Genomic DNA, 1,130,385 nt, shown 5'->3' with positions numbered 1-1,130,385 from the left:
AAATTCTTAGGATACACTGTATCTGCGGCCGGCATCAGACCACTTGATCTCAAGGTCCAAGCAATAAAGGATTACCCATCACCCAGGAACATCAAGGAGCTTCGTCGATTCTTGGGTATGATGAACTTTTATCGACGTTTCATCAAAGAAGCAGCAGCCATACAGGGTCCACTCAATTCACTCCTAGCAGGGCCCAACACAAAAGGATCACAGCCCATCACCATGACACCTGAGCTGCAAACGGCATTTGACGAATGCAAGGTGAGCCTATCCCAAGCTGCACTTCTAGCTCACCCGGACATGAAAGCCGAGCTGGCCATACAGACCGACGCCTCCGACGTGGCGATAGGAGCGGTCCTCCAACAACGCAACGAGAGCGGGTGGCAACCACTCGCTTTCTTCTCACGAAAGCTGAGCCCGGCACAGAAGAAGTACAGCCCGTATGACCGCGAACTGCTGGCAATCTACGAGGCTATCCGATACTTCAGGTACAGGGTAGAAGCCAGAACCTTCACAATATATACAGATCACAAACCGCTCACATTTGCGTTCAGCACACGCCGTGACAAGTGCTCGCCACGCCAATTCAGATACCTGGATTTCATCGGCCAGTTCAGCACGGACATCAAATACATAGCTGGTAAAGAAAACGTGGTAGCCGACTCACTCTCTCGTATAGAGGAACTATCATCAACTTCCATAGATTACCAGTCCTTGGCTCAAAGCCAAGAAGGCGACGCTGAGCTACAAGACCTGCTGCAGAAAGGTTCGTCCCTAAAACTAGTCAAAGTTACAACTCCACACGCAGATCTACCTGTCTACTGCGACACTTCAACGGATGATCATCACCAGCGGCCGTACCTCACACCATCTTTCCGGCGCATCGCATTTGACACCCTCCACAACCTCAGTCATCCTGGTGTCAAAGCAACTGTCAAGCTGGTCACACAACGATTCGTATGGCCAGGCATAAGAAAAGACTGCCGACAGTGGACCAAAGAATGTCAGCAATGCCAGCGTAGCAAAATTCAAAGACATACTTCAGCACCTCTGTCTCCATTCAAACTGCCTTCTGCACGATTCCAGCATATCCACATGGATATTGTTGGCCCCTTAACTCTTTCGAATGGTTACAGGTACTGCCTCACGATAGTCGACCGCTTTACTCGTTGGCCTGAGGCGTACCCCCTCGCTAACATCACTGCAGACACCTGCGCAGATGCCTTCGTCTCTGGGTGGATCGCGCGCTTTGGTGTTCCTGAGCGCATCACCACCGACAGAGGGCGCCAGTTCGAGTCCCGGCTCTTCAAGGAAATCGCAGCCTTGGTGGGCGCTACCCATCTCACCACCACAGCATACCATCCTGCAGCCAACGGCCTCGTCGAGAGGCTACACCGCCAGATGAAAGCTGCAATCGTCTGCCACGACAACCCAAGCTGGACAGAAGTTCTTCCTCTCGTTCTCCTCGGCATCCGCAGCGCATGGAAGGAGGACATCCAGTCTTCAGCAGCCGAGCTGGTCTACGGGGAACCACTCCGACTACCTGGCCAGTTCTTCTCCACATCAGACGACGCGCCCTGTGACGTCCCGGACTTCGCATGCAGACTCCGCAGACATATGAACAAGCTCGCACCTCAACCTACAGCCTGGCACTCCAACAAAAGACCCTTCTACATCCCGAAGGATCTCAACACAGCATCCCATGTGTTCCTGCGTCAGGGTCCAGAGCGACGACCACTTGAAGCTGCATACCAGGGACCATACCGAGTACTGAAGAGGAGTCCCAAACAATACACGCTCGACGTGAAGGGAAGAGAGCTCACCGTCACCATAGACCGTCTGAAGCCAGCATACATCATGAAAGAAGATGTCAAGACGTCTCAGACCACACTCCATCAGAGCAAACCTCCACTCCAACCGACGCAACCTCCACTCCAACCAACGCAACCTCCACTCCAACCAACGAAGCCTCCACTCCAATCAACGAAGTTTCCACTCCAACCAAAGAAGCCTCCACTCCAACCAACGAAGCCTGCAATCCAGCCAACCAAGCCTGCAATCCAGCCAACCAAGCCGGCACTCAAGCCAGCCACAGCAACGATGCCAGAGAAGAGGACCAGGAGTGGACGAGTAGTACGATTCCCGTCGCGGCTACACACCATCGACCGTAGTCACGGTCTCGGCGGGGGAGTATATGTAGTGGCACAACCCGCTACACTGTGATTCCGCTCCGCGGTACTAATATTGGTGAATCACACGAAGTCGTCGCAGGAAGAAACACGAACTTCCGGCGGGCGCTCGAACTTCCGGCGGGCGCTCGGGAACTGGCTCCTTGAACATAGCCATAGACACTCGCCGGCCTCTTGTTTTTCCCGCTAAGATTTTTCTTCTCAATTGTAAAATTGCCAATTTTGTAAATATTTGTAATTTGTTTCGGTCCACAATATAACAAAGTAAATTGATTATCAGTCCTTCATTTCATACGCTCCCGCTTCTAGATTACAGGCGGACTGACAAACCCACAATTCCATAGCAGCGCTATGCCGCGAACAAAAAAACATAACATGACCGAACCGATTAAAAACTTTTTTCCTAACCTTTATGGTAATTCCACGCATGCCGTAACAATTTTGGCGCCAAAAGTTGAAAGGTCGCATGCCAGAGTAAAATATGCGGAAACGATGATCCCGCGGGGTAGCCGTCAAATAATAACCTTTTTTCAATGCGCCTGTTTTAACTGATCACTAATCAGTATAATAATAATAATAATATGTGGGGACATCTCACACACGGCCATCCAACCCCAAGCTAGGTAGAACCTGTGTTATGGGTGTCGGACAGCTGATATATCTACACAAATACATAGATAGATAGATACTAAATATAAATATCAACACCCAAGACCCGAGAACAAATATCTGTGTTTAAACAAATATCTGCCCCAGCCGGGAATCGAACCCGGGACCTTCGGCTCAGTAGTCAGGGTCACTAACCACTACGCCATTCGGTCGTCCGTGCAAGCGTTTCCTGGTTGATATTCGGAACTTGGGGTTATAGTTACTTTGGAGTACTTAGGTAATTTCAACAGTAAAATGTATACCTATAATAGTTCTAATACTACGTTTACCTAAAATAAGTCTAATACTGTTGCTACATTATCATTTTGGTAAGTATACTTAACGACCTACCCAAGTATGTCTCAAGGGTATCAATAATTATGTAGAATGTCATTATTTATACCTATTTAGGTAAGTATAGTTACAATAATTTCACTAGAACCAGGTATTGAAATGCACGTGATCGGTTAGGAATATTTTTTATGACTCCAGAAAAAATTAAGCGCCACTAAAACTGGCTTAATTATGACAAAATATGTCGGTTATTTGAAAGGGCAACACGAGGTTTCTTTAATTTATTGCTGTTTTGATGTTAAACATTCGTTTCTGTTGCTTTAGTTATGTATGATATTTGTAATTGACACCGACAGAAATAGAATCTGGGACCATTGCATATTTTTTCCATCATGCCTATGCAGCAACTTGGAAGTTTAAATTGGGTAGGTTACAATAATTAATATCGAAAACTGGAATTCTAACTAGGCAAGTATAGGTACTTTCCTTGGTATCAATGTTATGCTACCTGCGTACCTACCTATTGATAATTTTTATGAATCCCCTACCTAATGCAATGCGTTAGAAAATTAATTAATTTGTTAAGTAATTCCTAAATATGTCAGCAACAGCATCACTCGTGATAAATATTTGCAGATTAAATTCTATTCTACAAATCAATATAAACTAAATAGGTACCTAAAAAGTTATTTTAAAGTAATTAACGACAGTACAATCACTTAAATCTGACTCCTACTCGTTTCTTATTCCCGGCTAGTGAGCTCACGACGCATCCAATTACACGAACAAACTAAATAATTATCACAATTAATGAACTCGCCCATATCTCATTGGTCTCCCTAAATAAATCCCAATTTGATGTACAAAAAGCAGCGCGCGCGCATCCGCTCAGTGACGCGCCACGCCCCCCGCCTCCTGATTGGCTTAACTCTAATTATATCTTCAAAAGCTATTTGCATCGTTTAACTGCCTACACACGAATTTCAACCTGATTTACCAACATTAGAGATCAAATCTGAACTCTTAAGAGTAAAATGAAGCATACTGAATTGTCAAGACGAGCGACGCCCATTAGTTGCGACTCTCCATCTCAATTCCAATTATTCTCTTCTGAAAACACATAAAACTTAAAGTAAAACATGCTGTAGAGTCAGAGGGATAAAGCTCGTTTTGAGTATAGCGAGCGTTTAAACTGCAAATATGTTTTTCAGAAGAGGCAGTTAACATTCTCCTCTCAGTCGTTTCAGCGGTCCAATTTGACAAAAACGCCTCGTTAGAGATGCGTACATTAGTTTAAATTATTGTCCCGTGTGAGATAGTTGACACTAATTTTTTATGTCTTGAAGATCTCGGGCTTCAAAAGTTTTTCAGTGGCTTTGTAGTGCGGACGTGTTGTGAAAAATATTATCGTTTCAAATTAAACATCTACTGTACAATCGTTTAAGTAAAATACCTAAAGTGTAAAACATTAAAAATATTGTTTTTTATAAAAACTCCCAACTCAACTATCGGTGATATAAACATGGACTCAACAAGCAGCAACGAAACAATGGAATTAGATGAGACAAGAACAGACACACCAAAACCCGATAAAATAGAAAACAAATTGCCATTCTCAATCGAAAACCTCTTAGCTGACAAGTTTGTCAGAAGCGAAAGCATATCCGACAATGCTGCTTCAGAAACAAGTGGATCGAATGATTATTTAGCTGAAGATCCAGTCCAGAACATTGCAGGTCAAACTGAAGGTTCAGATAGTGATGATGATGATGCTGTTAGTACACAGAGCTCGGAACACGTTGATGTGGAAAGTGGGGCGATGGGAGACACGCAGGACTCGGCGGAACATAGCTACCAACAGTCTGGTAGGTAACATTTTATTTCACAGTGGAACCCAGCTTCATAGTGGGTAAATTTTAAATTCTGTTTAAAAATGTGTGAATTTTAAATAGATTTTCCTAAATAAGCTACAGACAAAAAATAGTGTAGCCTTTGTTTGTTGTCGGTGAACTATACCTAAATGAAATCGATTGCATTATTTAATTACTATTGAACGTTGTCATAGCTTCAAGAAGCTTTCATCCGATCACATCGCAATACGACCAATCACGTCCCCACTGCTGGGGCACGGGTCTCCTTCCAATGAAGGAAGGGTTTTAGGCCTAGTCCACCACGCTGGCCTAGTGTGGGTTGGTGGACCCAAACCCCAACACAAGCAAGCTTGTGCTGAGAGAGGTGTCCGATAAGTGGGCAACCCGACTGTAAGATGTTTTCAAGCCGCCCGAAGGCCTCTGACCAGGCTTAACGACTGCTGCCGAAGCAGTAACTGCGGGACCAACGGCTTAACGTCCAGTAAAGAACCACTTGAAATCGGTCACCCATCCAATGGCTGACCGTGCCAGTTTTTGTTCCGTGTTGTTTTGTACTACGGATGTCTCCAGTTGCACCAATAAGCTGTAATACGTTGGAAATAAGCATATTGTTGTCTTTCCTTATCGTATTTAAAAAAACCGGCCAAGTGCGAGTCGGGCTCGCGCACAAAGGGTTCCGTAGCAGCAAAATTACAGTTAAATCAACCTATCTCAAAAACTATAAGAGATACTTTGATCAAACCAAAAATCGTTGAAAGAGTTAATTAGCATGCATCACCTCTATTTTTTTTAGAATTTTATACCCCGTAGTTATAAAAATAGAGGGGGGGGGACATACTTTTTACGACTTTGAGAGCTGATATCTCAAAAACCGTTCACTTTAAGAAAAATGTTTTTTAGAAAACTTTATATCATTTTAAAAGACCTTTCCATTGATACCCCACACGGGTATGTACATCGAAAAAAAAAATTTCATCCCTCAGTTACATGTATGGGGGGCCCCACCCCCAATTCTTTTTTTTACTATTTAGTGTCATATTTTTGTAGCGGTTCATACAACACATATTCCCATCAAATTTCATCACTGTAGTACTTATAGTTTCCGAGTAAATCGGCTGTGACAGACGGACATGACGAAACTATAAGGGTTCCGTTTTTGCCATTTTGGCTACGGAACCCTAAAAACGTTTCTACACTAACTTTCCAAGCTGTATCGTGGTGTAACTACATTATTACTATTCTACACTCAAGAGCAATGAAATATTTCCATTCATAATGAAATAGCACCAAATTACTCTTAAACAGAAAAAACTAGCTATGATGTTCCATTCCAGATGTGCAGGTTTCCACACGCTGTTTCTTTCACCAAAAGTACTAGTTATTATCCTGTGCCATAAGAGCACCCGTACTCGACTCGTACAATTTTTTTTTTTTTTTTTTTAATTATTTATTTGTGCACAATAATATGAAACAATTAACTTTATAACTAATTTGCATTTGTTTATTTTGACAAAAATGCAACAACAAAGATACATATATTATTATGTACTAGCAGTTCCCGCGAGCTTCGCTTGGCCTTAAAAAGTTTTCCCGTGGGACTTCCGGGATAGCCTATGTTGTTTCTCAGGGTCTAGACCATATCTATACCAAATTTCATTCAAATCCGTTCAGTAGTTTTGTCGTGAAAGAGTAACAGACAGACACAGTTACTTTTGCATTAATAATACACTCACGGGCAATGAAAAGGTCCCACTGAGAAAAAATACTCCTAAACGGAAAAGGCTCTACCTTAATGACGCCTTCTACAACAATGTAGTACATTTAATAGAGCATCAGGATATTACCAACGAAAAACAATGATAATTTGTTATTTTTTAAATGAAATGTTTGAAAAAATTAGGGTTGTTTGGCGGCATTTTCGGCGGTGAGTGGAACTTTTTCATTGCCCGTGAGTGTATTAGTTAGGATTAGGTATCTTATTTCATACTTTTATTAATTTTCTGTAAGTATGAAAGTAATATTGCATATTTTATTAATACGGCTATAAAGGTTTTCTCATACAAGCTTTACCTTCTATTTAAGTACGTATTTTCGGAAGCTGGTACTGGATATGGATGGCTGGTATGAGGAAGGCCGAAGCACACAAAGTGTTGTAATGTTACGCTTCTTGGGAAAGGCCTACTCCATGAGTGAACGATTACGGGTTATTGAATTGTTAATACGGTCTACGTGACTAAAACATTCAACCGATCATGGGTTTTAATTAGTTGGTATAATATATAAAAGGCTAACCATAATTTATAAGAGACTCAATTTAGTTTTACTTTTATTTATTTAATACTTTATTGCACAAATATGCTTTTCGCTTAAGTTGTGCGTTATTTTTTTCATTTTTGAAGTGCAAATTAAAAGTATGAAGAACAATAGTATCTACGTGCATCACTCATGCTCTGAAAGTAGGTGAAAATTTCCTGAAAATAGCTATTTTCATGCCGGGAGAAAGTTTCTTTCTTGCGATTTTCCCCAAAACATATTTTCATGTCTGTTATCGGAAAATACTAAACAAACTTACATGAGAAAAGAGTTATTGTGATTTAATTTTGTCATAAAATCATTGCACGATATGGTAGCGACGGCCGTTTTCATTGCAAAACTTAAAAATATATTGGTTAACATGCCTATTTATAAATTCACTGACTTCCCTGCCTCGTTGTCCTCTGTAACCCCAACCTTGCCTACCAACTAAATTGCAATAACAACCTATACCTACCTACCTATCTGTAAAATGACTGTATTTTTAACTACATTATTATATATTAACATTAAAATTAAATTGTAATAAATGAATAATAATATTACATACCTACTTAATTAGCTAATGTATCTATAAAATGTAATAAGTATAATTATGATTTGTGACGTATAAATAAATATTTTATGAATAAATTATTTGAATTTGAATTTGTTCGGTGAAATGAAATGAAATATTTTTTCAAATAGTTTCAGACCGGGATATAGGTATGATAAGTGTAGATAGATATAGGTATCATAATTATCATGAAATTCCCAACCGATCATCAAAATACAAAAGTCAAATGAGCAAATGACTGAATAACCGGATCAGTTAAAATCGAATAAGAGCAAGTATCCTTACAATAAATAAAGTAATAAAGAGGGTAATTAAGTAAGTACCTACATAGCTATTTTAGTAGTTTTATGGTTATAATTGCAATAGTAACTACGTAGAAATACTTACCTACATCGGTAAGCTTCAAAAATAAGGAGGTAGGTAATTAAAATTAAAAACTTTCTCGACATTAGCGGATACAGTTGTAGGTAGTCCTCATTTTACATTTTAATTAATCTAGGAAACCGGAGAGGCGCGAGTAACACGAAACAAGATAATTAATCATTTCTAAAAAAAGTTAAAAACTTCAAAACTGTAGCGCAAGTTCGCGCCTTTCCGCGCCATTTAAATTTAAAGTCTGTGTTACACTCTCATGTTTTCAACGTTTCTTGTTGGTTTCATTTTAAATCTTTGATGAACAATAAATAAGCTCGATAGAGTGCCGGTGCAAGAAACCTGTCGATAAAATAAATATAACACCTTACTTTCCAAGTGAGCTTCTACTATTTTGAGCTTTGAATTAGTTCATTATACAACTACATTCTATTCATTGGTAGAATGATTATTAGTTATTAGGTTGAACTTAAACTTTAAGTACTTACTTAACTGCTTTTATATTACTTATAATGATTTATCTGGTCTTGGTCTAAAACCGGCTTTAAACCCTAAACAATCTTTTTATTAATAAGACTGAAAACGATTATCTCGGTCTAGATCTAGGAGTTTAGAACATTTAAAAATGTGCAAATTTAATACAGAGTACGGAAGCCAAAGACTACAATAATATTGGGCGGAAGTGGTCAGTCAGGGCGGAAGCTATGGAAAAGTGTTGCCTACTGTAGATTGAATTCTCCCAGTCCAGGGAAGTTTTATTATTACTTACATTAAAAAATTCAATTCACCTTCAACGGTTGACTGGATGATTTTACATTAAGTGGATAAGTCTCCCTTTACAGAATGAAAATTAAAAAAAAATGTTTTTGCATGGGTAATTTGATTTAAAATTAAACGACCTCAGCTTCCATAACCTAGACTAGATGCATTTCTCGTATAATTATTCTTCCCAAATTCCAAACCACTTTAAGTTATGAATAGTAAAAGCCCTCTAAGACTGTCAATACAACGACCGCTATACACGACAGGCGACAATATTTACAAGCCCATTTTTCAGCGCCACAAAACAACGTTACAGAGTTTCCAAGTTAATTGATGGGGCATCCGTAGAGTGGATGTTATGAAAAATTATAGGTAAGTACTTAGCGATAAAATATGTTCGGTATGAATTTGACAGTCATTGTGAATGTGGTGCAAAGGGAGATGCAGTTCGAGTTCTAAGTAAAATGAAATGAAAATGCAAATTATTTACCTAGTTAAGTATTGTGAGATTCAAGAGCATACATTTTTACTAGGCGCTAGTTAAGCCACGTTATGCGTTAAGTTTATAGGATAACTAGGCACCTCGTTAATTGATTTTGGCAACTACAGTGCACCAGAACAAATAAATCCACAATTTTATTAAGTACCTAACTATGTTGATAACAATACTAACTACCTGGGTACGTATCTACCAACATATTAGTTGGCATCTGAGTACGTTTGGAATTTAAATAATCATTGAAATTAATCGTTTGTTTTTGTTTGGCGCACCATTCCACAATCTACATCAGCTACCTCTAACTACATCTCCACAGATTTTTATGTTCGGGCCATCGGGACTCAAATTAGCCGTTTGTGACATTTCTCACGCACACACACAAACACATCCCCAACGCATCCACTGCACACACACACAACAAACGTCCGTTTAAACGCTCACTGATGTCTCATTTTCTAAATTTGTTACGAAAAGATAAATCTCTTTACGTCTCGAATCTCGTTAGCTAAATCTCTCTCCCCGATAATTATTCACCGTGTGGAAAAAAACAGATGAAACGACACTGCTCTGAAGTGAGATTTAGTAAGTACTTCAGGCTCATTAAAAAGCTGTAAAATTCTATTACGGGACAACGGATGGGTTAACATTTATTGTTTAAATGTGTGCGTAGAATACGATTTGGTGGTTGTTCTTTGTTGTTTTATGTGTATGGAACGGGAAATTAAATTTGACAGAGTGGGTATCACTTTTCCATAGATAATTTTTTCAAAATCTGAAATCTCAGAATAATGTGCCAGTCAACTTAAGTATACAATTTTGTACTTTAACCTTATCTCATGCCTCATTTATTACTTGATTGGACAAGTTAAGATATGAATAGTGTTACTCAATCAAGCACTTTTACCATGTCAAGTTCCAGTCCTCTCAATACCTACTTACTCCACTGAGTGCAATCCGAAACTAAAATATCACTATCATTTTATCTTTTCCAACTTTTTTGGCGGGAAACCACACTCATTAGGGCGCGCTCCGAACGACGTTCAAATCGTCTGAAATCCAAGATGGCGTCACGAGAGTGATTTATTACCGCTAATTACTCACGAGCTGAAGGTGTTTATTGAAAATAGCTATGCAGTGACGACGTTCTGTGTCCGCTTAAACTGTCTTAATTGGGCTGAGCATTCTTTGGCAGGAACAAACGTGAGGCGACTTCCGCACTGTTGGAATAACGTGGCTCGTTTAGCTGGTCGCTTTTAAACCTATTGACAGATTGAATAAATTGGTATCGGTAGGCATCCATACCTTTGGGAGGAGTGAGGTGTACGGGTAGTTACTCGGGTTTTTGTATCTTAATAAATGTGGTGGTTCGTTAGTATAGTACCTACTCTACCTACTATAGTTACTAAACGAGTTAAGGTAACCTCCATTATGGTACATTGCTCCATACTTTTTGGACCACTGGACATAGGTATCTGCCGAAGAACGTAGGTAGGTACTTGTAGTTAAGTACCTAACATTTAGCGTGTAGACTTGGAGACGTTTTCGAAAACAATGTACTGCTGGTAGTTTCCGTTTCCGTAAACTATTGAAGTTTCCGTTTCCCCCCATATACCTAATGTGGCGCCTCTATCGGTAGCTTTCATGAAGCCTTGAAGCAACCTGCCCTGCTTTAAATGCTAGGACCACACTTGGCTATTCGTTTTGTTATTGGATGTTTGCTGTATTTGCCAAAGGGGAATTATAAAACGAGCGAACAAAAAAAAACTTTGCGACTGATGATGACATACAGTTTTAATAACTTGAGCGGTATGAATTTGAGTAAGCGAAAAATTAACTAAGCTGACGACGAATATTGTTTTATAATAAAATCCAGTACGAGCTTACAAAAAGTGGACTGTGACAAATCCATTTCAGATATAAAAAAAATATCCGAGCAACTTAATTACTAAGTGAGCGACTGGAAATACAGAGAGGGCAACTTCAATATTAAGATATATTCGATTTTTCTAAGTGAGGTTATACTTAGCGAACTACTAAAAAGTTCACTTTGAGCAAAGTTTTGTATGCTGCTTTATTAATGATTATTGGTTACTGATATTCTATTTGAGGGCTTATGTTTTTTTTATTTTGATACGCTTTTTAATGAAAACTACAGATTTTTAAATGCACTGGCAAAAAGGATCGTGCGACTGTCCCGAATTTTTCAATAGATATTGTATGCAATCACGTTTTGGGGCTAGCAATTCGGCTCAAACTAACAACACCACCACTGGAAGCAAAAATGATACCCATTGGACAAAAAAGAAAACGAGGCCGGCCCAATAAGTCCAAGCCCGCACTTATTTACCAGTGTCGATGAGTAGTAGGGCTCCTCATACCTATCAATGTTTCTTAGTATTTATAAGAAGTTTTTTTTTTAGTTGACTGAAGCGTCTTATTTTAATTTTTGTTCATTTTATTGAAATAAATGCATGCATATTACTTTATTTTTATGGAGTACATTGTTTTATTTAATTACCCTTATATTTCAATAATAAAATTTCTCAACTAATAGAATAGTGTTTCTTCAAATAGTTATTTCATATTATTTTTATTTTTTAAATGTGAGCTCATTATACTCTGCTCATTAGTGTATTTTTCAAAGTGGTTATTGTATTCGAAACACTTCATTTAAGATAAAATGCCGCTCAGTATAAAAAATACATTTGCCAAATATTGAAAAAAATGCAGGACGTAACGTTGACACTCAAACAAATATTAGGTCGCTCAAATATTATGAAGCTGCTCATTTTGTATTTTAAGTAACTCAAATTAATGTTTGTAAGTTGCTGTCCTGTTGATTTCTCGTCACTCGCAGTCAGTCGCTCACTTAGTAATTCTATAACCCAAATTAATTAATTTTGACACTTAGAACTGTAATTTACAGTCACTCGTTTTATTGCTACCCTTTGCCAAATACCAAAAATGTAGGCAAATTCTGATATAATTTTGGCCACAATTTACCTAATTGACCACACATGGCAGTTTTGGCAAATGCAAACAGACTAGTGGGGTGGCAGCATTACGTTGGTGTTGCGAAATATCTGCCGCTTTATAACTTTTTGTAAACCCTGAAGTAAGTAATTAGTAGTAGTGGGGTGGTAATAATACTATAGGTATACTATCTAATCTAATATTCCTAAGTTAGCATCTTGTGTTTTTCTTACTTTACGTTTTCGCTTGTAAGTTTTGAGTAGGCTCATTGATAACAATAAACAGTGTACTTAGACGTGGCACTTGCTGCTATTATTATGTAATAATTATAGTTTATTTTTATTTTTGGTTATTAACTACAGTCATTACTTTTTGTCACTATAGGTGGGAACCTATTAATGGCATTTCCGTGTTCTGTAGAATTTTATAATTTTGTTACCGTATAAGTTGACGCAAATGCTGTTGGTTCTCCATGAACAATATAAATAAATAAATAAATAAATAAATAGGTACCAAATCACTACAACCCCAACCCTCCACCCCCCAGGCTCATCCCGCAGCAAGCGAGCTCGCACGGCGTTCAGCGCGCAGCAGATCAAGAGCCTCGAGGCCGAGTTCGAGAAGAACCGGTACCTGTCCGTGGCGGCGCGGGGGCGCCTGGCGCGGCAGTTGCGGCTTACGGAGACACAGGTTAGTGGTCGGATACTGTATCCCTTAATTAAATAATGCCTGCGACATTTATAATAATATGTTGAATATAGTGGACTCAGGTAAATAGGGAGTTGTCTTTAGAGTGGCGGGAGCGATCTATATTTAGTGCATAAGTACCTAAGTTGTGTGCCTTTCTATTCACCACGAAGATTATAATGAACTTATTTTAAATCATCATCATCAGACGATAAATGTTTACTAAACAGGACCGATATAACACCGTCCTTAGCATTCTTCTACTCGTCCCTACCTATCCAAACAAGTGGACTCACCTTCTCACCTAAGTATTTACTAACTAACCGTAACATTAACTTTCCAGATAAAAATATGGTTCCAAAACCGTCGCACAAAATGGAAGAGGAAATACACAAACGACGTTGAACTACTCGCCCAGCAATACTACAGCAGTTTGGGCATTGTCACACCGCGGCCTATGTTCGTGGGCGACCGCCTCTGGATCTTCAACTGTCCTAGCCGAATACCACCAGCGCAACAGCAACAGTGGATGAAATCTATCAGCAACATCGCAAACGTAAACACGCCCGCGCAAATCATCGACCGGAGTGTGTACAGGACCTTACCAAAACCTATTCCGCCTTATGGTATCGGAACGCACCCTATGATGGCGGGAAACCCTAATGTCAAACTTCCCGCGCAAAACAGAATGTTTCCGCGCGAGGTTTTCAACATGGCGGCGCAAGGGAGTGTGGATGGTTACAGAAATAATATTCTGAGCCACAGCAGTCCACCGCAGGAGGCTAATGTGGATCACCTTAGGAGATTAGAAGAGAATTTCAGTATTTGAGTTAGTATGATAAGACTTTAAGCTAAATCTTTCTTGGACGAATGTCTAATAGTAGATGTTAGTGCCCGTCTCACAATGTCTGAATTATTTTCCATTTTACAATCAAATATTTTTTTCTTTATCAGGACATTATGGAACAGGCTGGTACTTAATAACTTGTAAATACCTAGGTAAGTTCATAAAAATACATAAATTTAATGTATGAAAGTGCAATGGATTTTGAAATAAATGTAAATGCCAAAAGAAGTTTAAATATATCGACGGTGGAAAGGCAAAATGTATTATCCGCCACTTTTGGCGAATATGAGTTATATATACCGTTGGAATCGCCTGATTTTTCTCTTTCGAATGGTGCGGGTCTCGTTTCGATCTGAGCACTTTTTGGCGCTTAAGACAACGGTGATTTTGGAAATCTTAATACTTTTTTCTTGTATTAAGAGCCACTTTTTTAGTCATTTGTATGTTCAAACATACTTGATCAAAACTAAAGTTATATAAAACATTGTACCCTCACTAAAACAGTAAAACATTGTGACTTAATTCATTTTGAACTAATGTGAATTTGTATCATTAGTTACTTAAGCGACCTACCTGATTGCGTAATTGATATAAAACAAAATGCCTTCTGGTCAAAAATAACATAAAATCACTTAATACATTTTACAATTTTGTAATTTGAAGCCATACTGGCACTTAAACCATTTTACCAGTCAGCCTTACTCGCGGCGTTTGGCGGTTAATACAACTTTACCTAAATCTGTTTAGTGGTACAATTGGCACTTAAGCAGCTTTTTGCGATTTGTAGATAATTGATATAAGTGATATAAAACAATTCAAAAGAATCGCAATGAAGCGGTCTATGGTGTTTAAGCTGTTATATCCAGAAGGATATTGTGTGAAAACGCCAATAATATAAATAGGACCGGTTGGAAAGGTGTCGCTTCAGCACCCCGCCGGGACGTTCATTGGGAGAGGACGTGCGTCTATGCGACAGTTGGCGCCGCGTGCGCAGCGTAATTACGTAGGTACAAACTCAGATTCGTTCGCCAGTATAAAACTGTAAACATTTTTTGATTATATCACCGATAACTACATTAAATTATGATATCTATTATATTACTCTTTACACAGGTTCTAAATAATAGTGTTGCTATAATTAATATTTATTGAGTTATAAATATGCACTTGGATCCTTTCGCCTAAATTGCTGTTTCTATGCAAGTAGGGAATTTTAACGTTTCTCTAAAAGGATCCAACCAAATATTTATTTTTTATAAAATATTTTTTCTATGACAATATGGTTCTTAATGTAAAATATTTGTATTGTATTAACATGACATTACTTTTTATACAAAATAATAATTATATGTCATAAATAAACTTATTCATAAATAATTTATATCGAAATCTAGTCAGAAACAGGATTTCTTATCTATATAAAAATCTAACCGAAAATGTGTTCCCAAGCGCAAATCTCTGGATCAACTTAACCGATTTTGATAATTGTTAGGTAATTATACGAAATAGAAGACCAGTGACCACGAGTACTACGACCTGTTTGTATCCCATAATTTTCAGAATAAAGTATTTCAACGAAAAGCAAACCTTATAGGAAAAAGTTGGACATGAATTAAATTAACTTTTCTCTAACTTCACTTCATCATCCTCCATCGCTGAAGAGTGCAATATCTGGTATATTCCATCTATCCTGCTTTTTATGCCACCGTAGGAAATCCATCGTTCCCTGGTACTTTGCCACTCTTCAGCGATCGTATGGTCCGTATCAATTCGTCTTATTCGGGGGTTGGATATTTAAATTTCTGTCAAGATGCAGGATAGTCATAAATCTCATCACGAACCATTACGTCCCCACTCCTGGGGCACGGGTCTCCTTCCAATGAAGGAATGGTTTAGGCCTAGTCTACCACGTTGGCCTAGCGCGGGTTATTGGGCCCCAACACAAGCAATCTTGTGCTGAGAGAGTTTTCGGGTAAGTGGGCTACCCAACTGTCAGACGTTTTCAAGCCACCCGAAGGCCTCTGACTAGCCTGTAAGACCTGCCGATTTTATTAATCATAATGATTACGATTATGCATCAAGATACAAGATGCTCCTGGTATATTTGCATCTGCATCCAACTCCCCAGGTGGTGGTTAGGATCATTAAAAACTTCGGCAATGTGGCCATACCATCTTGAAAGTCAATCTTTCATAGTAACAAGGAGATATCCTGGGTTTTGTTGCAATGTTCTTCAAGATGCTTTGTATAGATCCTTCATGTTTCCTATGGCAGCCGATGAGACCATCGCTGGATATAGGGTTACCCCTAGCAGCGTTTGTCCTTTTATAAATTTCGTTTGATATTAAGTTCACAAAGAAAATACTCGTACGCAAGTGCTTCTTTAGAATGGTCGTCTAGTTCGACGTTAAGTCTTCCTTGATGGTTGATCATATCCCATGTTTCTTTAGACATCCATTCATTCTTTAAGTGTTCCTTGTGCCTTATTATTTCTTCGCAAATTTTTAACAACACGTCTTTGATGCCAGTTGTTGCCGATCTGGATACTAAGTTTTCTTCTAACTTGTGGGTCCTGCAGCTTATTTACACGACACCTTTGGCAGATCTTGTGGCCTGCTCCTAAACTCCCGCTATCTTCAAGCACATTTTTCCATCGACTAAGTGGTGATCACTATTGACATCAGCAACCCTCTTATTCCTAACATCCAGAAGTGTCTCCATTTTCGACTAATCGTCGGTCGATTTGGTTCTCGGTCCGGCTGTCGGGTGAGACCCAACTCACATTGTGATAGTCCTTTGGGGTTACCACCACTAAAACTTAGCCATTAACAATCCTAAAGCATCGTCGCTTGCTTATCAAATCTAGCGTATCTTGTATGAATCTGACAGATAGTTTAAAGCGAGCGACGCTGCTTATGGATTGATAATTGCTTATGTGTCTTGCCCACACTAACATACGGTGCCGATACATGGACGCTGACCAAGGAAACTGTGCACCGAATCAGAGTTGCACAGAGAGCTATGGAGCGATCCATGTTAAGAATTTCGCTTACAGACCGTATTCCCAGCGTGGTAAATCACCAAAAGACAAAAGTCTTCGACGTCGGTATGCAGGTCACGGAACTGAAATGGGAGTCGGCAGGAAACTTGGCTCGAAGGCAGGACGGAAGGTGGACAAAGGCGGTGACAGAATGGTGGCATATAGACGGACGAAGAAATGTCGGTTGGATTATGATTATTAATTAATGAATAAGTAAACCTGCTGATCACTTGGATCTCAATCTCAAAGTGATTTCGCGGTGAACAATATGTTAATAAAGTTTATAATAAAATAATGCTTCGAGAAAAGGTACGGCCATGCCGCTTCTTTGCTCGACTTGGTGAGATATTATGAATTTTTTGTTTTCAATCTAGCTGGCCCGCAGGTACCGCTTCTTACCCTACCCTACCCTATCCTACCCTACCCTACCCTACCCTACCCTACCCTACCCTACCCTACCCTACCCTACCCTACCCTACCCTACCCTACCCTACCCTACCCTACCCTACCCTTCTTACCTTTTATACCTTCCCTGGACTTCCACAAATGTTTCTAGACCAAAATCGGTTCAACCGTTCTCGAGTTCTGAGGTCCAATTATAAGTTCATTTATTCTTTAAGTCATTCATCTTAGATATAAATTGCCTTAGTCTGGCGGTTAATTCATTCTTATGGAATGTTTAAAGTAACATAAATTATTATAAAACATTATCCTGGTGTGATGGTTAAATCTCCTTGGTGTTTAAATTGTTTTTACTTGTATTTAATTAAAATGTTAATGTCGTTTAAGCCAATTTTACCTGACTGAGATTTCAGATGCCTATGTCTTATGTCCCTTATTTCAGTAAATAGAATATGTACATTCATTTTATATACAGAATAACATAGAAAACTATTTCAATTTAACGTATTTTAATTTTCAAAGCCATAGCTATAATAATTACAGAGATATGATTTTTTTTCGAAAATTTCAAACTTTAAATCGCTCTGGTGAACATTTTATGTCATGGCGCTTAAACCATTTTGCCTTTCCACCGTCGATATAATTTATTCCTATGGTACATACAACATATTTTTGAATGATTTCCTGTTACCAAACTTTATACATCGCTAAGCTCTGCTCAATTGTACAATACCCAAAACAAAATCAATTATTTTTCCATTTTTAAATGCGATCCACGCTCATTCATTATGAAACTTAACACATGATTTTTACAATATAAGTATTTTCTTGTTTAAATTCGTAATTTTGAAGTTAACAGTTATTTTTCCTTTTTTTGTCAGTTGAATGAACCAGTCATCAGTATTTTTTGCGTTATATAAACATAAAAACATAACAGCAATACAAATAAGTTTCACACTTTCATTTTCAACATTTACAATCATTTTTGAAGATAGTTGCCGTATTATCTGTAATATTTCTCCGCTAATAAACATAAACATTGTTTAAATGTTAACTAACCAAAGAAAATCTAAATCAGTTCAGATAAGCTAGGTACTTATTAATATTTGAATTACTATAACAATAATTTTATTTGATACAAAATTTAATAAGCATTTTTTATAGTCCTACGGCAACTTAGTTCTTTTAATTTTATCGAGCACACAAAATAGGTATACGGAATAATATTTATAAATAGTATTGGTAATTTCATCTGGCAACATTTTGCAGGCATTTCTTGCCAGTTTAAAAAATACAGACGTTTTGAAGTCGAAATACGCTTGCCACTGCCACTAGATAAGTCTATTTTAAAAAATACGGTTTATAGGACTGAAATCAGATGCGTTTTTATACAAAAATCTATTTATTTTGGGGTCAGAACATAGGTATATATAATTTCAATATTGACTACATAAACTTGAAACAGTCCCTCAGAAAAAATATCCTTGCCTGCATAAAATACAATTAAAAAATCTTTAAACAAAATGGCGGTTGTTTTATAACCTACAATTTAGAGCACATACTCGCATTTTGTTCACTTTTCACAATAAATTATTGATTCTGGCGATGTCAAAACAAACAGATTTTTGTACAATAAATGCTCGGTCTATTTCACTTGCTGTATATAGAGTTATGCACCGGTTGTATGTATGTTAACACTGTTGGTAGATATATGCTTCGTGCCTTGCTTTGCTTACAAGTCCATAGTTACACTTCACTTCACAATTCGCCGCGTCGCTGCCTGTTTCTAGTTCCTGTTGTGCAGACAGGTTCGTATTAGTGTTTATACTTAGTAATTCAGAAAACCTAAGTATGTATTAAAGCAATAATTCACGTAAACGGAGATGTTTTCGTTTGTTTACTAAATAATTCATACCGTGAATGTATCGGACACTTATCATGGAACTTGTACGAGCGACAGTTTTTACAAGGGAAATGTTGCTCACAGTAACCACTAGATGGCATTTAGTATTTAACGTCCAGAGGCAAGGTGCAAGCCGCCCTCAGTTTTTCAAATGACAAATAATATTTTAATATGGCGGCCATCATATTCAGCTATCATAATCCCACATATCTAACGGTCGCCATTGTCAGACAATTCCTTTATCTGAGGGTGTCATACTCCCTCCTACTCCCACCCAATGGCGGCCGTTACATATAACCTAAAGCATGTGTCATACCTGGCTAGCTGTCGTCGGTGAGCGTGTTGAAGCGGTTCCCGAGCGCGAGCGGCGCGGGCGGCGCGGACGCGCGCGGCGCCGAGCCCTGAAAGATATAGATGTGGGTTTAGTTTTAGATTTCTGTTAATAATCATAATCAACATCCTTCATAGGGATTCTATTCTATTATCTATAGGGGTGTAGGTAGTTTCCATTCGAGAAAGCAAAGCCTAAATAGCCATAGTGTTTGTCACCGACATACTCAGATGAATAAATCTATTGCACTGACTAATACGATAGTCTTTTTTTTTACAAACAAGTACTGACTATTTCTTTCGCACATTTCAGATATTGACTTAGTGTGATGGGTTTGACTTAGTGTGATAGGTCATTGTTAGGACCAATAGCAACGAAGTATAAACTACGTGGACCAATAGCAACGCAGTAAAAAATCAAACAATATTGTTCTTTGACAGAGAGGGACACAACAGTTCAATAGCTAAAACGTTCTATAACTTTTCTATGAATAAGTAGGACAACACCAAAGGTTGACTGGAAGAGATCGCTACACCCACCTGTCCGCCGGCGGTGCTCCAGCCGCCGCGCTTGCCGCCGGGCGCGGCGCCCAGCACCGGGAAGAAGTCGTCGTTGTGGATGTCAGGCGCGTGTTTCTGGAGGCAGAAGAGTAGTATGGATAAGTTGTAGCATGGGGGGGTCGTCAAAAGATGGTGGTGGTTGGTGGTTGTTTTTGTGGACGTCCGGAGCGTGTTTAGATATAGACATTTGTTTAACACATGATTGTGTAGACATTAGTTTGCTCCTGTAATACCAAAGATTTACATAGATAACTTAAGTTACATGATTTGTTTTGAAACCAATTAACATCTATTCCTTCTCTCTCAACTCAATATGTACAATATATTTATGTGGCCACGAAGCACAAGCACTTCATCCATGGTGTATGTAGCTGTGCAAAATAACAAGTACACACACTGAAAAAAGTAGTCAAAAGATGCTTTCTAGCATGGGGATTTTACACGGGTGAATAGACGCACAGTGAAAATTAACCGACCTTAGGCTGTTTTTAACAGCATGCGGATTTCATCATGCGGGATGGCGCCATTTTCCCGCGTCTCGCTTGCATATTTGCATATTCCACGCGTTACAATGAATACTTGTATGAACGCGTGCGGGGCAATCCCGCCTGCGTGATCAAATCCGCATGCTGTCAAAAACAGCCTCAGCTAAACACGGCTAAACAAAAACCACCCTCAACCCCCTCAACCCCCTCAACTCACCGACTGGTTCCGTTTGGCCATGGGCTCGGCGGTGGGCCGGTTCCGCGCCACAGGGGGGACATAGGCCGTGGACTTGGGCGCTTCTTTGGGCGGCTTTGGCTCCTCCACCGGCGGCGGCGGCGGCGCCTGCTCCTGGGACTCCGCCTGGAAGCGGTAGAAAGAGTTGATGAAAATTTATAAGTTGTGTGAGTGAATCTTCATAAAGTGACATTTATATGGCGAAATTCATGACATTATAAATAATAAACAAGTATATAGTTGGTATATAAGTGTATAACACCTACTATCTTTTCAATTGTAGCTTTAAAAGTGGCCCAGTCTAAACAATAATATTATTTTACCATTGTTAAACACAGCTATCAGAATAGTCAAACAAAAACATTTATTCATAAAAATTTAGAGACATAGGTATTACTTGAAATGCACTGAAAATAATTATGACAGCATCAGATAATCAGGCCATTAAAATGATGAACTTTTTGATGATGATGATGATGAAATCCTCTTATCCCTCATCAGGGACATAGGGCTCGAAGAAAGGATTTCCACCTCTCCCGATCCTGCGCAGCCGCTTCCAGGTCATGATGAACTTTTTAGGGCATTATATTAACACCTTAAACAAAATAGCCTAGAAATACATAACATGTACTAAAATTCTGCTATTCTCTGGTACTGTTCAAAAACTCAGCCACAAAAGAAAGGCAATTTCACAAAACTATACTTACAGGTTTATTCCACGGCCCCTTCCCTTTGACTCCCTCATTCGGACCGCACTCCTCGCCGGCCGAGTCCCGACCGGAGTCCTGCTGGCCGTTGCCACCCTGAAGCACCTGGATCTTCAGGCCCGTGTAGTCTTTCACCGGCTCCTCGTATTCTTTCCATTCTTCCTCCTCCTGGAATTTGAGATGTGTGATGTTATGAGAGGATATGCTGACTACTCAGTATCTTCAAATCAGCTCTACTGTGCTCAGTGTGACAGGGTGTACAAGACGAAGTTCGGACTTGCTAGCCACTAGGGCATGCAATACCGGAACAATTTTCAATACCGGTATTGAGTTCCGGTATTACAACTCAATACCGGGATCCCGGTATTAATACCGGTATTAGACTTCCTTGTAATAAATGGCATATACTGTGTTTAAAGGTCGTATACATCAAAATAAAACAAGAAAATGCAATCATATTCTGTATTTTGTTGTAGATTTTTACGAGAAATCAGTTTTAGAGTTTAAATTTTAGAATAAACTATTTTTTTACATCCGGTGCCGGTTTACGCATGGTCAACAGTAGATTTCTAGCAGCCGAAAACTGCATTAAACGGTTGGGAACAAGTGCGCTTTCACAGTATATACACACACAAGGCTAACTAAATCTTAATCGCTTTATTTATAGCCTAAAAAAGTCCGATTCCGGTATTACTTCAATACTGGTATTAACTTTCAATACCGGTATTGAAAAAAGCGGGAATTTTGTACGGGATCCCGGTATTACGAATACCGGTATTGCGGTATTGCATGCCCTACTAGCCACATAAGAGCACATAACAGAGTGTAGCAAGAGTCGCTGTTGTTGGATATGACGAAGAGGACATCATCATCATCTTCAAATGATGTCCATGACCGTGACAAAACATTATAGTAGGGTTACAACAAAAACTAGTGTTTGTCACCATTGTGATAGGATTAAATCTAGTATGACAAGCTAATGACTTGGTCTAAGCTAGGCTTTTTTTTAATACCTAGGTTCGAAACTTAAATAAAGTAGAAACTCTAAGAAATGTGAGTGTAAATTGTAAATACAAAGCCTTTCAGTTCCAGTAATTTTACAAAAAAGATAATACCTACATGGTTTTTTCAGTAAGTATGTTATAACCTGTTAGTTAAAATTCAATTCAAAGCTATCTGGAATCCAGATGTCATGGTTACTAAAATTAAGTCAAAAAAGATGTAAAAAATCAACCTCAGTAAAGAGGCAACAAGAAAAAGGATAGAAAGTGTGATAGAGTATTGATACTTTGATAATGATAGTCAAATTACAATTCCATCCTATATTATTAAAGCAAGGTGCAATAGGATAAGAATTCACAAACTACAGTTTGTTACCAACTCATTTTAACAATGCACAAAGAGCTATGTTTTGCAACATAATTCTTGTATCAATAAGATAATGTAATGTCATTACTATGCATTGTTTGTATGAACAACAAAAACGACGAGTTTAATACACCCATCCACGCCCTAACCTTTATTTTATTACACAAAAAGAGTGTCGTTTTTCATCCTCACTTCACGACAGCTTAATAGCCTTTCAGCATGAAATAACTAGGTCCAAATGTACTATACGTGAGCGAAAGGCATTCAACTCTCTAATTAGGAGTAAAATACCATTAGCATTACTGCTATCTTAAGTGGCACAAGCAAATTAGAAATATACAATTTTGACAGATCGGCCGAGATGACTCGATCATTTTATTACGGATTTTAGACCAATTATAAGGAAACTCACCCCGGCGCGGCCGCCCTCCTCGCCTTCTTGCACTGGCCGTTCTTTCTTCGGCCGAACATCTGATTTCTGCTTGGGATCATCTAGTTTTTTTGCAACTTCATCGGTAGTGGCGAACTTCTTGACCGACTTGGACTTTTTGCGGTCTTTCTTTGCGAAGAAATCATCTAAATCTGCCATGGTTAGTATGTGGTTTTCACTTGTAAGTTTTGAGTGGTTACGTGGTAAATACAGCAATATTAGAACGAAATAAATGGGACAAAAGCCCAAAAAACGATTTTAGTGGCAAGCGTGGCCGTCTGTTTTTTTTAAAGGCAGACAGTTTCGGAGTTGCCAGCGTAAATAACAAAAATCTACCAATACACCAGGAAATAAAATCATTTTACAAAAATGCAAAAAAAAGTTTACAAAAGAACAAAAAAAAACATTGAAGTTTTTTTTGTTTGATAGAATAAATATTTATTAAATAAGCAATAAATATTACATGATCTTTATATGCAATACAAGTATACATGATATAAATGCGGTAAAACGTGGCTCGAATGAAAAATAAATATAGTCGTTAATAAAAAAACTATTATTTACTTACATAAATATTTTTGCGCTGCTCGCAAATATGCGCCATGCAAATTTGCAAATACAAAGTACCTACAGGGATGAAAGTAGGTACTTAACTCTTAAATTCCTTAAATTAAGTTAAACAAAACAGGTGATATATTTATTTTAGAAATACTGACTGTAACCTACCATGGTTGTAAATACTGTTATTTGCGCACAGTCATCGCATATCGCACACCTAAGTTTATTTTCTCTATGCGCACACCTTTCTTATCATCCAACGCACATGCACGTATCGGTCGTATCGAAGGGTGCCGATCGATTCCTTATCTTATCAACAATATACCTGCGATATTTCTTACTGACCACACGTTTCTGAGGTTTTAGTGGAAGTTATTATTCAATCAAAATGTTGGGTCCTTTGTCAAGAATTTCGAATCAAGTTGGCAGAAATGTGATGATGAAGAGCATCAGACACCATGGATCGAATGGAGGGATTCCTGGGGAGGTATGTATAGGTTTAGCTTTAGTTACGTAATTTTTCACTGTTCGGTTTGGTTTTTCTATTATGTAGGTAACCTAAAGTTTTGTTTATTAAAGACGTGGCAAATAGGTTTAGAAGTACCTACTTAAGTAACTATCTGGGTAGGTACCAACGTTGGTTCTCATATTTTAACTATTTGATTTAACTACTACCCTCTTAATATTACAAAAAAAAAAACACGCACTCACGCCTTGTACATACTAATGTACTCCCTTGCGGGGTAGGCAAGGTGCGAGGTGCATTGCTGCATTATTATTATTTTTCAAATATGTACCTAAAGAAAATCGAAGATGATGTGGTCACTCATGTTTCACCAACATCTGTATTTGCCATGAAAAATTTATACTTTTTTGGAGATTGTAGGTAAGTATAGTTATTTAAGTGCAGAGACATTTATTTTTGTTAAATAATATACTTACATAGAAAGATGTTGATGATACACGCACACGCCACACCTATAATAATACAAGAGGATCATAAAATAGTTACACACCTCGTTGTTAATATAGGTATACCTACCTGCCTGCAAACTACAGTGCGCTGTTAACTTATGAATGTAAACATAGTGCATAACTGCATAAGTGCCTACACAAACAATCGTAGTCTTATACAGGTAGGTACCCTGGTACCTACCATCCCTTATTTGGTAGGCAGATGTGCAGTAAATACTACTGATTAAAAAAAACGCTGTTTTTATGTGTGGGGGGCTGTTACAATCTACCAAAGAACAAAGTTAAATATCTGCTTCAAATAGAAATCCATGTCTCTTACCAAATTACCTACTTATTCATTTTCCCGTCTCCCTTTTCCTTGTTGTTGGCATAGGTATTATTACTATGTCAACCACCCGGTTTAGCCAGACCAATTTCATATCCATTCCATTAGGGAAATAGCTCCCACAATAACGGTTTAGTACCTACTACACTTTAACTGTTTATTGCTTTTGACTGTGTCGATGTGTGAAACATAAATATACCTACCTTCCTGAGGTGATACTTACTTTTAGTAGAGTAGGTATTGATTAACTATGGAATTATTAGGTATTTTTAAATGGTTTAAAAAATAAAACCAAGTACCTAGGTACTTAAACGATCACTTTGTTGTGTGACTCAAGTCTCTGTATATCGACTTCATCTATATACCTCGGGTTCCGCTCATCTCGCATAATCTTTATTGACCAAAACTCATTTCGCATAACTCGTATGGTCTAAACTTTTTTGGCCGAACCATCACTTTGCCAAGACTTATGTGGCATAAGGCTCGTTTCGTCTAAAACTCTTTAGGCACAATCTTTAAACACCTAAGTTTCGTTTGCTCAAATTTATGTTCCTCTATACCTATGTATAATCTTGTTTCTCCTAATGTTATCTTAATAAATAATATATTAAGTATGTAGTAAATGTACAAATTGTGGTATTTTTCTCCTACATCCCGAAAATCACGATATTGTATGATCAAAAAATCGAAAGTTAACGACCAATATAATTATTACAAACCCCATGAGATCGAAACCTAAAAATAGGTGCGACGACGAGCAAAGCGAGGAGGAGCGTGTTAGGTGCACATGTTCATCTTAACCAAAGCGGAGCGCAGCGAAGCGGAGCGGAGCGGAGCGGAGCGTTTTCCAAACAGCGGAAACAATACAAGGCACCAGTTCGCGCAATGTAGGGAGACGCTCCGTCAAAGTTAAAGCCAAACGAATATTATTACTTTGTATAAACCTATGCCATAGCATTATTAGGCTATTCAAGATTTGGCCATACCATTATTAGGCTAAACAATTTTATGCGAAATAACTTTTTACTAAACGAGATTTATGCCATACGATTTTCGGCGTAACGAGACTTTGACCAAACGTTACTATGCAATACGAGATTAGGCAAATAAATCTTATGCCAAAAAAGGTAGAACCATATACCTCATCAGGTTCTACCTTTTTTGGCATAAGATTTTTTTGCCTAATCTCGTATTGCATAGTAACGTTTGGTCAAAGTCTCGTTACGCCGAAAATCGTATGGCATAAATCTCGTTTAGTAAAAAGTTATTTCGCATAACATTGTTTAGCCTAATAATGGTATGGTCAAATCTTGAATAGCCTAATAATGCTATGGCATAGGTTTATACAAAGTAATAATATAATATTCGTTTGGCTTTAACTTTGACGGAGCGTCTCCCTACATAGCGCAAACTGGTGCCTTGTATTGTTTCCGCTGTTTGGAAAACGCTCCGCTCCGCTTCGCTGCGCTCCGCTTTGGTTTTGATGAACATGTGCACCTAACACGCTCCTCCTCGCTTTGCTCGTCGTCGCACCTATTTTTAGGTTTCGATCACATGGGGTTTGTAATAGTGATGGGCCGAATGTGGTTTGAACCGAAGTTCGGCTTCGGCCGAACATTCGGTAAAAATAAAAAGTTCGGCCGAAGTTCGGCCGAACATTCGGTTCAATTTGTTGCTTTTGTAATTCTATTACACATGGTGGAATTTCCTCAGAAAAGCTCCTGAAGAGAAATGTACACCAAATAGACTAAATACTGAAAAACTTAATAAATTGTTGATGTAGCTTTTCTATAATTTTTATTTTATTTATCACGTACCTAAGTAGGTATTTAACATTACTATTCTATTTTTATTTAATTAAAACCCGGCTTTAGAAGTGGAGTTGGATTGGCCATACACTTATGAGATCCAAAGACCATCGACTCAAAATCGCCCTGACAAAGTGAGCCCGATCTGGCAAGCGAAAGTTGGACAGCCAATAACCACGTGGCGTCGCACTGTCGTGTTAGAGTCATCCTCCCTCGGCATGAGCTGGCACAAAGTCAAAGACGTGGCACAGCACCCCGTGGCACAATATATGTCCCTGATTAGGGATCCCAGGGCCTTATGATTCCATACTATTCTATTATCTGTGTGGGTGTCGGTATCTACACTTGGCTCTCTCGAATGGAACTTTTGTGCATATCCCCAAGGTCTAAACTGCCTTCCTAAGCTTGGACCATTAACCACCATGCTGGTCCACTGCGCGTTCACATATCTAGATGTGCTAGATCTAGATATGCAGGTTTCCTCGCGATGTTTTCCTTCGCCGTAAGAGCGATGTTGGAACTCATTGGTACATGTCAGCGCCGGGATTCGAACCCGTATCTCTGGCGTGAAAAGCGGGCGCTTATCCGACTGAACTACCACCACTCTTTTGAAACATTACTATGAAACAGCTGTTTTTTTTCGCCATTTCAGAGCGTTTAAAAAAGAGACCAAGTATTACAGGTAGACTCACCTGGTAGCAAAGTATGTCGCTGTCAAAATTTCACTCTGTATTTCAATCAAAATTATATAAATAGGAGTGCCGAATGTTCGGAATTTAAACCGAATTTCGGCCGAATACCGAAGTTCGGTTCAACCTGCCGAAGTTCGGTTAAACCGAATGTCTACCGAATTTCGGCCCATCCCTAGTTTGTAATAATTATATTGGTCGTTAACTTTCGATTTTTTGATCATACAATATCGTGATTTTCGGGATGTAGGAGAAAAATACCACAATTTGTACATTTACTACATACTTAATATATTATTTATTAAGATAACATTAGGAGAAACAAGATTATACATAGGTATAGACGAACATAAATTTGAGCAAACGAAACTTAGGTGTTTAAAGATTGTGCCTAAAGAGTTTTAGACGAAACGAGCCTTATGCCACATAAGTCTTGGCAAAGTGATGGTTCGGCCAAAAAAGTTTAGACCATACGAGTTATGCGAAATGAGTTTTGGTCAATAAAGATTATGCCAGATGAGCGGAACCCACCTCATCATTATCATTACAATCTGGCTACTAATCATCATATCACAAGGAGAGCCACAACACTCTGTCCTCGGCATTCCTCATTCCACCACTACCAATTACCTACATCTGATACTTACTGGCTTATCATTCCACTCTAGAATTCCAATGGCTGTTGTTTCTTCTGTATCTACAACTGGCCCTGACTTTTGACTGCAGATTTTAACACCAAGTTTCTTTACCACATTCCAGAACCTTCCGTTCAACATCCACAACAAGGCGCGGCTGACCTTCAACCTCTTCTGGTACGTGGGCACCGGCATCGCCGCGCCCTTCCTCATCGTGCTGCACCAGCTCAAGAAGAACAGCAACTAAGACTAGGAGCCGGTGAGTCTTTTGTTCTGCTTTACAGCTGTTGTCATTATCATTGGCCAAGAATCATCCGCTAGTTTAGTAACTATGAAACTCATTAAGGAACTCCATCGCACTCGGTCTTCCACCTCCAGATTCTCGTCCCTAATGCCCCTACCGGTTACTTGATTTGACTGAAATGAAAAAAAATAACTAAGTAAATGAGTCTGTAGATTCGCTTTGTTTCAAAGGTGTGTTTTTTTATCAGATCCAAAATATTTACAGTTTTATTTAATTAATAGGTACAGTGAAACTATAAAGTCCTGAAATTAAATGAGGGCACTGCTATCTTTCATGTAGCAACCCTATATAGCGAAACATAACTGACTTTGATACTTGAAATTATGCCTGTTAACTTCCTACCTATTTATGTATTTTAAAAACAACTTACCATCCACAAAAAAGCTCTTATACAAGCTAGAAGGTGTTAATATGAAGGCTAATAGTGAAACCAATAAAAATTTATTTAGATAACGTTATTACAACTGTATAAAAAAACTGGATCTGTTGACGAAGGGCACACATAGTAAAGACATCAATTTCTCTTTTTGGACGGCCAGTTCTGTTTCTTCCAGGAGTTAGAAATATTCCATATTTTGCCCTCTTTGGCACGCTGGTCCGATATAACTATAAAATAAAATAAAAAAATATTTTTGAGTCACACAATGCCCCCCAAATTCACACAATGTGAATTTAGTAAGTAAACAAAAAATATATCTTCAAGTATCAAAATGTTAAGGTTTGACTCAACTGAAACCAGATGAAACCTACAATCAGTGATATGTAAACAATGTTCGACTTGGGCTCTAAACCTAGGTTTATCGATAAATGAAGCGTTGGTACTAATAAAAAATGAGTTATTACAATTTGTACAATGCTACATACCCGTCATAGACGCTGTACGAGCGTAAACATCCTCCAAATTCGACTAAATGTGTCCAGCTTGATGTTCCGCTAAACATTGTATTAAAACTCGATAAATAACTTCACTAGCTTGACTACGAATATTTTTCTTCATCTTCCTAATTGCAACCAAGCGTAAATTGTTGCTTTTATCTAGATTATCCTTATAATTAATAAGAAAATTCAAAAAAACAGCCAACCGTCTATTGACATAAACAATTGTTATGACTTTTATGTTTCTTTTCTAATGGTGCCAGGCTCCTGAAAATTTTAGTTCCTCAAACATTAATTTCAGGACTTTATAGTTTTCACTGTAATTACATTGAGTTATGGTCTCGCTCAATTTTTTTTTTACCATTTAACAAAGAAGTAACTATTTTAGCTGTGATGCACTTCTGAAAGTGATATACTGTATTTAATAACTAAATTATAACTACTTATCTTATCAAAATTGGTTCAGGCTTTTCATGGTTTCATGGCAGCTAAATATTATAAATACTATTTACGCTCAGAGAACACAAGTGCATAAAACATCTGTGTTAATTATTTGCAAAATGTCGCATACTCTTGCTAAAATGACTCGTAAGTAACTAACTACATAATATAATTATGTAGCTATCCATAGAACTGCAGTACGGAAAGTTTGTTTTCGTAAGCAATCATATACCAACATAACTATACATTTTACCAAGGTAGGTACTACGAGTATGAAATCAACTATATTGTAATTTGCTTTTGTAGGTAGAAAGATTTCAAATATCCTCAATTATGTAAGTAATACCTATATGATAAAAAAACCTGCAAGTAATAATTAATTAGTTAGTAAATGTAGAATTCATGCTTAAAATGTCTTGGTAGTCAGCTAGTCAGATACCTAGACCATTAGACATAATGATTAGGTACTGATTACTTTCCTAATTTTAGTTGAAATTAACATAGTTAGATGTTTTGTTGATGTAACGTAGGTAGGTATGTGTGTTTTGTGCAAACGTACATACAACTACGAATTTTCATAGTCCATTGTTAGTAGAGTGACTATAAACACAATGCTATAGGATATGTTTGTTAACAAACAGATATACCGGTATGTGCTGGAGCGGGTAACACAACACGCAATGGCATATTCAAACGAATAATAAAATACCTACCTACCTAGGTAGCTAAGTATTCACTTCGGCGATTTCTTTACTAGGTACCTAGGTTCATAGTAAAGAAATTGCCCATAACTTTCCAGATTTATTTGTGTAAACGGCCTACTGTAGACTGTGTAGACTTCAATTAAAACTTTTTTTAGTATTTTTTATATCAAGTCCAATAGAACGGCAAACGCGTTTGAGTAACAATCATCATTCATCATCAGCCACGTTCGTAAGTCTCGGTAGAGAGTTTTATGTTCCTTGGTACGTTCTGACTCTGACGATCCATTCCATTGGCACATTATACTTTACATTGTATCTGATTTCTAATTACAATATTTTTTTAAAATATAAGCCATCACATTTTTTTATGCATCTCTCCAGTTAGTTCCAAGGACTTTGTATATTTATTTTAGCTCATGCCCTTTGAACCGGCCCAAGCTGATTTTATAATTTGCTTTTTTTCAGGTAATCAACACGAGCTTTGAGTTTAGTTCAAGCCAGTTTTTTTTTGTATGTATTAATGTAACTGTAGATAATTTAATCTTTTTATTTCAATAAAGCTAGCTTTAAAAAACAGGAAATTTTATTTTAAAGATGCGTTCAGTTAATTTGTAACAAAATCTACCAAAAATTAGACAAATATGAATGAATGTGGTAGATTGCTTGAAAAAAAAAACTATCACTAGGTGTGGGTCGTTACGTGATTTTCACGAAACGTAACGTAACCGGTGACATCGAAGTCGTCACTAGCTTTTATAACTAGCTATTTTTGTAACTAGCTATTTCTTCAACCGGTGATTTTAGATACAAGTTATTTTACCGAAGTAGGTATTACTATAATGATACGAAAATATTGCATTGACTACGTTACTTATTCCAAACTGGTGTTCGTCAAAGTAGTTTTGTAACTATACAGTTAGGTACATACAAAATATTTTGGTGGATAAATGGAAATTTAAATCTGTAAATATCTCGGCAATCGTAAGGTGTTTTGGGGAGTTGTTTAGGGGGAGTTGTTTTAGGTATGTTTTCGTATGAGAGCAGAAGTATATTTTTGTGGAAATTTAAATCTGTAAATATCTCGGCAATCGTAAGGTGTTTTGGGGAGTGGTTTAGGGGGAGTTGTTTTAGGTATGTTTTTGTATGAGGGCACAGGTATATTTTTGTGAAGAATAAAATTCTGTTAGGTAGTTAAATTATAACTAGTTTACAAAAGTCACTAGGTTGTCGTATTGTAAATAGTGACGTGAAATAAAGCCAATACCTAGTTTACAAAAATCACTTGATTACATAAGTCACTGGTAGTTTGTCGTATAACGTATTGTTAATAGTGACAGTGAAATAACGCCCATGTCCAGTTTACAAAAATCACTTGGTCACAAAAATCACTATAGGTTACAAAAATCACTAGGTTACAAAAATCACTAGCTTGCCGTATATCTAGAAACTGGTTATTCGGTTACATGTCCCGTAGCCAGTTATTGTAAATAGTGACGTGAAATAACGCCCATACCTAACTATCACTTCACTTGAAATTTTTTGAGGATTGATCCAATAATTTTGTGAAAAAACCAAAAATGCACGCCCCACTCGCTCGTATTTCCACCAAATTGGGCAGGAATGTGATGACCAACTTTGTGAGGAACCACGGCCATGGAGGTATTCCCGGGGAGGTAAGTGTTTTTCCAAAAAACTTTTCACATTACATAACCATTCCCTTTTCCGCAATCTGTTTTGATTCTATATCCTCCTGTTTTCATTTGTTTCCCTGTAACATTTTTTAATCATATTATTATTAAAATTTGTTAAGTACGTAACTTAGGTACCGTTGCCATTATTATTATTTCGTCATAATTTTTTATAACTTAATCAATGGCGGTTTGAGCTAAACTCAAAATCTTAACTCTTAAGACTATAGATGACTTACTGAATAAAGTACCTACACAAAGACTTTCAGAGAATACAATATGTAGAGCACCTCCTAGTTTTTAATAACAAACACTTAACATCATCTAAACACATTCATAATTTCTATTTCTAATGAAATTCCTATTGGTATCTTACAGAACCTGCCGTTCGACATCAACAACCGCTACAAGCTGACGGCCATGTTCATCCTGTACGCCGGCTCGGGGCTCTCCGCCCCCTACCTCATCACTCGCCACCAGCTCCTCAAGAAGTAAACGGTAATTTTTGGTTAGTTCTTTATAGTTTTGTCACCCCTGCTGAGCAATCAAAAGTTGGGTAAAAGTAGAAAAAAAAACTTTTCAAAGGTAGGGTACTTGATAGAATGTCTCCACTCCACATAGTGTAATCAAATCAAGGTACCTAGTATCGCAACTAAGCATCATTGTAGCATTTAGGGTAAAATATTGAAATGGTATGTGTTTTACATGTCTCTTAAATTAAAGCAAGACTCCTAAGAATAGTATCCTCAGGACAAATTTTAAGTAAGGTGTCAGGTTCAACTTGTGTGTAACACAGTATAAATTTGATAAATTCATTATATTATTCTATGCAATTTTATGGTAAAAGGATCAGACTCATTATACCAACAAATAACCCACTCTGGGAAGGCATACAACATGCTGATGTTTTTAATGTGTAATTTTTTCTCTAGCGGTCAACTTTGTCAATACTAGCCTTTTCCAAAAGTCATATTCAAAAGATAAAAAAATATATTCAATGATCCTCAATGGATAAATTGGGGTTTTATAAGTTTAATATGTCTGTGTGAATTTGTCTGGTTATTGTTTTGTATGGCAAAGTGTAATGCTACCCAAAGTGTTCTTAGTCATATTTTATCAAATTTGGCTTAGCCATTCAGTGTTGAATATCAGGCCTTTTTAAAGTTCATTAGCTTATCTAAAATTATCTATTGACATTAGAGGTACCCACTATAACCATTATAGTTACTGTTCAAAACATAATATTGCATACAGTATAAATAAATCATGATCCTTTCTGTTTCAGGTAATCTTCAGTGATAGTTATTCTGCAGGTGTAATTAATCTTAAGTTTAGCAAATATGTAATTATGAATCAGTAAATAAACTTTATGTTGTATTTTTTTGTTTCTTTTGTAGTACCTAATAATAATAAGTGATTAAAATAATTCATATCTAATGTAAAGGGAAATTAAGAATAAAAGCCATGTGATGGAAGCTTGAGGCATAAGCCAGTGGCCACTACCAACTAGTTAATTTAGAGAAGTATGCCAGATGTAAGTACTTAGTTGGAAAATATTGTTGTGTGTACAGCCAATGTAAGTATGAATTCCTGAAGATAAATGAGGGTACTCCCAACTTATGTGTAGCAACTCTATATAGTGAGACAAAACCTTATAAACATTAAAATTATTTAATAATTAAAAGGCCTATTTACAGGCTCTTCATACTACCCTTCGGTGAAAAAGCAGAATGTTTAGTTCCTTAGAAGAATGTCTTAATAAAATATAAAAAAGTAAGAGATTTAATAGTAATGGCAACATTATCCCTAACTTCTTTCTTTTCAAGTTTTTCAAAGTGCACAGATCACAAGTAATAAAGGGTTTTTCAATTGGCGCGGGTAGATTTTGGCGGCCCGTGGCGGCCATTTTGTTTTGGTGACAATTGTCAAATCTTTTGCTTATTATTCAGTTGCTTATGCCAAATCACCATGGCAGGTTACACGATTGAACAGCGCGTACAAATGATAAAACTTTATTCTCAAAATAAGTGTTAGTGCAAACGTTGCGTGCATTGCGCCCATTTTACGGTAGACGTGGTGGCCCTTCACAGTCGACTCTTCAGCGTTTGGTGGCCAAATTTGAAACAACCGGTTCGTTAATCGATCAACCCACACCTGTACGTTCAAGAAACACAAGATCAGCCGAGAACATCGCGGCGATCCGTCAAAGTGTACAGCAGAACCCGAGGCAGTCGATCTATGCGGAAAAGTCATTGAAAATTGGACCACTCGGATCCGTGCCACTGTGAGAAGCCGAGGTGGGCATTTGAATGATGTCATCTTCCATACTTAATGGCATATATAGGCCTTTTAAATAAATAAAAAAAATTGTTGATACCTCATACGCAGCTTGTTTAATTTCGTTTCAAAATCTACCCGCCCTTATTGAAAAACCCTTTAGAATAGAATAGAATAGAATAAATCTTTATTCAAAGAAAACAACTTATGATATTACATACAGATTAAAAGATCATCGATTGTAAGGATTTTTGCTCGAGTAAAGTGAAAATTCAACGCAAAGATTTAATTTAAAAAAAAAAAACAATTTAACCTTTATTTTTTGTTGTGTAATAGTGTGGTATGGAATGCTAACATTTATTTTTTATTTTCTGAAAGTGACAAGTAAATTACACCGTTATGAAAAACCTACTTATGAACTGTCAATGTCAGTGTCATTTCTTAAAAAAAACAAAATAGTCATTTGTTTTGCGAATGGCTATTTTTCTAATTTTATTTTGAATCGAATTCCATCTTAGACCAGTGAATTGATTTTGCAGTGAAAAATGGCCATGTTCCCTGGATCAGTGGCCTTTGATGAGTATGGGAGACCATTTATAATTTTACGTGACCAAGAGAGGCAAAAACGGCTGACCGGTATCGATGCCTTGAAGGTAGTATTTTCATAAATTATCCCGACTATTTTCAGTAAATCTTACATGTAGACTGATAATTAAACTGTAAACATCCAAGGATATAGCTCAGTAATAAAATGTAAACAAATTATGGTCTAATAAAAGACAGAACAAAGACAATTTTGTAACCTGAAATTTAACCAGTACAATTTTACCTCATAATATAGTTTTCTTTGCATATCCTGTAAGGAAATTACACTTTAAGTATCGTTTTTACACAGACAATTCGTTTCCCATTGATAAATGGGAATATTTGCTTGTATTTATCATGTTTTGATGAGTTTTGTGAGCAGATGTTTTTGTCTATGAGTCACATGACGATTTACTATAGTAAAAATAACGAAAAATTAAAGGTCCTGAATACTTATGATGATGCTAATAAGTTTATCTTACTGTAAGATATTGATTCATAATGATATCTTCCTTGGCTGTGTCTGAAGTATTCTTTACAAAACAACCTATTTTAGTCTTGAGTCTTCCTATAGTTTAATCAAAAAACATTTATAAATTAATTTAATAATATTCATTCAACTAAAAAAATGTAATAGTGAAGTTTAGATTAGTATTATTATTCATAAATTCTCTAATGAACAGTCAGAGTATAAATCTACAATTTGAGCCCTATGTCCCTGAGTAGGGATCCCAGGACCTGATGACAATGATGATTCTCAAACAAAAACTTTTCCCATTCCAGTCACACATCTCGGCTGCCCGCCAGATTGCGGGCATCCTCCGCACATCGCTTGGCCCCCGTGGTCTGGACAAGATGATGGTGTCCCCAGATGGCGACGTGACAGTCACCAACGACGGAGCCACCATCCTGAAGCTCATGGATGTAGAGCACCAGATCGGCAAGCTCATGGTGCAGCTCGCACAGTCTCAGGATGATGAGATCGGTGATGGGACCACCGGAGTTGTTGTGTTGGCTGGTAAGTTAAACAAAGTAAACAGTTGTGTACATCATGTTGAATTTGATGTCCACTTGGATCTACCAAGTGGACCTCAAAGACATCAAATTACTGGCTAGTCTAATAATTAGAGGAAACAAATCTGAGCAATATATTGCCAATGCAACATTGGTAATGGTAGCAACTAAACTGAAATGGTTGCCATTTATTTCATTTATTTATGAACAAAGGATTCAGCACTCCAATGGAATTGTTTGGTTTGCCTGACCCCCCACCTATAAATGAAGCCATTACAACTGTCTACATTGGCCACATAGTTCCCTCAGCAGTATCTTCCACCCCAGTTTTCATAACAGGTGTTACAAAAGTGGTACTGTTATTATTACACCTAACAATATCCTACATTAACCAAAACTCCTCTCCATCAGGTGCCCTCCTCGAGCAAGCCTCCAACCTGCTAGACAAAGGCATCCACCCGATCCGCATCGCCGATGGCTTCGAGATGGCCGCCGCAGCCGCCCTCGCCCACCTGGACTCTGTCTCCGAGGCCTTCCCTGTCAACAAGGACACCCGGGATAATCTGATCAAGGTTGCCATGACGACCCTGGGGTCAAAGGTTGTGGTCAAATGCCACAAGCTGATGGCTGAGATCGCTGTTGATGTGAGTGTTTTGGAAGATTATTATTGAAATGTGTGATAGAATGAAGCAGAATAATTCGAGGCATGAATTTGCCATAAATTAATAATAATATTTGCCTATACTAGTGATACTCCTTATCAGGCAACAATATTTCATTGATGGATTTAGGACTTTTCCCAAAAATCATGTCAACTCTTCTACCCTAACATATCATCTAGATCAAGATAAAAAAGCTACAGTTATTTAGGGGCCGTCCATTAATCACGTGAGGCTCAAAGGGGGGGGGGGGGGGGTACTGAAAACCTCACGAAACATCACGAGGGGGAGGGGGGGGTTCTCGTTAGACATCACGTGTATTAATTTTTTGTCAAAAATTAGGTATTTCTGAACCGATATTTTGGACGGCACAAAAATTTTAACGATTTGTAGTATGACCTATATTTTTTCTAGTCAAAAATTGCCTTTACCTAGACTTCCAAAAAAATACACGTGATCCAAGGGGGGGGGAGGGAGGGTTGGTCCCAAACCTCACCAAATATCACCAGGGGGGAGGGGGGGGTCAAAAAATGAGAAAAACGACCTCACGTGATTAATGGACGGCCCCTTAACCAAAATTGTAGTTTTCCCCTTTTACACTCATGGAATAATACTAAAGAGAGAATACCATTCAGAGTCTTCAAATGCCCCAACACAGCCCTTAAATGCTCCGCCAGCCACCACATCCCTTAAATGCCCCACCACAACGTAAAATCCCCCACCAACAACTCACCAAACCTATCCTCCAAACCCCCAGGCGGTACTCTCCGTAGCCGACCTCGAGAAGCGCGACGTGAACTTCGAGCTGATCAAGGTGGAGGGCAAGGTGGGCGGGCGCATGGAGGACTCGACGCTGGTGCGAGGAGTCGTCATAGACAAGACCATGAGCCACCCGCAGATGCCTAAAGTGCTTAAGGTAATGGAAATGAGTAGCTGTTGCCAGAGTTAAAAAGTTTTACCGTGGAAAGTCGGGGTAAAAAGTTGTGTATGTGGTAATGCAGGGTATCAGCTGTATGCAGTATCTGTATACCATATTTCATGAAAATTCCTTCAGTAGTTTTAAAGTTTTCATAGGACCAAGCATAGTCTTATTGTGTAAAGCCGAAGTTTTTTTTATTTGTATGTATCCCATGTTTCAAGGGCTCTAACACTTGTAGATTTAGGCCGAACCTTTACGGTACTTAAATGAGTCTCTGCCTGACTTACTTTTACTTACATAGGTATCTGTAATGAACACTAATGATGATTCAAAATTAATGCTATTTTGATTTACCGTGATATTCTCCTTGGCTGTGTCTGAAGTGTTCAGTACTTACCTTCCGTTCCCACTATGTCGTCCGTCAGTTGGGCGCATTTTTTATCAGATGTGCATTTTATATGTAAATCGGTGTCAGACCAGTTTCATATAAAATGTTCTGCTACTACGACACACAATCAAAATTCCTCCCGAAACACGACATAATGGGAAGGAGCTTTTACAAAACATACTTCTCTCTTCCTTTTTTATATTTTTTCTACATAAACTAACACCCAATTCCCTTCCCCAGGACGTGAAGCTAGCGATCCTGACGTGCCCGTTCGAGCCGCCGAAGCCGAAGACCAAGCACAAGCTGGCGGTGGGCTCGGCCGCCGAGTACCGCGAGCTCAGACAGTACGAGCACGACAAGTTCCTCGAGATGGTCAAGAGAGTCAAGGTATGATGTTCACCCATCCGTGGTGGGGATGGGGCGTGTGTTGCTGAACCTAGATATGTGTGGATGGCAGTGGGTATGTGAGGTGAGGCAGTACGAGCACGACAAGTTCCTCGAGATGGTCAAGAGAGTCAAGGTATGTGGTGGTCACCCATCCTTGTTGGTGCTGGGGTGGGTGTTGCTGAACCTAGATATAGGTGCAAGTCAGTGTCCTGAGGTGAGACAGTACGAGCACGGCAAGTTCCTCGAGATGGTCAAGAGAGTCAAGGTATGATGTTCACCCATCCATGTTGGGACTGGGGTGGGTGTTGCTGAACCTAGATATAGGTTGCAGTGGGTATGTGAGTTGACTGAGGAATGAGTCACTCACATTGTCTCAATATCCATGTGAAAAGGTTGTTAATTTTTTTTTAAATGCCTGATATGGTGCTATATCTTTACCAACTATATTAATAAGAATAAAACCTTCCTTCCAGGACGCCGGAGCGACCCTGGCCATCTGCCAATGGGGCTTCGACGACGAGGCGAACCACCTGCTACTCTCGCAGGGGCTGCCGGCCGTGCGCTGGGTGGGCGGGCCCGAGATGGAGCTCATCGCCATCGCCACGGGCGGCCGCATCGTGCCGCGCTTCGAGGAGCTCACGCCGGACAAGCTGGGCTCTTGCGGACTTGTTAGGGAGCTTAGTAAGTAGTTATGACGCTCTTAGGGCGATTTAAGGAGAAAAATAGGCCAATCGCGCGTTTTTGCGATTTTAAAATCGCAGTCTGCCACAACCGCAGTGCACGCTGGCCTAGACAAAGTCGCGATAGACAGAATATATAGGTTTCCCGTTCCCGTTAGCTCTTTGTAATAGAACAGGAACAATAATGATGACAAAAATAAATCTTGATTTACCATGATTAATATTATGGAGTGCACATGGAGCCTCCTTGAGTTACATAATTATCACTATTTCCTGACGCACAGTCAGCGACTGACGCTAATCTGACTGGCTAATCCTTTCGCCACGGTGACAAACCCTACACACAAAGAAGACCACAATTTTGCGGAGAACTTGGCTGTATGATCTGAATTGTTCCTGTCCACCATCATCTATCACATGAACTCCAATATGTTAATCTCTATTAACTTCATTTCCCCCTAATTCCTGCTATCAAACAGTACTTCACTATATCTAAGGACCTCTCAAATAAACTAACTTCAAAATTTCTCCTCATTCCAGCATTCGGCACATCCAAAGACGAGATGTTAGTGATCGAGCAGTGCTGCAACTCGCGCGCGGTGACAGTTCTGATGCGCGGCGGCAACCGCATGATCGTGGAGGAGGCGAAACGCAGTGTGCACGACGCTCTGTGCATCGTCAGATCGCTTGTGCAGGTGTGTTTACCTTATTTACTTACTTTATTTACCTAGTAAACAAAAAAACCATCGTCTATCCTCACGGGTGCGTTTTCGACGTAGATAAAAGTTAGTATGTCGCTATTTGCCTTAAATACGGGGCTGTGATTGGTGGAACGCGCATTCAACGAGTTTATCGACGTAAATAAAAGTGACTTAATCAAGATTACCGATAAATTTGTTAGGTGGTTTGCGAAAAGTATACTTACGTCTGATAGGTGGTATATGAGACGAGTTTATAGACGGCGATAACACTAAATCAAGATTCGCGATACATAGGTACATCTGATAAGTTGAACGCGCACTAAACTAGTAAGTATACCGACGTGGTTAATAACCCCTTTCGGCACATCCAAAGACGAGATGCTGGTGATCGAGCAGTGCTGCAACTCGCGCGCGGTGACTGTTCTTAACCAACCATCAACCGCATGATCGTGGAGGAGGCGAAACGCAGTGTGCACGACGCTCTGTGCATCGTCAGGTCGCTTGTGCAGGTGTGTTTACGTTATGTACCTTGTAAGAAACACGGGTTCTTTATAAACGGAGATAAACGTCGCTGTGATTATGGAAATCGAGACGAGTTTATCGACGGCGATAACGGACCCGTGTCGCAAGGACTGGTAAGCGCGGTGACCAGCTGTGCTGTCGTCAGTCCGCGTTGCACGGGTCCTTTATCGACGTAGATCACTAAATCAAGATTCGCTATAAATTTGATAAATAGTAGATCGTAATAGACGTAGATAAAAGTCTGTATGTCGCTATTTGCGATAAATATGTCGCTGTGATTGGTGTAACGCGCATGAAACAAGTTTATCGACGTCGATAACAAGCCCGTGCCGCGAGGACGGTAAGCGTGGTGACCCCGCTGTGCCGTCGTCAGTCCGCGCTGCACGGGTCTGTTATCAAGATTCGTGATAAATGTTATAATGTATAATCTAACCACTATCCTCTTCCACAGGACTCCCGCGTGGTATACGGCGGCGGCGCGGCCGAGATCTCGTGCTCGCTCGCCGTGGCGCGCCAGGCGGAGAAGCTGTCTTCACTGGAACAGTATCCGTTCCGGGCCTTCTCCGACGCGCTGGAGGCCATCCCGCTCGCTCTCGCCGAGAACAGGTAGCTGTCTCACTCACACATGTGTTTAGGAACAAATTATGGACCTGGTAACCCTATAAGGAAGTCCGACAGTCTGTCTCACCCACACATGTGTTTAGGCTGCGTTCAACCAAACAAAAGTTCAGTCAAACTATAGGTGATTACTACGCCAGTTATGCTGAGTTTGTAATTATCTATTGCGTAGAGTGTTCGCAAAAGTAGTAAACTGTGAGCACTAGGCGTAATAAACCTAAATACGTCGCTAAATTAGTCGGTGACGAACAGTTAACGTACTGGGGACGCTGCGTGGTTGCCCCGCACGCGTTCATACAAGTATTCATTGTAACGAGTGGAATATGCACGCAAGACGTGGGAGAATGGCGTGCCATCCCGCGTGCGTGATGAAATCTGCATGCTGTTAAAAACAGCCTAACCGCAGAATGGAGCCTCTTATCCCACTCCGTTCCGTTGGCATCTTGTTGAGCACAACTAAATAACCAATTATTTATTATTCCAGTGGTCTCTCCCCCATCGACGCGTTGTCTGAAGTGAAGGCGCGCCAGGTCACCGAGAACAACTCCAACCTCGGTATCGACTGCATGGACAAGGGTATGTATTTGAAGAATACATTACGTATATCTGTTAACTTATATATCATCATCATCAGTCACTCTGAGACACTCTGTGTGAAGGTAAAAGCTATACAACAAAAGTTGTTCAGGATGACCCGCTGAGTAACCCTCTTTCCGCTTACTATACCACTTTTGATACAGCCTGCGTGCACTGTGCAGGTTTCCTTAGAACGTTATCCTTACCGCCAGAGTACACACATAGTGGTATAATTTTAGCTAAATTTCATATCATAATTTATTTGATTTTCATTTCAAAAAGTACAGTAAGTACAGTATAATAATATAAAATCTAAGTAGTAGTCTTGTATATAACAAATTGTATGTGTTCTGTCATAGAATAACAAGTACAGTAGTATACTAATACAGCTAATACTACTAGTACTCGTTATTCTATGGTTCTGTAGGTAAAGGTATACATCATTTTCTCTTTTGTTCCCTACACTAGGTAATCCTGTATTGTAGGGTCTACTGTGACCCTACAATTGCAAATTGCTCCTCGTATTTATAATATTTATCTAATCCCCCCTCCCCTCCACCAGGCTCCAACGACATGAAAGCGCAGAACGTGATCGAGTCGCTCCACTCGAAGAAGCAGCAGATCGCGCTCGCGACGCAGCTCGTGAAGATGATCCTCAAGATCGACGACGTGCGCTCCCCGGCCGACTCCATCGACTAGGCTTGGGAGGGTTATGGGATGCACGGCTGATTGAAGCGGGGTTTACACGATAAGAGTACTAGGCCGCTCGTATGAAAGTAGACATGAGTGACTCTATACTGACGAAACACGAACGAACGAGAGCTGTCGTGCACTGCTGTTAATACACAGGGTGTTGCAAAAAGGGTATACTAAGCCGAAACCTACATGTGCAGCATGGTATATCTAAGCCCGAAAATGAAATCAGAATTTCAAAATTGGCGAAAAAAAAATTTTATTCTCCATAGTAAAAAATCACGTGACCAACTAAGTTTAAAAAAGGGTTTTTTGCAACACCCTGTACAAAGAATAATGGGAAAATAGAGCTTCATCGGTTTTCTGTAGCATCCGAGCAGTAACTCAGTTCGTGAGGTTATCTGCAACTCTTGTCGTGTAAAAGCATCTCTGGAATGATTGGCACTTGTATCTCGTTAATAGGTAGGCTTTGGAATAAACCATTTTAATTCTCAAATAATATGTATGTTATGTTTCTCATCATGAAATTGGTTTAAACAAATGGATATTCTATTTGTTCAGTCTTTCCTTCTACATGGCTTTATAAGCTATAAGTATTATACACAATATTTTCAGATTAATGTTAGTCAGATCTGTGCAGTAACCTGAAGAAAAGGCATGGTTGTCCAAAATTTTGATCACAAATAATTCATCAATGCTTAGGTTATTTTAAATTCAGTATAATTTTATTATTATTAGTTTTTAAGTTATTAATATAACTAAATATGCATTTGTCTAGCAAGTTGTTGATTCGCGGGCGAGTACTGAGTACGGGACTTGTGATGTATGCCTTATTGCACTAATAAATTAAAATTATCCGCTACTATTTTGTTTTTTTTGTACCCTAATTATTTAATTTAGGAGAGGATAGATAGATCATTATTATACCATCATCATCACGACCCCACTGCTGGGGCACGGGTCTCCTACCAATGAAGTATGTATTTGAAAGTGTCCTCCTACTTTCAAATACACGGTAGCGGAATCAGCTGCATACATAAGTTTCTAAATAAAACGATCAAGGCGAAATAATATTTCAATGTTTTCGAAAGAGCTAAAACCACACTATAAAGGCGACAGTTTACTATGTGCGCTTGAGCTCAAAAACGTACATAGTACTTGCACATTAGAACATAAAATATGTAATAGTAAGTACTTTAGCAATGATTGCAGGGAATTCAAAGGTAAAAAAATGGAAGGAAAAGAAAATTTGTACTATAAATTATGTATTACACTTATTTACTTCTTGCACATAGCTCTAGCAATAGTTATTACTTATATTATTATCAGTCCAGTCCATTTATCTGCTATCAAGATCCAATAAATTCTTCAACTCAACAGCCTAACACACAGCAAACTAAAAATGGCAGTCACGAACAACCCATTAACATCTTAATCCCAGCAGTTTTATCGAGCAAGGAGACACTACTCAGTAGATCTCGGTGCTCGATTTCGCCGTTAAATATCGAATCTTTCAAACGTCAGAGCTTTTCCTTCCTCTTCATACTCCTCCTTGGTCACACAGAAAGAGTAGAAGTCAGGGTTTCTGAACAGTAACTTCCCGCCTTCCCAAGCATATGTTAGGGGGTTTTCGGCTGCTGTCACACTTACATCAAAGTGGTCTAGAGCCAATGATCGGACGTCATTGTAGACTCTGTCACGAAAACCGGAGAAGAGTACATTGCCACCATACAAAACTATGTTATCCAGTAGAGACTCCATGTTTTCTTCAGGGCAACTGTTGATTGAGTGCATGATAGCCTCTGGTATTCCCATCTGCGGTATGCCAACATCAGATGGGTGGAATAGTAGTTCGGGAATGGTGAATCTCTCATTGTTTAATCTTAATGTTTGCTGCTCCAATTCTTCATCAGGCTTGACAACGTCTCTGAGGAATCCTCTTCTGATTGTGGTGTAGTCTGGCAGGACATAGTCTTTTACTATGGTGTTTTCTTCACCTGAAAATAACAAGTGAATATGTGTATATGAGACATATCAGGAAACAGTGAGACAGAAAATCTTGACTTAAATTGAAAAATACAAAAGAAACAGTATAGATTGAGTCATAGAAATTTACCTCTTTTCCGAGCTATATCCATGTCAGCTTTGAAGTCTTGAGACACAAAACAGGAGTCTTCTTTCGCTTGGTTAATCACATAGGTTTCATCCATAACATTCAGCTGTCTATATGACAAGATCTCCTTCAGATGATTTGTCAGCACCTTGCCACCAACATCTATTCTTCTTATTCCTTCTCTATACTTTTTACCATTAATATACGGCACTATGTATGTGAAACTATAGCCTGAATCAACCACTAGAGTGCATTCATTATCATTATGAGTCTTTCTATAATGATAATCAGCTAAATCTGTAGCGTTTATCCTCAGCAAGGACTGGCATTCGTATTCCTCAAAGAATATCTCAGTCATAGCTTCTTGAATTGATGCAAAGTTGTACAAAGGTTCGGTGACAATGAGTGGCGTCTCATTAAAATTTACGGGGCAGCATTCTTTACTAAACATGTAGTCCCATACGGTTTTCTGCGTGTCCCAGTTGATGAGGAAGCCTTTTTGGAATGGTAATATGTAGAAGAGACCTGAGGCGTCTCGGCACTCGTCGATCTGTGAGCCGATGAAGGGGCGGCGGCGCTCCGACTTCGCCTTCATGATGCAGTTGGGCACGACTTTCGGCTCCGCGGATGAGAAGCCGACTTTAGCCGTGTATGCTCCATTGTCGAGGATATAGCAAGCCGTTTCGGTCATTTTTGAGGTTATGTTTATAACACTAATATTTTGAGACAACTACACTAGAGAACGATTGAATACACAGCGATATACCATTGGTTTTAAATTAGAATTACATACTTTATTGCATATTAAATCATTTTCAACAAAATACGAAAATACGGTGAATCACAAAACAAAGCCGCTAAAATGCAAATCGTTCACAGAGTATTGAGTAATACACTGAATACGCATTTTGACAAGTAAACTATATTTTTTTAATCTGTGTGTGACTTGCAATTATTCTTCTGAGCATTTCCCAGCTAACATAAAAAGATTTCGAGACCACGAACAAGCAAGCGCAGCGTGGGCTCACATGCGGCCCTCTGACTAGTAGCAGTGTCTGTAAGGCGAAGAACATTGTTGTGACACTCCTTGGACGAGGGCTATGTCTGGTAGATGATTACGACACCATGAAAAGTGTCAGCCTTCATCATGCAACCACTAACTGTAGTCTCCTCCCAAGTACAATGAGACTCGTTTACCCAAACAGTTCTTCAGCTAGGACTTTACAGTTGATTATGGATATGTCCAGCCCAATGCCACCTGGAGCTTTCCTTTCATCACTGACTGGACACCTGGTTGAAGACTTTTGCCTGGTGGTCAAGCTTATGGCATGGGAGAGTTACGAAATGATATAACGTGCTATATTTACTCTATGATACAAAGCTAGACATATCCATATCACTTCTCTAAGTTCTACTAGTCTTGGCAAGGAATAGAATAATAACACCAAAGGAATTTATCAATATTTAATTGTTACATCAAGTAAAATATGCCTATATACACCCCGGGTATGTCCGTTCTTAAACCATCACACTGAACCTTCGCGAAGAAGGCTCTACTTTGGATCTATGAGAAATGCTGAGGGAACTGGCTCCTTCGTTCTACTGGAGGCCGGTCCCTTGTTGTTGCAGACTTAAAGCTAAGTAAAGTTAAGTTGTGACTATCTGGTGATTACATAGTCAGCTCCTGTAAAGAAAGAAAGAAATATTTGGTTAGTAAAATATTAATTGAAGTAATAATATGAAATTAAATCTGCGTGTTGTTTCAGCACCACACGTCGCATATCAAATCAGCCCACATGTGTTCGATAATAGATTACTATCTATGGACATGCTTCTGGACTGGGACTGACCAAAAATGGAAATGAAAGGATTGGCCAGTCCTCAGACTACTCAGGGTGCGCCGGACATAGGTGATACGTCGCACGAGAAGGCTCGCTTCTTGCTTCCATTCACTGTCGTCATTGCTTTCTGGCAATAAGTCCGCCTTTGTAAACGCAAACGTTACTTTGAAACTATGTATGTTTTCCAAAATGAAAACTTGAAAACTATGATTTTGATGGTTTGACTTTTGTGTTAAAAAGTGTGTACAATAAATAAATCCTCAATCAAACTCACCATAATAGCATTAACGATATCCGACTGGTTGTTCCGAAGCGCGCGCACGGCCCGCGCCCGCGACACGTTGGCCTGCGACATCACGATCTCGACGTCCTTCTCGTCGACTCCGGTCTCGTCCACGCCCTCCTCGTCCTCTTCTTCGGCTATGGGGGCTACGGTCTGTTGAGGGTAAAAGAATAGAGGTTAGCAAAAGTGGCTTCTGGAGAAGGTGATGCTGATTAGTGATTTGAAAATAAAATTACCTAACCAACATTAAAAACCCCCAATACCCTACACTAAAAATCGCGTAACTTTTGAACGGCTAAGCCGATTTTTATAAAATATAGCTTATAACACTTGGGGTAACATTACCTATGACCGAAAAACAATTAGCGCCATCTTTGCCAAAGATTATATCAAACCTTTGCAGAAGCGAACAGTAACTTATTAGCATCAGAAAAGAATGCATTATATTAACCTGGAGAACAGAGAATACCTATTGTCGTGTCGTCGACGTTCAACAAGAATAATATATTCAGCAGATATTTCCGATAATAAAGTTTATGAATAATGCAAAGGACCAAGCTCCATACAATAACAATCTCAAAATACTTTGTTATTGTAAGATTTAATCATCTTCACCTGGATTTAACATGGATAGCAGAGTAACTATTACTTCAAATCAACTAATTTATTTATGTCTAAACACATTTGTACAAGACAAGGGTAATGCACATGCTGACATTAGTAATTCAGTGTACGACCATATTGTCTGACTGTGGGTTGATATCGGCCGCACTATGACTGGTGCAACATATCGATTATGTTGCTCAGCTTCGATAGGGCCGGTCACAAAACAAAAACCTAATCCAAGGGCTGAATCTAGAGCAATGAGCCATAAATCTTCATACATCTATTCAATAAAATAGCTGCAATGGGCATAATGATATCGTAAAGTGATTCATAAAGAATATAATATGACCACAGGTTAATTTCTTCAAAACCTTGTCAGAAGTGTGGCTAATACCTTGCTTAGTTTGTACAAACCTAAGTATACCAAACTCTGTTCCTAGTTAACACACCAAAAATTCAATCTCAAACTTACAGTGCCAGTGCTAGCGGAGTCGTTGCCAGCCACATTGGTCTCCGGAGCCTTGAACCTCTCGGCAGCGGCCATGGTGGCCTGCTGAGACAGGTCCTCAATCTTGGCCTCTCCAAACACGATGTAGGTGTCCGACTGGGGGTTCTTGTAGACGTCCGGGGAGTTGATCACGAAGAGAATGTTCTTGGACTTGCGGATGGTCACTCGGTTCACTCCTGATACCTGGAAGGTGAAGGAGGGGTTTGTTATTGTTTGTATGTTTACTTTATATTACAGTGTGTATAAAATATTCATTGGTAATATGTTTTACTTTCTGAGCAAGTCTTCAAGAACTCGTTTTTATTTACATTTCGTACATGAATTGAAAATCAGAAATGGCAATTTTTCTCTTTAACCCACAATTTTTCGTTGATGGTGGTGGGTTTGGTTCCCGTCCTGGGTAGATCATCAGGGATCATAACTTTGTTCCTTTGTCATCAGAAAAACGAATACGCCTAGTTGTAGGCTATTTACAGAACTCTGTCCCTAGCATTTCCCGTCAAACCCCCACACTATGATAGAATATACTCACAGGCTTAAGCCCGAGTTTGCTCATGATCTTGCGGGCCTTCTTCTCGCCTCGCGACTGCTTCGCCTTGGAGACTAGGTCGATGCCCGCGATGGGGTTGGTGATGCCGCCGGCGCCGGGGGCTCCTGGGGAAGGACGAAATAGGTATGGAAGATTTAAACCAAATGGTCGTCTTTTTTAACAATTTAATTCTCAATCTGTTTGATAGACATGCCCCAGTAAAAAAAATCCGTATTGCACACAAACAACTCCCTTGGATTACTGATGTAATAAAAATAATGATGAACCATAGGGACGAAGCACTGGTTAAGGCGCAGTCTACTGGTTTTGAACAACACTGGCAATTTTATAAAGACTTAAAAAACCTAGTTAATAACTCAATTAAAAGAGAAAAGGCTGCATATTACAGATTTTATGTAAATAACAATATGGATAATCCCAAAAAAATGTGGAATCATTTAAAGAACTCGTCTAATATAGGTAAAACAGGTTTATCTTCTATCCCTAAAAACCTAAATAACCCTAACGAAATTAACAATTTTTTTTTAAACATACCTGGAAACCATAACACAGACCAAAATTTTATTGATTTTTTTAAACGCAACCGTTTAGTCGATTCTGTTTTTAACATTAAAACCACAACGGAAGAAAACATTGCGATAATAATAAAATCAATTGAAACGAATGCATCTGGATATGACACCTTAACCGCGGAAATGATACGTATGACACTATCAGTAACTCTTCCAATAATAACATATATAATTAATAAGTCGATTGAATGTAATACATTTCCGGAATTATGGAAGGTTGCTAGAGTTAAGCCTTTGCCAAAAACTGTCACTGTCGAGGAATATAAAGACCTGCGCCCTATAAGTATTTTACCAGTACTGTCAAAAGTCATTGAAAGGGTCGTTCATCAGCAACTTTCATCTTATCTGGAGAGACAAAAAATTCTACCCTGTGTGCAGTCTGGATTTCGTCAAAACCATGGAACGGACACAGCTTTGCTACAGGTTACAGATGACATACTGTCTGAATCCGACGTTGGTAAAGGAAGTATTCTTATTCTTCTTGATTTCTCCCGTGCTTTTGATTGTCTGAATACTGAGTTACTTCTTTCGAAAATGAGTTACTATGGTCTGTCCCCATCAACCTGTACATGGTTCCGTTCGTACTTGACAAAACGAAAACAGTATGTTGAAACAACAGATGAGGAAGGCAATACTCAGACATCACCAATGAGAGAAGTGCCTCGTGGCTGTCCTCAAGGCTCAATCCTGAGTCCGCTTCTTTTCGTATTGTACACTGCAGACCTTATAAAACATATTCATCACTGTAAAATTCACCTGTACGCAGATGATACACAACTGTATTTTTCATTTAATCCCAGTGACACCATTGAAGCTTGTGAAAGGATTAACGAGGATCTTGACTCCTTATCAAAATGGTCAAGTAGAAATAATTTAGTACTCAATCCGCGAAAATCTAAGTTTATTATTAATGGAACTAAGAATCAGGTGAACACTATTACGAATAATAATCCCCAGATAACTATTGATGGCATAAATATAGATAGGGTTGATAAAGTAAGAAATTTAGGGTTAATTATGGACAATGAGTTGCGTTTTGTGGAACACGTTAATTCTAAAATAAGGAATGCATTTTATCGTTTAAAGGTCCTTTATAATATACGACAGTACCTTTCAGAGGAGTTAAGGATACTGCTCACTGAGTCGTTGGTTCTGTCCTTGTTTAATTTCGGCGATGTGGTGTATGGTCCAAGGTTATTTCAAAAAACTGCACGAGCTATACAAAGAGTACAGAATGCTTGTATGCGCTATTGTTTTAAAATACCGAAAAGGGCGCACATCACACCGTATTTGGTTGAAAAGGGCATACTGAACATGGCAACCCGAAGACAGCTACATCTGGCAAATCTGGTGCATAAAGTGGTCCATACGCATAGTCCAGAATACCTATTTTCAAAGTTATATTGGAAAAATAATACTCGCAATTATAACACTCGTAGTAGGGCACTAAATCAAATAAATTTACCAATACACAAGACACAAGGGTTTAGAGGTAGTTTCAGATTTGCAGCCGCAAAAATCTGGAACGATTTACCACCTCCTTTTCAGATGAAAACTAGTCGACGAGTTTTTAAACATAATTTTAAAATATTTTTACGTCAAAACCAAACAAAAGAATTTGCCTTACTATTTAAATTACAAAAATGATAATCTATTAAATTTTTACTATCATTTATACCATGCCATCAAATCAGTTATCTAGTTTATTAACTATGTGTTTACATATATATTTTATTTATTATTTAACCACACTTGCATGTATTAATACCTATTTATCTATGCAACACTATACACATATACATACAATAAAACCTTATGTGTGTACCTTGTGACCTTTAGTTTTAGTTTTAGTTTTTAAGTTAGTATTAAGAACTGGGCAGTCTGAAAACCAGCGCAGTGTGTTGCCGCATGCAATACGCAGCATTAGCTGAGGCTGTCCTTTTGCCACCTTTGTATTTATAAGTAAGCTTTCAAAAGTATTTTCTGTTTGTGGCAATAAACTATTTTTCTTTCTTTCTTTCTTTCTTTCTTTCAAATAAATTATTGTCAAAACAGTTGCAATAATACGAAAAGAACACTAAAACTAAACTTATCATTATTTATATAAATGGATGGTTATGGGATTCTTGTCTTTATTAGGTTTATAATAGAGAGGATATTATGCAGATTTGGATATTCAATTTGTTGACTGTAGAATACTTTATCAATGGAATTGCTCTATCTGTGGCTGCAACCAAGTTTGTCAGGATAATTTATGACCACAAAAGCATTTCCTTGAATTCTTTTGTCAATGCAGTAGTATTCAAATAAATATAAAGTAGGGCGGGGCGCCCTACTATTAGTAAAGAATTATTCAAGAAGAAGACTTTGTAAAAATAAGGTAGATATTTGTCTCATTTTGAAAGTCATGGAAAAACTATGATCCACATAATTCAAATCTTACAATACAACACTCTATCTTTAACAAACACCAAGCCCACTCACCAGCATCCTCCAGCTCAGGGATGGTGTCGTCAGAGTCGCTGTCCGAGGAAGCGGTCTCCTCCTTCCTCTTCTCAGTCATAGAGGCAGTGGCCTTGTCCAGCTCCGTGAGTTCCGGCATTGTCGAGCTGTGTGGTGCGGTGATGCTGATGGTATTTCCTGTAATGTCATGGATGATGGGTTTAGGTGAGATTTGGAATAGTATCTGTTCTTCATTAATATTTACAATAAAAATTAGTGTTTCAATTGGTTTTTTAGGAGATTTTGAATGGCTACAATTTTTATATGCATGTCAAAGGCAGTTCGTGGAATAGCCCTATGTATAGTAATATGTAATTGTTGGCTGATGATGTTTCCACAGTGATTTAGAAGTAGCTAAGCTAATATGATTTTTGTCTAAATAGCTGGCCAAAATTACATGAATTTTCACAAATGTGGTTTAGACACTGACTGAATAAGTTGATCAAAAAAGTTGAGTTGTTTATAGACCAACAAATTTCCACAAAAGAACATAAACTTTTAGGGCTAAGTCAAGTTCCAATCATGCAGGCAAGTACACCAATAAATCTAAGCTTTTTACATTTCTGATGCTAGAAAGAAGTAAAACCGAGTCAAATTATTACTATTTATCTAGGTAACAAGGTTTTAAACTCCTAACAAGGTTAGGTAGGTACTACTACAAAGGGATATTATAACAATTTTGATCAAAGAGAAACCAACAGGTTACTAAAAGATGTGATAAAAGAGCTCACAGCAAGTAATACGGTTATTCGATGTTTAAAAATAAGTTACACGTGCTGGAGAAATATGCAAAGAGATCATAGTTCCTTGATCGGTGTCTGTTGGGGCCATAGGCATAGGGTCAAGGAACTTCGTGGGTACACACACAAACAGCTGACAGACAGGTACACAGATGTTTGTAACTCCTTCCCACCTTCCCTATCCTAACGGAAACTGCAGGTAGATGAACACTAGCTGTCATCTGCCACCTCAACGACCGACCCTCGTCCACTTCTACCACCGCCGCGATTCGAGTCGGTCGACGCACCTTACGCTCCCGTCACTCAATCCGCGATAGAAGCACAATCCGCCGCGTACTACAACGTCTACAACACACGTAGCTCTACGCCGCGCACCGGTACATCAGCACATCAACCTGGAGAAGAACGGGTGGAAAAATCGAAGAGGTCAAACGCATTTGCTCAGCCGGACAACCGTTCCTGCCAGGTCAGTTTCTTTCCTTTAAACTTCCCCCTTGCTCCTCCATTTCATGGTCCTTCGTAAACCAGATATTCCCTATTCCAGTCCATCCCGGTTTATTATTTACAAACATTTGTCTAAACTTCAGCACGTAACTGAAGTCTTCTAGTCAGCTGTTTTGTGTGTGTCATCGTGACGTCACCTAGTTTTTTCCCTTTGTCTATGGTCAATCGGTAAGAATCGGTTAGTCGAGTAGTGTCCATCACTACTCAACTTCAATCAGTATTCCGAGGATAGCACAGAGTAGAAGTTTGACGTCTGACACATTACTTTTTTAATTCAACTGGGACACTGGGACTGTTTAGGTTATATTTTTATTGTCGTAAATCAAATTAGATATAATGATGAAATCGGAAAGTAAGTACGTTAAGGGTGCCTCAGCCGACCCTATTAAAATATGTATGGTCCAGCTGGACACTGCGGAGCAGTACTTGAGTGGGGTCTACGAGTTGGCGTGTAGCCTTCAGGCAAAATCGGATGCGCCTGGTCTATCTATGTTCAGGGTTCGTTTCGAGGATCTGGAGCGGATGCGCGACCAATACCAGGACGCTTACTTGAACCTGAAGGGTCTGCCCGTCGACGAGACCGTGCTGCAGCAGGCTGACAAACGCTTCAACAAATTTTATGAAATCTTTTATTCCGTTAAAGTGATAGCCGAGGGATTAGTGTCGACAAATAGCGTCGCGGATGTGGAGCCAGTGAGATCAACTGCTCACTTCAAGTTGCCTGAGATCAGTCTGAGCAGTTTCTCTGGGGTCTACACTGACTGGCCAAATTTCATTGGATTGTTCGACAGTCTGATTCACACTAATGGGGACTTGTCCAGTGTGCAAAAGATGCACTACCTTCTGAGTGTTCTGGACAAGGAACCTCTTAGTTTAGTTAAGCATCTGGAGCTGGCCGATGGGAACTATGAGATAGCTTACCAGCTCCTTAAGGAAAGATATGACAACAAGAGACTCATTGCCGACACACACTTGGAGTCCATACTTGCTGTGACACTCGGTCAACAAGGGTTGACTGGCAACCTTCGGAAGCTAGTCAACACCTTAAAGGAGAACACTATGGCTCTGAGTGTGCTTGGTTTTGAGGTCAAGGCATGGAGTTTCTTGTTGCTCCATATCATTTTAAGAAAGCTTCCCTTTGACCTTCGTAGTAGGTTCGAGCTCGGTTTAGGGGGTTCGCCTAGCACCATCCCAACATTCCAAGACTTGCTTGGCTTTCTGGAAACAGAGTTGAGAGTCTTGGAGACTGTTGGTGGCTCGGGTTCCAGGGGGTCAAGCAACTCTAACAATGTGAAAACGGGGACTTCACACACTACAGTGACTCTCACTGCAGTGGCTGTGTCTTGTGCCCTTTGTCGGGGTAACCACACCATTTATAGGTGCGACAGGTTCAATTCCCTGACACCTGTTCAGCGTAGGGAGCTTGTCGCACAACAGGGCTTATGTTGTAACTGCTTGCGTGCACACTCTGTAAGTAGGTGCACGTCCAAGTGCAGGTGTCTAGTGTGTGGTGGACATCATCACACAAAACTACACCTGCCACCATCATCATCATCATCATCTACAGCACCTAAGGATGGTCGACCCGCAGACTCATCACCCGGCTCCACGGTCTGCCATGGTTCAATTCACAACACCATGTTGTTAGGAACTGCCATGGTGGGGGTGTATGACCACAATGGTCACATACACCAGGTGAGAGCCTTGATAGACAGCGGCTCGCAGGTGTCTGTCATCACTGAGGAACTGGCGCAGCGGTTGCGGCTTCCCCGCACTAGCTCTAGGCTTCTTTACGGCTTGGGAGGTAAGCAGCGCTCCAATGGCAGCGTAGAGTGCAGGATCGCATCCCCTCAGAGTGCATCCCAGCCTGCCTTGGTAGCCACAGCCGTCGTGCTGAAGCACATCACGGGGGATCTCCCTAGTGCGCCTTTGTGTCCGAGCGTGTTAGAGCGGTGCAAAAGCATCAAGCTCGCTGATGATAGACTGTCTGTTCCGGGTCCCATTGATTTCCTGATAGGCGTGGACCTCTACAGTCGAATCCTGGATGGGACGTCGTACCAGCTGGGTGAAGGACTACCTACGGCACATAGGTCTATCTTCGGATGGATCTTGATGGGTCAAGCACCAATAGATCGAGATAAGGTGGCGCTTCCCAACAAGTCCATCCAAGTGTCCGTTGGTGATCCCCACCCACAGCGGCCGCGTCGCAGACCAGCGAGGAGACGCCCCACGCAGCGCATGCATGGCCAACCAGCGCCATATGCGGCCTGCAACTGTATCCACGCCTGCTGATGAACAGATACTACACACCTCATCACGGAAGCCCCACCGTGGTGAGGTCCAAACGGCAACTGGGGGCTAGCGATATGGTTTCAGTGGGACTCTGATCCAGACAGTCATCTATCAGGTCTCACCGTTCGGCACTACTAGGGAGATTTGCCGAATGTTTGTTTTGTACGGCTCCCTGTGGCCACTTGGGCCAGCATCTTTGGTGCATCAATGCATCCTGCGACGGCCTCTGTTCGAGGAACTTTCCAGTATTGAAGTTCTTCGCAGAGGTCCCGTCTTACTCTACGCCTGCCGGAGCTGCTCTTCGCTGCTCTACCTTCCAGTCGTTAGGCCGGTTCCGACTGACACCTGCGCATCTTCTCGGCTCTCACCACCGTCGTGATGGGCTTTGATTGTGTGGGTCGACATTCTCGGTGCTGGGTGCCCTCTTACTGAGGTACGGGCAGTGCAACATGAGCTCTGCTCTAGGTGCATGTGGTGCGAAGCGCACACGACACAGCAGTGAATTCTTCGAAGGGATCGTGTTGGGTAGAGCCCCTGGGAAGTTTTCTCACTTGGGGAGCCGCGCGTCGTCTCCTGGTCCTGTGGGTCGGGTCGATGCTTGACGTCGGGCTGTCGAGTGATCGAATGGATTTTGGACGGGCTCACCCCTGGGAACTTATCTTTCAGGCAACTGTTGATCGAATTGGTTTCTGCATCCGGGTCCTGCTGTCGGCTCTTTCCCCGACGCTACACTTGTGGTGTTGGCGGCTTGCTCAGCAGGTCTCCTGTCTTGCATCTCGCCTCCGTCTTTGGGACGAGCTCTGCACATTAGCTTAAGGTTTTAGGCTGGCTTGTGGATTCCACTCAAGCCATGCCACATATTTAGGTTTCGGAAAATCATCTTCTAATTATTATTTTTATTTTTCGTGCTAAAGAGCTTAGTGGCTCTTTGGGGGGCGGTTTATGTTGGGGCCATAGGCATAGGGTCAAGGAACTTCGTGGGTACACACACAAACAGCTGACAGACAGGTACACAGATGTTTGTAACTCCTTCCCACCTTCCCTATCCTAACGGAAACTGCAGGTAGATGAACACTAGCTGTCATCTGCCACCTCAACGACCGACCCTCGTCCACTTCTACCACCGCCGCGATTCGAGTCGGTCGACGCACCTTACGCTCCCGTCACTCAATCCGCGATAGAAGCACAATCCGCCGCGTACTACAACGTCTACAACACACGTAGCTCTACGCCGCGCACCGGTACATCAGCACATCAACCTGGAGAAGAACGGGTGGAAAAATCGAAGAGGTCAAACGCATTTGCTCAGCCGGACAACCGTTCCTGCCAGGTCAGTTTCTTTCCTTTAAACTTCCCCCTTGCTCCTCCAGTGTCGGAAATGGAAGTAACTTAGGTGACCTTTCGCACTGCTTTAAAATGAAAATTCTTAAAAATATTGAACTGGATAGCTGCGCTTACGCTCGGACAACCGTTCTATGTACACAAATAAATCACAAGACACGGAAATATCGATCTATGCCCTAAAATACTTGTATCAAATGCCGCAATTTTATCCCAGAAACACCGATATTCATACACAAATATATAAAAATATATGCACAGCCACTCCACAATTTTCACAAATATTGCACTAATATCAGATTTCTATCATTTTAACAGTGGATTTACCAAGAAAATCCCGATATTTACCTTACAAAAAGGAAATTTATAATCGCAAATGTAGAAACCCGGACTTTTTGACAGTTCGAAAAATGAGATAGGGAAGGGAAGGGATAATCGAATGAAAAATGAATCAGTCAAGTCAGACATAACAATGTATTCGATTTTTCTATCTAAGGTCTCGAGTTGTAAAAAAACATTGCAAAACTACCAATATCTGTCGATCATAAAATAAACCGCTAGAAGTATAGTAACACTACCACTACTTCTCGTGATTCTTTTAATCTTATTATGACACTTGGTCGATACTCAATACGTTATTCGATAAACGATTCACCGGAAGCATATATCACATCACTAAATATATTTTTTTAAATTTATACGATGCGTTCGTAATTTTATTTTATTTACAAGAAAGAAGAACAAGAAAGAAAAAGACAGTTTGGGACTTGGGGAGGCTACAAAGTGGTCTTGAGTGCTGAGGACACTTTGTTTTATAAAATTACGAAGTCTTTGTATTGAGCTTATTATAAACTCTTTAAAATAATTATTTGTACTTGCAATATTGGAAACTAGTGACGTACATTATACGTGTTGAGTTATGTGCTATCGATAATATTATGTTGTTTGTTGCTATGGCTACAATATTATAGCCATTTGTAGTGTTTGTGTATTACTTCGTTATTTTTTAACCATCAACTTAAAAATTAAAAAAAACGGTGCTTGTACAACGTTACTTCTATTGCATCTTATCCAAAACTGTTTTTTTTTTCAAGCATATAAAGCTGTAATTTACAGCCTGTAAATCCACTTAAAACCAAACATTATTTTTCTTGAAGCGTTGGTGCAGGTCATTCATGAAGTTACACAGTTACCATCGATATCTATATGGCATATATTATCTAAGTACATCACTGATCTGACAGCTGACATGGTTCTGTCACCTGTCATTAATTTTCTGTTTCTTTCTGTCACTCCTTCATTTTGGTCTTGCTGTGAATGCACGGTGTTTTTTTTGTAATTCTTTCCAATTTCGTCAATCGTTATCGCCACGACTCTCGTTTATTTATTGTGAATATTCATAGTGTCGTGCTGGTTCTAAATATATGCGTTTATTGACGGTGACTATTACGAATTGGTGATATGTAGTGAGTGCCGTTTAGGTCCAAAGTGCGAAGCGAAGTGATAATATATTTTTTATTTTGAATAACATCAAGTTTGTTTCCAAATTTGTGGCCAAAATGTCTCTGGAAGAGAAATTCAATGCTGCCGTCAATGTAATAAGGAGTTTGCCGAAAAGCGGTGAGTATTAAACGAATATTCCGCATGTATTTACATACATTTATGAATGAGTTTCGTTATTTCGATAGCTGCCTTATAAAAGCAAGGTCAAACGATACTGATGTTTATTTAGCGTCTGATGCCTAGACCTTTCATTATTTTTTCTTAATTTTTGAATGCAAGGTTGTACCTACATAAGTAAGTAAATCCTTGTGAGGAAATTTTCCATTGCCACTCTAACTATTATTGTTAATTTAAATGAATACCTCCCTCATTTTGTATTAAATATGATACCATACCATTTGTTTTGTCTCAGAGCTAATAAAATCTAGTATATAGTTTGTAAACGAGTAATGGATGACTTGCCCTATGATTGCAACCCAGAAAAACAAAGACTGATGCGTAAACACACTGATAAAATAATATCAAAGTTCAACATTTATCTTAGTTACTTCCAGTCAGGACAATTTCATACATTTAATGATTGAAATTGAGATAAATACATACATACATCCATCCTGACGTCCCTCAGCAGGGACAAAGGGCTTTGAGAAGATTTCTCCATCTGACTCAATCTTGGGCAGTGGCTGCAAGATCTTCCCACTCCATCCCCACAACCTTTGCCTTACTCTTCACTGAATGTCGCCAGGTTGTTTTAATAATCTCTTAAATGTAAATTGATGGCACTCTCCTTTGCATTCATCAAATTGGGGGTACAATAAAGGGAAAAGTATTCATTAAGTTCTGTACAGTCAACAGAGTAAGTAAGTATCCACCCCCAGTTGAAATAAAATAAATCATTAGATGAAAGTATGAAAAAATACAAAAATACGTCCAGCAGTGGACTGCTACAGGCTGATGATGATGATGATGATGAAAAAATACACACAACATACTACATTATGTACATTCATCAGTACATACTAAAAACAACACATCATCTCCCCTTTAACAGGTAGAAAAGTTTAAATATTTAATTGGTTTTGGACCTTAAGTTAAAACTAGTTATGAGGTCTAAATATGGTGGCTGTAATAAAATAAATCATTAGATGAAAGTATGAAAAAATACAAAAATACGTCCAGCAGTGGACTGCTACAGGCTGATGATGATGATGATGATGATGAAAAAATACACACCACATACTAAATTATGTACGGTGGCCTGCGCCTAAAAGTATACAGGCGGAGTTTTTAAAATAGCGATCCCTGATGATGAAGGGACCAGCTACATCTGTTATAAATCCGGGGACGTGTTGTGTGTGATGTGTGTAGCAGTGGTGTTTATGTGGATGTGCTTGAGAAGCATGTGAGCTTGAGATCGCTTTTTTAAAAACTCCGCCTGTATACTTTTAGGCGCAGGCCACCGTACATTCATCAGTACATACTAAAAACAACACATCATCTCCCCTTTAACAGGTAGAAAAGTTTAAATATTTAATTGGTTTTGGACCTTAAGTTAAAACTAGTTATGAGGTCTAAATATGGTGGCTGTATTTCCACTACTGCGGGTAAAAGAGTTTTGATATAAGGTGTGCAAGTACAGCACTCAGAAATAATCTACCATTGTACTGTTAGTTCATTTGTGAGATTTTCTTAAATGGACAACACTTAAACACTTATTTACAAACTAACATTAGCTTCATACACATTAATTTATATATATTTATAATAATAGTAATTACTTAGTATTAACAATGTATGAAACTATTGTGGTAGTCTTATATGCAGTGTAAAACTGGCTTAAGTTTTTATATAGCTAAAGTCAGTGAACAATGTAAAGTGAATAATTTATGAAGTTATTTTTACGTTCTTATTTAAAAACAAAGAACATCTGAATTACAAATTTCATAACACTTTTACTTTTGTAAGGAAAATGTCTATAAAGTTTATGTGCACAACCATTATTGTATGTTTATGTAATAATATATATATTTGTATACATAGGCATTAATTAGCCATAGGCTTTCTTAGTTCAGACATGTAATGAGAAGAAAATAACACTATACTACTAGGAAAATCTTAAAAATGAGACCTGAATGAAGCCATAATAGATGAAGAAGGTTAAAATATGTCAATGTGGGGTGATTGAGGGTATTATGAAAGCTATCAAAGAAGAATGTTAAAAAACGACTACATAGTGATATTTGTTGCTTAGTTATTTGGTTTTTTGATAAAATAGTTTTTTTGCACTCCCATACAATTTGCTCCCTGTACCTCCTGCAGGTTGACTGGTAGAAAACGCTTTTAGCATTAAGTCCACCTGATTGTACATAATTACTTCTGTATATTGTGCAATAAAAGAATAAATATCATGCAATGGCATTTCAAAGCCTGAAAATGCGAGATCAACTACACCTCTGACAAACAATAGCTCTAGGGCGTCTTCTTATCATACAATATTTTTCGGTTCCACACCGGGAAAGGAAATATCTAGTCTGTTTGATAGGCCTTACAACCATGTACTGTACCTAGGGCCTACATGTTGCAGAGGCAATTTCTTTATTTAATAAACTGTAAGGCTACCAGCTGTTCTTTTAACTTAAGTACAATGTAATGTATACCATCGCTCTTACGGAAAACATCGTGAGGAAACCTGCATATCTAGATTTAGCACATCTAGATATGTGAACCCACCAACCAGCAGTGGACCAGCGTGGTGGGAAATGGTCCAAGCTTAGTAAGGCAGTTTAGACCTTGGGGATATGCACAAAGGTCGAGAGAGCCAGGTGCAGGTACTTACACCCCAACAGAGAATAGAATAGAATAGAAAAGCTACCAGCAGTTTAAAAAACGAATGGAGGCAATGGAGGGTACAGCCCATTAAGCTACTAGAAACACATCATCGAACTTCATCGAAGTACATAGTTCATTGACCCGCGTGGCAGTGGTCAACCTTGGTCCAGCTACTGCTCGCAACAAGTATACCTATACACGGCCGAACTAGTAGAATATATTATCTATAATTAACACGATCAGTAGGTCACTGTGACCTTGCATGGGATTGCAGTTGAAAGTTCTCTCAAAATCGCAGGGTTTTTACAACATAAGCTTAAGTTTAATGTGAGTATATTAATCTTATTATTCGACGAAACATTATTCACATGTATGAAAACATTCGAAGAAATTACCTAACACCCATCCAGGCATCTATTATTAGGAGCTTAGTTACCAAAGATAGTCAGATAATGAAGACATAGAATTACACCTTTGTGAAGTGATGAAAAAGTATAACATAAACTAAAATTATATACTTTTCCGTATATAGCAAAATCCTAATTTTAGATTTTCTGCACTAACTAATTTTGCGAATTTTTCTTTTGAGTTTGTTTCACTAATATCGCTCTTCAGGATATGTCCTGAATTCTAAGCTTCCTAGCCCACAGTACGAGTACACTAGTGGTCATTTCATTCCCACAAAATGACCAGCGGAGTTGCGAGCTCAAATAGAGGTCACAACTTATATCACTGCATTGCGTCCTAATGCACACTTATGCAATCACAACACGGGCCCAGACAGGCCATCTTAGCCTCTAAAGCCAAGGCGCTAAGGGTGATAGATACAAGGAACGGTAAAGCCCTATAGTCTTATTGCCTTAGATTAACGATATAGGAATAAGATGGTGTTAAATACAAAAACAAAGCAAGATACTTAACGGACGCATTTTGTTTGCTGTCAAACCGTTTTAAGTTCAACCTACTGACAACCATTGTACCAATGAATAGTGACAGTTTTTCTAACCGGCCGTCTAGTACAAGTTTAGCAATTTATGTAAACGAAAAAAGTTTTGGTTTTCTTCTGTCACCTGCATGCATTATCTGTCAAAAGTTCATGATAGTTTCCGCTAGAAGCGCCACTTTGTATTGATTGAGAAAACTGAAACTTTTATAGTTTTCGACGAACTATCAAACATGTACACACGGCAACGTTAAATGGTTGGCAGGGCACACTAACGTAGGTAGTGTATGTGTGTGTCGGCGACGTCGACGTAATTATTTAGTTCTGGGCAACCCACACATGGATATTGTAAGCATGTAGTTGTGCCAGTGACAATGATTCATTGTTTTTATGATATGAAGCAAAATTTTGCAAGGCAGTGTAATAGATTGAATGGCTCAGTTGGTATGATACAAGACTTACAATAATCGGTATGGTGGTTCAAATCCCACTGAACTTACAATATTCCTTTTTTGTTTTTTTTATAGATTTAATTTATTTTTTAAGTTGGTTAATAATAGTATTGTAGCATATACGAATAAAAGCAACACAGAAAGTAAATGAAACAAGTTATTAAGTGTTAAAATAACCAAATTTATTCTTGCCGTAACATAAACATTAAGGATGTTACGTTTTTGTTGTTTTTCGTTTTAAAACATAGTTGTAGTTTATATTAATAAGGAAAATTTTCAATTACAGTTTTAAATCATAATAAACATCAGAAAAGGATGGACTGGCTGTTTTACTAAAGTAAATAGGCAAGTCATTAGTTATATGAATCAACATGTTAATTAGCTAGAAATAAGATAACTTATTCCAACCTCAGTAACAATAACATCATTAACACATTGGCTTACCCATAATTGTAAATAATAATAAGTATTTAACCAAATAACTAAAGTCTTATACAAATGGAAAAATAAAAATTACTGAGCTAACCCCAATAACTATAATTTTCACCACTTTTTCGCCATAATATCTTACGTCCATCCTTGTCTGATTTAAAGGTCTTTTCATCACTAAATATCACCACATTGTTGCACCAATCAAAGTTTAAAATAGTCAGTCGCAAAACGCACTCTGTTTCGACGATGCTGATCGGTTAGAGCAATTTTCTTCGTCGGCCTCCGACACCGCAACCCAGCAGCACGCAAGTGAACCCGTACGGTTCGTAGGGATAGATTATGTGTTGTGGCCGTAGAACGGGTGCTGCAGAACGGATCAGCGCTATGTGCAGCTACGATTTCTCGATGGCGTGGTGATGCATCCGTATAGACGACTACTGTCTACATGTCCCGAATCTGCGTATCGGTGAACCCATAATTGAACAGTTCTCCTCTGCAAACAAAAAAAACAAATACTTAGCTTATACAAATACAAATATTCTAACAGTCAAATAAAATTATATTTGCAGTTCTATGTGACTTACCGATATCATTAAACGTCTTGCGATTTCACTAATTGTAATATTTTGTTCATATAATACAATTATCTCCGCCTTTTTGAACATGGTTAAATGACTTTCCATAGTGACTGCGAAGATAAATTAATTATAAATTCACAAATCACAAAGTGAATCACTATGCAGACGCAGAGGTGAATTGTCACTAAAAGTAAAAACTAATTTCGTTTATTCATATTGTATGAGGGTAGAATGGTTTTACTTCTCAAATGAAGAACGAATCATATATTTTTAGCGAAGAGAAATAGTCGACAGCTATGCAGCTTGTAGTCATTTGTCAATTTCAAATAAATTTATTTTATACTCAACAGCGTTTAAATTAACGCTAAATTTAAATAAAGTAAAATAAAAATACCCATTTGTGGACTCGAACTCACGACCTATGTTTCATAAGTCTAACATACTACCAATGAGCTACGAAGAGTATAGCTACAAGTTGTGAAATTTTGCTTGAAGTCTGTCTGTTTGACTTACTCGACCGGTTGATATTTTTATGTCATAGCTGGTGTAAGGGCGTTTGCCTACGCGCAAACTCGTTTGTGCTGTTGTGTGTGTGTGTGTGTGTGTGGTTTGTTACTGGTGTATTTACCGATTTCTGCTTTATTGCACACATAGACCACGTTAGTGTGTACACATACACTACGTTTGTGTGCCCTGCCAACCATTTGGAGTTGCCGTGTGTACTAGACGAGCCGAACTAAATCAAAATAAGAGCTCAGTGCGCAGTGGTAGAAATGGGAGTGTTATTTGTCGAGACGTTCTTTTGCACTGACACTCCATCTGGTCCATTGTTAATCTAAGGTCTTATTGCACTCTGAATGACACGTCCGTAATAGTAAAGGGGCAGTATTGTTTGTACGCAAATGGCTTAATTGTATTGTGAGGCAACGGACTCTTACAAAGGATGGAGAGTATTGCGATAGGCTCTTTTCAATATTGTAATTAAAAAAAAACAAAACACGCACTCACGCCTTGTACTAATGTACTCCCTTGCGGGGTAGGCAGAGGTGCATTACTGCACCCACTTTTCGCCAGAGTGTTATGTTAGTCCCAATGTAATAGGGGGCGGGCCTATTGCCATTTAACGGGCACATCCAAGACCCGAGAACAAATATCTGTGTTTAAACAAATATCTGCCCCAGCCGGGAATCGAACCCGGAACCATCGGCTCAGTAGTCAGGGTCACTAACCACTACGCCATTCGGTCGTATTGTAATTACTTACGGACCTATTTGTCAGAAAAATAATCTCCTGACTCTGCAATCTACCCACCTGCTACCCGCCTGTTTGGAGATTACAGCACAAAATCTTTCTTGATGAACTGTTGCGGCCGTTGCGGGCTACCTGTATGTATGGGAAGTGTATACCTTTACTCCTTGATAAAAATCCAAGACTTAAGTTGTAGATAGGTACATTGAATCCGACAAAGCTAACTTTGGAACGAAAACAATAAGAACAACAGAAATAAGTGCGAACAAAACTTTACTAGGGCAACAATTAGACTTTGCTGACACTGGCATGACGCGTTCTTTTTCATTGGTTTATGGGTTACAATACCATTTATAGAGAAAAATTATGTACTACCTTTTACCCGTTGCAAAGTTAGAATTGTCCTACTCTAGATCGACTTACTGAAGAGACAAAAAACTATGGGAAGCCCATCAATGTAGTGGCTAACCACGTGCCCTGTAACCTTCAACACATGTGGACACATGTTTTCAGTCACAGGAATCTCATGAATTATTTATGTGACCAGCTTACTCTGTGGGTTACGTTCTTTCATTGATTTTTATAAACGGTCAAGCTAGTACAGTTTATGTGGGGTAATTAGGCTTCTTCTTCTTCAGGTGCCATCTACTATCGTAGGTCGGCTATCATTATGGCCACTTGGGCTCGGGAAGTCGCAGCTCGGAATAGCTCTATGGTGGACATATTGAACCATTCGGCGAGGTTCTGTAGCCAGTGGGTTCTTCTACGGCCAGGTCTTCGTTTTCCCTTGCAGTATGATTGGTAATTAGGCTAACGCACTCTTTTGTCGTCACGACGATTCAATGGTGGTGTAGTGGTTAGGGGTGTGCTATGCCGAAGGTCCCGGGTTCGTACACCGGCCGGGCATTATGTTTGTTTGAAGGCAGATTTGTACTCGGGTCTTGGGTGTTAAATGTTTGCGTTGTGTGATATCTCCAACTCACCTGTCAAGCTTAGAGATTACGGCCAAAACCCCCCGGTCTTGGAGGGGGCTGGTGTCCTGTTGGGCTACCACCACCGAATATTAGAAAGCAGCGTCGCTGACATGTCAAATCTGACGTACCTTCTATGCAACTGACAGATGTTTGGCAGGCGGGCCAAACTGCTTATGGATTGTTAATTGCTAATGTGTCTGTGGTGGTACGGTAGATGCGTGGAATATTACGGTCTGTGCGTAAGCTTTTTTTTCTCAGTCGTCCGCAGAGATATTACTTGTCTAAGGTCGTCCGACATCAAAAATGATGTAGTCTTCATTAGCGAACCCACAGAAGGCCACTCAGACGTCCAAACGACTGATGTATATCAGTAATTGTGCGGAAAATCTTCGTAACGTTTCTAAATGCCATAATAACGGAAGAAAAACCCTGTAATGAGGATGCAGTGTCAGTATTCCCGAAACACCCAGCCCGGGTCAAGCAAGCCAGGGGGTCACTCTTCATGACGAAAAGCGAAGTTTCGGAGCGCTGTTGCACGAGCCACCACTCTATCTCGTTGTATTAAACGTGCCGATTGCTCGACAGCTCTTGTTCGTTCCTTTTCGTCAGTATAGAGTAACCCTTCAGGATATTAGAGGCGGGAATCCTGACGAAAAATCACTTTTCATAACAAGAAACCATAACTATTTGTTTCTTACATAAGAGCGTTTGTAGACGTCCGTGTTTTACACCGGACGACGACGGATCTTTTTTTTGACATCGGTCCGGCGAATTTATGTGGCGACTGGCCGCTTAAATAACAGACAGGAGCAGACTTAAATCTAGGTCTGTCTTTCTGTCCGTATACTGTCAAAGCAAGACAGCAATAGATTTAATGCTGACATTCGCTTAAAGTTCCTTTGTGCCACTGCTGTACAAGAGGAATTCAGAAATCGTGGTTTACGGCAAAGACTCGGGTACTATAAGTACACCGTATACACCAGACTGGGTTGCGTAATTCAGCTGCTATAATCTGGGCCTCCGCGGTGTGGAATCATGACAATAATCTCAGCGGTCTGTGGTTACCTCATTTACTCCCTTTCCTTCCTAATAACCTAACTATTCTGGTGTTGTTTTAATGAAATTATACGATTAAGATTCGTGATACACAGATATTTACCATAAAAAATCTGAGAAAACTATGCAAACGACGCAAGGATTTTATGAATGTTGAATTATTGTTTACAAAATATACGTTGGTATTGAGATTCGAAAGTGAACCGACAATCGTGTTACCGACGATTACACAAACCCTGAAATTGTAATTTTTCCCACATTCTAAAATTCGGTATAGGTTCATTATTCAACAGAATCGTCACCACACATATATCATCCTGTAATCGTCCACAGCTGGACGTAGGCCTCTCCCAAGGACCGCCACAACACTCTGTCCTCGGCCTTCCTCATCCAGCCACTAAGCTCGTAGGTCCAACAGGCTGGAGGGTGTCCCACGCTACGTTTGCCTTATCGATTAATAGTGAAGTGTAGTTCTCTACTTCTGACGACGGAATGGCGTAGTGGTTAGTGACCCTGACTACTGAGCCGAAGGACCCGGGTTCGATTCCTGGCTGGGGCAGAAATTTGTTTAAACACAGATATTTGTTCTCGGGTCTTGGATGTGCCCGTAAAATGGCAATAGGCCCGCCCCCTATTACATTGGGACTAACAATAACATAAACACTGGCGAAAAGTGGGTGCAGCAATGCACCACTGCCTACCTCGCAAGGGAGTACATTAGTACAAGGTGTGAGTGTTTATATATATTATATATGTAGTTCTCTAGTAACCAATGTGTTGCCAAATGAAGCTATAAATAAAAAGAAAGCAAAAACCAGCCTAACAAGTAGGCTATTTTGTTTTTGTAAGTTCACCGCAAGATTCAAAACCGGTTAAATTATCATTGGTGTTACAGTAAAGTATAATTATGACGTCAAATGATTTTGAATTTCATCACAACATGTAGATAATTTGTAATACAAATACATCTATAAAAACGTTCGCATATAAATTCGTCTTTTCTTATTTATTATACAGGTGTTGCAAAAAGGGTATAGTTACCAACCCGAAACCAGCATGTGCAGGATGATATATCTAAGCCCGAAACTGAAATCAGAATTTCAAAATTCGCGAAAAAAAATATTCATTCTCCATAGTAAAAAAGTCACGTGACCAACTAAGTTTCTATGGAAAATGGATATTTTTTTTCGCGAATTTTGAAATTCTGATTTCAGTTTCGGGCTTAGATATACCATGCTGCACATGCTGGTTTCGGCTTAGTATACCCTTTTTGCAACAACCTGTAGACTTGTAAACACTTTTACAAGCTATGGAAACAAGTATATTTTACAAGTCTCATTTCCATGCAAGCGTCAAAATTACTTTTAACAACTTGCGTAGTAAACTTTATAATATCAGTTACAAATACGTTCAAACAACTTTACTACCCCTCTAACAAGGTACACAGATATAGGTAGCTACATTCTTAGATACTTACCTTAGTAGTAGTACTGTAGTGCCATTACTTTGATTGTCAATAAAGTTTTACAACTCTTACTGGCCCCATGTTGTTTTTATCTTGATCTTCAATGAATGGCATAAACATGAAATACCGTTGATTTCGTATATTGCGTCTGTTGGGCAGCCATCAGCAGTTCATCAAAGTTATTGTTGGGGTTCACGATAGCAGCCCCCTTCTCAAGTTATCGGTGACAATGACAAACACTAGATATTTAGGGTTTGTCACCGTGGTGAAAGGATTGGCCAGTCAGAGTAGCGTCAGTCGCTGACTGCCCAGTGTTCACTGCACTTATACAAAGTACAGTTGTTACGTCACTAAGGGGAAGTCCTTTCGTCCATTTTTTCAATTTTGACGGTCAATGGTACATGCACTAGGAAGTCGGCGACCGACAATCTAATCCAGATGTAGTGTTTGTCACCGACACGAATGGAAAAAAGAGATATTTTTTTTAACGCTTAGAAGAGTTCAGCTAAGACTTAATGACTTTTAAATGGACAACATTTCAAAAAACTTAAGCTGCTATAAATCGAAAACCATTTCGAGATTTAGCTCTCAAGGCCACAAAAAAAATGTTTTTGTTTTTTTTGGATGTATCATTTTCGAGAAAATCATAAAATAGTAAAAAAGTGCTGATGACGTCATGCATCAGGTGCGATGCATTTTGATGATCAAAGCCTATAGATTTAAAAACAAACTAACTGTCACTTTCATTTTTGATTGGCGTTGACGTTTTATCGAGTCGTTGTTGTTTATTTGGGTCATTTTCATAAATTCTGTTCTGTCACTTTCTGACTATTTTTTTAATTTATCATATAAAATGGTTAGTACTTATTAAGAGATGACCTCTATTTAATATGTCCCAGAGCATGCCACCGCCTACACAGCTGAAAAAATGCTTCTGTTTATTTTTTTACATGATAAGTACCTACTTTGTATCATCAGAAATATCAATGTCATTTGAAAATGACCCATTTGTTGGTTGGCATGTAAACAAAGTTTAAATGTCACTTGTCAGTGTCATTTATGTTTTTTTTCGAGACTAAGGCAATAGACAAAAATAAAAATTGAGCCTAATGAAAACGTGATGTCACTTCCGGTTTTAAAATAATTAACTTTAAAGTTAAAAATAACATGCAAAAATTAATGTATATACAAAATAAAAAAATACGGGTCCTCTAATTTTTTATAACCTTTCCGAATAGCTAATAAAAATATAGGGTTAAGAAAATGAAATGTTGTCCATTCTTTAAAATTTACCAATTTAGAATATTAAAAAGGCCTACATTACTACCATAAGTGATGGTAATCAGTCGACAGTACGGCGCCCGACTCTGTTATACATAAAAACTTTCTCTTCTACACCAATAAACATTAAAAATGTGTTTTGAACGCAGGCTGTTTGGCTGACCACGGTTTTTGAAAGGGAAACGTAAGAAATATTAACCAATTAGTAACTTAGTTTTTTTTTGTAATTAAGTATTGAACATATTTTTTATGCCATCCTATTAACAAAATATTTTAGTCACACTTTAAATTTACCGGTTTGGATTACAAAACGTACAGATTTACTTTCTTTATAATATCAGTAAAAAGAGACAATTTTGAATAGATTTTTTTATAAGTCGGTCAATTGACATGAATATGTTGAGGAATGCGATTGATTCAATGGTATTTTACGAGTATTATAAAGTATTTAACTGATTATTTCTTGATATTGGTTTTATAGCCCTAGTTTTTTACGCGATTTGGATTGGCTGTTTACTACAGCACTACTCGAGTGACGTATCAACATACGACGTGTAATATTAATATTTCTGGACTGTAACACTTGCTATTTGCCCTTATCTTGTACAATGTACAAGCTGACTAAAATAGTAGTTCTCTTGATGTGATTGTGCAATAATCGCGATTGTTTTACTTATAGGTTACAATTTACCATGACTTATATTTATGTCTAGTTCGATTACTTATTGTAGCTATTTTGAGTGGATGCTAATTTAATAATTTATACATTGGCCAGTCATCAGTCAAACATTGTCTGATATTTACCTATCGTTGAAGATAGTGTTTAAATAAGATAGCCATGGTAAATCGCGATACATTTTTTGCGCTAAAATAAAGTTAATGAATCGATCAAACACTTGCTCTGTAAATAATTTTATAATTCTTGAGTTTGTATTTCCGTTTCTACTTCTATTTGGGAGATGGATCAAATTTTTGGTTAACTGTACTTACACTTGTGCAGTCAGAAAAAGATTTATGTATACAGGGTGTTAACTAGAATGCGTTTGAGCGGGAAATGGGGGTTAGTATTAGTCTAACCAAGCACGTTTCTAAGAAAAAAAACATCAGAATCACGAATATTTATGTTTAAAGTCTAAAGTAAAGTGGAAAGTTTTACCTTAATCAAAAACATGGTCACCCTACACAAACACATAACCAATGAGACATTCGATTGCAAAAGAACACACACTGTAAATTTGTTATCAACTTCACTTTTCATAATTTATTTGATGTAACTATGATTGTAATTAATTACACAGTAGGTAATAACAATTATTAAATAAAATTGAAATTATTCATGGTGATTAATGACATACTAATCAACAATTAAACAGCTGATTGTAATAAAGTTTGATAGATCGTACAGAATATAATTTATGACTTTCTAGGAGCTCAGAACAATAATTAAACCTTTTTACTCAGAATAAGGTAAGCGTTTAGTATTCACCCTTGATACTCACCACATTTTATTTTTCTTTTATTACCTAAAGATGCGTACAGACCGGCCCAACGAACGCCCACCGATGGACATTTATCATACATAATACAGGGGCAGATTGAGCAACGAAGGTCAACAAAACCCGTTCGTTGGCGTTCGTTTGGCCGGTCTGTATGCAGCTAAAGATAAAAGACCACAATGCATAACAGGATGATAACAGGGTCTACTTCAATGACGAATTGGTTTACTTACACTCGCTCATCTCGATTTGTGTTGTGTACTTGCGATTGAGACGTCTTTGATGACGAATAGTACGGAAATCCTCATAATAAGTATGGCCTCACTTTAAATACCAGTAGAATAATAACAATCTTGCGTATCATAACCATCGAGTATTTATGATAGTCATTACCTTCTCTGTGGATCTAGTCTGTCAGTCAGTCATTGTTGTTTACTTGTTTACAATCATTTTTTACAATTATTACCTAAAAGGGAAAAGGTACCTACAATTCTATCTTTTGATTACCAAGCCTTGTTCCTCATTTCGTTTTATGTTGTGCTGTGCTGTGAATACGTGTGACCTATGTTATGAAGCATAAAATGAAAATGTTCTGTATTCATAAAAGATAATTGTGTATCAATAAAGTGATACTTATGGAGTAAAATGAAATGTCTACAATGGATTGGGTACTTTGAGTACCCAAAATCTCGGTAGGTACCTTGACGATGTGGCTCCACGAGTGTGGTGCAGATGCACGCATACTTTTTTATTGACCTTGGCTTTGAATTGTTTGGCCTTGATCTTGGCTTTCAAGTTCATGGTCATTCTGTCAAACGTACCTAAACCTGAATAGGGTGACTATGAAATTTTAAAATGTACTAAATAAAACTGTTTTATGTTGGTCAGCTTAAAGCAAATAAAATACGTTTTTTAATGTCTTATCGTGTTCAGTATCATCAGCTGTATCTACCATTTCCCGCTCCAACGCAATTAAGTTAACACCCTGTATGTCGCAGGCATCTGGTTTAATCTCCTGTTTGATTGAACCGCTAGCCCGTTCATTGGATGACGCTATTCAGTTGTATGACTAGGCCGAACGTTGATTGAACAAGCGTCACAAAACGTCCAACTAGTTAGCGGACTTAAAATCAGTCAGGTGGCGAATAAAACAAATATGGCGTCTAACAGCGAACAGCTGACACAAAAAGCACTTGTATTGTTATTTTTTTCAAATAAATTAGCTTTAAAGTGCGTTATTTATGTTAAAATAGTGTGACAACATGGATTTACCTATTATTACACCGCCCCGGCGGATAGTTTCAAAGAAAAAAATGTGCTGAAACTGGATAATTATGAACAACAATATCAAGGTACGTTTATTGTTATTGTTTAGTTAATTTGTGAGATGAGAGCGTTGTAACATAGTCTTTTTGTTGACTCTTGTCTGGTCATGTTATCCTAACCAGACATTACAAAGTTGCTATACTATATCCCATTTAACGACTTCGCTGAATAACGTTCAGTCAAGATGTTGGACGTTACAGTCAACCACTTGACGAGTTGTTCTTTAGTCATTCAACTGAGTAGCGTCATCCAATGAACGGGCTAGCGGTTCAATCAAACAGGAGATTAAACCAGATGCCTGCGACATATATACCATAAGATAAAGAAATACAGATTTATGTATACCACCCCACCCCAGCGCAAACAGTTTGAACCTGAGACTCCTGGTTGGAAGGTACCTAAATGAATCAAATAATACTTCATCGATACACATAATCACAATGTATGGGTAACCCCCTTATTCATAAAAAAGTTATAGGAGGCTTTAGCTATTGAACTGCTTTGTCACTCTCTGACAGATAACAATTTGTTCTTTGACAGAGAGGGACAAACAGTTTAATAGCTAAAGCGTCCTATAACTTTTCTATGAATAAGGGGGTAAGTATTTTTCATGTCATGTATCACCCGTCAGTGGATCATAAAATTTGCGCTGGGGTAGTAGCTTTTTTGCTGACAGTACATCATATTGACTTGATTGAGTATTCATAGATTTTTGTAACGATTGATGGATCAGTGCGTTTAGTCAATTTATGATACATAATTAATGTATGTGTGTATGTATGTATCGATCGTACATCACTTTGCGCATACATTTGTGTCATAAATAAATAAAGAAAATACATAAAGTAGGAACTGTAATTATGTAAGTTTTTAGTTTTATTCATTGAGGGTACACCCAAGTCTGCGTTATTCTATGGTTTTATTACTTACGTAAACTCTACTCTGTAGTTTATTTCTTGTCACAATATTTAAGTAAAACAATAGGACGGATGATGGTGGTAATTGTTTTATAAATAGTTATGCACTTACGAGATTACAGCATCGTGTCGCTAAAATGCTATGTGATAATCTCGAAACATCAAAATTTACTTAAATACCTAAATTAAAACTAATATCAAAACTCAATGCGGCAATGCGCCCAACAGTAGTTTCAATAGAATAGAATACTCTTTATTTTGCACCATGAAATAAAATATTACAAAAACACTGAGAAAGAGAGCAATCTTTCTCTCTCTACCAAACAAACTTTGGATGGAAGTAGTATTTTTCCAACGAAGCGGAGTCCAACATATAGTAAAAATACAAAGGCCATCTTAACGCTAATGAAGAGAGAAAAAAAATACTCGTTATACTTCGTGCGCGAGTCCGACTTGCAGTTGTCCGGTACATTTTTGTGTGTGTTTATGCTTATGTTACTTATTATTATTTATCATTTAATGCTTTATTGCACAAATATAAAAATAAGTGTACGAAGGGTGGACTTAATGCTAAAAGCATTTTCTACCAGTCAACCCACAGGAGGTGCAAGAAAAGATTATTATTATAAAGTGTGCAAAAAGAAAACAACACTAGTACTACAAAGTTACAACAAGTCACTTAATAATAATTTACTACTTACTGACTGTTACTGATGTTGAACATCGAATTTAATACACTTAATAAAGTTTCTCTACCTCATCTTCCGCAGGGTCGTACCAGCCCAGTAACGAGCTGATGCTGAGGTTCTACAGCTACTTCAAGCAGGCGACGGAGGGCCCGTGCGACAAGCCCAAGCCCGGCTTCTGGGACGTCGTCAACAGGTACGGAACCTTCTATTCTATTCTCACCCACTCCTGGCTCTCTCGAATGGAACCTTTGTGCTTTTTGCACATCGGCAAGGTCTTCATATTCCAAAGAACTCATTGGTACATGTCAGCGCCGGGATTTTAACCCGCATCTCTGATGTGAGAAGCGGGCGCTTACCCGACTAATCTACCACTTCTTCTCGTATTCATTTCTCCTGATATCTTCACTATCTAAATCAAGAGGATAGCAAAGGGAGGGAAAGGGGGGAAGTTAGACACTGAAGGAGACCTAGCCCTAGCCTATCATCATATTAAGGTGATCTAGCTCTTCAAGGGCTCAAATCCTTTTAAGATTTGAATGAAATTTGGTATACATACGGTCTAGACCCTGGGAAAGAACATAGGCTACTTTTTATCCCGGAATTCCCACGGGAAAACTTTTTAAGGCGAAGAGAAGCTCGCGGGAACAGCTCGTAACAATACATATAAAAAGAGGAAGATACGGTTTTTATGTAGGTATTAAATCGTTGATTAGATTATAGATCACTGGCAAATATGACTGATTCACTGCCACTTCAGCTTGCAGATATGTCTTTGTGATGTAAAATATTTCCTATGAAATGTGTTTATAATAATAATCTGTATTAAAAGTCAAGATACGAGAATAGTCTCGGTGGCCGTCCTTGGAACTAACAATGAAAGGTCTCGGTGAACCCATTGTATGCGGTTACATTGCTTACTTGCAATAACTCTTACTTGTAAGGCAAAGTTGCTTGAGTATAGCGCTGCCACACTCTCAATGAATATATTTTCTATCATTTTGACGACAGCATGAGCAGGCGGCGGTCATCACGACCCATCACGCCCCCACTGCTAGGGCGTTCCTTCCAATGAAGGAAGGGCCTAGTCCACCACGCTGGCCTAGTGCGGGTTGGCGGACCAGCTGATAAATATTTATTAAAGAAATAACTAATAAAATACTTCTTCTTGTGGTGTCGGTAACAAATTCTAGAGCTGGATTATTTAGTTTAGACGTGGATATTTGTTAGTTATAGAAATAATTGGTTAGTTTCTTTCTTATGTTGTTATCAGCTTAAATAGTTAATAATCATTTAAATACAGTGATAATGATAACAATGAATAATCCGCATAGCAATGGATTTTCTAAGATTAAATACATAATTAAGTACCTTCCTAGTTTATTAATTTAATACTATCAAGGGCATCCGTAAATCGTGTTCGAATGGGTTGGTCTGTTGGTCTATATTTCATCGTCTAATGCCCGAACTTTCACGAACATTTGCTATCAGTACAGATTTTAGATTATTGCAAATGATCGCGAGTGTGTGTTTATGTTTGTTACTCTATTCTTGCACGTAAACACAACTGAAATGATTTGGATGATTTTTCGTATGCAGGAAGCTGACTAACTGGGTTAAGACTACTTTTTATCCCTTAATTAGAAGCTTATACATTGTAAGCTCTAACTTAACTTAAGCTTTAGCTTGTTCTCGCGTGAAAAATCTAACTCGGAATAAAATAAACAGGTCCTGTAGTCTTGTTATTAAATAGAAGACGATTATACCTTAGTACCTACAGCCGAGCTAAGTATAGTTGTGAAATAACCACAAAGTCAACTAAACAATGCTTAGCCGCGACCTTTCGTTGTCAACAGAATGACTCAGCTGCGGGTGTAGTGCGAGTTTTTACACCGCTCTTGCCAGTTTAATGATCTAATCCGCAAATTACAGACATACATAAAATAATCATTATTAATAATGTACAAGACCAAACACAAATCAATAAAATAACTAATTAACTATTAAGTGTGTTAATGGTTTTTAATAATCAGCAAACGGACGCATAGCATTCAGTACCTATTCTTTGTATAGAAATTCACACAAGTGCTTCAACTTCATCGGCATTGCCGACGCCGTTTCTTCATACATTTATGAAAATCCGTTTGGTGCGATACGTACAATACCGATAGGTGGACGCTTACCTTAAGGGTGCCTTTCCACCAGAGTGACCAATGATTATCATTGGTGGATTGGATATTAACGTAACACAATACAGTTCTGGTGGAGAAGCACCCTAAGATACTAATTTCCTTTACTTTTTATTTATTTATTTTAAGGTTGCCTGTAAGAGATTTCTTAGCGATAAGGCCGCCTATTGTTTATTGTTTCTGGTTTATAAATAATCTTTGTATGTTTTTATATTTGTGGTGACCAATTAAGATATTTTCTATTCTATTGGTGAATATCAAAGTAACACAACGCAGCTCGTGGGAAAAAATACCCTAAAGTAGTTACATGACTCAGAGACGCTAACCAATATATATTTTTTAATTCCAGAGCCAAATGGGAGTCGTGGAAGAAGCTGGGGGACATGAGCCAGGACGAGGCGATGCAGGCCTACGTCGACGAGTTACACAAGGTTGGTCCAGTCAAATTATACAAGGGGCTGCAAAAGTTTGTTCAGGATGCCTATTTAACCCTTTGCTACATCGACATCTGTCACATGGCTTAGAGTTTGTTGAAAATATTCGAGAAGTTCATTAATAGGACTGTCACGGTTTGTTAATAATATTTGTGAGTAGGTATAGGTACGCTATCAAATGACAATGGGCGTTTTGGGACCTATGTCCATGTCCAATAAAGATGAGTCATACATCGTTGGATAGCTCTTTTCAAGTGAGCAAAAAAATGTTATGACGACAAATCCGTATAAGTTATCCATTTTGAAATATATTCGTCGGAAGAAAGTATTTTTCTATAGCATTGCACTATCTCTCGTGATGACAGTTAGGGCGTAATACACGTAAACACGTATTATTAAAATGGGAGAAATTAGTTTCAACTGGTTTTACTTACTGAGATAATAAACAAATATAATATTATAGTGAATGATGATCATTTTGTTATAAAAATAAATGTGAAAAAATACAAAAACATTAAAATTACAGAAATAAAATATAAAAACTTTCAAGGTACGATTATTCTTATTGGACAGTAAATCAGGAGTAGCGCTTCCGTTATTCATATTCTGCAAAAAAATACCTTTTCAACGACGTACCACTCATTTCTATTGGTGATGGTCCCAGCTTCCATACATTTGTGCCAGTCTCTTTTGTTCCATGTTGTGTATTCTTGAAGGCGAATAAACTATTTCTTTCTTTCTTTCTTTAAAATGCTTTCGATATATTCCGTTACAACAGAATGTCTTGACAAAAACCAAATCAAAGATGCTAGCTAAGGTCAAAGGTAACTTTTTTACGTTAATACGTACGAAAAAACTTACAACTTCGATATTTATAACTTTTTATCGAAGAGAGGGCCTTATTAAAATAGGCGTTCCTCTAGGAATAATTTTTGGTCCTTTTCTATTTCAAATTTAAGTAAGTAACTGCCACTTTTCTTCTCACTTGCAATAAATGTATTTTTCTTGTTTCTTATATTATTTCTAACCCCTCCCCCCAATCCCCCTTCCAGATAGTTGAGACGATGTCCTACAGCAGCGACGTGGCGAGCTTCCTCACGGCTGGTGATGATGACGAGGGGTTCCCCTCGGACGACCTGCAGCTGGTGGCCGGCGACGTGTTGGCCAAGGTCGCTTCGGAGACCAACAGTCCTATCGGTAAGTGTCTGTCGGAGAACCGATAAAGCCTTGTATCCTCTTGAGCATGGTGAGGCGAATGAGCGGCGCATTTGGCCGAGCCGCTCAATGGGAGATACAAATCTGAGCGTGCTCAGGCGTCACCACTTGAGCGGCTCGGCCAAACGAGCCGCTCATTCGCCTGAGCATGCTCAAGTGGATAAAATGCTTATTAACTGTCGTAAGAGGAAATTATGGATGCTTATGGCTTGTGGGTATGAGGAGAGGATTAGAAACGACGGAACTCTAGCCAAATTGTTGGCTAGCGGAAATAGGCTTTAATAAAAATATATTGACTAATGTTTTATATAAATATATTGACTTGGTCATCGCACTAAATAATTTAATTAACACGTGTTTCCATGCGATGGCCGAGTCAATATATTTATATAAAACATTAAAGATTTTTAAGATTGAGATGCGTGCGTTGATAAGACTTGGTATTACATGGATCTCACAACTTTTTACCGTAGAACAACTGAGTTACGAGACTTGGTTTTTTTGACAAGTATTGTTTTTGATGGGATAAAGTTGTCCTGTTATGCAATGAATCTTACAAAAGCAATTCTTCTACTTTTCGTATCGTCTACTAAGTTTGGTCAGCCTGAAAGATTTGGCCTCTCTGACAGCTTCGAAGACCAAAATTATATAATTAACTAGCTGTACCCGCGAGCTTCGCATCGCCTTAAAAAAATCCCGCGGGAATTCCGGGATAAAAAGTAGCCTATGTTCTTTCTCAGGGTCTAGACCATGTTCTTATATCAAATTTCATTCAAATCCGTTCAGTAGTTTTGGCGTTAAAGGGTAACAGACAGACACAATAACTTTCGCATTTATAATATTAAGTTAGGAATAATTATCCTATAATAGACGGCTGAATGGCGTAGTGGTTGGTGGCCCTGACTGCTATGCCGAAGGTCCCGGGTTCGATTCCCGGCTGGGGCAGATATTTGTTTAAAGACAGATATTTGTACTCGGGTCTTGGGTGTTGGTATTTATATTTCGTATGTATCTATCTATTTATTTGTGTAGATATATCAGCTGTCCGACACCCATAACACAGGTTCTGCCTAGGTTGGGGTCGGATGGCCGTGTGTGAGATGTCCCCACATATTTATTATTTATTTATAATTTAATCTTTCCTCTTCCAGACTCCCGTTCAGTGAGCGGGTCGTCGACCCCGGCGCGGACGCGGCATGACAGCGACGACGAGTTCATCGACACCGTCGACGTGAGTACCTTCATAATTACGCACTCATTTTAATGTGGTACACTGGACATTCAAGGAAATATACCTAGAAGTCGGAGGGAGATTTTCTGCCACCTCATTAAAAATAAAACATTTAAATCATAGATGGCGCTAGTAAAACCAGTACAGTACAGTAAATCTCCTATACTCGCCTACTTTTAGAGCATGAGTGATAAAATGAATTTTTCTGCTTAGCATTATATTATTAAAGTTATATTTTTGTGCTGTGGTATGTTTTCATGAACCAAAATACTTAAATAATTAAATACAAACGTGCTTTGACGGGAAACGTTCAGTTCACGATCGCCACGCGCACTTACAAAGTTACAAAGTTGCGTTCAAATCTCGACGTTTAAAATACGTCGTATCCAATGGCTCTATCCAATGCGCCATCTGCTCATCAAGTGGGAACGGAACTATATTTGTTATGTTCATGTTCCAGAGTGACCCCGAGGTGCCGCCGGCGCCGGCGCGCGAGGAGCCCCGCTCGGCGCCGCGGCTCAGCAACGGACACGCGCACCAGATCACCTCGCAACTCACGCGTGAGTCACCCGCGTTGTATAGAGTACAGACACGACGCTCGGCAGTCAGACGCTTTGTTTACTGATTTAACGAGTGTAGATGTAGACCACGAACTGTTGTGAGGATTGAGGAATCCGAAAATAGTTCGGCGCTCCTTGGGAGAGGCCAATGTCCAGTGGAAAACTACGTTTGGATATCGGTTCTTTGGTAGATATAGATGGCCCATTTCCACTTTGGTCACCACACATAGAAGGGTAACGTAAAGGGATGGCTTCTTTTTCTTCTGTCAACCAATAGAAAGAGCTCGCGAACTCCTGGTTGTCAGAAGAAAAACAAAGCGATCCCTTTTCCAGATGCCAATAGTTGAATGAACGCAAAAAAAGTTTCAACGATGAACCCTCAGTTATGATTACGTGATCATGTTTCAGATCTGAAGGTGCTAGAACAGTTACCAGCGACTCTGGCGCGGCTGGAGGCTGACGTGGCGGCGCTCAGGAAGGCGGTAGAGGGAGACCGGCGTGCTATGCGAGTGAGTGTTATTGGTATCCCATCATCTAAGTGTGTTAATTGACATTCAGAATCAATACTGGAGAAACTCCTGATAAACGGTTCTCTGAATGACACCTCTCCTGATTACAACGGTCTGAAGGTGCTAGAGTAATAACCAGCTATGTTGGAGCATTTCGAAGCTGTCCTCCTTTCCCTAAAATTGGCATACTGACGATTTCGTTATACCATGACTACAACCCAAAAAAATACTATTTAAAGTTCAAGTAAAATATCGTAAAGGTGCCAACAACAATAACTTACAGAGTACTTTTAGCGATATCGATGTCCGTTGTGCATGTGCATGTTATCTAGAATATATACTTTTGGTATTTACTCACCCTTGCCGCCATAAAGATAATAATGATTTTATCATATTATATTTTTCAGGACCTAAACAGCTGGCGCTGGCCGTGGCAAGAGTTGAGCCCGCCCACTCTGCTGCTAGTGGTGGTGTGGCCGTTCATAGCGTACAGACTGGCGGCGCGTGCGCAGCGGAGACATACATAACGATACTGGTGAGTTGGAGTTAGGCCTCTCGGACTTCTCGGTCCTATTTCCACACAAGACGTCTGCACATTGCTGGCTGAAGTACCAGGGCAGTACGAGTTTGTAAGAGTTCCTAGGAGAGTCATTACAGTACATTGTTAGTCAAGTTTTTATGGCAAAAGTACCAGGGCAGTATGAGTTAGTAAGAGTACCTATAAGAGCAGATAAAATGGCTATAGAAGAATATTTACATTGTGAAAGTACTAGGTCAGCAGTAGTTGGAAGGAACTCAGCCCGCCCACTCTGCTGCTAGTGGTGGTGTGGCCGTTCATAGCTTACAGACTGGCGGCGCGTGCGCAGCGGAGACCTACATAACGATACTGGTGAGTTGCTGGAGTTAGGCCTCTCAGTCCTATGTCCACGCGAGACTTCTGCATGTTGTAGGCAGAAGTACCAGGGTAGTATGAGTTTGTAAGAGTTCCTACGAGAGTCGTTACAATGCATTGTTAGTCACGTTTTGCTGGCAGAATTACCAGGGCACTATAAGTTAGTAACCTGCGAGAGTTCCAATGACTTGGATAAAAAAGGCCATAGAAGTGTGCTAACATTAGGAAAGTACCAGGACAGCAGTAGTTGGCAAGAGCTCAGCCCGCCCACCCTGCTGCTAGTGGTGGTGTGGCCGTTCATAGCGTACCGACTAGCGGCGCGCGCGCACGAGGGGGGACAAGGGGGGCGGGGAAGTTACTCGCTCCCCTCTTTCCCGCGCACATATTTCTGCCGGAATACGCGACTCACAACTCACAAAATTACGCTCGTCTGGCCCTACCCTAAAAGGATACTTACATTAGGAAAGTAATAGGATAGCAGTAGTTATTTGAAGCTCGGTCAACCCAATATGTTCCAAGGTATAGAGATCCTTTTATGGATGGTAGGTATTCACATTTGCGTGATCTAAGTAAGGTTTTTCTTTTACAGGTTGACGGAGCTCGCAGATGACAACATAATAATATTAATGTTAAGCGGAAGGTCGACAGTTTCTACAGAGAGAAGTTTGTGTTTACAAACTTTATTTAACCGCTGGTTATTTGTGTATAATAACTAACTGTGTAAAATACGGGCGATTACACAATACACATTAATAAATTGTGGTGGAATATGTTTACCCACGAATTCATCCAAAACCGTCATCGTCATAAGAGGCTTACAAGCGTCATCGAGATAATTGAATTTCTACTCTTTGTGTTAGACTGGTCAAAATTCGAGTATCACGACGATGCTTGCAAGACCCAAACTGGCATTTTGTTCTAAGAATCCGGGGGTTTAGCTTTAGGTATGCAGGATGCAGTATGTTGCAAAAAATCATTTTAATTTGATTAGGGGTAAAAAATTCATTGGTCGTGCTTTTTGTTTGAAAAACGGCGCTCAATTTACAATGCTCGTTTTATGTAACCTATATTTATTTATGTCACAAATTTTATGCGTTAGTTTTATTTACCCATTCTAAAAAAAAATAGTTAGAGCATGGCCAGCGAAAGAATGAAGAGCAAATTCAATATAATATATAGCTTTTAGAGTTCTATTGAATATATCTGAAATAATATTTTTCAAACAGCAACAATGATTTGTTACGTTTGTTTAAATCTCGTCCTTAAATGTTACCATAGAACACAAAATATTGTGCTAAGATAATGCGTTTACCAAGTTCATAGTCTTTTTTAATTAATTAAGATGGTTTTGTGCTAATTTTTCTAAGATTCTGTGTAAAACTTATTCAGGGTTGCCGGTAAATGAAGGAAATATACCTACCATGCTTCTGCAAATTAAAATTACATTTTGTTTGTATATTTTCAGAAAATTGGTACGCCAACTTAATTAATGCATTTTCATATTGTTAAGAAAATAGGTTGCTACTTACTTGAAACCTAAAAAAAGAATGTCATGTTTTAATATTTTATACCATTCCTGCGTAAAAATGCGTATAGCTAATATTGGTGATGTAAAAATAGTTTAAATGGATTTAAATTATGTATTTTCAATGTTGGTTTTTTTTATTTATATTATTGTAGTTATTTACACAGACCTTTATTTTATGGATATCAAATTAATGCAGTTTTTTTTTTATGTCGTGTCGATGTTAAATTAAGTTATTTAGTCGTAAAGGTGCTTGTTATTATCGATATGGTTTAAAGTTATATTTATTTCTCAATAGTAATTGGTATAGTGCAGGGTTTGAGACAAGTTACGGTATGGATTTTGTTACTCAACAATTTATTTGGTATCTTACAAATCTTTTTATTAATAATCTTTTTAATAACTAAATGTTTTTATTAATATTTAAAAAAAAAACCGATACTAACAAGCTTGTTCACGATTTATTAAGTGGTTAAAATGTGTAATTTTATGTGATACATAGATTATTTAAGTGTTAGAATATATTGTAGTTAATTTTAACTGGCAACATTTTATTTTAATTTAATTTTTCTTGTGGTCTCGGTCAAATGAAACTTATAAAATTAATTAAATATTTATAAACTATGAATTATAAAGAATTCGTTATGTATTTAGATAAAATATATAACATAAATGTACCTATCATTTTGATTAAGGAATAAAAATAAAGGGTTTTTTTACTGAATTGGTATTTTATTATACATTTTCAAGTCTGATAGAATCGTGACTTTTATTTTGAATATGTATGATGCTTTTGTAAAATACAACTAGTACAGTCTTCGATGCGTTATTATGCAACTTTGCACACTAAAATGAATCTTTATATAATTATAAACAATAACAAACTCTAAAACCTTTTATGGCATCAACAATTTAGTTTAAACAAAACGATTCAAGCAAGGACAGAACTTAAATATTCTATTAATAAGGACTATTTTCGCGTACAAAGTTGAACATAAAAACACCTATATATAACATTGTATATAAAAAGATAGCAATATATTAGGTATATGCCGAACGAAAAATATAATAATTTATACTTTTTAATACTTTAGTTTTTAAATAAATTCCAGTAAGAACTGGTGCTACAACAGAAGGCAATTAAATCAAATTTTTTTTTGCGTTAATATACTGTTCAGTTTTTTAACAGCTCAAATAATATAATTACGCAAAAATCGGGCTGTTAAAAATCTTACAGGTAAAGTATGAAACTCAGCATGAGCTGAAAGTTGACTACATGAATATAGGCTTTTCTCGAGTGCCCAAAATTATTACAAAATGGTTTAATTCTACACTGAGCTATCTCGGTCATAGATTATGTAGACAACATTATTATTGCAAATTCAACACAAGTAAAAATAGATATGCACGAAAAAGAACTGAAATGTTCGAATGACATGTTTTTTCTGATGCACTAAGTATTATATTGTAAAGCTACAACATAAAATAATAATACAGTAGGGACGATTCTGAAGAACAAAAAGTCTATTTAGATAAAGGTTCGTTCTAAAATTAAGTTTTGTCGCTTTAGAATTAGTCCCAAATAACAGTTTGACACCATCAAATTTTGCACTTAATTTTTCTTATATTTCTATAAAGGTGGGATTTTTACTTATTTTATTACAAAGAGCTGTATGAAAGTCATATAACGAGGCATTTCTTTAATAGAGAATTTAACCTATATTTTTATTTTTCTGTTGTTTATCTACTTTACAAAACCAGTACTGTCTTAGATAATGAATTAGTACAAAATTGGATGGCATCATTTTATCGTAACAAACAGGAGCCTATGACTAAATTATATCACTTTGTCAGATAATTACTGACAAAAAATATCATGCACTTGTAATGTAACAACAAAATCTTAATTTATAATGTTTTTGTAAAAAAATACACAAGTTAGTCAAGTATGAAATACGTACAATTGTGGTTATAATAAAAAAAACTATTCTTCAGCATTATTCATTACAATGGTGTCAATTCTGAAGGCACCAAATTATGTCAAACTAAAAAAATGCCAGTGAAAAATTTTATACTCAGACTGTCGTAGCGTCAATTCGAATTTAAAACAAGGTTAAGGTTCAGACAGAACTAAAATTAGAATTTGTGCCTTCAGAAGAAAACGACATCAATGATAACGTATTTATAAATGAATGAGAGATGTTTGTAAAGAAACAAATGTAGATTTATCTAATCTAATTTCCCTGAAAATTATATCATAAAGATGAAAATTTTAAATAATAGATTTGCAAAAATCAAATGCATAAACCGCGTTTATAAAAAATTACTTATAAGTAGTTGTGATAAAATCGGTATAGAGTATCAAATGTATTTTTTTCGTTGAAGTAGTGTTTTCAATCATTTCTTTACTATAAAAGTAATACGTATGACAAAGTTAGACACTTCTATAGACAATAGTTTAATTGTGCAATCAACAATTGTAATATCAATATTTTGTAACTTTAAACTCAAACTACTGATCATCTAAAACAGTGCCCCAAAGTTACAGTTGTATTTACCCTCGGTGAAATATCATAGGTACAGTGGGGATACCGTCTAAATCGACGAATGACCGAACAAAAATTGTCACGCAATCCGCACCCTTAAAAGGACATAGAGCCGTGGCGTTAGCGCAGCGCTCCGAAGCTTCGGGGAAACAAAACTACAGTGCTCCAAAATTAATAATGCGCATAGAAATCTTTGACAGATCGGTTGTTTTCGATGTGACACATCATATTGACTCCTATTTCTTTCGAACAGGGTGCAAAATGCAAGTGTTTTTTTAAGGCTCTTACGATTTAATGATTCGGGTGTGAAGATCTGCATGTGCATTATTAATTTTGGACAAGTGTACAGCGTTAGCCACGACTCAGCATGGCTATAGCTTGACAATGGGGAAGAAAACCAAGTGAAACTTTGGCAGCACAATCGAGTGTGCCTTTCAGATTCTGACCAATTGCATTGTTGGAGATAAAAAATGGCGATTGAACCAACCAATCAGAACTAGGGAATCAGGCACACTCGCCTAAGGCGCCATCTGTGATTAGCTTTTAGTTTTTCTCCCCATTCTCATTAATGTTTTTATGACGACCGAATGGCGTAGTGGTTAGTGACCCTGACTACTGAGCCGATGGTCCCGGGTTCGATTCCCGGCTGGGGCAGATATTTGTTTAAACACAGATATTTGTTCTCGGGTCTTGGATGTGCCCGTAAAATGGCAATAGGCGAAAAACACTCTGGCGATAAGTGGGTGCAGCAATGCACCTCTGCCTACCCCGCAAGGGAGTACAGTAGTACAAGGCGTGAGTGCGTTTTTGTTTTTTTTTTCTCTTTAGTTCGTTCGTCGATTTAATGAGTCACTCTCCAGTCTCACAAACAGCAACAAACAGACACTTGGCGGACCATCAAAGTGTCCGAATTGTCATCTGCTAAATTTTGTTCTTTTGAGTTAGTCTCAAATGTTCACAAATCCTTCGCTGGACCAAAATTACACCACTTATATTTTCTAATAGACTTTCTACCAGAGATGTATTTTGCAGCTATGATATGAAAGACATCCGTGGAACGACCCAGGGAATAGATTGGTGGATATCAAACACATCCATAGCATAGCATAGCACATATCTAGTGGAAAAGCACCCTAAAAATACAATCTTGTTTCAACAGTTTTTCTGCACATACTTATGTAATCTCACTTGTTTGTAAGATCTCACGGTAATAATAATAATATAACAACTTTAATTTAAATGTACATTTACTGTGTAGGCTTCTGACAGACGAAGAACACTGAATCGTATTCGTGTTGCAGCATGGAGTTTGGGTTTTGTGCGTATTTCGTCTTCACTCCAGTCTTTTCCTTCTGTTGACGAAATAAAGTAACATTTATAACATGCAAAATATACACGTTAATGGCAGTGGACTGGCTCTATCTGCTGAAGAACCGACAACTGTTGGGGTACCGAGTTCTCGAGTGGAGACTACGAACAGGCAAACACAGCGTGGAACACCCTTCTGCCCGGCGCTCCCTGGGAGAGACTTATGTCCAGCAGAGAACAATAATCAAATGTATCATATAGGTAGGTATCTAGGTCCTCTAAGGGCTTAGGGCGGCTAGAATGAGTCCAAACTGCGCCGTTAGACGCGCTCCATATCCTATCATTTGTACATAACTAGACCATGAGCAGATACCCACAATTTATACAAGTTACTTGATTTTTAGAGTAACAATGATGAATTTGATATTGAATTGAAATGGATTATATTATTAATGTTTTACATACGCACCAATATAATAAATCCGACATCTTTGATGATGTCTAGCAGAATGTCGTATGGAGGCTCTATGCTGTCTTCCGTCGTGAGATCACTGTGAACAAACAAATATTTTAGACAGGGAATGAATCAATTATGTTGTATGTAATATCACGGGTTTCCTTCTAATGAAAAAAGGGTTTTTAGACCTAGTAATTTCTAAATCAGAACAGGCTTTGGGATGTATTTAGGTACAATCTTTCAAGAAGCGCTGATAAAATTCTTTGTTGAAATAAATATCTTGCTCACATCGCGCGGCCTCGAGAACGAGCGAGGACTTTTATCACGTCTTGTCGCGAGCGTCTTGCGTCTCGTGCTAGGTAGGCAGATCTCACCTGTAGTGGTACAGCAGAGGTCCCAGGTTGACCCACACGCCGCCCGGCCGCAGGATCTTGTAGATGTTCTCTATGAACTCTATGACATTCGGCGCGCAGTCTATGAAGACACGCGTCTCGCTCGCACTCGCTCGTGTTGCGTAAGTTAAAGCGAGATGGTAGATAATGAAGGCAGAATGTTGTGGCGCTCTTTAGGAACCCAGCAATGAAATTCAGTAAAATTTTGCGCTCTAGAGAAGAATGGCGTCGAATTAGGTCCATAGGTGACAGTTATTGAGTAATTGCATCGTCTGTTGTTGCTCTAGTGTTGCTCTAGAATCGTGCGCTTTTGCTTTCAAAAAACGGAAAATTTCACTGAATTGCATGGCTGATGTGGTAATAAAGATGTAATAGATATAATATCACCTGTAGTGGTACAACAAAGGGCCCAGGTTGACCCACACGCCGCCCGGCCGCAGGATCTTGTAGATGTTCTCTATGAACTCTATCACGTAACGCACAGTCTATGAAGACACGCGTCTCCCTCACATTCGCGCGTGTTGCGTAGGAGAGAGCGAGACGGTAGATGACGAAGGCAAAGGGTTGTGGCGCTCTTTAGGAGTTCAGTGAAATTTTGCGCCCTATCGAAAGAGGGCGTCAGATTAGGTCCATAGGAGACGGTATTCAGCGATTAGTTTGCGTCTTTCGAGCGCTATTCTATCTATTGCCAAAAATTATGAGCTTTTGCTTTTCTAAAACGATTTTTTTGCTGAATTTCATAGCTGATGTGGTAGTAAAGACGTAATAAATATAATATCACCTGTAGTGGTACAACAGAGGTCCCAGGTTGACCCACACGCCGCCCGGCCGCAGGATCTTGTAGATGTTCTCTATGAACTCTATGACATTCGGCGCGCAGTCTATGAAGAAGCAGGTAGCTACGCAGTGCCATTCGTCCGCTTCTGTGTATACCTGGGAAAGATAAAACCATAAATTAGTTAGCATGACAGAGGGCATCGTTACTTTTATAAACTGGGCAGTGATTTACTCAGTAAATCTTACCGTACATTTTAATACAGTAAATTTTACTGTATTACTTTAAAAAAGTTTAACAACGTTAATAGGTGTATTGTATGGTGCTTGCTATTGGCCGATTTATAAATAAACGGCATTGAAAGCGCAAATATAGGTATTCAGACAACGCTAACTTTGATTCAGGATATACAGGGTGTTGCAAAAAGGGTAAGCCGAAACCAATTTTTTTTCCATAGTAAAAAAGTCACGTGACCAACAAAGTTTCTATGGAAAATGATATTTTTTTTCGCGAATTTCCAAATTCTGATTTTAGTTTCGGGCTTAGATATAACATGCTGCACATGTAGGATTCGGCTTAGTATACCAATTTTGCAACACCAGTCAGTCAGTGCTAATTGAGCTGTATCTTATACCTTTAGGAAGTGTCTAGATGGCAGCACTGTAGCCTGAATTTACTAAAACCTTCCTATCTCGGTCATTTTCCAACGGATTTTCATGATTCTTTCACCCATTTCTACCATTTACCTTCAGGAAATCTCCAGCAGCCATAGACAGGTGGAGGTCATGCGTTTTTACAGCTATACCTTGAGGAAGTATGTAGATGGCAGCACAGCAGCCTAAAACACTAAAACCTTCCTATTTCGGTCATTTTTCATCCAATTTTCACATTTTTTTCACGCAAATGACCGCCATTTCTTCTAGTTTTCATCTACATACCTTGAGGAAGTCCCCGGCGGCCATAGACAAGTTATGCTCGTGCGTTAAAAATGGCAGCACTGTAGTGCAAATTCACTAAAACAGCTCTATTATCGCCATTTTCTATCCGATTTTCATGATTATTTCACCTACTTCTACCATTTACCTTCAGGAAATCCCCAGCGGCCATAGCTAAGTTGTGCTCGTGTGCGTCGGAGGCGGGCAGCACGTCGGGCACGCGCCCCCAGCACTTGGTGTTGGCCAGTGTGGTTACTAAAAACGCTCTATTTCCGCCATTTTCCATCCGATTTGCTGCAGTTTCTAACGACGTTGCTATTATCACCGCTGTCTATAGATGCAGCACTGTAACTTAAATTTCCTAACGCTCTAATTCTGCCATGTTACTTCCCATTTAATGATTCTTTTATTGAAAATACCACTATTGTTTCTAGATTCATCGTTTGGTTCTAATTTCTAACGACATACCTTGAGGATGTCAAAGCGGTGTCTAAAAGTGCCAGCACTGTAGTGCAAATTCCCTAAAACCCTCCTACCTCCGTCATTTTCCATCCGATTTTCACGATTCTTTCACCTATATCTAAAGCATACCTTCAGGAAGTCCCCGGCGGCCATAGACAAGTTGTGCTCGTGAGTTAAAAATGGCAGCACTGTAGTGCAAATTCCCTAAAACAGCCCTATATTCGCCATTTTCCATCCGATTTTCACATTTTTTTCACACAAATGACCATATTTTTTTCTAGATTCACCGTTTTGTTCTAGTTTACCTTGAGGAAGTCCCCGGCGGCCATAGACAAGTTGTGCTCGTGCGCGGCGGCGGCAGTTTTGCTGCAGTTTCTAACGACGTTGCTATTATCACCGCTGTCTATAGATGGCAGGACTATAGCAAGAAATCCTAAAAACGCTGTAACTCCGCCATTTAACGACCGATTTTCACAATTCTTTCACACAAATGACCGCCATTTCTTCTAGTTTCCACCTACATACCTTGAGGAAATCACCAGCGGCCATAGACAAGTTGTGCTCGTGTGCGTCGGAGGCGGGCAGCACGTCGGGCACGCGCGCGCCCAACACTTGGTGCGAGCACGTCAGGTTGTTCACGTACTGGTGGAGCCACGGGTGGATTGTGTATTTGTTCACCTGTAGAGGAGATAAAATACAGACTTCAGAAAAAAATGCATAAAAATCCTAAAGAGACAACCCTAATCATGCTTGACATATAAACTACGCATAGGACACCCCTAACCGTCATACGCTTCTTATAGATGTCCTTGTTTATACAAAGACGTCCAATGATCTTTTCCACTTCAACAATGCGAAATGCTATAATTTTTTGGTCTAAACTACAATCGATCCTGTATTGCATTGGAGGCATCATATCTATAAATAGCACAGCACATTGTATCACTGTCAAATTTTCCGACCGGAGACCGCTAGATGGCGTTACAAACAGCCATCGTATATCACTGAAGGCTTTGCATTCACGTAATAGCTATAAATACCGCAGCTTCTACTCCACATAAGGTCAATTCTCTCACCTCAGTGGTCCTATTCAGCACCAGATTGCTGGCAAACAGCATGAACAGTGAGAACTCGTTGCCCTGACACGTGTAGCCGCGCGCCGCCACCTCCCACGCGAGCCGGCCGAGCCCCGCGCCCGGGACTAGGACTTTGATGGATGATGGTTGGCTGTGGGAGGGAGAAACTATTAAAAGTGGTTCACATAAAGTAAAAAAAATATCCCGACGAATTGAGAACCTCCTCCTTTTTTTGAAGTCGGTTAAAAAGTTAAAAAAAGCTCCAGAATTTGGGTACTCATGATCTAGATAAAATCTAGGTATATAGAGTAAGATCATAACACCAGATAAAGGAAATAAGAGATTCATCATCCTAAATGGTCATCTGATGCAAGAAAAGAAATAAGAGCTCAGTTACTGGGTAAGCTTATAAAGAAGGAAGCAAAGGAGAGGATGAAGTACCAAAGACTACCGATAGATGGCATTGAAGCGAAAATATTTAAATCCTACATCGCATATTGAAATATTACAACTAGCTACAATACGAGCAAGTAGATAACATTTAACCATCAGGTAGTGGTCTGTAGATCCTTTTTTTTTTCAATGAAGGAGTAGCTATAATAGTCCTTCGCTCTTGCATAGCTTGAACACAAAATTACGAAATGTGTTCCACTAAGGATAAAAAGACCAACTCACCACTCACTAGGCGGGAACCGTTCAATGATCTCGTCGATGATTGGCTTGTAGCACTGCTCGCGCTCCGCCGCGCCCATGTCGCTCCAATCACGGACCAGGTTCTTGAGCACCGATTGTACCTGGCCAATCAGAGCACGGGGATTTATGAATGTGACATACAAAGCTGTCCAGACGTTTCAGGTTTTTAGATAAAGATAAAATAGAATTTCAGTTTATGTCTCTGTTTGGCTAATCCTTTCACTACACTTTAATTATTTTTTTAAACTCTTTCCTTTGGATGTGAATTCTCAGTCTAAATATTCCGTCTAGTCTACCTCTAGCGTTCATCATAGGCGCACCATGAAGATATAGGTATTATTATAAATTACTGGATATATTTTATTTCTATACAATAATGCCAACCTGATGCATTCCTTTAACTTCTGTGGTACTTGAGGATGGTGAGCAATGCTATAACAATTGAAATTACTATTGATCTCTTAGATTCAAGCTCAAAATAAAAAAGAAATGGAATGATTGCAAATATGCATGAAATTTTATATTACCGTTGGGTTTGGACTGTTTGGACCGTGTACAGTTAGTAAAAGGGATAGGTTGAAAATTTATCCCTTTTACACATAAAATGCTAGTACCTATATAAATCATGTTTGTATACTGTCACTCCTAACTAAGGATGAAACTGTTAAACAACTTACTTTTTCCACATCATGTTGCACTTTATGCTGCTTCTCAATATTGATAGGATCAAAGCTGCCATTCACATAATCAGCCTCATGGCCAGTGCCATTGCCGTTTGTCTCTGTATTACTGTGGTCTACATTCTCAAACATCGTCTCCACATCCTGTATTATCTGCTGGACGATGTGATTGTTGACTTCTACACATTTTCTGAACTTCCCCAAGTAGGTTTTGTACTTTTCCAGCCTTCTTTGGTGGTTTTCCGGGAGTTTTGCAATGATTTTCTCTGACTTGCTGATCCGTTGTAGAGAATGTGCCCTGTGGATAGGATTTGGAGGGTGTTAATATGGTTTTAAGGGTCATGATTGTGACTGTATTGGCGAGCGTCCAGGTTTGAATCCCAAGCCAGGACAGTTATTTGTTTAAAGACAGATACAAGATATGTAATGGCAATAACCCTGCAGTATACATACTAAACCAGTTTAGAATTTGCAAACTCCATACTGCATGTTTTAGATAAAAACATTTTCTATTTGCCATTCTTATAAAGTGGCTACATTATACATATCTATTCATATAAATAGCAAAAACTATTATTTTTTGGCATATAGTTGTTATACTAAACATGTTTCATGAAACTCCCAATAGGCTTTCTTTAGTGTATATTGTCTACAATTTAGGAGCATGATTGTGGTGTATGTTTTTGTCATTCAGTCTGCATTTACTTCAAAAAGTTGTTTTTACATTTTAGTAACAACCTTGAGCTTGAGTTAGCTCGCTTCCTATTTCTTAACCTTGAATCTAACTAGGTATGGTCAGTACTGTTATCCTTAGCTTATATTTATAATCCATTGTTATGGTTTGCAAACTTTAAATCTGGGATAATATTAAAATTTATAAAGTTACTTAAATTATAATTATAATTATTGTGAACTTTTTACTCACATGCACTTGTACACTATTAGTCATTATAATCTTGTCTTTATAGAAACTAGCTTTTCATCCTAGCATATGAACACCCATAAAACCAGTCAAAGCAAATAAATGTACAATAGACTAATATTCCATTAGACTCCCCAACCATCCCCAGGGTGATATCATTGCCCTATTCAGATAGCATAAATCTGATACAGTACAAAAACAGTATCCTCTGATATCAATTTATGAAATTTATTATAATCTATTCTACTGCACATAACAGGGAGTGTGTTAGTGTATTTAGAAATATAACATAACAGCTAACTAATCTGAGGGTTGTAATTTATCTGATCCAAGTTGTTTGTTTATGATAAAAAGTCCAAACACTCTGATTTTATGCCCTTTTATTGTATATTAAGAGAGCAGTAATGTCTATGAAAGAGCAACAACTATTAAGAGTGGTTACTCAGCATGAGATTCCATGTATCTAATCATCAGCTCAGCAATTCATTCTTACCATTTACAGCTAGTTTATATCAAAGGTTTTTCAATTATACCTACTTGTACCATTGGCTACATTGTAAAATCGACCTTGTATCAGGTCACGAAAAAAGCTATAAACCCTAGGAGGTTGAGGTCAGCGCTCTGCACGTGCATAGGACGTAAACAAAGCCCGACGTCGTATCTAAATAGGTTAATTAGATCAAACGATACACTGTAACAAAGGCTAGTTGCTATGCGGAAAAAACAACATTTACACAGCAGATTACCACCCAATCTTGCAGTCAGACGCTAAGGTGAGTAAATGAGTAGGTGTTTCAAACGTTTTAATACATATTTACTCACTTGTAGTTTCTAAAAGCCGCAACGACTGATCGAAAGTGGGCGCGCTCTAACACTTCGTCTATTTCGGGCTCCATGGTGATTTCTGGTTGGAAATGAAAATGTTTGTTAAACTTGATGGCAGGGGGGGCTAAAATGCAAGCTAAATAAAGGGGTAAAAATGTTAATCAATACATTTTAAGAATTTTGCGGAACAAAAAACCTGATAACGTCTGATTGGATTGAAGGCAAAAATTATAGACTGTTTGACAGTTGACACTTCTATCTGACATGATGACAGGTGCCTATTTTGACCTCGGCCATGGAAAGAGTTGCAATAATCAGTATAAGATAACTACCTAAATAATGTTTTTCAGACAGTAAAAATATATAAGTAGACTAGCTGTTCCCGCGAGCTCCTTAAAAAGTTTTCCCGTGGGAATACCGCAATAAAAAGTAGCCTTTGTTCTTTTTCAGGGTCTAAACTATTTGTATACCAAATTTCATTCAAATTCGTTCTGTAATTTTGGCGTGAAAGAGTAACAGACAGACAGACAGATGCAGTTACTTTCGCATTTATAGACAGAAGATAGATAGAATATTCTTTATTTGTACACACACATTTGTTAGGATAAAATACTATTGTAGGTACTTAACAATTTTCTTTCTTTACCTTGATGATATATTCGGCGAGCCCAGTAATAAACATAGAGCTGCATGTACCTAGGTTTTGAATTGTATAACAAATAAGATTATATTTTTTTCCCAAAAAAAAACCTTCAGTATTCAATAGAACTACCAACAACACTGTTTTTTTATCCTGGCAATTATTGGTAAACGTTCCTATACTATCGGAACTTTTTCTGAATAAGTGCATGGGTAAAAAAAGGCAAACTATTAAATTTTAACTATTAAATTTATTGAGTTTCAACTTAGTTTAGTTTAAATTACCTGACTATTGAAATGAAAATTATAATGTTCTACTGAAGCAGCATTTATAATTTATGAAAACGGAAGTACCGGGCTTACGGTAGTTACGAAAGTAACGGAACGTTTTAAATGTGCTTGCTGTTTGTCAACACGTATTGATCGAATTTTTATCAAATAAATTTCGATTGAATTAATTCTATAAATCTGTTTATTTGTCACGATAGGGAAACATTTCGGGATAACTAAACAATACAATAATGTGTTCAACTGCTAACATTAGTAAGTACCCCTACTATTCAATATATTTCGTCGGAACACTTCAAAACCTTGACTTCTAATTTACTCCCGTTTTTCATTCAAAGTTATTCAAATTGGACTTTTTGTTAAACTGAAACGCATAATTAGATTGCGGCGCTTCTATTACAACTCAAATAGGTTGCAGTTTACGTGCGAAACGTCGTAGTCATGCCCATTTCCCTGTGGCGTTGAAAAATCAATATTAACTGCAGTATCTTTAGTTGCTAAGTAGCCGACTTCGTGCACGCTAACCTTTAACCCGGCCATTTATCGCTTGTTCTAGTGCGCGACATGTAACAGAAACGCTAATAACGCGCAGAAATGGAGGAAATAATCGCTCACAGAGTGACGCCGATAATAAAATGTATGGTGTTATTCCTGCTCATATTTACCGCGAAAGTGCTGACATCGCGGCCGCATGAGGGCCAGGACGAGGCCCGCAACAGCATCCACCATCCCGGCAACAAACCTGCCCACTATGTCAGGACATTCACTAAATACCACCACAGACGAACTATCCAGTACGGGCAAGAAACAGACTGGCCACTTACACAGGACCATCCGAAAGTGATACAGAAAAGAAGTGTGGACATTCCAAATTCAAGTGACTTCCTCGGCAATGCTGGCATTCCAATTATGAATCAGTTTGCCCCGGATGTGGGCAAAGATAATATCATAGGACCCATAGACAAGAATCCGGTGATTAGTAAAGAAAGTGTGGGTAGTAAAAATGGGTTAGGTGGTGAGCCAAAAAAGTTTAAGATGAAGGCTGCAGCGGTTATGAAGGAGCCCACTACGACTGTTGGACCGAGCATCACATGCTTGTATAAGATACACAGTGTAGCATTGAGTATAACACCATCTTATGATGAGGATAGCAATGCTCAGCAAGTTGTGGAGAATGATCATTTTGGTGAGTTATATTTGACAGTATATAAGCTTTTATGGCAAGCTCTAGGTAAACTTATCAGGATTTCTCATAGTAATTCCAGGAAGAGATAAAAGTACATAGTTGCCCAAGGAATGAAACCCACAAACCAGAAATATTCCCTAGGGATGAAATCACACAGCCATGAGGACATACTCCATTTCCAGATTGTCTTTTTAGCTTAAAAGCAAACTTTACTTCCTCATCCAGCCACAACCAGCTATTTGTCTTAAATGTTAACCCTTTGACAGCCAAGCCTTTTATTCATTGCCATATTATTTGTCAGGTACATATCTACTACATGATCAGCTTTTAAAGTGTTAATTGTAAACTGTCCTCCTATTCCAGACTCCCCCGGAGTGATATCCACAGTGAGGCTGCGGTCCGGAGTGGAGGCTGCGGTGGAGCGGTGCATGCACCCGGTCACCTCGTGCTACACGCTGTGGCACCGCGGCGCGGATGGCAACATGACTGTACTGGGACAAGGTGTGTTCTCCACGGTGGACCAACCCGCAGTGGACGAGCATGGTGGGAAATGGTCCAAGCTTAGGAAGGCAGTTTAGACCTTGGGGATAAGCACAAAGGTTCCTCTTGAGAGAGGTGCAGGTACTTACACCCCACAGAGAATAGAAGAATTGACTGAAGCAATGCAATAAATATGTTGAATCTATTCATTTTAATTAATAGCAGTAAGAGCGGTACGCAATTTCGTGTTTTTCGGCGCGTACCTATAGACATCACACGCAAAAATCAGTTTTAACGCCTGGCCACCCGGGTGGCCAGCTGGCATGGATATGCCTGCTGGCTGCTTCATATAAAAGATAGTGAAACTGGAAGAGTGGACGATTATTTTGTATTCTTCCTTCCTTTACCAAACTGCAACCACAGACAACCAACACCCTCTAACCCCCTCTCTCCCCCGCAGGGTGCTGGAAGGCGTCCCAAGCGCGCCGCTGTGACAAGTGTACGCGCGTGGCGCCCATGCTGCCCGGCACCTTCTGTTGCTGCAACCACGACTACTGCAATGCTGACTTCTGTGAGTGTTCCTGTTCACATAGGAGATAAATAGGGCTAGACCGTTCCTTCATTGGAAGGAGACCCGTGCCCCAGCAGTAGGGACGTGATGGATCGTGATGATATATTATATGAAAAATAATGCTAGAACTGAAATATAGTTAGACACCTGAAGGCCTAGCACGGGGCGCAAGAGGTTCACAACAAGGCGTTACAAAAGTTTTACGTCGCGCGTTGCTCCCCGTGCTAGGCTTGCTGGTGGTGGATAAACGTCACATTCGTTATTTGAAATATTGAGCCCTTTACATTTCCTAAACTTAAGAATGTAGGTTTATCTGTGGCTCACTGGGTATCAAACCCGTGAGCCTAGATATAACAGTTATTTAGCACTATGTCGTCTAGCCGTCGAATAGATACATATAATGATAATACCTTGAATTTAACAACTTTTTTGCATCCATTGGCGAGACACGGAAAACTGAAGCATGTGGATTACCTGTAATTCAACCAGTACAGAACACTATGTTTCTAAACCCAGTAGATTACAGTGAAATCTTTAAAATAATTAAAAACCTAAATAATAAACAGAGCTATGGAATCGATGAACTCCCTCCCTCTCTATATAGACAATGCGCAGAAGAACTAACTTTACCAATTTGCTTATTAATCAACCAATCTTTCCAAGAGGGCACATTCCCTGTGATGGCGAAGGCTCGAAGTCGAAGAGGGTCGATGAGCGTGACGGTGATGATTAAGACGATGTGTAGAGATTTGCGTAATAATAGTAAGTATATTGAATAGTATTTTACAAGATATGAGATATAAGAATTATGTATTAGAATTAGTAATTAATAAAATGTGGTATGAATTTCTTCGTGTTGTTATTTTGTATGTTATTGACATAAGTATTTCTTCTTCAGCTGAAGCGCCGGGCATAGAGCCCGACGCTCGTAATAATGTCTGTCTTCAACATGGTCCCCCCCTTGGAACGGTCTGTTCCAAGAGTGGAAGAGGGCACAACCGGTTGTACGCTCTTCTGAGCGTCCCGGCCCTCGTGATCACATCTGCCACTCTCTTGACCCCGTCCGTGCCGGGGTATACTGCAGTGACTCTGCCTAGCAGCCATCGATTTGGGGGTAGTCGATCGTCCTTCACTAGCACAAGTTCCCCTGTTTGTGGCTGCTCTCCAATTGTGCGCCATTTGTTCCTCTGCTGGAGCTCGGATATGTATTCCTTGTAGAAACGGTTCCAAAAATGTGCCTTGAGTTGTTCGATCCTCTTAAATCTTGATAGTGATGAAATTGGCTTGTCTTCCACCGGGGCAGCCGGTAGCATCGTGCATGTCCGTCCGATTAAGAAGTGGGAAGGAGTGAGAGGGATGAGATCAGAGGGATCCGAAGATAAGGGGGTGATAGGCCTTGAGTTTAGGATTCCTTCTATTTGAACTAACACAGTATACATTTCCTCGAAGTCTAAGTGTGCTAGGCCAAGCACTCGTTTCAAATGATGTTTTATGGACTTTACCGAACCCTCCGCCATGCCGTTGAAATGAGGACTGTATGCTGGACTGAAGTGAAACTTTATCTCAGTTTCTGCTGAATAGGATATTACATCCTTTCTACATTGTTTCAAAAAGGCTCTTAATTCGTGATTAGCTCCTACAAAGTTCGTGCCGTTGTCGGAATATATGTTGGAAGGCTTACCTCGCCGGGCCACAAACCTGTTTAATGCTGAAATGAAACATTTAGCAGACAAATCTGTGACAAGTTCCAGATGCACTGCCTTGACTGTGAGACATACAAATACACAGATGTAAGCCTTAATGAGCTTACACCCTCTACCTTTCCTGTTTGCTATCATTATCGGTCCAGCGTAGTCTACCGCCGTGTGGCAGAATGGATGATCTGCCTCGAGTCTTGCTTTAGGAAGATTCCCCATAATGGGCTGAAATGTTTTTTCTGAGAACCTACAGCAAGTAATACACTCATGAACTGTTTTTCTTGCAAGATTTCGGCCGTTGATGATCCAATATTTATGACGCAAGGTTGACAATAACAGCTGAGGTCCTGCATGTAATAAAAGTCGATGATAATTTTTAAAGATTAATTTAGTGATGGGATGAGACGCGTCTAGCAGAATTGGATGTTTAGTGTCGTAATCATAATTCGCATTGCACAGCCTGCCTCCTACTCGAATTAGGCCAGAATCATCGAGAAATGGATTCAGATGCAACAGTTTATTCTTAGATGGCAGAGACCCTTTATTTTTTAAAACACGAAATTCCTTGAGGAAGCATGTTTTTTGTGACATTGCGCACAGTGTTTTTGTTGCCAAATCAAGCTCAGACAATTGCAGAGCTCCGATTGATTTGTTCCCTGGAAGTCGGCAATTATGGATGAATCTTTTAAGGTAGCCAACAATGCGTTGCAACTTAGGAAAATCCGAATACTTATTTGTAATTTCGTCGGTTTGCTCGGTCGTGACATTACATTGGACCTTGATTTCAGGTAGTTCTTCAAGTTTCATGCCTTGCGGTTGCATGGGCCACTGGATATCCACTTGATTTAAGAAATGCGGACCTCGCCACCATAAGGTAGAGCCCTTTAGTTGTGTAGCGTTGAGCCCACGAGAGCCTATGTCTGCTGGATTAAGTTCTGTTGGAACATGATGCCAATCGTTAGGCTCTGAGATGTTGGTAATTTCAGTGATTCTATTACACACGAATTGTTTTAAAGTTTGCTTGCATGTCTTAATCCAGCTCAAAACGATCGTTGAATCACACCAAAAATGCTGAACATCGATTTTCAAGCGAAGTGATTCCTTCGCCTTCTTTGCTAACCTTGTAGCTAGTAGGGCACCACAGAGCTCGAGCCTCGGTATGGTTAGCCGCTGTTTGAGAGGGGCGACCCTACTCTTTGCCAATAGTAGATTAACAGTGACGTCTCCATCTATTGTAACAGATCGAAGGTAAACACAGGCTGAATATGCCTTGATAGATGCATCACTGAATGCATGCATCTCTAACCTGACGTAGGAGTCACATAAGACCCTGCGCGGGATTTCAATTGAGATTAAGTCGGATATGTAATTCGTAAAATTATTCCATTGTGATTCGACTTCGGTTGGCAATTCGGCGTCCCAAGGTATGTTGTTAGCCCAAAGTGTTTGTAATATGAGTTTTGCCTTAAGTGTACACGGGTTTATCAACCCTAGGGGGTCAAAGATTTGTGCAAGCATTGATAGCACTATGCGTTTGCTTGACTTAGCTGAACGAATGTTCGTTTTCATTGTGGAAGAGAATAGCAATGTGTCCCTTCTCCAGGCCCACTGTAATCCTAAAATTTTTGCATATTCGTCCTTATCCAAAATTTGTAATTCGTCTTGACTTGTTTCACCCACAATATTTTTTAACAATTCTGGCTTGTTACATCGCCATTTTCGTAAATTCATTTGGGCACCGCGTAGCTGCTCTAAAACACCCTTACAATTGTCGATTAGCGTTTTTTCATTATCTGAGCCAGTATTTAAATCATCTACGTAAAAGTCGTGTATAATCACCTCTCTTACACCCTCATTAGTGCTTTCAAGACCCAATTGTTTCAAGCATCTAGTTGCAAGGTAAGGGGCAGATGCTGTGCCATACGTTATGGTGTTTAGTTTGTATTGCTTGAGTTCTAAACTTGGATCTGATCGCCAGAATATCTGTTGTAAACTTCTTTGTGATTCATTCACTAAGATTTGTCTGTACATTTTTTCTACGTCGGCAGTGACCACATATTTGTGCTGTCGGAATCGGATTAAAATACTCAATAAGTCATCTTGTACAGGAGGACCTATGAGTTGGATGTCATTGAATGACTTACCAGTGCTTGTTACTGCAGAGGCATCGAATACTGTTCTTAGTTTAGTTGTTATACTGTCTTCTCGCAAGACACCATGATGCGGCAAAAAATAGGATTCATTGTCATCTTGGGGTGTTTTGTTTTCCGACATATGACCTAGCTCTATGTATTCTTCCATAAAATGTATGTATTTTGTTTTAAATGCTTCATTTTTGCTGAATTTACGTTCTAATGAATTGAATCTAATCAGTGCTTGTTGCTTTGAATCGCCGAGACATTGAGGGTTCTCCTTAAGGGGTATTGTCACAACCATCCTACCATCTGGGTTACGGACTGTAGTTTTCAAGAAGAGCTTCTCACAATCAGCTTCATCCCTTGATTGGGATTGTTGAGCGGGTAAGGACTCCAATTCAAAATATTTGTTGATTTTTTCTTCTAGTTCCATTTTGTTTATCAAGTTGCAGTGGACTGTATCATATTGCCCTAGTGTGTTGTATGATGTCGGTATAGAGCCCACAACTAACCACCCTAATTTTGTTTCTACAAGGGTTGGTTTCGCCTTGCCTAGGCTGACACGATTGTTACAGAGTATGTCCCAGAAGATGTCAGCTCCCAACAGCATTTGCACCTCCGATGGGATGGCAAAGGTAGGATCAGCAAGGTAGATGTGTGGGGGTATGTTTAGATTACCGCAGTTTATTTTATTCATGGGTATTACTTGCGTTATTTGTGGCACAACAAAACAATTAACGTCTGTCGTGTAACCACTGGCAGAGAGTGATGCTATTGATACATCACACCTTTTTGATATTTTAGAAGTTTGATTATTTAATCCTTGGACTGAAACAGATGTATGATAACAAGGTGTTTGAAGTTGTGTGAGTAAATCATTTGTTAAGAAACTTGCTGTGCTGCCTTGATCTAACAGTGCACGCACTTTGTGGTGTTTACCATTTTTATCCGCTATACTGACAATTACTGTGCTTAACAATACCTGGGCTTGGCTTGGATGCGTCACTGATAAGGATATTGTGTTCGACGATTGATTAGTTGTTTGCTTTGGCTCTGTGTTGTTCGTCAGATTTTCTACATTCGGTAAGACGACACATTGGTCAATTTTTGTATTCGAATCTAAATTTGGCTGTTCATGGTTTAGATGTATCATGCTGTTGTGTCTCTTGTTGCAAATTTTGCACGAACCTCTCCAACAATGTGTTTCATCGTGACCTTTACGCAGACAATTCTGGCAAAGGTTTAATTGTTTTACCTTATCCATCCTCCCTTCTATGGTCATGGATCTGAATTTTGTGCATTCATATATGCTATGTGATTGTTTACAAATTGGGCAGAAATAGGAATTTTGTGAAGGATTAGAACCACTCGCATGCGCGGAGTTTGAATAATTTGCCACAAAGGTTTTGGCGCGAACGGGTGGAGTATCGCTATATCTACGCAGTTTTTGGTGATTTTCTTCGATGGATTCCAGCCATGCAGCGCGGTTTTTTATAAATGAATTAAATTCCGAAAATTTTGGAATTGCGTTGTTGGGTCCGCGCTGCATCTCCCAATCCTTCAGTGTTGCGAGGTCTAATTTTGTGCAGATGACGTAAATTATTATCGCATCCCAATGCTCCGTGGGTAGATGTAGTGTTTTTAGAGCTCTAATGTTTTTATTTACCGAATCGATGATATTACGAAGGCCCGTGGACGATTCCTTGAACATCGGTTCCAGATTGAAGAGAGCCTTCAAATGATTGTTGACTAATAACTTGGTGTTGTTGTAGCGCTCACATAGTAAATCCCAAGCTACATCGTAATTGTCACCTGATAGGTCTAATGATTGGATCAACAAGGCAGCATTATCCCTTAGTGATGCTCGTAAGTAATGATATTTTTGAATTTTTGGAATTGAATCATTTAGATGAATGAGACTCATGTACGTGTCGTGGAATTCTAGCCAATCTTGATAGCCACCAGCAAATGTAGGTAGGTGTATCGTAGGTAACTTAAGTGTTGGAAGAAATGCACCTGAATCATTGGCAGTGCTGGATCCTGCCACGGCCAGGTCGTGGCCCGCAGGGGCGGGGCGCTCCACACTCCGGTCCAGCAGCTCCTGCGCGGCAGCGACCGTGCTGAAGTATCCAGCCTCGAATTCCTGTCGTTCATTAAACTCGTCTTCTGGAGTGTCCGATAAAGTTTCCAAATTATTTTGAATAGAGTCAAATTCCTTATACAATTCATTAATGCGGTTGAGGCGTGCGGATAGTTCACGAAACTGCAAGGTGTTTAATTTGGTGCAAGTTGTCAGTTGTTCGAGATGACCCTTAAATATTGTCAATTTGGCCTTTACAGAACCTCTATTCTTTTTTAATGTTTTTGCATCCATGATTTGCAAATGTTTTAGAACGTTAAGATATTGTGGTAATTAAACAAATGAAATATGAGAAGGCGATAAGTACGTGAATGAATCAGTAGAAATTAATAATTTAGAAAACTTAACAAGAATCGAAACGAATTGGGAATTAGATAGATCGGAACGGACTCACTCAGCCGAAGGCGCCCTTCCTGGTTTGTATGATAGTTGAGTCTTGACACTAAGGTGCTCTTGTGCATCTACTCGGCGACCTTGATGAGGATCTTCATGCGTTAGCTTGACTCTCCAATAATGAGTGATGACCGAACTCCGATGACCTTCTTCTTCCTTGTGAATGAATGTTGACGGGTTGTTCTCAATCGCGTCCCTCGACTTGGTCTCGCCGATCTGGTTGTATAGCCAGATCCGGCTCGAAAATGATGGCGAAGGCTCGAAGTCGAAGAGGGTCGATGAGCGTGACGGTGATGATTAAGACGATGTGTAGAGATTTGCGTAATAATAGTAAGTATATTGAATAGTATTTTACAAGATATGAGATATAAGAATTATGTATTAGAATTAGTAATTAATAAAATGTGGTATGAATTTCTTCGTGTTGTTATTTTGTATGTTATTGACATAAGTATTTCTTCTTCAGCTGAAGCGCCGGGCATAGAGCCCGACGCTCGTAATAATGTCTGTCTTCAACATGGTCCCCCCCTTGGAACGGTCTGTTCCAAGAGTGGAAGAGGGCACAACCGGTTGTACGCTCTTCTGAGCGTCCCGGCCCTCGTGATCACCCTGAACTTTTAAAAATTACAGTTACAAAACCGATTCATAAAAAAACGATAAAACTGACCCAAATCAATATCGACCAATTGCTTTGCTTCCCACAGCTTCAAAAATTTTTGAAAGAGCAATGTTCAACCGCGTTTATAAGTTTTGTGAAAAATTTAACATTTTTGATGACTGTCAAAACGGTTTTCGTAAAAAAAGATCAACTATTACAGCCGTTTTTATATATATGAACGAAGTCTTAAACATACTAAATAATAAAAAATATGCCATAGGAATCCTTTTAGATATGACTAAAGCGTATGACAAAGTGCAACACGATATATTATTAAATAAATTATATAATATAGGCATCCGTGGTGATGCATATAAATGGTTCAGTTCTTACCTAAAAAAACAGAGAACAACTAGTAGAAATTGAATATTTTGATTTTAACTCAAACAAAATTTTAAATACTAGATCAGATAAAAAGATAATAAATGCATCTATCCCTCAAGGAAGTGTACTAGGATGTCTTTTATTCTTAATTTACATAAACGATCTCCCAAAAATAATGGCAGAACATTGCGTTTTATTTGCAGATGATATTTCTTTGCTTACATCTTCTAAAGACAATAATAACCTAAATAATAAATTAAACACTATGATTAAAAAAACAAAATCTTGGCTCAGCGAACATAATCTTGAAATAAACTTCTCTAAAACTAAAATTATAACTTTCCATCCTCATCAAAAACAATCTTTATCATTAAATTTTCAATTCGAAGGAATACCTCTAGAAACTGTGAATGAGTTTTCGTTACTTGGATTAATAATCGACAAACATGTGAATTGGAAACCCCATATTAATAAAATCAGACAAAAACTATCAAAATTTTCATATGCACTTCGAGAAATTAAAAAAACTACAGATATTAAAACTGCTATAGTCACCTACTATGCATATGCGTTCTCGTGGCTTTGCTATGGTGTCATCTTATGGGGAAATAGTACGGATGCACCTGACCTATTTGTAGCTCAGAAAAAACTTATGCGCATTATAGCAAATATTGTAGCTACTGATAGTTGTAGACCTTATTTCATAAAACATAAAATTCTTACATTACCATCTATTTACATACTTGAAATTTGCAAATTTGTTAAAAACAACATGATATTATTTTCAACTAGAGGAAATGTGCAATCAAATTACTCCTTAAGAAACAAAGACCGTTTAAACTGTCCCGCTTCACGGCTTAAAATGTGTTCTTCTGGTCCTATATCTATGGCTGTTAAAATATTTAATAATTTACCAGATAGAATAAAGAAAATTGAAAGTCTAAGTTCATTTATAAAAACATTAAAAGATTTTTTGTTGGATAAAGCTTATTATAGTATAGAAGAATATTATTTAGATACTAAGTAAATGTTGATTTAATTTGTAAGGTAAATACCTATTTTTGTTATAATTTATGTGTAATACCTAGTTATTAGATACTAAGAAGATTTGTAAACCCTTTATATTAGTTTTAATTTGCTGTGCCCGACAGGGTCCATATAGTTCATAATTTAATGTATTTAACACCTGTAAAACTTACTTATGGATGCAATAAAAGATTGAGTATTGAGTATTGAGTACCTAAAACTAAAATATTAAAAACATGACGAGCTGAATTAATCTTATCTACGTCTGGATCTTATCTATGAGATGTCTAGACAAACGTAATATTGATAGTTACATTAACTTGTTCTAATATTTGGCATGTAGGTATAGGTTTACTTACATGATTTATTATAATATATAAAGTAGGGACATTTCACACACATTACATTGTTTAGATCAGATGTATGGATGAAAATTCGTACAATGTCACTGACTGAAACCCATTCATTACTTTTCTCTCGTATTCCCTCCATCCAAAGATTGTCTGGCACAGATCTCTTTTAGTGATAAGACTGCCTTTTGTACCCTAATTAAGTCACAACGTTTAAATTTTGTCATATTTTTTTGGTGTACAAATAAAGTGTATTCTATTTATCTATTGTTCCTCCCCACCAGCAACATACAAAGAAGAGCCTGCCCAGTCCTACTCCCCCCCAAACAGCGTGGTCTCAGCCTCGCAGCCGCCGCTCGGCTACGCTGCGCTGGCGGCGGCGTTGGCGGCGGCCGCGGCGCTGGCGCTGGCGCTCGCGGCGTACTGCCGGCGTTGCGGGAAGCGGGGGAAGCAAGCGCAGGATCTCGAGGAGAAGGGTAAGGACTTGTCATTGTGATGTACAGTATGCGATGTAAAGCTGCAGGGTTAAGTGTATGGCCTTCGCTTGGCTCAGTTTAGATTTTATGGCCTACAAACACTATACTTATGCGAAGCGTATGAGAAAAAAATGTCTCACGCTGTATAGTATATGACAATAATGACTTCGGTCTATGCGCTACATCAGTATGCAGATCAAGAATATTGTTGACTGTAGTCGATAGTAATTCGTTAGGCGGATCACTGGAGGTTTTATGCAAACGTACTCCGCCAAACAGCGTGGTCTCGCGGCGTACTGCCGGTGTTGCGGGAAGCGGGGGAAGCAAGGGCAGGACCTTGAGGAGAAGGGTAACATCACAGAACTATATGACTAGATGCCACAAATGCACTCATATCTATGAGAACCGGGCTCGCCGAAATTTATTTTTGATAATGACAGCTGGACGAAACTAAATGTATGAACCAAAAGTTGATCATATGATCAACCTTATGACACGCGCAGTATGTACACTTGGGGAATCTGTGGGTCTGTGGGTAATATCAATATAGAACGTGGAACATCTCTCTCTCTCTCATATGTTTCGCATAAATATAGTATCCCGTGAAGAGCCGAGCGAAGCGAGGCCATATATCTCAACCCTGATTCCTTGAAGATTAGAGAGCCGAGCGAAGCGAGCCTTTGCAGCATTTTCCAAACCAAAAATAGACAAGCGAATCAGGGCCATACATCTTAACCCTAGAGAGCCGAGTGAACCGAGATATAAAAACTCTGAATCAGAATTTTCTAAACCCCAAAGAGCCGAGCGAAGCGAGGTTATACAATATTTAAACAAATTAAATGGTTTTACAGGAGAGGTGATGGGCACTGGTCCCGACGCGCTGGCCACCGGGCTGTCCTGTGTCGACAACTTGACCCTCATTGAACACATCGGTGAGTTTTATTGGTCAATAGTGGAGTAACACGGGTCGCATGACGTGCTTACCAAGACGTGGCCAAAGTCTTTTCTCGCGCTCACTGACATCGCGCGGTCTCTAGAGTCTTCAGAAAGATTGATGGTCTTTTTGAGTCACACATCCACTGTCTGATATAGGCCACACTTGATAGACAATGCGCAGTTACATTTTTTTTTTGCGTTTAAGCAAATGCACTCTACTATTCTGTACATAAACGTTTCCATTAATCAGTCTCCCAAGTAGTAATAACATGACACAATAACCTCATTCAAATCTCACCCCTAGGTCAAGGTAAATTCGGCACAGTTTGGCGCGGCAGCCTCGGCTCTACTCCGGTCGCTGTCAAACTGTACGCTAACATGAGCACGTGGCAGAAAGAGAGGGCGATATACTCGATGCCGCATCTCGCTCACCCGAATATATTGAAATATTATGGTAAGTGAAATAATAATTACTTATAATAAAATTAAGAAAGAGGCTGCGACATACGAACAGATTCCGACATAAAGACGAATCCACATAGTAAGGGTCAGTTTTGTAACACGCTGCTACGAAACCCTAAAATATCGGCCTATAATCGGGCGTATACCGTGGATATAGAGTGATAAGTCATATTATTAACACAACAGCCTACAATATAGTAAATATATTATAATCAGAAATGAATTGTTCACCAGTTAAACTTAATTGAATATCATCATCGCGACCCATCACGTCCCCACTGCTGGGGCACGAGTCTCCTTCCAATGAAGGAAGGGTTTAGGCCTAGTCCACCACGCTGGCCAAGTGCGGGTTGGTGGACCTCAACACAAGCAAGCTTGTGCTGAGAGAGTTGTCGGGTAAGTGGGCAACCCGACTGTCAGATGTTTTCAAGCCGCCCGAAGGCCTCTGACTAGGCTAGATTGAATATAAGACTCTTAAAATAAGTTTCCTCAAAACAAATAAAACAGCCGCTCGGCCCCACACTAGAATTAACGAACATCAAAAAAATCCCACAATCCCTAACTTTACTCATCTTCCCCCCTAGGCAGCGACTCCCGCCCCACGCTGCTCTGCTCGGCGGCGTACATTTTATATTAACCGCTCGGCCCCACACTAGAATTAACAATGCTCAAAACTTTCATATTTTCTAACCATATTTTCTTCCCCCTCCCAGGCAGCGACTCCCGTCCCACCCTGCTCGGCTCGGCGGCGTCCCACCTGCTAGTCCTACAACTGTGTCGCTCCACGCTGCGGTCAAGGCTTCGTGAGGCGCCGCTGTCGCTGCGACAGTTCGCGCATTATGCGCGCGGACTGGCGGCAGCGCTGGCTGCGTTGCATGCTAGCAGTGAGTAATAATGATGATATGAGGGGACATCTTACACGCGGCCATCCGACCCCAAACTAGACAGAGGCTGCATTATGGTTATCGGACAACTGACATATCTACACATAGATAGATACATATTACACTCGCGAGTAATAAAAAAGTTCCATCCACGAAATGGTCTCAAATTTTAAAACAATTTAAACGCAATATTTACGTGTTTACTTGGTAATATACTGATACGCTGTTCTGTTATATGTATTGCAGACGGTGTCATTAACTAGCCTTTTCCGTTTTTTAGTAGTTTGATGACATATCACTGGATCATTTCCATTGCTCGCGAGTGTAGTTACAACTGTGTCGCTCCACGCTGCGCTCGCGGCTTCGTGAGGCGCCGCTGTCGCTGCGACAGTTCGCGCATTATGCACGCGGGCTGGCGGCAGCGCTGGCTGCGTTGCATGCTAGCAGTAAGTGTACACACACACAGACACATACACAGACACACACACACACACACACACGCTCACACACACACACACACACACACACACACACACACACACACACGCTCACACACACACACACACACACACACACACACACACACACACACACACACGCTCACATACACACACACAGAGACACACGCACACGCACTAATCAGCTGTCCACACCAAACGTTGCTTGAGGAAAAGGGAACCGAGTTGGCAAACTTCTATCGATTAAATAAAGAGGGGTTCCCATCCCATAGGGGAACTGCTTTTAATGCCATGAGTTGTATAAGACTGTAAGCCGAAGCAGGTGAGTCGGATGACAAATTTCTATAACTCCTAGAACAAAATGACTATGAAACACCCCCTTTCAGCACACTATAAAACTTTTGCAACACCCAGTATAGCTAAATCCATTGTACAGGCAGATACAGATAGTGACAGCATTCGCACAGGTCAGTCATTATCCAAACATGCCATAAATCTTATTTATAAACACTGCGTAACTTAAACGGGTCGTCTTCTGTCAACCAGTAGAACGCGAGCTCACGAACGCCTGGTTGACACTTGACAGGCGAACAAAAGGCGATCCGTTTACGTAACGCTTATATGTGCTGAGACCCTTAACACCCCCTTTCCCCCCACAGCGCCAACAAAACCCTGCATCGTTCACCGGGACGTGAACAGCAACAACGTGTTGATATCGCTGTGCGGCCGCGCCATCTTGGCAGACCTCGGCCTCGCCGCGCCCGTGACCAGCCAGCAGAACAACCAGCTCACTGAGGTTATATACTACACTTTACTGCTGCGATCAGCATACCTAGCACGGGAAGCAAGATATCATAGAAAACTGTTAGCTACGGTGTGTCGGGACGAGGTGACGTAGTGGGGAGCGGACAAGTAAAACAACCATTAGAGTTGAATGCCTCTATTCGACTGACCAGCGGTGCTTACCCTACAATAATATAACATCCCTCCACCCTTAGCCTAAAAATACTTTTTATAGTTAACGCGTTCACGTGGTCTTTTCGAGCGTCCTTCAAGCAGAGTGGTTGGGCGGTCGTCGGTGCGGCGCGTCGCTGCCGGCCCGCCGGGCGAGGTCGCCGCCTCGCAGTCTGCCCACGGCTCGGGGTCGTGCTCCGTGTGGGCCACATCTGAGCTAGGCCCTGCGCGAGCTGCGCCTTCATCCTCTGCCTGTTCTCCAGTAGCTGACGTCATCATCTGGCTCACATCTTGTGTGGTACGCTCGGGAAGCAGCACTTGCGGCATCAGCTGCTCGTCAGTGTGTCTGCTGGTGGATACGTTCTCTGACGCATTGGAACACTTTATGTCACCGTCATACTCCTCCCCCCGAATTTTCAAAAGTTGATTAGAATGTCTCTTAATCACATTATTATCGTCTAAACTACGCACTAAATACACTAATTTGCCTAACTTGGCAACAATACGTCCTTTAATCCATGATGTTCTTTGATTGTGGTATGACTTAATTAATACAAGTTCATTAATACTAAAGTCCACTACACGCTTGCCACGATAGAATTTACACTGCAAGGACTGATTATCTCTTACAACTTTATCGAGTGTTGTGTCTGACGGTGCCGAGATTGATTGGTGTGGGGTTATTAAATCTAACCGGCACCTCAGTTTGTGCCCAAATAACACCTCAGCGGGCGAGCGATCAGTTGTACTGTGGTGGGAGTTACGATATTGCAATAAAAACTCATTTAATTTTGAACTTAAATCCCGTTGGTTGCTGCCGGATAAAACAATAGATTTTATTGCCCTCTTTATTATTTTTACGTAACTCTCAGCCTGTCCATTACTACTAGGATTGTAAGGTGGAGACGTCACGAGTAATATACCATTCTGACTACAAAACTGTTTAAACATTTCTGACACAAAAGAAGATCCATTATCGGAACATATTGTATGAAACAATCCGAACCTTGACATCACTTCACATAGCTTGTCTATAACTACACGGGAACTGTATCCCGAAGACACATCAAACAGCTCAACCCATTTAGAGTAGGCATCAACTATGATTAGGTAAGTTTTACCGTTAATGGGACCCAGAAAATCTAAATGCACACGATGCCATGCGCGTGGCGGGAACGGCCAGGGAGCGAGGGGCGCGCGGGGCGGGGAGGGCCGCAGCGCTGCGCATACGTCACAGCGCGCGACGAACAAATCGATATCAGCTGACATGCCCGGCCAATAAAACCGGTTTCGCGCATCTGATTTCATTTTATATGAACCTAGATGACCTACATGTAGTTCAGACAGTACCTTATTACGACAGACGGACGGGACAACTAACTTGTGACCTCTTAACAAGCAGCCGTTTTCCACCGAAAGTTCATACCTACATGAAAAATAAGGAATGAAAGCCTTGTCGGTAACGGCTTTTGGCCAACCATTCAAAATAAACTTACAAATAGCCGATAACACGGAGTCTTTATCAGTCTCACAGCTAATATCCTGCAAATTTAAGAAGGTACATCCATCATACACAAAATTTATATAGGTCGCGTTATCAACGTTGCTATCCAGCTGAGCATCTAACTGTATCGATGATGAATCATCCTGTGACGAAGTAGCCCGACTAAGGTAGTCCGCAGCATTATGCGCGCTAGGCACATATTCTAATTTGAAGTTATATGATGATAGGTAAATAGCATAACGCTGCAAACGGTTAGCGGTGACTTCCGGGATGCCTTTGTCGGGGTTAAAAATCGAAAGTAACGGCTTGTGATCTGTTTTGAGAATGAACGGCTCAGAACGGCCGTACAAATATTGGTGATACTTACGTACACCGAATATTATAGCCGTGGCCTCTTTCTGAATTTGGCTGTAGGCTTTCTCAGGCGAAGTAAGGGAACGCGACGCATATGCGATGGGGCGCTCCACGCCGGGAGCAGCCGCCCCGGCCGCCGCCGGCTCCACCTGGCTCAGGATAGCGGCTAGCCCTGTCGGCGACGCGTCCACTGTCAGAATGAGAGTGGCGTTTGGGTTAAAGTGGGCCAACGTTTCGTCTGACGAAAGTACACGTTTAACCGCTGCAACCGCGTCTTGTTGAGGTTTTCCCCAATGCCATGGGACGTTTTTTTGAAGCAACTCATGAAGAGGGCTCATTATGGAAGCTGCATTTCTCACAAAACTTCTGTAATAATTTACAAGCCCTAGGAAGGACTTAAGTTCAGACACGTTTGTGGGAATTTTAGCTTGTAAGATGGACTTAACCTTGCTAGGGCACTTATGAAGTCCATTCTTATCAATGATGAATCCAAGATAAGCTACAGAATTTTGAAAAAGGAAACATTTTCCCTTTTGTAACACAAACCCTGCACTTTCTAACCTTTTAAAAACTTCTTCTAAGTTAGCTAAATGCTCCGTGTCATCCGTACCTGTGATTAAAATGTCATCTTGGAACAATAGAACTTTATCTAGGCCCGATAGCAGTTTTTCAATGGTACGCTGAAAAATAGCGGCTGCACTTGACAAACCAAACACAAGACGCGTAAACTTATACAACCCTTTGTGGGTATTGATGCAGGTTAACATTTGGGATGCTGGGCTCAGGACCAGCTGATTATAAGCCCGGGAGAGATCAAGTTTGCTGAACTTCTCCCCCCCATGGAGCTTAGTGAACAACTCATCCACAAGCGGCAGAGGATATTTGTCTACAATCAACTGCTTATTCAAAGACACTGAGTAATCAGCACAAAGTCTAACTCGACCGTCTTGCCTCAGGACAGGTACTATAGGACTAGCATAGTCTGATGATGTAACAGGAACCAGTATCCCTAACTCAACTAATTTATTTAATTCATTTTCAACTTTCTCCTTTAAGGCAAAGGGAAGACGCCGTGATTTATAATAAATTGGTTTGGATCCTGGCTTTAGGTTTAGATCAACAATTAAATCCTTACAACATCCTAACGAATCGGAGAACAGAGTCGGGTATTTATCAATTAATTTGTCTGTCAAACTATTGCAAGAGTTAACGGAGGATATCTGTAAGTTGAACTTAGCTATGAAGTCTCTGCCTAATAATGATGGACCACCATCGCGAGCCACATAAACAATTATATCAGCTGTTCGTGACTTGTAAGAAAAGGACAGGTTGAGAGTTCCGACAGTTACAATGTTGCTACCATTGTAGCTCTGCAGAAATACACTGCTGTGTTGTAACGGAGTGCCAGAAAAATATTTTAAATAAACTAACTCCGAGATGATAGTCACAGCTGAGCCTGTGTCAATTTCAAAGTTTAAACTCACACCATTCACAAGTACACATTCACGCATAGGTTCACCACGACTTCTACGTATATTATAAATAACACGCTTACCATCATCGCCGTCGGCATCGTCAGAGCAACACTCAATAAAATGATTCACTCTTTTTCCAGGGCACGCCTTCCTAAGGTGACCCTTGACGCCACAACGGCCACATTTATATTTTGCAAACTTGCAATTTACACTTTCATGGCCAGCATAACCACACGCCGAACAACGCACAGGACCTCCGCACTGGTCTTGGTTACGGCTGCCGCCGTCCGTGACGCCTCGCGAGCCTCGCGCAGCTGCCAGCTTGTGCACAGGCAACGCGGCCTGCACGGGGGCTGGCGACGCCTGCGCAGCTCCTAGCCGCGCCGACTGGATGCCCTCCGCCTGAGCCAACGCCTTGCTGAGCGTCAGGTCCGACAGGTCCATGGTGAACAGCTTGTCGCGTTCTGGCCCGGACACCATGCCCAGTACGAAGCGATCCCGTAGTGTTTCATCCAGGTTGCTAGAGACGAAGCTGCAGTGGATCGCGAGTCCCCTGACTCGCGCCGCCCATTCCGCCATGCTTTCCGCCATGTGTTGAGTCGCGGCATAAAACTTGTACCGCTCCGCGAATCCACATTTTGTAGTTTGGAAATGATCGTCCAGAAGTTTTACCACTTCAGAATAATTCAGAGTCCCCACTGTTTTCGGCAATGCTAAATCGCGAACGAGTTTATAGGTATTCTCTGACAAACTAGACAAAAGGATCGCACGTCGTTTACATAACGATTTGTCCACTTCACTCCCTAAATCATTGGCAAGAAACCATTGCTCCAGTCTATCCTTGTATAGACTCCAGTCCTGCACTTCATGATTAAACACGGAGAGGGATCCGACCGAGATTTTTGCCATTTTGGTTATTATTGCCCGCACGAGGTTACACTTGAACTTTGGACCCGCCCGTCGCCAGTGTTAACTACGGTGTGTCGGGACGAGGTGACGTAGTGGGGAGCGGACAAGTAAAACAACCATTAGAGTTGAATGCCTCTATTCGACTGACCAGCGGTGCTTACCCTACAATAATATAACAAAAACCTTTCGTAACGCTCTCTTACATTCAAAAACTTTTTTTGCTACGTTTTGTCGTGCTACACAAGAAACTATGATATAGTTATGTACCCCTGAAATGCAAGTAAATAGGTACTAGCTCACTTGAGCCTCGCCGCGCCTATATCCCGAGCAAAGAACAACCATCTAACTTTACTTCAATATGCAGCACTGAAGTGGAAACTACGAATAGGCAAGCTTATCGTGGTTAGTCCTCGGGCCTTCAAATAAATAATTAAATAACTAAATATTTCTGTCCCACAGGCCGGCACACTCCGCTACCTGTCTCCCGAAGCCCTAGAAGGTGCTCTGGACCTGAGTGGAGCGCCCGCCGCTCTGTGTGCTGTGGACGTGTATGCATTGGGTATGTATTGTGTTTATGTTACTCTTTATTAACCTAACCTTCACCACTTCACGGAAGAGTACTTCAATATTGAAATGGTTTATAATTTTATAGTTGAATATGTAAATGGTCTTGACAGACATACAGACGGACAACAAAAAGATCACTCTTTTGAGGAACGGAATCCTAAAAAGTAGTTACTTAAAGATAAGTTGGCTTTTCGACAGTAATATTTATGCCAAAACAGGCATGTAATATATAGGTAAATTTAAATAGGTTCCTAATATAATTTAACAGTGGGGATAATACCTTTAGCGATAATACCGCCATTTTTGTACCTATGTGTTATAAGTTGTATAATTTCTTATCTGTTTCTGTACAAATTAAACATACTATCTATCTTCACTCTACGATCACGTGTTGAAACACAATCATATATTCTATTCTACCCCAGGGCTGACCCTATGGGAGATGCTGTGGCGCACGGTGGGGGCACACGCGGGCCCCGTGCCCCCGCACCAGCTGCCGTACCAGCAGCACCACGTCACCACGCTCAAGCAGATGCAGGTATGTACAGGGTGTCCCACTATGCAGGGTGTCACTATACAGGGTGTCCTACTGCCGAGATGTGGGAGATGCGGGGGGCTTGTACATGAACATGTTTTTGTAAAGCAAATGGTTTTACGTATATTTTTTCCTTTTTAACATAGAAGGTTTATATTTTCACAGCCTCAAGGGATCATAGACATGAATAAATGGTTTATCTCTTTTTATATGAACATGTTTTTGTCAGCTAAATGGCTGTACGTCATATTTTTTCTCTTTAACATAGAAGGTTGATATTTTCACAGCCTCAAGGGATCATATACATGAATAAATGGTTTATCTCTTTATGCATGTATGATAGGTTCCTTAGATAAAGGTTCTTGACTACTCTTGACAGACAGACGGACGGACAACACAGTGATTCTAAAAGGGTTCCATTTTTACCGTTTCGTTTGTGCCTATGTAAATCCTATCGTACTAATCTTATAAAGGCGAAAGTTTGTAAGTATGTGTGTGTGCATGTTTGTAACCTCTTCACGTTAAAACGGCTGAAGCAATTCTATTGAAATTTGGTATGGAGTTAGCTCACACCCTGGATTAACACAGCCTACTTTTTACCCCGGAACTCCCACGGGAAAACTTTTTACAGCTAGTGCTTCAATAACTAACAGCAACCTCCTCCCAACAGAACCTGGTATGCCGTAAGAAGGCACGGCCGCCGCTCCCGCGGCCCCCGCCCGAGTCGCGCGCCGTGCGCGTCGCCGCCGACACCTGCCGCGAGTGCTGGGACCACGACGCCGAGGCCAGGTACATAAAGTCAAAGTCAAAGTGAAAGTGAATGGTGCGAGTATCTATAGCGTCGGTGGGAATGGGAAATTCAGCGACATAGCGTCTCAAATACATTGCCGGATCCGGAAAAAAAACACCTTATTTCAGATATGTACGCATTTTAGATAAATTATGACATTAGCCTTATGACAGCTGTCAAATCTATACACTTTCTTAGTAATTTGTTCTGTTTCAAGGTAAATTCATCTCTATTTACCAGGCATAAGTGTATTAGTCGACGCTATGTTTCAGTTAAGTACGCATTTTAGATACATTATGTCGCTTAGTTCAGGTATCTATCTATGATGTAGTATAGTATGTGGTAAGAAGGCTCGGCCGCCGCTCCCGCGGCCCCCGCCCGAGTCGCGCGCCGTGCGCGTCGCCGCCGACACCTGCCGCGAGTGCTGGGACCACGACGCCGAGGCCAGGTACATAAAGTTAAAGTCAAAGTGGACGCTATAGTGACAATATGACCCAAGTGTCTATAGAGTCGTCGGTGGGTAGGAAGATTAGATAAAGCGACATACTGTGTTACTATTTAATAACCTTGTTTAATGGGTATTTAAGGGCGGCTTGCAGAAAAGAACCCGTAAGCATAGCTTTACTAAACGTCTCTTAACACTAAACTGATTTTTATTTAAAACGATTTTAAACTGTCTTGCGCCATGGTTTTTCTACAACGATTTAACAAAACCTAGTTTATGATATCATTCAATTTCTCATTCGGTCTATACGATTCGTTATACACTATTTGATTTAAAATTTGATAGTTTCCAATGAAGTAGGCTAATATTTTGGGTGAAATGAAATATAATTGTAGTCACATGTCAGTCCAGTCACCGAGTGTTACCAGTCTGGCGAAAGACAGTCTGGAAAAAAATAAGTATGGAACGCGTACGAAAAATAATGGCGAGCACCGCTCACAGAGTACTTTTTACGCTATCATAGACATCTTTGGCTTTTGTCATCTGTCAGTGTCAGTGAGTCAATCGTTTAGTGTGAAAAATAATTTTAAATCATAAATAAATTAAGATTTAACAGTTATTTATATATTATTATTACTGTGGAAAAGTGCAGTGTCTGTGTGGAGGTACCTAACTATTAGTGTTGCTTGATATTATTGATAATAATTATGTTTTATAAAACTTGTGAAATATGTGGTTTAAGAGCCGCTAGCCGGTCGTATAGATGGCCAAAAGAGAATTTTCATGGCCAAATTTCCACTGGATGAGGAAAGGTAAGCTACAATTAAAGGCTAAAGCATAGGATTTAGATTATTTATATGCATAAAAGTTAAAGTCTAATAAAATAACTGGAGGGTCAGCACAACCAACAATAGTGCATGAATGTTATTTTTATCGATATCGATATTTTTATTTATCATTAGTGAAAAATCCCAAGATTGTCCGGCGGTATTGAAACAACGGTGTCCCAGTTATGAATGAATAACATATTTGATTGACACAGCTTATATACATATGGTAGAAACCTGACTATTCCAAGTATAAATTACACCCTCTGTAGAGGTTTATAGCCCTAAATATGCCATAGATATGTCACTAAATACATAACACAGAGAATAGATATCAATACCAATTAGTTACGTATAAACCTAATAGAGGTCGTTGCCAGCGCCTCTGATAGCGATTGAACAATTAGTACGCACAGCTCATCAATCAGAATAATATTTAATTGTTTAATAATAATTATAAAAATGTTGTTTGCAGATGTAAACAGTGGGTTAAGATGACCGGTAAGGAGGATCTGGTTTATGTGCCTATTGAAAAGCTACATCAACTTAAACGAATTTGTGGCAATAATTTTCTACCACAACATTTTAAGAACACAATTGAAAAAAAAACAATTCCATGTGTGGGACTTACTGCAGACACTTTATTTTATAATAAATAAATATAATTATATTTTTCCACTTTTTTTTTATTTCAACATTTATATCATAGCACTTACGTCAACGGAAAATCTCGGGTTTATTTTATGGATTATATTTTTGTGTTCAAATAGGAACATAACATAACGTTGAACCGAGACTTAACGTTGGTGTCATTGTGTAACACTGAAATCCTATTGTGTAAAACTGAAATTAAAGTAATACATACACTCGCGCTTTTTTTTTTACTTGTTATCGATAAAAAATATCCATAAGAAGCACATCACTATTTCAGCGGGGCTATGTTGGCAGTTTTGTACGTCATAATTTTTGTTTTGTTGGTACCCTCTGTTAGTACGCGTGAATAAAAAAAAATACAAGTATTTTTTTCTTTTTTTTCCCTTGTACTCCCATCTCTTAAAACGTAGTTGACTTGTTCTTTTCTCTATGAGTGTTACTGTCACTTGATAAACAAACAACCGTGTGCAGTTACCGAAATATAAATACCTAATTGTTAAATTATATAAATTGAAGGTAAAAAAACACCAACGGGCACCCAATTTTACATGTGACGAAAGTATGCTTTTATGTAACCTCGTAGACAAATATAATTTCATAATTGAAAATAAAAAAACTGATGGTTAGACCGTAGCCGAAAAAGAGAAGGCTTGGAAGATGCTGAGTAAAGAATAATATAACGCCAACACCACTTATGTACCCAGAACTACTGAGAATTTACTGGTAGGTACAAAAACCTGAAAACAAAGACGAAAAAACAGCACTCAAGTGAAAAAATGCAGATCTCAAGTAAGTTCTATTATTATATCTAGCCATATGGCTACTTACAAAATAAAATTGGCAATAAATTGTATAATAGTAGGTAATAAAGTATGTAGGTAGCTAGAGTACTGTGATTTACTCTAATTTTTATGACTGGATTTTTATGTTTGCAGATATACATAGATACTCGTAGCAAAGTTTTACACGGTCTGTAGTTCAGTCAGACAGTGGAGATCCATGGACAAAACTGGGAAACGGTATCGGCTGATGTTAATCTCCCCCCAGAGGAATGCCAAACAACATTCAATAATTTAAGTAAAGAAGCGAAACAATCATCAAGCAAAATAAAACAACAAGCCATATTTTAAGATTTAGGTATATAATATACAGTGGTAATTAATAATAATAAACATGTTTTTAAATCAACTGGTGTTTGGTACTGGTGACGCTATAACCTTGCAAAATAGTTATTGATCAGCGAAGTTCTTGCATTGTTCCCAGACTGTAAGGCACGAGGAGGTTGGTCTATATAGATTGTTGTGGTATTTTTTGTAAGACGAAAGCTTTTAATAAATTCATCATCTCAATAAGCACGAAACAAATCTGTTATTTTAGTAGTTAACCCTTCTATAAAAGTAAGGGGTATTCAAATATTCAATCATTTCTTTATCGTCGTCTGAGTAATACATTTTTGATCTTCTTCTTCTCCTATCGTGTAAATGCACTAAGCTAACTTCCTCCAGTGTTTTGCTACTCTTATTGCGAGGTCATTGGCCATCATCAGGTCTCCTTGACTGCACTTTGGGGCATTAGGACACTCTATAAGGTGTGACGTAGTCTGTAGGCATCCGCAACTGCATAGAGTGCTGGCATTGGCTGGGAGCATATCCCATCGCCTCAAACATTTTTGATATTACCAAGTAAGTTAACTATAAATTCTAATTACTAACAACAAAACAACCAAAAATAATACTTCAAAGATTGCTTTTGACATTTGACAAAGAAGTTAAATCTCGATTTACGCGTAAAACCGAGATATTACCGGTTTAATTTTGACGTTTCTCTAAATCGAGATTTGACACTAAATCGAGATCGTGCAAGAGGATTTTCCTGATTTACGCTTAAACTGAGCTTAAGTTGAACAAAATCGAGTTTTAAGACGTTCTTGCAAGCCGCCCTAAGTCTAAATATGACACATTTATAAGGCGTTTGAAAGCAAAAAGACAGCATTTAGCAAGTGTCTAAGTTTAGATGGTAAGTCCCATAGCGTCTCAAAGTTGAGTGATACACATTGAACCCGGGAAAAAACTGTGTTAAATACGCATTTTAGATAAATTATGGCGCTCTGTCAGTTGTCTATCTATGTATCTTTGTATAATGTAGCATCGTTATGTATAATGTAGTATAGCGTATGGTTAGAAGGCGCGGCCGCCGCTGCCGCCCCCCCCCCATACAGTTACTTAATCCAATCAATTTCTATCCACAGACTAACAGCAGTGTGCGTGGAAGAACGCATGTCCGAGCTAACTCAGATGCTGCAAGCTCAGGGGCCGCGCATCCACGACAACAACCTGCACCCGCACACCGGTGAGATCACACACACACACACACATAGTAGTGAGGTGACCTAGGTCACTGGAGATAAAATATATGAATAAAACAAACACAGTCCTACGCATATCAGTACATGACCTAACAAAGTATTAGTACAAGTGTCTGCGAAATGTAGGTCCATTAGAATAGACTTGGATGTACTAAAAGCTAAAAATATGTTTTGAAACAAATATTTCTGTTTCAGACGCAAACCCACCACCGCCGGAAACGGAAAAGAACTCCAACCTGACCGTATCACAGAACTGTGACGTCACCACCCCGCTCCTATACACACAACCACACATCGGTCGCAACCCGTGTCTAGAACGTAACACTGATACGCACACACAGACAACCACCGTCGAACTTATACACAAGAGTCTGAAGGACATTACGGTCCCGAATGTTGAGGGGCCGAGAGTGCAAAACGTGCAGAATATAGATGAGAATTGCTTGTCTGTGGCCAGGGTTTCTAACCATAGAGTTTTGGTGAATGAAAACTCTGACCGAATGAACGAAATAAGGTCGTATCAGAGACCGTTGGATTATGTACCGAATGATGTGAGCGTTCATGATGAGAATAGGGCTTTGAAAGAGACGAATATACATGCTGATGTCAAAATCGAAAAGCCGAAATGGGGTATACGAAGGTTTTTGGAGAAAACACTCAGTAGAAACCCGAAACCTTTGGAAACTGAAGTTAAGTTGGTGCAAGAGAATTTGAGCAACGGGTCGTTGGATTCGGGACGTATTAGGACGTCTATTGTCAGTGACAAACAAACGAACTTGCCATTTAACAGACCGTCTAATATAGTTCTTAATATGGACGGAAGGAATTTCTATAATATGGAAGCGCCATGTTTGTCACCTCCTAATAGGACGCTATCGCCTACAATGATCATGGAAAGCGAAATGAATAGGGAGAATAAAGTATTCGGCTTCAAAGAAATGCCACAAAGAACAGGAGACAATGCTGACAGACCTCCGAATCAACAGTTGTTCGCAGTTATAGTGCCTAAAGGGCAACCTGGTGACTACAAAAGGACTGGCAATTTGATGGAAATGAAGAAAACTGGTGGCAGCTCAGAGAGTTTGAACAAAACGTCAGTCAGGACGTCCATGTCTGCTCAAAGCATTTTTGCGACGGCCGGCCAATCAGAGTCCGAGGATTCTACCATAAAGAAACGACTAAGTTGCGATAATAAAATCATTTCCAACGCATCAAACAGCGGACGGTCTTCTAGAGCCAGCATAAACTTAGAGCTACAGTTTCTGGACAACCAAAACGAACACTTTGATAGTCCATTCGATCTTAACTCTGATTGCTCGAGCAGCGAAGACGAGCATTTGATGCTGTTAAGCGAAAATGGCGGCTCTAAAATAACAATGCAAGCCGTCCCGAAACCACAAGATACAGACAAGAAAAAGAATAACGTGGTTCTAAAAGAAGCGACGCAAACGAAAACGGATTTCGTTTTCAACAAGTTCCAGAATAAATACACTAACTTTGACAACGAATTCAGCGATCCGAATGACAAAGAAAACTTAGCTACCACCTACAGTGGCGACAACCCTGTGTACTTAGCAGCTTTGAACGGCGAAATAGACACAAAAGAACTAAAATACTTAGCCACGCCATCAAAATCCGAACCTGAAGAGCGTAAGTCCCCGAAACCGTGTCTGAAAAACCTGGCTATAAAACGGCAGCATTCTTTGGAGCATGTGAGTGAATTGTTCAGTAGTTCTGGGGATATACATTTGCAGAATCCGGCTGGGAGGGTCAAGACCCCTGGGGATATACCAGTTGCTGTTAGAAAGGCTAGAAGGGATAGGGCTTTGCAGAAAGGCAGGGCCAGTGAGAGCAATCGGTTGAGCTTGTATGATGATAGGATGATGTTTGGTAATAGTTTGTAAGTTGGTGTTGGGTTATGCTGGGTCGGTCGTGGGTTTTTAAGAAAATTACAGACTTAATTACTTTATAAAATTAAAGAATACAAGTGTAACGTAACATATGATGAGTTGGAAAAGCTATCACTGAGTTGCAGAAAGATCTTTAAGTTAAAGTCGGCATTAAATGTATTGCTGCCTTGCTTTGACAGTATACGGACAGAAAGAGACAGACATAGATTTAATGTCGACATTAGCTTAAGGTCCCTTTCTGCAACTCGGCATATATATACTATATAAAGTATTTATACTAAATAACATAATATGCTGAATGTATTAGAATGTGGAGTAAATTAATGTTTGTTAGGCTGGATTTCAGATGATATAAGTACTATACCACTCTTGTTTATAACTTAAACTTTACAAAGTAAATAGACGCCCAGCATAATATGACACAACATATTAGATGTGTAAGATTACTTATATACCTCACATTTGACCTGTAAGCACATTCTAGGGTAAATATTTATTATCCAGACAACTTCTACAAATATTATTATATTTTGATATGGACACTAACAGGGTGACTTTATTTTTATTTTATCTGGGTGTTTTTTTTTAACTTTCTAATATGTAACACGACAAGACTTAAGGCCGTGTGAGAGATGTCTGCAGATATTATTAATATTTATTTATTAACACTTAAATTTACATGAGATATTTGAATCTAAATAATTTATCGTATAAGTGTCCCTATCAAAATATTTCTAGTAGCGTAACTGAAAAAAATAATTGTAAATTATGAATCGTTTCCTAAAACATGCCATGTTATGTTTGCATTTAATATTTATGTTATTATTTTAATGTTAACATTAAGTTTTGTTATTTTTATTTGTGATATTATTGAGCGATAAGTTTGTTTTTTGTAGTTGCGAATTAGTTTTCTATGTTTTGTGTTTTTCCATTGGAATTATTGTGATTTCTTTGTAGATTTGTAAGATAGTTGGTAAGTTATATTTTTGTATAGTATAGTATATGTATATGTATAGTATAGCATTTAACACAAATAGATGAACATTCCATAGATAAAATTAATATAATTCAGTTACTCCCAGCTTACGCTAGAAATCCAAAATCGGGTCTCATAATTTGTAATTTTGAACAACTTTCCGGCATAACATAAACTTTTTTTGCAAACGTTTTTGTTCACGAAAATTTTTCGCTCTATTCCAAAATCTGTGAGTCAAAAGTTGTTCAGATACGTTTTGTGAAGCATTTTTTATGTGCCGCTTAAAATGGGACACCCTATTACCTGTAAGTTGAATAGGGAGTGCATCTCGCATAAACTCGAATATTAAGTTTAAGTATTTGAATGTTATGACTGTATTGTCTTTATATCAATAATGATTGATCACAAGGATATAATTATTTCTAACATGATCTGCCTTTGACAACTTGTATAACATACAAACAAGCTTCAACAACTACTTACTATTAGGAGTACAATTAAAATACAAAATGTAGGTGTTTAAGGTACTTATACATTATATTTAATATTGTTAAACTGTTTTAGTGCTTGACCGATATCCATTCCATAGTCAAATGTTTTTTAGATGAACATACAAATTAGGTTTATCCATAAATAATGGATTGATTATTTTATCTGCAAGGCAATTTTATTTCCTTTATATCCCTACTATTACAAAAACACTTAAGTATTTTAGATTTTTATGTTGTTAATAATATGTTTTTTGTTGTTGAACAAATATCTATATTCCACAATTTTTTATACACATCTTGGTATATTTTATTCAATTCGGTCGAGTATAAAATAATAGTAAAAAAGAACTCATTATAACAACCTGGCATTTGATCTGTATTTTATCATAAATTACGCTGTAATGTTGTAAGTCATTAGAAGGAGGGATTTGAAAAGTTTTATATATATAAAGGCCTGTGCAGACCAGGTAGGTACTATCCCCTCGGTACGTACTTTTATTCGTCGATCTAGATCTTAGTCCTTATCGAGGGACAAAAGTAGCTTGCGACAGGACATGGTGGGCGCAGCTCTTAATTATTATGGTGACGATCGATTTTTGTATCTTAGTAACGGAACGATATGGTATCTAGGTATTATGGACAGTTCTGACGTCATAAAACACTGAATTAGATAGGAACCATCAGCAAAAAATTACTTGCATAAGGCTAGATAAAGCAAAGCTAATTAAAAAAAACAGTGATCGTTGTAGATTGTCATTGTGATTTCAGAATCGCCCTTACGTCGTTGACATTAACAAATAGCAGTTTTATCACCGCGTAGTAGAGTGTATATTCGAATGAAGAAATGTATTAAAGGAAAAGTATTAAAAATTGTTGATGAAAAATTGAAAATGATTGTTGTAATATGCATAGTTTTACTTACATTGAGCATATTATTAAGTATATTGATGGATATTTGTATTGTAGCTACAGCTTTATGTATGTACCTTTTTTTAAATATAAAATGGCAATTTATATAAAAAAAAAATATGCTGGAAGTATCATCGACTTAACAACCTAACCGAATCTGATCTAAAACGCCAACATATTACACTGTAGTCAACTATGTACCTAGCTTGTTGGTATACATTTGATTTCATTAACAAGATGTAAATGTATTTCTTAATAAATTACATTATGTTTTTATAAACTACTTTAGTTTCATTACTATATACCTACCTTAACTTTAAGGTCCTTAACACAATATCCCTGCTATACAGACTGTTGAAAAAGACGGGAAAGCTAGTAATTAAAAAGCCAAATCAAAATCTTCAATCAACCAAACTTTTATTCAAATACTGTATGTAATATCTACCAATCGTGCTGGCTGCTTCATTCGAGTGGTTCATTTTAGCATACGTCAGAAACTGTCTTCGTAACCTCAGTAAATTCTGTGGGTTGACATTCTGTGTGAACCCAGCTTCTAGCATACAGCCTGGGTAATCAGGGAATTTCACTTCTCCGTCTATTCCTAGTTTCTTTGCTTCTAGGATGTGCTGTGAGATCGCTTGCGTGGTTTTGTCGAGCTCGTAGAGGAAATTCGTTGATGATAATGGTGGCTGTAAATAATAATATGATTGTTTTAAAAAATATGGATGATGTATGATAAAAATAATGATTATGTTAAAGTTTGAAACTTGGCCAATACAAGGAAGATACTTTTTATGTTTGCTATGCTGCTTGGCTGCTATTTGTCTATTGCAAGGACACACTCCAAATCCTCGCTTATCATTCGTTCATAAAATTGCAAGAAATCACCTTGATTTTGTTCTTCATACATTATACAATGTGAAATGTGTAAAAATGAATTTAAAAATACTGCAAAAACTTACATTCTGTGTGCTCATATTAGGAGGGGGTGGTTTTTTCTCGAACAGCACCTTGTAGACGGCATCCAGATCCAACTTGTCAGTAGGTTGCACTGTGAACAGTGGGCTGTCCCACCGGTTGTTCGAATTTGGCTCTTCAAATCTGGAAAATAAGGTGTTTCATTGATTGTTCAATCATTACCAATGTTGTAAGTATTTAGAAGTCATAAAAAGTTATAATATTATTATTACTGGAATGACGTGCCCATTGACAGGGATAGGTGGAAGACCCAAGGAGAACCTTTGCCCAGCAGTGAAATAAATAAGGTTTAAAAAACAACTGGTCATGAGTCATGTCATGACTTAAGAAGTGAGATTAAACTCCATAAGGGGCATCACAATCAATCTCATAGGTCACAGTAACAAGTTTGGGAGCTGTGATGCCATTCTCTTTAAAATAAAATACAGAAAAATTTGAATATTCTTTCCATAGGAATGTAAATTCAATGCATCACATATAACACTTATGGTCATGTACACATACTTAGGCCTGGGTCTCCTATTTACGCCGAGGGGCGCGTCCAGCGTCACGCCGTAGGCCGCGTCACAATACTCACTACTATAGAAATGTACTGATGTGGTCTCCCTCACACGCCGACGTTGGCGCGTAGATGTAGTGAGCATCATGACGCGGCCTACGGCGTGGCGCTGGATGCGACCTACGGCGCGTAATAGGAGACCCGGGCCTTATATGAATATGAGTGTAATACATGATGATGAACAATATACAAAATTACAGAAATTCTTCCTGACCTTAATTTAGTCAAAGCATCAAAAACTTCCTGTGTATAAGAGACTTCAGCCACCTGTTCTCCAGTGTTCATGCTACGGTTTGTCCTCTCAAGGTTCGCCTCCCATGCCTCTTGATGGTTCCGGATGGTGTATATGGTGCATTGTGTAGACTTTGAAGCTTTTGACGCGCAGTACAGTTCATAACGGTAACCTGAAGCAGATTTTAAAGGGCTATTTATTGTGAAATCAAACTGTTTGGCTGTGTTTACTTTTAACTCGATTTTACTTTTATAATGCAAATTGTCTTTCATGTCTTTGGGATTACAGTTTTTGTGAATATAATATGATAATTTATAGTACATTTGTGAGCTTATTCACGCTCTTTATGATCAATACCAAGTGATGCTGCTTGTGAATATATAACAATTTTAGCGAATAAAAAAAGATTACCTTTAATGTAGTTACTGCCATCCAATATAACGACATTATCTTTGCCTATATGCTTTATAACTTCAGATTTCAGGTATCCCCGGATCCTTTTCTCTTTTTGTGAGTCCAAATACGCTGTGTTCTTCTCATAACCTAACTTCGCAATCGCCTCATCTTCGGATACAATTACTACGGCTTTCTTGTGTTCTGTTTCAAAGAACTTCTTCAGTTCCACAGCTCGAGAGGTTTTCCCGCTAACTGGCGTTCCACAAATTATTATAAGAGGCATTTTTGATTTAATTTACACATTCACAAACAAATACGACACGAATCACACACACCACAGGGGTATAATCGTGACAGTTCTGACATTGCGAAAAAGAGACGCTTAGCTACATTAAGCGTAAGAAAGAAACGTTAAGCTGTAAATGTTTTTTGTCCTTTTTGCTGTGGCGCCTGTTTACGTCAGTTCTCTGTGCCAAACAATGAAACAAATGAAAAATCTTTGCCAAACAAAGGCTGACAGTTACAACAAAATTTTCTAAATGCTATTTATTTTTGATTTGCAAGTGATTTGTGGGTGTTTATTAAGTTTATTAGACTATTATCATCACTTAACGAGTGTGTGACATGGGTGGGTGGATTTTGTTCGGTTGTATAGAGCATATTGAACGAAAACACGATGGAATGATGGATGAGATATATTTTCACATGTAAGTAGATACTATCAAGTTTAACAAGCTTACATTCATCATAGTACTATCTATTGGCTCGATTTTAATATAAAACGATACTAATTTTAATACTGTAAGGTCTTTTAGTATCAGTTTTAAGTAAAAATTACGAGGTACCATATCATAACAAATCACATGGTGTTGCAAGTTATTGAAAATTTATTTTACCCACAAATATTATAGTATGCAAAGAAAATACTAGAAATTGTAACGGACTTGGGTTGGGTTTACAAATGGGGCGCACGAATTCGGTTTTTGTGAAGATTGTATTTTGTAGAAGTCATTCTCCTCTTTCAAATGAGGTGCCTCTCATTGTGAGGAAACGTTCGTTTCGTTTTTTTCTTCTATGTGTGATTTCTTCTGTATAATATAAAGTTTATTGTATTGATACGAAATGCGTGTTTCCTTTAAAAAAACCCCGTCACATATTTGGCCCACGATTATAATGCTCATGCTCATCCATTTATCTCTGCTTCATAGGTTTCCGACAGAAAAAAAAATATCAAGAAAATGGATAGACATTACCGGTCGCACAAATTGGGAACCAAAGAAACATACAAAAATTGTGTTCGGCACATTTTGAAGAGGATTGTTTCGATTGGACGAAGACAATGAATCATACAATCCACTCAGTTTGTGTATATTAAATAATTATATTGAAATCAAATAAGTATGAGTAAAGTTTTTTTTCTTATATCGTCGGTTGACAGGAAAAACTCACTAAGGCTGATTTTTCAATATTCAGATAAATGTTATCTGGGTAATACAAACATTGAGAAACATTAAGACGCAACAGCATCAAAATTATTTCGCAGCAAAACTTTTATCTGGCTATTGAAAAATTAGCCTTTAGTGTCTTTTTCCTATCAACCGACGATATACTCAAGTTTTGTTTTTGTTATTATGATAAGTTAAATTCCCCATATTTAGGTTTAATTTTTTTGTCGGCAACATCTATGGTTTGAGTGAGAAAGAGAATAGTGCACACGGCGATTGCCAGTCTAGAGGTAGTAGGTCTATGACACACACGAATCAAATCAAGAAAACAGCTGGCGACTTTGACAGTTTTGACATTACTGTAATGAATGTCACAATGACATTGACAGTGACGTAAGCGGTTTATTTACTGAGTATGTTACGGTTAGCCAAAAATAAGACGAAATTGAACTTCCTCAGGACCATTATAGACGACAAATCTTACTAAAATTCGAAAAGGTTGCGAAGTCTAAAGAGAAGAAGCATACAAGAAAGCCGTAAGACTGTTTCTCATAAGTTACAGATCGCTGAATTTTTGTATGTAGGTAGCTGAATTTACTTTTGCAATATCGTGTAGATCTAGACTAGATAGAGTAGAGACATCACTTGTTTAAATTTTTAGTATGTATGCATGTAATTTAATAACCTATGATCGTAGGTAGGTGGATGAGGTCGTAGTAGGTTCCATAGTTCACATTATTACTGAATAAAATTACGTTAGTAAGTATAGGTACTTATGTCTTAGAAACATGATACACATGATACAGTTATGCTATTACTGTATTAGGACTTATAAGGCCTACCTACAAATAAGGTAGGAGATATAGTAAAGCTATGTTTAAGTTGGATCTCGTTTACCCTATTAGCTATCTGTCCAATAGACATACCAACTTATATTTTATGATCTATCCTAGCAATCTCTATTAGATACAGTTATGATGTACAAAAAAATACATAAGTATGTAGAAGAAACAGGATCTCCCTAGTTACTTATGCCATGGGCCATCACCTTCCTTATACGTTTGCCGTACTCTGGCAGTCAGCGACTTAACATTTTAACATTATCAAATTGTAACTTATTAGAGTACAAAAGGCGGCCTTAGCACTTAAAGCTACCTGTGCCAGACAACCTTTAGTTGTGAAAAGTAGTGTAGTTTAGTTAGTAGTTTAAAAAGTGATTGTCACCGACAGGATAAGAATTATACATCCAAATACCCTCCTCTGACCACGATAACCTTCTCATACATGTTTTTTTTCTTTATTATACACCCTGTATAAGCCAGGCTGTAATTTCGGCAGCTGTGACCTACAGTGTACATTCCCCAGCTGCTACCGGTACCCTGTGACCCCCGGGGCACGACTCGCTCAATGTGAACTGAACTTGCGAGTGTAGGACCACCATTGTAATCTAAATAGTTTTCGAGTAGAAAACTATTTAGATCGACGTTTACTATTGAAAACACACCCTTAAAGCAGTAAAGGGCTATGAAACGCCTAATATTTTTTTATGGAATTAAAAGTTATTATTATAGAGTTCTTAAACGTTGTGTTCCTGAACAGTCAGTTCAGTCGACTTCCCTAGCTAGTTGACCCTACGATCACGATCGATGCCCATCCCAACTTGTTTTGACAACGAATTTCGGATTCAAAATGTAACGTGTAAAATGTAAAATGTTCTCAATTTGACATGAGTTAATGTTATTTCGTATTAATGTCGCAGCCAATTTGTATGATCTCGCCGTTTACATACGGCGTCGTCAGTTTACAAACGCTCGCTGTTTTGTAATTTGCCGAAGGCATATTGATAACTCGTTCAATCGTTCTGATTTCGACGATAATTGCAGTTTTAGGGTGACCATGATAAAACACAGTTTGAACTTAGAACAAATGGAAAAATCTAACTTTATTTCAGGATTTCAAGTAAGACTTTTTACTTTTGTTTTTAAAGTAGGTACCTAAGCAGGTACTACATAACTTTAAATATTTAATAAAAAGATACACTTAAATAAAAAACGTAGTCATTTGTACAGAACAATAAAACTAGGCATTTCCAGTTAAAAACAAACACTGGTGCCCGAATGCACTAAACTTAGAAAAACGCTAAACCCTTTACTAAAACATTTATGAAGCTCTAAAATAATATCCTGCATGTGTCCTCCGTACACCGGAATCTATGGATAACGTAGTAGTTTTTGGGTGCGGGATAACCTTAAAAACTTGGTCGTTTGTTTACGGCCTTTTTACTGCTCCTGCACTGTAATAAATGACTTTAAAGTCACAAATATTTGGTGAAAATGCTTCTACACTCGTAATATTTACACTGTTTTGAGTATTTATTGAGTCACAGAGCCACTAATTGACGCCATTTTTGTTGTTGTTATCAACAGCGCCGCGCGTGGTAAAAACCAGAACTAAATTCTTCAATTTGCCGCGGCATTATGTAAACGGCGTATGGATTGTCAATGAAATGTTCTGGCATATTATAAAATGACACGGCAATATACATACAGTAGTATAAAGTAAAGTTTTATTGAGTTTAAATCGACTGCTTAGATAATAGTGGCGCACCACAACGCTCGAGGCAAGTACTAAGGTCAGGTGCAGTTGTCCTGGCCTTCGATTTGTGCGCGAAAATTGATCTATCGATCTTTGTGGACGGCTTCATGCAATGTGGTTTAAAAGTATTTTTTTTTTTCGATGACCACTAATATCCGTACTAAGTACCTTTTAAGCCATTACTTAAGCTCCATTGAAAAAGTTGGATTTTATACGGTTTATGAACATAAAACTATAAAAATAGTATTAATTAATTAGTACGTGACTTATTTTTATGGCATCAATAATCATCACCATCACCAGCCCGTAGTCATCAATTGCTGGATATAGGCTACTCCCAACGAGCGCTAAGCCACTCTATCCTCAACCTTCATTAAAATTTCTCATGCAGCCCCTACAGGCCACCTGGTCTTAGGTCTTCCATCCACCATCATCCGTAGGGCTTAACATGCTACATTTCGTTCGTGGGATCTCTCTCACTTACAATAATATCTCATAGTCCATTTTTAAATAAATCTTAAAGCAACTTACAAACTAGCCTTACGGCATAGCACCGTCCACGGATCAATACCACATTCTAATTTCAAATAGGATTACTTACTGTTACACATGTGATGTCTTTAATCTGTATCTGGAGCGCGTGGGCCACTGACCTAAGCAAAAAAATCTTTTAGATTAGGTACTCGTAAATTAAATATTTAAAAAGTTCCAATATGCTGAAACGTTTAGCTGTGTTCTTTTTGGGTAAGTGTTTTTTTTCTGATTTTTACTTTATTTAAAAAAAAGTTAGATTTTAATTATACTTAAACTTAAGCCAAGAAAATGATTTTGCTATTCTTTAGTCTTAAGTCATACTTATGGTCAGATGTTGAATAGTTTACGCAGTTATTCATTTGAATTTGAAAACGTTACTCGAAGAACTTTAAGAAAATTAAAGTAGACCTTACCTCTAAGTACATTAAATGAGCGTATTTCCCGCCAGGATGCTTAAATTTATTTTTGTCAAAACGAATTTTTTAAAATTATCCTGAATTTAAAATTCCTTCCAGCATTAGCCGCATTGACCCTATCCCAGCCCGTCGACTACTACCACTTCCTGCACCTCCCGCACCACCCCCCGCTGCACCCCGCGTACCCCCGCCCCCCGCTCACCCCCTTCGCCTGCGGGGGGCGCGCGCGGGGGTACTATGCTGATGTCGATGCGGGTTGTCAGGTTTGGAAGTTTTATGAGTATTATAGACAAGCTTTGCCTTAAAAGGTTTTTAGGAATTCCGGGATAAAAATGAAGCCTATGTGTTAATAGACGGTGTCAGCTTACTACAATGGCAACTATGGCAAGTTTTATAAAAAATGGTTCAGCCATACTTACAGATTTCATGATCCTTAAGTTACCTACTCTTTGTTCACGAAATACGAAGTTTTTTAAAGATAACTGTTATAAGTATTATAATTATGTATAGGTACGTTTAATGCATTTAAAAAAGATGGTGGTGGTATAATGTAAGCAGTTTCGAATAAGATTAAATCAATACGTGTTCCCTCATGGGAGAGCAGCTCGGAGGATCTATGGGTTAAAATAGAACTAAACATAAATAGTGAAATTGTCACTGTTGCCATTTGTGTAGTTTATTTGCCCCCACCGGTTAAGTTGGATGCACTCCGGAATTTTCTTGATAATTCGAGTAATATTATGTCAGAGGTGGATGATGTTATAATATTGGGTGACTTTAATCTAGGATTTATTGAATGGACGTTAAATTCACAAACGAATCAATTGAATCCCTCTAACTATGATAGCAATCTCGGCCATGCCTTGATTGACTTTACTGCGTTGAATAGTCTCAATCAATTTAATTATATCAGAAATTGTGACGATAGAATATTGGACTTAATTTTCAGCAACTCTTTTAATTTTAAGGTTATTAAGGCATTGGATCCTATAAGTAAAATCGATAAAAAACATCCACCACTACTACTTTCATTACAATTCCATCAAATAGACTTTTTAAAACCAAAACCTCGACTTGACCACAACTTTTATAAAGCAGACTATAATTCTATCATATCCGGCCTTAATGATAATAACTGGAATACTACATTTAATACTTGTAAGGATGTTAATGAGATGGTATCTGTTTTGTATGAGAGAATTAAATCACTCATTGAAAAACATGTACCAAAACGAAAACGAATTAAATCAAACTACCCGACATGGTTCAATAATAAACTTATAAAGTTGCTTGCAGAAAAAGAAAAGATTAGACGAAAATACTTAAAATATAACAACCCTAGAGACAAACTAGAATTCCAGTTACTACGCGACCGATGTAAAAAAATATTGAAGCAATGTTACGCCTATTATAGTAAACAAATTGAATGTAACATAGCTGAGAATCCAAAGTCATTTTGGCGGCACTTGAGAAATAAACGTGGTGGCCTTTCTACTCTACCAGCTGAACTTACACTGGGAAATTCCACGGCCAAATCTGGAACCGATTCAGCTGAATTATTTGCTGATCACTTTTCCTCAGTATTCACTAAAGATAGTGGTAGTAACATCCAATACTTACCTAAAGCTCCACACTCCTCAGATAGAGCATTTGGTCGAATGTATGTTACTGAACGAGAAGTGCTTCTAAAACTAAAAAAACTAGATATTCAGAAAGGAGCTGGGCCTGATGGTTTACCTGCCTTGTTTGTGCAGCGATGTAGTTCAGCTCTCGCATTGCCTTTAGCAATAATATTTAATGCGTCACTAAAAGATGGAGTATTTCCTGATGAGTGGAAAAAGTCCCGAGTTGTTCCAATTTATAAAAATGGAATCGAAACGGATGTAAAAAATTATAGGCCTATATCAATTCTATCTTGTTTTTCAAAAATATTTGAATCTATGGTATGTCCTATACTTAGGCATCACATCTATAATTATCTATCGGCAAATCAGCATGGATTCTGCAAGGGTCGATCAATTGAAACCAACCTAATTTCTTTCTTGACAGACGTATCCATGGAAGTAGACAAGGGCCTAGAGGTTGATTGTATATACACCGATTTTAGTAGCGCTTTTGATAAAGTTAGCCATCCTCTCTTGATTCAAAAGTTGGAATCATATGGAGTGTATGGCTCCATCTTGATGTGGTTTCAATCATACCTTAATTCCCGATCACAGTCTGTATCAGTTAGCGGTTTTTTATCCAGGGAGTATATGGCTGTTTCTGGTATACCACAGGGGTCAAATTTAGGTCCACTTTTATTTTTGATTTTTATCAATGACATTGTTCATGAAATTAAAAATTCTAAGTTCCAAATATTTGCTGACGACTTAAAACTTTATAAAACCATTAAAAGTGATGATGATACTGAATTACTACAGGATGATTTAAATAGAATTAAAGAATGGTGTGATCAAAATAAAATGTTACTTAACGCCAGAAAATGTTATCACGTTAAGTATACACGCAAAAGAAATGTGCAAGTATCTAATTATAGCATCGACGGAGCGGTCATAAAAAAGTAAGTGAAATGCGTGATCTCGGCGTAATACTGGATAGTAAACTTACCCTTACTTCGCACATCGAAACCGCTGTTAAGAAGTCAGCTAAAATGTTAGGTTTTCTGAGACGACATACTAGAGAATTCCAGCCGCGTACTAAAATAATTTTATATAACGCATTGGTGAGAAGTCACCTTGAGTTTGCCAGTGTTGTGTGGAATCCTACCTATTCAGTGCACTCCCAAAAGATTGAGAGCATACAAAGGGCATTCACTAGACACTTGGCCTTCCTCTCTCAGGGTATTTCTCATCGCCAGCCCTATGATCAGCGTCTCTCATTTTACAAAATGAACACACTGCATGATAGGAGAATGGTGAATGACATTAACTTCCTACGAAAGGTGATAGAAGGTAGAATCGATTCTGCATTTCTCCTTCAGAATGTAAGCATATCAGTCCCATACCATCTTCCTAGAAAACCTATCTCAAAAATATTATTTGTTCCGGTAACCAAAACTAACCTCGGACAGCAAACACCACTCTTCCGAATGAGCCAGGAGTATAATTTTACTACCACTAAAATACCCGATCTAGACATATTTGGTAAGAGTAACCTGAAAAACAAATTGCTCAACCACTTTTATAAGAAATAATAATATTATGTATAGAATAGATAAATAATTTATTGTACTATATTAATAGCAATATTAACAAGTAGCTACCAATTCTATTATTGTAATGATTAATATTTGTTAAAATTAAGTTTTTTTGATTGAAATTCAATTTAAGTACCTAAATAAGTTATATTCTGAAATTTGTAATTAATGTATAAATTTTTTTTCCCAATAATGAATTTAATTTATTTTAATTAAATTAATTTTGTTTTGCATTGCATGTAAGAATTACCATTATATTGATATTGTTTTTGGAATTATGTATCGTAATTGTTAGATATTAATTAAGATTTTATTTAATGAATGATGTGGGTACCTATAATTAATATGCATGTATAGACTTAAGTATATTTGTGAATGTTAATAAGATGATTTTATGTGCATGTTGTTGGTACTCCAATGTAAATAAATAAATAAATAAATAAATGCAACGAGATAGTCGTGGTTAGCGCAGTAACTTTTCCAAAACATCGTATTTCATCAAGATAGAGTCACCTCTCAGGACGGCAGAATCTACTTATTGTATGGTTTTCCCCCAACATACCTGTGCCTGAAACACCTGTCTCTTCCAGGTGTTCCACTTCTGCTGGCGCCAACAGCTGGTCAGCACCGACCTGTGTGCTAATGGGACCCTCTTCAATGAACAGTTCCAGGTGAGTAACCACGAAAAGGCAAGCGTGGGACGCCCTCTGGCCTGCTGCACTGACCTTAGGCAGGTAGCCGGTAGTGGCTGCATGAGGAAGGCCGACGACTGAGTGTCTCTCATACACTCACGGGCAATGAAAACGTTCCATTCACAAAATGCCGACCCCAAACAACCCCAATTTTTTCAAACATTTCAAAAATTTCATCAAAATATTACCGTTTTGAGTTGGTAATATCCTGATGCTCTGTTAAATGTACTTCAATGTTGCAAAAGGCGCCATTAAGCTAGCCATTTTCGATTAGGAATAATTTGGTGCTTTTCTCAGTGGAACCTTTTCATTGCTCGTGAGTGTAGTATAAGCTGTATAAGTAACAATGATGAACTGTTTATATTTAAATGAATGGTTAGATTATTAATATGATATTATTAATATTAAATTATCAATAATTTATTGAATAATGATGATGAATAGTTTTCTATACTTTTCACTTTCATTACTTACTCATTATAATTATTACTTTTCGCAAAGGTATAACAGTCACTTATTTTATTATATTTTTTCCAGGTCTGTGATCACTTTTACAACGTGCGCTGTGGATCTCCTTTAGAAGATTTGTAAATAGATATAGGTACCGAAGCTTTCCTAATGAATAATATATAAGGTGGAATTTTATGAGTGGTCGACCCAAAGGCAGCTGCTAGTGACATGCAGAATCATGTCTTGTAAAATAAATACAAAAATCAGAGATGTTGTGTCTTGCCTTGCTATCTTCAATAGCAAATGTTGGCGGTAATATCGGATATCTACATACCATAAGGTAGTTATGTACTGATAAAATTTCACACTATATACATAGCATATGCCTAATAAAAATATAATTATTAGTACTTAAATTAATTTATGAAACAAAGAACTGAACTAGTCGATAAATATTTTTAAACGAGAGTTTATGTTTGTGTGTGACCTAGGTACAACTAGATAAACCTAAAACTAGTAAGTAAATAATAGAATTGCCATACAAGCAAAGGATTAAATAAAATACACATGTGAAAAAACTAATTTATTCCTAATTTTATTTATTCAAATGTATAAAAAATATATCACAAGATAGAGTATTTTACGTTTAGACTACTTACTTATATTCTTAAGTATTTTCCTATTTTTAACGATTTATCTTACATAATATATAAAAGGCAGTGACAAGTGAACAGTGTGAAGTGACAGAGGAATAATAAATATCTATTTATATGAAACGTTGTGTGTTTGATGTAGGTGAATATATACAACAGAGTCTGAAAACTGCACAAGGAAGCTAAGAAGATTGCTGTTCCCCTTAAAGTAGCTTTCAAATAAAAAAAATGATAATAATAACAGACAAAATATGTAGTAGGTAATAAGTCTCTAATTAAAGGGCAGTGCAATGTACAACAACAATTAACTACCACTTTTAATAACTCTAGCCATCTATGAACGATAGTAGGTTGTACCAAATTTCTCACGATTTTCAAACATCAGTAATCAATTGATAGAGTTATTGAAAGCGCTAACTTTAAATTGGAACCTTGAGATAAGCTTCCACCTTTCGGCATCGACGCAACGGACGCATCCCATTCAGTTGCCGACGCCGTTTCTCCATACACTTATGAAAAACGTTTGGTCCGATACGTACGATAAATATAGGCGGATGCTTACCTTTCAGAATCACTCATAATCAAACCATCTCATCACCAATTCCTAGCCAACACAACGCAACTCATCACTACAGTCAGTGCACTCGCGCTTGTCACCACTCCAGCGCCAGGCTTCGCTCTCTCTGTCACATCTATCTCGTTCTCTTTCTCCACCTTGTGCATTTCGTCCAGGATCATCTTCTCTTCGATAGCCAATGAGGTGGCTTCGTTGATCGTCCTCATTAGAGCGTAGTTAGTTTTCTGACGCTCTGGTAGTCGCAGGTTTAGTACGCCGTTGTCGAGGACGTAGGCAGAACGGCGGTTGAGGTATTCACGGCGGGTACCTGAGGATTTTTTTGAAATTATACAAAATGGTCAGTTGAAATTGTATACTGAAGTATTATCTCATGAAGAACTTGACTGATGATTGTTGTAGGGGTAGAAGAGTATTTTAGTGCAGACCTTAAACAGGTTATCGTAGTGTTGGATACTTTCCAAATTTACCAATCTGCTAGACTAATGACCTAGATTTAGGTAGATGTTAGTGACTGGATGAAAAATATTGAGGACATAAGAGCAGCAGCCTTTGAAGTAGTCTATATACGCCAATGCATGATTTCAGGTTTATGCTGAGATCTTTCAGTATTTTCCATTATAGTAAGGGAAAACGAATATTACGACTGTCTAAATCCCACTTATACAGGTGAAAGTTTGTTAGTATGTGTGTGAGTATGTTTGTTACTTCTTCACGTCAAAACGGCAGAACCGATTTTAATGCAATTTAGTATGGAGTTAGCTAACACCTTGGATTAACACATATACTACTTTTTTTCCCGGAATTCCCACGGGAAAACTTTTTAAGGCGCAGCGAAGCTCACGGGAACTGCGAGTAGAACATAAGACCCTCACCATCAGGCAAATTAAGCCGCTCCAGCACAACCGTCATGACAGGATCCTTGTGTATCCTCTGGAAGCGCTCGGTGAAGTCCACATAGGGGTCCGACTCCGGCTGGCAGCGGCCCAGGAAGTCGTCCGTGTCGATGCTCCACACCATCAGGCCGCCGAGCTCGTAGTCCATTGCCATTCTGGGGGGTAAGGAGGGAGGTTTAGGAGGAGGATAGAGCAGAACGGGCTAGCATGGGGCGCAAGACACGCATATCAACACGTGACATAAGTCCCGTCGTGCTCGAGACGAGACCATACGATGGAGTGAGCGCAAGGTAAAACTTTTTGCCACTTCTTGGTGTGCGCGTCTTGCACCCCGTACTAGCCCATCAGGTGAGAAAGTGTGACAAAAGATGATCTCGTGCTGGCTCAAGAAGAGTGATTTGAGTCAATGGGCGGTAGGTCGCCGTATCATCTGTTGGTGTAAGCCACTAACACAGAATTGGATGCCCTCCTCCCGATGAACTTACGATGGTTAACCAGTAGTCGTTAGAAGAGTAAGGCCAAGGACAAAGTATTGTGATTGCATCGCTTTTATGGAGAAGCCTGTGCACATAAGTGGACTTAGTTTAGCTGATGATGTTTGTAGCGCTCTGCCTGATCTCACTAAACTAAAGTGTTAGGTGTTAAAAGTATGAAATATGATGTTCAAAACGTACTTGACTTTGATAGCGATGGACCTGGCGTTGTCGTAGCTGATGACGCGGCTCCCGTCGCGGAGGTACGGGGTTTGAGACCCGGCGTCCCAGTGCTGCGTCCACTTGGAGGAAGAGTTCGACATCTCCATGCAAATCTGAGGGAAAACAAGTGAATTATAGTTTAATTTTCTGCCAAAAATAACTACCTATAGGCTTTTAAGGTCGCTGATACGATGTTTATGGATGCGTTTCATATCTACCTCATATTCATTGGTCCACATAGGATGGCTCTGGTGGGAATGGATTTCTTTCACATGATAGTTGTATAGCTCTTTTCACATCATCATCATAGCTGCATATCAGATCTCTGGTATAAAAATTTAATCAAAGGACTAACAAAATAGCACTGGCTAGAAGTGAATTCAGAAATACGTCTCTATATATCAGCCTCACTACGTCATTATTAGTCAAAGACGTGATTAACTGATTATTTGAGGTAATGTTATACTTATACAATTATACTTACTTCGTTATAACCCAAGAACCCAGCCTCTCTCGTGTAAGGCCCCTTGAACCCTTGGCTCTGGGCTGGAGTCTTTCCGAAGATGATGTCCTTAGTGCTTGGGTCGGTCAGGACGAAACTCCTGCCGTACATCGGTAGACCCAGCACCATCTTGTACGGACTCACTCCGTGCGACAGCATGTACTTGATTGTGTATTCCTGGAAGAAGAATTGATATTAATGATAGGTATTGCCTTATAAATATTACTACTATAGTAATAACAAGCCCAACCACCCAAATAAATTGGACCGTCATGATGGCCTTAAAATATCATATATAATAACTGTCATCAACACGACCTATCACGTCCCCACTGCTGGGGCACGGGTCTCCTTCCAATGAAGGAAGGGTTTTGCGCGTACTTAAATAGATACCACGAACGATATTGAGAGACTGGATGGATCGCTGGACCTAGCTGCTACCTTAGACATGCATCTTCCAGAGGTTGAATGTTGTATTGTATTGTATTGTATTTATTATTCATAATATTCATTACATGTCAGGGAAAAAATAAATAAAATAATAATAATATAAAAAATAAAGTCATACCTAAATTAAAATGAAATAGTAACATAACATTTAAATGTACTTAGTAGTACAAAATTCAAATACGATAGTCAATGGTAAATTATACAATAATAAAATGTCAAAAATAAAAAAATAAAAGAATATACATGTCAGTAGTTATAAGTAAAGAATACAAAAAATCTAATATAATTTAAGTCTTCCTGCTAATGAATTCACCCACAGTGTAGAAGACGTGCTGGACAAGCCACCTTTTTAGACATTGTTTAAAAGCTGGCAGTGACGGCGCATCCTTGATCTCAGTAGGTAAAGCGTTGTAGACCTCCGGGCCACACACGTGCACGGACTGCGCGCACCTCGCCAGCCGGTGCTGGACGGCGAGCAGCTGCCCCGCGCGTCTTGCTCTTTGGCTTTGCTTGTACAACTGCAGATTTTTCCTGACAAACAAGGCTACCTGCAGTATGTACAAGGAGGGTACCGTCAGCAGATTGAGCGCGATGAAATGGTCACGTGCCGACTCATCGCATCGAACTCGGGCTATAGCACGCACTGCTCTTTTCTGCATGACGAATACCCTGTGCCAGTCAGCCGCGCGGCCCCACAGCTCGATCCCATATGTGAGGAGTGACTGGATCGTGGCAAAGTAGCACGATCTCACCACCTCACTCGGGATGGTGGCTGCGAGCCGCGACAACGCGAAGCACGCGCCCCCGAGTCGGCCGCACAGCCAGTCGATGTGCGCATCCCAGAACAGGCCGCTGTCCAGTCTGAACCCTAGAAAGCAGGTCTCATTGACTTGCGACAAGGTCTCGTTGTCAAGTGTCACCTGGAGTGGGCGACCGCGTCTACCTGCCAGGTTAAAGTGCATCAGGTGAGTTTTCTTCGGATTCAAGGCTAAGCCATTGATTCGAAACCATTTAGCTAGCTGCCCGGCAACTACACACAGCCGCTCCTCCAGGTCTTCGACTGAGCTTCCAGTGACAGTCGCTGCAACGTCATCAGCATACATCGTCACGTGAGCGTCAGGTATGGAATCAGGTAGGTCATTCATCAGTAGGGAAAATATAATGTTGGAGACCGACGAACCTTGCGGAACCCCGATCTCAGTTCCCATCTCGAGTGACCTAACCAGCCCTCTCTCTCCCACCACAACTTGTTGTCTATCTGACATGAAGTCGTTAAGGAGATTGAGGGCAGGTCCCCTGACCCCATAGTGCTCCAGTTTGGCCGTGACGATGGAGTGATCAGCCACATCGAAAGCTTTCGATAGGTCGCAGCATAGGACAGCGACATGCCGGTTGGCGTCGCGCGCGCGCAGCACCTGCCACACCACCTCGCGCGTCAGGTCCGTGGTGGACCGGCCCGCTCGGTACGCGTACTGCCGCTCGGTCAGCACGTCCGCGTCGTTGAGGAACTCCGTGAGCCGCGCGCTGATGCCGCTCTCTAGAACTTTTGCAGGAGCTGGGATAATAGCAACAGGGCGATACGCGTTCCCGTCCTCTTTTTTCCCTTTGCCCTTAAAAATTGGTGAAATTTTTACGCGCTTAAGGGACACGGGATATATCCCCTCGCGTATGCATCGGTTATAGAGAGCAGCCAGCGTGGTACAGACCGACGGTGCGATCAGTCTCATTAGGTCGCAGGACATATCATAAATATCTTTACTAGGTTTAGGTGGAATCAGCCTAGTAATGATGACATAGACTTCCCGCGGCGTAAAGAGCCTGAACCGCAGAGATCGGTCTAGTGGGCCGCGCACGGAGCCCAACATCGCGCAGGACATCAGGAGGTCTGCCTTTGGAGCGTTGCACTCCGTGGCAGCCTCAACAAAACGCTTGTTCATTGCGGTGAGGAGGTCCACTTTTGAGGCGTATTTGCACCCCTCTGGCGTCTTCACAAGGTCCGTGAAGTCGACCGAGGTCCGAGAATGGCGTCCTAGTTCCTCGTTCACTACCTGCCACATCGCCTTGCACTTATTTTCACTGTCACTAATTTTGTTAGACAAATGACTCGTCCGTTCACGTGTCAACATTATTTTGTATTTGTCAGTGTAAATATTCACCAGCCTATGAAGGTCTGGGTCGTCAAGTTTTGAGTTTAGCTCCAGCAAGTCAAAAATAGTTCTCTTTGTGTTGAGTATTTCCTCTGAAACCCATTGATCACACTGTGCTCGTATCGTCGTGGTACGTAGAGGAAAGCATATTTGAATTTTATTGTATAATGTGTTAATTATACTTTTGGCATCATCGTCCACGCTTCTGATTGGACAGGTGTAAAAGGCCTGCCAATCTACGCTTTCGTTGAGTTGAGTAATGTAGCGCTCCTTGGTAAAAACCTATGTATACCACCAGTAGACGATTATTGGCTGAATACGCTGGTTACTTATCTGAAAGAACCAAAAAGCTACTCACAATACTAAGCACGTCCTCCTCACCGAGCCCCGTCAGCGGCGCGTTGGCGCCCACCACGCCGTCCCACGTGCCGTGGTAGTCGTAGCACATCATGTGGATGAGGTCCAGGTATCTGCTCAGCTTGGACAGCTCGTAAGCCGCGTCCATCGTCTCTTTACCAGCTCCGAGAGTTCTTTACACCGCTGTATACCTTTATTGCAGCGAGTTTTCGGGTCGATATCAGAAACAGGCACAAGCTTGGGACACTCTCCGAATTGCTACCGTACCATGACAGATACAATAGCAATTAACAATCCATAAGTAGCAATCCATGATTAAGGATTGTTAATGTTCGGTGGTGGTAACCCCACTGTTCAACCGAAGATCTTACATTTGTGTCAGCAGCTGGCTAGAATGAGGAAAGCCAAGGACAGAAGATTGTGACGCTCCTTGAGACAGATCTATGTTCAGCAGCCATAGAAACACGCGGACTCGGATGTCAGCAGCAAACTAACTGAGAAAACAAAGGACTACTCACAATACTAAGCACGTCCTCCTCACTGAGCCCCGTCAGCGGCGCGTTGGCGCCCACCACGCCGTCCCACGTGCCGTGGTAGTCGTAGCACATCATGTGGATGAAGTCCAGGTATCTGCTCAGCTTGGACAGCTCATAAGAGCGCATTTACCAGATCCGAGAGCTCTATATACCTTTAAAAATGTAGCAAGTTTTCTGGTCGATGTCAGAAACAGCCAAAACACCATCGTACATTACCATCACCGAACAATCCATAAGCAGACGCTTGGCTGTCAAATATTTGTCAGGTCCCTACAAGTTACGTCAGATTTGAGAAGTTAGCGACGCTGCTAATATTCTGTGGTAGAAACCCAATGATTTCAAAAGGAAGGATACCGCATTGTTCACCCGAAGATCTTACATTTGTGTAAGAATCTGGCAGAGGTTGAATGAGGAATACCAAGGGCAGGTTGTGACGCTCCTTGAGACAGATCTATGTTCACCATAGAAACACGCGGACTCAGATGTCAGCAGCAAACTAACTAACTAGGGAAACAAAAGGCTACTCACAATGCTAAGCACGTCCTCCTCACTGAGCCCCGTCAGCGGCGCGTTGGCGCCCACCACGCCGTCCCACGTGCCGTGGTAGTCGTAGCACATCATGTGGATGAAGTCCAGGTATCTGCTGAGCTTGGACAGCTCATATGCCGCATCCATAGTCTCTTTACCAGCCCCGAGGGCCGCTGTGAGGATGTAGCCTTTGGGCTCGAACGCTTCTTTGAGCTCCTGGAATTCAGGGTTAGTTTTGTTTTAGAAGTTTGTAGCTTTTCAATGAGGGTTTTGCTGGATATGGGTTACCTATTTTCTTACTTTTAGTCTACTACTTCTGGTTACCTGTTTTTAATAAAAATAATAGTTGCAGAAAGTAACTTTAAGATGCTACCTGGCTTTGACAGTATACGGGCAGAAAGAGACACGCATGGATTTAATGTCCACATTAGCTAAAAGTTCCTTTTTGCAACTCGACATTGGTCAGTCAGCTTAGGTTGTCAGACGCTGACTGTACAGGGCTTCCTAGACGTATGCCAGGTACAAGGGGCTTCATATATAGTGCACCCTATGCGATAGGTGACTTTAAGTGGATTCAGCTCGGGAGGACCAGGAGGCATGCCTAAGATGACGAGGAATGAGAGAGAAGTTAGTGATTTATTTGAATGAACTTACTTTGACCAAGGAGACATAGTTGACTTTGTCTATGGGTCTGCCATCTCTTCTCGCCGGGTACTCCCAGTCGAGATCCAGACCGTCGAACTTGAACATACTGGAATTAAATGTGGTAAAGTTTTATTATTAACATGCGCAAGATTCAAGCCATAACTGGTAGGGCCACAAGATTAACAATTAGACGTGGTGTTATCAGAATGAATTTATGTAGTTTCTAGTGTACAGTGAGTAAATGCTGATAATATACAACTGTATTGCCTCAACGAAGTTTCCCCTAAATGCCCAAAATTAATACCGGTCTTTTGTGGATTTAACCCTTCGAAACCCAACTCCCCCTCCTCCCCACCCTCCCTTTAACCCTTCAAACTGAACTCCGTGGTGACACGAGACATAATAGATTTTTATAGTGTTTCGGTTCCACAAGAATCAACCAAAACAAAATCAACATACTTATTTTATATCAACTCACTCTAAGAACAGCATGACGCTCTTGACGAACTTGCTCCTCTTTTCTGGATCCTCGGCCATCAGGGAGTACTTGAGGGAACCCTCGTTCCACCCGCCGATGGCTATCGTTACCTGAGAACAAGGATTAGATTTAAATTTAATAAGAATTGCCTATGTCAAAAGACCTTTCTTTTGGAAAAACGGCCATTGTTGCGCTCGTTCTCTCTCAATGTTCACAATGCGTAAAACAGTTTTTTATGTCTCCTGTACAATTTTAAAAAATGGATACTTAACCTATAGCAGTCTATTGGTGGACGAAGGCCTCTCCCAAAGCACGATACTAAATGCAATCTTAAGATTTCCTAGACGGGAGGTCAGGAAAACGAAGTAGCCAGTAGTGGTTGGATGAGGAAGGACCAGGTATATGCGGTATGTGGATCAGTCAGATGTTTATGTCAGTCAAAGGTTTATCGGCCATAGTCGGTTATCTAACCGACCAGGGATGGTTAATCAATTATACGTCATCTCCATATTCTCCTCGCCTATTACAACACCCAGGCCTGCTACTCCAGTTTACTCGGGAGCTAGGCTGGCTGAGCTGAAATCAAGGGGATATGTACAAAGGTTCCACTCGAGAGAGCGACGTACAGGAACTTCACCCCCTATCAGAATAGAATAGAATAGAATACGTCATGTCCATATAAAATTCTTGACAGATGTGTCAAAAGTCAACCACTAATACCTGGTTATGCTCTAACCGACTATGGAGAAATTGGCACTTAGAAGCTGTAACTAGTTTTCTCTAACCTTCAAATGAGGGTATCTTTGCTTGAGTGCCACCAGCCGTTTGAATCCATTCTTGCCGTAATCCTTCTCCAAGTCTTGCCAGGGGTCTGAAAAATACAATTACAATGAATAAACTCAGTCCGGTCTGTCTGTTTAGAATTAATGACTCATTGAATGTAATGCCTGCATCAGTCCTGATTCACCCACAGCATGACTCATAAAGGTTTATGTTTAGATAAGTACTTACAAACATACCCTTTAACTTCACGTAAAACCATTTAATACCGGTTATGAGTTACTTTCATTTATTTATTTATTCAGAGGAAAACTTACAGCTAAACATTATACATAAGAAATTACGATTAAAAATACATAGCCAATTAAATGTTTTCACACATATGTCATGTATTTCAATACATCGATCACGAGAGTTTGGATATAGAATATAGTAGGTACATAGTGTCAATAGAATTAATTATCATCGTAATTCTATGAATACTTCCGACACATTCTGAGCAGATATTATCCATGCTCTTAACGATTATGATAATAAATATAGGTTTAGGTTTAATTGTTCATAATAAAATATTCTTCAAGAGCATATTTTTTTCAAAATCACTCTAAGAAGCAATTATGTATCTTTTCTCTTCGTAGGTACCTATATAAACTTACCAAGACTCTTAATAATATTTGCATGTTCATCCAGCCCAGCAAAAGAGTAGACCAGATGCGTGCACAGCCCCGGGTCCAGATTGTCCAGTTCGAACTTGCCCAGTTCTGGTCGGTAGGCTGCCCAGGTGGCCACGTAGCAGACTACCACCTTGCCATGGGTTGGGCCGGAGAGATCTGGGGGACAGATGTGGAAGTGAGCTATCTAGATGACATGATACACTCTCAGGCAAGGAAAAAGTTCAATTGAGAAAATCACCAAAATGCTCCTAAACGGAAAAAACTAATTTAATGACGCCTTCTGCAATATTTCAGGACATTTAGCGGCTTATCAGAATATTAGCAACTCGAAACACAAACATTTTGCTTAAATTTCCGATTAAATATAAAAAATATTAGGACCGTTTGGTGTCTGCATTTTGTAAGGCCCGGGTCTCCTATTTACGCCGTAGGTCGCGACCAGCGTCACGCCGTAGGCCGCGTCACGATGCTCACTATAGAAATGTACTGATGCGGTCTCCCTCACACGCCGACGTTGGCGCTTAGATGTAGTGAGCATCGTGACGCAGCCTACGGCGTGACGCTGGACGCGACCTAAGGCGTAAATAGGAGACCCGGGCCTAAGTGGAACTGTTTCTTTGCCCGTGAGTGTAGTACTGGTTACACACGCACTCACGCCTTGTACTAATGTACTCCCTTGCGGGGTAGGCAGAGGTGCATTGCTGCACCCACTTTTCGCCAGAGTGTTATGTTAGTCCCAATGTAATAGGGGGCGGGCCTATTGCCATTTTACGGGCACATCCAAGACCTGAGAACAAATATCTATGTTTAAACAAATATCTGCCCCAGCCAGGAATCGAACCCGGGACCATCGGCTCAGTAGTCAGGGTCACTAACCACTACGCCATTCGGTCGTCTACTGGTACTGTAGTACTGGTTTTACCAAGAATTTTAGTATGGTGTTTAAAGACACGACTAATACGACCATACTACTTTCAGAGAGCTAGGATAAAGTAAACAAAATGTGTACGTGTCCGAAAATACGTCATAGGGTATTCAACAATATTACAGCCACTGTTACTTTTTGTGTCAATTTTACCTACTACAAGGTAGTATGTAGTTACAATAGAGTACCTAAAATAAAGTCAAAGTGATTTTACGGTCGAGATGGGTTACAGACGGGTGGTTCGAGAACTCACACTGACCTCAGTGAGGCTTCGTGACAAAAATATAACATTTTACTTCATAAGTAAGTAGCCTTAAAAAACGACCGTTAGAAGATTTGTACAGACATCTAAATGAAGACAAGAAACTACTAGGTATACAGGGTGTTGCAAAGTTGGTATACTAAGCCGAAACCTACATGTGCAGCATGGTATATTTAAGCCCGAAACTGAAATCAGAATTTGGAAATTCGCGAAAAAAAAAAAATATTTTCCTGAGTAAAAAGTCACGTGACCAACAAAGTTTCTATGGAAAATGAATTTTTTTTTTCGCGAATTTTCAAATTCTGATTTCAGTTTCAGGCTTAGATATACCATGCTGCACATGTAGGTTTCGGCTTAGTATACCCTTTTTGCAACACCCTGTATACCTAGTAGTTTCTTGTCTTCATTTAGATGTCTGTACAAATCTTCTAACGGTCGTTTTTTAGGTCTGTTTTTTAATCTCAGATACTACATTCACAGATTTTGAAATCGGCTGTTTGTGAACCGTTCAGAATCTGTCAATTTAGTATCTAATTAAAGAAAACTGACTTTAGGTAAGTAGAAGAATAAACCATTTTGTGGTTGTATGATTGGAGTAACCACTACTATTTGACCCATTTTTAAGGCGTTTGACACATAGCCACATGGTATCCGTATCTTGAGTTTGCAACAGCTAAGATTGCCCTTGAGTTCGTTATTGAGATCGGTCTCGTAATGAATACCACCCTCAGTTATGATAGTAAACCATTCGTTTATAAAAAAATCTACTCGTATACCTACATATTATTAATATAATTATAAGGATTTGTTATAGGTACCTAGGGCAAAATTATACTAGCCCCTGGATGGTTAATCTTAATAATGTCCTCCTAGTCGAATTTCGACCACGACGGCCAATCTCATTTGAGATCAGCCATGTACGCAGGAGTAGATTATAGTGCCCAAGTGTGTGCGCAGTACAAAGGAGTACTCTCTATATAGGTTAATCTATTCTGACCAAAAACTAACTAACAAGGGCTGTCGTGCAATCGGCACGTTTAATACAACTATTTAGAATAGAATAGAATAGAATAGAATAGAATAAAATTTTATTTAGAGTCGTGGAGCAGCACCGCTCTGAAACATAGGTTTGCGTATTATTAACCCCTGACCCAATAACTAGAAACTACAAAACAATGGCATTACGAGCAACCAGAGCGTGCGTTCTCACCAAACGCCCAAAATAAATGGCCGACCTTAAAATGCTGTCATTGGAAGTTAAAATGTTTAGTTGTACTGTAACTACTAATATATTTTTCGAAAAACGGTAGTTAGGAGAATCTCACAGTGGAATCGATCGGCAAACGAAACCCCATATTAAATAAAGGCCCTCTTTCACAAAGTCTGCATGAAGGTTCTGTGCCATACGAATTTCAATTCAATACACTCAATCATTTATTGCATACACTCTCTGAAATTATGTGCATAATTTCAAAGCAGTCTGAAACCAGGAAAAATCATTTACAGACCTACAGGAATGGAATAAAAATAATCCGTAAAGAATATTTTACTTTAACATAGGATTACGGTGCCAAATTATTAATACTATTTTAATTAACTACTAAACAGATATGTGTATTATTGTGTATGTGTATACTGTTTTACTCGTATAATATTAATGTATTATGTAAGTACTCAATACAAAAGAATTCAACGCACACCTAAAAGTAAGTTCTACAATTTCTAAGCCATGAGTTCTTACACATATTACTGAATTTATCTCAGTTATTTTCCGATACTTTTGAATAAACGCATTTTGAAAAAAAAATGCTTAGAACGTGGTAAAAAGGAACAGGGACAAATAGTAATACGACAGCAAGCACGATTTTAACACGCTCTTGTATTTTGTGATCACAAATTTGTTTACTAACTGAATTTACTATAAAATATGATCTTTGCCAAGTCTAATACTACCATCTTCAACCCACCTGCTAAGTGTGGAGATAAGGAATTCCAAATATAATTCATATAAGAAGGAATCAATGATAAGGAAGATAAAAAAATGCATTTTGTTATTTCTTGACCTCTATCAGATGTTTGGATTGAAATAATTTAAAACACGATTTTATGTTTGTACCATGATAAAAATAATGATCTTGTTTACCTTGCCAAATATTATACGAACCGTATGATTCATTATAATGATCTAAAAAAACCCTACGTTTATAAAAAAAATACATGTGTTCCGGGCAGCGATATCTCTTCTTCCATTGGTGGTCTGGAAGAAATCCCTTTAAAACATACAAAGTCCATCTATAGCTATCAAACATGTAAGTCAATCATAGCTATGTATATGCATAATAAATATGAAATAATAAAGATTACCTGTAAGGTAGAGTCAAATAGGGAGTAATTATATGTATAAATACTTTATAAAAATTCTTATAACCACATATTTTAACCTCTTTCAAAAAATATAATACTTCTTAATTAAAAACTAATTACTTATCACAAACGTGATGATGATGATGATCACAAATCAATTAATGATTAACTGGAAATCATGAACATAGCTGCCATTATTGGCTACAAAGAGTAACCACAAAAAGAAAAAAAAATACGAGCGGTCCAGTGGTTAAGTATGTAGTTAAAATTTCGTACATTGACTGAAGCGCTTAAGTCCCAGGATTTTCGGTAATACTGTACAATATTTAATGTTGCAAACCCAGTCCCGGTTGCAAAGGTTTTTCACCGAGGTTTCACCTTGCTCATTAAAGAAAATATAATATTATTATATTGTACAAATGGACGACCGAATGGCGTAGTGGTTAGTGACCCTGACTACTGAGCCGATGGTCTCGGGTTCGATTCCCGGCTGGGGCAGATTCGTTTAAACACAGATATTTGTTCTCGGGTCTTGGATGTGCCCGTAAAATGGCAATAGGCCCGCCCCCTATCACATTGGGACTAACATAACACTCTGGCGAAAAGTGGGTGCAGCAATGCACCTCTGTTTACCCCGCAAGGGAGTACATTAGTACAAGGCGTGAGTGCGTGTTTTTTTATTTTTTGTACATATAGGTACTAACTTACTCAGCTCCCATAATATGTATAATTTATCATATTTAATAGGTAATTATTATTAGTTCTGGACGCTTCTGTGCTTCGGACGGCACGTTAAGCCGTGGGTCCCGGTTGCTGTTTCGGCAGCAGTCGTTAAGCCTAGTCAGAAACCTTCGGGCGGCTTGAAAACATCTGACAGTCGGGTTGCCACTTACCCGACAACTTCAGTGCATTGTACTCATTCAAAAACGGCGATACGGCTCGCGACCTATCACGTGAGTACAAAATATGTACAGCGAAAAGCGGGTGACTCGCAATGCGATTCACCTAAGACTACCCCTTCGGGGAGTACAGTCGTGAGCTATATATGTATGTAATTATTAGTTTCAGCATGGTGTTGACTTAATTCCAGTTTCTCATTTCAGAAGATATACTAACTTGACGTTCTCAGGTTTGAAACTGACAGTACCATTATAAAGTTGTCTAGCTATTTTAACGTAAATAATCCTATCTATGTAGAGAACATATTTAGTATCTGTGGTAGAGTGAAATGATTGCTTGAACATTAATCCATATTTTTGTACATAATATTTACAAAACATTAAATTTTTGGCAGCTATAGCTGGCAGCTCTTACACCATAGCAGCTAAGGTCTATTCAAACAACAATCATTCGTTATCTTCAAACATTTTTGCATAATTCTCAGCAGTGTATCTTATACAACACGCGAATACAAAGAGGTACAATACAACTCCTAAAGAGGTAAAAAACTCCTTTCACTTTACTCACCATCCAAGGTCTGGCCGTCAAGAATCGCTGCCATCGCGAATAGACTAAAAAAGAAAACACTTCTGCTTCCAAACATTTTGTTTCCAGCCACTTCGTCCCACTGTTCTATTGTCTTTGACACACCGAATTTAAAAAAGATAAATATTCCAATTTTAAAATAGAATACGTTGACGCTCTACCGAGACATTCTTTGACTGTGCGGTTTGACATTTAAGACACGTCCAATCAACTTACCGGCTTTTGCTGAACTCCAATTGAAAATAGTTTTCCCGTTTAAGGTGCTAAGGCTGCTTTTCGCTTGTTAATTTGCTGCTTTACAGGTTTTGTAATTTAAAGTTCAATGATGGCCAATAAGGCTCGTTCGTCTTTAGCTTTAGAGTTCGTTTTTGAATAACCTTTAACGCAAACTGGTTCAGTAAAAGCAATACCGTTTACGTTAAAATTGCTTAGCTATTGTAAAGTTTTAACGGAAAGTATTCTTTAAACCTTAGTAGTAGAGTTCATTCTATTGAGGTTTCGATGATTTGTAGATACACTATTATTTTGTTGGATAATTAATCCAACAGAGCATGATATATTTAAAAAAGAAGATAATCAGAATTTAAAAACTCATCTAGGTACTAAAAATTTTTTTAAAAATATATCTAATTGAGATTAAAACCATTTATCTTTAAATTGTTCATTATGTACATATAGGTCACCTCGACCTTAGACAGCCTATATATGATTGGGACAGAGTGTAGTGGCACTATTTTGAGAGGCCTATATCCAGTTATCCAGCAACAGCTATTTTCCTTTCATCTGTGACTCGTAAGATGAACTGTTTGTACTGGGTGTAGATTCATAATTTATCTCTTCTGTTAACTATATGGAGTAGAAAGGTTCTGAAGTAGAGACCCCGTGTCGGCAAACGGTGTGTCGGTCACCCCTCAACCCGTTGGACTGATGATCTGCGGAAGGTAGCGGGAAGCCGCTGCGGATGCAGATGGCGGGTGACCGTTTGGGGTGGCGATCGTTAGGAGAGGCATATGTCCAACAATGGACTATAGAAGGCTGAGAGAGAGAGAGAGAGTTAACTATACTTACAGTCATACAGTAATAATAATTTTGAATTTGGAACAACATAGATGGCTTCGTCTTCGCCTCATGGAGCTTCGTGTTTATAACGAATGTTTGTGTGAAAGTTTTTCAGGAAGTAAGGTAAATGAACCTCAAGTACATAGGTTAGTTAAGATATTCATGTAATACGCGTATTTTTTTATTTTTTTTGAAATAGGGACGAAAAATTATAAAGTAGTTATTTATTCAAGGTTATAATATAAATTAACATTTAACTAATGAAGCCTAGCCTAATTGTAAATAAAATTATGAAAACTGAACTAAAAGATACACTCGTATTTATTATTTATAGACTGTCAGTTTCACACGTGAGAAATGTCAAGTTGATTGAACATAACAGAATTGTTGTTGAGTACGATTTCAGTTCAGTTGCCCGAGCACAGGATTCGAAACATCCGTTTACGTTGCGTATCGTCAAATGTCACTGTCAAAATGTAAGGCAAATTTGTTAGTTCCAAAAGTGGCATTTGTTTTTTCCATGTTAGGTGGAATTTCACCAAACGCTAAACGTATTTAGTAGCCTGTCATACGTCTGTCAGTTAGTACAAAATGTATTTAAAATTTGATTTAAATACGTTTAGCGTTTGGTAAAAGCGACCCTTCGTGTAGATTCGAAAATAGTATCGAATCCTGTGCTCGCGCCTCAGAACCGGGAGCACAGCATTCGATACTATTTTCGAATCTACACAAACATATGGAAAAAATAAATGCCACTTTTGGAAATAACAAATTTGCCTTACATTTTGACAGTGTCATTTGACGATACGCAACGTAAACGGAGGTTTAGAATCCTGTGCTCGGTTCAGTTAGGTCTTTACTCTTGTGAGAAATGGGGCCTCAAGATCTCATATTGTACTTAGGTATACTGATTAAAAGTACGATGAATTACGGTACTGCTAAAATGCTATTATACTTAAATTGTTGATAAGGGTGAAACCGGTGTTCTTTCAAAAGAAAAAAAAATACTTACAATCTTTTTTGTTTGTCTCATATTTTTTTAATAGGGTACCTATAATTAGCATTCAGAAATAAAGAATATTGCAAATGTAATAGGCAGTATAATAGCCAATAAAATAGGCAGTTAAGACCTTGGGGATATGCACATGCACAAAGGTTCCACTCGAGAGCCAGCTGCAGGACTTAGGCCCGGGTCTCCTATTACGCGCCGTAGGTCGCGTCCAGCGTCACGCCGTAGGCCGCGTCACGATCCTCACTACATCTACGCGCCAACGTCGGCGTGTGAGGGAGACCGCATCAGTACATTTCTATAGTGAGCATCGTGACGCGGCCTACGGCGTGACGCTGGACGCGATCTACGGCGTAAATAGGAGACCCGGGCCTTACACCCCTACAAAGAATATAATAAAATGGATGTATATCAATAAGACATATTTTAAAATGTTTAAAATATTTTATTAAGTTATAAATAATTATACTAACAAATGAAGAATAGAGATCAAATCCTAAGAGTATAATTGTACATAAAGTCACATTTTGTACACTATTTTGTGTTTTATATTATTTATTTATAATAACTTAAGGTGGTGCCACTTAGCTAATAAATAACAATATATTATTATGTACCTTAATTATTAACATTGATATCCACCCGATAACATATATATATGGTGTTGTAAAAGTATTAAATCTGACTGGCTCATTCTATACTAACATGTATGTTCTAACACTTGTGCATGGAAATTAGTAAAAAAACTATCTGTCATACTAAAAGTTACAAGTTTTCTATGGAGACAGAAAGACATCGTAGTAGAGTAATTATTAAGTGACGTTATTAGTTCTTTCATCTTTCATGTTTTTTATTTTTTTGCACATCTTTGTACCAGTTTTCCTGTACCTCCTGTAGGTTGGCTGGTAGAAAATGCTCTTAGCATTAAGCCCACCTTTTGTACATTTATTTTATATTTGTGCAATAAAGAATTAAATAAAATAAATAAATAAAAATAGAACAGAATTTAATGTTTAGAATGACCCACTGATTCACTGCCCTTCCACTTACTACCTGACCTAATTTTGAAACACTCTGTATAATAGCTTCTGTTTCTATTAGCTCATAATCGTAATTTATCTTAGCTATATTTATCTTACGTACAAGGAAGGAAATATAAATTTTAATACTAAAGTTTAAATAGAATAACAATAATAAAGTATGATGCTTAGTGCCAATTTCTCCATAGTCGGTTAGAGCAAAACCAGGGAGTAGTGGTTGACTTTTGACACATCTGTCATGAATTTTATATGGAGATGACGGTTAATTTATAAATCAATCCCTGTCGGTTCGATAACCGACAATGGAGAAATTGGCACTTTGTAAGTGTTTTTAACAGACTCATCGTAATAATTATAAGTTATGAAGTTGATACATTATAGATTTTTACAAAGTACCTAAAGAGATTTAACAGTAATAAATATTTACACAATGTAATAATATGAAAGAAACGTATTCGATCAATTAGGATATTTCTATAACGGTATTATATTAAATTACTTAGCTAATTAAATAAAATATAAAGTGGAGAGAAATCCTATTAAAGACTGACTGTATTTTGGTTAAATAACGACATTTTCAATTAAAGTAATTGGAAATACTTACCTAATTGGAATTCCTATGTTAAAAGTGATGTTACTAAACGAACACTAATAAATGATAATTTGTTAAGATACGCGCCTTGTACGTTTCATAAAATTCGATCAATGAATCAATTTTATTCACTTTATTTGTATCTTATAATTCGTTTTAGGGGTTTATATATTTCTTGATCTTGATGTTGTTGTAACCATACGTTTGTCAACACTCTTTTAAAAACCCGTTTTACTCATTTAAAAATTGTTAATTGGTGTAGCTTGGTAGCTGATGTAACACTCGAGATGCGTTGTCCTAAAGCTTCGAACTACAAGGCGGTCGACAAATGGTCCCCGCCTATGACGGTGGTCTTGACGTTGTGGTAGATGCCCGGCTGGTGATCCACGCCGCAGCCGAAGCCGGCCGAGGTGATCCCCGCCAGGTAGTACTATTGTAGCTATACTAAAGCATAATAATGGAACTATGTATACCATGTATTGCGGCTTTTGACGGTTCCAGTTCGTATTACACAGCCAATGGCAAATGTTTTGTGGTTCCAAAGCGTTTTCATCTACATTAGTAGCTTGGAACAGATTACTTTTAGGGATAAGGCTACCTATTGCATTATTTCAATCTAGACGGACTTAGGGCGCCTTCAAATTAGTCGCTAACTGTCGCGCGGCTGCAGCGCTGCAGCCGCGCTGCTGTCAAAATCCATATAAATTTTGTAATTTAAAAGATGCGCGACTGCAGCGCTGCAGCCGCGCTGCAGCCGCGCGACAGTTAGCGACTAATTTGAAGGCGCCCTTAAAAGCGATCTCCGTCGGACTTTTTCATATTTGTGTTTTGTTTTCCATCTTGCTTTTTGCTATAGCGCGGTCGACAAATGGTCCCCGCCGATGACGGTCCGGATCCAGCGCGCGGTGGTCTTGACGTTGTGGTAGATGCCCGGCTGGTGGTCCACGCCGCAGCCGAAGCCGGCCGAGGTGATCCCCGCCAGGTAGTACTATTGTATTTACGGCATTTGACGGTTCCATGTCGTATTAAGATAATTAAGACTGACACCCACGGCCAATGGCGAATGCTGTGTGGCCCCAAAGCGTTTTCATCTACATCGATAGCTTGAAAGAGAAAGATCACTTTTAGGGATAAGGCCACCAATTGCATTATTTCAACCTAGACGGACCTAAAAGCGATCTCTGCTGGTCTTTTTTTATATCAATATTTTGTTTTCCTTCTTGCTTCTTGCTACAATGCAGTTGACAAATGGTCCCCCCCTATGACGGTCCGGATCCAGCGCGCGGTGGTCTTGACGTTGTGATAGATGCCCGGCTGGTGGTCCACGCCGCAGCCGAAGCCGGCCGAGGTGATCCCCGCCAGGTAGTAGCGGCCGCTGTCCAAGACTATGAGGGGGCCGCCTGAGTCACCTGAGGAGAGAAAACATGAAGTAAGTTGATTATACTCGTATTATTTGAATACAGTGGCGACAGTGGACACTTAAAATTTTATTAGAAGGCTATGGCTAGCCTTCTTCTGGCGAAAAGCGGTTCTCTAACATGTCGTTGTAGAATTGGATACCTACTAACAAGCTGCAGGCCTTGTCTCAATACCATACAACATTCCCACTAAATATAACAAAATGCAAACGCACAGCCAGTAATAATCAGCTGTAAAACATGAGCCTCCTCAAAGACTGGAGGTTTATTGCCATATTCTTACACAACACAATCATTTAACACCTACATATCTGCGCTGGCTGGGGATCGAACTCTTCAGCATAATTATCTATCAGTCAATGTCACTAACCACCAAACCCCCTGGTCATCAACTACTAATGTTTGTGAGCGCAAATATAAAGAGTCATATACCCAGGCAAGCGTCTTGGTGTCCGTCGGAATGTCCAGCACAGATCATCTCTGCGTGGATCTCCACAGATATCTGCTTGCTCTGGTGCCACGTGATACACTGCTCTGTGCCTGAAATAAGAAGATATTTATGTAATAATATGGTTACAGGAAGACATTTTCAAACGTATAAAATATCAGATCTGCTTACAATCATCTACTCCCAAAAAGTGCCGAAACCCTTTTCCTAGGCGTTCATAATACTACCGTTCCTGAATAAGACTAGTTTCTAATCTGTGCATGCTGCATTGCGATTCTGTAAAATCAGACATCTCACTTCGATCTTCATTCTCCCTTCACCTTTCACTGTGTATATCTCATCTCATACATTATTTGTCAAAATCTCGAAATTCGATGTGTCAATTTGAAAACTCACTCCGGATTCAGAATTGAGTTTTGACAATTAGCTTTATAGAATCGCAATGCTGGTCTCCACTTGATAACTCGTTTACTGTAGGGTTATTGGTTGCTAGATGGTATTAGCGGAACCTTTTTGAAATATATTCAATTTCAGATTAACAGCTTCATTTTGGATGCGATCTTTCAGATAAACCCATGGTATAATAATATTACTATGGGTAAATCCCATTGCTATTTCTATAGCATGCTGAGTGACTTAAAATCCGTGAAACTTTTCAAACAGCAGTGGCCACGTTTAGCTGCTCTATTTGTCATCACCGGCAAAAACACACTAGATGTATTTATCTTTAGACAGACACCAAATATAAACTCCTCTTCCTTACCAACTACTGAACAAACAACAAAACACTCACTCAAAATCGGCACGCTAGCCGACCTCAGCATATTAGTCCCCGTATGCCCACTGCTAGCATCCGTCTTGCCCCACCCAGCTATCACCCCGGTCTTTCCTCTCAACTCCAGGTCATATTCCGGCAGACATATTGGTAGGATGTGACTCATGTAGGTGACTGGACGGGAGAGTTTGAGGAGGGCTATGTCGTAGCGGTCTGGTTGAGTGAGACGAAACTGGAAGTACGGGTGCAGGATCTTCTGGGTTACCCTGAAAGTAGAGAAAGGTTTGATTTAGATACTAGTGGGTTATACACTGCCGGGCAATGAAAACGTTCCACTCACAAAATTCCGATAACAAACGACCCCATTTTTTTCAAAGATTAAATTTAAAATTGGAACAAAATATTACCGATTTTAGTTTGTTATATCGTGATGCTCTGATAAATGTACTTTAATGTTGCAGAAGACGGCATTAAGCTAGCCTTTTCAGTTTATAAGTATTTTAGTGCTTTTCTGAGTGGAACCTTTTCATTGCCCGTGAGTGTAGTTACATACTTTTATAATAGTACTGGATTATAATGCACAATAACATATTTTCATCGGATTTCAGAGAGTTGGGCTGGAATTATGCAGTAGTTTGTAACAACAATTGTAACTTATTCATTAATCGGCAGATATGGTCCTCTGCCATATCGGCGTGCCTATTTAATAGCTTCTTGTAGCTGTGTCGAAACTAAAGTGTGTCAGTGTGGCGAATGGATTAACTTTTTAGCCTAAGTTAAGTAACTTAATGATTGCCTTCACTAGACGAAAGTTTAAGTAATTTTCAGGACTTCTACTTAATTGCAGTTACCGAGGAATCTATGGCTGAATTTAGGTTCTTCCATTCTTCTTTGTCTCTGGCCTCAACTTCCCTTTCTCTTCGAACTCGAGGTATAAGGAGCACTTTCAGGTATGCTACATTTGTTGCAACGCTCTTGCGTCTTTGTAGCGCTGTTTTTAAATAGTAGAGCGCGCTTAGATGGCACTACCTACAAATGATGGGAAGGGTCACGTCCATAGTAGCAGAGTAACTAAATCCGTGGTCGTCTGCTGTGCATTACATACTTAAAATCGCGTACCGTGGAAAGCGGGTGTGGCAAAACCCTCAGAATCGTCTGTGGTCTTCCGCTCTGCGTTAGAATCCTGAGAATCTTGCACCGTAGTAAGCTATAGTAATACTGACACCAACAGGGTAAGTACTAGATGACTCACCCTACTCTCCTAGCGCCGCGCTCGCCGGCGGCGGGGTCGAGCGCGCCGAGCCACACGGCGACGTCGCGGGGCCGCGCGCGCGACACGCAGTGCGCTGCCGTCGCGACAAACCATCGGGATACTGGAATTGGGACAACATTTGTGTTGTTTTCAAGATAGAAAACGGTGGATTTAGTAAGAGCGATGCCACATGGGAGTTTCGTGTGGAATGGATATGGAATAAACAAATATCACTTTTGGAACTAACAAATTTGCCTTACATTTTGACAGTAAAAGTTGACTATACTGTTTTTTTTCGATATGTTTGTGTAGTTTCGAAAATAGCATCGAATCCTGTGATCGCTACAATGAATGGCTCTAATGTTATACACTTAAATTATTCACATAACATTGATCAGATGACACAACGCTAAAGCAACGCAGATACAACTACCACTGCATGGTATTACTTTAAACCTCGGAAAGGGTAACAAAGAAAGTTGGTCTGTATTTAATGTTACACACCAACAATACAGCAGTGGGCCGGTAATAATGATTATCTTTCCGAAAAAACTTCAACGAAGACAGTAGCCAGCAGTCTTTCCAGGAGATAGACCAATGCATAGTGTTGTATCTGCACACTCCTATATCAAGCACTGGTCATCTGTTACTCATTTTTTTTGCAGTCTTATGGCACCCCAGAGGATGCAAAGGGTCTCCACTAATGCCCCCTACTTCCGCCTATCTTCGGCTGTACTTTTGGCCTCGCTCCAGCTAAGTCCAGTGGCTTGCAGCTTGCTTTCAACGCTTCGGCACCATGTTTGGACAGGGCGTTCGCGTTTGGTGGCCTCCAGTCAAACGCTACATTTGCGGCCTTCGTAGCTCCTCTTCGTACTGTTACTCATAAAAAAACATCAAATCTTACCCAGCACCCCCCCGCACTGGAACTCCGAGATCCTCACATGCGCCTGCCACGGGAACTCCGCAAACCGCGCCGCACGGCCGCCGATGATGCGCTTCTGAAGTAGACGTGATGATGGGATGCCGCAGTCAGCCTATGGAGAGAGAGAGAGGGCTTAGTGAAATTAAAGGGCTTTTTTATTTAGTTGGATAAAACGGCAGAGGTGGAGGTTCAAGAAAGAGGAGCTTTTTTATTTGGTCAGATTATATGGTGTAACTTACACAAAAATAGTTCATACAAAAGAATTAAACGCGCGCTCACAATGTAAGTTCTTTCTCAGATTTATGAACTAGTAATAAAATCTGAATAAGCTGAGTGCCAATTTCGCCATAGTGGGTTAGAGCATAACCAGGGATTATTCATTGACTTTTGACACATCTGTCAATAATTCAATATGGAGATGACGTATAATTGATCAACCTCTCCCTATGGAGAAATTGGAGCTAAATCTGGTTGGTAATAATATTATTTAACAGTATTATGGTTTATGTTCGCAACTTTTTCAAAAGCGGGGCAAATTGCCATACAAAATGCCCAATGTCCTTTGTCCAAATACTACTCGATACATTTTGCTACTATGCAATATGAACCCTGGTTACTATTCCATGACAGCTACTACAATCTACCTGTGTATCATCGTCGTCGACACGTCGTCGCAGCACGTTGCTGGGCAGCCCGCGCGGGGGGGCGTGCGGGGGGTCTCGCGGGGGGGTGCGCGCGCGCAGCGGCGGCGACGACTGCCAGGCGGGGGGCGACAGGCTGGAACAGAGGGGAGAAGTGTTGTATTAGTATTTTATACAAAAAAAACAACAGCCGTCACTGAGCGTAGCAAGAGCTAGGGTTTGTCATCATAATGAGAGGATCAACCAGTCAGATCAATTGCCAGTGGCTAGGTGGCCAGGGTGAAATGCTCCTTTAATGCACCCCTTATCATGGTAACTAGCTCGAAGGTACCCCGAAGGTTAAAACCCTATCCACGCTCTCTGGTCTGTTATTGACTTAGATAAAAGTTACTATAGTTAGGGTTTGTCACCATAGTGTCAGGATCAGCCAATCAGAATAGCGTCAGTCGCTTACTGTACAGGTTGCGCCGGACGTATACAAAGTCTAGTAGATACGTCACTAGGGTGGGCTCCTTTCAAGCATATCATAATCATGGTAACTAGCTTGAAGGTACCCCGAAGGTTAAAACCATATCCCCGCTCTGGTCCCTTATTGACGTAGATAAGTGTAACTAAACCGCAATTCGCCATAAATACAGCCATGGGATTAGTGGAACGCGTATTAAACGAGTTTATGGATATCGTCAGTGGCACTTGTACTAACCTGTTATCCACCTCATCATACACCGCATCATACCGCTCTCGCGGCAGACAGCACGAGAACAGCCACCCGTCCCCGCACCCCCGCCCCCGTGCCCCGCCCCGCAGCCAGCAGCTGATGCTGAGCGTGCAGGGTAGAGTGGCGCCCCCGATGGTGCAGGAGCGGGGGTAGCCGAAGAGCGAGGAGATGAGGTTGTCTTGCAGGCCTGTGGGTAGATAAGGAGTCAGTGGTGGGAAAAGTGGTGCTACAGCTCAAACTTTCAGGGCGGAGAGCCAACAATATCGCGTTATATTTATTTGTTTATTTCATACTTTATTTCACAAATGTAAAATATAAGTGTAAAAAAGGTGGACTTAATGCTAAAAGGATTTTCTACCAACCAATCTACAGGCGGTACAGGAAACCAGTAGAAAAATGCAAAAAAAGATAGGGTAAATATATTAAACAACTTCTGTTGGTCACGTGAGTATTTAGAATAGCTACAGCCCATTTGTTTATGGTGCTCGCTTGCAAAATTTAACTTACTTTCGCCAGCAGCTGGTCGTGTGACGTTCAAAATGATCAAAGGAATCAGCACGCCGGGTCTCAGCCGCCATTTTGTCTTCTCCCGCCATCTTGAAATCCGCCATATTGAATTTTCACAGATAACTCTGCTTCTCCATTTCGCAGAGCAGTTTTTTCTCTTTTTGAAAACCTTGTCGTTTATTTGTGGTTTTCTATCTGTGTATTTTTCGCTGTCGATCCATTTTGGGTTGGTTTGTTCATGGTTCACCATTGACATTGCTTGGTTGGCCGCGATGGTTGGGACATAGCGTGAGTGGGTGTGACTGCGGGCCAGGAAATTCAATTATCTGGAATCAAAAGAGAAATACAAATCAAATATGTATATTTTTAGGTAGGTTTGTCAATGTCATACGTCAGCTGATAAAAAACCTATAAAAATATTATTAGGTATCCCAGTCAACGTTAAGAAACTACACAGTCGTAGATCACATTTTATTAGAATTACTGTTTTATTTAATAAAGAACAGATTTCATTTATAAACGTTTATAAATGTAACTTTCTTCAGTAATCGAAATATTAATTACGGCTAAGCAGACCAAGTCTAATTGCAGGCTGTAGTGGAGATATCAGATTTTTTATACAGTCCAGTTGTTTTGTAGTGAGAAGAGCTAAATGCCTTCGTGTATAGGTTACTATGGCCCCGTTTTTCATTTAAGTAAATCTAGGAACCTACAGTCGTCGAAATATAATAGGCCCGTTTGGACAGCTACACAAATTTGCTATTAAATCTTGATTTAATTGATGAAATACATAAAAAGACACATAATCTGGCTTATTATTTAACGGACAAAAGAAAAAAAGAACTTTTAAAGCGCCAAAATTTACTTATTGTTTACATTTTTCATGATTTACGTTTGACACCAGCTGTCATCCCATACATTTTGGAGCTGTCCAAACGGGCCTATTATATTTCGACAACTGTAAGCATGAACTTTAGTTGTCAACGATAATTCGATCAATTGTAGCGCTGCGTAAAACTCAAGTTTTGTTTCAATTGACGTTGAACTTATAGTAAATGGTAAATTAGCCTCTTTACTAATAGCTATCTACAAAAATCTATTAACCTAATATGTATATGTTCCCGTAAGATTTACTCCTTAACTTTCCTTAAAGGCTTTACGTCTTCTAAGTATGTATTTAACAAAGGCCACAACAACTTTCAAACATGAGACGAAAATCGCTTAAGCCGTTTTGGAGCTACGCTACCACAGAAAGTTACACAAACACACAGACATGTCAAACCAACACCCCTCTTTCTGTGTCGGGGGTTCAAAAGGTGTCGATTCCCTGCAGATATCAGTTTCAAGTCGGCCCAGTACTCTAGAGGGTTACTCTATACTGACACGAGAGCTGTCGTGCAATCGGCACGTTTAATACAACGAGATAAGAGTCGGGTTCCGAAACTTAGTTTTTCGTCGTATAAAGTGACCCCCCTGGCCCAGCTAGCCAGCGGTCCGGAGTCGCTTTCCACCAACACTCTTTATGAAAGTGCCAACCGTATCACATTTGCTTATAAATTACAAATGGCCTTACTTTTTAGTAGGTCAAGGTTACAAAACTAAATTTGAGAAGATGCTCGAGGAGTTTCTTTCACCATTTTTTCTCCTTAGTGAGATGGTGGTAGTATAGTATGTATAGTAGGTGGTATTTAAGTAACGACAAATAATTGTAAAATTTTACAACATTTTATTTCATTTCAATTCATCACTATAGTATTAAGAAGATGATATTTTGAGGAGTAGCATGGCACGACTCTATCTTGTTGCATTAAACCTACCGACTGCATTATAAATACATTATAGAACTGCAAAACTTCGTAATTCATCAAGAAAAAACCCTCCTAATTTAAGATTGTCGCTCGAGATTAAAAAAAAAATATTATGTGCTTTAAATTTAAACCAATTTCATCCGTAGAACATATGGGCATAGAATAACAATTATATGGGTTAAGATAAGAATAACACATTTTGACATAATCAATTTGATTGACTTATTATGTCAGAATGGGAGATTGATTGCATGTACCGATGCACCAATACTGACCAATACGCTACCAATGTGTTATAACTATACCTTGTTTCACGGGGAAAGACATCTGATACAAACAAAAACTACCCTTATTCGAATGTAATAAGGGTCCTGTCAGATGTCTTTCCCCGTGAAAAAAGGTATAGTATCTTAAGAATGTTAATAAAATTGTATTAGCCCTATGACGTTTGATTGATAGATTCTTATACCTTTAAAATAAATTTGGTTTACTCTTAAAAACTAACGAATAAAATGAATGAATTTGACAATTGTCATAGGGCTTATGCTATAATTTACAAAAGGATATATTTCGGTATTTTATAAAAGTTTTGACATTTATTAATGGTCCATTGTCAGCTAAGAGAGCGGTTTAAAGCAAGCACTTTAAGATAATTCCAAGCAAAACTTTACACATCCACGCTCCATGGTTGTTTAACAAAAGAACACTTTCAAAAAGAAAAAAACCGTTATTGTTTTTACACTTTCACGGGTCCTGAAAAGAGGTTGTTTAAAAAGAGATTTAGAACCAAAAAGGTTGCAAACTCCATGCTCTGGTCACCGTGTTAAGTATCTCAAGATTATCTTTGAAGTTGTCTGTATATGATAATTTAGTTTTTCAGCAAGTTCAGTAAATGGTGATAGGTATATGTAAGATTGAATTATAATTATGTTTTCTACGACTATGGAAATCTATTCACCGTATAATAAAAAGTCACGTGCTCAACAAAGTTATTAGAAAAGCTTTAATTTTTTAAAATTATAGATGAAAGTTCGTCCATTGTTCATTTTTGGTTAACTGTACCCTTATTTTTATAAAATTCTGTATACCTAATGTCACCTTTTTTATAAGTTATAAAGTTTGATATCGTTCAGATGAACGTTTTTAAAGAAAGCAGAGCGGATGTTTCTTGATGACATAATCCACATTTGTAAATATAAACGACATTACGATTTCAATAAGAAACTCTGGTTAAGAAAGTACCATCAATATTATCAATCCATATACGTACCTTTCGTGGCTTTATGATCCCAAATTGCACTCCACTTTAGTGCTAAAAGCAATCTCTTTAGATATGTAGAGAAAGTTTTTTTGTCCTCAACAACATAAAAACAGACGTCTATAAAATTTGTGTCCAATATAAAAATACGCCCATACAATGTATTATGTCTATTGTGTGTCTATACAATAGTCATGTTTTGTGTTGCATAGACATATAGGAAAATATCGTGAAGAAACTTAGATAGTTACTATAAGAAGAACTGAGTGAAAAATTATATTGGCTGCGGGTTAAAATTCGTTATCATAATCATCATAATACATAATCATAAAGAGAGCAAATTCGACAAAGAAGGCCTTCAAAGAAGGAGATGTGTGGAAAGAAAATTCGGGAAAACATTTTGCACCACGATACAAGGATCATCATTGTGAATGATTTTTTTCAGTAAATACTCAACAAATACCATTGACCACTTACTATATTCACCAGATATGGCTCCAGTTCACGGCTCTAGCTTCTTTCTTTTTTCTAAGCTCAAATTCAAAACAACAAATTACCACTTTATGGCACTGATTTCAATCAATAGAAAAGATACTTAAAAGAAAATTCGCCGCGAGTATTTAACTCAACCGGGAAGCAGCGTTTAAAAAAATGTTTTGATTATTGCATAATTCGTTGGCGTGTGTGTATTGTTTCTGAAGGAGCATACTATAAAGATGATAAAATAAACTTGGATGAATAACAAAGATTCTGTGTTTTACTGATCGTTTCCCGCCCGGTACTTTTTACACAGAATGTAGTAATTTTTCCTGGATATTCTGGGAAATAAGATAACCCATGTTACTCATTGTCTAAAGACCAGCATACTAAGATAAAACATATATTTACAAGATAGCTCGTCATCGTTAAATTATGGTTTAAGGGTGTGGCCCCATAAGTGCGTGGGATCTAAAGGAACTGTGACAAACATATGTGGCAGAGACGACGAAACGCACCAATGGGGCCTCGTTTCTAAGTATCCGCTACATAGATATTTGGTTTCAATAAATCTGTTCTTGATTTCTTTTACCATAATGTTCTGGACTTGGAACATGATTTCCCACGAATATTTGCACGCATGAACTCCAAATTGTAACGCTTTGGTAAAGTTTATACAGGGTGCCCAAAGTCTACCAAAATAACACAAAATGGAGTGTCAGTGTAAAAGAAATGTCTCGTCAAATAATACCCCACTTGTACAACTGAGCTCTTTTGAATTAGTTCGGTTTGAAGATTTGTGACTTTATTCATTGGTATTTGGTAGAGTGGTTAGGTTGAACTTAAAACGGTTTGAAAGTAAACAAAATGCGGACTGTTTTTTTCTTTGTTTTTGTATGTGACACTCCATCTTGTTCGTATATTGTTAATCTAAGGTCCAGTCCAATAACTATATACCACTTCTACAAGACCTGTAGATAATTTAAATCATTGATGCGCGTACGAGTATTTCCAATGAGAATAGATATGAGGAGCCATATCACACCCCAAGCTAGGCCAAGCCTGTAATATGGGTATCAGACAGCTGATCTACACAAACACATAGATATATATACATATTAACACCCAAGAATTCTGAGGGGGTGAAGCTCGTGTGTGCGGCTCTCTCGAGTGGAACCTTTGTACGTATCCCCTTAATTTCAGCTCAGCCAGATTAGCTCCTGAGTGAACTGGAGCAGCAAGTCTGAGTGTGGAAATTGAACCTTATAGGGTGACTACCATAGGGACCGGCTCAGCATAGGGCGACATAGGGAATCGGCTGTCAGAAGGCCGTCACACTAACCAATAACCTATCTTTGGAGTAATTCTCCTTCCAAACGCTATTTTATATACATATCTAAATCCGTACTACTACTTACTAAAGTTGTAACCAAACAGGCTTAGCTTAGACCGAGCTTTGCTCTATACTTACTTGACACTAGTACCCCTTTCACTTTAGTTCTAGAATCACTTTCACCCGATAACTCATTGCCGAATTAAAACCTAAAATAATTAATTTTACTTTTAATTTAATCTACAAAATATATAAATTGACACTGTTGCAAATTAGGCAGCGTGAAAAACCTTTTAAGAAAAAGCACTTCGCGCGGGAAAATTGACATTTGCGTTTGACGTTTTGTGTTTTTAAATCCTGGCCGTAATTAAAAAGTTGTTTTGTTTCTTTTGTTTGTGGCCTGAGTTTTGAACGCAGTCAGCCTCTTTGCCGTTGGAAGCGCGACTGAGGTTTCACAGAACCAGTCATGGTAAGGCTGTTTTCACACTGTCTCGATTATTACAGGCTTCTGATAAAAGTGTTGGGTGTGCGGCAGAAAGTGTGCGATCGAAGAAATGTTTAATGAATGGGATATAACTTTATTGAGTAGAGTTTCTTGGTCATTGGCTCGTATTATAGGTGTGTATAATTGTATTCCATTATAGTAATGTACGTAATGTAGGTGTTTCATATATTTTAGCCGTGATGGCGTTATTATTAAAAGGTTCAAATCCTCACATGTACCAAAAATTTAAGTACAATTACTATACATCGTGCAATCGAGCATCGTACAATGAAGGAAAACATCATAAGGAAACCTTCACATCTAGACTCTAGATAATTATGTAACCTAAATGCATTGAACTCATTCCAAAAAGGCGATACTACCTTAATACTTTAGACTATTGAAAGATAAAGGGAACTCTTTTATCTTAGATATACTTCATTATTGCCAAAATGCAAATGTCAAATCTACTAACGTTACTATACATAATATATTTACGACCAATTTACAGTTGTAGTATCCGAGATAAAATAGATTTTAGTAAACTTTGCAAAGGTGTGACTACGGCTTTACACGGACAGCCAGCGAAAGGCCGTTTGTATGAACATCTCGATACAAGTTCGTAAAAATAGAATATCTTTACAACGACATCTTTCTTTCCTTACTATTAATTAATTTTAGTGTCTATCTTACCATATTAAAGATATAAATAATCAACTGATATACAGTCAGCCAAAAAGGAGCAAAATTCAGTATACATTATTATAATTAAACATTGTAATATATTAATACAATAAAACTTTATTCATAAACACATTTTTAACTTTTGTAAGTATTTAATTTCTACATATTTATTTATTTTATTTTAAGATATCCGTATAAAAGTGGCTTAGTAGGTAAGTCGCATGCAATGAACTCTGCCTTATTTATTTATTTATTTATTTATTCTTCATTGCACAATATACAAAAGTAATTATGTACAATTAGGTGGACTTAATGCTAAAAGCATTTTCTACCAGTCAACCTACAGGAGGTACAGGGAGTAAATTGTATGGGAGTGCAAAAAAAAAAGAACTTATTTAAGAAAATTTCAGCGAAGAAAACTAAAAATGTACTACTTAAATATAATATCCTACAACAATTTATACTTATACAATATACTAATAGATAATATATAAACCTATACCTATAAAATATATACAATACATAAATACCTAATATAAATATATATACTATAATATTATTATTATATAAACACACAACAACTGAGGTGCATGAAAAAATTAACTGTCTTCTATCCTATCCTGCTGAGATAATGAGCCCGAACCAGTGATTTAAATACTGCTCGACTGGGAGCCTTCCTGATAGACTCGGGGAGATCATTCCACAGTCGGACAGCTGTAACAGAGAAGGAATTAAGCATAAAACCTGAATGATGTAGTGGTAAGGACAACAAAAGATTATGGGAGGAGCGGAGGTGTCTGCTATGAGTATCTGATAGGAAGTTGAACATAGATTTAAGGTAAGAAGGGGAATTAGGTTCAAAGAGGACCGAAAAAAGAAGGCAGAGAATGCGTACATTCCTCCTATCTCGAATAGGAAGCCACTTTAACTTGGCACGATAACTGGACACGTGATCATATTTTCGGAGACCGAAAATGAATCGTATACAGGTATTCTGCAAGCGTTCCAGTTTGTTAAGCAAAGCCTCAGTCACATCCAAATAGCACACATCAGCATAGTCAAGAATGGGCAAAAGAAGAGAGGTTGCCAGAGAAAGTTTTGTCTTGAAAGGCAGAAAGTTTGCCTATTGCCTTCGGTAATATCACTGGTAAAAATTCACCCTGTTTTCCTTCTCGTATTCCAGTAGTATGTATTGTGCATAAGATTGCATATGTCCCGGTGTCAACACGATTTAATGCCAGCAGAAGCTTTATTGAAAAAGACTCATGATAAAAATGGTGTATACTCAACTTACAATACAAAACACTTCATTTGCACCAAGAACAAAGAAAAAAACTTACAAAAAAAAACTTAAAAAACGGTACAAAGAGGCGGCCTTATTGCTTATAGCAATCTCTACCAGACAACCTTTGGATGGAAGAGAGTGAGTCTATGTATATGATTGTGAGGTAGTTGTGGTGCAAGTATATACTCAACTTATACAAAAAAAACACACACACACGCACTCACGCCTTGTTCTAATGTACTCCCTTGCGGGGTAGGCAGAGGTGCATTGCTGCACCCACTTTTCGCCAGAGTGTTATGTTAGTCCCAATGTAATAGGGGGCGGGCCTATTGCCATTTTACGGGCACATCCAAGACCCGAGAACGAATATCTGTGTTTAAACAAATATCTGCCCAGCCGGGAATCGAACCCGGGACCATCGGCTCAGTAGTCAGGATCACTAACCACTACGCCATTCGGTCGTCAACAAATTACAAAGTTCCAGTGACATCGCGCCAAATTACTGGTAAAAGGCTAGCTTAATGACACCGTCTGTAATATTGAAGAACATTTAACAGCGCATCAGAATATTAAGTAGTACTTACCTCAAAACGTAAATATGGTAGTCCAATTTTAAATCATTTTTTTAAAGAAAATAGGATCATTTGGTGTCGACATTTTGTAAAGCTGCGTACACACCGGGCCAACGAACGCGCAACGAACGCCAACGGTTATCCCAACGATGGATTTTATCATACATAATACAGGGCAGATTGCAGCAACGAAGGCCAACGAAATTCGTTCGTTGGCCTTCGTTGGGCCGGTCTGTACGGGGCTTAACTGGAACATTTTCATTGCTTGTAAGTAGGTATATTTTTTATTTTAGTAGTTTCATCGAAGTATCCTTCCACCTAAGAAATATCTAGCAAATTTTAATTATAAGACCACCTTTACACATATGTATTAGATTATATTTTATTACTGTAACGTACTTTAACGTAGGATACCCTTCTTCTTCTTCATTCCCGCAACTCCTCCAATACGGATACCATGTACACCTATGATTCAATAACATTTAAATACTCATCTATGTCATTTGTATATTTTATTATTACACCCCTACTTTTGCTTTAAACTTTGTTTGTTGTTGACTTTTGACACATCTGTCAAGAATTCAATATTGAGATCACGTATAATTGATAACATTACAATATAACAGGGGTGTTAATGATCTAACAGACTATGGTGAAACTGGGCCTTAGTGTAGTATACACCACTTTAACGGCATAGCGTGTAAACTGTGTGTGTCACTAGGTTTTTTGCGAAAAGTCGGCGAATAACGGACAACCTCTGTATTTAGCGCTGTCGGTTAATGTATGGGATATGTATTATGTATACAGAGGTGTTCGGTTACTTTATTGCATTGTCTTTAGTAAGGGAATTGTTAGAGGTTTGTGTAAGGTAGGTTTTTTATTTCTTTGTGTATTGTATGTTGTTACTTAAATTATATACTTACTACGAAGGAAAGGCAAAGATTTTCTAGTATTATTATTATTTACTTAGTTATTTTGATACATATCTATGGTGGAAAGTCAAAAAAAATATTTTTTTCTACAATTAGTACACTAAATTTCTATAATCAGCATTTTTCTGCATTCAGCAAGGTTGTAGAAAAACACTATCGTCGAAATCCTCACGAAGTAAGATCCCCGAATGGGTAGGCAGAGGTGACTCACAAGCGAGCTACCCGCTTTTTGACTTCTGATCGCCGTATCGCCGTTTTTCTGGATAATAACTTATATAAAATGCAATTTATGTCTATGTTTACTGCCTTTATTCATACTTAACAATAAAAAAGTTATCAAAGTTATTGGAATTTATTTAAAAAGTAGGTTTTAAAATAAACCATAAAAATGTATGAAACACTTACTAGCAAAAGTTATTAATATCGCCATTTATTTTAGCTGTAGTTAATAACTTTTTATTAAAAATACACACAAAGATTGTACATTTTGTGCCTAAGTATGATTGAATGCAGTACACTTGCACATGTAAAATCTAGTAATTACCATATTTTTTTGATGTGAGTATAGTTAGTTGTTCATATTCATACATAACACAACTCATCCAACACGCAAAGGGTCACCGTAAGGTCAAGTTGTTTTATATAAATGTTAGCTGTCACAAGACACGGCAGATTAAAAAATGCTATAGTTTCACCATCGCACGGGCTAAGATAATTAAATACGAACTAGATAGAGTGTCATTGCAAAACAAACATTTCGACAAATAACACCCCACTTCTACAACTGAACTTTAGTTCGAATTAGTTCAGTAAGTATTCATAGGTTCAAAATCAAAATCAAAATATATTTATTGTGACACATAGGTTTAGGCAGTTATTAACAAAGTCCTGCTAATTTTATTGCTACTATGGTCTGCCCTTGGGCGTACAAAGTTATATAATTATAAAATACCTAAATCATGTAATCTAATTAATAGTGGTTATGTCCTAAAATAAACAGACAATCTAACTTAACAGTTATAATTCTAAGTTACATTTATTTTTGTTTATGTCCATGAAAATACAAGGTACAATGGTCGTTATTCAGTTGAACTTAAAACGGTAAGAAAGCAAACAAAATGTTTTGTTTTTGTATGTGACATACCATCTTGGTTGTTTATTGTTAATCTAAGATTACACGAGCTTAAGATACAAATTTCACTTTTCATTAAGGCGCCGGCGAGCTTGGCGCCGATATGTTGAGAACATAAACAAACTTACGAACGGTTTAGGGTTCCACGGGTATTGTTGGGAACCACTGTGCAGTGAGGAGTCACCTCCTATTACCTCTTCGGGGATTACAGCCAAATATATGCATGCACCTTTTTTCACATACATACATATATGCACTCACGACTGTAATCGCCGAAGGGGTAGTCAGAGGTGGCTCGCAAGCGCCACCCACTTTTCGCAGCACATTTGTACTCACGTGATAGGTTGCAAACCATATCGCCGTTTTGGAATAAGTACAATGCACTTAGGATCTAGAATCTAGATGTGCAGGTTTCCTCACGATGTTTTCCATCACCGTAAGAGTACGTGGTGTTATTGTACTTAAAATTCTTAATTGAAAACACAATTTAATGAATTATTTAGTACAGGACAGGATTTGAACCCACGGCCTCTCGATTGAGAGGACGAGGCCGGATCCATCCATTACGCCACTACCTTTTTTCAAAGATAAGGAATAACTTATATTCTTCTGGCTGCGTCCCCAGAAGGCAAATCGTTTACACCGACTTCGTTAGTGGCATAGGTATTGGTAGACACTCACATTGTGCATTGAAAAATCCTGAGTTCAGTTATTATCGTACGATATTTCAAACGGAACCCTCAGAATACAGACTCAGAATATACTCGTACATACCTATATAAAAAGACACACACATACTCTGTGGTGAATAATTCGCGCGACGGCGCACAAGGTCGACTTCGCTTTCTACATGCAAATGCAGACACGCACAGAGTAGTCGCGCTCAGATGCGACACATGGAATTTTGAGTAAAGGTATATGTCCACAAGCCCAGTTACCAGAAGGAATTTATTTATTTCTAATACTTATATTATCTAACAGGAATCATTATGTTATAACACTGTTTATATTAACGTCGTATAGATGTTACGTTAAGCCGTGAGTCCCGGTTGCTGCTTCGGCAGCAGTCGTTAAGCCTAGTTAGATGCCTTCGGGCAGCTTGAAAACATCTGACAGTCGGGTTTTTCTCTAAACTAACTCTCTCAGCACAAGCTTGCTTGTGTTGGGGTCCACTAACCCACACTAGGCCAGCGTGGTGGACTAGGCTCAAACCCTTCCTTCATTGGAAGGAGACCCGTGCCCCAGCAGTGGGGATGTGATGGGTCGTGATGATGAATATGGTGCCGAAGCGTTGGAAGCGAGCTAAGAGCCGTTTAATTATAATTATTATGAGAGCAATAGGGATAATCTGGACATTAGTTCATTAATGTTTAACAGATAATTCCATTGCTTAGGCTAGAGACTCGGAGTGGAAGCTATTACCTATTATCTCTATTACCACCTTATCCTATCTTTTATTGAGTAATTTTAACTATAAGTTAAATATGAAATATGTTGAAAACAGTTCCTATCTGTATACATATTAAAATTAAATATTACTGTTACTAAATATTTTAGGTTTTCTCGCCACGTCACATCAAGAAAGTTTTTGTTTGCCTCGGAGAGACCAAGTATAGGAAGGTATTATAGGTATTAAATGGTACCATCTGCGAACATTACTTACTCTATGTTACATAATTATCGGCTCATTTAAGTATATGTAAATAGTTTTCTTATAAAATTTTATTTCTGTCATAATTTTGTAAATACGAGATATTTTTTTAATGGTATCTTTTAAGAATATTATTAGAAATACTTTATAAAATATAAAGTTATTTAATGTATAATTAAAGATACATTGTTAGTTTGTTTGGAAAATGTCGATAAGAAACGTGTACGAAAGTTTTTTTTTTATTGCGGATACTACTAGACGCTTGTTCCATATAAAAGACATCAACGCGCAAGAAAAATGTAAGTTCTATCTCAGATCAGTATCTATAGCTACCTCAATAATATATGTATAAAATTTATACAGGGTGATGTGCTAAATTACTGTTATTCAATTTATGGGTTTAACTTAAGATTTATGTAGGAAATAAATAAATAAACTAACTATCAGATAAAATTATTATCCGAATCTGGTCTGGACTTTGTTGTACGGGGAATAGATATTTTTCCAACAATAAAATACAACTTACTGCTCTATCACCAAAAATATGTTAAGTAGTTACTTCTGATATATATCTGAAAAATCACATTTACCAATATATTTTTAAGAAATTGTTGTTTATTTGTGCCAACGCCATCTAGCGGAAAGCATGGATCACTAAGTGAAAGGTTCTTTCCTTGAACTCTATCTGTTGAAGAAAGCTTCGTCTTCATATGCGCCAGCGCCGCTTATATTTTGGTTTACAATTCTCTTAGCTTATGTATAGATGGCTCTGTAATAGAAAATGTACTATATTTATGTTTTGGAAGAAAGGACGGAAATATAGCTATTTTAGACCAACAGAAACAACATAAATGGTTATCCCAAAATAGGCAGGAAAAATACAAATATTTATACGAACAAGGTATACAACTATGAATTAGGTATAAGTCATTCATGATAATTATCTAGGGTAGAAGAAATAAACATGGACATGGAATATAGAGAATACAAATTATAAAAATATTTATTTACCTTTTATACATATTTACTAGTTATGGCGCCCTATACTACGATATATCGAAGAACATCCTGTAATGAAAAAAATATTTAAAAAAGTATCAATTGAAAATCATCAACAATTTTCCCCAATAAATAAAATAAAAATATAAAACAAAACAAAAGCGCTCGGGAAAATACATTTAATCTGTGGAAACTTACGAGAGAAATCTCCTGTAAAAAAAACTTAAAAAAAAGTATTGGCAAAACAAATAAATTGGCTCTTCCACCCCCGCCCCAACCGCGTAGCAACGAAACTATCTCCGCGAGACGAATATTACGCAAATTATCACGTCACAAGACATATCGCTTTACATAACCACCTCCCGATAGTGGGGCCCGGGCCCGCCGCCGCCAGTCCGCGCCCGCGCACCGCTCGCCACGCGCGTCCCACCCACCAACCACAACAAAACATGAACCTTTAACCAACCAATCAGCGTTTATTTAATTCAAAAAACTAAACAGCAAAATTCGGAAACCGCGTTCTAAATTCAAACCGCCGAAATTTAAGTCTGGCGCGCGAAAAAAAATGTTATGAAAGTGAAGTTTGCAGAGCAGTGACCGACGCAAGATGGTGAGCGAAAAGTGGAAAGTGATATTGGTGTTGTGCGCGGCGGCGGCGGCGGAGCGCCCGGGCCGCGCGCTCAGCGTGCACCAGCCGCGCCGCAGTGCCCCCATGTTCGTGCCCCGCCGGCGACCGCACTCCAGGGTCCTATTCCTCGACGATGAAGAAAACCGACAGCCGTACGGCCGCGGGGAAATAGACCTAACCCAAAGCTACGGAAAGATAAAATTCGATGACTCCACAGATTACGACTTCACGTCACCCGAAGACACTACTGAGCCGACAAAACATGTGGAGTTGGATAAAGAACTGACGTCGGGTAACGAAAGGTTCTACGAGCCGTTAGGCCCGAGAATACGGAATCAATATCCACCAATCATACCGCAGTTTTACACGCAGGGAAGGTTCGCTAGACCTTATGCGCCTAATTTTGGGTTCGACCCGTATTACGTTCCCGGGAACTCTTTCGCTCCAGCTGTGAGGAATAGCTTCTACAACCCAAATCAGGGTTGGAAGGCGCGTAGTCCGAGAGTGGTCTTCCCTTTCCAAGACCCTGGAGTGAACTCGTTAGTCCAGACTAATTCCCACGGAGGGCCGGGAGGGTTCAATGATAATGTCGTGTTTCGGGATCAGAACTTTGGACTGAACGACGTGGGGACAGATGACCTGGCTCTGCAGGACATTGGAACTGGAAATGCTGAGGCGTTTGCGGAACGAGGTAAGTGACCTTTTTCTTCTTTTACCTCTTTAATTGAGAGAAAGTTTTTTTTCAGGATTACAATGACGTAGACAAAAACGTATTTAGAATACTAGAAAGGTTTCCTGGGAAGCCAGTAGGTAATATAGGGGTTATATAGATAGAGTTGGGGTCACCCCAGCAGTCCTACAGTATAACTTATTTCATAACTGTAAGTTGCTTAAGTTTATTTATAAATTTTTGGACACGATCAGCAGTCACATAACAGAACATAAAAGGATAAGCATTGGGCATCTATTATTATGAATACCGCGTTATGTCACACATTCAATTTCTATAAGCGTTTATGTCATATTTAACGGTCTTATGTGCAATACCTACACCATTTTTGGGATGCTATCGTGCAAATATGTAGTAGGTATCTAATATCCTTGCCATGGCAAACCAAAAATGTATATAGTGAAATATTTACACAAAAGAAAGATCACAAAATTGTCATAACATTTTAATTACAACGATCTTTATCGTGCATAAGATTTATTAAGTCTTCTTGTAGTATGTTGAATGTTTAAGATACAAGGCATACGGTATTAAACATTCTTCTAACTACACCATAAACCACTATACTTCGTGAGTGGCTTTTTATCAAACCAGGAAACAAACTCGCATCGATTCTATCAGTGAAAGTATGAAAGTATGTTTCGTGCTTTACTGTTTAAGAACACGACGGCTTAGGTAAATTGAAATTCGTGGAATAATAGGGGGGTGTTATACTTTTGACGCGTATATTATGTCAAGTACCTTGCCGCTGTACTGATTTTGAGGTAACATAATCTTGCTGATAGGTCACGGAACACTACAAATATGCACGTATAACCCTAAATTCAAAGTAGACGTATAACGTATATTTTGAATGACATACCAGATAGTAAAACGAAATATCTTATCAATTTACGAGCTATGTAGCTACATGATGTCCAAACCATAATGAGGTTTTAGTTTGTGACTAAAAGGCAGAATGTTCCTTTTCTATTATTAGCCAGCGATAAATAAGCTATTTGGTCCCGGGCAGAACTAACACATTGGCTGCTTTTTTTCCCGGAATCCCAGCGGGAAAAAAAAGGTGGTGTAGCAGTAAAACGTTAGTATTCGTCAAATGTATGCAACTTTTACCTGTTCCATTGTCCGATTCCACTGTCCTCAATAATTTTACACACGCTAAGGACATTCAATGTTCACATACAAATTCATGGAATAACCTTTTTGCTTTGGCGTATTCGGGTAAATGGCCACTAATGATCGGTCTATGATTGGTTGTTTGGTAGTGTTTAGTGCAAGTGTCTATTGTTCGGTTAATTAAAGTTTGTCGATAAAATTATTATCGGTAGAGTCCGCTGCTTAAATTTATCATACTTAATTATTTCTTCAACGAAAATATACACAGAAATGAATTAAAAATACAGTTTGTTACTAAGTAATAAGTTTGTAATTAAAGTGAACATTTTACATGCTATAGAAACTTTCGGTGCAAACCGTAACATGTTTCATAACAAATTAGTTTATAACCTTAAAAAGAATAACAACAATAAAACAATCGCCATTAAATTAAAACCTTACACTAATTTAGATACCAGCTAATGATCGCATTCGTAAAAATAACGCTTTAATACACAACTAATAATTTATATTTCGACGTCAACACAAGCACTTTCGTTCAAACACAATGGTTCCCAGATCGCATCTGTTCTTCTGCTACGCATCTATAATATAAGTGAAAAGTAGATTTTCACTCGAGCTGAAATCCCACGATCTTGGGATGTAGAAATTATTGTGTATTGTTGTTTTTTTGCGGGTTTTTTAGGGTGCTGATCGCTTGGGAATGCTCCGTGGCTGGTTGTATTGAAAGTTGTAGGCTGGTGACGAGTTCTGTGCAGCGCATTAAGTGGTTGTTGGCACATGGTTTCGATCTCAAAATAACACAATTCTTCGCTATAGTGACAATTATTGTGTACTTTTATATTCTTGTAATGTTCCTTCCTCGATATTTTTTTATTTATTAACACTTTATTGTATAAACAGTTAAAAAAATGTATTGCCAACAAGCAATTTCTTCCAACCAACCTTTGTTTGGTGGAAAACTAAAGTTTTTAAACTCCTTTAATACAATAAAAAGCTATAAGTATTTAATAAAATTAAACATAAAACTATGTGGTAATTACCTAAAGTAAAACATTTATCTAAGATAAAAACGAAAAAATTCAAACTAACTACCTATTTAACTTACATAAATAATAATAATACAAATAAATACACATACACCTAAATGACAAAATAGACTTAATATATATATGCGATATAATATATGTATAAAGAATGCTAAGGGTTAGTGTTATGATTTACCTCTAAAGCTACAATTGATTTATTATTTTTTCACACTTAGAAAATTTAAAAATATTACCGATACGACATATTTATTTTTACCACTGAATAGAGTGTACTTTGAAATATCAAAATCCGTAAAAAACGTTTTTCAAAAATTGGACTTGTTATTGTTTACCTCTGAGGTACAGATAGGTACATAATATAGGTTTAAATATTATATTAAGTACTCGTATGCTAGCGAAAAATAAAAGCACTGTAGAACAGAAACTGTAGAACTGTCCAAAAGAAACATACCCTTTTTTTAGATCTTCTATATTATATTTATTTGCTACACTTTACCCTTTACATCTAAATATCCTTCCACCCAAAGGTTGTCTGGAAGAAATCCCTTTTAGCGATAAGACCGCCATTTGTACATATGTGTTAGATTAAGTTTTGTATTGTCCATATTTTTGTGTGCAAATAAAGAATATCTTATCTTGTCTTATCTTATCTTATATTCTGTGGAAAATTGTCACCACCAACATACACCACGGGGACAAAACGGAAGGAAATCCAAAAGAAAAAATATAAATATCCGTGTACTTAGACTACTTAGGTATGTGTTTCTTTAGGAAATTTGTAAATTTTGACCAGAAACTCGTTTTTTGTTAACGTTATAATACATATGGTGATCTTTTCAGTGGCTCTCTATAGAAAGCCCAGTTTGCCAGCTATGATGATGATGATTATCTAAATCAGGTGGTAACTCGCGTATTGTTCTACTCTATCTCTAGATTCACATTAAGTAAGTATTGTTATGTAAGGTTCGTCGGTATTACCTTTCACAGGCATTAGCACCGTCCTTTTACAAGCTTTCTTTCCTTCATACAGAATTGAGAAAAAAAATATACACTCGCGAACAATGAAAAAGTTCCAGTGACGTAGCAACAAATTACTCCTACAGTCGTCGAAATATAATAGGCCCGTTAGGACAGCTCGAAAATGTATGGGATGACAGCTGGTGGCAAATCTAAATCATAAAAAATCTAAACAATAAGTAACTTTTGGTGCTTTAAAAGTTCTTTTTTCTTTCAGCCGTTAAAAAATAAGGCAGGTTATGTGTCTTTTTATGTATTTCATCAAGTAAATCAAGAGTAAATAGCAAAGTGTAGTACTTAGTCTAATCGGGCCTATAATAGTTCCACGACTGTAAACGGAAAAGGCTAGCTTGTAATATCGAAATAGGTACATTTATTAGTGCATCAGAACACAACCAACTGAAAATTCAAATATTGTGTCAAAAAATTTAATAAAATGGTAAGTATAAAAATTGTGGCCATTTGGGGTCGGCAATTTTTAAGTAGAACTTTTTCATTGCTTTCGTTTGTACCCATTCATATAATGTGTCCACTTTAATGTTAATATTGTCTTTTGAGACTTGAGTTCATGAGAAAGCTATAAAGAAACGATTGTCACTTCGACCTTTGCTCTTTCTGATTGTTTTAGTGTTTACTTATTGATTTTCTCACGACTTCGTGTCTGATTTTGTGTCGTTAAAGCTAGATTTATGCTCAATCTTAAGAAGGTATACCTTTATAGAGATATCATGAAAACTCTATAAAGGTAACTTTGTAAAATGACTTAGTCATATGTAAAGGTATAAGGTAGTAAAGTTAATTTTATTGGATTGTTGTTATCACTTTTTCTGAAAGTATTAGATCGAATGTTTTTTAGCTGGACTAGGGTTAGTCACCCTGGTGACAGTAAGACAGCGGTCAGATTTACGTTAGTCACTGATTGCCAGTACCTACTTATATGTACTATACATACCAACACGCAGTAAACTATAAGAAAACCAGGAAAGCTTAAAAAGAATGAAATATATTATCAAAAACTGTATACATAAATCATAAAATATGTGTTGGTAATGATAACCTAGTGGCATTTTATGTTACACAACAAACAGACCAAACAAATAAATCATCTTCAGGTAAACAATACAATCTTCTTTACATAACACGAACTCATAAAAGTCTATTCAATTCACCTTCCTGAATTACGCAGAAATGTATGCCACTATGTCAGTCTGACCCTTAAACCTTAAACGCAAAAGTTCACATTCCATTGTTGTAAAATGACCAACAACAACAATGCACCGTAAAATTTATGTCAATTACCATCTATTTTCAACCAAATAACTAATCAATTGACACACAAATTCGTCCGAATTTCTCTCTAGAAAATATTGCATCACTAGACTCTTGGATATTGCATCATAGTTCGTTTTGACAGGTAGCCATCTTGTTATGCAAGCCGAAATGGAGGCTAGAAAGTCTAGCAATAATGGGTAGTTTGGCAAATTTGTGCTCTATTGTTTGGCGTGGACTATTTTCGGTCGCACTGTATAACCTATGAATTACCTCCTTTTTTGTTTAAGTCCTGACAAACGCATATAATTCTTATTTTTGTTGTGTCGGTAATAAACACGAGAACTAAACTAACTTAGGGTTAGTAGTGAATGAAGTGGTCTGTCATAAGTTATCTTCTTCTTCTTTTGGTACCATCTCCTAGGTCGGCAATAATTTGGCTTATTCTTTCCTTCGAGACTGCTGCTCGGAACAAGGAAGTGGTGTCGGTGTTGTCTTAAGTTTACACACATGTTTTTTTGTAGGTAATTGTTAGGTCACACACATTTTCGTTTGGTGTATCGCAGTATAAATTTTTGGTGTTTTTTTAGTAAGGGTAATTCGTATCCATACTTTTGTCTTTTGTTTGTTTGTTTTTGGCATTCGTACAAGCTCCTCTTCGTATCTTTACATTTAAACTATAACACTATTAAAATGCATACAGTCTACATTATTTAGCACTAAAATCTGGTTTTTAATCTCAGAAACGTGACTGACAGATTCTGAACAGATCGATTGTGTGACGTATCGTTCTATTGGCGGGTCAATTTAGTATCTGAGATTAAAAAACAGCCTTTATATTATTTAGCACTAAAAGATCAATTTAACTATAGCAATCGGATTTTAATACAGTCATAGCAACATAGGCTCAGCGACGCATCACGCTTGGCGATTGATTTAAGGCGAAGTTTTATTTATAAACGGAGCGTCGAGCGTTTTATAGTTGTAGTTATTTTGTGGAAAATTGTTCGTCTTATAATTTCTATGAAAAAATCCACCAGGAGTACTCTTAGCTGTGACGTATTTAAGCATGGCAATACAATTTTTTTCATTGGTTTTAGCCTGTAATTCAAGGTAGTAAGAGTTCAAAATAAGGTGGTAAATATTTTCCCTTTGCCTATTCACAATCACTCGCCACTACTAGAACGGAGTAAAAACTGTTATTTCCCCTACAGGAAATTTCAGCCTATGAGTTTATGCATAAACACACTTATGCATGCATACAGCACAAACGTACAACCGTATAACATTATCTTTTAATTGTAATTAGTTATATTCACACTTCGCCGTGTGACATTAATAAAGGAGCGTTTTTCCGCGGCCGCACAGCAATAAAGTCCCGGCCTTAGCGATACACACGCGACATAGTCTCACGCGATTTCGAGACCACACGAAAATCGAGAGTAGCTTCGACCAATAATACAAAGTAGCTAGCCTAATCACGCATGGCAGTTTGACTCGTATAGTTGACACTTAAAACTCAGTTTTGCTCAAGAAATTCGAGGCGCTTAGGATGTTTGAGTTGTTGCGTAATTCGCTGTATTTATTCGCGTAGAATGACGTTGTCAATTTAATAACAACAGTTAATTGGTAATTTTTTTAAAGGCAATATTTCCTAGTTCGGAATATTTGTTTTCCACTTTTGTGTTTAGTTTGAATTTTATGACTGTTATTATTGGCTCGTTAGTTGTAATTTAGTTTATAATGATATATCGAATTACAATGTACAGTATTGTATTGTAAATGAGAATAATTACTTCTTTAACGATGTGCTTTTACTAATTAAAATTAACATTATAAAGGTGTATGTTTATAAAGGGTACAATAAAAAAGTGACAACAACAACTCATTAAAACCGATGAATCACAAAAAATAAGGGTCACCGCACACTGTGCTCTCTATCAAGGCCGAATCGTAATCTTCGATCAAACGAATTTCGAAATCACGCTCGATCTTGACAAGCGATAACTTTTGAAAAACGAATCCGGAAGGCATTGGCATCTCTAGCAAGATTGATAATTGGAATTGATGATCGGAAATATCTAGTTTTTTGGTTAGCTAGGTGTTTCTGTAAGGAAATGTCTTTAAAATGTACTTAGGTAACGTACTATTTATAATATAACACACTACTACTATGTATTACTATATTGTAATTACTTACAACCATTCGACCTCAAAAAATCAAAAATAATTGTTTTTCACAATCATTAATTAACATGGTAATATACAGTAGAGGATAGGCTATAAACTCAGCGTCACACATCGCAAAGTCATAACTGCGAATATCACATCAATCACACGTAAATACTGCACACATCGCAAAGTTATAACTGCGAATATTACATCTGTGACACGTAAATACTTATCTCATGGCTGATTGATGTGAACAGTGGGTCAACAGGTTGAGTAAATAACAGTTATACAATATGTTACCGGCACGAGGAGTAAACAACTGTTATTCAACTTATAAATAACTTCGTTATTAAAGACATCGATACATACCTGTCTACATAAAGACAGAAGGAAGAATGAAAAACATGTTTTCGGATGAGGAGAATTATTATTGTAGTTTTCATGGTATGAAAATGAAAAATCACTTAGTCCGTATTTTATAGTATGGAAAAAAACAGTTAAAAAAACAAATAACTTTAGTGGTGTGGATTGATAAGTCAGTCATACTGTTTATAAAAAGAAGACTCCAATTAGCCCCAATATTTGAAAAAAATAATTTAATCGTTCAACTTAATATCGAGCCATTATCTTTTATTTAATCCTCAAATGTATTTATTAAACTTATATTAGGTATAATCTTACTTTTAGAAAATTATGTTTTATGGTTATTATAGAATAAAAAATAATTTAATTAATTTAATTTAAGTTTTAAATTAATTTAAGTTTTTTATCATACAATATTAAATGTTCATACAAAAGACATCAACGCGTTGCTTAAACTTACAATAAAATTAATATTAGCTTTTAGTTGGTAATATTCTAATGGGCTGTTAAATGTAATTAAATATTTCAGACGGCTCATTAAGCTAGCCTTTTCTGTTTAAGAGTAATTTGGAGCTATTAATTGTCACAGGAACTTTTTCATTGCTCGAGAGGGTATAATGGTTAAGTACAAAGCAAATAAAATAAAGTCCGTCGATTCGATTCTAGCCTATAGGGAAATTGCTATGATATGAAATTACAGAATTCATTATTTTAAATTTACTACAAGGTTAAAATTGACATTGAAATACACGAATTTGGACTCTTTACATCAGTCAAAAATATGAAATTCGTATATCACAACCTCAATTTTAAACCTATTGTAAAGTTTGGGGAATAGCCTCTAAACTTATCCAGGGAAATGTTTAACTGTATCGAAATGTTTGGCCTCACTGTCAGTCCGACCTACACGCCCGAGATGGCATTATAATAGTTTTGGCACACTTATGAAGACATAACACTTCGGAAGTCTACATTTCGTAAGACTCAGTCGGCATAACTACAACACACGATAATATTTGGCTTGGTTGTTACGAAACTGACAACATAGTCAATTACCTTTTTGTTCTGGTGTCCGTTTTACCTGTAGAGCTTCCACTATGTTATTGTATTTTTGACGTTTCCTTATGTCTGGTAAGTAAAGTAGGTTTTCCTTTGCAGTCGTCAAATATGTATGGGATTTCGAATGTCTAAAAACCAATAATATAATGGACAGAGTATAGGATAAGACTGGCATTTGCTTTGTTATTTAAAAAAAGTTTTTCAGTATGTTTTTCAGTTTTGTTGTTCCGGTCTGTCTAGTTAGATAAAGGATAGAAAGTGTGGAATATCCTTGTTTGCGAAGACCTATTGTTTACTTGCTATTTGTCGGGTGTTATATTTTTTAACTTGCAAGAAAAGATACGTGTTCAGTATAAGTTTTTGTGATATCTCCAACAGGTTGTTGTGGTTGCAATAACCTTGTCTTGGAGTAGGCTATGTCCTGCAGTGGAATATTATGGATTGTATGTTGGCGGTTTTTGTTACATTTAGCCCCTGTTCCACAATGTCTAGTTAGTGGCTACCTGTAAGATAAAATACATGCTGTCACTCTCTGTTATTATTTTTGTGACAGTGACAGCATGTATTTTATCTTACAGGTAGCCACTAACTAGACATTGTGGAACAGGGCCTTAATGTGGTGTTTATAATTTTTTTATTGAGGGTTTATTAAAACATCTTCGTTGATTCTACGATGATTTATTATAGAATTAACACCTATCAGAAGCAATATTTCAAAATTAGGAATCTAATCCAAATTCTTATATTTCTTTAAAAAAAATAAGATTCGAATCCTATATAATATAATGACATAAACGCTACATCAAAGTTGTGTAATATAGAAATATTTATAGCTATCATAAACTATAGGTGTTAACCGTTAAATTCGTATGAAGCATTTTATTTTATTGACCTTTTTTGAATAAGAATTCTTTTAAATGTCTTCTACGACTTAACGGGTTAGATGCATGTTAAGGCGATGTTACTTTTTCACATTTAGGGTTTTGATTGTAAGTTATAATACCTACATAATGAAATGAAAAATATGAATAGTAAGTATATTGTGAAATATGTGCAAAAAGTTAGACCCTGACTCGGGGGCTAAATCAGCGAGTTTCATTAATGAAACCTTAGTATTTTTCATAATGTCAAAATATTTATTAATAACAAAACAATTTGTGCCTTCAGAATCGATATCATTGTATTAGTCAAAACCAGATAAGGTATTTTTAAACAGAACAACCTTAGGTTAACCCCCCACCGTGCAAAAATATTAATAACTATTAATAATTGCAATATATTAAGAATTGAAAAAATAAGTGAATTAAACCACAAACATTTATAATTACATGATATTATAAATGTACAAATTAAAAACATTTCAATTCAATTGTAGGAGAATTTAGTTGTATCTGGACAAAATTTTCAGATCTACAAAAAATGTTGCGCATAATGTCGTATTGCCGAAGGATCTTACAGATTAAACACGTGAAATTTTCGAATGTGGTGTCAGTAGATGAAATTGAAGCAACCTATATCATGTGTATCAAACAGACGCAAGAATTTTATTTCAGTGAAGAGATTCGACAGTTAAAAACAGCAAAAACTGTGCAGAAGAAGAGTCAACTGCATACTCTTAATCCATTTTTTGATAAAGATGGTATTCTAAGGGTAGATGGACGCATTCATTACGCTCATGTAGAGTATGACAAAAAGCATCCCATAATTTTGCCTAGTAAATGTCATCTTACTAAGCTTGTAGTTTTGGATGCTCATAAAAAAACGCTACATGGCGGTCCACAGGTCATGCTCAATATCTTGCGATCTAAGTTTTGGATCATTCGCGCGCGTGATCAAGTAAAGAAGGTTTACAGAGAGTGCGTAACTTTTGTTGGGGCTAATATAGAGCTTAAAGAGATGTGTAATCGTGCAAAATCAGAGCTTCCAACCGAATTTGTGCAGTTGCTTGCATTGGAACAGACCAAGTGGCATTTTATACCACCCAGTGCACCCAATTTCGGTGGCTTGTGGGAGGCTGGAGTGCGCTCTACCAAAACTCACTTGAAGAAAGTAATAGGTGATTCTACACTTACTTTCGAAGAGCTTTCCACGGTGTTAACACAAATAGAGGCTTGTCTGAACTCGCGCCCGCTTACAAAGTTAAGTGAGAATCCTGATGATCCTCTTCCATTAACCCCAGGTAATTTTTTGGTCGGAGAGCCACTAATAGCTATTCCTGACCAAGATTATTCAGAAATTCATGTAACAGGGCTACAGAGGTGGCGATTAGTCCAAAAAATGGTAACTGACTTTTGGAGACGGTGGTCCAAAGAATATTTAGTTACACTTAACCAACGTTATAAGTGGACGCACCGTCAAATAGAACCCGAAATAGATGATGTGGTGATAATTAGAGAGGATAATTTACCACCAGCTAAGTGGTTGCTAGGAAGAGTGATTGCGAGGCATAGTGGTAAGGATGGTATTACAAGAGTAGTTTCAATAAGGTGTAAAAATAATGTACTGAAACGCCCCTGTAATAAATTGTGTATTTTACCAAAAAATTGATACTGTGTTCTTTTTTTGTATAACTTGTGTATAACTTAAAGTTTGTGTTCTTTTGAGCAGCTGTTGCTTATGTTATAGGTTACTGGTTGCAATAAATTGTCATCGCATAGTTATTAAGTAGTTATTCTATGTTTTTTTCAAGGTATAGTTCCTATTCATTTAGAGTATTGTCACGGTGGGCGGTGTTATTTTCTCTTGTTTTCTTTTATTGTGTTAAAGTTCTGTCAGCAAAGAGCTTATTAAGGCTGACGCCTTGGTGGGCGGAATGTGTAATTGTATAAGTTTTTAGTTTCTAATTTATTCCCGAGATGGCGCTGTCTAACCAATTCTACATCTCGGTATGGTTTGGTTTTGGATATGTCGTAAAAGAGTTGAATGTATTTTAATTGTTACCTACTGCAAAAGTGAATAAACGTGTCAAACAAATTAAAGTGAAGTTATCAATTACTTAACCCTAACCCGCAAGAAATTAAACAAACTACTGCGATGTTCACCTATTTGGAGACACCAAAATTTACTTAATAATTTGGATGCGATGATCAGAAATATACTAACCGAAATTCTAAATTGCCAACTGGATAACCGCAGCTGGGCCCAGGCATCGCTGCCGATACGGTTCGGTGGCCTGGGCATCCGCTCGGCGTCCAGTGTGGCCCTCCCGGCGTTCCTGTCCTCGGCACACAGCACGGCTGGCCTCTACGGAAAGATAATTTACCCATCGCTTGGCGATGCAGAGGTCACCTACTTGGCCGAGGCCAGGAGCGCCTGGTCAGATATCGCTGGCCCACAACAAGATGTCCCTCGACTACCGGAATCCCAGAGGCTGTGGGACGAGCCGATCTGCAGGCAGGTTCAGGAAAATCTCTTAGAAACTGCCACCAGCCCTGCAGACCGCGCCCGCCTCATGGCTTCTGCCGAACCGGAGTCGGGACATTGGTTGAGGGCCCTTCCATCTGCGAGTGTGGGCACACTGCTGGACCGCAACACATTTAACCTTTCTGTCTGTTTGAGACTAGGCTGTAAGACCAACGAGCCACATCGCTGCCGTTGCGGGGACCCCGTCGACCAGCTAGGTCACCACGGCCTCTCCTGTCAGCGGAGTGCCGGCCGATTACCCCGCCACGCGGCCCTTAACGACGTCATACGTCGGGCCTTTGCGAGCGCCGGAATCCCCGCCATTCTGGAGCCCACCGGCCTGGCGAGAGACGACGGGAAGAGGCCCGACGGTATGACCATAATGCCCTGGAAGTACGGGAAATGCCTAGTGTGGGACGCCACCTGCACCGACACAGTGGCCCCCTCCCACATCCAGGGTAGTGCCGCGGCGGCGGGCACGGCGGCGACTGCTGCAGAAAACCTCAAACGGCGCAAATACAACGGTCTGTCTGACAGCTACATATTTGTGCCGTTTGGGGTTGAGACCCTGGGGCCGTGGGGACCCGAAGCGCGACGATTAGTAAAAGAACTTTCGTCGCGCCTGGTCGAGGTATCAAGGGACCAGAGGGCTGGCAGCTATCTCAGCCAGCGCATCAGCCTGGCTATACAGAGAGGGAACGCTGCCAGCCTCCTCGGAACCATCCCGGGCGACGGCAGCGAACTAAAAGAAATATTCTACCTTTGATAAACTCCTGTTTATTAAGGGTAGAATATTTCCAGGCCAGTTATAAGTATTTTATATTATTATCATTTTTATTTGTAAAATATATAGATAGTTTAGTTAAATAATAAGTACTTAATATTTTATTTTAATAATAACTTCATGTACCTTCTCAGAACTAATTAATATAAGAATAACATTGTATCTTGAGGTAACACAAAGAGTGCCTAGTTCATAGTGCCCACAGACTATACAATATTCAATATTGTGTAAGGAGAACTGTAATTTTACAAACGCCACGAGTGTAATAAGTGTGATTATGGATTTACAGAGCATCGCCTTAAGAAATTTCACTAGTGCACTTGGCTCTCATAGTACATGCGAGCTGCATGCAATATTCTCGTCTCTTTTCCTCACAGGCTGATGCAATTATATTTCCGTCTCTTTCTCTGGTTCTAGTGTCATTGACATTAAATGCAGTTGGTACGGGTTTTCCAAATATTATAGGAAATGTATGCACGGTACTTAATTAGCATTTAGGCTAGTCAGATGTAGAGTTTATAGTTATTTTGTGTATATTATTGTAATTGTAGAAACGAATTGATTTTGAAACACCTGTCTTGTCTAGTTTTAGTTGTTTTTGTTGGGTAGATGCTGCATTCTGGATGAAAAAAAGCGAAGCTCTATGGTCCGGTTTTTTGATCCATAGTTAACTATAACCAGTAGTAAAGTCACGTGTCAAGCATGAATTAGAGGCACCTTTCGACCCCATAGAAATATTCATTGAAAAAAAAAGAGCTAACACCTTGTACTAATATACTCCCTTGCGGGGTAGGCAGAGGTGCATTACTGCAATTGTCTACAAAAATCAGTATAAAAATTCGTAAACAAATGTTGTATTGTTATGCTAAGTTTATGCAACGGTGCGAGTCGTCACTCCGCCAGGTGTTGTGTTTGACAAAGAAACACACAGATAGATGTAATACAGCCATAATTGTATAATATTACATACGGCCGTAATGTCTGCATAATATTGGCGGCCAGGGAAAGTGGGCTGTAGCGTTGGCAAAAAAAACCTTTTATTTATTTATACATATAAATTTCCAAAATATTATGAATACTGCGAAATATTTATTATATTTTATGTAAATAACATAATGTAGAACAGTAGCATAAATCATTCTTAGTATGGAATTTGAAAATAACAAAACTTATTAAAAAAACCTTAAAACTAAAACAGTACAAAGAGGCTTATAGCAATTTCTATCAGACAACCTTTGTATGGAAGAGAGTAAGTTTAAAAATGACTTATTCATAAATAAAACTGTTTAATAATATCGTTTGTCTGTCTGTCCCTGCCATGTAGCGTTTATGTTTAATTACCTATATATACAATTCCATGCCGCATCACGCGACCGATATTAAGTAACAATTACCTCATGACAAATGAAACAACAACAAATCACCAATAATATTTTGCATTGTTACCTGGACATAGACCTTTCTCATACACGATAGTTTTAAGTAAACTATAAGCATATTATGTAAAGATTAATGTTTTTTTAAATTTTTTAGTCTTTTAAAATTTGCCGACCGAATGGCGTAGTGGTTAGTGACCCTGACTACTGAGCCGAAGGTCGCGGGTTCGATTCCCGGCTGGGGCAGATATTTGTTTAAACACAGATATTTGTTCCAAGATGTGCCCATAAAATGGCAATAGGCCCGCCCCCTATTACATTAGGACTAACATAACACTCTGGCGAAAAGTGGGTGCAGCAATGCACCTCTGCCTACCCCGCAAGGGAGTACATTAGTACAATGCGTGAGTGTGTGTGTGTGTGTTTAAAAATATATTAGAACCGCAACAAGTACATGCCTATGTACAATTGTACACCCCTACGTTACCCCTATGTTAACCCTAAATTAGTATTCATGGAAATTGTGTAACATAAACATATTTTTTTATAATTTTCCTTGTTTAAGTAAGTTGTTTTGATAATAAATTCAAAGTGCTAATAAAATTTTGAACAGCACACAAAAATAATGCTTTTTAAAATAATACGTCGTGTGTTTGGTCTGGTTTGTTTTGCTGGCGGTACCGGTTAATCGTCGGGAAAGCACGGGGCGGCTGGTTGCATAATTTCGGCGCATTTAACCGATTTATGAATAGCCTCGCCAATTTTTAAAACGTGCGTATTAAGAGATAGAGCGTCATAAGTTATCATAACTTTTATAATTATGTATCAGACATACTGAAAACTATAAATGTGATCCCCTGATCCTTTTCAGATTCCCATTACACTTTTCTTACATCCTATATAAGGAACAGGTAAAATGTCACACTCCTTTCTTGTTCCAAATAGTAATGTATCTGTATGTTTGTATGTGCGTCTATTTCTGTCGTAGATCAAAGACCTGTAATCGGAAGGCGTCGTACAGTCACGACGTCGGTGCAAAGACACTTCGTGCGACAATCTCGCTAGGCCAGTTCGCTTTTTCTTTTTAGCTAAGGGTATACAGGGTGTTGCAAAAAGGGTATACTTAGCCGAAAGGGGGTGACTCAGCCCCCTGAGTCACCCCTTTTCTATTCTGAAAAATATAATTTGTTCTACGAGTTTTGGAAATTCACGAAAATAAAAAATCCTTTTCCATAGAAATTTAGTTGGTCACGCGACTTTTTACTTAATTTTGCAATACCAAGTATTTCCTACTTCTTTTTTAATGTCCTAGTATTGTACTAAGTATACATTTGCACAAACTGATTCATAAAATATTTCTACATGGGTTTTTTGTAGCAATCTTTGCTTTTGCCATTTTAACGTGAGGTAATACGTAGGTTGATACTGCGAATCGTTAAATTAATATCACCAACGAGATGAAATATGTGTCACAATCACAATGAGTCACCGAGAGTAAAAATATAGTATATAATATATAATATCTAATATTATATATTATTAGATATTATATATATATATATATATATATATATATAATATATATATATAATATATATATAATATATATAATATAATATATATATAATATATATATATAATATATATAATATATATATATATATATATATATATATATATATATATATATATAATCATGGAGGATATTATTTAAGATGTAGGTATTACTCTTATATTTTTCTGCTTTTTTTGTATGTGTGACCCCAAGAAGACAAATTTATATTGTATTTTATTGTTTACTAGTGAAAACTTGTAATTAGCTCTCTGTTGTCTATTATTTATAAGTATTTTTGTCAAAATAGCTGTAAGTTTTCCATTTAAAATAAAATAAATAAATAATAATAAATAAATATCCTCCAAAATACAGTCGCAAACAAATCGCAAACTGAATTTTCCATTTAGATCACAAACATACGCAACGTGTTCCAGGGTCCGTTAAACAACGTTTTAATACATTCAGTACCTATTTGATGTTTGAAAGTCAACGCTTTTATTATACGCTTTTTTATTAATCTTTTTTCAATTTTAAATGTTAAACTAGTCTATCTAGACAGTATGAATTTATTTGTTATAAAATGGCGTGAGCCTAACGTTTTAAAAAAGGTTTGTGAGACCTTCGTTTGATTGCGGGAATTAGTCAAGTTTTACGATGGCTCAATGGTCGCTCAACTGTGTTTGTGACATGAAACTCTAATCTCGGGTTATTATATTGTATTGACGTTGAAACACAAATTATCATTCACCTGTGTAACACGTCACAAGGGTTGTTCTCACCCCCATATGTAATACCCCCATATTTTTATTTACCTTATCGTGGTTACGTTTTAACCCCGGATTTTTAAGCTAACACCGTAATAAAGTCGAAATGACATCACGACAGCGCGATTTAATGAACATAATGAAATGAAAGTGGACTTTAAAATGTAAACTTTCTTCTCTTTACTAAAACGTTATAATTATTTTTATATAAATTTGCAGTTTAGTTGGAAGCCCCTGGCTCCCTATCGCGAACTTGGATTCAAATTAATAATAATATAATAATAATATGTGGGGACATCTCACACACGGCCACCCGACCCCAAGCTAGGCAGAGCCCGTGTTATGGGTATCGGACAGTTGATATATCTACACAAATACATGGATAGATACAATGACATATTAAATATAAATATCAACACCCAAGACCCGAGTGCAAATATCTGTCTTTAAACAAATATCTGCCCCAGCCGGGAATCGAACCCGGGACCTTCGGCACAGCAGTCAGGGCCACTAACCACTACGCCATTCGACCGTAAAAATTGTATTGACACTAATTACTCCGTAAATGTTACTTCGTTTGGGCTTCAACTTTAAAACTAGATGAGGAAGCCGAAATAGAGTTATTCATAGGTATTTTATTTTACTACTTAACCAGTTTCAATAAAATGTCCTACTCGTTATTATAACGTAATTACCTACATACTTATTTTTATAATAAGTAAGTCATTTAATTTGATATGAGTTGTAGATAGTATAAATACCTTGTGTGTGATATCTTATTTTGTTTCTTTATTCTTCTGTCCTAAAAATTTTCATACTTAATTTGTATTATACATAGATTTTCTTCTATCTCGTTTTTGCACAGATATAAATAACACACTTTATGCTAAGCATTGTAATGAAACAATTGACTCTTAAGGCGGGTACAGACTGAGGTAACGTAACATGCAATGTAACACGCAATGAATAATACGTTACAGCAGTCTGAACCTGCCTTTATCTGATTTCTAACTTCTGTTTCATTACAATGTGAAGCCTTAACTCTTTCTGTACAAAGCCATTTCTTAATCACCAACTTTTCTCTATCATTCAGATGCCAACGTACCACATCGCGCTCGAAACGACGAAACAAAACGAATGGACCAAAGTACAAATATACAGTACAAAATATACAAATATACACATACACCGATAGACAAACGAATCCAATCCAAGCCCATGTTCATACAGACAGATGGAGCTAAAATCCTTCCACCCGACCTCAAATATAATTACTACGAATATACAAATATAAGTAAAGGCTTCGGCGGTCAAGAGGCAGTGCTGCCGAAGTTTAAGCCAATCACTGACGAGCAAATGATGAGGATCTCAGAGATTCTCAACCAACTGCCGAAGAGAAGTACAAACGAGAAACAAATTAGTTCAAAAACCGGCCGCAGAGGCAAAGTATTAGCAGACAGCGCTGGCGTCGAGAGCCAAAGCATAGAGGTCGTCACAGAAGCGATAGTGAAAAAAGACACGGATAGACAAGATGAAACCTGTGCACAAGGGGGCACGTGTGAGTTCTTTATCTACTGCTGGATGGTCGGAGGGTTGCTTGAAGGCACTTGCGGAGGATTGCTAAAAGGATGCTGTCACAGAGTAGCTAAAGCGGGCATACTCGGCGTACAGGATTCGAATAGCATAGATTACACTTCGAACGAACTGAACTTTGGACCCGTAATCAATGATCAGAGTAAGTGTTTTCAAAGAGCGAGGTGTGGCACGATTGGCAAGACATAGGTAGAGATCCGGGGTAAAATTTCGGCTGTCGCGTCTGCAGGTATTTGATCATTGGCATTTTTGTTGTGTACATTTTTTTATTTGTATAAATTGTATATTGATTTTCTTTCCTTCCTTCCGATGCTCTAATTCTAACTATGTCTTGCTTTCTCACATCTCTGGTATGAATTTATGCTTAATTTTAACTTACTAACTTAGTATTATTTTCGTACTTTTTACCTGCATTATATTTCTTACTAACAGATCTGATTTCATTGTATATTTCACATTTTCTTGTACATTTCATAGCGATATCTTCGTGGTCAAAGGTAAGTTTTTCTCTTTTACTTATTAACACTCCTCTACTTTAATTATTTATTAGGTATAGGTATTTTTCGAGAATGACACTAAAATTATGAATGTACTGAAAAATCTCACACATATACCCCCCAATTCATAGATCGAACTATCAGTTCACAGGAGGCTTGCAAGGCTTATTGTGATACTCAAAGAGTCGGACTTCGTGTATCATGATAACAATTGCAAGATTGTATATTTATTCAATCATCCATTGAATAAATATACAATCAATCATCCATTGAATAAATATACAATCAGCAAAGAAAAGCTCCTGCGTCAATAGCACCAAATTACTCTTAAACGGAAGAGAATACTTTGTTACTTTATTGAAGAAAATTTTAAAAGGGCATCAAAATAATACCGACTAAAAACGTAAATATTTCGATCAAATTCTAAATTAAATGTATTTAAAAATTGGGCCAAAGGGCTGTTGATATTCTGTAGGTGGAATCTTTTCGTGAGTGTATATTTATTCAATGGATAATTATGAATAAACTCACAAGCGGTGGCGAAAGGTTGTCGAGAGGACGCAGTGACTCAGGTCCGGTTGGTATTATATTACTCAAGCTCTACATTTCACATCTCTTACAATGTCGGCTCTGGGGGAAAATCCGTCATATTGCAATATTTAAATTGTTACATCTGATTAATATATGAGACACTGTCTAAGTGGAATACCTCTATAAGTGGGACAAAAATGTTGGTCCATTGGAATCTTACTTATCCAGGTTTCACTGTCTAAAGATTGAAGGTCCAAATTATTGGGATATTCTTCATGTAATAATAACTTTACTATTGAGCTGAACTATGGTTTGCCACTTGTATTTACAATGTTTTTTGTAAATAAATGTTTACAACAAAGCATTACCAAAAAAACACGAGGTTGAAAGTAACATTTTCGAAATTACATACAAAATGAAACTGGCCAAGAACGTAAATGTCCGCCTACTGAATCGAAAGTTATACATTCCTAAAATGGCGCCCACAGCCTTAAATGTGGCCAAAACATTTAATAGCTAATATAAAACCACAATAAAAATTGCCAAAAAACGGTAACGGTTTTATTGTTTTACAATTTTATTGTTGTCACTGTAAGGCCGTGGCCACGACGCTAGCGGGCGGAGATTTGTATGCTATTATTTAGTTTAAAAACGGCCATGCACAGTATCTAATTAATGGTGAGAAATATTGAGACTTTGTTGTCCGGATAAGGGTGCTCGCAAACAAGTGACAATCAGTGAACGCCTTTTTGAAAATAGTGCAACGCACGCGTGCTACAAAAGAGGAATGAAAAATTGGCCGCATTATCTGTCCTGTGGCAAAAGGTCGGTCGCATGCGAGCATTCTATTACTCTCACGGGCAATGAAAAAGTTCCACTCACAAAAAGCCGACACCAAACGACCCTAATTTTTTCAAACATTTAATTAAAAATCTGAACAAAATATCATTGTTTTCAGTCCTGATGCTCTGTTAAATGTACTTCAATGTTGTAGAAGGCGTCATTAAGCTAGCCTTTTCGGTTTAGGAGTAATTTGGTGTTTTCTCTGTGGAACCTTTTCAATGCCCGTGAGTGTATTATCTATCTCTCCTGCCCCATACAAATTCGCGTTCACTCGTCACTACTCGAACAGAGTAAAAACTCGCACTCCCCATGCAGAATAGCCGGCTGTTTGTCTCGTCAGCTGATTGTTGCGTAAACTTTGACTTTCACCGAAAAATTGGCGCCGGCGCCTCGTTATAGGGATGTTATTTATGTACAGTAAACAAAAGAGATATGTATGCCATCTCAGCGCAAAGAGCCCTACTCCTAAGATTTAGGGATGGTGGTTCGAATCCCGTTTCTTCTTCTTTCGTGTCAGTGAACATGCGATTTTTTAATCCCGGCGCTGATATGTAGGTACCAATGAGCTCTTTGGAATTTAAGTACAATGTATACCATCGCTCTTATGGTGAAGGAAAAACATCGTCAGGAAACCTGTAAGATTTAGCACGTCTAGATATGTAAACCCACCAATCCGCAGTGGAGGTAGTGCAGGTACTTACATACATCCCCACATTTATTTATTATAGATAAATGTGTATAATTCTAAAAGATGTATGTGTAAATATTGGATATAGGTTATGTTACATTTGTATACAATCATAAATTTAGTTATAAGAGTTTAGACTGTGTCTCCTTACCTACAGGGTTGACTGGAAGAGATCGCGTTTAAGCGATTAGTCCGCCCTTGTATATTAGTTTAGATTAATCGTTTACTGTACCTATGTATTTATGTATACAATAAAGTGTAAAATAAATAGAATAGAATATCGCGCATACGCATGTGTGAAAGGGCCCTTAACTTAAAACGTTATAAACAATCATACACAGTATGTTTTGCATAATATTATAGTGTCAAAACGCGCATTAATAAGTAACGTTTACGTAATGTAGGTGTAGCCATTATAATGGAAATATGTGGTAATCCGGATGTAGGATGTGTTTTCTTTAGAAAAGTAGGTGAGGGTACGTCATCATTAAAATGATGACTGTGTAGCTCGGTCTTTAAACCGGCGGTCTCATGGGTGATCCAAACTACAGCGTAATGTAGCGTGGGACACCCTCAAGACCGCTGGATTGAAGACTGATGCAGATCTGAAGACAAGTAGATCTTTTGATTTACCCTCAACGAAGAAGAGGGGTGTCATTAGTTTAACGTGTCTGTGTAAGTATCTGTATGGGTAGATGGGTAGTGAAGCTTAGCTAGCGTAGCCGTCGGGCCTGTTTAACGTGGGTTAGGTGATGATGCCGCAACCCCGGAAGGTATAGGCAGACATGACTTGCAAGTTTTTTAAAACAAGTTAGTATGGTATATGGTGGCGATCCTTGGGAGCGGCCTATGTCTAGCAGTGGACGGTCATTGCTTGATGATGAAATGTAGGCATTAAAAATATTATTCGACCTAAAAAGTGCTGAAGTAAATTGGGTCAATATATTTATCTACTTTTAGTACAAGTTTGGAAATCTATCGATGAAGAAGTTAATTTAACTTTTATTTCTTGTTTCTCACATAAAAAGTGAGACCACTTATTCTGAGCATAATTTCGAGTACCTTTAGAGACCTACACTTTTTAATTTTTTCCGCAACAATCATGAATCCTACCCAATCTAATAAATTCTATTCATTTAACTAAGTACCTAGTCACCTAGTCTACTTAAAAGCACGCGCTCACATTAAAAACAAAACACTAACCAAACAAAAATGGCAGCCTAGAAAGTGATGGTAAAGTTACACAACGTTGGATTCGGTCATTCGGACCGGCTAGCAAACAGCTGACTCACAGACGGAAGGTCAGAGATGTTGTGCAACGTTGGGACAAAGATGGACGGCGATGGACGGCTTAGTTGGATAAAGAAATCGGTTGTCAATTTTGCAAAGTTTTAATACAAGGAGGAATGAAAAAGTTCCAGTGGGAAACGCACCTAATTACTGTTTAACGGAAAAGACTAGCTTAATGACGCCCACCGTCTGCAATATAACTAAAAACGTAAATATTTTGATCCAATTCTAAATTAAATATTCTTCTGGGTCATATGTTGTCAACATTATTTTATGAGTAAAACTTTTTCATTGAGTGTATATTTTTTTATAGTTTTCTTAATTATTTAGCAATTTATTAAATATAGTAATACACCTTAAAAAAATAAAAAGGTACTACCTACGCTATCGAAATCCTTTCTCCGTAGAGTTCGTAGTGAGACTCGTAGGTATTTTACCGGCATTTTATGATACAATACCTCGACTACCATAGCTTTCATTTAACCTTTGACATCAGTAACCTATCTAATCTGCTACGATAGTGCAGTGGTGAAGCGTTCAGCTACGTTCCTTGAGGTTCAAGATTCGATTTCACATTAAATTCAATCCCGTAATCGAGGTGTCAGCGTCTGACTCTAATCTGACTGCCCTGACTGGCCAATCCTGTCACCATGGTGACAAACAATAGTCTAGCTCTTGTTTTTGTCACTGACGCTTAAAAACTTACCCCCTTATTCATAGAAAAGTTACAAGACGTTTTAACTAATAAACTGTTTTGTCCCTCTCTGTCAAAGAACAAATTGTACTTTGTCGGAGAGGGACAAAACAGTTTATTAGTTAAAACGTTCTGTAACTTCTCTATGAATAAGGAGGTTATTATTTAGAAGTTATTTAGGTTGAAGTTGGGGAACCCCCCTTAGGTTTCTTTCGCCATTTCTTTCCTCTTTAATGATGGGGCCTTTGTGAAATGGTGGTAGAGTAATATTATAATATTATGACAATGGAAAAATAATTGTAGAGTTTTACGTCTAATAAAAAAATATTCTATCCTATTCCTTATCTGGCCGAGCATTGTATCTATTATATGAATCTGTATTTAAACAAATATCTGGCCCAGCCGGGAATATACATATATATTTACTTTATCGGGAATCGAACACAAGACTTTCGGCATATCAGTCAGTAACTAACCACCACACCGCTGAAAAAAATCGCTTTTAGTAATAAGACCGCCTTTTTTGTACCTATGTGTTTGTATATAAGCTTTATAAAATCTGTTCTTGTGTACAAATAAAGAATATTCTATTTATCTACACCATTCGGTCGTCAATATGTCAGTAGCATGTATGTATGTTTATTTACACTAGTCAGTGAAAGGCGAAGGAGTGCGGAAGGGACGAGACGCACCAATGAGCTTGATTGTACACTCGGCTTTAGGATTGGTGCAAGGCAAAAGAGGTTAACGATTTAATACCGACAAAAACAACAAAACAACAACAAACACTCACATCTTGTACTAATGTACTCCCTTGCGGGGTAGGCAGAGGTGCATTGCTGCACCCACCCAATGTAATAGGTGGCGGGCCTATTGCCATTTAACGGGCACATCCAAGACCCGAGAATAAATATCTGTGTTTAAACAAATATCTGCCCCAGCCGGGAATCGAACCCGGGACCTTCGGCTCAGTAGTCAGGGTCACTAACCACTTCGCCATTTGGTCATTTAAACCAGATACCTACATGAGAATATTTATTTATACAGGAAGTTGCAAAAAGGGTATCACGCATTTTGACATTCTAATTTCATTTCCGGGTTTAGATATAACATGCTGCATACGATTCGGCTTAGGATACCCTTTTTGCATCACCCTGTAGTGTCAATACATTATTGTTCCGAATGGCTAAAGAAAGTGCCCATTACCCTGCTTGTGAGCGGTTGTGATTAAATAAATAATAATATAATAATAATAACATGTGGGGACATTCCACACACGGCCATCCGAACCCAAACTAGGCCGAGCCTATAATATGGGTATCGGACAGCGGATATATCTACACAAATACATATAGATATATATTAAATATAAACATTAACACACAAGACCCGAGTACAAATATCTGTCTTTAAACAAATCGAACCCGGGACCTTCGGCATAGCAGTCAGGGCCACTAACCATTCGATCGTCAAATAAATTATTGTTTTTACTTTACCAACAGGTTACAGCTATGTACCTCAGAACACCTGCTTCCAATATTTTCTTTACAAATAGTCCGCCCTTAATTGTAACGGGCTTAAAGGTCCCTGTAATTATACCATAATCTAACGAGCAATTCGCAAAAGCAATTAAAAAGAAACTTAAATTACTCCTATAAGATTTCATGTTTTTATTAGGGCTACAAAAGGTAAGCGTTCACATTTCACATCGTACACCACGGACGCATCGCATTCAGTATTCTTTGTATAGAAATTCACAAATGTGCGTCCACTTCATCGGCATTGCCGACGATATTTCTCGATACATTTATAAAATACGTTTTGTCCGATACGTACGATACCGATAGGACGCTTACCTTAAACCGCCGTCGCCCGCATCTTGAACCAAAAAACAATATGGCGGCGACATACCCTCAGTGTTCACTCGAGCGAGGTACCTTCCGTTCTCCTCAGCCATGTGTACGCAATACCTAGCCCCTGTTGGACCTAGGGTGCCTAGGGTTAGGCTGAGTCTAATCCGTGTAAGTGATACTCTGTAACGAATCTATTCAATATAAACTCACGGGCAATGAAAAGGTTCCACTCACAAAATGCCGACACCAAAAGACTAAATTTTTTTCAAACATTTAATTTTTAAAAATAACAAAATATTACTGTTGTGATATCTTACTAGGTAGTTGGTAATATCCTGATGCTCTCTTTTATGTACTTCAATGTTGCAGAAGTCGTCATAAGCTAGCCTTTTCCGTTGAGGAGTAATTTGGTGTTTTTCTTGGTGGAACCTTTTCATTGTCCGTGAGTGTAGTATTATTACTAATTTCATAAAAAATAATAAGCCGCGGATATACTTATATCCTTGTTTTAGACAAATTCGCCATCGGAATCAAACCTAGGCCTACTAACCAATGTGACCTACATTCAGTCTTTCATGTTATGTACATTACGCTTTAATGTTCCTTTCAGCATCTTAAATGTTAAACCTTGAATATAGAGGAACCAAAAGTGGTCCATCGACTAATAACGACCATTATAGTAAACCGCAGGACTTGTAGGTACATTATAAATCATAACCGCTTTATTCCATCGATAAAAAACTGCAGTGGTCATCATAATTGACCCCCTTCTAAATGGCCATTTCAGAATGGTCTGACTGCAACCATTTAGAACAACAACATTAGATGACCTAAGAAGGTAGTTTTAAGATGTGCAATTGTGGTCAATAGGTTATAGGTCACTTCAGACTTATAAATATAATTAATTGATTTACACACACACAGATGCCTTCGGGCATCTTGAATACAACAAATCTGACAGTCGGGTTGCACACTTACCTGACAACTCTCTCAGCACAAGCTTGCTTGTGTTGGGGTTCACCAACCCGAACCAGGCCAGCGTGGTGGACTAGGCCTAAAACTTTTCCACCATTGGAAGGAGACCCGTGCCCCAGCAGTGGGGACGTGATGGGTTGTGATGATGATGCTTTATAATAAAAATGTTAGTTAGCTATGCTGTGTTCCTAGTAGGCTTTACGACTGCTGAAGAAAGCAACCGGGACCAATGACTTAGTGTGCCGTCCGAAGCACGGAAGCGCCCAGATAAAAACCACTTGAAATCGGTCATGTAATCAAGCATGGACCACCCAAATAGCTCTTCGCTTCCTTCAGCATTCCAAATCACAGAGTAAAGAGTGAAGTTAATCCATTGGCCCACTTTAATCTGTGCGTATGTACGTGTGTAGACTACAGACTCGGCAGAGTAACACATTATGTCATAGCAACAGAGAAAGCGAGCATGTGGGTAAGTTGATTGAGTTTTAGGTCACTGTATGTTTACAGGGTGTATGTATACTGTGATGCCACATTAGGGGAAAGTACAGTGTCACAAACTTATCTGTTCCGGTGAGAGCGAACTAAATTGAACTATATCTGATTACTTACTAATGAATTACATATTGATAAAGATTAGATGGGTTCCATAAAACAACAACAGCGAATTACCACTACTGGCAAACATAAAAAGTTATAGAATGAAGAAATATTAGACATTTACGTGAGCTCTCACCGGAACAGATAAGTTTGTGGCACTCTACCTTCAATATTGAAGGTAGAGTTTTTTACTGAAATGAGACTTTATAAAAAAAATACAAACTGCATTTAAATGATTTTATGCCGTTACAGAGTATTTTAATCCATATAATAAATTTACTCTCATATTTAATTTATGTACTGTAAATATCTATGTACACAATACAATCTAAATAACTTATCTATGATAAAACACTCGCGAGCAATGAAAAAAGTTCCAGCGACAGTAGCACCAAATTACTCTTAAACGGAAAATGGTGCTTAATCACGCTTCTACAATACTGAAGTATAATTAACAGCGCTATAATAATATAATAGTTTATATTATTACTGCTGGGAAAAGACCTCCTTATAAATTGACCACCGCTCCCAATCCTGTGCCTCTTTCGGCCATTGAGGTAAAAACCAGAATATAACCAACTAAAAACGTAAGTAATGTTTAACTTCTCAATTAAATGTTGGAAAAAATGGGATAGTTTGGTGTCGCAATTTTATAATTGAAACCTTTTCATTGCTCGTGAGTGTAGTCACGTAGCAGCTTAGAAAAACAGTTGTGTCAAGGACACCACAAAGTTATGAATAAGTCATCATTGTTTGACACAATTAAATGCCACTTTAAATTCACTCACATTACTCAACTATTACTCGGTTTAGCTTCCTAACATTACCCACAGCGTACTAATATGAGGACTTATGTAATGGATAAACTACAGGGGGTTACTTTAGCTTAGGAAAAACTATGTTTTGCCGCTGCTGCGACAACTATGACTCTATTTAAAGATAGAAATAATTTTTGACAACATCAAAATAAAAATACGTAAATAATACAATACAAACAAAACAATAACATAACAGGTTGCTGTCTGTTAAAAAGGCACCAGCTCAGCATGTGCTGTAGACAATAAGGCTATAGTGCTGATTTTCTGCTAGCCCTGTTTACACTAAACGGCTATTTCGTTACACTAAATGACACTAAATATCGTTTTTTGTTATGGTAGAGTAAGCTTCCATTTAAGTTATTCTAAGTAAGTTTAACTGGGTTATGTATGTGGTATAGTTAACACGTCGGCATAGTTACATTTGATTAGCTGAATTCTTTAGTTGTAGTACTCAGTAGTACGGTAGAGATGGTAATTAGCGGTTTTATTTTAGCTTTAAAAGTGCAGGTATTATAAGTTTTATTGGTGGCTCAAATTAACGCGCTTGTACCCTTTATTTTATTATAAGTATGCTCTCTTTTTTACCTTAGGTTATATTTTGTGGGGCGAACTCTAAAGTCTATTTTTAAACTCAGGTACTAAATTGATAGATTAAGTGACGTATCGTACGTTGGGACAATCGACGTATTGACGAACCGTTCAGAATCTGTCAATGTAGTATCTGAGATTAAAAAACAGACTTGTTGCATACATTTTTTAGAATATTTTTTTTAGAATTCAGAACAAGCAAACGTATATTTCGGTTCCACATAGTTAATAAATGAAACAGAAGTCCTTACAGAATTAGACACAGCTAAGAAGCCTGCGCTTTCAATTTTTAACAAAAGATTTTTCTTAAAAGAGTACATTTTGAACGTTCGGTGCAGCGATCACAGGATTCGATATTATTTTCCAATCTACACAAACAATGGAGAAAACAAATGTCACTTTTGGAACTGACAAATTCGCCTTACATTTTGACAGTTGACGATACTGTTCTTTTTCCATATGTTTGTGTAGATTCTAAAATAGTATCGAATCCTGTGATCGCTGAACTAATACTTACTTGAAAACTGAAAGCGTTAAAAGATAAGTAATTGTATTTAATTTTGTTCCGACTTTCTGTTACACGCACTAGCTATACATACATATATTATGGTCACAACTATAATCCCCGAAGGGGTAGTCAGAGGTGACTTACAAGCTTTTCGCTGTACTATTCTACACACGTGATAGGTCGCGAGCCGTATCGCCGTTTTTAATGAGTACAATGCACTTACAATACGGATCTAGAATCTAATGTTGATTTGCACCATTTTGCACCTTAACCCTCTAAATAAACTATTCCTATGGTTACATAAACCTTGGCTTAAACCAGTGTTACAAATATTGCGTGGCAATTTCAGTGAATCAAATAATTATCCGCCTAATAAACAAATAATTGTTTTGCGCATTTCACGAAAGTTACGGTGGCTTAACCGACTGCGGTTAAAAGTGAGTAGTCACGTGTTTAACGATCGGTTACACTTGATTACCGAACTGCATTTATTTAAATTAAGAAACGGTGATAGTGATAGTGTTCCTTGCGAGGAGGAGTTTCGGCTTTTCAGCTTCATTTTCAAATTTTTACTGTCTCTGCTGCGGCATTTGTTTATAAATTTGGCCAATAAAAATAGTTTATTGTGTCAAATGTGAAGTTTTGGTTTCTATACACTTATACACTATATACTTAGAGGTTGCTCGGTAATTCTAAACAATTCTTAGCGCATTTAAGAAACTCGATTTTTTTTTTGGCTTTACCTATAAATACAGCACATTCAATTGATCACTTTACTTTTTACACTAGGTAGGTTTTTCTACCTACTTATAATTTCTAGAAAAAAATTAAATTGATTAAATTTTACTTTTTTCAGATTCAACTTTATCGTAGGCTTTACTAAGGCCATAATTTACTGACATCACAAATAGCCGCAATTATCCATCTTTACAACCCTCTCTACTTAGCAGTATTTGGTTTAACAGCTCAGTTAAGATCATATTTTACCCTCTTGCGCGCAAAAAGGAATGGCAAATTGCGCAAACGCATATCCGTATACGCTTTCACTGTGCGCGTGGAAGCGCCGGCTCTCTGTGTTTAACCCTAAAAGAAAAAAAGGGGTGACATTGGTTTTTAAACGCATTGACTCACTATATCCCATTCCACGGGGAAAGACATTTGACAGAATTAAAAAAGTAGTTTTTGTTTGTAACAGATGTGTTTCCCTGTGAAATGGGCCATAAAGTATGTTCTTTTAACTCAAATACTAAATTGACAAGAGCAAAATGTCAAGTTAAAAACATTACCCTCCCCCTCCGGCAGTCGGGTAAATAGAATCTGGTATTAATATTTGACCTTTGAACATTGTCAATTTAGTATATGAGATAAAATTAAAGACTAATAGCTTATGGAAGTGTTACTAAAGTGGTATAGTAAGCCAGAAAGCATTGATTCAGTTTTTCATTCAATTTTTTTCTTTCTATGACCTTTAGATATATTATTTTTCCTTTTCATTTAAACGTTATTGATCTTGTCCATTGCTGGATATAAGAATCTCCCAAGGAGCACCACATTCCTCGGCTTTACCATTTCTTATCCAGATACTCCCGGTTACTCTTCCAGCGATCCAACACTATGCCTACCTATTCCATTTTTTATTCGAATCACTTAAATCTTAATTCCAATAACGGCGATACGGTTCGCAACCTATCACATGAGTACAAATATGCTGTGATAAGTGGGAGGCTCGCTTGTGAGCCACCCACCTTCGGGGATTACAGTCGTGAATGCATATACATATAATTATATCACATAAATCCTCAAGTTCTAAATAATCATATTTTTTTCCCGACTACCGTAAAAAGGGAGGATTCTTTCACCTTGATGTCGTAGCAACTCCGTCATTACATTTGTACTCAAGTGTGAAATTATTAGTCTCTCATCCGGCTATCCGGCATTTGTCAATAGATTACCAGACTAGCAAGGCTATTTAGAAGGATATCCTAACTAAAAAATATGTACTAAAGGGACCTTAGTGGTAGCTTTGTAGGAAGTCATCATAATCATCAGCTTGTAATCGTCTACTGTTGGACATAGATTGTTAAAGGAGTTTCATAAATATCTGTCCTTGGCCACTGAAGTTTGTATAATTTGAGAATTATCCCTTTGCCAGGCATCTTCAATACACACATATTTTTCTAGACTAGACTAGATAAGACGACTAGACGATTAAATAACTATAATATCCTACTTTTTCACTTACTGGTGGTCTTTTCTACTATGCATTCTAATACACAAATGTTATAACTTCCTTAATGCTTTCTCGCAAAAACCCTTACCTACTTACAGCCTTTATTACATTTACATCTTTAACTCGTAAAGTTCCGAGTAGGTAGCAACAATAAAGGAAACTTTCTCATGTTGTGGTTTACTATCTCGATGTGGTTTAGTTTTGCGGTCACGAAGAGATGTTTTCTGACACCGGTGTCAATTGGCTCTGTGAACTTCTCTTTTGACAGTGACAGTGAAAATCGAGAAATGCGTTCGACATTAATTATGAAGAATTGAGGCGCTAGGATAGTGCCTTGTGGGATGCCATGGAAAACCTTATTCTTTTTAACTAATAACTGTGTAGCAGAGATTAATAATTTTATCGACCTGAGAAGAGCTAGTGCTGCATTAAAGTACTTTATTTTACAAAATAAAGCTCGTAACAGCTAAACACAGCTACTTTGGATCTATGTATCTACCGCAGCTTGTCTATTTTAAAGCAAGTGTGTCACCTTAAATACTAACTAATACCTACAGATGAATCTTCCATTACCACCATTACCTACCCACATTTATTATCCAATATAGATCTCTTGAAGTATGAGAATCAGATGCCACTTACTAGCCCAAGCATCTGACAAGTTGCATGGCGAGTGAAAGTCGACGACGATAGTGTTTTGTTACGAGTTGCGACAGATGTCATAATGCGTGAGAGGTTGGCCGAATCCAAACAATGCAGGCCCAGATTAGTTAGACTTTGACAGTGTGAAATCGTTTTATTTTTTACTTACAACGGCGCGGTGGAATGAATTGACGGAATGTCTAGTTGAGACATTATGTGTGTTGGGAAGTGGCATCATTAACAAACGAAAAAGTGTCGCTGGCAGTTTGCTTAACAACTTTGAAGTATAAATTTAAAATTAAAGGGTCGCTTACTTGTGGGTTGGCCACGGCCTGTATATCTTAAATTGACTTTGAATATTTTACACATTGACATCATAATAATCACTGGCCTCTTCGTATATCACATATTATACAATTTATTCTTAAGTACAGTAAAATATATCAAACTATTTTTCAACCCCAATAATGATAAATTCCTTTCCAAAAGACCCATAGAAATAACTGAAAGAACTAGCAGCTACTTAATTTATTATGAAATGAGCAATCCAGTTAAGTTAACCATTGACTTCCTTTAGTGACATGCTGTGAAGATGCAATGATACTAGAAAACAATACCTTTGTACCTCATATGCAAGCAAGCGTAGCGAAAATGAAAACTTAAGTGAGAGAATTAAGAGATGGTATAACTTTTATGATAAAGCTTAAGTACCCCTGTATTCATTTATTATACTTACTCACGAGCAAAGAAAAAGTTTTACTTACAAAATATCGAAACATGACCCTAAATTGCTATTGAACTTTTTTTTTATTAGCCTGATTTGTGGCCCACTGCTGGGCAAAGGCCTTCTTATATTTGGTCCAATTATATTATGTATACCTATATAGAATAGAATAAATCTTTATTCAAAGAAAACAACTTATGCTATTACATACATCCCACAAAATTATATATTGAACTACTACTACTAAAAAAACATTTAAAAACAACTACTAAAAACATTTGATCAAAATATTTTCTTTTTTAGATCGTGATGCTCTGATGCGTTGTTCAAAGTACTTCATTATTGCAGAAGGCGTCATTGTTCAAGCGATTAATAATCCATAGGTTTTACTGATATAACGTTTATTTTACATAGAAAATTGAATATTATACAATTATACAAAATGCGTATCGTGACGAGTTCAGATCGAATGTGAAAATTCTACAGGCCTCTTTCAGAGGATTCTTTCCGTTCTTTTGTTTTTAGTTTCCGCCGACCGCCACCGTGCGGCGCGGCGGTCGCGGCGCTGCAGTCGCGAACAGTCATTAAGCTAGCCTTTTCTGTTTAGGAGTGCCTAATTGGGTGGTTTTCTCACTGGGACTTTTTCATTGCTCGTGTGTGTATTTAACGAGGTAAAACCTATGGTTCCACTTTTGTTTATTGTGATGTGATGGTCTGATTATTTTTACTAAAGTTACGGCAACAATGTTCGTGTGAGGCGGCGTGTGACGATGATGATATGGAAATAGTTTAATTCGATAAATTTTATTGTTTGTGATTGGTAATAGAAATAATATAAATTGGTGTTAGTAATAACTAATTTATGAACATGATGATCTCTTGAAATGTATCATAACTTTCTGCGTTTATATATTTATTTAAACACTTTATTGCATACACATAGAAACATACAAAATAGGTGCAGACGATTAGTCCATGTACACAAAGGCGGACTTATCGCCTTAATGCGGTTTAGCTGATGAAGTTTAAAACACACATAAACAATTTAATGCAGGACATCTTCCAAGATTGGAGGGAGTCATTAAATACATCGCAATAAAAAAAAAGTTTCTGAATCAGTTCATCCGGTTTCTTATGTAAAAAAAAACAGTGAAACTAAATTTTTCGTCACTGAACTTTCATTTCATACTCCCGTTTAATTCTTTTGTATGGAAAATTTAACAATGACGTATGTTTCTACGTTTTTTATACATGTTGTCAATGACGTATGTTTCTACGTTTTTTATACATCATTTTTAGATTCATTATGCTGAATCTAAAAATGATCTGATAGCAGAAATCAAGAAAACGTTTGCAGCAGAAATGGAGAAAACGATTGCTGTATTAAAAAGGGAATTATCGGATGAAATTAAGCAGGCAATATGTCAAGAGCACGGGAAATTGATATCTGAACTTAAAACTGAGAATATCAAACTACTTACGGAAATAAAGTTTATGACGGGGAAAAATATAGAAGGGACTAACAACAGTTTCACAGGCACTTCCCCAGGCAATCAATCAGCAGCCGCACCAACTGCAACTAACTCTAAAAAGGGGAAGTCGTCAAAGAGTACCGCCACGAAAATGATGTTGGATGCAGCAACCAGCGGCGGCGGAAGGAGCGGCGGCGGCGGCGGCGGCGGCGGCGGTGGCCGACGCGGTGCCCAGCCCTTGACGGTTTCACCGCCGGCGTTGTCTGCGCCCCCGGCGCTGTCTGCGCCCCCGGCGCTTTCTGCGCCCCCGGCGCTGTCTGCGCCACCGGCGCTTTTTGCGCCCCCGGCGCTGTCTGCGCCCCCGGCGCTGCCTGCGCCCCCGGCGCTGTCTGCGCCCCCGGCGCTGTCTGCGCACCCGGCGCTGTCTGCGCCCCCGGCGCTGCCTGCGCCCCCGGCGCTGCCTGCGCACCCGGCGCTGCCTGCGCACCCGGCGCTGTCTGCGCCCCCGGCGCTGCCTGCGCCCCCGGCGCTGACTGCGCACCCGGCGCTGTCTGCGCCCCCGGCGTTGTCTGCGCCCCCGGCGCTGTCTGCGCCCCCGGCGCTGCCTGCGCCCCCGGCGCTGCCTGCGCCCCCGGCGCTGTCTGCGCCCCCGGCACCTTCTGCCATGGCCCCGATGTCTGCCCCACAGCCGGTAATCAGCTACGCCGCGGTGGTTGGGGAAGGTCAACAGAACGCATGGACTGAAGTCAAGAAGAAGAGGTTCAACCCAGTAAACAGAGGTAAAAATGGTTCAACGGTTTTGAAGGCTATTGAGAGAATGAAGTATTTACATGTGTGGAGACTTGAACAAAATATTACTGAAGAGAATATGACTGAGTTTCTGAAAAATGCTTTAGGAAATGACATAAAGGTACAAGTTCTAAAACTTAAACCAAAAATACCTAGACGCTACGCCTCCTTCAAGGTTGGCGTCCCGGAATGTAAATTTGACCAACTAGTTAACCCACAGATATGGCCCCTAGATGTGGAATACAGCGAATGGACGTGGTTTCGTTCCTCTCCATTTCGAGAACAAGGACAAAATACAAAAGCGTAAGTCTGTAAGCATCGTTTACCAAAATGTTAGAGGATTGAGGACGAAGTTGGTTGAATTTCAAAACAGCTTATTGGCAGCAAATGCTGAAATCTTTGCTATCACTGAGACGGGCTGCAACGATTCAATATTTGATGGAGAGCTGGTGCCGGCGGGCTACTCCGTGCTGCGCTGCGACCGCACGGACGGGCGCAAGCAGGGCGGCGCGCTGCTGGCGGCCGGCCCGCGCCTGCAGCTGCGGCGCGTCGCGCTGCCGCCGCACGTCGACGTCGACGCCGCCGCCTTTGAGATTGTGTGTGCAGGACTGTACCTACATAGTAGACTATTATTTATTTTAAGCGTTGTATATATTCCACCGAGATCTCCAGATTGCGATTATTTAGCTTTATTTAGTATCCTAGAATTCGTTTGTGCTAAATATAAACATAACAGGTTTATAGTTGCGGGCGACTTTAATTTAAATTCTTGCTCTGTAGCTGTAAAACAGCATTACCAGTACCTTTTGACCTTCTGTGAATTCACCCAAATGAACAGCGTTCCTAATAAAGATAATAGTTTTTTAGATTTAATTCTTACGAACAATAAAATGGGTAATGACACTACTGTAATGTTGTTCGACGAGCCTCTAGTCACAGTAGATCCGTACCACCCGCCGCTGCTGGTGGAGTGGCGGCCCCCGCGCCGCGCCGCCGCCCCCGCGCCCCCCGCGCCGGCCCCGCCCGCTCCAGACATGTTCTTCAATACCGGGATCGCTCAGCAGTGGAATTGGGGTAAGGCAGATTTCCCATCGTTATACACTGGTCTATCACTAATAGATTGGAGTTCACTTTATTTAGAACCAGACTGTAACAAAGCATTAGATATTTTTTACAAGGCTGTTAGAAAGGTCATAGATGATTGCGTTCCCAGAAAAGTGCGAAAGCCAATATCATCACGATATCAATATCCTGAATGGTATACGGCCGACTTAATTCGTGACATTCAAACGAAAGCGCGTTTGCATAAGAGATTCAAATCTACAGGTTTGCAATGTGATTACGAAGTATTTTCGGAGTACAGGGCTAAAGTAAAATCAAATATAAAATTGGCTGAAAGCATGTACAATAAAAGGATACAATATCAACTATCGAAAGATCCTAAGTCTTTTTGGAAACTTATAAAATCGAAAAGGTCCAATGTAAGTAAAGTAACTATTCAACAAGATGGAGTTGACTTAACTGAGGATGAAAGTGCTTCCCACTTTGCTAATTACTTTCATTCTGTATACAGTAGTGGTTCGGCTCGGCTGGACGCGGCGGCGGCGGGGCGGGCGGAGTGCGCGGCGGGCGCGGGGGCGGCGGCGCGCGTGCACCTGACCGCGCTCTCCCGTGCCGACGTGGCCGCCGCCCTCGCGCGCCTGCAGGCCAAGCCCTCCGCCGGCCCCGACGGCGTACCTCCATACGTGTTGAAGGACTGTCGTGAGGTTTTTATAGAACCCCTACTCTACATTTATAACTGCAGCTTAAAAACAGCTATATACCCTGAACTGTGGAAGATCACCCGCGTCACTCCGGTTCCTAAGGGCAGGGTGGGATCGGACGTGAGTGGTTATAGGCCTGTGGCTGTCCTGTCGGTGTTTGCGAAGGTCTTTGAATCGGCGCTGCATAAAACAATGTATAATGAAATACAAAGTCATCTTTCTGAATGTCAACATGGGTTTAGACCAAACCACAGTACTTCTAGTAATCTTCTTCACTTCATGTCCTATGTCACTCCTTTAGTGGATGCAGGGGTACAAGTCGATGCAGCTTATTTTGATTTTAGGAAGGCCTTTGATACCGTGGATAATGATGTGCTGTTGAATAAGCTAGCTGCCATCGGGTGTACCCCGCATTCACTAACTTTCTTCAGTAGCTACCTTGATAATCGGAAACAGTACGTGCAATTTGGCAGCAGTTACTCGCAACCATATTGCACGTACTCGGGAGTAAGTCAGGGTAGCAACCTGGGCCCCCTTGAGTTTCTTATAATGATTAATGACCTTCCGAACATCGTACGGGACGCCACGTGCCTGTTGTTTGCGGACGATCTCAAGCTGTTGTTACGAATTGGTGACGAGGGTGATTGCGACCGGCTACAGGGGGATATAGATAGAGTGGTACAGTGGAGTCACGAGAACAAGCTGCATTTCAACGCATCGAAGTGCATGCAGATCTCCTTCAGCCGAGCGCGCGCCCCGCGGCAGCGCCAGTACACGCTGGCCGGCGGCGCCGCGCTGCAGCAGGTCACTTCGGTGCGGGATCTGGGAGTCCGGATCTCATCGGACGTATCTTTTCGTGATCACATTGTAGACACGTGTAAAAGTGCTTTCAAAATTTTAGGTTTTGTGCTCCGTAGGTGCCATGGCTTTACAGATATAAGTGCTGTGAAGGCATTGTACAACGCATTAGTGAGGAGTAAATTAGAGTGCAACGCAATCATATGGGCTCCACATGAAGCTAAATATAGTTTGATGTTGGAGAGAATACAGAATAAGTTTTTAAGATTTATATACTTTAAGTTATATGGAGTGTATCCCGGATACCCGTTGCTATATCCAAGCTTATTTGTCACTGGGATGGTAGGGTACACAACACTAGCGGCTAGGAGAGACCTAGCCTTAGCAACAACAGTATTCAAGGTGTTAAGAGGCTGGCTCATAAACCCCGCAGTGCTGGAGAACATAAGTCTGGTGGTGCCGAGTGAGGGCACGCGGGGGCTGCGGCGCCGCGCGGGCCGGCTGCTCAGTATACCGCCAGCCAGGACAAACCTGCTAGCGAAGGCACCCCTTACTAGGGCCTTAAGAATATTAAATAAAGTTAATGAGAGTGTGGATTTATATAACTGCAGTTTGGGTGAATTCACAAAGGTCACCTTAAATATAATATGTTATAGTTAGTAAGATAGGAATAAGTTAAATTATAGTCATTGTTGAAATTTTTTGAAGAAGTGTTTATGTTGATTTATTTTATTTTTATTGTATTTATTTTAGATTTAAGGTTAAATGTATAACAAATTAGTATTTACTGTAATGTTGTGCAATTTTAGTTAAATAAATAAATAAATAAATAAATAAATAAATAAATGTTTGTAGATCTGTGATGTATTTGTGGATAGAATGAGTTCGCTGATGAATGTATGTAAGGGAATGTTAGAGAGAAGTATGAAAGTGAGTGCTATATGTTAAATTAATATTGTAACGATTTGGGTTTTGTGTTCCTGTTATGTTACAATGTGTGTGTGTAAATAAATAAATAAAATAAATCTGCTTAAAGTATTTTACTCTGATTTTGCAACCCTGATAATTTTGTGAAGATATGAGTCGATACGTCAATTGACTCCTTTCGTACACCAGTGAGCTTAAGGCTTTTGTGTGCTGGAATGAAAAAAAAACACCTGCCATTGCCGTTCCATATATCACTAAAACATTTTCATTGCTCGCAACTGTATCTTGTACACTACTAACGGTTTAGTTAATAACTCAAAATATTAAGATACTATACAGGGTGTAGCAAAATTGATATACTAAGCCGAAACCTACATGTGCAGCATTTTATATCTAAGCCCGAAACTGAAATCAGAATTTGGAAATTCGCGAAAAAAAAAATTTTTTTTCCGTAGTAAAAGTCACGTGACCAACAAAGTTTCTATGGAAAATGAATTTTTTTTTTCGCGAATTTTCAAATTCTTATTTCAGTTTTGGGCTTAGATATAACATGCTGCACATGTAGGTTTCGGCTTAGTATAGCCTTTTTGCAACACCCTGTATAATATATTTAGGTATTTCATAATCTACGTCATGCGTAGTGTGTAACGAGACGCACTAATTCCTTCACTTATTATTTTATTGTGTTGCTCAAAAAATTATATGTTATGGTAAAGATTTTTGATAGAATAGACACATTATTATCAATCAGACTAAAAGGCAGGTATATAACAAAGAAATCGTACTTATTTATTTATTTTAACACTTTATTGTATACAAAATACATACTTAGTTACAATAAAAGATGAAGAGAAATAAAACTTAACTACCTAGTATACAAGGGCGGACTTATCGCCTAAACGCGATCTCTTCCAGTCAACCCTGAAGGTAAGGAGACAAGTGTCTAAACTCTTAATAACTAAATTTATTTATGAACTCACCATCATCATCATCATCATCATCATCATTAGCCTATAGCAGTCCACTGCTGGACGTAGGCCTCTCCCAAAGCACGCCACTGGATGCGACCTTTCGCAAGTCGTCACCCCATCTAGCCGGAGGGCGTCCCACACTACGTTTGCCTAGTCGCGGCCTCCACTCCAGAACACGTTTAACCCATCGGTCATCGGTTCTTTGACAGATGTGACCAGCCCACTGCCATTTAAGCTTACTCGGTCGGTCGATGACTTTAGTTCTATTTATGAAATAGGTACTTGTTACAAATTTTCTTTTATGCATTACAATTAACTTTATTCTTTTAAATGAAATAAGATAATTATTACTTAATAACAAAAACAAATCAATACTTAAATAATTACAATATAGAGAGTACTTTCGATCGCATCGTAATAACGACGTAACCGGAAGGCAGTTTTATGTATTCGGATATGTATAATATTGCGTGTCGTTATATATTCTTAGCAACTCATGTACAATGAGGTCAAGATTCGTATGGTGAACCGGTTTCCAATAATTGGGTTAGTTACCTACTTAAACAAGCTTCATTTTCACACGACTCATGTTATACTTGCTAATATTATATAGGCGAAAGTTTATGAGTAAGCAAAAACTACTGAACAAATATTGATGAAATTTGGTATGCATAAGCTTTTTATTTTGCATCCCTAGGCTTTTTAAGGCGAGTAGGACGTTAAAAATAGTTTAAAGGTACTGACAGACTTATAGCTAAATCTTTTGAACTTTTTTATTACTTAAGGATTTTCAATTTATAAAATTCGTATTCTACATACATGTACTCCATACCAACCTACATGGTATGAACCTATGTCCAACTGTACTTCGATCATTCATAATATCGTTTTACATGAAACGCAATCTATGTACGCTTATGTAAAGATTTTACATCACCCTTCCCGCTGTTAACTGAAACTAGTAAATAAACAATCGAGCTCATATGTAGACGTGCCCCTTTTGTACATAAACAAATAAAAAATCGTGAAACTATTAAAAAAAAACTTCTGAGTTACTTGGTGTTGAAAAAATAATCCATATATTTTTGTGTGCACGGAGTATTTTTTTGTTTTCAGTGAATTAATGTGTGGAAAACAAAGTGAACATAATTGTACAACATATGAAATTCGGGATCCTACGGTATAAACAAACAACAAACCAAAAACTCTTTATAAACAATTCAAAATGACGTTGAAACGGAGATAAAAAAAAACAAAAAAACACATATTTAACCGCAAAACAAAAATTAAAAAGTTCAGTGTTGTTCAAAATGTTTTTAAAAGTGAAAAATGTGTTGAGTGTGATGTTCTTATTTTTGCTTATTGCCAATTTAAGTGAGAATAAGATGTTATTCATGAGACGGTTCTTTGTACCAATGACGACGACTACGAAGGCTCCAGTCACGAAAATGCCACGGCTGGACTGGGAGAAATACAAATTTGACGGTAAAAGTGCTCCCTTACACGTATGCTGAGCATGTCAACATTTGCCGAAATAAAATTTACTTAATATGTTGAAAGTTTTTTTTTAATATATAATTTTTTTACAAATATAGTATAATGTAATTTTCAATTGGTTGTGAATTTTCAAAACTCGTAGAACAAAAGTTGTTATGAATAGCCCACGGAGTCACCCCCTTTCGGCTTAGTATACCCTTTTAGCAACACCTTGTATAATAAAACATCTTACAAAGTAACAGAGGTAGGTAGGTATATAATTGGGCACAATAACAAACAATACAGTATTGACCTACCTACCTACACAAACAAATCCACGCTGTTCGTTAGTATTCAGTTTAATACGACGCTTTCTTTAGCTAGGACAGCCATGAAAGACACTGCACTGACATTTACTGGCAGTTTCAATAACTTCATCTACCGATGACTGGTAGTTACTTACATACTATTTTGAAACATTTTAAGTTACAACCTGTGAAAATCGTATGAAAGTAACTACCAGTCATCGGTAAATAGAGTTATTGAAACTGTCAGTTAATGGTTACCTTTTACCAACACTCCTGGCCCTTCCTCATCCAGTCACTACCGGATATCAGTCTGAGGGCATCCCAAGCTTCGTTGCCCATGGTCTTACAGTATACATGACCATCATTTCATACCGTCAGCTGCACTGCTAAGAAAGTAGAGCTAATCAGAACTTAAGTATGGAATGCAGCGTTATGATTGATTGAATTATCCTCGAGTACGACTTAAGTTTATAATATGGTAGACTTACTGAAGTTGTAAACTGGGCGTTAATTAGGTATCTAATTCATAATTAATGTATAATTATAGTGCTACGATTGCACATACACACTATAAATTCGAATTTCTTAACTTCAGACGGAGGTTTGAAGCAAGAATTGTTCAGGGCTCTCAATAAATAGTTGAGCAACAGTTAATTTGATGTATTTAGGTATACTTAGTAGTATTGTTGATTTTATTTTGTAGTATTTATATATGGATGGTTATAACAATTAATTATAGGTATTTTCAACTTCCAATCCTACGAAAAACAAAAAACTATTTAATTTGTCACATTTTTTTCGGATTACCTAATATACCTTTTTTATAATGAGTGACTATTAGTTACTTAAGCATAATAATATGTACTTACAATGCAACGTGTTATAGGCCTAGTCTAACAATGCAATGTTTTTTTTGCGTCCCATTCATTAAGAAACATTTTCATTGAACGTTTGAAATAGTGGTTTCATTAGGAGACCATTATTGTAGTTCACTTTTTTACAGCACATAAACAGAATCTGTGTTCCACATAGGTAGAGTCGGACAAAGCTAATTTTGCCATGGCTAATTATTTTTATTAGGCTAAACAACAATTATTATTTTTAAATCCAGATGTCTTACTCGTCTTCGCTCATTTACAATAACCAGAAGGCCGAGCACGAAGCGCAAGACGCTCATGTCAAGACGACAAGAGTTTACCGTCGCACTCACTCTCGAAGCCGCGCGATGTGAGTGAGCGCGACGCAAAAAAAAACTTTTGTCAAGTGCTCAAATTTTTAAAAAAGCATTATTCGTTTCTACTCTTCTATTGTAAACTCTAAAGCTTTTTTAACATATACATTTTTCTTTTTTTTCAGGTTGTGGCATTGCAGTGAACAAGCAGACAGCTCAACGAAGAATAGTTGGAGGTGATGACGCGGGCTTCGGCACTTTCCCGTGGCAGGCCTACATCCGAATAGGATCCTCCAGGTGACGAAAAAACTACCATTTTTGGTAGTTTTTGTACAGAATTTGGTAGAATTTTTAGGAAGTTTGTAGATTTTAAAGGAAGTCAGGGCAATGTTTATACGTTATGTTATGGGGTTTGTTAATTGATAGGTGTATTATACACGCAAACTCGGTTATAATTATTATAACTATACCCACTCATCACAAATGCTAGATAAATATTACCTACGTATACACATAATATCAGACAATTCAGACACGTTGACAGTCACATAAAAAATACATAACACCTCTATTTTCGTTCTGTGAATGATCACACTGTTTTGATGGGGGTGGTAACCTATATAATTTGTTAACTATACCATTTGTCTTAGATAAACAGTCGGCATAATCATATTAGATTTTTACCTATAAACATTGCAAAAGCTTCAATTAATTAATTAATACACATTAATTATGACATATTTCACACTCTAACACAACACCTATCAATTACATATTCAATTTACGCTTCAACACTTAACTTACACAGTATTAGGTGTTTAGCAACATGGAAACATCCTGTAGTTAATATATATTGGCACAGTCTGCCGAAATCAGGGGTGTTATGATTTGGGATGTCTATTATTTTGCGTAGGTATGTAAAAGGTAGATTATTGTAGCAGCTTATGTGTTAGGTGACTAAAGGAAGCGAATGGATTGAAAAAAGCACATTTAAGAAAGAGTTGAAGCCATTTGCAATATAAAAATCTATTTTGCGAAAAAGTCATGTTTTTTGTAGGGACAGATATTCAAAAGTTAAATACACACATATTTTCAGATTCCAATAGGTAAGTATCCTTTTTGCAAGACCATGTATTTACTGCATTTTACTAAATGTTTATTACTTATTTTGTTCATAATCATTTTCACCCACCCCTAACCACCCAAATGTGTAAGCTTAATCAATATACCTAGAAAATAATAGTGTGATATTCTTAAAAAAATTGTGAAATCCTTGAAATCGGTTATAGTAAAAGGCATTTGTTTCGATTGAACCCTATAATGCCTTCTTATTCAAGCCATGAATATATCGACTTGCCAAACTCCCTGAATATTTAAAAACTGTTTTTGTTGTATTCTACAACTCAAATCCATTCTATGCTATTTACAGCGTTTTTTATGTTATATTGATTGCTCTTACAGAAATTGTTCACAATGCTCAAATCACAAATTAAATTAACTCCACCATCATCAATATCATCAAGAATTTTTCTAAAGTCAGTCACACACTATGCAGATGCGATAAGATAATAGTATATCTGAGCCAATATTTGTAATTATTTATTTTATTTATTTATTGTTTTAGAGAAAAATATTCCTGTATTTTTTAAAAGAAACTAAATTACATCCAAATTTCTTATATTGATTCGTTTTGCCCATTTGTTTTATTGATCCTGTATATATTTTACCCTACAGAATCTGTTAGCACTGACATTATATGAATAGATAAACATTTATTTATTTATTTTTGCATATAAATATCTTCGCAGATAACATATTATCGTATCTGCTAGTGTGTGATACCTTTAACACTAATTAACATGTGAAAAAATATGTGCGTGTGTGTTCGCGTGTTTCGTAACAATAAACTAATATATTGAATGAATTAATTTTACAGATGCAACATGCTTATGTCCATATTCGAGCTTATTGGTTGGAAGCAGTGTTGGATAGAGAGGTAATGTGCGAAAGAGATAGCATGGTTTACGTAGCTCCCTCTCCTAACCTTTTGGATGCCACAATAAACTTAACTTAGTAGAATTCGATCGCTGGATGCATTTTATAATTTGTAAGTTATAAGCCGAGCTGCAAGCCTAGCACGGGGCGCAAGACGCGTACGACAAGACATGACAAAAGTTTTCCATCGCGATGTGAATGAGCACGACGCAATTTTTTTGTTACGTCTTGTTACGAGTGCCATGCACACCATGCTAGGTATCCTATAAAAAAATGTGAATCATTCCTGAATCATTCCTCCTTGGTAAATAGACCTTCTGTCGGGTTATAATTAATTGATAAATATTTATTTGCTATGAAATTCAGTGATCGAATTTAAAACTGTAACAATTTGTAACTTGTAACGTACTTAGTAGGTTTTTATACAATTTTATTCATGCTTACATTGGGTTTATAGAAGTATTAAATACACAAGTTATGGGTGTATCCAGAAGGTTTAACTGAGAATAGTAGTTTTTAACTTATTTCATGTAGTCTTTGGTTTAGTTATTTCTGTGTATAATGTAGAAAAAAATATTCTTTAGATTTTTTAACTTAATTGGTTACTTTAGGTTCCGCATTTACACTTGCATACTTATTTGGTTTGAAATATAATAATATCAACATTCTATTAAGAAAAATATGTTTTTAATTGCTAAATATCAATCATCTTTCGGCTTATTATAAAGTATACCACATGTTATCAAGGATAAAGAACCATTTCAGACATAAGTAGTTTAATTTGGCAATTTTAAAAGTATTCGTTGATACAGCCATAAAATACGCATAAATTTACATTCTGACTTCACTAGAAGCTTATGTTCAATATGATATTGTCATTTCCATTTTGCTCCTCATTTTGACAAAATTTGCGCAACCTAAAGTGACCATTCTTTGGGAAGAAATAATGAATGATGATTATATTTTCCGCAAAACCTTTTTCGCACATTCCTCTTCTGTTGTATTATTAGATTCTCTGTATTTTTTTTAGATAAGACACTTGAAAGGTAAGTCTAATATGGCGAAATAGTTATCGAGACATAAACTACCCGTGCTTTACCAACAGAGATGTCATATGCTAATTATGCTTCGTTGCTATGGATGGGTTTCATCCACCATTCATATTAATTTGTCCACATACCGTAGCACTGGTAGAATCGGATTATTCCACATCATTACATCATAGAACATCTCTGGTGAAAAGGCACCATAAGATTCGCCAGGCATAAATTCACAAAATAATATACCGAATTTATCATTTCAATTTTGTCTGCGCCGATTATTCAATAGACAGATAATAATCTTATGAAAGGAATCTCATTCTGTCTCATCATTGGCTGTATAAATTTTGTCTGTCTATTTTAAGATCAGCCCTTAACCGAGCTGCATACCTAGCACGGATAGCAAGACGCGCATGACAAGACGTGGAAATATGGGTCGCGCTGAATCAAATCGCACGTCATCGAGAACGAGCGCGACCAACAAATTTTATCTTGTCATGCGTGTCTTGCGCCCCGTGCTAGGTATGCTGATCGTGGTTTTTGTCTCGATAAACTTGAGCCCCACAAGGTAAGTTATTTGTTTTTGTGTAAATACATTTTGCTTTGGGCTTTTATCATCTTTCACTAATATTTAATAGCATGTAATCATTAGTTAATTTCTGTACAATTTGCTTTGAACTTAAAAGCTGTTCGATCGACCTACAGACATATCCGGATTGTTTTATCGTTTAAAAACAATTAAAGGAGTTTCTCTTATTCCATATAATAATTATTACGTTTCAAAAGTTATCGGAACAGTAACTACTTATGGTTGGTGGTCGTATTTTTACTTTTATGTATTTGTTTATACGAATATAACGTACGTACTTACCTACCTACATACTTATACATTATAGTGTAGACTTATAGTATGTAAGTATATTCTATTCTCTCTGTAAGGGGTATTCTCTCTGTAAGTACCTGCATAGTAAATATAAAAAAGTTAAAGGTTTATTTCCATTTATACAAATACAGTGTAACAAGTGATAGATTTTGATATTAATGATATTTTATTTATAATTAATGATGTTACTTATTCAAAAGACAATAGCTATATAATGAAAAGTAGTTTGTCCCATGGCCATATTGTGTGATTATATCTTAATTTCCAATTATTCCCACTATTGAAGAGTAGCATTCTTAGTTTACGATCACAATAAAATTGTGATGATCGTAACAAACATATGGTACTAGCAAATGTTCATATAATAATTATGTCTTTAGGTAAAGAAAATGTCCAGTATATAAAGTATATAACCACAATAATTACATTGAGTAACCAGAGCCTTCTTCCTACATATGTAATTGGAGGCTTGCATTATGTTTTGGAAAGGAATGAAAGGTAGGCTATCGGGTAATCTGTACGACGCTAATGTTATAATAATAGCTACGTAATCTTTCGCTTTGAATCGAACCCGGGACTTGATATTCTTAAGACTCTAGCTGAGTCTAGCTATATGTATTATGTACCTCCAAATTCATAGAACAAATTGTTAGTATACAAGAGGCTAGCAAGCGTCATTATGTCAGTTTTTTATTTATATTTGACGTGACAGTTCTCCGTCGCGCTCGCTTTGAGACAGTGCAATGTACATTTTTTGTCACATCTTAAAAATTGCACCCCGTGCTAGGCCTGCTAGTACTGATAAAATAGACTGTCTAAATAATCCTAACTAATATTATAAATGCGAAAGTAATTGTGTCTGTCTGTTACTCTTTCACGCCAAAACTACTGAACGGATTTGAATGAAATTTTGTATACATATGGTCAAGACACTGAGAAAGAACATAGGCTACTTTTTCGCGGAATTCCCACGGGAAAATTTTATAAGGCGAAGCGAAGCTCGCGGGAACAGCTAGTAACTTATGTGGTAACATTCATCTTGCTTACCTCTATAGTCTATATCGTAGAATTACGTTAAGTTAGACAAGGGACTGGTAGTGGTTGTATGACGAAGGCCAAGGACCGAGAGGGGTCTATGTCCAACAGAGAACGATTACGGGCAGCAGAGTTATTAAGAATTTAATCCATTTATATATTTCCACATTATTTACGTATTTTATCCATTAAAAACCCAATTTTCTCCCAGTTTCTCAAGTGCTCTCCAAATATAACAGTACCTAAAGAGATTTTAAGTGCATTTCAAAACAGGTTCAGACAGAATGTAAACAAGACGCAAGTTGCTTATTGTGCAATGTCGGTTACGACGTTCTTACATCATAATACTGGTTTGGCTCCAGTGTTGTCATCGTAGGGCATCGAACTATAATCTGTTCTTCACAACCTTAGACAGGTGTAACCTTAGGGCCTATCACGGGCTTAGGTGGCAATTCGATACTATGTTCGATACTACACAAACATAAGGAAAAAGAACAACGCCAACGTAGTTACTTTTGGAACTAAAAAAATTGCCTTAAGCACCCCATTCACTTCACGCACCACCGGACTTGTCGCTAGCGACAAATCCGCGGATTGGCGCGCCCGTGAATGGGGGCCTTTAGATTTTGACAGTGACGGTTGACGATAGGCAACGTAAACGGAGGATCTAATATCTTGTAATCGCTGCACTAAGATACTTTTCACAGAAACCATATTCTCATGTCACACAAACAGTTGTGACACATCCTGAAACCGTCGTGGAAGCGTAATACTAGCTGTTCCCGCGAGCTTCGCTTCGCCTTTAAAAGTTTTCTCGAGAGAATTCCGTGATAGAAGCCTATGTTCTTTCTCAGGGTCTATATATGAATATGAATATACCAAATTTCATTAAAATCCGTTCAATAGTTTTGGCGTGAAAGAGTAACAGACAGACAGACACAGTCACTTTCGCATTTATAATATTAGTTAGGATTAGGATTTTTACATTATTTACGTATTATATCCCCAAAATATTCTGCTGTATACAATAAGAGTGTACAAGAACCACTCGTTTTAGGCCCATCTTCATATTACTAATAAATTTTATTCGATAATATCCACTATAAATCAGTAGACATTATACCTTACAAACATTACCAAAGCCTCTCATAGTTAAGCAATAGTTACAGCTACAACATCAAAAAGCCTAATAAAGTATGGGATTAACCTCAATACCCATACGCGGGAAGCAGAACCCTACACCACTGAGTGGATAGAGAAAAACCAGATATGTTACGTTCTCTTGTATAACTGTACGCGTTACGTGCTATTGCATCATGGGCCCAAAGGTTATTTCCTGGGGTAAGTAATGTATCTAGATGCTGAGACATTAATTTAGTTGCTGGTCAAAGGGCTAAGGTAAATCCATAAGTAGGTACCGATGAATCGATTAAAGTTCAAATGTTATCTCATCTTTGTTTTCCTCTAATTCTCAATTAGGTTGACCTAATGTATGAACAATATGTATGTACAAATGTACATGTTCCTTTTGTATTTGGAGATCTACTTGTAGGATAAAATGTAGGATTTGACTTTAAAGTAAACAAAGATACTGTCTCATGCAGATAACATGGTAACAGATAGGTAAACATTATTTAATTTATGTACCTAGCTGATTGACAGAAAGTAAACTAAGTAGGCACCTTATAGTATGATAATAAACAAACAAGAAAACTCAAAAGTCGATTTAAATATTTTTATTCCCTTCAACAATTCCAATCCGCCGTGGTCCAGAAATAAATTCCAACATCACAATGTCTCTTCACCACCACCCCGAAGCGTAGCGGCGCAATACCGGAGCTGACCTGATGACAGGAGCCGAGTACAGAGGAGCTGCCCTGAGCACTGGCGAGTACACTGAGGACCTTATCACCGGTGATGAGTACACTGAAGATGAGTACACTGGAGGTGAACGGATTATAGACGGAGAAGCGTAAATGGGAGACGAAATCAAAGGCGCAGAATGAACGATTGGAGGGGAGTAAACTGACGGGGCGTAGACGGGAGCTCTGATGATTGGGGAGGAGAGAACGGGAGAAGAGATGATGGGAGAGGAGATGTAGCTTGGGGAGATGACGGGAGAGTAGCTAAGGGAGGGGGTTAGGAGGCCACCGGGCTCTCCGTAGATCCCTCGCTTGTCGCGGCCGGCGTGGGCTGAGGCCACTAGGAGGACGGCACAAATCTGCGGGTAGAAAGACCATAGGTTAGAATATACTCATGGGCAATGAAAATGTTGCAGGTGGAACTTTTTGACGTTCCATTTGTCACTGCAAATTAATTCATCCCTGATAATATTACGAGCAAGCGAGTGAGTGTTTTATCAGGAATGTAATTTTTTGTTGAATGTATAATGTTAAAAAATTTAGTGTGGTTGAAATCTGAAAATTGGTTAAGATTTTTTACACAAAAAGGCGAAGTATACATATTAATAAGGTATCAAAACTGTACAAGACAATAAGAACCTAATTATAAAAATATACTCACGAAAAGTTTCATTTTAATGTTTTGGGTAGCTGCTTCCACAACGAAAACAATATTGATATTGTATACCACAACAGAGTTGAATGATGCTTTTATACAAAATTTTGCCGTATAAATTCAAAATATTGCGTCAGAATGATCTTGAGGTGATGGACACAAGGAGGCAATTTTAATATTTAGATCACCTCTTCAATGCCTTAGATGAGAATGGCAAATGATTTAAATGTGCGAATTTTTTGTCAATAACTAATTTATTCATGTGTATAACCTATTTAATTATAACACAAACAAATACATAGTGTGTGATGTAGGTTTGCTTGTAATTCTTAGGGCATTGAAAAGAGTGACAATAGTATACAGTTAAAACCAGTTAATTATTACATAAAATATTAAATTTCAACCTCGTATGCTATACTTTAAAAATACGTAGGTAGATATAGCAAGTGACATACCTAATAATTTCAAATTTTGTAGTCAAATTATTTAGCTGTAGTTTTTAAGAAGCAAAGCCACACTACATAGATAGTCGAAACAATTATGTATTGATACGGTGTTACTTGCCAGTTGAATCAATACGCTGAAATATGCTATACCTACTTAACGTATTTCATATTGACCTAATATCAAAGAGGTATATTACGTAGGTTGTATGGTACGATATTATGATTATTTCCGGAATTTCACTGGCCTGTGTTATAATTAAACTTACTTATAAGTAGGTAGTAAATTGTAATCCAGACTTTTAGAAACTCTAATTTATAGAATAAAAAAAATATTGGGAAAAAAAACATACCTACCGTCAAGATAATAAATGAAATTATTCTTAATTGATTCACTTAACTTTTCAGCCTAGAAATACAACCGTGAGATCATCTATTAATTTTTAATAATATTTGAGCCTTTGTTCCCAGCCAGTCACACCTCAACCAGTCACACTGTCACTCGTTGGGAATTTTATGTTCAAAATTCCCATCAGTCCACACTCTGTTACTCGTTGAAACACCCTTTTCCTTCATTCCCAACGTGTCACATACAACTGTAACACTGTAACTATAGTGCCACAATCTTATCTGTTCCGGTGACGGAATCGCTGTGATCGAATCCAGTGATGCCATCGATTAAATTTTGCCTATTTGTGGTTTAAACGACAATGCATTTCTGCTATTACCTAAAGTTACATTCATAAGTATAAATAAATCAAAATATAGGGCCGATAATAAATGAAAGAGGATATAATATATCAAACGATGTTGTATGGAAAATATGTCCACGGCGTACAGAAACAAAAATAGTTCTGATATAAGAGATTAAATCTAGATTACAATGATATACCTAGGTAATATCTGTGGGTCGTGGGAATAACGAGATAGATAGACTTAAAAAAAACTATTAAGTAATTATTATTTATTTATGAACACTTTACATTTTCTAAAGTAACAAAAAATAAGAGCATAAAATTAAAAGAAATTCAGACAATGTACAAAGGCTAATTGCCAAAAAGCAATTTCTTCCAGCCAACCCTTGATCGGTTGGGAGAAGATGTCATTAATCATCATTATTTCGTCTAAAATCGCTGCAGGTGCGCGAAATTCTTCTTGGTATACTGCCTAACATTTAAAGTGACATGTCATCTGTAATCAAAGAAAAATAAAGATTACATACTTTTCATTATGACCCATCCCGTGCCCCAGCAGTGGGGCACGGGATGGGGTGAAAATATTAATAAAATTACATGTGTGTATATGGGTAAAATTATTCGTCATATTTGGCAACACTAACCTGTAGCCGCTGCAACTCGTTCTTCCAATTTTTCAAATGGAATTAAAGGCGCCTGAATACGTTATTCTTCCTGCATAAAAGCAAATATATCTAGTATTACTTTTCTTGCATCACTTTTCAGCGTTTTTGGCATTGTTTTCACGCAGAAAATCACAAAACAAATTAAATAACGTAGCGTCAGCCTCTTCGCAGATATTGACAACTAAAATAACGCACAGAGTATGAAATGACTTTTGACAATGACGTCACGTTAGTTGCACATTTTGACCACCGGAACAGATAAGATTGTGGCACTATAGTTGGGACTATGAAAATAAAAATTCCCAACAAGTCACAGTAACTTGTTGGGATTTTCAATGAAGAATTTTCCACCATAGACAAAAACCGATTATAGAATAGAATACACTTTATTTGTACACCCCAAAAGAATAATAAAATATTCAAGTTGTAACTTAATTTGGATGCGGAAAGCTAAAGATCACATCCAGTGGGGTGCTTTGGGAGAGGCCTACGTCCAGCAGTGGACTGCTATAGGCTAAAGATGATGAACCTAAATAGGGTACAAAAGGCGGTCTTATCACTAAAAGCGATCTCTGTCAGACAACCTCTGGATGGAGGGAATAAGAGATTAAGGTAGATGGCGCTAGTGAAACCTCATCAAGTCTTTTGAGCCAATACAAGAGTCCAATGGATCTGAATTCCACCATATGCGATACCTATAACTACTACATGGCTGTTATGCAAATTAGTAATATTAAGTTTTAACTAGTTTAAGTTTTCCGAATAAAATAAATAAATAAGTACGTAAGTACTAGATCGGTGTTGGTCCCCATAATTTTCGCCATTATTTTGAGATCATCTGCATCTTCTGTCTATGTCCAAGGCGCGCCCGCGGTGTAAGCGCCAGATCATCATTAATCTGAGGTAGGTACTTCGGAAGTACTTAATTATTTCTTCATGGTGAAGCAGAGCAGACATGAGTCGATAAGTAAATATCAAACTGCCATAAAGTCACCTCCACGCAAAATTTGGGAAATGAAAGTTTTCATTTTCTCTATTATTTTGTGGCTACTGCTGTACTACCCACCCAGTTCATAGAAAAAAATGATTGGTTTTTACAATTCGGTTTTGATTTTATAATTTTATTGTTAACTAGTTTAATAAATCTTATTTGATTGTTCGGAATAATTATTTCGAACAATTATTATAAATGCTATTATCCGCAAAAAGTCATCTCTATTCATTTAAAATATTCACAACTGCTTAAAAGTTACATAAAAAAAGTTCAAAGCAACTTTAAAATGGCCGCCATTTTTAGAATATTGAGATTTTACCCCACATATGGGGTTTTTTTCTCGATGAAATTACTCGTAGAATCCACCCTTAAAGTTTGTCGGGTCCGAAAAACAACACACTGTATAAGTCACAGTTCCTATCACTGGTTAGGCATCATCATCATTCATCATCACTGAACAAATCTTAACGAGTAACGGGAGAACAGTTGGGAATTTTCTAGTTTATGTTCCCATCCAGTTACAGCGGCTGGTTTGGAATTCAGAAATAAATCATTCCCAACGAGTAACACTCCCATCGAGTAACACTGTGACTAGATGGCACACTTTTCATGAAGAATTCCCAACTGTATACAGTGTGACAGGTTTGATGTGTGACTCGATGGGAACAAAGGTATTTGAGACGCCAAAAATTCCCTTATCCAAGATAATTGACACAGCCCTTCGCTTCGTTGGGATTCTTCAAAGGTTTCCATCAATTAAAATATTCAAATAGGAAATGAATTAAAAGGTTGTTAAGGTTGCCTTGCTTTGTGAGTCATAAAGATATTTTCCTATGAATATTTTAGGCTATTTAAATTGTTTCGATAACCTTTTACCAATGCTAAGGGGATATTTAATATTCTTTGACCTCAAACTTCTATTTTTGTTTTTTTTTTTTCTATTAAATTATAGGCACTTAAGTTAAGCGATGGGACGTTAAAATAATCCTATTTAATAGGTATCATAACTCATAAGATCATAACACAAAAGTTACGGAATGTAAAACTGTTACAATTTATTAGTTTATTTAGGTGCTAATGTATTTCGAATTATAAATCCAAAGTACAGTCACGTCCATAAATATTTAGTAACTTTTAGGGTACCTCATCAAACACCATTGATCGGTTTCTGTTTTGACAAAGAACAAGTTTAGAGTGTATAGATATTTGAAGATCAATAATGGACATTATACAATCCAACCAGATCACTTCAGTTCTTCTAGCCTTCCCTTTGCATCCAAACGCATGTCACCTATCTTCACATTTATACTCCAACCTTCTGCACCTCTATCTGACCATAGACTAAAACTTCCAACCATTTCCAGATGCGGTGGTTCTTTGATCTCGCGTCGCCACGTCGTGACAGCTGGCCATTGCGTGGCCAGGGCCCAGCCTAGACACGTCCGCGTCACACTAGGAGACTATGTCATCAATTCTGCAGCTGAACCGCTACCAGCGTATACCTTCGGAGTCCGAGGGATCAAGGTCCACCCTCTCTTCAAGTTCACACCGCAAGCAGATCGGTTTGATGTGGCCGTGTTGACCTTGGATAGGAATGTGCATTATATGCCGCATATTGGTTAGTATTTGGAGATAATAAAGTAGATTTACCTAATATAACTTAATGTCCAAAGATCTTTCCATCGTCATGATCATCCATGAATCACCAAGTTAACAAATATATATTTTTAGTTATCATTTTATTTGTGATGAAAAGCATAGTGTTTACTGTTTACCATGGAGTAAATGCCCATTTTAATTCCTTTGACCTAACTCATTAGCTCTCTGGCTATCAATCGGTCGCCAAACCCCATCTCAGCATTAAATAACCAAATTTCACCCCTGAGGCAACAATGTGCCATTTACATACTAAACACGCCAGCAGCAATGTAACAGTTCCAATTAAAAATTACAAAATTGAATTTAGAATTTATTGCAAAGTTTCTAGTTATACTTAGTTATATTATGATGCGCTGTTAATTATACTTCAATATTGCAGACGGCGTCACTAAGCTATTCTTTTCCGTTTAGGAGTAATTCGGTGATATTGTCCCTGGAACTTTCCAATTCTCACCAGTGCATTTACATTCAACCCCTTCCCCTCTCACCTCCAACCCTCTCATCTTCCAGCTCCAATCTGCCTGCCGGAGCGCGGGTCAGACTTCCTCGGGCAGTACGGCTGGGCGGCCGGCTGGGGAGCCCTGAGCCCGGGCTCCCGGCTGCGGCCGCGGACTCTGCAGGCCGTGGATGTGCCTGTGTTGGATAATAGGGTGTGCGAGCGGTGGCACCGGGCGAACGGTGAGTTGGAGGGAGATGGAGCAATGCCCTTGTTTCTACTATAGAAGTAATACTAGGGACTCTGCAGGCTGTCGATGTGCCTGTGCTGGATAATAGGGTGTGCGAGCGGTGGCACCGGGCGAACGGTGAGTGCGAGGGAGATGGCGCTATGCCCTGGTTTCTACTATAGAAGTTACACTAGGGTATCTGCAGGCCGTGGATGTACCTGTCCTGGATAATAGGATGAGCGAGCGGTGGCATCGGGCGAACGGTTGGAAGGAGATGGCATTGGCAGTGTGAACTTGTTTAGTAGTCATACTATACCTAGTTCCAGCTAGGATAATTTCTGTGACAGGAAAATACAATTGCGAAATCCGTATCAATTAATTACATTTCATTGGATGGCCCCATAAAATAAGTCGATAGATAAATTTCATTATGGGATATCTCTAAAACTAAAAATGTCTCCATGCCGTCACAGGAATAATCTTACGATGAAACGAGGGATAGAGAACGGTGGCATGAGTAGGTATGAGTTAAAATGGGGAATATGGGGATGTTTGCACGTTGGATGTATTGCTATCCGAATTTCGTATCAAATAAAGTTCCAATTCTCAACACCTATAAAGTTGGAAGTCAATAAACTCGAAAATTTGTGAAATTGGATGTTTCTTTCACGGAAAACGGGTAAGCAGATATTGATAAGGTAAGGTACCTATAAAGAAAGGTGACAATCTGGATTATGTTATTTACTATCCCACGGGACTCTTTTAAAGCGTAGAATTATGTACCTACCTATATGGGTATATGCTAAAGTTCCTTTACTACTAAACAAGCTACTTATAAAATTATAATCACAATTAAAGTACTTAAGGTAGCAATTTCGCACAGTCATAAACTGTTGTATTCGTGTGTAAATGGTGCACTTGCATTTTCTTCAAAGATAATCTTTGCACTTTTACTTTCACTGGTTAGCGCTCTTAGATTAACAATACACGAAGAAGATGAAGTGTTGAAGTGTCAGTGCAAAAGACATGATGGAGTGTCAGTGTAAAAGAAAAGTCTAGAAAAACTTAAGCTCCCTACCACTGAGCTCTTATTTTTTATTATTTTGGTTAGAAGATTTGCGACTTTATTCATTGGTACAATGGTTGTCATTGGGTTGAACTTAAAACAGTTTAACAGTAAACAAAAAGCAGACAATGTTTTTGCTTTGTTTTTGCATGTGACACTCCATCTAGTTCGCATATCGTTAATCTAACCGCTGTTGCGTTTATTACCACTTGAGTTACATGCAGTTAAAGTCATTTGTAATTATCGTTTGAATATTACAGTAATTACATTTGTTACGTGGCTTCGTACGTGTCCCGTAGAAGACATCCATTCTAGTTCTAAGTTCTAACTAACTCGATAAGTGCTATTCACGTTATTGCAATGTGGTTAGAATGGTTATTCAAAGTTACCTATATTACCTACGTTTATCTTAGGCGGATCTAGATGAAAAAAGGAATGGCTGATCCTACGTTATTTCACATTCACGTTCATTGGTTGGGCTATCTGATAGATAGTTCCATGTATAATCTAGTTACTTTTTATTAAACTAATGTGATTGAATTGTTTTGGTAAACATTGTGGGTACATACTATCTAATACCAGATACTGTTTATTCTTTGAACATTTATGCCAACATTCAGCCCTACCTATTTCCCATAACACCATAAAATTTGACGCCAAATCGACTTAAAATAAAAGTAATCTAACTAATCAATAAAGAACATTCTATCTATCTATGTATCTAATCTCCTTACTCTCTCATTTCCAGGTATAAACGTAGTGATCTACCCAGAAATGCTGTGCGCCGGGTACCGAGGCGGCGGCAAAGACAGCTGTCAGGGCGACAGCGGAGGGCCCCTGATGCTGGAGAGAGCCGGAAGGTGGTACCTCATTGGCGTAGTATCAGCCGGATACTCCTGTGCCAGCCGCGGCCAGCCAGGCATCTACCATAGAGTAGCTCACACTGTCGACTGGATCTCACACGCAACCACGCAGTCATAGCACGAAGATCCAACCACCGTGGAGGCCAAAGCTCGCGTATTTAAATCCGCAAGGAGGAAATAATGTTTGACGCTGCAGGTCTGGAACTCTTTGGTCGTTTCGTTTTAAAAAAAGAACGGAAAAGTTTCAACACGGTATTGGATTGAATTTGGAATTCGCTCTGACCAAGCAGGATTTGAGTGCGGTCTTTATTGATTCGTTTTGCAAAAGCTGTATTTCACCAATTTTTGTTTGTTGTTTTAATTCAGGAAATGGTAAAATAAGTTTTATAGCCCAGAGGCTTTCATTGACTTGACAACCCCCTGAGAAGGGAGAGGGAATAAACTGTGTGATTTTTTAAAAGTCTTGTCTGTCACTTTATCAGTTAAATGACAAATAAAAACGTGCAATTTTACATGTACTTTGTCCAAAATGTGATAGAAACATAATATTATTTACTTGGAAATGACGTAATAATTTAATTAAAATATTGTAATTCCTAGTGCCTATAGCATTTTGTAAATAACTCTAAAAGAGGATATTATTTGTACATAGTGTACCTACCAGTAAAATAATTATTGAATACCAACAACTGTATTTTTAGATTGTAATTAATGATATTTTTACCATCACAACAACTGTACATACCATTTTTACACTTAAATTAAATTAAATTCGCTTTAAATTATGATAATTTATAAATTATGTAATTGACATCATCTTTAATTTATTTCTTTATTATTTTAGCTGTAAGTCAAGAGTTGAAACAAAAATATTGTTTTAACGCACTATTTAATTGAGATTAAGTTAATACACTTTGTATTGTTTTACAAACTAATGTTGTTTCACTTAAATTATGCATTCATCATCCACCATTTTGAATTGTCAATTTTCCATTGTCATTTTGAATTGATATTTTGACAGTTCCTTTTTTATAACTGGCAACCCATAGCCTGTTAATCTTTCTACCAGCCAATAGGGATCTGGTATTCTTCGACTAGTCTTTCTAAAAGCCTGGTAAGTGGTTTGTAGTATCTGATGAAGGATTCTGAAGTGATGTCGTCCTGGTTTATGGTCTCCTGGAGAATGTTACGCCAATGCTGAGAGGTTCCCCGTGACATTATGTCTCTGAAAAATAAATAAGTACATAAGTGAAGTAAGTATATCCATCTTTAAGTTATGTATGGGATCAAGATCGACTAAGGGATTCAAACGTGGACCAGATTCATCCAAGACATTAATCATTCATATATACTTATCATAATCATCATCATCATCCTGTAATCACCCACTGCTGCACATAGGCGTCCTCTATCTAGCCACTACTGCCTACTTGTCTAAGGTCAACTGTAGGGCGTCCCACACTGGAGACCCCATTCACGACCAAGCGTCAAGATGCGCCGCAAAGTTTTCAATATAGTGTTGCCAGCGTAGAAACTTTTAAAAATATCAAAATGGAATGAGGCAACAATGTAAACTTGTCGGCAGACTTAACCGTGGGTGGCGTACCCTTAAGTTCTGTTTTTTAATCTCATTTACTAGGTAAATTGACAGATTCTGAACGGTTCATCAACAGTCGATTGTCTCGCTTAAAGACCGATACGTCACTTAATCGTGGGTTTGGTACAATTTCCAGTATCAAACTCTATGTATTACGTTAAAGCCTTCCAAAATTACCTTACCTTAAAACCTTCCCCGCAGCCTTAGACCCGTATATATCACACCGATGCACCGCCATGCTGGGGGGCAGGTCCATCGTGACGTCACGAGTGCCGTACACCGCCGCCCTACACAGAGCCTCGAACAGCTGGTGCTGGAGGAAACTGCTGAGGAAGTACCTGGAGTAGGAAGTCCATCGTCATGATAGCAATGATTATACAGGGTGCTGCAAAAAGGGTATACTAAGCCGAAACCTACATGTGCAGCATGTTATATCTAAGCCCGAAACTGAAATCTGGATTTCACATGTAGGTTTCGGCTTAGTATACCCTTTTTGCAACACCCTGTATTTTAGGATTAAAATATACGAACAAGATGGTGTATGCATACAAAACTATCTATTTTATAAAAAACGTATTCAATAGTTCGACCCATCAGACCACAGAAAGATACATTTACCAAACATGCAACACCAACAGAGATATGTAGGTACTTGACTAAGAACACCAAACTTTGTTAATCATCACGACCCATCACATCCCAACTGCTGAGGCACGGGTCTCCTTGCAATAAATAAGGGTTTTAGGCTTACCTAATATAGGGAGTATTATCAGGTACATGGTACTTGGCAGCTATATCAAACTGACGCTCATCTCTAGGCTCTGGTGGAGTTATACCTGAAGAAAAAATATAGTTACACTTCATCATGATCATAATCAGGCCTTAATCATCCACTGCTGGTAATAGACCTCTCCTTATGTGCTCCACAACCCCCTGCGGTGGCAGCACGGATCTGTTAACGACGTTGATAAACTCGTTTAATGCGCGTTCCACCAATCATAGCGCTGAATTTATGGCAATTCACAACATACGTAGTGACGTTTATCTAAGTCGATAACGAACCCGTGTAGCGACAGCTGTCCACATCTAAACATCCAGTGGTTGCCACTTAATAATTCTTTTACCCCATCGTGCATCGGTTAAAGATCCCATTGAGTATCCTGGCTGGCCCACTGCCACTTTAGCGTTAGGTAAAAAAAGAAAACAATCTAGGTACTTAACTAACATTTGAACAAATACGGACAAACTTTTATACCTTGCAACTCCCGTGCCATATCCCAAAACGCCTTATTATACGCTCTATCATCTATACCACCTTCAAACATCTTCCATCGATACTCATCAATCAGCAAAGCAAAAGGTATTTGCGGTATCTTGTTCAACCCTTGCTTCAACAGCAGTATATCATCTGTAGACAATTGCACGCTTGTCTTGGCGTGGTTTTTGGGGTTTTTGAGGTTATTCTCGGGGTGGTTTGGGGTTGATGGAAGGAGTATAGTGTCGTTGATGAGTCCGAGACGGTATAGGTGTTGTGGGGAAAACACCCCGAGCATTATAGCGTCTCCTATGCTCTCGTGGAAGGCTGAGTTGGCGCCTTGCTGTAAGGAATAGTTGTGTTTATGATTCATAGTGTTATCTACATTTACATACAGGCTGTTAAAAATAGTTTTAGGTAGGTAGTGTTCAGCCTAATAGATAGATATTGCACACAAACAGAAATTACAAATGTTGGCGGCCTTATGGAGATATTGGTGAGAAATTATATAAGAAAGGGTGACTTAGGAGGTCATTCTCAACAACTTTTATTTTACAAATTTGGAAAATTGTGATATGTGCATTATGGCACCTAGTACGATTAAGAAAATTCGTAGTGCACGATTAGCACCATAACTATCTAGCAAAAATTAACTAATTAATTACTTGTAAAAATGTGTACTGAAAATATACCACGAAAATAAAAATAAACGGTTTTTGCTGCAGTTTCAGCGTTCAGCTTTTTTCAGCGTTCGTCAAGGGCCGCCGGTCGCCCTAAAAGTGCCCTTACCCGGAATATTCCCGGTTGATGTTCGTAGGCCATGTAGTACTGGATGTGTCCCATCTCATGGTGTATGACATAGAAGTCATCAGACGAGTTTACTGCGCAGTACAGTAACCTGAAATATGGTCAAGTTAGTTGCTCGCATTGGTAGTAAAATTTCTGGTAATATAAATAAATAATATATAATATGTGGAAACATCTCACACACGGCTATCCGACCCCAAGCTAGGCAGAACCTGTGTTATGGGTGTCGGACAGCTGATATATCTACACAAATACATACTAAATATAAATATCAACACCCAAGACCCGAGTACAAATATCTGTGTTTAAACAAATATCTGCCCCAGCCGGGAATCGAACCCGGGACCTTCGGCATAGCAGTCAGGGTCACTAACCACTACGCCATTCGATCGTCTAGATAATATATAGTTTAATTCACTCGTAAGCAATGAAAAACCAGTGACAATAGCCCCCCAAATTAGTCCTAAACGGAAAAGGCTACTAGCTGAATGACGTCGTCTGCAATATTATAGTACAATTAACAGCCCATCATAATATTACGAACTTGAAACTAATATATTTGTGTAGATTCTATTGTTTAAATGAAATTGGGCAATTTGGTGCCGAAATTTTGAAAGTGAAACTTTTTCATTGCTCGCGTGTGTATTTACTAGCAACACTGACCGGAAGTCGTTTCTCTTGAACATGTAGGCCGCAGTCCCGTGGCATCGGATCATGCTGTTTTGGCGCCAAAATATAGAATTGCGCCAAAACGATTCAGTCATTGGAGGCAGACCCATAGATTGGTAGAAGTCTTCAGCTCGTTTCGCCTAAAATTCCAAATTTAAGAGTTAATATACAACCCGCGCAAAGTTTCTAGACACCTGGCCCAAAAATATACCCCTCCCCCGCTTCCCCGCGCGAGGCCCCGCTCTCGTCCTTTTGTAGCGTTAGCATAAGTTTGTCCCAATTTTATCGAAGAATTATCAGACGATTAACAATAAATATTTTTTAACGCTTACTTTTTTGTTATTACTTTAACAAGTGGGTATCAATCAACTTGAATAGGTACTTATATAAACAAATAATTATACATTTTATTACAATATAACAAAAGTCAGGTAAGTATGTTTTTCGCATGCAGGTTTTTAGATAACCAGAATAATTTCAAATATCGGAGCGCAACATATTATGGCGCCACTACACGTCCGCGGACGCCTCAGTCAATGAGTCCAGGATCGTTTCTTCTCCACTTCTTCTTGATAACTCGACTGCGATGCAAACTCAAGTAGTAGTTAAAAGTACTAAACACATAAATCTGCGACGGCAGCGGTTTCGATGTCCATGTTTGCGAGTAGCGTCTGCCGATATTGAACTCAGACTGACCGATGAACAGACGTGTGGTCGCTTGTAGAGATTTGTCTGCAGATGCATTCGCGTACGTCTGCAGATGCATCCACAGACGTGTAGTGGAGCCATTATGTTTACTGTCTCGCAACAATTTTCTTTATAAAATTATTTCCATTCAAACTGCGCAGTATGGCGAGGTTTATTATTCTTCTATTCGAGCTTAATTATAAAAATATTTACTGATAGCAAAGAGGAAGAAAAGAAATATTTTTGGTAATATCGATATTACTTTTTTTGCACTCAGTACTAAAGACAAATGTCATTTAACCCAGGTGTCTAGTTATCTCGCCCGCCTTGTACAAGTACTGAGTGCAAAAAAAGTAATATCGATATTACCAAAAATATTTCTTTTCTTCCTCTTTGCTATCAGTATTTTTATATTTAAGCTCGGAAAAATAATAAACCTCGCCATACTGCGCAGTTTTAATGAACTAATTTTATAAAGAAAATTGTTGCGAGAACGTAAACATAATATACATGTAGCGCCTCTATATTTGAAATTATTCTGGTTATCAAAAAACCCGCATGCGAAAAACATACTACCTGACTTTTGTTATATTGTAATATAATTACAAAGTACAGAAACTTTGGTTTCGGCTTAGTTTACCCTTTTTGCAACACCCTGTATAAGTCCTGGCTGTCCACGACACAGGCCTAGCCTAGTGTGGTAGCCCTTGTTCACCACCTTTTAATTTTTACCAAACACTGCAACCTATATTTTTTATAACTTTCATAATCTTTAGTTTAAATTTATAAATATTTTTAAATTTTTTCATTTCAAGTATTCTAGCTGTTCCCGCGCGCTTCGCTTCGCCTTAAAAAGTTTTCCCGTGGGAATTCCGGGATAATAAGTAGCCTATGTTCTTTCCCAGGTTCTAGACCGTATGTATACCAAATTTCATTCAAATCCGTTTAGTAGTTTTGGCGTGAAAGAGTAACAGACAGACAGACAGACAGACAGACAGACAGACAGACACAGTTACTTTCGCATTTATAATATTAGTAATATTACTTAAAACAGAAGTGACCCTTTAAGGCGCTACAATGTAACAAAGGGAGCTTTCAGTCCACTGAAAAGATTAATTAGGTAATTCTTACAACCATTCGTTGCGCAGGCGTCTCGTTTGATGAGAGAGCGAGACGGGAGACGCCTGCACGTGTGGTGCGAGAGCGGGACGGCTGTTCCTTCGCTGAATCGCTAGAACTGAAGCACACGTGTGCGGCGGCGGGCTATTGTTCTTAGATCTGTGGATCATACCTACTTGTTAAAGTAGTAACAAAAAAGTATGCGATAAAAAATATTTATTGTTAATCGTCTGATAATTCTTATGCTAACGCTACAAAAGGACGAGAGCGGGGCCTCGCGCGGGGAAGAGGGAGTGGGGTAGATTTTTGGGCCAGGTGTCTAGAAACTTTGCGCGGGTTGTACATAGGGTAACGTAACGTACCTAGGGACACTTTCGACTACCCCAACTTTGAATGAAGATATCGCAGCGTACAACTAAGATATTAATTTGGAATTTACTTTATTCGGTAGGATATATAATCTATTATCACTAGTATTTGTGCTGGAGCTTTGGTGTGGCCAGATTTTTTTAAATTAAGATAAAAGTAAAAGTGCTTGTTTTGACCCAAGGTACGTTACACGTTTGTACCTTGGGACAGTTTTAAGTGTACTTTGGGACAAATTGATCTATTATATTTTTGGTACAAAAAGTCTTGTAATCATAGTTATTTTACAACTACATTGACATCAAATTATCATTAGTTTTTAACGAAATTATAGTTTGCGACTATGTATGAATCTTATGTTACAAATTGGAACATTCACTTTATAGGAATATTTTCTCCTTCTTTTACTTTATCTACTGCTTGTTTCAAACGATCAGACTTACTGCAACTCTCTTCTTTCCAGTTTTACTCTGCCACTAATAAGAACAGAGATTTATGGCGTTATTTAGAAGTTCACAGTCTCCATAGTACAAAACCATAGTATATAGTATCCCAAGGTACAAACATTATCGTGTCCCAAGGTACAAAAAAGAAATATTGAACAAAAATTTCAATATCTTTATTTTTATGTTAGGAATCTTTCAAATAATTGCCGTGACATAAAATTAAATAACTGAAAATATATACGTGACATCCATGTCTCTATTTTGAGCATGCCTCAATGAGATAAAGTAACTCAAAAAACTATACAAAACCAAATTTTGACTCCAAAAAACTTCATATTGTCTTCACCACACACACGATGCCGGTATGATCACGAGACTCACTAGTTTTGCCAAGCGAGTAAAATACTATGCCTCGGGTAGAATTTTAATGTATTTATTAAGCCGGTTTTAAAAAAAAAACAATGTCCCGAAGTACAAGCGTCCCAAGGTACGTTACGTTACCCTACGTATTATAATAATATATGATAATGACATTTACAGGCAGAAGATGATGCGATAATTTCAACGTAGTACACCAGATGAGCTAGCACGGGGCGAAAGACGCGCACGTCAAGATGTTGCAAAAGTTCTGTAGCGCGCTCGCACTCATATCGCGCAGCCTTGAGAGCCATTGCAACGGAGAGCTTTTGTCAAGTCTTGAAGTCCGCGTCTTGCGCCCTGTATTAGGCTAGCTGTTATTCCACTGTTTTAAAGTAAAAGTCAAGTATGGAAGATGCTGCTATACCTACCATATGTTTCAGGCTCCAGTTCTTCTGCCTTATATTCTTGTTCACGTCGATATTCTGGCGAATTATCAAATCCGACAAAGATTCCCAGTTTTGAGACCAAAGATCCCCTGCAACGATGGTGAAATTATAAAGTGGTTGTATTATATTTATTTCATAATAATACGTATTAGGTCGATTGTCATGTACCAATCGTGGTTCTCCCAAGTAGTTTTGGGTTTCTGTCAGTTTTTCACACAACTTATAAACACACACAACACAACACATGACTTTTGGTCATGGCGCAATGGTAAATAAGCAAAACAATCGAAGCTGAAGGTTTTAGCTATAAGATCATATTAGTTTTACTTACCAAGATAGTGTGCAGGAATAGGTCCTGTTTCAGGGATCGCTCTAGCATAATATTTATGCCTCAAGAAAAATCTGATGACGCCATGCAAGAGTTTGTATAATGGCCGAATACTTTCGTATAGCTCCCGACATTTCTGCCTGAGGTTTGGTATCTCGAGTTCTTCACGCCATGCAGCCCCTATGTCGGTATAACCTGAAACATACAATCCCACCTCAAACATAACTTTTGTAGAATGTAGCCAAGATAAATAAAAGCATGGCGGTGTTGAAAAGTTATCATCTGATCTTATGTAGAACAGAAGGCCCAGCATGGGGCGCAAGACGCATCACGCTTACTCACACCGCGCGGTTTTGAGAGCGAGCCCAATGGAAAACATTTGTCACGTCTTGACTTGCGCGTCTTGCGCCCCGTGCTACGCTAGCAGAGCTCTCAAACTCTGCACACTCAGCACTCAGCATTTAGCATACTGTCTTATCTAAGTTGCCAAAGCTGAAAGCCTCGTTGCTATTTACTTACCATTTCGTGCCGCCGCAACATTTTCAATATTCACCAGCTTTATATACGTCTCCTTCACATTCCGTCCTACTTTCTCCCTCCACTCCAACCACAGCCATCTCAAAACCGCCTCATTATTACCATAACGCATCAACTTCTGAAAATCCTCCTCTCCATTCAGGCAAAAACCATCCGTTTGCGTCAGGACGTTAGACGAAAGTAATCTGACCACTTTTGGTACCGAGTCTTTCTCGCCAAGATCTGGTTTGAAGTCGTTGTACTGTATCACTGAAGCTATGAAATTTAAAATGGCGGATTGGGCAGCGCGAGGGTTGTCGGCTGTGAGGTTATTGTGATGCGATGGAATGCAGACTTGCACGTTGGAGTATGTGGACTGCAACTGGTCGTATAGTTCAGTTTTCTGGCTGTAATCAGATAGGAAAGTAAACGAGATAATATGTTCCTTAAAAGACCCAATGGCTGAAACAATTGGATGAAATATAATGTAAAGAATCAAGGAAATCTCTCTTACGCTGGGATAATATAGCTATCCCTGAATAGGAACTCTGAAGGAACCAACGACTACGTTTTCCCATGGTACTATTTTCATCCTGTTTCATCCAACCCCAAAAGACTAGATCAGTATCATCATCATCATCAGTTGATTAGTAGTATGTTGTTGCTGTCCTATGGTACCCCGGTGGTACAGAGGGCCTTTACAAGCGTGCGCCACGCCGTTCTGTCCTCAGCAACCGCTCTGGCTTCCGTCCAGCTCAGGCCTTGCGCTCGCAGCTCGCCGTCCACTGTGCGCCGCCATGTGTGCACGGGGCGACCGCGTCTGCGGTGGCCGCCAGGCGGTTTCCATTCGAAGGCAATGCTCGCTTTGCTCTCGGCTCCTTTTCTGATTGTGTGGCCAATCCATCTCCATTTTCGCAATGCGATTTCTTGTTCGATGGAGGTCTGCTTACACACGTTCCACAGGTCAACGTTCCGGATTGTGTTCGGCCAGAAGATGCGGAGGATCGACCTCAGGGATTTGTTGACGAACACTTGTAGTTTGTTCATCAATCCCTTAGTCACTCTCCACGTTTCACAACCGAACAGCAGAACCGATTTGACGACGGAGTTGAAAAGGGAGATTTTCACGCGACGCCTGAGCACGTTGGAGTCCCACACTGGTCTTAGTTGTGCGAAGGCAATAGATTAGATAGATTAGTAGTATAATAAGATAAAATCACATTTAACTACCTTGCATCCTCCAAAGTATACACAGGTCCTCGACACAACAAATACGCCTGTCGTTCTTGAGAGCTGTTCAACAAATGAGCCGTTTGCATCGCTGCCAGCGCGTCGCACGTCTGGTGTTGCCATGCTATCACTTCCGCCTGGTATTTATTATTCACTGTTGCCATCTCCTCATTGCTCGGCTTGATAGACGAGCTCCATGATATGCTTGTGGCGACTTGGTTGTGCTTGATGAATTGCGTGTTGATTTTTTCGAAGTAATCGTTGATTTTGTTCTTGTGGCAGAGGGTTAGTGTGGTGAGGAGTAAGAGGAAAGTTGGAGTTAAAGCCCTCATGAGGACGCTTTTTCTGTAAGAGAAATAATTTTATCATTTGAACTCACGTGATAGGTTGAGAGCCGTATCGCCGTTTTTGAGTCATCACAATACACTGGGTACCTACCATGCACCTACACATCTAAGTATAATCATGATATAGAGGTGTCTTCACTATGCAGCAGCAGCTATTTCAGCAGCAATAAAAGCAATAATATACTAGAGACAACAAGAAATACATTTCGTAGCGACTATAACTCATGTCATGATTTGACACCAAACGTTGGAGTTAAGCAACTATTATGGGGAATTGAAGAAAAACTCAAGAACTTTACTAAAGAAGATTTCTGCGTGATCTTAATAGGAGAGAATGACTTTAAAACTACTAATAACTACTTTGATATAGTCCTTTTCATAAGGAAAACGCTACAACCACTACACCATACAAATATTGTAATATGCCTACCTACATTCAAATGCCATGATCACACCTCAATGTTCAACTGGAGAGTAGAAACTTTTAATAATTTGATTTATCTGGATGCTCTGACACATGAGCACATCTTTGTACTTGATTCGAATGCAAATCTGTCTTATGAATACGATATGTTTTCAAGGGGACAAGGGCAACTAAATGACAAAGGAATGCAACAAATATTTTATGACATACAGAAATTAATTAATTTTATTAATGACGAATATAGAAAATGTAATGTAAATGTAATGTCAGTGAAAGTAATAATAATTTTCGTAACTAACCACATTCATATTCTTCACCAAAACATTGCAGGCCTTTTAAGTAAATCTGATGTATTGACTGTTCACTTAGAAGAATTACAATCGCAACAAACATCTGTCGATATAATATGTGTCACTGAACATTTTATAATTAATGGCCACGAGGATCTATTATCAATCCCTAATTACCATTTAGCAGCACACTTTTCTAGAGGAACTCAAAAAAGGGGAGGTGCATGTATATTGGTTCGTAGTGGACATAAATATAGGGAAATGTTAAATATATCGAAACTTTCTATTGTTGGTATAATTGAATGCTGTGCCGTAGAATTGACAGATTTAAATACTATTGTGATCTGTGTTTATAGAGTTCCCAAAAACAAAGACGTAGCAAAACATTTTGTAACATTTTTTGAAATATTAGAAGAAATTTTGAAAATCTGTACTAAATATAAAAAAAACATTATACTTGGGGGAGACTTTAACATCGATACTCTAAAATGTAACAGCTTAACAAATCAATTTCGGAATCTTTTATACAGTTTCAATCTTACCCTAGAAATAAAGGAAGCGACACGACTAAAAAGTAAAACCTGCCTTGACAACTTTGCTCATAACGTAGGAAATAAATGTAGTGGTAAAGTTATTGACTACTGTCTGTCTGACCATACGGCTCAACTTCTCAAGGTGCCCGTAAAAAAGATCAGCAAAATAAGCTCATGGACTGTAAAAAAAAGGGACTACTCTATCGAGAACCTACAAAAATTTAGAGAACATATAAACAGTCTATCGTTTTCCGATGTTTATGAAACGAATAATGCCAACACTGCTTATAATAGATTTATGGATACATTTATGTTAATTTATGAACTTTGTTTTCCAATAGTTACAGTTAAAATTACAACTAAGAAAAGGCCGAAATGGGTTTCTAAAGGAATAAAAATATGTGCACGAAAACAAAGAGATCTGCTTTGGAATTATAGAAGAAATTCGACGCCTCTTAATAAAACGCTACTGAAAACCTACTCACAGCGACTTAAAAAAATAATATCTTTGACGCAGAAAGCAAAAAATAATAATTATATTAATACGGCAGACAATAAAACAAAAGCGAGTTGGAACATAATAAACGAGGCAAAATCTAGATTTCCAAACGAGACCATCACAAAAATTACGACAGATAATGTTACTCTTACCGATCCCACAAAAATTGCTGATGCTTTTAACGATTTTTTTGTGGATCAAATAGAAAAAAATCTACCAAACAGTTCTAGTAATATTCAATTAAAATATAATAATTCTAATAATTCTCAATCTATGTTCATGACACCTACGACACCGGATGACATACAAAAAGCCATTAGGTCTTTAAAAAATAAAAATAGCGTGGGGTATGATGGCGTTCACACAAAAGTTGTTAAACATGTATCTGATATAATAATGGAGCATTTAAGCTATATCATGAACTTATGCATTGTGGACGGTATTTACCCGGAAAGCCTTAAGCCTGTTATCATTAAACCTCTATTTAAAAAAGAAGATAAGTGTAACATGAAATACTATCGACCAATAGCTCTTATATCAATATTTTCTAAGGTATTTGAAAAAATTATTTACAATGCGCTTCTTTCATACCTCAATAAGTATAATATTTTAGTTGAGGAACAGAAAGGATTCCGAAAAGGCAAATCTATTAATCTGGCCATGTATGATTTACTAAATGGCATATTTACAAGCGTTGATAAAGGTAAACCTATATGCTCTATCTTTATGGATATGACTAAGGCCTTCGACTTTGTTAATCATAAAATATTATTAGACAAACTAAACTATTATGGCATAAGAGGAAACATACTCAAATTAATTAATTCTTACCTAAGTAACAGGCGACAGAATACAGAAATAGTAAGGATTTGCCCAAAGACCAAAGAAGAGACTAAGGTCTTATCGAGTAGTAGGTTTGTTACTAGTGGAGTCCCTCAAGGTAGTGTACTGGGCCCACTACTATTTCTCATTTACATTAATGACCTGCCAATGAGCATTCACTATCCGATGGTGTTGTTTGCAGATGACAGCACGGTATCAATTAAATGTAATGATCTTGACCTTGACATATATGAACTTAACATTAATAATACTCTCAAAGACATAATTAATTGGCTAAATAGTAATAAACTTATTGTTAATATTGACAAAACTAAGTATATGACATTCTATCAGAGAATTAACAAAACTGACAAATTAAATATTAATTATGATGGAACGGAAATAGAAAATGTATCCGTAACAAAGTTTCTAGGATTAAATATAGATAATAAGCTGACATGGAAATTTCAAGCGGAAAATGTTTGTAAGAAGCTAAGTAAATCATCGTATCTTTTATACAAATTATCAAAAATTGTAAGCCGTAACACAGTTCTGTCAGCATACCATGGTTACGTAGTGTCAACGTTACGCTATGGCGTAATTTTCTGGGGAAATTGTACCGAGAGAGAAACTGTATTTAAGGCCCAAAAAAGGTGTGTACGAGCTATTTGCAGATTAAAACCAGATGAGAGTTGTAAGCCACACTTTAAGTCTCTCAAAATACTTACTTTCCCATGTTTATACATATATGAAGTTGCGGTGTTTGTAAAAATCAACCCAAATCTGTTTGTCAAAGTCTCCCAGACACGTCACAGATCAATTAGGTCACAATATATGAATTACGTCAGTTATCCGTCGTCAAAAACTGCGTTGATGCGGAAAAATATATTATGAAAGGGACCAAAAATTTTTAATAAAATTCCGAATTATCTCCACAGTTTAAATTATAATTTGTTTAAAAAGAAATTGTATGAACTACTAGTAGGAAAATGCTATTATACAATAAACGAATATTTGACTGATGAAACACTATAACATTATATAATTAGTAATTTTATTCAATATTGACATTTATTAATTGAGACATTATTGTATTAACAAAATTCATTAAGTAATATACCTAATATTTTTTTTGTACCTAACATTTAAATTATGAAGAAAGCATGTGTGCATGATTTGCATGATGATTTGTACATCTGTGACCAGATAGAACATAGAGATCTCAACATTGTACTTAACACCTATTATTCATACATTACCTATGTTCACAAATAAAGAATTGATTTTGATTTTGATTTTGATTTTATGTTTTATATTTGTAATTGTACTTAATTTCCTTATTTCTAAAGAAATCATTATGTATAGACCATGGCAGGATTTGAACCCACTGCCTCACGAAAGAGAACCGAGACTTTATTTATTTATTTATTTATCAAATATGGAACACCAGCAGTTTACACAACACACACTGATTACTTATTCCTCATTACAAATGAGACTTTATCCGCAACACCACCACGACTTCGCACTTCGGCTATACGATAGTACCTACAATAAACGACTCTATTACACTTAGGTATAACTGGAAGTCTAAAAATGTTGTCAAGATATTATTATCATCCCACGTGGATTTTCAACGTGTTCAGTCACATTATTATGATTCTATCAACCGGAGCTGGATTCCGAGACCCGAAGATAGAATTTCATTTGGACATTCTAGGCTGAGGTATTATAGTATCATAACATCCATGTATATATCGCCAACGGAAAAAGAGGGGTGTTATAAGTTTGACTTGTCTGTGTACGTGTGTTGGCGATTTTCGTTTTGTGCTTTAGGGTGATAGATAATGTTACTCCGAGTGTTCTTAGCTATATTTTATTTAAATCGGCTTAGCCGTTCGAAAGTTATGCGATAGTGTTGAATGTTGTTTTTTTTTAACGTTGGTTAGCTTATTCAATAATCTCATATACAGGACGTAGCAGAAGTTGCATAGTAAGCAAAATATATTACTCTGATTGTCATCCTGAACAACTTTCGTTTATGAAACACCCTGCTAGCCTAGCATGGCGCGCAAGACGCGCACGTCAAGCCATGACAAAAGTTTTCTGTTGCGCTAGCTCTCGAGGCTGTGCGATATGAGATGTGAGTGAACGAGACGCATAACTTTTATCACGTACCAACCTATTGACTTGCGCGTCTTGCGACCCGTGCTAGGCCTTCTATAAATTATATTGTGATATCCTTATCTACGCAAAATCTGACCAGCACTTGAAAGATAACACTCAACGAAAACTGACAGGTAAATTACGCTTTCATTCTGACCACAAATTGGAGGGTTTATAATCTAATCTCTCACTAATGGAATAAGCTTACTACACCTACACATGGCGCTACTAAACATTAGCAGTGCTACCACAAAAAACTTTAAACACTGTTTAACTAGTGTTTAAAGCGAAATTTGACAGATTTTGAAGGCGTTTGACAGCGCTAAACATTTGTTAAATACTGTCTAAGTTTTTGTGGTGAGGCCCTAGTTATATGAATATTTTCTAAATATACGAACAAAATGGTATGTCACTTACAAAAACAAAACAAAAAACTGCCCACATTTTGTTTACTGTTAAACCGTAAGTAAGCCGTAAGTTTAGGGTGCACAAAAGGGGCCTCCCCTAGTGACGTGTCAATGTACCTACTACAGTGTACTTCGTACAGGTGCAGAACTTCGGAGCACCCTGAGCCGTCAGCGACTGACGCTATTCTGAATGTCCAATTATTTTCGGGTTAGAAATAAACCCTAGAGGAAATCTAGTGTTTGGCACCGACACGGTAAGTTCTTTTTTCTGTTTATTGTATTAAAAGAGATTCGTATATTTAAGTACCTACCTAAATTCAGCACCAATCAAGGGTTGGCTGGAAGAAATTGCTTTTTGGCAATAAAACCAAATTGGTAAACTTAAAATTTCTAACTTTTTGCAACTATGTTAAGTATACAACAAAGTTTAAATAAAACAAATAAGAAGAAGAAGAAAACCAAAAGTCGACACCGACTACAACACCTACCTTTAAAACTCAATCTGGAAACTGCACACCACATTTACATAACAACTACTATCTAATGTATATTTATAACCCAATTCTCAAACACTCGTTTTACTGAAAAATATACACAGAAATGCTGAAAATGCGAGTGACTTCGCCGGTGTCGCAGAGTACGACTGAAAATTGGCATTCTATCTAGAGTCGAGGGGTACAGTACAACCGGTGAAGGTTTTTATTTATCTACGTAAAGTGCAGGCTTCACCGCCAGCTAGCGAGCTAGTGGGTAGGCTACGTTTTACCTCTTTACATTGGTTCACAGCGTGAGAATTAGGTGCAGGAATCAAAAATGGTTGAGTTTCGGATTTGGATTACAGGGTTTAATCGACTGCAAATAACTATGTAAACTCTAACAGCAATTTCAATGAATACATCGACTTAGCACCTTATATAACCATAATCATAATCACCATCAGCATATAGCAATCCACTGCTGGACGTAAGCTTCTTCCAAAGCACGCCACTGGATGCGATTTTTAGCTTTCCGCATCCAACCATAACCCTTTTCTTTCTCATTGACCTTTCGCAAGTCGTCAACTCATCTAGTCTTACACTACGTTTGTTATAGTTGCGGTCTCCACTTTAGGAACCGCCAAAAGAATAAGGTTATATTACTCCAGTATAGCCAGGTATAGCTACCACTACACCCCAACCCTCAGAGGAAGATAAGCCCGGCTAAGCGTGCCCAGGGGGGAAACATTCAATACGGCGTCCATCTTAATTCACAGAACAAATAAATAAATATATAAACGTAATCCCAACTGTCCGTGGCTTATTGCCTGCCGCGAGATCTATTGCCTTGGAGCTAGTGTTTTGACGCGGGTTCTTCTTTTTATATCACTGAATTAACTGAATTTTGCACCATGTACTTACCTTGTTATTTAAACAGGGTATTGCAAAAAAGCTCTGAATTTAAGCGAAAGGGGTATAAAGGAAATAACTTTTTATACAGGGTGTTGCAAAAAGGGTATATAAGCCGAAACCAGCATGTGCAGCATGTTGTATTGTATCATAGAAACTTAGTTGTCACGTGACTTTTTACTACGGAGTTTTTTTTTTGCGAATTTTGAAATTCCTATTTCAGTTTCGTGCTTAGATATACAATGCTGCATATGCTGGTTTCGGCTAGTATACCCTTTTTGCAACACCCTGTATTAAGACATGTAACTCCCCTTATTAAAGAGTCACGTCCAGCGTCGTAGGTAGCCCAAATCATGCCACTGGATGCGATCTATAGCTTTCCGCTTCCAATCATTAGCAGCCACCATCGAGTCCGCGTTGTTCTATGGCAGCCACCTTTCGCAGATCGTCACCCCCACTTGCCAGAGGGCGTCCTACACTAGCTATAGCTACTGAATACATAATATTATAGTAGTTAATTATATATTATTAGTAGACTTATGTTCTCTACACCCTCGATCTCTACACCTTTCCTGAAGTCCAAACTAACTTTGCAATACCTAGTTACTTACTAAGAAACAAGTGATAAAACAAAAAAGTTTAGTACCTATGCCAAAAAAAAATTTTGAAGGTAGGTAGGTACATACGTTGTGACGGAACCTGCTACACATCAGAATCTAGATTCTAGATATCGTAAATGTTGAACCATGACACAGGTTCGTCTAATCATCGAATTTGCAGCCACAAATTGTAAGAAAACTTCACTAGATAATGTTATATAACTAGTTACTTAGGTATTTAATTACTTAAGTTATTTTATATACTTTAAAAGCGGGTGACTCCCAAGTGAGTTACCTCTGGTACCTCTTCGCCTATTCAGGCATGAGCATCATTATATTTATTGTAAGTAGGTATGTATCTATGTATAAAGTATTTGTTATTTCTGTAACTTCGTCTGATCTTCAATGTTTTACCCGTTGCAAAGCTAGCATTGTCGGACTCTACCATCCTCAGACAGCTTCGATTTCTAATCTCAAAGAACGGGCCCTAACATGCTGTCAAACAAAACGTCATGTCACTTTGACGTTTTGACTTTGACGAGTGTTGCCACCTTGGCCTTTTGTGGGCTTGTGGCTAGATTTAGCCATTTTTACTGTATGTGATGTTTGAAAGTTTTGACCTATAATTTTCACAATCCTTTCTTCAAAATACATAAAAAATTTAAATAATTATTTAAAATACTTACATAAGTACAAAATTTAAATCATCCCACGGTCAAACCATATTAACATTTGGTTTTGCGGGATGTAGGTATGTACTTATCATAAGTTATTTTTTTTTATAAAGATTTATTCTATTCTATTCTATTACATTTTTTTAAATACTTTAACCGGCTTCATTTTCAATTCAATTCAATTTTGGTTGAATGGCTCTTTGCCGTGTGTGACTAACACGGCTAACTGGGCCAGAGTCACGTGACCAATGCTCACAGTATTGGAAAGCAGTCGTTACGGTTATTTAAGACTATTTACACAGTTAAAACCTGAAACAACCAGACAAACACAATATATACAAACAATAAGTGGACATCACAAGTAATGGTTAGATTTGTTAGTATATATGTACAAACACATTTACAGTTTAATATTGTTAGTCTTAAGGAATTTGTACAGTATATTAACAAGGGGAGTATGTACAAGGGTAAGAAGATAGTTAGTATTTACAGGTTTGGGAATGGTGGGGGGGAGGATGTCATATAGGGATGTTTGAAGGTTGGGACATTCGAAAAAGAGATGATCAACAGATCCTTCACTGGCACCGCAGTCGCAGACAGAGCTATCACGGACCCGAATCCTAGCCAAGTGCACCGGGGTGCACGCGTGGCCCAGACGCAGTCTACAAAGAGTGGAAGTTGCTGGTTTATCTAAGTGTTTTGCTTTAAAAAACCATGGCTTTTTTGGGATATGAGGTTGGATATGGGAGTAAAATTTACCTTTAAAATTCCTAGAAGTGTCCCAGGACACTTTCCAGGATCTATCTAGCCTCGGTCCTGCGAGCGAGGCAAGGTCATGGGCAAAATTTTGGTAATGAGTGTCCAGGCCCAAGCTAACGGCATCCTTAGCAAAGGAATCTGCACACTCATTACCAATAATACCACTGTGCCCAGGTATCCAAGCGATAGCTACTTCTATACCCTTAGTCATGCAACGGAATAGGGTTTCTCTAATTTTTAAAATGATAGGGAATTTGGATTTGGATTTAAAGGGAAAGGAAATAATTGCTTGTAATGAACTGGCCGAATCAGAAAGGATAATAGTTTTGTTAAGTTTGTGTGACTCAGCGTACAGAAGCGCCTCGAGAATAGCTGTTGCCTCGCCCGTGAAGACCGAGGACTCAGGGGGACGCTTAAAACTGAGTGCAACTTTGTACTTGGGCAGCCATACGGCCAAACCCACGTTGCTGTTTTCGGAGAGTTTGGATGCGTCAGTGAATATGGGGAGCCAGCCTGGCCACTCTGAATTGAGTTTCGCACTTAGAGCTTTTTCAGCGGCAGGAGAGTCTTTACTGATACCTAAATCCATTACTACATTGGGCTGAAAAACTAAGGCGTCGTAAGGAACATCAAACAGAGGGTAAATACTAAATTTGGATGTAGGGTGGGGGAGGTTAGAAGAAAAGATATAAGTTTTTAGTAGATAGGAAAGTCCATGGGTTTCTTGAGCATTACACAGACGCTTAAGGATATCAAGTTTGGGCAACAAAGGATGGGAGTTAGATTGCCAGATTCGAAAGAAAAACCGATCACATAAGTATTGTCTCCGAAGTGAGAGAGGAGGGTCAACACACTCAACCTGGAGGGCATTGGTAGGGGAGGATTTCATCGCACCTGAAACTATGCGAAGGCACTTGTACTGCACTTTGTCAATTTTCTCCAGAGCTGCTTTATTGCAAGGGTCTATAATGAAGGCAGCATAATCGAAATGGCTCCGGACATTCGCATTATATAGCAGTTTTTGTGAGTAAGGGTGGGAACCCCACCAAACACCCGACAGTGATCTGAGGACGTTGACACCCCTCTCACACTTCCGAGCCACATAGCTCATGTGATGGGTACCTGATAACTTGGAATCCAATATCACGCCTAAGAATTTTACTTCACTTGATACAGCAATTGAATCTTCTCCAATAACGATGTCCACGTCAGGGACGTTGCGCTTCTTGGTAAATACGACTGCTGTACATTTTTGAGTGGAGAGGGATAAGCCATGTCGAGTCAGCCAGTCCGAGAGGTATCTTAGGGCCAGGTTCAGCTGGACATTTGTCTCTCCTAATGAAGAAGAAGCGTGGTAGAGTGCAAGGTCATCAGCATATTGTAAAATGTCGCAAAAGCAGTCAACGGACCGTTCAAGATCGTATGTATAGAGGCTGTACAGGAGAGGGCTCAAGACTGATCCCTGGGGGAGGCCTTTCCAAACAAATTTTGGGTGGTCTAGGGAAGATGATGGGGATTTTATAAATATGGATCTCTCCATTAGTAGGCTGCAAACAAGACGGGTAAGCTTCACTGGAATACTCAGCTGGCGCATTTTCTGCCTGAGCACAGGAAGAAGTACGTTGTCGTAAGCAGATGCTACATCAAGAAAGACACCCACCAGGTATTCTTTCCTCTTAAAGGCAATTTGGATGTCTGTAGTGAGTATCGCAAGGCTGTCCAAAGTACTCATGCCTTTCCGAAACCCAAACTGGGTTTTGGCTAAGATACCTTTGTTTTCGACTAGCCATTCGAGCCTGCACTTTATTATGTGTTCGAGAATTTTTGCCAAGGAAGAGGATAGGGCGATCGGTCGACGGGAGTTTGGATCACGAGGGTCCTTTCCGGATTTCAAAATAGGTACGACTATTTGTTTACTCCATGAGCTCGGAGTAACTCCGTACTCAAGGAAGTAATTTATCAGCTCCAAGTAGACCTGCTTGACCTTGAGGCTTGATTTTGAAAGAAACGAATATGGAATGCCATCAATGCCTGGAGTTGAATCGGATAGACCTGATAGAGCAGATTGAAGTTCGTCCATAGAGAACGGTGAATCCAATCTGTCTGAAGATTGTATAATAGACGGGGGAGGAGGAAGAGAATCATAGTGTGGGACATATGGAGGGGCCAGCTTGTCGCTGAACCCTTCGAGCCATACAGAGGGATCATTGGATGTGATGTTTTCGACGTTCAGAGATCCACGGAAACGTCGAATGTATCTCCACACTAAGGAAGGGGGAGATCTGGGGGAGAGACGTTCACAAAACCTGAACCAGCCCTGTTTCTTCTTTTTTTTAAGAAGCCTTTTAGTGCGAGCCGCAATTTGTTTATCCTTACTAATCCTTACTAATATTATAAATGCGAAAGTAACTGTGTCTGTCTGTCTGTCTGTCTGTCTGTCTGTCTGTCTGTCTGTTACTCTTTCACGCCAAAACTACTGAACGGATTTGAATGAAATTTGGTATACATACGGTCTAGACCCTGGGAAAGAACATAGGCTACTTTTTATCCCGGAATTCCCACGGGAAAACTTTTTAAGGCGAAGCGAAGCGCGCGGGAACAGCTAGTAATTAATAAAATTGTCCATGCTCATGTTTGAGAGATAAACACCCTCAGCATTATTGCGCTCGTCTATGGCCGTGGTACAGTCGGAATCCCACCAAGGCGGTGAGACTCTTTGGCATTTGCGAGTTTTCTTGTTTTTCGCTGAGGATGTCAATGCTCTCTCAAACATGTCGTAGTTGGCGAGAAAATTGTCACTAGTACAGGGCTGGATCAGGCTAAGTTTATCTTCTACTGATGAGATGAAGTTGGACCAGTCTTTCTCGCCAACCATGTACCTTGGAAAGGCACATCTGTCGGTAAGAATGCTGGACCTGTTGGGAATAGTGATTGAAATGGGAAAATGATCACTTCCAAAGGTATTTGGAAGGACCCTCCAGAATATTGATGATGAAAGAAGAGGAGAGCAGAAGGATAGATCCACTGCACTTTTAGGGTTTTGATGAGGATGGACTCGACGGGTTGGAGACCCGTCATTTAAAATGCAAACATCTAAGGTATCAAGCACGTCTAAGAGGGCGACAGAGAATGAGTCAGTACGATAAGAGCCCCAAGAGGAATGGTGGGCGTTAAAGTCCCCCATGATCAGGAGGGGATGAGGGAGGGAAGAAATTAAATTGTAGAAAGAAGGAAGAAGAGAAGGGTGAGGATCAGGGAAGTAGACGGACACGAATGTAACGCCTATAGCCCTAAGAGCCACGACGTTAAACTCCTGCCCGTGGGGGGGGATAGGGATAGAAGAAAAGGTAAGGGAACGCTTTACTAGCAAAGCGCACCCAGCATACCCGTCATCCCTGTCATCCCGCAGACATGAGTAACCAGAAACCCGAAAACGGGAACCCGGCACAAGCCATGTCTCCGAGATGGCAAGGACAGCGGGCTTGATGTCATCAATTAATGTGAGCAGTTCGCTTTTCTTGCTGTTAATGCTCTGAGTATTCCACTGAAGAACCCGGATCGGGTTCGCAGCCATTGGGGATGGGTTCAGAGCCATTGTGGCATAGAGATGAGATACCTAACTTGTAATTTTTGGGCAACGTTGGGCGGTAGGGTGTCACTGAATTTAGCCAGCAGACTAACAACCAGAGACAAGAGGTGGTCAAGCAAATTGTCGTTCGGAGTGATTACACTCAGGGCACTTCCATTAGGAAGTGAAGAAGATGGAGAAGAGATGATAGCCTGATGGGCAAGTTTGTCGTATCCAGGACGAAGGGGAGACCTAGGCCTGCGTTGTGTGACTACAGTTTTTTTGTAGGAACGGTTGGGAGACTGGCCATTTGGTTTGGTTGAAGCAACTTCAGCAAAAGACTTTTTGCTTGAGGGTAAGCGAGCATCTGCCTCAGCAAATGAGATGCTGTCCTGCGACATAAGCACTTTAATTGATTTTTGCCTTGACTGTTCAGGGCAATTCTTGTCAGTTGAGGGATGATTACCAGAACAGTAAAGGCATGTTGGTTGGGAAGTATTGCACGATTCACCCAAGTGTGGTTGAGCACACTTGAAGCACCTTGGTTTTGAACGGCATTGAGCCTGGGTGTGTCCAAATCTACAGCAGGCATAGCATTGAATTGTGGGGTAAGTATACCTCACAACTTCTACTACAGCCCGGAAGGAGTAAATTTTCTCAGGTAGATATTGTCCCCTGAATGTAATCACTACATTTTGTGTTGGGACGTGTGTTGTTATACCTTCGTTGACCACCTTTCGGCTGAATCTGCGGGCTTTCAGGACAACCCCGCAGCCATGTGGGAGATCAAGGGAGTTGACAAAGTCATCTAGTGATAGATCCACCGGGACTCTCTTGGCAACACCCATTCGGGTTATGTTGTATGTGGGGATTTCAGCTTTAAATTTGTTTGGTGCAAGTGCGGGATGATGGACAAATTCATTGGCTGCCTTTGCGGTCTTAAACTCAACTGAGACTCTGTTTCTACCAGTCATTTTTACACCATCTCGTGTTATGTCAGCTACTTTGTTTTGATATAAAAATTGACCAAACTTGATAGCCCTAAGGGGGGCACCAGAAGCAGGATTTCCTGATGGGATCTCCTGACTAACATTAACAAGAAATGGACCTGCGTCTGTTTCGTCGTACACCTTGGCGGCGTCGAGGCTTGGGTGGGTATAGATAGTCTGGATGCTAGCGGATGCCAGATCTGGACTAACAATAACGCGCTTACCTTGCGTTTGCGGTAGTTGATCATCCCTGGGACGCTTTCGCGTCTCCTGGGACGGTTTCGTGAACATCGGGGGGGATAGCGGGGGTTGATCGGGTGTAAGCATTTCGCCATCAGGGGGATCCGGCGGGAGCCGGATCGGAGGATCCGAATGATGCTCCATTATTTAGAATGGAACCGACACTTTTAAAGAGAAGGGATTTATGGACGAACACAACACTAAACACTTACCAGCACCACAATTACGACAAAAAACAAGAGTTAACCGGTTAAATTGACCCAGAAAGGGGTCCAAAAAACGCGAAAATTGAGGAACACGTGAGCACCAACCAACGCGAACCCCGGAAAAACCCGGCTTCATTTTACAGAAGTCAGTGTTGAAATTTGGGAAACTTGTGGCACTTGTTGGCAGCACTGACTGTCACTTTTGACAGCTTTGCCTGACATGACACCTGACAGTGACAGTTGGATTTGATTGACATTTGACATGACGCTTGAAAGTCGATTCGTCAACAATGAATTTATTTGTATTTTTTCACGAATTATGTTTAATTTCCGTTTGATTAAGTGATAATTTGACGCAAAAAATTAAGGTTCTACTTAAAAACATACAAGGAACACATTAGCAATAGGTTTAGTGGTTCATTCGAGTTATAGTGACGAACAAAAATGAGTAACATCTACATCCAAGAACCTCCTGCTTTAGGAAAGGTAAGTCTGTTTAATGATAAAATAGGCTAGTTAAAATAACATAATAACATTGCATTAAGGACGCATTTATAGCTTATTCTTTCTGTTTAGTGCACTTTAGTTTCCTTACTCTTTGAGGTTAGGTGTTTTGAAAAAGGTTATTATTGAATCCTTACATGTTACCCATGTACAAAACATTTACCTACACTAGTATTTATTTTCTCATTATATTGCAGCTAAGCCATATATAAAAAATAATTGAAAATAAAAGATTGAATATAATTATTTTTCTATCAGGTTCTTCTAAAAACATCTGCTGGAGAAATAGATATTGAGCTGTGGACTAAGGAGGCTCCGAAGGCATGTCGCAACTTCATACAACTGTGCATGGAAGGGTATTACAATGGTAAGTGTGGTGTTTTAAATAGGTAACTTTAAGGCCCAGCACACATTGTGAAACGCAAACGCAACGAAACTGCAACTACTAGTTAATTTTGAGTTTTAAAAGATACAACAATATTGTAAGTTGAAGCCAAACTGATTTATTATTAAAGTACCCTCTAATACAAATTATTATGAGACTGTTCAAATACACAATATACCTTCCTCTCATAATGAACAGGATTGAAATTAGAGTAATACAGAACAAGAACAGATTATCACACAATCAACAGACAATATAATGACAGATGGTTAGTCAACACTAAACCATAAAGTTAAACATTAATCAACAGTAATTAAACTAAACACAAGAATCAACAAAAGTTAAAGTCAACAAGAATTAGGTATGCCAATAATATCAGGCCACATATCCGGTGGAGGTATCACTATAGGTTCATCAGAGGTTGAAGGTGAAGATGGCATGGAGACAGCTGGTCTGTGCATCTGTGCTGGTGGAGTCTCCACTCTTGGAGTAGGCACAGCTCGAGCTAACATCTGGTCAGCGTGTCGCCGGTGCAACTCCCCATCTTCCGTCCTCCGTCCATGTAGGAGCTCGGTCCCTCCACCTGCTCGACCGTGGCTCTCTGCCACTTGTCTGGTGCCTGGTACATGCGCACGAGCACCGGCTGGGCGGGCGCGAAGCTGCGCGCGGGCGCGCTGTGCGCCGCGGCCTCCGCCTGGCGCGCGGCGGCGCTGGGCGCGGCGGCGGGGTGCAGCGCCGACACCGCCGTCCTGTACTTGCGTCCGTTCAGCATCTCCGCCGGGCTTTTGTTGGTGCAGCTGTTCGGCACCGTCCTCAACGCATAAAGCGCTTTAGGCATCTTCTCGCTCCATGGTAAATCAGATTCGCTCATTTTCTTGAGCTTATTCTTAAATGTCTGAATAGCCCTCTCAATTTGCCCGTTGGTCGCCGGGTGGTAGGGCGGGGAATACAAGTGCCTGATCCCATTTTTCTTTAAGAACATGTTGAACTCCACGGAACTGAAAGCCCTACCGTTATCGGATACCAGGACATCCGGCAGTCCTTGTGAGGCAAATATTTTTCGCATAACAGTTATAACCGTTCCACTGCTCATAGATTGGATTATTTCAGCCTCGAACCATTTGCTGTAGCTGTCTATCAGAACAATGAATGTTTTTCCTTGGAACGGACCGGCAAAGTCAACATGAACTCGGCTCCATGGCTTTTCAGGAACAATCCAGGCTTGGGGATCTCTCGGAGGGTTATTTCTCACGGCTTGGCAGGCTTCACATTCAGCCACCACTCTCTCAATCTGTTGATCCATACCGGCCCACCATACGTATCCTCTAGCATATGCTTTTGTTTGGACTATGCCGGCGTGCGGCTCATGCAATAATTTTAACACTTCTTTTTGAAGTGACTGGGGTATAATGACTCTGTTGCTCCACAATAAACAGTCTTTATCGTGTGAAAGAGCCTCTCTGCGCGTCCAATATGGCTGCATCTCTGGATCCGTATTCGCACGTGGCCAGCCGTGTAGAACGTGAAACAACACTTTTCGTAACACGCGATCCTTTTTTGTTTCAGTTGCAATCCTAGTTACATCCAGGTTCCATCCTTCAGGCTGCTCCGCCAGTAACAGCACTTCGCCCAGGGCATTCTCCTTGTTACCAGAACAATTTACTGCGGTCCACCTACTGAGGGCATCAGCTTGCCCAATCAATTTGCCTGGTCTAAACTTTATGACATAGTCAAAACATCCAAGTTTCAATGACCACCTCAGCATACGTGGTGAAATAAAGTCAGGAATCGGTTTATCAGGATTGAAAAGTCCAACTAGCGGCTTATGATCTGTTATAATACAGAATTTGCGTCCAATCAAAAACTCACGGAACTTTTCCAACCCATACATGATGGCTAACGCTTCCTTATCGATTTGCCCATATCTGCGTTCATGCGGTTGCAAGGTTCGGGACGCCATCATTACTGGTCTCTCAGACCCATCTTCCATAACGTGAGCTATCACGGCCCCAAGGCCATATTCAGATGAATCACAAATGAGCAGTAGCTCTTTATTCAGGTCATAGCCGACTAGAGTCATATCAGATGACAGTAAGCTTTTCGCATCCTCAAAAGCTTTCTGTTCCACATCGCCCCAGACCCAAGGTCTCTTTAATTCGAGGAGGCGATACAGTGGCTCCAGTAATGTTGCTTTATCAGGCAGAAATTTCTCATAGAAGTTATACAGCCCCAGAAAAGCCCGCAACGTGGCTTTGTTTGTAGGTGCCGGTTTATCTTTAATTTCACGCACTTTTTCAGGTGACGGGTGCAGACCTTCAGCATCTATCGTATGACCCAAGAAGTTAATGCTGTTAGAAGCAAATACACACTTCTTCAGATTCAGTCGAAAACCCATGTCTGTCAGTTTCTGTAGGACTGCTCGTAGTCTCTGGTCGTGCTCCTGCGCGGTGCGGCCCGTCAGCGCCACGTCGTCCAGCAGGCACGCCACGCCCGCCATGCCCGCCAGCGCCGACGACATCACGCGCTGGAAGATCCCGGGAGCCGCATTCACACCGAAGGCCAGGCGGTTCATCCGCATCAGCCCGAGAGGCGTATTCAGTGTTAAGAGCATTGCTGTGTCCTCATCCACCTTCATCTGTAGGTACGCATGCTTCAAGTCGAGCTTGCTGAAGACTCTTCCTCCACTGAGGTTCACGAAGGCTTCGACGGCGGCTGTGAGTGGATACGTATCAACATCAATGGCAGAATTGACGGTTGACCGATAATCGCCGCAGATACGTAACGCGCCGTCATCTTTCTTGACGAGCCGCAGTGGGGTCGCCCACTTGGAGTATCGCACCGGGGTCAGGACACCGCTCTCCACCATCCGATTCAACTCCTCTTCGACTTGTTTCTTTAAGGGAAATGGAACCGGCCGTGCTTTCAAGAACCTTGGTTTTGCATCAGGACGAACGTGTAATGAGATTTCAGGACCTTTATATTCACCAAGTGTCTCATTAAATAAATCCGGGAACTCACTCATCAGTCTTGAAATTTTATCATCAGTCCAACACAGTCCCGCAACATCCAAACACAACGCTTGAAACCAGTTCCTACCTAACAAGCTCGGCCCTTTACCCGACACTACTAACAGTTCACACTGGGCCTCCTTGTTGCCTAGCACTACGCGCACGTGCGTCACACCCAACACTTTCAAAGGTTCACGAGTCCATGTCACTAGTTTTACATTGGTAGACTGCAGAGGTGGCGCCACCTGCCACAGCTTGCGGTAGGTTTCTTCAGGGATGATGCTCCTCGAGGCGCCCGTGTCCACCTCCATGCTCAGCTTGGCGCCGTCGATGGTCAGCTCTGCTGTTATCGGTGCACGATAAGTATTATCCGAGCAGACGTAGACACCCATCATATCTTCTGAAGCCACCACTTCTTGGTCGTCACCTCCCACTTGATGCACCTTTCCCGATTTCTTCATGCAGGCGGAGGCAATGTGCCCAAGTTTCTTACAGTAAAAGCACTTAGCTTTCATGAAAGGACACCGCTCTCCAGCCTTATGATTCTGTGCACAATGTCGACATTCAATCGATTTTATTCTACCAATGTCCATAGGTTCACTGACACTGGACGGAGTTTGCTTCATCTCGCTAGTGTCGGGGTACAGGTCATGGAACGCCGCCTGGTAGTTGAGACAGAGCTGCACAGCCCTCTCGTACGTGAGGTCCGTAGTCTTCAACAGGTCGCGACGCAGGCGATCGTCCCGCACGCCCAACACTAGTCGATCCCGTAACTGTCGTTTCAAATCTACAAAGTTGCACTTAGCTGCCATGAGGCTTATGGCCGATACAAAGTCCTGCACGCTCTCCCCTTGTATTTGTAGGCGTTTGTGAAATTTCCCGGCTTCAAGTATTTCATTCACCTCAGGTTCATAAAATTTATCTAACACCAAGAGAATGTCATAAAACCCAACACTGGTCGGTCTTTTCGGCACTAGGAGTGACACTATTAGTGAATAAGTATCTTTGCCGCACTGAGATAGGAACAATGATCGCGCTTTTTGTTCATCCGCCGGCGCCGCGGACACCCCCGCGGCGTCGAGTGCACACAGTAGCCGCTCCTTGTATTCACACCACTTATCAGTCTTTGGGTTAAACTGACCGGGAAACACAATATTAGATACATTTGACGCCATTATCTTCACAAAAACAATTAATTTACCGAAGTCGCCATTAAAAGATACAACAATATTGTAAGTTGAAGCCAAACTGATTTATTATTAAAGTACCCTCTAATACAAATTATTATGAGACTGTTCAAATACACAATAAGTTTCATTTGAGTTTATGCCATAGATACTTTTGAGAGACAACACAAGTCACAACTAGTTTGAAACCGGTTTCAACTCAAAATTAAGTAGTAGTTTAAGCTGGGCTTTACTCTCAGCCTATGACACTACCTATCACTTTCTCTGCACTACCCAAAGTTAACTGAATCATATCACATAGCATTGAGCTACATACAGCCTGGGAACCTGGAAACTTCGGCATAGCAGTCAGGGTTACTAACCACTACACCATCTAGTTATATAACTACTCTACTTACAAAAATATAGAGCCACACTAACCAAAAACTTAATTACCTTTAGAAAATGACATGAAGTCATCACATCTGATAATGGCTTCACAAGCTGATGGTAGATAAGCGTTAAGAAAAAAAAAACCTTTAGAAAATATTCCTGTTCATTAAATTAAAGGAGCATGTTTTCTTCCTCTTTCAAAATCACCTAATAATATTTATGTCTAGTACATAGTTTCATTCAATGTAATTATTTTTCAGGCACAATATTTCACCGAGTGGTCCCTGGCTTCATAGTGCAAGGCGGGGATCCCAACGGAGACGGCACTGGTGGCGAGTCCATTTACGGGGAACCATTCAAAGTAAGTTAGTTATTAACTCCTCCACTGAAACACCAGCGCAGTGTCCTTAGCTATAGCCAAGGGCGCTGCAATAGCTGGGTAAAGGGGGACACCTTTTTGGCGGCTAAATATTATAATGTATAATTAAGTATGATTGCTGTCAGTGTCAAATAAAGTTTTATATTATATTATTTATTATATTATATTAATAATAGCTGGGTGCAATAAGTATTGTAGTTACCTCTGCCAAGGACTGGTTTTGAAATCTTTGCCATTATGATAATCTGGTGAATAGATTGAAGGGTTATTGCTATATTTCTTTAGCTGACATGTAGGATATCACAAGCTTCATGAACATTTTTTATTTGGCCAACATGCAATCTGTGTCTTATTACCATAAGCTGTTATTATGGTTGTTCATAATTAGCTTTGTAGGCACACAATCAATCTTAGGACCCCTGCCAACACAGTCACATACTCACACCGCTACGCCATCCAGACATCTGACATTGCTCACGAATTATCCCTTTCAGGATGAGTTCCACTCGCGTCTGCGCTTCAGCCGGCGCGGGCTGGTGGCCATGGCCAATGCTGGGAAGGATGACAACGGGTCGCAGTTCTTCTTCACCCTCGCTGCGACTCCGGAGCTGCAGAACAAACACACTATCTTTGGGAAAGTCACCGGTATGTGTGGAGACTATAATTATTCATTCCAAACTAAAAGTATTGCTAAAGGTGGCTGGTAATGATTGGATGTGGTAAGGTTAGATCGCATCCAGTGGTGTGTTTTGGGAGAGGCCTACGTCAGGCAGTGGCAGTGTTGTTTAGTGGCAGCAAACCAACCAATAACGAAAGAAACGTCATTACAACCAACCAACCAACAAGCACTTCAGTTGTCAAAGGGACTTGCTTGTTCCAATTTATCCAATGACTAAAGAAAAAAGAGCCGCCATTTTAGTTGGCACAGAGTTTAGGTATGCACTTTTTAAAGTTTTTCTCGCAAATTTATAACAGCACATTTTACATCCGCAGGCGAGACGATATACAATGTCTTGAAGCTGTCAGAAGGGCTGATAGGGCCCGACGACTGTCCGGAGCACCCGCACAAGATCACCGCCGCTGACGTGCTCATCAACCCCTTCACTGATATACAGGTGATGATGATCATGATTATGAGTTAGCTATCAGAAGAATCTAGAAGTAAGTGGGTTTGGCTTTCATTACTAAAAGAAACTGGAGTGTAGTGATTGCGTTGTCTTAATGAACACACGCTAAGAATCACTATTTCAATACTACATTAGGGCGTATCCAATGGACAGCTGACTACAGACGGGTAGTATATTTTATCAACTGTAAAAAATCAATAAGATTTAGGTAAAACAATCATTATAACATAATCTTATTTTGTAGCCGCGGATAAAGGTCAAAGACACGTCGAAAGACGAGTCAGCTGCGAAAAAGAAGAAGGAGCGAAAAGGGATCAAGTAAGTACACAAAGCCTAATAAATATGCATGCTTGATAATAATTATGCTCACAACTGTACCTAATCTTCGAAGGGACAGTAAAACCCTTTTTTGCTACTCATACTCACTTATTGATAAATATGTAACCAGCCGAATATCCCTTTTTTGAAATGAGCACTCAAGTCACCCGCTTTTCGCTGTACTTTTGTACTCACGTGTTAGGTTGCGTTTTTTTTATTAGGACAGTGCACTGGGAACACATCTCAAATCTAGATGTGCAGGTTTCCTCACGATGTTTTCCTTCACCGTAAGAGTATGTGGTATAAATTGTACGATTCTTCATTTCAAAATAATTCTTTGGACATGGCTTTTGACCTTATCAATTACGCGACCAGGACTCATTCCATATCTCCCTTCTAGAAACTTCGGCCTGCTCTCATTCGGCGCAGAAGCTGAGGAGGAGGAAGGCGAGGCGACCGGCTACCGAGGCAAGCCCAAGTCCACGCATGATGTGTTAGAAGACCCTAAGTTGAGCAAGCTTACTGCCGCTGGTGAGTGTGATTTTTAATCACCGACGGAAAAAAGAGGGCTAGAATTACAGCAGAATTAACTATGGAGACTACTTAATTTGCATGAACTGAACCTATGGCGAAATACCCTAGAGAGTGTAGGATGGAGACTGAATAAGACTAGGACCAGTATGGTTACCACCACCGAACATTAACAATAAACAATACTTGGGTAGCGTCGCGTCGCTCGTAAAATCTCACGTAACTTGTATCTGACAGATGTTTGCCAGACGCTGCTTGTTAATTGGTAATGTGTCGGTGGTGGTACGGTAGCTGGAAGGCTGAGGAGGAGGGCGAGGCGACCGGCTACCGAGGGAAGCCCAAGTCCATTCATGATGTGCTGGAGGACCCTAAGTTGAGCAAGCTTACTGCCGCTGGTGAGTTATTTAGTTTCATTGTAATTATTGCTTAAATTGGTGTGAACAATCAGCAAAAGAGATATGTAGGTCACCCCAGCGCAAACTGGAAGTGTGAGAAAGGAGCCTCTCCGATTGTGTTGTACTTTATATACGTCGGGCGATCCTGGTTAGTCAGCCATGCAAGCAAGCTGTAAGTATGTTTTTTTACCGACGGAAAAAGAGGGGCAGAATTACAGGAGCAACTGAACCCGTAGCGAGAGACCCTAGAGAGTGTAGGATTGTGACTGGGTAATACTGGGGTAACCACCACTGACATATTAGCAATTAAAAATCCTTAAGCAGCGTCGTTCGCCTGTCAAATCTGACGTAACTTGATCTGACAGACGTGAGACCTGCTTGTGGATTGTTAATTGCTAATGTGTCGGTGGTGCTACGGTAGCTGAAGGGCTGAGGAGGAGGAGGGCGAGGCGACCGGCTACCGAGGCAAGCCCAAGTCTACTCATGACGTGCTGGAGGACCCCAAACTGAGCAAGCTTACTGCCGCTGGTGAGTTATTTAGTTGATGTTTACAGTCAGCAAAAGAGATATGTAGATCAGCGTAAACTCGGAGTGTTAGAAAGGAGCCTCTCTGAGTGACGTGACGTATTGTATTTTATATATACGTCGGGCGCATCCTGCTTAGTCAGCCATGCACGATGTGCAAGAGGACTTTATTCTCACCGAGCTTACTGCCGCTGGTACCTAAGTGTTTTGTTTTCGTTGTAGTATTTTTTTGATAAACAACAACAAAAAAAACGTCTCGACAAATAACACCTCATTTTCCAAGTCAGCTCTTATTAGTTCGGTTAGAAGATTTGTGACTTTAGGCGTCGGTTATCATGAAAATGGCTACCGTTCCAACCCCTGACTCACCCCCTTTCCGCTTACAATACCTCTTTTGCAACACCCTGTATAGTTTTACTAACAATTTGACATCTTTTCAAAACAGAATTAGAACAAGACGAAGACCAAACAGTCACGGAGAAATCAACGCAAGAATCGCTCAAGAAAAAAGAAGAAACTAAAACAGCTGTGAACAGCATACGGGATAAACTCAAGAAGAAGAGAGAAGGCAAGTTCTATTCTATTCTCTGTAGGGGTGTAATGCCTGCACCTGGCTCTCTCGATTGGAACCTTTGTGCATATCCCAAGGTCTAAACTGCCTTCCTAAGCTTGGACCATTTCCCACCACGCTGGTCCACTGCGGGTTGGTGGGTTCACATATCTAGATATGCAGGTTTCCTCACGGTGTTTTCCTTCACCGTAAGAGCGATGGTATACATTGTACTTAAGTTAAAAGAACTCATTGGTACATGTCAGCGCCGGAATTCGAACCCGCATCTCTTGCGTGAGAAGATGGCGCTTACCCAACTGAGCTACCATCGCTCTCAAGTTACAAGCTCACATATTTTTATAACCTTCCAAAAATAATTTATAAATTAAATAACTTTCATTTTCATTGATCAGTTATACACTACAGCTGCCGTACCACGAACCACCGACAAATTAAGCGATCGTCTGTCAGATTAATTTGCTAATATTCGGTGATCGTAACCCCACAGCCCCCACAGGACATAGGCCTCGCTCAAGGAGCACCATTAAACTGTCTTGGTCCTCCCTTGTAGTGGATTGTAATAATAAAGTAGTTAGATTTTTGAGTATTTGTTTTTTTATACCAATGTCTTTCTTCTTGCAATCTAATGAAATTAAATAAAATACTTGTTATTAATGATAGTGTTTACACTTAATATATATAAGGTATGTTATTTGAAATAAAGGCTTTATAATTATTGTTATAGGTAGTCCAGACACCGATAGCAGGAAGAAACAAAAGAACGACAGTGACAAGGACAGCGATAGCGAAGAAGAAGAGTATTACTTAGGGAAAGAACGGGACGACGCGAGAAGGAAAGAGACGTAAGTAGCTTGGTCGTTATAAGACGGAAAAAGAAGGGTGTCCTAAGTTTAATATGTATTATTGTGTGTATCTATTATCTACGGATACGTACCTCCTAAACCGATCAAACAAATAGAATATTAGATTACATTTCGTACAGAAACGTGTTTGCTACTGATTGCATCGTTAAAAACAGTCCACCAATGCTTTCTAAAATTATAGTGATGTTTATGTAGAACTTTACACATGATAATGATGAAATCGTTTATGGGCCCTTTTTTAATATAAATGTATTAATTATCTTTCACAAATCCCAGCTCAAAAGATATTCTTTGACATAGAGGTGTGAGCGAAATTAAAAGTAATTCTCCATAGTAAAAAGTCACGTAACCAACATAGTTTCTATGGAAAATAATTAAAAAAACGCGAATTTTGAAATTCTGATTTCAGTTTCGGGCTTAGATATACCAATGCTGCACATGCAGGTTTCGGCTTAGTATACCCATTTTGCAACATCCTGTATGGCAAACACATTTTCAATTTTCAGAGACAGAATAAAGAACGAAATAAAAATGTTGAAAAAAGAAATGAAGTCTTCTAAAGAAGAGAAGGAGACAAAAGAAATAGAACAAGAGGAGTCTTCTAGCAAGTCCATAGACAATAATGAAATGTACAAACAGTTTGTGGACGAACAAGAGAAATACAAGAAGTTGAAGGAGAAAATACCGAAAAAAGGAGCTGCCAGGTAAGAATAGTTTTATAATACACTTGCGAGCAATAAAAAAGTTTCAAAGTCAGGACACCAAATGACTCAAATTTTTTTAAACATTTATTTTAATATTTGATCATAATATTTACCTTTTTAGTTCGTAATAATCTGATGCGCTGTTCAATATTGCAGACCGATAGAATAGGTTCAAATCAAATAACCGTAAAATATTATTAATGAATAATGTTGTGAATTAAATCAATTTTTTAAATTATATTTTTGGTCCTTCGGATTTAGACGAACGCGCTTAATTTACGGCTATCTCTTTTACGCCTATTCATTTATTATAAACAATCTAATAAAAAAACTTAAAAAAAAATATTACAAATATTCACATTATCAGAAATGGCACTCAAAATTATATGAGCAAAAAAATGAAATGAAAGTCCTTTTTAGGGTTCCGTAGCCAAAATGGCAAAAACGGAACCCTTATAGTTTCGTCATGTCCGTCTGTCCGTCTGTCCGTCTGTCACAGCCGATTTACTCGGAAACTATAAGTACTACAGTGATGAAATTTGATGGGAATATGTGTTGTATGAACCGCTACAAAAATATGACACTAAATAGTAAAAAAAAGAATTGGGGGTGGGGCCCCCCATACATGTAACTGAGGGATGAATTTTTTTTTTTCGATGTACATACCCGTGTGGGGTATCAATGGAAAGGTCTTTTAAAATGATATAAAGTTTTCTAAAAAACATTTTTCTTAAAGTGAACGGTTTTTGAGATATCAGCTCTCAAAGTCGTAAAAAGTATGTCCCCCCCCCCTCTATTTTTATAACTACGGGGTATAAAATTCTAAAAAAAATAGAGGTGATGCATGCTAATTAACTCTTTCAACGATTTTTGGTTTGATCAAAGTATCTCTTATAGTTTTTGAGATAGGTTGATTTAACTGTAATTTTGCTGCTACGGAACCCTTTGTGCGCGAGCCCGACTCGCACTTGGCCGGTTTTTTTAATCTCACTTAATTGACAGAGTCTGAACGGTATCAACAGTCGATTGTCCCGCCAATAGAACGTTTACATAAACTACAAGACGCCATTGTTTTTTATTCAACGCGTTACCCAGTGTCAGTGCACAAGTGAAAAGTGTGAACCTAATAGAAGAAACCATATTTTCAGAAGCCGAAGAACGAAAATTGCACGAAAACCAACGAGAAAAAAGCCGTGGGTTAAGAATTTGTACGAAAACCGAGAGTACCCCGACAACTATACGCATTCAAAATTCTTAGAAGACCTACGCAAAAACCTCTACGTCGAAAAAGTGACATTAACCCAAGCCGTAGTAGGCTCATTTCGCGTTGCCCTCAGGGTATGTTTATGTATCCTTTACGCTGTTATTTTCGTCTATATGTACAACTTCTGGATTCCCACTGAAACTGTTATATATACTTCCATTTTTACCACGTTTATTAGCTATATTTTGTATATATTTGTTAACGGCTGTGATAGCATACTGAAGCACTTTAAGACTGTTCTTATTTACTTAGTAATAGGGTATATTTTATCTCCAATCCTACATACACTTACAGACACTGTAAGTACAGATACAATATTCGCTTGGGCAGTTATAATGTTGCTCATACATTTGATTTTCTTTGACTATGGAGTCCCAGCGGCCATAGTATCAAATGCGTTATCAATAAATGCAGCATTATTTGCCTCAATATGCCTAGTATCAAGATTGTCTACACCATTCGATGCATTTATACTATTAACTGTATCTGTTATATTCTTCGTGTTAAGCCCACAGTTGTTCAAAGTGTTAATTAATACCAAAGTGTTTATAGTGTTATTTTTTATATCGTTATTTTTAACTTTAACGTCGTTATATGTTATTTCGACAACACTGTTGTGTTATTTCGTTTTGTTGTTGTTAGTTCTGTGTGTGTATTGCCCGGTGATGTTTGTGAGGTGGCAAAGGTATAAAGAGAATATTTATGGGCCGTGGGATGAGGCTGTTATAAATGAAGCCTTATGATCCCAAGACTGACTGGCAAAAGGGCTGGTTTTATGCAAGTTAATGAAATATGTAGAATGATCAATTTATCACCCTATACTTTGTTAAATATAGCCTGAGCCCTATGACAGCTGTCGCATCCACACTTTTTATTTGTCAGTTGTTCGTTTACAAGGGAAAACCAACTATATTTGCCAGGTTATTAGAATCTTGCAATTAAACGTCATAGGACTCATGATTATAACTAATTTATAAACTATAATATTAATTTAATATTTTGTTAGAAAGTACAAAAGTATTTGCATTTAATCAATTGTGCCATCAACTGACTACAGCCTACATACCTACTAGCCCTCTTATTCATAGAAAAGTTACAGAACGTTTTAGCTAATTAACTGTTTTGTCCCTCTTTGTCAAGGAACAATTTGTTCTTTACTATGAATAACTTTTCTATGAATAAGGGGGTAGATAAATAGACATGGCTGATTATGATTTGAAATATGGTACCTAATTTATTTTAGATTTTCTATAATTTATAAATAATATTTATTAGCTCTGTAGGCTATGACTGTATTAATTATTCATGTATTGTGAATCCTCCCATGGTTAAAACTCTTCCAAGTTGTTATAATTTATATTTTAATCACATATTCACAATTCTTACAAGTAAAACTTAACAGCACTATAACAAATATAATTAAATAGGTATAGAATGTCGAAAAGATAAATGTAGTCAAATTTAAATAGTTTTGCGATTAGAAAAAGACAAATATTCCAGCAGTATTTATAACAAATTATTAAGTTAATTCATTGTTTAACTAATTACTATGATTCTGCATTTACCAGTAAATACTCTTCCAATGATTAAATTATTATATTAACGATTATAAAAGTGTGTTATTTCAAGCCTCTTCTCACAAAGCAAACTGCCTTGATCTCGTAAAAGTTTATTCGTCTTGAAGACAAATAAACTTTGACGGAAAAATCTGGATTTTCAAAAACATAATAACATAATATATATGCACTCACGACTGTAATCCCCGAAGGGGTAGTCAGAGGTGGCTCACAAGCGAGTCAAACACTTTTCGCAGCACATTTGTACTCACGTGATAGGTTGCGAACCATATCGCCGTTTTGGGATAAGTACTAGAATCTAGATGTGCAGGTTTCCTCACGATATTTTCCATCACCGTAAGAGCACGTGGTATTATAGTACTTAAACTGCTTAATTGAAAGAATTCATTGGTACAGGCCAGGATTTGAACCCACGGCCTCTCGATTGAGAGGACGACGCCTTATCCATTACGCCACCGCCGCTCTAAAAGCCTTATAACTTCACGACACTTCACTAGTCTTTCTCATCTCAGATTCTGAAACGGTTCATCAACAGTCGATTGTCCCATGAATAGTACATCAATAGAACGATACGTCACTTAATCGCGGTACCATCGACTGTTGGTGAACCGTTCAGAATCAATTTAGTCAATTTAGTATCTGAGATAAAAATCAGACTTCAACTGACAGTTGATGAGCTAATCAAGTGAGCAAGCTGACCCCTTAGCATGAATTTTCATCGTAAACGTGTAGTAGAATTCATCGAGTAATTTTGTATGAAAATATGAACAGCGCCCCTGGCAGTCGGTAGCTAGAACTAAAATTTCCCTACAAAATTCATCGAGTAATTACACGTAACGTTCACGATGAAAATTCATGCTAAAGGGTCAGAAATTACATTGGAAATGGACTGGTAGGTGACATCTGTGGAAGAACCGACCACTTATATGAGATAACACTGTGTTTATATTGAGCACGCCCATAATCTTTTAGCGGTTCCAAGCTTTATAGGCCTTCGACCGATTCCATAATGATACTATCTATGATAATATATTCTATGTAGTACCTATGTAGTAAAATAGTAGTACCTATGTAGTTACGAACAAGGCGTAAGTTTCATACAACGAAAAATCCACATTATATCGTTTGTTACAGAGAAAGCTTCACTCTGGAGCTGTTGGCAAAATTCAAGAATAAACTATCAGCTATCAAGGAGAAGACTCAGACTGAAGATGACGGCTCTAAAGAAGCCACCCCTGCTGCTGATGATGATGATGATGTCAACGGCGATGATTGGTATGTACCTATAAGTAATAACACCTAGGATAAGCGTCCGTTTTTCACGCCAGAGATGCGAATTCTAATCCCGGCGCTGACATGTCATTAGTAAGTTCTTTGGAATTTCAGTTTTATGTATACCAAAGCTCTTACAGTGAAGGAAAAACATCATTCCAGACAACCATTGTACCAATGAATAAGGTCACAATATAATCATGTGGTCATAAATATAAATCCTCTTACAGAACTAATTCAAAAGAGCTCAGTGGTCGTAGTGGGGTGTTATTTGTCGAGACGTTTCTTTTGCACTGACACTCCATCTTCTTATATTGTTAATCTAAGTTAGTAACATAAAATTATCTTCTCAGGCTCGGTCACAAGCTGCGCTTCGAAGACCGCCAGCCAGTGTTGGCTAAAGACGCGTCCACGAAGGGAGACGACTGGTTCGATATCTACGACCCGCGCAACCCGATCAACAAGAGAAAGAGAGAAGAAAAGAAGAATAAGAAATAAGATAGAGTGGTGTTTGTTAATAAATAAGTTTTATGTAAGTTACTTTTCGTTTTATTTGACCTTTTCGGGTATTTTATCGATGAAGATAAACGTAACTATATCGCATTTCGCCGTAAATACGGCACTGTGATTTGTGGAAAGCGCATTATACGAGTCTATAGGGACACATTGTAACTACGCTACGCACTATACTTAGCTATACGCCGCCTCTCCTCGGTCGTCGGTCCTCCTCACCCCGCCCACGATATCGATAAGGAACCCATGTAGCGGCCTCTGTATAGTTTAATTGTAGAGTCAGTAAAAGATCTTCTATTGAGTGTGTTGGCTAAAGTCGCGTCCACGAAGGGAGACGACTGGTTCGACATATACGACCCACAGAACTCAATCAACAAGAGAAAAGGAGAAGAAAAGAAATAAGATAGAGTTGTGTTTGTGAATAAATTAAAGACTTAGGTAAGTATTGTGTAAGTTACTTTGGGTTTTATTTTACCTAAACGAGTTTATCGATAAGGAACCCATGTAGCGGCCTCTCTGTATAGCTTAATTGTAGAATAAGTAAAATAGCTTCGCCCCGAAAAATGTTGCATGTTGCAGAAAGGTCGGTATTGTGATAAATTTTTCACACGTACTTATATGTTTTTTAATCTTATACTAAAGTGACATGTCGTTCTATTGACGGGTCAGTCGACTGTTGATGAACCGTTCAGAGTATGTCAATTCAGTATCTGAAAAAAGAGCGGTGGTAGCTCAGTCGGGTGAGTGCCCGCTTCTCAAGCAAGAGATGCGGGTTCGAATCCCGGCGCTGACATGTACCAATGAGTTCTTTGAATTTATGTACAATGTATACCATCGCTCTTACAGTGAAGGAAAACATCGTAAGGAAACCTGATATCTAGATTTAGCACATCAATCTAGATATGTGAACCCACCAACCCGCATTGGACCAGCGTGGTGGGAAATGGTCCAAACTTAGGAAGGCAGTTTAGACTTTGGGGATATGCACAAAGGTTCCACTCGAGAGAGCCAGGTGCAGGTACTTCTAATCGTTTGCAATAGAATCCAACAATCATGTAAACAAATATGGCGGACTGACATTGACAGCGTATTGTTTATGCCCATAGTGATGTCATAGTGTTCTAATTAGATTAAATATATAAGCCATAGACTATAAAATAAAACTAGATTATAATAATATATAAAAAAAGTGTTTATTAAAACAAATTTAAATCTTCGTCTTCTTCATCATCACCACACATCATCATCAGAAGTGTCGCCGGTGACCGTAATTATAAATGGAACCACTGTGTCATCGCTTGCCGTGTCTAAAATGCCGTCGAGCTTTTCCATTTCTTCCTCTTCCTTTTTTCGTTTTGGTTACTTATATTAAGCTCTTGAAAATATTTTTTATTGTATTCAAATAATATTAAATTAAAATCATTTATTAAATTAAAATTAAAACATAACTTCAGATTACGAACAACACTAACTTTTCAATTACTTATAGAGTTCGATGAGTAAAAAACTAAAATGACAGCAGGTCAAATACTTCGAAATTTTTACGTTGTAAATGTTTTAACAAATTTGACTTATAAATACAAGTTAAATCGTGTTGAAGATAATGTGAAAACAATGGTGCGTTCGTTGAAATCAGACTATGTTCATAATTGATCGTCAAATGTATGTGATTACGGAGTAATCGTGACAATTTGGTTTGTTTACATGATTGTTGGATTCTATTGCAAACGACTATACACCCTCACAGAGAATAGAATAGAATAGTATCTGAAATTAAAAAACAGACTTTAAATACATCCATTTATAAAATTTCTTTGGAAAACCAGCCAGAACCGCAAAAAGGTCATCAACCACAGTGTAAACCTTTTTGCTCTTTATTGTACCAACGGTTTAAAACAATAACGATTTGCTGCGAAAATTGAAATTTTGATACATATCTTGTAAGGATTAAATTACAACTTTATGTTCATAATTTTTCTTGTCTCATTAACAAGGCAATTTGAGCTCTATTACGGAAGTTATAGGGGTTAAGTGTAAATGTGTGGATATGTTGGTAAGTTTTGGATATGTGTATTGTTCTTAAGGTCATGTTTACGGGTCACTGTGTATGTGTATGGCTTTGAGTGATGTACATTCTCTTATTTAAAGTAAAGAGGAACACCTTAAAGGAAATAGGGGCATTTCCCAATTTTAAAAAAAAACGGCTTTACGATTTGTTGCCTAATAAAATTCGCTCTAGGGTGGATTCTGGGATACGACGTGCGTTCGAGAAATTACCAAAAACTTCATGAACAAAAAATTATGTGTAACAGAGATACATATAAATATGTACATATAAAGGTTGTCTGGCAGAGATCGCTTTTAGTGATAAGACTGCCTTTTGTACCCTAATAAAGTTGCAATTTCTTATTCCTATGATTCTTTGTTGATGTGCAAATAATGCGTATTCTACCTATCTATTTATCTATCTATCTATATGTCGGATACATCATCATCACAACCCATCACGTCCCCACTGCTGTGGCACGGGTCTGCTTCCAATGAAGGAAGGGTTATATATAGGGCTTAGTCCACCACGCTGGCCTAGAGCGGATTGGTAGACGCCAACACAAGCAAGCTTTTGCTTGTGTCGGATACATGAACCTTCCAAATTTTATACCTAAAGAGCCTAAAAATTTTGATAGGTCGATCGATTTAGTAGACCCTTAAGATTTGATGAACATTTACTGCCAGTTTCTATATCTCTATCTATCCATAACTGGTAGTTACTTTCATACGATTTTGACATAATCAAAAGTAACAATCTATCAAAATCGTTATAGATAGATATAGTTATAGAAACTGGCAGTTAATTGAATTTATCGACAAAATCCCATCCCTATGTTGATAGCGGATTATTAAATTAATAAATAAATCTGCAGACTCGTCTGTCTACTGATCGACCGATAAACCACTGGTGCTACCCGCAATTATAACTATTACTGCGTCTTTAGTGTTGCAAGATAGCTTAGTATGGATATACTAAATAATATAATTTTGACAAGTAATAACCAACCTTAAAATCCCCGGACATTCAAAACTAAAAGTCGCATAACGTTGGAACGGCTAAGCTGATTTTGATAAAATATGGCTTAGAAAACTTGAGGTAGGTATTTATGATTCGAAAAAAAATCGGTTCAGCTACGCTATCACAGATAGATATAATATGATAGATTCATCGGCATTGCCAACGAGACGTTTCCCCATACGTTTATGCGTTTAATTGCCGACGCCGTTTTTCCATACGTGTATCCGAAAATCCTTTTGGTGCGATACGTTCGATGCCGATAGGTAGACTGATATTTGGACGACATGACCCTACGTACGATCGATCGATCGCTTATCTGTCAAAAATCTATCAGATCCACAAAACATACGTCAGGAAGATTTGTATACTTAAGCTGCGTACAGACCGGCCAAACGAACGGGTATCGTTGACCTTCGTTGCTGCAATCGCCCCTGTATTATGTATGATAAATAAATATCCATCGTTGGGCGTTCATTGGGCCGGTCTGTACGCAGCTTTATAGAGTCGTGGTAATTACGGCAGCTGGTCGTATCCACAATAATACCACGCATACGTATCTTCTTTTCGGCTTTGTTAGCCGTACGTTCACCTGCAATCGCTAATTTGGCAGTGAATCCACGTTAATGACACTATCCTTTCTAAAACACGTGGGAATAAACACTTTTCTAAACTGAAATACTTTTTGTTGTCAAAATCTAGACTAGGTTGTGTGGAAACTGTACTTTGTGTTTCGAATTGTTTTCGTTGACTAGATATTTCGGCATCAGCGGCCACCGATACTTAGGTATTTAATTTTAGGCACAATGATACCTGCTCTAATTTCACTATAGTGGGTTAGATCGTAACCAAGGATTGGTTCATCAATTACACGTTATCACCATATGAAATTCAAATGTGTCAAAAGTCAACCAATAATCCCTGGCAATGCTCTAACCCATTAATGCGAAATTGGCACTAATTCTGTTAAGAATGAATAACATGCTTACTTGATATAGGCACATTTTAGCAACGTAAAAGTTCAGTGCTGCTAAACATGCATGAGGTTACTCTACGTAGCCAAAAAAATAACAAACACAAGAGCTGTATGCAAGCGGTACGTATAATACAAACAATATAGAGTCATGGTTAGCGCAGCAAAGCGCTCCAAAACTTATTTTTAAGCGACAGTGACCCCTGGAGGTCTGACTCAGCAGGGTTACTCTCATCATCATCAGCCAATAATCATCCACTGCTGGACATAGGCCTCTCCCAAGGAGCGCCACAACACTCGGTCCTCGGCCTTCCTCATCCAACCACTACCCGCCACCCGCCTAAGGTCGTCAGTCCAGCGGGCAGGAGGGCGTCCCACGCTGCGTTTGCCTGTTCGTGGTCTCCACTCGAGAACTCGTCTACCCCAACGGTTATCGGTTCTTCGGCAGATATAGGGTTACTCTATACGGAGGAAAAACTAACGAACGAGATTCTGATGTTGTAATTAGCACGTTTAATAAAACGATATAGAGTCGTCGCTGGCGCAGCAGCCCTTCGTAACTTTGTTTTTCGTCATAGTGACCACGCAGGGGCTATTGATTATACAGGGTGTTGCAAAATTGGTATACTAAGCCGAAACCTACATGTGTAGCATGGTATATCTAAGCACGAAACTGAAATCAGAATTTGGAAATTCGCGAAAAAATATATTAATTTTCCATAGTAAAAAGTCACGTGACCGACAAAGTTTCTATGGAAAATGTTTTTTTTTTGCGAATTTTCAAATTCTGATTTCAGTTTTAGGCTTAGATATACCATGCTGCACATGTAGGTTTCGGCTTAGTATACCCTTTTTGCAACACCCTGTATATGATTCGTGAGCATGGAAGACATAGAGAGTATAATATACAGAATGTTGCAAAAAGGGTATAATAAGCCGAAATGGGGTGACGCTTTCGGTTCAGTATACCCTTTTTGCAACACCCTGTATTATTATAGCAAAATAGCGGAAATTCCACAGGAAAATCAAAAGAGAATAAGAGCTTATTAGGACAAAGCGAAGCCCGCAGGCAACAGCTAGAAGTGCAGAAATTCCATAGTCTGAAAACAGGATTGTCCAGAAATTGTGCAGTCAAGTCTGGTTCATAAATATCAAATATTGCTTATCGAAAAAGCCAGTTTTGAAAACGGTTGGAATAACGGGTGTTGGTGAGGGGAATTTATTTTCAATGGCAAAAATCTAGTTTATTAAATGTCTGCAATACTTTATTACTAATAACGTCGTGTTACCTACATAATTATCTTTAAGTATCTGTTATGTCACGTTGACCCAGTGACACATTTTGAAGTTCCTTTTGTTAGGGTGGATTCGTCCAAACATCACGTTACACGAGAATAACTATACCGGAATAAAACTTATACGCGAGTAAATATCTGGGATAACTAGATTTGCATTCTACCAAGTTATACCAGGATTAATTGAATGAACGAGGAACGAAATTGTAATGCAACTAAAATAAAAAATAGCTGCGTTTCAAAGCATGCAATAGAAATGACATGCCAACTTAGTTTGAATGGATTACAATAGTATAAAATTGTCTATGTTTTAATATTTTATTCGCTGTTGTTATTCTGAGAATTCGCCTTTTGACGTACTTTTGTTTATGTTTTGACAGATGTGTTTATATGTCATTATGACGGTTTTCTAATCAGCTGATGTGCTGCCGCCATTATAAAATTACTCTCGGATAGGCTCGTTACACGGTCAATTTTGGCGATATTACATTTTATTCTTGGGATAAGCTACTTATCTTGGTTTCAGGGTTTGGTAGAATGCAAAATCTGCTTACTCGCGAGTAACTGGTGGTTTACTCGTGAGTAAAAATTTACTCGACGTTGGTCGAATCCGCCCTTAATAAGTTAACATATTTAATTTTGGTTTTTCATAAATAAAATTTAATTTGAAATGAAATTCTGTTTTCAAAATATTTTACGGAATATTTAACTGTATAGTTGGGTAAGTACAGTCATGTTGTATGATAAAATATTAGCTAGTTTTTTTGCATCAAATGATTTTAACGCAAATTTAAATTACTGTAAAAAACTGAAACAATAGACAATTTCCTAAGCTAGATAGCATGGTAGTGTGATAAGATATTTCTTAACTTTCTCATTAACATTACAGTTGGCGTGTAGAGTTTGCTTCGACTTCAGAATTCAGATCAGCCACCATCATCACATTTATCACGACCCATCACGTCCCCGCTGCTGGGGCACGGGTCTCCTTCCAATGAAGGAAAGGTTGTAGGCCTAGTCCACCACGCTGGCCAAGTGCGGGTTGGTGGACCCCAACACAAGCAAGCTTGTGCTGAGAGAGTTGTCGGGTAAGTGGGCAACCCGACTGTCAGATGTTTTCAAGCTGCCCGAAGGCCTCTGACTAGGCTTAACGACTGCTGACGAGGCAGCAACCGGGACCCACAGCTTAAAAAAGTTTGTATGGAAAAGCAAAAAAATAATCAAAAGTATTGAAGATTTTATGGAGTGATTCTTAGATGTTTCCTTATCTTTCAGCTTACTATTATTAAGCAAACCCACATTGATCATTATATTTTTCAACTAACTATGCAACTCAATTAAAAGTGGTAAGTATTCTTACTATCAGGTCTCTTCAATCATAACCTCATTAGCTAGTCTAAAAATCTAGAGCTAATAAAAATAAACGCTAGATAAGTATTTTTTGCACAAAAATGTAACACGTTTTCATCAAAAGAGCCGGGTCTATAAACTTTATCCGAAAGCCATAATCTGAGATTGTAAAACACAGGTTAACGAATTGGGTGCGACTACTGTGACTTTGGAGTTCCTAGAGTGATCGTAGTTAAGAGAGTTCCTAGAGTGCCAGCGCAGCATTGAAACACCAAATAGACAAATTTAAAAAAAAAAAATATTTAAAATTTCGACAAAATATTTAGGGTTTTAGTTGGTTTATATCCTGATTCCAGTAAATGTAGGACTTAGGTACTTTAATCTTGCAGAAGGCGTCATTATGCTAGCCTTTTCATATTGCATAAGTAGCTATAATTATCTAGAAAACTTTTGTCGGCTGACCCATTGTCACCTTTTTCATTGCTCGCGACTCTCATGAGTATCATCTAGCAAACTTTTATTGGCTGATGATAATAAAGTTCAAGTTCAAAGTTGTCGTAGCCGTCCCATTGTCAGTGCTAATCTAATTCCATGTGTTGAATTTGTAGTCCACTTGAAACTCATAATTACTGGTGTAGAGAATCCACCGGATATGGTAGAAAAAAACTGGAAAAAAAACTCTGCTACCTATGTATCTTATTGTACATACGGCATCTAAATCCTTTATTCGGTAACAACGGAATAAAAAAGGAAAATATTCGTGTTAAAATAAGGCCCTGTTTCACAATGTCTGGTTAGTGGCTATTGTTTATAATTAAATATAAATATAAATATGTGGGGACATCTCACACACGGCCATCCGACCCCAAGCTAGGCAGAACCTGTGTTATGGGTGTCGGACAGCTGATATATCTGTCGCAGGCATCTGGTTTAATCTCCTGTTTGATTGAACCACTAGCCCGTTCATTGGATGGCGCTATTCAGTTGTATGACTAAAGGACAACTCGTCAAGTCGTTGATTGTAACGTTCTTGACTGAACGTCATTCAGCGGAGTCGTTGAATGGGATATAGTATAGCAACTTTGTAATGTCTGGTTAGGGTGATCATAACCAGACAAGAGTCAACAAAAAGACTATGTTACAAAGCTCTTATCTCACAAATTAACTAAACAATAACAATAAACGTACCTTCATATTGTTGTTTATAATTATCCAGTTACGCCACAATTTTTTCTTTGAAACTATCCGCCCGCGGCGTAATAATAGGTAAACCCATGTTGTCACACTATTTTAACACAAATAACGCGCTTTAAAGCTAATTTATTTGCAAAAAACTAACAATATAGGTGCTTTTTGTGTCAGCTGTTAGCTGTTAGACGCCATATTTGTTTTGTTCACCACCTGACTGATTTTAAGTCAGCTAACTAGTTGGACGTTTTGTGACGCTTGTGCAATCAACGTTCCGCCTAGTCATTCAACTAAGCAGCGTCATCCAATGAACGGGCTAGCGGTTCAATCAAACAGGAGATTAAACCAGATGCCTGCGACATATCTACACAAATACATAGATAGATAGATACTAAATATAAATATCAACACCCAAGACCCGAGTACAAATATCTGTCTTTAAACAAATATCTGCCCCAGCCGGGAATCGAACCCGGGACCATCGGCTCAGTAGTCAGGTCACTAACCACTACGCCATTCGGTCGTCATAATTTTTTTGACACCATGTATTTTATCCCACAGGTAGCTATTAACCAGACGTTGTGAAACAGGCCCTAATTATATTTTCCAGTTATCAATTTATAGCATTAGGGATGAAACATTTTGTTATTTAAAAAACAATTTTAAGAAGCACGTAGGTACTTATATTGGTACAATTTGCAACAAACCTCTTTGGAGAAAGTGCATTCGGCCAGTTCATCTGTCACCTAAATGAGGTCGACCTACTGAACCCTCAAGTATTTCTCAAGCTCGCAAACCCTTCCTCTATTACTCAAAAAGACCACATGTAAAGGAAGACGCATGCCCATCGACCCATGACCAAGACAGGTAAGACTGTCTTGAACACACCCAAACGAATTTGCGCCATACATTTTGCAAATTTACCTCAGAACCGACGTCTTTAAAGTACGCACCGGCCGGTCAGAAATCCTCGGTGGCATAATGAGGTTTTGTCTTTGCGTTTAAAAAGAAAAGTTTTGACAGTTGACAGTTGATGTGCGCGGGAAAAATGGTTCGGTTTTCTATGTGAAAACTTTTGAGTTCTTTAGTTTTTTTAACACAATGGTCTAATAAAGTGGTTAAATTATGGGAGTGTGGACAATTTTGTTTGTAGAAATGACTTTTGTTTTAATTTTATGCTCCATTTTGCTGGCTGGAGGAGCTCAAACATTAACTATTGATTCGCAACTAGGGACCTCCATTGAAGGTAAGAAGAAATATCATAAAATATTAAAAAAATAGAACAAAAATCGATATGATTTTTACTCATGCTTTTACATTATTCTTATGTTTAATACTGTAACGTACTTAGGTACTTATGTTTCTACCCAAGTTAATATATTTATGTACAAACAATTCCATATAATATCCTAATTATAGTAAATTCGAGTAAAAAATAAACATTTGTTTTGTTTATGCCGCTTTGTCAGTCAAATGGTAAACGGCCTTCTAATTAAGATCATAATTAAAATACCTTGATATTGAAACCTCTAAATAACTAACTGAATTGTGAGTAATTATGATTGGTTGAGTTCAAGGCGTAAGTATATAGGTACTTTACCTACCTACATAATAGTTGTTAACTTAAAATGTCTTTGAGCCTGAGCGCTTGACTGCAATTTATATTAATGCACATGCAATCTTAAAGATTAGTTTTTTTTATCAGATATCTAAATGACATAGATGTATGTATCTGACAGACATAGGTACCTAGGTATAACGTAATACGGACTTTATATTTGCCTATTGGTTATGGAACCCTGAAATGATAAAATCCAACTGATGAGAAGTGATGTTTTTGAAAGGTGTGTTCTGGAAAATGATTATTTTGGAGAGTTACCTAATAGGATTATGCACTTACTTATTTGTAAAACTAATAAAATTTTTTGGTAAATGATACGACTTTAAAAAACGATCTTAGGCTAAAACCCCAATATAAATCATAAGACGCACAAGGACGAAAGTATTGGGTTCTCTTTTACTTTATATTCTGCATGAAACTGACAAATGTAAATCCTAACTTAATATTATAAATGCGAAAGTAACTGTGTCTGTCTGTTTGTTACTCTTTCAAGCCAAAACTACTGAACAGATATTAATGAAATTTGGTATACATACCTTTGTATCTTGGAATTAACACGGGAAAACTTTTAAGGCTAAGCGAAGCTCGCGGGAACAGCTATGTGTATGTATAATAATAAGCCTAGTATACTGGATCTAATATAGTAAATAATGTACTAGTAGGTTAGGTAGGTTACTCACGTAATTATACACATAGTTAAGTGCGTACTTTGATAAATCAACGGTAAAAATCTATTGTGTTTTTTTAATATAAGACATCCTTAGGTACTATGACTGAATGTACATATTTGGTACCTATATGAAGTAATTATATCAAAGAACCACTTAACTATAAATACTATAAACCTAACCTAACTTAAATAATAACCCAACTTGATGTTCAAAAGTGAATGATATAAACACACATGGATCACTCTGTTCATGGACAGTAGCAGCGAAAGACTCGGCATCAGCTTCTGCGTCTCGGGGGCGCGAAAGCGTGTAGCCATATCACCCGGCCTAGCCTCTCTCCTAAATGGAAGCACATCCAAAGCTACCATGAAACGTAAAGCCTATGACGCACTGCCGGTAACACTAGTGGGAGATCAGTCCTGCAGACTAGTACGATGCCGTAACAAGACCATCGCACTATTGGAATGGGCCGATGACACCCCGTTTGTCCAGGCATGCTCATGGCTCACTATGCTTGGAGAGAGAGCACAAGATAGTAACGTCCCCAAGATAATAAGCGTAGACGCAATGGTGATCGAGCATAAGAAAGGTGAAATTGTTGACCAGCTGGGCTGCCTAAAAGCCTCAAAACAACACGAAATAGTTGTGTATGAGGACAGAGGTGAAGACCTAAGCTTTCTCAGTGGACACATACCCGTGAGGAACAACAACCACCAACAAACTGAAGCGGTCACCGGATCAGAACGCCTACAGGAGAGGATGGCTTCCGAGTCCGTCGCTGCTGCTGAACAGCAGGAAATAAATATGAGGATGCAGAGCAGAATCTCGCAGGGGCGCGCACAAGGGTTCCTTCAGGCATTCAAATCAGCTGCCCAAAGCCTTATGGGGAAACCACAGAGGACACCTGAGTGGCGCCAAATCCCCAAAGGCCCCATCCGAAAAAGAACGGCCCAAAGAACCATAACAAGAGCCGACATGGGTCAGGTGGTCCCACCGAAGCTAAAAACAGCAACCTCCCCTAAAGAGCATTTGGAGAATGCCGTCATAGAATTTGTGGCAATAACAACCGCCACAAAGCAGGTAAACCTCTTGTCCTGCAAAACCATCATGCAGACCTACAGGCAAGAAAACGAAGGCCGGCTAAAAATTCTACTCGAGGAGGCCGAAGCCTGCATATACGATAACAGTAGTTGCCAAGTCCTCAGAGGCAAAATGACTGGAGCGTATATGGCGGCTTACAACGAGGAAAGCGGATTTGTACCCTGGGAATGCAACTCCTTAAAATTTACTGTCCCACACAACAACCAAATAGTGGTCGTCGCCCAGTGCACCAGGATTATGCTAGAGGATAAAATCCTAGCAAAAGTGGAAACCATCAACGCCAACTGGAATCACTGGACGATGCCCACTATCACTTGGGTGAACGGGGTACCTGGATGTGGGAAGACAACCTGGGTGATAAATAACTTCGATGTGAGCAAAGACACCATTATCACAACAACAACTGAGGCGGCCATCGACATAAGAAACAGGCTAGCGCATCGTATTGGTGACATGGTCAGAACTAGGGTGCGTACGATGGCATCAGTCCTGGTAAACGGCTTTAGAGAACATGTCGGATGCCAACGCCTGATAATTGACGAAGCCCTGATGAACCATTTCGGGGCAATCGTAATGGCCGCCCACCTGTCTCGTGCCTGTGATATTGCTCTGATCGGAGACATCAATCAGCTACCATATATCGACAGAGAGAACCTATTCGAGCTTAGGTACAATCGCCCAACACTGGTAGCAAACATCACCCAGGAGCTGTTGTGCTCATACAGAAACCCCATGGATGTTGCATACGCCCTAAAGGAAGTATACTCAGGCATATACGCAGCCACAGCGCGCATCCAATCCCTGCAGCTGAAAAGGTTAACAGACGCAGTAATTCCCAAATCCCAAACCAACACTCTGTTCCTGGTGCATACACAGGAAGAAAAAGAGACCTTGACCAGCCAAGGGTATGGTGAAGGAATGGGCTCACGCGTCCTAACCATACACGAAGCACAGGGATTGACGTACGAATCCGTTATTATCATTAGAACAAAAGATAAAATAAAGCTGCATGATAGCGTACCTCACGCAGTAGTGGCGCTGTCGAGGCACACCACCACCTGCACCTACTATGCGGATGACACCGAGGACGCTATCGGCAACCTCGCTAAAACGGCAATATCAGCGCCAAAGAAACGCATCCTCGAGTACAATCTAAAAATGGCAGTTAAGAATCGAGACGAAGAGGTCATTGCACTTTCTGGGGAAATGTTAAGAAGGCATAACGGGGCGGAATAAAACATAAAATATAATTTTCGTTAAGAGCGCAAAATATAGGCCAAATTGATTATTATATAATTATTATAAAAACTAACAATTAAAATAAGTTATCTTTAAGAACAGAGTCACACACTAACATCAGGCAAAACATGACCTATAACGACTGAGGGGCCGAGCCATTGCCAGGTGTCTACTAAGTTCTCCGAAGAAAGCTGGCATTGGCCCTGTCCTTCTTAAGTTTGTTGCCATTACTAATGTAAGTGTGACTCTGAAAACCATTAATAAAAAAAAAGGAAAAAAAAAAGAAAAAAAAAAAAAAAACAGACATTTCTTGTATAATGAGATACACGGCTGGGGGTTTTTAGTCGGTTAACGCCCGACACTACCTGGGTCCTCTTCCCAGGTGTCCATGTGGATTTTCCCCCAGCAGTGAAAAAAAAAAAGAGAAAAAGAACAATATATATATAAAAGAAAGAATATATAAACTAAAGACAAAATAAATATATATAAAAGATAATATTATAAACTAAACTTCCTTACCGAGTAGAAAGTAGATAAAAGAATTAAAAACTATCTCATAAAAATTACCACTCTTCAAAAGGCACGGACATAAAGTCTGTGGAGTGATAATCATTTATTAAAAAAAAAAAAAAAAAAAAAAAAACACACATGGATCAGTATAATTATTCATAGTCTGCCATAGATTTTGCCCTGTTTCTTATTACTAGGTCCTCAGCAATAGTTTTACTAAAATAAGTTCATACAAAAGTATTGGAAGTTCTTATTATTTAAAGTAAAAAAAAAAAAAACACGCACTCACGCCTTGTACTAATGTACTCCCTTGCGGGGTAGGCAGAGGTGCATTGCTGCACCCACTTAAAGTATTTTTTCGTTAATAAAAAAAAAATGACTTAGAAGTTGTAGAACTTTCTTTTAGATGAGCGTTGAATTCTTTTGTATAGAGTAGTTACTATACTACACTCACGGGCAATGAAAAGGTTCCACTGAGAAAAACACGTAATTACTCCTAAACGGAAAAAGCTAGCTTAATAACGCCTTCTGCAACATTGAAGTACTTACATTTAACAGAACATCAGGATATAACCAACTAACAACAATAATATTTTGTTCAAATTTTAAATTAAATGTTGGAAAAAATTGGGGTCGTTTAGTGTCTGCTTTTTGTGACTGGAACTATTTCATTGCCCGTGAGTATATTAATATGTACATGTAAACTTGAAGACAGCATGCACATGACTGAAAAATGAGACCAAAACTTACCAAATATAATTTTTTTGGCACCGTAGTCGAATATTATTGTATTACTGTAAGTCCAATTATTTTGATTTTATTTTTGTAAGTAAAATGTTTATCTCTTGTTTCAGACTGCTTTGAAAGAATATCAATTGGTGAACAACTACCTTACAGCGCCATCTATCGTAACGTTTCGGAACTGACTACTAGAGAGTGCGAGCAGATCTGCAAACAAGACAAGCAGTGCCAGATCTATGATTACGGGTAAGTTGAAACGCAACTAGGATCATAGATGGCGCTACATGAATGATGGTAGGATCTATAGATCGTTTAAAAAAGTATAGTTATGCATAATATTAGGATTATTTTCCAATCTATACCTCTATCTAACAAAAAATATTATGTTAAAATTATATTATGTTCTTGTGTTATTTTTATTACCTTTCAAAGTTTAACGTATTATTATTAAAAAAAACCTACTTCTCTTCCAGGGTCGGCGCTAAAGGCAACGCAACATGCAATCTCAGCAAACTATCCGATAAAGAATTAAAAGACTTAAAACTTAGGAAGCATCCCGACTACGACATTTTCACACGTCGAATTCAATGCGAACAGTCTCCCCCCTCCCCCCAACCCCAGTACGACGAGCCATTAGACCCATCAGCTGTTAACAATGACGGACCAGTCCATAGACCCGTCTTCAGACCAGTCGAAGATGAGCCAAGAAGGCCGGAAGACCAACATCCTTTAGCCGATGACATACAAAGACCTCATGGAGTGAGGCCATACGATGCCGTCAGGCCTGGGAGACCACATAATGATTACTATAAACCCTACAGCCAAAGACCTCAGCCGTATCCGGTTAACAACCACTTAGATGATAGACCAGATGATTATGGAAACCAGAAACCAGATTTGGATCAAAATTTAGGGTATGGACCGCACAGACCTCAGGATATTCCGTTTCAGCCAGAACGGCCTCTAAGACCACCACCTCCGATGCATGATTTAAGACCCAAACCTGATCCTTATGACGTTTTAAACTTTCAAGACCCATATATTAGACCTCCAGGTCATCGACCAGGGCTATGGCGACCAGATCCGTACTTTCCACCATCACCTGAAGACGATATTCATGACATTTATGGACCAAAACCACCAAGGCCTAATGACTTCCCAGATAGACCATTAAGACCTATCGAAGAGAAACCAGAATACCATTACATTGTGAGGCCGAATAGGAGACCACCTATTCCAAGACCCCAGGAAGAATTTGGATATAGACCTATGATGCCGTACGGAGGGTATCCTCCTCCTAATTTTGATTCTGGCTACGGTCAAAATGATCCAAGGCCTCCAATGAGACCTATTGGGCCTCCTAGCCCACCTGTACGACCGGGCATAATATCATCATACGATGACTTCCATAATCAACCAGCACGACCTAGCTATAACTACAACAGTCAATACGCAAGTGGTTACGGTCAAAATTCGCACTACGACCAGGGAAATTCTATATATTTGCAAATACGGGATCCACCTCCTAGGCCTCATAAACCAGTAGAAAAGCCGTTAGCTGATAAACCAAGTTCAGGGTATGGTGGTCAAAATGGTTATGGGAGCCCCCCGCAAGATAATTATGGACAAGGAAGTCACAGTCATTATGGTCATACTGCTGAACATTCTCACAACCATTATGTAGCGTCAAGCCAAAGTAGTGGTGGATATGGACAAGAGATCACACACAATTCTGGGTACGGGAACAATGATAATTATGATCATAACCAATACAATAGACCACCTCAAGATCCCATTGAGTATCGTCCACCAAAACCGGCTCCCCAAAAACCTTCTTATGGGAGCCAAAGTACTTATGGAGAAAATAGTCAAAATGAGTATTTTGGACAAAATAATTACGGTGAAAGTTCACAAAACGGCTATGAGCAATCGGGATACAAACCTCAGAAACCTCACGATCCTTATGTGAAGCCTTCTGTCGCCCCCCAACATAGCTATGGGAATGCACCTCCTGAAGAATACGAGAGCTCTTACGGTTCCAGTAATCAAGGCTATGGAAGTCAAAATCCAATAACTACAAACCAAGGATCCTATGGAAGCCATCAAATATCTAGCCAATCAAGCTATGGGTCCAGTTCTTATGGCAGCCAATCCAGCCATTACGGACAAAGACCTTCAGACCCCAACTATGACAGACCAGATCAACCTTACGGCAACGAACCAGCTTTCGAAGATGGTGGATACAAAAACAACCGGCCAACCACCACACTGAAACCAGCTTACACAAAACCACTGAAACCAAAACCTAAACCTGTCTACGGTGAACGACCAGACCCAACAGAAAAACCCGGGTATGGCAACGCCAAACCTGACATAGATGAGCCTGGTTACGGAAAACCCATTCCAGTAAATGTTAAACCATCTTATGGTAATCCAAGACCTGTAGACAAACCTTACGAGACTGAAAGACCAGAAAGACCATTGTATACAAATGTCAGTTCAGGTTATGATGGTCCAGATGTGAGGCCAGTGTACGAGTATGACCTAGATAGGCCTATAGATGTTCCCAGTTACATAGTGAGGCCTAATGGCCAAGTGATAACGTCCAGGCCAGTAGCAGTTGGTGATTATGGTGAAAGGGAACCAGCTTACGGTGTTGGGAGGAATCCTGGACATCGGGCGAATTATGAAGGTGAGTTTTTTTTTCTTCTTTTAGGGCCTGTTTTACAGTATCTGGATAATAGCTACTTGTAGCAAAATGATTTGGACAATGACAGCATGTATTTTATTTAGATTTTATCCCACAACTAGCCATTAATTCAGACATTGAGAAACAGACCGTTACAGCACAGTTTTCTGGGGACTTCATATATTAGAAGTTAATGATTATTATGCCGACATGCTTTCAAGCCACCACATATGATTTCCTTTGCAGACTTTGAAACGCTCAGTATAATATAACATAAGTATTTTCCAATTTTAATTTGAAGGTTAAACCATTGTGGTTACCCAAAACTTTTTGCAAATAGTTTTTTTGGTAACCATTTATAAATCTTATTTCGAGGCTAACCCTAACCACCGTTTAAGTGAAGTTTTTGTTTTCGAATACCTCATTTATCAAGCAAGCCCATGGTTTAGAGTACAGTGAGTAAAACGATAAATGCACTGCTTGTCATGCAAATTTAGCTTTAACGGAGTACTAAATAAGGATTGCGTTAAAGTAAAATCTGAAATTTCAAGTGATTCCTCTACAGTACAGTAGGATTATTCGATATAATGAATATATAATGGAAGGTCTAAACAATTTAGCTTGGGCCTACCTGCAAATTGCTATTGAGTTAGGGTGTGGCCTAAGTTAAGAAAGTATTACTTCCATACATAATAATTATGCTCACTACTATACTCCCTGAAGAGGTAGTCAGAGGTGCATTTGCACTAACGATAGGTTGTGTATGTATATATTATTATATTATATAATAGTTACATGGTATGTATTATTATGTAATATAGTATGTACTTCTATGTAAGTATATTTGTAATATTATAGTTAGTGCGTAGTTTATTAATGAATCTACATTTCCTTTTAACATGTACACTACACCCAATCTTATCTCTTATTCCCTCCATCCAAAGGTTGTCTGGCAGAGATCACTTTTAGTGATAAGACCGCCTTTTGTACCCTAATTAAGTTGCAATTTGTCATTCTTATGATTCTTTGTTGGTGTGCAAATAAAGAGTATTCTATCTTCTATCTATCTATCAAATCCTGGCCTGTACGAGTACCAATGAATTCTTTCAATTGTATTTTCAATTAAGGAGTTTAAGTACAATAACATCACGTGCTCTTACGGTGATGGAAAACATCTTGAGGAAACCTGCACATCCTAGATTTTAGATGTGTATCCTAAGTGCATTGTACTCATCTCAAAACGGCGATATATTTCGTAACCTATCACCTGAGTACAAATGTGCTGCGAAAAGTGGGTCCCTCGCTTTGTGAGCCACCTCTGACTAATCGTGAGTGCATATGTATATATGTATGTGTATTTTAACACAAAAAGTAACATAAGTTTTGATCGGCGTAGCAGATTTTGATAACATATTGCTAAGAACACTAGGGGTAACAGTACCTATAAATCTTAAAAAAAACAAAACGAAAAACGGTTCAGCCACTAGTATCTGTATACGTTAACCCCTCTTTATCAGTCGAAAGCTAAAAATCGCTATTCCTAACCACTTTGCACCAAATCCTAAGTCTGATACGGATCTAATATCACAAGCATCTTAGAATTGTGTACGAATCTCATTGTTTATGTTATGTCATACTTGATACAGCCTTGCAGACTGTCTATTGTACATAGTAGACAAATGTCTGCCTACCAGAATTATGCATTTAGGTGTTAAAAGTAATATTACAATACAATTATGTTTGAACTTACGCGAAGTAAAACTAAATTAAAAAATAACAATTGCGAGGTAGGTTAGCATAGGTATGCAGGTGTCCTCACCATGTTTCCTCCACCGTATAAGGGCGAAGGTATACATCGTAATAAAATTTCAACAAAGTCATTTGGGTAGGTATATGTCAGTGCCGGGATTCCAACCCGCATCTCTGCCGTGAGAAGCGGGCGTTTACCCGACTGAGCTCCCATCCCGTTCTCTGTCAATAGAAACATTTTTATTCTACTTTCAAAAATATAAAAATACCTTTCAGTACCAATATATATATATATACAGGGTGTTGCGAAAAGGGTATACTAAGCCGCAACCAGCATGTGCAGCATGTTATATCTAAGCCCGAATCTTAAATCAGAATTTCTAAATTCGCGAAAAAAAAACCATTATCCATTGTAAAAAAGTCACGTGACCAACTAAGTTCCTATGGAAATACCCTTTTTGCAACACCCTGTATATACATATATAAAAAAAACCTACCTATCAAGACTTCTAACACAGATACGCAACTCTCAACATGATATATTAAGGCACGGGGAACTTGCTTCCTACCGATGCATTGTTTTGCCGAATCCAAGGTTTTTACATCTACAATTTATTTTTAACTCATAGTGTATAACTTATTGCGGTCAAAAAGGATAAAGAATTACTTACGTCATTTTGAAAAAAAAAAACAACCTACTACTGAATAGTTTGCATGAATCATCACCGGAAATTGGGCTGATGCCCACAAGACTGCTTTGAAACTGCGTTTTTTTTTTAAACGCAATTTCAGGGTAAAACACCACCGAGCTTTTATACAGGGTGTTGCGAAATTGGTATACTAAGCCGAAACCTACATGTGCAGTATGTTATGTCTAAGCCCGAAACTGAAATCAGAATTTGGAAATTCGCGAAAAAAAAAAATCCATAGTAAAAGTCACGTGACCAACAAAGTTTCTATGGAAAATGAAATTTTTTTTCGCTAATTTTCAAATTCTGATTTCAGTTTCAGGCTTAGATATACCATGCTGCACATGTAGGTTTCGGCTTAGTATACCCTTTTTGCAACACCCTGTACACAGAAGGGCACGGGGCGCATATTTTATAAGACGTGACGATAGTTCGCCGTCACGCTCGCTCTTGAGGCTGTTCGATGTGAGTGAGCGCGATGCAAAACTTTTTTTACGTCTAAATTGCTACTAGGACGGGTTCTACATGTCCCGGTTTCCCAGGAGAAGACGGAGCGAGGCCCGTGCCCAGTTGCACGGTTAGCCGGCGTTATGTCATATACAAGACTGGCGACTGAACGTAGACCCTGTTGTAGCCAGGCTTAGCTTCGGCTTACCTAGTTTTTCGGTGAAGACACGACCTGAAATATAGTGTTTTGTCACCATGGTAAAAGGGTAATAAGCCGGATGCTTATTAGGTAGGTACGTTTCATAACGTCCTTTAGAGAGACTCCTTTGATAAAATACTAAAACATTAAGTGCCAATTTCGCCATACTGGGTTAGAGCATAACCAGGAATTTTTGCTTGACTTTTGGCACATATGTCAAGAATTTAATATGGAGATGACGTATAATTGATTAACCATTCCCTGGTTACGATCTAACCGACTCTGGAGAAATTGGAGCTATGGTAGAGGAGCGGAAAAGAGGGGTACAGGTAAGTATTATACTCATATAACACCACTACACGAGGTAGGGGGTACAAGTACATGCGATTAACTCGAGTAAAATCACGGCTACTAGGAAATCCATTACACATTTAGCCGATTACGCTGTTACAACAAAATAGTAATGCGACGGATGCTGCAAGGCCGCGGGCCGTTCCTGTAATGTACCTTAACAATTGTTTATAATTCATCATATCATCACGACCTATACGTTCACGTTCAGTTCCCACAGCTGGGGCACGGGTCTCCTGCCAATGAAGGAAGAGTTTTAGGCTTTTAGGCCTAGTCCACCACGCTGCCGCTGGCCTAGTGCGGGTTTGTGAACCCCAACACAAGCAAGCTTGTGCTGAGAGAGGTGTCGGATAAGTGGGCAACCCGACTGTCAGATGTTTTCAAGTTGAACGAAGGCCACATTACAGCAACAGGGGCCCACGGCTCAACGTACCATCCGAAGCACGGAAGCATCCATAAAACTATCTCTTGAAATCGGTAACCCATCCCATGGCTGATCGTACTATGTGTTGACAACTATCACAAGATATATTTATTTTTTAATTTATATTATTTTATGTAAACTTTTATTAACTCTGCATACTTAGCTACACCATAATATTATTTAATAAATACCAAGTTACAAATGGCGTAACGGGAACAAACCTACGAAGATTTATATTCGGCTATTCTTCTTTGTTTTTACTCGTATGTTTTTTCAAATAATTCCTAAATCTAAGAGACGGATCTTGTACATTTGTTCAAAGTATCGCGGAAGTCATTTACTACTCTGAAGACACAGTTAATGATATCCTAGTGACCTACAAGAGGGCATCGCGATCTATATGTTTATGTGTACAATTTTACAGTCGGGTGAATAAATGCTAAATATCAGGGTGTTGCAAAAAGGGTATACTAAAAAAAAAACATTGTCCATAGAAACTTTGTTGTTCACGTGACTTTTTACTATGCAGAATGTTTTTTTTTTCGCGAATTTTTTAATTCTGATTTCATTTTCGGGCTCAGATATACCATGCTGCACATGTAGGTTTCGGCTTAGTATACCCTTTTTGCAACACCCTGTATATGTTTATGTATGTGAATAAATGCTAAATATAGTATGAAAAAGACATAAATATCCACCCCCAATGCAGACGGTTTGGCGCTAAAGGTTTCCATACACGATCATGTCAAGGGGCATAATGCTTGTATGGAGTTAATATTTTTTTCATGGTTTTCCAATGTCCTATATAGTTACAACTTGCAGTGACAGTTATTCATAATGACCCCCAAGTCATCCCATATACCATTTTTGCAACTACCTGTAGAATTTAATAATTTATGAAAATTCGCATAAATTCGTTGGGATCCTATTCAATATATTCCTATAATACGTAATTGGTGCAAATTCATCGATAAACTTGCAAAACTCTTGATATCTGGTTGATATTTTCATTTGTTTACGCAAAATTATGCAATTAAACGTCAAAATCAATAAGGACCAACGGAACAAAATTTAAAAACTGGGCTTAAAGTAAAAGGGTGCAAGTGCATGTAACCTCAATAATTAGTATTAACTTACTTAATAATTACAAAAATACAGGGTTAAATGTTATCAGTGACAGTCCCGGCAGGAGAGCCTATTCTTCGTACTAAGCTATTAGACGGCCGACTGGTGTAGTGATTAGTGACTCTGACTGCTAAGCCGAAGGTCCCGGGTTCGATTCCCGGCTGGGACAGATATTTGTTTAAAGGCAGATAGTTGTACTCGGGTCTTGGGTGTTGATATTTATATTTAATATGTATTAGTGTAGATATATCAGCTGTCTGATACCCATAACACAGGCTCTGCCTAGCTTGGGGTCGGATGGCCATGTGTGAGATGTCCCCACATATTTTTTATTTATTAGCTATTTTCATTGTAAAAGAACTCTGAAATTTGGGAAAAAAACATCGGTTTTATTGCAAGTCCCTGCTTGTCCAATAGTTAAACACCATTTTTAAACCATTTCTTCCACAGAAAGGATTTCTGGTAGAGTTTTCTATAAGTTCGCATTTTTAGCACTGTTACAATTTTTATTTAAGTTTTCTTTTGTGTTTTATTGATGCAAACAATCGATGTACTTATTGTAATTGAGAATTCTACTCAACCAGTATAGAACACCCGGGTATTCATCACGACCCATTACGTCCCCACTGCTGGGGCACGGGTCTCCATCCAATGACGGAAGAGTTTAGGCCTAGTCCACCACGCTGGCCAAGTGCGGGTTGGTGGACACCCGGGTATATCACTGATAAAACCTCACCTGTAAACAGACGCGGTAATGCACGCAAAGATCAAATATTTCGGCTTTTTGTACAGAACGGATAGTTTTTCAAAAGACAATGGAACGGCTGAGCGCTATCTGTTAGTGATCTTAGTTGATGATAGAGTAGCGTGGATACGACGAAAACTTACAATACAATACAATATAACTTTATTGAAAAAACACAAAACATACATTAAATAACAAAAAAGGAGTAAGCACATATAGGCGGCCTTATCGCTAAAAGCGATCTCTTTAAACTTAGGTACAGGGGGTCACTCTAAATCAACGAACGAACGAAAGAAAATTATCACGCAATCGCAACGAGATAGTGTGGTGGTTAGTGCTGCAGTTTTGTTTTTTCTTTCGCATGGTTTCTAATGTAATAAATTTGGATATGGACTTTGAACATTTAAATTGCCTTGTTAATTTCATATTATAATAGGTTAAAATATTACTTTATAATTATTGTATTAATATTAATTTTCCAAATTTAAATAACCGATATTTTACTGTAACTTACTACAGATACTTTAACTGCCGCCCGCGCTGCCTAAATATAAATAATAAAACCGTCGTATCCATACTAACCTGTCCACCATTTTCCATTCACATATAAGGTTATGTCGACTATTGCCACTGTTCAGTTCTGGCATGCAACAAACCAAGACCCATGTGACCCATATTAAAAAAAAAAACCTTTTTTTTAACTTTGACAAGTTACACCCTTTAGTGATGGGATGCAAAGAGCGAATGGCGCATAGCATAAGATAAAAAAGTTATGAAAAATATTTTTTTATTTATATTAAAATAAGTGTATATAGATAAAAAGTACAGTAACAATCAAAAGTGCAACTAACAATGTACAGTGACATAAAAATGTGTGTAAAAAAAATCGTGCCCAGTGAATAATGTGTATGGAAAATGAAAGTGATAATACTGTTTGTCTGTCTGTGCATAGACATACAGCGGATTGTCGGGTCTCGGGTCATTATAGTGGAAAATGCTGAAAGTATGTATTATTTATATAGGGTAAATCGTGGTATAACTGGCATGTGTCAGTAACTGGCACGTTGACTATAAAACTAAATATATTAAGCTTTTGGATATAGTAAGACCATCTTTGATGTGTTTACAACAATCTCCAATTATTCATTGATATTATAGTTTAATTTTACGTCGCTAGGTGGGTATTTTCCGGCGCTGGAAATTATCTCAGTCAAAGCGGCGAAGATCGCCAAAAAAAATGCACGTGCGTTAAATTTTTCTTAAGGAGACACCAAAATTTGTGTGGCCTGTTTTCGCGAAAATAAATAAATTTTTGATAGTGTGACAATAACAAGGAAGTAGGGGAAGGTCTAAACAATATCATAATGGCCCGATTCACTGTGATTTTAGTTGCTTTTGAGTTATATTTGAGGGTGCTAGTTACTGAAATGTAATTTATATCTTCACTTAGTAACTGGCACCCCCCTGCCAGTTACTAATATTTTGGGTTTTTTGATTTTAAGCTATTTTATACCTTCTATCGACAGAAAATACGATTTAAAGTGCACTGTAAAAACCCCCAGTGTCTAGGCAGCTTTGTTTCAATAACTGGCACGGGGCTGCCAGTTACTAATCTGCATACATTTTTTTTACGCACCAATAACTGGCACTTACTGGTGCGGTAAACATTTCTTTCATGTTTCTTTTCAGAAAAATGACTAAAATCAAGGCAATCTACAGTAATTGTCCACTGCTGGACTTCTCACCAGCAGTGACACTGCACTCTGTTCTCGACCTTCCTCATCCAGCCACTACCGGTCAGCTTTATAAGGTTGTTGGTCCAGCTGGCCCGAAGGTATCCGCCGCTACCCTTGCATGTTCGTGGTCTCCACTCTAGAGCGCGTTTGCCCCACTGGTCATCGGTTCTTCGGCAGCTATGGCCGGCCTAATGCCACTTGAGCATACAGAATTTAAGAGCTATATCGGTTACTCAAGTTCTCTTACGGATTACCTTATTTCTGATATGGTCCTTCAAAGAACCACCAATCTTTCCAATGCCCGCTGATCGATTTTGAATCGGTGGACCAGTCTAACCGTCAGTGTCCACGTCTATGATCCATACGTCATCACCAATAAGACGCATTGACTGAAGACCTTTGCCTTCAGGCATTTATGTGAAAATTTGACAAATCTTCCCCTATGCAGACCAATCCAGTAATATTTTGTTTTATGCACTTTACAGCTTCGTTTTCGAAGTTCCTTCTGCCTAGTCGAATAGACTGTCCAAGGTAGACATAATATACCTACTGTTGCTGCATTAAGGCCGCTATGCATGTTACAACGAGGGAATTCCAGAACTGTCCAGGTCTAAATAGAATCAAAGGCTTTCTTATAGTCCTTGAAGAACTTGATAGAAACACGGTTCGTGATGACCTTATAAAACAGCTTGAAAACATGACTTATAAACAAAATTGGTTAAAGAGCTTCTGAAGCTGTTCGAGGATAGTTATACTCGTAGCTTTCAGAAGAGCTGTACTAATTCTGTCTTTACCCAGAGCATGTGAAGCTGAAAGCCGACCATTACAACGGTGATTTTGAGTCTTACCGGTACAGAACCTAGACAGGTAATTGTACATTACCTAATATCAAATATATTATTGATTTTAGAGTACTTATTGACCTAATTGCATGATTTTTCAAAAGGTGCCAGTTACTGAAACATCATGTGACAGTTACTAATTTTTACTGCCAGTTACTAGGTTTTTTGGGGGTAGTGGATATAAACTTCATTAAAATCGAATATTAATCATATATCTTTACCATTTATGCCTATAATTGTTCGTCATATTATTGCCAGTAATTCAAGCCTACCAGTGCGTAAATCAGGCCAATACTTTATTTTTAATATATTTTTTTGTGTTGCTAGTCGCTTAAACTGCCAGTTACTAGTACTTTTACCCTACTTATACAGGGGGTTAAAAAAGACTCAGCAGGGTAATTTTGATCAATATTTTTTTACGACATCAATCACAGGAAATTGTTTAAAAATAAATTGTAAGGTATTTTTTATAAACTATTTTATTATGGCGACTTTTAAATATAGGTCTTATTTCAAAAGTTATACTTAAGTTTTTTAGAATGACGAGCTGAATCATTCCTTTTTGGCTTACTGTACCACCTTTACAACATCCTAATCCTAACTAATATTATAAATGCGAAAGTAACTGTGTCTGTCTGTCTGTCTGTCTGTTACTCTTTCACGCCAAAACTACTGAACGGATTTGAGTGAAATTTGCTATACATACGGTCTAGACCCTGGGAAAGAACATAGGCTACTTTTTATCCCGGAATTCCCACGGGAAAACTTTTTAAGGCGAAGCGAAGCGCGCGGGAACAGCTAGTCATGTATAAATTGCAATGGTTATCAGTTTAATAGGTACATGGTTTGCAATCATGCAATGGGGTTTTCCGGAAAACTGAGCTGATTTTAAGCTAGATAGCACTTCATATCAAAATATGTTTTTTATAAACTTTATCAATGCATTTATGCAGGTTATTGCAGTTTGTTTGTTCGATTATATAGTAAATAATGAATAAAATGTATAGCATTCAGATTTACGGTGAAGGAAAACACCGTGAGGAAGCCTGTATATCTAGATTTGTGAAGTTGTGAACCCACCAACCCGCAGTAGACCAGCGTGGTGGGAAATGGCCCAGGAAAGAGGCTTAGGAAGGGACTTTAGACCTTAGGGATATGCATTAAAATAAATATTGAGCCAGGTTACAACACCCTTTATTATAACTACATCTAGTATATAATTAAATGGTATATTATCTAAGAAGGAATCTTTTGTATTTTATCTGAAAAACGGTTACGTTTTATTAATATTATCATTCAAAGAATTTCCTGACTTCACACTTTAACTGTTCGTGTATTTTTATTTAAACTATTGTTATTATCTAATAATAATTTACGTAAATTAAGCTAACAAATTATAACTTATATCGTGGCCATAATATTGGCTGTTCACGATAGTTGGTGGAACTTTACTACAGAAGAAAAAAACTTATATTAGACCTAGAGCCAGTCTCTCACTTCAGTAAATCTACCCGAACATGAACACTACTCGAACGGTGAGAAAAACTCGCACTAAGCCCTCTGGTCTGAATTCAAAGAATTCGTGAATGTCACTGAACACCAACTATTTATTTTGTTGGGTGCATTAACCCGCTTTGGTGGCTTCCTGCATATTTCTGCATTCGTACAATACATAACGTTACTAATAATAAAGTTCCCAAACAAATGCTTTTTTTAATTTTGTAAACCAATTTCTGTGGCCTGGCTGCAACAGAAGAAAGGATTAAAAAGTATTAATTTCGATTTATTAAGATGAAGTCGTTTTTTAGCCTCTCTTACTACTACTCCATATTTTTGTGTGCAAATAAAGAATATCTTATCTTATCTTATCTTACATTACCAAAAACATTATGGCCCCAACTGGACTTGACTTCTTTCTCTTGACTCTAAGCGACAAAACCTCATTCTAGTGTATCGGTTCAGCACTACCTTCTTCGATAATCCAACTTTCAACAAATATTTCTTAACACTTCTATGGTGCGGGTAGACGGCGGAGGTATCAACATTATTTTAATAACATACTTACATGGATAACATCTTTGCTTCCCAATCTTTTTCCAGTAAAATATCCGAATCTTATCTAACATCTTTCCTCCTCAGCATGTTTCTGCTCCGTCCTGGCTGTCAAGAGCCCAAACGTAACCGACCTCATTCCCCAATGTTTCCATCGCGTCCTGGCCGACAAGAGAGCGCTGCAAAAAGTTCTGAAACCTCTTCTCACCGACCTCTTTTTCTTCATTCCTCCCCAGCTTCCGTCACGTCCTTTTACCTACCTCTCTCCCCAGCATGTTTACGCCGCGTCCTGGCCGCCAAGAGAGCGGTGCAAAAAGTTTTCAAGCCTCCTCTAACCGACTTCTTTTCTCCTCAGCGTGTTTCTGCCTCGTCCTCTAACCGACCTCTTTTTTCCCCAGCATGTTTCCGCCGCGTCCTGGCCGGCAAGAGAGCCCTGCGCAGCCACGTGCGGCGCGTGGTGCCCTGCGAGCAGCTGGAGCAGTGTCGGAGAGAGTGCGCCACGGAGAGGAGCTTCCACTGCGAGAGCTTCAATTACAAGTGAGTTTCATCATCAGCCAATAATCATCCACTGCCTAGGCCTCTCCAAAGGAGCGCCACAACACTCGGTCCTCGGCCTTCTTCATCCAACCACTATCGGCTACCCGCCTAAGGTCGTCGGTCCAGCGGGCAGGAGGGCGTCCCCTGCGTTTGCCTGTTCGTGGTCTCCACTCGAGAACTCGTCTAGTGACGAGTGAATTTATTTAGACGATATTGTCATATATATGTCATTAGCTATTAACTATCTACTGCGAGCAGCTGGAGCAGTGTCGGAGAGAGTGCGCCACGGAGAGGAGCTTCCACTGCGAGAGTTTTAATTACAAGTGAGTTTATTTAGACGATATTGTCATCGTGCCCCGATCACCAGACGGATTTTTTATGTCACTGTCACTGTAAAATACACTCACGGGCAATGAAAAGGTTACACTGAGAAAAGCACCATATTACTCCTAGACGGAAAAGGCTAGGTAGATTAATGACGTCTTCTGAAATATTGAAGTACATTTAACAGAGCATCAGGATATTACCAACTAAGTGCCAATTTCTCCATTCTCGGTTAGAGCATAACCAGGGAGTAGTGGTTAACTTTTGACACATCTGTCATGAATTTTATATGAGGATGACGTTTAATTTAAAAATCAATCCCTGTCGGTTAGATAACCGACAATGGAGAAATTGGCACTTAAAATGGTAATACTTTGTTCAAATTTTAAACTAAATGTTTGAAAAAAATTGCGTTGTTTGATGTCGGCATTTTGTGAGTGGAACTATTTCATTGCCCGTGAGGGTATTATAAGGTGACGAACGGAAGTCTATCACTAACTTTAGAATTGTTTCGAATCTGCCTGACATAGTAGGCTTCTGCCAAGGAGCGGCATAGCACTCTGTCCTTCGCGTTTCATCCAACTCTCAAAGATAGTCTATGGTCTAGCAGGCTGGAAAGGATCTCAAGCTACATTTGATTGTCACCAACTTGAACCAAAGTTCAACAATCATGGTCTAAATTAATCACGGTATTACATCATGTTGAATTGTAGTATGGAGTACAACGGTGTCATAGCTGCTTAGCATTACTAAGACGATTTCGTGGATTTCTGCAATGACATCCTTGACCAAATAAAAATACGACATACATAATTATATATCACACCCACCCTACTAATTAAAAACGAATACCAACTAAAACTTTAACCCAATAACTTTAATGTGTTTAATACACTACAACAGCTGTTTAGAAATGATCTCACGGTATTTTTCGCACAATTGTATGCGTTTTGCCCACCATTTCCTGAAATAAAGGTCGGTGTAAAAATGAGTTATTTGGTTTTTGTGCTTAATTACTTACTGCGATTCAAGATTTTACACAGTTTTTAGATAGTCAGTGTGGTATAGTGTGGTCAGTACTTTATGGCATTGAAATTTGAAATGTTCAGACATTGTTAGAACAATGAATACATAATAATATTTTTGGGATTTTAAGTAAAATACTTACTGCATGGTAAAAATCGCTCAGCAAAATTTATTTTATTTATTTATTTATTTATTTAACACACACTTAATACTATTATGACAGTTATTCACCAATGCAATAGTTTAGTGTCACAAAATTATAACATTCTTACTTATTATATGAAGTACTTATATAATAGGTAGTTAAATACATAACAACATAAAAACAACATTTCAAACATGCTTATAACAAATAATATAAAGAGCCGCCTTGGTAAATTCACTCAGGGAGCAGTAAAATATGTCGATATTAGAATCTATGGCATTGAGCAACCGTATGGCCCGGGTCAGGGGAGCCTGCCGGAGGAGGTTCGTCCTGCCATTCGGAACGTCAAAAGTTCGGTTCAGACGTCGCCTCAAATAGTCTCTCGGAACCGTTAGGTTCAGTTGCTGCATGCAAAATGGGTCATCATAGAAATAATATTGCTGAAAAATCGGCAACCTAAATTTTCAGTGATCTAATCTGATGAAGAACCGATAATAGTGATTAATGAGAAAGATGGAGAACAGGTAGAATATACATTCAGCTATGTATATTCGACAGTAATAATAATTATTTTATTGATTTACACGATGTATAGCCAACAAATCATATCGTTTACCACCCTGCAAAAAATACTTGCATACAATACTTGCAGATGAAAGATATACACTCACGAGCTTTGTAAAGTTCGAGACTTCCAGTTCATGTAATTGCAATGGCAGATGGAACTCTTTAAGCTATTACCTGAACACACACAAAAAAAACACACACACTCACGCCGTGTACTAGTGTACTCCCTTGCGGGGTAGGCAGAATTACCTGAACATTAATAGATCAATAGGTATAATATTATATGATACACAGAAGCTTTTTGATTAATAAAAAATATTAAGATAAAGTCGATAAGCCTAGTCAGACGCCTTCGGGCAGCTTGAAAACATCTGACAGTCGGGTTGCCCACTTACCTGACAACTCTCTCAGCACAAGCTTGCTTGTGTTGGGGTCCACCATCCCGCACTAGGCCGGCGTGATGGACTAGGCCTAAACCCTTCCTTCATAGGAAGGAGACCCGTGCCCCAGCAGTGGGGACGTGATGGGTCGCGATAAAGATAAATTCTCAAAAAATGGCGAGGAATGTATGAATCGGTTTATATTAATACACTTAGTTGTATGATCAGGCGGCCCTTCTCTGTATTGTGCATGCGTTCTGAACATCTAGGTCGATCTAGGGCTGCCACTGTTGCGAACAATGAAATTAAATTATATTTATACCACATTATAACATGCTGGCCACAGTGTAACATGCTGGCCCGCAGGTTTGCACGATGTACAAAAGCAGTCAAAATAACGCTATTTAAGGCATACTGTCAATCGTTTTACACGTGTAGCCTGTGGACCTCATTTACCAAGCGGACATACAGCGACCTGCGTGTCCAATATAATAATGCGTTTAGGGTGCTGATGGGGCTGCCGTGGCGTTGTAGCGCTTCTGCCATGTTCGCGGAGGCTCTCACTGATGGTTTTGCAGCCATCATAAGAAAGAGGTGCGCGTCACTGCTGTTTCGGCTACGCGGCAGCGCCAACAGTATCCTCAGTGTGTTTACGGATCGTTGGGAGTTGCCACTGATGCAGAGGTGGATGAAACTCCATACAGAGGTTGGCCCTATCTGATAAAGGTATTATTATTAAAGTAGTACAAATTTAATTATTTCAATATTATTATTATATTCGCCATGTATACTAACACTAGCTCTTAAGAATAAATTGTACATACTAACAACTATGGATCTTGTAAATCTGAAATAAATAAATTGAATTGAATTGAATTATAGAAGGGTAAATTATAATAGGTCATATTTGGCTACAGGTGTTGACGATAGATTTTATACATACTAGAGTGTATTAACCTTAACTTGTACATTTGATACCTTTTGTACATAAAATAATATTATGTAAGCGAATGCTGCGACCGCGGCACGGGTTGATCGACGTCGATAAACTCGTTTAATGCAAGTTGCACCAATCACAGCGCCGTATTTATAGTGAATCGCGATATATTGACGTGTATCTAGGTCGATAACGAACCCGTGTAGCAACAGCTGAAAGTTTACATTAACTTTTAAAAAAACGAGGGCTGTAACAAGGTAAAGTCTTGTTAGGGCACCACGAGTTCCCTACGCTGTTATTTTTACCACAGTGACAAATTTGGTAACGTCGGTACGCTAGCAAAAATATGAGTAGTTTATGTATTTAGATTTTGTTATGTAGAGCAATTTATCTAGTTACAATTAAATTGATTTGCCAGCCCTACTAGAGGTTGCTTGGCTAAGTTTTTTCAACCATCTCTGCAGGTCAGATCCAATCTCCATAGCATTGTTTGACACTTGATATATTCTTGTTAATATGTACAATGTATGTAAGTACATTATGTATAGAACATACATAAAGTACATAACTACTCTCTTATATGCAGCGTTCGGGTAAGTGACTTTTGTAATCATTGTCTGGGCTTAGTTATGTGAAACTTACTTATTTTATTGTTGGTGTTTTTGATAATTATTACATACCTACTTACATGAAAATGGGTACTTATGAGTGATTTTAAATCCTGACAGTACGTACACTAAATTTTGGACTTACTTACTTAAGGAAGAAATTTTAGGTGCATACAACGGAAATGAAAGGAAATGAACTTAAAATTCAATAGGGTTGAAGTGAAAATTTATTGAGAGCGGGCCTTTTATGCTCGAAGGAAGAACGTAAGATAGACAAAAGTGGTTACTGAATGGTGACCTTGACCTTGATAGTTAGATGATAGTTAGATACATCATCAAAGATGAGGCGGTATAGGATCAAAAAGTGCGTGTACTTACACATAAGAAGCCTATAGGGTCGCTAACTTGAACTAAAATCGCGATAGGGGGCCCGGTAATGATATTTCAAAGCTTTGCTGTGCTAAACACGGCTCTATCTCGTTGCATTAAACATGCATTAAACCATAGAATAACAAGTACAGTATTAAACCTACCGATTGCATGGCAGCTTGTCAGAAATAATATAAAGCAAAATAATTTTGGTCACTATCATCAGCCAATAATTATCCATACTTAAGAACATAGGCCTCTCCAAAAAAGCGCCACGACACTCGGTCCTCCGTCTTCCTCATCCAGCCACTACCGGTTTTTATGGTCATGGTCCCAAAATTAACTAGTTTATAGTAAGTATGTTATATTTAAAATATATAACACCAGAAATAAAGCCTCATTTTGCATATTGAATAAAGGTCCATCACCTTGACAGTTGGTTAAAACATTATAATCTAAAAAGCTTGTTCTAATCGACAAATCGTACCTAAAACACAACCTCGGGACAAGAGTTATCTAATGACAAAATCTGTATTGTTTCAAACACATTGAAAACAAATTTAAAATGTAGTTGTACTAATGTGAAGTGACCCTTATGTTCTCATTGTTTAGACTTTAGAATATTAAATTTGTAGATGTAAAGTTAACTTTTATTTACTACAATGGCGCTTTAATACCAATGCCAGAATTACGAAGGAATTTAATATTTTTGCCCTATCAAAACTTAAATTATATTTGAATGTTTAGATGCACAGAAGACACTTTTCTTTAAGTATTTTACTAACTATACACTCAGTTTCACAAAGGAACTTTAACTACAATTTCTCCATGGTCGGTTGGATCGTCGCCAGGGAAAAGTTGATCAATTATACGTCATCTCCATATTAAATTCTTGACAGATGTGTTAAAAGTCAAGCAATAATACCTTGTTATGCTCTAACCCACTATGGAGAAATTGGTACTCAATCTAATGTCGGCATTAATCTATGTTTGCCTCCTTCTCTCAGTATACTGTCATATCAAGGCAGCAAATTTTAAGTCGACATTAGCATAAACTTCGTTTGTGCAACTAACTGCCAGTTTCAATACTCTATCTATCGATAGCTGACAGTTAGCCCCTTCTCCCACTAAAATATTTGCAAAACTTTTGAATCAGCCATACAATGAAATGAAAGCAATGTACGGTGGCCTGCGCCTAAAAGTATACAGACGGAGTTTTTAAAATAGCGGTCCCTCATGATGAAGGGACCAGCTACATCTGTTATAAATCCGGGGACGTGTTGTGTGTGATGTGTGTAGCAGTGGTGTTAATGTGGATGTGCTTGAGCAGCATGTGAGCTTGAGATCGCTATTTTAAAAACTCCGTCTGCATACTTTTAGGCGCAGGCCACCGTACTTCTACTTAACTGTGTGTGTATCGGCCTTTAAGAGCAGTGGCGAGTAAACACGAATTTGTATAGCGCAGGAGAGTCGCTCCCTAGCGGCATATCATATGAACTGCACTAGCTCCGCGCCATACAAATTTGAGTCAATTTTTATTGCTTAAATCGGTTAAAGAAAACCTACACTACGCCAGTTACTTGTTGAATAAAATATCAACACATTTGATACATAATGGCACAATTTTGTGCAAATTACCACAGTATAAAGTAGAGCAATCTGTGTCAACCTGATTGATTTGGAGGGCAATGGGCGGCCACCGTATGGGCTATTCTCATTCCATACATAATAAAAATGTTACTTGAATAAATAAAACACCTACAGGTAGGTAATATTTTATTTTTATTTTTGCTTCATACCTTCATAAGTTATGAAAATACAAGTAGGTAATACAGTTTATTTGTACCTACGTTAATTAAAGCACAAAAGGCGGTCTTAACACTTAAAGCGATCTCTGCCAGACAACCTTTAGATGGCGGTAATACGAGATTCAGATTGAATGAGGTAGAAACCGATAACGTTAAATTTACAACAGGTTTTTTTTTATACTTTTAGCTCAATATAAATTTTATGAAGCCTATATTACACGGAATAAAATTATAAAACTTCGTTAAACTTTTACGGTGGTTTTTACTTGTTTCTGTTATTAAAATAGCGTTAATTTTTTCGGTCACAATTCATTCACCCTTTACATTAAAATTTGTAACCACATTTGGTCAGCGCAAACTGGAATGCACCATCCTCTGATGATGTATGTTACCTCTGCTTCAACAGTTCCCATGCCACTATCCGGACCAGATCTGGCCTTGACCCAGAACCAACACTGATGGAGGCAAATGCAAATGGATCCCTGTTAATGAGGAATTTTGTTTTATTGTTTACTATCTTTGTAATTACCGCGGCTTGTGAACTTTTTGAATTTAATTATGATGTTATATGCAAACTGCTGTAAAGATGAATTGTAGAGGTTATGGTTAGTTATGCTGTATAGAATGAATGCTTAAATGATTATGGAAAGAACATTACCCTAACATACTATTAGGGAAACACTTCTTCTTCTTTGGGTACCATCTCCTATCGGAGGTCGGCAATCATCTGGCTTATTCTTTCCTTCGAGACTGCTGCTCGGAACAAGGATGTGGTGTCGGTGTTGTACCAGTCTTTCAGATTTTGGACCCAAGATGTTCTTTTTTGTTTGCACTGACCTCGAACCTGTCGGTGACCCCGACTGCGGTGCGGACCTGCGTGTTGGCACCTGCGTACATGTCCTGAACAATACTTATGTTCTTTACGGGTACACCCTTGTTCTGCAAGCACCGCCACAACAGGTCTCTCGGGACTCGATCGTAAGCCTTCTCAAGGTCAATGAACACCATATGCAGGTTTCTTTGTACAGCTCGAAACTTTTCCATCAATTGTCTCACTGCGAATATGGCGTCCGTTGTACTCCTTCCAGGCATGAAGCCAAACTGGTTTGCCGATACTGTCGACTCTCTCCTAATCCTACTTTCGATAACCTTCTCATACAATTTCATCGTGTGTGCCATCAACTTAATTCCCCTGTAATTTCCGCAATCTTGAATATCTCCTTTCTCCTTATAAATTGGCACCAGATAACTCCCGCTCTAATCAGTTGGTATTGACTCCTCTGCGAAGATTTTATTGAAAAGATAGGTCAACCAATAAATACCATCATCTCCCAATAATTTCCAAACTTCTACAGGTATGTTATCTGGGCCAACAGCCTTCCCATTACCCATTTTTCGTAATGCAAACTTGACTTCCCATTCATTAATCTTATCTACCATTCCTAAATTAAGGCCCTGCGGTTCCGGTAAACCAACTCTATCATTCTCTACATTCAGCAATTGTTCAAAGTAATTCTTCCATCTCACCTTTATTTCTTCATCTTTTGTTAATACTCTTTCATTCTCATCTTTCATACATCGTATCTGAATCATATCTTTTGCATTTCTTTCCCTATTACGCGCTAATCTAAATAGCGCTTTCTGTCCTTCCGGCTTTTCAAGTTGTTTATACAGTTCTTCTTGTACTTGGGACCTTGCAATCGCCACAGATGTTTTAGACTTCTTCTTCATAAGCTGATATATTTGCCTTTTCTCTGCTCTTAATTGGTCATCTGTTAGTTCTTCTTGCCAATTTTTAAATGCATTCTTTTTGTCTTTCAAGGCCCTCTGTACTTCTGCATTCCACCACCATGTTTCCTTTTCTATCTTCTTGACTCCTTTTATCTCTCCCAGTACAGTCTTTGCCGATTCTCTTATGGTATTGGCGATGACATTCCAATCATCATCCACAGTTATGTTTTCATTAAATTCTAGGCGTGCACCAGGGTTCATCCCTGAGTCCATACCTATTTTTATTGGTAATGGATGCATTAACATCTGCAATTCAGAAGGAGGCGCCCTGGTGCATGCTCTTTGCAGACGACATCGTGCTTGTCGATGAGAGTGGGGATGAATTACAGGTGCAACTGAACCAGTGGCGAGATACCCTAGAGAGTGTGGGATTGAGACTGAGTAGGACCAAAACAGAATATGTTCTGTCAATTCGGAGGGCCTACTTCAGCTGCGTCGATATCTCTGGGTACCTCGCCACTGGCAGTAGGTGAGGATTTCCGATACCTCGGCTCCCTTCTACAGAGTGATGGAAGTATTGACAGGGATGTGACGAGACGAATGAATGCAGGATGGATGAAATGGAAACAACTCACCGGCACGACGTGTGATCGCAAGATGCCAATTAAGATCAAAGGAAAAATATATAAAAGCGTCATAAGGCCGGTGATGTTGTATGGGGCTGAGTGCTGGGCAACCAAAGTATGCGATGAGAAAAGGATGCATGTGACAGAGATGCGAATGTTGAGATGGATGTGTGGTGTTACAAGAAAAGATAGAATACGAAATGAGTATATAAGGGGAAGTATGAAAGTGGCTCCTATAGTGGAGAAGATGAAAAGCCATCGTCTTTCTTGGTTTGGGCATGTCATGAGAAGAGAAGATGATTATGTGACAAAGAAAGTTTTGGAAATGAGACCCGAAGGAAGGCGCAAGAGAGGAAGACCTTGCATGGCTTGCATGTGTAGCCATCACAGGATGCATGAAATCAACACCCACGGCCGCACTTGAGGTACTTCTCGACCTTCCACCATTACATCTCGTGGTGAAACAGGAAGCAGCTGCCGCCGCTTTTAGACTAAGAGCAGCTGGCCTCTGGGCAAATAACTCAACAGCGTCACACACATCCATTATGTTGGAAGCCATAAAACATCAACCAATGATGGCAGCCATTGGTGATCGAATACCGCTTATCCATATATTTAAAAGGCACTATAACATTCAATTGCATGAAGAACCAAGAGATCAGTCCAGTATATATGAACTGAGAATTTACACTGATGGATCCAAAAAAACGTCAGGTACGGGTGCTGGTGTCCCCTCCGATGACCTAAACATTCATTTTTCACTGGCACTAAGCAAATACAACACAATCTTTCAGGCTGAATGTGTTGCTATTACACGGGCCGCTAACGCAGTCAAATCTAGAAAGGTTACGAATCAACGTATTCGTATCCTATCTGATAGTGCTGCAGTTCTGCTAGCTTTGTCTAGCAAAACTATAACTTCGGGGCTAGTACTAGAGTGTCACTCAGCTCTAGAATCGCTTGCCTCACAAAACAATACCATAACCCTCCAGTGGATAAAAGGGCACAGCGGGTCGCTGGGGAACGACGCTGCTGATGAACTTGCACGAAAGGGATCTGACACTGCACCAATAGGCCCAGAGCCGATAGTACCGATCCCTTTCAACCAAATTCGCTCTTGGTTGCGTTCCCGAACGACAGAATGCCACACCAATCTCTGGAGTAACAGTGCCGAGTGCAAACAAACAAAAGCTTTTGTACCACTAATTAATACTAAACTAACACGCAAATTATTATGCTTGGACAGAGCAAACTTACGTGTCGTGATAAGTACCATAACAGGCCACTGCCGGTTAAATAAACACCTATATCGCATGAAAATCTCCACCACTCCTCTTTGCAGAAGTTGCATGGGGGAAGATGAAACAGCTTCCCATGTCTTGTTACATTGCAAAGGCGTGGAGACAATACGATCAAAAATCCTCGGATCTCCGGGGTCCCTCCGGGAAGTCATGAGCAACCTAGGTCGTCTACTGGCTTTCTGGCGTGAGCTTGGGTGGCTTAATAGCTAGTCACCCCATAGGTATTTCACGCATAATGGCCCACCTTGGAGGCTAAATGCGGAAAATCAGCTCGCCATGATAGATGAGAGGAAGACCAAGAAAGACGTGGCTTGATTGCGTGAAAGAAAATATGAGAGAGTGTGGAGTGAATGAGGATATGACAGAGGATAGGGTAAAATGGCGTGACATGACCAACAAAGCCGACCCTAAATAAGGATAAGGCAAGGAAGAAGAAGATGTTCTTTTTCGACCGGGTCTTCGACGGCCTTGAATTTTCCCTTGTAGGAGAAGTTGCAATAAACCGTATTTACTGTTGCGCATAATATGTCCCAGGTACTGCAACTTTCTCCTTTTTACGGTTTTAAGCACTTCGGTCCCTTTTTTCATTCTCTGCAATACCGTTTCGTTTTTTATTTTATCCCTCCATGATATCTTCAATATTCTTCTATAAACCCAATAGGGAAACACAATAAGTATGCTATTCTAAATGGTAGCTAAGGTAATTTGAATCTGAAATCTGAATCTTTAAAAGGTTCACCGCCTACCTAATGTCTAGATTCTAAAGACTATTTTTGTCTCCAGCTAGCAAAATGTTGGATTCAAAGATAATTATTATTGTGATTCTGTAAGTCTCTGTAACATCCATACTAAAATACTAATTTCCCTCTTCTCAGGTTGGACAACTCATTCCGCGGCAAAGGCCTCTGCGAGCTCATGACGAAACCCATCGAAGCCTTCGACTTACAACGAGACTTCGTCGAAGACAAAGACTTCGATTTCTTCGAACTTGACCGAAACAGCCTTGAACCTGATTGCCAAGAAACGCTCAGAGGCGCTGGAATGCTGCATTCTGGTTACCTCTCTTCAAAGCCAAATCATATACCAGGCCATGTACCAGGACATCAGAAATGGGACAGATACGATAAGCCAGATAATCGAATACCAGGACACCATGATCGATTTGATGGTCATGTGACAGGAGGTCACATGGAGTATGATAGAGGCTACGATAGGAGAAGACCAATGGACCACGGGCATAGAAGAAAGTATGGCGACTATGTTCCTTATCAAATTGGTGAGTTTCTGACTTTTGTATGCTTTACATACTTGGAAGAATGTTACGGGACTTCACACATACATTATAATGTTCAACTTAATTTTTCACCATCTTACCAAAACTATTCTAAATATTTCAATGATCTTTGTAGATTAGTAATATATCTGCTTTCCTCCATTAAATTTTCTTTTCACCAATCTTTCTATCTATACTCCAAAAGACTTCGGTACATTTATCTATTCTGTCTTCAACTATATTTCTTTCTTTAAAGGCCTAGCCCGAAGCAGTGAAGACGATGAATCTTGGGGTCAATACGGAGGGTCCTACGGAGGTTCTAAGACCTATTACAAAGACCGAAGTGACTTCCAAACCTCGCTCAACCACTGGCGCCTTAGTACCCCAAAATACCATACGACAGAATACGCTCCAACTGTGCAAGACTTTGACTATAACAATCTAGGGAACAGAAAACATGAAGGCCATTTTGACTATGGACATTGGAGACGAACACATAGCAATAGGAGTGAAGAAAGACCAGGGTTGACATACGGAGAGTCCAATTACTACAGGCCAAGGCCTACGAAGTATTATCCTGTAGAAAGAAGCGATGAGCCTAAAGGTACGAACGTGTGTCCAGTAGATTGCAAGGGATAGCTTATGTTTCTTGAGAGATGCAGATTTTATATTGCTCTAGGAATCTAAACTACTTCATAGAAATTTGTGAAGTCCCGTAATCATGATATTGTGTTTTATTGCGATAATGGCTAAATACGAGTAGTTCTAGCATATTTTTCCACTTCACTATAACCTAAGTAAAATAACACAATATCACACAGCTTGTTGATCTCTTAAAGAAGTTCATCATAAAGCTTTTGTAAAAAATATTTAGTTTAACAGTAATCCTAAACAAAAATTGCAATATAAGATACCATGGTATCTTTATCATCACCTGGGGTAATGCCAACATTTAGCTCTTTTCAATATTCAATACATTAGTCGAGGCCTTCTTGCAACCATGACAAAGTCATCTGACCAACTTCGGTTCGTTACCTACCATATCTACCATTCCATCAAGCTAGTTCCTGTCATTTTCGATATTGAAACAAAAGTATACTTACCTACATTTAAAGTATCACATCATCTGCATGTTTCCCAGATTGCACTCCAAAGCGACGGCCAGGCATGTCTCTGGGGTCAGGGGCCATCAGACGGTCACTACGAGCTCGCAACGTAGTGGCGTGCGAGACCGCTTGCTTCAACGAGAAGGAGTTTAAATGTGTTTCTTATAGTTATCGGTGAGTGTTCTTTTCTATGTGTAAGTTTGAAAAAGTTCACAACATAATCTAGCCCCAGAAACAAAATGGATGATTCTATTCCAAGGTGGGTTGGAAAGTCAAAGTGAATTCTACATCTACATACATTAAGAGCCAAACTTCTGTATTGAAAGAAGAAACCAGTTTGAAACTCTTCAATCCTATCACTATCGTTTTCGAAAATAAATTCTCGTAGGAATGCGATACCAGCATTTGGCATCCTATGAATGCTACATAAAATTTAGTCTATGCAGACGAATTATACACATTATACTTAACAGAATGAAATAAACCATGGGTAGGAAAGCTATAAATAGCTTTCAGTTGCGTGCTTTAGGATAAACCTACGTCCAACGGTGGCCTGCTAATAGGCTGATGATGATAGTTAGGTACTTATTACATCTATATAAATATCCTCACCCCCAGATACTCCACATCCCACGGGTCCGACAACTGCTTCCTGAGCGAGCGTCCGTACCGCGGCGCGGAGCTGGCGTCGGACAGCGACTCGGACGTCTACGCCATGCCAGTGGACCAGGGCTGCGTCAGCGTCACGCCTAAACCCTGGATTGAGAGCGGTGAGTGGTTTTTGGTATCAGTGGATTTTGTGGTATAATATGGCTCATAAGCATATCATCGAGAGCGTATGTACAAAAGAGTCTAGAATTGCGTTAAAATAAAAATTAAATAAAGCAAAAATATATTGTCAAATAATTACCTATCTCAAAAGTGTTTAAGTTTGGATACGGCATTATAGGGTTCAATCGACTGGAAATGCCTTCCTCCATCACCCATATAAAGGAATCACCTGTATATTACCTTCAGCTTGGAAAAAAAAACGTCAACTCACTGTGGACTGAATGCAGAATTTTCGCACCTTTCGAGCTGTAAATATTTTTATCGGGCGCAGGAGTCACCAACCTAGTCATACACATACAGCTTTTATCACCACCTTTCCTCCTGTATCTGTACCTAAATGTTAATCCAACCCTCCTTCCAGAATGCTTCTGGCACGTGCGTTCGGAAGCCGCAGTGAGTGGTTCAGCGGTAAAGGCGTCGCTCACAGTGGCCCCACTACCCTTCAGATCCTATACATACAAACGTCATCCAGCTCTCTCTTAGAATAGAATAGAATAGAATAGAAAACATTTATTTTCTTCCTTCCAGAATGATTCTGGCACGTGCGTTCAGAAGCCGCAGTGAATGGTTCAGCCTTTTCTTCTTTAGTACTATCCTCCAGATCATACACACATAAACGTCTTCCATTACTACTCTTCTTCCAGAATGCTTCTGGCACGTGTGTTCGGAAGCCGCAGTGAGTGGTGCAGCGGTGAAGGCGTCGCTAACAGTGGTCCCACTACCCTCCTGATCCTACACATACAAACGTCTTACATTTCTCTCTTTCTTCCAGAATGCTTCTGGCACATACGTTCAGAGGCCGCAGTGAGTGGTGCAGCGGTGAAAACGTCACTGACCGTGGCTCCACTACCCTCTTAGTACACTCTTCCACTACCCTCTAGATCTTATATATATAAACGTCTTCCATTTCTCCTCCTCTTCTAGAATGCTTCTGGCACGTGCGTTCGGAGGCCGCAGTGAGTGGTGCAGCGGTGAAGGCGTCGCTGACAGTGGCCCCACTATCCTCTTTAGTTCTGCCCTCCAGATCCTACTCATACAAATGTCTTCCATGTCTCTCTTCCTTCCAGAATGCGTCTGGCACGTGTCTTCAAAGGTTTTAGTGAGTGGGGCGGCGGTTAAACTATCACTGCTTTACCCACCTTTTAGTTCCTAAACATATAAACGTCTTCCATTTCTCTCTTTCTTCTAGAATGCTTCTGGCACGTGCGTTCAGAAGCCGCAGTGAGTGGTGCAGCGGTGAAGGCGTCGCTGACGGTGGCCGGGCTGGGTGCCTGCGAGGCGGAATGCATCCGGGCTAGCGGGTTCTTCTGCAGGGGGTTTAGTTTTAGGTGAGTGTGGGTCGGGTAGCTAATGTATAAGTTAGGAGTTTCGTAGCTATCTGTCCAGTCACTAAAAGAGATGTTTATGCTAACTGAGCAAAAACATTTACATTTTACTATCCACTAACGGGTGATACGTGACATGATAAATACTGAACCTACAGAGATAGTGTGTGTAGCTATCGATCAAATATTATTTAAATAAACTATCCTTTACTCATGAGTCTTGGAATCAAACTGTTTTGGCCGAGGTGATTGAGCACTAAACAAAAATAAACAAGTACCCACCTAGCATCCCCGGAATGCCGCTGAAAACACACCAACCTTCCTAGGAAGATTCTCAAAAACCAACCAATTATTCACCCTTCCACCCCTTCATCTTCAAAGAACTTTAATTCCACAGATACGACGCTCCAAAAGCCAACGACGATCTCGAGAACTGCCTCCTAACCTCTTCACCGCCGACCTCACTGGAACCTGACTCGGGCCTGAGCGTCGCTCCAGGTCACGAGATGTACTCCCGAGGGAACTACGGGAGAGGGTGCGAGCCAGCGCTCTATGACCATTCGAGGGAGACTGAGAAACGTGAGTTAGTTTATGAGGGGGCCAATAGATGGCGTTGTTGGACACATGGAGATGGGAAACGTGAGTTGTCAATAGATGGCGTTAATATGATGTTTTGAATATAAACCAATATATGGAGCTATTGCTTAGGAAAACTATATAGGTCTTCACAGCCTACTTCACTGGAACCTGACTCGTGTCTTAGTGTGGCTCCAGGTCATGAGATGTACTCCCGAGGGAGACTGAGAAACGTGAGTTAGTTGATGAGGGGGGCAATAGATGGCGTTGTTACGATGTTTTTGCGTGTAAACTAAGTAAGGAGATGGGAAACGTGAGTTGTCAATAGATGGCGTTATAATCATGTTTTAAGGCAAAATACTAAAACTCCCGCTCCGATAGCGTCGTTATTAACGTAGATAAATGTCAATATATCGTGATAGCATTAAATTAATTAAGATTTAAATTGGTGGGATGAGCGTAAAACAAGTTTGGCTACGTCAAAAAAACAACTTTATCCACTCTATCTCTTCCTCAGACTGCTACCTTCAATACGACAAGGCGGCGAAGCTGATTGGTCCATCCATCAAGGGCCACGCCCACGCCAAGGACCAGGAGGACTGCGGCAGAACTTGCACTAATGCTCCTTTCAAGTGCTTGAGCTACTCGTTTAAGTGAGTTGAATTCTAAGTAGTAATAAAATCTGTTATTAGCTTTAGCCGCAGTTTCACCATACTCTGTTAGATCATAACAAGGGATTAGTGTTGACATCTGATAATAATTTAATATGGAGATAAGGTATAATTAAATTTAAATTAATAAAATTAAATAAATTGATGACATCACAATGTAACAGAGATGAAACTAGATCTAACAGATTATGGTGAAACTAGGCATTAGTCAAAGAGTTCCACTGCTATACACTGTAAATGCCCTATATACCTTACTCGTCTAGCCTACCATTAACACGTGTTAAAAGCCGACGGTTGACGGGTTAAGCTAAGAAGTAGGTAAAGGACGTCTAGATGCATCAAAACTTTTACCATAATCTCTTCTTAGCATGTCGGTGATAAACACTAGTCCTGGTTTAGGGTTTGTACTGCGCACCCTGAGAAGTAAGTGACTTCCGACTTATCTGACCAGCCAATCTCTGTACCATGGCAACAAACCCTAGTCCAGCTGTTCAAATATTTATCAACTTTACGCTAAGAAAAACAAAGATTAACCCCTTCGTCCTCTTCTCACACCCACAGTTCAGCTGCAACAGAGGGAGACAACTGCCTCATGTCAGAAGTGCGTCTCTTCGATCTGCAACGAGGGGTGGACTACGAGCATTCACGGGATGACGCTCTGTTTGCCACCGACTTGTTTAATACTGAGTGTACACACACGCATACACTGTAAGTTTATATAGATACTTACCTACATGGTTTATATTGCATAGTTAACACAACAGATAACTGAACTACTGCAAGTCACATTAAATTTGAAAGATCTCTCAATTTCTGTTTGTAATTTGTGATCTCCTAGTTTAGTTAGGTATTTTGTGGTTAGGGCAAAGAAGGTTGGCTGCTGCCTTGATATGATATGATGCTCAATTATTGAGAAGATCCATGCTGTTGGATGGACCTGCAAAATAATCGTTTCTGCTTCTTTGTATCACTCGCCCATTGTATAGAGATATGAGAGTAAAGCTGCGTACAGACCGGCCCAACGAACGCCAACGAACGGGTTTCATTGGCCTTCGTTGCTGCAATCTGCCCTGTATTATGTATGATAAATATTCATCGTTGGGCGTTCGTTGGGCCTTCGTTGGTCCGGTCTGTACGCAGCTAAATGGAGCATGTCATGGAGAGTCGTCCTGTGTAGATACACACCAGTATGCATCCATCTACTTATAAAAGAAACACTTAAAAATTTCCGATAAATAATTTAACAAAGTGTTTACGTTTATAGTTGGTAACATTCTAGTGAGCTTTTAAATGTACTTCAATACTGCAGACGGCTTCATCAAGCTAGCCTTTTCCGCTTTGGAGTACCTTGGTGCTTTTCTCACTGGAACTTTTTCATTGCCCGTGCCAGTGTACTAAACCCAGACTCTACAATTCCAGTGACAGTTCCCACGAGCTGCCCCGGCCACTCTCCCCTCCACCTACCGACGACCACCACCACCCCCCGCGCCCCGCGCCCTCCGGGGCCGGGTACCTGCCCACTGGCCCGGTTGGACCGGAGTATGGTGGTCATGGTGGTAGACCTTCAGGTATGTCGTCATTCTGTTGCAATACTAAATGTAAACATGTTATAGGCGCTACAAAAGTGATAACCCTATCCGGTATATTTACGACGTAATTGGTAGCCCCAAAATTATGTTTTAAATTACCTATGAAAATACAAAAAATATCAACCATCCATCACAAATCTCTCATTTTAGTAAACCTTGTCCCTTTCAAAATATGCGTTGAGCTAAATATCTTCTTAAATCATTAACTCAATAGGTCCATCCTACATCCCTGACTCCGGCCCGCCCAGCGCGCCAAGCTACAAGCCGACTGGCCTGCCAAGCGGACACTACAAACCCTCTGGTCCGCCAGACCATTACCCGTCTGGCCCGCCAGAGACCGGCCCCGGGTACAAACCACCATACCCGCCAGCGTACAAACCGTACCCTTCTGATCCTAGTGGTCCGAGTTATCCAGATTATAGACCTACTGCGTTGAAACCTGGTTATCCTGGGGAACCTTATCTGCCAGGACCTTCGGCTCCAGGTATTTTTTTAAAATATTTGGCTAGCTTTTGTTTCACCATTCGATAAATATGATTTGTTTCACCATTCGAAAACAGGCAGCTGCTAATATTATTAGTTATGTTTTTTTGTCATAATGATGCAGACGTTTTCAGCTTTTGAGTTACACATAAACATAAATCAATATGGATAACATGGAAAAAATATTAACCTATCAAAATTTCAGGATACAGACCAAGCAGCTATTTACCTGAGCCAAGCACAGGATACTCTGGGCCCAGTGGCCCAGCCTACAAGCCAAGCCACACTGGGTCAGAATACCGACCTGATCCAGTTCCAAGACCTGGTTATCCAGGACCAGACTATAGGCCAGACCCAGTGTTGAAACCTGGCTATCCAGGACCAGATTTGCGACCAGACCCAGGGTATAAACCTGGCTTTGTGCCGTCTATTCCTTCTGGGCCACCTGCTAGTGGGTATGGAAGACCTACAGATGTCAGTGTAAGGCCTGAGAGACCTGGGCCAGGGTATTTTGGTGAAAGAGAGGAGGGGCCTAGTAAGTACCTATCACTCTATTTTATTTACATTACTATTGTTATTGAACATTAAATTTTATGTAGTAATGTACTGTAACACTATTTAATAGTGTTTTTATTATTTATCTTCAAAGAAAATAATTAATTATCATATTTTTTTCAGGTTTAGTTAAGTTTGTACTCAGTTGTTATAGTAGATTTTTTTGCAATATTTACATTAATTTTCATCGGTCAGCCTAACTTCACTCATTGCTAGTTTTCATAAATACTTATAATCTGCATTTGTAGCTGCAGTTATTTTAGACTATTAATTTTTAGACTACACATTTACAATCGTAAGTGACTCTTTCAAGCTATTGTTTGGACCTTGCCTTGCCTCAGACATAAATAAATTTTCTCATTAAATCTATATCCAAAAGGTTTCTTGAAAATTTCAACAAAACAGTGTCAGTATCTGTAAAAATAAAATAATGATCAACCTCCATTCTTCACAAATATTATCGGGAAATATAATATGAACCTCTCTACACCATACCTCTCTAACTTACCTTCCTCTCCCAGTAGCCCAATCCTGGCGTCACTACACGGTGTCAGGCCTGCCCTGCCGGCGTGGGACGACCTGCGCGCAGAACGCCATCGGGGGGCACTGGGCTTGCGAGCCTGAAGGGGGGGAGATTGGTGAGTTTTATGCTGGGATTTATAGGAAGATGTTTTGTGGGAGACCTTTAACTCCGCTGGATTGGTGACCTTAGATCTTTTATATACATTGCCGGTAGTGTTGCTGGATGAAGAAAACTGAAGACAGAGAGTTGTGAATCCCCTTGGAATTTTACTTCTGATAGGCATTTTAAAAACTCGGCCTGACCACAATCAATGAGAGTTTTTGCACAATTCCCTTATGGTTTTACTTACCTTTCATGGTTTTCGTCACCTTTAAACAAGAAGCATCTCTCATTCAAGATAGTGAGTTGATATTATAAAGCACACATCACTTTCTTGAATCGCAGATGCTTCTTGTTTTCAGATATGATAAGAGAGGTATAATTATGATATTAAAAACTATTGGACTTTGGACCGCTCTTCAACTTCTTTCCTTTACTCTTCAGGTTCCTGGGACTACTGCTGCGCCCCAACCCACCGTTGCGGCTACAGCGAGGGCTTCCACAAGCCGTGGTGCTTCGTCGGCAGAGAGCGGGAGCAGTGGAGGCCCTGCAGCGACAAGTACTATCCGTACCACCAGCACAGCGGGCCGCACCCTTCACTGCAAGGGGACCGAGGTTTGGGAACCACAATGTTTTGTGAAGCTAGAATTATTAGGGCTAAGTTTGAGGACCCTAAAGTTGTGGTTGGTATTGTTAGGTGTATTGAAAGAGAGGCGTGTAGTGGGCGTGTATTATTTGGTTACAGCGGGCCGCACCCTTCACTGCAAGGGGACCGAGGTTTGGGAACCACAATGTTTTGTGAGGCTGGATTTGTTAGGGTTTGGTTTGAGAACCCCAGGGCTATTATTGGCATCGTTTTAATGGATTGAAAGAGGCGCCTTGCTTTGGGAACCACAAAATTTTGTGAGGCTAGAATTATTAAAGCTTGGTTTGGGAACCACAAAGTTGTATTTGGCATTGTTAGGGTTATTATTGGGTTAGTGTTGATGCTATGGGAAATGGGTCCGTCATGTGTGTCGGAGAACTGATAACGATAGGGTTCTTGAGTGGAGACCATGAACAAGCAAAAGAGGATAGAGGTGAGAATGGCTTAGTTTGGGAACCACAAAATGGTGTTTGGCATCGTTACGCAGATTGAAAGAGTATTAGAATTATTGGGTTAGTGTTGATGCTATAGGCTTATACCCACCGTTGCGGCTACAGTGAGGGCTTCCACAAGCCGTGGTGCTTCGTCGGCAGAGAGCGGGAGCAGTGGAGGCCCTGCAGCGACAAGTACTACCCGTACCACCAGCACAGCGGGCCGCACCCTTCACTGCAAGCGGACCGAGGTTTGGGAACCACAATGTTTTGTGAGGCTGGAATTGTTAGGGCTTGGTTTGGGAACCGCAAAGGTGTGTTTGGTATTGTTAGCATCGTTAGGTGGATTGAAAGAGATGCTTGAATTCTTTGGTTACTATTGACGGTATAAGCCTTTTACTTTGTACAATGTAGCATGAGACCTATGACAGCTGTCAAAACCATGAATTAAATTTTATATGTCATTTGTACGATTTAAGGAAAACCAACTTTATTATCCATAAGGATCTTTCAATCAAACGTCAACATCAGACTGATAACCGTTGGGATAGACGAGTTTTCGAGTGGAGATCATGAACAGAAAAAAAGTTACATGAGATGTTGTTCAGCGTTAACAGCAAGCCTTTAGTAGTTGACTGAGGAAAGTGAAGCACAAGGTTTATTTAGTAGTGTTAGTAGCCTTCGGGAGAACCCATTGAACGAATTAAGTACCTACTTCTCATTCCACAGTTCACTAAATGTATAATTTGCTATCCATTTCAGAGCCAGGTCCAAGGCCAGCCCCCAGCTATGGACCTCCCCCTGCCCCACCATCCACTTCGTACGGGAGACCTCCCCACAGCTCCTACCCAGACGCAGGTCCACCTGCTAGAAGACCAGGTGACATATTCATAGACTTCTTGTAACGATAACCTTTATTACAATAGGGTTATGTCCGAGTTACAATAAAGTCCGAGAGCCGATAATTATTAACTGTCTTGACTCTTGAATCAAACTCTTGCTTTATCCTGAATTTATACCAATGTGCATCAGCAACTTAGACAGTAGATAGATAGATAGAGTACTCTTTATTTTTACACCAAGAAATAATTAACAATTTTACATACACTTAACTAGGCTAAAAAAGGTGGTTTTATCGCATATAGCGAGAATATTTCTTTAGTAGATAAATAATGGTCGTCGATTACCTATTTTTTATGATAACAATATATTTATTTTGTTTTCCAGTAGGTCCCCCCGGCCCGTACTTGCCAGAAGCAGATCGCAGATATTGGGACAACCTGTACAGGGATGGCCCACAGGCCTACTACGATAAATACGGAAACCCTTTGCCAGGTAATACGCTTAAATTGGTAACAACCTCTAAAATATTTTTTACTCCAATATGTATGACACTCACTCTTACGAGCTCTTCCAAGGCCGCAATGCGTCTCTCGTAAAGAGCGCTAAAATATTATGTTCTCGGCCTAATCGTCCTAGAGAAGTGCATGGGCGCTTGCCCACGCTACCACCGCTCCAGAAGAGAGTAGGTACCTCCATTATCTTTTCTTTAAAAGGATACCCAATGAATCTGACTATCAGAAAATCTGCCTTAGTCTGTAAAAAAAAAAGCTATCCATCAGTCATGATCTTCGCCTCCTCGCCGCAAAAAACATTTTAATTACTTCTAAAAACCTCCTAAATATGTATTATAACTAATAACCCTTCTATCTTTCCCAGGCTACGTCCGCGTGCCCACAGCCGACCGTCCCCACATCAAGTACCAGCACAGATACCCGCCGACTGGAGGCCCGGGCTGGGAGCCCGTGTCCGGCCCTGATGATGGACTGGACCCACCTATGCCGGGGGGGTTGGGGGCACCGAGGTAAGAGAAGTTAGAAGAGCAAGGTTTTTATAATAAGGAGTTGCTCATATACTGACATATCATCGAGGATCTCGATTAAGATAAACAGTTAAAAATGATAAAGATTATCCTTATGGTGAACGACCGACCGTACTTAGTCGACGGTGCTTACACAACATACACACAACGCTTGAAAAAAATAGAATGATTTTGGGTAGGTATTACTATTACAACTTGAACTTAAACAATTTAAACGTATTTTCAGATACTGGCCAGTAGCCTACTTGCACAAAGGCCCACCTCCGAACATGACCTACTTCAGGTTCAACGAAACCCAAAATAATAATAAAGTTAATAACAACAATCGAATCAACCAACAAGATAATAGAACCCCAATATCACCACCGAAAGAGACTCCAGCACCAGATTTCAACAAACCCAAAGATGAAAAAGACAAAATAGGTGATAAACCCGAAGGTAGGAAAGAAAAAACAATCAATGGCAAAGACATTTTGAACATAAACTACGTTGAAATCAAACCAGGTAATGCAACTTCTAATACTACACCTAAAATCGAAATCAAAGAAGAAGCAAAAGATGCAAAAGATAATATTTTGAAAACCAATAATTCAGAAGTAGTTATATCCCCGCTTAAAGTTGAAGAAAGCGTTGAAGTAAAGGGATCTAATGAAAGTGATGAAATCAAAGGGATTGATGGGAAACTTGATGACTTTACAGGTACATACATAGTTGAAATTAATTAATGCATGACTAATGAACTAATATGAACACACTTATAATGTTTCTAACAATAACGCCAGTTTGCAAGAAGTAACAACTTAATAACAAAAAAAAAAACACTTAATAACAATAAATAAATAATTATGTTAACTGTTAAATTCATCAAGTTCAATCAAGAAATAAAGTTCATAGAAATAAGACACGATTAGATATCTATGATGTAGGTAATAATAGATTTTTGAACTTAAATGAAAAACTTTTTAATTTCAGGTTCTCTTGAAGTAATCGACTTGGAAGAACCTAAGGGAGATGGAAAACCATCCGATTTGAAAACTTTGGAAGCTGAAGAAGCTCAAATAGCTGCTATAGGCCGTTTCATAGCATCGCAACGCGGTGGTAAACTAGTCCTAGAAAAACGATCACAGAAAGAATTAGAAGCTAAAAAAGTTGCCGTCGACGAACATTTGGTTGAAGATTTCAACTTCGGTAATAGATTTGCTACCTCGGAACGAAAAGGAAAGGTGCAGAAAATAACAAAAGAAGAGATTGAAAAAGAACGTGAACTGGCTAATGACAAGAGTCTAGAAGTAAGTGAAACTACGTTTGTTAGACCACCTAGAGTTTTAAGCACTTTGAATTCACAGGATAATGTCAGAAAAACTATGGTCAATGGTAAAGTTTTTTACGATGCAACAGTACGGGAGCAAAGAGATCTATTCCCAACTAATAACACTAGAAAGAGCCATAACAGAAGCTCAAATATTAGAGCTTTGGATGATATGAAAGCGCCTTCGATACTTGCGAATACAACCTATGGAAAGAAAAAAACTATAAGGGCTAGAAATGTGAACCCTGTTAGAAGAGTAAGGAGGATTTATAGAAAGAGATATAACCCAGAGGAAGTGAGAAGGAGGTTGTTAGAAAGAGAGAGAAGTATGAAACAAGATGTCGATTCTGCTAAACAGAAAGCTTAGAGTGTTCTTTAATGATATTTTAATAAAACTTATTTTTTTTTTCTCAATTTTATAAGTAAATAGGCTCTTGATAGGTATAAATGGATTCGTGGATAAAATATTGTCAGTTTAACTTAAAGATAATTTGTTTTTGCGTTAAATTGACGATGCGGTTTACTAATAAAATAAAATTATAATTAAATTAGGTACTCTTAAAATTCGTAAATTCGATACACTTAGTTAAGATTTATTTCTCAATTTATCATAAGTTATATCATTCTTAAATATGATTATGGATAGATATATAATTATACAACCTACAATAAGTTACCATTAGAGAATAAGTAGTTTATTTTTATAATCTAACTTACACTGCTATTTATAACTGTACTTTTACGGAATAAAATAGTAATTAATTGAAATTTCTGCCTTTTTCATTTAGTAGTCATATTTTATCTTATAGTTAAGAACGTATACAATTCAGCTCAAAAAAGTATGGATTATCGTAGAGTTGTACCCTGTCAAACTAACCAACCGTCAATCTTCGAAAGAGGAAAAATATATAAAGTTATTTCATTCCTATTGTAAAGTTCTATAATTGTTCCAGAAGTTCGTTAGAAAAATGCCGCCTTATACAGAATGATGCAAAAGTGGTGAAAGCCGAAGGGGGTGACGAATCACGAATATCCAAAAGTTGCTCAGAATGTTGACCTGAGTCATATTATCCCCTTTCTGCTTAGTACTATAATATCTTCTATTTTTGCAATACTTTTGTATACTTACTTATACTTAGTACCTACACTGCCTTTCGCTGAACTCTACAAGTCTACATACAGTCAGCTGCATAAGTAGCTATACATTCTGTACCTTGTCAATCTAACAAACCGCCTATCCATTCATTGAAACATTGTTGGTTTGTCAGTTTGACAAGGTACAGAAGTGTATAATAGGTAGGTACTTATGAAGCTGACCGTACATCAATAATATATTATAATCTAAACACTCTTGTAGAAGAGTGAAAATGAAAATGAAAACATCCCGGGAGTCATTTTACATGCGACAGTGTTTACTAAGCAGTAAACTTTCGAAAGTGAAACTGCAGTGTGCCAGGGGTTCCCAAAGTGTGCCCAATATACCTATTACCAATGATGTATTAAAAATATAGACGACTGAATGGCGTAGTGGTTAGTGACCCTGACTACTGAGCCGAAGGTCCCGGGTTCGATTCCCGGCTGGGGCAGATATTTGTTTATTTGATATAAATAAATAATTTGTTAAAAACACAGATATTTGTTCTCGGGTCTTGGATGTGCCCGTAAAATGGAAATAGGCCTTCCCCCTATTACATTGGGACTAACATAACACTGGCGAAAAGTGCAGCAATGCACCTCTGCCTACCCCGCAAGGGAGTACAATAGTACAAGGTGTGAGTGTTTGTTGTTGTTTATGTGTTATTAAAAACATGTAAAAAGCACAAGAATGCATGCAATGAATCATAAAGGTGAGTAGGTAGTTGTAGAAAATATCCTAAAGCTATAAGTACATTAACATAGAGTATAAGCTGACTGAAAAAGTACAAGAATGCATGCAATGTAACATAAAGCTACATTAGTACTTATAGCCTGGTTAAGGGTGCTTACATAGAGAATCGGGTTCCCTGTATCTACCTGTATCGGTAACCTGATTATGCGAAAGCGCTCCCTCACGGAGCATTTCGATTTTTAAATCTCTCATGAGCGCTTTCGCATAATCAGGTTACCGGTACAGGTAGGTACAGGGAACCCGATTCTCTATGTAAGCACCCTAAAGCTGTACATAATATAGTACCTAGCTGACCGAAAAAGGTTGAGAGCCCCTGAAGGTTGCAATTCTCGATGGATCTTTAAGCTGGATGCATAATGCATGCTTTCTATGCTCTGTGATGGCATTTAGAAGCTTTCTTTGAAGAGTTCTGTGGTCTAGCAAAGCCTAGTGACCTAGGTATAATATGTGGGGACATCTCACACACGGCCATCCGACCCCAAACTAGACAGAATCTGTAATATGATAGCTGATATATCTACACAAATACATAGATAGATACAATATTAAATATAAATAACAACACCCAAGACCCGAGTACAAATATCTGTCTTTAAACAAATATCTGCCCCAGCCGGGAATCAAACCCGGGACCTTCGGGATAGCAGTCTGGGCCACTAACCACTACGCTATTCGACCGTCGTATGATGTTCGAATCCTGCAAAAATAGCTTCAAAACCCCTTGTGCATCAGACTGTCATGCGTCCCGGGTGCGATTTCCGGCCGGGGCAGATATTTGCAAGATATTTGCTTAAAGTTTTTCATTTTTATTACGTATCTGTATAGATATACTAGCTGTCAGATACCCATACTTCAGGTAAGGTAGTTATTCAGGTAGTAGGTACTTCAGGTAGGTGCATCGTAAGTACACCAACGGGCAATGAAAAAGTTCCACTCACAAAATGCCAACACAAAGCGACCTCATTGTTTTTCAAACATTTAATTTAAAAAAAACAAAATATTATTGTTTTTATTTGGTAATATCCTGATGCTCTGTTAAATATACTTCAATGTTGCAGAAAGCGTCATTAAGCTAGCCTTTTCCGTAGTAATTTTGTGTTTTTCTCAGTGGAACCTTTTCATTTCCAGTGAGTGTATACTGTATTACGAAAGCTTACTAACAAGCCATTACACGAATTTCTTTTTAGTAACATTATTTCACCACATTACAGCCAACATAATCATTACGTTCCTAAAAATTACATACTTAAAAGTGAAAAATCTCACTTATTTTCCGCATTATAAAGTCAAAAGTGTCATGTCATCAGAATGTGTTTATTACGTGATAACTTTCTTTGACCGCGGTAACGATTATAGCGTTAAAAATAACGTCAACGATTACAGCGTTAAAAATAATGTCATATCAACTCATATCGTCATTATCATCATAACTAAGCGATGCGATGCAACAAGATAATTTGGACAAGTATGGAAACTAAATAATGGCTTGGGTTCCTTATATTTTCCGTGGGGATATAAAACAACAAAAAGGAGTTAAATGTAGAAGCAATGTCTACCAGACAACCTTTGGATGGAAGATGCTTTTTAGTGTAGGGAATAAGTTTGTTATCGTTAATTTTCAAAAATACATCGCCAAGACCCATGGAGTCTTGTCCATGCCTTGTTTTTTTCAATTATTATTATTATGTTGTGTCTTTACCATCACGGGAAGGGAGACTTTACTTTACATTTGGAAGGCGTGCATGGGGCCGAAGCCAACATGTAGAGGCCCGTTTGACAACATTAATCTATATGAAATGTGACACCAACCGACTATTTTCCCTGTGCAGACTATAGAAGTAAACCCAAGGAAAATCCCCGATTAGTGCAGGACTATTGTAGGATATGGAGAAAAATAATACAGGGTTATGGAATGGGGTGCTAAATGGACTGGGTAACTGGGACTATGGAAGGACTATGGCCCCTGCCTGGACCTATATGTTTCACATACGGATAAAAAGGCAGGGGGTGACTCGCACACACATTAAATGGGCCCCCCAAAACAGTCGCTAGCACATAACAGTGACGTAGCAACAAGGGGGCAACATGGCATGAGGTGCTGAGGATGGAGAGGTATACCAAGGCTCTCAGAGCAATCGCGGATGCCGGTCAAGACCCCTACAAGCACTTACTGGATATACTTCCTTCCTCCGAGCATTTCTGCTCTAGCGGTACACCACTCAAGCCAGCCAATGAAGGCAAGCAAGAGGTGGGAGATCCTGTTCCTCGTCAGTGTTCACTCTGGACAACCAATAAAGGCAAGCCAGAGATGAGGAACAGGGGTTCTCCCCGGCATCGGGTGGGTGGGGTCGTTAATTATTATTATTATTATTAAATTCTTTATTGCACATAAATTAATTTTGTACGTAGGCGAACTTAATGCTAAAAGCATTCTCTTCCAGTTAACCTTGGGCGTTGTGGAGAAAGTGATAGGTAGTGCGAAAGACAATGAGGACAGTTTAATTTTAATAAGTATCGGTAGTATTGAAAATAAACAGTAGCAATTACATACTGATAAACCACAAATTTTAAAGCCCCATATAATATAATATAATATGTGGGGACATCTCACACACGGCCATCCGACCCAAAGCTAGGCAGAGCCTGTGTTATGGTAATCGGACAGCTGATATATCTACACAAATACATAGATAGATATATATTAAATATAAATATCAACACCCAAGACACGAGTACAAATATTTGTCTTTAAACAAATATCTGCCTCAGCCGGGAATCGAACCCCGGACCTTCGGCATAGAAGTCAGGGCCACTAACCACTACGCCATTCGACCGTCCTAATTTGTATTAAAGACCCCTAAAATACATTAAACTCCACGAGGGCCATCCCAAACTGGGCGAAAGTTTACACCTTTCACTGTTTAATGTCAGAATTTCCAGTAAAAGCCACTTTTGAGTCAGATCTTGTACTCTGACTGTGACATACGAAAATGTGGTACATATTATACTACACGCTGATTCTACTAACTACACTCACGAGCAATGAAAAAGTTCTATTTACAATAATTGGTCCCAAAATTATTAAAATTTTTAGAACATGTACTTACATAAAAGACCTCTGAAGAAGCTGTTTTCGCAAATGAGATATTTCTTTTACACAAAATATTAAAAAGTTTTTAGTTGGTAATATTCCGATGCACAGTCAAAATAATAATATGGTACCATTGCTGTATTTCTTTTACCTTAGATGAGGAACCTACATCGGTATACCACTAAACTATGAAGCACTAGCTGTTCCCGCGCGCTTCGCTTCGCCTTAAAAAGTTTTCCCGTGGGAATTCCGGGATAAAAAGTAGCCTATGTTTTTTCCCAGGGTCTAGACCGTATGTATACCAAATTTCATTTAAATCCGTTCAGTAGTTTTGGCGTGAAAGAGTAACAGACAGACAGACAGACAGACAGACAGACACAGTTACTTTCGCATTTATAATATTAGTTAGGATTAGTAGAAAAACCCCCTCATGGTTCTGCGGTCTGTTTGAGGTGGCCACGTTTACTTTACCCAACTGGTTTGGTTTTGGGAGCAATTACTTTCTTTCTACATACATTTATACATAGGTAGGTACGTTGAGTACCTATTAAGTACTTCAGTTTATGAAAAAAATACTTTATATTCCCAGAGTTTATTTACGTCATTGTATAGTAGACTAGGCACATTGTTTAAAGAAATAAGGACTATTGTTACTAACAAAGATGTTTTTTTTATTTGAATGAAAAATTGCATGAAATAAAATAATTTGTTATACATAACATGTACCGTAACCAGAAGCAATTAGCGACGAATATACATAATGTTCGTAAAACAACACCCACTTATCCATGGCTACAATCGCAGTGCTAACACTTACTCCTTTAGTCCTCACAAATAAACTTTCTATTGCAGACGCACCCGTGTCGAATACTTTATCGATAATGGCCGACGGTCGCTAGTGATGGGACACGTGCAGTTTATTATCGACAATTTACTGACGGCTTAACCCTTTTACCAGTAGTCAAATATGTTACCATATTTTAAACTTTATCCTATTGAGGTAAGGTTTAAAACCTATGAAATATATCTACTTATGTATGTACCAGTTAAAGAGTTAAAGTTATGGACGATTGTTTGCGTATCCGGGTAAACGGTTAAGGAAAATAAATGCAGGGAAATTGTCTGAAAGTCCTGTTTTTATGCGCAATTTTAAATTCTGTTGAATACTTTATCGTCACGAATGAATGAGAAGTGATTCTTGGGATGTGAATTGAAATAAGGACGTCCACAGAGATGTTAGGTGTATGCGTAGAAATCTTTTGTACTTACTTAATTAGTGCCAATTTCTCCATAGTCGGTTAGAGCATAACCAGGTTTTAGTGGTTGACTTTTGACACATCTGTCAAAAAAATTATACGGATATGACGTATAATTGATAACCAATCAATGGTTGGTTAGATAACCGACTATGGAGAAATAGGCGCTTGGCCTATTAATGAATCAGTTACCCAGCTAATCCGTTCTTACTCACATAAAAAATGGCAATTAAAAAAAAAAAAAAACCGTCCGAGAAATAAGATATTTTTCACTCTGGTTGACTCCTCAATTTTCTGATAGTTAATAAAGGTAGGTGTATACTGACATAGCTCTACAATAATACAAATTGTATCGATATTTTGAAAAGTATAACGCGTGTAATTATTTTTTTATCTCTACTGCTGAGTTTATTAAGTACATTTAAATGGCATCAATTTCACCAACCACGTCTGAAATTAAGTTCTGCGTTGTTTGTACATCTACAATTACAGATATCGATACTCGATAAAATTTCTATTGCCGTCGACACTAACCCCATCACTAGTTAACAAGGTGGTGAAACACCGCACGTGACCTTGCAGCGAAAGTCTTCGCTTCACCTTCTGCCGTTGAGACCTCGGATACGACAGTTTCAACCAAGTTTACCCCAAGTTGACGACCGGATGGCGTAGTGGTGGACTCTGACTGCTGTGTCAAAGGTGCTGGGTTCAAAATCCGGATAGGACAGTTTCAGATGTTGGATGTTAAAGGTTCGTGTTTTTTGGTATCTCTTTACCTGACTGGACATTATGGTACATCGTATCACACGCATTGTGCTAGTAGCACATGGCATCATGGACTACAGCAATAAACTACACTCACGTGCAAAGAAACAGTTCCACTTACAAAATTCATACATAAAATGGCTCCAATTTTATTAAACATTTGATAGGAAATTTGTACAAAATATTTACGTTTTTAGTTCTTAATATTCTGATGCACCGTAAAATGTACTTATTAATATTGCAGAAAGCGTCATTAAGTAATTTGGTGATTTTCTCAATATAACTTTTTCATTGTCCGTGAGTATATATAATCACAACAAAAGTTTTCTTTCCAGCAATATCTATCTATACTCATGTAATTAGCTACCTATTTACACGTACTGAGGTTCTATTGTAACTACTTGTAAATTACATAGTTGCAACTGGGAAACAGTACAACGTATTGTCTTTAACCGTCTCTGTTGTACGGGTAAAATTATCTTGTAAACCATTGCTTGAGTTGTAGTTTTACAGGTCAACACAATGACTAAAGGTCTTAATGACTAATTGTCTCTTCCATCCATAGGTCTGGTAGAGATTGCTTTAAGCCTTTAAGCAATAAGACCGCCTTTCTGTACTATTTTAAATATGAGTTGTGAAATTGTAATGTTTTCTTTAATGGTGCAAAATAAAGAGTATTCTATTCTATTCTATTCTAAAGGTAAGTCCATGGGAGCAAATGGATTTTCAAAAATGTATGGAGAAAGGGCGTCGGTATTGCCGATGAAGTGAAACAAAATCAAAATATTTTATTTAAACACCGAATGGACTTCAAGTTCATCTATTCAAGTATACTCGTACTGAATGTGATGTGTCCGTTGCGTACGATGCCGAGAGGACACGTAATAGTCCATTTCTGGACATAAGCTTAGGTATATTCATTTACACCATTGATAAAATAATTTTATCCCAAAACGGCCAAACAAACAAAAGCTTTTGTACCACTAATTAATACTAAACTAACACGCAAATTATTATGCTTGGATAGAGCAAACTTACGTGTCGCGATAAGTACCATAACAGGCCACTGCCGGTTAAATAAACACCTATATCGCATGAAAATCTCCACCACTCCTCTTTGCAGAAGTTGCATGGAGGAAGATGAAACAGCTTCCCATGTCTTGTTACATTGCAAAGGCGTGGAGACACTACGATCAAAAATCCTCGGATCTCCGGGGTCCCTCCGGGAAGTCATGAGCAACCTAGGTCGTCTACTGGCTTTCTGGCGTGAGCTTGGGTGGCTTAATAGCTAGTCACCCCATAGGTATTTCACGCATAATGGCCCACCTTGGAGGCTAAATGCGGAAAATCAGCTCGCCATGATAGATAGATAGATAGATCCCAAAACGGCGATATAAAATTTTATATTATTTATATTATTTTCTATCACGAGAGTACAAATGTGCTGCGAAAATTGGGTGGCTAGCTTGTAAGCCACCTATGACTACCCCTTCAGGGATTACAGTCGTCAGTGCATATGTATGTAAAATAATTTTCTCCAATAAATGTCTCGCTCATTTCACTTCACTAATCTGTCGTAGGTATATTTCATCATGTACAACTACAGGGTGATTCTTTGGGTGATTTTCTGTTCAAAAAAGAAATTTTATTAACATAACAATAACAATAAACATAATATTAATAGACCTGCTTAAAAAATATATAAAAGCGATAAGTACCTACCCAAGTAAATAGAAGATACAAGCCAGATAGCCACTGTCACCTTACACAATAAATAAGATAAGATAAGATATTCTTTATTTGCACAAAAAATATGGACAACAATACAAAACTTAAAAATAAATATTTAAAAAACTTTCAAAAATATATCGCCAGTCTGACGCTTATCTGACTGGACAATCTCAACAACTCGGTGACAACCCTAGTCTAGCCCTTGTAGTTGTCACAGTCATGATAAGTAAAAGGGGCTTTACATTCTACCATAGAATAACGAGTAGTACTTGTTATTCTATGATTCTAATAAGAGTAACTTTTGACTTATTTTACAGTTGACAAACATCCTGTATACCGATTCATCCCATAGCTTCACGTTTCAAGGCTTCGCAGGTCTGTGAAAGTTGTCAGTGAAAGTATGACCTTGGGGTCAGGTGTGCTAGGGTTGTAGGCATTTAGGGAGACGGGTTAGTGCCTAGATATCTAGGTACTGCGTTACCCGTGGCAAAAGGTCAGCATACCAAACCGTGATGTCTCACGGTGTGTTTGGATATCAACACAATTATTATAAAAGATTTTAAGATTTTAAGATTTTAACGACTGAACTCATAAATACACATATTGGAAGGACCGGAGATACTGACATAGAATATTTTTTGACACTTATAAGGATGGCACAAATATGGTTATTATGCATGATTTCCAGAAAAATAATAGTAACTGATCATTGAAGTTAAGCAACACATGTCACGGTCATCCATTGGATGGGTGACCGATTAAGAGATTGTTTTCTGGACGCTTCCGTGCTTCGGACGGCACGTTAAGCCGTGGGTCCCGGTTGCTGCTTCGGCAGCAGTCGTTAAGCCTAGTCAGAGGTCTTCGGGCAGCTTGAAAACATCTATCAGGCAGTTTGACCATTTACCTCTTAGCACAAGGTTGCTTGCCCGCCGTTAGGGAGATCATCTTAGAAGTAGAGACCGGAAGCAGAAAGGGACCGATGGATTAAGACAGGTAGCTGGTTCGTATTATACTTAAATGTAGAAGATTAACAATATACCTACGAACTAGATGGCGTGCCAAGTACAAAAACAAAGCACAAAACTGTTTGCATTTTGTTTACTGGCAATTTTTTAAGTGAAACCTAATGAAAGCCATTGTATCCTACCAATGATAAAGTCACAAATCTTCTAACCGAAATAATTCAAAATAATAGATGGCGTGATATTTGTCGAGACGTTTCTTTTGCCAGTACACTCCATCTCATCACGACCCATCACGTCCCCACTGCTGGGGCACGGGTCTCCTTCCAATGAAGGAAGGGTTTAGGCCTAGTCCACCACGCTGGCTAGTGCGGGTTGGTGGACCCCAACACAAGCAAGCTTGCGCTGAGAGAGTTGTCGGGTAAGTGGGCAACCCGACTGTCAGATGTTTTCAAGCCGCCCGAAGGCCTCTGACTAGGCTTAACGACTGCTGCCGAAGCAGCAACCGGGACCCACGGCTTAACGTGCCGTCCGAAGCACGGAAGCGTCCAGAAAAGAACCACTTGAAAATCGGTCACCCATCCAATGGCTGACCGTGCCAGTTGTTGCTTAACCTCAGTGATCAGTTACGATCACTGAAGCCCGCTCGACTACGGACACTCCATCTAGTTCGTATTAATATATCGTTACCTCGGATTAAATATTATTTTATTTTATTTATTTACACTGGAACATCACTACAAAATACCAGGTAAACCAGGTTGGTGACACCAGTTAAATTAACGTACAAAGTATAGGTAAGTAAGTACTTATACTATCATATTGCTATAGCAGTTTTTTTCTACATTCTATCAATTAGAAGAATTACCCGTTATAAATAAAAGATCTTATATTGCAATAAAGTATTTTCGAAATTATGTCATTGGTGCGATTCTAGTAAAAAGCGACATCGCATCGTCATGTCAGCCGTTAGGTATAGCGATATAGCACATATATACGTGATTGGAATGACTACGATAAGCGTCAAGTTCATACAATATTTTAACGAAATATTTTTGTACGGAGCTTTCTCATTGTGAAAAGCAGATATGCCATTTATCTCCTGGTTATTTGATTATATTTGTTAGATTTTAATATTTTTTTCCTTTTGTATTATACATAAGTAATGCGTTACAATAGATTCAGAAATACTAAGAATATTGTAATGTTAAATATATTAAACTTAAATAAACGAATTCCAAAAGTCTCTTATTTTCCAAGTTAACAGTTTCAGTAGTAAATTTGTAAAAAGAAATGTATCTCTTTCCCTTTCTATCATACGTCTGTCTCTTACAATTTCTCATTTCACCGTTCACTTGTTTAGCGAGTCTCTTTCCATACCGACAAGGTTCTAACTGGCCTCATACCGTGCGCAGCATATCAACTGTATGACAATGAGAATAGAGTTGGTATTCGGATGGGCGGAGAAAGTCGCGAAAGACTTTTTCGTACTGCTTGAACTTTCGTAAGATGTATGTTTCTTATTTTTACACAGCTAAGTTGGTCAGTCGGCTAGTGGGTTCGACGACGTTGCAACCAACGCACGCTTAGCACTGTAACTGCTTTAATATTAAGATATAACAAAATAATACGGTACTAAATAAAATGCCGAGATAAACAAACCGAGTGTGCAGGTTGAAAAACCTAATAAGAAAAAAAGAAGTAAAAAAAAACAAAAGAACCGAAAAATGCAATTCGATTTCGAAAATCGAACGTAGTTAAAGTTTTCGATTTTGCCGCGCGTTCAAACGTCAAAATGACAGTTCCAGGGAGGTGCCGAATAGGAAAAATGAAATACTTTAGTGATGTGAAACATGTTATGTTGATTTTAGTGTTTTTATCATTTTCGGACAGTTATTCCACTGCAAATGGAGGTGAAATTATTCAAAATAGAGGTAAGTGCTAAATTTTTATATATTTTCTAGTAGTAGGTACTAGGTACCTATAATAAAATTATGAACTACTACTTAATGATATTGTCCAATTTAGGTACCTACTTAGCCCTAACATTAAGATCTAGGTAGGTATCTAAAATTTTAGTAATTATTCGCAAAGTTTTCATGATTCCAACTGATAAGTCCTTATTGGCGTGAACTTTCGAAGTCAATTACTAAGATAATTCAATTTAATAATATAAATGATGCAACTCAAATACCTACCTATAAATTAAAGAATTGAAAACTATTCTTAACTATCGAAAATCACTCTAGATCAGAAATATGAGATCAGGATATGAATCATTTCTAAATAGAACTTTCACCCTGCGTTGAACTCTTTTGTTTGAAGAACGAATTCCTTCGAGATTGACAAGGCCGTGTGATAAAATAGTGATGCGGGTGATTCTGTGTGTATTTTTTTAGATGTAACCATTATAATCCTAACTAATATTATAAATGCGAAAGTAACTGTGTCTGTCTGTCTGTCTGTCTGTTACTCTTTCACGCCAAAACTACTGAACGGATTTGAATGAAATTTGGTATACATATGGTCTAGACCCGGAGAAAGAATATAGGCTATTTTTATCCCGGAATTCCCACGGGAAAACTTTTTAAGGTGAAGCGAAGCTCGCGGGAACAGCTAGTATATTATAATAATTTGTATTCAGAAACACTATTTGGTAAAATTTACAAATAAATGTGATTCACAATAATAGGTGAAATGGTAAAAATGCTGATCTGAACTAGTAAATAACAGAGTTTTTCCTGTGATTCAGATAGAAAAACTCTACATTGAATAATTTTACTTACCTAAATTCAATAATCTTAATTGCACAAATAAAACATAAGTGTACAAAAGGTGGACTTCTTGCTAAAAGCATTTTCTACCAGCCAACGTACAGGAGGTACAAGAAAACAAGTAGAAAGGTGCCAAAAAAAGAAAATTGTATCAGGAAGAACTAAATATAGTCATTTGATAAGATATACCTAAGTATTGTTTAGTTCAAAAGTCATTACATTATATGTCTATTCATGTTCTATGCTACACACCTACTCCTACGATTATGATAATAATTTTAAAGCAACGCTAATACCCCCAATTTTATAATTATAAAATAGTTTCACTACTAACCCTCTACCAAAAAACTCTATCCTAGTTAGGATAAAATGATGAGGACAGAGGACCAGATGGCGCAGTGGTTAGAGACTCTCACTGCTGTGACAGGGTCCCGGAGTCGATCCCAGACCGAAGTAGATATTTGTAAAAAATCTGACGTTAAGTTTTCGTACTATACAGGGTGTTGCAAAAAGGGTATAAGCATAAAGGGTTTTCATGATTTTTCAAAACTCGTAGAACAAAAGTTGTTCAGAATGACCCCCTGAGTCATCCCCTTTCGGCTTAGTATATCCTTTTTGCAACACCCTGTATAATACAGATCAGTACTCTTTAAGCATTTCATTTCGTTGGTTTAGTGTGAATCGCGCTCGTACAGGGATGTTTTTTTTTTCTTAAATTTCATACAAGTCCACACATCACGATCAACGGTCGAGAGACCGGTTAAAAAGAAACGCTTCGAAGTAACGAACTTGATTTTTGAAAAAAGAAACTTATTATTTTTTATTCCACTTCGCATTGCATTCGGCTTTGTAGGGAAAATAATAACTCAATTTAAGTTACAATATCCAGTGTTCTTTCTTTAAACTCGTAAAGGAAATAATAAATTTAATTATTTGATTTGATTTGAATAGGTTGTTGCTGTGTATTCATTACTATAAATATTATGTGGTTGTAATGTATTCAGAAGTATAAATATTTCAGATAGTAGTGCTTCTTCTTCTTCTTCCTATCCTTTTCCTTATTTAGGGTCGGCTTTGTGCGTCATGTCACGCCATTTTACCCTATCCTCTGTCATTCACTCCACACTCTCATTCATTGAACCAGCATAATGTAGTAACTAGAATCATATCCAACTATCGTAGATACTAGATTTAACATATTTTAACATAAAAAAACCGGCCAAGTGCGAGTCGGGCTCGCGCACAAAGGGTTCCGTAGCAGCAAAATTACAGTTAAATCAACCTATCTCAAAAACTATAAGAGATACTTTGATCAAACCAAAAATCGTTGAAAGAGTTAATTAGCATGCATCACCTCTATTTTTTTTAGAATTTTATACCCCGTAGTTATAAAAATAGAGGGGGGGGACATACTTTTTACGACTTTGAGAGCTGATATCTCAAAAACCGTTCACTTTAAGAAAAATGTTTTTTAGAAAACTTTATATCATTTTAAAAGACCTTTCCATTGATACCCCACACGGGTATGTACATCGAAAAAAAAAATTTCATCCCTCAGTTACATGTATGGGGGGCCCCACTCCCAATTCTTTTTTTTACTATTTAGTGTCATATTTTTTTAGCGGTTTATACAACACATATTCCCATCAAATTTCATCACTGTAGTACTTATAGTTTCCGAGTAAATCGGCTGTGACAGACGGACAGACGGACAGACGGACAGACGGACATGACGAAACTATAATCGTTCCGTTTTTGCCATTTTGGCTACGGAACCCTAAAAATGAGAACGTACTATTGTAATACATAAAGTAGCAATAAATCTGTCATTTAAGGCGCGAAACTACGTCTTCCTAAAAATCCTCGTAAAATTTGCAACTTTCGTCACTTTCATAAGACACATTTTAATTTTAGAAAGTGTGCAAAACGTTACCGCCGTATCGATTCGGTAATCGAGTGACTAAATCGATTTTATCACTCGATCCGGGATCCGAGTGAAAATGAATCGGTTGTCTTTCGTTTTCACTGAAGCTCATATTTGATAATAATAGTTTATCGAGCCGATTTACGGCCACTGAAATATCCTGAATCATATTATAATTATAGAGACACTTTAAATATCTTTACTATTCATCATCATCATCACTACCCATCACGTCCCCACTGCTGGGACACAAGTCTCCTTCCAATGAAGGAAGGCTGTAGGCCTAGTCCACCACGCTGGCCTAGTGCGAGTTGGTTGACCCCAACACATGCAAGCTTGTGCTGAGATAGTTGAGGGTAAGTGGGAAACCCGACATTCAGATGTTTTCAAGCGGCCCTTTACTAATATATTTATTTATTTAAGGATTTTTTACTCAGTATGGAAACACTTGACGCTAAAAGCATTTCCTGTCCGGTTAAAAACCTACAAATGAAAAAAGGTACCTAACACAATAAGACATAAGATGACCTACATTAAAAAAACTTATTATTTTAAAAGTTACCCACTCAGCAACTGCGGCGCCAGATTTAGTTCACTCTTCCTGCACTGTTTTTCGCGCTCGGATATCGGCTTTGGACCCTCCAACTTATAAATTAATTAATGAATTCAGTCACGATCGTTGCACCCAACGGGACCGCGAGTGTTCGCGTGCCTGATAGGGATGTTAACATACTGGGTTGGGACCCTTTGGGACCTTTATTTGGACCTATGAAGCATAATAATATTATAATATTTTTTATTTTATATTGCATAGCTACTAAAATTCTAGGAGCAGTAAAGTACTATTGTAGACGGTTAAAAAGTTTAGTAAGTATTAAAGTTAATTTAAAATTGAATCTTACAAGTTTTTGACAACGGCCTTTTTCCTGGCATACATTGGAAAACCCTAATTTTTTATATACAATGTTTTAAATTGCTCACATTTATTTTTATCTTTTATTTACAAAACAAATAACATAGGTATACCTATATATACCTCACACTTAGATACATTTTTAAAAAGACATGCTGGGCAATGGTAATATTTTATAGCTATATTTCTACAATAAATTATCCTACTAGTATCACTTTTAAATACCGCTACTAGCATCCACCAATAAACTTCACCTTGCAAATTACACATATCTCTCAATAAAAGGGACCACATTTAAAGGCACAATAGGTATCTCATTACATATTGATACAGTACCGGTGCAGCAACTGTTGTCCGTTGAGTCGGTGAATGGGCGATGGACCACGCAGCCGGACCGTAATGGTCCATGGTCCATGGAGATTCTATTTGTGAAGGCGGCACTTTATTAGTGATCTTCTTAGAGCCACGTCAATGGACATGACACTAACTATTTTCAATCCATCGCAAATAATATAACGTATGCATATGCAATAATATGAGTCAGACATTTTTTTAACCACTGACGGAAAATGAGGAGTTCTATAAGTTTATCCCGTACTGTTGCGAAGCAAAAAGCGCGCCTTTGCTTCGCCTTAAAAAGTTTTCCCGTGGAAATTCCGGGATAAAAAGTAGCCTCTGTTCTTTCTCAGGGTCTAGACCATATGCATACCAAATTTCATTCAAATCCGTTCAGTAGTTTTGGCGTGAAAGAGTAACAGACAGACAGACAAACAGACAGAGACAGTTACTTTCGCATATATAATATTAGTTAGGAAGTTAGGGTAGGAAAGAGGCACCTCTTTGCCGCCGCCGCGCCGCCGCGACGCCGCCTCGACTCTCGTGCAGTGAGCGGAGCGCCTAACTCTTTTCTTATGGATCCTTAATCATTATTGTCCCACATAACCTTTAAAATACTTTAAGAGATAAAGACTGGTCAGCGTTTGTCATTGTTCTGAGGAAAGATAACGCGCATTCTCAGCCTATTGTCATCTAGCACTGTTTTTTTGTCGCAAGTTCACTGCCCGAAGTCCTTAGATTAACAATATACGAATAAGATAGTGTATAATATGCAAAAAACAAAGCAAAATACTGCCCATATTTTGTTTACTGTGAAACCCTTTTAAGATCAACCTAATGACTGTAATCAATAAGGTCACAAATCTTCTAACCTAACTAAATCAAAACAAGAGCTTAGTGGTAGAAGTAGGGTGTTATTTGTTGAGACGTTTCTTTTGTACTGACTCTCCATCTTAATCGTATATTGTTAATCTAAGTCAGACGATGTGTTGCAGTGTCGGGAATGCATAATTATTATGACTAGCGTCTGGGGTAGATTAGGTTTTTGAAGTTGTGTGTTTTAAATCGCATTGCTGGGGCGCTCCCCTTTTTTGTGCATCTAATATTGTAGGTAAGCGCTTATCTATAGATTAGCGTCTTAGGCTAGAGTCCGACAAAGTTAACTTTGCAACAGATAAAAGTGAAGAGAATTCCCGCGTGACACAAAACGAAGATTCGAAGAGCTATCATGAAATCAGGGGGCCTATCACAAAGTCAAAAGAAAACAACATTTACGAAGTAATTAGTGTCAAATTCAATATTTTGTACTTATATTCAACATTATGAATCCAAAAAAAATTGACAAATCGAGTTCGGGACAAGTACCTACAGTTTTTCACGAGTTTTGTGTTTAATTCCAATGTAGATGTAATGTAATGCCACTTGCATAATTCCAGCTAACTTTTCCACCGTTTTCCTTTTGGAGGTTATAAGATTTTGTACCTTTCAGGTGTGTGCGTGCGTGTGTATGTGTGTTTAGTTACATTCTACGTTGAACCTAAAGTGGATCATTCCACGTATGGTCTTCTGTAAACTTATCTACTCTAAAATATTACGGTTGACACCAAAAGCCTTCCTCATTATCACCCAATATAACTAACCAAACAACGAAATTATCAAAATGAGGTCATACGCATCGGAACAAAACGACTCATTACATCCCCACGCAATCCATTTCGTGCTCACCGTACATACGTAACAGTTATCACTGTGTAAAAGCTTCGATGTACAGCGAAGATAACAGATTATCGCAATAACAGTTAGCAGAGAAAGTCTAGGACGCAGAAAGTGAAAATAGCGTCAGACGGGTCGCCGGCCATTGGTTGAAATAGATGTAACTGCAGACACCTGTTTTTTATTGTTTAATTTCGTTAGTTTTATTGTTGTTGTGTGAGAATTTCCTCAAATTTAAGTACCTACTTACAGAACAAAAATAGTTTTTTTTTCAATCCCTGCCTTAGAGGTAGAAAATAATAAGTCTCCTTTTTAGGAAAATATTTTTTATTATGTACTTTTTAAGAGCAAAATAATAAGTTCTAAAACTGCTATTGTAAAAAAGTAATGCTCAAAAGGCGGATTAAATTCTGTTTACCTCTGAGGGACAGAATTTTTATTTCAATTAAGTCAAAGATATACCTTGTTTCACGGGGAAGGACATCTGATACAAACAAAGACTACCCTTAATCGAATGTAATAAGGTCCTGTCAGATGTCTTTCCCCGTGAAACAAGGTATAGCTACCTACTATAAAGTCATTCGCAATAAGTTTTGGAATTTTCACTAAATGTGACATAGAATAGAAAAGATCGATTATAGAGCTTCCACTATATTATTGTATTTTAGACGTTTCCTTATGTCTGGTAAGTAAAGTTGGTTTTCAAATATGTATGGGATTTCGAATGTCAAAAAACCAATAATATAATGGACAGAGTATAGTGAAAATCCTCGATCGATAACAGATCGATCTAATCAGAATCCATTCTTTAAACTTTGACAGCCGCTTTCACTACACATTCTATATCGAATGTTCAATCGATAGTATCGTATCGAATGATAAGTGTAGGTATATTATCGTTATTGCATTCAATAGCTTCCATTTAGTAAGTTGTGGAGTTTCACTAACACTTTATAACACTTCAATTGACTATGTTTTTTTTTTATAGAAAATGATTGTCATATTACAACCGCTAACCTAGCAAATAAAAGTTTCCAATGCTATCATCAATCTCATCAAGGTCACGATGAAATATGTACCTACTACATAAACTAAATAATGGATTAATAACAGTAAATAATGAAATAAAACCACATAGCCATGGCAATTGTGTGAGGGTCCACCAACACGCACTAGGCCTAAACGGTGAACTAGGACTAAAACCCTTCCTTCATTGGAAGGAGACCCGTGCCACAGCAGAGGGACCTTGATGGGTTGTGATGATGATGATGATGAAATCAAGAGCTCCTTAAACTATCAAAATTCAACCTCAGGTAGATCAGAGTGCGATTTTTTGCATACTTAAAGCCAGCACCAAGCTCACCCAACAAGATTCATTTGACGACATAGTAATACATTTTTTCCCTGCCCCCGTGACCGACATATCAACAGACAGACTGACCACAAGACGTATGCCATGAAGAAGCCGGTATAAATGTATATATCTTATATTAAAAACTGGTATTCTGACCTACTTCAACAAATTGCTATAATTTTTCGTTGCCATACATTTTTAGGGTTCGTTGCGTATTGGATGCCAAGGTATGATGATGGATGTTTAAAGACAGATATTTGTACTTGGGTCATGAATATAATGTTTGTGTTGTGTTTATATAATATGTACTTATATATCATGTGTAGATATATCAGCTGTCAAACATCCACACATCATATCACAGGCTTTGTCTAGCTTGGGGTCGGATGGCCGTGTGTGAGATGTGCCTACATATTTCATATATAAATACTATTTTTTTTATTTATTATATCAAACCAACCAGAGTACTTAATTTATAAGGTTTTATAATTCTTAAAAATTCATAAAATGAACTAATAGCTAGGTACTTCAAAACTAGAAAATTAAATGAAATAATTATTGTACCTGTAGCCATAACAAAAGTAAATTAAATCACACCAAATGTGGAAATGCCCAGATGATACAACGCCCAATAGAGCCGGTTTTCGGTCAATCAACTAAATCATGAGCTATATATAATATTTCGTCGAGTTTTTTAGATGATTTAATTATTTTAATTGTAGAGGCATCCTTTAGATGTAATTATGGCTTATTGGGTTGACTTGGTTTAGATTTTAAAATAAATAGATGTACCTACATATTATACAGGGTAGTTCAGGCGTTACAATCTTGAGCACATAATGTATGCGTAGTATAAACGTACATACTCAAAAAAGTGAATCCACAAACGTTAACATTATAAAAACTCTCTTTCAAACGCAAATGTGACTTTCACTAATTTGAAAAGTAAACATCGTTAGGTTACAGTTCAAATGGAGTGCAGTAAAGACGCTTACACATATCTATACATCTAGTACTATTACCCAGTGAATCTATAAAATAAATAATTATATTACTTTCATAACATATAATAAAGATCATACGAATAAAATGTATGTACAGCGTATTAATATACAAAATAACTATGGAAAGTAAAGTTATATAGAAAATTGCTGTGTAAGTTGTTTGGTATGACCCTCCGACTCCTAAAATTAAAATTTAAAAATCTTGTTGAAAAATGTATCATGCAACAAAATAAGCTGTAGGTATATCTAAGTATCTATCGAGGATTTTTTATAACTTTTTAATCATTTCTATTATATTGTAAGTCAATGAAAATAAACTTATTAGTACTAGCTGTTCCCGCGAGCTTCGCTTCGCCTTAAAAAGTCGGGAATTCCGGGATAAAAAGTTGCCTATGTTCTTTCTTAAAGGACTAGACCACCTGTATACCAAATTTCATTCAAATCTGTTCAGTAGTTTTGGCGTCAATGAGTAACAGTCAGACAGATAGACACAGTAACTTTCGCATTTATAATATTAGTTAGGATATTCTATTCTAAGTAACTCCACTGCTGAACGCTGTGTAGGCCTTAAATGATGTCGTTTCCGCTCTGTTTGCAGTGGAGTTCACGACGCTTGAATCTGGCCTTAAACTTGTTATGTCAATACTGCACGGTCATGCTAAGAGTAATATGAGGAAAAAGTTAAGGCTATCTACTTTGATTAACAATATAATAACCAGATGGTGTGTCACATACAAGAAGAAAGCAAAATACTGTCCGCATTTTTTTACTGTCAAAGCATTTCAGTCAAGTTCAACTGACAACTTACCTAAGGCCTGGGTCTCCTATTTTATGCTATATGCGGCGTCCGACTTTGACGTAAACGTTTCGATCAACGTCCTACGGCCTACCTACGGCGTCTACGCGCCAACGTCGGCGTGTGAGGGAGACCGCATCAGTACATTTCTATTGTGAGCATCGTGACGCGGCCTACGGCGTGACGCTGGACACGACCTACGGCGTAAATAGGAGACCCGGGCCTAACCGAACGAAGAGCGGAGTGGCAGAAGTTCGGTGTTATTTGTAGAGACGTTTCTTTTGCACTGACACTCCATCTATTTCGTATTAAAACATCGTTGTTTACTTGAGATAATGTTATCAAAATCAAAATCAAAATCAAAATAATTTATTTGTGAGTCACAGGTTAGGTTAAGATGGATTACAGTATATTATATAATTTCTCCGTGCTCAGCCAACATGGCGTACAAATATTTCAAATTAAGTACATTAAACATGCAAAAACTAAAGATAACACATTCATGTTGTATAAGTACCTACATTTAGTTATATTAATTGGGACTTACTGTGTATCGGATAGGAATTCATTGACGCTGTAATAAGTCTTGTCTAATAAATAGTTTTTAAGTTTGGTTTTAAACATTTGGATGTCCTGTGCGTTTCTAATGTCCTTTGGTAGTTTATTGAAAATAGAGGGTGCCATCCCAAAAACATTTTTACTAAAAAGTGCGGTATTGTGTTTAGGAGTGCTTATCTTATTACCGTAACGTAAGCTTCTAAAGTGCCCGAAAATATTAAAGTTTAATTTGACAAATACAGCCATTTCGAAAATATATATAGAGGGCAATGTTAATATTTTAAATTTTTTAAACAATGGTTTGCAAGTATCTCTGCTGCAAACTTTCGCAATTGCACGAATACATCTTTTTTGGGCTTTAAAAACTGTTTCCTTGTTTGTTGCATTACCCCAAAATATAATTCCATAACGTAGTATGGAATCCACGTAACCTTTATAGGCAGTAATTACTACATTTTCACTAACTACTTTGGACAAATTGTAAAGTGCATATGAGAATTTGCTTAGTTTAGTACATATGTGATCGAGCTGAGCTTGCCATGTAATTTTTTTGTCAATGTAAAGTCCTAGAAATTTAGTCACGTCAGTTTCATCAATTTTATGGTCATTGTATTTTATGTCAATAGAATTATTATTAGATTGTTGTTCAAATGTCATTATTTTAGTTTTATCCAGATTTATTAAAAGATTATTGTTACTAAGCCAATTTATTATGTTCTTCAGTGTTGTATTTATTTCTGTTTCAAAATTTGAATCTGTGTTATCTTTAAATAACACTGTGCTGTCATCAGCGAATAGAACCATGGGGTGATCTGTGACTTGAGGTAGGTCATTTATATAGATAAGAAATAGTAACGGCCCCAATACACTTCCCTGCGGAACGCCAAATCGGTTTTCCTTATCATTTGAGAAGTAAGCTATGTCAGTTTTTGATTTAAGGCATATTCTGTCAATTCGTGTTTTTTGCTTTCTATTAGTCAGGTATGATTTAATAAGATTTTTTGCCGTACCTCTGATTCCATATTTTTCCAATTTATTTAGTAGTATGTCATGGTTCACGTAGTCAAAAGCTTTTGTTAGATCCATGTAAAGGGCTGTTACATGAATACGCTTATCCATGCTATTTAATATTGTGGCTAAAAATTCATATATTGCCATATTTATAGACTTGTTTTGCCTGAATCCCATTTGCATTGGAGAGAACATTTTATACTTCTCCATGTAACAGTTTAAACGTTGATATACTACTTTTTCAAAAATTTTAGACAAAATTGGTATCAATGCTATGGGCCTATAATAATTCATATTTTCCCTGTCGGTTCTCTTAAATAGTGGTATAATAATAGATGTTTTAAGTGCATCGGGATATGTCCCTTTATCGATACAGAGATTTATAATGTGGCTTAATATTGGTGCAATAATAGGAGCAACCCGCTTTATTACATCAGTAGTTATTTCATCATAGCCTGTACTTTTTGTATTTTTCAATGAATATATAATTTTGAGAATTTCATCTGGAGTTGTGGGATTTATAAAAAAGGAGTTAGAATTATTATTACTAGTCTTAAATTTATTTGCTTCCTTAGAATTAGTATTAATGTCAGTTTGTGAAATTTGATCTATAAAAAAATTATTGAAAGATTGGGATATGTCGTGTGGGTCAGTAAGTATTTGTCCATTATTATTAATTTTGTAAATATATTCCTTTATATGACTTGACTTAGATTTATTAATGACATTCCATGTAGCCTTGCATTTGTTGTCAGCAGTGTTTATGAAATAATTATTTTGTGACTTTTGGGTTAGTTTTACAATTAATTTTAGTCTGTTACTATACTCTTGGAATTTTATTTTTGACTCTTTAGAGCGGCATTTTCTATACTTCCAAAGAAGCTCTCGTTTTCTCTTAGAGCATTTTTTCAAGCCTTTTGATAACCATTTTGGTTTCTGGCATACTGAGTATTTTACCTTTATTTTTGGGAAACATAAGAAATATAAAACTTTGAACATATCATAGAATTGTTGAAATGCTTCGTTAGCATTATCTAGTATATAAATTTCATTAAAGATAATAGAATTTAAATAAGATTCAAATTTTAATAAATTTTCCTTACTGTAGTCTCTTTTAACTATATACCAATTATTAAGTGTATATGATTTCTTCACTGGACATGTAAGAATTTGCGCACAGTGATCGGATAGAGCTAGTTCAATAACTTCGCTTTTGCTTCCCCGTATATTATGAAACATGTTATCTAAGCAGGTTCCGCTAGCTAGGCGGGTAGGTTGATTTATCTCTATTCTTAGATTGTAACTTTGTAAAATATGTTTGAACGTATCTGTAATCTTATTTTTATTTAGCATATCGATATTAAAATCCCCGCATAAGATTACTTTTTTATTACTGTTTTGGCAAAGATTGTGCAACATATCATTCAGCTTCTTAAAGAATGACGTATATGCTGTTACTGTATATTTAGTTATTCTATAAACACACACAATGATAATTTTGTGTTCTATAAGTTCGATTGCACAACATTCTATGACATCATCCAAGCTAAATTTAGCTACGTCTACAATTTTTGATTTATGCTTAGCATTAACAAGTATGCACGCTCCTCCATGGCGAGATTTTCTAGAGAAAACTGAAGCTAGTGTGTAATTGGGTACATTTAATACAGTGTAGTCATCTTCAATCATATTATGTTCTGTAATGCATATGACATCCAAGTGTTTACCGCTATTAGCTAATTCATCAATGTGTATAGTTAACTCATCCGATTTACCAATAAGTCCGTCAATATTTTGATGAAGTATATTGACTTGATTATATACGAAAAAAGTCTTTGCTACATTGTGGTTTTGTAAATTCATTTAGATCGTCAGAATAATAAAATTGATAAATGTCATTGGTTGCTTGCAATATATCCTTAAAAACTACCTGCATTCCTATGTCGTTAATTTTTCCAGAATATTCATTATACATGTCAATATTATACGATAGGTTTGCATTGGGATCCATAAGAAATACATGTCTGTTCGATAATACATCTAAATACATTAAGTTGTTAAATGTTTCTACTCTCCAGTTGTACATCAATTTATGTTCTCCATATTTATACGTCGGGAGACATATTAAAATGTTAGTGTTCTTAATGGATTGTGTAACCTCTCTCAGGTGTAAGACCAATTCGAAGTAGTTATTCGTGGTCGCAAACTCTTCCTCTCCAAGTAGAATAATACATATGTCTTTTAACGTAAGATTTTTTATTTCGTCTTGTTCCAATTTCTCAAGAAGACCTCTTGTCCCGAGATTAGGATAGAGAAGGTGAGTTAATCTTAAGTTGGAAGGGTATGTTTCTTCAGCTATTTCCATTATTTTATTATGTTTGCTACTTAATATAACCATTTTACTCGGAATTGGTTTGGTTTGGATCCGTTTAGGTTTAGCTATATTTTTCCCTTTACTTTTTTTCGCACTTGCCGGGATTGTTTCTGCGGTGCATTTATCTTCTCCTTTCTTGCTAGGCTTTACTATATTTTTCCCTTTACTTTTTTTCAAACTTGCCGGGCTTGTTTTTGTAGCGCATTTTTCCTCTCCTTTCTTAATAACTGTTGTATCAATCATAGGAGTCAAATTTAATTTAGGAGTAATTTCCGATTTTTTTGTTAGTTTTTTCTTCGGAGTAACTAGGTCATTTTTGAGACTGTTCGCAACTTTTTTATATATATTGTTCTCTTTCTGTAAAATTTCGATATTACTTTTAAGTTCAGAGTTTTCTAAGTTTAGATTTGTAATTTCCTCGTGTGCTGCTTTTAAATCACGATTGAGATGTTCAATTTGCAATTTTAAGTCCTTGACAATTTCGTCTTCGTCTTCAGAGAATGATGGCATACTATTTGTGGTGCCATCTAGAGTAGTTTTGGTCGCATTAATATCATCATCAGTTACATTAGTCTCCGATTGGGCTCTTGGTCTCCTTCTAAATGTGATAGTATCCATAAAATTCATTTTCGGTATTCGCCCTTATATCGAATCTCAGAATACGGAATAACGTTTATCAAATTTAATTTATATTCGTGAATTGGAACGTAACTCGAAAAAAGTTATGAATCGCCGGTGTAGTGACAGCCTTATCTGATTTTTATTACTGGCAACATTGTTTTCTTGACGTTTTGTGAACAGCTGATTGGTTAATATAGGTGTTTGTTTACCATGAGTTTTTGTAAAATATCGTTTTGTGGCAGTTTATGCGTAATTTGAATTCAAAACCACCATGAATTGAAAACAATAGATCCGATTTGTGTACCTTGAGTTCAGGATATCGTCCAAAATGGGAGTACAGACTCGAAATCACTTGTTGCACTAGACGAGGTGAGGTTATGTCTTGATTTATCAGGTATTTTGATGGACACTAGGCACTGTTTTACTTGTATTTATGAATTAAATATATGGAGCTCTAGGATTATAATGTTTACAAACACACGACGTCGTTCCGTTTTTAACTTTATCCTTAGATAGATTTGACCTTAAGTCCTTCTTCTTCTTATAGTGCCTCTTCATCCTTGGAGGTTGGCAGTCAGCTCTTTGCAGCGCTCTCTGTTCTTGGCTAGTTTAAATATTTCTTCCACGGTCTTCTTAAGTCCTACTCAACGACCATTCAGCCAATCACATCGCTGCTTTTCGTATTTTTTTAAGTTCTGCTTTAACTGCCATTCTCAGGTGTGAAACTGACAGTATCAGTACTAAACAGGTGATAACATCGTTCGATTTAATTTTAAAATTATGTGAACTATGCCAATGTACTAAAAAAAACCGCTGCTGTGATTGGTTGAGCATTTATAATTAAAATTCCATGTGAATCGGCACTCGATACATTGTTAAGAAAAAGTGTGAGAAAAATTGATTATAGCTGAAGAGAAAATAGATAAGATCTGCTCTATGGGATGACAAGAAAGAGTCTATTATTTTAAAATTATAGATTTCTTTCCATGTGCGGACTATAGGTTCCCATACTGCATACATGAAGTAGAAAACATGTATCTTGACCAAAATGTCGGCCTTTAGCATTTATAAACGAATGATGGAAGACTATTGGAAATGTCGGAGCGCATCCTAAGATAATGTACGCAGAGGTTTTGCAATTTTTGAAAACTATAAAAGTTTACGTTTTCTTCTGTCATCTGCATACTTTAACTGTCTAAAGTTGCATGATAGTTTCTGCTAGAGGCGCCACTTTGTATGCGAGAAAACGTAAACTTTTATGGTTTCCGACAATCTAACAAACCTGTACTAGACCCCCAGAAGAAAACCTAAACATTTTTCGTTTTCGTAAATTGCAAAACCAGTACTACAGAGTCACTAACTAACTCAGCGGCCAATTGTCGCATTAACTGTATTAGATAACATAAAAATAATTTACACTATAAATTCAGCAACGACTTTCACTTTCGTCACTTTAAATGCAATTACACCATAGTGACGTCATCAAACGACACGAAACGGTATTCTTTATTCATAATCCTTTAGGCACGCTTTTACTGGAGCGAAATTTGCAATCTTAATGGTAATTTTTTTTTTTTCATGGTTAGGAAAAAGCTCCAGTGAACATAGCACTAAATTACTCCTAAGCGGAAACGACTAGCTTAATGACGCCGTCTGCAATATTGAAGTACATTATTTAATAGCGCATTAGAATATTACCTGCAAATAAAAAACGCACTTACCTACTCAATTATTTATTGCATCCATAAGTTTTACAGGTGTTCAATACATTAAATTAGGGACTTAAACTATTATTAGGTATGTTCAAATTTCAAATCAAGTATTAAAACATTGGGTTTATTAAATTTGATGTCGACCGTTTGTGGGTGGAACTTTTTCATTGCTCGCTAGTGTAATACAAACTTTAATGGTCTAGTGAAATTCTATTGTGGAAATTCTATATATATATTCGGTATTTATATATATTTTTTGTCTTAAATCATCTTAGATTATAAAAACATTGGAAATATGCAAATGTACAAAATTGACTATAACACTATTTATTATGTTATTTAGCATTGTATCGATTGAATAAGATTTAAGAACATAATATACTTAAATAGGTTGTTATACTTTTTCTTATCAAATCGGGATATCAAACTAGTTTAAAGATTGATTGTGTCTCGGTCAGTTGCGTTCGGAGATGTTAATCATTCGAAAGATAATCATTTACCAGCAATCTTATAAATAAAAAAAGATACAATAAAATATGAAATAAACGTTTTATTCCATTGTTTAAGTGCAATAATGCGAATGATTCTCTCTGTATTCGCTTTTTTATTAATAATCTGATGAAAGCTATATGGGCTAATAATACCTACCTATTGATATAAAATTTAAGGTATTTGTTCTATTTAGATTTTAAGGGAGATAAAGCTGGTTATCAGCCGGTAGCTTTTTCTATGGATTATTTTCCCGCGCTTGTTAGAGATGGTTTGTCAAATATATGATTTATTGTCTATACAATACAGGGCCCCAAGTCCGGTAAGCAATGGCGGCACAGTTGTGTGTCGGCAGCATGGGTTTCACACTATACGTATTAATTATCTGCGTTATAGGAAATATTTATTGCGTCTTTTTTAAAGAACTAACGTTTATAATAAGTAATAAGTTTTAAGTGTTTCATATTGCACTACTGGGACTCACTAACCAAGAGAAAACGGATAGCTAAAGTCGGAAAACTATTCAGACGACACAGCATTGAGCCGCCATTAATTAGCAGACTTGAGGCCCGGGTGTTGCAAAAAGGGTACTTTGAAATTCTGATTTCATTTTTGGGCTTAGATATACCATGCTGCACATGTAGGTTTCGGCTAAGTATACCTTTTTTGCAATATGCTGTACAATTGTACATCTGCACTCACAGGCAATGAAAAAGTTCCTGTTGCATTAGCACCAATTTAGTCGTAAACGCAAAATAATAGCTTAGTGATGCCGATTGCAATACTGAAGTACATTTGACAGCGCATCAAAATATTACCAACTAAAAAGGTATAGTGCCACAATCTTATCTGTTCCGGTGGCGACATCGCTGTGATCGAATCCAGTGTTGCTTTCGATTAAATTTTGCCTATTTCTGGTTTAAACGACAATGCATTTCGGCTATTACCTATTGTAATAATTAGGTACATTCATAAGTATAGTACTATAGATAAATCAAAATATAGGGTCGATAGTAAATGAAAGTGGATATAATATATCAAATGACATTTGTTTCAGTGTAGTTCAGGTTATGTTCTGCTTCTGATATAGGAGATTAAATCTAGATTACAATGGTATAGGTAATATATGAGGGTCGTGGGAATAACGAGATAGATAGACTTAAAAAAAACAATTAATTAAGTATTATTATTATTTTTAAACACTTTATTTTACATTTTCTAAAGTAACAAGAAACAATAGCATACAATTAAAATAAATTCAGACAGTGTGCAAAGGCTAATACATCATCATCATCATCATCTTGACCCATCACGTCCCCACTGCTGGGGCACGGGTCTCCTTCCAAAGGCTAATTGCCAAAAAGGAATTTCTTTCAGCCAACTCTTGATTGGTTGGGAAAACAATGACATGTCATAAATCATCATTATTTCGTCTAAAATTGCTGCAGGTCCTCACACCTGTAATCAAAGAAAAATAAAGATTATATACTTTTCATCACGAGTATCATCACGACTCATCCCGTCCCCACTGCTGGGGCACGGGCCTCTCTGGAAAATATTACATAAAATTACATGGAGTATATGGGTAAAATTATTCGTCATATTTGGCAACACTAACCTGTAGCCGCTGCAACTCGTTCTTCCAATTTTTCAAACAGAATTAAAGGCGCCTGAATACGTTATTCTTCCTGCATAACAGCCAATATATATAGTACTACTTTTCTTGCATTACATTACAGCGCTTTTGGTAGTATTTCACCCAGAAAATCACAAAACAAATTAAATAACAACAATTGAAATTGACAACTCAAATAACGCACAGAGTATGAAATGACGTTTGACAATGACGTTACGTTAGTTGCACATTTTGACCACCGGAACAGATAAGATTGTGGCACTATACATATTTTCAACTAATTCTAAATGAAATAATTTAAATAATTTGGTGCACACATTTTGATAGTGAAACTTTTAAATAAAAAAATAAATATGTGGGGACATCTCACACACGGCCATCCGACCCCAAGCTAGGCAGAACCTGTGTTATGGGTGTCGGACAGCTGATATATCTACACAAATACATAGATAGATAGATACTAAATATAAATATCATTTATATTTATCACCATTTTTGATGGCTCGTAAGTTTATTTGTACATTTAAGTGTTGGTTTTTCATAAATAAATACTTAATAATCTCTACAGCTGTAGCATTTGTCACCAGCATGGTGTGAGAGGATTATCCATATCCAGTCAGAATATTTGCCAGTATAGGGTACTAGCTGTTCCCGCGCGCTTCGCTTCGCCTTAAAAAGTTTTCCCGTGGAAATTCCGGGATAAAAAGTAGCCTATGTTCTTTCCCAGGGTCTGGACCGTATGTATACCAAATTTCATCCAAATCCGTTCAGTAGTTTTGGTGTGAAAGAGTAACAGACAGACAGACAGACACAGTTACTTTCGCATTTATAATATTAGTTAGGATTAGGATAACGATACTATAAAGAAATTATGACTATACCTAGGCATGAGTTGACACACCCAGCTAGGAAATCTTCCATACTTGCAAATTATTCAAGCTATGCGATTTCTACCACGCTCTGCTTCTCAAGTGGGCTACATCCGTGTTACAAGTCATCGGCTCCAGTGCCAACTTATATCTGCAGCTAAAATACGCAAATTATGAACAAATTTCACAAAAAAAAACACTCACACCTTGTACTAATGTACTCCCTTGCGGGGTAGGCTGAGGTGCATTGCTGCACCCACTTTTCGCCAGTGTTATGTTAGTCCCAATGTAATAGGGGGCGGGCCTATTGCCATTTTATGGGCACATCCCAGACCCAAGAACAAATATGTGTGCCATATGCCACTATGCCATTCGGTCGTCTCTCGGTGAACAAATTTCATAAGTACTCGTAATTATTATTCTTCTTCCACCGGGAGCTTCTGTGCTTCTGACAGCGTGTTAAGCCGTGGGTCCCTGTTTCGGCAGCAGTCGTGAAGCCTAGTCAGATGCCTTCGGGGGCGGCTTGAAAAACATCTGACAGTCGGGTTTACGACAGCAGAAGCTTGCTTGTGTTGGGGTACACCAATCAGCACGGGGCTAGCGTGGTGTACTAGGCAGCAGTGGTGACGTGATGGGTTGTGTACTGGATGATGAATTATTATTAAGTCGATAAAGTCCTGCCCCATTGCTCTATACAGTCAGTCATCCGTCCTATAGGAGTATGAGAGTGGGCCAGAAAGTGTTTATGTCTACTCCTTAGCGTGTTGATGACAACCAGGAGACACTAGAATGCGTCTAGGGATTGTCACCATGGCGGAGGGAATCATAAACCTACCCAGTATCTAAAATATGCTACCCAATTTACTGTTTATACAATACAATACAATCCTCTTTATTTGCACCAAAGACAGAAAAAAATTACAAAATAAAGCTTAAAAATAAAAAACAGTACAAAAAGGAGGCCTTATTGCTTATAGAAATCTCTACCAGACAACCTTTGGATGGAAGAGGGTTTAAAATAAAATAAAATGGGATTAAAGGTTTATAACATCACCAGTCAAAGGTAAACTGCATAATAATTGTTGAAATTCCAAAATATTGTTCATATCACCTGCAGAATTCTCAAATGGCAATATTTTCTGACACTTTCTCTTATTCAGTATAATTCAAAATGACATCATACTTGTTTTGGGCTCACCTACACACTCACCGGTTGGGAATGCAATAAAAAACGATAGTTATTTTACATAATATTATGTACCTTCAATGTAGTAAAATCTGTAACTTCCTGTTTGAATGCTTTATCTAATATCGATAGCTGAAAGTTACTATTAGGGTCCTGTGCCCTGAGTGCGAGTTTTTTAACCTATCGAGAAGTGAAATCGAAACGCAGATTTTGTATGGCGCGGAGCTAGTACAGCTACTAACCACTAGGTGGCGTGTCTAAAACGCCATACAAATTTGCGTTTTGATTTCACTTCTCGATAGGTTAAAAAACTCGCACTCAGGGCCCTGAGTGCGAGTTTTTTTACCTATCGAGAAGTGAAATCGAAACGCAGATTTTGTATGGCGCGGAGCTAGTACAGCTACTTACCACTAGGTGGCGTGTCTAAAACGCCATACAAATTTGCGTTTCGATTTCACTTCTCGATAGGTTAAAAAACTCGCACTCAGGGCCCAGACTATTTTGGACACATACAAATTAGCATTAAATGTCAAATCCGTATGAAAGTAACTCTCAGCTATCGATAGATAGAGTTATTGAAACTGGCAGTAAGAAGACTTATCTTTTAAACTTTTAAGTGGGAGATAGATGTACGAGTAAGAACGCTAACTTATACACTCACGGGCAATGAAAACGTTCGTTTCGCTCGTTGAATGAAACTCACTAAATCCCTACACCAAACGACCCCAAGTTTTTCAAACATTTAATTTCTAATTTCAACAAAATATAAATAACTGTGTTTAGTTGGTAATATCCTGATGCTGTGTTAAATGTGCTTCAATGTTGCAGAAGGCGTCTTTAAGCTTGCTTTTTTCTGTTTAGGAGTGATTCGGTGCTTTTTTCAGTGGAACCTTTTCATTGCCCGTGAGAGTAGTATAGCTCGTCGAACTTTTTAGTTCGTGTAATACGCGAATTTAAGGTGACTCACGAGCGAAAAAGGTCGCCAAGACGCAAGTACGGCGTAATTACTCACTTGAGCTTTGTCTATACAAAAATAACCCATCTACAAACAACAGGAAGGCTTTCTTGCCTACGTAACATCTTGAAAAGAGCTTGCTTTGACCTAAATATCTTTACCCAAAATACAATGTTGCTGACGCATTTTTGTCTCGCAATGTGGTTACACTTACACTCCGTGTCAGGGGGTTCACTCTATATTACGAAAAACTGAGTTTCGGAGCGCTGCTGCGCGAGCCACTTGAAAATTGAACGACAGCTCTCATTCGTTAGTTTTCGTCAGTATACAATGTGTTCTACGAGTAATTTCATCGAGAAAAAAACCCCATCTTTGGGGTGAAATCTCAATATTCTAGAAATGGCGGCCATTTTAAAGTTGCTTTGAACTTTTTTTATGTAACTTTTAAGCAGTTGCGGATATTTTTATTGGATAGAGATGACTTTTTGCGGTAAAAGGATTTTATTTCATGTCCGTAAGGCGTTTAAATCTCGAGATATGATTTTCTATAAAGAAGAAGAAAATCTAATTTAAGTTACTTAGACCCCCCACATATGTGGGTTTTTTCTCGATGAAATTACTCGTAGAATCCACCCTTAAAGTTTGACGGGTCCGAAAAACAGCACACTGTAGAGTAACCCTCCTGAGTATTCGGTTCAGTTAGAATGTACTGACATAATAGTAACAAAAGTTTCGTCTGTCGAACTGTCTGTCCGTGTACTTTCGCTCACTTTCCTTGTTACACTTCTTGTTACTTAATTCTGTGTTGTGACAAAAGTATTTGTGTTTGCTTCCATTTTTTTTAGGTATTCATTAGCATTTAAATGTTTCAGTAACAAATTGCATCAAACTACTCCTAAACGGAAAAGGCCAGCTTAATGACGCTTACGCGTAAAAAGGCCGAATTAGTTTCAATAATTCTATCTACTATGGTATCTACCAAAATCAAATCAAATCAAATCCATTTATTTGTTAACATAGGTACAATTAAAATGCTGTTGGGTGTTTATGTTTAAGTCCTCTATGTTATGCCTAATTGGCGTACAAAATTTTATGTTGGTGGTAGCATGCATACCGATGACTAGTCCTGACTTTCATACTATTTTGACACATTTAAAGTTACAACACAACCAGTCAAAATCGTATGAAAGTAACTACCAGTCATCGGTAGATAGAGTTATTGAAACTGGCAGTTAACAACACAGAACAAATCTCAATCGAAATCAGGATTACATATTATTATTCAGCACGCAGTCCGTGATACTTTTCTCTTCGTCCGGACACTGTCGTGGGCTCTCTAATTATTTGGCAAGGCACTGCACGTAGGTACAGTCAGCTGCTTAAGTACCTATACACTTTTGTACCTTTTCAAACTGAAACCACCTTGGGTTAATTCACACGTACCACAACCACACCACAGCCACAACCACACCACAACGACGCCGTGTGGTCGGGCGTATATTTCGTATTGAAAATGAATAATCCAATTCTCACGTGCCACATTTTGCCGTTGTTATCGACCACCTGTGTAATACGACCACATCGCACACGACCATGTGGTTACCACATCGCAACGACAGCGACAACGCAACCACATCGACGTTTTGTCGCTACCACAACGCAATTGCAAAAAGCCGCTGTGACGCTATTCACACGTAACCACTGCTTGACCACATTATGTCGCTGCGACGTGGTGTGGTTGTGGTACGTGTGAATTGACGCCTATTAATTCATTCAACGTTTGACAACGTAAGAAGTGTTTAGCTACTTAAGCAGCTGACCGTACAAGGTACTCACCACTGGTTTAATTATGTTCACTTTGGGCTACGATGTTTCCTTTGGCCTGGTTCTTTAAAAGTATGCCGTCTTGATTTAGTCATAGGCCGAATTTTTGCATAGGACACATGGATTCGGGTGTATAGCGCTGGATTTTGTGTCTGTACAGGGTGTTGCAAAAAGGGTATACATGTAGGTTTCGGCTTAGTAAACCCTTTTTGCAACAACCTCTATATTGAGGTAAATACAGTGAAAGTAAAAAAAAAGCGCAACCACCAATAAAATACTCTCACTTTTTAGCTCACTTTTTTTATTGTTTAATGCATTTTCCTCTAACTTTAACTAACGTGGCTTAGAATAGCGGACCAGAACAATAAAGAAAGATTAAAAATTCAAAAAGAATCTCACGGCCATTCATTAATTCAATGTCTACGGCCTTGAAAAAAATTGAGAGTGTGTCATTGGCCCCTTTAAAAATAATTAACATCTTAATGTTGCCAAAAATATGCGATATCTAGTACTTATGATTGTATCTAAGCAAACCACAGGAACAAAAATAATAACTAACGCGAAGACATTTTATGCAAAACCAGAAAAACTAAGTTTAACATTTGAGAGCATACATTTCAAAATTTTACCATTACCCACGTATACCTGAAACGACTTACAATATTAATTTGTAATATTAAAGAATTTACGTACTATTTATGGTGGTGCATTTTATTTCCTTTCAAGCTATTTCCCACGATGTTTACTCGCAGTAGCTAATGCATCAATCAATATAATATAATATGTGTATAGGTATATCGGTCCCTTGGTATTTTTATCTATTTAGATCATTTTTGATGGATTGATTAATTTTATCCGCAAGTATTTAATTAGCACTTGACAATTTTTACTAAGTTGATTCTGAATTCTGAAATCTTTAAGTAGTTAGCTAGATATTATCTATTCGATTCTTTCAGGACCATATTTGAGATAATTTAGGAGTAATTTCCAATCTCTTTCAATACGATAGCAATAGATGTTTCAATTAGACCATACGCTCACTTTCGCTAGGATTCGATCGACAGGTAGGTAATTAATGAACTGCCTACACTCTGTGGACTGCTACTGACCTATTAAAATATCTTATTAGGTGGACTAAGTAGGAAGTAGGCATGGCAGTGACATATCCTCGTTAAAAACTAGAAAGTAGTCTAAATGCGTGCATTTTCGCAAATACATAGCATTTACTAGAAACTTGTAAATAAACACATTTACCGATTGGGTGAAACCTACTCTAAATTCTAGACCGCACTAAACTGTGTTTAAAAGAAATTCCATCAGACTTGTTCTAGGAATAGTAATTGTTGACCTTTATGTTATAAAAATCGCCGTCGATAAACTCGTTTAAAGCGCGTTGCACCACTCACAGTGCCGTATTTATGGTGAATCGCGATAAAACTACGTTTATCTACGTCGATAATGAACCCGTGTAACGCGGCAGCTGATGGAGTAGGCCGAAACAACACACAATATTTGTAGTCATTCCACATTTACAATAATATGAGATAGTTTTCTCAAATTGATCGAAGTTAGCTTTCCTAGCCATTATGTTTCACAGATTAGAGATCTCGACTGTTATAAATTATAAATAACCATGTTATAGTTATAACTGTTTCTAATGTTGCTCTGTGATTCTGTGACAGATCGAAACAGTCGGTCAGCGCACTATCAGCTCGTTGATTGGTGGAATTTTCACTTCTATTAGGTGGAAAGTTGTAATTTCGCGATGTAATTGGTTGTTAGGTGAAATTGGACAACGATATATTTGATCGTTTGCGTCCGTTGCTCAGTTTTATGTGTTAGATATTGTAGAAATCGAAATCTTCCATGAGTTGTACTGGTCATTTAACAGACTGGAGCTCTCATGCACTCCAGATAATATTAGGAGTAGTTATAAGGACTGGTTATTTTTTTTATTTAATAGAGAACTTGTTAACTCGCACTTATGACTATCACCCAATAACTTCTCGATAGGACATACCCCAATTTTTTTTAATCCTCGGATCTCCGGGGTCCCTCCGGGAAGCCATGAGCAACCTAGGTCGTCTACTGGCTTTCTGGCGTGAGCTTGGGTGGCTTAATAGCTAGTCACCCCATAGGTATTTCACGCATAATGGCCCACCTTGGAGGCTAAATGCGGAAAATCAGCTCGCCATGATAGATAGACCCCAATTTTTCTACATACCTATTTAGCATACTATTTAGTCACAAATGTCCTTCCACCCAAAGTTCATCTGTGAGAAATAGCTTTTAGCGATACGACCATTTATGTTTTACCTATATATTAGTATAAAAGTTCTGTGTTTGTGTATAATTAAAGAATATTATTAAGTATCTATCTAGTTAAATGTCTATACCTAAACGATTGTTTTCTCATTACTTCCAGATTCAAGAAAACTCTTCGGAGGCTACCGAATAACGCCCGCCTACTGCAAGGCGAGTCGACAAGCCAAGTACAACCGAGGCAACACCATCTGCATGTTCAACCACGAGTGCGTGCAGCGAGGCGGGGAGGTGGTCGGGGCTTGCATGGACGGCTTCCTCTTCGGAGCCTGCTGCCAGCTCAGGTCCGACAGCCAATCACACATCCCTAAAGGCCCTGGAGTCATCATGACGAGTTACCTAGACTACCCAGATGCGGACCCCGAGTCCGAAGACTATGAAAGCGAACAGCTCAACGCGTGGCACAATAGTTTTAAGCCCGTAGTCACTCCAGGGTACAGGCCTGGTGATAAGAATCAAGCGCCTGTGAAGTCCACTACGGAGAGGACTACGGATATTGATCTGCCGATTCAAAGCTCCACTGAAAGTCTGCAGTCGGAATTTTCTGAAGGTTTGACACAGATCACGAATGCACTGCTGCAGTCACCGCCTAAAGATAACGGTATGGTGTTAGTACAGGCTGGCACGGATCAGAGTATTTATTCGCACAGCACAATCAACCATGGACCAGCTGATACGATACTGATGCATCAAAATGGGACGGAAGTCGACAATGTCGCTCGGCCATCAGATTTCAATATTCATATCTCGTCAATGCAAACAAAACCAACCCTTATGCCGAATACCATGACGACTACATCGACCACCCCTAAAACTGTTTCTACTCACCACCCAGTGTATTCGAAGCCAGTGTTCAAACCGAAGCCCGGTACTAAGCCAAATGTGGAGAAAACATCAACTACTGCGGCTCAAAAGAAGAAACCTGTTACTGCTTCTAGTACAGAGAAGTACGTCCCTGTGCAGACGGTGACGAAGGAAACAACAAAGAACACAGAATTATCTTCAATCAACAGCATCATCCAAATGCTCAATGAAAGTACACCAAGTCTCAAAGACAGTTCGACGCAGCCAACGACGATAGAGATGGCTGAAACCAAATCGTCTCCAGCGCCTACCTCAGCTGGAACAATCACGCCTGTATCTTACAGCAGTGGATACCCCAACTATTACATATCCACTGGACATTACGTAACTCTGAAGCCATTCCAAAGCACCACACCTTCTCAAGCTTCCAGCTACTACACTACAGCTAAGCCAGTCAGGTATACCACCCCTAATAGCATACCTGAAGATGAGAAATACCAGAGCTCTAGCAAACCGTACTCATCTTCACCCAAACCTAGTCAGTCAACCAACCAGGCCATAGATGCCTTCAACAGATATCCGACCAATCCCAACGATTTTAGTGACGCTGTGACGACTTTCAGTTATGTCAGCTCCACAACCACCAAAGCTCCTCAAACTACGACCAAAAGGAAACCACCGTCGACCAGCTATTTAGTTGGGTCTAATCCTGTGACGAAACGGCCTCCAAGTTCGAGTATTATTCCAAGCTACGACCTGGCTCCTGACAGCTTCTCCAGTGTAACCCCAACGGTCATTGTCCTCAATGGCTTCCAAACCACAGCCAGACCAACCACAGAAGAACAGGAGCCCCAATTCGTTGAGATATCTCAGGAGCCATTTAAGAAACCAGTCAATACTATTACAGTGAACAACCACATTGAATCCACCAATAACATTTACATGACAAAACCTCAATCCAATTACGAAAGGCCATCGTCACCGACTGTAGTTATAACCCCTAAGCCCGCACCGGCTACCACGCCTTATCCAGTCAGATACCCTGCCAAGCCTACGGGACCATCAGTCCAGATCTCCCAGTCTACTACATACACTACAAGTCCATCCTACGACGGTTACACCGACTTCTACTCACAAACGACACTTCGACCAGAACTGCAGACCTCTCCAGATGACCTCATCAACTTCCCGCCTGTAAGAAACCCCTTACTTAACGCCACTGGTTCAAACCCAGGGTTATACAACACGACAATATCGATAGCAGACAACGACATCAATGTGCTTCACGAAGTGGAGTTCACAACGCCCACTTGGCAAGAAGACGAGAAGTTGAACGATAAGATGAATCTATTTGTGAACAAAATAGTTGGCAGTCTTCAGGGAACATTCCAGGAGCTTCACGACATTGTGATATTAGATAAGAAACCTAATGCGACTGTAATAAAGGACACAAAGGCGACGACGACAGCTCGTCCTGTGAAAAAGCCCCTGACAACGCGGAAACCGGCTGTGACGACGCGCAAGCCCGTGAGGTTGACTACGACTACCAAGAAGCCGCCAGTAAGGACCACTAAGAAGCCTGTCGTCAGGACGACTACGGCGTCTCCTGTGAGAAGGCCGACCACTACTGCCGCACCACCTACTACTACTACGAAGAAAGCTGTAAGTATAATTATTTTCCTTTCAATCAAATATAGAAGGCATATTTAATAAACCTTGTGGAAGACTTTGTAATCAAAATTGACAATAGTGGAAAACTGTAATCATAAAAAAACTTAGCAATTTACATGAACGTATACCTACCTAAGTATATTTATTAAGACATACTTCAACTCGTTATGCCGCAGCTGTGTACCATTCACCTCATCATTAACTCTAAACAATAGCTAGAGACAAGACCTACATACCCTGCGGACTAAGCAAAGGGCTGAAAGTAAAAGCGAATTAACGACCTACAAGCAATGTCAAGGTGAAACACCTCTAGCAACAACAAAAGTTAAAGATTAAACGGCTATTACTCTTGTTAGTCTCTACTGCTTGTAGACATAAACTATTGTTTTAACAACCGAGAAAGTTGAATTTTATCTGTTTCATGAGTAAGAATGACGGCCGGATGGCGCGGTGGTTAGTGGCTCTGATTTTTGTGCAGTCGTGGGTTTGAATCCCGACTGGAGCAAATATTTTTTATCGGGTCTTGCATGTTACGTATGATTTCAGCCAGCCTACCGTTATTCGAGTAATCATACAGACTAGCAGGAGATATATTATGTCCTGTCGTCGGCTATTGGGTGTTTGTGGGTTATATGACGTGTTTGTATCTTTGTATTACTATGTACAAAGATCAATTAGCTCTTCAACTATTGAGTATATTTCCATCTGAAAGTTTACTAGGCCAAAAGTAACCACATACCTATATTGAAATAAATAACTAATTTGTTCACTCATTCCTACTTCCAGGTGACAACAACCAAGAAGCCTAAGCCGGTGAAGAAAGCGACCACCACGCCAGCCCCCACTACCACGACCACCACCACTACTGAAGCCGAGGAAGTGACTACCGAGTTGTACGCTGATACTTCTGTGGATTACAGCGATAAGAATTGTAAGTGATTTTTTTTTGTATATGGCCACCAAAATGAAATTCGTGATCTTTCCCAAGACAGTACAAAATATCTGAAAGCTTCTAATGAGTTTAATTTTACTTATGAACAAAAAACCTTTAATTGTTTGACTGTAGTACCTAGTATGTACTTATAATATACATATGTTTCATCATCAGTCCATAATTGCCTACAGGTCGACATAGACTTTTGTCAAGGAGCGCCACAACTCTCTCGCTGAGTTGCAGAAAGGAACTTTAAGCTAATGACGACCTTTAACGTATTGCTGCCTTGCTTTGACAGTATATGGACAGAAAGAGACAGACATAGATTTAATGCCGACATTATCTTAAAGTTCCTTTCTGCAACTCAGTGTCTGTGTCCTTCCTCTTTCAGCCACTACCAGCTACTCGTCTAAAGTCCATTCATTGGGCTGGAGGGCATCCCACGCTGCCTATGTTTAGTTTACCCGCCGGGGCAGATATCTGTTTAAAGACAGACATTTATTTGTGCTCGGGTCTTGGGTGTTAATATGCATCTATCTATGTATCTGTCTAGATATAAATCAGCTGCCCGATAACCATATAACTTTTGGTCCCACATATTATTATTACTTATTTTCCCATTTCCACCCATTCCAGTATGCGGTGTCCGCCCCCTAACCAAATCTGGACGCATCGTGGGCGGCAAGAACGCGAGGTTCGGCTCCTGGCCGTGGCAGGTGCTCGTCAGGGAGTCCACGTGGCTCGGCCTCTTCACCAAGAACAAGTGTGGGGGGGTGCTGATCACCAGCCGGTTTGTGACCACTGCCGCGCATTGTCAGCCTGGGTGAGCTATTGTTAATAAATTATACTGTTGTGTCTGCAGTTCCAAAACTGATAGCATCTGTTCAGATTGTTGATGTTTGTGGTTAAATATCATCAATATTGTATCGTTGTTGTAATATTAGTCGTATTGTGTTGCAAAAGTGGTACACTCACGAGCAATGAAAAAGTTCCAATGACATACTATCACATACTATGGAAGGTCAATGGCAGGTGGAACTTTTTCATTTCATGTAAGTGTAGGTATAATAAGCCAAAAGAGGGTGACAACAATTATTTCCAAACGTAGAACAAAGTTATTCAAATGACCCCCTGACTGAGTCAACCTCTCTCGGAATGGCTTTTTTACAACCCTGTAAATCTTTTATTACATACTTAAATCCCCTCTCATCATCATCATCATCATTCCCCATGGTGATGTATCGAACCTGTATCGAACTCTTACCGATTGTACATACTACATATTTATTTTCTTTTCTATTTTTGTGAAACTGTTTCTGGTTGTGTGCAATAAAAAGTATTTTATCTTCATCTAACCCAGCATCTCTTTCATTCCAGCTTCCTAGCCTCCCTAGTAGCAGTATTCGGAGAGAACGACATCTCCGGGGACTTAGAACCTCGCAAGCCGATCTCCAGGAACGTGCGCCGCGTGATAGTGCACCGGCAGTACGACGCCGCCACCTTCGAGAATGATCTAGCTCTGTTGGAGCTGGAGCAGCCGGTCAAGTTTGATGCTCATATTGGTTAGTGTGACTTTTAAAAGCAGTTTTTTGTGAACCTAGACGTGAAAATGAAAATTTTCACTTTGTTGTTCGTAAACCAGGACTAAGTATGTTTAGTCTTTGTTTTATCATAAGGGGATGGTGCTGGACAAAGGCTGTCATTGGTTCACTCTAGTCCCTGCCAAATATTATCAGGCTATCTCCTTTTCTCATATTGAAATTGGCCATAACTGGATAAAATTCAAAGTTGAAGAATTTCACAGGGACTACTTACATTTTGTGAATATGTGATGGCTTAAAAGTCCTCTCACATTATCTTTAATCCTTAAAAAAACTGAACTGGTACAATTTTCGAGTCGAGCCTATTGTGTGTGATAGGAACCCTAAACCTTGAATTTTAAAATTTTACCATATAAGTTGACGGAAATGCTGTTGGTTCTCCATGAACAATATAAATAAAATAAATAAATAACCTTACACCAGACAGAAATCAAACAAGTGTTTATGCTATAAGTACCTACTCGTTTTTATGTATGTCATCTCTTCAATTCCAGTACCAATCTGCATGCCGCCCGACGAGTCAGACTTCACGGGGCGCATGGCGACGGTCACCGGCTGGGGGCGGCTGAAGTACGGCGGTGGAGTGCCAGCCGTGTTGCAGGAAGTTCAGGTAATTTAACCATTATCATCATCATCATCAGCCAATAATCATTCACTGCTGGACCTCCCAAGGAGCGCCATAACACTCGGTCCTCGGCGTTCCTAATACAGCCACTACTGGCAACCCGCCAAAGGTCGTTTGTCCAGCGTCGGGTAGGAGGGCGTCCCACGCTGCGTTTGCCTGTATATTATCGCATGTATAGTATATTACCATCATCGTCATTTGCAAGTTATCATGCTGGACATTATACCTCTAATCATTTCCTACGGAGTGCCTTAACACTCTGTCTTTATTCCTTATCCAGCCGTTACCGACTTATTGACTTTTGCCTGGTTGAGGTCTCCTTTCTAGATCTTGGCCTGGTTATACTGCTGCCACTATAGCTTGTATGTCGGCAACGATAATGACCTTATAAATATTTTGGTGACATCCTCGCATTTAGCAACTTTAAACCGGTTGATCAGTGGACCGTCACTATCCATACGTCATCACTGACAAGACTCACTGGTCAACGGCCTTCATCTTCATAGGTGCTTTGAGGAATAGCTGCTGACAAGAATGTCTAATCTTCAAAGTCGATGAACAAAAGTAATTCTGAATGACCCCCTCACTCCTCACAGTCATCCCCTTTTGGCTTACTACACCACTGCATATGTGAAACATATATAATAATGTATAATCCACTTCCCAGGTGCCAGTGATAGAGAACAGTGTCTGCCAGGAGATGTTCCAGACGGCGGGACACACCAAGATCATCCTCAACTCGTTCGTCTGCGCCGGCTACGCCAACGGACAGAAGGACTCTTGCGAGGTGAGTGCTTTGATGCTCTTCTGCTTATAATATGTGTGCCTTGTCCGTGACAAACAGAACTAGAGCTAGACTAGGGTTGTCGCCGTGGTGAAGGATTTTATTTATCATCATTTACAATAGCTATTCAACGAGGTGAATTTGTAAAAACTTTACGATGATAATTCTCAACTATAATTAAACAATAATTACAATTTGGTACTGTATCTGAACATAGCATTGAGAAAGCACGCGGAAATCCATGATTTGAAATAACCACATGAGGCGAAACAGGTGGGAGCTTATGATAATGTGACAGGCATTATCATTAACTATCAACTGTCTCACCTCATGTACATTTCCATCATGACTCGTATCTATTCCAATACCGCTTTCATGTATTTGTTAACCAAGTCTCATGCCTCCACCTTCCCCCAGGGTGACAGCGGCGGCCCCCTAGTCCTGCAGCGCGACGACGGCCGCTGGCAGCTGGTCGGCACCGTCTCCCACGGCATCAAGTGTGCGGCACCCTATCTGCCTGGCGTCTACATGCGGACCACCTTCTACAAGCCCTGGCTCAAGAGCATCACTGGCGTGCATTAGTTCAGCTATTTGGATGATGTTGTCGTTAATACCGTCGACCCTTATAGAACCAATCTTAGTAACCACAATTTTAGGATTGGACAGCGTTAAATATAATATTGGTTCCGTTAATATAGCTTCTATTAGAACAGTCTCCACGGTATCAAGTGTGCGGCGCCCTATCTGCCTGGAGTCTAAATGCGGACCACCTTCTACAAGCCCTGGCTCAAGAGCATCACTGGCGTGCATTAGTTCAGCTATTTGGATGATGTTGTCGTTAATACCGTCGACCCTTATAGAACCAATCTTAGTAACCACAATTTTAGGATTGGACAGCGTTAAATATAATATTGGTTCCGTAAATATAGCTTCTATTAGAACAGTCTCCACGGTATCAAGTGTGCGGCGCCCTATCTGCCTGGAGTCTAAATGCGGACCACCTTCTACAAGCCCTGGCTCAAGAGCATCACTGGCGTGCATTAGTTCAGCTATTTGGATGATGTTGTCGTTAATACCGTCGACCCTTATAGAACCAATTTTAATAACTGCAAGACGAATTTTAGGATTGGACAGCTTTAAATTTCATATTGGTTCCGTTAAAATAGCTATTATTAGAACAGTCTCTACGGTATCAAGTGTGCGGCGCCCTATCTGCCAGGTTGTCGTGAAAATTCAAAGCTGTCAAAATGAAAATAGCTTTACTATACTATCTACCTAAAAATTGTACACCGTTTGAGAAATATTAGTACGGATCATCACTGGACAGCTTTTAAAAACGTAATTATTTCTCAGTTACTGCCTTATACGAGTATTCAGCAGTGTTTAAATTAAATTATACCATGATAGGGCCACTGGAATAGGTAGTTTATAGAAGCCGTATCAAGCATGTTAGGAATATGCCATATACTTGGCTAAATAGAATGATGTTAATTAGTAGAGCTATTTGGATGATGTTGTCGTTTTTAAAAGACCGTTAAAATACAGGGGTGTCAATTAAAATGTACCTCTTCCTCTCAACAGACTCAACCACCTACCCTTTTTAAAGAAAAAAAGATTTTTAATACGGTATTTAAGGTATTTGAACATTCCATAAAAAAAATTGTCTTCTTATTTTTATCAAACTGTAAAATTAGACTTCTTTGTAAAAAACTGTAAATTTTAGTATATTGTAAATGGAGTTGCTTAAATTTTATTTATTTATAAATTAGTTTTAAGACTGATAACTTGTTGAATGTTGATATTTTGAATGCATTTATTTACATTAGAAGATAATTTTATTTAAAATAGATCCTTAAGTACGTATTTAAGTTAAATTGTACATTATAAACGTAATTGTTGCTCAATTAAAATTTGGACATTGTACCTAATTGTACAGTACCTACTTAGCTACATATTCTGGTGTGAAAACTTTTTTATGCAAAATCAGAAATATACATTAGTAGGATAACTATTTGTATGTTTTACATTAAATAAAAAACATAAATTTATAAAGGCCGATCGCTGGCAAACTAAAATCGAAAGCTATTAGTTAAACCGGTATGAAAATTTAAAAATGTATTTTAAAACATTGAGTATTTTGTAGGGTTTACCCTTTCAAAATACTCAACCCAATGTTAATAATTTATGAAAAGAAGAGCCTTGTTAAGATTTCAGCAAACACACTGTAATTGTTATGCATTTATTAATTTTTAAGAATATACAATTTAAATTAACGTTTTTTTTCATTTTCTAAATACAATATCCGTAATTTCTAATGAATTATTACGTATGGTTTTCAACGGAGTAGTGTTTGTTTTCTGCAACCCATGAAAATTGGTTTAGCATGACGGCTTGGTTTACTAGGAGATGAGAAATCTACAGACTGAAACATTTTTTTTTATAGTTTAGCCTCAGATGACCATGCAGTTTAAAGGTTAATCAAAATAAAATTGAGGTAGGGGTTATTATTTTATGCTACATCGTCGTCACCCCGTAACCATCCACTATCATTCGCATACTTTACTTAGGCCCTGTTCCACAATGTCTGGTTAGTGGCTACCTGTAGGATAAAATACATGCTGTCACTGTCAAAAAAATAATAACAGAGAGTGACAGCATGTTTTTTATCTGACAGGTAGCCACTAACCAGACATTGTGGAACAGGGCCTTAATATAGTTTATGAAATTAATATTCAAATCAAAATCAAAATCAAAAATAAAAAAATAACATACTTACAAACTATCATTTATTTTCATGGTAGAGCTGAGAAATCGAATGATATATCGCCAGTTCAGATTGGCGTCTTATCATTTCACCACGATGCCTTGTCCAAGCCCGTGCACGAGCTGTGAGGGTAGGTAAAGTCTATTTTCATAATCAGATACAAAATTGACAGAATCTGGGCCTCTAGTACGAATTTTGCAATTTAATTTTAAAAAAAAGTGTTGGTTTTTTTCTGTCATCTGCATACATTAGCTGTCAAAAGATCCATGATAGTTTCCGCTAGAAGCGATACTTTGTATGTCAGAAAACTGAAACTTTTATAGTTTTCGACGAACTATCAAACCTGTACTAGACGGGCTGAACGGTTTATCACTGATAGTTGATTGTCCCATGAATAGTTCTATTGGTATACTAGTGGGACAATCGACTGTTGATGAACCGTTCAGAATCTCTCATACACTCACGGGCAATTAAAAAGTTCCGTGGAGAAAATTACCAATTTAATCCTAATATAAAAAAACAAACTTAATGACGCTTTCTGCAATATTTAAGTACATTTAACGGTGCATCAGAACATTACCCACTAAGAACATACATATTTTGTTCAAATTTCTTATTAAATAATTAAAAAACATGGGACCATTGGGTGTCTTGAGACCAAGAGCGGTGGTAGCTCAGTCGGGTAAGCGCCCGCTTCTCACGCCAGAGATGCGGGTTCGAATCCCGGCGCTGATATGTATCAAAGAGTTCTTTTCTGAATTTAAGTACAATGTATACCATCGCTCTTACGGTGAAGGAAAACATCGTGAGGAAACCTGCATATCTAGATTTAGCACATCTAGGTATGTGAACCCACCAACCCGCAGTGGACCAGCGTGGTGGGAAATGGTCCAAGCTTAGGAAGGCAGTTTAGACCTTGGGGATATGCACAAAGGTTCCATTCGAGAGAGCCAGGTACAGGTACTGTTACCCCCACAGAGAATAGAATAGAATAGAATAGAATTGGGTGTCTTAATTTTGTAAGTGGAACTGTTTTCTTTGCCCGTGAGTGTAGTAGGTATCTGAGATAAAAAAAAACTTTAGTAGGTTTTGTTAGGATGAAATGAAATCGTGGGCGTGACTAATGTTTATTTATATTATGGACAAGAATGAAATCGTGACCTTAAACTAATGACAATGCAATGTTACTCCTCTATATCAATTCCCAAACATGTAAAACCTGTAAAATGTGAGACAATATAAAAAAAATCGTGACCTTAAATTAATCACCATGCAATGCTATGTATTTATCAATTCAAAAACATGTAAAACCTGTAAAATGTGTGACATTTGATACTGATAAGGCACAAGGTTGCAAAACATCCTTTTATACTTAGCATTTTAAAGGGTTCTTGATATAGTCTCTTAAATTATGTTAGTCATAGGATGTTGCTATGTCACCCAATTTAAATGCGAACTAGATGGAATAGAATATAATAGAATAGAATACCTATCTCTTAATTGAACACCGCAAATTAAAACATACAAAGAGAACTTATATGCTAGGAACAATTAACAATAGGCTGCCTTATCGCTAAGAGCAATCTCTTACAGGCAACCTTATGGATGGAATGTCAGTTCAAAAGAAACGTCTCGATAAATAACACCCCACTTCCACCACTGAGCTCTTATTTTGGATTAATTTGGTTAGAAGATTTGTCATTCAATTCATTGGTAGAATGGTTGTCATTAGGTTGAACTAAAAAAGGTTAGACAGTAAACAATATGCGGAGAGTTTTTTGTTTTGTTATATATATATATATATATAACAATAACAATATATATATATGGATTTTGTTCGTATATTTTATCTAACATGTGACAACCAAAACAAAGTTGTCCTGTGGACAACAGATCTAAATTAATACACACACCTTTTATCTGAATAAAACATGCTACTTTTTATTTATTTTTAATCGCGATTGCATATAAATAATGTATTTCCCTATCTATCTATTTCCTAGGAAAATTACTGCTGAATAACAAGTAAATGGGAATGGCCAAATCTGACTCGCTTTGCAGCCACTAACCAAACCTATTTTTATTCAATGATAAAGGTGTTCTAAATGAGCGAATTTTTTTTTTTAAAAAATCAACATTACGCTTAAAAAAAATCTTTGTATGAGGGAAACATCTAGTTACCTAGTACAAATACTTGGTCTTTCAGCACCTATATCTTCGTTCTCCCATGCCTCATAATAATAAAATTTACACCAGGATATGCTGTAGTCATGGGCTACAAAACAGTATATGTTTCATCAATGGCTGCTCTGGCGGCTCATGGCGCCCTAGAGACATGGCCATTCTCCATTTCCGTGTTTAGTATATCCAGTACCTACGCAACCCTGCTTAATGTATATACGTGCAAGGAGCATGTAATGTATTACTTAGATAATTTATGTTTTTTTACTTCGTTGGATAACGTGCTTACACACTATACAGTATTTTTTTCCTCAGTCCACTAACATACCCAAAGTAAGCTGTAACGATTCCCTACAACTAAAGTTTTGTACTAATTAAGTGGGTAATAAGTGTTATTTTGAATTAAAAGTGTGAAATCTATTTCCACTGGAAAATACTTCATCCAAACGATATCGGATAGACGAATAGATTGATAAATTACCAATACTTACAAAAAATTTAAGGTAGGTGGGTTCTGGTAAGCTAGTTTATTTACAATCACGAGCAATCAAAAAGTTCTTGTGACAATAGCACCAAATTAATCCTCAGCGGAAAAGGCTAGCTGCAATATTGAAGTATTCAGCGCATCATAATGAATACCAACTAAAAACTTAAATATTTTGAACATATTCTAAAATTAATAATTTAAAAATTGTGGTAATTTGGTGTCGATATTTTGTAAATGGAACTCTTTCATTGCTAGTGAGTGTATTAGAATTAAAAGGCTTGTAACTTATGCATTAGTCGTTACACACTATTTTTTTTGAATTTTGGACCGAAGGCACACGTTTGAAGTAATTATCATCGTATTCCATATTAAATTATATTCTAAGGGGGACTGAAACACCTGTACATGGCTCTCTTGATTGGAACCTTTGTACATATCCCACAAATTTCAGCTCAGCCGGCCGAGCTTTAGCAATTATAAACTACATCATACCTAACCACAACTGAACTGGTAGTTAGAGCTTTTGACTGTACAAATTGTACTCACGTGATAGGTCACGAGTATTGAGTACATCTAAGATCTAAATGTGCAGGTTTCCTCACGATGTTTCCTTTAAACGTAAGAACACGTTGTATAATTATTGTACTGCAAGTATTAAACCTACAACCTCCATGTTCAGAATAGAAATGAAAGAAAATTTCGGTAGATATCTAAAAATCTATATGAATAATAAAATTGTCAACAAAATTAATGATTGTCCTTGTGGAAAATTTCAGTTTTTAAGAAATTTCTGTTGCCATTTTGGTATAAGTACCTATTTAAAAAGAAAAATTACCAAGTGAAAATGTTTTTTTTCTCTATAACACAATGATATTCTCTAATAAATATTTCAGGCTATTTTAAGTAGGCTTAAGTTAAACAATATTTGAGCTGTAAATAAAGGCAAAAGTGGAAATATAGGACAAAATTCCATTCCGCTGGCCTAGTGCGGGTTGGTGGACCCCAACACAAGCAGCAAGAGAGTTCGGCTGTGCCATTTTAAAACCCAGTAAGAGCCATGAGACAAAATGTTCAGGAGAGCCAAAAAACGTTTTTGTCCCAGAATTTCAATGCCCTGGTAAAAAACTATGATACATATCTGAACGAATGTAAGCTTAAAAGAAGCGACAGACCCTAGGCTTTACGTACAATACTATTTTATTTAAATATGACTAATATTGTTGCTGTAATGCACAAAAGAAAACACTAACTAACTTCTTACCCTAAAACCGCCCCGACTGACCATTTCATAACCTAGTAAGGGCCATTATAGTGTCATTTGAAGACAAGTTAGGTATATTGAAATTGCAATAATTGCGGTGGTGCTATATTTTTTATATGTTTGAGATCCTTCACATAAAATAATTCAAATTTTGCAGCAGTTTTACACGACGGCACTATAAGTAATAGCTGAAATACCGGCATATTTTTATGTTCTAAATGAACTATAGCCATAGTAAGAAGGCTCTGACATGAAAATAATATATGAATGCCTTAAATTAGACAATATTTCCTAAATTTTGAGCTAAAAATCAGTTTTATATGTTTAATAATTTAAGTTTTTTTTGGTTTATGCAAAATAGGGCTAGTAGAAAGGTTTCTATACTTTTTATAAAGAACACAAAATTTCCTTATGTTCTACTTTTAATTCAACTCTCTAGGTCTCATTGGTTCAAACATACCAGTTCTGAAATATCTGATATTTTGTTAAAAAAAAGTGTTAGTAATAATGTATGCCATTTGTGACTAACTAAAATTAACGGTCGAAAATTGACCTTTGCTGACTATTTCTAAACCTAGTGTGACCTACCAAATTTCTATCGAGAAGTAACATTTTTAGAGTCACCCCCTCTCGGCTTTAAAAAGGGTATAGTTGCAACTCTTTTTCCAACACCCTGTATCCTCACATTCATTATATCCGAAGAAATTTATGTAGCGTACAAAGTATTTACTCGGCGACAAAATAAGAAAAGGTTATACCTACTTTCATGGAAATTCGAAAGAATTTCTTAAACATGCGTAGTAATAAAAGGCCTAATTATTTACCGTCATTTCTGGCTATGCCTATTAGTCGTTATTATGGAAAATGGCTAGTATTTTTCACATATAAAATGAAATACCGACAGGAGGAATCGTCAATTTCGTTTAGTTGCCGATACCTGTAAGTTGTCTTTGATAGTTAAGTATATTTTTTTAAAGGGAAAATAAAATAATCATAAGTAAGTAAGTACATCTCATTATGAACGTATCTGTTTAAACTACTTACTAACAAGGTGTGCTTATAAAAATATTTGTACAGTTTGCTGAACATTATGTATTAATTATTTATCAATACCTAATTCGACAGGGTTGCGTGCGTTGTATATTGTATTATTATTATTTACTTTCATATCATGCTGATGAACAACGTCGGATTGCATTGTACACCCGAGCCCACGTTGTTCCATGGTAAAATTGTGATATTGATCATTAAATTTTCAGAATATATACAAAGAATCAAAATTATGGAGCACACGGAATTTCGAGTAAAAGGTAAGCAAGCATAAAGAATATATACATATTTTATACATCTTTTTAAACGCTAAGAAGCACAAGCAGATCTTATTTGCCACCATAGAGTATTGTATGGTTTTAAACCTGGATTTGTTCTACAGCGAAGGAGATGGTGGACTACATAGCGGACTACCTGGAGGGCGTGGGCGCGCGGCGCGTGTACCCGGCCGTGCAGCCGGGCTACCTGCACGCGCTGCTCCCGCGCGCCGCGCCCGCGCAGCCCGAGCCCTGGGAGCGCATCATGCGGGACGTGGACGACGTCATCATGCCCGGGGTGAGCACTGCTGTAGGGGGCACAGGTGACGTCACCAGCTGCTGCCCGCCAAGCCGGAGCCCTGGGACCGCAACACCAGCTGCTGCAGTGCAGACAATAAACAAGCTCAAGCCCTTATATGAATGGTCGTAGAAGCACCGGAAAGGATGTATGTGGTCTTGTCAAATATCAAATCAAATCAAATCAAATCATTGTTGCATTGATCTCTTATGCAAATGAAAAATCATAATAATTATCCATGAAATCCCCAGGTTTTGTCAAACATTGTAGGTTTTCTCGATTGAGCTACCTTATCTTGTCGCATAGTCTCACTCGGTATGACAAGGCGTAGTAAGGCGTTAGCGAGCTCGCGTTCTACTGGTTGACAGAAGAAAAAGAGATCCGTTTACGTTATGCTTATATGTGCTGTGACACTTAAACATATTCCTTTCACCAGAGTCTACCCGCACTTCTTGCCAAAGAAATTGATCTCTATTCATCATCAGCCAATACTCATCCACTACTGGACATAGGCCTCTCACAAAGAGCGCCACAACACCCGGTTCTCGGCCGTCCTCATCCAGCCACTACCAGCGACCCGCCTAAGGTCGTCGGTCTCTCGTCGATCTCTTTTCCCATTTCCTTTAACCTCACATTCCTCCGCAGCTGGTGCACTGGCAGAGTCCTCACATGCACGCGTACTTCGGCACGCCCACGTCGTACCCCTCCATCATGGGGGACTTCCTGTCCAGTGCTCTGAATGTGCTGTGCTTCTCTTGGGTAAGTTACCATTAGTCAAACAGGTATGGCTTTGCAATTGCCGAATTGCAGCAGTTTCCAAAGGATTTGCTTCGAAAACATCTGCTTAGTTAATAGCAGCCCAGTAAATATTTCATATTTGTGCAATACAGTATCAAATGAATAAATATGAAATAAATAAATAAATATAGGCAGGGTGGTACGTCTACCTTCAACCTTACCACTGGATAGAATTCCAATCAATTAGTCCCAGATTCTTTGCGATACATAATAAAATTATGTTTCTTTTTCTATGTGCTTCCAATACGTTAACTGGAAACCCAAGGTAGATGCCCATCGCATCTGTTTTTTCATATAATTAAAATATTCTACCACGTTGACCACGGCATCTACTTAACGTAACGGAGGCCCTACGATGACTACTAAATAAATAGTGGAACCTATAAGACGTATATATATCCTATTCCAAATACATCACCATCGGTAGGATCCACCAATAATAATAGCATTAATGGATCATCATTTTTTCGAGTAGCGTCTGCGTAAATATTTTTCACCAAAATGTATGTGGCATTAATAATAAGAAAGATGAAATAGAAATTTATATTCAAAATTGTAGTACTGTTTTACATTATCTGTGTTTTACTGAGCATTTCCTATACAACAATTCAATTGGTCAATTTAATTTAAACAACTATAATTTAGTATCTTTTAACACAAGATGCAATAAGAAAAGAGGGGGTGCTCTCATTGTCGCACATAAAGATAGGAAATGCGAGGAATTGCCTTTATGTAAGAAATTATATAAAGCCAAAAGTTTTGAAGTTTGTGGTGTTAAAGATTTAGAAACAAATATTTATATTATCTGTTGTTATCGAAATCCTCAAAATGAAACTTTTAATGATTTTATGGAAGGACTTGAAAAAATGTTAGAGCACTTTTTCAACAAAAAATGTATTATATGTGGCGATTTCAACGTTGACATTCTCACAGATTCTAATAAACGTAAGGAATTTCTGGCCCTATTGACTTGCTTTAATTTCAGGTACATTATAGATGAAATTACATATATTCGAAACGACTCTCAATCTTGTCTAGATAATTTTCTCACAAACTTACCTGATGAAAAAATTAGTAACCCCAAAGTGGATCATAACGGATTAGCAGACGGTCACGCAGGCATATTCTGCAGCCTTATTTTAGAAACCAAGCAAAGTAAACATAGTAAAACACTTACAGTAAAGCGTAGAACTTTCTCTACTGAAAACAATGCTAAATTCCGGATGGAAGTTCTTAATAAACAATTTCACGAAAAAGGTATTAATGGGTTCTTGGACAATTTTGCTAAGACTTTCAAAGAATGTTTTCCTGAAAAAACTATAAAAATAAAATTAAACAGAAGTTATAAATTAAAATGGCTTACTAAGGGTATTAAAACATCCAGTATGATGAAAAGAGTATTAGTTAGTTGCAAATACAACGACTATTCAATGAAGACGTATCGCAGTAACTATATAAAAATATACAACAAAGTACTCAGACAAGCTAAAAGAAACTCCATTCAAAAAGAAATAGCAGATGCAACTTACTCTTCAAAGGCAATATGGAGCTGTGTAAATAGAAATAAAAATAATAGTAAATTGCTTAAAGATGACATAATATTAAAGTTTGATGGAAAAATTTACGATAAGCCACAGGATATAGCAAATATTTTCTCGAAGCAATTTCAAATAGGGGATCAAGTCATAAATGACAATCGTAACAATGCAAGGAATTTACTCACCGAAAACAGTAGCTATGTGACAAATGATATGAGGTGCAGAAACGCTACTCCAGACGAAATAGTTAAAATAGTTAGAAACCTAAAAAATAAAAGATCTTGTGGTTTTGATCAGGTACCTGTCTCAGTTTTAAAAGAAAATATTGACATACTTGCGGAACCACTGTGTCACTTTTACAACATTTGCATGGATGAAGGTGTTTTTCCCGATCAACTAAAAATTGCACGAATACTCCCAATCCATAAAAAAGGAGCTAAAACCGATCCTTCTAAGTATAGGCCAATCTCTTTGTTAACCGTAGTGTCCAAAATTTTTGAGAAATTACTTAAATCACGGTTGGTACTGCACCTAAATATGAATAATATTCTAAATAATAGGCAATTTGGATATCGGCGTGGTGTCGGAACCTCCGATGCCATAGAATCACTAGTTGATGACGTAGTAAAAAAAAACAATAATAAAGAAAAAGTTGCTGCTTTATTTCTAGATCTAAGTTCCGCATTTGACTTTATTGATCATGACATACTCATATCTAAATTGGATTTTTACGGTATCCGAAACAATACACTGAAACTTTTTGAGTCATACTTGAAAAATCGAAAACAATTTGTAGAACTAAGTACAATTAAAGATGGTCGAGAAATACTGACTACATCTAAACAATTGAACATTAAGAGAGGTGTGCCACAGGGATCAGTACTAGGCCCTATATTTTTCATAATATTTACAAATGATCTCTTGGACTATATTAGTAGATATATGCCAGATGTTGGCCTAGTAGTCTATGCCGATGATACAAATGCGGTTATATCAGGGAAAGACATTGAAACTTTAGAAATAAAAGTAAATGATATACTAGCCAAATTTTCAAAATGGTTCACAGAGAATAATTTAAAAATAAATACGACTAAAACTAACTTACTGCTTTTTAAAACGACGGCTAGGAATAGGGAAGCAATAAGTGCAACTCTAAATGGAAGTAAAATAGAAATGGTTGAAAGTACTAAATTCCTGGGGGTACATATTGACACATGCCTAAACTGGAAATATGAATTGAATGCCATAGAAGGGTCAATCAGCTCAGCTTGTTATGCGCTTAAGAGCCTTCGAGATGCACTTGGTGTGGAACAACTTAAAATGGTGTACTATGCTCTTGTAGAATCGAAAATACGATACAGTATAAAACAGTGGGGGAATAGCTATGATTATAATACACAAAGAGCTTTCGTTTTGCAAAAAAGAGCCATACGTACAATTGTTCGCATACGGCAGGATGAGTCGTGCAGACCATATTTCACATCTCTTGCCATTCTTACTGTTCCTGCACTGTATGTCTTAACCTTGCTATCAGGTCTAAGCAAGAATGCACAAAACATTGAGAGTCCCGAAGAAAGAGTGGCACGACACAGCACTAGGCGAAAAGATCTACCAATCAAATTCAATCCAATCTTACGTGTAGCTAAACACTCACCAGCGTACCAGTCAATAGTTATTTTTAATAAATTGCCAACAGACCTTAAAATCCTATTAGGACACAGTACCTTTAAAATAAAATTAAAAACTTATTTGTTGAAGAAGTGCTTGTATAGGTTAGAAGATTTATAATAATTATTGATTGCTTTGGATTAATTAATTTAATTATTGCATGTTAAAATTTTAATTGAAATTAATTTTAATTTAATGTTTTGACATAATATGTACCTACTTAATTTTGATTTTATTATTATTCTTTTGACTTTGTATTTAATTTGTTTCTGCACGCTATTTTTATAATTATAATGATTATGTTAAATTATTTTATTTTATAGGTATATTCACATACAATGTATATTGTTCTTGAATAAATAAATGAAATGAAATATATTTTCATTTCATCATCACGACCCATCACGTCCCCACTGCTGGGGCACAGGTCTCCTTCCAATGAAGGAAGGGTTTTAGACCCAGTCCACCACGCTGGCCTAGTGCGGGTTGGTGGATGTTTGCTATGTTAATTGACTGCTAGTCAAATATGGCTTGTGTTGCACACAAATAAAGTCTGAGCAAAGTCTAATCTAATCTTAATCATACCATTGGCACTGACATGGAAACTTGTGTTTTACCTTTTATCATTAGTCATTTAAGTAATTCCATCGAAAGTAAAAACCCTCGACATAAAATTGTGGAAGTTGTTGAGGATGTAAGATTAATATACTTTGCTTCTTAGCGTGATTGTGACATTTCGAGTAGCATTCCAACAGGCACTCGTCCCGTGAATATTCGCTGTTTGTGTATGTCTGATACTTGACCTGTCTTCGATAGCCTTGATATAATAAACCTCCTATATGAAATAGTGATGGCATGGGAACTAAGTTTTCGTAAATGTTCGTAAACTTTTATCAACTCTTACTGACGCATCAACTATCTACATACTGAAGTACTTTACATACATCCGGCGCACCCTGGATAGTCACAGCTAATGTTAATCTTAATGGCTAATGCTTCCACCACGGTGACCACACGCTAAGAAGATAATCAAATCTCTTGCACACTGCTGCTGTACCTATGTATATTCTTCGCATCCCCCAGGCATCATCACCGGCAGGCACGGAGCTGGAGACAATAGCTCTGAACTGGGTGGGCAAGGCCATCGGTATGCCCGACTGCTTCCTCAACGAGAAGACGGGCAGTCTTGGAGGTGGAGTCATACAGGTGAGCGTGGAAATGGACGTTACGGGGTTATTCTACCTAACCACGAATGTATCTCGTTGCAGCCAACGAATCGAATGCCTGAGGTTGCAGAAGCTTTGTATTTAGTCTAGCATAAGTACCCCTTCGAATCCTCTGCGCATATTATCATAGGGTTTAAAACGCTCTTCTCAAAATTATATATATGAAAACTATTTTATATTGCATGGATCTCATGCATTCACAATGGTGTGCGCTATGCCGCTCAAAATCCTCTGTTAAATGAAACTGTCTACCCCAAAATGAAGCTAGCGCTTATAGACGCCATTTGGCTCTTCTAACGCCCAGGCGTTGATAATGTTGATATTTATTATAATTTTCCATAGAAACTTTGTTGGTCACGTGACTTTTTTAATGGAGAATGAATAATTTTTTTCGCGAATTTTGACATTCTGATTTTATTTCCGGTCTTAGATATAACATTCAGGTTTCGGCTTAGTATACCCTTTTTGCAACACCCTCAATATAGTTATTAGTAAACCAGCTAATCCCACTCCAAACGCCCCAACAGACCACAGCCAGCGAAGCAACCCTAGTCAGTCTGCTAGCAGCCCGCACCAGGACCCTGGCGGCTCTCTGCAAGCTGGAGCCTCAGGTGGAACCGACCACGTTCCTGGGACAGCTGGTGGGCTACTGCTCCGACCAGGCGCATTCCTCGGTGGAGAAGGCTGGGCTTATTGGTGAGTGTGATACGTATTTTCTTGCTAACGTTTTATGAACGTACAATCTTAGCATGATGCCGGTGATAAATACTTAAGCTGGTGTAGGGTTTGTAATCGTGGTAAAAAGTCAGAATCTAGAAAAAATATCAGAATAGCGTCAGTCATTGACTGCACAGGGTGCGCCGGAAGTTTTAGCTCTACCTTTACTCTGCTCTAGATCTACTCTAAATACCAATTCTGATTCAATCATTCAGAAAAACCCTGAGCAATCTGAGCATAGCTGACAATAGCGGACTGAATAATATGTCGTAAACAAAGTACAAAATAATGAATAGATTCATCGTTTTCTTCAATAGAACAATATAAGTTTTTAAAACTGACGATGACTTGGCCTTCAAATACTTTTGAAAGGGAAATATGTACTTGACAAAATGTATATTATTTAAAGATTTTTGCAACGCATGATGCGTAAATTTAACAAAACAACAAAATAAGTCGTCCAAGAACTGCTAGAACCAAAGTTCAGAATGACCCTTCGCGTCTCTTTCACCTCCCTTTTCGGCTGACTATACCCATTTTAACACCCTGCTACCGTACCACAACCGACACATTAACGATTAACAATCTTTAAGCAGCATCACTCGACTTTCAAACATCTGTCAGATCCATACAAGTTACGTCAGATTTGACAGCTAATGTTCGGTGGTGGTAACCTCACTGTTTTTTTTTTATCTTCAGGGATGGTGCACATGAGGTACATAGAGTCCGACTACAAACAGAGCATGCGGGGGGACAAACTGGAGGAAGCCATCATCAGTGATAAAGCCCAAGGAATGATCCCGTTTTGGGTAAATTGACACTTTTAAAGGACTATTTATCATCGTGACCACCCCATAAACATGCACAAGGGTTACTCAAGGAAATCTGAGCATTTATGCGCGCTAACTCCACTCCAGAACACGTTTACCCCATTTTTTATCGGTTCTTCGACAGATGTTACCAGCCCACTGGCATTTAAATTTACTAACTCTTGTTCAGTTCGTGACTTTAGTTCTCTGTCGGATCACTTCGTGCGGATAAGAATGTGCGGGTATCCGTGGTCCTCCGCTTGAAATCTTTAAAAACTACCTAACCAGCAGAGTTCAGCGGGTAAAAATTGGTAGTCATGTGAGTTCTGATGCCCCTGTCACATTTGGAATTCCCCAGGGAAGTATTCTTGGCCCAAGTCTCTTCCTAATTTACATAAATGGTATATGTCAAATCGACGTAAAGAAAGGGAGAACCTACTGTTTTGCTGATGACACAGCACTGGTCTTCCATGGGGAGACTTGGGAAGAGGCCTACTTTCTTGCGGAGAAGGGGCTTCAAAAAGTGGCGCATTGGTTAGATTCCAATCTTTTGTCTCTAAACATGGAAAAAACTAAATATCTCGCATTCTCCATTCGTAATAATACAGGGCCACCTACCAACTTACCGCTTAAACTACATAAATGTAATGAATTACAACGAACTACCTGCGATTGTCCAGAAGTCTCACGTGTTGATCAAATAAAATACCTTGGTGTAGTCATAGATGATAAACTACGTTGGAAGGCACACGTAGATATCACTACTTCAAGAGTTCGAAAAATGATCTGGGTGTTTAGGCGACTACGTGGCATCGCGGACTTAAAAATCTTAAATATGTTGTATTACGCCCTCTGCTACTCTTTAATAAATTATTGCATTTCGGTTTGGGGCGGCTGTTGTAAAACGTTCATTATCCAACTAGAACGAGCACAGAGATCAGTACTAAAAGTAATGACTTCCAAACCATTTAGGTATCCAACAAATCTTTTGTATTCAACATGTAAAGTCCTCACAGTGCGACAAATTTTTATTTACCATACTATAGTAAATCACCATCTTATTGTCCCATATGATAAAACATTATTTGTTTCTGCTCGTCGTAACTACAAAATTTGTAATGTCCCCCCAACTCGAACGAGTTACATTCAGAAACAGCATTATTTCCTGGCTCCTTTTCTCTACAATAAGCTAAATGCAGTAGTTAAGTTCTATTCCATGACCTACACAAAATGTAAAAAGGCTCTTTTGGATCATCTTCTGACTTTAAACTACATTGAAACAGAATCACTTATTTTGACATGTACATAATCTTTTTCCCAGTTTTTTTAAACCTAATTATACTTAACTGAATCTCATCCCAAACTTTAAAAAATTCTCCATTGTCATCGGCAAATCCAGTCGTTTTTCGTTATATAACTTATATTTTCTTATTGTACCTATTTACCATTTAACTTTATTTTGTTATACGTGTAAGACGCCTAGATTTATATAAACCTGCTAAGAGGAAACTGGCGTCCATAACACAGGTTCACACCTACTATGGAAGCCATGTAACCAATAAAACATTATTATTACTTTTAAGGTGTCAGATTGTTAAGTTGGTTAAATAAATACTTTTTTCATTTTCATTTTCATTTTTCATTCAGATATTTCAGAGAGATTCCAAGCGTAGCCCTTCCATAGTTCTTTCCATAGCTCGCTGAGTGACTTTCAGTGAACCAGTCCTACTATAAGTGTCGTTTCAGCCCTTCAAGACTTCCTGATCGAAGAACTCTTGTGATCGTATTCCATGATCTGTGTGATTATGTGCAGGTGTGTGCTATGCATCTGCATTAGGCAGAAGCTCAATCCCTCTTCTGACTAACTTTGAATGCTGTTTTACACCCAGTCCCACTTCTGATAACATAATGTGTGTGATTGTGTGCAGGTGTGTGCCACCCTGGGCACGACGGGCACGGTGGCATTCGACGAGCTACGGGAGGTGGGCAACGTGTGTCAGAAGTACGGGTCTTGGCTGCATGTGGACGCGGCATATGCGGGCAACGCTTTCATATGTCCGGAGTATCGGTGAGTAGTTTTTATCATCATCATCAAAGTCCTTACTTAAGGTTTTGACAGCTCCAAAATTAGAATGTGTGCCTTCAAAATCGACATAATAATAATAATACAGATAACAAGATCCATAATACATGGAATGTCAATCAAATTAAAAATAGACGCATTTTTCCTGAAATAAAAATGACATATTATGTATCTAGCCTATCTGAAACCTAGTTAAACATTGTGAGATTTGGCGTTTCGACTTTCTCCGTGTTCGGCATCATAAGGGTCACAGTGACAGTTAAATAAAGTCCATTTTTCTCTCCACCTTTAATTTGCAAGGTGCGGGTGCCTATATAAATAGAGTGAGTCGCCCGCGCGCCTCAGTTGTAATATCACCATGCAGAAATGACTAGGTTTCAGATAGGCTAGATACATAATATGTCATTTTTATTTCAGGAAAAATGCGTCTATTATGTAGTCTGAGCCTATCTGAAACCTAGTTAAACATTGTGAGATGTGTTTATTATCGCATGGTGGAGAGAAAACCAACTGTGACCCATAAGCTACTGATGAGTGTATCAGTAGATAAATATTTGAATCTATAAATTTATAATGCATAGATTTCTAGGTAATAGATATACTAAAAAGAAAGGTATAAGTATACATAAGACTTAAGTACTTCCTTAATATTCCTGACTTGTCAGAAAGTTATGGAAGGTATGTACCTATACATATAGGTAGGTATTTATACATATGGATACACACAGTGCCTCTTCGAAAGCAATACTTATAAGTAATTATTGATCAAAATCTTGTTATTGTCAAGGCAATATTTTTAACATACACTAGCCGAATGGATGGAACCAGTGAAATACTTTGCAACAATATTTAAAAGTTGTAAAATGTAGAATATCGATCCAGGCCGCTGGGGCTCAGGTCAGCACATGCTGACTAGGGTATGTAATTCTGGACTGACCTGAGAAATGCAGCAGCCGACCCTGGAGCCTCGTGGACCTGCTCAGTCAGCCCTGTATGACGACACGGCCTGCAACACCTGGCGCGGCATCTAGTCCTTGGAACGAGGAGTGGTGCTTGAAGGGAAGATAATTTTACTAAATATCTCAGCCTCATCAGCTACTGGAAAAGATTAGATGAAGGCTGTGACACTGGCGGATAACTAAGTATTCAGTTTTTCAAAACATGATGCAGGTCACTATATTCATATTCTAGATTGACAAGTAACACACAGTCTAATTTTGTATTCTAACTAACTCGGCGGTTAACGAGTTCCTGTGCAGTCCTACAAGGAAGGAAAGTTATTTTATAAGCCTTTGCACCGATTTTGTGGGCTACTATCATTCTGTATCATCATGTGTGAATATTATGAGCTCTGGCAGCATTCCTTGGTAGATGACATCAATTAATAAAGATTGATTAACACAACAATAACAATTATAATAGTTGATAAATGAAACCCGGCTAACATGTCTTAACTGGGTAAGTAAATGATCAGTCATGCCACCAGGATAAGTAAAATGTTCAGTACTTCATATGAAAAACATTAACAAGGTCACCTTTAGATATGTTCGTCAACACTAAGGGCAGGTCTCGGCCAAAACCTTAAGGCTTCGCCTTGTTGCAACTTCAAAGGTACGTAGGTAGGTACCTACTTACATTGTTGTAGGTTCGATTTTAAAACCATTAAGTCAACCTAGTTATGAACCCTCAACCCCTTAGAGTAATCCAAGTACGCGCCTAGGCTTGCATGCCTTGCACTTTCCAGGTGGTCTGTTAGCAGTAAGTTAGAGTAAGCAAATTGTTATCTTGTTTAGCTCGTAAGTCATTTTGGTCATTGAATATATCAGATCGATTTAGCATGCGCTTCTGCTAAGACGTGTCTCGTTTTAATTAAATAATTAGTTTTTAAAAACCTTCCGATCGCTCCCGCAATCTTGACTGGCGCAGCCGATTCGGTAGGATAACTGAATTATCCCGTGAAAATTCGGTTATAGAACTCTTACCGGTTTTCCGCGCGTTCCGGGAAACGCGCCGCGGATAGTGTTAACAGTGTCCTACTGCGAACCAAACAAATGTGTCAAGGCGGAAGGATTATACCGACCGGCTGGTGAGTACAACTTTTCACCTCCTGTCCAAATTCCCTCTACAAGTAAAATTTCTTGGGTTATCTTGAGATAAGAACTCTCTCATTATAACGTTATCTATGTATAGTTAGAAATATTAGTACTTACTAAAATTTGTAATATAAATATACCTATAAATACTTGTGTTATAAATAAGATTAAAATTTAAACTTATACTAAGTGAATTGTGTAATAAAATATTCAAAATGCCTGATCAGGTAGGCATGGAGAGTATAACGCTCATTCCGGGCGAAGTACTAAAGATCATACCCATCTTTAATGGGGATAAACGCATATTAAATTTGTTTTTGGCTAAAAGCGAATATATTATAGAAAGATTTAGAGGTAATGAGGCCCAAGACACATATATCATGCATGCTATAACCAGCAGACTAGCAGGTGATGCTGCTGCCCTTGTAAGTGAGAGGCAGGATATTATGCACTGGGATAATTTTAAGGAATTACTCGTGCAACATTTTGGAGACCCGCGAAACGAAGAGTGTATTGCCATAGAATTAGAAACTCTCAAAATTAATCCTAACGAAAGCTATCTTGATTTTTGCAACAGGATCCAGTCAGTGCGTTCTATTTTAATTTCAAAGGTAAATAGAATCGAAGACGCGAACATAAAAAATAGTAAAATTGCTATTTACACCAATACGTCACTCAACGTATTTTTGTATAATCTCCCCGAAAATATGGTGCGCATTGTTCGCCTTAAAGCCCCCGCTACTTTGGAAAAAGCATTGGAAATTGTATTGGAGGAGGTCAATTTCCACGATCAGTATGTTATGCGTAATAAAATGACTCTTCCTAGCTCTATGGTAAAGTCTCAGAACACACTAGTAACAACGCCCACACAAAAACTCGACGCAAAGCTTATCAGTTATGGCCAACTCCAGCCAACCGGCCTTAGACCGATATTACCCACCGGTTACACCCCTCGATTTAATAATAGTATGGCAGTCCAATCATTTAATAATCAACCCTATGGCTACAGGCCGCAGTTAGGGAACAGCAATCCACAAATTGGGTATAGGCCACCACAGCCACAATTTGGCTACAAGCCTCCGCAATTCGGATACAAACCCCCGCAGTTCGGATACAAACCCCCGCAGTTCGGCTATAGACCACAGTTTGGTATGACAACTGCACAAAAATTCGGAAATAATAATCCTCAACAAATTGGGTACAAACCCACAGTTCCGATTTGGAACAAGCCCGCGGCCGCACCACAGCATGTTTATTCAAACGATGTGTCGATGAGAACCGCACCTCAGAGACCTAACCAGGGTTTTAAATTAAATGAACTGTGCCTCTACGAAGAGGACCAATACCAACCAAATTATTACAACCCGGAGCAGTACGTCTACCTAGACGATGTACCTGCAGAACAAGTACATCATCCAGATATCGAAGGTAACTTTTCTGACTGTCAATTACAGGAATCATCCGAGGAACTGACACAGGAAAATGCAACCCCTGAACAAATAGAAAATTTTCATATAACAGCCTCAAACATCCCCCGGAAAAATTAGAATTAAATTGTGACCCGAACTTAAAATTACCGCATATTTATCTTCCCGAAATCAACGGTAAATTCATGATAGATTCAGGAAGTATGAAATCTTTTATAAGCCCACGTTTAGCATATCAGTATTTTCATGACCAAATAGTTCACGAACCATTCGAAGTGATTAGTACACACTCATCAAGTAAACATAACGAAGTCATAAATATTCCGCTATTTCCCAGCTTAAATAATTCGGGTCAGCACAAATTCTATATCTACAATGTAGATGCGCGGTACGATGGACTTATCGGCTCTGACTTGTTAGAGCAGTTACAAGCCATTGTTGATTATAAACATCACGTGTTACGAACGAACACGACATCTATACCTATTATACACAATCGCGAGGACCACGTCATAGAACTGGCCCCCCGCTCTGAACAACGAGTGAAATTGCCGACTGATTTATATTCAGGCGAAGCTATTTTAAATTATACGGAATTTTGTGAAGGAGTAAGGATGCCTAGCGCGCTAGTTAGGTGTACAAATGGATATGCTACCACGGTTATTCAAAATACTCGTGATGAACAGATGACATTAACTATAACACACCCGTTTAAAACAGAACAGTATGAAAGTAGTACGGAATGTCAGGTTAATAGTATGATGGATGAAAGAAATATTGAAATAGATGAGATATTGACACAAAACTTAGCCAAATTACGACTTGATCATATGAATGCGGAAGAACGTCAGCAGATACATAACTTATGTATGGAATATAAGGACATATTTTATAGCGACTTACTTCCTCTCTCATTTACGAATCAAGTAAAACACTTTATAAGAACAAAGAACGAGGACCCTATATACGTAAAACCCTACAGACAGGCCCCTATACAAGCAGAAGAAATAAAAAAACAGGTGGAAAATCTTTTGAAAAATAACGTCATTCAGGAATCATTTTCCCCTTGGAGTGCACCAGTGCACCTCGTCCCTAAAAAGATGGATGCATCCGGTGAAGCTAAATATAGGATGGTTATAGATTACAGGCGCTTAAATGACATCACTATAGACGACAAATATCCTCTCCCTAACATAACCGACTTATTTGACAAATTGGGTAAATCATCTTACTTTTCTACTTTAGATTTAGCCAGTGGCTATCATCAAATCGAAATCAATGAAAGCGATAGACAAAAGACGGCATTTAGCACCCAGAACGGCCATTATGAATTTTTGAGAATGCCGTTCGGCTTAAAGACAGCCCCAGCAACATTTCAACGTGCTATCGATAATGTCCTTCGAGGTTTACAAGGAATACACTGCCTGGTATACCTAGATGATATTATTATCTATTCTGCAAGCCTAGCAGAACACATACAAAAATTAAGGGCAGTCTTTGAACGACTTAGAGCCACCAACTTGAAAGTACAGCTTGATAAGTCTGAGTTTCTTAGAAAAGAGGTTTTGTACCTTGGGCACACCATTACAAAAGACGGCCTTAAGCCCAATGACGATAAGGTTAAAGCTGTATTGAACTTTCCCTTACCTAAAACAACGACAGAGATTAAAAGTTTCTTGGGTTTGATTGGATATTATCGAAGATTCATTAAGGACTTCGCTAAAATAACTTACCCTTTAACATCTTGCCTTAAAAAGAAAAACCGAATTATAATTGACCAAAAATACATCGACTCATTTCAGAAATGCAAGGAACTTTTGACTAACGCACCCCTACTACAATATCCAGATCCATCTAGACCGTATATTCTAACTACTGACGCATCCTCTGTGGCATTAGGCGCGGTCTTATCGCAAGGCACTGTTGGCAGCGACCAACCAATCGCCTACGCAAGTAGAGCACTCAGCGACACCGAGTCTCGCTATAGTACTATCGAGAGAGAGCTCCTAGCTATAATATGGGCTGTAAAACACTTCAGGCCATACTTATACGGCCACAAATTTCTGATTTACACTGACCATCGCCCATTGTCGTGGCTATATTCCATTAAAGAGCCAAATAGTAAACTTACCCGATGGCGGTTACGTCTATTAGAATATGACTTCGAAGTAATTTACAAAAATGGCAAACAGAACACCAACGCCGACGCCTTATCTCGAATCAAAGTGAATGCTTTGACGTCCGATGACGACGCAATGTCTATGCAAGTAAACATTGACGACAAAGAGAAACGGCTTCAAGACCACATAAACGACTTGACTAAAAACATAGAAGACTGTTCTAATAAACCCCAAAGACATGATTCTTCGACTATCACTATTTCCGATTCCTCTGCAACGATAACAGGCTCTGAAGAACCTGATAACTATCCGGTCCGCTCATTGTCGAGTCATTCACAAACTATTCACTCTGCCGAAGACTTAGAATCATTTGGTATTCCTATATTACAAGAGGCTATAGATACGAAGCCCAATCAAATACTTGTATTCGTTTGGTTTAAGAACGACATACAAGTCACACATACAACTAGAGACAACCAAAAAGTAATAGAGGTATTTTTGCCACCAGATAATGAGGATTTAGTGAAGCGCTTTTTAAAGGAACATATTAACCTAAAAACAAAATATTTTATATATTTTGAGGACTTAAGACACCGGAAGTTATTTACGAAAGTAATAATATATTTATTTAAAAAGGGTTCCGTTGAGTTTTTAGAGTGTACCGAAAGGGTTGTATACATAGAGGATGAGAAAGAACAAAAGGCCATTGTGTTGAAAATGCACGAAGGTAAGACCTGTCATCGCGGAATAAAAGAGACGTTAGTTAGGATACGCAGACATTATTACTGGTTAAATATGAGAGATACTGTTGCTGCAATATTGAATGGATGTGATGCATGCCAGAGAATGAAGTATGACAGGAAGCCCATAAAGCCCGTTCTACAACTTACACAAACACAGGATGCTCCTTTTCAAGAGGTGTTCATAGATTTGTTTACAATTGATGGGATATATTATCTTACCCTCGTAGACGCCTTTAGTAAACTCGCACAGGCAATAGAAGTCACAAACCGATCAACTCCTGAAGTTATTCGGGCCCTGATTAAATATTTCTCATACTACGGAATACCTAAGAAAATTACCTGTGACCCCGGAAAAGAGTTTAATAACGAGCTCATGAAGGAACTAATGACGATGTATAAAATAGATTTACACATAACAACCCCCAATAATCCAAACTCCACTAGCATAGTAGAAAGATTCCACTCAACTATTATCGAAATTTATCGCCTAGCTAAATATGATCAAAAATGTACCGACGCAGCATCTGTCATGACGTACGCCATACTTGCATACAACAACACCATACATTCCACCACAGAACTGACACCGTTTGAAGTAGTTTTCGGACATACAGACTCCAGTAAAATCTTTGAGGGAAACTTTGAGAAAAACTACATGCAACAACTATTAAAAGACCATGCGAAGCGTACCAAATTTCTGTATAAACACATAGCTCAAATGACTCTGTTAGGAAAAGAAAAAGTAAAGGAAAAGAAAGGAGGTGAGACCGGACATGAATTCGCGACAGGTGAAGATATCTATGTTAAAGATATCAATATTAGGAAGAGTAAAGATAAGCCCAGATATAATAAAGCGGAAGTTGTAGGTCAGGTACAAAGAAATATTATTCCCGTAAGGATAGGACATAGAGATACCAAAGTCCCCATTAAAAATGTGAAACGTCGCCCACAGGTGGTGTCTGGTCACCCTGACCCTGATCACGTTGAGCCAGGCCCATCATCTGCTCAAAATTGAGAAAAACCCAGGCGTACTACCCGTTAAACGAGGCCATGCTTATAAACAGGAAGATAAGTGGATTATTATTAAAGTGTTAGATTTAAGCGACTTATACAAAGATTTAGTTTTTAACATAGATAAGTATAATGAGTTTTCTAAATTAGTAGATATAAACAAACCAAATGCATATGAGTTTTTCGATTTACGCAAACAGGTAGATTTCCTTAAAGAAAAGGCTATAAGTAAATCCGGAGAGCTAACGCCCACGCGTAGATTCAAACGAGGCATTATCAACCCCTTAGGATCACTGATTAAAGTTATTACAGGAAACCTGGATAATCAAGACGCTATTCGTTACGAGTCACTAATATCTCAGTTAAAGGGCAATCAGATTATTACAGATAAGAAAATTATGGTTATCTCCAAAATGATGGACAGTTTCATAAATAGTACTGAAACCTTACATGAAAATACTTTAACATTAGACGCACGTTTCAAAAAGATGGAAAAACTTGTAAAAACTATAGCAAATAAGGAAACCAGTTATATATACTCAGTATACATTTTAAGTATGTTTAATATGTTCTTAAATAATTTTCGAACCATTCATACTACTATGGGAACACCCAAATATTCCGAAAAACTTTTTTCCGAATTTGATAACCCCGAATATGTAATTTACGAAATATTGCAATATCGATTTTTTTAAATACCGAATTATAATAATCACGAAAATTATAATTTCGAATATTATAATCACGAATATTGTTATTACGATTGTTAAATATACGAATGTTAAAAAATACGATTACTTTAATATACGAAAAATAAAATACCGATTTATTATAATCACGAAAAAGTCAAATGCCGATCGGAAATATGATAATTCGTGATTTTGACAAAAAAACATAAACGTCTTTAAAACTTTAGAACCAAAACCAAAAGATAGGTGCGACGACGAGCAAAGCGAGGAGGAGCGTGTTAGGTGCACATAGATATCGAAAAACAAAGCGGAGCGCAGCGAAGCGGAGCGGAGCGTTTCAAATATAGAGCAAAACAATTGCTAGGATTTTTATGGTGTTTAAAATTAAAAACCTTAGGACCTAAACCTAAAGATAGGTGCGACGACGAGCAAAGCGAGGAGGAGCGTGTTAGGTGCACATAGATATCGAAAAACAAAGCGGAGCGTTTGAAATTTAGAGCAAAACAATTGCTAGGATTTTTATGGTGTTTAAACTTAAAAACCTTAGGACCTAAACCTAAACATAGGTGCGACGACGAGCAAAGCGAGGAGGAGCGTGTTAGGTGCACATAGATATCGAAAAACAAAGCGGAGCGCAGCGAAGCGGAGCGGAGCGTTTCACATAATATAGCTTAAAAATATTGTTTTTATACGCATTATGCTGCATTATTCATATAACCATTTCTTGTTAACTAAGAAACATTCGGGAATTTGTATTTTCGGAATATTAAAATTTCGGGATTCGTAATTTTAACAATTCGATATAATAAAAAATCGTACTTTTGAAACATCGAAATAATAATATTCGGAAAATTGACTTTCATCATTTTAATAAATGTGTTGTTTGAAATTTCGTTTATAAACTATTCGTGATTTTCGTTATTCGGAAACTTAAAATTCGGGATTGTGAATTATTCGGAACTATGAAATTCGAAATTTTAAAAATCGTTATTTTCATATTCGTAAAAAAGTAATTCGGAATTATGTAGTGTACCCTACTACTATACAAGAAATTGAAACTGCGTTGGCCTTCAGCAAATTGTCAGTATTACACCAAAGTATTGTGAACTCTACAGAATTATTATCTTTGTTACAATCTATTTCTAAAAATGCAAATTTAATGTACCCAGCAACTCTTGAAAATTTGGTTAATCTGGAAAAGACAATAATTGTTAAAAGCTATGTAAAAGAGAGTCAGATAACGTTCATAATGGAGGTACCCTTAATAGATAATAATACCTATAGCTACTATCAAATATATTCACTACCTATATATAATAGCAGTCGCAATATAACCCAAGTAATTATTCCCAAACACCCCTACCTATTGGTGAAAGGTTCGGAATACCTGCCGGTCCAACACCCCTGCGAGCAGCTCGCCTCCGACGACCAGTTCCTGTGTACCGAGGATAGCACTGTCTTGTACTCACCACCTACCTGTGTAGAACAGCTGATGAAATTTAGTATAAATTATAATGCCTGCACCCCATACGCTATTGATATAGAGACAATCAAAGTTCAACGGATTGACTCTACCAGCTGGATTTTATATGCACGAGAAAAATCCATGTTTTCCACTCAATGTCAGAATGATATAGCACACCAACAGATACAAGGCACCTATATACTAACTATATCTAACATATTATGTGATTACCAGCTGGAGAATTTCTACCTACACCATAGACAACACTATTTTACTAGTCTACAGTACAAGGCGCTACCAATAATAGATCTACCAGAGCTTCCACAAGACAACGTGACTACATCCCGCACCGTGAACGTGAAGGGTGTCAATTTAGACAACCTACGACAAATGTATAACACTCTACAAAGTGAAATTAGTGAAAACAGTGAAAATATCTCAATGCCCACAGTGCAAGTGAAAAGTGTTAGCTTAGCAACCCTTATTCTGTATTTTTTGTTAATCATATGTGCCATTGGTTTCTCTATGTATAGTTATAGAGTATGGATAATGTCGAAGCTTCGAAATTCCCGGAATCGGCGGAGATGCGAGTACGAGCATGACACAAGTAATTTTTTACTTGGTAACTAGTTACGTAACTAACTGAAAGATCCATAAAACAGTTGAGGATTACTAAAATGGAATTGTGAAAACGGCACGTCTGCATCTTAACCAGTCAGTCTAAGTAGTTTCAGCAGATACAGTGTTGAAAAATAGTTATGAAACGTTTGCGCCAGAATCAAATTAAAATACATTTTCATTAGAGAAGCCGTTTAGGCATGAATAGGTACTTTCACCCTTTGGATTGTGCTCCAAATGATGACCTTCGAAATTCATAGAAATTTAATGACGACTGCCATTGTTTATTATCTAGCCCCGTACATTGAGTAGGGCTGCGGCTACACGTGATGTGATACACAGTACACAGTAGGTATATGCATGTTCTCAGAATAGTGGAAGTTATAATTTTACCAAAAGGTAGTCGTCTCGTGCAAGAGCACCGTTACTCGATTTATTCGATACACAACTAGTAGACAGCTGCTGCGTAGGAGGTTCACGCATTTTTCAACAAAGAGCTCGGATACACACTCACAATCCACTGGGACATAAGGAAGACAGCTAATATGGTGCCACTCAGAAACCGCGATGACACTCCGATCATGATCACCCGACAGTAGGATCATAATAAATTCGGTAACTTGTGAAGCGGTATGGTATATCAACAGTGACTTTCACGAAATCAGGAATTAGCTCAGTGCTTTTAGGTTGAACACTCGCCGGTGGGATTCACTTTGCTCACAGACGAGAAAAGAAAATACTCAAAGCTGGAATCTGCCGATGTGTCATGACACTTAAGATAGTGTCTGGGGGGTCACTTTATATCACGAAAAACGAACTTTCAGTGCACTGCGGCGCGAGCTATCTGTTTGTATGTATTAAACGTGCCGATTACACGACAGCTCTCGTTCGTTCGTTTCTCATCAGTATAAAGTAACGCTCCTGTACTTACCGTGCGTCACCATTCCCATGAGCAGTCCAATGATCTTTAGGCAGTTTAGAACAAAAGCTGCATTAGACAGTTTCTTCAGCAGAGACATCGAAATAAAAAATTGATTGCACAACTATCCCCAGGAGCAGTCTACAGGTCACTTTGGGCAGTTCAGAAGAAAGCTGCTTTAATAGAATACCCTACCTCAGCGGAGGCATCAAATTGAAGTGCTATAACACTTTTAGAAGCGGTGCACGTACGTTACCCGATTTGTCGTCATCCATGCCGATGCGGCTACGGCGACTGCAGGTGGTTACTCAGGCTTCGTTGGTGTGCCCTTGTATGGCTATGCTTGGCAGTAAACGTTCGTCTGCATATGCCAAAATCACTGATGAATAGCGCACGTTACTCGATACCTTCTAAATAAGTCACTCCTAATGATGGCTGATGATGATGATGACCGTGCTAGCAATAGTGCAGGCGGTTCCACTGAGCATAAAATCTCTTCCCAGACAGGGGGCGTTTGGATCCGGCAACCAGAACAGGAGTGCCAGGTGTGCGCAGCGATGCAGGTGGGACAACACAGCGGCCAGGGCAGGAGTACATGGTTGGGTCTATGCAGCGATGCAGGTAGCACAAACCGGTGGCCAGGGCCAGGACCGGGTGTACGCTGCGATGCAGGTGGCACGAGACGGCGGCCAGCGCAGGAGCACAGGGCCGGGTGTATGCTGCGATGCAGGTGGCACGAACCGGTGGCCAGGGCAGGAGCGCAGGGCCGGGTGTACGCTGCGATGCAGGTGGCACGAGACGGCGGCCAGCGCGGGAGCACAGGGCCGGGTGCAGGTTACACGAAACTTCAATTTCACCGAATCGGCCTGCCTACCCTTCAGCGGGTAGGTACCGGCGGATCACATTACTTGTCGCACATGCCACAATGTCCCAACATACTGAAACTCGGAGCCACGTGCTTCCTGTAAAAAATCCTATGACGGTCCTGGAAAGCTCCTGTTTGTAAAGCCTTACATAAGCTATAATCAAGTGCATTATTGTAATAGCAAAGTTTCTATCAACTGTTTTCTAAAAATATTAGAAATTGAGGGTAGAAAAATATATTTTTATTATTTTTTCCTGTATAAAATTAACATATGCTTTACTTAAAGCGGTCATTAATATAAGTATCTAGCTCAAGCGCCACTAGTAGGACCGGAATATGTGATCAATCATCACCACGACTATTGAATGGGACCCTACTGCGTGGGATAAAAACCCCAAGCGCCGGAGCATTATGACCAGTGGCTGAGCTTTTAAAAGCAGTAAATAATAGACGCATTTTTCCTGAAATAAAAATGACATATTATGTATCTAGCCTATCTGAAACCTAGTTAAACATTGTGAGATATGGCGTTTCGACTTTCTCCGTGTTCGGCATCATAAGGGTCACAGTGACTGTTAAATAAAGTCCATTTTTCTCTCCACCTTTAGTTTGCAAGGTGCGGGTGCCTATATAAATAGAGTGAGTCGCCCGCGCGCCTCAGTTGTAATATCACCATGCAGAAATGACTAGGTTTCAGATAGGCTAGATACATAATATGTCATTTTTATTTCAGGAAAAATGCGTCTATTATGTAGTCTGAGCCTATCTGAAACCTAGTTAAACATTGTGAGATGTGTTTATTATCGCATGGTGGAGAGAAAACCAACTGTGACCCATAAGCTACTGATGAGTGTATCAGTAGATAAATATTTGAATCTATAAATTTATAATGCATAGATTTCTAGGTAAAAAGAAAGGTATAAGTATACATAAGACTTAAGTACTTCCTTATTATTCCTGACTTGTCAGAAAGTTATGGAAGGTATATACCTATAAATATAGGTAGGTATTTATACATATGGATACACACAGTGCCTCTTCGAAAGCAATACTTATAAGTAATTATTGATCAAAATCTTGTTATTGTCAAGGCAATATTTTTAACATACACTAGCCGAATGGATGGAACCAGTGAAATACTTTGCAACAATATTAAATTTAAAAGCTGTAAAATGTAGAATATCGATCCAGGCCGCTGGGGCTCAGGTCAGCACATGCTGACTAGGGTATGTAATTCTGGACTGACCTCAGAAATGCAGCAGCCGACCCTGGAGCCTCGTGGACCTGCTCAGTCAGCCCTGTATGACGACACGGCCTGCAACACCTGGCGCGGCATCTAGTCCTTGGAACGAGGAGTGGTGCTTGAAGGGAAGATAATTTTACTAAATATCTCAGCCTCATCAGCTACTGGAAAAGATTAGATGAAGGCTGTGACACTGGCGGATAACTAAGTATTCAGTTTTTCAAAACATGATGCAGGTCACTACATTCACAGTCTAATTTTGTATTCTAACTAACTCGGCGGTTAACGAGTTCCTGTGCAGTCCTACTAGGAAGGAAAGTTATATATAAGACTTTGCACCGATTTTGTGGGCTACTATCATTCTGTATCATCATGTGTGAATATTATGAGCTCTGGCAGCATTCCTTGGTAGATGACACCAATTAATAAAGATTGATTAACACAACAATAACAATTATAATACTTGATAAATGAAACCCGGCTAACATGTCTTAACTGGGTAAGTAAATGATCAGTCATGCCACCAGGATAAGTAAAATATTCAGTACTTCATATGAAAAACATTAACAAGGTCACCTTTAGGTATGTTCGTCAACACTAAGGGCAGGTCTCGGCCAAAACCTTAAGGCTTCGCCTTGTTGCAACTTCAAAGGTACGTAGGTAGGTACCTACTTACATTGTTGTAGGTTCGATTTTAAAACCATTAAGTCAACCTAGATAAAACAAAATAGCTCGATTAAATAAAGATGGTACGTAAAGATGTTAGTTGTACCTGATCAGACCTGATGCAACGACAGCCAACATAGACTCTCTAATCTGTGGAAGCAACAATCACGGTGGCGGGAACATGGACAGTTGGACGGGCCACCTCGAGCCTGAGAACTGACAGTTCGCCAACAGCAGATAGCTTGCGGCTATCTATAGGTAAACTTAGGTAGTTAGCTATACCCAAGAAAAAGTCCTTGGACATCGATATGAGAGTGGAACAGCGAATAACTGTGACATTCATTAAAACAAAAAGGCTTGTTGTAGTTGTTGTCCAGCTAAGGAAGGTTACCTACTCCAGCGACCTGGTATTGCATTCTGAAAGAACTGCGAAGAGTTAATATTATGACTAATAATTATTACTTATTTAGAAAGTTTTCAGCAAACTCTAATAAATCAAGCAGCTACCACGTCACCGCTGCCCGGTTATAGCTCTGTACTAGCTTAGTAGATATATATACCAGTTCTAGCCTTCAGCTAGAGGCCAGAGAGCTCCTAAATGAGATACGAGTACGAGCATGACACAAGTAATTTTTTACTTGGTAACTAGTTACGTAACTAACTGAAAGATCCATAAAACAGTTGAGGATTACTCAAAATGGAATTGTGAAAACGGCACGTCTGCATCTTAACCAGTCAGTCTAAGTAGTTTCAGCAGATACAGTGTTGAAAAATAGTTATGAAACGTTTGCGCCAGAATCGAATTAAAAATACATTTTCATTAGAGAAGCCGTTTAGGCATGAATAGGTACTTTCACCCTTTGAATTGTACTCCAAATGATGACCTTCGAAATTCATAGAAATTTTATGACGACTGCCATTGTTTATTATCTAGCCCAGTAAATTGAGTTGGGCTACGGCTACACGTGATGTGATACACAGTACACAGTAGGTATATGCATGTTCCCAGAATAGTGTAAGTTATAATTTTACCAAAATGTAGTCGTCTCGTGCAAGAGCACCGTTACTCGATTTAATCGATACACAACTAGTAGACAGCTGCTGCGTAGGAGGTTCACGCATTTTTCAACAAAGAGCTCGGACACACACTCACAATCCACTGGGACATAAGGAAGACAGCTTATATGGTGTCACTCAGAAACCGCGATGACACTCTGATCATGATCACCCGACAGTAGGATCATAATAAATTCGGTAACTTGTGAAGCGGTATGGTATAGCAACAGCGACTTTCACGAAATCAGGAATTAGCTCAGTGCTTTCAGGTTGAACACTCGCCGGTGGGATTCACTTTGCTCACAGCCGAGAAAAGAAAAGACTCAAAGCTGGAATCTGCCGATGTGTCATGACACTTAAGATAGTGTCTGGGGGGTCACTTTATATGACGAAAAACAAACTTTCAGTGCACTGCGGCGCGAGCCGCTCTATCTGTTTGTATGTATTAAACGTGCCGATTGCACGACAGCTCTCGTTCGTTCGTTTCTCATCAGTATAGAGTAACGCTCCTGTACTTACCGTGCGTCACCATTCCCATGAGCAGTCCAATGATCTTTAGGCAGTTTAGAACAAAAGCTGCATTAGACAGTTTCTTCAGCAGAGACATCGAAATAAAAAATTGATTGCACAACTATCCCCAGGAGCAGTCTACAGGTCACTTTGGGTAGTTCAGAAGAAAGCTGCTTTAATAGAATACCCTACCTCAGCGGAGGCATCAAATTGAAGTGCTATAACACTTTTAGAAGCGGTGCACGTTACCCGATTTGTCGTCATCCATGCCGATGCGGCTACGGCGACTGCAGGTGGTTACTCAGGCTTCGTTGGTGTGCCCTTGTATGGCTAACATGACCAACCTTGGCAGTAAACGTTCGTCTGCATATGCCAAAATCACTGATGAATAGCGCACGTTACTCGATACCTTCTAAATAAGTCACTCATAATGATGGCTGATGATGATGATGACGGTGCTAGCAATAGTGCAGGCGGTTCCGCTGAGCATAAAATCTCTTCCCAGACAGGGGGCGTTTGGATCTGGCAACCAGAACAGGAGTGCCAGGTGTGCCCAGCGATGCAGGTGGGACAACACAGCCGCCAGGGCAGGAGTACATGGCTGGGTCTATGCAGCGATGCAGGTAGCACAAACCGGTGGCCAGGGCCAGGACCGGGTGTACGCTGCGATGCAGGTGGCACAAAACGGTGGCCAGGGCCAGAACCGGGTGTACAGCCGCCAGGGCAGGAGTGCATGGCTGGGTCTATGCAGCGATGCAGGTACCACAAACCGGTGGCCAGGGCCAGGACCGGGTGTACGCTGCGATGCAGGTGGCACGAGACGGCGGCCAGCGCAGGAGCACAGGGCCGGGTGTATGCTGCGATGCAGGTGGCACAAACCGGTGGCCAGGGCAGGAGCGCAGGGCCGGGTGTACGCTGCGATGCAGGTGGCACGAGACGGCGGCCAGCGCGGGAGCACAGGGCCGGGTGCAGGTTACACGAAACTTCAATTTCACCGAATCGGCCTGCCTACCCTTCAGCGGGTAGGTACCGGCGGATCACATTACTTGCCGCACATGCCACAATGTCCCAACATACTGAAACTCGGAGCCACGTGCTTCCTGTAAAAAATCCTATGACGGTCCTGGAAAGCTCCTGTTTGTAAAGCCTTACATAAGCTATAATCAAGTGCATTATTGTAATAGCAAAGTTTTTATCAACTGTTTTCTAAAAATATTAGAAATTGAGGGTAGAAAAATATATTTTTATTATTTTTTCCTGTATAAAATTAACATATGCTTTACTTAAAGCGGTCATTAATGTAAGTATCTAGCTCAAGCGCCACTAGTAGGACCGGAATATGTGATCAATCATCACCACGACTATTGAATCGGACCCTACTGCGTGGGATAAAAACCCCAAGCGCCGGAGCATTATGACCAGTGGCTGAGCTTTTAAAAGCAGTAAATAATAGCATTTTACTCACGGCTTATCAACTCAAACCTTCGTTGCGAAATCCTCAGCAATGGCTGCGTGCGCAGCAGCCGGCAGGTCCCGCTCCCCGAAGCCACGTGTCGCGGTGGCCGCGCCCCGCGCCGCCTGGTCCGCATCACGCTGCTCCCGGCAGCAAGGACTCCGCAAATTCAATATTATATTTTTCCCCGTTCGGAGCGAAGCCGACGAGAACCGTGGCTACATTGAGCCATTTTGCCGAAGTGTTCACTTCAAAAATCAAAAACCAACTGAGGCGCGCGGGCGACTCACTCTATTTATATAGGCACCCGCACCTTGCAAACTAAAGGTGGAGAGAAAAATGGACTTTATTTAACAGTCACTGTGACCCTTATAATGCCGAGACTGCAGGTACCACAAACCGGTGGCCAGGGCCAGGACCGGGTGTACGCTGCGATGCAGGTGGCACGAGACGGCGGCCAGCGCAGGAGCACAGGGCCGGGTGTATGCTGCGATGCAGGTGGCACAAACCGGTGGCCAGGGCAGGAGCGCAGGGCCGGGTGTACGCTGCGATGCAGGTGGCACGAGACGGCGGCCAGCGCGGGAGCACAGGGCCGGGTGCAGGTTACACGAAACTTCAATTTCACCGAATCGGCCTGCCTACCCTTCAGCGGGTAGGTACCGGCGGATCACATTACTTGCCGCACATGCCACAATGTCCCAACATACTGAAACTCGGAGCCACGTGCTTCCTGTAAAAAATCCTATGACGGTCCTGGAAAGCTCCTGTTTGTAAAGCCTTACATAAGCTATAATCAAGTGCATTATTGTAATAGCAAAGTTTTTATCAACTGTTTTCTAAAAATATTAGAAATTGAGGGTAGAAAAATATATTTTTATTATTTTTTCCTGTATAAAATTAACATATGCTTTACTTAAAGCGGTCATTAATGTAAGTATCTAGCTCAAGCGCCACTAGTAGGACCGGAATATGTGATCAATCATCACCACGACTATTGAATCGGACCCTACTGCGTGGGATAAAAACCCCAAGCGCCGGAGCATTATGACCAGTGGCTGAGCTTTTAAAAGCAGTAAATAATAGCATTTTACTCACGGCTTATCAACTCAAACCTTCGTTGCGAAATCCTCAGCAATGGCTGCGTGCGCAGCAGCCGGCAGGTCCCGCTCCCCGAAGCCACGTGTCGCGGTGGCCGCGCCCCGCGCCGCCTGGTCCGCATCACGCTGCTCCCGGCAGCAAGGACTCCGCAAATTCAATATTATATTTTTCCCCGTTCGGAGCGAAGCCGACGAGAACCGTGGCTACATTGAGCCATTTTGCCGAAGTGTTCACTTCAAAAATCAAAAACCAACTGAGGCGCGCGGGCGACTCACTCTATTTATATAGGCACCCGCACCTTGCAAACTAAAGGTGGAGAGAAAAATGGACTTTATTTAACAGTCACTGTGACCCTTATAATGCCGAACACGGAGAAAGTCGAAACGCCATATCTCACAATGTTTAACTAGGTTTCAGATAGGCTCAGACTACATAATAGCATTTTACTCACGGCTTATCAACTCAAACCTTCGTTGCGAAATCCTCAGTAATGGCTGCGTCAGCAGCCGGCAGGTCCCGCTCCCCGACGCCACGTGTCGCGGCGGCCGCGCCCCGCGCCGCCTGGTCCGCATCACGCTACAGCTCCCGGCAGCGAGGACTCCGCAAATTCAATATTATATTTTTCCCCGTTCGGAGCGAAGCCGACGAGAACCGTGGCTACATTGAGCCATTTTGCCGAAGTGTTCACTTCAAAAATCAAAAACCAACTGAGGCGCGCGGGCGACTCACTCTATTTATATAGGCACCCGCACCTTGCAAACTAAAGGTGGAGAGAAAAATGGACTTTATTTAACTGTCACTGTGACCCTTATGATGCCGAACACGGAGAAAGTCGAAACGCCAAATCTCACAATGTTTAACTAGGTTTCAGATAGGCTCAGACTACATAATAAAATTATAATTAAAATTAAAATTAGATCACAATTAATCAATAAATTAAAAATAAAATTACATCACAATTAAAATTAATTAGTATAATTCATAGAGTAAATTAATTTATAATGACATAATTCTTGAGCTAAATATTATTGTTTGTTCTCCAGGCATTGGCTGGATGGAGTGGAGTTAGCAGATTCATTTGCGTTTGCTCCCTCGAAGTGGTTCATGGTGACCTTTGACTGCACAGCCATGTGGTAAGACTATTATCAAGGAGTCTCTTCTTAGCGTGTCAGAGATAAATACATGAGCTGGACTAGGTATTTTAACAGTGTTGGGAAGTGGAGGTTTACCCAGTCAAAGTCAGCGGTCTGTCGCTGAATGTTCAGCGTGAGCAGAATGTATAAAAGTTACAGTTGACAAGTCACTCAGGGAGGCTCCTTGCTTGCACCCTTAAGTCTCTAAATATGCTAAGAATTAAGTTTTTAAAGTTATTTGCCTCAATTATTCCAGGGTCAAAGACACCGCCGGTCTACAGAGGAGCTTCAATGTGAACCCTCTTTATCTAAGACATGAGAATGAAGGTTAGTATTGTTAACTATCATCTGAAAATCAGTGATGCTATTTCATAGTGAAGAGAAAAAACACACAATTTAATTTGGATTTATGCAGTGCATGCAGTGCTATACCAGGCCTGTGTCACTCCGCGCGTGGGCGGCGCTGGCGCCAGCCTGGCGCCTGCCGCTTCGAGTGGGCAAATCTAGTCGGCTGCCGCAAGCGGAAGACGATACACGCGCGCGCGAATTATGAATAGAAAAATGGACATAAAAAGAAAAAAAGCAGCAAAAAGATACTGTGCCGTATTTAATTGCTTAAATACGGATCGTGATCCAAATTTAAATTTTTTTACATTACCAAAAGATGCTGACAGGTAAAACTAATCTAAGTATTTTATTGATTTCTTCTACGTTCCTTATTTGAAATGAAATTAATCCGAACTACAAACCCTTTTTTTCTCCATGTTGAACAAAGTCTATTCCAATATTTTTTTCGTTAAATTATTAAATTTACAGACACAACTACCTTCAAAATGTATTAATGAATCGATTATAAAATGTGCGCTGAGTGGGATTAGTGCTTAACGAAACTAACACGTTCTGTATCATAATATAAATTATATCCATAATATAAATTATAACGAAAAAAACATGTTTTCACAAAATTAAATGTTTTAGGTACTTAGATTCATACATATTTTATGTACTTCAAAATATCTTAACTATGAAATTGTCATTGTTTTTACTGGTTATTTCCAATAGAAAAAAAGTTTGGAATAGCTTTGTATTCTAAATTCAAATTAATTTTGTTTTAAAAACATGACATTCTTTTTACAAACTCCAAGTCTTTTGCTTATTGATTATTAGTATTATGGTACTAGTTATTATTCTGTGGTATTATTACATATTACGCAAGGAAAGATTTGGGTTACACTTTAAAAAAAAACGATTTACGCATAAATACTATTGCATGGTCATTTCCAATAGAAAAAAAGTTTTGGAATAGCTTTGTATTCTATATTCAAATTAATTTTGTTTTAAAAACATGACATTCTTTTTACAAACTCAAGTCTTTTGCTTATTGATTACTACATTTATTACGCAAGGAAAGATTTGGGTGACACTTATTTTTTTTTATTTACGCATGATTATCTACTATTGCAAGGTTATTTTTAAAATATTTCTGGACTACGCACTTTGGTAAAATGGAACGTACTAGAGATGCGACACATCAAAGTCGACGTTCTGAAATCGATAAAAATTTATACAATATTTTATTATTTCACATGATTGTACTAATTAGAATAAAATATCATATCATCAATCCACACAGTGCCATCTAGCCCTAAAATAAGCAAAGCTTGTATTATGGGTGGTGCTAGACATCTGATATAATTACGTAGATACTTGTTGTATTTTACGAAACCCACAATGCAAGGATTTCGTCCATTCAAAATGTTCTGTTTGTTTATTTCAGGCGACGGACCTGGTTATTGGCAATTGGTAGAGAGGATTTACTATCTAAAGATAATATGAAACACTCAAGTTATCATGTATGTTCGTTGCATTTTGAAAAATCAGCGATTACAATTGTCCCAAAGCTCAATGAAGATGCAAACCCAACTTTATCGTTACCAAATCTATCTCAAGAAGGAACATCTCAATTATTGCACAACCTTCATCAAAAGTGAACATAATACCTGATGTTGTTACTAAAAAAGGTACAATTAAGTCAGCTGTAACTCAAACTACACTATCTCAGATGTCGCACAAGGAAACACAAACATCAGATTTGCTGAGTGCAAAAACTCCACGGAAACGTAAACTTATAGAAGACCTAAGGGTGACCAAAGCCAAAAATCGACGACTTGATTTAGAAATTAAAAAAATTGAAAAAGAACTGGAAAAGAAAAATTCACCAGTAATTGGCAACGATGATCCTGAAGACGAAATTGGTAAAAGATTTATGAAATTGATTGAGTGGCAAAATAAACTAAAAAATAAATTTAAGGGTAATAGATATGAAGCAGAATATAAACTCTTTGCTTTAAACTTGCAATACTCAAGTCCACAGACTTACCGATGTTTACAAACTGTTTTAAAATTACCAAGCAAAAGCACGTTAAACAAGCTAAAAATAAGTATACCACCGAAATTGGATGAACGAGTTCTAGAAAGTTTAGAATTAAAAGCAAAATCTTTCCCTGAAAAAGCCAAGTACTGTACGATTTGTATAGACGAAATGACTCTGAAACGAAACTTATACTACGATATTAAAACAGATGAAGTAATAGGTTTTCATAATATCAATGGTAAAGTGACTCCGGAAATTGCGAGCAATGCGTATGTGGTAATGCTTCAAGGAATTTACTTTAAATGGAAGCAACCATTGGCATACGCACTACTTGCTAGTGCACGTCATTACGAAGAATTAGATATATGGTTAGAAGAAGTTATTACAAAACTCTCCGGAATTGGAATAGACATAAAAGCTATAACCACTGACCAAGGCTCAAACTTCGACAAATTTGCCAAAGATATAAAAGGTGTGTCGGCCGAAAAACCGTTTTTTGTGTATAATGAGAAGAAAATCTACTATATTTTTGACGTGCCACACCTAATCAAATGTCTACGGAATAACTTGCTAACAAGTGACTTCTATTGTGACGGTAAGAGAATATCTTGGGATTTTATAAAACAACTTTACCACGACCAAAAAGACAAAAACTTAAAACTAATACCAAAAATAACTGAGTGTCACATTGAACCCAACAACTTTAAAAAAATGCGAGTGAAGTATGCTGTTCAAATTTTCAGCCATACTGTGTCTGCAGCACTCAGTACATACATCGATTTGGGCAAATTACCAGAAGAAGCCAGATCCACTGCCAACTTTATGGAGTCTATCAACAACCTGTTTGATGTTTTGAATTCTAGTAGGGTAAAAGATAAAAATAAATTTAAAACTGCCTTCAAACTTACTGACGTCCAAGAAAAAGTTTTGGTTGATGCTCAAAATATGTTTGCAACGATTAAAGCCATAAATAAAAGGACTGGAAAAGATAACACAAAACATATGAAATCTTTCGTAAATTTTCAAATAAGTATACAAGCAATCAAAATGTTGTTCAGAGACCTAAAAGAAATCGGATTTAAGTATATATTTACGAGAAGACTAAATCAAGATGTCTTGGAGAACTTTTTTGGGTCGATTAGACAGCAAGGAGGCTGTTGCACAGAACCAACGCCGATCCAGTTTCGAAGAGCCTTCTCAAAGCTGTTTTTTTGCAACATGTTAAAAAACTCGCCCGATGCTAATTGTGAACTTGATATATGTCAAATTCTTTTGAAAGCTGAAGACATGATGAAATTGAGAGTCACGAGTGAAAAAAACAATGAGAAATTATGTAGGTCTGCAGTGTATTTGGAGGGTGAAACAGACTACAGAGAAGTAGATTTACCAGAAGAAAATGCTTTGACCTATGTCTCGGGATACCTGATGTTTAAATGTATAAATAAGCACAAGTGCGTGAATTTAAGCGAAGTTCTGAAAACTGTTCCTGAGTTGGGGGAAACAAATTTGTTTACCCGTTATAAAGCCTTCAACAAGAATTCTTCATTCTACGAAAGTTTGAAAATGCCCCCAAAAGAATTTATAGACTATATACAAAACTTAGAATCAAGTTTCACCCAGAACTTTGAAAAATGTATTCAAAAAAATCCAGGAAAACAACTAACTAATTTATTCGGAACTATTACTGCGCAAGTACCTTGTTCGTGTTTTCCAACTGAATATCTCTTGAAATTGTTTACCAGACTGCGTATATATGCGACGTTGAAATTTAATAACCGTCATTTTAAAGACTCAAAGAAAGAAATTAAGAAATATGTAAAAGTTAGGCATCTATGATGATAAAAATCTATTATCGATATACATATTTTTTATTCCTATTTCGCCCTACCCCACCCCATCCCTACACTACTCTTACCAGGCCTGTGTCACTCCGCGCGTGTGCTCAACTAAACTAAAACAGAACATCATGATCCATTTCATCTCAATATTATCACACATTATGAAGAAAAAAATCATTTTTTGACTGAAGTAAATGTTTTTTTTTAGGTAGATATAGGTACCTATCTACCTCTTTCTTTTACTTTTACTTCAAATAATAGATCTATGAATAGGTCTTTAACTATGAAATTGCCGTAGCTTCAACTAGTCATTTCCAATAGAAAATAAGTTTGGAATAGCTTTGTATTCTAAATTCAAATTATTTTGTTTTAATATCATGACATTCTTTTTACAAAGTCAGTCCGTTGCTTAGTAAACGTTGTAGTCTGTGGTGCTGAGGCAACCCTAAGGTGGCTTCTTTTTCAATGCGTATAACCACGTATAACTTATTATGCACCGTAGTCCAGTGAAATAAGGCGCATATTCCCTCAAAAATAAATTGGTAGGTAAGTAAATAAAAACGTGTGCGGCTGGAGCGCGATCTAAATTAGATCTTATTGCTTATGGGATGGAGTCATATTTCTTTGATAGCCATTGCGAAGATGGACTTCTGTACCTGGTACTAGTTATTATTCTGTGGCTATACTCAAATTTAACACAAGGATAATATGGATAATGCGTAATGTAGGGATACATAATTATCTGCCTTTTTGGTCTTATCTGACTTATGGAAAATCAGTCTACTGTGTTTACCTATAGTGTATAATTATATAATTATATAATTATAAGTATATAATTATAATAACATTATAATAATATAATAACATATAATTATAATAACATTATATAAGTGTATAATTATAATAACATTATTTTTTTATTATTTTATGTTACAGGGAAGGCTATTGACTACATGGTGAGTACAGTGTTATAATTATGCACCTATATCAAAAACATTCAGTGAAATGAAAACCAATCCCTTGAGATATATATTTTTTCGAATTTAGTTTTTTTGTGTTGGAATTATCAAAATATTAAATTTTAATAATATTACCGATTATTTCCCGTCTTCTTCTAAATCTTTCCTTAACATTAGCTCTCCTATTTACAGCACTGGCAAATACCCCTGAGTCGTCGCTTCAGAGCGCTGAAGCTGTGGTTCGTGCTGAGAAACTTCGGTATTTCTGGAATACAGGACCATATTCGAACGGTAACCTTACTTTACTTCACGTCTAAAAATAATCTGGTTCTGTGTGAAAATAAATTACGTGAACGAAACATAGGTACCAGAAAAAACCAAAGGGATTGCTGTGATTTTAATTGGTCTTCATATCTTCAGATTTTCATTGCTTAGAAAGCCCGATGGCCCTCTGAACTGATAACTCTAGACAGGTAGCTGGTAATGGCTGGATGAGGAAGACCGATGGATGAGTGTTGTGGGCTGACGATGATGAAGCAGATTTGTGAACGGTTCTAGTGTGCTCTTCTTTCAATGATTTTGTGATTTTTGAATCAATGCTTACTAAAAAAATTACTTTACACAGTGCATTCAGCGTGCCCAAGAGTTTGAAAGCCTCGTTCTATCAGACAACAAATTCGAGGTCCCTCAATCCAGGGTCTTAAGTGAGTATCTACTATCTTATCCCTTTCTCCGCTGGACCAATGACCTGTACCTTGGACTTTCTTTTCAAAAAAAATATCTGATAAAAACCACGTAATGGTCAATGCGCAAAATACACTTTTTAGGGGTGAAGTGCGGGTAGAATGTGCCCAAACCCATGCGACGCCATAGGTTTATCATAAAAAAGACGCGCTTCCATACCTCTTATCCACTCATAAACGAAAGAAGGCCGTTATTCTTTTCTTCCTCCAAAATTCTCTATAATTTTAACATTATGTAGCTGTTTCACAATATCTGGATAATTTCTAGGTACCTGTGGGATAAAAGAGATGCTTTTATCCATTATCCTACAGGCATCCATTATCCAGACATTGTTAACCAGACCCTAATAATATCCTTCCACCAGGTCTAGTAGTATTCCGTCTGAAGGGAGACAACAGCCACTCGGAGCGCCTGCTGAAGGTCATCAACTCGCGCGGCAAGATCCACGTGGTGCCGTCCAGCTTCAAGAACAAATACGTCATCAGGTTCTGTGTCATCTCGCCGAAGACCACGAGCCAGGATATCTTGGGTGAGAACTTGTCATCATTGTGGCAGACTCGTATAGTATATTTTATAACAGACGAGTAGCTTCAAGTTATGATGGCAAACAAGAGATGGCGCTCGAAACGCAATTGTATAATCGAAGCAAATAAGGTACTATTAGAACCTACATCGCGGTATCGAAGTCGATGAAATTTTTAGGGGCTAGGAGAGGCCCGATTGTCTTGTTTTTGGAGCTTTCGGGCTGTACTTCGGTTTCGACTCCTACGCCCTGTGTTTGGCCTACTTTAGGGAATTTTCTACTGTTCAATTTGAGTACTAGGTACAATTGCCAAACCAGACCAACATCAATAAACAATTATAACAGGTTTTTTTACTTGGTATTTGAGCTTCCAGAAAAAAACAATATATCTATCTTTTCAGATGCCTGGAACGAGATAAAACTCTGCGCGCAAGACATCATAATAGACAAAATAGGCGCAGACAACAGCAATATTGACCGGCGAAAAATCCATAGAGGCTCCCTTCCTATCATCACTGAGCTTTACAGTCTACAGAAGTTCACGTTTTAACCCTTAAATCTCAAATTATTTAATAGGTTTGCGGCCTTTAGGGGTTCAAAATAAGGTGGGATCCATCATTATCCTAGCCTATGGCCGATTGCGGGTTAAAAACGTCTAGTGGTAGACTTTTATTGGTAGACTTTATTTGTATCTCACATGACCAATTTTCAGCCGCACGACTTTTGTGCAAAATTATAAGCAAAATTTACACTATTATTTTTGACATGGCGTGAGGCTTAGAATTTACTACCGTGATGGTTGCTGAATATTTCTAAGGGATGCGATGTATTTTTGGTAGAATAAACTTTGTAAGTACGTTATAATTATACCTACCTATCTATTAGTATTTTTCGAATAGGCTAATAGCATACGTGTCGCTATTTTTATTAAGTATGACTTTATCTAAGCTGTAATTATATCTAAGGTTAAATAATAAACTGATGTATTGTGATACACACCTAAAATGAAAATGTTGTTATTTATTTAAGAAATAATTAGTAATTTCCTTTATTCCCTAAAAGGATGCACCCCCTCAATGATAATTTGTCAAAGCAGTTAAGTTAGAATCTACACTACCAAGAATACTTACCGATTACTTTCAAGAAACTAAAAAGAAGGGAACCTCCGAACCTCACTTAGCAATAAAACTTCAAGATTAATTCATATTCATATCGAAGCATTTAATAGTATGTTTTTATAACACGCTAATTCTACTAATATCTAATTTGTGTATTAATAATAATATTATCCTAGTACCTAATTAAACTTGTTAAAATTACGGTAGACATATAGAGAATATAGAATCAATTTTAAATATAATTATGATATTTTTTTAAATAGTACAGTCAACAATAGAAGAGAAATATTATATAAGTATGCCCACCAGCACAAATAATCCTAAAAGTCACAGAAGATAGGGTGCTTACATAGAGAGACTGGGTTCCCTGTATCTACCCGTACCGGTAACCTGCTGTTTCTATCTTTCTTTATCTTTCTGCGAGTGCGCTATCATCATTTATCGGTTTTAAATCTCTCAGTCAGCGCTACGTAATCAAGTTACCGGTACGGGTAGATACATGCAGGGAACCTGATTCTTTATGTAAGCACCCATAGATTCGAGTAGAAGAGTTCAATCAAAGTTTGTTGACTGTACTTATTTAAGAGTAGGTACATTCATTTCAGATTTCATTTACTAAAATGTGTAAGAAGTTTTAATTTTCTGTAAGTTTTTTTTATATTGTTGGTTATAGGTACGTTTTTAGGATTTTATGCAAACTAGTAATTTAAATACATATTCAAGATACCATATCTAATCTACATATACGTACATATTCACCTATACTAAACTTATTGTAAAAACAAGATCACATTATGGGATAAACAACAGAGATAATTTCAGAAGTTTTTTAAAACTTTTTTTTTCATCTAATGTAGGTACTGATTAACTACCTAAATGGTTTAATATGCGCAGTAGAAATTCTTGGTTAATATTTTTAATCAAGCCACAATTTTAAATCGATAATTTAAATTGATAAATATATATCACTTACATACCTACATAACATTATTATAATTTTTAATATTTTCTTCTACAATAAGTAATATATTACTACAAGATAGTTTATTGATATTGCACAGCAGTTTATTCTAAATACACAATATTATGTTTTAAAGACAAAAAATATTGTTTAGGTACCTATATGCCTACATATTTTATATACCATCAAATTTATCATGCACTTGAACCAAAATTGGTACACAGTCATGTCGACAACATTTATTTATAATGAATATTCATACAACTATAACTATAAAACTACAATTTATTTAATATTATTATTTATTCCAGACAATCTACCATTCTAATATATTCTATGAAAATTTGTTAAAATTATATTTGTGTGACTTTCATGATACTATTATTTTCTGTATTACGGTTAATAAAAATAAACACATTGTGCTGGAATAATTATAAAACTATAAACTATTAAAACTTATCCACGATTCATGCTATATTTTGTGTGTAAGTTTGAACAAAATAATAAGAAGCTTTTTTTTTAAATCACAGTGTCAAGTATCATGCCTTGTTGCATATTTTTTTCAAGATTTTTTCATAAATCAGTATGAAGCTATCGATGCGAAATTTACTTTTTCAGTTTTCCTTTGTAATGTAAGCACTTTTTGCAAATGGCATCAGCCCTACCTTTCATCGTGGTTTGCTCAGTTTCAGAGTCGGCCTTCGCATCATCATTTTCAACAGGGGCTTCGCTAAATTGTTGAATCAATTTCTTAATGTAACTACCTGGACCTTTGATTGTCAGTTTGCTGTTTGCCTCATCATCTTTACCATCATCAACATCATTACCGTCCCTAAGCATTTGCAAGTTATCCTGCAAATTTTCAAATGCTTGACTGAACTTCTCCCCAATGCTCATTTTATCATTAACTGCATCAGATTTTTTAATATCATCAGCGAAAACTTTGCTGCCTGTTGGAGTGATAACAATTTCATTCTTTTCCACATCAATGGTGACTTTAGCGTCTTCAAATAGTTCTGAAAGAGAGACATCTACAGATTTTGATCGGATCTGCCTGGGTGCTGCTGGTATTTGCAGTTGGTTATCATCGGTGTTTGTTTCAAGTTTGTTGCCACTAGATGCCATTGGAGAAGTTGAGTTGGAAGACTTGTCGCCGCTGGAACCTGGATGAGTTATAATGCTTAAATTATTGTAAATTCTAAAGCGCTCCGATCACTGTACAAGAGTCGAGACGGCGTCGCGGGGAGGTGGCGACAAAGAAGCGCGCCTGCCCTATGTTTTCTATATGCGAGCCCAGTTCTTACTGAAGGAGCCAGGGTGGAGAAGCGGAATGGGCGAGGTGCAGGCGATGTACTCGACATTGTAAATGAGGCATAATTCCCTGCGTCTTAAACCGCGACGCCAGCGCAATGCCACCGCAATGCCACCGTAATGCCAACGCAATGCCACCGCAATGTCGCCTCGACTCTAGCAGTGAGCCGACTGCCGACTTGCCGAAAAGGGGTGTTATAAATCGAAAGAGGGTGACTCAGGTTGACATTCGGAACCATCCATCGTTTCGACTTACCGTAGCTTTTTTGCAACACGCTTTATAAGTATTATGTACGTCTGCATACATACAATATTAGTCAAGCAAGTAAAAATACAGTTGGTCAAAATTTTGAAACCCATATTTACTTTGTACCACCACCAATAACATACATTGAAGTTACCTCAAGTGGCAGTACTAATGTTTGGCTTCAACTTCTGAAATAGATAAAACATACATATTGTTGTATTTTTAAATAATGAAATAATTTATTGTACTTCTTCCACAAGTAAAAACAACATATAATGTGTATTGATTTACTTGTGGACATGTGGATACAGTGAGACTCAGGATCTAGTGACAGTTTTTCTCACCGTACGATTAGAGAAAAATAAACGCATATATCTGTAGCGTAATGGGTGGGCACTCTCCTATACAATTCGACCAGTTCACTTTTCCCTACACAAACGGTGTAAACACTAGAGGGTACTCTATACTGACAAAAAACGAAATACCGAGACCTGTCGTGCAAACGTCATGCCACGTTTGATACAAGAGATAGAGCAGCTCACCGATATTTAGTTTTAAGTCTGTCTAGAGTGAACCCTCTGACACTTCTACATACCATTGCTAGTAACCTCCTCCTTCTCCTCAGCACACTGCGGCAGTACCATGCTCTCCACCATCAGCCCCTGCACCAGGTCCATGCAGGAGTCCAGCGAGAACATCTTACCCGACATCTTGATGCCGCGGATGCGACGACGCATCTCTGGTTGGGTGTTAGTTTGGTTAGTGGGAAATGGCTATACTATTAAATTTTCGCTGGTGTTAATGGTATTATTATTGAAAAAAGATGTAAGTAGGTACAAATAATTTAACGGTACTAGAGAGAAGGATAAAGTTTCAAAGGGTCGGCTATGTTTCATTGAAAAACTCTCTTGATTAAAAGAAGCAGTTTATGTCTTTGGCAAAGGCAAATGCGCATTGGTAATGGTTGTAAAAGGGGTTAGTAAAAAACTTTTTATGTTTGAGTTTGAGTAGAGTACATCCGTCCATCCAATCCAATCTAACCCAAGGTATAAAGGAAAAATTTGGAAGGATTGGACTGGATGGATGTACTAGATTCTGCAGCGCCAACTTGTTGTATCTCTTTATGTATTTTTGGTGTGCGGTGCTGGACACCGTATAAAGTTTTTTTTCTTTTATATTATCTATATTTTTACCTGACTACGGCAAATCAAAAAGGAGGGCTATTATTCTGACCGGTATGTATGTATGTTTTTACTCACCAGGGCTATCCTTCGGCTCCATCTTGAGCTGCGCCGCGGTTTGCGCGCATGACGTCAGCACCTGCAGTAGTCGAACATTGTTAAATAATAATAAGTAGTAGAGATAGCTACTATAGACAGATATTTCAATTTCAATAATTTATTCATAAATTCAACAATTTACACGTCATATACCTAGTAATAATAAAAAGAGGGTAAGTAAGTACAGTATAAAAGTAAAGGCGTACAAGTATGTACCTACATTATAGTTATAAAAACTATACCGTAGTTACCTCATTGGCTAATGATACATTAGTGAAAAATTCACTAGTGGAGTAACAGGCCATACCAACCAACAACTTTTTGAGCTTGGCAATGAATACAGCGTCACTCGGGGCAGACTGAATGTCACTAGGCAGAGCGTTGTACACCTTGGGGGCCAGCACGCCCAGCGTCTTGTCGGACTTGGCGAGTCTCCTCGCGGGCGTGCACAGGCGGTGGCGCTGCCTAGTGTTTATGTTGTGAGTGTCACCGATTACTTGTAAGTTGCTAAGATTCCGTCTCGCATACTTCGCTACCTCTAATATATAGAGACATGGTGCAGTTAGTATTTTGTATTGTTCAAACAATTCTCTTGCGGGATGGTCCCAGGGAGTCCCAGCAATTATACGCACGAATCTTTTTTGTTTTTTAAAAATTTTATCAGCGTCAGTTGCATCACCCTACCCGTCTATTCCATAAGTTAGGATGGAGTGGAAGTAGCCATAGTACGCTTTTTTTAAGTTGTCAAATGATAAACTAGGCGTTAGACGTGACAGGGCGAAGCAAGCCGATGCTAGCCGTCCACAGGCGAGGTCGATGTGTGCCGACCAAGTGAGCGCGCTGTCCACCGTGAAGCCCAAGTATCTCACTTGGTCAACTTGTGGGACAGGTAGTCCATTGCACATTACATCCAGATCGTGGCCTCTCACTCTTCTTAGTTGGAAGTGCATAGTGTTTGTTTTTTCCACATTGAGAAGCATCCCGTTCGCACCAAACCAATTAGCGAGTGACGCCATTACCTTGGTATTTTTTTTCTTTTAAATCGTGAAATTTGTCTGCCGCAACAATGACACAGCCGTCAAGATAGAAAGAATACACTTGAAAGACTAACAGACAGACAGACAGACGGACAGGCAGACACAGTTACTTCCGCATTTTATAATATTAGTTTTATATTCTTTATTAGATAGATAGAATAGACTATAGTATAATATGTATTTATAAACTCATCCTCCCTACTTAATATTATAAATGCGAGAGTTTGTGAGTATGAGTGTATGATTGTTACTTCTTGACGTCAAAACGGTAGAACCGATTTAATTGAAATTGGGTATGGAGAGCTGATACCCTGGATTAACACATAGGCTACTTTTTATCCCGGGATTCCCACGGGAAAACTTTTTAAGGCGAAACGAAGCTTGCTGGTACAGCTACTTTTAAGATAAAAGTGTAATTGCATAAGATACTTTGCTTTAAAATTTGTAATAGAAAGAAAGAAAGAAAGAAAGAAAGAAACATTTATTTGACACACTGAACAATAAAAACAGAAACAAAAAAGAAAAGAATACTACAAAAAATATATATGAAAAAAAAATAGAAAATAATACAATACAAACAAACAAGGTTGCTGTCCAGAGCGTCAAAAAGGCACCAGCTCAGCGTGTGCAGTGGCCAGAGAGGCCACAGCGCTGGTTTTCAGCTGGCCCTTAGTGTTGTGACCTCAGTCACGAACGCGAGGTAGGTATACTTATACGTAATGAGGTCTTTTCAAGGTCTCAAGGACACGTAGAGGTCACGAATATCGTTTTCAAAGCTCTGACAGATGGCGTGAAGGTATGCATGATCTGTCAAATTTGAGACAGGCTGAGTGCGAAAACAGGAAAAAGGTTAATGTGATCACTTTGTCAATTTATGACATTGACAGATCTACCCTCCTCCGCCCTCTACCGAAAGCATAAAAGGTAATAAGTATTTAACGTAAGTAAGCGAATATTTTGTTTTTCTCTACAAATGTCACCCTGAAAAGACCTAATTATTTATCCAATTAAAAACTCGGAGGTTGATAGAACGCGGCCAAGACCGACGCTGCCTGGCGTCACCCAAAGGTTATCCCTGGCGATACAAAGAGGAAACGCAGCCAGCATCATGGGTACCTTTGGGTGGGGTGCAACAGAAGAGCTCCACCAACATGTAAATACATACATTTAGACATGTAAATACATACCTACATTTTAGTTAAATATAAGTTTTCTATTATTAGTTTATTTAATACCCATTATTATGTATCTTATTAAAATGTTTTTCAGAATAAATTTTGTAAGGACCTATTAAAAATTAAAAAAACAAAAACAAACCTGCTCATAGTCGCAGATGGCGGCGTGCGTGCCGTTCACGATCTTGGGCGACATCGGGCTGTTGGCCAGCAGGAGACTGGTGCCGAACGTCGCGTTCAGCTCACGGGTCTCTGGAACAAAAATAAGTTTTTTTTTTGAAATTTTAAAACATTGAATTTGTTATTAATTAATGACTTTGTACTTTGTAACCATATTTTGATTGCAACTTTACAGCTCAAAGGGAAATTTTCTGAAAACAAAATAAACTAAATCATAGATGTGATTATGGTGGCGATATCGATATTAGAAGGCCCATTATTAACCATTTTTATTAACGCTCTACCTATGATTTAGTATTTTTTTAATGAGCTGTTGTAATATCTTCATTTACTTAAGTATTTTTTTTAATGAGCTTTTTATATCATTTACCTACCTTGTCTTGACCAATGCAGGAGGAATAAGTTTTTTGGGTAGTTATTAAGAAATCATTCTTAATATCCAAAACGTATATGTACCTACTCATCGGAGTATACAATACAAGTAGTTTAACTCACGTTTCAAAGACACCTTGGGTCTCTTTCGCGCGTCGAGGCTGATGTTGCCGTGGTCTGACCCGAAGGTCTCCACCAGGATCTCTGAAGCCACCAGCTTGATCTCCTCCCAGTCCACTGCAACGATAAATACAATAGGTTCAGAAAGGCTAGTATTTAAGACGTGACAAAAGTTCTCCGTCGCGCTCGCTCTTGAGGCTGCGCGATGTGAGTGCGCCCCGTGCTACTAGCCCAGTTTTAGGTTACTATAATGGTAGCTAAATAGTTTTTTTTTTACCAAGGGTTAAACCATTTTTATTTAATAACCGAGGCGGGGTTTAATATTATCTCTATGTAACTAGAGTATCATGTGGGACGACATTTTGTATGTATACCTCCGGCATACATCAGGCACTCAAACAAGCCTCTCACTTTTCCTGTCTGCCTCACCATGGCCCATGGGAACGTTGTCGACATCTATAACATCACTATATCACAATTCGCCATCAATATGGCGCTCTGACCGGTGGAACGTGTATTATACGAGTTTATCGACGTTGATAACGGACTCTTGCCGCGGGGCATTGGCTATATAGTGTTTGTCAAGTATAGGCCCCATGGTATAATGTTTGTCAGGTAGATCGAATAGGTACCCAGTATATCCTGGCTGGTGGTGCGCTGTGACGTCACAGTGAACCGGATGACGTAGGTGTCCTTGAAGCAGGCGGGCACGGCGTGCATGTGACCGCGCGCGTTCAACCGCCGCAGTAGGCGTTCTGTCAACGCGTTGTCGCCTTTGAGACGGAACACCACTAGACCTGGGGAGGGAATGAGAAATATGTTACAGTTGTTGACAAACAAAAATTCGGAAATTGAGTCCCTTCCCCGCGCCCTCTCAACTTAAATTTAAACCCCCTTATTCATAAAAAAGTTATAGGACGTTTTAGCTATTGAACTTTTTTGTCCCTCTCTTTCAAAAGTGTCTTCAAAGTCTCGCAAGGACCAATTTTTTCAGCTGTTTTCCCATTAAATAGTTATGAACATGCTTACAAACTAATGCATCTCATGGAAAAATCAACTTTAAAAACGGGCCAAAGGTACCAGCTCTAAAGTTTCACAAAAATGCTGAAAATCTAAGTTAAATGAAATAAAATTAACTCACTCAGGTTGCTATTCTGGGGCACTTCAAACCTGACATCGGACTCCACTAGGGCTTGAAATTCCTTCGCCAATTTCACACCCTGTAAATAAAAACATAAAATTCATTTATTTTGATATTATAAAAAAGACACAACAAAAAGGAAGTGGGGAAACTAGAGCTCATTTAAATTCTATTTTGTTGTTTAGTTTACCTTTCCCTACCTGTCGTAAGCTCAACTGGCGTCGTCAAATGAAACAAAAGCCATAACTTCCGATTGAAAACGTTTTTGTCTAAACTGCATCGTTTCACACCCTCTTCATGCTAATTCCATTTTTTAGAACGGTACTGGGAGGTACCCAGTACCTAGAATGTGGAACCTGAGGTCGTCTCCGTCACAAACGGCGTTTTTGCGTTAATTACATTAACTTAACCTTAATACTTTTTCGACTTCATAGATATTAATAAAATTACCTTGCGAATATGCTTCTGTAATCCTGAAACCCCGTAGTTCCTCAGCACAAACCACAGCTTCAGGGCCCTGAAGCGACGACTCAGCGGTATTTGCCAGTGCTGAAAGATATCATTTTATTTAATTATTATTTTCAAAATTTTTATTGCAGATAATTTGGTTGAACCTTTCGTATATCTTCCACCATAAAATCATACTTGAACTCAGATAAAGTAACAACATTAAAATGGCGGATGGACTCATTTTATCTTCTAATGTTATTTCTTTATCTGCGAGCTTTATAATTACAGTATACACCCATGATATTTATAATTTCATAGTTATATTAACTTAACCTAACCGCCACCAAATTTTAACAAGTGCAAGCAAGTCCTTTTTTGCTTTCTTCCTTTCAAGCAACTTTTGACACCACCACCAGTTTCCAATCACCAATAACCCGAACTTCACGTACTAAATACTCCTTCTTATCCGGATTCTCAAGTTGTATCTTTTCAGTACATCCAGGCGCCATTTTGTCGTAACCTCCAAGTTTTTCTGTATCTTCGTAGTAATATCCATCGTCTATAACTGTATCCTTTTCTTTTCCATTCATTTGTTTTCCGTTTGTGTCTGAGTCTGTGCGGATTTTCTTCATTTTGTATCGTTTTTTGTTGCTACCCTAGATTTTAGGTAGATAAATAATTAATAAGTAATACCTACATAGAGTTAACATTACAAAAAAAATACGCTAATAGTCTACCTCTAAAACATAATTTCAGGGAGTGATTACATGATGATGTTTTTATCAGACTGAACAGACCACTCTAGGGTGTGTCTTTGACTTATCTTTTAGTACCTATAGGATTTACTTTTTTATAATAAGGGTGCCTTTCTACCAGAGATTTGCTATGCATTTATGCTGCTATGATGTGCAAGAAATCCTCTTCTACCAGTGCTATGCTATCTGGACCAACGAATACGTTTGGTGTATATCAAACGCATCCATAAGAAAATAGCATAGCTCATTGTTTGGGGAAAAGTACTTATTTGTAGGGACCTCCTGTTCTGAAACTTACCATGTAATCGATAGCCTTTCCTGTAACAAAAAAAGACAAATTAATAAACAAATCTCTTTCGTAGCCCGTAGGTGCATAATAAGTTGTATTTGGTAACATATTTTAATTTCATTACCTGAGTTTTCGTGCCTCAAATAAATGGGATTGACGTTGAAGGTCCGGTGAAGAGCCGTGCTGTCTTTCACCCTGAAAACAGATATTTATTCGTTGAGTTCGTGGGTCATGCTGAACAACTTTTGTTCTATAACTTTGGAAAAATCGTTTTTTTTCGCTACAACATAGAAACTTGGTTGGTTGTAAAAGTGGTATACTAAGCCAAAAGAGGGTGATTAATCTGATCAACTTTAATTCCACGACTCTTTGAAATTATCAAAAAAAACATTACAATACAATACAATACAATAATCTTTATTTGCACACCATAAAATAACTTAAATAACAGAGATGCAGATCACAAATGGCGGTCTTATCGCTAAAACATTATCTCTCTCCACACTTAAAATCACGAGACCATCAAAGTTTCCATCATAAACAAACGCTCTAGAAAGACCCCCAAAAACGGTATCTGGTATTGCTACACCCTGTAGAATGTTACTCACCACATGGCGGTGCAGTCGAAAGACACCATGAGCCACTTGGAGGGGTTGAACGCGAAGGAGTCAGCCATCTCCATGCCGTCCATCCAGTGGCTGGAACAAACAATCACGACGTTATTTGAAGCCTTTACAAGAACCTCTATCAAACACTAAGCTGTATGAAAAGATTACGTCACGAAATATGTAGATGTAGCTCTAAGTAAAACGGCTAGGCCGTTGTAAATCCGAAATGAATGGACCGATTTGGATGTGGGTTTGTTTGTTCGAAAGGGGATTTCATTGGCTTTGTAGTGAGTTAAATTTTGTTGAATTCGGTTCAGCCATTTCGGAGTTATGAGCGGATTAATGAAATTTGTCGATATTTTTTCCATTGTTTTTAACCGACTTCGAAAAAAAAAAACTTTGATGTTCTTACCGGAACTCAGGACACACGAAAGCACTACCAGCATACGCCGCATCAATGTGAAGCCACGCTCCGTACTTTTGACACACGACGGCCACCTCACGCAGGTTGTCGAACGCCACCGACCCCGTCGTTCCCAGGGTTGCACACACCTGGAAATTATCAATACAATGGTATAAACATAACATAAGATGTTTCCAAAGTCATTGATGTCGATTTTAAAGGCAGAACTTCTAATTTTAGAGCTGTCAAAACCTTAATTTATTTAATTTAAATTCGACTCTATAAATGTCATTTTAGCTAGCAAAATGTATAGCTTGACAGCGTCATAATTAGAATTTCAACCTTCAGAATAGCTACCATTGACAATTTAAAAAGGAACTCATGCGGTCGTTGCCTTCAAATGTTTAATCCTCAAATGTTCTATTCTTATTTTTATTTTAAGGATCAATAAAATTATTGTTTCAATCCCATTTACAAATTAATTATTATTTTGGCAACGTTTTAATTTTATTTATTTTTTAATTATAATTATTGTAATTAATTCTTAGTAGGTATATAAATTCGTGTTAACCGGATTTATAATTTATGTATAATTAATATTGATCATAAAAATTTTAATCTAATTTAAAATAGTATAGTATGTTACATTCTGATTTATAATTAAAATTGTATATTTATTAATTAGTAAATTAATAAATGAATTTATTCCTTCTATAATGCATGCTGTATTCACCTATAATTGAAGATGCATTTATCATTAGACTTAATTTAATTTAATTTAGCATGTCATTGATGTAATCTTTGTTGGTGAATCAAATAAATAAATAAATAAATTCTTAAATAGTACCTATATAAAATAAATTTCGCTTGATAGGTACCTATTAGGTGCAGTCCTCATCACTCTTTCGTTTAGGCGGGTTAATCTAGCTTACGAAAAACTATAGAGCTCCGCGAATCCATTTCGTTGCATTAGACAGACTTTCGTTGCGTTTGCATTTCAACCCTCCATGCGTGTGTCCGACGAAAATAATCACTCGTATTCACTAATATTTTATCAGTCTACTCTACAGCCAAAATTGAGACATTTCAAGAGTTATCGCATCGCTCCAAAATACACCAAGATATTTAATTACGAGTGAATTCAACAATAGTCAATAGCATCGCATCATCGCGTGAGTAAATATACACAGGTAAAATCCAAAAAGGCTCATTTTTATTGGGTTAAATACGTGTAGGTTTTTTTCTTATCTTTTAGTAGGTATACATCCGTAGCACCGAAAGCCCGAAATTCTAGCTCATATAATAATATACGATCATTGGAACAAATTCGATAAAATACCTTGAAACAACAACATTCAAGCATCAAGTACCTACCTAACGATCCGATCATATCGACTTCCAATCTAAAATTAATAATACCTAACCGTAATTTTGTTACTATTACACAGTTAATAAAACTCCACGTCAAAATTCTAAAACCCATTTTCTACAAATAAGCCACTTGGCTTATTTGTAGAAAATATTATCCGTCTAAAGTGAGTAGGTAGTCTCAATTAATTGGTCTCATAGGGATGGCTGCACAACAAGTCTCGAACAAATAAATCTCCTTTTAATGATGACGCATTTTAAATCCGCACAGTATTTGAGTGGCATCCGCCATCTTTGTTTTAAAATGGTCCCAGGGTAGCGGCCATATTTCTTGTAAAATGTTTTGCTATTTGTTTTATAAGCAGTTGGTTTGTTGAGTGGGAATAATGAGATGGGATTGTTTTGTCTGATTAATTTCTTAAATTTAGAAAAAAAGCTTTTATAAACTGTTTGTCTAAAGTTATTTCGGAACAATTAATAGCTATAGAAAAACATTCAGAATATATTTTTTAAGAACTTCTTAGGGTGGGTTGCACCATTTAACTTTAACTATTACAGACCTCAAATCTCTTGAAGATTGATCTGTCTCGCCAAGAGATTTGACGTTTGTAATAGTTAAAGTTAAATGGTGCAACCCACCTTTAATGATTAAAACGATAACTTACTCAGTCGCTTATTGGATCTATAACTTTTATAGGTGTTCAATACATTAAATTTAATTTAATATATTCTAGGCGACGACAGTGAAAAACGAATTCGAAGCAATATGGCATCACCAGCTTTACTTAAGATTAGAACCTGCTTTGGTATTTTTGTACTATCAGCACATAATAATAACTAAGTACCAGTCTATCATATAGAATTGGTCTCAAAATTAAAATATTTCTTATATTTTTGGGTGTTTTTAAGTCAGTCTTTTTTCTTTTTTTACCTGTTTATTTATGGTATGATAAACTTACCCAGAAAGGCACGAGTCCCTTGGCCTTGTCGCTGATGATGGCCTCCTCGAGCTTCTCCCCGCGCATGCTCTGGTTCTCATCAGACTCGATGTACCGCATGCGGACCAAACCTAGTCAGAGGAAGTAGACTTATGCCTAGTGTCACCATACTCTGTTACATAAGGGATTAGTTGTTCACACATATGTTAAGAATTTAATTCAGACATTTTATTTTAGATGACACTTAACTATGTAACACGATGTTAATGATCTAACAGACTATGGTGAAACTAGCGCTTAGTATCAAATACACTCACAGCAATGAAAAAGTTCCTGTGACATTTATGGAACGGGAATGAAAGGTGGATTTTTTTCACTAAAAGTTTTAGAGTAGTCACATGTGTACGTGATGTATCTCATAAAAGTCCCGCAAATTACAAATGCTTCTGAAGTTTAGTTGGAATCATGCACAATTATAGCAATTGATACGTTATCGATACGAGATACAAGTCAGTATTGGTAATAATACTAAATATATATCGTGTTTCAAAAGTGTCTAATTAGCCGTTTACGCGTATTTTCAAGATTTGTAGTGCAAAACCCGTACTATACCACTTTTGTAACACCCTATAGTTAAGCAGGAGCATTCACTCCTCTTAAAATATACAGTAACACGAGCAGTAAATCATAACATTAGAAGCGGTGTTTGCTTCAATATAACTTGAACTCTATACCCACCAATAAGCCCAGCCTTCTCCACCGAGGAATGCGCCTGGTCGGAGCAGTAGCACACCAGGTGAGCCAGTAGAGCTGCACTCTGCTCCTCAGGGTTCAGTTGAGACAGCTCCGTGAGGGTGCGGGTCCGAGCTGCCAGTAAGGACACTAGGGTCGCCTCACTAGCCGTAGTCTATGAAGAAACAATTTAATTATTAAATTCAATTATGCTTACAGATATAGCAAATATGAGATTACTATTAGGTATATAAAACAAGAAGATGCAGTTGGGATATTGCAACTTAAGCATCTGTAATATTTCGTATTTAATATCCTGTAATCTGATCCTCACGTCACAGGCTAGTGCATAGTGTGAGAATCGCAGTGTTTCAAATGTTAAATGTGTATAAGTTAAATAAATGAATTTTAAATTTGAATTTGTAAGTGATGCTAGTAATATTGTTTACATAAATTAATTAGGAAAAGAAGTGATCCTAGGATACTGCCTTGCGGCACTCCAAATCTAATTTCCTCTGAATAATGATTTAACTCTAATATTTTGTACTTTTGATCCCAATTATTCTTTACACACACACTAATGATGCTTTCACGTAAGCCTGATTCAGAAAACCTGGTATGAAAGACTCCTGATAGCCACTTTAGCTGGTACCTGAATGACTCCGCCGCCGAGGCTGTCGTTCTGCTCGTTGAGGAAACACTCGGGCAGGCCGAGGATCTTGCCGAGCCAGTTCATGGCGATGGTCTCCAGCTCCGTGCCCGCTGGTGAAGAGGCCTGTGTCAAAGAAAATATTATGTACCTACCTAAAAGTTTAGAAGTACATTTAAGAACGATTATAATGGCCTTAGGTATGGCCGTGGTCTTAATCACATCGCAAAACATAAGAATCTAAGTTTTGACTTAGAAATTGCGATCATCATTTTTTAATTTACTGATTTATTTATTTATTTATTCAGAGGAAAACTTACAGCTAAACATTATAGATAAGAAATTTCGATTAATAATACATAGCCAATTGATTTAAACATTATTGTGTATTTTTGATTGCATTCCACAGTTATCTCGTAGCATTCCTGTAGCCATGGATAATGTATGTATCCGACATACTAAGCAACTTTTATAGCTGCACAACGTATTCAATTTAAAAAAAAAACTTCCGTTCCATATTAACGATTACTGAACCAAATCAGATGGAGCAGTATACTCACCCAAGTGAAGCACAGCACGTTCAGAGCACTGGACAAGAAGTCCCCCATGATGGAGGGGTACGACGTCAGCGCCGGGAAGTAAGCGTGCATGTGCGGACTCTGCCAGTGCACCAGCTGCGGGGGAATATGAGGTTTAAGGTCATGGTTATATGGGCTCAATTGGTACGCCAAGAGATGACTCCGCCATTGCACTAGGAGCAGAGTAATATCATGGGACTTGATGGAAGTAATAGCTAAATCGATGGGGAAAGAGAGGATGAAGACTCTGTCAGGTCAAGGTCAACGACTTGAGCTTGTTTATCATCTAGCTCCCACAACTGGTGACGTCACCAGTGCCTCCCTACAGCAGTGCTCACCCCGGGCATGATGACGTCATCCACGTCCCGCATGATGCGGTCCCAGGGCTCGGGCTGGGCGGGCGCGGCGCGCGGGAGCAGCGCGTGCAGGTAGCCCGGCTGCACGGCCGGGTACACGCGCCGCGCGCCCACGCCCTCCAGGTAGTCCGCTATGTAGTCCACCATCTCCTTCGCTGTGGGGGAAATCGGGGTTTGAAACATCAAGACAATACGACGAGGCTTCCAGTAGTACCTAGCTATAAAATCCGATCGTCCGATTAATATCCCAAGTCCGTGTTGTTCTATGGCTAAAGTTAACCACCCCTTTAGTTAATATAGTATATAGGACGTACGTACATACAGCCTTACTTGCAACTTACAGTGAAAATAAAATACCGATTGATAATGCCTTTTTAACTTATTTGTGCTTAAATAAATAAAAAACAACAAACACTCACACCTTATACTAATGTACGCACACACGGGCACATCCAAGACCCGAGACCAAATATCTGTGTTTAAACAATCTGCCCCAGCCGGGAATCGAACCCGGGACCTTCGGCTCAGTAGTCAGGGTCACTAACCACTACGCCATTCGGTCGCCTTAATAAATATATATAATATGTATATAGAAATAATTAAAATAGATCGTTTAAATACGGTCTTCTTACGTCTTATTGTTATAAGTTAGGACCCACTTCCGTTTCCAGGACATTATAGTTTTACTGTACGTACAATTGCAAAGAAAAGAGGAAATCACAAAGAAATCTTTTCAATCAGCTCGCAGATACTTGAGTTACTTGACACAGTGGGTCCTCGGGAAAAGAGAGAAAAAAGAGGAAGTTACTTGTTGCAGCTACTGTTAAATGCATTGGTTGTTTGTTGTTAAGAATCTACAGTAGATTGTAGAATCCTAGTGAGATTCCATCGAATTGGATAGTACAAATGATGAAGTTCTGGCTGATCTGCAAAAAGTATCACACTTTAAATTGCGTTCACTTTATAAACAGACCACGTCTATATTGTTAAGTAAACTGATTTAAAATTATGAATGTTATGTGTGCCTGTAATTGATAAATTTTCACAGAACTATAAGTTACAAGTATAATGAACATTTTTGTAATGAAATTGTAACTTTATTGTTGGTAAGTATACCATTTTTTAATAAATAAATAAATAACACATAACTAAGAACACACACACACACACTCACGCCTTGTACTCATGTACTCCCTTGCGGGGTAGGCAGAGGTGCATTGCTGCACCCACTTTTCGCCACATAACTAAGACTTTATAAATAATCAATGTGGATTTGACTCGATCGTTATAGCTCACGAATTTTCATGTTTTAATAATAAAATGAGTCTGAAAGTTATTAACCGATTGACAGCGGTGCCTGAGGATTGTTTTCATTATACGTACATAATATGCCCACGACTGATATCCCCGAAGGGGTAGTCAGAGGTGACTCGCAGTCAAATCACCCGCTTTTCGCTATACATTTGTGCTCACGTGATAGGTCGCGAGCCGTACACAACACATCTAGATGTGCAGGTTTCCTCACGATGTTTTCCTTCACCATAAGAGTACGTGATATAAATTGTGCTAAAATTCTTAATTTCTAGAAGAATTCATTGGTAGGTACATGGCTGGATTCGAACCCACGGCCTCACGAATGTGAGTTGAGACATTATCCATTACGCCACCACGACTCAATAGGGTAACAATTTCATTAAAACTTTTTTGATTTGTTAAAATGTTAATTAGATAGATAGATAGATAGAATATTCTTTATTTGTACACAAGAATAGTTGCTACTGCAATGTTAGCATTTTTTTTATGCAGCCAAGTTTGTGTCCCACTGCTGGGAAAAGGCCTCCCCATGTTTACTCCACACGTCTCTATTGTCCACCACCTGAAACTTAGCATTATCGATGTTTATTCCGTTCCTACATTTTAATTTAAAACCTCACGGTATATTTAAATATATTGCAATCCACCGACACCCCATCCATTTATCTGTTAGAGAAACAACATTATTGTATACTCTGACACAATATACAACGTAATAAGCACAAGCAAATCGCTTTCGCCCATAAACCCGCCTTAGCTAAAGCTCATTTGATTCCATTCCGTCGGTACTTTCAATATAAAACAGTATGAATGAATGACATTCGTTCAGGATTTCTGTTCACAATAAAGTTTATTTACACACGGAAAATATAAATAAAAATGTGTATTAATTTGCGTACTAAATGGCCCAGTGGTTAGTAGCTCCACTCTTGTACCGGGTTCGTGTTCCGGCCGGGGCAACTTTTTAAAGACAGATATTTAGTTCTAGCGTTTTGTTTATAGAGAACAAGCTAATCCAAATTATTTCCGTTGATTAACTGTCATTCGATTCATTGGCTGCTATTCTTATATTACCTGCTAAGTACAAACCTGTCTTTATCATAGCTACTATTTAGTTATAAGTACAACTATGTATATCTATCATTGTGATTTGTTGTGTATGTAAGAAAGTGGATCAAATAAACGCTTTCTCTATCTATCTATCTATTAATTTTTGCCACTGTAAAAACTTAAATTGAGAATATAATGTAAAAATTTGAAAAAATAACGTTTTAAAACCGGTTATTTTAAAATAGGCGCCTTCTCAATCATTATCTTTATTTATTAACTAAAAGTGTATGAAAAGTTGAAAACACATAAAATATTTCTACAATTCGGCTAGGCTTTCATCATTTATCTTGAAAATTCGAATTTAAATACGCTTTACTAAACAGCATGTTTATCTGAAACGCTGACATGGGTCATTAGTTGGCACAAATTAAGGCATTTTCCATAAATAACTTACAAAGCTACAAATTATATTTAAATCGATCAATGCAAGAAAGTTTACTCTTGAACTTGTTTCAAAGTTGTTCGTAATTGCAATGAGAATTACGTACATTGTATTAAAACAATGCTATAAAGGAGATACCAAATCGCCTGGCACTGGCATTTTATGCTTAAAAGGTATTTCCTTAGTACAGTTTATTAAATTTTATCCCATAAAACTTATACATACATTTGCTAATCGCTGTCAATTGGTTGTCAATCGCGTTATAAATGTGTACACTTGTCCAAAATTAATAATGCACATGCAGATCTTCACACCCGAATCAATAAATCGTAAGAGCCTTAAAAAAACACTTGCATTTTGCACCTTGTTCGAAAGAAATAGGAGTCAATATCATGTGTCATATAATCGAAAACAACCGATCTGTCAAAGATTTATATGCGCATTATCAATTTTGGAGCACTGTAAATTATTTTATATAAAACCCCATTAAACAAGGTATTATTTTTGTGATAGTAACGGTTATATTATAATGATATCAATCGATTACACGAGTACACTTCACGGAAGTATCTGAATATCGAACAAGTTATATGTAAACTGAATCAAATCTATAATTTAAAAGTACGTTGTTTATGTAATTAATCGAATTATATCATGATTTGCTACGTGATAAGAATATTTATATGATTTTATATGTCACTGTCAACGTCTTTGGTTTAATTAATAGCCATAACCTACCTTATTAGCACAGTGGTGGAAACTTTCATAACATACTTTAATTTAGTTGCTACTCAATGTGTAAATTATTTTAGATTTTAAAAACTTAATAATCAATAACTGCTGATTTTACTCTTAGCGCTTTTTTTAAACATATATTTTAAGACAACAAAAATGGTTTAGGACTTTTTGACGTAAAAGCCAGTTATTACTTTGTCTACTGTTGTTTTTTATGATTTCTAAAAGGCGAATTTTTGAGTTAGGTCATTACTTGTTAAAATACCAAAGTAGAGGTGCGTTGTTTAATATCATAATCAATTATTGACACCATTTGACACAGTTTAACAAGAAATATAAACAGTAGGTAGGTATCCATAATACATTGTTATCAATAAATTAACTTACTGAAACCGGGCTGCTGTAAATTCATTACCAATAAAGTTCCATAACGCATTATCATAAGTGGCGAATTTTCTTTCAATGTTGACTCATATTTTAATTTAAAAAAGTCACCAATGGGAGATTTTCAACCATAGACAAAAACCGATTATAAATGGCACTAGTAAAACTTCATAGTCAACAGCACTGCATTTTTTTTTAGCCGGCATGGATTCCAGTCTTTTCAGCCAATACAAAAACCCAATGGATGTGCATTCAACCATATGCAATAACTAAAACACTCACGGGCAATGAAAAGTTTCCACTGAGAAAAACACCAATTTACTCTTAAACGGAAAAAGCTAGCTTAATGACGCCTTCTGCAACATTGAAGTATATACATTTAACAGAGCATCAGGATATTACCTACTAAAAACAATAATATTTTGTTCAATTTTTTTATTAAAAGTTTGAAATAATGGTGTCGTTTGGTGACGACATTTTGTGAGTGGAACTATTTCATTGCCCGTGAGTGTAGTTGTATTACATACAGGGGCGTATTTAAAGATTGCGCGCCCTGGGCTCCTGTAGTTTTCCGCCCCATCAAGGAATGAAAGATACCAAAAAGAGCAGCAGTCAGTGTAGATTACCTACCGACCTACATTTGTATAAGAACATTGTGGTGATAGATTTGCATAGATAATGATATCTTCCGAACAAAAAAAAAGGTTTTTCTGGATTGTACTCGTCTACGTCTATCCAGAAAAATCTTTTTAGAATGTTTAGAAATAAACTTGTGCAGGGCGACTTAGTGAGGTTTTTTTTTTAGATTTCCGTTAAACAAATACGGAGGCGGAAAAAAATTGACTATTCCACCGGTTCAGAAAAGAACAAAGGCCAGCCGACCTCATACTTAAAAAATCCAGCACTGCTCGTAACCAAAATACCCCGGAGTGACCCTCGATAGATCCCTCACGTACAAAACCGACTGCCATAACACCAAGAAGAAAGTCAGCTCCCGAAACAACGGCTTACGTCTACCAGCTGGGGCGCCTCTCCGCAAGTTCTACGAACAAGTAGCCTAGCACTCTGCTTCTCAGCTGCTGAATTTGCCTGCCCCATATGGGCAAGATTCGCATTCCTCAGAGCCTGAAAATAAAAGTCTTCAACCAGAGCGTCCTGCCAGTGATAACGTATGGTGCAGAGACGTGGACACTGACGGTAGGACTGGTCCACCGATTTAAAGTCGCTCAGCCTGCTATGGAGAAAGCTATGCTTGGGGTTGCTCTGATGGATTGTATCAGAAATGAGGTTATCCGCCGTCAGAGGACTAAGGTTACATACATCATCATCATCACGACCCATTGCGTCCCCACTGCTGGGGCACGGGTCTCATTCCAATGAAGCGAGGGTTTAGGCCTAGGCCACCACGCTGGCCAAGTGCGGGTTGGTGGACCCCAACACAAGCGAGCTAGTTCTGAGAGAGTTGTCGGGTAAGTGGGCAACCCGACTGTCAGATGTTTTCAAGCCGCCCAAAGGCCTCTGACTAGGCTTAACGACTGCTGCCGAAGCAGCAACCGGGACCCACGGCTTAACGTGCCGTCCAAAGCACGGAAGCGTCCAGAAAAGCACCACTTGAAATTGGTCACCCATCCAATGGCTGACCGTGTCAGTTGTTGCTTTACCTCAGCGATCAGTTACGATCACTGAGGCCCACTCGACTACGGACATACATAGGTTACGTACATTGCTGTCAAAATATGCAAGCTGAAGTGGCAGTGGGCTGGTTATATCTGCCGAAGAACCGATAACCGTTGGGGTAGATAAGTTCTCGAGTGGAGACCACGAACAGGCAAACGCAGCGTGGGACGCCCTCCTGCCCGCTGGACTTTGTTGACCTTAGGCGGTTAGAGCCGGTAGTGGTTGGATGAGGAAAGCCGAGGACCGAGTGTTGTGGCACTCCTTGGGAGAGGCCTATGTCCAGCAGTGGATGATTATTGGCTGATGATGATGATGATGATGATGATATGGGCCAGAATCGCGCATGCTAGAGAAGTAGATTTTGCTCATAACGACATAGTTCGTATAGTAACGGGATGCCTCAAACCGACACCGCTCTACAAAGTCTACTCTCTGGCTGGGATAGCACTCCCTAGCATACGGCGAAAATGGCATGTTCTGTTGAGAAAGCCAAACAAGAATGCTACTCCAGACATCCACTCTACTCATATACTGCCGCACCTTCCCGCCTTAAGAGCCGCAAAGCGTTTCTAAATAGTGAGGTGTCATTAACGGATGAAAACCCACAAAACGCAAGGCTAAGGCTCTGGGAGAAAAAACAGCCCCAGGATCCTTTCCTACCTCTTGAAGAAAAACTTGCTCCCGGTAACAGTCTCCCCTGGCACATTTGGAAGACTCTAAATCGGTTGCGTGCAGAGCTAGGCTGCTGCAAGGACAATCTTTGCAAGTGGGGCTACGTACGCCTATGCGACTGTGGTACCGCCCCCCTGACTATGGAGCATTTACTCTCCTGTCCCCTGTGCCCTTCCACCTGCACTCGGGAAGACTTAGCCCAGGCCAACCAGAATGCTATCAAAGTTGCTTCTTTTTGGTCTGGACAAATTTAAAAATTCGCATGTTTTCTGACACGAAAGAAGAAATGTAGAGTACCTACCGACCTACATAAATGTATAAGAACATTCTGGTGATAGATTTGCATAGATAATGATATCTTCCGAACAAAGAAAATATCTTCTTGTATAGACGAGTACATTAAAAGGCAGGCTTTTATACTTTAAATCATATTTCTTAAGACATGAAATCAACATGTGAAAAGATGGCTCAGGACCGTTCTAGGCGTACGTCCTAAAATATTTTTATATACTTTTTTAATCCTCCAACCTAAAGCCCAAGGGCGGCCTACCGGCCGCCCTTCGCCGCCTGCCGCCCCGGGCTGTAGCCCTTTTAGCCCTAGGGTAAATACGCCCCTGATTACATAATATGCATAATATTAAGTGTAACTAGTTTAAGACAGCTTTGTACCATTTATGACATCTTCCGTCCCCTCAGAAGAACGAGCTCATAAAAACGACAGGCCGGATGCCATCTATTGGTCGATTTTGGAACTTTTAAACGTCAAAAGAAAATCTCCCATTATGACTAACTAGCTGTTCCCGCGCGCTTCGCTTCGCCTTAAAAAGTTTTCCCGTGGGAATTCCGGGATAAAAAGTAGCCTATGTTCTTTCCCAGGGTCTAGACCGTATGTATACCAAATTACATTTAAATCCGTTCAGTAGTTTTGGCGTGAAAGAGTAACAGACAGACAGACAGACAGACAGACAAACAGACACAGTTACTTTCGCATTTATAATATTAGTTAGGATTAGTTAGGATGTTTACCCACCTTTGACTCGAAACTCGACGTGGTCCATGGTTCCCGCTGGAACTGGTCTCGGCTTCTGGAAGAAGGAATAGTGTCGTTATTTGAACTGTAACAGTTAAATCACTGATCTTCGTCAATGAATTTGTCTGATTTGAATTTTTTTTTCACCATAAGACAAGTGTTTTTTGTCATTAATCTTTATACTTAAAAAAAATCTCTGTGGGAGTCTAAGTACCTGCACCTGGCTCTCTCGAGTGGAACCTTTGTGCATATCCCCAAGGTCTAAACTGCCTTCCTAAGCTTGGACCGTTTTCCACCACGCTGGTCCAGTGCGGGTTGGTGGGTTCACAGATCTAGATGTGCTAGATCTAGATATGCAGGTATCTTCACGATGTTTTCCTTCACCGTAAGAGCGATGGTATACATTGTACTTAAGTTAAAAGAACTCATTGGTACATGTCAGCGCCAGGATTCGAACCCGCATCTCTGGCGTGAGAAGCGGGCGCTTACCCGACTGAGCTACCACCGCTCCGCTAAAACTGACTGATCGTCTGTAGACAGACCAGTGGGACTACCACCACCGAACATTAGCATGTATCAATCCGCAGCGTCGTCGCTCGCTCGTCAATTCTGACGTAACTTGTATGGATCTGACTGATGTTTGACAGGCGAGCGACACTGCCTAAGGATTTTTAATTGCTCATGTGTCGGTGGTGGTACGGTAGCAGCAATTAGACGTGACAAACTTATGACCACCCTTATTTTTAGCTCTGGTTATCGAATTTGGTACAAAACGAATACTAACCTCTCTTTCAGTACTTAATACTTTAATCCGTATCGACGAGACGGCAGTACGTACGGAAGCCATATTGAATAACACCCCACTATGAAATAGACGACGAATAGGTACGCTTGTGGTATTCATTACAATAATATACAGGGTGTCGCAGGTTAAACGGCAGATCTGACGCAACTCGTCATTCTGAACAACTTTGGGAAGACTTTTGGCAATTCGTGAAAAAAACTACACTCACGGGCAATGAAAAAGTTCCTCTCACAAAATGCCAACACCAAAAGACCCCAATTTTTTCAAACATCTAATTTTCAATTTTAACAAAATATTGCAGTTTTTATTTGGCAATATCCTGTGCCGTATTAAATGTACTTCGATGTTGCAGAAGGCGTCATTAAGCTAGCCTTTTCCGTTTAGTAATAATTCGGTGCTTTTCTTAGTGGAACCTTTTTATTGCCCGAGAGTGTATTTGTCATAGTACAAAAACATGACAATGTGATCAGCAAAGTAGCTATGTATTATTTAAAAAAACGCGATTTTTTAAAGTGCAAAGTTGTTTAGAATGATCATTTATGTCACAATGTTTCGAAAGTGCAAACGATAGGCTCGTTATAAGTAGTATAGTATAAATATATAATATATTTTACATTATAGGTATGTGAGTAATTGTAATGTCTTAATACTAAAACCAAAAATAGACTATATCGAGGAATACACTCTATCTATGTACATATTTAATTAATTGTTATGTAACAAAGACCGGGGACCGCTCGATTGGATCATTTAAATAAGTTATTTTTCTTTTGTTGCTTTGTTAAAAACAAACCTATTTCATAATATATTTTTGTAAGTATTCATATCAGTTTTTTTTTAAATATACGATGAATAAAAACATTTCATTTTGACTTAGGTTCCTAATCTGAGCTATTAAAAACATCACATAACATCACGATATAATCACGTCCCCACTGCAGGACCATGGGTCTCCTTCCAATGCAAGCTATAAATAGCATAAATAGTAAGATAAATATATGCATGTAAAATAATTTCTTTTTTCTATTGTTGTTTTTAGTTTTTGGATAATTCTTTGTTTTGCTGTTGTTGAGACTTGTTAGCATAAATTCTCATTTTTCGGGAAGTGTAACTACTCATCCTAAGACACAGGGTTCACCCTACTTTAGGAAGTAGAGACATACTAAATTGTTGTTTTTGTATAACAAGTTACTGTAACATTTTTTTATGGAAATAAAAATTATTCTTATTCTTATTCTTATTCTCAATGAAGGAAAGGTTTAGTCCACCACGCTGTCCTAGTGCGGGTTAGTAAAATTTTATACATACATATTTTCAAGAAGTGCGCAAGTTTATTTGAGAGTGTCCTATTATTCTTGGGGTGCACAAAAGGATCCCACCCGACTCCCCGAGTGATGTATCATCTGTTCCTCATTACCCATGTGACCTTGTCACCCTGAACAGTTAGCAAACGACAACCAATCTGATTGGATAATCCTAAAACCGAATGTTGTAGTGTTTGTAAAGTCACCCTGACTGCTGTGCTGAAGATCCTGGGTTCGACTCCCGGCCTGGACAGATATTTGTCTAATATTTGTTTTCGGTTATTAGGTGTTTGGGGTTGGATGGACATGTGTGAGGTGTCCCCACATCCTAACTAATATTATAAATGCGAAAGTAACTGTGTCTGTCTGTCTGTCTGTCTGTCTGTCTGTCTGTCTGTCTGTTACTCTTTCACGCCAAAACTACTGAACGGATTTGAATGAAATTTGGTATACATACGGTCTAGACCCTGGGAAAGAACATAGGCTACTTTTTATCCCGGAATTCCCACGGGAAAACTTTTTAAGGCGAAGCGAAGCGCGCGGGAACAGCTAGTATAAAAAAAATTATAAGACATCGGTGAAATAAAAGAGACTGGGCACAAATATATGGAAGCTGGGACCATCACCAATGGAAATGAGTGATACGTTGTTGAAAAGGTATTTTTTTGCAGAATATGAATAACGGAAGCGCTAGTCCTGATTTACTGTCCAATTTGAATAATCGTACCTTGAAAGTTTTTATATTTTATTTCTGTAATTTTAATACTATTGTTATTTTTTCACATTCTTTTTTATTTTTTATAACAAAATGATCATCATTCATTATAATATTATATTTGTTTATTATCTCAGTAAGTAAAACCAGTTGAAAGTATTTTTTCCCTTTTCAATAATACGTGTTTACGTGTATTACGCCCTAACTGTCATCAGGAGAGAGAGTGCAATGCCATAGAAAAATACTTCCTTTCGACGAATATATTTCAAAATTGACAACTTATACGGATTTGTCGTTATAATATTTTTTTGCTCACTTGAAAAGAGCTATCCAACGATGTATGACTCATCTTTATTGGACATAGGTCCCAAAACGCCCATTGTCAAAAAGTTTCCCAACTATCTATATTTATTATGTATTTGTTTTAGTAAATGAATAGTAAATTTAAGAGTACCTGACAAAAACGGGCCTATTATATCGTGACCACTTCAGTAGGGGTAGTTTCTCAATGTATTTTCAGCAAATAAAGGCACCTCATAATAATCGATCAAAGAGTGAAAGGCTGTTGATAGATATTTTATTTACTGAAGAAAACTGACTTTTATGTTGTATTGTTTGTATATGAAATAGAGTAGGCTTAGTGGAAAGAATGACTTTTATAAAATTTAACTTTAGATATAATTAAATTTAAAACACAGATATTTGTTCTCGGGTCTTGGATGTGCCCGTAAAATGGCAATAGGCCCGCCCCCTATTACATTGGGACTAACATAACACTCTGGCGAAAAGTGGGTGCAGCAATGCACCTCTGCCTACCCCGCAAGGGAGTACATTAGTACAAGGCGTGAGTGCGTGGTTTTTTTTTTTAATTTAGAGAAATACGTGACGTGAGAAAATATAACACATATAGACGTATTTAATAAGTATAGGAAAACTTTTGGAATATACTTAATGTTGAAAACGTGGCGCAGTAAGCCGAAATAGAGTGACTCAGGGGGTGGCGAATTTTGAACAGTCGTATATCAAAAGTTGTTCAGAATGACCCGCTTAATATACCCTTATTGTATCAATTGTGTATCTTTTTCTGCTTATATAATTTCTTACTATTACATATTTTCTTATGTCTGCATTTAATTAAACCCTAAGTAAATAAGTCGCAACACAACGTCACATTAATAGAAAAGCGTTAATCAATCGAGGTAATATTCAAAATTCATAAAACACAAAAAAAAACTGCATATTTTGACGTGTATACTATGTACTTACTACGTCTGTTAATTCGGTAAGGGAGTGAATCTAAAAAAGTAGAACACCTAAATAAATTAGTGTCACCCTTTATATCTTTTAAGATAATCGTATGCATCTAATTTGACAAATAAATCACTCTCACCCTCTTTGCTTCCCGAAGTAGACACACACTGGCACAAACCGAACACTGAGTTCTGAATTCAAATATTTTTTCTTTTTATACTTTTTCAGGGAAGTTCCATAGACAACTGTTTCTCTCTCGCGATCCAACCTCTTTATATAGGGCGGGAAACGCCACAGTGTCGTTGGTTGACCGATAGATAGGAAGCGGTTTTGTGTACAAGCGGAGCGGATTGTGTATGTGAAAAAAAAATATTCTATGTATTATTATTTTAAGAATGTTACAATTTATTAACTGTGTTTCTGTTTATGTTATGTACGTAGTTTAGTCCAGGCCCTGTAGCACGGGGCGCTATTAAGACGTGACAAAAGATCTCCGTCGCGCTCGCTCTTGAGGCTGCGCGATGTGAGTGAGCGCGATGCAAAACTCTTGTCACGTCTTAAATGCGACCCGTACTAGCCCTTCTGTACAAACTTAATTAAGGTATTGTGGAATTTCACACGTGTATGTTGTGATTTAGTGTGAATAATTGAAATTAATTTGAATTTGATTTGATAAGAACGAATGCACATTTTTAATTTTTTTTTCTCAAAGTTATTGATTAAAGTTGTTTGTTGGCTTCTAAGTTTGTTAGTGAATGTTTGAAATAATGTAGGTATGGAATACGTGGTTTGTTAGTTTAACAGGGAACAATAAAAGTTTAATCGCTGCCAACTTCAGATTAATCTACTTGTTTGGACCGAACTGGTACCGTCTCCATAATATTATAGGCCTGTTCTGTCGAGCGGGCTTCAGTGATCGTAACTGATCACTGAGGTTAAGCACAAACTGGCACGGTCAGCTATTGAATGGGTGAACGATTTCAAGTGGTTCCGTTCTGGACGCTTCCGTGCTTAGGACAGCACGTTAAGCCGTGGGTCTCGGTTGCTGCTTCGGCAGCAGTCGTTAAGCGAAGTCAGAGGCCTTCGGGCGGCTTGAAAGCATCTGACAGTCGGGTTGGCCACTTACCCGACAACTATCTTAGCACAAGCTTGCTTGTGTTGGGGTCCACCTACCCGCACTAGGCCAGCGTGGTGGACTAAAGCCCTTCCATAATTGGAAGCAGACCCGTGCCCCAGCAGTGGGGACGTGATGGGTCTTGATGATGACAGCTCGTTACATAAAATTATTGCAAGCATTACTCTTGAACCACTTGAAAAATACATGAAAGTTACATAGGAACTGTGCTTTATTGTTTAACTTGTAAAAATAAAGTTTTGTAGCCCCAAAAGTTACTAATAAAGTAGCTTGGATTTTTTTCATGTTTTTGATTTTACACGAGGCTTGATTCCATATATTTTGTAGCTAGATGTTAAATTAAAAATATTATATACCCACAAACCTATATTAGACTTAATAAGTGGTGGTCCTAAATGGATTTTCTTTCAAATCTGTAGTATATTGCGACAAAAATAATTGTATTATAAATCGCTGTTTCTCAGTCCATACGTATAATCAATATTTTATAGATTTAGTTGGTAGGTAACTTATATTATAACAAAACATTATTTTAATTATTCCTTTAGAATTCTTTAGTAAACTTGACCCCTCTTTGATCATAAATATCCTTCCACCCTAAGATTGCCTTGAAAAAATCGCTTTAAGCGATAATGCCGCCATTTTTGTACATATCTGTTATTACATATTTAAGTTATGTAACTTTATTTCATGTGTGTTGTGTACAAATAAAGAATATTCTAATAGCTGTCAAAATATGAAAGCTGAAGTGGCAGTGGGCTGGTCATATCTGCCGAAGAACCGATAACCGTTGGGGTAGATGAGTTCTCGAGTGGACACCACGAACAGGCAAACGCAGCGTAGGACGCCCTCCTGCCCGCTGGACTGACGACCTTAGGCGGGTGGCGGGTAGTGGTTGGATGAGGAAGGCCGAGGACCGAGTGTTGTGGCGTTCCTTGGGATAGGCCTATGTCCAGCAGTGGATTATTATTGGCTGATGATGATGAAAGAATATTCTTTGTATCTATATATCTAATAAATCGCTATTTCTCCATCAATAAGTCCATACCCATTAAGCCGGAGGATACAAGAAATATAGTTTTAATAGATTTTCCGGGTGTCGACTTTAAAATCTCACATATTATTATGTTTATATTGATTTCAGAGGAGGTTTTCATATGCTAACCTAATGATGTATTGGATCAATAAAAAGATAAAATACTCTTTATTGCACACAAACAGAAACAGTTTCGCAAACATAGAAAAGAAATAGTACAATCGGCGGCCTTATTACTAAAAGTAATCTCTTCCAGACAGCCGCAATATATTTTCAGCTCATTAAATAACAAATACAGGGATTCTCAACATAGTGACACAACTGATCATTCTAAACAAGTCACTAAATATCGGAAATAAATGGCATAATGATATGCCCCAACTGTACATAACTCTAGCTGGGTAGGCAAAAAATAACAGTACAACTAAAGTTATTAAGAAAGATGAGTTGTGTTGTGTCGCTATATTTGGATATGCCCTTTAACCTATAACACCCTGTATATATTAAATAAATATGTAAAAAAAACTATATTAAAGTTATTACAATAATTAGTTCATAGTAGACGACCGAATGTTGTAGTGGTTAGTGACCCTGACTACTGAGCCGAAGGTCCCGGGTTCGATTCCCGGCTGGAGCAGATATTTGTACACAGATCTTTGTTTAAAGACTATAAAGACAGATATTTGTTCTCGGGTCTTGGATGTGCCCGTAAAATGGCAATAGGCCCGCCCCCTATTACATTGGGACTTACATAAACACTGGCGAAAAGTGGGTGCAGCAATGCACCTCTGCCTACCCCGCAAGGGAGTACATTAGTACAAGGTGTAAGTGTTTATATTATATTATATTAGTTCACAGTATTTCTACGTCACAGATTCTGAGCCCTCCATCATATAGCTTGGCAAAATGAGTTTCTAAAACGGATATTAACTCAATTATTGTTTTAGACAGTTTTTAACTATTGATTAATTTAGTACCTTTACTTATGTACAAAACTGTGAAATAGTGATCATTAATTTGGAATCTTCTTTTGACATTGTCTTTAACCATAGAAATATCATATTATAATGAAAAGTAGGCATTTGCAAATTAGTTTATACATATATATGTACTTACTTAGCTTAGATTAACAATATACGAACAAGATAAATATGTGGGGACATCTCACACAGACAGATAGAGATGGTGTGTCACATACGAAAACAAACCAAAAACCTGCCCGCATTTAGTTTGCTGTCAATTCATGTTACAGCTGAACTATAAAGATCTGAAAATAAATGAGGGCGCTGCTATCTTTCATGTTGCAACCCTATATAGCGAAACCACACCAACTTTGATACTTGAAATTTTGCGTGTTCTAGATAATCTAATCTAATCTAAATCTCGGCCAACCGCCTATTGCCATTAACAATTGTTATGACTTTTATGTTTCTCTTCTAATTATGCCAGGCTGCTGAAAATGTTAGTTCCTCTAACATTAATGTCACGAATTAATGGATAGATTGTAAGTTCAACCTAGTGAGAAAACAACGACTAATGAATAAAGTCACAAAACTACTAACCGAACTAATTTAAAATAAGACCTCAGTGGTGGAAGTCGGGGGTTATTTGACGTTTCTTTTGCACTAGCGCTCCATCATACTCGTATTCGTATATTGTTAATCTACATGTACTACTTACTTGTAATTAACTTGCCTAACAATGAAACCCATTGAGGAAGGATATTCGAAGATAAATGATGATTTGCTATTTATAAAATTGAAATACAATTCATGGAAATTCTTACGCCTCAAATAGTTACGAATTAAATTGTATTTTAAAGTATAATTTGGTTTATTGTCTATAGTTTTAAAAACAAATTTTAATACGTTTCTTCCTAAAAGTCGCAATATACTTCGTCGTATTATTATAAATAAGAACATGCTGTTGGTTCTCCATAAAAATAATAATACTTAATAAAAATTAAAAAAAATAATGAAATTACTGCTCTTTCATTAACTCTACATATTCTATTCTATTATCTGAGGGGGTATAAGTACCTTCACGTGGCTCTCTCAAATGAAACCATCATGCATATCCCAAAATTCTAAACTCCCTTCCCTTCTCTTCCTAAGCTTGGACCATTTCCCACCTAAATAACTGATCTACTGCGGGTTGGTGGGTTCACATCACACATGAAGACGTGCTAGATTTAGTAATCAACAAGGTTGGCTGGAAGAAATTGCTTTTTGGCAATTAGCCCGCCATTGTATGCTTTTACTGTGTTTATCAATTGTTATGTATTTATGTTTTTGTGTACAATAAAGTGTTAAAATAAAATAAAATAAATAATTTAGATGTTAATTAAGATTCAGGTTTCCTCATGATGTTTTCCTTCACCGTAAGAGCGATGGTATATATTGTACTTAAATTCCAAAGAACTCATTGGTACGGTGGCCTGCGCCTAAAAGTATACAGGCGGAGTTTTTAAAATAGCGATCCCTGATGATGAAGGGACCAGCTACATCTGTTATAAATCCGGGGACGTGTTGTGTGTGATGTGTGTAGCAGTGGTGATTGTGGATGTGCTTGAGCAGCATGTGAGCTTGAGATCGCTATTTTAAAAACTCCGCCTGTATACTTTTAGGCGCAGGCCACCGTACATGTCAGCGCCGCGATTCGAACCCGCATCTCTGGCGTGAGAAGCGGGCGCTTACCCGATTGAGCTACCACCGATCTAATAAATTATTGATCAAATGAAAAAGGGGTGACTCACTTTTTCACCTGAAATTCTGAACAACTTTATTTTCGCGTCGCGACTATACGTTTTTTTTTTTTTTTTTTTTTAATAAATGATTATCACTCCACAGACTTTATGTCCGTGCCTTTTGAAGAGTGGTAATTTTTATGAGATAGTTTTTAATTCTTTTATCTACTTTCTACTCGGTAAAGAAGTTATTTTGTATTGTGAATTGGCAAGTGCACATATTAACTTAAATAAATTTCTTTGTTTTTATTATTATTTCAGAGCTAAATAATATACAATATTTTATTTATATAAACTATTTACAAAGTTGAACGTCGTATAAATTATAATCTAGGAAGGTAATTTAAGCGAATAGCTTCGTCATTAACCTATATAACAAATGTTATCAGCAATATGCCTCGTCAAAAATCACTCAAAAAGGCCACCCCGCATCGTACCTGGCCCAAAGGTACCCATTATACTCGCAGCATTACCGCGTTGTATAGCGAGTGATATCCTTTGAGCGAGGTACGAACCGGAGCGGCGGTCATAACCTCTGATAACTATACGTCGTCCAAGGCCTTTTAAAAAAGACCTTGCCTCAGACCCCCATACTCCACTTGTCTCAAATGCTACAGGAATAAATGTGTAGCAGTTCTTCAAGGCAGCGTATTTCAAATGTTTGGATCTAGCTGCGCTCTCCGCCGCCGACCCGGCTGTACGTGTGGTCCCTGGAAGGTGAGAGGCAGCAAATGTGCTCACGCAAGTCGCGTCCCACAGCAGGCTACGTCCACGCTCCCAAGGGACCAAGGTTAAGCCATCAGGGCGTTTACCGTCACTGCGGCTTAAACCAGGAGGTTCTAAAACACAGGGAATGTTGGCGGTGACCATTGCCCTGCGAATGATTTCATTCAAGGCGTGATGGCGAGGAAATCTTCCTGCGCATCTCTGGCAACTCAATCCATGATGTCCTCTTGTGTCTACCTGTGCTCCACAGATGCACACATGCTGTTCACAAATATTACACCCCAGCCTCAAAGCTACAGCTATCCTTAATGTGTCATTATCCAGCAATGTACCCATTTGTGGTGAAGGCAAGGCATGGAGCCAAGCACCTGACTCTGATGCAGATGCAGCTCTAAGTCTGGCCAAGTCCACACCTGAACTGGTCTAAAGAAGTTTAGTTTATATATATTATCTTTTATATATATTTATTTTGTCTTTAGTTTATATATTCTTTCTTTTATATATATATTGTTCTTTTTCTCTTTTTTTTTTCACTGCTGGGGGAAAATCCACATGGACACCTGGGAAGAGGACCCAGGTGACTATACGTTTATCACCATCATCATCGCACCAAATCGTAATCTTCATCGTAATCGTAAATATTATATAGATTGACATATTATGAGTGAGCATAATATTATGTATGTGTGTAATTCAAAGGACATCCTGTCCTTTTTATAGTGCCACAAACTTATCTGTTCCGGTGACAGCTCACGTAAATGTGTAATATTTCTTAATTCTATAAGATTTTAAGTTTGCCAGTAGTGGTAATTCGCTCTTGTGGTTTCAATAAACCCATCTAATTTATATCAATATACTATAATTCATTAGTAAATAATGAGATATGGATCAATTTAGTTCGCTCTCACCGGAACAGATAAGTTTGTCGCACTGTAGTAGTTGGTTAACACAGAACTTATTTTTTTTCACTCAAAAAGTGTCAAGAAGAATTATTTAGCTAGTTATGTATACTGCAAGTCACTTTCATTGATTTCAGTGTTCAATCGGGCGTAAAATAAGATTTTTCTATATTTGAGTCAGGTATATTTAACAAAATACCTAAATAATTGGGACAACAATGATTCTTAGTTTCGTTTTGTTTTTTTTTTTACTATAGTTAATAAAACAAAAATGAATAACATAATTCACTCACGGGCAATGAAAAGGTTCCACTGATAAAAGCACCAAATTTCTTCCAAACGGAAAAGGCTAGCTTAATGTCGCCTTCTGCAATATTGAAGTACCTTTAATAGAGCTAGGATACTACCAACTAAAAACAGTAATTAAATATTTTGTTAAAATTTTAAATTAATGTTTGGAAAAATTGTTTGGTATCGGCATTTTGTGAGTGGAACTTTTTCATTGCCCGTGAGTGTATAAGTATGATCGAAAATGAACCTCCTCCTTTTTTGGAGACGGTAAAAATTATACAATAAAAATATTTCAAAATGACAACCCCCCTTTGTTTAATATACAGGGTGTTGTATTTTATTCGGTTTAGTATTTCGGCTTAGTATAGCCTTTTTGCAACACCCTGTATAACACGTTCTCATGGAATGGTACCAGAAAAATAGAAATTGATATTTTGGTTCAATCTTAACGATCGGTTTGACTTTTCGACGCGTAATAGACGGTTATCTCTAAATCTCTTACCTTAATTACCTCTATAAGGTTGTCATATTTCTGGTAAACTCATAAATTGATTATTTATTTACGCAATTTATTGCCCTACTTTGTGGTGCTACCATGATTTTTGTAGTTTTTAGGACATGTCATTTGTAAGTGTTAGTATAATAGTCACGGTGGGGCTGTCATCGTCACTACATACCTAGTGTACAAAAGTCCCTATAAATAATAAACATTAACAAAAATAAAGACATGTCATACATACACAAATGCTCACGACTGTAATCCCCGAAGAGGTACCTAGTCAGAGGCTTTTTGCTATACCTACTTACGTGATAGGTGGCGAGCCGTATCGCCGTATTAGGACATTTACTGGCTGTATATTTACCAACCTATACGTACGATCTTAGCCTACCAGTTACTCTTAGAAAATCTTGTGACGTAGATAGAGTAATATGAGCAATGAAAAAGTTCCAGTGACGAAAGCACCAAATTACTCCTAAACGGAAAAGACTAACTTAATGACGCCGTCTGCAATATTGATGTACATTTAACAGCGCATCAGAATATTACCAACGTAAATACTTTGTCCACCAACCCGCACTGGGCCAGCGTGGTGGACTAGGCCTAAACCCTTTCTTAAATGGAAGGAGACCCGTGCCCCAGCAGCACAGCAGCGGTGTCGTGATGATGAAATACTGTGTTAAAATTTTGGGCCATATTTGGTGTCGATATTTTGGTGGAACTTTTTCAATGCTCGCGAGTGTAAAACGAAAATTTATGGCCACATGACAATTATAATCGAATATTATATGTAAAAATATTATTTACAGTTTTAGATCTATAATCAGAACAGGAATCGTGTATTTTAGCCTCATTGATATGTTTTTAATACATACTTTTATGTTACGTAACTATAAGATGTTATGATTCTATTACCTTGTTTATTTCGAAAATAACTGACCTTTACTATTCATAGATGTATTTTTTTCATAAATATATTTTCAGCTGTTGCACGTAGCAATGCAACATCAATTAAGTATAAAGGCATACATATGAAATATATTTTCGGAAAACCTGATGTTAATAATAAATTGATACTAAATTATGTTTTTTTTTTTGGTCCACCAACCAGTACTAGTGCAGCGTGGTGGACTAAACCTTAATCATTCCTTCATTGGAAGGAGACCCGTACCCCAGCAGTGGGGACGTGATGGGTCGTATCGTGAATCGTGATGATGATGATATATTTTGTAATAGTGTCCCTTTACTTTGTTTTGTCTAAGCCGTCTAAGAAATATGAGAATAGGGAATAATTTTATCAGGAAACGACCCAAACACACTTTGATGTAGATAATATCACAATTATGTATATTACAGTCCAGAGATTTCATATAACAAATCAGTAGCCTAAATCCGATGTAAACTAGAATTATCTTTAGTCTTCGTTTAATAATGGGAACTGAGTGTTTTATCATTTACTTAATTATATTTACGTATTTACGTACGTACTTAATTATATTTCGCCTTCGGCTCCTTTTTACCATTGCGCATTATAATTATTGAATTCTTTATTGCACATAAATTAATTTGTACATAGGCGAACTTAATGCTAAAAGCATTATCTTCCAGTTAACCTTGGGCGTTGTGGAAAAAGTGATAATATAATTGGGATATTGACTAGACCGGCGGCCGCTTCACGGGTTTCTTTACATTAAACATCGATAAAAAGCGCCGTATTTATGGCGAATCGCAATATAATGATGTTTATCTACATCGATAACTAACCCGTGCAGCAGTAGCTGCATATGGAGTGCAATTGGGGTAAAATAGACGGTCGAATGGCGTAGTGGTTAGTGGCCCTGACTGCTATGCCGAAGGGTCCGGGTTCGATTCCCGGCTGGGGCAGATATTTGTACTCGGGTCTTGGGTGTTGATATTTATATTTAATACTAGCTGTTCCCGCGCGCTTCGCTTCGCCTTAAAAAGTTTTCCCGTGGGAATTCCGGGATAAAAAGTAGCCTATGTTCTTTCCCAGGGTCTAGACCGTATTTATACCAAATTTCATTTAAATCCGTTCAGTAGTTTTGGCGTGAAAGAGTAACAGACAGACAGACAGACACAGTTACTTTCGCATTTATAATATTAGTTAGGATGTATCTATCTATGTATTTGTGTAGATATATCAGCTGTCCGATACCCATAACACAGGCTCGGGATCGGATGGCCGTGTGTGAGATGTCCCCACATATTTATTTATATTATTTTATTTACTCCATTCGAGTAGGGAGAACGGGCGCGTGAGAGCCTATCTTTCGAAGAGCCTGCTGCGCTATCCACGACTCTATGTCGTTGTAATAAACGAACAACTCTCGTTCGCTTGTTTTATGTACTTAAAGCTAGATTTTATCCCTGTCTGTGCTGTATGTGTACATTAATGCAGTCGTCAAATTTATAACACCAGTTTATTTGTTTAACAAACAAGAAAAACCTGCCTTAGTGACATCTAGTGGTTTGCGCGTTAACTCTTTCAATTTGTAACACCGTTTCTAAGCCAGTAGTTCGTACCAGTTGTAGATGGCACATAATACGCTTCATAAATTAATTCTACTACAGTATGCCCTTAGTACCGACAGAAAAAAGTAAGGACACTATTTATCATTGCCCTATCTCAAGTCCGTTTTTTTTATCTCAAATTGGCAGATCCTGAACGATTCATCAACAGTCGATGATCCCGCCAATAGAACGATATGTCACTCAATCGTGGGACAATCGAATCGATGAACTGAATTTAGTATCTGAGATTAAAAAATAGACTTTAGGGTGGAATCGCCCATGTTCCATATTTGACGTAAGTGACTTTTTCCCCACAAAATTCAGTATACTAACCATTGCTCGTTGATGAGGTATGGTGCAGAGACGTGGACACTGACGGTAGGACTGGCCCACCACTTTAAAGTCGCTCAGCGTGCTATGGAGAGAGCTATGCATGGGGTTTCTCTGATAATTCGTATCAGAAATGAGGTTATCCGTCAGAGGACTAAGGTTACCGATATAGCTGTCAAAATATGCAAGCTGAAGTGGCAGTGGGCTGGTCATATCTGCCGAAGAACCGATAACCGTTGGGGTAGACGAGTTCTTGAGTGGAGACCACGAACAGGCAAACGCAGCGTGGGACGCACTCCTGCCCGCTGGACTGACGACCTCAGGCGGGTAGCCGGTAGTGGTTGGTGAGGAAGGCCGAGGACCGAGTGTCGTGGCGCTCCTTGGGAGAGGCCTTTGTCCAGCAGTGGATGATTATTGGCTGATGATGATGATGATGATGAACCATTGATCTATCCGGTGTACTCTCTTAACTTATGATATAAAAGGTTTCCTTGAAGACGGAATATCATGACAATCATCCATTATTATGTTAAGTAATTACGACCTGCCTACATACCTGACGAAGCATGGAGTAGCGACGATTACCCATTCAAGATGTGACCTCGACAAGAGTTGCTTCACCTGACCACAGAAATCTAAAAACCCTACTACTAATATTATAAACTCGAAATTTTTTAATAAGCCTGTTTGTTACACTTTGAAGAAAAACTACTGAACGTATTTTTATGCAACTTGGTATTCAGGAAGCAGACACCATGTATTATAGAGTAGGTACTTTTTAATGCTCTTTAAGCTATTTTTAAATTCTTTTTTTTATATGGGATGGTTAGCAAATCTTATTTGAGAGCAGAGTATGGTGGGAAATGGTACAAATTTTGGAAATCAATTTACATTCGGGTATTAATTGATTTAGGTACCAGAACTAACACCAAAGAGATTATATTTCATTATCGTATCGGTCTGTTATCGTCCACTGCTGGACATAGGCTTCTCCCAAGGAGCACCAAAAGACTCTGTCACGGCTTTCCTCAACCAACCACTACCGGCCCCTTGTCTAAGTGTTTCGGGCAATCGGGCTGGAAAACGACCCACGCTACGAATACAACATTCTATACTAACTAATATGTTCTGCATTTATTCATTCGGACGACCGAATGGCGTAGTGGTTAGTGACCCTGACTACTGAGCCGATGGTCCCGGGTTCGATTCGCGGCCGGGGCAGATATTTGTTTAAACACAGATATTTGTTCTCGGGTCTTGGATGTGCCCGTAAAATGGCAATAGGCCCGCCCCCTATTACATTGGGACTAACATAACACTCTGGCGAAAAGTGGGTGCAGCAATGCACCTCTGCCTACCCCGCAAGGGAGTACATTAGTACAAGGCGTGAGTGCGTGTTTTTTTTTTTTTTTGGTAAATAAACTATCTTAGGTAATCAATCGTGAAACAATCTTATTGGAATATGAAATACTTACTATTTAGCAAAAATTATTACTTTCGCAATGAAACCAATTATTTTAGCTGTAGTTTATTAGTTAATTAATATTTTTATTAAAAAGACGGATAAGTAATTCGTCATTTAATGTGTCTTCTCCCAAAGCATAACAATAAAATACCTTTGGTCCCATACAAAAACCTGTTTCCTGCCGACAGAACTTTCACTAAAGGATTGTTAATTTACAATGACTGTGTTGGGCGCTGTGGTCCTCCAACTCACCGGCTTGTGAAGTCATCAGATATGACGAGGTCAACGACCCGGTTGTAATAATACAGGGTGTTCCCAAAGCAGTACTTATACATATTATAAGTAGTAAGAAAGTGAGTGGATGAACTCTTCAATCTGAACAATTTTTGCTATTATGATATTTGGAAATTCGCGCAAACGGAAAAAGTTTTTCAGCATACATTATGAATATAGGTACTTATAGGTACTTTGTTGAACGAACTTGATTGAAGAATTAATTATTATGCTAATATTACCTAATGTGAGGGCTGGGAACTCTTTGCATGGTCTCTCTCCAGGTGTAAGTCCTCTTCATTCAAGCAGCTGCTTTATGTAAGATGTAAGTAACCTTTTTGGCTGTTGATGATTAATTCTTAGATACTGAAAATTGGCAGCTGGCATCAATGTTGACGAGAATCTGTGTCAAGACTCTTCCACCACAACCTTAAATATTACACTGACCTATTCATTATATCTTAATTTAATCAAAACACATCTTTATTCCATCGAATTACACCATAAAATCAAATTCCATTGATGTTTACTACAAACGTATAGATACACCTATTTAAAACTGGTCTACAAAGTGAAATTATGTTTTTACATAAATAACTTCCGAGTGAAAAAAAACGAAAGCCATGGCAGCCATTTTAGGTTAGCCTCCCGCCCCTCCCTGCCCCACTTTAATGTTGTATGTGTAAGGTGAATGTGGTAGAAGGTAGAGGGCTCTGGTTAAACTGGTTTATTGAAGAGAGTGATCTGACCAGCGAGCTACTTTACACGGTCAAGAGCGTCAGTGTTGCCAGAGTTGTGATTTTGCCGATATTTGTCATTTTTTCGTGATGACTTGCTTGAGTTTTAGGTAAAATGTTTCTGTAAAAATGCTATTGTTTAATGTTATTTTATTGTTATTTTGTTACCTTTTGATTATTGATTACTAGTAGCTGAAAGCCAATTTAAAAAAAATCTCATATGATAGTTTATTGATTTCAGAAGGAAATTCTTCTCATATCTAGTTTCTTCTCACATAAGTAAAATAATGTTTTGATTGAAATAAATCAGGGGCAAATTAATTAACATGTAAATTTCATTATGTTTGACTATAAATTACTTATATCTATTCAATATTTTCCTTACACCACCATACCATATTGGTATATTATGTCTATAATCATGTAAGTATACATATGCACATATCTTTCTCAGTAAAACATAGGAACCAACAAATACTTACTATGCGAACACACCACGATCTCGACATTGCATAAAGTACTTACATACAAAAAACGCGCTGTCATTTAAATCACATCAAACAAAAACGACAACAATTAACGCCTGCCTGCAAATTGTTAAGTACGAGTATTAGCCTCAGCATCCTAACAGATAAACAAATATTACGCCACCTCAATTTACCCACCTAGGTCACGAACAACACCGCAACATGGCAACACAGAACGTAAACAGAACGCATTCTACCACCAGTCGCGGCGCGGACTGGCCGGTAGCACGGCGAGAAAAAGAAAAAGAAAACAACTGTCAAAATTCAAAAAATGGCGGTCTCGTACGCTGTTTCCCGCGTTCTGCGACGTTCGTCGAATTTGTTTTTCCAGAAGCGCTACGAATCCACGATGGCCAGTCTCACGAAGGATGAGATTCTGATCTTGCTGCGGCCTCCTTTCACCAACTGGAGCAACATCATCAGGGAGGCGGAGAAAGTGGTCGGCTATCCGACCTCTTTTATGAACCTTCGGTGTCTCCTCAGCGATGAGTTTGCTAACATGGCGCTGTATTTGCGGAAATTGGTGAGTGTTTTTTTTAGTTTAAAAAAGAAAATCGAGTGTAAAATTCTGATTCAGAAAACAAAAAAAATACGAGTCATTTAGAGTTTGTCGTAATAATTATACAACTCTAATTAAATCATTTCATTCAAAAGTTTTAGTAGGTATTCTCTTGTCTATAAAACATGTAGAAAACGCATATCTTCCATCACTACGAGCATGCCTAGAAAGTGCGTGAATATTCATAGAAATGTAGCGGTTCTTACACTGTTTTGTACTTTTCTTAAGTAGAAATTAGTTTACATCGACACTTGATGTTTTAACTCTAAATTCTGACGCTAACATTTATCAATGTTATCATTTAACTAATTATCACGCACTAACACATTTACTTTCACTTAAAACACGATAGATGACATGCTCTTGAATTAGTAATCAAACTTCTATAATGGGCCTTATTATTTACGGTTATTTAAAAAGTAGCACTTTACAATTGGGTCACCGAAAGTGAAAATATATTCAAAAAGTGAAACCGCTCTCATCTGTTAGTGTTTTTGGTCAAATTACAACCTAAATACATTAACATAACTTACCAGTAGTGTAAACAGGATCTTTCATTCAACTAACAAACAAGTCTATAGTGTTTCCCCATACCCTCCAAACAACCTGTGACTCAGCCGCCGTTGAAAGGAAAGTTACGTTCGAGTTGTATTCTTAAATATGCTTTTCACCTTCACAGGTTGGCAGCAATCATCTCGTCATGCAGACAGCCAAAAACGTCCTCTACGGAGACAGCAAGAACCTTCAACCCTGGGGCCTGATCATCCTGCTTCTTTCCAAGTCCATCAAATCTCAAGCACCGGCCCTGCAGACTAAGAAAGTCGAGGAAAGCCAACGAACGCTCGCAGAGTTGACCGAAATGATCCGCACAGGCCATCTGATCCACCGAGGAATTGTCAACGTGCCCTTCCAAAAGAGGTCCAAAAACACAGAGTCAGCCATCTTCGGGAATAAGATTGCTATACTCCTTGGGGATTATCTTCTTGTCACAGCCAACGCCATGCTGGCAAATCTGAGGAACTCCGACGTGTCCTATATAATATCGACTGCACTCAAAGATTTGTCTGAAGGAGAGTTCTTTGGGGAGCGCGACGAGCAAAATATGCCTCTGCCAGGGAAACCCAAGTTTGAGAAGGAGGATGCTTTCTACACGACTTTCGATACGACGACTATCACCCCAGATTCTGTACTTGGGAACCCAAAGAAGGAATGGACGGCGAGGACGGTTTTCAACGGAGTGAGTCTGCTTGGTCGTGGATGCCAATCAGCTATGGTGTTGGGGAGGCAGTCGCGAGACACACAGAACCTTGCGTACCTGTTTGGATGTCATCTCGGGCTTGCGTGGCAAGCCGCTACAGAACTACAGAAGCTCACATCAGACTCAAAGGAGCAGTTTTGTCTAGCAAGCGCACCTGTGTTGTTCGCGTTAGACGGAAATCCAGATTTGTATAAAATCATAGACCAAGCCAAAAATGACGTTAAAGATGTGGACTATGAAGATTTGAAGTTCAATATTCTGAAAACTGATGCAATTGAGAAAACTAAGAAGCTATACAAAGATCATGCTGAAAAGGCGACGGTTTATATTGAAAAGTTAGGGCAGAATGAATCAGTTGATATGATTAAGAAACTTATTAATACATACTAAAATATAAATTAACTTGCAAACTGGGTATTATAATTGAAACTTAGGGGTTTCCAGACTAAACCGATAGTTATTTATCAAAAATTAATATCAATAAGTAAGTTTCACACATACCTAACTGCTCAATTTTAGACTAAGTATTTATTAAATTGAACCTTTGAATTTTAATAAAATATACTTACGTTGTAAAATATACTTATGTTTACATTTGATTTTGGCACCCATCTCCCATACTTGTTATAAATTATTAAAAGAGGTATACACATTATACAAAAAAAACTCCTAGGCTAACTTTAAATCTATACGGTTCAAAAACTATGAACTGTATTTAAGAAAAGGAGCGGCCACACTATCTTTGAGGCATAGTCTTTGATATGGTACTCCATTACTTATTGCTTTTGACCATGGCGCTCACTTCATCTGCTATTATAGTAGATTTAAAATATTCAAACGCTATTAAGTAAGTTAGTATAATACTTTAAGGAGCTGAGTGGTGTTCAACATAAAATGACCCCCAATAGAACTCATATTGGCTGATGATGGAGACTTCTTATGGTGAACCATGCCGCTTCATTCCAAAAGGTATTATCCTAATAAACCTGAAAAGTTTTAGATGTTTATCTCTCATAACAATTATTTATAAATAACTTAAAATGAGAAACTTATCCTAGTTTTATTTCAACCGGATAATTTACCCTGGGATTCAGAGCACAACAAACTACGAACAGACGATACAGCTGGTGACTCCGTTATAAATGTAATTGTTACTTTGTTCTTATGTAGTTTTCGATAAAATGCTCTGTCTTACAAATAGATGGCGCTAGTTACTTCTTTAAAAGTTTAGAAATTGACATCGTGAAACAGGCTGTTCGTTTTTGTATCATAATAGGTAATCTTTGATTTGCTTATAAAATATCTACATAATCATTAAAAAATGTTTTACACGTGTTATTCTATATTCATCAGAGATAGAGATTAGCTTTACTGCTAATAAATACTATAATTGATTAGTTTTCTTATCTCGTCTCACGCGATTTAAATAAAATTTGCTGTGATATAAATCAGTAGGTAAGCATTTTTAAATTTTGAGTAGCTCTGACAGTAGTTTTGACAGCACTAAAATAGTTTTAATTATTAGAATTTGTGCTTTGTGAATCGAAATCATTGTTGATTGCTAATGTGTCGGTGGTGGAAAGGAAGTAGTTGCTACATCACTAGGGGTGGCTTCTTTGGTGCACATTATATAGAGCTGTAAAAGTATCAGCTTCCGCTTCCGTTACACGGTTTCTTTATCGCCGTAGATGAATGTCAGTATACTATTAGCCATAAATACGGCGCTGTAATAACGTGAATTTAACGAGTTTATCGCCGTCGATAACGAGCTAGTGTAGCAGCCGCAGATTAAATAAAATAGATGGCATATATTTTACTTACTTATTTATTAGGAAGGCAAGTTCACATCAGTGATTTTGTGATAATAGCATGTGATTCAAATTGATTGTAGGTACTACTTTCTTACTTACACTACTTTGAATACTACATAATAATATAGTATATTGATAAACGTAATAATATCCTTAACCACATGTACTTGCAAGACTTGTAAAGTAAGTTGTGAGGTTTTCATAGCTCGATGACAAACAATGTCGGTAAACATACTTACATTAAAAAATACAAACAAAATACAGACCTCCTCCTTTTTTTCGAAGTCGGTTGACAAGGCCGTCTTTCTGTCAAATTCAAGACAGCTAATACACAACCTCATCACAATATAACTTATAGGAAGGGAACAATACATCAATATTTTAATTCATTTACAAAAATCATGAAATCTTTTTAGTTTTTCTCTTGCTTGTCTCCTTATTCCACAGAATTCTAACTACAATCCACTGCATGTGATAGAAGCCAAGACACGCAAATACTATGATTAGTATTAGTACCGGGAAGTATATGGTTTTGTACAGAATTTTGAATATTGGGTAGATCCATATTCCTCGTTCGTAGTATGTGTACAGCAGTCTGAAAAAAAAAAACACTTTAATTTATTTCCATTAGGTATAATCACATTATTTTTAAGTTTAGATAGAATAGAATGTAACGTGCTGTGTACATATTGCTTTGCTGTTACGACTAGACTAGAATTTATGTACATAATTTACTTTATGCCAAATAAAATAAAATAAAAAATAAAAATAGAATACTCTTTCTTTTGCACCATGAAAAGATATTATAAAATAACAACTTAGGGTCCTTATCCACAGGCGAGGAAATCGAGACGATACCATCGTTGTGCTACGACTTTCTATTACTCTCATATAAGTGAAGGCGATATTACCGCGTTTCTGAGACCTTTGTGGGAATTAGTCCTCTTTTTAGGACGCATAACGGTGAAGGAAAACATCGTGAGGAAACCTGCACATCTAGATTTAGCACATCTAGATATGTGAACCCACCAATCCGCAGTGGACCAGCGTGGTGGGAAATGGTCCAAGCTTAGGAAGGCAGTTTAGACCTTGGGGATATGCACAAAGGTTCCATTCGAGAGAGCCAGGTGCAGGTACTGTCACCCCCAACAGAGAATATAATAGAATATAATAGGACGCATAACTGTGTTTGTGACATGAGAATCTTAGCTCAGCTCCTACATCGTACTCTAGGGTATTCCGTGAGTGAGTTCCTGTTTTCTGATGGGCTATGTTCCAATTTCTCCATAGTCGGTTAGATCGTAACCAGGGAAAGATTGATCAATTATACGTCATCTCCATATTAAATTCTTGACAAATGTTTCAAAAGTCAAGCAATAATACCTGGTTATGCTCTAACCCACTATGGCGAAATTGGCACTAATACTTTCACCACGGTGACAAAGCCTAGACGCGCTTCAGTATTGTCACCGACACGCTAAATAAGAAGCTATATATTTATTTTTATAAGAAGATCAACTTACACACTCAAGTACAGCATCATATGGAACACCAAATGAAGGATATTCTTCCTATGATTCTTCGGGACATTTCGTGATCTAAAAACAATCTCCCACAGAACAACTGGAACTATGAACGTATGGATGATGTGGTTTGACGTGCGGGTAAGCACCTTGTCGACGAATGGTGGTAATATCAGCTCTCTGTCGTATAGGAATAGAGTCCAGAACAGCGTGAACACCAACTGTGAAGGGAGAAATTGATTTTATTGTTATGAGGTTATAGCAACTTTTTAATCGACATCGAAAAAGGGAGGATTTTCTCAATTCGTCTGTATGTATGTTTTTTTTGTTTAGTTTCGACGTGTTTTACTTAGACTATATTCTGTGGTCTAGTGTTAAGCTGCGTACAGACCGGCCCAACGAACGCCCTACGATGGATATTTATCATATTTATCAACGAAGCCCGTAGGTTGGCATAAACGATAATTATAGGTCCGGGTTCGACTTTGTTTTATTTTGTTCATGCTCAGCATGTGCTGTAGATCATTACAAGAATACTCACAAAGGTCGAAGGCCACAAAACACCAGAGAACAGCGTTTCCCGGAACCCCCGCAGGTACCTCGGGACGGCGTAGGTTTTGTTCTTCTGGTTCTTCAGTTCAAGGTAGTCGGAGGTCAGACCCGTGATGGCGAACACTATTTGTAGGAACTGGAAATAAAAAGTTTAAAAAAAAGTTTAAAAAATGTAAGTAGGTACTTAGTTGTTGTTAAAATTGAATATAAGTTTATTTCATAATATCTTACAACAATAAAACTAACGAGGCTTAGATATTAAGTGAATAAACCGCCCCGAGACATAACTGACGAAAATGTGCCCATGATGCTAGCAGCATTGCCTCGCTGCACAGCCAGGGATATTCTTTGCATCAGGTATGCCCCAGAGCGGTTGTCGTAGCCTCGACTCCTCAAGCGGTGACCGATCGCCCTTACGAAGGCAAATTGGAAATTATAAGTTTAGACTTAAAAATGTTAATATCGTAAAATATATCGAAAATTTTAGCTTTAGGTAATGAGAGTTTTTTTAGAAAAAAGTTAAATAAATATACTTATTTATTTCTTAAACATTACAATTACATTACAATTATTACATTTTTGTTGTGATTTTGGTCTCTTTACAAACACAGTAGGTATTCAATATAGGTACATACAAAATTGAATATACGGTGGCCTGCGCCTAAAAGTATACAGGCGGAGTTTTTAAAATAGCGATCTCAAGCTCACATGCTGCTCAAGCACATCCACATAAACACCACTGCTACACACATCACACACAACACGTCCCCAGATTTATAACAGACTAGCTGTCCCCGCGCGCTTCGCTTCGCCTTAAAAAGTTTTCCCGTGGGAATTCCGGGATAAAAAGTAGCCTATGTTCTTTCCCAGGGTCTAGACCGTATGTATACCAAATTTCATTCAAATCCGTTCAGTAGTTTTGGCGTGAAAGAGTAACAGACAGACAGACAGACAGACAGACACAGTTACTTTCGCATTTATAATATCGCAATATATAGTTAGGATGTAGCTGGTCCCTTCATCATCAGGGATTGCTATTTTAAAAACTCCGCCTGTATACTTTTAGGCGCAGGCCACCGTACATAGTATATTCGTGTATATGCAACTTATCAAAGTTTAATTATAGCTTCACTATTGTATCTTGCACGCGTTTATGCGATTTCTGGTATTCCGACAGCTATATCTATCACCTCAACGACGCTTCATAGTAACAATGATAACCAATGACCCTCACACGAGAGGTCAGTTGTATTGAGAGACCGATGACCGGATGAAGACTGCAGTTATAATCTATGCTATGATTTTTTTGACTGCCGACTTGTTGATAAGAAATCTCGGTGAAGACAATAATATCCTCTTTTTAATTGATGATTAGTTTTGCCCTTGATTCCATAAGTTACCAGTTTTTACCTTAACGCCAAACATCCACTGCTGGCTAAACTAAATTAATACGCATAGTTGAGCCAGTTCTTCATACATAGTGCATAGTTTGCGGTGGACGCATGTATGTATATTTATAACTAGCTGTTCCCGCGCGCTTCGCTTCGCCTTAAAAAGTTTTCCCGTGGGAATTCCGGGATAAAAAGTAGCCTATGTTCTTTCCCAGGGTCTAGACCGTATGTATACCAAATTTCATTTAAATCCGTTCAGTAGTTTTGGTGTGAAAGAGTAACAGACAGACAGACAGACAGACAGACAGACAGACACAGTTACTTTCGCATTTATAATATTAGTTAGGATGATACAGATGATGATGATTATGAAAATGATGGTGATGGTAATGATGATGATGGTAATGATGATGATGACAATGATGAAGGAATAACTCACAAAGTTCCAGCAAGTGAAGTACCGGAACTGCAGTGACCCGAAGATCCTCACGTTCTCGTCTTCGTGAGTCTTCAGGTCGTGGGCAGCTATCTGAAACATCATGCAGTAGAAGGTACAAATTTGACAGTGATCCACTCCAAGGCAGATGGATTCAGAAGACTAACGTTGAGTTGCTGAAAGGAACTTTAAGCTAATGCTGACCTTAAATGTATTACTGTCATGTTTTGACAGTATACGGACAGAAAAAGACAGACATTGATTTAATGCCGACATTACCTTCAAGTATGCTTCCCAATTCGCAATGCATGGCTTGGTATGAACTTGAACAAGATGAAAGTAATTTATCTACATACAATGCTTGACGGGAAAATCTTTTTAAGGCGAAGCGAAGCTCGCGGGAACAGCTAGTTCTTTATAAGAATTTCAAACGACTGATACTCCACTGACGGGCAATGAAAAAGTTCCAACTGCCAATGCCGTTCCATATGTCACTGGAACTTTATCATTGCATGTGAGTGTATTCGCACCATTTGCGGCATGTCCCTAACTGGGTAGGCAAGGCACTCAACTTACCATGTAGGCGATGTTAGTGACATGCACAACGATGGTGGCGGTGTAGGCGAACATTCGCACGTAATGTAACACCGCCATTGCTGGAATAAGAAGAGTTCACATAAATAATAATAATAAATATTTGAAGACATCTCACACACGGCCATCTGACCCCAAGCTAGACAGAGCCAGATATGGGTATCGAACAGCTGATATATCTGCACAAATACATAGATAGATAATCATAATACTTATATAATATATATTAACAGCCACGACCTGAGTCGTACAATCTGTCTTTAAACAAATATCTGTCCGGCCAGGAATCGAACCCGGATCCTTCGGCATAGCAATTATTATAATGGATTGAGTACATAAGAGGATACATAGAGCGGTGGCGGTGGTAGCTCAGAGATGCGGGTTCGAATACTAAACCTGACATGTACCAATGAGTTCCTTGGATTTAAGTACAATGCATACCATCGTTCTTACGGTGAAGGAAAACATCGTGAGGAAACCTGCATATCTAAATTTAGTAGATCTAGATATTCTAGATAATGAGAACCCACCAATCCGTAGTGGACCAGGAATAACTTGCGAAGTTTTTGTCATATAATGTCCATAAACTTCGTCTTATAACAGCAATAGTTCTAGGAAACAAGGACAATATACTTAATTTAGAATCTAGACTGTTGCATGTCTATAATGGCCTTTGACTTCACTTGGCCATTAGGTACTGTAGTACCTACTTATTATGAATGAGAGTATGTATATGGTATAATTAAACAAAGCAGCCAAGGGTAACAACTGCGACCATGTATACAAGTTGCTACAATACTGCTTGTTGCTTGTCTACCGCCAGAATATAATAAATCCAACCAAGGGGGTAAAGCTCTTGTACGTGGCTCTCTCGAGTGGAACCTTTATACATATCACCCTAATTTCAGCTCAGCCAGCCTAGCTCCCGAGTAAACTGATGCAGCAAGCCTGGATGTTGTAAAAGCAATCTGAGATGAGTCCAACCCCTTATATCTACTTGGGTTTTTATAAGAATGATATTTATCGCAATTCCAGTAATTTATTCAGTAAGGTAGGTACTAAATTGAAAAAAAACTGCCTCTAAAGTAGCATTTTAGATAGCTGATAGTTATTTAAAAAGTTGTGTTTAGTATGACACTTAAATAGTATAGACAAATGTTATAATAGGTAACGTAACAACAAAGATGAGTTCAGATCATTAATCTTATTGAACTTTGTTCTGCGACCTTAGCACGGGTACATTGCTGAAAATAAATACATTAAAATTTGGTATGCCATATGAACTTTCATCTTTGAATCACTTGGCTAAGGAATCACTCAACGTTTTAAAAATCTAAAATATACATACAGACTTTTATACTAAGTAGTGATATAAAAATTACTAAACATACATGATTATGTCGGAAGAATTAAAATAATATGACCCCAGCACACTCAGCATCGATTATCGACTAATTAATTTGAGGAAAACATTCTGTAAACGCATACAACCTTATTTATTCTCCTGACCCCGAGAGGTATAAATGTATACACTGTTATTAGATTTAAAAAAAATTTAAATCTTAACTACTGAACTGTTTTGTCACTTTGTCAAAGAACAAATTGTTTAAGGGATAGGTACTTTATAAAACTTTAAAGAAATAACAGGGATACTCCATAAAACTTTTAATATAGGTATTTTTAAACTATATATTATAATTTTTTTCAATGTCCTACTCATAGCACGCCAGGTGTCAGGAGGATATAATGTTATTTTATCATAGTATGACTATAAACAAAGAACGAGAAAATATCTTCACCAATTTCATTATTTGTTACGTAGATAATTATTTGGATGAATTTTATATATTCATTGGTCCACAGGTGGACAAGACAGAGTCGAGACAGAAATCTTCACGTGCGGAAACTATCTCTCAATTAAATCCGTACATCAAGCATTATACACACTTATTATCAATATTATAAAGTATAGATATAAACTTACATATTGAAAGGATTATAATAATTATAGTTTAATCTAATGTTAATTATGATAAGTAATCCTATATATTAAAAAAATGGTTTATCTTTTATGTTTTGTGTATATATTTAAGCAGGCTTTCCTTGTATATAATATAACCATTAGGTCAAAGGGCATACAAACAATGAAGTTGGTAAGTAGGTAGGTTAAGTTATGAATCAGTAGGTATTATGAATTATAATAATATTACTACCTACTCGAAAACTAAAAATAACTATTAGCTAAGTTATTATTTTCGTTAACTTTCTAATTTTTCTTGACGGTTTCTCATAAGATCATAATCTTAGTAGGTAGTGTAGGTACTTACTTAAATTACCAAGTTTATTCAATGCTATTATGAATAACATTTGAGATTTTTAACTAAGTACTTATATCGATTTCTACGTTAAAGTTCACTTGTACAATGTATTCTGAAACAATTATTTATTAATCGATGCTGGAAATTGCATAGGTACTAAGTACCGGCACCGTAAATTTTCACATAATATACTTACTAAAAATTCAACTTGTAATATAAATAGCAAAACTAACTTACCTCAATCTGTATTTATCTTTAACTGCTTCAATAGAGAAAGAACTTCACATAGTAAAAAAATATAAAAAACGCGACTTCTTGGGTCAAATAACGGTTAGAAACTAGATAATTTACAAACGTGAAATGAACATTGGAAGGCGGGAAGTAAGTTATCTCTGCAGTAGATATTTAGACTGCTGATATGACTAAGTAGTTCATGAATATATTAAAAGATGGCGCTTTTACTGTTATGATGCTATGGTCGATTGGTGATTTGCTTTTTGGATTTTTTTGATTAGGTATGTAATGTGGTGTTTGCTTCCTGGTAATTAGAGTATTTTAAAAATATCCTGGTGCAATACTTATTCTTCTTTGGTAAAACACTAGAGATGACCTAGTACAAGGATTTTGAAAGGTATTAAAGGGATGAGACTGCCAATGAAAAATAAGCATTAAGTACTAAATTAATTATTTTTTGGCGTCAAAATCAATACTTTATCTTGGTAGTACGTACTTATAAAATATTCAAATAACCATCAACGTTGAACATTTTGTCATGTCGTTTTGTTTTTATCAGTTGGTAGTTTCAGTAGGTAGTTACCTTCAGTCACTGCCTTAAATTCACGGTGTGCTTGATTCCAGAGGCCTTCGGGCAGCTTGAAAACATCTTCACCCGACAAATCTCTCAGCACAAGCTTGCTTGTGTTGGGGTCCACCAACCCGCACTAGGCCAACGTGGCGGACTAGGCCTAAAACCCTTGCTTCATTGGAAGGAGACCCGTGCCCTAGCAGTGAGGCCGTGTTGACTGTGTGTGCTTGAGCTATGTCCAGTGAGCTGCAATGGGCTACAGATAAGGCATAAGAAATAAAACGCGATTGTGCAAGTGATTCGAGAATAATAAAAACAATAGATAACATTTATTTCCTATTGGTTCAAACTCCATCCATTCTGCTACATTTAGGTACAATATTTTGCATTTATTGTGTTTTTATATATGAATAAATCAACAAAGCTATATTTATATATCGGGTTAAAAATCTAAAATGGCAATTTTTGTCTCGTTTTAGCCCGTAGGTATAACAAGTTAATTTCATCTATTTCAAAATATCCATTTTAGATTCTTAGGTTGATTCAAGAATACCAGGGTTGTGTATCGGTATAAAAACTTTTTTATAATTTAAATCCATGCCAACAGTTTTGTTTTTCATTGGTGATTAGAAAATCCAGATTGTCCTAGCTGTGGCTTTACACAAAATACTAGTATACTACAACATATAGGTAGAAATTTAAACAGATTCATAAAAAAGAGCTCAGGATATTGGAAGGTAAGAATATGTATAGGTTTTTTTTGAATCAACCATAACCACAAGTTAGTCCATATAATTTTTATTTTTGAAATATAATAATATGTATATTATGAATTATAGTTTCATCTCAGGTAATGTTGTGTAAAAATATTTATGATAATTCTTCAACAACTAAATAAATATAAATCATCTTATAGAAAACACAATTACAAAATTTATTACTTTACATCTTTTATTCATTCTCCTTCGCGATGTAATAATGATACCCGTATAAGATTAAGGTACCTTTTTTGTAGAAAATAGAAGCTCTCGTCAAATTATATAATTTAAATTCAACAAAATCAACGCGAAATAATATTTTTTTCACACAAAACACAATTTATTCCCGATTCTTAAGTTTAACAATCATCCTTGCTTTTCGCAATTAAATTACGCTATAATGTGTCCAAATCTATAATTATAATTTTAGTGAAAATTTAGCAAAACATAGTACAAAAACTATAGAAATACCTACTAAATCCTACCCAGCAAGTAAAACTTTACCCTATAGCTATCACTATCGCACTAACACCCGTCTTATACGTGCGAGAAAGACAAACATATCTGTTTACTTTCGCCTTTTCTCCACCAATAGCAACGTCTAGAATAAAACGGACAAAGTGAGTTAGGGTTGAACAAAAGGTTTTATATCAAAAGAATTAGAAAGATAGGGAAAGATAGAAATTCACCATTTAAAAAGTGGTAAAACACTTTTATCGAGTCGTTTTCAGTTTAGGCGATTAAATGTTTCAGCCAATTTCAGTCTTAGTGCTCTAAATCGATTTTTTTTATTTTTTTAAGCAAAAAAATATTTTTTAACAAAATCATCTAAGTGTGCGTCTAACAGCCCTTTTTTACTAAACCAAACCCAGAAAAGGAAAGTTATATTATGTAGTTTATTATATTAAAGGGTCTGTTCCACAATGTCTGGTTAGTGGCTACCTGACGGATAAAATACATGCTGTCACTTTCTGTTATTATTTTTTAGACAGTGACAGCATGTATTTTATCCGACAGGTAGCGACTAACCAGACATTGTGGAACAGGGGCTAAATCTCATTTTCAGTAATAGCGTTTCTGAGCTATTCTTGGGTTATAGTTAAATTGTATTGTATGCTTTATGTTGTAGGTTGTATGTAGGTACATTAAAATAAAATTTGAATCACCCGTACATAATTTAACACTATAAGTTCTCACTATTTATGTAACGTTATCCTAGTTATTGAAAAATATATGAAAGTATTTTTATATATTTATATATAAGTATTATAATGTGAAACAAACAAAAGGTGCGCCAAATAAAAATAAAACCAAAACTATAGACAATAACAGATTGCTTTATTTAACAAAAAATATATAATATATAGAAAGAAAAAAACAATATTTTCACCTGCCGTCCGATAATCGTAATACACAGTGGAAAATAGTTTGTTTTTCAGAATGTAAAATTAAAAATTAACCCATCGAACCTTATGATATTTAATATAAAATACATACGATTAATAGCTATTTACAAATACAAGTTAAGATTTATACTTTTTATTATATTTAATTATAAACCAGTCTATAGTAAAAGGCTAGTCGACAAACTTAGCGTAGTGTTAGAAAAATGATGAATTATGTCATCTATGTAGATGATATTTTATGTTTAGCAGGCAATTTATAAATTAAAAAAAGCAATAAAAGCTCTATAAAGTTCTATTTATGTCAGTAGTGACTAAAACAGTTAGAAGAAATCCTTTAAAAATTAAAATTACGTATTGTAAAAGTCTAAAAACTCATTGTACTTTTTTAAGCAGTTTTAACATGCAACATTTTATTTATTATGCGCGTGATTGCGTTATTATGTAAGAAAATAATAGATTCAGATTTTAAAATGAGACCATGGCACCAAATAAAAAAAAACATAGTGTCAAAAACAATAATATTTGAGATCAATTACTGAAAAAATACATGTAAAAAATCATTGCATCAAAATTGCCTGCTAATAAAATATTTACGAACTATTTTTGTTCAACTATTTTCATTGAAAAAAACAGAATTACCGAATAGTAATGTTCGAGTGTTGTTCAAAACATTATAAAATAATACGTCACTTTAACTTATGTTTAGATTAACTTACAGCTTTTTCTGAATATTACACTTTCTTAATTTCGTTAAAAAACGAAAAATTAAAATACAAAAGTGGGCAGTATTGTGTATCCTATAGTTACAACTTAACCGAAAACTACATTCAAGAGAAAAACATCAATAATAATAATCATTTGAAATAAATAACAAGTTACATTTCTCTTTCATTAAAAAAACTGTTAAAAATAATTAAAAAAAACTACATCAATTAAACATTTCGTAAACGTCAAAAAATTTATTGTGTGATCATTATTTTGCTAGAATAACTCTCTTTATTTCTTATTAAAAACTCTATTTCTATTATAATAGCTTTAATATAATAATTATTATTCTTTTCCTCCGCATACATTTTTATGTACTTTACATTTTACGTTAGTATAGGTACACATATATTTTACCTTTCACTGTATAAAAATACACAACAAAACTGCACGAAAGACGGCGAAATTATGTATTTGTATAGAGTTTTTTTAACCATAGACAAGACAAGATGTTAAACGCTTCCCAAGTATTCTACGTGTGTTAAATACAATTAATAACGAATTATACGAAATACACTTTTATTAAACTTAAGTGAGATAGCAGACATCGCCCTGAACACTACGATAAATTTGCGAATTAAATAAAATTTGATAACATTGTACGTACGCACTATACGTAAATATTATTTAACAGTCTCAAAGTACATACATACAATTATAAATAGTATAACAATACGCGAGCGATGTCTGCAACATCACAGGAGGCCGGCCGTTCAAAAACAACGTTCCATTTTTAAATAATGAAACAAAAAGTTTAAACGAAACGGCCAGCACGAAAAAGTCTTACGAAAATTAAAGTTTGCAGTCCACACTCAATGTTGCCAGCTCTCGGGCAAAATGAGATCGAACGACACGAGAAAAATAATCGTCCTGTGTTTTTTTATGGAAATAAATATGTCTTTTCCATGTCTTATCCGTGAGTGAAGTCTAGGACGTTGTCTAAAGAGAAGAGTTCCTTGTACAGAGCCGGGAACTGATGATTCGGGTGAAGAGCCTTGAACCGGCAGAGAGCCTCCAGGTGCATCAAGGACAGGTCTCTGCAAAGAAACAAAATGATTCATTAATATTTGTGTATAGGCTGGGTCTCGTTAGAATTAGGCTCTATTTAACACATTGAATGCCGACTACGCAATATTGCGTAGTACGTACCATGTGGTACCTAGTGACATTAGGTACCATCGGCACTCAATGGGTTAAGGAGTAGGGCTCAAGCCTTAGCCACAGATGAGGACAATGCTTAAAGTAAGTCTTCTGAAGTGTATTTTTTTATAGTTATAGTGGACAAGGCATCCAATCTGCAGGATGGTTAATGGTTAATATGCACAAAGGCCTTCAATGCTTTGTTTCTACGAGCTTTTCTTGCGAGTTTTTGATTTCGGATGATGATGATTCGATTACGGACTAACAAAGACGTCACTCTCACCTGAACGTAGGTATCTTGGCCATGAGCGTGTCGAGCACGGTGACGTCCCCCTTGATGGGCGCGTGGTTGGCCTCGATCTCCTGCTGCATGGCAGCCAGCGACATGTTGTACAGACACGTGATCTCGTGGTTGCCGCGCACGCCGTGTCGCTCTGGGGGGAGAATTGTTGTCACAATTATTTGAAAGGGTTACAATTACTTACAAGGTTTTTACAATTATTTGTATGGGTAGTAATTCATTGCAATTAAATTGCATTAAAATTTATTAATTTTGGTGAAGAATTCAAGATCATGTATTTTATCGATATGTTACGTGATTAGCTGTTGGGCATTTTTCATAATGACTGGGAAAAGCGACTAATCTTGCCGTTGTTATCACATTGCCAAAAGGGCATTGATGAATACAGACCGTCCATTACTAATAATGCCCGCACCTATCAAATATCCCGTAACAAATACATGTTTGTGTGTGTTGTGTGTATATATTATATACCTGGCCACAGCAGCACCAGGCTCTGGTACAGCGCCAGCTCGGTCTCGGTGAGCTTCAGCCGCGCGATGGACTTGGCCGCCTCGAAGATGGACATCACCAGCGTCATGTCGCTCGGGTGGCTGCGGAAGAAAATATACAATTAATTATTTAGGGTTCGGGGAATGTGAGGAGATTTTTTTATTATATCTACCATCCACCATAATAGGCTGCACTGGTCTTATATTTGCAAAGTTTACCATGTAGAATGTTTTTTTAAATATCAAAGGGAGAGAGAGAGAGAGATGGGGAGGGGAGGGGGAAGAGGGAAATAAGGAAATATGGAGAGGGAAAGAGAGGAAGAGAAAAAGAGAGGCAGAGAGGAAGAGAGCAGGAAAGATAAGTAGAGAGGAAGAGAGAAAGGGAGGAAGAAGGGAAGAGAGGAAGACAGAAAGAGAGGAAGGGAGGGAGAGACAGTCAGAGAGAGATAGATACTCACCGCGCTCTGACGCACTCCCTGATGGGCAGCACCACGTCTCCGTACAGCACCTGGTCGCGCTGCACGTCGATCAGGCGGGACATGCGCACTATAGCCAGCTCGAACGAACCTGAGAAAAAAAAGGCATTCATAAGTTATCTGCTCAAGAACAGCTGTTGGTGAGGTACGATGAAGAAGTAAAAACAAAAGGTAGAGTTCTTCATTTGATGGCACCGTAGTAGATAAGACGGTAGCTGCTTCCGAAGCTTGAGGTTGGAGCCGGGGATTCAAATCCCGCCCAGGAGAAACATTTGTGTAATGAGCATTTGTGTTTGCCTTGTGTCTGGTTGTCGTTTATCTATTTAATACGTATCTATCTATGTATTGTGATATATCAGCTGTCCGACACCCATATCATAGGTTCTGCTTAATTTGGGGCCAAAGGCCGTGTGTGAGATATTTATTTATTATTTAGAAAAGTATCAAAAATGAACTCACCAGACTTAAGCAGCAAGATCTGGTCGTCCTGGCTGAGCTTCATGAAGCCGGGGATGAGTTTGGCAAACTCGATGATGTTCTGGATCATGCTGGTGAGCTTGTCCGCGCAGTCGAGCCAGGTCTCCTCGTACGACATGGACGTGTAGCTGAGAAGCCTGCGGAAGAGGGTCGAGATTAGCGTGACATACTGATACTGTTAAGGTGGGTACTGACCAACGTTACGAGGTGTAATGTAACATGTTACACAGCAAGCATTCGTGCAGTCAGTGCGTAGTGTTACGGGGAAACCAGCGAGCAACCAGCCGAATTTAGAACACAGCGTTGCGTGACATGCTCGCTGGGAATGTTATATTACAGTCCGTAACGTTGGTCAGTATCCACTTTTAGAGAGCGTAGAAGTCAATAACAATCTAAAATCATGGTAACAAGAAATTGTATTTAAAACAGACGTAGAAAACATTGGTCTTGTGAATAAGTGAATGGTATCTATGGTGTTTTCGAATGTCTATTGGTGAAATTATGGGTTGAATAAGTTACTGCCGTAGTAATGATGCTTTGGTGATTTTAAAGATGGCGACACAACTAAAGGATGATAATGAAGTACATATTAAGGCTATTTAGGCTGAGGACAAAGTATTCTGAGTACTTAGTATTATATGGTTTTAAATTGTCTTGTGATGATGGCTATGGTTATAAACTAGACCGTGTTCCATGTAACGCTGATCTCAAACAAAGCTACTACTAGAGCTACTTAACAAGGTAAAAAAAACTTTATTGAATGTAACACATATTACGAGGGGATATAGAACGATGATTAAATATTACGAAATGGAAAGTCCTTGCTTGTCCGAGTCTTGAGAGAGGGAAGTTGCTGTAACCGAGGGCTTAGGCCCCCGAAATCTAAGGTGATAGATGAATAATGATCATGTAACAAAAATAAAGGTCAATACAAAATTAACATAACTAATACGTGCAACTAAATTTTAGGGTAAGGCAGGGAATTGATGAAGATGGCAGAAAGATGCTGATTTTGTAATGATGAAATGAAAAATGAAAATGAAAAAATATTTATTGATAGTAAAGATTATTAAAGTTACAAAAAATATAAGTCAATATACAGTGTTTGGTAAAAATTCAAAGGTGGCGATATAAAAGGGCTACCGCACTAGGCTAGGCCTGTATCGTGGACAGCCAGTAGACAGGTGATGATGATTGATTTAGAACTAGAAAGGATTAAAAGTTTCTGGAAGTCATTAAAGAGGTGATCTCCTCTTCACTTCCGGTTTGAATGCAGGATATGGTAATATTGGAAGAAGGAATTGAAAGCCCTTCGAATAACAACTTCCATACAAAACCACAAATGCGAACTCTTCGGTGACCACAGAGGAGGCTAACATTAAAAGAGGCGTTTAAAGACAATCCTTGGAAGAAGGATTTACACCTTTAAAAAGTTGGATATTTTACTAACTTCCTGACTCATTTGTACTCACTTGGACACATCTGGTGGTTTCCTGAACATCTCGTGAATGTACTCGAGCTTCGGGTTTGTGTTGGCGTGGGCCTCGGCCAGGCTCTTCACCAGAACCTTGCTGATGTCACCTTCGGCTGTGGAGGTAAGGCTAGAATTAGCTTAAGACAATTTTTGAAATTTTGGCAACAAAAGAGAGGTATTGGAGGTTTGCAAATTTTGTGGAGGGACTATTAAATAATGGATATGGATAATAATAATATTATTATTTTTTTTTACACATGAGAATTTTAGGACACATTAACTAGTATATTAGAATAAATTCAAACACATCGTCATCCATCAGCTAGAAATCTAATAATAATATCAACTAAAATAAAATACTTATAACTACATGATTGGTATTAAAGTCTAAATAACTACTTATAAGAATCACTTCATAGCTCGTACATTCTAAATATTATAAAGCATCAAAAATACGCTATAAAACAAAACTATATTGCAACTGAAAAAATAACAACCTGCTGAAATAAATAAGGCTGAAAACGGAAAAATTCCAGGACAAATAAAAAAAATACATTTGCGTTATGGATAACAAACATCAGAAGAAGGAATAAAAAATATTGGCCACTAAAAAACTAAACGAAATCATCAGTCATTCGTGACACAAGCGAAGTGAAAAACTGTGAAGTGTCATCCGCTGTTAAAATTGAACACACAAAATAAATAATGCGACTGTAAAAATTTCAAGTGCCGCCAAAAAAATATGAGCATTCAACATGTTGTGTATGTCCGTTGGTGCTATGATAATTGCCGGAGCTCTAGGATGTATCGCAAGTTGGCGTAAGTACCAGTTGCCTAGCCTTCTTTAACAGCAAACACAAACGTCAGAATCTGTATAAGTAACTGTATAATAAGTAGGTACAGAATAATTTGAAAAACTCCTACAGAATTCTCAATTTCTCAAGTTTATTTTCAACGTAACCGACAAAACTAGCCATCGTAGAGCCACTATCAATTATGATGTAGTTTATTGAAGTTATCTGATGAGGTATCATGTAGTCGAATGATGTCATCAATATAACTGCAGCCAAGAGTGCCGTCATATTATTAAATTTACTTTTCACAGTAGTGGAGCGGCGCCGTAAAGAGAAAACATAACTTAAGCTGCCAAGTGGCTACAGTACGGTTGGTATTCTAGTATGGTCTTTTGGATTGAGTTTACAGGGTTTTCTGATGCAGCCAGACAACTATCTGATTTGGTAGGAGGTGCATTTTTCTTTATTTAGTCTTGGTAGTGTCGATTCCAAGTTATGAAGGAAATTTATCTCTAGATCTTTGACTACCCTTCTGATATTACTGTTTGTAAAATGTACTCCAATGTATTTAATCCAAATATTTATGTAGATATTTCACATTTTTGTTTTGGTTCAGTAACTTCCTTTGGAATGTTATAAATATTTCCTAATCGATTTCTAAATATTTTTTAACATATTATGAAAACATTTTTGTGAATTAAAAAAATTAGGGCGTCGTCTTAGGGATCGAGCGGTGGTAGCTCAGTCGGGTAAGCGCCCGCTTCTCACGCCAGAGATGCGGGTTCGAATCCCGGCGCTGACATGTACCAATGAGTTCTTTTCTGAATTTAAGTACAATGTATACCATCGCTCTTACGGTGAAGGAAAAACATCGTGAGGAAACCTGCATATCTAGATTTAGCACATCTAGATATGTGAACCCACCAACCCGCAGTGGACCAGCGTGGTGGGAAATGGTCCAAGCTTAGGAAGGCAGTTTAGACCTTGGGGATATGCACAAAGGTTCCATTCGAGAGAGCCAGGTGCAGGTACTGACACCCCCACAGAGAATAGAATAGAATAGAATAGGGATCGAGGCCATGACAATCGCTCTGGGGCGTACTTGATGCAGAGGATCTCCCTCGCAGTGCAGCATGCTTCCAGCGTGATGGGAACCTTTGGGTCGGATGCGTCCTGGGGCGGGCTATTTGTATAATATTTAGTTATGTTTTACTATGTCTTTTAAAAAAAAATGGTATTATATATTTAGCAAAACTCAGAATTACCACTGATTATTATTCTCTGGTATTCCAAACTTATTCGCGCCAAACTTTTTATATTCTTTGACCTCTTTGTTCTGGCTGTCAAAAAGTAGTCAGAGGAAGAAGTTTGCATCCTCTCCATAGACAAGTAGACTTGACAACTGCTAGGCGACAAACAGAAAAATAATTTGACGATGTGACAGCACTCAAATTTTAAACAAGACGTGTCTTGCAAAAAAATGATGAATATTTGAAACAAAATGATACAAATTTTTGCACCTTTAACGGTCGTAGGCCTCGGTGTTTTGGCCTGTTGCTGGCGTAAGTTTAATGTTTATTACAATATCAATAGTGCGAAGGTGAAATATTTCCGGATTGTTAGTGATTGGTGTGTCGACTTCATCGGGCGTTTGAGGTTTAGATTTTTCATTTTGTGTTTCGGGTCTGCCGGTTCCTTACAGATTTTGAGGCAGATCTTTGATATTTTACAGATTCTCTCTATTAAAAAACACCGTGACAAAGTTGGATACTCAGCTGATCTGAACACTCTACTTGGAATAAACGCCATCTTATGTTTTTGTTATCAGTGTCTTCTAATTTCTAATATAGAGACTCAACCGCTTCTATCGCTCAACTATTTGGATTCAATCAATCGGATTCTACAACAGAGTTATTTTATACCTAGAAGAATAACTTATGAAGCTGCTGACATAGCCATCAGTTACTACTACAGTTTTTTTTGTTTGTAGGTCTTTTAGACTGACTCTATTCTGACTGGCTGATCCTTTCACCGGGGTGACAGACCCTAGTACTCCATTCTAGTATTATTAGTCTTCAATACGGTAAAAATATTTCATTTGTTTCAGCCTGCCTACTATCATGCTGCCTGACACTGCCGTTCCCTATCCCGTTACTCGTGGTGCAGATGCCGGGCCGCAAGCCAAGATGCGACAAGAAGGCACACGACTACAGCGACTCTGACCTCTCTGTCGAAGAATCTGCAGGCTAAACCAGCCATTACCTTCGTAAGTCTACCATCTTTTCCAAATACTATATTCTATCTCCTGTGGCATTCACGAGTGGAACCTTTGTACAAATCTCCATAATTTTAGCTCAGCCTGTCTAGGTCCCGCGTGAATTGGAGCAGCAAGCCTGGAGGTTGTAAAAGCTACTTCGAATCTTTTAAGTGATTTTTTAAATCATCAATCATTGTATTTTTTAAATTGCCTGGTTGTTTCAGGGCTTCGGCGGCACCACTACAGTCCAGTTCTCCACTGTGAAGCACAGAACCTGTGCCGAGAATGAGATTGAGTTCTACGGCACCGATGGCTCCAAAAGACGTCCCGGCTTCATACGCAAATTGTGAGTGACCGATTTGGTTACGAAATTCCTTGTGCTGCCTGTGTTTTTAACTATTTTGTTTCTACAATCTTTATTTATACTGATTAAAAAGAAGAGCAAAGCAACTGGCTGTTTTACTACGCTACAACGGGACAAGACAGAACTAAAAACGAAGCTAGGTGTCAGGAGACTCACAGGGCATGTCGTCGCTACTGGAGCCACTGTGGCAGGACGACCCCTGGTGGCGCCGCGTGGAGACGGCATTAGGGTTGACCATGCCCATCCCAGAGCAGTTCATGTTGAGTGGGTCGAACCGGCTGTGGCCGCTGCTAGACGTCAGGTCATCAGGACTCAACTCCTCGCTCGTCAGAGACACTGAACTCTGACCACTGACGAGCACTGACGTATGTATATCCATAGGGCTGTGCTGGATGTTCGACGGACTGTGCAGGAAGGTTGTCGAGTCGACGTAGCTGGCTACTAGATTGTCTACCCCCATTGAGGTCTCGGGTTTGATCTCCTGCTTGATGCTGATGACGCCACTGGATATAGTTGGTGGTGACTGTATTCGCTCTTCATAGCGGTCGAATTCCTGGATTCGTCGGGGTACTTCGGTGGCGGTGGTTTGTCGGAGAGTAGTCGTGGTGTTGGTAGAAGTCGAAGTGGACCCGGTGGATCGGACCACGGGGGTCTGGCCTTTCGGTTGCTCATCTAGGAGGGATATGGTGTTAGTTGGGTTAGTGCTGCAAAACCTAGGAGTTGTTAGTGGAAGACGATGAACAATGCGATTTTACTGGTACCTACAGACGATTGAGAAATGCTTTGAAGACCTAGCCTTATAAAACCTTGACTGTTATAAGGTACCAATTCGTTTTTGTTGCCTTTTCCTACCCCTATAATCGTGTTTAAGTATGTTAAGATTATACAAAGGTTTTCTTTCATCACCTTCCACAATTCACCTATTCGTCAAATTTCAGCCATCTATCCTCAGTCACCGGGTTGCACAGCATCTTTATCGACGTTAAACTCGTAAACAAGTTGTACCAATCACACGACGTTTTATCATGAATCGCGAGCCATCGATAACGATGCCTTGCAACGAGAAGTTGTGACTATAAGTCACAACATCGTTGTCATCAGTCGGTTGTCATTCCTCTCTTACCGTGGCCAATGAAGTTGTTATCCAGAAACCCGGTCGGTTTAGGCTCGTAAGCCGTGGTGGAGTCCACCACGAAGTCGGCAGACACGTCGTACGTCTGCTGAGCGTTCTGCTGAGTCATGCCCCCCATGGCGGAGGGGAGGGTCGGGCCTGCGTTGTTGTAGGTGAACGGTGACGCGTAGTTGGAGTAGCTGGAAAGAGATAGAATGATTATTAACCATTGGTATGTTGGCTTATTGTTCATATCTGCCGAAGAACCGATAACCGTTAAGGTAGACGAGTTATCGAGCGGAGACCATGAACAGGCAAACGCAGCGGAGGAGAACAGGCATTATTAATCTTTGGTCAATGATTTCATAAGGAAGGATGCGCCCGTCAGAAAATTGCAGCCTAAAGAAAATGTCAGCCGCGCTGGCCCCAATTTGAAATAATTGTGACAGATATATGAGATTTTAGGGCCTGCCTGAGGATACAATAACCCTTTTTGCAACACCATGTATAAGTCAATGTCATTGGTAGTTTTTTTTTATGAACTCAATGTTAGGTGGACTTTTAAAGTAAAATTTATTTAACTAGTCGCCTGTCTTCTTCTGTTAAATAAGGTTAGAGAAAAATATAGTTAGGTAGGAGCATTGGAATTATGATCGGTAACGAGTTGATATAATTAGAAGACAGCACTACAAGTAAGTATACTTACTAGCCTACACGCGGAAAAGAGACTACCTACTAGGAATAAGGTCTACTAGAACCTTTCTAGAACGTATCAGACTCAACACAGTTCTTACAAGGCCGACCATATCTGGCTAAGTACCTAATATGTTATCTAGTAGAGCTTGTTAGGCCTATTCCGTAAACCATGGTATATATAATCCACGCCTTGAACGTTTTGTTCCCTCCCTATATGTATGCTGGGTTCAATCCCGGGAAAGTCCCCATAGGGCCCCTACGCAAATCATCAAAAACATCATCATCATCATCAAACATCAAAGTTATAATATTCTAGTCTTTGTCAACAAAAACTACCAAAAAGGAAAGAACATTGACTTTATCCATACTTTATCAGACTTTATTAAAGACTCATCACAGCCCTCCAACAAAATTAATGAAACTACCTAATGTTATTTTATTAATAATTCCATAATTTATCACTTCATAATAAATTGCAGCGCCGCCCATATCACGAGCAAAAACTGCAAACATTAATAAAAACTTTAATCACTGCGCGGTACCGCTACCCGTCGCTAGATGGCGGTATTACGTGTACCGTTACAATCATTTGTGGCATGTCACGAAGTCTCTATTTCCCGTTAGACTAATGACAACTTGATGCACCGTTGACACAGATAGATAGACTTTACCACCAAAGAAGTTAGCAACAGACTTTATGGCCTAGAGTCTTTGGAAAGAACGCACATAGCGCCACAGGCTAGGAACGCTACAAGCAAAGAATTACGGGAAACGAACGGTTTGCAAGCTAATGGACGACTGTGGAAATGAAACGGTTGTTTGTGTCGATTCTCAATTGTTTTAGAATGAAGCAAACGGATTTATTGGCATTTTAATAGCAATTCTTGTCGCTTGACTAATGTTTTATGGTCTCTTATTATAAATTGTTTACTACCGTATTTTAACTATACTATAGTTGTATAGATGTAAAGTATTACTTTACAAGGACAAGAATGTATACGTACAATATACTGAATTTTTCACGTTCCCGAAATAACTTGTGTAAAAATTACATAATTAGTTTTACTACTCTACAATAGATGTCGTTACCATACTTTTTTGAAACGGTTTCTTAGCATTTCATACTATGCTGCTTTAGTACCTACAAGGTTTATATACCGTTTAAGACCAGCCTAGTTGCAAAAATGAATAGTAATTATGATAATATTTATATCTTACTTGTAATGATACTGATCGCTGGAGCTTGGCGTCTGGCATTGGGCGTCGAACACCGAATCCGGGACAGCATCGGTTTGGGCTCGAATCTGCGCCTGATGATACTTCACCTCCTCCTCCACCTTCTCACGCTGTTTCTTCGACATGCGGCCGAATTTTACAGCTGAAATTAACAAAAAAAAAGATTAAATCCAAAGATTTTTATAAAAGTTCCGCTACCCACCGCTGCGGAAAATTGGCGCTGCGAGCGCGGGAAATTTCAGTGATGCAACACAAAATCACGATATTCCCATCGCGGTAACGTTCGATTCACACGGCAACGTGGCGGCAACAAAAAAATCGGTAAAGCATCTCTTTACAATGCAATTAGTACATTCTCAATGACACCTAGCTCGTCGCATCGCTTACCCAATCCACCAATACATCGGATTCCCATGTGTGTTTTATGCGCCTGTGTGCGTAGCTTTGCTAGTGTGCGTGCGAGAGTATAGCTTAGTGTGTATGTGTGCGTGTTCCTGTCGCTGTGTGCGTGCCGAGGCGAGCGTTCATTGGCACACTGCCTAGTAGAACAATAACCTCTGACGAGCTACGTAGATAGGTGACGTATACCGACGTAATGCTATGGATACCGTTGAGAGCAACCCGGCCGCGTGCGGTGGGACGACACGCCTTAATTCCACACGTCGCCGACGCACTTTTTAACGCGGTCGCGTAATCTTTGCTGTAAATTTTCGGCACTACCAAGAGTTCTTTGTTGGGGGGTCAGTGAACTATTCAACTAGTCATGGCTGCTATAACTTGGTACGTCTTGAGTATGCAGATGTGGGGACATGGAAGGTCATGTAAGCTGGTTATTTTTGTGATTTAAAACAGTCTGGTTCATTGGTCCAGTTAAATTTGTTTTAGGACAAACTCTAGCATTGTTTTCCGGTTAGAAGTTATTTATTTTAATTATCCATTCAGAACTGAAGAATCCTACTGAGCTTAACTGCATTTAACTTGCTGTTCCCGCAAGCTTCGCTTCGCCTTAAAATGTTTTCCCGTGGGAATACCGAGATAAAAAGTAGCCTATGTGTTAATCCAGGGTCTCAGCTAACTCCATACCAAATTTCGTTACAATCGGTTCAGCCGTTTTGATGTGAAGAAGTAACAAACATACACACATACATACACATACTCACAAACTTTCGCATTTATAATATTAGTAGGAAGTAGGATTAAGGATTTTTTTCAGGCTCCAGATCTAAATAGTAGATAGGTACTTTGGTACTAATGTGCTGAGTTGATAAAACCTACAGACTTACTTAAGTAAGTAACTAAGTATAAATAATTAATAAACATTATTTTAGCTAGTAAGCATGATATATTTTCCTACCTACCTACTAAATACTATGTACCTAACCTACATCTAGAATCAGTAATGTATATGTCAATGCTAGAATACCAGGAATTGCGATGAACACAGAAAACAAATGACCACCGTTCATAATATTTAACGTTTACTCTTTGAAAACTAACGTAAGTATTAACGTGAACAGCCGAACTGGGTCAACGTATTAAAACTTATGACTTCCCGTCAAACTGTGCGTAGATAAACTAAGTAACTTTCATTTAAATCAGTACCTTATTTTAAACAGAAAATTTGCGTTTTATAGATCTGATAGTCACTAAGTTTAAGATGCACGTTAGCTAAGGATTCGTCTTCTTCGAGTGACGTATAAATAAATAAATATGTGGGGACATCTCACACACGGCCATCCGACCCCAAGCTAGGCAGAACCTGTGTTATGGGTGTCGGACAGCTGATATATCTACACAAATACATAGATAGATAGATACTAAATATAAATATCAACACCCAAGACCCGAGTACAAATATCTGTCTTTAAACAAATATCTGCCCCAGCCGGGAATCGAACCCGGGACCATCGGCTCAGTAGTCAGGTCACTAACCACTACGCCATTCGGTCGTATACTTATCATCTGTTCCTTATAAGCATCTGGTGCACCCTGAGCAGTCAGCGACTGACGCTAATCTGACTGGTGAATCATTTCGTGACTAACAAGAGATCGCTTTTAGCGATAAGGCCGACTATTGCGTTATATTGTAAATTGTTTTTAAGTCAATAAAGTAGTATTCTATTCTATTCTATCTCCGTACGGTGACAAACCCTAAGTTATATAGCTCTAGTCTTTGTCACCGACGACACGCTAAAAATAAGTGACCAAATAGACCATCAAAGTCTCATCGACTGAACCCTAACAGAAGAATAAACACTTACATAGGTAGGTTATTAGTACCTTACCATGTTAGTCAATAACATTATTTCACAATAATCAGAGATGTTAATAATATCTAATATTTTTATCGACATCGATGCAAAAAATACACCATAATACAGGTAATGCAGAGCGCTATTAATTTGTACAATAATATTTGTGTGTCTATCTTTTGTGCAGTAGCAAATCTTGTATTTGCATTTTGTTTGTGATAATTTATAGTTTTTACTAGAAAACATGTCACTTCCATACTTATTTGAAAGCTTCTTTGCCGAGAATCAATAAAAAATGCTATATGGCAAAAATATATTAATAAGTTTTAAACATATAGGCCATGTCGCTTGCATTCAGTGTTTGTTCAATCTTCATGAAATATCTCATAAATTATTTTGAGATTCCAACTGAAATCTGGGTTACACGCAGTATATTAAACGTTTGTTTATGTTCAATGTGTCAGATAGTTAATGGGCTTTTCAATTTGACAAATCGCATGGATTTTCGTGTTTGACTTGAAAAATACTTGATTAATTTAAATAAGTTGTTGAAAAGTGCCTCAAAGGAAAAGTATTTGATTAATAAGGTACCTACTTATCTAACAGTACACTTTTTAGCTAACCTACTTCTCGATCATTGGCCCAGTCAGCTATGTGGGAAGTAAGAGTAATGTTTTCTTATCTTAGAAATTATTTATTATCGAAATAGTTTAGACAGCCTTACAAATGAACCTTTTAATTTTCATGGATTTTTTATTCAGTAGGTTTAACAACGGTTCCGGAAATTTCAATCACATTTATTACTAATTATTATTTAAATTTGGCTTTTGCCCTAAAGTAGAATGGATTTAAGTAGGTACATGATTTCGATGTTTAGCGACTCAAACAATAAATATGACTTTTTATCGACATCGACAATTCTTATCATATTTTCACACCGTTACATCCCTATTTGTTACGTTGCGTTGCACAATATGCTATGACGCGTACATTTTGCGCTCTGGCGCGCACTATGCGTCTTGCCTTACATTCTATACCTAGTATCTTAAAATGCACTTTACGACTTTTGTACTAAGGTGTTACTTTGATTGGAAGCATATTTTATACGGTATTTATTCCGAATTTTTATTTTGGCACTGCTAACGATTGAAATTTCTACATGTGAGGCTTCATAAAAAAACATCTTAGCCATAAGACCGCCTTTTTGACTTGTTATTTGATGGTGCAACCAATTTTTTTATCTACCTACAGTCCTAAGCAACAAAATCAAAGGAAATGCAATCAAATTAACATGTAAATAAAGATGTTTATCAAAGACCACGTGTCAACGATAGGTATGAGGAAGCGAGGTGAGGTCACTGACCGCTTATCAGCGTAACTGATAACATTGTTATGCTGCAACTTGACGTAGCAACAACGTAAATGTTTCCGTTTATTAATTTAAAAATGCACGACGCCCTTTTTTCTAAAGTTATAAAACTTTTTTAAAACTTTTGTCCTTTTTTTAACTTTTAAAATTAAATTGTTTATTGTACTACACATTGTATACATAGGTAATTGAATTTGTACATAAGCGAACTTAATACTAAAAGCATTATCTTCCAGTTAACCTTGTGTTGTGGAGAAAGTTATAACTTTTTAAATTATAGCATATAGCATAGCATATGCTCACGACTGTAATCCCCGAAGGGGTAGCCAGAGGTGACTCGCAAGAGTCACCCGCTTTTCGCTGTACATTGTACTCACGTGATAGGTCGCGAGCCGTATCGCCGTTTTTGATTGAGTACAATGCACTGAAGTTGTCGGGTAAGTGGGCAACCCGACTGTCAGATGTTTTCAAGCCGCCCGAAGGCCTCTGACTAGGCTTAACGACTGCTGCCGTAGCAGCAACCGGGACCCACGGCTTAACGTGCTGTCCGATTTTAAATTATAAACCTTTAATAACTAAAATTAAAGGTTTATACAACAAGGTTTATACCTTAGTGTTGCAAAAAGGGTATACTAAGCCGAAAGGGGGTGACCCAGGGGGCCATTCTGAACAACTTTTGTTCCTATAGAAATTCCTTTTCCATAGAAACTTTATTGGTCACGTAACTTTTTACTATGGAGAACGAATATTTTTTTCGTAAATTTCCAAAACTCGAACAAAAGTTGTTCAGAATGACACCCTGAGTCTCCTCCTTTCGGCTTAGTACCTATAACCTTTTTGCAACACCCTGTAGAAACTTTGCATTTTCACAGCCGACGCCCTGTTGCATCACTGCAATAGGATTACAGTCGTGTGTCGTGAGTGCATATACACACCATCTTGTTCGAATAATTGTTAATCTAAGGACTGTCTATTCGTCGTAATCGTTATAAAGATACGGTGTCATACAGAAATTTATATAATATTTAATAGTTGTATCGATCTGTTTATCGATCACGTCTACACTATTTAGTTTTTGCCGCCATGTTGCGTGAAATAACCACAAAACTTTGATTGCGCAGTAGGAAATTACGCTAGAGTCCGGCAAAGCTAACTTTGTAACAGAAAAAGATCGTTATAGCAACAATTATAATTATTATTTGTAATATTGACATGGCAGGTTCGACTTCTTCTTCATTTATTAAGTTAAAGGAAAATAAAAACACCATCTTTTGCCCGTTCCAAAGTTAGCATTGTCTGACTTTAACAAATATCTGCCCGGCTGGGAATCGAGGACCTTCGGAATAGTAGCCAGGTTAACTAACTATACGGTACACCAGTCGGTCGTCAATTTATTTTCATAAATTGCTGGCTACTTCTTAGTCATATTTTCACCATACTCTGTTAGATCATCAACACCCCTGTTACATTATAACAAGGGATTAATTGTTGACTTTTGAGTTTTTGACACATCTGTCAATTTATTTTAGACTAGCTGTTCCCGCGCGCTTCGCTTCGCCTTAAAAAGTTTTCCCGTGGGAATTCCGGGATAAAAAGTAGCCTATGTTCTTTCTCAGGGTCTAGACCATATGTATACCAAATTTCATTCAAATGCGTTCAGTAGTTTTGGCGTGAAAGAGTAACAGACAGACAGACACAGTTACTTTCGCATTTATAATATTAGTTAGGATTACACCCACAAATGTAACAGCGGCGTCAATGATCTAACAGAGAGACTATGGTGAAACTAGACCCAACTCTCGAAGCTGCCACAAAAGTACAGTCAACAACAAACTCACCATCACGACTCATGCCCAGCTTCAGGCACTTCTGCAGGCGGCAGTACTGGCATCGGTTGCGGTTCACTCGGTCCACCACGCAGGCCTTGTTGCGCGGACACTGGTAGTTCACCACTGGAAGGGGGGGCTGCATTAATATTATGATTTTGGGGGGTGGAATATGAAAGGGGGGGGGGGGGTTAAGTTGTGAGGTGAGATTCATATTTCATTGGTGTCCAGGCGGGCTGGATTAATATATTATTATGATATGGGGGGTGGAAATGGAAGGGGGGAGTTTGTAGATTCATAGGTATCAATTCGTTATCATCATCACTATAGCAGTCCACTGCTGGACGTAGGCTTCTCCCAAAGCACAATGGTGCAATACAACAATGCAATATTTGACCCTGAAAAACGTTGTATGAAGTTATGAGTTAAGTTGATGAAACGGTAGACCTTGGAGGAGGCCTATACAGAGTGTTGCAAAACTGTTAAGTATACTAAGCTATGGTGACTCGGGGGGTCAATCTAAACAACTTTTGTGCTATGAAAGACGTAACATAATTAGTTACCATAACGGGTCTAAGAACAACAATCGTTTAGAAATGACGTGTTTTGTCACTATCTTTGGGATGTGCAATTGTGCAATATGTATGTACGGTGGCCTGCGCCTAAAAGTATGCAGGCGGAGTTTTTAAAATAGCGATCTCAAGCTCACATGCTGCTCAAGCACATCCACATAAACACCACTGCTACACACATCACACACAACACGTCCCCGGATTTATAACAGATGTAGCTGGTCCCTTCATCATCAGGTATTGCTATTTTAAAAACTCCGCCTGCATACTTTTAGGCGCAGGCCACCGTACATAGGTACATATTGCACAATTGCACATCCCAAAGATAGTGACACAACACGTCATTTCTAAACGATTGTTGTTCTTAGACCCGTTATGGTAACTAATTATGTTACGTCTTTCATAGAACAAAAGTTGTTTAGATTGACCCCCCGAGTCACCATAGCTTAGTATACTTAACAGTTTTGCAACACTCTGTATAGGCCTCCTCCAAGGTCTACCGTTTCATCAACTTAACTCATAACTTCATACAACGTTTTTCAGGGTCAAATATTGCATTGTTGTATGGCCACCGTACCTACACTCACGGGCAATGAAAAAGTCCCAGTGAGTAAATCATCATAAATCACTCCTTAACGGAAAAAGGTAGCTTAATGACTCTGCAATATTTAAGTACATTTAAGTAATAGCTCATCAGAATATTACCAACCAAAAACATAAAATACTAAATGAAATGTTTAAAAAAAATTGGCCATTTTGTAAGTGTAACTGTTTTATTGCCCGTGAGTGTATTTTAAGGTTGATGTCGATGTGAATGATGAAATAGACATGAGATTTCCGACCTGTACTCTGGCTGCGTCGGAAGAAGCCCTTGCAGCCCTCGCAAGTGATGACGCCGTAGTGCACCCCCGAGGACTTGTCGCCGCATACTTTACACGGGATTATCTCGATTTGGGCTGCAACAAGAGGAGAGACGAGTGTTAAACGTGTGGGAGGAAATTTGAAAGAATTCATTGGTCAGGTAAGTGGTTGACATAATATATCTGGTTCAGGTTCAAAACCAATATTATTGTTTATTGATTTTAGCGAAACAGACTGTATCATAATACATAAATTAAAGTTCTTAGTTAATACCTAGACCAGTTAAGTTTCCACTATTAGATAGAACTTAAACTTAGCATTAGGTTACTTCTTAAAAATTAACAAAGTTGTAAATACAAGTAATTTTTACAAAAACAGAAACTAACCTATTAATAATACAAATCAACATGATATGTAAAACAAAGTTATTCTTTATTTCCATAAGTACCAAAATTACGCTGAGTACGCACATGGTGGCCGTATTTCGACCACTACTGGTAAAATAAAAGGTTTGTTTGCCAGCTGTAGGTTTTGCTTTTAAGACATACGATTAATAAAACCTATCATGAGTAACAGAGCACATAAAACTAGGTAATTATACAGGGTTATTGGTAAGTAGACCTGATCCTTTCAGGAGGTGTTAGAGAAAGGCATTTCCAGTCGATTATACCCTATAATGCATTATCCGAAACTTAACCATTTCTAAGATATTTAATATTTAAAGATTTTTTGAATTTTTGCCAAAATTTCATATTTATAACCGAAAATAAAAAAAACTAGCCATATTTCAACAGAAAAACTAACAAAATTAGCGCAATTTAAAGGTAAAAAGTGTGATGGTCTTCAGTCCTGTTCACTTTAGTATGGAAACCCCTGTTGAGTTTTCTCCGCCTTCTCTGATTGTTTTGGCCATATCTTGGTGATACCTAAATCGATTTGATATTGAAATATCTCATTTGAAAGCTTATAAGTTGACAATGTTTTTAAGTTGAAGTGCACAAAAAATTGTTATACGAAATTCTTTTTTAATTTAACTTATTTGTATTTAGGTTTTAAATATTTTTTAAAAATGTTTATCTATTTGAGGTATTGTGTCTAATTTAAGTCGAATAATGCACATTTGATTATTTTAATAAGTTTATTAAGATGTTACTAATTCAAAACAAACAAAAAAAGTATTGAAATATGGCTAGTTTTTTTTTTTATTTTCGGTTTTAAACATGAAATTTAGGCAAAAATTCAAAAAATCATTAAATATTAAATATCTTAGAAATGGTTAAGTTTCGGATAATGCATTATAGGGTATAATCGACTGGAAATGCCTTCCTCTATCACCTCCTGAAAGGATCAGGTCTACTTGCAAATAACCCTGTATACGCGTAGAATTCTAGCATGACTGCAAAAACAGACCAACACAACCTTATAACACTCCCAATATCCCGCACTGGGTTACAGCAAAGCCTGCGAAGCGCCACCCATAGACTTGGCATTCCAAATTCAAAATGACAAGCGGCCATTTTTGGTAAGACCCGAGGTCATTCACCCGGGCAAGGCCGGCAACGGTCGTCGACTGGGGGTCATTCTAGACTACTAGAATTTTGTTTCCTTCGCCATTTCTTCTCCATAGTGACAGAGCCTTTGTGAAATGGTGGTAGAGGAATATAATTGTAAAATTTTACGTCGATTGAACAACATTTTGTTTTCATTTCGAAAAATAAGACTCTGATTGTTGCTGCGGTAGCCACGTCTCTATCTCGATCGTTCGTTTTTTGTTAAGCTAGAGTTACCGTAAACTGTAGTCTGACCAACGTATGGAATTATGTAACGGGTAGGTTTTTTAAGGCTGTATGAAGGATTTTTGGTGAACTGGAGTATACCTAGTTTATTGTTTGTTGTTTTATTGTTTATTGTTCATTTATTTATAATATTTCTTAATAATACATACAGTGCTCTTAAACCTATTAGGGTTTGAATGGGCACTATATATATAGTATATTATAGTATAGTTTTAGTTGTAGGTTGTAAGTACCTAAATGTGATTCAGGGTAAGGGTTTTCTCTGAAGGAAAGGATATATTATTGATATTTCATGAAAATCTGAATTGCATTTTCGTTTTACTATTAATAAAGTACTAACGGTTTCGGCTTACTGTAAATAATTTATACTATACTGAAACTTCCTGTTTTTCAGCATACCTACTGGTTTTCATAAGTATGGGTTTTAACGGTCTATAGCTTAGTAAATAGAAAAGAATGATTGCAAAAACACACACACACAACACACGCACTCACGCCTTGTACTAATGTACTCACTTACGGGGTAGGCAGAGGTGCGTTGCTGCACAAATTACTTTATTTTTTAGAAAATAATTTATATTATTCCGCAATGTTGAAACCATGTTTAGTTAGATAACCCAACTGCATCGTAACGTAACGTAAAGTAACTAACTATCCCTACGATTACATAAAAATAAATCTAGCTGAGTTCAGCTAGATTTATTTTTATGTAATCGTAATCGTAAAGAAAACTTTCTTGAAGAAAATGTATCACTAGGCCCTGTAGCACAGTGCGCTAATAAGACGTGACAGAAGTTTTGCATCGCCCTCACTTACATCGCGCAGCCTCCAGAGTGAGCGCGACGGAGAACTTTTGTCACGTCTTATTAGCGCACTGTGCTACAGGGCTAGCTTTCTATAAAATAAAGTAAATTGATAATTCGGCCTTGGGCCTTATATTTTGTCATCAATTGTAGACATAATATGTTAAATTCCGTTGTAAACACCCGTGTTACGTGGTTATTATTTTGCTTGTAACATCGTACGTTTTTTTCTTATTTATCAAAATTGGTTTAGTCGCTATCGTAATTTATGAAAAACCACTATAGCAGACTAAATACGAAGTCCTCAATCTTTTCAATACTATTCACTAGACCTACACACGACGCTGTCAGCCAGTCTGGCGAAGCAACTCCCATACTGGAGGGTTAATCTATCTAACAAAAAAACGAAAGAACGAGACCTACCGTGCCATCGTCACGTTCAATACAACGAGATAGAGTCGTGGCTCGCACAGCAGCGCTACACAAATTCGTTTTCCGTGACATAGAGTGACCCCCGGGCACTTCGGGCCAACGACCCCGCAAACAGCTGATCGGAGCCAAGTGAGATAAAACTGAGCTATAGCTTGCGATTTTGTAACCAGCTTTATTTATAGAGAGCAGAAGTGATGATATAAATCATGGGTGACTATCGGAGTTGTAGACGAAAAATAAGAGTTTTTTGGTTCACTTGTCAAACTAACTATTACGTAATTAGTTGTGCTGTGCGAACTTTAAAAAATAAACCATGGTTTGTACATCCAAAGGTTGTCTGGCAGAGATCGCTTTTAGTGATAGACCGCCTTTTGTACCCTAATTAAGTTGCAATTTCTTAATCTTATTATTCTTTGTTGGTGTACAAATTAAGTGTATTCCATCTATCTATCTATCATGGTTAACAGGTGTTAAGAACTAAATTTGGCAGATCAATAAGATCTTAGACATGACAGTCTCTTCACAAGTTCACAGCGTTAGCATGTCTCTAAGCTTTGATGGTAACGGCCAAAGGGTTTCATGTGGTATGATATGTATGGTCAGCTTTGCGCTATAAAGTTCTACACTTTTGTATTGTGTCAAACTTACAAACCATCAATAATTTCAAGAAATGAATAAGCGTCTATAGCTGTATGTATGATAATGTAATGATAAAAATAATTAAGAGGTTTAAATTCAGTTAGGTTCAGTCCCAAAGCACTAGAACATAATTGTCATCATTCTATTAGAATTAAGTAAGTAAACAAGCAAGTAATAGGTAGATAAAAAAACGTATCTGAATAAAATTACTATCAACACGGCAATAGAACAATACCACCCACTTAGCAGACCAAAAAAACAACGGACGACTCATCTCCCAAAATACCTCGCATACTTGAATAAAACATTGGAGTAAAAAAAAACAAGAAACGCCTCCCGAATTACCATAGACTACGGTTGAACTCGGCCTCACGACAAAAAGAACCGTTAGAAAAAAAGAAGAAAAAAGTACAGCGGCGTTCCTAAACGCTTGACAAATTGAATGCGTGAAAATTTTTGAACTTGGAACTTTGGCTTTTTAAATCGGAGCGCGTGTTTTGTTTTCAAAGAGTTTACTAAACAAAAATATAATGTAGAGAAATTTGGCATTGCGCTAATGGCTGATACATTGCCAGCACAGGTTGACGAAGAGTTATTTTTAACCCCCGACGGAAAAAGAGGGGTGTTATTACAAAATATCAATATAGGAGTATTTATAACTCAGACATTTATAGATGGACTTTAATCATTCTTTTATGTAATTCTTAGTAGTAGGTAATTCTTTGAAATTAATGTATTTTCTTCCTAAAATAATCGACAATATCAAAAATATATTTTTAAAATCTTATTTGTAACTTTTCATATTATTTCTGTGCCCCAAAAACCAAAGTTAGGTACTTCAACAAAATAGATAGCAAAAAAAACTATTCTTACAAATTTATATTTTTTACGTAATTTTCACAAATTCGGAACGCATCCATTCGGAGGGCTGGCCCGAAGGTCGTTCACCCGTAGCGGTGACGAGGTACTGTGGGTGTGTAAGGCATCTCAAGTTTATAAAGGGCAGACCTGTTTCTGTCGGCTTTTTGTGAATGGATTGATGGTGGGAAAAACTATTAGCAGGAAAATATGAATTAGGCTGTAAAGCTGTAAACTATAAAGTTATTGAGCTGGAGTTTTCTCACAGGTCTATCAAGTAACTTGTGAATAACTTAATTAGGTATGTGCGGGAATATTTCACATGGTATCACTTTGATATCATAAAATAACTGGATGGCTTCTGAATTGAAGCTTAGATCCAGTAGTATTAGGTTAACAAAACTAAATGAAACCAGAATAGATACTAAAAAGATTAAAGAAAAACATTTTCCAGACTACCAGCCAGCCATAAATTTTTCAAAAGAAAAAGTTAAGCACTTCCATGTTCTAAGAGTCGCACTTCCGGCCACTTAACATTCTAAATTCAAAGCGAGCACCGTTGCACTGTGACGTCACACGTGGCGTGAGACAATCCGAGTTCGATATTCAAACGTTGAACTGTCAGTGCGGTCATTTGCTTCTGACGTCACGACAGCTGAGTGCAGCGGGGCACGTCGGGTTACGGGACGCGTTCTTCTTTTTTTATATAAAATGACTTCAGAATATTTTAGCGCCTCCTTTTTAGCGCCTTGAAAAACTTTTTGTTAAAAATTCAGAATGAAGTGGTAAAATTTGCAAGCGTAAATTGTGCCGATAGGTTGGTAAATTTTGTCACAGTAGGACGTTGCCAAAGTTGAAACTAAAATCGATGACAATGCAGTTGCAACATAATCTTTAGCTGACGCGTCGTCAGCAACAACCGTTGTGTGTTGAGCAACTTTAAACATTGTTTTGAGTTTTAAACTAAAGACTCATTGTTAAAGACGTTTTGTAACATTTTTAAACTATGACCTCCTTGCTCAAAATCTATTTGGTATACAGCCTATTTAAGAAATAATATTCTTTTAATACATATTAATATTTTCGGGAATGTCCTATATAATCATAATTAATAGGTTTCTTTTTATCTGTTACACGTGGAAGCTATGAGTGGCTCAAACATTAGTTTAATGTATTTTTAAGATACACAGTCGTTGTGCAATATTGATCCATGAGTTACTAAGTATGTTTACCATCTGGTCGATAAGACTCTAGCTAATATTTTTAATAATAATTAACAGGCGATTCCTATAACACAATTACTTTGTAATTTAAACAATAGATTATAACTTCAGTGTCTAATATCTTATGCAATCTTGAACTTTAAATATTCCTATCCTACCGAACAATTTCCTTATTCCAAGAAACGAAAAGAATTCTAAATTCAAATTTAAAAACAAAAAAGTTGCAAGATCTATCCACCGCCGACACATGTTAGTCAGACTATACGTGACGATATGTGACGTCAGAGGGCGACGACCGGCCAAGCGGCGGCGGCGGCGGCGGCGCGGGATGCGCAGGAGTTTATATTTAGGTGGCAGGCTGTAGGGCGGCCATGTTTTGCGCGTATTTTGAGACCGGAAGCGGCTTCTTGAATGAAAAAGGTGATGGGTGACACACATACTGCGAGTATGCTCCACATAGTTGGTAAGACGATAGTTTCTGGCGTTTCTGTGTTTAATCGATAGTGAGGGTTATTTGGTAACGTGACGTGTTTAACAATACGTATTATGTGAGTGTACGTCAGAACTTAAATTGCTTTACTGTCTAGGAATGAAACTGCTTGGGTAAAAAGTTACTACGGATGATCTAGTAAAAAAAACCATTAAATTTTACTAATTTTGCAGAATAACGGAAAACTGTAAGTCCCATTAAAATCAAACCCCATGGTGAGCCTACTTGACAAACCCGCCATTTAATTAAGATCTGCTGCCCCTCCCTATGTATTACATAAAAAGGACTTTTCCGGGGTAACATAGAACGCTTGTAGAGCTCCAGTTAAACTGGTCACTTAGCAGTTCAAGCTTCTAATGTAATGTAATTGAGAATGGAAGTGTTATAGCGGTTCCTTGAATTTCTTTTATGGAATCACTTTATAGTTTCACTTTGTTTTTATTTAGCCCCAAGCGAAAAACTTGTACTTTTGGTTTAGGAAAAGTAGCTTTAATTTTTTATTGTACAGTGTGGTTGCCACCACCGCACAATATTAGCCCAACCCTGCCCATGTCTAATCATATTTATCCACATACCATATACTTATAACATAACAAATAAAAAAATAAAAAATTTGAATCAACAAAAATCTAAATTAATTTTAATTGAATTCGAAAAGAAAACAATTGAATACAATCATAATATCAAAACAACAAACAATTAAAAATATCTGCATTCCCAAATTAGGAGGTAGGTGGTATGCAGCGAAATAAAAAGTGACACTGCTATTTATATGTCACTTGTCATTGTCATTTGTCACTGATTCAGTGACATCGTGACGTCACAAACACGCCTCTTTAAGGAATTTCGGGTCATTGACACTTATTATTGTTTTGACTTGATTTTGATTTAATTTTTGTTGACTTCTTGCCTCTGCTAAATTGAATAAAGATACATAAATATTTTTGTTTAAAGCAGATAAGTAACCTAGCTAAAGTAGCTTAGGTATTGCAAAATCTTGAATTATCTGTCAAAATTTAAATTAAGGACAGTCTTATTGCTCATAGCAATCTCTACCAGACAGCATTTTGATGGACCAACCAACAAAGGGAGTTTTTTCACATTTAAAAAAAAACCTGAACAATTTGGAACATAATATCGTTTTAAATTAAATAATGTAACCTTGAACTCTTTAGAGGTTTATATCAATTTAGCGTCAACTGAAATAACGGATTAAACAGGCACACTTGGTGGATTTATGTTATCTTGTTAGTGCAATTGGAATTAAAATCATTACCATTGGCTTTGCCGCATTCTGCATTTAATCCTTTTTTTATACAAGCCTATATTGCTTACGTACTAAAAAATGAAAAAAAAAAAAAAGTTGGAATAAAATTGTAAGAGGCTGCTCAAAACGCTCTCTCAAGAAAACATAACAGACCATCAACAATAGGCTTTGAAGTAATAAAAAAAACCTTCACATATTGTCTCTGGTCTTCGCCCAAAGTGCAACCGAAAATGCGCCGGTGTCAATGACCTGGCGACACGTGTTAGCCCATAACCGGGTTACAACATCGCAACCGACAGCTAGAGGCAAACGAAAAAGAATCTTGACCACTTTCAGTTACGGGCTATTTCCGGACGACACCGAATCGAGTTTAAGGTTTTTCGTTATGACATTCCAATGATTAGTCGAATAAAATGAGTGATATAATTTCGTTGTGTGTTATTTTTTTGTGTAGTCATTTGTTTTTAAGAAAGTTGTTTTTTTTACTTGTTTCTGACTATCTTGCATTTTGGATTTGTGTTCAGCAAATGCCTATTATGGATTTTAATATTTTGCTGACAAATAAATTGCAAAATCAATAGACTTTTATACCTATCTTAGCAAAGTTACTAGCACAATTCATGATAATTGGTATGAATATTTTACAAATTCGCTGTACTGAAGTTAATGTACCTACCTATTTACCTAACACTTGCTGAATAAAATAGGTAATGTCTATCTATAACTATATAGCTTTACATTTGTGGCAGATTACACCTTTCACGCACATATATATCATTGACCTATAGGCCCATGCCAGAAATTGATAACGATATCCGCTATTGACTATGAATTTATGAAAGTTCATAACTGGTATGAGGTCCATACAAAAATTTACAGAATCCAAAATAACATAGGTTATCTAATTTATAGGTAAATTAATTCAACTTTCAGGTCATCAGACTTTGAGTCTGGTTCCACTATGGTATTTTTGTGAGTTGCTTGCCATAAAGATTGGCTATTAATACAATTTGTTCCGTATCACTTTTAATAAGAACACTGTATCCTATTTCTGACTATCCAAAGGTTGTCGGGAAAACTATTTATATTATCCGCTATTAGCTTTAAGTCCGTCTCCTGTTCCTTAATTTAGTTGTGATGTAGAATTTGTTGTTTTTCCTTGGTGTACAAATAAACAGTACACCTGTCCTATCTATCTATACTTTATAGAATAAAATATAGCCACATAGCATAATCCCACTATCTCACATCATGACAGATCTCACTAACCCAAATTTGCGGGACGATTAACACAAATAACAAAACAAAGAAACCAAACGGTGAGACGCGGAAAATAATCAGAAGTGGGACACAAACATTCGAATGCAATTGAGGGCAAAACAGATAATGTGCTAATTGCAAATAAAGTGCCTAAACTATATAATAGGACGCATATTTTCTTGGGAAGGAAAATGCAAAAGTACAGCGGGGCTAATTTACTCACAGGCAATGAAAAAGTTCCAGGGAGAAACGCACCAAATTACTCCTAACTGGAAAAGGCTAGCTTAATTTCGCATTCAGCAATATTGAAGTACATTTAAAAGGGCATCAGAATATTACCAACTAAAAACGTAAACCATTTGTTCAAATATTCTAAAAACTGAGCTCATTTAGTGTCGGAATTTTGTAAGTGGTACGGTTTCTTTGCTCGCGAATATTAGCAATCGGCAATCCTTAAATCAGAATTGCTTATCAGTCAAATCTGCCGTGACTTATATGGAACTGACAGGTGTTTGACAGATAAGCGATGCTGCTTTAGGATTTTTGATAGCTAATGTGCCGGTGGAGTTAGCTGGGAAGATGATGAGGAAGGCCGAGGAACAAAGACTGTGATAGGAAGAGTGAAATTAGAATTAGGTAATCGCAAATCAGAAGTTATAATAAACAATTTTCAATAAAGTTTGAATACGTTGACATAATTCGGAATGTAATAAAAACTGTTTTGGAAAATACTAAACTTAATAATCACTTGTTCCACGATGCCGGAAATGTGTTAGGAAAAGTTTTTACTTAATGTAATAGCAGCAGAGAATTATATAAAATATGAGCCATCTCTTAGATGCAGATACATATACAATGAACCATAGATCACCATCACCACTCCTTTTAGGTCGATGGGTTAATGAAATCTAAAGGAATCTACAATATTTGTTTTATTATAACAAATATCTGCCCAGGCTGGGAATCGAACCGCTACATCATTCGATCGCCATGACATAATTGGATGAAGGTATGTGAGTATTATATATTTAAGGTATATTTATTTTAGTAAGAACTTTGGAATCAAATATTTCCAATGCGTGCAACTACGATAGCAATATCAATTGACAAATAAAATTTTGACTGAGTTCTGTTGCGCTAGTTACCGATAAGAACACTTTTAATTCAACTGGAAACTTTAAATAATAATTTAAAACACTTCAAATACAACCCCAAGAAATGCTGTAAGTATTTTTTTTACATTCAGTCATTCTCAGAACAAGGAAAACTGTTTCAAACTTTCTTTTTAAATTTTATAACCAGCCCTCACAACTACATCACCAAAAAGTTCAAGCAATGAGGTCAAAACGTCTCGGGGTGGGCGTTTGACCTTTATTTACTGCAAGGTCATAGCCTAAACAGCCTGGAAGTCTAGTCTAGCTATTTGGGAAGCTGAGTCGACCGAGTTCATTGGCCGCATAGCTACCATTTAGACTGACATTCATCTTTTTGGTATGCGTTCCGTTAAAAAAACATTTGCTTCAGAGTAATGAGCCCGATAGTTATGAAATCTGTCTGCTCTTAAAGAACACGTAACAACAGTTGCATAAATAACATAAAAACAAAATGAAAAAAAGTAATACCTCGTATAGAATTAGCCGCTTTTTTGTCCATAAACATTCCAGAGATGGAAGATCCGAACATTCCATCACTGCTGCCGGGCGGCGGAGACGTGCTGTCAGCGACGGACCCTGATGTGATGTCCTGCATGCCCATGCCCATGCCCTGGGAGCAGTGCATGTTCACATCATGGGGCTCCCGCTTCAGCTGCATCCCCTGGGGAAGCGGCGGCGTGTGGGGGTGCATCATGGTGGAGGACGAGTGCCCGCCGTTAGGGTCCGGCGGCCATTGCGAGCCGAATAAGTCACAGAATTGATTGTTGTTCATTGCCGCGAAAGTTTTTTCTTTCTCTTTTTTTGGAGGTGAAAAAAGTTTTTACGTTATTTTCGGTAAGTATTTTTGTGTGCGCACCGCGAATTGGATTCGCATTTCGTTTGGTTTTTTAATCACTAGTATCACTGTTTTTTTGTTGTTGTTGTCTGGTTTGGTTTTTCTAATTTGCTGTTCCTTTTTTGAAAAGTCGACTTTGTCGTAAGGCAACTCTGTTTTGTTTTTAAATTACCATAAACTGTTTTTGACTTATGGCACGTTAACTGTTTTCAACTATGTTGATGATTTGAAGTACTTTTGTTTTTTAAGCACCTTTTTTAGCTGATAAATATATTTCGACCCAACGGGGAAGTGAGGTTTCTCTTTGCAAAATTCAGCTCCGGTATTAACTTTTTGAAGAGCAGTAAGTTTTTTGGCATTTTGTCTCCGTGGTGTTTTTTTTAATCTCTTCTTTCTTCTTTAATATGTTTTCTACATTAAGGCACTGTTTTGTTTTATTGTATTTAATTTCTTGGTCTTGTTCCCGGTCACTGTATTTTATTTCAACAATCTGTAAGAAGAAAAACAGAGCAGCAAAGAAGAATTTGAGTTTACAAAAACTTTTATGTTTCGGAGGAAATTTGAAAATGCCAATCGCTTTCCAGAGTGAGTGCGAAAATTTTGAAAAAGGAACGATTTTAAATAACCGAACTGCGCTCAATTATTTAAAACCACCACCATCCATTACGTCGAACTCTTCCAATTTTAAAACCAGTCACCGTTCCGTTCATCCAGAGACAATAATCCTGGCACTTCCACTTTTTAAAGGCACTGTCACTTTTTTTTTTAATTTATAAAATTCACGTCACTGCAAAAAATTTGTACGTTAGCTTTGTACTATGGATTGTTAGCACAACTCGGGGTCGCGACTGCAACTGAGCAGGCGAGGTGTTCACGCCACGGCGGCCGGGTGCTGACTGACGCACTGTCGAATCACCACCCGGGCCAACGAAAAATTCGTGTAATTTTTTTTCATCCGACTCGCCGAGAACCGAATAATCAAACTCTAGCCGACCATAGTTCAGTAGCCTCAGGTTCACGCTCAACACGGAAAATGTAACCTCAAAAACGGCCGATTAAGGAAATTCTTTCGCGCGTCCACTAGCCTACACCCTCCAGCCGCCCGAATATCGATACGGCTTGCTTTTTTAATTTCAGGGAGGCGAGTAAATGAAGAAATTAAGGAGCTTTTACGCGTTGGAAGACCGGCTGTTTGTGTGTGTGGGTGCGGTGGTCGTGTCGCGAACAGTGGCCGCGCACACAGGCGCGCGGGCGTCAACCCAGTGCGTTGACCCCGAGACCCAAACAAAGTAGATTTCGGTGAAATGCTGTTGAACTCAACAGATTTGAATTCGGAATCGCCGATGATAATCGGATGCAGTTCTTATTCTGGAGATGTGAGATAAGTGCTGGCTGGCTATGATCGCGGAATATGACGTAAAAAAAAGTAAGGAATTTACGGAACTTTTTGAATGAATGAGTTTGAAATAGGTAATGGGTTCATCGCTTGATTGTGGGTTGTTGATCTCTGTGGGAAATGAATCGGCCGCGTCTGCTATTACAGTAACAGCAGGCTTTACCCTTACTGTATTGCCGTTATAAGGTTATCTAATACAGACGCAATTCTTGTCAGAAAGTATGATTTTTTATATACTTATATTTTTTCTTATAAGCATCTAAGTATTTGCCTACGAGTATACGCCAACTCAATAATAATTAGGATAGTTCATTCTTTACACGATTTTAACGGTAAATAATTAAGTTAGTATTGCTTAAAAATCACCAATCATACCTGCATAGCTAATTAGGTTTTTCAAACGGCCAAGGTCAAATATGCAGACGAAGAAGAAAAATCCTCCGCCAAAGAGTTTCCATCTAAATTCCGTTAAAAAAACTCCCAAGAGGCGAATACCCCCGAAAAGCCGGCGACCTTGAAGTGAGACGGAAGATGTGACGTCACATATCTCTGTCTCCTTCCCTCCTCAGGCGAATAACCTATCGATTTTCGTCCACGTGGCCCGGTCATACTCTTAAATTACTTAAACCCTAGTCATCTCATCTCATTATGGTTCAATTGCAAAACCTCTATTCATTGATATAATTGACTAATGACAAACGATATATTTCCCACACTTGGACTTAGGCGAAATACAGCATTTTCATTCACGCTTTTTTCATAATTATCTGAAAGTAAATGTATTCTTCCTGTAAATAGGATTCTTGAGGAGTTTTTTTTGCCATTTTTTCTCCTCATTGACTGAGCCTTTCTAAAATTATAACGACCAAATCATTTTTTATTTTGCATGCGGCAAAACCATCAAAATCTAATCAAAAAAGAAAAAAAAAATATACACAGTTAAAGAAATTGAAACAAGAATAAGTCATTAATTTCATATTTTTTTATTATAAGTAGGAGCAAACAAGTACAGACAGTTCAACTATAAAGTTCTGAAAACGGAAGTAGATCCTTACTAATCCTTATTGTTAAAGACAACAAACAGAACACCAACCGACAAAAGGGGATGTACTTATATGGAATTCATCAAACTACCAATATTGACTAAGTTTCTTCAGAAATTAACAGCAGCATATTTTATTCAAAACATATTTATCTGCAAACAAACAGTATTGAATAAAATAAAATAAAAAATTACAACATACAAACATATTTTTAGATAAATTCGATTGAACTTCAAAACCCTAGCTTATCTTCAACTTGGACAAACAATTTAAACTAACTATGGGAACCATGGGTGTAGAGGGTCAGACTCAACAGTTTAGTATAAACTTAATAACCTAGATTCAACGGCAAGCAGACCTGTGACACCATTTTGAATTTTTAGGTCACTTTTTAAGGTGGAATGCAAGGAAGCCAAGTTCAAAAACTAGTCGGCAAATAGTTTTGCTTGTGTTTCAGAGATTTAACTAACAGTGTGTTTCATGTTCCACTTTTTGTCTTGTCAGTCTTGTCACATGCATGACCTTGAGCAGGGTTACATCGTATGGACCAGGGTTGGCAAGGAAGTCAGTTAAGCGTCAGTTGCTGAAGCCCAGGAAGCACCGGACGAATCAAATTCATTAAACTTATTCGTATCCCTCAATAGTATTTCCGTTTTCACAATTTTCAGCTTACTGAAGTATACATTTCATGATATAGAATCCTGTTTTGCTACCACTACCGGAGATGACACAAAGGTACCGTTAGCAATTAAGTATTCCAAATGAAAATCAGAATCAGTAAACCTCTCACTACATTGTTAATCTGTGAACAGTGTTTTTTGTGACATAAAAAGCACATGAATACAGTTGTGTGATTAAAATCAAAGGCATAACAATGCTAGCGATTCTGAAGACACCATATTGGTATTGGTACCTTTTTTTAAGTTTTAACTCAATTAATGTTAAATTCGAATTAGCTAAAATTTATATTTTTTTTGTTTTTAAATTAAACAGTAATTACGTATTCACCATTGTTTTTGCTTTAAAAAAATACACACGACATACACGCTACCTTTTTTAACTGAATAAAAAAAACAATTAGTCACCTGCCGCCCTAAGCATCATCATCACAGACTCACAGAGTAAAGTGAGCTGCACTTGTGTGCGTGAACCGAGCGAGTGTGCGCGAGTTCGTTCAGCGAACCCTGAGCGAACAGTGGAGCAGGCGTTGACCCAATCACCACGTGGGTTGTACAAGAACCGGCCCGGCTTATCGCCGCACTGGCCAATCGCTTCCCGGTTCTTATTTCAAATTTATCAATCCAGACTCCAGACGATGACTCGACTTTTTTCTCAAAGGAGTTTGCATTGTAAATGTAAATATACTCTGTGGGGTCCGAACTCTTTTTCGAGCCAGCAAATCAATTTGGCGCTTCTTTTTTTAAATGCATTTTTCAGTTTGACAGCCAATGAGCGTGAAATTCGAAATTTTGCGATTCGATTAATGCGTTCGGCTCGCTCGGGTCGGTTCGATTTTCTTTCGAATAAATGACCCGTCACGACGGATGTTTCGCGCCGAAACGCGTGACAAGGGGACATTAATTTCCGAACTGTCATCGGCTAATGAAAACGGGATCGATATTGGTCGTGCCGCGTTATCGACAGAATTCGGACAACGGTACAGCACGGAACCTTAGCGATTCTGTAATGTTAGCCTTAATAAGGCGTTTATATACCAATTTGACAAAAAAACTTTTAAAAATGTTATAGTACCTACTGGCTGTAAAATGCCCTGTAGTAAAAAATCACGACTGCTTAACTGATAAAACGTCGCCAAAAACGGCAAAAAAAAAGTATTCCACCAATTACGATGTTTTTTTTTCAGTTTCAGTTCCGTGTTTTTCCGCCGTATCTGTTGATCGGGAGCCTAGCTGGGCGACGAACCCCGAAATAAGGTTCAACGCCTCGAGACCGCTTTGGGCGGGGCGCGAATATTCGCGAGCGAATGACGTTACTTTTTGAATTTAGAATATTGCGCAATAAATAGATGACGCTGCAAGGAGGATGACCCCGTGCGCGTAAAAAATTATGAATAAGAAGAAAAAAGAATAAAGTGTTTTTTTTAATTTAGAATATTTCGCAATAAATATGGCTGAAAGCTGCAAGAGGATTTAAATTCGAACCTTTGAGCATACATTTTTATTTAGATTGATGTTATAAAATTATGCCTGTTTGCAAATTTTCCTCGGCTTTCCTCATAATTTAATCGTATTCACACATTCACAGTAGTCTCGTAATAATCACAGTCGAACTATCATTGACCAAAATGAAAAGGATATCGTAATTTTATACTTACGTTAAAATTGGATACTTAATTTAATTACTCAATCATGAAACGTCATCAAGTCAACACATTTCCCCAAAAAATCTAGATTTACAATCTTTAAAAATACATTAGGTGGTGACTGATATGAAATCAACACATCACATGTATTATCAACACAGGGCGATGGCCGCAGCTGGGTCCAACGACACCGAAATTTCAGCGTCACCCTTACGTCATCGGCAACGTCAAATTATCATCAAAATCTTTAAACGAGAACGACTGGCCACTCAGATTTAGAAACATATTTTTAAAATATTTGTGCTACTGGCAGTGACGATAAAAATAGGTGTGAATTAAAAAAAAAGAAAACTCGCATATCTATTTCTACAGCCTGCATGGAAAGTAAGTTAGCGAAAAAGGGTTATTTTCTTAATAAAGGCTCTATCATTATCTTTATTTTAATTATGATGATTGATGAAAAAAAAAGTTTCTATTTCTGTTTTTTAAACTTAATCAGGTACCTACTAGTTATTATTCTGTGACTTAATGGCCAGGCTACGGTCTTGTCATTCGATACCTACTGGCCATAATTTATTGAAATGTGAAAAATAATCGGCTTTCGAAGTATGATTCATAGTTTAAACTTTAAACAAATGCTCAAAAACAAACACCCACCACCTTTTACACGCGACAATGTAAAAATAATTCAAACAGTATTTGTAGCAATTCAGTAATTATAACTTTTGTGTAACTGTGCAGGTTGTTAAACTTTGACGTTTACATACCAAAACGTGTACAGATGCCAGCGGCCCTATCGCGAAGTCAAAAATAAGTAATTAGCGCCAAATTCAATACAATTTGAATCTAAAACTCATTGTCAAAATTAATTCGCGATAGGGAGCTTCATATCTAAAAGTCTGTCATATTCATACATATTATGTCAAGCTATCTACAGGTATTGAAAAGTATTCTGAACAACTTTATTTCCGGTGTTTAACATATTTATACAAGCAATGTACGTGTATAAATATGTTAAACACTGTACATCCTTAAGATTAGATTCTACATTGTAAGCGTAAGTTAAGTCTTAGAATAAGTTACGATGGGACTGTCATGTTCATGTATGATCAAAGTCTCTAAATAAAATAAATATTTAAAAAAAAAAAAAAACTTTATTTCCCCTATAGATATAGATCTGGCTATACCCCCTGAGTCACCCCCTTTCAGCTTATTATGCAATTATAATCCTCTTTATTAGCATCAAAACCAACAATTACGAAAATAAAAACGGTACAAAAGTAGCAGGCTGCCTCATTGCTTATAGCAATCTCTACCAGACAACCTGTGGGTGGAGGAGAAAATTTAAAAAATACTAAACCCTTTTTAACACCCCCTGGTTAAACTTCCCTTAGTCCAAGTCAAAAGAACACTGTTCTGATGTCAAAAGGAAGTATAGGTCAGGAATCGGGAGTTCAGTCATCTCGGCGGGGTCAACGCACCCAAGATGAACCCAAATTTGTGCGCGAAAAATTTGAACGGGTCACAGAGGTCAGCCGTGAGATACTGTATCTACTTGTGTTTCATGATTGCCTGGTATTATTGGCTCGAATTTATTGTAGGTGATTTTTTTAATAATTTATTTAGCCGTAGCATTAAAACGAATGCGCAATAATAATGTTTTTTAACTCTAAATACGGAATGTTGAAAAAAGGGTATACTAATATGAAAGGGACTCTGGGAGTCATGCTGAATAACTTTTGTTCTACGACTTTTGGAAATTCGTGTAAAATATACAGAAAAATAATATCCTGTATAGAATTAAAATAAATGCCAAAAATTATTATTTATTAAATATATTTATTTACCCGCTACCCCCCAATCGCAGTAAATTGATTTGTGGACTCATGAAGGACAATTTAGTCTCTACAGGTTCGCCTAGTGCGGAATTTGCAGATGAAATCACTGTAAGTGCGTGTTTTATGGAAATAAATACTTTATACTTTTACTTTTTAATTAATTTAAAAAAAACACGCACTCACGCCTTGTACTAATGTACTCCCTTGCGGGGTAGGCAGAGGTGCATTGCTGCACCCACTTTTCGCCAGAGTGCTATGTTAGTCCCAATGTAAAAGGGGGCGGGCCTATTGCCATTTTACGGGCACATCCAAGACCCGAGAACAAATATCTGTGTTTAAACAAATATCTACCCCAGCCGGCAATCGAACCCGGGACCATCGGCTCAGTAGTCAGGGTCACTAACCACTACGCCATTTGGTCGTACTTTTTACTTTTTTCTTCTTAATGATCAGATACTCGCACTTTAGGACGATTAAACAATAATGTTCAAATTATTTATGGTTTTCAAAAAAAACAAATATAAATAACACATACGCTACTGTACATTTATTATTTCCCTAAAGAAGAGTCAATAGCCGGGCCCATAACCCGAGCTGTATGAATGAATGAACTAAACTGAACTGATGAAGGGTCGACATACGACCTTCTTACCTCACTCGGTTCACACACCTCCGGTTACTGTGCCATGCTGTTCCTGAAGTGACTTTTTTTAACCACCAATAGAAAAAGGGATGTCGTGATTTTCGTATTTAATAGTGTGTGCATTTGTGTCTGTAGATAACTAGACATACTATACAGCTCCTATAAACCTAACCAACGTTTAAAAACCCCCGATATACAATTCTAGCTATCTAAAAGACGCTTCACTTTTGAACAGCTAAGCCGATTTTGATGAAATATGGCTAAGAACATACAAGATGATGAACATACGCTACCTATGAGTCCTATGACTCAAAAACAGAAATCGAAGATCGGTTCAGCAGTTTAGAAGCTACGCTACCAGAGACAAAAAATACACTGATATTATACTCTATGATACACAGACACTTTAAACTTTTAACAACCCCTCTTTTTGTCGAACGTTCTTAAAAGCTCCGTCGAAGTCGGGTAAAATGCGTTCAAAACACACCCCGGGGTCAACATTCGGCCAAGTTACCCCGGGTCTGCTGAACTGCTGTGAACGCCCCTAAGGCGGCCTTGCGTGACCCTTATATTGACCTCTTATAGGCAAAGCTGACGGATGGTTAGTTAATGTGAATGTTGCGCTGTAGGTCTCGGGTTCGAATCCCAGCTGTACACAATCAAAAAACAAAACATAAATATAACTTAGATAACATTGCCGGATTGGGAGGTAGCCGCATTGGATCGGGATGAGTGGAAAATTAAAGGGGAGGTTTTTGCACAGAAGTGGTAAAATACATAGACTATTTAAAGAAAAAAACAAATTAACAGAGATGCTCTAATGGCAGTTTTATCGCTAAAAGCAATCTCTTCCAGACAACCTTTGTATAACAAGAATAAAGAACAAATCCCTATATTTGATAATTTTTTGTTTCCGATCCGTCTACCAAATGTAGAGATTATAGCAAACATAACAAATCTAAACTCAGTTTAAGTCAGATATATCCTATTGCTTCTCAGGTCTTGGGTGTGGGATCATAGTACCTATACAGTTACACGTATGCACAATTGCACATTGCACCTGTTCCTATATTATTATAAGAATGGCTGTTTTATAATTTCAACAATTTTAAAGAAAAAGGAAGCAGTGGACCAGAGCGGCACAGGACCGGAAGAATTGGCGTACAAATAAGGAGGCCTACACCCAACAATGGGCGATAGAACACTGATGATGATGAAAGAAAAACTACTTAACTTGGCTATCAAGCATAGACCTAGAGACTCTATAAATCGCCCACCATGCCATCACACCCTTGAGGTCAACAGCCGGCCAAGTTACCTCCAGTGAACGGCCTCTAAGGTCCGACGGCCTTGCGCGAACCTAAAATAGGCTCGATATACGGGTACATGGTGTTGGAAAAAGGGCAATGCAGGGCAAATAAAACGGCCGACTGGTGTAGTGGTTAGTGACCCTGACTGCTAAGCCGCAGGTCCCGGGTTCGATTCCCGGCTGGGGCAGATATTTGTTTAGAGACAGATATTTGTACTCGGGTCTTGGGTGTTGATATTTATATTTAATATGTATCTATCTATGTATTTGTGTAGATCAGCTGTCCGATACCCATAAAACAGGTTCTGCCTAGCTTGGGGTCGAATGGTCGTGTGTGTCCCCACATATATATTTAAAAAAAAAGCGGAAGGCGGTTGTCTCAGGGGGTTTTTCTCAACAACGACTTTTGGAAAATTGCAAAAAAATAATCCTTCGTATAATATCTAATTCCCATATTTAAAAAGTCACTTTACCAACATAGTTTCTTAGGATTCATTTATTATGCTGTTTTTAAAGAGGAAGAATTGTAACCATTTTATCCCGCTTCGCTTGAGGATCTACAATACAATACAATACACTTTATTTGCACCAAGAAGAAATAAAATACAAAAAACAAATCTTAAAAATAAAACAGTACAATAAGGCGGCCTTATTGCTTATAGCAATCTCTACCAGACAACCGTTCTAAGGATCTAATTAAGGACCAGCAGATAATAATATGTGCTATGGAGACCATGGAGCTATGCTCCGATTATTTGAAAGAAATTCCTTTCCATCAGTGAATGACGACCAAAGGTTGTCTGGTAGAGATTGCTATAAGCAATAAGGCCGCCTTTTTGTACTGTTCTTATTTTTAAGTTTTATTTTGAATCGTTTCTGTTTTTTTGGTGCAAATAAAGAGGATTGTATTGTATTATATAGACCAATTAAATAATATGCTATCAAATTTACCTAGTCACAGGAATTAAAATACGCACTCACGCCTTGTACTAATGTACTCCCTTGCGGGGTAGGCAGAGGTGCATTGCTGCACCCACTTTTCGCCAGAGTGTTATGTTAGTCCCAATGTAATAGGGGGCGGGCCTATTGCCATTTTACGGGCACATCCAAGACCCGAGAACAAATATCTGTGTTTAAACAAATATCTGCCCCAGCCGGGAATCGAATCCGGGACCATCGGCTCAGTAGTCAGGGTCACTAACCACTACGCCATTCGGTCGTCTAAATGACTTAAAAAAGACTAATAGAGTTTATGTTATTTTTGTCTACCTAGTGATAAGAAAGTCATGAATTATTACTTATTGACATACTTAATTCTTTAAAAATGCTTTCGTAGAAATGTTACGTAACTTCCTCTGAGCATAAATTGCATATTTTATGTTATGTAATATATTATAACCGCTGACATGTATAAAAATAATTATCAAGCTAAAATGCAAATGTTCAGTTCCTAAACTCACTAAGTACATTTAACAGAGCATCAGGATATTAGCAACTAAGATCGGTAATGTTTTATTCCAATTTTAAATTAAATATTTGAAATAATTGAGGTTGTTTGCTGTCGGCATTTTGTGAGTGGAACTTTTTCATTGCCCGGCAATGTATATAGCCTCAAAATTCCCACAAAACCCAAAGACCCTAAACTAAAATTAATAATAGACATGCAATTAATAAATGACATTTAAGTATCATTTATTTATTATTTCGGATCTAATTTAATTTAATTTTTGCATGTGCCTACCTATGATATTAATATTTTGACTAACAATTTTCGACATGTTTTACTAATTCACTATGGATGTTATATCTGAAAATAAATGTTTAATAATAATAAAAAATAATAATTCAAACAAAATAAGAATCGTTCCGTCTGTGAATCGATCAATCGTTCTCGAACATTCGGAGGTGTGAACGGCCGATCAGCGAGTCAACGGTCGGCGTGACGTTGCAAATTTTCCGCATTCGAAAAAAGATTCCAAATTTGAAAATAAAGTTTTGATATTCGGAATAGTTTCCTTATATTATGTTTTGCTATGTGATCTTATTAACTTCATATAAGTAATATACTTACGTAATTTTATATGCATAAGGTGTTGTTGTTTTATGAAAACTGCATGTATATATTTGAATTTCCTATAGGAGTACCTACCTACTAATTTTAACTTTAAAAAAATATATTTAAAAAAAATTGGTTCTAACCCAGTTTTATTCAACAAGTGCCTACCTACCTAACTATAGCACTTGAAAATTTACAGGATCACGAATACCTACGCGTATAAGTCGTCAACTCGTCACCCAAAAGTTCAATTTCGCAAAATTATGCAATTTCCTTACGAAATATTTGAGTATGCGCGATTTTTACCATGTGCCTAGTAGTCGAAAATATGAACTCTTTCTGCGAGCAATGACCCTTGCCAGTGTGCCTAGTGCCTACGTGACCAAAAAAATACCGTCTCGGCCTGAAATTTTGAAACTCAACTGAAATATTTTTATGTCATTTTTGATATGTAGGACAAATTCTTTATTAGTCATGTTCTTAATTCGACGTTTTACTTTCATGAGTAGAATTTACAGCAGGGCCCTGAGTGCGAGTTTTTTCACCTATCGAGAAGTGAAATCGAAACGCAAATTTGTATGGCGTTTTAGACACGCCACCTAGCGGTAAGTAGCTGTACTAGCTCCGCGCCATACAAAATCTGCGTTTCGATTTCACTTCTCGATAGGTTAAAAAACTCACACTCAGGGTACAGGTCTAGTATAGGTTTGTTAGACTGTCGGAAACTATAAAAGATTACGTTTTCTCGCATACAAAGTGGCGCCTCTAGCGGAAACAATCATGCGACTTTTGACCGATAATTTAGCACATGACAGAAGAAAACGTACACTTTTATAGTTTTCAAAAATTGCGAAACCTGTACTAGATGGGCAGAACTATTCTGCTTTACTCAGAGACGTCATTTAAAACGTTCGTTAAAAACTTAACTGATCGTAGTTAATTATTTATGATAACATATACATGCCTATGTGTAAACTTTTTTCTTAAGTAACCCTTAAGTATGTAGGTACATAGGTATGTCACTTTTTTGTAAGTAACCCTTAAGTATGTAGGTAGGTACATAGGTATATATGCGGAAAGCTATAGATTGCATCCAGTGGTGCTTTGGGAGAGGCTACCTTAAAATCACTTTCAATGGTAACAACATTACTGTTATATTGTTTATCTATTTTTTCTTTCTATTTATTCGTCATTTGAAATAAATAAATAAGTGGGGACATCTCACACACGGCCATCCGACCCCAAGCTAGGCAGAACCTGTGATATGGGTTACACAAATACATAGATAGATACAAAATAGATGACACATGCTCATCACATCGAACCTGCGGCCCCCAGCTTCGGAAGCAGCTTCACTACCGTCTTAGCTACGGTGCCGTCTAAAGTAAAAAAAATATCATCATCATCAGCCAATAATCATCCACTGCTGGTGCTGGACATAGGCCTCTCCTAAGTAGCGCCACAACACTCGGTCCTCTGCCTTCCTCATCCAACCACTACCGGCTACCCGCCTAAGGTCGTCAGTCCAGCGGGCAGGAGGGCGTCCCACGATGCTCAAAAAATATATGACTTCAGTTTAATTCATGAGCATGAGCAGTCAAGATCTACGTTGGTCGAGTAGCATACAAAATTACAGCTGTATTGGTATTGATTCAGGCGATAAACCGCTGATAACAATATTTTGATATTTAAGTATTAAGTTAGGTATTGCAAAAAAAAATGTTTCCTGTTGCTAAGCCAATTTTTTTTCAATTTCAAAACTGGCTATATCTGCTGAAGAACCGACACGCGACTTCATTCGAAATCGATTCATCCGTGCTATACTGTTTAAGATGTTTATTTGTAGGAAGTCTGTAGTAAGTACTGTTAAAATTTTGTGGCTGTCGGAGCACATTTTTCTTGAGAAAATCAATTTTATTTCTAGACGTCTAGAATGTTCTATTATAATTATAATATACTATACGCATATTAGCTAAAAACTGTAACTATTTAGGTAATTAATTATGTCATAATAATCCTAACTAATATTATAAATGCGAAAGTAACTGTGTCTGTCTGTCTGTCTGTCTGTCTGTCTGTTACTCTTTCACGCCAAAACTACTGAACGGATTTGAATGAAATTTGGTATACATACGGTCTAGACCCTGGGAAAGAACATAGGCTACTTTTTATCCCGGAATTCCCACGGGAAAACTTTTTAAGGCGAAGCGAAGCGCGCGGGAACAGCTAGTGTTGTATAATATAATACTGTGTAATAATATAAGTTATCGTTTGACTCAGGCCCTAGAAAATTTACCTTTTATATTTCTCTCAAGCGTGAGACTACCACACTCTATCCACCCACGTACTAAGTACCTACTTACCTACGAGTACCTACCCAAATTATCATTATTATTTTCAGGAAAGGCATCAGTTTATTTCACAATGACTTTCAATCTTTCTTTCCTCGAACCTAAACTTATCACTAAGCAACAGCACCAGCCCTGAAAACATTGATTTTTAGCCAATTAATCCTGAAAAACAGCCCACCGGTAACCGGTAAGGACCAACAAAATATACCTACCTACCCCCCAAGCCCATTTCCTATAGAGATGTGATATATTTTTCTTCCTCTACTACTAGTAAAAGGCAGTAGGTTATTCACCCGAAATTTGGCAGTTCATTGGCCCGTTCGTCGACCTCCGAGTAATGTATGTATTTAAAAATAGAGCAGGATAGAAGATTGTTTTGTAGGAGTAGATAAGGACGGAAGATGGCTGATTTTGCAGACTTTGTTAATGGTTTGGAATACCTAGGTACCTAGGTTGGTTCTTGTTTTTTGTTGATCTAGGTTTCAGTTTTAGTAAGGATTTGTTTTGGTGCCTTGAAATGTTTTTGCTTCGTAGTTTTGTTAGAGATTTATAGTACAGTAGCTACCAGAAGAACTTGATATTATGTAGGTGGTATGTACTTACGTCGGTAGATAAAGAAGATACCTACCTAACCTGCTAATGCATGATGTTATGTAAGATAATGTATATTATGTTTTAATTTATATACAATAAATAGACAGCGTAATTCATAAATTGTTAATAGGTAAGTTCAAATAAGTATTACTTAGGTTGGTTACATTACATCATACATGTTTTAATTTTAGGTAGATACTTAAGGTACCTATTTTAGTACTTAATTATAAACCAAATGCTTAAAATATTATTATAATTAGGTAAGAGCCACTAGGAGCTACTTAATATAACGAAAGTTCGTTGGCTTTTTGGTAATTGGTAGCCTTGGTGAGATAAATTAACGATTACATACCTAGGAAAGTGATATTTAAAACCTAGGTATTTAAGTAAGTACTTTAGTACTTTACATAATTTTCTTTACTGGTACATGAAAAAAATCTCTGAAAATAAGCTTAATTTCGTTAAAACTATAATTAATAGCAAAGCAAAAATAGGTCACTGACCTATAAAAAATAATGCGAAATCCTACAGTCATCTTACAGAAACCCCTACGTACAAAATGTGTATTAGTAATTCTTCGTTATTCGTGATTCATTGAATAAACAGATATTTCCTTAGCAAAATACCGTCGGGATCAACAAACTCTAGTGAACTCTGAAAAAACTTTATTATGACGCGGACAGCGCCATCTAGAATCTGTGACCTACACTATATTTCGGGTGTTTGGATTCTGTACGACATCTGTTATCGAATAGCAGAACCCGAATTTGTATGGAGTTTTTTGATACCGCCATCTCTTTTCCGGAAGCGGAACTAAAGGTCATCCAGAGTTCGGCGTAGGTGAATGTCCTTTGGTTCACGTGTTTATCACGGAGTATATTATGTACAAAGCAAAGTGCTGTATTATCTTAGAGTATATATTTGTCTAGAGAAGAAATGGCCGTGTTCTGAATTCTCCTTCTCACTCAAATCATAGATGTTTCTACAAAATAAAAAAAACCTAATTATGGGGAATTTTATCTTACGATTCTTATAAAAAATACACAAAGACACAAAGGCTGTTTTTTCTTACATAATACTTTATTTATATTTGTTTTAAATATAATTATTTATTGTACACAAACTGAGTGGATTGTATGATTGATTGATCCGAGCGAAACAACCCTCTTCAAAATGTGCCGAACACAATTTTTGTATGATTCTTTGGTTCCCAATTTGTAGGTCTGGTAGCGTTTATCCATTTTCTAAATGTTTTTTCTCCTGTCGGAAACCTATGAAGCAGAGATAAATGGGTGAGTATGAGCATTATGATTGTGGGCCAAATATGTGATGGAGGTTATTTTTAAAGGAAACACCTTTGTTCCCAGCCAGTCACACTGTTACTCGTTGGGAATTTTATGTTAAAAATTCCCATCAGTCCACACTCTGTTACTCGTTGAAACACCTTTTTCCTTCATTCCCAACGTGTCACATACAACTGTAACACTGTAACTAGTTGGGATTATAAAAATGAAAATTCCCAACAAGTCACAGTAACTTGTTGGGATTTTCCACTTTAGACAAAACCGATTATAGAATAGAATAGAATACACTTTATTTGTACACCCAAAATGATTAATAAAATACACAAGTTGTAACTTAATTTGGATGCGGAAAGCTAAATATCGCATCTAGTGGGGTGCTTTGGGAGAGGCCTACGTCCAGCAGTGGACTGCTATAGGCTAATGATGATGAACTTAATTAGGGTACTAAAGGCGGTCTTATCACTAAAAGCGATCTCTGCCAGACAACCTTTGGATGTAGGGAATAAGAGATTAAGGTAGATGGCGATAGTGGAAACTCAAGTCTTTTGAGCCAATACGTACTCGTACAAGAGTCCAATGGATCTGTATTCCACCATATGCGATAACTTATAACTACTACATGACCGTTATGCAAAATAGTAATATTGAGTGTTATGTAACTAGTTTAAGTTTTCCGAATCGGTGTTGGTCCCCAATTTTTTTGCCATTATTTTAAGATCATCTGCATCTTCCGTCTATGTCCGAGGCGCGCCCGCGGTGTAAGCGCCAGGATCATCATTAATCTGAGGTACTTCGGAAGTACCTAATTATTTCTTCATGGTGGAGCAGAGCAGATATGAGTCGATAATATCAAACTGCCATAATGTCACCTCCACGCAAAATTTAGGAAATGAAAGTTTTCATTTTCTCTATTATTTTATGGCTACTGCTGTACTACCCACCCAGCATCAATCATTCATAGAAATGTGAAAAAGAAAAGAAAGTTTTGATTTTATAATTCGGTTTTGATTTTATAATTTTATTGTTAACTAGTTTAATAAAACTTATTTGATTGTTCGGAATAATTATTTCTATTTTCATACTTTTTCAAGAAACGAAATAAAAAAATACGTAACAATAAATACTAATATAAGTCACAGTACCTATCACGTTAGGCATCATCAAAATTCATCATCACTGAACAAATCTTTACGAGTAACGGGAGAACAGTTGGGAATTTTCTAGTTCATTACAGAAATAAAGCATTCCCAACGAGTAACACTCCCATCGAGTAACACTGTGACTAGATGGCACACTTTTCATGAAGAATTCCCAACTGTATACAGTGTGACAGGTTTGATGTGTGACTCGATGGGAACAAAGGAGGAAACACCTAAGTATTTTATAGCTATACAATAAACTTAATATGCATATACAGAAGAAATCACACATTTATTCAATTAGAATTCCCAGAATCTAAGTTATTCATCTTCTACCCATATCAATTATGGCCAGCAGCATCGAATTCTTATATTATAAACTTAGTTACAATTTCTAGTATTTTCTTTACATAATATTATATTGTTTCTGGGTAAAATAAATTTTCAATAGCTGGCAACACCATGAGATTTGTTATTATATGGTACCTCGTAATTTTTACTTAAAATTGATACTAAAAGACCTTACAGTATTAAAATTGGTATCGTTTTATATTAAAATCAAGCCAACAGATAGTACTGTAGTGAATGTAAGCTTGTGAAACTTGATATTATCTACTTACATGTGAAAAGATATCTCATCCATAGTTCCATCGTGTTTTCGTTCACTATGCTCTGTACAACCGAACAAACTATACCCACCCATGTCTCACATTCGTTAAGTGGTGATAATATTCTAATAAACTTAATAAACATCCACAAACCACTAGCAAATTAACAATAAATATCTTTTAGAAATTCTTTGTTGTAACTGTCAGCCTTTGTTTGTCATAGTATTCATTGTTTGGCAAAGAGAACTGCCAAAACTGACGTAAACAGGCGCCAGAGCAAAAAGGACAAAAAAACCTGTACAGCTTAACGTTTCTCTCTTACGCTTTAATGTAGCTAAGCGTCTCTTTTTCGCAATGTCACAACTGTCACGATTATACCCCTGTGTGTATTATAAATAACATGAGTGTACATTGACGCAATGACAACATATTTTTCCTTTAATTAAATGTTATTGGCACGGGGAAATATTTTCAATTTACTTTTATTGTTATGTTTAAGACAAATAAAATTTGTAGAAATTCATTTAGGTACCGTAAAGTAGGTCCAAACTACTCCAAACCAAGGATCACTACTTATATATTTTCACCCAGTGTGATTATAAAGGAAGGTATAATCTACTTATACCTACGGTCATATACTTACCAACCTAATATACCTATATCTTAAGTAAATAGCTAAGTCAGTACACCCCATCTTAACACTATAGATGGACCCCAAAACTTACCTACCATGAGGTAATGACTTAGACAAGTAAACCGTGAGTAAACCTCAGTGGTTGACATATCTCTGGGTAATGATGATGATATTGTGTGTGCGTTAAAGAAAAATAATTGATTATTTAAGTAAGGTATACCTATACCTACTTGTATGGTTATTTAATTTCTTGAATTTTTAAAGAGGATTAAGTACTCCCTAACCCCCTTATTCATAGAAAAGTTACAATACGTTTTAACTAATAAACTGTTTTGTCCCTCTCTGTCAAAGAACAAATTGATGTAACTTTTCTATGAATAAGGGGGTAAAGACTCGTCTGTACCTTCTCACTAAAAAGAATAGGTATGGTACTGTACTGACCTTTGTGTAGGTAAGTGCTAGGTACCTAATACCTATGCCTTCATTTCCCTATCATTACCTATTCAAATTGAAACGAATAGGTTTTTCAACCTTACCTACCCCTCTTTCATAAAGTTGGTAAGTAAGTAAGTATTTTGCAGCGTGATATTGATAAGAAAAAAAAATACCTACGTAGGTAAGTATAAGGATATTTTTCCAATAAAAATGGAAATGATTGCAGGAAAAAAAAACAATGACTTATTAATCGTTCAATGGACGATTAGATTTACAACAATAGTGCTAATAAAGACGATAAAAATGACATAACTCATACGAGGTGAGTGACCTGCGGGAAACCTACACTGGCGACATCTATGCGTGAACTTAAGAACTGAAGGTCGATGACCGGCAGATTTTTTCAAACAATCATGAAACGAGGCTGTTTTTTTCATTAACAAAAATAATTACCGTCCGTAAAAAATATTTTGTTATGATGCCTTGTTTCTGTCAGTTGCTGTTTATCATTACTGTGTATTTTTCAGAAGAATTGGCAGTTTTGCTACTCCACGCTTGGCGGCGCTATAATCTATGTGAAATTATTTTATTTATTTGACAAGACCAATAGCTACCTATTATTTATCCAATTAAATAATTATTGTTTATATACCTATAATGAGCGTGTGTAATAAAAAAAATGCTAAAATGCTATCTGTAAGATAGCTCTTTTAAATTATGATCTACTTACACTCCTACCTCCCTACCTAGCTACCTAGGTACCTACCTACCTAGACTACCTACTTTAGACTTTAACTTAATCAAAGGGACAAAGGGCTTAAACCGAAGATGAGTATAGGTAGTCGGTAGTGTACCTACCAAGGTTAGGTACGTATTTAAGATACCTAACAACCTAATAAGTTAATTAAGTACTTACTTCAATATAAAAATGTTGGTTGTTACACTGGATAATAGTACACTGCACTAATGCATTCTTATTTTTTACCTTGATAGGTACCTATCAAATTTCAAAAACACATCGGTCAATTTTAGGCCGAACCATACTAGGTAGGTACTCGGACATTGACCCACCCCAAAAACAAAATAATATCTTTAAATCGATGGTCCGTGACCTTACGGAGGTCAGGCAAATGTAGATCTCGTGAGAGCTAGCTCAAAATGTGTCAAGGTGTCTGAGAAATGACCTATTTCCCACTTTTGGGTCACCTGCTTCGCTAGTACCGCTAGTACGGCTACTCAACAGTAGATGGCGTTAGGTGTCGCGAAGGTTGCCGTTTCACATGGTATAGTAACCGTTATCGAATGCATTGTTGTGAAGTAACGTTATTATGATTTTATTTGCAGACTTTTTTAAGAGTTGTCACTTATCATAAGATAGGTTACACTGATTCCTTATTAATAAATGCTTTCCATAGTAGCTAGATATTATTAGGGTTGTCAATGAGATGAGAGTGAAAATACGGGAATCTTAATTTGCTATTTGTTTTGTTAGAGTATGAAAAAAATAATGAAGATATAGTAGTCCCGTAAATATGATAATTTTTTGTAAAACTAGTTATAAGTTGACAACATTTTTTGTTTTTGTTTTTATTTTTTTAAGCTGAAAAGCTATTTTATGCAGCAATGCAGCAATGCACTTCTGTCAATACCGTAAGAGATTATTGTTTTTTTATTATTATTATTTAGATATCGAAATCCAAACACATTAGGTATAGGTACGGTTAGATGCAGAGAAACCTGACCCCCCTCTCATAGTAACAATGCTTCTGAGGGGGGTCAGGTTTCTCTGCCCCTTACTGCAACCTAGTTGAAATTTAATGGATGTATCGAGTTTAAATTTTAATCATATATTCAAGTCTATGCACCTTCTATCTGTAAAAACGTAAAAAAAAAGGATTTAGGTTGGGATAATCGCCTATTTTGACGATCTTATTCTTTGAAATTCATAGGGTATTTAATATTTAATACTAATAACCCTTGAACGCTTTGTGCGCAAGTCCAACTCGCACTTGGCCGGTTTTTTGAAATAAACATTCATTCAAAAAGTTCCATAATAATAAAATTAACAACCTTTAACAAAACCGAATAGTAAAAACAGTGAGGTACAGCAAAAGTTTTAAAAGTCTTTGCAAAATCATACTCTTTAGTTTTATCATTTTACAGACGGTCTGTAAGTAAGTACTTATACATCCAACTTTTGCAGAGCCACGTGTTTTTCAATAAAGCACCTAAATAGGTCATCTTTTATGAGTCTAAACAAAGCAGGACGGCCAGCTATCTATCCTTGTTCCTCCTAGCGTATTCCTAGTTCTAGAAAGAGACAGGGATAGAGAAAGGGGGGTTCTCCCCTGCTGGTTTCGGATAGTTTTGTATGAAACTACTTCAGTTGTAACTGAAGGGGAATGGTAAAGCATAGTATTTTTTATCATTGCACGTGTGTAAATAAGTTCCTTTTTGGATAAATTGCAAAAATTTGTGAGATTAAAACGGTGCAATTTTTTGTTTATTTTTTGAGAAAAAATACAATATTTGAGTTTATATTATTTCAGTGTCCGCAAAAAAAAAACGCGGGAAATGAAATGAAAAGCACAAGTTAAAAATCGTGTCGCAGAAAGTCGAGCTATAAAATATCGTGATGGTCAGTCCCTAAGTGCCAATTTCTCCTTATATTACTTAACTTTTGACACATCTGTCAAGAATTTAATATGGAAATGACGTATAATTGATCAACCTTTCCCTAGTTACGATCTAACCGACATAGAAATGGAGAAATTGGAGCTATTACTTCTTATTAATTTATTTTTATTTATTTATTTATTTATAAACACTTTATTGTATAATGATAGAAACAGTTACAAAAATGGACTTTAAAGTAGTAAGTATATACAGAGGCGGGCTTATTGCCAAGAAGAAATTCTTCTTTCTTGTTGGTTTTACCTGATAGGACCCTATTACATTAGTACTAACAATAATGTGGTGAAAAGTGAGTGCAAGAATGTGCCACTGCCTACCCCGCAAGGGAGCACAATAGAAGAAGGTGTAATAATAATCCTAACTTCCTAACTAATATTATAAATGCGAAAGTAACTGTGTCTGTCTGTTACTCTTTCACGCAAAACTACTGAACCGATTCGAATGAAATTCGGTACAGATATGGTCTAGACCTTGAGAAAAAAAATGGCTACTTTTTATCCCGGAATTCCCACGGGAAAACTTTTTAAGGCGAAGCGAAGCTCGCAGGAACAGCTAGAGTATTATAGAACTAATCCCGTATGTAGAGTATCTGTTAAAAGTTGGAAGAAGAAAACTCCAAACAACTTCTAGTGGTGTGCTATGCTAATGGTAAAGCCTTTTTGCAGTTCTGAGCTACCAATGAGCCAATGAGAGTAGATTATAGGTAGACATTCTCTGGTAGAGATTGCTATAAGCAATAAAGCCGCCTTTTTGTACTGTTTTATTTTTTAAGTTTTGTTTTTTATTTATTTTTTGTTCTTGGTGCAAATAAATTGTTTTGTATTGTATTGTATATTTTTATTAATATAAATATAAAATAGGTACCTATCATCAATTATTGTTAACGTCTGGGCCGGAAGTAGCAGTTAATTCACACGAATTTAGCCAACAATGTGACAGTTAGTGCATAAATTCATTATAATTTGTATAAACAAACAGTTACTTTACTGTGTGAATGTGAAAATTCCTAGACAACACAGTTCAAAATCATCTTTTATTTATCATTATTGCGAAATTACCGTCAGATAACGGAACAAACAGTTACGTTGGCATAAAATTTCACAAGCGCGAAAATTATTCTTTTCGGCTCCCGCTGTCTAATTAAATAATATAAATAATTAGCATCAAGCAGGTATTCAAGTCAAAGAAAGCCGTTTCACATTCAACTCTCATGTTAAATAACGTAATCAGCCTGTCTTCCACTATTATATCACGTTACATCACCGGCGATTCGGCTTTCCAAACACATTCAAAAATGTAAAAAAAAAAACGAAGTCGTGCTAACAATCCATTTTGAAAAGCAAACCTCTGAACATTCCTTTTGAAATAAATCCTTTTTGAGAAAAAAAAAACACTAGTTTCGTTTCGTTATCAAATCACCGAAATCCATCACTCAAAACGCACGCACGCACATCACTATTAAAGTTTAAATTTGGAACGCGGTATTTTTTTCGAATTCGAATCTAAGGCCCCGCTCACATAGATGTGTTGCAAGCGGGCCATCGGGGGAACAACTAGGAAATGAACGGGCTCAGTATACACTCGCGCTAACCCACACTCACGAGCTATGCATAGCTGTACGCTGTGTATGTGTTTTGACACATACGGTGTTATTTATAGGCCTATGCGTGCTATATGACACGGGAATGCACTTGTGTGCATTTTTTATGGGTTCGGAAAATCTTTTTGTGTTTTGTGATCGTGCTTTTGTAGGCTTAAAGCGATAGGATATAAATTAAACCCATATAAAGTTATGATGGATCCAAAACTCACAAAAAATATATATTTTTTTATTTTTAAAAGCAAATTTTTTTTTTAAAGAAAATGAAAAGGTGACAGTTTAAATAAGAATGGCGTAGCATTTAAAACGATTATAAAATTAAAAGCTTAGTTCACGCAGCGGTTCTTCGAGAAAAATGTTACGCGACTAAATCACAACAACCGTTATTACATAACAGTACGTAGACAGAGAGGCGAATACGTTTTCCGGGCGGTTAGAACGAGACGGGAACTCGGCAACGCCGGTTGTATAATAACAGTACACAGGGAAAGCTCTCACACATACTTTCTTCGTATATAACACGAACACATGCAAGCTAGAGTGTCAATGTGTGCACGCCCTTACATTTTTGTGTTTCGGATGGAAAAGCCGTTGGAGAAAATTCCTTTTTCAAAATCGACAGCCTCACCACTTTTATGAGCTATTTTGAAACTTGTTACCCTAAGATTTAGGTCCACATTCATGTGGAACTTTTAGGACTCGAAATTTTAAAAGTTCATTGACATGCGTGGTTGAGTGTATTCTTGGTCGCACTGAACTTTTTCGTCGAACTGAAAAGATGACAAAAGTAGGGCATGCGTACTGAAAAACATGAAGAAAAAATCAATAAGTTTCTTTCACATGCAATATAATCGAAGATTTGTTGTAAAAAATATACACAATAGAGGTGACTAGACGTGAAGAGTGTAGAGGTACCCTAATTAATTATAATAGGAATAGATAAAGAGAGGGAAAAATATTTTTAACAATTAGTTACGCTATTGGGCGCTAGATGGCAGTAAATAGGTTTTTGACTTTATCATAACAAAATGTATGCAAAATTAAGACTATGCAAAATGAAAATTGTAGAGATAAAACTGATGAAAAAAAGTAGCCACGTTTTATACCAATAAGATACACATAGGTACCTCACTACCTACAAGTTAGCGAGTTCAAGTCAAACACTAATTTTAGCGGGAAATTCATGGCACAGTATATGTAAGATTTTACGAAACGGGATATTCAAATTCCATTTAAAATTCCTTACGGTGACAACGACCGCCCCACAATAGAATAATAAACGTACACCTCTGTAAACCTGAATAACTTACTACGCATTGTCAATCATTTGAACCTAAAAATAGTTGAGCTTTGTCTCAAAATAGTCCATATACTACAAAACGCCATTGCATCATAGCGCGAAGGAAGTGAAATAACAGTCATAATATTTGTATAGGCATCCCTTGCTGTCGCTATGGCGATATCTTTGTCGCACGCATTGGACGGTGCGCTTGAAAAGCGGAAGAGTGAGAAATATGTCTGCGCCGCTCTGTCAATATGGGCGAGGTGTATGTGCGTCCCGCTCGTGCAAGGCAACGGAGTGCGTTGACCTGTCCTTGTTGCGTCTGTGTGCAGCCTTGTTATACAGTTATACGAAGCGCTTTGTATGTGGTTCGCGTGCATCGTAAGGGCCTGCGCGCACTGCGATTTTTTTAGCGCAATATTTTTGTAGAAAAAGAAGAAAAAAATATTTCGAGGATATATAAAATAGTGGGATTTAAAAATCGTGTGTAAAAAAACGCAGTGTGCGCCCTAAAGACACTTCACATCTAGTTCTAAGAATATTTTTTCCATCACATGACATCTTAACTCCTTATAAGGTTTTAGTAGGGTTCTATTATTAATTATGATGGCTTACGATGTTGCCTATCAAGATCCGTTGCTTGGGCATAAGTCAACCCGTCTTCAGTCTTACCTGTAACAAGAAAAAATCAATCAATAAGGTAACAATTTTTTTTTTACTAAAGTTAGTGAAGAAAATTTATTTCAGAAAACCTTATTATTAACGCAGAATTTTCCCATAAATAACCTAAGTAATACATACGAATCACAATGTAAAATAAGCGTCCAATATGATCTTGCTATTAAACAAATTCGGTTACGTCCCAAAAGTACTTATAAAAAAACAATACACCGACCCCTGCAACTCCAAAATCTGAAACATTATAACTTAGCCTTTCTTAGCGCTGAAAAATATTGCGTCAGAGAACATAAAAAATGTCTGCCCGAGCCGCGGCGTCACACCGACATTACATCACTAGTCGGCGCACACACGCTTACGCACGCACACATACAAGCAATACAGACGTATACGTACATGCCTACACGTACGATCGCTAGGGATGGCCTGTGCCCGTGTGTGCGTGTATGGCCTAATCTTCTGTGGAATGCGAGCTATGTACCCCTAATGAGTACTTTTTCAACGGGTTTTCTAAAAGGAGATTTTCTTTGGGTCGACCAAGCCTTTAATTTTTGCTTTCTTTTGGAGGACTTTTTAAATGTGAGTCTTTGAGTCGAGGCAGGTTACGAGCGTTTAAACGATAGCTGTTTTTTATAGAGTTTAATTTAGCTATACCTAAATACTTTATTAAAATTATGTATCTGAGATACCACTGTAAGTAGATTTACCCTTTGCAGATTAGTATTTTGAAAATCAATAAGGTACTTACAATGTTTAACTACATAGAAATACATTGTAAGTATGAAATTCATTAATTAAGTATTTAAAATAAAGCCAGTAAAGTAGTTTCTTATCTCTAAATATAGTTTATATGTAGAAATATACCAGACTGAGGGCTGCAATTACAACTATTATAAGGAAAATAAAATGAAGACGTTGTAAATACGTTACTCGTATTACCTATTAGGCAAAGTCACTAAGTAGTAAGTACTTATGTACTAACCTATTACCTTGCAATTAATTATGTGCATAAAGTAGCTACACATTTCTAATAGCAGTAAAAAAACTTATCAGACTGAGATGAATTTGATTGTAAGTATTTAAATACCACTAGAAAGCTTTATCGTATGGATGGGAAAAACTAGACTGTTTCGGAGCATTTGGAAAAAACCAATAACCGACAGAGTTCAATCGACTACGCATTAACCTCAAAATGGCGGAATTATATTTGACATTATCAACAAAAGACGAAGTGACAAATAAAAGTTTCAAATTTCACGATCGCGTTTCTCGCTCATCATCGAATAATTATTATGGCCGGTACAGTCGAATTCAAAAAGGGTGAATTTTTTAGGTGTTACCATCACGCAATAAAGGGGCTAGTTAGTAGGCCTCTTCTAAGTTATAATTTGTATCTATAGATAGATTTTCTGTCCAATATTTCGGATTTCTTTAAGTAGTTTTGAGTATTTTTTTTTACTTAGAAAGACATTGATTTTTTTATATCTATATCCAAAATATGAAGACTAAACAGAACTTAGAAATTGGTAGAAGCTAAATCAATATGTAAATACTTATGGGGGAATCTATGTTGTACGATTTCGACTTTCAGCAACGAAAACTTCGAATTTCAGCCGCGCTTTGTTTATCTGTAAGGTCATTCTGAGAAACATTTATTCTGCTTTCCTGTCTGTTCTGTAATTTAGGCTTCTCTTTTCAGAAGTCGTTAAAGAAAAGTTTTCTGACTGTCATCGACCTTGAGTTGACTGTACATTGTCAGTATCGAATGCCAAAAAGTACCGTCTGGTCGTATTCAATATGTACTCGTGCTGAGTATGTGACGTCTTTACTCCGAATGATATCAAACCCTGACCTACAACAATAATAAACAACACGTATATACTACTAACTATAATAAGTATCGAATTAATATCACAAACGAATAACGCGTTTTACCTACTATCGAAGAATTTTTTTGGGTTGGAGATACCATTCATTTAAAACACAAAATCCAAGAAAAATATATTATGTGTCTTAAAATAAAAAAAATGCCTCTGCCGGGAATTGATCCAGGTCATTAGACAGACGAGTCAGTTTCAAACGAAGAAAAGCCGCGAAAAACTACGCCTTGGTTAAATATTTTCATAATGAGGTGTTTGGAGGATCCTAAAAGTGAAACTTTCACTGGTTGTTTTAGGAGTGACTCAGAAAATGCCGCTTTCTCCTCAAACTGACGTCAATTTGTCATCCACTCGGATTTCAATAGTTTCGGGGCTTTTCTACACGAATATCTTGCATTTTTTGTATTTTAGGCAAAACATAACTAAAATTTGACAATGACGGCATTTATCATCATCATCGTCAGGTTGCTCGTTAAAAAAGCTCCAACTGCCATTGCCGTTCCATATGAAACTGGAACTTTTTCGTTGCTCGTGAGTGTAATATTGTGAAGAGCATTTACTTTTATTTATTTATTTAACTCTTTATTGCACAAATACCTATTACAAATAAAAGTACAAAGGGTGGACTTAATGCTAAGAGCATTTTCTGCCAGTCAACCCGCAGAAGGTACAAAGATGTAAGCTGAAGTTTGTGTTTACGTATTTTAAGTACTTATATGCATTAACCGCGCCGAGGAGTGCCATGCCTTCATAAGCGGTACTTTAAGATATTAGGTGAACAGTTAAACATTATCCAATACATATTATTTAATCATTAAACTTAGAAGCGCCTTGCATATTGCCGAGTTAAACGCACTAACACAAAACTGGTTACAAAATGCAAATCTAACCAGAATGGATAATTGCCGAGTGTTTTAACAAATATAGTAAAATGTTTTAGTGCGTCCTTCTTAGCAGGGCCGGCGAGTTAGCCCTTTGCGACTAAATCTATTACATAACATAGAAACTTACGCCTTCTTCTAATGTACTAGACATTACTAATAAAATTATTGTTTTAAAATAATTTTTATATTTCATATTTATTTAATGTAATCATTGTAGGTATTGTGTTATAATTAATACTGCGTAAATTGATTAAATATTAATAATGCAGTAGAGTTGAATGAAAAAAGTAACTAAAACTCCAAAGAAGTCATAGAACTGGAGAATCTTTCGTAGGAAGCAGAGCGTTACCCACTAAGCAACCAGCGCTCCATATTACCTTACTTACGTTGTATAATTAAGTCTTCATAATACACGAACGGTTATGTAAAGGAAAAATTATCGATAGCGCGCTGGGAAACTTTTTTTTAACGACAGATATGATGCTTGGGAATCCGTTTAAAGAAAAAGTTTCTGTAGAAAAAGTTTGCGCTACGCAACCTAGTTTAGGTGGTCTATGGTATGAGTGATGGTTTCGGTGGGAAAACACTATTCGATTTTTTTTAAGTTCAGTGTCGATAACTTTTGGTTTTGATAAATTTTCACGCTAACCTTAGTTTGTCACTGCCCAATGATAATGATTTTATAAGGATTAGCATAGAATATTTTTTTAATAAAAATAGTACAATCGATTTTTTAAGTGAATGATCGGTTCATGATTGTGAATCATAAACTATTCTATTACTATAACTAGTCTATTATAAACTCACACTTTTTGAGACCTTAAAATTAAAACATCTAAAACCCAAAATAACTTTTTTTTAAAATAGGTCACAATCACACAACCTGACACAGTCACCGACTAAAAAACTAAACCTTCATATTCTTCCCTAAAAAAAAAAGCGCGCGGGAAAATTCCCCAATGTGCACGCACGTTTTGCGATGCATCACGAGTTTACGAGCGATGCGCGTGTGTGCGTGGGCGCGTGTGTGTGCGTGCATCCGTGTGACCCACTTACGAACGCGCTCGGCGCGCTTCGGGCGGCTTCGGGAGTTTCCGCCGTCAACATATGCCTATGCGTCAGCCATCTTTCTTTTAGTTAGTTATTTTATTATTGTCGCCGCCGAGATTGCCTCGTCATTGTTGCATGTGGTCGTTTTTTGTTTTTGTTTTTTTTTTATAGGCTTTCGGTCGATGGATGCAAAAAGATATGTTAGCAATTTTTTTTTTTCAGTCAATCTATTGTTATTGAAAGGATAATCTTAACTATAATACGTATGATTTAGGGAGGTAAGAAAGAGCAATGCGTTCTAACTCAGCTTGATGCTATGTTCGGCTAGATAGAAGATGGTTTTCAGCTAAGTAAGTCGTTATAACGATAGGTATTCCAAACTATCAAAAATCTCTTTTCCGTCCAAGTTACACAACCGGAAATTATTAGGTTCCTAAAACGTTTAAAATTCCAATCAAATCTTCCGTCATGCGAATCTTAAAGCTTTTAGCGATGGTTTAAAATAGACAGCTGTAAACTTGTAAAATTAAACAATCGCGTGTAAGTGGCTTCCGAATGTAACTTCCGCATAAAATAAAATTATTGTTTATATCAGTATATTTTCTCACACACAACTTTGAAAGTTTATTAACTTTTTTCTTTTTTATAAGTTTTTATTTGTCACTCCTCCCACATGCTTAGAGAATCAACTTCACCTTATGTTCAGCACAATTTTGTGTATTCGTCAGATAAGTAGGTACTTTTTTAAGGAATGTATAAATTTTGCTTTTCTGTAGCTCTGATATTCCATTAAATTTACATCCGCTACCAAAATAAGAAATGTGTAGATATGTTAATTGATGCTATTAAGTCAAATTAAACACCGGAAGTCAATAAAGTTTCGCAACATTATGTTAAAAAGGTTAAATAATTTAAATAATTACAAAAATACAATATACTTAATGTTATTTATTATGTTTAGATTAACGATATACGAACTAGATGCATAACATACAAACCCAAAGAAAAACCGCCCGCTGTTTACTGTCAAACCGTTTTATTTAAGTTCAACCTAATTACAACCATTGTACAAAATAAATAAAGTCACAAATCTTCTAACCGAACTAATTCAATATAAGAGCTCAGTGGTGGAAGTGGGGTGTTATTTGTCGAGACGTCCATCTTTAGTATTTTTATACCTACATAGAAACAATTTTTCTAAAAACTGACCCTGCTGTATTAAAGCTAGTGTTTTTTTTATGTATGAAAATAAAGAATTATTTTACTATACAACACTATTAAAAATGCGGTATTTTTAATCATTGCATTTCACAGATAACTTTACAAGCCTTATTTCTTGATCGCTATCTGAAAGAAGGTTCACAGAGCAAAGATAATCGGGCATTAAAATCGTGAGCGACGAAAAAAACACTCTCTCCAAGTTATATAATTGTTTAACTAATTGTTTGAGAAGTGTAGTTTAGACGACCGAATGGCGTAGTGGTTAGTGACCCTGACTACTGAGCCGATGGTCCCGGGTTCGATTCCCGGCTGGGGCAGATATTTGTTTAAACACAGATATTTGTTCTCGGGTCTTGGATGTGCCCGTAAAATGGCAATAGGCCCGCCCCCTATTACATTGGGACTAACATAACACTTTGGCGAAAAGTGGGTGCAGCAATGCACCTCTGCCTACCCCGCAAGGGAGTACATTAGTACAAGGCGTGAGTGCGTGTGTGTGTAGTTTTCAATGTACCTTATTCTATTCTATTCAGAGATAGGGCGAAGCTCCTGTACGTGGCTCTCTCGAGTGGAACCTTTGTACATATCCCATTAATTTCAGCTCAGCCAGCCTAGCTCCCGAGTAAACTGGGGCAGCAAGCCTGGGTGTTGCAGTAGCTGAGGTAGGCGCTCTGTTGGTCCCATCCCAGAATAGATAATCTCGTCTCTGTTGTAGATGGACAAGCTAACACAATGTACTCTACTAAACCGCTTTATATTACCTTCCAACCTTCCAAAACGCACTCGCGAGCAATTAAAAAGGTCCAGCGAGAAAGAAATCACGCCGCCGCCGTCAGCAATATTTATTTATTTATTTAATTCTTTATTGCACAAATATAAAATAAATGTACAAAAGGTGGGCTTAATGCTAAGAGCATTTTCTACCAGCCAACCTACAGGACGTACAGGAAAACTGGTACGAAGATGTGCAAAAAAATAAATAAACATGAAAGATGAAAGAACTAAAAACGTCACTTAATAATTATCTAAATATTGACTATTGAACTACATGAGAGGTAACAGCGCATCAGAATATTAAAAACGCAAGGGTTGTGAACGAAATTATGTTTTTTTTTTTTTTATTGTGGATATGACATTTTTTTGTCTGTATTTTATAAGCGGTTTTTTTTAATTGCCTGTCTTCACTACACATTAGGATAAGACGCTATTATTGGCATACTTGCTAAATTCTGTCAAACATCGGTGGAAATACATAAAAATCATACATACACAAGAATTCTTGTAGACACACACACACATGTACACAAGAAACCTTATCTTTTTTGCGAATTCGGTACAAAAAAACCAAACACTCACACCTTGTACTAATGTACTCCCTTGCGGGGTAGGCCGAGGTGCATTGCTGCACCCACTTTTCGCCAGTGTTATGTTAGTCCCAATGTAATAGGGGGCGGACCTATTGCCATTTTACGGGCACATCCAACACCCGAAAACAAATATCTGTGTTTAAACAAATATCTGCCCCAGCTAGGAATCGAACCCGGGACCAACGGCTCAGTAGTCAGGGTCACTAACCACTACGCCATTCGGTCGGTAAAAAACAACAAGAAACTTCATGCACCAAGCAGATTCAATTTAAGATCTTGTCAATGTCTTCGGTTCGCGTGCTCACTAAGGGGGTGAAGGTCGTATATACAAGCTATGTACTAAGCTTAGGTATATAAGTAAAGTCGTTATGTACAACAGGTTGTATATAGACGGGTAATGGGTAATTATTGGTTAAAACCGGCAGTCCTTGCAATGGAGTTGCTTTTATTTATTTAGGAGTTTTTTATTTCTTTTAGGCCCTGTTTCACAATGTCTGGTTAGTGGCTACCTGTGAGATAACATACATACTGTCGCTGTCGATAAAATAATAACAGAGATTTTTTTTTCAAAATTCAAATTTATTCAAATTCAAATATATTTATTTGAGAGAGTGACAGCATGTATTTTATCTTACAGGTAACTAACCAGACATTGTGAAACAGGGCCTTAGTATGATTTTTTGTGACGACCCAAACTGACGCTGGACCTTGTAGTAGAGGTCCAGCTTAACAGTAATAAAATATGGGAAAAAAGCTTCGACTGAAAGCTAAAACTAGTTTAAGCTAATATTCTGACAAAGGAAAAAAAATTGGAAAGAATATTATTAACTCAAAGATCACCAATTCAGTATAGATTTGAAGAACAATAATAAAAATAAATCATCATCATCATCAGCCAATAATCATCCACTGCTGGACATAGGCCTCTCCCAAGGAGCGCCACAACACTCGGTCCTCGGCCTTCCTCATCCAGTCACTACCGGCTACCCGCCTAAGGTCGTCAGTCCAACGGGCAGGAGCGTTTGCCTGTTCGTGGTCTCCACTCGAAAAAATTAATGTTTTATTTTATTTATTTTTTTATAAAGTGCATTTAATTTTATCCTCTACATTGCTGAATCACGTTATGAAACATGCGTTGGCGCTAAAATCTATTCATACTTATACGAATTCAATTCTATTTATGCGGTCACATGTGTATATATTTATACAGGCTGATGAGAAAATTATATTTTTTTATTTAAACTTTCATCACGACCCATCACGTCCCCACTGCTGGGGCACGGGTCTCCTTCCAGTGAAGGAAGGGTTTTAGGCCTAGTCCACCACCATTTAAACTTTATAACCAAATAATTAAAAACTTATCTCTTGAATCTTAAAAAGAAAACCTACAGATTTAAGAATAGAATATAATATTTATAATTTATCCAGAATCTTATTATTATTGTGCACCGGGACCACAGAAATCTATCACAGAACAGCCTGTATATAGTGATCACATGTACATTTACTTTTCAAATCTATTAGCCGACCTTCGTTACAATTTCTACATTCGTTATTTTCACCAGAGGAAGGCCAATGTGGAGATAGGCCCTTGCGCACCCACTTTGAGATGCAAATCTTACATAACTATGCGTTTTGCTTTTTCAGATGTTTATAAATACTAAGAATGTATAAAATATAATCGTAACTAATTCAAATTTCGGCGATATGGTTCGCAACCTATCACGTGAGTACAAATGTGCTGCGAAAAGTGGGTGGCTCGCTTTGTGAGCCACCTTTGACTACCCCTTCGGGGATTAAAGTCGTGGGGGATATGTATGTATGTATGTATATGTAACTAATTCAATCGTTCCTTTTACACACTCCATCCAGTTCGTATCAAAATATCGTTAGCATAAGTGAAAAAAAAATCTCCCAAAATCCCACTACCTCTGAGGTACAGATTTGTCTCTATCGGTCCAATTCCCAATCATGCCCAAACCAAACAAAAACTTACAATCGCTATTTCTACTCTGTGAACGAATCGACCGGCCGGTAAGTACATCACAGATTATGCAGCGAGACTCCAAGGCTGCGCGCGTCGTGACGTCACCACTGCAGGTTGTCTGTGGCCCGCTGTTGGCGGGAGCGCGCGGTGAAAAAAATACCTATTGTCTATGGCACGAAGCTGTGGGCTACAGGGCTACATGAGTATTGATCGTTTGCCGTTGTTTTTTTAGGAGGTAGGTTTCCTTTTTTTGGTTGGTAGGAGCGGAGTGTACGACAGAGATATGGTTTACCTCTGAAAAACATAACCTACAATTTTGTCGTATTAACTTTAATTACGTTTATTATCATCGTCGTCTTTTTTATCATCGTCGACTTTTGTAGATATAATTTTTTTTAAAATATTAGTCCTTTAAAATTAGAAAACATAAACAACAATAAAACATGTAGGTATAAAACATACGCGTATGAAACATAGATCATAGAAATATAGAATGACTCCTAAAAATATTATCAAAGAGCGTTTTTGTCGCTCTTATAAAAATCATCATAAGGGTCTACACTGAGTAAATAAAACACCTACCTAACGCGTAGCCCACTGTACTAGCATATAAACAAACCATTTGTTACATAACAAAGTCTCAGTAACGCTGGTACCGTCAGCAAAACACCACACACTACTGATCTGTTAGATATTTCGGACAAATCTTTGAGATCTTCTCTTCTATTCTATTCATGAAAAGTGGGGTTTATATGGTTAATGTAAGTGTTAGATCTTACATATGGAGGGTTACTCTACCTTCTCAAAAGAGAAACAAACGAGAGCTGTCATGCAATCGCTGCGTTTAATGAAACGTGATAGAGTCGTGGTTTACTCAGCAGCGAGCGCTCTGATACATTATTTTCCGTAAGTTATATTTTTCAAAAATAAAGAACCCACATTTTTTGTGAGATACTGGTACGTCACTGGTACCAGTCACTGAAACTGAATATTTACCCTTCCCTTCCCTTATTTTCCCTTTTTGTACCAAACTATATATCTAAACATCCAAAGGTTATGCACAGATCCCTTTAAGTGATAAGTACCCTAATTAAGTAGCAACTTGTTAATTTTATTACTATTATTTGGTGTACAAATAAAGTATATTCTATCTATCTAACATTAAATAAATAAATAAATAAATAAATATGTGGGGACATCTCACACACGGCCATCCGACCCTAAGCTAGGCAGAACCTGTGTTATGGGTGTCGGACAGCTGATATATCTATACAAATACATAGATAGATAGATACTAAATATAAATATCAACGCCCAAGACCCGAGAACAAATATCATTTCACAACACATGCTAGTTATGCTGTCCCTACACAACACTCTAGCATTTTCCCTATTGCGACACGGCAAGTCATTTTCAAGGGAAAGTGGCGACAGGTAGCTGGCCAAAATACCTGCTTGGAACACCTTATAAAATACTTAGACTTATGTATCTGTGTGTCCGTCTGTTGCATCTAACGGAAGAACCGATATTTACAGTCAAAATTTGAAACGGATTAATCGCTGTTGACATGTTTTTGTTAGGTTTTTGTATGGTTAATGGCAAGAAAATAAATATACATGCAATATTGCAACTATTTTGTTCTTAATCAATTTATACCTACCTATTTTCTGTTTTTTTTTTCATTTGTGAAGAATAGTTGTAAACATCAATCTATTTTTTTTAACCTGTGTTTCAGTTAGTAAATTGCTAAGTACGTTTAATTTTAGTCAGACGTTATGAGTTTTGCCTTAAGGCTTGCTCTAAATTTTTAGTGTGTAGTATGTAAATACGTACATTTTGAAGAAACACTGCCAAAATAGGAGTCTTCCTACTATCTCCGCAGTAAACAGACAGCTACACTGTAACCTCAATTCGTCTGAGTCACAAAACTTTCACTAAACAAAAGAAACGTTTGATTAGATAAAGACGGCCGAATGGCGTAGTGGTTAGTGACCCTGACTACTGAGCCGAAGGTCCCGGGTTCGATTCCCGGCTGGGGCAGATATTTGTTTAAACACAGATATTTGTTCTCGGGTCTTAGATGTGCCCGTAAAATGGCAATAGGCCCGCCCCGTATTACATTGGGACTAACATAAACAGTGGCGAAAAGTGGGTGCAGCAATGCACCTCTGCCTACCCCGCAAGGGAGTACATTAGTACAAGGTATGAGTCTTTGCTTAAAAAAACGTTCATGAATGAAACTCACCGATCCCAGTATTATTATTATTTGTATTATTAATATTATTACAACCACCAAACTGCACTAGGCCAGCGTGGCAGACTAGGCTTAAAACTAGTTAAAACCCTTCCTTCATTGGAAGGAGACTCGAATCCCAGCAGTGGGGACATGATGGGTCGTGATGATGTGTTATATATGAATTTATTTTAATCAAAATCAGCGAAGCCTACTAAAAACAGAATCATTGCGAAGATATTTCAAAGTTCTATAATCTTTATCTATCATAACAACATCACATCATAAGAACGAAGCAATATTGCACGCGCACTTTGCACCAAGGCGGCACATTCGCGGTTTTGCCCGCGCGACCGCCTGATAGATAATAATGTACCTACGGTAGCCTTGCTAGTGCTATTCAACTCTGTGACACAGTTACAGAGTTGGCTGCTAGCCTCAGACGCTTCCCAATCGAAATGCAACTTTGTGACCTATAAAATAAGCGTGCTATTCGACCGAGCATCGCGAATACCGTTTTAATTGAGATAGACAGTTTGCTCGTGTCCTGTCGTGAAATTTCGTAAGTTTTTTCGCGCGCTTTTGTTTTTTTTTCTAATGTGTTTTGTTTTTGATACATTTATTTTTGTGCATTCTGTTAATTGTCTTTGTCCGTTCTTTTTTGTTCTACATTTTTTTTGAAAAAACCTTTGTTTTCCATATCGAATGTGATACGTGCAACATATTTAATGTTATTGTGTAGTTTGAAACGAATGCCTTAAAATATGTAGGTTAACTATTCTTATAGATCTCTGTAACATGTAACATTAAGTCTTTCCTTATCAAATAGACGTCAAAAACATTTCACTACAAGAAGGTACCTTAGTGTTTAACCTATTCGTCGTCGATAAGAATACAATTAATTTTGGTATCGCAAACTTGGTAAACAGACTACGTTACAATTTATTGGTAGTTATTGCAATGTACATATTGTACATAATACTCGTACTGGTCATATTAGACTGTTACTGTCTGTACATTAACCCACATAACAGAAACTTTAACAATTGGGCATATTTATATTCACTGTGAACCTTTACATCTATATTTTTTACCAATTTGATGAAACAATTATAGTAAAGAGGACAACAATTTAACATGCTGCTGCACTCCAGATAATACCGTTTGTATCCTAAAAAATATTTTATAAAATGTGTCTGTACTAATGTACTTATATATTTACAAACTTTGCAAAAAGGAAAATGGACCTCAATTTTACATACCTGAATCATCAAGTTTATTTACACAAACATAGAAAATAAAGTTAATTTATTGTTTTTCCCAGTTTGTCCTTTATTGGGCCTATTCTGAGTAAAAATGAATCACAACATTTTCTACAAATGTAAAGGGTTAAAATGTACTAGGAAAACATAGCAGTCACACACTACCTTCAACGGTGTGCAATATGAACGCTGGAAAGAAGAAGATCGTACGAAGTACTAGGAAACCAGAAGTTGCTGAGAGGTTGAGATGAGATAAAAATTCACACACACATGCAAAGTAATTTTCCTTATATGCTACGTATTTTTTTGCTACGCCTCGTAGCAAGTCGTAGCCCGTAGGCCTTGCTACGAACGGCGTAGCGTTTTGGAAAATGTCGTAGCAAATAAAAGTTAAATATTATTATAAAAGTTCTTTTTGTGTCTTTTAATTTTTTAATTGACTACCTATAGACTATACAGGGACAGGGTGATGCAAAAAGGGTATACTAAGCCGAAATGTACATGTGCAGCATGGTATATCTAAGCCCTAGTAAAAAGTCACGTGACCAACAAAGTTTCTATGGAAAATGATAATTTTTTTTCGCCAATTTTGAAATTATAATTCAGTTTCGGGCTTAGATATACAATGTTGCACATGTAGGTTTCGGCTTAGTATACCCTTTTTGCATCACCCTGTAGTAAGTAATAAGATCGATAATGTTCTAGTAACCGGGAGAAATTCTTCGACCTTCCGCTAGGTTGGGCAACTGTCATTGTAGTTAAGTGCCTGCTACCCGCTTTTTACGTATTTTCGCAACGACCCAAGGTTCGTTTGATTGGATTGCTTGTTGTAACCACTGATAGGCGAAACTAGGCGTTTTTGGACTAGCATTTTCAAGGTCCCATGTTTTTTAGGCTACATGCCCTGTAGATTGAAGTTTCGAAAATTTTTGATCAGTATTCGAGGTCTCAAGTGGATAATATTGTCAATTTTATTTAAAATCGGAAAACTCTATGTTTGTGCTTAAGAATTCTTAAGATAAAACTACTAAAAGTTTTTTTAGAGTATATCAGGCTCTATTCGGTCAGTGGATTATAGATAAAACAACCTTGAATATAAGATGCTGGATGCGGAAGGCTGAGGACAGAGTATTGTCAGCTATGGTCAGTTTGATTATGATTCGAACGATTCCAGTACAATATCACAACTTAGAACTAATCCACTGTTCACGACGATATGACTATTAATAGTTCATAGAAAACAAAGTACCTAATAGATACCTACACTAAGTACCTACTTACAAACATAAAATCTAAAATGAACACAAATCAGATTGTGTCTTGATTCAAATCTTTTCTACAGCCAAAGTCAATTCGATTCCTCTTCCCAACAGCAGTACAATTTGTTCCTGTTAGTAAAACTTCGATATCAATGTGCGTGCGTGAACTGCATGAATCAATCTGTAAACGCATGTGCTATAACGTGTCTCGCTCACTCACACATATAATGTATCACTCACACTCCTCACACTCATGTGTATTTGAAAATAGAGGCTGCGATATGATAGCGCATTCTCGCCGCTCTAGGCTAGAGCGAACTCTTTGATACTATGAGGCCTTGGTACTTTATCTAGTGTGGTGTTAGAAAACGTATTAGAATTGTTAGATTATAAAAAACGAAATAATTAAGGACGATTAGAAATGTACTGAAAACAATTTACACGCACAAGTTTCTAAGTTTATTTTACAAAAATAGTTTTTTTAGGTAATTAGGTATGTGCTTAAATAAAGTGCAACTTCGTGAAATTAGGAAACAATCACATTACAGCATGAATAATTTGGCTAAAGTTGTGCAAAATTGTAGTAAAAAGTGCGTAATCTTTTCACGGTCATGCTGTAAAATTTAGTCATTTTAATTAGAAATCTTAAGGGCAGTAAATTTTATTGTTACTGTGTTTTAGAGATATAATACAAAAAATATGAAACATCCAAGAGCAGATGATAAATAGGTGCCGGCCGGGGAGAGAACGCGGGACCTTCAAAGTGAATAAAGCGGTAAAGTACATAATTATGTTATCTATGCATGGTGGTGTAATTTCAATTCTACTATAACGCAAAAATTATGTTCAGAATTAAACGTTTTTGTACTTGCTGCACCCTTACAAGCATATTATTATATGTTTTGTTTAAACATTATAATCGCGGTTTAACCTTTCCTTAACACATTTGTTAATCTGTGAGTTTTCAGAAATATTTTTACGAGCTGTTCCCGCGAGCTTCGCTTCACCTTAAAAAGTTTTCCCGTGGGAATTCCGGGATAAAAAGTAGCCTATGATCTTTCTCAGGGTCTAGAGTCTACATATGGTCTAGTCTCAAGACCATATGTACACCAAATTTCATTGAAATCCGTCTGGTAGTTTTGGCGTGAAAGAATAACAGACAGACAGACACAGTTACTTTCGCATTTATAATATTAATAATAAAAAAACACACACTCACGCCTTGTACTAATGTACTCCCTTGCGGGGTAGGCAGAGGTGCATTGCTGCACCCACTTTTCGCCAGAGTGTTATGTTAGTCCCAATGTAATAGGGGGCGGGCCTATTGCCATTTTACGGGCATATCCAAGACCCGAGAACAAATATCTGCCCCAGCCGGGAATCGAACCCGGGACCATCGGCTCAGTAGTCAGGGTCACTAACCACTACGCCATTTGGTCGTCTATAATATTAATAGTTAGGATATATTAATTCTTACCTATATTTCAATAAATAAATAATATTTGAATAAGATCGCCAAAGTCTCAGTGGCAACTAGTAATGAATAGTTATGCCATAGATACCACAGTAATTTTCCTTTGAACTTATATAACCTAACTTCTTATTTGCATACTTAAGCCGCCGTAATACAAAGTTCTATACAAAAGCCAAAAAATACAGGAACCCTTTATGATTTCTCCAAAATACTGCGGCAAACCTTATGTCCATCACTGGACTTGTGCTGACGTCATTATTATAGCAGACTAAAAAAAAAAACACCCTCGCCAACTGGGATAGTTAATTTGCCTCATTAGCCAATGCAATACATGCATTCGTAAGCGCAGTCGACCGGCTAGTGAAGTAATAGATGACATAACGCGCAACTTGTCAGGCGAGTCGACTAGTGGACTCGCCCGGTCTAAACACGGCACACTCACACACACACGCATGCGTTTATCATATCACTTGCATGTACCTGGACTCACGAGCGTATGTGCATTCATATGCGTGTAGTGCGACGGCGTAGAGTTGATACTTTCGCTACGGCAGTAAGGGACTGGGTAAATAGGTCATCGAGCTAGCACGCCTGTTAGTTTTTCCACTAAATCGATGGTGTAAAGTGTAACTTATGTAGCGTTCAGCGCAGTATTATAAAGGTGCGTTTATATTTTATATGGATATGTCCTCTAATGATAGTCGATATGCCTTTATGTTTGAAAGCAAAAAACATTCGTAACAAAGCAGCATTAAAAACCGACGAGATAAAACGCTTATTATGATAAAACTAATCAAATAAAAATCTAACATAAAACGAACATCAGCACAGGCAGCCAACTGCATCGCAAAATGCAAGCCTCATTACTAATCAAGGTTACACCAAGATAGGTAATTTTAACTACCTTAAACATAAAGTACCAAGACTTGTCATTCACGCATGCTGCGGGCTATATGGGTCTTGGCCAGTCAACTTTTTCTCGATGCTGTTTTAGTGTGCAGTACTTAGACGAAACGGTTGGACCTACACATGACCTATGCGCGCCTAGTACTGTGACTAGGTTTTCAATAGACTTGTTGGTGTTGTTCCAATGAAAATGTTTTATTGTATTGAAAATGATCACATGATCAGTGCTCGCCATTCGAAAACAAAACTTAATATGAGATGTTTGTAATTGATAAAAATGCAAAAAAACAAATTTTGTAAATGATAGTCTATATTTTTATTCGAAAATAATAAAAATAAATGAGCGAAGTCACTGTAGTAATGTTGAAAACTCTGCGTACTCATAGGACCCTAGTACATTGTGTGATACTTCAGTGTTCTAAAAATAAAAACAACATACAGAAAACAGAATTTCACTTCATGAGTTATTTTACAATTAATTCAAGTGTCATGTTTCAGGAACTTGACATATTTCTACAAAAAAATACTTAAACTTGTATTTTAACAGTCAGCATTATTTTGCATAGCAACTTATATTACGTTTATGTTACAGTATTTGCTAAAAAATATTGTTTAATGGCAATAGGCCCGCCCCCTATTACATTGGGACTAACATACGCTCTGGCGAAAAGTGGGTGCAGCAATGCACCTCTGCCTACCCCGCAAGGGAGTACATTAGTACAAGGCGTGAGTGCGTGTGTGTGTGTGTGTGTGTGTGTATTGCTTCCAAAGACATTCTAAATATTTTCATAGTATTCAAAATTATAGTCATATCATCAATGTGCGATGTAAAAAATGAATAATTTAGTGGCTGTAAAAATTCAGTTACAGTTTATGTCCAGGTAGGTATAAAAAAACTAGCTTTATTTAGGAATGCTAACTGACCACTTCGAAGTCTAGCCATCCTCAACCAAATCTCACCCAGTTGTGCGATCAAACGTAACAAATTATAACATGCAAGCTAATATATGACTTAAGTATATTAGTACTATCAAACCACTCATGATTCATGTATGTATACTTAATAATTTATTTATTTATTATATAGTAGCTATCAACAACCTTTAAAATTTTCAACGCTGCTTATGCTATGTTCTTTTTGTAACTTTCTTCAGTTTCAAAAGCAATTTTTCCAAATAGTTAGGTGGTAGTGGTGGTGGTTGCAAGTGGTATTTTAAAATGTTTGTCATGTCAAATAAATAATTTCTATTCTACTCTATTCTATTCTATTCATGCTAATTAATTTTTTTAGAACCTAGCCATCAAAAACCTAGAAGTTACTTTAAAAATTTACCAACAGCCGCCGTTGCAAAAAGATATTACTACTCGTTGCTAGGCCGTAAATATGAATTATAAGAAAAACTACTGAAGCAACTACTAAGTACCTACAAACTTTTTGAAATACTCAGAAAACCAGTCCCAATTGTAGCTGGCTAGTTGCGCAAGAGAAAAAAAACTTATGCTCGTAAAATTAAAAACCAGTATTTTGCCGCACTTTCTTGTAACTGTCGGGCAAAATGTCGAGTGCAGTTGGAATGTGCCTTATTATTTTTGAATTTCGAATCCCGAATCGACCACGCGTGAAAGTTTGAACTTCGAATACGATATTTAAAAAAAAAAATATCCTGGATAAATATTGTGTAAAAGCTGTAAAAGAGTACTATAATATCGTTTGTTATACATATATGTTGTAAGGAAATAAATCCTAACTAATATTATAAATGCGAAAGTAACTGTGTCTGTCTGTCTGTTACTCTTTCACGCCAAAACAAAACTACTGAACGGATTTGAATGAAATTTGGTATACATATGGTCTAGACCCTGAGAAAGAACATAGGCTACTTTTTATCCCGGAATTCCCACGGGAAAACTTTTTAGGGCGAAGCGAAGCTCGCGGGAACAGCTATGTACATAAAACCATAAAACTATATTGATATCTGTGCTTTAGTTAAATTGATCATTTAAAAATAATTATTTTTTACACCAACTGATATTTGTCCCGTCAAAACAACACGTAACAGCGATTAAAAGATGCAAAACACTAGATGAGTGAGGAAGAGAACTTTTAAGTAACAGTTTTATTATATTATATTACCAAATTTTAATTGATAATGACTCGACTTTCGTTCTTGGGTACTTTCCATTACGCAACCTGTAACCAGACGAAATTACCATTTGTTATGTGATAAATTTAATATACTGCGTAGGCTGAGATGGAATAACTCGTACTATGTCCGAATAGTGGGTGCAGCAATGCACTTTTGCCTACCCTTCGAAGGGTGAGAAAAGTCGTGTTCTATTGTGTACTTGTACTAATTTATGTGTCATAGAGACTTTATAAACAAATCGCTTTTATCCAGTGGCTACCTAGCTGTACGGATCTAAGTATCTTATTTTAAGTTCTAAAAAAAAGCTCTAGATTAAGTAATACTGTCACAACTAGTGATGGGCCGAATGTGGTTTGACACAACTACAAATTTTAGTGAGTACAAAGGTATTAAAAATAGTCCTGTAACAAAATTATTGTCTTTAAGAAGCACAAGTAGGTATGTTTAAAAGCTAAAAAACGTTTATTAAGAAAAGCTGAGCGTTTATTAAGAGGCCTGTAACGTGCCTATACTACTTTTTTATAAGCTGTCAAAATAGGAAGTCTAAGAGAAATGTTGTGTGTGACTACTTTCGCACGTGTTAACCGCTCTTGCGCAATACAGAAAAAGATGAATTAATATTATAATCTCAAAATGGCGGGCCACAGACTCACTTGCACGACTTTCTAAAGTTATATTTAATTCATAAGAAAAGGCCTGTTTTAGGCGTGACGCGGTTGCGTCACCGTGAATAACAAAATATTAAAAACGTTTATAATTTAATCTTCATAACAGTTATTTGGAGAATTAGTTTTTAAAGAGTTAAAAATATTTTTAAATTTTCCGTCAGGCTTCGTAAAAACCTGCACACTTTACCAACCCACAAATGAAATACTAAACAATAAACCATTTTTTTTATATTTGTGCAAATAATAAATAAGGGATTGTGCTTTACAAAACAAAAAAGTGCTTAAAAAACATGCATTACATGGATAAAGAGGTAATAAAGATGTGACTGCTTTTAAACGGGATATAGGTCAGTGAATCAGCAAAGCAACCGCGTAACTGATCTAGCCCAACAGCCCATCCCTAGATGCTCTGCCATTTTTGATATTAACAAAAAATTACCTTTAATGCTCCCACCTGAAGTGTGAGGCTGCTGGCTTTGCTGGACATTAGTCTGAGCTTCCAGCTTGGTGCTCACTGTATTCCACATCTCAAACATGTTTATCATTGTTGGTCCCCACGGGTCGTGTCACTATATCACGGTATTATCAACTAGTGGAACGCGCACTGTCATCCATTTTTCTCGAGCGCACTAAAAAATGCAAGTGTCAAGATTGATTGTCCAACGTACAAAAACTTAAGGCTACAGCACTGATCCCCGATTTTTAATTTGTATTGCGTTTTGTTATGTACTATAAATATTGTAATTATCAACTATTATTTGCTATTATATAGTAATTATATATAAACTTTCTCAAATGGTCAACTAATGTAAATATTATAATTTGTATGTTTTTTTTTATTTATTATTATTATTTTTCAAACTACTTTTTTATTCGGATTAATATCAGTCTAGAATTTCGTTCGTAAGGTTTTGGGTTTTATTTGCTTGGATTATTTAATTGGATATATTTTAACGATAATTATTTGTGAGTATGTATTTTATAATTCAAAGGTAAAAACTATGTTTGTGATTAAATATTGCATATAAACTTAATAAACTGTGATATTGATAAACTTTAAATGCTTTCGGAAAACTGTTGTCGAATATTGATGCGACCGGCGTTTCATGTGAGAATCTCCTTGTCCATTTTGAGTTTAGAATCATTTAAGGCGAGGCACTTTCTGAAAATCCGTTTTTTCCTCTTCATAGTTCGCTGGGGCGCCAATAGCTTCTATCCGGCCAGTGCTTCGTTCGAAACTAGACCGCGGCGCCGGCGGGTTCATCACTCCCGCGAGCCACCGACATCCCGAATTCGTAAATGGAACGTTTTTATTTTAAACTTTTCGGCAAGGCACAGCCGGCTGATATTCTTTTTGCGCTTTTCTTTTGTTTTTCGCAACTGCGCCGTATTTTGAGTTGGTTTTTAGCGCCGTATTCGTATGCACTGAAGTGCAGTTGCAATGTGGGGGCGTTTTCAGCAGCGCGGGGGTGGGTAGGAAGCGCCGCTGTGTACTGCGCATGCCTGAAATCGATCCTGCGTGGCTTCGCTGGTGGTGTTTCTGACTCTACTATTCTCTGTGCTGTGTATATGGAGTGAGCTATGCACGCCTGGTAATTCTGCCGTATAGTTATCTAATAGTGTGTATGGTTGACTTGTACCGTGCCTGCCGCGTCTATTATGTCAGAGACTTTGATGTTTCTTTTAACGTGTGTGCTGGAGTGCCGTGGCTAGTTTATGGACCTGTCCTCTTTGTTGATTTGAGTTTTTTGTTTGTAAGTGCTTGATAGTTGTTGGATCTTATTTGCAACAATAGAAGTGGAGGAGAGGCACATAAAAAATCGATTATTGCGTTCAAAATAGAGATCTACTCAGTTTCAAATTAATGTATTCAAAGTGTATTTCACTTTTGTATTTTTTTATTCCAAGTATTTTTATCCTCGCCTACGATTAACTTTTAACCATACATGACGACTAGCAATCTGACCTATGCCTTCCTGAAAGCTTCTGGCTGGCAATGCAAAATAAAAGTAAATCTTATTCATATTCGAAATTCAAATAAAGAAGAACTATACCTATATCTAACGATTCTAACGTGAACATTGTCCGACCGCTGCAAGACGCAGCGACAGTAAGCATTACGCAAGATTACGTTGCGCCCGCGCACGCACACACACACACACACACACACACACACACACACATACACACACACAGCCACGCCCGCGCGTTTTCGGCAGCCAGCGTTCAAGGGAAAGCCGGAAGCGTGAGCGGAACAGAACATTCATATCACAACTATAGGGGGCCTAAGCGGTCAGTAAAAAACAACTAAAATATCAGTACGTCTAACTGAAGGAGCTATAGATCGTATTCAGTGACGTGCTTTGGGAGAGGCCTACGTCCATCAGTGGACTGCTGGCTGATGATGATAGGTAGTATTTCGTAATAATCTTCACTGACAATGAAAATGCCTAGAACTCAAAATTTTATTTTAGAGATTATTAGCATAAAATTATTACGCTTAGCGAATATAATAATGTTAATAAAACATAAATAAATATATAACTTCTACTTCCACAAGTCAAATGCGATTATTTAAATAAAAATCAGTTATATCTAAGATGTGTAGGGCACACAGGTTATATCTTACATCAATATTTTAGCATTTTTTTTCTCTTTCCAATGTTAAAACCGCTTTCCGCTGCCGCTTATGCCTTGAACTGGCGGTACAGAGTGAAAGTGGCGACTGCCAAAATCTCATGTGAAAGTGAGGGAGAGCTTGATCGATGCCATAATTATTATTACCCATTACGAGAGATACGCTAAAAGCCCAACCGGATGTGAGGATTTAAATTCGATGAAAAAAAAACGCATTCGAAATTCAAAAGTTCGTGCATTTTTCCGGAATATTTTTACGGGGTTTTTTTGACGGGTTGGTTTGGGACTTTGGGATAAGTAAGACTTGGCCTTAACTTGTGTTTATACTGTAAAATTATTTTTTCAATTTCACAGACTAAAACAATTATATTTTTTATTAAATTACTTATTTAAACAAACTTGTAGATGCAATTAATTTTAATATTGAATTAAGTAGTATAACTATCGATTTATTAATAACTAAATAACCAATCCTATAAGGTTATATTAATGTCGTTACAATTTTAATTATCTTATCTGCCTCTGTGGTCTAGTGGTAGAAGCTTCGCTTCATGACCCTGAGGTCCCGGGTTCGATTCCCGGGTGGGACCATCAATTTGTGTTTCTAAATTGTGGTTCTAAGTTTGGTTAGGACATAGAAGGCTGATCACCTGTTGTCCGAAACAGTGAAACGATCCATGCTGTCGGATGGGCATGTAAAGCAGTCGGTCCTGCGCCTGGCTCTCTCCAGTCGTGTCGGTCAATCCGTCCCATTGGGCTATGAGAGTGATGGAACAGAGAGTGCTCCTGTGTACTGCGCACACACTTGGGCACTATAATCTACTCCTGCGTAGTTGGCTGATCTCAATTGAGATTGGCCGCCGTAGTCGAAATTCGGCTAGGAGGACATTATAATTATCGACCTACAGGTCGTTACTTTAATGTTGTGTTGGTACCTACCTATGTACTTATAGTGAGGTAAGTAAGTTCTCTAAAATATTCAGTTATGTAGGTACTTGCAATCAATCCGTGGGAATTAGTAATTATAGCAAAGGCTTTTAAATGATCAATTAGGTGCTTAAAGCAACAAAAAAAAATAACTTGGAGGACAGCTCACTTTTCATAAATAAAAAACAAAACTGATGGGTTGTTGATACAAATTTTGTTTATTTTTTATTTTCTTTTTGGAGTTGGAAATTTAATACGTTTTCCGCTATGCTAATTAGGTAATTTATTTCTGTAGGCGAAAAATTATTGTATACGTTATAAACTCCAATAAATATCATGAAAAGGGTTTTGATATAAGATACCCCAATAAAAAAAAAATATATATTTATTATATTATATTATGTTAATAATTATGCTGTCAACAGCATGTAATAATAAAAATCCGTAATACTACATTTTATACATAATATTTCTACCAACTCGATACGTATTTAAGATATCTCCAACCATCCAAGCCTAGAGATTACGCCAATAACCCTCCATTCTTCGGGGAGGCAGTGAGTTTTTTTACGTATATATTACGAAATCACGAAATTACGAAATCTTGAAACCCTATAAAATAAATGAGATTATAAAAAAAACAAAAAAATCTTATCAACAGTATACATACACACGTACATAATATTACATAGGTACATAGTCGAACCTTGATAATGTAATATTAATAATTTATTCATTATCAATTACTGTTTGGATGTTTTTGCCGCAGCACGCATGCGAAGCGCAAAACAAAAGAATACGAAGAACCCATTTAATGTACTTGATAATAACGAAATTCTTGTACTTACGTACATACATAGTTTGCTAGTCCTTCTAATACGCGAAATTAATAAATAATAAGTATAATGTTATTTTGCCGAGACTTAATATTTTTTGGGTGTCTCATCGTAAATAAATAAAATTATTAGGCTGAAAGAGGGTGAATCAGGGGCTATAGGTATATGCTTAAAAACTTTTGTTTCACGACGTAATAAACATCGATGAAAAGTATATTTGTTTCTTCATAGTAAAACGTCACGTGATTTAAAGCATGAGCTCTATGACATTTGTCAAACTACAAATTTTATTTGACATAATTGTATGTTTTCGAGGGAAAGCATCTGGAAAAGGACCTGTCAAAATTTGTTCAGAATGGCCCCCTGAGTCACCCCCCTGACGCTCAGTAACCCTTAACACCCTGTATAAGGGAAACATTAGCTTAGAAAAAAAAACAACCCGTAAACGTCGCCTTATCTGTAAACGCCCTTCAGCCCCGCGCGAGAAAAAATATTTCCCAAGTTTCCTAATACACAGTCTGTCTCACTCCCGCGCAAGGTCGACGGGTATGCGCCGTCCCGCTCGCACAGTATGCAATACGAGATCTCCATCCATGCAACTAAAGACCTTGATATGCATTTCGTGATAGATAAATAACTATACGGGTAACATTAATGTAAATACAATTTGCGATGCAAAATAAAAACCGAAAAAAATATACAAAAAATAGTTTTTTTTTGTCTTAAGTGTCGCCTTAAATGTTTTTTACGAAGTCCTTTCAACCCTTAATCGGTCGGGTTATTTAGTTATGTATATTTAAAGGCCGCAGCGACTGCTTTTATTAAGATTACAACATACGTCGAGTTGCGAAACCGATGGCTTGATAAACTACGCGCACACACTACACGTCTCTGTACGTAGGACATACAATCTGACCCTTAAGTACTAAATTACTCACGTCCAATCGGATGCATTTGAACAAAATCCAAAAATCACTATTCCAAAATCACAAAGTCCGTTTTCTACGTCCAAAAAGCACTGGCTGAAAACAATGAGGAGCGCGAGCGGATTTAAAAAGTCACACCGCCGAAAGTGAATTTGAAAGTTCTTATTTCAAAATTTCGCATGTGTGCGAACGCGGTTCTGAATTTGAAAGTTTGGCGCGATACGGCCGCACGCCTGCGTACTGCCGCTCAAACTGATTTTCGTAAGCGCAGGCGACGGGCGCCGCCACCAACAGCCAAGCCAGTGAAGGTGTGGGCCAACCACTCAATTTTCAAATTAAAACGCCTTAAAAACGTTCCAATCGTTAAACGTTTAAAAACTTGCATTTGGATTTAGAATGCACACCGCAAAATGCGGTTAAAAATTATATATTTTTTTATTTTTTTTGGGCGAAAACGTCATCGACAATGCGATCTGCGGCGTTGGCAGTCGCTTTCACTTTTTAGGATATCGTGCCTCCGAAAGAAAGTTAACCCTGGCCGCTAACAGATAAGTACTTACTGACTTAAAAAGTTATGCAAAAAAAGAGTATCGAAATTTTTGAAAGAATCGAAGGGGAAATATAAATAATAATATTTAAAAAATATAGGTAGATAATAAAAAGCTTTTATACCAAAATACTTTTGTTTATATAATCCATTATAATGTTATTCAGTTTATTCAACCTTCTTCACTTTTCATTTTACCCTAGAATTCTCTTTAAAATACACCTGTAGTTACTCAAAAATAGCCCTTTGTTATTTTTTTCGCCATCAATCATTTTCAAAACAGGAAAGACATTTTACTAACATTTCGTCAGACGACAGACAATGAGTTGACCTAAATTCGGCGCTATCGGTTAAAAACAAACAAGAAATGATAAAGTCTATTTGAATTAATTCTGTCAGGAGGTATTTCTTGTCAATTCCCTCATTAAATAGTTTATTAATATTCCCATCCCACTCATACTCACGAATTGCACCACTGTACTCCCTTTATTACAGGGTAGGCAAAGGTGCAATTCAGCACTCACTTTTCTCCCCGAAAAGTGAAAAGCACAGCTAGTGCTTGCGAGTCACCTCTGACTACCCCTTCAGGGATTACAGTCGTGAGTAGTATGTATGTATCCACCCCTACCCTGATTCCCCGCTATCGTCCGTCGACCTTTCGTTATCGAGTGGCTATCGCTATCGTTATCGCTCACTTATCGCCTCGAATTGGGTTACCGTGTCTGTTTCGTTTGTTTGGTACCAAGACTGCGATGTAACAATCAACAAATTATGTTACCACCCCCCCAGCGAAGGGTTTTCTTTGTAGGGAAACGGGTGTGGAAAAAATATGCATACAAAGTTTCTCCTACAACCTAAGGTATAAGTTATATGTTTAAGGCTGAATGTTATTTTAATTTTTTTAAATATATTTTTTTTTAAATCAGTAATTGACTGTACACTTAATTAAGAAAACTAAACTAAACTCTAAAACTAACTCATCTAAGATAAATGTATGATACATGCATATTCCGGTAAAATAATAATTTAGATTTAAATAAATTTCAGCCAGTGGACGGATAAGGAAGCCCGAAGACAGAGTAGTGTGGTGGTTTATAACAAAAACCACCAAGACTAATACTGACAAACTTTTTCACATTCTAACGCAACGCTTCAAACGCGCACGTTGTATCTACTCGCAAATTGCGGACTTTGTGTCAAAATGACCCCATCTTGTTAAAGATGGTCGGACATGCAAAATCCATTGCGGGTTAAAAAAAACCGGATGCCGGTCAAAGGGGACCGTAACAGGATTGTTCACTTTGACCAGTGGAGGGTCAAAACAAGTCTGTTTATTATTCTATTGCGAATTGATGCGAAATTAAATATTAAAATTGCATGGTGCGGTAATAGAATATGCGTACGAACAGTTATTGTTAGGGAGATTTGAGTTTAGGAGTATCTAACGTTCGTTTGACGAATATTTTAGCTAACCCACACGTGAAATGTGGAGTGTTATAAATTAAATTGGTTTTTTCATTGCTCGGAGTGTATTTCTGTTAAGTAGGTACCTACATACACTTTTTGTAGGACGTGTTTGTTGCACTATTTCAATCAGTGCTTCTACCAAACGTTGATCACCTGACCCCTTAGCATGAATTTTCATCGTGAACGTGACGTGAAATTACTTGATGAATTTTGTAGGGAAAAATTAATTTTTGCTACAGACCGCCAGGGGCGCTGTTCATATTTTCATACAAAATTACTCAATGAATTCTACTTCACGTTCACGATGAAAATTCATGCTAAGGGGTCTGATTTATTATTCGGTACCCTTAAACTTCTGGGGGGTCAGTCACTAAATCGATCTAATAATCGATCGAACGATCGAACGAGAATTTTCACGCAATCAGCATGATTATTACAACGAGATAAAGTCGTGGTTAGCGCTGCAGTTTTGTTTTTTTCTATTCTATCCTATTTTCCGAAACTTCGGAGTGCTACGCTAACCACGGTTCTATCTCGTTGTATTAAGTTCTCGTTCGTTCGTTCTATATTTTCCCCTGCTACACAATTTCTGGATAAAGAATTTTTTGTAGAATAAAAATCTAGATGTACTATTCGTATACTACACATAACGCTAGCTGCAAAACATTTGGTATAATTTACATACATACTTACAAATACGATTTAACATCATTTTCATTCAATAATTTTATTGCGAACGCCTAGCATCCGATAAGGTATCAAATTCTGCTGAAGAATAACAAATATAAATGCTATTTAAGTAAAATTTCTTTATAATTACACAAACACGTGTATTTAAAATGGTGCAAAATTTTGTGCTCCTATGCAATTTTAGCTGAACAGGAACCTATTTAACTGTATTGCTTTTTACCTATTTCAGTTTAATTTTAGCATGTTATGATATGCCTCAATGAAAGTAGCTTATGACAGCTCAGGGACCACTATCGCGAAGTCAAAACGAATTAACATTTAAGAAGTAATTAATGTGAAATCAAATACATTTTAAATCCGAAAATCGTTCTCAAAACCAGTTCGGGATGGGTAAACAGTTTCGTATTGTTCACTCTGTACACTATACAAATACATACTAAGCGGTCAGCAACTGACAAATAAGGGCGAGGCCCCATTGCTGCCACTGACTGACAAATAAGGGCGAGGCCCCATATCACCACGGTGAGAAACCCTGGCCCTGTAGCACGGGGCGCTAATAAGACGTGACAAAAGTTCGTGTCGCTAGCTTGTCAAATCTGTCGTAACTTGTATGGATCTGACAGATGTTTGACAGGCAACCAACGCAGCTTGTGGATTGTTCTTGCCAATGAGTCGGTGGTGGTACAGTAGCTAGCCTTTCTACCAACAGACGATTTGTCGAAGCGCGATGTTGGCGCAAACTATTACCAAATTGTGCATATTTGGCTTTGCTAATTCAAGAGAAAGTTTCGTAACATCCTGTATATTCTAAAGTTTACACACTTAATCACAGTTTTTTTGCTATTCCATACTAACATAAATTTTCATAATCTTCATCATAATATGCTCACGATTGTAATCCACGAAGGGGTAGTCAGAGGTGACGACATGCGAGCCACCCGCTTTTCACTGTACATTTTGTACTCACCTATCATATTTTTTATTTTTCTATTTTTAGATAGTTTTATTGGTGGGAATTTAATAAATGTATAGGTAATATTAGCCCCGGCGCGGCGTAGTGTGGGTGGGACACCCTTCAGCTCTATGGACCAACCACATCAGATAGGAAGACCCAAGACAGACCATATCCAGCAGTGGGGGACTACGGGCTGATCATGATAATAATGATTATTTTTACTTGGAGTTCATTACCGAAAGCTAACCTATTAGAAAGGCATTGTTGGTTGCTGAAATATAGCATACTTATGTGTAGATTTTCAGCCATGCTTCAGCGACTTACCTGAAATTAAACAAAATGTTATGATAAGAAATGTTTTATGGCTTGAAAGTAAATAAAAATGAATCTAGCTGATTTTATGAATATATGATCAAATTAACAGAATCATCGTAAATCACTATTTTATACTTGTTATTGCTAAAATCATCCATGATATTGTTGATTATTTAAGTTTAGGAACATAGTTTATTTTAAAATGTTTATTTTAGTACTTAAGTAACTTCTACTTTATCTTTTACTTACACTAATAAGTTTGAGTAACAAAATATTTACTAAAAATATCTTGCAAGCAATTAAATAAGTACCTAGATATACTAAGTACTAAGGTACCTAACTAACTATAAGATCAATGACGTGACAGCAACTCATTATTTCATTATTCGCGTACTCAAGGCAGACAGTAAATTTGAACAAAGCGCAAGTACTCAACTATCATCTGACACTAAAGAAACAGGTTCCCAGTACCCAAACATAACGGGTCCTACCATTCTCGTGGTACGGTCTCATCCCGACGCACACATGCAAACGTTCCCTTCTGACCCGCACGCACACACAGACATGTCAACAGCTGTGTAGCGAAACTGTGTCAGTGTACCGCTAGGCGAACGGTACTCTGCAAAAACGCGGCGCTGCTACCCGACAATAGATGGCGCTGTTAAACAGTTTAATGAGATTTGGGGTATGAGAGTTTGATGGTCGTTTGTTTTTTGTATGTAAGTACACATTACTATCTTTACTGCTACTCTTGATACGCAAGACGGTTATTCATATTGCGTTAATATTGTGCTCGAGTCAGAACCAATTTCAATTTAGATTTGGTACTCTTGACGTCTATTTGGTTACAATTCGGTTTCACTTAAAATTTGGTTATGATTGTTTGAAACTGTTTTATCGACTTTGTGAAAGAATGAATGAAAAGGAAAAAATAACAAAAACTGTCGTGAATAGTGTCAAGTTGACACTATCGAAGCGTCTGTAGTCGAGCGGGCTTCAGTGATCGTAACTGATCACTGAGGTTAAGCAACAACTGGCACGGTCAGCCATTGGATGGGTGACCAATTTCAAGTGGTTCTTTTCTGGACGCTTCCGTGCTTCGGACGGCACGTTAAGCTGTGGGGCCCGGTTGCTGCTTCGGCAGCAGTCTTTAATCCTAGTCAGAGGCCTGTACTGTTTTTTATTTATGTAGCCTTGATGTATGTAACAAGTGTATCATTTGTTGGTCTTCAAATAAATAAATAAACTCTTTCAGCACAAGCTTGCTTGTGTTGGGGTCCACCAACCCGCACTAGGCCAGCGTGGTGGACTAGGCCTAAACGCTTCCTTCATGAAGGGCTCTATGTCTCCACATAGTTCATCAAAAAGTTCTTTTGTGAGGCGGTAATTATCGACGAACTCCGCCTGTCCCATTTCCACTGCTTCGTCCAAATATCTCACCATACGCCGCTGATTTTTGCGCCTCCGGATATCTCTTCGCTGCGCATTGCGCTAAATCGCTATTCGTAGTGCTAAATAAGCCATAACACAGCATCTTTAGTCTCAAATACCAGTACCACACAAAACCACACAAAATCGCCACTCACAAGTACAAATACAAGTAATAAAGTTAATTTTTTCTTCTTGCCTTAGCGATTGCGTATATCCAGTTTGTTCAATATTGACAACTGTCAAAATGGCGGTCAAGAGTACCAACTTGCGTTCGTAACCGAATTTAGACTAGTTCACCCGAAAACCACCAAATACGGTGGGCAAGGTGGCGCTACCATCGTGTTCCAGAGTACCAAATGACTCGAAGGCAAGCGTGACACAATAGATTGCGCGTCGAGAGTACCACTACTTTTCACGATACATTACCAATAAATCCTAAACTTTGTTTACTTCATTGATCAATAATATAGGTATTCCATTGAGTAAGAAAGGAAGACAGGAATGACTAGAGATGGCGGTTCTACTTTGTTACAAAAAATACCCCACTACGAGATATTACTGAGATTAAAACGGTACCGCCACTCGACACTAGATGTCGCTGGCGGTCGTAAATTACCTCTATGTAATTGAAAATAATTAAATGTAGAGATCCTGTCGCCCCAGTAAGGTTCATATGGCATGTGTGAAATGTGCTGTAACTGTTTATATCACAAACAAGTATTACTGGTAGAATGTAATCTATTATGTACTTGTACTTTGATGTAAGTATTTATTAAGTAAACTTCGGGCTTCTCGTTAAAGAAGCACTTATAAATACACAATACAAATTCCTTTTATGTGCACCAATAGCAAAAGTTACAAAGCAAAACGTTTGTAATAAAATAGCACAAAGAGGTGGCCTTATTGCTTACACCAATCTCTACCAGACAACCTGTCAATACTGGGTGAAAATTATTATTACTTGGGATATTTTTTGTCTGGTAGAGATTGCTTTAAGCAATAAGACCGCCTTTTTTGAACTATGTTATATATAAGTTGTGATTTTGTAATGTTTTCTTTAATGGTGCAAAATAAAGAGCTATTCTACATTGTATTCTATTCTATTCTATTCTATTCTTTTTCATACTTTATACATAGATGGACTTTACCAACCAATCCATCGACGTCTAATTCTATTAGTAACTGTGAACGAAGCCTTATTTTCGTTAAAATAACATTATACTTGAATGTTTGGTTTTAATCCCTCACGAAAATATAAAGTTGTGATACGTTTTACAAGTGTGTATTACTTAAGTGTATTAATGTTTATCACACCATAGCTTATTATTAGGGATTAAGTAGAAACACAACACAAGTATAAATTAAAATCTACTGTCCTCACATATATAAAATATAGACGACTTGTAACATCTTATCCAGGATGAGTGTCAGCTAACTCCATACCAAATTTCATTTAAATTGGTTCAGCCGTTTTGACGTGAAGTAACAAACATTCACACACACACACTTCGCTTTATAATATTAGTGGGATAATAATAATGTAATGCTATATGGATACGGCTTTCGTTAATGTAATTAAATCTTTATATAATAATTATTCTTCTTTGATTCTTTGATTCTTTATACCATGTCAACTATACGCTACCCCACCCTAAGTCATTATAACAATATCTATAAGCATGCTCTTAGATTAAACGGACAAGATGGAGTGTCAGTGTCAGTGCAAAACAAACGTCTCGACAGGGCCTCGAGTGCGAGTTTTTTCACCTATCGAGAAAAAACTCGCACTCGAGGCACTGATTTTTATCAGCCTCACCCACCCAACATCTACCACTAAGCTCTTATTTTGGATTAGTTCGCTTGAGAGATTTGTGACTTTGTTTATTGGTATTATTTTATGGATGTCATTCGGTTTGACACACTATCTTCTTCGTATATATTGTTTATCTCTAATAACCCAAATGATATATTTATCTTATTACGATCTGTCAGATGTCAGAGACACAGGAAAGTAGCGTTAGATTGACACAATCATACAAGGGAGGCCCGGAGGGTAGATACACAATTCAATTATTTTGCCATTTCTAAAATTAAATAACCACTACACCATTCGGTTGTCAAGTAGGCAAGTGTTATCGTTATTACATTTTTTTAATGTAATAATAATTAAACATGGTATCCTCTTATATTAAAGTATTATTGATTATTGATTCAAGGGCAGGGCAGTAATTCAATATTTTTTTGCTGTACTACTTTTAAAAATTCGCAAATTTTATATCAAACATTAATTGATTTATTAGGTCACGTGATTTATAACTATGGGGGAAAATTATGTACTTTACTATTGCAAAAAGTCCGGTGACAAACATACTACATATAAGTACAGTAGGTAAATACTTAGTAGAGAAACTATATTTTCGCAAATATTCAAAATCTTAGAACAAAACTTGCTCAGTAAAACCCCCTGAATCACCTTCTTTCGGGTTTTTTTTATATGCACCCTTTTTATCTTTATAAGAAAGCATTGATGATTTCAGCAGTATAGATAACACTGACCCCACGTTTGGGCGCCAAATTTGTCATATTAGTTCCACGTTGGGCGCCAAATCAAATGAAATCATAAATTATATAATTTTTTTCATCAGTCATTAGTCTAAAAGTAGAGTTAGAAGCATGGTGTCAATGTCAATAGCTTTTTTATGCCAACTATTTCCATGTAACATGTAAATGTATTATCCGTAGATTCTATTTTATTCTCTATAGAGGTGTAAGTACCTGCATATAACTCTCTCGAATGGAACTTTGTGCATATCCCCAAGGTTTAACTAAACTGCGGGTTGGTGGGTTCACGTATCTAGATTTCCTAAATCTAGATATGTCGGTTTCCTCAAGGTGTCTCCCTTCACTGTAACAGCGATGTTATACATTGTACTTAAATTCAAAGAACTCATTGGTCATACATGTCAGCGCCGGGATTCGAACCCGCATCGCTGGCGTGAGAAGCGGGCGCTTACCCGACTGAGCTACCACCGCTCTGTTATACAAGAAAAACCAGAGTCACTTACTTGTCCAAGAGGAGAGGAACCACTTCACCAGCATCATCGGTTAAAATCAATATAAATTATTATAAGGGTTGACTGGAAGAGATCGCGTTGAGGCGATAAGTCCGCCCTTGTATACGAGTCTAGTTTAATTGTTATACCTATGTATTTTGTATACAAAAGTGTTTAAATAAAATAAATAAATAATAACTCAGAAAACAAATGCCAAACATGACCTATTTCCATTGGAAATGTGTATTTATTTTCATATAATACATACGCAACATCGAAAGATAAATGTCCGCCATTTTGATTTTGGTGAACCACAAATTATTCGATTTATTTGCAGATCATTGGCATAATTGTTCCATTAATTGAATCGGGCATGCTTTGTGGTGAAATTATTGTTGCTCGTTAAATTTTGTATTTAATGCATTATGGTTATCAGGATCATCATCAACACGTGACCGTCTACTGTTGGATATAGGCCTGTAACATATTACATCCTAATCCTAACTAATATTATAAATGCGAAAGTAGCTGTGTCTGTCTGCCTGTCTGTTACTCTTTCACGCCAAAACTACTGAACGGATTTGAATGAAATTTGGTATACAGATGGTCTAGAGTTCTAGACCCTGATAAAGAACATACACTACTTTTTATCCCGGAATTCCCGCAGGAAAACTTTTTAAGGCGAAGCGAAGCTCGCGGGATCAGCTAGTACTTAGATAAAACTTTAGCTTTATACTCATTAGGTATGTGTTACAATATTTTTTTCCTCAGCATAATCGTACTTTTAATGTTATGTCGGGCTATTAGGCCCCACAAAGAGTACAATGTGTAAAGTAAGTAATCAATAAATGGTTAGCATTTCAGACCCTGACCTAGCGCAGCCCCCTCAGCCTAGACAAGCCCTAGAATATTAACTGAAAACCACTTTTCGTTTATAGCTTGTCTAACTTAGCTTCTCCATCCACCCAAAGGTGTTCTGGAAGAAGTAGCTTTAAGTGATAAGACCACTAGTTCTACCTTTGTTTAAGATCAAATTCCGTAACTGCGACATTGTGTACAAATAAAAAAACTGTGTATCAGTCTATGAATGAAGATTTTACACCCGGGAGCAATGAAAAAGTTCCACCTGCCATTGCCTAGCCTGAAATAAATGACAATTTATTTTTATTATTTATTTTTATTTTATTTATTGCCTCGATACAAATTTCGATCCATTTTCATACGTAACTGGAACTTTTTCATTGCTCTTGAGTGTGTTATTGTGTTAGGTGCAACATTCCAAAAGATAAAGAACTCTATGTATATTTGTTTTGCTGGTCCTAAATATAAATACAATATTTCCAACACTAAATTTAATGAATAGGATGTTGCATCTATTTACGTAAAATAATTAGAAGACATCGAATCATATCCTAAAAAAAACTTAAGTACCTAAGAGTAAACATCAGAAAAAAGTAAACATTATAATTATAATTAATTATAATCTATTATTGTATACAAATAAAGAATATTCTATCTATCTATTATATCAATATGTAGATGTGGTGTAAGCAACCTGAATGTTTCATGAACTACACTACAACACCAAACAGAGTGAGAGAGACAGCAAGATGCATTCCACATCGGAGGGAAGAAGACAGAGAATGGCCATGAGGAGACATGAAACACGACAGTTCGAACAAACCACATTACCATCATTACCTGACGCGGTCGTCGGCGAAGACACCGACGCCGAAATGGTAGTCGTCGTCGGTGTAGTCTCGCTTGTCGTCGAAGTCATTTCGACGATTCGGTCAACGGCGATTTGATTGCCCGTAGACTCCTCCTGTTCCTGGGTCGTATCCATACTATTTTCATCGATGATCTGAGGAGGACTCGGCACGGGATTCTGTGCTAAGTCATTAGCAACTATCACGTTGACTGTCGTAAGAGATTCTAACTCGGCCGATTCTCCCAACGGATGGCCATTGTCGATGTACACGGCGGCTGATCGAGCGCCGAGCGTCTCCATCACACTTTCGGCCAAAGATCGAGTGGACATCTCATCTATGTCGATGTCCTGTTTGATGTCGATGATGATTTGGTGGCGTTTCGTCCCACTGCCAGATGGAGACTGGACTTGGTGCACGCTGACCTGCGCCTCTGTCCCCGGCTGGGACATGTGGTGCTGGATGACGTGGGTGAGATGTCCCTCTAACGTGTTATCCCTGTTTCCCGCCATCTTGGGATCGATTCGGTCGCGATTTATTTATACTTGACACGCCTTTGTTCTCATCGGTAGCACAACACTAGATTTGTAGATTTAAATTACTAAAAGCACATAGAGAAAAGATTATTTTGTTTCGAGAGATATCAGACTTATAAGATTCAGTCGAGAATGTTTTTTAAAAATTATTGCGTGAGAGTCAAGCACTATACTAAACAAGGACTAATGATAGGGTTAATTTATTTTCTATAAGTAAGTAAATATTGCGTACGCCCAATCTTGATATTATTTTTAAACTAATGAACACGATTATCACACTGCTTTACTGAACACACTCTGATGATAAACTCCCTTTTCATATTGCGTACATTGTTTTTTTGTTTGGCCCCACTGCCCCACTGCAGGCTGCACAGCGCAGGTGCATAGAAACTGGGTCAGGGGTCAAAATCCGGAGCCAAAACTGGAACTACCCGATTTCGAAATTCGAACGGCGATTGTGCGTGATTTTAAATTCTTCTTCTAATTTTAAATGGCAGTGTTGGGTCGAGGCACTGGCTGGTTGTGTGGCGTCTTACATTGTCTGTGGTTTTGTTTTTTTTTCGAGGCCTAGAGACACATTGACACGGTGTCCTATATTCGCGCGGTGGCGGCGGCGGCGCGTCGTAGCCACTGGGAGGCCTACGGAAGCGTAGCGCTACGCCGAGCTACGGCGCCCGCGTAGCCGCACAAGGTAACACGCTTCCCGGGATAGGCTAAGCTTAAGATTGCTTTAGAAAAATGGATAAACCTTTATGCCGTATGTCTCTTGATTCACAATGTTATTGTTATTTTTGAAATGTTAATTGTTTGTCTGATACAAAGCGTAAGAAAAGGATAAAGACAAGTCAACGTTGTTTGCTCCATGGAACTATTATTTTAGTTTTAGAGTATAAGTTACATTTTATAATTGGCATCTTATACACCGCTATTTCATGACTATTATTGGTAGTAACTTTAAATAACATTTCTATTTATGTTGAACATTCTTATTTTTGCGGCACTAAAGTATATAACTATAAATTTACTTAAGTAATATTTAGATGTATACTCAGAGGTTCCGTGGATTTCACTGATTTCTATATCGGTATTGTTTTTAAGTTTTTACTCAAAAGAAATAACAAATTACTCAATTTACACCAACATTCAACCACTTCACACAAACACTTCCGGTTTTCCACACTGTCACTGCCGGGAAATTTCTTACCGTGTGCGTCGTTTTCTGGCTAAAGACACGTGCGAACGCATGCGTACTACAACGGTGTTGTTGTCTCTTTCACTCGCGATACGTCTGTCTCGCTTTCCATGCTTCGATCGTTCAAAATGACGAAAAAACATATAATCGAATTTATGTCTGTAGCACCCCTATATGTATAGGCGGTGAAGGCTGGTACGGTTGACAGAAATTAGGGAATTTGTTTACGAAATTAGGGACTTATTGATTGTCAATGCCATTGCTTGTGTTAAGTATTTAGTGCATGAAAAAATATATTATTTTAAGAAATAAATGAGAAAATCCCATGCGAAGTGTAAACCTTTTTATGGCATTATTCATGTTTCATTTTAATTAAGTCTTACTGTTTGATTTGGTACAGAATAATGTGCTTTTACAGATCAAATGGCAATAAACGCACTTGTGCTTACCCCTCGATTGCCTAAACTGTGAACTATACAGGGTGGAAAAAGAAGTCAGGCACTGAAGGGAAACTACATAAAAAATTATCAAGACAGCTCATTTTACATAAACAAGACATACATAGTATGTCAAAGTAATTTTTAAATAGTTCGTTATTTTTTAACACTAATTAACAAAGAACGGAAAAACGGACTACTATTGCAAATATACGAGTAATAAATAAATAAGTCACAAGGTACTCTGTAGGATAACTTAAGCATTCTAAAAATAAGTTTGTTGAAAAAAATACTTACGTTTTTTTGCTATCGCTACCCGTTCTACTACCTATTACGTAACTCTGGCTTGATGACAACAAAAATAAGGAAAGGCCTATAGATACGTTTAGCTTAAACAGCTACTGTTTTGAGCCGTATTTACTAATTATCTACTTACAAACGAAAATAAATTCTAAAAATGTACAACAAATGTAAATGCCTTGAGGAGGTTTTTCGGGAATTAAAAGGCAATTAGTTGTTCCCTGTTTACGTTTGGAGAGGTATTAAATAGCTCTTCGCATTATTCGAGTGGTATCTTGTGATTTGTAATATTAAGAAATACCTACTTTATTACGTTAGAAAAGAAAACGCATTTTGAGATATCTAAAGTTTTGTTCGCACTAAATTACTTGACTAAATTACTAGCCTATGCGAACAAGGCTTAAGGGATCTTGGCTTATCAGCGTAGACCCCTGAAGGCTTAGCACGGGGCGCAAGACATGTATGCCAAGGCGTGACAACAGTTAATCGTCGCTACGAGAGCGAGTGCGACGGAAAACTTTTGTCATGTCTTGACGTGCGCGTCTTGAGTTGAGACTTGAGACCCGTTCTAGGCATTCAGGATAATAATTATGCATTACATCCTAACTATTATTAATATTATAATTATAATAATTATTTAATATTATAAATGCGAAAGTAACTGTGTCTGTCTGTCTGTCTGTCTGTTACTCTTTCTCGCCAAAACTACTGAACGGATTTGAATGAAATTTGGTATACATACGGTCTAGACCCTGGGAAAGAACATAGGCTACTTTTTATCCCGGAATTCCCACGGGAAAACTTTTTAAGGCGAAGCGAAGAGCGCAGGAACAGCTAGTTTTAAATAAAATAACACTTTACAAAAGTGACAACCCTATACGCAGTGTTGCCTCAGGCAAGCAAGCTTTTCCGCTGTTGCTATGCGGCATTCTCTCAAGGACAGACAGACAATATTACAGCAAGGGCTTTTAAGGTAAGCGTCCAGCTTTCGGCATCGTACGGTCAGGTGCAGAAAAACCTGACCCCCCTCTCATAGTAATAATGTTTCTGAGGGGGGTCAGGTTTCTCTGCACCATACGCAAAGGACGCATCGCTTTCCGTTTCCGTTTAAAATCAGTCCGTTGCCATATATCAGACCCATCCTAATCCCTAAGAGCCCCAAGTCTGCTTAATTTTATGGTAAACTAATGACCCCATTAATTAGGGAAACATACTATTTTCATATGTTTTTACTCTGATCGAAGTGTTTTTAAAAATTTCCTAAAAATGCAAATTGTCCACCATAGTCCATAACCTAGGATAACGTCCAAAAGCGTCACCTAGGCACAACCTTGAATATAGCCTTCTAGATTCTAGACTGCACATAGGTCTATACAAGCTAGGTAAATAACGACATTTTCCTTAAATGCTAAGAATAACTAGAAGAGACAGGTGCTCTATAAAAGTTTTAAAGTGAAAACTGCTTCTAAAAGGTTCATTTCCGTATAATTATTATTTTCCTCATTGTAATTGTAAACTTTCGTCCCGTTTGGGCTACAATTTGTAAAGTATTTTTAGATCTAAATTTGAAGCCTTATTTGAAAATCAATAAGATGTAAGGTAAGTTAAGTATACTAGTATACTAGTACTAGTATTAGTAACAAGGCCATACTAAATTTCCATTAAAAAATCGAATTCTAAAATCTATGTAGGTACCTATACTTACCTAAAAGCACATTAGCGTAAGGTTCCAATTTAAAAGAGTGGCAAGAATAAGGATTAGGACAAAAATTACCTACTAGATAAGTATCCTTAATAGGTAAGTATCCTTTGTTCTATAAATTAAAACGAAAGGTTGCCTTAAATATACATTAATTTAAGAAAATAACTATACTTAATTAAACGTTATTAGGTAGGGTAAAACACCCAGTAACTGACCATGTGCCAGTAACTGACCACCTTCCTCTTCAACTCCAATAAATAAGAAATATAGCCAAGCAGGGCCATCTAGTGAACATCCAGTCTATTTTGTGGTTCATTGAGAGCATTACTGATACAAAAGATTTTGCCAGCCGCCAACAGATGGATAGTGAGCGATCGAAAAAGTTCAGTTGGCGCGCGAACCGAGTAAATTGGAGTTGTGACTAACGTATTTGTTAAGGTAAGTGAATTTTTTGATCGTAAAATTTACCATGAAAAAAATTGAAATCATTGAAAGAAAAAATTATACTATATAGATTTAATTATAAAGATTACGTTTTTGATGAGATTCAGCTTGTTATTTCCCGTTTGATTGTTTTTAATGGGGTGGACAGTTACTGGACGACAAAACAGCGATTTTCCAATAACTGACCACCTATGTCGGTTAATGGGATTTTTGGTTGAAGCTGAATTTGGGCAAAATAAGAACGTAATATTAAAGCTCATATGTGCCATTTTCTTGTGTCAAAATATGAGCATTCTATCTTCACTCCTTCCATTTACTGACATAGGTGGTCAGTTATTGGGTAAATTGGTGGTCAGTTACTGGTATTATTATATATGATATATTTTTACAGCTTTCAGCGAGATGAAAAAGCGCCAAGATAGCAAAAAAAAGTATAGTAAAGGCAATTCCACTAGTCTGAGACAAACTAGGATCAACAAGACATTCCAAAATAATTCAGGGTGACATGCAAGATCCTTTTAAAATATAGGGAATTCAAACACAAAGTCCAAGTTTGTTCCAGATTCGGTATTAGCTGATGAGGAAGACAAAAACGCTAGTGGAGCATACTATCAGCCTAGGCTGATTACCCTAGCACTAGATTATCCTAGGATAATGTGGATTCTCCAGGATAAAGACAGATGTCACCATTTTTCCTTAAAGATAATCCTTGGAGCAGTCCCTTCAAGAATGCAAAACCAGGAGAAAAATGGCTTTCACCATCTCACTCTATGAAAAGATACTCAAATGCTATCTTCAGAACAGCTGAAGGCGTACCTAACCAATGCCAGCGCTTGTGAACCAGATGAAATTGGTTCCCCGAGCACAAAAGCACTTGGCGAACAAGACCTCAATGACGCTATTAATGACCCAACCCGAATATACGTTACCGACGAAACGCGCCTCCACATTTTTCCAAAGACACGCAAAGCCACTTCAGCAAAATAGGAAAAAGAAAGCATCACTACAATGCTAGCACCCTCAGCCGGTGCACCAACACGCCCTTCAATGGCATTATGAACGGCCAGCGGATTTCAAACAGAACGGTAAAATTGGCACACAAGAAATGGGGCATTCTTCTATAAGTTGTTACCACGACCAACACCCCAGCCATTTGGAACCGATACCACAACTATCCGGAATCCACTGGCAACGCTATAATATCATTATCAGACACATTAGTCCAGCAGCGGAAAATGCAGAAAGTACAGCGATGTTCTGCTTCAGTGACGCCTCTTCAACGAGGCAAAGATTCCCTGTCCCCCTTGCAGAAATGACTACTGTCTGACCTGTCTTTGGCCAAATACTTACCTACGAAAGCACGTTTCAACAGCATACTAAATATTCCAGTTGAATCCTCAACAAAGTCATTGAAATCCCGTTCGTCAAGGCATCCATCTTTGTATCCTGAAAAACTAACCCCCAATATCTGATTCGGTCATAATTACAATGGCTAGCCTCAATGACTCTTTTAGCCGCACTGAAAGTCTCTGGGTGAGGTTTCAGCAATAATGAAAACCATCTGTCTCTGGTCCTACATCCTTGAAAGGACCGGCGGGGAAAGGGCCTACTTTTCCGGCGGGGAATTTATGTATTCCCAGGCCGACAATACAATCCGCCACGATTCCTCCTCCTCATCAGTTGATACCGAATATGGAAAAGACCGGCTTTAGCGCTTGGATTCGCTACTTAATATTTAAGAAAATGCTCGTTTCTGGCACCATGAATGCTTCATGGGCCTGTCCCACTGATCCTGGCTTGTTCCGGACAAACAAAATCGCACTTTCTATGACTTATCTGAAGGTACTACATTGGGGCCACTTAATCTCCCTGAAAGCTGTAAATTTAAAATGCGTGTTCACTAAGTGCATGTGTGTTTATTCCTTTGTTTTTAGTATTTAACAAAAATGCATAAATTTGTGTTTTTAATAAATAAATGGTTGATTATTAGGATAAAATATCATTTAAATTATGCATTAATCTGATTAATTAATTTAATGCACTTTTCAGTTAAGAAACCTTGAGCAAAAGTGATGTGTCACACATTAAAAGAGACCAGAGGATCGGTACTATTACATGAAGTAATCAAATAAATAAATAATAATAAGATTTAATCATAATTCAATTTTTAAACCATTTTAAATTGGTGGTCAGTTACTGGCATTGAGTGTGGTCAGTTACTAGATTTTAGTGGTCAGTTACTGGGAAAATCACTACTTTTTGTTTGCAAAAATATATAAAAAAATGAGTAACTTCTACATGTTTGCTATTTACTCAGGAATGTAGCTCTGTTAATCTAGTTTCTAAAATAAAAATCGGATTTAATAAGCAATAAGAATTGAGCCCGCTACAGATAAATTACTGGAACAACTCCCTTAAGGTGGTCAGTTACTGGGTGTTTTGCCCTACATACTCACAATTAATTTTAATTTAAAAAAAAAACAAATTTTATAAAAAAAAACTGCGCTAAATTTAGACTAACCTAACGCCATCTGTTGTCGGATAGCGGCATCAGATTGCAATTTGGAAAGTAAAACCGGAGATTCACGTGCGACTAACGGCAGATAGCCGAACTTCGGGCGTTGACCCGCGTTGCGTACGTTGCGCAATTCCGCAAGGAGGTACAATAGTAACTTGGTACCTCCTTGGTCACGTATGAATTCGATGTTCGAATTTTGGGCGCTGTTCGAATTTCAAATAGTTTTTTTAACTGTATTTTGGTTGCTGTCGGGAATGTTAATTTTATTTGCGGAAATACCCTAGGCTGTTACTAGGGCTAACTAGCGCCGCTAAAAAAATATCTTAGCCATAGAAGTAGAAAAATCTTAACTTCCTATTATAGCGTTTTACCAAAAAGTGCCATGTTCTTTGTCTCGCTAGGTAGGTAATTCTATTTTTTTGCTTTAGTAACGAACAAATTACCTAAGTACCTACTTCTAGATTTGACCGGGGAATGACCGGTAAGTAAAAATTTACTACACTCTCAGTTTTTTTATACAATTTCAAAAGTAGTTAGTAATATAACTATTTATTTATAATGTTGTAAATTTTTATTACTTACTTACTCTATTGTAGATAGGTTTATAAATAATTATAACTGGTAAATTTTTGCCGCGTGCAGTTGAGAGAAATAAAAAACTGTAAATTCGAGGTGGGCCAAGACCGGTCCCAGGAGGTCATTGAACTTTTTGGTAAAAAAAACAGTACTTACTTACTTACTATACTCTCTGAGTTATTGGTAGGTACAAGTTTACACATAGTAAGAAAATTATTATATTTTAATAAGTTCCGAAAAATAATATTTATTAGGTACTTAATACTTATAGTTTTCGTTTCGTTCATTTGGCAACATGCTGCAGGCTTTGGTGTGTTCATTTTATTTATTTATGTATATAAGTATACAAAATGGCACATACTTAGTAATACAGAAAGTAGTTGTAAACAAAATCACAGAATGAACTATGCTCCAAAGCCTGAAGATAAAGGTCTTCTACTGTACGTTGAGTAAGGAGTTGTTGGTTGAAGGATTTAACCCAAATTTAGTAAGTTTTTTAATACTAGCAGACCATAATATTAAAAAAGGCTATTGCCCTCCCAAATTGCATCGGTCATCACGTCAACATTCGTGGTCTAGGTCCTAATTCTTAAGCCCTAAACTGTTAGACCTAGACAGATCCAGCGATACCAGTCTAGACGTTAGACATAGTGTTCATGATTATGGTTTTATAGAAGTTTTTGTAGATACCTACGTCAAGCATGTTAAGAAAATGTATGATAATTAAATAAGTTTTATTATTACATTCATTATTTTACTAAATTATTACTGCTACCACTCCACCGACCTTTATTAGCAACTGACAATCCTTAACTTAAGCATCATCGCTTATTTAGCAAAAATATGTCAAATTTAATGTTCGGTTATATTTTGCATGACTGCATGACAGATAAGCGATGCTGCTGAGTTAAGGATTGTCAGTCGCTAAGATATATGCGGTGGGTAGTACGGTAGGTAGTTAAATAAATAATTAGGATTTTTTAAAACGCTATAAACGGTTTTCTTCAGTTACATGGTTGGTATAAGTTCCGTAAGCATCAATCCTATAACCTTGCAGCTGTCAAATCAGGCGCATTTTTCCCGCGTTCCCAGGCAAAGGAACGGATGACAAACAGCCACCTTCACATACGTTCTGAAACGTGTTAGCTAACGGAGCCGGCGCGGGCCACACAGTTACTTGTATGTGGGTGAGAACCGCGGGCACCGTTACTGACACGTCACTAGCGTAGTGTTGGGGTAGTGTCGTGTCGATGGATTCGGTAATCGTGATGTAATGTGATTAAATTATGTGGGTCACAAATAAACCCTCATTAATTGATGTGACACGTTTTTTTATTATAATTTTTACCTACGTCGGTAGGTTACATGAAATCTTGATTTATCCTCAAGTCAGAAAACTGCTAGAGACGAAATTATAATTATGATATTGGGGTGACAAACTTTACCATCATAGTAAAACATATACAAATACATATTTGGAAGTTCTGAAAGTTAAAGTTACCTAAGACTTAAGACGACAATCATACGTCAGAAGTCATATGACGAATTTTTGGTTGAGTCAGAGGTAAAATAATTATCAAAAGTATACAACTAAAATAATCAGCATATCCACCAATCAAAACCAAGTGTAAACTTTAAACAAAGAGTTAATAATCTACGAATGAGCCGTAGTTTTGAGACATCTACTCCAACTAGCAAGCTCTCTGGGCCACTGGCCGTAACGGTAAACGTAAAGACAGACTCTCACTATCACAGCCCCTCACTGCCGAGTACCGTACGCGACGTCATCGTCACGAAGAAAGGGACTGTGGGGCCACTCTATAAGATGAAAAACGAAGTTTCCAAGCGCTGCTGCGCGAGCCACGACTCTATCTCGTTGTGTTAAACTTTGCGATTGCAAGACAGCTCTCATTCGTTCGTTTTTGGTAGTATAGAGTGATCCTCCTGTGGCGCCGCAGACCGCTATTTCAAAGGGCGCGGAATTTGAATAAGGAATCTGCAATTGCAGTTTCAAAAATTAGAATGTTTTTTTCCGAGTTTTGTAAGTTGCCAGGATAAATTTTGGGTACGGAGTGTTGACTCTAATTTATGATTTTGTTTGCAAATAACCGTCTGTATGTATTGAAATTGGATGTAGAACATTACTTATCTCCTCATAAAATGGTAAACATATATGTTTATACGAACAGGCAAACGCAGCGTGGGACGCCCTCCTGCCCGCTAGATTGACGACCTTAGGCGGGTAGCCGGTAGTGGTTGGATGAGTAAGGCCGAGGACCGAGTATTGTGGTGCTCCTTGGGAGAGGCCTATGTCCAGCAGTGGATGATTATTGGCTGATGATGATGATATGTTTATAATACATTTGTTGCACCCTTAGTACTCTGCGGCTGACAACAGCTACCGTACCACCATCAACCCATTAGCAATCAATCAGTCTTACGTTACTTATATGAATCTGACAGCTGTTTGGCAGATAAGCGATGCTGCTTAAGTATTGTCGATTGGTATGTGATGTTCTGTGATGGTAATCCCGCAGCTTCTACTGTGTCAGTGGTGGTACGGTAGTAGCTCTCTGGACCAACAACCTTAGACAGGTAGCGGGCAGTGGATGGATGAGGAAAGATAATATAACTCATTCCAGCATTGGAAGATTGTGAGCTGGTGATGATGACGGTGACAGGGGTTTTGCTTGAGCTTTGCTTTTGAGCTTTCTCTTCGACCTTCCTCATTCATCTTCTACCAGCTTTGATACGACTGCAACCGCATAATTTAAGACCTCCATTATATGAACTATGACTAGGCCAGAAATTCTTCCTTCCTTCAGTTGCAGAGGTCCAGCAAGGTTCGATTCCCGGGTGGGACTATCATTTTGTGTGGATGTGATAAAAAGTATTATACAAATATCATATTCATGTTAATACTTATTACTTATAGAAAAAACATGCTACGATTTGTTACAAGGGTTTTTAACTTCGAAAGCACTAATGACATACTAGCTACCCAGTGGTTTTTCTCAAAATCTGTACATCATCAGCCAGATGTCAGATGTACCGTAAACCCGGTTTGTGCAGGGACAGGTGAGCGCTACCAGGAAGCCCTTGGTGAGGGGGGGAGAGGGGGGGGTAAATGAAAGGGTAGGATGGGAGAGATTTATAATTTGTTGATTCTATAGATGTGAGGTTTCTTTGTCTTGTTTGACGAAGAAAATTACGTGAAGAGCTGAATAGTCTGAATTTTCTTAGATTTTTGTATTCTTTTTAGACCTATTTTCTTTGTTATTAAAGTATATTCTCAATAAAATTGAAAGGGTCGTATAGCGCCTTCTGATTAGGTATATAAACATATAGATTCTAGTCACTGATTTGTTCTTATAACCATATTTACCATATAACCACCTTTGAACTAGTATATTTGAACCACAAATTTTAATAACATTTCTTTCCCGAAACAAAGTCATTAAAAATATTCATTACAACAAAAATATATTCATCAATGCTAAGTCATTCAAAAGCTTTTTCGCGCCAAAAAAAGATGTAAACATTACATATCAAATGTATTCGGAGTGTCCAATTTGAATGCATAATAGTCCAGCTGTCGATGAAATTCAAATTCAGGCATTGTTAGTCACACCTCCGAGTTTTCCGTCAACACTGGGCAACATGGTTCGTTCACCCTCACAAAGGGTTAATAAAACTGATTTCAATAATAAAAATAGCTAAAAACTCACCTCGTATAGTGCTCGGCATTTTGATGAAATCCTTTGCGGCGGTTGTGTAAAAAACGCAAAATCCATTCAAGTCATACGACAAGAAAATCCTTACTCGAACACGGAAAAGAATCCAACACTTCACAACAAAACATGCACGATAAAAAAAAACTTAGGCTGCAACCTAACGAGTCATAGGCCGTAGCTGAAACGTCACTTTAAAAAAACAACCCTCTAATAGTGATGGGCAGTCGATGTCACGGTTGTCAAAAGTTCCCGCGCTCGAGAATCGATTGCTGCGATTATTCGCCGCGCGTACGTCCTATGGAGCAGCGGCGGCAACAGCTTATGCTTTTTTCGTTGCGGCGCGCAACCGCGACTGGGATAACTGTAATTTTTTTTCGTGATGCTCGCGCTAACGGTTGCTGCGGGCAGCAGTTGGCTCGTCTTGATCGATACGCGAATCATTGATCGCTCAAAATGCATAGATCTTGGATGCAGGGGGTGAACGATCTATTGATTGGACCAATCGTGAGTTCGTTGTGCGAACTTGAATGGGAATTTTGACACGACAGGTTTAGCTGGATTGATTGAGCTTGAAAGTTAATTATCAGAATTTACAGCCATTTATAATCAATCTAAACTAAAATATACAACACTTAATTTCGATATTTGAAAAAAAATCCTAAATCCCTATTCATATATTTTTTGTTTTTTTAAATTATTTACTGGTTTAAAGCAAGTTTCGACGATATTTTTTTAACATAATCATCAGTTCTGAATCGTCTACAATGATTCTCCTTTACCTAAAGTGGAATCTTTGTACATATCGCCCTAATTTCAGCTCAGCTAGCCTAGCTGCCGTGTAAATTGTAGCAGCAAGCCTTGATTTTGCAAAAGCTGAGATAGCAAACAAGACCGCCATTTCCATACTTTTTACCTGCGGCCTATCCTAGAGCCACCACCAACTCAGTAGCTATTGAACAATCATCAAGTACAATCGCTTATCTGGTTGTATATTTTTTTCACATTAACATTGAAGGTTCATATTTTCACAGCCTCAAGGGATCATAGACTTTATTATTATATGGTTTACATTTCAACTCGATATCTCCACCCGTTACCGAGATAAAGGGTGCTTGACAGATAGACGGAAACCAAAGTGATCATGTTATAAGGGTTACTTTTTACCTTTTGAAGTTCGCAACCCTAAAAAGTGAGTCCCAAGAAGTTAGAAAATATATTTAAAAAATCATATAAAATATGAACACTCACACCTTGTACTAATGTACTCCCTTGCGGGGTAGGCAGAGGTGCATTGCTGCACCCACTTTTCGCCAGTGTTTATGTTAGTCCCAATGTAATAGGGGGCGGGCCTGTAAGAAGTTAGAAATAATAACAAATCTATTGGGCCTTGCTAAAAGATGTCCGTTGACTGTCAAACGCCTTATAATCGAGACAAATTTTGATTTAACACCCATTTAAACAAGGTTTTGTACTTTTGGTAGCAAGACAGATGGTGTCTCGCCCAATAAGTGGACGCTGGGTTCGAAGAGGTTAAAATACATTCGGAAGTCTTCTAAACTGTGAGTCGTGTATTTGAATGTGCGCTGTCTGGCTGGACCTGGATGAATAAATAAATAATTTTCAAAAGTTCACAATAAGTAGGTATTTCATGAAAACTGTTGAACTCGTTGGATAAGACTTAAAACAAATTCGAGTCGAACATAATCTGACTCAGAAAATGGATACTTATTGAGAGCATGCTGAACTTTAAGTAGATTTTTTAGTAGATCCATACCATATGGTATTTAAGATTTTGGTGCTAGTCCCCTTAAATATTTAAGGGGACTAGATTTAGTGTTAAATCTCGATGGATTGACGTTTGTTAAATCGAGATTAGAAAAACTAGATGAAGATTTTTTTTAACTTTAAGTAGATTTTTTAGTAGAATCATACCATATGGTATTTAAGATTTTGGTGCTAGTCCTTAAATATTTAAGGGGACTAGCATCAAAATCTTAAAAAAAGATTTAGTGTTAAATCTCGATGGATTGACGTTTGTTAAATCGAGATTAGAAAATCTAGATGAAGATTTTGGTTCGTCACTCTTAAGGTTTAAACTTTGAGTCACTATCTTATATATCCTACTCTCACAAAACTAAACTTATGTACACGGGTTTGTGCGGTTATTTTCTCAGTAAAAACGCCTGTTTTTGTAAATAAGTACTTAGGTAACTTTACAAAATTATTTGATTGTGCAGTGTGCAAAGTGCAAACTACCTACACCTCCACTATAATACCTACCTACATGGTGAGTATGTAGAGTTAGGTACCTATATAATCATTTTAATTATTTATATGTATAAATTATAGCTATAATAACAAAATAAGTAGGAACTTCAAAAAATTGTCGCGTCAAAAGACAATTAAAATCTAAAATTCTTACCGCTAAATATTCACTAGCTACGATAGCTTAAAACTTTTGAGATTTAAATTAAATGCCGTTTTTTCTCACAATTTATAATTATTTTACATTCTTCCGGTACGTATGCAGTATAAACAAAAACCGGCATCGGTCATTCACCTCAACGGTATCGCAAAACCTGACGGAACGCTCGGATTTACAGCCTGTGACGTCACGATCAGCTTTCACTAGTCAACCATAGATGGCGGTAAACAGGAATAACAGAGTTCACATATATGTAGGTAATTTAGATGCATCCCTTTGTTCCTAGATATAGTATAGGAATACATACCTAGTTAAAAATGTGTGTGAGTATAGGTTACCTACTTCTCAATTTTCAAATATTATGATGTTTAGCTTATATTGTGAAAGACCATGTTGAGCCATCTAGTAGCTAGTAGAAGAACTATAAAATACAGAGCCATCTAGTATCAAGTAAGTATAAACAAAATAAAAACAAAGTGCTGCCACTTAGTGTACCGTACCTATTACGTTTAGCTGCTGCCATCTAGTGTTGAGTAGCTACTTCTGACAGGTGCTGCCATCTATTATAAACCGCGTATGAGATGGCATCACATCGTAGTACATATTTGTTTGACACTAGGTAGAGTTAGAAGACATAAGTTCCAAAATATTACATTTTTAACCGGTCTAAATAAAATAAAGGAGGTTACTAACTTACTACGTTCGCTAGGAATATTACGCTTACGCCGATTTCTCCGTCATTTATTAGATAGTTACCAAAAAATAACCACCAACATATCTGGGGGCACTGCCGTGCCCCCACCAAGTCGAGCAAAAAAGCGTCCAATATACTTACCTACCTTTCTGAAGATCCTGCAGGTTTACTGGTAGAAAATGCTTCTAGCATTAAGTCCACTCGATCCCTATAACTTTTGTAAATTTTGCAATGAATGTATAAAGAAGCTTCCGAAGTTCTATGCTTGTTTCAGCCTCCTTGTTGAAGTTGCTTCTGCCTAGTCGAATAGGTTCTTCTCAAGATGGATTTACTTACGAGTCCTACACAACAATTACGATTGTTGCATTTCATTTAGGTAAGTAAAGTTCTTATCCTGAAATATAAGGGTGCACTTTTTGTAGCTAGTTAAGGGCTCGGCTGATAATTCAAAAAAAATCGAATCATTTCTATGCTTTAATTTAAAATGTAATTAAAACAAAACTGACAAGTATGAAATGGACATAAAACTGCTGCAGTTGCTAAATAAAAGAGCGAAGTACCTCAATTTAGTGCGTAAACAGTGACAAGTATTGTTGTCTCTGTCCAACATAGGGTTTAGATATCGGTGTCCCGTTCTCACATCTAGCTGCCCCTGGAAATGTGTGACATCCCCAAGGGTTTAAACGGTCGAGTCAGGGTTACCACCACTTTGATTTATATTTCTATAACCAAATAAGTATTAGGTTGTTGCTAAAAGTAGTTCTGGATGACGAGATTTGGCGACCCAAAAACTTAAGTACTTTTTTGGACCATGAAATAGTAATCTAGGTTTTGGTTGACATCATGATGTTACGATACGATACTAGTTACTCGTATAAGTATAAGTAATACATTCTCGGAAACAATCGCTATTTGAGGCAGTTTATCTACATGGTCTACTACATTAAATCTGCTTTAAATTTTACTTACAATGTTAATATCAACATTATCCATTGTATAAAACCTCTTTTATTCGCGGGTGAAGTAAAGTCCTGCGAAAGGTGGCTGGTAATAATATGGAAAGCTATAGATCGCATCCAGTGGCGTGTGGAGAGGACTACATAATACAATAGTGCACTTCTATAGGCTGATTATGATGATTCGCAGGTGCTAAAACGTTTTTGACAACCCTACAGAGTCTAGCTAGCGACCTCTGAGCGCCGCCATAAAATCAATATTTATGTAGAGAGCGATTTATTTCACCTCACCCACCGCCTATCGCTCAGCTTGGACAGTGTGTAAGGGGTGTTATAGTTTTGTCTCGTATCTGTCTGTCTATGGGTGACAAGATAACATTTTTTACTAAACTTCTAGTCTAGGGTAGGTAGGTACTATTGTTGGGGACAAATAAATAGGTAGGTAATCTCGCGAGCAATGATAAAGATTAATTTACAAAATGCCACACCAAATGGCCTTTTAATGGTCTTTTAAAATATTTAATTTAAAATTAGATTTCAACATTTACTTACGTTACGGTTTTAGTTGGTTATATTCTGAATTACTTAATTGTCACTGGAACTATGTAGGTAAGTATTAACATTATCGACAAAAAAAGTAAGGCCCTTATTAAATTGGGGATTTTAAAAAAAACTATGCATCATTGAATTAATAATATTACAACTAGTATAAGGTACTACTACGAGTAGCAGTAATGCCATGCATTGGCCTTTTTAGCAACCATCGAAGCCGTGGGGGTGATATGGGTAACTATGGGGGTAATTTTCCGGATATTTTACTATAAGTAAAGTATAAGTACTTCTAAAAGTAAAATATCACCACCGTACGTAGACTTGTCATATTTAAAAATTAAGAAGTGTCAATCATCGATATTATTTTAACCTAATTTTAAAAACAATGTATGTGCCACAAGGACTGAAAATGCAATGTAATCTTAAGATCATCGCTGCGATCAATATTGTGGACGACATAGGTATTGTGTTAATTTAGATATCTAACAGTAAACTGTATTATTTATGTAATAAATCCAATCTTCGACGACGCATAGTGCTGATTGGCTATCTATATAAGTATTTGTATTTTTTTTAATTTAATTTTATCTAGTATGTATTAAAATAAAGTAGTAAACAAGTAAACAAGTTCTAACTGCTTTAAGCAACCTCGGTACAATATACTTATATATATTTTTTTTAATATTGTAAACTACTACTGGGTTATTTACCTAAAACACACTCAAAATTAATAATTTATAGGTATGCTAGGTATTACGAACTTAATTTATCTTCACATACCTACATCATAAATTCATAACAGAGTCTTAAAGCATGCTTTTATTTTACAAATACGTTACAAAGTTACAAGTAACAAGATGGGATGTCAACTGTTTCCGTATAAAACACAGAATCAGTTTACGGTGATCTTTCTTCCTCCATGCATTGGGTCTTCTCTCGTAATAACTTCATGTGGCGGGGAGCGCGGGGCGGGTCTAGTTACGGTGGTCGGTCGAGGGCATTAACCTGTGAGTGTATGGCTTTTCTCGTATCTGTGTCGATTAATGCTTGATTACTTGTAAAAGTTTATTGACAGCTTTGTGTTATACGTATAGGAGTATGTTGGTTGGTAAGTATTTGTTAAAAAGTATAGAATTACCTAAGTACATACTTACATAATATAATTTTATATCGTTACTGATTGCTAGTTGCTAAATAAAGTTTGATTGGAAGGTACTGATTTCTTATTACTGCCACTAACACATTAGCAATCTATCTACAATAATTATGCAGCATCGCTGATCTGCCAGCCAGATTCATACATATTATGTCACTTTTGACAGATAAGCAATGCTGATTAAAAATTGTTAATTGCTTACGTGATAGTGCTGTAGCACTATATTGATTGTAATCTGGTAAATTATACCAGATTACAGTAAAGTGAGCAAATGTTTACAATTAAATCAATAAGAGGCTGAAAGAAGATCTTGCTGTTTACTTTAGTTATTAAGTAGGCCTACTTACCTACCTGCTGATGTGTAAATATAAAAATACATATTTACGACTTATAAGTATAATATTTTAAGATTTAATAAAACAAAACATATTTACTTATATAAATAACTAAATAGAAAGGTTGTACTTACCTTCTCTACCTAGTCTACTTATCGTATCAAGGTACATATTTTATAACTACCTAGTTAACTAAAGAGATACGTAGGTAGTTAAGTATATGCATAGCCAGTTATACCGACTCATAATCATACATAACAACTAAACATTACACATCGTCCATAAACTCTTTAATAACTGTGCGTAAATAAGTACTTGTGAATAAATACTTCTGGCGACTGGCCTTTGCAAAATCGTTGTTCATGCAGCGCTAATAGTTTAGAACGAGTTGTAGATCTAAAAAAAACTAATTGCAATACAGCGGAAGCGTTGCCGCGCAGCCGAGCCGGCCCGCTCAGGTAGGCTACCTCTATTCTGTCGCACACTCGTGTTCGCGTGAGACAAAGGCAATGGCTATTCAGCCTTTACTCAACATTTAGGAGCGGCCACGGCCCGCGGCCTTTCTTTCAAGCGCGCGGGGAGCCGTACGTTACCGAGTTTACCGACCAATCAATACAATAACCGTGACACCCATCAAATCGCCTCGTTTACCTATTTGTCGGCCATTTTAACCGAAAAACAACGCCACCGTCGCATCGAACGGGAAAAAATAGCCTTAAAACGTGTGCAATACATCAATAAAGTGATTAGGAATGGTGGATTGCCGGACGGTTTAGGCTTTGGGCCGTGAGGACGCGACAGTATAATCTGCGATCAAAATGGAGGCGCGGTCGGCCATCTTAGCTCAGCGAGCGAGAGAGTCGCTCGGCTTCGGGAATTTGGGAAATTGGTTTTTTTGTGTTGTTGTAAAGAGAGCAGTATATAAGAGGTCGGTAGGCAGAGGACAGGACTGGGAGGGGGGCGATCTCTGTGCACAGCCAACGCGGTGTGAAGGGAAACAACTTTGAGCGACCCACAAGGCATAGAGCTTCGACAGTTGAACTCGTATTGATACTTCGTCTCCATAAAGATACAAACTTCGTAGATTATTAAATTATGCATTGAAGTATAATGATAGTTCAATGGTGTCATGTACGGTATGGGTAAAATGGGGTTATTAATATAATGATACGAGTACGCTCTGTCTTGGGCTGCTCTTATGTGATGTAACTATAATTATATTGAATTTTGAATCCAAATTCGCTGATCACGTGTTTTACCAGTAGCATCTTAACAATCTCTCGGTCCGATAAAACAGCTAGTTCTTTTACTTGGCGTTTAAGGTTTATTAATTATAATAATTCGTTAGAAGATAATTATAATTCATTAATTAGGTAATTAACCTATGTTATATTAACCCAATTAAGTATGTTAAGTATACCTATTTGATTATTTATATTAATTTATAATAGCATAGAAGAAGAAGATATTAATTTATAATTGCATTTTTGAGGCTATCATAATTAACAATGTGTAATTTAACATACAACACAACTTCTGAATGAAAATCTAAAATACAACAAAATAAATAACAGTCCGTTCATTACGTTGCATACGCAAGAAAAATCTCGCGATCCGTCCTCGGCCCGCGGTTGCCGTGTGCGTCGGCCACCTATCTTTCATTGCACGTACAGCGGGGCGCGCGGGGGGGGTCCGACTGAGCGCGGAGCCATCTTGCCGGCAACCGTCGAATCGCGCGCGTCTCTGCCCAACAAATCGTTCAATTCCCACTAATTAACCATTAAAACACACAAAAACAATCGAAAACTGTGCGGAAACATCGATTAGAGTGCTTGTGCCGTGATAACGAGACACTGGAGTGGATTATTGTGGTGTAACGGTGTTGTTCTGTGCGTGTACATTCCTAGTCGGTTTGAGGTGAGTCTTTGTTGTACTGTGCGCGACAATTATCATTTGTGATCGATTCGGGGCGGCAGTGGCACCCCCGCGCCGACTACTCGTTTTATATCTTTTGTTATTTTGTAACGCAGCGGAATCAATATTCTAGTTCGCGTCTGTGCCTGCATGATCTGTTTACCTGGATGATGCAAATCGTTTTCGAGAATGGTTTGGACCGTTTTAACAGCCTATTTTAAGATATTCAACTCAAGTGCAAACGCTCTGTGTGATTATGTGTGTGTGTGTTGATGGGAAATGTAGCTGGCCTTAAAAATACGGGCCCAAAAGTAAACGACCGCTTCGGTATGACTTGAATCTTGTTTTGCTATGTAAATTTAGTCTAAACAGTGATAGGTGCCTACTACATTTCTCAATTCTCGATAGCAAGTCCACGTCATTCATCCGGCGAGGTAGGTGTGTTGTATTTGTATAGTTTGTTTATATTTATACCTACCTACTGTTACATACCTAAATACCTACCAACGTAAGCTAGCAATACCAACATTACCAACCAATAGTTTAGGTGTTTAGGTACTGCATCGCATTAGCTACTTAAGTAGATGGCCTTTAATTGATTGATAAGTAGGTGAATAAGTTTATTATTTAATTAATTGCTTCACTTATTTACAAACTCAGTTATGTAGAGTTGAAAGTAGAAGACAGTAGTGTAATTTACCTACGTTTACTAAGTAGGTAGTTAGTAGTTATAGGAACCTAATGTGCATTTTTTTGGGCTTGTCATAAAAGGTAAACAATCTTGTTTATTTACAAATTTAAATATTTGATAGAAGCTGCTTAGAATGACGATTTGTATCACCTGAATCACCTCCTAAACGGGATTTCTTTAATTTATGGGACATCCTGTATAAAAGGGTCAATATTATTGTTGAAACTTCCAGTTCTAGTGTACCAACTCTACCAACACCTTCAACCACTCACGAGCAATAAAAAAGTTCTTTCAGTTCACTTACCAAATGCCTACTCACAATGACCCCAATTTTTTAAAACTTAAAGTTTGAAATATTAGAAATTGATCAAAATAATATTTACTTTTTTTTTAAACTCGGAAATCATGGCGGATACGACGACGGAGGCGTTCCGAACATGAAATAATTGCATTCGCTCACGACCGCGCCTTGAGAGCGGCCTTCTTGCCGTCTTCATGTGAACAGAGAACATGGCTACGTACTTTAATGCCTATCGTTATTACCCGAGCGCGGTGAATCAGCGACGCGATCGGCCGTCCCTTTGACTGCGACCACCATCTTGAATTTGTCGCGTTGCATCCCACAGACAAGACGGGTCATTGTGTTTTTTTTTTGACATCAGCTTGAGGTGCTCTGACAACTGGCTGGCTATTACGCGGCCGACTAGCGTGGTCGGCATCGGAGCCGGTGCCCGTAATTGCAGATGTGCCACTTAAATGGTACGGGTTGGATTTAATGCTGATTCATTGGTCATTACTGCGAGAGATATTATCATGTCGAACGGCTAAAGTTTTTTTGACAATGACTGATCATTTGTTTATTGCGGACGAAGCACTTAAATTCTGCAGCAATAAATTAAGCTGAATTGAGGAGATAATACATGAGTTGGGCCAAGGATTACGACGTTAATCCGGGCACTGGAATAATTTAAAATGGAGAAACATACCTATCTATATCCTACATAACCATAAAAAACACAGTTCAGAAGAGTACTAATCAGCCTGCAATAACTAGTGGGATTGAAGAAGTTATGTTTACTTATTTAATTTGAGCCGAAATAAAACATCATTTATTTGCACTCAAAACATATACATCACCATTTCACAATATTGAAGATTATCTTGAACCAAATTGATGTAGCCAAGACTGTACTGTACAAATACTGAAAAAAATATGTAAGTAAGTAGTCCAGTTTAAATTATACACTCACGAGCAATTAAAAAGATCCAGCAGTTATTGCCGTTCCATATATCACTGGAACTATTTTATTATGTGAGTGTAGTATTGAAATATATCGAAGAAAATTACCAATACCCAGCCGAGCGCTCAACGCACAATGCAAGTACAAGTAGGCACTAGCAAACAGTAATTGATGCTAGAAAATTAAAGGAGACTTGAGCGGCTCGCTACAGGGCCTTGTCCTCAATTGTTTACGACACACTCGGCTATCAACATCGCCACTTTATGTAAAGAAAGAACGATCGATTTCTGGACACAATGTACAGGCAATGTGTTAGTGCTCAGCTACTATTGATCAGTCAATGGTAAAGTTTTTGTGGCTATAATACACTCACAAAATTACTTCTAAACGAAAAAGGCTAACTTAATGCTGTCTTCTGCAACATAGGAGTACATTTAACAGAGCATCAGGATATTACCAACTAAAAACGGTAATATTATGTTCTAATATTAAATGACATCTTTGAAAAAATTGGGGTCGATTGGTGTCGGTATTTTGTGAGTGGAACTTTGCCATTGCCCGGGAGTGTAGTTAAGAAAAGAGATTTTTAAAACATTCCGTTTGAGGCATTTTTATATCAATTTTGTCGTATTACCGTCATAAATATTTTTATTTAGAGTTTCTAACCGATCCGTATAATACGAAGATTGCTTTTACAATTTCACTTTGTCTAATATAATATTACTAGCTGTTCCCGCGCGCTTCGCTTCGCCTTAAAAAGTTTTCCCGTGGGAATTCCGGGATAAAAAGTAGCCTATGTTCTTTCCCAGGGTCTAGACCGTATGTATACCAAATTTAATTCAAATCCATTCAGTAGTTTTGGCGTGAAAGAGTCACAGACCGACACAGTTACTTTCGCATTTATAATATTAGTTAGGATTGTCCAGCCGAAGAAATTGTTAATTAATAACGAGGATTAGCTTCTTTACTACAAAAAGCTAAGTAACACAATAATTACAGTTGGAACAATTCTTGATCCGTGCCCCGTGAGTAAAATGTGAACTGCAAAATTTGCATTTAAGGTAGCCTTTTCCATATCACACCTGCATATTCTGGCACGTCCATCAACAAATTAATTATTATTGATGAGAAGGCGCAAGGTATACAACAAAGAAAAATACGATCGCCTCAGTGAGTGACATGACATGACGCAAATACACACACACACACACACACAAACACATACTTCACTAAGACTCAATTCGGTATGTAAAGTAAAAATTTATGATGCTAATTCCAAAACCGTTTCGAGATATTATCTTCTTAATAAGTGTCTCATTTTTAAAAATATAAAATATTCAAGGATTCCGATTATTTTATCAAAAATGAAAATATAATTTGTCCTTCAAGACGCTGCGCAAGGTTAAAGTTTCAACCAAAGAGAATGAAAATGTTCAATTGTTAAATGTCACTTCTGTCAATCTAAAGTGTAAATATTCACAGAGTTACGATCTTGATGACGTCAGCGGCTGCATGGTAGCGAATGACGTCATAAAATCGTCGAAGAGCCGATCTTTAATTATTTTTTATTAAATTAACGAGAGCAGTAAAATAAAAAATATTCAAATTAGTGTCTCAAATTCCAACATACTTCAATTTAAAATTATAAAAACAATCACCATAAAATTACTTAACATACCGAATTGGCACTGACATCAATTAGAAGTTTCTGCTATTTCAATTGTCTAAAGATTACATACTTGCTGTTTTGTTGATCGCCAATAACAGTTTATTTGACCCTATTATATGAATACCACTAGCCTATTATACATTGAGTATATGTATTAGGTGTCACAGTATTGTATTTGTGTTGATTAACGCCTATTGCGGCCTATTATAAAAGGAAATCAAAATTGGATACTCAAATCTGTAAATGTCCGTCCTAAGTCCTTCCATAAAGTCATTACAAACACTGTACAGACAAATTGGCAAGCTCCATTAGTTGATGGGCAGCAGAATTCATAATAGTCATGAAAGAAGCGAAATAGATTACCTATTTAGCCGGCTCCATACAGAGTAGTCGGGATGATTCAAGCTCGCGAACTCGTCGTGTCAATCAGAGCTTATGCTGCTTTGACGTCAAAACATCAATACATTTACGGTACCTCCGATTGCTTCTATGATTAAATAAAGTATACCTCCAATTCTCGATCATTAGTCTATTTACAAGGCGTTACGTCGCGCCACTGACAGTAGACATTAAGGACTAGTGGTCGAGAATTGGGGTCCTGGTCTTGCTTTGCTCGATTCTACCTGTAGAGAAATATACAGGTTATGGGTGGATTTCAACAAGTCCTAAAAAATCTTCATTTCCGTGGACTTTTTTATCTTTAGGTTTTTCATATTTTAAAAGCGCTTTTATTAAAGTTTTTGTTATGGTTAGTGTTCTTACTTAATGGCTAGCAGATAAGTTAAAAACTTAACGAGATACAGATGATCAAAAATTTCGTGCCACGGCGATGACACATGCGTTCACGGCAATGAAATAAGCGTCCACGGCAATGAAAAAAACATCCACGGCAATGAAACTAACGTCCACGGCAATGAAAAAACTGTGCTATGGATATGAAATAATCAAACCAATGCAATAAAAAAAAATCTGTGATGGAAACGCAAACTTAGACAGATTATGTATGGTAGAAATATTTGGATAGATATTAGAACGAAAGAAAGAACGACAGTATGTATAAAATAATAAAGAATGTAGCATGGAATTCTTTAAGTAGTATTATGAGGTTCGTATTGCGACTTATAAAAACGAAATGTTTAATTTCACATTAATATCGTTCACAACATATAATTAACCTTACCAATTATAACATCTATATTTTCATAAAGTATAATATTATACATGTTGCCAGTGATGACCTACGGTGCCAAGACGTGGTCTTTAGGCCTCTTAAATAGGCTCGGAGTCACCCAGCGATCTATGGAAAGGGCTATGCTCGGTGTATCTCTACGTGATCGAATCAGAAATGAAGAGATCCGTAGAAGAACCAAAGTAACTGACATGGCCTATCGAGTCAGTTAGCTGAAATGGCCAAATGCGGGCCGCCTCCGATCGGACAAGGTGGAAATCATTGGGGGAGGCCTATGTTCAGCAGTGGACGTCCTATGGCTGAGATGATGATGATGATGATGATGATAATAATATTATACAGTATACGAACTGTTAAATTTATGTAAAGTTCATAAAATATATTATGATATGACATGATCTGTGCTGAATTACAAATCACCGAACAAACCACCAAAAGCACCAAAACCTAAAGATAGGTGCAGTTATAATGTGGCAAGTTACTTGGCGACCCTCCTTGCGGGGTGAAAGAAGTGGCGGGGGCGAGATAGCACGACATGCTACACACGTAGAAAAGTGTGCCCGGATTAATCTCGCGATAGCTTGTAACTATTTCTGACGTAAGTAAAATTTTATTCTATGAGTGTTCCCGTAAATGTCATATTTAGCTTAAAATTTATAGTTTGACAGCATTAAAATTTGGATGTTTACCTTCAGAATATCTACCAATTTGAATTTATTTATGTAAAAGTGTTTTATTTTATAAATCAATTTTCATGTCACTTTCATGTTCACTCTCTGTTTTAACTTGTTCATCGTCGTCGTCATCCTCATCTTCGTTTTCATTAACTTCAATTATAAATCTAAGACAAAAACCAAAAAACATTATACCTACTTTAAAGTATAATGTACTAGAGTACGCCAGTCATATTAGTTCAGTGTACACATATAATATTTTATGTTTAATTTACATTAAATTATAAATAAACAATAACATACCTGTCCAATCCATTGTCAAATACTCTATCAGATTTATAATATTCGTCTTAATTTTTTATGACATGGTCGTCACAATTTCTCCACTTTTCAGGCGAATAATTAGAGAAAAGCAACTCTAAGTCTTTTATCTCTTTATCTAAGTTAGAGTCAATCGACGTTCTTGGGAGCCACAAGTTCAATAGGATTTAATTCCGGGTGGTATGGGGGTAGGCGAAGCACGATATGACCATTTTCTTTCAAAATTTCATCAATTTTGTAATTTTTCTCTGTGTTTTGCTCATTAATTACTTTCATTAAATCACATAAATTTTGGTTGCTTTCCTAGTTACAAGAACTGACAACTGACGCACTGTCATATGGACTCTTCGTCTTTGTTGTTTACTTTTTCGTATCTGACTGCGCAGTACCAACCTTTAGCCGCGTAGCATGACTGATCCGGTACGCTGTTCTACAAGAAGCCCCTATATTGAGACATTATACGATTTGTTGTTTTTAACGTTATTTTGTTGACGAATTATAGATACCTAATAATAATATAATGATATTATTAAAAAGGCCTCAACACTCATCCTAAGACTAATGGTCTCAGGATCAATGATCTCATGTGGGTCGCACTCAAATTATGACAGACTATATAAGACATGTGGCCGCCTCGGCTGCGCGGCCGAGACTGCCGTAACAATGACATGCAGTGCACGCGTTCCCCTCCACCGCTACCCTCCCGCTACCCGCTGTCGTCTTGGGTACCTCGTCCCCTCCGCGTCTTTCACCCCGCAAGGAGGGTCGCCAAGCAACTTGCCAATCTATAGGTGCACATGTTCGTCAACAGCGAAGTGGGGCGCAGCATGTGCACTTAACCGCTCCTCCTCGCTTTCCTCGTCATCGCACCTATCTTAAGGTTTTGGTGCAAGGGGTCTTGATGGTGTTGTATAATTTTACACAGATTACTTGATATGATAGAATATTTTATGAGCTATATGCTAAATTAAAGTATATTTTAATTGATATAATAATATGAAATTTATTTTATCATCATCAGCCTATAATCATCCACTGCTGGACATAAGTCTCTCCCAAGGAGCGCCACAACACTTGGTCCTCGGCCTTCCTAATCAAGCTACTACCGGCTACCTGCCTAAGTTTGCACATTTTGACAGCTATGTCGGTAACCTTAGTCCTGTGATGGATAACCTCTTTTCTGATACGATCCATTAGAGAAACCCCAAGCGTAGCTCTCTCCATAGCACGCTGAGTGACTTTAAATCGGTGGACCAGTCCCACTGTCAGTGACTACGTCTCTGCACCATACGTCATCACTGGCAGGGTGCACTGGTTGAAGACCTTTGTCTTCAGGCTCTGAGGAATGGCCGAGGAGCATATATGTGACGATGATTCCCGAATGCAACCCAACCCAGTTAGATGCGTTTTTCAGCCTCCTTCTCGAAATTGCTTCTGCCTAGCCAAATAGTCTGCTTGAGGTGGACATATAGTTGTCTCACCAACGATCACCGGCTCCCGTTTGATATGAACATTCTACATGACTTTAGTCTTGCCCAAGTTCAGACCGAGGCCTACACGTTGGCAAGCAGCATTTAGGCCACTTAGCACCCAGCTGAGTTCCTGCGGAGATGTATATTCTATGCTATTCTATTATCTGCTGGGGGTGTAAGTACCTGCACCTGGCTGTCACAAATAGAACCTTTGTGCATATATCCAAGGTCTAAACTGCCTTTTTAATCTTGGACCATTTCCGACCACGCTGGTCCACTGCGGGTCGGTGGGTTCACATATCTAGATGTGCTAAATCTAGATATGCAGATTTCCTCACGATGTTTTCCTTCCCGTTTATACATCGCGATACGCGCCCGTTTTATCGAACTGCAAAAAGAGGTAATTTGACAAGTCCTGTAGGAAATTTCAGTGATCGGTATTACCTGTAGGTACTTATTACAAAATATGGTAAATATATTTTTATTTGCCTAATCATACATACCATGGCGATGAAAACATATGTCACGGAAATGAATAACCTGGCCACGGAAATGAATAACCTGGCCACGGAAATTAATAACCAGGCCACGGCAATGAATACACTTTATTTTACGAGACATGGCGATGAAATTTTTTTCATTGCCGTGACTTTTTTTTCATTGCCATAGCAAATTTTTGCCACGGAAACCACGGAAATGAAAGCATGGCGATAAAAATCAAGCCATTAAATATAAATAACAAAAAAAGTATTAACTATTCGAAGAAACAAACACTTTATAAGATGAATATTTTCAAAATGCTTTCTTTTGAATGCTTACTCAAGAAGACAAACTTAATTTTATAGAAGTTATATCTATCCACGGCGATGAAAGAAAAAATGTCCAGTGACCAAAAACAAATATAACTTTCAGTATAGCGCGAAAACGTGGGCACCTGTGTACCTCTTTTCACGTCGAGTAGTTAGGCAACACTTGTAAAAAACGATTAGCGCACCGAGGGGGGGACCCAAGTTCATAGACAAAACAATATCCTTGATCATGTTTAGGTCACGGCGATGAAATGTAGTTCTGGGACACATGAATTTTCACTTACCGTTCGTTATATTCTTTATTTATTTGAATAAATGTATTTCGTAACAATACTTTAACTATTAATGTATCAAATGAAACTAAGTTTAAATCTAAACACTCAATATTTTTTCATCAATGAAGAATAATACAAAACGAGATGACCTGGGGACAAACACGGCAATGAAAGATTTGGAGGTTTTAATATTTTTTTGTAAAGTATCCATTAATCCTATTGATAAAATATTTAATGCTTCATATAGATTACTATTCCACATAACCGGAAAAAAATATTAGAAAATTAGAACTTTGTTTTTTAGTACCGATTTCATTGATGCCACGCAAATTTTGGCCGCGGGAAATTCACCCTTATACATTATGGTATTTTATATTAGGCAGAAGGAGAAAATGGCATTTGATTTGACAATATTCATATTGCCTACTAATATGATATACTAATGTGAATATGTGTTTGAAAAGGCATGATAGCCTTATGATCGGATCGCTGGTAGTAGAAGCAATGTTTATTTATATAACAAGAAAGGTTATTGACACATAATAAATCTTAATACCGAGATACAGATTCCGGCATAGTGACATATATTGATACCTTCTATTTGGCATCCCGGGTGTTGAATATGACATCCAGAACAAAGAATGCTTAGAGCAAAACTAACGCACCCATAGCAAAGATAAGTTCTGTGAACATAATAGGCCATTGCCATTAGCTTTTGCTCGAGAATGCCACATGCAAGGGGACAGAGGCAGTGCAATTCCAAAAACCGGAACCTTCGGCTGACGTAGGTCAGATAAAACATAAGGAATGCCATGGGAGAAGACGTCTCAAGTTGCTATGTTACTTTTTATCCTTTCGTCGAGTCCTTAGCCCTGACAAAGTCCTGTGGGCTTCGGATTGATTTAAACCTAAACCTATCTGTGTAACATTAGAAACGGCTGACCTTAAATTAATGTTGTTGAATGAGCATAGTAATTGATCAGTTTTTTTATAACCTGGAAATAACCTATTACTTCTAATGAATTAAATAAATACTTACTATGTACAGTCAGCTGCATAAGACAAGTAGCTGTACACTTTTGTAGCTTTTCAAACAACATAATATGTAATGTTTGTATAGACCTTCAGAATGAAAAATCCTGAACGATTTAATAAAAACCTGTTACTTAAAAGCAAAGCTAAGCTTCTAATAAACAATCGTACTTACTTACATAATAAATCATACCTACATCTTCTCGGAAATCTATAATACAGTAATAGCTACTATAAAACATTACAGTTACACAGAATCCTGATACTTGCTACAGAGAATCACATCACAAAGGGACCCTCTAATCCACCTCAGAGGCCATCAGTGCAGGGGGTCAGTCTATTTAACGAAAAACTAAGCTTCGCAGCTCTATCTCGTTATACACTCCTGTGCAAAGAAAAAGTTCCACTCACAAATAGCCGACACCAAACGACCACAATTTATTCAAACATTTCATTTAAAATTTGAACAAAATATTACCGTTTTCGTTGAATATCCTGATGCTCTGTTAAATGTACTTCAATGTTGCAGAAGGCGTCATTAAGCTAGCCTTTTCCGTTTAGGAGTAATTTAGTGTTTTTCTGGGTGGAACCTTTTTATTGCCCGTGAGTGTATTAAAAACGCCGGTTGCACGACGGCTCTCGTTCGTTCGTTTTCCGTTAGTATAGAGTAGTCCTCCCAGGCACCGCGTGCGGTCACTTGTGAACTAGGTCATGCATTTAGTCTAGCAGCTAGCTCGGCAGTATTCTCTGCGACAAAGAGTGTATAACCATATCTGCGACACTGAGAATCGAAGCGGATTGAATCGGATTGAAGGCTAGTAGTAATCCTAATCCTAACTAATATTATAAATGCGAAAATAACTGTGTCTATCTGTCTGTTACTCTTTCACGATAAAACTACTGAACGGATTTGAATGAAATTTGGTATACATACGGTCTAGACCCTGGGAAAGAACATAGGCTACTTTTTATCCCGGAATTCCCACGGGAAAACTTTTTAATGCGAAGCGAAGCGCGCGGGAACAGCTAGTTTAGAAAAAAAGAAAGAAGAAGAAACTTTATATGACACAGGCAGAAATTAAAGAAAGAGACGTAGCTATACATGATCTAATATAATCTTGTCCAATATCACTTGCTATTGGCTTAGTTACTAAACTAGCCAATAGTAAGGTAAAAGGATAAATAAATAAAATTAAGAGTCGACCGGATGGCGTAGTGGTTAGTGACCCTGACTACTGAGCCGAAGGTCCCGGGTTCGATTCCCGGCTGGGGCAGATATTCGTTTAAAACAGATATTTGTTCTCGGGTCTTGGATGTGCCCGTAAAATGGCAATAGGCCCGCCCCCTATTACATTGGGACTAATATAACACTGGCAAAATGTGGGTGCAGCAATGCACCTCTGCCTACCCCGCAAGGGAGTACATTAGTACAAGGTGTGAGTGTTTATATTTATTTATATATAAAATTAAGTCACCAAATTATTCTCCTCTCGTCTAAATTACTAGAGTGGCGTAGTACGATCAAGGCTTGCAGACAAAGGCCCAGTATGACCTAAAGGGACCATGGAGCCTTAATATCCTTAGGGCCACTTGCAGAAACATATTAAATCTAGATTTAGTGTCAAATCTCGATTTAAGAAACGTCAGTCCATATAAAATTTTACACTAAATCGAGATTTAACACTAAATCTAGATTTAATATGTTGGTGCAAGTGGCCCTTAGTCCTCAGAAGTTTAGCCACCCATCCCAGGGCCTGTGACCAAGATAAACCGCTCATTTATGGGCAACTAGCGGTTCCCGCGAGCTTCGCTTCGCCTTAAAAAGTTTCGCTTTCCCGTGGGAATTCCGGGATAAGAAGTAGCCTATTTTCTTTCTCAGGGTCTAGACCATATGTATACCAAATTTCATTAAAATCCTTTCAGTAGTTTTGGCGTGAAAGAGTAACAGGCAGACAGACAGACACAGTTACTTTCGCATTTATAATATTAGTTAGGATTCTTAACAACACCAGTATCTTTTCCTTTATCCCTAGTACCTGGGTGACCTTGACGACCACCTTGCCATCAGTTTAGGTCAGACCGCTTCTCATAAAACAAGTGACATGGGTTAGTTATAAAATAAATAAATGTCATGTCCCACGTTTTGTTGTGGACACTTTAATTAAGCCGTTTTTATGTGGTTATTATTGTTGTGAACTTAGATCTCGTAATTCTAGTACTTAACGAACTAAAGGTACAGTAGAACTACTTAATAATTATTAATTACCATTCATATAAAATCCTGAATACTCGAATGATATTTAAATCATAATAACCATGTAACATACAATATTCGACGTTAAAATGCAGTAACATGAAGTTGCATTTCATTTGAATATTTATTTTGTGCTCCACTGTACAAAAGTGTATAAGTTGTCGTAACACTCGTAACTTTGAATGAAGGTTATACGTATATAGGTACTTACATAAAGACTTTAATCACGATGGAAATGTAAATTTTCAACATACTATAACTTATTACAGTTAAAGTCTAACCTAATTAATTCCTTGCAAACACACAAGTTTTCTGAAGCTGGATACCTATGGGTTAAAATACATGAGAGAGAGACTCTCTGTCATTATGTTTTAGACTGTAACACTGTCCTTATACATTATACCACAGGTAGCCATATTCCAGACATTCTGAAACAGGCCCTTATTCTTGTAAAGTTGCTGTCTAACTTTGCAAGAATAAAGGCCTGTTTCATTGGACCTAAAAATTAATATACACTTCACACTTAGTAAGAGACGAAGACATATAAAAGCTGTATAAAAGTGAAAGTTGCAAGGTGTGTTTAAAGTGTTTTGTTGCAGTTTTTATTGCTCTCCCCTTTGACACATACAAGGACGTTTTGTTATTAGCTAACTGTATGTGTCTTGATCAAAACATACCTACAAAACAACAAAAGCTACGGTGCGGGAAACCATTTCTCCCCAATACTTTTTATTGAACCGCATTTTGGACTTTTATTTCACAGTAACCAACCCATACAAGGCACCTCTACTTTATACAGGTGTTTCAAAAAGGGTAAAATCAAAATCTCAAAATTCGCGAAAAAAAAGAGATAGAATTCCATTAGATACTATGTTGGTCACTTTGACTTTGTACTATGGAGAATGACTTTTTTTTCGCGAATTTTGAAATTTCGATTTCATTTTCGGGCTTAGATATACCATGCTGCACATATGTATAGCTTTCGGCTTACTATATCTTTTTTGCAACACCCTGTATAACCTAAAATAGTAACAGTAACAAAGGCAGAAACCTGTGCAGCGCAAGTTGTTAATCAATTCAGCGGTTGGCGAGGGTCCAGGCTAAAAGCGCGGGAAGTGCCAAATCACGCTGCAAAGAGGTTGTGCTGAGATGAGCCAGCCTAGGGGGTTACTCTATAGTATAGAGTATAGAGTCTATAGTCAGAGGCCTTTGGGCGGCTTGAAAACATCTGACAGTCGGGTTGCCCACTTACCCGACAACTCTCTCAGCACAAGCTTGCTTTTGTTGGGGTCCACCAACCCGCACTAGGCCAGCGTGGTGGACTAGGCCTACAATCCTTCCTTCATTGGAAAGAGACCCGTGCCCCAGCAGTGGGGACGTGATGGGTCGCGATAATGATAGAGTCTATACTGACGAAAAACGAACGAACAAAGGCTGTCGTGCAATCGACACGTTTAATACAGCGAGATAGAGTCATGGCTCGCGCAGAACTCCGAAACTTAGTTTTTCGTCATATAGAGATTATAGATAGATAGATAGATAGATAAGTTTATTTATTCATAAGAAAACACAAAATATTTTAATGACAATACACCGCCAAACTGCAAAGCAGTTTATTGGCAGTTATAAGCTCTCACTCATAATATAACTTAACTAATAAACTACTTAATAAACTACTTAATAAACTAGGTTCTATTCTATCCTATTATAAGTACCTACACTTATAATAGGATAGAACAGAACCGGTTTCTGCAATCCACAAATGCAACAACAAACTACGCTGTAGTTCATTGGCATGTAGGTATGTATGTATTATATTTCCTAATTTATATAAACTCCTATCGGGTTGTTGGATTGTTGATTGCAGCAACCGTTCTTTTACTATATAGCTAGGTTTATAGATATACTACTTCTTATATAATTTGAAAGATAACTAGGCGAACAGAGGAGAGGCACACATGTACATGTTTAGGTATAGCTTTAACATAATTTTATACACTTTCTCAGTTTTTCTTTGCTACAAAAGAATCTAATAGGGATACTATAACTTTTTTCTTAAATACAGGAGTAACCTCCTGTGTCGTGTCGTCAACAAAAAGGCCGTATATATGTGCATGTGGTAAATAGAAGATTCGGGAGTATTGCAACCTCATTTCAAGGGTTATTTCCCTACACTTATACGGACACACAGACAGAGGCCTTCGGGCGGCTTGAAAACATCTGACAGTCGGGTTGCCCACTTACCCGACAACTCTCTCAGCACAAGCTTGCTTTTGTTGGGGTCCACCAACTCGCACTAGGCCAGCGTGGTGGACTAGGGCTACAACGCTTCCTTCATTGGAAGGAGACCCGTGCCCCAGGAGTGGGGACGTGATGATTCGTGATGACGATACGGGCAGACAGCAGGGTGATTTAGCACGTTAAGATACATATGTACACCCACCAACCCGCAGTGGACCAGCGTGGTGGGAAATGGTCCAAGCTTAGGACGGCAGTTAAGACCTTGGGGATGTGCACAAAGGTTAGACTCGAGAGAGCCAGGTACTTACTCCCCCGCATAGAATATAATGCAACACCACACCCTGTATTCAGAATAGAATACATACAAAACAAACATATTCAATTACAAATTTCATAACTTTTCGGAGAACATGCAATTTTCCCAACTGTCCCACTCTCATCTGCCAGTGGACCAATCACACGTTCCCGGAACCAACCGGTCCGCGGAAGCAGAAATGTAAACAAAATCGGTTTTCCCGGAAAATGGTCGGTTTATTCACGGAGTTGATAATTTCTTACACGTGGAGCTGGCAGGTTTGCTGCGGACCTTACTCTTAAAATCTTCCATTTCTTGAACATAATAATATAAATATTATGTTGTACCTTTTATTTTCATAATATTTTTTTAAAAAAACCTTGGAGTCCATCTGATGCAGACAATAGCCTCAAGAAAGTTATAGTCACATAGAAAAGGATCTAAAATATTTATTTAATTATAAATGCTTTATTGCACACATACTTAGGTAAACATTACAAAGCAACACATAAAAAAATACAGAAAATGTAAACAAAGGCGGGTTTATTGCCAAATTGAAATTTCTTACAGCTTTGATTCGGTTGTGTTCAATGGAGGAGTAGCAACCAACGCGTTTGGATACGTTTTTCGTTTTAAATATTCTCTATTTAAGGTTTTCTAAAGGTTTTTTTTTTCAGCCCATTCGCGTATTCATTTGTTTTCTTTTGAGTATTCGGTTTCAGACGTAGTCCTATAGAAGTGCCGTTTTCTGTTAAGGATAATGGTTAAGTTAATTTATACTAATTTCTTGATTGATCCATCAGTGTAATTAGAAATCTATTTCTTTAATCGTATTAATTAGTGGTTTCTCACGGAAAGTCTTGTCTTTATTTTTAAGCATTTTGTTTTTTTGTTGTGTTCAGTCTACCTCTCTACCTTTACTTTTTTTTTTGTTAGCATATTTGGTTTTACCACTGCTGGGCAAAGGGCGCCCGCGGAGAGGCAGGCCGAGACGGAGATGGCGGGACGACCTGGACAAATTTAATAATAACTGGACTTAGAGTGCACAGGATCGAACGGTGTGGAAGGAAAAAGGGGAGGCCTTTGCCCAGCAGTGGGAAACCTTTACTTTATTTTAATTTTATCTTTAACTTCGGTTTTTATGTAGTACGTTAATTTGTACTTAGTTAGTGCCTATACATTGAAACAAACTGGCCGGACTAATTTAAAATCACTTATACGTTGCACTAGTCAATGTCCAGGCCCTGTAGCACGGGGCGCTATTAAGACGTGACAAAAATTCTCCGTCACGCTCGCTCTTGAGACTACGCGACGTCAGTAAGCGTGATGCAAAACTCTTGTCACGTCTTAAATGCCCCTTCAGGTTAGAGTATAAAATTGTTCTTGAACAGAGAGTGATAAAACATTTATGGGTAAAACGTTCAATAACTTTTTTGTGAATATGGTAGTTAGTCAGTAGGCAGTGTACCTATATTAAATCCCTTAGACAAAAAACCCCAAGATGTATTTCCACGGAAGAAATCTCATTAAAACTTACATCCTAGATCAAACGACGAATGTTACAGTCGCGAGGCCGCCATTGTTTCTCGATACCGCTGACTCGATACGACGATCGATTCTCCTTACGCCCGCTACTCGGAAATACCTGACAATGTAGTATTGCACGTTCGCGATAATCGTCTCGCTGACGTTTAACTCGAAATATATTATGTATACTAGTGTTGCCACGAATAGTGAATTGGCCGAATACCGAATACCGAATATTCGGCGACGCTGCCGGCCGAAGCGCCGAATATTCGGCCGCCGAATATTCGGCGCTACAACCTGTTTTTTTTGTTTCTGGAACTGCTTTGAAGAAGTCGCTACAAATTATATGAGAAATGCGAATTATTAGGAGGCAGAATGCTGTGGCAAACGAGTTCAATTTTTATTTGATAATAGTTCGCCTAGATTGGATGGATCGGATGGCCGATCCTTGCAAGTGGTGGTCAGCAAACAAAAAACAATACCCGAACCTTTTGAAATTTGCAAAAACTTATCTTTCTTCACCTGGAAGTAGCGTTTATAGTGAGAGGTTATTTTCTGGTTACAATGAAAAGCGCAATCGTGGGCCACCAAAAAATGCTGAAATGCTCATTTTTATCCAGCACAACTTACTACTGATTATTTTTAAGTAGGTACTAAAACGTTGTGATTTGGAAATACACAATTTTGATTAAAATAACAAGTAATTTTTTACATGATTTACTATTCGGTATTCGGCCCGAATAGTACGCACTATTCGGCCGAATACCGAATACTGAAAAAACTGGCCGAATAGGCCGAATACCGAATAGTTGCCGAATATTCGTGGCATCTCTAAGTATACCTATACAATGAATCGCGAGCAATGAAAAAGTTCCACTCGCAAAATGCCGACACCAAAATAAATGACACCATATTTTTAATTGAAACCGGTTTTAGTTGTTTATATCCTGATGCGCCGTTAAATGTACACTCGTGAGCAGTGAAAAAGTTCCAGTGGGAAAATAACTTACTTACCTACTTCAAAACGGAAAAGGATAGCTTCATGACGCCGTCTGCAATATTGAAGTACATTTAATTTAACAGCGCATCAGAATATTACCAACTAAAAATGAAAATGTTGTTTTAAATGTACTTATCAAATAAAAAAAGAATTAAAATTGTTTGATGTCGGCATTTTTTTTGTGGAACTTTTCATTGTTCGTGGGAGTCGTGAGTTTAGTTTTTTTCCGGGACTATTTTCGATGGACTCTTTTTAATGTCGTGTACGATTTTTTACACGGAAAAGCAAAAGGATAATGCTTTTAATGATAATAAGATAATTTTACTCTTTTATGAACTAGCTACAAACTACCAAATTGTTGTGTTCTTTAAATTTACTGACCTATAAATTTCTTAAAAAACAATGTGTGCTGGTCCTGTTCTGGCATATGAATACATAAGTTACATTTACATATTTTATATTGTATAGGTATTGCTCTAGATTTAACAAGATCTTTATTTTAGCGATGATGAGCGCATTGCACAATGGAGTAATGTAATAGATATGTAGATACATGAATGGCGTCATTATGTGTGAAGTGTACGTGTTGTTTTGTGCATTGTCCTTGGCCAAATATTTATTGGTTTATTCTTCTCTGCGTCATTATTTTAGACAGTAAATTTGATATCAGATTGGACCAATGCATGTAAATCATTTGCCTTTAAAATAATTACGGAATTTTTTTATTAGAAGGAAACGTAAACATTTCTTTCTTTATTAATGTATGGCTGTCTGTGTCAAATAAAGTTTTTTCTTTCTTCCTTTCAATATGATTCTCCAGTCCAGTATATTCTATATACAGTGCGACAAACTTATCTGTTCCGGTGAGAGCGAACTAAATTGATCCATATCGCATAACTTACTAATGAATTGTATATTGTTAAAGATTAGATGGGTTTATTAACCTCGCTAGAGCGAATTACTAATACGAGCAAACTTAAAATCTTATAGAATTAAGAAATATTAGACATTTTTGTGAGCTGTCACCGGAACAGATAAGTTTGTGGTACTGTACCAGTGTATATGACGTGGTACGTGGCCCGCCGGTAATAAATAACGTAGGCAATGAGTGATACAGATACACGTTGCACGACATAATGTAATGACACGAATACTTCGCCCCTGCAGCTCTCAAACTGTCAGGTTCAACGGAAGGTCGAGATAATAATGAATAAATGCCAATGCTAAACTTCTATTTTTTGCGTGTCTAGTTCTTGTGGTAAGATGAAGACAGAAAGTGTCTATTCTTCCTTATTCCTACACGTATTGATACCTATTATCGTTTTAATTATCCTCGTTTATTATGTTTCTGATGTGACTATAAGTCCCGATTGAATAGAAGTCAAAACACGAAGTTACAATTACACTCGCGGGTGTTCAACTTGCCCTTGCCATTTCATACGTCACTGGAACTTTTTCATTGCTTGTGAGTGTGCAAAGATTGAGAACCGAATGCAGCATCAAGCTAAGCGCACTAATTTGCTTATAATGCACACACCAGCCATTTTGTAAACATGACGTAATCTCATCACTATGAATATAATATTCGCGGTTTTAACATCCTCATCTTTCGTTCCTTCATCAGCATTAGAAAATTCTCTGGCAGAAAATTTTTATAACTTTTTCTAGTTTATTTTATTGCCACCATAAATCATCATCATAATCATCTGCTGCTGGACATAGGGTTCTATCAATTACCATATCAACCAACTGTCCTTTACCTACTGAAGCCTTTATGGGTCGATTATACCTAACGAGTATAGTGGCGAGTCAGTGTCCTCGCCCGCACACTCGGTCACTTCCTAGCCGTTCATTGGTCGAGGATCGGCCGAGGGTACTGTCTCATCACTGTACTCGTTAGGTGTAATCGACCCATTAGAGAGCTACTACTCGTCTAACTAAATTCTCCGGTCTAACGCACTGGAGGGTGCTAACGCTTAATTTTAACCCAACCACTGTACTACATTGATAAAATATGGTAATTGCCTAAGATATTTTCATGAATAAGTGCCTAATTGTAGCAGTCAATATTGTAAAATGTAAAGGCAAAATATATTAATTTCTCTTTCACTTCGGTAATGAATCGGTATTTATTATTGAGCCACAGTATATTTGTTATTTTGTGTAAAAATGATTTTAGGCTCTTTAGTGACATCTTACGTATGCCACATTTTATCTGGATTCCCACGGGAAACATCACAGCAAACTCGATCACGGGTGCTAAAGCTAGTAAGGCTCTGACAACTCATTTCCCACACCACTTACTTGACCATTAATCCAATGGACTATCAGGGAAATTCATGCTGGTCCAATATCCCGTGCGCAACTCGTTGTGTGAACTTGAGTGTTTGTAGTAAATGCGCGGGCAGACTTCAAGCGGTTCTAAGCTTTAAGCGGTAGGCCGGCTGATTCCTCGATAGCATTTATTTTTCTCATCATTGGTACTCTGTACCAGATATAATTACAGTTCCTATATGGACATTGCAATGGTCATAGATAACGGATATTGCATATAGGAGGATCAACAACATAAGCTGAACGTTATAATTATAATCGATATGAAGAGTAATCTACAAGATACACACTCTTTTGGCATATTGTAGGGCATTAGCTCATTTTAAACATTAGTAAATCTACGGAACACTTAACTCCAATTTCTCCATAGTCGGTTAGAGCATAACCAGGTATTAATGGTTGACAATGAGATGACGTATAATTGATTAACCAATCCCGGTCGGTTAGATAACCGACTATGGAGAAATTGGCACTTATTCCTTTTTTTCTAAGGCCGTTAGGGAACGTGGCAATAACCTTGACAGCATCTTCTAGTTTAAAAAACAATCGCACTGGTATAACGTTGTCCCGATCAGTCACGTCACTGCTCGCATTGCAAGTCCGATGTTGGAGCGCATATTTTTTGTTGACAACCATCGTCTGTCCCTTTCCCGCATGGCACGTGCGAGGGAGACGCCTGTCGTGCGCACTGCCAGGACAATGACTGCGGAGATCGATTTTTTATCGCCGATCCTGCGCTTGCGCTACCAAAGGGGCTCTCTGGGTTTTGGCTAACTGGATCTTTTGGTGTGCACCTTAAAAGGTTGACTTGATTAAGTTTGTTCTGAATTAGTTACAAACAAACAAAAAACATTGCGAGCATGCAGTGATTCTTTAAATCAAGTACAGCCATGCCACATGACACAGAAATACAAATAGATATTAAAATGTACAAAAGTAACTTTCTTTTTATCGGACTGGCCAGTTATTTAAACGCGATGAAATTTCGACTACCATTACTTAATAATTTATCGTTACTGACCTAGCCAAACCAGTAAGTTAGAGTCTTTGCTTCATAGTCGGTCCAAAACCAGTCTCGGAGTTTGTTTTTAGTCTGACACCTGGCCCCACAAATGTGAGGGTGTAAAATGATTTGAAACCATTCCACAATGAGCCTGACAAATTCGTAGGGCTCTTTATTCAACGCTTTTGTTGATGCTAATCTGGCTTTTGAATGTTTTAAAAGCCGGCCGGACTAATCCTGAAATTGGCAAGTTTATTCAAATGCTAACCATCCATCTCGTGTTTAAATAGTTTCCAATTTCCACGGTAAATAATTACACAGAAATTTCCGCAAATAGATGGATTCCTGCAATTTTTTTAATATAAAACTATATTAATCTGTGACCCTCGCGGCCATGTTCTTTACCGCCATTGTAGCAAAGGTACACGATCATATACAGCCACTGCGTTAGGTAACACTAGAAAGCGCCACAGACCTTTGGCCACGTCGCTTCCGTTTCTAGCCGTATTCGTAAATGCTCTCGCTCCGTCCTTTTCGCATCGTGGGAGCGGGGCGAGACAGAAGATTAATGTGCTCCAGATTAGCATTTTGCATCGCCTTTACTGGATGGGCAGAGTTGAGCTTCTAGTTTTTCATGGTGACAATTATTTGTGTTGTGCGCGCTTGTTCGTTAGCCGGGTTGGGAAAACCGGTTCTTTTGTTGGAAGTTTGTGGAAAGTACTATTAGTTGTCGTTTTTAGCGTAGGTGTTTGTAGTGTTTGCCATTCTTGTTGATTTGAAAGCTTATCTACACTATCGATTGCGCCCAAATTCATTGTACATTTCCATTGTCGATTAACTATTTATCTTTTTCACATCACTCATGTGGTATTGAAAATACTGGCTTTTAGATTTAATCGGCTTTTATTCAGTTTTTTATTAAAATTAATCCAAATAATACACGTCTTTCGTCTTTCACTCTTCTTCCTTTTTCTCACACTCTGTCATTCCTCACCATAGACACTTCCTCTGAGTTCCAAACCCCACACTCGGCCATCCTGCAGTCATGCTGCCCTCAGCATGTGCATTTTAAAAACAATATAAATGATACAATATTAACACCTCAACTAATAATACGACATTACACCTTAAAACACACACATTCATCATCATTCGTTCATCATCACTTTCATCTTTCTTTCCCCCAATATAACTTCCTTTCTTTTCTTCTTTCTTGTCTTCTTTCGTTTCATCTTCTTTTCCTCCTTTCTTTTCATCTTTTTTATTAGTTTTCTGCTCTTTCTATGGGCAATATTCTGAAGTCTCTTAATTATTCTCATTTCTTCTACTTTCAGACCTCTTGGTGTGATCAGTTGCATATGCATGCCCTTGTGTAACAGTCCATTGCTCATACAGTAATCTTGATATCCTTTTTCTTTTAACATCTCCATAATCACCTTGAGACTCTCATATTCTGCTTGCTTTTCTACTCCTTGTTGCTCCTTCAAAGCTAACCGTATCGGTCGCTGAGTTACTGGTATCTCATCTTTCAAAATTTGATGTACTTCTCTGTTCACATCCTTCTCAGTCTTTGGTTCATAGGATTGTACCATCCTCTTCACCTTTTGTTTAACTTCTTTGTCCACCTGATAGCCTATATTGGTAGGTATTGGCTCATCTGTGTATATATTATTGTCGTCGGAACACTCCGGCGAACCGATCTGCTTCACTTCTTTTGCGTGTATTTCCACTACTGTCGTGTGTCTTTTAATATCCTCATTATCCTTCTTTTCGTCATCAATCGTCTTATTTTCCATAATTTCGCCTCTCTTAATTGACATGATTGTTTTTTGTTGACGTTGACATTGACATCTTTCATCGTTCTCGTTCACCCATTCACATTCATTGAGTGAGTCAACGGTGCACAACGTTTGACGTGATGTCGTCGGCTGTTGTTGGGAACTTCTTTCCGAACGCATCGTTGGACGAAAATTTGCATCGTTGGTTGCACCCGCCGCCATTGTTGTTGATTTGCGAACCCCACTACCGCTGCGAACTTCATCGTGTTTTGGTTGTTGTCGACATTCTGATAAGATATGACCAAATGAGTTGCATTTAAAGCACTTCATCCCTCTGTTTTTATGTGGACACTCAGGGGAAATGTGACTGGTTTCTCCACAACTGTAGCATTTTCTCCTGTCACTCTTTTCAGCTTCTCTAGGTCTAGGTTGCCATCTTATGTGCTGCACTTGCGGCGTCTTCATCTTCTCTTTCACAGTTTCATATATTCTCAACTTATCTTTCAACTCACTGTAGGTTGTAGCGCCGTAGAGCATAATTTTATTATTCTCCGCGTCCACTATGCCGTCGATAATGTATTGTATGGCCACACTGTCAGCTAGTTCTCCTCTTTTTGCTAGCTCCTTCATCACTAGGAGGTAGTCTATACAGCTCTCACCTTGCTGCTTCTTTCTAGCACTCATGATTTCATGAATGGCCTTCCCATCCACCGTACCTGGGAACTCCTTTAGTATCGCCGACTTCAGCGCGTCCCATGTTTTGAATGGCTTTTCAGCCCGAAGCCATAGCGCCGCCGTCCCCGTCAGTGATCTACGGGCCACCACCAGCTGTTGTAACGCAGACCATCCGAAGATCTCAGCGTTATCTTCTACGTCTTCCACCCATCGCGAGGCCACGTACATTCTGTCCTGCCCGCTGAATTTCGGCACCAGCTCCTCCGCGTAGTTCATCATGTTTGCTGAACACCCCGCCGTTGCCGCTGCTGCCGCCCCCGTCCTCGTCGTCCTCGTCGTCGTTTTCCTTGAGTCCCCACGTTCTCCGTCGTCGTACATGAGGAGTTTTTTTTTTTTTTTTTTTTGGTTTTCACCGTCGTGGCGTCGTCGTCGTCGTCGTAGTGGTGCAATTTTTAATCGTCTTATAAAAAATTGCCCCCGTCGTCTTCCCGTCTTTTCCACGGCCAATCTCCAAAAATGGCCGCTACACCGTATTTAGAATTTTGAATTTCGCCAAATAAATCTTGCCAATCTGATATTTTTAGGTTTAAATCCCGGACGAGCCCCCAATTGTGGTATTGAAAATACTGGCTTTTAGATTTAATCGGCTTTTATTCAGTTTTTTATTAAAATTAATCCAAATAATACACGTCTTTCGTCTTTCACTCTTCTTCCTTTTTCTCACACTCTGTCATTCCTCACCATAGACACTTCCTCTGAGTTCCAAACCCCACACTCATATAACTCATGTTTCGCACCGGAATCCATATCGGCAGTTGATCGCGGAACAGGAACAATTCACCCCCGCCATTTTTCAATTCCTTTAAAACTGTACCTTATGCCTTTAAACCTGTAGTTCACTGTTGTAGGCTCGTGGAACTATTCCCATGCGTTCGCCCATTCGCCCTCAGTTCTATTGTTTCTGTGTAAAAAGTGCAAATGCAAATGGGTGCTTGCACGCTGACGAGCACACATCCATCATAGTTCTGTTTCGCACCAGTGGTTCCGCACTTTTACGCAATAGCAACCGGAGGGTTACTGTATCTTGAAAGAAAAAACGAATATACGAGAGCTCTGTCGTGCAATCGGTAGATTTAATGCAACGAGTTGTGGTGTGGTTACTTCGTTTTTCGTAAACTAAACTGACCCTCCAGTGATGTAATATTGGGCCGAGTATTGTTGATGCTACTTAATTACAAATAAATGTTCTATTTTTATACTGGTGATGGTTGGTATATCTTCATCCAACTGTTACTTGGAAGAGATAATTTTTATAGTCAAGCTTAATGGTTGTGCTATTTCTAATACCTATGTAATAAATAGTTTTGTGTATGTGTTGCTGTATACCAATATTTTTTATGTAATTTTGTGTTTATGTTTCATTTCAGTACCCATATTTTTGTGAGTCTTACGCAATAACTGCATTGTGTAGTTTCCATCGATCACAAAAGTTCGCTAAAATGCCACAATTCTATAAAATTTTGTTCCCACTAATTTGTGTTGCTTGATGGACAGTCTCACATAAGGGGTGTTTAATTTAGGGGTCCGAGACTTTGTATTCACCCTGTGTTTTGTTGACGCTTACAAGTTTGGTTGGGGTTGCATTAATCTTACTTCTTATGTTATGTGCTTGCTAAATTACGTAGGCAAGCATGGTGCATATAGCTGTACTAGAGCGGTATACCGTGAAATTTTTCCAATCACTGTTAGCTCCTGTAAGTTTATCTACCCCTGGTTCAATTATAGATAGCATATAGCCTGGTAAGATATGGAAGTACTTATACATAACCAAATGCAACTTGATCGTACTTTCACATTAAATTATAATCGAAGGGAATTAGAAATCGGTGAAAGCATACCAAATACACCAGTCCATCCTCGCACATTCTCCAACTACTTAACAGTATACATTAACCTTAAAACGGTGCTACAACATCGCCCAGAGAGCCGGGAAGCTCGAGATCCTTTGTTTAAATCCCATCCATTACCGCAGTAGCGTTGTACGGGCATTCTTCAAACCAAACACGGCATTAAAGGGCGTTGCCAGAGCTTAATCCTCTAGTATTCACTAACATCTCTAGCCATCTCGACCGCGTCCGTAGGTGCCAAGACGGAACGCCACCTGTCCTTTTCACTCCTACAATTTGCGGCCACGTGCGAGCGGGACGCCAATCGAATGGCCACGGAATCAATATCCACATGACAGCGGCTGTTTTATTTTGTTGGAGACATCTTTCTGATTATGTGTGCGTTGTAACAGAGCTGTGCCTGTGTGCGTGGGAGCTTGGATGAATGTTTGAGTGGAAGAGTTATCGTTTATATTGATTAAGTTTCATACACTCCTGGTAGTTTCGGCTCTGTCGGGTCGAATGTTAACGGGTTTTGATTTATGGAAACTGGTCGTTGGTAAGAAATTAAGGTAGTTTGAGTATATTTTATGGAATACAGACAGATACTATCGAATAATAAATTTTTCTTAATTATGCATTTAATGAAAGCCCAAAAGTATGAGAATATACAGAATGTGAATAGAAGGTAAAATTAACGTTAACAATAACTAATTTTGACGGAATACGTTCAATACACAAATCGTCGATATTTATATTCAAAGCGGTAATAATAAAACCGATAACAATATAATAAGAGACATTTCACCGTAATTTGATGCTATCCGGTCTTTCCCGTTGGGGTGAGCATCTACCACGAAAACCGTATTGGGGCAAGTTGTATTGTTCGATATACATTGCGGCTTTCTCTCAAAACAGTTTGTATTGATTTCCTAACCATTACCTTTGTGATAATGAAACATTACTACGTTTTGAATGGATCAGTCAAGTTCTCTGACAATTATCGATGGAGGTCCCGGGTTCGGTTCCCAGCCGGAGCAGCTTGCGAAAACGAAATGCCCAAACAAAATGTATGTAAGTGATTCAATTAGTAAATTGTTTAAGATTTTGTAAAAATTAAACAATGGCATAATTGACAAAGTTGCTTTATTATAATATGGATCTGGAAATGGTGTTTGACAAATCGATACAATTTATTTTGAGTCAAATGTTACATTTATAAAGGGCATTATATAATTTTTAAATTAAATTGGGTGGTCTATACATTTGATATTATTTTATAATAAAACGTTGGTATATCAATGGATATAATTATTTTATTGACATCCGCCTTAATTCCCATTACTGTGATCTATTTAGATGACGTTATGGTTTCCTGTTATCGCTATGGCAGGTGTAGGCAATCTGTAGATTGTTTATTGCACATTTATATATAAGCAAATATTACATCATACATTATTATTTATTATATTTTGAGTCAACTTCAACTATAATTAGATTTCTCTCGTGCATAAACATTGAAACTTAAACATCAGACTACAATATTTCGAAATCCTTCTTTGAAAAAATATTGCATTATTATTATTCCGCTAAATAGGCAATACAATGCTTTAACAATGTTTTTAATGTTGACACAGTGTACCAGAATACCTTGGTAAGGGGTCATTTAGGGGAAGCCAGAGGGTGTCATGGCATGGTATAAGCGATATACGATATATCGCATCGCCCCCTTCCATTCGGTCTTGTCGATTTGGTAGTTGTTTATACTACACTGATTATTGGGTATGTGTGGATAGAGCATTTTAATCTGTGACAGATCAACGGATTGGTAAACTCCCTCTCATTTTAAATACACTGGCGAGTGAAAAGTTTCAGTGACACTAGCATCAAATTACACCTAAACGGAAAAACTACCTTAATGATGCCGTCTGTAATTATGATGTAAATTTAACAGCGAATCAGAATATTATAAACTAAAAAAGTTAATATTTCAATAAAATTCTAAGTTAAATGTTTTAAATAATAGGTAATTTTTGGAGTAAAATTAAAATTATTCTATTCCAAACCCGATTAAAAATATCGATAAGCTAGCCGGGCTAGACAGAAAATCTACTGGAGTGTTAAGCTATTGTCGATGGTAATTTCTGTGATTCACAGCCATAGACGAGGGGCGAGATTTTTTTTTGAACTTTCAGTGGGGATCAACCTTTGCAGTGGGCTATCGAAACAGGAATATTATATTGGGGTGTATTGTTTTTTTGGTAATGAAATCGACTGTGGTAGCCGAGTGCCGAGTTTTAGTTTATTATTGTTATACTAGAACGAATTCTCTGTCAGCACACGTTGGAGTCCTGGCCACCACGTCTTCCATATTCTATTCTATTCTATTCTCTGTGGGGGTGTAAGTACCTGCACCTGGCTCTCTCGAATGGAACCTTTGTGCATATCCCCAAGGTCTAAACTGCCTTCCTAAGCTTGGACCATTTCCCACCACGCTGGTCCAATGCGGGTTGGTGGGTTCACATATCTAGATTGATGTGCTAAATCTAGATATGCAGGTTTCCTCACGATGTTTTCCTTCACCGTAAGAGCGATGGTATACATTGTACTTAAATTCAGAAAAGAACTCATTGGTACATGTCAGCGCCGGGATTCGAACCCGCATCTCTTGATTGAGAAGCGGGCGCTCAGCTCACCCGACTGAGCTACCACCGCTCTCTCTCACCGTCTTCCATCAAATCATCAAGTCTTACGGCGAAATCTAACCCGCATATCCATTGCATAAAGGGTACATCCGGGTCGGCGTTGTTCTATCATACTATCTGACTTTGTGTATAAATTGTGTTTAAATTATCTATTGGTCCTTCGAGCCGGATCTGAACCTATGGTATGATAGCGACCTATGGATTCTATTATTTTTGGGGCTGTAGCGTCTCTAATGTCTCAACCTCACTCCTTGGCAATTTAGTGCATGATATGCATCTAATATGCTTATTAGGTATATCCCCTTGGCCCTAAGATGTAAACTGCAAGACGTTGTCTATTGTTTTAAGTTTTAAAAAATATTATAAATTTATATGCATACCTAATATATATTTTTTTGTTACAGATTACCTATTCTGGATTGCCCGCCTGATGATGTGCTAGTGTTGTAAAGTGAAAGTGGAAATATAGTGTTCGCAAGTGTAAAGTGAATCCCAAAGTGATATCTCAGTGATAAAGTGTGATCATGCCGCCCTGGAATCACTGTTCTGAATGGTAGCTAATAATTTGGGTGAGTTCTACCTACTTCATTTAAAATATTTACTTAGATTAAGAATATTGGCACAAGATGGTGTGTCAGATACAAAAACCAAGCAAAAAACTCAACAAAAAGTTCAACAAATGAAACCATTGATCGATAAGTAAAGTTACAAATCTTCAAATCGAACAAATCCAAAATTCTCAGAGGTCCATGGTAGAAATAGGGTGTTTTTTTTTTCCGAGACGTTTCTTTTGCACGGACACTGATGGCTAGTTCGTATTATTTATGAAAATATAAAACGTACCATCCATCATTCACTAATTTTGTTTTAAAGCAATAATAATCCTCAAACGGTAACCGATATGTTTACCAATACAAGATACAAGTTGAGGCCTATTCAGACAAACTGATAATAAATATTAGATATAATAAATTAATCTTTATTTATACACACAAGAAAATAAGTTATAAATCTTATACAAATATAGGTAAGTACAAAAAAGGCGGTTTTAAAAAGTCATTTTTTCCAGTCAACCTTTGGGTGGAATGATATTTATTGATCAGATAGGGTCAAGATGCAATACAACCAGATAGAGTAGTAGTTACCACAAAAACGCCCTGCGATTTCAATTTTCATCAGCTAAGGCTGTTTTTAACAGCATGCGGATTTAATCGCACGCGGGATTGCCCCGCACGCGTTCATAGAAGTATTCATTGTAACTCGTGGAAATCCCGCGTACGTGATGAAATCCGCATGCTGTTAAAACAGCCTAAGGTGACCAAGTGACCATCCAGAAGGGCTAGTACGGGGCGCATTTTAAACGTGACAAAAGTTCTCCGTAGCGCTCGCTCTTGAGGCTGCGTGATGTGAGTGAGCGCGATGCAAAACTTGTCACGTCTAAAATGCGCCCCCGTGCTACCACCCCAGGGGGTCGACTTAGCTGGGGCTCAATGAGGGGGGGTTCGACTACAAGACAAGAGAGACAATGAAATGGTAAAAGATGTTACGTAAAACCAATTTTTTTCGTCGGTATTTATTTATGTCATTTTGATATTATTATGTTCTGTAACATCTGTGTAACTACGGAAGCGCATTTAATGGATGTTGATTTCCGGTCAATTTCTCGCAACTATCCACACATTTGATCGCTTAGCTTACGTTTAATAAAAATCTATTTTTGTCGTCTTACATTTGGGTGCTTCCGTTTGCTTGCCACCGTTAACAAGCAATCAATCCAAAGTACTTTTGCTAAGGATATAATACCGACACTCGACACAAAATTGCGACACTGGTGTCGACACGGTACGCAATTTTTTGTGTCTACAAATCACTCAATCCCAAATGGAAGCCGATGTCTGTGTGGACCCTTCTCCACTGATGCAATCTGCATCTTTATTCAAAGGAACTAGGAAGATCTGGTGATACGATTCCCTGTTAAAGTTTTCAACTAAATCACCGCCGGATACATCCTATTACATAGACAATAAGGTCCAAAGTACACTTTCTCCATTAAGCACACGTTACAGTGGGGTCACTTTAGTGTATGACAAAAATCAAGTTTCGGAGCGTTGCTGCGCGAGCAACGACCCTATCTCGCTGTACTAAATGTGACAATTGCACGACAGCTCCCGTTCGTTCGTTTTTCGTCAGCGTGGAGTAACCCTCCACCACTTAACGCCGCTCTAATCAGGACGGTAAGTAAACGAAGCGACAGACAATACAGGGGGCACTGACCCCACTGACTTGTGACTCTTGTGAGTAAAGGTTCACTCCCATATGCTTACACTAAAAAGTACACAATGATGTCGATTCCGAAGGCAGGAATTCTAACTGTGCTACTACAAAAAACTTTAAGCACTGTTTAACAAGTGTTTAAAACGTAATTTTACAGATTTTGTAGGCGTTTGACAGGGCTAAACATCTGTTAAATACTGTCTAAGTTTATATGGTAAGGCCATATGTGTTTAAATTAAAAATAGAGTAGAGAGATTCTATGAGTGTTTCCGTAAATCTCTTTTTCTAATGGCAAAGGATATAGTTTGACGATGCTAAAATTAAATTTTGGGCCTTAAGAATGTACATCAATCTCATCAAAATATTGTAGAAGAATATCAAAAGATATGTGGCAATATAACAAAAATATAATTTTAAAAAGTTATACCTACTATATTTTGAACTCACCACTCCTAAATCCAACTTCAACTTTCAACGTCTTATAACCAAACGCATGGCTAACCTAACCTAACCCAAGCCTGCGTACTCCGGGGTACGTAATTACCCTTACCCCCAGTTCTTACCCCCCACCAGCTGATCGGGGGAGGGAAGAGGGGTATGTACCTCCCCCTCTTTATTGCATTACCCCGATGTGATGCAATTCAAGTATCTGGGTTAAGGTTAGTTTAGGATAAGATTTTGGTATATTTAGCATAGATACAGATATTACAGACATGGTAGATGCAGTTTAGTGTGGAATGTTATGATGCGCTAATATTTCTCCGGATAAGCTCGTTTTCTGTAAGTAATAGATTATTACAAGTATGTATCTTAATTTAATAATTTTGACTAACTTGAAATTATTAAACAATTTGCCCAAATAAATGCAAGGTCTTGAAACAAGTGCTGCTATGCCGAAGGTCCTGGTTTCCTTGCTGTGCCGACTGCCGAGACTGATATTTGTTTATAAACAAATAAGTACATATTTGTTTTCAACATTCAATTGAAGACCCTTAAATGTTTAATGTGTGTGTTGTTTATTATACTTTCTTAAAACACCTTGTAAGTTTGGTTAGTAAGACTCAAAACTTTTGTAAAATTTCTAGGAAGGCACTGATTCCTGTCCTGACATACAGGTGCTCCTAGCTTAAAAGTCAGAGGGTCACATTCTGGGCTAAGTTTTTTATCGCCCTAATCTGACGTAATCTGACGTAATTAAAACTATTGCTCTAAAGTTATGTTTATTTATATGTATTTAGTTCTATTACAATACGAATTAAGTGATGCGATTCTTCAGAGAACACCTAGGGTCTTACCACAAAAACTTAGACCGTCCATTCTATTCTATTCTCTGTGGGGGTGTAAGTACCTGCACCTGGCTCTTTCGAGTGGAACCTTTGTGCATATCCCCAAGGTCTAAACTACCTTCCTAAGCTTGGACCATTTCCCACCACGCTGGTCCACTGCGGGCTGGTGGGTTCACATATCTAGATGTGCTAAATCTAGATATGCAGGTTTTCTCACGATGTTTTCCTTCACCGTAAGAGCGATGGTATACATTGTACTTAAGTTAAAAGAACTCATTGGTACATGTCAGCGCCGGGATTCGAACCCGCATCTCTTGCGTGAGAAGCGGGCGCTTATCCGACTGAGCTACCACCGCAACTTAGACCGTATTTAACAAGTGTTTAAAGCTGTCAAGCGCCTACAAAATCTATCAAATTTTGTTTTAAACACTTGTTAAACAGTGTTTAAAGTTTTTTGTGGTAGCACAGTATGTCTTTCCATAGCTCGCTTAGCGACTTCGTTAGCCCCCAAATTAAGTCACAAATGTCAGTAAAATATCCGAAATAAAATCATCATTCAGGGTCACCCCCCCACCCCCTGCCTAAGGGGCTTTCCCCCCTTCTCCCTTCATTCATGCGGCTCCCCCCAGGGTGTATTATTACCTCCCAAGCACACCCCTACGCAAAAACGCTTGTTTTCTTGCAACGATTTCTATGGATATATTATGTAAACTTTTGTTATAGTTGTTGGGATAAAGTGGGAATTTATAGGATTTATTTATTATACCACACATCCCACAAATCATATAGTGTTAAATACAATCACGAGCAATGAAAAAGTTTCATTTACGAAATGTCGACACCAAATGACCCCATATTTAAAAAACATTTTATTAAGGCCCTGTTTCACAATATCTGGTTAGTGGCTACTATACCTGTGAGATAAAATGCATGCTGTCACTCTCTGTTATATTTTTTTTGACAGAGACAGCATGAATTTTATCTCACAGGTAGCCACTAACTAGACATTGTGAAACAGGGTCTAAGAATTTTATAAATATGTAGTTATTTACGTCTTTAGTTGTTAAATGTACTTCAATATTTCAGACGGCATGCTATTGTCATTGGCACTTATTCATTGCTCGTGAGTTTATGTTTTCCATTTGTCACCCAACACCGACACGCTTGTAAGAAGAAATAATCCAACATTCCTCACATGCCACATCATCCACAGCACACGCTGAGCTGGTGCCTTTTTGACGCCCTGGACAATAACCTTGTTGATGCTGTCAGTGTGCCAAATGAATGATTCTTTATCGCTATCCTTGTCTGTTTCCAGAAGCGGGATGGAGAAGGAGAACGGCGACGGCGACGCCGGCGGGAAGCCGCCGCCGGACAAACTGTTGGACGCCGCCGGCCTGTTCGGAGGTAAGGACTTCAGCATCAGCCTATAGCAGTCCACTGATAGACGTAGAACACCAGTATCATCAGCTATAGGGTCCACTGCTGGACGTAGGCCACTCCCAAAGCACGCCACTGGGAACTTCATATTTGAAAGGAGCCTCCCAGTCATGTTCTAATCATATCCATGTCCATCCAGTTTAGACCTTAGGGATATGCACAAAGGTGCATGCATGTAATTTCACCCCCAGAATATAATTGAATAGAATCTCCCTTTAGAGCTTTTCCAGTTGGTCCAGAAACCGCATCACCACTGCACGTTGGCAATCAATAATTATTAGCAGTAACGCGTATCTGTCAAAGCTGACATTACTAGTAAGTATGGGTCTGGCAGTAGATTAACATAATCCAAATAATCGGACGAGAGGAATGTCAGTGCAATAGAAATGTTTTGACAGTTAACACGCCACTTCTTCCACTGAGCTCAAAATAATATATTGAATCAGTTCAGTTAGAAGGTGGTTAGAAGATTTGTGATTTGTGTGAATGAATAATCATTGGTACACAATGGTTGTCACTAGGTTAAACTTAAAACGGTTTGACACTATCGGTTTTTTGCTTTGTTTTTGTATGTGACACAAGTTGCCACAAATGAGACACCATCTAGGAGGTATATTGCTAATCTAAGATAGTAATACAACATATCCATGTACAAGCCAGCACTCATACAGTATCGGCGGCGGTCGCGTGAGATTGCACCAGTACGTAAACCGGCGGGTCAATGACCTCGCACCCACTACCATTGCTGGCGGGTGCTAGGGACCGCTGTTAGAGGCGGGTAGTTCGGTGTAGAATGGAAAGACTTTACTAACGCATTTTAAAGAACCTTTGAGCATATCCCCGAGGACTAAACTGCCTTCCTAAGCTTAAATCATTTCCCATTCCCACCACGCTGCCGCTGCCTGCTCCACTGCGGGTTGTGCCCAGATATGCCGGTTTCCTCACGATGTTTTGCTTCACCGTAATATTAACGTAAAATTTTATATAGGCTATTATTCATTCCATTTAATCAAATGGTACTATGGTTTCAACGTAAATATGTGGGAGACAGCGTTTACTGGCTGTATGCAAAAAATATGCAAGTTTCGCTACAAAATTTTATACAGCTGTGCTTCACCAACACAATAGGAATTACTTCACCTCTCACATATATGTATCATTTTAATGGATATCATCGGACAAGCTAATTTTATTGATTACACCCGTCACCCAAAATCGCACCGCTTATGGAATACATAGCATCACAGCCCAACGAACACTGGCAAAATTATCGATTCTCCCAACACGAACCGTATTCCCTCTCACATAAGCACCAATTTTCTCTGATAAATAGCAAATTATAACGTTGTGAACGCAAATGCTTAAACAGTTTTACACGGTATTTACATGATCCGCGTAAGAACGTTTATGATGATTTTTAGTGTGTTTCGTTGTTTCCTTAGCTTTATCTGTAAGCCATCTTGTTTGGATAAATAATAATGATAATTTACTACCTACTTACTCGAAAGTTTTTGGAATTCGTCTGTGAATAATGAGATTTGGGAACGTATACGTTACTGTAAAATTCTGAGTAAATCTTAGTCTCACTAGTAAAAGTCCGAAACAATGAACTAATCTGTCTATAGGGCCTCTAGTACGGGTTTTGCTATTTATAAAAACGAATATTTACGTTTTCTCCCTATATCTACATAGGTACATTATCTGTCAAAAGTTTCATCATAGTTTCCATTAGAGGCGTCACTTAGTATGCGAGAAAACGTAAACTTTTATAGTTTTCGACACACTATCAAATCTGTACTGGACCCCCAGGAGTTTCTGAAAGAATGGATCAAACGACACAGTTTTTTTGTTGTTGTCTAAGAATCAATTGCTGGAAATGGTATTATGTTTATTTTCATCCATACTTTCAAGGACTTCCTGTGACGTCCTGTTATACGTACAATAGTGGTGGTCTCCAAAAGCCAACTCATCACAAAAACCACTTTTATTATTCTTATCTCTGAAGTTCTCACTTGACTGATACTGATACCTAACTTCTTGACTCCTTTTCGCGTGGGTTTAGCGATAGCTTATCATTACTTACTTATAAAGGGTTATCGAACTACAAGAATAAGTGCCAATTTCTCCATAGTGGGTTAGATTAGACCAGGGATTATTGCTTGAGTTTTGACAAATCTGTCAAGAATTTAATATAGAGATGACGTATAATTGATCAACCTTTCCCTGGTTACGATCTAACCGACTATGGAGAAATTGGAGCTAAGGCATTCTAGATTAACCGAAATAAGCTTAGCTAATTTAAACACACACGTGATATCTGCAACGCTTACTATGCAAATTGATGATAAGTTGGCTTTTCGATAGCGTGGCAAAGCCTCCGGTCCTGGGAGTTGAGGGTCCCAGAGCTTCCACTATATTATTGTATTTTTGACGTTTCCTCATGTCATGTTGGTTTTCTTTTGCAGTCGTCAAATATGTATATGGGATTTCGAATGTCAAAAAACCAATAATAAGATAATGATGATGCTTTTTAGACCCAAAAGCAAGATTACCTTTCGAGCATTATTTAACATACACGTGCAATTGTTTTTATAATTTAAATATAGAATACTAATATTACTACACACACAGAGCGCTGAATGAAGCGCGTGACGTCACACGCGTGGCGGGGGCCGTGGTATAAATACAATGCGTGACGTGGCACTCGAATGATAATATTATAATAATAACGTTACTTTATTTACTTCTATGATTGATAATAATATATAAAAACAGTGTACGGAAAGAAATAACCTAACTTAACCAATGCAACGTTAAAACCCCCGATTCAACGAAAAGTCGCATAAATTGTGAACGGCTAAGTCGATTTTGATAAAATATGTCTAAGAGCACTCGGGGTAACATTACTAATCAGCCTAAAAAAACAAAACGAAAATCGGTTCAGCCGTTTGGGAGCTTTGCTACCGTCTTTCCGTTGGGGATTCGTGGGACACACCTTCTATAATGTTACTTACTTACATAATTAAATACTTTGATCTCATATTATGTAGAATATGAAATATGGTACGAGATAAGGATTATACACAAAATACTCTGCAAAAAAAAACAAATTATTTGCAACAAAACAATTACTAAACGATATTAGTAGATAAACAATGAAATTTAATTAATCATAAAAATTTACGGCTTGGACGAGGAGGTCTTAGGTTCATCATCATCAGAAGAATAACTATCGACATTACTGGTTTCACTGGCATTGACGCCGGCCTCCTTTGACCCTTTCATCTTTGACCATAGACTCTTAAACTTTTCTCTATGCTCTTGTGTTTCATCCCATGTTTTTCGCGCCTTTTTCTTCGCCCATATTTTCGCCATTTTGTCTCCAAGTTTCCTGTTCCGTTTCCGTATCCACCACCAAGATCGTAGTTTCTGTTCGTCATTCAATTTGCAACATAAACACATGGTGATGGAGTTTATAGTTGGTTAATTAACAAACCAACAACCCGCACTATAATAGGCCCGATACCTGTGAAGGACAGACATGACATAGAAAACTCAGAATAATAAATTCCTCACAAGTTTTTCTATTTGCGCTGGTCGCAATCGCAATGGTATTCCATTTTTGAAAAAGCTGTCTGAAGTTTTGTTTTAACACAGTCACAACACAATCATAGACGAAAAAAGGTTGCATAAGTTCAATAAACACATAATAACATACCGTGAATTTCGTTCCGATAAAATCATTTCACCATGGCAATATATTTGGACTTGAATCAGTCGCTAAATAACGATGTCCCAGAACAATTTAATACAATTTATGCGCGTGTTCTGCATTTAAAGTATTGTCAATTAAGTTTCAACGGATGTCAAGACATTTTGTTTTGGGAGCGACGACTTTAAGAATTTTCCTTTAACCTTTTTGCGATTGATTTGAAGAGAATGCTTACTACAATTAATTTGCTAAATGCCTTCATGCTTGGCTTAGATTGTCAATTGTTTAGTTTTTTACACTAATCAGTAAAGGAGATGAAAATAAATGTAAAGTAACCTTAAAATTTTGTTATTTACTGGCTGTCATTTTAACATCTTGTCAAAAATTAAAAAGAAGGGCTTGCATTAACTTTTTAGTCCGTTTTTTTAGACCGTACGTTGGACGTAATTCGACATAGTACAACGCGGACTCAGTACGACTATCACAGGATTCGATACTTCATAAAATAAATGGTAACGGTTAGGCTCTATATCGATACAAATATGAACACTCGGCCAGACCATGGAAGGTTATTTTTCATCAAGTGAGGAAATTACCTTTCTGGTGGGTTGAAGACATACCAATAGTGTAGTGTAAATTTTAATAACCTTTTAAGACTATTAGCCGTTACGCGCAGAATCGATTTAAAGAATCGTTAAAGCTAAAGCTAAACCACCATTTTACGTACCTAATAATAGGCTAATAATAATAACCTCTCTCTCTCTCTCTTTCCACAGCATACTGGGGCCGCGATGGCGCGTCCAACTCGAGCGCGGCGGCCCAGGCGCAGGCGCAGGCACAAGCCCAGGCCGCTCTCTTCGGCTTCGGCGGCCGCTACCCCGCGCCAAGCACGCTCGGCGTCGCCGCCAACCAGGCCGCCCAGCTGGGCCTGCACCCCGCCGCCAGTGAGTTGACTCCTAGAGCGTTGTGTCAGAGTTGAGACTGCTTCGGCGGCCGCTACCCCGCGCCAAGCACGTAGGTAAACGCAGCGTGGGACGCCCTCCTGCCCGCTGGACCGACAACCTTAGGCAGGTAGCCGGTAGTGGCTGGATGAGTAAGGCCGACGACCGAGTGTTGTGGCGCTCCTTGGGAGAGGCCTATGTCCAGCAGTGGATGATTATTGGCTGACGGTGTTGATGATAAGATGGTCCAGTTTTAAGGCATCCCGTAGGTACCTAATGTAATGCTTAACGAATTAAGTAAGTACTTTGTTTTAGAGATTTTGATTGAAAATTGCAGAAGCCTATCTATCGACTCGTGTAGATTGGTAATGGTTGGTTTGGTATTGGTTGATTAAACCGAAAATCCATATATTTGGATCCTTTGAGCAACTACTGCAACCATTCAACAATTTCCACTGACACACAATATAACACGTTGCATCTTATTTGTATAATACTTGTCTATATTTACGCATGGTGAGTAAATAAACAATTTTTCTTATCTCTTATTCCCTCCATCCAAAGGTTGTCTGGCAGAGATCACTTTTAGTGATAAGACCGCCTTTTGTACCCTAATTAAGTTGCAATTTGTTATTCCTATGATTCTTTGTTGGTGTGCAAATAAAGAGTATTCTATCTATCAATTTATGAATTTTGAACTCAATCTGGAATTCTCTTTGCAGGTGCAGCATGGTGGTCGATGGCGTCCCACCTGGCCGCCCAAGACTACCTGCACCGGCTGCAGGCGTCGGGGCTGAGCTTCGGCGGCGGCATGGACCCCTACTCCGCACTGTCGGCGCTGCAGCCGCCCAAGCAGCAGAATAATAAGCACGCGAGCAAGGGGAGCGACAGGTGAGAGTATACTGTCTCAAATTGTAGCATAGAGGTGTCTTCTACCTCTATGCTACTGCTTCGGCGGCGGCCGGTGTAGGTGGACCCCTACTCCGCGCTGTCGGCGCTGCAGCCGCCCAAGCAGCAGAATAATAAGCACGCCAGCAAGGGGAGTGATAGGTGAGAGTATACTGTCTCATATTGTAGGATAGAGGTGTCTACCTCTATGCTACTGCTTCGGCGGCGGCATGGACCCCTACCTGTCGGCGCTGCAGCCGCCCAAGCAGCAGAACAACAAGCACGCGAGCAAGGGGAGTGACAGGTGAGAGTATACTGTCTCATATTGTAGGATAGAGGTGTCTTCTACCTCTATGCTACTGCTTCGGCGGCGGCATGGACCCCTACTCCCGTTGTCGGCGCTGCAGCCGCCCAAGCAGCAGAATAATAAGCACGCCAGCAAGGGGAGTGATAGGTGAGAACACTAGAACACTATCGATAGTAACTGCAATATTGCGAAAACCTATAATTAGCTTTTTGTCTATTTATGTTTAAATAAGGTTAACTTGATATTGTTGGTTTTCCATGCAATAAACTAAAATAATATAAATATAATAGGCTGCTAAGTATCAATAGTAACTTTAGTCAAGGCTGCGAGATTAATCGATAATTTAGCGCATTTTAGAATGCAAAACTATCGATATTACCGATACATCGATTGGTCGTTAGCGCATTCCAAATAGAAAGACTAGAGCGCTATATATCGAATAGTTCTTTCAATACTTTTTGGCTACATGCTGACTGAGCTTCCATAGCGGAGGTCGGAGTTAATTGCAAAAAGGTCACTATGAGTATTGCATTAAGACACGGCACTGTAGAAGCATGTGGTGTGCTTCGGCGGCGGCATGGACCCCTACTCCGCGCTGTCGGCGCTGCAGCCGCCCAAGCAGCAGAATAACAAGCACGCCAGCAAGGGGAGTGACAGGTGAGAGTATACTGTCTCATATTGTGGGATAGAGGTGTCTTCTACCTTTATGCTACTGCTTCGGCGGCGGCATGGACCCCTACTCCGCGCTGTCCGCCCTACAGCCGCCCAAGCAGCAGAATAACAAGCACGCGAGCAAGGGGAGTGACAGGTGAGAGTATACTGTCTCATATTGTAGGGTAGAGGTGTCTTCTACCTCTATGCTACTGCTTCGGCGGCGGCCGGTGTAGGTGGACCCCTACTCCGCGCTGTCGGCGCTGCAGCCGCCCAAGCAGCAGAATAACAAGCACGCGAGCAAGGGGAGCGACAGGTGAGAGTATACTGTCTCATATTGTAGGGTAGAGGTGTCTTCTACCTCTATGCTACTGCTTCGGCGGCGGCCGGTGTAGGTGGACCCCTACTCCGCGCTGTCGGCGCTGCAGCCGCCCAAGCAGCAGAATAACAAGCACGCGAGCAAGGGGAGCGACAGGTGAGAGTATACTGTCTCATATTGTAGGGTAGAGGTGTCTTCTACCTCTATGCTACTGCTTCGGCGGCGGCCGGTGTAGGTGGACCCCTACTCCGCGCTGTCGGCGCTGCAGCCGCCCAAGCAGCAGAATAACAAGCACGCGAGCAAGGGGAGCGACAGGTGAGAGTATACTGTCTCATATTGTAGGGTAGAGGTGTCTTCTACCTCTATGCTACTGCTTCGGCGGCGGCCGGTGTAGGTGGACCCCTACTCCGCGCTGTCGGCGCTGCAGCCGCCCAAGCAGCAGAATAACAAGCACGCGAGCAAGGGGAGCGACAGGTGAGAGTATACTGTCTCATATTGTAGGGTAGAGGTGTCTTCTACCTCTATGCTACTGCTTCGGCGGCGGCCGGTGTAGGTGGACCCCTACTCCGCGCTGTCGGCGCTGCAGCCGCCCAAGCAGCAGAATAATAAGCACTAGAGCAGAAGGATAGGTAAGATTTGAGAAATGAGAAAACTATCGATAGATTTTTCGTCAAGATTAAGTAACATATCGATATTATTACCGATAGAATCTCGTCAAGGCTGTGAGTTTTTTTTTTATATCGATAATAGCCCTTTTTAGAATGCAAAACTATCGATACTCCCGATTTTATCGACAGAATCTACACTATTGGCAGCACTAAGCGCGATATTTCTTGGTTGAGTCAAACATGGCCCGGTAAGAATGTTAGGAGTAAACTGTTGTTTTTATCGATAAAATCATCGTCACAGATGACCAAACTATAATATATCTTTATTTCAGGTGTAAATATATAAAGGATTATTGTCGAGGATGCGAGATTTATTGATAATGTCGCCGTTTATATAAACCCGAAATCATGTATTCATCCTCTCCCATGAAGCGCGACAACACTCTGTTTCCATGGCCTTCCTCATCCAGCCACTACTGGCTACCTGTCTAAGGTCGTCAGTCAAGCGGGCCGGAGGGCATCGGAGGGTTTCCACTCAAGAACTCATTTCTCGCAACGTTTATCACCTCAGCTTGCTTACTCACATAAGATACACCTTCTAACGAATACTTTCTATTTCCAGGTCGGGTAGAAGCAGTTCATCCTCAGCATCAGCGAAGGAGAAGAGTCCCGCCACCAGCACGTCCAGCTCGCAGCCCAGTATGAGTGAGTGTGACATGGGTCGGATCTTTACTGCCGTATTACTTATCATTTTACCATGTCTGTGTTTTGAATTGGATGCATTAGGGCAGGGAATTCAGGCATTGAAAGTACCCTATGGCAGTCCTCAGCCTGCTTATTATTTTACAGTGTCAGAATTGCACAGTACACACAGGTTATGGAATTCAGGAATGAAAAGCAACCTAAGGCACTCCTAAGCCAATAGTTACAACTCTTGATAGTCCGACAGACCTAACTATGCGACGAAAACAAGACATTATTCATTGTTGTCGATTCCGAAGGCACAAATTTTAATTTGAACACATTATATTATTTGTCTAAAATTTGACTATGAGTGAATCCGTAAATCTCATTAACGACTGGTTTTTTTTTTAGTTTATCTTTGCTAAGACTTTAGTGGATTTTGTGCCTTCAGAATCGACATCAATAAATAATGTAAACAAGAACCTATGACCTTTCGCTACCTTCTATTCATAGACATCTAACAAGCTAACAAATATGAAATAGCGTTGCAGTTGCGACAACCCACGTCGCGTCAATTACCAACAAACGCCCACGGATAGTTGTTATCAAAGGGCTGGAACTAAAAGCCTTTTACGGATAACTTTGACATACTACCACAGTTTATTATTGTAACTGAAGTTGTATTGCGGGAACCTTATGTAATTAATGTTGACGCGACAATATAATGGAGTTCTATGGCGCGCCAGCTGCAGCAGCGCATTTTACATCAGGCTTATACCGGTAGAGGTCAATAAAACATGCATTTTGATAAAATCTATTATTTACAATACCTACCTATTCCTTAATTCCAGGGACATCCTACGGCTTCCCCAAGACGTCATCCCCGTCCGCGCAGCACGCGCAGGCCTCTCTGAACAGCCTCGCGTCGCTCAACAACCTGGTGTCCGCCCCGCATCAGAGCAAGCCCAGCTCCAAGCAGAGTGCAGCTTCTTCTCACTCACGTAAGTATGGTTTTTGATTGGAGAGTTTTGGTTTTGGAAACAAATGAATGCGAGTTCTGTCTGAATGAAGTCAGTCACTATTCACTAAGAACAAGTTGTCTCTCTGAACCACCGGTTTGCTTATTTATTGGAGTTTTCTGTAAACAAATGAATGCGAGTTTTGAATGACTCATGTTGGGTCTTTGGGTCATCATATGGCGCGCAGCACGCGCAGGCCTCTCTGAACAGCCTCGCGTCGCTCAACAACCTGGTGTCCGCCCCGCATCAGAGCAAGCCCAGCTCCAAGCAGAGTGCCGCCTCTTCACACTCACGTAAGTGTAGTTTCTCCTTGAAGAGTTTTGGAAACAAATGGATGCGACTTTTGAACGACTAACTGCCAATTTCAATACTCTATCTATCGATAGCCGTTACTATCATACGATTTTGACACATACAAATTCTGTCAAAATCGTATGAAAGTTACTATCAGCTGTCGATAGATTGAAACTGGCAGTAAGACACGCGCAGGCCTCTCTGAACAGCCTCGCGTCGCTCAATAACCTGGTGTCCGCCCCGCATCAGAGCAAGCCCAGCTCCAAGCAGAGTGCGGCTTCTTCACACTCACGTAAGTGTAGTTTTTGATTGGTGTTTTGTATAAACAAATGAATGCGAGATTTGAATGAATGAGCACTAAGAACCAGGTGGTGTCTTTGAACATACTGGTGTCCGCCCCTCATCAGAGCAAGCCCAGCTCCAAGCAGAGTGCAGCTTCTTCTCATTCACGTAAGTCCCCACCGCCCATGGCCTGAGGCCTAAGGTATCTAACTTCGTTAACTATGCTCGGTCTATATGGATGTCACCGAGACCACGTCAGTACAGACCAAGCATAGGATCGCGTTCGAGGGAACCATAGGCATACCTTGCCGATGCTTGCGACTATTGAGTACGCAGCTATTGAAGTTTACTGTCAACAAATGAATGAGAGTTTTTCATGATTTCACTGGTGGTGTTAGTGAAATGTGCTTAGGAACACTATATGGAACAAGTTGCCTCTCTGAACAACCCGGTGTTTGCTTATCATCAGATATAACCTGCATATATAATAACTTTTTTTTAATTACTGAAAACTTTTCCTCCGCAGGCAAATCCTCTTCGTCCTCATCATCATCAGGCCAGAAGAACCTCAAGGAGCGGGAGTTGGCACTGCTGAGAGGGGACCTGATGCTGGCGCAAGCGGCTGCGCAGGGCGCCTACCACGCCGCCGTGGCGCACGCAGCTAAGGGGAAGGTAATATGCACCTTATTTTCATAAACTTAAGACTGCTATTAGTGTGTCAGGACCAGATTTAAGTAGCGCGACCTGTAGTAGCCCTAGCTGCTAAGGGAAAGGTTAAATAACATCTTAAAATTACCATCTTTTCATAACCAAAAGCTTGCTTTTACATCGGGACGTGGTGCTATCCAAGCACTATACCCTCTCCTCTTTATCATAAGGTAGTAAATAGCTTGTAATATAAGAACCTCTATAAGATGGCTAGACGACTTTAAGGTGGCTGGTTATGATTGGAAGCGGAAAGCTATGGATCGCACCAGTGGCGCGCTTTGGGAGCAGTGGACTGCTATAGGCTGATGATTATGAGAACCTGAAGGATCGGGAACTAGCACTGCTCCGAGGAGACCTGATGTTGGCGCAGGCGGCTAAGGGGAAGGTAGATAGATGTTTATGATAACTTTGTAAATAAGATGTCAATTCACCATGCTGCCATAGCTCGTGTTTTTTTTATTTATGATGCCAAGGGAAAGGTAAACTACATCCTCGGTTCTCCGTTATAAGGTTCTTATTGGCATGCACTCCATTCTCTGATTGAGTGCAAGGTGATATTCTATTATAATTCTATGTATAGCCTTGATAAAAAATTATGTTGTTGGGGATCTTTTTCATATTACTTTAGTTTTCTCTTTTCCTCAGCCATTGTTTAATAATTTTAATCGAAATCTAAATTACGTCTATTACAGAACATATCATCGCTATACCCTTTCGGCATGGGCGGCGACAAGGACGGGCGCCACGGCATCGACTCGCTCACGGGTCTGCCGCACACCATACTCAGGTGAGAATAAATATAGTATAGCTGGGGCATAGAATACTTATAGAATAGCTTGTTGATAGACTTACTTCTGGGTTCTGGGTGATTCTGTATGGAAATCGACGTGATAAAGTTGCACGGTATTTTTATCGACGTAGATAGTCTTTGTCAGTATAATGGTACCGTGCGGCGGGGAAAAAACTCATAGCCCGTAACGCTTATCTTACTTTACTGTAAATTGCACCTATACTGCCTAGCATTTTTCCTTGAGACACCTTATTGATCTATCTGCACATGATTATTATAATTAATTAACGAAAACTTTATTTTTCCTTCACTAGTGCCGCTTTGGAGGGAGGGTGAGTTCATTTCTATTTCTTCCTAGATATTATTAACGCCATAGAATAACAAGTATAGTAGTAGTACGTAGTGATTAACGCCCACCCAAGTAAACATATAAGGGCGAGGCCCCATTAGTGCGTTGCGTCGTCGAAGCGCCATCGCTGCGTAGTTTTCCATATATTTCTTATGACATGCTCGATTGGTAACGCACCGCAAAGCACTAACAGGGCCTCAGGCCTCACCCCAAGTCCGAAATATAATTATTAAGGACAGATAATCAATATATTTTTTATTTTTAAAAAGATATTTTCATGGAGTCTTTGCAATGAGAACTCTCTACTTATACCAAATCTCATTGGCTAATAGCTCATCTTTTACTTGTGACATGAAATATTTCAATCTCTTGTTATATTCCAGTGATCCTTCGTCGGTGCTGGGTGGAGTCCGGTTACCTCCAGACACGGAGATAATCAAGTACACCTCCTCGTTAGCCGGACCTAAGGTAACTAAATGCACAATAAGTAAGGTTTAAATGATTAGTAGACTAGACGCCATTCATTTATTTCGCATTCTTTTTCATTTCATACAGCTAGAATGATTTATTCCGACTATTGTGACAAAGAGTTTCATAGAAGAATAAGAGTTTCGTATATCAGATACCAGACCCATATTACCTGCTTGTATACTACCTTGACTAACATGAAAATAAGTTGAGGTTTCACATAAATTTTGCGGTTATTTCCCTCCTCTTATCTCAGAACATAGGTACATAGTGAAAGTCTTCAAACATTCTGCTCTTATACCACTTTTTTTTAATGCCTAACTTAATAAATAAAGCCTGTTTTGTTCTGTCTTTACTAACTACTATACGTTGTTTCCAGGCGGCCCCCGGCTCCACGAATCGCGGGCGCAAGAAGACGATCTCGCTGGACCCGCCGCAGGTGTCGGTGCACCCCTCCGGCGAGCGCGGGACACCCCTGCCGAGTAAACGACAGAAAGTGGTGCGTTTTGTAAATACTCTTTATTGTGTACAAACAGAAACAATTTTACAAACATAGAACAGAAGATAAATAGCACAATCGGCGGCCCTATTACTAAAAAAATGGGGTGAAACCAATACATCAAAAAAATAATTATCAAAATCGGTCCATAAATGGCGGAGTAATCGATGAACATACATAAAAACATACATACAGACGAATTGAGAACCTCCTCCTTTTTTCGAAGTCGGTTAAAAAGTAAAAGAAGACGATCTCGCTGGAGCCGCCGCAGGTGTCGGTGCACCCCTCCGGCGAGCGCGCGGCGCCGCTGCCCAGCAAGCGACAGAAAGTGGTGCGTTTTACTATTAAACTAATACTCAAACTATACAGTAGGTCTAGTACAGGTTTGATAGATTGTCGAAAACTATAAAAGTTTACGTTTCCTCGCATACAATGTAGCGCCTTTAGCGGAAACTATGATTAAACTTTTGACAGATAATGGATGCAGATGACAAAAGGAAACCTAAACTTTTTTCGTTTTCAAAAATTGCAAAACCTGTACTAGACGTCACGCATGGTCAGAATATAAATAGCACAATCGGCGGCCCTATTACTAAAAGTAATATCCCCCGGCTCCACAAATCGCGGGCGTAATGAAGACGATCTCGCTGGACCCGCCGCAGGTGTCGGTGCACCCCTCCGGCGAGCGCGCGGCGCCGCTGCCGAGTAAACGGCAGAAAGTGGTGCGTTTTGTACTGTTCAATTAATGCGGAAAACACGAAACGACATTAAAGCTCGATTCTATTAGGAAAATAAATAAATAAACGTTGAAAAAACCGTAAAAATATACAATAGGAAATCCTAATGGCCAATGAAAAATGAAAATCTGTATATCTGTATTTCAGCTACTGTACTTTATTATGTACACCATACCGTAGAGACTTCCGGACAGACAAAAACCAGACCCTAGCGTATTATCCGGGTATCTGATTTGTGCTCTGATTCAAAATATGTTAAAAGGTCGACCCAATTTTGTCCCTTCGGATTAGGTGCCCACTAGGTATAACCGAATACGCAGCAGGAATCTACACTGTATATTAATACAAAAATTCCCTCACAGGACGAGTACGGCAACTCTCGATCAGCAGTAGAAGTGATCCGGCTGCCGAACAGACAGGACCGCGGACACTCGCTGTCCGACACGCCGCCGCCCAACCTGGGAGACTACGCAGGTTAGTGCTTAATATCTGTGTTATAAGGTTTAGTTTTATTGCGTAAAATATCTGTAGCAATATAGTACGCCGACTACTGGAGGACTACACAGGTCAGTTAAAGCTCTTCTCTGATTGGTTACTTTAGAATGGAAGCTAATCTGTGATTTTTATATGGGAAGTAAGATTAGTTCCATTCGTAGCTAAGTCAGCTTCATTAGTAGCTAAACGTTGACGGTTTGTAAGTTTCTCAAGATGCGAAAATATTCATATACTCGTAGCTACTAATAAAGCTAACTGTACACTATGAGTCGAGTACGGCAACTCTCGATCAGCAGTGGAAGTGATCCGGCTGCCGAACAGACAGGACCGCGGACACTCGCTGTCCGACACGCCGCCGCCCAACCTGGGAGACTACGCAGGTTAGTACTTAATACCTGTGTAATAAGGTTTAGTTTCATTGTTCATTTGCTACGAGTAAAATGGCAGCAATGTAGTACGCAGCGCCCACCCTGGGCTACGCAGGTCAGTCAAAGCGCTTCTCTCATTGGTTGTTTTAGAAGCGAAGCTAATCTGTGATTGGTTCTATGGGATGTAAGATTAGTTCCATTCGTAGCTTAGTCAGTTTATTAGTAGATATATACGTTGTCGGTTCGTGAGTTTCACAAGATAATATTCATCTAGCTACTAATAAAGCTAATACACCATGGGTCGAGTACGGCAACTCTCGATCAGCAGTAGAGGTGATCCGGCTCCCTAATATACAGGACCGCGGACACTCGCTGTCCGACACGCCGCCGCCTAACCTGGGAGATTATGTAGGTCAGTTGAAGCTCTGCTCTCATTGGTTGATTACAATGGTGCGTGCTTGATGCTCTTTCCTCATTGGGTGGTTGGGAAAGAGGTAATCTGCAAACATGGCTGCCGTATTTTTGTCAATTGATTTCATTTTAACGTTTATAACTCAAATGTATGATTGAAGTTCATCAACGAACAATCGTAAGTGCATACGAACTCACATTCGTTTTGGAAACGCTGTTATACAATATTTAGGAAAAGAATACCCCTGCAGTTTGGGCAGTCCGATCAGCATCAGTCGCTGACTACCATCGGACTTAGGGTCATAGCACACCATGGAAGTAATAAGTACTTACGTAAGTACTTACTACTTGCACGTAGCACACTTACACAACTCTGCTACCACCCGTTGATAAATGATATTTTATTAGTCGGGTGGTAGCAGAGTCGTTTGAGTGTGCTATGACCTCTATATGATATTCAACCCACGATGTCAAATACTAAACATTACGATAATGATAATGCCCATAATAATGTACAAACCCTACTGCAGGTATATCCCGGGAGCTGCTCCAGACGATCGCCAGTCAGAGCGGCGTGAGTCTGGCAGCGCTTGAGAAGCAGCTGGCTGGTACTGCCGCCGCCGCTAGTGCAGGTTTGTACACAAATAATTACCTAAAATATACTTATATGTTATGTAGAAGAAATTAGTTACAAAAGTTAGAAAATAACAGACAGACATAACGTATTCTTACCTAGAACACTTGTAGAAATATGTTCTCTAAAGTCGAACTCAAATCTGTTCTAGCTGCTTTCTCTGTCTAAGTAGTGCTTTTGTTTGATGTGCCCAACGAAGACATAGCCGAAAATTACACTATGATTGTCTATCATATAGTCTCCCAAATATATTAATCCTTAATCTACAGATTCCGGTCTAAACCTGAGCACGAAGTCTGGTGGTTCAGAGAGTCAGGACCTGAGCACAAAGACTTCAGGCGGCGACGAAGATGGACCACTGAACCTGTCGCTCAAACCTTCCCCACGTTAGTATTAAATTATTTATACTGCAGTGCAGAGCTTATTATACATATAGCTGGACTTGATTAGCAAATACAATAGAGGTGTCGTGTTTACAATGAAACACGAAATGGCATTGCGCCTATTCCCAAAAGGCGGAGTAGGGAGTCAGATATGACTCGCAAGTTAGGTAGGGACTCACTTTTCACTATACATATACATTTTTATATATTTCTTTATTTTCGTGATAGATTTTGAACCATTATATGAGTTGTGAGTGTGAGTATGGTGAAGTTTTAAAGCCGTTTTAAAGTATACAATCCTTCTCTTATGATCATTTATCAATTTACTGTTCTAAATAGGCAGTCTTTCTACCGGATGAGAAGGCGTCCCACTCTACTTTTATCTATTTACAATGCTGACTAAACCAATTTGTATGTGTTTTGCAGCGAGCTCGCACGGCACCGACGCGCTGTCTCGACTCACATCACTCAGCAGTTCCCTCAACGCGTCCTCCAGTGCGGATCGGATATGTAAGATAATCTATCTTAATAATAACCTTGTATATAATGTATATGCATTAACTCAGAAACACACAAAACCCACATGAAATTGTCAAAGTGCAAAATGCACATGACTGTTTACTAAAGGAGCTTCTCCGAGAGATGCATAATCTGTACCTTCTATATGTACCTACGTCCGACGCAGTAAATAGATATTGCAAATAATGTAAATGTTTTCTGTATACAAACGGAGATACCTACAAGCAATGTTTGGAAACGCATTCACGAAACATGTAGCGTGATGCCGCCCTGTGTTTGGCTCTTCTTAACAGCATGTGAATTTCATCACGCACACGGGATGGCACGCCATTCTACCGCGTCTAGCGTGAACGCGTGCGAGATCAAATCCGCATGCTGTTACAGACAATATTTATGTGTACCTATATGTTACCTAATTAACTACTGTAATTTTATATAATAATAATTATTTTTCCTCCCACCAGCGCGGCGCAAGCCCGGTGCCAAGCCGCGGCGGGTGGCGCCGGAGCCCAACGCGCACATCCCGGAGGCGCCGCGGCCCAAGTCCAGCGGCAGCGAGGACAGCGAGTGTAATTACTTATTCTATTCTATTGTCTGTGGGGGTGTAAGTACCTGCACCTGGCTCTCTCGAGTGGAACCTTTGTGCATATCCCCAAGGTCTTAGCTGCCTGCCTAAGGACCATTTCCCACCACGCTGGTCCACTGTGGGTTGGTGGGTTCACATATCTAGATGTGCTAAATCTAGATATGCAGGTTTCCTCACGATGTTTTCTTCCCCGTATGACTGATGGTATACATGGTGTACTCTGGCGTGAGAAGAGGGGCGCTTACCCGACTGAGCTACGACCGCTCGAATAATAATCGAATCAACCATCTATTGGTTGATTCGATTATTATTCGAGCGGTCGTAGCTCAGCTTCTAAAATACCTTAATGAACACCACATTCCACTTGCGTGTTGGCCTTAGCTGTTAAACATGATTGTTTTTATAATAAATAAATAAATAAATTCCATCCACAGCGATATCCGGCTGGCCGTCTCGCGAGGGCCGCCCGCGCAACCTCGGCAGGGGTGTCAGCAAGCCCAAGAAGAACACCGTGGCGTCCCTACTGGCACAGAGCCGGGCGTTGGGGCTGCGGCCAGCCCTGGCGCAGCATCTGCTGGCTGATAGTGACTTGGTAAGACTCATTACATAGCGACTAAACTATCCCGAGAAGAATGCTATAGAATAAATATAAAAAGTATCGGGATTTGGATATGGGACATTTGGATAAATAACTAATTTTTGTGTTTTATTAATCTAAGCCCGATACTTTTTACACAGAGTAGTATATTATCTTACATAACGCCTTGTGTCTGATGTGCCTAAAGGTTAAACCTAGACTACGACGAATACTATAGAATCATCTCAATAACCATCTAGTATCTATGGTATAATGAAGTAAGTAAGCTCAAGAAGAACACCGTGGCGTCCCTGCTGGCCCAGAGCTGGGCGTTGGGGCTGCGGCCAGCCCTGGCGCAGCATTTGCTGGCTGATAGAGACTTGGTAAGAACGACTGTAATAAAAAAATACATATATAAGATTGAAATTATGACAGTATAGGGTATAGGTATATAATAAACAAACCAATTGGTTCGCTCTCCTCTTGATATGGCCCAGTTCGTAGACAGTTAAAGTCCATTGACCTATCCGTCACTTCGTGCTCGTATAAAGTATAATATGGACAGGCGATACATTTCAATGGTCTCATCCAAAAAAGTATGAAGGTACTTTATGGTTTCAGAATGAAGCGTTTTATGTCCTCAATCAATACCTAATATTCACCTCAATAACTAACCATCTTTTTACCCCCCAGGACAAACTGAAGGCTCTCCTCGGCGAGTCCTGCGCAAGCACCGACTCGGAGTGTCCGTCGGACAGCCCGTCCGACTCCGACGTGAGCGAGACCGCCCGCGACCTGCGCGCGCCGCTACATAGAGGTATTATATACAGGGTGTTGTAAAAGGGTACTAAGCCGAAAGGGGGCGAAGGATATTGCGAATTTTCGACACTTGTAGAATGCTTTTCCGGTATACTAAGGATACCCTTTTTGCCACATCCTGTATACAGTGAGGTTTGAGATGGTGAGGTGATATGGCAGTGGGTCCCATATAGGTATATGCCGAAAGATGATGACCGGTGTAGCAAACGTGTTTTCGAGTGACGACGGCAAGCGTAACGCTTGACTGTGACCTTTACATACGTATCAAACAATCATGACGTTTTAGCGCTCCTTGCAAGAGGCCTATGTCCAGGAGTGCCTGATTATCGTACTAAGGTCTTCGTTCCAATAGGCCGTAGCCCGTATTCCCACGCTTCGCAGTCAAAAAATCTGAATTTGCGTAAAATATAACCAATGTTACCTTTGTTTTCCCCTCAGGCTGGAAGCGGACAACAGTCATCAAGGGCCTCTCCCGCAACTGCAACATAAAGGGCGACGTGTCGTACTCCCCGCCCGAGCCGCACGCCGCGCTCCGACTCAAGAGCTTCCAGGAGCTGCATGCCGTGAGTATAAGTAGTAGATACCTAGATAATACATGAAAAATTAGACACTAAGGCTTACCACAAAAACTTCAGCACCCCATTCATTTCATGCACCGCACCCGAGCCCCGAGCTGTACCATTCTGTGGACAAATCCGTCATCGCCCACACACTACACGAGCCCTGAGTTGCAGTCCAGTCGATTGTCAACTTTATTGAGCCTTGCACAAGGCACATAACCTATTTGTCAGGCGGCTCGCCGTATCGCGAGCCGCACCCTTTCATACGCTGATTTGTCCGCGGACTTGTCGCATAAAACGCCTAATAAATCTGTCAAATTATGTTTTAAATATTTATTAAACAATGTTTCAAGATTTTTGTGTCAATACAGTAAGCTTCCTCGCCCTAAATCGTGTTGTATGTACGGTTATAGACTCGCCCAGGACCCACTTTGGTCAGGGAATCCTGTCAGTGTCAAATAAAGTTTTTCTTTCTTTCTTTTCTTTAACTAACCACACCTTTCCTCCAACAGTTCCTAGAAGCCAACCCTACTCCGGGCCTCTCGTCGGACAACTTCAGTTTCTCTGCGCGCGTGGTGCTGGGAGACTACATGCAGGCGTCGCCCGAGCCCGGCGAGCCCCGGACGCTGAGTGAACAGGAGATCACTAAGAGGTAACGTATTTCGCATGGTTATAGTGGAGCGCAGTTGGCGTGGTGGTGGCGCAATGCTGACCCAATCCCCACCAGGGGATTGGGTCAGCATTGCGCCAAGGAGACGCGAGTTCGATCCCGGGTAGCGGCGTGCTTTTGTGATTTATGTTTATATGTTGGTAGTTGTGTTTGATGGCCAATGTAGGTAGCCTAGATTCTAGATATATGTATACGCTGTTCATCTGTAAAAGGAGACGGGAGGTTCGATCCTCTATGCCACATGCGTGCTTTTGAATTTACGTATCGAGACGCGAGCAAACTCGTAATGCCATGTGACTAAGCTATGCGTCATTCTCTTGTAAACCGATTTCAGACAGACACTAGCCATCTTATGGTGATATGATTATTTATTTTATTTTAGGAAACCTTACAGCACAAATTTATGGTTTAACAATAGAATGAGCAGTAAAAGCCTTTTACAGGTTTCCACTGATAGAAATAACTTAATAATGTATTTTATTAGATAATTGAAATAACAATCAAATCCCTCACCCAACAGACTAGAAGAAGCCCGAGCCCTCGCGTCGCTGACAGGCCGGCCGACACCGCCCCCTGTCGACCGACGCATAGAACTAGCGAGGAGACAGCAAGCGGCCAGGGACGCGCGGCGAGACGCCACGAATAGATCTAGGGATCAGGTACGTCTAGATTCAGAGCTAGGCCTTAGTGGAAGACCGCCATCTAGTGACTGACGAATAGAACTAGAGAGGAGGCAACAAGCAGCCAGGGATGCGCGGCGATATGGATGCCACGAATAGATCTAGATATCAAATACGTCTATACTCAGTTGAGACCTAGATATATAGTGCGCCTTCTAGTGACCGACGTATAGAACTAGCGAGGAGGCAACAGGCAGCCAGGGACGCGAGGTGAGATGCCACGAATAGATCTAGGGATCGGGTACGTCCATATTTAGTCCATCCCGGATTTTATCGAAGCTAAACGGCCATTTAATTACGTATAAAATGTCATAAAAAGCCGTTGGTCTTAAAAGAGTGCCCTCTAGCGGCCACAATGCCACAAATACACCTAGAGACCACGAATCGCAGTCTAGACTCAGTCTACGTCTAAACCTAATATTGGAAACGTCACACAAAAGTAAGGCTCTTTATCTTACATATAAAACATCTATTCAATTCTAGACTAAAACTTATCTTGTTATTATTATTTTCAGGCTCGCCTAGTACGAGAACTGGAGAGGACGGAACGGGCGGAGTTGGCCAAACGAGAGAAAGAAGTAAGGAGCCAACAGCTTTTAGAGGTATATAGTTTTCGAGTGGGGATTTTAAGTCATGTATGGGAGACGCCATTCACTTTTCTATTGTCCCCTGGCGTCGAAAGAGTCACACGATAACTTTCTGTCTTTGGGATAAGAGCGAGTAGTTAATGGGTGATGATAGACGCAGGGGACAAAGTGAAAGTGAACGGTTTGTAACTTCAATCATTCTGTAAATTGGTACAACCGCCATCTTTTATTTATTAGATGAATTAACATTTATTTTTACATATTTATGTGTTTTTTTCTCATTACTGTGCTTACGATCGTTGTATTTTTTATTATCAATTCGATGCGCTTGGCAACATTGTGCTCACATTTTTTGTTTAGTTTTTTTACAAAAGCAAAAAGAACTTTTTGAAAGTTTTGAAAACAGTTACTTTTTGCTTTTTTATGTAGACAGCATTAAAAATTCTTAGCTTCTTAGCAGTAGATAGTGTGTGTCGTATTTGAATTTATTTATATTTTATACGCATTTATTTATGTAGTTATTCTGTGCTATCACTGGGAACTGTCTACGTCTATTTAACTCGAAGCGAAAATAAAAAGGGGTACATCAATAAACCGGGTCTTGACAATGTTGTCAAAAAGTCCAATTGATAAATAAAAAAATAACGAAAAAAACTCCAAACAACCAAACTAACACGAGAAATTATACAAACAGCATATCAACAAGAACCGAACTCAACTGACGATTGAGCCGCTGCCCGCCCGGCCGGATGACAGCTGGAGAATACCGGATCTAACCGGATCAACCGCCAAACGAGACCGGACCATGCCTCCGATCAGTCTCACACTCATCCCGGTAAACGGACCAAAAGACTCTAGCAATATACCCATCAAAACCATAGACCTAGACCAGAAACACTGGAGAGCCGACATAGAGGAATACAACGCTCTAGATAAAATGAAGCATTTTGCCGAAAAAGTCGCCTTCGAAACGCCCAAAGTTGGCAAAGACAAAAACCAATACAGCTTCTCTTTAACCAAAGCGAAGAAGACTAAAGAAGCGCCCGGGAAAGAGAACAGTCTAGAGAAACTGATAGAAACATATTCCAGAATAAGCGAATTCATAGACGGCTGTGATTGGTCCAAAATTAAGCCCGTCAAAAAGGTCGAAGACCCCAAAGCGATTGAGCAAAAGTACTTGGACGCCAAAAACGAATACATGTCGGCAAATCTCATGCTTTTACCCAAAGAAAAACCGCAATCGGTACTGAAAGAAGTAATAGATCTAAGCGAAGACGACGATAGTATATTGACAGATATAATAACTAAAAAGATTAGTAAAGGAACGTTTAATATTGGCAAAGACGGAGCGTTGTCCATATCGGTACACCCACCCGGTACTAAGGATTTAAACTTGGTACGTGCCTAGGACATTTATAAAAGCACTGAATTATAACACTAACACTCCTTTCGGGAACTAACTTTTAGGTTTATGGAATATCCTGTGGTATTATTGATGCAGTGGGCAATAACACTTTACTTTTAATTACTTAATTAATTTTATATGATACAAAAATTACCTACCTGAAATAGTGAGAAGAGGTTTTAATAAATATGTGACTAAATCATTTTCGATTATTATTTTCTATAGCTTTTATCACTGCATGCTTTAATAACAACGCTATATGATTACACCATTGCATTTATTATTCATATAAGTAAGGTAGTATAAATATAGGTAATGGTAAGCTATAGGCAGGAGTGCTGTTGTGCTCCTTAGAAGAGGGCTATGTCCAGTGAATGATGGTACCAACCTATGCGACTGTGGTACCGCCCCCCAGACTATGGAGCATTTACTCTCGAGTCCTGCACTCGGGAAAACTTACGCCAGCCCAACCAGAATGCTATCAAAGTTGCTTATTTTTGGTCTGGACAAATTTAATTAGCATGTTTCACTGACACGAAAGCAGTAGTGAATGATGATAAATTTACGTTTATTGGACATAGTGCTAGGCCACAACACTGCGTTGCGACGTCGCATCGCAAAAATCTGCGACAATAAATCAAGCATTTGTACGGGAAAACTTCCAAAACAGTCGCAGATTTTTGCGATACGACGTCGCAATGCAGTGTTGTGGCCTGGCCCAGGCCTCTCTCTCAGGACACATAAATCTGTTACTAGCTTTCCTCATCTAGCTACTCTATTGTCGTTTTTTGTTTGACTTAACAATGGTGTATCATACAGTGGACTGAATAAACTATAATTTAATACTATATTAATTTAAATTATCGCTATAGTTGTTGCTATGAATCATTATTTGCATGAGTACGTAGCAGGCCACATCGTAGGTATACCTAGTAAAATATATTTATAGTTAGGAACCTACAAAATACCAACTCGAAGACTTTTCATACCTGATTTTGATTACCTTATTTTAAACTTACCATTACCATTATGAATTTTAATATTCTTTGAAATAAAATTGGTTTCTGAATCATTAAAAACGCGTTTGTTACTCTTATAAAGTCAATTTTAATTTGTCGTTTTATCTATCTATTCGCTGGTTTAAATTACACATACCCAAGTATTATTAAAAACTTACTTCTTAATTCGGGAACCAATTTTTAAAACCATTTGTTTTGCTCAATTTTAATTTCATTTCTTTATCTTTTTGTTCCATGTGTCTTCGTTAAACCATTATAATTTGCTTGCGAAATTGCTGAACCGCTTTTGATGTTGTTCCATCGATGTTGTGTAAAGGCTAAACGGAAACGAAACGAAGAACTGGAGAGACAGAAGATTGAGGAGCAGAACAAGAGACAACAGGTTTGTATTGAGTCTTGTTAACCGTGGGACGCCCCGCAGTCTGCTACACCAACAATTTTAGACAGTATGAGAAGAACCAAAGATTCATTCGGAAAGGCTTATAGGTCCAGAATAGTATTCATGATTATTTACATAATAATTTATAAAATGCAATACCAACAGTTTTACAGGTGGTACCTACCCGTAGTTGACGTTTTATAACCCTGGAAAAAACGAAACATTTTACAAAACTCTTATGTTTACTTGCTATTAAGGAACCATAGATTAGTGCCTAACTAAGCCAGTAGAATTAGGTATTAGGAATTAGGAAGCATAGAATAAAACGAGTAGTACTTGTTATTCTATGGTAGAAGTAAGTAGAGTACACTACACTGAAACTCTCATAGTTGCAAACACGAAAACCAGTACTATGCCGACATAGTAGGGGCCTTATTTCTAATTAGCAATATCTACCAGGCAACGTTATGTAACATCTACTATCTCCTTCTGTCGTAGGAACGTGAATTGAAACGGCAACAGGCTCTACTGCTTAAAGAACAGGTAATTTATTTTAAATATAATGTATTAGTACATAATAATGTACATTAACTTGGTATATAGGGTGGAATTCATGTAATGCATTTTACTGAAATGCAAAAAATAGGTACCTACTTATTTTTTTTATTAATTAAATTCCAACCTGTATACCAAATAGCGTTTTTTTTTTTGTTTTTTTTTTCTGTGCATAATACTATGTTGCATTGAGCATAGCCTAAGTGTTGTTTTGGCTTACATAACTTAATAAAACTTTATTGTGTGAGATTTTATTGTTTACGAAAGCAAAATGTTATGAAATCCTACTGTGTAGTAGATATATGCTTCCTAAAAACACTTTTGTCTTTTTGGCATATAACAACTATTTGTGTAGCTTATTGGTTGTTTCATTGTTTGTGAGTACAATGTGCTAATCTGTGTGTTTTCCTTTCCAACCCCCTTGGCCCCCCCTGCCCCTTACGACAACAGCAAAAATACATTACAGAGGTGAGTCTGCATGGGAATTACCCACCTATGTCTTTTTTTCATATTTACTGTAGATTTTATCTATGGTTCAAGTTTAAGAGAGTGATTGGCTCGCTCGAACACTGATATAAGTTTACCATGCACCATCATCTTTGTTAGTCACTTTTTTGGGTTTAACAATAAATAATCATTATTTTATAATCAGACCTAAAGTTTTCTATACGTAATTTGTTATTTAGGCAGGTGTATAACATCATTATAATCTTTATAGTCTTTCACTGAGTTGCACAAAGGAACTGTGAGCTAATGTGGGCATTTAATCTATTGCTGCCTTCCTTTGACAGTATACGGACAGAAAGAGACAGACATAGATTTCGTGCCGGCATTAGCTTAATGGTCCTTTCTGCAACTCGGCATCCTCATATATCTTTATAGACTGGCTAAATCCTTCCAGCACAGTGGCAAACCCTTGACCAGCTCCATTGTAAGCCGCCGACATGCACCTACTATGTCTGTAGTATAAATAAATATCTACCTACTACGTATTTGAGTTGGCCTACAATTAAACCTAACCTATTTTTACCCGCAGGAAAGAGAAAGAAGACGTCAACACACGACATTCATCCGTCAGTTAGACGCGAGGAGAAGATGGGAGGAGAGAGAGAGACGCAAACACCAGAACCTTCTGGACAGACTGCTGGTGAAGGAGAAGAAACTGCAGCAGAGGCGGAAAGAGATGCAGCTATTGTCTCAGCTCAGGTGAGGTTTTTATAGAGGTATGTGCAGCGTCTTAGTTAAGCGGACACTGGCATTCATAGCATTATGAACTGCCATTGTTAAAATATCATCTTAAACAGACAAAGATACCATAAAATGTGTAAGAGTTAAGTATACAAAAGTTTTACAACAAAAGTTGTTCAGAAAAAGTCGACCTGAGTTATCCCCTCTTGGGTTAAAATACGATTTATATTCACAACTGATAAGGACACGCTACTCGTTTTATAAACTACTTCATCTCAACTCATATCTACTACTTCATATCAACTGCCTCTGTGGTCTAATGGTTAAAGCTTCGCTTCATGGCCCAGAGGTCCCGGGTTCGATTCCCGAGTGGGACCATCAATTAGTGTTTCTAAATTGTGGTTCTAAGTTTGGTTAGGACATAGAAGGCTGATCACCTGTTGTCCGAAACAGTGAAACGATCCATGCTGTCGGATGGGCATGTAAAGCAGTCGGTCCTGCGCCTAGCTCTCTCCAGTCGTGTCGGTCAATCCGTCCCATTGGGCTATGAGAGTGATGGAACAGAGAGTGCTCCTGTGTACTGCGCACACACTTGGGCACTATAATCTACTCCTGCGTAGATGGCTGATCTCAAATGAGATTGGCCGCCGTAGTCGAAATTCGGCTAGGAGGACATTATTATTAAACTACTTCATATCATCACTTGTCACTATGACCTGTAGCTCCCGACGACTTGGTCATAAACTACAGGCACCACCAGGCAGGGACGGCAGTCTGACATCAGTGATCCATGAAGCAGTGGATCTAGCCGCTGCAGTTTGTGCGTAACCTAATAAGGGCAATCGATCAATGTCATCAGCTGAAGGATTCTATTTCACTCATATCGTAGCTATGTGTATACTCCTATTATTTTCCACTAACGGCCTTCTTCCACAGACGTCCACAAGAGGACTCCACCCTATCAGACCACAAGCCGCTCCCCGCACTGAGCCGCGTGCCCGGCCTGGCGCTTCCGGGCGAGGCGCTGTCGCACGCACTGCAAGTGCTGCACTTCATACACTACTTCGGACACCACCTCGGATTCGGTAAGAAGAAGAAGAAGCAATTTTTGGTACAGCAAACCACCAGTTCGCCAGAAGCTATAAGTACTGGCCGGTTGAAACATAGAAGAGGAAAGACACTCGATTTACGCCGCGCGGCGCAATTAGTAAGGACCCGAAGTCTGCAAAATTTCATAGATGATGACCAGAAAAAGAAAATTCATATTCGACAGTTGTTTGGTAGGCAAATATGTCCTTTCATCGTGTTTAAATCGAATTGCTATGCGGTTGTCATCTATAAAATTTTACAGACATCGGGCCTTTATACTCACGATATACTTAGGCAATTTTTGCATGCGGATTTGATCACGCACGCGTTCATACAAGTATTAATTGTAACGCGTGGAATATGTACACACGGCACCTCCAAATGGTTGGCAGGGCACACAAACGTAGTGTATGTGTGCACACTAACGTGGTCTATGTGTGCAATAAAGCAGAAATCGGTAAATACACCAGTAACAAACCACACACACACACACAACAGCACAAACGAGTTTGCGCGTAGGCAAACGCCCTTACACCAGCTGTGACATAAAAATATCAACCGGTCGAGTAAGTCAAATAGTTATAAAATTGACTTGAAGCAAAATTTCACAACTTGTAGGTATACTCTTCGTAGCTCATTGGTAGTATGTTAGACTTATGAAACATAGGTCGTGAGTTCGAGTCCACTGATGGGTATTTTTATTTTACTTTATTTAAATTTAGCGTTAATTTAAACGCTGTTGAGTATAAAATAAATTTATTTGAAATTGACAAATGACTACAAGCTGCATAGCTGTCGACTATTTCTCTTCGCTAAAAATATATGATTCGTTCTTCATTTGAGAAGTAAAACCATTCTACCCTCATACAATATGAATAAACGAAATTAGTTTTTAGTTTTAGTGACAATTCACCTCTGCGTCTGCATAGTGATTCACTTTGTGATTTGTCAATTTATAATTAATTTATCTTCGCAGTCACTATGGAAAGTCATTTGACCATGTTCAAAAAGGCGGAGATAATTGTATTATATGAACAAAATATTACAATTAGTGAAATCGCAAGACGTTTAACGGTAAGTAACATAGAATTGTAAATATTTTATTTGACTGTTAGAATATTTGTATTTGTATAAGCTAAGTATTTGTTTTTTTTGTTTGCAGAGGAGAACTGTTCAATTATGGGTTCACCGATACGCAGATTCGGGACAGTAGTCGTCTATACGGATGCATCACCACGCCATCGAGAAATCGTAGCTGCACATAGCGCTGATCCGTTCTGCAGCACCCGTTCTACGGCCACAACACATTAATCTATCCCTATAAACCGTACGGGTTCACTTGCGTGCTGCAGGGTTGTGGTGTCGGAGGCCGACGAAGAAAATTGCTCTAACCGATCAGCATCGTCGAAACAGAGTGCGTTTTGCGACTGACTATTTTAAACTTTGATTGGTGCAACAATGTGGTGATATTTAGTGATGAAAAGTCCTTTAAGTCAGACAAGGATGGATGGTAAGATATTATGGCGAAAAAGTGGTGAAAATTATAGTTATTGGGGTTAGCTCAGTAATTTTTATTTTTCCATTTGTATAAGATTTTAGTTATTTTGTTAAATACTTATTATTATTTACAATTATGGGTAAGCCAATGTGTTAATGATGTTATTGTTACTGAGGTGGGAATAAGTTATCTTATTTCTAGCTAATTAACATGTTGATTCATATAACTAATGACTTGCCTATTTACTTTAGTAAAACAGCCAGTCCATCCTTTTCTGATGTTTATTATGATTTAAAACTGCTAATTGAAAATTTTCCTTATTAATATAAACTACAACTATGTTTTAAAACGAAAAACAACAAAAACGTAACATCCTTAATGTTTATGTTACGGCAAGAATAAATTTTGTAATTTTAACACTTAATAACTTGTTTCATTTACTTTCTGTGTTGCTTTTATTCGTATATACTACAATACTATTATTAGCCATATTAAAAAATAAACTAAATCTATAAAAAAAACAAAAAAGGAATTTTGCAAGTTCACAGGGATTTGAACCACCATACCGATTAGTGTAAGTCTTGTATCATACCAACTGAGCCATTCAATCTATTACAATGCATTGCAAAATTTTGCTTCATATCATAAAAACAATGAATCATTGTCACTGGCACAACTACATGCTTACAATATCCGTGTGTGGGTTGCCCAGAACTAAATAATTACGTCGACGTCGCTGACACACACATACACTACCTACGTTAGTGTGCCCTGCCAACCATTTAACGTTGCCGTGTGTACGCTAGACGCGGATAAATGGCGTGCAATCCCGCGTGCGGCATAAAACCCGCATGCTGTTAAAAACAGCCATAGGCCTGAGAGGAAGATCTTCTCCGTAACTTCACCATGTCTCTTCTATTATGTTACTAATTCAGATTTATTTCCCCTGTTACAGACATGGACAATCTGCCCACACTGAACACGCTGCAACTGGCCCTCCTGCCCGACTGCAGCGTGGAGGCTGAAGAAGAATTAACTCAACTGCTGCAACAGTTGCTTGAGTGTGCTATTGGTGAGTAAGATACTAGTTTAAAATTTGTCTGCAGTGTTAGCACGCGTTACAATATGTACCTACCTACCAAACAGTCACCCCACACACAGACGCATTGTAGTAAAATAGATTACTTTAAATACCTAGTTAGTTAAACCTAAGTAGAATGGTTAGGTACCTTTTAATATAAATAGGATGTCTTACCTACTTACTGATACCTACTGTATGAATTTTGTATGTATATTTAACCGTGCATTATTTTAATAAACATACGTTTTTTCATAAGGCGTGCGACCGGTAACCGGTACGTCACACGGGCCCCGTGCGGTGCGGGGGGATGGCACCGAGTCTATATAAGGCCAAATTTCTAATCACACATGTGCTCACTTACATAGCGGCCACTGGACGCACGCCTTCGTCAACCTTAAATAGTTGTTTTACTCCATCCTGCAAGTTACAACCCCTACATGCAGTGTCCGCTATAGGTGGCAATGTATGCAGCACTAGTTAACGCAACTTTCAGTGAGGCCGCGTCATGGTTCTGTTAAAGACGTCGATAAACTGTTTTAATACGCTTTCCACCATTTGCAGCGTCGTATTCATGGCGAATCGTCGTAGTTATGTTAAACGGCTGATCCTGCAGCCTTACTCCCAGCGATGAGTGGCTGAATCGATTTCACAAATATCGCTAATTTCGTACTCCCACCGCACATTTTTGCGGCTCATTGTGTTATGACGTCACGCAAACCGTTCAGTGAAAATTATAGCGTTACTAAGCCAGAAATTCGCACCACGAGCTCATCACACAGAGTAGATTATAATGTCAAAATTGCACTGAGCCGCCCCTTTGAAAAAAGTTCCTATTCTTGCAACGCAAAGCCATTACAATGGCTAATTTTCCTATTTTTGTAAGAAAAAGAGCCTGTAATTATACCTACAAAGTGGTGTGAAAGTAGTTACTGAGGATACGTGAGGATTGCAAACCAGTCTCCCTGGATATTCAAAGGAGTTGACGGACAATTTGATTGAAGACTTTAGCTCCATGAAACTAGCTGATTTTAGCGTAACAAATAAGGTGAGTATCCACGAACATAATAGAGGTACGTGTGAAAGTCTCTTCAACTAAAGGCGGTGATCCATTCGCGAGCAAAACCTCCAATAACCTCTAAGTCCGCGGTCTAAAAAACCTCCAACGAGGTTACAAAAAGAAGGTTTGCTGAAGTAAAGTGAAGTTGGTCTGGAAGCACGCCACGACTTTCCCAATGATGAGTGTAGACTGTTTGGTTCGCTAATGGATCACCAACGAGATTCGACAAGCCAACAAGCAAAAATCTATACCGTCGCCTCGCCAGTGGATGACCGCCTTAACTCTCATGTTCTTAATAACAAAGACAAACCTTATTTTAACATCTGCCACCTATCTTTGTTTAAACCACCTATGTTTGGTCTCGCTCCAGCTAAGTCCAGTGGCTAACAATATATACCTACTAATAATAATAATAAGATAAACCTTCGTATACTACCATAATGTCTGTAACCTAAACCCCATGATACTAACCAGAATTTTGGTATTTTTAGGTTTTTACTGCGTTGCAACTGGCTCCAGACTGGAATTTATAACCAAGACTAAATATTCAAGTGCCTATCTGAAGTACTTAACAACAAGTTGTATTAAGATCTTATGAAGTTAATACCTACATAAGAAACTAAATTGGCATATCATTCTGCTACTGAGTAAGTCACTTAAGCTGATAAACACTTTAATTTTATGATGCACTGAAAGTATGAAAAATAATTTACTTGGCTTGCTTATCTAGATTCTCTATCTATATAAAATATTATTTGATTCATCTGTTTTCTAAGTACCTAAAGGCCTCTACACACCAAAGCCGCTGACCCGGCGGCTCAGGCCGCCGGCTCAACCCGCCGGCCTCATTTTGTACAATCATGCCTCATTTTGTACTATGTTAACCCGCCGGCACTAGGCCGCCGGGCTATGCCGCCGGGTCAGCGGCTTTGGTGTGTAGAGGCCCTTAGGATTAAACTGTAGTGCTGCGGTGGGTATCTTTTGTAGTAAAAAATATACCTATGCTGGCTCAATCTCCACCTACTACAGAAACAAGACTATCTATTCTTGGACCAACAGAAAGCCTATTTCAGCTATTGGAACACCCAGGCCTGCTGCTCCATTTTACTCGAGAGCTAGGCTGGCTGAGCTAAAATTAAGGGGTTATGTACAAAGGTTCCACTCAAGAGAGCCACGTACAGGAGCTTCACCACCTCTCAGAATAGAATAGAAAATCTACTAAATAAAGTTGTATCAATACCTTGATAGTACAGTCAGCAATAGATATTTATGCCACCCCAGTAACGAAAATTTGATCCTCATGGGTGGAATAATAATATTTTATCTATACTTACTAACTTAAGTATTACTTACCTTAATATCAGTTATCATTATTTTCCATGTTACATAAATATTACCTATCAGTGGTCATAATATCTAAGGGCTTGCGTTGGGGTGGCATACATATCTCTTTTCTTGACTGTACAATATATTATTATTATATCCTAACCTATAGAATTACTATTAATCTATATTTCTATCTTATTTCAGATAATCAAGAAGCAGTTTTTTAGCTAATAGAAGAGAAGCTTATGCTTGATATTTCAGAACACTAATAATAATTGTGATCTGATTTAATATATGATACTTAATAAACACAAAATACAGCAAAAACCATGTTTCATTTCATTATTTACCTGTTGATGTTGCACTTGACTAAGAGGTCATTCATGATCCTATTGATTTATAAAGGCTTGATAGGAAGTATTCCTTCTTAGTCCGGCAATGATAACATTGCAACATGGAAGAATTGTATAAGTAACATTGTAAGTTGTACTTTTAATATATGGATACCTACCAGGTATACTAACTTTTACCTGTTGCAATGTTATACCCTTAAACCATTCCGTGGATCAAAATGTAACAGAGTGCTCAGCGGAGGACACTGTCTCGGGCCGCTCTACTTGGTGGTGTAATCAGGGTGTTAGCATTATCTGCTTTATGAAGATTAGGTAGACACATTTTTTATGTTTAAAGCAGGGTTTACTTACATGATAACATTGTGTTTTTACATAAGCAGACACTTGGTCCATGCATAATGTTACAACTCTTATTACTAGTTATTACTGCTTTTTCTTAGAACTGCTTTAAACATAAAGAATAAAAAATAAAACAGCCGCATTCAACTTTTAATATGATTAATACATTACGAGTAATCGTTTATAGAGTTTACAATGCATGAGTCTAATAAGTACACACCTAAACTATGATCACTTACGACTTACGAACTTTTGGATTTCGATATGATTATGGAATTGTATTAAGTATGTGGTTGAAAGCACGATCTTAGAGTATGGGTTTGCACTTATTATTCAGAAATATTATCACGGTACAAGATATTTTCAGTATTTCACTGTAATTGTAGGTTATGTTGAGTATTTTTTCAATAAATTTCCGCCTTGAGTTAAAACTTTCACAAGATATTTCCTTGGCTATACGGTGACACGCAAAGTCTTCTTCTTCTTTCTGTAAACAATGATTGATAGTTTAATATCTATAACTTGTAACAATCATCGTAATATTTTATCGGTCTATTTTATAAATCGAGTCGATCTGAGTCTGCAACTTAACCACTCCATCAGAATACTATACTTACGTCGTATTATTATGTATTTAGTGCACAAATATCTATTTAAATAAGGAAATTCCATTTGTAATTTTGTTTTATCATTGTTATTGTATGTTGTATGAATGAAGTAGAGGGAGTGCAGTGTTGCCGCAACGGAGTTCTCAAAACGCACATATCCAGCGCTGAAAACGTACATTTAGGGTTAAAACCGTACATGAGCTGTTTTTTTACTAAAATCACTCAATTTAGCTTTTCCAGCTCTTTCGCACCTGCTCGTCAGCAGAAGTACTATATTTTAATAGATTTTAGTCGTGAGAAACGTACCTATATTTATTATAGCATTTTAAAAAGTGTTACAATGTCCTAAAACCTTCAGAGTAGGTACCCCGCAGTTTTATGTATGATATACTTATACTCATTGTAATCATGTAATAATCATATTGGTTGAGAAAATAATCATACAAGAAAATCAAAATCGTAACTAATTGTGGTTAATAATTTTTTTTGCTGCGATTCCTAAAAAAATACGTAAAATAGTCCATAAACAAAGATTTTACACATGATAATCATGATATTGGAAGTTAAGTTTAAATGGTACATTACATGGACCAATTATATACACATTACACATGGGAGGCTAAAATAGTACGTCAAATGTGTAAAATGTACGCTAATGGCAACACTGAGGGAGTGTTTTCACAGGTTCACAGAGTATTTTGATTTTTAGTTTGAATGCGTTCAAAAGCCCCTAATTTCATATTTTAACGTTTACAAAGTTAAGTTTTTGTGAATAATAAGTAAAAAATGGCATGAGTGATGACTTTAACCTAGTGTTTAATAAGTATTTTAATTAATATTTTACTAACATTGAAAAAATAAAAACATAATATGGACTGATGATTACCGGATTTCTTATTTCAAGCTTCGCTAGTACTTCGAACGCACACCAATTTTTTCCTTGTCAGAGCGAGAAAAAACACAAGATCTTATACAATTTTATAGAGCGACATCTCTTTCTTTCACTTCTATTGAAATACGGAACGCAACATCGGCCTGATATCGGCTTACTTCGGCTACCGTTTCAAAAATAATCACTAGTCGTTTCTTGATATATTTTCTACGTTGTCCCTGGTCCGCGGCTCAGTCAAAACCGAGGTGGTGGTACCAACTGAATCGGCCTAAATTTTTCAACTGAGTTTTAATTGGCTTTTTTGGATAGCGACTATTAATCGCTGGGAGTAAGGCTGCTGTTCTTGACTCCATAGACTAGAATATTCATGATGACCCTCTCAAGTCGTGTCAGTCCATTATTTGGTTATGAGATCGATGTGGCACTCTTTTGTACACACATTTGGCCATTATAATCTACATCATCATCACAACACTTCATGTCCCCACTGCTGGGGCTCGAATCTCCTTCCAATGAAGGAAGGGTTTAGGCCTAGTCCACCACGCTAGCCAGCCTAGTGCGATAATCTACATAATACTTAGTTATTTAAACTCAATAAATCAATATTTCACCCGTCCACAGAGGACCCGGGCATCCCTCACCCGGGCCGGCACACGACGCTGCTGGGCCACGCCATCCGGATCAGCGACATCACGCCCGCCAACATCAGCGAGGTGCTTCGCATATACTTGTATGCTAACGCTACGGGGGAAGTTAAGACTCTTACTGGTAAGTTGTTAAACTGTTACCCGCTTATTAAAGATAAGATAAAGACATTAATTTGCTTGAATATAGGTAATTACAATGATGTTCGTTACAATAGAGGTCTGCCTTATTCTACCCTTAAGGGTGTACAAAATAATTAATTTAAGTAATTACAAAATTCTATTATAAAAAATTAAAAATGAATCATTATTAAACGTAGACTAAAGATGATGCTGGTTCAGAACCGGTTATAGTCCAGAGATTTATAAATCAGTAGCCTAAAGCCGGGTTAAAACTAGAACTTTCTTTAGTCTTCGCTTTATAATAAGGGTGTAAGCTTATGTCTTACATTTTATGAAAAACAAGGGACTCATAAAGTTCAACATTTTTTCTGGCTCTGAAATGTGTGTATGTTGACTTCGATTTCATTAATATATTATCAATATTTAAAATCTGCATGTAATCTTGCATGTTGCCAATTTTGCTACGTTATTGAATCAGTACGTTTAAAATGCTATGTGGATACGAACGAATTCCATAGCTTATTGTTACTGAAATATCTCCGATTGTAGTACCCAACTTAATACATCCATCTCTTTCCCAGGCCTATCATCCGAGCGAGAGCGTGAACGCCGAATCGCCGACCACCATCAAACAGACATCGAAATGCAACACACACAACAACACACAAAGAACACCACTTACTACGAACACCTACACAATAACAGCACATACAAGCTATCCGAAGCTTTACGAGATAAGCCATTTTTAGCACTAAACGCGACGACGAAAGCGAAGATTCTGGCGTATTTGTGTGATGAGCTGTTGCAGAATAAGACGGTTTTGAGACAGATAGATGCGTCGTTGGAGCATTTGAATCAACTGAAAAAGGAGCGGTATTTGATGGATATGAAGATTAGAAAGTGAGTGAATAATATATTTTTTCGGTAGCAAGCTGATCGTTTGAAATCATACCTAACCTACTGTATATATTTTTTAATGAGGAGTACCATGATAGTGTGTTTTAGTGATGTTTACAGTTTAATAAATTCAGTGGCTTTCAGGTTCTGTATTGATACCTTATTTCGTTTCTGCATTTCTAATTCTGATTTATTGCAGAACTTGTAATCTAAACAAAAATCGTCATTGACCTTTTTAACTTACACACAAGTATACCTAAAAATACAATGTATTCGTGCATTAAATTAATGAATATGTTTATTTCAGAGTAAAAGTCCTTCACCAACGCAAAATCCGGGCGGAACAAACAGAGAAACAGCAAGCATTAGCCCTCGAACGAATGCAACGACTAGTCGAAGAGAGCACGGCCAATCTAAACCCAACTACCGAAGACGAAGACAAGGACAAAGAACCCTCCGAAACCGAGGGAGAGAAAGAGACAACCATACCTGACACACCTCCGTCCCCGAACCCTAACATTGAGGAGAGTGACAAGGAACTCTCGCCTCTGAAAGACGTGTCGAATAGCTTGAAAGGCAAAGAGTTGTGCAATAACAATAAGGATGAAGGTTCTCCGGCGGATAATGGCAAGGATAAGGACAGTGTCATGGGTGATTGTGATGCGGTGCTCAGTGATTTGGAAAGCGAAGGGACGCAGCCTGAAGAGGTAATTCGTGTATTTTTTTTTGTAAAGACGACCAAATGGCGTAGTGGTTAATGACCCTGACTACTGAGCCGAAGTTCCCGGGTTCGATTCCCGGCTGGGGCAGATATTTGTTTAAACACAGATATTTGTTCTCGGGTCTTGGATGTGCTCGTAAAATGGCAATAGGCCCGCCCCCTATTACATTGGGACTAACATAACACTCTGGCGAAAAGTGGGTGCAGCAATGCACCTCTGCCTACCCCGCAAGGGAGTACATTAGTACAAGGCGTGAGTGTGTGTGTGTGTTTTTTTTGTAATATCAAAAACCAGAAATTGACGTTGTATTAATACAATACAATATAACTTTATTGAAAAACACACAACATAAATTACATTACAGAGAAAGAGTAAGGCCTTACTTTGGCGATAGGCGGTTTTAACTTACTGCAACATACATTTTATTGTAGCCCGTGAATAAAATCCTTCAAATATCTATATCACTGTGGCAAAAAATATATCATTCTAATGAAAACAATATTTGGGTACGCATTTACTTCTACTTTTTCTTTGCTCTACCCATTATTTGGGGTCTTGTCGGTAGTAATATAGGTTAGGTCCGTCTATAGATTTTAGCACTACCCTTATTTAATCGCTAACCAAACTCTTCTCCAACCAGGACGAAGACAAGAGCCTGTCATGCGCCGAGCTAGCCCGCAAGCTGGACAAGCTGCTGCGGCAGTCGGAGCAGCAGCAGCAGCAGCTGCTGGCCGCCTCGCACGCGCTGCGCGCCACCAGCCTGGGGCAGGACAGGTATATATACATTATATACATAGCTGTATACAACAAGCAAGCTGGACAAGCTGCTGCGGAGTCGCGCCACCAGCCTGGGGCAAGACAGATAATCACTGATAAAATTCTACCCTGGAGTGTGAGAGGAGAAAAATACGCAAATTTATGAAATCTGGATGTGTAGTTTAGAAGACACAACGCGGCATTGCTCAAAATAAAAAAATAATTGTTTATTGTCATAAACACATTATATACCTACATAAAAAATGGCAAGGGCCCTTGTACTAGGCTGTAGTCTGTCTTACCAGGTACTCCGCTCATCCACCAGGACAATTTCATTTTCGGTTTTCGATATAACATGCTGCACTCGTAGGTTTTGGCTTTGTATACCCTTTTGCTACACCCTGTATACAAGTGTTGAAAAATACTTACAAATATAGGTACTAATCTTATTCATGTCTTCCCCAGATACTGGCGCCGCTACTGGTCCCTCGGCAAGTGTGGCGGCATCCTGGTGGAAGCGATGGAGTCAGCTCAGCCGGAGATATTACACTACCACGAGGCTTTGGAGGCCAGTGCGACTAGAGATAAAGATGGCGACGGGAAGCGGAAGCGGAAGAGAGGTGAGATAGATAGAACAAAATGACTAACTGCCAGTTTCTATAACTCTATCTATCCATAACTGGTAGTTACTTTCATACAATTTTGACATAATGAAAAGTTACAATCTGTCAAAATCGTATGAAAGTAACTACTAGTTATAGATAAATAGAGTCATAGAAACTGGCAGTAAATCACAGACACTAATTTGTTCTCTCATTATCTGGACAGTCGGTCACTCGGCCTTCGTAATACAACTACCATCGGCCTCTGTCAAAAATTGTCGGTCCAACGTGCAAGAAGGTATTCTACGCTACGTTGGTTGGTTGGTCTACCCCAATGGTGATCTGATCTTCGGTATATTTTATACGACCGGACCACTGCCACTTTACCTTACATATTACAAGACCTTTGTCAGTTATTTTAGGTCCCATTGATTCCCATCCATGTATATAATATATGCTAATGTATTCTATATATCGTCTATCGTTAAGACATCGAAGGAACATTTAAACCAAAACAATGTTTTCCCTCCCCCAGGCGCTAAGAACGGCGACGTCGACAAAGCCCTGGACTCAGAAGCAGTGAGAGAAGAGGCGTTGAAGACGGAACGAGAGCTCAAGAGCATCAAGTCTGAGCTGAACCTGAGCGACCACACGCAGATTATAAAGTACGAGCCGAATATGAAGCACGGCGCTTGTAAGATACAAGGTATACTTTATTTACATTTTTAGGGAATAAATCAGGGTCCAAGGACCATAAAGTAACCACTTTGTGGTCCTTCGACCCTGATTAATTCTACATACAATAAGGTTTCTGTTTATTTTATTTCCAGCAGCAATGTAAATGGTTTAATTTAGTTTGACGGCAATATCGTGTCCACTGACATCTTTCGAGGTCTTCCAAGGCCCTAATTTATGCCTACCCTTATAGGAAGGGTGAAAAGATAACATAATACTTCAAACTCTACGCCATCCGCTCTGCACTGATACATTGATTACTAAACGTATGCACATTGTTACAGGTTCGTCGATAAAAATGGAAGAGAAATACATGCAACACAAGCAGACCAAAGAAGAGGACGATATGCTGGACATAGAAGACTCCATCCCGACAGCATTCCTCGTCCAGAAACCAACGCACACTCCCTTGTTCGCAGCCCAAGCAGAGAGTCTCGACAAACCACAGGAGATCGTCAAAGTTGAAAACCTCTCCAGAAACGAAGAAAAAACCGACACAGACGAAGTCAAAGACCAACTAGTCGACAATCTAGAAGAGCTCAGAAAAATGGCCGAAGCTGTATCATCACAATTAGACGCGGCTAAGAAAGCCGAAGAAATTAAAGAGGAAATTAAAGAAGAAAAGCCGGAAATCAAACAGGAGACGGTAGAAGCGGACGCGGCAACTGAACTGCTGTACGCAAAGATGCTTGAAGGCAAATGGTTCTCTATTCTAAGGCATGAGAGCTCAGTTTTGAGTAACATCAACGACGTTACCGACATAGAAGATAAAATACCAACGTACAGGGATAACGAACAAACTTGCTCCCAAGTCGTCATGTGCCAAGGCCATAAATGGGACGTATCCAACAACTTATACCTACTAAACGATCCAAGCCTTTTCACCCTCAACAGCATGGTAACAAGTGTGCAAGTACCTTCCAATAATATCTACACAGACTCCTGTCTAACACTATCAGGCATAGACCAAGAAATACTAGACAACTGCCATAAAGAAGTCAACGGTGATGATTCGCCAAATGAAGATATAAAGGAGGAAAAAGAGGACAATGATTTGGAGAAAGAATTGCAAGCAGATGCGTTAAAAGTAGAAGCGACACAGAAAGCCAAAGCAAATAGTTTAACAAGTCTAGGGCTGTTGAACTTCAATGCGTTGTCGACGTATGTGACCTGTGATAGTCCCCCGCCTATACCGATGACGCCGGATGAGATTGAACAGTTGGAGAATTGTAAAGTCAATGGATTGCCGAAGAAGGTTGAAGGCAGTTTTGTGCCTAAGGATTTGAGGTAAGATTATTGGTGGTTTCCCACAGATAACTTTAATTCAGACATTGACAGTTAAAACAACAGAGGCTGTGGCATGGCAACTGTATCTACGTTTCCAGGGCCGTTAAACCTAATATTTTAAAAAAAATGTACCTACGTTTATATATAAACTCGCTTTTAGAATTCAGACATTGACAGTTAAAACAACAGGTGCTGTGGCATGGTAACTGTATCTACATAGATAAACTCATTTCTAGAACTACACCAACATTGCTTTGTTTTACGAATTAATCCTCATATTAATGTTTATCTACGTAGATAAAGGTGCCCATTTTGTTATTGAATTTGTGTTATAAATACACGTATTTCCCCTAGACACGGCTGGTGGCGCATCACCGACCCCGACCAACTACAAGAGCTGTTAGACTGCTTGCACCCACGAGGAGTGAGGGAGAGAGAGCTACACGCCTCGATACTGCAACACATACCCACCGTGAATAACAAGGTAATTTACGCAACGTAGTCTGACGACAGCGTAGCTATGGCGGTAGTAAGCCCGCCTTTAGAGCGTAGGGCCGCGGGTTCGAATCCCGCCGCAAACTTTCGTTTAATGAAAATTTGTGTTTGCGTTGTGATGGTTATCCACATATACAGGGTGCAATTTTGTCAGTGACGTATCTATAGCTATGTTGGTCTCTCAATGAAAGTTGTTGAGTACAATGATCTAGCATTGACGTCACTGATAAAATTCCTCTCTATCTATCTATCTATGTATTTGTGTCTGATCAAATGCAAGAGCTGTTAGACTGTTTGCACCCACGAGGAGTGAGGGAGAGAGAGCTACACGCCTCGATACTGCAACACATACCCACCGTGAATAACAAGGTAATTTACACAATGTAGGCTGAGGAAACCGTGGCTATGGCGGTAGAGCGTCGGCTTTTGAAGCAAGTGGTCTTGGGTTCGAATCCTGCCGCAAACAAACGTTTGATGTTAATTTTCGTTTAAATTGTGTATGTCTTATGACAATTCTCAGTGGTTTCGCTCACACATTTAAGACCATCCAACTGTAATCTACCATTAGAGTGGATTTATACTAGGACAGAGTTCAAGCGCATCGAAGCGTCTATTCAAAACTGAACATTACAAATTCAACCTCAACTCCACAGTATAACGCACACATTGCTTCTGGAGGTTTTAAAAATACGCGCGCATTCTTCTGGATCGTTGTGAAGAATTTGACGCTTCGCTTCGCTTCTACTCTGCCCCAGTATAAATTAACCCTAAGTGGATTTCGTCTGAGCTTCTATCTCGACCCGTTCCACTAGAAGCAGCACCCTATTAATTTCACGAACTTTCAAAGGTCTTAAACAGCAAAAGTTAATGATGGAATGGCCGTTTAAGTCCCCCCACCCACTTTCAGTGTACTAACTATTATATATCTCTCTCTCCCCCACAGCTGTACATCGACGGCGGCGACGCTACCACCGAGCTGTCCCCCGCGCACCCCCTGCCCCCGCCCCCCGCGGACAGCGACGCCACCCACAGCGCGGCCACGCAGCGCCGCGCGCACCTGCACACGCTGGCCACGGTGCGTACACGAGCCCACAGAGACAAGTGTCCGCCCGCGGACAGCGACGCCACCCACGAATTATAATTATACTCATTCCTCCACCCAAAGGTTACCTGGAAGGGATCGCTTTTAGTTATAAGGCCGCCTATTGTTCACATTCGGGCACATTGTTATTTGTGTCCTATTAAGTCAATAAAGTACACGCACGGGCGATGAAATAGTTCCACTTACAAAATGCTGACACCAAATAGCCTCAATTTTTTAAAACTTTTAATTGTTAATTTTAACAAATCTTTGCGTTTTTAGTTGGTAACATTCTAATGCACTATTAACTGCACTTAATATTGCAGAAGGCGTCATAATGTTAGTTTTTCCGTTTAGGAGTAATTAGGTATTTTTCTCACTGGAACTTTTGCATTACCCTTGAGCGTAGTATTCTATTCGATTCTACAATAAACATTGCTTCTTTCCCCAGGTGGAAGCCCTAGAAGAGCGCGTCTCCGCCGCCTCCATGCAAGTAAAAGGCTGGCGAGTGGCCCGCACCCCCCTCGCCCCGGACTGCACCCCCGCGGAGATCCTAGCCGTGGCCAGGAGCAAGCTGGCCGCTCTCGAGGCGCACATAGAGAGGAGGTACCTCAAGCCGCCGCTCGTGCAGAGATATGCTAGGTATTTGTATTTTTGTATTTATTTATTTAAGCAAAATAATCCTTAAAAACTAATATTTACAATATCAGCCAAACAACTGAGCTGTTTATCGGCTGGTAATACTCCCATTTATATTACACTAAACAAGTACCTAAAGTTATAATAAGTACATGCATATTATAGCAACTTATGTAGGCAATTACAATTAACAATTATGTTTACTTACGTTTAAATAAAAATAAAAGTGAGTGAGTGTCAGCACCAGACTGCACCGCCGCCGAGATCCTAGCCGTGGCCAGGAGCAAGCTGGCCACATAGAGTGGAGATACCTCAAGCCACCGCTCGTGCAGAGATATGCTAGGTGAGCCGGGATTGTAGGGTGTAGTTTTATCAGTGACTCTGACATACTGTTTAACTTTACATAACTATGGGAGACCTACTCGGAAATTGTAAATCTACATACATCCGTCCTGACGTCACTCAACAGGGACAAAGAGTTGTGAGAAGGTTCATTCTTCACAGAACTTCGTCAGATTGTTTTTGGACAGCCTCTTTTACGTCTTCCAAATCTCCATATGACGGAATTTTATTAGTGATATGCTTAACATACAATTTCATCCTGTATTAAGAGATCCTAGCCGTGGCCAGGAGCAAGCTGGCCACATAGAGAGGAGATACCTCAAGCCGCCGCTCGTGCAGAGATATGCTAGGTGAGTAGGGATTGTAGGGTTAGGCAGGGTGGAGTTTTATCAGTGACTGGGATGCAGTTGCCAGGACAAATGGACCCAGGACACACGGTACAGCTGTGATAAGATTGTAGATTGCTTGAGGCTGTTTCCGTGCTTCGAGAATCGAACTCGAAACAGAGGGTAGTTAATGCTTCTACTGATGGAGTTAGCGGCGAATTGATAAGGCGCGAATAAAGGTTAAAGCTAATTTATTCACAACGAACACTATTAAGTTACAAATATAACAAACTGAATATTAGGCAATAAATATTAATAAGCAAAAGCCAAGCGCTAAGCGAGTAAGGAACTACGTGTATGCAGGATGATCGCGAGCCGCAGTGTGTAGTCCCCGCGCCGGGCCGCGGAGTGGCCGGCGGGCGGAGGTGAGGCAGGCGCGCGGGGGGTCGAGCGAGCCGGTCCGCTATTGTTCTAGCCGGGTGGCGTGATCTGTGCGTATGGTCCAAGCGGCATAAGCGGTAGCGGATAGTGTGGCGGAAGAGTCGCCACATCACTCCCCCGCTGAGACCGTTGCTACGGTCGATAGTAATCAGGGAATCTGACCGTACGACCACTTCTCGTCTTCCTTACTGGAGTTCCCGTTGGAGTTTCTGGAATGCTGCTTTCCTCAGCCATGTACGCAGGTTTGATTCGGTCGATGGTGACAGTCTGCTTTTTGCCGTTGACATCTAGGTCGAAGGTTTTGGGTCCTCTTCGTAGCACCTTGTGAGGACCGGTGTAGGCTGGTTGCAGCGAGCGGTGAGCTGGACCCTGGCGCATGAAGAAGACATGTGTGGATGTGTTGAGGTCCTTTGGCACGAAGAATGTCCTCTTTGTGTTGTGGGCTGACGTGGGATGTGGAGCGATCTGGTTCATGTGATTCTTCAGCCGGTTGGCGAATTCCGTGACGTCTTCTGGTCTGGTAGATGCTGGAGAGATGAATTGACCTGGAAGACGTAGGGCTTCCCCGTACACGAGCTCTGCTGAAGACGACTGGATGTCATCTTTCCACGCGCTGCGGATGCCCAGGAGTACCAGGGGCAGCACTTCTGTCCAGCGCGCGTGTGAGTGGCATGCTATGGCGGCCTTGAGCTGCCGGTGAAGTCTCTCCACGAGTCCATTGGCGGCAGGATGGTAGGCAGTTGTGGTGTGGTGAGTGGTCCCCAGGAGAGCTGCGAGCGCCTTGAAGAGGTGCGACTCGAACTGCCGGCCGCGGTCCGTGGTGACGTGCTCCGGGCAGCCAAAGCGGGCCACCCAGCCGGACACGAAGGCGGATGCGCACGTCTCAGCAGTAATGTCCTGCAGGGGGTACGCCTCAGGCCAACGGGTGAATCGGTCGACAATGGTGAGGCAGTACCTGTAACTAGAAGATAACGGTAAGGGGCCGACGATGTCCATGTGGACATGCCGGAAGCGAGCTGTAGGGAGAGGGAAAGTTTGAAGAGGAGCGTTGGTATGTCTGTGGACTTTGCATCGTTGGCATTGTAGGCACTCTTTAGCCATCTGTCGACAGTCCTTTTTGAGACCCGGCCAAACGAATCTCTGTGCTACTAATCGTGCAGTGGCTCTTGCTCCGGGGTGACTGAGGTTGTGGATTGCGTTGTATACCTGTTGGCGAAATGTTATAGGTATGAATGGTCTAGGTTGAGTCATGGACATATCACAATATACCTGAGAGTCAGTATTTGCTATGGTGACTTTTTCAAGTTTTAGCGATGATCCACCCTTAAGTAGCTCTTGAAGTTCGTCATCGGTTTCCTGAGCGCGGGCAAGGGACTGGTAGTCAATGGATGTTCCTGAGATTTCTTCGATGCGGGAGAGAGAATCAGCCACCACATTGTCTTTGCCGGCGACGAACTGGATATCTGTGCTGAACTGACCAATAAAATCTAGGTACCTGAATTGTCTTGGCGAGCATTTATCACGGTTCGTGTGAAAGGCAAATGTCAGCGGCTTGTGGTCGGTGTATATCGTGAAGGCTCGAGCTTCAATCATATGCCTGAAATGACGAATTGCTTCATATATGGCCAGTAGCTCTCTATCATACGGGCTGTACTTCACCTGTGATGGGCTGAGCTTCCTCGAGAAAAAGGCTAGCGGTTGCCATGCATTTTTGCAGCGTTGCTGGAGTACTGCACCGATCGCTACGTCAGAAGCGTCAGTTTGGATGGAGAGTTCAGCGTCTGTGTTTGGGTGAGCCAATAGAGTGGCTTGTGATAGGCTTGACTTACACGCTTCGAAGGATGTGAGCTGCTCGTCCGTGAGATGCACTGGCGTAGATCCTTTTGTTTTGGGACCTGAGAGCAAGGCGTTTAGAGAAGCTTGTGTGGCTGCAGCTCCAGGGAGGAATCTACGGTAGAAATTCATCATTCCGAGGAAGCGCCGGAGTTCCTTCACCGTCTTGGGCACCGGGTACTCCTGTATGGCCTTCACTTTCTCTGGAAGTGGCTTCACACCGGTTGCTGAAACAGAGTATCCAAGAAAAGTTACTTCTGGCTGTCCAAATACACATTTATTTGTGTTGATGAGAACGCCATAGTCCTGCAGTCGCTGAAACAATGCTCTGAGGTGTTGCTGGTGCTGTTCAGCTGATTCTGAGTAGACTAAAATATCGTCTACGTATCCGTAGCAGAACTCGAAGTCTTTGAGCACCTCATCGATAAATCTTTGGAATGTTTGACTGGCATTTCGAAGACCAAACGTCATCATCGGGAATTCGAATAACCCAAACGGTGTGGTTATTGCTGTCTTCGGTATATCGTCCTCGAAGACCCTTATCTGATTGTACGCCTTAATTAAATCAATCGTGCTGAACACCTGCTTACCCGCCAGCTGGCAAGCGAAGTCCTGGATATGTCTCACTGGATACCGATCCGGGATGGTACGGGCGTTTAATGACCGGTAATCACCACACGGTCGCCAGCCGTCATCTTTCTTGCGAGCCAGATGTAGTGGTGATGACCAGGGGCTGTCTGATCTGCGAGCTGTGCCACTTAGAAGCATGTCATCGAATTCCTTTTTAGCAATCTGGAGCCTTTCAGGATCTAATCGGCGTGGGTGACTGGCGACTGGTTGCCCTGGCGTCGTGCGTATGTGGTGGACCACGTTGTGTTTGGGAGCACCGGGCTTACCAGCAGGACGGGTAATGTCAGGGTACTCACGTAACAGTTGGTGATATGGTGTGCTCTCCATCGTGGTGCGGACGGAGTTTATTTCATCAATGCCAGGATGTTGATGTGCGGGTGTGATGAGTGAGGTGATGCCATCCACTAGTCGTTGATTCCGGCAGTCGACGAGAAGGTTGTAATGACCTAAAAAATCAACACCGATAATCGGTTTCGTGACGTCAGCAAGGATGAATCGCCATTCGAAGTCTCGTCGCAGTCCCAGATCTGGATGTAGGTTTAGGTATCCATATGTGGCTATGATGGTGCCATTCGCAGCGTACAGTTGGTACCTAGTTTTTGTTTTTGGCAGAGTCCGGACGGCTGCTTTAGGAAAAACACACACGTCTGAGCCTGTATCAATGAGGTATTGTTGTTTGGATTTGCGGTCTGTGATGAATAGTCGGCCTGTTGAGTTGGGGCAACCACTTTCGGCCACTAGTAGCTGCCTTCCTGTTTTCCCGACTGCTTGAAGGTGCAAGGTTGAGAGCATTTGTTGGCTTTATTACCGAATGTGTAGTGGTACCAGCAGTGTGGGTGATTCTCCGGGCGTTGGCGAGAGCGGGAGCGAGAGCGCGATCGTTGGCGGTTGTGGGAGTTTGACCTGTGAGGACGTCTGCTCTGGTGGTTGCTTTGGTAGTCGTTCTGCTGTCTGTATAGTGCTTCCACCATGACTGTCAGCTGAGCTATCTTGCCTTCGAGTGACATACCTGCATTTGGTGGCGCGTATACTGGCGCCCGTGACGTACTGGCCACTGACATACCAGGCTGCACTATGTCATGCACTCGGTCAGCGAGCTCGGCCAGGTCCTCGATGCCCATCTTCGGTTGGGACGCTACGATGGCCTGCACGTTCGTCGGCAACCTGCTAGTCCATATGGTTCTGATGAAGTCGGATGGTACGTCAGGACCGGCTAGGCTCTGCAAATGTAAAAGAAATTGAGATGGCTTGCGATCACCAAGTTCTTCATGCTGGATTAGTTGCAGCGTCTTCTTTTCCGGTGAGAAGGACAGCCGCCTAATTATCTCCTGTCGCAGCTTTGCATACCTACCGGTCGCGGGTGGATTTTTTTATTAAATCTTTAACTAACACGGCATAGTCTGAGTCCAGTTGTCCAACAATCGTATTAAATTTCGTTATGTCACTCGTGATCCCAGCTAAAGCAAATTGACATTCCACCTGGCAGAACCATACTTCTGGATCGTCTCTCCAAAACGGCGGCATCTTAACCCCAACTTTACTGACTTCGCCTGGGTATCGACTATCTCCGCTGCCACTTGTACTTGGACCACAGGCTAAATTACTCGAACTAGTATGGGTTAGATTACCTGGATTTGATCTGCCTCCGCCGCTTGGATTTTTTGCACTTGCACCACTCGCTGTATTCTCGTCACTTGTACCACCGGCACCTTCTAAAGCACTGCACGTACCAAATAGATTTAGGTCCAAACCCAGCTCTTCGAAAGACTTGCCGCTGCCTCCTCCGTACATCTTCTGCTGCGTTCTGTAGTCGAGGGTCACCAGTGTAGATTGCTTGAGGCTGTTTCCGTGCTTCGAGAATCGAACTCGAAACAGAGGGTAGTTAATGCTTCTACTGATGGAGTTAGCGGCGAATTGATAAGGCGCGAATAAAGGTTAAAGCTAATTTATTCACAACGAACACTATTAAGTTACAAATATAACAAACTGAATATTAGGCAATAAATATTAATAAGCAAAAGCCAAGCGCTAAGCGAGTAAGGAACTACGTGTATGCAGGATGATCGCGAGCCGCAGTGTGTAGTCCCCGCGCCGGGCCGCGGAGTGGCCGGCGGGCGGAGGTGAGGCAGGCGCGCGGGGGGTCGAGCGAGCCGGTCCGCTATTGTTCTAGCCGGGTGGCGTGATCTGTGCGTATGGTCCAAGCGGCATAAGCGGTAGCGGATAGTGTGGCGGAAGAGTCGCCACAAGATATTAAATCTGAAATCGCGAAAAGAAACTGATTGGTTTCATTCTTCCCTGATAAAAATCCCAATCGGCTGTGTAGTAGATTAGTTCGTAGTATTTTCTCAGTGAGAGTGTAGCTTCGCTGCACATCGTATCGTTTTGCCGTAGCTCCGTTCATATTAATTCCAAAGTACAGTTAAAAGTTCAAGTACACTGTTGAAAGTTATATTATTCTGTCCGTATTACTGTGACCTAAGTGATGTTGATAGTGTAATCAAAATAAGCTCAGTGGTTCCAAAGATATAGCAGTTGTAAAGTCTAGCGCCGAGTGTCTAACGGCCAAATCTCAGTGAACTTGCCCTAGCGGTCATCGCCCCGTCGGGTTCGGAGGCCCTCGTTCATCCTCGGCGCTGTTCGGCCGCGCTCAACCCTCTGCGCTTATCGTGAGTCACCCACCGCGTCGGCACTCGACACTGCGCTGCGCCCGACTCACGGCCTACAACGCTGAGTGTTTATTCGCTGTTCGCTACCTGCTGTTGCTTTACTTGCTTTGCTTATCACACGAGCCAAAATGAACTGTAGGAGTTGCAACAAAGCCATAATTCCAGACGAAAAACTGAACTGCCTGCGCTGTAAGCGCTCCTATCATTATGCCTGCCTTAATATCACACGGGAAGATTTTAATAAAAATGCTACAAAGCTTGCAAAATCTACTCAATGCTATGAGTGCACCTTCGTAAGCGACCGTAGTAGGGGTAGGCGTAACGACAACACACCGGTGGGCAAGCTTACGTTTGATGCCGACATGTCGCAGGATGAGCCTGCGGAGACCACCACAACAATAAGGGCGGACGACTCCATTACCTACGACCGTTTCTCAAGCCTTCTAGAGACCAAAATTGATAGTATAATGGGGCGTATTGTAGAATTTAAGGATGAGATTAAGAAGGAGATGCTCATGTTAGCTAACCGATTATCGGCTGTCGAATCCGAAAATCAACAACTGCGGACTGAACTACAGCAGTTGAAGCAACAGCCGCCGATCTCTCCAGTCGTCAATGAATTGCATAGCACCATTAACGACCTGAAAACGGAACTGAATGAGCGAGATCAAAGCTCTCTTCTTAATGATGTGGAGATCACTGGCCTACCTTAGTTCGAGAAGGAGTCGACCGGTCACCTGGTGATGGCTATCGGTGCCAAGCTGGGCATGGTGCTGGAGGAGCGTGACGTGGTGAGCGCGGCGCGCGTGGGAGCGCGGCGCCCGCCGCCCGGCGAGGGCGCCCCGGCGTCCCGCCCGCGGCCGCTGGTCGTGCGCCTGGCACGCCGCGCCCTACGGGACCAGCTGGTGGAGAACGCCCGCGTTCGTCGTGGTCTCACTACTGCGGACATGGGGCTGCCTTCTCATACCCCCAAACCCTTCCACGTCAACGAGAGGCTTACTAAAGTGAACCGTTCACTCTTTGGAAAGGCTCGGGAGCTAGGCCGCACACAAAGGTGGCGCTTCATCTGGACACGAGAGGGTCGAATCTTTGCTCGACAAAACGACACTTCGCCTAAACATCTGATCCGATCTGATGCTGACCTGGAGTCGATATTTCGAACATCAACCACACGCAATTGATTCCTTATTGTTTTATGTTTTGATACATCTTATTTTCACTGTGATCGTATTATCTTTATGTTTCAATGTACACTGTTCTGGTTTCCTCGCACGAAGCTCCATAATATTGTTATTAGTAATGTCTGAAATTCTGTTTGTTCGTGCTGAATGTACCGAGTTAAATGGTTTTCATGTTAGCAAAAGGGTTCTTTATCATAACGTTACTATGTTACACTTGTCACAATCACAATACTTCAACTACAATTTACACATTTATACATATATTGATACCACACACTGTCGTCTTATTCACTCTTATCGATTCACCTTACTCTTCAACGAATATATATACAGAACTCTAAGTACGCGTACACTTTATGTAGTCTATTTTGCAATCTTATTATTTAGAAATGATTAAACTTAAACGTATTAAAATTAGTTTGTATAATGCTGGGTCACTCGGAACAAAACATGACGAGTTTTTAATGGCTATGGATAATATTATGCCCGATATAATAGCAATTAACGAAACTTGGCTTCAATCCGGCCAGGACGCGCGCGCGCCGGCGCCGGCTGGGTACAGACTGAGGCACCTGCCGCGGCCGCCGGCTTGTCGCCGTGAGCGCGGCGGTGGTGTGGGCTTCTACATCAGGCGCGGGCTCACCGCGCGAGTCTACCCTCATCCATGCTGTCCAGCAACAGCGCATATAGAACAAATGTGGCTATCCATTAATGTCAACGGAACTAAATTGATTGTGGGCACCGCGTATCGTCCACAATGGGTGGCTGTTGATGTTTTCCTGGATACACTTACTGAGTCAATCACCTCATTCTCTGGTTACGATAAATTAATACTGCTAGGTGATTTCAACATTGACCTACTTCACAGTCAAAATAGCTCAGCCAAACTGTTGCAGCAGTTTTTGCAATGCGTAAATCTTAAGAACTACGTAACCGAACCCACGCACTTTACAAGGGACAGTGAAACACTCATAGACATTGTATGTACTGACGCACAAGTTTCACTCGCCGATGTTACCTACATTCCTTCGCTTGGTGCTCATGCCATTGTGTCTGTAGTACTAAATATAAAAAAAGAACGACCCCCGCCTAGAAACCTGACGTACAGACCATTAAAGTCTATGAATATTGACGAATTTAATAATGACCTAGAACAAATTGACTGGAATTGTATTATTAATATTGATTGTGTGAATGATATGGTTATGACATTTAATAATTTATTACTAACTCTTTTTGACAAACATGCTCCCATTAAAACCGTTACTGTTCGTGACAAGCCTAAACCATGGCTCACAAGTAATGTTAAGTACATAATGAAATTAAGGGACGAGACACACAAAAAATATAGCATAACCAAATCTGACGCAATAAAATCACAATACAAAGAATTAAAACATCTCGCAAACGTATCTTTATTTAATGAAAAAAAAGCTTACTTCGAACAAAATATTAATAAATTTGAAGACTCAAAAAAATTATGGAGATCTCTCAAACAATCTGTTCTACCCAATTTTAAAAATTCAAGAGAACTTCCTGAGCAGTTTAGCGACCCGCACGATATTGGTGACCACTTTAATAAGATTCCAGGATCAAATATAGTATCCCCCACTGACATTTTATCCTACCAAACTTTGCGTCACAATAGCTCTTGTTTCACTCTTAATACTGTTGACGAAGCCACTATAGCAAAAGCTATTATGTCCATAAAGACGAACGCCGAGGGTATCGACGCTATTAACATGGATTTAATTATTCAGACACTTCCTCATTCTCTTAAGGCCATTACACATATAATTAATAAATCTATCCAGAGCTCCAGGTTTCCGCACGTATGGAAGATCGCAACTGTGGACCCCATACCAAAGAATAGTGACCCAGCAGACGTAACTGAACTACGGCCAATCAGTATCCTGCCATGTCTGTCGAAGGTTCTGGAGAGGGTGGTGTATAACCAGGTATCAACATATTGTGAGGCAAATGACGTCCTGCCGTCCTATCAGTCTGGCTTCAGGAGGGGCCATAGCACGAACACTGCTCTTCTTGATGTAGTGAACAATATTATATGCTCACAGGATGGCGGAAAGGGCACTCTACTGGTCCTACTCGACTTCTCCAGGGCCTTTGACTGCATCAATATTCCACTTATGCTGGCAAAATTGGTTTTTTACGGTTTTGATGCACAGGCTGTTCGCTGGTTCGAAAGCTATTTTCAGGATAGGACTCAGCAGGTTCGCTTAAAAAGATCTGACGGATCCTCCTACATCTCTAGACCTTACAAGGTCGAACGAGGGGTGCCACAAGGATCAATTTTAGGTCCACTTCTTTTTATAATATATTCGTCTGATATAATAAAATCAATAAAAAATTGCAAATTTCATTTATATGCTGACGATCTGCAAATATACACGCATGTATCCAATAATGATGTTCAGTTAGGAGTAGCGCTGCTAAATGAGGATCTACATAGGATTTCTGAATGGGCCACAAGAAACTGCCTGTTGCTCAACCCTAACAAATCCAAATATATGATACTCGGGTCTAAACAACATATTAAGTTAATAGGAAGCCAAAGACTAACCCCCTTATTCATAGAAATGTTACAATACGTTTTAACTAATAAACTGTTTTGTCCCTCTCCGACAAAGAACAATTTGTTCTTTGACAAAGAGGGACAAAACAGTTTATTAGTTAAAACGTTCTGTAACTTCTCTATGAATAAGGGGGCTAGTATACATATCCATGGAGAACCCATCGCGAGGGTGTCTGAAGCTAGGAACCTAGGTCTCATCATGGACGAGGAACTGCGTTTTGAAACACATGTGGCGGAGCTAGTTCGTAACTGTTTTTACAGGCTCAAGGTCTTATACAATATAAGACAGTTTCTTAATGTCAACATGAGACATAAGTTGTGCGAGACGTTAATTTTATCAAAATTAAATTATTGCATCGGTGTATATGGACCGTGTTTACTACAAAAAACCTACAAAATGTTGCAACGGGTACATAATGCCTGTATACGTTACTGTCTCACTGTACCACCTAGAACACACGTAACACCTTTCATAAATAAAGCAGGGATCTTGAAGATTGAGGCCAGAATGAAGTTACATCTTTCCGTTCTACTGTTTGGTGTCGTAAAAACGCATAAACCAGCGTACCTCTTCACTGAGCTTTCCTGGCGCAACTCGCTGCGTCGGTGTACAGCACCTTTGTTAACTCCCCCTTACCGTACAACAAAATTTCGAGGCTGTTTCAAGTATATGGCGACCAAATGCTGGAACAATATACCCCCTCCCATCAGAGATCTTATCAATAAACACACTTTTAAACTGCGCTTCCGACTTTACTTGCTAGCTGTACAAAAGCAGGCTGCGTAGCTTACGTTCTAGCATTCTCTTCGCCATATACTTTTTCTAGGTGTCACCCAGCAAATTAACTACCACATCACTTGCTATCATTTTCACACATATCACTTAAACTCACATCACAATATATTCGTTTACACATACTACATAGCATACACCCATAATCATTTAACACAATTTATTGTTACATATTATTATATACATACATTCATAACATAATATATAAATATCTATTTTATTTTAGTATAAATATACAGTATTGTGCAAATTAATGTGAACACAAGTGAAAATTTGAAAATAATACATTTATTAGTTCTAGAATAAAAAACCAGAGATATATTAATACAATTTAAGTTGTTTTAATAGAAAATGTGTCTTCCTTGGCTTTTATAACTTCTTCAACACGTTTTGGCAAAGAATCGACATGATTTTAATAGTTTTCTGATATTTACTGGTCTAAAAAACTTGTATGGATTACAGCCTCAATCATTTTAGTTTTTCTTGTGCAATCCGTTTTACGAAGTCTAACTTTCACGATGGCCCACTTATTTTCATTAGGATTAAGTGCTGGTGAGTTCTCTGGCCATCCAAAGGCATGATATCTTGTTGTCCTCGAAATATTTAAGCATAATCTTGGAACACGTGGCATGGAGCCGAATTTTGTTGAAAAACTTATTGACCGTTAGCATCAACTTTTCTTAGTTTGGGGCTGTTTTTCTTACAAAGGTAACGGATGACTTGTGCCCATCGAAGGGATGATGGACTCGCTAAAGCTACAGTGACTTGCTAGAACGGAGATTAGAAGTTGAATTAAGAAAATTTTATGATAACGGTCAATAAGTTTTTCAACAAAATTCGGCTCCATGCCACGTGTTCCAACATTATGCTTAAATATTTCGAGGACAACAAGATATCATGCCTTTGGATGGCCAGAGAACTCACCGGCACTTAATCCCAATGAAAATAAGTGGGCCATCGTGAAAGTTAAGACTTCGTAAAACGGATTGCACAAGAAAAACTAAAATGATTGAGGCTGTAATCCATACAAGTTTTTTAGACCAGTAAATATCAGAAAACTGTTAAAATCATGTCGATTCTATGCCAAAACGTATTGAAGAAGTTATAAAAGCCAGGAAGGACACATTTTCTATTAAAATAACTTAAATTGTATTAATATATCTCTGTTTTTTTATTTTAGAACTAATAAATGTATTTTTTTCAAATTTTCACTCGTGTTCACATTAATTTGCACAATACTGTAATTATAACGTACCACAACACACTTTTACATATTTACTACACACATATTTATGTTTAGTTGAGGCTCCACTCCCACTCACTAAAATTGGTCCTGGCAGAATACCAGCGCTGTGATTATTTAATTATAATCATAGTATTATGCTGAGTCAGAACCCTTTTGCTAACATGATAAAAATACACATGTTGCTTTTCTATCTGCATGTCTTTTAATAGTGTTTTGTGTTTATGTAATCTTAAACTTTATGTTAAAAATCTTGCTGTGTAACCTGTGTATGTGTTGTGTTAAGTAAATAAATAATTTATCTATCTTATCTATCTATCTAAAAGCTACACAGGGATGAATGTTATTAGTGACACCTGGGGTGTCGGGTTTGTGTACCCGAATCTGCTAGATATTAATGCCTCGCCGAGACGTGCGGCAGGTGGATACGCGACTATTTAATATACAAATGTAGAATCCACTCTAAAATCGCAATATCTTACCGCTACACATGCAAATTGTTCAGTATCTTCCATCTAAAATCCCCATAATATTCACTTAATAATCTCCCCACATTGTTACAGTACAACGGAAGCGGCTGCTATAGGCGCGGCTATGCAGGCCGAGGCCAACACCGCCGCGCACTCGCCACAAGGAAACGACAACAGTAGCGAGGGGAAAGGTAATACTCATCATTACTGATCATTATCAGCCATTTTTGATTAGACTCTAGATGTGTGTTGGGAATCAGACAGATAAATAGATAGAATATTCTTTATTTGTACACACTACACACACATGAAAAAAATTACTTCACTACATAACTTAAATACTAACACATATTATGTACAAAGATAGCGGTCTTATCGCTTTGGGAATCAGCTTGCGGTGTACCGTTTATAATAGCTAAAGTCTGCCGATATTGTGTTTAAATTGAGGCAGCCTGTATTATTTCCCAGATAGTAACTACCCTAAGTGATGTGAGTGAGATTTCAGTACACTACTCTTACAATGTATTCTATTTTTATACGAAGCTTACAGGAAATCGGATGTTTTCCCCTTGTTTTCCCTTTGATGGGACCTTTTTTTAAAATGATTTCATACTTCCTAATTTTGTCCAGTTCATTGGCAATTAGAGTATACTTGACAGTATGAATTTGATCGACTGTCAGGTCTTATTAAATCTACTGATACTTTCCCCAGTAGGCAATTTCTGAAAACCTGATAACCATTAACTAAATATACAAACATTGTGCCATAAAACTAAGAATCAAACCATATCTTTCCCTTCCCCAGACAACCACCGCGGCATATCCCGAGGCCTGGTCACCTGGCGGGAAGCGGTGGCTCGCTGCAACACGGCTGCCCAGCTAGCCATGATGATGCAGGCTTTGGAGGCAGCCGTGGCGTGGGACAAGAGCATTATGAAGGCGGTAAGTAGATCCACCTATCAGGAAGCAGATAGATGAAGGAATTGACCATTAAGGGGTGAAGAAGCGATGCCCTAGCGGCTTTCTTCTGCCAATCAGACCAAAGAAATCGCTGCTAATATGGGTATAGTTAGTAGTGGATACTAGCCATGATGATGCAGGCTTTGGAGGCAGTCGTGGCGTGGGACAAGAGCATTATGAAGGCAGTAAGTAGATCCACCTATCAGGAAGCAGATAGATGAAGGAATTGACCATTGAGGGGTGAAGAAGCGATGCCCTAGCTGCTTTCTTCTGCCAATCAGACCAAAGAAATCGCTGCTAATATGGGTATAGTTGGTAGTGGATACTAGCCATGATGATGCAGGCTATGGAGGCGGCCGTGGCGTGGGATAAGAGCATTATGAAAGCGGTAAGTGTGTCCACCAATCAGGTTACATGACGCACGCTGACGCGAGTTCTTCAACCAATCAGAGCACAGGAATCTCTAGTGACCTGGCGGGAGGCGGTCGCGCGCTGCAACACGGTGGCTCAACTAGCCATGATGATGCAGGCTTTAGAGGCAGCTGTGGCGTGGGATAAGAGTATTATGAAGGCGGTAAGTTAATTGGCCAAGCCACATGCAGATAGGAGATGGTAGTGACCAATGAGGGTACATGACGCATGCTGCCGCTAGCTCTACTACTAATCAGAGCACAGGAATCTCTAATATAGGGAGATGTGGGGGTTGATACTAGCCATGATGATGCAGGCTTTGGAGGCAGCCGTGGCCTGGGATAAGAGCATTATGAAGGCGGTAAGTGGGTCTACCAATCAGGTTACATGACGCATGATGCGGCTAGGTCTTCCACCGATCAGAGCACAGGAATCTCTAGTAGTAGCGGGAGTCAGTCGAAAGTAAGTTCATCAACCTATCCACATGCAGATAGGAGATGGTAGTGACCAATGAGCAGTCAAGAGGGATGTCGCTCTTCTACCAATCAGAATCCTTTACTTATTTACTAGTACACTATCTAGCACCCACCTATCAGCGCTTGTTGCATTAAATGTGTCTTCTGCGTTAAAAAAATATGAAGTTATTTGCTTCGTAATGCAACACTACTGGCCCGCCAATCACGACTTTGATGCTTTTTTATCATTCATTTATTTGTATACCAATGAACTTGGTCAACTCCCGTGAATCCTACTGTACTAATAAAACCCTCCTTCTCCACAGAACTGCCAGTTCTGTCTATGCGGTGATGATGAAGACCAGCTGTTGCTTTGTGACGGCTGCGACAAGGGCTACCACACGTACTGCTTCAAGCCGCGCATGGACAAGATTCCGGAGGGCGACTGGTGAGTTTTGTGATGACCCTATACTGTAGTTATGTATGGAACAGTATGTTGCTTGTAGGAGGTTGTTTTATGTAGTAGAGCCGACTATTGGGCAATATTTCTAATCTTTATAATATTTTTATCCTGTGACTTGGTTATTGTTCTATAAAGTAAAACATATTCGAACTTAGCATCGTGTAAATCGTGTTTATACAGTAAAAAGTTTCTCGTGGAAGTGGAATAAAAATCTTTCCAATGAGCACTTTGTAAAATATAGTAAGAGTTCTATGACAGCTGTCAAATCCATACATTTAATCGTGTTTTATCTATCTCTTGATGGTTTTCAAGAGAAAACTTTATTTATGCATGTTAGTTATATTATTATTTTGTTATTGTTGGTACACCGCCCTCTAAATTGTCACTTTGTTTCCGCTATATATAAGGTTGCCTGTAAGAGATCGCCCTCAGCGATAAGGCCGCCTATTGTACATTAGTTCTAGTCTATAAGTATGTGTTTTTTTTGTATGTCTGATTTATGTGGTGTTCAATAAAGCAATATTCTATTCTATTCTATGCATGCGCCATAAGCATCTCAATCATCGTTTAAACGTCATAGCACTCGTGCTACATTTTACAAAGTATAGTAATATGTAGATTCTAACCCTTCCTTTCCTTCACCAGGTACTGCTGGGAGTGCGTGAACAAGGCGCGCGGGTCCCGCGTGTGCATCGTGTGCGGCGGCGGACAGTCCGGACGCAGCGTACACTGCGCCCTGTGTCCGCGCGCGTACCACCTCGACTGCCACTACCCGCCGCTAGCCAAGGTACTGTGCACTCTACTGCACTGACAACAAGGCACACAGTCCGGACGCAGCGTACACTGTGCCCTCTGTCCGCGCGCGTACCACCTCGACTGCCACTACCCGCCGCTAGCCAAGGTACTGTGCACTCTACTGCACTGACAATAAGGGCGAGCGAGCGACGAGCGTCGGGGTCTATGCCCGGCGCTTTACATTTTCATAAATGTCATCGTGGACGAAGTAAGATAAGCAGCTAGTACATGGCATTGTTTTACTAACTTATTTTTTTATTACTTTTTAATCTTTTCTTGTAAATGTATGTGTTGTTTCTGTGTGTGTTAGAAATAAATAAATTTTCCTTCTTTCTTTCTTTCATGGCGTAAGCGAAGCGACGGCTATCCGTAAGTCGGCTACGGATAGCGGTTAGCGATACGTTCGCGACGAGCTTCTCCTGAGGCGAGGCGATTACGTTACGATTCCCATTCGCAGTAGGGAGTTTCATACAAATAACACTGTACGGCTCGAGTTCAAACTCTTGCGTTCCCTTTCCGAGTTGATGTAATGTGGTGTGACCATTAATAGTTAGACTGTATAGGCCAGTCAGTGTCCGATGTCGTATTTTAACAGTGGCGGATTTACAAATTTGCCGCCCGTAGGCCATGAAATTTTTGCCGCCCCTACTGACTTTTGAAATTCAATAGTTAAATCCTGTTATTAGATGATCGTGAACTTAATTATATATTTCTGTCATTGACTAGATTATTTTTGCAACCCGCTATGTACTGAAAGTTTAATTTTGATATAAACAGGTTTATATATATAGACTGTTGTATAGACAAAAAAAAAACCCGACTTTAAAGCGCTTTAAAGACTTAAAACCTCAGCTCATTCTCTAACCCTAACAACTCTTACCAAACATTGTTTTTGTTAAATATGTTTATTGCACTTAACAGTTTAAAAACAATACAAACAATTTCTATTAAAATATGTAACAATTAGTTAATGGTGACAGAAAATAAGTTCAAATAATTTTACACTACTTATTTTCTTCGGCGATTTTAATTTTGCAAAATTATAAATTAAGTATACTGTCATATCAAAACTTTTTCATGAGTTCTGACTATGCACAAAATAGATAATTAAGCCTTTCTTGTCTTAAAGTAGGTCTTAGATAGTATTTACCCCGTTTTAAGCAAGAAAAATTGTCACCGGTGTGCACAGTGTCATGCGAAATGCTATATCAGTTTTGATAAATATGCTCCAAATTATGTTTTTGCAGTAAAAAAGATAGACTTTGTAATAATCCAGAATCTGGTTTTATAGAAATTCTTTCAGAAGAAACGTGGCATTGAAAGTGTAGGCATTCCTTAACTAAATCAGATTCTAAATTATTAGGATATTTTTTTTCAACGTAATGGCTTTTTCCGTTAGGGTCGATGGTAACAATTCACTCATTTTAGTTGTAAAAGAAAACTTCTCGTTTAACTCGTGTGGTAGGCCTTTTGCCATTTCTCTAACTCGGTCGGCCGATCTTCATGGTAATAAAACAATATTAGGTACACGAAGTTGTGGAGAGATGGTGCTCGTGCTAGGCTTCGAAGATCCTGTGTTACGAGTTTTTTATTTTATCGATCTTATTCATAAAAAGTTACGGGAGACCTATAGGCCTGCTATAAGCAAATGTCAAAAAAACTTTATTCATAAACGATCAATAGCGCTAAAGAACTCTCCAACTGATTCGTAAAACCTTGATATGCTAAAGTTGACTGGACCCTACTATACACCTTCCGTAAATCTCCTATTGTACAAAAACATGGCGGCCAGTCAACAGCTGTTCTACTTTATTGACGATTTGACATTTTGTTGTGAGTTAATATTTGCTGAAAATAAGTTGCCATGGTAACGTAATTTTTTTTTTTTTGTGGGTTTTTCTTGGCCACTGCGCCTTTAAGCCAACGTAAACTTTTTTAAGTGCCGCGCCGTGGCTAACATAGATAATAGATATTGATAAATGAATGAAAGTTTTCGCTATTTTTGTTTTTGGTTTCGTCAGACCGGCAACTTAATAGGGTAAATGTCAAAATGTTTGGTCTGTGTAATCAAATAGCATCACTATTGTTTTTGAAGGTTTACGGGACGATTATGAATAGAGATTTTTAAGAAACGTCAAATAGGCTTAAAGTGTTCCGTAGTTATTGAGCTCAGTAAACGTACCTTAAGGTTTTTTTATGAATAAGACCGTATGTTTATTGAAACGCTATTAGAATATTTTAAATTTTATGGTCACATAAATACAAAATTATGCCTCAGTATAATATATTACAGTGCGTTTATTAATCGTTTATTTATATATGGACTATACTGTACAGTTGTACAAGTACAATTATAAAAAAAACTGTTTAAAAAAATTTGCTAAATTTGCCGCCCCTCGAAATCTGCCGCCCTAGGCACTGGCCTTTTTGGCCTATAGGTAAATCCGCCACTGTATTTTAACAACCTCTATCAACTTTCACCCATAGTTAATCGTTTACCGTACTAATCTAAACAACAATCTACCCCCAGAACCCCCGAGGCAAGTGGTACTGCGCGAACTGCGTCTCCCGCGCGCCTCCCAAGAAGCCGAGAAACACGAAGAAGCGGGAGAGCCGGCACAAGGACTCGACCGGCGACCTGGACCACAGCATGGTGCCTAGGTAACCTATGTTAATAGCTAAGTTTTGCTTAGGGTTAAAATGTTTCTCTGGGGGTAATTTTTATTCGAACCAAAAGGGAACAGTTTTATGCGTAGGTTCACCTGTTCCTATGTTTATGGTAATCAGAAAAATGGTAATGAATAAAAACAGATAGAATAGATTGTCCGCTTGTTAGATATGCTATGATCCACAGCTATACCCTGAACATAATTGAAAAGGTGAACCTTTTTACCACTGAATATAATTTTCAAATACCTATGTAACAAAAAGATACGCCACTTTTGCACTTTTTTGTACAGAAGCATGAAAATATTCATACTTACATACTTTTGAGAGCGAAAATTTGGTGTAGTAGGTACCTACTGTAAGTGTTCTAAACGTATTTATTTGTTTTAACCCAACAGTCCAGCTCCATCGCACGCGTCCACGTCAACCACCGCTGAAGACTGTTCAGCATCAGTCACACAGACTCCGGAGAAATGTGGAGAAGGAGACAAGATGGCCGACGTTGCGGAACCAGAGAACGGCATCGTACATCATCCCGGTTAGTAGTTAGAGTATATAAACTATGGAGTTCCACAAGAAAGCGTACTGAGTACAACACTATTTCTTAACTACACATTATTACCTACATATGATTGTGTCATCTATGTATGACAGACCCCCCGACTTTAAGAAGTAGGACCGTACTATTGCCTCTAAAGAACAGAGTTCCACGAGGAAGTACCCTAAGCCCTACGCTATTTCTTATCTACCATATAATTTATCGTGCAATAAAGTATCAAATAAATAAATAACAATTACTAAACTCCATTACATTGTCCTCAGCGCCTCCAGACTTCGAGGAATCCGACGGGCCGTCTCCAGAGAAGCGGCGCGCCACGAGTAGAGCCATGGAGCTGGATGATAGCGGTGAAGCCATGGATAGTATGGACGGTGAGTCACACATCTTCTTCAGCTTATAGCAGTCCACTGTAGTCCGTTCCCAAAGCATGCTACTGGATATGATATATATCTTTCCGCATCCAATATTTACCAGCCACCTTTTGCAAGTTGTCACCCTACCTAGATTATCTAGCTGAAGGGCGTCCTACACTATGTTTTACTAGTAGCAGTCACTACTCTAGAACACGTTTACCTTATCGGTTATCGATTACAGTCAAGAGCCTTATATTTAACTTTGCAACGGATAAACGGGGGCTCCTATAGCGGGTATCACTAAATTAATGAATAGGAAAACACCAGGTCTGCGACTGACGCTAATCTGATTTGACAATCAAGGGATTTTTTACAAACACTGATTATGTCCAAACTATTCAGCCCATTATGTTTTTCGTCCAATATATTACACTAGGCACTTTGTGTTTAAATACAGGGTGATGCAAAAATGGTATAGTAAGCCGGAAAGAGGTCACTCATCAGGGTCATTGCGATCAACTTTTGTTCTACGAACTTTAGAAATTCGTGAAATATTATAACTAGGTACCGTTTTTGCAACACCCTGTAGCTGGGCCGGTATAGCTGGAAGTGAATCCCGCAGTGTACTCCTTCTCAGGCTCGGAGCTAGACGCCGAGAATGTGCCGCTGCTGTCGCGAGCCAAGAAGGAGAAGACCAGCGCGAGGCGAGCCAAGCAGGACCTGGCTAGTTGCAAGTGAGTCATCATGATCAGCCTTTTATCACACACTCTTCGGTATAGTGCTCCTTTTTTGTACGCCAATGTTTTCGATACTGTGTCGCTCTGGTCCTCTGCTTCCCCGCTACCCTGCAGATATCATCGGACCATCTAGCAGGTGGTCTGCCAACAGTGCTTCCGTCTCTAGGCCCACCATTCTGTGAGCGCCTTTGTCCACAATCCGTTTCGGAGCTACGCTACCATAGACGCCTGGACGCGATTTCTGTTAAAATATTATTAAACTGGATCAATAAAACAATTATAAATATGCAGCGTGTTTGTATTAGACGATTGACAAGTGGAAGGTGACATGACATCATAAATGTAGATTTCTTCATAAATCATAAGAACCATTATAATAATTTATTCCACTCAAACCTGCCTGTTACACACTAACCAACACCCTAACCCCCACAGAAACCTGCTAAGCTGCTTGGAATGCCACGAGCACGCGTGGCCGTTCCTCCTGCCCGTCAACACCAAGCAGTTCCCGCAGTACAAGAAGGCCATCAAGACGCCCATGGACCTGTCCACTATTAAGCGGAAACTGCAGGAGGGCAGGTGAGGGATATAGAACTATAACTGCAGATCACTTCACTTAATCACACTCCATACCATCCCCACTGCTGGGGAACGGGTCTTCTTCCTATGAAGATCTTTGGGCAGCTTGATAACATCTGAAACTCGGGTTGCCCACTTACCCGACAACTCTCTCAGCACAAGCTTGCTTGTGTTTGGGGTCAACCAACCCGCACTTGGCCAGCGTCGTAGTAGCTTGTGCTGAGAGAGTTTTCGGGTAAGTGGGCGACCCAACTGTCAAATGTTTTCAAGCTGCCCGAAGCTGACTAGGCTTAACGACTGTTGCCGAAACAGCAACCGGGCGTGCCATCCGAAGCACGGAAGCGCCTAGAAAACATTTACATGAAATCGGTCCCCCATCCAATGAGTGACCGTGCCATGTGTTTCTTGAATGATCAGTTAGGATCACTGAAGCTAGCTCAAATATGGATATGCTGCTACGAGTATTCACTCTGATTGCACTAGCATTACAACTCGCCCAACGTCCCCACATATTTATTTATTTCTTTATTTAACTAACCCGACTTTAAACATTCCAGCTACAAGCACAAGGGCGAGTTCGCGTCCGACGTGCGCCTAATCTTCAGCAACTGCGAGGAGTTCAACGAGGACTACAGCCCCGTGGGCCGCGCGGGCCACTGCATGCGCCAGTACTTCGAGCAGCAGTGGGCGCAGATGTGAGACCACCCTGTATATAGCTACAGTGACATATGAGACCGATTAATAATTCCTATAATTCACGCATAATGGCCCACCTTATTAGAGGCTAAATGCGGAAAATCAGCTCGCCATGATAGATAGATAGAAGACCGATTAAGTGTCATAAAGAGTGTAGTAGTAACCAAAAGCTACAGCTAGACTGTTACTGGATAAAAGTGCCAATTTCGCCATAGTCGGTTAAATCATTACCAGGTATTCGTGGTTGACTTTTGAGCCTTTTGACACATCTGTCAAGAATTTTATATGGAGATGACGTATAATTGATGAAGCAATCCCTGTAGGTTAGATAACCGAGTATGGAGAAATTGGGGCTAACGCTGAGTTGCAGAAAGGGACTTTAAGCTAATGTCGACCTTAAATGTATAGCTGCCTTGCTTTGACAGTATATGGACAGAAAGAGACGTGCATAGATTTAATGCCGACATTAACTTAATTGTTACTGAATTGTTCTTACTGAATTAAAAAAAGAATACAATACCTTTAACTTAATGATCCTTTCTGCAACTCAGCGTAAGTGTCATAAAGAGTGTAGTAGTAACCAAAATCTACAGCTAGACTGATACTGTACTAGAATCCACGAAAATGAAGAGCAAAATAGCGGTCATTTGCGCACTATTGTATCCGCAGCACAGGTCATAATACAGCTCGACTGTTACTGGATAAATGTGTTATGAAGAACAAAATAGCGGTCATCCAGGCACTATTGAATCTGCAACACAGCTGTCATATACTGTAACACCAATGACATAGCGCAATACATTCCAGCACCCGCTCTTAGAAATTGACCTAGATAGTGTATGCGCATTGATCAAGATACATTTTGTCTGGTCTAGAAATAAAATGTAAAATCAAAAGAGTGTTTTACAAAATAGGCAGCAACTGTGCCTGTAAGTAGACGTTAGATCCACAAGTGTTAAATTAAGTCTTTTATGGAGTGAGTTAGATCTAAGGTTAATGAAAATAAGCAATATGGTGAAAAGGTTTTGCATAAGATTTGGCAATAACTTGTGGAATGCATAGAGAGGCAAAACTTAATTAAAAAGACATAAAGTGGTTAGATAAAGACTTGACATTCAATCGATTTATAATCGATAAACTCTCGGATTAGATAACAAATGTTGAACGTTTGTAATATTATGTAAAATGATTGTAAAAATACAGTTTAAGTAAATGTTTAGGCGTTTAGGCTCGAGTTAACGTCAGTTAGTGTTAGTCGTCCGTTGAAAACTGTCAAAAAACATTTAAAAAAAATTGACAGTCATAATCGGACGACTTGCAAAAACCGATTAGATTATGTATTAGAAAAAACGTAGCTTTATGTGTCAACGATTAATATTAGTTAGATTTTGGCTTATTGTGTTAAAATCTTTTACGTTTCAACTCTATTTGACTTAATAAGGTACAGAACATTAGCAGAGAAAAAGAACATGAATGATACTGATAGGCAGAAGACATTATTTAAATAAAATGTTGAACCCAGAGGCACAACCAATACATAAAAAATATATTATCAAAATCGGCCCACAAATAGCGAAGATATCGGTAGACATACATAAAAGTACATACAAACGAATTGAAAACCTCTGTATTTTCAAAGTCGTTTAAAAAAGAATAATATTTAGTGCAAAACTAGATAAAATAATGTCTATGGTTCTCAGCCTATACGTATCTTACGACGATATACGTATCTTACAAAGACGATGACAGTTCGCCTATTATGAACGTAGCCTAGAATTAATTAGTGCCAAATCGTTCAGGATTTTTGTGATTTTATTTTATTATCATACATTATTTTCAAATGCATTACAGACATACACTGCCTTACAACGTTAATGACAAATTGGTTATTTATGCAATAAGTATGACCCTGCGTTTCTCTTTGTTAGTATCCTTCAAAAATAAACTTTAAATTCAGATAACGTAAGCCTAGAACTTATTTAATCAATACCTATTACACAATTTATTCTTATTTGTCGGTGATTTGGGTTTGTCACCGTGGTGAGATAATTTAGAGGTACATACATCTAAATAAAACATAATAAAAATAATAAAAAATTGGTTTACAAAAAAAGCATAATCATGCTTCTAGTCTCGATAAGGTGAAGCCAAACATTCCGAACCAAAATGAACTTTGCGACTTGGGACTTAGGTCTCAAATTTGGACGCGACATGTATATTTCTAGAATCTCATGTGAAAATATGTGAGCAGGAATATGATTCTTGTTTTATTTCTAGGAATCCAACAACGCACACTATATCGTTGTCCTATGTATTTAATTTTTAGTTGTATATAAACTTACTTAGATGTCTATAATAAGTCAAAAATGTGTTTAGGTCGTAATTTTAGAAATTAAATATAGTAATAGTGTATTTAATTGTCACTTGAATAATTATTTTTATAATCATTTGCTAACCAACGAAACAGTATTTTAAAAATCGCGGCATTTTTTCATTAATTAAAAAAATACTCTCAGATTTTCTTGTAAGTGGCCAGTTTTGAAGTTGTAGGATTGTGTTGAGTGAGTTTTTATTGAATGTATGATTGAGTGCTGTGTAATAAACATTTCATCTTACAAAACTGAATTCTCTATTTCTTCTTAAACGGTGAATATTAATGTTTGTTAGTTAGACATTTTCAAATGGCTTGCATAACTACTCTCTTAGTAACCAAGATAATATAGACAATATGTATATTACAGCCATTCTGATATGTCTCCTTTAAAACTTCAGCTTAATTAAACATAGAAGTAATAATTACCTTTAGAAATTGAATCAGAAATATGTGTATAGATTTAGGGCCTATTTCGAAATAGAGGATATAGTAACATATTATAAACTAACTAAGAATGTATCGATTCAATGGAAAACCAGTCTTAACTCTCAGGTTTTAAAGTAAAATTTCGAATTAATAATGGACATTTCAATAAGAAAAATAATAATACGAATGTAGAATGTATGAATTAAATATTAGAAGGTACCTATGGTATCTGTTTGTATGAGTAGAGCTATTGTGAATTCTATTTATTTATTACAGAAGTTAATCTGGTGAATTTTATATTTTTACCTTTGACATTTTATTTACTGCCTATTATCAATAATGTGTATCAATTCTAATTTGTGAATGAGTTCTTAAAAGATAATCCCATGTAATTCAAAGGTACAGGAATAGTTATACCACGCACTATGAAAAGTAGATACAGCGTATAATAGAGAGCACGTAAAATTTTACTTTAATACGATTCCCACTCCCCTGGCGTTCAGTAGCGACAATAAATAACTCATGTCGAATTTGAATCGGTTGTCAAATTTTTCGCGCTCGCTACAATGTTTGACAGTTTAGGCAGACTATGGAAGTTGTCGTTTTCTCACATACATTTTTCGTTTACCTAAATGTCCAAAATCTGGACCTAAGTACCGGGTAAATACAACCGTATAATAGGGAAAACGACAACTTTTTTGTCTACCTAAAAGGCGCGGTGCAGCTATTTCGGTTAAACTGCCATAAAATAGCAACTGTATCTACTGTTGGTTGTAATAATGGGCATATTTTAGATTCCTTGTAATTTTGTATTAATTGGCAGTGTTCGTTTCGTACTTATCATGACATTTTACTTACTGCAAAACAGCTTAACAAATTGGTCTTAATTATTTCTTGCATATTGCCTATTTTTGTGAGATCTTTTTAGATAGTTATAGACAAACTTTTTAACTCTTTTGTCGTAATTAAGTAGTCAAATACTTAATTTTGAAGTATTTTATGTGTAATGAATATCATAAAAGTATTATAATTACGATTTTGTTTCTTATAATATTAAATTCAGTATTGTTTTGTAATAACAATAATGTTGTGCATTCTATCCATAGACTCGAATATTTTTTTATATTTTAAAGCATAAATTATTATCGTTTTCTAGTTATTTTTTAATTATAATTCTACTTAAGGTCAAGTTGTCAGAAAAGGTGATTGTCGTGAGACTCAAGAATGGTTTTATTTTGTGTGTACGATTGATTTTTAATGATAAAATAAATATATAAAGTATATATACGAATATAAATAAATAATTTTTGAAGCACTCTGAATTTGTTTCATTCATATTCGACCTCTAGGCTCTAGGTGCTGTAGGAATTATTTTCATTAATAAGCTATATTTAGTTTGTACTTATCTTAATTAATTAATCTTCCCGATGAATAACCAGTCAATTTTAGTATTCACATCATTCCTGACAGAATTTTAATACTTCATTACTTATGAATAATGATAAGGTATTCCTTATTATGTATTGCAAAAAGGGTAAAGTCGGAATAAAAGTTACTTTCAACTAACTTACAATGCAATTATACACATTCTAGCCTTTTTGCAACACTACAAAACCTAGTGACTAAAAAAAACATTGAAATAAGAATCCGTTAGATTGTAACTTTGATAAATGGGCTTCCACTGAGTTATGTAGGAGGTATTGATAGTAAGAAAATAACTGTTTAACTTCAATAAAATATATTTACTGAATTGTAAATGTAAACTTTTCACTTCCAAAAACTTTTTCATATAGCCATAAAATGTTATAATCTAATTTCAACATTATGTTACAATACTTATGTCTCTTTCTCTTTCGCCTCCTTGGCTAGTGCTATTCTCTGCTTCTTTCGCCGTTGACTTCTCTTCTTATTGAGGGGAATGCTGCCCAACAACTGCCCAGTCTTTTGTAGTGCTGCTAATTTGGCCGCTTTTCCCTGAAAAATATATTTAATTATAATGAAAAACCGCCAAAAGACTAAAGTGTATATCGGTATGCGGGTCGCGGAATAGAGCCCTGAAATGGCAGTTGGCGGGACACTTGGCTCGTCGGGAGGTCGGAAGATGGACAAAGGCGGTCACACAATGGTGGCCTAGAGACGGACGAAGAGATGTTGGCAGACCACCTGCTGGATGATCTGATGCTATCTGCAGGGTTTCGGGGAATTTAGCGTACAAAAAAAAAACATACATACAGACGAATTGAGATGCTCCTCCTTTTTTCGAAGTCGGTTAAAAAAGGAGGCAATAATAAGAATCGTAGGCGGTTCTTATCTTACACTGCCACGCATCAAGCAGCATGTTGTGTAAATGCGTGTTTGAACGTAGCTAATAAGTATTTCCATTTGTATAGAAAACTCGCACAGTCCAACACACAGAAACCGCATCTATCGCACAAAACACACAATACACAGACAACTTACTTTAGCTTCGGTTTTGCCTATTTTGCTGCCCTGTTGGGTGGTGTACATTACATTGATCCTTCTGTTCGCCAGCATAGTGTGATTCTTTGATAAAGCCAGCTGTAAAAACAAAACAATAGATTAACACTGGGTCAGTTACATTATTTTTATTAATTAGTTTGGCTACTTGACAATAGAGGGCGTTAATAAGCTATTGTTCATTAGAATTGTTAGTTTAGCTACCCGACGATAGATGGCGTTAATAAGTATTTTATGTATTGAATATTATATTTACCTCATAACTTGGCTCATCTTTCAATTCCAGATACGCGATGGCGGCTTTTTTCCCTTCGATTACTTTGGGCATCCGTAAATCGGTAATCTGGTCACTTAGATCCGAGAAATGCTTTAGAATCTGCAAATTTAAATGACATTTTAAATAATGAAAATTCATGTTAACTTATGCTACGTTTCTTTTTTGTGGGAGTTATACCTAGATAACCAATAATATAGAAAGCTATAGATCGCATCCAGTGGCGTGCCTGAGTGGGAGAGGCCTACGTCCAGCAGTGGATAGGCTGATGATGATGATGAACCAATGATATTATATCTTCTGTATCTAAAAAGAGGTAGATAAAACCATAACACAAACAAAATACTCACTTGCTCTTTCTCAACATCAATGGGCAAGTTACCAATGAAGACCACATATCTCTTAGGTCCTTTAACTTTTACATCCTTTTTGTCATCTTTTTTTGCAGCATCACCATCCTCACCTATATTTTCATCACCATTTGTTTTATCCTTATTTTTCTTTTGTTTTTTTGCCTTTTTCTCTTCTTTTACCTCACCAACTTTTTCTTCTTTATCATCAGCTGTCTCGATGTCACCTTCGGTTTGCTCGGATGCATCAGTTTTTGGGGTTGTAGCTGTTTTAAGCATGTTATACAGAATTCTAATCTTCCTCAGATCTGTTTCTGTGAGGTTGTCTGAACTTTTCAGTATCATTTGGATCTTGTTGTTGAGGATGTCAGGAAGGGAAGCATCGGAGATGCCCTTCAGACTGTCTCTTAGTGCTTGTCTTATTCGTCCTAGAAGTTGAAATATTATTTAATTGATTAATCCAAAATCATAATATCTTATCTTAATTATATGCTGTAGAAGATTTGTAACTTTTGTTTGAATTGAATTCCTTACCACTTACAATTAAAATTATATTATAATTTTAATGAGAAAATTAAAATTATATTGTGTCTGGTTTACCAATGGGTCACCAGGACGTGAGTGGTTAATCACTACTGTCCACTCCTGGACAAAGGTGCCTCCCTATGAGTGCCACAAGTTGTTGTACTCAACCGCTCCCATTTTCTAAAGTTATTGACCCACAGGTGGTTAAGTGTGTGAAATACCCATAACTATCTACTTTGATTTGCACATGAAGTGATAAGAAAATAATTAGCATGTACCTTTTTGATTGTTAGAGACTTTCACAGCTGAAAACTTGGTGATGAGGGCCTGGTCGCTCAGGACGGGATATTTTTTAAGTATTTCTTCATCATTAAGAGAAAGTGCCTTTTTAGCCTTTTTCTTCTTAGGTTTTTTTGGCAGTTGCTGGTTTTCTGGTTTAGTGTTTTCTTTTTTCGACAATTTTGGGTCTTCAGCTGTGTTTTCTTTAACACTGAGTTTTCTTTTCTTAGCCTTTTTAATCGGCTGATTCGGTTTCTCAGTCATGATAAGAACCTAAAAAAATAAAAATATAATGAATGTTCAAATTAAATGACTATTTTATGAATAGGATAGTAAACGTATGTTTCAACAATAATCAAATATTTAGATCAACAATTAAAAACACACGCTGTTTTTGAGGTTATAATTGCAATTATATTTTAAATCGTATTTCTGTAATGGCAAAGAGTATTAACTTAGTAATAGCACTGAATCATAGTACAAGTGCATTCATACTTAAAAAATAGAATTTAATTTGGAGTTGCACGTGTTTTCATTCATAGTTTTGAGATTTCTTTCGAGCAAGATTTGAATGAGCACATTATTTAATTTATTTGAGTTTTACCTACCTACCTTGGTAAAATTATACGACGCGCTGAAAGGAGTAACTATTAAACATTAAACACTACAATTTCGCGTGAATTTTGATAAAATAGTTTTTTATTTTGAGAATTATTGTTAGCCGAATCCGATCCAAAACTTTTTAAGAAGTATGAAGTATCTGACAGTTGACAGTTAGTCTTGGCCTGTGTAGTGCGGGTTTGACGTTTGTTTTTATCACAGAGTAGGTATTTTTAAATCAATATTCTTAGGAATAACGTAGCTGGGTCACATACCCTTAGAAGACCCTGAAGAAACTCCTTCGAAGTGCGTACTCACCTGGCAGCCATCTGGAAGACGTAAAAGAAGCCGCCCAAAAACAACCTGGTGACGTTCTGTGGAGAGTGAGACAAAGGTTGTGGGGATGGAGTGGGAAGATCTCGCAGCCGCTGCCCAAGATCGAGTCAGATGGAGAAATCTTCTCAAAGCCCATTGCCCCTGCTGGGGGACGTCAGGATGGTTGTATGTATGTAGGAATAACTTTTTATCTATGTTTCGCAAACAGAGTGGTGAACTTCGTTTCGTCAGGTCAACCACATTTTTTAATCAGCTAGCAGAGCTGTCACATACTTTATGGGTTGAATAGGTTTTAACCAAGATTTAACATCGTAACGTATACAGTCGTCGAAATACTATAATAGGCCCGTTTGGACAGCTACACAAATTTGCTATTTACTCTTGATTTACTTGATGAAATACATAAAAAGACACATAATCTGGCTTATTATTTAACGGCCGAACGAAAAAAGAACAATTAAGGCACCAAAAGTTACTTATTGTTTAGATTTTTCATGATTTAGGTTTGACACCAGCTGTCATCCCATACATTTTGGAGCTGTCCAAACGGGCCTATTATATTTCGACGACTGTAGATACGTTTTAACATCTACCATGGTAGAGCTGATATTTTTTTTACGATTTAAGGGTTGGTTTACTTGGTTTTATTTACATTAACCTGGGAATGGAAACATAATTCTGATAAAATTCCACCCTACTAAGTATATAGTTACTACTACTTATAACTACAAGCGGTTAACATTTTATTTTATCGAACATTCTAAATCTTCAATCAAAAGTTAATACTTAACCATTCTAATAAGTACTTATAAGTACAAAATGTATACAGTAGCAGGTAGTTCCTATGAAAAAATGAAAAATGAAAAAAAAAATTGTAGTTTATGTGAAAAATATTTAAAACCACACTACAAGGGCGTCCGTTGTACCTACCAAGAAGCTTTTCGAGGCCAACTATTAATTTTAATATTTCTACCAATAACTGTTGATAAACCTTGACGAACTATATTTGCTGGTTGTTGATTGAAATAATTCTATGGACACTATTCGGGCGACCTCAATAGTTTGAAATATATAGAGGTATAAAATGATATCTCTTAGTTTTGAAGGAGAACCTATAAAAGAACCTCTACATATAGTTACTTACCTACTTACTTACATCTTTTTTATCTAAAAAATATTAGATTTAATGCTTTATCATGGAACTTAACTCTGGATCCTATGAGTATTTAAACTTACCGATTAATTTCTGTCGTCATGAATTTCAACATCATCACGTCATAATCACCATCAACCCTCAATCGTGCATTACTAGACAACTAGACATAGCAAGGCATCTGCCAAGGAGCGCCACACACAACAGGTTTTCCCCATACAGTTTTATATTGTCAAAGGCCGGGCTAGAGGGCTGGAGGGTGTCCCACGCTCTGTTAAACTCGTCTTGCCAGAGGTTCTTCTTCAAAAAATAGTCTCCTACTACGGCCTACTTAAAAAATATTTACCTCCTCTAAACAAATCAAAAACAAATGCGTTTTTTCTCCTTTGTTAATGGCGTCCTACTGTCACTTTTCTGGCGTTCAAGCGAATGAGAATATCCTCGATCGTGAATCGCAAAAGCTTTGTGCCACAAGAAAATGCGAACTGACCGGAATCAGTGCAGCGAAGCGAAAAGTAACTGTCAGAAAGTAATTTACATAGCCATTGCGAGGGCGCAGCCGCTGCCCCAGCGAAAGCTCGGTGCTCAGTTGAACCGCGCACTCCGGCGGTCAAGGTCTCCAGTCCAAGCCACGGGAATAAAAAAAAACAAAAAGCGCGCGCGCGGTCTGTCAAAATAAGGTTTTTCAATAACCCAATTTCTTGACTAATTTTTTTTATGGTTTAAAAAACGTTTCGTTTGGTTTCAAAACGGGAGTCTTCTACAAAAGTAGAAATAACTGTTAAATCCTGTGCTGGATAATGAGTTCGCAGTGAACTGTGCAAGTTTTCGTCTTGGCCGCCGCTTAACAGGTGAATATCTTAATTAACTTCTTAAAATACTTTACATAAGTTTCAGTTTTTTTTATTACCTGCGTCCGTAGGTTGCTTTTTTATATAACAGTTAAATATTTAGTTGGTAAATTATTTATGCTAAGGGCCTTTTAATTTGATAAGACTAATAAGTACCCACCTACCTACATTCGAATTTTGATATTATTATGATGGCCTCTTGTCCTTTAACCTTTGTGTAATGTTAAACACTCTGCCTTTCGCAATAGGGTGATAGCAGGGTACAGCATTTAAAAACATACTTTTCTGAAGAATTCTCGGAGCAACTGATATAACATTAAATTAAAATAGCCGCTAGGTAATGGTTGAGCTACTGTTTTTTCCATACTAATCAGTGCTCAACCAAGACGATCAGGTATAACGGCCCTGCAATCATAGGTTGTTGCACTGGCTTCTGTGTTCGCACTGGGAAATAAAACCAACTAGACAGGAAAGGCTCTTTGCCTCGTGACTTGTGCCTTCCAGGGAACAATTTAAAACGATAAACCTTTTTCTTTGTCCGCACGGCAAGGGTTTATCCATCAAACAGCCAATCATTAATATAACGGCACTTTGGATTAATGTTTATAGCCTCAATCACATGAGAATAAAATTCGTAAGTGCTTAAGTAAAAATAAAAAGTGCGCGAATCTGTAAGGTATCGCGAGATGCACCGCTAATTGAACAAATATTTAACACTTAACGGTCAAAAAAAACCTTTTTAATGACCTAAAAAAGCGTTGATGTAACGCCAGATTCTCCTCGGTTGTAGGTATTTAGTTCGAATGTGGGTCAGTGAAATTATGCTCGAAACTCGGTCCCGTTTGGAATTCGAACCGGCTGCCGCCGATTTCGTTGTCGCCAAGAAAGGTTGACGATCTTCGCATTCAAGTATTTTATTCAAATCAGGTAGCGAAATAGCCGTCTGGTTTAAAAATTCACATCCTGTAGGCTTTACTAAAAGTGTATCATGTAAGGAAGGATCCGATGATTTTAAAAAATATTTAAAAAAGTTTTGGTTATAGTTTTTCTTATTGCGTAAAATTACTTAGGTACACGTAACTTAAGTCCTACTTTACCAACATAGCGCTGCATTCCATACTGAAGACCTCTTTGTCTATGTATATCCATTATCCATTGGCTTTCCACGTCCAGCTATATACCTACTATTGACTACTACCTGTAGTATATCTAGGTAGGTATTACATTAAATAGAACAGGTACCTACTACTTACATGTTTAATATGAAGACCCACACCCAGCATAAACTTTTTAATCATAAAAGGTAGAAAGATAGATGAATCAAACCATATTTTACACACAAACATAGTAAGTAGGTATTTTTCAAATCACCTAACTAGAATAAATAAAATAATGTAAGTACCTAACCTATACAGTGGAAGATTCGATGTAGTACCTAAATATAATCTATATTTACAAAAAGCTCCTTTTAGCTTTCTTCTTCGACTAGGATCAAAGCATTTTACTGAGGGTGGTAACAACCATAATGACTTGTTGAGTTATTGGGATCTTAATCATAAATACCTACAATGTGTTAAGTTTTTATTTTTAGTTTTATTTCTTGATCAAGATTACTCAGTCGCGTATTCCGAGTTACTGACCCCAAGGTTTCGCAATTAAGTCTTACAAAGTCGTTTTACTGTTGTTGAAAATTTATTATCTTGTGGATCAGTAGGTATATAATTTAACAACCTATTCAAACTCTTTGGACCAACACAAAATTTTTTATTGTTTCTAACACTTTTGAAATTAAATTAACTAACCTTACTTATTTATTTCGCCTTTTTATATTATATTCAATAATCCTTCCTTACTAATATTATAAATGCGAAAGTAACTGTGTCTGTCTGTCTGTCTGTCTATCTGTCTGTTACTCTTTCACGCCAAAACTACTGAACGGATTTGAATGAAATTTGGTATACATACGGTCTAGATCCTGGGAAAGAACATAGGCTACTTTTTATCCCGGAATTCCCACGGGAAAACTTTTTAAGGCGAAGCGAAGCTCGCGGGAACAGCTTGTATATTATATAGAATTATAAATCTAGAGTAACCCACTGAATTACTAAAATACATCTAATGTTCTAGGTTATACCAGTTATTATTAATAAACAAGCTGTGCCCGCGAGCTTCGCTTCGCCTTAAAAAGTTTTCCCGTGGGAATTCCGGGATAAAAAGTAGCCTATGTTCTTTCTCAGGGTCTAGACCATATATACTTACACAAAATTTCATTTAAATCCGTTCAGTAGTATTGGCGTGAAATAGTAACAGACAGATAGACAGACAGACACAGTTACTTTCGCATTTATAATATTAGTTAGGATAACACACAAACACATACCTACAAATAATCTAGGCGAGATTCAGGACAAGATCTCTAGAAGCGCTAAATGATTACCTAGCAAAGCAGGTGATGCCTAGGTATGTAGGTATAACTCTGGACCTACTTTCTCTTTACATAGACATATTATTACTACAGGTGGAGGCAACGTCAATTAGATTTTAATCATTAAATGAATTGGCCCACTTGGTTGCTTACTGAGTTAGTGACCGTAATTTTATAAGATGATTGACAGGTTGGTAGGTGAAGTATGAACAGTTTGATTCTGAAGCGCAAACTATACATTGTTTCAACTAAGACGATTCCTGTGGCGTTATGGAGACATTTTTCGGTTTAAGAGATATTCCACAATGAAATCCTGTAGATTTTATCTATCGACTTATACAATAAGTATCGACGTATCCAATGAAATGTTATTAATTCTCACCGAATTCGCAATATATTAATAATAAATAAAATATCGCGTATTTCTTCGTAATTGGAATCATCTTACTGCCAGTTTCTATAACTCTATATATCCAACTGGTAGTTACTTTCATACGATTTTGACATAATCAAAAGTAACTATCTGTCAAAATCGTATGGAAGTAACTACCAGTTATGGACTGGCAGTTAGTTGAAAAGACGTAGTTTCTTATAGGCGACACGCGACTGCGCTACCTGTTGCATCTTTTGTCAATTTGACGGACCGTCAATAGGACTTCAGCGGACTTCCAAAGTTAAGATAGACTTTGCTAGACACTTTGTGGAGTTCAATGAAAGCGTCTGGAATTTACAATAGCTATGTTGCAAATAAAGAGTATTGTATTGCACGTCTCTTTTGTTGTTATAGTTAAGTTTGACTTCCACTTTCCTTTTCTTTTTAGGGTCCATAAGTAATACAATATTTACAAGCTATACCTACATTATAATATGTATAAGTATTCTATAATATTTTTATGCAAATACAGTTATAATTATCATGCCTCGTTGACTGATTTGTGAGGAATGTACATATACCTATTTTGTGAAGGAAATAAGAGGTTTATTGAGAGATGTAAAAACTTCTGTGCTGTTAGAATACCGCAGCCAGAACCTACGCTTCATTTTCTTGTTAATTTTATGTCCATCAATAGGTGTTTTTAGCATAAAGTATGATGATTCTTAATAACAAAATTATGATGACTAAGTGGTCTAAATACTAATACTTATGTCGGCTATTTTACATAGGACATATAGGTAGAAACCTAGAAACCTAACGTAGGTACATTATGCAACTTGCCACTTTACGTGTTACGTAACTTGTATTGTAAATCGGTATTCAGAAATGTATGTAGAGCATTCTGGCTTGGTTTCACTGATAATAAAATAAGTGATAACAAATTTCATTACATTTTATAGCATGCGACTTAGATAGGTTTAGTAAATCATGCGGGCTACGTAAATATATACCAAACTATACGCCATTATACGATAGGCCGTAAAAATATACCAAACTAAAAAAAACACACACACACACACACGCACTCACGCCTTGTACTAATGTACTCCCTTGCGGGGTAGGCAGAGGTGCATTGCTGCACCCACTTTTCGCCAGAGTGTTACCATACTATAAAATACGCCATTATACTAAAGTCCAACCTAGAAGCGTCCGTAGTTGAGCTTGCTTCAGTGATCGTAACTGATCATTGATGTTAAGCGTTTAGATAGGTGACCGATTTCATGTGGTTGTTTTTTTTAAAATCTATTTTATTTAAAGAACTATATGTGGTTTTTTTCTGGACTCCTTCGTGCTTTGGACGACGCGATAGGCCGTGAGTCCTGTAAAGGTGTCAATGAAACATGGTGGCTGAGCTTCAACTAACTGGTTTATTAACCTACCTCCAATAGTGTACATACATAGGTACAAGTAGTATATATCGACATCTCCCGACAGGTCCCGGTTGCTGTTTCGGAATCGGCAGCTCAATAACATCTGATAGTCGAGTCCCAACCCGTACTATATAGGCGTAAACCGTTAAATTCTTTCATTGGAAGTAGACGTGATGGGTTGCCGGTGTATAGGCCATCACATTTCTGCAAATAGTTTGTTTGTTCCTACTTCTAAGTGGAAAATAGATGAATCATATAATATTTTATCTAGTGACCGTGATATTATATAAATAAATAAATAAATAAATATGTAGGGACATCTCACACACGACCATCCGATCCCAAGCTAGGTAGAACCTGTGTTATGGGTGTCGGACAGCTGATATATCTACACAAATACATAGATAGATACATACTAAATATAAACATGTGTCTTTAAACAAATATCTGCCCCAGCCGGGAATCGAACCCGGGACCATCGGCACAGCAGTCAGGGCCACTAACCACTACGCCATTCGACCGTCTTATCATTAAGGTATAATGATACCTCAGTGATTTTATAAACAATTAAATTAAACTGCCATGTTTGCTAATCCCGCATCTACCATTATCTTATCAGTAGGTATCTGAATCCTTCTCCAAAACAATAAACATAGACAATATAGACCATCATCTTCAAGGAGGCCACTGACCTCACGACTTAACACCTCAAAACGAAACTATATCTCCATTGACATAAAATACATAATCACCAGACAAATAATTTTACTAATGTCTCGTTTTTCGGATTGAAAGTAATCGTTTTCCGAAGGATTTAAGGTTTGTTTTCGATTGCATTGTTGCGTTTTGAGGGCGGCAAGACGGCACACTTGCCGGAAGTGGGTCAGGCGCGAAACACCGTTATCGCGCCACAGAGTAGAGTCCACAGAACAGAAAAATCGCGGCAAAGGTACGCTGTGTGAAAGTTGATGGCGTTTTGGTATTCGAATGTTGCCTACCTGGAGTTTAGGTGTTTTGGGGATGCATTGTAAAAAATATGAAACATTGTTTCTGCTAAAATTAATTTCTGGGCTGTAAAAGTGACTAACTAAAACTTGCAGTTAACATTTAAATTTACTGCACTAACACAAAATTTGCCTTAAATATATGTTTCGAAAATCGAGTACACAGATATAGGTATTAACATTATCATACATAAGGAACCCACATTGTAAACCTGAACTTGATTTTCAATCGATATTTTTTAATACAGGCCGGCAGTAAAGTAGAATTAAGTGATTAAAAAAGTAAAATCATTGCTGGTAATTAACCTTTCAAGAGGCATTGTGAATTGACAGCGTTCCAAATTTAACATTTATTTTATGATAGACTAAATTTATGAATACAAGAAATGTAGTCTGGTAGGTCAAGCGGTGTATTTGATTAAAATTACCTCTACAATCAAACATAGACACAATCATAACAAATGTTATATTAAGATTCAAAATTAAATGCATACCTACCAAAAAATAAAAATATAGTTCATTAATTAAAAAAAAAACATAATTTAAAACTATTATACTATGTGCGTCCAGTGTATTGGATTAAAATTAGCCTACATGAAAGCAAAAAACAAAGATGCTTTCGTATGTTTGATAACAAAACAAAAAAAATAACAAAATATAAAAAACTCCAGACAAAAAGATTATTTCCACGACAAAATTTCACTTTCCTATCTCTACCTCCATTGTAACGAATGTTTGTTTAGTGACACACAGAGTGATAAAAGATAGTTTTTGTCCCGTCGAGTCGCCTTTGTTGAGGTTGAAACATGGCAAAACTCTTTGGATGACTTGTAGCCCAGTAGCTCTTACACTTATTCTATTTCTAAATGCGAGACATAGTAAAAAGAAACAATGTAGGTATTTTGTGCACTTACTGCATCTTAATTTAAAAAAAACTTGCTTACTTATATGTAATAAATACATTTTATATACACATATACAATACACGTAAATTATATTTGTATGAAAGGTAGTGAGTAAGTATAATATGTCGTTCCATACAAAAGAGTTCAACGGGCTCGAAAAAGTAAAGTTCTGTTCAATAAAGCTGAATTTGTAATAGTCTTCTTACAGGGATATCATATTCAAAATCAGTTAGACAGCTCCAATGTATTATTGTTTATTACCTTAAATTATGTTTCACTAGGAAAAAATATTGAGGAAAAATATGTAAAACACGAAAAGAACTGTAACAGACTTTAGTGTAACTTTAAGGGTGACTTGCACAAGACATTTAAACGTATTTAACTCTATGCTCTAGCTCTGTCACTATACTGTTAAAGCAAGCGAGCAATAGTTTTAAATACGTTTAATGTCTTGTGCAAGTCACCCTAACTCTCATAACTTCAAACAAAGTAGGTAGTTACTTGAGTATAGTGTGTTTTTTAGCCCTTCCCAGGTACTTATAGTCATTCCTAAGATTAAATTTGAGATGAATCCCAGCAAATCTAAAGGCTATAATTTAGTCGTGTATCTAGACTAGACTTAAAATATGTGAGCACTAAACGACTTCCTAGGTCTGGCTATAAGGATGTCCTGCAATCTTTACGAGCGCTCATTATAAACTGTAGATGCTATTTATTAGTTATCTCGGGCTATTTTATTATGCTCCTCTCAATTTATCTTATAATGCACCGTCTAAAATACTTATACAGGGTGTTGAAAAAGTGGTAAGCCGAGAAGGAGAGACAGGTGGTCATTCTCAACCACTTTTTTTTACGATGACTTTGGAAAAATCGATCTTATAAGTGAAATTAAGATTGAATGAAGGCTACGCTACTTTAGTGAAAAATGAGGAAAAAGTCTAAGTTGTGGCACTTCATTGATGAGCCTTCGATAGCTTACTGAATCATGTAGCAGGTATGCCGACATGGCGGAATTTTATCAATGATATTACCGGTGCTAGGTCAATGTACCCGACATAGAGTGCGAGCCAGATAACTCTGCGCGCTGTCAAAATTCTAAATTCGGTTTAAATTTCATATTATTAGCTGTATTTCTATTATTAATTTTGAATTATTATAAGGCCGTAGTCCACTTTAATTAGATAATTATATTTTTCATCTCCTATTTAATGTATGATTGGTAAGCAATTCCCACAGCTGTCACGCGCAGACTTATCTGGCGCGCACTCTAGGTACAGTGCCACAAACTTATCTGTTCCGGTGAGAGCTCACGTAAATGTCTAATATTTCTTTATTCTATAAGATTTTAAGTTAGCCTGTAGTGGTAATTCACCCTTTCGGTTTTAATAAATCCATCTAATCTATATCAATATATAATTCATAGGTAAGTTATGAGATATGGATCAATTTAGTTCGCTCTCACCGGAACAGATAAGTTTGTGGCACTATACTGTGGAGACCACCACCGAACCGTCGCTCACTTGTCAATTCTGACTTGTATAAATTTGACAGACTACTTATGGATTGTCAATTTATAATATGTCGTTCGTGGTACGGTAGCTGAATCTGAAATCGTAATAAAGGTGTTCCTTTTTGAATAAATAAATAAAGTATGAAAAAGAACAGCCTATATTTTTTCGCGATTTTCCGTGTCACTTTGGTTTACAGAAATGAAATATTATTATTTACTTTAAATTTTAAATAATAAAACATGTTTAGCAGACTCACGAAGCTTTTTTAATATGTTTTTTTTTATTTAGCTACTTCTGAAGCTGACCGTAGGTACATATAACTGTACTACCAGTTGTTGTCACCTGGTTTGAACTACATTCTGAGGATAATACGCAACTCTAGCGGGAAGCAAAATGCAACAGTGTCTCAGATATCCAAGTTTAAATATGTAATATAAATGACAATGGGCGTTTTGGGACCTACGTCCAATAAAGATGAAACATACATCGTTGGATAACTCTTTTCAAGTGAGCAAAAAAGTATTATGACGACAAATCCGTATAAGTTGTCCATTTTGAAATATATTCGTCGGAAGGAAGTATTTTTCTATGGCATTGCACTCTCTCTCCTGATGACAGTTAGGGCGTAATACACGTAAACACGTATTATTGAAATTGGAGAAATTACTTTCAACTGGTTTTATTTACTGAGATAATAAACAAATATAATATTATATGAAATATGATCATTTTGTTATAAAAAATAAAAATGAATGTAAAAAAATAACAAAAACATTAAAATTACAGAAATAAAATATAAAAACTTTCAAGGTACGATTATTCTAATTGGACAGTAAATCAAGACTAGCGCTTCCGTTATTCATATTCTGCAAAAAATACTATATCACTCATTTCTATTGGTGCTGGTCCCAGCTTCCATATATTATATTGGTGCCCATCATCATTTCATTCACAGAGATTTTCATACTAGATGCGATTACAAAAACAGTAATATTACGTGTAGTCCCAGTTAGAGAGGCTGTAATGTTGAATGTATGTATCTCAGTTACAGAGGTAAATTTATTTAAAGTTTGATTTCAATAATTTACAATAGTTCATTAAAACATAGTTATTGTCTCACTTATAGAGGTCTATACACTACTAGCTTTCTGAATTATAAAGGTAACATTACCATTCCAATAATTATATCATAAGAATCCCATTTAAAGAGGTTTGCGTTGTCTCACTAACAGATGTAATCAAGTGCTAAAGTGTCGAGAATTCAGCACGAGACCTAGATATAGAGGTTTCCCACTTATCCAGGTCCTATTTATCCAGGTTTCACTGTATTATCATGTGTTATGTGATGACTTTAAAAGCTTATATATGCAGCTCTGAGTGTTGTCATTACCTTTATCCTACAGTACCTGCACTAACGGTAAAACACTTTCCAACTTGTAAGTAATTGCGAAATTATGAAAATAACAGCCTTAATCCTTTTTACTAATTAATGTTTCGAGGAAGTCTTAACAGTAAACATAACACTACCATACATAATGTACAGTTAGACTGTTATTTATATACATTTAATGGACAAGAAAGGAGGAAATTCTTTTATAAACAAATTTAATGTAAATTAAATTGTATCTATAACTAAACACAGGGTGTTAAAAAAAGTAAAGTGAGAGACTCAATGGGTCATTCTGAAGATCCGTTTTTTTCGACAGTTTTCTTAAGTCTTGGAATTAAAGTTGTTCAGAATGACTTCTTGAGTCACTCGTTTTACCCTGTATATCGTAAGATACCGCTGCGGTGACCCAGTTTTGGTTTTCAGCCGGGACATAAAACTTTTATTAAGTAAACTTATTTTAAAGATTAAAAAAACAATTTTGCAAGAAAACTTTTACTAAAAACCTCAATAAGTAGGTTTTCAACTCACTTTTTATCTCAAAAGATAAAGTTTGGCACATTGGTTTTTCCTTATCCGTCCCAAATGACTGTAGTGAAAGTATTCATGACTCATTCATACATCTTATACCTACACATAATATGCATAAACATATAACACCCATATCCATACCACGATACTTAGGTATACCTACATAAGAGGAGACCAAATAAACAAGACCCCTCTATTCTGGCAACGGATGAGTGAGGAGTTGTAAGGAGATTCGAAGGTCAATTTTAAGTGGACGCCTTTTGTAGCATCTTTTTTGTAGGTCTAAAGGTGCGGTTAGATGTTTTAGGTAGGTGTAAGTTAGCCTTTATCTTGATTCCTCATTGCCTCAATAGATGGAAAGATTATACTCATCATACTGTCTTAGGCACTGGTTTTCGCTAGTATGAAATGTACTTGCTGGTATTTAAAAAAAAATTTTTAAAGCTTACAAACCATCAATGTTTTAAAAAGCGGTTTGTTAGATTGACAATGTACAACAGCCACTTACGACTTGTGTGACTGTCTGTAACTAGAGTACACTTGTCCAAAATTAATAATGCACATGCAGATCTTCACACCCGAATCATTAAATCGTAAGAGCCTTAAAAAAAACACTTGCATTTTGCACCTTGTTCGAAAGAAATAGGAGTCAATATCATGTGTCACATAATCGAAAACAACCGATCTGTCAAAGATTTCTATGCGCATTATCAATTTTGGAGCACTGTACCTGTGTTATTCATCATCTACAATATCATTTTATTTTTGTTCCAGGACCGGCTAAACCCCATCCACAATCCGGCAAAAAGATGTCGACTCGATCGTAGCTTCCAATTTTGAAATTCAAAAAACAAAACCATCATGGGTCCGCCAATCACGTGGCCGCACAGCCACCCCCGGCTGACCATAGAGCAGGAGAGAGAAAAAGAAAAATACATAGCGCAGAATCACAAGGACATAAGTGAAATTTTCCATAGGCGAAGTTTTTTAGAAAATATTTTGTTTAACTGTCGCGGAGTGTATTTGAATTTGACTGTGGCGTTAATTTTAGTTCAAGTGTTGTTAAATTTGAGTGTTGTGGTGGCTGGACCGGTTTTGCTTAGCCCGGAATATAATCGAGGTACGTATCTTTGCTTAAGGGTGACATGCACCAAACATTAATTGCTGTCTTGCTTTGACAGTATAATGTTAGAGCAAGAGAACATAGATCTAATTTTCATGAACTTTTTAGTGCCTAAATCTAACCGTAAAACTAACATAATTTATACTTACATGTACTAAAAAAACAAAAAAAAAACAAAAAGATAAATGCAAAAACATTTGTCAGGTGTGGGGTTCGAACCCACGCTCCCTCTCGGGAACCAGAGCTTAAATCTGGCGCCTTAGACCACTCGGCCAACCTGACATGCTTAACTCGTGCGAAATTTGTGATAACATTTTATAAGTCTACTTGAAATTCACACTAAGTTGATTGCTATATTTTTGTCCCTGAGCACGGGGTTTGTTTCTACATAAACCCCGTGATCTCAATGGGATGTAGTTCTAACACTTCTAATGTTCATTAGGGAGATAGGGTGAAGCTTGAAGAGCCGTGGCTTTTTCGGGCCGTATCTGGGGGGTTTAAGTATAATATGATGAAAAATTAAGTTTCCGTGCGCTGCTGCACGGGCCACGACTCTCTGTCGTTGTATTAAACGTGCCAATTGCACGACAGCTCCCGTTCGTACGTTTTTCGTCAGCATAGATTAACCCTCCTGGCACAGAGGGCCAAGAGCAGTGAAATCCAATCAAATTTGTATAGCGCGTAATATTTTTGGGCCATTGTAGATATCCAGATCAATACGCAGTATCAAGTATAATAGATTTACCCACATATACAGTGTGTTGTTTTTCGGACCCGACAAATTTTAAGGGTGGATTCTACGAGTAATTTCATCGAGAAAAAACCCACATAATGTGGATGTCTAAGTAACTTAAATTAGATTTTCTTCTTCTTTAAGAAAATCATATCTCGAGATTTAAACGCCTTACGGACATGAAATAAAATGCTTTTATCCGCAAAAAGTCATCTCTATCCAATAAAAAAATCCACAACTGCTTAAAAGTTACATAAAAAAAGTTCGAAGCAACTTTAAAATGGCCGCCATTTCTAGAATATTAAGATTTGACCCCACATATGGGGGTTTTTTCTCAATGAAATTACTCGTAGAATCCACCCTTCAAGTTTGTCGAGTCCGAAAAACAACACACTGTAAATACCTACCCATCTTTTATTGCGAGACCTACTCTGAAATATCGATAAATACATATCTACTTTCATATTACCTAAAACCGGGTTATAAACATCCACACAAGGTACTTATAATCTTTAAAGCGCCCATTTAATTGTTTTTATTTTAAGATTTAGGAAATTCCTTTCTCGTAAGTTGGTCAATCACCCGGCTTTCACTTCCGCGGTCGCCGGTTCGATACCTGTCAAGGACGCGGACATTTCTTTACGTTGTCCATTAAGGTACAGTTAACTTCATCAGTAGCTATACGAGTACTCTGTCCATTATATTATTGGTTTATTGACATTCGAAATCCCATACATATTTGATGACTGCAAAGGAAAACCAACTTTAGTTACCAGACATAAGGAAACGTCAAAAATACAATAACATAGTGGAAGCTCTATATATATATACTTTTTACCATGTCAAACTAACAAACCGCCTAAGTATGTATTCATTCAAACATTAATGTAGCAATAATGATAAGTAATATAAATAATAATTAGTAATTTATGGGGACATCTCATACACGGCTTTTCGACTCTAAGCTAGGCTGTTATATGGGCATCAGATAGCTGACATATCTACAGACATACATAGATACCTAGGCTGACCGGGAATCGAACCCGGGAAGTTCGGCATAGGAGTTAGGGTCACTATAATAACCAATACACCATTCGGTCGACACCACATTGACGATTTGTCCACTTACATGAGGCTGACCGTACTGTCGAGGAAAACCATTTAATGACTAATGAATGGTGTAGTGGTTAGTGACCCTGCTGACTGCTATACCGAAGGTCCCGGGTTCGATTCCCGGCTGGGCAGACATTTGTTCAAAGACAGATATTTGTACTCGGGTCTTGGGTGTTGATATTTATATTTAGTATGTATCTAACTATCTATCTATATATTTGTGTAGGTATATCAGCTGTCTTTAAGACGTTGGACTGGAAAAGACATGGCATATGTATAAATGGCGAGTACATGTCACACCTCCGCTTCGCGGACGACATCGTTATTATGGCAGAATCTCTGCAGGAACTCAGCTGGATGCTAAGTGGCCTAAATGCTGCTTCCCGACGTGTAGGCCTCGGAATGAACTTGGACAAGACGAAAGTCATGTACAATGCTCACATCAAACCGGAGCCGGTCGCCGTTGGTGAGGCAACACTCGAAGTTGTGCATGAATATGTCTACCTCGGGCAGACTATTCGGCTAGGCAGAAGCAACTTCGACAAGGAGGCTGCAAGGCGCATCCAACTGGGTTGGGCTGCATTCGGGAAACTTCGTCACATATTCTCCTCGGCCATTCCTCAGAGCCTGAAGACAAAAGTCTTCAACCAGTGCGTCCTGCCAGTGATGACGTATGGTGCAGAGACGTGGACACTGACGGTAGGACTGGTCCACCGATTTAAAGTCGCTCAGCGTGCTATGGAGAGAGCTATGCTTGGGGTTTCTCTGATGGATCGTATCAGAAATGAGGTTATCCGTCAGAGGACTAAGGTTACCGACATAGCTGTCAAAATATGCAAGCTGAAGTGGCAGTGGGCTGGTCATATCTGCCGAAGAACCGATAACCGTTGGGGTAGACGAGTTCTCGAGTGGAGACCACGAACAGGCAAACGCAGCGTGGGACGCCCTCCTGCCCGCTGGACTGACGACCTTAGGCGGGTGGCGGGTAGTGGTTGGATGAGGAAGGCCGAGGACCGAGTGTTGTGGCGCTCCTTGGGAGAGGCCTATGTCCAGCAGTGGATGACTATTGGCTGATGATGATGATGATCAGCTGTCCGAAACCCATAACACAGGTTCTGCCTAGCTTGGGGTCGCATAGCCGTGTGTGAGATGTCCCCACATAAAAACAATATTCAGTGCGCAACCCGTCTTGCTAGCGTATATGACATGTGTTTGTAGTGAATACGGGAGAGGCACTTTAACGAAGGCTGCCGCGGATTCCCTGTTAGCACCTAGCTTATACGAGTATATCAGACTAGCTGTCCCCACGAGCTTCGCTTCGCCATAAAAAAATCCCTATGCTCTTTCTCAGGGTCTAGACCATATGTATACCAAATTTCATTCAAATCCGTTCAGTAGTTTTGGCCTGAAAGAGTAACAGACAGACAGACACAGTTACTTTCGCATTTATAATATTAGTTAGGATAAAATACTAGCTGTTCCCGCGAGATTTGCTTCGCCTTAAAAAGTTTTCCCGTGGGAATTCCGGGATAAAAAGTAGCCTATGTTCTTTTTCAGGGTCTAGACCATATGAATACCAAATTTCATTCATATCCGTTCTCTATTTTTGGCGTGAAAGAGTAACAGACAGACACAGTTACTTTCGCATTTATAATATTAAAGTTAGGATAGTTAGGATTCATACAAATTATGTCACTGTACACAGATAATCAAAGCTGCTTAACCATTTTGTAGATTGCTAACGTGTGGTACGGGGTACGGTGTCCGTAATTTACCTTACTTCACTGAAAGCGTGCCATAATGTTGCGATAAAAATCGTCTAACTGTAAATTCTATGATTTACTTGTTTATCTTAGAAGATGTAGGTAACTAACTACTTAAGGTATATTAAAATACTTCTATTTATTCGAAACCCGGAAAGATTTACAGATTAAAAACTACACGGGGCTTGGTATGTGTTAAGTACGTTAAGGTAATTATTTTTTAATTACTTATAGATATACTTACTCAACACTTTTTGTAGGTGTTATTTTTTATGTGGAATCATTTTCATAATGTAGCTAGCTAGTGTAAGAAGTTTTACTTATAGGTATGCTGTAATCGTGGCAGCGGGTTCGGTCATATCTGCCGAAGAACCGATAACCGTTGGGGTAGACTAGTTCTCGAGTGGAGACCACGAACAGGCAAACGCAGTGTGAGACGCCCTCCTGCCCGCTGGACCGATGACCTTAGGCGGGTAGCTGGTAGTGGCTGCATGAGGAAGGCCGAGGACCGAGTGTTGTGGCGCTCCTTGGGGGAGGCCTATGTCCAGCATAGGATGATGATGTATGTTATTACTAGATGAGCAATCCCGAAGGGGTAGTCAAAGGTGACTCGCAAGCGAGCCACCCTCATTTCGCTGTTCATTTGTACTCAAGTGATAGGTCGCGAGCCGTATCGCTATTTTTGAATGAGTAGAATGTATTAGGTTACACATTGAGTCTAGCCCCCTATTCATAGAAAACAAAAGAAAGCTAAAACGTTCTACTTATAGCTTTTCTATGAATAAGGGGGTAGGTGTGCAGATTTTCTAAAAGTTCCACCAACACTAATCCCTTTCATTCATGGAAAAGTTATATGACTATTTTTGTTCTTTGACAGAGAGGTACAAAACAGTTCAATAGCTAAAGCGTCCTATAACTTTTCTATGAATAAGGGTGTGATTGTATAACCAAAGATTAACGGCTCGTTTGTTCGATTACCGAGTAGTACGTACCCCCAAGGCGCCCATGGACATAAAATACTATAACGCTGCCATCTAGCGTGGAGTAGCCAAACTAATTAATCACGCCAACTCAACTAAACAATGTTGTTCACGTTTATTTGGTTCTTGTTTAAAAATAATTTAAAAATAGAATAGGGTCTAATCTTCCTATCCATCCTCAAGCATGTACTGAGTAATGTAGGTCAGTACCAGACGCGCAGAACAAACACAAACTGGTTCTAAGCAACGGTACACCATAATGTTGACGACTGTACCGGAAATACACGCATTTAACCGCTTCATCAATTTTGTACATTTTGTGATTTTATGGCTCAAAATTTTAGTATGACGTGTATTTTATTAAAAAAAAACTTTTTTAGATTTTATAATGTTCACACCAACTGCCTCTGTGGTCTAGTGGTAGAAGCTTCGCTTCATGACCCAGAGGTCCCGGGTTCGATTCCCGGGTGGGACCATCAATTTGTGTTTCTAAATTGTGGTTCTAAGTTTGGTTAGGACATAGAAGGCTGATCACCTGATGTCCGAAACAGAGAAACGATCCATGCTGTCGGATGGGCATGTAAAGCAGTCGGTCCTGCGCCTAGCTCTCTCCAGTCGTGTCGGTCAATCCGTCCCATTGGGTTATGAGAGTGATGGAACAGAGAGTGCTCCTGTGTACTGCGCACACACTTGGGCACTATAATCTACTCCTGCGTAGATGGCTGATCTCAATTGAGATTGGCCGCCGTGGCCGAAATTCGGCTAGGAGGACATTAATTAATGTTCACACAGAAATAGAATATAAATCCCATTAAATTTAAATTTCAAATTTATAACGCACACATAACTGTGATTCAATAATATTTCCCATAACTCCTCAACAGATGGCGTTGTAACACAGTTTATGTAACCCCGTTTGAGTTTGAAAGCGAAAGTAAAGTTCGACGCTCGGCGAAGAATTAGGCAAATTATGTGCGTGAGGCCAAAGTAACTGTTTTTCTACTGCCTAGTCTAGGAATTACGTGGAATACCTGAGATGTAGGATGTAGGCTAATTTACTTAACAGTTAGGCTACGTAGAGTCCAACAACGCTAGCTTTGCAAAGAGCGAAAGATGGGACATAATTTTTCTGGTAGCTTCAAATTAATAAAGAAGAAAGATCTTCAGTGTAGTAATTAACTTATTAGGTGTTGGCTCTTTTTTCTGTTGCAAAGGTAGTAAGTATTGTCCGAACTTATTTGGACATTAATTTTCGGACTCAAACTGTATTGAATTTGATACTAATTGGGTAGGTACTTTGTAAATGTTACTTCGTTTTGACTTCGCGATACGGCCCCAGCTGCGTCGATCTGTCAGTGGAGTGTGGTCAAGTAGTCCACAAAACACCACAAATATTTTGTATTACTTTATAATTCTCAAGTCTTACTATAATGTGTATTACAAATTACAAAACTCACCTGCTATTTTCTTTCTTTCCAGGTCCCGTGACGTTAGCTAGGAATATAAGACACTTGCCATGCATATCCAGGCGGACGGGTGCCGAGGGAGTCTGTATGTTCGCCATCGACTGCCTGAAGGCCAACGGCTCCCACCTAGGCACCTGCATCGACCGCTTCTACTTCGGCTCGTGCTGCCAGATCCAGGACAAGACCATCCTGCCGCAGATCATCGGAAACAACATCGAGGACAACACGATAGATAGCTCCAACTTCGTGCATCCTCATACTGAAGATAAAGTCAATGTCAATAAGATACCTGAGGTATTCCCGATCAGGAAGACTACAGTTGAAGATGTTGTTAGAACTACGACTGAGAAAGTTGAAACGGCGTCGTTCAAAACGGAAACGACAGTTGAAATGGAATCGAAAACAGATACGCTGACGACTTTGGATAATAAGATTGCCAGTGATGAAATGAAAACTACGGCTGTAGTAAACGATTTGCCGGATGACGAAGCTGTAAAGGCAACATCGAAATTACCTTCCAGTATCAGTACAGAAATTCCCATAAAATTGAGCACATTCCAAACAGTGTCCGGAGAATCAAATAACTTGATAACAGACAAACCAGTCAGTAAAGAACCTGAGGAAATCTCCACCGAAGCACCTAAAATAACAACAACAAGTGCTGTCTCTTCAGAAACCGAATCAGTATCAACCTCTACAGCTAAACCTACGACTACAAAGAAACCAGCCAGGCCTACGTACAAACCTAGACCACCGTACAGACCATCAAACACAACACGACCACAATTTTCGACCACCAGACCTGGGAATGCTACCGTTAGGCCAAAACCACCAAGTGTCTTCAACACAACACGGAAACCTCCTTACAGGCCGCCTCCCAAGCGTCCTACGAGCACCAAAAAGCCCTTGCCAAGCCCTCCACGGTTGAATATCACAATCTTACCCCAATTGACGAGCTCCAGACCAATATTCACCAGGCCATCCGCAACGACAACAATAACTTACATAAACACTTCAACATCAACAACGGAAGAAACTACAACAGTTACTTCAACCACAACGCCGTCTACTACAACTACAAGTACAACTACAACGCCAGAACCAACAACTACATCTGAGAAGGCAGCAACGGAACCATCTTCAGCGGAAACCTTGGCTTCCGAAGCTCCTTTGACGGAGAAAATTGAGCCAATGCCGACTACTATACAAGAACAACCAATGACAACGCTTGAAGAGGTCAAACTTACAACTGTAGCTTCTACTTCCACTGAGGCAGTCACAGTAAAAGAGACTCTAAAGCCGAGTACAGAGGCAGATGCTCCAGCAGTGAAGCCGGAGGTGGTTAGCTCTTCATCCACTGAGTTCCCGCCTGGCCTGGTCACGTGGTCTAACATGGTGGATACAGTGACGAAAGCGCCGCAAGCTTCTCCCGAGGCCAATGCGACTGAATCTGATGGTGAGTTTGTTTTTAATCACTTTAATTTTAACTAGTTGATGATGGTGATTCTGAAGGGAAAATTCTAATCTTAGAGCTGTCAAAAAGTTAATTAATTTTTTTGTTAGCTAAATTTATAGTACGAGATCTTTAAAATTAGAATTTCTGTCTTCAGAATAGCTACCAATGTCTCCCCATATATTTTTCATTTATTTTTTTAGGTATAATACGTAACTACTTAATTAGTCATCAGTAGATAGGGGAATAGAAACTGCTATAGATGGTGTACCGGGGTGATGCCATCGTGAATGGGAAGTATACCGAACACTAAAGTTTAAACAAGCCCTAAGTGTTAGTTTTTACTACCTACCATGATCAATATAAGTCAATTGCAACGATTGTCATGAATCGTCGTCATTGTCATTACCCATTATGGGCTAACGTTTAGAGATATTAGTAATGTGACACCATCGCTTGAGTATGTTACTAATTACACCAGTAGGTTATCTCATAGACTTAGATAAAAACTCACAAAAAGCCGACACCAAACGACCCCAATTTTTTCAAACATTTCATTTAAAATTTGAACAAAACATGATTGTTTTAGTTTTTAATATACTGATGTTCCGTTAAATGTACTTCAATGATGCAGAAGGCTTTATAAAGCTAGCTTTTTCCGTATAGGAGTAATTTGGTGTTTTTCTCAGTGGAACCTTTTCATTGCCCGTGAGTGTATGAGTAGGTACGTACAGACATACTGTATTCACCTTTGCGTATATACTCAAATCATTCTCTATCGGCTTACAATACCTTTTTCGCGCCATCTGTATAGCCTAGTTATTATTATGGAAGAGAGTATTGAAGATATAGTCGAATAAAGTCCTTACAATAAAGATTAACTAATTTTAAATATTTTAAAAATAAAATACCGATAGGTAATGGCGTTTTAACGGATTTGTGATTTAATAAATATATAAATATAGTTCGATTAAATACGCTTTTTAAGAACTAGTTAGGATCCACTTCCGTTTTCAGGAATTTATAGTTTTAGTGCCAATTTCTCCATAGTCGGTTAGAGCATAACCAGGTATTAATGGTTGACTTTTGACACATCTGTCAAGAATTTTATATGGAGATGACGTATAATTGATAAACGGTCCCGTCGGTTAGATAACCGACAATGGAGAAATTGGCACTTACTGTACCTACCTGACAGAGTGATTCATACTTATTGGTCAAGCATCATCGGTTATCGGCAGCACGTACCTACGCCCACAGGCAATTTGTCATCAAGACTTGGAAAAAGATCATTGCTCTTTCAACATTAGGGCATTACTCTCTCAAAATACAGAGTAGAATTTTATCAGTGACACAACTCTCATTACAACAAAAACAAAAAAAAACACGCACTCACGCCTTGTACTAATGTACTCCCTTGCGGGGTAGGCAGAGGTGCATTGCTGCACCCACTTTTCGCCAGAGTGTTATGTTAGTCCCAATGTAATAGGGGGCGGGCCTATTGCCATTTTCCGGCCCATCCAACACCCGAGAACAAATATCTGTGTTGAAACAAATATCTGCCCCAGCCGGGAATCGAACCCGGGACCATCGGCTCAGTAGTCAGGTCACTAACCACTACGCCATTCGGTCGTCATACGTCTCATTACAGTCGTCGAAATGTAAGAGGCCCGTTTGGACAGTTCCAAAATGTATGGGATGACAGCTGGTATCAAATCTAAATCATAAAAATCTAAACAATAAGAAACTTTTGGTGCTTCAAAAATTCTTTTTTCTTGCGCCATAATATATTTCGACAACTGTATTGGGGTATTAGGGTGCAACCTCCTCAAGTGAAGTACCTATGACTTGTTACGAAGACTATATTCAACCCAAAACGAGGTGTGTTATAAGATAAGTATAACCTATATCTGTTTCTTTGTGTATCTGTCTGTGGTAGCACAGGTTCCAAACGGCTGAATCGATTTTCGTTTAGTTTTTTTGCATCATACCCTTTCTTACCCCGAGTATTCAATTGTTCATAGCCATATTTTATCAAAATCTGCTTGGCCGTTCAAAATATGTGCGGATTTTTGCCTTGAAGGCTGGGGTTTTTAAACCTTGTTTAAGTTATTTCCGAAGGTAGTAATTTACGAAGAACAATGTGTTTATCAATGATGCTCAGCCATCAATTCTGTTATTATTTAAATGTTAGTTGGGTGTTTAAGAATAGAAAGCTGTATTCTTATAAAAATACAATACAATAGTCGAAAATTTGATTGATCGTACTTTTACTCGATATCTTTAAACAACTTTCTAACTATTGTTATTTAATCGACCCGATCTTCTAATAGCCACAATTCTAATTGTTTATTTCCTGTTACAATTATAAACCTACATTTTTAATTGTTATTCAAATTTCACTCTCCTTTTAAAAGCAATTAATAGTTACGTTACATGCAAGTAATTTGTTAATAAATTATTTATTTCTGTTTCTTGATGAAAATATTATTATGTGAACCAGTAGGTACATTAAAACTATTAAGTCCTGAAAACGGAAGTGGATTCTAACTAATTGTTAAAGATCGTATTTAATCAATGTATTACATTTATTAAAGGACAAATCCGTTAAAAACCCAATACCAAATGGTATTTTATTTTAAAAATAAGTATATGTAAATAACTGATAATGATAAAAAGACTTTGCAAAATCGCACTCTTAATGTCAGGACTTTATAGTTGGACTGTATATGGTTTCATTCTTCGGGAGCATGCCTTAATGATACAAGAATGTAGAATATAACCCTAAATTTGCAACGGATAAAAGAGTTAAAAGTTGCCACAACTGGTGGTAACAGAATGATAAAAATTAAGGCAAACCTTAAAAAAGCACTTAATTTTTTCTATTGCAAAGATAGATAGATCGATAGAGTATTTCTCTTTATTTGTACACCAAGAAATTATTCTAAATTTTACACAACAACTTAACTAGGGTACAAAAGGCGATGTTATCGCTTATAGCGATATATCGCCTTTTGTACCCTTCCAGACAACCATTGGATGGATGGACTAAAAGTTAACTTTCTCGGACTCCATCTACAAGGCAATCCACAGGACTGGCCTTACAGCAGTCTCATTACTCATTAGTCTCAGATTCAGTAAAAAAGAAAGTATTTTCACTCAGACACGACAATGCTTTTGACCCGAGTCTGACCCGGTTACGTGACTTGTATCTCATTAGTGTAATTGTACGAAGGTTGTACAGGGTGTCCCTGAAAAATGGATCAAACGGAACGAAGGATGATACTGCTTATAACATTTTCCGCAGTGATGAGCTCGTACTCCCGAAAAAAGTTATTGTATGAATATGCAAATCTCACATTTATCAAAACTATTGTAATTTTTTTATGATTTAGTTTTTTTTTAATTATTTTTCCTTCAACTGTTTGTCATCATGTTGATTATGCAGACCAACTGATATTTAAGAAGTGAAGTTAGTGCAAAGAGGTTCGTAATATTCGCAAAATGCAAAGTCAAGGGCAAGGGCGCAGTAAAGAGGCTGACGTCCTCTTGACAACCGAAGACATACTAAACATAACATGGCTGGTTTGATTTTCACTCTTACAACCTTCTTGGTAAGAACAAATTTTCTTTTCTAACTTATAAACAAGATACATAGAATCGAGATAGAATCAGTGAAAAACAATAGATAGCAAACTGACAACTGGCCAGCTGTAAATAAAAATGAAATAAAGTATATTGTCTTTGGCATTTCTCCAAGAGAACAAAATTCAATTTGAGGTCAGATCTTCCCACGTTTATTTTTTGTTTTAAATTCATGGCAAAACGTGAATCGTGTGGTCCAGTTTGTTGGTATTCGTACAAATAAGGAGATTGGGGTCGAAGTAAAGACGGAAAGTTGTGGGTACGTCACATCCTACGGTGGTGACTCATGTAGGCACAGCAATAATAATAATAATAGTATAATGCTTTGGTAAACTCATTTTGATATCGATAATCAGATTCTTTGGTAATTTTGAATTTGGACGGATACATTTTTCCTCATTTTGTGTGTTGATAGGCTTCAAGCATACCCGTCCACGTCGTTATATGGCCTTCGGTCCATAGTGAACATAGATTAAATTTTAATAAGAGTATATAGCAGGTCACCTAGAAAACTTCGTTTCTTGAACTTTTGTGCGTTGGAGGTGCCAACTTAGTATGAATCTTCACAATTAAAGTCTATATTTTGGTGTCACATTACTAAATAACTTTTCTTCTTTTAAGGTATAAGCGACCAGTAGTAATAATGTAGTTGACATCAATTTTATATACCTATATAAATATAACAAAATATTTTTTTTCAGAAATATGGTCTCCAATCACACCCCCTGAAGGCTGGATCCTCATATCCACCATCCCACCGAGACGTGAGCCTTCATCCACCACCACCACTGAACCACCGCCTACCACCCCATCTTCATCACCTATGCCTTCATCATCATCATCAGAACCTGTCGTCGAACAAACGTCAACTTCTACCACCGAAGAAACATTACCTGAAGAAACAATTGTGCCATCTCCAGAACCCACCACTGTCATACTATCTTCATCATCACCGACAACACTTTCTTCATCATCATCTACATCAACAACTGAGTCGATAACCAACGAAATAACGGGATCGACAGAAGAATCAAACGAAACGAACTCTTCGACGGAAGACTTCCTTACAAACGATACAGTACCGCCAACCGAAGAAAACACAGACAAAACAACATTCATAACCTCTCAAGGCACCACAGACCAAGCTGAAACGGTCACAGAGTCGCAAATGACAGAAACGGTGACCATGCAAGAATTTACGATAAACGTCACTATCAACCCGACGACTGTAGCGCCGGTGACAGCTGTCAGTTTGACAGATAATGTGACGGAGGTTTCGGCGGGAAACGTCAGCGAGGTCACCACGGAGGCGGGCAAGGTGAATGCCACCATGGAGGCTGCAAGCGAGGGGAGTAATGGTAAGTACCTGTACTTTGTAAAACACAGCATGAGCCCTATGACAGCTGTCAAATTCATACATTTTAAGTCATTTGTTGGTTTTCAACGGAAAACTAACTTTATTCACCAGTTCAATCAAATCTCATCGGACTCATGCTATAGATTACAAAGTATAACATATGCGAAATTAACAATAGGTACCCAACTCAGCTTCAGCTGTAGAGTAGTACCTAATAATGATTTAAAATTCACAAAAATCTCCGGAAACATGGATACAACTAGCTATGTAGATAGAATAAGATAAGAAAGGACAATTTGAAAGTGCGCTCCTGCGTTGAATTCTTTTGTATGGGAATTTTAGAAGTATTAATGAAAGTATTTTTATTAAAGTACTTGTTAAAATTAAATAGGTATATTCAAAGTCAATACATTTTAATAGGTATTAAATTATACAGAGATAGTATAGTTAATATATTTATCATTTTTTAAATTAACAAAACATACAATTTTCTTTTTTTTATAACTAAGTAAAATCGTAACATTATTGCCACAGGTCCAATATCATTGTGTTATACATGATGTAATAATGTAATTGTGATGTGTATTTTTTTTCAGTAACATCACCAGCACCGCCTACCCTCAACGCTACCACAGTGTCACCAACCGAAGGGTTGAACATGTCCGACTATAAAGATGGTAAGATATATTTGTACTAATTTTTTTACACAACGCGACGACCGAATGGCGTAGTGGTTAGTGACCCTGACTACTGAGCCGATGGTCCCGGGTTCGATTCCCGGCTAGGGCAGATATTTGTTTAAACACAGATATTTGTTCTCGGGTCTTGGATGTGCCCGTAAAATGGCAATAGGCCCGCCCCCTATTACATTGGGACTAACATAACACTCTGGCGAAAAGTGGGTGCAGCAATGCACCTCTGCCTACCCCGCAAGGGAGTACATTAGTACAAGGCGTGAGTCCGTGTTTTTTTTTTTTTTATAAATACAATCTGATTTCTAATTATTATTATACTTAATTCAATTCATATTATAACTTATTACTTATATAATATTTTTGCAAAATATAACTCAAAACTGTAGCGCATATCTTGTGCTGGGAATCGAACCCGCGACCAGTAAAATTAAATAGATAGATAGATAGAGTACTCTTTATTTGTACACCAAGAAATAATTAATAATTTTACATAGACACTTAACTAGGGTACAAAAGGCGGTCTTATCGCTTATAGCCAACTCTTCCAGACAACCTTTGGTTGGATGGACTGAAAGAGATATAAATACTTACAATAGAGGTGAAGTGTAACCTCCCTACATCCTCTAATTAATGCAATTTAAAATCACAAACACATTTTTACAGCGATATCGCAGTGGAATCATTATTGTTTAATAATTATGCTTAATAACTGAAGACACTGACAATGAAACCTGGGTACAGACAGCAAATAAGTAAATAAATAAATACATTTGATGCCTCAAATACAGAATTTCGAGTAACGACAAAATTTTATTAAGACACTACGGAACTCCGAAAAAAACATACTTTGTTTTTTTTATCAAATTTAAAAAAAAATGCGTAAAAGCCAAAAAAATACACTATGAAACCGCTCTTGTAAAAGCGCCCTCAAACATGGTTTAACCTTTTTTGTGGTAAAAAAATATACTTACTAACATAATATATATATATTATATATGCCTAACGTGCTATTTACTCCTTATGTCTATCATCCAATTGATAGTGACCCCCTAGACACAATAAGAATTATATGTACATGTCGCAGGCATCTGGTTTAATCTCCTGTTTGATTGAACCGCTAGCCCGTTCATTGGATGACGCTGCTTAGTTGTATGACTAGGCCGAATGTTGATTGCACAAGCGTCACAAAACGTTCAACTAGTTAGCTGATTTAAAATCAGTCAGGTGGTGAACAAAACAAATATGGCGTCTAACAGCTAACAGCTGACACAAAAAGAACCTATATTGTTAGTTTTTTGCAAATAAATTAGCTTTAAAGTGCGTTAATTGTGTTAAAATAGTGTGACAACATGGATTTACCTATTATAACGCCGCGGACGGATAGTTTCAAAGAAAAAATTGTGGCGTAACTGGATAATTATAAACAACAATATGAAGGTACGTTTATTATTATTGTTTAGTTAATTTGTGAGATAAGAGCTTTGTAACATAGTCTTATTGTTGACTCTTGTCTGGTCATGTTCACCCTAACCAGACATTACAAAGTTGCTATACTATATCCCATTCAACGACTCCGCTGGATGACGTTCAGTCAAGACGTCGAACGTTACAATCAACGACTTGACGAGTTGTCCTTTAGTCATACAACTGAATAGCGCCATCCAATGAACGGGCTAGTGGTTCAATCAAACAGGAGATTAAACCAGATGCCTGCGACATACATATAACAATTACAGTTCATACAATGCTACAATGAACACGACTGATAATTAGGTAAATAAATAAACTAAAGAAGTTGAATTGCGGCATAAATAGAAACTAAATAAAAATACATAAAAGATGTTCTTATTATTCTCAAGCTCAACATAGACAATTACAATTTATAAATGAAAATATACAAAAAGGAAGCCTTATTGCCTAAAGCAATCTCTACCAGACAACCTTTGGATATTGGGATAGTTGTAACATATTAACATTTACATATACATATTTTTGAGTTAGCCTAAAACTAAGATTATGGTCTAAAAAAGCAGTCACATACTAAAATACAATTAACTAATTAAAATTATTATTTATTACGGTTAGACCGGCTGAGCTGAAAACAATGGCATTGTGGTATTGGATTTTATTTGGGAGAGGTTAGATATCTGCGTAGTATGGTATGTGGTACCATATGGTCTATGGTACACCATAGACTAATCTGTATAAAGGTCCCACTCCATAAAGCATCGTACAGAGGCGTGTACAGAGGTTATCACAATGTAATTGGTTTACAACGCATAGATTGATAGTGGCGCCACATCTAAAGAAGTTATTTATTAGTCAACTTGTACAACAATTTGCCATCTTTGAGGTGATTTTTAACGCGTCTATCCTTTGTTTTATAGAATACTTCCGCGTTATAGAATGTTACTTAAGACATATTTCTACATCATAGGTAGTAGTTATTAACTCTATGGTTATTTGGTTAGTTATACAGGGTGGAAATTTATAAGTGAAATTCCGGGCGACAGGTTCAATGTACCCAACACACTGCAAACCTTCATGTTCTTTCGGGTACATTAAACTGCCTTTTGGAATTCTACTGTCATAAAATTCCAACCTGTATGAATTATTTTTCAAATTAAATACTTAATTTTATTACTAAGCAGTTTTTTTGTATATAGGTAAGTAATAATGTTTTGTATACCTATAAAAACTTAGGTAAATATAGGTACATCACCTGTTTACGTAAAAAATACTCTTTTTTGTTTTCTTTATGGGTCTGCAGGTAAACAACCAGTCAAAAATAAACCAACGAAAACGAGAATAAGTAAATATTTAAACAAGGATAATATGCACCCGAATCAACAGATCCATTATCACCAGATTAACACCTTTTATTATCTCTCACAAAATTAAAAAATAAATTCTTGTCATTCCCGCCTAAATTACGCACCAAAGAGTTCAAGGAACTTTTCTAAGCCCATGACAATATTATCTTTGCAGCCGGCCACTTCGCCAATAAGTGCAGTAAAAAAACATACGGCGTTCGAAGTTTGAAACTCTACACAAAGAGTAGTCGGTGGCCGAGCGATGCGACCGCACGCCAATGCCAAGGCAAGCGCAAGGACGACCTGCATATTGTGGTTTTAAACCAGTCCGCGTTCCATATTTGAAATTCGAAATTGTGTGTGACAGTTGTCTTTTTCTTTTTAAGAGACGCGCGTAAAAAGTTTTTTGTCGAGCCTAGTTCTGGGGACGAAAATGTCATGGGAGTACGAAGATAAAATTAGACGCGATTATCGTTATGTACCAGTTTTGCAGCTACTGTACGTTCTAGTAATTGTGATCAAAATAAATGGTTAAAATCGACAAAAAAGCTATAATAACAATGAAGGCTGGCTAGTTAATTCAAGTTACAAAAAAACTTACTTAATGTTGTGTAAAAAATAAATTAAGGAACTTCTGACTTCAATATTGAATTGTGCGAATAGTTTTAATAGTTTAAATATTTTAAGATTAAAGTCTTGGCAAAGAAAACATTATTTGTAAAACATTGCAACAAGCTAACGACCGAAGCCTCAGATTCTAAAATTAAACACCAGTGACTTTAATTTTGTGTGTGTGCGTGTATGAACTTACAAACCAAAAGTGACCGTGAATAAACCGTACATTGAAAACAAAAGTGTTACGAACGCTTGTTAAAATTTTAAACAATGTGTTAAGGAGATAAAACTCAATGCTATGTGATAATTACAATCTCACAGCAAAGTATTAATTAACAAACAAAAATAATCAAAAAAATAAACAAACGAAAAAAAAACTCAGTAAAATTCACCATAATTTTATTAACTGCCAACTTTTCGCGCGCAAACATCCTTCGTCCTAACCACAGACAACCAAACCTCCTGAAAAAAAGAAAAACAAACCAACCCATCCATCCAGCCAGTATTTTCCCTCAAGGAGTTCACAATGCTAATAAACTCTACGCTCCTGGTGTTGGCAGTTTGCGGGCGGCGGCTGTGGCCTGAAGCCAGGATCGTCGGGGGCGCCAAGTCGGGCTTCGGGCGGTGGCCCTGGCAGATCTCGCTGAGGCAGTGGCGGACCTCCACTTACCTGCACAAGTGTGGAGCAGCCTTATTGAATGAAAACTGGGCTATTACCGCCGCGCATTGCGTTGAACAGTAAGTGTATATGTTATGTTATATATTTATATATGTTATATAGTGTATTTGTTATATACGGTCAGGATCATTGGATGACCGAATGGTGTAGTGGTTAGTGACCCTGGCTGCTATGCCGAAGGTCCCGGGTTCAATCGCCGGCTGGGGTAGATATTTGTTTAAGGGGAGGTATTTGTACTCGGGTCTTAGGTGTTAATAATGTAGGTATTATAATTATTATGTATCCGTGTAGATATATTAGCTGTCTTATATACATATATTATCAAATACCCATATAACAGGCTCTGTCTGGCTTGGGGTCAGATGGCCGTAGTAGCCGATATTATTCTCAATTTAGTTCTACATATTTGTACCTTTTCAAACTCTTAGATCGCAATGATTGATGAATGAATATGCCGTTTGTGAATTTGACAAGGTACAAAACTGGCTCGTACCTCCTAACTTAACTAACTACGTACTTAAAGATTAGGGTGACAATATTATTATTCTTCTTATTCTTATCATTTTATCAATGTACATCCCGTTTGCTGACAATTGCACAGTATTAATATTGTCATAGGATCATAAATATTTGCGGTCATAAGTCAAAAGTCAACACACATCTGCCTGCATACTGCATAAGTCATAAAGTGACAAAGATTGAAATTAATAAATGGTCATTGACTTCGAAGTTGTTTCTTTATTTGGGTTTTTTTATTTAATAAAAACAGCCGTATTTTATAGCCTAAAATACGGCTGTTTTCATTAAATAAAAAAAGGCGGATTTTAAAATGCATACCTAATTTGATTCAATTATTTATTCAGATATTTTAAAGACATTCTTAAATGAGTCTACCGCATTTTTGTAAAAAAAACTAGTTATTTGCTTAAGATACAGTTTTTAGCATCTAGATAATAAGTTTGCCGTTTTTTTTTACCTCTACATACAAAAGACATCAACGCGTTAACGCGCTTCCAAAATGCACCATTTTTTATTATAGTCTATTCTTTTGTCGTGTAATCTATGACAAGTTATCAAATATTAGTACCAAATTTTATTCAACTTGACACTTGTCAACCTAGTATCTGAGATAAAATAATATTATGTGGGTGTTAGCCTAAATTAATACTCTCCTTAACAATGCAAATCCGTCTTTAGGAAAGGATAGAATGTAATAAACACATTATTATACCCCACTTATATTTCGTGTTTGTATATACTAAGCAACATCATACTAAAGGTCACAGCACATATAAACGTAACGTAAACGGGTCGGCTTTTTTTTCTTTTGCAGCGAGCTCGCGAACGCATGGTTGGCAGAAGAAAAGAAAGGCGACCCGTTAACGTTACCTTTATATGAGCTGTGACCTTTAAACGTAAAGCAATATAACCTAATTAATTAACCCCCCTTTTCCCCCCAGCGTCCCCCCCTCCGAGCTGCTGGTCAGGCTCGGCGAGCACGACCTGGCGAACGAGTCAGAGCCGTACGGGTTCGCCGAACGACGCGTGCAGATAGTGGCGAGCCATCCCCACTTCGACCCGGCGACGTTCGAGTATGATCTCGCGTTATTAAGGTAATTACAACCTTTTTTATCATTTTTCCTCCTTTTACATTGATAGTCTAATGAGAAAAGTGAGTGATTACAGTCGAGTTAGCATAGTGTCAGAGCCGTATGGGTTCGCCGAACGACGCGTCCAGATAGTCGCGAGCCATCCCCACTTCGACCCGGCTACGTTCGAGTATGATCTCGCACTGTTGAGGTAAATAAATAAAGAAATCTCCAGATTTTTTGGTGCCAGCGTCCTTTTACATTGTGAACTGTGATACTTTTTTTTTTTTTTTTTTTAGAAATTGTTATCACTCCACAGACTTTATGTCCGTGCCTTTTGAAGAGTGGTAATTTTTATGAGATAGTTTTTAATTCTTTTGTCTACTTTCTACTCGGTAAGGAAGTTTCATTTATATATAGGTATATATATTCTATCTTTTATATATATATTGTTCTTTTTTTTTTTTCTTTTTCTTTATTCCCTTTTTTTTTTTCCACTGCTGGGGGAAAATCCACATGGACACCTGGGAAGAGGACCCAGGTAGTGTCGGGCGCTAACCGACTAAAAACCCCCAGCCGTGTATCTCATTATACAAGATTTTTTTTTTTTTTTTTCTTTTTTTTTCCTTTTTTTTTAAATTAATGGTTTTCAGAGTCACACTTACATTAGTAATGGCAACAAACTTAACAAGGACAGGGCCAATGCCAGCTGTCTTCGGAGAACTTAGTAGACACCTGGCAATGGCTCGGCCCCTCAGTCGTTATAGGTCATGTTTTGCCTGATGTTAGTGTGTGACTCTGTTCTTAAAGATAACTTATTTTAGTTGTTAGTTATGATATAATAATCAATAGGTTAGTTATATAAATTATTTTCCCAATTTGACCTATATTTTGCGCTCTTAACCAAAATTATATTTTATGATTTATTCCGCCACGTTTTGCCTTCTTAATATTTCCCCAGAAAGTGCAATGACCTCTTCGTCTCGATTCTTAACTGCCATTTTTAGATTGTACTCGAGGATGCGTTTCTTTGGCGCTGTTATTGCCGTTTTAGCGAGGTTGCCGATAGCGTCCTCGGTGTCATCCGCATAGTAGGTGCAGGTGGTGGTGTGCCTCGACAGCGCCACTACTGCGTGAGGTATGCTATCGTGCAACTTTATTTTATCTTTTGTTCTTATGATAATAACGGATTCGTACGTCAATCCCTGTGCTTCGTGTATGGTTAGGACGCGTGAGCCCATTCCTTCACCATACCCTTGGCTGGTCAAGGTCTCTTTTTCTTCCTGTGTATGCACCAGGAACAGAGTGTTGGTTTGGGATTTGGGAATTACTGCGTCTGTTAACCTTTTCAGCTGCAGGGATTGGATGCGCGCTGTGGCTGCGTATATGCCTGAGTATACTTCCTTTAGGGCGTATGCAACATCCATGGGGTTTCTGTATGAGCACAACAGCTCCTGGGTGATGTTTGCTACCAGTGTTGGGCGATTGTACCTAAGCTCGAATAGGTTCTCTCTGTCGATATATGGTAGCTGATTGATGTCTCCGATCAGAGCAATATCACAGGCACGAGACAGGTGGGCGGCCATTACGATTGCCCCGAAATGGTTCATCAGGGCTTCGTCAATTATCAGGCGTTGGCAACCGACATGTTCTCTAAAGCCGTTTACCAGGACTGATGCCATCGTACGCACCCTAGTTTTGACCATGTCACCAATACGATGCGCTAGCCTGTTTCTTATGTCGATGGCCGCCTCAGTTGTTGTTGTGATAATGGTGTCTTTGCTCACATCGAAGTTATTTATCACCCAGGTTGTCTTCCCACATCCAGGTACCCCGTTCACCCAAGTGATAGTGGGCATCGTCCAGTGATTCCAGTTGGCGTTGATGGTTTCCACTTTTGCTAGGATTTTATCCTCTAGCATAATCCTGGTGCACTGGGCGACGACCACTATTTGGTTGTTGTGTGGCACAGTAAATTTTGAGGAGTTGCATTCCCAGGGTACAAATCCGCTTTCCTCGCTGTAAGCCGCCATATACGCTCCAGTCATTTTGCCTCTGAGGACTTGGCAACTACTGTTATCGTATATGCAGGCTTCGGCCTCCTCGAGTAGAATTTTTAGCCGGCCTTCGTTTTCTTGCCTGTAGGTCTGCATGATGGTTTTGCACGACAAGAGGTTTACCTGCTTTGTGGCGGTTGTTATTGCCACAAATTCTATGACGGCATTCTCCAAATGCTCTTTAGGGGAGGTTGCTGTTTTTAGCTTCGGTGGGACCACCTGACCCATGTCGGCTCTTGTTATGGTTCTTTGGGCCGTTCTTTTTCGGATGGGGCCTTTGGGGATTTGGCGCCACTCAGGTGTCCTCTGTGGTTTCCCCATAAGGCTTTGGGCAGCTGATTTGAATGCCTGAAGGAACCCTTGTGCGCGCCCCTGCGAGATTCTGCTCTGCATCCTCATATTTATTTCCTGCTGTTCAGCAGCAGCGACGGACTCGGAAGCCATCCTCTCCTGTAGGCGTTCTGATCCGGTGACCGCTTCAGTTTGTTGGTGGTTGTTGTTCCTCACGGGTATGTGTCCACTGAGAAAGCTTAGGTCTTCACCTCTGTCCTCATACACAACTATTTCGTGTTGTTTTGAGGCTTTTAGGCAGCCCAGCTGGTCAACAATTTCACCTTTCTTATGCTCGATCACCATTGCGTCTACGCTTATTATCTTGGGGACGTTACTATCTTGTGCTCTCTCTCCAAGCGTAGTGAGCCATGAGCATGCCTGGACAAACGGGGTGTCATCGGCCCATTCCAATAGTGCGATGGTCTTGTTACGGCATCGTACTAATCTGCAGGACTGATTTCCCACTAGTGTTACCGGCAGTGCGTCATAGGCTTTACGTTTCATGGTATCTTTGGATGTGCTTCCATTTAGGAGAGAGGCTAGGCCGGGTGATATGGCTACACGCTTTCGCGCCCCCGAGACGCAGAAGCTGATGCCGAGTCTTTCGCTGCTACTGTCCATGAACAGAGCCACACTTCGGCGTCTTAGTCCGGCTTCTCCTTTTTCGCCACAAGACAACAGCTGGTTTGTCGCTGTTGCTTTTGGAGTCACTTGTTGTGGTGCTGAGATGGTCGGGTTTGATGATTGGAATACTGATGTTGATTGGGCTTCAGGGCGAGAAATTGTGCTGTTTCTCCTTGCTGCTACTCGGAAGATTCGATCTGCGTATGATAGGAAATGAGGTCTGTGATTGGTGTCTGCCAGAATATCTTTTAATTCCGACTCCACCAAGTTCCTGTTTATCGATGTCTCCAGATCATGTCTTGCAGCAAGAAAACGGGGGCAGTCCAGAATGATGTGCCATACCGATTCACTGATGTTGGGGTCGCAATCACATCCAGGGCTTCCTTTAAGTTTGAATCTGTACAAATATTCTCCTATCCCCCCGTGTCCGGTCAGCATTTGTACGTGAGCAGGGGTCAATTTAGAAGTTCGCGTAATTCGGTATGCTTGGTTGACATCCGGTAGAAATTTACGCGTGACTGCTCCTGTACTCGAGGTCGCGTATCGATCTTGCCATTTTCGGACCGATTCCTCTCTGATCTTTTTTCTGACATAGGACAGGGGAACTTTGTCGTAATCGTGGGAGGTGCTGTGTAGTGCTGCTGTTTTGGCGAGCTCATCGGCTCTTTCGTTCCCGGCAGTTCCTACGTGCGCCCTCAACCAGAACATTTGTATCTCTCCGCCATCGCTCACAGCCCTCGCAATGTTTTCCTTTATGCTTCTTGCCAGGGGGTGGCTGAGTTTCGGATTTTGGAGCAGATCGAGTGATGATCTCGAGTCGCTCAAGATGTTCACTTTTTTATCCGTGCTAGAGCTCACCAGTTTTGTTGCCCTGTGAAGTGCATAAAGTTCCGATTGGAAGACCGTGCACGATGGGTGGAGACCAAAAGTCTCGGACAGTTTTTCTTTGCCATCCTCCCACCAACTTAGGGCGGCGCCGACTTTTCCCTCTATCTTGCTTCCATCCGTGAAGATTTGGGAGCCGGTGTCCAGCAGGGTGGTGTTTTCAAGGATCTCGTACTTGGTAGAGGTAAGTGTGGACGGATGTGGTAAGTCCAAGTACCCTACATTCCGTTCGAGATCTTTGCCCGGTGGGAGGTAGTCAGCTGACAAGAGTTTTTTTGATTTGTACAGATTTGCTGCCTCCTGTATTCTGAGGTCGAGAGGCAGCAAGCCCGACAGTGCCAGTGCAGATGTGAGCGACACTGTTCGGTAGGCTTTACATATTTTTTGTGCGAAACCTCTTTGTAGCGAGAAAAGCAGTTTTTTGTTACTTTCCAGTTCGACGGCTTGTGACCAGACGCTTGCGGCGTATGTCATGATGGGCTCCACTACTGCGATGTAGATTGTCCTCACAATTTCACCGTTTAGTCCCCAGGTTACCTTCGCTGCGCGCGCTAGCTGTTTGTGAATGTCTGCAACTGTGATACTTACTACTTACTCTAGTGTGGAAAATGGGTAATTGTAGTCTATTTAGTACCTATAGAGTCAGAGCCGTACGGGTTCGCCGAACGACGCGTGCAGATAGTGGCGAGCCATCCGCACTTCGACCTGGCGACTTTCGAATATGATCTCGCGCTGTTGAGGTAAATAAATAAAGAAATCTTCTCGTTTTAAGGTGCCAGCGTCCTTGTGAATAATGACATTCTAGTGGAGAAAATGGATTATTACTGTCTAATTAGTATAGTGTCAGAGCCGGGTTCGCGGAGATACGCGTGCAGATAGTGGCGAGCCATCCCCACTTCGACCCGGCGACGTTCGAGTGTGATCTCGAGCTGTTGAGGTACGTACGGTGGCCTGCGCCTAAAAGTATACAGGCGGAGTTTTTTAAATAGCATCCCTGATGATGAAGGGACCAGCTACATCTGTTATAAATCCGGGGAAGTGTTGTGTGTGATGTGTGTAGCAGTGGTGTTTATGTGGATGTGTTTGAGCAGCATGTGAGCTTGAGAACGCTATTTTAAAAACTCCGCCTGTATACTTTTAGGCGCAGGCCACCGTACATCAATTATTTCAAAAGAACGCTAGTAATTCATAAATCAATGACGTACGTTCTTCACAATGTGAATTGTGATGCGGAAAAAGGGTCATTACAGTCGAGTTAGCATCGAGTCAGAGCCTTACGGGTTTTCTGGACGACGGGTGTAGATAGTGGCGAGCCTTCCCCACTTCGACCCGGCGACGTTCGAGTATGATCTCACGCTGTTAAGGTACCTGCGATTTTTTTATTATTTTATACTCATTTAACATTGATAGTATAACTCGGAAAGTCGGTCATTCATTACACAGGCGCGTGCAGATAGGACCAGGAGAATTCTGTTCCGTGACAACAACGGTGAGTCGCCCGGCCCATTCACACTAACCACAACTACTGTAAACCGCCTGTTACAGTAATTCAGTAATTTATTAAATATCTACCCACACAATTGTGAAAAATAATTATATGTATTTCTATTTTAATAATGTTACAATTTATTAACTGTGTTCATGTTAGTCCAGTACAAATTTAATCTTTATGTTTTGTATTGTATTGTGTATGTTTGTGAATTAGTGTGAATAAATGGTATGGTATGAATTTGAAAATGACATAGGAAACTTATTGTCCCGGAATTCGAAGCGGCTTTTGCGGGCAACAGCTACTGACTAATATAATGACCAACTTTCCGCATTGAAATCCTAGTACTATTTTACTACTATAGACATTAACATACTCATTATACTGATGATAAATTTAATAAATTTGCATGGAGGTTCATTCACACTCAATAACAAACGAATAATAAAATCAATAACAACTACCAACCAACTTTATCTCTCGCGAACTTTTTACCATTCAGTAAACCAATAAAAACATTAATCACCGTCATAAAATTTGAATACATTAGATTAGTTTGTATTCTTTAAGAGTCACTAGACCGTAAACGGTATAGTTTTTTTTTTGCGATGTGACAAATAAAACAACTGTTGGACGTTGGGTGTCCGGTCAGTCACCATTGAACTTGACCTGAGGAAACTTGTACATTTTATTTATAGAGTATCTTGCAGGCTTCACAACATATAAGTATTATAATATGAAGTGCAGAGCTGTGATTGGTTGAATTGACATTGACGGACATAAGTTCATGTTTATTTCGCAGTCCGATGTTCACACGACTATCCGCGGACTGCAATTGAACTGCAATCTTTCTTACTACGTGATTGATTTGCAGATATTGCAGCCGTGACACCTGCATTCCAACTGAACCTGTAGGGTTACCACCACCGAACATTAGCAATTAACAATCTTTAACCAGCGTCGGTCGCTTGTACATCTGACGTAAATTGTCTGGATCTGACAGATGTTTGACAGGCGAACGACGCTGCTTAAGGATTGCTATAGTTAAAGTTGCTAAAGTTGAACTTAAATTGTATTGCAGTGTAGCAGTTATAATGCAGTCCGTCTGCCTAGCTAGAGCCTTACATTAATTGAAACTTATTCCAAACTCCTCATTCTCCTTCAGGTTCTACGAGCCAGTGAACTTCCAGCCCAACATCCTGCCGGTGTGCGTGCCGGATACAGACGAGGACTACGTGGGCAAGGTGGCGTATGTCACCGGCTGGGGACGCCTGTACGACGGTGAGGACTTTATTACAGAGCATCCTAGAACCGTTCCCGGATGCCGGATTTTCATACTTACTCAGACTTGCATACAGTTTACTAGCGCGCTATATTTCGCACTGCAAAAAAACTGTGGATGGCTGTATGAAGGGGAGGGCTTTATACTGTTTAAGTACAGTGAAACTATAAAGTCCTGAAATTAATGTTTGAGGAACTAAAATTTTCAGGAGCCTGGCACCATTAGAAAAGAAACATAAAAGTCATAACAATTGTTTATGTCAATAGGCGGATGGCTGTTTTTTTGAATTTTCTTACTAATTATAAGGATAATCTAGATAAAAACAACAATTTACGCTTGGTTGCAATTAGGAAGATGAAGAAAAATATTCGTAGTCAAGCTAGTGAAGTTATTTATCGAGTTTTAATACAATGTTTAGCAGAACATCAAGCTGGACACATTTTGTCGAATTTGGGGGATGTTAACGCTCGTACAGCGTCTATGTCGGGTATGTAGCATTGTACAAATTGTAATAACTCATTTTTTATTAGTACCAACGCTTCATTTATCGATAAACCTAGGTTTAGAGCCCAAGTCGAACATTGTTTACATACCACTGATTGTAGGTTTCATCTGGTTTCAGTTGAGTCAAACCTTAACATTTTGATATTTGAAGATATATGTTTGTTTACTTACTGAATTCACATTCTGTGAATTTGGGGGGCATTGTGTAACTCAAAAAGATTTTTTTATTTTATTTTTTAGTTATATCGGACCAGCGTGCCAAAGAGGGCAAAATATGGAATATTTCTAACTCCTGGAAGAAACAGTCCAAAAAGAGAAATTGATGTCTTTTCTTTACTATGTGTGCCCTTCGTCAACAGATCCAGTTTTTTTATACAGTTAATAAATAAGGTTATCTAAATAATATTTATTGGTTTCACTATTAGCCTTCATATTAACACCTTCTAGCTTGTATAAGAGCTTTTTTGTGGATGGTAAGTTGTTTTTAAATACATAAATAGGTAGGAAGTTAACAGGCAAAATTTCAAGTATCAAAGTCAGTTATGTTTCGCTATATAGGGTTGCTACATGAAAGATAGCAGTGCCCTCATTTAATTTCAGGACTTTATAGTTTCACTGTAAGTACATCATAATAAGAGTTGGAACAAACTTTGCTATAGAAACAAGTGCCAACATAAAAATGTGGGCAATGGGGCCCCGTCTGGAAGCATCAGTCATTTTCAGCATTCGCCTTCCTTGCCCAACCACTACCGGCTACATGTCTTATGATTAGGGTACTGTAATAACGGACCGGGGGGACGGAAGTCTCGCACTCACACTCAGTTGAAAACCTGAAAACGTCTCGTTTACCAAAACATGTACAGAATGCAATGCTGCGATTAACTGATTTTTTGTTTGATTACTCAGGTAGATAAACTATCCTGAATAAATGGGTCTCTCTGCCCGTATAAAAATTTGCTTACCTAACTAATTTAAGCTGTTCTTATTTTCAGAGGGTCCCCTGCCCAGCGTCCTGCAAGAGGTAGAAGTGCCAGTCATCAACAACACAGCATGTGAAGCGATGTACCAAGCGGCCGGGTATAACGAGCACATACCCAACATATTCATCTGTGCCGGGCTGCGGCGCGGCGGCGCTGACAGTTGTGAAGGTAAGGCGTAGGTACTACGAGTTTAGGTTACCTAAAAAACATACATGTATAGGTACAAAATGCTCACGTCTAGCGACTGTAATCCCCGAAGGAGTAGTCCGAGATAACTCGCAAGCACAAGAGTCTACCTTAAAAACTTGAATTAAAATGTGCATGTGTGTGAAACTATGCAAACTAACTTAGTTTAGCTCGCAGTGGACGCTCGGCTAAAAACTTCTACTGTCTAGTTCGCCGTCCAGTCAGCTGATATCTGGCTCCTTTCATCACGGTGGCAAACCTTATATTGAAGCTTTGCGTTTGTCCCCAACCTACAGTAGAATAAAGTTGCGAAGCTCGTGGTAAAGTACGAGTATACTTTGTAAAATAGTAGTTTGATTGACAGATGGTTACGCCTGTCAAACAAAGTAAATTTTCCCTTGAATACGAACAAATTACAAATAAATCATTACATTCATAGGACTTACATTATATTCAACTCGCAGGCGACTCCGGCGGCCCGATGGTGGTGCAGCGCGACCGCGACCGGCGCTTCGTGCTCGGCGGCGTCATCTCGTGGGGCATCGGCTGCGCGGAGCCCAACCAGCCCGGCGTCTACACGCGCATCTCCGAGTTCCGCGACTGGATCAACCAGATACTGCAGTTTTAGATGATTGGGTCAAACGAATAGTACCTACTGCATTTTTGGCGATTGGGTCAAGTACTGCAATTTTAGGCGACCGGGTCAAATGGATACTGCAGTTTTAGACGACTGGGCCAGATACTGCAGTTTTAGATGACTGGACCAGATAATTCAGTTTTAGATGGCTGGTTCAGATACTGCAGTTTTAGATGACTGGCTCGAACGGATAACTGCAGTTTTACCCCCTTATTCATAGAGAAGTTACAGAACGTTTTAACTAATAAACTGTTTTGTCCCTCTCCGACAAAGAACAATTTGTTCTTTGACAGAGAGGGACAAAACAGTTTATTAGTTAAAACGTCTTGTAACTTTTCTATGAATAAGGGGGTTAGATTATTAAGTCAGATACTGCAGTTTTATATGATTGGGTCGGATACTGCATTTTAGATGACTGGGTCAGATACTGCAGTTTTACAAGACTGGCTCAAATGGATACTGATTTATCAATATTAGACAATATTATATCCCTGTGACACTTCAGTTTTAGACTAGCCATTTATCAACGTGATAAAAATCATAGAAAAGGTTCGGATTGTATTTTTTTAAAAACTAAAAAATCTTGAAATATTTAAAACCTCGACGAACTTTATACTTTAGAATTTTAGAGCGGAAATGTGAACTGGATATTTTATAAAATTAGTTTCCAAAAACAACATAAGATGTATTTTGTTAGAATTTTTTGAGATTTATAATAAATTTTGTGTTCAATAAAGGTGTTCCTTTAAAAATATTATTAAAATTTGAAAAGGTTCTTAACGAAACAACGAATTTACTATGTAAAAAATATGATAGATAAATAAGTAGGTACTTTAAATATAATAATATTATTAATTTTTAAGACAGCAACTCTCAATTCAACTTTTAATAGCATATTTTATTATTTAAATCCTTATTTATTTTATAATTTAAGTCTAACTAACAAGGGCGTACCCAGGATTTCAGCTAGGGGGGGGCAGCTCATACCGGTTTCTAGGTGATGGTTGGTGGGGTATATTTTAAACAAAAAATTGTGATTGTAAAAAATGTGATAGAGAACTAATAAGAACAATAATTAATAACATTACGGTTATAATGTACTTATGTTCATTTATTTTATGCTTTTATTTTTATTTTCGGCTGTACCGTTTTAAAACATAGTAAGCCAAACCATGAGACAAAATGTTCAGGAGAGCCAAATTTTTTTTTGTCATTTCAATGCCCGGTAAAACTATGATACACATCTGAATGAATGTTGGCTTAAAGGAAGTGGCTTGACATACAATACTATTTCATTTAAATATGACTAATATTGTTGCTGTAATGCACAAAAGAAAACACAAACTAGGTTTTACATGGTTTTCTGATCCCAAAACCGCTCTGACTGACCATTCCATAACCTAGTAAGGGCCATTATTGTGTCATTTAAGACAAGTTAAGTAGGTATATTGAAATTACAATTATTGTGGTATCTCAAAATTTTTTATATGTTTGGGATCCTTCACATAATATAATACAAATTTTGCAGCACTTTTATACAGCCGTACTATACCTAAGTACTTAATAGCACAAATAACCGTATATTTTTACGTTTTTGTTTCATCTAAATTTAAATAAACTAAATAGCCATAGTAAGAAGACTCTGACATGAACATTATTTATGACTGCCTTAAAGTAGACAATATTTCTTAAATTTTAAGCTAAAAATCTGTTTTCTCTAGGTTGAGATTTTTTAATTTTTTATGCAAAATAGGACTAGGTAAATAGGTTCTGACGAGAAAGGTCTAAGTATATAGCTTTAATAAAGAAGACAATATTTTTTATGTTTTAATTTTAATTCAACTTTCTAGGTCTCATTCGTTCAAAGATACGGGTTTTTTTTTTTTTTTTTTTATTTGGCTCACTAAACTGAGCTTAGTTCTTACAGCTTTCAAAAACAGTTGCCTAACTACCTTACAATGAATAAGCCCTACTAGAAGTGAGCACAACATGCATAAAAAATAAGAATTAATTTTTTACAAAAATGAACTTAGTGCTATTCCAATAACTTAATAAGTGAACAACTTATGCTACTTACTTAAACAAATTATTTACAAGTTTACATACTACATTATAAATAACAATATCAGTACCACAACAATATTTGTGTGCTGTCATGGCTATACCTACTTAATTAACTAAAACAACCCGTAGACGCGAAAACAAATACATTACATAATAAAACTTTTCAACTGGTAGGTACTTAATTGATGAGACAGTGGATCCAAAAATATCAATCGAGTCCTGGACGCTATTGTATGTCGCTAAGAGTCTGTATAAAGGGGAGTGTTGAGCGTGTAGTTCTAGCGGGTTCTGAAATACTTATCTGATATTTTATTCGAAAAAAGTGTAATAGTGTTTGTGCCTTATACCTACTAAAAATAAAGCTCGAAAACCACCATTCCATTGCTGACCATTTGAAAACCTAGTACGAGCCATTGACCATTTTAAAACATAGTAAAGTAAAAATTAAAGTGGTTGGTTGCTCTTACTAGGGTTTGAAATGGTTTTTCTGCCATTTTTTTGACAGGGTGGACTTAGTAGGTTTTTGAAATCTAATTTCTGTTTCTAAGCCGTTTATTGATATTCTGACAATGCAGTTTTATGCGCAATCGCTTAAAATAATGCATAAATCAAAGACCCGTTTTCTTTCAAATATGGCACTTACTAGGTTTTGAAATGGTAAAGCCGTATTAAAGAGACACATCGAGAATGTTTACATTTTGTCTCAGAAGAAGTTGAATAGGATGTATAGAATACGACGTTCTTCGTGGTATTGTTATTCAATACAAGATGTCGCGATTGATCGTATAAATTGATGCTTTTTTTTTGCTGGAAAAGTACTATCGTCCGTAACTACATAGCATATATTCGGCTTTAATCCTTGATGGCTCTGATTGTCTTGTAGAGAGCGGAAACTACGTTCACGAAAATTACTTTTATTTTGTCTTCTAGGGGGGGGCAGCTGCCCCCCCCTGCCCCTACCTGGGTACGCCCTTGCTAACTAATTTTGTAGCAAAATTAATAAATGATTAATAAGTAAGTAAAATATATTGTAAATAAAAAATATTTAGTAAATAAAAACTACTTGCATTTAATACCTAGGTTTTTAGTTTAAGACAATAACAATATTTATATTAAATAATTATTATGAAAAAAATACTTACAATAAATATTTTTTATGTTATATTTTGGCGTTTTTTTACCTACCTAACAATGTCCACCAACCCGCACTAGGCCTACCTTCATTGGAAGGAGACCCGTGTTCCAACAGTGGGGACGTGCTTGAAAATTTGTGCAAAACTATTTGCTTCTTCAGACCCTTTAGTACGGGTTTCGTTATTTATGAAAACGAAAAAAAAATACGTTTTCTCCTGTAATCTGCATACATTATCTGTCAAAAGTTTCATGATAGTTTCCATTAGAGGCGGCACTTGGTTTGCGAGAAAACGTAAACTTTTATAGTTTTCGACAAACTATCAAACCTGTACTAGACCTGCTGGTGGGTTACTCGTGACTAGTCGTGACTCTGTCACTATAGTTAGTATGAAGGAGAATTAATTTTATTTCTTCCCTGTTAAACTACCTAAATGTGAAAGGCAGCACTTGAACTGTCATGATTCATGAGACTATTACAACCATCACACTATTCACACAGAAGTACCTTATAATACCTGCGCTGCGTCGGTAAAAGTAAGGTAGGTAACCAGTGTTACATGAAGTGAAAATGGAAAAAAGTACAAATTCGCCACTAAAATATCCTTCTAATGTAAGATGGTAAGACTCCGACTGATAAGCTATACCTGCTCGCTGGAATAGCACCGCCAGCGGTTCGCAGACAGGCCGCTGCGGCCAAAGAGCGCTGGAAACAACTGAACGACTTGCGCCATCCTTTGTATGGTTATGTTCCAGTGCAACAGCGCCTTAAATTACGCAGAAGCTTCGTCACAATCGAACTGCTGACAAACGAGACAGCGCAGGAGTTCAGGTTGAGCCGCTGGAGAGCCGATACTTCCCACTTGCGTCGGTTTGTCCAGCCAGCCAAGGAGCTGCCTGCTGGAGGGGGTGAAGAGTGGTCTGTATGGAAAACACTAAACCGCCTCCGGGCTGGCGTTGCCCGGACGAAGGACAATTTGAGGCGATGGGATATGCTCCCAGCCAATGCCAGCACTCCATGCAGTTGCGGAAGCCTCCAGACTACGTCACACCTTATAGAGTGCCCTAATGCCCCAAAGTGCAGTCTAGAAGACCTGATGAAGGCCAATGACCTCGCAATAAGAGTAGCAAAACACTGGAGGAAGTTAGCTTAGTTAGTGTATTTACACGATAGAAGAAGAATGTATGATGGTCCCCTGTGAGGCGAAAATACAGCAATATCTAAATAAATACCCTAGCCCTAGGTACAGATAGGTAAGGTAGCGCAAGTAAGTGCATATGAATAAGATGAAGTTTTCATAAAATTTAAACTGTGCGACCACAAAAAACTTTAAACACTGTTTAACTAGTGTTTAAAACGAAATTTGACAGAATTTGTAGACGTTTAGTCGCGCTAATCATCTGTTAAAGTGTTAAATACTGTCCAAGTTTTTGTGGTAAAGCCCAAAGTGTCCAAAAAATGTGGAACGCTTCACGATTTTGCGTGTCATCCTTGCGCAGGGGCCATGCTAATCTTCTCTGTATCGTTCCAATTTTAGTATATGTACTGCCGAAGCAAGTACACTCCCTAGGCAATCAATCTTGTATATATACCGAGTGAGCTAAAAAACTTTGATACCGCGATGTAGAATCTCATACAAATTCTCAGCTTGTCGTACAAAATCTTATAAAATCGAAAAAGCGCCATCTATTGTTCAGATGACTTAACTACTACATTACAACAGTCATCGTAAGGTATGACGACGAAACGCCATCTTTTTTTCATATTACTTAACTACTACCTTACAACAGTCATCGTAAGATATACGAAAAAGTCCTTGAGGTACGGTACCTCAGGGACTTTTTCGTCCTTTCATGTTTCGCCTGAAACACAGACTTTGTGTTGATGCAATCTATTGTAGAGTAGGCAGACGTGCATTGTTGTGCCCATTTTAAACAGTGTTGTTAGTTAGGAGCATACAGTACTTAACTTATAAAATTAGGAAAGTTACTACTAGTAACTAGTTTGAAAGTTAGGTACTAGTAGTAACTTACTAGAGCAGCTAACTAGCGGCGCCATTCCGTACGTATAAGAGTTTTCCCCAAAATAGTTTCGTCATGCTAATACCATTTTCTTTTTATTCTACCTCCTATCCTATATCTACTCGTAATGACTAAGCTAGAAGTTAGTATCATTTTCGCTAGAAACAGACGTTTTTAAACTAGACACAAGTATTTCTTTATGCGTTTTAACTTCTCTAACTAGAAAGTGATAATACTTTACTGTTCTAATAGGTATCGTATCGCCATTGCCATCGTCTTCCCAACACAACTAAAACACCAAAGAAATACATTTTACAAGAATTTATTCATAATCATTATAAAAAAAACCACCATCACAACTCCCAACCTCTCACTTCATATGGATCATGTGGGCGAGTGACCAGTCGTGCTTCAGCTCGATGGGGTCACTGACCGTTACGCCGTCTGCTGTGATCACGCCGATCTGGTACTTGGGGAACGAACGCGCGTCACGGTAGAAGAGGACCTCCATGCATTTCTGGACGATTGCCCTGGGGGAGAGAAAAGTTAGGTTAGAAATTAGTGTGGCGAGATGGCGAAGTGGTTAGTGACTCTGAATGCTGTGCCAAGGGTCCGGGGTTCGATCCCCTGTTCGGGTAGATATTTTATTTGCAGACAAAAACTTTTTCTTGAGCCTTGGTGTTATTAAATATTTGCGTTGTCTGACATCTCCAACTCGATTATAGCGATAACTCTGTAGTCTTGGAGGATGCCCATATTAAAATACTAAAGCGCCTCAATAGACTGTAGTGAAAGCATTAGCATCAGTCACTGCTCAGGGTGCTACGGATATAAGGAAGGTGATACGTCACTCAAGGCCGTGGCCGTGACCTCCTTGCGATCTTTATATCCTTATCCACCATTGTTCTGCTAGGTTATTAGCAGATGATGCTCCCTACATCTACATCTACAGTGCTACTGTCTCGTGCTGACGTCATACTTGGCCTGCGCCTCGTCCAGTGGCTGCTTGGCGGCCTCGCGCAGCATGGGCGTGGCCATGTGCGCGCCGAGCCCGGTGGCGTGACATCCTTGCGACCTATGGATCCTAGTCCACCAGTGTGCTGCACGGGCGAACCCCGATGTTGTCTAGTGATGCTCCCTATACCTTGTTTCATGGGGAAAGACATCTGACAGGACCCTTATTACATTCGAATAAGGGTATTTTTTTATTATATCAGATGTGTTTCCCCGTGAAACATGGTATAAATCTACAACTGCAGTCATACTTGGCCTGCGCCTCGTCCAGCGGCTGCTTGGCGGCCTCGCGCAGCATGGGCGTGGCCATGTGAGCCCCGAGGCCGGTGGCGATGCACGCGTCCTCGTAGGCTGTGCCCAGCTTGTCTACCGCGCCGAGGAAGGGGGTGCCGTTCTGTGGGTGAGAGGAATGGGTGTTAGGATGATTTATTTAGTTGAAGTATTTTTATTGTGTCAAATTACATGTAGACTGATTTAGGTTTGTATAATGTTTTGCTTTTACTGTGATATTACAGGTTGCAGTGTAGCACAAGGAACCTAACTAATATAAACAAACTTGTACATGATTTCTTGCGGATATACATACAATGGGTCATAAAAACTCTATAGATTACTTAAGATGAAGAAAGAAGGGTATTTAGGAGGGAATGTTAAGATACTCTATCAGAGTTTGTCCTTGCTGTATATGATCAGTTGACAAGACATTCCTTTAACACCTCTATTTATTATTCCAGAACAATTTCTCTTCAGTTCCAATCATTGCTCTTATTTAAATTAATACCTGAATCCCAGCGACGACATAGTTGCTCCACAGTGGGTCCATGCGGCTGCGCTTCTGGTACATCATGCGCGTGAGCCAGCAGTGCAGCGAGCGCGGCTTCATCTGCAGACCGTCGCCCGTGCACTTCTCGTCAATCCTGGAACAGTTTGAGGTTTGAAATTAGAATAATGTTGTTTTTCTTTAAATATTTTTGTTGGATTATGTTAGTGGTTCTAGCATATTAGGCCTTCATCATCATCATCATCATCAGCCTATGTCAACCCACTGCAGGGTATAGGCCTCCTCCATGTTATTAGGCCTTGTCTATGCTCAAATGGTAATGGTACATTATAAAGTCGTGATTAATTCCTCTTTTGCTTCAAGTTCTATTGTTATTATAGTATGTGATCAGTTCTAGGATCTTCAGTTGCAGTGTTTAATGAAAAGGGATTGTCTCAAGTGGTTCCATTAAATTTGTTTAGCAATAAAAACAGTAACCTGTTAAGTGTCTGGATTACTTTGAAGAGGTCCCAAGTAAGAGTAGCCCTTTTATTCTAACTACAAATACATACTCACATTTTCTGGTTAATAATGTCCTTCAGGAACTGGAAGTCAGCATAGTCTCCACCGTTGCCCAAGAGGCACACATCATTAACCTTCAGAACCCTAGGACAGTTCCGGAAGCGAGCAAGGGACCCATAGGACCCGAGCATGTCTGCTGCTATGATGCATCCCTTGTCGAACTTTAGCCCTATCACTGTGGTCGTTGTTGTGATTGGTGCAGCTGAGCTATGGAAAAAACAAGTGAAGATAAGTATGGGACAACTAGCCATGGATGTGAAAATCCATTTTGGGTTGATGTTACTTTTGTCTGTACAAAAAAATATCTGCGGGTTAAGATCGTAAGTTACATTTGACGGGAAGTATGCAAAGTTTTCTAGCTTTCATGGTTATATATATAATATGCGTATTAATGTGAATATTAAATAACTTACTGAGCCCTGAAGTCCTGTGCAGTGTGTTTTGCTGGTCCAATGTTGGAGGAGTTACCAGGAAAGTTGTAAAATGCGGCTGGGGACGGGCCATTTCCCCAGAAAGGCGCTGGGTTCATCGGATCTGCCATAAATGCCATTTTAATACGGTTTTATAGAAACTGAAATGTTCAACTTTTGTACAAAAATGCAATTTCACAGAATGACAAGCGGCAAACGAAAATGACAATCAACTTTCAAGTTTACGTTCCGTTCCGTTTCTTTTTATTTATATTTTTTTTATGAAATGTTAATATCTCAGAATAATAACTGACCGCTATATTATTGGTGGCGAGTTGGCGAGGCGAGGCGAAGGAAGTGTCCAATGAAAAAAAGGTACGGATTACGATAAATTTTATTGTGACTTCCCAAACATTTATTTTTATATTAAACTTATCCTCAGATGACATCGACAGAAGATCAGTGTCTAGGACCGGAAATTTACGCTGCACATAAGCTAAGCTCGTTTCGGATCTCCTACGGCCGAATCGGCCTACGGGCAATGGCTAGTGTAAGACAGGGAGATATATGGCTATGCGTTAGCAGCTCACCACATCGACATCGCCGAGACGGTAGCAAACTTCATAAAATAGCAGTAGCAGTGTAGTAATACATTATTCTAAGCTTCAAGTTACGAGATTCGTTCAGAAACTATAAAAATATGAAACGAAAAATGTATGTCTTAAACCAACCATACGTTAAACAAAAAGCTATTTTATATTCAAATAAATAAATAAAATGTTTATGATTTATACGTATTTCACTACATTTTCAATGTTTTAACCATTTTAACATAATTTATATACTACTTTGAATTACGACTAACTTCATGTCGTTGAAATTTTACCTTGATTTCTAAACGAAAAGGCTGAAAAAAAAAACATATCTTTTCGTAGCTAACTTCAGGCTCTTTTAATTCCTCTTCAAAAAAGTGACCAAACAAAATGTCTAAAAGAGGTGTGTAAAATAGAAAATATCCAACAAAATCTACGAAATCCGTGAAAATATTAATTAGCGTGCATGTGTTATACGCAAGCGGTCTAGTGTTCGACATTCTGTAGAGTTTATTTCCAAAATTCCCTCATTTGCAACTTGCAGTTTTCGTATTCATAGTGTTATGGTGAAAGATGAATAAGTCTTTGTTTTCTCTTTCAAGGACGTGGAGGTTCCGCGGGAGCGAAGTTCCGCATCTCACTGGGTCTCCCAGTGGGAGCAGTCATCAACTGCGCCGACAACACAGGTAAATAATACTTACAAACTATTGTAACCTCTTCGAGCACATTTGACTGAGCACTGAGGATGATTCTTTCGTATAGAAACACAATAGTGTCTTGATATATGATGATATCTTCCTTGGCTGTGTCTGAAGTTGCTCAGTCTCATGTTTTTACTGTTAATTTGGATGTTTGTACTTCCAAAACATAACCTAACCTCCAACTTATTCACTACTGTTATTCTTCAGTAGTAGTTACTTAACTAAGTCTTATTTAACATTATTCTGGTACATAAAGACAGTGTAAACTAACCCAATATAAATATTTCAAACAAAAACAACATAACGCATCAACCAAAAATTATACTTACTTTCAATTTGAAATTTCAGGAGCCAAGAACCTGTACGTGATTGCCGTGCAAGGTATCAAGGGTCGCCTGAACAGATTACCCGCCGCCGGATCCGGTGACATGATCGTAGCCACAGTCAAGAAGGGTAAACCAGAACTCAGGAAAAAGGTATGATGTTTATAATTTACCAATACCTTTTTAGCTGTAATTTGGGTCATATGGTCATGGTTCTACTTTAAAGGAATGGCTCAATAGCCTGGTTTTTATCTATTTAAATCAACCTTAGCATTAACTGAAATTGATATGAAATTCAGCCAATCTCTAAGCTGCATGTTGTTCTGAAGTGCTGCTTATTGTGATATTCTTAGTTACTAGTGACACTGGCCATTAGTCAATGTTATTGTTAAAAGTTACAGACTTTATTGTTAAAAGACCTGGCTATTGAGTAGAAATTCTATATACAAAAAACACTGATCAGTAGCTTTACTATTTGTGATTAATTGCAATGATGATAATCCAAAGGTTTCGCTAATATTTATTATCTGAATAATTATGCTGATACACCTTGGCTGACTGAGCAATGATCACAAATATGAATATCTTGTCTTGTAAGTCGTAAGTTAGTCATTAACTAAAGGGCCTTCGTCCATTGCTCTGGTCCAGAAAAAGTTACCAATATGATTTAGAAATTTGGTATACAAATTAAACTACTTCCACTGTGGTTTAATAAAGTGCAGAAGCAAATATTACCTTCCTTTTTTATTTGGTTTTTACTGGAGCAGTGGATGGTAGTGTTTTCCACCAGTGAGGTGAGACAAGGATTGAATATGTATGGAAATGCACAAAGAGGGTCAGTTCTGTCAGTTTTTTATACAATTATTCAATTCAATCCTTGTCTTGCCTCCCCAAGAGCAAAGAAATTGCAGAGATTTTACAAACATATTTTGCAAGTTTCTCACTCTATATTTATGCCTGTGTTAATTTAGGGTGTCTTGAGATTATGTTTCTTCATTTATCCAGAAAAACTTTTGGCATGAAGTACCTATGAGGGGAAACATCTTTAGCTCCCTTGTACAATCTCCCCTGTATTTTTCCTCAAAGGCACAGTAAATTTGGTTTCTTTAACTAACAGATAATTAACTGTTAGCCAAAAATATTGCCTATAACATATTGCAACTGTAGTCTTCATTCTGATAATGGTTTCCGTGATTTTTTTTAGGGTTTTCCGCTTCATTTGATTTTTCCATTGTTGCCCACCGCCATTTCACCCAAGAGAGCATGTGTCAATGTACACAGGGCAGCTTTCCAACCATCCCCTCAGTGAATAACATAAAATGACAAACTAATATGAAGTTGGATCTATAACCCTCCACGATAAAAACGCAAATGTCTATAGTATCTACTTTTTACCCATGTAGCAAATAAACAGTACCGTAATGTACGAAAACAATTCTAATCACAACGTCTCTCTTCGCAGGTAATGCCGGCAGTGGTGATCCGGCAGAGAAAACCGTTCAGAAGGCGGGACGGGGTGTTTATATACTTCGAGGATAATGCGGGCGTCATAGTGAACAACAAGGGCGAGATGAAGGGGTCCGCCATCACCGGCCCCGTGGCCAAGGAGTGCGCCGACCTGTGGCCCCGTATCGCGTCCAACGCGAGCTCCATAGCTTGAAGGAATAAATAGTTGTATGACAGTCAAGTGTTTTGTTTTGGTAGCTTTAGTTACCCGACCTTGCTTACTAACTCAAAAGTCAAAATCTGGGTCATTCGTGTAGTAGCTAGATAGATAGATCTCTGGAATGGACTACCTATATTTATAAATATGAGAGTAGGTAACAGGACATAGAATACGACCAAGCGATATAGAAAGAGAGAATCTACGCAATCGTGAAGGTTTCATGCGGCCGCTACACGGTTTCGTTATTGACGTCGACAAACTCGTTTAATGCGCGTCGATAAATCACAACGCCAAAATGGCGAATCGCGATATAGGGAATTTTGCCTACGTCGCGTCGTAACAAATCCATGTAGCGGCAGCAGCTCCCTTAGTTACTTCGAGGACAATGCGGGCGTCATAGTGAACAACAAGGGCGAGATGAAGGGGTCCGCCATCACCGGCCCCGTGGCCAAGGAGTGCGCCGACCTGTGGCCCCGTATCGCGTCCAACGCGAGCTCCATAGCTTGAAGGAATAAATAGTTGTATGACAGTCAAGTGTTTTGTTTTGGTAGCTTTGGTTTCCTGAAGTGGGGTTTTCATGATAGAGAATGCTGGATGCTACCTTAATTTATTCGCATGGGGTAGATAGGACCTACACGGCATACGTGTGCAAAAACATTACCCTCCTCCTTCGGCAGTCGGGTAAATAGCGGCCTTTCCTTTGTGAGGGTAGGAAGCAGGTGGCTAACTATAATAGCATAACTAATTAACTATAAGAAAGGGTAAGATACCTTGTTACAAAATCGTGGAGGTAAAGTTAGACGATCTCAGCTCCCCTATCGTTCAGTAGCGAGACTAAATAAGTTTGACTTCATACAAGCCGAATCGACAAGTTTAGTGACAAATTGTTCGTGATACAGTTCGTGAGAGGATTCCGATGTATGCTCATCAAATAGGTAAGGAGCTTGAGGTTTCAATGTACACTTGATGGCAATAAAATATTTGATTTGATTTGAGATTATTTAAGTATACGGGCTAGATGATGATTTTAAATCAATGGACTTCTTGAAGACTAGCCACCCAACATAGGAAGGTACCCGCTACAGGCTCATTATGAGCAAGAGGGCTACTACGGATATAAAATAAAACTCAATTCTATAGAAATAGACCCTTATATTAATAATTATAGTCTAGAAATACAGTTATGCAAAGCACTTTATTTTGAAGATTCCGTAGATCATTAATATGGTAACTATCGGACTTCGCGACAGAAAAGGAGTTAAGTTAATTTAATGAGTTAACTCAATATTATTAGAAATTCTTGTTTTTTTGTTTAAAAGCTAATGGTAGAAACAAAGTGCAATACATAACATCGTCACACGACAACCACACATCTTAAAAGTAATACATCTTTTGCTTGTAAATTTTACAGACACGAAGTCTGTTTTACCAAATATTGGATAGATTCTACAATCTGTTCATAAATTCAGTAAAAACAAGAAAGAAATAGGAGATATGAGTGTTAACCCAACTCGTATTTGTAACTTAGGTAAATTTTCTGTGTAAGAATTTGCTACAAATCTGCGCTTAGGTCCTAGGTTTAAGACCTAAGACAAAATTGGTCTGACAATCCTTTCTGTTTCTACTTTCTAATATAATATTTTCACTGATGTGTTAAGGGGAATCTCTGTCGTTAGTTCCAGAGATAAGGGGAAGTGACACATTCCTTGCGGTACTAGAATTAGGTTTTTATTATTATCGTCGCTTCTTATGCACCTTGGACGGCCCCTTGACGAAGCACCAGTCCACGGAGATCGCCTGCCCCAGGATGTCGGCGCCGTCGAGGGCTTCTCGAGCGCTCTGGAAGAAATTGACAAAGCTGTAAGTTATAATGAAAATACGCTCTGGCCCACTGGACAACGTGTTGTGAAAGTAGGAATATCAATAGAATTTTATTTATAGTTCACAACAAACAACACGCGAATTAGACAAGACTAAATAAATATTTGCTCAAGCTGGGATTCAAACCATCGAGTTGCAATTAGCTATTTATTTATAAGATATTCAAAAAACAGATTGTAAAAAAGCTCAGTTTACAAGCTATTGGGAAATCGCCTAGCAGCTACTAAATTAGCACCATCTCTTCCAAGGCTGAAGACCTATATTTTAGCAACACCCTGTACAGCAGGTACGTACCGCGGCCTGCTTGTAGGTCTCGTACTCCACGAGGGCGTATCCCTTGAGGAAGCCGGTGCGCCGGTCCAGGTTCAGGTGGATGTTCTTGATCTCGCCGAACTCCGAGAACTGGTTCTGAAATGTTGGGGGTGAAGGGTGTTAATATTAAAGCAGGATAGCACGTCATTTTCCCGCGTCTCGCGTGCATGTTCCACACATTATAATGAATTCTTATATGAACGCGTGCGGGGCAATCCCGCGTACGTGATCAAATACACATGCTGTTAAAAACAGCCTTAAGGCTGGTCGAAAGATAACGCGGCATAAAATTTTACCAATAGAAACCCATGTTATTTGGTTGAGTGTAATAGCGATAGCCTACTTACAGATACCTAATAATAGGAAAATCATGTAAAAAGTGTTCCTGTTCAAGTCTAGGTTTTAACCAACTTCAAAAAAGGAGGTGGTTCTGAGTTTGTATGTATGCTCACTGATTACTCTGCCATTTATGAACCGATTTTGACCTCATTCCTGTAACTTGTGCCATGCATGATGATTATTTGCAGTATGCATTATAGTTTCGCCATTACAATTATACCTGAATATCCTCCTCTTGAGCCTCTTCGTGGACATTGCTGACGAACAGGATCCAGCCCTCCACCGAGCGCTGCGGGCCCGGTGTGTTGCCGTCGCCCTCCGGAGCGAGACTGTCGTATCTGCACACAAAATTAGGTTGAGATAGTTAGAAAACCAAACTTCAAGGGAGTTCAATTGCAAGGTTGTGTTTTGAAAAGTGCCAAATAACAAGTTTGCTGTTTATTTATATGTATGTAGAGTAGCAGGTTCTACCTTTTTTGGCATAAGATTTATTTGCCTAATCTCGTATTGCATAGTAACGTTTGGTCAAAGTCTCGTTACGCCGAAAATCGTCTGGCATAAATCTCGTTTAGTAAAAAGTTATTTCGCATAACATTGTTTAGCCTAATAATGGTATGGCCAAATCTTGAATAGCCTAATAATGCTATGGCATAGGTTTATTAGGTTTATACAAAGTAGTGATGTAACGAATATTCGCATTCGCATTCGCATTCGCGAATATTCGCATGCTTTTGGATATTCGCATTCGCATTCGCATTCGCAAAGTTTTGTGCGAATGTTTTGCGAATATCAGTACTTATTAGAAAATAGGATTTTAAAATAATGTAAGTTAACCAATTCAAAATCCATTCGCTTATAACCTTTTATTACAAGTCTCTTAATGACATTACCACTCTTACTTTATCATTTGGTTTTTATTTTTTTTGGGTAATGAAACTTTAGAAATAGTTAATACAAGGTGGGCCAAAAGTAATCACCCTATTGGAAGTTGCTCTCATTTGTACAAATGGCCGCCATTTTCAAATTTGTTTTGATATTGGTGGACTAGACAAATGCAGAATACAAATTCAGAAGTGATATACTCTACAAGATCGCGGAATAATTGTGCATAGGTACTTATTCAGTTTTCGGGACGCCTCTTTTTTCGTTTTATCTGTCATTTTTCCCTGCAAAATCTACCGATTTTCCCGTTTGAGACGGTTTTTGTGGGGTTTTTTGAAGACCTGTGATTATGTGAATAAGCCCGTGTCTCTGAAAGCCCTTAAGGACAACAATCGACACCAGTGCGAGAATCTCTCGCCCGATGTTCTCGCTGAAGTGATGATAAATGCCATAAAAGGAGCCCGTATGGCAATCAATTGTGACGGCGCCCATTTGGCCGATATCATCTTCTAGACTTTACCAATAAAATTGTAAAGGTTCAAATAAACATAATTAAAAAAAAGAATCCAAGTTTTTCATTTAGAAAAAAATTAGAGCCAAACAACATCGGATGACTTCTATTGGTCCACCACTTAAAATACAGACACCCGATATAGCCCCTATTTTTAAACAATTGATAGAAAATTTTAATAAAATATTAACGTTTCTAGTTGGTAATATTCTATTCTGCTGCGTCGTTAAATGAACTTAAAAATTGCAGAAGTCGTCATTAAGTACCTTTTTGGGCTTAGGAGTAATTTGGTGTTTTTTTATTGTTCTTTTTCATTGCCCGTGAGTGTAAATAAACAAACAAAAAACGTATTTTAGATAGATAGATAGATAGATAAAGCGTTTATTTTGACATTATAGTGTCAGAGCAAGATAGCCATACATTTAAATATGGTTAAATGTTTCGTGTAAATCGTCCTCAGAAACTGCACACAGTCGCAATGTGTCGTAACTGTTACGAAGCTAAATAAAGTGTTCTTAGCATTTTTTATTAAATTGCGTCTGGTAGGTATTGTTTAATCTGATTCGGAATGCGCCTAGAACGGAATGTACCTCGTTCAGTACGAGACTGCCACCAAACCATACAAATAACGCCAAATTAGAACACAAACTGAATATTCGCATTCGCATTCGCATTCGCGAATGTCGATATCAGATATTCGCATTCGCATTCGCATTCGCGAATGTCCAAAAACACACATTCGTTACATCACTAATACAAAGTAATAATATTCGTTTGGCTTTAACTTTGACGGAGCGTCTCCCTACATAGCGCAAACTGGTGCCTTGTATTGTTTCCGCTGTTTGGAAAACGCTCCGCTCCGCTTCGCTGCGCTCCGCTTTGGTTTTGATGAACATGTGCACCTAACACGCTCCTCCTCGCTTTGCTCGTTGTCGCACCTATTTTTAGGTTTCGATCTCATGGGGTTCGTAATAATTATATTGGTCGTTAACTTTCGATTTTTTGATCAAACAATATCGTGATTTTCGGGATGTAGGAGAAAAATACCACAATTTGTACATTTACTACTTATATAATATATTATTTATTAAGATAACATTACGAGAAACAAGATTATACATAGGTATAGACGAACATAAATTTGAGCAAACGAAACTTAGGTGTTTAAAGATTGTGCCTAAAGAGTTTTAGACGAAACGAGCCTTATGCCACATAAGTCTTGGCAAAGTGATGGTTCGGCCAAAAAAGTTTAGACCATACGAGTTATGCGAAATGAGTTTTGGTCAATAAAGATTATGCGAGATGAGCGGAACCCAGAGTAGCAATTCAATGTTACGTATATTATAGCCAATGATTGACCACTCCTGAACATACTAGCATACTATTATTGCCTGTTTGTGTTCTCCACTTAAGATGTCAGGTGCATGAATGGAGGCTTGGGAGACTTTAGGCCCGGCGCAGTAAGCATCTGACAGATAATCAGATTGCTGATCATTTCTCCATCATGAGAAACCCTAATTCAGTTCTAGTGTTGACTAACTTGGTAGGAGAAAATTTTAGATTTCATCTGTATACAACCTTTCCTTTCCTTACTTACATAAAAATAATTATTGTGTATAATACCTTCCCCGGTTGCCACGGTCTGAGGACACTGCGTTGCTCCCTTCACTGCCAAACCCACGGCCCTTACGTTTGCGCGCCTTTTCCTTCAAGCGGGCAATTCCCTCTGAAAATTAAACATTACTTACAATGTTCTTTGTTTAGAGTAAAATTAGTTTTTTTTTTTATTAGGTTAGCTGTTTATTAACACTGCGGAATCATCAGAGTCACGAATATAGACGAAATAGTGAAAGTTCATTATCATACCTAACCTATAAAGTATTAGCACTAAAAAATAGTGTTTGCAATGAGTGCTAGTAGTAGTTAGTGTTTTGCACTATGTAAATTGTTCAAAAATAAGTAGGAATTAAGATCCTAAATGGCATATATAACAATATTTTTAGTAATATTATGCACTTACGTTCACCGTCTTCATCAACTTCAAATTCCTCTGAATTTTCGATATCCAGAACGTCAGCCATGCTTACTGTAGTGTTTTAGACTTTTAATGTAACAACACAATAATTATTTCTATAAATTAATGCACTGAATACAGAGATATAACCCGAAAATACAACAGCGAATTCTACAAACAAGCAGTAGGTACGTCCGCCATTCATTTATTTGTCAAATGTTCACAGACTAGAATTAAAAACTTGCGTTGCGTGCGGCCGATGCTTTTCACACACAGCCACCACGCACCACACTCGTCGTTTTCTCGTTTTGCTGGTACACCACTTCGCTATTCGTATATATTTGTGATTGGATGTTTGGTGTATTCTACATTGTAGACCACACATGGCAGTTTTGGCCTTGCACTCCACACATATTGAATTCACTCTATGTTACCTTGATGTTACCTCCTACCTCCTACCCTACTTCATAGACAATATTACCTACTTTATCTATACCATTTCCACGACCACACTTCAAAACATTTCAAAATCACAGTAACATGACCGTTAGGTATAATTTAAATCCAAATTATTTGTGCAAAAACCTTGAAAATGAGTGTTTATAAACTTTGGAATAGAGAAGGAAGCTCAGATTCAAGAGGATGTTTATCAGAAGGATTTTCACCCAGTAATCGATCAGTATCCAGCACACACCATACAGTTTCAGATGCTGGTGAAGCGATACTAGACAATTATCTTGATTTAATTCATTCTAAATCTAACTTTTCTGATAAAAATGACAAAAATGCACCAGAGAGACCCTTTGATTTTTTCGATGACGACGAATTTGTATTCGGTATTAACTTACTGAATAAAAACATTGCATGTGCTGATGAAAATTTTACAAAGTTAATTCAAATGGGTAAGTCCAATCGGCCAACAGACCTTGCCACCAACCGCTGCTGCCACACGTTTTATACTTAACTAAATCTTATTGAGAGAAAAACTCATAAGTTTACAAGGCTAGTTAAATAACCATACTCCCTGGAAGTCACTAAAATATAACAAATAGATCCAATACAACTTTACTCCTCCCAATTCTCATCACCTCACCCCCTAGCCTTCCACTTCCTCCCCTCTAGTCCAGCCTCCACTCCTCCACAGGGGACCTATTTCAACATGTCAACGAGTGTGAGGAGGTAGCATAATTAAATGTTGACATTTATTTCTATTCATTCTATTCTGTGGGTATTAAAAAGTTAAAACAGCATTTTCTTTCACATGATTTTCCACCTTATTTCTCAAAATTTTTGAAGAAAATCTGTGTTTTGAATTGAATGTCTAATTAAGGTGTTTCAACTGAACTTTTCCACACGTGTGGTAAATAAAAAAGGGTCACAAAATGCCGGAATACTCATTAAAAGATTCTATTATTACATCATTGAATGGTAAGGATCTTTCTAAAATATTCTTCAATAAATCTATTATTATGAGTTACATAATTCAGGTTCCTGTGGATTTCCAATGGTCGTTGACATTATTGTTTAATTATAGATACAGGACGCCCTATTTTACTGCAATGCTGATCTAGCTGTGGTCTTCTATCTTGTAAAATGAAGGCTGGAGATCCTTTCCCCTTTGGTATTAATGTTAAAAACATACAGTGTGATATTGTATCTATGTTCTTATATCCCTGTTAATATAGATGTTGGTCCATAATAATGAGTGAGTGTGCCATAGTTGTATTTAACTAAATACTACTTTTAGAAATAATCTAGATGTTTACAACCCTTTTTTAAAAGGTTCATAGAAGATTCATTTTCCCCAACTAATGTCACATTCAGTAACTATTTTTTTTTGTTCTATTCACTTCCATTACATTTTAAAAGGAGTGTCCCAACAGCATGTACTAATGTTATTTATTGTAAAGTAATACTGAGCATTTTAAGCCAATTAATAATATTTGCCCAATTTATCTTACTAAACAAATATAATAAAAAAAGACAGCAGTTAAAAGACTATTGAAAAAATTAAAACTGTTAGGGGAATCGATTTTCTACATTTGATTTCACCTTTTGGGTGCCAATGGTACCTCATATCACTGGTACTCAATACTCAACATTGCATACTTCATTCAATGAGTTAAAATGTAAACTTAAACCTTCCAGCACAAGAGCCGTGGCCCGACAACGTGATGCTGTTCCAGCCATATGAAGTGGAACAGATATTACTGCCAGACAATGCCAGCTGTCTCGCTGTGCAGGCTTTTCTTAAGGTGCGTATAATTGTATAGTATCTATGCCAATTATACAACAAATGCTAGGCCTTGGAGAGTGTCAGCCTAGTTGGAAAATATTTTAAGATGAATGATGCCAAGATTATCAATTTTATAAAAATAAGTATGTTATCTTATTGTTATTAATAAGGCCTCCTAGTGTACTTTCTAAAATTGTAATGTGTAAAACATGTATTGTATTGTTTATCCATTAATGCAATAATTTTCCAGATGTGCAACCTCCCATTTGAAGTGGAAATGCGTTGGAACGCAGAGTTCATGTCCCCCTCAGGCCGAGTACCATTCATCAAGTGCGGAGCGTTTGTGGTTTCGGAGCTGGAGCCCATAGTGCAGTTTGCAGCCAACAAGGGAGTCTCATTATGCTCCCGTCTGTCTAGTGAAGAGAAGGCTGAGATGAGAGCGTACATGAGTTTGATTACTAATGTGCTGGTTAATGCTGAGGTTTGTAACTGGTTTTGGTATTGCTGGATGTGTTTTTTGTTACTAGACTGGGTTGGAAATTTTGGTATGATGATGAGGATGGGCTGATTCGAGAGAGTGTAAAAAAAAATAAGGCAATCAATCAATCTATTGGGGAAAACAGGCATAAAAATTTCAACATGGATTTAAGTCAGCACTACACAAAAGGGTGTGCCGATTAAAGTGCTACAGCTTTTAGTAATGGCTCCTAAGATCATAAAATTAAATAGATATGTGAAATGACACTCATTAGTGTTACTAAACAACATAAGAAAAGCAAACTACACATCTGTTGATACCATAAATCTATCTATCTATGTATATTAGGTAGCATTATCACTCTGAAGGTCAGGTTTTTCCAGAAACTAACCAAACCCCTCCACCTCGACAGCTCTACATATCCTGGATCCACGAGGAGACATTCAACTCTGTCACCAAGACCCGCAACTCGTCGGTCTACCCGTGGCCTCTCGGCTGGATACAGACGAGGTCCAAGCGGAATGCCGTCACCAAGCGACTGAAGGCGCTGCACTGGCATGATAAGACTCTGGATCAGGTGCTGGCTGATGTGAGTATGCAGCCAATGTTTTTCTGAGTGTGATAAAAAATAGATTTTTGTCGCCGTGGTGAATGGATTAGCAGTCAGATAAGATAAGTTGTCAGTTAATAACTGCGCGGAACATACAAAAGGCTCAGTTGATATATCACTCGAGGAGGCTCCAGGGGTGCGTGGGTAAATGGTGACGCATGTAATGGTGCGCAGGTCGACGTATAGTGATGTTTTGAATGTCATCATGCATTAATAGCTGTTGTTCATCCAAATCCGCTAGCCGAGTGCGGACTGGCGTCTCTGTGTTGTCCTTCCTTGGTCGTTTAGACTCACACGCAGGACACTTCCACTGCTTTTTCCCACCATTACAGGGATGGTAGAAGGAGTTAAAACGCTGCTCAGATACTCCTGCACATATAAGGTCCAACTTACTTTCGCAAATACAGCATGACATAAATTGTTTACCACATATTTCTTGGAAACATCCTGTACATTTAATTTTCTCCATTTCGTCCAAATTTTATCGATCTATTTTAAAACGTGTAGTGACACCTATCGGCAGGCAGCAGAACTTGTTGAAGGACACAAAACTCCGGTTGAAGGACACAAAACTCCGGTTCGTCGCGCTTCCAATTAGTTTGTGCTACTTGGAAGATGGCGCTGGGAAATGCCTCCAAGTGACGCTTAATTTTAAATTTGAAAAAATAACGTTCTCAATATCACTGTTTCGCAGAAAGTTAAAAAGAACACTCACTATGTCTGTTATTAAATGTTAAAGTACTTACAGAATCAGATAAACACTTTAAAATCACCGATCCAATCCATAATCACTTTGATATGACTGTAAATTATCCACTTTGTTTACCCAAATGTTTTTCGTGATTTTACGTGAACCATTTAATTTAACACGATGATAACATTTGTACGCGTGAATTGTCCACAGATCTACACCTGTAAACAATGATTAACAATGTATAGGGTCAGTATTGCCAAGTCGAATCTGTGTCTGAAACTTCCTACAGTTAGTAAATTCTTTACGTTTCCTTAATTTCAGGTGGAGCAATGCTGCAAATCCCTGAGCCAGAGGTTGGGCGATCGGGACTACTTTTTCGGATCGTGAGTTTTATGATACCTACTCCTTTGGTTAATTTAGTTACATAAGTTAAAAGTTTATATTACTATGGTTGCCAATCTGTACGTATATACCTGCCATAACTCCGCTTGTTTATTGACTTGCTGACGGAAATACACTGATAAAATTTCACCCTGTCTTAGGAACCCGTACTTAAATAATGATGTCGATTCTGAAGGCAGAAATTATAATTTTAAAGCTGTCAAACAACAAAAAAATGCTAGTATAAAATGAGATTTCAAGGAACAGTCATAGAGTCGAATTTTAAACAAAGAATTTAAGGTTTTGACAGCATTAAAATTAGTGTTTCCGCCTTCAGAATCGACATCAATATGTTATTGATATCGATTCTGAAGGCAGAAATTCTAATATTAACGCTGTCAAACTAAAAAAATTGCTAGCATAAAATGACATTTACGGAAACAGTCATAGAGTCGAATTTTAAACAAAGAAATTAAGGTTTTGACAGCTCTAAATTTATAATTTCTGCCTTCAGAATCGATATCATTGTAGTCTTAACCTAACCTAAATACAAAATAACGTTTTATACAAAAAATGCCAATAGGATTGAATTGACAAGTTGACGTCATGTAAATATTGTCATATTATATCTCGCCTTTATAGTGGGTTTGTCAATAACTACTCGCATTTATGTATGTAACGGCGGAGGCTATTCCAATATTGTTTTTTCATCAGCGCGCGCTACCCACCTCTATTATTGCGGCAAAAACGCATTCCTTCAAATACAAAATGGCGTCCAAAATCCAAGATGGTGCAGTAAATCCAAGATGGCGTCCTCAAAACAAAATGGCGTCTCCAACTAACATTCGTTCGTATCTCGTAGTGGCACAGAGCTCGACGCGCTATTTAGGCGCGTGTAGTTACTTTGTCTGCGGGGGTGGTTATATCGCTATTAGCATCGTTTCAAAAATCAAAATGGCGTCTGAAAAACATGTTTTAAGACGCATCTTTCACACATATTCAAGTTTATAATAAAAAATACGTCTTATAAATACAAAATGGGGTCTCTTATAGTGGCACAGAGCTGGCTGAATAGAATATAAAAGAATTCATTCGCATACAAAATGGCGTCCTAAATTCAAAATGGCGCTATAAATCCAAGATGGCATTCTAAATACAACATGGCATCTCTTATAGTGGCACAGAGCTGGACGCGCTTGTATACGCGCACACACGCGCGGCGCTGTCGTGTGCGTTGCTGCCACGCGTGCTCAAGCCGCCACTGTTGCGCCACATGCTGCGAGTGGCCAATAGGATTGGGGACAAGTTGACGTCATGTAAATATACAATAGGAAAATGGCGGTCGGACTCGTGATATCTCGCCTTAATTGTAGGTAGTAGGTTTGTCAATAGCTACTCGCATTTATGAAACGGCTGCCATTCTCATATTGTTACTTTATCTGCTCATGTTATACCGCTACTCGTCGATTGCGGAAAAGTCGCGATCCTATACCTTCTGAAAACAAAATGGCATCCAAAATCCAAGATGGCGTCCTCAAAACAAAATGGCGTCTTCAATACTAACATTCGTCCGTATCTCGTAGTGGCACAGAGCTGGACGCGCTGGTATACGCGCATACACGCGCGGCGCTGTCGTGCGCGTTGCTGTCACGCGTGCTCAAGCCGCCACTGTTGCGACACATGCTGCGAGTGGCCAATAGGATTGGGGACAAGTTGACGGTACTTTGAAATTTATGAGAGTCAATTTTGTCACGCGTAGTAGGTAGTTTTTCTGCTGCGTCTTCTCCAGTAAATAGAAAAAGTCGAGTGTTCACAGTTTAGTTTAGTATTTAGGTAGTAAGATTTAGCAGGAGTTGCAAAAATGATATCTATACTGTATTATAATGAACTGAACATTTTAAACAAGGCGAATTTGTAGTACTTTATTGTAGAAAAAAAAAATGCTAAATAGAATAGGTTGCAATTTTTTTCCGCTTAGGTCCATGAGAATTGAGCTCCACCATATTAGTTTTTACTAGCTTTGTATCCAAGAAACCCTTCATCCAGAACCCTTAGCATAAATTTTTCACGTGAACGTGAAGTAAAATTCATCGAGTAATTTTGTATGAAAATATGAACAGCGCCCCTGGCGGTCGGTACCAGAACTAAAATTCATCGAGTAATTTTACTTCACGTCACGATGAAAATGTATGCTACAGGCTCTGGATAATCTATCCCTATCCCCTCCCTAACCCTCCCCTCCCGTCCCAGCCTGAAGAGGATCGCCTAGTGTCCCGCGCGTTCACCGCGCCCCCCGCGCGCCCCCGCCGCCCCCGCGCGCGCCCCCCCGGCAGCGGGGATGTGTTTGGTATTTATTTGTTTGTTTATTTGTTGGAAAACTACAAATACAAATACAAATCGTTTATTTGGTGCTAAGTCCCTACACTAGGATTCCCTGTGTTGTAGGGGCTAGCTTTCACTCTTCCACACTATTTTCTTACTTCATTATATGACACAGTACATTAATTAAGACTAGGGCCCTGTTTCACAATGTCTGGTTTGTGGCTACCTGTGAGATAAAATACATGCTGTCACTGTCAAAAAAATAATAACAGAGATTGACAGAATGTATTATCTGTCAGTGAAAATTGCGTAAATAAGCATGTATTTTATCTCATGTTTAGGTACTCAATACTCAATCTTTTATTGCATCCATAAGTAATTATACGGTTTATTACGAGTGTATATTAATTGAATGCGACATGAATGACCGTTGTATAGTGCGTGAGAGTCTACCAAGCGGTACACGGGCTGTCTAATTCTTGTTTAGTTTTGACAGATTCTGAACGGTTCGATCGACGGTTGATGAACCTTGAATCTGTCAATTTAGTATCTGACATTAATTAAACAACAAACATTTAGCTTTGATCGATAAAATACAAGTTGGTAATAGTGTTAAAATTTCTACATATAGTCCAGTCAAGGAATGAATCTCGAAAACGGTGCATCGGAGAGAAATATTTTTAAGTAATAAAATTGAAGTTCTTAAAATTATCTAAAACTTTTATATCATATGTTTTTTTCTAATTTCTAACCGAGCTATAACCTCGGAAAAAGTTGAAATTTACAAAAAAAAAAATCAAGTCAAAACATTCATAAACATTGCATCATATTGTTTAAATGTATTCATAAACGAAAAAAATTAATAGGAAAGAAGTTGTAGATTTTTAAATTCCCTTTTAGAATATACATATGCTTTATGCATATAGTATAACATATGCTGGTTAATATCCAACCCACCTAAACTTACAGCTATTTTAAAACTTGAATTTTGCTAAAGTCACTGACATAGCTCACCGATTTAGTATTCTTAAGTGTAAGTAAAATAGCTGTAACTTTATATATATACTAGAGGTTGCGTTGTGGCGCGGGCTGCAAGCAGCCGCGCGGTGCTTTGATGCTTTTGGTTTAGGTGGGAGACAGTTTTCAGTATGAATTTCAGTTTCAGCAGGGTATTGACTTGAGTATACCGTAGCAAATCTTTCTTGCGTTTTGGTATGCCTTGAAAACTGTGTTCACTATGTTTTTTTTTTATTAAAGGGGTACTGACGATTTTGTTTGACGTGGGAAACAGTTTTCAGTATGAATTTCAGTTTCAGCAGGGTATTGACTTGAATATACCGTAGCAAATCATTCTTGCATTATGTTATGCCTTAAAAACGGTTTTCACTATGGTTTTCATTATAACAGGGGTAGGTACTGATGATTTTTGTTTTATTTGGGATACGGTTTTCAGTATGAATTTTGGTGAGATACGGTTATTCACTTGACTATAACGTATCGAATATTTTATGGGGTTTAGTTTTCCCTTGAAATTTAATTTCAGTATGAAATTTGTAACAGATAGGTATTGACTTTGCCATAATACACTCACGGGCAGTGAAAAGGTTCAACTGAGAAAAGCTAAACGGAAAATCTAGCTTAATGCCGTCTTCTGCAACAACCAACTAAAAACGGTAATATTTTGTTCCAATTTTAAATTAAAAAATCTTTGTAAAAATTGGGCTCGTATGGTGTCGGCATTTTGTGAGTGGAACTTTTTCATTGCCCGGGAGTGTACAACAGATATTTCTTGAATTTGGCTTTAAATAATAAAAACTCCACAGGAATGTTAATATTTGCCTTGAAAACTATTTAAATTATGAATAATGGATTGTCTCACACAAATACGGTAGAGAAACTGATCTATATGGTTATTTTATGGTTTCGTAAACTTTACCTAGTATCGAGATGACATAGTTTTGTGTACAAATATTGGATTATTTAATACCTCATAAATCTGAGTCACCTCCTATTCTATTCTATTCTATTGTGTGTAAGTACCTACACCTGGCTCTTTCGAGTGGAACCTTTGTGCATATCCCCAAGGTCTTAACTGCCTTCCTAAGCTTGGACCATTTCCCATCACGCTGGTCCACTGCGGGTTGGTGGGTTCAGATATGCAGGTTTCCTCACGATGTCTTCCTTCACCGTAAGAGCGATGGTATACATTGTACTTAAGTTAAAAGAACTCATTGGTACATGTCAGCGCCGGGATTCGAACCCGTATCTCTTGCGTGAGAAGCGGGCTCTTACCCGACTGAGTTACCACCGCTCACCTCCATTCGCGCGTTTTTCTAGCGTCTCGATTATTAGTTTACCTACTTAAGAGAAACTTTTTCATAGCAACGAAATACACAGGCTTTTTTATTCATTAATTTCTTACTCGGGTTTGCTGTTTGAGACTATTTTTATTTTTTTTTAATTCTCTTTCGAACACACACACTTTGAACATTTCCTATTGTTGTTTACAGAAGTATGGTTTACTTCAATTTAATCCATAATTGGAACTATAAACGCGCCCAAACCTTTGTCTATCTTGTTTATTCATTCAAGGTATTTCTTTGCCACAATCGGCTCTCAGGTTATATCTAGTTGTGTTGACGAGGGTTTGAGTGGTGTTGTTTCGCTTCGCTCGGCGCTCCAGGGTTTGCGGTATGTTGGTTTGATTTGTTTTGCCTCGCTTCGCTCGGCTCCTCTTTTACGGTAAGGTTATACTTAAGTTGTATTGCCTCGCTGCGCTCGGCTATTCGGTGGTTGTGGTATAATGTTTTGAAATGTTTTGCCTCGCCGCGCTCGGCTCTCCAAGGTTTGTGGTATGATGATTTGGATTGTTTAGCCTCGCTGCGCTCGGCTCTCCAGTTAAACAGCCAGTTGGTGATTAAAGTAATTTAGGCTCGCTGCGCTCGGCTCCTCTCCTGGTCTCGGAATGGTAGTCTCGGTTGTTTTGCCTCGCTTCGCTCGGCTCTGCAGTTACATAAGCACATGCTGTTTATTGTACTTTAGCCTCGCTTCGCTCGGCTCTTCGGGTTTTTAGGATGTTGGTTTCAGTAGTTTTGCCTCGCTCCGCTCGGCTCTCTAGGTTTTGGATTGATGGTTTAGGTTGTTTTGCCTCGCTTCGCTCGGCTTTCCACTTCTTAAACGGGACTTTTCCCGTAGTTTTTCTTTATTGATATTGATAATTATGATACGTAATGCCTCGCTTCGCTCGGATTTCTTTCTTTTATGGCAGGGTTACTTGTCGGATGCCTCGCTGCGCTCGGCTGGTTTTATTTTGGTATAGCTTGTAGAAGAACTATGGCCTCGCTACGCTCGGCACTCACACTGTGGTAAAGTTGATTAACGTATTTTGTATCTTTTTAGGGAAAATCTTTTTCCTCTAAAAGTGGGGAGTTTTTATTTTAAAAAATAATTCTATGTATTTATCTTCACAAATGCGCCATATACCACAAATCTGTCTGAAAACTTCAAAGGGGTGAAATTGCTAATGTTGGTAATTTTTTCTACGTTTTCAGGGAAATTTTGATTTTTCCCCTAAAAGTGGGGAGTTATTATTTTAAAAAATAATTCTTTGTATTTATCTTCACAAATGCGCCATATACTACAAATCTGTCTGACCACTTCAAAGGGGTGGAATTGCTAATGTTTGTTAATTTTTTCTACGTTTTTAGGGAAATTTTGATTTTTTCCCTAAAAGTGGGGAGTTTTTATTTTAAATAATTATTGTTTGTATTTATCTACACAAATGTGCTATATACCATAAATCTGTAGGACCACTTCAAAGGGATGAAATTGCTAATGTTGGTAATTTTTTCTACGTTTTTAGGAAAATTTTAATTTTTTTCCCTAAAAGTGGGAAGTTTTTATTATAAATTAAAATTATATGCATGTAACTACACAATCGCGCTATACATTCACAACCCCTCAGACCATCGCAAAGGGATAAAATTGCATATTTATGTAAAATTTCCCATGTTTTTAGGGAAATTTTGATTTTTTTCAATACAAGTGGGGAGTTTTTATTTTAAATTAAAATTCTATACATTTAACTACACAATCGCACAATTTTTTTTTTTTTTTTTTTTTTTTATTTTTTTTTTGGAGGTAGGAGCGAAAAAAAGTAACATTTCTGTTTAGTAACTCTTTTAATTTAAAATAGTAAATTAAATTAAAACCACATATTTCTCACATATTTTTGATTGGGATATGTACAAAATAGACCAATAATTATTAACAGCACATACCAACACCTCTATGTTGTAAACTCTTTCATTCACTGACTGGCCCTACCTATTGTTTACAACCACACAATCAACAATAACAGAAATCACAATACTGCAAAATGACCACTGCCAAGGATATTCTTGAAAAGCAAATGAGCATAGAGTCAATGATCACTTCCCGGTTGAATGATTTTGAGAAGAAGTTGAATGCAAGTACTTCATCTGAACAGAAACCTGAGCTTGTGGACCTTGCCAGAGATTTTGCGTCCTTCAAGGAGATGGTTGTGGGTGTCCTGCGCCTCCTTCAGGATCAAGTGACCAGCCTGGCCGGACGTGTGGAGGAGATGGACTGCCTAAGTCGACGAAATGCTTTGTTGTTCTCCGGGGTTGAAGAGAATGACGGAGAAGACCCTGAAGCACTCATCACTCATATTGTGTCTGGCAAGATGGGTTTGGCTGATTTTGACAGATCTCAGATCCAGCACTGCGTCAGAATTGGTGTTAAAAACCCAAAAAGGTCACGTCCAATCCTTGTGAAGCTAGCAGGCATCTCGGTGAAGGCCTCTATATGGGGACGCAAGACGCAGTTGAAATCCAGTGGCATAGTCGTCGGCGAGTTCCTTACGAAGAGCCGACAGGAGTTCTACGCCCGCGCGCGCCGACACTTCGGCGTCAACGCGTGCTGGACCATGAATGGAGCCGTGTTCATCAAACTCGCCGACGGCAACAAGGTGCGGATCGTCTCGGCGGTGCAGCTGGATGAGCTCTGTAGGAAGCATCCTGCAGTGGCCCCGGCTACCACAGCGGCGGCCGCCAGGACGCCCGGCGATAAGCCTGCGACCAAGGCGAGCATGCCGGCGACCTCAGCAGCTGCTGCACCAGTGACTAGGAGCAAGGCTAGCGTGCCATCCAAGGGCAAGCGTTGATTTGTGTGTAATTCTCCTTTATGGTTTGTTCCATGGTAGAATATGAAGGTATTTTTATTTTATTTTCTTGAATAACCTAGTGTGTATTTTTAGTTTTTCGTTTTCTCGTTTGTTAGTTGTCACTTGTCAGTTGTCATTGAGACAGATTGCCAGACCGAATTGTCATTGTCATAAATTGTTTGTTGTTTTATTTTCTACTCTGTGTGTTAGTTTTTAGCTCTTTACTCAGAATAATTATTAAACAAAGTAACGAGAAACGTAGTGACATTGTATGTTAGAAAATATAAGTCGCTTAGTTATTTATTTTATGTATTTAAATTTTACTGTAGGTATTTACTGTAGGTTTAAAGGGCATTTTAATTATTATTATTTTTATGCTTAGGGGTGTTCGGTACACTTGGAAATATTGGTACACAGTATAATTTGTTATTTAGTGTGTTATAACTATAACTGTTAAAAGTATATTTTCTATATTATTATTATAATTTGTTATATATTTATTTATATATAGGTATATTAGTTAGATAGATATATTATATAGTATGAGTTCTTATGATTCTGCTAACAGTGATATTGATGATGATACTTTTCTCTCTTGCTCTTCTATTAGTTCCACAAGCAGCTGCGACTTGTCATACGTTCCGCTCTCATCGAGCCTTAATCGCGAATTTGCGAACTGCCGGAAATCTCTCAATGTAGTTCACATAAACGCGCAGAGTATTCCGGCACACTATCCCGATATGCTTACGTCCTTCGATAACAGCGACATTCACGCCGTCCTTGTATCAGAATCCTGGTTGAAGCCGTCCCTCGACTCGTCTATATATCCTTTACCTGGATTTCAGCTCATCCGCAATGATCGCATCAACAAGGGCGGCGGTGGAGTTGCAATATACCTTCGTAGTCATATTCCCTATTCCATTGTCAGTAAGTCTCCGAGTGAGTATTCTGGAAAGGCAGAACACCTCCTGCTAGAAGTACGTCTAGGCCACAGCAGGATTCTCCTCGGAGTTTACTATAGCCCATCTATGACTGTCAACTACTTCGAATCATTTGAAAAGCTCCTTGATGAGTACACTCCTTTGTTTGATAACACGATAGTCATGGGCGATTTTAACACGTGTCTCCTTAAAAACGATTCTCGGGCCAAATCTTTGAACTCTCTTGTCGCCTCAAAGAATTTGCATATTCCACCCCTCAATGCTACCCACCATCCACCTAATTCAGAACCCACTCTTCTTGATTTAATTTTGGTATCCTCTCTCGATCTCGTGTTAAGGCACGGTCAGTTAACAGCTGACTGTTTCTCTTATCACGATCTTCTTTTCCTTTCATACAAGATTCGTCCCCCCAAACCCAAAAAGCGTACTATTCTCCAGCGTAATTTTGGAAAGGTGGACATGCAGCAGCTGTGTGAAGATGCAAAAGCCATTAATTGGGGACAGCTTAATGATCTTGACAACATTGACGAGAGGGTTGCTTTGTTTAACTCTTTACTCACCGACCTTTTTGATAAACACGCACCCCTCCGTCCAGTCCGTGTGAAACAGCTGCCAGCCCCCTGGCTGACTGACAAAATTAAATGCCTCATGTCCAAACGTGATCACGCCAAATTCCGCTATAAGAAGCAGCCAACCGAGGAGCATGAGAGACTGTACAAAGAGCTGAGAAATCGCTGTAATAGGGTGTGTAGGGATGCAAAACGCCGACACATCCATTCCTCTATTGAAAATTGTGACAATTCACAGTTATGGAACTTTCTTAAAACTTTGGGCATTGGGAAGACTAAGGCATCCTGTAACATCGACTTTGACCTCACTGCTCTCAACAAGCATTTCTCTACTCCACCTCTGATTCTCAATGATCAAATTAAAGCCGAAACTCTCAATCACCTTTCTACCAAGCCGGTCCCCGATTGCCCTTCTTTCAATTTCAAACTTGTTTCTGGCCGTGACGTTAAGAGATGCATATCGGAGATCACCAGTAAAGCTGTCGGCATTGATAATATTAGTGCTCACATGGTCAACCCTATATTGGACGTCATTTTACCGCATATCACAAATTTGATGAACCTTTCCCTCCTTTCCAGTTCGTTTCCCAAGATATGGAAGAATGCTTTCATTCTTCCTTTGCCAAAAGTACCTAATCCAACGTCCCTGTCCCAATTCCGACCTATTTCAATTTTACCTTTTCTCTCAAAAGTCCTTGAACGCCTTGTCTTTGAACAGTTTTCCAGTTTCCTTTCCGATAACAGTCTCCTTAATCCCTTCCAGTCTGGCTTTCGTCCTGGCCACAGCACAGTAACCGCTCTTATCAAAGTTACCGATGATATCCGAGCTAATATAGACAACCGAAATGTTACTGTCCTTACATTGCTGGATTTCAGCAACGCATTTAACACGGTTGACTTTGATTTACTCATTGGGATTCTTCGCTCTCTTAACGTATCTCCGGCAGTCACTAGTTGGTTCGAGTCTTATCTCAAGGGGCGTCAGCAGCGTGTACGTACTGACACCGATTGTTCTTCCTGGTGTCCTGTGCTTGCTGGCGTTCCCCAAGGTGGCGTTCTCTCTCCTTTGCTTTTCTCTTTGTTTATCAACATCTTAGCTAGTAAACTTACCTCTCTCTACCACCTTTATGCAGACGATCTCCAGCTCTATACTGGTGTACCACCTGAAAACTTGGATGCAGCTGTAACCCTCATCAATGACAACTTGGAGATCATCTCTAGGTGGGTTAAGTCATTTGGGCTGTTACTAAACCCTACTAAGTCTCAGGCAATTGTAATCGGCAGCCCTCGCATGTTGAGCAAGATAGATTTCACAGCTGCTAGAAAGGTCAGGTATGATCAAACAGACATACCTTACGTATCATCCGTAAAAAATTTAGGCGTGATCATGGACATAACCCTCTCTTGGATCCCACAGGTCGACGCAGTGAGCAGGAAAGTATTTGCATCTTTCCACAGTCTAAGACGCTTGCAGTACTTTCTACCGTTTAACACCAAAATTACGCTGGCACAGTCTTTACTGCTCCCGATTCTCGATTACGCTGACGTAAGCTATCTTGACCTCACTGAAGAGCTACTCAACAAACTCGAACGTCTCCAGAACTTATGTATCCGATTTATATTCGGTTTACGTAAGTATGATCATATTTCAGAGTATCGTGCTCAATTAAAGTGGCTCCCAATTCGTCTTCGCCGGAATACTCACATTCTCAATTTGCTATTCAATGTATTGAATAATCCAGCTTCCCCTGAATATCTGAAGTCAAAATTTTCTTTCCTAAGTTCGCATGGACGTGCGTTGAGATCTAATGAGAACAAGATGCTCAGTATACCTGAACATAACGCTGCCTCTTATGGCGATTCCTTTGCTATGAAGGCGGCGTGCCTGTGGAACAGCTTACCTGTGAGCGTGAGGATGTCACCATCAATTGCAACTTTTAAGAAGAGTGTGAGGAATCATTATTATCAAACCCTAGGTTGGTAGATATTATTATATATTTATGTATTATTATGTTTATGTATTAAGTATATATTTATGTATTATATTATATTATATATTGTAGATATAGGTATGTATTATATTTTAAGTATATTAGTAATTATTCTATTTATTGTAATATAGGTAGTTGTTTAAGGTTTAGGCATTAATTAAATTATAGGTAGATATCCCATTTTGTTAGTTTAAATTAAAGTTGTTATTTTTGTTATTGTTTACATACCTAAATTTATTATTGTACATTTTAAGAGCTTACATTACATACTTTCGATAACCACCAATCAAAGGTTGGCTGGTAGAAATTGCTTTTTAGCAATAAGTCCGCCTTTGTGCGCAAATTATAAGCTATGTTTTTTAAAATGCTTCTGTGTAAAAATTGTTTTTTTGTGTGCAATAAAGTGTATATAAATAAATAAATCGCGCTTTACATTTATAACCCCTCAGACCATCTCAAAGGGATAAAAATGCATATTTATGTGAAATTTCCCATGTTTTTAGGGAAATTTTGATTTTTTTCCCTACAAGTGGGGAGTTTTTATTTTAAATTAAAATTCTATACATTTAACTACACAATCGCGCTATACATTCATAACCCCTCAGACCATCTCAAAGGGATAAAATTGCATATTTATGTAAAATTTCCCATGTTTTTAGGGAAATTTTGATTTTTTTCCCTACAAGTGAGGAGTTTTTATTTAAAATTAAAATTCTATACATTAAACTACATAAACGTGCTATACATTTGAATCCCCTCAGACCATCTTAAAAGGATAAAATTGCATATTTATGTAAAATTTCCCATGTTTTTAGGGAAATTTTGTTTTTTTTCCTAAAAATGGGGAGTTTTTATTTTATATAATAATTAAGCGTACCTAAACACACAAATGCGCCATACAAGTCAAAACTGTCAGACCACTCAATACAGGTGAAATAGCCTTAAAACATGTAAAATTTCTCTTTTACAAAATGGCTGCCACTTCATCTGCCATTTTGATTGTTGCAGTTTTCGGAATTTTCCCATGAATTTCACCATATATCCAACCATGTTCAAAGAAAAACATCACCCCACCTCCCCCCCTTCTGGGAGATCAATTCACCTCAACTTGAATCGACGTCGAACTTTTTCAAAAATATAATCTCCCGTATTTCTCAGGGTTGCCAGCCGAAAGTAATAAAAATAGTCAAATGTCATTAGTGTGAGCCTTTCTGACTAAACTGCATCATTTTTTAAAATCCAAAACGGTTATTTCTATTTTTCAGGTTTTTGGGGAAAATCTCAAAATTTTCCCTAAAAATGGGGAAATTTTATTTAACTGGTGTAGTCTACCTAACAAACTACACAAATGCGCTACACAAGACGAATCTCCCCAACCACTCTAAACATGTGAAAAAACCAATAAAAAATCGTGAAAAAAAGTCACTTTTAAAAAATGGCCGCCAAAGCAGTCCTCCATTTTGTTTTTTCAACTTTTCGGAATTTTCCCATAAACTGCACCATACAACAGACCGTGTCCAAAAAAAATCATCACCCCACCTGCCTCCCTTCTGGGAGATCAATTCACCTCAAGTTGGGTCGACGTAAAAAATTCCGAAAAAATATAATCTCGTCTATCGCCCAGGGTTGCCAGTCGAAAGTAATAAAAATGGTCAAATGTCATTAGTACGGATCTTTCCGACAAAACTGCATCAAATTTTAAAATCAAAAGTGGCCATTTCTACTTTTCATGTTTTTGGGGAAAATCTCCAAATTTACCCTAAAAATGGGGAAAATTCTTTCACATGGCAACTCTACTCATCAAACTACTCAACCGTAGCAAATCTTTCTTGCATTTTCTAAGGCCTTACAACTGTTTTCACTATGAATTTCTTTATCAAAGGGGTACCTGATGATTTTGTTTCAGGTGGGATAAAGTTTTCAGTATGAATTTTGGTAAGATACGGTTATTAACTTAACCTTAACGTATCGAACATTTAAGGGGTTTCGTTTTCCCTTGAAATCTAATTTCAGTCTGAATATAGGTATAACATCTATATGGAAGCATTTAACGTAGCTGAAAAATGATTTCAGTATGAAATTTGTTAACAAATCGGAATTGACTTTGCCATAATTCAACGGATATTTCAGGCTTTACAAAAAACTTCACAGGAATGTTTATATTTGCCTTAAAAACTATTTTCATTATGAATTTCGATATCAGCATGTGGGTATTGAAGCTTTTGCCTTTGTTTTGTGGACAATTTTTGGTTTCGTAAACTTTACCTAGTATTGAGGCGACATAGTTTTATGTACAAATATTGGGTTCTTTAACACCTCATAAATCTGACTCACCTCCATTCGCGCGTTTTTCTAGCATCTCGATTATTAGTTTAATCTGTCCTCAAGAGAAACTTTTTCATAGCAATGAAATTTACAGGCTTTTTTATTCATTAATTTCTTATGGAGGTTTGCTGTTTAAGACAATTTTTTACAGAACTATGTTTTAATACTTCAATTTAATCCATAATTCGAACTACGAGTATAAACGCACCCAAACCAACACTTTGACTTTCTTTTTTATTCATTCAAGGTATTTCTTTGCCACAATCGGCTCTCAGGTTAAAAAGTCATTTTCCATAGTAAAAAGTCACGTGACCAACATAGTTTCTATGGAAATTGATAAATTTTTTTCGCGAATTTTTAAATTCTGATTTCTTTTTCGGGCTTAGATATACCATGCTGCATATGTAGGTTTCGGCTTAGTATACCCTTTTTGTAACACCCTGTATAGGTAGTTGTGTTGACGAGGGTTTTAGTAGTGTTGCCTCGCTTCGCTCGGCGTTCCAGAGTTTGCGGTATGGTGGTTTGCATTGTTTTGCCTCGCTGCGCTCGGCTCTCCAGTTAAACAGGTAGTTGGTGATTAAAGTACATTAGCCTCGCTTCGCTCGGCTCCCCTCCAGGTCTCGGAATGGTAGTCACGGTTGTTTTGCCTCGCTTCGCTCGGCTCTGCAGTTACATAGGCACTTGCTGTTTATTGTGCTTTAGCCTCGCTTCGCTCGGCTCTTCGGGTTTTCGGATGTTGGTTTCAGTAGTTTTGCCTCGCTCCGCTCGGCTCTCTAGGTTTTGGATTGATGGTTTAGGTTGTTTTGCCTCGCTTCGCTCGGCTTTCCACTTCATAAACGGGACTTTTCCCGAAGTTTTTCTTTATTAATATTTATAATTATAATACGTTATGCCTCGCTTCGCTCGGCTTTCCACTTCTTAAACTGGACTTTTCCCGTAGTTTTTCTTTATTGATATTAATAATTATGATACGTTATGCCTCGCTTCGCTCGGATTTCTTTCCTTTATGGTTTACTAAACTTGTCGGATGCCTCGCTGCGCTCGGCTGGTTTTATTTTGGTATAGCTTGTAGAAGGACTATGGCCTCGCTGCGCTCGGCAGTCGGCACTTACACTGTGGTAAAGTTGATTTACATTTTGTATATTTTTAGGGAAAATATTTTCTACTCGAAAAGTGTGGAGTTTTATTTAAAAAAATAATTCTTTGTATTTATCTACTCAAATACGCCATACACCATAAATCTGTCTGACCACTTCAACGGGGTGAAATTGCTAATGTTGGTAATTTTTTATACGTTTTTAGGGAAATTTTGATTTTTTCCCCCATAAGTGGGTAGTTTTTATTTTAAATTTAAATTGTATACATTTAACTACACAAACACGCCATACATTCGAATCTCCTCAGACCATCACAAAACGACAAAATTGCATATTTATGTAAATTTTCCAATGTTTTTAGGGAAATTTTGTTTTTTTTCCCTACAAGTGGGGAGTTTTTATTTTAAATAATTATTGTTTGTATTTATCTACACAAATGCGCGATATACCACAAATCTGTCTGACCACTTCAAAGGGGTTAAATTGCTAATGTAGGTAATTTTTTCAACGTTTTTAGGGAAATTTTGTTTTTTTCCCTACAAGTGGAGAGTTTTTATTTTAAATAATTATTGTTTGTATTTATATACAAAAATGTGCAATATACTATAAATCTGTCTGACCACTTCAACGGGGTGAAATTGCTAATTTTTTCAACGTTTTTAGGGAAATTTTGATTTTTTCCCTACAAGTGGGGAGTTTTTATTTTAAATAATTATTGTTTGTATTTATCTACACAAATTAGCCATATACAATAAATCTGTCTGACCACTTCAACGGGGTGAAATTGCTAATGTTGGTAATTTTTGAAAAAAATTCAGTTAATTTCAGGTACTTCTACTATATTTAGTTTGGAATACTAACTATATTCCATTCTAACAGGAAAATTAATAATGAATGAACACAGTTAATGAAATAATAAGTTGGGATTATCTGGATTTAGAATTTTATGTCTTATTTTAATTGACGAATTAATAATTAACTTATTTGAAGTACTATAATTAAAGTTATCAGAGGTGGTAGCTAGCCTGCCTCTCACGTCAGAGATTTGGATTTAATTCCTGACAGGATGAGAAATGGTCCATGGTTAGTAGTGGAGATAACTTGGAGATATGCATAATAACTGCACAAAGATTACATTCAAGTTAGTCACATGCAGACACTGACACCGCACAGAGAGAAAATAATAGATATAAGTATTAATAAATTTAAAAGATTTTTGTAGTGATCACAAAGAGGTTTCCAATTTTTGAGTTAACTACACATATCCCACTTAGTAACTCATTGGTGACCCATAAGTAAACCAGAAACATTACCATTAGTAAACCAGAAACAATAGATTTTGTATTACAGGCAACCAGGATAAGCTTACAACTTTTACAACATCGTTATACCAAGTTTATTGCTCATAATTTAATGTTAGTTGTTTAAGCTATTGGTATTCCAATTTTAAAAAATAAAATAAAACTTTAATATAGGTACCTACTTATATTATTTCCAACAGACAACTTCAGCAAGGAGTTATGGATATTGAGGTGCCCGAAAGGAGTCTGAATTTAAGTGCTACACGATTAATCTGACACTGATCTGTCTAGCTAATCTTTTCACCGCATTAGCGTCGTTAGCATCATGACGCCATTTTAGATAAGTACCTAGACTACCTAGATTTTTTCAAATTAGAGTTATAAATACGTACTTACTTAACATTTAGCACAAAAAACCTTCCATATAAATGTTGTAAATTTGTTAAAATGTACATATTTGCACTTTATCTAGGAACGGAAAAGGTTCCTGGAGTTGATGAGATGTAGAGAAATTTCACTGTTCCCACTATGTCTATTTTAGGTAAATAGTAACATAAATATATATTTTTATTGCCCATTAGACTCAATTGATACTTCTATATCATTAAATCATAATTAAATAAACATTAAGGGACTTTCAAGAAAATTTACAAATATTCACATGCACTCACCTCTGAAACTTAAGCAAAAAGTGACAACAAAATTTTTCACTTTAACTTTTTTCTTGCTCCTTTCTAATAAATTGGCGGCAAAGTTTTGTTTCTTGTAAAGATTAACTTAAAAAAATGCCCTTCTGCGGTGGCTATAACAAGACAACATTACTTGACACTCTTTATTTGACATAGACACCAGCGCCCTCGTTAAACTGGGTAAAAAAACAGTGGTTGTTCATGAAACACTTATATTTTTTTTATGCAAAAACCATAGACAATGACAAGAAAGATTTTTTAAATTCATTCCACACTCTCGTCTAACATTATTAAAAAGAACTATTTAGGTATCTTTCATATCGTGTTAGTAAAGTTAGTAATGAAATATGATTCTAATTTGAAATCCCACGAGCTATCTTTTAAATAAGAATAATTTTATCGTATTGGTTTCGCTTTGTGCATGGTGTGCTTTAAGCTGCATACAGACCGGCCCAACGAACGCCCAACGATGGATATTTATCATACATAATAATACAGGGCAGGTCTGAGGTAAAAAACAGTGGTTGTTCATGAAACACTTATATTTTTTAATGCAAAAACCATAGACAATGATTTAAAAGAAATACTTTTTAAGGTCATTCATTCCAGACTCTCGCTCGTCTAACATTATAATGATTTATTATTAAAAAGAACTATTTAGGCATCTTTCATATCGTGTTAGTAAAGTTAGTAGTTAATGAAATACGATCCTAATTTGAAATCCTTAAAGAAGCGCAAGAATCTGCCACGAGCTATCTTTTAAATAAGAACAATTTTATCGTATTGGTTTCGCTTAGTGCGTGGTTTGCTTTAAGCTGCGTACAGACCGGCCCAACGAACGCCCAACGATGGATATTTATCATACATAATACAGGGCAGATTGCAGCACCGAAGGTCAACGAAACCGCCGGTCTGTACGCAGCTTTTAGCAAACAAGTGTACCTAACTAATATTACCATGCCACTTGGCTATTCTTATTTGCTTGTTATCAAAAAATACCATATCGTGTGTGGTCGGTATACATGTTATATTCCTCGAAATGATTGCCGAATTCGCCTATATTTTTGGTATTTAGCAAATACATCAAACATCCAAAACAAATGCGAATAGCCAAGTGTGGTGCCAGCATAAGATGCTGCTTCTGACGTCTATATGAGTGTCGAAACCAAGTCGAAACGAACTCGAATGTAGAAAAATAGGGAAGGTTGGCTTGGTTGTCGCCACCGCCGCCGTGCCCATAGAGAAAATAACACTACGTGCCGTGCCGTGTCGGGTCGCCTCGACTACGATTCTGCTGTTTGATTCCTGTTGGTTTTTGATTTTTTAAGTTTTTTTCGATTTCAAATTACCATTCGATATTGTGAATTAAACAACAATAATAATTACAGCAGTAGAGCGAGTTCTTCAATGTTTACCACCATGTTTTTGGGTTTCCTTTTAGTTGTAACTCCTTATTCTGATGATAATTTAATTATCTGTAAGAATGACAGATCGGATGATCTGTGGTATCGATTTCCGATGATTTCTGACGTTTCCGACGGATACCACAGATTCTTTTTTGTAGACATAAAACTGATAAAACGAAAAACGTAGATTTTGGGAACTGGGAAAGTGGGAATATTTAATACATTTTTAATAGGTAAAAGTACTAACATCTTGCATATATCTTGACTGTAATTAAAATAATGAGTGTCACTAACTATCTACCTATCTACTACTTACCTGCTGATGGGAAAACTGAAAGATTAATATAAGATAAAATATAAAATAAGGTAGAACTTGATGTTTACCTGCAACAGGAACAATATACAATTTTCGAAAACTGCTGAAAGATGAGAGTCTACCTGACAAATTAGATGAGATCACAAAGAGAGTGTGAGTGAACACTTAGCCAAGAAGTGCCACAGCCACAACACTACCTACCTGCCAATAGTGATTAATTTATTTATTATTTTATGAACCTAATGAACAATTAAGAGAATACTTAATAATAATTAAGAGAAACATTAATTTGGTTAAGTAGTTGCCAAATTCTGGAAATGAGTCCTACTAATGTGTTTATGAAGTTAACTTGTACAGAGGAAAGAAAAACAATTAATTATAATTCAATTTTACTTTATAACACCTTATATAACAATAAACTGATTGGATTATCAAGAATAATTAAATTGTTAATTTTGTGTAGCTGTCAAAATGGGTTCAATAATAATAATTTGATGAGTTAAATAAATCCTTAATCAAGAAATTAATCATTGTTTGATTTCTAATCCAATACAATCCAATCCAATAATCTAGTGACTATATTCCATTCCCGGGGAAAGACATTTGATACAAACAAAAACTACCATTATTCGAATGTAATAAGGGTTCTGTCAGATGTCTTTCCAAAGGCTGATATTTCAATACCCAGATAAAAGTTATCTGACTAATAAAATAGCTGTGACACAGTTTAATACAAACATTCACACAGGACAGTACTTATAAGAATTATTCTCCTGATAACTTTTATCTGGCAATTTAAAAATCAGCCCTAAGTTGGTATAATTTAGACACAGTTTATATAATAAGTAAAATAATAGATAGAGGTAGTCATTGTTTTATTATAGGTAGGTAATAAAACCACTACACTATGACCTGCATAGTTATAGTTTACATACATACATACATATACTCACGCCTGTCTCCCAGAGGGGTAGGCAGAGACTATGGATCTCCATGTGCCACGATCCTGACATACTTTCGCTTCCTCCACATTCATTAGTCTCTTCATACTTCACAAACGCGCTATACATTCGTAACCCCTCATACCATCTCAAAGGGATAAAATTGTATATTTATGTAAATTTTCCCATGTTTTTAGGGTTTTTTTTTTCCTATATGTTGGGAGTTTTTATTATTAATTAAAAAACTATGCATTTAACTACACAAAAGCTCTATACATTCGAATCTCCTCAGACCATCACAAAACGATAAAATTGCATATTTATGTAAATTTTCCCATGTTTTTAGGGAAATTTTGTTTTTTTTCCTATAAATTGGGAGTTTTTATTATTAATTAAAAATCTATGCATTTAACTACACAAACGCGCTATACATTCGAATCTCCTCAGACCATCACAAAACGATAAAATGTAAATTTTCCCATGTTTTTAGGGAAATTTTGTTTTTTTTTTCTATAAGTGGGGAGTTTTTATTATTAATTAAAAATCTATGCATTTAACTACATAAACGCGCCATACATTCGAATCTCCTCAGACCATCACAAAACGACAAAATTGCATATTTATGTAAATTATCCCATGTTTTTAGAGAAATTTTGTTTTTTTTTCTATGAGTGGGGAGTTTTTTATTATTAATTAAAAATCTATGCATTTAACTACACAAACGCGCCATATATTCGAATCTCCTCAGACCATCACAAAACGATAAAATTGCATATTTATGTAAAATATCTCATGTTTTTAGGGAAATTTTGTTTTTTTTTCCTATAAGTGGGGAGTTTTTATTATTAATTAAAAATCTATGCATTTAAATACAAGAACGCGCCATACATTCGAATCCCCTCAGACCATCACAAAACGATAAAATTGCATATTTATGTAAAATTTCCCATGTTTTTGGGGAAATTTTGTTTTTTTCCCTAAAAATGGGGAGTTTTTATTTCATAAGCAAACTAAGTGCATTCACTTACACAAACGCGCTCTACAAGTCAAAACTGTCAGACCACTCAATACAGGTGAAATAGCCTTAAAACATGTAAAATTTCTCTTTAACAAAATGGCTGCCACTTCATCCGCCATTTTGATTTTTGCAGTTTTCGGAATTTTCCTATTAATTTCACCATATATCCAACCATGAACAAAGAAAAACATCACCCCACCTTCCCCCCTTCTGGGAGATCAATTCACCTCAACTTGAATCGACATCGAACTTTTTCAAAAATATAATCTCCCGTATTTCTCAGGGTTGCCAGCCGAAAGTGATAAAAATAGTCAAATGTCATTGGTATGAGCCTTTCTGACTAAACTGCATCATTTTTTAAAATCCAAAATGGTTATTTCTATTTTTCAGGTTTTTGGGGAAAATCTCAAAATTTTCCCTAAAAATGGGGAAATTTTATTTAGTAGGTATAGTCTACTCAACAAACTACACAAATGCGCGATACAAGACAAATCTCCCCAACCACTCTAAATCGGTAAAAAATCCAATCAAAAATCGTGAAAAAAAGTCACTTTTACAAAATGGCCGCCAAAGCAGTCCGCCATTTTGTTTTTTCAACTTTTCGGAATTTTCCCATAAACTGCACCATACATCAGACCGTGTACAAAAAAAATCATCACCCCACCTGCCTCCCTTCTGGGAGATCAATTCACCTCAAGTTGGGTCGACGTAAAAAAATCGGAAAAAATATAATCTCGCCTATCGCGCAGGGTTGCCAGTCGAAAGTAATAAAAATGGTCAAATGTCATTAGTACGAGTCTTTCCGACAAAACTGCATCAAATTTTAAAATCAAAAGTGGCCATTTCTACTTTTCATGTTTTTGGGGAAAATCTCGAAATTTACCCTAAAAATGGGGAAAATTCTTTCACATGGCAACTCTACTCGTCAAACTACACAACCGCTCCATACAAGTCAAACCTGTCAAATGCCTCGAACACAATAGAAAAATGCTTTGAAAATCCCCGAAAAAACACGTTTTTATAAAAAAATCTCCCCTCCCCCCGCAATAAAAAAAAATACATTTTTTGGAATTTTCCCCTAAATTTCATCATGTTCTCCACCGTTTACAAAAAACAGCATCCCCCCACCACCCCCCCTACCGGGAGATCAATTCACCTCAAGTCGGGTCTGACACGCCCTAAACTTTGCTTAACTACAACTCGGCCGCCATTTTGTTTTTTTATTTTTTTATATTTTTTTTATAATCTGTCAGACATTCTTAATACACCCTCGAAATATAAAAAAATGTATGGTCACCAAAATGGAGGAACACAAAAAAATTTTTTTTTTTACAACTTTTTTTAAAATTTCGGATTTTTTCTCTACTCACCCGAGCACCCTGTACATTTCCCTAAAACATTTGTATATCAAAAAATGACTCCTTCTGGGAGAACAATCATGTCAGTCAGTCAGTCAGTGGTAATCCAGCTTTATATATTATAATAACTAGAGGTCGCGTTGTGGCGCGGGCTGCAAGCAGCCGCGCGGTGCTTTGATGCTTTTGGTTCGGTTTCAGCAGGGTATTGACATGAACGTATCGTAGCAAATCTTTCTTGCGTTTTGTTACGCCTTAAAAACTGTGTTCACTATGATTTTTTTTTATTAATGGGGTACTGACGTTTTTTTTTGACGTGGGAAACAGTTTTCAGTATGAATTTCAGTTTCAGCAGGGTATTGACTTGAACATACCGTAGCAAATTTTTCTTGCGTTTTGTTATGCCTTCAAAACTGTTTTCACTATGAATTTCTATATTAAAGGGGTACTGATGATTTTGTTTTAGATAGTTATACGTTTTCAGTATGAATATTGGTTTCAGCAGGGTATTGACTTGAACATATCGTAGCAAATCTTCCTTGCGTTTTTTTACGCCTTAAAAACAGTTTTCACTATGAATGTCTTTATTAAAGGGGTACTGATGATTATATTTCAGGTGGGATTAGTTTTCAGTATGAATTTCGATTTCAGCAGGCAGATTGACTTGAACAAACCGTAGCAAGTCTTTGTTGTGTTTTGTTTTGGATTAAAAATTGTTTTCAGTATGAATTTCGTTATAAAAGGGGTACTTATGATTTTGTTTCAGGGGGGATACAGTTTTCAATATGAATTTCGGTTTCAGCAAGGTATTGACTTGAACATAAATTGAAGCAAATCTTTCATGCGTTTTGTAAGGCGTTAAAACTGTTTTCACTATGAATTTCTTTATTAAAGGGGTACCTGATGATTTAGTTTCAGGTAAGATAAATTTCAGTATGAATTTTGGTAAGATAAGGCATACTTTACCTACAATAAAGTAGCGGATCTTTCAGGCGTTCAAGTTAAAGACGCATTCAAAATTTGGACTATTTCCCTCCACTCCATCCCGTACTTGTACTCAAAAAAATTGGTTTCTGTTACGGATTATCTCACACAAATACAGTTGAGAAACTGATCTATGTACAAAAGTGTATTTTCAAGAATTTCCATTTCAGCAGGGTATTGACGTGAATATACCGTAGCAAATCTTTCTTGCATTTTGTTATGCCTTAAAAACTGTGTTCACTATGATTTTTTTAACTGGAAATGTTGTTAATCATTGTTACCCAGAACTTTCATTCGCACAAATAGTACAACTGATTTCAGAGAGGTCGTACACCGAAAAAACTACTATATTAATTATGGTGGGAAATAGTTTAGGTGTGTCAAATTCTGATATAAATAGAAGTTTTGCTATATTAGAAAGCATTCCTGCAAAACATATATTTGTTTGTGCATTTCCTTATTCTTGCACACTGCCTGACAAATACAATTATATGACATGTAGCCTAAATAAAAATATGTACAATGCGTGTTATAAATCTGACTGTATCAATTTCTTTGATACTAATTTGTATGTAGATAATTTTAAGTTGACCTGGGACAGTTTATTTCTGTCCTTAAATCAGAAACGACGTTTAGCTACAGAAGTAGCTCCTCTTATTAACTCAGTTATAAGCATTATAACGAAGAAAACTTGTGTCCCTATTGACACCGTCAGTAGTAATACTGAAAATAGTACAGTAGATTTAAATTAGATTTTCAGACAACGGGAGAGCATCATAGCGTTGATATAAAGATTGATTCAGTTCACTGCTCTCTCGGCTCGAAACTATCGAAGGACAAGACATTTAAGAATGAATTTAAATTGGTACATCAGAATATTCAGAGTATTTCTTCTAAATTGTTAGAAATAGAACTATTTTCGGAAAAATTTAACATTGATTGTTTATGTATCACAGAACATTGGTTAGACGAGAATAAAATGATGTTCCAATTAAAAAATTACAAACTTATAAGCTGTTTTAACAGAAATATCAACGAGCATGGTGGGTCACTTATATTTCTTAAAGAAAATTGTAAATGTAAAGAACGAAAGGATATAGTTGCTCTTTCTGTTAAACACCATATAGAAATTTCATGTGCAGAGCTTAATAAGTATATAATAGTATGTACCTACAGGCCACCTACTGGTGATTTTATTACCTTTGAGACTGTCATGGAGGATGTTCTAAGGTTAGCTTCCAATAGTAAAAAGGAAGTAATAGTGTGTGGTGACTTTAATGTTGACCTATTAGGTGACTCTCCTAATAGGTCGAAATTGTTGTTACTTTTTAAATCATTTAATCTTTTTAATGTTTTTCTGGAACCAACTAGAATTACACCCACGTCAGCCACTTGTCTAGATAACATATTCTGTAACTGTGAGTTTAAAGACAGTAGTGTGATTAATTGTCTGAGGTCAGACCACAGTGGGCAGACCATTACCTTAGTAAACACTGACAAGACAAATAAAACTAAGGTGAGATGCAGACCGATTACTACAAAGAAAATTGACAATTACTTGAAGAAACTAGACGAAAAACTTCCGAATGTTAAATTAGATTGCAATTCTAATGAGATGTATAGTAACTTGTTTAAGATAATAGCTGATGAGTTTGAGAGTAATTTTGAAACGAAGGAAGTTTTGATTGACAATAAAATTAAATTTTGTGACTGGGCTACAGAGGGTATTCGCAAAAGCAGGGCGACATTATATGATCTGTATGAGATGAAAACATTCATACTCCGACCTGACTTTCAATCTTATGTGAAGAAATATAGCAAGATGTATAAATGTGTCTGTCACTGTGCGAAGACAATTTTTATTAATAACAAGATTAAAGACTCTGCTAACAAATCTAAGGCCGTTTGGACTATTATTAATAACGAAACGGGGAAGAATCGAACACGCGAGACAAATTTATCTTTGAAGGTAGGCAATGACATTATAACATCGAATGATGCGGTGGCGAGGGTCTTTGAAGAGTTTTTTACGAACATTCCTTTAGAGACTACGTGTAACCTGGATTCTTCGGCTGCAGCAGCTGAAACCCTGACGAAGGAGAACGCACCTTCAACCGATAAGGAATTTAAATTCAGATATATTAATACATTAACTATTATAAAAACATTTAAGTCATTAAATATGAAGAAAACTGAAGACTTGTGGGGAATGTCAGTTAAATTTGTTCTTTCTATTATTAATAAAATCGCCCCAATTTTGGCTAACATCTTTAATAAATGTATCGCTGAAGGTGTGTTCCCAGATCTTATGAAATTTAGTAAAATTATACCTCTGTTCAAAAGTGGGGATATGGAGGACCCTGCAAATTTCAGGCCTGTCTCGGTTCTTCCAGTTTTGAGTAAAATATTTGAGAGGGTCATACTCAGTCAGATGCTTTTGCATTTCAATGATGCTCGATTGTTTCATAGCCAGCAGTATGGTTTTACAAAAGGCACATCAACAGCCGATGCCGGTACTGCGTTGATTAAGCACATATTTGACGCCTGGGAAGACCATCACGATGCTATTGGAGTCTTCTGTGATCTGTCGAAGGCGTTTGATTGTGTAGACCATCAGACTTTAATTTCGAAACTTAGATACTATGGAATAGGAGGAAAGGCTTTAGATTTGATATCTTCATATTTAGACAAGAGACAACAAAGGGTCGATATTAACAATACTAAATCACAGGGGGCTCATGTAAAAATAGGCGTCCCTCAAGGATCTATTCTAGGACCATTTTTATTCCTCATTTATATTAATGACTTGCCTTTTATGGTTGAAAAATTGACTAATATAGTTTTATTTGCTGACGATACTTCTTTGCTTTTTAAAGTTAAAAGAAGAGAAAATAATTTTAATGAAATTAATTCAATTCTATCTGACATACACGATTGGTTTACCGTTAATAATCTTCTATTGAATTCTAAGAAAACGAAATGTATTAAATTTACACTGCCGAATGTTAGACAATGCGATACTAACATTATTCTAGATGGGAATAAATTGGACCTAGTTAATGATACTGTCTTTCTTGGGATGACTATAGATTCAAAGTTACAGTGGGGACCTCACATTGAAAAATTGTCTGGAAGGTTGAGCTCCGCAGCTTTTGCTGTACGGAAAATTAGACAGCTGACCGACGTTGAAACCGCAAGATTAGTTTACTTTAGTTATTTCCACAGCTTATTATCGTATGGCATTTTGCTTTGGGGTAGAGCAGCTGATATTGAAACTATATTTGTATTACAGAAAAGAGCCATCCGCTCTATATACAAACTTGGTTCCAGGGATTCATTGAGAGAACTATTTAAAGAAATTAACATCCTTACAGTTCCATGTCAGTTCATTTTTTCCAATTTAATGTATGTACGAAAGAATATTTCAACTTTTGATACAATTGGCAGTAATCATGACATTAATACTAGGAACAAGCATAAGCTGGCTTTTCCAGCGATGCGTCTGGCGAAAGTTAATAAATCGTTTTTAGGGTACTGTATTAGATTTTATAATAAGCTTCCAGCAGAAGTTGCTCAAATGCCAGAGAATAAGTTTAAGTGTTACATTAAAGAGAAACTCAGTAAAAAAGCTTATTATAAAATTGATGATTACTTAGAGGACGTTAATGCATGGCTGTGATAAGTAGTTAGCTCTGCTCATATTATTATAATAATAATAATTAAGCTTATATGTATTGTATACCAACTAGTTTTAAGTCTTTTTTTGAAAAGATGGCTCAGGAGTTTCTTGCCTCCGTTCTTCTCCTTAGACAGAAAGAGCCCCCCCTTATCCGAACGGAGAGTAATTTGTAAAAATTGACGTTCATCAGAAAATTTTATATTTGTACGATGAATAAAAAAATTTGAGTTTGAGTGAGTTTGAGTTTAAATTAAAGTGGTACTGACGATTTTGTTTGACGTGGGAAACAGTTTTCAGTATGAATTTCGGTGAGATACGGTTATTCACTTGACTGTAACGTATCGAATATTTTATGGCGTTTAGTTTTCCCTTGAAATCTAATTTCAGTATGAAATTTGGTAACAGATGGGTATTGACTTTGCCATAATACACTGACGGGCAATGAAAAGGTTCCACTGAGAAAAGCGAAACGGAAAAATCTAGCTTGATGCCGTCTTCTGCAACATGACGTACATTTAACAGAGCGTCCGATATTAGCAACTAAAAACGGTAATATTTTGTTCCAATTTTAAATTAAATCTTTGTAAAAATTGGGGTCGTATGGTGTCGGCATTTTGTGACTGGAACTTTTTCATTGCCCGGGAGTGTACAACAGATATTTCTTGAATTTGGCTTTACATAGAAAAAACTACACAGGAATGTTAATATTTGCCTTGAAAACTTTTATGATTATGAATTACGGATTGTCTCACACAAATACGGTAGAGAAACTGATCTGTATGGTCATTTTTTGGTTTCGTAAACTTTACCTAGTATCGAGATGACATCGTTTTGTGTAAAAATATTGGGTTCATTACACCTCATAAATCTGAGTCACCTCCGATTATATTCTATTCTATTGTGTGTGGGGGTGTAAGTACCTGCACCTGGCTCTCTCGAGTGGATCCTTTGTGCATATCCCCAAGGTCTAAACTGCCTTCCTAAGCTTGGACCATTTCCCACCACGCTGGTCCACTGCGGGTTGGTGGGTTCACATATCTAGATGTGCTAAATCTAGATATGCAGGTTTCCTCACGATGTTTTCCTTCACCGTAAGAGCGATAGGATACATTGTACTTATGTTAAAACAACTCATTGGTACATGTCAGCGCCGGGATTCGAACCCGCATCTCTTGCGTGAGAAGCGGGCGCTTACCCGACTGAGCTACCACCGCTCACGTCCATTCACGCGTTTTTCTAGCCTCTCGATTATTAGTTTCATAGCAACAAAATACACAGGCTTTTTTATTCATTAATTTCTTACGTTGGTTTGCTGTTTGAGACTATTTTTTACAGAACTATGGTTTACTTCAATTTAATCCATAATTGGAACTATAAACGCGCCCAAACCTTTGTCTTTCTTTTTTATTCATTCAAGGTATTTTTATGCCACAATTGGCTCTCAGGTTATAGGTATAGTTGTGTTGACAAGGGTATGAGTAGTGCTGTCTCGCTTCGCTCGGCGCTCCAGGGTTTGCGGTATGGTGGTTTACATTGTTTTGCCTCGCTTCGCTCGGCTACTCTTTTACGGTAAGGTAATACTTAAGTTGTATTGCCTCGCTGCGCTCGGCTCTTCAGTTGTTGTGGTATAATGTTTTGAAATGATATGCCTCGCTACGCTCGGCTCTCCAAGGTTTGTGGTATGGTGGTTTGGATGGTTTTGCCTCGCTGCGCTCGGCTCCTCTCCAGGTCTCGGAATGGTAGTCTCGATTGTTTTGCCTCGCTTCGCTCGGCTCTGCAGTTACATAGGCACTTGCTGTTTATTATACTTTAGCCTCGCTTCGCTCGGCTCTTCGGGTTTTCGGATGTTGGTTTCAGTAGTTTTGCCTCGCTCCGCTCGGCTCTCTAGGTTCTGGATTGATGGTTTAGGTTGTTTTGCCTCGCTTCGCTCGGCTTTCCACTTCTTAAACGGGACTTTTCCCGTAGTTTTTCTTTATTAATATTAATAATTATGATACGTAATGCCTCGCTTCGCTCGGATTTCTTTCCTTTATGGCAGGGTTGCTTGTCGGATGCCTCGCTGCGCTCGGCTTGTTTTATTTTGGTATAGCTTGTAGAAGGACTATGGCCTCTCTGCGCTCGGCACTTACACTGGGGTAAAGTTGATTTACATTTTGTATATTTTTAGGAAAAATATTTTTTCCTCTAAAAGTGGGGAGTTTTTATTTTAAATTAAAATTGCATGCATTTAACTTCACAAACACGCTAAACATTTAAAACCCCTCAGATCATCTCAAAGTGATAAAATTGCATATTAATGTAAATTTTCCCATGTTTTTAGGGAAATTTTGTTTTTTTTCCTATAAGTGGGGAGTTTTTATTATTAATTAAAAATCTATGCATTTAACTACACAAACATGCCATACATTTGAATCCCCTCAGACCATCACAAAACGATAAAATTGCATATTTATGTATAATTTCTCATGTTTTTAGGGAAATTTTGATTTTTTCCCTAAAAATTGAGAGTTTTTATTTCATAAGCAAACTAAATGCATCCACCTACACAAACGCGCTCTACAAGTCAAAACTGTCAGACCACTCAATACAGGTGAAATAGCCTTAAAACATGTAAAATTTCTCTTTTACAAAAAGGCTGCCACTTCAACCGCCATTTTGATTTTTGCAGTTTTCGGAATTTTCCCATGAATTTCACCATATATCCAACCATGTACAAAGAAAAACATCACCCCACCTCCCCCCCTTCTGGGAGATCAATTCACCTCAACTTGAATCGACGTCGAACTTTTTCAAAAATATAATCTCCCGTATTTCTCAGGGTTGCCAGCCGAAAGTGATAAAAATAGTCAAATGTCATTAGTATGAGCCTTTCTGACTAAACTGCATCATTTTTCTAAATCCAAAACGGTTACTTCTATTTTTTATGTTTTTGGGGAAAATCTCAAAATTTTCCCTAAAAATGGGGAAATTTTATTTAACTGGTATAGTCTACCCAACAAACTACACAAATGCGCCATACAAGACAAATCTCCCCAACCACTCTAAATAGGTAAAAAATCCAATCAAAAATCGTGAAAAAAGTCACTTTTACAAAATGGCCGCCAAAGCAGTCCGCCATTTTGTTTTTTCAATTTTTCGGAATTTTCCCATAAACTGCACCATACAACAGACCGTGTCCAAAAAAAATCATCACCCCACCTGCCTCCCTTCTGGGAGATCAATTCACCTCAAGTTGGGTCGACGTAAAAAAATCCGAAAAAATATAATCTCGCCTATCGCTCAGGGTTGCCAGTCGAAAGTAATAAAATTGGTCAAATGTCATTAGTGCGGGACTTTCCAACAAAACTGCATCAAATTTTAAAATCAAAAGTGGCCATTTCTACTTTTCATGTTTTTGGGGAAAATTTCGAAAATTTACCCTAAAAATGGGGATTTTTTTTTCACATGGCAACTCTACTCGTCAAACTACACAACCGCTCCATACAAGTCAAACCTGTCAAATGCCTCAAACACAATAAAAAAATGCTTTGAAAATCCCCGAAAAAACACGTTTTTATAAAAAAATCTCCCCTCCCCCCGCAATTAAAAAAAAATCATTTTTTGGAATTTTCCCTTAAATTTCATCATTTGTCCCACCGTATACAAAAAACAACATCCCCCCACCTCCCCCCCTTCCGGGAGATCAATTCACCTCAAGTCGTGTCTGACACGCCCTAAACTTTGCCTCACTGCAACTCGGCCGCCATTTTGTTTTTTTATTTTTTTATATTTTTTTTATAATCTGTCAGACATTCTAAATACACCCTCGAAATATGAAAAAATGTATGGTCACCAAAAAAGAGGAGCAAAAAAAATTTTTTTTTTTTACAACTTTTTTTAAAAAGTCGAGGTTTTTCTCTACTCACCCGAGCACCCTGTACATTTCCCTAAAACATTTTCATATCAAAAAATGGCTGTCATAGGTCACGGAATGATAGTTTCGGTTGTTTTGCCTCGCATCGCTCGGCTCTGCAGTTACATAAGCACTTGCTGTTTATTGTGCTTTAGCCTCGCTTCGCTCGGCTCTACGGGTTTTCGGATGTTGGTTTCAGTAGTTTTGCCTCGCTTCGCTCGGCTCTCTAGGTTTTGGATTGATGGTTTAGCTTGTTATGCCTCGCTTCGCTCGGCTTTCCACTCCTTAAACGGGACTTTTCCCGTAGTTTTTCTTTATTGATAGTAATAATTATTATAAGTAATACCTCGCTTCGCTCGGCTTTCTTTTCTTTATAGCAGGGTTACTTGTCGGATGCTTTGCTGCGCTTGGCTGGTTTTATTTTGGTATAGCTTGTAGAAGGACTATGGCCTCGCTGCGCTCGGCACTTACACTGTGGTAATAAAGTTGATTCACATTTTGTATATTTTTAGGGAAAATATTTTTTTCTCCAAAAGTGGGGAGTTTTTATTTTAAATAATTATTGTTTGTATTTATCTACACAAATGCGCCATATACAATAAATCTGTCTGACCACTTCAACGGGGTGAAATTGCTAATGTTGGTAATTTTTTATACGTTTTTAGGGAAATTTTGATTTTTTTCCTAAAAGTGGAGAGTTTTTATTGAAAATTAAAATTGTGTGCATTTAACTACACAAACGCGCTATACATTTAAAACCCCTCAGTTCATCTCAAAGTGATAAAATTGCATATTTATGTAAATTTTCCCATGTTTTTAGGGAAATTTTGATTTTTTATTATTACTTAAAAATCAATGCATTTAATTACACAAACGCGCCATACATTCGAATCTCCTCAGACCATCACAAAACGATAAAATTGCATATTTATGTATAATTTCTCATGTTTTTAGGGAAATTTTGTTTTTTTCCCTAAAAATGGGGAGTTTTTATTTCATAAGCAAACTAAATGCATCCACCTACACAAACGCGCTCTACAAGTCAAAACTGTCAGACCACTCAATACAGGTGAAATAGCCATAAAACATGTAAAATTTTTCTTTTATAAAATGGCTGCCACTTCATCGGCCATTTAGATTTTTGCAGTTTTCGGAATTTTCCTATTAATTTCACCATGTATACAACCATTTACAAAGAAAAACATCACCCCACCTTCCCCCCTTCTGGGAGATCTCTCTCTCTCTCTCAGCCTTCTGTAGTCCACTGTTGGACATAGGCCTCTCCTAACGATCGCCACCCCAAACGGTCACCCGCCATCTGCATCCAGCGGCTTCCCGCTACCTTCCGCAGATCATCAGACCAACGGGTTGGGGGGCGACCGACACGCCGTTTGCCGACACGGGGTCTCCACTCCAGAACCTTTCTACTCCAGCGGTCGTCGGCTCTGCGGGCTACGGGAGATCAATTCACCTCAACTTGAATCGACGTCGAACTTTTTCAAAAATATAATCTCCCGTATTTCTCAGGGTTGCCAGCCGAAAGTTATAAAAATAGTCAAATGTCATTAGTATGAGCCTCTCTGACTAAATTGCATCATTTTTTAAAATCCAAAACGGTTATTTCTATTTTTCATGTTATTGGGGAAAATTTCAAAATTTTCCCTAAAAATGGGGAAATTTTATTTAACTGGTATAGTCTACCCTACAAACTACATAAATGCGCTATACAAGACAAATCTCCTCAACCACTCTAAACATGTGAAAAAACCAATCAAAAATCGTGAAAAAAAGTCACTTTTACAAAATGGCCGCCAAAGCAGTCCACCATTTTGTTTTTTCAACTTTTCGGAATTTCCCCATAAACTGCACCATACATCAGACCGTGTACAAAAAAAATCATTACCCCACCTGCCTCCCTTCTGGGAGATCAATTCACCTCAAGTTGGGTCGACGTAAAAAAATCCGAAAAAATATAATCTCGCCTATCGCGCAGGGTTGCCAGTCGAAAGTAATAAAAATGGTCAAATGTCATTAGTACGGGTCTTTCCGACAAAACTGCATCAAATTTTAAAATCAATAGTGGCCATTTCTACTTTTCATGTTTTTGGGGAAAATCTCGAAATGTACCCTAAAAATGGGGAAAATTCTTTCACATGGCAACTCTACTCGTCAAACTACACAACCGCTCCATACATGTCAAACCTGTCAAATGCCCCCAACACAATAAAAAAATGCATTGAAAATCCCCGAAAAAACACGTTTTTATAAAAAAATCTCCCCTCCCCCCGCAATAAAAAAAAAATCATTTTTTGGAATTTTCCCTTAAATTTCATCATGTGCTCCACCCTTTACAAAAAACACCATCCCCCCACCTCCCCCCCTTCCGGGAGATCAATTCACCTCAAGTCGGGTCTGACACGCCCTAAACTTTGCTTCACTGCAACTCGGCCGCCATTTTGTTTTTTTATTTTTTTATATTTTTTTTATAATCTGTCAGACATTCTAAATACACCCTCGAAATATGAAAAAATGTATGGTCACCAAAAAAGAGGAACAAAAAAAATTTTTTTTTTTTACAACTTTTTTTAAAAAGTCGAGGTTTTTCTCTACTCACCCGAGCACCCTGTACATTTCCCTAAAACATTTTCATATCAAAAAATGGCTCCTTCTGGGAGAACTACTATGTCAGTCAGTGAGTCAGTGGTAATCCAGCTTTATATATTATAATAATATAAAAAACATATGATATAAAAGTTTTAGACAATTTAAAGAACTCAATTGTATTGCTTAAAAATATTTCTCTCCGATGCACCGTTTTCCAGATATAAGCGAAAAACCAAAAATTCGTACCTTTACCCCCCTCTCCTCCCCCCCGCTCATCACCTAGGGCTAGGAGTCTGGACTTTTGGTATGTTAACCACCTAAGCCCCCTGAACAAGTTTGTAAAGGAATCGCTTAGTTACCTGCTCACTCACTCTACACTTCATTTTGGGTCATTTATTCACTGGACTAATATTTCATAAGCTTTATTTTTTTCTCTAGGCTTCAAGCCATTCGCGTCCAAGCACATAGTGATGGCGACTAAAGACGCAGTGTCTGACGAAAACCCTTCTGACGACCAAGAAACCCTGAGCTATATGCAGGATATATTCCAAGATATACTAGACAAGGTCCACGAAATAACCTTTGAGAATATAGATGCAAAAGACTTTGAAGTAATCCATAAAGAGGATGATAACGTATGCTTGGATACGATTGAAGATTTCCATGATTTTTCAACAAACATAACAGCAGCTATGAAACCTTCCGATAGTATCCTATTCTATAATGCTATACAATGTCATTATGATGGGGAAGAAGATGTTTTGGATAATGAAACTGGTGAAGTAGCAATAGATAGTGATGGCATAGTCGACCGTCATTTATTTAGAGATGGAGAGGGATCGCCCACTCTGATGTGATTTGTAATTTCAAAATTAACTTTTTAAATTGTGTTTCATTATCTGTGACGTTGTTCATTTAGTTAGTGAATGTGTCTGAATTTTTCAGCTGATTTTTTATAATAAAACGGAAAACGTAAACGTGTTTCCTTTTTGTAATTTTTGGTTTGGTAAAGTCTTATTAGAACCTACAGATTGGCAACCATAAAATATAAGTAATATTTTATTTAGCTGAAGCTATACAGGGTGTTGCTAAAAGGGTATACTTACTGAACCGAAAGGGAGTGACTCGAAGGGTCATTCGGAACAAATTTTGTTGTACGAGTTTAGAAATTCACGAAAAAAATAATTCTTCGCAAACGAAAATATTTTTTTGCGAATTTCTAAAACTCTTAGAATAAAAGTTGTTCAGAATGACCCCCTGAGTCAGGAGCGGTGGTAGCTCAGTCGGGTAAGCGCCCGCTTCTCACGCAAGAGATGCGGGTTCGAATCCCGGCGCTGACATGTACCAATGAGTTCTTTTAACTTAAGTACAATGTATACCATCGCTCTTACGGTGAAGGAAAACATCGTGAGGAAACCTGCATATCTAGATTTAGCACATCTAGATATGTGAACCCACCAACCCGCAGTGGACCAGCGTGGTGGGAAATGGTCCAAGCTTAGGAAGGCAGTTTAGACCTTGGGGATATGCACAAAGGTTCCACTCGAGAGAGCCAGGTGCAGGTACTAACACCCCCACAGAGAATAGAATAGAATAGAATAGACCCCCTGAGTCACCCTCTTTCGGCTTAGTATACTTACCCTTTTTGCAAAACAGACTGTTATACATGTTGTTGCAAAAAGGGTATAGTTACTAAGCCGTAACCTACGTGTGCAGCATGTTTATACCCTTTTTGCAACAACCTGTATAATGTAATAGTAAGTCATAAGAGGGTGACGAGATTGCGAACAACCTTTGTTCTTTCAAAAAAAAATCTGCTCCCCATAAATAAAAACAAAAGTTGTTCAGTCTCTTTCGTCTTTTTACAGTAGGACTTTTATAACCGCCTAAAGTTAGTTTTTTTTTTATCTTAGCTACTAAATTGACAGAATCTGAACGGTTCATCCATAGACTTACCCCCTTATTCATAGAGAAGTTACAGAACGTTTTAACTAATAAACTGTTTTGTCCCTCTCCGACAAAGAACGGTTTGTTCTTTGACAGAGAGGGACAAAACAGTTTATTAGTTAAAACGTCTTGTAACTTTTCTATGAATAAGGGGGTTAGTATATTCTAGCGTATAGACGAACTGACAGCTCGATAAAACGTGACCAATTTTGATTTTTCAGTGTGTGCATTAGCTAGTGATGTACCTTTCTTTACTTTGGAGGACCATCGATAAGTTATTGAAGTTCGATGTTCGACCCTTGGAGAGTTGTTCCATAGACTGTTGTTGTCCAGATTATAATTTTGACATAGTGTAAAAAAATGCATAAATAAAAATAAAAACACTTTTTTCATCGCTCCTTATTTTATTGACTTTTAAACAGAACAATCTTAGATATATCAGCTGTCTGACCCATATTACAGGCTCTGCCTCGGATGGCCGAGTCTGAGATGTTCCCACATATTTATTTATTTAACTGGTTCATTACAGTTTCGTTTCCTAAATTATGAAGTTTACATTCATTCTTAGGTCGAATTGCTGCAAATGGTAGAGTCTTCTTCTTTCGATTCCAACCAACGCGTCCAACTTATTTCAACCACTTTCGGCTTATTATAATATCTATAGAGGGAATCTGTTGGACAAATTATAGAAAATAATTAGTTTATGTATTTGTTAAAAGATGTGCCTTGCCCTGACTTATTTTTATAGCTAACATTCAAGATAAAATATCGATAATGATATCGATTAATTTGAGTCAATCCCTAGCGTACATGTAAAATAAATTGATGAAAAATATATCCACTAAAATCTTGTAAATTATTAACAAATGGACTTCCACATACACAAAATATGAAAGTAAACAACAGCATTGGCATTATTTTATATTTAATACAGGATAAAAGACAAGTTTTAACCAAAAATATACGCGTCATAGCAGTGATGACGATTTTGGTATTTACCTGTGAAATGTGCAATTTTCAGGATTATTTCTATGATTAACGCCACAATCACTCGCAGAAGATGTTACCATTGTTGAATACAATTAGATTTACTGAAAATAAACCACGATGTACGCAAAAAATTCAAAATACTAAGGTGTTGATTTTCCGCGTGCTGAATTGTGACGCTCTGTCATTCAAAACCAGTCACAGTTTCATTGGACTCGCTATCCTTTTCTATCTTGCCAAATTTCCGTAAGGGATTTTCTTCTCCCTCGCTCGCTTTGTTCGTCTATACGCTAGTATATACTAAGTCTATGGGTTCATCAACTGTCGATTGTCCCGCCAATAGAACGATACGTCACTTAATCGCGGGACAATCTGTTAATGATCCGTTCAGAATCTGTCAATTTAGTATATGAGATTTAAAAAACAGACCTGAGATCTTAAATTCTCTTTTAGATTATTTAATTAGATGCTTTAGTTTTTCTATGTAACTTTATAATCTGAAACACAGGAAAAACTCCTAGTTCAGAGCAGTATTTCACCTACCTTTAGTGCCAATTTCTCCATAGTCGGTAAGAGCATAACCAGGTATTTGTGGTTGACTTTTGACACATCTGTCATGAATTTTATATGAGGATGACGTCTAATATGAACCAATCCCTGTCTGTTAGATAACCGACAATGGAGACAATAATTGGCACTAAGGGTGCGAGACCTTTAATTCTCTTTTCCCCCCATCAGGCCGACAGAACTGGACGCCCTCGTGTTCGGGCACGTGTTCACCATCATCACGACCCGCCTACCCTGCCGGGGACTCGCCGAGACGGTACTGCGCCACTCCTCACTAGTGTCTCTCGCTAAACGTATAGACGAGAAGTATTTCAAGCGCCCATAGCGGCAGGTTTTCAAGGACATTTCCACTGCGTTTAGGAGTCCTTGAATCTTGCTGAAACGTTTTTGAGATTGTAGAGTGCTTGGGAAGCGGAGTTTTGGTTGGTACAAAACCAACCAATAGCAAAAGTTACATACAACACTATTAATATAGGTATGGGCGACGTTTTAAAATCTAATTGTTTCAGAATTGTCCACAATTTATTTGTAATACTGGAAATTATTAACATGTTAGCTCATTTGCACTAGTTTACTGAAAAAACACAATTTTAGAGTAACTTATTCATTTAATATGTATCCGCTCGATATTAATATACTGCTTTTTAGTTAGTATGTTGAGACATATCTGTAAAAAGCTCGTATACTGAAATAACCGAAAATTTAAGATTTGTCTAGGTTTCAATGTCTCTAATATTATGGTGCATTATAACGTCTGCGAATAAAGAAACGATGAAAAATGGCGGCAATTTTATAAGTTTAAGGAGTATAGACTTCCCTTCTATTAGAATGAGATAGCATGAGTACGCCCGACGGTCAATCCGCCATTTACATTTATTTAATTATTCACAGGAGTTATGTTGTAAAATATTTCTGCTTTGAAGAAACTTTTGATTTGCACGAACTCTGTGTTCTTAATTAGATAAGTTGGACATAACTATCAATGATTTGTTGGTAAATGTAATGTCCCAAATCTTAACGCTCATAATATTTTATGTATTATCACCTGTACTGTACCTAATGCACTCCATCAAAAATAATAACTTAATATAAGTTGTTCTTATTAGGTTTCTTTATCTTTTGAGTACTTGAATGGCACAAAATATTTCTTAATCGTACTTAAGATTCTGTTTAAGCTTTTTATGTATAGATATTAAATATAAATATAAACATAGGTACTTGCTTTTTAAATAATAAGCATTTAAAAGTAACTAGGTAAGTACATAAATTATGGTATTTCTCTAAGCATTTCGTTTCTTGTTATTGGTTTGTAAATAAATAATTATGAATTTATTATTTTTGTTTTGGAATAAATGTTGATGAGTATTGTGAAATAAGCAAGTTTTTTTATTTCAAAATAGTTGATGCTTTTCATTCATGTTTGTTGACTATATTATAATAAATATGAGCCGTTAAAATCTGATTGCAGATGTTTCTAATATCTTGTATAATAAAAATCATTTTGAACTAGATTTACTGATTTACCTATGTTGAATTATAAAGAAAATCGTTTTGCGTTATTTAGAAGTTGTAGAGGGTAAAAAGGATAAAATAAAATACTTGAATTACGGTATGGATCTACTTGTATTTGGTTGCCATCACAATAAGTACATCCACGAATCGACCACGCGCGATCTTCCATTCTAAATTATAATAGTTAAGTCCTTAGTTTCATGCAAATGTTGACTACTTAACTTAATTCTCTATATAATTAAAAAAATTGACCAAAACATTCGGATTTCAACTATCATTATTATACAAATCAAAGCTTTCCCATCATTATTCAAAACACATGTACATTTCACATTCAAAGTCAAACAGAAACACGCATTAAAGATAAGAATTTAAATAAATCGCCTGAAAAATTCAACATTAGAGCGGTCGGCACACAAAATTTAACATATTACATTCGATGCGTCACGTAAGTCACAAATAAACATCGAATTTGAGAGGCGATCGCAGACAAACATATACAACCAGGGTGTCCACTAAGAATGCTCCAAAAAATTCCCTGACTTTTCCCTGACTTTCCCTGACCGTTTCAGAAAATTTCCCTGACCAAATATCAACATATAAACCTAATTTAAGTAATTTGAAGACAAAATCTTGATTTCAAAGTTTTACATTCATTTGTTTGACACTTATTACAACTTGACTGCGTAAAATATGTATACAGGGTCAGCAAAAATGGTATATTAATTGGGAAGTATAGCACTTAACACACACTAACGTTGTTCTACTTCTAAATATTATCCAATCTCCATGATTTTTTAGGATATTAATGACACAATAAATTACTAGGTTTATAGTTATTTCTGATCTCTAAATTTGCTATAGATTCAAACTTAGGGTCAATTCAGACGTACCACAACCAAACCACAGCCACAACCACGCCGTGTGGTCGGGCGTATATTTTGTATTGAAAATGAATAATCCAATTCACACGTGCCACATTTTGCCGTTGTCATCGACCACCTGTGTAATACGACCACATCGCAACCATATCGCAATCACATCGCGTCGGCAACGCCACCACGCGGCGGCGGCACCGCGGCCACCTCCTCTCCCTATTAAATGCATACGACCACGTGGTTACCACATCGCAACGACAGCGACAACACAACCACATCAACATTTTGTCGCTGCCACAACGCAACTGCAAAAAGCCGCTGTCACACTATTCACACGTAACCACAGCTTGACCACATTATGTCGCTGCGACGTGGTGTGGTTGTGGTACGTGTGAATTGACGCTTATAGGCACCTCAAGCAACGCAATTTTTGTGATCGAAACTGCGCCGAATCATGCCGTTGTTAAACAAAAACAATGTATTTTTTAACGGCAAAACCTACCGTCTAGAATATATTATGCTGAAACGATTGACATCAACATCAAAAATAATTGTTGATATTTACTTGGTGAATAATGTTTTTCACGAGCTACATTCATCTCTATAGCACCCGAACCCCGGGGCCTCATCCGCATCCGCCTTGCAGCTTCCTTAGTCCAAGTTGCTATACTGCCTAGTTTAATAGTCTGACCAAAATTAGACTGATTACCATAAAAATAGAAATTGAAACAGAACCATTTTTTTTGTATGGCTCTCTCCTGCCTGACAAAGTTGTTACTTAGTTGTGTTTTAAGAACTTTGATTAAACATGTAGTACAAAATAGATTAAATTTTTGCTCTGCTAAATTAGTAAAAAAAAATAGATTATTGATTAATAGATGCGATCTCGCTGACGTAAAAAATAATTAGCGAATTGAGAACCTCCTTTTTTCCAAGTCAGTTAATGAGCGCGGCTGCAGCGCGTCTGCACCAAAAAAATGACGTTTTTATCACAAACTTATAAGTCTAAACTAAATTTGTTTTGAATGGTGAGATGAGTCACCCTCTTTTGCATCAACCTGTATTCAGGGTGTTGCAAAAAGGGTATACTAAGCCCGAAACTGAAATCAGAATTTCAAAATTCGCGAAAAAAAAAACATTCTCCATAGTAAAAAGTCACGTAACCAACAAAGTTACTATGGAAAATTAAGATTTTTTTTCGCGAATTGAAAGTCTGTTATCAGTTTCGGGCTTAGATATACCATTAGTTTCGGGTTAGTATACCCTTTTTGCAACACCCTGTATATACGAGCTGAGTCTGGGATCTAGCTAATCTTTTAGAATTCCTACTATTTTTTCCAACTGTCATATTTTATTAAATCACGTAGATTTAAAAAACTTAATTGTATAAGTAATTATTATAGCATAATAGTAAGGATCAGTCAAAAATATTCCAAAACTAAACGAGATTTTATTTTATGACTTATAGCTGTTCCCGCGAGCTTCGCTTCGCCTTAAAAAGTTTTCCCGTGGGAATTCCGGGATAAAAAGTAGCCTATGTCCTTTCTCAGGGTCTAGACCATCTGTATACCAAATTTCATTCAAATCCGTTCAGTAGTTTTGGCGTGAAAGAGTAACAGACAGACAGACAGACAGACAGACAGACAGACAGACAGACACAGTTACTTTCGCATTTATAATATTAGTTAGGATGTGTTTCACGTAAAAAAGAAGTATTACTAGTAAAAGAAAGTACTAACAATTTTGCTAGAAAAAGGTCATTTTTCCCTGACTTTCCAGGTGGCCCATCAATTTCACTGACTTTCCCTGACCACCTAGAGCTTCCCTGACTTTTCCCTGACTTTCCCTGACTTTCCAGATAGTGGACACCCTGACAACAGTTCCCTAAAATTTAACTACTTGAAGAAGTCATGCCTCCACTGGTAGCGAAGATATACTAGCGTTGCATCCTCTGAAACGAGCGAGCGATAGCGTCAAGCGTACATAAAGCGTCTGCCGAAAAAAACAGCGGATAACAGATAACACTTTACTCGCTTCAACTATTAAACAGCTCAGCTCTTTCCGCCATACAGTGGAACAACCTTAAAACCCATCTACCAATGGGAACAGAGCTTTAACTGACAGCTAACTTTGACAGGTGATGTTCATACTGTCGGGTCTTGGTGACAATTGATTGTAGCGTTTACTAGTGAGTATATTAGATCCTTCTGGTCTGGCTGATGACCATCTGGCGAACGCTGAACGTGGACAGGCCGAGGCCCACGGCCGCGAGGACTGCTGCGGATCTCGACATCATCTTCTCACGATTCGCAGGCTGGAATAGAGGAAAAATATAGGTCAGAGACTGGATGAAAGAGTTTGAGAGTAGACCTTAGAAAAACTTAGATATGTTTAACAGACGTTTAGCGCTGACAAATTTTGTTTAAAGTTTTTAGTGGTAATACGGTAGGAGTTTTTTTTACGGTAGCAGGTGCGCCCTTGGAGATAGGAATCTCACTGGAAGAAACACTTTATCGACCATCCGTCATCCAGCTACAATAACAATAGGCTTGAAAGCGTCCCGCGCGTTAGATATCTTTATCTAATACTCAAATCTATTATAAAGATGGCATGTTCATTTCATCCAAAAAAACTAATTAGGTACCTCTTCAAGCAACGCTGAATATCTTATGTATTCAAATTAGTATTGTGTAAATGTAAATGATTTCTCTTTGAAGTCGAAAAACGTACAAATATGTTCAACACATTGACATATATATTACTAGCGTAAGGACAGGGCCTCCCACTCAAAAAATGGCACCCGCGCGTTGGCCCTAAAATCGAAATTTTAGGGCCAACGCTCCTCAGTCGACAGTTGTCTGTGGCCGAGAGATGGTCTTGTGAATCTTGTGATAAATATGTAGTTGTGTTGTGAAAGGCTGCAAAAACCATTATACGAAGGTCAAAAAGAAACATCGAATATCGTATCATCGGTAATTACCATTAAATTAAGTAATAAACACATTATAAAGTGATAATTATTTTACTACCAAAGTCTACAATGGCCGCGCGCTGTAACCTTGTGCGGACGTCATTTTTTGTTGACTATCCTCCGCGGAACATTTTCTTGTTGCACACACTTCGTTTTGGAACGTGATTTTTACTATTTTTAGTCCATTTGTACGGGACGCTCTACAGGTCTACAGCCCAAAACAGTTTTAATTTTAGTAGTTGGATTGGTCTTAAATTATTGATATAGCGCCTGCAAATAATAAAACAATGTCCGGGATGGTAAATTATTAACGCACGTACAAGGTTACGTCGTCAAGATAGTTGCTAGGCAGTAGGCACTGACATAGTTCAAACAAATTATGACAGATAACAGTTATTTTGCTTGTATGAAGAAGGTTTGAGTAAAATGTTCTGAAGGGCCTATCCTTCCTTTTGAAATCATTGGTTCAACAGGATAGGTACGTTTATTTGACAATTTAGCCTAAAGATTAAATTGCATTCCACAGTGGGGTAGAGACAAGACGATAATTTGTAACATTATCTTTGACTTCTGCTGATAATATGATAGCATCTAGCAACCTATGATAAGGCTAGACGTCATATCATTTATTTTTATCCAACGCTGATAAAAGTTTATACCTTTCGCAGAGCAGAGGTTATTAAAGATATTTTCGTTATAGATCCTAAGTTTACGGAAATAAATTGCAAGGAATAGAATATGACCCTGCCGAGTTAAGTATGGCTCGATATCTTTCTGATATCAAGATCATAGGTACAGACCCTTTTCGTAGCACTATTTTCTTTCTTGAGAGGTGTCAGATTTTTATGCTCTGAAGGGCTAGTACGGGGCGAATTTAAGACGTGACAAGAGTTTTTCCTCGCGCTCACTCACATCGTGCAGCCGGGCGAGCGAGAACTTTTGTCACGTCTTAATAGCGCCCTGTGCTACAGGGCCTGGACTATCGTTGGGGGGGATGGGATGGAATATCGTTTTCTTGAAGCTAGGACCTTACTAGGTTGTAGGCACCAAGAGAAGATGATAAACAGGAAAGGTAAGGTTAGAGGTAAGAACACCTTCTACGCCATAAATATTGTCAGTGGTGGACGATAGTAGGTTATAAGCCAGAAAAATCTAGATTTCCGAATTTTCATCATCCGTTCACATTGTATCAATATCAGATAGGTATAATATCTTATCGATTCACTGTAACATTCTGATAAATGAAAGTGAATGACCAAACAATATTTTATGACGAAAAACATATTCATTAATAATGAGAGTATCTTTCATGCATTCTACCTGCTGAATTAGGCGAATCATTAGGATATCTAAAAAAACAAAAGGAGCATCAGAATTAAATTAAGTAATAGATTCATTATGATTAGACACGTTTTTCCGTACTGTTGAGATCAACAAATTTAAGTACGTATCTATAATTTGAAAATTTCAATACAAAATCGGATCCACAATGTATTACTCTGGTATACCTTCAGGCCACCTCAAAAACGCGTAAACAAGTGAGTATACCTCAAAATATTCCGTAAGTAAATTTTGTTAGCATCTTATTTACACGCGTCATGTAGACGAAAATAGAGTTTTCGGAGCTTCCAAAGACAATACCTATCTGCAAAAATGCGTGGGACACAGTAGCTAAATTTGCAGATTATTTTTCGTGCAATGGAGACGGAAAGAGTTATGTTTGTTCTCTTGCCAATACAGAAATAATCATTGGAAGAATGTTCGTAATAGGCACTTGCACGAACACACCTAATGATTGTCATCGTGACTGTAAGTAGTTATGTGAATATGTAAGTATCTTGTTAACACGTAAAATGCAGAGCTGTAAGCAATGAAAAGTAAATTCTCAGTGTCGATTTCGGTTTTAATATGTATACCTACCTAATATGGTTGCGCTCAATAGTTACATTCATACAAACAGAACACCGACGAAATAAAATAGTTGTGCAAAAATACCTGCATACCCTGTAAGGCATTATAACATGTTTTCTTTGGCTACTGTAACGTGAAATGATGAATTGAATTTTTGACTAAATACGTTACTTTATGAAATGGCGCCTCGTTGTCGCTTATTGCATAATATTTTGGCAGCAGCTAAACATACATAACTAATTACATTTATGTACGTACTACACAGATAGGATAGTGTCTATTCTTTGTTGTCGAAAATTTGTTTGCATTGAGATAAAATGTAATAAACAGTAAACTGTAATAGGTATTTAGAAGCACTCTTGAATTTGCATCCATCTAGATTACGTTTTAGGTTCCTTACTAAAAAATCTCAAGTCAAGGCAAATCACTACCACTAGATAAATAAATAAAAAAAAAACATTTATATGTAGCTTGTTACTGATAAGTATGCGAAGTCTGGCTTTCCAGTTTTGTCAGGTATTCCTTAGTAATTAGCCTCAATAAACCCGACAATAAATGATAAAAAATGGACACAAGGGCTTAAATGTCTGCAAAAGATAATGCACGGTAACACATAGGTACACAAGTAAGATTCAATGCTTATCGGTCAATACGTTTTACATCCGCAGCAATACCTATTACTACTAATACGTATCTTATATGCGACAAACGTGCAGTCAGTACGTATCCAGTCAGGCACAAAGCATCCAGTAGAATCTAGAACCTTGTCATAGCAATACATCGCACTCATCACAGGCACATGACCAATGGTATGGCATGTCTTGGCATAACGCCCTGGCAGTGTCCTTGCCACAGATTATTATTGTCATTTTAAAAAGAAAACTATTTTGTCTTGGCGCCACAGGTTCAAAAATAGAACCGTCAGAGTGTAACGACTTCTTATCTATAGTTGAGTCTACGGCCAAATAGGGTGGTGTTTTACATAATATCGATAAGTATTCATTATTAAACAGTTTCATAGATGCTTCTATATAGGCAGACTAGCATGTCCAAGCTTCGCAGCTATCTTATAAGGATTTCACAAGGGAATTCTGGTACACACAGTAGCTTATTTATAGCACACAGCAATAGTGTAGTTTTTATAAAAAAAATAGTGCAGTAGTTTTGTGTCTTCACCACAATCAAGTATTTCCTTTAAGTATATTACTAGTGTAGAAAAGAAAATAAGGTCAATGTTAAGAAACATTTTATATCCCATGGGAAAACGTTATGAATTATGACAATATACCTAAGTAGTAATAGTAAACTTGCACTATGCCCGCCACAATAATTGGTTCGTTTGCTCTCCGGTCTTTGTACTGAAAACTACGTAGTAAAAACTTCGTCGCAATGCGCTATATTGAATAAACGTGTTTATCAAACAAACAAACGCAATGTTTACTCTATGATTGATACAATTCAATACTACTGCAAGTTTTTATTCATTTAGGACTGACTTGGATGTGTGCAACGGACTTCGATCGAATATTACACCACTAAGGCCCGACACCACTAAGGCCCGATTTGATTTCACTAAGGCCCGGGTCTCCTATTTACGCCGTAGGTCGCGTCACGATGCTCACTATAGAAATGTACTGATGCGGTCTCCCTCACACGCCGACGTTGGCGCGTAGATGTAATGAGCATCGTGACGCGGCCTACGGCGTGACGCTGGACGCGAACTACGGCGTAAATAGGAGACCCGGGCCTAAGACGGCTCTCTCCAGGGAGCATAGGGCTGATCCAAGAATAAGTCGCACTGTACTAGGTCACGTAGTGGACTAGGACTTAATTGGAAGAAGACCCGTACTCCAGCAGTGGGGACGTGATGGGTTGTGATGATGATGAAGCAACTGTCATCAATATGACTTTGACTTCTCGGATATGTACGCCTTATTCTTCAATAGCGAAACCGGGCCTAAGCATGCATAATCCATCAGGGAAACGTTCTCTCTATCTCGTATATAGGAGAGTAAGTCTGATTCAGTATACAATACTACCTACATTACGCCTGCATAAGATATGGCTTGCGTAGTTTTGCGCTGCAGTTCAAACGATATAAGTACGTCAGTGCATGCGACAAGGAAATAGATAGGATGCTTGAGCGTCCGCCAAAATAGCATGACTTGAAAATATAAGCTATTCCGCATGTAACGACTGCTGTTAAAAGTTCTACGACCTAAAATGGCAGGTGTTATTTCAGTTTTGATTTTACATCTTCTGTAGCTTTATATGGCACAATTCATGTTAATCCTGCCCTTGACTCGAGACGGGAAGTTACAAAACAACGAGTGCCTGTGACAATACACATGCAATTTGGTAGTTCAGGGCCTCGCTTCACGAAAAAGTACGAAGAAACATCAATCATCATCTTGGAGATGTGAGTTGCGCTCAATAATTTATTTATGAGTATCTTTCGCCTTGGTTATAGAATCAGGAGGCTGGGGGTGGGTACTTTATTTATCCCTTATGACTGTACCTACATGGCGTAAAAATCGATAAAATCAACCTGATTATCGTTGTGAAAGGTGCGATGATCGAATATCCATGTACATAATAATATGAAGAATAGTAGGTAATTCAGAATACCTAGGGACTGGTTGCAACCAACAAACCTACCGCAACACTTATCAACAGCAAGTATTTAATCAAAAATTCTATATTATTGGCGTCATGACAAAACTCCCAAATTGATTGATAAATCATTATGTAATGTGGGAGCTATTGGACATAGCAACAGTTGAACAAATAAAATTAAGAATAGTCTTTTGCGCACTAGTTTGAACTGCGCAGAAGAGGCCATAATGTACAGAAACGTAGTACCTAGTAAAATACGTATATTATAAATATTATCAGCGCAACAAAAAGTCTTGGCTAAACTGAAATACATTTTGTTTAAAATCTTTTAGGTGACATTACCGCCTTTTGATTAATTAAGTTAGAACTTGTAAATTGTATTCTTTTTGGTGTACAAATAAAGAGTATTCTATTCTACTCTAACAGTAAAGTTATACTTCATAAAATTTTACTAATAATAAAAAGAGGAAAGTTGAGTGTATGAATGGTTTCCAAAATTATCCCTGAGTACTATAAGCTACTTTTTATATCAGAATTCCCACAGAAACACTTTAGGGGATGTGAAAGCTCGCATGGAAAACCTGTGTCCTAATGTAAATAATATAACATTATATTTTACATAACTATTTTTAAACAAGTAAAATCGACCAACTAACATTTTGCTGAAATACCTACCTATTTAAGTCTACACTACATTTTAGGCTGCGGCCAAAATTAAACTCGTTTACCTTGAAAGTAATGAGAATAAGACTGGCCTTTTTTTACTCCGTCACTTTTGCAAATTCTTCTTAAAAGATTGATAAGTTAAATTATAATTATGACTTTACTACCTATACATATAACTGCTTTTGTGGTTAATAAATTAAAAATTAAATATTTTACTCGAGAAAGTCTTCTACAACTTATTCTTTATGGCGATGTGAATATAGCGTCACGTCATAATAACACGAATATTCAATTAACACTATCAATCGTAGGTATTTATTTAAGCAGCTTAAATAGTGTGTATGGATTTTGATAGAAAACAAAATTCAATATTACGGGACACATATGATTAGCCAATAATGAGTCACTTCTGGACGTAGGCCTCCCAAGGATCCTCACAATAATGTCATTTCTCTAATCTTTACATAGCTATTTGTCGTATTGTCAGTAATCTTTATAGGAAAAAGGAAATGCTTCTTTATCCTTGTATTAATACTATGCCGGTAGCGGTAGGGGAAAATAGTGACTCATATAGTTTATCTGCCGGTTCCTCGAAATAATAAATATGGTTAGATACATAGGTAGTACCTAATACAAATACTGCAGGTGGAAATACACGAATTGGTGTGCATACTGTGTAGGTATATATGTCGCAGGCATCTGGTTTAATCTCCTGTTTGATTGAACCGCTAGCCCGTTCATTGGATGACGCTATTCACGGGCTAGCACGGGACATATACACTCACCAGAAGGGCTAGTACGGGGCGCATTTAAGACGTGACAAGAGTTTTGCATTGCGCTCACTCACATCGCGCAGCCCTAAGAGCGAGCGCGACGGAGAACTCTTGTCACGTCTTAATAGCGCTTTCTGCTACATGGCCAGCAAAGAAAAAGTTTCACTTACAAAATGTCGAATCCAAAAATGACCTTATTTTTTAAAAACATTTACTTTAGAAATTCATTAAAATATTTACGATTTAAGTTGATAATATTCTGATGCGCTGTTTAATGTAATTTAGCATTGGAGACATCATTAAGCTAGTTTTAATAATAAAGGTTGTCTGGCATAAATCGCTTTAAGTGACAAGACCGCCTTTTGTACCCTAATTAATTTACAGTTGTATTTTGTATTATCCTTTTCGGTGTAAATACAAATAAAGAGTATAAACTATCTAAAATTTGTTATTTTATTATTACCTTCTAGCCTACAAGTATATAATCCCTACTGCACGCGTCAACCACGTCTAGGCATAGATAAACACAGAGCACTGACGTTTATCGATGTCACGTTGCCATCCCGCATGCATCAGAACATCGGTGCACCCTGATAAGTGCAAGTTAATGTGTCACATGCCGCCGAGCATGGGATGGCTTCGACCTTAGATTAACAATATACGGACAAGATGGAGTGTCAGTGCAAAAAAGATTAAAAAAAATAACACTCCGTTTCTACAGCTGAGCTCTTATTTTGAATTAGTTTGGTTAGAAGTTTTGTGACTTTACTACATTGGTACAATGGTTGTCATTAATTTGAACTTAAAATTGAATTATTTTGCTTTATTTTGTATGTGACTAATGTGACACATCATCTTGTTAGTATATTTTTAATCTAAGAGTGCATGTTAATGTGGTACGCCGAGTCACATGCCGCCAAGCATGGGATGGCTTCGACACATGCTGTATAGAATATACTTGATGGATCTTGTTATGATCATCATCACATCACCATCATGACGGCAGGCACGTGTCTCCTTCCAATGGAGGAAGGGTTTTTATTATGATACTTGTTATGATATAATTACTTAATTTAGTCACCCCTTTCAGCTTACCTATACTCATTTTTAACACCCAGTAAGAAAAACTCTCGGTAGTCAGTGTATGATTTGACTTTTTTGTGATTATTCTGACTTAGGGTTTGTCAGCCACCCAAAGAAAAAGAATACAACTAATTAACAAAAAAACATACCGCCGGGTACAGCTGTAACATGACCAGAAGGCACTTTAAATTTTTTTAATTAAAATTAAAAATTTGAACTGTTTATTTCATAAAAAAAGGTTATTTGGGTAAATTAGTAATTCCCGGGGTTAATCTTTACATTCCCGGGGTTAATCTTTTTTTAGGTAGGTGCGTTGTGGGTAGAATGTATGAAATACCTAGCTATTCATCTTATTCTAACTTTAGAAATGAAACACTTCAAGACAGTAGTTGCAGCAAGAATCGAAACTAGAATACCTCCTACCTGGTACCACCACAACTATCATAACTTTATACATTTTGCATAGCCTTTAAAGTAACAAGCTATCAAACTATAAGGCCCATACTCCACCAAAGTAAAGATATAAGAGTAGAAAAGAAGTGTAGTTTTGTCAAAACAAATGGAAATAGCATTAATTTTAATAGTGTTACTTTATGTACAGGAGTTACATGACTTCCAAAATATATAAGACAAAGCTTAAATACTGACATGCCTAGGATAACATTTTAATTATGCTGAATAGTAAAGAAAGATAGTTGTTTTGAGTTTGATTGCCCGGCAGGGTTGGCTACCGCTACCACTGAATTTTGCAATAAAATTCTATTAATAGCTAATTGTGTTATTAATAACATGATATCTCTATGTGTCTTTCAAGTGTCTTGGGGTTAAATGAGTCATTTGATATCACAAGTGCCAGTATTTTACTTTTGCTTGACAAAATTCAATATTTTGGAGCTGGGCTAACGGCAACCCAACATCTTAATAACCGCAATCTTTGTATTAAACATACTAACTGAAAAGCTGAAGTTTTTTTTTCAGATTGGAGTAGCCCTTAGGTTTGAATGTATCTCTAAACTAACTCTTTAATAATTCTCAAACTACTGCAAGTTTCATAAGATATCCAATATAATAGTGTTCATCAAATAATATCCGTGAAGCCAATAAGAATATTTGATTGGTTAAGTGTACCCAAAATAACTATTCAAGGCGTATGTCGAATTAACTTACTTTTATAATCTAAGTTCAATGAACTTTTGCTCTTGGCAGTCCAAATCATTGCTCTGGATTTTAGAGTAAGGAATAATAATAGCAAGATTTCAATTGTATAATTTAAATAATTTTTGAGATTGTAAACGGCCAGAGAGGGTTTGTCTGCATATGTATTGCTTATGCTATGCTTATGTTATGCTTATGTAAGTGTGAAGAAGGAAGGTTTGTTAAGATACCTATAATAATAAAGTTAATTATAATGATTCTTACCTGCGAATATGTGAGCCTTAACGCGTACTGGGCAATTTGTGTGGTTCTCATGCTGGCCTGGTGTTCGTTCGCTGCAAATAAAACGTCACGCTACAAAATCCAGTAAATCAATCGAAAACCACTCAAAAATCGATCCAGAATGCACATTTTTGAACAATTTCACACCCTTTACATAACCTACGAATAACTTTTGAAATTTCACTGGTATTAAGAAAAAAGTACACTAGAATTTATAAAAATAACATTGTTAATAAAAACAAACTATTTGGTTTGTATAGCGACCGGAGAAAGGAGAAATTAAATATATTTTTTAATTACGTACAGGCACCCGCAGAGTTTCGCGAATGAAAGAAAAGTCAAGAAATTTTGTGTTTTTATGTTTGTCACACTGATGAAACGTCAAAATAAAATCAATGTTGGCAAAAGTCCAACTATTTTTTCCTACTCTGTGAACATTGTTACAGCTCAGAATAATAACAGCCTAATAGAGTAGTGACAACTTCTACTCACCGCTAGATGGCGCTACTACTTATTTTATTTCTGATGATGAAACTGCATGTAGTTACATAATATAGTACTCGTAAAGTATACCATTCCATGTGGACCTGAGACCGTAGCATAAATTTTCATCGTGAACGTAAACGAATAAGGGTGCTTTTCCACCAGAGATGTGCTATGCAGCTATGCTGCGAAGATGTGATATCTACGCTACGAAAATATGTGACCGTTTCCACCAATACTACGCTAGGTAGCTGTGCGAGGAAGATGCGCTACGAAGATGCGCCGCCGCAAAGTAGCTGTGCGAGAATTTCATCTTCCTCCATGAGTAAAGTTCTTCTTCGCACATTGCGAGATACAAAATAACTTTTTGCTTCCACGATGGCATGTCTACTTTCAGTGAAAAACGCGGGCATACTGTAGGTCTGCTCTGCACATACATAGCTACACCACTCGCGATAGCATAGCACATCTCTGGTGGAAAAGCACCCTTAGTCGTATGAAAATTTTAGTTCTGCTGCCGACCGCCTGAGGCGCTGTTCATATTTTCATACAAAATTACTCGATGAATTTTACTTCACGTTCACTATGAAAATTTATGCTACGGGCTCAGAGATGCGGGTCCTAATCCCGGCGCTGAAATGTACCAATGAGTTCTTTGAATTTTATTACAATTGACAACATTTCAAAATTTTATACAGTTGAAATTCGAAAACCATTTAGAGATATGGCTCTAATATTCACAAAAAAAAATGTTTCCGATTTTTCTATTGATTTATTTCAGAGAAAAACATAAAAATCTAAATTATCATTCGTGACATCACGATGTGGCATAATAATTAAACGCGCTTTTACTTCTAAAACATGAACAAAAAAAAACATGTTATGTCACTTTGACAATGACAATGACAAACATCACTCAAATGTCTGTCACTTTTATGTGTCCTTGTCAATGACGGAAGTTCGTGATTGGTCCTTGCCACAAAATAAAGTTGAAGTTGAAGTTGATTGGTCCTTGTTCATGTCAATTTAATGTCATCCAACTTTATTTTTTTAGGTTAGGCAGGCAACGAAAATATTTTTATCCAAAGCCTCGACGTGACGTCACTCATACTATAAATATTTTGAACTTTGAAATTAAAAAAAAAATATTAAAACATAGAAATATTAAGAAATAAAAAAATACGGGTCATCTAAATTTGTGATATCTCGTCGAAAATAAAATAAAATCGGTGAGCATTTTATTTGAAATGTTGTCAATGTTATAGGTAGACGACCGAATGGCGTAGTGGTTAGTGGCCCTGACTACTGAGCCGAAGGTCCCGGGTTCGATTCCCGGCTGGGGCAGATATTTGTTTAAACACAGATATTTGTTCTCGGGTCTTGGATGTGCCCGTTAAATGGCCCCTTATTATACATTAGGACTAACAGAACACTCTGGCGATAAGTGGGTGCAGCAATGCACTCACTTTTCGCCAGAGTGTTCTCTCTGCCTACCCCGCAAGGGAGTACATTAGTTCAAGGCGTGAGTATGTGTGTGTGTGTGTGTGTGTATAGGTATACAATCGCTCTTACTGTGAAGGAAAACATCGTGAGGAAACCTGCATGTCTGGATTTAGCACATCTAGTGAACCCACCAACCCGCAGAGGACCAGTGTGGTGGGAAATTATCCAAGCTTAGGAAGGCAGTTTAAACCTAGGGGATATGCACAAAGGTTCCACTTCAGAGAGCCAGGTGATACTAAAACCCCCCCACATAATAGAATAGAATAGGCAAAACATGCTAATTTTATTATACCTACGTCTCTACAACTTACAAGGAATAAGTAAGTACCTAGATAGATTGTTTTCTACTTACTTACTATTTTCAGATTCTATCAGTATATATGGCCTCATTTAGATCAAACCTTTTTAGGGTTCCGTTGCCAAATAGCAAATACTAATAATACTAAAATACTGGATACTTCGGTATAGATATCATGTCTGTCTGTCTGTATAGCCTGTCATAGCCTCTTTTTTTTTTCAAAAACTAGGCACCTAGGTTGGTAGATAGGTAATTTGGTAAGCAGATTTAAATATAAACTATAGGTGTACCCGCGAGCTTAGCTTCGCCTTAGAAAGTTTTCCCGTGGCAATTCCGCGATAAAAAGTAGCCTATGTGTTAATCCAGGATGTCATGCTAACTCCATATTCCATTAAAATCGGTTCAGCCGTCTTGACGTGAAGAAGTAACAAACATACACACACACTCATACTCACAAACTTTCGCCTTTATAATATTAACTAGTAGGATAGTATTTTCACAAAAAAATCTGGAATCTATTGCTAATACGTGTTGTACGGAACCTTTAGTGCGCGAATACGACCCGCCGGTTTTATTATTAAGTAGAGGAGACACGCCTCGTTTTATCTGAAACTATCTCACAAGATAACAGAACATCAAATAGAGGACTTATTTAACTACGTTTCATGATTTAGTGAGATACCTAACTAGGTGATATGGCATGCCAAAAGAAAAAATAAATTAGGTAAATACTTATAGTATACATATGTAAGTATAGCGCTAGTCAAGCGTGTCGGACTAGGCCTAAACCTAAACCATTCATTTATTGGAAGGAGACCCGTGCCCTAGCAGTGAGGACGTGATGGGTCGTGAACTCGTGATGATAATAGGTTACTATACCTACAGCTGAGAACATACCGGCTACCTGTCTAGGTCGTCGGTCCAGCAGGCTGGAGGGCGTCCCACACTACTCCATAAGTCTGTTGATGGTCTCCACTCGAGAAACTAGTCTTCCCAGATGGTCATAGATTCTTCCACAGGACTTTATTACACTCACGACCACTTAGAAAATTTGAATGTCGACTACAAATTACCACAATTTTTGAAAACTAAACTAAACGTTTAGAATTTGTTCAAAATATTTTCGTTTTTAGTTGGTAATGTTGAGATGCGTTAATGAATGCAATACTTAATAAAAATTAGCTTAATGCCGACGACGCGACACGCGGCGTCATTAAGCTAGTCTTTTCCGTTTAGGAGTAATTTGGTGCTTTGTCACTGGAACTTTTTCATTGCTCGTGAGTTTCAAGAGACGGTCTGGGGGTGCATGGTCAGATATTGAAGCAAGGGTTCCCAGATTCGATTCTCTACTCCAGAATACCAATGACTTTAGACTACAAGGCTATGGAATCTGACGTATTAATAATCTGACGTTCATTCATACCCAAAATAACCCTAATAGTATTTTTATTTCAGACCATATAAATCATGTACCTACACACTTACTGCCTGTTTCTATATCTCTATCTATCCATAACTGGTAGTTACTTTCATACGATTTTGACATAATCAAAAGTACCAATCTGTCAAAATCGTATGAAAGTAACTACTAGTTATAGATAGATAGAGTTATAGAAACTGGCAGTTAATTAACTTATAGTTACCAGTTGTTACACACTCGTACTCGTACGATAGGTACCTATCTATTTTATATGTACAACGTAAGTAAGTTAAGTAAATAGGTGTTAAAGCCTTCTCTTCTATATAATTATTATCATTTATTTACTTTGTACAATAATATAAGTATCTGACTCTAATTTAGGTAACCCAAACTAGATAAAAGTTTGAATGATGCATGAAACAGATAAGTTAAGTAGGCAGGCGCCATTTCATCATCATCAGCCCGTAATTGTCCTCTGCTGGACATAGGCCAGGCATATTACGTGTAAGACATATGCCCAAGGAGCACCACAACACTCAGATCCTCAGGCATGTCTATAGCCACTACCGGCCACCTGTCTAAGGTCCTCAGTCCAGTAGGCTGGAGAGCGTCTCACTGTTCCACTGTTCGTGGTATCCACTCAAGAATCATTAACCCCATCGGTTCTTCGGCATATACATATATGGCCCGCCCATTGCCACTTACGCTTGCAGATTTTAGGAGCTGTCGGTTACTTGACTTCTATTACGATACGAATAGGCTCTTTTTAATCGTCTTCGAAAAAAGGAGGAGGTTCTCTATATTTTTTCCATTGCCCGCTGAGCGATAGTGTTGAAGTGTCATCACCGACTGGGCGCACTTATTATGTACACCTTTTCTTCAGACTTTGAGGAATTGAGAATGGCTGAGAGGAATAGGTAATTTATCGAAGCTATAGTATGCGGTCCAGCCTAGTTGTAGGTGGATTATGCGCGCTCATCAAAACTTATGCTAAACGGGATTTAATTTGTTGTGCCTACCAACCCATCATGGAAGTACTTCCATGCCACCATTGCCACCCATAAATTAATTCCTATCCTTTGACTCATTCTGGGTCCCGTTTTAGATTATTCTTCAAATTAAGTAATAAAGTAGTAAGAAGTACTTAGGTACTTATCTATTAAAGCTGTAATCAAGTCTTCATACCTTCTACTCTACCAAATCTTACTTTAACTTCTACTCATCTTCAACTATACCTACTTAGTTAGATAATTATTTTACTAAGTAGTTACCTAAGTATTTTAAAATAAATTTAAGTAGTTGTTCATTGGAAGGATTTGTTGACGAGAAAAATTACAGCTTCCGCAACAGAAAACCAATTCGAACCGTAGATAAATACTGACAAAGTGCTGGCCGCTTATTGTTTCATTCAATAATAACTTTACAAAACGCCTGGACTTCGAATGCATTGTCTTTGCCACTCTCTAGACTCTAGAGCGAAAGCGCCGTGGTGTACTTACCATTCCAAGAGTTGTGTTCAGTTTCACGACCGTAAAATGTCGTATAACGTATAACGTCGCTTTTCCTATGTCAGACTCAAAAACGATAAGAAAATATGAATAATACTCTAGAGGTACAGGTGTGTGACGCAACAGGTGAGCCATATCTATAAAACACCCAACAAGAAAACGTAGCCGCCATTTTACTTCAGACACCATCCGTGCTCCACTCGAAACCATTTCGTTACTTATTTAATTAGTGCTCTTAAAAACTTGCTAAGTGAGCGTAATTTTACACTTAAAAATATTGATATAATTAATCAAAAGTTAAACTGTTAATAATTATTAATAGGTAATAAAGTTCGAAGTGTTTTAATTGACTTTGAAGATGACGTAAAATTTTCGCGCGAAGGGAAAAGTTATCTGAAAATTTCATTTTTAACGATAAAGTTGATTGTATCAATAGATTATACTATCTGTTGTTTGATTAAATTGAACATTATCATTATCAAATGGGAGTCTGTGATTGGTTAAATTTTGTCCGACCTCCATTACAAGCATGTGATTCAAGATTTTCAAGATGGCTGAACTGAAAATGACTGCAAGTTTAGAATCGTTACAGGCGCGGCTGACGGTGAATACTACAGTTGGTAAGAGATTTAATTACATTAAGTGACAGCTTCTGAGCTACAGAGTACCTACAGGTACTTATATTACCTACATAATTAACACTTAAAAATCTATTTCATATTAGTAGCCACGCAGCCATCAGTCGTTTCTTGTTTTTAGTTATAAATTGTTTAATTACTAACTTACATACCTATTGTAAATTAGTGCTGTAAAACGTTACTTAGTACTTATTAAGTTACTTGTAATATACAGCTACCCTAAATTAATATAAGTAAGTAGTAATATAAAAAATCCACATCACGTGAGTATCACGTAGTACAAAATAAATATTCCTACTTATAGCGAAAAGCTCGTGTGTGTGTGTCAACAGTTCACATCGAACATAACTGAAAAACGTTTCGTAGAAGGCACATAAAAAACGGAGACTGGAGCCATAACTTCACAGTTTTCCAAGCACCATGAAATTATAGCACAAGGTTTTCAGGGTTGCAAATTTCAGAATAAACTATTGATCTAGTAGCATTTGCGATGAGTAATGTTTAAAAAGACTGCTGTAGTCATAGGCTCATTAATGAGTATCAAAACCTAAATTTATATAATTTATAGACATTTATATGAGATTCATATACAATAATAATAATATAAGTATATCTCAATCTGGGAAAAGTGGGTGCAGCAATGCACCTCTGCCTACCCCGCAAGGGAGTACATAAGTACAAGGCGTGAGTGTGTGTTTTTTAATAATAATATACGTCTACGATGTACTTTTAGACTCAGCTGGTTATAGTTACAATAAAAGACACGCTAAATCGTCTAAAATTGAGAACATCTTTATCTCTACACCGACACACTATAAAAGAAAAGTTAGCTAAGTTAGGACCAACATAATATATAAGTACTTTATTAGGTAAGTATCTAATTATAAGATATTATTTAGACTTAGGTTGATATGTTAGGTAGCTAGGTAGGTACAATTTGAAAAAGTTAGGAAAAACACAGGGTCTCATTTATAGGCCGTCGGTAAACATAAGTTTAATCTAAGGTTTAATCTTAGATTAGAAGGAGCAGTAAACTTTGTTTGTGGTGCTGATAAGGGATATTTTATCATGGAATTATACTTACATTGCCTGTTTAACAGGATTGTACCGTAACATCTTAGAATGGCGGTAAATGTGTACCCAGGTATCATGTTTTATTTTGGTATTACCCCTAATATGTAGGAATAGTCTCATAATGAGAACCCATCACTTCATCACTTCTAATGAAGGGAGCTGTTAGGCTTAGTACACGGTACCTCGCTGGCCTAGTGTGTAGGCTTAGTGGGGCATATCTAAAATAACTAATAAGATAATGTACTTTTTATAGTAAATTTAACTAACATTAGAAGACTTGAAGACAAGTGATAAATGCTATCTTCAGGCACATAATAACTACATATCTAGAAATAACCACATAATATACAAGCGCCGTTTGACGTGGTACACTGTATGAATTGGTATGAATGGCTGAAAAGTCTGATTTTTTATGATTTTCCCAAAACTTCAAACTTTAAAAACAAAACAAGGATAGTGAAAGGATAACTTAATGACGCCGCAGCCGATTGCAATATTGAAGTGAGCGCATCAGAATTCAGAATATTACCAAGTAGAAAATAAAATACCTATTTGGTAAAAAATTTAAATTATAATATATGTTTTAAAAATATGGGTCCCTTTGGTGTCGGCATTTTGAAAGTGGAACGTTTTCATTGCTTGAGAGTGTAGGTATAGTTACATAAAGGATAATTTGTTAACCTAAAAAAAATATTTGGTGCTTGTTTCTGTTGTAAAGTTAGTCTTGTCTGACTCTAGGTAGCGACTATAGCGTCAACCAACCAATCAGAACCCGTGCGTGACTGGAAAAACAATAACCAACAGCTCACACTATTGCACAAGATGTAACACTGTCTTAAATAGGTGTTTAACATTAATGTTCCACACTATTCATATACAAATGTGTTGGAAATATGTTTCTATGACGGTACCAAAGGACGTTATTGTTGGAAGCCGTACCACCGTGCGTTTTGTCGCTTACAAGATTCATTCGAGATTTCCGCTCTGTGTGTACAATCTTGTTCTTAGCGTGTCGGTAACTAAGGCGCACCCTAGAGGCCTAGACCATCAATTATATTGCGCAATATTGAATATTGTGCAATATAATTGATCGTCATTTGGATTTAAAACTTATTGCACAATAAATATATTGCATAATATTATTGTAGGTCTAGGGTCCGCCTTAGCGTGTCGGTAGCTAACGCTATGAGTTTATGTAGCATATATGTCACCGAGGTGACACACACGGCCATTTTAGGAATAAATATGTAATATTTTCATTACACTTCATAATTTAATCTAGAGTAATTAGTAGGTACCCAACGGTAATAAATTGTAATTATGATGCGAAAAATATCATGTACTTATTCGTTTTTAGGTTTTTACATTGTAATCGACTTCTCCAATGAGTGTCAGAAGTAGTTTTAACTTTAACTCCCATGATAACTCGCTACTTCTTCAGGTGAGACCATTAGTCAGTCAAATATCCTCCGGATCACTAAAACTTATTTACAAAAGTTTATAACCAGTCAAGTAGCAGTACCTCACTACTGATAGACAACTAGAAATATCAATATAATACAGGTATACTTACCTAATCGAACAAGAATCAATCATGGACTCATGGTAAGACCAACTTAACCTCATTAAAGGAAAAAAATACCGACCACAGTCACATTGTTCTATACGTTTTGTTATAGCCATCCTCAGAATAATAAATTCCTCGCCACATTATGATGTCCTCTGTAGGAATATTTTGTAATAGCTAAGTAGAGAGAGCCGTTACTGAGCAAAGCTTACAAGAAATTGAATAGTTTCCTTACTTATTGTGTACATTATGTACATATGTATAGGGAAATTAAAAAACTCCTAGCTGATGAATTTAAGGCTAGAGCGCGTTTGGAGTTTGTCACCACGGTGAAAAGGTTTCTAGCCAGTCAGAAAGGCCCTCTATAAAGTACACTCACGGGCAATGAAAAGGTTCCACTGAGGAAAGCACCAAATTTATTCTAAACGGAAAAGGCTAGCTTAATCCCGTCTTCTGCAACATTGAAGTACATTTAACAGAGCATCAGGATATTACCAACTAAAATCGGTAATATTTTGTTCCAATTTTAAATTAAATCTTTGAAAAAATTGGGGTTGTTTGTTGTCGGAATTATGTGAGTGGAACTTTTTCATTGCCCGGCAGTGTAGTATACTAATATACTTGATACGTCACTCGGGGAGGCTCCTTTCACGCACCCCATTCGCATAAGCCGTCACTCGCAATATTGTGGTATCTCCTGACTCCTGAGCTGGCCTATCAATCAGCCCTTCAAGGGATGATGTTGGTTTTTGGGACATCCTGTTTAATAGGTAAGAGGTAACCAAAAGCGCCACTAGCCGCTCCTATCCACGCCACCACTCTATCCTGGAAAGAACTGAGGGGCAGGGCTTTTTACACCTTTTGGACATCGGTTAATGTTAGGCTCTAACCTAGTCAAGGGGCAGCTAGCTTTATGTGAATTCGTCAATAATTTGAACCCTGTTAATGTAAAACTATAATGGTTTCTACCCCAATTTTTTTCTTCTTCGTCGTATTAAATCCATCCCACGAGTCCAAGAAGTTAACGGTAATCCAGTTCGAAATTTGAACCGTTGTCCGCCATTTTCCTTGAACATTCCATAATCAAATTAGTCCACGTTTCGTGGCCTCCAGTGTTTGTTCACATGTACAGCTGTTTAGCCGTCGGTCGCTAATTGCATAGTCTTCACTGGATGTACCGAAGTGTTATTTATGTTATAGACGGTAAGGTCTGGCTTGGCTTGAGCTGTTAGTCTGTCTGAAGGCTCAAGTTTGGGTTATAGGTAGCAGAAAGCAAATCACTTAGCCATGCTGGGAAATAGCAAAAATTGGGACGATATATATATTAACTAACTACCTTAATACCTAGGCGATTCTGAACTACCAAACCCTAATTTAACCACATAATCTAGGTACTTAAAGATCGTCACAAACAAAACACTTTTCAATTGAATTTCTTATAGTAAAAAAGTGAATGTGTTATCTATCTATCTAAGTAAGTATACAGACTGTTGCTAAAGTGGTACCTATATGCTATATATATATATATAATATGGTATATTGTGCTGATCGTACAAACTGGCCCGTAGGTTAGGGGCTATGACCCCGTAGATCTCAGAAGCATGATGTTTAAACTGTACCTATTTCGGTAGATACCGTAACAGCACAAAGCAAACTGAAGTGTCAATTGGTGTAGCACGCCCTCTGTCTTCCGATTTTGTCACTTGGACTATAGTTTGACTAACTAATTGTTATACCTATAAGTAAGGTGTAGATTTCAAGCAGCGCCACCGCCGCGCCGCGACGTATCAAGAAAAAACGCTATAAAATGTTATGAAAAAACAAAAACACAGCGTCCTTTTGTAACAAAAGTGAAAATCTGATATCTTCTTTACGGTCACAAAAGTAGTTTAGGTAGGTATAGTAGTTAAGTATAAACACAAACAGAAAGATAATTCTGAAGAACTATTGCTCTACTATGACTTTTTTGACGGCTTGAAAAAGTCACACTCTCTCGGCTTACTAAAGTCCAGTGCTTCTGCAACATGCTGTATGGAACCTATTGATGATAGTGATTAGGCATACTTTATGATTTTGATTATTTACTGATTCTGTAAGAGCTAAACTTAGCACTGAATTATGTAGTTACCCTATTGTACTTCTTCTTCTTCCTTGCCTTATCCTTATTTAGGGTCGGCTTTGTTGGTCATGTCACGCCATTTTACCCTATCCTCTGTCATATCCTCATTCACTCCACACTCTCTCATATTTTCTTTCACGCAATCAAGCCACGTCTTTCTTGGTCTTCCTCTCTTGCGCCTTCCTTCGGGTCTCAGTTCCAACACTTTCTTTGTAACATAATCATCTTCTCTTCTCATGACATGCCCAAACCAAGAAAGACGATGGCTTTTCATCTTCTCCACTATAGGAGCCACTTTCATACTTCCCCTTATATACTCATTTCGTATTCTATCTTTTCTTGTAACACCACCAGTAGTATAAGTTACACTATTGTACTTATACTACTTATATCACCCCTTTTTTATAGGTACCTACTGATGGTCTTTTATGTTTTGTTTGTTTATTTAGGTACTTGCCTTCCTTTTTAATACTGTTTATGACAGTAGCGCCATCATTGCTTTTAATTTTATGTTTGTCAAATCATACGGTAGCAGACTATTTGTTATACATTTTAGATGACATTGTTGTTTGTCTGTGTGTGTGTAACTATACTCTTTTATATGTGTGTTAAAATCTTTGAAGTGACGAGAAGTTACCGCATTCTTTGGTCCATTTATTTTGAACGATGCATTTATCTACTTCAATTTGTCATTTGTTTACTGTAAAAGTCAAAGTTGGAGTTAGTTAACGATATGGGAATTGTTAAAATTAACGTAAAATCTCCATATAAAGCTTATTAAATTGAAAACTAGCTAAAGTACTAAGTACCTATTATGATTTTTTAAAGGTTTATTCTTCTCAATATCACTGTCTATTCGTTATTTTGTGTTATATTTTATAACTATTTAAGGTTAAATTCTTTCTTTTAGCACCTGATCCAGAGGGGCCAGAGAGCAAAATTAGACTCCTCTCATCAGATCCATTTGAAAAAGGTTCCTTCCCCAATCAACGAGCAACTGTTGGACATAGGACTCTTCCAAACAGCGCCACAACACTCTGTCCTCAACCTTCCTAGTCAAACCGCCACCGGCTGCCGGCTCCGAGGGCATCCCACGCTACATGGCAGCCCGCGCGAGAGCGTCCCACGCTTCATGCAGCCTATAATCTGTTAATGAAGAGAGCTATCCGTCGACAGTATTGACCATAAAAACTGTCATGGAGTTGCTCTCTTTATGAACGGTTGCTGGCCCAACGTTGGATTATGAAAACCGATGGATTCTTACTGAAGAAGCAGAAGATTACTACGGCAGATGCTGAGCTGGTGCCTCTTTGATGCTCTGGAAAGCAACCTGTTGTGTAATTATTGTGTTTATTTTATTGTTGTTTTGTACTATCATTTTCTGTTTTTTTGTTGTTGTTGTCAGTGTGTCAAATAACTGAATCTTTCTTTCTATTTCTTTACCTAAGGTCTAACAACTGGAAGAATTAGAAGTAAAGAGCTGAAGAAACTCGAAGGCTTTTGTAGTATACACTTAAACAGGAAGAGGATGATCAGGGATGTTTCACTTACGACCAATGAAAAAGTTCCACTTAGAAAATGTCGACTCCAAATTCAATATAGGTATTCCTCAATTTTATAAAATAATTAATTTAGAATTTGATCAAAATATTTACTTTTTTAGTTGGTAACATTCTGATGCGCTCGCTGTTAAATGTACCTACACTTCAATACGCCGACTGCGTGAACTTTATCATTGCTCGCGAGACTAAGTGCCAATTTCACCATAGTCGGTTAGAGCAAAACCAGTAAAACCAGGTAGTAGTGGTTGACTTTTGACACTTCTTTCAATAATTTTATATGGAGATGACGTATAATTGATTAACCAATCCCTGTCGGTTAGATAACCGACTATGGAGACATTGGTACTAAAACCCGTGGGCGTGGGTGGCCCCTCAGAGCCGACAGTCACGGACGGCAGGTATGGACGACAATGGTAGATGAAATATTTGATATACCTATGTATGTATAAGTACTTAATATACTAGGTATTAGACATAGTTGGTAGGAAATTAGGCATACGAGGAACGTATATAAGTAGAGGACTAATTATAATTGAACATAAAACCTAGCTAAGTATTTCCCATTAGTATATTTCATGCATACGCCTTTTTGATTTGACGTTGTTAAAATATGAAAAACGAGGCTACATGTGATTATTCTTATTCAAATAAGATAAATTGTGTATTTTACACTATACTTAGCAGATAATTATTTATATGACATACTTGCTAAGGTAAATAAAGTACATAAGTACATAACCTAGTATTTAAGTAGGTAAGTATAGTCAGTTGCCTTGAACATGCTGAATTTCACACGAAATAAAATTAAAAAGCAACAAACCGCTATAGAAAAAAAATCTCAATAACAGTTTTTTTTTAGGTAGACCTAGGCGGAGATGGCAGGACGACCTGGACAGATTTTTTCCGAATTGGCGTCAGGTGGTCGACAACAGAGACGTGTGGAGCAAATATGGGGAGGCCTTTGCCCAACAGACACTAAAACGGCTAACTGCCAGTTTCTATAACTCTATCTATCTATAACTGGTAGTTACTTTCATACGATTTTGACAGATCGTTACTTTTGATTATGTCAAAATCGTATGAAAGTAACTACCAGTTATGGACAGATAGAGATATAGAAACTGGCAGTAAATAGATTTCGATGTCTAGGAACTGACTTGATTACTTACCTGAATTGTAGTAGGACTTAATTTTACGCTAAGTTTAACATAGTCAAGTGAGAAACAGGGCCGGACTGTCCTATTTTTCATGTGAAAGTTTTCATGTCGATCCAGAAATTCCATCAACGCTATTTAAGTACCTAAGTATACCAAAACGTAGGATGACTGATAGTGATAATAAAATTCTTATCATGGAAGTAAGTACCATATTTACCGTAGTTTTATCTACATGATAACGCATTACCACAACTATGTACTGTGCATACAGTTTTGTAACTGTTTTAAGATTTTATAAGACAGATGTTTGAAGAAGGATTCTGACTGATAGTGGTGATGCGAGGATGGGACGCATTGACGAAGTAGAGATAAGGGTGTAGGTAACTGAAAGATAGATAGGTAGGTATGTAGGTAAGTGTTTTGTTTTATACCTGTAAAAACGCTTAGTGCTAACAAAAATTTGTAAGAATTTGTGAGAAGAAGTTTTCGTAAATCTCATTTTCAACTGTTTTTTTTTTGTTTAACCTTATTAGAATTTTGTACCGTAAGAATCGACATCTTGAAGTGCCTTCATGTACGGTGGCCTGCGCCTAAAAGTATACAGGCGGAGTTTTTAAAATAGCGATCCCTGATGATGAAGGGACCAGCTACATCTGTTATAAATCCGGGGACGTGTTGTGTGTGATGTGTGTAGCAGTGGTGTTTATGTGGATGTGCTTGAGCAGCATGTGAGCTTGAGATCGCTATTTTAAAATCTCCGCCTGTATACTTTTAGGCGCAGGCCACCGTACCTAGCGGGCGAGGCATAAAGTGCAGAGCCGATGGATAAGAAGAAGTGGCGCTAAGTACTTAGTTACTGGACTATTCGCACCTCTGATTATATGACTATTAGTGTGTGAAGTCGTACATAGGACGCCATTGCTTTTTATTAAAAAGTACGTAAGTACCCTAGTAAATTACCCCAGTAATAATTATATGAACCGGATCGGATTGTTACGGGGAAGAAAACACATGAGAGGCAGTGTGAGAACCGTCGCTCAAGACAAGAGAGTGTAGTCTATTCGGCAGGTCTACCTCTATCCTGCTCTACAGGTTTTGATAATGAATAGGTAAGTAGTTTTGTCGAAATCCAAGACAAAACCTCTCGTAGAAAGTATGGAACGGGCTGGCAGAGTATTTAGTGCATTAAAGGTGGATTCGCTAAAATGAGGTAACTCGAAATCGGTTAGAACTTTATACCATTACTAGCTGTTCCCGCGCGCTTCGCTTCGCCTTAAAAAGTTTTCCCGTGGGAATTCCGGGATAAAAAGTAGCCTATGTTTTTTCCCATGGTCTAGACCGTATGTATACCAAATTTCATTCAAATCCGTTCAGTAGTTTTGGCGTGAAAGAGTAACAGACAGACAGACAGACAGACAGACAGACACAGTTACTTTCGCATTTATAATATTAGTAAGGATAAGGATTTAGGTAGGTGTACAGATAGGTTCAATACATACCGACAGGAAGTACCCAAATAAAGTATTTATACTTTGACATTCAAGTACCTATTAATCATTGATTAAATCCGGTAATCTGATAAGCATTGCTTGTCGATTGGTAATTATTTATTCAATCACTGCTAATAACTAGGCAAAGAAGGACAAATCAGTGTATAATGTAAAATGGCGATAAGAAATTATTTGTTTTTTGTTTTCTTGGTTAATTTCTGTTTATTTGGTGAATTGGAGTGTCAAGAAGCCACAGAGAAAGTACTGTGTGAGGAAGGATATTGCCTGGTGAGTATAAATTCATACCATATCTACAAGCCTTATATCTAAAGGTTCTTAGATAGGCAGCAGGTAGAGTTGGACAACGCGAACTTTGAATCAAATTTGTACTTACTAGATACTGCTACTCGTGTGCAATGAAAAAGTTCCACCATCAAAGTCACATTTTTAGTTAGTAATATTCTGATGCGCTGCGGCTGTTAAATGTTAGTACCTACGTCAATATTGCAGAGTACAAGACAGAGTGTTCCAAAAGTGGTACAGTAAGCCGGAATGGGGTGGCTTTAAGGGTCTTTCTGAATCAATTTTGCAAACGCAAAGTACCTACTTAAGTAAAACTTTTTGCATAAACTCTCAACAAGTTTTCTTTCTATGTTATTTGTAATCAAATAATATTGTTACTTATGTGGAGTTAGGTCACACGGCCATCCGACGCCAAACTAGGCGGAGCCTGTAATATGGATATCGGACAGCTGATATATCTACACACACATACATATTATAATAGGTAATATATACCTACATCAACACCCAAGACCAGAGTAAAAATATCTGCCTAAACAAATATCTGCCCCAGCCGGGAATCGAACCAAAGAAGTCAGGGTCACTAACCACTACACCATTCGGTCGTCCAATTCCAGAGACAGGTCCAGGCTGGTGCCTGCGCGGCCACGTCGCCCAACTGTCGGTTCAACAACGCGACCGGCGTGGCGCTACCGTCGCCTACTACTTGCAACTGCTGTGACTTCTGCATGCCTTTCATTGGTATGTTATAACCATCAGCAGCATTGTTGTGCCAGCAATTGAGTGTGACTGGCTATAGTCTTATCGGTCACGGATACAGCAGGTGCTTGTTATACCGTCAGAGAGAATGTAATGGATAGAATACATCAGGCACACCCTGGCTGGTGAGTCAGAGACTGGAAAATAACAAGTTAATCCTTTTATCACGGTGACAATCTGTTTGGAACTGGTGTTTATCATGTTTGGAACTGTCGGTTCAACAACACGACCGGCGTGGCGCTACCGTCGCCGACCACATGCAACTGCTGCCACTTCTGCATGCCTTTCATTGGTATGTCATCAGGTCTTTTCATCATCAGCCATAGAACAACGACTTGAGAGTACTTATGAGTAAACGATACGTACGATAGGAGCATCAGCATTTATAGTCCACATCGTATCAAATGTACTAGGTGCTTGCAACCTTTGGGTACTTGCAACCTCACAGATAATAAATAGTAGGTATTTAGCTAATAATTGTGGTTAGTAATTCAACTGCATATTTCTATTCCATTCTATTCTATTCTATTCTATTCTCTGTGGGGGTGTAAGTACCTGCACCTGGCTCTCTCGAATGGAACCGTTGTGCATATCCCCAAGGTCTAAACTGCCTTCCTAAGCTTGGACCATTTCCCACCACGCTGGTCCACTGCGGATTGGTGGGTTCACACATCTAGATGTGCTAAATCTAGATATGCAGGTTTCCTCACGATGTTTTCCTTCACGCACCGTAAGAGCGATGGTATACATTGTACTTAAATTCAGAAAAGAACTCATTGGTACATGTCAGCGCCGGGATTCAAACCCGCATCTCTGGCGTGAGAAGCGGGCGCTTACCCGACTGAGCTACCACCGCTCCCAACTGCCTATTATAGGCTCCGGAGTTGTTCACCGATACGCTGTGGAGAAGATGGAACAACAATAGTCTACTTGCTACTCTGAATCCTCTGCTAAGAAGCATCATATAGCATTCTGTCCTCAGCCTCTTTTATCCAGGCACTGACGGTTACCGGTTACCTAACATCATCAGCAAGCGACCTGAAGGCTTGTTTCTCTATTCTCTACCCCATAGACTTGAGCCCTATTTCCGAGATTCCCCTCGATTTTTCATCATCATCAGCCTATAGCAGCCACTGCTGGACGTAGGCCTCTCCCAAAGCACGCCACTGGATGCGATCTTTAGCTTTCCGCATCCAATCATAACCAGCCACCTTTCGCAATTCGTCACCCCATCTAGCCGGAGGGCGTCCCACACTACGTTTGCCTAGTCGCGGCCTACACTCCAGACCACACTCCAAAACCAACCCGATTTTTCACATCCATAATATTATGTTATTTTGCGTTTCAGCTGAAAACTCCCCGTGCAGTCTCGGAGGGCCTGGCGAGGGCACCACCATCGGCAGATGTGCTGACGGACTCACCTGCATCGATGGAACGTGTCAGAGAAGTAAGTTTATACAGCTAGCTGGATCCAATAGGTACTTATATACAACAGCATCATTAGCCGATAAAAATCCAGTGCTGAATAATCTGCATATAGGCCTCTTTCAAGGAGCTCCACTTTGCCTATTTACCTACTTACTACTTATTTACGACTATACAATGACATATAAGTACCTGGAGTATGAACCAAATAATCCTTTCTCCACATCCCCAAAGGTTAACTGGTAGAGAATGTAACAAGCATTAGGTTCGCCTTTATACTTAACTATTTGTTTGATGTGCAATCAATAATTTAAGTAATCGTCTTGATGTTTTATTGTCTGAAGCGCTGGACGAATAAAGGTATGTACGTATCTACACAATATAGGGCAAAACACCCAGTAACTGACCACCTTAAGGGAGTTGTTCCAGTAATTTATCTGTAGCGGGCTCAATTCTTATCGCTTATTAAATCCGATTTTTGTTTTAGAAACTAGAATAACAGAGCTACATTCCTGAGTAAATAGCAAACATGTAGAAGTTACTCATTTTTTTATATATTTTTGCAAACAAAAAGTAGTGATTTTCCCAGTAACTGACCACTAAAATCTAGTAACTGACCACACTCGATGCCAGTAACTGACCACCAATTTAAAATGGTTTAAAAATGGAATTATGATTAAATCTTATTATTATTTATTTATTCGCTGGCCGTTCATAATGCCATTGAAGGGCGTGTTGGTGCACCGGCTGAGGGTGCTAGCATTGTAGTGATGCTTTCTTTTTCCTATTTTGCTGAAGTAGCTTTGCCTGTCTTTGGAAAAATGTGGAGGCGCGTTTCGTCGGTAACGTATATTCGGGTTGGGTCATTAATAGCGTCATTGAGGTCTTGTTCGCCAAGTGCTTTTGTGCTCGGGGAACCAATTTCATCTGGTTCACAAGCGCTGGCATTGGTTAGGTACGCCTTCAGCTGTTCTGAAGATAGCATTTGAGTATCTTTTCATAGAGAGAGATGGTGAAAGCCATTTGTCTCCTGGTCTTGCATTCTTGAAGGGACTGCTCCAAGGATTATCTTTAAGGAAAAATGGTGACATCTGTCTTTATCCTGGAGAATCCACATTATCCTAGGCTGATAGTATGCTCCACTAGCGTTTTTATCTTCCTCATCAGCTAATACCGAATCTGGAACAAACTTGGACTTTGTGTTTGAATTCTCTATATTTTAAAAGGTGCTTGCATGTCACCCTGAATTATTTTGGAATGTCTTGTTGATCCTAGTTTGTCTCAGACAAGTGGAATTGCCTTTTCTATACTTTTTTTGCTATCTTGGCGCTTCTTCATCTCGCTGAAAGCTGTAAAAATATATCATATATAATAATACCAGTAACTGACCACCAATTTACCCAATAACTGACCGCCTATGTCAGTAAATGGAAGGAGTGAAGATAGAATGCTCATATTTTGACACAAGAAAATGGCACATATGAGCTTTAATATTACGTTCTTATTTTGCCTAAATTCAGCTTCAACCAAAAATCCCAATAACCGACATAGGTGGTCAGTTATTGGAAAATCGCTGTTTTGTCGTCCAGTAACTGTCCACCCCATTTAAAACAATCAAACGGGAAATAACAAGCTGAATCTTATCAAAAACGTAATTTTTATAATTAAATCTATATGGTATAATTTTTTCTTTCAATGATTTCAATTTTTTTCATAGTAAATTTTACGATAAAAAAATTCACTTACCTTAACAAATACGTTAGTCACAACTGCAATTTACTCGGTTCGCGCGCCAACTGAACTTTTTCGATCGCTCACTATCCATCTGTTGGCGGCTGGCAAAATCTTTTGTATCAGTAATGCTCTCAATGACCCACAAAATAGACTGGATGTTCACTAGATGGCCCTGCTTGGCTAAATTTCTTATTTATTGGAGTTGAAGAGGAAGGTGGTCAGTTACTGGCACATGGTCAGTTACTGGGTGTTTTGCCCTACAGGGTGTCCCAAAAGTCAACGTCATCCCTTAAAGGGCTGATAGGTCAGCTCATGAAGGCCAGAATATCACAATAACCTTAGTAAAAACTCGATAATTTTCGATATATTGACACTTTTATAAATTTGCTGAAAATCGACACCTTGGATCAGTTTTTTGCGTGCCGCCGGTACAAAAACCATATTGTTAGATTTTTTTTGGTGTTGCATCACCCTGTATAGCCCTGCTATTGATCGCAGTCAAAAAAAATATCGAGTAATGCTGTATGTTTAAAAAAAAACACGGTTTTCAAAGTCATAAAAGGTAATCGTATTTTTTTATAAAAAACTTTGACTCTACATACTGTAAAAAAAATATACCACGCAAACCTGGCACCTTATTTGAAAAGATTGCTCATTTAATGCAGTTTCCAAAATGGTATGAAACGTTGCTATTGTTTCAATTAACAAAAAAGTTATTGCTATTTTAGTACAAAACGACCTCGATGTAAAATTGTTTGAAGGAAATTTATCTGACTGAATTTATTAAGGGTAAGTCATGTTGGAATGAGTAAAAGTAAAATAGTGGTGTGGGCAGGAGTGGGAAAAGAGACAACGTTGTCACAGTTAATAAAAAAAACGCATTTTGAGTATCTTTCTCGAAAAAAGTGGGCTATAGCAACTCCACATTCCCCATAAATGTAGCGCATGGTAACGTACATTCCTGAGTAGTGCTAATGTGTGATATTGTACAAGTAAAACGCTTACACATGTACATTGTACACCCACAGTATCCAAAAAAGGGACAGATCAGTTTGTCATTAACATTACCTCTAATTACTTGTTATTTATTTTAAAGTTAGTTATATTAACAAAACCAAACTCTCAAAATTATGATTATGACGATTATTTTTTGCTGATTATGTACTTAATATAATAATGTGGTGATATAATTTTGAGAAATAAAAATAAAAGTCAATAATTTTTTTTTTAAATAAGGTGTAAGAAACGCAAAATATGTTTTATAAGAGTTTGGTAAGTTTTTTCTTAGCTATTTTTCCGTCATCTATGTTGCCACGGCTGACCCCACCACCTATTTTACTTTTACTCATTCCAACATGACTTACCCTTAATAAATTCAGTCTGATAATTTTCCTTCAAACAATTTTACATCGAGGTCGTTTTGTACTAAAATAGCAATAACTTTTTTGTTAATTGAAACAATAGCAACGTTTCATACCATTTTGGAAAAAACCGTGTTTTTTTTAAACATACTTACAGCATTACTCTATATTTTTTTTGACTGCGATCAATAGCAGGGCTATACAGGATGATGCAACACCAAACAAATTCTAACAATATGGATTTTTGTACCGGCGGCACGCATAAAACTGATCCAAGGTGTCGATTTTCAGCAAATTTATAAAAGTGTCAATATCTCGAAAATTATCGAGTTTTTACTAAGGTCATATTGTGATATTCTGGCCTCTCATGAGCTGACCTATCAGCCCTTTAAGGGATGACGTTGACTTTTGGGACACCCTGTATGTACGTATTTATTCGTCCAGCGCACCCTGGTCAGGGCAGCTAACTAACCCCAAATCTTCATTTGCAGATGTGAACCCTGCTTTAGCTTTATTAAGGAATTCCCTTTATTTCACGTTTCAGTGCCAGCCTCGCTATCGGAGTGTCACAAAAGGCAGGATGAGTTTGACCAGAGACAGCTGGGGGGAGAGGGGGGGTGGCTGGAAGAGCGACCGGCTTGTGACGGCAAGGGGAGGTTCGCGCCTTATGTCTGCGTGCCTACTCAGACGTAAGTGATGTAGTTTTAACTATTTATAAAGCATTTTCTTACTGTTAGTTTCACACCGCGTCAGTTAAGTTAGGCAGACAGAACTTAAGTACCTAGCTAGGTGTATAGGCAGAGTTTGATGATTAATCGTTTGTTCAGTTATCAAATAGTATTTACGTATTTACATAGATGTCACTATCCCGCAAACTACATCGCGGTATTAGGATTTCTTACATGTTAATGACCCTATGAAATATACAAATAAATAATTGCTTCTACTACCAGCGATCCGAACTTAAGGCTACCAAGCCTTTTCATGGTCCTTCGAGCCGGATCCAGGTGGATATGGTCACTGACCACACCACCCTAGTAGTAGCCACTTTTTGATCAGGCGCTAGAAATCAGAGACGCATCGTCTCTGAAGGCGTCAACCGGGCGATCCGAGGATCGTTCCGGTAGGGTTGGCTGCATCAGCAGTCGAGCTCCGGTGTGCCCAGTGATGGGTGCTAGCAGTGGTGCCGCGAGCTGCGCCACCGCGCCTATCACTTAGCGGCACCAGGACACCACATCAAGGCGCGCTTCGGGTGAACTTAACCGGAGTCAGCGGCCCCAGCAGCAGCGGTCCAGTGCACCCGGCGACAGGATGCCAGCGGCGCAACTCACGAGCGGAGCGTCGTCGTGCCTATCGCCTGCCACTTCAGCGGTGACAACAGCAACAGCGAAGACGGAAGATCCCATCAAAATTACATTGTATTAGCACTTATCAAAATTATATTGTAAAAATTAATGTAAATAACTGTATATACCAGCCACATCTTATAGCACACAGGATGCATGTAGGTCCTTATCGGCTTGTTATCAAGTCCATGCATCTTGTGGAGTTACCCCCTTGACCTCATGGTGAGAGTGGTAATAAGCTCTACGGTGTATAAGCTCATGCTGGACTTAGCTGGAGCGCGGCCAAAATTAAAGCCGAGAATAGGAGGGAAACCTCTAGTCTAGGGTCTATGCCGCCCTAGACTACAACACACGCAGAAAAATTGTGAAAGTAACAAAGTAGTTTCGCAGGCATTGGTAGGTTTTCCGCACATTTTTTGCAAACGAAGTTGCGGATCTATTGGACTCAGTGGCTAATCCTACTATAATAGATAGGTATGTATGTAGATTAATGGTAGATATTTCTTGGTGGTTCCAGATGTTTCTGTCAAGATGAGGACGGTCAGCGACTGTTCGGAGAAGTTCTACACTCCAGTCGGGTTACGCCGCAAACTATGCCGTGTGGTAAGATTATTTATGCCATAAGAAGGTACTCAAATTTAAACAATTTCTTCAAAATATACATGCACTCACGCCTTGTACTAATGTACTCCCTTGCGGGGTAGGCAGAGGTGCATTGCTGCACCCACTTTTCGCCAGTGTTATGTTAGTCCCAATGTAATAGGGGGCGGGCCTATTGCCATTTTACGGGCACATCCAAGAACAAATATCTGTGTTTAAACAAATATCTGCCCCAGCTGGGAATCGAACCCGGGACCATCGGCTCAGTAGTCAGGGTCACTAACCACTACGCCATTCGGTCGTCTAAATAAAGAACTACTTACCTAATGTCATAAAATAAAGACTGGCCAGGTTCACAACTCACAATAGTTAACTACTGCTGCGTTCATAGCTACCAAATTATCTAGGCATCAAAATGATTCAGCCTATCTACCCGAGCCCGAGCTAGACATATTCCTGCAACACATTGGTTGTTGCACCAACATCTTGTTATCGTACCTTGTCATACCTACCATCAAGCACGTTAGGAAGCAGCACTTCACACTTTTCATCCGCAGAATGCTCTCGCCGCGTCCACCGGCTGAAGGCCTCCATCGGCCCCGGAGTCAGGTTCCCTGTTGACGGCCCGCGCTGCACCGCTGACGGGAACTTCTACCCCGTGCAGTGTGTCGGCCAGATCTGTCACTGCGCCAACAAGTTGACTGGCGTGTTGGAAGGCAAAAGTGTCAACGTGACTGAGGACAAAGTTTCGGATCTGCCTTGCTGTGAGTTTATTATTATAATATCATACAATCTTACTACTAAGCCCACAGTCATGTAGATATCTATACTAAGATAGATCCAAGGCATATACCTACTTCTCTTACGAAAAGAACAGATCTGCGCCAAGCGGCTCACCGTTACTGAGCTAACCAGTTGTAGATGTGGTGATGGGGAATTGGGGCATTTGTGTGTGTTTGACTTATGAATGAAACTATTCGAATGTATTTTCTTAGGGCTCCATAGCGGATTAGAACTGCAAAGCATCCCGTTTTACTAACTTTCCTCCTCTTCAGACGACAAAGACCTCGACCTATTTGCTGCCTACAACTTTGACAACTTCAGCAGCCCCTGCCTAGAGGAGAAGCGACAGAAGGTGGCTCTGCTACAGGCCAGTATCGACCAGGGCTATACGGTCGACTACTACAATGACGTCTCGGACTGTCACCCTGACGGGACTTACGGCCGTGTCGTCGTTAATAATGGAACGTGAGTTTGGTGGATTATTTTCTTCTTATTACATTTTCTTAATAAATAAGTAAGTAATTTAATATTTATCAATGTTATCCTCTATATAACATATACCATCTAATTAAAAAAAAAAAGTATTATACACCCCTTGAAGTACGATTTTCTAAAAGTATGGTAGTATATAAGTTCGAGAAATCTGACCCCTCTCAGAAGCAATGTCACTATGAGAGGGGGGTTACATTTCTCTGCACATGACCGTACATGAAATATGGTAATCTTTTCTATATTTTCAGAAAAATATGCGTGGACGAATGGGGCAAACAGATAGGGCACTACCAGGCTCTACCGAATACACCAGAATATGATAACATGAACTGCAGTAAGTATGATTATGTACTACATACTAATCAGCTACCGTGGGAGATTTAATACCTATCGAGAATACTAGCTGTGCGCCATACAAATCTGCGTTTTTGATTTCACTTCTCGATAGGTGAAAAAGCTCGCACTCGAGGCACTGAGCCCGTAGCATAAATTTTAATCGTGAACGTGAAGGTGAAGTTGAAATTCATCGAGTAATTTTGTATAAAAATATGGACAGCGCCCCTGGCGGTCGGTAGCAGAACTAAAATTTTCCTACAAAATTCATCGAGCAATTTTTTTCACGTTCACGATGAATATTTATGCTAAAGGCTCTGTATCTACATCTACATCTATGTACATACCTTTGGCATCATGCCCAATATTTTGTTCCAGATTGCGCGGTAACCTCCTCAATAATGGCGGCCTCCTTGGAGCAGCCGGTCTGCTGTAGCAACGGCAACTTCAGAGCAGTGCAGTGCCGGCGCGGGCGCTGCCGCTGCGTGGACCAGCATGGCCGCCAGACAGAGACGGAGACATATGATGTTGCGTCTCTCTCTTGCGCTACCGAGGGGTGGGAGACGTGCTAGTTCTAGTTTTAGAAATTAAATTGGTATCGAAATTAAAGAAAAAGGTTTTATTTACATTCTATACAGGGTGGCCCAAAGAGTGACGTCCAAAGGAAAATGTTTGATTCCTTAGGTCAAGGGGTAGCCAAATCACCCCCATGTATGTTCAGCAATTTTTAGTAGTTTAGGAGTTATGATTTTTTTTTCCAAATTTTCTACGAAAATCGACCTCAATGGATTAATTATGTTTTATTATTTTTTGGATAACTTTTTAAAAGCATTTTTTATTTTTGTGTCATCCTCTTAAGTTGTTCTTTTAACCATAAAAGTTTCAGCTTCCTAGCTGTAATGTAAGTTAGTTATTTTTTTATCGAAAGTTCGAATTATATCATCGAGCTAGACTGCTCTGAATTTTCTACTTGAAATTAAAAATTGAAAAAGATATTCTCATGGTCCCTTATTAATTTTAAAAACTCCGCAAGGTTCCAAAATTACATAAAAATAAAAATAAACTATTGCTTAATAGGGTATTATTTGCAGAAAAAAGCCTTCAAAGGTACCTAGGTGGAAATTACCTAATTAGTAATTTGTTTCAGAAAGTTGAAATATTCCTGTTATGTCATTACTAAGGACTAATTAAGTTAGAAAATGTATCAAATTAAAGGGAAAATTAAATTATTTACTTTTTTTTAAAATTTAAGTTACATTTTAGAAAAATGTTTTAGTCTGAGTAGTAAGATTTATGAGATAATTTTATTATTAATAATAAGTAAATAAACTGTAATAATTATTTTACACATTTACTCACAATAAATTTTCAAAATGGCGACCTCCCATAGCAATACACAACCTACATCTACGCAAGAAATTTTCTTTAAGTCGCCTATACGCTTCTCTGTTTCATTCGGATATAACTTTTTGACAGATGTCACATTTTTGAGAAAAGGTACTTTTTTTACATGTTTTACCTTTTGACAAATATCATATTTTTTTGACTTAAAGAAAATTTCTTGCGTAGATGTAGGTTGTGTATTGCTATGGGAGGACGCCATTTTGAAAATTTATTGTCAGTAAATGTGTTAAATAATTATTAGAGTTTATTTACTTATTATTAATAAAAAAATTATCTCCTAAATCTTACTACTCAGACTAAAACATTTTTCTAAGAATTTACATTCAAAAATGTAACTTAAATTAAAAAAAAAGTAAATAATTTAATTTTCCCTTTAATTTGATACATTTTCTAACTTAATAAAATTAGTCCTTAGTAATGACATAACAGGAATATTTCAACTTTCTGAAACAAATTACTAATTAGGTAATTTCCACCTAGGTACCTTTGAAGGCTTTTTTCTGCAAATAATACCCTATTAAGCAATAGTTTATTTTTATTTTTATGTAATTTTGGAACCTTGCGGAGTTTTTAAAATTAATAAGGGACCATGAGAATATCTTTTTCAATTTTTAATTTCAAGTAGAAAATTCAGAGCAGTCTAGCTCGATGATATAATTCGAACTTTCGATAAAAAAATAACTAACTTACATTACAGCTAGGAAGCTGAAACTTTTATGGTTAAAAGAACAACTTAAGAGGATGACACAAAAATAAAAAATGCTTTTAAAAAGTTATCCAAAAAATAATAAAACATAATTAATCCATTGAGGTCGATTTTCGTAGAAAATTTGGAAAAAAAAATCATAACTCCTAAACTACTAAAAATTGCTGAACATACATGGGGGTGATTTGGCTACCCCTTGACCTAAGGAATCAAACATTTTCCTTTGGACGTCACTCTTTGGGCCACCCTGTATAGCGTGGAACACCCTCTTCCTCATAATATGCTTAGCTTAATAGTATTTAGCGTTGTAAACCCTTTCACCTACACTAATACTACACTAACTTGCCAGCATTGACATAACATTCCTGTACAAATGGTTACATAAATTAAGTTAAAAAAGAAATACTTGTACTTATAAAATATTTTACTGACTTAAGTATACTTTAGTTTAGATAACAAGAAACATACTGAACTTGAGGTAGACTTACACCTTACAATATGGAATTTATGAAATTGATTTGTGTTGTGGGTAGGTTAGAGAAGTAAACCACAGTGGGTAGACAGATTCCCATGACAGGGGGCTTAGTGTGAGTTTTTCAATACCGATCGAGCAGTGAAACCTAGCGCAAAGTTGTGCAGCTACTTACGGCTAGGCGTCTCTCCCGCGCCATACAAATTCACGTTTACTCGCCGCTTCTGAAACGGCGATAAAACTCGCACTCATGGCTCAGTTAGTTACCACAGAGGTAACTGTTCACATATAGGTACCTACCTATAGTTATTTAAGCTCTACCAGTTCCAGCGGTATGGCCTAAGTAGATAAACTTCACTATCACTATATCACGATCCGCGATATATAAGAGAGAGATTGTTGGAACGTGCGTGCATTAAACGAGTTAAAGATAAAAATGTCGTGCTTTCCAGACTGGAAGTTAAACCAGGTTGATTCTGTCATCTGTTTCGTCATCTAATGTGTCAAATTGGTCCAGGATCGCCTTTGCCACCTGAAAAAATAAAAGACACATCTTTATATAGGTTTCTATTCAGTATCCATTCTATTTTTTTGGGGGTGTAAGTACCTGGCTCTCTCTACTGGAAACTTTGTGCATATCTCTAAGGTCTAACTGCCTTCCTTAGCTTGGACCATTTCCCACCACGCTGGTCCAGTGCGGGTTGGTGAGTCCACATGTCTAGATGTGCTAAATTTAGATATGCAGGTTTTCCTTCACCGTAAGATTGATGGTAGGTAGGTATACATTGTACATAAACTGGGATTCGAACCCCTCTGGCGTGAGGAGCGGGCGCTTACCTGACTAAACTACCAACGCTCTCAGTACACAGTAGTACACACACACTATGAAAGTGTTTGTGCTACAGTCTGCATTTTAATCTCCGATACTTACTAGTTAAATTGACTGATTCTGAACGGTTAATCAACAGTCGATTGTGCCGCCAATAGAACATGATACTTCACTTAATCGCGGGACAATCGACTGTTGATGAACTGTTCGGAATCAGTCATTTTAGTATCTGAGATTAGAAACAAACTTTAGTTACCTAAACTTTCACGAAATAGCAAACTTACCGCATAAGACTCAGTATGTTTGACTTCTTCCAACACACTCCTTTTCTCTTCCTTGAGGGAGGCAAGTTTTATCATATTCTTCTTGAGGGACCACGCGAAATAGAACTTTATTGCTGCTTGAATACCGCATGCGCTGAAAGGAGCAGAAAATATGATTTTAAATATTTTATCTACCTACGTAGTACATAATAGGCCGGTCCCGGTGATATTATGTAGTAAATACTTTCAGGTTTACAGGACTCACATCTGGCATAATTGAAAAACGACAAATGATCTATCGTGATGCAGGGGTCATAAAGTCAGGGGGTGTGATATTTTATTCATGTTACGTTCATGTCAATAAGTTACCCATTCCATTGGTGGATAAGCTTTACAATACAGTTATATTGTCCACGTTCATTCGTTTATATAGGTAGATCTTCTGTGTTAAAACGTTCTACTGGGTGCGATGAGAACCATATAATAATAAAAATAAGTAAGTATGCCAACCACTCACAACAAAATAAAAGGGCTCATGTACAGCAGTGCAAACAACCACTCGACAGCCCCAATCAGATTCAGCCCGCAGAAGGTCGCAAGACTGACGATCAAAATCGCTGCAGCGCTGCTTCGCATTGCACGCCGGCGCCGCTGCTTGTCCGAGGCGATGTCTATGTGCACGCGCTGGATGTCGAATGATAAGCGCTGCAGCGCATCGGATGGGCGCTCGCGCTGGAAATGTTTTGAGAGTTTGAGAGAGGGTAGGTAGTGCCTCCAGTGCGAGTTTTTTCACCTATCGAGAAGTTAAATCGAAACGCAAATTTTATGGCGCGGGAGACACGCCACCTAGCGGTAAGTAGCTGTACTAGCTTCGCACTATACAAATCTGCGTTTTCGATTTCATTTCTCGATAGCTCAAAAAATCGCACTCGAGGCCCAGGTAGGGTTTATTTCACCTTCCTCATTCCTCATCCAAGCACCAAAGTGCAGGATAGGAGCGTTCCCGAGTGACGTAACTGTATAAATGTACTTTGTATGCCTACGTCCGGCATAGCTTGCTGGGCAGTCCGGCAAATCTAACTTTGCATTCATTTAGACCTAGATATCATATAAAAACAAAAATAGTTAAAAATAGTTAATGAAACATATTTTTGCCAAATGCAAAGTTCGTCAGACTCTATACCTTATCATATCACTTAAGCAGGATGCGCCCGTCAAAACATTTTGCCTAAAGCAAAAAAACACCCGCGCGCTGGCCCTAATTTAAACATATATTATATAAAATAAAACACCAGGTGTCCACGTTCCACAACGGTGGAGGTATATTTTCACTGAACACACTTTTTACACAATACACTTTATTATTCCAATCACTTATAATAATCAAAATAACTTATAATTATTGCGAACCTTTGGTCACTCCTCAAACGACCTCACAGCTCGATGCCTTAACCAATACTGACTCAACTGACCGATCGTTTCATATTTATGTCCTCCTCCGGATATCCGTCGCATTTATTTTATTTGCGAACAACTATTAGTTTGTCAGCTTCCGGCGAAGCTTCTGAACAAAATGACTGTTATTAAAATTCATCATAAATATATTTAATAATTTTTAAAATAATAAAAATAATTGAGAGACAACATTGAGTAACTGTTAATGTAATAATTTCCGGTTGCCACAAACTTTAAATGGATTGATGTTTTCTAAAATATAAATGAATTATGAAATTAGAAAATATATTTATATTCTGAATAATGAAACCTAACACTCGTCCATCCTGATAGCGTGTATGTCCTCATACACCAAATTGAACGTTAGGTACCGAAAGCAAACCTAACACTCGGTCACTTGAGTCACTATTAGGACAAATTACATTAATACTTAAATTTAACAAGATAATAACTTCTTAATCTATTTTTATTTTTAAATAAACTTATTCAGTAATATTTTTATCAAATTTTAAATATTTATTTTGATATGATATTATTATGGAGTTTTATTAATATTTCTATTATCACAATTATTTTCTAATTACCTATATAAAAAAAACAATAAATCAATTCGTTGGCGCGGGCTGTCCCCGCTAAACCATTACAATGCATGAATCATTTGGTCGCGGTCACTCCTCGCTAAACCATACAGTTACAATTTACAATAAACAAATCATTTGGTCGCGGTTACTCCTCGCTAAACCATACAGTTACAATTTACAATAAACAAATCATTTGGTCGCGGTTACTCCTCGCTAAACCATACAGTTACAATTTACAATAAACAAATCATTTGGTCGCGGTTACTCCTCGCTAAACCATACAGTTACAATTTACAATAAACAAATCATTTGGTCGCGGTTACTCCTCGCTAAACCATACAGTTACAATTTACAATAAACAAATCATTTGGTCGCGGTTACTCCTCGCTAAACCATACAGTTACAATTTACAATAAACAAATCATTTGGTCGCGGTTACTCCTCGCTAAACCATATAGTTACAATAAACAAATCATTTGGTCGCGGTCACTCCTCGCTAAACCATGTAGGTACCTACATACATAGATAAACCAGTAATAATTAACAACTTTTACAATGTATCATTTGTTATAGAAAATCACTCTTAAATAACTACTTGACAAAACTAATTTTATATTAATAGGTTAATCCTCATTCTCAGTGCCTTCGCTATGGCTATCAGAGTTATTAGACTCATCTACTTCTAAAGCGGCAATGTTGACCCAAGGCCGCATTCTGTCAGCGGCTACGGTTGTTTGTCGTTTATTTCTTGTTCCCTTTAGCCCAGGTATAGACGCTACTCTATACCTGTCATTACCTAATATTTTTATGACTCGATAGGGACCAACGTAAATTGGGAGCAGTTTTTTACTTTTTCCTTCATTTTGAAAATTTGTCTTGGTTATTTTTACTAACTCTCCCTCTGCATAGACTCGGGCTGGATGCCTATCTCTGTCATAACTTAGTTTTTGTTTTTCCTGCTCGATATCTATCTTGTCCTTAACATTTTCTCTAACTGTGGTAACATCGTCGTCTTTCCTAGTTTCCTGTCGTAGCGCATTAAGTCTTGGATTCGCCTCCGCGCTCATACATGTCCCAAATAAAATCTCCGTCGGAGTCTTGCCTGTGGTTTTCTGAATCGTGTTATTGAGCCCCCATTGAACCTTACCAACCGCAACATCCCAATCCCTCTCATCACTGTTAAGATTTTGAGCTGTCAGTGAATTTAGGATGGTGCGGTTGTAACGCTCAACCTGTCCGTTTGCCCTAGGACTAGCCACCGCGTTTAGTACGTGTTTTATACCCTTATCGAGGCAATATCTTTTAAACGCATGAGAAGTAAAGCTTGTGCCCCTATCACTGATCAGACGGTCGGGTACCCTGAATGTACAGAATATATCGTCCAATACTTTGATAGTACTTTCAGATTTTGTGTTACGGACCGGTTTAGCTAGTGCAAATTTGGTAAATCCGTCGACAATTACCAACAAATATGAATTACCCTGCCTGGATCGGACAAAAGGTCCAAGGTGGTCCACATGCAAAGTATGAAATGGAATGTCTATTTTCTCTATGGGATGTAAATGACCTTCTTTAGACGAGCCATCTTTCTTAGCGTAGGCGCATTCAATGCATGCATTAACATATTTCTTGACAAATTTGGCCATTTTAGCAAACCAGTAGGTGGATTTTATGCGCTCTAATGTTTTTTCTACTCCAAAATGACCTATGTCGTCATGATTTAGTCGACAAATTTGCCACCTTGCACCTTTCGGCACCACCCAGCGAATGTTATCCTGATTTCCGTCAATAAATTTATACAGCTTGTTGTCTTTAATTAGAAAGTTATCCCTGATATATTTTAACCGGTCGGCATCTATATCCGTAGTAAGAACGTCACGGATCCTACTTAGCTCAGAATCGCCCATTTGTAAGGTATGTAACCAATCCTCACTATTGATGGTCATGACTGTTGGATATTGGTCCAAGGCGTTGTAAGTCTCGTCATCACTTACTGGATTTCTGGACAACGCATCAACGTGAGACATACTCTTACCCGGTCGATATTCTATGGTAAACTGGAATTCTTGCATAAGAAGCCACCATCGTGCCACACGAGGTATAATATCTCGTTTCGAGAAAGTAGATCGTAGAGCGCTACAATCTGTAACAATCTTGAAATTTTGACCTAATACATATACTCTAAATTTCTTTAACGAGCATACGACTGCTAATGTCTCCAGTTCATACGCATGAAAATGTTTTTCTTCTGGAGATGTTTTGCGGCTGTAAAATGCCACTGGCCTAAAAGGGTCGCTACTACATGATCGTTGCAACAAAACTCCCCCAATACCTACTTTGCTTGCATCGGTGTGCAACTCTGTCTCGGCAGTGACATCGTAAATAGCAAGAACTGGCCTATCCACTAATCTACTTTTAAGAGTCTGGAAGGCATTTTCTTCTGCATCTGCCCAACTCCATGAAACATCTTTAGCCAGCAATTTAGTCAGGGGATGCGCCAGTATAGCGAAATTTTTAATAAATTTTCGAAAGTAGCCTACAAGACCAAGGAACTGTCTTACGGTGTGTTGATCCTTGGGACGAGGGAAATCAACAACACACTGAATTTTCTTTTCACCTGGCCTTACTCCAGCTGCACTTATCTCGTAGCCTAAATAATCAATCCTATCCCGCAAAAACCTACATTTTGACAAGTTCAGGGTCAGGTTAGCTGCCTCTATCATTTGTAGAACCTTATCTAATCGGCTAAGACACTCTTCAACATCCTTTCCATATATCAAAACATCATCAATGTAGGCTGTAGCACCATCATAACGAGTTGCTCCTAAAACCTTGTTCATCATACGCTGGAAAATGGCTGGAGCGTTAGCTAGCCCGAATGGCATGCGATTAAATTCATACTGGCCATCCGGGGTAACGAAAGATGTTAATGGTTTCGATTTTTCTGAGATGGGCACTTGGTAATACCCTGAAGTCAAATCCAAAGTAATAAAGTATGCCTGACCAGATAACCTTGCAATCTCATCCTCTATATTCGGCATTGGGTAGCGTTCTTTCACGGTGATAGAGTTCAACATTCTATAGTCGACACACATTCTCATTTTTCCATCCTTCTTTCTTACTAAAATAATAGGACTCGCATACTCTGACACACTATCTCTTACTATCCCTGCGTCTAACATTTCCTTAACCATTTCTCGTACGTTCTCTCTCTTCTTGTGTGCTAACCTATAAGGTCTGTAAACGACTGGCTGTTTACTATTTACTTCGATGTTCATCTCTGCGGCATTAGTACACCCTAACTCATTTAAGGTGGACGCAAAACAGTGATTGTACCTTCTTAGCACTTCTAATAACTTTTCACGCTGCAAATCATTAACAGTGTCTCCTACAATAATTTCCTTCTCATCAATTTTCGAACTTTTTAATGGATCCGATAATGGAGAGACGATCTGTCTCACTAACTTAACATAAGCCCCACGGCTTATTACGACTCCCTGCACTAATTTACAACTATCAGTGACAGGTGCGACATAAATATGTACAAAGCCTTCCTTCACAGGGTAAGCCCCACCGAAAACTATAACTTGATGTTTGGGTTTTCCTATGATTTTGGTATCAAGTAAAATAGTATCACCAGTCTGTGTTGGAACAATTGCTTTGATACATGCGAGACCAATCAGATTTATGTTACCAGCCAAAACGACCTTAACACAGTTTACTTCGTCTTGAATCTCAGTTTCAGGAAAAGGCATCTCATGACTAACGTTAAAGAAATTAAGTTTTTCTGCGTCCTTATAAACGGAGACGTGCGTTTGCTCAGTAAATGTTTGGCCGACAAGCATAGGTACATCTAATAATTGATCCTGTACTACCTGAAATTCTACTGTAGCTCTAACACCATCTACTGAAATATCTATCGTAACACTACCAAGAGTTTGAGTTATTTCATTTCCAAATCCTTTTAGCGCTATAGATTTAACCCCATATGCAAGGCCTAAACTATTTGCAGTCGACTGCCTTATGAGTGACACTTCACTACCAAAGTCAATGAACGTTTCTACTGGGATGTCTCCTATTAGTACTTCTTTGCAAAATTTTGAAGACGAATGTTTACTATTGCTAGATAGTCACAATACTTTAGGAGCTGTTTCCCCTACAACAGCTTTTACAGGCTTCCTAAAACAATCCTCACTCTTATGACCCATTCTGTTGCAGTGGTGACATCTATAAATTGGTTTTGGGCACTTCGTGTACAAGTGCCCTTTACCGTTACAGTTATAGCAGTGCATTTGACTAGAGATAGCAGAAGACCCTGGGTTTACTATACGTCTCGCAAAGTTTGTGGGGTTATTTTCCCTAGCTGTTAAATTATTATTGTTGTTTGCGTTATTGCTACTGATTGTAGCATTTTCAAAGCTTTGTTTTGGTCTGAATTGAGCGCGTTGAAAAGGTTGAACGAAAGTTTCTTTTGTGCTCATAAGAAATTTTAGCAATTGTTCTGGCTGGGAGCAATTTAAAGCATTGGCACTAGTACGCATTGTTCTGTCATTCAAACCGTGTATGATACATTCTACGGCGCGCTTCCCATCGATGCCGCATTGGTTCAACAAAGCCAACTTTTCATAATAGTACACTTCTATTTGTTCGTTAAAGCGGCTCCTACGCTTTAACATCTCCTCCAGGGATTGGCCATAATTTTGGTCACATGGAAAAGCGTTCGATAACTTTTCTTGCCACTCATCCCAGTTGAAAAGGATTGAGGGCAAGCTTTCATACCAGGATTTGGCCAATCCCTGCAGCTTCTGCATAGCGTAGTGAGCAGTTGTTCTACCATCCCAGCCGTAGACGGTGGCACACTCATTCACTTTCCTCAGCCACATATCAATGCGCTGATTTTTCGCAGACGGATTAAACTCTGGTAATATGTTATTATGATTGATGTTGGAATGAATGGGTGCGGTTGCCGTCGAGGGCTGAGGTGGTACTTGCTTAAAAGATTTTAACATATTCACGACATCGCTGGCGGTATACGTTGGACTCTCGGTGTTACTTTTCTGCTGCGCACAATTATTCCGATCGTCCAAGCGACGTCTTTTGCTTTCAGAACCACCATCCCTTTCTTTGTCTTGGGTTTGTGGAGAAAGCATTTGTGCTTCATTATTAACGCTACGTGTAGTAGAAACTTCTCGGTGATTACTCACTGTTTGTCTGAGTCGGCTACGCTCTCGGTAAATGTCGTCTTCACGTGCACGCAACAGCTGGCGCTGCCTGTCCAGGTCACGTTCCAGCTCTCTCAGCCTACCGTAGTCGCGCTGTGTACTGCGCTGACGGCTCCGGTGGCGAAGTACAGGAGAGTCACCTCGCCGGCTAGGACTGCGGCTGCGCCTGCCTCCAGTGCTCGAATGTCTCGACCCCATACGGGTTGGAGTATCCAACCGACGAAGGGACGATCTATCTTCATTCTGCATCTCACCGTCCCTCGGAAAAATATAAATACATGTAAATACGTCATCAATAAAATTATGACCCCATTAGGACCCCTGCCAATAAAACCATGAGCCTAGTTGTTTTGGTGCCCCTGTCTAACCCTTCAGAGGTCACGGCCATGTGACGACCAAGATTGGGATAAATTCAAAATTAAGATATAAGTAAGAATTAAAATTACAAAATATGAAATATCTCTGAAACCACGCATCTAATCGAAAAAATAACGTGATTTTCACTCCCCCTTGCACCCCCTAACCAGCCTTAGGGAATAGATATCATATGTTTAAACAATGGCTTAACATATATTTTATATATTTTTAAATATTTATTTATTTATTAATTATGGTTCACCAATATTTGTTACCTACATCAAAACTTTTACAATTCTATAATTAAATACAAACTAGATGCACAAACGATTATAGGTAAACATTGCATGCACAAAATTTAAACAAATCGATAATTTAGTGGCTACTTATAAAACTCATTATAAAAATAAAGTAATAAATGATTAATAATTGAATTAAAAGTTTAGGATAATAAATATTATTGATTGAGAAATTTATTTTATTTTTAATTTAAACAAAGAGTCAGCATAAATATCAATTGATCCAGAACATTTATTTAACAATCTGCTTAACCTGGGAATGGCGGAGTTAAAACCGAGAACTGTATTACGGTGAGGCGGACACCTAAGGTTTTATTGGGTGTCTGGGAAGCCTTCGAGGCACCAAAATATAAATCTGGACAAAATTTGTGGACAATTAATTCTATTTCTAATTATTTTAAACAGAAAACTTAGGTCTAGTAGATCACTACGTTATTATTAGGAAGTAATTAAAAAAAAAATAAAAAAATAATCTAATCGATCTTTAATACTCATAACAATCGTATTTTATTTTAAGCATGCTTACCTTGGATGATAATAGGATATGAACGGGCTAGCAAGAACCGATGATACTGTACTGGAGTAACATAGAGAGTGGGAGGATATAAGACAACCAACGGAAATCCATCGGCATTAGGAGATATAAAATTTTGTTTGGATTATGCAACCAACAGTGATTTTATTTGATTTTGTTAACCAAGTTTTGGTTTAGGTTTTGAAATTCACAAACCTAGACATCTTCTAAATTACTAAATTGTTAAATTTTGTGCACAATTATGTAAAAGCAACAGGTACTTACCACTTCTGAAGTATAAAATAAAACACCAGGTGTCCACGTTCCACAACGGTGGAGGTATATTTTCACTGAACACACTTTTTACACAATACACTTTATTATTCCAATCACTTATAATAATCAAAATAACTTATAATTATTGCGAACCTTTGGTCACTCCTCAAACGACCTCACAGCTCGATGCCTTAACCAATACTGACTCAACTGACCGATCGTTTCATATTTATGTCCTCCTCCGGATATCCGTCGCATTTATTTTATTTGCGAACAACTATTAGTTTGTCAGCTTCCGGCGAAGCTTCTGAACAAAATGACTGTTATTAAAATTCATCATAAATATATTTAATAATTTTTAAAATAATAAAAATAATTGAGAGACAACATTGAGTAACTGTTAATGTAATAATTTCCGGTTGCCACAAACTTTAAATGGATTGATGTTTTCTAAAATATAAATGAATTATGAAATTAGAAAATATATTTATATTCTGAATAATGAAACCTAACAATTATGACAGATATATAAGATTTTGGGGCCAACGCGAGAGTGCCATTTTCTTTAAGGGTTGGCCCTGTCCTTACGCTCGCTAGTAATATTATGTACTTTACTTTATATTAGGTACTTATAAGTCAATGACCACTTACCTGAAATCCAGAGAACAACAGGCCCATTTTGTTAATTAGGCGACAATACTAAATACCTACATACGTAGGTACCTAAGGTAGGTACTAAGATTGCTCCTGAAATAATTCACAAAGCCACAGAATAATAACTAGTAACTAGTACCAAACAAAGCTTCGCAGAGCTATTCAGCCACAACACTGACTGCCTATTAGAGCCATAGAGCACAAAATTCCACTTGGAGCTTATACAAAAACATTTTGAAGTGGATATGCTTATGTTGCAATAAAAATGTGTGATTGTACATTGTATGTACAGTCAGGTTCATTGGGAGTTACTTATACACTATTGTGCCTTGTCGAACTCGCACTCCGTCAAGAATTAATTAATATGTGTAGGTTGATGGTCGTAATTCATCATCATCGTCATCATCACGACCCTTCACGTCCCCACTGCTGGGGCACGGGTCTCCTTCAAATGAAGGAAGGGTTAGGGCCGAGTCCACCATGCTGGCCAAGTGCGGGTTGGTGGACCCCAACACAAGTAAGCTTGTGCTTAAAGATTTGTCGGGTGTATGCATCGTCGTGATTGTGAATCGTTAATCCTTACCTAAACTACTTTTTTTCTAATTATAATTTAATATTTTACTGTATTTTTCGACACAAATAAATTATTATAATGTCGCATGACAGTTAGCTTCTTTTGTAGGTGACTGTACTAAAACTACCAACGATACCCTATCCTTGAGGGTTACTCCATACTGACGAAAAACGAACGAAACGAGAGCTGTCGTGCTATCGATCGGCACGATTAATACAACGAGATAGAGTCGTGGCTCGCGCAGCATATCGCTGCGAAACTTATGATGGTAGAGTGACCCCTTATAGTATGGAATGCTATCCTGAAGTTTGTTATCAAACAATACAACGGGCCGTTGTAACGGGAGCGAGATACGTCTATGAGAGGAAAAGAGTAAGATATAAGTACCTACCTAATGGTTCTCCGAACTGCAATCCATTATCCATAAATAAGTAATATGTATAGTTATGTACTTACCCTTAGATAAATAATATACATACATGTAGGTACCTTGGTTTACCTACTTATATTTTTGAACTGCCTTCGTTCACGAATAAAATCCCATCTGTACCTATAGGTATGTAGGTACATTCTAGGATATTAATGGTTATTGGACAATAGTAACTATAGTAGTTAATATGATATGATTAGGTAACTTAATATATAATCAGCCTCTGTGTCTAGCCTTTGTGGACTATGAAAAAGCCTTCGACTCCATCGAGACCTGGGCAGTTTTGGAATCCTTGCAGAGATGCCAAATCGATTGGCGCTATATCGAGGTGTTGAGATGTCTGTACAATGCCGCTACTATGACTGTCCAAGTACAGGACCACAAGACAAGACCTATCCAACTGCAACGTGGAGTGAGACAGGGGGATGTGATATCTCCGAAACTGTTCACCAATGCATTGGAAGATGTCTTTAAGACGTTGGACTGGAAAGGACATGGCATATGTATAAATGGCGAGTACATGTCACACCTCCGCTTCGCGGACGACATCGTTATTATGGCAGAATCTCTGCAGGAACTCAGCTGGATGCTAAGTGGCCTAAATGCTGCTTCCCGACGTGTTGGCCTCGGTATGAACTTGGACAAGACGAAAGTCATGTACAATGCTCACATCAAACCGGAGCCGGTCGCCGTTGGTGAGGCAACAATCGAAGTTGTACAAGAATATGTCTACCTAGGGCAGACTATTCGGCTAGGCAGAAGCAACTTCGACAAGGAGGCTGCAAGGCGCATCCAACTGGGTTGGGCTGCATTCGGGAAACTGTAGGGACGGGAGTCGGGATATGAAGTAAACACGCGTAAGGTTGAATAGAGACTGATCTATTAAGAATAAGCATTGAGTATATATTGGTTATATAAAAGATAAAGATAAAAGAAAGTTTATTTCGAGTTAATCTTAATACTAACATGCTAAAAATCTATTGACTTAAACAATAACAATAGTCACATAGGTACATAGTTAAAAGAACAAAAAAATATATACTCGAAAATGGACGTGGACTCAGCATAAGGCTACTCAAATATTATAAATATAAGAATAGCGCTGATTTTCAGCCACGCCCATGCCACAATTTAAAATTACAAGTAAAAAAAAAGAAAACAATATTAACTACTTAACATTAATTTGTTTCAAACATAGCCGAGCATATTACATATTATAATTACACTATATCCTTATTTTTACTTTATTTTTCATAAGTGGTAGGTAGTTTCATCTAAGTAACTGGTAGGTACATACTAATTCTAAATCCAATAATGTACACACAACGCAATTCTACTATTATTACATGCATTATCTTCTAATATTTTCGGTGTCTTTTTGGATCATAAGCAAGAGTAATTTGTATTTTTTCTTAAAAGATTGTATTGATACAATATTGTTTCGTAATGGCGGTGGCAAATTGTTCCATATTTTGGCACTTTTACACTTAAAGCATCTACGAGAATTTTCCAACTTACATCCTGGTACAAACATTAAATTATTATGTTTTGATCTGGTGTTAACATAATGCGCATCACTTCTAAAACTAAATTTGTCAAACAAATACTCTGGCATCTGGTTCCTCATTACTTTATGGACAAGACAGGCGAAATGTAGCTCTCTTCTAGCTTCCATCTTTAGCAATTTATTTTCATTCAGATACGGAGTGACGTGTGCGCGCTTCGGTATTTTATAGCAGAATCGGGCACACGCGTTCTGCACTCGTTGAATAGAACCTGCTATTTTTTGTGTTATACGAGGGCCATATACTGCACTACAATAATCAAAAGGAGATAGAATCAGAAGTTCAACTAAGATTTTTCTGACATCTTCTGCTAGGTAATCTCTTAGACCATAAAGTACTTTCAGCTTAAAAAAGGCACATCTAACTTTGTCCAAGATATGTGACTCAAATTTTAGTTCCCCATCAAAAATAACTCCTAGGTTCTTGGACTCCTTTATGAATGGAACTGTTTTATTATCTATTTTAATAATGGGATTCCTGTTTAGAACCATTTGTATTTGATTTTTGGTACCTACGACAATGCATTTCGACTTTTGCGGATTGAGAACCAAACAGTTGTTTTTTGCCCATTCAAATACTGTATTTAAGTCTTCATTTATTTTAGAAACACCTAATGAAACGTCTGCCAGATTAATATTACAATATATTTGGGTATCATCGGCGTAGAGGTGACACTGGCAATATTTAAGATTACTTGGCATGTCAGCAGTATAAAGTGTAAACAGCATTGGACTCAAAATAGAACCTTGTGGGGTGCCTCTATTTACCTCGGACAAACTGGATGTTAGAATATCCCCGTTATTATTGACTGTAGAGACATACTGCTGGCGGCCACACAGGAAGGATTGAAACCATTTGCAGGTGTTGCTCGAGAACCCATAAAATTTAAGTTTAGCCACCAATAGCTCTACATTTATGCAGTCAAAGGCTCGTGAAAAGTCAAGGAGAACCAATATACTTGGCTGTTTTTCATCCGACGCGGTAATTAAGTCGTCTGTTACTTTCAATAATGCCGTTTCGGTTCCATGCCCACGACGAAACCCAGACTGTATTTTTGGGATAATTTTTTCGTTAGCTAGATATTTTAGCACTTGTTTTTGAACGACCCTTTCAATAACCTTTGACAATACCGGCAAAACACTTTTAGGTCTCAAATCTTTATAGTCTTTTATATTAGATGATTTAGGAATAGGTCTCACTAAAGCCGTTTTGAAACTTTCTGGATATGTTTGGGTCATTAATGATTTGTTTACTATGGCCGTGATTACCGGCAGTGTACAACTTAGTGTATGCTCTAACATTTCAATACTGATGCCGTCATGTCCCTTAGCACTAGTTTTGATACTGGATATAATTTTTCCGACCTCGCTCTCGGTTACTGGCACTAAGGTAAAGAAGCTATTGGTAAACATTGAGTTATAATAGTAATTCAGTAGGTTCTGGTTAATACTGCTGTTTCCAGGCACATTTAGGAAGTGTTTATTAATTTTTTGGGGATCATTTATTTCAGACGGTATGCTATCATTTCCTTGAACATTAAAAGGAGACGTCTCCTTAAAGTGCCTCCACATTAAACTAGGATAATTTTTATTATTATTTACAAAATGTTTAAAATACGCAATTTTTTCATTTCTTATTGTCGATACAACTAAATTTTTAAGATCTTTGTAGTAATTTAAATCTGTTTCTTTCTTACTTTTATGCGCTTTAGCAAGGGCTTCATCACGTAATGTCATCATAAACCGTACCATATTCGTGATCCAAGGCTTCGGCTTGTCTTTTATTTTTATTTTCCGTACCGGGGCATGAGTGTCAAAGAGAAAAGTGATAAAATCATTAAAAAGATAAACCATAGAATCCACAGTTAACAAGTCCAAAATACTCAACCACGGTAAACTAAGGAGGTCTTTCTTGAACTGTTCTCTATCCATTTGTTTAAGAGGCCGATATATAATATATTTAGAGACTGGCTGAGGCTTCTTCACGTCAAAGTCTAACCAAACTAGAGCATGATCGCTTATTTGGCTGTTGTGCAAGACGTTAATATTTTTTACTTTATTTGGAGCATCTGTAATAACTAAATCTAACAGCGTTCTACTCGTATCAGTAATTCTTGTGGGTTCACGCACTAGTTGACTTAATCCCAACTGGTAGAGAAAACTTTCTATTCTTTTTGCGTCGTATGACTCGGGTTTCATTAGATCAGTGTTGAAGTCAGTAAGCAAAAATGTGTGGTTACAATATGAAAACGCAGTCACCGATTCGGTTAAAGCGTCTATTGCCTCTCCTCTGTTAACATCTTCAGGCCTATAAGCTGTGCCGATGGCTATATGGATTCCAGCTATAGACAGCTCTAGCCAGAGCTGCTCCAATGCAGAACTAGGGTGCTCCATTACCTTTACCCGTAACCCTTTACGCACGTAATACCCTACTCCACCGCCTGTGACAGTTGCAGACCTACCCTTAAGTTTAAGAGTGTACCCCGGTATCTTTGGAGCAGTTATTTCCCCACCATCCTTTACCCATGTTTCATTCAATGCTAGGATATCCAATTTGAGGTTAGTAACTGTAACATATAGATCATCTTGTCCAGTGTTTAGAGATCGCACATTTAGCAATCCTATTCGCAAACATTTATTTTTATTACTTCTGTTGAATGTTAACATTACCTACCTTTACAACATTTAAACAATTTACAAAAAGATGCTTGAGAAGCCCAAAATGTGCGGTGCTTTTTATAATCATATGACTTAGATCAACGGGGTACACAAAATTATTATAGGTATAGTAAAATATCATAAGTAAAGTCAGATACATGCTAGAAACAGAAACGAATGCAGAACAATTCCAGTTAAAAACAGCCACTAGATTAAACGTGTTTATGTCATTTAGTTTCAGGTCCCTTTGTGCCAACTTTGTCTGGCCCAAAAACACTTCGGAGATCGGCTTCAGACCTGATGCGATGGCTGGCCTTACCTTGCTCACGTCTTACAAGGACTCGACCTTCCTTCGTCCAGACGAACTCCCATCCATGGCGGTTAGCCTCCTCTCGAGTCTTATTGAACAGGAATCTGTTTGTTCTCGAGAGCCGTTCATTGATGTAGAAGCGGCGAGGAGGTCCAGGCAGGCCGCAGTCCGCAGTAGTGGCTCCACGACGTACGCGCGCCTCAGACACTATCTTGTCCTTGAGCGCCCTTCGTACCAGCCGCACCGCGATGGGGCGCGGGCGCGGCGCCGGTCCACCAGCGCCGTCGCCACTCGCGCCTTCCACCAGCCCGCCGGGTCGAACAGGCCCAGCACGCCAACAGTTCACAATATCTCCCTCCTCAATTTGTACTCCAATCTTGCTTGTTACCAGTTGGACAATGTGCCCCACACTTTCCGATTTTAATTCCGGTATGCCAGAGATCTCTATATCGTTTTCCAAGTGTTGCTGGTCTCGATCATTTAATTCTGCCTTTAGATATTCGATCGTGTTATGAAGCGACTCATTCTCTGCTGCAAGTTTGGTTGAGGTATCCGTTACAGAATTGATACGAGACTCCATCATGGAAATTCTTTCATCGAAGGTACTCACTGTCTCAGTCAGGTGGGTCAACTTTACGTTAACAACATCTATGGAGCTTTTTAATGCATCAAATCTCTTGTTGATAAGATTTATTAGACTCTCCGTGTCTATGTTTATTATCGATGACATTTCCCCAGGTTCTTCTATAGTTCTATTTATAATAATAGGGCTACCGATCTTCACTCCTTTGCAGCTTTCACATTTCCATTTAGGCTTGTTCATTGGAAGTATTTTTTTGAAAGCGGTGATATCTAATCCCGCACATAAGTAATGCAAATAAATTGAACAACCATTGCATTTCAGTTGTTCCTCAATCTTTATTTTATTTTTGCATTTATTACACTCCATGTCAGCTAACGCCCTCTCAATATAGATTATACACTACACCTCCCCCATTGGAGAAAATAAAATAAAAGGGATTACTGTTATTTCGTGAATTTTCTAAGGTTATAAATAAAAGATGTCCGTTTTGCAAAGCCGTCTATTCAACTGACACTTCACAAGGCGGGAACATTACCGCACTAAATCCTAGTGTTGCCAACATAAAAGAATAAGTATCTACTACATTACTAACATTCCTCCACCTTAATCTCTTAAATTACTAACAATGGTTTTCATCTAGAACCTAAATATTCCTTTTATTACAATTTACTTAAGCTAAAGAACTTCCTATAAGATACAGGTTTGCGAGTGCGAAGAGTACGCCCTACATCAGAGTGAGTGGAAGGAGAGGGGTCTTCACTTATGCTTTCCTGGCTATCTTGCCATATCCCAGTAGGCGAGCCTTCAGAATCTCGATGTGAAGCAGAGGCAGCAGGGGAGGTCGGCTCAGCTATAGAGGAAACCCCGGCTGGCTGGTTCGCAGCTGGAGGTGGCTGGCTCGCTGTCGGTGACTGAGTTGCTGACAGAGGCTGTCTCGCTGACAGTGGCTGACTTGCTGACGGTAGCTGACTAGCTGTCAGTGGCTGACTCGCTTCAGGTGGCTGAATCGCTGACGATGCCTGACTCGCTGCAGGTGGCTCAGACGCAGATGGAGGTTGGCTCGCAGACAGTGGCTGGCTCGCAGATGGCCTGCTCTCGGCCTCATTGATCTGGATGTCGTTAGTCGGAATAGCTTCAAGCGCCGACCTGGATTCAATATCATTATCAGAAATTACTCCTCTCTCCCCCTCCACTTTATACATTTGATTTTTATGTCTTTTTATAGTTTTATCATATTGACCAACAAAGATTAAATATGCGGATTTTCCAATCCGCCTAGTCACCACACCATGAACCCAAAAGGTTTTATTGTTTTTATGAATCTTGACTGATACCAAATCATTTATACAAAAGTCAATGTTCCTTATTCCCCTATATGATTTACCCTGTAAACACTGTTTACCCCGTACAGTTTCTAACAGTGCTGTATCGGAAGCCTCGGGAGATTTCGGGTTCAATAAGTCCAACCTACAGCGTAAATTCCTGCCGAAGAGAACCTGTGCAGGGGTTTTATTTGTGGTGGAATGAACGGAATTGCGGTAATTGAAAAGAAATTCATTTAATTTGATATTTAGGTTATTATTACCTATGCCGGACAACAGAATCGATTTCAAAGCTTTTTTAATAATTTTCACATAGCTTTCGGCTTGCCCGTTGCTTGCTGGATGATACTCCGGAGAGGTGAGGTGAGTAATACCATTACTCTTGCAGAAATGTTCGAATTCACTGGATATGAATGATGGGCCATTATCTGAACACAGAGTATTTATGAGGCCAAATCTTGCCATTACATCGCACAATTTTTGTATAACTACCTTGCTACCATACCCGGACGAGACGTCATAAGCTTCGACCCACTTCGAATAAGCGTCCACCACTATTAAATACATTTTATTATTTATCGGGCCTAAAAAATCTATGTGGACTCTGTACCACGGCTCCGACGGGTACGGCCAGGGCGTGAGGGGCGCGCGGGGCGGCGAGGGGCGCAGCTGGCTGCACACGCCGCAGCTCCGCACAGCCTGCTGCAGCTGCTCGCTCATGCCGGGCCACCAGAATCGTGTGCGCGCCTCCAGCTTCATTTTAACAATACCTAAATGACCGGCATGCAGCTCTTTGATAACCTTCCCTCTGTAACTAGACGGGATAACAAGCTTGCACCCTCTCATTAAACAGCCTCTTTCTACCGATAATTCGGACCGACAAGCAAAATATGGTCGAATTTCGACATCCTTAATAGTTTTCGGCCAACCATTCCTTGTGAATTTAATTACATCAGATAATGTATGATCCTGTTCCGTTAAATCCTTAACCTCACTCAATAAAATCGGAGAAGCATTGTCATCGAACAAAAAATTTATATAACACGCAGTATCTACTATACATTCCGATTTGCTGTCACTTGCACCCTGTGACGTCACCGCAGTAGGCGTGGTCTGCGGCACCATGGAGCGACTAAGAAAGTCTGCACAATTATTTGCACTACTAACATATTCGATTTTGTAATTATAGGCCGACAAAAATAATGCGTATCTCTGGAGACGATTGGCTGACACTTCTGGAATACCTTTTTCCGGTCTAAAAATTGATAAAAGCGGTTTATGATGTGTTCTCAGCACAAATGCTTCGGACCTACCATATAGGTATTGGTGATACTTCCGAACCCCAAAAATAATTGCTGTTGCTTCTTTTTGGATCTGACTGTATTGCTTCTCAGCCGGGGTCAGTGCCCTGGATGCATATGAAACCGGCCGTTCTACATTGTCCTTATCTACCTGAGACAAAATAGCCCCTAGCCCCCATGGTGACGCATCCACAGTGAGAATAATTCGCGCATCCTGGTTAAAATGTGCTAAAGTATTCTCATCAGCCAAACATCTTTTGATATACTGAAATGCATTTTCATGATCTTTAGTCCACACCCAATGTACATTTTTTTGTAACAAATCATGCAATGGTGCTAATATACTGGATGCATTTTTTATAAATACTCTATAGTAGTTGACTAGGCCCAGAAATGACTTTAATTCTGATACATTTTCCGGTTTCTTTGCATTCACAATACTTTTTACTTTCTCGGGGCATTTGTGAATACCATGTTTGTCGATTATAAATCCTAGGTATGAAACCGACTCTTGAAAAAAACTACATTTTTCCTTCCTCAACACTAACCCTGCTTTCTCTAGCCGCCGAAAAACTTCATTAAGCCTAGCTAAATGCTCTTCCCGAGTCCTACCTGTAATAAGGATATCATCTAAAAATTGGAGAACCCCTTCCTGCAATGAGCAATGTGGATGATGATCATCGTCAGCTGGCTGAACCTTTCCACTAGTCTGTTTATCAGGACCTAATAAGATATTTTCAAGTGTGCGCTGAAAAATAGCTGGTGCGCTTGACAACCCAAACACTAATCTATTAAACTTATATAACCCCTTGTGTGTATTAATACAAGTGAGTAACTGTGAATCTTCATGTAGTCTCAACTGATTATATGCACCAGATAGGTCTAGCTTAGTGAAATGCACCCCATTGTGCAGCTTGGAGAAAAGTTCTTCGACTCGGGGTAAAGGGTATTTTTCTACTAACAACTGCTTATTTAAAGTGGACGAGTAATCTGCACAAAGTCTAATCTTTCCATCACTTCTCAATACTGGCACAATCGGACTAGCATACTCAGAATATGTGACAGGTTCTATAATACCTAGACTTTGTAACCGGTATATTTCCTCTTCTAATTTTGACCTTATCGCAAACGGTACAGGGCGTGCTTTCATGAAAATTGGAATACTCTCCGGTTTCATATTAAGTTTAACCTCAACACCTTCACAGCATCCCAACTCTTATGTTAAAAAAATTCGGAAGGGAATTCTTATGTTAAAAAAAGTGATAAATCTTTCAGATTTATAAAAGTAAGTCCTTACAAAGTCGAGAGAATTATAGACAAACTGTGTTGCGAGAAAGCCCCAGGTGAGGATCAAATTAGGGTAAAAGATATAAAGTATGTAAAAACACCATTAAGTAAAGTACTGGCTAAATTTATTAATATGTGTATGTCAAAGGGTACCTACCCTGATAAATTAAAAAAATCTTTAATAAGACCAATTTACAAGCAAGGCAATCATCTGGATTATTCCAATTATAGGCCTATCGCAATACTATCAGTAATAAATAAAATTATGGAAAAGGTCGTGATTGATCAGATAAGTGCCTTCTTGGAATGTAATAATATATTATCGGATACTCAACACGGATTCAGAAAAGGCCGTAGCACAGCAACCGCTTTAGCTCAATTTACTAACTACGTAAACAATAGCCTTAACAATAGGAAGCAGTTACTTGCAGTTTTTATAGACTATAAGAAAGCATTTGACACACTTGGTCACGAGCAGCTGTTGCAGGCCATGGATGAATGTGGCATCAGCGGCCCCACCAACCAATGGTTTCGTAGCTACCTCACGAACAGGACTTTGCGCACCGTGATTGCTGGGACCGCTGGTGAGGAGGTTCCCGTTAGCTTGGGTGTGCCAACGGGCTCAGTGTATGGCCCAGTCGGCTACATTATGCATGTCAATAGTGTGTCTAATGTGGTGCAAAACTGTAAGGTCTATATGTATGCTGACGACATGTGCCTGTTGTACGCCGGTAAAAATATGGCAGACATGGTGCGCAATGTTCAGGGTGATTTCGAAAATATTTCTAAGTGGGCTCACGACAATGGAATAATTTTAAACTTAGGTAAAACTAAATGCATGCGTATTTATTCACCCCACAATAAACAGGCTAAAAACACTTGTAATTCGGAAATTAAAATTTTAGGCCATAGCTACGAGTGCTTTCACAATAATAAAATAGCATGTAAATGTAATAAACTGGAATTGGTAAATAGCTTCAAATATTTAGGACTGTTGATTGATCAGAATTTTAATTGGAAATTACATGTTAATGAGGTTTGCAATAGACTCAGGTCTATCTTAGGAAAATTTTACTATTTGAACAGAATTCTGAACAAACGCACCCTGTATGTTGTGTATTATGCACTGGCAGATTCATTAATGAGCTATGGGCTGGGCTGCTATGGACTGACATTTAAAACATATTTGGACCAAATCAAACAAGTTCAATTAAGGCTAATAAAATACCTAATAGACAAAAAAACCAAAGACAAATGTAAAAGTGACTATTATCAATTATTTAATATTTGTAAAATCTTACCTGTTCACAATAAAGTTAAATATCTGCTCGCCTTAGAATCATATTATAGTGAGGATTATAAAGTACCACAGTCACTTCACTAGGTCGAGAGCTAAAGGTAAACTGTCACAGCCATCATCTACAAATTATTATGGTGAGAGAACTAGAGAATACTTAATTCCTAAAATATGCAATAAATACCCTATTTTACTCAGTGAAAATAAACTATGTCTAGGCACAATTAAAAAACACCTCAAATCTCTCCTAATTTAGGTAATGTACAATTAAGTAATTATTTCTGTAAGTAGCTAAGTTAGTTTGTTTTTTGTAAGCAGTATGATTGAGGATGCGTATTGCGTGGTGCTATAGCATTACCGGTACGACATCTGCAGACATAATAATGTAATGTAGTTTCTTACTTGTTGTAGTAGCTAGTTAGTAGTACACTTGCATGCATATATTATAGGTTTATATAATTTAATGATAAGAGCGTACCGCCAACAAACTGTTACCAGTTTGGCGAAACAAATTGTTAAAAATAGTCGTAAGTTTTTGATGAATAAAATTAAAAAAAAAAAAAAAAAAAAAAAACTCATCCGAGAAAAGCCGGGGAAATTGATTCTCATAACTATTGGACAAGTTATTTATAGGCGAAATTTCTAACTTGAACTTAGATAAAAAATCGCGTCCCAAGAGCGGTGGCCCACCATTTTTTACTACATAAACATTTATGGTTTGTGTTTGTGACCGATACGCAAACGGCAATGGTAGGACACCCAGTACGTCAATTGGAGTGCCATTATAACTTAATAATATTTGTTTACTATTGTCCAGTTTATAATTTGAAAAATGGGCCCTATAAACCGAATCCGAAATAGCCGTTACCGCTGATCCCGTGTCCACTTCAAAACATAAATTTACATCATTTACAGTGACATATTCTTGCATAGGTTCTCCACTACAGCTACGAATGTTAAATATTAAAATGTTTTTACCATCATCCCCCTCGGTATCCGAACAGCACTGCAAGAAATTGTTTGCATTCCTATTTCCATTGCACATGCGCTTTAGATGACCCTTAACACCACACACATTACATGACGCAAATCTGAACCGGCACTTTTTGTTATCATGACCGTGATAACCGCACACTGAACACTGAACTGATGATGATTGCAAAGGCCTCGCGACCGAGCCTTGGCTCCGATTGCGTGACCCACCGTCGCCGCTCCGACCACGTGCCGCCATCTTGTGCATCTCGAACACGGCCGGCGCCGACGCCGACCCGTCTGCCGCCCTCGCCAGGCCCGTACGCCCCGCTTCCCTGGCGCAACGAACGCTCTGTGCCAACTGCAACGCCTTCTGCAGGGTAAGCTGGTCCATCGCCTCGCCGAAGAGTCGCTCTCGTTCTGGACCGCCCGCCATGCCAAGGACAAAGCGGTCACGTAGTGTATCTTCGAGGGATGTCGTTGGGAATTCGCACTCCTTCGCCAAACCCCGCACACGCGCGGCCCAGTCAGCTAAGGACTCATCCTGTCCTTGGAAGGCACTATGAAAGTTATACCTTTCCGCAAAGCTGCACTTTTTAGTTTTGAAGTGTGTGTCCAATAGTTCTATCACCTCCGAATAGGCGAGTTCCCCGACGTCTTTGGGTAATGCGAGATCCCTTATGAGTTTGTAAGTAGTTTCAGATAAACTACTTAACAAAATAGCCCGGCGTTTTGCACTGGACTTATCCACTTCACTGTTGATATCGTTGGCCATGAACCATTGTTCCAATCGTCCTTTGAACAAAGCCCAATCATGAGTTTCATGATTGAAAACACTTAGTGCACCAAACGATAAATTTGCCATGATTAATTAATAGCGTAAATTCGGGCTGCGCCACTGTTATTTCGTGAATTTTCTAAGGTTATAAATAAAAGATGTCCGTTTTGCAAAGCCGTCTATTCAACTGACACTTCACAAGGCGGGAACATTACCGCACTAAATCCTAGTGTTGCCAACATAAAAGAATAAGTATCTACTACATTACTAACAATTACATTTTATTTTATAACTAAACTTAAACTAAATTGAATAAACAATGTTACATACTTGGGTAATACATTTTAGTTCGGTTTTTATGAACCACATCTACATGTCCATTTTTTATAATTTCAACATTTGGTGTTAAATCTCTTAACACTTTATATGGACCAGAATAAATGCTATTTAGTTTATTTCCTGTTTCATTTTTTAATAATAACAGATCATCTTTCTTATAAGTAATTGGATTAACATTTTTATCATATTGTTGTTTTCTAGCTATCTTAGTATTTATTAAATTTTTACGTGCTTCCTTTTGGGAAGTTTGAATACGATATCTTAATTCTAAGGGATAACTGTCTACATTATACAATGGATCGACTACGTCAACGTCTAAATTGCTGGGTATGCGACAAATCTTACCAAAAACTAACTCGAATGGTGTATATTGCGTCTGTGAATGAACGGAGGTGTTGTATGAGAAGCACCAAAACGGTAGCCATGTACTCCATGATTCCGGATGTCCGTCTGTTTGAATGCGAAAATAGTTACCTAGTGACTTGTGTGAATTTTCTAATGCACCGATGCTCTGATGATGATACGCCGTCGAATGTAGTTTTTTAATTTGTAACAATTTACATACCTCGTCAAATACAGTAGACGTAAACTCTTTTCCTCTATCCGTTGCGATCACGTTCGGTATCCCGTACCTAAGAATAACATTATTAACTAAACTTCTAGCTACATCTACAGAAGATTTAGATATAAGAGGATATGCCTCAACATACTTACTTAATTCACATTGTATAGTGAGAATATAAGAGTAATCATTTTCGTCTCGATCGAGTGGACCAACTATGTCCAAAAATATTTTTTCAAATGCCGTGTTGGCGGTTGTCGTCACAACCATAGGTTCCCTAGTGCACTTAGCATGTTTATTCTTTTGACATTTATCACATTTATGAACGTAATGTATAATGTCTTTCTCTAAACCATTCCAGAAATAAAATTTCTTTATATTGTTATACATTTTTCTAATGCCTGCGTGGCCACTCGTAGGCAAAAGATGGAAATCATTTAAAATGATCTTCCTTTCATCCTTGTCATCTATTTTTCTTACTTCTTTTAAAACACATATTCGCGGTCCGGACCAATTAATCATTTTCTTTACTTCACTTAATAACTTCTCAACAAATATATTATTTCTTTTACTTTTTATAACATATATTTCATCTATCTTCAATATTTTACTAAACTCTCCAAGTTCTCTCACAAAGGCGGCTGGCGTCAGTTGCGATTGAGAATCTGGGTTTATAAAAATAGTTGATTTTGAACGTACATAACAAAAAGTATTACTTTCTTCATTCACCTCATTTAAACTTCTTAATTTATTTAATTCTTCTTTATTAATAAAACTCAACTCAACAGCTTCTTTCGGCTTACTACAAATTTCTACAACTTTTGGTTGCGCATTCCAATCGTCAGTAGTAACTGTAGGTTCCGGAGAAACTTGTCTTTCGAGTCTTTTCTTCTGAGCTCGTGTCATCACATTCATCACACTCTCTGACATTTCTTTCAACTCATCTGATGTTATCCTGGACAAAGCATCAGCTGCTGCGTTGTCTCTGCCTTTCACATATTCCACACAATAATCATACTCCTCTAATAACATTCTAAATTTTAACAATCTACTCGATGGATCTTTCATCCCAAACAAATAAACAAGCGGTTTATGGTCGGTATAAATTTTAAACTTACGTCCATACAAATACGGCCTAAAATGTTTTATTGCCCAAACTATTGCTAATAATTCCTTCTCTATAGTTGGGTATCGCTTTTCCGCTTTATTCAAAGATCTACTTGCGTAAGCTACAGGTCTCCTGTCCTTATTAGATAAAATCGCACCTAGGGCATATACCGATGCGTCGGTTTGAAGAATGAACTGACTGTCATCTGAGAAATCCGGGTATTGCAATACGGGCGGTGACGTCATACTTTTCTTTAATATCTCAAATGCATTTTTACAGTTAACATCCCAGTTCCATATTGCATCTTTTTTAAATAAATCATTTAATGGTTGTGCCTTTGCCGCGAAGTTAGGAATGAACTTTCTATAATAATTTGCGAATGCCACGAATCGTTTCACTTCATCCAAATTTTTGGGTTCGGGGTAATTTTTCAGAACTGTAATTTTTTCAGGATCAGGAAGAATGCCATCACCGGATACTACATGACCTAAATACAAAATTTCTTTCTTAAGGAAATCACATTTCGACGTATTTAATTTTAAATTGACGTTTCTAAGCCTACCGAAAACATCTAATAGGTTATTGTTATGATCATGCAAGTTTTTCCCGAAAATTACAAGGTCATCCAGATAAACTAAGCATTTCTCATGAATGAGTCCCGACATTGCAATTGTTATCATTCTTGAGAATGAGCTTGGGCTTGTCTTCAACCCCATAGGCATTCTAGTCAGTTGGTATTGACCAGAAGCGAACGCGGTACATTTTCTGCTTTCCTCGTCTAATTTAACTTGGTAATATCCCGAAAAAAGGTCTAGGTGAGAAAAATAGATAGATCCGGATAAAGAGTCTAAAATTTCATTAATGTTTGGAAGTGGAAACTTGTCTTCTTGAATGCAATTATTAAGTTTACGATAGTCCACCACTAAACGCCATTTCTTTTCGCCACTATTATCACTTTTCTTTGGTACCAGTAAAATTGGACTCGACCATGAACTTCTAGAAGGTTCTATAATACCGTCTTCTAACAACTGATTAATTTGTTTTTTAATTTCATTTGATTGGGCATACGGAAGTCTGTATGGTTTGGAAAAGACCGGTTCTGTATTAGGTTTTAAAGTAATTTTATGTTCGTACAAACTTGTTGTAGATAAAGCATCATCCTGTATATGAAATATGTCGGCAAATTTGACACATAAATTTTCAATTGAAACCTGTTCCTCCTTGTTCAGATGTTTTAAATTTAATAACGAAAGTAATTTTTTAGCTCTCGTGACGTCATTCTGACACTTTTCAAAACTACATACATCATAGTCACTACTCTTCTGAACCCTAATGTACATTTCATTCAAGGTCAATTCTTTTTCCGTGGTGTTTAAAATTAATATAGGTATTTTTCCGTTAATTGGGGTAACTAATGAACTGGCAATAAAAACTCCCTCGCAAATCTCCGATGCACATACCACACATTCTTCTGTCATACCTGTACTCACGTAATGGATAGATTCAGATCGTGCGGCTATATTCAAAACAAAGTTATTTTTATTCACTAATAGTGGTAAAGTTAATTTATTTCCGTCGGGTATTGTTAAAGTCAAAGTATTGTTATCGAAGTTTAAGACAGATCGGTATTTGTTTATGAAATCCTGCCCTAATATGCCATGTGTCTTACACGGTAAGGTGTCGAATACATAGAACTTGTGCTCAAAGGTGAATGTACCAGAAGTTAAATGTAAATAAATGTATCCAATGGCCTGTTGTTTGCCACCAATGCCATTTATGATGATGTTTTCTCTGTGTATGTAAATGTTTTGTTCTAAGGCATGTTTATATTTCAGAGCTGATATGGAAGCCCCGGTATCAAGTAACCAATCGTATGACTGTGAATTATCAACATCAAATTTGATAGAACAAATGTTGTTACTAGCCAATATAAAATGATTAATCTCGAAAAAACTGATTCTCGTTCGTGCTGTTCTCTTCTTCTTCTGCAACGTTCATCTGCTGATATTGATTACGATTGCCATGATTATTAAAATTTGGCTTACCTCGGTTACTGTAGTGCTGGAACCTTCCAGGGCGCTGCCACGATGGACCACCTGGACGGTTCTGCTCGAAGGTCGCTCTCTGATAGTTGTTGCCGTTAGCATCATTATACGGGCGAGACTGTCCCCTGTGGAAGTTACCTCTGCCTCGATGTCCTCTGAATTGCCTACCCCTGAAACCTCGAAAATAGTTAGGTCTGTGCTGTAAGGACATTATATCTCCAGAAGTTGCCTGGCTCGACGCTTCCTCATCCAATGCACCCTGTATAGCGTCCTTTAGCGAGTCATAATTACGGGCCGCTATAATTGTACTTAACCTTCTATTTCGCAATCCGTCTGAAAATCTTTTTAACGCCATTTTTTCGTTAATAGGTTTTAATATAGCATAGTTGGCGGAGTTTCCGTCGGCTTGCGAAATGGTTAAATCAACCAACAACTCTGAAATTTCTTTCCCGTAATCTGTAATAGGTACTTTTATTTTCCTGCCTAATTTGTAGCAATTTACTTTGAATCGCAGTTGCGGCTTTTTTTGTCAACAGACATGATCTCATATCCTTAACAAGATCCTGAATCGAAGTATAGCTTGAATCCAATTTTAATTTAGCAGACTGTGAAAGTCGACTCTTCAAAATGAAATTAATTAAATTCATTTTACATTCTCGCTTTTCTAATAATGACCCATAGTAGTCAATGTTGCCGATCAATTGTTTAATGCAGTTTTCATCGTCAGTCATCACTGGAAACAAACTTAACGCGGTTTTTAAGTCAAACGAATCCATTTTTGATAATTTACAATAACTCTTAATTTCACTGTATAAAGTAATTATTTTACTACTCTCAATATGAATATCCTCTATCTCATTTTTATTCAAAGATTTTTGACTTATTAAAACACTGACATCATTAATTAATTTATCAAATTCTGAGTAAATAATATTCGCCTCATCTATCTTTTTATTTAATATTGCTCCTTGTCTTCGCTTAGGGCCAATTTTACACAAATAAGTTTTAATATCCTGTAACTTTTTAGTTATATCCTTAAATGATTTATCCATAACTTACCCATAGTAGAAAAAATATCAACACAGTTTTATAACCATAACTGAAAATAATAATATTGTCTTTAGGCAAAACCTTAGTGTCCCTATAATTTGATTATATTATTACCGCATATTTATATATCCGTTCCGTACGTACGCACACTTTTTATTATTCACTATATTGCCCTTTTTCACTCACTAATTAATCATACGCACTTAAAACACAAATCGCTCGCCGCTCATCTCTTGTCCCGTACCGACTCGCGTCATCCGCGCGGCGGCACCGGGCGGCGCAGCTCTCCTCGGCGCCAGCAGCTCCTCTAGGCGCCAGCAGATCTAGGCGTCGTCGTCTCGCTTTCCTCTGGAACTCTGCAGCTGTCTCATGCGTAGAATATTAGCCTGGGTAGCCCTCTCTATCTTCTTGTGAATGCATCTGTTTATGTATCTGGCCATAAAAAATAATGCAGCGGCTACAAATAATACCACCAGTACGCACAAATACAAATTCATGGACCCCAAATTGTTGATGATATTTTCCTGGTGTTTATCAATTTTATTGGAGTAACCCACTTGGCTTATAATATCTTGCGTCTGGGTGTCATGTGTGTCTGTTACTTATTAAAGGGAACTATATTTCTTGCCAGCAAAGTTTATTTTTGTCATCAACTTGTATCAGCAAATTAATAGATCCACCGTAACTAAATATTTTTATCCTCAAATAAATAAAAAGTGTCCTCTGGTATGAATTAGCAAATAATATCAATACAAAAATCTAAAATAATAGATCGATAGCCAAAAAATTTGAGTTCATTACATAAATAAAAACTTTATTTGCAGAATATTATTTTTGCTCAATAAATAATAACTGCGCCCGCAGAATAGTAGATTTGCCAGCAAATATATTGACTCTAGGTCGGATATTGCGATTTATTTTTAATTCATATTTTGTCAGCATTGCAGTAGTTACATTTTAATAGGTTCAGTTATTAAAATATTATAATTTGTTAACAATTTAATAAGTATATGAGTTTACAAATTTAATGAAAAAATGTTCAAAGGGGCGGAGCCAAATTGGCGCGCGACGAAAATTAACCAATCAGCGGCCTCGCGGATGGGTCGTATGGATCGTACGAGGTGCGGGCGCGCGGGTGCGGGTAAATTCATGGTAGTGTCTACGTTGTAACTAGTCATTCCACAGCATTTCCACACTGGACTCGCTAGGTTGTGACCAGTCGTTCTTCGCTGGTCAACGAACCACTCAAATATGCTCCATATTGCATCACAATTAAATTTGTATTGTAAGTAAATGACATGAACATGGCACAAGTTGCTCATGATTAGAAATTAGAAGAAGATTCGTGCCCTAGCAGTGCGGACGTGATGGGTTGCGATAAAACAGCTACCAGAGGACCTTTGTACACAATATTACGCTATTGTGGCAATATGCTTTCTATTGCATGAATATAAAGTCTTCTTCTTCTTATCGTGTCGACGACAAACCAACAAAGTCACTAAGTCAAGTGATTTTGATAAGAGAAAGATTATGTTTTAATTAGAAGATGATTGCTTTTTATGAGAAGAAGTTTAAGGTATCAGTTTTAATTAGAAGAAGGTTATTTTTGTTGTTTTTAATAAATAATATTGATTATTTAAACTGTTTTTTTTGTTTCATTTAAAGATTAAACATACCATCGAGTTATGAGGACATACCTATTAAAATATATACCTACATAAATGTTTATTTGCCACTTGATCATAAATCCCGGCGATTTTAAGTGATAAATTGTTGAATTGATTTAAAATTGTTTGGGGGCAAAAATTTGCTGGCAAATCTACTATTTTGCCTTCAAACCTATTATTTAGCAAATTCAAAACTGATTTAATTGGCGATCGTTTAAATGACACCCCTTATTAAATTTCATCCCTTATAAAATTCCATCCCCTGTTTATTTATGGTAGGCAAATGGTAGGTTCTTCTTGGCCGTGTAGACGTTAATAAACCTTAAAATAATAATGGTCTTTCATAGCTTAAAATGTTTTACTTAACTGTTCTTCTATCCAGTCATCGGCATCCATCCGGCAATATACCGTTAGTAAACTATTCGTACTTTTACATCGATCACTATTGTAGGTATACCTACATTATATTTTGAAAAAGAAAGCGAAGCGAAAAACTGTTATTGTTTTGAGGGATTTATTAGATCACAGATTAATAAGAAACAAGTGACACAGATGTGACAGCAGTCAGCACTTGTCATAAATCACAGACGTCGAATTGACGTTGACAAACTTTGTCAATGAAGTCAATGTCAAATTTGTAATTAATTTCATTTTCGATTCATTTTCGTAGGCCCGTAGCGGTTGATAAAATTTAATTCAATGTTTTTTCACCTGTTTTAGGAGTGTTTTAAGGTGTTTATAAATTCTTATACATGGTGTTTTATTCGATTTATGCAAAGACATTCTCAGTGTCCATTTAATAACACTTTTGACGTCGGCTTTTCAGGTTAGAAGTAGTATTCGTCATCAGTACTATCTAATGCCAAGCTTATTTTTAGAAAGAAAATCGAATTAACGTAGCAAATACAGTGCTCCTACAATTATTTGCCTAATACCTACAATTCGGTGACCGCTGGCAGTCAAAATGGGTCTTGGACTAGGATGGCTTATATCCAGATTTCGAGTAAGTATTTTTTATGAAATATTTCTAGTACTTTTTAAGACTTTGAATGGCAGAAACTTATGCTTGTCCCATAGCCAAGTTTATTTCCATCTGAACTTACGTCTAATAATTTTTGGCTGTTATTCAAGAGTATAATCTTGACCTATTATTGTTTTAATTAAACTTTTCTATTGTAATTTACTTATACAACTAAATGTTGAGGCATTTTTGATCTTTAAAAGTTCTGTAGGGTTTTTAGAGGATAAAGGTAGCCTGTTAAGGCTTTTTAGATCACCAGATTTTCGCCGATTTATAAAATCTTTATAATTAATTTAATAAATCTTTTGATTTTTAAAATGTAAATATTCAAGACAAGATGAGAAATATAACTACATATATATAAATATATCTTACAACTTAACAGTTACCCTAACCAGGATTCTATTTTTCCACAATGTTGAAAATGAATTAAGTTTTTTTACAGTACCTACAGAATAGAGTACCTAAGTCAGAACTCTAATACCATTTATTAAGATTCTTCCTTCTGGGGGGTAGGCAGAAAAGCATTATTAAACTCACTTTGTCCAACTCTAACAGAGTCTGGATGGGCCTGGATATTACTCAATTTTTTCTGCATAGAACATGACTTTCCATGAGAATTGGAATGCTGAAACGTGAATCCATCTTAGAAAAAATTCTATTTAAAATCTCCTGCAAAAAATCCCAAGAGTTGTATAGAGCACACTCTGTTTTTTTATAAACTAAAGTGTAAAGATCAACTATCTTTCCTTGTCCGGCCTTGTACTTAAACTAGGACAAGTTATTTTTTTTTATTTTATTAAGTATCAGTAAAAGAAGTCTAGGGAATAGTGTAGTGGTACTTCTGTGGAGAGGTGTGTCCAGCATAATGATTACAATGGTTGATGATTATGATAGGATAGGATGTGAATGTGTGTATGTATTTATTTCAGCTAAAAAGTAAAGTAAAAGTAAAAATGTTTATTTCCTTTAAAAATATACAAGTAGGGTTTCTGATTTCTCGAGCTGTTTTCGTTTCTCCTCCTCCTCGAATTGGTATTATCAGTACAGCACTAGCTTAAATGGAGATGAAACATAATACACGCCCATGGTATGCGTGTGTGTTGTTAAAAGCAGCGCAGGAAAATTCGAATTGAATATTCTTAATTTTTATTCGAATCTGAAGACTCGAGAAATTCTCGAGTCTTCAGATTTTTTTCTCGAACCAAGCCGAATTTCTCGAATCTTCTCGAGCTCGAGAATTCTCGAGCAGAAACCCTATATACAAGAGATGGTGATGTACTGACCCCCACACTAGGCAATGACACTTCTAGATATCAATTGATGTACATGTTTACGTACATAAACCATTTATTTATACAGGTATTGTATTAAATAACAATGGTTTAATTCAATTTCTGAACAGTATCAAATGAGTCAAGGCCAGCGACCATGATATTGTGTATTGTATTCCAACCTCATACATGTTTAATAGTACACTCTACTCAAGTGTAGACTAGTTATTCTTAACCCGTTACCAAGAAAAATGAGGCTTATGTATAACTTTAGTGTACATAAAAAACACTTAAGGTAACATTCAAACTTATAACTAAAACACAATACAATATAGGTGGCCTTATCCCTAAAAGCCATCTCTTCCAGGCAACTTTACATTCTAGGAGAGACAATTAAAAGTGATATTATAAACGAGTGACTTTGGCCATGTTGATTTAAAATTAGTGAACAAATTTGAGGAATCTTTGTTTTTTTGTTAGTATAATTGTAAAAAAGGTGTAATTTATTATGAACAACTTTATTATGACGTTTCCCTGAATGACCTACTTTTGCAACGACTGTAAAAATATATTATAGAAATCAAGTTTATAAATCTATTTAATAAAATAAGCATAGATACAATACATTGATCACTTTACTATTTCTCAATAAATATTATACCGTCTATTCCAAGACGCCAAAAGTTGCTAAAAGTACTTTCATTTTCGATTGCCATAAACTATGTAATTTGAGCTTTATCTTTTACAGTATAAAGTTCTGTTGTGAAAAACCCAAATCTTTTTTTGGATAATTTGATGGTCTAGTGAACACGTTACTTTCACATTTTATATCTAAATGCCTTAATATTATGCAATGCCTACAATTAAGTAGGTACGTATTTAAAAATCGTAATATATATATATATATATATATCTTCTTAAATAGGTTTATTATTTATTGTGGTCATAACGAGTCAAGACGACCGAATGGCGTAGTGGTTAGTGACCGTGACTACTGAGTCGAAGGTCCCGGAGTTCGATTCCCGGCTGGGGCCGAATTTGTTTAAACACAGATATTTGTTCCCGTTTCTTGGATGTGCCCGTAAAATGGCTATAGGCCCGGCCCCTATTACATTGGGTGGAACTAACATAACACTGGCGAAAAGTGGGTGCAGCAATGCACCTCTGCCTACCCCGCAAGGGAGCATTAGTACAAGGCGTGAGTGTGTGTGTGTGTGTGTGTCATAACGAATTTTGCGATTGCACCTACTTCTGCCCTTGCAGTCTTGCACCCACTCCAGTCATTTCGTTTATTCGATGATTGCTTTTATGTACTGCACACTCCAGCCAGATGATTGCCGACCTCCGATAGGAGATGGTACCCAAAGAAGAAGAAGACTGCACACTCATAGAAGCCTTTAAATATACTAAACTTGTGGTCATGATCTCTAAGAAGTAGATTGATCAGCCTGTTACTGTCCACTGCTAGACAGTCTTCAGTCCAGTGAGATAGTGACTGGGCATCCCACGCTAAATTAACTAATTGTGGTCTGTATTCGAGACCCACCAGCAATGTCACCATATATGGCCGACCTACAGACATATTATATGACACTAGATTCCCCAAGTGTACATACTGCGCATGAAAAGGTTGATCATATGATCAGTTTGTGGTTCATACATTTACTTCCACTAGTTCCATCAAGCTGTAATTATCAATTTTAAAAATAATCGGCACTGTTAGTTTTTATAGAACTGAGTGCATTTGTGGCATCTAGTCATATAGGTCTGCGGGCCGACCCCAGCCCACGGCCGATTTAGCTGGCCGATATCGCGTGTCACAGTAATAAAAAATATTAAACTGATATTATGTACGACAGATAATGTTACACTTTGAATTTGATACCACGTTATTACTCCACCAGCTTCTTTTCTAACGTAACTTAGCAAATTCATACATATTTATTAATAGGTACCTTCTACTATTATTACAAACTTTAGCTACTTAAGAATAAGTAATTTCCAAGATAAGTCTTATAAACAGCCTATTTTTTCGTCATCTTCAGTCAACAATTGTGAAATGTTGTTAGACTAAGGCCTCTTCCAAAGAGACCGCCACGACACCCATTTCACGGCATTCTTAATTTAGTTTTAAAATCCTTAAGCCTAATCTAACCTAAACTAGAGCTGTCCTGTAGAAACACACACGCTTTAACGCCTTTAGCTATTGGAGTTATTTTCAATATTACTATTCAGAATAAGGGCAAGAAGACAATGCAAGTTCAGTCGAAACGGAATTATCCCATTGTATGATTGTATATCCATTTTCAAATATCCATTTCCACATAAGTATATATAACCTTCTCTGTCTCCAGCGCAAAAAGACCACGAACGAGATTCTCGAGAAACTAGAGACCAACATAAAGCGAATAGAGCAGGACGGAGCGAACAAAGAGCAACGACACAAGCGAGTGATTGGCTACATGATGGCGTACTCCGTGGGTGAGCGAGACAGATATATGTACTTGTTTCATACACATTAATATAATGGTACAATTATCATCACAACCCACCACGACCCCACTGCTGGGGCACTAATCTCCTTGCAATGAAAGAAGGGTTTTGGCCTAGTGCGGCTTGGTTGACCCCAACACAAGCAAGCTTGTTTTGAGAGAGTTGTCAGGTAAATGGGGAACCTGACTAGGCCACCTAGCTGACTTGCTGCTAGCCGACCCTGGGTAAAAAATTTGCACTGAATAAAAAGTATACATACGTGTATTTGTTCTAATACACAGTATGTTCTCTATTCCAGGTCTATACGTGTTGTTTGCGGCGCTATACTACTACAAGTATGTGGGTAAGAGCGCTCACTGGCTGCACTCCATACTGTATGCGTCTCCGCTACTGCTGTTGCCGGTCATGTGAGTGTTAAGCCCCGTTTCTTACTTGATAAATGTACCTCAGCGTGGACTTAAGAACTAATCAACGACAATCAGTCAATCACAGCGCTCGCTGCCGTCCATAGTCCTCTACTGATACTGGACAGCCAATTAAATTAACACATTTGGTACTCAAGTTCTGCTAACTTGACTTTCTAGGGGTTAAACTTCCACGATGTTATAAATTCCAACAATACTTATGAAAATACGAACATATTCATGCTATTGCTATTAGTAGGCCAGCCAATTAAATACTCCTTTCTACTTTCAATTATACAGGGTGATTGGTAAGTCGATGTATTCCTTTAAATGGGTTGTAGACGAAGGCGTTTCCAGTCGATTGAACTCCATAATGCATTATATCCGATAGTCAACCATTTCTGAGTTATTTAAGTTTTAAGTATGTTTTAGGTTTTAGGCAAAATTTATGTTTAAAAGCAAAATATTCAAAAAACTATAAAAAAAATATATACTTTTTTTATTATTTTGTATTATTGACACCTTAGCCAACTAATTATAATCATTAAATGCGCAATATTTAACTTAATTAACACAATATTTAACTAAATATTTAACTTAGACACAGTGCTTCAAAATAGTTGAAACATTAAGAAAATATTACGAAAGGTGAAAACAAAATATCTATTTAAAAGAATACATCGACTTAGCAATCACCCTGTAGAAGCAACCCATTTTCATAGAATCTTAATTTCCCTAAAAGCTGCCAGTTACCCTAACTAAATAAATATGTTATACCAATTTCCAGGGTGATATTCATGCGGGCAGCCGTATCCTGGTATTTCAACTGGTCCCTAGGCAAGAACAGAATCAAGCTGAGCAAAATGCGAGAGGAGAAGAAGAAAATACTGGAGGAAGTTATGAACACTGAGACTTACAAGGTATCAATTGGCGGCTGAATGGTGTGGTTAGTGACCCTGACGGCTATGCCGAAGGGCCCGGGTTCGATTCCCGGCTGGGGCAGATATTTGTTTAAAGACACATATCTCTACCCGGGTCTTGGGTGTTCATATTTAGTATGTATCTATCTATGTATTTGTGTAGATATATCAGCTGTCCGACACCCATGACACAGGTTCTACCTAGCTTGGGGTCGGATGGCCGTGTGTGAGATGTCCCCACATATTTATTCTTATTTATTCATAATCATAAGAAAGAAAGATAAAACTTTATTTGACAATGACAGCAATCATACTTAATTATACATTATCACATTCCTTCACGTCTTCACTGCTGGGGCACGCATTTTCTTCCAATGATGGAAGGGTTTAGGCCTAGTCCACTACGCTGCTCTATTGCGAGTTGGTGGGTTCTACACATCTAGATGTGTAGGTTTCCTCGCGATGTTTTCCTTCACCATAAAAACGTTGGCATACATTGTACATTATATTCAATATCATTGTACATACATTCAATCTTTTAACAGCCGGGATATGAATCCGCATAACTGGCGTGAGAAACGAAAGCTTACCGACTGAGCTATCAACGCCAAATTGCCACATTACGATGAATAAAGCGTTTCAGTTTTCCCATAAAACATCTCAAATACATCTAACACAAAGATAAATGCAGTACAGTTCAATCAGAAATCAAAATATGTGTGAAGCCAACCAAAAGGGTAAAGCCTTTTCTTTTGTATAATTTCTCTCCTCCGAGGTAGTCTGGAAGAAATTACTCATAGTAATAAGGCCACCATTTGTACCGTCTATGTTGTGCATATTCTATTGTAATTTCTGTGTTTGTGTGCAATAAAGAATTATATACCTTACCAAACAATTTCCGTTTTCAGGTAGCGAAAGAGATCTTGGACAAGTACGGCAGCCCGGACGACAAAGCGCTAAAGCCGTTCGTCCCATCGCTCAACGTCCCCGGTAATACCGGTACAGTGCAGACTGTCGCGCATGGCTCGCCCGCCCCAGGTGCCTAGACCCTAGACTAGACCGCATGTGACCTAATAATACCTAACCGTCTCTTGTAACCGAGATATAGATAGCTAGAACCCTATAAGTAGTAATAGAAGGGTTTTCTGTAAATAAAAACTAGATGGCGCTGTTAAAGTTGCAGTTTAAAGAGCGCCATCTATGTTTCTTCGCTTGAACTATTAAAAACCTCTAATACACAAATGAGGTGTCTTATAGTCAGAAAAAAAACCTACAGTTAGTAATTAAGGAGTTTTTTCTTTCAATAAAACTAGCTGGCGCTGTTAAAGTAGCGGTTTACAGATGAGTGCCATGTTTGTTTCTATTTCTGTAGTATAAATGATGAGTTTTCTTACAATAACAACTAGATGGCGCTGTTAAAGTAGTGGTTCGCAGCGCCATCTATGTTTGTTTAACGTAAACAGCGGAGGTGTGTTATACGTTCGTCCGTCGCTCAACGTCCCCGGTAATACCGGTACAGTGCAGACTGTCGCGCATGGCTCGCCCGCCCCAGGTGATAACGCGCCTAGACCCTAGACTAGACCGCATGGGACCTAATAATCGCATGTACAAAATATAGGATGCTGCATAAATTATATAGTAAGCTAAGAGGAGGTGACTCGGGAAGTAATTCTGAGCAAATTTTGTTCTACTATTCCTGAGTTAACATCTTCCAGCTCACTTTACCACTTTTGCAAGACCCTGTATATCCTGTAAGTACATATCTTCTACGACTACTTTTGTGCACCCCATTCTATTCGATAGATAATTAAAACAACTAGGTACCTACTGTATATAAATAATAAAATATAGTGTTTTATGAAGTTAGTGTCTCCTAAAGCTGAACTTTGGCTTCGCTATATTTGTGATATATATGTTGTTGGATAGTCGTGTTAAACAGTCTCGTGCGTGTATTTTTTAGCCTTGTCGGACAACTATTGAGTTATGGAATTGGTAGATGTCATGTAAATAGTTTCATAATTTTCAGCATGCTCGTTATGCCTAAATCTAAAAGCCCCCATTCACGGGCGCGCCAATCGGCACGGCTTGGGGCTCGGCTCGCGGTGCGTGAAGTGAATGGGGGGCTTTAAGTGTATAGAGGAGCATAGACTCATCATTTACCCAGACACTTTTGTAAATGGGTTTTCCTTAGATTAGATGACTCCATGGAAATAAATGACACAGACTTCTCGTTATAAATAGAACCGATAGTGTTAAGAATTATAATTATTAATAAAAATAATTAAATACATTTATTCAATTAACAAGACTCAATTTAGAGTTTAAAACTTAATTTATTATTCTTGCCCATTTGTTCTCAGCGCTGACCATAAATACCGAATCAGCGTCACTGTAAAACCAAGCTTACACTTACAGAAATATAACTCACATTGACACTTCCAGCGACCCCAGGCCAGCTGAGGCAGAGACAGCTGGCCTTGACCTCCACTCCGCTCAACAAGAATGTCAAGTTCGGACCCGGGGTCAACATGAACAACTCTGTGGTGGCCAACGGACCCAGGCTTAGTGTGAGTTTTGTTAATTTGTTTTCTTAATTTTGTTCAGCATAAATATTGTATTATATGTAGACCCACTGCTGGAGAAACCTGGCCCCGTAGCACGGGTTCATTATCGTCTGTTATGGATAAAGTGGAAGTCAAATAAATGGTTTAATCGACGTAAAATATTACAATTATTTGTCGATAGTCATAATATTACGCTACCATTGTAGATACTTATGTATTTACTAGGTGGCCATATTGATAGCCGACCTACGATAGTAGATGGCACCTGAATAAGAAGATGTATTTACTTTGGCTATGAATAATATTATGACGAGAAATGAAATTTCGGCGCGCTGTTGCGTGACTCTGTCTCGTTATACACTCACGTGCAAAGAAACAGTTCCACTTATAAAATGCAGACATCAAATGACCCCAATTTTTTTAAACATTGAATAGGATTTTTTTACAAAATGTTTATGTTATTAGTTGGTAATATTCTGATGCGCCGTAAAATGTACTTAAACATTGCAGAAGGCGTCATAAAGTTAGCTTTTTCCGTTAAGAGGTAATTTGTAGATTTTCTCAATGGAACTTTTTCATTGCCCGTGAGTTTATTAAACGTGCCCATTCCTCGACAGCTCGCGTTCGTTCGTTTTTCGTCAGTATAGAGTGACCCTCTTGAACACAGCTTTCACATGTGAAGTTTTTTGAGTATGATCATTCAAATTCTAACTACTCAATCGCCCCGCCCTAGCCGGACTTAAAGCTAAAAGCCATCTCTCTTACAGGCCAGTCAACTAGCGCGCCCCCTACCGGACCCCAGCCGAAGCGCGTTGGAGAAAGTTGTGGACTACCTTCTGAAGGACGGGCCCAGCAACCGCATGGCGCTCATATGTGCCGAATGCTTCACGCACAACGGTAATCATGTTATATATATGTATTATATACCATTTTTTTCGAACCCGCATCTCTGGCGTGAGAAGCGGGCGCTTACCCGACTGAGCTACCACCGCTCTTTTGATCACATAAAATACCTCACTATTCACAAAATTTACTAACAAAATAATAAGGAAATGAAAGCTTACTATTCCCGCTAAACGCAGAGTACACCAAACGAGGTAGCTTTAGACAGCGAATGACGGTTATCGATCTAGAATATTCACCCTACTTAGGTGGATTTTGGGACGCGATTTTACCACAACATAGATAAAAACATGAATTTATTAGGTTAAGGTACGGTTGTGTCTAGCTCTTGAGGTTGTCACTGAATGGGTAAGATAAATGTGACTATATCGTGAATATCGTGATTCGCCATAAATACGGTGCTCTTATTGGTGGAACGCGCATTAATCAATTTTATTGACGTTGATAACAATCCCGTGCCGTGGGGGCTGGGCAGTCAGTGACAAAATTACACTATAAGGTAAGAAGAGCAACCGCATGGCGCTCATATGTGGCGACTGCTTCACACACAACGGAAAACTAAACACCGCCAAACTACAAGGTACAAAGTTAATGGGCGAGGCCCCATTGGTGCGTTGCGGCGGCATTACATCTATACTGTTTATGACTTTTACTGATGATGTTATGTTATAACCTTTTTGCGACGACGCGACACATCGCACCAATTGGGGGGCCTTACATTTACCTATCAACCAGATAACTCGGTATATTAGTAAATTTTATACAAACTAATGTTTATGTATATTTTTTCTCCTCACACAGGAATGGCGATGGAAGAAGAGTTCGAATACGTGTCCTATGTCTGCGCGTATTGCGGCAAGCTGAACCCGGCGCGTAAACAACGCCCCTCCGCGCCGCTGCTGAGCCCCTCGCCCGCGCGCGCCGCCGGCGCCGGTGAGTGCTGATGATGATGATGATGTAGATGATGAAATGACGAGGGTGGTGGTGAAAGAATGATGGCGATCGGAGGTTTTTTGTGGAAGTTATGAGGTAAATAAGGTGTGGTGTAGTGTGAAATGATGGTTGATCGCATGGTTTGTCGTTTATTTTTCGTCCAAAATTATCAAACAGTCTATATAAATATTACAAAATAATTACACCAATCGCTAAACTGACATTCTACAAGAAAATACTCATTTTGATAAGTTTAGTTACCTAAATTTATGATAGGAAACACTATAATCGAGTATAGTTGACTAACTGAACCCGGTGCGCAAGCAACGCCCCCCCGCGCCGCTGCTGAGCCCCTCGCCCGCGCGCGCCGCCGGCACCGGTGAGTGCTGCTGATGATGATGTAGATGATGAAATGATGAGAGTGGTGGTGAAAGAATGGTGGTGATTGGATGGTTTTTGAGGAAGTTATGAGGTACATATGTAAGGTGGGGTGTGAGCCGTGTGAGCTTGCGTATTTTTTGTTAGTATATTAGGCAAACTATAATTTATAAGAAGTTATGAATGTAAACCCATTCAATTAATTAAAACATGCATTTAATACGCACTATGTATTTTGTAGTGTGGAAACCATTTTTGAACTATGGTTGATTTGCCAAAGAGTTTATAATCATAATAATATCATAAGACCCATTCCCATTGCAATTTCACTGGATGAACGAACTATAGTCAATTTTTTTTTCACATAAACATATAATTTTAGAACCAATGAGCCTTACCCCTCTCATTATAAAGTCCAAGGACATTAAAAAACTGTCCCATATAGACCAGATAACTTAGCATCACAAAATAAATTTAACCCCTCATCATAAAGTCCAATAAAAAATTACAAACGGTGACATACGGACCAGTTGCTGCACCATTTTCCACGCTAATCTAACCCTTACCCCCTCACTGTACAGTTCCACCTGCGTCGCATCTGCATGCAAATTCAGGGCGCAGATACTCTACCACGAGTTCCAGCGATAGCGAAGATGAAAAACCGCCCAGCGTTGGACGCAATAGTAAGTATATAATATTAGTATTTGTAGCCCCGAGCCTAGCTTTATAAGGTTTTCCCGTCAGAATTATGGGATAAAAAGTAACCTATAGATGTGTGAATCCAGAATGTCAGCTTCCCTCATCGTCTTTTTGTGAAATAGTAACGAACCTAATAGTGAGTATATTGTTTTGCTACTCCACTTCACTTGTTCAGTTGTAAATAGGTATCAATAGATGTATCACTATCTCGGAATCTATATCTCGGTATTAAGATTTATTTCTTGTCAATAACCTTTGTATATACCAATGTTTATACCAATAAACTTTGCTTCTACTACCAGCGATCCGATCATAAGGCCTTTCATGGTCCTTCGAGCCGGATCCAGGTGGACCAGGATCACTGACCACACCACCCTAGTAGAGCACATTTTGATCAGGCGGTCGGGAAGAGAGTCCTCAATTTATCACGAAAGGGGTATAGCTTGAGATGCGGGATCGTATCTCGGCGCTGACATATACCAATGAGTTCTTTGAATTTAAGTACGATGTATACCATCGCTCTTACGGTGAAGGATAACATCGTGAGGAAACCTGCATATCTAGATTTAGTATATCTAGATATGTGAACCCACCAACCCACAGTGGACCAGCGTGGTGGGAAATAGTCCAAGCTTAGAAAGGCAGTATAGACCTTGGGGACATGCACAAAGGTTCCACTCGTGAGAGCCGGATGCAGATACTTACACACCCACAGAGAATACAATAGAATAGCTTGCATTGTGGATCTTTGTAAATAATAAAAAAATCCTAATACAATTTTTTGTTCGTCAGGTTCCGGCGGAGAATCAGATCGGCCCCCCTCACCCAGTGAGGAGACCCCGAAATCTGAACAAGAGAAGAAAGAAGACTGAAAAAACAAACCCGAAAAAAAAAACAATTTTCAACCTGTGTCCAAAAAGTTTGGATACCCATTCAAGACCGATAAGAAGGTTGCAAGTGTGCGGTTTGATGTTTAAAATTCGAAATGAGGTTTTCTTCAAAGTTAAAAGTGACCTTTTTGAATTTGGAGTGTGCTAAAGGGATGTTCTCACTGTTTTTCTTTTGTATTTGTCGGTTGTTATTGTTGTTAGGTACGTGTGAAAGAGATGCATATAATAATATCATATAGTTTGTGTATGTATACGTTTGAAAATCGATTTCATAATTATTTTTTTGGTTGCTTTGACTGTTTGTTCTGCAACGAACAAATGATTCTAATTTTATTGTTGTTTTTTAATTGTAAAAATCACAATTGTATTCATTCATTGGGCTTGATTAGTGTAAGAAAGGAATGCGAGTTACTACTTAAATAATAATTACAGAAGTGTACAAATTCATAAGCAATAAATGACATTTCGGATTATTGTGAAATAAACTTCAAATACGTTGAAAGGATCGGTGAATATGTTCCTTTAGCAATAACTTGAGTTTGTTTTTCGAACTCTTTTAAAACGGTTATTATCAAAATAGCATCGTCATTGTTCAAACTAAGTGCTTATGAGTAAGTTATGTTAGCTCAAATGTTCTGTGCCTTTCGATGTCGTATTTTGCACTATTTGTAATTAAAAAAAAACTTAGTTAAAACGATAGCAGTAGGTTAGCTAAGGATTGGTCACAGATGTAAAAAATGACGTCAACGAGACGGCCCGGCCAATCAGCGTTTAGTTAATAAATGACTGGTGATCGAGCCAGCCAATCCAAGAAGAAAGCAGAATGGCCGTTTCGACGGTGGCCATTTTGTAACTGTATGTATATGATGGTGTATTTGGAATGCTCTTGAAGCGAAATTCGTTTTTCTATGCCATTTTACATTTGAAAAAATCTATGTACCTATATGATATTTTAGCCGATTCCGAAGCGACTAAATTTACATTTAGTGCTGTCAAAACTATAAAATGTGACAGATTTACCGAATGAATCGTAAGGTCGATATTGGTATAGGTAAATTATTTCCACTTTTGATAGCACCAAGTAGAATTTTGGTTGCTTGAAAATAGCTCTTATGACTTAGTATAAAATTGGAATATACAATAGATCAGTATAAAGCCTGCTACATTAAAAAATAACATAAATATAAACAATTTAACGATGCTCCTAATTATCTAGTATACCTTCACAAATTCTTACTGTACCTAAATGTAGTTATAGTTTTTATTTACTTTATGTCACTTTTAAAATAAAATACATTTATTCATGCAAGACCAAATTAAAATTAACGATTCCATATTAAAAAATCCACCACAGGTTTCGTCATTAAAATATAAAATTACATAATTTCATCCGCGACATGCTTCGTCCATTTACAAAATAAAGAAGTCAGCAAACATCCTTCGTCAAGTTAAATAATTAAAATAGCCCGCCCCAGGACGCACCCGACCCAAAGGTTCCCATGACGCTGGCAGCATTGCCACGCTGCACTGCGAGGGAGATCCTCTGCATCAAGTACGCCCCAGAGCGCTTGTCATGGTACTTTTAAAATGCTTCTTTTACTACTAAAACATGTGCCAATTATAAATTATTGATCATACTTACAATGTTCGCAATATCTGGGTTTTGACAAAAGGTGACATAATTTCGATTATAAGTTTATGATTTTAATGGTGGTTCATACTCATAAAATTGCTTTGTCTAGTCAAAAAGGCGATTTTAATTTATTAATATTTGTGGAAATCTTATTTATTGATAGCTGCGGGGTATTTTTTAACTTATTGTTTCATACTCATGTCGAAATAAGCGGATGTCATTCTTCTTTAGCTGCGTACAGACCGGGCCAACGAACGCCCAACTAACGCCTAACGATTGATATTTATCATACATAATACAGGGCAGATTGCAGCAACGAAGGTCAACGAAACCCGTCCGTTGGCCGTTCGTTGGGCCGGTCTGTACGCAGCTTTAGCGTGTCGGTGACAAAAATTAGAACTACAACAGGGATTTGTCACCTTGGGGGTTTTGTGTAAGCTGGTAGTAGAAAAGTTTAGAATGAACTGCTTTGAATAACATTTGGGTAAAATATTTTTAATGATAAATCGTACCCACATTTTATTTAACTCATTGCCAAGTATCGTATTTATACCCTAGACATTCCCTTTTAATGTCTTGTTACTAACAACTTTTAATATACAATTTAAATATAAGTCATGTTAAATTCACAGCGCTAAGTAATACAATAAAGTAAAGGTATAGTGCCTATAAACCTGTGAAAAGGATACAACTTTAAAAACCATAAGGTTAAGACATTAAATAATTATTACCTTCATATTTATAATATACTTATATGAAAGCAATGATTCATATTTTTAACTTTTAACTTCATAATTTGTATTTTAATACTTCCTTTGTTTTACTTAACTTCAAAGTTTTTTTTTTCATTTCATTGAACACTCCTTTTTGGCTGAATCCAAACGTCAATTAGTGAATGCATAGAAAGGAGGTGAGATATTTAAGAATCCTCAAAATAATGAATGTAAATAATGTGGAGTCAAGTGAATAGTGTTGTTAAATTTGTTATTTATTGCTTGTAAACATGTTGAGTAGCAATTTTATAATGAAAAACTAATATACGAATGCCCAGTTTATGAGTGTATCATTTAAATGGCTTTTCCTAATAGGATAAAACGATAAAATGTCTTGAATATGCTTCCCATTACACCACAAAATGCGTCTGCTGAGGATTTTAGTGTCTATTTTTTTATACAAAACATTGTCTAACATAGTTAGGTTAAAGTTTACGTGTTTGTCTTGACACTAAATACAATCGTGGTCGACAAAGCAGTAACATGAATATAACATTGGGTATTAATTCTTCATAGGTATTAACATTACTTATTTAGATACTCATATAATGTCCGGAGTCATGAGTGGGAGTTTTTACACCGTTCCAGAAGCGGTGAGTAAAATGAATGTGTATGTATTGTGCAAATTAATGTGAACACAAGTGAAAATTTGAAAAAAATACATTTAATAATAATAATAATAAGCAAGCGGCAGGGCAGCTTGTGGCGAGCTGTTGGGCATTAGCGACCCCACCCACCCGATGCCGGGGAGAACCCCTGTTCCTCATCTCTGGCTTGCCTTTATTGGTTGTCCAGAGTGAACACTGACGAGGAACAGGATCTCCCACCTCTTGCTTGCCTTCATTGGCTGGCTTGACTGGTGTACCGCTAGAGCAGAAATGCTCGGAGGAAGGAAGTATATCCAGTAAGTGCTTGTAGGGGTCTTGACCGGCATCCGCGATTGCTCTGAGAGCCTTGGTATACCTCTCCACCCTCAGCACCTCATGCCATGTTGCCCCCTTGTTGCTACGTCACTGTAATGTGCTAGCGACTGTTTTGGGGGGCCCATTTAATGTGTGTGCGAGTCACCCCCTGCCTTTTTATCCGTAGGTGTGAAACATATAGGTCCAGGCAGGGGCCATAGTCCTTCCATAGTCCCAGATACCCAGTCCATTTAGCATCACCATTCCATAACCCTGTATTCGTTTTCTCCATATCCTACAATAGTCCTGCACTCACCGGGGATTTTCCTTGGGTTTACTTCTATAGTCTAAACAGGGAAAATCGTCGGTTGGTGTCACATTTCATATAGATTAATGTTGTCAAACGGGCCTCTACATGTTGGCTTCGGCCCCATGCACGCCTTCCAAATGCCCGGGACCCCATGGTCCCGAGATGGTAAAGACACAACATAATAATAATAATCTTTATTTGCACACCATGAAAAATAACTTAAATTTAACTTAATTAACATACATGCACAAATGGCGGTCTTATCGCTAAGAGCGATCTCTTCCAGACAACCGCTATAGGTAAAAAGTTAAACATTGGAAAAGGGCACTTAGGTGTACTTAATTACGAAATTAACAACTAAAAACAAACAAATTAACTATTGAACACATAAAATACATATATAATTATAAATACATACATAAATAAATATATAACTAATATAATAATTAAATAAAATAATATATATTATAAATATATATTAGCTCTGACAAATTAAATAACTAAAATAAAAATACTTTAACTAAGACTCAACTTGTTCTTCAAGATAATGACTTTTGATCATGCGTTTAAAAGACGCAGGAGATGGCGCTTGCCTTATATTTAAAGGGAGAGCGTTCCATAGTTGGATGGCTTGGACTGTAAAAGAGTTGGAGTAAAAAGAAGTTGTATGGGGCGGAATATTTAAACGAAGATTTTCAGTGGAACGTAGATTTTTATTGTGTGTCGTGAAGCGAAACTCGAAGCGTTCCTTAAGGTATGAAGGTGAAGACGGATTAAACAGTATCGAATAAAGCAGAGAGAGAATATGTGTATTCCGGCGATGGCGAATAGGGAGCCACTTGAGTAGAGAAACATGGTCATATTTGCGTAATCCATATATGAACCGTATACAGACATTTTGAAGTCTCTCAAGTTTATTTAATTGCTCTTCAGTTAAATCAAGATAGCAACTGTCGGCATAATCAAGAATAGGGATTACATTTATTAGTTCTAGAATAAAAAATCCAGAGATATATGAATAAAATTTAAGTTATTTTAATAGAAAATGTGTCCTCCCTGGCTTTTATAACTTTTTCAACACGTTTTGGCATATAATCGACAAGGTTTTAACAGTTTTCTGATATTTACTGGTCTAAAAAACTTGTATGGATTACAGCCTCAATCATTTTAGTTTTTCTCGTGCAATCCGTTTTACGAAGTCTAACTTTCACGATGGCCCACTTATTTTCATTGGGATTAAGTGCCGGTGAGTTCTCTGGCCATCCAAAGGCATGATATCTTGTTGTCCTTGAAATATTTAAGCATAATCTTGGACACGTGGCATGGAGCCGAATTTTGTTAAAAAACTTATTGACCGTTAGCATCAACTTTTCTTAGTTCAACTTCTAATCTCCGTTCTAGGAAGTCACTGTACTTTAGCGAGTCCATCATCTCTTCGATGGGCACAAGTCATCCGGCACCTATATAAGAAAAACAGCCCCAAACTAAAAAAAGTTGATGCTAACGGTCAATAAGTTTTTCAACAAAATTCAGCTCCATGCCATGTGTCCAAGATACAACCAGATATCATGCCTTTGGATGGCGAGAGAACTCACCGGCACTTAATCCCAATGAAAATAAGTGGGCCATCGTGAAAGTTAGACTTCGTAAAACGGATTGCACAAGAAAAACTAAAATGATTGAGGCTGTAATCCATACAAGTTTTTTAGACCAGTAAATATCAGAAAACTGTTAAAACCTTGTCGATTCTATGCCAAAACGTGTTAAAAAAGTTATAAAAGCCAGGGAGGACACATTTTCTATTAATATAACTGAAACTGTATTAATATATCTCTGTTTTTTTGAATTCTAGAACTAATAAATGTATTTTTTCAAATTTTTACTTGTGTTCACATTAATTTGCACAATACTGTATGTTCCTTGTGCTGGAGAGTCGCCACCTAGCGATAAGTAGCTGCACTAGCTCCGCGCCATACAATTTTGCGTTAGGTTTCACCGCTCGATCTAATGAAAAACCCATAAACTAAGGGCTGGTTGGTGGTTGCACCTAATGGAGAGAAGTAAGTATATGCATGCCTCCCACTTTTAATAGTTTTCGTAGCGGATGAAACGAACTATACCTACTTGAGGGAAGAGACTAGGGTGAAAAAATATCTCAGCGCTGACTCTCTAAATAGGAGTATTAGGACTGGTAATACAAAGATTAAACAAACATCTCCGTTTTCAGACTTCGTAGATGGACTATACGCATGGAAGCTTAGATTTATGCATGGAAGTAATACTGAGAAGTAATAAGTACTTATTACTTCCATGACTACGCTACAGGAAAATATTTTTTCCGGTTACGGAAACTTCTACTTACGGGAACTTTTTACTCGATTGCCGAAGGAGGAGGATGTATGTATGTTTGTCTGTTTCTTTGTTCCCTCCTGTAGCCTAAACGGCTTAATAGATTTTGATGTATGAGGTATCGTTAGAAGCGTATTGATTGCGCGATGGTTATAGGCTATGTGACTTTATATTAAAATGTATATAGCGCTCTCTAGAGGACATAAAGTGATGATCGAAAAAATAATATTTTTCCAACTACTTATGCCGTGTGCGGTATCAAATGAAAGGGCTTGATTAGCAAATTACAATATACTATATAACTTTTCATAAGAAATAATTATAAGAAATTATTTGTTATAAAATTTTGTATAATATTCAGGGAATGATGGGTTGACGGCTTGTTAACGGGAATGATAAATAAATATAATTTTGTTATAATATTTTTTGTAGACAAAAAACCTAAAATAAATAAAAAACTAAACGTGCCTCCAGCTATAATCCTCCAAAATTTAAACTCAATAGAAACTACTTCTGATGATGCCAAAAAATAGTCGTGAAATAGTCATAAATAGTCGTGTTTTCCAAAAAAATAGTCGTATCATACTTTCGGAGTTAGAGCTATACTTTATGGAGGATTATAGCTGGAGGTCTCCAGCTATAATCCTCCAGCCTCTGCAGAACAAACGGTAAGGCCTATCGACTTGGTTAAGGTCTCAAAAAATAGTCGTGAAATAGTCGTAATGACATGCCAAATTTCAGAAATAGTCGTCAAAAGATAGCAGAGATATAAAGGTACTTTGCTGCAGCCCTGGTGGAGGATTATAGCTGGAGGTTTTGAAAATATCGAATATCTTTGGAACTACTATGACTATCGGTTTGAATTATGTCTCAAAAAATAGTCGTGAAATAGTCGCTTCTATTTATTATAATTTTAAGCTTGATAAAAGCTGTTAAATAATGATATCAAATTCTTCATACAAATCAAAGTGGACGAGAATGCCAAAGCGAGCCAGTACACAAAAATAATAGCACCGTAGATTTGAAGTACTCATGTCTTATTTATCTATAAATCATTTATTTCGTCATACTTTGCATCAATAGTATCTAAACTAATCTTTGGTATGACATTTTATTGCTTTTGCTCTTAGCCTTTACCTTACTGTGTGATGATGATGATGTCCTCTTCGTCGTATCCGACAACAGCGACTCTTGCTACACTCTGTTATGTGCTCTTATGTGGCTGGCAAGTCCGAACTTCGTCTTGAACACCCTGTCACACTGAGCACAGTAGAGCTGTCCCATCCTGTTGTATGTTACTGTGTACAGAGGAAACGTATGCCTATACACATTTATCTGTTATCTTGACAAACGATAGCGATGACGACAACGGCAATGCAGTACCTAGGTCAGTTATTGTCATCCCTTACTATCCCGTGATCAGACAAATATTGCTATCCTTGTCTCCTTTCTAACCGGCATGCATCACACGCATAGAACGCGTGAGCAACCGCGTCACCGGTAACATCTTGACAAGCGATAGCAAACCGGTATTTATTACGTCCCTTACTATCCCAAGATCACACAAATAGTCCTATCCTTGTTTATGTGAAGCAGTACAGGGTAGCACTCAAGCAATAAGAATAAAATACGGTGTTTGAAATACAACTCATTTAATTACAATCACAGGCCGAAAGTACTTTTATTTATACTAAAATTATTCATTATTAGGTCGGCTTCATACAATTACCTCAGTATTATTTCACTTTTATTAACATATTTAGTTTAATTTAAAATAATCACAGTTGGTTTATTTCTAAGTAATAATATAATATTGACGTAGTTCAATTAAAAAAAAACATGGTATGAAAATGAAAAATATGAATATTTATTTAACTATTTAAAACATAATTATTTTCTAGCCTTATATAATAATAAGCTTAATTTTAAGTAATCACAGATTGTTCATTGGTAGGTTTAGGTAATCACGGTTATTATCATAATATAATTTTCATGTATCTCAATTGAAAAGAAACTTAATGGCAGCTATTCTAAAGGCACCAAGTCATAATTCAGAGATAATATTTGGTAATATTATTATTTATCTATTATAAACATATTTTTCCCCAACAACTTTATATACAAATTTATATATATTATTATTCCTTAGCGTTAGAATAATTAGCTTATTTTACAGTAATCACAGTTGGTTAATTGCTAAATAATAATATATTATTGACGTAGCTCAATTGAAAAAGAAATATGGTATGAACTTAAATAGTTATTTAACTATTTAAAAATAAACTATTTACTAGCCTTATCATAATAAGCTATAATTAGAGTAATCACAGTTTGTTCATTGATAGGTTTAGGTAAGTATAATCATTAGCTATTCTAAAGGCACCAAGTCTTCAATTTAGAGGTCCCTGTATTTGGTTAAATTATTATTTAACTATTATAAACTTTCATTATTATAAGCAAGTTTAAATATAAATGATGTTCCTTAGCATTATTAAATTTAGCTTTATTTAAAATAAATAATCACAGCTGGTTCATTGGCAGGTTTTTGAATGTGAATAAAAAGTAATAATATCACGTTCAGTTAACTTAATTTTCTTTTAGTAAAGTTATATCACTAACCAAATTATTACTTAACTACTAGACTAGGCTGAATTTTATAGCACAGATTCTTAAAATATCTATAAACTTACCTACAGATACCTACTATCATTATTTCTCACTATATTTTTGTGTAAATTAGGCAATGGGGCAAAACTTTTGATGAAATGTTGCTACTTTTATTTCTCAAATCATCAAAACAATTCCATTTATTTTTTATTTGACGATAGCAGTTGCAGGTATAGTGTCCCATGCTTCCGGAGCCTCCCGAATAGTTAATAATCGATAGTATTTTATAATTGATTCCTTGTAATGTTAAATCTTTGGGTATATCTTCAACATTACAAGGATCACTATCGTTAATTTCAAAAAACATGAAATTGGATACCTCATAATGGTAAGCAATTTTACCCGTACATGTTGGAAGTTTACAAGTTCTTTCTTCATCATAGATTAACGCTGCTTCGCTTAGCACCTCGAAACCTTTAGACTTAATCAAGTCAATGTCAAGTGGTATGTAAGTACACCTTTTAGCTACATTGTCATTGACTTGACATTCAACATTTGAACATTTCAAGTAGCGGTCCGCGCTGTAAATTCCGTATGTACCTAAATTGTCTACAATATGAGTGATGTTACATTCGCAATTAACCGATGTTTCATTTTTAGAAATTTCCGTCCTATAAATATGTGTTAATATTTTCGACCGAATGGAATAAATCTCTTTTGGTTTTTGTTTATAGATTTTAGATTTGGTTCGGATCAATGTAGTTCCTCTGCGTTTTTTATCTTTATACGTTATTAAACTTTTAATTAATTGTGACAAGTCGTTTTTCAGTTCAAGTATGTACCTCTTTATTGTCCATCGATCTAAGAAAGCTATTGATAAACTTTGAACAAGTGAATCAAATGCACAAGTGTTTGTAAATGTGATCTTAGATGAACCTGAAGTAGAAAGGCTGCCGTTTTTTAAAATATGTAAATTTAATCTACGGTTAATTTTTTTTGTGTTTTTTTTATCTGTTACTAAACCCCTCCAGTTTTCTATGTATAACGGCTGTTTTCTATATATGGAATTGTTATAAAATGTGTTATCAAAATCTTCTGTGAGTTGTGAGTCTACGGTTCTCGGATCAACGTTTTCGTCTTTCTCATTTAACTTGCTTGTGGCTATGCGAAGAGCTCCGGTTATTAAGGGGTGGTGCTTTATTACAAACTCATCTACACGGTATTTAATAAGACTGGTCTTAAAAAACAACTTTTTTATATCTTTAAAATAATTTTCTACATTTGAACTGCTAGGCGCGTTATCTTTCGTTCCGAAAAAAATATTCATCACATTTCCCCATAGAGGTAATTTTTTTAGAAGTCTAAGTAGTGTGTCTTTCAAGTTTGGCAAATAGTATAAATTTTCAATGTCCGATATTTCCTCATCAGTAACTTGTGTTTTTTTCTCAGCACTTTCTAACTCTTCGTAATAAGCAGTCAGTGGATTATCTGCATCATGATTAAATTCTTCGCTAACCCAAAAGGTAGGTCGATGATCACCTTCATTAGTCGAGAATTGAAACTGCATGGAATCAGAAGTTGAGTCAGAAATTGGAGTGGTAGTTAAAAATATTTGTTTTAATATTTTAATTGACATCTCACAACGTGTTTCCTGTCCTTTAACGTTCGAGCCTCGGTATTTTTTATTAGCAACGATAAATATATGGTTAATTACTGATTTAATTTCATCATATGATGTAGATTTTTTTATGGTTCGTAAACAATTAATATAAAAAATTGCCACTCTCTTATCTACATTTTTAAATATTGTTTGATTATACAGCGTCTTAATAAAATGCGAAGTATCGAGACGGACGTAGCAGTTTGGCAAGTGTGTCGTTTTTGATTCTAATATTTCAAAACAACGCTGTAAATATTGGTTGGTAGATTTTAATCGACAAAAAACTTTAATCACTGCCCCAAGTAATCCCGCAGAATCGTCAGTGACAACTTCATTTGGGGGTTTATTATCTGCCAACCACATGCGAAGCCAGTGAGAAATTGTAGCCATATTATGACTTTCCGATATTGCTTGCGAAATTGGTACGCTACTTTCAACAGTCGTGTCTGTCATTATAACGTATAAAAATATTGGTCCTTGGTTTTTAAATGCTACCTGCGTATATTCATTAACTATTGGTCGAAGGTTTTTATCAAAAATTTAACCGGTTGCGTCTATTGAAACCCTAATGTAACCATAATCTTTTTGGCATTTTTTATAATATTTTATTTGGTCTTCTGTCCAATAAAAGGTATAAAATGGTTTATATTTTAAACATGTGTCAAATGGTGGTGTTTCGCTCATCGCTGCCAGGGATAAGACGGGATTCTCATGAAAATGGTCTGCTTTTTTATGTTCGTATCTAATCTGATGTAACTGTTCTAATTTTGGCAAGACTGAGGGCTCAGGATCGTCTTCCAACATTAATTCGGAAGCCATTTTGTAACGTATAGAAGCCGCTGATTCTTGCTGTAAATTTTGAGCCATTTTTTTCTGTACTCGGGTCTGATTTGATTTTTTACGTTAGATGAATGTTTGTAATTTTGTTTCCAGTTAGTTATTGTACATTTAACTTCTATAAAATTTTCTGTTTTTAAGTGAGAAGAAAGGGAAATGTTGGCGCGACATTGGTTACAGTAACCATTGCACTTAATATCATACTCATTACTGGCCCAGTTATTTTGAAAGCACCAAGTGCAAAGCAGACGCAATGCTTTCCAAAGCTGCAACTGTATTAAATTTGACCATTTATTAATAGGTAATCTTTTTTTAATATTGTATTGATTTTTTGGTCGATCATTTCTTTTATAATAATAGTTTTTTGGTCGGATTTCATTCCATGTGATTGTATCTACTAAAAAAATATGAGTCTTGCTATCTGAGGAATCATCAAATGTTGAATGTAAGTCATTTTCGAATGCTGGAAGGCTATTGAAAAAGTTCACATCATGCCCGAAAAAGAACGTATAATTCTTTTTTAAGCTGAGTTGTATAGCTCTGATTGACATTACATAATTAAACTCAGATTGTATTTGACTATACACTTCATGGCGGAAATGAGGTAAACCTTCTCGAAAAGTGTCTCTAAACTTCACAAACACATCCTTTTGGGCTTCTAATGATACTTTTGCTTTTGGTCCCCGTTTCATATTGTGAGACAAATAATTACAATTTAAGAATAAAATTAACGAGATCAGATACAGCAGCAATAGTTTAAACATCATAGTTGAAACTCACGTATCCCAAAGTAATATTTTTTGTTCATAAAGATACTTAGGTATAATTAAACATCTTTATTTGATAGAAAAAAAAATTATCAAAAATTACCTATTCTATACCTATTACCTAAATTATATGTTATTTATTTTAACTTTTCCAAGAATGGCAGATACACTTTTCTATTTTTAAATAAGATGTAAAAATCATAAAACATATATATACTAATTAACTCAATCACTCACCTCTATTTAATGGTTTTAATAAATATACCTAAATAACTTCTTAGGTGATAATAGGGTATCTATAATGCCCAGATAACTGAATCCTGTTGGTGTAGAGCTTGCAAAAATTATGAACAGCCACTGTAGCTTGCGACGTTATAGAAGCACACACGTAAGCTGCGCTGAAAAAAAAATAAGGCAAATTAACGTCTTATTAGTAAAAATATTTGTTTTTTTAATATATATACATATTTATATGATATACGAGTAGGTAGATAGTAACAACGTTATTTCACCTAGACTATTTGTTTGGTAATTATTTATGCTAAATCCCGCTAAGGACTTTGTCATTTGGAGACCACATGGCAGCAAACAGTGGAGTAAAATTTCTTATCAGTAACTTATTGCAACAATAACTTGTAACTGCGAACTTTTGTGCGATAAAGGTAGAGTAGAAATACTGTTCATTAATGTATTCGCTTTTTTCAATATTTATGTCCGATAACCGACCTCTATTGTTTTTGGGCGAAAGAGATAGCTGAGAAAACGATTTGGCTTTTGTCCAAAACCGGTTTGGTCGGTCGGTGCGTTTGAAACTTGTATGAAATTTCACAGGGTGTGAATTACTTACATAGGTATTGACATTGAGTTCAGAAACACGTTTTTGTCGATTGTAACTGATAGGTACAAATGAGTTTTGATTACTAAATTGGCTGTTATAACTTTATCAACAGCCTCCACCACAGCACCACAACACTGTTCAGGCCTAGTATAAGCACCATATCATATGAAAATAGTGATAAATTCTTACCCAGGATTTGTTATCTGGTAATCATGTATTCGGAGCCATTGCAGTTTTTTAGCGCATTACATTGATGGGCTGTGTTTTCACCTGAAATAATAATGGGTAGGTTTATAGGTAGGTTACACACAAATTATTTTTTATACATATATTTATTTGCCTAGTTTCATTCAGAAATACAAACAATAACGCCTTTTTTTGCTATTGAGGGGTAAATATCCACATTTAACTAGGTCTACCATAAGTAGGTAATCGATGATACCCACATATTTCGTATCTACTAAGATGTACATGAATGCCTTGATTGCATGTATGCACAATTTACTCGCTCATAGTGTAAAATTGCTAATTGAATAACAATCCCCATACATATTAAGCATAGATATTAAAAAAGTTTTTGGACTAAAACTTACTACGTAAAACGTTACTTCAATAAAAAATCATGTTAATAAATCAGATGAGCATAACAAAATTATATTGTAGTAGCCAGGGGATGGCTTGCTTTGATGTTGAGTATTCAAAAGGTTACTTTATTACTTACTTGCAATATTCAAACATAGCACTCACTAAACACTCTTAACTGCATCCACTAATATCTTTTAGAATATAAGATCTTGAATATTCATTTGCTTTTAGAGCACTCACAATATTTTAACAAACAACAATAACACCGATCGTGGCCATGGTTTGCACTAAACTGTAAACAAATGAACAAACAAAACATGCAAAAAACTAATCCCAACTTCACCGGCGGCGGCGCGCGGCGGCGGTCACATAAACAAGGATAGCACTATTTGTGTGATCCTGGGATAGTAAGGGACGTAATAAATACCGGTTTGCTATCGCTTGTCAAGATGTTACCGGTGACGCGGTTGCTCACGCGTTCTATGCGTGTGATGCATGCCGGTTAGAAAGGAGACAAGGATAGCAATATTTGTCTGATCACGGGATAGTAAGGGATGACAATAACTGACCTAGGTACTGCATTGCCGTTGTCGTCATCGCTATCGTTTGTCAAGATAACAGATAAATGTGTATAGGCATACGTTTCCTCTGTACACAGTAAGGTAAAGGCTAAGAGCAAAAGCAATAAAATGTCATACCAAAGATTTTTTTAGATACTATTGTTGCAAAATATGACGATATAAATGATTAATAGATAAATTCGATATGAGTACTTCAATGCTACGGTGCTATTATTTTTATGTACTGGCTCGCTTTGGCATTCTCGTCCACATTGATTTGTATGAAGAATTTGATATCATTATTTAACAGCTTTTATCAAGCTTAAAATTATAATAAATAGAAGCGACTATTTCACGACTATTTTTTGAGACATAATTCAAACCGATAGTCATAGTAGTTCCAAAGATATTCGATATTTTCAAAACCTCCAGCTATAATCCTCCACCAGGGCTGCAGCAAAGTACCTTTATATCTCTGCTATCTTTTGACGACTATTTCTGAAATTTGGCATGTCATTACGACTATTTCACGACTATTTTTTGAGACCTTAACCAAGTCGATAGGCCTTACCGTTTGTTCTGCAGAGGCTGGAGGATTATAGCTGGAGACCTCCAGCTATAATCCTCCATAAAGTATAGCTCTAACTCCGAAAGTATGATACGACTATTTTTTTGGAAAACACGACTATTTATGACTATTTCACGACTATTTTTTGGCATCATCAAAAATAGTTTCTATTGAGTTTAAATTTTGGAGGATTATAGCTCGAGGGACGTAAAACTATGGATTCAGAACGTATTCCGAGTTGTCATTTTTATTTGTCAATTTGACGTTTGATTTGTTGTTCTTGTGTTGAAGAAAGTCATCTACCTACTGCGATACGAATTTTGTGTTTTATTTGTGAAAATCCTTATCATTTTCTACACAAACTTACTGACGAGCACGCCGCGCCTCTGCCGTTGATAAGTCTATTCGACTCCACAGCGCAACGTCACTGCAAACCTTTAAATATCCGCTGTTATCGGCCGTCTCTAGACGTGTTTCGTAAACACATATTTTAATTAGTTTTCAGTGATAATTGCTTCGTGCAATCTGCATACAAGTGTTCAGACTATATAATTTCTTTATAATATACCGCTAAGTGTTAATTAAGAGTAATTAGTATCAATTTAACCGAGACAAGTGCACCGAAGACTGGTTTTAGAATGTCGGTGCTAAATAACTTCACTGTCCTTATCACGAGGAGTCTTCGTGGCCGTAAGTATTTGTTTAAACTATTTTCTACCCAATCGTGTAGGCTGATAATGTGAGATTGTATTGGTTGGCCTTACTAATTCTTATTGACAATGACCCCCTTAATTAAATGCATAGGTAAGTACCTACCTAGTTTTCCATTGCTTCTGGGAATAAATTATTTAATGTACTCATATCGCCGGTTTATTTACGTTCCTATTCACTCTCATTTAAACAACATATTTACATTGTAGCTTTTTACATCTCAAAGAATGATTTTTATGTTACCTAAGTACAGAGTTGATGAAACTTCCCACATATTATTCTATAAATTACCAATTATATTTGAGTGTTTACATAAACTCAATTGATCATGTAATATTTGACATTGTTACATTGGCACAATTTTGATGATAATATTTTAGGTATTGAGTCTTCAAGTATTTTATCTTTTAATTAATGAGTAGGTAGTTACTTAAAATGTTTAATGATAGGTATATTATATCTTATAGGTACAAATAATGTGTAATGATAGGTAGTATATTATATCTTATTGGTACTCAGGGGCGTATTTACCCTAGGGCTAAAAGGGCTACAGCCCGGGGCGGCAGGCGGCGAAGGGCGGCCCAGGGGCGGGCGGCCGTTAGGCCGCCCTTGGGCTTTAGGTTGGAGGATTAAAAGTACAGAACAATATTTTAGGACGTAAGCCTAGAACGGTCCTGAGCCATCTTTCCACGACATGTTGATTTCATGTCTTAAGAAATTTGATTTAAAGTATGAAAGCCGCCCTTTTTTCTGAACCGGAATGAATAGTCTAATTTTTTCCGCCTCGGTTTTTTTTAAGGAAATCTAGAGAAAAAAAATTGCCTCACTCTGTCGCCCTGCACAAGTACGTACGAGAGGTAGAGACCCACACTGACTGCTATAGGCAGGGTCTGGGGCGGCGAAGTAGTGGAACAGAAGTCCGAATAGAATTCATTTTTGCGGTTAACGCGGCGCAGAGTAATACAATACAATAAAAATATTCTTTATTGCACACCAAGAAACCTACCTAACTAACTAATACCTATCTCTATCTCCGTCCGGATCTTAGTATGTTTCAACTTTTTGTAGAGAAAGGATACGCCGCGCAGCAGACGAAGGCGGGCGACAGCGCGGGGGAGGGCGGAGTTCAGTTTTACATGTCACACCTCCGCTTAGCAGCGGACGACATCGTTATTATGGCGTTATATTAATCTCTGCAGGAACTCAGCTGGATGCTAAGTGGCCTAAATGCTGCTTCCTGACGTGTAGGCCTCGGTATGATCTTGGACAAGACGAAACTCATGTACAATGCTCACATCAAACCGGAGCCGGTCATCGTTGGTTAGGCAACAATCAAGGTTGTGCAAGAATATGTCTACCTCGGGCAGACTATTCGGCCTAGCGAAGCAACTTTGACATGCTGCAGGGCGCATCCAACTGGGTTGGGCTGCATTCGGGAAACTTCGTCACATATTCTCCTTTGACATCCATTCCTCAGAGCCTGAAGACAAAAGTCTTCAACCAGTGCGTCCTGCCAGTGATGACGTATGGTGCAGAGACGTGGTGGACACTGATGGTAGGACTGGTCCACCGATTTAAATTCGCTCAGCGTTCTCTGACTCTGAGGGATCGTATCAGTAATGAGGTTATCCGTCAGAGGACTAAGGTTACCGATATAGCTGTCTAAATATGCAAGCTGAAGTGGCAGTGTGCTGGTCATATCTGCCGAAGAACCGATAACCGTTGGGGTAGACGAGTTCGCCAGTGGAGACCACGAACAGGCAAACGCAGCGTGGGACGTCCACCTGCCCGCTGGACTGACGACCTAGCTTAGACGGGTAGCCGGTAGTGGTTGGATGAGGAAGGCCGAGGGCCGAGTGTTGTGGCTAGGGAATGCAATCTCGGACCGAGATTGACCATTAGAGATCTCGGCGTCTTTTTCTGAATCGAGATTGGACAGTTCGAGATCTCGTTGAGATTCGGGTCGAGATCTCAATCTCGAAAACGAGATTTTTCGAGATTGAACAGATACGAAACATCAGTACTGTATTATCAACAGACACAAACATTGTTTAACAATTTTTTTAAATTTGAAAGATTTATACGGCAGCGTTTTAAATATGCCCGAAAATGAAAATAGAATGTCAAAATTATCGAAAAAAAATATTATGTTCCATAGTATTGGTAAAAAAATGTGAAAAAAATCACGTGACCAACAATAGTTCTATGGAAAATGTTTTGTTTTCGCATTTTTGCAACATATATTGTTTAGTAATTTTTTATCGTATCAAAGCATACGATTAATTTAAATAAAGCATAAGATGTTGTGAATGGGAATTATTCAAAATATGTGTTAAGATTTTTTTTAAATCAACATTATTACTACATTAAGATTTTTGTCAAAATAGTCTAAAATTGTACTTATCATTTTAGGGAAAAATAAAGATCTGGGGAAATTTCACATCATAAACCAGACTTCGGTGGCACACAACACTTATGAACTTTACGCGCGCTCAGTCTATGTATAAATCTCAAGATCTCTGTCTATTTTTTCGAGATCTCGAAGAGATTTCAAAATTCCAGATTGATGGCTTTCGAGATTGAATCTCGTAAGATTGCCGAGATCTCGGTGGAATCTCGATCTCGCGAGATTGAGATTGTATTCCCTAGATGTGGCGCTCCTTGGGAGAGGCCTATGTCCAGCAGTGGATGATTATTGGCTGATGATGATGATGAAGCTGATTTAACAAATAAAATGAATTACTATGATGTAATAAACAAGTATGTTACGAATTTTTACACAGAAAAAAATGTAAACTATATATTTTTTTGTTTTCTATCATTCCTTGATGGGGCGGAAAACTACAGGAGCCCAGGGCGCGCAATCTTTAAACACGCCCCTGTTGGTACTCATTTTAAACTATAGGAGTGGTGGTAGCTCAGTTGGGTAAGGGCTGCTTTGCATGACATAGATGAGTGTTAAAACCCCATCCATAAAACATACCAATAAACTCTTTTGAATTTATGCAAAATATATACTGTCACTCTTCCAGTAAAGGATATAAAATAGGAAACCTGCACATCTAGACTTGTAAACCTCAGCATGGTAGAAAATGGTCCAAGCTTAGAAAGGCAGTTAGACTTATTATATGGGGCTATACCAAGATTCCATTTGAGAGAGCCAGGTACAAGTAACACCCCCTGCAGAGAATAGATAGATAATATTTTATTTCACAATAACAGATACTACAAAAGGAAATCCACAACATAGACGCAAAAATTGGAGGCCTTATTATTATGAGTAATTTTTCCAGGCTACCTCGAATAGAATCAATAATGAAGATACTCATCCTATGTAGTAAAATAAACAAGAACTGATCTTTTGCTAAAATTGTGTCTTTCCAAAAAGATGATGACAAAGTTCAGTTCAAAAAAGCATACACCGGACTTACAATACAATAAAAATGCAGTCCACAGTGTCTCCAAACAATATTTATTTATAGTAATTCAATAACTGATAGCAGGGTGTTATTATTCGGTTCTCACAAGCGCGTTATCAGGGAGAAATATTCCATTCTGGCAAGGACTGGTTACCGCTTGTTGAGTGAGGCCAAGTGTTATTGGGTTAATAGACTTTTGATTGTGTTGGACTATAGATGCAGATATGTTAGAGAGTATAGGGTTTATATTGTGCATGGAAGAGTGCAGTTTATGTATTTCTTCATAAATTACGTTTATTGAATTTAATAGATGCTGATGCAAAGTAAATGGCAGACACTTTATAAGTTTAGTACATAGATACCTTTATTTGTTGAAAATGTACCTATGCACTTAATCTACTATTCTACATAATATAATGGCTTGCTATATCTAATACCGAAATCCATGTTTTGAATTTTTACTCATTAATTTAATCATTACTCACTCTAATAAATCATTACCACCAAAATGAGAGATGAATTGAATTGAGAATGACAATGTGTTTGCTATCTCTTTCAGGCTTCAAGCAAAGGAAGGAGATGCGAGACGCCTTCCTGCCCAGGGTCCTGAGCAGGCCGGAGAGCACACACGCGGATAAACCACAGCTGGACATGCAGAAATGTCTCATTGTGTCCAAAGTCACCAGATACGAGTATGAAAAGTGAGTATGATACAAATGTTATTTATGATTTAATCCTTTATGGCACAAATGTTAATAAATAAGTGTACTAAGGGTGGACTTAATGCTAAAAGAGTTTTCTATCAATCACCCCACAGGAAGTAAGTACATGAGTTTCTCCTGTACCTGTTAAAAGGTGTTCAAAGAAAATAATATACTAGAGGATCTAAATGTAAATGTAACGGTCACATAGTTTGAAAATTAATTTACCAATAGAACCTAAGCATACCTTTTATCCCAGAATTCCCACGGGAAAACCTTTTAGGGTAAAAAATAACAAGCTCTTACATAATAATATTAAAATACTCACATGTTGTTATGGAAGTATGATGCATGCATTTGGCCAATTTAAAACAACTTATCTTGCATACACACACATACATTTATAAGTTCATCTACATTATAAGACTCTCGAGCTCGAAACCTACGCAACTTTTTAACCGACTCCGAAAAAAGATGAAGGTTCTCCATTTGTATGTTTTTTTGTCAATGTCAAAATTGTTAGACGCCATCATAGTTTAACATGCCTAATGCTATTTTGTCGATCCTTACACCTAATTACCTACTTTATTATCTGTTCGTATCTATCTATTATTATTATTTATAATTATGAGTGTGTTTCTAGAACGTTCCAGTTAGCATCTGGTTATGTTGTTCACGACCTCTGTGTAATTAGTGCATTAATTACCAATAACAAGCGAGATAAGAATGTTTGGACGCGGAAGTTTGAATAACAATAATAATCATGTAATCGTTTTATATTGATAGAGCTGCCTAAGTACTTATATAGTCGTAAGTTCTATAAATCCCTGTTGGTACAGTCTCGGGCTATGAAACCTACCCCTCCTACAGTGACCATGCTGACAAGCGGTCAGGTTTCTTAGCCCCAGACTGTACACCACCATCGTCCATTTTTGGAAAAAAAGTGGGGACATAAATTACGTATGATAAAATTATCCTCCAACCAAACCTTAATCCAAAAATGATATTAAAAAACATAATACTATCTCAATAATCTCAATTATGGGATTAATATTATGGATAGAAATTAATTTAAATAAGCATGATTAAGCAACTGTGTCAATATTATTAATCCTACAAATAAATACTACAATAAAATAATATCTACCACATAGGCGAGTTTGCAAAACGGTCAAAAACGCTAATTGATCCTAACTATATTATAATATTATAAATGCGAAAGTAACTGTGTCTGTCTGTTACTCTTTCACGCAGAAAGAATTCATATATTCTTAGGGCGTGCAGCACTTTTAATAATCTGTCTAGCGAAACTGATTTAGATATCTTTTGTAGTGGCATCGATTCGTTAAAGAAATACGTTATTAGAACTTTCGTGGCATCCATTCAACAGTAACATTTACTTTATTTTATTTAATATATTTGTGTAGGTAATTTACCGAAATATAAAATCTACCAATAGCCGTAGTGGTTTACAGACCCGATTATTTACATAATTGTAGTCATAGCATATAACTTCTAGAGTATCTTACCTTTATAATAATTTTTTTTTCTTACTTTTTCTCATAACGTGACGTTGTTTTAACCTACGTTAGTAGGTACTTACGTAGCTTTTAATTTGTAACGTAGGTATGTGTTTGTGCAAACTTTGTAATAAACTACGCTCTCCTACTTAGTACCTATATTTGTAATTATATGTGAAAGCTTGTTATTAACTCATATGATACCTAATATAATGTTTATATCTCTGTACTTAAAGTTGTTAGCTTTCCAAATAAAATAAAATAAAAAATAAAATAAAATAAAACTACTGGACGGAGTTGAATGAAATTTGGCATATACACACGGTCTAGACCCTGAGAAAGAACATAGACTACTTTTTATCCCGGAATTCCCACGGGAAAACTTTTTAAGGCGAAGCGAAGCTCGCGGGAATTCTCGTACAATCCGTGCCGGACGATATATTGTATGTCCATGATTGTACCACAACAAAATGACACAAAATACCCTATATTCACACTTCCTAAAAAAATATTTAACAATTTTGTTAAACTGTTTGTTCTTAGGGTAGACAGTTATAAATCTATTTTTATGACTGTACTAGTTCATTTATTTTTCTACGTACTATCATTGCAGTAGCACATGCAAAAATCCAAACTCCAAGCATTTCGAATGTAACTTTATCTATTTTTATATAATTCCACAAATAATCTTGAAGGTGTAGCGCTGGCACGCTGCAGATAACAAAAAGTAATAATTAATCGCAAATTCTTAATTATAATAAACAAATGATATTTCTATAATTCCGGAAGACGTCATAAAATTTTATCGATCGTGTAACACATTCGTGCAAGTATTTTGAATGTTCTTGCAATGATCGATAAGTGATATTCATAATGGTTGGGTTTTTCGTCTTTAAACGACCTTTGATATTGTTGACTTTTGTCATCCATTTCTAATTGTATCGACGATGAATGAATGAAATTAGTACAATAGACACAATCTTACATCATTATCTTCATATTAATATTCCCTCTATAAATAACTTTTGACCGTAATTAAAGCTTAAAACGTATTGTGGGACGCCTATCAGTCCGCTGGACCGACGACGGTGTCCGGTATAAAGTGGCTGGATGAGGAAGGCCGAGTACAGAGTGATGTGGCGCTCCTTGAGAGAGGCCTATGTCCAGCAGTCGAAGATTGCTTCTCTAATCTACAATCAGCTCCAAAAAATTCAATATAGATATTAAACTGTACTAAAACCTTGATGCTAACTATAACGTGAAATACTTTCTAGATCTAGACCATAGCAATAGTTTTGAGTTTTGGTACTGTTTTTTTTGTAAATATTAAAAACACACAACATAAATTACGTTACAAAGTAAGCACCACAAAGCAGATACATGTACGAGTAAGCACAATATGTGGCCGTATCGCTAAAAGCGATCTCTTCCATCTATGTTATTTAGATTATCTTGTGGTAGACTGTACATTAGGTAAATTAGCAATATCGGCAGGAAATAATCTATTTGTTTAGTAAACAATATGTTTGCGGGAGCTTTGACTTGTGCATGTGGATTGCGTAAGCTGGTTGTAGATTAGAATTATTTATAAATAGTTTTCCTCAATGATTGGTCGCAGCTAATGCTGAGATGTATGCTTTTCGTCACAGTCTAAATTAAATACACTGCAAAACTCTTTTTAAGCACCCTACATACATTAGTGCTATAAATAAATAATAAGTGTTTGCAGTCCCTGAAAGCTTGCCTTAATGAAATTCGGCTTAGCAGTTCAAAAGTTCTGCGACTTTTATTGTTGTATGTCTGTGTTTTTATCATTGCTTAGGTTATATTACCTCTTACTTGTGTCATGTTTAAGTGAACCAAAGAAATTAATTACCTAACTATCTCTTTCTCTCTACCCCCAGACACAGCCTCAACAACATCTCCGACTCGGAACTCGAGCGTATACTCCGCGCTCGCGGCTCCGACTACTCGGCGCTGGTGTCCACGCACAGAGAACAGAAGGAATTTGAGAACACGGTGGCTAAGCATCTGCAGGATATGGGGCTGGAAGTCAAGATGGCTAGCCGGTGAGTGCCTGTACACTGAAGGTCTAACTAAATTGCCTCCTTAAGGTTGGAGCGTTCCTTCGGCCATATGCAGAAAGAGCGCTATTTCAAGTGACATATACAGAAAGAGCGCTTTGAAAGCCTTAGATGTGTCACTTTCATAGTATGTATTTCCTTAGAAAAACTATCAGCGCTGTTAAGAAGCGCTCTTTTCGTATACGGTCTAAGTTACCCACTACACTTAGTAGCAGGGTTAGTGGTCCACGCTCCGACTACTCGGCGCTGGTGTCCACGCACAGAGAACAGAAGGAGTTTGAGAACACGGTGGCCAGACATCTTCAGGATATGGGGTTAGAAGTCAAGATGGCTAGCCGGTGAGTGCTAAGCTTGCAACGTTCTTTAGGCTCTACGCGGAAAGAGCGCTTTTCAAGCGCCATATACAGAAACAGCGCTTTTATAGCCCAAGATCTATGAGTTTCATAAAATCTCCATTGGAAAAGCTATTGGTGCTGTTAAGAAGCGTTCTTTCTCTATAGGGCCTTAGGCCCTAAGCTAGGACGAGTCATTATCTGTCGGCTACCGAAAGCGCAAAGGCGCTTTACCATGAAAACTTAGACACATGGTAAACGCTGTCTAAGGTCTAGGTTGTCTCCCTAAGCTTGTGCCATTTATTGAGCGTATACATACTCCGCGCGCGCGGCTCCGACTACTCGGCGCTGGTGTCGACGCACAGAGAACAGAAGGAATTTGAGAACACGGTGGCCAGACACCTGCAGGATATGGGGTTGGAGGTCAAGATGGCTAGCCGGTGAGTGGTAATATTCTACAGAAAAGGTTGGATCATTCCTTAGGACATACAGAAAGAGGGCCTTTTAAAGCGACATATATGCAGAAAGTGCGCTTTTTCAAGTGCCATATACAGCGAGAGGGCTTTTTCAAACGCCATCGATATATAGAAAGATAGCTTTTCAAGCGCCATATATATACAGATAGCGCGCTTTTAAAGCCACAGATGTGTCAGTTTCATAGTATTTCCTTAGAAAAAGCTATCGGCGCTGTTAAGAAGCGTTCTTTCTCTATACGACTTGAGGGTCTAAGCTTGGACTATTTCTTGAGCGTATACTCCGCGCTCGCGGCTCCGACTATTCGGCGCTGGTGTCGACGCACAGAGAACAGAAGGAGTTTGAGAACACGGTGGCCAGGCACCTGCAGGAGATGGGGCTGGAGGTCAAGATGGCTAGCCGGTGAGTGGTAATATTCTACGGAAAAGATTGGATCATCAAGCGCCATATACAGAAAGAGTGCGTTAATGACACCAGCGGCCGCTATTCGTTAGCGACGTCGATAAAGTCTTTTAATGTGCGTTCAACCAATCACAGCACCGTATTTATGGTGAATTGCCATATCATTATCATCAGCCAATAATCATCCACTGCTGGACATAGGCCTCTCCCAAGGAGCGCCACAACACTCGGTCCTCGGCCTTCCTCATCCAACCACTACCCGCCACCCGCCTAATGTCGTCAGTCCAGCGGGCAGGAGGGCGTCCCACGCTGCATATAGACTGAAGTTCTAATATGGATCAATTGTTAGGGTATACCGAAAGAACGCTTGTTAAAGCACCGTAGTTTCAGTTTCATATAATCTCCATAAGAAAAGCTATCGGCGTTGTTAAGAAGCGTTCCATGATGGTTCTGTATACGGCCTTAAGATCTAAGCTTCCTTCCTAAGCTAGGACTATGTCCCACCACACTGGTCCACTGCGGGTTGATGGACTCACATGTTGACTAATCATAATCGACAGAATGAACATCATTTCGTTTCGTACAGGTATTAATTTATCAAAAACGCACTTACTAAAATATTTCAAGTACGTACTTATAACTCAACAGTTGTTATTATTATTGTGTTGAAGTTGTTTCACCTTGTCGATAAAGTGGACACCCCACGGTTGACTGATAACCTGGTAGGTAGTTACTGCTCAATTAAAAACATGTCGAAAGTATTCAAAACAAACGATAAGATTAATTCTCGAGCACGTGAGTGGTTTTCAACGTTAGAAACGTTATTTTTCAATAAACCCTAGACGCACTCTAGGGTTGATCACCATCACGCTAAGAAGATGAAGAAGAATATACTTAGTTATTTGATGAATTACCTCTAATTTCTGATGCAATTTCTCAGCCGCTGCATAAGGTCTTTCCATAGTACGCTAAACGACTTTAATCGGCGGACCAGTCCAACCGTTACTGTCCAGATTTCTGCACCATACGTCATCACCGACAGGACACTCTGGTTAAAGACTCCCCGTCAAGAAAGTTGAAGAATTACTTCTCGGCAATAATATGCTTGCACCTTGCACATTCCCTCTTTATTATATAAATCTTGAATATGCTATAGATAGTAAATTTTATTAATCCTGATTATTATAATTATGTATTTGCAGGCTCACATACAACGACGATCTGCTCAAGTGGTGCGACGTGGTCATCCCGTGTGGAGGTGACGGCACATTCCTGCTAGCTGCCTCTAGAGTGAGAGACGCTAAGTGAGTATACCTAGTGAATGTAGCAGTTCCTAAACAAAATCTTCTTTATCTGGGTTGCAGTCAATTGGTCACGTTGAGGGCATAAACCGCGCCATGAATTAGAGTTTATGGAATAAATAAGCAACAAATAGCTTATATGCAGAAACTAACTAGTCCGTGCACTGTGTAACGGATTCTTAGACCTATTAAAACTAGTTCTCTTTTTACCCCTGTAGTCCCGTTGTCCCCGTAGCTGTGTCCCCGTTACGGGGACAACGGGACGTCATTATATTTTCGTTCCGTTGTCCCCTTTGCGGGCAATAGTGAACGGGGACAACGGGCCGTCAAAATTTTACGTGTCGTTGTCCCTTCCGAATTCTATTAGCACGATAAGGACAAAATAAAATGAAACAAAATGATACATGATCGGCTTTAAATAATGGGCAATGTCCGAAAAAATTCGACAACGCTCATAATTTTTCTGATGATAGGAATAACCCTCCGTATCATCCTAAAAAAATCTCAGATTTTTTCTATGCGTTAGTAATTTTATAAAAATAAAAACATTTCAAGTTTCACAAAACGGAGATTCTACGGACTTCTGGACTTTTTCCATCGTCTCAATGAGCAATAAAAATAAATATGACAGGTATGAATGTTCAAAAGGGTGGTGTAGTTACGGAATATCTTTATTGGTTGACTGATTTAGAATAAGCCAATGATAGTTTTGCAAACAACAATCTCATCTGTGCTTTTGTTTCGCGGCAGTATTTCGTCGTGCCGTTGCGCATCCTTTAAAATTTACACGTTCATCAAATTTGCCAAATTATCACCCAGGTTAGTTATGAATTGATCTAAGCTAAAAAGCGATTTGATGTGAAGATACTAAATATATAAAATTCATGAAATATAAAATATACTTGTGTTTTTAAAGTAAATTTTGAGAACGGGGACAACGGGTCTGATTTTTTATTTTTTTATTAAGTGCCGCTGTCCCCGTTGAGGAGCTCACGTCCAACGGGGACAACGGGACTGATTTTATTTATTTTCTGAAAGTACCGTTGTCCCCACTCAACGGGGACAAGAATTACGGGGACAGCGGGACTACAGGTTTTTACCGGGCGCTTAACTTTTACCTCTGCGGGCGCTTCACAAACCCGGTGCTTTGGTGTACCGGAAAAAGGACATGAAAATAGAATTACAGAAATTTTGCGCCTTTACATTTTTGGCGCCGGTTGGGAAAATCCTTTTTATAACACCCTGTATTCTCCCCTGCAGTAAGCCAGTGATAGGCTTCAACAGCGCCCCGCACAAGTCTGTGGGCCGCCTCTGCCTGCCCACCTGGTGCTCCAACGACATTCGAGGCGCGTTGAAGGCACTTAAAGAGGTATGTGCTGGTTTGTAATGGGGTTTATAAGGTAGTAGCTGTAATTTTTGGTCTGCTTATTTTATATAAATTCAATATAAAAAATGATCCAGATTCATCATTATTATTCAACGTTTTTTTTTGTATTTTATTTAATTGTCATGTACTACCATTTAAAAGAGGCTCGGTAACAGAGATTCTAGCACGAATATTGAATTGATTTGATTGATTGATGATGGAAACATAACAATTTCAAAAGACATACTAATTATTGAGTTAACCCTAATAAAATGAATTCTATTAAAATAAATTAGTAGTTCTTTGCAAATATACCGCAGACCTAATTATATAATATGCAACAACACCGACAGAAGCAAAAATAACTAAAATACTCTTTCTCGCAACCCGTACCCAATATCTGTCGAACCCTTACTAATCAGCCCCCCTCCCCTCCCCAGGGCAGGTTCAGCTGGATGCGGCGCACACGCATCCGTACGACTGTCACTTGCGACCCGAACAGTTTGGACTCCATTACGCCGGTTGATTTGCACACGTTGCATTATAGCAGGTATTTGTTTCTATTTCTCTCTCACTTTTTATTCATATGTCTGTCTTACTCATCCGTACCACTGTGACGTGTGACCCGAACAGTTTGGACTCTATTACGCCGGTGGATTTGCACACGTTGCATTATAGCAGGTACTTGTTTCTCTCTCTCTCTCTCACACTTTTTATTCATATCTCTATCTTACTCATCTGCACGACTGTCACTTGTGACCCGAACAGTTTGGACTCCATCATGCCGGTTGATTTTCATACGTTGCATTATAGCAGGTAAACCAAACATTACTTTTAATTAGGAAAAGACAATCAGAGATGATATAGATACGTATATAATCTATCAATCAATCTCTTTGTCTTTTGTCCCTCTCACTATTCCTAGCGACTCTTGCACGCTCTGTCTAACCTCTATTTTGCTTCCTTTCTTTGCTGCCTTTCATCATGCCCGTCGATTTGCACACGCTGCATTATAGCAGGTATATCTGTCTTTATCTTATCTATCTTCCTATCCCTTTCTCGCCCATTTTGTGTCCTGTCTTTGTTATGTAGCCCTCTCTATCACTAAGACCCTTTATTACCCTCTCCATTTTTCTTCATATATTTTTCTCTATCAATTTATCTATTTCGACAACGGATCCGTGCAGTTTGGACCGACAAGAAAATTACCAGCCATTTTAAAATTATAATCCCTAATTCCCCAGATACCAGCAAGTGTCCCAGTCGCACGACGGGCACGACTCGCCGGCGACTCACCCCGCCCCGTCGTTCGAGTGCCAGCCGGACGACACTAACAGAACGGACCTGCCTAAGAAGGTTCTGCCGTTTTTGGCGTTGAATGAGGTGAGTGATACTATTTCTGTCAAAATCCGATTTGTGGTATTTTTTAAAGAGGCATAGCTTTGGTCAGTTATAATTCAACATAAACATAATTATCTTTATTGTAACAAAAACACATAAAAGTGGGGTAACCTGTGTGTCAGAAATATTTTTTTATAATATTTACAATATCAAGGTAAATGAAACATCCAGAAATAAACAGCAAACTAATTGGCATTATGACGGCTAAAGGCTGACGACACTGTAATAAGATGACGATTTGCTAATGTGCCAGCTATCAAAACTCCTCTGACCTGACCTGAATTTATATAATATTATACGTCTTAAAATTATTAAATACCATAATATGCAGATAAACGTGTCTGCATTTTAATTAACAATTAATTAGGATTGCGTTTACAAATATGTATTTCTTCAATAAGTCTCTAATACTCTTACTAATCACCCGTCTCTTTCCCCACCCCCAGGTGTTCATAGGCGAGAGCGTGACATCCCGCGTCTCTCTGCTCCGCCTGCAAATAGACCGCGGCCAGTGGACACACACCAAGAGTTCAGGCCTGTGTGTCACCACCGGCACTGGGAGCACTTCTTGGCACTTCAGGTAATAATAATTATAGATTACTAGCTGTTACCGCGAGTTACGCTTAGCCTTAAAAAATCCAGTAAAGTAAATCCAGATAGCCTATGTGTTAATCCAGGATGTGAGCTTACTCCGTACCAAATTTCATTAAAATCGGTTATGCCGTTTTGACGTGAAGATGTAACAAACATACATACCTACTAACTTACAAATACATACTCACAAACTTTCGCCTTTATAATATGTATTAGTAGGATAGCAATAGCGAATACACACAACCTACATACATAAATATGCTCACGACTGTAATCCCCGAATGTGTAGTCAGAGTCACTACACTACACTATTCGTTCGACTAATATCTGAGGTGAGTGCTGTCTCGCTCTCACTCGCAGGTGTGAGTAGGAGATAGCGAGACAGCAGATAGACCGCGGCCAGTGGACACACACGAAGAGTTCAGGCTTGTGTGTCACCACCGGCACCGGAAGCACTTCATGGCACTTCAGGTGAGTGCTGTCTCGCTCGCACTTGAAGTCATTGTAGGAAGAGAGAGAGCGAGGAGTATAGTCGAGAGTGCACTTCAGGTGAGTGCTGTCTCGCTCGCACTTGTAGCAATTGGAGAAAGAGAGAGACAACAGATAGACCGCGGCCAGTGGACACACACCAAGAGTTCAGGTTTATGTGTCACCACGGGCACTGGGAGCTTCGTGGCACTTCAGGTAAAAATAATACCGGATATACACAACGATAGGAATAATACGAATGGGATATAAATCAAGCCAAGTGCTGCGATTTATGTAAAATATCGGTTCCTCAGAAAGCCATATAACTGTAATATTATAGTTAGTGTGTAGTTTATTAACATGTACACTACACCCAATCTTTTCTCTTATTCCCTCCATCCAAAGGTTGTCTGGCAGAGATCACTTTTAGTGATAAGACCGCCTTTGTACCCTAATTATGTTGCAATTTATTATTCTTATGATTCTTTGTTGGTGTGCAAATGAAGAGTATTCTATCTATCTATCTAACTGTTGGAGTTCTAAGTATCAACCACACATTTTACACAGCCAATGCTAACCAAAACCCGTCTCCCAATTCCAGCATAAACTGCCTCCGGAGCCACTCAGTCCTGGAGCTGATGAAGACGCTCAGCTCGGAGTTCCACACGCAGCTGGACACCACCCTGGAGAGCGCGCGCCGCGTCGCAGAGAAATACAACCAGAAACTCATGTTCGCTGCAGGTGTGTACAGGGAGCTCGAAGTTAAAATGTGTGTCCCACGCTTTATACTACATATATGTATACTATAGTATATATATCCTTAGTTATAAAGAAAAGCTCAATTTTATTTGATAAACAAATAACAAACAGACAGTGTCGGTGTAACATAAACGTCTCGACAAAATTAAATAACACCTTGTTACAATGGTTTTTACTCGTATTATGTTGAAAAACATTTATATCGTTTTGACAGTTAACAAATGTAGCTGTATACGTTCATATTCATACGGGCACTATTCGATTTTATTTTTATACCTATGTGAATTTCTATCTTGTCCGTTTCTTGTTTAACGAAGCGACTCATACTTACTTTTCTCTAACACCTTTCCTCTCTATTCCCCCCAGATTCACCAAAGCTGGCCTATTCGGTTCGTGAGTACATAACGTTTGAAGACTGGCCGACGCCGCGCGGGCTGCGAGTGCGCGACTTCGCGACGTGTGTGAGGGTCAAGTCACACTGCATTGACGCAGGTATACTATACAATCCTTAACTATAGTATTATGAACGTGAAACATGTCAGTATGGATGGGTGAAAGGATGTTTAATAAAGGAAAAGGGTTGGACCAATTTTTGAGAGATTTGGCCTGTAGCAAGCCTGAAACCCTGCATTAACACATATGCTACTGTTTGTCACGGAATTCTTACGGAAATAAGAAGATAATGATGGTGTGTGAGAGTCAAGTCACACTGCATTGACGCAGGTATACTAACTAGTAATATTAAAAACGTGAAACATGTAAGTATGAATATGAAAGGTGATATGAAAGAGGGTGGATTTTGGTATCTTTTTTATTTTCCCGGATAGATCGATTCCTATGAAATTTCGCATCTAGTATGCTGACATATAGGCTGCATTCTATCCCGGAATTCCCACGGGAATAAGATTAAAATGATAGTGCCTTTAAAATATGTTACAGCGCCATCTATGGAAATTAGGGGAACTAAAACTCTTGCCAATTTTCACTACGACCGGCTTTTGTATAAAAACGTATTACTAGTTTTAAACACACATGCATGCATTTATGCATATACATGAGCTAAGTTTATTGACTAAAATAAGTAAGCATTATTTTGTCCACAGGTCTAGTGATAGACGGCAGTGTGTCGTTCCCGTTCAACGACGGAACAGAAGCCCTACTTGAAGTGCACCCTGAAGACGCCCTCATGACCGTACAGATGGACGAAAACTTACCGCACCATTGACATAGATAGATGTAGCAAGTAAGCGTAAACTGTAGTGTATAGATAACAATAGAGATAAGTACGTACCTAAAGTCTGTTTTTTTACTCTCTGATACCTGCTTAATTGACAGATTCTGAATGGTTCACCAACAGTCGACTGTCCCGCGATCGTGACATATCGTTCTATTGGTGGGACAATCGACTGTTGATGAACCGTTCAGAATCTGTCAATTTAGTATCTGCGATTAAAACACAGGCTTTAGAATAAAATGACCACTGTTCATCACAAGCAATAATGACCATTATTGACTTGTATCGACGAAGTCTCGATGGTACCTACTATTTTTCTATAATTTGGTCTAAATTTCACGTGCTTTAACGACAGCATAATTAGAATTATAGAGTTATATCGTCGGTATATAACATATAATTTGCGCCAGTGATTATTCTTGTCTATTTATACAATTCTGTCTATTTATGTATACTTAGCTATTTATTTGTACAAAATCATAATCACGCACAGCATTTTATAGGATTAAGATGATTCATAAAAACATTCACATTTCTGGGAATAACTATAAGTAATAATTAATATATAAGTTTGGCATCCTAGTTATTGATTATGTGATCTGTGATTACGTTTAAAAGACATTTATTGCTATTTACTATACACTTGTTAAGTTTAAAAGTGCCATTTGGTGGCCATCACATAGGAAACTAGTACAGTCTGACCACTCTAACTTGACACCAGGTAAAATATGGCAGTTTTTTTACTGCTGGTATTCCTAAATAAAGAAGAAGAGTAAGACGTACCACGTCTGTGTCAGATATTACAAAGAATAACCTCATGTAGATCGCTGCCAATTTTCACCTTTTGTCATTGGAGACCAAAATGAGCTTTTTTAGGGTTCCGTAGCCAAAATGGCAAAAACGGAACCCTTATAGTTTCGTCATGTCCGTCTGTCCGTCTGTCCGTCTGTCACAGCCGATTTACTCGGAAACTATAAGTACTACAGTGATGAAATTTGATGGGAATATGTGTTGTATGAACCGCTACAAAAATATGACACTAAATAGTAAAAAAAAGAATTGGGGGTGGGGCCCCCCATACATGTAACTGAGGGATGAAATTTTTTTTTTCGATGTACATACCCGTGTGGGGTATCAATGGAAAGGTCTTTTAAAATGATATAAAGTTTTCTAAAAAACATTTTTCTTAAAGTGAACGGTTTTTGAGATATCAGCTCTCAAAGTCGTAAAAAGTATGTCCCCCCCCCTCTATTTTTATAACTACGGGGTATAAAATTCTAAAAAAAATAGAGGTGATGCATGCTAATTAACTCTTTCAACGATTTTTGGTTTGATCAAAGTATCTCTTATAGTTTTTGAGATAGGTTGATTTAACTGTAATTGCTGCTACGGAACCCTTTGTGCGCGAGCCCGACTCGCACTTGGCCGGTTTTTTATAAGTACATTTATAAAACTTTCCTATGTTTAAGTTCATACAAGAAAAGTGTATTTATATTATACTGTACTGTCCGGTTTATGTTAAGTTCATTATAAATGTTGTTGAGTAAGACTCACAAAAATATTTATGAGGTATATAATTAACCCCCTTATTCATAGAAAAGTTATAGGACGTTTTAGCTATTGAACTGCTTTGTCAATCTCCAGCTCAGAACAAATTATTCTTTGACAGAGAGGGACAAAACAGTTCAGTAGCTAAAACGTCCTATAACTTTTCTATGAATAAGGGGGATAGATTTTTTATTATTTATAACACGGACATGAAGACTGAATCTGTTTTGGAAGTTGTAAATAGATGGGTATGAGTTTGCAAATGGTCGGTTTTGTTAGTTTATTAAGAAATACATACTTACATATTTTATAGATTTTTATACTAACAAATAGATGTTATGAAAAAATAAATAATAGATCAAATCATATATTTTTTTCACTGACTACTACAGTCACATACAAATAACTTTAAAGTACCTACCTAGAATAGGTCTACACAGTTCCTAATTTGATACATGAAAATATGCAAGGTTCTAAGAGTTGAAAAATAAAACATCAAAAACATATTTTAGTCATTATATTTGTTATAAAATTCGTACAGTCACATACATATTGCGATATCGTTCCAGAACCCCATTGTAATACAATAATAAGAAAAAAAAACAAAAAAACAATGGGGTAATTATGAAACGTATACCAACCAAAATACTATAATTCGTTGTTACGCTAACTAGAAAAAAAGCAAAAAGCAACTTAAATTGTAAAAAAAATATTAGCACCGAAAGGGACGGAATGTTTTAAGTTTAAGTACTTACTTTAAATAACTTAAAAAATATGGCAGCCGTTTGATTTAGCTCAGTGCTGAATCCGGTGTTTAAAAGTAGCAAGATAGTGATCCCGCCACCAAAAGTGTGGTATTTTTAAGTATATAAGTACATTAGGTATATATTTTTTTAAATCCCGAAATAAAAAATGTGAGTAACATTATTAATTACACAAATAAAAAAGTAGTATGCATGTAAAATGTTATACGTTTAGACAGACAAGAGATTGACTCTTTTAGAGTTATACGTAAGTCTACTTATCCGTAGAATATTATGACCGGGTTGCATAGCATCTTTATCGTCTCGCCAATCACATCCCATTGTTGAACGCGGATCGAAATATAGTAATGTTTATCGATGTAAGTAGATAAAGATGCCATGCAGCCGGATAGCTCTGGGCACTGTAAAAATACAGATTGTTCTAAACAATATTACGTATTGCAAGGCAACCAGTAGGTATAGTTTCGTAAACCTAGATATTTAGGTACTTACCTAATTTATAATACGAATAACTTTTATACAAAAATATTGCATTTAAATTGAGGAGGACGGATACAAAAATAAGTTGAATATCACATCTTATACAGTTAAAACCTTGGTATTTCTAATTTAATACCCTAATCATAGGAAAATATATAAAATCATAATTCTAAAACTTAATTATGACTGAACGTCGTTGTGATGTTTTGAACACAACTGCGTTATATTGCTACATTTTAAAATGCATCATTTTTAACACCTACAAACTATCTTATTAAAAGTAATAAGGAAGTAGGTAGGTAGGTAAAGTGTGTATGTAGGTACCATGTACTTATTTAAAGTACCGGATAGATGGATGTGCTTACTATCTGAACCGTACATCAATTGATAGCCCAGGAAACCTGGAAAAGTTATGTTCTTTTAAAAAATTCAAAAGGGGTACCTTGTGCCGCCAAAACAACTGTCAAATTGAAAACCCCTCTATCTTATCTATGCTCAACGCGTAGCTTTTTTCTTCTTTTCATTAACATTAACTGGTGTGTGAGTAGCCAGTGTTAGTGTAAGGACCGCTGTATAAAGAGCTGCCAGTTCGCGAGTATGTTTTCGGACTTCTTCGCCTGGCGAGTATGAAGGCGATGGCAGCGATGACACATATCATCAGGATGACTCCGGCTATGCAGATGCCGATGGCGAAGTTGCGCTGGGATATGCAGATTTCGTCTTCTTTCTGGAAGGTAAAACATTTGTTATGGAATATGTTATCTGGTAGGTACCTAAGCGGGATTAAAAGTTTATTTCACCGTATTTTGGCTGCGAGCTTGTTAAAGTATAAATAAATAAAACTTTGATTGAACTACAAAGTAACTCTCATCTTCAATAGCCAAGAATCGTCCATTTCTGCCTCGTCTATCAATAAGCGACACAACAATATGTCCACGGCCTTCCCCATTAAGGTCGACAGGCCTGGGGACTGTGAAATCTACGCCAGAGCCTGTATACCTATGAATGAATGAATAAATGAATAAATATATTTATTTCACAAATAAGCTTAACCTAATACATCCCACAAAACCAAGTACATATTGGTTTGTCTGTGGGGAGGGAGTCGCACTTCTTTTTCTATGTTTACTTAAAAAGTTTTAACTTAACATTTTCTTACGTTATGTATACCCCTCAGCTATCTGGCTATATTTTTTTCCGCAGAAATATTCAACCCCATTTCACCTAGCACATTTTAAAAGCCGTACCTTGAACTAGACATAAAAAAGAGCCAGCTGAAAACAGCGGTGTGACATTTAGGTTTACAGCACAAGCTGAGCTGGTGCCTTTTTGATGTTCTGGAAAGAGCAGCCATTATTTATGGAACCCTCTCTTTTATACCTACCCCTGTTTGCTGTATTTTATTTTATGAAATGAATATTTCTCCTTCTTTTACACATTACTCAGTGTCTTACCCTCTCGCTAGTGACGTCATAGCGTCGGGAGAGTCCGCCTCGTTGACGTACAGGCCGGAGAACACCTCCACCGTGGCCGGGGACCCCTCCTCGGCCATCACTAACCTAACTAATCCTAACTAATATTATAAATGCGAAAGTAACTGTGTCTGTTTGTCTGTCTGTCTGTCTGTCTGTTACTCTTTCACGCCAAAACTACGGATTGGATTTCAATGAAATTTGATATACATATGGTCTAGACCCTGAGAAAGAACATAGGCTACTTTTTATCCCGGAATTCCCTCGGGAAAACTTTTTAAGGCGAAGCGAAGCTCGCGGGAACAGTTAGTAACTATATAACTAGTCCCTTACCCTCTACTATATAACTAGTCCCTTACCCTCTCGCTAGTGACGTCATCAGCGTCGGGGGAGTCCGCCTTGTTGACGTACAGGCCGGAGAACACCTCCACCGTGGCCGGGGACCCCTCCTCGGCCATCAATATCCTAACTAATATTATAAATGCGAAAGTAACTGTGTCTGTTTGTCTGTCTGTTACTCTCACGCCAAAAGTACTAAACGGATTTGAATGAAATTTGTTATACACATGGTCTAGACCCTGAGAAAGAACATAGGGTACTTTTTATCCCGGAATTCCCGCGGAAAAACTTTTTAAGGCGAAGTGAAGCTCGCGGGAACAGCTAGTAACTATATAAATAGTCCCTTACCCTCTCGCTAGTGACGTCATCAGCGTCGGGCGAGTCCGCCTCGTTGACGTACAGGCCGGAGAACACCTCCACTGTGGCCGGGGACCCCTCCTCGGCCATCACTATACAGGGTGTTGCAAAAACGGTATACTAAGCCGAAACCTACATGTGCAGCATGGTATATCTAAGCCTAAGTTTCGGCTTAGTATACCCTTTTTGCAACACCCTGTATAAATAGTCCCTTACCCTCTCGCTAGTGACGTCATCAGCGTCGGGAGAGTCCGCCTCGTTGACGTACAGACCGGAGAACACCTCCACCGTGGCCGGGGACCCCTCCTCGGCCTGGCGGCGCATGCGCGCCTTGTGGGAGCACGGCATCTGGAGGGGGAGGGGAGGAAATTAGGACAGAAGGGACGGTAGAATAGTTTTCACTTAGTTGAAATAATAGAAGAGACCGGAACATGTAAGTACCTGATTCCTCTGAACCTTCCTAAAGTGCATCGTACGGTCATGTGCAGAGAAACCTGACCCTACACTCTTAGTAACTATGCTTCTGAGAGGTGTCAGGTTTCTCTGCCCCTTACTACTCTGTACCTAAGTAAATAAATAACTACATAGGTATGCTCACGACTGTGATCCCCGAAGGGATAGTCAGAGGTGACATGTGAAGCGGGTGCTTACCTGACTGAGCTACCGCCACTCTACCACTAATGAATACATTTCAAAACACGGTGGCACTCTTGAGAGTCACCTCTGACTGCCCCTTTGAGGACTACAGTCTTAAGAATTTGTACTCATAATCTCACGCTTTAAAACCACGAAATTCAGACACTTTATATAGGACCCGAGTCTGCGTTGTTCTAATTATTTTATTTTTCTACTCTATGGGGCAGATATTGTATACATGTTTTTTTTTTACGTTTACCCTCAATATATACTCACACAATCAGTAGGATGCTGCAGGTCACACAGCTTCACCTCACACGTGTAGTACACACTAGCAGTATACGGGAACTTGTGCGCCGGAAACGACACTCGCGCCTCCTGCCGGTCGTTTGAGTACTGGAACAGGCCCATGATCTCACCGTCTAGAGGGCAGCTGGAATTTGGGGGATAGAAACTTGTTAAAACATTACCCTCCTCCTTCGGCGGTCGGGTAGTTAATTACAGTTCAATTAATTTTTATCATTGATCAGGTGCTTTTGAAAACCTTGGAGGTATGGAGTATGGGATAACCAAGTGACACTCGACTGACACCGAGTTCTCTTATCATTCGTTCATCTATTCGTAATAACGTCAGATCTCACACATCCTATTGCAAGTGTCTATAGTGGGATTAGTGGGGTTGGACGTAGAAGGAGACATATTGACTCTCACTCCAAACCAAGGGAACCTAAACCACTTCTTCGCATTAGTTCGCGCGTGGCGACAAGAACAGGATCAGATTTTATAGATTTTTCCACCAGTTTCAAAGGTTTTTATATGTTTAGCAATCCCATCTTCTAGCTTTCTTCACTATCTTATAAGGAGAACCACTCACCCATCATCATTAATAAGGCTCTGCTCGGCCCAGCCCAGTCCATCCCTCACGGAGCAGTCGGCCACCAGCAGGCCGAACTGTTTCTGCTTCTCCAGCCGCACCACCAGGGTGAGGGTGTCTCCGATGCGCACGTTTGATGCCACCTGGAAGAAGAGATGAATCGTACTTTATTTATTTAATACTTTTACAAAAAGTGTACAAAAGGTGGACTTCATTCTAAAAGCATTTTCTACTAGCCAACCTACAGACGGCACAGGTAAACAAGTAGAATGGTACAAAAAAAGAAAGTACTTATATGAAATCAGGAAGAACTAAATATAGTCACTTGATGATTAACTTAAAATTGAACACTCACGAGCAATGAAAAAGTTTCAGTGACATGGAACGTCGATGGCATTGACAGGTGGAATTTTTTCATTGCTCGTGAGTGTACCTATAGTGCCACAAACTTATCTGTTCCGGTGAGAGCGAAGTAAATTGATCCATATCTCAGTACTTACTATGAATTGTATATTGATATAGATTAGATGGGTTTATTAATACCGCAAGAGCAAATTAACAATACGAGCAAACTTAAAATCTTATAGAATTAAGAAATATTACACATTTATGTGAGCTGTCACCGGAACAGATAAGTTTGTGGCACTGTATTAGGTACATAAATGGCAGTGTGTTTAAAAAAATATGTCAGAGCGAGAGTATTATATGGGCTTTAGGGAAGTAGGGCATCGAAAACGTGAGACAGATGGTTTATAGATAAGAGCTAGAATAAGGCTTTTCAAGGAATAAAGTTACTGTTCAAAAGAGAAATAGATACATCAAGACTATGAGACCAGATATAATTTCTTTTATCTAACTTATTAGTTAAATCTGTCCTATGGCTAGGTTTTGAAATAAATATGATAGATACCTCTTTTTGATCGGGATCCCCCTTGTATATTTTCATCGAGACGGACGGCAGGGAGCCAGAGTCCTCATCGTATTCGTATCTGAAAATAAAACATATAACTGACTTTAGACAACTACTTCTTACAGCCAATAATGCACCTGTGTGCTGTGCTAGTTAATGCGCCCAAACAACGATCTAAAAATTCGGCGGGCGCACATGATTCCAGCAAAAGCCGGCAGCCAACTTGAAACTTCTTCCTTACAGTTAATAATCATCATAATCATATTTATTTCAAAAAATATTCTTACATTCTTGTTTTACATATAGTTACGCAGTAACTGATGTTAAATCGGTGCTTACGGCTCGCCATCGTCCAGCGCGCTGGTAATTCTATCCGGATGCCGTGCTTACTGATGATACTAGTTTAGCTCTTTTACTTCCATAGATCGGTTGTTCCGCAGTTTTGGCCGTCCCCTACTACTTTATTTCAAGCAAGAAGAAATCCTACTAATAAGACTTACGGCTCGCTATCGTCCAGCGCGTTGGTGAGTCGATCAGCTCGCACGCCGTGGTAGTGGTGGTACTGGGCGAGCTCGCGGCGCCGGTAGCGGCAGCGCACGTGGTACCCGCGGCCCTGCCCCGTCACCAGGCGCAGGTGAGGCTGCACTATGATGTACCTAGGTAGCTTTTATCGGACTTCCTGTAGGTTTATTTGGACCCCAGCTTATTGAACGGTCGATCGAAGAAGCATTTGTGGCGACTACCCGCTGGCATAGAATGACATAGCAATAATACCTGTGTGCTGATATCATTCTAAGAAACTCGGGCGTGCGCATATGGTTCCAGCAAAAGCCGGCAGCGCAATTGAAACTTCTTGCTTCCTACAGTTCCGTGTACAGTTAACTACTAATGTTCAATCTGTGCTTACAGCTCGCTATCATCCAGCGCGTTACTGAATCTATCCGTACGGACTTTGTGCTTAGTGATGACACTAGTTTAGGTCTTTTACCTCCATAGGGATCGGTTCTTCTGCAGTTTTCGCCGTCCCATGCTACTTTACGTCAAGCAAGAAGAAACCCTACTAAGAAGACTTACGGCTCGCTATCGTCCAGCGCATTAGTCAGTCTATCGGTTCGCACGCCGTGGTAGTGGTGGTACTGGGCGAGCTCGCGGCGCCGGTAGCGGCAGCGCACGTGGTACCCGCGACCCTGTCCTGTCACCAGGCGGAGGTGTGGCTGGACTATGATGTTGTTGAAGTATTCTACTGTGCCGTCGTCCTGGAATAGAGAAATGGGGTTAATCAAGCAGATGATTGAGAGCCTACCTCAGCTTCAACATCAAGGATTGCTGATTCAGTTTTAGGTAGTCAGTCGGCAGAGCGTCTGATGAATTTTCTATGGAAAGTGATATATAACTCTGACGCTACACTAGCTCGCTTCGAACGGGTACCTTTACACGGGAGCTAGGCTTGCTGAGCTGAAAGAAGGGGGATGTGTACAAAGGTTCCACTCGAGAGAGCCACAGAGGTACAGGAGCTTTGTTCCACATAGACGGACTAGAAATAGGGGTTGGTAAAATGGGTTGGAAGGAAATGCTTGCTTTTGGAGAAAGTCTTGCTTTTGATTTTGCTTTAAGTTATACGGATCTGGGCAATATGGTACTTATAGCATGCCGTAAGCCAACATGCGAATAATAGAGGTGATATAGAGTTTAAAAATGACGAAGCATTTATGAAAAAAAACACTTCTTCAACAAAAAAACATGTGACAAAGTTACGATAAATAATACAAATTGACACAAAATAAACCAGATGGTAAAAAGTACACAGATAAGGTCAATAATTTAGAGTCCCAAATACCACAGGTGCATTGCAAACATGAGGTGCCCGCACCCCACCGGAAATGACGTCATATCCCTGCATTGTTGCACCGGAAGTGAGAAGTCTTGCTCACGCGCAGACATACATACATCCACCATCTTGTAATTATTGGTTTAGCTTGCACTTTCATTGTGTGACATGTTGATTGTATTATTAGGAGGTAGGGGCTTTTTTATACCTCTAAAAGTTTATAATTATAATATCATTGAACAGCTTTTCCCGCTTCGCCCTAAAGGTTTTCCCGTGGGAAATCCGGGATTAAAATCATACTTTTAAGTACCTTCCTATTCAATCACTACATATTTAAAACATTGTATCAAAATCCTTTGTGTAATTTTAAAGATCTAAGCATACTTATAAGTACATACAGAGTAAGTAAGTACTTATATTTTTATAGATTTCGCATTCGGCCCCTCTATCTTACATTATGGTCCATGCACGAATAATTACATTATATTGGTTCAGACAACTGACCTTTCGCTGGCCTTGCGCCGAGCACTCGACCTACGCACAAAACTGGTCCATGATGCCAACACTGAAATGTGGAGATGTGACTACTTTCCGTTTATAGGATGTTGCAAAAGGCATTGCAAATAAGCCGAAAGGGGGTGACTTAGAAGGTCCTATTATATTCCATTCTATGTTTGCGTAGGTACCTGTACCTGGCTCTCTAGAATGGAACCTTTGTGGATATCCCCAAGTTCTTAACTGCTTTCTTAAGCTTGGCATATTTCCCACTACGCTGGTCTACTGCGGGTTGTTGTTTTTATATAGTTATCTAATACGCAGGTTTCATGTTTTCCTTCACCGTAAGAGCGATGGAATATGGAATACATTGCACAAATTTTCCCTCGATATTCTGGCCCCGATTCATAAAGTTACTTCTCCTTTAGTTATTGCGATAGAATCACTAAATGCAGCCTTCCCTTTCTGGCTACTAGGCAACTCCTTTTTGACTCAGAAATTGTGAGGTGTCTTTGGGTTTCTTTGTGGTTTTTGTTAATAAGGAAAGTTGTTTTAGGCGCCTGCCTCACTCGGCATTTTATAATCGTGTGAAGAAACCACATTTTCGTTGAGTAACACTGTAAAATAAGGAAGGTGTTGGGTATCATAATATTACATTGTACATATTATTATATGAAAGTTCCTATTATGAAACGCATGAAAGTTTTTGGTGCAATGTTGACTAATTTCTAAATGTAGTTCTTAATTTAGGTAAATATCTATATCTAAATATTCTGTATAATAAAGTGAATAAAGTAATAATTAACACTAACAGTATGGTTACCATACTAACTAGGTCTGTCATTAGGGTCATAGCAATAATTATTTATTTGGGTTGTGTTTTGTTCGCTACTTAAGTACTTACATAAAAGACAAAGAAGAAAAATCTTCACGAAAGTGCCAGTATTTTTGTTTTGGTCACCAAAGAATTAAGGTAAACCAAGTTCAAGGTATAAAGATATGTACTTACTTAAAATTTTCCATTAAAAAAACATTTACTAGGTATGTTGGTCACGTGACTTTTTACTATGAAGAATAGTCATTTTCAAAGTGTTTTGTTTCTAATTTTGAATTTTTTATTTCATATACCATGCTGCACATGTAGATTTCGGCTTAGTATATATGTATACCCTCTTTGCAACACCCTGTATACACTTATATACAGGTATCCCAAAAGTCCCAAATATTATTATTTGATGGTAATTTATCTGACTGAATGAAGGGTATCCCATTTCATTTAAAGATAAAATGGGTGATGGGACCTGCCGTATCAGTCAGTTGAACTCTGTCCAACTTTTTATGGTGAGGCCCTCTAGGGGTTTGTAGCACCTATGTACATGTACGGTCATGTGCAGAAAAACCTGACCCCCCTCTCATAGTAACAATGTTTCTGAGAGAGGTCAGATTTATCTGCCGTATACTGTAGATAAGTACTTCGTCTGCCTATCCACACTTAAAAATCGTAGTTGCAATATTATTTTATGGCCATTGCTACAGACACTCTCTGCCGTTCTATTATTAGCTTCCATCCTCCGGTCGTTGCTTTTTTATATTATTCAATACGAAGTCGTTTATTTTATTTATTTGTTGCAATTTCTCGTACCGGGGTGGTCCGCGCTGTAACTTGGCTTGAGATATACCTCTAATATTTATTATTACTAATATTGCTTCCATAGGATAAAGATAAATTAGACAGTATTTCGGTAGGTAACAGTAGGTAACTACAGAGTAAAGAAAATTGGCTAGGACAGACCTTTTCACCTTAGTTACCCTTTTTAATTTTTTCACGTAGGTACAAGCGCCAGGATTCGAAGGGCATTCATAACGGGCGAGAGAAACGGGCGCTTAACTCGACTGAGCTAACAACTCTCTAAATCTATCTCTATCCAAATAGTTTTTCTAAAAAACTTAGCTCTGTTTGTATGAAAAAATAATATGCATCTACTATGGATTTAATTACAAATGAAATTGGTAAATAGAAAGATTCTGTAGTTTCCATCAGCTACTGTCGATGTCGTGCATATTTTAGTGTCATTCGGTACGCACGCCTCCCGCCCTGGAGGTCGCAGCTTCGATGCTTGACCGTGACTAATTCACTCGCGACGCGTACGGAATAACATCTTCAAGGTACGGACAGCATATAAAGTGAGCCATTGTGGCCACCATCGACGAAGGTTTGTTAAAATACAAGATCACTTTGGAGAAAATTATAAGCTGTCTGAACTAAAGAAATCAGAGACCAGCATAGTGACTACTTTTGAAAATTGTTCAGCATTATGAGCTGTGTTGCTTAGCATTAGCACCTTTGTCATGTATTTAGATAAAATCTTAGGTAGTACCTACTACTAGGTACGACTACTAGTAGGTACGTTAGAATGGGCATGACAACTTAACTTGAGCAACGACAATGGCAGGTGGAAGTTTTTTATTGCTCGTGATCGTGAGTAGGTATACTTCATTATGGTTTTCGTCATTTATTCAGTGGGGTAGAGCTCAAAACGACGTGTTAAACATATTCCCTTAGCCTTATTAAGTAGTAAATACGGAACCCTAAAACTACTGGCAATACTGGCAACCCTACAACATCACCATTGCGTCGACGCCTCCACACACTCGCGTCATATCTCCACAAAAGGAGATTCACCTTCCACAGACAGGTGGGCCGATCTACAATCAGCTCCAGGTTACCTACACACGCGGTGACTAACTGAAGTACAGTCTGCAACAGAAGTATGTGTCCACCCTGGCTTACACTTTCATATTAATGTTTAGTTATTTACTGAGTTATGATTATGAATCTAATGATAGATAATTCGAAGGGTCATTTAATATTTCTTCAACTCAATTAATCTTTCATCTGTGACTTTTAGGGTCAAACTTTTGCATGGGTACATACAGGTGGCCATCATCTATAAAACATTTAGGAAATAACAAATTGATCGTTTTTATAGTATTTTTTTTCTCATATTTGTCTTTCATTTGATTTTAAATGCGTTCGCGACCAGGGATATCTTTAGTTCACTGTACAAAGAATATTTTGAGAAATGTGGGGATATTACTTAAAGCAGTCAAGGTGACGTTATTTTAGTTAATTAATAAGCTAAACTCGATCCGTTATAGCAGAAGGTACTTACTAAATAACAAACGAGTACATTTAAACAACTGAACCCATTTGGATTTTTGAAAAAAGATGGCTAAAGGTGACTTAAGAATCCTTTTAAACATGTCAGTCTGTAGAATGATCTATCTATACACAAACGTTAAACTCATAAATCTTCTTCGTTTTCGTCGGGGTAACTTTATATCATATTTAGAATACTTAGCTACCATTAAGCTGGCCTCAATATAGTTTATGTAATATCAACTTGGTCGAAGCAATATGTACCTAAGTAGAGTAAGTATTGCCAATAGTTACTCATTGACTTTGAATTGAATAGACAAATTAAGTTATAAGTTTCAAGCCATAATAGACTTTAAGCACCTGGCAAAACAGAGAGTTGTTAAACGATAGGTAGGTACTTATATTATGTACTGATGTTTCTGTGTGTCTACTTAATCTAAGCTCACTGATTACTACTGCTACTGATTTCTATGCATAATGATTTTTTTCCGCGAATTTTGACATTAGGTTTTCATTTCCGGGCTTAGATATAACATGCCGCACCCGTAGTTTTCGGCTTAGCATACCATGTTTGAAACACCCTGTATAATACATACAATTAAGTGAACCTCATTTTTATTTTATTTTTTATTTTAACACTTTATTGTACCCAAAACATTATAAATAAACAACAAAATGAAAAACACAGTAAAAGCATACAAGGGCAATATTCAAATGGTTAAAGTAGCGAAGTTGGTACTGCCATAGACTAATACACTAATATGAGTCTATGGTACTGCCTAGAACATAGACTTAGTACCTATATACAGTATATACTAAGTTTATGGCCTAGAAGCCTGCAGAAAATTACTGCAAGTGCATTAAACCTCTTTGAAGCGTATTTTTTCGCAACACGTAGGTATCCGTGCATTCAATCAATGTTCATCTTCAGACAGACTCAAAAGAAAGGATCAAACCTGTTTGTCGACGGAAGACCTTCATCTCGGCTGAGACTGAATATACATGGCCACTGACTCATTTATGTTTAAAATTATACACTAAATTGGAAAAAGTGTAGGTAGGTATGTACGGTGGCCTGCGCCTAAAAGTATACAGGCGGAGTTTTTAAAATAGCGATCTCAAGCTCACATGCTGCTCAAGCACATCCAAATAAACACCACTGCTAAACACATCACACACAACACGTCCCCGGATTTATAACAAATGTAGCTGGTCCCTTCATCATCAGGGATCGCTATTTTAAAAACTCCGCCTGTATACTTTTAGGTGCAGGCCACCGTACTATAGCGAATAGTTAATATGCATGTATGAAATATATATTTTAAAATGTGTAAGTACTTATATAGGTTTGGTTTATAAGAAATGTTTACACTGACATCACTATGTCCAGTTAAAATGTACAGGGTGGCCCTATAATTGTACTCATGGTCCAAATAACACAGGAGCTACCATGTACATAATATCCTAACTTAGTATTATAAATGCGAAAGTAACTGTGTCTGTCTGTCTGTTACTCTTTCACGCCAAAACTACTGAATGGATTTGAATGAAATTTAGTATAAATATGGTCTAGACCCTGAGAAAGAATATAAGCTACTTTTTATCCCGGAATTCCCACGGGAAAACTTTTATGGCGAACCGAAACTCGCGGGAACAGCTTGTATCTTAATAAATAGGTAACTAGATAATAACAGTGCATAATAATGTAGGTATTTTGTAATTAGTAAAATACGATAACTAAGTACATTATTTACACGGGTGTTCCGTATCTTAAGCTGTGTTATGTAAATCTTCTTCTTCTTTTTCTTTGCCTCTTCCCATTATTTGGGGTCGGCTCTCCTCGTTACTCGGCGCCAGGATTTTCTATCCTGGGTTGTCTGGGTATCTACATCCAAATGGGACTTCTTCAAGTCGCGTTTTATGGTGGATAACCACGTGGCTGGGGGGCGACCTCTGCCTTTCTTCTTCTCGGGGATGGACAGGGCTCGATGCACGGTGTAGTCATCACTCCGTCTCATTACGTGACCATACCACCTGAGACGACTTTCCACTAGCTTTTCTGTGATGGGCGCAACTTTGAAACTTCCTCTGATGTATTCATTACGTACTTTATCGAGTTTCGTTACTCCGCCAGCCCACCTCAGCATCTTCATTTCGTTCGTGTGGAGTTTTTGTTGGTGTGTTGCGTAAGTCGCCCAGCATTCAGCGCCGTACAGCATCGCAGGTCTCACAGCTGTTTTATAGACCTTGCCTTTTGTTTTGATAGGCATTTTTTTGTCACAGAGGACTCCTGTAAGAGCTCTCCATCTTTGCCAGGCGGTCTGGATCCTATGCGTCACGTCAGCCTCAATGTTGGCATCTGCAGACAGCTTTGAGCCAAGATACTTAAAATGGTCGGTTTTTGTGAGGGGTATTTGATCGACACGTATTTCGTGCGAGGCTGTGGTTCCACTAAACCTACATTCCAAGTATTCGGTTTTACTTCTACTGATGCGTAAGCCATTATTTTCTAGGGCATCTTTCCATTGATCCAGGTTACTCTGAAGCTGCTGCACCGTACTGCTTATGAGTACGACATCGTCAGCGTATAATAGGCACCAAGGAAGGGGCGCCTGGATATCTCTGGTTAGGTTATCCATTACTATATTAAATAGAAGAGGGCTAAGGACCGATCCCTGGTGCACACCAACTTTAACTTCGAAAGAATTACTGAGTCCTGCCATACTTCTAACCTGGGTCTTACTTCCGCTGTACATATCCTTTACGATACTTATGTAGTATTCAGGTATTCCTTGGTTTCTCAGGGCATGCCAGACCAGAGACCTTGGAACTCTGTCAAATGCCTTTTCTAGATCTATGAATACCAGGTGTAGATCTTCCTGATTGGAGCGATGTTTCTCCATAACAATGCGGACGGTTTGTATGGCATCGGTTGTTGACTGTGTTATGTAAATATACCTAAGTAAATAACCAATTTGGAATAACACATGTAGGCAATATGCTAAACAAAAGGAGGTTATAGCGTCTATCAAAGAAAAAAGGAAATCAGATATAACATACGAATATTATATGCAAACAGTTGCTGTAATATTTACTTATTTGTTCAACTTATGTAATAGCTTCCTTTATGTGAAAAAGGTGTGGTGTTAAGAAATTTTCAGAGATTGGGTACTTATAAATTGGGTACTTAACTAATCTGGTTATACTCGTAATACTTACACTGAGTTGCAGAAAGGATCTTTAAATTAATGTCGGCATTGAATGTATTGTTGCCTTACTTTGACAGTATACGGACAGAAAGAGGCAGACATAGATTTAATGTCGACATTAGCTTAAAGTCCCTTTCTGCAACTCGGCATTACTACGATAAGTAATTATATTCATTACTTATTGGGTACAAATAATACTTTTACAAATCTGATTTTGGTACCTAGGTATACTGTATGTTTTTAACATCTTTTTGTCAGTTCGATAAAAAAAGTGTTTGTTCAGGACGAACCACTGTTTATACCCATTGTTCCAAAAATTTAATATTAGTTTAGGTTTTTGTCTTGTTTAAACTACTTACTTACAAAATTTAGTTTTATTTAAGTTTTAAATAACAATAGTGGAGTTTGAAGTGTGTGATAATGATAAGATATCTGCCTAAACAATCGAAACTATTTTCTTACGAGAAAAATACATTTTAATACAGTTTTGCCAACAATAGCTAGTCTTCATTTACAAGGCGGGCGAGATAACTAGACACCTGAGTTAAATGACATTTGTCTTTAGTACTGAGTGCAAAAAAAGTAATATCGATATTACCAAAAATATTTATTTTCTTCCTCTTTGCTATCAGTATTTTTATAATTTAGCTCAAAATAATAAACCTCGCCGCAGCAAACACTGCGCAGTTTTAATGGAAATAATTTTATAAAGAAAATGCTTGCGAGAACGTAAACATAATGGCTCCACTACACGTCTGCGGATGCATCTGCAGACGTACGCGAATGCATCTGTAGACAAATCTCTGCAAGCGACCACACGTCTGAGTTCAATATCGGCAGACGCTACTCGCAAACATGGACATCGAAACCGCTGCCGTCGCACCTATTTATGTGTTTAGTACTTTTAACTACTACTTGAGTTTGCATCGCAGTCGAGTTATCAAGAAGAAGTGGAGAAGAAACGATGCTGAACTCACTGACTGAGGCGTCCGCGGACGTGTGGTGGCTATGCCGGAACCCTTTGATCTGTGCCACAAAAACCGACAACAAACGGATCGGTGGCAGATGCACCTGCGGACGTCAAATACCTACCACTACCACAGATGCCCAAATCACCCCCTCTACACGTCTGCAGATGTCATCTCCGGATGCATCTGCGGACGTGTAGTGGCGCCATAATATACATGTAGCGCTCCGATATTTGAAATTATTCTGGTTATCTAAAAACCCGCATGCAAAAACATACTTACCTGACTCTTGTTATATTGTAATAAAATGTATAAATATTTGTTTATATAAGTATTCAAGTTGATACCTACTTGTTAAAGTAGTTACAAAAAAGTATGCGATAAGAAATATTTATTGTTAATCGTCTGATAATTCTTCGATAAAATTGCGATTGACTTATGCTAACGCTACAAAAGGACGAGAGCGGGGCCTCGCGCGGGGAAGCGGGGGAGAAATAGATTTTTGGGCCAGGTGTCTAGAAACTTTTCGCGGGTTGTAGAAAGAAAGCCGCATTTAGGTGACAGACGTCGGTCGAAACGAAAAAAGTTTTCATTTTCTTACGGTAATGTTGTCACTGGAACTTTTTCATTGCTCGCATTAAGTTTACGTTTATAAAAAAATACGTGTGATTGGACTGTCACATCATCATCATCATCATCTCAGCCATAGGACGTCCACTGCTGAACATAGTCCTCCCCCAATGATTTCCACCTTGTCCGATCGGAGGCTGCCCGCATCCAGTGCTTCCCCGCGGACTTGACTACATCGTCCGTCCATCTCGCGGGGAGCCGCCCAACGCTGCGCTTTCCGGTACGTGGTCTCCACTCGAGGACTCCACTGACCATCAGACCTTCGAGCAATGTGTCCGGCCCACTGCCATTTCAGCTTACTGATTCGATAAGCTATGTCGGTTACTTTGGTTCTTCTACGGATCTCTTCATTTCTGATGGACTGTCACACCATTTATAAGTTTGAATAACTGACATTTCCCCGACGATACACGCAGTTAATGTAACATTAGACTCACGTTGTTTAATCGTGAATTGAATAATTTATATGCATTTCCGATCGACTCCTTCCTCCGTCGCTTCTTCGAATGTTCTAATCGATTGAGTAATAGGTTATCGAATTAGTCATAACGAATTGAATAAAAAACGTTATTTAGTTACTAAATGATGTTGTTGATTTCTTTGGTGTAATAAATGGCATTAAGATTTTAGTCAGTCACCTTTCGAAGTGCAAGAAATATATAATCTATAAGTCCATCTGTTAGAGAATCCACACAACACACACACACATTTTTCGGTCAGTTGTTCCAGGTACCTATCTAGTTACCTACTACTTATAAATATCTTAAACATTAAAACGATTCAATAAAACTAGAAGCCACCATTACATTCCAAACGTTATTATTTATTCATTTCTTCACGAAAAATAACGGAAGCTATTTTCTGAACCTTCAATAATAGTACACTATGACCGCCACGACCTCACGACAACCTAACATAAACTCACAACAATACCACCTCTGTGACCTAGGAAATACGAGCCAGCAACACCTGAAGTTACCAAGCAAAACAACTGAAGATCGATGGCCTTATACTAACGTCTAAATTCAAATTTTATAAGGAAGTATGAGTCTTACGGCCTTGAATTAAGACCTAGGTGGATTCTACGTTAATATTTTCGTCGTGTGACGCAATCACGATTTTTGATAATGTCGGGTTCACGTTTAGTTTGTCTATGAAGTGTTAATATTTTTATATTGTGTTTTTGTTGCTTATAAATTTTAAGGTCAAGACCTTTTTTCTTTTTTTTCACAGAGGGAAATCAACAATCAATCGATTAAATTGGATAACAACTTAATAGTTGATGGGTGCTTATCCTGAGGGTCACTAGATCTGGTTTAATTTGCATATAGAATAGCGTCGGTCGCTGACTGCAATTCGGGTAAGTTCCTTATGTTATACGGTGTAGGCGGTAGTAAAGCACAGGGTCACGGGTTGGAATCCCGCACTCGGCAAAAACCATTTGTTTGTCTGTTTTGTCTCTGTTTTAGTGTTTAGTTATAAATACTAAAAAAAAACACGCACTCACGCCTTGTACTAATGTAACCCCTTGCGGGGTAGGCAGAGGTGCATTGCTGCACCCACTTTTCGCCAGAGTGTTATGTTAGTCCCAATGTAATAGGGGGCGGGCCTATTGCCATTTTACGGGCACATCCAAGACCCGAGAACAAATATCTGTTTCTTTCTTCTTTCTTCTTAAACAAATATCTGCCCCAGCCGGGAATCGAACCCGGGACCATCGGCTCAGTAGTCAGGGTCACTAACCACTACGCCATTCGGTCGTCTAAATATATATATTAATAATAATGAATCTATCCTATTATGTAATTTGCATATATTTTTGATGTGTTTGAGCTAACTGACGCAGATTTCGCGGCTAAGTTTTGGGGTTGTGTTTTGAATCATCTACTTACTATAACCTCAACTGTTTTGACAGCCAGCCGCTAGCCGGGCCATATTCAGTTTCCTACTTAACAGTTACGTAATCCACAGTTAAACAAGGCGTGGTGGCCATTGAATGGTCGGGCGCTAGTTTTCGAAAGGTCCAGGTGTGTAAGGGATTGTCTTATATCTTGACTTGAGTTATAAGAGCGCTGTTGTGAAATCAATTAATCATTTCATACTTGTACTTGTAACAAACGTTACATGTAGAACTAAGCATATAACTGGTAGGAACAAGGCTTTGTCATTTGGTCTTAAAACTGACGAAAGCTCAAAATGGATGTCATTGATACTGTGTTGAAATTGCCGTCCACTTATTATGTAGCAAGATTCCATTTGGACGAATTCCAATTGGAATTCCAATTGGAACACCTGTCAACAGCCGGCTATATACACTGTCAGCTTCATAAATAATAAAATATACTTACATACACTCACGAGCAATGAAAAAGTTCCACTTACAAAATACAAATGGCACCAAGTGACCCATATTTTCAAAACATTTCATTTAGAATTTGATCAAAATATTTAACTAGGTACGTTTTTAGTTGTTTGGTATTTACTGCAATATTGCAGACAGCGTCATCAAGCTAATAGCATTTTCTGTTTAGAAGTAATTTGGTGGGGTTCCCCTCATCTGGCCTAATCTTTATTGCCCAAAACTCGTTTGGCATAACTCGTATGGTCTAAACTTTTTTGGCCGAATCATCGCTTTGCCAAGACTTATGTGGCATAAGACTCGTTTCGCATAAAATTCTTTTGGCACAATCTTGAAACACCTAAGTCGCGTTTGCTCAAATTTATGTTCGTATAGGTATTAACTTGTTTTTCGTAATATATTATCTTAATAAATAATATATTGAGTAGGAATGTAGTAAATGTACAAATTGTGACATTTTTCTTCTACATCCCGAAAATCACGATATTGAATGATCAAAATATCGACATTGAATGACCATTATAACTATTACAAACGCCATTAAACCCCATGGGATCGAAACCTAAAGATAGGTGCGACGACGAGCATAGCGAGGAGGAGCGTGTTAGGTGCACATGTTCGTCAAAAGCAAAGCGGAGCGGAGCGGAGCGTTTCCCACATAGCGGAAACAATACATGTCTTCAGTTTGCGCTATTTACGGAGACGCTCCGTCAAAGTTAAAGCCAAACGAATATAATAACTTTATAACCTATGCCATAGCATTATTAGGCTATTCAAGATTTGGCCATACCATTATTAGGTAAAACAAGATTATGCGAAATAAATTTTGAGTAAACGAGATTTATGCCATACGGTTTTCGGCGAAACGAGACTTTGACTAAACGTTACTATGCAATACGAGATTAGGCAAATAAATCTTAGACCAAAAAAGGTAGAACCAATTTGGTGCTATTATTGTAACTGGAACTCTTTCATTGCTCGTGAGTGTATGTATACCGCGTGTTTGACCTTGTCCAACTCACTATTAATTCATTCAAAAAATAATTCTCTGTCCATTTGTTCAGTCACTAATGATTTGTTTCATTGCCGTACTTACTAAAAGATGGTGGACCAAAGTTTTGAACTCCGGATACATTTATTTACGTAACAGTCTATCATTGATTAAATTTCACCCTGTAGCCATTACACACTCATCATCCATAGGCGTATATTTACAGCGTAAGCGACTGACAGAACAATAAGAGATCCAACTATGCCAACTGCTCGACGCATGCGAGTTGAGAAGGGTCACTTGAGTTTATGAAACTCTTTCTCATGCACAGATTGTATGGCAACTATCGTTCTTTCGTTTTTTGTTAAGCTAAAGTAACCCTCCAGAATAACAGATAGAAATGCGGTTAAATGGATGAGATTTTAGAGCAGTTATGTAAGTTTCGTGCTTAGGTTGTCTTTGTCACGTAATTGCTAGTCTTTGGCGAAGGAAAGGACAGTAAAGTCTTAAGTGTGACATAGTACAGTTCGATTCAAACTTTGTAGTTCAGAAGTTGGCAGTGACTGCACTTTTGTACCTTGTCCTTGACCCAAATTTTTTAAACTTTAATTTTAATATGAACAAAATATTGACGTTGAACATAGTCTTTTACGTTTAGGAGTAATTTTTGGCTATTGTCACTGGAAATTTTTCCAAGTCCACTATTTCGGATCAAAGTAGAATCTTCTATTTTCAACCACACCACGTATTCCCTCTTACCAGATCTTTAGCCATGGTGTTGCAGCCTCTCAGAGGCAGCTGGTACTGCAGGTCCCCGCTGGCCGACACGTACTCGCGGAGACAGCTGGAGTTAGACCCCAGCCCCGCCGGGTACACGATGCCCGAGAATGTGGAGGAGCTGTGGAGATAGGACTTATATTAGATGTCTTAACACTTCGAAAGTAAGGGCTTACTCTCTAAATTGAAAAAGTGTGAAAATGTTGGTTCGTTTGTTCGTCGACTTAGAGAGTAACCCAAGGGGGTTACAACGGACATATATAACGAAGTGACAAATAATATGGCAATTAATAAAAGCTGTTTAAGTAAGGTGCCAGCAAGCTATAGTGTGCACGCAAGGAGCCTTACCGAGTAACGTGTCGATTGTTATACATATAAAATATCTCCAGCGCAAACTGAGCAGTCAGTGACTGAGGCTATTCCGACTGGCTAAGACATTGAACTGTGCCGGTACTGTGTCGGAACTGAAATATCACTGATATATTATGTGAATCAGCTTTAAAGGTGCCTATTCACCAGAGGTGCGAAGCAGGCTAGACATCGAGCAATGAAATTGCACAAAATATTTGTTCATGCCTTAGGCTACAGCCACACAGGCAGGAGGCTTGCTTAGTGCCTAGCGAATCACCAAGCGAATAGCCCAGTAAAACGACTAAAACGAGTATTCTAGAATTTTCGTGGGCGGCCGCATTGATACACGCCCTGCGACTATTATCGCTCCGCTAGCGCACTTTTGGTAGACAGACAGTGGTAAGGCTACATCCGCACAGACAGAAGGTTTGCTTAGCGCCTAGCGAGTCACCAAGCGAGTAGCTCAGTAAAACGAACGTTCTAGAATCTTTTGTCGCATTGCGCGCTTTACGCCTAGCTAATAGTCGCTTAGCGTGTATCATGCGGCCGTTAATCTTCAGTATCTCCTCACCTGTACCGCTCAGCATGACTAGTAGGCGCGAGGGCCACGGTGACGTGCATGCTGTCCGGCTGGCAGGACACGGTGAGTGTGTCCAGCGGGGCCAGCGCGCCCGGCCAGTCGCCTGAGTCTGTGGCTGTCGCTACTGTTGTGGCTAGCTCTGTGGGGAGGGAGAGGTAGATGGTTAAAAGCTTGTAATATTATGGTGAAAAGAGTTTTACGGGTGTTTGTAATAAGAGCAATTTTTATTTTCTTTATAATAAGAAGGCCTAGCACTTGGCGCAAGACGTAACAAAAAATTTGCGCCGCACACTCCCATGGGATGGAATCTCGTACGCTTGATGACGTGTATTGACGGATCTTGGGCCCAATACGCTATTATGCGAATTTCCAAGTTCATAAAAATTAATTTAGTTCAGAACGACGTACTGACAAACCCAAAAAGTTGGTGTTTAACGGTGTTGTAAGTACTTATTTTGCAGGTCTATTATTGCGTTTTAATTAACTTATAAATATATCTACTTATGTACCTATATTATCATATGTAGATATATTTTTTCTGCTTTCATATCCCAGTTTATTTATTTATTATATACGTACAAGCATTTTCTACCAGTCAACCCACAGGAGGTGCAAGGAAATTTATTTATAAGGTGTGCAAAAAAAAACAACACTAGTACTACAAGTACTAGTACAAGTTTACTACGAGTATTTACTCTAACTACCTAAATCATTCTCTTTCTCCTCAAATTGGGTGGAAAATGCAATTACAAAACTATGAATTAAAGCAGCGTAGCGTTATTTTCTACAGTTACTATTCAGTTCAGTGTCCACACACCATGTGGTTATGTAGGCAAGGCCACGCCCGCAACGGTAGATATATAACTGATCGTTATTTATAACGAGAACAATAGTCATGTCTTTGAAAGTGCAATAAGATTGATATTAGATAGTATACTAACAGGTGTTGCAAAACGTAACGAATACCGAAAGAAGATGACTTAGCAACTATTCTTAACAGACTGAAAGTTCATTTACGTACAAAACTAGGTGTTCCCCAATATGTCCCAAGTTATTTCTACACCTAAAAGTGTTCTGAAATAAATAAAATTTAGACAATCAGCCTTGCAATTCTGTAAAATCAGACATCTCACTTCGATCTTCATTCTCCCTTCACCTTTCACTTCACGTTCGAACAGTTATGATATTATATGTCATCTCATACATTATTTGTCAAAATCTCGAAATTCGATGTGTCTACGGAAATTACAGAATGCCAATTTGAAAACTCACTACGGATTCAGAATCGAGTTTTGACAATTAGCTTTATAGAATCGCAATGCAGGCAGCATGTAGGTAGGTAATGTAACATAAAGATTAATGTCCATGTGATGATAATAACAATATGTGTATCTGTATAATGATATCGATTCTGAAGTCACAAAATTAAATGCAATGTCAAACTACAAATTTTGTTAGTGGAAAACAAAAATTGACACTACCTACAGTACAATTTTTTACAAAGAATTTTATGGTTTGACAGTGCTAGACATTCAATTTGATACTGTTACTTATTTAATATAATTTTAATATATGTATATGTGTAGTTAAGAACAACTCTACACAACGCCTAGCGAAACAGCCATAGTGGAATCAGAAAGCATTGCAAATGCCTCACTATTACCTCAGTATGGCGAGAAAATAATAAAAATATGAAATTCATACGAGAAAGTGCGGCAATATACACCAGCGGAACTAATTTGGATAAGAACATACGAGGATTGAATGAAAGTTAGACAGAACCATGTCTTTATTAGGTAAAAAGATAACGATAAAATACGCTTTATTGCACACAAACAGAAACAGTTTAACAAACATAGAAAAGAAATAGTACAATCGGCGGCCTTATTACTAAAAGTAATTTCTTCCAGACAACCACATAGATAGGTAAAAAGTACCTTACTTCATATATATTTACAACACCCATTTTAAGAAATAAATAACCTAGCCATCATCATAAACCCCAGACATTCAACAAAGTAAGCCGATTTTGATAAAATATGGCTACAAATAGTAGGGGTAACATTAACTATGACCCAAAAAATACATATCGAATCGAATCGTCAGTTCAGCCCTTTGAGGGCTACGCTACCACACAGATACGTTGAATGTGTAACACCCCTCTTTTCCGTGGGGGGCAAAGAAGCCTGATTGCCCTCACAGTGACAATGCTACAAAGAGGGGTTAGGTTTCTCTGCCCCCAACTGTACATACCTACGCACGTTTTTTTTCTTCTTACTATAACATAACTCCTTTTATTCCTTGCCAGTTATACATTTTCTCACATATCTACATGAAATCTAACACCTTTAGATTGTTGAAGATAATATTTAACTATCCCTTCACTGAGGAGATAATTTTTTTATGGGCCGTAACAAAGTAGATATATCTACTAAGTTGGAAATGGTTAGGCTCTTCGTTTATGTTTTATTGTGTGGTAAATGTTTGTTTTATGTTTAGTAGGGTTTTAATGTTTTATATTTTATTAACATTGTTTTCTTGCTGTGTTGTCGTCGTGCCCATCTTAATTTTAAATATACATTTACAGAAATACAAATTTCATATGTAAGTATAGCGATCTGTAAATATTTTTTTATATTAAATACGTACGTAAATGCAAATCTTTTTGTATATATTTATTTACCGTGCATACTACCTGATTGACTTAAAGCAAAACGAGTAACTACTATAGTGCGACAAACTTATCTGTTCCGGTGAGAGCGAACTAAATTGATCCATATCTCATTATTTACTAATGAATCATATATAGATATAGATTAGATGGGTTTATTAAAACTACAAGAGCGAATTACCACTGCTGGCAAACTTAAAACCTTATAGAATAAAGAAATATTACACATTTATGTGAGCTGTCACCGGAACAGATAAGTTTGTGGCACTGTACACAATATTATTATGTAAAATGTAAAAAAAAACTTCTATCTTTTTAAATCCATAGCAAAAAGCAATAACAGCAACCTTCTTGAAGGCTCGTAAATATGGTAATTTAAGTTTTAAGGCTTTTATTTATGAACGTACAGGCATTATGGGACAAAGGGCTAAGGGACGAGTCTGGGCAAAGATTATGATCAGGGATTCATGTAGACACGACATGTGGCATGGTTGTTGGTTCCACTAATGAGAGTAATTTGTGTTACTCTCTAACTGTGCGTTTTTTTTTACTTGAATGTATTTTATAGCACAAGGCTTGGGTAAAAAGAGTTGTGACAAAAAGACTTGTGTCTATAAAGTTTGTATTAGACAGTGACAGCAACAATTTTATTCGTCAGATAGCATTTATCTGACCATAATAAAATCAGCCCTGAGGACTGAAGAAAGTAATAAAAAAAAACTGTTATAATTATTAAGTTATAGTATACATCCCTATTATATACTAGGTACGTATACTATAAACTCTTCTAAATACTTTTATTAAACTAAACTTCACCTAATTTGCTGCTTTACTTTTCGCCAACTCATTCTCCACATCAATCAATAAACACTTCTACATCAAAATCACTCCTTCTTAATCTTTGTCGCGGGGTGCGCGGGGCGTGGCGGCGGGGTCACTGACCCGCCTCGCCGACTGGACACAGACTTTACTAAAATACTTTATACACTTACGAATACCACCCGAACATTCTTGGAGGACTTATAGTGTTTAAGTACCGGATAAGTTTTTAATTTATTGTAAGTAGCAGAAAATAAAAAATAATTTTATGTGTATGATAAAAAAGTTTTTTGGGTTGGGATGCAAATGTAGGTAATTGGAAATAAACTTAAATTAAGGTCCATGAAAATGCAATAGTTACTTATTACTAGTATAAATTCCTGATGAAAGTAAAGAAGTAAGATTTTAAAGTTCTGTGAACCCGTTTAATTCTTTTGTATGAAACACATGCAATTGTAATAAATTGCCTCTATTACTTTCAGAATTAATGTTTAATAAGTACCTACTTCATTTTTATGGTAATAAATATGTCCCTTTCCACAAGGTACTAAATTAAGGTACGTAGTCATGATAATAATTTTCTTTCAACAATGTCATGTGGCTTCGCACTGCTGCACACCATAAAATATTTTATGATAGAACTAAATAACCTCTAGAGACTGTTTATGAATATTTGCAGTATCAGTAAGAATTAAATTGAATATCCACAACTGCAATAAAAATACATACAGGGTGGACAGATTAAACAGCTCCTGGCTATATCGCGAACATGTTTTGACAACGTTTTCGGATTTAAATGGTACTAAATTCGACACTAATTACTTTATAAATGCTACTTCGCTTTGACTTCGCGATAGGCAGAAAAACTAGCTAAAGAGCTATCTTAAATCTAATCTTAAAGTTAGCTAATTTTACTTAAAAAATACATTGCAACAAGCCCACACACGAGTGCCAAGTCAACTTAAACAATAAACAAATTAAGTAAAACTGTAGCATTTCTACAATTAGAGTCAATTAGAATAGCTCTGCAACCTTAGATAAACAAAATGCGAACAAGATGGAGTGTCCGTGTAAAAGAAACGTCTCAACAAATAACATCCCACTTCTGCCACTGAGCTCTTATTTTGAATTAGTTAGGTTATAGGATTTGTGACTTTAAGTGCCAATTTTACCATTGTCGGTTATCTAACCGTCCAAAGATTGGTTATCAATTATACCTACGTCATCTCCATAATTCTTGACAGATGTGTCAAAAGTCCACCATTAATACCTGGTTATGCTCTAACCGACTATGGAGAAATTGACACTTATTGGTACGATGGTTGTCATTAGGTTGAACTTCGAAGGATTTCACAATAAACAAAATGCGGCCAGTTTATTGCTTTGTATGTGATACGCCATCTTGTTGGCATATTGTTTATCTAAGTCTGCAACTCATCATTGGGTGGTCTCGTCGCTAGAACACGTCCCACCGAGTTATAAACACGGAATGGGGAAATATTTTATGGAATCTAAGAATCGTCTTCATATTTTATTTTATTTATATTACACTCCCGGGCAATGAAAAGGTTCCACTGAGAAAAACACACATTTACTTACTCCTAAACGGAAAAAAACTAGCTTTATGACGCCTTCTGCAACATTGAAGTATACATTTAACGCAGCATCAGGATATTACCAACTAAACAAAACACAATCATATTTTGTTTACGTTTTAAATTAAATGTTAGAAAAAATTTGGGGTCGTATGGTGTCGGTTTTTTGTGAGTGGAACTATTTCATTGCCAATGAGTGTATTTAAAGTTGAGTAAAGGTATGGTATGGGATTAAGGACTTCATGTTAATACTTCAAAAACTGTTCCCGACGCTTCCCATCAGGCTCTATTAATTGCCGCTCGTTACGCGCCGATATCCGGTCGAACCGGCCCGGACTATCCGGGATAAGGCTTTTTATACGTGGGAATCCTGTTTGGGCTACCTGACGCTTGGTGGTGGTGGTGAAACTCGTAGGTTCGCTGTATAAGTAGCTGTACACTTTTGTACCTTGTCAATCTGAAACCGCCTATCAATTCATTGAAACATTGACGGTTCGTCAGTTTGACAAGGTACAGAAGTGTGTAGTGTATACATAGCTACTTATGCAGCTGACCGTACATTATAAATATTAATACTCGTGTATGAATAATAATAATGTTTGGTGACATCTCACACAGGTCCCAACCCAAGCTAGGCAGAGCCTGTAATCAGGTATCAGACAGCTGATATACTTAATTAAATGCTGTATAAAAAACTGGTAATTTGCGGTGTTGTTTTGTAGTTAAATTGAACTTTTTCATTGCTTGTTAGTTTATTTACACCAACACGAAGTATAGATAGATAGATAATTATTAATTCTGAGTCTGAGTCTGTGTTTGTGTACAACAACACACAGAACTTAAAACAGGAAATGCACAACTTAGAGTACAATTGGCGGCCTTATTACTAAGAGTAATTTCTCCCAGACTACCTCGGAAGCCTAAATGTCCATAGCACATGCTGAGCTGGTGTTTTTTTTCACGCTCTGAACAACAACTATTTGTATTATATTATTGTTTGTTGTTGTATTGTATTATTATTTGTATTTTTTTGCTGTTGTTGGCCGTGTGTCATATAAATGTTTCTTTACCTTTCCCCACCTGACGGTGTTTCCCCAATTAACATATTGGCACCTTAATTTATGTACAAATAGCTGTTCCGGCGAGCTTCCCTTCGCCTTTAAAAGTTTTCCCGTGGAAATTCCGGGATAAAAAGTAGCCTATGTTCTTTCTCAGGGTCTAGACCATGTGTACTTATATCAAATTTCATTCAAATCAGTTCAGTATTTTTGGCGTGACAGAGTAACAGACAGACAGACACAGTTACTTTCGCATTTATAATATTAGTTAGGATAACTATAGTCTCATCTCACCTGTGGTAGATGGAAGTTGCTTCAGACGCGCGGTCGCGGCCGTGGCGAGGAGGACGAATACAGTGCCCCACATGACTCAGTCTGAAACAAAACAGAACAATATGTTAAAAAATAACTTAGAGGTTACCTGGAAGAAATCGCGTTTGGGTCATAAGTCCGCCTTTGTATATACATACATACATACTTATGTTGTTTTCTTGTAACTTGTACTTAAAGTGGGACATTTTTGCACATGCAATAAAGTGTTGAAATAAATAAATACTCCTAAAAATAAATAGACCATAAATACTACTAAATAGCTAACGATATTTTAATACGAACCAGATGGACTGTCAGTGCAAAAGAAACATCTCGTCAAGTAACATAACACCCACTTCTACCACTGATCTCTCATCCTAATCCTAACTAATATTATAAATGCGAAAGTAACTGTGTCTGTCTGTCTGTCTGTCTGTCTGTCTGTTACTCTTTCACGCCAAAACTACTGAACGGATTTGAATGAAATTTGGTATACATACGGTCTAGACCCTGGGAAAGAACATAGGCTACTTTTTATCCCGGAATTCCCACGGGAAAACTTTTTAAGGCGAAGCGAAGCGCGCGGGAACAGCTATTTTGAATAAACTGCCAAACTCTAGAATACAATGCAACAAAAACAGAAAAAAATACGAAATAAAGCTTAAAAATATAAACAGTACAAAAAGGCGGCCCTCTAGTCGCAACTGTTTTTAAATATGACTGTAGCCCTTTTTATTATCGTGCTTAATTATATTCTAAAGAACAAACTTTTAGGCAAACCACAACGTGACAGATTGAAAAAGTAAAACACCCAGCCAACTCCCTTTCAAAACTGACCACCTACAACAACCTTGTACAGATTTGTCTAGAGAGCTAGAATCTAGTAATAGGAACGTAGGTATTTAATGTGGCATTAAGTAAGAAGTGATTGCGATCTCTACGGACAGTGAAAGGGCGGGCGGGGTCGCCAGATCAGTCCATACGTTTGTACAGCCTGCCACATAGATATCTGACCTCTTTCACGTTATTTAATATTTGCCTGCAAAATAGAACGCTCCCGTCTAATGAAGTCCACGCTCCGTCCTACTCCTGCTCAAATCCAGGATCCCGAAAGCTTTCAGTCTGAGCTTTGCGACCGCCTGATATGTTTAGAGAATTGCGTTACAGTTGACGATTTAAACAATAGGTTTGTGGAAACTGTCCGAGAGGTAGGATCGAAATATTTTTCGTCCCGAACCAACCGAGGACCTCAAAAACTCTCAGATGGGACTCTGAGTCTCATAAGAGAACGGAGAGAAATGAGGTTGCAGTCTTCAGTTGATATGGTCGAATACAGACGTCTAAACAGACAGATCGCCAAAGCAAGACGTTGCGATATGAGACGCTACAATTGCAAGCGCATTCAAGACGCAATAGAGCAAAACAAGGGCTCCAAAATCTTTGCTAGAGATCGACCTGTTCGGCAGACTCTGTTGACCCAACTGAAGACCGACACTGGCAACACCGTTTCATCAGTGCCCGAAATTCTGGGAGAAATTGAGAGATTCTACGGACAGTTATACACCACAACACAAAACCCTATTACCAGCGGTGCTCACGACAGCCGAGCGCCACTCACCCGACACTATACCGAAGATATTCCGGACGTCAGTCTAGACGAGATTAGTATAGCTCTCAAACAGCTAAAAAACAACAAAGCTCCGGGAGATGATGGAATAACGACAGAACTTCTGAAAGCCGGCGGTAGACCGATTTTAATAGCACTTCGGAGGCTGTTTAATTCCGTCATACTCGAAGGCACAAGCCCGGAGGCATGGAGCAGAAGTGTAGTGACTTTGTTCTTCAAGAAAGGCAACAAAGCCCTATTGAAGAATTATAGACCCATTGCACTTCTGAGCCATGTGTACAAGCTGTTTTCGAGAGTTATTACGAATCGTCTCGAGCAAAGACTCGACGACTTCCAGCCACCCGAACAAGCCGGGTTCCGAAAAGGCTATAGTACCATAGATCATATACACACGCTTCGGCAGGTTATACAGAAGACCGAGGAGTATAATCTACCTTTATGTCTAGCGTTTGTGGACTATGAGAAAGCCTTTGATTCTATTGAGCTCTGGGCGATGCTTCAATCCCTTCAGCGGTGCCATATAGACTATCGCTATATCGAGGTGTTGAGATGTATGTACAATGCTGCCACAATGTCAGTTCGATTACACGAACATAGCACAAAACCGATCCAGTTGCAAAGGGGCGTGAGACAGGGAGATGTTATTTCTCCGAAACTGTTCACCTGTGCACTGGAAGATGTTTTTAAGCTTGTAGAGTGGAAAAGACTGGGCATTAACGTCAATGGCGAATATATCTCTCATCTACGATTTGCTGATGACATAGTTATTATGGCGGAAACGCTGGAGGAGTTAGGCGAAATGCTCACAGACCTCAATGATGCCTCTAAACAAGTTGGGCTGAAAATGAACATGGACAAGACAAAGGTCATGTCGAACGAACATGTTTCATCATCGCCCGTAACTGTAGGAGGTGTCACCATCGAAGTTGTCGATCAGTATCCCTACCTAGGACAAGTGATCCGATTAGTTAAATCCAACTTCGATAAAGAGGTAGCTCGTAGAATCCAACTCGGATGGGCAGCGTTCGGGAAATTACGACACATCTTCACTGAAAACATACCTCAGTGTCTGAAAACAAACGTTTTCAATCAGTGCGTGTTGCCAGTGATGACTTACGGAGCCGAGACGTGGTGCTTCACCAAAGGGCTTATCCACAAGCTCAGAGTTGCTCAACGTGCTATGGAAAGGGCTATGTTAGGCGTGTCCCTGCGAGATAGGATTCGTAATGAAGAAATCCGCAGGAGAACTAAAGTTACCGACATAGCCAAAAGGATTAGCACGCTGAAGTGGCAATGGGCTGGCCACGTAGCCCGCAGAGCCGACGACCGCTGGAGTAGAAAGGTTCTGGAGTGGAGACCCCGTGTCGGCAAACGGCGTGTCGGTCGCCCCCCAACCCGTTGGTCTGATGATCTGCGGAAGGTAGCGGGAAGCCGCTGGATGCAGATGGCGGGTGACCGTTTGGGGTGGCGATCGTTAGGAGAGGCCTATGTCCAACAGTGGACTACAGAAGGCTGAGAGAGAGAGAGAGAATATTTGCCTTGGTAAGAGGCTTTGGGAGAATGGCAAAACAAAAATATTGCGAAGATATGTTGTGTGGAAAAGTTCTTCAGTTTGAGCAGGGTTACCGTACCACTACAGCTCATTAGCAATAAACAATGCTTAAGCGATATCGATTATCGGCCATAACTGACTGAATTTTTATGGATATGACGGCTGTTTGAAAGATAAGCAAGGTTGCTTAAGGATATTAATTAGATAATTGGTTTAGGAGCATATCTTTTACACCCTGTATTCAAGTAAGTACTGTTACCGTACCACCACCGACACATTAGCAATGAACATTATGAACAATCCATAAGTCAAACATCAGACAGATCCATACAAGTTATAGTGCCACAAACTTATCTGTTCCGGTGAGAGCGAACTAAATTGGTCCATATAATCTATGTCATGTCAATATGAAATTCATTAGTAAGTAATGAGGTGGACCAATTTAGTTCGCTCTCACCGGAACAGATAAGTTTGTGGCACTATACATCATTTTTGACAAGCGAGTGATGCTGCTTAAGGATTTTTAATTGCTAATGTTAGGTGGTGGTAATCTCACTGGTGTTGAAAACGACCAATACTTGAGTTATTGGTATAGACTGGGCATAATGTAGGTACATAAACGGTAAACACCCTTCACTATCGCATAGCCTGTGATTGTGACAGTCCAGACATTATATTTGTACATAAATGTAGCAACGTAGCAACCGTAGGTATACCTACTTTAAAACGCTATGTACTAACGTATGTGCTATGTTCTTGTTTTGTTAACATACTTAACATATAGTTAATCTAATCATGAACTTCATCTAAAATTGGATATATTACTTATTGTAAATCACTTTAAATATGAAAATTACACTAACTTCCTGATGTTACATATTATAATTATGTTCAGACCGGTACATTATTATTATTCTTACCAAGAAGTTTAATTATTTACTACAGTCATTAATTAAGTTATTACAAATGTTTCATACTTAGGCATCATTACTTTTACCTTAGTTTAGTAAGCAATTTTAGATAAATACTCGACCTAAATAGAAAGCAAATAGGTTATGTACCTACATAATACATAGTATATAACTTCCTGTACATAATACCGTTGTGATTTATTGTTTCTCTGGAGTATTACGCCTAGCAGTACTTTTCACTTTCCATATTCCTAAGAGATTCATTCATTCATTTAATATGTACTAGCTATTCCTGCGCGCTTCGCTTCGCATTAAAAAGTTTTCCCGTGGGAATTCCGGGATAAAAAGTAGCCTATGTTCTTTCCCAGGGTCTAGACCGTATGCATACCAAATTTCATTCAAAACCGTTGAGTAGTTTTGGCGTGAAAGAGTAACAGACAGACAGACAGAGTTACTTTCGCCTTTATAATATTAGTTAGGATGAGGATTAGGATTGTGTAAGTACGTCAATAATGGAAGCCATCGAACCATGGAGTCCTGAGTTCGGCTCCTAGGAATGTTCTTAAAAACTTTTATAATCCTACATGTACATAATATTTATATTTAATATGTATCTAAGTATCTATGTATTTGTGTAGATATATCAGCTGTCCGATACCCATAACACAGGCTCTGCCTAGCTTGGGGTCAATGGCCGTGTGTGAGATGTCCCCACATATTATGTTATATTATTATTATATTATGCGAGTAAAATCATAAAAAATCATCAGTAAAGCTTGACAATTGTTTATAAATTTAAATCCTAACAAGCGTGAATACTAACATTCGCCTTGTCTAATTGTTAACTCAGAGAAAGTGTGTACATCTAGGTCTTACGTAAGCTCTGGAGTTCCTAGTTGAACCTAATCAAGTGGTCTAGACACATAATAGACTAAAGTTAGTGCTTAGTTTTTGTTTGAATATACATATCGCCTTAAGAACCGGGTCTTAAGACATAGTTAAAGAATAAAGAGGAAAAATATACACAAAGCTTTAAATAGCTTTGTGACATAACATGCTTAATTTTATTATAAGTATTACACAATAACTAGAATGAAAAATAAAGAAGCAATGCTTATGGTTTTGTCTACAACCATTTAACTGTCTATGGGGTTTAGTAAATATAAATTAAAATAATGTAGGATAAGATCTTGTTGCACAAGTCCAAATCAAACCACTATTTGCTGTCAGAAGCAACGTTTAATCATATAAACCACAAAGTCATTAAAACCGAAGAAATCTTAATACCGCGATGTACGGTAAGGGATAGTGACATCTTTTGGCACATGAACTAAAACATTAACATATATTATTATGACGATTCTACATACCGCCCACCAAGAACATATAGTTCTTAACTACCGCCCACCATGAGGTCAAGGGGGTGTCACAAGATGCATTGATAGAAACAAAAGGTTGATAAAAATTGCATTGGTATGCACCTTGCGCGATCTTAAAACTATTTAGTAGAAAATACATGCTTTGGTTGAGACAGATTGGTACTCGGTTTTATGAAGAATTTGCAAAAGACATGAATACATACAACATAATACTATATTAAATGATGAACGATAACAGTTGATGACAGATAAGATAAAATTTTAACATAGTTAATTTGCAATACAACTTATTATCACGACATACAATACTACGACCCATTTTTTTTGAAAATTTGCGTAATCAATCTACCTAATAACTACCGACCTGGGGATGATGGTGATTATTAGAAATCCAAGTTCGTCTCCAACTGGACTGGACTTCAGAGCTGTTACTGAATGGATCGGTAGGACATGCAGATGAGTGATTGATGGATGGGTCGTGAGCGTGAGACTGTGTGCTGAATGATTTCATATTTTTCGAACGTTTTGATATTCGACTTCTTTTGAATGATGACCAATGGCTCGAGTGACGTGACCAAGCTGAATGTGTGTTGGCCTTGTCGATTCTCAATTTGTGGCCGCCTTCAGTATTTTGCTTACCGTTGTCACCTGATGTTATTTTTGTATGCATGCTGTTGATATGATTGGAACAGTGGACTGTATGTGATGGTGAAGCAATTTGATGTGAACGGTGGACTGTATTCGATGGTAATGATCCAGGGTTATCCGATGCTGCTTTGGCATTGGCACCTGTTGCATTGACTTCTACGGCCAGTGATGATTTGGATCCACCCACATGCGACCCCGAAGCTGGCGTCGGATGAAGCAATGAGTGGTGATGATGATAACAGATGCGGCATGTGTTGATGGAGCGGCAGCTATTGGCAGAGTGATTACGGCCTATGCAATTATAGCATAGCCTGTTGGTTATAACAAACTTGTGTCGTGCTTCATATTGTAACTTACAGAACTTCTTGCAGTGGATGATTTTGTGGCCACGTTTTTTGCAGTAGGCACACCCTATGGCTCCTGCATGGACACTGGTGGCAGTTGCGTGCATTAAATGTAAATGTGTTGGCTTTTGTTCGGTATCTAAGTATTCAAGGGATCTGTATCGAGCTTCTAGATACTGCATTAATTCGTTCAAGGTTGGCAGTTCGTTCGAGGTACTTATTTTAACTTCCCAACTTTTTCGGGATTCAGAGTCCAACCTTGAGCAAACCACGTGAATGATGAACACATCCCAAGACTCGGTTTGTACACCTAGATTCCTCAAACCGTTCAAAGTGTCATTCACTAAATCTAGCACATTTTTGATTGCACCAGCTGTTTCATTTACAATGGTAGGTTGATCCATAAAGCGTTGCATTAGACAATTGACCAAGTACTTCTTGTTATTGTACCTATTATTTAAAGTCACCCAGGCCTCGTGGTAAGTTGCAGCTGTGATTGGTACATGCCGTAAGAGCTGCTCAGCTTCCCCAGAGAGGTGCGCCTTTAAATAATGCATTTTTTGTACATTGTCTAATGCATCGTTGTTGTGGACCAATGATAAGAATAATTCTCTAAATGTTATCCACTCTAAATATTTGCCAGAAAACACCGGAATTAAAAGTTTAGGCAAGTGAACATGAGATTCCCCCTTGGTAGTTGCTTGTTTGTTTATCTGTTCAGAAGCATCCGATGCAACAGACACGACGAGGGATAGAGCTTCCTTTAGGTCTGACTTGTACATGATGTACGTTTCCTCGACCTCCGAGTACATGTTGCTTGAGAAATATTCGTGGTTTTCTATTATTTCATCGGATGCTTCAGACAGTATCTTTGTATGATTATCAGTAACAATTTTGAATTGAGCCTCTAACGCCTCTAGTCTGGTTTGTAAATATGATTCCTTGGCTAAACGGTCTTTTGGTGCCTTTTTGTAGTTTTCATACGCTTTAACAATGTTGGAAATTGAGCCAAGTTGACCTTTAATAGAAGACGACATTTTGACAGAAGTAGAATAATGTTTGAAATTTGCTAAGTCCAAAGACAATTTTGAAAATTTTACAAGTTTTTGATTGGTTTCTCACAGAACCAAAATCGGGCATAGGTTCCCCGTCTGACCAATATTTGTTAAATTATTCTAAGTTCTAAGTCCCAACTAAATTTTAATAATTATTCTAACTACTGTCTATGAGAGAAAGAACTGGAAAGAACGTTACAGAACCAAAGACAAATTATCCTTTTTTCTTAATGTCCATACTGACACTTGACTGACACTGACACACTGGCACTTCAATAATTATTCTGAGAATGAGACTGACACTTGGGGGGGGGGGTTTACTCAATTGATACTGTCAAAATGTACTCACAGTTAGTTCACTTAGATTACCGGCTTCTGTGTGTGATCCACTCCCTTGCTCGTCCTGTTGCCGCTGCGTGGCAGATGGGGTGACGCAGCTCGCGGCGCCACTGCTGTCATCCGCCACGGTGCACCCAGGAGCTCTGCCGATGCTGGAGCTGTCCGCACTGCACTGGCTGCTCTCGCTGGCTGACGCTCTGGCCAACCACCCGAAGCACCTTCGGGGATTCCTTGTTCCCCGATACTTGCGTCGGACCAAAATTGACTTTCTGATTCCGCAATTCGGCTAACGAAGGACCATGAACAAGTCCAAATCAAACCACTATTTGCTGTCAGAAGCAACGTTTAATCATATAAACCACAAAGTCATTAAAACCGAAGAAATCTTAATACCGCGATGTACGGTAAGGGATAGTGACATCTTTTGGCACATGAACTAAAACATTAACATATATTATTATGACGATTCTACATTGTAATTATTACGAACAAAATATTGTACCTATCTATATTACAATGTAATACATGTACAATCTGAATACCTATTCATTAGAGACCCACATGTTTGGTCTACATTCATACATTTTGTATGGACAGGTGTAAAAATGAGTTCAACAGTTTTGTCTGTTACAAAATTGTCTACATGATTTATTGAGTAACCGGAGGTTTGTGTACGGTCGACAAAAAAAGGTCTTCATCTGAACAATAATACATATATAGGGGTTCCCAAAACGAGTGACGTATCAACTTTATTACCTTATACAGGGTGTAAACAAATGGCATGCTACCGAAAATTTAACCACACTTGCTGTTGTCTTTTTAAAGTTTTGTGTTATTAAATGAATGGAAATAATTCATTCTACTGTCGGTACTAATTCAAATTAGTATGTAGGTATTTTTCCTATTGGTTTGTAATTTGTGTCATTGAAAGGCAAACAATAACTAAGTTAAATAAAAAGTGGCCTAATTTTACGATTCTACTACTTGGATGGTACTAGGTGTATAAAAGAAAAAAAAAACATATTAAAAAAATACTTAGGTACATTATATGTACTTAATACCTTGAGTATCATATATGTGCCATCATCAAATTTTCTGAATTGTTACGTACGCAAGTAACGTAAAATGCCATCTCAATATGACAAAACAGCACAAAAATAAACTTTTTTCAAAATATAATCTAAGTAATTGTTACAAAAAAACAAGCAATAAAATGTCTCAAGTCAACATTCACACACAATTAACCGCATATCCTTGTCACATAATTCATTTTTTTCCCACCGTCACCTAGTGACAAGTTAAAACCTACAACGCAAGCACTAATTCTAGACCTAACTGCTTCAGAGCCAGCCTACCACGACGAATACGATGACCAAACAGCCCCCCTGTACTCTATACAACGACAAACGAACTATCGGAGCGCTGCAGCTCGAGCCACGACTCTATCTCGTTGTTTTAAATGTGCCGATTGCACGACAGCTCTCAGTTAGTTAGTTTTTCGTCAGTATAGAAGTATAGAGTAACCCTCCAGACGTTCAATTTGGTCTGCGTATTACTGAGAATTTGATAGCATGGTGTGTGTAAGAAGATACAAGCTTTTCATGTAGGAAGTCATAGTCGAAGTAAGTTTATGAATTCGGTTTTCCCGATTTTTATACAAAGAATTCTTCGTGGGAATTCGCGATTACCCGTTAATAACCCAAATTATTAAAGATTAATAATATAAACTTGCACCACGCTTGCGAGTCACCTCTGACTACATTTCAGGATTACAATGGAGAGCATTAATTATTAATCTATATATGTAGTATGTATATCTTTTAAAATAGCATAAGTACATATATATACCTACATACGACACACGACTGTAATCTCTGAAGGGGTAGTTAGGAGTTACATCGCAAGCGAGCCATCCGCTTTTCCCTGTACATTTGTAGGTAATCAAATCACATTGTGTACAATGCACTTACAATATTCAATTTTATACATCTGCCCCCTTCATAGAAAAGTTATAGGACGTTTTAGCTGTTGAACTGTTTTTCCCCCCCCCTGTCAAAGAATTATTATTATTATTATTAAATACTTTATTGCACAATAATAAAATTATGTACATAGGCGAACTTAATGCTAACAGCATTCTCTTCCAGCTAACCTTGGGTGTTGTGGAGAAAGTTATAGGTAGTGCGAAAGACTGAGAGGAAAGATAATTTTGTAAAAATACCTACAAACACTAGAATACACTTACTTGTATATAATACATGTATAATAAATATATACCTATAGGTTACCTATACAATACATAAACCTAATACATACTATACTTAACTAAAATAATATTTTATATATATATAATAATATCATCGTCATCACACTTACATACTACTTACAACAAAACATGTGTATTATATCAGTTAAGCTGATTGTTCTGTTTCTGCAGGTAGTGCAGACGAACCTTAGACTTAAAAGTTTCAATGGACTGCGATTGCCTTATATGCAATGGTAACTGGTTCCACAAGCGAACCGCTGACACGGTGAAAGAATCCGAATACCCTGCCGCATTATGCTCTGGGGTTCGAAAGATCATATTTCTACTTGACCGTTGAGGACGGTCAGTAGAGTCGAAGAATGAGAAGCGTTCTGTTAAGTAAGAAGGGGCATTAGGATCATACACTATACCATATACTAGGGAAACAATATGAGCATTCCTTCGATGACGGATATTGAGCCACTTGAGTTGATTCCGAAATGTAGAGACGTGATCATACTTACGCAGGCCAAAAATATAGCGAATGCATAAGTTGAGTAGACGGTCGAGTTTATCAAGTAGCTCTTCGGTGAGATCAGGGTAGCACACATCTGCGTAGTCAATAATAGGGAGCAACAAGGAGTTTACTAGCGTAACTTTGGTCGAGTACGGCAAGAAATTCTGCAGTCGTTTTAGTCCATGCATCGAAGCATAGATCTTGCGACTAACTTCTGAAACTTGCAATTCCCATGACAGGTTATTCTGAATGTGAAGACCCAGGTTTTTAACATTGTTACAGTAACTCAAGGAAACTCCATCAAATGTTACTGGTAGTAGTGGGCCGTTTCGCAATCTAGCCAAGTGATACCTGCTGCCAACAAACATAACTTGGGTTTTAGTGGGATTAACTAGGAGACCGTAAGCTGCTGTCCATGTTTTGACAGCCTCGAGATCAGCAGTCATCCTGTCAATAGCCTCTAAAACTTCACCGGGACCACAGGAAACGTAAAGCTGAAGATCGTCAGCGTACAGGTGGTAGGAGGTGAACTTAAGGACAGTGACAAGGGTATTGATAAATACTGAAAAAAGGATAGGGGAAAGGACACCACCTTGGGGCACGCCGGCTGTGACATCACACCAGTCTGATTCAATATCATCGGCCCGGATGCGTTGTCGGCGACCACTCAGATAAGAAGAAAACCACTCGGCTACAGAGCCAGATATATTAAGAGAACGGAGTATGGACAGGAGGATATCATGATCCACACAGTTGAAAGCGTTGCTGAAATCAAGAAGTGTTAGGAGAGTTAATTGGCTATCGTCCACAGCCTTGCGAAGGTCATCAGTAATTTTTATTAGAGCAGAGCAAGTACTGTGGGATGGACGAAATCCCGATTGAAGGGGGTTTAAGAGATTGTTAGAAGAGAGAAAGCACGAGAACTGTCGCAAGACTACACGTTCCAGTACCTTAGAAAGAAACGGGATAGAATAAATTGTCGATGGGCTAGAATCTAGATGTGCAGGTTTCCTCACGATGTTTTCCTTAAATAGCTTCAGTATTTGTCTTAGTCCACAAGCTCAAAAGCTAATAACATTGGATGAGCCGCCGCGGCCCGTGCAACGTAGAGGTTAGCGTCACGGTTGGAGGCACAGGTTTGGTTCCGGGTGGGGAAAAAAACACGATGTTTGTTTTAGTAAGTTGGAAGAATGGCGCTCTTGACATTGGAGGTTTCGGCTGGCTAGTCTAGTCTAGATTGAATGTTGAGTAGGTTCTAGTTTTGTGCTGAATATACGTTGTTTTCGATTATTATTAGTATAAAGTATGTAAGTACTTGATTTTTACAACATGAGTAAGGCACCTCAAAAACTATAGTTAGTAATAAGTACCTTCCTTAAGTACTTAAATCGTTTTCTCTAAACTCATCAACCTACCTATTTCATAAAGAAAATATGTTATGATAGTTTCGATCATTAGGGAGTCAACAGTAGATAGTAGTTGCATAGTCCTAATGGAATAGGAATAATAAACAGAAGGAAAAGATAATCACATATTCCAATTTCAAATTATAATCGCATAAAAACCCCGAACGCCAGACCAATCGAACGCGTTCCATAATTTCAAAACCCAACCGACAGTCGATTCTCAAAATCACAAACCTGATAACAACAACACAGACCACAGAATAGCACCACAGAACACCTCAGCAGTCGCGGCGAGGCAAATAGACCATTGTTCTCAGCGCCATAAAGTTGTTACGACGCGAAGTATTAACCATGTAGTTTGCATTGTAAAACTGACGTAACTTAACCTTCTTGTGAAACTGTGGACCGGTACTTCGACTGCTGGGCAGTTGCGAAGAAAAGTGCTTCATAAATTGAGTATGTGACTGTTGTAGAGATGTAGAAATTTTATAATAATGTACATACCAGAAATTTAAAAAAAAATATATAAAAAAAGAATTGGTTAAAAAACAAGCGATTTATTAGAATTTTAATTGTTAATATATCAGATATTTTCTAAAACGATTGTTTCTATGGTCGGTCAAATTTTTAAGCACTCTCCTTGTTTAATTAGAAACTTTAAAACCTTTGCAAATATACTCGTACTTCTAATAAGTACTTCAAACATTATTTTGCGCGAATAAAAAAAACAAACAGTACCTACCCAATTGCGCAGTGATGTGATAAGTACTGGCAGCCCGCAGTGGCCTTAATATAGGGGTTTAATTGGCCTATTAACTGCGTATGTTAGTTCTTGTGTTAAGATAAATGGTTTTAATAACATATTTTAAGTACTTGGCGAGCTTGCAACTAAATTACTTGGTGTGTCAGTAATTGTCATTGTTTGTTTTATTTGCGCTTTTGTTTCTGTTTAGTGTTTTAAATAATTAGGTACATTTCTAACCTTATTTGAACTGTACCTTTTTTTTTGTATAAGTCTATCTATCTTTTCGGAAGTGTGCAAATATGTAGTTTAGTAATTTTTGCCTTTGCACCATAGCTGATGTTATTAAAAGTAATAAGAGTCTTTACTTATCCTCTTTGGCCGTGAATGTACGTCAGTAACCCATGAATTTAAACAATCGAACGAGCTAGAGTACTTTGTCTATGGATCACGTTCAGTAAAAACTAAAACACATTTTATTTTTTACTATCTTGTGGCAAATACCCACTATGATAAAATAACTATAAGAACTTATTTAGGTTATTTTTGCCACGTTCTTAACACAGTGGTAGGTCGAGTCGTTTTACGTAAAATAGTAACAAACATCCTTCCTTTATTTATAGGTTTTAAGGGCCTTTTCCACTATGTATGGATAATGGCTATCTGGGGACATGCTGTCACTCTCTGTAATTATATTTTAGACAGATTGCTGGTTTATGTTTTCGTTTTAATGCTTAAATGAATTTGATTTTATTAATTTTATATTTTATTAGTGACCGCATATTATATCCCACAGGTAGCCATATCCAGCTAGACATTGAGAAACAGCATTGCGATTCTGTAAAATCAGACATCTCACTTCGATCTTTATTCTCTCTTCACCTTTCACTTCACGTTCGAACAGTTATCACATTATATGTCATCTCATACATTATTTGTCAAAATCTCGAAATTCGATGTGCCTACGGAAATTACAGAATGCCAAATTGAAAACTCACTCCGGATTCAGAATCGAGTTTTGACAATTAGCTTTATAGAATCGCAATGCAGGCCCAAAGTAGGATGCTGTGATGCTGTGTTATTAAGACTTTTGCAACTAACTGTACGTAAGTTTAAACTCTCGGCACTAGTATTACATGCCTGATGATGCATGATGATTAATCCCCTGTTTCAAAATAACATTGACACCAACCAGATTCTGTATGACATAATTAAATTTCATTTTAAGACGAATTACCTTGCAATGGGTGCCCAAAAAACCTTTCCATACATGGTAGTACAAGGCAGGATTTAAGTATTGTTTAAATCGAACTTAACCGGTTACGCTGTAGGTAACTGATGAGTAATGAATTGCCTGTATGTATGTAAGTATGTCAGGTCAGAAACAAGCGGGTTACGTAATGTTCTCTGAAGAACCGAAGAATTTGTGTCATTTGGCTTCATTCATAAGATTGTCGTTCTATTTCATACATACATGTACCTACATTCGGTTTTGTGGCTATGCTACAGGAAATATATTAATTCCGGCATGGTACACAATTCCTAGGAAATGTATCAAAGAAAACTGCCGACAGTGGCGTCTCTACCCTCCCCACGATAAGTAACAAAATAAGTTGTTGTAACATAAAATGATTTAACAGTCGAAATCTACCAATAAAAGATGCCGACACTCATCAGTCATTTATAAGATGTGGTTTGACCTGCAGCAGTGGCTACGTTTAAACTTTGGATTGCATACATAATAACTAATTACTTAGCTCATATTATTAAAGACGGCATTCGTCGTGCTTGCAAGAAACATGTATGTTTGAATGATAAAGTGACACTATTATGGACCTTTAAGTATAAATTTGTTGAATGGAACCTATTTTTTTTTAAAAAAATTCAGTGTTTAGAGGTAAAAAAAACAATCTGAAGGCATTGATGACACTGTGCTATAATTTACAAGCTGCTATAGTTGCGAGCTTGCAAATTCGCGCAGTAATTTAGTTTTTAACTAACTATTCGATTGCATGAAAATCGTTTACTGCACACTAGCTTCTAAGCTCTCACCGAGTAGAAAACTATCCCAGTGTCATAGAGCTGTCCAATTCTAGTGTCGAGCCTCAACACACAATGTCGTTTGATCCACAGCCTAACGAGCGCCTAAAACATTCAATGTCGTCCGTAGACTAACGGGTGCAGCCTTAAACACGCGCCCGTTATACACCGGATACGGTCATGCAATAGCCAGATGACCAAAACTAAACTTTGCGTCACCTTACGGTTCGAATTCGTTTTGGAGTTATTTTTCTAGGCTATAGGCAAGTCTGTCTGTGCCTATAATTTGTTAACCTACAAAATCTGATAAAATTGTGTGGAGAGTAATAATAATTAAAGTTAGGTTGTCTGGTAGAGATTGCTGTATACACTATAAAGTAGATGATTCTATTTTTAAGTTATTTTCTTTGTATTTCTCTGTTTAAGGTGCATATTGATATAAAAAGTATTGTATTGTGTAATGATTAATTAAGCATGATTATCACATACTCACATAATCTAAAATTATGGTTTAGGTAGGGCGAGGTAGGTATACTACTATCTCTATGAGTAAAAGCAAGACATTTTTTTCCATAGGCCGGTCATCTTTTAAAACTATGAAGAGGTATTCCTTTACGATCAAACTTACTAAGCTATACGTTATTATTCTGTGGCTATACCCAGAAAGTGAATAAAACTTATAAATACTTAAAAGAAATTGATTCATAATAAAATCATTGCCGACCCATCCTACCAAGTATCCAATTCCTTAAAATAACAAATAATGCTAAATTGCCCATCTAATCATCTGTACCTAGATACCCGACTAGCTCGTGTTCCACCTGACCAGGTCTCTGCAACCCTCGACTGGGGAACCAGGTCACGTCCAAGGTCACTACGATGTGCATCAATGATTATTGACTATTTTACTACAACTATAATTTTATATTGTATGGCTTGACTTGATGTTTGCAAGGAACGTAGAGCCGGTTTTATTAACAACTTAAACTATTAGGCATTACAGCTGCATACGAATTTTGTTGGTTTCTAATCTAAGTAATGGGTGACATTTTCGACCAATGGTTAAGTTAACTACGGATTAAAAAACTTGCCCTTAATAAAATTAAACAATCACGCCTTGTCAGTTCTCCCTTAAGGGGTAGGCAGCGATGCAATGATGCATAAAATATTGATCAGTTTCTCCCAGACAGGAATGAATAATAATGATTAAATTTATTATATATATATGCTATATTTAACTTTTAACTTCGAACCATGTGGTTCTGAATGACTTATTGGATATTTTTTTCTTAAAGATAACAAATGTATATAAAAATGGTGGACTTAGAAAATGTTAGTCTATCTCACTTCCATCCCATGTAACAGCTACCATTTTTTTCTTTCGGACGAAAATACTCATAAATAAGATTGAAAAATTCTTGTAAATATAGGCCAAGGCTACATCAAAATCATCGTAGGTCCACGGCGAAGAGTTTTTGCAGCAAGTTTTAATGATTGAACTTATTTCACATTACCAAAGCATTGTTTTGTGGGAATGTTATGAAACCAGACTTGTTTTCTTCATTGTAATTGTAATGGCCTAGCTGTTGGAGATTTTGAGATAAAATTGTCTTGTTAATTTGTTTTAAGGTGTAGAAAAAGACACGATGTATCAGGTATCATATATACCTAATACGTATTTTATCGCTTTTTGTGTAGGGTAGGAATGAAAATGAGATTGAAAATATAAAATATAACTTGGTAAAGTTTAGTATAAGTAGTTAAGGAACCTATATTTAAACTTCTCATTACATATAAACTTGGTAAATGTATATTTTAATAAATAAGTATAACTTAAATAGCATAGTTTCAATAGCAAAAACCAATATTTTATTTTATAGTTAAGTTTACTTAATAAAGAATATTGTGAGCACGACAATTTCTTACTTTTGTCCACAATTTTGTTAATTGGTTACCAAAACATTGTAAACTGAGAGTAGGTACCAAAGAAGTAAGGTACGGTCAGGTGCAGAGAAGCCTGACCCTCCTCTCATAGCAACAATTCTTCTGATGGGGGTCAGGTTTCTCTGCCCCTTACTGTACCTACATTAATAGTTAGAACTGGACTTACGCAAAAGTTCTTATCGAGACTCAAACCCACGCTCTCTATAAGGTCCGCGATTAACCACTGCACCTAGAAGGCGTTTAATTAAGTTACATTGACACAACAGATTAACAACATTTTAGCATAAATTATGATCACCTTTATAAGGTAAGGTTGAGCTAAACTTAAATTCAAGGTTCGCAAACGGAAGTCACACGATATTATATAAATACCTCTATATTATTGTAAAGCATGGTACCGACATACTACTCTCACGTGAAGACACAACTCAATCATCAAAATCAACCAGATATAATGATGTACTAAGTAAACAATGATTGATAAATTAGACTGGCCAATCCTTTCGCTACGGTGACAAATCTCAGTCTAGCTATATTGTGTTTGTCATCAATAGGTTCAGAAGAAAAAAAACCTATCAACTCATGTGATTATCACAGCCTACAGTTTCAATGTCATGGATATATGTACTTAGTACATTATATATATGTATCGTTTAGCTGTTGCACATAAATTGACAAGTACATAAGGTGATGATGTGTTTTACCTTCGACTCCATTCATAAAAGAACGGCCTTAGAACTTGTCAATTGTTACATAGAAGTATGTATTCGTCCTTATGTAATGTTTAGTGTGTGCAAGGTGGCCTGTTATTATGTAAGTAGATAGGATATATCACTGCAGTGTCAATAAATTATAAGGAAACGTATCGGATGGCAAATCTTTAAGTGTGCGATACGACTGATATACATATAATGGTTAAGGTATAATAAAACAATGCCTAGTAGACTACCAGTTATATGTTTGTGCAATATAGAATAGAATAAAATAAATAAAAATGAATGCCCTACTTACGGACATTATATTATTATCACCCCATGTTTCTATTTCCGTTCTATGACCAAAACCAACCTGATACAGCCCCATTTTTTTAAAACCACCTGTCGTCGGCTATGCACCGTTACCCATAGATAATATTACGGCCCCAACTCATTTCTGTTAAAGTAAAAAAAGGAAATAAAAAACCACGTTCAACCTTAACATCTGACTGACTGTGTTGTGACGTCATATCCGTTAATGGAAGATGACATCATTGACTATATTATTAAAGGCGATTTAAGGCTGTTGGTTACACGTTTGTAAGGAAAATATATGAAGTTAATATGCTATTAGGATTGAGGAAAAGTCATATTTTAAAAATGTACATACGAGATATAGTCTCAAAATAAGTATGACTTTAATCCATACTTAAGTAATCTACGTACCTTTGTTGGGGTCAATTTATTTATTTATTAATGATCTTTAAAGACTAGATTATCATTTTCTATATGTAGATTATATACACTACACACATATAATATAGGCACCTATGCACATAGGGAGAGTCAATCTGTTTGAATACATCCTGTCATGCAGCCTAAATATGAACGATCGAAGTTTAAACTTCTGTACTTTCTGCTCCTAAGCCTGATAGAGAATGCTTTTAGCATCAAGTACAACTGATTGTACATCTACTCCTTGTCCATTGGGCAACAAAAATATTAATAAATATATAAACGAATCTAATCCAAGGTAGAAACAGTAACATACATACACGAGATAATCTCTACATAACCTCCAACTGTAGCACGCGCCAGATTGCGTTAGACAGATTAGAATCTCACACGATCTGAGAAAAAACGGACAAGTGTGCCCCCACCTTTATATCAAGCAAACACTGACTTATAGCAAGTGCAAGTCACTATTATGCGAGTTTAGTAAGGTTTTAATTCTTGATCAGAAAATAAAAGGTCGGGGTTTTATGTGGCAATTAAGTACGTGGTCTCACACCACAACTACCTCACAAGCATTTTTAAACTCATTCTCTTACATCCGAAGGTTGTCTAGTATATATTGCTATAAGCAATAAGGCGCCCTCTTTGTAACTACCTACTGTTTTATTGTTAAGATTTTTCAATTAAAGTGTTAGTACCTGTTAATTGTATTGTAAAGTATAAAACCGGCTATGAATCATCAAAAACATGTTTCATACCTACAACTCTGTAAACCAACGTATTATCTATTCCACTAATACCGATTCTATTCTATTCTATTCTATGTGGGGGTGTAAGCACCTGCACCTGGCTCTCTCGAATGGAACCTTTGTGCATATCCCCAAGGTCTAAACTGCCTTCCTAAGCTTGGACCATTTCCCACCACGCTGGTCCACTGCGTGTTGGTGGGTTCACATATCTAGATGTGCTGAATCACTAATACCTAATATCTACTGTTTTTTTCTTGTAAACCCGTGTTAAATGGTGTCAATAAATAAATTAATTAATTAAGTATTCTTTTCTTCTAGTATGGAGTTTCCGACAAACTATAACATCGCTTTTGATCGCCATAGAAAATTTTGCAATAACTGCAACCGTTTATTGATACAAACTCCATGAAACTTATAGAAAGAAAGAAAGAAAGAAAGAAAAACTTTATTTGGCTTAGACAGCAATATTAATTTACAAAGAAAGATGGAATGAAATATAAATATAGGTACTTAATCTAATCAATCTAAATATATATAAGTATATAATTCTAATAATGAGAAAAAAAAAATATAAGTATTGGTGATAGGCAATAAATAATATGCTGTCGTCGTCAAAACGGTGTCCACTCAGCTACTGCAGCGCCTTTGGTTGGTTTAAAGGACACTGCGCTGGTTTTCAGTGGAAGCCTTATAGTGACGCACTACGCGTAGGTAGTTAATAAAAATCAAACGAAAACACGGGGGAAACAAAAACAAAGTGAAGTGCGCGAGCGACGACATGGCGGAGCGCGTTCGCCCTGAAATCTACTTTCAGGCAGGAGCGGCACACATAGCCGGCCACACGTGTCGCGCGCGCACCGAGACAAATAATAAGAACGTGATAATAACACTAATTAATATCAATATAAAGTGAACAGAAACACGACACATTATAATAACATAAAGAAACAATAATGATAAATAACATTAAGAATTACGGTAAGTGCCTACTTATCAATACCATGTAGTTATGTAATATGTATAGGTTACTAAGCCATTGAACTGGTAGTGTGTTTTGTGTTATTTGTAGTGAGAAATTATGTCATGCACTTGTAAAGTTGACATACTATACACAAAAATGACCTCGCGTTGAGGCCATACAAATCCAAATTAACTTAGCACTTTATTCTAAACCCATAGAGCACATAATCCTGCGCAGAAAGCTTAAACTCGCTGATTTAATGGAAGACCAGCATAAAGTGATCTGGGAAGTATTCTATGTTGGTCGACATCAGGGGTCAACTGTAGGTGGTCAATGATTTTCTCAATGACTTTAATTTGGCATTCAATTTGTCATAAGCTGTGGATTACCTCTACGCCTACTGGTGTTATTGAGTGTGTGTATCTGTCTGTTAAGTGGTGACTAGGTAATTGGTTGAGTAATCTTGGGTCTGCGTTTTTGATAGTACAGAAGTCATTATTATTATTTAAATATGAATTATGTAATAGAAATAAGTATATATTTGTAATGGGGTAAATGTCATTTTTAATACGTTTACCTTTTGCAATGTTTAGGAGTTATGAAAGTAAATTCCAATTTGCTATAAGTATGTCTACTTATCCCATCTCCTTGAGTGTCGGTGACTATGAGGAAAAAATAAATACAAAATACAAAATACAAAATATATTTATTTGACCCATTTTCACACACATTTTACAAATACACAAGTCAGTAAAAACATAGGTACATTAAGAAGTTACTTAAACTATTATTAGGTTAGCATGCAAAACTTAGGTAAGTTATTGGTGTTTTAACAGTGCTCAATATAGGTACTTAGGTAATCTAGGAATGTGTTATTTACATTTTTAATTCCACCTAAACTAGGTCTAGCCTGTACTATAGGAGGAAATGTTTTTCTAGCCAGTAGGTACATGTAGTATTGACAATGAAGGTATTTTGTGAGCGTTTACTCTTGTTACATTGTTAAGTTACATACAGATAAGTACTAAGAGAATTTGAGTTGCTATTTAAATTAAACAAACAATAAAGTTTATAATGAAGTTTATAGTGTAGGTAATTAATTTTATAATTATTTATGGGTAACATGAAATTAGATGCAAAGGATTTTTAACAAAAAAATAAAATAAAATAATAGCAATGAAATAATGTATCTAGCTGTAATTCTACTAATTAATTAATTAGGTAACAACAACCAACAAGTCCTCAGTTTCCTGATAGGTTCTGTTTATGAGCCACTTTTGCAGTATTTTTTTAGCTACAGCCCTGGAGTTTGGGTATAAACTTAAACTGCTATTTAATTTGTTGTATATATATGGTCCAAGAAAACAAAAGAAAGAGACGAGTTCTTTATATTTACCCCCTTATTCATAGAAAAGTTATGAGACGTCTATAAACGTCCTATAACTTTTCTATGAATTAGGGGGTAAGTATATATAATTATCATTATGTATAATAAAATCTTACAAGGCAGATAAATCTGCTAAGCTTAAAATGGTATAGGTACCTTTATTTATTCCAGACACATAAATCTTATAAGTAATTTATTACCAATTCACCGAATTAGTATCTAAAAAGGACAAAATCAATAAACTTTTACAAAACATAAGGAGTAAGAGCATTCTAAAATATTTTCACTGCCTCTAATGGTCGTTAAAGGAGAAAACCAATTTAAATAATCATTTCTACATAAGTATTTATTAAATAAGTGCTTTTTGATTTATTTGTCAGACAAGACAACATAAATAAATTACTAATCTATAAGTATAGGTTTGATCTTCGGTTCCATATACAGGGTGTTGCAAAAAGGGTATACTAAGTATATCCCTGTATATCCTTTTTAGTTTTTAACCACCACAGCAAAAAATGGGCGTGTGTTGTAAGCCTCATAGGAATAGTGTCTGTCCATTTGTCCATTGTGTCAGATCACATCCCATATTATGCACAACATACATTTATAAAACTTTTTATTTGGATTTCTGTTTTTTTATGTTCCTAATTATCTCATCATCATCACATCATCACGACCCATCACGTCCCCACTGCTGGGACACGGGTCTCCTTCCAATGTTTTAGGCCTAGTCCACCACGCTGGCCTAGCGCAGGTTGGCGGACCCCAACACAAGCAAGCTTGTGCTGAGAGAGTTGTCGGGTAAGTGGGCAACCCGACTGTCAGATGTTTTCAAGCCGCCCGAAGGCCTCTGACTAGGCTTAACGACTAATTATCTAATTACATATGAAAAAAATAATATATATTTTATATTCATCACTAAACGTTTCTGCAATGATGATGATGAAAATTAGATAAGAAACCTAAACAAATCACCCAATTTTAAGATCTTAAATTGAAATTTGGCGGTTTCGGAACATCAACAGTGATAATTTTCTCATATTTTTGGTTGAAAAACATGAATCTGGTATATAAATTTACATTTATCTGTACATATTACTTCTCTTATTTACTTAGTGGGCGGTATCCGCACCCACATTGTATGTTAATGCCTTGTGTACTTACTTGGCAAGGCCATATGGGGCTTTTATGGAAAATAGGTTATTTTCGTGCTAGAGTTACTTTCCTTGGGAAATTTTCGAAGATTTCGGAATAGTCAGGATCCTTTAACTAGACTGCTAACATGAAGAAATGGATAAAATAAGTGCAGAAATAAACCTTTTTTCAATAACTCAAGGTTTTTACTTCCTGTGTGTGTGTCTGTGTGTACTTATGTATCCGTATTCTTTCACATTAAGTGTGAAAGATCACACAAGTGCGTCCACTTTATCGTCATTGCCAACTCCGTTTCTCCATACATTTATGAAAATCTAAAATGTATGAAATGACAAGATTTGAGAACAATGACAAGACGACCGAATGGCTTAGTGGTTAGTGACCCTGACTACTGAGCCGAAGGTCCCGGGTTCGATTCCCAGATATTTTGTTCTCAGGTCTTGAATGTAACTTATTATTAAAATGGCAATATGCCAGCCCCTGCAGCAATGCACCTCTGCCTAACCCGCAATATAAGGGAGTACGTTAGTACACGGTGTGAGTGTTTGTTTTTTTTATGAAATGTATATTTTGGTGATCGAGTTGTGTATTGCTAATACAAAAGACATCAACGGGTTTACTGAACTTTCTTTTAATTCGCCTTAGCTAAGAAGCCGTAAATCCATACAGATGAAGTGGGTGTATCACTTGCGAGTCACCTATGATCATAGAATAACGAGTACTAGTGTACTTGTTATTTTATACTATGACTACTAGATCATGGAATAACAAGTATACAGTAGTATTTCCAAACATTACTATATTTATAATTCCGATTGCATCTTAAATCTTAACACTGTATAATGAATACTTACGCTCTTATATAATTTAATTTAATTGAATATAATAATCCTAACTAATATTATAAATGCGAAAGTAACTGTGTCTGTCTGTCTGTCTGTCTGTCTGTCTGTCTGTCTGTTACTCTTTCACGCCAAAACTACTGAACGGGATTGAATGAAATTTGGTATACATATGGTCTAGACCCTGAGAAAGAACATAGGCTACTTTTTATCCCGGAATTCCCACGGAAAATCTTTTTAAGGCGAAGCGAAGCTCGCGGGGACAGCTAGTATATAATAAAATTAATATTGAGACACAAGATAAATCACCTATAAGTCATCTCTCTCAACCGCTAAGTAACATTTAAGGCTTTATAATTTTGGGGCAAAGGTCGGTAATTCCATAATGCCAGGAAACATTTAATTTTAAATTGCACGATGCTTCTCCGATGGCATTCAAAATCATCATTATATCCAATTTTGTACAAAATCGAGGACTGATTGGTTGTTCACCGTTAGGCAAAAGAGGAGTTTAATGTCAAACTTTTAGGGTGACTTGCACAAGAAATTTAAACGTATTTAAATCTATCGCTGTCTTGCTCTGTCACTATACTGTCAAAGCAATCAAGCAATAGATATAAATAACGGATTTGAATGAAATTTGGAATAAATATGGTCTAGACCCTGAAAAAGAACATATGTTACTTTTTATACCGGAATTCCCACGGGAAAACCTTTTAAGGCGAGGCGTAGCTCGCGGGAACAGCTAGTCTTTATATAATTGAGATTTGCAGAAAGCGCGGCAGCGACATCGGTGTGAAATAAACGAACTAATCTACAAAATTTACACAACATTAAGCTAACCCAGTCACCTGCGCTTTTGCAACATCCTCCGTCCATATATGAATGACATGCGCCGGCTACAGACCTGTATGGAGTAGCAAGGGCATCTGCCATTGGCTAATATACACCTACGTTTAATACGGTGGAAATCTTGTGTTTAATCAACTTGTGAACTAGGTTTTTATCCTAACTAATATTATAAATGCGAAAGTAACTGTGTCTGTCTGTCTGTCTGTCTGTCTGTCTGTTACTCTTTCACGACAAAACTACTGAACGGATTTGAATGAAATTTGGTATACATACGGTCTAGACCCTGGGAAAGAACATAGGCTACTTTTTATCCCGGAATTCCCACGGGAAAACTTTTTAAGGCGAAGCGAAGCACGCGGGGAGTTAATGTGTAAACAGCTAGTGTGGAAATAATTTAGAAAGGTTTAGGCTGCATTTTCAGGAAGCAAAGTAATCAGTACCGACTGATTTAGCGGCGTATCGATTTAGTATTCCGAGTGTTCACAGTTTGGTAGTGCCAATTTCTCCATAGTAGGTTAGATCGTAACCAGGGAAATGTTGATCAATTATGCGTCATCTCCATATTAAATTCTTGACAGATGTGTCAAAAGTCAACCAATAACCTATGTTATGCTCTAACCCACTATGGCGAAATTGTCACAAAAGCAGTGAGCTTAACGATTTTGTTATCAAGTGTAACAATGATGTTGATTCTGAAGGCAGAAATTCTAATTTTAACGCTGTCAAACTAAAAAAATTGCTAGCATAAAATGACATTTACGGAAACAATCATAGAGTCGAATTTTAAACAAAGAAATTAAGGTTTTGACGTCTCTAAATTTAAAATTTCCGCCTTCAGAATCGATATCAATATCAATACTAACTTGCGCCAAACATTTAAACCTATTGCTGGCTTGCTTTGACAGTATAGTATCAGATCAAGACGGCAATAGATTTAATTACATTTAAATATTTAGTGCAAGTCATCCTAAAACCAAAGGAAAATTAGTAATTAATGTAATTAGACAACATACACAGCTGTCCAAGTACAGGACCCCGGCTGGAAACCAGTTTGTCGGGCAGCAATCTACTGCAAAATCATTTTATCCATCGCTTATGGAACGTTCGTTGCGGTTCAAGTCCAAGAAATGGTTGATACAATGTACCTATCAGGCAAGATATGGCTAGAATGCATTTCTATGACATAGCATCGCTTGTAAGGAGGATCTAATGATTTCATACAAGGATATCAAGAATGTTATCAGTGTGTGCCTTTTTTCCCAATAAAAATGTTATTTGTGTGTTAATAGAGAAGATAATTAGATATTTTCATTTTTTAAGGACTTAGGACATATAAACACTTTGACGTAGGTTAGTATTGATGGCACTACTTTATTAAACACCTCATTTTCATTTTAGAACTACATGACGTATAGGTACAAAGGGTAGCAAAAGAGATATAGGTAGGTGATAGCAAAAGAGAGTAGGTATACGCTTCACATAAACTTGTGAAAAAATTGTGGTTTGGGTCACGGCCAGGGGAAGCAAGTTTAAAACAACTAAGCTTAAATGCCGTTTTGTTTCTATCTAAAATGAAGGAAAGTTACTTTTTCAGCTAAATAAGCTATCTAAAGCATTTAAGGTACTTCCCATCCACAACTTATTATTTTTTTCCACCCTCGATCTCCATATCAAAGAGTTTGATGTGCTTACAGGAAAAACTGCATTTGTTTTCTTTACTATACTCTGTATGCAGAAGAGTGGGTGAGGTAATCTGAGCCTGAACAAGTTTGCTTAGTTCCGGCTTTAGTGTACAGTGTGACGTCATGTTGGGTAGGCGTGCAACACTACACAGCTCAAGGTTGTATATTGAGAACCACACGGAAAAGTTATCGGTAAGCAATAACTCTCTCAGCACACGCTTGCTTGTGTTGGGGTCCACCAACCCGCACTAGGCCCGCGTGGTGGACTAGGACTAAACCCTTCCTTCATTGGAAGGAGACCACTGGGGCACGCCCAGCAGTGGGGACATGATGAATTGTGATGATGATGCTAATGAATAACTTATTGGGGGGCCCTATTCAGATAGGAACTGATGAAACGAAATTCTTCTTTCAAAGGTACAAAAATACGAAGTCACTGCTGAAGATAGGCATTTTCCAAGACTGAGAGGTTTTGGCCACAACCACTCACCTTGGTAGGTGGGCTGGAGATATGAGTGTATGAGAAAAAAAAACATTTAAGGGTGCATTTTGCGATTGGTGCATTATGGTAAGAAAAATAAAATCGCTAGCTGCGGTGAATTTGCATGTGTGTGTTGCCTGTAAGTACCTATATCGTATTTTAGATTTATCATTATATATCGTTTATTATACTTATATTATATCGGTCTCACAAAACCAGTCCTATCGACAAAGAAAATCTGCCGTAATGATATTGCTACTGAGAGAGGGTCAGGTTTCTTGGCAGCTTACTGTACATAGTACCTATACATCTACTGTGGTAAGGAAGGAAGTAACAATAGAGATATAAGGCATTTGGCATTACATTTCTTACAATTCACAAAACTTAACACTCCCAACAACTTACCTAACTGCGTATATACTGTTTGATATAAAAAAAAAACAATTTAAACATTAAAATCACATTACGCAATCTTTTGTGTGAAAATTTAAGCAGATTATGATCTTTCTCACCAATTACTAAAATGAAGTTATGTAAATTCGTGATTACTTAATTGTTATTTTATATCTGTTGTGACCAGACGGTCGTCAATCAATTAAAAGTGACCTTAACATGCTATAAAAAAACAATCAGACTCTAATAAGAGTTGTAAAAGAGGTAGCCACCAAAAAGTATAGTTACCTTATAAGAACTTAAAACCTTCAAAACACAAGGAACTTTTGCAAAGGTCAACACCTCAGCCCACATTAAAAAAAACTCCTTGAGGCACTGCACACTAGTCCTTTTGTTTAAAGACACTAAAACCACATTCCTTTAAAACCACACAAATAAATTAAAAAGAAAAATCCTTTGCATCCTTGGACTGGCCATATGCTAAACTAAAGTTTTGCTTTTTAAAAAAATTAAATTAAAAACAAAACTAGCACTTTTCCCGCCACGGAGGATTTTCTTCGCGTGTTTCACACTAATTTTGAATTTGGAAGTTCGTTTTCGTTTTAAAATTCGTTGTGGCTCGCATGGCGACCGCGCGTCGTCGGTACGTTTGAAATACTGGCTCTACCAGCCAGTGTCTGCGTCGGCGCCGACCGCAGAGGTCCAATTCTAAAAGGTCGTATATGAATCGATTTTGAACAGAATTATCGACACTACGCTTGAATTCAAAATGAGAATGATGTCAGAAAAGGATATTTTAAGCTTGTTGCGCCATAACGGGGTTTTTTAAAGATGGGAATTATGAAATTAATGGTCTCGATGATATTGGTTCTGTATGGCATAAGGTATTATATGTGCAGCTGTCTGGCGTTGCGTGGTATGCATTTTAAGTTATTGTTCATGGCAGAGCATAGTTAGAATACCAACACGCTATGATGGACATACCTAGCTAGTGTTAATAAGTAGGTACTATATTCATACTGTGATGTATAGACTGATTTTTAGTGAATGAATAATGAGTGAATCTTATAAGATATAATTCATATCTTATAAGCAGAAAAACACGTTCTCTCAATACTCTTATTCAGTAAAATACACTTATTTCTGCAGAGTATCAACATAATACCCTCAGATATTACCATACAAAGATAGACTGTGATATATGGTGTTGCTAATCTGGTAGGTATAGTAACTAATCTGAAAGAGGTTAATTTAAACATAAAATTTTAGTCACCCTCTCTAAAAGTATGGATACATAATTAAGTTAACATTGAATGTACTTCACAAACGAAGTCCTATAAAGTCTTACCCCCTTAAAAAAGCTTAGCTTAAACGTTATATAACTTTTCCATGAATAATTTCTACCTTTTGCGTCCCGAATCGCGATATCGCCTGACGACAATAGATTTCTATTTTGTCTGAATAAAAGAGATTCATCGTAGGCCCTACTCATCCAGCCATAATCTTCATCGGTACAGATCTGATCTACGATAGAAACATACTATAGCTGAAATTGGTGAACAAAATTTTTAGTATTTTAGGAAATATGTTTGACATTAATTTGGAAAACACATTACGTCCATACAAAAGACAACAACGGGATAACAAAACTTTCTTTTTAGTCAATATTTTCGAGCGAGCTCTTTAACCGTTTCCCGTGGGAATTCCCATAGAAATTTAGTATATCGCACATATTTATTGCATTTTATACAATATTTATGAGTAGGTATATTGATATAATTATGAGCTAGATAATAGCGAAGATCGGTTAACTATTGGGGTAGAAAGGCTCTCGAATGAAGTCCACGAACGGCAAGCTAGAGTGGGAGGCCCTATTTTTTAACAAGCAGCTGTGGCGAGGCCTAAAAGTCCAGCAGTTGACGACTATTTACTCATGTTTATTACAACGACATCTAGCGATTTTTTAAAAGTCAGATACAGTTCTCCCATATTATGATATTAATAATGCACATGCAAATCTTCGCAAACTGTCGTATTCCCGGAAACACCCGAATCATTGAATCGTAAGAGCCTTAAACAATACACTTGGATTTTGCACCTTATTAGAAATAGGAGTCAATATCATGTGTCACATAATCGAAAACAATTCGGGCTGTCGGCGGCTGTCACCAATCAGTCAAAGGTCCTTCAGTTCTTGTCAGTCAGTTCTTTGGAATTATATGTATAGAGCTGTTATTACACATCGTTCTTGGTTTTGTTTTCAAATGTGAATTTCATTGCAACTTTAATAAAATTATTTTTGATGACGCCTTATTATGAAACAAATTAAAGAATAAAATATAATGTCACATTCATAGACTTCACTTTGTAAATAAAGCCACACCCAAAAGACCAAGTTTGTAATTTTAATATTAATGTGAAATGATCAGTGCTGTAAATGTGTATGTGTGTGAACTTAGGGACCACATGTTTTTTTGTAGGTTTGGTAACTAAAACATTTAGTAAAAATTGTAACTTAATTTGTAAAACGAATGCTGGCATTTGTAAACAATTAATTCAAAAGTTATTCGACATTAATGTGGTCCCTCAGCACAAAAAAATTATTTCAATTTCTAGAAAAGTATTTAGTTTTGAGGAATCCTTTGTTACTACATAATTAGTAAAAATCATTTAAAGCTGTACCTACACCTCGATCAAAAACATAAATTTACTTTGATTATATCGTATTCCAGTAGCTTTTTTTGGTCTCTGAGGGACCACTTTTTATTGGCTTATAAAATACTAATTATGACATTAAACAACATTAAGATTTTTGCACGCATTAGTAAAAGTTTACATAAATAAATCAATATCTCTTTTAGCACCAAATACACAATTCTACTAAAATTGCATGAAAAAAATGCACTTAACCACTCTAAATACATATAGTTCTCTAACGCTCGGGAATACGACCGTTGCCGAACAATGATGAAGATTTCTATGCGCATTATCAATTTTGGGGAACTGTACGTACCGCAGCTATTCTAACTTAGCTTTTAGTCTAATAAACAGGCAGCGTAAGGACATATTAAGTATCGGATCTAGATACTAGGACCTAGGAAAGTTTCTACACCGTTCGAACAGTGAAAACGTGATGAAAACTTAACGCAAATTAGTTGTCCCATTCACACGACACGAACATCACCTATACACACCCATACCCAAGCCCCGAAAACAAACCCCGGCTGGGAATCTTACCCGGAACCCTCGGCACAACTGATATAGTAAATACCCACTTCGCCATTTGGTCATCGGGAGAGGCGCCACCTAGCGGCACACACACTGCACTGCGTCATAACAATTTAATTTAGTTGTAATCGCTCGAACGATATTCTATTCTATTCTATTCTCTGTGGGGGTAACAGTACCTGCACCTGGCTCTCTCGAATGGAACCTTTGTGCATATCCCCAAGGTCTAAACTGCCTTCCTAAGCTTGGACCATTTCCCACCACGCTGGTCCACTGCGGGTTGGTGGGTTCACATATCTAGATGTGCTAAATCTAGATATGCAGGTTTCCTCACGATGTTTTCCTTCACCGTAAGAGCGATGGTATACATTGTACTTAAATTCAGAAAAGAACTCATTGGTACATGTCAGCGCCGGGATTCGAACCCGCATCTCAGGCGTGAGAAGCGGGCGCTTACCCGACTGAGCTACCACCGCTCCTCGCTCGAACGATAAGAAACTGTATCATTAATTCAGTCTATTCATCGCTAACGTCCATACCATGTTGAATACACCGGTTCTCGTCCGATCACCGAAGTTAAGCAACATCGGGCGTGGTCAGTACTTGGATGGGTGACCGCCTGGGAACACCACGTGTCGTTGGCTTTTTATGTTTTAAAATTTAATAATATAAATGAAAAAATAGTTTGAAAAATACGTTTCTTTCTTATTTTTATGCTACTTTTTAATCTAGTTTTTTTACCAGAGTAATATTCTCAAACACGGTAAACTGTGATTCACGTAAGAGGACCAAAAATAGCGACACAATATTGTCAATAGCAGCTCATGAGACCAATACATGGACATGCTGGCTGAGCACAATTTACTGCCAGGACATAGATTTGACACAAGAATAAATAGCTGTCTGGACCATATCATAACTAACCTAAATCCCACTAAATTTTCTGCTACCATAGCAGTATTAAATACAACAATAACTGACCATAAAATGGTAAGTATTCATATCTACGATAATAAAAAAATATATAAAGCACCTAAAACAAAAACAATTATAAACTATTCAGAGGCTCTAAACACCTTAAAAGATAAAAATATTAATGAAAACTTAATTACAATAGAAGACCCAGATTCCTTAACCTATGAACTAATTACCAAAATAAATGATTCATTAAATGAGAACACAACAGTTATAAAAATTCCTAACTCTAAGAGAATAATAAAACCATGGATAACACCTGGAATTTTAAAGTGCATAAAAAACAGAAACAAATTACAAAAACAATTAAGTATAGACTCATCAAATGATATTCTAAGAATTACATACCGCAGATATAGAAACTTCTGTAATAACCTGATAAAAAAACTTAAGAATAAATATGAAAGTGATCTATTAGATAAAAGTAAAACAAATAATAAAACGTTATGGAACTGTATAAAAAATATAACTAATCTTAAAAAACAAAAAACTATCAATAAAGAACTTATAAATCTAAAACATAATCCTACAGATTCAGCGGAACATGTTAACAGGTATTTTAATAGTATAGGTAAAAAATTAGCTGAAGACACTAGCATGGATCCAAATATTATAGATGACTATTTCACTATGTTACCCTCTTTACCGAACTCTATTGGAATAATTGAACCAGAACCTGCTGAAATCGCAGCTATCATCGTTGGACTGAAGTCGGAATCAGCAGCTGGGTGGGATGACATACCAACCAAATTCCTCAAAATGTCCATTAATGAAATAATTCCCATACTTACACGTCTTTCTACTCTAGTTTTTCAACAAGGAATCTTCCCACAGCTCCTTAAAAGGTCAATAATCCACCCAATCTATAAGAGTGGGGATAGAGACGATATAAGCAATTATAGGCCAATCTCGGTGCTCCCAGTTATATCCAAAATTATGGAAAAATTAATCAACAACCGAATAATAAATTATCTTAACGCTTTTAATATTCTTTCTAATTCTCAATATGGCTTTCGGCAGGGAAAAAGCACTGAGGATGCTATTTTAGAGCTCACTAAAAATATAACTAATTCTATTGATAACAAACGGAAAACTCTTTGCATCTTTTTAGATCTAAAAAAAGCCTTTGATACCGTCTCTGTCCCCATTCTCCTTCGCAAATTGGAAAAGGTGGGCATAAGAGGATCATTCTTCAATTTAATTGCCGACTATCTTAATAATCGCTCACAGCGGGTTAAACTAGACCAGAATACTTTTAGTAGTGACATACTTTCAACAGGCTACGGTGTTCCGCAGGGTAGTGTCCTCGGACCTACCCTGTTTCTTATTTACATTAACGACTTAACAGATCTCAAACTAGCCAACGGACAAGTTATCTCTTATGCAGACGATACTGCGTTATTATTTCAGGATATTGATTGGCCAAGAGTATTCGATAAAGCTGAACGCGGACTGCGTGTAGTTAATACATGGCTAAACACAAATAGTCTCGCCTTAAACACTAGTAAAACTAACTACATTACCTTTTCCATTTATGATTCTATGCAGCCCGATGCTCACCTAACATTAACATCCCATAATTGTTTGTATAACCCAAATCAACAATGTAGCTGTCCTAAAATTGAGCGAGTTGCTTCAACGAAATATTTGGGCGTAATTATTGATAGAAATTTATCTTGGTATCCACAACTAGATGCCGTCGCTAATAGAGCAAGAAAATTGATTTGGCTTTTTAAATACCTTCGCAAAATATCCGACAAGCAACTAATTACATATATTTACACAACCCTTGTTCAGTCTATCCTGCTTTATTGTATAGTCATCTGGGGAGGCACTTTTAAAACTAACTTTATAAGTATCGAACGGGCACAGAGAACTATTTTAAAAGTCATGCTCAAAAAGAACAGAAGATACAGAACGGCACATTTGTATCATGACGCCGATGTGTTAACTGTGAGAAAATTATATATTTTACAGTGCCTCCTTATAACCCACAAAAATACAACAATTGATTTAAATATTCTTCAAAAACGAAACGCATATAGTGTAATTAAACCTAAAACAGTAAGAACAAATTTTGCATCCAAACAATTCTCAGCTCAATCTGTAAACCTGTATAATAAGGTAAATAGAATTCTAAACATTTATTCCCTAACATACCGTGAATGTAAAAGAACTTTAACGATCTGGTTGAAATCCTTAACCTATGAAGAAATAGAAAATTTATTATCTTGAACCATTGTACCTAACATAATTATGAACCTACATACTAGTACTTATTATAAAATTAACTTTATCTAATAATATAGAATAAAACATAACTTAGGTATATTATTCAGAATAACAATGAATCCCTAAAATCACGAACCTAAGTAACAGTTACATCATTAAATTTATTGTTATGAAACCTAAATACCTACTGTTAAAAGTAACAATAAGCCTTTTGTTTATATAATTTTAACTACATAACTAAATTCATACTTTGCTAAATCATGAAATTATTAACGTAAATTCATACTTTGTACCTAGAATACCAACCTTATGTTTATTTAAAATTTTAACTTCTTTGATAATACATGAAATTATTAACGTAAATTCATACTTAGTACCTACAATACCAACCTTATGTTTATTTAAAATGTTAACTTCTTTGATAATACACTCACGGCAGTGAGAGGGTTCCAGTGAGAAAAAGCAGCAAATTGCTCCTAAACGGAAAAAGCTGACTCAGTGAGTCGCCAGAATATTACCAACTAAAAACGTCAATATTGTGATCAAATTCTAAATTTTCTAAGTGGAACTGTCTCTTTGCACGTGAGTTTATAATAATAATATACATATATACCTACTTTTACGGGAAGGAGACCCGTGCCCCAGCAGTGGGGACGTAATGGGTCGTGATGATGATGATACCTACTTTTCACTGTAACTAAATTAAATATAATGAGTTATCATACCTAAAATATTGTAATATGCATAATTTTAACTTCATAAGTAAACAAGAATGTAATATTGGACAATAAGAGCGGGCCTCTTCAAATACAGGTTTATACTTAACTGGAGAGTCCCAAACCCTGTAATGTACCACTTGTTTTTGTGAATAAAGAATTTATTTATTATTTTATTTATTATTATTATACAGTGGTGGATTTTCCGGGCCACATATCATTTATGCGGGTTACTTACCTGAAAGAAAGAAAAAAAACGCCGGTTCTAGTGGAAATAAGGGTCAATTCAGACGTACCACAACCACACCACAGCCACAACCACACCACAACCACGCGATGTGGTCGGGCGTATATTTTGTATTGACAATGAATAATCCAATTCACACGTGCCACATTTTGCCGTTGTTATCGACCACCTGTGTAATACGACCACATCGCAACCACAACGCAACCACATCGCAACGGCAACGCCGCCACGCGGCGGCGGCACCGCGGCAACCTGTTTTCCGTATTAACTGCACACGACGACGTGGTTACCAAAAGCCGCTGTCACACAATTCACACGTAACCACAGCTTGACCACATTTTGTCGCTGCGACGTGGTGTGGTTGTGGTACGTGTGAATTGACACTAAAAATAAGATTCTAGGTTTAAAAAAGAAAATTGTCATGAAAATACTATAGCTCCGGTACAAAAAAGAACGAATGCTTTCAAACGGAAGTTATGATTTTTCTATTGGCGGCGGCGGCAATGCTACAAATCTACATTGTAGTTCTGGGTAAGTAAAAATAGCCAGTTAAAAAAAAACTCACATAAAAATATTGCTTAGTTTTTATTAATTAAAAGGCACTGTAACATTGGACCAGCTTATGTTTAAAAAAATACTGTCGCCATTAATTTATTCATTCATAATATTGTGATGAGGTACATACATACAATTTTGACTAAACCTAAATTATGTTACTGGGTAAAAAAATATGTAATATTACAAAATAGTGAAATTAAAAATATTAAATAAATACTTTCGTAGAAGAACGTAGGTGTTATTTTTAATTATAACACTTAAATTAGGTTTACAAAATAAGTAGACGAATATTAGCATTATGCTAAACTTATATGCAAAATGTACATGAACTTAAAAATGATCTTAATTAAGGGGAAGTGCTCCCCATATTCTATTACTAGTAATACCAAAAATATTAATACCGGAATGAAGAATAAAAATACATTTATAAAGGAATGTTTAAATAATAAGATTTATAAGGTTGTTTACTGTTATATAAGTGTAGTAATGTATTTTGTTAATGCGAAAAAAATAATAAAAAATACCATTTTTTTTACAAAACATAGACATGAAACATAAATGTTAAAATATAAAATAGCCTATTGCTAAAAATATATTTAATATTTATTTACAAGCAAAATTATATGTAAATTACGACCATAACCCTATTATGGTTAAACAGGTACTGTTAATAAAATTGTATGTGCTATAAAACATCATGTATACGGTTGGTAATTAAAAAAAAATATTATTAAACTGCGGAAACAAAATTTGTAAGTAAAGAGTTTTAAAATGAAAAATTATCTCGAATCATAGTAAAATCAAAATCAAATAGTGTATAAATTACAACTCAAACTAAAAGATAAAAATATAATAACACTGTATAAGTTAAGTATACATTTATTACATTATTTAAAAAAAACCTGTCAAATTTTATTTTAATTCAATAGAATTACAGTTTAGTAAGAGGCTAGAATTTAAATTAGGAATGAATTTGCATAAGTTATTTGGTCCTTAAATATTTTATTAGTTAACAATACAGTAAAAAATGAGAGTAGCGCTTCTTTATATAAAAATACATACTTAGTTATTGTAAGCGCAATTTCAATTAGTTTTTTTACATATAAATTTATGGTTAATTGAAAAACTGCCTTCTTATTCATAAAATAAATTTACTGTACTTTTAGCTTCACAATCTGTTAAAAATTAATGGGAAGACAGTTAATTGTTTCATAATAGGGAGCAATACGCAAAGCTCATTCCAGATGTCGCCACTGTAGAGTAAGCCCGATTGGCAACTGAATCAACCAATTAGAACTGGGGAGTTCTAATTGGTTGATTCAGTTGCCATTTTTCTTCCCAATAATGTAATTGGTCAGAACCTTTTGGCATTTCCTTTTAGGCACACTCGATTGTGCTGCAAAAGTTTCACTTAGTTTTCTTCCCCATAAAAAAATAAACTGTTTAATATTTTTTAAGTGCAATAAATCGTGTGTATTAAATTGTCAAGATATTATGTCAAATTACGCCGCATAATTCTATATCATAATTATTTCCCTATCTACTGCCATTTTAAAAGTTTTTTTTCACCACATCAATTTTCGTTTCCTATCCTTCAGGTATGTTTAAGCCGCGATAAAAAAATACCATGGTCTGCCGCCGCTACACGGGTTTGTTATCGTCGTCGATAAACCGTGCCGTGCCGTATTTATGACGAATCGCGATTGTAGTGACATTTATCTACGTCGATAACGAACTCGTGTAGCGGCAGCTAAAATGGGTTTCCGTACTACATTATATAATGGCAAATGAGGACGTTTTATAAAACAGGGTTGCTAGATAGGCTGCATAAATGCTGCAAGAGCGAAATATGAAATAATTTAGTGCCACCATTTTAGATTCATAAGTGCTTAACATTCTTAAGGCACTCAATTTAAATTTAGCAATGTCAAAACAGGAATATATTTCTTCGTTCCAAATTCGACTTTAGGATTCGCAGAGTAAATCTTATTTTACATATTGAAAATTTAAGTTGTCGATGCTAAAATTAAAGGTAGTGCCGTCAAAATCTTTAGGTTGATTTCTTATTCAGTATCCTGTAATTTTTGTGTGAAGAGTACTAAGTATACATGATTATTATTGGTAATAATATACACAGCTCGGACCTATTGCTTCTAGATTTAATAATTATACTAGACCAACCACTATACAAATAAATTATGAAAACTGCTGATCCCATCTCGAAAATAACAAAGGAAAGTAACTTAGGACCCTGAAATTTCTCCCGTACATCAGTAAATATGATCTTAATTTTTAGGGTTTTATCTTGTAAACAAACATTTACAAATGTCAGTTTTGACCCACCTAGACCAGTCAGAACTTTAAACTTTACATTGAAAATAAAAATCGTAGAAGTCGATTTGTAAATGTAGATAGGTGTTGTAAGCATACTTATGCATTTTTGTTTATTAATTATTAACTCGCTGAAGTAGACTTCTATAATTTTTATTGGCAGTGTGAACTCTACTCTAGCTTCACACTATTGCTCTTCCCGCCCAAGTTCGCTCTATCTGCCCCAGTGTCGCTCCATCTGGTCTAGTTTTGCTCCATCTGCCATAGCGTTGCATATGTATGGTCTAGTGTCACTTTAAACGCTGTTGTGTCGCTCTATCTGGTCTAGTGTTGCTCTTTGTAGTCTAGTGTAGCTCTACTGGTCTAGTATCGCTCTATCTGGTCTAGTGTTACTTTAACTGCTCTAGTGTAGCTTTATCTGCCCTAGTGTCGCTGTATCTGGTCTAGTGTCGCCCTATCTTGTCTAGTGTTGTTCTGCCCTAGTGTCGCCATATCTTGCCTATATTGTTGTTCTGCCTTAGTGTCGCTGTATCTGCTATGGTGTCGTATTATCTTGTCTACTATTGTTTTGCCCTAGTTTCGCTCTATCTGCCTTAGTGACGCTGTATCTGCCCTAGTGTCGCCGTATCTTGTCTAAGTGTCGCCCCATCTAGTGTTGCTGCACCTCGACGTAGTTGGCGGGCAGCATGCCGGTGCGGCCGGTGCGCAGGACCTGCCCCGTCATCCAGCCGGAGTCTATCGACGTCACGTTGGAGATCAGGTCGCCTTCGCGGAATGATACCTGGGAGAAAAAGTAAATGGGAGACTGAATAAATGGTAAGCTTTTCGCGACAGCTTTGGAGTTGTAGCGACACATGTTATAGTCACGTTTTGCAATGTACGCTTTCTAGTAACTTCCAGTAGCGAACAATGCGCAGACGCTATTCGTCTCGCGCCCGTCACTTAGACAACATACTTGTAAAATGTAATTGTGGAAATTCAGTAAATAGTTTGGCCTCAAGAATCCAGCATTCGTCATTTACCACATGTTACCCCTAAAGAGTGTTACCTGTGCGTATTTCGGGACAAAAAATTGCCTAACACTTTGATGGAATCGGACCAGTTTCGGAGCTAATTTAATGCAAATTCTATTTGTCTTTATTAACCGACTTCAAAAAAAGGTGGAGGTTCTCAATTCGTCGGGATAACTTGTAAGTAACTTCTTGTAAAAGGGTTCTTACCTCATCGCTATCGTTGGCTTCGTAGTCATACATCGCTACGTATACTCTCTGAAAAGGTAAAGAAAAAATACAATTATTTATTAGTAATCATAATAAATAAAACAGTCTAGGTGAAGTAACTGACAAAAAGGGCTTTATTTACTCTACTTTCAAACTTGCTATTACAAGCCCAACAATGTACCTAGCCAATTTTCAAGCAGCACTTTCATGATATATTTTTTTAAATTAGTGTAATAACCTAATGACATAATTCAAATATAATATTAATAACTGTGTAGTTCGTATTACCACAGTATTATAGCGAATTTTATTTGGAGAATTGTAGGTTTACCAGTACATGTACGCGCTAGTATTGCCACACGTTCTTTAAAAAGTAACTTTCGAAATTATTGCTTTACTGCCACCTGTCGATGCTTTTCGGTACCTCTTTGCATTATCTATAACTTGACTAAGAACTTAGAAGTTGACGCGCATTGAGGATAGATGTCGCCACATAACATTTCTTCGTTAATAATTGCCAGACAAGGAAATTTTTAGCGTTTCTTACTTTCCTGTTATGTTTTTTTTTTTCAATTGGCGGCGCTAGTGAGTCTTTGTTTTTACCTTAAGATCAAACATACCTGGCTAGCGCTGTTGGCGTTGTTGTGTGGTGGCGGTTCGTCGACCAGAGGATCGAGGTCGTGGACTCGCCCGATGGAACGCGACTGCTGCTGGATGGGCTGGTGGGTGCCTAGGGAAACGAAATATATAATTTATTAGAAGCGGGTTGTGGTTCATTTCTGTATGAAATCTGTCAGAGATTTCAGAAAAAAACTTAAGTAATACGGTAGTTAGAGAAAGAGCGTAATTTGTAAAAGTAGAAAATGATATCGTACATTTCAAAGAGCGGGGCAAATTGCCATACAAAACGCCCAATGTACTTTCAACTGTTTGGTAAAAAGGACCAACACCCACAATAGCAGATTTCATGAAACCGACACAAAACATGAAAATGAAACATTGAAAACACAAAGTAAGCTTAAACAAACCATAAACTGAATACGGAAAGCATCTTTGATTTTGGCTACCGTCCTAGTAAAATTACCCCGCTTTATTCGAATAGGTAGAAGGTACCTTGTGTACCTACCATGAAAGTGTAAAATACTTGATTCAACTCCTGCGTTACTTGCTAATTAATAATTACTTTTTTTCTTTAACTACATCTTAAAGATCCTTTCCGCACCGCCAAAAAACAAACAAAAGCCTTACCGTTCCCTTTCTTCCCATCACTAGTGCTGTTATAAATTAGCGTGGTGCTAGCCCTCTGGGTATTGACCGGCGCCCGCGGCCCATCACTCAACGGGTCGTAATCCTGGATTCTGCCAATCTTCTGCTGTTGACCTACCCCAAAGTTCTGCTGTTGGTACTGCCCATACGAGTACTTATAATCATCGTACTGTTGCGTCTGCGCAGCGTATTGGGTAGGGGGTGGGGCGTAGTTGGAGTTTACTGGCGCGGGATTGGAGTATTGCGCGGGCGGGTTCGGGAATTGATTCTGATTGGCCGGCTGGTATGCCGCGTGCGGCGGCGGACTCGCGTATTGGGGAGGGGTGGGGTATTGTGGCGTGTGATTGGATGAGTTGGAATACTGGGTTGGGTACTGTTGTTGTGTGTAGTTGTAGTCAGTGTCGTATTTCTGTTGTTGTTTGTAGTATTCCTGGTTTTGTTGCGGTCTGGGCGGTTGGTGTTGTTGTTGTTGGGTTGGTTGGGGGGTTTGGTAGTGGGTTTTCTGGGGTAGGTTGGGAGGGGGGACGTTGGCAGAGAGCATTTCCGAGGCGTAGTTGTCGATTTGCTGATGGTAGTTGTCCGTTGAGGTGACGTCTGTGATGATGATGATGAAGATGATGAGGTGCAGCCAACAGCAAAACATGGGTGGAGACAAACAAACATGTATTAGTTGACGAACATAAATTATGATGGATGATGATGGAACACATAAAATGGGTACAAATGGAACCGTAAATAACTTACCACCAATATTTAAAGCGATGAAGTTTTGATTCGAATTCCTTTTGACACAACTTGTATGAATTTGACAAGATATGTTACTTTCAGCTATAGTTGAACCAATTTTGGGTCGCAATTAAAAGTGGTGGTAAGGTAAAGGTATTTCAAACACATCTCGATAAGTACATGATTTTTTCGCTCTACTTGGTGAAATTAGATATTTATGTAGAAAAATGTGTTTGGAATAGGTTGAGACATGGATTATCAAAACAAAAACGTCTAGCCAGAAGTAATATAAATATAAATAAATATAAATATGTAGGGACATCTCACACACGGCCATCCGACCCCAAGCTAGGCAGAACCTGTGTTATGGGTGTCGGACAGCTGATATATCTACACAAATACATAGATAGATAGATACTAAATATAAATATCAACACCCAAGACCCGAGTACAAATATCTGTCTTTAAACAAATATCTGCCCCAGCCGGGAATCGAACCCGGGACCTTCGGCATAGCAGTCAGGGCCACTAACCACTACGCCATTCGACCGTCAAGTAATATAGGTAATCTGGTTAAAATCTACTAAACTTATGTTGAAACTTTCAACTGGAAGACATTATTGAAGAAGCATATTACTTCTGAACAAACAGTTGATCGCATTAGCGTATTTTAACATAAACAATAACACAACATATACACACATAATATACCAAGCGCCAATTTATATTTAAAATGTGGCAACATAAAGTGAAACCATCCAAGATTCGAATTTCAAGTTATTTCAGAAATAAGTAATGTTTGCGGTAAGTTCTCAAAATATGTGTCAGCAAGTGTGTTTGTTTGCAATGTTGCAACTCAATTAAATGCAATCTGAGAATTTTAAATGTAATACTAGTGAAGAAACATCCATTTCATAAATATGATTACTTCAGTGTACAGGAATTTTGAAAGGATTAAGTAAAAATAATAATTTTACTAACCAGTCATTAACAACTAACTACTAACAATTTTTTATATACAACTTACTACGAAATATATTTTTCTTTTGTTATAAAAAGCTTTTTCGCTGAAATCTAATTCACCGCAGCGGTAAAATAGAGTATTTAGCCATAACATTTAACTTTCTACCAATTTCTACCATATCGCATCTGTTGGCAACACCACGATAAAAAATGATTGACCATAAAGTCACGTTTCGTCCCTGCTTTATTATAAAAAAACATTATTTGTAATGTTCCCAGAACCGGTTTAAAGAACAATGATGCGAAAATGTATCAAAATGTACACAATACACTATCACTGTAACGAATTACATTGTATCCAAATTGTATTGTACCTTGGATGTTATCTATCGAATGAGTTTGTAAAAATGTGTAATTTAGTTATATATTATCTTTTATCCGATCAATATAATCTCTAAGGGGCATAATATAATCCTATATTTTTTATCTATTACGTGAATGAGAATGGATTAGATGCCTTTATTATACAAACGGAAAATCGGAAAGCTTCGTGAAATGCGTGAGTAATCACGACCCCATTAGGTACCTCCCCACTTCTGGGGCACGGGTTTCCTTCAAATGGAGAAAGTGATTAGGCCTAGTCCACCACGCTGGCCTAGTGCGGGTAGGTGGATCGTGGACCCCAACACAAGAAAGCTTCTAGCTGGACTGTGAACGCTTCTAGCTCGCCTACGGACGCTTCTACCTCGCCTACGGACGCTGTCTGATACTGACCGACAATCTCGCCATTCTCTCTATCACTGAAGCTAGCTCGAATACAGACGCCTCATTATCATCAGCTATATCATCAGACTGACCGACAATCTCGCCTTTCTCTCTATCACTGAAGCTCTCTAGTCGAGCTCATTATCATCAGGTATATCCTCATACTGACCAACAATCTCGCCATTCTCTCTATCACTGAAGCTAGCTCGACTACAGACGCCTCATTATCATCAGCTATATCATCATACTGACCGACAATCTCGCCGTTCTACATCATACTGACCGACAATCTCGCCGTTCTACATCATACTGACCGACAATCTCGCCGTTCTACATCATACTGACCGACAATCTTGCCGTTCTACATCATACTGACCGACAATCTTGCCGTTCTACATCATACTGACCGACAATCTCCCCATTCTCGTGTGATACTGACCGACAATCTCGCCGTTCTCGTTGATCTGGCGCTGGCGCTCCATGTGCGCCTTCTTCTCGAGGTCGCCGTGGTACGCCACGTTGCTGATGATCTTCGTGTTGGCCTTGATGCGCAGCGTCTCGGGGTCGTCGGCCACCTGGAGATTACAGATGGGGTGGTGGTTAATAGGTTGTATAGGTTCAAGTACTGTAAGTCAGTGCCGCCGGTGCTGCAGTAATTGTTATTTTGATTCAATGTTTACATCCATAGAGGCTTTTGCAAAGTTAATGACTTTAAACCCAGTAAGAGATGTGATGTCAAATCTGTGCGAACTTTTCCTTTCCCTAATACTAAAAGTTAGTCTCCATTTGATTATTTAAAATTACACACTAAAAAGACAGTGACAGAAATACTCGCATCTCAAAAGCCAGAAAGGGATGTCATACCTGTGTGAACTGCCTCCTGAACTTTTCGAACTCCCCTGACGCTACCATTTTAATTCCTTGACATTTCACACTTAAACGACATCATCAGCCCTAAAGCCAGATAGAGACAACGATACCTGTGTGAACTTCCCCTCGGATTGCCTCTTAGCCTGCTACTCTGCGTTCGGCTACCAATTCCATTCCTTCATAGGCAGTGACAGCAATACACGGACCGCTAAAGCGAGAAAGAGACAACTCTACCTGTGTGAACTTCCCCTTGGACCTCTCGAAGTCGGCGTGGTACTTAACGTTGCTCTGCAGCTTGGTGTTCTCGGCTATCCGCTTCAGTTCCGGTGTTTCAGCCATTGTCGTGTGTTTCGCTTTGGGCACGTGCCTGCGGATGGGAGAGTTGAGGGTTGAATGAAATGGTGACATACTGCATATAAATAAATAAGTAAGATCATCATCATCTGTCAATAATCATTCACTGCTAGACTGCTGCCTCTCTCAAGGAGCGCCACAGCACTCGGTTCTCGGCCTTTCTCATCCAGCCAATACCGGCTCAGGTCGTCAGTCGGTGCCTGTTCGAGGGCTCCAATCGAGAACTCCTGTACCACAACGGTTATCGGTTCTTAGGCAGATATTATGTCCAGTCCACTGGCACTTCACCTTGCATATTTTGATAGCTATTTATTTATTTACTATCGGATTTGGATCGGCAGTGTTTAATGTTTAGCACTAAAAAAGTTCCACTTACAAAATGTCGACAACAAAGTCTGAATTTTTAAAACATTTAATTTAGAATTTGATCAAAATATAAACTTTTAGTCTTTTCCGTTTAGAAGTAATTTGGTGCTATTGTCACTGGAACATTTCTCTCCAGTGTATTTTACTCTGCCACCAACACGAATATCGCGTGAGTTGGTGTAAGTATTTAATCGGTTTCGCCTGTAAATTGCGCATTGCGCAATTATTTATTTGACAACATCGTAAATTAATGATCTTCCGAAGATTATCAGAGCAGCATCCTGTAGATTCCATATTTTGGCGCAATGGTTAGTGTCTCTGACTTCTCTTCCAAAAGATCCGGGTTCGAGTTTGGGATCTAAATTGAAATTTTATGATATTATGGCAATAAACCTCTAATCTTGGAGGAGGCCCATGTACTGCAGTGGACTATATTTTTATAGGCAGTGTGTTTGTGTTTTTAATTAATCAAATAACATAACAATTTTATGCGTTTAATTCGCAAAAAAACATGCCATTATCCTGTTAGCTTAAACATCGCTATTATTAGAACAATCTCCACCCAATTTATCCACCTCAAAGTCTTCAAAGCAACATTCTATTACAATGGTGTATTTTCTCACAAACACCAATTTACATAAAACAATGCCCTACACCCGGTATTGTGTTCTGTGACCTTGGCCGTAAAGTACGTTTTTGCTTATTCGAAACGTGACTTTTGTTATTAGGTAACGTACATCGGACGTGCCTTTAGTATAATATAATGTTTGGGAATGTTGTGTCTGCTTACGGTTCTACCTTTTTTGGCCTAACATTTATTTGCCTAATCTCGTATTGCATAGTGACGTTTGGTCAAAGTCTCGTTTCGCCGAAAATCGTATGGCATAAATCTCGTTTAGTAAAAAGTCATATATATATTTTATATAATAATTTAATAATTTATTTATTGAATTCTTTAAAGTACAGTTTTAAATACGTGCACAATGATAGTTAAATAGTTTGTTAGTTTATTTTAACTTAATTAAAACAACTATGGTTAATGTTGGAATTATTTTAAAAATGTACATAAGCTGATTAAGGATTAGCTGTCGTCCTAGATAGGTTTACACAAAACCTGTATTAAGGAACAACAGGCAGGAAGAATAACAAGGAATTGTACATTAATTTACAGTTACATTATTGATTTTTACAATTATAATTATGATTAATATTATATTATTAAATTCAATTCAAATTCATTTAAAAGTATCGTTAAATTTATAAAATAAAAAAGCATGCAAGGATGTGTATAAATGTGTGTGTGTGTGTGTGTGTGTGTATGTGTGTGTGTATATGTGTGTGAGCGTGTGTATATAAGATAACTGCCTCTGTGGTCTAGTGGTAGAAGCTTCGCTTCATGACCCAGAGGTCCCGGGTTCGATTCCCGGGTGGGACCATCAATTTGTGTTTCTAAATTGTGGTTCCAAGTTTGGTTAGGACATAGAAGGCTGATCACCTGATGTCCGAAACAGTGAAACGATCCATGCTGTCGGATGGGCATGTAAAGCAGTCAGTCCTGCGCCTATCTCTCTCCAGTCGTGTCGGTCAATCCGTCCCATTGGGTTATGAGAGTGATGGAACAGAGAGTACTCCTGTGTACTGCGCACACACTTGGGCACTATAATCTACTCCTGCGTAGATGGCTGATCTCAATTGAGATTGGCCGCCGTGGTCGAAATTCGGCTAGGAGGACATTATAAGATAAAAGTGTATATTTATATATTTGTCCACTTGTATCGATAATTTTGATCATGCAATGTTGTGATTTTCGGGATGTAGGAGAGAATACCATAATTTGTAAATTTTACTACATACCTACTTTATAATTATATTATTTATTAAGATAATAATTAGGAGAAACAAGACTTATTTGTTACAAGATAGTGCCAAAAGAGTTTTAGGCGAAACGAGTCTTTCGCCACATAAGAATTGGCAAAGAGATTATTCGGCCCAAAAAGTTTAGACCATACGAGTTATGCGAAACGAGTTTTGGGTAATTAAGATTAGGCGAGATGAGGGGAACCCCTGCTTACACTTAGTACACGGGGGTCAATCTATATGACGAAAAACTAAGATTCGGAGCGCTGCCGCTGCTGAGCGGGCCACGACTCTATCTCATTATTAAACGTGCCGATTGCACAACAGCTCTCGTTCGTTCGTATCAAGTTAGCATACAGAGTAAACCTCCAGAATACAGAAGCCAAAAAAACATACGATAAGGACAGACGATTCGTATTTCTTATGACAATCCTACCGAAAAAGAGTAATGAAAGTAGATACATTTTATTATACTAATACTTTCATCACTGTAACTTTTCCATCCTGTCTAGTCCCACAAAACACGTATAAAACAACAAGTCATCCTACAAACAGAATAGCTAATTGCGACCGCGACTAATCGAACTAAGCTATAATAAAAGATGTCAGCCAATTAACAAAACACGGTTATGTTATGAGTAAATATGGTAAAAGCCAATGAAAATACAACTGTAAATAATACTAATCTTCACTCTCCAACACGAAGCCTCATGAATGTAGCTAAGCCTAATACTATGTAAGTATTTTTGTCTGGCATTGATTTAACTGGTGTCATCATCATCGTCAGCTAACGAAGACGGTGCACGGTATGTGCCTACCGAGTGACGTATGAAGGTAAGCATGTATTCATTTATGTATTAATTCGTACCTATAATTCAATAAATAATAATAATAAGCGTCCACCTATCGGTATGCTACGTATCGCATCAAACGGATTGTGGAGAAATGGCGTCGGCAATGCCGATGCCGACTTGAATGAGTTCTAAAGAAAGAATGCTGAATACGCTGCGTCCGTTGCGGCACGCGCTTACGCACACATAGACAGGTAAATGTCACTTTCACTGCGCGCGTCGGTGTGTGCGTGAGGTGTGACGTCACCTTGGGCGACCCGCATACCTGGGCCCCAAGTCTGCTAAAGAATGGCGGCACAGTTGTGTGTCGGCAGCATGGGTTTCGCACTGTAGGTATTCATTATCTGCGTTTTAGGAAACATTTATTGCATCTTTTTTAAAGAACTAACGTTAATAAACAGTAATAAGTGTTAAGTGTTTCATATTGCACTACTGGGAGTCACTAACCAAGAGAAAACAGATACCGAAAGTCGAAAAACCATTCAGACGACACAGCATTGAGCCGCCATTCATTAGCAGACTTGAGGCCCTGGCCAATAGGGATGGGAATAGATAGAGGTGTGTGGAAATAAAAGTGGCGAAAAAAAAATACGGAGGTGTCCAACAAAACTGTTTTTTGGACGTGTTTACGTATAGGAGTTTTATTTATGATCTGATTAAATGATTACGTAATTTACATAATTATCTATAAAGTCATGAAAACTGAAATGGATTCTAAGTCATTGTTTAAGCCGGCTTATTTAAGCACAAACTTTTATAAGAGATAATCAACCATTTGTTATAATAATAAATATATAAAGACAAAATAAGAAGATTTCGGGAAAGCACGGAAAATGGGGAGAAGAAATAGGGAAATAAACTAAAATTAATAAGATGCCGATGTAACTATTTTAAGCCTAACTTACTTAAGTACTTTTCGATTTTATGCTTATTATTGTATAACTACTATATTTATGGGACTATAGGTCTAAAATATATTACCTAGTTATGTTTACAGATAAATTATGTATGACTGTTTGTCTCTAAGTAAATAAATAAAAATAAATAAAGAAACTCTTAAAGCATCATTATAATCATCATTCGTTGGCTGATAAGTTGTTTCATCGTTTAATTATTTAGATAGATAGATAGATAGAGTACTCTTTATTTGTACACCAAGAAATGATTAACAATTTTACATAGACACTTAACTAGGGTACAAAAGGCGGTCTTATCGCTTATAGCGATCTCTTCCAGACAACCTTTGGATGGATGGACTAGAGATATAAAAGGGGTACAGTGTACTTACTCAAGGAATATAGTATAATTTAAGTTTTATTATATATTTATCCACCGTGGTAGGTACATCTCTATTAATCCTTTATGTATTTAGGTCTTACGTAATGCCTAGGAATGCAGATTATTTCGCGTTTTATGCGAAGGTCAAAGATGAGTGTGACACATTGTGATTAAATCAATAATTTAATATATCAGTGGCTCTATTTTAAAGTTGTTTTGTATATTTGCCAATGTAACAAAACAAGTTTTTAAAAGTCATTTTGGCTCATTGTGTAGATTCCTATGTATATTATTTCATTCAACGTTATTCATTAATATATTTCAAATCCTACACTCAATGATATATTTTTTTACATTTTCCGTGGACAATTGGATATCCTCATGCTCTACATGAGGCAAAACGAGGTTTTTAAGTGTTCTAACACAGCTACTGACGAACACACAGACACAAAAACCTACACCTCTAGCAAAATATCTGACCACAGACCTGTATTTGAATTAGTGGTGGGAAAAACGGCTACATTTTGATAACACGCTACAGACGCTAGGTTACACATTTATAGCAGGTTATTTAATCCGCTACGTTATAACGATATTGAAGAGCAAAAAAAAATTGATGAAAAAAAAAATTGATAAAAAAAAATTGATGAAAAAACCAATGAACTTTCCTTCATACTTTACAGGCTTAGGACTGTCTATAATGGCACATCACTGTTTCTCTTCATTTTTATGAATTATTGTCAAACGTTCTTTAATTGCAATAACTATTTACACAAAACACTTTAAAACCACAAAGTAATATCCTTTCAATGTTTCATCCACTTACGAAAACACACGTAAAGTAAAGATAGGTAAATTGTCCAGTCAAAGTTCAATCACACACAATCACAAAACATTTAAAATACGAAATTATCCTCAGAACCAAATTGTCCGTTAGAAAGTACCTATTTACACTTACACAAACACTATTTATTTTCAATATTACACTAAACCTAAATAAACACTATACCTATTTTAATACGTTACTATTTAAACTATTTATTATTATTATGTATATTAACAAATATTTATTTACAGCACGCAAATGCAACAAAACAAACAACGCGATCGTAATTCGTAACGTTGCGCGAGGCACAATTAGCATAGCGGCCACCCGTGGCCGTTGCCAAATCGCGACTGCGGAGCTAATTTCAGCAGATAGCGGAGCGCTATTGCGTAGTGAAGCTTGTAGCTTCGCAGCGTCTCGCTCTCTCACACGCGAGTCGCGCGACGTTGCACCGTTGAGAGAGCGTGACGCTACAAAGCAAGTGAATATCGCCTGCGCGGTTATCGCGCGCCACGTCTCGCGGCTGCGAGAAATAGCGGAGCCGCTCCGCTATTTCTAGCAGTAGCGTCGTGGCAACGGCCGCGGGCAGACGCTGTCCAATTTTGCGAGCTAAGATCGCGAGGGCGCGTCGCGTTATAATTATAGCAGCATTTGCGCGTTCATAAAGCGAATGCTATTCGTTGCGAGCAAATCACTTGCTATGTTTTTTAGCTATATGTTATATTAACCTCCACTAATTTGAATAGACAACGCTTGTCTCATTCCTTGTATAGAAACCAAGCGTGCCATTATTTTTATACCTACTGTCACGTCAGTCACGTCACTTGAACGATTTAGTTTAGGAACGTCCCTAATGACACTGCGCTAAAGGAAGATAATTTCACTCCCTTTTTACACGCGAAGTACATGCACTTGCGTTGTCTACTCAAATACAGGTCTGTGTATCTGACTACCAATCACTTTATCGACATCATCAAAGGTTACCGTAGAGAATGCTACTAGTATTAAAGTTCACCTTATGATAAATATTATTTTAATAAAAACACCTCTCTTTTCTACCCGGCTGGTTTAAAAGGGTTCTCAGGATTCGCAGTAGGGCAGCTTCCCGTAACCCTTGTAGGTCCGTATGTTGAGCGTCATGACAAATATACGTACGGACAGACATAAAAACCTACAACACCTCTCTTTTACTTACGATTCGCAGTAGGGCAGCTTCCCGTAACCCTTGTAGGTCCGCATGTTGAGCGTCATGCCGCACTCCTGGCACTTGAAGCAGCCCTTGTGCCACGTCTGAAACAGGGAGACATGACAGGTGAGTAACATAGTAATAGGGCCAAGCAACCCGCTTTTTTAAACTACGTGATATATTTAAATACATTCTACAGGCACTATACCGTCAGCCAGACATAAGTCTGACATCAGGGATTCATGGAGGAGTGGATCTAGCCGCTGAAGCTAACGCCGCAGTACTCGAGCCAGTAGCCGAGTATAAGGGCCAGTTGAAAACCAGCGCTGTGGCCTGATTGTACATAGGCTCCGCAGCACATCATGAGCTGGTGCATTTTTGGCGCTTTGCTTGACAGCAACCTATTGTGTTAGTGTTTGTTTAGTATTGTATTCTCGGGTATTGGGAGCAACACAACACAATCATTTAACACCCAATGTTTGTGTTGTGTTGGGTGATATCTCATCATTAAGGCATCCATCTTCCAGTCTTGGGGGAGGCTTGCAGTGGATTTATGTACGTGCATGAGTGCGTATTAGATGTGTGGATTTTAGGCGTTCCGCTCACTGCTATAGTCGAGGCGGAGTCGACACGGCGTCGCGATAGAGTCGTGACGGCTTTAAAGCGCAGGGAATCATTCCTCATTTAGAATGACCCGCTCTCGCCTCGCCTTCACCTCACTCGCGCCTCCGACTCGACTATAGCAGTGAGCGGCGAACTGGGCTCGCATATAGATAACATAGAGAAGGCGCTTCTTTGTCGCCACCGCCGCGACGCTGCCTCGACTCTCATGCAGTGGGCGGATCGCCTTAATATACGTACTCCTGAATACCCTACTTATGACGGTATATTGTGGAAAAACTGCCACGAATGGCAATGAAACCTACCTATTAGGACGTAAGGTTCTAAGCACCGCCTATTAGTAAAGCAGCCATTACTGCCTCGATATGGTTTTATAGCTTTGTAATAAGTTAATAGTGTTTCTTTCTATTTCCGTTTTGTACTCCCTATAAGGGGCATACAGAGGCTGAGGCCTTATGTGAGAACTTTCACTTCCATTTATGAAAGATCGCGTTCTATGTATCATGTGGTTAGGTACAATAATGTAACGTTTACGTTTGGTGTGTTATGAAGAATTTAGGCAGCTGAATCAGTACCTGAGTAATAATAAGATCCAGCAGAGTGAAAATACATAGATGCGGCGAGAACAGAGGATAGGGTAAAGTGGCACAACGCACAAAGCCGACCATAAATAAGAAAAAGGCTAGGAAGAAAAAGAAAGACATAATTAAGTAATTATAAATAAATCTATATACATTATTGGAATGCGTCTACTAATACACTTGTTAATCTTACAACTCCCTTCTACGGTCGGTTTAAACATAAACAATCAAAGACAAGCCCATTCTAATTACACATTGGTCAAACCATCATTACGGCGTGCCAGTGACCACCTCTAGGAGGTGTTTCCCTTGCACCGGCTAATAAGCCCGCGTGGGAAAGTCCGTTTCGAAGTTTTTACACGACAAAATACCTCTTATGTGGGGCTGCTAGCGTTTTGCTCGCGTTCCACGTCAGCTATGTGAGCCAGGATATGTATAGAGTCCTAGTCTTGCTCCAGTAAACTATTCTCTTTATTTAAATTAACCCTTAAACGGCCATGGCTTCTCAAATTATTTCATTGGTTTTCGCCCTTAACTCAAGAGGCAAAATTTCAAAACAACGTGGGATCCATAGATCCATATATTATACAATGACCTAATTAGGGGGTTAATTTGTGATTGTGACACATAAGGAAAGGGATGCCAGAAAAGCCTGCCAGAGCAACGCATCAGAACATTAATAACTAAACTGAAGTACCTACTTACCTATTTTATAACTCTTATTAAATGTTAAGTCTAGTTACTGTCCTTGTTAAAAAAGGTTATGTGTTTAGTTTTTACTATAGAATCGAGTATTTATGTAGTAGGTTTCATTTGCTTTTGGAAATAAATGCTATATTTATTATTATTATTATTATATTTAACTGTGGAACATTTGCATTATTCGTGAGTGTACAAACTGTACAAGGACCTATAACACAAGACTAAGCCCTTGGCCCCGCCCACATTTTCCCGCATACCTGACGGTCCCTCAAACGTGTCGTCAATGACTCACCGAAATGAGACTTATAGCAGAAATACTAATAGAGCTGCCGTAATATACAGGGCTGGAATTTTATCAGTGAGTCTCCAGTTAATATAATATACAGCGCCTGAAAAATTTTCAGATAAAATTCTTTTTTACTTTTGAAACATTTTCTTAATGTTTCAGTTATTTTGAAGCACTGTGTCTAAATTAAGTTGAATATTGCGCATTTAATGATTATAATTATTTGACTAGGATGTCACTGATGCAAAACAATCAAAAAAGTATTAATAAAATGGTTAGTTTTTTTAATATTTGGCTTTTAAACATAAATTTTGGCAAAATTGTAAAAAAAACTTAAATAACTCAGAAGAACTTTCGGATAATGCATTATGGGGTTCAATCGACTGGAAATGCCTTCGACTACAACCCATTTAAAGGAATACATCGACTTACCAATCACCCTGTATAACTGTACCCGTCATACACAGCAACATTTATAGTAGTATAACAAACTCTGAAATCATGAAAAAATGATATAGCTGATTCATGGACCAACTCTAAAATCTTCATGAGTGTTGATCATGAAAAAGCTGTTTTCGACGATCAGTTTTGCCCCATAATGAAAATGGGTCACTATGATGAATTAATATTTATTTTCCCAATTGTAATGCCACAGCAACAAAATACCACCCTAGGTGTACAACGCACGCTTCCTTTAATCATAGCTCTGGTGTGGTATTTCAATTATTTCTCGAAACTCGTACGCGTAGATCTATGATATAGTCATCGTGACGACCGAATGGCGTAGTGGTTAGTGACCTGACTACTGTGCCGATGGTCCCGGGTTCGATTCCCGGCTGGGGCAGATATTTGTTTAAACACAGATATTTGTTCTCGGGTCTTGGATGTGCCCGTAAAATGGCAATAGGCCCGCCCCCTATTACATTGGGACTAACATAACACTCTGGCGAAAAGTGGGTGCAGCAATGCACCTCTGCCTACCCCGCAAGGGAGTACATTAGTACAAGGCGTGAGTGCGTGTATTATTATTATATTATTATCATCGTGGGGTGACTCTGAACATTGCATGACGAGATTAGGTCATCAAGTCATCATCATCGGTTTTATTACAATCATTTTCCGGGTTTTTATTCATGTTTACCCGCCCTAAGTGTAAAATTACGACATTGATGAATTTTCATAATATAAGACGACTAATAAGAATAAGAAGAAATAATAAAACCTTTCTCCATGGTGGCAAGTCTAGCTTTAGGGGAACTTTTATCAAACGCTAACTAAGTATTTCAAATTGTATTTAAATCCAATTTTTTTACTCAGACTAACTCAGTATACTAGGGGTATAGGGTGTTTTGTCGAAACGTTTCTTTTGCACTGACACTCCATCTAAAAAAAAAAAAAAAAAACACGCACTCACGCCTTGTACTAATGTACTCCCTTGCGGGGTAGGCAGAGGTGCATTGCTGCACCCACTTTTCGCCAGAGTGTTATGTTAGTCCCAATGTAATAGGGGGCGGGCCTATTGCCTTGTTACGGGCACATCCAAGACCCGAGAACAAATATCTGTGTTTAAACAAATATCTGCCCCAGCCGGGAATCGAACCCGGGACCATCGGCTCAGTAGTCAGGTCACTAACCACCAGTGGCGGCTGGTGCCTCAGATACCCGGTGGTGCACTTTATGGGTTTAGTAATTTTTTGGAGAAAAATAGATTAACTATTACAATTAGAAGTAAAAAAATTATAAGTATATTTTACCTTATTATTATTGACGCGAAATAGCTTCTCCGCCGAAACGAAAACAACACACGGAAAGCAAAATAAAGCATTTAGTCTCTCACATCCACATAAGCATTTCGTTTTATTGAACATTTCACTTTTGAAAATTCAGGTAGGTACTTATATTATAAGTTTCATTTTTTGTTTTGCACTAAAGGCCGAGGCGGCCCAGCAGATTTAATGTCCAGTCTATTTTGCAATGTCCTATTGCTTTTTATGAAGTCAATATTGTATTTTGCACTCATTTTCACTCACACACACACATACACACTCACGAAATCTTTACTACTTTCTTCGTTAATAAGTAATTAGCAAATTAATTACGTATTCGCGCGCGAAAGGTGAAACTGACAATGACATGCATGACATGTGCATCGTTCGTAGGTCACGCCACCGGTCAAGGCCACCGCCCGCCCCTTACGAGTCCCGAGTCCCGTGGCGTCATTCGTATTTTTTCGGAAATTTCCGGTCGCGTGCGGCGCACGGATTTATCCTAGAACTGCATACAGTTTGTACTGAGCATCTTCCGTCTCACGCGCCGGGCGATTTCCGTCCTGTTTCATACTATATGTATGAGCTCGCGCCGTGCGACAATCCGAGCGCACGAGGCTGTTTTTGTTTAAGCAAAAATAAGATCTAATTCTCTCGCAGTAGAAATCAAAATAGGCCAGCTCGATTTCATTTAACTCATGACGATAATCAGATGTATGTAATTTCTGTTTAGGGTAGGTATTACGGTTGTTATATTGGTATTTTTTGTGGAGTTTTTTTTAGATATACCTAGTATGCTATAGGAAGAAGGAAGGTACATATTCAGAAGGTTTTTAAATGGTAGTGCGTTGCACGGGCGCACTTAAGGTGCAGCCGCCACTGCTAACCACTACGCCATTCGGTCGTCTAGTTCGTATTAAAATATAGTTATCTTGTTATAGAAGAGTATTTGTCAAGTTACTGTCGGTTTTTTTGAACTACTTACGCTTCGGTTAGACTATTAAAACAGACACCAGTGGCAATCGTTATCTAAATTAGTTCACTCGGCAATCTCTGCTTTTAATTATCTCTTATCTTCGCTTCATTTTGTCCGTTGTTCAAACGACAGCGAGCGGTTAAAACAAACGTATCTTTCTATAGTGCGACATGTCTAAAAGTTTCCAAAAAAGGAATCCTGAATTGAATTGAACATGTCTAAAAATTTGCTGAGTCTCAATGCATCGAAGACCAAGTACCTTAGTTTTGGAAAAACTTCTATATCGAATCCCCCTGATGAATTTGCTGTGAAGGTTCATGTATACCCTTGCAATAGAAACCGAACCGTTAATCATATCTGCCAATGTCCCACACTGGCCAAAAGTAGTAAAATAAAATACTTAGGAATCATTATTGACGACAAACTCAAATGGCTTCCACAAATAAATGCGTTGAGTAAGAGAATCCGTAAACTAATATACGTTTTCAAAGCCCTACGCTTAGTTGCCGATAACAACCTTCTCCTTCAAACCTATACAGCTCTCTGCCAGTGTGTAATAAGCTACGGAATAAATGCCTGGGGTGGAGCATGTAAAACTCACCTCATACAAATTGAACGCGCTCAACGTGCGATACTTAAAGTTCTTCTTTTCCTGCCTTTTCAACATTCCACTACTACTTTGTATGAAAAAGCTAATGTACTAAGTGTTCGAAAACTTTTTGTGTATCAATGTCTGCGAAGATATCACAGATTAGACGTCCCATTCTTGCCCCCCAATAGACGAAGAGTTGATAGATGTCCAGTACCCGGGGCAAAAAGTGCTTTTGCCAAGCGACACTACTCTTACCTAGCCCCCACTATTTACAATATATTTAACTCTATATATGTCGCAGGCATCTGGTTTAATCTCCTGTTTGATTGAACCACTAGCCCGTTCATTGGATGGCGCTATTCAGTTGTATGACTAAAGGACAACTCGTCAAGTCGTTGATTGTAACGTTCGACGTCTTGACTGAACGTCATTCAGCGGAGTCGTTGAATGGGATATGGTATAGCAACTTTGTAATGTCTGGTTAGGGTGAACATGACCAGACAAGAGTCAACAAAAAGACTATGTTACAAAGCTCTTATCTCACAAATTAACTAAACAATAACAATAAACGTACCTTCATATTGTTGTTTATAATTATCCAGTTACACCACAATTTTTTCTTTGAAACTATCCGCCCGCGGCTTAATAATGGGTAAATCCATATTGTCACACTATTTTAACACAAATAACGCACTTTAAAGCTAATTTATTTGCAAAAAACTAACAATATAGGTGCTTTTTGTGTCAGCTGTTAGCTGTTAGACGCCATATTTGTTTTGTTCACCACCTGACTGATTTTAAGTCAGCTAAGTAGTTGGACGTTTTGTGACGCTTGTGCAATCAACATTCGGCCTAGTCATACAACTAAGCAGCGTCATCCAATGAACGGGCTAGCGGTTCAATCAAACAGGAGATTAAACCACATGCCTGCGACATATACAAGGTGAAGACAGCTAGTAACAATGCAATAAAAAACATATTAATCGAGTGGCTGCGGACGTTTGACTATGACGGTCTCGAGAATCTAATAAGCAAGAAGTTGTAGTGTCGTGCTTGTTTAACTTCTTTGCATACTTATATTGTATACATATTTAAGTAATTTCTTGTACTCACTTAGAAAAGCTCAGAACTGTTAGTTTGTTTTGTTATGTATAATTTTATAGAGAGTGCTGTTGTTCTTACCTATAATTAAAGTAAAGATAATTACATATACCTACATTACATACAATCGCAAATTATTGTTATACCTACCACAAAATATTGTCAAAATGAGATTACATTACTTTTTATTTAATTTTGCATGAATGCATGTTAATTATAATTAAACTAACAATATACTTTGTTAAATTGTTTAGTTAACATATAAATTAATTATTCATAGAGCGTCAAAACTTCTGTACAATTTCTGGGAAGGCACTGACTCCTGACATACAGGTGCTCCTAGTTTAGGAGTCAGGGCGTCACCATTTAAGTTAAGTTTTTTATTGCACAATAAAATTATGTTTATGTTTATGAATATCCTACTAACTTATTTTATGCACTTAAAGGTTTTAATTTAAGGGATGGGAGGAAAACGGCTGGAGAAATTGAATTTGACGTATACGGCTGTCTAGGAAGCTAGGGTGTCACCTAGCTTGATAAATACGACTTGTATATGGGCAGGTTTTTGTTTTTGTCCTGGAATATTATTATTATTGGAACTTGGGTTCTACGTACTTTAGCCAGTGTATTAAACCGGTCGCATTTTATAATTGCACTCATCATAATTATTTTTTATATAAGTATAGATATATTATCTATTAGTATATTGTATAAGTATAATTTGTTGAAGGATATTATATTTAAGTAGTACATATTTAGTTTTCTTTGCTAAAATTGTCTTAACTAAGTTCTTTTTTTTTTACACTCCCATACAATTTTACTCCCTGTACCTCCTGCAGGTTGACTGATAGAAAATGCTTTTAGCATTAAGTCCACCTAATTGTACATAATTACTTTTGTATATTGTGCAATGAAGAATAAATAAATAAAAATAAATAAATATAGAAAACATAATGTAAACAAACACATAAAATTAATTATTATCAAACCACTCGGAGGAACTAAATAAAAGGAACCTAGTACCATAATCTTGTACTCACGCCGGTTAACCTCCAAGCCTCAGAGGCTAGCAAAACTAAATAGCTAACGGTACGGCCGGGTTTCACCAGATAAGATTGAGCGATGGTTTAATTTCATTAAACTAAACCGTCGGATAACTAATGAGGCTATAAGCGTTAAGTTCATGATACATGTCGTTAGGTAATTAAAACGGGGTCAGTTTTAAACAAGTGATTAAATTAAAGTATAAGTAGTAAATGATAATGAATGTGTAATGATTGTTTAAACTACACGTTATTTAACCGAGGTTTACAGAACGGTGCAATCGGTCCCGGATCGACCTTAGAGGCGCCATCTGTAACCAGGTCGCGAACAGTTAAGACTCGCAGCTGTTTCATAAACTCACATCTGACTGCGAGTTTATTTTAAGATCGTTTTAAGTAGTTAAGTAGGTAAAACTTGCACCATCTTTGAGTCTGCTGGTATGTGGTTTTACACGCTGATGTTATATGCAGTCGAAAAAATTGGAGTGTTATAAGTTCATTTTCATGCATGCGGGGTGTTACAAACGTATAAAAATAGCACAATTTTTTTACACAAAATTCATAATATTATAAAAGTTGACGAAAAGTACCCCATATCTAGGCTTACAGAGCTGAAAATAAGGGGATATGTACGAGGTTCCACTCGTACAGTAACTTCACCCCCTCTAAGAATATAATATAATATTATAACCCCTGACTGAGTCACTCCCTTTTGGCTTACTATAACATTTATGCAACAGCCTGAATATTTTAAGAACAGGTTACTAGAGTCTGCTACACTTCCTTTGTCAAGTCTAGTTTAGGCTAAATGTTCACATTTTATTCAATCTGAAATCATATTCCTATCCAGTTTATTATGTTAATTTAATAGGTGAGATACTAGGTGTGTTTAATGAAGTTTATTTGCACCAAAAAATTATGTCAACAAGAAGTTAAAAACAAAATGGTACGAAAAGGCGGCCTTATCGCTTATAGTTATATCTACTTGACAACCTTTTACTTCATAAAATATATTTACTGTGTCTACCACAACCACACCCAAGTAAGTAAAAACGATAATGTATTATATGTCCTTGCAATGTCATCAGACCATCTGGCCAATGATCTTTTAACAACACATACAACAACCTTTTTCAAAGCCTTTTTAAGCTAGTCAGTGCTAGTCACTGAGAGTATATTATATTATTATAGCATTATTTACTACTTACCTTTACGGCCTATGTGCATACTATAAAAGAGATTACTTTTAGTAATAAGGCCGCCGATTGTACTATTTCTTTTCTATGTTTGTGAAACTGATTCAATAAATAGTACGTACCTATTTTATCTTTATCTTATGCTAAGATTGCCAAGATGTTTACACTTTTCCTCTCTTGCTTGGCTATACAGCATTATTGTAGAGATACAGTTGTGCAAGTATGTACATTGCACAATGCGTGGAATTGGACAGAGGCCTCGACTCCTCCAAATTGAATTATTAAATCAATAATAACAGCGGGCTCGACCAAGTCTGGGTAGGGTGGCCATTCTTTGTGAATATTGCGGGACACTGTTAAGAAGAAGGACTTCAGGGTGTTTTTAATACGCACGTGGGCTTGCCCTCAAGTGTTATTTTCATAAAACTATCTATTGCAATGCGTGAAATACGCACGCCGGACGCGAGAAAATGGCGTGAACCCGTATGCTTCATGAAATCCGCACGCTATTAAAAACAGCCTTAGTCAGGTTACGTAATTTGCTTATCCAAATAGTGAATAGTGGCTGGTTTTTATATTGGTTTTCTTAATGAGATATTTTTTCAAGATTTGATAAACTTAAAGATACATTTGACACACTGACAACAAGAAATACAGGAAATATTTATATACCTAAATACACAACAGTTATTAGTGACTTATATAAATTCTTATTTTAATATTATTTTATGTGACCAGTGAAGCTATACGATAAATAAATAGAACCAGAATAACATAAAAGGTCGCTGTCCAGAGCGTCAAAAAGGCACCAGCCTTATGTGCTGTAGACAATAAGGCCACAGTGCATGTTTTCAGCTGGCCCTTTTAAGGTGTCCTATTTGCTATCAATCAAGCAAGAAAACCTATGTCCAACACTGTCCCGTGGAAACCTCGGCAGCGTGGTCACCCCGTGTGCCGTCACGCTCCACAATCGGACTTAGCACAATGACTTCTGTGCCGCCTGAACGGACACGACGCACTTTAGGGGGGACGAAATCTAGCCTGCTCGGATTATAGCTTTAAACAAGATTACTATCACAAACTTTAACTGTACAGCACATGCTGGGCTGGAGCCTTTTTGACGTTCTAGACCAGAAATTCGTTATTTTTATTGTGTATTTTTTCTATAGTATTATTTTCTATATTTTTTTGTTGTTATCAGTATGTCAAATAAATGTTTCTTTATCTTTAAACACACACTGTCAGCAGGACATGGTTATCTTCCACGTCTCTCCTCAAACACTGAAATGTTGCTTATTGCCAAAGTCAGCAAACTAAATTGACAGCTTGATTATAGCAGACATACTCGTAGAACAACGCGGACTCGGGCAGAGATTACTAAAGTTTGACAACTTAATACGTAAAGGAGTCTACACACCAAACCCGCCGACCCGCCGACACAGCCCGGCGGCTTGGTGTCGGCGACTTTGTTTCAAGAATCATGCCGGCGACTCGTACCCGCGCGTGCAAGTCGGCGGCATGGCCGGCGACTTGCGTACGCGCACGCCTAGTTGCCCGCCGACACTCCACGTTCGTACACACTGCAATCACTAACTAAAAAAGTTGTACTGATTTCTTGCCGCCGACTAACTCACCGACACAGCCCCATGACACATGTTGGCGGGTTGGCGGGTTTGGGTCGGCGACACCAAGCCGCCGGGCTGTGTCGGCGGGTCGGCGGGTTTGGTGTGTAGACTCCTTAACAGCACTTATAATAAAATACGCAAAAAAATCAAGGTTGCCAACCTCCTAATGAAAACATAACTTCACACTTTCCCTAAAACGGCCAAAAACTATATCGATCCGTACTAGTATCGGTCTAGATTGCCATGTGTCACGCCACGCTTCCTCTTGATAAATGATTAGTTGATTAATTAGTTTGAAAATTAATTGCGTCAATTACCTTCCTATTAGATTACGTTATGTTGTATTTTGGGAAATAAATGGTAAGTATCCAATTATAATAATGCCAAGCTTTACACGTATATATGTATGAGTGTTGGACGCTGAAATAATTTATTTGCATCGATCTAGTGCATCCTCGTGTAGCGATAGGAATTTAATAAACTCAACTTTAACTTCATGGTTTCCATGTAGTTGGCTGCCAAATGAATCAATTATGCTGGGGCCACACTACCGTGATATGCTTACCACGTAATTGATGATATTAAACAATGAATAATAAACCTTTAAATCATTTCTTTATTGATCAGATTACACCTACGATTAACGTCCATTACCGCGGTTGTTTTTATCAAATTATCATATCACGGCAGTGTGGATCACCCAAGAAATACATAGAAACCATTGGTGACGTCACGTGCTATACAAGAAATACATCGAAACCAATTGGTGACGAGAGGTGGTGAGAAGCAGTCTGCTGCAGTCTCCTATCTTCCTTTATGTCCTTCAATTCTCTATTCTATTATCTGTGGGCATATAAGTACCTGCATCTTCCGAATGTAACCTTATTGCATATCCCCAAGGTCTAAACTCCCTCCCTAAGCTTGGAATCTTCACAAAACACAGTAAGAAGTAAACATCAAACGAACCTCATAAGTGATCTATTATGATGATTGCGCATAGTGCACAAATAGGTGTGTTATTATATTCGCTATTAGTATTAGTATGCGCGCAGCTACTTCGCTAATCAACTGTGAAAGTGAATAGGTGTAATAGTATACAATGCATTATACATTACACAATGTACGTAAGTACAGCCATATAATATGTGTATGGGTGCATTAATTTGTCATCAGCATGTAAACGTCCACTGCTGGATAGATGCCTCTCCAAAGCGGGCCAAAACTCACTAGCAAAAACTACTCTACCGGTCTAAGCTCTGTTGGGCTGGAGGGCGTCCCACGTTAGGCATGTTTGCCTGTTCATGGTCTCTACTCGAGAACTCGTCTAACGCCTGTCTAGCCTGACAGCTCTTCGGCAGATAAATTTATACTACAATAAAACATATATTATAATATCTGAAAGATAACAAAATAGATAAGTATATACAGGGTGGCCCAAAGAGTGACGTCCAAAGGAAAATGTTTAATTCCTTAGGTCAAGGGGTAGCCAAATCACCCCCATGTATGTTCAGCAATTTTTAGTAGTTTAGGAGTTATGATTTTTTTTCCAATTTTTCTACGAAAATCGACCTCAGTGGATTAATTATGTTTTATTATTTTTTGGATAACTTTTTTAAAGCATTTTTTATTTTTGTGTCATCCTCTTAAGTTGTTCTTTTAACCATAAAAGTTTCAGCTTCCTAGCTGTAATGTAAGTTAGTTATTTTTTTATCGAAAGTTCGAATTAGATCATCGAGCTAGGCTGCTCTGAATTTTCTACTTGAAATTAAAAATCGAAAAAGATATTCTCATGGTGCCTTATTAATTTTAAAAACTCCGCAAGGTTCCAAAATTACATAAAAATAAAAAAAACTATTGCTTAATAGGGTATTATTTGCAGAAAAAAGCCTTCAAAGGTACCTGGGTGGAAATTACGTAATTAGTAAATTGTTTCAGAAAGTTGAAATATTCCTGTTATGTCAATACTAAGGACTAATTAAGTTAGAAAATGTATCAAATTAAAGGGAAAATTAAATAATTTACTTTTTTTAAAATTTAAGTTACATTTTTGAATGTAAATTCTCAGAAAAATGTTTTAGTCTGAGTAGTAAGATTTATGAGATAATTTTATTATTAATAATAAGTAAATAAACTCTAATAATTATTTAACACATTTACTCACAATAAATTTTCAAAATGGCGACCTCCCATAGCAATAAACAACCTACATCTACGCAAGAAATTTTCTTTAAGTCCCCTATACGCTTCTCTGTTTCATTCAGATGTAACTTTTTGACAGATGTCACATTTTTGAGAAAAGGTACTTTTTTTTACATGTTTAACCTTTTGACAAATGTCATATTTTTTACATTTGTCACTTTTTTGACTTAAAGAAAATTCCTTGCGTAGATGTAGGTTGTGTATTGCTATGGGAGGTCGCCATTTTGAAAATTTATTGTGAGTAAATGTGTAAAATAATTATTAGAGTTTATTTACTTATTATTAATATTAAAATTATCTCATAAATCTTACTACTCAGACTAAAACATTTTTCTAAGAATTTACATTCAAAAATGTAACTTAAATTTTTAAAAAAGTAAATTATTTAATTTTCCCTTTAATTTGATACATTTTCTAACTTAATTAGTCCTTAGTATTGACATAACAGGAATATTTCAACTTTCTGAAACAATTTACTAATTACGTAATTTCCACCCAGGTACCTTTGAAGGCTTTTTTCTGCAAATAATACCCTATTAAGCAATAGTTTTTTTTATTTTTATGTAATTTTGGAACCTTGCGGAGTTTTTAAAATTAATAAGGCACCATGAGAATATCTTTTTCGATTTTTAATTTCAAGTAGAAAATTCAGAGCAGCCTAGCTCGATGATCTAATTCGAACTTTCGATAAAAAAATAACTAACTTACATTACAGCTAGGAAGCTGAAACTTTTATGGTTAAAAGAACAACTTAAGAGGATGACACAAAAATAAAAAATGCTTTAAAAAAGTTATCCAAAAAATAATAAAACATAATTAATCCACTGAGGTCGATTTTCGTAGAAAAATTGGAAAAAAAATCATAACTCCTAAACTACTAAAAATTGCTGAACATACATAGGGGTGATTTGGCTACCCCTTGACCTAAGGAATCAAACATTTTCCTTTGGACGTCACTCTTTGGGCCACCCTGTATATAATAGACGTACTTATGATGAAAATAAAAAATCTTAGTGAAACCACATACCAATTACCATTCAAACCTTCCTGGGAAATGTCTATTTATTAATTAATCCATAAAGAACACAAATATGTGTTACAGTTGTTGTTACTGTTACAGTATAGGTATTATAATTTGCTCTCGGTTCTTAGGTGTGTCTGAAAACTTGTAACCAACAGGTATGCAATGAGAAAGCATACAATTTAGCAATAGGAGTTGTATTAGACTCTAATACCACTCAATACTATACAAGGCCTCCTGTTAACATAACACTGATGTAAATTGAGTACAGAAATGTTCTTTTGCCTACCCCGCAAGGAAGGACTTTATTACAAAGCTTATATTTGTCACAGAAAGACACCCAGGTATCTATAGAAAATATGTCCCAATGCGGATGACTTAATAAAATTAAATTATTAGCCCGCATAATATGTTCACTGCATTGGATAAGGGCCAGAAATAAGTGCCGTAGCAAATGCGAAATTGGATTATCCGACCCCAATTCAAACTGGAAAGTTTAAAGTAGAGTGTATTACAGTTTATTAAATTATAATACGGGTAGAAATAAATAGAAAAAATAAAAATATAAACACCAAAAGTGTGATTCCGGCCAGGATCGAACTGGCGGCCTTCTGCGTGTAAAGCAGATGTGATAACCACTACACCACGGAACCCGCTGAGAGAGAGCGCTAAAATTGCGTTCGTAATCGAAGGCCCGCGTTGCGCAGTGTGCCGTGGGCTTGACGTCATTATCATAAGAACGAAGCCGTTGAAGATATTTTTTGTTCATATTTTATTTTACTATGAGTACAAATAACGTAATAAAACAAAAAATCATTTCCTACATTATATTTACACAAGCTGTAGGTAGTTACTATATATTATCTTTATAACATAATACCTGTATGTACCTACCTAGTACGAAATGCAATAAGAAAATATTTTTTTAATAATAATTGTAGTGTTCTAAAACTTTATAGGTACTAAACATTGTTCTATTTCGTTTCTGGAGCAGAGATTATAAAAAATACATTGTATCACTTTAAACTGTTAAACTCGTTTAGGCAATAGTTTTTTTAACTTTCACAATAAACCTCTTACTTAACCAGTATTTTGATAGACATTCTAAAGTGTAGATAGATTTAATGCCAATTATAAATGGCTCGACTGACGATTTTCGGTAGCAGGCTTTTAAGCATCATCTGAGTACAGTTCTCCCATATTAATAATGCGCATGCAAATCTTAGCAAACTGTCGTATTCCCGGAAACACCCGAATCATTGAATCGTAAGAGCACTTGCATTTTGATCCTTGTTCGAAAGAAATAGTAGTCAATATCATGTGACACATAATCGAAAACAATTTGGGCGGTCGGTGGCTGTCACCGATCAGTCAAGGGTCTCAAGGTCAAGATCAATATTACTTTTGTGGAATTATAAAGAGCTGCAATTACACATCGTTCTTGTTATTTTTTTCAAATGTGAATTTAATTTCAACTTTAATTATTTTTGACGATGCCATATTATGAGGCACATTTAAGAATAAAATATACGTCACATTGATAGACTTCACTTTGCCAATAAAGCCACACCCAAAAGACCAAGTTTGTAATTGTAATATTATTGTGAATGATCAGCGCTGTAAATACTTTTGAACTGAGATTTTAATGTAAACATTTTTATTAATGTGAAATAATCAGTGCTGTAAATACTTTTGAACTGAGATTTAAATTTTTTAATATAAACCTGTGTTTGAAATCCATTTCTCCTTATAATATAAACCTTGTGTTATTCAAACCTTCTTTCATCCATCTTTACATCAGCTTCAGTAGGACACTTGAAAAGTACCTACCTACTGTAACATTTTCGAAGTAAATTTTAATATTATGGAATATTATGAATTATCGAATCAAATTTCGTTACTGATAAATCAATTATCTCTTTTAGCACCAATTACATAATTCTACTAAAATTTCATGAAGAAAATGCACTTAACCACTCTAAATACATAATAGTTTTCTAACGCTCGGGAATACGACCGTTGCCGAACAATGACGAAGATTTCTATGTGCATTATCAATTTTGGGGAACTGTAAGTAGTTTATAGGCAGAGCGAGAAGTACATATTCTATTAATATTATATGCACGAAAGTTTTTAATAATACTAATAATGGATGAATGGATGGAATTGATATTTGTTACTCTGACAGGACAACGACTGGACCAATTGGATGAAAATATGTTGATTATAAGGTTAATTTTCATGTTGTAATTGTAAGGTCCACAACGCAAGCGGGCGGAGCGGGCGGCACACACAAGACTTATTTAGGTATTATAAGGCAGAGAATATTACGTACAAATCTACGCTTCCATAGACTAAATACTATTATTACAAGAATTTAGTTTGCTAGTTCAACATGTGATTTGTTGCACATACAATACAAAAACACCCAACTATACATCATACACCCTACCCGGTAGCATTTGTGTTTAAGGAAGTCAGTAGTCACTCATAACTTCTTTTTCTCTCCTATCCTAACTTAACGTAGGATACCTTCAATAATATAAATTTGCTTGCTAAATGAAACACCATTTGTCTGCCAGCATAAAGCCACTAACTAGACTAATTACTACAAATGGCCTTCTATTTATTAACTCTAAGTAATTTTCTGAAATTCTCACTGTAATACTAATACTGAGAATGGCTTTTCACAAAAAAAATGTTTAGAAGTTGCAGTAGTACATCAGTACTTTCTACAATTTCTGTAATGTACTGAGTGCTTCTTCTATTTACCCTAATAAACAGTTGTATTTACCCTAATAACAGACAGTGCAGTCTTTGGTAGATGCACATCCGAAATTAGGTCACAGAACTCTTCATTCTGAACAACTTTTGTTATAATGACCTTGGAACACCACAAAAAACTTTCGCATACAAACATTTGTTCTTTACATGCACGAGACTTTGCGCATGCATGTGGAGTAGATAATATATTTTTTAGTATCCCATGATCATTTTAATTGAATTTGTTCAGAATTAAGAGCTCTGTAACATACTTTCGGATGCGCTCTACTCTACAAAAGGCACACCGTGTTTATTTATTTATTTATTTATTCTTCATTGCACAATATACAAAAGTAATTATGTACAATTAGGTGGACTTAATGCTAAAAGCATTTTCTACCAGTCAACCAGTGCTTACTAGGGTTTGTCACAATGGAGATAGGATTGGCTAGTTGGATTGGGCAACAGTCGCTGAGAATAGAATATTTTTTATTAGATGTAAAATTTTACAATTATTTGTCCATTGTCATAATATAATATTACTCTACCACTACCACTGCCAGCTGGCAACCCAGGGTATGCCAAATTTATGCAAAGAACAGGTAGAGTGCGACAAACTTATCTGTTCCGGTGACAGTTCACTAAATTGGTCCATATCTAATTATTTACTAATAAATTATATATTGATATAGATTAGATGGGTTTATTAAAACCGCAAGGGTAAATTACCATTACGGGAAAACTTAACATCTTAAAGAATTAAGAAATATTAGACATTTACGTGAGCTCTCACTGGAACAGATAAGTTTGTGGCACTGTAATTACGGTTCAGTCCGAACAACTTGATAGTTCTGAAGTCGATTAGACTTTTATGCTTTGTCAAAATAACCTACTGTCAATTTTCGAAAGAATGAATAGGTTGTTTGTTAGTTTGCCAAGGTACAAAAGTGTGATTGCTGCCAATGTTAAAAACTATCAAATTGTTTGAACCGAAATTTAATATTATGTCACAAGAGAAGAGGCTTGTTTTGTGCACCCCACTACTTGGCAAGGCATATTTTAACCCATTGAGTGCCGAATAGGGCATGCAATACCGCAATACCGGTATTGCGTAATACCGGGATCCCGGACAAAATCCACGCTTTTTCAATACCGGTATTGAAAGTTAATACCGGTATTGAAGTAATACCGGAATCGGACATTTTTTAGGCTATAAATCAAGCAATTAAGATATAGTTAGCCTTGTGCTCCTATATACTATGAAAGTGCACTTGTTTTCAACCGTTACATGCGGTTTTTGGCCTTTGGAAACCTACTTGGTGTCCATGCATTCTAAAATTTTAACTCTAATACTCAATTCTCGTAAAAAATATTACATAATACAGAATTTGATTGCTTTTTCTTGTTGTATTTTGCCCTATACGACCTTTAAACAAAATATATACCAATTATAACAAGGAAGTCTAATACCGGTATTAATACCAGGATCCCGGTATTGAGTTCTAATACCGGAACTCAATACCGGTATTGAAAATATTACCGGTATTGCATGCCCTAGTGCCGAAGGTACCTCCTCGTGTCACTGGTACGTGTGTACGCAATATTGCGTAGTCGGCATTCAATTTGTTAAGGATCTCAACAACTGCTGGCTAAATAAGCAAGATTGAGCTGATTGGAGGGTGTCTCTGTTTTAAACCGTTTATGCAATTAAAGCTCAATTTTAGTTAATAATATTGAGAATTTGTGTTTCAAGATTGCAAAGCATAAAATACTATTTCATATTTTTTTTAGAAAAACTGATAGTATAACCGTAGAAGAGCAGTAAAAGGACTTTTACAAGTTTTATTTTTATAGAAGGTGAAATACTGATGCTTCTTTATACTACAGACAACTGTTACATAATTATTGTTGTAATAATGAGATGAGATTACTTTTGTATGTTAATTACTCTGCTTTATTATTCTAGTATGCCCTACATTTTTATATCTGTATGACTTAACTTAATATTCAGTTTTTTTATAACACTAAGGTTTTAAGATGCTGTTTATGAGCAAAATGTTTGTGGACTAAACATAATCTTCTATAAGACTTCATCGGATCATCTGTGAATTTTACTGTTGATTGACTGTTTAAATATATCCAATAAAGTTTGGGCATATTTAGAAAATGATAAAATTATGTTGTAGATCTGTAGTTAAGATAGCCTTCTGGACTGGAGAGGAGGAGTTCAAATACTATTTGCACAATATTTACAAATGTAAATAGTTGCTTATGTGGAAGAAGATATTTTAGGTGTACCTAATGTAATTTGATATACTTTACTATCACATATTGATAGCACTAAAGGCAGTATTAATCATTACATTAATCAAATCAGACAAACATTTAATCCCATGCAATCTGATACTTAATGATAAAAACCCAAAATTGTCCATACAAAATAACATTTAGGTGTATTGTGGTGTTTTATACTAAAAACAGTTTGTTATCAAGTGCAATAAAGTCCTTATCTCAACAATAATGTTTGCTAAATACATATTTACTTTTGAAACCACAGCTGCCTCAATATATCTACTACATATTATCTCATCCATCCAAAGGTTGTCTGGTAGAGACTGCTTTCAGCAATAAGACCAGTTTTTTGTACAAACTTTTTAGTTTATAAGTTTTATTTTTATTATAGTCTTGTAGTGTAAATAAAGTGTATTGTATTGTAGTTATCATGGGTAACGGTAATCAACTATCGGAGATCGTATTGAACGATCGATAGACCGTCGCAAGGCCGCGATCACCATCAAGACTGTCCGTAATTGGGTAAAAGGCCGTTTTATGAATGTTAAGTAAGGCAATGGGATGCCCGCAATGATATCACCGCCAATTTGTGTAATTTGTGAGTCACGAACTTCATACTGGCCCTATGCATAATGCCGCAATACGGACAATCCAATGCAGCATGAGTACTAACTTTTGAACACCATTTGAGTGAATAGTACATAAATGGCAGTTTAGTTCGAGGGACACTGCGCCGCAGTGAGTGCGATATTGATATGAATTATGAATGAGAATAGCGAAGCGAGTTTTCCAAGGAATGCGAGTGAAAATTATCCAACTTACCTTGTCCAAACATTTCAACTCCTCAGTGGGATAAACTGTTTTTTCACACCTAGCGCACGTTTTATTCATCGTGTTAGTTTGTTTTAACACAAAAACACTAGACTGAAACTTCAGCACCGGTTTCTCACAGAGCAACACAAGTTTTCACTTCACCAACAAAGTTTAAATTCACTGTTGAAAACACTCATGAGCACGAAAATCGTAGCATCGTCGAACGCGCATGACAAAAAATGACACAAGCAAGACAAATGGCGGACGCAGGTGTTGCCAGTTTTAGATAGAAGATTCTACTACGTGAATGTAAAGTTAATATTTCTACCACTCATTTTTTTTTATAAGGTGCTTTTAGTCCATAAAGCCGCGTACAGACCCAGAACGAACGCCAACGAACGGGTTTCGCTGATCTTCGTTGCTGCAATCTGCCCTGTATTATGTATGATAAATATCCATCGTTGGGATAACCGTTGGCGTTCGTTGGGCGTTCGTTGGCCCGGTCTGTACGCAGCTTCACAGACACTTATCATAGATGGCGCCCAAAATGCATGCATGGCATGACTGTAGTCACTTCATTTTTTATTGGTATTAATTAAAATAATTTATCGGTTCGGAATATCCCTATAGCGTATATTGGTATTCATTAAAATAATTTATCGGTTCGGTATATCCCTAATTCCCTATAGCGTATGTATAATTGTATATTGGTATTAATTAAAATAATTTATCGGTTCGGTATATCCCTATACCCCTATAGCGTATAGTGTAGTGTAAGTACTAACTACTAGTACTACTAGTTACTTGTAGGTGACTTATAGGTATTCAATAAAAAAAAAACAAATAGAAAAAATAGAGACATTAAATTTAATAGCCGAAGTATCTAATCTATCTAGTTAGTTAAGTACTAATAATATAAAATGAACTTGTGAATGAGGATTTAAGAACACACACACTTATGTTTTTGTAAGATTTGCAATGCTTCGTGAAATAATTGTTTCGACGTCTGAATCATTTCAGTCAAGCTGTTTAAATCTTCTTGTTTTTCTTCTTCTACCATTTTCAGTCTATCCTCCATTATTTTCAATCTTTCACCCGCTAGTTCTAGTTTAAACTTTAATTCATCAGTGGTTACTGATTCATCATCAGTTTGGTCTTCCATGGAATGTCCAGCATAATCTTTTTTCGATGTAGAAGCTTGCCCTATAGTAGTTTCACTACCTTTGAATTTATTGACGGATATTTTAGACATACGGGATCCTTTTCGCGAATTAGCTAAATCCTGAAGTTGCTCTTTCAATGAGTCTGCTTTGCGTTCAAATTTTCGCTTTTGCTCCTTCAGTTTTTTATTTTCCACATCCAATTCATCAAGTTTTTGTCTCTCTTCAGTGAGTCTACCGTTAAGCTCTTTCACAAGTTCAGAAAGTTTTTGTATTTCATTATCAGTAGCTGTCTTCATTGGTGTGAAGAAGACACTTTGTAGAGAGCACTCTTCGTATTTTAACAGCTGAGCTCTTAGTTCTTCGATTTTAGTTGATTTCTCAGAAGCCTGTTTCATCATAGCATTGATTTTGGAATCTGTGTTGGAAATCATCTTCTTATATTCTGATATTTCATCTTGCATTTTTTTCATTTTACCTGTATTACTTTTCAGAATGTCCTGATAATGCATCTCTATGCTTTTGATTTTGTTCTGAAAAGACACATTCATTAAGAGTAATTTTCATAGTCAGACAGTATACTTACTAATAGAAATACTTAATAAATAATATTGTGTCGTTAATTAAATTTCGTTAAATCAGAATAGACATTAAATAAAACCTACACTGTTTAAAAGATATATCATTTATTTATTCTAAAAAAGAGTAAATAATAAAAAAAATTATATAGTTATATCTATATAATCTGAATTTATTTTGGTGTAAATAGATCTAAAAGTCGTGACCGAAATGTTATGAGTCTACTTTCTTTGTATCCCAAAAGTGGAATATTTATTTTACGAAAGTAACTAACTCGTTGCTCATTTATAAGTAAGTCGTCATGTTTGCTCTTTTCCATGAAAGTCTGCATCTTTTGCCGTATAGTGATCGTATCACATTCTAGATTTCTGACTCTGCATTTAGCAGCATCTAGCTTCTTTTTGAGCTCTTCATTGGCTATTCGAAGGGAGCCTAATTCTTTCATAGCTTGGTCTACCTCTTGTTTTCTCTTTATTTCCAAATCTCGTATAACCTGAAACAAATTCCCATTAGATCATACATATTAAATTTGTATAAATAACTAACTACTTATTTACATAATTCATTTTAACATTGAGTCATTACAAAATTTCCTATGAATTGAATACTCAATGAATTTGTTCTTTAGTTACTTACCTGACTTTGATCCTTCCTTTTTGCATCAATTAAATCCTTTTGAGTTCCATTTAATTTCTGTTCAAGTTCATTAATCCTACTTTGCAGAAGTATAATTTGTTGGGCCCTGCCTTTCCACCCTGCGAGATCCTTCTGCAGCTCTTTAATGCTTGTAAACTTATCTCCAAGCTCCTGTTGCAAAATTTTAGTAGCGATTAAAATATCATTCTTCAGTTCTAAATTTCGGTTTTTACTATCGTAAAGCTTCTTGTTAACTGCTGCTAGTTTATTATTGAGATCTTTCAGTTCATCTGAATTCACATCTATAGGTTCCTCTTTGCATACGCACACGTCCAGTTTTTCACTTTCTCTTTTAAGTATTTCAAGTTGCATTAGTTTTCTTTCCAGGGCAGCATTCTTAGTCTTGTAGCCTTCCAATTCAGCAACTAAATGTCGGTTTTGTTTACAAAGATCGGTGATTTTAGCACTTATAACACCTGCTGATTTTGAAGAGATAGCTGGGCCAGTACCAGAAATTATATCGCGAATTCTTTGATTCAATTCAATTACTGTTTTATTGAGTTGACTTATTTCTTCGTCTTTTGTGAAGACACATTTTCTTAGCTCACTATTTTCACAAGTCATCATCTGCAATCAATAGATAGGTAAAATATTATTAAGTACATCTAGGACATCTAACAGTTAACTCTGTTTAAGTATGTGCTTATTATCATAACTCGGACTTTCAGTGTAAGGATTAATAATTTAGTAAATTTGACACAAACCCTCAGCTGATCACACAGATGTGCATTTAGCTCAGCAGGATACAGAGAATCACCAGATTCAGGCTTATCAAGAGCACCAAGCATTTTCAACTTCATTTCATCTGTTTCATCGATTGCTTGAACAAGCTCCAAGGTTTTTTGATTGGTATTTACTGTTGTATGTTTTGACTTCAGTTTTGTTGTTGCAGCCATTGTGATATTTTAAATAAACTTTATATGAATAAAAAAAACTCATCAGCATAGAACAAAACGAGAAAATGGCATTGTTTTGTTTGTTATCATTTTTGACATATGACAAGGATTCATAATTCGGAATATGAATTCACCCACTCGTAATATTCAAAAATCCCGCCAATGTTGTCTTCTCGATTTGATGATGATGTCCTCTTCGTCGTATCCGACAACAGCGACTCTTGCTACACTCTGTTATGTGCTCTTATGTGGCTGGCAAGTCCAAACTTCATCTTGAACACCCTGTCACACTGAGCACAGTAGAGCTGTCCCATCCTGTTGTATGTATAGTTGTAGGAGGGCTTAGGGCGTGTCTTCCGAGAGTGGCGTTTCACGTCAAGGTCTTGAAGTCGAGACTTTTCAAAATTTTCTAAGCCTTTGTGGACAGAGTTACGCCACTCTGGCCTCATCTCAGCTAGTTCCTCCCAACTGTCCGGTGATTTGAGAAGTTATTGTCACTCGATTATAAATTCGATTATTCACATGTCCGTTTAAAATTTATGAACGTTTCCGTATTGATGAAGCATTGCTGCCAACCTAACGGCAGTGATTCAGCTGACAGCTGTCAAAATAACGTCAGCTGGTTGATGGTGAATTTCGTCTTGACGATTTAATTGTTATTAATTTATATAAATTCTCCTTTAAATAATTTTATGACTCTCATAAATGGAGTCTAGTTAAGGTGGTGAACACTTGGATCCTACGTTTCATCTCTGAGCTAACACAGGTATGCTGCAGTATTGATTTGTCCTTGTGATAGTACCATAATTACAGTTCCCTATTTTATCTCGTATTGTTATGCAAACAAAACATCTTCACGGCATATCTATAACATCTACATATCTTTTACACGTTTATCTAACACCTTGAGGTGATAATAATTCTAACATGTTTATTTCACTATAGTTTTTCCTGTTGTTTTCAGCTTTAAAATGCCAGGGACTAACTTGATAGTCCCAGTGGTGCTCTGGGGTAAATATGCGCCGACGCACTGCATCTCGTCAGTGTACCTGTCTAGAGACCAGAAGACCCTGGTCACGGGGTGCTACGATGGCCAGGTCTGCATCTGGCAGGTAGAACCAGAGACTCTGAAGATGACTCCGAGATGCTTGCTCGTTGGTCACACGGCCCCTGTAACGTGTATATCGCGAGCTTCTATCATACAGGTGAGGATACAAGTTAAAATGTACACACTTGCCTATCTACTTGAAAATATAATGTATAAAATAAAATATGTTTATTTGTGTTAAAATTTAAAACTAATTGAAATTGTTTTCTAATGAAATGGACATGGTATCCATTTTATTTCTACATTAACAGCTCAGTATGTTTTAATATGATTTTAAAAAATACATAAAAAAAATGATTGGTATTGATTTCCAGGATAACAACTTCATAGTGACATCGTCGGAGGCGGGCGAGATGTGCACCTGGGACCTCGTGGACGGGAAGTGCCGGGAGAGTGTCAAGATCACACAAGTGCACACTAATATACAGGTAACTATGGTTCCTTGTGTTGTAACATATATAGAACCATTACAAAGTTTAAAGGGAAAATCTGAAGACAACAGTTTTTACAATATATATGCATAGGATACAGAGGAATTATGCATATTTTTTTAAACATAACCCTCCCAGATAACTGAAGTTACCCCAGCATATACAAGGTCAGGTCTCCAGGTCATTTATTATAAGGTCAAGGGACAGGGGGAAATTATACAAATATGGATCCACGTACAGGTGATAGGTCACTTGCACAACCTCATGCTCCTCAAGGTATCATATAAAAAAGTTACTATATAATATCTATTCTATTCAATTCTCTGTGAGGGTGTAAGTACCTGCACCTGGCTCTCTCGAATTGAACCTTTGTGCATATTACTGCATATCCCTTTCTAAACTTGGACCATTTCTCAAAACGGTGGTCCACTGTGAATTGGTGTGTTAACGGGATTCGGTTTCGTGCGTGACTGGGGTACCCACGTGTTCCTAACATTCATCGCGATTTCGGACCTTTTTCAGTCCTTATTTACATAGTCGATACCTGTTTTTTGTTCTTATTGTGGTGGTGGTAATTGGTGAGTGTTGTGATTGTTCGTAAATCCTTTTTCCCTTCCTGAAATGGAGTTCCATTCAGACCGCCCTCCCGACCCTGACCCGCCAGATCTTTCGCCGGATATAATGTTGACAGACACTCCCCAAGAGACGCGAAAGCGCCCTAGGGATGACAAACAACCTTCGCAACAAGGTAAGAAAATTATCGTTAACCCAGACCTCGCGTCTGCCAGCATTCAGACAGTCTACACGCATCCAAGTCTCGACGCCACTAAGGTGTACGATGACAGCGATCCCGGACCATTTATTGTACATGTTACACAAGATAGCCCTTCAGGAAGTCCATCTTCTGGAACCCCGCTTAGGGCCATTAAGTTTGGACAGTTTCTATATAAACACAATATTTCTGACATCACCAGAGATGGTGTGAAAATGACAGGACGTAACCGCGTTACTGTAGAATTTAAGTCTGCAGGGGCAGCCAACAACTTTATCGACCACCCAGCTCTGTCTACTAACAAGTTTAAGGCAACTATTCCAACATACCACATCACCCGGATGGGTGTTGCTAGGAGAGTCCCAGTGGATCTCTCCATGGATGAGTTCGTTAGTTCTTTGGACCTTCCTCATGGATGTGGTATTGTTTTGAAAGCCCGGAGATTTAGCCGCAAAGTGATTGACAACGGAAATGTTACATATGTCCCTACACAAAGCGTAGTAATCACCTTCAGGGGACAACTCCTCCCAGAAAAAATCTATTCTTTCCGTGCCGCTGTAGATGTCGAGAGGTACACCTACCCAACCATCCAGTGCCATGCTTGTTGCAGGTTTGGCCATATGAAGGCTAATTGCCGATCAAAGCCACGCTGCTTCAAGTGTGCCCAACCTCACTTGGGTGAGACTTGTGATGCAGACCCTCCCACTTGCATTTACTGCTCAGGAAGTCATGCTTCCACTGACAAAAACTGTCCAGAACAAGCTAGACAAAAATCTATTAAAGTCATTATGTCTCAGGACAGCATCTCATTCGCTGAAGCCGATGCTCGACTTCCTAAGAGCAAAAAATCATTTGCTGAAGTAGCATCTTCTCAACCTAATGGCCCAGCTCTAAAAAAATCATACAAAAAGACAGTGACCACTCAACGCAGGCCTAGGTCTCCACTTTCTCCTGGCTATGACAGACTTGCCCATCAGGCCATTATCTCATCACCATCTTCCTCACTTCCTAATGGAAGTGCCCTGAATGTGATTACTCCGAATGACAACCTTTTGGATAACCTACTTTCATTAGTTGTCAGTCTGCTGTCTAAATTCAGTGACACAATACCGCCCCACGTAGCACTTAAAATTAGAGAACTCACATCCTTCAGCCAAAATGGCTCTGAACCCGACCCGGGTCCTTCAGTGGAATGCTCAGAGCCTTAAAAGCAAAAAACACGAAGTACTCAACTTAATAGATGACATCAGGCCCGTCATTGTTGCCATCTCGGAGTCATGGCTGGCACCGGGTTCTCGTTTTCGAGTTCCGGGCTACTCGTGTCTGCGGGATGACAGGGATGACGGGTTTGCTGGGTGCGCTTTACTTGTAAAGCGTACCCTTACCTTTTCCTCTATCCCTACCCCTCCTCACGGTCAGGAATTTAATGTTGTGGCCCTTAGGGCTTTAGACATTACTTTCGTGTCCGTGTATTTCCCTGATCCCCACCCCTCTCACCTCCCATCTTTTTATAATATAATTTCTTCTCTCTCGCAACCTCTTCTGATCATGGGGGACTTTAATGCCCACCATACCTCATGGGGTTCATACCATACTGACGCTTTTGCAATCGCCCTCTTAGACATGCTTGATACCTTAGATGTTTGTATTTTAAATGACGGGTCTCCTACCCGTCGAGTCCTCCCTCGTCAGAACCCAAAAAGTGCTGTTGATCTCACTTTCTCTTCTCCTCTTCTTTCAACATCAATATTCTGGAGGGTCCTCCCAAATACTTTTGGGAGTGATCATTTTCCCATCTCTATTACTCTTCCTACCAGAACCAGCATTCTTACTGATACATGTGCCTTCCCAAGGTACATGATAGGCAGGAATGAGTGGTCCAACTTCATCACCTCTGTGGAAGATAAACTCAGTCTGATCCAACCCTGTACTAGTGACAACTTTCTTTGCATATATGACCAGTTTGAAAAAGCTCTAACATCCTCTGCCAAAAATAGAAAATCGCGTAAAGGCCAAAGAGTCTCGCCTCCTTGGTGGGACTCCGACTGCTCCTTGGCTATTGTCGAACGCAAAAATGCAGAGGATGTCTACATTGCTAATATGAGCATGGAAAACTTCATCAACTACAAAAGGATAGCTGCACGTACCAAACGGCTCCTTAAGAAAAAAAAGAAACAGGGCTGGATCAGATTTTGTGAAAACCTTTCACCTAGGTCTCCCCCTTCTCTGGTGTGGAGATACATTCGCCGATATCGCGGTTCCCTTAACGTCGAAGATATCTTGAGCAACGATCCCTCTCTATGGCTAGAAGGGTTCAGCGATAAACTGGCTCCACCATATGTCCCACACTCCAGTGCTCTCCGTCCCCCACCAGCTCTCTTACCATCTTCAGACAGATTGGATTCTCCATTTTCTATGGATGAACTTCAATCTGCTTTATCCGGTTTAACTGATTCATCTCCAGGTATTGATGGCATCCCATACTCTTTCCTTTCAAAATCAAGCCTCAAGGTCAAGCATGCCTACTTGGAGCTGATAAACTACTTCCTTGAGTACGGAGTTACTCCGTGCTCATGGAGTAAGCAAATAGTCGTTCCCATACTGAAGGCCGGAAAAGACCCCCGTGATCCTAACTCCCGACGTCCTATCGCCCTCTCCTCTGCTTTGGCGAAAATCTTAGAGCACTTAATCAAATGCAGGCTCGAATGGCTAATTGAGAATAGAGGAATCCTAGCCAAAACCCAGTTTGGGTTTAGGAAAGGGATGAGTACTCTAGACAGCCTTGCAATACTTACAACAGATATTCACATCGCATTTAAGAGGAAAGAATACCTTGTGGGTGTCTTCCTTGACATAGCGTCTGCCTATGATAATGTACTTCTTCCTGTGCTCAGGCAGAAAATGCGCCAGCTGAGCATTCCAGTGAAGCTTACCCGTCTGGTTTGCAGCCTATTCATGGAGAGATCCATCTACATAAAAACCCCTACCACTTCCCTTGACTCCCCAAAATTTGTTTGGAAAGGCCTCCCCCAGGGATCGGTCTTAAGCCCTCTCCTTTACAGCCTATATACTTACGATCTAGATAAATCCGTTGACTGCTTTTGCGACATTCTACAGTACGCTGACGACTTGGCCCTCTACTATGCTTCTCCCTCGTTAGGGGAGATAAATGTCCAGCTGAACCTGGCTCTTAGGTACCTCACGGATTGGCTGGATAGACATGGGTTATCTCTTTCTCCCACTAAATGTACAGCAGTGATCTTTACTAGAAAAAGAAACATCCCAGATCTGGATGTTGTTATTGGAGAGCATTCAATCACTGTGTCAAACAAAGTTAAATTTTTGGGTGTGATTCTGGATTCCAGGTTGTCGGGTAGCCATCACATGAACTACGTGGCTCAGAAGTGCGAGAGGGGTGTCAACGTCCTCAGGTCACTGTCAGGTGTTTGGTGGGGCGCACATCCATACTCTCAGAAGCTACTGTACAACGCCATTGTTCGAAGTCACTTTGATTATGCCTCATTTATCCTGGACCCCTGCAATAAGGCTGCATTAGAAAAAATCGATAAGGTTCAGTACAAGTGTCTTCGAATAGTGTCGGGTGCAATGAAATCTACCCCCACCAATGCCCTTCAGGTTGAGTGTGTCGACCCCCCTCTCCCGCTGCGGAGACAGTACTTGTGTGATCGGTTTTTCCTCGGGATCTGGCAGTCAGAGTCCCATCCTTTACTGTCCAAGCTTGATACCCTTAAGCGGCTATGTAATGCTCAAGAAAACCATGGCCTTTCCTTCCTTCTGAAATCTTATATTTTTGCTACTAACCTTCCACATCCTACAATTAAATTTAACACGAACCCTTTGTTTAGTGTTCCCTATGATGCCTTGGTTTTTCAGCCCAATGTTGTTATGGACTTGGGCATTGTGAAAAACTCTCCGGGGGCAGAGAAAACATTGACTCATAAACTTCAGTCAGAGTGGCCTGGTTGGCTTCCAGTCTTCACAGATGCCTCAAAATTTTCAGATAAGAGCAATGTTGGTCTAGCTGTCTGGCTTCCTAAATACAAAATTACCCTCAATTTCAAACTCCCCCCTGAATCCTCGGTCTTCACGGGCGAGGCTACCGCTATTCTTGAGGCACTTCTCTACACTGAGTCTCACAAACTAAATAAAACTATTATCCTATCAGACTCTTCAAGTTGCTTACATTCTATTATTTCATTCCCATTTAAATCTAAATCTAAATTTCCTATCATTCTTCAAATTAGACAAACTCTCTTCCGTTGCAAGACTCAGGGTATTGAGGTGGCTATTGCCTGGATACCTGGCCACAGTGGCATCATTGGTAATGAGTGTGCAGATTCCTTCGCTAAGGATGCCATTAGCCTGGGCCTGGATACTCATTACCAAAATTTTGCCCACGACCTTGCCTCGCTCGCAGGACCGAGGCTTGATAATTCCTGGAAAGAGTCCTGGGACGCATCCAGGAATATTAAAGGTAAGTATTACTCCTTAATCCAACCACACATTCCCAAAAGGCCATGGTTTTTTAGAGCAAGACTTCTAGATAAACCGTCAACCTCGACAATCTGCAGACTCCGCCTTGGTCATGCGTGCACGCCTGTGCACCTGGCTAGGATTCGGGTGCGTGATAGTTCTGTGTGTGACTGCGGCACCAGCGAAGGATCTGTTGACCACCTCTTCTTTGAATGTCCCAACCTACAAAGTTCCCTCTATGATTTCCTCCCCCCTTCTATCCCAAGACCTGTAAATATCAATTACCTACTAACACTTGTACATACTCCAATCGCTAACATCCTGTACAAATTCCTCAAAACTAACAATATTAAACTATAAATTTGTTTGTGTTCACTATATATACTAAAATTTTACTAACCCTATATTTGTGATGTCCTTGTATAAATTGTGTACGTCTGTTTCAGGTATTAATCTTGTAAATATCTCTAAATCACCACCGTAAAGACAGTTAAAAACATTGTGTGTATCTCAACACTATCGTAATTGGCCGGATTTGTTGTGTTAGTCACACACGACATATAGCCACAAACAAGATTGATTGATTGATTGGTGTGTTAACACATCTAGATGTTTTCCTGTAAGAGCAATGGTATACACTGCACATACATTTTGAAGAAAAATATATGTTTCATTCAACTTAAAAAGTTTTCCCGTGGGAAGCCTATGTGTTAATCCAGGGTGTCAGCTAACTCCATACCAAATTTCATTTAAATCGGTTCAGCCGTTTTGACATGAGGAAGTAACAAACATACGCACTTGCAAACTTTCGCCCTTACAATATTAGGATTACCTCTTTTCCAACAACCTGTATAATTATAATATTGCATATTCCAGGCGTACCACATGTGCAACAGCGAGGACCTGCGTCTGTTCTGCAACGGCTACTACGCGGAGATCCTCATCATGGACCCGTTCTCGCTCGAGCTGATGTTCTCTCTCAGCTCCAAGATGAACCCGGACTGGATATCCGCGCTGCATGTGAGTTTATTTATATAAATAACTAGTTGTTCCCGCGAGATTCGCTTCGCCTTAAAAAGTTTTCCCGTGGGGATTCCGGGATAAAAGTAGCCTATGTTCTTTCCCAGGGTCTAGACCATATGTATACCAAATTTCATTCAAATCCGTTCAGTAGTTTTGGCGTGAAAGAGTAACAGACAGACAGACAGACAGACAGACAGACACAGTTACTTTCGCATTTATAATATTAGTTAGGATTTCATTTTATCCAAGGAAATTGAAATATAATAAAGCAGTATGCTAAGCTATGGATAGCGTCGAGTGGCGTGCTTTGGGAGAGGCCTACGTCCAACAGTGGACTGCGATAGGCTGATGATAAAAGCAAACTGACCACAAAATCGATAGAACTTATATTATGTACTGTTGATTTTGCAAATTGTAGTGTACTCGCTAAACATAATGTTTCGTCATTGTCAGGGATGTGTTATAATTAAAAACTCATACTTGCTACAGCAATTATTAAAAGTCATCATAATCAGTATCACCTACCTGTCCATCCTCTGTACCGATGTTGGTGTCCACGTATGCACCAATTTTATCACTGGTGAACTAATGAATTCATTTTTACAGGTATTGCGTCCATCGTCCAGGAAAGATGATGTTGTGCTTGCTATTTCTATCACTGGTACCGTAAAGGTGAGTTAAAAAAAGAATTCAATATTTATGTACTTACTGCATATATATGATAGAACACCACTGAACATACGACGCTTATAAATAGATCAATAGATGCGATTTGAAATTGCATGTTATACAAAACTCATCATCATCATAAGACAACAACCGTCCACTGTTGATGAACCGTTCAGAATCTGTCAATTTAGTGTCTGAGATAAAAAAACTGACTTTAGGAAAAATTTGCTTTTATTTTTATTTAACTCTTTATTGAGCAAATATTACAAATAAAAATACAAAGGGTGGGCTTAATGCTAAAAGCATTTTCTGCCAGCCAACCCGCTTTTGCCTTTTCGTTATCTCTTACATAATTTCATCCCATTTTTCTTCGCAGGTTTGGTCTCTCCTAGGCCACGAGAACAAGCAATCCGAGCCGATATACGAGAACGAGTCGAAGCAGATCCGCTGTCTCAACGCGCTCTCCCTCAACTGTTGTGCGCACAACCAGCGCACGGTTCTGATAGTGTGTGCCAAGTACTGCCAGATATATGATGCAGGTATGTGGCGAGAGAAAGAAGATTTATTTTGACACTTATTATACTTACTAGCTTCGTCGCTCCAGCTAAGATTAAATCCTATGGAATTACAGGGTAAAAGCAGGCAAACTATATAGAAAATAACAAAATTGATGTAGTTTTCTCACTTAGCGACAAAAACCAACTGTTACAAACGTGCTAAATTTGAAGACTACGTTTTTCCGTAATTTCATAACTACGGGACTATTTAAGAGTAAAGTATATTGGTAGAAAGGCAGACTTATGGCAGTAAAGCAGCTCCGCTGTCTGAGCGCGCGGTCGCTCAACTGCTGCGCGCACAACCAGCGCACCGTGCTCATAGTGTGTGCCAAGTACTGCCAGATATATGATGCCGGTATGTGACAAGAGAAATAAGATTGATTTTTACACTTATTACACTTACTGGGTTATTAGCGCGTGCTCGCGAGTTACGATGAATTCCTATGGAATGGCGGGGTGAAAGCAGCCTTTATCGATCTTCTGTTGCCTGCGCAAAGTACTGCCAGATCTATGACGCTGGTAAGTGTGGGTGACAAATTTATGTTGACACTCATTACATTTGTCTTCGGGGCCTGTATGTTGCGCCGATTCGCATTAATCTTAATGCGAATCGGCGCGATGCTTCGCAGTGCGAACAATAAAATGTAATTGCTAAACCGGGTAGCCACTCTTCCAGCCAGTGTAGCACGGGGCGTTATTAAGACGTGACAAAAGTTCTCCGTCGCGCTCGCTCTTGAGGCTGCGCGATGTGAGTGAGCGCGATGCAAAACTCTTGTCACGTCTTAAATGCGCCCCGTGCTAGCCCTTCTGGTCACAGCCAAATTTATCATGCCCGTACCATGGTATTTATAATTACACTTTATATTGCCCACCTAAATTAAGTGATTTTTAGGAATATAACTATAATTATGGTTATTATAAAATCTCAAAAAAAACTGCAAATTGGCATGCTAAAATGTTTTTCACTTTAGTATATTTTTATGGCAACGCCCAAAATTCAGTCGAGAGTAAATTACTTTTAAAGATAAACATATACATTTTTACATACAACATTCACTTAGACACAAAAAAGACGACTTAAAGTACTACTTTTCCATTCAACCACATACACTTTTCTGAATGAATTCTTTCTGCCCAATTCCAGGAGACTTCTCCGTCCTCTGTTCCATCACGGCGCCGGCGGGCGAGCGCTGGATGTCGGGCGACTTCATGGCCACGGACCGAGTGCTCGTGTGGTCCACCGAGGGCAAGGGGTACTTGTACAAATTGCCCGCCAAGTAAGTATTGTGTTGGGGTTTTGTAGCTAGAGTTGTGATAAGGGGATGGGATATGTAACTATAGTTATGATAAGGGGAAGGGATATTTGTACAAACTGCCCCCCAGTTTTATACAAGCGTTTTGTAGCTTTAATGATGATGAAATTCGTTTTTTCGAGTGACAAGAGTTAGAGCCTTATCACACTAGTGAATTGCGAGCGGGCACGCAACGAATGCGTGGCGAACACACAGCGAAGACGTTGCGGACGCATTGTCAATGTTTTCTCCATCCGAAACTCCTGATTATGCCGTGATAACACATACGTCTTCTCACATTCATGTCTCGTCACGCACTGAGAGAGGAGGAAAGGCACAATTGGCGTCCACATTTATTGGGCGTCCGTAACGTAATAGTTGGCGACCACTCCGCATTGGAAACACTCGCAATCCGCTTGTGTGATAAGGCCCTCACATGGTTGGCTAGGTCGCCATAGGTAACACTATACTTGCATAGTAATTAACGTCATTAACGTGTCTAAAATCATAAAAATAGATAGGTACAGAATAGAATTCAATCTTACATAACAAAATCTAATCAACAATATCCTTATTTAATTTGTCAAAAATTACACTTACAAGAAACATTTTCATTGCACAGGGAACGATTGGCATGGTCTTTTCATAAATTTACAGCTAATTTTGCTATAACTTAATTCCATAAAATAAAACATCGCATTTTCTTGTGAATCTTAAAAGTTAATTATGGACACCTATTATAAAATACCAATATTTTATATGTAAAAGATGTTGTTTTAATTACTTTTACGATTCACAATATCACTTAGAACTCATGAGCGCACAAATGAAGCCTCTGTTTTTACAAAATAACATTTCTATGTTTAGGAAAACCTTTTTGACATTCAATTAACTCCATTTACTGCCATCTATTGTAGCCGTAACGAACTAATTCATAATGAGGCCTGCTACTAACGCCATCTGTTGTCAAGCAGATACTAACTTTCAAAATGGCGAGGCTTTTTTTCGAGGCAACGGAAATAATTGAATGCCACCGTTGTTTTTAAGCTAATACTTTTTGTTTTAGCAAACTACGTGGACGGGCTATCAGTAGGTCAGCACAAGTTGTTCTGTCTGTAATACACAAGTTTTGTATATTGTTGAATGAGTATTCTTTTATTTTAATCAATATATTTTGTTCGCTATAGCTTGACTTGGAATGCTTTTTAAATCAGTTATCTGTGTAGTTTAAGGTATAGGCCTTAAATTATGTATTCTTTTTTGTTTTTTTCCAGCGAGTAGGTGGTTATTATTATTACTACATTATATTATTACAGTTACTAAGACATAGAAATAGTAGTAACATATTTTATTTTAAACCGTGTACATTTAATAATAGTTTTATTATTGGTGTAAATTATTTTTGGTTTGCGTAGAGCACTCATATGTATCATCTATCTAACCATGTGTTACCTTAATCTATATACCTACAGGCTGTAATACTATTCCATGCATTCACCCTAAAATACTATATACCTATACAAGTTTTCTTACACTTTACACATTCAAAACACCTAATATTGATGTATATTCTCTTGTTGTAACTTGCAATGTTTTATGTTGTCCTGGATGTCCCCCAAATCCCTAAATATATAAATGCTATATGAAGCTTTTAATGTAAATGTATTTTATCATAAATAAAATGCCTATATGACTGAATCTTGGTCAAAGAGTTATAACGTCGGCAGATAGTGAAACAATATGAAAATGGACAGGTTTTTCCTGAAATAAGGCGTGAGTGTTGCCGCCATCTTTATTTTGTTTTCCTATTTGCGTGGCTTATATCCTATTTGTATAATGACCGGTGTAAAGAAAAAAATACTCTCTAAGACCTACTCTCGTATTCGTTATAAATAACCAGGTACCATGACTATATTAAGTTGCGACGGCGAATGAAATGATATGATGTATTTTACAGCTCTGTCCCAGATCATAAGGGTTTCCACGGACCCACTGTCGCTCACGACAGTCCGGTGCTGTATGGCATGCTGGCTCACCCTGATAACAAGGTGAGATTGGTTGTAACTTGATATTTATCATCATTATGAGCCAGTAAGCTTCCACTGCTAGACGAAAGTGTTGTGGAACTCTTTTTGAGAACTCTTTTAGGATATCCACAACACTATTATAATAATGCTCGGCCTTCATCTCATTACTGCCAACTACTCAGTCAAGTATCAATATCAAAAACTGAACCATATAGATGTCCCGCGCGCGATGGTCAGTCAGCGAAATACAACAACGAACGGCATACTTTCACAAAGGTGGCTAACTCTAGTCATGTCCTAGTGTATTTTACCGACAGCTGAGAGAATCGTAAACATTTTCTTTCCTGGTAAACCTACTGGAAAACCAGCCAATCAAAACGCTCCAATACTAATTTACCCATCCAATCCCGCAGTTACTCTCCTGCCCGCCGGCCATGCGGCTAGTGGCGACATCTAGCGGCGGCAAGCAGCGGCGGCTTCTACTGCGCGGGGACTCCCACGGGGTGGTGTCCCTGTGGAGCGTGGACGACAGCGCGCCGCTCACGCAGACTGTCCTCAGTGAGTACAGAGAAAGAAAGAAAACATTTGACACATTGACAGCAACAAAAGCAGTAATTGATACAAAATAACAACAAAATCCAGAAAATAATACAATACAGAATGTCAAAAAGGTACCAGATCAGCTTGTGCTGTGGGCAATTTAGCGTGTTTCAGCTGGCTCTTTTATGGTGACTTCAGTCACGAACACGAGTTATACATACGGCTAGTGGCGATATCTGGCGGGTTGGAGTTATAACAGCTTACAGGACGTCCCACTCCACACGCTGTAGTGGCGACATCTAGTGGAAGCAAGAGTAGACTCCCACGGAGTGGTGTCCCTGTGGAGCGTGGACGACAGCGCGCCGCTCACGCAGACTGTGCTCCGTGAGTATAGAGGGCGTCTCACGCTACACGCGGCTAGTGGCGACATCTAGTGGAGCGTGGACGACAGCGCGCCGCTCACGCAGACTCTCAGTGAGTATAGAGGGCGTCCCACGCTACACGCGGCTATTGGCGACATCTACAGTACTTGTAGTGTGTCTGTCCTCAACTAAGCCACTGCTCAAATATTGTGATGATAAAAAAAAACCTATGTAGGTATAAGTTTATGCTAGTAAACCGTAACACGACGTCAAGTTTATTTGGGGGATTGTCCGCGAAAATATCAGAGTATATCGTTTAGAATAATATGTCTTTATTGGTCACCAAATGGTTAAATGTAAGGCAAAAATTCTTTTAAACTAGAAACACAACAATAAGCCCGGGTGAGTTTATTATATTCTACAACATTTATTTATGATACATTTTGTGTCCGCAGCGCACGCGCCGCTAGTGACGACGAGCCTGGACGCGGCGTGGGCGGCGATGGCGCCGCGGCCCGTCGGCGTGCTGGACCAGATGCACGCGCCTGATGAACCCGGTCAGTACCCTAATAAATTAACGACCCATCACGTCCTAACTGCTGGGGCACGGGTCTCCTTCCAATGAAGGAAGGGTTTTATACCCCACTCCACTGGGAAAGACATCTGACACAAACAAAAAATACCCTTATTCGAATGTAAGGAGGGATATATGCCTAGTCCACCACGCGGGCCCAGTGTGGGTTGCTGGACCCCAACACAAGCAAGCTTGTGCTTGTCATGTTAGTACCCCTCTCCCCTAGTCATGTTAGTAGGTAAGTACCTAAAGTTATTCAACAAAAGGCATACTATACTCATGTACAATTCGGTAAAATTTTTATAAGATAAAATATTATCTTCTTTTATTTACACTCCCTCTATCTAGCATGAGTCTTAGCCACCCAAGAGCCTCGGTAGAATGCCGACAGGCCAATATCTAAGAGATACCCCTCAGATCCCAGGAATATTTTATTTTATACTCCTGTAACTAAAAGTAAAATAATTGCCCCACAGAGATCAAGCTAACAGCCTGCATATATCTGCTAGCGGCTAACCGGCTGGTGGTCGGACGGGACGACGGGTCCATCGTGATTGTGAACGCGACTCACACCGTGCAACTGCACTTGCTGCATGGGACGCATCAGCAGCTGCATGGTAAGAATAACATTTAAATAGAAATAAAAAAAAATTTACCAAAAATGCACAGTACATAATGTTTGGAGGTAGTCACTGTAGACATGAGCGGAACGCTTTTAATCGCGAATATTGAGTAATTATCATCATCATCATCATCAATAGCATCTAATTATCATAACTTTGACACGAACGGGGCAAAACAAGGAACATCTACAATATTTATAATATAGAGCCAGAACTCAGAACATGAAACCTCGGAGCTGGAAATTGCAGTATTGGAAGTACCTACACACCAAAAGAAAACCGCTTTATTTGCCCAACGGTCTTAGGGCCAAAAAGACATAACGAAGTGCAGCTGGCCGGAAATTTATGTCACAATGTGTTTAATATCGGTCGTTTATTTCAGACTGGCCACCGCACCAGTTGCTTTTGGGGCATAACGGAAGGGTCAACTGTCTGCTTTACCCGCATCATGTCCACCCGAGGTAAATCAAGTAAACATTTCTGAATATTTGGTGTTCTGACTGACGATGAAAATTGAAAAAAAATGTCGGCAGCACTATCCCAATTCTCCGATAGTATAATCGAAATATCCTTAGCTTTCACTATGAATTTGATTTGAGCTATCAAATACGAGTGAATGATATACTAGTACTACAGGTGGTGCCATTGTAGCGCCTGGATATTTCAGGTGCCTTCCCATATGCAAAACTAAACAACATTGATAGACCGTCATTGGTTATATTATTGCGTAGGTCATAATGTCTGCGTTATCTATCGAAATTTATACCTACTACAACATCAACCGATTCCACCCCAATTTAAACTCCACACCCAAGCCCACCAAAGACTGACCCAAAACCTCTTTCACAGATACGACAAGTCCTACCTAGTGTCCGGAGGAATAGACTTCGCCGTGTGTCTCTGGGAGCTGTATAGTGGGGTGCTATTACACAGGTTCTGTGTGCATGGAGGAGAGATTACGCAGCTGTCTGTACCGCCGCCGGATTGTTCTGTGAGTGTCATGTATGGTGATGTGGATTTTGGGGGGGTGTGTGTGAAATGTGCAGATGTGAATGCATTTATGCGGGGCAATGCAGTTGTATACACCATAAGTTTAATAGATGTAGCCGTGATTATTGGGGATTCCTTTTGTATTGCGCATTTCGACGGCTCATTTTAACTTGAATAAAGGCGAACTCCAAAATTTTCAGTACTTTTTTTAAATGGATAAATAAGAGTTTGCGATTCGGTTTACTATGGGTACAAATAAATAATGAATATAAACATGTCGCAAAATTCTACTAACTAATTGCATTTGTAAACGGTTTGTCTCATTGTTATTTTCTTGTTGCAGCCTCGCATCCAAAAGTGCATTTGTTCTGTGGCGTCGGACCACAGTGTTACTTTACTGAGTGAGTATCCGAAGTTTTTATTTCTTCATAACCTCTGTCTAATCTATCTAATATTTGGGCCTTGGAAAACCGCATTACGGATATATCGATTTTATATTGGAGTTGTTAATCTGAAGTTTTCTGGAATGGTGACCGCGACTAGGCCAACGTAATAGGATGTAGGACGCCCCCCGGGCTAGATCGGGTGTCGATTTGCGAAAGGAGACAGCTAATGATTGGATGCGGAAAACTACATATAAATGGCATCTAGTGGCGTGCTTTAGTAGAGGCCTACGTCCAGCAGTAGACTGCTTTAGGCTGATGAGAACGATGATGATGATGTGAATTGCATGAAGGAGGCTGAGCGACTGATCGCTATATGTCATGAAAATCGACACTTTTAGGGATTCATAGGCGCCTCTGTTACTCTGAGATCTCACTGTATTCTTTCTTCCCCAGGTCTCTCAGAGCGGAAGTGCGTCACTCTCGCCTCCCGCCACCTGTTTCCGGTGGTGACGATAAAATGGCGCGCGGCGGATGACTTCATGGTGGTGGCGACGTGCGACGGCGCCGCGTATGTGTGGCAGATGGAGACCGCACATCTGGATAGAGTATTAACTGGTAAATAATACAGCGTAGAAGCACAGGTGTGAAAAGTGTAAAACAGGAATTGGCGCTACACCCGTCTACTAGTGAGCTAAATGAAAAGAAATCTTTCTTTATTCGACCTAAAATGTCTGTACTATTTCACTTTATCACTGTTCTCTACCACTATTTCACAAAGGCTTTATCATTAAGGACAAGAAATGGCGAAAGAAACTCCTTATATGTCGGGTGTGTAATTGTTGTGTTACACTTTTCACACCGATACTCGCGAAGCCTTGGTTACTATATATAGGTATAGTATTGTATATTAGACACAAGGTTGGTTGATAAAATGGCGCGCGGCGTGTGACGTCACGGCGGCGGCGACGTGCGACGCCGCGTGTGTGTGGCAGATGGAGACCGCTCACCTAGATAGAGTGTTGACTGGTAATTACCCGACTATGGCGAAGCAAAAAGGAGGGTTATGATTTACTTTTGAGTCACATTTGTTGTAAATACACTGGGACAAAAAAAAACTTAATAAATAGTTACATAAAATACGCTTTCGATATAAAAAGGACTTAAAGGTACTAGCAGAAGGTAATTATATTACTTCAGATAATAAAGCTTAAAAGCACAAGTGTGAAAAGTGTAAACCAGTAATTAGCGCCACGCCCGTTTCCTTCCGCAATGAAATGTCCTTTATTCAACGTAAATTGTTTGTCATCATATTAATACTCAACCACCATTTCACAAGGCAGATGGAGACCGCGCACCTGGATAGAGTGTTGACTGGTAATTTACTACAGTATCAGTCAGCAAATAATTACATAAGAGCCGTGAGCACAATCCATACGATTTCGAAATATAAAGGTTACTTAATCTATTCGTAATATATTATTTTATGTTTTTAAGGAAATCGTTAAAATAGTGGAGTAAAAAATGGTATAAGAGCGTTTTTATCATACGGTTTTCAAAGCACGTCGCAGTGTCGCCATATCTGAGGCAAGAAACGTATAGTGAGCGGAAAGGAAACGACTCAGGAGGTCACTCTAAACATCAATCGTTATAGCCTTTGTAAACTTACAAAAAAGCACACTACACTTTTTAATTTAAAAAATATCCTAAACCGTATTGTTTATTACTAAAGTGGTATTACAAACGGAATGGAATATTTAATATTTTTTACGTTTCCCTCAGGCATGATGGCAGAAGAAGTCCTGGCGGCGTGCGACGCGACGGCGGCGGACGAGCTGGGCGGCGCGCTGGCCGAGCTGCAGGCCGGACAGGCCAACCCCGCGCTGCACTTCTTCAGGTAATAGTTCTTGTACAGCTCGTGTGTGAAATGTGTAAGATAGGAATGTATGCCGTACGGCATCCGTGTTTCCTACTTAACTAGGTTCTTAACGTGGCGTATAATGCGATGGATGAGCTGCAGGTGGGCCAGGCCAACCCCGCGCTGCACTTCTTCAGGTAATGCAGCAAGTGTGTGAAATGTGACGGAGTGAAATTGTTATTACATTGATCGTATCATATGATTCTATAGAAAGAGGTCATAGATCGAGTTTCTATAAAGCATCGACAATTTTATCTGAAATAAAGCAATTCCTCTGACATAATATGGTTGGTGCTGCACTTCTTCAGGTAATACAGCTTCACGAGTGTGAAATGTATCAGAGTGAAATGGCAATTTTGCACTTTTCACACCATAGCGTGCTATAGAAAGAGATATGAGCGGGGCGTTTCTATAAACGTTCGCATCGTAAATACTTCCTCGGACGTTACGGTGGCTATACTGACGTTAAAGGGTCCATCACACAGCTTGGGGCACTGCGTAAGTTAATTACTAAGTCGTCGGAGTTGCTGAAGGTGGCATGATGGCAGAAGATTAAACAATGAGACATATTTATTAGTAAGTCCTGGCGGCGTGCGACGCGACGGCGGCGGACGAGCTGGGCGGCGCGCTGGCCGAGCTGCAGGCCGGACAGGCCAACCCCGCGCTGCACTTCTTCAGGTATGTCAAGTAACGTTGTGGAGTGTGAATAGTAGCGGAGTGGATTTGCTGTTACACCGATAGTTATTCAAGAGCTAGTTATAAAACAGGCGCTCTCTCTCTGCACTTCTTCAGGTTTGTAATACTGGTGTGTGAAATGTGTCGGTGTAAATTTTTTGTTTCACACTTTTTACACCGATACTCGTGAAGAGTTCTATAGAAAGAGCTATTATTCATCACTTGTGATTCTAATCCTTATTTTAAACATTTTACGCTCCCTCTCTTCTTCCATAGATAAATAAAATTTCAATTTCAATCCTTTATTGATAAATTTTACAATTTACACGTCATATTTTAAAGTAATAAAAAGAGGATACAGTATAAAAGTAAAGACTTACAAGTATACAGACGTCACACATTATAATTACAAATCATAGTTACAAAAACAGTTCTTAACTATACAGTAGCTACCTCATTGGCAAATGATACATTAGTGAAAAATTCACTAGTGGAGTAACAGGCCATACCAACCAACAACTTTTTGAGCTTGGCAATGAATACAGCGTCACTCGGGGCAGACTTAATGTCACTAGGCAGAGCGTTGTACACCTTGGGGGCCAGCACGCCCAGCGTCTTGTCAGACTTGGCGAGTCTCCTCGCGGGCGTGCACAGGCGGTGGCGCTGCCTAGTGTTTATGTTGTGAGTGTCACCGATTGTTTGTAAGCTATTAAGATTCCGTCTCGCATACTTCGCTACCTCTAATATATAGAGACATGGCGCAGTTAGTATTTTGTACTTTACAAACAAATCTCTTGCGTGATGGTCCCAGGGAGTCCCAGCAATAATACGAACAGCTCTTTTTTGTTTCTTGAAAATTTTATAAGCATCAGCTGCATCACCCCACACGTCTATTCCATATGTTAGGATGGAGTGGAAGTAGCCGTAGTACGCTTTTTTTAAGTTTTCAAGTGATAAGCTAGGCGTTAGACGTGATAGGGCGAAGCAAGCCGATGCTAGCCGTCCACAGGCGAGGTCAATGTGTGCCGAACAAGTGAGCGCGCTGTCTACCGTGAAGCCCAAGTATTTCACTTGGTCAACTTGTGGGACAGGTTGTCCATTACACATGACATCCAGATCGTGACCTCTCACTCTTCTTAGTTGGAAGTGCATAATGTTAGTTTTCTCCACATTGAGAAGCATCCCATTCGCACCAAACCAATTAGCGAGTGACGCCATTACCTTGGTAATTTTGTCTTTTAGTTCGTGGAATTTGTCTGCCGCAACAATGACACAGCCGTCATCAGCGAATAGGACATATTCGGCTTCGTCCGATGCCGTCGTCAGGTCGTTGACGAGTAGGAGGAACAGATTGTTGCCCATTACAGAGCCCTGTGGCACCGCACTGTCGCCGATATATTCTAGGTCTGATTTAATGTTACGAACACTGGTACATTGCTGACGGTTTTGGAGGAATTCACTGACTATTGAGAAGAAATTGCCTTCAACGCCATACGCCTTAAGTTTCTCTAATAGCAGTGAGTGATTCACCAGTTCAAAGGCACGCGACAAGTCACAAAATATAGCTGCAACCTGCCGGCGCCCCTCCAGGTGACTCATCACTCGAGACAACATGTCACGCGCCGCGTCCACAGTGGACTTGCCGCACTGATACGCGTACTGTTGCTCATTCATGAGCGCGTTGTCTTGCAAGTGTCTCATCAGCCTGTCACTGATCAAACGTTCAAACATCTTGGATGTAATAGGTATTTGTGAAATAGGGCGAAAGTATTTTAGTACGTGCATCTCGCCTTTGCCCTTATATACTGGTTGTACTTTAACTTTTTTAAGGGCATTGGGGTAGAGGCCGGCGGTAAGGCATTTGTTGAATAGTGAGCAGTACAGTGATATTAAAATTGGTGGAAAGTAATCTAAGATTTTGGTGTTCATGTCATTGATATCTTGCGATTGTTTCCGCTTAATAGCTTTTATAGCTTTAGATAATTCAGCTAATGTTATTGGCTCAAGTTTAAACTTCGAAATAGTTTTGTTGTCCAAATAGATGTTCAGGTAACGAATGGCAGATGGAGGGTCAGGCTGCGCACTGGGATTATCGTTGGCTTGTACATAGAACTGGTTGAGGGCGGCGGCCGCGGAGCGCGCGCGCTCGGTGGCGGTGTCGCCGGGGCGGGAGTTGACGAGCACGTCCAGCGGGCCCCCGCCCTTGCGGTCTGCACAAATGTGCCTAATGTGATACACACGAGTTACTAAAAGAGCGGGATTCAGAGCAAGAGTTGGCAGAAAAATTATTTGTAAGCTCAGTAAAGCTTGAAAATAACAAGTTTACTGTTGACTTACCTTTGAAAATAGAAACCGGCAACATTAATGAATCTCTAGGCAACTCATTTGACCTAGCATTACACAGGTTTCTCAGTCTAGAAAAAAGACTGCAAAAGAACATCAATTTGCTTACAAATTATCAAAAGTTTATTGATGACTATGTAGCCCTGGGGCATGGGCACTATGTAGATATTAACTCATACAATTTCAATGAGGATCCAATTTATTTTGTGCCGCATCATTCGGTAATAAACGAAAATAGTAAAAGTACGCCCATGAGGGTTGTATTTGATTGTAGTATGAAAACAAATAAAAAAATATCTTTAAATGATATTTTACTCAATGGACCTACAGTGCAAAAAGAATTGTTTGACATTGTGCTATTGTATAGATATGGGGAATACACTTTGAGCTCTGACATTAAAAAAATGTTCCGCAATATACTGGTAAACCCGGAGCACACTTCACTTCAGAACATTCTGTGGCGCGATAACCCTAGCCAGGCTATAAGGTGTATTCGTCTTGATACCGTCAGTTATGGTATGAAATCTTCAAGCTATTTAGCTACGCGCTGTTTATTTGAGCTTGCAAAAACCCACGAGCATGACCTGCCTCTAGCATCGTTTATAATAAAAAATTGTACGTATGTCGATGACATTATATATTCATGTTCGGATTTAAACCAATTAATTGAAGCAAAACGGCAGTTGTGTGAAATGTTAAGTTATGGGAGCTTTAGTTTGCATGAATGGGCTTCTAACACACCCTCTATATTGGCTGACATACCAGAGGCTGAGCAGCAATTTAGTCAGCTTGAACTTCAGAAAGGTAACTATAGTATGAAGGCTTTGGGGCTTAATCTTGATGTACAGAAGGACTGTTTTATAATAAACAGCCCAGTGCCTTTCAATGAGGAGGTCATAACGAAGAGGGAAGTGCTTAGCTACATATCTAAATTCTATGATCCCTTAGGTTTTGCGGGTCCAATAGTTATAAAAGCTAAAAGTATAATATCAAGGATTTGGTCTAATAATACTGCTTGGGATGAACGTATTCCAGCTGAGCTAGCTGATGAGTGGCTTCAATTTGTTAGGAGTCTAGCGGCTATGCAGCCTATCAATATAAATAGGTACATTCCAACGAAAACAGCAGTAACTGAGCAACTAATAGGTTTTGCTGATGCGTCCAGTACGACGGGATACGGGTGCTGCATTTATCATCGTGTGGTCGACAAAACAGGTAAGGCTAAATTATACCTACTCTGTTCAAAGTCGCGAGTTAACCCACGCGCGAACCCCCTAACCATACCTAGGTTAGAGCTAAATGCTGCCTTGCTTTTGTCCACTTTAATGGAGAGAGTGTATAACACTTTGCATGAAAATGTAAAAATTGATGATGTGTACTTATTCACTGATTCTAAAATAACTTTGACTTGGATTCAAACTGAAACAACTAAACTACAAGCTTATGTATCGAACAGAGTAGGGGTAATACAGCAGAAAACTAATAAGTGGCCCTGGCTGTATGTGCCATCCACAGCTAACCCTGCTGATCTCATAAGTCGAGGTATAAGTCCTCAGGAGCTTCCGAACAGCGCCCTCTGGTGGGAGGGGCCAGAGTTCCTGCAATCAGAGTACAAATTTGAAAGTAAAGACTTAGATCTGCCTGTCAGTTTGCCAGAGATGAAGAAATCCAAGACCACACCACTGCCTGCTAAAGTGGTACTTACTACAGGTATCGAACAGGACATACAATACAATACAATACAATACAATCCTCTTTATTTGCACCAAAAAAAACAGAATCAATACAAAATAAAACTTAAAAATAACAACAGTAGTACAAAAAGGCGGCCTTATTGCTTATAGCAATCTCTACCAGACAACCTTTGGATGGAAGAGAGTTATATAAATTAAAAAATAGGATTAGAGGTAGTTGTGGTGCAAGAGTATAATACACTACATAAACACTACATATACTAAATAAACAAATAAAGCAACAAAATAAATACAATATATATATACCCATATAATACTATATACATATACCTACACAGAATGATACATGATATACAGCAATAATATATTCAACTAAGGCAGAGACTTTAGGTAGTGCCTTTTGACCCCTTCTGATATATTATCTGAAATTTTAAATAAATATTCAAATATAGATAAAATGACTAGGGTGATAGCTTATATCCTTAGGTTTTGTAATAACTTAAAGAGCGGTACAAAAATTCATGACAAAACACTAACTCCTGATGAGTTACAACATGCGTTGCATTTAATAATAAAGCATGAGCAATCTATTTATTTCTGTGATGAAATAAACTCATTGCGAAAGGGCAACTGCGTGCGAGGACCCTTGAAATCTCTACATCCTTTCTTAGATAAAGACGGCTTGATCAGAGTAGGGGGGCGACTTGATAACTCGGACATACCGCTATCGCAAAAACATCCTATCATCTTAGCTCAAAAATCACGAATAACTGAACTTATTATACAAAGTGAGCATAAAAGGTTATTACATGCCGGGCCTAAATCGCTTCTTGGTAACTTAAATCAAAAATATTGGTTAATAAATGGAATGCGACAAGTAAAAAAGGTAACTCATAAATGTTTGGTTTGTTTTAGGCTCAAAGCTTGTGCAGCGAAGCAGCTAATGGGATCCTTGCCTCCTCAGCGAGTCACACCATGCAGACCATTCCAGAAAATAGGCATTGACTTCGCTGGGCCTGTCAAAGTAAAAAATTCGCGTGTTAGAAAAGCTATTATTAGCAAAGGTTATGTATGTATATTCGTGTGTTTTGTCACGAAGGCAATTCATTTGGAATTGACCTCTGATCTCACTACTGAGGCGTTCCTTGCAGCCTTTAAACGATTTTCAAGTAGACGAGGCCTGCCCAGCGAGGTATTCTGTGATAATGGTGGTTGTTTTCGAGGAGCAAGGAACCAGCTGGTGGAACTGTATAAACTTAATAGTTCTGCTGATCATCAGGGACTTGTGCAAGCATATACTGCCAAAGAAGGCATAAAGTTTCATTTCACACCTAGCTATGCACCGGTGTTCGCTGGGCTTGCAGAAGCCGCTGTGAAAAGCATGAAATATCATTTAAAGCGCATTGTGTTGTTGATGGCAACACAGGTATATTTTTAATTTATTGTTTATGGTTACTTCCGTATCCTATACTGTTACAATATAACTGCTGTACGGTGCTCTTGTGTTGTGATAAATAAAATACTGTCTCACTGTGAAACTTCGGTTTTAATGAAGAAGACCAGCCAGCCAAACCTACAGTCCACGCAACATACATTGGTCCATAACGATCCGACGAAGTTTCCTGTGCGAAAGGACAGCGAGATAAAATTGCACACGGGAGCCGCAATGCGTGCATGCAGCAAGAACTAAAAAGGCGGGAGGATCAGTATACTTGCGAAATCAAGCTATCAAGTATCTGCGAAATCATCCGAACGTCATACAGTGATATATTTTCGACAACTTCAAGATAGAAGTTGTTGCAATAAATAAGAAATAGCATCAAAATAATAAACCAAGAACAATTCCCGCCATTCCAATTCATATCGCGGCAAGAGAGAAAGGGAAAGAAGATAGCATCGTGCCAGTCGTCCCACTCGAGCAGCGAAAACCGAAGACGGAATCAACAACGAGACGTGGGAAGCGACCATCGTCCAATCACGTCGCGTCAAGGAACTCTGAGTCTGCAGCGGACGAGTCTCATTGGTTCATACCATATGTCAAGTAAGAATAGTTAGGTTGGCAAGACTGCGCTGCGTTTGCGAAACTTGCGCCCTCTAGCGGAACGGCGTATGCGACGTCAACAAATTCGCCATCTTATTTTATTTGGCGTGGTGGTTGCAACAATTTGTAATTTGCTTTTAATTTTCGATTTCTAGTGCAAGGTTTAGCTGTAAATAACTGTAATTGTAAATAGCTAACATTAGAGTCGCAACAAATACGATAAATTGTGTAATTTAACTGTGTATCATAATGGAGGAACAACTAAAACCTCTAAAGGCCCAGAGAGGCTATGCAAAAGGTATTGTAACGCGATTGTTTTCATTTGTAAATAGCGAAAATTTTAAGTCAAGTGAAGTGGAAACTCTCATTACAAAAAGAGATAGGTTGACAACCACGTTTGCTGATTATGATCAGCTTAATAAGGATATTTTGGCATTAGACTTGTCAGACACTGAGGATGTTGGTGAAGTCGAGGATAAATATTTTCATTGTTTAACTGTGTTAAACCAAAGCATTAAGTCGCATAGTAGTGCTAGTGAAACCCCGGAGTCAGGTACCAGTGGCATTTCTAGTAGGACAAAGTTACCAAGTATAAACATTCCAAGTTTTTCAGGTAAATACTCGGAATACGTAACGTTCATTGAGATTTTCAAGTCAGTCATTCATAATGACAAATCCCTAGACAATGTACAGAAATTATACTACCTGCGATCTTACCTTCAGGGTGAACCTTTCGACTTAGTAAAAAATTTACCACTCAACTCAGCAAGTTACGAGGAAGCCATGCAGTTGTTAAGCAAAAGGTTTTACAACAAATATCAGATAGTAAACGAGCATGTTAACACCCTGTTAGACTTGGAAAAGTTGCCCAAGTATGCAGGCGCTAACGATTTAAGGACTTTTGTTTCAGTAGTGAACCAGACTATGAGCGCTCTCACCAATCTACAGGTGAATGTCGATGACAAAGACCCGTTTTTACTGGGTATTCTGCAGCGTAAGTTAGACACATACAGCTGGAGGTCATATCAGCTGGAGAGAAACCTGGAGAATGACCCAACAGTTCAAGATTTCCTCTCCTATCTGGAGAGGCGAGCTCTTGCTTTGGAGAACACCGATCACAGCGAGACAGCCACATCTGGGAAACGGCAGCCGGCAAGCTTAACAAAGAGTAAGGTTACTCTGGCAACAACAACCAATTCTACAATGGAGTGCTTATACTGTAAGTGTACCAATCACAAATTATATACTTGCCCAAAATTTAAATTACTAGCTACCCAAGACAGAGTGTCATTTGCAAGAAAAAATAACCTATGTAACACATGTTTAAATATACATCCTGGCAAATGTAAATTCCACTTTAGGTGTGGGCAATGCAAAAAAAATCATAACACACTGCTCCACCTCGACGAAGAAAGTGGCCCAGGATCAGTAGTTCTCCTTTCTAGAGACTCTGCAACTGATATATTAATCCCAACAGCACGGGTCAAAGTATTTGCGAAAAATGGACAGGAAGTTCATATAAAATGTATCCTTGACTCCGGTTCACAGGTGTCACTCATTACAGCAAGAGCCGTTGAGGTCTTGGGCTTTACACCCGAGCAAAACAATCTAAACCTCATCGGAGTGGCTGGGAACAATAATAAAGTCAGCTATTGTTTACCATTGCAAGTTCATTCATTGACAACTAACTTCAGTACCCTGGTGGACTGTCATGTGGTGGAAAAGATCACATGCAAATTACCACAGTCACCAGTAGACTTAAAAAACTTGAACATTCCCGCTGGTATTACCTTGGCCGACCCGTCATTCAATCAGCCATCCGAGATTAACATGCTAATTGGTGCTGGTGTATTTTTCCAGGTGTTGCTGCAGCTTGAGGAGGCCCAACGCTCGCCTTCAACCAACCATCAGCTACCATCTTCATCTCCAAGCATCATAAACACTAAGTTTGGCCATGTCATTGCCGGAGCATTAACAGATACCATTATAAAGGATCAGGTTGTATCTCTTTTTTGTGCTAAATGTGAATCAGATGTAAGTGACAATATAAAAAAGCTTTGGGAAGTGGAGAGTGTTCCGGAGTTACTAAAAGAGCGGGATTCAGAGCAAGAGTTGGCAGAAAAATTATTTGTAAGCTCAGTAAAGCTTGAAAATAACAAGTTTACTGTTGACTTACCTTTGAAAATAGAAACCGGCAACATTAATGAATCTCTAGGCAACTCATTTGACCTAGCATTACACAGGTTTCTCAGTCTAGAAAAAAGACTGCAAAAGAACATCAATTTGCTTACAAATTATCAAAAGTTTATTGATGACTATGTAGCCCTGGGGCATGGGCACTATGTAGATATTAACTCATACAATTTCAATGAGGATCCAATTTATTTTGTGCCGCATCATTCGGTAATAAACGAAAATAGTAAAAGTACGCCCATGAGGGTTGTATTTGATTGTAGTATGAAAACAAATAAAAAAATATCTTTAAATGATATTTTACTCAATGGACCTACAGTGCAAAAAGAATTGTTTGACATTGTGCTATTGTATAGATATGGGGAATACACTTTGAGCTCTGACATTAAAAAAATGTTCCGCAATATACTGGTAAACCCGGAGCACACTTCACTTCAGAACATTCTGTGGCGCGATAACCCTAGCCAGGCTATAAGGTGTATTCGTCTTGATACCGTCAGTTATGGTATGAAATCTTCAAGCTATTTAGCTACGCGCTGTTTATTTGAGCTTGCAAAAACCCACGAGCATGACCTGCCTCTAGCATCGTTTATAATAAAAAATTGTACGTATGTCGATGACATTATATATTCATGTTCGGATTTAAACCAATTAATTGAAGCAAAACGGCAGTTGTGTGAAATGTTAAGTTATGGGAGCTTTAGTTTGCATGAATGGGCTTCTAACACACCCTCTATATTGGCTGACATACCAGAGGCTGAGCAGCAATTTAGTCAGCTTGAACTTCAGAAAGGTAACTATAGTATGAAGGCTTTGGGGCTTAATCTTGATGTACAGAAGGACTGTTTTATAATAAACAGCCCAGTGCCTTTCAATGAGGAGGTCATAACGAAGAGGGAAGTGCTTAGCTACATATCTAAATTCTATGATCCCTTAGGTTTTGCGGGTCCAATAGTTATAAAAGCTAAAAGTATAATATCAAGGATTTGGTCTAATAATACTGCTTGGGATGAACGTATTCCAGCTGAGCTAGCTGATGAGTGGCTTCAATTTGTTAGGAGTCTAGCGGCTATGCAGCCTATCAATATAAATAGGTACATTCCAACGAAAACAGCAGTAACTGAGCAACTAATAGGTTTTGCTGATGCGTCCAGTACGACGGGATACGGGTGCTGCATTTATCATCGTGTGGTCGACAAAACAGGTAAGGCTAAATTATACCTACTCTGTTCAAAGTCGCGAGTTAACCCACGCGCGAACCCCCTAACCATACCTAGGTTAGAGCTAAATGCTGCCTTGCTTTTGTCCACTTTAATGGAGAGAGTGTATAACACTTTGCATGAAAATGTAAAAATTGATGATGTGTACTTATTCACTGATTCTAAAATAACTTTGACTTGGATTCAAACTGAAACAACTAAACTACAAGCTTATGTATCGAACAGAGTAGGGGTAATACAGCAGAAAACTAATAAGTGGCCCTGGCTGTATGTGCCATCCACAGCTAACCCTGCTGATCTCATAAGTCGAGGTATAAGTCCTCAGGAGCTTCCGAACAGCGCCCTCTGGTGGGAGGGGCCAGAGTTCCTGCAATCAGAGTACAAATTTGAAAGTAAAGACTTAGATCTGCCTGTCAGTTTGCCAGAGATGAAGAAATCCAAGACCACACCACTGCCTGCTAAAGTGGTACTTACTACAGGTATCGAACAGGACATACAATACAATACAATACAATACAATCCTCTTTATTTGCACCAAAAAAAACAGAATCAATACAAAATAAAACTTAAAAATAACAACAGTAGTACAAAAAGGCGGCCTTATTGCTTATAGCAATCTCTACCAGACAACCTTTGGATGGAAGAGAGTTATATAAATTAAAAAATAGGATTAGAGGTAGTTGTGGTGCAAGAGTATAATACACTACATAAACACTACATATACTAAATAAACAAATAAAGCAACAAAATAAATACAATATATATATACCCATATAATACTATATACATATACCTACACAGAATGATACATGATATACAGCAATAATATATTCAACTAAGGCAGAGACTTTAGGTAGTGCCTTTTGACCCCTTCTGATATATTATCTGAAATTTTAAATAAATATTCAAATATAGATAAAATGACTAGGGTGATAGCTTATATCCTTAGGTTTTGTAATAACTTAAAGAGCGGTACAAAAATTCATGACAAAACACTAACTCCTGATGAGTTACAACATGCGTTGCATTTAATAATAAAGCATGAGCAATCTATTTATTTCTGTGATGAAATAAACTCATTGCGAAAGGGCAACTGCGTGCGAGGACCCTTGAAATCTCTACATCCTTTCTTAGATAAAGACGGCTTGATCAGAGTAGGGGGGCGACTTGATAACTCGGACATACCGCTATCGCAAAAACATCCTATCATCTTAGCTCAAAAATCACGAATAACTGAACTTATTATACAAAGTGAGCATAAAAGGTTATTACATGCCGGGCCTAAATCGCTTCTTGGTAACTTAAATCAAAAATATTGGTTAATAAATGGAATGCGACAAGTAAAAAAGGTAACTCATAAATGTTTGGTTTGTTTTAGGCTCAAAGCTTGTGCAGCGAAGCAGCTAATGGGATCCTTGCCTCCTCAGCGAGTCACACCATGCAGACCATTCCAGAAAATAGGCATTGACTTCGCTGGGCCTGTCAAAGTAAAAAATTCGCGTGTTAGAAAAGCTATTATTAGCAAAGGTTATGTATGTATATTCGTGTGTTTTGTCACGAAGGCAATTCATTTGGAATTGACCTCTGATCTCACTACTGAGGCGTTCCTTGCAGCCTTTAAACGATTTTCAAGTAGACGAGGCCTGCCCAGCGAGGTATTCTGTGATAATGGTGGTTGTTTTCGAGGAGCAAGGAACCAGCTGGTGGAACTGTATAAACTTAATAGTTCTGCTGATCATCAGGGACTTGTGCAAGCATATACTGCCAAAGAAGGCATAAAGTTTCATTTCACACCTAGCTATGCACCGGTGTTCGCTGGGCTTGCAGAAGCCGCTGTGAAAAGCATGAAATATCATTTAAAGCGCATAGATGCTACATTAACTTATGAACAGTTAAATACTGTATTATGTCAGATAGAGGCTGTGCTAAATTCACGCCCTATTTTGCCCCTCTCTGAGGATATAAATGATTACTGCTACCTGACTCCGGGGCATTTCCTTATAGGCACGTCTCTAACTATGTATCCCGAGGTAGATAATTCTGAAACTAGGAACAATAGGCTAAGCTTCTGGCAACAATGTACACAGTTGCAACAAAGGTTTTGGAAGGCTTGGTATAAGTACTATTTAAATACTTTGCAAAATAGAAGTAAGTGGTGTCAATCTATGCCTAATGTAACTGAAGGTTCACTAGTTCTTATGAGAGAGCCCAATTCTCCACCTTTGGTGTGGCCCATGGCACGGGTCGTGAAAGTATTCCCTGGAAATGATGGCAAGGTCAGAGCCTTTCAGTTGAAAACAGCTGATGGTAAATTGTATACTAGGTCATTGCAGAGCATAAGCGTTTTACCTATTAAAAAATGATTATAAATAGATATTTTTTTATAGATTTAAGATTGTTTCATTGTATGTCATTGATACTACTAAGACTATGTCTATTGTTGTTATGAATAGGTACTTATAGTTAAAAATTAGTTAAGTTGTTTGTATAATGTAAAGAATTGCAACCTTAATTGCTAGATAAACGTTACTATAGTTAAATGTGTGCTTACCTTATATAAAGTTTTACTACTGATTAAGATTTAGTAAAATGCTGTTATATACTTACATACTTGATTAGCATTTAAGATGCAGTTAAATAATATTTTGTTAAATTAAAGTATATGCCTTACATGTGTGTTTACTGTTGAAATTAGTTACATTTAGGTGCATAATCGTTATAGTTAGATTTACTATTATATACTTAAGTACTCTTCTATATGGTTATAGTAGGTATTCATAAAATATGTTGGTTAGGTAAATACATAAATTAAAAACGGTCAGCTTTGTTTATATAAACTTTATTTTCATAACTTGTTGTTCGATAGGTATCTTTCAAGTTAGAGTTGACATAATATCTAATGTACAAAAAATGCCTAAGTAAATACTATGTAAACTATGTTAGGTATAAGTGTTTAAGCATGATTGCACTTTATTTGGTCATACAAATGTTATCTCTTGAGTTAATTTATCGTTTGCTCTTTCTTGGGCGGCAATATGTTGATGGCAACACAGGTATATTTTTAATTTATTGTTTATGGTTACTTCCGTATCCTATACTGTTACAATATAACTGCTGTACGGTGCTCTTGTGTTGTGATAAATAAAATACTGTCTCACTGTGAAACTTCGGTTTTAATGAAGAAGACCAGCCAGCCAAACCTACAGTCCACGCAACATACATTGTTGTTATGTTGATGGCAACACAGGTATATTTTTAATTTATTGTTTATGGTTACTTCCGTATCCTATACTGTTACAATATAACTGCTGTACGGTGCTCTTGTGTTGTGATAAATAAAATACTGTCTCACTGTGAAACTTCGGTTTTAATGAAGAAGACCAGCCAGCCAAACCTACAGTCCACGCAACATACATGCTCGACCTGTCTCAGTAGCTATGACTCGCCACACGCTGCGACACATGTCTGATTGGGTTTGTGAGATCTGATCATTGATAAAGTTACGTCGAACATTGGTTATACTGAGAAAGTAAGATGTTTCAGACTCTAGTAGGTTGTTGGTTAGTGTGGCGTTATCAGGATCTTCTATGAGCGCTCGCTTCAGTTCGCGAATCCTGTGACGGTCTTTCTTCACATCATCATTAACCCATGAGCTTACATGTTTTCGGACTGGATATTTTTTTAAGGGAAAGTGGACATTGAAGAAGTGATTGATTACATTTAGAACTGACTCTAGGTTAGTATTTGGGCAATTAGATTTACTAAGAAGTGTGTCCCAGTCATATAGGTCTAGGCTTTGCGAGAAACTAGATTTGTTATTTTCAGAAAATAATCTCTTTGTTATAACTTTGCTGGTTGTAGGGCATTGATTACTGGTCTTAACAGTTAATATAACAGCAGAGTGGTCGGAAACATTAAGTTCAAGTGGCGCTAGTTTAGAAATATCAGGCTTAGGTATGTTGGTGTAGACGTGATCTAAACATGTACTGGAGTTGCTAGTTATTCTTGTTGGAAATTTTACTATTGATTTTAGTCCATATTGTTTGAGCTGTGAGATTAGTTTCTGTGAATTTGGTGATTTAGTTAGCAGGTCAATGTTGATATCTCCCATAATTATAATTTTATAATTATTTACAGAATTCTGGCTAAGTAAAGTATTTAATTTCGAGAAGAAAATGGAATAATCCCCAGTTTCGTTGCTTTTAGGAGGTCTATAAATACATATTATGATCACATCTAATCCAACACACTCAATAGCACAGGTTTCAAAGTGAAGTTCTACAGACAGTTCGGCGAACTCTTTCCGTTCCATGGTGAGCAGCGAGTCCCGCGCGTAGATGCAGGCGCCGCCGCCGCCGCGCGCCGCCCGGCAGTAGCCCGCCGCCAGCTTGTAATTCGCTATGCGTACGTTTGGCAACTCACTAGGATTTAGGAATAGTTCAGTTAGGCAGAGAACATCGACGTCACTCTGTAGTTGTAGTTCACATTCTAGTCTAAATGTTTTATTTTCCAGCCTGTTAATGTTCTGATGGATCAGTGTCAGGTGTCGAGTACTGTCCGCAGTCGCAGCGTCGTCATTAGCAGGGCGCTGGGGCTGCAGGGGCGGCGGGGTCGGGGGGGATCTAGTGCTGCGGCTGGCCCCGCTGTTCACGGGGTCGTCGCAGAAACCACTCCACGAACTTGATACCTGGCGGCCACATCGAAGGGTCTGTCAGTTTGGTAAATAGGGACTCAGGTATACCTATTATAAACGAGGCATGTTTCGTGGTATTTAGGCTTCGTTTTTCAACAGTGTAGTTATTTGATTTCTCAATTCTGTTTAGATAGTCTCTTACTGTTTCCACCGTAGTTTCAGGTTTGAAAGACCAAGCTTGGATGTGTTTAACTCGCTCAACTGTCTGTAAACTCTCATCACGTGAGCCTGATCCAGTGAAAATTTTGGGTGGTTTACGTTTGTATTTCTGGTGCTGGACGGTAGTCCATCCTTCAGATGCAGTGGTGGAGACAGCAGCAAGAGCGGGGGGCGCCGCCGCAGACGCAGCAGCGGGAGCGGGGGGCACCGCCGCAGAGGCAGCGGGAGCGGGGGGCGCCGCCGCAGACGCAGCAGCGGGAGCGGGGGGCGCCGCCGCAGACGCAGCAGCGGGAGCTGGAGCGGGGGGCGCCGCCGCAGACGCAGCAGCGGGAGCTGGAGCGGGGGGCGCCGCCGCAGACGCAGCAGCGGGAGCGGGGGGCGCCGCCGCAGACGCAGCAGCGGGAGCTGGAGCGGGGGGCGCCGCCGCAGACGCAGCAGCGGGAGCGGGGGGCGCCGCCACAGACGCAGCAGCGGGAGCTGGGGCGGGGGGCGCCGCCGCAGACGCAGCAGCGGGAGCTGGAGCGGGGGGCGCCGCCGCAGACGCAGCAGCGGGAGAGGGGGGCGCCGCCGCAGACGCAGCAGCGGGAGCTGGAGCGGGGGGTGCCGCCGCAGACGCAGCAGCGGGAGCGGGGGGCGCCGCCGCAGACGCAGCAGCGGGAGCTGGAGCGGGGGGTGCCGCCGCAGACGCAGCAGCGGGAGCGGGGGGCGCCGCCGCAGACGCAGCAGCGGGAGCTGGAGCGGGGGGCGCCGCCGCAGACGCAGCAGCGGGAGCGGGGGGCGCCGCCGCAGACGCAGCAGCGGGAGCTGGAGCGGGGGGTGCCGCCGCAGACGCAGCAGCGGGAGCGGGGGGCGCCGCCGCAGACGCAGCAGCGGGAGCTGGAGCGGGGGGCGCCGCCGCAGACGCAGCAGCGGGAGCTGGAGCGGGGGGCGCCGCCGTAGATGCAGCAGCGGGAGCGGAGGGCGCTACTTCAGTTTCTTTCTTAGGGGCCCTTTTTTGAACTTTTTTCCCAGGTATATCAGTAATAGGAATAGGAGCATATTGTGCGCGTCTGGTTCTACGTTCTTCACGCTGGTTAGTAATAGTTGTTATTGTATTTTGGAGTGGAGATTTTTTAGAATTTGGCGAGAGGGTCACTGCGTTCAGAGTGGTTGATGTTTTCTGTCCAACTTCTGCATCAGTATTGTTGGTCTTGAGAGCCAATATTTCTTCCTTTAGCTCTTTGACTATTTCAATCAGGGTGTCTACCTTATTTTCCAGTGAGGCAATGGTTGGCTTTCCAAAGTTTTTTCCTTCTGAAGTAATCATTTTTTCCAAATAAATATTTATTGTACTAGTATCGCCCTCTAGTGGCCAATTCTGCAATTACTAAGTGACTGGCTTCATTCACTCTTTGTAACTTTTGTTTTATCGAGCGTCAAGCTAGTAGTTACAAGTTATTGAAATAGATGGCTCTGTACTCGAACATTTTGAAATTTTGGCGTCTAAATTTGAATTTGTTTTAACGATTTTTTGTGCGAACTTTTAAAACTGCTAATTTAAGTAATAATATTAGTTAATTTTGTATTAAACTTTTGTAAAAGGGCACTGTTTATATTTATAAGTCTATATTTTAAGCATCACATTAGTATTTTAAAAATTTTGGCCGGAATTATTCTCATAATTATTATCACTGGATTTTACAGAAATTACTTACAGGATCACTGTGATAACACTTTCAGGGATGAATTTCATGTTTAGGTTTGTTAATCACTACACTTTACCACTTGAAATTCACTTTAACCATTTTTATTTAATTTAAAATACGGAGCTACTAAAATTTCAATGTTTACATTAAGACGCCACCTGGCGGAAAACTAGTCTCATCTCAACTCAACCAAGTTTCCACTTAACTATAACTTCCCTTTTCCCCCACCAGAGGTCTCCGGCACCGCAACCTCAACGCCATGCTGACGGCGACTCAGCGCGGTCTCCAAGCCTTGCAGGGGGGCGGCGGCGCGGGCGGGGGCCCGGGGCCGCTGTCTGAGCCCGCTCATTCGCGTAGGGCTCCGCTGACTGTGCAAGGTTTCAGGGCTAACCCTAAAGGTAATATATTCTAAATACTCGAAGGATATTGTAATGTATGTACGTACCTCCTATATACAGCACTGTTATGTGTGTAGTTTAGAACAAGGTATGCATTTTTTTTATTCAAATATGACACAGACAGTATTTAAAACCTCCATATGTCATAGATAAATCGAAAAAAACCCATTTATCATTGGATAGTTATTTGGATTCGAACCAACGACCTTCCACTTGTAAATCCGAAGCCACCATGCCGAATAGACCACAGCGCTGGTTGATGAAGCTCGCGAATTAGTCAATGATATAGCACGCAGCGCGGGCTCCAAGCCTTGCAGGGGGGCGGCGGCGCGGGTGGGGGCCCGGGGCCGCTGTCCGAGCCCGCGCACTCGCGTAGGGCTCCGCTGACTGTGCAAGGCTTCAGGGCGAATCCTAAAGGTAATATATTGTTAATAGGTACTCCAAAGACATTGAATAAGGTATACCTACTATAATTTTTTATTTTCATTCAAATGTGCCATAAATAATATTTACAGTCTTAATAATGCCATACATAAATCACAAAAATCCCACTTATCATAGGACGATGTCGGCGCACAACGCTAACTTTTTTGAGACTATTTATTTAGATGTTGTTTGTCTACAGATGCGGAAAGCCACATCCTGTTCTTCGACATCGAGGGTCTAATCGTGGAGCTGCTGAGTGAGGAGTACTCCGCCATGAGCCCCGCTAGTTTAGAGGTGAGACGCCGGTTCTTGTTTTACACATTTTACACTCATGAAATGGAGGTGAAATGCCAAATTTTGTTTTACACTTTTTACACTCATGAAATGCAGATGAGGCGCCGATTCTTGTTTTACACTTATTACACTCATGAACTCTACTAGGTGAGACGCTAATTCTTTTTTTACACTTTTTACATTCATGAAATGACATGAAAATTTGATGACAATTCTTATGTTACACTTTATACACTTGTGAAAAATACACTAGGGTCTACCATTCATTAGAAATCATGAGCAGGCAAACATAGTTCCCCATACAAAAAACCGTAAACTACCTAGATAGTTCTGGTTTAGGACCGGTTATAGTCCACACATTTCATACAAATCATACCCATGTGTGACCTTAAACAGTTAGTAGTGCTATTGATGACGTTAAATGATTGTATGAGAAAACTTTAGGGCATAATATTGTAGCGGTAACACCAACATACATTATAAAGTACCTAAATTAAATAAAACTTCTTCTAACAGGCGGCCGGTCTCATCACGAGTGAATACATGAAGGTGGCAGCACTGACGCAGTCTGCCAGCCCTGACGCCACTAAACGGATATCCGGTAAGCTCTACTCTATTATAATCATTTAAACAAACGAGTGCTGGTCCTAACAATGACCCTTCTCACTCTGTCAATATCGGAAAAGTGATGAAGACATATTCAATACTGGTTTGTTAAAAAAATGACTATATCACACTATATTAGCCGTTAGTTACTCTATTTTAACTTCATTGATTATTGTTATAATTTACCCAATAAAGTGAAACTCCAATTTTGTTATTATGGTATTTCGTTAATTTGGATCAAAAAAGGGCGCTATAGTGCCCCTGTAACTATTGCATTTTTATTATGTAATCTGTGTGAACTACAGGGCATATAGAAAAATGTTACAGTGCACGTGTATGTTTGTTTATAAAACGCAATCTATATTTTTATAACAAAACGATTTTATTCCCAATGCTTACAAATGGATAGACTTTTTCGGTCGCGTGAAAGACAAAGCCGGAGATATGGAACGCATATTGAAAGAGAAGGACAAACATGGTTAGTATACAGCTGGGCTATTCCCCAATGAGGTCTTTTCAGGATAGCATTAGTAGAAAAAAAGAGATCTTACTACCGATAGAGGGCGTAACAAAGCTAGATCTGTCAATTTCATAAATAAAAGACAAGCAAGGCAAAGTGATGTAAATTTTCTGTTTTGGTCAGTTTTCACACTTAGCCTGATTCAAAGTTGACAGATCGTGGATACATTCACGCCATCTGTCGGAGCTTTGAAAGCTATATGTTTGACCTCTACGTGTCCTTGAAAATCCTTCACTGAAACACCTATTGATACCATGCTTTCATGTGAATAGCGGATAGCCCAATAGCTTTTCCATTTGAGATATGCTATGCTACGTTACTATGGATGCGTTTGATATCCACCAATTATATTCAATGATCCACATAACATAGCACTGGTGCGATTTATTTTACACCATCGCGGTATAACTACATAGAATATCACAGGTGAAAAGGCAAAATGATAGTTATACAATAATGGAGCATTATCAGTTTTATCATTATGACTCCCTCCCTGAGTGTTTACCCATAAATTTTTCACAAACCATTCGATAAACCCATACCAAGCCTTTTATCCCAGACAATAAACATCACATTACTCCACCAGGCATCCTGGCTAAGATGAAGGAAGGTGCTGAAACGATGCAGACGAAGTTGCAAGCTAAAGCCGAACAAATCAAGGGCCATATGGACCAGAAAGGTAAGTTTAGATTTAAGACTTTACAGGTCTACGCATAAGAATCAGATTTGAATACAGCAGCGTACTTCAACATAAAGCTATAGTCTTTATAACTGAATAATACCGTTTCCTTTAGACATCTTTGGAGCTGCTATTTTTTCCAGATGTTCTACGTGCTACGTTTTTTTATGATGAACACAGGTTGTTAGAAATATGGTGTTGCGACAACACCACTCTTCATTCCAAACAATTTATTTTGGAAAATAAACGAATAAAAGTTCGCATCCAAGAGGTAGTGACGATTTTTTTTTGCCATCACGAATCTTTATAACAATACCTTAATCAAACTGAAAATGACCACTTTATATCACCCGAATTACAATACCCATTTTATTGGAACAAATAAATGTACATGAATACAAATATTTATACCTCCCAATGTTTTTGTTTGATTGATAGGTCAACTACTATTATCGTTCGATAGGCGTTGGTAACATTGTAACTGACACTACGACTAACACAGTGGGCGGTGTGAATTACAGCTGCCATTTACATAGCTCTGTCCGCTATCGAATATGGAGTGTTTGTGACTCACACTTAGCAATGGCGTGCCTAGGGAGATAGTAGTACTAGATTAGTTTTAGTGCAATCACAATTGCCTATGTGTATATAGTTGTGCATTATAACCTTTATTGGTTTCCTGTGGGATACGTACAACGTACATTATGTTAGAAAATATGATGTAGGTACAGTAAGGGGCAGATAAACCTGACCCTCCTCAGAAGCATTGTTACTAGTGGAGGTTAATATAACATATAGCTAAAAAACATAGCAAGTGATTTGCTTGCAACGAATAGCATTCGCTTTATGAACGCGCAAATGCTGCTATAATTATAACGCGACGCGCCCTCGCGATCTTAGCTCGCAAAATTGGACAACGTCTGCACGCAGCCGTTGCCACGACGCTACTGCTAGAAATAGCGGAGCGGCTCCGCTATTTCTCGCAGCCGCAAGACGTGGCGCGCGATAACCGCGCAGGCGATATTCACTTGCTTTGTAGCATCTCGCTCTCTCAACGGTGCAACGTCGCGCGACTCGCGTGTGAGAGAGCGAGACGCTGCGAAGCTGCAAGCTTCACTACGCAATAGCGCTCCGCTATCTGCTGAAATTAGCTCCGCAGTCGCGATTTGGCAACGGCCACGGGTGGCCGCTATGCTAATTGTGCCTCGCGCAACGTTACGAATTACGATCGCGTTGTTTGTTTTGTTGCATTTGCGTGCTGTAAATAAATATTTGTAAATATACATAATAATAAATAGTTTAAATAGTAACATATTAAAATAGGTAAAGTGTTTATTTAGGTTTAGTGTAAAATTGAAGATAAATAGTGTTTGTGTAAGTGTAAATAGGTACTTTCTAACGGACAATTTGGTTCTGAGGACAATTTCGTATTTTAAATGTTTTGTGATTGTGTGTGATTGAACTTTGACTGGACAATTTACCTATCTTTACTTTACGTGTGTTTTCGTAAGTGGATGAAACATTGAAAGGATATTACTTTGTGGTTTTAAAGTGTTTTGTGTAAATAGTTATTGCAATTAAAGAACGTTTGACAATAATTCATAAAAATGAAGACAAACAGTGATGTGCCATTATGGAAACAGTGATGTGCCATTATGGAAACAGTGATGTGCCATTATAGACAGTCCTAAGCCTGTAAAGTATGAAGGAAAGTTCATTGGTTTTTTCATCAATTTTTTTTTTCATCAATTTTTTTTTTTGCTCTTCAATATCGTTATCCGTCAGAGGACTAAGGTTACCGACATAGCTGTCAAAATATGCAAGCTGAAGTGGCAGTGGGCTGGTCATATCTGCCGAAGAACCGATAACCGTTGGGGTAGACGAGTTCTCGAGTGGAGACCACGAACAGGCAAACGCATCGTGGGACGCCCTCCTGCCCGCTGGACTGACAACCTTAGGCGGGTGGCGGGTAGTGGTTGGATGAGGAAGGCCGAGGACCGAGTGTTGTGGCGCTCCTTGGGAGAGGCCTATGTCCAGCAGTGGATGATTATTGGCTGATGATGATGATGAATATCGTTATAACGTAGCGGATTAAATAACCTGCTATAAATGTGTAACATAGCGTCTGTAGCGTGTTATCAAAATGTAGCCGTTTTTCCCACCACTAATTGTTACTATGAGAGGGGGGTCGGGTTCTCTGCACCTGACCGTACCATAACCGTTGCACCTATAGTAAAAAATTAAAACTTATGTTTGTTTAATCATCAAACATAGTACATATATTGTTAACCAAGGGATAAGACCTACTATTAGCGCCCTCGCTTCTCTCAAGCTGCGTACACACCGGGCCAACGAACGCCCAACGAACGCCAACGGTTATCCCAACGATGGATATTAACATACATAATACAGGGCAGATTGCAGAAACGAAGGCCAACGAAAAACGTTCGTTGGCGTTCGTTGGCCCGGTGTGTACGCGGCTTCAGGCAAACCCCGCCTCGGGGACTAAATAAAGAGTTCACTTTATAAATGGTCTTGCCTGCTCTACTAAAATAAAAATCAAGGCATCACTCTCCCATGTGTCACAGGACATTCCACAAGACGTTAGATGTCGTTTTAGGACGTCCTTGTATCTCAGGTATTGCCCACCAGGCTTACGTTGTGGAGAAAGGCAGTTAAAACAGGAACGGCCAGGTTCGAAGATGCCCGACTCAAGGAACTCGAAGCTAAACGCCACGCTCGGAAAACTCGTCCCAAGGTGTCCTACAACTACACCTACAACACGAGCGGACAGTTACAGTGCAACATCTGTAGCCGCACGTTTAAGACCAAGTTCGGCTTCGCAAGCCACGTACGAGCACATGCCAGGAACTGACAAGGTGTCGCCGTCGACGGACACGTCGTGGAGGACATCATCATCATCAAAATACAAATAAAATAAGATACATAAACTGCGCTTCGTCATCCTTGCGTCAACCCTTTGACAGCCAAGCCTTGTATTCGTCACGTATCTAGCCCGTCAGCTGTCAAAGTATTAATAATATTTGCGTCGCAAAAGAGACTAATTTGTCTACAATAATTACTTCACATAACCCACGTAGGCACAGCCTACTAGTGAGGAAGTAAGTTAACAAAGAAACTTATCATATTAAAATATTTAATGTGATTATTTCCGTACCAAGGTGATCTACATTCGTAAATTATCTGTACCGCGCAATTATTTTATATGTGTTGTATTATACGTACTTGGTTATTAAAGTAAATAACAGGAATTTGTTTTAATTGGTTTGCTATTTAAGTAGTTACCTCCTTGAAAATATTTTGCTTTTAATGTTCCACGGTATCAATAACAAAATAAACATTAAATTAATTATGTTTTAATAAATTTATAGTTTATTTCCTACAATATTTGACAGAAAATAATATTTTTTTAGATGGAAAAGTGTAAAGTAATACTTCCAATTAGTATTCCATGGCTTACTATTTTTTTAATATATTGTATTATTTTTAAATACTACTCTAATTAAATAACATCTAGGTATTAATATACTACTGCTCCAATTTCCATGTCTCACAAAGAGTATAATTTAAATCTGCATCCTTGCAAAATACCCAATAACAAATAATTATGGCAAAGCAAGTAGCATTTATGAACACCCCACCCCGTATGTCCAGTAAAGCCTACGCCCTTTTCAAGGCGATCTAGGTACAAAACCTGATCTAGACTTGTAATAATAGCCTTTCTTAGCTTACCTAAGTACTCAATAAGAGTTGAATTCCTATGGCTAAGCTAATGCGTACGATTTGTTCCTGATTTACTTTTCATTCGTATTGCTAAGAAGATAAAGGTGATTTTAGTTTAAAATCTAGGCTGGTCGCTTGTCAAATGTTATCTAGAACAACATTTGTTAGGTTTCTCTTTGTTATAAATAAGTTTGTTTGTAATAAATTGCAGTAATAACTAGTTTTGGTGCGGGCTCTAGAAATAACATAAGTTTTAGAGACACGGTTGTAAATACCTTTTACAGAGAATTGTCTTATCTTGAAACTTGGGTGCAGCAATGCAACTTTGCCTACCCCAAAAGCTTGCAATGTGTATCTAAACATAAAAAGGATACGCTAGATGTCGCTAGTATCACTTTACAAGTTTCAATCGCAATGTCACGTCAAGCAGTCATGTGGAATGATAATAATTTATATCGACTATGTTGAGAGTTGTTGCTTTGAAATTTGTAGCATTTTTATATGTCATGGGATTGACATGATTATTAATACTTCAACTGCTATCGCATGTCTTATGGAAAAGATGTGAAATAAGGATAAGGTCGACAAAAGAATACAAGCACAAGTACAGTTTGTAAAAAAACGTGTATTTATTTACACTTTGGCAGTGATGGCATGAGATTCGACCTACAAAGAGAGTTACGTTCCTGACTTTTTCATTTAAATTTAAATTCTTGAGCAAAATCCTTCCTTTTTACAATCCTGAGTCTATTCCAAATCGAATGTCACTTTCAAATTTCGAATCCGAAAGCGCCATTCGAGCGAGCCTCGGAACAACGATTCGGTTCAAACCCAATCCTTATTCCGAGGGTTTTTTAAAAGAGATCATGAGTTTAGTAGTGAAGGCCGAGTCCGTGGATGCCGTAGGGAGCGGCCAGACCGTAGGGGGCAATTCCGTAAGGCGCGGCGTAGCCTAGGGCGGGGGCTGCCACATGGGCGGCGCGGTAGGCGGCTGCGGCGCCGTCTAGGGCGGCTTGCTGGGTCTGGGCGGCTGCGACGAGGTTCTGCCCGGCGGCCACGGAGTTCCAGTAGGCGTTCTCGTTGATGTCGCGGTGCGCCTCGGCGGTCTGTCTGACTACTTCTGTGTTGTACTGGATGGCGGCTTCCGCGGCTCTGGAATTTAGGGTAAATGTTTAGGATTTTTGGTGTGAGATAGGGGTTTCTTCATTCGTCTGAATGCTAAGTAGGTACTAACCAATGTATTTGCCTATAGAATGCTTTTACGGCTTCATTGCGCCATATAGTGAGTTGAAATTGGGTACGTTTGAGCTCTTTACAGGCGTGTAAGGGAAAGATGGAAAATCATCGCTTTCGAGTCTGGTAGATTCACATATTTAAAGTCCCTCACTCACAATGGCCCTCAACCCTTTGCAGACATGGCTAGATCTCCTATAGCATCTATATTTATGCCATTTATGCAGTAATGTCTATGTGGAACATTCCTCCCAATATCTCTCGCATTGCGTACGTTTCCAATTGCACTGATGCCATCATACCATCAATTACCCACTTGGCATTACAAGAGGGTACATTTAACAAAAATCTCGCGTTCCATACCTGACCTGCCCCTCTCCCACTGCCCTCACATGGTCCTGGGCGGCGACGGCGGCATCAATGTGGGCGGCCTGGACGTCACCAGGGTTGGCTCCGTACACCAGCGGGCCCAGCACTCCGGCGGAGGCGTAGCCGAGGACGGCGGCGAAGGCGAACTGGAGGGCGGAAAGATAGAGATTAATAGAGAGATTGATGGAGGTTAGAAATGTGTAGATAGTTAGATACATGGAGTCAGGAGCAGCAACCTATCCACGGGTTCGTTATCGCCGTTGATAAACTCGTTTCATGCGCGTTCCACCAATATCAGCGCCGTATTTATGGCAATTTTCGATATAGTGATGATTATCTAATTCAACCATGAACCCGTGTAGCGGCAGCATGTACTTACCACCCCATAGATAGAGAATAATAGGAAAGTTCTAACTTAAAAAATTGTGATTGACATAGTTCTATACGTTGCTTTACGGATTGCTACAAGTTATTATTGTTTAGTGTTGAATACTGAGTAACAAAATGCTTAATTTACTTAACAATTATCTTTTGACGCGAAGCTGAGCCAGTACGTATTTGGGAAATACCGACGTAAATTCATATTTTAGAAGATTTTTCCAATTTCAATATTACCCAAAAATTATGAATTGTTAAGCTATTTTGTTACCTACTGCTGTTCAGGTATACTGACGCATGTAGGTAAATGTATGTATGTGTGTGTGACTGTAAAAAAACTATATAAATGTCACCGCGCAATTAACAGCACTTCCTATTGAGTTATTAGATGCCAATCAAAGTGTAACTTCCATTAAATCATAATAAACGACAAATCAAATCACTTATTCAAATCAGCGGGTCACGCCCAACCTTGCGTATTTGCCAACTGTTGCAAACTCAACCTTACACTACAAGGATCTACGTGCTAAAACTCCAAAATGCGTGTGACTTAATAGTTTATGTTAATTCTGATGTCATAATTATCATCGCCGCCTACGTATGGAATAAATGATTGATGATTTACATTTGTTATAGACTACTGTGGTATTGTCTGCTATGTTTAGGGTAGTGTATGTTAGTAAGCGTATGTTGGTTCGACATTTTTATGACATATTGTTTTTCGTTTTTGGCTTGGTTATGGTCAAGGTCTAGGTTTTTTTATAATCTGGTTGTATATGTATATATGTATAGTCTTCTAAAATTATAGCAGGTGACATTTTGAATACTGGCATTTCCGTTGTGTTTCCGATAAAAAATATATGTAATTAATAGTTTACTTCCGTCCGTTATTGTATTAATAAAAAATGTGATATAATATGTGAGTTTGGCAAATAAAGTAATTAGGTAATTAATTATCAAACTCAATTAGAACATGACTAAACCAATTAAGGCAACTAATAACGGATATTGGTCTAAAAACTTTTTGCCGCGAAAATTCACCAGTTGATAATTTTATGATAATGTATACGGTTAGTGTTGTTTTGTTAGGAAATTATTTTGTAATGGCTGTTTAAAAATAATTGGTTGTTTATTACTGTCTGTGCCCACTGGAAAAATGGCATGAAAAAGGTACGGACTGAAAATAAGGAGTTTAGTAAATTTGAACTGTGTGTGTTTCCAATGTTTTACTCTGGTTCTACAACGGTTATCTGAAAGAGATTGCTTTTAGTTATATAATACCGCAATTTGTGCATTTATTTTCATCAGTTATGGCCGATGTTAAAAAATAGAATACATTTTGTTATTCCTTTCTTTCCAAATAAATCTTAGCATTATGCTACAGAAAATATTACTTGACCGAGAGCTTTCTTTGAGACGTATCTTCTAAATGGCTATTCCTTTCATACGATTTTGAGAATGATTTTTTATATATCTTCGGAGTAATTAAAATCGTCAGGAAATCGGTTTCGCTGGTAAAAGTGTTAACCAAAGAAACCCACTGATTTTTATTTAACATGTTAAAAGAATGTAATTGCACATAATTTACGGTCTAGCGCCTACAAAACAGTTAATAGTAAATTTTAGCAGTTAAATTTGCCAACTTTTATTACTTGTTTAACATTTACTATAATACTTATTAAAAACTTTAGTATTTGTGGGTTTAGGATTTAACTGTTGTTAATTTTACAGTAAGAAACGTTGGAAAATCTAGGGAGAGTCCTTACAGTACGTTCATAAAAAATAATTAAGTATCTGAGTAATTTAGATTACTTATGTTAAATCAATATAAAAAGCATATAGTATAAATAATAAACATAGGTACTTATTTAGGTATACATAAAAATAATGTAGATGGATTTTGAAGCAACGGATTTTCAATTTAGGGCTGTCCAAACCCATATTTATAATTATAAAAGTTATTTTCATGGCTGAATTTTAGCTTTTATCAGTGAGCCCTAGTTCAAGAATAGGTTACTTCAAAATAGGGTTCCCCACTTCGCAGTCTTTGTTGAAAACAAAAACGGAGAAACAAGGCTTGCACAAAAAAAATATCAGATTATCACAGAAAAATCACACGTGCAAAAGTGATAACGGAAATGTCACTCGCTTTCACAATAAAAAAACAAAACACTTTTCTTTCTTTTTTTTTTTTTTTTTTGGTATTTTTTTTTCCTTTTCACGGAAAAGGCTAAGGGCATTATCCCATACCGCCTGGTCTTATTTAATTTTGTCTTCTATGTGATTTTGTTCGAGGCCAAAGGCCTTGTCTTTCGTTGTAATCTTCAAATTTTCTTGTAAATATAAGGTCGAAACCAAGTCTTTAGTATTATATTGTCGAGGCTTATAGCCTTGTCTATCGTTGTGTATCGTTATATCAGGGTACTGTGTATTTTCCGGTATTTGTTATTTTTTCAAATAACTCCAATCGTATTTTTGATAAAGTCATAAATGGGGTAGAATGTGTCCGTATTCTTGAGAAGATCCTGAATAGAGCGCGGGACATCCAGGGCTTCTTTGTATAAATCCAGTAAATTGTCAATAAGAATAATCCTTTGTAGATTAAATGCAGAGCAATCAAAAAATATATGATCCAGAGATTGAATTATATCGTTATTACAGTATGTGCAATTTGGGGAAGGTATCATTTTTAATCTAAAAAGGTGTTCATTGAATCTGCCATGTCCAAGTCTTAAACGACAAATAGTTGAATAAAAGTTTCTGTTTATAAATTTTCCTTTGATGAACCAGGGTTGAGTAATGTCGGAGTTGATAGAGCTATACCATTTTCCTTTACTTTGGATTGTTTCATGCCAATGAGTCATCCATTGGTCTTTTATAATAGTCTTGATTAAAACTTTGCAGTCTGAACCTGGCAACTTAATATTTTTAATAGGTATTTGTTGGATATTGGGATTTTTTACTATGGAGCTGGCAAGTTTATCAGCGAGGTCATTACCCGAAACGTCAATGTGTGAAGGTGTCCAAATAAAGCGGATTTCTCTGTCTTGATTGAGCCAAAGCCTGCTATAAATCTGCCTGATGTTGTATATGATGTAATTTGTGCCACTACTATAAGAAGGATTTGATAAAGCCATTAATACACTCATGCTGTCCGAAATTATCAACCATTTCTTGAAATTGAGGTTAGTTGCTTCTATGTATTCTAAGGCTGCATAAATGCCCTGAGCTTCTGCTGTATATATGCTTGCGTTAGAAGGTAATCTTAAGCCATGACCCAATTTATAATCAGGAACATAATATGCCATAGAAACGTTATCGATACATTTAGAGCCATCTGTATAAATTTGCTTAAAGTCTCTATATTCATCCAATCTATTGTAAACAGCATGTTTGTCAGTCAGTGTCCTATCTATTTCAATGTTAAGGCTACAAAATTTGCTTCCATATGTTCCCCCATAGCAGGGCAAGGTGGTACTATTGTGAATATTATATTCACTCTTAAATGTTAAAATTTGTTGGATGTTATGACATAGGAAATGATAAGAATTATACTTCAATAGTTTGGAAAGAAGAAGATTGTCAGTTTCAGACAACAGTCTTAGAATAAAATTGTATTTTAAATGACTAAATCTGATATTTAATGGACACAAGTTACACTCAATTTGCATTGAGTTAATAGGAGTTGATTTAAAGGCACCCAAAATTAATCTTAAATTAATATTTTGAATCTTTTCAAGTTTACTTACTAATTTTGAATCTATGCAGTAACAGAAAAAACTATAGTCAAAGTGACTTCGAACTAGGGCTTTATATAAAGTTAAAAGAATCTTGGAATCGGCCCCCCAGTGAGTGCCAACCAAAGATCTCAAAATATTTGTAGAACGTAGAGCCCGCTCTGCTATGCAATCGACATATTTATACCAAGACAGGTTATGAGTAAATATTACTCCCAGAAATTTTGCAAATGGATGAATTGGTATCAAATTATTATTATACTGTATCTTAACTGTTGAAACTTTTTTCTTTGAGAATACAACTATTTTACTTTTAGTAGGGCTAACTTCTAGATTTAAATATTGAAAGTAACTATGAAGTTTTTTTAAAGCTAAATTTAGTTTTTTACTTGTGTCTGAGATGTTATCACCACTGCAATAAATAGCCAAATCATCAGCAAACTGTAAATTGGTTACTTCTGATCCTAACATTTCATTTAGCCTATGGATATAAAGTATATACAAAAGAGGACTCAAAATACCACCTTGACAAACGCCTTTAGTAGATAATCTGGGTCCAAAAATTGAATTAGAGCTAATTTTTACATAAACTTCCCTTCCACTAATGAATTCATGAATCCACCTTACGCATTTTTCAGGTATTCCCAAAGAAGAAAGAGTTGTACATAAAACTGAATGATTAATGTTATTAAATGCGCCTACAATATCAAAAAAGATACATATAAGATGTTTATTACTGTTAATGGCAGTGTTAATATCATGGAAGAGATGACCTATACTTTCTCTTGCTGATCGACCACGACGAAACCCAAATTGATTTCTTGGAAGGATATGATTTCTTTCAATATAAAACTCAAGACGCTGTTTTATTAGTTGCTCAAAGAGTTTGCCTGAACAGGATGTTAAAGCTATTGGTCGGTAAGAATCTGCATCATTTGGGTCTTTTTCTGCTTTAAGAACTGGAACCAAGCAATCTTGCTTCCATTCTTTAGGAATTATTGATTTATCCCAAAGTAAATTTAAAATGTGTAAAAATTTGTGTAGACTATCTGTATTAATATTCTGTAACATTTTGTATGAAATGCAATCTAAGCCAAAGGTGGTGTCTCTACGTGATTTAATTGCTGCTTTTAATTCATCTAAAGTGAAAGGATTATTAATGTAACTATTGGTGGGGTTAATTGAGGTATTATTTAAATGCAGTGGTTGTGAGACAAAATCAGGTGTATATTTTCTTAAGAAGTTATTAATCCAAGATGATTCACTATTGTTATGGAGTTTGGTATTTTTACTGTAAGATTTATTAAATTTACGCATAGATTGCCAGATCTTTGAAATAGGAGTTGATCTATTTAAGTCTGAACAATATTTATTCCAACTATCTGTTCTCTCTAACTTAATAATTAGTTTTTTCTCAGCCTGAAACTTTTTAAAATTAATATAATTTGATTCACTAGGATCCTGTTTGAATGCAATAAATGCTTCTTTACTTTTTTGCACAGCATTAGCGCACTTTTCATTCCACCATGGAAGAGGAGAATATCGATATTTAGGATGGTTTCCTGCTGGTTTACTATTATTATTTACATTATGGGATTTAGTTCTAAACATAGATAGATCTACCACTTTATTTAAAATGGTACAGAAGTCATAGTACGACTGTAAAGGATCGGAACAATTAACATTAAATTCTTTAATTAAATTATTGGCTAGCTTTGAGTAATTTGCCCAATTTATTAGACGTAAGTTTGGTCTTTTTACTTCTTTTATGTAATCTTGAGAAGTATAGTTGTTTAAAGATGGATCGCTAACTGTATTATATAGAATATCTGTTATTGTGGGTAGATGATAACTTCCCAGGGGATCATCATGAACTGTCCAGTTACAATTAAGAGCTATAGAAGGACTAACTATTGTCAAATCTAAACCATTTGGTCTCCAGATATTTGTTCCTACTGTGGTTGGTGAAGTGTCATTTAATAAAACTAAATTGCAATCATTTATAGAGTCCAGGACATCTCTTCCACGAGCACTGACGGATTGACAGCCCCAAATGGTGTGATGAGCATTAAAATCGCCTGATACAAAACATGGTTTAGGTAAGGAATCAATTAAATTTACTAACTTATTTTTTTTAAAAGATGGCGTGCAATTTGTTGGTATGTACATACTAACTAAGGTGAGAGAGCTATTATTATATATTATTTTAATGGTTATATTTTGGAGTGAGTCATCATAATATGTATTTAATCTATTATATTTTATACTACTGCGAATGACTATGGCAACACCATTATGTTTATTACCACAATCATTGCGTTCTATTGAGTATCCTTTAATATTTAAGCGTTGTGTAGGCTTAAGCCATGTTTCGCAAACTAAAGCTATATCAATATTATTATCATACAAAAATTTTGTAAAAATATGTCGATTACATAGCAAACTTTGAGCATTCCACTGTACAATCTTTAATTTGTTTGTGAATTGGAACTAATATTTTTTGTTTCACTGGGGTTGCAAATATCATTCAATACTTCTAACACATTTTTAGAAGATATTGGGGTATCTTGGGTCTTATTTAATGTTATCATTTTTATGATGCTTTGCACTAAAAGGTTTAGTGCCTTGTCATTACTTTTCAATAAAGACAGAAGATCAAGAGGCTTCTTTGGACCTAGAGGGGGGAAACTTTCATTATTGAATATGTCAGCAAATGATGGTGGCTTAACTTTCTGTCTGTTTTCCTGGATTTTTTTTTGTTTGATTGGACACTGTGCTGAGATACTGACATGATTGCCATCGCAGTGGAAGCATTTTGCCTTTTCAATAGGTGTTGTGCATACTTTGAAAGAGTGCTCTTCTTTACAGATGGAGCAGCGTTCTGAGTTCTTACAAAACTTTGCTAAATGGCCATACCTGAGACACCGGAAACATTGCTTGACTGGAGGAACATACGCTGTAATATCATGCCGCCAGCCGTCCAAATCGACGTAGTCTGGAAGTACTGACGTCGCGAAGGTGATGGCTACAGTCTGCAGGGGCTGTAGAATAAAATTGTTGTCAATCTTTGTCCTCTTTGTAAATCTCCTTACAGATATGATCTTCTTGTAACTAGACAGCATGGTGAAGATTTTTTTGTTAGTCAGGTTGGTAGGCACATTTTTAATAATACCAGTAATTTCTGTGCTTTGTGCTGGAATGTTGGCCTTAAATTGATAATCCTTTAGAAACGTCGAGTTATTCAGAAAGGCATTTGCAAGGCTGGCCTTTTCAAAATAAATTGCAATTTTAAATTTGTTCATCGATCTTAAGTATTTTACCCCTTTATTGAATCGTTTAATGCAACTCGATATGGACATAAGGTCTCTGGTTCCGATGGGCATCTCCGCATTAGACGACTCTACGAAAACTACAAATTCTGCAGCTCCGGAATCCTCTGGGTAACGCCTCTTGTAATCTGTAACTAAGTAAGGTTTTGAAATATCCAAAACTTCGACCTCTGATTCGGAGGACGTCGTATCGACGTCGGACTTTTCACCCTCATCATCCTTCTTCCTTTTTTTTCTTGTTCTCACCTTCCCCATTGCTATTTTTTAATTTATTGTGTATGTATCAAACTTTTTATTGGATTTTATTAGTAATTTACGTATTTGCAGTAGTTTTAATTAATATTATTAATAAATTTTTCGAAAATCCCGCCTGGTCTTTTCAATGGTTCCCGCGCTTTTCCCCACTTTTCTTTCTAATTTTCCCACCAAAGAGGCAAGGATTCGCAGCTTACAGCCAACGCGGTTGCGTTCCATTATCACTTTTTAAAAACTCCTTTTTTAATTATATTGAGTAAAAAGGTTGTATACCAGAAATCTCATCGTGCACTTCTAGTTAGACTGCGCGACAGCTACTGAATACTGTAAGCTGGTTGACTAGCGTTTATATACGGGCGTCGCCTGTGTATGTATAACAAAGTTTAGTATTGAAAGTCGCCGGTTATCATTGATAAGTAAGGTTTACGTAGAGCTAGGTAGATGTAGAGGTGGCTGGGTGTAATTGATAAGAGCTAATTGAGGCAGTGATTATGTGTGGGTCATTTGTTGTTGTCGCGTCCGGGTTTTGACGGAGGCTTTGTCGGTGTAGTGTTTAAATTAATGCTAGAATTGACTGAATGCTAGAATAGAATTGATTTTAATGTACATATTTTTTTCGTAGTCTTTATTTTGTGGTAAAGTTACTTTGATAGGATTTTGTTCATTGTTTGAATGAGATACCTACTTATAACTAGGTTATTTCAAAACTTTGAAGAATGAAATTCATTAAATTTAAAAATATGAGAAACTTTGAAGAATCCTTTAATGACAAATGACAATAAAAAAAACATCATCAATGTTCACAAGATTTATGATATAGCCTTTATAATAATATAACATGTCACAACATCTCCCACACGGCATGTGACCCTAAACTAGGCGGAGCCTGTAATATAGGATAGGGGGATAACATATCGGACAGCTGATATTTCTACTGGCTTTCTATGTCTGTACATTCTTAAGTCTACCATCTCATTCCGATCTTGCTGTACAATAGTGTTGATCAGTTGGGTGGAGCAGGAAACATTATCACACGTAAAAAAACACACATATATGAATTAAATATATTCTTAGGGTCTGTTCACATTATGAGCAGATCCGTATTGAACGCATTTTGATTTAACCGGTTCGATGGTAAAAATCTCAGTTTACTGATAAGAAAAGACCAAAATATGGATTGAACGGCTGACGAGATTTTGATTTTGATGAATCATGGCTACATACGATACACGTTGCGTTTGAAAAGGTATTTAGTTTTTATAGGCACATATATCTTATTTATTTACCATAACTATGAACTAGATTTTAGTGAAATGTAAAAACTGCATTTCTGCATTCAGTGACGTTTTGAATGTAATTAGGCCTATGACTAAACTAACCCTATTAGCGTCTTTAACTTTTCCGTGACTTAAAAGTTAGAGTGGTTTTTCCCAATAATTGAAAACTAATATATTTTTATACATTATAGAGGGCGTCACTTAAATTTATCATCACATCGTTAATCACTGGGGATCAAAATTATTCCTCATTTAATTACTCTGAATTCGGACATCCTCATTTTATGAAATTTTGATTAGTAATTGAAGCATTAATCATTAACCATTGTATAGCTAAGACGAAAGAGACTAACCCCATGCGACACAGGGAATCCTAGTGTAGGTGTTAGAGTTAAGTAATGTTTTCTATTTCATAAGTTGGCTATCAATAAAGATATTTTGTATTTGTATCATACTTCAATCTGATGACTGACACTATTCTGACTGGCCTGGCGACCACTCCTAAGTTATAGCTAGTTATGTCATCGTCAAATTTCTGCTTCGCCACCTATCCAGCTCCACATTTGTATAAAAAGCCAAGAAGCCCCGCCAAATATGTCCCAATCCGATGAAAGTGACAGGAGGTCCAATGTCAGATGTGTCACAGAGTGTTCGGGATGGACGTCACGCACACAGACGCAGGCGGCGGTGGGGCAACCGAGTGTGAGATGCATCAAGAGTGTAATGTGTGACGGAGTGAATTTGTGATTTCATGTATGGATGTTGTGTGTGTTTGTGAATTTACTGGGTAATTTCATAGATGTACCTAATAATTAGCATTATGGGCTACATTTTACACATAATTTGGACGGGTAAACGCTTTTAAAGCAATTGAAGCTCAGAATCAGCTAGTTACTCATAAACTATCTAAGTATCTTATTTTCTTAACTACGTTTTGGAATATCCCATATTCCATCGCTCGTATGTAGTCAGAATCATTAAAGGGCCACTCAACCTTACCAATACTTGTACTTTTTTCTGTTGCTATGCGCCTCATAAGTACTTATTTTATAGGTACAGTCAGAGCAAAAATCAGATCGTTCTATAATACTATTTATTTATATGTCCAGCTGTTTAAAAATGGTATGATTTTGTATAATATTTAATATGTATTTTGTGTAAAAGAAAATTTAAAAAAACGCCGATCCGTGCTGTGGCAGTCCATTAAACCTAAGTATTTTCCGGACCATAATATTTTTTGCTCTTTGAACTAAGTAGGTATTCTTAATAAAACTTATATTCTTCAAGACTCTATCCAAATTATAATAAAATTCCTAAATATTTGTTTTCTCATGTAATTAAATACAATAGTTAATACAATAATATACAGTACTTATTACTTAAGTCAATATTAGCTAAACTATAAAATAAAAGTAACTAACTAGATGATAATCTCTCGCTCGGAAGCTCCTAAATATTGAAACCGATATGGTGGCTCGTTTGTTGCACCCAGTTTTTCTGACCGTACAATACACCTGTCTCAGTATTCATCTTGCGAACAGATATACACTACAACATAAAAATAAAAAATTGGCATCATGTTCCAGTTTATTCTCTCTACCATGTGACCTTTACAGTTTTTTATTTATTTATTTAGTTCGCATTCTGAGTATTCTGACCACTTTTTCTTGTTTAAATTTACCCCCAGTATGTGAGGTACATCCTGCAAGATAATGAAAGCCTCAACCTTGATATTAATGCTATTACACTCACGGGCAATGAAAATGTTCCACTCACAAAATTCCGACTCCATATAATACCACCAAAGGACCCCATTTTTTTTAAAGATTTAATTTAAAATTTTAACAAACTATTACCGTTTTAGTTTGTAATATCCTGATACTACGTTATAATGTTGTAGAAGGCATTATTAAGCGCCTTTTCCGTTTAGAAGTAATTTGGTGTTTTTCTCAGTGGAACCTTTTCATTGCCCGTGAGTGTATTAACACCAGTGCATTCTTCGGGCAAATCCGAGACCCGAAAACAAGTATCTGGGATTTGAATCCAGAACACTTGCAGTGACCGCTTCTAACCACTATGCCATACGTTCAACGATTTTTTAATTCGAGAGGTAGGTAGGTAGGGATCGAAAAGTCGTTTAACAAAACTTGTTATGAATCATGACCTGAGCTACCCCCTTTCGACCACTTTATAAACATTTATTTATGCAACTTTCATCAAAATCGGTTCATTCGCCCACAAGGCACCACTTGACTGTCTGACAGACAGATACACAGCATCGTACAAGTCAACAGCTCAAATATAACAACTGCAGGCTGCAAGCAATAGTCGTTCCGCATTTCATCATAACTGGGCGAAATTGTTACTAGCATGTATACTTAACAAAACAGATAGGTGTCCACCCCACATAGGTGAAATATATAAATGACTGAAATACATAACATTATAGCAATCTCTACCAGACAACATTATGGCAACCATTCACCTGTGCTGTGTTTTGATTATTCAGAGTATTTGGGGAAAACCAAACAATGAATAACATAAAATTTTGCTGTCTAAAAGGCAGCAACTCAGCATGTGTTGTAGACAATAAGACCACAGCGCTGGTTTTCAGCTGGCCCTTATGAGGTGACCTCAGCATATAAAGGAAGCCGAGAATAGTTTTTTTTTACATTGCTCTACTTGGTCGTTGTATAATGAGGCGTTTGTTAAAAAAAAAAAAGTTCCTTTTTGGAGAAATAGATGGCGTTGTCTGGGGTTATACCAACTTTCAAACCCTCAGAACACACTCAGATCACAATATGTTATTCTGTGAGGCTTCCGAACACAACCATGAATGTTTTCGCAGTTTCCAATCAATTTTTCGCACATTTATCCGAGTCGTCTTAATTCATTGTTGCGCCTGGCTTTCATCATTTGGAAATTTATGATGTCCTTTATTTTTACAAGTTGCGAAGGCACACATTCTCATCTTGTCTTGTAAGTATTTCTTTGGGATGTTATTTAGGATCATACAATAAATAAAAATAGAAAATCAGTTCTCGCACGCAGCACCCGTTCAAACGGCGCGCATAGAGAAAAGAACACTACGTGACGGCGCGGGTAGAACTATTCACAGAATACTTAGCACTATCCCAAGCCACATGCAGTCTGAGCCTCGGAAGGATGGCTCGCGCTACCACCCGACATTTAATCACAACTAGTGAGTTCTTATTCTGAGTTTAGTACTCTTTGCTCTCTATGTAATTTTTGACAGTTGGTACACTGCGTTTTCACGCCATCTATCGGCTTACCCAAAAGCTCAACTGACAGCTGTCAAGGAAAACGGCTCATTTCATAATAAACAGCATATAATTATACATTTATCATTTACTTATGGCAACTTATAAATAATCATAACTAGGTTCACACCTACTTTAAAATAATAATGTCTCATATCTCTACAAGACATAGAGCCGATAGTTTCTTTGAAATTTGTACTTTTACTTCTGTTAGACTGTACATATTTACCTTCAGGTACTTATATACTTATACAGGGTGTTGCAAAAAGGGTATACTAAGCCGAAAATTCTAATTTCATTTTCGGGCTTAGATATATACCATGCTGCATATGTAGGTTTCGGCTTAGTATACCCTTTTTGCAACACCCTGTGAAGTGTTTATCGGTAACGATCTTTGTCCGATTATACCTCGGATAAGATTTGAGTAATTTCTGTAGCGGTCTACAACTCTACATTCCTATGAAATTAGTTTAGTTAAATTTAACGCAAAGTATTGTACCTAATAGGGTATGGAGCTTTCTGGATGTAGGACTTCGTTGTACAAATATTCCCAGGAGTATGTATTTTTAACTGACTTTGAAAAAAGGAGGAGGTTCTCAATTCGTCTGTTCAGTGTTTACCGATTACAGCATCATTTATGGATTAATTTAGATAGAAAAAAAATAACTTTTTTGGGATTCAAACCCACTTTAATAAGATGCACCCTCGCTTCTCCATAGGTGTAATTATTTTTGTAGTTGTAATTAAATATTAGACTGTGTTTAAAAAAAACTATCGTGATTTCACATCACATGAAAAAAAGCACTTGAATCCATCGATCGGCATAGGAGATACTGTGTTCACAAACTTATACCACTTCTCTTTTAAAATATCGTGGTTAAATACAAATTTTCGCCAGCTGCCCGCAATATCTCAAGCTGTATCTAGTAAGCTATGCTTTAGCGAGTTCGGCCTAATCTGCTGATGCAATATAAACACCTATTGCGGGGTATAAGTATAAACCAACAATACTTAAAGGTGTAAGCAATTCAAAACTGGATTGCTGTGGCCTTTTGGAGTTCAGACTCAGGTTTACTCTATACTGATGAAAAATGAACGAACGGGAGCTGTAGTACAATCGGCATGTTTAATAAAACGAGATACAGTCGTGGCTCGCACAGTAGCGCTCCTAAAATTCGTTTTTCATCATGTAAAGTGACCCCCCTGACGGAATAAAGTGAAATGCAAATAGTGGCAATGCCCCGTACCTAATTGTTTACTGACGGTCATAGGCATCTCCCATCTCAGCTTTTACTACATCCAGACTTGCTGATCTAATTTACATGGGAGCTAGGTCGGTTGAGCTGAAATTAGGGGGATATGGGAGGTTCAAAGGTTCTAGTCTACAGAGCCACGTACAGGAACTTCGCCCCCTCTCAGAATAGAATACTCACCTGCCAAGCGACACGTCACTCTGTCCTCAACCTTCCTCATCCAGTCACTATCGGCCATTTGTCTAAGAGTCCAGCGAGCTGGAGGACGTCCCCCGCTTAGCTCCCTAGATCATAGTCGCCACTCAAGAACTCTTTAGCTACCGGACGTCGGTTCTACGGCATCTATGCTCGGCCACCAGGATTTAACCGCTGCTGCCATGTTAAATCATGTTATTTGTTTGAAGTCTAGCGAGTCCAACCGTAAATTAAATTACAAGTTAAACACCCCGAAATAACCAAATATGATCAGAAACTAAATTCCAGACTGTATTAAAGTAAATTAAAACGGAACGGTAGCAATTTGAAGACCTACCCGCCCAGAACTGACGCTTGACAATATGTTGCACTTTGCACCGTTGTTTTTGTTTACCTAAGTGCTTTGAATTAAACTTTGTAAAGAAAACTTTTATATTGCTCATGTTAACTATTGCGGAATTTAGATCCTCTTGTGACGCAGGTATGTACATTGTAAAATTTAGGACCTTCTGTTTTTTAGGCCATATATGAGTTAAGGTGTACAAAGAGGATGATCGGACCAAAATTTCTAAACACCATGATCACTCTGGTGAATTACCTACTGTGTTGTTATGAGTCAAATATTACTTTTTTGGATATTATTATAAATTTATGGACTTTTAAAGGTGTATAGGGAACCGTACTCCGTAACTGGGGCATAAATTGAATAATGTAAAATTGCAAATTTCTGTTGTTTGAAGGCTCAATTTAATTATTATTTTGACCGACAACAGGTATAACCTTCTATTGAACTTTAGTCTAAACATTGGAGTATCTAGGCGTAGTTTCTCTATAATCTACAAATTCTGATCAGTTTAAAGTATATTTTATGCTTCCTATGTAATTGTAACCTTAGATGAAGGCAGTTTTACCACATTTCTCGTTGCTTACATTGTATTTGCAATAATTTTTCATCTAATAAGACATATGCAGATCATGCAGATGTCAGTATCTACATTGACATGCAAGAATGCCGTAGCATTATACAGTAACATTTCATTTACCTACTACTGTAATTATCTGTTATAGAACCTCACTCTCGAAGGATTAAGATGTGTTATGGATCGGATTATCCTTTGCTTTGACTGCTAGATAAGATATCTTTGATTTATTGATACATAGGTTTCAATGTGTAAATGAATAAAGTGGCTCAAGATTGCACCTCCTAGCTTACTCATAAAATATTAAACACATAGACTATGGAAGCAGATAGAGCTAAACAAATAAAAGATTAAAAGTCAGTTCGAAAAGTTTAATCACAATTTAGCGTCCCATAGCTGCATCATCTTCAATACCCGAAAATATCACGATCACACCTCCTACCATTGAGTCTTCAACACAGTTGGGGCCAGCACCTGTCCACCAACCAGTTGTCCGTTGATGACTGTTGTGCTCGCGGCGTAGGGGAGGGCGATAGGGGCCAGTCCAAGGGTCCAGGGCGCCGCCAGAGCCAAGGGCTGAGCAGCCAGGAGCGAAGAGAAAGGAATAGCTACTGGTTTAATCTCTGATTCAGCTGGTTTAGGAGCAGCAGGCTTCTCGGCCTCAATCGCTACAGCTTCAGTCTTTTCTCCCTCCGGTAGTGAGGATTTGGTTTCGATCAGCGGAGCGGCGACTTCCGCTGGAGTCTCTGGTTTTGGTTCTTCAGCCTCCAGCTTAGCTGGCTCAGCGGCCTTGGCAACAGGCGCGACGATGCCAGGAGCGGCGAAGACAGCGGTGGGAATGTAAGGGGCTGGGACTAAGACTGTTCCGGCGAGAGCAGATTTAGCCAGAGCTGGTGCGTTGGCAGCGATAGCACCGTCGTATCCAGCCATAGCTCCTTGGAGCTTAGCCTGAGCTACGTTGAGAGCTTCCAGCGCCTGCCATTTCTTCTCCTCCTCAGTCCAGACGGAATCGTCGGCTTTCTCTTTCACTTCGCTGACGACTTCGACGGTTTTATCCTCGGTGGCCGCTGCGGCTTGTTCAGCGAGCTCCCTTTCCTTGTCGGCGAGGGCCCTGGCGCGGTCTTCAGCCTCCACTTGGGCGTTGATGGCGGCGGCCTCGAGGTCGCCGGGGGGGATGGTGGGGATGGCCGCCGGGATGGCCACGGCTGGCGCGAGGACTGACGCCAGCGGCGTGATGATGGCTCCAGAGGGCGCTGCGGCTGCGCAGGCCAGGAGGGCGGACAGAATCTGTGGAGTTCATTTGTTTTGAGTTAGTTTATGATTATGACTGTGCTACCACAAAAAACTTTAAACACCGATTTGACTGATTTCTTAGGCGTTTGACAGCGCTTAACATCTGTTAAATACTGTCTAAGTTTTTGTGATAAAACCCTGAGTGTTTAAAGGGTTTGTTGGTTAGAATGATTTAGAGGTCCGCAGTGCAAATTTAATAGAGTTGTAAATTAGAAAGGTGCCGGAATTATTATTGATGTTGTGGTTAAGTTATGTAGCATTGGATATTTGCGTAGGTCTCGGCCTACTGTTAACAGCGACGTGACAAATGTCAGACAGAATTGACAAGGTGTAATTTAGAGTTGTCTGTTGCCGGCTTGTAATGGCCGTATAAATAAATTTAAAGGTTGTACTTAAATGTATAATTAAGTTGATAAAGTCCTTTTCGATAGGTTTATTCGAAGGTAAATTAAAATAATATTGATAAACTATCAAATCCGAATATACAATCACATGATAAGAACACAACACATTTCCACTTTTTCCTAAAAGGCTAAAATCACTTTTAAGATTAGAAAGAAAATATAAAAGGCACAGAGAAAATTATAGACTGACCAGAACTCGCATCGTGGTTATCCCTGATCGCACAAAGGCTACTGATCACACCCATCTCAGTGCGATCAGCTTTTATACTACATCGTCATCAAAGTAACATCTGTATGGCATAAACTGGAAACTGGACGCTGCTCTATTAACATAAAAAAGAAAACAATAAAAAATAAAAAAGTCAACGCCCCGCGCGGGAAGAATGCAGGAAGCGCGCGCTTTTTGACGTCAAATGTTGGCGCCATCTTTAATTTGATTAACGATCGCACCCCGTTTCGTACTAAATTTTAGTTTTTTATCTTATAACGTATTTGAATCTAATTCAATATGTAAATGTTTAAGTTGGGTATTGTAAATGTCATAAGACCAGTTGGCCGGTAAGTCTAAGTACGTTATTAAATCAGCAAATGCGTACAAGTTTGTATTGAACTTGTTTCGTAGGCTGAAAATGTCAGAGCACCTTTTAACTCTTTTTGCCTGGCTTGTATTTAAACCTCCACCAGAAATTATATGATACTGCCGCCAATAAATTCGAAATCTCCGCCAAAACGGATAAATCATCACCAAATCATGCTTCCCAAAATATTTTTGAAATGAACCAAATTATTTTTTACTGCATACTGTAAAACTATATTGGCACCATTAAAATTTATTTCAAACCAAATAAAGTATATCATCGCTATATAGATGTAACCAATATATTCTTTTATCAGTATCATTTTAATAATCCTTTCTAACCAAAAAAAGTAACAGTATATATTAAAAATTAAGATTATACCAAATAATAAATAGCTTATCCCAAAACAAAGTCACTTGTTAAATTGCTTTATGAATTAATTAAATCATTAGTATGTGCCTAGTAAAATCTATCCGTTACGCCATCTCGACTCCCATTCGTGTGGCCGAGGCGAGGGTTTGAATTTTGCCATGTACCAATAAATTCTATAGAAATAAGGAATTGAAATACAATTTATTATAGTTAAGTGCTTGGTGCTTGGGGTTTCTCTGATGGATCGTATCAGAAATGAGGTTATTTGTCAGAGGACTAAGGTTACCGACATAGCTGTCAAAATATGCAAGCTGAAATGGCAGTGGGCTGGTCATATCTGCCGAAGAACCGATAACTGTTGGGTAGACGAGTTCTCGAGTGGAGACCTCGAATAGGCAAACGCAGCGTGGGACGCCCTCCTGCCCGCTGGACTGACGACCTTAGGCGGGTTGTGGTTGGATGAGGAAGGCCGAGGACCGAGTGTTGTGGCGCTCCTTGGGAGAGGCCTATGTCCAGCAGTGGATGATTATTGGCTGATGATCATGATGATGATAGGTAAATGTATGTATATGAGTATGCGGGCGCGGGGGGATGGCGCCGCTCAAATTTGACCTTGTCCAGAAGGGGTGAATTTGCCGCGATGTATTGAGGTCGATGTACTAGACATCAACATTGCGTCCACAAGCATCGCGCAAATTCAAAATTCATGCCGCACCACTCTTAAAGCCGCAAATGCCTACATATTAAAATTAACAGGTAAATCGATTACCTTTATTGGTGACATAAAAAAAAATTGAACACTTAGTTTTGGTGTCAATGTTTATATTTTAGTATAGCATAATTTGGTGATGATTTATCCGTTTTGGCGACGAAAAAGATTTTCTATTGTAAACTTGCAATTATTTGGAGGCGTTTTTATTTATTTTGGAACGTAAACGTTTTTTTTGGGGTTTCGATTTTGGAGTTGATTTAATTAATTTGGTTTTAATTATTTTTTTTGGTGCAATGTATTAGCGTACAATTATTTTTTTTGGTGATGATTTAAATTGTACCCTTTTTGCCTTCCTTGAAGACATTGTTTAAAGGTTGGGAACACTGGCTTGGCCAAGGTCTCGGTCTCAGTATGTCAAACTTAACGAATCATTGCCCTGTGCAGCGATCACAGGATTCGATACTATTTTCGAAACTACACAAACATATAGAAAAAGAACAGTATCGTCACCTGTCACTGTCAAATTGTAAGGTAAATTTGTTTGTTCCAAAAGTTTTTTTTTTCATATAATAATATGTGGGGACATCTGTTTGTGTAGTTTCGAATATAGTATCAAATCCTGTGATCGATGCACTGTTGGGCTATTCCTGATTAAAATCCGATCCGATTTTCTTGAAATGGCGTTCCAATTGTCATATAATTAAGTAGTTAAAACCGCGCGAAGCCGTTATTCTTTTTTTAAACGTATTCGGCAATGAACTTGAACTCATTTATGCCGCCAGCGACCGAGCATGTCATTCATGAAGATTAATTTACTTCACGAATTTCTTTTAGAGAGATACATTAGACTTTTCAATATTAAGGTACTCCAACGATATCATATAAATTAAGTTCGATATTGGCTTCTATTTCATAAGTTTTTTAGAGATAAATTTCACTGCAGGCGTTGTAATTACAATTAAGGTTTTTTTTCCAATATACGACCAAGAATATACTCAAGTTGAAATCCGTATGATAGATCACCCCATGCATTGGTTAGTCGTAAAGTAATCGATGGTAAATATTCGAAGTGCAAAGCCTTTTTCGTTGTGAAATAATGCGTTTTTAATGACCTTAGAGAAGAAACTTGCGGCCATTTTGTAACATGAAACGATAATTAGACAGAGTGCCTCAGGGTGATGTTCTATGCCTCATTTTGTTTATAATTATAGTGTACATAATATTTTGGTCAATTTCAAGTCACTTTTTTTACTTTAAATTTATGTTTATTGGCGCGTCATAGCCAAGTTACATATCTGGACAAAAACTTAAAACCACAGTTGGGTTTTGCCTTAACATTCTCCTGATCAAATATACCCCAGTTGCAATCTTGTAACTTATTGCACACTCAATCGTGTCAGGCACTCTGTGTAGTAAAATTCTGCTAACAGTCAATAGGTACTTATTTTATTTATTTATTTATAATTATAATTTATTGCATGCTTATGTAGGTACTTTAGAGGTGTGTCGTTGAGTATTGTGTTTCAAATGCAAGGAAATGCATGAGGTTTTAGGCTTGTCTTTCCCTTATCAATTCAATATCATAGATTTCATTTCAATTTTCGGGAATTGAACCCAGGAACCCTCGACAGTCCGAGTTACTAATCAATAATAATAATAATCCGGGACCCCATGGTCCCGTGATGGTAACGACACAACATAATGATATAAAAATAAGTTCTCCTGTACACCTGTGGTGGCTGACTGGTGCAAAACCCTTTGTCACTTTTTTGTATTTTTATAATTAAATAGGTAAGTTTATATTTTAGTGCAATGAGCGTGAGACCGGTGGAACTTTGTAGTAATTAAATAAAACCCTTTGGACAGATCACAACTAAAGGTTAATGTTTGCATCGCATGATTCACACGCATTGTTTAAATCTCAAGAGTAAACTAAAGATTTTCTAACAATTTTTATATTGTTACAAAACCTACATTTAATTTGTAAATAGCCTGCGAGCTCTTTGATTAAGATTCGATACGGAATTTGTGAGATATACCTTAATAAGAAGGCTACCTGAAATGTTAGACAGTAGCAGGGTATAAAGTTAAAGATTTGTCAAGCTGTTTTATAAAACCTTTCTATGTCATTGGCTTTTCAGTTGAAAGTTTCTTACCCATCACCTTGATTGTACTTTTATCTATATGATTGTTATTTTATCTTTTTTATATACCCTAACCATAACTATAATAATTATAATAACCAAAAGTTATAAAATGATTAAAATAGTGAATGTTCAACCTCCATACACTACATCCTTTTTGCTCGTGTTTTATTTTTAATTTACGAAAGAGTATGTTTCAAATCCGTGAACTATTTTTTATGCCAGTATCCGTAAGGAGGTTTATTCTCAAGGTCGGCATTCATTTCCGCTTTGGGTGTGGCTCAATTAATAACTTTTGTAATAATTAATAATCAATAAGTAAGAACCCTGTATGCACAAACAATATTTCTAGGTAGGTATGTTTTATTTGATTATATTATGATTGGGAATAATTTCGATAGTGACTCGCATTGGTCTATGGTTTATGAATTAGATACTGAGGGTCAAATACTAGGGTGCCATTAAATTATCATTATAGAACTGTTTCTCTGTCCACAAGGTTAAGGCTCCATTGTTACTAAAGAAATATGACTGTGTGATATGACGGTTATATCAACCAGATTGTGACCGCTATAGTAGAGTCAATTAATAGAAGGCAATTGTACTGAGCGTAACAGAGAATGATAGAGACTCTATAATAGAGCCTTAAACCTTACGAGTATGACTTCCAAATGTGGCTTATTACATTCACTGTACTGCAGGTAGAAAAATAAACAAAACAGCAACAGTTTTTTTAAATAAAATTATACAATTTCATTTATTCACACATCCTCGCCTCGACTATTGCTCTTTTTACAAAATATACAAATCCAAAGTTGAGTATTTGGTTAATGCTTTCTACAAAAACATCTCGATATCACAGTTTAGTAGTGGCCGTAGTGGGGTGCGGCGTAGTGAGGGGCGGCAAAGTGGGGGGCGGCGTAGGCGAGGGGCGCGTGCGCGTAGGCGGGCGCGGCGTAGGCGAGCGGCGCGGGGTGCGCCTGGTGCAGGCTCTGGGCGACCACGGCGCTGGCGTGGCCGTAGGCTGGTCCGTGGGCGTAGGCCGCGGGGGCGGCGTAGGCCAGGGGAGAGTGGCCGACCAGCTGCTTGGCGAGGATGGGGGCGGCACCGGCGGCCTGGCCGTCCAGGGTGGCCTCGGCGGTCTTCACGGCGTCGATGGCCTGCCAGCTGTGGTCCTCAGCGGCGTTGATGGCGCGGCCCTGCAGCTCAGAAGCCTGGTCGTGGTATTCACGAGCGGCGTCGTGAGCCGCGCGGGCGTGGTCTGAAGCCTCCACGTGCGCGTCGATGCTCGCAGCCGCCAGGTCTCCGGATGAGATGGTGGGCAGCGCCGGCGCCAGGTGCGCCACGGGGGCGGCAACTAGCCCATGGCTGTAGGGGGCGGCCAGGTACGCGCCGGGCGCGGCGGCGGCGACGGCGAGGAAGGCGGCGGCGATCTGCAAACAAACACACAAATTAGAATCCACACTCTCTGGCACAACACTTCACTGATTCACAACACTGTTGCACAACAATCCTTTGTCTAGCGCACGGTGTGTGTACTGGTGGCGCAACTAACCAGAACTCTCATCGTGTATTTCTGTAGACTGCACGAAGGCTACTGATTGATACCATTTCGGTGCTGGCCGCTTTTATAGTGGCTCTGCGCGGCGCGAAACGGAACGAAAAAAGTAAGCGGCCACACTCAAGGGCGGGAAGGGTGCAGGAAGCTTGACGTGTTCGATATTTGAATTTGATTTTTCGTCTATGCGTCGTCGCCGCGGGCGCTGCCGGCCAGCACTTATCTTGATAATTTATTGATTCCAATTCGACCAAATAGGTTGTATGCCTCTGTGCAATCGTATTGTTTATTCTTGATGTAAAAATGTTTCGAAACACGTGTAATGCGGATTGTTTAAACGTTTTCTAGTTCATTTTCAGTAGCTAAAGAATCGATTAGCATTCATTACGGCCAGTTGTGTTAATGAAGAAGGTATTTACGTTACGTTTCAATTGGTAACGGCCTTTTTGGTTTAGTTAGAGTTAGTTTATAAATATTCTACTTAAAATTGTAGTCAATTACAAAACTCGCAAAAGTAGCATGCTAACATACAGCCTTATTATTATTATCAGAAACTGTTAATCTGAAAGTCCTGTACATTTTGTTGCATTATTTAAATGCAACTCAAAACTGTCCCAAATTCAAACTGAGACTTGAAAATCTACGGCCAAAATTTAGTGCCCGACAGAACAGTGAGAACAGGGTCCATATGGTCCCTAATTTGAGTACTGAAGTCAATCCTTTCTTTTATTACACGGACAGGATGCATTTCCGCACCTTTTTTGCCGATAGTAGCACCAATTTAATTTCAACAATTTAATTTCAATGTAATTAGGTGCGTAGTTTTATAGTAGGTAATAGGTATACTTGTCAAAATCAATCCTCTTGAACAAAATAACTGTCTTCAACCACATATCTGCCCCGTCCGAAAATCTAACCACCATAGTATCCGCTGTACCATATGCGCTAGTCTAGAATCTAGTAGATAATTAGATGTAGTCCTAATGACGGATGCCGACATGAAAGGCTCCGTTCTGATAGGTCGCGAGCGAGGTGTCATGTCAAACTGACATTTGCTGGGAAATACGCCATCTTTGATATGGGTATACCAATAATTGGGGCGCGATTCTGGTGCGGGAAACTAAAGCCCTTACCAGCAAAATTTAAAAACACGCTAAACATCATCAGCTAGTTGATACACCCGTTAAAAAGGTTTTATTTCTTTGATAGTAACGCAGTTAGGGCACAAACATATTAAATCTAGATTTAGTGTCAAATCTCGATTTAAAAAACGTATAAATTTAGGGCTTAAATCGAGATTTAACACTAATAAAATTCCATCCTGTATACCGTATACCTGACATCCTGAAAAACATCTGCCAAAAAAACACTCAGGCATATTAAATCTGGATTTAGTGTTTAATCTCGATTTAATATCAGGTATACAGGATGGATTTTTATTAGTGACATACCTATCAATAAACCCATTATACTGAGCGCTGTCTTACACTGTCTTCGAAAAAAAAATTGATAATATGTCTAACGATATAAAAAAACTGCAGTGCATTCGCTTAAAACCCCAGAATAGGTGTCCGAGCTAAATATTTCTAAAATGTGTCATAACATAATAATAGTTGAACTATCCCATGACCTCGTGCTACGGGATATTAAGCCTAATGACTTAGACAATAAGCCCCACATCATGCCGTTAATAAGACAATAAGTTTATTAACAATACATGGGTGTAATCATGGCTAGTTATTTTATTACTAAGCAGCTCCAGTCTGTATGCAAATTTTATAAGTAATATTTTAAATGTAGATGTATCTTGTAATTTAGCGATTTGGAACACTACAGGGTGTTGCAAAACTGGTGTACTAAGCCAAAATGGGGTGACTCAGGGGGTCATTCAAACATTTTCACGAATATGTAGAGCAAAAGTTGTTCTTACTGACCCGCTTTCCTCTTACTCTTCCGAACAATTACTTATTTTTTTCTTTCATTAAAAAAACTTTCGATTTATTCAATATAATTAATTATACTTAATAGAAACCGGATCTTGACCCATTTTTTATATGTACATATAGGTTCTGTACTTATATCATTTATACCCGTTTATAGTGTGGGTTTTAAGATTCGATTAAATTGAAGACATGTTTATAAGAAACTTTATAGGTAGTTACAGCCTACGTTTCATTAGTATGTATTAATAAAACATAACTAAGTACACCGAAAATAGGTTAGCAATTTAGCGTGCTCATTAATAAGGTAATTCTTTAATTACGTCCTTAAACAATTTTATTTAACTTCATTTGAAAACATACTTGTACATAAGTGTTTGTGATAAAACCATAAAATCTAAAATTTACTTGCGGGTAGGTTAGGTATGCTTATAATCACGCAAGGTTGACTAAAAGAAGTCCTTTTAGTGATAAGGCTATCGTCAATAGTACTTAATATTTGAAATACATCAGTCATCAGTGGCGAAAGGTCCATACAACACGATTCATGTGCTTCCCTTTTGGATGGACTGATTTAAATGCACCTTAAATCAGTCACATCACATATCTAACAAAAATTGAGAGAGTGATAATGCCATTTCCTCTCTCTTTTATCCACCAACAAAGGTTGTCTGGAAGAAATTGCTTTTTGGCAATGAGCCCGCCATTGTATGCTTTTACTGTGTTTATCAATTGTTATGTATTTATGTTTCTGCGTACAATAAAATGTTAAAATAAAATAAATAAATAATGCCAACGTGATGTTTTTCACGCTTTCATCTAGACTTTGTCATACATTCCCTGAGTCAGTCTGTCACTCGTTGACATATAGAGGTGTGGGAACTTATCCCCGCCTCGGCCGGTTGCCTGTAAATCCGCAATCATGGCCGATATAGCCTTTATATTGTTAATAGACTATGAAATAGCCATACTCACGTAGATATGATACTCAACGAATGTACTTAGATTAAAAATATACGAAGTAGATGGAGTGGCACATACAAAGACAGAGCTAAAAACTGTATGGATTTTGTTTACTGACAAACCGTTTTTATGCGAATAAAGTCTATTCTTTTATCTGAGATACCAAATTGACAAGTTCTAATGTCAAATTTTGAAATATTAGTACAAGATTCTATCCAACTTTAGATTTAATTTGAACTTATCAATTTATTATCTCAAATTAAACAATATACTTTAGTCAGGTGTGTCTTTCTTTTCCGAGTAATTTGATGCTATTGCCACTGTATATTTTTGATTGCCTGTGAATGTATTATGAATATTTTACTGACGGTTTTATCTATAAAATTATCGTAAGAGTTCACTTATATGTATATTCGACCTTTTTACTTACTTCTTCGACGGAACACTTTCGCAATATCTTTACCTATTTATGTGCCATATTTGGGCTTGAACCTAGACGGCCCATATCTGGTCAGTCTTGTGTAATTGTTATTGTACTTTTAATACGAGTACCAGGGCATTGGCCATTTGTATGAGTGCCTTTAAATATAATCCTTTCACACAATCTTATCTGAACCCCCTTATTCATAGAAAAGTTACAAGACGTTTTAACTAATAAACTGTTTTGTCCCTCTCTGTCAATGAACAAATTGTTCTTTGTCGGAGAAGGACAAAACAGTTAGAGTATACTTTTTGAGCGGGATGCCTGTGCAGCACCTTAGCCTTATATGCCTTTTCTGTGTATTTCGAGCCTAAGATGATCATTTGATCATATAATAAAATTTAATTAATTTAATTTAATCTGGACATTGTGTCGTATCTACAATTCAATTGACTTATTCTTTGACCATAACGAAGGTGGTTATTATGTGTGCAACGGAATAACGGAATGCTAAGGTTGATAGTAATTATAGATTGGTTTAGTATAAGTGTTATCCAAGAACAAGCTAACTAATCGAATTTCGTTGCCTCGGACTTCAAGTTGAAGCAGCTATTCTAATTAGAGGTTATGTCTCCACTGCACGGGTGTGTTATCAAAGAAGATAAACGTCATTATATCGCGATTCGCCATAAGCGGTGATTGGAGGATCGCGCAACAAACGAAAGCCTATTATACCATTAGAAAGCTGAATTTACAATTTTTAAAGTATTTTTTCCAGCCACTATAACACGAATTTTAGGTTAAAGAAAAATAATATTTATCATAGCTATTTTAATACATTTAACTGTGGATGTTTCCTGGTAATAAAATTCAACAATTTACCGGGCGGACCACCTTTGTCTAACAAGTGCCTTACATTTAATTAATAAAGCTGTGTCCAGAGACCACGGTAATTATTGTGAACTAGCTGTTCCCGCGCGCTTCGCTTCGCCTTAAAAAGTTTTCCCGTGGGAATTCCGGGATAAAAAGTAGCCTATGTTCTTTCCCAGGGTCTAGACCGTATGTATACCAAATTTCATTCAAATCCGTTCAGTAGTTTTGGCGTGAAAGAGTAACAGACAGACAGACAGACACAGTTACTTTCGCATTTATAATATTAGTTAGGATTAGGATTAACTAGAACGGTAGTAATTTTATTGGTACTTAGGTACTCTACCTATGTACCTACCAATAAAATGTAATACTCAGGGTGTAATACAAAAGTGTAATACTCTAGTAGTCCCTGAGATAATAAATCAATGAAATAAAATTTATCAGACTATTTATTTATTTAAAAATGTGACTTTGTTTTAAACATTATGCTAGATATTTTTTGCCCTCTTCATCATCACGACCCATCACGTCCCCACTGCTGGGGCACGGGTCTCCTTCCAATGAAGGAAGGGTTTGGCCCTCTTATTATATTATTAATGATCATCGCACTATGACTTTAGTTATAAATAATTATACAATTACTAAACTGTCTTTCCTCTTCTTACATTGTTTAAAGTTTACATTTAATTAGATATCGGTATGTAATGGGATCTCTTACAAATCTCTACTGTCTCGCTAAACCACATTTCAGTAACCGTATCACTTTGACCTATCCACCTTAATTCAAACGACTTAAGAGCTATATTTCAACTGCAAGTTCTACCCTCGCAAGTCACTTATAAACGTGATTCTTAGTACCTAGTTCTTCGCATTTAGTGCCTAAATCTAGGGCTCTAGGCTTTGCGTGATAGGTTGAACCATAGGTACACTAGGAGACCTTACGGTCTGAGTGCCTGGGTACTTAATTCGTGTGGCGTAAGGGTTATATTTGTAGTGTTATGTTTAAGTAGTCCTAGACACAGACTTGTATGGAAATCTCGGGATATTAATGGTAATTACATTTTATTACGTAAGTAGTTTCAAAGTAGTTGACAGAATCGTGGAAGACCCTCGAGTATATTCGTCCGTGATTGTTGGGAAATAATATAAAGATTTCTTAAGTTGTAGCGTAAAAGAATACCTTTAATTATCGGTAATAAGTTCACTAAAATAGTGTAAAATCTTGGCTCAGAGTAGGAACTCCTGGAAAATCGCAATCATTTCCATGTAATACGAGGGCGATACCGAAATGATCGGGAATAGAAAAAAGTACAAAGATATCATAATATTATTAACTTTTATTGTTTTTCAAAGTAGTCTCCGTGACATTCAATGCACTTTTTCATTCGATTAAACCAATCATTGAAACAGTAATTCCAGTCTGAAGTGGATACTGTCAAAACAGCTGATTTGTAAGCTTCGACCGCCTCTTCTGGGCCGCTAAACCGTTGACCACGTAGCATATCTTTAATTCTTGGGAATGTAAAATAATCATTGGGGCTCAGATCAGGGCTATACGGAGGATGGTCCATCAACTCCACGTTTTCCATATATAAAAACGTTCTTGTTTTGCGAGCGGTATGAGAGCTTGTATTATCGTGGTGAAGGATTATACGACGATTCGGGTTAGTTTTACGAAGTTCTCTTACGACTTCCGGCAAACAAACTGTTGTGTACCAATCAGCAGTAACCGTCCTTTGTTCTTGTAATGGAATCGTAGCCACATGGCCAGTTTTCGATACAAACGAAGCGACCATTTTTTTCGACACGCTGCGTGAGCGAATAACTTTTGTTGGCTTGACCTCACCTTCGAAGATCCAAACTGCCGATTGATGTTTTCTTTCGAGCTCATATGAATAAATCCACGATTCATCATCAGAGACGATATTGTAGACAGCATTTGAACTGCCTCCATTGAACCGTTGCAGAGCAGATCGACACCAATTAACACGAGCCGACTTTTGTTCCTCGGTCAAACGGTGGGGCACCCAGCGCGAAACTAACTTCTTGACACCCAGTTCTTCATGTAAAATGGTTTGAATGGCTGTCATACCAATGCTGAGAGAAGCCCGAATCTGCTCGTATGTCACATGTCTATCTTCTTTTATTAACTGGCGTACAGCATCGATGTTATCTTGTGTTACCGCTGTTTTTGGCCGACCAGTAGAAGGGACTGTGGTAAGAGAGGAACGTCCACGGCGAAACTCAGAATACCAACGATATATAGTCGTTTTACTTGGTGCTTCAAGTTTATAAATAGAAACAAGCTCGGCGAGACATTGTTCTTGAGATAAACCTCGACGAAAGTTGTGAAAAATTATTGCACGGAAATGTTCCCGCGTAAGCTCCATTTTTTACACCGACTTGTCAAATTCAAATGGTCAATACTCTTTTATTTTTTACTTTTTTTAAAATTCGAAAATGGAATTATGTTTGAAAAAACACTACATTTGATACACCAAAAAGGTTTCACTCTAATTTATTCCTAAGTATTCTATTCCCGATCTTTTCGGTGTAGCCCTCGTACTTGTATTAAGTGTAGGAATAGGTAACATATCTTGTAGCATAAATTAATAAGAAGTAAAGACGAATATTAAAAAACGTTACGAATTTAAAAGTTTCAAAAAAATACAAAGACTTTTGTGTTGTATAAACCAAGAGGAAGAAAACCGAAGATAGTGAGTTCTTTCATTCTTTGGGCGAGACCTATGTCCAGCAATGGACGTCCAACTGCTGATGATTGATAGCTATTTCATGCTATTGTTACACTAAAATATAATAGACAAAACATATAAAGTCAAAATTGAAGGTCCATATCGTAAGTGATTGCTCGAAATTCTTTGTGTAATTTTTTTTATTCGGCCAACCGCCGCCTGCCGACCTTGGCAAGGTCGCCGCCACTCCAATTATATATTAAAAACATAAAACTTATAGTGTGCGTACTGCTCTATATATTTTTAGAGATCCGTATGCCCGCCGCTACGATACATAATATAATTTTTTTAAAATCCGTATGCGTTTCGCATCGACAAAAAAGAATTTTCAACTGTAACTTCGGAATAAAAAACCTTCAAAACTCAAAAAAGGTAGCTTTATAATAATAAAAACATATTTTTTATAATTTTGTTATTTTTTTACTGTACAAGAAGAACCCTTGCCACGCGTGTTGATTCGACTAAATTGCGGACGGTAGCTTTTTGGTACTAATTTGTGTACACTGTTACTGCTATCGTTCCACCACCACATTAGCAATTAACAATCTATAAGTAGTATCGCTCGCCTGTCAAAAAATTGTCAGATCCATACTAGTTACGTCAGATTTGACAAGCGACATACGCTGCTTAATAATAATAATATAATAATAAATTCATTTATTTCAAGTAACCACGGACTCATAATATAAAACATCAAAATTACATTTACACATTAAAAATACAATTTACACATAGAACACAAACAAAATCGGAGGAACAAATTAACAGAAAATTTTAAAACATTCATTAGGTACAATAATATTATGCAGTAAAATTTAAAATAAATTATCAATAAGGTTTGTTAAGCAAATTTTCGGTGGTCGGTGGTGGTAACCCCACTGGCCGACACCCTACCACAATCAAGCTAAAATATACTTCTAGCTTTACAAAAAGATAGCCCGAACACAAAGTAACACGCACACCTCGGTACTCCAAATAGCACAATAGCTGTCCGCCATTGCGTCACTGTTCAAGTGCAAGTTCGAGTTGCGCAAGCGCTTACGTCGCGGCGGCGGCGTGAGTTCAGCGCCATGGGAACTGAGAGACGCCGCCATCTTGGATGTAGGAATGATGGAAGGTTGTCTGGAAGAATTCGCTTTTAGTTTTTTTTAAAAGCCTAAAGTGTGTCCCACTTCTGATCAAAGGCCTCGTTATCGTTATGTTTTGACCAGCGATCGCGATCCTCTGCAAAATCATACATAATTTATACCTATTTTAATTTATACATAAGTAGGTAATTATTGTTTATTATAAAACATAAGTAAATGAGAAGTCTTGGGTTCTTCTTGTATAATAGCGTAATTTAATTAACTTTACACATTTTAATATCGTTTTACATTTTAGTTGCAAACAATCATTAACAATCGAACAATAGTATTAAGCATAGAGAAGAAAAGATATAGTTTTTTATGGACACAGATTACACTAGTTTCACAGATTAACAGTTTGCACTTATGGCGCGTTTACACGCGTGAACATAGTCCCCCCGGTTGAAGGGATCTTCAATCACTATGCACATCGATTGCACGTCGGCCATTCGTGACTTTGCGTCGGCTCCAGGCATTGCTATCGGAAGCGCTCGCTTGCTGCGTAGCACGGCGGCATTCTTGAGTCTTCTTTCTTCGGAGACGGCAGCGACATTAACGGCCGGCCAATTAGAAAATGTCCAAGAGAAAGAAACTGACGGTCTTAAGGACAAAACGATTGGACGATAGGGGACATAGACGGCGACTAATAAAAATATTAGTGAAAAAAATAAGAATCCTCAAACGTGAGGTCTATGTAGTGACCTATGATGATTGATGACCATTTTAAAGTGGTACTTTGCGGATTAAATTCCAGCGTCTCACAAGTCAACGAAATAAGGAGCGTGAGATAGATAGATAGTATAAAATTGAAGTTGATGGAATCAATTGCCGCAACATTAGATGCTTAGATAATGCTTAAAAAATTTAAAATTTACCTTGTAGAAAATAATAGCAATAAATTGACAGCTCACTCACTGCCTCGAGATGTACACATTTGTATCTTTGACATACAAAATAGTTTAGTTTAGTTTAAATTAAGCATAAACAATTGATCTTTGAAATTTGAATTATTAAAACCTACTTAGAATGGAGAAAGGACTAGCCATATGCATATTTATTATAGATGGGAGTTCACATAAAAAGTGAAGCTCGATGCATGTTGGATCGTCACAAAAGGCTCGCCTGGGAACATAAAATGTTTAGAATATGGGCTAAATTAGCTTATAAAAAATTCGCAGTGTTTTAATAATAATATCATTAATAATTAGGTACAGTTACGTCCCAATAAAGCTTATGTAACTATAGTTGATAGCATTTTGAATTGGACTGTACTAGAAATTATAAAAAATATAAGTATATTAGAAAATATAGAAAGTATTGTCTTTTTAGTGATTTCACTGGGCTGACTTTATTTGAAATTAAATAGAAATACCTTAGCTTGTTAATGGTTGCATCTCAACCTAAACCCAAAGTATTGGTGGAATCACTCAAAGTCTCGTTTACATTTAAATTATAATTAGAATTTTTGAAAAACGATGGCAAGTTGGGCCTGAGCTTCCTTAAATGTAAGCATGCTGAACTCAGAGTATCTGTAAGAGACTCTAATATGTTTAGGAGTTCAGCTTCGGTGTCATGACACCCAAAATAGTTGTGAAGTTCAGGGTTTAGAACAGCTGATTCAGAACAATGTTCCTGAATAAATGTGGAATAGGCTGTCTTCAGTTCAAGCTGCTTCCTGAAAAGCTTATCTAGGGCGAGTAATCGCTTTTTAGCATTAATATAGGATTCACCAAGACACTCGGGTGAATCAGGCAGTTTATTACTAAACTGACCATTATCTAGGCGAGTAGTGTTTGTAAGCAAATATTTCTCACAAGCTATCTCGCTGTCACTCAGTAAAGGCTTAGACTGGGGAAGCACTTCGGGCCCCCTGCAGCGGGCAAACTGGTTGTTCAGAGTGACATCCTCCTGCATGTTATGGAGAGAGAGGGAAAAGTTACTTCGCGAATTATAGATAGGTTCACAATTATCAATACACATAGGGCCGGACACGATCCAACCTAATTGTGAACTGCGCAAGTATGGCTTGCCTTTTCCTAATGATTGCTGTTTGTCGCCGACAACATCCCAAAATATATCGGCACCGATGAGAACATCTATTGGCGCTGGGCTGTTAAAACTTGGGTCGGCCAACATTATTTTAGGTGGAAATTTAAAGTTTTTTAAATCCACATGGACCTTGGGAAGGTCACCTGTTATTTCCCTTAGGACAGAACATGATAGGGTGACCTTAAAATCCGAATTTGTTGACTGAAATTGGACAATACTGCGTTCACTAACGGAACTGCTGTTGGTATTGCCTATGCCGATTACCTTAATGTTTGTAGGTAAGGCATCCAAACCTAGTGTTTGTTTTAGGGACTCGGTTATAAAACTAGACTGGCTACCTGAGTCCAATAGTGCTCTCACAACGCATTCTTTATTAGTTTTTGGATTTTTGACCCGTAGCAGTGCTGTTGACAGAAAAACTAGATTAGTCGGCTGGACGCTGATGTTGACCGCCGTGTCCGCTTGTGCAACAGAAGAGGCGCTTGTTGCAGGCTGTGGAGAAGGTAAAACCTTATGCAGCAGGCTGTTGTGGCGTTTCCTGCATTGCCGGCATGGACCCATGGGGCAGCGGGAGCTATGGTGACCCAAGCGGAGGCAATTAAAACATAATCCCAATTTAGCAGCTTCAGCAATTCGTTGTTCAACAGGCAACGCTAAAAAATTAGGGCAATCATAAATTCTATGAGTTGCCTTGCAAAACACACATGCAAATGTCGGGTTAGTGTTGTGTGAGAGCTGTGCCGTGCAAGTATAAGTTTTCGCTTGTGATTTGTGAGGCGTTTGTGGCTTAGATTGGTCAAACTTGTTGTTGCTACATGATTCTAGTACATCGGCTCTATCCTTCAGGAACTTGTTAAAAATTGCAAGTGTGGGAGAGTCACTTAAAGTGTTACGATGCTCTTCCCATTTTAGATTGGTTGGAGAATCCAGTTTTGATGTTATCATATGGATAATCAAAGTGTCCCAACTGTCTGTCGGTTCACCGAGGCTGGCAAGTGCACGCAGGTTCTTGTTAACATTGTCAATCAGCGTACGCAGTGATCTGTCTGACTCACGGTTTAATTTTTCAGTGTTGAAGAGTGAATTTAAATGGTAACTTATCAATTGCCTCTTGTTGTTAAACCGATCACATAGTAAAGACCATGCTTTGTCATAGTTAGACACTGACATCTCTAAGTTTGATGTGACACGGGCAGCCTCTCCTTCTAGGTAGGAATTAAGGTAGTGGAACTTATGAACGGGCTGTATACTCGGATTCTCATGTATCAGTGATACAAACATGTCCCTAAACTCGAGCCAGTGGTGAAGTGAGCCATCAAACTTTGATATTTGAATTTGTGGAAGTTTAAACGATGGACCTCCAGAAGGCATGCTATTGGATGCATTAGATTTAGGCTTCTCATTGCTTAGGATAAGCTGGGCTTTGGATATAAATTTATAGAAATCTTGCTCAATAAGTTCCCGCTCATCAAGCTCTGAATCTAATGCATCAGAGTTTAAAATCTCGATCTGACATTGTAAATCATCAAATGTTTTGGCCAATGACTCAATCTTTGCCAATCTTAGCGCAAGCTCATTAAGCTGCTCTGCACTTGGTTCAGTTATTGATACCCAAGTAACATTTTTGGTTTTAAAAAGGTTTTGAAAAGGTTCTAGAACCTTTGTATGGAAATCAACTCGTGAGACTTAGAAGGCTCGATAACCTTATATTAACCTTTTATTAACCTCCTGAGTGCAAAAAGGGCCCACGTTTTAGAACCTTTCTGAGAGCTACAGCAAAACCTATAGCTCAAACCCAGAACCTTTTGAACAACTTACACAGAACCTAAATAAAACCTTCACATCCTTAATTTAACGTTAACATAACCTTGGAAGACAGCTTTTAAGTTCTAAATTAGTTCTGGATGTAACTCTTCTATAACTTGAAACATATTTGATGGATATTTGTAATGCCTTCCCAGGACTCTCGGGTCTTAAAATGTTTCTGTGTAAGATTTTATAATAATTATAATAAATGGCGCCATTACCTGACACTTTCCAAGACTCAAAATGGCTAACTTGTAAGTGTTGTATTAATACAAAATATAGTAAGTAGTTAGGCTGAAGTCAGGAAATATGAAAACCTTGTGCGACTAGCACTTTATTGTGATACTTTCTGAAAATAGTTCTGTATAAGTGACGGGCCTTTCGTAAATGATAAATTTGAAGATATTTTAATTAAAAAAAATAGATAAAATTTTATGTTTGGTGTAAATTTATATTAGAAATAAAAGTACTGTCTATATAAAAAAAACATATATTTGGAATAGTATAGGAAACGCTACTGAATTTTCCCTTATTAATTAAAATGTAGCTTTTTGGTAAGTTTTTTTTTTATTTCAGTGAAAAAATATGGCGGCCGTTAGGAAATTACTAAAAAGCATTAAACATATTTTGAGGATGCCTCTAAAGCTTTAAAATATTCTTGTAGGACTTAAATCATGCCTTTAGCTCATAGCCAGTGCTTAATGCTTTTGTTTTTCACCAAGTAGTCCTAATTTGTTTGCCTAGACAACTCTTATCAACCTAAAGGTTTAAGATAGGTTTTAAAAAATACTTATAAGTAATTTAAATATTCCATAACTTTATGGTTGTATCAAGGTTAAAAATTTAACCTTAAGCTCTCACTTTAGCATTAATGCTAGCTTTTCTAGAAGTAAATCAGGAGTCTACGACAACTATAAGATCCTAGAACTATATACTCCTGAAATACATGTTAAAATAACGTTAATATAAACTCTTATCAGCAGCTACAAGGTTGTATTAATAAACAATTAGTTTTAGGACTTAGTAATCATTCTCAAGTACTCAATATGACCAGATAGCAAAGCATTAACCTTTTCACAACCCTTATAAAACCTAAAGGCATTTCTTACAACCTAAGCTCGAATGAAATGTTACTTGGGTAGTATAGTGTCAAGATAGTTATGAAACTTTGTTAAGCGGCCCTTTACGGAGCTACGCTTGGCAAAAAGTGCCTTTAGCTCTGTCATGCTTGTTTGTTAAGATAGCAATAGGTTTAAAATAGCAGTGCAGTGCAACTGAATGTACAAAAATAGATAGGTGGTGTCTCACGCTCCTCCTCGGTGACTTGTTACCGCTGACCGCGAAGACTTGACCACAGGATCTGGGGCACTGCTCGACGTAGGCTGACTCTGGGCGGAGGACGCTCGTTGTGACGTGCACGAACCTCGCAGGATAGCGGCCCAGCTGAAATTGGTCGGCAGAGCAATGCTGATCACTTGTTGCAGACAAAGAATGCAAAAAAACTTGGGGGAAAATTGAAAACTAGTGAGACTTATAAAAACTAGGTAAGTTTCTGAAGTAGGAATAGTTACCTACTTTCTTAAAAATAGCAGAAACTTACAGCCTCTAGATAATTCTAAAAGAATTTAGGTATAGCAAACTAGGGAGACTTTAAACAATAGGTAAGTTTTCTGAAGTATGAATGAATACTTGAAATTAATAGCAGAAAACTTACAAAGTCTCCAGCTAGCTCTGTAAGAACTAGACTGAATATTGAAAACTAGGGAGACTTTAAAACACTAGGTAAGTCGCTGAAATAGGAATTGGTACCTACTTACTTGAAAATAGCAGCCACACTTACAAAGTCTCCAGCTAGCTCTATGAGAACTAGACTGAAATGAAAACTAGTGAGACTTATGAAAAATAGGTAAGCATCTGAAGTAGGAATCCTACTTGAAAGTAATAGCAGAATACTTACAAGTCTCTAGCTAGTTTTATAAAAAATAGACTACATTATCATCTTATTAGGAAGATGACATTGTTTGCAGTAGTAGAAAATAGCAGAGAAAGTTGTTAGGAACTAGAAAGAAGCATTTGTTAACTTGAAGATAAATAGAATGCTTGAAATTAGAGATTTGGACACTTAACTAATAGGCCAAGCCGATCTGGTGGAGATAGCCACTGCCGCTGCCGTTTGTAGAACTCGAAGATGGTGTGGAGGTCTGCCGCGTAGAATATTCCGGAGTCTCAGACGGCTGCTGCACAGGTGACGCTGCAGTTTTGATGTGTCGGATCGACGTCCTCAATAATCTTGTAGATACCCTGACGTGAAATCTGGACGATACCCTGATGATTGCTCGTTCGTCGGTCGTCGTGATAGCAGGCTGGGTCTTGATCATGATCATTTATAGCGGGAACAATTTGTTTGGCTTCCTTCGAGTTGGGCAAAATGGCGGGATCTTGAGCTTGGCTGCGAATGCGCCGCGTTGTTAATCGGTCATTGCAGAAGTTCTCGTCTTACGGTCGCCAAATTATGTTTATTATAAAACATAAGTAAATGAGAAGTCTTGGGTTCTTCTTGTATAATAGCGTAATTTAATTAACTTTACACATTTTAATATCGTTTTACATTTTAGTTGCAAACAATCATTAACAATCGAACAATAGTATTAAGCATAGAGAAGAAAAGATATAGTTTTTTATGGACACAGATTACACTAGTTTCACAGATTAACAGTTTGCACTTATGGCGCGTTTACACGCGTGAACAATTATAATTATAGTTAATCATTTCTACCGTGCCAAAAATCTAAAAGTCGAGTTATGAACTAAAACAGAAGCTCCTATAAAATGTTTCATACAAAAGACATCAACGCGTAGCCATCAAGAAAAAGTTCTGGCAAATTGTAGCATAAAATTTACCTCAAAAACTCTGTCTTATTTTACCGTTATAAAGTAAATAAAACATTAAACCCAAACATGGCAAAGCTTAATCGTTTGCTTTATTATAATTCATGAGAGATTAGATGTTATCTTTGCGCTAAGTAGGTACAATGTTTGTTAGTAACCCAATTTCTCAATCTGTTAAACATTCCTTTTAATTTTGTTGCAATGTTAGTTTTATTTTCATGTCAAGTTTATTTATTTTAGGGGTTTTTGGGTTAAGGTGTTTCCTATTAGTGCCCGTTTAAACAAATATAAGGCTGTTATGGTCGGTACTTTTTAAAAATACCTCAATTGTACACTGTAGTCATGTAATATCAGTTTACTACAAAAATACATAAGGAGATAATATGTTTTCACTAGCCTATGTCTGAATTAACTTTTAAATACACCAAACTTATCCGTTTCGGTGAGAACTTCATTCTTTTAGAGTTTAAGTTTGCCCATAGTAGTACCTTATTCGCCCTTGCGGTTTTAATAAATCCATCTCATCTATAACACTCCATCATTCATTAGTTTTTAATGAGATATGGATCAATTTATTCTGGAACAGATAAGTTTCTGGCACTGCGACTAAACTATAGACTGGATTTTAAGTACACCGAAACCAAAACCACGCGGTTTGCAATGACATCCGACCATTGTTCACGCTCGGTTCTCACTATTATCAAATTACAATTAATACTGCGATGTGTACGATGCCTATCTAATCGTTAATGTAAAGTAACATGCGATGATTTGGCCTCACGAGTTAAGGGACATGAGAGTTGTCACGGTCAACGAATTCGCGAATCTAGATTTCGAGAATTATCCCTAAATCTTGACAACATAATGGCGAGTTTACACTGGTGAATTAAGTCGCACGAATTCAAATTCAGTGGCTTATTTCGACTTCGAATAGATCTAAAGCCACTAAAGCATTGCGACTTTTAAAGCGCCCTATCAGTGGCCCAATTCTGGGCATGTATTATTTAGCTACTTTGTTGGTTTGTCCTCGACACGATAAGAAGAAGAAAGCGGACTGTGTAAATGTTACATAGGATAACATATTGTATTATGCCGTTTTACTTATATGCTGCACTATATTTTCGCCAGTGTTGTGTTCATCACATCATCACGACCCATTACGTCCCCACTGCTGGGGCACGGGTCTCCTTCCAATGAAGGAAGGGTTTAGGCCTAGTCCACCACGCTGGCCAAGTGCGGGTTGGTGGACCCCAACACAAGCAAGCTTTTGCTGAGAGAGTTGTCGGTTAAGTGGGCAACCCGACTGTCAGATTTGATTCAGATGTTTTCAAGCCGCCCGAAGGCCTCTGACTAGGCTTAACGACTGATACCGAAGCAGCAACCGGGACCCACGGCTTATCGTGCCGTCCGAAGCACGGAAGCGTCCAGAAAAGCACCACTTGAAATTGGTCACCCATCCAATGGCTGACCGTGTCAGTTGTTGCTTAACCTCAGCGATCAGTTACGATCACTGAGGCCCGCTCGACTACGGACGCTTCAGTGTTGTGTTAGTTTTATTTAAATCGCCCAATACAGGAACATCCCATATTTTTGCATAAAAAATAGTAGTCATTTCTGAAACACTAACTTCACTATCTCAAAAAACTTTAAACACTGTTTAACTAGTGTTTAAAACGAAATTTGACAGATACTGTAGGCGTTTGACACCGCTAAACATCTGTTAAATACCGTCTAAGTTTTTGAGGTAAGGCCCTAAGTAGTGTGCTTTACTTTCTGTTTTTTTTTACCTCACCATATTTCTACCGAAACGTAGAACTGTATTCCAAAGTTTAAAGATCATTATCTATACAGCCTGCAGACATCTACAGTTATTATACCTCAAGTAATGGCTAAATGGGTTCTGCCCACAGCCGGCTACTAAAGGACAAGGCTGGTAGTGATTGTCCAGGCCTCAGTGGGGTTACTCTATACTGACGATAAACGAACACATAATCGGCACATTTTTGACAACGAGTCATGGCACGCGCAATTAACCTTGTTTTTCGCAATATACAGTGACCCCACATCAATACTCTAGCTTAACGAAAAATTAACGAATGAAGGCTATCATAAATTAATAATAAATAAATAAATATGTGGGGACATCTCACACACGGCCATCCGACCCCAAGCTAGGCAGAACCTGTGTTATGCGTGTCGGACAGCTGATATATCTACACAAATACATAGATAGATAGATACTAAATATAAATATCAACACCCAAGACCCGAGTACAAATATCTGTCTTTAAACAAATATCTGCCCCAGCCGGGAATCGAACCCGGGACCTTCGGCTCAGTAGTCAGGGTCACTAACCACTACGCCATTCAGTCGTCATGCAATGTATGTATCATGCAATCGGTAAGTTAAATGCAACGAGATAGAGTCGTGGTTAGCGCGGCGGCGCTCCGAAATTTTCCTTACCTCTAGGTAAGGGTCTATAATACAATACACTTTATTTGCACCAAGAACAAAAAATTACAAAAAAAAAAAACAAAACTTAAAAATAAAACAGTACAAAGAGGCGGCCTTATTGCTTATAGCAATCTCTACCAGACAACCTTTGGATGGAAGTGAGTGAGTCTATAATGATTGTGAGGTAGTTGTGGTGCAAGTATATACATAAAAATATATACTATATATATTACTCCTAAACGGAAAAGACTAACTTATGACGCCTTCTGCAACATTGAAGTAGGTAAGTACATACATATCTCCAGAAGCTGTTGGCTGGTTTCATAGTTACTTGCGTGGTCGCCGGCAGAGGATACGCATTGAAGATTCGTTTTCAACTTGGTGCAGCACCAATGCCGGAGTCCCGCAAGGTGGCGTCTTATCTCCTCTCCTCTTCGCCTTATTCATTAACGGCATATCGCAAACTATTTCATGTTCCTACCACTTGTATGCAGACGACCTTCAAATATATTGCCAATCGTCTCCACAAGAGCTACAAAACGCGATATCAAGGGTGAACTCCGACCTCGTTAGACTCTCTGACTGGAGCAAGTGCCATGGGCTTACGGTCAACCCTAAAAAGACTCAATTCATACTGGTTGGCAGCTCGAGACTGAAATCCAAAATTGACTGGCTTCAACTACCCCCGATTGCTTTTGACGGTGTTAATATTCCTTTCGCCGATAAAGTGAAGAATCTGGGTATTCTCATCGACACCAACCTAACCTGGGTGCCACAGATTAGTGAAGTCAGTCGAAAGATTTTTGCATCCTCTGCCAGTCTGAGAAGACTGCGTAACTTTCTACCTACCGCTACTAAAATCTCGCTTGCACAAACTCTTCTACTTCCCATTCTCGACTATGCTGACGCCTGCTATTCAGATATCACCGAGGAGCAACTGAATAAACTTGAGCGCCTTCAAAATTTCTGCATACGGTTCATATTTGGTCTACGCAAATATGACCCCATATCCGAATATCGCAATAAACTCAAGTGGCTCCCAATTCGCCTTCGCCGGAATGCTCATATTCTCTCCTTACTCTACTCTGTGCTGTTCAATCCTTCAACTCCTGCGTACCTCAAAGAGCGTTTTATTTTTAAAAACCATCCAGACGACAGACCAATGAGATCCTCACAAATGCGTCTATTGAATTTCCCATCGCATACTACTGAGTTTTACAGCAACTCATTTACTGTTACTGCTATAAGACTGTGGAATGCATTACCACTAAATATCCGTTTTGCCAAGACAATTATAGCATTCAAAAATCAGGTAAAAGAACATTATCTTTCCTCAATCTTGCAATAGTACCTAAGTATATATAATATAAATCTAGATAACTATTTCCTCTGCCTTTTTGTATATCTTGTATGTATGTATTTAAGTATTTATTATAAAAATTGTGAATGTTTACTACTATATTTGTACACCTTCCCACCTTATTCTTTAAGTCATTCCTCCACCCAAAGGTTGCCTGGAAGAGATCGCTTTTAGCGATAAGGCCGCCTATTGCTTTAACTCCACTGTATAAATTGTTATTTGTGTTATTTTTAGTCAATAAAGTAGTATTCTATTCTATTCTATTCTAAGTACATTTAACAGCGCATAAACATATTACCAAATAAAAAGGTTAATATTTTGTTCGAATGTTTATAAAAAATTGGGGCTATTTTGTGAGTGAAACATTTTCTCACGAGTCTAGTTAAATAAACTAAACCTATCTCGCTCTTACATTATTGGAATCATACTTGAGCAACAGAACTCAACTAGTTGACATAAATGGAGTGCGTTCGGCTGGCTGTCCTGTCAGTATGGGTGTTCCCCAAGGCTCGATTTTAGGACCATTCTTGTTTCTTGTATATGTTAACGATTTACCGTTTTTGGTAGATAAATTATGTGAGATAGTACTGTTTGCTGATGATACTTCACTTATATTTAAGTTGAAGCGACAAGAAGTCAATTTTGACAATGCAAACAGTACTCTTTCCATAGTTGCTAATTGGTTCACTGTAAATAATTTAGCTCTTAACTCCAAGAAAACAAAATGTATTAAATTCACTTTGCCTAATGTAAGACAAGTAGAGACATATTTGACATTGAATAACGATAAGCTAGAGTTAGTAAATGAAACGGTATTCCTGGGTATTACAATTGACTCAAAGTTGCAATGGGGACCCCATATTGAGAGGATAAGCGGTAGATTGAGTTCTGCAGCTTATGCGGTTAGAACCATTAGACAGTTAACAGATGTAGATACAGCCAGGCTTGTGTATTTTAGTTATTTTCATAGTGTTATGTCTTACGGAATTCTATTGTGGGGACGAGCGGCTGACATTAATCAAATCTTTGTTTTGCAAAAACGAGCAATTCGAGCCATATATGTATTAGGGTCTAGAATTTCATTAAGAGATACGTTTAAGGAAATAGGTATATTAACTGTTCCATGCCAATATATCTATGAAAATATTATGTATGTTCGTAAAAACTTAAATTCATTTAGTAAATTAGGAGCCACTCACGGTATTGAGACCAGAAACAAAAATAAGTTGCTTTTCCCCACACTCAGACTTTCGAAAACAAACACATCATTCATGGGGAACTGTATACGTTTTTATAATAAATTATCAAATGAAGCAATAAACCTTACTGAGCAAAAATTTAAGAATTATGTTAAAGCTGCATTATGTAGTAAAGCTTACTATAGTATAAATGATTATTTAAACGACAAAAACGCGTGGTCTTGTCCACCTCAGCTAAGGCTATTGAAAAAATGAAATGGATATACTACTACTTAAGTAAAATTGTAGGTACTAGATATAAGTAAAAATTGTAATAGATTATAAGGAAAAAGTTGAAAAGATGCTCGAGGAGTTTCTTTCGCCATTTCTTTCCTTCTCAATGACGGGGCCTTTGTGAAATGGTGGTAGATGACTATCGACAAATAATTGTAAAATTTTACGTCGATTAAACCATTTGAATTTGAATTTGAATTCGGCGCTTTAGAAACAACAGTAAAACTGTGACTGTTTCGAACCGCCCATAACTTTTGAAGTAAAACTATAAACCTCTAAGTCCGGTATAGCTTTACAAAAACGATCTAAAATTTCCTGGTCAACCGATGAATGAGTGAGACTATTGCATAACGAATAGGGCTTCGTGTAATTGTAAATGTTATAGGTACTATCGAAGAATTCCATGATACATGTTACAAGCTGTGGTGTGGTGTAGTATGTGTGTTTGTAGTGAACAAACATCAAAAACATCTTGAAGTCTGCCCGCAGGATTCAAGATGTTTTGAGCTTTAAGGGGAGAGGAATCAAATTATACTTTAATATTACACTCACGGGCAATGAAAAGGTTCCACCGAGATAAGCACCACATTACTTCTTAACGGAAGATAGGTTAATGACGCCTTCTGCAGCATTAATTTACATTTTACAGAGCATCAGTATATTACCAACTAAAATCCTTAATATTTTGTTCAGATTTTAAATTAAATATTTTTGTTCGGGAACTTTTTCATTGCCCGTGAGTATTAATATTATAAAGGCCAAAGTTTATAAGTATGTGTGTGTGTGTATGTTTGTTACTTCTTCACGTCATAACGGCTGAGCTGACACCCTGGATTAACACATATACTTCTTTTACAATTCCCACGGCAAAACTTTTTAAGGCGAAGCGAAGTTCGCGGGAACAGCTAGTAAAATATATATCTATGGAAGAAAAACATTTCGTCGATTGGACTGAGACAGAGAATCAGTTAAACTAGGCCACCGCTATTCCCCGACTGTACTTCACAGCGGTGACACAGACTACTCGGATACCGATCACCTTGGTACCATTGCGAGTGTCCTCATTAGTGTTGTGAACCACACTGGACTTTCCCACGAGGGAAAAGCAGAGCTGTGTGTCTGTCTGTAGGTCTGTCACGTAGTTCTGAAATAGATGGATCGATTTGTATATTGTTTGATTGATATTGAGTTTTTTTTGACAAGCCAATATTCGTCAAGTGCTAGCCTTATAAAAGCAGCTCCACAAAACTCTTTCGGACTTCCTCGTCCGGTCACTACCGACTCTTTCTTTTGTGTCGTTTATTTTGATTTTTCTACAATGTTAGGTCATTTATGCCGGTTGGTTTACGCTTGTCCTGTCGTGGCTTGAGTGTGACCACTCTTTATGTGACTGCTAGCACGAGGCGCATTTAAGTATTGTTATAAGGTATAGCGCAAGTGTCAGAGCCCCTATCGTGAAGTCAAAACGAAGTAATATTTAGAAGTTAATTGGAATCGAAAGAATTTGAAAACCTAAAATCGTTGTCAAAACTAGTTCGCGATATGTAACAGACAAAATATATCGTATATTTAAATATTACCTACGATTCGAATGCTATTCGTACTCGGCCCTTCACTAGCCCTCATTTAGAATCCTGCCACGTACAGATATTCTGTTACGTGTCTCATTCTGTACTTTCACCTCTATGTCCAAGGTAATAAGGCCTGTCGGTAACCAGAGAGGTTAGGATAGTGTTTCAATGAGATTTGGATAACCAATATTTTTGGTGTACCTTTACAGTATGTATTATTTAATGTTGGATGGAATTGTATTTCATTTATTAATCGAATGATACTTACTTGCTACTTATGTGCTTTTAGATGAACTTGTAAGTTTTGAATATCTTGTAGAAATTCTTTAGCAAAAATGTACCTATGACCTATTTTTATAGGCATATAGACTAACTGAATTTTAGTCGTTTTAAAAAATAAGCGTTCATATAGCGTGTCGGTGTCAATTAAATAAAACCTAGACTAGGGTTTGTCAATTGTCACCGTGGCGAAAAGATTAGTCGTCGGCCACCCAGGGTTCACTGGCAATATATACTACAATACCTTAGTGTATAAATAAAATACAGTTTATATAGTCCATATGAGTCTGGTATCATTCACTCGTGGAAGCCCCTGTCGTCACCCCCAAATTAATCAAAGCCATCTCCATATTAGATGCATTATAAACTCAACTCAGTAACAAATAAGTAAAAATGACGCTAAATTATCTGCACACCCGATAACTTGCTCTACATAAAATTCTATATACTTACTCACTTCCTCAACCTCATACAGTACATAATATACGTTTCCTATATACTTACAACATTCGCCGCACCTTGCTCTCGCAACGGTTACCGGTTTTACCACATACATACATACATACATACATACATAACCCACACTTTTATCACACACGGTTAAGTTCAAGATCAGATACGGTCAGCAAAAGAGGTGTGTTGGCCACCCCAGCGCAAACACTTAAATTTTATGAACCACTGATGAGTAATACGTGATATGAAAGCTATGGTTTGTAGGTATGTATCGTTTAAATATTATTTATTAATATCCTACCCATTTGTCTTGGAATCGAACTGTTTGAGCTATTGTGGCATACATATGTATTTGGCTCTACGGTCTGCAAAAAGGTCGATATTGAGTGTAGATAACAATTTATTGTCTTTTCCAGTATCGTTTCTTCAGAAAGGTACATTTTACACTAAATTACTTGCTTATTTTGTAGGTTCGACTTTAGGAATTTTGTGACAAAAAATAATTTCTTAGAATAATGAAATTTATATTGAAAAGTACTTGGATAAATATATTTTGAACAGAGCCGACACGACCCTAGACTTCTCTTGCATAATATTAAATCTGGATCTAGTCACACAAGTAACGCGCAAATAGCCAGACCAAGGCTGTTCTAGAATACTAGACCGAACCGCGCCCTAGGTTGCCTAGATCTAGCGCATTGCACAATATCCTATATAGTTATTATTAGCTTATTTACCGTTGTTTAATGGGGCTTTGTGTATAATATGGTTTAATATCTCACAATTCTCACATTACAAGTTATAACCGATTATCTTTGTGGGTGTAAAAGTTATCCTAATTGTCTACCCTTCTAGGAAACACGTATGGAAATACCCAAATATAACGTATGTTCCGTATATATTAGATACTGTAACATTGAAAAGCTAGCCCTAGTAAAATATGCAAACAAGCAAGTATTTAAAAACTACAGGAAGAAGATTCACCAGAAAATACGTAATGGGCAGTCGTAATATCCTATAGCTTTACAATTTGACTTGCAAATGTAAACAATATACATACATGAAGGAAATGGAGGGAAACGCCTGTCTCTCCATTGCGCTATATACACGTGGTTATGTGCTAATCTTAGTGTTTCTACTTACAGCTATTGATTTATAGCTGAAAGCCTCATCCTTTCTAGACGCTAGTTTTAGTTTTTAAGTTAGTATTAAGGACAGGCCAGCAGTTGCCCAGCAGTGGGACACGATGCAGGCTACATAAAAAAAAAAAAAATTAAGGACAGGGCAGTCTAAAATCCAGCGCAGTGTGTTGCCGCATGCAATACGCAGCATTAGCTGAGGATGTCCTTTTGCCACTTTTATGTTTAGTAAACTTGTTTTTGTTCAAACTTTTCTACTTATGGCAGTAAACTATATCTTTTTCTTTCTTTCTAAAAATAGGGGTGGTACCGGTATAAAATTTACATAGGTTTCTATCGTTCTGTGTCCAGTCTATCTGTGATATTTTAACTCGATATTCTCGCCAGCTTCATTCTGTGGCCCGGACTTAACTAATTCATGAGCAATACTGAAGATAGAGTAAAAAAATCGGCCAACCGACCCCAAGCTAGGCAGTACCCAAACTTGATTATGTTTTCCATTGAAATATTCCCCTACTGTCTCTTAAACAGGGCTGTGACAGAGTGAATAAAAGAAGCCTTACTTACTATAAAGCCTGTAAAAATTGATTTCAATGCTATGAAAAATGAAATGATATGTTTTCCAAAAGTTACACAAGATAACGCCTGCCTTCGATCCTCTGCACACATTACATCCTATGTTTGTTTAGTCACAATGCCAATCAAATTCCTCAGTGTCCTGGTATTCTCCAAGAGCTGTCATTATGATAATTGTCCAGGCACATCCCTATTCCGGTGTCACAACACTCACAATAATGCTCTCGACGGTGTGTAAAACAAAAAGAATAGAGTCCAATAGTGTAGCTTAAGCTGGTTCCCTTTCACACAGTGTGGGGGTGAAATGTCTATATCTACAAAAACACAAGTTATAAAGAGAAAATAACAAAAATCCCGTAGTATCGTCAAAACAAGCTAATTCAATATGTACAAACATATTGAATTAGCTTGTTTTGACGAGACTACAGGACAAAAATTCTGAAATTCTATCAGCATTGTAATGTACGAGTATTTTATGCAATTATTGACTCAGATTTCCCATGGGAAACGTACAAAGGCCATGTAAATGTCTGGCATAAATTATGTATATGGTTATTAGTTTAAAAAAACTGACTACACGTCTCCCCCTACATTATGTTATAATGTTAAAAGTGTACACTGTTAACCCAGAAAAACATATGAAGAAATAAAATGAATAACTTCCTAAAATCGTGATTTATTTTAAGAGCTAAATCAAAAGTTAGGTCGCACTTTACAGGAGCTTGATTTCTGCACTCTCTTTGTTTCAACCGTGATTCCCGACAGTCGGTATTGTGCAATTTTTGCCGCTGATACATGAATAAATACACAACTGTGTATGTTGCTAGTGAATGGGATTCGTTAATGTCCTCCTAGCCGAATTTCGACCACGGCGGCCAATCTCAATTGAGATCAGCCATCTACGCAGGAGTAGATAATAGTGCCCAAGTGTGTGCGCAGTACACAGGAGCACTCTCTGTTCCATTACTCTCATAACCCAATGGGACGGATTGACCGACACGACTGGAGAGAGCTAGGCGCAGGACCGACTGCTTTACATGCCCATCCGACAGCATGGATCGTTTTACTGTTTCGGACATCAGGTGATCAGCCTTCTATGTCCTAACCAAACTTAGAACCACAATTTAGAAACACAAATTGATGGTCCCACCCGGGAATCGAACCCGGGACCTCTGGGTCATGAAGCGAAGCTTCTACCACTAGACCACAGAGGCAGGGATTCGTTAATCGTGAAACGAAACATTAAATGACCCACAACAAAAGCGTTAGGATGTGAAAGAAATATGTTTCCACCAGTGGGCCTACCACCACCGAACACGAGTAATTAACAATCCATAAGTAGCGTAGGCGTCGCTCGCTTGTTAAATCTGACAGTAACTTATATGGATCTGACATATATTTGACAGGCGATCGACGCTGCTTATGGATTGTATATTGCTAATGTGTCGGTGGTGGTAACCCCACTGATCTGACTGGCTAATCCTTTCACCACAGTGGTGAAACCTAGTTCAGCCCTAGTGTTTATCATCAACTAAACTCAGCTTATAATAAAAACTAAACACAACCACCCAGGTGTTCAACATATTTTGTCCATTGGCTAAAATGGCTAAACCACAAAAGATACAAAAGCACCCACAAATGCCTGCAGTACATAGCCTCGCTTAAAATAATTCGTACGATAATGGCCTTTCGGAGAAGATATTACCCATAGCGAAGGAAACAGCAATTTTGTGCAAACAAAGGCCATATTAGAATGTTTTGTTGTAGTTATGATATTGAACTTGAGAAAAAGTTTGAATAACTATACTTCACGCTTATGCTAACAACTGTAATCCTCAATTAGAGATATATCCAATAACATAGAAACATTCTTATTGTCTATTTCCTATCTATGTGGTTGTCTGGAAGAGATTACTTTTAGTAATAAGGCCGCCGATTGTACTATTTCTTTTCTATGTTTGTGAAACTGTTTCTTTTTGCATGCAATAAAGAGCATTTTATCTTTATCTTTAAACATTTAACGCTCTAGAACGGAAATATCTGTCCGTAAAAAACAATATGCCCCGGCCGGGGATCGAGCCCGGGACCTTCTACGCAGCAGTTAAATTCACTAACTAAGCCAATAGTACGTAAGAAATGATCCAAATATAATACGGAAACAATACAATACAAGTAATAGTGGCTATTTGCGCGCCAAAATATGGTTTATTAAATTATTAGTATCGCATGTATGGCCGTGGCCTTAGTGAGACGTTGGATTGTTAATAGGCAAATAATATTCCGGCTGTCAATACAGTAGGAGAGCAATTGAGGAGTGGAGTACTCGAACAGGCTTAACGTAGCTTGGGACGCCCTCTAGCCAGACTACATGCAGAGTTGTGATGCGCCCTTCGGCTATGTCCAGTAGCTTTTAATTGTTATTAAATATTATAATTCATACCTATTCTATAATGGGTACGCGTATGGAATTAGGAGTACGGGTATGGCAATACTATATTTTATGTATATCAAAATCACCAACAGAGATACAGTTAATGTACGTTGATTTAATTACAAGTTATACCTAAGTACACTAAGTACATGACATTCGTCTTTCCGTCAAGGGATTATGCGTCATTGTCTATAGTCTTACCAAAATGGCAAGTGCAATGTTGCCATTTTGAAATAATTACCTTACACTTTGAATAAGTTAATGTTGGTAACTTGTGTGTGGCAAAATATAATCCTTGTGCGTTCTAGTTTAGGCTACTTTTTTGATTGTTGCAACTAAATATTATTTTTTTAACTATAGAATAGAATAGAATAGAATATTGCTTTATTGAACACCACATAAATCAGACATACAAAAAAACATACTTATAGACTAGAACTAATGTACAATAGGCGGCCTTATCGCTGAGGGCGATCTCTTACAGGCAACCTTATATATAGCGGAAACAAAGTGACAATTTAGAGGGCGGTGTACCAACAATAACAAAATAATAATATAACTAACTATGTACCTACTTATAATAGCCTAATATAAACCTATAATACTGTAATACATACCATAAACAATACATACTATACATAATTATATACATACATATTATACAAACATACATATATACTTAGTTAATTAAATAACATTATTATACTATACAAATTGTAAAAGACATATAATACAGACACGGACTACTTACAATGATAGATAACTATCTACTTTAATCACCTTTGAATTTGCACTAAAGTGTTCCATATTGCATAGACGTAAGGTTAATTTTGCAAGTTATACAGGGTGTAGCAAAAAGGGTATACTAAGCCGAAACCAGCATGTGCAGCATGTTATATCTAAGCCCGAAACCGAAACTGAAATCAGAATGTCAAAATTCGTCACACATTTCACAAAAAATCGCACCATGTGTATATTATAAAGAGCAAGGTTATTTACAACGCGCGTGCTAATTTTAGTACTGCAAGTGATTATTAGGTACAAGTATTTAGTTTAAGTGGCTTAATTACCTGTGTCTAAATGTCAATGGTAGCCTGATCATGATCATGTAATTGCTATTAGTATTTGTGCACATAATTAATATGCGTCGATTAGTATTTGCATAGAACCTAATTCTAGTACTATACCTACATACGTACAGATGTTTTAACTTACACCCGCCATATAATCTGCCTTATTCCGATCTGAAGGCGGAAATTCAAATTTGAGAGGTGTCAAAATCTAAATTTATTTAACTAAAATTCGAGTCTAACCCCCACTTAACCCCTTATTCATAGAAAAGTTACAGAGCGTTTAAGCTAACTAACTGTTTTGTCCCTCTCTTTCAAAGAACAAATTATGTCTGTCAGAGAAAGACAAAACAGTTCATTAGCTAAAACGTTCCGTAACTTTTCTATGAATAAGGGGTTAAATGTTCCGTTACCGTTCCCGTAAATGATATTTTTTCTAGGAAAATTTATAGTTTTTCAGCATTTACATTGGAATTTCTGCCTTCAGCATAACTAAGTACAGTTCTCCCATATTAATAATGCGCATGCAAATCTTCGCATCCCGTCGTATTCCCGGAAACACCCGAATCAGTGCCTTAAACAAAGCACTTGCATTTTGATCCTTGTTCGAAAGAAATAGTAGTCAATATCATGTGACACATAATCGAAAACAATTTGGGCGGTCGGTGGCTGTCACCGATCAGTCAAGGGTCTCAAGGTCAAGATCAATATTACTTTTGTGGAATTATTAAGAGCTGCAATTACACATCGTTCTTGTTATTTTTTTCAAATGTGAATTTAATTTTAACTTTAATTATTTTTGACGATGCCATATTATGAGGCACATTTAAGAATAAAATATGCGTCACATTGATACTCGTAGACTTCACTTTGCCAATAAAGCCACACCCAAAAGACCAAGTTTGTAATTGTAATATTATTGTCAATGATCAGCGCTGTAAATACTTTTGAACTGAGATTTTAATTTTTTTATATAAACCTGTGTTTGAAATCCATTTCTCCTTATAATATAAACCTTGTGTTATTCAAACCTTCTTTCATCCATCTTTACATCAGCTTCAGTAAGACACTTAAAAAGTACCTACTGGACTTTAATATTATGGAATATTATGAATTATCGAATCAAATTTCGTTACTGATAAATCAATTATCTCTTTTAGCACCAATTACATAATTCTACTAAAATTTCATGAAGAAAATGCACTTAACCACTCTAAATACATAATAGTTTTCTAACGCTCGGGAATACGACCGTTGCCGAGCAATGACGAAGATTTCTATGTGCATTATCAATTTTGGGGAACTGTACATGTATTTAGACAATGACAATATTCATAGATAACCCTACGATGTATTGAATTATTTCTTCTTGATTCACCTACGTCCTACCTGCTCAACCAGACAAATATCTACTCGATGCTCGAGCCCCATAAAATGCTATTACGACTGGTATGATCACCGGAAGCAATAATTACCATTAATAACTTATATTAACGGCGTCTCGATCGAGCCAAAAACTGTCCAAACCCATAGTCAAACTATATTGACATTTGTTTTTTTTTGTGTATGTCTATGTTAAGTTTGTTTTCTTAAATAAAAAAATATTCCATTCTATTCTAAAAGCCTAACTAACAAACAAACCTCTCTCATCTTCTCCAGAGCAAGGCTCGAAAGGCCGTCGTCCCAAGGACATCCCCCTGTCGGACGCCCCCCACACGATGGAGATCGCCCAGATCCTGATCTCGCTGCTGCACGCCTGGGGGCTGGACCCCGAGCTGGACCGCGTCTGCGAGTCCAAGCTCGGGCTGCTCAGGCCTATGGTATTTATGAACAATTATGAATAAAAGTGGTCCAAGACTTCTGCCTTGTGGAACACTATAAAGGAATCTTAGTATACACCCCAATTTTATGCTCCTAAAATTAGTGCAGCTAGCACACGATGGAAATAGCATAGCTCAAAACAAATAACAAAGCATCCTTGCGGAACAACATAACCATTTTTTCTCACACCTAGGTACTTCTTTCACCGAAACTTTCTACAGCTCAACACTTAAACAACTCTTTAAACAATAACCCATTCAAACCACAACCAACAAATCCACTCGAAAGCTTTTTTAGGTTCAAATAAAGTGTATTGTCTTGTAAACCCACAGACAGGCGTATGTTTCGGCGTGGTCTCCCGCCACGGCCACATGGCGGTGCAGCTGCCGACGCGGCACGTGGCGCACCTGCTGCCGCCCGCTGAGCCCGACACCAGCGGCCTGCCGCAGGAGCTCGTCATGCAGGACAGACTTACCAAGTGAGGGTCACCAACTCACCATAAATGTATTTTGTGGAACACCGTAATAATTTTTGAACACCCCTACTTTTAAAGCCAGATCCTGATATCGCTGTTGCATAGGTCGTCTACTGGCTTTCTGGCATGAGCTTGGGTGCAGCTAGGCTTGGCATAGCTAGTCATCCCATAGGTATTTCACGCATAATGGCCCGCCTTAGAGGCTAAATGCGGAAAATCAGCTCGCCATGATTGATAGATAGATCGCTGTTGCATACCCTACTGAGGATCTGTTTATGCAGGACAGACTTACCAAGTGAGGGTCATCATTATTATAATTATAAATAAAAGTGGTACCAAATATCTACCTTGTGGAACACCGTAAGAATCTTTGCACAAGCCTACTTTTGCCCCTGAAATGTGCAGTGTAACTACCACTTTATAGAGAAAGTCCAAATCCTGATCTCGACATGGTGTAGTAATGGTTATAATAACTACTTTATTAATAATTAACCACCGTTCCTCCTCCACAGACTGTTCACCTCCCGCCTGCACTGGGAGCTGAGCACCACCCTGACCACCAACCACCTGCTGTCCATCGTGTCTCTGGCCAACACGCTCATGTCTATGAACCACGCCACCTTCCTGCCTGATCACGAGCTGGCGAGGAGGATGCACAGGTATTGTGGGATCTTCTTCTACTTAGGATTTCGGCGACTAACCCAAGAGCTAGCATAGAGTTTGTTACAGTGGTGGAAGGATTAGCTAGTCGCTAGAATAGTGTCAGTTGCTGACTGCGTATGGTGCGCCGCCGGTCGTAGTATATAAATAAAACAAAAGCGAACGATGGAAGTACTCAGTTGGGAGCATAAGGGTAGCGGTAAGCAACATCAGGTCCTGTAGACGATATTTACAAACGCTAATTTCAAATCTAATGCCATTTACCATCATGGCCTCATACGTCGTTGCAACGCTAAAATCTGCAACAATATCAAACATTTGCATCGTATTTTTGTGCTCAAACCCATACAGTTAAGTGTAACACCTAGGTATAGAGTTGACCGTTAACATTATAAATAAAATAAGACATTTATTGAGTAACTTACGTAACATTTTTCATTTTCGTAAGCTATAAAATGTATTTACTCTCATCATTATAATATGATACAAGAAGTAACCGTATCCCTCTCCAGACCGTCAACCCACGGCACGGCATCCTGGGCGGAGGACTCGGAGCGTCAGCAGGCGCAGCAGCAGCACATGAAGCAGGGCTGGGCGCTGCTGGCGACCCTACACGCTGTGCTGTTGCCGGATAAAGTTCTGGCTAGAGGTTGGTGTGCTTACAGTAGAGCTAGACTAGGGTTGCCACCGTAAAGAAAGGTTAAGTCAGTGATATTTACGTCAGTAACTCCGGCGCTCTAAACCGACGACATTTGACAGGTAGCCAGTAGAGGCTGGATGAGAAAGGGAGTATAGTAGCGCCACTTGGGAGAAGCCTAATGCCCAGCAGCAGAGGATTACAGGCTGATGATGATGACTAACTGCCTAAGGCACGCTGGACGTATATAAATCATCATGTACGTATTTTCCATCGGCGTCACACGTGATTTTTACCTGGATGACATAATAACCTTTCGCTTCTAGTCCTCTGGTCGGATTGCCTAAGGCACACAGTTTACACCTCATTACATAATATCCTCTACCTCTTCCTCATCAGGTGCAAAGAGCTTCAAGCGTCCGCAAGTGGAGATGCTGGCGCGGCGCTGGCAGCACCACTGTCTGGAGATCAATACTTCTCCATTGCATATTGTTTTGTTGATGTTTCAGCGTTTTAGAGAATAATGCCTCGTTTATAATGTCGAGTTATTGTCTCGTCAGCGTCGAACTGGGCTCGCATATAGAAAACATAGGGAAGGGGCCCTTCTTTGTCAACGCCGCCTCGAATGTTTTGTAAAGATTGCAGTGCCTAAGGCACAGTTTACACCTCATTACATAATATCCTCTACCTCTGGTCCATCACCAGGTGCGAAGAGCTTCAAGCGTCCGCAAGTGGAGATGCTGGCGCGGCGCTGGCAGCACCACTGTCTGGAGGTGCGTGAGGCTGCACAGGCTCTACTGCTGGCTGAATTGGGCAGGTAAAGAGTGCCTTACCGCCACCGACACATTACCAATCAACATGAGCCGTACTGCCGTTTTTGAATGAGTATAATCCACTTAGGGAACACATCTAGAATCTAGATGTGCAGAATTCCTCACGATGTTTTCCTTCAACGTAAGACCGATGGTATAAATATCAATTCCGAAGAACGCATTGGTTCATATTTGTAAATGTTTCGTTTGTATGTACCTACAAATATCATACATAATCTATTTATGTAAACCTTCCAGACTGGGCCCCAAAGGGCGCAAGGCCCTGGTGGACAGCTGGGCGCAGTACCTCCCTCTCTACACGCACACAGAGAGCATCAACACCAAGTCACAGAAGGAGCCCGCTGAGAATGTCACCGCTACGCCGCAGGCTGTGAGTTTTGTAGTTACCACTATGTGTCTAAAAAATACTTTATGCACTTATTGAGGTTTGTTCTAAAGATCTAAACTCTAAAGGCACAAAATTAGTTTTAAACTATTTTAAACAAAGTAAATCAGAATTTGACAGCTCTAAAATTAGAATTTGCGCCTTCAATTCCACAACTTTGTATACTTACGCTTGTTTCACATGTGAAGTGCCTTGATGTGAAGGGTCCAGCCCTTAGACGTATCTGCGTATGAATGTTTTATACCAGAAGATTCGACAATAAACGAATAGCGACCGACCATAGGAAGTACAATAAGAAATTTTGGACGTGCCAACGATGATAATTGGTTTCTCTTATATACGAGTTATATCTTACCCCTTCTTCATAATTATCTTCATAACTCAACCATTCTCACACTCCTTCACCCCATCCTCAGGACGAGGAATTCGAAGAGGAAGAAGAGGAGATCGTTCGAGCGCCGTCTTCGCTGGCGGAACTCAAGAGGAAACAAACGACGGCCGTAGTGCTGTTGGGGGTGATCGGAGCTGAGTTTGGGCAGGACATCACTAGCGAAGGTAATGTATACTTTTTATAATCTATTATATGTGTATAGTATACAGGATCGCTAAATATACATTATTAAGTCCCTAACCTAGTGTAAGCCCCTCAATCTTAGAGCCGATTTATACAGGCGCTGTCAGATTATATAAGTTGCGCGGAAGAAACTTTAATACCGCGATGTAGGATCTAGTCAGCCGTCCACGCTAGCGGAAGTCAAGGAGTCACCGTGTGTAAGGTTTGAGAGAAAATCTACCCTCTCCAGGATCGCTCAGAATAAATTTCTATTTCCCATGCGTGTTTCAGTTACCTATACCTAGCTGCCATTGTCTATACCTAGTAAAGGCTCTGCTAACTTTGGCTAGCGAGACAAGACATGGAGATCCACCATTTTGTATTATTCCATATCAAATTAGCAACTATGTAAGTAAGTACATAAGTAGTTTACATCAGACATGACATAATGCTAATCAACCCCCTAGTAAAGTATAACCATGCTCTATAGAGCTTTTAGCTAAGTATAGTAGTCCTTAGCGTATGCACATAAGGCTTGTTTTTGCTTGGCAGGTGCAGCTGGCAACAAGAGGCGTAAGGAGGGAGATAGTAGGAAGAGTTCAGTTGTTGAAGGTTAGTGACGGAATACATTTGAGGTGATAGAAATTTCATATATTTTTTCATTCTTTACTGAGACTTGATTTTCTATGACTTGATTTTCTATCACCTCAACATAAGCCCCGCTAACAATAACAGACATGTAAATGCTGGTACTAGTAAATTTCGGTCAACATTTGTTGTGCAATATATATTTAGGCCTATTCAAACCGCAGGGCTATCCGCTACCGCTAGCGGTAGGCCCTTATTAGTGCAGTTACATACATACATTATACAGTAAATACATGAGACCTCCGCTATGTAGATTTTTGTAAGTACCTATCTCATTAAAAGTAGTGGATAACATACTGAGCTATAATAATAAGCGGTGTCTACACTAACTTCTTCCACAAAACACTTCAGCACACTAACTCAAACCTTCCCCCTACAGGCTTCGCGCTATCCTCCTCAAACAACCTCGCCCGTCTCACGGCTCTGGCGCTAACGCACCTGCTGCTCGCGCCGGGCACCCCGCGCCTCCCCGCGCACACCCCTCTGAGGAGAGCGGCTGTGGACCTGCTGGGACGAGGGTTCACTGTCTGGGAACCTTATTTGGACGTTAGCCATGTGTTGTTGGGTAAGTTGACTGAAATTATTGTATATATCTGTACAACAATTCTGCAGGACTGCTGAAGACGCAATGCGTATATTTCAGCAACAGTTCAACTAAACCTCTCTAAGTAGAGTGATTTCGTTCCTAAACTAGTGTAAGCCCCTCAATCTTAGAGCCGATTACAACAGGCGCCGTCAGCCTATATATGTTACGCGGAAGAAACTTTAATACCGCGATGTAGGATCCAGCCCGTTCTTCCCGCGCACCTAACACTGCCTACTCTCGCTATTGTAATAATCTTCCTTATCAAATCAATTTATCAACCACAAACTCCATTAATGTAAATCATGAAATCCCTCTTAATTTTCAACTACCAACACCAGACAATCAATCCAAAAGCCTCTAACACACATCCCACACTCTCCCCCAGGTCTCCTAGAGATGTGTTCGGACGCTGACAAGCTGCTCCCGTCCATGAGCTACGGTCTGCCGCTGACGCCGCAAGCCGACTCGTGCCGCACGGCCCGCCACGCGCTGACACTCATCGCTACTGCTAGGTGAGTCGCGTGCGAAGGATTATAGGGGTTCGCCAAGTGGATGGGAAGGCGGTTGACATGACACAGCTATCTTTAACCAAAAAGACAAAAAAAACACATGCGAATGCAGCAACGATAATCTGGTACTGGCTGCCCAAGACTTTCTTAACAACCCTGTGTTATTATTATTGAATTCGTTATTGCACATAATTAAATTTATGCCAACTTAATGCTAAAGGCATTCTCTTCCAGTTAACCTTGGGCTTTGTGGAGAAAGTGATAAGTAGTGCGATAGACTGTAAGGAAAAGTTGATGTGTTCCTCTAGTCTCTCCACCCTTGTCTAACATCTCTAAATTCCCTTCACCCACAGGCCAGCAGCCTTCATAACAACAATGGCGCGCGAAGTAGCCCGTTGCGCCGCCGCCCAGCAGTCGGGGCAGCCCTCGCCCGCCTACCTCGCGCTGCAGAAGGGCAGGGCGGAGGTGCTAAGGGGCATAGAGCTGCTGATTGACAGGATGCACAATGAAGTGGCTGAATTACTGGTAGAGGTAAGTGTGAGAAGGGTTTTGGTTGTGGAACGAGGTGAATCGGTTAAGAATTGACAAAATGGCGTCAGATTGCGAAAACTGGGCTAATTTTCAAGATGGCGTCGTTTTTTAAAGATGGCGGCGATATTTTCAACATGGCGACGTTACTTTTATATAAAATAGAAATAGAAGGACTATTAACAGACCTATTACTACCTAATATTGTGTGTTTATCTGATTATGGGCAGTCCGCGCCGGAAACAAGTTGATACTAAAACACAAAACATTCTACCTCTTTTCCAGGTGATGGACATAATCCTACACTGCGTGGACCAGTCGCACCTGAAGAGCAAGGGGCTGAACGAGGTGTTCCCCGCCATCTGCCGCTACAACCAGGTCTCGCACTGCCCCGCCACTAGACGGATTGCAGGTATTAACAATGTTCATTGGTTTATATGTAATTATTAGTTCAGCAGTTCTGGAAAACTACCGCCGCCGCCGCCGAAAAATTCGTAGATAACTTTTGAACGGCTAAACCGATTTCGATTTTAAATAGCTTGGAATAAGCGCCATTAAATTACCTTTTGAACAAAAGAACCCGCAGTAAAATCGGTTAAACCGTTTCGGAGTTATGATGCTTTTTATCATACGGCAGCCATTTTGTAAGTGGCCACTTTTGGCTCCATTTTGTATCGGTCGGCCATGTCGTGTGGTGGCTGTGTGACCCCGCGCTGTGTGGACCAGTCGCACCTGAAGAGCAAGGGGCTGAGCGAGGTGTTCCCCGCCATCTGCCGCTATAACTAGGTCTCACACTGCCCCGCCACACGACGGATTGCAGGTAACAAACAAAATTCATTTGTTTATAATGATTAGTGTATCAGTGGCTTTAGCACTTATGTAGCTTCTAGCAGACTACCGAAGGTTGTAAAATGGTGAATAACTTTTGAACGGCTGTACCAATTTTGATATAAAGTATCTTGGAATACGCGCTATTAAATTATCTTTTAAACAAAAGATCCCGCAGTAAAATCGGCCGTTTCAGAGTTACGAACCTTTTTATTATTTGTACGGCGGCCATTTTGTAAGTGACAACCATTGGCGCCATTTTGTATCGGTCGGCCATGTTGCCTCGTGGCTGTATGAGCCCGCGCTGCGTGGACCAGTCGCGCTTGGAGAGCAAGGGGCTGAGCGAGGTGTTCCCCGCCATGTGCCGCTACAACCAGGTCTCGCACTGCCCCGCCACACGGCGGATTGCAGGTAACTATCAAAATGGCGGCGGTACATATCCCCTGGGGATAGGAACAAAGGTTACACTCGAGAGAGCCACGTACAGGGACTTCGCCCCCTCTCAGAATAGAATAGTATGGCGGTGGTATTAATAATAATTTGTTTAGTTCTATCAGACTAATCAGAAAGAGGATAACTTTTAAACGGCTGTACCGATTTTAACATAACATTGTTTGCTAACTAAATATGGGCGTGGCTGTCTTTTCTTCCCAAGACGAATGGATGACATGTTTTCATTTCATATTATGATTTGTTATAAGAAGAATAGATGCGGTATAAATCTTTCCGCATCCATTCATTACCAGCTACCTTTCGCAAGTCGTCACCCCATCTAGCCCAAGGGAGTCCTACACTACGTGTGCCGCCATTTCAGAACTTACCTTTATAACCTTGTTATAACCATTGTGCTTTCCCTCCACAGTGGGCAGCCACACGGGCCAACTGGCCATGTACGAGCTCCGCGCCGGACGCTGCCAGAGCCTCGCGGCGCACAGCGGGCCGGTCTCCGCCTGTGCGTTCAGCCCTGATGGACGATACCTGGTCTCCTATGCTACTGCTGATAACAGGCTTAGCTTCTGGCAGACTACCGCCGGTAAGACATAACCTCAAATTTTTCTCAACTCTTGAATGGATGAACCGATTTTGATGAAACTTAGCTTGGGAAATGCGCAATTAAATTGTCTTTTCAATAAAAGTACCCGCATTAAAATCGGTCAAGCCGTTTCAGAGTTATGGCGGTTTGGTTGTTTTTATCATGGAGGCCATTTTTTTTAAATATACAACTCTTGTCGACATTTGGTTACAGCCGCCTGTATATTGTGTTAGTGGGCCCAATAACGAGACAATCTATCATCAACATCTGCTTTTAAGTGTCTTAGGTTAATCTTAACCCCGGAATCCCCTCCCTAAAACCTTTGAAACCACTCACCCCACCCTCAAACCCAAATCCCTGTGATACAGGATCTGAAAAGTCATCTGAGCTGTGTACGACACAGCTCAAATGGCTTTTATTCATCTTCTTTAGCTCACTTAACCCCATTCTCCCCCAGGCATGTTCGGCCTAGGCGCAGCTCAGACCCGGTGCGTGAAGTGCTACAGCACGGCGCCCATGGCGGACGTGGCGCGGCTGAACCCGGCCCGCCTGGCGCGCCTCGTGTGGACCACGTCGCGCGCCGTCACGCTCATGCTGGCCGACGGCTCCGAGACGCGGTTTAATGTTTAGGCGGCCATCTTGGATTTTTAGGACGGAAGGATGGATTGCTAGTTTTCAGTCACAAGGAAAGCCGTTTTGAAATTACACGTGCTTCATTTTTAATTTGCTATTTATAATATTGCAATTCCATATTATTTATATTTGTTTTAAACACTGAAGGCTCAGAGAGAAAATGTTAAATGCCGCCATGTTGGATTTAATAACTGTAAAATTTGATATTTGTCAAAATAAATTAGCAACCGAAATTTTTAGAGCGGGTTAGGTACCTACATGTCTGAATACGAAGATCCGATAATGAAATGGATTTTTAGTTTTCTATGTTAGTTTCGTCACTAAACTGAACTCTGCAATGAGTTACAGTGAAACTATAAAGTCCTGAAATTAAATGAGGGCACTGCTATCTTTCATGTAGCAACCCTATATAGCGAAACATAACTGACTTTCATACTTGAAATTTTGCCTGTTAACTTCCTACCTATTTATATATTTTAAAAACAACTTACCATCCACAAAAAAAAACAGCTAGAAGGTGTTAATATGAAGGCTATAATAGTGAAACCAATAAATATTTATTTAGATAACGTTATTACAACTGTATAAAAAAACTGGATCTGTTGACGAAGGGCACACATAGTAAAGACATCAATTTCTCTTTTTGGACGGCCAGTTCTGTTTCTTCCAGGAGTTAGAAATATTCCATATTTTGCCCTCTTTGGCACGCTGGTCCGATATAACTATAAAATAAAATAAAAAAATCTTTTTGAGTTACACAATGCCCCCCAAATTCACACAATGTGAATTTAGTAAGTAAACAAAAAAATATATCTTCAAGTATCAAAATGTTAAGGTTTGACTCAACTGAAACCAGATGAAACCTACAATCAGTGGTATGTAAACAATGTTCGACTTGGGCTCTAAACCTAGGTTTATCGATAAATGAAGCGTTGGTACTAATAAAAAATGAGTTATTACAATTTGTACAATGTTACATACCGGCACAGATCACCCCCAATAGATTCCGCCTACAAGGCAAGCGACGCGCACCACGCATTAGCTCAATAAGTATAATAAAGAAACAAAGCTTGACAGCGCTCCTTTAGTTCTGACCAAGATTCGGACCCGCGCGTAGTGTGGAATAATAAACTGTTAAAAATCTTTTCCAACGAAAACATATGACATTTTAATGCCGTTTTGTGGTGTAAAGTGGTGTGGGAAGTCTTTTAAGACTTCAAACTTCCAAAAAGATGGAATTACTTTCCACCGGTAAGTGAAATCATAAAAAATATTTTATTATGTTAGTGAAGCAAAGGTCAATATATAATGGTTTATTAATAATAGAACTTACGCTATGCGTTGATGTCTTTTGAAAATGTCTCTTTCTCACCTGCGGTAATGAAATTACCTGTCCTTTTTTATCAAAATCACGCGATACTATTAGTGTTGTGTAGCGCCGAGTTCCGCGCTCAAGTTTTTATCGATCATTTTAACATATTTAAAGATAATAATAATAATTATAGCTTCAAAATACTACTTGTTAGTTTATAGAGTATATTTATTGGGTCGGGGGTTTTTTATACATAATAATAATAATAATAATATGTGGGGACATCTCACACACGGCCATCCGACCCCAAGCTAGGTAGAACCTGTGTTATGGGTGTCGGACAGCTGATATATCTACACAAATACATAGATAGATAGATACTAAATATAAATATCAACACCCAACACCCGAGAACAAATATCTGTGTTTAAACAAATATCTGCCCCAGCCGGGAATCGAACCCGGGACCTTCGGCTCAGTAGTCAGGGTCACTAATCACTACGCCATTCGGTCGTCATACAAATGATGTTGGGATTTTACACGGCAAATTTTCTTATTTTTAAAGTGCAAGATTAATGCGGAACATTATTGTAATCGTTTGTTTTAGGTTTCCGCAATGCCCTGAAAGAAAAAGCAAATGGATAGATGCAGCACATCGTGGCGACCTTTGGTGACCAAATTAATCCATTTTAAAAATCAATAGTAATGCTATTTCTTCGCGTGTACTGATTATTGCTGCCCACTTCGTCGGCCTATGATTATGTATCGTAATCATAATTTTAGCCTATTTTTTCAATTATGTAAAATTTTATCTACTTATAATAGGTAAGTCAAGAATAGCTTCTAATACGTACCTTTGTACCCTCATAATGTTATGGTTTTTTAAGTGTGTTTTTGATTAAATTGTAAGTATTAAAGTGTTAATTGTAAATATTAAATTGTAATTGTAAATTGTAAACTACACTACACTACCTTATACTACCCTACCCTACACTACACTACCCTACCCTACCCTACACTACACTACACTACCCTATCCTACCCTACCCTACCTTTCTTACCTTTTAAACCTTCCCTGGAGTTCCACGAACATTTCAAGACCAAAATTAGCCAAATCGGTTCAGCCGTTCTCGAGTTTTAGCGAGACTAACGAACAGCAATTCATTTTTATTATATAGACTAGCTGACCCGGCGAACTTCATACCGCCTCTTACCCTACACTACCCTACACTTCCCTACACTACACTACCCTACACTACCCTACTCTACCCTATACTACCCTACACTACCCTACCCTACTACCCTACTACCCTACCCTACCCTACCCTACCCTACACTACCCTACACTACCCTATACTACACTACCCTACCCTACCCTACCTTTCTTACCTTTTAAACCTTCCCTGGACTTCCACGAATATTTCAAGACCAAAATTAGCCAAATCGGTTCAGCCGTTCTCGAGTTTTAGCGAGACTAACGAACAGCAATTCATTTTTATTATATAGATTATTAAGATTATGTAAATAAATATTTTTCTCAAGAAAAACATTTTTATTTTCTAATTTAAAAAAAAAATATTTAACCTTACTTTACTGTTATATAATTTTTGTGACTTTAAATTTGTAGTTCGGAAAATCACAGGTCTTTCGTTGGAATTGATTCGCTATGACTATCTATCGATTAGTTGCTAACTCTGTGATTTCGGTGTCGCATCACTAGATCGTGGATGCGTTCTAGCGCGATTCTGAATTAGCCAATCACACGCCCGCTTTCTTGTTCCCCGCACACCCTTCCTTCCTCTAAATTTGGTGAGTTCGGTCCAGTGCAAATGTCGCATTAGGCGGAATCTATTGGGGGTGATCTGTGCATACCGGTCATAGAAGCTGTACGAGCGTAAACATCCTCAAAATTCGACAAAATGTGTCCAGCTTGATGTTCCGCTAAACATTGTATAAAAACTCGATAAATAACTTCACTAGCTTGACTACAAATATTTTTCCTTCATCTTCCAAATTGCAACCAAGCGTAAATTGTTGCTTTTATCTAGATTATCCTTATAATTAATAAGAAAATTCAAAAAACAGCCAACCGCCTATTGACATAAACAATTGTTATGACTTTTATGTTTCTTTTCTAATGGTGCCAGGCTCCTGAAAATTTTAGTTCCTCAAACATTAATTTCAGGACTTTATAGTTTCACTGTATGTTTGCGATGGCCGCCATTTTGAATTTTGAATATATTTTAATTTTTGACTAATTTCTAAAGCCGTCGTGATTTAATGCTGGATATGGATATAACTATAAAGAGGAGCGATATAACTATAAAGAGGAGCGTCATAACACTCTTCCCACCTGATGCAACTACTATTGGCTCGCTGGCTTCCGAAGTCAGGCATAAATAAGTCCACTATCCGCCATTTTCTATTCAATATATTTTATCCGAAGATGTTTAGGTATGTAATTATTATTGAAAAAATATGTCAGGTTATATTCGGTGCGGTGTAGCCAGCTCCGATAAATGTATGAAATGAAAATGTGCTTCAAAGATAATAATCATAATTATATTAAGTACATATTTATATTTATTCCAATTCTCTTCTAGCACCTAAACATATATTGTTGCAATGAACCTATTGTGTAAGATAACCTAATGTTAGTCGTTTTCTTGATGTGTAAAAATACTAAATCTTTGGACCTATTTTTTTTTACATAATTGATAGTAGATGAATATTGTAGAATCTGAGTTAGCAATAAAAAAAATGGTCCTTTAACATGAATTGTATTATTATTATTTAATGTTCTTGTTATATATGCTTAGGGACTATCGCACTACACCATCTGTGTTATGTTAGAAAAGGCGCCATTTTTGTAACACAGATAGTATTGTTATAAATCTGTAAAATACATAGATTAGTTATTAATTTATTATATTTAATCAATGTTAAAGCATTTATTGTATTGAAATTATTGTATTAAATAAAATTGTAATGTAATTAACACTTAGTCATTAATAAACATACGATAATGTTACTGTGATTCATAAAATCATATATTGGTCTTTCATTTAACAAACATATCCACAGCATAAGTTAATTCGCATTCTAAAGGTTTTGCAAAGGTCAAAAAGAAAAAGAGTTTAGTTTTGAAACATGAACGTATATTTTAAAAAACTTAAACCTTTTTCATAATGTCTTGATAAGAGATGACAATGAGAGTGACAGGATGATTTTTATCCCACAGATGAACTTAATCAAGACTTTGTTTTTCTAACACATAATGTGTCAGAAAATCAATCTCTTCCAAACAACCTTTGGATGTTGTAATATTTGTAGTTGTACTTGTCTTGTACTTTGTTCAACTTAAGAAGTTAATAATATTAACCGTAAATTATAAAGGTAATACTATCACTATCAACTTAATTTCTTTACTCACTAAAATCGGCACTAATTGGCAATATTAACTTATGTCTAACTTAAATTTACATGAAACAACATGAGACATTATTTCTTTGGAGATAAGATAACAAAAACTATAAATCTCTTATAAAAAAATCTAAAAACGTAGAATTCTTATGAAATAATAATAATAATAATATGTGGGGACATCTTCACACACGGCCATCCGACCCCAAGCTAGGCAGAGCCTGTGTTATGGGTATCGGACAGCTGATATATCTACACAAATACATAGATAGATACATATTAAATATAAATATCAACACCCAAGACCCGAGTACAAATATTTGTCTTTAAACAAATATCTGCCCCAGCCGGGAATCGAACCCGGGACCTTCGGCTCAGTAGTCAGGGTCACTAACCACTGCGCCATTCGGTCGTCAACATTAAATAACAAATATAAAATGGAATGCTGTTTATCGCAACAACAAAACGAAAAAAAAGTGTTGTTTTTAGTTCACATTATACAGGCTGATGCAAAAGTGGTATTGTAAGTCAAAACCGCTCAGCTCTTCATTCTAAACAACTTTTGTTCCAAAACTTTTGGAAATTCGTAAAAAAAAAAATTGGCCCTGTCTGTGTCACGACTACATCACTCTTGAAACATCCTGTATGGTGAATTCTTACAAAAAACTGAAAAGGCATATTTAACAAGTAAAAAAAATATAATAGATAAGTGGTTCGAAAAAATAGAAACTAAAATAACGTTAAAAACCTCCGAAAGGGGCATAAATCTTGAACGGCTGAAACGATTTCGATAAAATATTTCTAAGAACACTCGGGATAACATCACGTATGACGCCAGAAAAACAAAAACAAAATCGGTTCAGCCCTTTGGGAGCAACGCTGCCATAGACAGATACATTTAATGTAATACGTTAATTTTATAATACACTCACGGGCAATGAAAAAGTTCCAGTGAGAAAAACACCTAAAGACAAAAGACATAAAAAGACAAAGACATTTATTTGAGTCTAATTACTCCTTAACGAAAAAAAAACTAACTTAATGGCGCCTTTTGCAATATTTTTGTACATTTTACGGTGCATCAGAATAATGCATAATAAAAACGTTAATATTTTGTTCAAATATCCTATTACATAATTATTTAAAAAAAATGACTGAATCTCGAAAGTGGAACTGTTTCTTTGCACGTGAGTATAGTAATGACCGCTGTGCACATCTGGGGAGAAATAGTCCAAGCTTAGGAAGGCAGTTTAGAATATAAACACAATGTTCCATTCGAGTGAAAAATAGAATATAGGTACCTCATCCACGTCATCACAACCCATCACGTACCCACTGCTGGGGCACGGGTCTCCTTCCAATGAAGGAAGGGTTTTAGGCCTAGTCCACCACGCTGGCCTAGTGCGGGTTGGTGGACCCAACACAAGAATGGGTGTGCTGAGAGCCTGATAGAGTTGTCGGGTTGGTGGGCAACTGTTTTCAACAACTGGCAGATGTTTTCAAGCTGCCCGAAGTCGTCTGACTAGGCTTAACGACTACAGCTGAAACAGCAACCACGCACGGCTTAACGTGCCGTCCAAAGCACGGAAGCGCCCAAAAAACAATTACTTGAAATCGGCCACACATCCTTACTTGTTGTACTTACTTTGTGTACTTATAGTAGAATATACGTAATAGCTTAAAACACATATTTCATAAGTAATCATCAGATCACACATATAACAATAACAGTTTTCTTAACTTACAAAGTTATCGTTACGAATAATCAGACCTAGGCAGGCGGAATTTTGTACCTATTATTTCTAAAACAGAGCTAAACGTAGTTTTAGGAACTGTTATCTGAACTAAACTATTCCTAATTTTACTTTATATTATCAGTGAACTCAAAGGCACATAAAACTCAACTTTAATCAATCTCTACTCGTCATTATCCTACTCATTATTACTGTACCGATGTCTAAACGTCATGTCATCGATTAAATTATCGTCTTCATCGTCATCATCAGATACACTATAATGGGTGCTTTCTATTATTCTATCCCTTTCCTTCTTTATCGTTATCTCATCATCTTCATCACTCGATGCGTCTATGCTGTCAGGATCGTAAACTATCCATTTCTTGATAGCGCCATCTTTCGTCAACGACAGCCAAGTTTTCTTGAGCAATTTCGATAACTTGACGAAAATGTACAGGCCTTTTGATGCGTGTGAGGATTTAGCGACATCTACACCCCCGTAAAGGTCAATTTCGAAGCCATAATCTGTATCGTGGATTGTCGTTTCAAATTTTAAACTTCGGCTGTTTATGTCTAGTTTATATTCCTCTACTCCGATCAGTTCAATCTTAATTGATATGTGCGTTTTATTCTGGCGCCAAACCAGCTTTGGTTTCTTCAATGGATCAATGTGCACAAATGAATCATCTTTAATCGGTGTTTGTAATGGAGTGTTTTTCATTACTTCCGTATGTTCAGGAGACGTCAAGTCATCAGAGTCCAATTCTTCAAGCATTTTTCGAGGTGATGGAACTATTTCATACTCGCTGTTTTGTGAGGAGCATGTTGAACCTTCTGATATGTTTTTGGCTGCCAGTATAGCAGGTATATTCTTGTGCACAACTTTCGTCTCTGTCGGTGGTTCGTTGTTGGTGCACATTTTGAACATAGCTTGGATCGCTGCGGGACTCATTTGGACATCCCACTCGTCTTCACTGTTATCCGAACTGACCAGAGGAACAGAACGAATTGGCTGTTTCATAAAAACATTGCTTAGACTGTTGCTTGCGACTATTTTGTCATCTGTTTTTAGATTGTTTTTTGCGACTATTTGGTTATCTATTTCTGGCTCAGCTACTTCTTTTAGGGATGGGGCAGGTTCTGCTTCACTGACTTCAGATGCGAGAACCGGACTGTTTATCTCTTCTTCCTCCTGTTCAATATCTAAATCATCATCAGAGTCCGATTTAGGCTGCTCTTTTCTTTTGAAATCTAGCTCGTTTAAATAGATTATTTCGTCATCGTCTTCTTGGGCCAGATTAAAGTCGACCATCAACCTGTTAATAACAATATCTTGGTCTGTAGTCGTGTCCACAACAGCCACGCCATATTTATGGCCGCCCGTAGATTCAGCCTTCTGTTTTGTGAAATATTTCACGTATAATTCTTTCAACTGGTCAGAGGAACCTTCGAAGCATTGGTCGCAGAACCAATTAGTACTGAATTCGGTCCATTGATCGCCTCCGGGCCTAATACCAATCAAACGGCACTCAATCGCTTGGAATGGCATTCTATTAACGAAATCCTCGGTTATATGAACTAAGTCATTGGTGCTCACGTCTCTCCAGTCGCCATGATCTACGAAAAAGCATCTTACTTTGCCCGATATCAGGACAGACTCGACCCTTGCTCGATAGTAAAGGGAGTCATCAGGGAATTTGGCCAAAACTATGTCGTTTTCTTCCACAGACGACAAAGGCTCGTGTTTCTGTGAATTCACATACTTCTGTACATCTTTCGTCAATAATTCCAGGCAATCAACGAACTTTTCAAGCCTTACGAAAAATTTGTCAGGATTCTCGGCAGATGCGAAATAAACAAGGTTTATATCATCGCTTTCTAGATGGGCCCAGCGGGTGTTAAACTGATGCTTCGCAGTGACCGTGGTGACTTGTTGCTCTTCAACATTAGGTTTCGTGTCAAGTCCATCTCTTTTGCACAGTTCTTGCAATTTGGGAACGTGATCCGGGTTGGATATAGCATGAGCCTTCATGAGCTCTTCTTTGAAATTGTAGCGAACTACAACTTGTCGCATTGCTGGTAGATCTTGACAAGCTTCGAGGTTTTCCACCAAGACTGTGTTACCAATCGTCAGGACAATATTAGCTCTCATGAAGATATCATGGTGGTTTTCAGTGAGTTTCCTCAACTGGTCTTTGGCCAGATAAGAGAACGTGATATCTTTATCCTTCGGTTGGATGTTTGCAAGTTTGACATGGACAACGTGGGTGTTGACTTGCCTGAAGTTGTCAGGTAGATAAAAGAGATCAATGTCTCGCGCTTTGCAGAATCTTTCTTCGTCCATCAGCCTGACAAGAACGAATTTGGGGTTATTGTTCTTTTCGTATCTACTCAGCACCTTGACAACTTGGCATCTTTCGAAGAAGTTTATTTTCTGCGCCACAGCGCAAATGTCGCCTACTTGTGGTATACCGTGGAGCTGCCTGTTGCTTTCTATGCTGAAGTACATTCCCATCTTTAGAGACAGATTGACGTAAGTTCTGGGGTATTCTTCTGTGCGGCCATTGACTGTAGTAGCTATTAACCTCGCTGAATATGCCACTGCGGTGTGGTAATAGAGTATGCTGAAGGTTATAACGCCAGTTTTAGGAACCCAATCAGCTGGCTTGTCATGCTCTACGAACAACGCATGTCTCTCTTGACAATTCCAGAAGTCCGGACACTCACCCAATGCCAGTGTGTTGTCACAGAATGGCACCAAATTAGTGGCTTTAAATTTGTCCCTTTCCGACAAAACCTCTTTGCAAATGGCATCCAAAGATTCCGGTACTTCGTTTGAGCATCGTTTGATGAAATGCAAGATTTTGGGCAACTGTTCCACGTTGGTATCTTCCAGAAGCATCTTGACCTTGACACATTCGGTGGTTTCTTTGAACATTGACGGATAATGGTCTATGAGGACTGCGAAACGTCGCGAAAACATCGAGAATAGACTCGGCAGTGAGTAGTGCAGGAGGAAATGTGCATCAGTGATGTTCAAATGGGTCAAATTTCCGTCACAGCAGACTAAGATGGGACCCATGACCGCCTCCTCATATTCGGCCCATTTGTAGCACAAACTCGACAGATCCTCAACTGTCATTGTACTGTCAGCGGAAAACAAGTGGTACTTGTGTTTCCTCAGCATATCAGCAACGGCTTGGACTTCTTCGTCGAAGCGACAAACAATCACAGTTCTTTTGGATGTGTCAATACTTTTCACAAACTCCAGAGCATATTCCAGCTTATTTTCCTTCATAACGAAGCTCACGGACATATTAGTCTTGGAATAGAGCACACACTCTTGGAATGAGCCAATACATATCACGGGTTTCGCAGCTTTTTTAGCCAGCAACTCCATAAACTCACACCAGATTCTTGACGCCAAAATGAATTGCACTTTAAGCACTTTGTTAGCGCGATTTTTGAGCATCTCCTTAATTTTAATCAGGAAGAACTTGATTTCGTTTGTGAAAACTTCGTTCAGCCGTTCGCAGTCCTCAAAAACGAAAGTTGCAAGCCTTCGAAGGTCAACACCGAAATCAGCCATATTGAGGCGGCGAACAAGCGCCGATGGAGTGCAAATGAATATATCGCATCCATTCAGGAGTGATGTGGTCACGTGACGTTCGTCTACACCGGCGTAGCAACTTATAACCTTCTTGTTCTGGCCCAAAAATCTTCTGCATTGTCGTTCCACCTCCACCACAGACAATGCGGTGGCGCAGACAATAATGCATATAGGGCCGAGGCTGTCAGGCACATCTGAAGGGTCGTAATCAGCCACCAGTCTGCACACAGCCGGGGTGTATCCCATAGTCTTTCCACTATCCTTAGGACTGACCATAAAAAGAGAGAAACCTTTTAGAATGGTTTTCCAAGTCACGGTCTGCAGCATCATGGGGCGTTTGATAGACATTTCAGATAGAACGGAAAAGATAGCCGGACTGAAAGGTAGGTCCCGCAGCTCGTAATCAGGTTGTATACGATGGTTCTGCTTAGAGTGAACCATGAGCACTGGACTCACTAATTTATCGACGAATCTCGAAATGCTTGGATCTGTGTTTTTGAATGGATTAACGTGATTTGGCTCAGAAATTACGTTTGACGCACGCGTTGTAACATTTTCGATGGGTGTCTGAGCTGGTTCGTCTAATTTGAGTCTTTGAACTATACATGATAATGTAGTTTCATTGTCTGAATCATCGCCATTGGTTGACTTGTCATCGCTTGACTGAACTTTTTTATGCAACATAAGTTTTTTCATCAAGGCAGAGGACATGACTTTAGTAGATTTTTTATTAAATACACTATCAGAAGACACTGAAGAGCAATCAGCGTCAGAATTACTTTTGTTTAATGTTTCATCATTAACAGGTACTTGTAAAGGTACCGTTAAAACAGGTTCTACATTTTTATTTACAACATTGTTGCTCAAATTGCTATTACCATATGATTTATATTTAGCATGGTTTATAGGGAAGTTGACTTCTGAGTCCAAACCTGCCAGGCCATCCCGAGTTGTACCTATTTCAGCTGCACCTTCCTCATCTTTGTCTTGATCTTCAGTTGCTTTATTCATCATAGTGTCCTTGGGAACTGCTATTGGGCACAATTTGTTTTTGTCGAATTCCGGGGGACCAAAAGCAATTAGCCTCTCGGTTTTTTCGTCATAACTGATGATCTTCTTTGGCGAAGGCTTCGTTTTTCTCGCTGAAAATTGTGTGTCAATATAAGTTAGTATAGTTAACAAGTAAGAATAATTATTTACGATCATTAAAAAATACAATTAAGTAATGGTAATGGTAAAAAACAAATATATTTACATTTCTTAGGCATCTTCGGGACTCCATAATCAACAGGAGGGTACTCCTCAAAAGATTTATCATTTACTTCTTTTCTAGCCAATTCACCGTGTTTTTTCTCAAAATCTACTCTTTTACTCTGAGGTCTATTGGCTGGTTCATCTAGGTCATCAAAATCATCATCGCCTTCATGACGGTACTGTGCAGCTGTGTCAGTTACACTATTATTAGCAGCACCTCTTTTCATCAAGTTCAGTCGTTTAGCCACAATAGACAGCTTTTGTTTATTTGTCAATTCTTTAGAAGGCTCTTTTGTCCTTCCTATGGACACTTCATCAATATCTTTACACAATTTGAAGTCACCTCTCTTTTTTTCAATTACTTCTTCAATGCTATCATTGACAAGCTTTGAGAGCTTATTGTGGTGCTGGATGTTAGTTTGTGTGAGGGAAGCTTCGAAATTCTGTTGCATTTGGAAGACTGAAGTGTGGCTTTTGACCGACTTCTCCCAATGGTTTTTGGGGTGTTTTTTCTTTGTGTAGCTCTTTTCCAATTGCCTTATAACCTTTTGCACTTCAGAGTCGCTCAATGTGGTCTTCAGTTTGAAATTGGACAGCTCATTTAAGAAGGCACACTCATCAGCGTAGGCAAAGTTTGTGCTGGTCAGAATGGTTGATAGGTCCCTGTATTCCCCGCTTTTAGTCTTTATGACAATCTCTCCATATTTATGGATGTTGGTGTCGAAAATTGAGTTCCTGTAACAATAAAGGATATGACACTTAAATAACAATTTCCAGCAATGGCCAAGACAGTAGGTACTTAGTATAGATTCTCAGGGAAGGTTTATTTATACATTTTAATAATTGGTTCATAAATGGTGGAGATATTGGTGGAAATACATACAGACGAATTGAGAACCTCCTTTTTTCAAAGTTGTTTAAAAAATAACTATTATAGCCATCACTATGTTTAGGCCAAAGTCATGATCTTCAGCTGCTGCACATGATTGCATGTAAATGAATTACAGATGAACTATAAAGTCCTGACAATAAAGAGCGTGATTTTGCTAAGACTTTTTATCATTGTCAGTTTTTAACTTTTTTAACTTTGTTTATTTAATAAATATAAATTATTACATATTATACACAGTACCATGCGCTGCCAACAGATTTAAGTGCGACATGGTGAGATCACGGAACTACCGTAAATGCTGAATGTGGAATGCTGAAGGGGGTAACCACTCATTCACAAAAAGCCACTTACTTTTACATACATTTTTAAAATAAAATACCAGTTGATAATGGCTTTTTAACAGATTTGCCCTTTGATAAATAGGATAGATTGATTAAATACAGTCTTTATCAATTAGTTATGATCCACTTCCCTTTTCAGTACTTTATAGTTTTACTGTATATTGTGTTCAGTTCAGTTCAGTAAGGGAGGCACACCAAGCCTATTAATAATTCACATCAGGACATGAGTCTCTTCTGATGCAGAGTTGCAGAAAGGGTCTTAAAGCTAATGTCGACCTTTTATTTGTAGCTGCCTTGCCTTGAAAGTATATGGACAGAAACAGACAGACATAATGTTAAGTTCCTTTCTGCAACTCAGCATAAACACAACTTGAGCGATATATCACACAGCGATAAGCCGTAGTCCCGCTCTAGTGTTCCTTACCAACACGCTAATAAGAATTTAAAGTGTAACTAAAACTATACCTTCTATCGATGTGAACCACACTGAACCACACTTCGTCTGCCTCTTCTATGACCTGGCGCATCGTTTCCCGAATGGTGGGCTGCCACTCATCGCTCTTCATCGGCTTGAGCGAGACCTCAACGATGTCTATCGTATACTGCAGCGGCAGGATGCCATACACTCCAATTTGTTCAAAATGGAAATCTGAACAACTTTGTCGTGAGTCAGGAGGTTTTACCACTTCCACCCAAATCAGGTGCGGGTTGAGATAGTGCAGCACTTCTACCCGGTAGCGCTCGGATCCCATGGTGTTGATCTTGTAGGAGTTTCACCAGAGAAAACACATTTTCTGCCTGTAATAAGATATCAACAATTTCTGTTTTGTTTGCTTGCTTGAAGGAAAAAAAACAAGCCGGTACCCACTACTCAACCGGAAACGAAGACGTCAACTTTCATTCAATTCATTCGGAAAAATGAATGAACGATGATGAAGAAAACCGGTTATTATCGAATATAGCGTTATAGAAATATTATGTTCCTAGCGCGTATTTTTTTTTTTTTTTTTTATTAGTGTAAGGTGTAAGTTTACTTTATATTTCTATGTACACAATACAATCTAAATAACTAATATAAAATTAAAATTAAACTAAAAAGAAAATGCTGGCCAGATCGCTGCCACTGTCGGGTAGGGTACCCAAGACGCTGGCCGCGTTACCCCGCTGTATAGCGATGCTTAGCCTTTGTGCGAGGTAAGAGCCAGCCCTAGGGTCCCTTGAGACTTCTATTAGTCTGGTGCTGATGTCTTTAAAAAGCTGACGTGCCTCCGGTCCCCACGGCCCTAGGATTTCGACTCCGAAAGGCACAAACATGTACCCCTCTCCTAGGGATGCATAGGTATTTGCGGCCTTTCATCATCTCCGCCCGCCCGGCCGCAACGCCAGCCTCTCTGGAGGTAGATGGAAGATGGGACGGTGCTAGTGTGTCCACGCATGTTGCGTCCCACACCAGCAGCCGGCCCCTCTTCCATGGCACCAGACTCATGCCGTCGGGTCTCTTGCCGTCGTCCCGCATGATCCCGCTTGGCTCTAAGGTAGCGGGAACGTTTGCACTGGCAAGGGCCCGGCGGATGGTGTCATTGAGTGCGGCATGGCGCGCTATACGCCCGGCACTGCGGCCGCACGATAAGCCGTGGTGACCGCGGCGGTCAGCATGTTCCCCACAGCGGCAGCGATGTGGCTCATTGGTTTGAAGCCCTAGTCTCAGGCTGATGGCCACTGTCAAAGTAGTTCTGTCCAGCAACGTGCCTAGATTTGCCGAAGGGTAGGCATTCAGCCAATATCCCGACTGTGGAGTGCTGGAGGCCAGGAGACGGGCTCGGTCTGCTGCATCGGTTGCGGTTTCCAATAGTTGGTTTTCTTTTTTTGCGCAAAGTGGCGTGTATTGAGTCGTCTGTGGACTTTAGTAAAATGACATGACATGACGGAACATGCACAGAGTAGGTACTGTCAAGTGTCAAATTAATTAGAATTCGTGGCTCGGCTATTTTATTTCAGCTTGTTTTTCAGTTTTCAGCGTAAATATAATAAATTACGGTTTCAGTGTAGTGGAAATATATGTAAAATTGAGGTAAGTAATTTATATTCAAGGTATAATGTTCAACATCACCCACTTCTAGAGAGAACTTTGAAAATAAATAGTATTGATCAATCAAAATTGAAATCACCGTTGTTTAATTGATTTTAAAGTCAACAAAACATTGTATCAGTGATTAATCCTGTTACACACTGGATGGTAACTCCCAACATATCCTCCTTTAACTTTTTACACTGTCAACATGGAAATTTTACATATTTTGAAGAAGAACAACAAGTAAATCAATTTTGATTAAAAATGGTTTTGTTGTGCTTTTAGTTGGGGCTCGAGGCCTATTTCCAGAAAATTTAGAATAATAAAATTATGATCATCAGAATAAGAACAAATAAAACAAAAAAAAGTACATAATATAAAAATTTTACATGCCATTTTCTAATATATTTTCAAATGCATCAGCTACAGCCATGGGTATAGCAGTGAGCCGCTACTCGGACCTAGCCGACAATGAGTTGCTGATACGGTTCTGCTCAACAGAAGTTTTGTGTCCAAATGAACCATTTTGGAATCAACTCCTGGCATTCAATATAAACCCTCCGAGCAGTGCGTAAGTATAAAAATGTATTTTTATAAGTCCTGTCTTTCCTGTTGAAGGTATTTTGTCCTCTTCTCAGCATGTTAATAACAACATTTGTTTATTTTTTTTATTTTTTCTTTCTTATCTTCTGTATATGATCTTATGTTCTGTATCCTTTAGTTGTTTTAAGGTGATGGTCCAATGAACATCATCTCATGGTTTCATTTCAATTCATTTCAAGCTTAACTCCACTTAGCCTCTCTCACTAAGGGTGTGTCATTGCTTCAACCATTGAGTAGCTTAAATGTATTGTTATTCTTGTAATTTCTATAGCATACATGAATTGGTATTCTTATAATTTCCAGTGAAGAACAGTTGATATTTGACTCAAGCACTGAGGCCCTGCTGCAGAAGTTTCTGGTGAACAACCCACAGACGGGCAACCTCGGCTCGCTGGTGCAGGTGTTCATCACCAGAGCCACTGAGCTGCTCGCCTCGCCCAGCACTGACAAGTGAGTTGAATTAATGAATGAATATTTATTATTTATTTATTTAATATCAGCGTTTTACCTACCAATAAAACGCTTATTAACTACTTACCTCATTCGAAGCCTAAAAGTGAGAATAGCGTGTCTATTTTTCTAGCTGTGGCGGATGCGTTACGTCAGTTTCCGGAGTAATCCCCCGCCCTCTAGTTCACATTCCTTCCACCAGGTGGCGCAAGTTGACGATATGGCAACCGTAGAATTTTAAAATCATTGCGTTCGAACTTTTACCAGGCAGAATTCAAAGTTAGGCTTCGAATGAGGTAAGTAGTTAATAAGCGTTTTATTGGTAGGTAAAACGCTGATATTAACTCACTGTACCGTCATTCGAAGCCTAAAAGTGAGACCTGTTTGTTATCGCCTGGTGGAATGAAGGTGTTTACCTATGTTGGTAGTAACCTACTAAATATTATTAGGTAGGTACCTATATGAATGTAATGTAACGCCAATGTGATAGCGTAGGTATTGTAAGTAAGTACCTATTACAAAGTTTTGGATAAAAGTTGAAATAAAAATAAAAAGTAAGTTAACTTTATTTGAGATCTTTATTTTATCAATAAATTAGCTTAGGCTGTATCAGAAGCTGTGTTAGAAAAGTAAATCATATTTAATACTATCATAGTATTCATTATAATTGAGTCTAATGTATCTAGCCTAAATAATTATACACTCATTCAGGTTAGATGAGAATGCTCAAGCCTACTTAATTAAATGAATTGGATTTTAATGAAGGTTATTGATAAAATTTCTTATGTATAATACAACTCATATAGTATAATCATCTTATGTATCAGCAATTTCATGATTAATCACATATTAGGTATAGTATTTATACATATATAATCAGTTTGCTATGGGTGAAAACATAGCGACACCACGTTAGTTTGGGAAGAAGATGAGCGTATCTCCCGACAATAATAATTTAAAAAGGTGTTTTGTGAGCGCCAGTTCTCTCGGGCCAGGATGTCGTCCAGGGGGTAGTTGAGGGCCCAGTGCTTGGAGGCGACGGCAGGGCGCACGCTGCCCGCGCTGGCGCGGATGCCGGCGTCCGCCAGCACGCCGCGCACCCAGCCGGCCAGCACGGCGCGGGACGCCGCCTTCGGGGTGCCGCACGCAGATATAAATAAATTATTGACCTTGCACAGAGATCGCCGTGATGATCACTCTCTTTACCCAGTACACCGGGTCTAGGGCCTGTTGATCTTGGTTTGATGTTAGACGCCAACCTGACTGCCTCACGTCAGCTTTGTCGGTCTTTGAACCGAATCTAGGCCACAGTATTATCTGATTATCTGATTTAAGCAGTTGTTTCTGTTGTGGGGTCCAGTCCGTCAGGCTGTGGGTCCACCCCCACATCTCCACACCTCCAGGGTCATCTCCCGCACTTGCGGCGGCGGCAGACCCGTCGACGTGTCCACCAGCACTCGGTGCAGGCGCCGAATTGTGAAGGGGGGAGAGAGGGCACGATTCTTGATGTCGGGCCTCCAGAATACCTTCTCCCACACTGGAGCTACTATTAGGTACACTCCCGTCGCCGTGTTCAGGTGTGTCAAGACTTTGGGTATTAAGAATGGAGGCGGGAAGATCCATGCCAGCGAGTAATGCCATTCGCGGCTGAATGCGTCGTGATGATGAGCATTCCGATCCATCCTGTCGAGGCTGACGTACCGCGGCACCACATGGGCCGAGTTCGACGCCATCAGATCTATGCAGGGCGTTCCCCATTTTTTGAAAATTATTGACGTTATTTCATGGAGTAGATGCCATTCGGGAGCCTTCTGAAACCGTGAGAGGTGATCTGCTTCGCTGTTCAGTTTCCCTGGCAGGTGATGTGCAACCAGGTGAATTTGAAATTTGTCGAGAAGCGCGAATATCATTTTTGATACGTGCATCAGATTCATTGACCTCGACCCGCCTTCTTTCTTTATGTAAGATACCACGGTTCGATTGTCGCTTTGTAACATTACCGATTTCATTAATAGGTAGTGACTTTGCTTTTTTAAGGCGTAGTACACAGCGAGCATCTCTTTTACATTCGAATGGAGATTGGCTTCGTGGGTCTGCCAGGTCCCTGACATCTCCACGTCGTCGAGGCGAGCTCCCCATGCCAGGTCGGAAGCGTCTGTCGTCAGGAAATGATGGACTGGTGGTGCATGAAGCCGGGACTGGTTCGAGTGGTTTTTCGCCCACCATTTCAGCTCTGCAAGGGCGGGCTCTGGGAGAGCGACACGGTGACAAGAATCTAGCTTCAGCAGGTAGTTTTGGAATTGAAGAAGGCTGCGATGGTTTAGCCGACCTCGCGGTACTGGGAAGCTGGCAAAGTTTATGAGCCCAACCAGGCTTTGAATCTCCTTTAGGTTTGCTGTTTTTCGTTCTAACAGGAGGTCTATTTTGGCTTGAAGCGTGAGGCACTTCTTTGGTGGCAGCCATTTCAGGCCCTGCCATGGGTCCCAGCAGATTCCCAAGAATTCTAGACATTTTTGTGGGGTCACAGTGGATTTTTTGAGGTTTATTTGCCATCCTAGCTGGTGGAGGAGGTCGACTGTGTCCTGAATATGTCGTGATAGAGTCGATTGGTCTTGATTGACGAGGAGATAGTCGTCGAGATATGTCACGATTCTCACTCCATTATCTCTGAGGACTTGCGCAATCCAGTTTGTTAGCATGGAGAAAACTTTGGGTGCTGAGGCTAGGCCAAAGGGAAGGCAGGTCATTTCTAATAGATTGTTGTCGTAAATCAACCGTAAGAACCTTCTGTGGCTCGGGGAGATCGGCACGTGAAAATATGCACTTGAGATATCGATCTTTGCGAGCCAATCGCGTGGCTGCAGAAAGTCTGGTATTTTCTGGATGTTTATGAGTCGAAATTTGGATATTTGAACATAATTGTTGAGATTCTTGAGGTTGAAAATGGGTCGCATGGTCCCGTCGCTTTTCGGTGTTAAAAACATAGGGGAGATAAAGCTGGGGGAAAGCTGCGCGCTCTCCAAAACTCCCGATTCCATCATTTCTTTTATGGCTTGATTCATTTGTGGTGAAACAGGGGTCCTCCAACTGCGTTTTATATTTTTTGGAAGATAAAGAGGAGGTTTCTTTCCAAAGGGAATTTTGTAGCCCTTTACAATGTTTAACAGGGGTACTGGAGCTTGCAGTGATTCCCATGCATGAACAAAGCCAGCTAAGCGACCTGCGACACGCGTCATGTTCGAGTCAGAACTTCCTTTTGCCACGAAAATTGTTTTGGTTTTTCGATTGAATTTTGCCATGTCCATCGTCATATTGTGACTTCTGACGAGAAGCTCTGGTGTCAGGTTTATTCATTCTATTACTGTGGTTTTGCGCAAACCGTTTGCTCTGTCCTTGAAAAGCATGACCAAATCCCTGCGGGGGATAGTACGTAGGAACAGGCAGCATCCCTTGCGTAGGGAAGTACATAGGATACGCACCTTGCGCAGGCGGCATATTATATGCAGGTCGGCCGTAATAGCCTTTAGGTAAGCCAGGTTGATAGCCCTGCGCGGGCGGTTTAGCACTTGACGGTCCAGCTTGCGCAGCCGGCCAGTTGGTTTTTTGTGATGGGCCACCAGGAGGCCAAAAAACTTTGTTCATGCCCCCCGCTTTTTCAATAGCAGATGTGAACATATCCTTACTAAATAAGGAATCACAAGTGGGTGGAATTTTGCGCAAATTCGAACGAACATATTTATCTTTAACATATCGCAGAATGCCATCACGCCTTTGCTCTATCAAATCAGCCCTATGGCCACAAGTAAGTTGAAGCAAGTCACCGGAGATTTTATTAAATTTGCCCTCAATAAAAATTTCGTTTACTTTATCTTTTATTGTCGAGGACGACAGCTCATTTGTTTCTGATGCCCACTTTAGAAGGGCCTGAAAACCTGCCTGCGTGGCATCCCGTTGTTTCAACAGAGCTTGTGTTAATGCAGCATAACTTCTCTCAGAAACCACTAAATTTGAAAACCTATCGAAAGGTTTAACCTCGTCATTGCATTCGAGCTCAACAAAACCGGGGGTAGAACAATAACTTTTTTGAACGTCTGAGTATCGAACATCACACCACTCCGAGGTATTAAAATGTTGCGCTGAGTTTAACAACTCAATATGCTCCTTGGATGATTTTGAAACTGAGGGTTCCTTTAGCACTGTACTCAGGGGTAACTCGAAATTTGCACACGGGTCAGCGGGGCGTTTGTCGTTATCGTCATCAGAAAACAATTCACCACTCACATTTACACTGACTTCGTCCTCACTTGCTTGTTGAAAATAAGGCGCCTGATACGGTGGGTAATTAGGATAGGTATTTACAGACATGAACTGTTGAAAACATTCTTTGGCAAAGTTGCGCAATTCTTTATCGGATTTTTTACATTTTCCACCCTTATCAACCTTTTCAGGCGCCTTACGCTTCCTACTTTTCTTAGGGGCTGTATCAGGACACGGCTCGTTCACCGCATCAGGGGGATTAGCATTACTTTCAGATTCGGAAGATGAACTTACAGAGCTACTGCTCTCCGAATCACTCATTATAGAGTACGAACGGTAATACCGTTTAAAATAATGATTGTTATTTACTCACCGACTTAAAAACACTTGCACTGAATTTATTTGATTAAATTATAGGATAATCAAGTAAAATATCTTAAGAAACTGACTTAAATTTTTCCCAACCGATTTTTAGGTTAGGGCACGTCCGCACAGTGAAAAATTTAAACCGCCAATGATTTTAAAATTCTACGGTTGCCATATCGTCAACTTGCGCCACCTGGTGGAAGGAATGTGAACTAGAGGGCGGGGGATTACTCCGGAAACTGACGTAACGCATCCGCCACAGCTAGAAAAATAGACACGCTATTCTCACTTTTAGGCTTCGAATGACGGTACAGTGAGTTAATATACCATGTAGGATAGGATACATAATAGATAGAATCATACAATCAAATTTTAAACAAAGAATTAAATGTATTTACAGCCCCTAAAATTAGAATTTGAGCTTTCAGAATCAACATGTGTGTACTATTCACTCCAACACATTCACCAACTAACCTCCAACATATCTCCTTCCAGTGTGATGCTGGCATGGCAGACATACAACGCGTTGTTCGTGATACGCGGCGTGGTGAAGTACCTGGTGGAGGTGGTGCCTGAGTACCGACTCGGCCAGCATCTGGACGTTCAGGGGAGCCGGGGCGAGGAGGTACGTTAAGATATGATTTTTTTGTTTGTTTGTTCTAACATGCGGTCATTGGACCATAAGCAGTTCTTTTGAGCAGTAGAGTGACTTGCAGAACTGGCCTCTCCATTGATAGGCTGCCCTTCATTGAAATTTATATTTTAAGGAACTGAATAATTGACAACATTTCAAATAAAATGCTCACCGATTTTATTTTATTTTCGACGAGATATCACAAATTTAGATGACCCGTATTTTTTTATTTCTTAATATTTCTATGTTTTAATATATTTTTTTGATTTCAAAGTTCAAAATATTTTTAGTATGAGTGACGTCACGTCGAGGCTTTGGATAAAAATATTTTCGTTGCCTGCCTAACCTAAAAAAAAAAGTTGGATGACATTAACTTGACATGAACAAGGACCAATCAGCTTCAACTTCAACTTTATTTTGTGGCAAGGACCAATCACGAACTTCCGTCATTGACAAGGACACATAAAAATTAAAAAACCGACTTCAAAAAACCACTAAAATGTAAGAAATAATTTAAGGTTTACACAAATTCTACTCGTATGTGACAGTACAAATATACCTAAGCAGGAACTGTTCTCTTTTGATGTTGGTGCGGTGACAAAGTAATCTGAAGAAATATGGCACCAACTTCAAAAAAGAACAGTTCCTGCTTAGGTATATTTGTACTGTCACATACGAGTAGAATTTGTGTAAACCTTAAATTATTTCTTACATTTTAGTGGTTTTTTGAAGTCGGTTTTTTAATTTTTTTAATTATTGTTTTATTTTATAGTTTTTAGTTTATTTGCAATATTTTTCAATCAAAAGTAAGGTGCAAATGATACCAAAAAGTCCTACTAATCAATACGAATCATTCAAGCCTAAACACGAAGTAGTTGCTATATACCGTTGAGGAGTTCCCCTGACTGCCTTCCGTTTCCATCATCAGATCAGCTCAAGGTCACCATCATATTTTTTTGTTATAAGAACTATATTTACATTCTTAATTTCATTAGAATCGGTTAATATGTGCCCAAAATGGAAATTCATACCCTGTTTTTACCCCTTTACCCACCCTTGGGGGTGAGATAAAATTCTGAAAAAAAAAATGGGACCACCTGGGAGCTCAACCCAATACAACAAAAAAAGAATTTTCAAAATCGGTCCATAAACGGCGGAGTAATCGGTGAACATACATAAAAAAAAATATATAAAAAAAAAAAAAAAGATCCCGACGAATTGAGAACCTCCTCCTTTTTTTGAAGTCGGTTAAAAAGTGACAGACATTTGAGTGATGTTTGTCATTGTCATTGTCAAAGTGACATAACATGTTTTTTTTTGTTCATGTTTTAGAAGTAAAAGCGCGTTTAATTATTATGCCACATCGTGATGTCACGAATGATAATTTAGATTTTTATGTTTTTCTCTGAAATAAATCAATAGAAAAATCGGAAACATTTTTTTTTGTGAATATTAGAGCCATATCTCTAAAATGGTTTTCGAATTTCAACTGTATAAAATTTTGAAATGTTGTCAATTGTCCCAGATGTGGCTTCTTGTCATTTCTGTGTTAGAGTTCATTTTCATGATTTGTTACCGTGTAACTGTGTCGCCCGTGTCTCTGTAGTATTTTGTGAGATGCTTAGCTTCCTCTTTCAAAGTAAGAATTTCTACCTACTGATAAGATAAAAAAAAACTTTAAATAAACGATAAAAAAATATTTATTTCGGCAGCAGTCGTTAAGCCTAGTCAGGGGCCTTCGGGCAGCTTGAAAACATCTGACAGTCTGGTTGCCCACTTACCCGACAACTCTCTCAGCACAAGCTTGCTTGTGTCGGGGTCCACCAACCCGCACTAGGCCAGCGTGGTGGGCTTGGCCTAAATCATTCCTTGATTGAAAGGAGGACATGATGGGTTGTGATGATGATGATTCTTTACTTAAATAAATAAAATAAAAATGAACGTTCACAGTGCGATCCAGTTAACTCACCACCCACACCGCCCACTTCGCCTGTGTCCGGCTCGCCACCCACCCCCGCCACGCCTACTCAAGACTCGCCTACCCAAGACTCGCCTACGCAAGACTCGCCTATCCTCCCCGTGGATGCGTTGAAAGAGAAGCCTCTGAACAGTGAAAGTCGGCTGGAGATGCTGTGTGACGCATTGATTGGACTTATTTGTCATGTTAATGTTACGTGAGTTGATTTTAAACTTTTGTTATATGTACTGTTTATAAGCTGTCTGTTTTTATTATAATATCTGACTGTAATCATAGTTCCTTAAAATCTGGAACCTAAAATACCATTGTGCCAGACATATCTGCCGAATAAACCATTATGGTTAGCGTTAATAAGTTTTCAAGTGGAGACCGATAACAAGCATACGTAGCGTGGAACGCCCTCTGGCTTGCTAACCTTTTATTGCCAGTAGTAGCTGGATCATAGAAAGTTGTGGGGCTGCTTGGGAGAGACCCCCCCGTCTAGCCGTAACGTAATTGATTATTACCGATCATAAGCCTGTGTTACTAAAGTACCATAGTAATGTGTCATTCATTCATTGACTCTTTTAATATTTCCAGAGACAACACATACTACCTGCACTTGGAGTGTATAAACACTCTCCTAGTGCTCATGTCAGTGTATATGTTCGCCAACGTGCACGGACAGACGAGGCTGGTCGAGACGTCGCTTATATACAGGTGAGGGGTTCGTTCATTCGGTCTTTTGGCTTTCATTCAGTTTCTTATTGTTACTTTATTTATTGTATGCACGATAGGACTTCATGGTAGGAGTTGAAGTATTACTGAAAGCTTGCGTGATATTTGCACTACCTAATAAATATTCTTAATGTCCAGCAGAAGACAATAAATATAATATTATAATAATAACAGGCCGATGATGAATTGATTCACTCAATATTTCCTCTACACAATTATTACTATCACTATTCATTCGTGCATTCATTCATCCATCTATGCATGTAGTAATTCAACCCATAGAAGTAATAAAAAAATAAAAAAGACTTTATTTCTACCATAAAATATTAACATTAAATTAACAAGTTAGAGTATTACCCATAGAAGTAATAATCTAAAATGATTCATTCAATCATTCACTCACTCATCACTAACTAATCATTCATTAACAAATTCCAGGACAATATTCGTGGGTCGCTACAGCCTGCTAGCTCCGCTGCTGGTCCGAGCTCTCCTCAACAACACCAGCGCGCTGCGAGCCGCGCCTGAGCATAAATTCGCCCCGGGTGGAGGTCACAATAGCCTGGTCATTAACTTAGCCTGTGAGTTTTACACATTTTGTATACATTTATAGCGTTAGGTGGCTTTCGAACTGCCGTTTAGACGGTCGGTTTTAGTCGTGCGGCGTAAGTCGGGTCAGTTTTAGTCACCCGCGTGATAACATGAAAACTTAGACACATGCTAAACGCTGTCAGTTGGCTGTCAAATGCCTCATAAATCTGTCAGATTTTGATTTAAACACCCACTAAACATTGTTTTTTTATAGCACCTAATACAGTCAGTGCGTTTTAATCACATTACATGGTAAATGGGTGAAAACACTCTCGAATCTCCCTACCAACACACATACACACACACACTCACTACTGCTAGCTCCGCTGCTGGTGCAACACCAGCGCGAGCACAAGTTCGCCCCGGGTGGAGGTCACAATAGCCTGGTTATAAATTTGGCTTGTGAGTAAAATTGTTTTTTTATATAGGTGTAAATATAAGGCAGAATGCTACCACAAGTGTTTAACAATATTTGCTTCATAAAGCACCTATTTAGAATTGCCATTTCGATGGTAAATTTTTAGTTGTGCGGCGAAAATCCTGCGAGTTTTATTTATCTTCGTAAATGTTCTTGTTCTAGGAGGGGGGGAATATTTAGTGCCGCCATTTTAAATTACATATTATGTATTATGCCTTATTTCTTACACCCTTTTATGCTGGAGGAGAAATTAAACATTCTGTAACAAAAACGCACTCTCATTTCAATGGCTATGTACACACACACATACACACACCAAAACCACAACACCCCTCTTTTTAATCCTCTTTATAAACTAACCTCAACAAACATTTTCTATTTCCCCAGCGGGCCTATGGAACATGCTAAGCTTCAACAAGTCCTACCAACGACCGACTCTACTGACCAATCCGACGACAGATCCGGCGACTGTTAAACAGCGGTTGCTGCATGAACATCCGGTAGCCAATCAGAGCTGTTTGCTGCTGCTGGTGTTGACCAATCACTGCGTCGGGAATAATCTGTATAGGACGTATACGTGTATGTGCGCTGATACTGCAGGTGAGTTTTGACAGTTATTTAGTTCTGCTAAAGCTGCGTACAGACCGGCCCAACGAACACCCAATAATGGATATTTATCATACATAGTACAGGGCAGATTGCAGCAATGAAGGTCAAAGAAACCCGTTTTTTTGGTCGGTCTGTACGCAGCTTAAGGAATATATTTCAATACAAAGAACAACCTTATTAGCAAGTTAGTAGTGTTGGCAAACCGAGCATTGTCAGACTCTACCACAATCTCACAAAATTGTATCCCCTAAAACAGTAATTGTATTTGTTACAGACCCTGCTTCAACGACGCCGCAGAAGGAAGGCAATGCACAGATTACTCCGCCTAGGATAGAAATGGCTGCTGTAAGTTTACTTTCAATTTCGTTGCCCTCTAACATTTCACATCATGTTTTCTCCTTATTTTATTTTTATTTTATTAATATTTTACGCAAAACCAAACATAATCCAAGCATAAACTGTATGTACCCCATTTCTGTACTTTTAGTCCATCCATCAAAAGTTGTCTGGTAGAGATCTGTAACCGATAAAACCGCACTTTGTACCCTAATTAACCTGTCATGTAAAATTAATTATTTCGTGGTGTACAAATATAGATTACTCTATCTATCTATAATGTTTCGTAGGTGGATTGAAGGTTGTGTACATTTTTAATAGGCTTCTACAACGAAATTAAAATTTTAGAAACTGTTTCTTTAATTCTAGTGGCTTAAGATTCTGGTGTTCCAGTTTAAATAAGTAATTAAACATTGTTAATAACTATTCCATCTTTCTCTACCCAGCTCCACCGCGCCCTCTGTGCCACAGCCTCCTGCGAACACACCACGCTCCTCATCTACCTGATGCTGCACTCCAGTGCCCACTACCGGAGATATGTGCACTCACATCCACACGTGGAGGAGATGGTGAGTGTTAACTGCCTCTGTGGTCTAGTGGTAGAAGCTTCGCTTCATGACCCAGAGGTCCCGGGTTTAATTCCCGGGTGGGACCATCAATTTGTGGTTCTAAGTTTGGTTAGGACATAGAAGGCTGATCACCTGATGTCCGAAACAGTGAAACGATCCATGCTGTCGGATGGGCATGTAAAGCAGTCGGTCCTGCGCCTAGCTCTCTCCAGTCGTGTCGGTCAATCCGTCCCATTGGGCTATGAGAGTGATGGAACAGTGCGCCTGTGTACTGCGCACACACTTGGGCACTATAATCTACTCCTGCGTAGATGGCTGATCTCAATTGAGATTGGCCGCCGTGGTCGAAATTCGGCTAGGAGGACATTATAGTGTTATATCTGCCCTGCGTGTAGCTAGCTGCGAACACACCACGCTCCTCATCTATCTGATGTACAGGAGATATGTGCACTCACATCCACACGTGGAGGAGATGGTGAGTGTTATATCTGCCCTGCGTGTAGCTAGCTGCGAACATTCCACCATATCATATGTATATTCTATTCTATTCTCTGTGGGGGTGTAAGTGCCTGCACCTGGCTCTCTCGAGTGGAACCTTTGTGCATATCCCCAAGGTCTAAACTGCCTTCCTAAGCTTGGACCATTTCCCTACCACGCTGGTCCAATGCGGGTTGGTGGGTACACAAAACTAGATTGATGTGCTAAATCTAGTTATGCAGGTTTCCTCACGATGTTTTCCTTACCGTAAGAGTTATGGTATACATTGTATATGATGATGATGACGATGATGATGATGGTGAGTGTTATATCTGCCCTGCTGCAAAACGGCTCGAACCATTTTGGTCCAGAGATTTACCCCCAAATTCATAGAGGTTTTTTACACTTTAAAATACCAGAAAAATTAATGTTGTGATACACGAATTTCAACTTTTTGACTGACGTAAAGAGTCGAAACTTGTGTGTTTCCATGTCAATTTTAACCTTGTTGTAAATGTATAATACGGTCTATGAATTTGAGGGTTAGATTGAGAAAATCTGAAAATTGACTGCCACGCTTGGAGAGCATCCTTAGTATGAATGTAAATTATGGTGAAAGTTAAAGCCCTCAGTTTTTTATGAAGATGTTTTTTTTATATTCCAATAACACCAGTATTTGTACCTATCCCGCAAGAGTATGTATAATATAGTACTAATGCAACTATCACACCTATAAACAACCAATTATTATTTTCAGATAATACCAATACTGCAAAGTCTGTACAACGCGGAGGACAGCACGTCTCACCACATGTACATGTCGCTGATTGTACTGCTCATACTCACCGAGGACGACAATTTAATCAAAAGTGTTCACCAGATTGTGAGTAAATTTTCAGAGCGGTTTTGATAATCCTACTAATATTATAAAGGCGAAAGTTTGTGAGAATGTGTTGCTGACTGTACAGAGAGTGGAATTTAATCAGTGACTGTACCTAGACAACACCATTCTACTCAACCAAAATGTATGAAGGTTGCTCTGTTGGGTGCACTAACGTGGCAAAAGACACTTTGCCAGTATTTCAACTCCATCTCATTTCATAATTACTTTCTACAGAGTGTTGCAAAAGGGTATGCTAAGCTGAAAGAGGGTGACTCAAGGTGTCATTCTGAACAATTTATATCTATATCTTATAAAAAAAGATTTTCCGTAGAAAATTTTGTTGTTCACCTGATTTTTAGGGTTCCGTAGCCAAAATGGCAAAAACGGAACCCTTATAGTTTCGTCATGTCCGTCTGTCCGTCTGTCCGTCTGTCACAGCCGATTTACTCGGAAACTATAAGTACTACAGTGATGAAATTTGATGGGAATATGTGTTGTATGAACCGCTACAAAAATATGACACTAAATAGTAAAAAAAAGAATTGGGGGTGGGGCCCCCCATACATGTAACTGAGGGATGAAATTTTTTTTTTCGATGTACATACCCGTGTGGGGTATCAATGGAAAGGTCTTTTAAAATGATATAAAGTTTTCTAAAAAACATTTTTCTTAAAGTGAACGGTTTTTGAGATATCAGCTCTCAAAGTCGTAAAAAGTATGTCCCCCCCCCTCTATTTTTATAACTACGGGGTATAAAATTCTAAAAAAAATAGAGGTGATGCATGCTAATTAACTCTTTCAACGATTTTTGGTTTGATCAAAGTATCTCTTATAGTTTTTGAGATAGGTTGATTTAACTACGGAACCCTTTGTGCGCGAGCCCGACTCGCACTTGGCCGGTTTTTTACTATGGAGAAAGATTTTTTTTTCACGAATTTTCAAAACTCGTAGAACAAAACTTGCTCATAATGACTTTATATTCTGTCCATTTTATAATTTTTTTTGCCATTCGAAATCCCATACATACATATTTGATGCAAAGGAAAACCAACTTTACTTACCAGGCATAAGGGAACGTCAATAATGCAATAATATGGTGGAAGCTCTATAAACACCTCCTTTCGTCCTAATATACCATTTTTGCAACACCTGTATAACCAGCCTTAACCTTATTTCCAGATGATAAAAAACCCCAGCTGGTACACCGAGCGAGCGATCCCGGAGATCAGCGTGGGAGGCCTCATGGTACTGGTCATGATCCGTACAGTACAGTACAACATCGTGCGGGCCAGGGACAAGTACCTGCACACGAATTGCCTAGCTGCTATAGCCAACATGAGCTGTGAGTGTGAAACGTGATGGAATGAATATAGTTAGTTATAAAATGGCGGGTGGTATGGCATCTTTATCTACTGCTATAATGCTAGCTTTAAATACAGCAGGGTTTTGTAAGGAGATGGCGATGTAGTATAGTTTACCTATGTAGATAAGGATGCTATGCCTCCGAAAGGTGACAAAGGGTAAGTAAATATGTAAAAAGGTCATGTGACCATTTATTGACATATTTTGCAATAATTATGTTAATAAGCTGATTATTTAGACTAGCGTGGGAGGCCTCATGGTACTAGTCATGATCCGTACAGTACAGTACAACATTGTACGGGCCAGGGACAAGTACCTGCACACGAATTGCCTAGCTGCTATAGCCAACATGAGCTGTGAGTGTGAAACGTGATTTAATAGATTTAGGTGATAAATGCAGACGCCGCGATGAATAAAAGGCGGTGAAATGGTATATTTAGCTACCCGTATAATGCTAGTTCCAGTAAACATAGCACGGTGCGATAAGGAGGCATTATAGTGTCGTTTATCTACGTAGATAAGGATGCTATGCCTCGGGATTGGTGTGAAAAGGTACCTATTGTGTGTAAAAAGACATCGCAGATTTTGCTAAAATTATATTAGAAAGCTGATTGTTTAGACTAGCGTGGGAGGCCTCATGGTACTGGTCATGATCCGTACAGTACAGTACAACATCGTGCGGGTGAGGGACAAGTACCTGCACACGAATTGCTTAGCTGCTATAGCGAACATGAGCTGTGAGTATGAAACGTGATTCAATAGATTTAGTAATTGAATGCAGATGCAGCGATGAATAAAAGGCGGTGATATGGTATATTTAGCTACTCGTTTAATGCTAGTTCCATTAAAAATACCATGGTGTGATAAGGAAGCATTATAGTGTGGTTTATCTACGTAGATAAGGATGCTATGCCTCAAGATTGGTGTGAAAAGGTACCTATTGTGTGTAAAAATCATCGCATATTTTGCTAAAATTATATTAGACAGCTGATTATTTAGACTAGCGTGGGAGGCCTCATGGTACTGGTCATGATCCGTACAGTACAGTACAACATCGTACGGGCCAGGGACAAGTACCTGCACACGAATTGCTTAGCTGCTATAGCCAACATGAGCTGTGAGTGTGAAACGTGACGTAAAAAGTTACATATTTTCGGAAGCATTTTTTTAAAGAGACAGTACGTATGTGATATGCTAGTCATTTTGTTTCTCTATATATAAATTTTAGGTCATACATGTAACTGTTTCAGTATACAGGGTGCTAAAAAAGGGTATAGTAATCCAAAAGGGTATAGTATGACTAACTGTTCTATTCTATTCTATTCTCTGTAGGGGTGTAAGTAGGTACCTGCACCTAGCTCTCTCGAGTGGAACCTTTGTGCATGTCCCCAAGGTCTAAACTGCCTTCCTAAGCTTGGACCATTGCCCACCACGCTGGTCCACTGCGGGTTGGTGGGTTCACATATCTAGATGTGCTAAATCTAGATATGCAGGTTTCCTCACGATGTTTTCCATCACCGTAAGAGCGATGGTATACATTGTACTTAAGTTAAAAGACTAACTGTTACTTGACCTATACTTTTTTTCAGGATTCCGTCACCTCTTGAAAGACATTTTACGTTGCTACATATTTTTGTTTCAGGTGAATTTAGGAATCTACATCCATACGTGGCGCAACGACTAGTCGGCTTGTACGAGACGTTATCAAAGCGACGGGCGAGACTGTCGGACGATTTAGAAGGTAATAATAATAATGTTTATTGTATTTTCAATAGCCATATTACAAAGTATAATATATATATATACATTCTGTGTAAAAAGTATCGGGACTGGGTCAATAAAACAAAAAATGTTTGTTATTCATCCAAATTTATTTTATCACCTTTAAAGTATGCTCCTTCAGAAACGATACACATACGCCAACAAATTATCCAATCATCACAACATTTTTTAAACGCATATTTCAGAGTTGTGTTTAGTACTCTCGGGGGGCTTGTCGCTCACGTCCGTAGGTACAAACCCTAGTTACCCTACACGTGTCCCCTGGGTGGTGCTAACGAGTGACAACGCCGAATGTTGGGCGGCGGTAAATCGACCCGACCTCCTCTCCTAGCAGAGGCGGCGATCTCCCGCCGTAAAAAAGGAGAATCACCAACACGCCTGCCAAGCGCGGTGATTATGGCAAATACACCTCCTGATGGAAAAAACAAAGCCCCGGCCCCCAGTCCCCGGCAGCCCCGCTATCCCGGACTCCGGTAGCGGTCACGGTAACGGCGGGGCAGGGGGTGCGAAGAATCTCCGGCAGAGAGTCGGCTACCAGCCCAACCGACCCTTGCACCTGGCAACATATAACGCACGGACACTGAGGGAAGACGTGAAGATAGAGGAGCTGGAAGAGGAAATCAGCAAGCTAAAATGGGACATTATAGGGTTATCCGAAGTCCGACGAGAGGGAGAGGATACGGAAATTCTCCAGTCCGGAAACTTGCTGTACCACCGGGAGGGCGACCAACTGTCCCAAGGGGGTGTCGGGTTCATCGTCAACAAGTCCCTCGTCAACAACATCGTTGAAATCGGAAGTGTGTCGGCACGGGTTGCGTACCTCATCCTGAGAATATCTAAACGATACTCAATGAAGGTCATACAGGTTTACGCACCCACATCTAAGCACACCGATGATGAGGTCGAACTTGCGTATGAAGACGTATCGTCTGCCCTGCGTAAGCTCACTACTCATTTCACGGTGGTGATGGGAGACTTTAACGCGAAACTCGGAAAACAAGAAGGCGGCGAGACGAAAGTGGGGTCACATGGATTTGGAGTCCGGAACCATCGTGGGCAAATGCTGGCTGACTTCTTGGAGAAGGAGGGCCTCTATATGATGAACTCCTTCTACAAGAAGAAGCCACAAAGGAAGTGGACGTGGATTAGCCCCGATGGGAAGACTAAAAACGAGATCGACTTCATATTGACGGATAAGAAGCACATATTCAATGATGTCTCAGTGATCAGTAGGGTTAAGACCGGCAGCGATCACCGACTCGTAAGAGGCACTTTGAATATAAACTGCAAAATAGAACGCTCCCGTCTAATGAAGTCCACGCTCCGTCCTACTCCTGCTCAAATCCAGGATCCCGAAAGCTTTCAGTCTGAGCTTTGCGACCGCCTGATATGTTTAGAGAATTGCGTTACAGTTGACGATTTAAATAATAGGTTTGTGGAAACTGTCCGAGAGGTAGGATCGAAATATTTTTCGTCCCGAACCAACCGAGGACCTCAAAAACTCTCAGATGGGACTCTGAGTCTCATAAGAGAACGGAGAGAAATGAGGTTGCAGTCTTCAGTTGATATGGTCGAATACAGACGTCTAAACAGACAGATCGCCAAAGCAAGACGTTGCGATATGAGACGCTACAATTGCAAGCGCATTCAAGACGCAATAGAGCAAAACAAGGGCTCCAAAGTCTTTGCTAGAGATCGACCTGTTCGGCAGACTCTGTTGACCCAACTGAAGACCGACACTGGCAACACCGTTTCATCAGTGCCCGAAATTCTGGGAGAAATTGAGAGATTCTACGGACAGTTATACACCACAACACAAAACCCTATTACCAGCGGTGCTCACGACAGCCGAGCGCCACTCACCCGACACTATACCGAAGATATTCCGGACGTCAGTCTAGACGAGATTAGTATAGCTCTCAAACAGCTAAAAAACAACAAAGCTCCGGGAGATGATGGAATAACGACAGAACTTCTGAAAGCCGGCGGTAGACCGATTTTAATAGCACTTCGGAGGCTGTTTAATTCCGTCATACTCGAAGGCACAAGCCCGGAGGCATGGAGCAGAAGTGTAGTGACTTTGTTCTTCAAGAAAGGCAACAAAGCCCTATTGAAGAATTATAGACCCATTGCACTTCTGAGCCATGTGTACAAGCTGTTTTCGAGAGTTATTACGAATCGTCTCGAGCAAAGACTCGACGACTTCCAGCCACCCGAACAAGCCGGGTTCCGAAAAGGCTATAGTACCATAGATCATATACACACGCTTCGGCAGGTTATACAGAAGACCGAGGAGTATAATCTACCTTTATGTCTAGCGTTTGTGGACTATGAGAAAGCCTTTGATTCTATTGAGCTCTGGGCGATGCTTCAATCCCTTCAGCGGTGCCATATAGACTATCGCTATATCGAGGTGTTGAGATGTATGTACAATGCTGCCACAATGTCAGTTCGATTACACGAACATAGCACAAAACCGATCCAGTTGCAAAGGGGCGTGAGACAGGGAGATGTTATTTCTCCGAAACTGTTCACCTGTGCACTGGAAGATGTTTTTAAGCTTGTAGAGTGGAAAAGACTGGGCATTAACGTCAATGGCGAATATATCTCTCATCTACGATTTGCTGATGACATAGTTATTATGGCGGAAACGCTGGAGGAGTTGGGCGAAATGCTCACAGACCTCAATGATGCCTCTAAACAAGTTGGGCTGAAAATGAACATGGACAAGACAAAGGTCATGTCGAACGAACATGTTTCATCATCGCCCGTAACTGTAGGAGGTGTCACCATCGAAGTTGTCGATCAGTATCCCTACCTAGGACAAGTGATCCGATTAGGTAAATCCAACTTCGATAAAGAGGTAGCTCGTAGAATCCAACTCGGATGGGCAGCGTTCGGGAAATTACGACACATCTTCACTGAAAACATACCTCAGTGTCTGAAAACAAACGTTTTCAATCAGTGCGTGTTGCCAGTGATGACTTACGGAGCCGAGACGTGGTGCTTCACCAAAGGGCTTATCCACAAGCTCAGAGTTGCTCAACGTGCTATGGAAAGGGCTATGTTAGGCGTGTCCCTGCGAGATAGGATTCGTAATGAAGAAATCCGCAGGAGAACTAAAGTTACCGACATAGCCAAAAGGATTAGCACGCTGAAGTGGCAATGGGCTGGCCACGTAGCCCGCAGAGCCGACGACCGCTGGAGTAGAAAGGTTCTGGAGTGGAGACCCCGTGTCGGCAAACGGCGTGTCGGTCGCCCCCCAACCCGTTGGTCTGATGATCTGCGGAAGGTAGCGGGAAGCCGCTGGATGCAGATGGCGGGTGACCGTTTGGGGTGGCGATCGTTAGGAGAGGCCTATGTCCAACAGTGGACTACAGAAGGCTGAGAGAGAGAGTTTAGTACTCGCGGCGATTTTTCCTTACATTTTCCGATTTTGTCTTCTATCGATTGAAAGTGTAATTGAAGTGGTAATTTGAGTTTTGGAAAAAAAGAAGCTAGAGCCGTGATACCTGTTTAATATGGTGGATTCTCGATGGTATTTGTTGAGTTTTTCCCAAAAATTCATTTACAATGATGATCCTTGTGCGTAGGCGCATTAGCGCGGTGAAAATCTTTCTAGATTTTTTTCCACAAATCTGGCCTTCTTTGTCCAATTTGCTGTATTAAATTCCACATAACCCGCAAATAATATTCTTTTCCTACCGTTTGACTTTCTGGCAAGAATTCCGAGTGCACAACACCACGATAGTCAAAGAAAACAGTCAACATGACTTTGACTAACAATCGATGGAAGACAAAAAGGAAAAATCGCCGCGAGTACTAAACACAACTCTGGAAACAGCGTTTAAAAAAATGTTGTGATGATGGGATAATTCGTTGGCGTATATGTATCGTTTCTGTAGGAGCATACTTTGTAGGTGATAAAATAAATTTGGATGAATAACAAAAATTTTTTGTTTTATTGATCCAGTCCCGATACTTTTTACACAGAGTAGTATACTAACACTAGCTCTTAAGAATAAATTGTATTTTATTCTATGGATCTTATAAATCTGAAATAAATGAATTAAATTAAAATAGCGTTTGAAAGTTTATAAAAGTAACATGTGAAAAAAAAATCTGTAAACATTTGTCTAAATCCTTTTGAAACTTAAGATGTGATGAATAACTTTAAATATTAAATGATTGATCATGTATTTTGATTTCAGAAAAAGACCTCGTAGAAACAGAAGTAAATGAAACTGTAAGTACAATACTCATACTCATGTTACACTTCATTACTATTAATGTAATTACCGGCCCTATTTTCAGTCACTCCGCATTATTTAATCCTAACCTAACTTATATAATCCTAATCCTAACTAATATTATAAATGCGAAAGTAACTGTCTGTCTGTCTGTTACTCTTTCACGCCAAAACTACTAAAGGTATACATATGGTCTATGCTCTGAGAAAGAACATAGGCTACTTTTTATCCCGGAATTCCCACGGGAAAACGTTTTAAGGCGAAGCGAAGCTCGCGGGAGCAGCTAGTATATTATAAATGCGTAAGTAACTGTGTCTGTCTGTCTGTTACTCTTTCACGCCAAAACTACTCAACGGATTTGAATGAAATTAGGTATACATATGGTCTAGACCTTGAAAAAGAACATAGGCCACTTTTTATCCCGGAATTCCCATGGGAAAACTTTTAAGGCGAAGTGAAGTTCGCGGGAACAGCTAGTTTAGAATAAAGATTAACTTGACTTTTTTTTGCTATGTGTCATAATTAACGGATAATATCTATCGCTTTATATCTTGTAACTGTAGCTATCAGTAGCTATAAATAATGTGACAGCGTATTATTCAATCACAATCGCAAGTAGCGTTTGAAAGTTTATAATAGTAACATGTGAAAAAAAATCTGTAAACATTCGTCTAAATCCTTTTGAAACTTAAGATGTGACAAGATACGGTGACAGCTGTCAGATTCAAGAAAATCTCAGAAATGGGGATAAAAACTAAAAGCTAATTGCAGATGGCGCCTCAGGCGACTGTGCCTAATTTCCCAGTTCTAATTGGTTGGTTCTTTCGCCATTTTTTCTCCCCAACAACGTAATTGGTCAGAACCAAAAAGGCACACTCGCTGGTGCTGCCAAAGTTTCACTTGGTTTTCTTCCCCATTGTAATAACTTTAACATGTCACTGTGTAAAATGTGTAAAAATGAATTCTCTCTTCCAGTGGGAGCACATGGGCGCTCTCGACGAGGTGCTACGAATGTTGCTGGAGATCATGAACTGCTGTCTCTCGGCGCAACTGCAAAATAACCTTAATTTAGTCTACGCGTTGCTGCACAAGAAACATGTGTTTGAAACCGCGAACAGCAATGTGGCGCTTAATATTAACATGGTAATTATTGTCAGCACAGGACCGTGGGACTTGGCATAACATGGAGGAGGCCTATACCCTGCAGTGGGTTGACATAGGCTGATAATGATGATGATGATTATTGTCTAAAGCTGTGTACAGACCGCCCAAACGAACGCAAACGAACGGGTTCCGTTGACCGTCGTTGCTGCAATCTGCCCTGTATTATGTATGATAAATATCCATCGTTGGACGTTCGTTGGCCGTTAGTTGGGCCGGTCTGTACACAGCTTTAACCTAAAGCTAAAGACAAATACAGTTTTTATGAAACTATAGGGACATTGAGAACACTTTAATAGTCACACAACACACACAATTGAATATCCAATACCGAATATAGGCTATTCTGACGGCACTAAAACTAACATTTGCGCTGTCATACTTAAATCTATCAGTTTTAAATGAAGACACAGACATTCATAATTTTTTTCCATCAAAAATCTTACAGTTTGATTATAGTTTTGTACTTTGTGAATCGCTACCAAAATAACACTGTTTAAAACTTCAATACCGCGATGTACGCTCTCATACTTCACGCTCCATTTTTACTCATTTTCCCCATAACTCGATTTAGCGCCATCTGTTGTCAACAATCGGTACTTCTTAAACTAAAACCACCTTTTAACCGTTATTTCCCCTGCAGGTGATAGGTTACTTCTCGTCGCGGCTGCAACGGGTGCAGGAGGGGGCGGGGGGGGACCTCGGAGTCAGCGAGGTGCTCGCGTGCATCAAGAAGGGCGCTGAACAGTGGTCTAACGATCGGCTTCAGGTATGTAACGTTAAAGTAATGGAATTGCGAACAATTTTGACTACAAACGATTACGTTACAGGGACGGCCTCGCGAATTAATTTTGACAACAAACGAAGCAAAAATTATTAATAGATTAGATTATGATAACCGCTAAATTCTATAGTCTATACTGTTAAAACAAAATAAACTTTTTTTCTGACGGTTTTTAACCGTTCTACACACTAACCCCCTTATTCATAAAAAAGTTACTGGACGCTTTAGCTATTGAACTGTTTTGTCAATCTCTGCCAAAGAACAAATGTTCTCTCGCTGAGTTGCAAAAAGGGACTTTAAGCTAATGTCGACCTTAAATGCCTTGCTTTGACACTATACGGACAGAAAGAGACAGACATAGATTTAATGCCGACATTAACTTAATGTACCTTTCTGCAACTCAGCGTCTGTCAGACAGTGACAGAGCAGTACAATAGCTAAAGCGTCCAGTAACTTTTTTATGAATAAGGGGGTAACACTCAAACTCAAATAGAGCCCAGAAGCTTGCTCAGAACCACTTTTGTAATTTTGAAGGCAACAGCTATATTTACGCAATATCTTGTGTATAATTTCTCTCCTCTGAGGTAGTCTGGAATATTGTACCGTCTGTTGTGTATTTCTTTTGTAATCTATATGTTTGTGTGCAATAAAGTATCTACGTTTACTATCTATCTACGTTTGTAAACAACAGATAAAAATCTAACGTTCTAATTTAAGCTGCATGTCACCTGATTCTCTAACCTATTTCCTTCCTCCCCGCAGAAATTCCCCGAACTAAAATTCCGTTACGTCGAAGAGGAAAAACCCGAAGAGTTCTTCACTCCGTACGTGTGGAGCCTCGTCAGCAGCTGCGGCACCATCTACTGGGCCAGCGAGTGCAGCGCCAGAGCCGTTAGAGACCTGGTGTGCTAGTGTTAGAGCCCGTCCGTGCTAGACCCCGATCGTGCTTAAGATAACAAGTGTGCTCGTGTGAGCGCAGTTAGAGACCTGGTGTGCTAGTGTTAGAGCCCGACCATGCTATTTTTAGACTCTGAAAGTCCTAAAGGGCCATCCGTACTAGTGTTATAATGATCTGGTGCTCTAATGTTAGAGCCTGACCGTGCTGTGTTAGAGCCTTGTCGTGCTGGAGTTAGAGCCTGACCGTGCTAGTGTTAGAAACTTTGAGGGTGATTATTAGCGGTATTGGAATTAATTAAATGATATGGCGACTTATCTAAAAGGACAGTATTAAGGTGCGTCTTATACCTACGCTCTGTTTAGTAATGTTCGCTATTATATTTTTATGATGTTTACTTTTAGAATTTGACAGTTTCACACACTATTCAGACGAAAAAAACATTACTGTCGTAGGGATCAAGATCACAATCGCTGAAGTTGCACGATGGAAAAATCAGTTTACTATTTTAATTTTTTCGTAAATTTTATTGCAACACGAATGAAAAAGCATTATGTCAAGTTGAAATCGCTATAATTCTATAACTTTCTTCGTGTTCACAACCATCAAGGTTAACTGGATGACATGGTATTAGCATCAGTTCGCCTATGTACAAAAATTATGTGCAATAAATAATTTAATAATAATATAATGTATTGTTTTTCAGTAATCCAGTTGTTTCGGGTTTTCCGTTTGTTGTTCATTTCTTCTATGTCCATATTCTGGTCGCGATGTCCAGGGGTACATTAGGTGCCATCTCATCTTGTTACGGGGCCTGAAAACATATATTCATCGTATGTATTATCGATAAATTGGACAGTCAGTATCCTATCCAACTTTGAGGTTGCTTTTATACCAGAGATACAAAACGCAAGGTATTGTTTTGAAATCAAACCAGCATAGGTTTTATTGTATTTTGCATGTATACTAGATACATAGTAATATTTTTATTAGAAATCTACCTATATTTAAAAGTTAGTTGTTTTTTGCTTTCCGATTTAAACAACATTTTTTTTTCTGTTAGGGTTTTATTAATCTTTCTTTCATTGTTAGGTTTATTTAATTCATAAAGTAGATTCGATTATGGCACTTATTCTCAAAATGCCAGAAGGTACCAAATAGTGTATGTAAATGCGAATTTCAACACAATAATGTAAATAAATATGCACTTAGATTTTCATATAATAATGTAGGTAACTTTACAAATTTATTGTAGATTTCGTAATCAATAGATAAGACTTTCGATTTGTTTCTATTTAATTAATTATTAATAAATAATTTAATTAAAACTGATAGAGGTATATAGAATTTATTTCATTAGCACCTCAAAATCTAACATGGCCTTTTCGTTTCTCACTGCTTACTTACTAACCCTTTAGTTTAAATTAACTATAATCTACAAAAATATTGGATATTTCTTTAATCTTTGTATACTTACGAAGAAATCGAAGAGTCCTAGACTTCTACTAGTAGTATTATACTGAATTTATAGCTGTAATTTTCAATTTAGATACTTATGTTTGTAAAGAATATCAAGTAGGATATTGAATTTTTTTTTTATTATTCTTATTATACCTACTAGCGGCTTAAAGTCAGTCGGGAGGCGATACAATTATGATAATACCTTATTATTTTACATATTTAAATAAATTCTATTTAATTATTAATATCTTTGTTTTAGTACTAAATGATCTGAGTCGTGAGCACAAGTTTCGATCCTCCGTTATCGTTGCGTATCGTCAACTGTCACTGTCAAAATGTAAGGCAAAGTTAGTTCCAAAAGTGACATTTGTTTTTTCCATATGTTAGGTGAAATTTCACCAAACGCTAAACGTATTTAGTAGCCTGTCATACGTCTGTCAGTTAGTACAAAATGTATTTAAAATTTGATTTAAATACTTTTAGCGTTTAGTAAAAGTGACCCTTCGTGTAGAATCCAAAATAGTATCGAATCCGGTGCTCGCTACACTGAGTTATCAGGAAATTTATGGGATGAAATTGATGATGATAATGGATGAAATTTAGAGCAGGTTATTGCAAAAGTGGTACTTATAGTGAACCGAAAGGCTTTTTTGCCCATTTCCAAAACTCAAAAAATTGTTTAAAATGACCCCCTTGTGAGTCACCCAAACCCCTTTCAGCTTATTAGGTATATCACTTTTGAAAAACGCAGTATAAATAAATATTGTAGTTAAACACAGATATTTGTTCTCAGGTCTTGGGTGTTGATATTTATATTTAGTATCTATCTATCTATGTATTTGTGTAGATATATCAGCTGTCCGACACCCATAACACAGGTTCTGCCTAGCTTGGGGTCGGATGGCCGTGTGTGAGTTCCTAAAAAAAAAAAAAAAAAAAAAAAAAAAAAAAATTAGTTAAGTTAGCTTTCATTCACCCAAGAGTTTTCTGGAAGGGATTTTAGCGATAAGGCCGCCTATTGTGCTTACATTGTATTCTATATATATATAAACACTCACACCTTGTACTAATGTACTCCCTTGCGGGGTAGGCAGAGGTGCATTGCTGCACCCACTTTTCGCCAGTGTTTATGTTAGTCCCAATGTAATAGGGGGCGGGCCTATTGCCATTTTACGGGCACATCCAAGACCCGAGAACAAATATCTGTGTTTAAACAAATATCTGCCCCAGCTGGGAATCGAACCCGGGACCTTCGGCTCAGTAGTCAGGGTCACTAACCACTACGCCATTCGGCCGTCTTTGTATTCTATTGTAAGCTGTTAACAATAAGTCCACATACCAACAGAACACATCGCCCATACACTTCTTATACTCGTCAACATCGGCCATGGGCTGGCCAGGCTTGTTGTAGATCCACCAGGCAGCGTCATAAGCCTCGTGCAAGATGGCTCCCGTATACTCCCACAGCCAGGCTATGAAGTAGTCCAGTCTTGTGGGTTTTGAACGGTTTTTGAAGATGGAAGGCCGGTATGGAGAGGCAGAGGATTTGTGAGTCTGTATCACTAGAAATAAATAGGGTAAATAGCACAATCTCTTGAATAATATAAGTACCACTACAGAAGCACAGGGCGCAAAACACGCACAACAAGACGTGACAAAAGATTTCCGTCGGCTTGCTCTCGAAGCCGCGCGGTGTGGGTGAGCGCGAAGCAGAATAGTCATGTCTTGGCATGCGCGTCTTGCGCTCCGTGCTAGACCTTCAAGACAAAAGCCTCCTCCAAGACAGGCAGGTTGGAAATATCACACCAAACAATAATAAACATTTAGGTAACACTGAAGAATCGAGTAAAGAAATTTCGGCCCTGACCGGTATCGAACCGGGAACCACCACCACAGGAACTACACAATCCTCTTCAGTTCCATAGAGTGCCACTGATAATAATATAATCATCATCAGACACCAATCGGAACGGAACCACTCTAATATAAGTAATTCAGAAAAATACTTACTGGATAAGATTAAATTACACAACAGAAAAACTGGCATCATTTCTGTAGCTTGGCTGTATCTACAAACGTAGAATACCTAGGTGTCGTGCGCACAGGAGTTTAATGATATAGAATGATGTGACAAACTTGCTTTATCAAATGGAAAATCACAACAAAATTACTAATCAATAATATTGAAAGATCTGAGGAATGTTGTATCTAAATAATGCAGATCCAATAATTGAATCACTACGCTGTATAGTACCTACCTAGCCAGCTAGTTTGTAGTTAGTTATTTGTTTTCTAAACAAATACACAGATGACTGTGTTTATTTTATAAGTGGGAGATAGACGTACGATACGAGTACTCAAAGGTGACGAACTTTTTTGTTGGTAAAATGTGCGAATTGAAGGTGTCTAACGAGCAAAAAAGTTCGTGATCACGCACTATAGCATAGCATAGTAGTTTGTCGTCAATACGATAAGATTGAATTAAAATATAGTTAGATATAATTCACCTGCCAATAGGATTGTCACTGATCTGATAAAATTCCACCTGTATGTAGAATTATTTATTTATTCAATATTATTACACCTTAATACCTAACTACCTCCCTTTGATACAATTGTCTTTTCGAAGCCCTCGGCCTACTTATATTCTTCAAGTTCATGCCCATTCGTGCAAAATCAGCCTCATCGCTCTATATATCAGAGGAGAAATAATTATCGTCCTCCGTGGATTCGTCGATGACGGCTCAACCGAGCGAGCTACCGGGGTTTCCCTATTGCCCCGAAAAAGGTTCTTAATGTAATTATGGACTCTTTCTCCGGTTTTGTCAAAGACGGTTATGAATCTCTGAAGGATATTTGGCGTAGTCCTTGTCATGGGTGGGGGTACGACCCCGTCGTTGGTGCTGTAGAAGGTTCGGAGTAGAGGCGCCGTGTTGTCGACGCCATGCTTGCGTGCATTGCTTGTTGATGAGAATGCTGAAAGCACAGAACATTATACTCCTGCTGAAACCATCATACATGTGAATATTATTGTAGGTTGATCTGCTGGTATGATCAGTTTCAGATGAGTTTAAAGTTGGTACCTTTTAAACTCACAAACCGCCTAAATATTCATCGCTTTGTGAGTTAGACAAGGTACTAAAGTGTTAAGTATGGCTACTTATGAAGTATGTGTATGTGAACCGACCGGATATATGTATATACCAACCTACTTAGGTAGTACTTAATAACTTATAGTTTTCCCGTTTGGTATGTACTTCAATAAGGATGTAGTGGCACAACCCGCTACTCTGTGATTCCGCTCCGCGGTACTAATATTGGTGAATCACACGAAGTCGTCGCAGGAAGAAACACGAACTTCCGGCGGGCGCTCGAACTTCCGGCGGGCGCTCGGGAACTGGCTCCTTGAACGTAGTCATAGACACTCGCCCGCCTCTTGTTTTTCCCGCTTAGATTTTTCTTCTCAATTGTAAAATTGCCAATTTTGTAAATATTTGTAATTTGTTTCGGTCCACAATATAACAAAGTAAATTGATTATCAGTCCTTCATTTCATACGCTCCCGCTTCTAGATTACAGGCAGACTGACAAACCCACATTGGTGACCCACGACCTGGACAAGAAATCAACCTTCAAGAAACAACAAAATGGCCACGCAAAACGACGGCGAAATACTCGGATCTCCAAACGGGAATGGCGGCGGACTCGGCAGTGGTCCAAGTGAAAATTCCATAACAAACGCAAACGCAAGTAACGTGCTCGCTGGTTCAAGTGAAGTTTGTCGTGTGAGTGTACGCATTCCTCCATTTTGGCCCGATGATCCTGAGGTATGGTTTGCACAAGTTGAGAGTCAGTTCATATTGTCTGGAATTACTCAAGATTCAACTAAATTCCACTTCGTGTCGTGTCAACTGGAACAGGAGTACGCCCGGATCGTCAAGGATGTGATTGCCAAGCCGCCACCCACAGGCAGGTACGATAAACTTAAATTAGAATTAATAAGGCGCATATCAGCATCACGGGAGAAAAAGACGCTTCAGTTAATGCAACACGAAGAGCTCGGCGATAGAAAGCCGACTGAATTCTTGCGTCATCTCCGGCACCTAGCAGGCCCCAACATGCCGGATGATTTTATCAGAACCGTATGGTCTAGTCGCTTGCCCCCACACGTGCAGCCTATCGTAGCATCACAGCGTAGAGTAGACCTGGATGAGGTGGCGGAACTCGCAGACCAGATATGTGACGTGGTGCAACCCTCACACGTCGTCGCTAGCACTTCAGTCAGCGTTCCAGCCGCCAGCGTTGCTCCGTGGGAAGCGAGAATCGAAGAACTGTCTCGTCAAGTGGAAGCGCTAGTAAAGGTACAGTCCCAGAATCGTCCTTTCCAAAGAAACTTCAACAGGCGTAACCGATCCAGATCAAACTCACAACCCCGACACCGTCAGCGATCACGATCCAGAGAGTACCCTGAAGGACACTCATACTGCTGGTACCATTTCCAATTTGGGCCAAAGGCAAAGAAATGCTCAGACCCGTGCACTTATAACTCGGGAAACGAGACGGGCAGCCACTAGAGGCGGCAAGCATCTGCCCTATCACTACAGGCCGCCTGTTCATAACCGACCGGAAGTCCAAGATACGCTTATATATATATACGATACGATCTTATAGACACGGGTTCAGACTTGTGCGTTTTCCCTCGGTCAGCTGTTCGGGTGCCTCATCGCAAGAAAGCCAAGTACGAGCTATTTGCCGCTAACGGTACAGTAATACCCACATATGGATACATTAATATCAACCTAGACCTTGGCCTACGGCGAGCCTTCCAGTGGCGCTTCACAATCGCGGACGTCTCGAAGCCAATAATAGGAGTCGACTTTTTAGGTTTCTACAACCTACTCGTCGACTGCCGCAAGCAATGTCTCATCGATGGACTCACATCACTTACAGTGGCAGTCCCACGTCAATCAGGTACAGAAAGTATCGCATCAGTCCGCACATTCATAGACAGCACACCGTACCACCATATCCTGAGAGAGTATCCTGAAGTTACCCGTCCAGCCGGTAAACCTGATTTTCCCAAGCACAATACAGTACACCACATAAGAACAACACCCGGCCCACCAGTATCCAGCCGCCCAAGACGCTTAGACCCAGAGCGATTACGAATAGCCAAGAAGGAGTTTGACGACATGCTCGCTAGCGGTACAGCTCGAACCTCAGACAGCCCATGGTCTTCACCTCTCCACCTCGTCCGCAAGAAAGATGATGGTTGGCGTCCATGCGGAGATTACAGATCGCTAAACGCTCGCACCATACCAGACCGATATCCGGTACGTCACATTCATGACTTCGCGTATCAGCTGTCAGGCAAGACAATCTTCAGCACGGTAGACTTGGTCAAGGCGTACAACCAAATACCAGTCTTTGAAGACGACATACCCAAAACAGCGATCACCACACCGTTCGGGATGTTTGAGTTTCCATACATGACCTTCGGACTTCGAAACGCAGCTCAAACATTCCAACGATTCATCGATGAAGTCCTACGAGACCTAGACTTCTGCTACGGATATATCGACGATATTCTGGTCTCTTAAGCTACAGAAGAAGAGCACAAGCAGCATCTCCACCTACTCTTCCAGAAGTTGAAGGAGTATGGGATGTTGATCAACACATCAAAATGCGTCTTCGGCCAATCAGAAGTGAAATTCTTAGGATACACTGTATCTGCGGCCGGCATCAGACCACTTGATCTCAAGGTCCAAGCAATAAAGGATTACCCATCACCCAGGAACATCAAAGAGCTTCGTCGATTCTTGGGTATGATGAACTTTTATCGACGTTTCATCAAAGAAGCAGCAGCCATACAGGGTCCACTCAATTCACTCCTAGCAGGGCCCAACGCAAAAGGATCACAGCCCATCACCATGACACCTGAGCTGCAAACGGCATTTGACGAATGCAAGGTGAGCCTATCCCAAGCTGCACTTCTAGCTCACCCGGACATGAAAGCCGAGCTGGCCATACAGACCGACGCCTCCGACGTGGCGATAGGAGCGGTCCTCCAACAACGCAACGAGAGCGGGTGGCAACCACTCGCTTTCTTCTCACGAAAGCTGAGCCCGGCACAGAAGAAGTACAGCCCGTATGACCGCGAGCTGCTGGCAATCTACGAGGCTATCCGATACTTCAGGTACATGGTAGAAGCCAGAACCTTCACAATATATACAGATCACAATCCGCTCACATTTGCGTTCAGCACACGCCGTGACAAGTGCTCGCCACGCCAATTCAGATACCTGGATTTCATCGGCCAGTTCAGCACAGACATCAAATACATAGCTGGTAAAGAAAACGTGGTAGCCGACTCACTCTCTCGTATAGAGGAACTATCATCAACTTCCATAGATTACCAGTCCTTGGCTCAAAGCCAAGAAGGCGACGCTGAGCTACAAGACCTGCTGCAGAAAGGTTCGGCCCTAAAACTAGTCAAAGTTACAACTCCACACGCAGATCTACCTGTCTACTGCGACACTTCAACGGATGATCATCACCAGCGGCCGTACCTCACACCATCTTTCCGGCGCATCGCATTTGACACCCTCCACAACCTCAGTCATCCTGGTGTCAAAGCAACTGTCAAGCTGGTCACACAACGATTCGTATGGCCAGGCATAAGAAAAGACTGCCGACAGTGGACCAAAGAATGTCAGCAATGCCAGCGTAGCAAAATTCAAAGACATACTTCAGCACCTCTGTCTCAATTCAAACTGCCTTCTGCACGATTCCAGCATATCCACATGGATATTGTTGGCCCCTTAACTCTTTCGATTGGTTACAGGTACTGCCTCACGATAGTCGACCGCTTTACTCGTTGGCCTGAGGCGTACCCCCTCGCTAACATCACTGCAGACACCTGCGCAGCTGCCTTCGTCTCTGGGTGGATCGCGCGCTTTGGTGTTCCTGAGCGCATCACCACCGACAGAGGGCGCCAGTTCGAGTCCCGGCTCTTCAAGGAAATCGCAGCCTTGGTGGGCGCTACCCATCTCACCACCACAGCATACCATCCTGCAGCCAACGGCCTCGTCGAGAGGCTACACCGCCAGATGAAAGCTGCAATCGTCTGCCACGACAACCCAAGCTGGACAGAAGTTCTTCCTCTCGTTCTCCTCGGCATCCGCAGCGCATGGAAGGAGGACGTCCAGTCATCAGCAGCCGAGCTGGTCTACGGGGAACCACTCCGACTACCCGGCCAGTTCTTCTCCACATCAGACGACGCGCCCTGTGACG

At 38.4% G+C, this 1,130,385-nt stretch overlaps 48 protein-coding genes, 11 long non-coding RNA genes and 6 other non-coding genes across 96 annotated transcripts; 34 read left to right on the top strand and 31 right to left on the bottom strand.

The window, feature by feature from the left end:
• Nucleotides 1–4,237: 4,237 nt before the first annotated feature.
• Nucleotides 4,238–14,012, top strand: LOC105385114 (barH-like 1 homeobox protein). The gene is made up of 3 exons (XM_038114167.2): nucleotides 4,238–4,996; nucleotides 13,025–13,167; nucleotides 13,508–14,012. Exons 1-3 carry the CDS (start codon nucleotides 4,654–4,656, stop codon nucleotides 13,991–13,993), a joined length of 972 nt encoding a protein of 323 aa, XP_037970095.2. The 5' UTR covers nucleotides 4,238–4,653; the 3' UTR covers nucleotides 13,994–14,012.
• A 4,078-nt stretch (nucleotides 14,013–18,090) lies between these two features.
• On the bottom strand, nucleotides 18,091–23,781 carry LOC105385116 (protein CDV3 homolog). Its single transcript, XM_038112973.2, has 6 exons — nucleotides 23,455–23,781; nucleotides 21,675–21,842; nucleotides 20,950–21,093; nucleotides 20,227–20,322; nucleotides 19,673–19,757; nucleotides 18,091–19,246 (listed from the first exon to the last, which is right to left on the bottom strand). The coding sequence occupies exons 1-5, from the start codon at nucleotides 23,629–23,631 to the stop codon at nucleotides 19,677–19,679; spliced, it is 666 nt and encodes a 221-aa protein (XP_037968901.1). The 5' UTR covers nucleotides 23,632–23,781; the 3' UTR covers nucleotides 18,091–19,246; nucleotides 19,673–19,676.
• An 8,521-nt stretch (nucleotides 23,782–32,302) lies between these two features.
• Nucleotides 32,303–33,852, top strand: LOC105385093 (cytochrome c oxidase subunit 7C, mitochondrial). Of its 2 annotated transcripts, none has more exons than XM_011555407.3 (3): nucleotides 32,303–32,460; nucleotides 32,854–32,973; nucleotides 33,761–33,852. In XM_011555407.3, exons 1-2 carry the CDS (start codon nucleotides 32,365–32,367, stop codon nucleotides 32,968–32,970), a joined length of 213 nt encoding a protein of 70 aa, XP_011553709.1. In that variant the 5' UTR covers nucleotides 32,303–32,364; the 3' UTR covers nucleotides 32,971–32,973; nucleotides 33,761–33,852. The 2 variants fall into 2 exon arrangements, with proteins under 2 accessions (XP_011553709.1, XP_011553710.1); XM_011555408.3 differs by having other exon boundaries at nucleotides 32,854–32,983.
• A 1,329-nt stretch (nucleotides 33,853–35,181) lies between these two features.
• On the top strand, nucleotides 35,182–43,356 carry LOC105381310 (T-complex protein 1 subunit epsilon). The gene is made up of 10 exons (XM_038113086.2): nucleotides 35,182–35,405; nucleotides 36,121–36,355; nucleotides 36,763–36,995; nucleotides 37,768–37,926; nucleotides 38,558–38,704; nucleotides 39,178–39,385; nucleotides 39,925–40,079; nucleotides 41,059–41,213; nucleotides 41,710–41,801; nucleotides 42,364–43,356. Exons 1-10 carry the CDS (start codon nucleotides 35,298–35,300, stop codon nucleotides 42,498–42,500), a joined length of 1,629 nt encoding a protein of 542 aa, XP_037969014.1. The 5' UTR covers nucleotides 35,182–35,297; the 3' UTR covers nucleotides 42,501–43,356.
• Nucleotides 43,357–43,716: 360 nt separating this feature from the next.
• On the bottom strand, nucleotides 43,717–45,428 carry LOC105381311 (actin-related protein 6). The gene is made up of 2 exons (XM_048621936.1): nucleotides 44,611–45,428; nucleotides 43,717–44,491 (listed from the first exon to the last, which is right to left on the bottom strand). Exons 1-2 carry the CDS (start codon nucleotides 45,296–45,298, stop codon nucleotides 43,992–43,994), a joined length of 1,188 nt encoding a protein of 395 aa, XP_048477893.1. The 5' UTR covers nucleotides 45,299–45,428; the 3' UTR covers nucleotides 43,717–43,991.
• Nucleotides 45,429–46,057: 629 nt separating this feature from the next.
• Nucleotides 46,058–56,819, bottom strand: LOC105381312 (nascent polypeptide-associated complex subunit alpha). Its single transcript, XM_038113562.2, has 6 exons — nucleotides 56,695–56,819; nucleotides 51,452–51,607; nucleotides 48,378–48,499; nucleotides 47,810–48,028; nucleotides 46,723–46,884; nucleotides 46,058–46,291 (listed from the first exon to the last, which is right to left on the bottom strand). Exons 2-6 carry the CDS (start codon nucleotides 51,567–51,569, stop codon nucleotides 46,277–46,279), a joined length of 636 nt encoding a protein of 211 aa, XP_037969490.2. The 5' UTR covers nucleotides 51,570–51,607; nucleotides 56,695–56,819; the 3' UTR covers nucleotides 46,058–46,276.
• On the top strand, nucleotides 53,050–56,398 carry LOC125491426. Its single transcript, XM_048633414.1, has 2 exons — nucleotides 53,050–53,791; nucleotides 56,376–56,398. Exons 1-2 carry the CDS (start codon nucleotides 53,050–53,052, stop codon nucleotides 56,396–56,398), a joined length of 765 nt encoding a protein of 254 aa, XP_048489371.1.
• Nucleotides 56,820–57,633: 814 nt separating the features above from the next.
• Nucleotides 57,634–81,553, top strand: LOC105385095 (acyl-CoA-binding domain-containing protein 5). Its single transcript, XM_038112992.2, has 9 exons — nucleotides 57,634–57,966; nucleotides 73,617–73,728; nucleotides 76,071–76,152; nucleotides 77,208–77,352; nucleotides 78,522–78,601; nucleotides 79,062–79,161; nucleotides 79,570–79,670; nucleotides 80,078–80,205; nucleotides 81,152–81,553. Exons 1-8 carry the CDS (start codon nucleotides 57,906–57,908, stop codon nucleotides 80,195–80,197), a joined length of 801 nt encoding a protein of 266 aa, XP_037968920.2. The 5' UTR covers nucleotides 57,634–57,905; the 3' UTR covers nucleotides 80,198–80,205; nucleotides 81,152–81,553.
• Nucleotides 81,554–85,471: 3,918 nt separating this feature from the next.
• LOC105381314 (carnosine N-methyltransferase) lies at nucleotides 85,472–93,432 on the bottom strand. 2 transcript variants are annotated; one of them, XM_038112978.2, is made up of 9 exons: nucleotides 93,327–93,432; nucleotides 93,156–93,237; nucleotides 91,409–91,709; nucleotides 90,714–90,832; nucleotides 90,039–90,189; nucleotides 89,488–89,640; nucleotides 87,572–87,723; nucleotides 86,411–86,492; nucleotides 85,472–85,985 (listed from the first exon to the last, which is right to left on the bottom strand). In XM_038112978.2, exons 2-9 carry the CDS (start codon nucleotides 93,227–93,229, stop codon nucleotides 85,881–85,883), a joined length of 1,137 nt encoding a protein of 378 aa, XP_037968906.2. In that variant the 5' UTR covers nucleotides 93,230–93,237; nucleotides 93,327–93,432; the 3' UTR covers nucleotides 85,472–85,880. The 2 variants fall into 2 exon arrangements, with proteins under 2 accessions (XP_037968906.2, XP_037968914.2); XM_038112986.2 differs by lacking the exon at nucleotides 93,327–93,432 and having other exon boundaries at nucleotides 93,156–93,320.
• Nucleotides 93,433–94,180: 748 nt separating this feature from the next.
• LOC105381315 lies at nucleotides 94,181–121,656 on the top strand. Its single transcript, XM_048628820.1, has 14 exons — nucleotides 94,181–94,340; nucleotides 94,642–95,271; nucleotides 95,635–95,772; nucleotides 96,212–96,322; nucleotides 105,330–105,521; nucleotides 106,373–106,453; nucleotides 106,762–106,911; nucleotides 107,633–107,803; nucleotides 108,921–109,057; nucleotides 113,917–114,016; nucleotides 114,450–114,562; nucleotides 115,230–115,348; nucleotides 119,524–119,624; nucleotides 119,836–121,656. Exons 2-14 carry the CDS (start codon nucleotides 94,680–94,682, stop codon nucleotides 121,542–121,544), a joined length of 3,714 nt encoding a protein of 1,237 aa, XP_048484777.1. The 5' UTR covers nucleotides 94,181–94,340; nucleotides 94,642–94,679; the 3' UTR covers nucleotides 121,545–121,656.
• LOC125490254 lies at nucleotides 116,455–117,296 on the top strand. The gene is made up of 2 exons (XR_007267575.1): nucleotides 116,455–116,606; nucleotides 117,097–117,296. It is a non-coding gene; the product is annotated as an uncharacterized LOC125490254 (long non-coding RNA).
• Nucleotides 121,657–124,318: 2,662 nt separating the features above from the next.
• LOC105381316 (protein KTI12 homolog) lies at nucleotides 124,319–126,423 on the bottom strand. Its single transcript, XM_011551015.3, has 4 exons — nucleotides 126,107–126,423; nucleotides 125,678–125,867; nucleotides 124,889–125,027; nucleotides 124,319–124,615 (listed from the first exon to the last, which is right to left on the bottom strand). Exons 1-4 carry the CDS (start codon nucleotides 126,372–126,374, stop codon nucleotides 124,328–124,330), a joined length of 885 nt encoding a protein of 294 aa, XP_011549317.3. The 5' UTR covers nucleotides 126,375–126,423; the 3' UTR covers nucleotides 124,319–124,327.
• A 4,343-nt stretch (nucleotides 126,424–130,766) lies between these two features.
• On the top strand, nucleotides 130,767–135,655 carry LOC105385678 (U-scoloptoxin(01)-Er1a-like). The gene is made up of 4 exons (XM_048622013.1): nucleotides 130,767–130,875; nucleotides 131,181–131,344; nucleotides 134,871–134,951; nucleotides 135,510–135,655. Exons 1-4 carry the CDS (start codon nucleotides 130,845–130,847, stop codon nucleotides 135,561–135,563), a joined length of 330 nt encoding a protein of 109 aa, XP_048477970.1. The 5' UTR covers nucleotides 130,767–130,844; the 3' UTR covers nucleotides 135,564–135,655.
• Nucleotides 135,656–136,633: 978 nt separating this feature from the next.
• On the bottom strand, nucleotides 136,634–150,569 carry LOC105385097 (probable chitinase 2). The gene is made up of 10 exons (XM_048621894.1): nucleotides 150,356–150,569; nucleotides 145,320–145,493; nucleotides 144,669–144,754; nucleotides 143,884–143,993; nucleotides 143,415–143,511; nucleotides 142,761–142,976; nucleotides 138,725–138,919; nucleotides 138,220–138,353; nucleotides 137,525–137,700; nucleotides 136,634–136,959 (listed from the first exon to the last, which is right to left on the bottom strand). Exons 1-10 carry the CDS (start codon nucleotides 150,429–150,431, stop codon nucleotides 136,670–136,672), a joined length of 1,554 nt encoding a protein of 517 aa, XP_048477851.1. The 5' UTR covers nucleotides 150,432–150,569; the 3' UTR covers nucleotides 136,634–136,669.
• Nucleotides 150,570–155,303: 4,734 nt separating this feature from the next.
• Nucleotides 155,304–160,719, bottom strand: LOC105381355 (trypsin-1). The gene is made up of 8 exons (XM_048633364.1): nucleotides 160,713–160,719; nucleotides 160,233–160,473; nucleotides 159,533–159,665; nucleotides 158,871–159,000; nucleotides 157,967–158,087; nucleotides 156,733–156,980; nucleotides 155,924–156,031; nucleotides 155,304–155,482 (listed from the first exon to the last, which is right to left on the bottom strand). Exons 1-8 carry the CDS (start codon nucleotides 160,717–160,719, stop codon nucleotides 155,304–155,306), a joined length of 1,167 nt encoding a protein of 388 aa, XP_048489321.1.
• A 40-nt stretch (nucleotides 160,720–160,759) lies between these two features.
• On the bottom strand, nucleotides 160,760–166,067 carry LOC105385098. Its single transcript, XR_960639.3, has 3 exons — nucleotides 165,921–166,067; nucleotides 165,769–165,839; nucleotides 160,760–161,080 (listed from the first exon to the last, which is right to left on the bottom strand). It is a non-coding gene; the product is annotated as an uncharacterized LOC105385098 (long non-coding RNA).
• A 7,678-nt stretch (nucleotides 166,068–173,745) lies between these two features.
• On the top strand, nucleotides 173,746–230,917 carry LOC105381319. Of its 2 annotated transcripts, XM_048625915.1 has the most exons (7): nucleotides 173,746–174,688; nucleotides 191,747–192,388; nucleotides 215,585–215,696; nucleotides 217,336–217,395; nucleotides 227,031–227,284; nucleotides 227,836–228,003; nucleotides 229,805–230,917. In XM_048625915.1, exons 1-7 carry the CDS (start codon nucleotides 173,977–173,979, stop codon nucleotides 230,035–230,037), a joined length of 2,181 nt encoding a protein of 726 aa, XP_048481872.1. In that variant the 5' UTR covers nucleotides 173,746–173,976; the 3' UTR covers nucleotides 230,038–230,917. The 2 variants fall into 2 exon arrangements, with proteins under 2 accessions (XP_048481872.1, XP_037968071.2); XM_038112143.2 differs by lacking the exon at nucleotides 217,336–217,395 and having other exon boundaries at nucleotides 173,750–174,688.
• LOC105393248 lies at nucleotides 222,074–223,090 on the bottom strand. The gene is made up of 2 exons (XR_007267112.1): nucleotides 222,876–223,090; nucleotides 222,074–222,573 (listed from the first exon to the last, which is right to left on the bottom strand). It is a non-coding gene; the product is annotated as an uncharacterized LOC105393248 (transcript).
• Nucleotides 230,918–230,922: 5 nt separating the features above from the next.
• LOC105381320 (angiotensin-converting enzyme) lies at nucleotides 230,923–245,862 on the bottom strand. The gene is made up of 11 exons (XM_048625994.1): nucleotides 245,722–245,862; nucleotides 239,746–240,090; nucleotides 238,519–238,922; nucleotides 238,003–238,194; nucleotides 237,654–237,760; nucleotides 234,242–234,387; nucleotides 233,561–233,669; nucleotides 232,772–233,114; nucleotides 232,268–232,352; nucleotides 231,699–231,854; nucleotides 230,923–231,144 (listed from the first exon to the last, which is right to left on the bottom strand). Exons 2-11 carry the CDS (start codon nucleotides 240,075–240,077, stop codon nucleotides 230,982–230,984), a joined length of 2,037 nt encoding a protein of 678 aa, XP_048481951.1. The 5' UTR covers nucleotides 240,078–240,090; nucleotides 245,722–245,862; the 3' UTR covers nucleotides 230,923–230,981.
• Nucleotides 245,863–253,897: 8,035 nt separating this feature from the next.
• On the top strand, nucleotides 253,898–269,175 carry LOC105381321 (spliceosome-associated protein CWC27 homolog). Of its 2 annotated transcripts, XM_048633368.1 has the most exons (12): nucleotides 253,902–254,139; nucleotides 254,416–254,524; nucleotides 259,370–259,470; nucleotides 259,983–260,133; nucleotides 260,482–260,603; nucleotides 260,860–260,933; nucleotides 261,334–261,464; nucleotides 262,830–262,952; nucleotides 263,680–263,797; nucleotides 264,325–264,522; nucleotides 268,498–268,638; nucleotides 268,989–269,175. In XM_048633368.1, exons 1-12 carry the CDS (start codon nucleotides 254,098–254,100, stop codon nucleotides 269,131–269,133), a joined length of 1,455 nt encoding a protein of 484 aa, XP_048489325.1. In that variant the 5' UTR covers nucleotides 253,902–254,097; the 3' UTR covers nucleotides 269,134–269,175. The 2 variants fall into 2 exon arrangements, with proteins under 2 accessions (XP_048489322.1, XP_048489325.1); XM_048633365.1 differs by lacking the exons at nucleotides 268,498–268,638; nucleotides 268,989–269,175 and adding an exon at nucleotides 265,671–267,299 and having other exon boundaries at nucleotides 253,898–254,139.
• Nucleotides 269,176–277,917: 8,742 nt separating this feature from the next.
• LOC105394731 lies at nucleotides 277,918–320,366 on the top strand. The gene is made up of 23 exons (XM_048633292.1): nucleotides 277,918–278,264; nucleotides 283,015–283,147; nucleotides 283,375–285,593; nucleotides 296,348–296,486; nucleotides 307,184–307,584; nucleotides 307,838–308,185; nucleotides 308,723–308,861; nucleotides 309,306–309,457; nucleotides 310,708–310,846; nucleotides 311,241–311,422; nucleotides 311,937–312,072; nucleotides 312,652–312,798; nucleotides 313,510–313,658; nucleotides 313,894–314,163; nucleotides 314,368–314,697; nucleotides 315,239–315,355; nucleotides 315,784–316,022; nucleotides 316,517–316,667; nucleotides 317,179–317,295; nucleotides 317,644–317,751; nucleotides 318,136–318,280; nucleotides 318,525–318,997; nucleotides 319,271–320,366. Exons 1-23 carry the CDS (start codon nucleotides 278,144–278,146, stop codon nucleotides 319,972–319,974), a joined length of 7,059 nt encoding a protein of 2,352 aa, XP_048489249.1. The 5' UTR covers nucleotides 277,918–278,143; the 3' UTR covers nucleotides 319,975–320,366.
• A 10,494-nt stretch (nucleotides 320,367–330,860) lies between these two features.
• LOC105394481 (serine protease filzig) lies at nucleotides 330,861–362,733 on the top strand. The gene is made up of 8 exons (XM_038113671.2): nucleotides 330,861–331,234; nucleotides 355,775–358,137; nucleotides 358,933–359,077; nucleotides 359,717–359,903; nucleotides 360,458–360,642; nucleotides 361,176–361,291; nucleotides 361,974–362,093; nucleotides 362,508–362,733. The coding sequence occupies exons 1-8, from the start codon at nucleotides 331,096–331,098 to the stop codon at nucleotides 362,670–362,672; spliced, it is 3,420 nt and encodes a 1,139-aa protein (XP_037969599.2). The 5' UTR covers nucleotides 330,861–331,095; the 3' UTR covers nucleotides 362,673–362,733.
• Nucleotides 362,734–363,033: 300 nt separating this feature from the next.
• On the top strand, nucleotides 363,034–364,363 carry LOC125491421. Its single transcript, XR_007268290.1, has 2 exons — nucleotides 363,034–363,152; nucleotides 363,310–364,363. It is a non-coding gene; the product is annotated as an uncharacterized LOC125491421 (long non-coding RNA).
• Nucleotides 364,364–369,605: 5,242 nt separating this feature from the next.
• Nucleotides 369,606–405,674, top strand: LOC105397281 (histidine decarboxylase). Its single transcript, XM_048621735.1, has 15 exons — nucleotides 369,606–369,784; nucleotides 370,043–370,093; nucleotides 370,216–370,388; nucleotides 371,034–371,147; nucleotides 375,476–375,598; nucleotides 376,146–376,314; nucleotides 377,035–377,144; nucleotides 379,073–379,212; nucleotides 398,247–398,336; nucleotides 398,593–398,663; nucleotides 403,485–403,504; nucleotides 403,700–403,798; nucleotides 404,133–404,211; nucleotides 404,616–404,780; nucleotides 405,176–405,674. The coding sequence occupies exons 2-15, from the start codon at nucleotides 370,066–370,068 to the stop codon at nucleotides 405,322–405,324; spliced, it is 1,530 nt and encodes a 509-aa protein (XP_048477692.1). The 5' UTR covers nucleotides 369,606–369,784; nucleotides 370,043–370,065; the 3' UTR covers nucleotides 405,325–405,674.
• A 283-nt stretch (nucleotides 405,675–405,957) lies between these two features.
• LOC105394466 (histidine decarboxylase) lies at nucleotides 405,958–432,481 on the bottom strand. Of its 4 annotated transcripts, XM_048621726.1 has the most exons (21): nucleotides 432,361–432,481; nucleotides 428,147–428,201; nucleotides 420,825–420,997; nucleotides 420,469–420,582; nucleotides 419,912–420,034; nucleotides 419,266–419,434; nucleotides 418,549–418,658; nucleotides 416,231–416,370; nucleotides 415,819–415,908; nucleotides 415,335–415,405; nucleotides 415,220–415,239; nucleotides 414,616–414,822; nucleotides 414,167–414,265; nucleotides 413,717–413,795; nucleotides 413,208–413,372; nucleotides 412,579–412,692; nucleotides 412,046–412,155; nucleotides 409,671–409,731; nucleotides 409,007–409,150; nucleotides 408,566–408,599; nucleotides 407,888–408,016 (listed from the first exon to the last, which is right to left on the bottom strand). In XM_048621726.1, the coding sequence occupies exons 2-20, from the start codon at nucleotides 428,172–428,174 to the stop codon at nucleotides 408,580–408,582; spliced, it is 2,037 nt and encodes a 678-aa protein (XP_048477683.1). In that variant the 5' UTR covers nucleotides 428,175–428,201; nucleotides 432,361–432,481; the 3' UTR covers nucleotides 407,888–408,016; nucleotides 408,566–408,579. The 4 variants fall into 4 exon arrangements, with proteins under 4 accessions (XP_048477680.1, XP_048477683.1, XP_048477686.1 ...); XM_048621723.1 differs by lacking the exon at nucleotides 408,566–408,599 and having other exon boundaries at nucleotides 405,958–408,016; XM_048621729.1 differs by lacking the exon at nucleotides 409,007–409,150 and having other exon boundaries at nucleotides 408,566–408,604; nucleotides 409,670–409,731.
• Nucleotides 432,482–445,583: 13,102 nt separating this feature from the next.
• On the top strand, nucleotides 445,584–447,816 carry LOC105394455 (all trans-polyprenyl-diphosphate synthase PDSS2). The gene is made up of 2 exons (XM_011566362.3): nucleotides 445,584–445,940; nucleotides 446,656–447,816. The coding sequence occupies exons 1-2, from the start codon at nucleotides 445,689–445,691 to the stop codon at nucleotides 447,622–447,624; spliced, it is 1,221 nt and encodes a 406-aa protein (XP_011564664.3). The 5' UTR covers nucleotides 445,584–445,688; the 3' UTR covers nucleotides 447,625–447,816.
• A 1,225-nt stretch (nucleotides 447,817–449,041) lies between these two features.
• LOC105394445 (androgen-dependent TFPI-regulating protein) lies at nucleotides 449,042–456,229 on the bottom strand. Its single transcript, XM_048633263.1, has 6 exons — nucleotides 456,097–456,229; nucleotides 453,524–453,603; nucleotides 452,951–453,040; nucleotides 451,110–451,256; nucleotides 450,569–450,789; nucleotides 449,042–449,640 (listed from the first exon to the last, which is right to left on the bottom strand). The coding sequence occupies exons 2-6, from the start codon at nucleotides 453,599–453,601 to the stop codon at nucleotides 449,445–449,447; spliced, it is 732 nt and encodes a 243-aa protein (XP_048489220.1). The 5' UTR covers nucleotides 453,602–453,603; nucleotides 456,097–456,229; the 3' UTR covers nucleotides 449,042–449,444.
• Nucleotides 456,230–458,741: 2,512 nt separating this feature from the next.
• On the bottom strand, nucleotides 458,742–557,529 carry LOC105394379 (probable nuclear hormone receptor HR3). Of its 12 annotated transcripts, none has more exons than XM_011566309.3 (13): nucleotides 535,652–535,909; nucleotides 530,753–530,942; nucleotides 477,272–477,385; nucleotides 475,870–475,983; nucleotides 470,393–470,552; nucleotides 468,491–468,678; nucleotides 467,524–468,039; nucleotides 463,951–464,065; nucleotides 462,461–462,615; nucleotides 461,984–462,092; nucleotides 461,509–461,627; nucleotides 461,017–461,167; nucleotides 458,742–460,630 (listed from the first exon to the last, which is right to left on the bottom strand). In XM_011566309.3, exons 2-13 carry the CDS (start codon nucleotides 530,856–530,858, stop codon nucleotides 460,504–460,506), a joined length of 1,974 nt encoding a protein of 657 aa, XP_011564611.1. In that variant the 5' UTR covers nucleotides 530,859–530,942; nucleotides 535,652–535,909; the 3' UTR covers nucleotides 458,742–460,503. The 12 variants fall into 12 exon arrangements, with proteins under 12 accessions (XP_011564611.1, XP_037967198.1, XP_037967205.1 ...); XM_038111270.2 differs by having other exon boundaries at nucleotides 530,768–530,942; XM_038111277.2 differs by lacking the exon at nucleotides 530,753–530,942 and adding an exon at nucleotides 511,912–511,968.
• On the top strand, nucleotides 464,589–467,453 carry LOC105394373. 2 transcript variants are annotated; one of them, XR_961065.3, is made up of 3 exons: nucleotides 464,589–464,771; nucleotides 466,854–467,012; nucleotides 467,228–467,453. It is a non-coding gene; the product is annotated as an uncharacterized LOC105394373 (long non-coding RNA). The 2 variants fall into 2 exon arrangements; XR_005254119.2 differs by lacking the exon at nucleotides 464,589–464,771 and adding an exon at nucleotides 466,151–466,308.
• LOC125490098 lies at nucleotides 502,662–504,632 on the bottom strand. The gene is made up of 2 exons (XR_007267443.1): nucleotides 504,277–504,632; nucleotides 502,662–502,955 (listed from the first exon to the last, which is right to left on the bottom strand). It is a non-coding gene; the product is annotated as an uncharacterized LOC125490098 (long non-coding RNA).
• Nucleotides 557,530–565,027: 7,498 nt separating the features above from the next.
• LOC119692209 lies at nucleotides 565,028–660,188 on the top strand. Its single transcript, XM_048633230.1, has 50 exons — nucleotides 565,028–565,280; nucleotides 592,753–592,917; nucleotides 597,227–597,315; nucleotides 601,837–602,004; nucleotides 602,724–602,892; nucleotides 605,397–605,479; nucleotides 606,310–606,459; nucleotides 607,580–607,725; nucleotides 608,454–608,548; nucleotides 608,866–608,883; nucleotides 609,284–609,368; nucleotides 609,748–609,867; nucleotides 610,967–611,078; nucleotides 612,409–612,510; nucleotides 612,782–612,898; nucleotides 613,322–613,405; nucleotides 613,879–613,983; nucleotides 614,435–614,592; nucleotides 615,271–615,394; nucleotides 615,835–615,959; nucleotides 616,469–616,608; nucleotides 617,147–617,285; nucleotides 617,822–617,908; nucleotides 618,588–619,289; nucleotides 620,634–620,699; nucleotides 621,195–621,239; nucleotides 621,702–621,719; nucleotides 622,288–622,457; nucleotides 623,376–623,524; nucleotides 625,982–626,098; nucleotides 631,304–631,450; nucleotides 632,031–632,349; nucleotides 632,654–633,053; nucleotides 633,709–633,842; nucleotides 634,290–634,444; nucleotides 634,962–635,132; nucleotides 635,446–636,448; nucleotides 636,803–636,932; nucleotides 637,887–638,018; nucleotides 638,476–638,666; nucleotides 651,275–651,372; nucleotides 651,987–652,123; nucleotides 653,334–653,455; nucleotides 654,116–654,257; nucleotides 656,796–656,926; nucleotides 657,331–657,470; nucleotides 657,755–657,862; nucleotides 658,467–658,578; nucleotides 659,017–659,160; nucleotides 659,718–660,188. Exons 3-50 carry the CDS (start codon nucleotides 597,234–597,236, stop codon nucleotides 659,857–659,859), a joined length of 7,734 nt encoding a protein of 2,577 aa, XP_048489187.1. The 5' UTR covers nucleotides 565,028–565,280; nucleotides 592,753–592,917; nucleotides 597,227–597,233; the 3' UTR covers nucleotides 659,860–660,188.
• Nucleotides 626,719–629,035, top strand: LOC125488706. 2 transcript variants are annotated; one of them, XR_007266427.1, is made up of 3 exons: nucleotides 626,725–627,152; nucleotides 627,656–627,811; nucleotides 628,695–629,035. It is a non-coding gene; the product is annotated as an uncharacterized LOC125488706 (long non-coding RNA). The 2 variants fall into 2 exon arrangements; XR_007266426.1 differs by lacking the exon at nucleotides 628,695–629,035 and having other exon boundaries at nucleotides 626,719–627,152; nucleotides 627,656–628,111.
• LOC125488708 lies at nucleotides 629,325–631,021 on the bottom strand. The gene is made up of 2 exons (XR_007266429.1): nucleotides 629,800–631,021; nucleotides 629,325–629,669 (listed from the first exon to the last, which is right to left on the bottom strand). It is a non-coding gene; the product is annotated as an uncharacterized LOC125488708 (long non-coding RNA).
• A 4,189-nt stretch (nucleotides 660,189–664,377) lies between the features above and the next one.
• LOC105391830 (RNA-binding protein 34) lies at nucleotides 664,378–667,334 on the bottom strand. Of its 2 annotated transcripts, none has more exons than XM_038111500.2 (6): nucleotides 667,175–667,334; nucleotides 666,562–666,835; nucleotides 665,759–666,186; nucleotides 665,391–665,510; nucleotides 665,117–665,215; nucleotides 664,378–664,630 (listed from the first exon to the last, which is right to left on the bottom strand). In XM_038111500.2, exons 2-6 carry the CDS (start codon nucleotides 666,824–666,826, stop codon nucleotides 664,493–664,495), a joined length of 1,050 nt encoding a protein of 349 aa, XP_037967428.2. In that variant the 5' UTR covers nucleotides 666,827–666,835; nucleotides 667,175–667,334; the 3' UTR covers nucleotides 664,378–664,492. The 2 variants fall into 2 exon arrangements, with proteins under 2 accessions (XP_037967428.2, XP_037967437.2); XM_038111509.2 differs by having other exon boundaries at nucleotides 667,171–667,327.
• A 1,898-nt stretch (nucleotides 667,335–669,232) lies between these two features.
• Nucleotides 669,233–708,077, top strand: LOC105391835 (serine proteinase stubble). Its single transcript, XM_038111480.2, has 10 exons — nucleotides 669,233–669,502; nucleotides 679,846–680,191; nucleotides 686,263–687,705; nucleotides 692,049–692,705; nucleotides 693,301–693,381; nucleotides 697,388–697,565; nucleotides 698,967–699,119; nucleotides 705,649–705,764; nucleotides 707,262–707,417; nucleotides 707,900–708,077. The coding sequence occupies exons 2-10, from the start codon at nucleotides 679,933–679,935 to the stop codon at nucleotides 708,061–708,063; spliced, it is 3,207 nt and encodes a 1,068-aa protein (XP_037967408.2). The 5' UTR covers nucleotides 669,233–669,502; nucleotides 679,846–679,932; the 3' UTR covers nucleotides 708,064–708,077.
• On the bottom strand, nucleotides 680,393–680,476 carry Trnal-uaa. The gene has a single exon. It is a non-coding gene; the product is annotated as a tRNA-Leu (tRNA).
• A 4,645-nt stretch (nucleotides 708,078–712,722) lies between the features above and the next one.
• Nucleotides 712,723–712,829, bottom strand: LOC119692774. The gene has a single exon (XR_005254361.1). It is a non-coding gene; the product is annotated as a U6 spliceosomal RNA (small nuclear RNA).
• Nucleotides 712,830–713,595: 766 nt separating this feature from the next.
• Nucleotides 713,596–716,286, bottom strand: LOC105391829 (proteasome subunit beta type-4). 2 transcript variants are annotated; one of them, XM_038114028.2, is made up of 6 exons: nucleotides 716,059–716,286; nucleotides 715,640–715,852; nucleotides 715,085–715,220; nucleotides 714,636–714,697; nucleotides 714,269–714,349; nucleotides 713,596–713,819 (listed from the first exon to the last, which is right to left on the bottom strand). In XM_038114028.2, the coding sequence occupies exons 1-6, from the start codon at nucleotides 716,193–716,195 to the stop codon at nucleotides 713,660–713,662; spliced, it is 789 nt and encodes a 262-aa protein (XP_037969956.1). In that variant the 5' UTR covers nucleotides 716,196–716,286; the 3' UTR covers nucleotides 713,596–713,659. The 2 variants fall into 2 exon arrangements, with proteins under 2 accessions (XP_037969956.1, XP_048488679.1); XM_048632722.1 differs by lacking the exon at nucleotides 714,269–714,349 and having other exon boundaries at nucleotides 714,555–714,697.
• A 629-nt stretch (nucleotides 716,287–716,915) lies between these two features.
• Nucleotides 716,916–719,867, top strand: LOC105391828 (60S ribosomal protein L23). Of its 2 annotated transcripts, XM_048627447.1 has the most exons (5): nucleotides 716,916–717,051; nucleotides 717,251–717,334; nucleotides 717,698–717,825; nucleotides 719,135–719,206; nucleotides 719,720–719,867. In XM_048627447.1, the coding sequence occupies exons 1-5, from the start codon at nucleotides 717,039–717,041 to the stop codon at nucleotides 719,843–719,845; spliced, it is 423 nt and encodes a 140-aa protein (XP_048483404.1). In that variant the 5' UTR covers nucleotides 716,916–717,038; the 3' UTR covers nucleotides 719,846–719,867.
• LOC119692776 lies at nucleotides 718,158–718,238 on the top strand. Its single transcript, XR_005254362.2, has one exon. It is a non-coding gene; the product is annotated as a small nucleolar RNA SNORD53/SNORD92 (small nucleolar RNA).
• Nucleotides 719,868–720,473: 606 nt separating the features above from the next.
• LOC105391827 (RNA-binding protein 8A) lies at nucleotides 720,474–725,499 on the bottom strand. Its single transcript, XM_048622000.1, has 5 exons — nucleotides 725,284–725,499; nucleotides 724,887–724,989; nucleotides 722,091–722,208; nucleotides 721,514–721,627; nucleotides 720,474–721,177 (listed from the first exon to the last, which is right to left on the bottom strand). The coding sequence occupies exons 1-5, from the start codon at nucleotides 725,342–725,344 to the stop codon at nucleotides 721,073–721,075; spliced, it is 501 nt and encodes a 166-aa protein (XP_048477957.1). The 5' UTR covers nucleotides 725,345–725,499; the 3' UTR covers nucleotides 720,474–721,072.
• Nucleotides 725,500–725,786: 287 nt separating this feature from the next.
• On the top strand, nucleotides 725,787–766,664 carry LOC105391825 (metaxin-2). Of its 2 annotated transcripts, XM_048633120.1 has the most exons (8): nucleotides 726,537–726,705; nucleotides 727,426–727,532; nucleotides 727,764–727,994; nucleotides 728,404–728,580; nucleotides 729,617–729,678; nucleotides 730,853–730,988; nucleotides 731,927–732,023; nucleotides 762,730–763,275. In XM_048633120.1, exons 1-8 carry the CDS (start codon nucleotides 726,660–726,662, stop codon nucleotides 763,146–763,148), a joined length of 1,275 nt encoding a protein of 424 aa, XP_048489077.1. In that variant the 5' UTR covers nucleotides 726,537–726,659; the 3' UTR covers nucleotides 763,149–763,275. The 2 variants fall into 2 exon arrangements, with proteins under 2 accessions (XP_048489117.1, XP_048489077.1); XM_048633160.1 differs by lacking the exons at nucleotides 726,537–726,705; nucleotides 730,853–730,988; nucleotides 731,927–732,023; nucleotides 762,730–763,275 and adding exons at nucleotides 725,787–726,179; nucleotides 765,964–766,664.
• An 18,058-nt stretch (nucleotides 766,665–784,722) lies between these two features.
• On the top strand, nucleotides 784,723–791,615 carry LOC125488711. Its single transcript, XR_007266432.1, has 2 exons — nucleotides 784,723–785,471; nucleotides 791,160–791,615. It is a non-coding gene; the product is annotated as an uncharacterized LOC125488711 (long non-coding RNA).
• A 2,955-nt stretch (nucleotides 791,616–794,570) lies between these two features.
• On the top strand, nucleotides 794,571–804,203 carry LOC105391833 (thyroglobulin). Its single transcript, XM_048621900.1, has 9 exons — nucleotides 794,571–794,746; nucleotides 795,379–795,502; nucleotides 796,869–796,967; nucleotides 800,585–800,729; nucleotides 801,904–801,989; nucleotides 802,544–802,750; nucleotides 803,042–803,234; nucleotides 803,510–803,595; nucleotides 803,973–804,203. Exons 1-9 carry the CDS (start codon nucleotides 794,633–794,635, stop codon nucleotides 804,164–804,166), a joined length of 1,248 nt encoding a protein of 415 aa, XP_048477857.1. The 5' UTR covers nucleotides 794,571–794,632; the 3' UTR covers nucleotides 804,167–804,203.
• A 1,907-nt stretch (nucleotides 804,204–806,110) lies between these two features.
• On the bottom strand, nucleotides 806,111–816,776 carry LOC105391823. The gene is made up of 4 exons (XM_011563376.3): nucleotides 816,624–816,776; nucleotides 807,786–808,000; nucleotides 807,290–807,422; nucleotides 806,111–806,708 (listed from the first exon to the last, which is right to left on the bottom strand). The coding sequence occupies exons 1-4, from the start codon at nucleotides 816,648–816,650 to the stop codon at nucleotides 806,637–806,639; spliced, it is 447 nt and encodes a 148-aa protein (XP_011561678.3). The 5' UTR covers nucleotides 816,651–816,776; the 3' UTR covers nucleotides 806,111–806,636.
• Nucleotides 816,777–823,180: 6,404 nt separating this feature from the next.
• Nucleotides 823,181–829,987, bottom strand: LOC119692488 (uncharacterized protein K02A2.6). The gene is made up of 2 exons (XM_048633097.1): nucleotides 828,527–829,987; nucleotides 823,181–826,581 (listed from the first exon to the last, which is right to left on the bottom strand). Exons 1-2 carry the CDS (start codon nucleotides 829,787–829,789, stop codon nucleotides 823,405–823,407), a joined length of 4,440 nt encoding a protein of 1,479 aa, XP_048489054.1. The 5' UTR covers nucleotides 829,790–829,987; the 3' UTR covers nucleotides 823,181–823,404.
• A 7,108-nt stretch (nucleotides 829,988–837,095) lies between these two features.
• Nucleotides 837,096–849,048, top strand: LOC105398329 (endoplasmic reticulum junction formation protein lunapark-B). 3 transcript variants are annotated; one of them, XM_048633199.1, is made up of 10 exons: nucleotides 837,096–837,205; nucleotides 837,300–837,476; nucleotides 841,123–841,249; nucleotides 841,560–841,668; nucleotides 842,453–842,585; nucleotides 843,494–843,623; nucleotides 845,028–845,152; nucleotides 845,917–846,046; nucleotides 846,854–846,985; nucleotides 848,855–849,048. In XM_048633199.1, the coding sequence occupies exons 2-10, from the start codon at nucleotides 837,438–837,440 to the stop codon at nucleotides 848,932–848,934; spliced, it is 1,005 nt and encodes a 334-aa protein (XP_048489156.1). In that variant the 5' UTR covers nucleotides 837,096–837,205; nucleotides 837,300–837,437; the 3' UTR covers nucleotides 848,935–849,048. The 3 variants fall into 3 exon arrangements, with proteins under 3 accessions (XP_048489156.1, XP_048489160.1, XP_048489166.1); XM_048633203.1 differs by having other exon boundaries at nucleotides 837,102–837,205; nucleotides 837,352–837,476; XM_048633209.1 differs by lacking the exon at nucleotides 837,096–837,205 and having other exon boundaries at nucleotides 837,214–837,476; nucleotides 843,494–843,575.
• Nucleotides 849,049–859,861: 10,813 nt separating this feature from the next.
• On the bottom strand, nucleotides 859,862–862,781 carry LOC125488755. The gene is made up of 3 exons (XR_007266472.1): nucleotides 862,350–862,781; nucleotides 861,818–861,898; nucleotides 859,862–861,188 (listed from the first exon to the last, which is right to left on the bottom strand). It is a non-coding gene; the product is annotated as an uncharacterized LOC125488755 (long non-coding RNA).
• Nucleotides 862,782–863,620: 839 nt separating this feature from the next.
• Nucleotides 863,621–880,579, top strand: LOC105391832 (NAD kinase 2, mitochondrial). The gene is made up of 11 exons (XM_048621749.1): nucleotides 863,621–864,031; nucleotides 868,031–868,172; nucleotides 871,597–871,761; nucleotides 874,187–874,288; nucleotides 875,546–875,654; nucleotides 876,092–876,201; nucleotides 876,896–877,034; nucleotides 877,499–877,632; nucleotides 878,716–878,855; nucleotides 879,240–879,365; nucleotides 879,977–880,579. The coding sequence occupies exons 1-11, from the start codon at nucleotides 863,980–863,982 to the stop codon at nucleotides 880,096–880,098; spliced, it is 1,341 nt and encodes a 446-aa protein (XP_048477706.1). The 5' UTR covers nucleotides 863,621–863,979; the 3' UTR covers nucleotides 880,099–880,579.
• Nucleotides 880,580–883,427: 2,848 nt separating this feature from the next.
• Nucleotides 883,428–936,652, bottom strand: LOC105391821. 3 transcript variants are annotated; one of them, XM_048631366.1, is made up of 11 exons: nucleotides 936,260–936,652; nucleotides 909,273–909,353; nucleotides 902,827–902,974; nucleotides 901,887–902,025; nucleotides 888,562–888,743; nucleotides 887,488–887,566; nucleotides 886,578–886,720; nucleotides 885,980–886,136; nucleotides 885,350–885,415; nucleotides 885,059–885,124; nucleotides 883,428–883,626 (listed from the first exon to the last, which is right to left on the bottom strand). In XM_048631366.1, the coding sequence occupies exons 2-11, from the start codon at nucleotides 909,343–909,345 to the stop codon at nucleotides 883,429–883,431; spliced, it is 1,251 nt and encodes a 416-aa protein (XP_048487323.1). In that variant the 5' UTR covers nucleotides 909,346–909,353; nucleotides 936,260–936,652; the 3' UTR covers nucleotide 883,428. The 3 variants fall into 3 exon arrangements, with proteins under 3 accessions (XP_048487323.1, XP_048487266.1, XP_048487235.1); XM_048631309.1 differs by lacking the exon at nucleotides 885,059–885,124 and adding an exon at nucleotides 887,988–888,139 and having other exon boundaries at nucleotides 885,284–885,415; nucleotides 888,714–888,743; nucleotides 936,260–936,650; XM_048631278.1 differs by lacking the exon at nucleotides 885,059–885,124 and having other exon boundaries at nucleotides 885,284–885,415; nucleotides 936,260–936,650.
• Nucleotides 936,653–939,724: 3,072 nt separating this feature from the next.
• Nucleotides 939,725–939,843, top strand: LOC119692772. Its single transcript, XR_005254360.2, has one exon. It is a non-coding gene; the product is annotated as a 5S ribosomal RNA (ribosomal RNA).
• Nucleotides 939,844–946,677: 6,834 nt separating this feature from the next.
• LOC105389058 (LIM and SH3 domain protein Lasp) lies at nucleotides 946,678–978,629 on the bottom strand. Of its 4 annotated transcripts, none has more exons than XM_048632425.1 (9): nucleotides 978,373–978,629; nucleotides 958,796–958,890; nucleotides 952,303–952,435; nucleotides 951,638–951,773; nucleotides 948,727–949,338; nucleotides 948,099–948,208; nucleotides 947,479–947,526; nucleotides 946,896–947,039; nucleotides 946,678–946,740 (listed from the first exon to the last, which is right to left on the bottom strand). In XM_048632425.1, exons 1-8 carry the CDS (start codon nucleotides 978,439–978,441, stop codon nucleotides 946,908–946,910), a joined length of 1,335 nt encoding a protein of 444 aa, XP_048488382.1. In that variant the 5' UTR covers nucleotides 978,442–978,629; the 3' UTR covers nucleotides 946,678–946,740; nucleotides 946,896–946,907. The 4 variants fall into 4 exon arrangements, with proteins under 4 accessions (XP_048488382.1, XP_048488421.1, XP_048488342.1 ...); XM_048632464.1 differs by having other exon boundaries at nucleotides 946,678–946,748; nucleotides 946,904–947,039; XM_048632385.1 differs by having other exon boundaries at nucleotides 946,678–947,039.
• Nucleotides 973,076–973,148, bottom strand: Trnav-uac. Its single transcript has one exon. It is a non-coding gene; the product is annotated as a tRNA-Val (tRNA).
• Nucleotides 978,630–979,207: 578 nt separating the features above from the next.
• Nucleotides 979,208–981,781, bottom strand: LOC105389057 (coiled-coil domain-containing protein 13). Its single transcript, XM_011560115.3, has 4 exons — nucleotides 981,503–981,781; nucleotides 980,739–981,365; nucleotides 980,377–980,595; nucleotides 979,208–980,056 (listed from the first exon to the last, which is right to left on the bottom strand). The coding sequence occupies exons 1-4, from the start codon at nucleotides 981,692–981,694 to the stop codon at nucleotides 979,304–979,306; spliced, it is 1,791 nt and encodes a 596-aa protein (XP_011558417.3). The 5' UTR covers nucleotides 981,695–981,781; the 3' UTR covers nucleotides 979,208–979,303.
• A 506-nt stretch (nucleotides 981,782–982,287) lies between these two features.
• On the top strand, nucleotides 982,288–998,169 carry LOC105389066 (WD repeat-containing protein 7). The gene is made up of 15 exons (XM_048627362.1): nucleotides 982,288–982,460; nucleotides 982,659–982,899; nucleotides 983,117–983,230; nucleotides 989,376–989,519; nucleotides 990,129–990,194; nucleotides 990,568–990,730; nucleotides 991,893–992,025; nucleotides 993,998–994,088; nucleotides 994,481–994,625; nucleotides 995,425–995,526; nucleotides 996,020–996,160; nucleotides 996,549–996,627; nucleotides 997,016–997,157; nucleotides 997,500–997,557; nucleotides 997,996–998,169. Exons 2-15 carry the CDS (start codon nucleotides 982,666–982,668, stop codon nucleotides 998,163–998,165), a joined length of 1,782 nt encoding a protein of 593 aa, XP_048483319.1. The 5' UTR covers nucleotides 982,288–982,460; nucleotides 982,659–982,665; the 3' UTR covers nucleotides 998,166–998,169.
• Nucleotides 998,170–998,499: 330 nt separating this feature from the next.
• On the top strand, nucleotides 998,500–1,078,156 carry LOC125488510 (WD repeat-containing protein 7-like). The gene is made up of 11 exons (XM_048633073.1): nucleotides 998,500–998,568; nucleotides 999,322–999,436; nucleotides 1,016,392–1,016,558; nucleotides 1,017,184–1,017,278; nucleotides 1,017,795–1,017,879; nucleotides 1,018,991–1,019,083; nucleotides 1,075,402–1,075,562; nucleotides 1,075,896–1,076,041; nucleotides 1,076,551–1,076,697; nucleotides 1,077,211–1,077,347; nucleotides 1,078,041–1,078,156. Exons 1-11 carry the CDS (start codon nucleotides 998,535–998,537, stop codon nucleotides 1,078,154–1,078,156), a joined length of 1,296 nt encoding a protein of 431 aa, XP_048489030.1. The 5' UTR covers nucleotides 998,500–998,534.
• On the top strand, nucleotides 1,006,770–1,008,417 carry LOC125489854. The gene is made up of 2 exons (XM_048627226.1): nucleotides 1,006,770–1,007,429; nucleotides 1,008,071–1,008,417. The coding sequence occupies exons 1-2, from the start codon at nucleotides 1,006,994–1,006,996 to the stop codon at nucleotides 1,008,085–1,008,087; spliced, it is 453 nt and encodes a 150-aa protein (XP_048483183.1). The 5' UTR covers nucleotides 1,006,770–1,006,993; the 3' UTR covers nucleotides 1,008,088–1,008,417.
• On the top strand, nucleotides 1,011,990–1,012,982 carry LOC125489890. The gene is made up of 2 exons (XR_007267334.1): nucleotides 1,011,990–1,012,676; nucleotides 1,012,871–1,012,982. It is a non-coding gene; the product is annotated as an uncharacterized LOC125489890 (long non-coding RNA).
• LOC119692023 (cuticle protein 1) lies at nucleotides 1,023,433–1,032,536 on the bottom strand. Its single transcript, XM_038111026.2, has 3 exons — nucleotides 1,032,402–1,032,536; nucleotides 1,024,424–1,024,575; nucleotides 1,023,433–1,023,979 (listed from the first exon to the last, which is right to left on the bottom strand). Exons 1-3 carry the CDS (start codon nucleotides 1,032,411–1,032,413, stop codon nucleotides 1,023,700–1,023,702), a joined length of 444 nt encoding a protein of 147 aa, XP_037966954.2. The 5' UTR covers nucleotides 1,032,414–1,032,536; the 3' UTR covers nucleotides 1,023,433–1,023,699.
• On the top strand, nucleotides 1,027,006–1,031,608 carry LOC105381863. Its single transcript, XR_007267318.1, has 4 exons — nucleotides 1,027,006–1,027,992; nucleotides 1,029,183–1,029,462; nucleotides 1,030,551–1,030,643; nucleotides 1,031,413–1,031,608. It is a non-coding gene; the product is annotated as an uncharacterized LOC105381863 (long non-coding RNA).
• LOC119692020 (pupal cuticle protein PCP52) lies at nucleotides 1,039,412–1,041,087 on the bottom strand. Its single transcript, XM_038111003.2, has 2 exons — nucleotides 1,040,942–1,041,087; nucleotides 1,039,412–1,040,341 (listed from the first exon to the last, which is right to left on the bottom strand). Exons 1-2 carry the CDS (start codon nucleotides 1,040,951–1,040,953, stop codon nucleotides 1,039,493–1,039,495), a joined length of 861 nt encoding a protein of 286 aa, XP_037966931.2. The 5' UTR covers nucleotides 1,040,954–1,041,087; the 3' UTR covers nucleotides 1,039,412–1,039,492.
• LOC119692022 (cuticle protein 38) lies at nucleotides 1,045,286–1,046,258 on the bottom strand. Its single transcript, XM_038111012.2, has 2 exons — nucleotides 1,046,113–1,046,258; nucleotides 1,045,286–1,045,990 (listed from the first exon to the last, which is right to left on the bottom strand). Exons 1-2 carry the CDS (start codon nucleotides 1,046,122–1,046,124, stop codon nucleotides 1,045,421–1,045,423), a joined length of 582 nt encoding a protein of 193 aa, XP_037966940.1. The 5' UTR covers nucleotides 1,046,125–1,046,258; the 3' UTR covers nucleotides 1,045,286–1,045,420.
• A 980-nt stretch (nucleotides 1,078,157–1,079,136) lies between the features above and the next one.
• Nucleotides 1,079,137–1,084,210, top strand: LOC105396059 (WD repeat-containing protein 7). Its single transcript, XM_048632949.1, has 8 exons — nucleotides 1,079,137–1,079,140; nucleotides 1,079,626–1,079,718; nucleotides 1,080,134–1,080,319; nucleotides 1,080,726–1,080,852; nucleotides 1,081,203–1,081,380; nucleotides 1,081,663–1,081,789; nucleotides 1,083,068–1,083,238; nucleotides 1,083,696–1,084,210. Exons 1-8 carry the CDS (start codon nucleotides 1,079,137–1,079,139, stop codon nucleotides 1,083,866–1,083,868), a joined length of 1,059 nt encoding a protein of 352 aa, XP_048488906.1. The 3' UTR covers nucleotides 1,083,869–1,084,210.
• Nucleotides 1,084,211–1,089,747: 5,537 nt separating this feature from the next.
• LOC105396060 (putative ATP-dependent RNA helicase TDRD12) lies at nucleotides 1,089,748–1,097,330 on the bottom strand. The gene is made up of 3 exons (XM_011568043.3): nucleotides 1,096,905–1,097,330; nucleotides 1,095,208–1,095,941; nucleotides 1,089,748–1,095,094 (listed from the first exon to the last, which is right to left on the bottom strand). Exons 1-3 carry the CDS (start codon nucleotides 1,097,189–1,097,191, stop codon nucleotides 1,090,539–1,090,541), a joined length of 5,577 nt encoding a protein of 1,858 aa, XP_011566345.3. The 5' UTR covers nucleotides 1,097,192–1,097,330; the 3' UTR covers nucleotides 1,089,748–1,090,538.
• A 1,022-nt stretch (nucleotides 1,097,331–1,098,352) lies between these two features.
• On the top strand, nucleotides 1,098,353–1,123,334 carry LOC105396061 (dymeclin). Its single transcript, XM_048632292.1, has 17 exons — nucleotides 1,098,353–1,098,510; nucleotides 1,098,934–1,099,081; nucleotides 1,099,417–1,099,563; nucleotides 1,104,682–1,104,811; nucleotides 1,106,771–1,106,994; nucleotides 1,107,378–1,107,497; nucleotides 1,107,954–1,108,096; nucleotides 1,108,912–1,109,124; nucleotides 1,109,408–1,109,478; nucleotides 1,109,916–1,110,038; nucleotides 1,111,273–1,111,398; nucleotides 1,112,578–1,112,740; nucleotides 1,114,403–1,114,501; nucleotides 1,118,754–1,118,788; nucleotides 1,119,768–1,119,935; nucleotides 1,120,597–1,120,722; nucleotides 1,121,500–1,123,334. The coding sequence occupies exons 2-17, from the start codon at nucleotides 1,098,942–1,098,944 to the stop codon at nucleotides 1,121,647–1,121,649; spliced, it is 2,178 nt and encodes a 725-aa protein (XP_048488249.1). The 5' UTR covers nucleotides 1,098,353–1,098,510; nucleotides 1,098,934–1,098,941; the 3' UTR covers nucleotides 1,121,650–1,123,334.
• Nucleotides 1,123,335–1,130,385: the final 7,051 nt, after the last annotated feature.

Source organism: Plutella xylostella, chromosome 2 (genome assembly GCF_932276165.1).
Source record: "Plutella xylostella chromosome 2, ilPluXylo3.1, whole genome shotgun sequence".
NCBI lineage: Eukaryota > Metazoa > Arthropoda > Insecta > Lepidoptera > Plutellidae > Plutella > Plutella xylostella.
This window is presented reverse-complemented; position numbering and strand designations above follow the sequence as displayed.

Coding starts and splice junctions, on each gene's coding strand:
- LOC105385114 (XM_038114167.2), top strand. CDS start 4,654: ATGGACTCAACAAGCAGCAACGAAACAATGGAATTAGATGAGACAAGA. Junction 4,997..13,024: donor ACATAGCTACCAACAGTCTG/GTAGGTAACATT, acceptor TCCACCCCCCAG/GCTCATCCCGCAGCAAGCGA. Junction 13,168..13,507: donor TGCGGCTTACGGAGACACAG/GTTAGTGGTCGG, acceptor TTAACTTTCCAG/ATAAAAATATGGTTCCAAAA.
- LOC105385116 (XM_038112973.2), bottom strand. CDS start 23,631: ATGGCAGATTTAGATGATTTCTTCGCAAAGAAAGACCGCAAAAAGTCC. Junction 21,094..21,674: donor AGGGGCCGTGGAATAAACCT/GTAAGTATAGTT, acceptor TACCGCTTCCAG/GCGGAGTCCCAGGAGCAGGC. Junction 20,323..20,949: donor TGGCCAAACGGAACCAGTCG/GTGAGTTGAGGG, acceptor TTCTGCCTCCAG/AAACACGCGCCTGACATCCA.
- LOC105385093 (XM_011555407.3), top strand. CDS start 32,365: ATGCACGCCCCACTCGCTCGTATTTCCACCAAATTGGGCAGGAATGTG. Junction 32,461..32,853: donor ATGGAGGTATTCCCGGGGAG/GTAAGTGTTTTT, acceptor GGTATCTTACAG/AACCTGCCGTTCGACATCAA.
- LOC105381310 (XM_038113086.2), top strand. CDS start 35,298: ATGGCCATGTTCCCTGGATCAGTGGCCTTTGATGAGTATGGGAGACCA. Junction 35,406..36,120: donor CCGGTATCGATGCCTTGAAG/GTAGTATTTTCA, acceptor TTCCCATTCCAG/TCACACATCTCGGCTGCCCG. Junction 37,927..38,557: donor AGATGCCTAAAGTGCTTAAG/GTAATGGAAATG, acceptor TCCCTTCCCCAG/GACGTGAAGCTAGCGATCCT.
- LOC105381311 (XM_048621936.1), bottom strand. CDS start 45,298: ATGACCGAAACGGCTTGCTATATCCTCGACAATGGAGCATACACGGCT. Junction 44,492..44,610: donor GGATATAGCTCGGAAAAGAG/GTAAATTTCTAT, acceptor TGTTATTTTCAG/GTGAAGAAAACACCATAGTA.
- LOC105381312 (XM_038113562.2), bottom strand. CDS start 51,569: ATGCCGGAACTCACGGAGCTGGACAAGGCCACTGCCTCTATGACTGAG. Junction 48,029..48,377: donor GCAAACTCGGGCTTAAGCCT/GTGAGTATATTC, acceptor TTCACCTTCCAG/GTATCAGGAGTGAACCGAGT. Junction 46,885..47,809: donor ACTCCGCTAGCACTGGCACT/GTAAGTTTGAGA, acceptor TACCCTCAACAG/ACCGTAGCCCCCATAGCCGA.
- LOC125491426 (XM_048633414.1), top strand. CDS start 53,050: ATGATGAAATCGGAAAGTAAGTACGTTAAGGGTGCCTCAGCCGACCCT. Junction 53,792..56,375: donor TATGGCTCTGAGTGTGCTTG/GTTTTGAGGTCA, acceptor TTGCTCCTCCAG/TGTCGGAAATGGAAGTAACT.
- LOC105385095 (XM_038112992.2), top strand. CDS start 57,906: ATGTCTCTGGAAGAGAAATTCAATGCTGCCGTCAATGTAATAAGGAGT. Junction 78,602..79,061: donor AGTTCATCGACACCGTCGAC/GTGAGTACCTTC, acceptor TTCATGTTCCAG/AGTGACCCCGAGGTGCCGCC. Junction 79,671..80,077: donor GAGACCGGCGTGCTATGCGA/GTGAGTGTTATT, acceptor TATATTTTTCAG/GACCTAAACAGCTGGCGCTG.
- LOC105381314 (XM_038112978.2), bottom strand. CDS start 93,229: ATGGAGCCCGAAATAGACGAAGTGTTAGAGCGCGCCCACTTTCGATCA. Junction 87,724..89,487: donor CCGCTGGTGATTTCCTCAAG/GTATGTAGGTGG, acceptor TATCTTTCCCAG/GTATACACAGAAGCGGACGA. Junction 85,986..86,410: donor ATGTCGGATTTATTATATTG/GTGCGTATGTAA, acceptor TTTCGTCAACAG/AAGGAAAAGACTGGAGTGAA.
- LOC105381315 (XM_048628820.1), top strand. CDS start 94,680: ATGGAGGAAATAATCGCTCACAGAGTGACGCCGATAATAAAATGTATG. Junction 95,773..96,211: donor CATGACTGTACTGGGACAAG/GTGTGTTCTCCA, acceptor TCTCCCCCGCAG/GGTGCTGGAAGGCGTCCCAA. Junction 114,017..114,449: donor TGTGGACGTGTATGCATTGG/GTATGTATTGTG, acceptor ATTCTACCCCAG/GGCTGACCCTATGGGAGATG.
- LOC105381316 (XM_011551015.3), bottom strand. CDS start 126,374: ATGCCTCTTATAATAATTTGTGGAACGCCAGTTAGCGGGAAAACCTCT. Junction 125,868..126,106: donor TGGCAGTAACTACATTAAAG/GTAATCTTTTTT, acceptor AATCTGCTTCAG/GTTACCGTTATGAACTGTAC. Junction 124,616..124,888: donor CTAATATGAGCACACAGAAT/GTAAGTTTTTGC, acceptor TATTATTTACAG/CCACCATTATCATCAACGAA.
- LOC105385678 (XM_048622013.1), top strand. CDS start 130,845: ATGCTGAAACGTTTAGCTGTGTTCTTTTTGG. Junction 131,345..134,870: donor ATGTCGATGCGGGTTGTCAG/GTTTGGAAGTTT, acceptor TGTCTCTTCCAG/GTGTTCCACTTCTGCTGGCG. Junction 134,952..135,509: donor TCTTCAATGAACAGTTCCAG/GTGAGTAACCAC, acceptor TATTTTTTCCAG/GTCTGTGATCACTTTTACAA.
- LOC105385097 (XM_048621894.1), bottom strand. CDS start 150,431: ATGTTTGGAAGCAGAAGTGTTTTCTTTTTTAGTCTATTCGCGATGGCA. Junction 144,755..145,319: donor AAATATTATTAAGAGTCTTG/GTAAGTTTATAT, acceptor TGTATTTTTCAG/ACCCCTGGCAAGACTTGGAG. Junction 138,920..142,760: donor AGGAGGACGTGCTTAGCATT/GTGAGTAGCCTT, acceptor TTCTTCTTCCAG/GAATACACAATCAAGTACAT.
- LOC105381355 (XM_048633364.1), bottom strand. Junction 158,088..158,870: donor CCAGTGCGGGGGGGTGCTGG/GTAAGATTTGAT, acceptor TCCCAATTCCAG/TATCCCGATGGTTTGTCGCG. Junction 156,032..156,732: donor GGCTAGCGTGCCGATTTTGA/GTGAGTGTTTTG, acceptor TTCTTATTTCAG/GCACAGAGCAGTGTATCACG.
- LOC105381319 (XM_048625915.1), top strand. CDS start 173,977: ATGGTGAGCGAAAAGTGGAAAGTGATATTGGTGTTGTGCGCGGCGGCG. Junction 174,689..191,746: donor TGAGGCGTTTGCGGAACGAG/GTAAGTGACCTT, acceptor TCTATCATTCAG/ATGCCAACGTACCACATCGC. Junction 217,396..227,030: donor AAGCAGTGTTGGATAGAGAG/GTAATGTGCGAA, acceptor AACCATTTCCAG/ATGCGGTGGTTCTTTGATCT.
- LOC105381320 (XM_048625994.1), bottom strand. CDS start 240,077: ATGAGGGCTTTAACTCCAACTTTCCTCTTACTCCTCACCACACTAACC. Junction 233,115..233,560: donor ATCAACCGGGAATATTCCGG/GTAAGGGCACTT, acceptor TATTCCTTACAG/CAAGGCGCCAACTCAGCCTT. Junction 232,353..232,771: donor TATGGCACGGGAGTTGCAAG/GTATAAAAGTTT, acceptor TTTTTTCTTCAG/GTATAACTCCACCAGAGCCT.
- LOC105381321 (XM_048633365.1), top strand. CDS start 254,098: ATGAGTAACATCTACATCCAAGAACCTCCTGCTTTAGGAAAG. Junction 254,525..259,369: donor CATGGAAGGGTATTACAATG/GTAAGTGTGGTG, acceptor ATTATTTTTCAG/GCACAATATTTCACCGAGTG. Junction 262,953..263,679: donor ACTCAAGAAGAAGAGAGAAG/GCAAGTTCTATT, acceptor TTATTGTTATAG/GTAGTCCAGACACCGATAGC.
- LOC105394731 (XM_048633292.1), top strand. CDS start 278,144: ATGGGAGTGTGGACAATTTTGTTTGTAGAAATGACTTTTGTTTTAATT. Junction 278,265..283,014: donor ACTAGGGACCTCCATTGAAG/GTAAGAAGAAAT, acceptor CTCTTGTTTCAG/ACTGCTTTGAAAGAATATCA. Junction 296,487..307,183: donor TGCGAGAGCTTCAATTACAA/GTGAGTTTCATC, acceptor CCCTCTTCTCAG/GTTGGACAACTCATTCCGCG.
- LOC105394481 (XM_038113671.2), top strand. CDS start 331,096: ATGACAGTTCCAGGGAGGTGCCGAATAGGAAAAATGAAATACTTTAGT. Junction 331,235..355,774: donor TGAAATTATTCAAAATAGAG/GTAAGTGCTAAA, acceptor CATTACTTCCAG/ATTCAAGAAAACTCTTCGGA. Junction 359,904..360,457: donor GCCGCGCATTGTCAGCCTGG/GTGAGCTATTGT, acceptor CTTTCATTCCAG/CTTCCTAGCCTCCCTAGTAG.
- LOC105397281 (XM_048621735.1), top strand. CDS start 370,066: ATGGAGCACACGGAATTTCGAGTAAAAG. Junction 371,148..375,475: donor ATGTGCTGTGCTTCTCTTGG/GTAAGTTACCAT, acceptor CGCATCCCCCAG/GCATCATCACCGGCAGGCAC. Junction 377,145..379,072: donor AAGGAATGATCCCGTTTTGG/GTAAATTGACAC, acceptor GATTGTGTGCAG/GTGTGTGCCACCCTGGGCAC.
- LOC105394466 (XM_048621723.1), bottom strand. CDS start 428,174: ATGGACCACGTCGAGTTTCGAGTCAAAG. Junction 415,909..416,230: donor TTCGTGTGTCCTGAGTTCCG/GTAAGAACATCA, acceptor TGTTTGTTCCAG/CCACTGGATGGACGGCATGG. Junction 412,693..413,207: donor CACCAGCCAGGATATACTGG/GTACCTATTCGA, acceptor TTATCGTTGCAG/TGGACTGGGAGGAGATCAAG.
- LOC105394455 (XM_011566362.3), top strand. CDS start 445,689: ATGGCGGTCTCGTACGCTGTTTCCCGCGTTCTGCGACGTTCGTCGAAT. Junction 445,941..446,655: donor CGCTGTATTTGCGGAAATTG/GTGAGTGTTTTT, acceptor TCACCTTCACAG/GTTGGCAGCAATCATCTCGT.
- LOC105394445 (XM_048633263.1), bottom strand. CDS start 453,601: ATGGCGGTGTTACATTACGTGCGAATGTTCGCCTACACCGCCACCATC. Junction 451,257..452,950: donor ACTTCACTTGCTGGAACTTT/GTGAGTTATTCC, acceptor TTTTATTTCCAG/TTCCTACAAATAGTGTTCGC. Junction 450,790..451,109: donor TTTTGTGGCCTTCGACCTTT/GTGAGTATTCTT, acceptor CTCCCTTCACAG/TTGGTGTTCACGCTGTTCTG.
- LOC105394379 (XM_011566331.3), bottom strand. CDS start 546,318: ATGGCGGGAAACAGGGATAACACGTTAGAGGGACATCTCACCCACGTC. Junction 468,679..470,392: donor AGCGATCAGTATCATTACAA/GTAAGATATAAA, acceptor ATCTCTTTCCAG/CTACTCCAACTACGCGTCAC. Junction 468,040..468,490: donor TAACAACTTCATTGGCCACG/GTAAGAGAGGAA, acceptor TATCCCTCCTAG/ATGAGCAACCGAAAGGCCAG.
- LOC119692209 (XM_048633230.1), top strand. CDS start 597,234: ATGGAGAAGGAGAACGGCGACGGCGACGCCGGCGGGAAGCCGCCGCCG. Junction 631,451..632,030: donor GGAAGTTAAGACTCTTACTG/GTAAGTTGTTAA, acceptor TCTCTTTCCCAG/GCCTATCATCCGAGCGAGAG. Junction 656,927..657,330: donor GACCACAGCATGGTGCCTAG/GTAACCTATGTT, acceptor TTAACCCAACAG/TCCAGCTCCATCGCACGCGT.
- LOC105391830 (XM_038111500.2), bottom strand. CDS start 666,826: ATGACTGAGAAACCGAATCAGCCGATTAAAAAGGCTAAGAAAAGAAAA. Junction 665,511..665,758: donor TTGATGTTGAGAAAGAGCAA/GTGAGTATTTTG, acceptor TTAAATTTGCAG/ATTCTAAAGCATTTCTCGGA. Junction 664,631..665,116: donor TAGGCAAAACCGAAGCTAAA/GTAAGTTGTCTG, acceptor TATATTTTTCAG/GGAAAAGCGGCCAAATTAGC.
- LOC105391835 (XM_038111480.2), top strand. CDS start 679,933: ATGGGTCCGCCAATCACGTGGCCGCACAGCCACCCCCGGCTGACCATA. Junction 687,706..692,048: donor CAATGCGACTGAATCTGATG/GTGAGTTTGTTT, acceptor ATTTTTTTTCAG/AAATATGGTCTCCAATCACA. Junction 705,765..707,261: donor CTGGGGACGCCTGTACGACG/GTGAGGACTTTA, acceptor TCTTATTTTCAG/AGGGTCCCCTGCCCAGCGTC.
- LOC105391829 (XM_048632722.1), bottom strand. CDS start 716,195: ATGGCATTTATGGCAGATCCGATGAACCCAGCGCCTTTCTGGGGAAAT. Junction 715,853..716,058: donor GCACAGGACTTCAGGGCTCA/GTAAGTTATTTA, acceptor TTTTTTCCATAG/CTCAGCTGCACCAATCACAA. Junction 715,221..715,639: donor GACATTATTAACCAGAAAAT/GTGAGTATGTAT, acceptor AAACTGTTCCAG/GATTGACGAGAAGTGCACGG.
- LOC105391828 (XM_048627447.1), top strand. Junction 717,335..717,697: donor CAACTGCGCCGACAACACAG/GTAAATAATACT, acceptor TTGAAATTTCAG/GAGCCAAGAACCTGTACGTG. Junction 717,826..719,134: donor AACCAGAACTCAGGAAAAAG/GTATGATGTTTA, acceptor CTCTCTTCGCAG/GTAATGCCGGCAGTGGTGAT.
- LOC105391827 (XM_048622000.1), bottom strand. CDS start 725,344: ATGGCTGACGTTCTGGATATCGAAAATTCAGAGGAATTTGAAGTTGAT. Junction 724,990..725,283: donor AGTTGATGAAGACGGTGAAC/GTAAGTGCATAA, acceptor TTTAATTTTCAG/AGGGAATTGCCCGCTTGAAG. Junction 721,628..722,090: donor CTCAAGAGGAGGATATTCAG/GTATAATTGTAA, acceptor CCAACATTTCAG/AACCAGTTCTCGGAGTTCGG.
- LOC105391825 (XM_048633120.1), top strand. CDS start 726,660: ATGCCGGAATACTCATTAAAAGATTCTATTATTACATCATTGAATG. Junction 728,581..729,616: donor TGGATCAGGTGCTGGCTGAT/GTGAGTATGCAG, acceptor CCTTAATTTCAG/GTGGAGCAATGCTGCAAATC. Junction 730,989..731,926: donor GGATTGGGGACAAGTTGACG/TCATGTAAATAT, acceptor CTCCCGTCCCAG/CCTGAAGAGGATCGCCTAGT.
- LOC105391833 (XM_048621900.1), top strand. CDS start 794,633: ATGGCGATAAGAAATTATTTGTTTTTTGTTTTCTTGGTTAATTTCTGT. Junction 801,990..802,543: donor GCCGCAAACTATGCCGTGTG/GTAAGATTATTT, acceptor TTTCATCCGCAG/AATGCTCTCGCCGCGTCCAC. Junction 802,751..803,041: donor AGTTTCGGATCTGCCTTGCT/GTGAGTTTATTA, acceptor CCTCCTCTTCAG/ACGACAAAGACCTCGACCTA.
- LOC105391823 (XM_011563376.3), bottom strand. CDS start 816,650: ATGGGCCTGTTGTTCTCTGGATTTCAG. Junction 808,001..816,623: donor TGTTGTTCTCTGGATTTCAG/GTAAGTGGTCAT, acceptor AAACATTTCCAG/CGCGAGCGCCCATCCGATGC. Junction 806,709..807,289: donor AACATACTGAGTCTTATGCG/GTAAGTTTGCTA, acceptor TTATTTTTTCAG/GTGGCAAAGGCGATCCTGGA.
- LOC119692488 (XM_048633097.1), bottom strand. CDS start 829,789: ATGGCAAATTTATCGTTTGGTGCACTAAGTGTTTTCAATCATGAAACT. Junction 826,582..828,526: donor CCCGGCTTTTCTCGGATGAG/TTTTTTTTTTTT, acceptor TTAACATAAGAG/TTGGGATGCTGTGAAGGTGT.
- LOC105398329 (XM_048633199.1), top strand. CDS start 837,438: ATGGGTCTTGGACTAGGATGGCTTATATCCAGATTTCGA. Junction 841,250..841,559: donor CATGATGGCGTACTCCGTGG/GTGAGCGAGACA, acceptor TCTCTATTCCAG/GTCTATACGTGTTGTTTGCG. Junction 842,586..843,493: donor TGAACACTGAGACTTACAAG/GTATCAATTGGC, acceptor TTCCGTTTTCAG/GTAGCGAAAGAGATCTTGGA.
- LOC105391832 (XM_048621749.1), top strand. CDS start 863,980: ATGTCGGTGCTAAATAACTTCACTGTCCTTATCACGAGGAGTCTTCGT. Junction 864,032..868,030: donor CACGAGGAGTCTTCGTGGCC/GTAAGTATTTGT, acceptor TATCTCTTTCAG/GCTTCAAGCAAAGGAAGGAG. Junction 875,655..876,091: donor CGTTGAAGGCACTTAAAGAG/GTATGTGCTGGT, acceptor TCCCCTCCCCAG/GGCAGGTTCAGCTGGATGCG.
- LOC105391821 (XM_048631366.1), bottom strand. CDS start 909,345: ATGTGGGGCACTGTATTCGTCCTCCTCGCCACGGCCGCGACCGCGCGT. Junction 886,137..886,577: donor AGCCTTATTAATGATGATGG/GTGAGTGGTTCT, acceptor CCCAAATTCCAG/CTGCCCTCTAGACGGTGAGA. Junction 883,627..885,058: donor ATGACGTCACTAGCGAGAGG/GTAAGGGACTAT, acceptor TTTACCTTCCAG/AAAGAAGACGAAATCTGCAT.
- LOC105389058 (XM_048632385.1), bottom strand. CDS start 978,441: ATGAATAAAACGTGCGCTAGGTGTGAAAAAACAGTTTATCCCACTGAG. Junction 949,339..951,637: donor CGAGAACGGCGAGATTGTCG/GTCAGTATCACA, acceptor TCATCATCACAG/ACGTCACCTCAACGGACAAC. Junction 947,040..947,478: donor AAGCCAACGATAGCGATGAG/GTAAGAACCCTT, acceptor TTTTTCTCCCAG/GTATCATTCCGCGAAGGCGA.
- LOC105389057 (XM_011560115.3), bottom strand. CDS start 981,694: ATGGCTGCAACAACAAAACTGAAGTCAAAACATACAACAGTAAATACC. Junction 981,366..981,502: donor ATCTGTGTGATCAGCTGAGG/GTTTGTGTCAAA, acceptor TATTGATTGCAG/ATGATGACTTGTGAAAATAG. Junction 980,596..980,738: donor AAAGGAAGGATCAAAGTCAG/GTAAGTAACTAA, acceptor AATTTGTTTCAG/GTTATACGAGATTTGGAAAT.
- LOC105389066 (XM_048627362.1), top strand. CDS start 982,666: ATGCCAGGGACTAACTTGATAGTCCCAGTGGTGCTCTGGGGTAAATAT. Junction 996,161..996,548: donor GACGCATCAGCAGCTGCATG/GTAAGAATAACA, acceptor CGTTTATTTCAG/ACTGGCCACCGCACCAGTTG. Junction 997,158..997,499: donor TACCGCCGCCGGATTGTTCT/GTGAGTGTCATG, acceptor TTCTTGTTGCAG/CCTCGCATCCAAAAGTGCAT.
- LOC125488510 (XM_048633073.1), top strand. CDS start 998,535: ATGGAGACCGCTCACCTAGATAGAGTGTTGACTG. Junction 1,017,279..1,017,794: donor TGAGCCCCGCTAGTTTAGAG/GTGAGACGCCGG, acceptor TTCTTCTAACAG/GCGGCCGGTCTCATCACGAG. Junction 1,019,084..1,075,401: donor GGGCCATATGGACCAGAAAG/GTAAGTTTAGAT, acceptor CATCTTCTCCAG/AGCAAGGCTCGAAAGGCCGT.
- LOC125489854 (XM_048627226.1), top strand. CDS start 1,006,994: ATGCAGTTGTTAAGCAAAAGGTTTTACAACAAATATCAGATAGTAAAC.
- LOC119692023 (XM_038111026.2), bottom strand. Junction 1,023,980..1,024,423: donor GTGGGAGAGGGGCAGGTCAG/GTATGGAACGCG, acceptor CCTAAATTCCAG/AGCCGCGGAAGCCGCCATCC.
- LOC105396059 (XM_048632949.1), top strand. Junction 1,080,320..1,080,725: donor CGTTAGCCATGTGTTGTTGG/GTAAGTTGACTG, acceptor ACTCTCCCCCAG/GTCTCCTAGAGATGTGTTCG. Junction 1,083,239..1,083,695: donor CTTCTGGCAGACTACCGCCG/GTAAGACATAAC, acceptor ATTCTCCCCCAG/GCATGTTCGGCCTAGGCGCA.
- LOC105396060 (XM_011568043.3), bottom strand. CDS start 1,097,191: ATGGGATCCGAGCGCTACCGGGTAGAAGTGCTGCACTATCTCAACCCG. Junction 1,095,942..1,096,904: donor GTGGTTCACATCGATAGAAG/GTATAGTTTTAG, acceptor TTATTGTTACAG/GAACTCAATTTTCGACACCA. Junction 1,095,095..1,095,207: donor CCCGAAGATGCCTAAGAAAT/GTAAATATATTT, acceptor CACAATTTTCAG/CGAGAAAAACGAAGCCTTCG.
- LOC105396061 (XM_048632292.1), top strand. CDS start 1,098,942: ATGGGTATAGCAGTGAGCCGCTACTCGGACCTAGCCGACAATGAGTTG. Junction 1,109,479..1,109,915: donor CTAGGATAGAAATGGCTGCT/GTAAGTTTACTT, acceptor TTCTCTACCCAG/CTCCACCGCGCCCTCTGTGC. Junction 1,118,789..1,119,767: donor AAACAGAAGTAAATGAAACT/GTAAGTACAATA, acceptor TCTCTCTTCCAG/TGGGAGCACATGGGCGCTCT.